This window comes from Muscardinus avellanarius (assembly GCF_963383645.1).
Source record: "Muscardinus avellanarius genome assembly, chromosome: 13".
Classification (NCBI taxonomy): domain Eukaryota; kingdom Metazoa; phylum Chordata; class Mammalia; order Rodentia; family Gliridae; genus Muscardinus; species Muscardinus avellanarius.
The window spans coordinates 11,940,762-13,094,194 of NC_137799.1; the positions used below are offsets into that span (position 1 = coordinate 11,940,762).

Genomic DNA, 1,153,433 nt, shown 5'->3' on the forward strand with positions numbered 1-1,153,433 from the left:
TGAGACCCTGTTTCAAAAAAAAAAAAAAATAGGCCAGGAGGTGTAGCTCTGAGGTCAAATGCCCCTGGGTTCCATCCCCAGACCCACAAAAAAAAAAATTTTTGCTCTAACCAGGCAACATTTATTGAGCATTGCATTTACTTTTTTATTTATTTATTTTTATTTATTATTTATTTATTTATTGCGGTGCTGGGGATGGAACCCAGGGGCATTATACCTCTGAGCTACAGCCCCAGCCCTATTTTTTATTCTTTATTTTGTTCTTTATTTTGAAACAGGGTCTCACTGAGTTGCAAAGGGCCTAAGTAGTTGAGACTAGCTGCGAACCTGTGATCTTCCAATCTCAGCCTCCCAAGTACTGGGGTTACAAATGTGTGCCACCACACCCGGCTTTATTGAGGATTTTATATAATTCTCCCACCTACCCTGGGAGGCTTGAACTAGAATTATGCCCATTTCTCAGATTCCCATTTCTCCGATGGGGAAGGTTAAGGCTGGGGGTGGTTAAAAAAAAAAACTGCCCCAAAGTAAGCAGCGGAGCTCCGCCCTGGACAAGGTCAGAATCCATCCTGGCTTCTCCTCCAACGGGCAGCAGCCCCCGTAGACACAGAGAAAACCAGCCTCTTGGGGCGCCGCGATGCAAAAACATGCATAAATAAAACTTGAACCCCAGTGCCCGCTGCGAAGATTAGGCATATATTTATAAAAATCACCAGAGCCACTGTTCCGCGGTGTCGTGTTTCATTTACGGCAAACACAAATAGCTTGGGAAGGAATATCTGGACTCAAAACAGAGCTGCTGGATCCGGAGCATCTGTGCTATAGGGGGTGCAGTATGCACTGAGATAATTTTAGCCGAATGTGTTATAAACAAGATCTGCAGAACGGCGCGGCGGGCTGAGTTTTGAAAACTTAGGATTCTAAATGTATAAATTGTTTGGAACATTTAACATCGAGTCATTAAGCAGTCACCCCCTTGCCCTCCGTTTTCAGCGAGAAGCCCGCAGCGCGGCAGCCTCCCGTCGACACCCCCTTCCCAAGTATTAAATAGGGAGCACGAGGCTGCCGTGCACGCGCGCGCGCACACGCACAGTCACACGCAGGCACACACGCACGCGCGCGCCAGCTGGTCCCGACGCTCCTTGGAAGGCAGACCTAGCACGGAGGCAAAACATCCGCTCGCCGCTGCGCAGCGGGGTTTCTCAGGGACCTAGGCCTTTTTTTTTTTTTTTTCTTTTTCTTTTTTTCTTTTTCCCTGCTACTGAATTTTTTAAGTCAGTCTTACACCTCAGGTTCCAAACAACCCCCTGGAAAATGGAGGGAGAGAAGGAGGGGGAGCAGGCAGGGAGGACAGAAGGAAGGGCCTGGGATGTCCCTAAGTTATCAGGAAAGGGAGCCCCTGGGCCCCTTTGAGCAGGGGATGGAACTGAGGCCCGGAGAGCAGACGCATGCGCAGACCTGAGAGCTGCCGGGAGGCGAGGCTGGGCTTCAACAGACGGGCAACGTGTTTAAATGGCGGCCGTATGGCAGGCGGAACCGCGACATCTGCTTGGGTTGTTTCTTTTGGAATACCTGGGATCTTTTTTTTTCCTGCTAAATAATCCCATTTGAACCATAGCGCTCTATATACACGGTGATAATCAAATGCAACCAGGGTCTGTGATAACACACAACAGTCTCCGGCCATTCCTATCCTCCTGTGGCCATCTAACCTGGGGAAAGAGAAATTCTGGGGAGGAGGGTACTGGGAATTGAACCCAGGAGTGATCTGCCTCTGAGCTACACCCGCCAGCCTTTTTTATTTTTTATTGGGAAACCGTTGGTAAGTTGCTGAAGGCCTTGCTCAGTGGCTGAGGCTATCCTTAGACCTTCGGTCCTCCTGTCTCCGGGTCACTGGGATTGCAGGCGTGCGCCACCGCCACCTCCAGCCGGCTTTGAAAGACTTTGTCTTTCTAAGCATCAAGCGGGTAATTTCAAGTCTCTAGTGAATTTCCTTTTTCATTTCTTGATTGATCACCTTTATATACTATCAACTTTATGATGTAAAAGATAGGAATTTAGTTTATTTATTCTGCCTTTTTTTCTTCCCAGGTGTCCAAAATGTAAATAATTACTTTTTTATTTTTATTTTTTTGGTGGTACTGGGGGTAGAACCTAGAGGCTTTCTACCTCCGGGCTATACTCACAGACCTATTTTTAGATTTTACTTGGAAATAGGGTCTCACTAAGTAGCTGAGGCTGGCTTCTTTTTTTTTTTTTTTTTGGTGGTACTGGGGTTCCTGGAAACCCTTCTACTTCCGGGCTACACTCCCAGACCTATTTTATACTTTTTTTATTTTTTGGAAACAGGGTCTCTTACGCCAGTGCGGCTGGCTTCGAACCTGCGCGATCCTCCTGTCTCCGCCTCCCAAGCGCGGGGATTACAAGCGTGGGCCACCACGCCTGGCAGATTGGTGTTTTAATCATATTCCCATTTGACTGATGATGATGGGTATAGACTGCTACGTACAGACTCAGTTTTCTTCAGAATGTTCACGTTTCATCTTTCAGAGCCCGGTGCTGCTGATAGAATGACCAGTGCCAGTCGGATTCCATTGTTTTGTTGATAGGTTGCTTTTCCCCCCTCTGGACATCTTTGGGATTTTCTCTTTACCCTGATATTGATAAAGATGTGTGTAGATATGGTTTTTTTCATCCATTGTGCTGAGTGCCAGGTGAATCCTTCCAATGTAAATCTCCTTCTTCAGTTCTGGAGAATCTTCTAACTGCTATTTCTTTGGCTCTATTCTTCCATCCATTTTTCGCTCAATCCTTCCGGGGCCCAAAGTAATCCATGAAGATCTTATCTTTGTAAAATTTCCAACTCTTGCCGGGCGTGGTGGCGCATGCTTGTAATCCCAGCATTCGGGAGGCTGAGACCTGGAGGATCGCGGTTCGCGGACAGCCTCAGCTACTTAGTGAGGCCCTCTGCAACTCAGTGGGACCCTGTTTCAAAATAAAGAACAAAAAAAATAGGACAGGGGCTGTAGCTCGGAGGTCAAATGCCCCTGGGTTCAATCCCCAGACCCTAAAAAAAAAAAAAAAAAATCCAACTCTTTGACATTTTACCCTGATTTCTAGAAGACATCTCAACTTTATGTTCCAGGATTTCTGACTAATTCTTTTTAATATAGTGACAATATATTATTCAGAATTATTTATATTCTTCTGGTTGTTCTTTTCTCAATAAAACCTGCCTTTGTTTTATGGCAATTCTCTTTTCTTTTTTTTTCTTCTGGTACTGGAAATTGAATCCAGGGGTGTTCTCTTAGATGCACCCCCAGGTGTTTTTATTTTGACATAGGTCCTTGCTAGGCTGCTGAGACTCTTGCTAAGATGATGAGCCTGGCCTTAAACTTGCAATCCTCCTGTCTCAGTCTCCCATGTCCAGTTTTTTCCTTACTCTCCAGAAGCCTCTGCTCCCGTCTCCTCTGGGGCCCTCCTGGCATGTGTTCTGGGCTGGGCCTGTTCCACCCGTGGCCCACTCCCAACTCTCCTCTACCCGTCACACAGTTCCTGAAATCTCTGTTCCAAGAGAAAGAGAAAGCAAGTGAGGCCGCCATCACCTGCATTCTCACACCTCTTCCCTCCCTGATGTCTTCGTTTCTATTTTGTAGATACATCAGGAGCCACAGGGGACCGAGGCCAGGCCTATAGTCATGCTGGGAGTGCTGGGTGCCTGGGTTCCAGGAGGGGTAGCTAGGGGATGCTGTGTTTTGCAGTAAATAAATTCATTGTATAAGGTAATTTAATACCGTACAATTCATATTAGGTAAATGACTTTCCAGCAAATGGTAACGCCTTAACAATTTTACATAGGTTTAAAGAAGTTCCAAACAAAATGAAACGGTGGGAACTACATTTGTTTTTATTTTTATTTCTGTGGCACTGGGGATTGAACCCAGGGGCGTCCGACCTCAAAGCTACAGTCCAGGCCTATTTTCTTCTTTTATTTTGAAACAGGGTCTCACTGAGTTGCAGAGGGCCTCACCAAGTTGCTGAGGCTGGCCGTGAACTTGCCATCCTCCTGTCCCAGCCTCCCAAGGAGGGGATTACAGGTGAGCGCCACCCTGAGAAGACAGTTTTCATTTGCTCTACAAGGTCCTCTCCACACCGAGGCAGCCGGCGCTGCCTGTTCTTTGCAGGGGAGAGACCTGAAGCTCAGAGAGGCTGAGTTACTTGCTCAAGGTCACTGGTCAGGAATAGCATCTCCCTGGGAGCTTCAAGGATTTACAAGAGCTGAATCAGGGTGAAATCTGGAGAGAAAGACTCCATTTTAAAGGAAGTTGGGCAGGAGTGCTGATGCACGCCTGTAATCCCAGTATTGGGAGGCTGAGACAGGAGGATCACAGGTTCAAGACCAGCCTCTTAGCGAAACTCACATCAATCTATTGAGACCCTGTTTTAAAAAAGAGAGCTGGGAGTGTAACTAGTAAGCAGAATGCCCTGGGTCTGGTCTCCAGTACAGAGAGAGAGAGAGAGAAAGAGAGAGAGAGAGAGGTGAACACACTTCTCAAAAAAAAAAAAAAACATCGAGTGACACACATTTACCAAGAAATTATCCACATCAGGGAAATGCAAATCAAATATTGGGCCTGGCGCAGTAGTACACACCTGTCATCCCAGTTACTTGGGAGACTGAGGCAGGAGGATGACCAGTATCAGCCCAATCTGGGCAAATTAGTAAGACCCTGCCTTAAAATCCAAAAATACACAAAAATAAATGTAGGGGACGTAGCTTGGTGGTAGAACACCGCCAGATTCAATCTGCAGTGCCGTAAAAAGCAACAACCAAACATTTAAACAAAACAGAACAAATTTCATTGAGATACCATCTCAGTCACCCCAGTTAGAATGGCTACTATTAAAAAAAAAAGACAAATAAAAGCTGGAGAGGACGTGGAAAGGGAACGCTTGCATGCTGTTGGGGGGAATGTGAGTTTGTTGAGCCGTTGTGGAGAACAGTGTGGGGGTTCTTCAAAGAGCTAAACCTCAGTCTACCCTGTGAGCCAGCAATCTAACTGCTGGCTCCATATCCAGAGGAAATGATGCCGGCGTCTCTAAGAGACACCTGGACGGCGGTTTATTATCGCACTATTCACACTAGCTAAGACACAGAACCAACACACGTGCCCATCGGCAGAAGAGTGGAGAAAGAAAATGTGGCGTGTGTAAATGATGGAATATCACTCAGTCATCAAAAATAAGTCCTGCCGGGCGTGGTGGCGCACGCTTGTAATCCCCGCGCTTGGGAGGTGGAGGCAGGAGGATCGCACAGGTTCGAAGCCAGCCGCGCTGGCTTAAGAGACCCTGTTTCCAAATTTTAAAAAATATAAAAATAGGTCTAGGAGTGTAGCCTGGAGGTAGAAGGGCTTCCAGGAACCCCAGTACCACCAAAAAAAGAAAAGAAAAGAAAAGAAATCCTATTATTTGCAGCAAATGGAAGGAACTGGAAGATATTGTGTTAAGTAAAAGAAGCCAGACACAGACAGAAAGATTAGCCCTGCATGGTTTCTCTCATTTGTGCATGTTCGTAGAACAGCAGTTACTAGAGGCTGGGAAGGAGGGGAGGAGGAGGGAGGGGCGGGCAGAAGGAACCAAAACTCAGAGCAGCAGTGAGTGCTGGCGCTCAGCGCTGGACGGTGGCCCCGGTGGAGTCACAACAACCACTGTTTATCCTGTGAAGAGTTAGGAGAAAGGGGCCTAGGCTCTAAACAGAAAGCAAAGACAGTGAGATGGAGATGTTAATTGCCCTGATCTGATGAGTACACATCGTGTATGTTTATTAAAATATCACACTGGACCCCCATAAATATGTAGATTATTATGTGTGAATCAAAATTTTAAAACGTGATGTTTAGGGAGATGCAAATGGTGACTATCCTGATTTGATCATTACACATTGGATGTATGTGTTGAATTCTCACACTGTGCCCTAGAAATTCACGAAATTAAAATAATAATAATTAATAAGATAACATTTAAAATGTTTTTAAAAAGAGAAAATGAACCCACAAATGGGAGAAATTATTGGCATCGTGTATTCGATAAGGGACTTGTATACAAAATATATGAACAAATACTTACGATTGCTAATACGAGACAAATAATCCAATTAAAAATCAGATGAAGAGAGCTGGGCGCGGTGGCGCACGCTTGTAATCCCAGCATTTGGGAGGCTGAGACAGGAGGATCGTGGCTCAGGGCCAGCCTCAGCTACTTAGTGAGGCCCTTGGCAACTCAGTGAGACACTGTTTCAAAATAAAGAATAAATTGCCGGCCCGTGGTGGCGCATGCTTGTAATCCCCGCGCTTGGGAGGCAGAGACAGGAGGATCGCGCAGGTTCAAAGCCAGACACGCGCACTGGCTTAGGAGACCCTGTTTCCAAATAAAAATGTAAAAATAGGTCTGGGAGTGTAGCCCGGAGGTAGAAGGGCTTCCAGGAACCCCAGTACCACCAAAAAAATTAAAAAAATAAAGAATAAGAAGTAGGCCTGGGGGTGTAGCTCGGAGGTTGAATGCCCCTGGGTTCCATCCCCAGTACCACCAAAAAAAAAAAAAAAAAAAAGAATTGGGTGAAAAGTCAGGTATCATGGCACAAGCCTGTAATACCAGGCTGAACAGGTGAAAGGAGGACCGTAGGTTCAAGACTAGAACATGGTAGCTTAGCAAGATCCTGCTTCAAAATAAAAAGTAAAATAGAACTGAGGGTGTAGCTTAGAGGTAGAATGCCCTGGGTTCAATCCTCAGTCACACACACACACACACACACACACACACACACACACACACACACACCTGAATAGAAATGTCTTTTTAAATGATACACAGTGTATGAGCTATGATCCAATAAAGTTGTTAAAACGAGAAAGAAAAAAACAGAAATTTTTAAAAGAGGAAATGAAAGCACAGAATCCTGTCTCACTGCGGTGCAGGGTCAGGACGGATGGAGAGGAGGCCCCAACCTGAGGTGAGGGTGGGTGGGATGGGGCCAAGAGGGGTCCTAACAGGAGGAGAGGTCGGTGGCACAAGCAAACCCATGAATTTTTTTTCCAAGGTACTGGGGATTGAACTGAGGGGATGGAACCCAGGGACATTCCACCTCCGAGCTACACCCCCAGCCTGATTTTTTATTCTTTATTTTGAAACAGGGTCTCACTGAGTTGCAAAGGGCCTCACTAAATAGCTGAGGCTGTCCACGAACCGCGATCCTCCTGTCTCAGCCTCCCAAATGCTGGGATTACAAGCGTGCGCCACCATGCCCGGCTTATTCTTTATTTTGAAATAGGGTCTCGCTAGGTTGCAGAGGGCCTCACTAAGCAGCTGAGGCTGGCCATGAGCCTGTGATCCTCCTGTCTCGGCCTCCCAAGCACTAGGATTACAAGCATGCTGCCCCGCCCTCGGGGTGGTTGTACGCGTCTTAATGCGGCAGTAGTCCTGACGGTCACTTGCCAGGGGAAACAGCATGCTGAAATTCAAACCCAGGACCACCTGATTCTACGCCCTGTGTTTTTATACTATTCTCAGCTGCCCTCAGTGGAAGAGTAGAGAAGGATGTCTCTGTGTCCACACCAAGAGCCCCAGTCCCTAGCCTGTGCCTTCTACTGTCCCTGTCCTCCAAACCCAGATATGGGGCCGGGTGACCTGTTTTGGCGTGAGCGTTGAGCCAGAGAGTCTAAGAGTAGCCAGTGATAGGAGGGAGACCGCAGAGGCCAAAGCAGGAGGGAAGATCCTGGGAAGATCCCTCGTAGGCCCAATATAAATAAGACTCTCTGCCTCATAGAACCACTGTGGAGCTTCAATGACACAAAAAATAAAAATGACCAGACATGGTGGTGCACGCCTATGATCCTAATACTCGGGAGGCTGAGGCAAGAGGACCACAGGTGTGAGGCCAGCCTCAGCAACTTAGCGATACCCTGTTTCAAAATAAAAATAGGGCAGGGTATCTAGGTCCAAGGAATAGTTCAATCCCTAGTATCAGAAAGAAAAAAATTTAAAAAGGAAAAGATCCTGGCACACAGAGGGTGTTATGTGGATTGTGGACATTAACTCTTTTTTGAATAGCAAGAAAATCACGCTGACTTTTTTGGGCACGTTGTAGAATCTGCAGGCAAATCTAAGCTCAGGAGCTGGGGCAGTGGCGGGCAGCGGAGGGAGGGCCACGGCCCCCAAGAGGAGCCCCTGAAGGTCGGCTGGCGTGAAGCCTTCTACAGGTCCAGAGACCTTGTCCCCTTGTGTCTCAGTGGCCATAATATTTCAGTGTGGACATTCCGGGTGTCCTCTCTGGGCCCCACTACTGCCCTGGCACTGAAATGATAACAGTAACCGCCATCCGTGAGCCCTGTGCTGCGTGCCAGCAATGTGACTTCTTTGACTCACAGGATGTAGTTAAAAATGACATGGTGTGCTTTCCTGGCCTAAACCTTAAGAGATCCACAACTCCCACCTTCTCTTCCGCAGCGCTCCTCCACGGAGCTCAGCCCCATGCTGTGGGGAAGCCCAAGCAGCTGCGTGAAGAGGCCCAATGGAAGAAAAGTGGATCCCTGGCCTATAGCCTTCAGAGCTTCCAGCCAGACCTCAGCCAGGAGCAGTACTGCCAACTGCTCAGCTCGCAGAACCATAAAAAACAGTACAAGCCAGGCGCTTGGGAGGCTGAGACAGGAGGATCACTCAGGTTCAAAGGCAGCTTCAGCTACTGAATGAGGCTCTCAGCAACTTAGTGAGACCCTATTTCCAAATAAAGTATAAAATAGGCCTGGGAGTATAGCCTGGAGGTAGAAAAGCCCCTGGGCTCCACTCCTAGTAACACACACACACACACACACACACACACACACACACACACACACAAATACATAGCTGTTTTAAAAGCATGAAGTTGCCAGGCATGGTGACGCATGCTTGTAATCCCAGCATTTGGGAGGCTGAGACAGAAGGATCGTGGTTTGCGGACAGCCTCAGCTACTTAGTGAAGCCCTTTGCAAGTCAGTAAGACCCTGTTTCAAAATAAAAAATAAGCCAGGTGTGGTAGCGCACGCTTGTAATCCCAGCATTTGGGAGGCTGAAACAGGAGGGTCACGGTTCGAGAACAGCCTCAGCTAGTACTTAGTGAAGTCCTCCGCAATTCAGTGAGATACTGTTTCAAAATATAGAATAAAAAATAGGGCTGGGGGTGGAGCTCAGAGGTTGAATGCCCCTGGGTTCCATCCCCAGTACTACAAAAAAAGAGGGGAAAAAAGCCACGAAGTTCGGGGCTGTCTGTGATGCAGCGCTGGAGAGTTAAAACACTTCATCCTAGCCTGGCTGCTGCACACAGCCACCTGTAACCCCAGAACTCAAGAGGCTGAGACAGGAGGACCACAGATTTAAGGCCAGACTAAGCAACTTAGCAAGACCCTGTTTGAAAATAAAAAATAAGTAAATAAAAAGGGCTGGAGGTGCAGCTGGAAGGTGGAATGACCCTGGATTCAATCCCAACTACCAAAGATAAAATAAAACATTTCATTTTAACCGCACAGAAATGGCCTCTCAGAATAATTTAATAACATTGCCAAGGGGTGCAGCTGGAATTTGTGGGGTCAAGATTCAGCTCCTGGGCTGCCTAACTGTAAAACCCGAGATCTTAGCCAGGCATGGTGGCGCACGCTTGTAATCCCCGCGCTTGGGAGGCGGAGACAGGAGGATCGCGCAGGTTAAAAGCCAGCCGCGCTGGCTTAAGAGACACTGTTTCCAAAAATAAAATGTATAAAATAGGTCTGGGAGTGTAGCCCGGAGGTAGAAGGGCTTCCAGGAACCCCAGTACCACCCCCCCAAAAAAAAACCCTGAGATCTTCCCAGCATGAGACAGGGCCTCTACTGTCCACCCCTCGAGATAGCGCTAGGACTGGCATAGTGGTACAACAGCAATTTAAAAAGAGAAGCGGCACCGGGCGTGGTGGCCACGCTTGTAATCCCCGCGCTTGGGAGCTGAGACAGGAGGATGGCACAGGTTCGAAGCAGCCTCAGCTACTGAGTGAGGCTCTCAGCAACTTAGCGAGACCCTGTTTCCAAATAAAAAATATAGCTGCAGATACTTGAAGATGGAGAAGCGAGATGCCTAAACAGCCTTTTCAAGAGGGCAGAGCTCCTACTGACCCCGTGTGTTTCTAGATGCCTTTATTAATCTACAGTTTTAATATATGTTTGTCTCTTATGACTCCTTGAGGAAATGGAGTTTTTAAAGTTATACTAGAACCCAATTCAATAAATATTTTTCATAATGAAAAAAACAAATAAAAAATATAAAATAGGTCTGGGAGTATAGCCCGGAGGTAGAAAGCCCCCGGGTTCCACCCCCAGTACTACAGAGAGAGAGAGAGAGAGAGAGAGAGAGAGAGAGAGAGAGAGAGAGAGATATGAAGAGGGAGGCCGGAGGATGTGCGTGCTTGGGGCGGGAGGCTTCTCCGCATCCCAGCTGCTGGTGCGTCGGGGACAGGGACTGTGTGCATGTGGAGTGGCAATGCCCGTCCACACCCGTGTGCGTGCGTGTGCGTGTGTGTGCATGTGTGTGTTGTCACTGTGGCTCGCGTCGGTCTGTTTGTGGTGTGTGGCACGTGTCGGTCTGTGTTTGGGGCATGGAGGTCGGTGTGAGTCCGGCCACGCGTGTGCGGTGCGGATGTGAGTGCGGGGTGTGTGTCGGCCGTGTGGCACGTGGCACCGCGTGTGCAACAGGAGAGGAGCCCGGTGACTGGCGACTGGTCCCGGGCCGCGCTCCCTCCCAGCACGTCCCAGCATCTCGCCGACACTGATCTGGGTCTGGGAACGTCGTTCCTGAATAAACATGATGTCATTTCCATCCCCTTCAGCCTGCGCTGGGACAGCAGCTGTCAGCGTCACTAGGGAAATGGCACCTCGGCCCTGACAGCTGCCACTTGGCACACTTTGTAGAAAGCTTCTCTGGGAAGAAAAAACCAGCCAGTCATGCAGATGCTATTTAAAGTGTGGTGCATCTCAATGAGAAATACACAGGGAGCAAAGGAGGCGGGGAGCGGGGACCTGCCGCGGGAGCCAGGGTGCCGCCCCGTGGCCTCCTCTAACTGCCCAGCTCCCGCTTTCCAGGTGAGCACCCGCAGCCCCCAGGGGAAGGCAGCCCCCAAGGAGCACGCCTGTAACTGCAGAATTGGGGAGGCTGAGACAGGAGGACTGCGGATCTGAGGCCCCTCGACAACTTTTCAGCAAGCTAGTGAGATCCTGTTTAAAAATTAAAAATAAAAAGAGCCCGGGGTGGGAGGGTAGCTCAGAGGTAGAATGCTTCTGTGTTCGATTCCCAGAGGGGGGAAAAAAATGTCCTGATCCCCGCCCTGTAGGGCTGTGCGGCTTGCCCTGGGGACTCCCTACGCTCTGGGACAGGACGGTTCTTGTCTCCAGTACAGAAGACGCTCCTGGGCAGGGCTGCAGTTTCTCACTCTTTTAAATTGGTGTCTTGAGTATTCAGCAAACCCCAGCTTGGCTTAGAACCGTACTATGCGCCTGGCCTCCAAGCGGCCCTGCTCCTTCCCGTGACCTTCCAGGCGCTCACCCTCTGGCCTCTCTCTACCTTTTCCTGCTTATCCCGATCCCCCATTAGCAGGACTTTGCGGTAGCTCCTCCCTGAGTCAGCTATGCTCCTTCCCACTGCCAAATACGTCTGCATGTGCTTTGCCTAGGATCTTTCTCTGCTTACCAAACTCCTATTCATTCTTCAAGACCCCACTCCATGCCAGGTTCTCTGTTGAACGGAGCAGCTAATTTGGGGCTCACAGCCTCTTGGACATCCTTAGTTCTCACTTTACCACAATGCACTAAATTGATGGTCTGAATCCCTGAGGAGATCAAGAACAAGAACAGAGACACAGCAATGTTTGTACCCCAGCATCCAACTCAGAGGCTCAAACAGAAGAGGTCCTAAATAAATGTTTATTTATGGATGTGGTGATGCAGGCCTATAATCCTAGTACTTGGGAGGCTAAGACAGAAGGATCACAGGTTTGAGGCCAGCCTCAGCAACTTAGCAAGGCCCTCAGCAATTTAGTGAGATGCTGTTTTAAAATAAAAATAACATAGGGTTGAGGGTGTATCTCAGAGGTAGAAATGGGTTTAATTCCTAGTACCAAAATAAATAAATAAAAATAAAAGGACTGTGTAGTGAGTGAATGCTCTGCAGGGGGGCTCACTGATGAGCCCTCTCCTCGAAGCCAGCCCGTCCCCAGAGAAGCAAAGGCAAAGAATGGTGTCAGAGTGTCCTGACTCCCAGGCCCGATGGAGAAGCTGACCTCAGCCGATGCGGTGACCCTCACCTGGGATCCCAGTACGTGGGAGGCTGGGGCAGGTGGATCGCAGGTTTGAGGCCAGCCTCACCCAGCACCTTATTAGTGAGGCTCTCAGCAACTTAGTAGGATGCTGTTTCAAAATAAAAAATAAAATATGGCTGGGGGTGTAGCTCGAAGATAGAATGCCCCTGGGTTAAATCAGGAAGAAAGGAAGGAAGGGAGAGAGGGAGGGAGGGAGGAAGGAAGGAAGGAAGAAAGGAAGGGAGGGAGGGAGGAACGCTGACCTCTAGAAACTCCTAGGTGTGGGGAGCCTATTTAGGGGAAAACCTCTAAAACAATACTTCTGACTGTCCTTTGCCCAGAGCCAATAAGGTTTGGGATCGTGGAACGTTGAGAGTAAAAGGTGGTGACGGCGCGAGGGTTGATTGACCGTACAAATAGGACGAGAGAGATACGCCCGGGATCGGCCAGTAGAGATAGCGACCCGGGAGCGGACTGGCGATCCTTCCATGCTAGAATTAAATACTCTTTGAATCCTATTCTTAGAATTGAATTCTCTCATCCTCACGCCTCTCTTCGGAACCGTACTTTTGCCGGCTGGCTCCGGCACCCAGGACTCCTCCAGGTGTTGTTGAGATCCCCTCTGCACCCCCTCGGGGCCAGCTCTGCTCTCACATCAAGTCCTGCTACCTGTCTGGTCCCTAAAGCGACCAGTCAGTCTCTCTTTCTCTCTCTGCCCCCCCAACTCTCTAAAATAACTTCTCCCTTAACCTCCAGGACACTGCTTTCCTCTCACTGCGATGGCTCCTCTCAGGAAAGCTCCTGGTTAAACCAGCCCATAGCAACACGGGAAGGACTAGAGGAGGAGGAGTGGAGGGTCTTAGTGGTACAAGCAGACTTGGGAGTGGACTTAACCAGGGCTTTCAGGCCGGTGCGGCTCAGAGGCAGAGCCCCGCCCAGCACCCCCAGCTCTAAAAACAAACAAAAGAAGCACTTTATCATATTTACAAATGCTTCAAAGGACCACAGATCTGTGTAGAATTCCCTGCGGCTCCTTTACTCTCTCTCTGTCCTCCCATTTTAAAACGTTGCTGCGCCGGCGGCCATCTTGTAGAATCCAGCCTCCCTGAAGCCCGGCGTGGCGCCTCACGCCTGTAATCCCAGTGCTCGGGAGGCTGAGGCGGGAGGATCTGCAGGTTCAAGGCAAGACTCGGCCATGTAGAGGCCCCGTTTCCAAATTTAAAAATAAAAAGGGCTGGGAGCGTAACTTGGAGGTGAAATGTCCCTGCGTTCAATCCCCAGTACCAATAAATAAATAAAATAAATAAATAAATAAATAATAAAAATAAAAAATGAAAAAGAAAGGAAGAAAAGAAAAAAGAAAAAAAAAACCCAGTCTCCTCGACATGTAAAGTTGAGGTTCTTGCTTTAACCGAGTGGAACATCATCTTCTTCGTGGTACTTTCGGCATACTGTTCTTCAACGCCACACACTTGTCCCTGCGCTTTTAAAGATGTCCTTAATGAATCGGTCAATGTTACTAATACTCTCAACCTCAACCCCGGAGTGCACATCTTTTAATATTCTGTGTGAAGAAACGCAAAGTGCACGCTAAGCCCCCCACAGAAAATTCCAGGAGGATGATTGTCCCAAAGAAGGAAGCCGAGCCGCTGGCTTCTTCCGCGGAACACTGGCTGGACCTAAAAGAACCCGGAGCAGACACACTCAGGGTCATCGGGCTTGAGGTCTTTGGTAGACCATTTCTCAAAATTCAAAGAAGGGGCCTGCCACTGTACGGAAAACGGCTAATGGCACCCGTTGTCCACCAGGAAATTGGAGCTTTCAAGTGGAGGCTGGGTCCGAGAGCTTCCTTATGTTCCAAGAGTATATGTTGTCAAGTGTTTTTTAAATTTTTCATTGTTTTTGCTATCGCACTTTGAGACGTATCATTACTTGGAAGATCCGCGTAATTCAGTCAATTGATATTTATCAAATGACGACGCGTGATGTTCCAAAGTCATATCTAAGTGAAAGTCCATTCCAAGGGTAAGACGAGGCCGGGGTCCGCGGAGTGCTGGCGTCGCATGCACAAGGCCCTGGGTTCAGTTCCAAAGAAACAAAGACTGACCGATGGACTTCATGAACTAATATGAAAAGTTTACTGATACGATTTTGAGTCTATCTTCCAACTCACCATTTTGTTTGTTTGTTTATTTTGGTACTGGGGATTGAACTCAGGGCATTCTACCTCCAAACTACAGCTGTAGCCCTATTTTTTTTTTTTTAATTTTAAAACAGGGTTTCACTAAGTTGCCGAGGCTGGGCTCGAATCTGCGATTCTCCTGTCTCTGCCTTCCAAGTACTAGGACTACAGGTGTGTGCCACCATGCTCAGCCCAACTCGCCTTCGAAAGACTACTACTTGTCAAGTTTGTGCATAGTATCAAAGAATAATATTCATAATTATCTAAAAAATTACTAAAAAGAATCCTCCCTTTTCCAACTACATGTTTGCATGAGACCAGGTTTTTTTCTCTCTTGCACTTCAAGCAAAAACAGCATATCACAACAGAGTGAATGCCAAAGCAAATATAAGAATCTCGCTTTTTTCTCGTAAGCCAAACATTAGAGAGAGTTGCAAAAATGCAAAATGATGCCACACTTCTCACTAAACTTTTGGAACAAATTTTTTCATTTTTGCCAGGCATGGTGGCACAGTTTAATCCCAGTTACTAGGGAAGCCGAGGGAGGAGAATCACAAGTTTGAGGCCAGCCTGAGCAACTTAACGAGACCCTGTTTCAAAATTTTAAAAAATGACAAAAGGGCTGGGGATGGTGCGAGAGGGGAGGCTGCTCAGGGGTGGAGTGCCCTGCGTTCAGTCCCCAGTGCCACACACAAAAAAAATGAGTACTTTTCATAAAAATTATGATTTTATATAAATGGGGAATGGGCTTATCACTGTCATTTTAGTACATTAATAAATATTTTAAGCTTTAATGTTACTATAGTAAACATCAATACATTAATAATAAGCAATCTTCATCAAAGTTTTGATTTATAATTGTGTGTGTGTGTGTGTGTGTGTGTGTGTGTGTGTGTGTGGTACTGGGGATGAAACCCAGGGCATTCTACCACCGAGCTACACCATCAGCTCTATTTTAGTCTTTTATGTGGAAACAGGGTCTCACGTAGCTGCCGAGGGCCTCGCCAAGTAGCTGAGGCTGGCTGTGAACCTGCGATCCTCCTGTCTCAGTCTCCCGAGTGCTGGGATTACAGGCGTGCCCCACCATGCCCGGCATCAGTCGCCTGCTATTATGTGGTAAACCCAGGCGGGGCTCGTGTTCGTGACTCAAAGTCCCCATTCTTCACCAGAGCGCTCTGCTTTCTTGCCTTGACATTGAACAATCATGGCAGCAAATGCAGGATCCAGCTTCGCAGCTTTGTAACTTTCGTTTATTTATTTACTTACTTTTTTTGTGGTACTGGGGTTCCTGGAAGCCCTCCTACCTCCGGGCTACACTCCCAGACCTATTTTTCATATTTTTTATTTGGAAGCCAGCCACGCTTCCAAATAAAGTGTGATCCTCCTGTCTCCGCCTCCCAAGCGCAGGGATTACAAGTGTGCGCCACCATGCCCGGCTACTTACTTATTTTTCAATGGTGAGGGTTGAACCCAGGGACATTCTACCTTCAAACTACACCCCCAGCTCTATTTTATTTTATTTATTTTTTTATTTTGCAGTACTGGGGATGGAACCCAGGGGCATTCTACCTCCAAGCTACACCCCTAGCCCTATTTTATTTTATATTTATTTGGATTGCTGGGGATGGAACCCAGAGGCATTTTACCTCTGAACTATACCCCCTGCTTTATTTTATTTTATTTTATATTTACTTATGTTACTGGGGATGGAACCCAAGGGCATTCTACCTCCGAGCTACAGCCCAGCACCTGGATTCTCGCCATATCTCCGCTTCTGGCTTCCGGGTTTCCGCTGCGAGATCACGTGGGGGAGGGACCCAACTTATCACTCCTGTCTCGTTCTCCCAGGTGCTGGCATTTTACACAGTTTACATGTGTGCATCACCATGCTTGGATTTTGAAGCTTTTAAAGAGCTTTGATTTCAGGTGTGATGGCTCACAGGATCGCAGGTTCGAGATCAGCCTCAGCAATTTAGTGAGCCTCTCAGCCACCTAGTGAGACCCTGTTTCCAAATAAGAATAAAAAATTGGGCTAGGGGGTGTAGCTTAGAGGTAGAATGCCTCTGGGTCCAATCCCCAGTACCAAAATAAAATAGAAGTTGTTTGGTTTTTTGTTTGTTTGTTTTTGTGGTACTGGAGATGGAACCCAGGAACATTCTACCTCTGAGCTACACCCCCAGCCCTGTTTTTTATTCTTTATTTGGAAACAGGGTCTCACTGAGTTGCAAAGGGCCTCACTATGTAGCTGAGGCTGGCTGAGAACCTGTAATCTTCCTGTCTCAGCCTCCTAAGTACTGGGATTGCAAGTGTGCACCACCACGCCCGGCGAAATAGGAGTTTAAATGAATCTCCATCCCTCTGAGTAGGGCTCTCCCCGGCCTGTTCCTGCCTCCACCTCCCGTCCCCACCCCAGATGTGCAAACAACCCCATCAGTCCGGGGGAGGGCGTGCAGACCCGACAACACCAGCACTGACCCCCAGCAAGACTCTGGAGGCGGGGTTCTTAAGTACACTGGGACCCTCTGCTTTGCGCCAGACTGTCCTTCCACTGGGTGCCTGTCCAGGGATGCTCCCTGAAGCCAAAGACAGGAAGACCGCTGGAGGCCATGAACCTGGAACCATGGTGGGGCGCCTGAGTGGAGGGCTTGGCCCGCCTGCCTCCTCCTCCACCCAGGGCAAGAGCACAGCTCTGGGTGAGGGTCGGCTCAGCCTGCTGCGCCCGGCCCAGTCAGGGCGGCAGGACCCTCCACGCAGGCACACACGGGCATCTTGGAACAGAGGGTTAAAGGCAGATCTTTCAGCCAGGCACGGTGGTGCACACCTGTGATCTCAGTGCTTGGGAGGCTGAGACAGGAGGATTGCAGGTTCAAGGCAAGTCTCAACAACTTAGGAGGCCCTCAGCAACTTAGTGAGACTTAGTATTAAAATTAAAATAAAAAGGGCTGGGTGTGTAGCTTGGAGGTAGAATGCTCCTAGGTTCACCTCCAAATACCAAAAAAAAAAAAAACAAAAGCAGGTCTCCTCGCCCTGGGCCCCACACAAGTGTGTGGACAGCGTGCGGTGTAGCGTAAAGAGCTCAGGCTTTGAAGCTAGATGTCACTAGGGCTAGATGCAGGCCCTGCGGACACAGAGAGGAAAGAGACAACTGCCCTGCCCCAAGGAGCCCCCTCGGGTGACATTGCTACAATAATATGTGCAAAGGTCCTGGGGTACAGGCCAGCAGCCGGACCTCCCTCGAGTGTTGGCCAGAGACAGAGTTGTTTCTGCTCTTCCCAATCACATGCACTTTCCACGTTATTGTAACTGCGTTGCTGGACTGATGGCTGCCTCCATCTTCTGGTCCAACATGCTGATCCTGCCCAGAAACACCAGTGGGCCGAGTCCTAGAACATCCTCCCTCCTGCCCGCACTCGCCTCCCTCCGGCTGTGCCCTGAGTTCCCAGAGCCAGGGGAGTCCGCACCCAAGAAGCTTTGGCTGCTTCACGTTGTAATTATATAATTTAGCTAAATAAAACAAAAAATAGTGAAATCTGCACACACACAAAAAAAAAACCAGAGTTAATGTTTTGAGAAAAATGAAGCTGAACACTTTGGAAATATGCAATAAAGAAGAATTGCTAAAAATAAATCTGTTGGTTTGGTTTGGGGAGAGACTTGGGTGGGAGGAGATAAGAACAGTGTAGAATCCCAAATTCAAAGCTCTTCCCGTCTCCTTGCCCTCCACTTACAAGGGGAAACGGGCTGGACTTCGCAGCGATGCTCTGTGGGCGCAGTCGAAACACAGAGAGCAGGACCCCAGCCAGGAGTCTGCAGCTCAGACGCAGCCTTGAGCCCCGTGCAGCGGCACACAACTGCAGTCCTAGTACTTGGGAGGCTGACACAGGAGGATTGCAGGTTCGAGGCCAGACTCAGCAACTTAGCAAGGCCCTCAGAAACCTAGTGAAACCCTGTTTCAAATTAAAAAAAAATAAGCCGGGCGTGGTGGCGCACGCTTATAATCTCAGCATTCGGGAGGCTGAGACCGGAGGATCACGGTTCACGGACAGCCTCAGCTACTTAATGAGGCCCTTTGCAACTCAGTGAGACCCTGTTTCCAAATAAAAAATAAAAACTAGGACTGGGGATGTCGCTCAAGGGTAGAATGCCCCTGGATTCAATCCCTAGTATTACAAAAATAAATATATAAGTAAATAAATAAATAAATAAACTGAGCAGAGTGGCGCATGCTTGTAATCCCAGTTCTTGGAAGGCTGAGACAGGAGGATTGCAGGTTCAAGGACAGCCTCAGCAAGTCGTGAGACTCTCATTAAACTTTCAAGACCCTGTTTCAAGATAAAAATTAAAAATAGGGCTGAGAGGGTAGCTCGGAGGTAGAATACTGCTGGGTTTAATCCCCAACACCAAAAATCAAATAAAGAGCGGCCTTGGCTGCCCCGACGGTTTTGTGTTCCACTAGACATCCTGGGTATTCGTCAGTCCATGTTTACAGGTTCTCCGCCAGCCTTTGACTGGCACCAGTCATGAGCTGAGCCCCTTCTGCAGACGAGGAGAGTGGGGCCCAGAGAGCCGTGTCTTGTTCAAGGTCACGGCTGAGAAGTCGTGATGTTGAACTGGGGCCGGGTGATCCTGAGCCTGGCCCTTCTCACTGCACCGCGGCCTCTGGTTGTGGGCACGTGGCCCTGAGCCCGAGGGCGCGGCCTGTGGTGGCTCTGGATGCTGTGTGATCTGGCAGGGTGCGGGTGGACGAGTGTGGGGCCCAGCAGCCGTCCTGGTCCCGCAGCAGGGCCCCATGCCCCTGTCCCCGTGGCCCCTTGGCCTTTGCTCCACGCAGAGAGAAGCCACAGAGACCTGGGCTCTGGGAGGAGCTGGATCAGCACAGGGTGGCCTCAGTCTCTGCATCCTCCTTACCCTTCCGCCATCTGGGTGGCAGCCCCACCCTTGCCCGGGGCGGCGGGTGTGTGTTCCGTCGGGGATTCCTGCAGCCTCCGGGTGTGAAGGGCCAGGGCCCAGCGGGATGGTGCGGAGGACGGGCAGGCAGGCAGGATGGTATCGCCAGGGCTCGTGCCTGGTGAGTGCGCCAGCAGCTTGCTTGTCCTCCGACGCGCAATCTACTCGCCTGTGAAATGGAAATGCTGCCAGCCACCTCGTGAAAAGAAAGAAAAAGCCACGCTCAGGACCACCTGCTTCCAGCCCGCGCTCGGACGCTCGCCAGCTGTGTGCGCTCGGGCAGGTGGCTGAGCCGCTCTGTGCTTCACAAAAGAGGAACAAACGGTGTCATCTCGTAGGGTGCTCACGAGCACCGAACAAGCCAGTGCACGGAAGCACCGGGCCTACCACGAGGGCAGAAGAGCCTCTTCCCGCCCATTCGCACTTTTCTCTCAACCTTTCGAGGAGTGCACCTGCATGAAATAAAATACATCCCGCACCGGGCCGCTAGAGCCCGGCCATCTTGGCCACCGCCCCAGCCTGGGCAGAAGGTGACCGAAGGTGACCGGGCACCTCCCGGCGATGCGACCGCCTCTCAGCGGCCACCTCCCCGGAACTCAGCACTGCCTCTCGTGAGCACATTTTTTCTTTCTTTATTTTTTGTTACTAGGAATTGAACCCAGAGGCATTCTACCTCCAGGCTACACCCCCAGCTTGATTTTATTTCTTATTTGGAAACAGGGTCTTCCTAGGTTGTTGAGAGCCTCACTAAATTGCTAAGGCTGGCTTTGAACTTGTGATCCTCCTGTCTCAGCCTCCCAGGTACTGGGATTACAAACCATGCGCCCCCCCATGCATTCCAGGTCTCTGGCCTCTCTTAGTCTACAGCAGGCCTGGGAAGGGGCACAGGAACCGTATCCCCACTTTCCAGATGAAGTAAGTGGGAATTTCCCGGGTCCTTTAAATGCTATCCAGAGGTTGGGGTTCCAGAACATTCACATCAGAGAGACCCTGAGGGCTGGGGCCCACTGGTCCCTGTGACTCCCTGGAGAAGAGCCACGATTGATCAGCGACATCTTCCAGAGACACGGGCGCGTGACACCAGCCAGTCGGCTCTCACCCATCCCGTGTGGCTTTGAGATGGAGCCACACCCCTGGCTCTCACAGGGGCAAAGTGTGGACAGACCCTGCCAGTCCCCGTTCTTTCCCTGCCTGGTGCAGGGCGGATTCTCCTTTCTTGGGGCCAAGGTGACTGGGTGTCTCTGCCCCTGAGATCCTGGTTTCTGGGGACCAGGTTGTTTAGAGTAGACGGGGGGGGGGGGGGGGGGCTTGTGAGCGGCCACCCCTGCCAGGTCCCGCTGGTCTCTCCCTGTGATATAGAAAAGTCAAAGGCTGCCCAGGTGGAGGCGAGAGGAAGAAAGGGCTCCTGGGTGCAGACGCAGGCTGCTCCCACACCGCCAGCCCCACCCTTCATGAGTTTATACACGGCAGAGGCCAGCTAGGCAGCTGGAAGAAGCCAGAACCACAAATACACACCTGTGCACGCCTCCTCAGCTCAGCCCAGCCTGCTTAAAATCCACATACACATGGCCAAGGAGATACAGTAACCAAGAATCCAGAGGATTCAATGCACAGACGCCCACAGCCACCATCAGACCTAACAAATGTGGACAGTTTGTTAGATTATTAAGGCTTTTACACTAAAGTCCCTTTTATACCCTTCCCTAGTTTCATTTCCCTTCCACACCTGGAAGCAACTATCATCAGGTATTTGGGGTACATCAGGTATATGTATCCTCCTAGTCCATTTTTAAAAAATCTGCAAGCAAGCTGGGCGTGGTGGCATATGCCTATAGCCCCAGTACTTTGGGAGGCTGAGACAGGAGGATCCCAGGTTTGAGACCAGCTTCAACAACTTAGTAAGACTAGTGAGACCCTGTTTCAAAACACAAAATGAGCCGGGCGTGGTGGCGCATGCTCGTAATCCCCGCGCTTGGGAGGCTGAGACAGGAGGATCGTACAGGTTCGAAGCCAGCCTCAGCTACTCAGTGAGGCTCTCAGCAACTTAGTGAGACCCTGTTTCCATAAAGTATAAAATAGGACTGGGAGTATAGCCTGAAGGTAGAAAAGCCCCTGAGTTCTACCCCCAGTAACATACACACACACACACACCAAAAAAAAGAGAGAGAGAGAGAGAGAGAGAGAGAGGAGAGAAAGAAAAAGAAAAAGGAAAAAGAAAAACTCAAAATGAAAAAGGGCTGGGGTGTAGCTCAGAGGCAAAATGCCCACAGATATACAAAAACAATCTGCAAACAATACATGGTATTGCTGTGTGTGTTTTGAAATTTGACATAAATAGTGTCACATATTATACTTAATTATACTTACTTAATTTCAATTTACTTTTTTTGTGTACTGTAGACTGAACCCAGTGACATATTCTACCTCTGAGCTATTCTTCCAGCCCTACTTTATTTTTTTTATTTTGAAACTGGTTCTCACTAAATTATAGAGAGTCTCATAAGTTGCTGAGACTGTCCTTGAACCTGAGATCCTCCCCTGTCTCGGCCTCCCAAATTACTGGGATTACAGGCATGTGTCACCACGCCCAGCGTCAACATACTTTTATATAAGTTTTCTAGGGCTGCCGTCAGAAGGTCCCACAAATTAGACAGCTTCAAATGACAGAAATGGATTCTCTCATGGTTCTGGGAGGTACGAGTCTGAGATCAAGGGTGAGCAGGGCCGTGCTCCCTCCGAGACTCTGGGTCATGTCCCAGTCCCTCTGTCATCTGGTGGTGGCTGTCAGTGCCCGGGGCCGTTGGCTGGCAGCAGCGCCACCCCAGCCTCTGCCTTGGTCATCGCAGGGCCTTCTGCTCTTTGTCTATGCCGTGACCCTCTTCTAAGGACACCAACCATCAGGAGCCAGGTCCGGTCTTTTGCAGACGTAACAATGAAGTGGTTGTGTTTCCAAGTAAGGCCACATCCACGCGTATCTGGGGCCAGGACTTGGACATATCTTTCTTTGTTGGGGGGACATAGTCAACACATAACACTTTTAAAAATTAAAATCATACTTTTTTTTTACATTTATCCAGTGTTTACATATGTCACTCAAGGCCATTCAGTTTACTGGATGGTATTCTAGTTTATAAGTAGATACCACTGGTTTATTTAATTGCTTTACTGATGAACATGTGGACTGTTTCCAAGTTTAATTCCACGATGTTTTCTTGGTCAGTGTGTGCCTCTCTAGGGTACGTTCTTGGGAGAAAGGCTGGTCACGTGATATGCAGATTTCCCACTTGTATAGACATAGTCAAATCACAGTATCTGAGGCGTGAATTTCCCAACATTCTCTTCAACATCTAGTAGTGTAAAAATTTCCGAAGTTTGCCAGTTGAATGGCTGTACAAACTACAATCCTCCTGTCTCACCTCCTAAGTACTGGGATTCCAAGCGTGCACCATCACTTCTGGCTCCCCCAGCCCTTTTTATTTTTCTTTTTTTCAGACCTGGGGATGGAACTCAGGGCCATTTGACCTCCGAGCTACACCCCCAGCCCTATTTTTTATTCTTTATTTTGAAACCGGGTCTCACTGAGTTGCTGAGGGCCTCACTAAGTAGCTGAGGCTGTCCACGAACCAAGATCCTCCGGTCTCAGCCTCCCAAATGCTGGGATTACAGGTGTGCGCCACCACGCCCGGCTATTTTTTGTTTTGAAACAAGATCTCACTAGGTTGCTGAGAGTCTTAACTACATTGCAGAGGCTGACCTCAACCCTGTGATCTCCTATCTCAGCCTCCCAAGTACTGGGATTAGAGGCATGAGCTACCATGCCCTGCTTTCCCAACAGTTTTGCAATGCCTGCTGATCACCAGTCAAGATCCCACATAGATTGGGTCTACTTCTGGACCCTTTTTCATCTTCTAAGTGGAGATTCTGTGAATAACCAGTATATGTTCATTTTCAAAGCGTTATGATTAATCAGTATATTTACTATGGCAAGACCCCTACCTTGTTCTATCTCAGACTTGTCTTAGCTATTCTTGTACCTTTGTTCTTCAGTACAAATTTTAGAATCAATTCAATGAGAAATATCATCAGAATTTTAACTGTAATCATAACAATTTTATGAATTATTTTGGTAAAAATAAAGTATTTGTGATATTGCGTCTTCTTTTTCATGAACATAGTATACATTTTATTCTTTTTGTGTGTGTGTGTGTGTGTGTGTGTGTGTGTGTTTTAATAACATTTTATTTTTCTCCATAGAGCAATTATATCTTTTCTTAATTTAATACTAGGCTCTTCAATTTTTCTTTTCTTTTTGGTACTGGGTATTGAACCCAGAGACATTCTACCTCCAAGCTGCACCCGCAGCCTGATTTTATTTCTTATTTGGAAACAAGGTCTCACTAGGTTGCGGAGATCCTCGCTAAATTGCTGAGGCTGGCTTTTAACCTTCGACCCTCCTGTCCCAGCCTCCCAAGTACTGGGATTACAAGTAAGCGCCACCACACTCAGCTCAATTTTTTTCCCATGCTGGAGAGTGAGCCCAGGAGTGCGTACCACTGAGACATACTCTTAGACCTTTTTATTTCTTTATTTGGAGACAAGGTCTCAAGCTATGAATGCTGACCTTGAACTTGTAATCCTCCTTTTCTCAGCCTCCCAACTACTAGAATTACAGGTGTGTGCCACTGTGCCTGGCCTCAAGTCACATTTACATTTTCTGGCTGGTCATTGCTGTAGATAAGCACACTCTGTTTCTGGATTGCCTCATGTCCAGCAACCACAATTCCCACAATTCCCTCACTTTCTAGTTCCAGCCAGGAGGAAGAGGAGCTTTGAACTTGGTGAGCCTGCAGGGTCTCAAGGCACGATTTAGGGAAGGCTGGGTATTTCCAACATGGACGTTGACATCGAATGGGTAAGTCTGAGCTGGAAGCTTTTGCACTTGCTGGCTGGGGCAGTTACTTCGCCTTTCTGGATTGTTGCTCACACCCGGCACCCAGGTGATTGTGAGGAGTCAGGGCAATGAAATGTGTACAAGTGCCTGGCTCAGAGAAAGTGCTTAATTGATGCTAGTTCTTCTAAGTATTATTAACTGGCCTCTGCTGCGTAACTGGAGAGAGAATTACCCATAAAGCGATTCCCTGCGTCTGGTCTGTTGACCATGGAGGAGCTACGCAGACTTGTCGGTATTCAAAACAGCTGATTCCAAGTGAACGCCCACATTAAGTGTCCGCCCTGGTGACTGCCCATTTGGAGCTTGCATTAAAATCTACTTGTGAGCTGGGTGTGGTGGTGCACGCCTGTGATCCCAGGAATAGGGAGGCTGAGACAGGAGGATCCCAGGTTTGAAGCCAGCCTTGGCAATTTAGTGAGGCCCTTGGCAACTTAGTAAGACCCCGTTTCCAAATAAGAAATAAAATAGGAGCCAGGCCTGATGGTGCATGCTTGTAATCCCAGTACTTGGGATACTGGGACAAAAGGATCACAGGCTTTTGGCCAGCCTCAGCTACTTAGTAAGGCACTCCGCAACTTAGAGAGACCCTGTTTCAAGTTAAAGAATAAAATATAGAGCTGAGAGGGTACCTCAGAGGTGGAATACCCCTGAGTTCAATCCCCAGTACTACAAAGAAAAAAAAAAATAGGGCTGGGGGGTGTAGCTCAGAGGTAGAATGCCCCTTGGTCCAATCCCCAGCATACCACATACACAAAAAGAAAAAAAAAATTCCACATGTGTTCTCTGACCCACGGACATTTTAATGCCCATGGCCTCCCAATCAGCAAGCAATGACTAGTCATCGACCACTGATCTGAGATACGCTGGGGGACACCTGCCGTGTCTTTGGACCGGCCCGCTGACCCCACACACTGAACCACTCCAAGAAACACAGAGGGCCCCAAGTCAGACCATACCAAGCATACTTTCCAGACAACTCATGTGACTACTTGCTCATAATGTGGAAACCCGCAGACAGAAACCTAATTGTATTTATATTGCAAGTTGTTTCACTACAATTCCAAATAACCTGTTTACACAGGGCCCAAATCCAGGGCCCGCAGGAGAGCAGCCGGTGGGCGTGGCCGATGGGGGGCAGAGGACTGGGCCAGGGGGTGTGTCGGGGCTCTCCAAAAGAGCCCAGGGAGGACCAGAAGTGCCCTCGAAAGGCACGCTGAAGGCGCACGTGATGTTCCAAGCTGCCAGCGAAGCCACGAAGCTCACGGACTTGGTTTATAGCTGGTGCCCCGGCCAGAGCCCCGTCTCCCAGGCGCCTCCCCAAGGGCCGTGGTGAGCACAGCAGGCTCCAGGGTACAGCAGGCCCTCCAGAAATACCCACCGTGTGCCAGTACTGGGTGGCCAGTCAGGGCTCCTGCTCAGCTGCTGGGGATAGGGCGGGTCCTGAGCTTCTCGGGGGGTGCACCGGTCCCCCGGCTTGGCCAGGGCCCAGACTCCAGCCTTCCCCTTGGGTAGAGACCCTGGCAGCAGCTGCCCTGACTTTAGGGAAAGAGAGAGGCCACCCCTCCTTCCCCAGTTCCCAGGAACCTGTGGCACAGCAGTGTGCCCTAATAGGATTCATCCTGGCAGAAGCTTGGGGCGCTGGGGCCGTCCTCCACCCCTTAAAAGCTGCCCGAGTTCATTCTGCCACAGAAAATGCTGTGAGGAACCTGGGAAGGGGCTGAAAGAGGAGGGTCCCAGGCAGGTGCCCAAAGACTCCAGAGACCACCGAGTCTCCGTGCCCAAGCCACTGCCCAGCTGGGAACAGTGGGGCCTCAATTGGGCTGCCTGCCAGGTCTGGCCCTGGAGCTGGCAGCGGGTGGACCCAGAGAGAGCCACACTCATCTCAGATGCATTTTTTCTATAGACTCCTTTTCAAGTTATCAAAAATCGTTTGTCAATTACCTTTCATAACAAAGGTAGCAAGTTCGTGCTTTGCTAAAGATACAGCTGCCGGATGACCCAGAAATTCCACTCCTAGGCATATACCCAAGGCCTGAGTGACATGGCCACAAAAGAACTCGACCCTCATGTTCACAGAAGTCCCTTCATAAAGGACCCAGACAATCCAGAAGCCCATCAGTGAGAAATTAGGTAAACACATTGTGGTATATGTCTACAACGGGGTACTATACAGCAATGAAAAGGGAATGAACCACATGTATGTGCAATAACTTGGGTGACTCACACCATTATTATGTTGAACCAAAGAAGCCAGTCACAAAAGAGTACTTACTGTATAATTCCGTGTATACAGAGGTCAAGAACAAACAAACATGTCCGAGATGCTAGGAGACAGGCTCGTGGCAGAGTCCCCCTTCCTCTGTAGTTTTGCTTCCCACAATTTCAGCAACCCATGGTCAACCGAGATCTGAAAATATTAAATGAAAAATTCCAGAAATAAATCACTCATAATTTCTCGATGGCATTTGTTATGTTGTTGTGATTATTTAATTTTGTTATTAGTCATCCTCGTTTATCTCTTACTGTACCTGGTTTCGAAATTGGCTCTTATCATAGATTTGTATGTATAGGAAAAAAAACCATAGTACGTGTATATATATCAAGTTCTGTACTATCTGAGATTTCAGGCATCTGCGGGGATCTTGGAACACACCTCCCAAAGATAAGAGGGGGCGACCAATTTTTTATGACAATCCTGGAAAACTACTAGGATCCACAAATGCCTACAGGAATTCAGTATGTGACATTGCTAATCAATAACAAAAACAATGATTGTTCAATAAACAGTGCCGGAATGAGGTAGCCACCCACAGAGAAATAGCTGAATCCCTACCTCACACCTTATACCAAAACAAATTCTGGAATGAAGAAAGGCTGAGAGTATGTTTAAAAGTGTCCTTACGGTAAATAAGGCCTTTTAAGTGTGAATTTAAAAAGAAAAACAGAATCCGTAAGTGATGGATAAACTTGGCCACGTAAAATTATTTTTAATTCTGCATAAAAAAGAATATAAACAAAGTCAAGAGACACATATATTACAGACATATCATATGTTATCGACAAAGGGCTGATATCCTTGTTATTTTAAGAGCTCCTACATATTAGGAAGAAAGAAAAAAACAACCTAATTAAAAGATAGGCAGAGGATATAAACAAACAGTTCCCAGGAAAGGAAATGTAAATTATTCTTAGTCATATGAAAACACGCTCAACCTCCCTTGTAGCAGGAGAAACGAAATCAGAGCTACAAGATAGCATTTTATATCTAACAGATTGACAAAGATCAAAAAGCTTGATAACACGCTGTGCTGGCGAGGGTGTGGGAAGCAGCCATTCTCATTCCGCACAAGTGGGAGGGCAAATTGGGACAACCTCCCCGAGGACTGATTTGGCAATATCGGAGTGAATTAAAAATCCACATACCCTTTAACCCGGAGTTTTCATTTCTAGGAATTTACCATGCAAATACGCTTGCCCACGTACAAACTAATGAATGAGTGTGTATCTTTATCACAGCTTTGCTTAGAATAACAATAGATTGGAGGCAGCCTGATTTCCCACCCGCAGGAGACAAGTGAAGTCAGTGACAGGACGCCTCATCAGTGGAATACTATACACTGGTTTAAAAGAATGTAGCAGAATTCTATTCCCCCCCTATACAGAAAAATCTCTGTGGTATATAGTCAAGAAGCAGAGAGAATAGACAACATGCAGACAATGTAAACAACACAATATGCTCTGTGTAAAAAAATATCCTAGGAGCGTGCTTCATGAGCAGAGAATGTCTGGGAAGACAGAGGGGAAACATCTTTAAGAAGGGGCCAATGCGCGAGGTGAGAAACTTCTACTTTATACCTAGGTATGCTGTGTGTAGGCTTGAACCCAAAAAGCCACAAAGAAAGCAAAACAGGAAAACATTTTCATGACAAGTCATTCAGTTGTCTAAGACTTGGCTTCCCCATCTGTAAAATGGGAATATATTGCTTGCATCAAGGGATACATAAAAGTGTTAGGAGCTAGGAGCTCCTTGTATTCGCGTACCTTTTCTGGTGTGTGTGTGTGTGTGTGTGTGTGTGTGTGTGTGTGTGTGTGTGTTGCTGGAGATTGAACCCCATGCCCTTCTTCCGAGTTGCACCCCCTAGCGAGGCTGAGAGCCTCACCAAGTGCTAAGGTGAGATCCTCCTGTCTCAGCCTCCCAAACTGGGATTGCAGGTGTGCACCACACCCGGCTTCTTCCCTGTATTTTTAAAAACACTTTTCTGAATAAAAAGCGATATATGTTGCTCTTCTCCCCTCCGCCCCTCCCGATTGTGCCCCAGCTTGGCCCGGAGCCCCCGAAGCTGGCTCGGGGTGGGGTCGGGCCAGCCCCCCCAGGAGGCACCCGGCGGCCCATCAGATAAGGCCGCCTCCGCTGCAGCCAGGCGGCGAGGAGTTTACGTAAGCCATAAGCCGCGCCTGATGGAAAAACCGAGGCGGCGGCGGCAGCTCCCCCCCGCGTCCCCCCCCACAGCTCCCGGCCTGCCAGGCTCTGGGCTGCAGGGCCCGGACCCCGGGTGCCGCCCGGGAGGGAGCGCCGCTCCCCACTCAACCCCAGGAGGGGAGGCCGGCCTCCAGAGAGGGAGGGCGACCACCGCGGCTGTCCAGGTCAGTCCCCGCCGCCTCCCGACCTGGGCCCAATGCTCTCAGTCTGTAAGCGGGGCCACAACCTGCCCCAAACCCAAGTTCTGAGAATTAAATGAGACCGTTTGAAGACACAGATACAAAGCCTTAAATCAGAGCCAATCCGCTGACCAGCACAGACGCCAGTCTCGAGAGAGAGAAATTCTGCAGGGAAATGGGCGGGCAAGAGAATATTATTAGGTGTCTGGGAGTGTAGTCCAGAGGTGGAAGGGTTTCCAGGAACCCCAGTACCACCAAAATAATTAATTAATTAATTTAAAATAGGGCTGGGCGTGTAGCTTGGAGATAGAACGCCCCTGGGTTCCATCCCCAGTACTGGGGGGGAAAAAAAGATAAATCATCCCTGCTGTTTTCAACCCTTCCATCCCGAGCCAGGGGCCCACTTATATTTCCCCCTAAGTCCCCATCCAGACACCCGTCTTGTAGCCCCTCGCCCGTGGAACATGGCTTCCCCACCACGCTGCACCCACTGGGCGCCTGCCGGGCGCTGGCCCTGCGCACCCCGAGACAAATCACCCTCGGATCCTGTTCTCTAGGGACCCAATCCTAGAGGGTGGCGACTGACCTGTACACTGCGAGGGACCAGTGAAGAAACCCAGGAAATTGGGAATCCCTCCAAGAGTGTAGTAAGAATTACCAAGGGTCCCGCCAGCGCAGTGTTAGCGAGCCGCCCGACCCCACCGCTGTAATGACAGAAGGAACATGTCTGTGCCACCCCCCTGCGTCGTGGGCAACGGACCTTCCTCTGGGCCACAACTTCCCTTTATCCAAGGGAGATGCTAGTGTTAAGTACCCTTCTGGAGGCGCTAGTGAGATTCAAACAAGTCCATTCCTGTGGAAGCCCTCTCCAGACTCGCAGGGCGGGTGCTGCGGTCTGGCCCCTCAGTGCCGTGGTGGGGAGACAGCCTGGCTGGGGAATCAAGCCCGCGGCCAGGACCCGGCCTGGACATTCGCTTATTTTGTGAAATTGGCTCAGCCTCAACCTCCCCGTCCGTGGACTGAGGGTTACAGATCTCTCCCGCCATGAGGGGCTAAAGCGGTCACAAAAATAAAAGCTGGTACTTGCTGTACATAGATAGATTCAAAGTCAGGCAGGAGATGGTGTTCTTGATATAATAACTCATCTACTCTTGTTTTACAGCTGGAGAAATGGAGGCAGAAAGCTGTTGAGCGACTCAGCCAAGGTCACACAGCTGGGTGGCTTCTGGCCTGGCTAGCCCGCAGCCCGTGGCCCTGACCACTGGACTTCACTCCCCCCACCCTGCCCCGAGCCTGAATCAGAAGAGCAGGAAGGGCACGCAGTCGGGCCTCAGCAAACAGTAGCCATTATCCTTCCTCTGCGGATATGTGGTGTTGGTATCGTCATAATCTTAATTACTCATCAATCCTGTCTCAGCAGGGCAAGCTCCAGCGCCTTGGCCTGGGCGGGTGCCAGGGAAGAGCTGGCGCCAGGAGCCCCAAATTCGGGTAGAGCCTTGCTTCCTGGTCCCACCCAGCAAGAGCCAGCCCGTGGGCCGGGGCGCAGCCGGGTCTAGCGCAGCAGCATCCCACGCCCCTTTGCCCGGCCTGGCGCTGGTCACCCTCTTGTCTCCTGGGCAGGACGGGACCGGGCCGGGAGGGAGCGGCAGGGCAGACACTGGGGCTTTGTGTCCTGCTCCCCACACAGCCCAGCCCAGAAACCCATTCCTACCCGCCCCGGGCCTGGCCAAGGGTGCCCAGGGCCCTCCCGCGAGGGAAGGCTGCCTGCTGGAGGCTGCCAGGCCAAGTGTCTTTGGGCTGGTCCCCAGATCAGGTCTTGTCTTGCATCTCTCAGTGGAAGGCGGAGGGAGAGGAAGGCACGTTGTGTTGGCAGGGGTCAGCACAGGGGCTCAGCCTCCCTGTGTCAGTGGAAAGGCGGCCAGGCCCTCACCATCTCCTTGGCAGGCCTGCGTCACCCCTCAGCCTCAACACGGCCGCCCACCTGTGTCCCGCCCTGCCTAGACCCATGCACACCTGGATGCTCTAACTGTGTGGACACAGACACACGTGGACGCTGCCCTGAACACACACACACACACACACACACACACACACACACACACAGCCCCCCACACACACTCGCTGACACCACCCTCTCGCAGACACTCAGGGCCGGCCCACCCTTCAGCCCCCAGGCCGGGATCCATCTGCGGTCCACCGCACAGAGCAGGCCCGCCAGCGCCGCAGCTCCTCACCCTTCCCGTCTCGGGGGCCCCTGAGGCTTGCGCCAGCACCTGTGCCCACAGCAGATCCTGAAGGAGAGGAGGACATGGGGGAAGGGGGGCTGCTGGCTGCCAGCCTGAACTTCTGTCGGGTCACAGCCGGCCTAATGCCGAAGTTGGCACATGCTAGGTACTCAAAACAGTAGCTCCCAATTTTGCTGAGGAAAACGTGCAGAGGCCGGAACAGACCGCCGTGCTCTCCAAGGTCCCCGAGAAAAGTCATCGCAGGTGCCCCTAGGGAGGGCGGCGACGCCGCGGTGCACCGCCAGGGGGCGCCCTCCGCCTGGCCTCCAGGCCACGGCGCCCCCTCCGGCCGCGCTCGGCGGCTCCCCCGGGAGCTGGCGCAGGTCCGGCGGGCGCCCCCGCAGGATGTCTCGCAGCGCACCCCGCCGGATCCGACCTGGCTGGGCTCCGGCTGCCGCCCCCTTCCAGTCCCCAGGGCCCGGCCTCCTCCACAGCTCCCGGCCGCAGCCACCCCTCTGCCAGAAACCGTCCCGGAGCCCGCCCACCCAGGCCCGCTCAGAACCTCCCGGGCCACCCGGAGTGGGCCTCCTCCTCCTCCGTCCTCCATCCCTCCCTCCCTCCCTTCTTTATCTCTCTTCCTTTCTTTCTCTTGTGGCATTGGTGATTGAGCCCAGGCGCATGCTACCTCTGAGGTACACCCCAGCCATTCTACTTGGTTTGGTTTTGAAGCAGGGTCTCATTTGGTTGTTGAGAGCCTTGCTAAGTTGCTGATGCCGGCCTCAAACCTGCAGTCCCTCTGTCGCAGCCTCCCGACTCCTGATTACAAGTGTGCGGCATCACGCCCGCATCCTCGCCTCTTTTCATGGGCGTCAGAGTCGGACACTGGCTTGAATAAATAGCAGCAGCCCCAGGAGCAGAGCCCCTGGCTAATGCGGTGGCTACAAGAGTTAGACTCTTCACAGATCTGGGGTCCACCGAATACCAGAAGCTCCGAGGGTCAGTGATGTGCCCAGAGTCCCACAGCAGTGCGTGCAGAGTCAGGCAGCAAAGCCCTAAGGTCTAGATTCTCCACCAGTGAAGGCTCCGGCTGGAATCTCTCCAGGACTCAGGACGTCTCTGTGACAAACCTGCCGTGTGCCAGGCACTGTGCTGGGTGTGCCAGCAAGAGGCAGAGAGGAACGCTGAATCACAGGGCAGAGCGGTGGAGAGAGGAGAAAATACCAGAGACGCAGCTCCTCCCACAACCAGTCCTCTGCCTCCGCCCCACCCAGTCGGATGTCCTCCTACGAGGCAACTTTCAGAGCCCCTCAGACCAGCTGCCCACTCCTGCCTTGGCCCCTCATTCCTAGCTTCCTGGTGCTCTTGGAATTAAAGCCCAGGCTGGCTGTCCTGCCTCCTGACACCCCTCCCACCAGGCTGGCCCTCACTGAGACCATCAGCCACAATGGTCCCCTTTGAGTGCCTTGGCCTTCTGGGCCTCTGGGCCTTTGCACATGCCATTACTCCTTTATTCCCACTTCCTCCATCTTGCAGAAGTATTCCCTACTCACTTATCTTTCCAGGGATACTTTTCTCCAGGAAGCCCGTGCATGGCTCTCATGGTCCCGTATAGGCCTGGTGACATTGTTCAGACATTGGTCCATGGTCACTTCTGAGGCTGTTTGACACTTGTCTCCCCCATCGCATTCTGAGTTCCGTCAAAGTTGAAGCCGTGAAACTCCCCGGAGGCCCCAGCGCCCAGCACGGGACCTGGTGCTCAGGAAGCGCCCTTCCGCCAGCCGGCCCCAGTCCTGCTGCTTCCTGGTGGGTGCCTGGAGGTGGCCCCTTCCCTTCCTTGAGTGCCACTGCTCACCCCGGAATAAAGGGGCCGGGCAGCCCCCACTCGGCTGCCTGTGGAGTCCCCGAGGGTCATCGTTTCATCACTGAGGCAGGGTGGCGGGAGGAGGGAGAGACCATACAGCAGGAGCAGATGTTGACAGCTGTGGAAGCAGGACAGCAAGTACCTGGGGGTCCACTAGACTTTTCAATTTTCTTTATACATGCATAAACGTTTCCATAATAAAAGTATTTTTAAGATGCACCAGGCTGGGCTCCTCCCCAGGAAGTGACAGGGAGCCACCAGAGCCTCAGGGAAGGCTGCAGGAGCGCTGTCACCAGCAGCGCTGGCCGGCGCCCCCCTGGTGGCTCCCAGCCACAGAGCGGTGGCCATCCTCTCCTGTCCACTGGGTGCTGTCGCTGGTGGGCAGATGTCACACACCACATGTCTCTCCCTCGCCCTCCCCCGCCCCCTAACTCTTCATGCTCAATTGCCCAATCTTCCAACTCAAAATATCCCCCGAGCCTGGCGTGGTGGCTCACACTTGTAATCCCAGCGCTTGGGAGGCTGAGATCGGAAGATTGCAGTTTGCAGACAGCCTCGGCTACTTAGTGAGACCCTGTTTCAAAATAAAAAATTAAAAAAATAGGGCTAGGGGTGTAGCTCAGAGGTAGAATGCCCCTGGGTTCCATCCCCAGCTCAGCAAGAATAGAAAAAGAAGGAAGGACGGAGGAGAAGGTTGTAACATCACCAAGGACTTTTGCCCACGCAGAGCCAGCCTCTCCATCGTTGGGGCTCCGTTAACCTGGCCTCCCTGTGCTGAGCACTGATTGGCTCTTACTACGTCTATCTCCAGGAGCCAGAAGGAGATGCTACTCGCCAAATCTTCTCTATGGCCCCAGTCCCCAGGGCCAAGGAAGGGGGGATGGCAGATGGGGGATATAAAAGAAGGTTTGAGCTGGGCGTGGTGGCCCACGCTTGTCATCCCAGTCTTTGACAGGCTGAGACCGGAGGATCACAATTCACGGACAGCCTCAGCTACTTAGCAAGGCCCATTGCAACTCAGTGAGACCCTGTTACAAAACAAAGAATAAAAAATAGAGCTGGGGGTGTAACTTGGAGGTAGAACGTCCCCGGGTTCCATCTCTAGTACCGCAAATAAATAAATAAATATAAAAAATAAAAAATAAAAAAATAAAAGAAGGCTTGAAGGGCTGGTTGGTGCTCCAAGAATCCCCCAGGACCCAGAGACACCTCCGTGGGTGGCAGAGAGAGCATAAATGTCCACTCAGGCCACAGCCAGACCCCCGGTGGGAGTGCAGAGGGCTCTGGAGCCCAGACAGGAGCGGGGAAGTCTCATTGGAACACTGCGCCCCTGGCCTCGAAGCCCTCCCGGTGGCTGCCCCAGCCTCTTAGGGGTCTCCCTGCCTCACTCCCAACCCGATTGGTGCAAGGAGGTCCTCCCGTCGGTGCCCGAGAGCCACGCTACCCACCTCTGTCCCCGGCCATCCACCGGCTCTCGGTCCCAAACCTCTGTGCACCTCTGTGCAAGGACGGCTCTTTCCTCTGCCCGGGAGGCACCCTGGCCACCCCTCTGCCCAGCCCCTCAAGCCCACCCTTGAGCCCAACCCCGACATCGCCTCCTTCGACTCCCTCTCGGCTCCTCCAGCCGCTCCTCTCGCCTCCAAGAGCTGCTGCAACCACGGACAGAGCGGCTGTATGTTCTCTCATGGAATCCTGACAACATCCACTGGCCCCACTTCACAGACAAGATGCCGAGGTTCAGCGTAGCTAAGTGTCCTGCCGTGGGAGGTCTCTTCCATCTGCCCCGCCTCCCACTCTGAAGGGACACCCGCTGGAGGGTGGGCGGGGGTAGGACCCTGGCGGAGACACCAGTCCCTGCGGCCTGGGCCGCCTCACCCTGGGCCTGGCTGTGGGTCCCGGGGACAGTGGGCAGTGGCCGGTGTGCAGGGGAGCTCAGAAGTTCCCCGGGCAGGGACAGTGCCGACCTCTGACCTGGGGTGGGCGGGGCTGGGCTTTGCACCCCTCTCTGGGGGTCCCATTGAGAGGGACTCCGACTCCGCCCTGCGTCTTGTCCCTCTATCTGAGCCTTCTTGCTGTAGAGTTTTCTCTTTCGACCTTGCTGTTCTCCCCGTGTCATTGACACTGTCTCCATCTCTCTCTGTGTCACTCGGTCCCTTCATCTGTCTGTCTGTCTACCTTGGAGTCTCTGCCCTCACCTCGGTCTCTCAGCCACCGTCCTTTCTGTCTCTGTCTCCCAGGCTGTCTCTCCCTCTCCCTGTCTCCCCCACTCTCCGCCTTTCTGGATTTGTGTCTCTCTCAGTCTCTGTCTGGGGGGAGCCATGCCCCCCCACCCCTGTGCCGTCGCTATCTCTGGCCCCGCAGCAGGCCTGCCTTCTAAACCTGCAGGGGCGGGGCCCCCCCAGGCATCATTCCGGGCCCTCTGCGTCTGGGTGGCAGTGCTGACAGGTGAGATAGTGATCGGGGCGGCTCTGTCTGGGCCTGAGCGAGGGGCACAGCCGGGCTACGCGGGGGCGTCTGGGTGCCTGCAAACGTCTGCCTGCGTGCACGGCTGGGTTTGTGTGCAGGGCTCCCCGTGCGTGCGGGGTGGTCTGGGTGTGTGTCTGGGTGTATCTGTGAGCGTCTGGGCCTGTTTACGTCTGTCTGCGAGCATCTGGTGTGTGTGTTTGTGGGGCGCTGTCTGGGCCTGAGCACCTTCGCCTCTGGGTCTCGCCCTCCACGGCTGCCTCGGGAACGCATGCGTGTCTGTGGGCGCGTGAGTAAGGCTCCAGGGTTAACTGGAGGCCTGGTGTGTCTGTGTGTCTATGGGCCAGGTCCTCTGCTTGAATCCTTCTGAAGTCATAAATGAGATTTCACTGCCCCACTGGATGGGTGGAAAAGGTGGGGTCCTGGGCTCCCCTACTTGCCTGTGTGAGTATGAATCGCTGGGTCTGGTGGCTCTGTTGCTCCAGGCAAGTCGATTTGAATTTATTCAGCAAAAAATTGTTTTGATCAAAACCAGATAAAACGAATGTCTGGTGTGAGGAGTCAGAACACGAGCTCTCTTGGAAGGGATTGATGGGGAAGAGAGAAGGGACACTTCTGGGTGCTTGGAAAGTCTGTATCTCGAGTTGGGTGATAGTTTAATGGGTATGTTCATCTGGGAACCCTTAATTAAGCTGTTGATTTCAGATGTGTGCATATTGAGCTCGGGATGTAGCTCAGTGACAGAGCACTCACCTAGCACATGCAAAGCTTTGGGTTCTATTCCCAGCGTGCACGCGCACACACACACACACACACACACACAACCAGATGTGTGCATATTTTATGTCAATATAAAAGCTTACCTAAAACATATTCCACAGCCAGGCATGGTAGGGCAGGCTGTAATCCTAGTACTTGGGAGGCTGAGACAAGAGGATTGCAGGTTAGCGACCAGCCTCCGAAACTTGGAGAGACCCTGTTTCCAAATTAAAAAACTAAAGCCGAGTTGGGGGGTGTAGCTCAGAGGTAGAATGCCCCTGGGTTCGCTCCCCGGCACCACAAACAATAGAACCCAAACGTATTGCACTCATCTGCCAGACACATTAGATAGCAGTAACAATAGTTGTGAGTGTGTGTGTGTGTGTGTGTGTGTGTGTGTGTATGTGTGTGTGTTTAAAAAAATGTGAGGCTTTAGCATGCTGGGCTCATTCCCTCCTTCCACCCTGCCCTGAACAACGATGGCAGAGGGAGGAGGAGAGTCCCCGGCTGTCTTGCCCGCTCTCTCCTCCTTGCCGAGGCCGTGGGTTTCCTCTGTATTTCCTAATCCATGTGCTGGAAGGCCAGTGAGGGTTGGTTGACATTCGTCGAGTACTTTGTAGCAGGGCTCCAAATAAGAAATGAGGGGTGGGAGCGGTCCAGATACCCACCTCCTGGGCAGGGAGCAGTGACGGGCAGCACCTGGATCTGCACGTGCCTGCTCTCCACCTGCAGAGTCCTCACCTCACACTGTGTTTCTGGTCCTAAAATAAAAGGCACTGAGCCCCTCCCTGATGTACACCACGCCTCTGCTGGCCCTTAAACACACCTTGCTTTGCCCTCAGCTCAACAGCCTTGGAAGGGCAGGGCCACTGTGGCTGGGCCCAGGTGGCTCAGCGCAGGAACGCCGTCGCCTCTGCCGGCTCAGGCCCCGTTCTTGCTGGCTGTGTCTTTTCTCTGGGTTCCTGAGGTTTCCTTGAAGTCTGAGTAAGGGAACCAAAATCATCTGCTTTTATGCCCTCTGGGAAGATTTTTAAACATTGTATCATTTGAAAAAGTGGTACTTCTGCCGCTCTTGGAAGAGCATTTGCTCCTCCAGAGGGAAAGCCCCGCAGTTCTCAGGAGGCCTCAGGAGGCCTCCGTCAGGGCCCGACACACCTTCCAGCCCAGCCAGGCGCAGAACGATGAGGACGGAGCAATTGAAGGGAGCCGTGAACAAGCAAGCGGCATTTGATCTCCGCCCATGGCGCCCTGTGGTCTCTTGTGTCTATCTCTGCTCCAAATTCCTAATAGCAGAGACAGGATGCCCTTGGATAAAGACCACCAGTCCAAAGCCCGGCAGAGGGAGGGGACCCCACAAACAGCTACTAAATCAGTGAGCCCCACCTAGAATCCTAGTACTTAGGAGGCTGAGACAGGAGGATCTCTGACGAGGCCAGCCTCAGCAACTTAGTGAGGCCCTTATCAACTTAGTGAGACTCTGTTTCAAAAACAAATAGATAAATAAGTAAAAGGGCTGGGGGTGTAACTTGGAGGTAGACTGCCCCTGGCTTCAATTCCCAGTACAAGCAATCAACCAATCACTAGCCAAAGACCACAGAATTTATCTCCAGGCTTCAGTAAAACTCTTCAGTCTTATGACTGTCCCAGCCAACTCAACAGCTGCAGCACCAAGTAGTTTCGATAAGTGGTTTTATTACTGGTTAGATTTTACAAATTCTGATATTCGAACAGACTTCCACCTTAAAATTCTAAAACAACAAAGCGACCGTTGGAGGGGGTTTGATTTTTTTTCCTTTTTTTTTTTTCTTTTAAGGACTATTCAAAGTAACAAACTTTTTTTTTTTTTTTTGCTTTTTGTTTTTTACATTTTTGCTCTGGTCATAAATATACAGAGAGAAAAAGAGGGAGAGGAAAATGAACAAGTCATCCAAAGTCTGGAGATAAAACAGTATTCCTAAGGCACGTGGCAGTCTTTGAAAATACAGAAGCTCTAGCCAACTTAAATTGTTGTTTTTTCCTCGCTCAGTCCACAAAACTGTACAGGGACACAAATGTTGTGTCGCAGATAGGTCTTCCAAGTAACTCCTCGTGCGCACCGCTGCTTTAGCCGGACGCACAATTCTTATTTTTTTTTTTCCTCTGTTTTCAGGCGAGATCCTAAAATGTGGTTAGTTGCTCAAAGCCTCTATTTTAAAATACACTTGGAATTCAACTAAAGATAATTTCTTTTTTAAAGAAATCGTGGGGCTGGGGGCCGCGAGTCATTAGAAAAGGTTGGTAAGAGTCGTTTGGGAGGGGCTGTGAGGCTCGTGGCCCTCCAGGTTGCCAGGCACAGAAGTTAGGACGGACGTCACAGTTGGCAGGGTGGGGCTGGTCAAGTCCGTGAGGGTGGTGGGTGTGCTGGAGGGGCTGAGCGAAGCGTTGGAGAGTTCCGAAGCCGGCCCTGACGGCGTCCCGGTCTGCAGCGCCGTGTCCGTGGTCTTGTCCACGCCCGTGTTTTCCTGCCGTAAGAGGTTGCGCCTGAACTTGGCCCGGGCGTTCTGAAACCAGACCTGCGTGGGAGACAGGGAAGGGCTGGTGAGAAGAAGGCGGGCAGGGCCCAGAGAAGAGGTGTTCTTAACCTCTCCTGTTTCTGGGAGAGGCTCGTCTGCCTTTTGCGGAAGGAGGCTAGAGAGTCAGGTGTGGCAATATTTTCTCCTTATGCCTGCCTGAAATATCAGTGCTTGGGAGGCTGAGATAGGAGGATGGCAGGTTTGAGGGCAGCCTCAGCAACTCAGTGAGACCCGGTTTCAGAATAATAAATGTGTTGAAAGTATAGTTCAGAGATAGAATGGCCTTGGGCTCACCGGGCACGGTGGCGCACGCTTGTAATCCCCGCGCTTGGGAGGCAGAGACAGGAGGATCGTGCAGGTTCGAAGCCAGCCGCGCACGCTGGCTTAGGAGACCCTGTTTCCAAATTTTAAAAAAAAATGTAAAAATAGGTCTGGGAGTGTAGCCCGGAGGTAGAAGGGCTTCCAAAAACCCCAGTACCACCCCCCAAAAAAAATGGCCTTGGGCTCAATCCCTTGATAAAATAAAATTTTTATTTTTTCAAATGGGCTATTCCTGGGTTCTTCTATTAGGAGGCTCCAGAACTGGGCTACTGGCTGTGAAAGTGACCATGTCACTCGCCAAATGTGGCTAGTCTATAGGTGAAAACATACAAGAGATTTAAAGATTCTGCATAAGCCAGGTGTGGTGGCGCACGCTTCTAATGCCAGTACTTGGGAGCCTGAGACAGGAGGATCACAGGTTCATAGCCAGGCTCAGTTACTTAGTGAGGCCCTCCACAATTCAGCGAGACCCTGTTTCAAAATAAAGAATAAAATAGAGCTGGAAGTATAGCTTGGAGGTAGAATGCCCCTAGGTTTAATCCCCAGTAACACATAAGTAAGTAAATAAATAAATAAATAAATAAATAAATGATTTAGCATGAAAAATACTAGAATATCTCAGTAATGACTGTTTATTGATTTGATGTCAAAATGGTAATATTTTGGAGATATTAGGCAAAACAAAATATAGCATTCAAATTAATTTTGCCACTTGCTTCTTTTTTTTTTTTTTTTTTGGTGGTGGTACTGGGGATGGAACCCAGGGGCCTTCTACCTCCAGGCTACACTCCCAGATCGATTTTATATTTTTTATTTGGAAACAGGGTCTCTTAAACCAGTGCAGCAGAGGCTGGCTTCGAACCTGCATGATTCTCCTGTCTCAGCCTCCCGAGCGCGGGGATTACAAGCGTGCGCCACCACGCCCGGCTGCCATTTGCTTTTTACTTCTTCAATGTGGCTCCTAGAAGATTTTAAATTTCACACACAGCTCATGTTGCATTTCTACTGGACACCCCAAACAAACACCCGCCCCGCCCGCAGCGGTCTTCCTTAGACACAGACAATGCATCCCACGAGCTCTGCGGGTACGATTTTGCAAGTGTCACATGTTCCATCAGTGTGAGAAATGCTAGAATGACAGAAAGAACATGCTGGAATGAGCCAGGAATAATGAGTCACGAGAGAGAGAAGACACAGGGCTCCTCCTCCCCGCCCTGCGCTGCAGGAGCCACGGGGCATCCGGCCCAGGCTCAGGTCTCAGGGCCGAGGTGGACAGAGCGGCCGTGGCTGCCCGACTGGAGAAGGGCAGATCCGGCCTCCCTCCCGCCCAGGCCTGGCTGCTTCTGAGGCAGTGGGCAGGGGGCAGAGTGGGAGAACAGCAAAGACCGCATACTGGCTGGCTTTCTTTTCTCCTTGGGTATATCCACACCCCTACCTCACGTGCGCCTGTACACTTCCACACAGACATGCGCAGGAACTCACCCAAGCAGCCCCCGTCTGACTGCACGAGCACAGAGACCCAGTATACCAGAGGGCCACGTGGTACTTTGGGAGAGGCCCAAGAAATCCAGGCCACTGTGGGAAGCAGTGCCTCCCAAACGGGGAAAAAAACCCAAACCCGAAAGGCAGGGCCCCTCGGCTTCCCAGTGCATGAGGGAGACCCTGCCAGAAGCCTCCCCATAAAACAAAGGGCCCTGGGGAGATCTACAGACTCTAGGGTGTCCAGCTGCGCAGTTCCAGATGTGTGCGCATCTGCCTGTCTTCCCAAGGCCTCAAACAGGCACGGGATGGGCCAACTCCTGGTTCCACCTTCCCCTCGGGACGGCCCAGCTGCGGGGGCTGTGTCCTCGGGCCCCCTTTCTGGTGGCCAAGCATAACTGGCTCCATGAGAAGCACAGCCCAGAGTCTTGGGGTACGGAGGGAGGTGCAGGCCCTGTGCCGTGGGAATAGAAGCTCTGGGCCCAGATGCTGGATGTCCCCAGGGAGAAAGCACACGCTCCCCGGCTCTCGGGCCACAGGAGGCCCACATGCACCCCTGGGCAGGGACGTGCTTCCCTGGCAGGCTGTAGAATCCCTGAATGGAGAACGCCCCCCAGAGCCCTTCAGAGAGAGAGGACTTCCCCACAGCTCCCGTGGTCCGCAGTGAAAAGACCAGAGCGTGGCACTGCCTCGGGCCACTGGTCTGCCTGTGTGTGTTACCCCGAGAGCAGCAGGAGCGATGAGCCCTGGGCCGATGCGCTGCATCCTTCTGGGGCGCCGAGACCTCGGGAAGGTCTGGAACCCGTTAGCTGCCAGCTGTTGGCTATTTCCCAGGCGTCGCCTGTAACTGCACATCTGTAAACAATGCCAGCATCCCCCGCCGCTGCCTGTCTCCTCTGCAGGGTCCAAGGCAGATACAACTCCAGCAGCTCAACCAGAGGCCGCGCTGCCCTGGGGTTTTGTGCTGGGCTTGCTTTTCACCATAATTCTGTCCTAGATATTTCAAAAAGTCCTCTCCCTAGAGGCTGCTGAAACAGGGACCCTGCCCAAGCCAGAGTGACAAAGATTAATTCGGTGACGTGGGCTGAGTTAACGGTGACACCAACACACGTGTGCCTTTTTCTCTCCGTGGTATCATGCCCGCCATCATGGCGAGCACCGTCACAGCTCATGCTCGTGATAAGCCAGGCAGGCGGCTTCCATTACTGCCCCCAAATGATAGACTTAAAGTCCAGGAGGAAGCTGGGTGTGGTGGCGCACGCTTGTAATCCCAGCATTTGGGAGACCAGAGGACTGCGGTTCGCGGACAGCTTCAGCTACTTACGGCCTTCGCGACTCAGTGAGACCCTGTTTCAAAAATAAAAAGACTGAAAAATAGGGCTGGGAGTGTAGCTCAGAGGGACAGGGCCCCTGGGTTTCATCCACAGTACCACACAAACAATAGTAATGATGATGATGATGATGATGATGATGATGATGACGTCAGGGAGGCTCAGAGAGGTGAAGTCACTTGCCCAAGGTCACAAAGCTTGGAATCCAGGAGAGTTTGGCATAAAAACTGCCACGTTCTCCCTGCCACAGGGTCCTGAGGGAGCCAGGAAGCCAGGGGCTGTATGAAGAACAGAGGGGCAAAGCCAGGCGTGACGGCGCACGCTTGTAATCCCTGCGCTTGGGAGGCTGAGCAGGAGGATCGCACAGGTTCGAAGCCAGCCTTGGGCCACGCCTCATGATCTCTATGGCTTCTTGGGGTTCTGACAGGCAGGCAGACCAGGGGCAGCCCAAATGGCAAGGATGATCCGTTTCACACACCATCGTCATCATCTTTTTCATCTTCTTCCTTTTTTTTTTTACAGTACTAGGGATTGAACCCAGGAGCATTCTACCGATGAACTACACCCCGGACCTATTTTATTTCTTATTTTGAAACAAGGTCTCACTAAGTTGCTGGGGGCTTTGCTAAGTTGCTGAGGCTGGCCTTGAACCTGCGGCTCCTCCTGCCTCAGCCTCCCAAGGACAGGGATTACAGGTGTGCACCACCATGCCCAGCCCACTCACCTTTTTTTTTTTTTTTTTAAGAACTGGGGACTGAGCCCAGGGGCATTCTACTTCCAAGCTATACCCCAATGCTATTTTATTTATTTATTTATTTATTTATTTATTTATTTATTTATTTGCCATACTGGTGATGGAACCCAGCCAGGGTCATTCTATCTTTGACCGACACCTTCAGCCCTATTTTTTTATTCCTTATTTTGAAATAGGTTCTCACTGAGTTGCAAAGGTCCTCACTACGTAGCTGAGGCTGTCCACAAACCACGATCCTCCTGTCTCAGCCTCCCAAATGCTGTGATTACAAGCATGTGCCACCACGCCCGGCACTATTTTATTTTTATTTTGAAACACTAAGTTGATGAGAGTCTCACTACTCACTGAAGCTGTCCTTGAACCTGCTATAAGTACTGGGATTCCATGTGCACTCCCACGCCTGGCTCCACCCGCCTTCTTAACCCGGCAGCCCTCTCAAGTCCAGGCACAGAACCGTCAGGCACAACTAACACCAGGCCGAGTGCCCCAGCCTGGCACCGGGCAGATCCCCGACAAGTCCCCTGTGGATGAAAAGGTGCCCTTGTGACTTGTCCCCTCCTCAGACACCAAGTGGCCCTATAAACTGTGTTTAGCTTCACAAACCTTCCCCAGAATTCTTTCATGGAGAAGGCCAGGGGTAAACCCAGTGGGATCACAAGTTACCTCCTGGGACACTAAGAACATCAACCAGAGGATGAAAGTTTCATGGCCAAAGATGTCCATCACAGGTGTGTGTGTGTGTGTGTGTGTGTGTGTGTGTGTCCTACTGAGGACAGAACCCAGAGGGGGTTTGCCTCTGAGCTACACTCCTAGTCCTATTTTATTTTATTTTATTTATTTATGTATTTATTTATTTATTTATTGGTGGTACTAGGGATGGAACCCAGAGGCTTTATACCTCCGGGCTATACTCCCAGACCTATTTTATATTTTATTTGGAAACAGGGTCTCACTAAGTAGCTGAGGCTGGCTTCGAACCTGCAACCCTCTTGTCTCAGCCTCCCAAGTACTGGAATTACAGGTGTGTGCCACCACACCCAGTCATCGTAGCATTTTTTATCACATCAAATTAATGGCTGCACAGCTGGGCATGGTGGTTGCACGCTTGTAATCCCAGTACTTGGGAGGCTGAGACAGAAGGATCGCAGGTTCGTAGCCAGCCTCAGTAACTTAGTGAGATCTTGTTTAAAACTAAAAAATTAAATCGGTCTGGAGGTGTAGAACAGAGATAGGATGGCCTTGTTCAATCCTCAATACCACCACCAAAAAAATAAATTAAAAAGGCTGTAGCCCAGGTGTCTAGCCAGATAAGGCAAAGAGTAATCACAACATAGCCGCTCCACAAAGCCACGGGAAATATCTTGTGATGATTGATAAATGAGAGGGAAAAGAGGTAAAAAATTATATTCTCTGGTATTGCAAGTCATTCAGAAAATAATAAAGACGTACACTATTTACTCACTAAGCGCCAGGTGCTGTCCCAAGCAAAGATCTAAGCATTGTGCCCGTGTTAACGCATGCAGTCCTTATAATTCTACGAGGTGAGCTTGGTTATTGTCAGTCCAGGTGTGGAGAATGGGGCCTGGCCAGTCGGAGGCAGAACCAAGATGTGGATCCGGCCAGCTGGGTACTAAACTACACACTGGAATTACGGAGCCCCTGAGCTCTTACTTGGGCTTTTTATTTCCTATTTTTCTAACCTATCTATGCTGCATTCTGTTATTTTGTAAACTTTTTAAAAGTTCCTCTAAAGAACCAAAAATAATGAGCACCAGACTGCAAATCGGGAGCCCTCAGTTCCAGCCCCAGGTCTGTAACTACTTGTCTGTGGAGCCCTGAGTGCGTCTCTCTACCTCTCTGGACCTCGGTTTTCTCTCCTTTACAATGAGAGATTCAGACCGAATCAGCTGTGAAACATCCATCTGTGACTGGACTCGCCACTCACCATAGTCCTGAGAAAATGACAAGCTGGACAATGACCGCTGTACAGATGGGAAAACTGAGGCTCAAAGAGATAGGGTGGTGCCTTGCCACTGCAGCCCTCCTCCTCTCCCCCTCCCCCTCCCCCTCCAGAAGCCTCCTGTCTCCTTCACCTACTCAGGTCCTGTGTTCAATGCTCCTTGCTCCCCACTATTTTGTCTTTTTTCCTAGCACCTCAATTTTTTTTCACGAGTCAATCCCAGCACCAAAAAAAAAAAAAAAAAAAACCCACAGTTCTGTGGCCAAATAAATTTTGGGAAGTGCTAAATTAAACGAAATTGAATCTCTTCATTTGATTCAAATCGAATGCCTGAATTAAAGCTAACATGCTCCAAGACAAAGACACAATCTTTAGCATTTCTTAAACTTAATTGATTCCAGGATCATTTAAAAGACATATATTTTGGGGGAGGGAGACTGGGAGTTGAATCTAGGGGCATTCGACCTCTGAGCTACATCCCTAGCCCTTTTTATTTTCAAACAGGATTCTCATAAAGTTGCTGTGGCTGGTCTTGAAGCTGTGATCCTTCTGTCTCAGCCTCCCAAGTGCTGGGATTACAGGCCCGCACCACCATGCCTGGCTATTTAAAAGACTATTTTTTTTATTATGACATATCTCAAGCATACAGAAAAATAAAGTTTAGCCTGATCACCATTTCAGTTCTTTATGCACCTGGCTACCTGTCCCTGTGCTGTTCGCCTGTGAATTCTCTGTGCCGCACACCCACGCTGTGCACGGCAGGTCAGTGCATCTGCAGCCCTTGGGGTGAACGCGGGAGAGCTGGTGTTCTCAGCTCCTGAGTCCTCTCGCTGGTTGATGACAACTCACTAGTCATCAAGGAGCTTTTTTGTAACTTATTTATTTTTATTCCATTCTATTTTTTGGTGCCAGGGATGAACTCCGGGCCTCCTGTGTGCTAAGTACACACTCTACCACTGAGCTACATTCCTGGCTCCTATAGAATATGTGTGTACATGTATGCCTCTAATATCGTGCACCTCAGTAAGATGTATGACTACAATGCACCAAAAAAATGTAAAAAATAAAAGTGTGTGTGTGTACGCACACATGTGCACGTGCGCACACACGTGTGTGTGTGTGTGTGTGTGTGTGTGTGTGTGTGTGTTTCTGAGGATGGAACCCAGGGGCATTCTATCTCTGAGCTACTCCCCCAGTCCTACTTCATTTCTTATTTGGAAACAGGGTCTCACTAAGTTGTGGAGGGCCTTGCTAAGTTTCTGAGGCTAGCCATGAACCTGTGATCCCCTAGTCTCAGCCTCCCAAGTCCCAGGACGACAGGTACGGGCCACTAAGTCCAGCTGAAAATGCTTTTTAAACTATCTGTAGTTAAACGTATTTTGTTTCAAAGTCACACCAGGAATCCCTAAAGAGACCTTTCCTACCCGAATCAATCAGCTCTCCCCCCCCCCCAAGCCCAGGGCACTTCAATGTTGCTCCCTCCTGGCCCTTCCCAAGACGGAAGAGAAGCATCTATGTGCCGAGGAACAAGCCCCAAGCGCTTGCAAGGCCTGATGCCACCCCTGACCTCTGTCCAGGGGCCATCCTGACTCCCTGTCACATTCCCACTGATGTGAGGCTCTGGGCTGGCATGCTGCTGATGGTGACAAACTTGGGTACCTGGGTACTTTTTATGTAATGAGAGCTTTACTACCCATTTCTGCTTTCTTATCAAGACATGGTGTCTGTGACCCCCTCCTTCTCTCTTCTGCCATCTGTAATGCTGCATCCTGCAGCTAGATCCAAAGAGGAAAGTCACGAGCCCTACACCGTACAATAATGAAAAGAGCTTTGGAATCTGGCCACTGTGAGCTCAGCTCCTGTCTGCATCACTGACGACCTGTGAGGCTAGAGGCAACAGTGCTAGCCTCTCTCAGATTCCTCACCTACAAAAGGAAGGAGGTCAATACTTTTAAGTGAGCCTGGCATGGGGACACACGCCTATAATCCCAGTATTTGGGAGGCTGAGACAGTAGGATCACAGGTTCAAAGACAGCCTCAGCAATGGAGCCAGACCCTCAGCAACACAGCAAGACCCTGGTTTAAAAACAAAAATAAAAAGGGCTCGGGATGTAGGTCGAAGGTAGGATGCTCCTGAGTTCAATCCCCAGTACCACAAAAAAGCCAGCTTTTAAATGTATGCAAAAGATGCTGTCTACCAGTACCTACTGTGGAAATGTATGAGTTTAGCGTGCACTGGGTGTCTACTGCATACTTTGTGGATGATATCAACTCACATACTCATTGCACCTGCCCAATAAGGTTAAGTATTTTTATCGCTCCCATTTTACAGCTCAGGCCGCTGAGGCTCGGAGAGGTTCAGTGACTCACTCAGGATCATCCAGTGAGCAGGTGTGAGAGCTGAGTCTGCACCTCATCTCAGCCGACTCCAGAGCCCAGCAGGAATGCAGTTTCCCGGGCCTGGCCATACCAGGCTGGCCCGGGTCACGTGATCCATTCTGGCCTAGCGCCACCTCTCCACACACTGCGCATGCCCACACCGTATGTATTATCCACCTCTGGGAACACCGCCCAGCCTCCCGCTGACCCTGCCCGGCAAACTCCCACTCTGACTGGTGGAAGTGGTCCATGAGTTTGGGGGCAGGACCTGCAGGGGCACCCGAGGCTTCAAGCTGGTGTGACAGGGAGAAGAGCTGTTCAGTGGACTCCCGCTGTGTGCTGGTATTCTCCCAGTCACTGTCAGACTCCTCAAGGTCGAAACCATGATGATTCCCATTTCACAGATAGGAATCGGTTCAGAGAAGAAGAATGAGAGCTGGGATCACACTGTTGCCAACTCAGACAGGATCCAAACCAGCTGGTTCACCAGCTGCCGGGCCTCCTAGAATGCTCCTCACCCAAGACCCCAGGGTGACAGGGAACAAGCGCCACCCTGCCAGTGCTCGGCTCATATAACCTAGAGCAAATCACTCTTGCTCAGCCTCCCTCCCATCAGTAAAACAGGCAGGAACACGCTGGAGTGAGAGTTGGGTGCAGTGGCACACATCTGTAATCCCAGCAGGGCAGGAGGCTGAGGCAGGAGGATCGCCAAGTTGGAGGCCAGCCTAGATGACTTAGTGAAACCCCATCTCAAAATTGAAAAATGAAAATGTAAAGGCTGGGGGTGTAGCTCAGTAGTAGAGTAGCCCTGGGTTCAATCCCCAGTACCACCCAAAGAAAAAAATACTAAGATGAGGTAGACGGCTGGCTAGAAAGAGGCTTTGTTAACTGTTGCATATTCATGAGCAGTTATGCTGTTAGGGAGCACTAAGGATTCGGAGGTCTGGAAAGAAGCGAGGGCAGTGCTATAGGTTTGCCCCTCCCCAGAACACACAGGCCCCAAAGGACACACTCAGAGACAGCAGTATCGCGTTGGCCCAGACGCAAAAGGACTGACGACTGGTAGAAGAGGCCTAGATCCAGCTCTGCTACTTACTAGCAAACAGACTTGGAGCAGACAGAAATTATTAGGGCCTCTACTCTCATGTACACAGTGGGGATAGGGGATCATGACAGTCTCTCTTCTGGGTTCCCCCAGTACCTGCCCCCCTATAACCAATCACTAAGGAGAATCTGCATGTGGGTTTCTCTTAGCCTAATAGGTGAATTTCCTCAGGACCACGACTGGTTTATCCTTAAAGCCTGGAACCAATATTTAGTCAGATGAAAGAATAAGAGACTATGCTGAGGATGCCATGTGTTCAGAAGCCAGGGAAGCAAGCTTCTTGTACTCCTGAGGCCACAGAGACTGGCTTCTCTTCCACTACAGGTACTGCCTATTTATTGCCTTTAATTTGGGCAGCTGGGAGGTTGGTGCCCTATTGGTGAGATGAGAGAGATGGGGCTCAGTGAGGGTAACTAATTTGTCCATGACACTCAGCCAGTGAGTCCTGATCTTCCTGAACCCAGCTGTGCCTGGCTCCGTGTCCCTCCTGGTCCATGGGCTTGGTGGTAGGAACTGGCACCCCCAGTCCAAATGCCGCACAGGCATCCTGGGTGGGGGAGGGACAAAGGATCCTAACCTGAGGAAAGCTGGAACCTGAGTTCTCCCAAATGGCCAAGACTTGAAACTGGGAAGAGAACGCAGGAGGAGGGCCTGGAAATCCCCAGGGCACGGTGGTGCTGACACTCTTTTTCAAGCCCTGGACAGCAAAGCCCAGGGCCTCGGGCAAAAGGCTGGCGTGAGGGGCGGGCCCAGGGAGGCGCACTGCCCTCCCATTGGCTGGCCCTGGCCACGCCCACCTCGCTGGTACCCTTCAGGCTCCCTCTTCAGTCTCAACCCACCACGTCACAGCCATCACCCTACAAAGGACTTATTTTGTTTTTTAACTCGGTGGCCCTCGGGATTCTTGATGGTCACCCCTTCATCTCACCTCTTGGCCCCCAACCCCTGAGACCGACTCAGATCCCAGCTCTTCTCCTTCGCGACTGCTCAGGTAACCTTGTTTCCTTCCCTAAAAACGTGCACGGCTGTCACTAACCACATTTCCTGAAGAATATGTCTGGTAAGCCCTCTATAAAAGGAGGCATTCTCTTGCCTGGGACGATGGGGGAAAGTGAGGTCTAGCAACCAGAAAACTAGCTCAGAGAAGTTAATCATATAAGCTAATTAATCAACTTAATGTTATCATTAGCCACCCTCCAACAGACACATCATCTCCAGCCTGTAGTTCGAATGATTTCTTGTGTCCATTTCACACAGGGGGAAACTGAGGCTCAGAACTGAGGTGAGAAGCCTGCCCAAGAAATATGTAAGGGGGGCAGAAGACTGGAGAACCCTTAAGCCAAGGCTGTGTCACAAAGCAGGTCCTCGCTGGAGCCAGACACCCACCCCAGTCTACGGTTCTTAACTTAATCTCTGGAGTCGTGGAGGTCAGGAAAGTTCTAGATCCTGTCTATCAAGAGACCGCCTACAAATCTAAGTACAATTCCACTCAGTCTCACAATATCCAGACACTTCCTCCACCCCGCCATCCCGAGAGATCCCACCAGGCAAGTCCTCCGTGCATGCACTCACCTACCACAGAATCTTGTTTCCCAGAGCCTGGGAGACAGAAAAAAAAAAAAAAGCAGAAAGTAAATTAAGAGATGCCAGAAGAGGGGGAAAGGGCAGGAGGAGTGAGATAGAAGTAAAAAGAAAAGGAAGACCAACTATGGGAAGCAAGAAGTGGACGCTAACACAATTATCTTGGGTGGATGTCCTCGACTGATCTGAAATGCCCAGACCTTTTACAACATGGACAGATCTGAGTGTGGCTTGAGTAATAAATAGTATCTAAGAATTGTTTACAAGAAAGAAAGGAGACCAAATGTGGAGACGGAGAGGGCAGAGCGTCACACACAGAAAGTGGGAGGCGAAAACTGAGAGAAGATACACGGGGGAGAGGGTGGAAATTCAGAGGAAAAACCGGCGGGATGTTGAAACACAAAGGCAAGTCGGGCCCAAGGTTCCCGGCAGCCGCAGAGGTCCCCACCCCACCCGGGCTGACCTGGAGGACCCGCTTGGTGAGGCCCGTCTTCTGTGCCAGCTGCTTCAAGTCCTTGGCGTCGGGGTTGTGGTTAATGGCAAAGTAAGACTTCATGGTCCGAAGCTGGTGGTGCTTAAAGGAGGTACGCATGCGCTTAGTCTTCTGGCTGCTGGGGTAGGGCTGGTCCCGGTCCAGGTGCTCCGCCTCGTTCTCATTGCAGCTCAGCGCTAAGAGGTGGCAGAGGCGGCAGGTGAGTCTCCTGACTGACTCCAACACACGCCCTCCCAGCCACGGCCAAACATTTCTACCCTGGGAACCCCGCTGTGCCCATACCAGGCTGAGATGGAGGTATTACTATCCCCACTTTCTGGATGGAGAAAAGAAAGCTCTAAGAGTGTGCCCTACCCAGGATCACTGAGCTAGGGAATGCAGGATTCAACCCCAGCTCCGGAAGAATCCAAAAACCATCTGAACCATCAAGTCAAAATAGCAGCAGCAGCAGCAGCAGCAATAACAGCTACAACTTGTTGATGGCTTACTGAACTCCAGATGATGTACTAAAGGGCTTTACGTGCTCATTTCCATCAGATCCTTAAAACAAGCCTAGCAGTCAGGTATTATTTTCCACTTTTTTTTCAGATGTTGAAACTGAGGCTGGGAAAGGGAAATCACTTGCCCGTGGACCCAGCAGCACAGATCGGTGGCCCCACACTCCTCCGGTTTCCCCAGCCACTCTTCAAGGGAAAAAAAAAATTTAAAACCCAGGCTGGCTCCCCCTACAGCGTCTGGCACTGGTACCCAGAAGTCCCAAGCCGGCACAGAGTCACTTTCATTATTTCATCAGTTCCCACACACCAAAGCGCTGAGCTCCCCCTGGGCCTCGGGCACTGGGCCTGAGATTGGAAACAGCATTCTGTCGTTTAATCCCCACCACTGGCCTGCGAGGTGGTTGTTTTCTAGTTTTACAAACCGAGCAAATGAGGCTCGGGAAAGTTAAGGGATCCGTGGCCCACGCTCACAGAGAGAGCAGCCGTGGAGTTCTTATTGGAAATGAAAGGAAGGTTGGAGGCAGAAGTTAACATTACTATAAACACCTACCCTACCTTACGCTTGGGCTTTACCTAAGCCACTGCACCACCTCTGCTGCTTCAAGAGGCGGTCACTGCTGTTCCCATTTCAGAGACTGAAGAAACGAAAGATACAGGAGAGTGAGCCAGTCACACACTGCGGCCGGCCCCGCTGGTGACAGCTGAGCCCAGATTCAGCACTTTCATACTCTGGGTTTTCTTCTGCCCCACAAAGAGGCTGGATGACTCTTTAGGACCCCGTTCCCACCCCAAAGGAGCCTCACTGGGGCCTGGCTGCGGCCCTATCTGTGGTGAGGTGTCTGGGCTTTGGAAAGTGGCGCAGCGAGCTGCAGCTGGGGGGCCATGCAGGGCCCCTCTCCAGGTGCCCTCAGCACATCTGGAGCCATCCCACCCTCAAGGTCTGGCCTTGGGGAAAGCCTCCCAGGAGGTTCAGATTCGGTTTCCCTAAAGTGGGGAATTGGGCAGGTCTCTTGTGCCCTTATCACGTTACAAGTTGCCCAGTTACATTTGAATTTCAGGTAAACAGTAAATAATTTTGACCATATGCCCTAAATAATCATGGACATACCTATACTTAAATTTTATTTGTTAAAATACTGCACAGAACACATCCGCACTCAAAATCTGTTTGTTGCTTGTCTAGAATTCAGATTTTGCATAGAAGGCACTCAGACTAAAATTATTATCTTAAATTCAAATATCACATGGGGTATATTTATATTAAGTCTCTTCATTGTTTATCCAAAATTCAAATTTAACTGACTGTCCTGCAGTTTATCTGACTGAGCTACCTGGAAAACACTCTTGCCGTCCTGGTAGCCCAGCTCTACCTCTGCACAGGTGGGGGTTAAATAGCTCCTTGCAAGGATAACATGCAAGATAAGGGGCCCTAACCTCGGAGCTGGTCCTGCCCACTGGAACCCAGGCATCCAGGTTCTCCACCATACTCCAAAGGCCTGTGTTTCCAGAAGCACTCAGAGCAGAGGGCTTAAAGGGCATCCGAGGGGGGCTTTGAACCCGGTCAGCAGAACGGCGCTGGACCAACAGAGGGGATCTGCAAGTCCCCCAGCTCCACGGGGGGGGGGGGGGGGGAGGGCGTCCCTACGGGGATCTCTGGGCCCATCCCACCGCCGGCCCCCACCTGGGCCTCTCTGCTGTTAATGAGGTCCACCGGGACCCCGGCGCCCCGTGGGCCCAAGGGATGCGCCCTGAGTGCCGCCTCTGTGGGGGGAGGCTGTGCGCAGAGTGAGAGAGGGGGGGGGGGGAGAAAGGAGAGAAAAGCGACATAAGTGGAAACAGGACAGAGGAGAGGAAAAGAAGAGAAAGGAGGGAGGGAGGCTGGGAAGGAGAGATAGCGGGGAAGCAACGGAGGCTGGGAGAACCCGGAGGGACAGCTACAAAGACTGGAAGGAAAGGCTGGGAGAGAAAGCCGGAGGGGAGAGGAGTCGGAAATTAGGGGGAAACTGCGCGGGGGCGTCCAGGTGACGAACTCCACCCCGAGGCCCCAGGAGACAGGGTCCCCGCGGTGGGGGGGGGGGCTAGGAGCAGGTCGGAGAGGGAAGGAGAGAGGGGAGGGACGGGACGGCGACCCGCCGGGGCTGCAGCGGCCTCGGAGGGCAGGGGGCTGTGCTGGGGGAAGGAGAGCGGCGGCCCGCGCCCCGGACCCGCGCCCCCTCCCCCAGGGCCTGGGGCCGCGGAGATTCCGCGGGATCGGATCCGGGGAGGAGCGAGGGGCCGCGGGGAGGGGAGGACCCGGGCTTTCGCTCTCCTCTCTCTCTCTCTCTCTCTCTTTTTTTTTTCCTCTCAATTAGGCCGATTCAATAGAACTAAAGAGCTCGTAAAATCATGAATAATTTACTCGTGATCTGTTATTAACCCATCGGGTTTCGAGCTCTTGTCGCTGGGACTGAACCTGTAATCAAATCTGACTCCGCCTCATTTTACTAAAGACGAGATTGTAGGTTCAATTGTCTAAATAATGGATTGGAATCAAATCAGTAATTACGCCGCCAGGCACACACACACACAAAGCCGGGCCGGGGCGGCCGGGGCGTCCGGCCGGTCCGCGCGGGGCTCCCGCGGCCTGGCGCGCACTGCGGCCCCCGGCCCTGCCCGCGCCCCGGCCGGCCACCCGCAGGCCGCGCCCGGGCCGGAGGGGCCGGCGAGGAGCGCGGCGGCGCCCCCGCCCCGGAAGGGCTTTCCGCGGCCCAGGCGCCCTGCCCTAACCCGGGCCGGTGCACCCCGAGGCCCCCAGCCCACTCTGCCCCAGGTCCCCCGGGACCCCGGCTTTGCAAGGAGTCGCTGCGCGGGGTCCCTGGACGTGGGGCGCTCGCACGGGCCAGCACGCACGCCCGCAGCGCCCGCCCGGCTCCCGATCCCGGCGGCCCGGGGCCCACACTGCGGCCATTTCTCTCTGCCCCCGCCGGGAGGGAGCCAGGGACGGAAGCTAGACCTGGGGGGGCCCTCTGGCCCCCTCGAGGATGGGGAGTCACCCGCTGGTCCCAGCCGAGTAAGTAAGCGAGCGGCACAGCCATCGCCCGCTCGCCGCCGCCAGTCCCCCAGAACTGAGGGCCCGGGTAAGGCCGGACACCGCTCCAGGAAACAGAGAAACCCAGGCCGGCACTCCAGGGAGAGGAGGGAAATGGGGCCTGAGAGGACTGAAAGAAAGGGAGAAAAGAGACAGAGGCCAAAGAGAAAATGAGATGGCTGAGCCAGAGTCTCTTGTAGGGGCGCCAGCTCTCCTGAAACTCGGCGGCATCTGCCTGCAACCTCGCTGGAGAAGGCAGGGGCTGGGCAGCAAAAGCAAAAAGAAATCTCTAAACACTCAACCCTGTTTGTGCATAATTTCAAACCGAATGCCCAACCCGTGTGTCCAGGAAAACATTAAACCACTTCCCACCACCCGAGTATCCCCAGGCTACTTCCCCTGGAAGAGGACCCACTTGGTAAACAGAGGCGACTTGGGTGAGGGGGACACGGGCTGGATTGGATTCGGCCTTTAATTTGGGGGTGGTGGAAGATGAGACATGGAAGTTGTAGAGAAAGGCATCTGTTGTGGTGCCAAAAACAAATCTTCAGTCCTCTGGGCCCACCACCACGTCACCGGTTACCAAATGGGGGCTGCATTTCCCCCTGGTTCGGCCCCACGATCCTCCTACAGGCAATTTCGTTGGAGCGAAAAGGACGCAGCCTTCGCCCCCCATCTCCCTTTCTAACCAACGGACTCTTTACGATCCAAATAAACTCTGACTCCTTCCCCACTGAGGACTCCTCTACGCAGTCTCGGTTTTGTTTTGGTTTTAGTTTTTACCCACTTGTGCATTAGACTAAGGGGAAAAGGAGGAAGAAAACGAAATCTCTGCAATCTGATTCTGGCGCAAACGAAAGAAAGAAAATAATTGCAAATAAACTCTAGTTCGGAAGCCCGGAGAGTCATAAACCTTTCCGGGCCCTGCAGACTCAGGGCAGATGTTGACGGTTCAATTTGCCGGGCCTCACAGCCTCCGCAGCTGTCCAGAGCTGCGAGGACGCGGGAGGGGGGCAGAGCTTCTCCGGAAAAGGCCCAAGGTTCAAAGATGCCGGAAATAAGAAACGAGACCCCTACCCCACCCCCGCGCGAGGCCCGGCCTGCTCGGGGCCTGATCCTCTGGCGCCGGCTTCCGAGGGTCGACGCCCTCACCCCAGCAGGCGCCGGGAACCCGAAGCAAGGAGCCCGCGAAAACCTCTGGGACCTGGCCATGCCGGAGGATTCTCCGGACACAAGAACTTAGGGCCCTTGCTCAGCGAAGCCTCCAGGGTCCAGGTTCCTGCAGCCTGCCGCTCTCGGGACATTTCCCGCCACCAGGCCTGAGCCAGGCCCAGCTCTGCGACCCGGGCACCGCCAGCCCTTTCTCTAGGGACCCTCTTCGCCCTGCCCCAGCTCCGGGCCTTAAGCCTCGCCAACTCAGAGCCTGTTTGGAGACAGCGGTGCCTGGTTTACTCTATCACTGCACGTTCTGCAAATCAAACGCCACCTCAAAAAAAAAAAAAAAATCCCTCCAGCGACAAGGTCTGCACTTGAGAAGCAAGAGGCAAAGCACCCTCTCCTACTGCTCCAGCTCGGGGCGCACAGGCTGGAGCCCAGAGAGCTGATACCCCTCTGCCAGGCTGCCTGGTGCCCGGGGGGCTGAAGAGCTAAAGGCCAGAGTAGCTCCTGGGTGCCCAGCACACCAAGATTCACTCCAGCTCCCAGCTGGCGACGCCACACACTCTCCCCCCACCCGACAGGGGTGCTCGGTGCGCCCCGCACTCACCAGCGTTGTAAGCTGCCAGATCCGCCCCGGGGCCAGGGCTCTTGCGCTTCCTCGGCCGCCCCTTCTGCACGGTGCCCACGCCATTGTAGTACGGAAGACCCAGCGGGTTGGCCCCTGCTGCGCCCAGCCCCGCGCTCTTAGCCGCCGCCGCCGCAGCCGCCGCCGCAGCCACGTCGGCATGGTTGAAGTGCGCCGGGTACTCGCCCTGCAGCAGCGCCTCGAAGTGCAAGCGGCAGTAGACGAGGCTGTCCTTCATGCCGAAGTGGTCGCCGGTGGTCAGCATCTTGTTACACGTGGTGCACGTGAAGCAGTTGAGGTGATAAACCAAGTCCCGTGCGCGCATCACCATCTCCGAGGCCGAGATGCCCAGGTGGCAGCGGGCGCAGCGCTGCACGGAGAACCGCCTGTAGGGGCCATGGAGGGAGGGGCGGTGGGGACAAACGGTCCAACTCCCCGTCCCTCCTCCAGGCGCTGCTGCTGCTGCTGCTGCCCAGAGGAAAATTCCCTCCGCGACGTGGACAGAACGGCCTCATGTGGACGATGGGGTGGGGGGAGGAAACTAGATTTTTAGTCAGGCCTAGTCCTACCCTGGACTAGTTCCTCTTAACCATTTTTTAAGGCTGTCAGAGCTTCTACTTTACCCAATCTAAGTAACCCCTAGGGAAGCCTCCCCTTGGAAGCTGGGAGGAACTCCCCACTACCCTTTCCCCAGCCCTTGCCCTGCCCTCCACACAGGCGCCTGGGAATCCTACGGACCTTTATCAAGTGGAAGAAACAGAGACAGGGCGAGGCAGAGACACAAGGAGAGAATATAACCCGTGACCTGGAGAGAAGAACCGGACCCGGGGCCTCCTCACGATCCTAGCCTTTCCTGCCTTTCTCCCACCAAAGACCCGGAAATGGACCCACTCCCCAAGCTCCCCCTCCAACTCTGCTCCTCAGCAGCCGGGCTGCCTGGGTTTGGGGGTATCTATTTCTATCCCCTCTGATTGATCCAAGAAACTTCAAACAGGGAGCGGGCACAGGAACCCCCACCCAGGCGTGCGTATGAGGGGAGTTCAAAGGAGGGGCAGTTTCTGCTTTTCTCTGGTCCCTACACTTCGTGAACATTCCTCAGAGCCCACCCCCCCCCCCATTGCTGCTTCAGGATGCTGGCGGGAGATTCCTGCTGGTTTGGCAGAGGGTCCAGAGCAGGGCAGCTCTGCTGGGGTGGAGAGGCACAGCCGTGCAGGGGGCCTGGCGGCAGGGCGGTACCTGTAGTAATCTTCTTTGCAGTAGATGCTGCCGTCTTTGCTGAAACACGTGAGCTCCGACTCCAGGTTGAGTTTGCACTCGCAGCACTGGAGGCAGCGCATGTGCCACTGCTTGTCCACCGCCAGCAGGTAGTAGCGGTCCGAGATCTTGCCCCCGCAGCCGGCGCACAGCGAGGCGCGGTCACTGCTGATGGACGGCATGGTCTGCAACCGGAGGAAGGCGGGAGACCCCGTCAGCCTGCGCCCACCAAACCAGCACCCGCGGCCGAGGGGGGCTGCCACGCCCCAAATCTCCAAATCCGGGAGGGTAAGGGCCCAAGCCCCCCTGTCCAGCTCTAGGCCAAGCCCCAGTCCAGCTCCCGGTCTAGGTGGCTCTCCAGCCTCAAGAGCCCCATTTCCCCCGTTTTCTGTCCTTTGCCCTTTCCCCAGAAAGGCTCTGGCTGTGTTGAGGGGCGGGGATTGCCACATTTTCAGCCAGCCCCCTCCCCCCTGTTTCCTAAAGGAGCCAACTGGCTGGGCCCCAGAAAAGGGACAAGGTGACCATTTAAGTCACCCTCCCCAGACCCCTCTGGAGAGGCACCAGAGTTCCTGCCCGCTCCCCAGCTCCATGGATCTCTGAATCCTTAGATCAAAGGTTTAGGCCAGGTGGGTCCCGCAACTAACTTCTGTCTTCTCTGTCAGCCGGCTGGGTCCCTCTTGGGTCTTAGGAGATGGTGAGTGGGGTGCAGGGGGCCCCTCAAAGTCTCTGGGTGCAGGACAGGCCCAACCCAAATCCTCCCCAAAGCAAACTGAGGAGCCTGGGAGGTTTAACTAAGGAAGCAGGGCTGGGAGAGCGGGAGGGCACTGGGCTGCGGCCCTTGCTCTCCCAGCAAAAAGCGTCGCCAGCTCTCCCGGCCTCTAAAGGTCACTCTGGGCCCGCCGCTTGGGCAGAGTCGGCTCGTCTGGCCCCCGGGGAGGTCTGAGGCCAGGAAACGGCTATTTGAGGCTGAGCCGACCGAGCCAGGTGTAGAGAACCGAATGCAGTCTCCTTCCGCGACAGCCAGGCCGGAGCCTGAACTCCGACCTGGCCTGGCTAAGCCGGGCGGGCCAGGGGCGCGCAGACGCGGTCTGCAAAAAGCGCTGGCCCGGCCTCTGAAACTGCGCCGGGGAGGGAGCCCCAGTCCCGGAGCCTGGGGCGCCCCGGGCCGGCTGGAGCTCCGGGGCTCCCTCGCGGCCGGCTCGCCCTCCTCTGGAGGCGCGGGCGGCGGCGCCAGCCTCCCGAGCCGAACGGCGGAGGGGCCCCGGGCGAGGTGAGCGCCCGGCCGCGGGTGGGACCTGCTCCCACTTCGGGAGAAACGCTCTCCTCTCTCTCCTCCACCCGGGGGGCCGCGATTTCGGTTTCCACCTCGTTTCCCTCCTCCGCCCCAACAACCGGCCGCCCCGGCCTGGAGCTCCGGGCCCTGCGCCCCGTCCGAGCAGCCCGGCGCCCAGTCCCGCGCGGCGCGAAGGACTCTCCCCAAACTTCGGGCGCAGAGGCGCCGCCGGCCCGGCCCCAGCTCTCAGCCCGCGCCGCGCCGCGCGCCTACCGTCTCCGTGTCGCCGCGGTCGATGGCGGAGCTGATGGCCAGAGCCTCGCTCTTGGCCCTGCGGTCCATCTCGTCGATGACCCCGTGCACCTCGGGGCCCGACAGACTGTGGAACAGCATCGCGGCGGGGCCGGCGGGGCCGGGGGCGCGGCCCCTCGGGGGAGGGCTCGGCCCCCGCCTCGGCTGCCCGGGGCTCCCGGCGCTAACGGGCCCGGCGCATCGCCACCGCGGCCCCGGCCCCGCCCGAGCTCGGCTGCGCCCCCAGGCCGGGCTCCGGCCCCGGGCGCCCGCGGGCCAGGACGCCTCCCGCCGCGGCGTGGGGGCAGCTACATCGCGGGGCGCCTGGGCGGCGGCGCCAAAGCCGGGGTCACCGGGGCGCGGGGCGCGGGGGGCGGGAGGGGAGGGCAGGGGTCGGCGCCCGCCGCGGGCGCTTTCACGCCGCGGGCATCGCCCGCCCGGCTCCGGCGCCCAGGGCGCAAAGCAGGGGCGCAAACTCTGCCCGGGGCGGCGACGGCTGCAGCCGGGGTTCACCCAGGCGCGGCTAGGTGCCCCCGGCGGCCACGCGGCCGGACGCCTTCTCTCCCTGGGGTGTGCCCCTGCCCGAGGCGACCCTCTCGGGCGCGGCGTCGGCGACTGGAGTAGGGGTTTCTCCGAAGCCAGCGAGCCGAGCCGAGCCACCCGGAGAATTGAAGAGGAGGAGGAGGAGGAAGAGGAGGAGGAGGCGGAGGAGGAGGAGGAGGCGGAGGAGGAGGAGGAGAAAAAGGAGGAGGAGCAGAGTGGGAGGCGGAGCCGCCGGCCGCGGGCCCAGCCGCGCGCAAAGCTCTCGGAGCGCGCGCCGAGCCCAGCTCGGCTCTGCAGTCCGCGCCAGCGCAGCCTCCGCGCCTTTTCTACCGCCGCGCCTGACATCACGTCCTGCCGCCGTGCCATTGGCCGCCGGGCGCCCCGGGCCCTGGCAGCGCGTGCTCCGGGAAGGCGGGAGACCCGAGAGGGAGGGGAGAGGCGAGAGGAGAGGGAAGCGGAGTTGGTGGGAGCTGGTGGGCGAGGCTGGAGGAGGAGGAGGAGGTGGAGGGGAGGAGGGAGAGCGCGGGGTTTGGAGTTTTTAAGCTACGAACAATTTCCTGGGATTTCTTTGGGAAGGGAAATTAAAGCCTCTCTCCTCGCCGCAGCCAGAGGATGCTCCGGGAGGTCTCGCTCCGGCCTCCCCTTGGCCTCGGGCACCGTCTGGGGAGGCCGGAGCGGGCAGGCCTGGGGCAGAGTTACGCGCACCCTTTGCCGCTTCGCGCCTAGCCTAGCTGGGCCTCGTCCCAGGCTCGGCGCTGCGGATCGCCCGCGGCCGCGCAGGCCTCCTGAGCGAAAGGCGAGGGCCTGCGGAGCCGTGACTCCCGAGGAGTCACACCAGCCAGCACCTCCTCACTCCAAGCTAGCTAGGACCCAAACTACAGCCAAGGGGGTAGTTCCTTCTCGCTCCTCCAGCCCGGACGAGTGGGGCAAGCATGGCTTTCGCAACTGAGAAAAGCAGAATTCGAATCCTAGCTTTGCCATTTGCGTGCAAGTAGTCATGGGCGAGCCTTAAGCTCCCTTAACCTGTTTCTGGTCTTTTAGATGGGCAAGAAGGTCTCCCCACACGGATGTAATAAACGAAAACGATCATGGATATAAAATATCTGGAACATAATAGGCACTCAGCAAATTCATCAATCACCCCCACTTTTCCCACTCCTGTTTAAAACTTTCTCACTCATCCATTTGGCATCAGCAAGGTTCTTAAGGACACAGGCCCGTTCTCCCCGGCTGAGCACACCATGCCACTGACCCTGTGACATCATGGGTCCACCCAGCCACCTGGCTGCACCACCTGGCCACAGACCAACAGCCTAGCCTGCGGGGTAAAGCCCAACTGTAAACCCCAGTCTCCAGACTTCAGGTTCAATCTAGAGTCTCTTGGGGGATTTGAGGGCAATAACCAGGTGTTGGGTGGAACAGGATTGAGAAAATAAAACCTGATTGTAAAGAAAACTTGGTGAACAAGGCAATTACTGAGTCCTATCTCCTGGGTCCGTTTTAGAAGTGGGTTTTGCTCTGTGTAATGAGAAGAGGGGTATCAGTCTGAAGTGACCTGCATACAAGGGAAACCCAGGATCTCATGGCTTGTCTTTTGGAGTTTAGGCAGCAAGAAATCCTTTCCACATACATAACTTTCACACACAAATATATGTGTGTTTGTAATGTCCAAGCCCATACACATGTGTGCAAATATACATGTTCCTCCCTGGGCTAAAATATAGCCCAAACCAGACCAGCACTGATGCGCAGCTAAGGTCTACCCGTGAGCATCTGGGGCGAGTATCTGGTGCAGAGCAGGAAGATGTATCCGGAGCCCCGCACAGTAGATGTACACTTTCCCGCTCAGGCTTGGGCTCCTAGGAGGCTACATTCTGCGTATTTACAAGAACTCTTGAAGTTACAAGTGTGTGTGTGTGTGTGTGTGTGTGTGTGTGTGTGTGTGTGTGCAGACTGCACGTGCACAGACGCCCTAACGCAAAGGACCTTAAGCTCCAAGGCGCGTGCGCGCCGCGTTCACACAGCTGTGTGTTCAGCCCCTGCACACGGCCCCTGTGCCCAGGCACCCGGTCGCCCGCAGGAATACACAGGCATCTGGGGCACTTTATTTCAAAGAAAGTAGGGAAAGAAATTCTAATCTGGGAGTCAACAGGGTTCATCTGGAGGTCGCCCAAAGGGTAGAAAAAAATTCGCAATAACGCTAGACTGTCCTTGGTGCCGGCCGGGTACAATAGTTTGGAGAGCTGGAGAGGCTGCTGTCGGAGGAGGGCTGTGCTCAGCAACTCTAGCAGAGGGCCTCCATTAGTGTGCAAACACCTCGCGGCTCTTCACTTTCCCCCATAAATATATATACGGCTCCCACCAGCTCTCCGACCAGCAGCCCACGACCATCGCTGGACTGCCCCTGCATTCCCGGGCAGGGCGGGCGGGAAACCGCCGGGTGTCCTCCTCTCTCCCTCCGCGCTCAGCTGGGCCGGCTCGGGTCTGCGAGGGGCTCCGGCGCGTCCCCCGCCGCGAGGCAGGGTCCGGGCGCCCGGCTCGGGGTCCGGGGGCCGGTAACTTTGCTAATCTGCCCCGGCGGCCGCGGGGACGTCGCGCAGCCGCCGAGCCCTGTCCTCGGAGACCCGACCAGGAGAGGAACCGGCCGTAAACACAGAGCCTGACACGTGCGTGACATTCACACCGTGCGAGCAGGGGTGGGGCGCGGGCAGGTCAACGGCCCCCCTCCCGAGCCCCCGAACCTGCCTTTGTGGGAGGTGACAGGTGAACGGGATTCGGGTCTGGCCGCGGTCGCCGCTGCCCACCTCCCCACCATCTGCTTCCTCGCCGACTAGCAGACCCGGCCGCATAATGAGGTAGCAGCCTCCAGCCGGCCACCGTGTCTAACTCAGAACAAAAGCGCTCCCTCCACGCCTCCTGCAACAAAAGGGCCACCAGCCCCGGCGCGCCCCGCAGGCTGCGGGCTCCCGGCTGCCGGCTGCGGAGCTGCGGCGCGCGGACTTCCCGGGGCCGCGAGGGAGGACGCGGGCCGCCCGGGACAGACAGACAGACAGACAGTCAGACAGGGAGGCCGGGCCGCGGGGACCCGCGCGGAGAGCGCAGCCGGGGTGATCGATCAGCGCCGGCCCGCGCGGCCCCGCTAGGAGAGGCGGCCCAAGCAGGGCCACGCAGTAACCTCGGAATCGCCCACTAATTGACGCTGCAGGCGACGACTTCATTGTGCGCGCTGGTTTTATGTCTTCATAGCCGGTGATTGACAAGGTGTAATTAGTCATCTCACTCGGTGATAAACACGAGCACCCTCCTCCCGCGGCATCAGGCCGTGTGTACCAGCAGAGGAAGCCATCGTTGACGCCGATACACCATTAAATCAAAATGAAGACGTTCAGAAGTGTGTGTTTGCTGTGACGCTCTGATGGTTTATTTCTCAAATACGGCACCAACAGATTACTTGATTTGCAAGTTAACTACAACATTAACTGGTTTTATTTATTTTGTCTCTTCCTTCCTCTTCCTAGGCAGGGAGGCTGCTCTTGGAGAACGTGAAGACAGTTTGCGTCTTGACAAGCGAGCGAGCGGGCGCCCAGATTTCTGCAGCCTCCCTGAATCTCCCCCGAGGGAAAGGCGGGCAGAGAAAGCGCCGGATTGGGGGGCCACCGGGGGAGGTTCCGCCTGCTGGACCCCAGGCCTCCCCCTCGGGCTCTGCCGGTGGATGACCTCAAACTCTGAGGATGGTGCTGGGGTCAAGGAAAACTCTGGAATAATAACTACGAAGAAGAAAGAGGCAGGACCCATGCTTCTGCCCTGCCTTGAAGCAGAAGGGACTGTGTTCTTGGAGCTGGTCGCTGCGGGCCCCAGGGCGGGTGACTCGCCTCTGTTCTCTGAGTAAAGTGTAAGGTCCCGCACCATTCAGCAAATTACACTCCCTGCTTACCAAAGTGGGTCTTGTTCAGGGAAGTGCGTGTGTGTGCGTGTGTGTGCGTGTGTGTGTGTGTGTGTGTGTGTGTGTGTGTGTGTGTGTGAGATCTACTTTGAGGCTGCTGTTAAGGAGGCTGGTCACTCATTCCAGAAACCTGGAGGCTTATTTTTTTTTAAAGGGAGGGGCCATGCCTAGTGCGTTTTGATCCTACTTCTGGTTAGAGAAGGCAGTGACGGAACAAAGCCGGCAACACTGGAAAGTCCATTTCCAGGTTATCCCACTTGTCCCCAGGAGATCCCGGGCAGCTGGCTTCCTCCACTGTCCCCGGGTCTCTAACCCCTGCCTCCGGTTTGGCTGGCAGAGGGATGGTGAGTCTTTGCCACTGCACAGTGGGGTTGGGGTTGTAGGCATCTCCAAGAAAAAGTGGGGTGGTTGGCAGAAAAACCTCACATCTTCAGCAAGGACCCCCTTTCCCCAGGCTCGCCGGCCTTCACTCAGCAAAAGAGGGGTTGTTTTGTATGGGTGTGAGAGGCTGTCAGTTGGTAGCAAATGTGCTCAGGCACCGTTATCTTCCTCTATGAAATTAACTCATTGCCTTGGTCATACCATATGGAAAATCTGCTGACCGCCATTCTCGACAATAAAAATCAGTGGGGCTTTGGCTGTTTCCAAGGGGAGGGAGCCCCATGTCTGTGACACCAGAACAGAGAAGAGGCTTGGCCCGTGGCAGGCAGACAGGAGCCCAATTCCTCCTCCTCCTCTTCTCCCTGCAGCGATCTGAACAATTCTGAAACCGCCTCCCTGGGCGTCAGCTGAGCAGGTTGGGGAAATAACCAGGGCTCTCTCTCTAGGGCCCTGTTAAATGCACTGAACTTAAAATGAAACACGAAGTGTGAATTTCAGGTTTGAACATGATGCATCAGGAAACGTGGAGGTTGGCAGCCCTTTTCCTCCCTCTTGCCTCTCGGTAGCAGGTATTAATATTGTATTAAATGTTATGAGAAAGTAAGGGCTGCAGAGAGAATGTGCTCAGATGCAATTTTGTCAAGGTTTTTATCTGTGATTATGATTCCAGATGTAGAAGCTCCCGGAGGAGGGAAATGAGGGGCTGCTGGCATGTGACATGTGTTTTAAGGTGTTTGGCAGTGTTTCTCAAAGTGGTGACAAAATGTTCAATTTTATTACAGGGAATTGGTAAAAGAAATACGAATGCTAGGTCAGAGATTGTTCACCTCAGCACAAAGATTTACCATTATTGATTAGGGTGCAGAAAGTTTGTATCTGGGCCCTGCTCAAAACACATTATCAACAATATAAATCCCCCAGATCAGATATTTCTTAAAGAGCAACTGCAACCAAAATACATAATAGCTAATTGCAACCCCCTACAGCTAATTTCCACAAAAAGTTATAAATTTCCCTGGAAGTAAAATTTAAAAAATAGAGGAAAGAAAAAGAAGAGAAGAGAAAGAAAAGAAAGAAAAGTAAACATTGTAAGAAGAGATCACTTTTTTTCAATCAGTATAATTGTAGCTATACCTTGAAGATAATTTCTTTTTAATCTAGCCTAGAAAAACAGCCAGACCTAGAAGGGCCATTTTATTTACTAACCTCTGCTCTGTAAGCTTTTCAGATTGAAGCATGCCTCTGTGTGTGTGTGTGTGTGTGTGTGTGTGTGTGTGTGCGCGCGCGCGCGCGCGCACGCGTGCGCTGTGAGCATGCACATACCCACACAGCAATAAATTTCCTTATACAGGGAACCACACTTGTTTAAAAGAGACTCAGAAAGACTTTGTAGGAAAAAGTGGGGCTGGGGTGAGGGAGGTAGGCAAAGAAACCCCTAACTGACAATTCTACCTCCACACACTTGATACTGGCAATTTCTCCACTCAAAGACATCTCTGCTGGCCTTCTCTGACTGTAGGACAACTTAAACACCATTTTGAAGTACCCGTTTCCTCATAAACCATTTATAAGCTTCGTATACATGGGCATTAATGTGCTTGCCTGATTGGAAGTGGGTTTGGTAGACGCTTCCACAGAGCATACAAGGAGTTTTGCTCAGAAATGCTGGACTTGGTTCCCTTCTGGGTAACCAGTCAGTGCACAACGGTCTTCACCCACTTGCTGGAGCCAGGGCTACACAGAGCATCCCACACCTAGCACATCCATTCGGCTCCCAAACTTCCCCTAATTCAAGCTAAAGGGTGCAAGGTTTTTGGCTTCTCAGCAGTTGACTCAAAGCATACTAGGTTCTAGCACAAATGGCACCTTCCTTGGAAATAAGAAAGTTTCTTTCCTAGGAGGCGAGGTAGGACTGGAGGCATTTTCCCAGGGGGAACTGCGAGGTTACAGAGAAGGGAAAATGCCCAGCATGGCTACCATCTCTCAACTTATGCTTTCTGCAAAACCACCCCCCCCCAAGCCCAACTTTCCACCGGTCAGATTAGCAAACCTCTGTTGCTTCTTGGAAAGTTGGCATTGTTCTTTAGGTGAGGAATCAGAGTCATTTCCCACATTTGCTTCAGGGAAAGCCCAGCCCCTGGGCACCCCCTCCCCCAACATTTTTGTTCTTCCATTAATTAAAACAACTAATGTCCCATCGATTATCTTTGCATGAATGAAAATCATTACCAGACCTTGCAGGTATATGGGAAATTCTCTTTGCTTAAGTATTCACACTTTGATTTCCTATAGACTCGTTTTCTCAAGCATAAAGAAATTCAAACAAAACCAAACAAAAACAAAAGCAAAATCTCCCGACACTCTGCAACAAAACATGAAGACTAGTCGGAATGCGCTCATGCCTAGCTCTTGTAGGATGAGATGTTCAGATGACCCCGTGCTAGAGTTGAATTTGACTGTCTGGTAAAGAATTCTAGACACTTAAGGCAAACACTGATGCCTCACCAGGCTCAGGTTTTGAATTTGTGTTTGTGTTAAATCAGATGAGCTTTGTCCGCCACATTTACTTTTAAGCTACTGTGTTAGCCCTCAAAGGAAAAAAAAAAAAAAAAAGCAGCGGACAATCAGCTCTATTTGGAAATTCCCAGCTAGTTGGCCATTTCGGCTTGCGTCTTCATTTCTAGGGGCTGCCATAATTAGAGCGATCTATTTTGCATTTACTTCTCTTTGCAAGCACTACATTATTCACTCTTTCCTGTGCTTATTAAACAGTGCCACCTGCACCAAATTCAACAAAGCTCTTCCATCAGTCAGGCCCAGCTAAGGATCCCAGACCATATATTATCATTAATTGAAGCGCAATTGAATCGTTGGTGATGCAGGCAGGAGTAAAGGCGATGCATTCCTAGGACCTGTTTGTAAAAATGTTTTAAGCAAAAAAAAAATTCATTCTTCAAATTGTCATCTTTGATAAACTCTGTTTCATTCTCTCTGTATAGTAATTCAAGCAGCAATTAGCAAGTCTTTTAATTAATGAACCATTCCCTGTGTATCACTAAGGTGCCTCCAGCAAATGTCCTCCTTCATAGGTACTAGCAAATGCAGTCAATATTTTGTCACCCAACGCCTTCGAAGCTGACCACCTGATAGCCCTGATGCCATAAAAGGGCTCTGAAGAGGCAAAAGCAGGGCTAGAAAGCAGAGGCAATTTTCAGGAAACCAGCCATAGATAGTGTGAATCTGGAGAGAGGGAGAGACCGAAGAAAGGGAACCCAAGGTAGAGAGGGAAGAGGCAGAAAAAGAAAATACATAGACATCCGTGGTTTAAAAAAAAAAAAAGCCACAGAAAGTTTCCAGCAAAGACGGGACCATCTCTGAGATTCAGCTCTGGCATACCAAACCCCACGTTGACGATGTGCACATTTGTAGGAGCCAACCTCTCGGTGGCTTGGTCTTTTAAAAGCTTCCTGCTTTGTTCAAAATACTGCTTATCTTTGGCATTGTCAACAGCTCTGCATCTGGGAGAGATTAATTAAGTGATAGGTCAGACACAATGAGGTGAAAGGGCATGTCCATCCAATCAGGACTGATCCAGCCATTTCTAGGTAGATCAACTTTTTTGAGGGATGCCAATTTGGGTTCCATTTCGAGGGGGATTTGTCAGTAAAGATGTCTGAGCTCTTCCAGCGAGGGACATTTAGCTGGAAAAGACTGCTCTACAGATAGAAAAATCTAAAAATCTACACTCTGTCCTTTTGAGGTGGGAAAAACCCCATAACTATCAACTGTCTATGTGGTTAAGTTTTACTGAGCTGGGTGAGGGCTGATCTCCTTGAATACCGATTCTTTTACAAAATAGATAATTGCATGATTGAAAATAAGATTGCCATGCAACACAATAAAGAAGTACAAGTTCCCTTCCTCCCCTCCCAAGTGTGTCTACTGGCCCCCTCTTTTCAAGTCCACTTTTAATTTCTAGGAGACAAAGTGAGATAAAGAGAGGGAGAAGGGGGAGGAGGCCAGAGAGAGAATGCATGAGAAAAAGAGGTTTGCTAGGTGTCATCCACTGAATTTCTCCAGACCAATTAGAACTTGTCTTTAAATCTCCATCCTCCGCCCCCTCCACACCTTTCTAAATAGATCTTTAGATTAGTGAGAAATTAGTTAATTGGGTAAAGCCATGTGGCCAGTTCACCCAGTTCTAAGGACCTTAGATCCCACTCCCACTCTCAGAAATGGCTCTCACCCCATTTCTTCAGTAGCTTGTCAGCCTGGGTCAAATTGTGGTTGTAAAATTGTGTGTGTGTGTGTGTGTGTGTGTGTGTGTGAGAGAGAGAGAGAGAGAGAGAGAGAGAGAGAGAGAGAGAGAGAGAGAGAAACTCTTCCCCTGTGAACAAGCTAAGCTCAGATAAAGTGATTGTTCTGGGCAGACCCCAAACAAAACATTTGGGATATTTATTTTTGAACATCTCTGCTAACAAAATTCACATTTTCCAAGGTATTTGGGGAGGGGGGTAGAAAACCAGGGGTAAACTACAGTTGGGGTATTTTGCAATTAACCAGCCATTTCCCTTTCTCCAAAGGAGTGTGGAATGCTAGTTTCTTAGATATCTAATTCTTTAACTCATCTGGGATCTATCTATATATATAAAAACAAGCAGAAATACTTAACAGCCTGATCAATAGCCATTGACCGTCAGCGCACCTCGCACCCTAACATGCTCAGCTGGATCATGTATATTTGATCATTGAAAAATTCAAAGCATCTTGCAACAGTATATCAAGCCTTCCATGAAATAGTCTGTCTCTTTCTGTGGTCTTAAAAGAGTTGAATTTCTCTCTCTCCTGCATTCATCTGTCCATCCATTTATCTACACACACACACACACACACACACACACACACACCCCTTCTTAGAGAATTTATTGCTCATATATTTGATGAAGAACAAGGTAATTAACTGCGTGGCTGTACATCTGGGCGGCACTTCATATCCATTGCAATAATAAAACACTTTTTTCACATTTTAGCAGAAGAATGGCTAGTCCTGCCCACAGATTCAGAGGACCCTAGGGTCTCTGTCTGCAAAGCCTCCTTGTTATAAATCCTGCCTCCCTCTTAAGTGATGGCATGCACAATTGCACCAAGGGGCACTAAGTTTATCTGTGCAAAAGCATCATCGGAAAAGCTTGTCCCTTTTCAGAGCTTTAGCAGCAGCTTGGGGGGGGGGGGCAGACAGAGCTGGCTCCTCCAGGCTGCTTGGCAACAAGCCAGGGCAAGGGTCCAAAGGACTTGTCCTGTGATGGACCACAGGTAGAAGAGGTGGATTTCGAGGTCCCAAGGGCTAGTGTCTAGAGCATGCCACTAACACCTAGTACTTCCCAAAGGAACAAGTCTTGTAGATTTTTTTTTCTGATATTCTGGGGTCAAAAAGATTCTAACTTTCTCCATAAGCTATCTCAGACTGTTCCAAGGGCCTGACAAAAAGAATACCACTGACAAACCTGTTCCAAGCACCCAGCTCGAGTCCTTCGCACCCCAATCCCAGAGACCAGCCCCACCCCAGCCAGCAAAACAAATGACCTGCAGAACCTCCCATCTCGGGGGTCCTCTGCTCTGTATTCCGAAGGAACCGTGCCCAGCACAAATTATTCGGGGGCCCTTCTTTCTAAAAGCAGCATCTGGGCTGAAGCTCCCTCCTTTAAAGGGGGGACTTCATATGATAATATGTGTAATATGATATGGAATGACAGAATGCATGACAGTTGCCCAGAATACAGAGAAGTCAGTCAAAGGACAGAGGGGACATTTGGATAATTACCATCCATTGGCTAGTCAATCACGCGAACACAGAGAAACTGCACGAAACCCACAATGGAGTTGGGAAACAAAAGAGACCCGAGCCAGACTCAGGATTAACCGGTCTAAAGCGATCTAAATGCTTTTGTATCTGAAGAACTGAGGCTCCCGGCCACCCCCCCCCATCCCAGGGAACTAATTGCGGGGATCAGAGTTAAAGCTCTCTCCCTCCTTTTCCATTTCTCTTTGTAGACTGCTCACCACGCTTAAAAAAAAATAATAATTTCTCTCTGTGTTCATTAAACTATTTTAAACTTAAGGGGTGGGGGAGGGGGCAAGATGTGGCCCCCGGGGTCCAAAGACTGGAATTCTTTTCCCTTGAAAGAGGCTGGGACAGTCTCCCTTGGCCTTAATTCTTTGTTTCAGAATAAAGTCTTCCCTTTTTGCCCCACGAAAACAGATGCCCAATGCACCTGGGCTGAAGCTGGGCAGGTGCCCTCTTCCTGGAAGCCAAGATGGATAGCTGGTACCCTGCTCCGGGCCAGGAGTCCTCCCCCCCTAGCTGGTTCTCACACCAGAAAAAGGCCAGGTCCTCCTCCTCAGTTGAACACTCAAATTGCACACCTAGGTCTAAGTGGGGTGAAGGGGCAGGGAGAAGGGAGTCTAGCCTTCGCTGGGGGAGTGAGCCAGGCAAGGTGGGTGTAGAATGTGGGGAGGGAGAATTTCTTTCTAAATTGGGGGGTGAGAAAGAGGGAGAAAGCCCTTCTAAACTGGGGGAGGGAGAGGATATACTTAATTGGGGAGAGGAATTCTAAGAGAGTCCTCGCTTAAAGAAAAGCAAGGAGATTCCTCAAAAGAGACAAGAGGAAACGGATACCTTCAGAGACCCAGGACGGAGAGGGAGGAAGAGATAAAAGATACGGCCGAAGAAGAAGAGCTCGAGCTGGGTCCCCGAGAGCGTCCCCCTCCGCCCCAGGACAGGACCGGCAACGAGCGCTCAGTCCCCCCAGGTCCCCCCAGGTCCTCCCGCAGGGCCTCAGGCCGGGGCCGGGGCGGGGGGGGGGCGGCGGTCCCGGCGCGGGTCGTGTGGCCCCGCAGCCCCGCGCCCTTACCTTGCCGAGCCCTCCGCCGCGGGTGTGGCCGGCTCTGCGGCGCGGGGCGGGGCGGGGTGCGGCCGGGGCTGGCGCGGCGCCCGGGGCGGCGGGGCGCGGGGCGGGGGGCGCTGCAGCCCGCGCCCAGCCCGCCGAGGTCCCCGCTCGCCGCCGGCCGTGGGGCGTGGGGGCCGGCCGCCGCTCCCGCCGCCTCGCCTCGGCGGGGCCGGTTCTCTTACCCCTCGCTCCTCGCTCGCTCGCACCATTTTCTTCCTCGCCTCTCATCTCTTCCCACCGCCCGCGCTCGCCACCCTTCCTCCCTTCGCCCAGGACTCGCTCGCTCTGCCTCCCTCGAGCCGGGATCCGCTCGGAGCCGGCTCCCCGCTCCGGGACCTCGGGCGCCCCTCCCTCCCCGCGCAGTTCCCCGATCTTTAAAAAGAGCTAAGGGGCCGCTTGGTGGGGCGCGGGGAGCGGGGAGGGTGCGGGGAGGTCTCCGCGCCCAGCCGCCGCCTCGCCTTCCCGCTCTCGCGGCCGGGCACGCGGGGCCAGGGTCCTGGCTTCAGCCCCAAGGACCAGGACCAGAGGCCGGCCCAGCAGGAAAGTCCGGTGACTTCTTCCGGGACCCCAGAGCCTCGCTGAGAAGTGACTGCGCCCCTCCCTCCCGCCCCAGGTTTTGGCTGGGCGCACCCCAAGATGGATGCCACAGCCTCAGACCCTGTCACCTGCGAAGTCCTCCCTCGACGACACCGAGCAGAGGCGCTCTGTTGTCTTGTCCTCAGACCCACGCAGGAGGAATCCTCGTCCCTCCCCAGCACGCTCCGAGCGCGGCTTTTAAGCTTCAGAGATGCTCTCGGACGGCGCGTGTGGCTTCAGAGTCACACGGGCGTGAGTTGAGGACCACTTACTTGGGCCAAGTCCCACCATTCTCCGCTTCAGTTTCCTCATCTGTGAAATGGGAACCTTCATCACCTTCCGTTTTAGGACTGTGGCCGCATCGTTGGCATGCGTGGAGTGCCCAGCTCAGAGAAGGTTATTCATTCTCCCGGCGTCTGCTGGCACTTTGCTTGGCACCCAGGAGACAGTGCAATCTCTGCCTTCGCGCAGTTGGGGGGGGTGAACTAAACTGCAAGGACAGAGGATTTCATGACCGTGGTAGAAGGATGAGAGAGTGCACCCACGTCATCAAACGTCCGGGGAGATGGACACAGGCAGCCCGGTGGACCCAGGAAGGCTTTTCTTAAGATGTGGTGTCATCAAAGCTGAGGCCCTGAAGGCAGGTGTGGGGCCGCTGGAAGGGGGTGGTGTTCCCAGCAGAGGCTGGAGGGAGCCTGGTAGCAAGGCCAACGCGGGGGGGCGGGGCTGAGGCTGGGGGCGGGGCCACGCGCCGAGGGGGCGGGGCCTGTCCTGCTGCTCAGGAGTCTGGGCCTCAGTCGTGGGAAAGGTTCTCATTAGCCCTCAACCACAGGAGGCCTGATTTCCCCTTTTCTGAAATGGAAGGAAGAAGCCAGGTCCAGCCCCCCAGACTTGGCATTTACTTTGGGACTATCTTGGGGGTTGCCCTCTCTTGTCGCCCCCCACCCGCTTGCTCTCCGACCCCACACTGTCCACCCTGAAATGGCACTGCCTACCTCGGCATCTGTTTCCTACCCAAGATCACACACCGGGTTTGAGTCCTCAACCAGCACTCGTTCTGCCGTTGACCACAATGCATCGACCCCCCCCCAGCCCCTCTGAGTGCCAGGCTGTGCCCTGGGCATTGCCCCATGCCCGCAAAGCATGGGCTTGTGGAGGAGACCCCCCCACCCGGCACTGAGGTGACCACCATGAGGCAGTCCTACGGGGGGAGGGCGCTCAGGCCTGAGACTGGAAGCTCCCTGGGGGCAGGCCCATCCTGCAGGGACTCGAGGGATGGTCTCCAGGGCGGGGCAGAGCCAGGCACACAGCGCCATTCAGTAGGATGGAGACGTTCACTGCAGTGTTAAGTGCAGAAGGCCAGGTCGGAGAGGAGTGAGCTCTTCTTGCCTAAGAAGAGCTAGCCAGGAGGAGGCAGGAGGGGTCTGTAGAAAGATCTGGAGCTCACGTTCGCAGAGCTCCTCCTCCAAGCCAGGCAGGTGCCAGACACTTTTGTGCAGTTACCTCGCCAGCCTTCACAGCACCCCTGCCTGAGGGAGTACCACTGCCCTCCCTTTTGTACTAAAGTGCTAGGGTCCAGAAAGGTTAAGTCAGTGGGCCGAGGTCACACAGCCCGTAGGAACCTGCTCTCAGATTTGAACCCGGGTCTGCCTGTTCTTCTTCACTCAAAAGCAGCAGCAAAGGAGGAGGAGAAGGCAGAGGCCGGAGACTAAGAACAAAAGAAGTGCGGTGGCAAAGGAGTGAGCTCCGCGAGTAATTTTTCAACTTAAAAACAATTCCCATTTCCCAGCCCTGCGGAGGCAGGCGCGGCGGATCTGAGGCGAGGCCGGCCCTCTGACTCGCAGGAGCCCGCCGAAGGGCCCGGAGCCGCTTCAAAGCCAGCCTCTCAGCACAGGCGCTTTTAAACTTCACACGGGAAACTTTCCAGGGCTGACTTCTTGCACTTTGTTTCCAAATCAAGAGATGGGGAAGTCCCTCTCAGCCCCGCAGGGAGGAGATCGCACCCAGACACTTGCCCTGGGGTTCTGGGCGTGGCCTGGGGCTCCCCAGCAGGGCACCCTGCTCCGCCCTAGATGCTCGGGTCAGGGGTCCTGTGCCTGCTCCCCGTGGTGTACCAGGGAGGGTTCGGGGTGTGGACATGGCAGCGAGTCCCTCCTTGGGGTAAAGCCTCTCTTCCAGGGTCCTCCCACATCTCTTTCTATCCGGGTCCCCTGGTGGTGGCTTTTGCTGACAAGTTCTGACCATCTCACAAGGATCATAATGGTACAGTGCCTCAAAACCAAACCACGCCGGCTGGCACCCTCTGGTCCCCATTTCTCGAGGCAGTGAGGATCTTCCTAACCCTTGGTGCCTCTGATTTTTGGAATTCAGATTTAGATTTTGGACGTACATCAAGAGGCTGGCTCCATGCATTTTAATTAAGCTGTCTTTTTTTTTCATTTATTACTAATACACTCCTCTTAACTATGATTTATTTGTTAAACAAAGCGCCATAAGCCGTCACTTATTCATCTTAATTTCAACAAAATTAAAGTAGTCGCTGTTAGATCGCACCTAATTGCACTTGCAATGAAAAGAACGGAGATGTTAATCAAAATAAATTGAAGATAAACAATAAAATCATTACATCTTTGCGGTGGTAAGTGTAACTAATCAGTTTTGACTCGAAGCGACCAAACAGGAATAATGACACCATCACCGAATGCACGCTCATTAAGAGAAGCCGCAGAGACTTGGGCCTTGGGGCAGCAGGCAGCCACCCTGCCCCTGTGGCCCAGAGCGTCCTGCTCCTCCCTGGGCTGGGTGGAGAGGCTTTTTTTTTTTTTTTTTTTTTTTTTGTGGTACTGGGGTTCCTGGAAGCCCTTCTAACTCCGGGCTACACTCCCAGACCTATTTTTACATTTTTTTTTTTTAATTTGGAAACAGGGTCTCCTAAGCCAGCGCGCGGCTGGCTTCGAACCTGCGCGATCCTCCTGTCTCTGCCTCCCAAGTGCGGGGATTACAAGTGTGTGCCACCACGCCCAGCTGGAGAGGCTTTGAGGAGCAAGGGGCGCCCGTGGGAGGCTCAGAAGAGGGGAGGGTGTCACGGCTAGAGCCCCTGAAGCTGCTCTGTGACACAGGGATTCTCTCAATGGGATTCTTTTTTTTTTTTTTTTTTTTTTTTTTTTGTGGTACTGGGGTTCCTGGAAGCCCATCTACCTCCGGGATACAATCCCAGACCTATTTTATAGGTTTTTTATTTGGAAACAGAGTCTGTCTCCGCCTCCCAAGCACGGGGATTACAATCGTGCACCACCACGCTTGTAATCTCAATGGGATTAAAGCAAGAAGCCCCAGCCCCATTTCTGGACATCCTAGGTAACCAGGAATGGGCAAAAATGGGCTGAAGACAGACAGCTATCCAGGGGACACAGAGGCACATGCACCCCAGGGGACCTAAGAGGGAAGAACCAAGGGGAAAGAGAGACAGGTAAAGCCGGCGTGGTGGCACACACTTGTAATCCTTGGGAGGCCGAGACAGGAGGATTTCAAGTTTGTGGCCAGCTTCAGCAACATGAGGTGCTCCACAACTTAGTGAGACCCTGTTTCAAAATAAAGAATAAAAAAATAGGCCTGGGGTGTAGCTCGGAGGTAGAATGCCCCTGGGTTCCATCCCCAGTACGGGAAAGAAAGAGACAGAGACAGAGAGATAGAGATGAGAGGATTTCAGGTTCAAGACCAGCCTCAGCAATTTATCCAGAACCCTCCACAAATTGGTAAGACTCTGTTTAAAAATAAAAATAATAAAATAGGGCTGGGGGTATACCTCAGAGGTAGAATACCCCTGGATTCAATTCTTGGTAGCACACAAAAATAAAATAAAAGCCGGATATGGTGGCACACGTTTGTAATCCCAGAATTTGGGAGGCTGAGAAAGGAGGATCGTGGTTCGGAGACAGCTCGGCTACTTAGTGAGGCCCTCTGCAACTCAGTGAGACCCTGTTTCAAAATAAAGAATAAAAAATAGGGCTGGGGGTGTAGCTCAGAGGTAGAATGCCCCTGGGTTCTGTCTCCAGTCCTACAAAAAATAAAATAAGTTATATAAAATTAAAGAGACAGGCAGATAGAGACCATGAAAAATGATAAGGGAAAAGAGGCCAGCTGAGGCAGGGGGTAATTAGAGGGGTCAGTCTGAGTGAGAGCCACAGAGGAAGGGAAACTGAGGCAGCCTTGGCTGGGTGACAGGTGTCAGAGGAGGGAGGGAGGGAGGAAGGCAACTGAGAGAATCGGGTGGAGCCATGGAAGTGGAGGTCGGGAGGCCTTAGTGGGACAGTTTCTCCTGTGAGGACAAACTATACATTAAAACAAACAACAGCCGGACGTGGTGGCGCACGCTTGTAATCCCTGCGCTTGGGAGGCAGAGACAGGAGGATCACACAATTTTGAAGCCAGCCGCACTGGTTTAAGAGACCCTGCTTCCAAATAAAAACATTAAATAGGTCTGGGAGTATAGCCCGGAGATAGAAGGGTTTCCAGGAACCCCAGTACTGAAATAAATAAATAAATAAATAAATAAATAAATAAAGCAAGCTAAGAACAAACAAAAACCCCAGGAAGTTACAGGTTCTGATTCTGGGGTCCTAAGGAGCTTGTCCAGGTGAATGGTCTTCAGGATGGGACCCTGGCCTGTGCTCTGGGAATACAGGGATGACGAGGGGTGCTGAGATGGGCGCTGAGGGCCACCCTGGGGTCTCCCAGGCTCATCCTCCAGCCGCAGGATCTCACAGGCCTAAGGGGTCCGGAGCAGGCCCGTCCTCGGGCACATGACCCTAGGTGCAGAGCCAAGGAGAGCCCAGCAGGGGTGCTCTGGCTGAGGCAGAGGCAACAACACCCCTTTTCCAATCTGGGGAGACCCAGAATGCAGGCTACCTTGGAAAATGGGAAAATCTGAGGATAGGGCCATCTTGGTGATGTGGGAACAGAAACCAGAAAAGACATCTGAAAGATTCATTTTTGAGTTTCTTGCAATGCCTGGGATCAAACTCAGGAGGTCCTTTGCATGCTAGACAAGCCCCGTCCCACGGAGCCACGCCCCCCATAAGTGCTTTTTTGTTTGTTTTTATTTCATGTACCTTCCCCGTGCTTTGCCCTGAAAAGGGCTTGGGAAACATATGGATGAATTAGATGTGACATCTCAGAAGCCCAATGTCCCCATGTTTAAAGTAGGGTTTATTAGGAGGATTAAATTAGTTAGAGCCAGGCGTGGTGGCGCCCGCTTGTAATCCCCGCGCTTGGGAGGCTGAGACAGGAGGATCGCACAAGTTCGAAGTCAGCCTCAGCTGGCTTAAGAGACCCTGTTTCCAAATAAAATATAAAATAGGTCTGGGAGTGTAGCCCAGAGGTAGAAGGTCCCTGGGTTCCATTCCCAGTACCGACAAAAAAAAAAAAAATAATAATAATAATTAGTTAATATTTGTGTATAGCTCAGAATGGTAGTCAGCCCTTGGATAAGGCTTTATGTGTTTGCTGAATAAAACTAAGATAAATCCTCGCTTTAGTGGAGTGCAGACTTCAGTAGAGGAGACAGAGGCAGTAATAGTCATTGCTGGGGATCAATCCCAGGGCCTTTGCTTGCTAAGCACATGTTTTACCACTGTGCTACATACCCAGCCCTGAAGGAGTAGAAATTAGATAAGGGTGAGCAGAAGTAGAAAAGAATGTTCCAGACAGAGGGGGCCAGCACGGGCAAAGACATGGCAGGATATGGCACTGCCGACGATGGGGGACTTATATCTTTAATTAATTAATTAATTGATTGATTGATTTTGCAGTGCTGGGGATTAAACCCAGGGCCTTGTGCATGCCAGGCAGGCAAGTAATCTACCACCGAGCTACATCCCCAGCCCAGGGACTTACTTGCATTTTGATGAATTCTGGAAGGGGCCATTGAACATCTGGGTAGACATTGATTTTTAAAATTTAACTTAATAATAATTATTCTGCTGCTCTGAATGCATTTGCTATGCTTGGAGAATGGGAGAGGGTGGCTGGTGTGTTCTATCTTTTCTCCCCTACTTCTCTCTCAGGGAAGGCTTCTGGTGGGGACTTTTGATTCTGCCATGACTCCAGGGAAGGGAGCAAGTGGCCTGTTCCTGTTCTGCCAATGGTCAAACACCTGCTCTTATAGCCACTGTGATTGGTTGAGGGATGGACAATCCCAGCAATGGGAGCCAATCCAGGGCTTTGGCTTGAGGACCTGGGAGAAGTTTTGTTCTTTTCTTTTTTTCCTCCTCCTCTTCCCCCTCCTCCTCCTCCCCCCCCTCGTCCTTTTCCTTCTCCTAGTGGTACTAGGGATTGAACCCATGGGCATTCTCTCTGACTACACTCCCAGCCTTTATTTTATTTATCTAATTTTTTTGTTACAAAATGTTCTCACTGAATTGCCGAGGACCTCAGTAGGCTGGCCTCAAACTTGTGATCCTCCAGTCTCAGTCTCCCAAATACTGGAATTCCAGTCATGCGCCTACACACCCTGCTCTGGGAGAGGTCTTTACTCCCTCCTGCTGGCCTCTAATTGACAGGAGGTAGGATCTGGGGCTCCCAACTCCATCTCACTACCGTGGGGACTGAGACCAAAGCCAACACGGCAGAAGGCAGCAGGCTGGAGCAAAGTGCGTTCCAATGACATCATTTGAGCCCCAAACCCAGCCAAGATGGAGCCAGTCCTAGCCCCTGGCCTTCTTGGTTTCACGAGCCAATAAATTCCTTTTTGTTTAAGCCAGGCTGGGTTGGATTTTCTGCCACTTGGAACAGAGAGTTCTAACTGATACAGGCTTCAAACAGGAACGTGATGCTCTTGTGCGTTTTGGTCGCATCCTGCTGCCAGCCATGGTGTTGCAGAGGGTCTGGAGGCGTGGGCTTGGAGCAGCAAGGCCAGTGGGGAGGTGGCTTGGGACAAAGAGAATGCACAGAGAACCAGCTGGGGTCTCCCCCTGTGCATTCACCTCCTGGGACCGCGGTAACATCACCACAGACTCAGCTGCTCACAACAGAAACCCTTTCACAGTTCTCGAGGCCAGGGGTCCAAAAGTAGGGCGTCATCAGGGCGACACTCCCTCCAAAGGCTTTAAGGGAACAAACCTAGGGCCTTGCACATGCTGGGCGAATGCTCTGCCGCTCAGCTACACACCCAGCCCCAAAGGGGAGGAGAGAGAGAGAGAGAGAGAGAGAGAGAGAGAGAGAGAGAGAGAGAGAGAGGAGAGGGGAGAGGGGAGAGGGGAGAGGGGAGAGGGGAGAGGGGAGAGGGGAGAGGGGAGAGGGGAGAGGGGAGAGGGGAGAATATATGTCACTGGGGATGGAACCCAGGGGCATTCTACCTCTGAGCTACATCGCCGGCCCTGTTTTATTTTTTGTTTTGAAACAGGGTCTCACAAGGTTGCTGAGTTTTACTACATTGCTGAGGCTGGTTTCAAATTTCGATCCTCCTGTCTCTGCCTCCCAAGTACTAGGACTACAGGCATGCACCACCATGCCTGGCTCAGAAGAGGATTTTTAAAGAAGAATTCCTCTTCCAGCTTCTGGTCCTCCAGGCGTTCTTTGTCTGGTAGCTGCACAGCTCCAATTTCCGATTCCTAGTCCACAGGCATTCTCTGTGCCTGCATCTCTCAGATGCCTCTTATAAGGGTACTTGCTATTGGATTTGGGGCCCACCTGTGCAGTCCAGGATAATCCCATGTCAAGATGCTCAGTGACATCTGCAAAGGTTTCATGCACGGGCTCCAGGACCTGGCTATTGCAGAGGGGCCACCACAAGCAACATCGACCAACAGGACCGGTGCAATGATGCTCCATTAATATGTGCCTCCTTCCTCTCCAGAGAGGAAACTGGGATGAAGATAGACCCATGGGGAGGGCAAGGGCTTGGCTTGGCCACCCTGGACCCTCCCTCCAGTGTCCTCTGCTGGGACCCTGAGGATCCCCATAGTAGTTCACTGCCCGGACTCCCCTCCTCCCTGGGACATGGAAGCGCCACTTTCTTCAGTCCTGTGCCTGGCCGGGTGATGACCAGGGTCATGACAGTCCCTTTTGCTGACCATCTCTATGCCAGGCAAAGGGTTCGGGGATTTCATGTGCTGGCTCAATTTCATTGATTTTCTTTTTCTTTCTTTTTTGGCACTAGGGTTGGAACCCAGGGGCATTCCACCTCCGAGCCACACCTCCATCCTTTTTTATTTTCTATTTTGAAACAGGGTCTAGCTAAGTGGCTGAAGGTCTTGCTAATTTTCTGAGGCTGACCTTGAACCTGCAATACTCCTGTCTCAGCCTCCCAAGTACTGGGATTACAGGTGTTCACCACCAAGCCTGGCTGGGTCAAATATTTTTTTAACAGAACCTGCAACTGCCCCCTTTCATAAATGAGGAAACTGAGGTTCACAGGGGAGAAGTGGCCTCCTCCACCTTGTACAGCTACTGACTGCTGGAGCTAGGACTCAAGCCAGAGCTCTGCAATCTCAAAGCTCATACTTTTAATTGAGAGACTAACCTGCCTGAGCGTAGACTTCTCACATGGGACAGAGGGCTGGGAAGACACCCTTAGGCTGAGGTCTTCCGGCTGCCCATGGGTAGGTGGTGCTCCAAAATGCCAGTGCTCCAGCCTCCTCTGGGGCCTCCAGGACACAGGAGGTGGCCCCCAAGTTCTTCTCTCAAGTGGGAGCCGGGGCAGGAGCGGCCTGCTGGGCAGGGGCACCAACGAGGCTTACGCAGTGGAGACCAGCTACCACCCAGGGGGTCCTGGGGTTGGGCGCCCGAGGCTGGCAGTGGACAGAGCCCGGGCAAGGGAGGAGAACTGGAAGAGGCTTTAAAATGTATAAAAGCTAGTTGGGCGTGGTGGCGCACACTTGTAATCCCAGCATTCGGGAGGCGGAGACTGGAGGATTGAGGTTCAGGGACAGCCTCAGCTACTTAGTGAGGCCCTCTGCAACTCAGTGAGACCTTGAATCAAAAGTAAAGAGACTAAAAATAGGGCTGGAGATGTAGCTCAGAGGTACAGTACCCCTGGGTTCCATCCCCAATACTACAAAAAATGTATAAAAACTAAACATAGAAGTTCCATGCGATCCAGAAATTCTACTGATATATATATATATATATATATATATATATATATACATATATATATACACACACATATATATATACACATATATATGTATGTATATACACAAAGAATTGAAAGCAGAGACTCAAATTGATTTTCTATGCACCCATGTTTCTGGCAGGGTTGCTCTCAAGAGCCAGAGGTGGAAGTAACCCAGGCATCCACTGATGGGTGAATGGAAAAACAAAATGTGGTTATACATCCAATGGAATATTATTCACCCGTAAAAAGAAAGGACATTCTGACACATGCTATAGCATGAATTCATCTTGAGGACATCATGGTAAGTGAAGTGAACTAATCGTGAAAAGACAAATACTACACGACTCCACTGATAGGAGGTAGCCAGAGGAGTCAGAGTCGCAGAGGAAGTACTGGCGGTTGCCGGAGGCTGCGGAGAGGGGGAGGGAGGAATGACGTCATTGCTTAATGGATGCTGGGTTTTCATGTGGGAGGGTAAAAAAATGGAGCTGGAAGGCGGTGATGGTTGCACGGCAGTATGAATGTGCTGATCACCGCTGAACTGTCCATTTGAAAGAGGTTGGATGGTAAATTTTATGTTATTTATATTTTGTCACAATAAAAAAACAAAGCTGAGCCAGGTCAGCGGTGCATGCCTGTGATCCCAGCACTGAGGAGGCTGAGGCAGGAGGATCACAGGTTAGACGCCAGTGTGTGGTAACTCAGAGAGACCCTGCTTCCAAATAAAAAATTAAAAAGAGCCGGGTATGGTGGTTCGCACTTGTAATCCCAGTACTTGGGAGGCTGAGACCAGAGGATCACAGGTTCAAGGCCAGCCTCAGCTACTTAGTGAGGCCCTCTGCAACTTAGTGAGACCCTGTTTAAAATAAAGAATAAAAAATGGAAGTGGAGGTGTAGCTCGGAGGTAGAAGGTCCCTGGGTTCCATCCCCAGTACCTCAAATTAATTAATTAATTAATAGGTTAATATAGTTCAGAAATAGAAAACCCCAGAGTTCAGTCCCCAGTAACACACACACACACACACACACACACACACACACACACACACACACACAGCTGGCATTTTCCCCTAATGGTAATAAAAAAATTCTTTCTGGACTAAAAAGCACAAATAAAAAACACACTGCTAATCTTTACCATGCTCCGTGCCACCAGCCAGCTTGCCCAACCCCGCCCGCTCCTCACCTGCCTCACCCTTTGCAGCGATCACAGTGGTAATGGTTTCTCCCATTTTCCGGGTGAGGAAACCGAGGCCCAAAGAGACCCCCCTGCACCCCCGGCCCGGGAAGCCCCTCGTGCCATGCTCAGGTGGGGCAGGGACTTTGCCCAGGGACACGCAGCCCAAGGGCAGCAGCCCCTGGCGCGAGGCTCCTCGGAGCAGAGGAGGGACACGGCAGAAAGCCGAGGCCCTGGGCAGAGCAGAGGGCAGCCCGAGGCTGGCCACAGGCTGTGGGAGAGACCAGCGGGGAGCCAGCGCACGGAGGACACCCTTTCATCTTAGGGACGGCTTCTCCACCCTGCGTTTAACTGCCTGCTGGGAGTTCGAGGAAGCTGAGCATGTCCAATCAATGTTTTATTTCACCTTGAGCTGGCCCTTTGGAGCCAAATGAGCTGCTTTTTCCAGGAGGAAATGAAAGGGCACTTACAAAGGGATTTGTTTGACAGAAGAGCTTCAGCTCAGAGAGGCAAAGCAAGTTGCCTGGTGCACACAGCACAATGCCACACGAGGTCCAAACCCAGGGTGCCTGGCTGTGGCCTAGAACCCAGCACATAGGACGCCTGGCTCTGGAGTTTCTCCCTCCCTGCCTCCCTTCATACTGGGGATTGAATACAGGGGTGCTCTACCCCTAAGCTACCTCCTGAGCTCTTTTCTTTTCTTTTCTTTTCTCTTCTTTTCTTACAGCATTAAGGATTGAACCCAGGGGCATTCTACCTCTGAGCCACACCCCCAGCCCTATATTTTTATTATTTTTATTTTCATTTATTTATTTATTTATGGTAGCACCAGGGATTGAACCCAGAGGCATTTACCTCTGCACTAAATCCCCAGGCCAATTTTATTTCTTATTTGGAAATAGGGTCTCACTAAGTTGCAGAGGGCCTCTCTAAGTTGCCGAGGCTGGCTTCGACCCTGTGATCCTCCAGTCTCAGTTTCCAAAGTACTGGGATTACGAGCGTGCGCCACCATGCCTGGCTTATTCTTTTTATGTTGGAAACAGGTCTAAGTTGCAGAGGGCACCACTAAGTAGCTGAGGCTAGCCACAAAACTGCAATCCTCTCGTCTCAGCCTCCCAAGTACTGTGATTACAGGTGTGAGCCACCATACCCAACTCTTTATTTTCTTCTGAGACAGGGTCTTGCTAAGTTGCCCAGGCTGGCCTCAAACTTGTGCCTCAGTCTCCTGAGCTACTGGGATTGCAGTTGTGTACCACCGTGCCCAGCTTCCCTCCTGGTCTTGGGGGCCCTCGTCTCAGGAATGCTCAGCAGGGTTGGGGCACAGGAAATCCCATTGGCATCAACTCTGCAGAAATCCTCCTCCCTGTCTGGAAGGACACTGGATCGCCGAGTGGGTAGTCAGTATGGCATGCTGTTCCTGGGAAGGCTCCAGCCTCACCAGTCCCCATGCTCTGCTCCCCAACCCTGCAGCCCCTCTGGGCGCCGGCTCTTTCTAAGTCTTTGCCTCTGTCATCCCCTCCGCCAGCCCCACTGCCACCTTGGGCGAGCTAACCACTCCTGCACCGCAGGTCTCGGCTTCTGAGGAGCCTGTCTTGACTTGGGTGTGACCAAAGCTCTAAGTCTGTTCTGTGGCCACATTAACCAGGCTCGCCCAGGAGTGGCCTTTGAGATCTTCACAGCCCGGCCAGGCACCTCCATTATCCCTCATTAAAGGCATCCTCGGAAATGGCTGGGGTGTCACCACCTGTGCAGACCTGGCTGCACATCAAAGCTGCCCATCCCTGGTCCCGGGGTTCACAGCTGGGGTGCGGCAGACCCAGGACCTGGGCTCAGGGACACGTCCTCACTGCAAACCTTCCATCCCCCGGTAGACCACCCTCCAGCATTCAAGAGACAAGGGCTTTGGGGAGGGAGGGTTCGCGCCACACCGGGCACAAGTTCTGAGAGTCTGAAGGGTTCATAATGTAGCTAGGAAAACATACTATCCAGTCCCGCCTCTTGGGGGGCACACACGTTGGCCGTCACTCGCCCTGTAGCGGCTCACATGGTAATAATGATCACATCTGTGACTTGCCCGGCCTTATTACGTGCCAGCACCTCGCTCCGTGCGTTCCTTACCACGTTTCTCTCTACAACATTATGATGTGTACACATTTACCAGTTCCATAGGACAGATGCAGAAACCAAGGCTCATAGAGGTTACGTCACTTGCCAAAGTCTGGAGACTTGGGGCCTGGTACGTGCCCCGGCCAAAGCTCAGCCCGCACCCCATCCCTCCTCTGCCCGTGACCTTTGCTGGGCTCCCCATTGACCTTAGGACAAAGTCCAGAGACTTCCAGGTGGCTCTGTGGGCCCTGCGCAAGCTCTCTGGGCCTGGCCCTCTTGCTCCACCTCAGCCAGGTGGCACCTGCGAGCTTCGCTTCTCTGCTGCAGCCCGGAGCTGCTGTGTGCATCCATCCTGCCGCGGGCAGCGCCCTTCTGCCTTTCCTATTTGATGAGCTCTGGCCCACTCTGCAGCTCCTAGCTCAAGCATGAGAAAAGCCAACTCAGTCTCTCTCACTCGGAAGAGTGTGTGTGTGTGTGTGTGTGTGTGTGTGTGTGTGTGTGTGTGATTGAACCCAGGAGTGTTCTGCTTCTGAGCTACACTCCCAGCCTTATTTTATATTTATTTATTTATTTATTTATTTATTTATTTATTTATTTTGGTACTAGGGATCAAACCCAGGAGTGCTTTACCTCTGAGCTACACCTCCAGCTCTTTTTTTATCTTTTATTTTGAAACAGGGTCTCGCTAAGTTGCTGAGGGCCTTGCTAAGCTGCCAAGGCTGGCTTGGAACCTGCGATCTTTCTGTCTCAACCTCCTAAGTACTGGAATCACAGGCGTGTGCCACCACACCCGGCTCGAGCATGTGCTTCTTGTGGGGCAGTGCGTTTGTCTGTTGTCTCTGTTGTTCTTTAGGCTCAGAGCTCCCATATGCCAGGTGCCGAATCTCATCTGCCTTGATGTCCCCAACCTTGGGCTCAGGACTGAGCACAGAATAAGTAAGTCACAAGAAATGCTTGGGAATGAAGGAATGCCCTGGTGGCATGAACGAAGGGGCTATCAATGGGATGACTGGTTCCTGTCCCTGGGAAAGAAGGGAGTTGAAGCTAGTGGGGAAGTCAGTATAGTGGAAGGTGCCCAGCTCCCTGCGGCTGGCTGAATGAAGAGCATAGCCCAGGGTCCCTTTCCCAAGAACTCCTTTGCACGAGCTTCAGGATGACTCATTCTTTGACAGCCTCCCTGCACCTTTGGCTCCCAAAGAGGCGTCATACCCCTGGCAAAACTCAGACATCCTCCCCAGGCTTGGCCCATTCACTCCCACTATAAGCCAGGATGAGACACATGTTGCTGCGGTAACAACCACCCCAGAACCCCAGTGACTCTTCCTGTGTGCCCACTGAGGCTGGCTGGAGCGCTCTACTTTACATCCTCCTCCTTCAGGGAACCAAAGTGGGAGAGGTGCATTCCCCACGCTTCCATGATTGCTGAGGCAGAGAAAAGGGGATGTGGTAACTCACTCACTAGCTCTTAAACCTCTGTTCAAAGGTGACTCACATCGTGTCTGTTCATTTGTCACAAGACACATGACCCTGCCTACCTTTACAGGTGGCAGAGGTGCAATCTTTGCTTGTGTCTGGAAAGCAGAGACGCCAAAGTATTTGGCAAATAGCCCTCACTTCCACCACGCCCATCGATTCCACACTTACTACACATGGGCCTTGCATGGTGGTATGCGATCCAGAAGAGAAGGAGAGAGGCCTCTGCCATGTCAGCTCGGGGGAACCTCCCATGACCTGTGGCAGGCTCAGCCTCCAAAGCCCTGCGCTTACCATGCCTTTTGCCTCGGCTGCCCTTTCTCTCTATAGTGCTTGGCAAGTCCCATCCATGTTTCTCCCTCCCTCCCTCCTTTCCTCCTCTTCCTCCCCCTTTAATCCCTGGGGATTGAACCCAGGGATGCTCTACTTCTGCGCTACACCCCAGCCCTATTTTTTTTTTAAATGGTGTCCTGCTAATTTACTGCACACTGGCCTCACACCTGCGATCCTCCTGTCTCAGCCTCACGAGGGTGGGACCGTGGGCCTCCATTGGCATCCCCAGTCCTGTGCTTGTGCTGAGCGGAGGGTTAACGTGCTGCCTGGCCAGTGACTGAATGTGTGAGTTGAACGAAGAAGTGAATGTTGAATGATGCCTTGCACACACAGCAGGAAGCCATTCCTGCTGCACGTGAAGTCCACACCCTTCCCACAGCCCACGGGGCCCTGCCCAAGCCGGCCGTGTCTGCCCACCGAGCCCACCGTCTTCAGATCCTAAAGACACCCAGGCCATCCTCGCCTCAGCCATTGCACTGCCTCCTGGGCCACCCTGGTCCCAGTTCACTGCCGGCTGGCTCCCTCTCCTCCTCCAGCCCCAGCTCAAATGCCACCTTCTTGGGTGGTCTTCCCTGCCCACCTGCACCAGAAGCTTCCTCTGCCCTCTATCTTATTGCCTGTTTTATTCCAGGTGAAGCATTTTCCCTTCTCTCTCTCTCTCTCTCTCTCTATCTCTATCTCTATCTCTATCTCTCTCTCTCTTTGTGGTACTTGGGGTAGAACCTACGGGCATTCTATCTCTGAGCTCCACCCCAGCCCTATTTTTTATTCTTTATTTCAAAACGGGGTCTCACTGAGTTGCAAAGGACCTCACTAAGTAGCTGAGGCTGTCCTCGAACCGCGATCCTCTGTTTCAGCCTCCCGAATGCTGGGATTACCAGCGTGCCCCACCACGCCTGGCCCCTCCACTCTTTTCTAACTCATTTATTTGCTTATGCACTTACAGTCTGCCTCTTCCTCCTAAAACATGGGTGTGGGAGAGCTCTGGATACAGACCTTTGCTGGCCTGCGTGCTGTACCATTGCTGGAACCTTGAACTGACCCCACTTTCCTCAGCTCATGTTTGTTGGATGAACGGGTGAGAGTCCGCTGACCGGCCTGCTGATCAAGACGGCCGGAGCCGCTTGCTTGCTGCATTGCCCTGACTCATTGGGGGTGGCTGCCCGCAGAGCGGGCCACAGGACACCTGTGCCTTTGGGATGTCCCCATTCTCAATGCACACACACCTGTGAGGCCCCAGGGAGGCACCCTTCAGGCGAGCAGAGAGCAGTGGCCAGGGAGCAGACAGGACCTGCGAGCCCAACTTCTCACTCGCCATCTTGCTCGCTGCCAGGATTGCCAGCTCTGTGTGCCTGAGGCAGGATGGGCAGCGGAAGAGGCGGCCCCCGGTGGCCCTGCTCTGCCTCTGAGGAGAGGCCCATGCGGAGGCTAGCAGGCAGACACACACTTCAAGGGCTTCTTTGACTGCCGGTGCACCTGGGGCGCAGGCGGCTGCGTGTGCTGGGGCTGGGCAGGGCTGTCTCCCCAGCTGGCGGAGTGGGTTCATCTCCATCTCTCTTTCCATAGCAGGTGCTGTAGATTATCACCAGGTCGCAGCACCCCGGATGGGACCAAAATGGAATAGGATGCTAGACTCTCATGTCCCCCCAAAGTGTCTTTATTACAGTGCAGGGGAGCCCTCTGGACCCTCACTCTGGCTCACTGTTTTAGAGGGCAACTTTACAGACAATAATAAACACCTTTAATATGCGTGCACACACACACACACACACACACACACACACATACACACACACACGGGTGTTGAACCCAAGGGAATTCTACCACTGAGCTATACCCCTAACTCTTTTTTTATTTTTCAACTTGTTTCTTGATACTGGGGCTTAAATCCAGGGGCATTCTACCTCGGAGCTATACCCTCAGCCCTTTTAATTTCCTATTTTGAAACAGGGTCTTGCTAAGTTGCTAAAGTTGGCCTCGAACCTGCGATCTTCCTGTCTCAGCCTCCCAAATACTGGGAGTAAAAGTCTGCACCACCGTGCCCGGCTTGCACACATCCTTTGATGTGACAGTCCTCCTTTTAGGAAGGCGCTCCGGGGACAGGAACAGGAGCATACGCAGATCGACCCAGTAATTTCTAATTTGTTCCTTCCGTCGTATGTGGAGATTGACGTACTAAAATCTTCTAGCAAGTGCCAGCCCAAGATAGTCTCATGAACAGGCAGACGTGATCTCTTGGCTTCTCTAGAAAGTACAGAACTTAGTAGGGGAAAGAGACTGGGTATGGCCACTTCTGGAATTTCCTTAATTGAAATTATATTAAGTGCTTCAAATGAGGAGCCCTTGGTGTGGTGGGACAAGGGAAGGGTCAGGAATCCTTCTAGTGATTTTGTTTGTTTTTGCCAGGGGAAAGAGCAGCAGTTCGGATATTCACTCACAAGGGAATGGCAAGATTTGTCAAGAACACAGACTTTGGCTCACCACATGCCTGCTTTCTGTTTGTTGGTACTGGGGATTGAACCCAGGAGGGTTCTACCTCTAAACTATACCCTATCCTTTTTGATTTTGAAGCAGTTTCTCACTAAGTTACTGAGGGCCTCACCAAATTGCCAGGGCTGGCTTCCAACCTGCGATCCTCCTGTTTCAGCCTCCTGAGTGTTGGGATTGCAGGTGTGCACCACCTCATACCTGTTAAAACGAATGAAGCAGATTATAAGAATCTGCAGCAAAAGATGTCCTCAGTAGAGTGTTAAATTTTTTTTAAAAGGTGTACGCATGCTTGAATACTAACAAGCATTATGATTTTTGTGTGTTATTAATATTTGCATAGGAAAAGACTGGAAGAATATGTCCCATATTGTTAACAGCTGTTATTTGGGGGGAGGGCAATACCTGTGACTTTTATTTTTTAAACATTCCAATAATGTTTGAATTGTTAAAAATAGGCATGCACTACCTTGGTAAAAAGAAAAAAGAAAAGGTTTGGGGGGATGCCGATCTTTTTTTTTTTTCCTTCTTTTCTTTTTTTGTGGTTCTGGGATTAAAACCCAGGCTTCTCACATGCAACCCAGGCACTGCACCACTGAGCTATATCCCTGGCCCTGTGCTGACCTTTTGTGTGTGTGATACTAGGAAATGAACCCCGGGATATTCTACCTCTGAGCGACACCCCCAGCCCTACTTTATTATTTTTATTTCAAAACAGGGAGGGGGGGTCTTGCTAAGTTACTGCATGCTGCTGGCTTCAAACCTGTGATCCTCCTGTCTCAGGTTCCCAAGTATTAAGATTATAGGTGTGTGCCACTGAGCCCAGCACTGACCATTTTTGAAACTATCCAGCCATCAGGAATAAGGGCAGGTCTGAGAATGGAATCTTCATCTTCTTTCTCTTTTATTTATTTATGTACTTAATATATATATATATATATATATATATATATATATATATATGCATTGGTGGAAACCCTTCTACCTCCAGGCTATACTCCCAGACACCTATTTTTTATATTTTTATTTGGAAACAGGGTCTCTTAAGCCAGCAAGGCTGGCTTCGAACCTGTGTGATCCTCCCATCTCTGCCTCCCAAGCCTGGAAATTACAAGCGTGCACCACCACGCCCAGTTATTTAATTTTTTTGAGATAGAGTCTCACTATCTCAAGGCCAGTCTTGAACTTGACAGCCCTCCTGCCTCAGCCTCCTGAGTAGCTGAGACTATATCTGCACCATCACGCCCAGCTACGGTGATCGTCCTTCTCGAAGACAAGTTTTCTTTGCCATCAGCATCTCAAAAAAGAGAGAATTCTAGTAATTAGGGGCTGGAGGGTTTCACAGAGGTCAGCGTGGCGTGGTGTGGATGTCGGCCCTGGGGAGAGCTGGGGATGATCTCGGCTCTGCCAGTCTTCAGCAGGTGACCCGGGCAGGTCATCAGGCCTCCGTGTCCTTGACTGTAGGGAGGACCTAACACTTCCTCCCTCACGGGGTTGTCTGTAGATTAACTGAAAGGCTGCATTAGAATTCTGTTGGAAAGCTACCACTCGGTGGTTCTAAACAGAAGGAATGCTCGTGCCAGACCTGGAAGCATCATATGGAATTGTTGGAAGAGGAGAAATAATTTTACTCTTGGCTCTTCCCGCAGAAAAGAGTTTGCTTACATCATCTACCTAAGAAAATCCAGCAACATGTCTGCTTGTCGATAAGCAGCAGCAGCGATTTAGCACACGTCCCTCGGCAGCCCCCGCTGGCACAGAGAAGATACCAGCGCTTGTTGACTGAAGAAACGAAAGGCCTACTCCAACCCAGGGTGACCCATGCATGGCTGTCACCAGGCGTGAAGCTCAGCCGGGGAACTCACGGAACAAAATCCACATCTCGCTCCCGGGGGGGACTTGGTGCCTTGTGCTAAGGGAGAAGACAAGGCGGTGGAGTTCAGCCAGGAACCAGTTAAAACTGCCTGAAAAGATGGAGGACCAAGGCAGAAGGTAAAAACTGCAGGGAGCTCTGGCTTGAGGTGTGGAAAGGGGACCATTGAGTGGGCGCAACTGTTTTCAGCCCTCAGACTCTTTCCAAGATACACTGGGCTTGGGTCAAGACAAGCTGGGACTGCAAGACAAGTGCAGCAGGAAGGAGGGCTGGGGTGTCCTGAGGCCTGCCGCCCAGTGCCCAGCGTTATATAATAAGCCTCAGTCGCCATCAATTTGGGGGGAAGAGGGGAGCTGCATCAGCCACAGCCTGGCCAGCCATGGAGACAGAAAGGAAGTAGCCCAGAATCCACACCTCTCAGGACCTGATGCATAACAAGCTTTTCTCCAATAGTAGCTGGCACTTGTTATTATTAAAATTATTGTATTCTAAATATAGGGCTGGGGTGTAGCTCGAAGGTAGAATGCCCCTGGGTTCCATCCCCAGTACTTAAAAAAAATTACTGTATTCTAAACTGGGTGTGGTGATGTGCTCTTGTAATCCCAGTATTAGGGACACTGAGACAGGAGATCACAGGTTTGTGGCCAATCTCAGCAACCTCATGAGGTTCTCCACAACTTAGTGAGAGTCTGTTTCAAAATAAAGAATAAGGGTGTGGTGGCACGCAGGCTTGTAATCCCAGCCTTCGGGAGGCAAAGACCGGAGGAAGGTGGTTCGCAGCCAGCCTCAGCTACTTAGTGAGGCCCTTTGCAACTCAGTGAGACTCTGTTTCAAAATAATAATAATAATAATAATAATAATAATAATAATAATAATAATGATAATGATGATGATGCCAGGTGTGGTGGCACACAGTTATAATCCCAGCATTTGGGAGGTTGAGACTGGAGAATCACGGTTTGCAGACAGCCTCAGCTACTAAGCGAGGCCCTTCGCAACTGGGTGAGACCCTGTTTCAAAATTAGAAAGAATATGCCAGGCATGGTGGCACATGCATGTAATCCCCGCGTTTGGGAGGCGGAGACAGGAGGATCACGCGGGTTCGAAGCCAGCTGTGCTGGCTTAAGAGATCCTGTTTCCAAATAAAAAAGTATAAAATAGGTCTGGGAGAGTAGCCCGGAGGTAGAAGGGTTTCCAGGAACCCCAGTACCACAAAAAAAAAAAAAATTAGAAAGAATTAAAAAATAGGACTGGGGTTGTCACTCGGAGGTCGAATGCCCCTGGATTCCATCCCCGGTACCGCAAAAAAAAAAAAAAAAAAAAAAAAAAAAAAAAAATATATATATATATATATATATATATATATATATATATATTTGCGGGTCTGGGGATGGAACCTAGGGGCATTCGACCTCTGAGTGACACCCCCTGCCCCACTTTTTATTCTTTATTTTGAAACTGGGTCTCACTGAGTTGCAGAGGGCCTCACTTAATAGCTGAGGCTGTCTGCCAACTGCGATCCTCTGGTCTCAGACTCCCGAATGCTGGGATTACAAGTGTGTGCCACCACGCCCAGCTAAAAAAAATTTTTTAATTTAAAAAATAAAAAGACTAAAAATAGGACTGGGGGTATAGCTCATAGGTACAATGCCCCTGGGTTCCATCCCCAGTACTTCAGAAAAATAAAAAAATAAAGAATAAAATAGGGCTGGGGGTGTAGCTCAGAGGTAGAATGCCCCTGAGTCCCATCCCCAGCACCACACACACACACACACACACACACACACACACACACACACACAATTATTGTATTCTAGCCAAGCATGATGGTACATGCCTGTAATCCCAGTACTTGAGAGGCTGAGACAAGAGGATCGCAGGTTTGCCAGCCTCGGGAATTTGGCAAAGCCCCCTGCAACTTAGTGAGACTCTTTCAAAATAAAATAGGGCTGGGGTGTAGCTTGGAGGTAGAATGCCCCTGAGTTCAATCCCCAGTAACACAGCCACACACAATATTGAATCTTATGGAGGCTGGGGGGCTGCCTGGACCTAATTCCTAGTGCACTATTCAAGAGCTTCTGGCTTTAGTAGTCAGCTCCAAAGCAGAGTAAAAATAGAATTCTTGTGAGATTCTCAGATAAGAAGATACCGCTGTGGGCTCATTGTCCAGCAGACACTACTGTAAGTCCTGACTGGCATAACTCCCAATTCCCACAAGGCACACTGGGACGAGTCCCATTTTACAAAGGAGGAAATCAGTTCCACTGAGGGTCACTCGCCCAAGGTCACACAACCAGCAGGGCCTGTAAGCAGGGCCACCACAGCATAGGACGACAGTCACAGCCCTGTTCACTTGGTGCCTAGGAGTGCAAACTGCTACCTGCTGTGAACTTCCCAAGCTCAGGGGTAAATATTAGAATCTCTACTCACAGGCGAGGAAAGTGGGCGGGAGGCGCAGTGGTGTGCCCAGGTGGTGTGCCCAGCCAGAACGCAACAACGCAGGACAGGAGCCTGGGACCTGCGCTCTGTCGGAATCCAGGTGTCCGGCTTCCCTACCAAGCCCACTCCCAGCTGGTGGCTCAAACGCAGAGGGGCCTTCGGGGCCTCAGAGCTCCCCCAGACACGTGGCCACCATATGGGTCAAGGAAAGGCTATTCCTGGGCCACCTGCTGGAGGGTGGGGCTTCTACCCCTCCCACCCTGATCCGGACAGCCAGCTGGGACACCTGGCAGCTGTGGCTACAGACAGGCAGGAAAAGCCATCTTGGGTGCCCCCTCTGGGCCCAGCCCTGGAGGTCTTCATGGAGCAGGTATGTGTACGCCCTGAGGTTGACTGGCCCCTGCACACAGAGCCAGAGACAGGCAGAGCTGATGAAAGAGGTCCAGAGTCCCCGTGGAGGGGACAGGGATGCCGGAGGGAGGCTGGCATGCTGTGCTCTCCCACCCCTCCCCTAAAGCAGGGCATCCTCCTGGAACACAGGGGGACCCCCACCATGCGGCAGGGTGAGGCACTGGACAGGACCTGGCATTCAAGGGCCTGGTGTGATCTCCCTCTCTGGCCTCCTCCTCCAGATATGCACACACCTGTGTGTGCACACACCCCTCCCCATTCGCCCTTTCACGGCCATTTTGAACATAGTCTCCTGGACACACCAGCTGTCCTGAGTGTCTATGTCTTTCTACGCACTGTTCCCTTTGCCTGGACTGTTCAACCCCCCTTTCCTGTGCCCAGCGAGCCCCCACTTGACTCACCACTCAGCTCTGGCAACACTCTTGGCCCAGGCTCGCTTGACCCCAAAGCTACCCAGGCGCCCTGCTTGGTGAGCCGGAGCCAACGGCTGACTGAGCCCCCTTGCCCAGCCCAGCCAGGGCGCGCAGAGGGCAGGCCAGGGCCCAGTCTATGACGGATGAAGGAACTAGGGGGTCCCAAAGATTCTCTGCACTATTCACTCTCCCTCCAAGACTGTACAACGAGCTGGGCATGGTGGCACACACTTATAATCCCAGTACTTGGGACGCTGAGACAGGAGGATCTCAGGTTCTAAGCCAGCCTCGGCAACTGAGGCTCTTAGTAATTTAGAATAACTTGATTCAAAATAAAGAATTAAAATAGTGCTGGGGGGTGTAGCTCAGAGGTAGAATGTTCAAGGCCCTGTGACTCAATTCCCAGTATCCCCCCCCCCCACCACACACACACAAACAGAGCAAGATGGAACACACCAGAAAACTAGAACGTGAGGCTTGATCAGGAAAGGCCTTAGCCGGGCGTGGTGGCGCACGCTTGTAATCCCCACGCTTGGGAGGCGGAGACAGGAGGATCGCGCAGGTTCGAAGCCAGCCGCGCTGGCGTAAGAGACCCTGTTTCAAAAATATAAAATAGGTCTGGGAGCGTAGCCCGGAGGTAGAAGGGCTTCCAGGAACCCCAGTACCACCAAAAAAAAAAAAAAAAAAAAAAAAAAAGGAAAGGCCTTGCAGGGAACTGTATCCAGAATGGCTTTTCTTTTCTTTTCTTTTTTGGTACTAGAAATTGAACCCAGGGGCAGTCTACCTCCGAGCTATACTCCCAGTCTTTTTTGTTTTTTATTTTGAAACAGGGTCTTGCTAATTTGGTGAGACTGGCCTTGAACCTGCAATCCTCCTGTCTCAGCCTCCCAAGAACTGGGATTAATGGTGTGCACCACTGCACCTGGCTAAGCAGAGGTTTCTTAAACAGGACACAAAAAAGTTTAACCATAAAGAAGAAGACTGATAAATTCAACTTCACTCAAATTAAAAACTTCTGTTCAAGACGGGCGTGGTGGCGCACACTTGTAATCCCAGTACTTGGGAGGCTGAGGCAGGAGGATTGCGGGTTTGCGGCAGCCGCAGCTACTGAGTGAGGCCCTCCGCAACTTAGTGAGATCCTGTTTTAAAATAAAAAAGGGCTGGGGGTATAACTCAGAGATAGAATGCTCCTGGGCTCAATCTCCAGAAGCAAAAACAAAACAAATTTGTTAAAACAGACGAGCCTAGAGGATGTTATGTTGAGTGAAATAAACCAAGCACAGAAAGACAAAGGCCGCCCATTCTCACTCCTTTGTGGAATCTAACGTGATTGCTCTCACAGTAGAGAGTAGAACAGGTTACCAGGGCTGGAAAGGGCAGAGGGACCGAAAGACACTTAGATCACAAGAGTAAGTTCCAGTGTTTTGCACAGTGGGGTGACTACAGTCAACAATTTACTGTATCTTTCAAAAGAGCTAAAGAGGCGATTTCGAATGTTTGCAGCAAAAAGGAATACAAATGTTTGAGGTGATGAAGAGACCAATTACCCTGATTAATCATTTAACCTTGTGTACATGTGTGGAAGTACCACGCATATGCTACAAATTTATACAACTATTATGTCTCAATAAAAACTAAAGATGGCTAAAATAGTATATTTTATTATGTATATTTTAGTATAATAAAAGAAAAAATGTTCATAGCAACTTTTTTCCTAATTGCCCAACTGGAAATGACCCAGATACTCAACAGGAATATAATGCCCAGCGGAGCACAGTGGTACACCCTGCAATTCGAGTATATAAGAGGCTGAGACAGGAGGACTGCAGGCTCAGGGCAGCCTCGGCAGCCTAGGGAGCCCTTAGCAAGTTAGCTGACTCCGTCTCAATATTAAAAGGGGGTGGGAATGTAGCTTGGATGTGGAATGCCTCTGAGTTTAATTCCCAGTACCACACATAGGAAAGAGAAAGGAAAAAGAAAGGAAGGAAGGAAGGAAGGAAGGAGAGGAAGGAGCCAAAGGAGAAAAGTGGAAAGATGATTCGATACGGTGAGGAGATGCAATACTGGATCATGGCTACCTGTGTGGACTCCGCCATCAGAAAAGCTGCAAGTTCAAGTCCCAGCTCTCCAACTTACTTGGGCAGGTTAATGAAATAATTTATGTCACTTGTTTTGAATGAGATAATTTATATCAGTTGTTTTGTTTAATACTTATACAAATACTTACTAAATGATAAATTCTTGTTGTTAGTCCTAAGGAACGTTATTACACTGGCAGAACAAAGGACAGAATGAATAATAATGAAATAATAGTAATAATAATAATGTAGGCCCACAATCCCAAAGCCCTGAATGTCCTGCAGAATGACACCAACACCACTGGCCAGAGCTCCAGAGACAAAACCCAACCTGAAACTATTTGTCGTCTTCACGTAGCATGTGAACATTCATAGGTGTCTTGGAGAAACATTCATGAGTTTTATTATGGGGATCAGCTTCATATTCTGCCTAAGCTCTTTTATAAAATATGATTTATAAACTTTAGATCTTTTATAAACTCTGAAAAATTTGGAATCTCAAAGCGAGTCTGGCCCTGAGTCACCACCCTCAGTACTTTGCATCTAGGAAGTGATGTCCTGAACCCGAGTGCAGATTAACTACGGGAACAAGCTGGAAGGCACTGGCTGGCGGCAGCCGCCTGTGCAGCGCTCAAAGGGATAAACATGAAGAGATAAATAAAGAGAAAGGGCTGGGGTCTAGCTCAGATGGAATGCTCAGGCAGAGCACTTGCTAAGTGTGCTCAAGGCCCTGGGTTCTGTTCCCAGGAGGAGGACGAGGAGTAGTAGGAGGAGGACGAGGAGGAGGAGGAGCAGGAGGAGGAGGAGCAGGAGGAACAGGAGCAGGAGGAGGAGGAGCAGAAGCAGGAGGAGGAAGAAGAACAGGAGGAGGAAGAAGAGCAGGAGGAGGAGAAGGAGGAGGAGGAGGAGCAGGAGCAGGAGGAGGAGGAGGAGCAGGAGGAGGAGGAGCAGGAGGAGGAGGGAAAGAAGACTGCACCTAAGGTTGCAAAGGGTCCTCAGAGCTGGTGGGGAGAGGGGAACAGAGAGCGCCATTGTTGGAGGCTGGGAGGTCTGGCAGAGGCTGGATCCCTGAGGGACTTGCCTGTACAGCCAAGGAGCTGCCCGCCCATCTTGCAGCAATGCAGTGCGTCGGTTTCAGCAGGGAGAGGACCAGGTCAGATGCATGTTTTGGGGAGACCAGGTGGGCCAGATCCTCTTCCAAGTGCCTTGGTGCAATCCAGGATCGTGCTGCCTACAGCCTCCCCCAGTCTACCCAGACCACACATGGAAACGAGGCTGCTTTGGCATGGTTTGCCTGGCACCACTCAACTTCTAGAAAAGCGTATCTGTAAGAATCGATCATGTCGTGGCAGGAACCCAACACGGAAGCCGGCAAGCGTGGCTTTGGGAGTCGGTAAACAAGGTTCTGTGGGCGACCTCCAACGGCGACGCCGGGCTGTCCCCGGGCTTCTGCGGCGGAGTGGCTGAGCTGGCCCACGAGACGGGCCTGGCCGAGGAAGGGCTGGTGGCTCAGCTGCTCCTGGTCTCTCCCCACGAAGGCTGTCACACGCGCTCGACAGCACCCATGTGCAACCCAAACACGCTGCTCACTTCTCGAGTTGGTTTCAAAGTTTGCTCTTTTTATTCCTGTTTTTTATTTAGATTTTTTTGGCTGGTTCAAGTTCGACAGGCAATTTCAACACCGAGATTGAAGGGAGCGAAGGCAGCCTGTAAAAGAGCAAAGGATGCGCGTGTTGTGTTGTTCGTTTAGAGGGGCCCATCGACGGCGCGTGCATGAATTATGCCTGTCCACGGGGCCCGGTTCACAGCACACCGTCTCCTGTAGCCTGGCGCCCCGGGCTTTTGGTCTCCTCTCCTCAGTTCATACCCTGTCCCTCCCCCCAAGGCATCCACTCTTGTGTATCTGATGTGTGGCTTTTCACTCCATCTTCTCTACCCTTATTTACATTTATGCAAATACGGCATACAGCGTCGTTTTGACTGTGCTTTTTAAAATTTGTGGAAGTGATATCATGTTCTACATTTAATTCTTCTTACTTTTTCCTTTTCACGTTAGGAGTAGAAGCAAATCATTTCCTTTGGTTGGTGTAATATTTCAGCTCATGCATTTCCCGGATTTTATTGATCCATTCCTTGCCCCAGTTGGCACACGGTTTGCTTAATTCCTTATTACTCTAAACAGTGCCGCAGTGGACACCTTGGTACTTGGCTAGAACAAAAGCGGTACAGTTGACGGAACCTGGGAGTTAATTCAGCTTCCATCACCTGGTCATTGCGTGGTCTTAAGCTTCTCTGATAGTAACGGTTTAAAAGAGAGAGAGAGAGAGAGAAAGCCAGGAGTGGTGGCACACACTTGTAATCCCAGGATTTGGGAGGCTGAGATAGGAGGATCGCAGTTTACGGACAGCCTTAGCTACTTAGTGAGGCCCTTTGCAACTCAGTAAGACCCTATTTCGAGATAAAGATTTTAAAATAGGGCTGAGGGTGTAGCTCAGAGGTAGAATGCCCCTGGGTTCCATCCTCAGTACCACAAAAAAAAAAAAAAAAAAAAAAGAGGCTAGACATGGTGGAGCATGCTTGTAATCCCAGTAATTGGGAGGCTGAGAGAGAAGGATCACAGGTTCAAAGCCAGCCTCAGCAACTTAGTGAGACTCTCGGCAACCCAGTAAGACTGTTTCTAACTAAAAAATAAAAAATAGAACTAGAGGTGTAGCTCAGAAGAAAAATGTACACGTATGCCCACGCGTGTGCGCGTGCACACACACACACACACACACACACAGTATGGGGGATGGGGAATACTAACAACTCTATCTTAGCAGTAGGGGCTTCTCACTACAGCACATGGTCAGTGAAAGCAAACCACATCTGCCTTCTTCGCTGATCCATCCCCAGCCTGGCACAAAGTAGGTGCCCAATAAATATACCTGGAACTAAATGACTGTGGTAAGGAGATACCACATAGAAGAGGGATTTGGAAATGCTAGGTATGCATATACAAATATGAGCAGCCATTGTTTATCATTATCTGAAGAACAGTTATAATTCCAATAAAGCCAAATGTCCTTAAATGGCCATACGGGCAGTGTGTGCATCCTGCGGGCCCCAGGTCTCCCTCTGTGCCTTCCTTCACAGCAGAAAACTCTTTCTGAAGATTAATCGGAAGGGCCTGGCTTGGGATGGGGAAATACGGGACCAGCCTGCTGGGCGGAGGTGGGGTGGCCTAATGGACCCTTTTAAGACGGGTGCCCAGGGGTCACCCATCGTCCAAAAGCCTTCCGTAGGCCACCTTGGTCTATAAAACATGGGTTATGCTGTGTACCCAGCTCGCTAAGGTGTTGTGAAGATTAATTATGGCTAGTCAAGGGCTTTGAAGATGAAAAGTGCTTGTTATGGAAATAAATGGTTCAAGACGCACAGCTTTCTTTAAGCCTCCTCAGCCCTCTCCTGACTTCCAGGAGCCTCACGAGGTCAGGGTGACCCCGCCGCGACTCTTGCCTTTTGCGGGAGGCAAAGGTTCAGCGCCGGCTTCCCCTCCAGCAGAGGCAGGACTCCTGGCAGCTGGTTTTAAAATGTAAACTCCCGCCCTGCTTCCTAACTAGCTGCTCAAAACACAGGCCCTGGATTCAGTAGTGGGGTGGTGACGTGTATTTCCGGGACTGAGCTTTTGGCTGCCAAATTTAATTACTCAAACTGGTTTTTTAAAATTGGGTTCCTTTCCTCCCCCATCCCATGTCTTCCCAGATTTAGACGTATTTGAAGTGGAGGGAATAGAGACCAAATGTTGTCTTCTTTTTTTCTACTGGGGATTAAACCCAGAGGAACTCTTCCTCTGAGCTATATTGTCTGGACTATTTTATTTTACTGTTGGTGCTAGGGGTTGAATCCAGGAGCATTCTACCTCCCAAATAAACCCCCAGACCTTTTTATTTTTTATTCTGAAACAGAGTCTCTCTAAGCTGGTGAGGGTCTTGCTAAATTGCTGAAGCTTGTATCAAATCTGTGATCCTCCTGTCTCAGCCTCCCAAGCACTTAGCTCCTATTTTATTTTTTATTTTGAAACAGGGCTTCACTAAGGTTTTTTTTTTTTTTTTTTTTTTTTTTTTTTTTTTTTTCCCAGGAGCATTTGACTTCTGAGCTATTTGACCTCTGAGCTACATCCTCTGCCCTATTTTTTTTTTTATTCTTTATTTTGAAACTGAGTCTCACTGAGTTGCAGAGGGCCTCACTAAGTAGCTGAGGCTGTCCTCGAACGGTGATCCTCCTGTCTCAGCCTCCCAAATGCTGGGATTACAAGCATGCGTCACCACGCCCGGCTATTCACTAAGTTTCTGAGGGTGTCTTTGAACCCGCAATTCTCCTGTCTCAGCCTCCCAGGTACTGGGATTAGAGGCATGTGCCACCATAACCAGCTGCCAAATGTCTTCTAATGGCAAAGTAGAGAGTCTGGACACTAGTGTCAGAGAGATGTGAATTCAGATGAGAGCTCAGCCCCTCACCAGCCACAGGCAAGTGATGTAACCGCAGTGGGCCTCAGTTTCCCAATCTGTCAATTGGGGAGAATAATAAGCTTGTTAGGGGATCATCCCCATTTGACAAATAAGGATCCCAAGCGGAGAGGGATAACGTATCTCACCACGGTCTTTCAGAGACAAGATGCTGTGCCAGGATTCAAATTAGATCCACCTGACACCCGGCCCTGGTCGCCCATCTGTGGCCTCTCTCTCGGTGAGAAGCTCTTTTTATTCTTTTCCTTTGTGGCACCGGGGATCATACCCAGGGCCTCACGCATGCTCGGCGGGCACTCTACCACTGAGCTCCACGCACTGCTCACTATCTGAAAGCTCGTCTCTAAGCTTGACCCTGCAGTGAACCCCAAGGCAAGTAGATGGGAAAGGGGAAGCCCAGCAGCTTGCTGGAGCCAGAGCGCGTCCACCCCCGGGCCGTGCCCCTTCTGCACTCTCGTGGAATTCCATATGCTCACATCCTGATGCCTGCTGATATTAACACTCTCTTGCCCACGTGGGGAGAGCTGGCTAGAAGTATATTTTCTTACTCACCACAGTGGAACCAGAAATGTCTTGGTGGCTCCAAGGGCTCCTGCCCCCATGGGAGGTGGTGCTTTTACAGAGGGAGGGGTTTGGGCCACGCACCTTCCACGCACCTCGATCCCTCCCAGAAGCCAGGCCATCTACTCATCCCCTTGTGCCTTGCCAGTCACCCTTTCCTTCAACAAACATCTATGGAGCTCCTACTCTGTCCCTGAACACAGGTGAACCACAATGGCCCATTTGATGTTGACCACCTGACGGGCACTGTGCCTTCTGAGCGTCACTACAACCTTACAATGGTTCTCTGAGGTAACTTCAATACCATCATCATTATACGTGGGAAGAAAGACACGCAGGGCACAGTGAGGGCCAGAACACAGAGGAGAACCCAGATTTTTCTGACTCTACTGCCTGCCTGGGCTCTTAACCATGACCGCACACTGCCTCCTTGAGGCCGCACACAGTATCACATTCACTTTTAATCACCCCTTAGCACAGTATCCAGTAGGCGCTCAATAAATGTTTCATGTTGAGCGCATAAACAAAGCACTAGATAATTGCTCACCCGCGCACAGTGCTCCACAGATGGCTTTTCACCTATGACTTTCCTCTGAGTTAGACATTGGAGGTAGGTTTTACATTCCCACTTCATAGATGAAATGTGCAAAGATAATTCGAGAACAGGGAAAGAATAAGATGTAGAGCTTGGATGAGACTCTCAAATAAACTCACAGCGAAGATCAACACCCAGCGGAGCTGCAAGGCAGAGAACCATCTCTCTGACTGGAAAAAAAATACAAATATTACAAAGCAATAGAGCTTAAGCAGAGATCATATGTCCAGCACATGTTTTCTGAAAACATTCACATCACTTAACACGGTTGGTGTGAAGTTTCAGATATTAAAATTATGAAAAAGCAAAGCAAGATGTGAGAAGCAGAGATGGAACGAGAACAAAGTAAGTTCCGTTTTGTCGCCCCCTCTCTTGAGCTCACAGTTCTCTTCCCAGAAACCACTCAAGGGTCCAACTTCCCAACCTGACTTCATCTTGAATGGCCCAGCGTGTGCTCGGAAGCCGTGCTGTTCGTGATCAGTGCTCGAAGAATGGTAGATAAATATTTTCAAATCTCTCCCCTTCCGAGGAGCACACAGTAGGCAGATCCGGAGATTTAGTGACCTTGAATAAGTGTCCTTGAATCGCTGTATTGGTAAGATGGAGATAATAGAGGCTTGTTGGGATGATGAACATAGTACTTTTCAACTTTCCTTTTAGAGTTATGGGAAGAAAAAATGCAAGCTATTAAATATAAGTGCTACACGTCAGAATAAGCTAAGTTTTGCTACAATAACAAAGCAAACTGTAACTTTGGTGGTTTAACACAAAGAGCACTCCTCACTCATGTCTCATGCTCATTATAAATTACCAGGGGGATGATGTTCATTGTAGTCCCAAAGGGATTCGGGCTGAAGGAGCGGCTGCCATTTTGTTTATGATTATTGTGCTCAATGCGAAAGAGAAATTTGGAATGAGAAAGAGGAATTCGCCACCTCAGTTATGCATGAGTTAATTTCCACGTTAATAATAAAGGATCCGAGGCTCAGAGAGGTTAAATAACTGTCCCAGTGTTCACAGCAGAAGTAGCTATTGAACTCAGTTATTTTGGGGGGGTGTCTAACTCTGTACTTGTTTTATACCTTTCTGCTCTTCTCCTTATTTTTTTATTTATTTATTTATTTTTTTACCATCAGCTATTCTAGTGATAATGGTAGCATTGAAGAGAGAGAGGCAGGAGGTAAGGGAATGGGCAGCAGAGCTAGAGTAAAGCCAGCTTAGAATTGGGCTCTGTTCTTTCTCCCTGTGTGACCTTGGGTAAGTATGTCACTAATCTGTGTTTCAGTGTCTAAACCTGCAACATAGGGCTGACAATTGCCACTACTTCATGAAGTTGTGAAGAAAAAATGAAACCATTATAGTGATAAAAAAAAAATGATACAGGCATTTTTCAAGAATTTACTGGGTCTAGTTGGGCGCACACCTGTAATCCTAGTACTTGGGAGGCTAAGACAGGAGGATTGCAGGTTCGAGGCAGGCCTCAGCAAGTTAGTGAGGCCCTCCGCAAGATCCTGTTTTAAATTAAAAAAAAAAATTAAAGAAGAACGGGAAATGTAGCTCAGAGGTAGAATGCCCCTGGGTTTAATCCCTAGTACCAGAAAAAGAAAAAAAAATTTACTGGGTCCAGATATGGAGCTGAGCTCAGAGCTTAACATGCATCCTTGTTTTTCTTCCTTTCAACTCTGATTTTGTAATGATTTTAAGCTTACAGAAAGGTTGTAAAGATAGCACAAAGAGCCGCTGTATAGCGTTTACTCAGCTGCCCCTGAGGTTAGCACCTGGCATAATAACCAAAGTACATGTTGTCAAAAGAAATTCGTTGGTATGATGCTTGGAACTAAACTACACAGTTTATTTGTATTTAATCCATTTTTCATTAATGTCTTTTTTTCTCTCCTGCGATTCAATTCTGGTTGTAACACTGCATGTAATATTCAGGTCTCCTTCATCACCACAGAATGTTGTTTGTTTGTTCCCAGTACTGGGGATGGAGCCGAGGGCCTCACCATGCTGGGCCAGTCCTCTACACTGAGCTAGCCCCCGGCCCCTCTTCTGATCTGTGTGCATTCTTTCATGTTGATTTACTGTTGAGAAAAGTGAGACTCAGAGGATTAGGTCACTGGCCAGGGTCACAGCCAGTATGTAGCGGAGTGAGAAATCAACCCAAGTCGGTCTGACTCAAAGCCCAAGACTTTACCATTCATGAAGAAATTATCAGAAAGAAAGGCAACGTTCTAAATGAGCTCAGCACACGGAGAGTAAAAAGCGCAGAGAACTGGTGTTACAGCTTTAGAATACGAACTCGCCATGATCTGCTCGCACCTCAGCCCAAGCCCAGCTAATCAGTTCAGCGGGAAGAGACAGGGCTGGAGGAGGCCCACCTCGGGAGCCCTGCGAAGGAGTCAAGCTCAGCTCTGGCTTAGGGGTTCTCTGAAGGGTCAGGCTGCCTGCTTCCCCCCCGGGTTCCTGCAGAGCATCCGGAGAGGCAAGGAATCAGCAGAAGGAGGAGGCCAAAGACAGGGCCAGAAGTCACTTAACTGGGGCTTCCTAGCAGCTCCTCCTACCCAGAGCACGCAGCGGAGAAGCTGCAACCAAACCAGCCACTGAGTAAGTCTGTCTGTCTGTGGTGCGTTGTCTCTACTATCCAAGCTCCAAAGAGGTAGGAGCAAGAAATAGAGAGGTTCCTGACGTTTGTCTCCAGGGGTAGATTTAGCCATGTGCATGCAAAATTGAGGGAGGGCCCCTGATCCCGCCCGGCCCCGCAAACCCTGGGAGTCCAGGGAAGATGCGGCTGCTGCAGCACAGGGCAGGGCACAGAGCAGGTGGTAGTGGCCATATGTCACTAATGTAACTCATCTGCATGCCTTGATCAGTTATTTAGATCTGCCCAACCGGTAGGACTCGATGGCTGGCGCTTAGTGGCCGAGTGGATGGGCCGCCACCGGGTTCTCTAGGCATTTCTAGTCTGTGGGCTGCGGTCCATCGGCACAGAGAGCCAGCGCACCTCAGGGGCCGGCAGCAGGGAAGCTGGGGCTGGGTGCTTACAATGGAATCCCAGCACTACCGCTTCCCGGACCGTCTCACCGTGGGCAAGTTCCTAGGCTGCAGAGTCTATAAAATGGCAGCTTCCTAAGCCCGTTAAGTCCATAAAATGGGTGCCAGGCGTGGTGGCGCACGCTTGTAATCCCCGCGCTTGGGAGGCAGAGACAGGAGGATCGCGCAGGTTTGAAGCCAGCCGCGCTGGCTTAAGAGACCCTGTTTCCAAATAAAATATAAAATAGGTCTGGGAGTGTAACCCGGAGGTAGAAGGTTCCTGGGTTCCATCCCCAGTACCACCAAAAAAAAAAAAAAAAAGTCCATAAAATGGGGATGAAGGAGGTGGCAATATTGTTTCAGACAGTTGGTATGAAGATTAAATGAGCAAAATTGAATTTCAGGGAGTTAGTATGAGGATAGATAGTCAAACGCACAATTGTGTGTGTGTGCGCGCGCGCGTGTGTGTGTGTGTATCTATTTACCTGGATTTTATAACAGCTTGACCCCATAGCAAGCCCTGTGCAGGGTTAGTTTTTTGTTTTCCTTTGGTAATGGGGATTGAACCCAGGGGCATTCTGCCTCTGAGATATATACCCAACTCTATTTTTTCAATTTTTTATTTTGAAACAAGTTCTCACTAAGTCGCGGAGGGCCTTGCTAAATTGCCGAGGCTGGGTGCAATCCTGCGATCCTCCTGTCTCAGCCTCCCGGGTACTAAGATCACAGCTGTGCACCACCACGTCCAGCAGGGTTAGCTCTTGTCAGAACTCTTTGCTGCCTCTTCTCTCCCGAGTCCCAATTCTGATCCCAATGCCTGTCTAAATTAGAGTTAGATGCGCACCGTGGGTAATCTATTATAGAATCTATGTAAGTTAGCTAATATCAGTGAGCCGAGCAATCGATATCATCAAGCCTAATAACACAGAAGGTCTTACATTACAGAGCGTAAGGAAAAGGTTGTTTCATGTTTCATTAGGACTCATGCATGTGTGAATCCAGGGTCCTGATGTCAAAGCCAGTCCTGCCAGGGAGTCGCAGTGTAGAGTGAGAGCCATCGCTTTCCGGGGCAAACGCTGAAGGGCCTTCCCCAGCAGAGGAGAGGGCCGGGGAGTGAGCTGTGCCCACTGCTTCTTCTCTGAGGCCTCTGTCGCTGAACCTCCTCCTTTGGGAATGCTCCCCTCCCCCTCCCCCGGCCCCTGGGGGTGTGCAGTGCCTCCGAGGTCCATGGTGGATACGGAAGGCTGAGTGAGCACAGCCCAGGTGAACACAGCCCTGGGCTCTTTGCACACCAGGCTGACATAATCCTCCCCAGCAGGATAGAGGGAGCTTCTCAGCTGTGGCTCCTCTGCGCACTGGCATCCCGCGGCAGCTTGTCAGAGGTGCAGGCTCTCAGGCTCAAGCCCACTGGCTCCAGTGCTGGGACGCTGCAACTTGGGTTTCACCAAGACCTCCAGGTGACTGTGATGTCCTCTCAAGGTTGCCAGCCACCCACTGCCATGGGAGGAAAATGCTTTGCCTCTGGGGAAACTGAGGTTCAAAGAGAGAAAGTGACAGCTCCAAGATTCTAAGACCTAATGCTGTTATCGTGGTGGTTTGTGGGCTGGTCCCACCTCCTAGGGACCAGGTGCTTCTCAGCAAGGACCATGGTCTGAGGTACTTTTATTTTTTACCCTTTAGTATGTAACCCAGTGCGCAACATGTGCTCTGTGGCTTCACAATGAAAATCACAACAATTAAAAACCAGCCCAGGAGCCAGGCGTGGTGGCACACGCTTGTAATCCCAGCATTCGGGAGGCTGAGACTGGAGGATCGCGGTTCATGGACAGCCTCAGCTACTTAGTGAGGCCCTCTGCAACTTAGTGAGACCATTTCAAAATAAAGAATAAAAAATAGGGCAGAGGGTGTAGCTCAGAGGTCGAATGCCCCTGGGTTCCACCCACAGACCCACAAAAATAAATAAATAAATAAATAAATAAATAAATAAACAAACCAGCCTAGGAGCCAGGTGTGGTGGCACACACTTGTAATTCCAGCATTTGGGAGGCTGAGACAGGAGGATCATGGTTCATGGACAGCCTCAGCTACTCAATGAGGCCCTTTGCAACTCAGTGAGACCCTGGTTCAAAATAAAGAATAAAAAGTTGGGCAGAGGATGCAGCTTGGAGGTAGAATGCCCCTGGGTTCCATCCCCAGTATTGAAAAGAAAAAAAAAAAGAAAAAGAAAAAGAAAAAAAAAAGAGAAGAGAGAAAAAAAAAAAAGCAGCCCTGGAGACAGATGTGGTGGCACATGCATGCCTGCAATTCCAGTATTTGGGAAGCTGAGACAAGAGGATCACAGGTTCAAGGCCAGTCTCAGCAACTTAGTGAGACCTTGTTTCAAAATAAAAAATAAAACAGGGCTGGGGGTATGGCTAGGAGGTAGAATGCCTCTGAATTCAACCCCCAATACAAAAATAAAAAACAAACACAAAAAGCATCAGCCCAGGTGATTCAGCTTCAGATGGGCATAACTACCCCAAGTGGGTTTTGGGGGCGAAAGACCAGGAAATGGTTAAGAATTTGATAAAGTTTTTTTTTTTTAATGCTCTACTGGTTGCGAGACTTTCCAATAATGAGAAGTCAACATAATTAGACAAGGCACTAAATTTCTGCGCAGACTGCCAGCTGTCATTCTTCTTGACTAGCTCAGATCAAAGGAATGTATTTTATCTCCTAAGGTATTAGACACGACAGGGCCATTAAGTGGAGATGTTGTCATAAGAAATATGTTGCTTGCTTTGAAAATAAACAGCTCACCTTTGCTTCTTCTTCTCTGTGAAAAGTTGAAAGAAATCAAACTGTTTAACTTGGGACTTTCCAACGTGCTAGTATCTTATCTTTCCCCCCAATCTGATGGGGGATCGTAGCCACATTCTGGCCCTGCCTCCTCCCTCCATTCCAGGATGTCTCTGCAAGCTGGAGTTAGGGGACCCAGGACCCAGGCTGAGAGGTCGCGGAGCTGGGACCCTGCCTTGCTTGGGATCCAGTCGTTGCCAACCCTGCTGCTGTTCCAAAGCCCTGCCTGCTTTGTCCAGAGCTCCATTCAGAGGACTCCCAAGTGCTCATTCTAAGTCCTTCTTCATCTCCAACCTAATTCTGAAGGAGGCCATTTCTACCAGTCACAAGGCTGCTTGTCAAGACTGAGAATGGGGTTCAGTTGTTTGCCTACACCCACTGACTGCAGGGAGCTGAGGGGCTCCAGGGAGAAAGACTTTGTTATCACTCAGGGTCCCGGAGGGGAGAGGAGGTGATGGAAAAGAGGACGGTACCAGTGAGTGTAGAAGCCCGGCTTGGTGGCATATGCCTGTCATCCCAGGAGTTGGGAGTTTGAAGCAGGAGGATTGTAGATTCAAGGCCAGCCTCAGCAAGTTAAATGTGTTTCAAGATAAAGAGGATTGGGGGTATAGTTCAGTGGCAGAGTGCTCCTGGGTTATATCCCCAGTAGCGCGCGCGCACACACACACACACACACACACACACACACACACACACACACACATATGAGACGGTGAGACGTGGAGGGAATCATGGTTGTAGATCTGACAAATGCCAGGACCCCACCCCTCAGTGCATCCCCGAGAACAAAGGGCCCTTGAATTGAAAGAATTCAAGCACATCACTGGATCCCTGACTCTCTGGGCTCAAGCAGCCTTGCTGTGGGGACCCGCCCCCAGCAACCAAGCATGACACGAGGCGAGAGGGTCCTTCCGGCTTTCCAGCTCCCCCTGCCCCTGGATGGTGGTCCAGGCTGCAGGCCCAGAGGCCCACCTGGACTGCGTCTCCGTGCAAGGCTGGGACCCGATTGGGTCCTCACCTGTCCAGGTGAGACAGTACGGTCCAGGTCTGTGACTAGACACAGGCGAGCGCCCAGGGGGATCTCACAACTAACTGTTTGGGACTGTGGAAGTCTTTCTTTCTTCCTTTCTCTCCTTCCTTTCTTTCTTTATTTCTTTTTCTTTCTTTCTCTTTTATTGGTGCATTGTAGTCATACATCTTAATGGGATAAAAGACTTGTGGAGACATACGTCACCAATTAGCCCTTACCCGCTCCCCACCCCATTCTCTCCCCATCCCTCCTACCCGCGCTTGGCTTAGTGACTGACTTTGACTGTACGTCAGGTGCCGCAGAGTTTCCCTCTTTCCCCTCCATCCCCTCAGGTGGGGCGCCTTCTGGCTTTCTTGAAGTAGGACAGATGCAAGGCCACCGTGCCCTGGGTACTAACACACTTGAAGCCTGGGGACTTTCCTCATCTTTGCAGCTGACCTTCAAGATTGGGATTCAAATTCCATTTTTTGCAAATAGGGATTCAGCTCAGGACGCACCCTGGGAAGCTCCCCTCCATCCTCCCTTCACCCCCTTTGCTTCCCCAGCAGCCGCGGCCGCACCGGCCTCCTGGCTTGGTTACAACTTGTCAAGCTTGGCCCTGCTCCAGCAACCACATGCGTGCTCCTCCCTCCCTCTGGAATGGTCTCTGCTTCCCCTCCCCAGATACCACACCATTCATACTCTCCCCTCATTTAGAACTTTGCTAAATGCAAGCTCTTCAGAGATCCCTCCTCCAGTCCCTCCTCCAGACCCGAACACCCCCTTCCCACCCAGCCCTGTCTCGTTCCCTACCCCGAGGGAATGATCTTTTTTATTTCGTTTTGTTTGCTTCTTATTAACTGCCTGATCAGGCTCTAGGAAGGCAGAGATTTTTGTCTCACTCTTAGAACAAGTGCCTAGCACATGAGGGATTCTTTTATTATTTGAGAGTAAATTTAGCTAGGCATGGTGATGCCCGCCTGTAATCCTAGTACTTGGGAGCCTGAGATAGGAGGATGGCAGGTCTGAGGCCGGCCTCAGCAACTTAACCAGACCCTCAGAAACTCAGTGAAACTCCATTTCAAAATAAAATGTAAAAAGCTGAATGTGGTGGCCCACGCTTGCAATCCCAGTACTTGGGAGGCTGAGACAGGAGTATCGCGCAGGTTTGAAGCCAGCCTCAGCTACTTAGTGAGGCTCTCGGCAACTTAGTGAGACCCTGTTTCCAAATAAATTATAAAATAAGGCTGGAGGTTTAGCCTGGAGGTGGAAAGCCCCTGGGTTCCATCCCTAGTACCAAAAAAAAAAAAAAAAAATGTAAAAAGGGATACGGATGTAGCTCAGAGATAGAGTGCCCCTGGGCTCAATCTCTAGTACCCACTCCCCCCCCCCAAAAGAGACTAAATTTACTTAACATAAAATTAACTGTTTAAAAGAGTACCATTAATGACATTTAGGATATTCATAATGTTGTACAACCATCATCTCTATTTAGTTCCAAAATATTTTCACATCTGTATTCATTACGAAGTTGCTTTCCATGCCTTCTTCCCCCTCCCTAGCCTCCTGTAACCACAGGTCTGCTTCATCTATGCATTTACCTGTGCTGGACATTTCACAATAAACAGAGTCATAGAATATGTGATCTTTCGTGTCTGTTTCTGCCACAGAGCATAATGTTTTTGAAGTGAATTCACATTACAGTGTGTAATACTTCATTCTTTTTCTGGCTGAGTAATATTCCATATGTACATATATATGGCACCACTTTTTATTTATCTGTTCATTGGAGAGAGGGGCTCATTCTGCTGCTCAGGTTGGTCTCACACTCCTGGGCCCAAGTGATCCTCCTACTCAGCCTCTTGGGTAGCTGACACTACACGCGCACACCTCACCAGGCTTCCGTTCTTCTGTTGCTGGGCATGTTGTTTCCACCTTGGGCTGTTAAGAATAATGCTAGCCGGGCGTGGTGGCGCACACTTGTGATCCCAGCATTTGGGAGGCTGAGACAGGAGGATCGCGGTTCTCAGACAGCCTCAGCTACTTAGTGAGGCCCTCCGCAACTCAGTGAGACCCTGTTTCAAAATAAAGAATAAAAATAGGACTGGGGGTGTAGCTCAGAGGGGGTTCCATCCCCAGTACTGGAAAAATAATAATAATAATGTTGATAAGAACATTTGTGTATAAGTGTTTGAGTACCCTTTTCTCAATTACTTGGGGCACAGATCTAGGAGTAGGGTCGCTACATCGTATGGTAATTTCGTGTTTACATACTTACATGTTTATAGAATGAATGAGCAAGTAAGAGAAAAGATAAAAAAAAAAAAAGAAAAGAAAAAGGGAATCAAGGTCTCTCCAAGCCCCAGTGCTACCCTCTTCTGCCGTATTAAATACTCCCGGAGGAAGCAGAGGAACCGAACCACCTTGGGCATCTTGAGGGATAATCTGCCCCAGGACAGTGCATTGGCTGACACATCGTAACTGTTCAATTTTTTAAAAACGGAGACATAGATAAATAATGTGGTAGTCACCGCCTTTGTTGCAATGACTTTGTCTATATTATTGATGGTTCCGTGTCAGACTCATTGGAGGGAAATGACTTTGCCAAAGAGCATGAGCTCATGCGAGGCTCTGACACGATCACCACATTGCTTTCTGAAAAGGCTGTGCAATGTCCATCAGCAGTCTGGGGAATGTTCGGGCCTGATTTAGAATAGATTGTCCTAACTGGTGGTGACGGCCTCCTGATCGTAAAGACTCCTCTGGAAGCCTCTCTACCAGTGTCTCTAACTACAGAGCGGAGTTGATTATTACCGTTGCTTCTTTTCTGAGCCAGGCTCTGTATGTGCCTCGGTTTACCCACCTCATGATGCGCTCTAGTTTATTGTACACCTTAGAATTGAAGGTCGTCTTTCTCTTGGACATGGGCCCCCTTAAGCCCAGGATTTACTCCAGCCAAGTGGCACCTCTGTTTTGATAAGCCTCAGGAACTCAGCCCCCAGGAATGAGGTTCATAGATTTTTCCAAGGAAAATACCCATTTGGAAAGTGACATCCCACCTGTGCACAGCCGCAGACTTGCCTTCCCGGGAGATGTACGAGAATGCGTCCTGCTTGGCGGCCAAGGAAGGCCCGTAGCTCATTACCGTTATTTGCGATTATTTGCATGGGGCTGTAGTGTGCGCAGCACCTCGCAAGGCCCTCAGGCAGCCGGAACAGAAGGCAGCATTCCTGCCCTCCAGGGACAGCCCTCCTCGGCTGCGGACGTGGACCCCCGTGGGAACCTGAAGGATTCACACAAACCAAGATGGCCTGACTGGCTGGAGGAATGAATCGGGAGACCCGAGCAAAGGATTCCTGAAGGGCCTCCACCTGCCCAGGGCCGCACATGCAATCAATCTGCTAAGCAGCCCGGGAGGTAGGGATTTTTACCTCCAAGTGAGGGGATTGAGGGATTTCTCCCAGGTTGCCTGCGTTTTTCGCAGCTGTGAAGGGGATGGATGCCACCACTGGGGATATACTGCATATGGCTGTATTACCTGGCTGGGAATTGCAGGAGACAGAGAAGGGGTGAGTGGAGGACTAGGGAGAAGGCGCTGGGAATTTTGCCATGGATTGTCTACTCTTTGGTCCTAGAAGCTTGTCTGACTTGGGAGCTGGGGACAGGGGAGCACATGGGCTTTGAAATCAAGCAGTCCTGGGTTCAAGATCTCCAATGCATAAACCTGGAATGAGCCAGCTCTCTCTCTCTCAGTCTCAGTCCTCTCCCCCATGAAACGAGGATAAGAACCAGTTCCCACTGATGGCTCGTGTGAAGATTAAATGAAACTATGTGCGTGCAGTGTCTGGTGCCTAGAAGGTGTCAACATTTCCGATCCACTACCAGAAAGAGTTGAGGGGTGAGGGCCCAGGGAGGATCTTCCCAGCGGGTTAAGCAAGTAGCATGTTCAGAGCAGCAGCCACACGGGCTCTGCTCCCAGGGCATCTCTATTATTACTTCCTTATCCCACTTGCCTTTTTTTGTGTGTGTGTGTGTGGTTATGGGGATGGGACTCAGGGGCATTCATCCTCCAAGCTACACCCCTGCCCTATTTTTTAGTCCTTATTTTGAAACAGGGTCTCACTGAGTTGCAAAGGGGCTCACTAAGTAGCTGAGGCTGTTCTCGAACCGCGATCCTCCTGTCTCAGCCTCCCAAGTACTGGGAATATAGGTGTGCACCACCACGCCCAGTTCCTTCTAGCTTTTTCTTTTCTTTTCTTTTCTTTCTTTTTTCCTTCCTTCCTTCCTTCCTTCTTTCTTTTTTGTGGTACTGGGGATGAAATCTAGGGGTCTTCTACCTCTGGGCTACACTCCCAGACCTGTTCTATATTTTATTTGGAAACAGGGTCTCACTAAGTTGCCGAGAGCCTCACTAAGTAGCTGAGGCTGGCTTCGAACCTGTGCGATCCTCCTGTCTCAGCCTCCCAAGTGTGGGGATTACAAGTGTGTGCAGCCACGCCCGGCTCCCTCTAACTTTAAGTTGGCTCTGGAGACTCCACAGAATGAATCAGTCCTTGGCGGGGAGGGGGAGTTAAGGTCACAATGAGGAATGTTTGAGCCGCAGGAAAGAGGGGAAGAACTGCTCTGGCCCTTGGCCCCCGGTGTGTTTTGGCCTGTCTCTGGGCTTCTGAGGCTTCTGTCTGATGACTGACATCACCCACAGGGGCAGGGGTAGGGCCCCAGAAATTGTGAGATGGCATCACAGAAAAGCTGCCCTTTTTTTGGGGGGGGATGTATATAGCTATTGTAAGTACAATGTTAAATAGTATTAATTAATTAATTAATTAATTTATAGTGCTGGGGATTTAACCCAGGGTTGTTCTACCTGTGAGCTACCACCCCAGCTCTTTTGATTTCTTATTTGGAAACAAGGTCCTGTTTGGTTGCTAAGTGTCTTGCTATGTTGCTGAGGCGGTCCTCGAACCCGCAATCCTCCTGTCTCAGCCTCCCAAGTACCAGGGATACAGGCCTGTGCCACCACGCCCAGCTTATTGATTTATCTAACATGCGGATGGCGAGAAGGGGAAGAGTGAGCACATAACACCTTTGTATAAGTGATTCCCTATAAGGAATCTCCATTTCTATCCCATTTTCTTTTCTTTTTCAACTAAAAAAATATGTATATGCAGAGCTTCTACCAGAGGCCAGGCCCCACAGTGCTGGCTAGGTCCCTGCCTCCTGGAGCCCATCTCAAACATCAAAGCAGGTGCTATCGATTTCTTAGGTTTCAGCAAAGCTGTCCCTTGGACAGAAAAACGAAGACTTTCTATAGTTTCTCTTTCTTTCTTTCTTTCTTTCTTTCTTTCTTTCTTTCTTTCTTCTTTCTTCCTTTCTTCCTTTCTTTCTTTTTGTGGTGTTGAGGATTGAACCCCCAGCCCTGTTTTTAATTTTTTATTTGGAAACAGAGTCTCGCTAATTTGCTAAGTTCCACTAAGTTGCTGAGGCTGTCCTCGAACCTAAAATCCTCCTGTCTCAGCCTCCCAAATACTGGGATTACAGTTGTGTGCCACCAGGCCCAGGTCTTGATCAAATCTCAAACGTAACACGTAGTGTCTTGCTACTCTTGAGCTAAACTGGCATCACTGGGGGTTGGTGGTTTTAGAAGACATTAGTAGGGTTCAGGACATGCTACTCCCAAATATGGCAACTTGACATTCGAGGAAACAGCAGAAGCAGGAAGGTCACTGTCACCTTCCCCTCATCCTTCTGCCCTGAGTCCATAAGTCCCTGAGTAGGCCGCTTCCCGATGCCCAGAAGAAAGGAGCGCACTTAGCCCTGAGAAAACCACGGGTGGACCTGAGCCAACAGGCCTGGCTACATTCCCGCTGGGCCATCCCCCTTTGTCCTCCAACTGTGTTTCTCCGTGACTGTCCACTCCTCTCCCTCAAGTCGAAACACAAAAATACACATTTACTAGCCAGACGCGCTGGCACAGGCCTGTAGCCCCAGCTTCTCAGGAGGCCGAGGCAGGAGGATCACTGAGCCCAGGGGCTCATCATTTCAAGATCAACCTGGTCTCGGAAACAGACCACAAGCGACGATACTAACAAACCCACACTTACCTGTCTCTTCGGGTCTCCGTTTGCTTGTGAAGGGTCCCATGTCACATAGATGTGTATCAAGCTTCTCTCTTGTGAATTTGTCTTTTGTTCCAGGTGCCTCAGCCAGGAATCTACGATGGGAAGGAAAGACATTTCTTTTCCCCTGCGCCACCGCTGATGGCCCCTTCCGCAGGCCAGGCCCCTGTCGTGCGGTTCCCCAGTGCCCTGGAGTTCTTCCTCCTCTAACTCATGCTGCTGCCAATTATCCTGATTATCGGTATGTTACTGATCTCAATCCCTTTGCTGGGCTGCAAACTCCAGGAGAGCAGGGGCCCTGTGTTTCCCACATTTACTTTCCTCGGTTCTGATTGCTACGCAGTTAGAAAGCCTTCAAAAGAAACTTATTACCTAAGGCAATAGAAGAGAAAGCGTGGGGAGGGTAATAAGTCATAATAAATAAGAACACACATTCAAAACTCTCCCCCTTCTCCTTCTCTTCCTCCTTAGAGACTAAACTCAGGGGCATTCTACCTCTGAGCTATGCCCCCAGTCCCTTCTATTTATTTATTTATTTATTTATTTATTTATTTACTAATTTATTTCTTTTTATTTTGAAACAAGGTCTCATCAAGTTGCTGCGGCTGGCCTCGAACCTGTAATCTCCTATCTCAGCCTTCCAAGTACTGGGATCTCAGACGTGCGCCGCTGAGCCCAGCTTGCTTTTCTTCTTGAACAGCTATGATAGAGTGAAGCTTTGGCAAAATCAAGTGGAGCTCAGCCTTTTGGAGGCCAGAACAAGGGGAAGGAAAAGTTATTTTTCTCACCTGCTCCCTATTGCTGGGGATGCTGAAGGTGGCTGAATGGGACCTCTGCCATGCCCATGAAAGAAGCCGCTGGAGGCCCCTGCTGGAGGCCAGGCCTCCCCAGCTCTGTCTCTCTGTCTGGGTTTTGCTCACTCTCTCAAATCTGGGTCCCTGCACGCCTCGCCCCCACTTGAGAATCCTTTTCTGTCTACTTTTGCTTTTTTTTTTCCTTTTTCTTGGAAAGTGCAGCCTGTCTCCCAGGAGGGCCCAGAGCCCTCTGGCTCAGGGGCCGGAGACCTTGGGCTGGACTAGCAGTCGGCCTCACTGTTCCCCGGCCTCCTCCCAGGACCCCGGCGTGGCCTTGACTCCTTTTGTCAGAAGCTGCCTGACTGGGCCAGCCGGGATCCTGTGCGGGTTCCCACCAAACTCCCAAGCTGACTGCAGACATTTGTGCTGTCAACGGAATCACAGAACATGCAATTCATGTTGTTAATGAACAGCTTGTTTGGGTAAACAAACCAGGTGAGGTGAAAAAAGCGATGCTCTCCAGCAGGAAACACAAGCGCGCAGCCAGCAGATGGAGAGGCGCGCGCTGCATGCGGCCCGTTCCTAGGTGGCTGGAAGGGACCTGCCCCTGCCGCCTGTGAGCGGGGATGCAAGGACGCACATCCTGCCTGGCGGGCGTTTCCTGCCCAGGGGAAAGAGGCACCTGCGCCCAGCACCAGTCAGGCTCTGGGACTCGCGTCCTGCCCAGCTTTGACCTGTTTTTGTTGTTGTTGTGTTGTTGTTTGTTTGTTTGTTTTTGCAGGTCTGGGGATTGAACCCAGGGGTATTTGACTTCCGAGCTATACTCCCTGCCCTACTTTTTATTCTTTATTTTATTTTTTTGGTGGTACTGGGGATGGAACCCAGGGGCCTTCTACCTCCAGGCTACACTCCCAGACCTATTTTATATTTATTTGAAAACAGGGTCTTTTAAGCTAGCTGAGACTGGCGTTGAACCTGCGCGATCCTCCTGTCTTAGCCTCCCAAGTGCGGGAGTGCGGGGATTACAAGTATGTGCCACCATGCCCGGCTTATTCTTTTTTTTTTTTTTTTTTGGTGGTATTGGATTTCCTGGAAGCCCTTCTACCTCCGGGCTACTCTCCCAGACCTATTTTATACTTTTTTATTTGGAAACATGGTCTCTTAAGCCAGCACAGCTGGCTTCGAACCTGCGCAATCCTCCTGTCTCCGCCTCCCAAATGTGGGGATTACAAGCGTGCGGCCACCATGCCCGGCTTATTCTTTATTTTGAAACAGGGTCTCACTAAGTTGCGGAGGACCTAAGTAGCTGAGGCTGTCCGTGAACCGCGATCTCAGCCTCCTCCTGTCTCAGCCTTGAATGCTGGGATTACAAGCGTGCACCACCATGCCCAGCTTTTGACCTGTTTCATTGTCCATCCTCATGGTACCACGTAAGGCGTGTTACAGCCAGGGAAACTGAGGCTCCGGGATGAGGAAGAGGCTTTGTCCAAAGTCAGGATGGTGAATTTGAACCCAGGCCAGCCGGGCTTTTTGAGTCCAGGGTCTCACCACCATCCCAGAGTCCTGTTCACCCTCATCCCTGCCTCCCAGACCCTGGGTGTCTAGTGGAGGCGGCCTGGCTGCCGCTCTGCCTCCTCCCTCAGACTGTGCGGTTGAGGAAAGCTTGGGCTTCCCATAGAGAGGGCTCCTGGCCGCTGCATGAGGGCTGCAGGGCGATGCAGCTTGGGCTTCATTTCTTTCTTTCTTTTTGATACTAGGGATTGAACCCAGGGCCATTCTACCTCTGAGCTGCACACCCCACCATTTATTTATTTATTTATTTATTTATTTATTTATTTATTTCTATTTTTTGCAGTCCTGGGTTAGGGAACAACGAACCTGGGGACAGTCTACCTTCAAGCTACACCCTCTGTCCTATTTTTCATTCTTTATTTTGAAACAGGGTCTCACTAAGTTATGGAGGGTCTCGTTAAGTAGCTGAGGCTGGCTATGAACCTGTGATCCTCCTGTCTCAGCCTCCCATTTTTTTATTATTTTTATTTTATATTATTTATTTATTTATGTTTTGCAGGACTGGGGATGGAATCCCAGGACATTCTACTTCTTGAGGTACACCCCCAGCTCTATTTTTTATTCTTTATTCTTGTTTTTTTTTTGTGTGTGTGTGGTACTGGGGATGGAACCCTTCTACCTCCAGGCTACACTCCCAGACCTATTTTATATTTTATTTGGAAACAGGGTCTCTTAAGCCAGCGAGGCTGGCTTCGAACCTGTGCGATCCTCCTGTCTCTACCTCCCAAGCACAGGGATTACAAGTGTGTGCCCCCACGCCCAGTGATTATTTTTTATTCTTTATTTTGAAAGAGAGTTTCACTAAGTTGCTAAGGGCCTTGTTAAGTTACTGAGGCTGGCCTCAAACCTGCAGTCCTCCTGTCTCAGGCTCCCAAGCACTGGGGTTACAGGTGTGTGCCACCATGCCTGGTTTGGCAATACAGCTTTCTAAAATTAGTATGGGAAGAGCCTTGACCAGCTTCCCCATGACCACAAAGAGTGTGTGTACATGTATGTGTGTGCATGAGTGTAAACCTCCACCCATTTTTTTTTTCCACGAGAAACTAGCTCATCCTTGGAGAATTGATAACTCAGGGGCATTCACAGTCCTCTCCTCATAAGTTTATTATACACCATATACTCTGTTATGTTAAAACGGAGTCACCCAGGATAACATATGCACACACACACACACACACACACACACACACACACTCACACAACCACCTTTTACAAACATGAATGATTTGGGTAATTGCAATAACTAAATATGTCCCCCATGCAGACAGGGCCAGGAAAAGGAAGGTTCAGATTGCAGGCTCCAGTCTACATATGTTTCTGCCTCTTTCTACATTGCTTGGGAAAAAAAAGAGAGAAAAACTCACATCATATTCATATGTTACTATGCCATGAGTTATTTTCCCCTTAGCATTCAAGGGTAAAGAGTCCATTAAGCTGTCATTGGCCACAGAACCAGCAGGAGACGTTGGAGTGGACGGGTTGGCTTGAGCTGCCCGGAGCACATGTGCTCTGCCCCCAGATGAACACGCCATGGTGTCCATGTGCATTTTACCCTAGAAGCAGAAATCAATGACTCTGACTGCTATTAGAGAGATGGTCTGGGTGGAGAGGCTGTGAATGCAGCCATCCTTCATTAGTGAGTTTTGTATATGATGATATCATTTTTACTACAAGAAAACTGAGGCTTGGAGGGAAGCCAGATTCACTGGTACGTGCCTATAATACTAGTACATGGGAGGCTGAGACAGGAAGATTGCAGGTTTGAGGCCAGCCTCAGCAACTGAACAAGGCCCTTCATGAAAATTGAGACCCTGTTTCAAAATAAAATAGGGTTCATTGCTAAAACGCCCCAAGGCTCAACCCCTAAAAGAAAGAAAAACAGAAGAAAGAAAGTAAACTGAGGCTTGGAGAGAGAAAAACCATCACAGAACCAGAGCGCAGTCCATTCTGGAGTTTGAACCATGATCCTTAGCCGCCAGACTCCCCTGCCTCTCCTGGAGCCTTGGGAACTCCCGGCCACATGTCCTGTGGATGATTCTGGCCTTCGCCGCAACCCGACCGGGCAAGTGCTTCTGTTATCTTGATTTCACAGCTGAGATGACTGGTGCTTGGCAAACGAGAAGGGACTTGCCCAAGGTCCCCCAGCTCGCAGGTGCCAGGTGTGTGTGAACGAAGGGCCATCCAGCTAGCGATACGCGCCCGGAAACAGAGCCCATCCACGCAGCGCCTCCGGCTTCACACGCGGCTTCCCCGGGTCGCTGGCTCCTCTCCTGTAGGCGGACGTCTCTCCTTTGAGTGAACCAATTATGCTAAAAAATCAAGAAAATAATTTATGCATATTAGCTAATGAGGGTGCTGTTCGGGATATTTTTAGCTGAGGAGAGAGTGAGGGAGAAGAGGAGGGAGAAGGAGAGGGAGAGGAGAGGGAGAGAGAAAGAATTTGGAGAGCTTGGTATAAATTGTTTTGGAAGAAGCAGCTTGGGCGGGAATCAGATAGTCCTTAGCATAAGCCCCAGATCTCACGGCTTTTGGCTGGGCGGCGGGTATGTGTGTGCAAATCACCTCCGCTCTCTTTTTGAAAGTGTATATGCACTATCAACCTTTCGGGGTGCTGTCTAGACCGAAAATAGCTCTTCCTGTGAATTGCCTGTGGGATCTGTGAAAATGTTTCACTACTCCCTCGACCCAGAAAACCCCACAAATCATATGAATCAAGAAGTTCAAATCTCTGTGGTCACTTTCTTTTTTTTCTTTCTTTTTTTGGTACTGGGGATTGAACGCAGGGATATTCTACCTTGGGGCTATACCCTCAGTTCTATTTTATTTTTAATTTTGAGATAGGATTTCATTAAGTTGCTGAGGCTCTTACTGACTTGCTGAGGCTGGCCTCAGACCTGCAATCCTCCTGCAAGGGGCCTCACTAAGTAGTAGCTGAGGCTGTCCACGAGCTGCGATCCGCCTGTCTCGGCCCTATTTTATTCTTTATTTTGAAACAGGTTCTCACAAGCCGGGCGTGGTGGCGCACGCTTGTAATCCCTGCACTTGGGAGGCGGAGACAGGAGGATCGCGCTGGTTCGGAGCCAGTCTTGCTGGTTTAAGAGACCCTGTTTCCAAATAAAAAAAAAAAAAAAGTAAAATAAGTCTGGGACTGTAGCCTGGAGGTAGAAGGGCTTCCAGGAACCCCAGTACCAAAAAAAAAAAAAAAAAAAAAAAAAAAAGAAACAGGATTTCACTAAGTTGGGAGGGCCTCACAAGTTGCTGAGGCTGGCCTCGAACCTGACCTTCAATCCTCCTGTCTCACCTTCCCAAGTACTGGGATTACAAGCATGTGCCAACACGCCTGGCACAGGTAGTCTTGAAGTGGTTTGCTATTCCCTGGAGAGAGGAGGAGAGAAGAAACAGGGAAGACAGAAGGGTGAGGTCGTGAGCAGCAGAGACCAGAGACCTCTGTAGAGGGCGAGGGGCCAGCCGGGGGCAGGAGCACGTTCAGGAATACAAAGGTGCTTTTTCAGTGTCCGGCATGAGCAAGGTGGCTGATGGGGTCACACTGAACCAGATCCTGCGCTGTGTCTGAATCAAGCACATGCATCATTCCCATCCCCAGCACCGAGCACAAGGCACGGAGCACACAGCCCACAGGAAATGTTCGCCGACTGCGACACTGCAGGGCTGGGAGAGGGTGGACCTCTTCTGGGAGCAAGAAAGAGTCCCAAGCACGGGACCCGACGCGAAAGGTGATGGGTGGTCGGAGGTGCTTAACTCAGGTCTCCGAGTCCTAAGGGGAGTTCAATTCATGTTGGCATCTATGTAAGGCTTAAATCGGTGGCTCCCTCCATCTGTGGCTCTGAATCACATGTAGAACTTGTAAAACATAGAGCCTCCGATCTCCCTTCTCAGTGGAAATTTCCAGGATATGGACTTGGGGCCCTGTAATTGCAAACAAGCATCACGGATGAGATGGCGCACAGGTGAATATGGGACCCTTGGCCTCGAACCACCAGTTCTCTCTGACCTTTTTTAGCATTTGGCTTTTGTTGGCTGGTTAGGTGTTAAGAGGAAAATATGTAATAATTAACACTGAGTCATTACAAAATGCAAGGCTAATCTATATGCTTCATGTGTATTAACACATTTAATATTTACAATGATCCTGTAAAAAAAAGGCAAGATTCTCCTCATTTTACAAAGGAAGAAACCAAACCAGAGAGAGGTTAATAATTTTCCCAAGGTTACATATGTAACCAGGCAGTCTGGCTCCAAAGCTCATGCTCTTAGATTCTATAAGAAAAGACTTAGATATAATCCCAGCATTTGGGAGACTGAGACAGGAGGATCACAGTTCGAGGACAGCCTCAGCTCCTACTTAGTGAGACCCTTTGCAACTCAGTGAGAACCTGTTTCAAAATAAAGAATAAAAAACAGGACTGGAGGTATAGCTCAAAGGTACAATGTCCCTGGGTTCCATCCCCAGTACTGAGTTATAATGTAAGACCATAATGCACCAATAAAAATAAAAAAATCCATGTAGAGGCAATAGAGAAGACTGCAAGGAATTACATGTTCTATTCTCTCTCTCTCTCTCTCCCTCTCTCCATATATATATATATATATATATCCATTGTATATAGTAATATAATTTTTATATTGAGTATTGAACCCAGGGCCTCTCACATGCTAATCATGCATTCTACCACTGAGCTACATCCCAGCCCCTTGTTTTATGTTTTTCAAGAATCCAAATAAATATCCAGGTGTGATGCTGCACACTTGTAATCCTAGTACCTGGGAGGCTGAGACAGAAGGATCGCAGGTTCATGGCCAGCCTCAGTTACTCAGTGATGCCCTCCATAACTTAGTGAGACCCTGCTTCTAAATAAAGCATAAAATAGCCGGGCGTGGTGGCGCATGCTTGTAATCCCCGCGCTTGGGAGGCAGAGACAGGAGGATCGCGCAGGTTCGAAGCCAGCCGCGTGCGCTGGCTTAGGAGACCCTGATTCCAAATAAAAAACTGTAAAAATAGGTCTGGGAGTGTAGCCCAGAGGTAGAAGGGCTTCCAGGAACCCCAGTGCCACCAAAAAAAAAAAAAAAAAAAAAAAAAAAAGCATAAAATATAGAGCTGGGAATGTAGCTCAGAGGTAGAATGCCCCTGGTTTCAATCCCCAGTGCCACACAAAAAAGGAATACAAATAAATTATCACTAAAACATAATGTTTGGTGAATTGATAAATAAGCCAGTAGAGGACAACCACAGGAAGGTAAGACATCCGGGAACTAGCGAGTTATTCCACAATTGGGAGCTGCAGCATCTGGGCTAAGTTTAGTCACTTCCTGGTCTTTGGTACCAAGCCCACTGTATATTAAGCTCTTCACTTTTAAAGCAAGGATAATACCTCTCCCCAATTATTGAACAGCTGGGAAAGTAGAAATTATTTGCAGGATAGTAGTAGTAGTATTTGTCTGTTTGTGTGGTACTGAGAATTGAACCCAGGGGCATTCTACTTCTAAGCAATACTTCCAGCCCTATTTTATTCTATTATTTTGAGACAGAACCTTGCTAAGTTGCTGACGGCCTCACTAAGTTGCTGAGGCTAGCCTTGAACTGGCTGTCCTCCTGTTTCAACCTCCCAGTACTGGGATCACAGGCATGTGCCACCACGCCTGGCTGCAAGGTAGTATTATTAACAATAATAAAATAATAGACCACAGAGCCAGAGAGCAGGCGAGCATCCTGGTCAGCATTACTAAAGACATAATGTCCCCAGTACAACTCTACAAAGTGACCAGAAAACAAAATAAAAAGCTGATATACAAAGCTGGGCGTGGTGGCACAGGCTTATAATCCCAGTATTAGGAGGCTGAAACAAGATGATTGCAGGTTTGCAGCCAGCCTCAGCTACTTAGTGAGGCCCTCTGCAACTTAGTGAGACCCTGTTTCAAAATAAGGAATAAAAAATAGAGCTGGAGGTATAGCTTAGAGGCAGAATGCTTCTGGGTTCAATCTCCAGTTCCGAAAAAAAAAAAAAAAAAAGCTGGTATACAAAGGGGTAAAGGACTCCAATAGATATTTCTCCAATATATATATAGACAACTGACCCATGAAAAGATGTTTACAGTCACTAATCATAAGGTGAATGCAAGTTGAAACTACAATGAGACACCACCTCACATCCATTCGTATGGGTTTCATGTAACACAAACAAAAAATAATAAAATAGAAAATAACAAATGTTGGGGAGGATGTGGAGAAATCGGAACCCTGGTGCACTGTGGGTGGGAACATAAAATTGCTCAGCTGTCACGGATGGTAGTTCCTCAAAACACTGAAAATAGAAGCAGCATGTGATCCAGCAATTTCACTTCTGGGAATAAGCAAAAGAACTGAAAGCAGAATTTTCAAGAAATGTTACTACTCATGTGCGTAGCAGCATAATTTATAAGCCCTAAAAGGCGGAAACAATCCAAGTGCCATCAACAGATGAGCAGATAAGCGGAATGTTCCGTGATTTATGCAAGTGGGACGCACCTGTCAGTCCAGTGCTTGGAGGCTGAGACAGGTGGATGGCAAGTTGGAGTCCAGCCTCAGCAACTTTGATCTTATTTCAAAATAATAATAAAAAAGCACTAGAAGCAGAGCCCAGAGGTAGAATGTCCCTGGGTTCAATCCCCAGTTTCCCGCACACAGAAAAATAAATGTATATATACATACATACATGTGATATAAGCATACGGTAAAATATTTTTTAGCCTGATGTGATTCCTGTCTTTATCGACTGGAAAATTAAGCAGAACAATATGCCTACTTCCAGAATACCTATTTACCAAAACCCAAAACTCAGCATCCCTTATGAAAGAAGATAAAAATAAGGCTCAGTGAGTTTAAGTAACTTCCTCCAAGCCCACTCCACCAGCCCCCTGGGTCTGCTGTTTCCTCTCTTTGTAGAAGAGTCAAGCACTTTCTAAATACGAAAAGCAGTAAATTCTACAGTCAAACATACTGAACTTGTTATGATTCCTCGGATCCTAAACTTAGTCACAGAACCCTCCTTTCTTAGGGGAGGGAACAGCACTCCTATTAAGCTGTGGCTTGCCAGGCATGGTGGTGCACGCCTATAATCCCAGTCCTTGGGAGGCTGGCACAGGAGAGTCACAGGTTCTTGGCCAGACACAGCTACTTAGTGAGGCCCTCTGCACTTGGTGAGACCCTATTTCAAAATAAAGAATAAAAAACAGAGCAGGGTGCAGTGGTGCACGTTTGTAATCCCAGTATTCAGGATGCTGAGACAGGAGGATCATGGCTCAAGGACAGCCCCAGCTACTTAGTGACGCCCCTTGCAACTCGGTGAGACCCTGTTTCAAAAAATAAAGAATAAAATATAGGGCTGGAGGTGTAGCCCAGAGGTAGAATGCCCTTGGGTTCCATCCCCCTAGTACTGCAAAATAAAAAAAAAAAAAGAAAAAGCAGTGGCTTTGTTTATGCAGAATACAACCACAACACCCAAGAGAATTGAAAACATATGTCCACACACAAAAAAAGTGTAACAGATGTTCACAGTAGCATTAATTACTCACAATAGCCCCCAAGAGAAAACCACCCGAATGTCCAGCAACAATACTGTGGATCAGCAAGATGTGGTATAGCTATCCGATAGAATATTATTTGGCATCAAAAAAGAACAAAATACTCACAGGCTAGAGCATGGCTGGAACTTGAGAACACTCTGCTAAGGGGGAGAAGCCAGATGTGACGTTCACGTGTTATGTGGCCCCACTCACACATCTCTGGGCGGGCAGATCCGTAGACTGGAGGCAGGCGCGTGGTTGCCGAGGGCTGGGGGGTGGGAGGAAAGGTGAGCGACTGCTAATGGGTGTGGGGTTTCTCCCTAGGATGAGGAAGGGATTGGAGAATTAGGCAGTGGTGGTGCAACCATTGTAAAGACCACTGGGGTGTGCATGTTAAACTGCTGAATTTTATGGTACACCAAGTATACTTCAATTATCGTTATTATATTTTGGTGGTACTAGGGATTGAACCCAGGGGCATTCTACCCCTGAACTACACCCCCAGCCCCATTTTTATTCTTTATTTTGAAACAGGGTCTCACTAAGTTGTGGAGGGCCTCACTAAGCAGCCAAGGCTGGCCGCGAACCTGTGATTCTCCTGTCTCAGCCTCCCAAGTGCTGGGATTACAAGTGTGCACCGCCACGACTGCTATACCTCAACTTAAAAAAAAAAAAAAAATACAACCAGAACTTAGTGGACTAGGGGCAAGAGACCTCTGAATCCTGATCCAGGCCTTGTGTTCTGCCACTGCATTTTATATAATTAGGGGGGCAATTGGAGCTGTTTGGGGTGCTCCTTAACATGGCTCCCTAAATCCTAAGCAGATAATCTAATGCAAAGGCAACTTGGAGACTGAGGACCATCAAACTATCAGTGCAGGTGGTCACACCCTCAGTGGGACGAGGTGTGTATGTGTGTGTGTGTGTGTGTGTGTGTTACTGGGGATCGAACCCAGGAATCCTACCTCTGAGCTACATCCCAGTTCTTTTTATATATTTTTTTGAAACAGGTTCTTGTTAGGTTGCTGAGGGTCTCAGAGTTGCCAAGGCTATCTTTGAACAGTGATCCTCCCATCTCAGCCTCCCAAGTACTGGGATTATAGGCATGTGCCATCACCGTGCCTGGCTCTTTTGTTCCTGGGTTTTTATAAACAGGTGCATTCTGATTATACATATTAGTAGTTTTTGTTGTTACATATTTGTACATGTACATACTAAAGAACTGAAAAGAACTTGGGAGAGAGAGCACTTGGTCTGATTCTTTTACTCTCTCTCTCTCTCTATATATATATATATTTTTTTTTGGCGGTACTGGGGATGGAACCCAGAAGCATTCTACCTCCGAGCTACACTCCCAGCCCTGTTTTGTAGTCTTTATTTTGAAACAGGGTCTCACTGAGTTGCAGAGGGCCTAAGTAGCTGAGGCTGTCTATGAACCCTGATCCTCCTGTGTCAGCCTCCCGAATGCTAGGATTACAAGCGTGCACCACCATGCCCGGCTGATTCTTTTAAAGGAAAAATAAAGCCTGGAGAAATGTAGTGGCTTCTCCAGGTCACATAGCCAAGCGCTCTGAGACTGCTGGCTGCCCTCGGTCTTTCCCAGAAATGCCACTCCCTCCCTCAGCCACGCACAGATTGCCTGGAATTCCTAGTGAAATGTGGTTGCATGACTAATTTCTGGCCAGTGGAAGCGACTGGACCTGGTGTGAGTAACTCCTGGGAAGGCCTCTTAGAGGTCAGAGGTTGGGGTGGGCCTCGTTCTGCTTCCTTCCTGCGGGCTGGGCTGCAGATTAGATCGCTAGTGTTCAAGCCGCCAACCTGGACCATAAAGTGGAAGCTGCCTTGGTGGGAGAGAGGAGCAGTGAGACAGAAAGCTGCGTCTTTGATCATGATGCAATTGTCATTCCACCTCTGCAAAAGAGAAATGGGCTGCCTTCTGACATCACACTCTCTGGAATGATGTGAGCTCCTGACCGCCCTCGACACCCCTTTTACAGAGCAGGCATTGTCTAATCTTGTGCTCAAGATCACTTTGCTAGCAAGTGCTGCAGCCAGCATCAGAAGCCAGGTTCCTAACTCCCCGTCTGAGCTCTCTCCCCAGACCACCCTGCTGTCTCAGAGGCCACCTGGGCAGACACATAATTCCCATCCTCTGCAACACACACACACACACACACACACACACACGCCCAGCAGGCACCAGACATTTTTGTGGCCAGGATGGCTACAACCTCCTTTGAAAAACAGCAGCCAGCTTTTGCCCTCCACCACGGAACTTTGTTTTATTTATAGTCTCCTGCTCAGAGCTTTTGAACTGGCTGCTTATTCCAGGGAAGATCTTGATAACAACTGTTCCTTGGAGAGGGTTCATAGGAAAGGAGGTGAGTAAACACCACAAAGCCCCGGCCTGTCTAGCAGAGCTTCGCTCCTGGGGGTGTTTAGAAGTCGGTGTTGGTGTCTGGGGTGCAAAAGACTTTGAATTCAAAGTGGCAGTTTGGACATTTTCACTGTTTTTTTTTTTTTTTTTTTTTGGTTTGTTTTAATTCAAACAAAAAGTTTGCTCTTTGCCTTCAACAAGCCCAAGGCAGAGGTGAAAGAGAGAAATGATCTTTACCCAGAAGTTACCTCCAAAAGGACTCTTTTAGTACTTGCTTTCTCGAATTCTTGGCTCCCTGCCTGGCTGGGGACCTAGGACAAGTAACTGGTGACTATGGGATGGGTGCAGGGTGGGAGATGCTTCATAGACTTATGACAGCTACATGGCAGGAGGGATGAATGGCATTTCAGAACAGAAGATTGGGGGGAGGAGAAGAAAGCCTAATATCAAAATGACCCCATGAGCTCATCGTGTCTTCCATCTGTGCCCAGAGAAAGATGCCCTCCTCAGTAAAGCATGCCTGTTTGCAGGGCATGGCGGTGCACGCTTGTAATCCCAGCATTCGGGAGACTGTGACCAGAGGATTGCGGTTCCCAGATAGCCTCAGCTACTTAGTGAGGCTCTTTGTAACTCAGCAAGACCCTGTTTCAAAAATAAAAAAGACTAAAAAATAGGGCTGGGGGTGTAGCTCCGAGGTAGAATGCCCATGGGTTCCATCCCCAGTACTGCAATAGAAAAAAAAAAAAAAAAAAAAGCATGAATGGGTCTGCCATATGTGCCTGGAATTACTCAGCCTGAATGTTGATCTTGGTTTGTAAGAACGTGCCTCGGTTTCCTCTGTGTACCGTGGGAGGATGGGCTCTTAGGGGTATTGTAAGTACTGGCACTATCCAGGCATAGGGAGTTCTTGCGTGGTCCCAGGAGAGCACTCACTCACCCCCCACCAAGTTGCCGCTGATGGCTTCCTGTGTGATCTCTCTAGGCCTAGAGGAAATGAAATGGGGGTGTTCATGAAAGTGGGCCCAGAGAGGGGTGTAGGAGTATAGTAGGTTGAGGATCACACTGGCTCTCAAATACCTTCATTTGCCTTGAGTGAATCCCTGTCAGGGGCTGTCGGGATCGCGGGAGGTTTCTGGATTGGAGCCTCCAAAATGGCTGATACGGGAGCCAAGGCCCTCAAGAGTAGGGCAGAGCTGAGCCACCCTGCGGTCTTATCAGGTCCCCAGGTGGCGTTCCTGTGAGCATGTGGGGTTCTCCTTAAAGGTCCAAGAGGAGATGAAGACAGGCCTTCCTCAGGGTCATGTGGGCAGGGAACGGTGAGATAGAGAAGGTCTGGAGGGATCTTACTGGAAGTGATGCGGTTTTAAAAAGGGAAACGAGTAAGCCGCGCGTGGTGGCGGACGCTTGCAATCCCAACATTTGGGAGGCTGAGACCGGAGGATCGCGGTCAGCTCAGCTACTTAGGCCTTTTGCAACTCAGTTAGACTCTGTTTCAAAATAAAGAACAACAACAACAACAACAACAAAATAGGGCTGGGGGTAGCTTGAGGTAGAAAGCCCCTGGGTTCCATCCCCAGTACTGCAAAAAAAAAAAAAAAAAAAAAAAAAAGGAAACTGGTGTTTTCATGCTGTCTTGAGTGGGAAATATCTCTAGGCCCAAGCTGCTGGATGGGAGGACTCCTCCTCTCCCCCCGCTGTCTGGTGCGTGTGCGTAGGAGGCAGAGGCTGGGGTTCTGTGTCTGCCCAGGGGCCTCGGAGGCAGCAGGGTGGTCTGAGGCGAGAGCACAGCGGAGTCCTCCCGACAGAGGTCTACGCCGCGGTTCTGCGCGGGGCGGCGCAGGTGCGCGCGGGCGCGAGCTCCGGGAGACGCGCGCCCCCGCGGCCCCGCCTCCGCGAGCGGACTACACTTCCCGGCAGCCCCCGCGGCGGGCGGCGGGGCGCGGGCGGGAGGGGGCGGCGGGAGAGGCGGAGGGGGCGGCGCGCGCCGGCGACCATGGCGTTCGCCCGGCTGGCGCGAGGACCTTAGCCCCGGGAGGCGGCGGCGAGGGCGCGAGGCTCGCGCGGGCGGGCGCAGCCCGAGGGCCGGGAGGAAGGGCGGGGAGCGCGCCGGGGAGGCCGGCGGCCGCGGGCGGGCGGGCAGCGCGGCGCCGACGGCCCGCGGGCCCATGCGGAGGCCCGGGGACCATGGGCTCCAGGATCAAGTGAGTGCGGCCGGGCGCGGGGCGCGGGGCGCGGGGCCGGCCAGGGCGGCAGGCCGCGGGCCGCGCGGGGACTTGTTGCGGGGAGCCGAGGGGCGCCCCGCGGGCCGGCGTCTCGCGGGGAGGGGGCGGTTGCCATGGCGATGCGGGAGGCGCGGGGCGGGGTGCGCGGGCCGGAGGGGCGCGGGTGGCCGGGCGTCCCCTCCTCACCTGCGGGCGGGAACCGCGGGGGTCGCGAGGTGGCCCCTCTGCGGGCTACAGAGCCCCGGGAAATGGTCCTGCAACTGTTGGGAGGGGGGCGGGAAGTCTCCGGAAGCAAGTCCCCCAGTGGGCGTGTTTGGGCGCCCCCCCCCCCCCCGAGAGTTGGCAGGTGCCGAGAGATTGCTGCCTGGCTGTCGGAGGCCTCCCCCCCCCCCCAAGTCATGTGAAGCTCCTAGAGGGAGGGGCCCTGGTGGATTTAGGTCTGGGTGGCCTGGGGGGAGGGAGGCCCTACCTTCTCTCTCCTATTTCTTCCTCTTATCTGTGAAAGTCTCCATACTGCAGGGCCAAAGGCTTTGAAGGAAGATACCTCGGTGTTGTAACCGGGCACCTGATCTTGATAATCATTGGAAAGGCTTTGTGTAAACCAAGCTGACCAATGTCTCCACTCATTCATTCACCTGGAGTCCCAGGTGGGGGCTTAGATTTCCGGAAATTGTTGATACTTTTGACTTTCGAAACCTTGTTGCCCTTCTAGACCTAGAAGTTACTTTGGAAAATGGCAGCTTCTCTGTAGCTCAGTTGGGGTGTGTTGCTGTGGATTCTATCTCCCCTCGCAGCCAAGTCTTCTTCAGGCCTCTCCCTTCCTCAGCCCCAGAGCAGGAGTTGCCTTATCTCTAATCACTAACAAATGTTCACTTTTTCTCTATGGCTAATAGAATTGTTTAAGGACATTTAAAAACAAAGTTGACAGCATAGGGTTTTCTGTAAAACAGCTTTCACAGGACACTTGAAAGCCTCTTAGAGGAGTCTTGGAATGTTTATTTCAGCATTTTGAGAGTTGTATTAGGGGAGTTTGAAAGGGAAGGGCCCCAGGAGCAACCATTGCATCCCATATGCATGTGATGCCCGTGCACTGTGACCCTTGCCCTGCATTCCCCTGAATGGTTAGGCTTCTCATTTACAAAATGCGTCTAACGTATACTCCAGTAGTCCTGAGACATTTGCTAAATTACACTAGAAACGTGTGCTTATGATAATGAAGATGGAAATTAAAAAAAATTTTTTTTTTGTGGAAATGAAAAAAGAAGCATGCCCCAAGAGCTTAAGAGGCTGGGGAGGTAGAAAGATGTAGTTTGTGGAAGTAGTGGGATTAAAAAGGCACTCTTAAGTGTACTTCCTGCTTCGAAGTAAGAGTTGTAAACCTGGATTTCAGTAGCACTTAGAAACACTTTCCGGAAGCCACCTTACAGTCGCAGAGTAGGTGTGAGGATGCGTACCTTTCTTTCTCGTTACAGAGAAGTTCAGAAACTTGCCTGACCCGAGGCAGCCAGTGTCAGAACCAGCGTCAGCATCCGACAAGCAGTTCCGATGACTAGCGGGCAGGTTTCTCTCGCTCTTGACAGTAGTGGTTGACAGATACGTTTCTCGAGTGTGTTTTGTGGAGCACTCATATCTGAGCACTTGGGCGAGAGAATTTACTAAGGCGTGAAATTGTATTAAGTGTGAAATTAGTATGAAGAATGCCTTATTGATCTTAAAGCTAGACTGCTTTGTGGTAAAAACTTGGGCTTGGGAAATATGTTAACTTGTGGTGAGAGAGAGAGACAGAGACAATATGAAAAGAGAAGCGAGGAGAAGTAGTTGTGATTTATGGCGACCATTGATTATGCAGCTTCTGTAGCTGGGCCTGAGGACACGCAGGTGCTGAGGACGCTGTCCACTTGGGTTTCACTCTGGTCACTGGGAGAAGCAGAGTTTTGGCCATTGCCTGCCATGCCCTTCTGGCAGGGCTGACCTGGAGGTGTTCACCTGGCTGAGGTGGACGCTGCCTGCTCGTCCTGCAGGACAGTGGGAGGGGCACACAGCACTCTGAGGCCCCTGCAGCAGCAGGACACTGGCTGCCTGTGTTTCCCCTCGCCTGTCTCAGTGCCGTGTGGCATTGCAGGGGCATGGTGGAGTCAGATCTGGGTTCAGATCCCAGATCTTTTTCACGCTAAGTATGAAACTTTGCACACATTGCCGCTGTCAGGGTTTCCCTGGGCGTGAGGGAGGGGGTGGCCATGTACATGTTTTAGGATTATTATGAACAGTCAGTACAGTATCAACATGAATTCCAGACCTAATATTGAAAACTCAGTAATTTAGTTTTCTTTTACACCTTCTTACCAAAAGACTAAAAATATCTGGTATGGTTTTGCCAGAAATGTCAGGGAAAGATATGTTTCAGGTAATGGAGAGGAAAGCTTTAGTGACCAAGGAAGTAAGACTGAATGTGTACAGCAGGATTTAACATTGTCACATTATTAAAAAATAAAGTTGATTAAAAACAACTCTGGGGTTATGGAGCTGGTGTCTGTTGTGTGATTGGTGCAAAGCACGGGCGCTGCTCGGCACAGGGGGTGGACTTTAGTGCTTGATCAGACTTTCAAGCTAAGGCTGGTTGAGCACCGTCTCTGTGTCAGGCACCACGGTAATGCTTAACAAGGACCATTTCATCAAACCCTCAGCTGTCCACAGGTGCTGCTTCTTAACCACATTTTCCAAATGAGAGTATGGGAGGCTGTAGATCTAAGGCCAGATGCCATCCATTTCCCCGTTGACCTGCCACCTCTCTGCACCCCCAGCTCAGGCCCGATGTCTCTCATCCGCATCTCCGTAGCCCCCGTGTGTATCACTGTCATGGCGCCAAATCGAGGGGTTCTCATACTAAACTGGACACAAACTTTTTGAGAGCAGGGAGTATCTTACTTGCTTTGCATTCCCTGTGTTAAACTCAGTGACTTAATGGTTTTTTTAGGAAGAGCGTGTGAAGCGCACTTAAGAAATATGTTAGGATCTGGGTTCAGATTCTAAGTAACACCCCAAGTTCTCTGATTTTTTTTTTTTTTTTTTTTTTTGTCGTACTGGGGTGGAACCCAGGTGCTTTTCTACCTCCGGGCTATACTCTCAGACCTATGTTATATTTTATTTGGAAACAGGGTATCACTAAGTTTTGAGAGCCTCACTAAGTAGCTGAGGCTGGCTTCGAAACTGCAATCCTCCTGTCTCAGCCTCCCAAGTGCAGGGATTACAAGTGTAGCCATCACGCCAGGCTGAGTTCTCTGATTTTTTTTTTTTTTTTTTTTGGTGGAACTGGGGGTGGAACCCAGAGGCTTTTCTACCTCCGGGCTATACTCCCAGACCTATTTTTATATTTTATTTGGAAACAGGGTCTCACTAAGTTGCTGAGAGCCTCACTAAGTAGCTGAGGCTGGCTTCGAACCTGTGTGATCCTCCTGTCTCAGCCTCCCAAGCGCGGGGATTACAAGCGTGCGCCACCACGCCTGGCTGAGTTCTCTGATTTGAATGCACAGAGTTAACAGTTTGCTATTTGAACCCTTGAGGGAGGGAGTTATTATATTTCATAACTTTAAGCCATATTGCACTGGTCTAGGCAGAACATTCTGTACTGAAGGATGTATGTTCGGTCTGCGTTCATTTTGATGAAGGGGTATTGTCTTACCTTAAACCAGCACCTAACTGACAAGGGAGAGAGAAGATCACCAGTATGAGGGTAGCCGCCTAAACCTTAAGCGGGAGCGGACGTTTATCTAGAGGAGTAAAAAGAGCAGTGGTAACTGACGATCTTTGACAGGTATGTTTAAATCTTATTTAGTGTTTGAGTGATCCCAGTGGACTGGAATGTGGTTAATATGAAGCAATTTAACTGATAATGCGGATACACAGCAGGAAACTGTGTGGCAGTTTAATATTGCTTGTGGTGACATCCTAGAAATTGCTTCCAGGCACCAAGTACAGGAAGTGGGTTGTAAGTAATCGAAGGAAGTGTTCTAAGTGCGATTGAAGAGACCTGACATTTATGGTCTCGGGGAAAAGCATACTCTTAAGACTTGAGGGCACAGAGACCAGACCGGGCCACTGATTGGCCTCCTTTGTGCTGTTTATGCTGCGTTATCCTGTCCCTGGCGGACTGTGACCTCTTTGAGGTTAGTGTCCAAGAAACTTATCCATTTATTAAAACTTACTTTCCTACTATGAACTAAGAAGCGCACCAGGCACTTAAGAAGTACTGAATAAACGTTAGCCATTATTAGCATAATTAGTACTGTGCCTGGCAGTGTGCTGAAGATTTTACTGTGCTTTAAGATTTCCTAAAGTAGTAGACGTGTGCAAAACAAAGACAGTCCCTCCAGGCTTCCTCCCCTCTAAGACCTCCAGTATAATGTAGGAGATAATTGCTATGGTGGCAATGCCGCCAGCCACCTACAGGTGAACAGGTAAAGTAGCGACAATGTGCCCGGGGTCAGGAAACGGCGCCCCGGGCGTGGTTGTGTAACAGAGAAGAGTTGGGATTGAAAGGGCAAGGTGGTGCCCGAGGGAGCAGAGGTGGTGGAGAAGGCGGCATCGCAGTGGTAGGATTAACTGACATGGCATATTGGGGGAATACAAATTCCCACTTACTAGGCACTTAGGTTCCAGGATTTGGTTAGACGTTGGGAATTGCAGTAGCGAGCAGGACAGATTCGGTCTTACTCTCCGTGCTTGCGGTCAGGAGGGCCTGCTGGGCAGCCAGTGAGTTCATGGCGGGCTACGTGAATGACGTAGTTAGGAAGGAAGCAAGTGCCGAGGGAGTGGTGGGAATGGCTGTCCTATATCAGACGAGCCGTGAGGTGTGGCCTCCGCACGGAGGTGATGTCTGAATTGAGACCGAAAGGATGAGGAGGCGTGAGTCATGTCAGGAGACTGGGGAGGCACCGTATTCAAGGCAGAGGGCCTAGAGACAAGAACCCTGGGTGTACTTTACTAACTGACAGAAGGCTGGTGGGTTTGGGTGGTGAAAGTTGGCAAAGGCTTGAGGTGAGGTCCAGGAGAGGGCTTGACAGGGCCTTGTAAAGACATAGTAATCTGCAAAGTGCCTTATTAAGATATAAGTCCCATACTATAAAATTTACTTTTAAGGTAAGTGGTTTTTAATATATTCACAACAGTGGGGTTGACTTCTGCCATTTAATTCCAGAGCATTTTCCTCACCCCAGAAAGGAACCCCTTGCCTGTTAGCAGTCACTCCCTACACCCCCGAACCCTCCCAGCTGTAGGCAATCACTAATCTACTTTTAGTTGCTGTGTTTGCCTGTTCTGGGCATTTCATATAAATGGAATCATGTGTAGCTCTTTGTGTGTCTAGCTGCTTTCACTTAGCATAATTGTTTCAAGGTTTATCCATGGGGTAGCATGTTTTCAGTGTTTACTTTTTATTGCTGAGTAATATTCCATTGTATGGCTATACCACATTTTGCTCATTCATTCATCAGTTGTTAGATGTTTAGGTCGTTTCCCCCTTTTCGATAATACGAATAATGTTGCTGTGAACATTTTGTGTGGGCATATGCTTTCATTTCTCTTGGGTAGGTACCTCAGTGGAATTGCTGGGTCATTGGTAATTCTATTTAGGATTTTGAGAAACGGTTGAAATATTTTTTCAAAGCAGCTACACTACTTTGTGTAATGTGCTATCTTACTGGGCTTTGATTTGGCCCAAAGGAATTGTGTAGAAAGCATAAAATCAGAGTAGACAGGCTTCTTAGAAGAGGCTGGGACTTAAACTGAAAGAAAGGGGAGACCTGGAGAAGAACAGTGGAAGGGAGTGGCTTGGAAGTGGAGATATGCCCATGCCATTGTTTTCAAGTACAGAGAAGCAACCTTGGCCCCTTCGTAGAGCACTGTGCCAGTGCTTTGGGGCTGCTCTTTAAAGAATCGCATTACCAATACGCAGGGCAGATTTGCTACCTTGCAGCCTATTGTACACGACCCGTGTCTGTGCTTTGTGATGGGACTAGGAGTCGCAATGCGATTCCTCTTGAGGCCTTCTCTTCTACGGCCTCTTTCCCTCTTTGCTCTGCAGCATGGTGCTTCCTGTCCAGTCCCCATAGGAAGCTGTACAAAGACTTCAATGGTAGAATAAAAAAGTCTCTCTAGAGACCAAGCTCTCCATTACCATTATTTTGGTGGTACTGGAGCTGAAACTTGGGGCATTCTACTCTGAGCTACACCCCATCCCTATTTTATTTTTTATTTTGAAATGGTTTCACCAAGTTACCACACACTGGCCTTGAACCTGCGCTCTTCCTGTCAATCTCCCAAGTAACTGGGATTGTGGGTGTGCACCACCACACATGACTCGGTTCTGCATAATTAGTACCCAGAGTTAGCCACTTGAATTTTCCTGACTTTTGTGGAGACATGTATTGGTACTAGTCTATCATTCTACTGTTAGCCACTGCGGTCAGCTTGGAGAGGGCTGTAGGACAGGCAGGGAGGTTAAAGCCTGGAGTAGTGTTCTAGGGAAATAGCTCGCGTTCAGTTAACGCATCTGTGTGAATGCCAAGGTTTTGGAGTGCTGGTTGCAGTTGCAAAGATTCAGCCTTTTTCTTGGCCCCAGAGGGAACTAGTCTTTTGGTTTGCAACATCCTTTTTTGCCTTAAAGAACTTTATTGGGACATGGAAAGATACACAAGGAAGAGGAAGAAAACAAAGTTGGTCTTTTTTTTTTTTTTTTTTTTTTTTTACTGAAATCTGTTAAAAGGCCTGCTCTTTCCAAATACAGCCACGCACCACACGATGAGCTTTGATCAGTGACGAACCCATCCTTGGTGGTGGTCCCCTGACACTGTATCGCCTTGTTGTGTGTTAGCCTTAGTGTGTGTAAGTAAATGTTGTGATGTTGATACAGTAAAATTGCCTTAATGACACATTTCTGAGACTGTGTCTCCACTGCTGCTAAGCACTGATGCGTGGCTATTTAGGATTTGAAGAGCCAGATAAAGGAAGTAATAGCATGTTCAAAATATGTGTGTTCCTGTTGAAAAGACAGGTGACATTCTAAGAGTTCATCTGTAAGTTGGTTATTTAGAATGTACTTCTCTTTTAGAGATACCGTTAAGTACAAATCAACAGCTGTCAAGAGCAAGGTCATTCTCTATAGAGGGGATTCTGCAAAAGTCATGGATAGATTAAAGAGCATACCCGAAATGCAGAAGATGTGGATATAGATTATGGGAAATGAACTTGAGAAAGTAGAATTATTCTTTTGGGAAATGATGGTGCTAAAGGGTTGATGATAAAATCAGATTCGGGTTTTTAGGGAAGGTTATCCTGCAGAGACATCCCTGGTTTGTGCAAGATGATCCATTGTAGAAAATATATTAGAATGTCCATTTATAAATCAACCCTCAACATTTCTGTGTTTTCTGATGTATGGATTAGTATAGTAAGGCTTTGTTCTAATTTATAACTAAATATATATCAGATGTAAGCTTGGATTTTTACTGATACGGTATGTAAAGAAAAAGATAGGAGATGTCTGGATTGTAGAGCTTTCCAATAGTTTATGCTCCAGAAGGTCAAGGCCCGAAGCAAGGTTTTGGCAGTGATAAGAAAAGGGATGGATTCCGCCGGGCATGGTGGCGCACGCTTGTAATCCCCAAGCTTGGGAGGCAGAGACAGGAGGATCGCGCAGGTTCGAAGCCAGTCCCGCGCGCTGGCTTAGGATACCCTGTTTCCAAATAAAAATGTAAAAATAGGTCTGGGAGTGTAGCCCGGAGGTAGAAGGGCTTCCAGGAACCCCAGTACCACCAAAAAAAAAAAAAAAAAGAAAAGGGATGGATTAGAGATTTTAGGTAGAACTGACAAGACTCGGTGACACATTAGCATGTAAGAGGCAGGAGGCAAAGTTACGTTACAGATGGGTGTTTGTAAGATGAGGACTGGTTATGTAGTTGTGTGTTTGTTCCTGAGCAGAGTAAGAAGTTAAAATTGGGAGAAGGCATTTTGGTTTGCAGTGAGAGAGGAAGGGCTCTTCTAAGGGCTTCACAGTGCTGTATGTGCTTTCTTAGATAAGTAAGACTTAAAGTGGCCTGGATCAAGTTGTTGAAGGGAAATCTGTTCATGGGAGATTCAGAAAGAGAGAGAAACAACACAAAACAACTTTTGAGCTCACTTTAGCCACAGGAAAGCTTTCAGGGAGGTTGTGTCGATCTTGCCTAGGCTGTGTGAATAAATGGAAGGAAGGAAACGAATCTGAGGAGGTGCTCTGAGGAGGTGCCGTTTGGCTCCAGGCATCAGGTGTGAGAGGAGCTGGGGCAGGGCATGGGGCATTGGGGTTTGAGTCCTCAGAACTAAACATAAAAGGAAATTCCTATCTGACTTTACATTTCTCAGCCTCAGTGGTTTTTCATTTTTTGTTGTTGTTTTTTACATTATTAAAGGGACACAAATCACCTACACAGTTGGTTAAAGGCTCTTTTGTGTCTGGCCCTCAGCAGAGTTGTGATTTAGTAAGTGGCAGCTCTCATGAATATTGCTTGTAGAGGATAAAACATGTAGTTGCATGAGAGCCTGAAGTCTAAGAAAAAGTCAAAAGAAAGCAAATATGTTTCTTTTCATAGTAGTTTTTTTTTCTTGGTACTGAGACTTGAACCCATGAGCATGGGGCTACACCCCCTCTCCTATTTTATTTTTTATTTTGAAATCGAGTTGTACTAAGTTGCTGAGACCTGCCTCAAATGCGCAGTCTTCATGTCTCCGCCCCTCGACTGCTGGGATGACAGGCACGCGCTCACCACCACGCTTGGCTTTTTTTCTTAAAATATAAGTTGCTTGCTTCCTTTTGTGAGAATGTTAGGTGACATGTACATTGACTGAATTTATTTGAAGGGTCGAGATATGTGACAAATTTATTCCTCTTGCTGGCTGGGGAGGAAGGACACCCATAGTTTACTAAGAGAAATACGATGAGTAAGTCAGGTGTGTGGCACATACCTGTAGTCCCAGTACAAGTTAGCGAGGCTCTTAGCAAACTGAGACCCTGTTTCCAAATTAAAAAATAACATAGGACGTGGGGTGTAGCTTGGAGGTAGATTGCCCTTGGGTTCAATCCCTCATAACCCCCAAAAAAAGAGAAAAAAGAAAAAGAAGTAGGATGAACATTCAAAAAATTAGAATCATAATATTTAAGAATGTTTTGTTATCTCTCATAAATATTGGAGATATTCAGTTTTATAAAATATTTATACCAATAACTTATCTCTGTTTAGTTGGTCATCGTCTCCTCCTCCTCCTCCTCCTCCTCCTCCTCCTCCTCCTCCTCCTCCTTCTTTTCTTCTACTGGGGATTGAATCCAGAAGCAACACTCCAGCCGTAATGTATTTTTTATTTGGCAACAGGATCTTGCTAAGTTGCTGTCAGCTTCACTAAATTGCTGAGGCTGGCATTGAACCTGTGATCCTCCTGTCTCAGCCTCCCAAGTACTAGGGTTGTAAGTGTGAGCCACCATGCCTGGCTTACTACAGTCTTTTTGATGTATTTTTAAGTTTCTTTTCCCATGGTGCTTAGAATTGTTAGTTTTAAACTTTTTTTTTTTTTTTTTTTTTTTTAGTACTAGGGATGGAACCTAGGGACATTTTAATTCCAAGCTACAGTCCTAGCCCTATTTTTTATTCTTTATTTTGAAACAGGGTCTCACTGAGTTGCAGAGGGCCTCACTAAGTAGCTGAGGCTGGCTGTGAACCGTGATCCTACTGTCTCAGCCTCCCAAATGCTGGGATTACAAGTGTGCGCCACCACGCCCAGCTAGTTTTAAATTATTTTATTTTGGAAAATTTTAAACATCTATAAAAATAGAGAGAATAGGATAATGAGCCCCCAATCCCTTTCACCCAGTTTGAGTACACATTAGCTTATGACTTACCTAGTTTCATTTATAGGTATCTGATTGTAACTCTCTGCCCCTCCAGTTCTGGATTATTTTGAAGCTAATCCCAGATGGCATATCTCATTCTTAAGTATTTCCATATATAACTCTAACAGGTATTCTTTATTGGGTGAAGTGGTGCACCCTTGTAATCCCAGTATTTGGGAGGTTGAGGCAGGGGATTGCAGGTTGGAGGCCAGCCTCAGCTACTCAGTGAGGCCCAACTCAGTGAGACCCTGATTCAAAATAAAGAGTAAAAAATAGGCCTGGAGGTGTAGATTGGAGGTAGAATGCCCCTGGGTTCTATCCCTAGTACCACAAAAAAAGTGAATTTCTTAATATTTATAAATCTTTCTAATGTTATCAAACATCCCGTCAGTGTTTGAAGTTTTTTAGGTTTATAATTTTTTATTTTTATTTTTATTTTTGGGTATTGGGGATTCAACTCAGGGGCCTTCTACTTCTGAGCTGCACCTCCAGCCCTGTTTTATTCTTTATTTTGAAACAGGGTCTCAGTTGTGGAGGCCCTCACAAGTTGCTGAGGCTGCCTACAAACCTGCCGACCTCCTGTTTCAGCCTCCCAAGTACTGGGATTACAGAGCATGAACCATCACGCCTGGCTCTGAGTCTTGCTAAATTGCTGAGATTGTTTTTGAACCTGTGATCCTTTGGTCTCAGGCTCCCAAGTACTGGGATCACAGGCATGGACTACCACACCTGGCTCCAGGGTCATCTTACATGTTTCCCATTCCAGACATGCATTCCTCTGTTTCTCTTAGGAGTCTTAGTTCATTTTAGTGGAAAATAATGATCATAGCTTGAATGTAAAGATTTTTAAATTTTTGACTGGAGAGGTTTACTACTGTGTTAATCATTATTTAAGACTTCTGAGGGGTCAGAGCTAGGAAGTGGGCTGGAGATACAGCTCAGCATTAGAGTGCTTGCTGGTGTGTGTGAGGCCCTGTGGAAGAAAAGGAAAGGTAGGAAAAGGTAAACTGCATCAATATGTTCAGATCGATATTTACAATTCCAGACTACAGCTGTTTCAACTTCACCCTCACATCTGAGTCTTCCAGATCCACACCAAAAGTCTCGATTTACAACAACTACATAATTACTCTGGCCTTTTCCCATAATGTCCAGGCAACCTGCAAGAGCAGTACCAACATGGCCACCAAGAATATGATGACTGAAAACAACTATTTGTGTGTGTGTGTATCGATATATACACATATGTAAATATATAACTAGTTCTATATCACAAATATACCACCATATATGTTTATATAGTTTATATAAAATTTATGTATATAAACAAGTATATGCTTGTGTGTGTGTGTGTGTGTGTGTGTATATATATATATATATATTTTTTTTTTTTTTTTCCCCAGTACTGTGAATTGAACCCAGGGACATTCTACCTGAGCTACCACCCAGCTCACTTTTTATTCTTTATTTTGAAACGGTCTCATTGAGTTGCTGAGAGCCTCACAAAGTACCTGAGGCTGTCCTGGAATTTGGGATCTTACTTTCTCAGCCTCTGCAGTGCTGAGATTACAAGCTGCGCCATCATACCTGGTAGCACAGTTCTTGTCATTAGGGTCTATCTTAGTAGGAATGCATAGTCAAATGGCTTAAACCACTTATTATTAAGATGAGGAAGTTTCATTCTCTGGTTTTGCCACCAAGTCAATACATGGTTAGGTGTTTTTTGTTTGTTTTTGTTTGTGTACTGGGGATTGAACCCAGGAAGATTCTACCTCTGAGCTACACCCCAGCCCTTTTTATTTTTTTATATTGAAACAGGATTTTACCAAGTTGTTTTAGGTTTCACTGAATTGTTGAGGTAAGCCTTCAATCTGCAAACCTCCTGTCTCAGCCTCCTAGGTGCTGGGAATACAGGTATGCACCAACACCTACCCAACATTAGGGTTTCAGAACTTTTTTTCCCCTAATCTTTTGGGATTGCTTTTCCAAAGGAATTTAATTTGAGCTAGGTGTGGTGGTACATGTAAGTAATCCCAGTACTTGGGAGGCAGAAACAGAAGGATCACTGTTTTGAGGTCATCCTTAGCAACTTAGCAAGATCCTATTTAAAAAAAAAAAAGGCTGACGGTGTAGCTCAGAGCTAGCATGCCCTTGGATTCAGCCTCAGTACCCCTAAAAAGTAATTTGATTTGTTTTATAATGACGTGGTATTTTTGTCATTTCAAAGCAAAATTTACAACATTAAGTATATTAAGTATATTCATAAAAGCCTAACTTCTATCCCTGCCCAATACCTTATCCTTTCCATCCTTCTCAGATAAGTTTGTTTTTAGATAATTTGTCTTCCCACTAAAGATAAAAGACAAATATATAAGTATATTTGTCTCATACCTCTTCTTGCCAGGCCTTCAGATAAGTATACTTATCTGAAGTATAAAAAGTATACATAGAATGAATACTTTTCTTCCTTTGACCTTGCTTGTGAATCCTGTAGGGATTACTCTGGCAGGTTGTAGAAAGCTTGCTTATTTTCTTGTGTCGGACAGCAGCTTCTTCATCCGATGGATGGACTGTGGTCTCTCCAACCAGTCTTGTATTAATAGGCATTTAGGATGCTTCTAGTCTCTTCTTCCAGATGGTCAGTAACAGATGTGTGTGTATGTGTAAATGTGGGTGTGTATTTTATGTTTTTACCATTATGTCATTGAGATAGATTTCTAGACGTGGGGTTTTTGAATCAAAGGGTAAGTTTATCTGTAATTTTGCTAGATATGTCAAGTTCCTCTCCTTAGAGATAGTGTCAGCTCATATTCCCACATGAGAGGGTCCTTGTTGCCTTACAGTGGCATCAGCAGAGTATGTTTGTCAAACACAGAAAATCATTTTAATCGAAGTTATAAACACTCATGTTAACAAATCAAACAGTTCATGAGTGGTCATTAAGAACAATGAGAACCGGGCGTGGTGGCGCATGCTTGTAATCCCCGCGCTTGGGAGGCTGAGACAGGAGGATCGCACGGGTTCAAAGCCAGCCTCAGCTACTTAGTGAGGCTCTCAGCAACTTAGTGAGACCCTGTTTCAAAAAAAAAAAAAAAAAAAAAGCCGGGCGTGGTGGCGCACGCTTGTAATCCCAGCATTTGGGAGGCTGAGACTGGAGGATCACGGTTCGCAGATAGCCTCAGCTACTTAGTGAGGTCGTCTGCAACTCAGTGAGACCCTGTTTCAAAATAAAGAATAAAAAATTGGGCAGGGGGAGTAGCTCAGAGGTCAAATGCCTCTGGGTTCCATCCCCAAGCTCGCAAAAAAAAAAAAATATATATATATATATATATATATATGTATGTATGTATGTATGTATATATAAAAGGTCTGTGAGTATAGCCCAGAAGTAGAAAGCCTCTGGGTTCCACCCCCAGTACCACCAAAAAAATAAAAAGAAGAACAATGATTCTGTAATGACCTGCTCTTCCCCAGTCCCACTCATTGGAGACAAACTGTCAACGGATCCTCCTTTTAATTCGCCCATAACCCTAGATAAATCTCTTTTGTTAATTACCTTTAGGCAGTATCTTTTGACTCTCTGAAAAGTGAGTCTCTTTATAGTATTTTTCTCATTTCTTTGTCTAGCGGTTTTGTTTTTATATTTTGCAGAATTCAGGGACTTGTCCATACTAGCCTGCATTCTACTCTGAGCCGTATCCTTAGCCCCTGTCCAGTGTTTTATATGTTGACATTACTTTAATTCTTTTTTTTTTTTTTTGTGGGTCTGGGGATGGAACCCAGGGACATTCAACCTCCAAGCTACACCCCCAGCCCCATTTTTTTATTCTTTATTTTGAAACCGGGTCTCACTAAGTTGCAGAGGGCCTCACTCGGTAGCTGAGGCTGCCTGCGAATGGTGACCCTCCAGTCTCAGCTTCCTTAGTGCTGGGATCACAAGGGTGCGCCACCACGCCTGGCACTTTAATTCTTATAGTGGTTATTCTCTAAACTTCTTTAAATGTGTTTATTATGTTCACTTTCAACCACGTGTCTTGACTCCACACTCTGTAATGAGGGATATTGCCATAGTTTGCTCTTGTACCTTTTCTCAGCTAAACTTTTACTTTTATATGGCTCTTTAAATTTTGATTCATGACAAGAACCAAGACTTTCATGATTTATTCTCAGATTAACTCTAAAAGTAGAATATTTTGAATATTTAAATATAAGCATTTAGTTCCATTAGGACAGGGTGCTAGAATAACATTTTCTTTCCACTTGAAGGAGCATATCAGGGCCATATACATTTTTATTTTATTTTATTTTATTATTTTATTTTTATTTTTGTGGTGGTACTGGGGTTCCTGGAAGCCCTTCTACCTCCGGGCTACACTCCCAGACCCATTTTATACTTTTTTTAAAAAAATTGGAAACAGGGTCTCTTAAGCCAGCGTGGCTGGCTTCGAACCAGCGCGATCCTCCTGTCTCCGCCTCCCAAGTGCGGGGATTATAAGCGTGCGCCACCATGCCCGGCCAGTTTTTATTTTATTTAAAAAAAAATCTGCTCAGTTTAAAATTATACTGTTTATTTTGCTTCATATCCGAATTAAAATTTTTTATTTTGCATGTATTTGTACAAAATAGCAAAAGAACATACCAGCCCTGTGCAGAGAACAGCCAGGGTCATACAAAGACTTCCTTCTTCGTGTTGGCAGATGGACACCTCTGTTATGCAGCCCATGTGGGAGCCTGGGTGCCTTCGGGAGTCTAGGCCTGGCCTTAGGAACTTAAGTTCTACCTCCTTAAAAGATAAAAACTTAGCCGGGCGTGGTGGCGCACGCTTGTAATCCCCGCGCTTGGGAGACAGAGACAGAAGGATCGCACAGGTTCGAAGCCAGCTGTGCTGCCTTAAGAGACCCTGTTTCCAAATAAAAATATAAAATAGGTCTGGGAGTGTAGCCCGGAGGTAGAAGGGTTTCCAGGAACCCCAGTACCACCAAAATAAAATAAAATAAAAAAGATCAAAACTTACCTTTATGATCAGAACTTACCAGCTTTGTTTCTCTGCCATTTTGGAATTGGTTGCTTGGTGGTGTTCTGGGGCTTGATCGTGTTGATAATGCTGCCTATATTTGGACTATAGGTGTGCCACCATATCTGGCTCATTATGTATTTCTTAAACTTGTATTCTTACTGTTTTCTTCACTTACATAAGGTTAAATATGCAGATTTTTAAGGATTTCACTTGATGAATTCTTTATAGTTGTATATCCATGTAATCACCACCTCGATCAAGGTGTAGGATATCTCTCATACAGTGTAAACCTCTTCTTGCCTGCTCCAGTTGATGCCTCTTCAGAAATAACCACTGTTCTGATTTCTGCCACTGTAGCAATTTTGCCCATTGCTGAACTTCATATAAATGGAATCTTACAGTTTGTATTCAGGTATCTGACTTCTTTTAGTCAACATTGTGTCTGTAGAATGTGTTTGTTTTGTTACACATAACTGTGGTTTGTACTTTTTCATTGCTGTTTGGTATTTCATTATACTAATAGGCCACAATTTATCCATTCTATTGTCCATGGGCGTTTAGTTTGGTTCCTGTTTTAGGCTATTGTGAATAAAGTTGCTATGAACATTCTAATGTGTGTTTAGCACTTAACAAAAGTGTTCCTGTTGGGTTTATACCGGGGATTGGAATTGCTTATCTGGAATTTATTAATGTGCCTCGCGTTAGTGGATGTTTAGTTCTCCAAATGGTGTGGTGATTTACACCTCAGGCAGCTCCACTGTCTCATCCAGCACTTCATGTTGCTGGTCATTTTATTTTTAGCCATCCTAGCCCTGAATGGGATGTATTAATAGCTTACTTTGGTTTTAATTTGCGTTTCCCTCGTGGCCAGTGATGCTGAGCACATTGTCTTACACTTGCTGGTCATTTGGGTATCTTCTTTGGTGATGTGCTTGTTTAAGTATTTCCTCACCTTCTTTTTTCCTCTGTGGTACTGGGGGTGGAACCTGGGGGCTTTCACCTCCAGGCTACACTCCCAGACCTATTTTATATTTTATTTGGAAACAGGGTCTCACTGAGTTGCTCAGAGCCTCACTGAGTAGCTGAGACTGGCTTCAAACCTGTGCGATCCTCCTGCTCAGCCTCCTAAGTGCGGGGATTACAAGCGTGCGCCACCACGCCAGGCTCTCTCCTCACTTTTTACTGGATTGTCTGACCTTCTCTTACTAATTAGCAGTTATCTGTTATGTAGTTGTATATGAGTACTTTGTCATAGGTAGTATGGAAATCTTTGCCAAGCTGTATTGTCCTTTTAATGTATTTACTAGTGCCTTTTGATTAACAGATGTGTGTGTGTATGGTACTAGTGATTAAACTCAGAGTTGTACTACCTCTGTACTATATTCCCAGCCCTTTTTATTCTTTTATTTTGAAAGAGGGTGTTGAAGGCCCGGCTGGGTGGTGTACATCTATAATCTCAGTACTTGGGAGGCTGAAATAGGAGGATTGAAGGTTCAAGAGCAGCCTCAGCAATTTAGTGAGGCCCTCAACAATTTAGTGAGACCTTATTTCAAAATAAATATAAAGCCTGGCGTGGAGGAGCACGCTTGTAATCCCAGCATTCGGGATGCTGAGACCGGAGGATCGTGGTTCGCGGACAGCCTCAGCTACTTAGTGAGGCCCTTTGCAACTCAGACCCTGTTTCAAAATAAAGAATAAAAATTTGGGCAGGGCTTGTAGCTCGGAGGTCAAATGCTTCTGGGTTCCAGCCCTAGACCTGCAAAAAAAAAAAAAAAAAAAAAAAAGCCTTGGAAAAAAAAGTCTTGATAAGTTGCTAAATTTCTGAGGCTGACCTTGAACCTGCAATCCTCCTGTGTCACTGCAAGTGGTTCAGAAGTTAATAAGTCTAATTATCAGTGTTATTGCTTTTGTATATGTTCTGTTTAAGAAAATTTCCTAAGGACACAAATATACTTTTTCTTGTTTTCTTTTCCAAATTTTGTTTTATATTTAAAATGTTTGAAGCCGGGCGTGGTGGCGCATGCTTGTAATCCCCTTGCTTGGGAGGCGGAGACAGGAGGATCGAGCAGGTTCGAAGCCAGCCGCGCTGGCTTAAGAGACCCTGTTTCCAAATAAAAAGTATAAATAGGTCTGGGAGTGTAGCCCGGAGGTTGAAGGGCTTCCAGTACCACCAAACAAAACAAAAGAAAACAAAACAAAAATAAAATGTTTGTAGCCGGGTGTGGTGGCGCATGCTTGTGATCCCAGCATTTGGGAGGCTGAGACCGGGGGATCATGGTTCGCGGACAGCCTCAGCTACTTAGTGAGGCCCTCTGCAACTTAGTGAGTCCCGGTTTCAAATTAAGAATAAAAAATAGTGCAAGGGGGTATAGCTCGGAGGTCAAATGCCCCTAGGTTCCACCCCCAGACAGACAGACACACACACACACACACACACACACACACACACAAAATGTTTGTGATGTGGATGCAGAGGCAGGAAGATCACAAGTTTGAGGCCAGCCTCAGCAACTTGGGAAAACCTTGTCTCAAAAAAGGATGGTGATAGAGTGCCCCTGGGTCCAATCCTCAGTACCTAAAAATCAGTCAGTCGACCTGTGATTGAACCAATTTTATATAGATTTTTGTGTATGATGTGCATAATGGATCTAGGTTAATTCTGTTTTTTTCTCCATGTGATCTCCAATTGACCCAGAACCATTATGTATGTATGTATGTATGTATGTATGTATTACAGTACTAGTGATGGAACCCAGGGGCATTCTACCTCTGAGCTACACCCCAGCCCAAATTTTTTATTCTTTATTTTGAAGCAGGGCCTCACTGAGTTGCAAAGGGCCTCGCTAAGTAGTTGAGAGCTGTCCGTGAACCTCCATCCTCCTGTCTTAGCCTCCCAAATGCTGGGATTAGAAACGTGTGCCACCATGCCCAGCTTAGAACCATTGAAAAGACCATCCCTTCTGAATTTGGTTGCAGTGGGTGGTGGTGGTGGTGGTGGTTCTTCTTCTTCTTCTTCTTCTTCTTCTTCTTCTTCTTCTTCTTCTTCTTCTTCCTCTTCTCCTTCTTCTTTCTTCTTTCTTTCTTCTTCTTCTTTAATGTGGCACTAGGAATTGAACCCAGGGGCATTCTACCTCTGAGTTATACCCCCAGTTCTATTTTATTCTTGTTCTATTTTATTCTTGATTTTTAAACAGTTTTTTTTTTTTTTTTTTCGGGTCTGGGGATGGAACCCAGGGGCATTCGACCTCCAAGCTACACCTGCTGCCCTATTTTTTATTCTTTATTTTGAAACTGGGTCTCACTTAGTTGCAGAGGGCCTCATTAAGTAGCTGAGGCTGTCCGCGAACCGTGATCCTCCAGTCTCAGCCTCCCGAATGCTGGGATTACAAGCGTGCACTTGGGATTACATGCCCGGCTTTAAACAGAGTTTTACTGGGTTGCTGAGGGCTTTACTTAGTTGCTGAGGCTGACCTTGAACCTGCTATCCTCCTGCCTTAGCCTCTCACGTATTGAGACTACAGGTGTGTGCCACCATGCCTGGCTCATGCATCTTTCTTATAAATCAGGTGTGGGTGAGTATGTGTCTGTCTGCTCTACGCTTTTTTCATTGCATCAGTACCACATTATATTAATTATTTTAAGTCCTTTGGCAGAACCATATGGATTTTAGAATCAGTTTGTGAATTTTTACAGTTTTGATTGAAATTGCTTTGTATATCTAGATTAATTGGTAGAGAGTTGGTATTAACAACATTGACTCTTCTGGTCCATTAAGATGCCTTCTCTTTTTTTATTCTTTTTAAATTTCTTTCAGCAGTGTGTGTATTTTTTAATGTAAGGCTCTGAACAATTTTTGTCAGTTTTATTTGTAAGTATTCGTTGTTTTTTTTTTTTGGGTACTATTGGCAACGAAAATTTGTTTTACAGTTTTTTTTTTTTTTTTTGGTGGTACTGGGGTTCCTGGAAGCCCTTCTACCTCTGGGCTACACTCCCAGACCTATTTTATATTTTTTAATTTGGAAACAGGGTCTCTTAAGCCAGCAAGGCTGGCTCCGAACCAGTGCGATCCTCCTGTCTCTGCCTCCCAAGCTCAGGGATTATAAGTGTGCACCACCACGCCCGGCTACAGTTCTTACTAGTTTATAGAAATACAATAGTTATTTGTATATTGACCTGGCATCCTGCAACCTTGCTAAATTTACTTGTTCATTTGAATAATGTGTTTGTAGATTCTTATGTATTGTGTGTACACAATCATGTTTTTGATGAATAATGAAAATTTTATTCCAACTTTCCAGTGTGTGTGTGTGTGTGTGTGTGTGTGTGTGTGTGTGTGTGTTACTGGGGATTGAACTCAGTCCCTAAATTGCCCAGGTTGGCCTCAAACTTGTGATCCTTTGGACTATTAGATATGTACCACCACCCGTGGGTCCGTTTTTTTTTATTATACCCTTAATTTCTTGCCTCATTTCTCTGAGTAAGACCTCTGATATGGTGGTAAATAGGTATAATGAGCACAGACATGATACATCTACGTCTTTCACGGGGAAAGTAAGGAGCTGTAAGCCTTAGTCAGGTTGGAACGTTGCTGTCTATTCCTGGGTCGCTGAGAGTGTTTGTCATAAATGTGTGTTGATTTGTGTCATAAATGTGTGTTGATTTGTGTCATGCTTTTTTGTATCTCTTCAGATGACTATATGATTTTTTTTTTCTTCTCTGTGAATGTACTGAATTGCATTTAATTTCAAATCTTAAGTCTTACATTTCTGGGATAAGCCTACTTGATCATGTTATCTATTTTAAGGTATTGCTGTATTTAATTTTGTTTTCTACTTAAGGATGCTGATTTCCCTAATCACCTTCCTTAATCTTTTTCAGAGATGCATTCTTCTAAGAGATGATGTCCTTACCCCACTTGCATGATTCTCAATAGGTCTTTTAATTTTCCTGTGCCCTCAAGCAAGGGCAGCCCTGTGTAGATTTGCTCTTTGGTGTGGGGTGAATTGGTGACCATGGGCATTGTTCTTTGACGTATAAGTGAATGTTAGATCTCTTTAGATCTGTAACTGAAGACCTGGCTCATGTCCATTGTTCCAAATGACTTCCTAGTGATTAAGGGCCTCACAACCAGGTGGCTGCTGATTCCAGAATCTGTAGCCTGGGTAACTGAGAGAAACACAGCAGAAGTAGGATTAAAAATAAGGAAACAGAGGTGGACACGTGTCTGCAGTCCCAGGATTTAGGAGGCTGAGATAGGAGGATCACAGGTTTGTGGCTGGCTTAAAAAAAAAGGTGGGGCTAGGGATGTAGCTGAGCAGTAGAAAGCCCCTGGGTTCAATCCCCAGTGCCGTGGAGGGGGTGGGTGGAAGGAAAACAAAAACACTGGTCAACGTTTTCTGGAAGACAAGCGATTGGTTTGACTTGGGTTGTGCCAAGTGTGAGGTTACTATCCTTGGGATCTTCCAGGGACAGTTGAGATTTGGACCTGAAGCTCATGAGGGAGGGAGGGTTAAAGGTGCGGTTTGGGCATCAGTGACAGAGTGGTGAGCACATGAGTTATGGTGGGAGAGCTGGAATTGGAGCCTACAACTATGTTCCTGCTAGTCTGACCTCACCATTCGCATCCTCAGCACCCTTTACGTCTTACCTGGAACACACACACACACACACACACACACACACACACACACACACACTCCCCCCCCCCCCCTTGGTTGACTTCTCATTCTGTAGGTTTCAGCTCAAAAAGACCTCTGGCAAACGACCTCTGAGCATCCCCTCACCCCTGCTTTACTCAGCGGCCTTTGTCCACAGGCTTCGGCTGTGACTACGTTGTCTTTCCTGAGGTCATGGAGTGGTGAGGTGAGAGGTCCTCCGAGTCTTGCTCACTATTAAACCCTGGAGTATGTGGCACATAGTAGACACTCAGTATACATTGAGTAAGTGAACATTTAACTCTGTGAAGAAGTTTGATGTTGACCCTGTTTCACTCTTAAGAGAGCATAGTCAGTAGTCTATTCATATATTTAATTCCCTCTGTGTTTATTATGGTTCCACATAATTGATAATCTCCAAATCATGGCTTTAGCAATCCTCTGGGATTATATATATATATATATATATATATATATATATATATATATATATATATAGTTGTTTTTCTTGGACTAATGTTGTTATTATCTGTCTTTGGAGTAAATACTAATAATCACCAGAGAACAAGCATCCAGAATGTGCTGATGTAACTGGAGAATGCAGCCCAGGGCATCTCCCTTGCTGTGCCTAGAATACAAAGCCATTCTTTCTTACACATCATTGAAAGTTGTTTCTGCTCTCCCTATAAGCTGGTGTTCTCTTTGGTGACACAGGATAGATAGTTATAGCCTAGAATTAAGGAGGGAAAATTTTATAGCATCCTGATGGTTCACTTCTTAATATTTCCCAGGCAAATTGGTCTGACCTTTCCTACTTTGGTCTGACTCCTTCATAGAAAAAGTTTCACATTGCACAGGAAAGAGCAATTTAGCAGGAATATAAGTTGCAAATTATTAGTTCAGTGGTGCTTAAACATGTTCAGGTGACGGAATACCTTAAAGTCATGGTATTCTGTGGAATACTATGAAATATTTATATATTAAGCTTCAAACTACATTTTCCCCTGAATCAGGTGCTATCTTATATTACATTCCAAAATACAGAGAGTAGCAGGTGAGGAAGGGTTAAGAAAAACTTATGGTAGGAAAACTTAAAATTATATTGCCACATGTTTTCATGCAAATTGGGAAAAGGCCATATTTGAGCCTTAGTCTGGCTCCCAAGCCTCCAGCATTTCAAATAGCATCATTGGAGAACTATTAAATTAATTGAATGTGAGGAGAGAGGAGAAGCTGATGGGAAGGGTAATGATAATACTGCGGTTTCCAGCTTGGGAGCATTAAAGTTCCATCCAGAGAAACCGGTGAGTCAGGAGGAGAGCTGGCCTTGAGGTCAAGAAGGATGGATGTGGGTGAGTGTAGACTGGTGATTGGCAGATGAGCAGTGCGCAGAGCCAGTTAGGATAGGCTTGGAGCCTGTCACACAGCAAGGCCGGCGGTGACTGCAGGCTGCCACTATTGCCAGGAAGGGAAGGCAGAGATTTGGAAATTATTGGCATGGGTGAGAAGGATAACATGTAAATTAAGACCAAATATTGCAAGCGAGGTTCAATACTTGAACCTAGGGAAAAAGAAGAGACGCAAGCAAGTAGCCGAGCGTGCTGTTGGGAGTGCAGGGAAAGTGGAAGTCCAGGAAAGGTAGCTGGTTTAACGCTGGCTCCTGGGTATCCCTGGAGGAGATGGGCCCTGTGGTATGCTGCTGCCCTTTTCTTTCATCTAAGGCAGAAGTCTAGGCGTCATCTCTGATACCTCCCATATCATTATATCCCTTCAGTCTATTGATAAAATACTGTCAAGCTTACCTTCTTAAGTTGGGCACAAAGAGCAAACAAGGAATAATAAGTTGACTTTGTCAAGATTAATATCTTAGGCTCTTCAAAAAATGTCACTAGGAAAATGAAAAGGCAAACCAGTCTTCTAAGAAATTCATACGTTTGACCAATTATTTCAATTTCCACTCCGGCCTTCATATAAAACTTGTACATTATATAATAGATATGATAGTCCAAATAAAGAAAATGGGCCAAAAACTTGAATAGACGTTGTCAAAGAGGACACACTGAGAGCAAACAAACACATGGAAAACTGCTCAGCATCATTAGTCATTAAGAAAATGCAAATTGAAAGTACAATGGAGCCATAGCCAGGCGTGGTGGCACGTGCTTGTAACACCAGCATTTTGGAGGCTGAGACAGGAGGATCAAGGCTTGAAGACAGCCTCAGCTACTTAGGCCCTTGGCAACTCAGTGAGACCCTGTTTCAAAATAAAGAAAAAATAGGTCTAGGGGTGTTGCTTGGAGGTAGAATGCCCCTGGGTTCCATCCCTCAGTACATGAAGCCATGTACAGAGGTCCACACTACAATCCCAGTACTTGGGAGACTGAGACAAGAGGATCACAGGTTCACAGCCAGTTTCAGCAACTTAGTAAGATCCTGTTTCAAAACAAAAAATAAAAAAGGGCTGGGGATGTAGCTCAGAAGTAGAATGCCTCTGGAATTAACCTGCAATACCTCCCCCAAGACTACAATGAGAAAGTACCAGTACTCCCAGTAGAATATCTAAACTTAAACTTAAAAAGACAAAATATCAAAGTGTTGGTAAGGATGTAGAACAAGTGAAACTCTCCAGTAGGCTCAGAATTGAGCTCTGGAATTCAAAACACTTTTTTTTTTTTTTTTTAACTGTGCTGAGACTTGAACCCGGTGGCATTCTGTCTCTGAGCTACACCCTCAGTACTTTTTATTCTTTATTTAATTTGAAACAGGGTCTCACTAAGTTGCGGAGGGCCTTACAAGTTGCTGAGGCTGGCCATGAACTGGTGATCCTCCCGTCTCAGCCTCTGAAGTACTGGGATTACAAGCTTGTGCCACGACACCCAACTTCTCTAAAACCTATTTCATGGTCATTTTCCTGAACTTTCTTCTCTCTACCACCTCCTCAGTTACCTGCTGACCAGAATGCCCTGCCACCCAGAGTGTTGGGGCTTTATCCCTATTCTGCTGTGCACCTTCCATGACTCTGTTGGGGCTTGCAGTGGGAGGGCAAAGAGGAAATGGAATGAACAGGGGGTTGCCCCAGCATTTTTTTTTTTCCTGCGGTACTAGGGATGGAACCCAGGGTCATTCTACCCCAGAGCTACACCCCCAGCCCTATTTTTCTTATTCTTTATTTTGAAACAGGGACTCACTGAGTTGCAAAGGGCCTCACTAAGTAGCTGAGGCTGTCCAAAGTGCCATCCTCCTGTCTCGGCCTCCCTTATGCTGGAATTACAAGTGCGCACCACCATGCCCCGCTTCCCCCTCATCTTAAGGTCGAGTTTCCTCTGGAGAGGAAGGATACTTTCCTTAATGCTTTAGTTCCCATAGACCCCTGGTTTTTTCCTTCTTCTTGAGCCTGAACCAGGTGGCTTCTCTTGGCCCTCTGTCCATGCTGTTCTTCCAGTTTGGGGGCTACCTTGAGTCCATGCTGCGTGATGAGGGAGGGAAGGATGGTAAGCTCCCACTAGTTTGAATTCTACTTTGAGCTCTAGTCTTCTAGTCTGCCTGCTACTGTTTACTTACTGTTTACTTTCTAGATTTCTCAATTTGCTGCTTCATGAATTCTGGTTTTTTTTTTTTTTTTTTTTTTTTTTTGGTACTGGGGGTTGAAACCAGGGGCATTCTACCTCTGAGCCACACCCCAAGCCCTATTTTTTTTTAATTTTTTGTTTTGAAACAGGGTCTCACTAAGTTGAAGAGGGCCTAAGTTGCTGAAGCTGGCCGTAAACCTGCAATCCTCTTTATCTCAGCCTTCTAAGTACTGGGGTTACAGGTGTGCACCGTCATTCCCAGCTTTTATACTTTTTTTTTTTGTTGTTGTTAGTGTCTTATAGCCACTTTTATTTTGGGACCACTTCAACTTAAATTTCTGGGTTGAGATTTTTTCTTTTTGACCATTCAGCAATCCTTGTGAGGGTCAGTTTGTGGTTACATTTGGAGGAATATTTCCCTTTTAAAAAATCTCGTCAGTGCTAAATCTGGAGATGGGTGTTTTTTTTTTTTTTAATCTCAGATGAAATTTGTGAGATGTATGTGATGGGCTTCTTTCTTCATCATCCTTGTAGGCCCAGTTTGTTTGTTTATTGATACTGGAGGTCGAACCTAGAGGCCTTCTACCTCCAAGCTATGTTTCCAGCCTGGATTTATTTCTCTCTTTGGGAACAGGGTGTCATTAGGTTCCCAAGCACTTCTCCACATTGCCAAGGCTGGCTTTGAACCTGTGATCCTCCTATATCAGCCTCCAAGTACTGGGATTACGAGTGTGTGCCACCATGCTCAGCATAGATCCAGTCTAAATAGTGGGAGAGAGGTGTCTCTTGCATAATTCCACTGTCAGCTGAACCTTAGTTTTGTCTGTATTACTTGAGACCCATCAAACTGGGAGAATGAAGCTTGCATTGGACCATGTCTAGTTTGTGTTCTGGTTACTCTGCTAGCTTCCTATTTTCACTTAGTTTTTCTGGATCTTATATTCTTGCAAGCTCATCAGTGTATTTGAGAAGATGGAAAAGATTCTTTATTTATAGTTGTTTTCAGTGGAGGATCAGAAGCATACTTAGCCCGGCATGTGGCCAGAATGGGATTTACAGCAACCTTTTTTCCAAGTTTCATTCAGGCGGATTTGGTTGCTGTTCTTCAGGTTCTGCCTGAACATTGCTACCTTTGTGCTCTGCTCAGGCTCTTTACCCTGCGTAGAGCTCCTCTCCTACCCACCCACACGGCCAGATCCTGTTCATCCCAGTGTGGACCTCACTGGCCACCTCTTCATGAGGCTTCTCTTGAACACTGTAGCTCACTGGTTCCCAAGTGTTTGGGATGTTTCTACTAGTAAAAACCAGTAAACAAAACAAAACACAAGAAAACACATCCTGTGGCACCATATTAAAAATGATTCTAAGCAGGTGTGGTGGCGCATGCTTGTAATCCCAGTACTTGGGAGGCTAACACAGGAGGATCTCAGTTCACGGCCAGCTTCAGCTACTTAGTGAGGCCCTATATAACTTAGTGAGATCTTGTTCAAAATAAAGAATAAAAAGTAGGGCTGGCAGTATAGCTTGGAGGTAGAATGCCACTGGTTTCAATCCCCAGTATGTATGTATGTATGTATGTATGTATGTATGTATGTATGTATGTATCAACAACAACAAAATAATGATTACCTCCTGTCACCATGACTTTTGAAAAGAAATCACATTTTTAGCTGGGTGCAGGGTAAGGTATGTAATCCCAGTACTTGGGAAGCTGAGACTGGAGGGTTAAACATTCAAGGATAGTGAACTGTAACTTAGCAAGACACTATTTTAAAATAAAAAAGGTGGGGGCTTAGGGTATAGCTCAGTGGAAGACCTACCCTGGGTTCAATCCCCAGTACCACAAAAAATGAACAAACAAATCTTTTTAGATCAGAAAGGCTGGAGGAGCCTGTGTGGTGGCGCACACCTATCATCCCAGCACTCGGGAGGCCGAGGCGGGAGGATCACAGGTTCAAGGCTGGTCTTAGCGTTGTAGTGGGACTCAGCAACCTAGTGAGACCCTGTTTCAAAACAAAAAATACAAAAGACTAGGGATGTAGCTCAGAGGTGGAATGCCCCTAAGTTCCATTTCTAGTACCCCCCCCCCCTCGCCTCCCATGCCACAAAGAAGGAACATGATGCTAGGTTATGGCTAGTTTTTATAATTGAATTAAGTGCCTTTACATAGAAGACATTCAGTACTGGCCCAATTTTTCTCATTCTGCTACTGACTAGAAAGTACCTCATTGCATCCTGTCCACAGATAATCGGGATCAGGGCTTTAACTTGGACTGATGTCTTTTTGCAAAACCACGGCATTTTATTTTACCAATTAGGTGGCTGGCACCCAGTCATTTATTTCCTTATACCAGCTCACATTTGCCTGTTTACTTTTATTATGTTTTGTCGTCTTGACTAGGTTGCGTGCTCCTTAAGAGCCATTATCTGTATGTATTTAGATTATTTATAAATATGTGCTGAATGAGTTAAATTTAGATGCCTCAGATGATATCTGAAACCTAGAAATATTTATAGAACACACATTTGGGTTTATTACAGCTCTGAATGTTGTTTATTTCTCCAGGAAAAAGAGGTTTTAATATGAATCATGAGTACTTACTCATGCCTCCTCCTCCTGCTCTTCCTCCCCCTCCTCTTCCCCTTCCTCCCCCCTCCCCTTCCTCTTTCTCCTCCCACTCCCCCCCCCTCCTGGAATTTCATTCAGTTAACACTTACTGAGTGCTTGTTAAAAGCCAGGCCTTTTGTTAGGGACCTGGGAATACAGAGATAAAGGGAAACAAGGTTGGCAGTCTAGTGGGTAATATACACAAATAAGTAGAAGGCATAGCATACCACCTGGGAGGCTTTAGAATAGAGCTTCGAAAGGAGTCTGTGGTGATGTGAGGAGCACGGCAGAGAAGCCCCAGAGAGGAGGAGGCCTCCGTTCATTCACTCTCCCTCATTCAGCAAACCTCTCTTCAGAGCTGTGACTTGCCAAGCGCCGTCTAGATGCATCCTGAATGAGCAGGTCATTATTAGATAGATACATTTTAGGCAGGGAGGTTGTGATCAAGAACATGCCCTTCAAAGTGAGAGCAGATGAGTTTGAGTTCACATGCTGCCAGTTCAGGTGTTTGTCTTTGAGCAAGCTGTTTGATTCTTAATTTCTACAGGACAATTATTTTGGTAAAATGCAGCAGATATTCCCTCCCTCCACCATATTGCCATGTGGGTAGATTGAGAGTGTGTATGTGAAGTTAGCTTCTCAGAGAGCTTCATAAATGGCAAACGTAGACACAAGGTACACGAGCGGGTGAGATCTGATGGAAGCTCAGCTGACCGTGATTGCAGGGAGGGTGGGCAGGGGCTGGTAGCAGGTAAGGCCGAGGGCCCTGAGGTGGAATTGCAAATGGTCTTGCCTGTTGTGCTTATGATTTAATTTTTCTAAAAAAGAATCCTTTCCTTCTGTGCATTGGGGAGCGTGGGGTTTGTATGTTTCTGTCACTGTTAGGTGGTGAGCTGGGTTCTACCATAGTAGTTAGGAGTCTGGACTCTGGAACTCAGCCGCCGGGTTCTAGTGGCAGCTGCCTTCTAACTGCCTGTTACCAGGCAACTGCTTTACCTCATCTGTGCCTTCGTGTCTTCATTGGGAAATCATGTAATAAACATACCTGTCTTACATATTTGCTTTGTGTTGTCTGCCTATATGCTCTCTGAATCTCAGTTTCTCTCTCACTTCCTCACTCTCTTCCTCAACCCCCACCCTGTGCTGGGGGGTTGAACCTAGGAGCACTCTACCACTGAGTTACATCTCCAGCCCCTCTTATTTTTATTCTGATACAAAGTCTTCCTAACTTGCAGAGGCGTATCTCAAACTTGAGATCTTCCTGCCTCAGCTTCCAGAGCCGCTGGGATTATAGATTGTGCCACCACAGTTGCTGCTCTTTGAACATCTTGTGTTTTTATTTTATTTTTAATTTTTTTTTGGTGGTACTGGGGTTCCTGGAAACCCTTCTACCTCCGGGCTACACTCCCAGACCCATTTTTGTACTTTTTTTAAATTTGGAAACAGGGTGTCTTAAGCTGGCTTCGAACCTGCGCGATCCTCCTGTCTCCGCCTCCCAAGCGAGGGGATTACAAGCATGCGCCACCACGCCCGGCAACATCTTATGTTTTTAAACCTATGGAATCTTTTGTCAGAATAAGTTTTGCTTGGAATTTAGACATATAAAACAATAAGCAGGTCTATCTGAGGGCCACTTTTTTCTTCCTGCCTTGTAAGCACCATTTTCCTAAAACAGGTGACTGTCTCTCATTTGTGTTATTTGTTGAATTGATGTTCAGGACAAAGAACTTTTGCTGGTTGGAACCTGGGAACTTGACACTTATATTGATCTAACATATGTTTTGATGTAGAAATCAAACATACCTAAAAAACAACTTAGTATTTTGCCATTTGGGAAGATGATTTGGAATGATAGAGCCACAGGTTGTAAGACCTGAAGAGATCTTTCTTAGTGCTCTGTTTAGAGATGAGGAAATTGGGTCCTAGAGGTAGACGTCTTAAAGGCTGTACTCTGCGTCAGCCCTGCGCCTGTTTCTTCTCTTTTCTTTTTTTAAATTTTTATTGGTGCATTATATTCAGTCATCATATTGGGGTAAAAAACTTGTATGTACAGACATGTACACATCACTGATTTAACCCCACCCAATTCCCACCTCATTTTCTCCCTATCCCTCCCTCCCTTGCTCTGCTTAGTGGTTGACTTCAGTATGTTTAAGTACATTGTGTGTTTTAGAGATTTTCCTCTTCCCCCCTCCTTTCTCCTCCTTTAGGTTGTCTTGTTTGCTCCTCTGTAGGATTTCCTTTTTCATCTAGAGTTCCTCCTATGACCCATTTCTCCCTAACTCTCACATATTAGGGAATGCATCTGATTTCTTATTTTTTGTGACTGACTAATCTCACTTAGCATAATGTCCTCCAGTTCCATCCATTTCCCTGAAAATGATGTAATTGAGTTTTTTTTTTTGATGGCTGAGTAAAATTCCATTGTGTACCTATCCCACAGTTTTGTAATCCATTCATCTGTTGATGGACATCTTGGCTGGTTCCATAGTTTGGCTATGGTGAATTGTGCAGCTATGAACATAGACACACATGCATTAGTTTGGTAGTTTGGTTTCTTTTCTTTTGGGTAGATACCCAGAAGTGGTATTGCTGGATCAAATGGTAGATTTGTTCCCATTCTTCTGAGGATTCTCCATACTGTTTTCCAAAGTGGTTACACTAATTTGCAATCCCACCAACAATGTCTTAGAGTTCCCACTTCTCCACATCCTTGCCAGCATCTGTTGTTGTTTGTGTTTTGAATGATTGCCATTCTAGTTGGAGTTAGGTGGAATCTCAGGGTAGTTTTGATTTGCAGCTTTCTGATTGCCAGTGATGTTGAGCATTTTTTCATGCATTTATTGGCCATTTGAATTTCTTCTTTTATGAAGTGTCTATTTATTCACTTGCCCATTTTGTTATTGGATGCTTTGCTTTCTTAGTGTTGAGTTTCTTGAGTTGTCTGTATATTCTTCTTTTTATTTTTTATTTTTTGGTTTCACATTTTTATTAGGAGAAGGGGCTTCCTCCTGTCAATGGAAGTGTTCACAGGTTCTTCAGCCACTCCAAGCTGGGGCCCTGGGGGTCCTGCGGGGGGCTGGGCACGTCGGGCATGTTCCCATCGTCTCGGACAGGCACTGGGTAGTTGTAGGGTGTGGCTTTGTTGGTCATGATGGCGTACTTGGTGTAGGGGCTGATTGGGGGCAGAATTATAGAGAGGCCTGCGACGGTGAAGGACACAACCAGCACCAGATACTGGGCCCAGGCGTTCTTGAGGTAGGCGGCAATTTTTGCAGCCATCTTGCTCCCGGCGGCCCCTGCTCCTGTTTCGTACCTCTCACCCCATTGTTGTCTCTTGGTCTTTGCTCAGAGCTGCATATCCAGTTCTGTGCCAGAACCAGGGTAGGCAGGCCGCTTCTGCCATTCCAGGCCCATGCTCCTTCAGCTACGCCTCCCACCGTGGTGAGATCCTATTCTTGGCTTCTATGTTGGCTGCTCTGAAGGCTTACTTCGTGAGTTTGTGGATTGCATTTTTTTTTTCTCTCCAGTTGGGCTTGAAACTCAGAACACCTGAGGGGTCTGGGCTTAGACTGATTAGGTATTCTAAGATGGCTTTTCTTTTACTGATAGTTTTTAATAGCTATGGTTATACTCATTTTATCAGTAAATCTAGAATAAGCTTTGTGGAATGCAAAGGTGTTCAGAATTATAGGGTAAGTCATTGCCGACAATTTTGTAGAAAATTAAGGTTGTGTTTTCTGTTTGTTTTTGTTAATCTTTATGTTAAGGAGACAAACGCTTGGTGGGGATCCATGGCATGTCACTGAGAACCTGGAGCTGCACGCTCAGGAGCACGGCCACCCTCGAGCACCCACAGCCTCTTGTATTGGCTTTCCTCCCTCCCTCCCTTTTTTTTAGGGGCTTGTCCTACTTCTATGGCCTACTATGGGTCTCTTTCCAGTTTTAACCTGGCTGGTTATGCACAGAATCATCTGGACACTGGACAGTTTTTTTTTTTTTTTTAACCCCCGCTGGGCCTCACCCGAGACCCTCTGAATCAGAAGCTCTGGGACCCGGGAATTTGTAATTTCATGAATATGTCACAGATGATTTTGATGAAACAGTTCATAGACCTGAACACCAGAACCAATTGTGTAATTGACTCCAGCTCTGGGGCTCAGTTCTGGACTGTTGGAGGAGAGAGTGTCTGATGGCTTGTCAGATGTCCACTCCTGGTCATTTCTTTTTATATGGGGAAGAAGCTTCCTATATTTTGTTTTTTAGTGATGGATAAATTTATAGCAAGTCTCAAACTATGTTTTTAGAGAAAATTGGTATCCCATGAGTGGATGTTAATAATGGATGGTGCTAATGGTTTGCCTCAAGTCACAGAAAAAAATAAGCAAATGGACAAAATATCTCAATTTAATAGTAAGAATTTTTTTTTTCAAACAGAAATTCTTAATTATTGTTACTTTTTGTGGTACTGGAGATTGAACCTATGAACATTCAACCTTCAAGCTACACCCCCTCCCCCAGCACTATAAATTTATTCATTGTGGCCAGGCGTGGTGGCACACCCTTGTAATCCCAGCGCTTGGGAGGCTGAGACAGGAGGATGGCACAGGTTCAAAGCCAGCCTCAGCTACTTAGTGAGGCTCTCAGCAACTTAGTGAAACCCGGTTTCAAATAAAGTATAAAATAGGTCTGGGAGTATAGCTTGGAGGTAGGAAAGCCCCTGGGTTCCACCCCCAGGACCACAAAAACAAAACAAAACAAATTTATTGATTATGAAACAGGGTCTTGTTAGGTGCTGAGGCTGTCGTCAGTCCTGCGATCCTCTTGTCTCAGCTTCCCAGGTACTGAGATAACAGGTATGCGCCACCACACTCAGCAAATTCTTAATCTTGATGTAATCAATTCTGTCACCTTTTTACGTGGTAACTTGGGCTTTCGAGATCTCATATCCTTCGCAATCCAAATGACCGGCTTTGGACACTATCAGGGAAGGAGTGCAAAGAGAAGTTCTTAGGTGGAGATTAGATGGAAATGGAAGAATTGTAGACCGACACAAGAATGGCATAATTTCAATTTTAATTCCAGAGTCAACAGAGATGATCACATTGTGTGTAATAGAGACAACTATTTCTTTCTTTTAGTCCATATGCTGTTTTTTTTTTTTTTTCTTGTGACTGTCTAGGTTCTCCATTGTAATGGAGGAGTGGTGAGTTTTCTTGTCCTGTTTCCAGTCTTAGAGGGGTTGTATTCAGGTTTTCGCCATTACATGTGATAATAGCTGTGATTTTTTTACTTTAGATATTTTTTTTATTAAGTTGAAAATCCCCTTTATTTTTATTTTTTTGTGGTATGGGGGATGGAACCCAGGGGCATTCTACCTCTGAGCTACACCCCTAACCCTATTTTTTATTCTTTATTTTGGAAGTGTCTCATTGAGTTGCAAAGGGCATCACTAAGTAGCTGAGGCTGCCTGCAAACTGTGATCCTCCTGTTTCAGCCTCCCAAATGCTAGGATAACAAGCGTGTGCCACCACGCCCGGCTCTTAATTTTGTTTTCTGAGTCCCCCCAGGCCTTAAACATGCGAGTCCAGTTCTCTTACCACTGAGCTACACCTCGGCTTGAGTTTTGTAACTTTTTATTGTGAATAGATGTTGAACTTTGTCAAAGGCTTTTTTCTGTACCAATCAATATAATTCTGATTTTTCTTCTTGAGCCATTAATATGGATGATTGTTTGATTTTCAAATATAGAGCTAGCCTTCCATCCCTGAAATAAACCCCTCTTGGTTCTGTGGATATTGTTGAATTCTATTTGCTAATATTTTGTTAAGGATTTTTGTGTGTTTATGTGAGTTTGGTGTACACCTCTATACACCTGTACACCTGTATCTATCTTTCTTTGTATTGTTTGCGCCTGGCTCTAGTATGAGGACAAAATTGGTCTAATGTATTGAGACTTGTTCCCTCTTTTCCTGTTTTCTGGAAAATCTGCTGTAGAATTGGTATTAATTCTTCTGTCACTGTTTAGTAGACTTCTTCAGTGAAACCATCTGTAGCTATTGAGATTATCATCAGGGTTTTCTTATTTATTCCTTGTTGTTACCATGTCTCATGTGTTTTGTGCAACTGTATAGATACATGTTTCCATCTGGCATCCTTTTTGCTTAAATGACTTCTTTAAACATCTCTAGTAGTGCAGGTCCACTGATGATGAGTTCTTTTAACATTTGTAATATTTGAAAAGTCTTTATTTTGCCTTCATTTAAAAAATATTCTCTGGAAATACAATCAGAGTCAGTTTTATCTTTTGGTAGTTAAAAGATGTGCTCTGCTGTCTTAATTCGACTTGCTTTTGGCCAGAAGTTGGCTGTCATTCTAATCTTTGTTTTTCTGAGTGTGTGTGTGTGTGTGTGTGTGTGTGTGTGTGTACGTGTGCGTGTGTTCATGTGGGCGCACACACACACATTGTGCTTATATCTGTCTAGGTGTGTGTGTGTGTGTGTGTGTGTGTGTGTGTGTGTGTGTGTGTTTACAGTACTGGAGATGGAATCCAGGGGCTACCTCCAGGCTATACCCCAAGCCCTATTTTTTATTTTGAAATGAGGTTTAACTGAGTTGCAAAGGGCTTCACTAAATAGCTGAGGCTGTCTGCAAACTGCGACCCTCCTGTCTCAGCCTCCCAAATGCAGGGATTATGAGCTGTGTGCCACTTTGCCCGACTTTGTGTCTGCTTTTAAGATGTTATCTTTATTGCTCTTTTGAGCAATTTGGATAATGTGTCTTGTTTTTCTTGTTTTTCATGCTTGGGGTTAAGCTTATAGACCTGTACATTCTTACTTTCCATCAAATTTTAGAAAGGTTTTAATAATTTTTTCCTTTTTTTTTTTTTTTTTGGCGGTACTGAGGGTGGAACCCAGGGGCTTTTCTACCTATTTTATACTTTATTTGGAAACAGGGTCTCACTAAGTTGCTGAGAGCCTCACTAAGTAGCTGAGGCTGGCTTCAAACCTGTGGAATCCTCCTGTCTCAGCCTCCCCAGCGCTGGGATTACAAGCGTGCGCCACCACGCCTGGCTCTTCAAATATTTTTTTTCTGCCTTACATTCCATGTGTGAAGATTCTAGTTACCAATATACTTGGCTGTGTGAAGTTGTACCACAGGTCAGTGATGCTGTTTTGTTTTGCTTTTGAGTGTCCCTGCCTTCCATTTCATCTTAGTTTCTGTTGTTATATCTTCCAGTTTATTAATCTTTTCTTCTGCAGTGTTTAATCTGCCATTAATCCCATTTTTGGACTTTTCATCTCATACGTTATAGTTTTTAATATTTAGAAATTCAACTGAGGCCGGGTGTACTAGCACATGTCTGTAATCCTCCATACTGGGGAGGCTGAGGCAGGAGCATCACAAGTTCAAGGACAGCCTGAGTAACTTAATGAGAACTTGTCTCAAAATAAAACAAATAAAAAGGGCTGGGGATGTGGCTCAATGGTGGAGTGCCCATGGTCACGCTCCAGTACGACCAAAAAACAAAACAAAACAAACCAGTTTGCATCATTTTTGGATCTTCCATATCTAAGTTTTTGAACACATGGAATAGTTATAATAATATAGTTTGAATGTCCTCTTTGCTAATTCTACTTTGTGTTCTCATTATGGGTCATATTTTCCTGATTCTTTGCATGTGTGGTAAATTTTGATTGAAGGCCAGACATTGTATATTTTACCTTGTTCGGGGTTAGGTGTTTTTGTATTATAAACAGTCCTGGGCTTATTCTAGCAGTAATTGGGGCAGTTATTGATTTGCCTCATTTGTTTTCCATCTGTTAAGGGTCGGCTTTGTTTTGTTTCCTGATGTCTTGAAAACCATTGTTTCATACACACACACACACACACACACACACACACACACACACACACACATATATATATGAAAAATATATGGTAGGAGCTACTTTGGAAGAATTTGATCCTTGACTTTAAAATTTGTTGAGTAATAGTAATATGTATATGGGGATGAGAAAAGGGGGACTAAAATGAGATACACTAAGTGATTGTGTGTATTAATATATCACTTTGAATCTTACTATGATGTATAATTGCAATGTGCAATGTACCAGTAAAAGTATAAAAAATATGTTGAGTGGGACTGGAGCGTTGCTTAGTCTAGAGTTAACTGTTCCCCATTATTAAGGTAATACTGGGCTGTATGCTCTACCCAGTGTGCCATAACCATGAGTTTGTCTACTTTGGCTGGTGGGAGCAGATGCTATTTCTAGACCTGTGTGAATTCCTGGCTGGTTTGACTAGGTTGTGTGTGTGTGTGTGTGTGTGTGTGTGTGTGTGAGTGAGAGAGAGAGAGAGAGAGAGAGAGAGAGAGAGAGAGAGACAGACAGACAGACAGACAGACAGACAGACAGACAGACAGACTGGATTGAGCCAGGGACATTCTACTTTAAGCAACACCCCCAGCCCTTCTGATTTTATTTTGAAAGAGGGTTTCACTAAACAGCTTCTGGCCTTGAACCTGCAATTCTTTCTCCCAAATACCCTCTTTTCTGGTGCTGCTTTCTCCAGCCTCTAGCAATTTCTCCATAATGTATGTTCATTAGCACTTAGATGGCTACTTGAGGGCCTCTTGCAGATGTCTAGAATTCTCTTTCTGTACAGCGGTCTCTGTTCTGTAGGACACTGTGCGGCAAACTCTCAACTCCTTTGGTTTTCTGATTCTCAGCTTGAGGTGTCTGCTGGGCTTGCTTGGGCTCCTGCTTGCAGCACAGCTTGCCAGTTCTCTCAAGGACGTAAATTGGAGCAGTCCTTTGTTGCCTGTCTCTCAGGGATCTCTGTGTTTGGACTGATATATAGTTCTTTTTTTACCCCCTGTACTGGGTGTGAACCCAGGGCCTGTGAGTGCTGGGTAAGCAGTCTGCCACTGATTCATATCCCCAGCTACTTTTAGAAGTTTTTGTTTGGAGACAGGGTCTCACTTAGTTGCCCAGCCTGGCTTTGAACTTGCAGTCCTCCTGGGATTACATACCTGCATCACTACCCTGGGCTGTGAAGATGTTAAGAGTATGAATTCTAAGGTGGTTCTGTGACCTAGGCTGAAAAATCACTGTGGTCTGAATGTGGCAGCACCACAAGAGGGGTGGTTCACCTAAGAGAGGGGAGCTCAGAAGGTTCTGGGTGATAGCAGGAAGGCAGGCAGATCCACTCTGATTTTTTTTTTTTTTTTTTTTTTTTGTATGTGTGTGTTACTGGGGATTTTTTGCTCTTCTGGGAGGTCCAGAGTATTGCTCATGGCATGACTGGGACCTTGAGCCCACTGTTCTAAGCTCAAAGTTGCCCAACTAGACACTGTGGTTTTGGAAGGGGGTTTGCAGGAGGGAAATAATTGGGCCAATAGTACATTTCATTAAAAAAAAAATCAGTGGAGCTGGATATGGTGGCACATACCTGTAGTCCTAGTACTTGGGAGGCTGAGATAGGAGGATCAGTTTTGAGGACAGCCTCAGCAAGTAGTGAGGCTCTCATCAACCCAGTAAGACCCTGTTTCAAAATAAAAATATGAAAGAGGGCTGGGAGTGCAGCTCAGATCCAATCCCCCACAAAAACACAATGCTCTTGTATCCAAACCATCAGAAAAAACAAAACAGTGGAACAGCAATTGCATAAGTACATGCATTTGCCAAAACTCATAGAACTATACACATAATGAGTGTATTCTAATATATGTATCCTCAAATACATAAACTTGTGTGGCTGCAATTGTTAATTGTAGGCAGTAAGTTAACTTAAAAAATAATAGTGGAGGGACTCTGAAGCCACACTACCTTGGTTCCAGTCTCAGCTCTGTTCGTACAGTCTCCTGGATAATCTTCTTAACTTCCTTGTATTTCAGTTTCCTCATCTGTAAAATGACAACGATCATAATAATAGCCTTTTCATAGGGCTGTTTGGAAGAGTAAATGAGATAATACTTGAAAAGTGCTTGCAGTGATACCTGACACATAGTTAAGTGGCTAGTACTTATTATCAAAGTTTGGGAACTACGTAATCTTGGGGAGAATATCCACTCTTATTAAATGGTATAGTACAAAAAACTTTTTAAAAGAAAAAAGCAAAAGTTTAGAGAGGTGCTGACCTGATGCTCTGTGAATACCCCTAAATACATCAGTGTTTTTCCTATAAACAAATCCATCCCCACCTCTAACCACAGTATAACCATTAAAATCAGGAAATTAACATTGTTTTGTTACTCCATCTAATCTTTAGACCTCATTCACATTTTAGTAGTTGTACCAATAAAATTCTTGGTAGCCAAAGGGTCCAGGTCACAATCACACATTGCATTTAGTTCCACGTCTCTTTTCTTTAGTCTGGAAGAATTCTCCATTGTTTCCTTGTTTTCGAGACCATGGCGCTTTGGAGTTGATAGGTGAGATATTTAGGTCTGTCCCAGTCTGCCTGTTTGCCCAGGTTGCGCGTCTTGGGAGGGGTGTCAGGGAAGCCGCTGTGCTCTTCCCATCCCATCTAGCAATTGGTCCCCTCCCTTATGGTGATCGCTGGGATGGCTTGATTCAGGTAGCTTTTTCCAAACTTCTGCACTGAAATGTTACTCTTGTGGGATGGTACTTTTTTTTGTGTGGGATGGTATTTTTTTTTTTTTTTTTTTTGTGTGTGTGTGTGTGTGTGTGTGTGGTACTGGTGGTGGAACCAAGGGGCTTTTCTACCTCCAGGCTCTACTCCTAGACCAGTTTTTACATTTTATTTGGAAACAGGGTCTCACTAAGTTGCTGAGAGCCTCACTAAGTAGCTGAGGCTGGCTTCGAACCTGTGTGATCCTCCTGTCTCAGCCTCCCAAGCATGGGGTTTACAAGCATTTGCCACCACGCCTGGCTTGGGATGGTACTTTTGAACTATAAAAATATCTAATTTCTTTTCTTTGTGGTACTAGGGATGAAGGAACCCAGAGACAGTTTGCCTCTGAGTTACTCTCTCAGTCATTTTATTTTTATTTTGAAGCAGCTTCTTGCTAGGTGTGAGTCTCACTACTTGTTGAGGCTGTCCTTGAACCTGTGATTCCCCATGCCTGGCTTCCCCTGTCCTTTGACACTCTTGTTCTTTGAACACTTGTTTGTTTTCTGGCACACCAAAGTGTTCCAAGTTCATCCTCTGTGTTCTCTTCCCAGCCTGGAGTAAGTTATTAACCATGGAGCCTTGCCTTCTTTTAGAGAATTGTATTTTGAAGCCAAGGTTTGGGGACTAAGTGTGCTCATTGCTATTGGGGTATTGCTTCTACCAGACCTTCTCAGTGCTCAGAGTTAGGTATTATGATTGTGTTAAAAATAACTTAGAAGCTGGGTATGGTGGTGCACACTTGTAATCCCAGTACTTCCCAGTACTTGGGAGGCTGAGACGGAAGGATCGGGGTTCTCAGACAGCCTCAGCTACTTAGTGAGGCCCTCCACAACTTAGTGAGACCCTGTTTCAAAATAAAAAAATAGGGCTGGGGTATGGCTTGGAGGTAGAATGTCCCTAGGTTCAATTCCCAGTACCACACACACACAGACACACACAAAAAAACTTACATTTTATTTCTCCATCAATCAATATATTGAAACCCTTGAGCTCACACTCATTGGCTCAGACGTCATGCAGATGACGCCATGCAGGTAACGAGCTGTGAAAAGCCGGCTTCTGCGTGCCTTGTCTTGGGCACACACGAGGCTCCTGCCCCTTCACCTCCAGCCTGTGCGAATGCTTTCCTCCTCTTCTGTCTTGCTCTTGGGATCACCACGCCTGTGCTGGTGTTGTTCTCCCCCTCCCCTCCTTTATCGCTACCCTATCCTTACCCCAGTCCCTTAACCTTTCTCCCTCCCCAGCCGCCTCCTGTCTCTTTGAGCATCCATGCCCGCTCCAGGGTGCCCTTAGGCTTGGGCATGCTTCTCACCCTTGGCTCTGACATCTTGTGTTAGGCTGCCCTGTGTGGGATTGCTCTCATTCTTTCTGTGCTTCAACACCTTCGGCCTGGCTGCCCATGTGTGAATACCCTTCTCGCCTCCGTGGTCCCCAGCTCCCCTGCCAGGCAGTCCTCGGCACGGATGCCTTCCTTATCCATTTGGATTGGACATTTTATTCCAGGCCACCTCGGACATCCTCCTATCCTGTTTATATGCTGGTATCCCTTGTCACATCACCCCTTTCTCACCTGCGTGGGCACTCCCCACATTAGATCATCACCTCGCCCTGCTTTGGGATACATTTTTGGGAAAGGAAAGGGGAAAAGTTTAGCAAAGGGGGAGTTTTTAACATTTTTTAATGACAAATATGACTATTCATAACAAAGTAGATACAGTCAGTCAGTGCAAATACACTGTTATTGTTGAAGAGCCTGGATTTTGCACTGCAGCTTAGCCTACTAAAGAGTTTATTAAAAACTGTAGAGTTGTTGGTCGTGGTGGCGCACGCTTGTAATCCCCGCGCTTGGGAGGCTGAGACAGGAGGATCACATGTGTTCGAAGCCAGCCTCAGCTACTTAGTGAGGCTTTCAGCAACTTAGTGAGACCCTGTTTGCAAATAAAATATAAAAAAAGGTCTGGGAGTATAGCCCGGAGGTAGAAAGCCTCTGGGTTCCACCCCCAGTACCACACACACACCCCTAAAAAACAAACAAACAAACAAAAAACAACTGTAGAGTAGCCGGGCGTGGTGGCGCACACTTGTAATCCCCGCGCTTGGGAGGCGGACACAGGAGGATCGTGCAGGTTTGAAGCCAGCCTCGCTGGCTTAAGAGACCCTGTTTCCAAATAAAAATATAAAAGTGGTCTGGGAGTGTAGCCCGGAGGTAGAAGGGCTTCCAGGAACCCCAGTACCACCAAACAAAAACAAAAACAAAACTATGGAATAAGCCAGATGTGGTGGTGAACACTTGTAATCCCAGTACTTGGGAGGCTGACACAGGAGGATCGCAGGTTCATGGCCACCCTCAGCTCTTTAGTGAGGCTAAACTCCACAACTTAGTGAGAGCCTGTTTCAAAACAAATAATAAAAAAATAGGGCTGGGGGTGTGGCTTGGAGGTAGAATGCCCCTGGGTTCAATCCCAAGGACCAAAACAAACAAACAAACAAACAAACAAACAAACAAACACACACTCTGTGGATGTTAGGTGTTGTTGAGGGTGCTCAGCCTTTGTCTCTGTCCTTGGAATGCAGCTAAACCTCTTCCCTCATCTTGCTTCCATGTTCAGGTTTAAAATCTTCCTATTCATTGGGATATATGGAAGGTAAAGCTTTGTAACTCTTTTTATAGCAATATCAGTGTATCTGTATTAATCTTATCCTGAGAACATTATTAGAAATGAGAAGTTAAGTGTAAAGTCTTGAAATGACTTGTTTGTGTAATTACACAACCAAGTTAATCACTCTTAACAAGTCTCAACAATGACTGCATTCTTCTGTGAAGGTGTTAGCTTGCTGAGGGTTAGAAAGCACCCTTTGATACAGCGTTTTCAGCTTGGAAAGACTTCTTTAATTTCAGAGTCCACTGAAACAAACGGAGACTTGTTGGAAACATTAACACCACCTTTGTGCTTGTTTGTCTAGCTTAAAGGAATCAACGTTTATTAGGTGATGTTTGCTAGCATGTTCTGAGGTTTATACAATTTCTGTTGACCATGTTATCAACCTTAAGACTGTGTAGTTGATAGGAATTTTGAACTGTTATACTGTAGCCCCCTCAGTATCTAATTTCTAACTAAAGTAGTACTGTGCAGGAGCTGACTTGAAATTGTGACCACTGAGAGATAGATGAGGGGCCCTAATACTGTGTTTGTTTCAGGCCTGCAGCTCTAAATTGCACTTAAAAGGACAAGGGTATAGCGCTGTGGCCTGGTTACCATACGCAGCTCAGATTCATTCTGCAAGGAGTTAGTGTTAAAATTTTCTCCTAATCTTATAAAATGTTGTAATTGAAGAAAAGTAGATCCTAATTGAAAGCTGATGATCCAGCAGAGTGATCAATAGCATGGTGCTTTGGGAAAAAAAAAAAAAAAAAACAACCATTAAGCTATCCTGCTGCCTGAATATTGTCAAAGCCTTTGTCTGTTTCATGACTTCAAGCTGAGTGTACTTAATCATTTTGAGGACATGGCCCTGAGCGCTGAGCAAGGCCCTTCCAGTGAATCACTAAGAATTGTGTTCACCAGGGAGTATTGAATAGAAATGCTCTCTTGGTTTACTCTCAGCCTTCATCCTCCCAGAAGCAAGAACTGAGCCGACTCCCTTCTTTCAGACACGTTTTAGCTGCTTGTGTCTGTCATTTTTCTGTGTTTAAGAGCTGAGGCTGTTGTCAGCAGGTGTGACTTAATGATACTTCTGACTCCAAAGAAAAACATCTTTAAACTGTAATAGGTGAAAGAGGTATGTGTTCTGCAAATTACCTCTTGCCAGAGAAAGAGAAGCTGGAAACTACATGTCAGATGTTGGAGGAAAACTCATCCACAACACAATTATTGCACCAGGTGTTAGACTGGGGTTATGAGAAAACATAGTTGGTACCCTCAAGGAGCTCCCAGTCTGGTGGAGAAGACAAATATTTAATCAGAGAGACACTAGTGGTTCTTAGCCTTGGTTGTACTTTGGAACAAGTTGAGAAGAGACAGTTTTTCTTTCTTTTTTTTTTAATAGCACTCTCTAGGGATTATGATTCAATTGGTCTGGGATATAGTAGCCTGGGCATCAGGATTTTTAAAAGCTCCCTAGGTAGCTGTAATTGAGGTTGAATGCCATAAGAGCCTCAAGAGTGGGAAGGACAGGGAGTGTAGGGGAGAGGTACTTAACCTAGACCGTGCGTGCATGCGTCTGTCTGTCTTGGAGGAAAAGGAGGTTGGAGAAAACTTCCAGGGAGGAGGAAATAACCTGAGATAAGGCTTAATAAAAAGAGACTTTAGTGAAACAGACTGGAAAGACAGCTCCATGCAGCTGTGTAGCAGAACGGGGCGTGCTGGTTCCTTTGGAGTTAGTTTCATACTCATTCTGCTGCTTCCGCTTTTCGTCTTTGGCAGTTTTGTCCTCTGTGAGCTCCAGCCCAGGGGTGATATGACTTACAGGGTTGGAGATTAGCTGAGGTAACGCATGCAAGGTGCTGGGGCTCGTGCCTGGTACGGAGGCAGCAGTAAGTGGTGATAGTAGCACAGTATTGGTATTATCAGAATAGAACTGGAGCACGGTGTTCAGAGAGCAGCAAGTGGTTCTGTGTGGCTGGAACTTAGGATGCAAGACTGCAGGAGGTGGAGAGAGGTGGCAGCAACAAACAAAACACGTGCTTAGCATGTGGGCAGGCTTCCAGATCATGGAGTGGATGAGAGCATAAAGCAATTAATAATGGGGTATTATGGCAGAACCAGGGCATTTCCATGGTAATCTGTTAAGATATATCACAAAGGGTTCTGGGGAAACTTGGGTCCATATTGGAAAATTGGCTGTGAACATGGTATGCTCATCATCATTACATGTTCTAAATTAGCAGTGAGTGTTAATAGGACAGAAATAGGATTTTCAGTTTCTTTAGCCAAGTAGTTAAAAATATTGAGCATCTTGAGGAGTAATGGAGTTGAATAAGCAGTCTCAAGGTAGTCCAAGAGAGCTTCTAGAAATTGTTATATCCCTAATTGTTCACAAACTTAATGAAAATACGAAGGGTGGTTTGGCCATTTGCATTTAGTGGAGGTGCTTTAAAAATGTGTGCTGTATGTGATATTGGGGATTGAATCCAGGGCATTCTACATCTGAGCTATAATCCCAGTCCTGTTTGTTTGTTCGTTCGTTCATTCATTCATTCATTCATTCATTTGCAGTACTGGGGATGGAACACAGGGGCATTCTACCTCTGAACTACAGCTCTAGCTTTATTTTTTATTTTGAAACAGGTCTCACTGAGTTGCAAAGGGCCTCACTAAGTAACTGAGGCTGTCTTTTTACTTCAATCTTCCTGACTCAGCCTTCCAAATGATGGGATTACAAGTTTACGCTGCCACACTCAGCAGCCCTGTTTTATTTTAACTTTGAAACAGGGTCTTGCTAGGTTGATAAGAGTCTCACTACTTGCTGAGGGTGTCCTTGACCTGTGATCCTCCAGTCTTAGCCTCCCAAGTACTGGGATTATAGTTGTTTGCCACCACAGTTGACTTAAATTTATTTTTTGATTTGCAACAAAATAGAAAATGCTTCCATCTGCATTGGCTTCTCTGGCCCTTAAAATAACTTATGTATATTTGTTGATATGTTATATAATGTGTCACAACATTAGTCACCACTGCTTCCATAATGCAACACGTAAACAACCATGGGTAAGCGTGACTATAACTTATAATTACAGACCAGTTTGTTCTTAGTGTTTGAGTAAGCTGTTTGATTTTCTTCTTGAGAGGCTGTTAGAATCTTTGGCTCCATGTAATAGAATTCTGCCAGCTATTTGAACTGAGTAAGAATCTCTGGCTTATTATTTATTACTCATTAGAGTCAGGTAACTAGAGATAGTGATAGAAGAAGAGGGGTATGCTCCATTATGTTTACAAATGCCTTTTTGTCTTTGTGTCTTTTAAAAATTTATTTTGGCAAAAGCACAGTTGAAATGCCGGGTGGTTGAGATACTTTATGCTTTTTTATGTTGTATGTACTTTTTGGGATCATTCCATTTAACTAGGCCAGTGGTTGGTAAAGTATGATCAACAGTCCACCAGCCTCTCTATGAGCTGGGCACTTAGGAAAATACACATACCTGTCATTCTAGAGCTTTGGTATCTGAGGCAGGAGGATTGAAGGTTTGAGACTGGCCTCAGCAACTTAGTGGACCCTGTTTCAAAATAAAAAAATAAAATAGGGGTGGATGGCGTAGCTCAGAGGTAGAATGCCCTGGGTTCAATCTCTAGTACCACAAATAAAATAAAAAATATTTTAAAAAATGCTGATTTTGGGATCCTACCCCAGAAACTCTAGAGGTAGGGGCAGAACTCTGTTTTCCTTCTACGCAGTATTTATTTGGTCAGCTACCCGGGAAATCCTATTTAGCATTAAAGACAAGACCCCGTACTCTCTAGCAGCTTCTGCTTAGAGGAGGAAGATTAGCCACAACCAAGGACTGGATAGGTGTGATGTGGAGAAGTGAAGGTAGAGGGTAGTGTGCTGGAGAAGGCCCTCTGGGGGAAGGCAAGCATAGCTGAGCTTTGAATATAGAAAGGGCCACTTACGTGAAAATAACAAAGCGTCGACTATAAGTTAGGAATGAGTTGGGTATGTTTGAGGAGCAGAAAGAAAGCCAGTGTGGTTAAAGGACAGATGAGTAGAAAGTAAATCATGCAGGTCCTATGAGAACGTTTTTTCTTCCTCCATTTTTAAATGTTGGTAAAGTATATAAATATAGGAAAATCTCCATCTTAACCACTTTAAGTTCATCATATTAAGTGCATACAGTTGTTGTATAACCATCAGTGTTCTCCATCTCTAGAACTGGAAGTCTGACTAACCTTGAGTGTGTGGGAAATTTTGAGCAGAGGGCTAAGATAACCTGAGCTTTAGAATAAAAGGAGCAGGGCATGGTGGCACATACCTGTAATCCCAGGACTTGGGAGGTTGACACAGGATCACAGGATCATAGCCAGCCTGAGCATAGTAGCAAGGCCCTCTGCAACTTAGTAAAACTCTCTCTCTCTTTTTTTTTCTGGTCTGGGGATGATTCGACCTCCGAGCTATACCCCCTACCCTATTTTTTATTCTTTATTTTGAAACCGGGTCTCCCAAAGTTAGGGAGGGCCTCACTAAGTAGCTGATGCTGTCTGTGAACTGCAATCCTCTGGTCTCAGCCTCCCAAATGCTGGGATTATATGTATGTGCCACCATGCCCCACAAGACTCTCTTTAAAAATAAAAATAGGGCCAGAATGCTGGGTGTGGTGGCGCAAGCTTTTAATACCAGCATTTGGGAGGCTGAGACCAAAGGATCGTAGTTTGTGGACAGCCTCAGCTACTTAGGCCCTTCACAACTCAGTGAGACCCTGTTTCAAAAATAAAAAGATTAAAAAATAGGGCTGGGGTGTAGCTTGGAGGTACAAAGCCCCTGGATTCCACTCTAGCACTGCAAAAAAAGAAAAAAAAAAAAAGGGCTGAAAGTATAGCGTAGAGGTAGACTGCTCCTAGGTTCAATCCCCAGTACAAAAGGAAGCCTAGTTGAAGTTAACGGAAGCCTAGTTGAAGTTAAAGGGGAAAGAAGACACATATAGGCAGAGCTGGGACATTGTTCCCTTCGAGAACTAGGTCTAAACAAGGCTTCTTGTGACACAGCTTAATGTGTTGCTGTGGAAGTGTTTTAAAATTTGGTATGTAACATCGCCTAGGTTCATTTTAAAAATGCTTAAAAATCTTAAAATGAAAACATAAGTAAAAGGATGTGTAGAAACTGAAGAAACTCTGTGGGGTCCCAGGGTCCCATGTACTTTAAAAGCTGGTTTCTAATCCAGAGGAATGAAATTCTAAGATGAAAGTCAACCAGTTGCAAGATAGTCTTAAGAAAAATGTTTTTACATTTTGGAAGGAATCTTCCTGATGCTTTCCAGATTATACCACCTGTTATTCATGAAAGATGACCGCAGGACATTTCTGTCTTTATTACATGCTCTACCTTAAGATCTTTTGAGAGAAAATGTTTTCATATGGTTTTTCATACAGTGTGGTGACAAGGGTTCTAAGTTTGTAGGTCATTTTGTACCTTCTTGTAAGGTTTCTCTAAGTTTTATTTATTTATTTATTTATTTATTTACTTATTTTTGTGGTATTAGGGATGGAACCCAGAGACATTCTACCTCCAAGCTTCACCCTGATCCCTATATTTTATTCTTTATTTTGAAATAGGGTCTCACTGAGTTGCAAAGGGCCTAAGTAGCTGACACTGTCCGCGAACAGTGATCCTCCTGTCTCAGCCTCCCAAATGCTGGGATTACAAGTGTGCGCCACCACGCCTGGTTAGTTTTTTTTTAGGGTACTGGGAGTTGAACCCAGGGGTGTTCTACCTGTGAGCCACACCCCCAACTCTATTTTTTAAAATAAGATTCTCTAATTTAGTGTTATTTATTTATTTATTGGTATTGAGGATTGAACTCAAGGAGCTTTCTACCTTTGAGCTATAGCGCCAGCCCTATTTTACTTTTTAAATTTTGAAACAGAGTCTCACTAAATTGTTGAGGGCCTCCCTAAGTTGCTGAGGCCAACCTTGAATCCATAACCCTCCTGACTCAGCCTCCCAAGTACTGAGATTATAGGCTTATGCCACCAGGTCCAGCTGTTTGTTTGTTTGTTTGTTTGTTTGTTTGTTTATTTATTTATTATTTTGAAACAAGATCTCACTAACCTGCTGAGGGCCTAAGTTACCAAGACTGGCCTTGAACCTATCATCCTCTTGTCTCAGCCATGCTGAGTACTGAGATTATAGGCTTATGCCACCACACCTGGATTTAATTTTTTTTTTTCTTTTTTTGTACTGGGGAAACCAGTACAGGGGTTTGAACCCGGGGCATTTTACCCAAGCTACACCCATGGCCCTATTTTTTTAAATTTTGAAACAGGGCCTCACTAAGTTGCAGAAGGCCTTACTAAGTAGCTGAGGCTATCTGCAAACCATTATCCTCCTGTCCTGTCTCAGCTTCCCAAGTACTGGGATTACAAATTTGCACCACCACACCTGGCTGGCATTAAACATTAAAAAATAATCTATTATTATTAGTGATAGTAGGAATTGAACCCAGGGGAATTTTATCTCAGAACTATATACCCTGTCCCTGTACATTTTCTCTAAGTTTCACAATCATTTTTCTGGTTTTCTGTTTTTTATTTTGTCGATTAGGAAGGTTGTGGCTCAGAAGTTCCTCAGCTATTAAGTTGGGAGCTAATGACTTTGCGCCGTGTGCTCTGCCTCACGCAGCCTCCACCCTCGTCAGTAATCATGCTCTCTTCTTTTGTAGGCAGAACCCAGAGACCACGTTTGAAGTGTATGTGGAAGTGGCCTATCCTAGGACAGGTGGCACTCTTTCAGGTACTTTGCATGTCCAATTGTGATATGGTATGTTTCTTTATTGTGTGAAGTAGTCATGTACAGGGAACACTATGTGAGTCGTGTGAATAAACTGTTACTTATCTTTAAGACTGTTTAAGTGCGTTTCTCTTTTTAGTGTGCCCACATCATCTTAGGAGGAGTAGAGAATAAAGCAGTGCGGATAGTTTGAGTCGAGTCACTGCCGAACCAGACTTGCTTTACTCATTGTAATCACTGGGTCTTGGTTTCCATCTGTCACAGATGCCTGGAAGTCAACTATTTAATGTGAAATACTGTCACCTTGCGAACAAGCAAGGAGTAGAATTAGGTTACAGGATAAAAGTAAGAGAGAATTCTCTGCCCCTAAACTGAAAGGAGATTCTTAAAATGAACTAATTTAGCAAATCTTACATCTGCTGGTAAAAGAAGGTTGGAGACTGGTTGAAGAAAATAACTCCAGCTTTAGATTTTGGTTTAGTTCACATATGTGTTCCAGGACAAAAGAGTCTTAGATAAGGTTGGGGTATGTTGGACAAGCTGTCTGTATCACTTCCTGACCTAAAATCCTTCTTGGTTCATGAGGAAAATAACCTTATGATCTGGTATTTTTTTTTCTTGGTGCCTTAAGAGAGTGATGAATTTTTTGCCAGATGCTGAAGACTCTTGGTATACACACACACACACACACACACACACACACACACACACACCCCTCTGCATTTATTATTTGGTGTTTGGTCAAAGTGAATTTACTTGGATTAGAAACTTGGAGTAATCAGGATTCCAGTGGTAGTTGTGCCCTTACTTGCCCGTTACTCTGTTATTTTACATGCTCGGCATTTTTATTGTTAATCCTTAAAATACAACCCTTAAAGATAGTTGGGTGACAATTCATTATACTTAGGAGAGAATGGAGTCTCAGGTGAAGTCACTTACCAGGCTTCTGTAGCTCCTGTGTGGGGCAGTCGGGATTTCTGTTTCGGGTCCTTTTCACTCTGCTCGGTTGTCCTCTTGAGGGCAGTGATTATGTCTCGCTCTGTGTCACAGGCAGGGCCTTGTGCAATGACACCAATATTTGTTAAAATGACTTTCCCTTCATTGCAAGTGTGAATAGCTATGCTCTGCCTTCTGGATTATCAAAGGAAGGCTGTGAAGCACATTACAGATTTTTAGTTCTCAAAGTGTAAGCGTAAGGTGTGTTGCTTCTTACTGTGCATTGAGGGCCCTGGATTTAGAAATAAAATGCTGTATCCATTGCCAGGTATGAACAGGTAGCAGCTTCTCCATGGGCTGACTGTAGAGTTGATGATGGTTGTAATTTGACAAACTCAGAGACAGAAAATGTCCTGATTTCTACAGTTGCTTATGTTTACCTTTTCCAGTATTCTACATTTTTCTCTGAAGTTAAAATTAATTTTTTAATAGGGACAAAATTTGAAAGGTATAGATGAAATAGATAAATGAGCAAAATGAAGTCTTTATCCTGTTGCCTTATCCCAGGCATCTGATAGACAAGTTGTCCCTTTATAACAACTCAGTTAATGGCGAGGGGAGCTCAGCGTCAAAATGCTTGACTAGTCTGGGCAGACCCTGGGTTTGATAACCGGTACCGTAAACAGAACAAACTAGACTTAGTCCCTCAGATTCACCTGTGGTTACCAATTTATCACATTTGCTTTATCTCTGTGCACACACACACATTTTGCTAACCTATTTGAGAACACATTGCAGACATGTGACCTTTCACCCCTAAATATTTCAGGGAATATATTTTAAGAATAGGATATTTTCTTTATACAGTTATTGAAATCAGAAATGTTGACATTGATATAATATCAGTTGTTCATAGTTAAATTTGATCAACTGTCCCAATAACATCCTTAAACAGCAGTTTTTCTCTCTGTTCCAGAATCCAGCTGGGATACAAAAACCTATTAGTTTTTGTATCTGTTTAGTTTCTGTCAGTGTGGAATAGTGTTGTAACTTTTTTTTTCTTCTTCTTTCCTTTTATGACATATTTCAAAGGGCTTAGGTCTACTTTGTAGAAATTCCTGGCTAGGGATGGTGGCACATACCTGTAATCCCGTTACTTCAGAGGCTGAGACAGGAGGATCCCAGATTCAGGGTTAGCTTCAGAAACTTAGTGAGACCCTATTTAGAAGTAAAAAATACAAAAGGCTGGCCGTGTAGCTCATGGGTCGAATACCTGTGGGTTCAATTTCCAGTACTAAAAAAAAAAAAAAAAAAAAGGAAGGAAAAGAGAAAATTTTCTAGATTTATTGTCTGTATCCTCATGATTAGATTCTAATTATGTATTTTCAGCAGAAATCTCAAAAGTGATGTGTGCCCACAGTACATCATATCAGTAAGCAAATGATATGTGTCTCGTTCTTTGTGAAGAAAGTACATAAAAGTTATATCTGTGATTTAACAAGTATAAAGAGAGTGGCACCACCCGGGTTAAGAGATACAAACCCATGGTCGTCTGGAAGCACCAGTCCTGGTAGGACAGACCTCTGCATTGGCCCAGTAAGGCAGGGAGCTCTGCTTCGCCTGCTCTTTGGACACAGCCAGTGTCTGGTCTATGGGATGTGCCCACTTGGAGGCTGAACCCTTTTATGTAGGGCACGTTCAAATACCCAGAATCTAGCTGGGCGTGGTGGCGCACGCTTGTAATCCCAGCATTTGGGAGGCTGAGACTGGAGGATCGAGGTTCGCGGACAGCCTCAGCTACTTAGTGAGGCCCTCTGCAACTTAGGAAGACCCTGTTTCAAAAAATAAAGAATAAAAAATAGGGCAGGGAGTGTAGCTCAGAGGTCAGATGCCCCTGAGTTCCATTCCCAAACCCTCAAAACAAACAAACAAACAAACAAACAAACAAAACCCCAAATACCCAGAATCTCAGAATTCTTTGCCCCATGGCCTGGAGCTCGTTTCCAGAGCCAGTGTGAGTCTCCCCGGGGTATCTCCTTCCCAGGGTGGTGTGTGCTGCTGGTATATTTCCCTAAGGCCTGAGGTCTCTGACTGTGAGTGGGAAAGACTGCCTGCTTATGTGCGAGGCCTCTTCCATTGAGGGATGCAAAGAGGGCAGCGGTCAGTGAGCTGATGCCCAGCTGTCTCTGAACTGCCACTTTTCTGCGTGGAACTCTAAGGAATCCAGAAATGCTCACCCTTCCAGTTAGTTATAAAGGTATATTTTCATGAGAGGATAGAACATATTTAGTAGTTTGTGTGCTTGTTTTCTAACTTTTAAATATTTAGACATGGACTATAGGTCTCCCTTTCTACCCTTTCTGGGTTCTGTAAATGTGGGAATAGCTTGTTCAGCACCTCAGAAGCCCTCCCTCCCTTTTTCAGAGGTTAGCACTATTCTGACTTTTATGATAATTGTTTCTTTGTTTATCCTCATCATTTTACTACAAAGTATACTTCCCTAAAAAGAATAATTGTGACTGTTTCTGATTACAGAGAGAGAGAGAGAGAGAGAGAGAGAGAGAGAGAGTGTGTGTGTGTGTGTGTGTGTGTGTGTGTGTGTATTAGGGATGAAACCAGGGAAATTCTACTTCTGAGCTATACCCTAGCCATTTTTAGTATTATTTATTTTATTTTATTTTATTTTATTTTATTTATTTTTTTTGTGGTACTGGGGATGGAACCCAGGGGCTTTTCTGCCTCCGGGCTATCCTCCCAGAACTATTTTATATTTTATTTGGAAACAGGGTCTCACTAAGTTGCTGAGAGCCTCACTGGCTGGCCTCAGAGGCTGGTTTTGAACCTGCACGATCCTCCTGTCTCAGTCTCTCAAATACTGGGATTATAAGTGTGCGCCACCTCGCCCGACTTTTCACCCCAGCCATTTTTAATATTTATTATTTTGAAACAGGATCTTGCGCTGCTCTCAAACCTGTGATCCTCCTGTTTCAGCATCCCAAATATTAGGATTACAGGTGTGCAGTGTGCCATTGGTGTGGCTCTATTTCTAATATTCTTTTTTTATAACACTGGAGATTGAATCTAGGGGTGTTCTTCCTCCAAGCTGTACCACCAGTCTATATTAATTTATTGGCGGTACTGGGGTTCCTGGAAGCCCTTCTACCTCCGGGCTACACTCCCAGACCTATTTTTTGCATTTTTATTTGGAAACAGGGTCTCCCAAGCCAGCGCGCGTGTCTGGCTTCGAACCTGCGCGATCCTTCCGTCTGTGCCTCCCAAGCGCGGGGATTACAAGCGTACGCCACGATGCCCGGCGTGGTGAACTGGTTTTCAAAACTGGTCCTCTAGTCTATATTCCTGCCTACAGTGTTTAGTAGGCCTTATTGCTCTTCAACGTTAACAGCCCTTGGTAGAGTGAGATTTGACTTTTGCCAGCCTGATGGTTGTGTAATGGTATCTTCTTGTTTTAATTCTTATTTTCATGGTACTAATAAGATTGATCACCTTTTCATACTTACTGATATCCTGAATATCTTATTTATTTATTTATTTATTTATTCATTCATTTATTTATTTATTTGGTGGTACTGGGGTTCCTGGAAGCCCTTCTACCTCCGGGCCACACTCCCAGACCTATTTTATATTTTTTGAAACAGGGTCTCTTAAACCAGCTTGGCTGGCTATGAATCTGCGCGGTCCTCCTGTCTCCGCCTCCCAAGTGCGGGGATTACAAGCGTGCGCCACCACGCCTGGCAATATCTTCATTTAGAAAATGCCTTTTCAAGTCTCTTTTTCGTGTGTGTGTGTGTGTGTGTGTGTGTGTGTGTGTGTGTGTGTGGTACTGGGGATTTAACCCAGATGCATTCTACCTTTGAGCTACACCCCAGCCCTATTTTTGATTCTTTATTTTGAAACAGGGTCTCACTGAGTTGCGGAGGGCCTCACTAAGTAGCTGAGGCTGTCCGTGAACCGCGATCCTCAGGTCTCAGCCTCCCGAATGCTCGGATTATAAGTGTGCACCACCATACCCGGTTCCTATATATTTTTTTAAATTTTTACTTTGAAACAGGGTCTCACTACTTGCTGAGACTGTCCTTGAACCTGTGATCGTCCTGTTCAGCCTTCCAGGTACTGTGATTATAGTGTGCACCACCATGCCCGGTCCTCTTGCTCATTTTTAAAATTAACCTTTCCCTCATTGGTTTATAAGGAAATGTTTACATATTATGGCTGCCATTGACTAGCTATCCGTATTACAACTCTCCTCCTCCACTTTATGCTTTATCTTTCACTCTGCTTATTGTGCCTTTTTTTTTCATGCAGTACTGGGGATTGAAAGCAGGGGCATTCTACTTCTGAGCTACACCCCTAGCCCTATTTTTTATTCTTTATTTCACAACAGAGTCTCACTAAGTTGCGGTGGGCCTCAGGATGTAGCTGGGGCTGGCCACGAACCTGTGATCCTCATGTCTCAGCCTCCCAAGTACTGGGATTACAAATGTGTGCTGCCACACCTGGCTTCCCGGTCTAAAGATAGTATAATTAACCAATATTTCCCTGATCTACCAATTAAAAGGTATTTTCTTATAAGGGATTTGTAGTTTTGCCTTTGATGTTTATGTCTTTACAGAGGACTTAATTTTCTGTTAGATGATTAGTATGTAGGAAAGTTAAACTCTGTAAGTCTTGATTTCTCATCCATGATTTGTAAAAGTGGGGAACTAAATAAAGCTGAGTTACTAAGGTATGTTATGTCTACTTAAAACATAGTTTATAAGGTGATTAGATACTTCAGATCATACTTAAAAATTAGCTAGTAAAATGATGTGTGTGAGAAAGGTTGGTAAGAAGCTGGGCGTGGTGGCGCACGTGTGTGTGTAATCCCAGCATTCAGGAGGCTGAGACCGGAGGATCGCGGTTCGCGGACAGCCTCAGCTACTTAGTGAGGCCCTCTGCAACTCAGTGAGACCCGGTTTCAAAATAAAGAATAAAAAATAGGGCAGGGGGTATAGCTCGGAGGTCGAATGCCCCTGGGTTTCAGCCTCAAACCCTCAAAAAAAAAGGAGAAAGGCTGGTAAGAAATACTACTAAACTTTAAAGAGAGCTCTTTTTTATCAGTCACTTTTAAGTGCACACCAGTGATAGGCAACTATCCCTCATGGTTCTGCATTCTGGGGCGCACCCCATGGCACCCAGGGAAGAGACAGGTGACCTGTCAGTTGTGTTTAGAAACTGCAGTAAGATTCCTTAACGGAAGGGACACGTTCCAAAGATTATACAAATAAAGTTTGTATACAAAGTATACAAAGAACTTGTGGTACGGCCTGCTTTCTTTGTGAATTTGTAAGATTTCCTAGTTGCTATTACCTGTGACTGCTGTCACCAAATATTTGAGTTTAGACACCTTTTGTCTGCCTATAACCTTTGTGTGTTTAAGATTTTTATGTTTGCCTTTTACTGATACTATTTGGTGAATTATTTTAGCTATTTTAGGTGCTTGTAAAGAATCTACCATATTAGTCTTTGTTCCTAGGATTCTCAACTCTGACGTGTACCCAAGTATCCGCACAAACTTAGATATATAAACTTTGCCTTGTACAGTGCTGGTGTCTGGGCGTAATCTTTTCTTTGAAGTTGGTTTGCATTCTCCAAAGGGATTAAATCCCTGCTGTGAAAAGGTAGGTTAGGGAACACTGAAACTACTCTGTGAGTCTTTAATTGGAGGATTTCGTATACATGGTGTTCTATAAACTTCTATGGGAGTTTCATTCTTAAAATTTTTCTTGTACTGTGTTATATTCTCATTGTAAATAAAAATACATATATATATATACTAAAATTTTTCTCAAGGCCTTTAATACATATTGGCAGATTATGCTGTTTTTTTCCCCTATCCTTTAAAAGTTTTAGAAGCTTGTTTAGTGATTAGTCCTTGATGTATAAAATTTTGAAAAACTGTGAAGTAAAAGTATCACTTAGTAATAACCATTGTTAATGTTTCCTTGTACTCTACATTTGTGTGTGTGTGTGTGTGTGTGTGTGTGTGTGTGTGTGTGTGTGTAGATAAAATGTATAATCTTTTTCTGAATTGCTGCTGTGTGGGTGTGTTTTCTTTCTCAATTAGTTTTTTTTTTTTAATAGAATTGGGGATCAAACCTGGGGCATTATACTTCCGAGCTACATCCCCAGACCTTTTTTTTTTTTTTTTTTTTTTTTTGTGGTACTGGCGATGGGACCCAGGGACATTCTACCTCCGAGCTATACCCCCAGCCCTATTTTTTATTTTTTATTTGAAAAGGTCTCACTGAGTTGCAAAGAGCCTCATTAAGTAGCTGAGGATGTCCACAAACCGTGATCCTCCTGTCTCAGCCTCCCAAATGCTGGGATTACAAGTGTGTGCCACCACGCCCGGCTCCCAGACCTATTTTTTATTTTTTATCTTGAAATAGGGTTTCACTAAATTGTGGAGGGCCTCACAAGTTACTACGGCCGGCCGAGAACCTGCAATCCTCCAGTCTCAGCCTCCCAAGTACTGAGATTACAAGCATACACCACCATGCCTGGCTTCAATTCTTAAGTGTTCCCTAAAATTATTAATACTGTTTTGTAAAAATAATTTGTTTGCTATGAATTATTATATCAAGTGTATGTGCTTTATTTTCTTATAATGAGTCTTTAGATTCTGTTGTAAATGAACCAGTGAATGTCTTTGTTTATAATACTTGTCGTTCTGATAGTAAGGCTCCAGACAGAAATTGTATCATTTTGTGATCCTTGATCTATTTTGTTTTAGAATTTATATGCTTTCCTTTTTGCCACATTCTATTTTTTGTTTTGTTTTGTGTTTGGTACTCTAATTGGTGTGTTTACTTAAGAACTCACCTTTACATAAGGATCCCAGAAAGCCAATATTGGCACCTCATGCTTGAATTTAGCCTGTGTGACCAAAGGTCTCAGAAGAGGGTGCTCTTGCAGGAGATATTGGCCTGTCTAGTCCCATGATCAGATGGTGCTGGCCACGCAGAAACTCTGGAATGTGTGTCAGCACCAGAGGCTTGTTACAGCTGGCATCTCTGAGTCTGCGCGGACACTCTTCCTGGGCAGGCCTGTAGGTTCTGGGAGAGTGGCAGTGTCAGGTTCTTCAGGGCAGTCCAGCTTCTTCCTGTGTCCATTCCCTTTGTGCCATTTTTAATGCATTAGCTCAAAGACCACCTACCTACCTTCCTTTCTTTTCCTTCCTTCCTTTCTCTTTCTCTCTCTCTCTCTCTCTCTCTCTCTCTCTCCTTCCTTCCTTTCTCTTCCTTCCTTCCTTCCTTTCTTCCTTCTTTCTTCGGTATTGGGGATGGAACCCAGGGGCATTCTACCTCCAAGCTACACCCCTAGCCTTATTTTTTATTTTTTGAAACCGGGTCTCACTGAGTTGCAGAGGGCCTCACTAAGTAGCTGAGGCTGTCCGCGAACCGCGATCCTCCAGGTCTCAGCCTCCCGAATGCTGGGATTACAAGTGTGTGCCACCATACATGGCTTAAAGACTACTTTTCAAAAAGAAGGTCCTAGGATTCTAGGTGAAAGATAGGTAAGGATTCTGTGAAAGTAGTGCATAAGGCACAGTAAGTTGTTAAGCTACGTAGGTGTTAAGCAGCAACCTTAAAAATCTTTGCTTAAAGTCTCTCTTAAGAGCCAGGTGTAAGCCGGGTGTGGTGGTGCACTCTTGTAATCTCGGGCTTGGAAGGTGGAGGCAGGTTCGAAGCCTGCCTTGCTGGCTTAAAAGACCCTGTTTAAAAAAAAAAAATACACACACACACACACACACACACACACACACATATATGACACTTTGCTGACTTAAGGTATTTTGATAGCCATATTTTTAATTTAGCTTTTATTTTTGCATAGCTATAATTGTGGTCTAGGAATTTTGCCTGAACTTGGTTGTAGTGATGTTCAATATTATTAGAAATTTAAATAAAACTGACTTAAACTAGACTTAAGCTATGCTGATTTGAAGTGGTATGTTGTATATGTGTGTGCACACACGAGTGAGAACTCTTGAGAATCAAGTATTATTCTAGGTAAGAATATTCTTGGGCCGGGAGTGGTGGCGCATGCTTATAATCCCAGCATTCGGGAGGCTGAGACCTGGAGGATCGCGGTTCGCGGACAGCCTCAGCTACTTAGTGAGGCCCTCTGCAACTCAGTGAGACCCCCTTTTTTTTTTTTTTTTGGTGGTACTGGGGTTCCTGGAAGCCCTTCTACTTCTGGGCTACACTCCCAGACCTATTTTTACATTTTTATTTGGAAACAGGGTCTCCTAAGCCAGCGCGTGCAGCTGGCTTCGAACCTGCGCGATCCTCCTGTCTCTGCCTCCCAAGCGCAGGGATTACAAGCGTGCGCTACCACGCCCGGCTGAGACCCGGTTTCAAAATAAAGAATAAAAAATAGGGCAGGGGGTGTAGCTCGGAGGTCGAATGCCCCTGGGTTCCATCCCCAGACCCACAAAAAAAAAAAAAAAAAAAAAAAAGAATAGTCTTGGGAAATACAGCTACATTTATTATCCTATTCCTTTTCACTAACAGTGAATAACAGCAAGTTAATGAATGCTAATAAAATATCTAATTTTTTGAGTCCTTATTATGTCTCAGTCACTTAATATTCTTAAACCTAGAATAGTTCTCTAAAATGAGTCTTAGGTTAAAGAAAATTAAGGTTGAACAGCCACCAAGCATTATCTCGATTTTGGAGATATAAATATAGGGCTCCAGGAGGGCAGGGTCTTGTCTTGCTTGTTCCTGTATGTGTCAGTGGCTAGGAGAGCGCCTGGCAGACAGTGGGCCCTTGGGTATTGACTGGCTCTCTTTTTCTGGTGCTGGGATCCAAACCGGGACCTATGGCATGCTGTGCATGGGATTCCGCCCCTGAGCCGGACGCCAGCCCAGGTGTCCAGTGATTAAAGCCGGAAGATTGGAAGTGACTTGTCGATGAACTTGGACTGCAATTCTCATCTAACTGAATTCTTTAAAAAAAAATGTATGAAAAGGGCCACACTCTATATAATCTGTATATATGTATATAGTTTAAGGAATAAATGTAAATGGAGGTACCTGCCACTCAGCTGAAGCAACAGAACATTTTGTGCCTCTCTCAATTTGCCTTTCTCTATCCAGATCACATTTTGAATTTTCCATTAATTGTATATCCTTGCTTGAAGCTTGTGCTTGTTATTATACTATGCTGTGGTTCCAAATTGGTTATATAGAATGAGCTTGGATTGCTATTCTTAGGGAGTAACAGAAAGTGAGCCATATATTTTCTTAATTAATGCTTACTTTTTTGAAACAGATTCTAGATTTTTTTTTTTCTTGTTCCTAAAGAGTACAAGTTAGGGGCCATGTAAGTATAAGTTGTGATACAGGAGAATCTTAAAATATTGCTAACAGTGGCTTTTCTTGCTATATTTATGGTTCACAGTATTAGGCTTTTGGCCTTCTAGGTTGACCAGGAATTCATTGATTTACTAAACTTTAAAATCCATGTAGGCAGTGAGTTTGTTGATTTTTTTTTTTAATGGATTGTTATGTGCATGTTTTTGAAATATTTTAAAATAAACTCCCTCCAAATGCCAACCTTAAGAGGCACATTTTCTCAACTATAAAAGGGGGCAGTGGTCGTACCTACTGCAGTCAGTTGAGAGGAATAAATGGGAATGTATAGTGTATGGGATGTGGAAAGTTCTTTATAAATGGGAACTATTGTTATTTTTAAGGCAAGAGTTCATCTCTCTGTAGAACTCTTATTCAGCAACTGCTATCAATTTAACATAGGTGAAAAACAGGAAGTAAAAGTAATTAACCTTAGTGATTTTGAGTCAGTGAATTAAAACTGAATTCCTTTATTCATGGGAAAGCCCTTACTTATTTTATGCCCTGTGTTTTGGTATGTCCTGAGAATTTCTCTGTATTATATTTCTCCTCACAGTTAGTGATCATGTTGGTGACATTAAATCATTGTATTGGTCAGGATTCTTTTCTTTACAAGTGGCAGAGCCGCAACTAAATCTGACTTGAGTATAAAAGGGAATTTATTGGCTCTAAACACTAAGAAGTCCACTGGTAAAAATGGCCGTGGGTTTTACTACATCTAGGTATTTTACTCATGTTTTTCAAGATTTCACTTATCTTTATATGTTGTTCTCTTCCTTCTTTGTTGGGTTCCTTTCTGGGTGCGTGCTTCCTATACAATGGTAAAGATAGTTATTAACTGATCCAGGCTTATATTTTACCAATTTAAACCACCCAAATGGTTAGAGAGTGTCATAAAGTATTTTGAGCTATAGTCGAAGGCTGATTGTAATAAGTTCTCTTTGAGTCATTTGCACATCTATGAACCAAACTCTGTGATGTTTATTGGGGGACAAGGGAGTGAGGGAGTGCCTGTGTCTATTCAGTGTCACCTGGACCTGATAATGGGGCAGGATAATAGATCCACACAGGAATATCTGGTGCTGTTACCATAAGGAAAATCTATGTTGGTCAGCTAAAAGAAATGTCTTTTGCAGCCACAAGAGAAAATACTATATTCAGCTGGGTCTGGTGGTGTACGCTTGTAATCCCAGTACCCGGGAGCCTGAGATGGGAGGATCTAGGTTTGTGGCCAGCCTCAGCTACTTAGGCCTTCTGTAACTTAGTGAAACCCTGCTTCAAAATAAAGAATTGAAAAATAGGGTGGTGGTGGGGGGTGTAGCTCAGAGGTTCAGTCCCCAGCAGCATACACACAGAGACAAATTATTCAAATTATATTCAAATATTTTCAAAATAGTAGTGAGAGCCAGATGTGGTGCATGCTTGTAATCCCAGCACTTGGGAGGCTGAGACAGGAGGATCACACAGGTTCAAAGCCAGCCTGAGTTACTTAGTGAGGCTCTCAGCAACTTAGTGACACCCTGTTTCCAAATAAAGTATAAAAATAGGTCTGGGAGTATAGCCTGGAGGTAGAAAAGCCCCTGGGTTCTGTCCCCAGTACCACAAAAAAAAAAAAAAAACAAAAAACAAAAACAAACCCAGCAGTGAGATGTACAATCTAGTTTGCAAAGATTTTCTACCAAAATGATTGAGTTTTAGTTTTTAAAAATGTAGATCTTCTACTTCCTTAAAAACTGCTATGTAAGGCTGATTTCCCAAGAGGACACCTGATTTATTATCATACATTTAATTCTTTAATGATCTATTTTTTGAGCGTTCATTTTAGGTTTAGTGCTGTGCTATACTGTAGAGAGTAGAGTGTTAGCTCTATAAAAAGGCACTAGGCTGTTTTAAATGCTTAAAGACTTAGAAAAACAAAAAACCTTTAGGAAGTTGTATTCTAGCTTTTGAACTTCTTTTGGTATTATTTCACAACACATTTTGCATTTCCTTCTTTATGTTATGTTGAAAACATGCAGTTTGCTTGGAGGCTTTCATTAGAAAAAGAAAGCTTTACTGGAGATATCACCATGAGCTTGCTTTGCCCAGCAGGAGACTTTAATACGTTGCTCAATTTAAAGAGTTTTTTCTAAACCTTTAATGTGTTCTTAGGCGTTAGAAATTTCTGCTATCATGAAACCCTATTTGAAGAGAAAATAGATGCAGATTAATTGCTGTCTACATTATAACAATGTCATTAAGTGACTTGAGGGATAATTTGTAATAAAAACAATGTAATGGCAAATCTGTAGGCTTTGAAATCAGACAGATTTGAGTTCAGGTTTCTTCTGCCACTCACTAATTGTTTGACTTTGGGGAAGTTATTTAAACTGAACTGAATTGTAGCTTGACCATTATTTAAATGGAACTTATATCTACTTGGCAGGTTGTTTTGTCAATTAGAGATAGTATTTATTAAGATGTCTAATACAGGAACTAGTATAAACTAGGTTTTTTTGTGGCAATTTAATTTATTAGTATTACTTTTATTTTTATTTTTATTTATTTATTTTTCTTTTAAAATTTTTATTGGTGCATTATATTCAAACATCATATTGGGGTAAAAAACTTGTGTGTACAAACATGTATTCATCGCTGATTTAACCCCTACCCAATTCCCACCCCGTTCCCTCCCTGTCCCTCCCTCCCTTCCTTGGCTTAGTGGTTGACTTCGATATGTTTAAGTACATTGTGTGTTTTAGAGATTTTCCTCTTCCCCCCTCCTTTCTCCTTGTTTAGGTTGTCTTGTTTGTTCCTCTATAGGATTTCCTCTTTCAAGAGTTCTCCTATGACCCATTTCTCTCTAACTCTCACATATTAGGGAAAGCATCTGATTTCTTATTTTTTGTGACTGACTAATCTCACTTAGCATAATGTCCTCCAGTTCCATCCATTTCCCTGAAAATGATGTAATTGAGTTTTTTTTTGATGGCTGAGTAAAATTCCATTGTGTTCATATCCCACAGTTTGTAATCCATTCATCTGTTGATGGACATCTTGGCTGGTTCCACAGTCTGGCAATGGTGAATTGTGCAGCTATGAACATAGATACACATGCATTAGTTTGGTAGTTTGGTTTCTTTTCTTTTGGGTAGATACCCAGAAGTGGTATTGCTGGATCAAATGGTAGATTTGTTCCCATTCTTCTGAGGATTCTCCATACTGTTTTCCAAAGTGGTTGCACTAATTTGCAATCCCACCAACAATGTCTTAGAGTTCCCACTTCTCCACATCCTTGCCAGCATCTGTTGTTGTTTGTGTTTTGAATGATTGCCATTCTAGTTGGAGTTAGGTGAAATCTCAGGGTAGTTTTGATTTGCAGCTCTCAGATTGCTAATGATGTTAAGCATTTTTTCATGCTTTTATTGGCCATTTGAATTTCTTCTTTTGTGAAGTGTCTATTTAGTTCATTTGCCCATTTTGTTATTGGATGCTTTGTTTCTTAGTGTTGAGTTTCTTGAGTTCTCTGTATATTCTAGATATTAGTCCTCTATCGGTGGTGTAGGTGGCAAAAATCTTCTCCCATTCTGTTGGCTCTCGATTGAGGTTCTTGATAGTTTCTTTTGCTGAACAGAAGCTCTTCAGTTTCATGCAATCCCATGTATTGATTCTCCTTTTAATTTGTTGTGCCTTTGGGGTCTTGTTGAGGAAATGTTTGTCTGTACCTATGTGTTGTAGTGTTGGACCTATGCCCTCTTCAAGGAGCTTCAAGGTCTCTGGTTTAATTTCCAAGTCTTTGATCCATCGTGAGTTGACTTTTATACAGGGTGAAAAAATGGGATTAATATCCAATTTTCTGCATATGGTTAACCAGTTTTGCCAACACCATTTGTTTTTGGCCCCTTTGTCAAAAATCAATTGGCTGAAAGTGTGTGGACTTGTTTCTGGGTCTTCTATTCTGCTCCATTGGTCTATATATCTGTTCTTTTGCCAGTACCATGCTGTTTTTATTACAATGGCTTTGTAGTATAGTTTAAAGTCAGGTATTGTAATTCTTTCTGCATGGTTTTTGTTGCTGAGAACTACCTTGGCTATTCTGGGCTTTTTGTTATTCCAGATAAATTTAAGGACTGATTTTTCTATGTCTGTGAGGAATGATCTTGGTAGTTTAATGGGCATTACATTAAATCTGTAGATCACTTTTGGGAGGATGGCCATTTTAATGATATTTATTCTGCCAATCCATGAACATGGAAGGTCTTTCCATTTTCTAAGATCTTTGATTCCTTTTTTCAGTGTTTTATAATTTTCTTTGTAGAGATCTTTTACCTCCTTGGTCAAGTTTATTCCTAGGTATTTTATTTTCTTGTGGGAGATCCTGAGTGGAAGTGTTTTCTGAATTTCTTTTTCAGTGGATTTATGGTTGGTGTACAGGAAAGCTTCTGATTTTTAAAGATTAATTCTGTATCCAGATACTTTGCTGAATTTGTTGATCAGTTCTATAAGCCTTTTGGTTGAGTTTGTTGGGTTTTCTAAATATAGTATCATGTCATCTGCAAATAGTGAAAGCTTAAGTTCTTCTTTTCCTATTTGTACTCCTTTGATTTCTTTTTCTTGCCTTATTGCTCTGGCTAGAGTCTCTAGTACTATATTGAAGAGAAGTGGTGATAGTGGACATCCTTGTCTCGTTCCAGTTTTTAGGGGGAATTCTTGAAGTTTTTCCCCATTTAATATGATGTTGGCAGTAGGCTTATTATAGATTGCCTTAATAATGTTGAGATATGTTCCTTCTATTCCAATTCTCTGCAGTGTTTTTATCATAAATGGATGTTGAATTTTATCAAATGCTTTTTCAGTGTCTATTGAGATGATCCTGTGGTTTTTGTCTTTGATTCTGTTTATATGATTAAATTCATGGATTGATTTTCCTATATTGAACCAGCCTTGCATCCCTGGGATGAACCCTACCTGGTCATGGTGAATGATTTTCTTGATGTGGTTTTGAATGCGTGTTGCTAGTATTTTGTTTAATAGTTTTGCATCCAAGTTCATCAGAGATATAGGCCTGTAGTTTTCCTTCCTTGAACTGTCTTTATTCGGTTTGGGTATTCGTGTGATGTTGGCTTCATATAATGTATTTGGGAGAGTCCCAGTTTTTTCCATTTCCCGAAATAGTTTGAGTAGTATTGGGGTTAGCTCCTCTATAAAGGTTTTATAGAATTCACTTGGGAAACCATCTGGTCCTGGGCTTTTCTTTGATGGTAAGCTCTTTATTGCTGTTTCAATCTCTTTGATTATTATTGGTTGATTTAAGTGTTCTATATCTTCTTGACTCAGTTTAGGAAGGTTGTATTTATCTAGGAAGTTGTCGATTTCCTCCAGATTTTCCATTTTGTTGGAGTATAGTTTTTCAAAGTAGTTTCTGATAATCCTCTGGATTTCTATGCTGTCAGTAGTAATTTCTCCTTTTTCATCCCTTATCTTCATAATTTGGGTTGATTCTTTTTTTTAGTCAGGTTGGCTAGTGGTTTATCAATCTTGTTAATTTTTTCAAGAAACCAGCTTTTGGTTTTGTTGACTTTCTGTATTGTTTTTTTTATTCTCTATTTCATTAATTTCTGCTCTAATTTTAATAATTTCCTGTCTTCTGCTGGCTTTGGGGTTCAATTGTTCCTGCTTTTCAAGGGCTTTGAGGTGTGTCGTTAGGCTATTTACTTGAAGATTTTCTGTTTTTCTTATGTGAGCACTCAGTGCTATAAATTTTCCTCTTAATACTGCCTTCAAAGTGTCCCAGAGGTTTTGATATGTTGTATCTTTATTTTCATTTGTTTCTAGAAATTTCTTGATTTCACCTCTTACATCTTCTGTGACCCATTCTTCATTCAGAAGTGTGGTGTTCAGTCTCCACATGTTTATGTTGTTTCTCTGGGTGTTCTTATAGTTGATTTCTAGTTTCATTCCATTATGGTCTGAAATGACACAGGGAAGTATGTAACATTTTTTAAATTTGCTAGTGCTCATTTTGTGTCCCAGGATGTGATCTATTTTGGAGAAGGTTCTGTGAGCAGCTGAGAAAAATGTAAACTCCGCTGTAGATGGGTGAAATATTCTATATGTGTCCAACAGGTCCATTTGGTTAATGGTGTTCTTTAGTTCTGAGACATCTTTACTGACCCTTTGTCTGGAAGATCGGTCTAGTATTGTGAGAGGTGTGTTGAAGTCTCCCAGTATTATTGTGTTGGGATTTATGTGTGACTTCATGTCACAAAGAGTTTGATTTATGAAAGTAGCTGCCCCTATGTTTGGGGCATAGATGTTGATTATTGTTATTTCCTCTTGCTGGACTATTCCTTTTACCAGTAAAATGTGACCTTCTTTGTCTCTTCTAATAAGTTTGGGTTTGAAGTCTAAGTTGTCTGATATCATAGTTGTTACTCCTGCTTGTCTACGAGTACCATTAGCATGGATTACCTTGCTCCAGCCCTTTACCTTGAGTTTGTTCCTATCTTGTAAGGTGTGTTTCTTGTAAGCAGCAGATGGATGGATTTTGACTTTTAATCCATTTGGCCACTTTATGTCTTTTTATTGGGGAGTTGAGGCCGTTTACATTCAGTGTGATTATAGAGAGAGAAATTTTAATTCCTAACATGTTAAGATCTTATTTCTGATTGAGATACTGTTTACTCTTCTTTGCTTAGTTGTCTGCTGGATGGGAATTCTTGTTTCTTTGGTTCTGGCATGTATTACTCATTTCCTCTTTGCAGTTAATCTCCTTGAGTACTTTCTCTAGCGCTAGTTTTGAAGACATAAATTCCTTCAGTTCCTGTTTGTCATGGAAGCTTCTTATTTCCCCATCTAATTTGATGGATAGTTTTGCTGGGTAGGAAATTTTTGGCTGGAAGTTGTTTTCTTTCAGTGTTTGGAATATGTTACTCCATGCCCTTCTGGCTTTCATAACTTGGTTTGGGAAGTCTGGAGTGATTCTAATTGGTTTGCCTCTGAATGTCACTTGGCCTTTTGTTTTTGTTGCCTTTAAGATTCTCTGCTTGGCTTCCACATTAGTCATTTTGACAATTATGTGGCGTGGGGATCCTCTTCTCTGATCCTGTCTAAAGGGAGTTCTTTAAGTTTTCTGGACCTGTGTATTGACCTCTTGCTCTATGTTTGGAAAATTTTCTGCTATTACTTACTTGAAGAGATTATTGATGCCTTTGGTTTCACCTTCTTTTCCCTCCTCTATTCCAATCATTCTTAGGTTAGCTCTCTTAAAATGGGCCCATATTTCTTCAATGTCAGATTCCTGCTGTCGGATTTTTTTTCTAAATTAGAAACTGCGTTCAGTTTTGGAATGATCATCTTCAAGAAGTGAGATTCTATTCTATTCTCCATGTGGTCTAATCTGTTGTTTATACTTTGAATTGAGGCCTTTATTTCAATGATTGCATCCTTTATCTCTTTTTGACTCTCTCTGAATTCTCTTCAAATATCCTCTATTATTTCTACAGTTATTTTCCTGATTTGATCTTCTAGAGATCTTTGGATTTCTGTGTTATCAGATTCTGATATTTTGGGGTTGTGGGCATTCACTGCTCCATTGTTATTTCTCTTTCCCATGATTTTGGAAGTTTGTGCCTTCTCTGGGTTCTTCCCTGGGTCACTACGAGTTCACTTAAGATGCTCTGGATCTTGAGTCTGTGGTGTCTCAGTTACCACTACTCTTTACTGGGTTGTATCACAAAGTCTCAGACCCACGGAGTCAATCGAGGCTGCCCAGACCGTGTGGGGTGCCAAGTTGGGCGTTCTCCAGTGGGGAGTTGTGACTATGGTGTGATATCTCTGCCACCGCCACTCCCCCACTGGGTTGCACTGCTAAAATCTCCGACCCAGGGAGACTATCTGTGCAAGTCCCTGGGAGTACAGTACTGGGAATTCTCCCTTCGGGGCCGCAATTTGACTCACGGTTGTTGAGTGCGCTGATGGAGCTGTAGTGAACTCAGTGGATTCGCTGCTGCTGCCACTGGCAATATGGCACCACTGCCACGCCCTCGGCCGTGATGCGGCATATTTCTTCTCTGGTTTTGAGCTCTGCTCTGAGTCCTTGCCAGGTGTGCTGTGCTCGGCCCTTGGGAGCTTTAGATGTTCCCAGCGCCGACAAAGCTGCTGACTGCCGCCCGGCTGTTCAGCACCTGCTCACCTCGGCTCGCTGTCCACCCCTCCTCTCTGGAGCATGGTGGCTGGTTGAGCGCGTTGGTCTTCAGCTGTCCAGTGAACTCGCCGCTGCTGCCAGCAGTAAGGCGCTGCTGTTGTGTCCTCGGCCATGAGGTTGGCATAGTTCTTCTCTGGTTTTGAGCTCCGCTGAGTCCCTGCAGGGTGTGCTGATCCCAGCCCTTGGGAGCTTTAGACACTCCTTGCACCGAAAAAACTGCTGACTGCCGCCCGGCTGTTCAGCAGTGGCTCACCTCGGCTCGCTGTCCACCCCTCCTCTCTGGCGCCTGGTGGCTGGTTGAGTGCGTTGGTCTAGAGCCATCTGGTGAACTCGCCGCTGCCGCCAGCAGTAAGGTACTGCTGCTGCGTCCTAGGCCGCGAGACCAGCGTGTCTCTTCTCTGGATTTGAGCTCCCTTCTGAGTTTCCCTTCTCTCTGGAGCCTGGTGCTGCTAGGGAAGATGTAGGCCGCACTGCTCCACGCCGCGGCTCCGGCCGCTTCGTGCCGCGGCTCCGGCTGCTCCGCGCTGCAGTCGCCACGGCACTTTGGGCTGGTTTCTTTCTGGTGTCTTGTTTTTCCAGCCCTCTTTTTCTCTGTCCCTTATATTTACAGTTTTTATTTCTTTGCTGGTGGTGTTTTCTGGCTCTGAAAGGCACTGGTTTTGTGGTAATAGAGTTCGATTGTTAGTGGGACTTGTAAGTGCCGCTTTCCTCCGTCGCCATCTTCCCAGAAGTCTATTTTTATTTATTTTTTGTGGTACTGGAGGTGGAACCCAGGGGCTTTTCTACCCCCAGGCTACACTCCCAGACCTATTTTATATTTTATTTGGAAACAGGGTTTCACTAAGTTGCTGAGAGCCTCACTAAGTAGCTGAGACTGGCTTTGAACCTGTGCGGTCCTCCTGACTCAGCCTCCCAAGCGCAGCGTGCGCCACCACACCCGGCTAATTTAATTTAACATCAAGTTTAAGTTAAAAATTGTACTCCAAACCCAAACAAAAAAAACCCCTTCGGCATTTGTGATGTTTGAGATTGTCTTCTTTCTGATAGAATTTAATAAAATTGTTTTTTGAGTTTAAATGTTATAATAATACTAATTATTATATGAAAGATATGAAAATTTGATGAAAACTTCCTGAATTGACCATTTTTCAGGAATTGAAAGGTTAATTCTGGGTTGCTTTTAGAAAAATACATTTTTGGAACACGAATAATTTAAAATGCTCAACCTGGCCGGCTGTGGTGGCACATGTTTGTAATTCCAGTACTTGGGAGGCTAGACAGGAGCAAAGCCAGCCTTAGGTACTTAGGCTCTCAGCAACTTACTGAGACCCTGTTTTCAAATAAAATATAAAAAAATAGGTCTGGGAGTGTAGCCCGGAGGTAGGTAAGCCCCTGGTTCCACCTCCAGTACTACACACACACACACACACACACACACACACACACACACACACACAATGAAGTGCTCAACCTGTACATTTTTCCCTCTACTTATTTTAACAAGAACTCAGTCATCAGTCCTGTTACCAGAGTTTTTTTTTTTTTAAACTATGTACTTGTGAGAAGATCCAAATGGCCAAAATTAGCTAATATCAGAGATTTATTAAAACAGCTTATTTCTGACATATGATCTATAGTGTGTATTTAGCCCAATTTTCTGTCCTCAGCAGTACTGGTCTCTGATGTTCAGATGATGAAATTGGCTTTTTAAACATCAAAGGACATTTCTATTAGTTTTTTAGGTTTTACTCATTGTGAAAGAAGAAGCGATGGAAGTATTTGGGAAAGACTTTCTATAAAGACGGAAATGAAAATACTTCATTCTTTTCTTTTTTTGTGGTACTGGGGGTGGAACCCAGGGCCTTTTCTACCTCTGGGCTCTACTCCCAGACCTATTTTATATTTTATTTGGAAACAGGGTCTCACTAAATTGCTGAGAGCCTCACTAAGTTGCTGAGGCTGGCTTCAAACCTGCCAGATCCTCCTGTCTCAGCCTCCCAAGTGTGGGGATTACAAGCGTGCACCACCACGCCCGGCAACTTACTTCATTTTTCTATTAAATATTTTGGCTAATAGAATCTACCCCCAGCTGGGTTTAGTGACCACCCCTGTAATCCCAGTTCTTGGGAGGCTGAGACAGGACGATAATAGTTCAAGGCTAGCCTCAGCAACTGAGAACCTGTTTCAAGATAGAAAAACAAAAACAAAACCCCAAAGTGGAAAGGAATTGGAAAATGGGTTTGGGGAGGGGAAACAAGGCTTGAGGAAGAAAACTCTTCAAAGAAGGTTATATCCGTACTTGAAGGTATCATCACCCGTCTCACTAGCATGCGAGCATGGGGAGGGAGAAAGGAGCAGGGTGGGATTGGGGGGAAGTAGACCAAGTGTCGTGCGTGTATTCATGTTATCATCTTGAATCTCACTTTGATATATAATTAAGATGCACAAACACAAGTATAACAAACAAAAAGGGTTGTGGGTTTAGCTCCAAAGTACAATGTCACTGGGTTCAATCCCCAGTACCAAAAAAAAAAGGACCCTTTTTCTAACACCCTGCCCCCCTCACACATAATCAGTAAAATCTGGTTGAGAGTGTGATTTCTAGAGTCAGATTGTCTGGGCTCAAACTCCAGCTCTCACTTAGAATGTAGCCTGTGAGTTTGGGCAAACTATTTAATCTTTGTTTTAGTTCCTAAACTGTAAAGTGGGGATGATGATATCTCATAGTGTTGTGAGGATTAAAATGAATAAAAAATAAGCACAGAATTATGTCTCCCATTAAAGAGAAATTAGTTGGACTTTTTTTTTTTTTAAACCAGTATTGAACCCAAACCCTTGCACATGCAAGCTGGGTGTTTTACCACTGAGCCACATCCTCAGCCTTTTTAACTTCTAATTTGCGCTGGTTGGCTGGCCTTATCTTGGAGCTGGGATTGCAGGCAGGTCTGTTGTGCCAGGCTGGGCTGGACTGGGCTGGAGAAATCACCTCTGTGATGGCCCCTTCGATTCTGCATACTCCGTAGCACTGAGGCACGGGACTGTTCTTTGGTAGCTCTAGGTCCAGGACCTTTGGAAGGCTTTCCTAGGTTTTTTCCTTACCTCCAGCACCCCAGCAAGTCTAGTTAAAGCTCTAAGAAAGTTTTTAATTCCAGGGTGGACCCTGGAACATGCCACCCCAATTCCTCTTGGGTTTGCTGAATGAAGATTGAGCTGACTCAGGTTTTATTTGGGCTTCTATGGGTCTGCTGCAGGATCAAAGCTCAGGTCTAGACCCAATTGCAGTGAGAGGTAGAGCTGAGTACATGTAAATGTCACACTTCTTCACTTAATTTTTTTTTTTTTTGTGGTCTGGGGATGGAACCCAGGGGCATTCTACCTCCAAGAGACACCCCTAGCCTTATTTTTTATTCTTTATTTTTTGAAACAGGGTCTCACTGAGTTACAAAGAGCCTCATTAAGTAGCTAAGGCTGTCTTCAAACTACAATCCTCCTGCCTCAGCCTCCCAAATGCTGAGATTACAAGTGTGTGCCACCTTGCCCGGCTTCACTTAATTTTTATATATATGCCACCTTGCTATATGGTGGCTGCTGGAGATGGGGTAGGATATATTACCAGGAGAAAAAGCATTTGCAAAGCCATGGAAGACTATTTGTTTTTGTTTTAATTAATCAAAAATACGACTTTTCATTCAGTCAGGTTCTGATGAGCTTGAGGGAGGGACCTGTGTGATCCACGAGCATCAGCACCAGGAGAGCAGGTTTTGTTTGGTTCACCCTGTGTCCCTAGCTTAGAGCAGTGACTGGGCCTAGCAGGCACTTAGTGCGTATTTGTTGGACCAGTGAATGAGCGACATCATTCTAACCTCGATATTTTAATAGTCTTTGTAGTTTTATTGTTGCCAAATATCTCATTTCCAGTGGGTTGATTGGCTGCTGGATTTTCTGTATTCTCTTTTTTCCTGGCGATCTGTGGGTAGATTTAGGGGGAGGGCGTTTAAGTTAGGGGCAGTTGTTCTGTTGCTGTCTCCTCCGATGCGGTTTTTCTGGAAGGCGCTGTTCTCCCTTTTCTATGAACAGATGTGCTCAGGATGAGACTTTAAAGGAAGGTGTGCTCACGTGAGGCTCCCCGGCGAGGAGTGCCTTTCCTCTCCATTTAGTAAGTGTCCGTCACACTGCTCAGAGTACAATGAGGCATTTACCCAGGCCTCTGCACAGCCCACACTTTCTGCATTTTAGGCTTTTTCTGCCACCCCTGGGAAACTGCCTGGTGGTCTGGCATCATGGGAATTTGTGTCAGGGAAAGCAGTTTCCCTGCTCTACTCAGGCAGAGGCAGAAGGGTGTGGGAAGAGACTTGGGTCTGCATTATGGCTCTGCAGCTAGTGGCGTTCTGACCTTGGGGAATTCAACTTTTTTTGTTGAGTTTTCTCATTTGCAGAGATGAGTTTGATAATGCTTATTTTTAATGTTGTTGTGATGATTAAATAAAATACTAACTATAAAATAATAGTGCCCGCGCAGTTTCCTTTCTTCTCCTGTCACATCAAATCATTGCTTCCCACTCTTTCAATCCCGTGACACAAAAGGACAGCTATATTATTTTTCAGAGCATGGAGGACTATAGAGGCTTTGAAACTCTTGGTAATGGTTTTTTTGGGGGGGAGAAACCACATTGAGTTTTTAAAAACATATTTCCAAAGATGTAGATAAGCTTCTTAAAAAACAAAATGAAACTCACATACTTAAGTTTAAAAGTTTCTCAGACTATGAACTTCTTCTAAGACAGGCCCTATGCCCCTATCCAGCCACAGAGAGAGAGAATGAAAGAAAGAAATATATGTGGTGAAGGATATTTCAGCCTGCTTTTGTAACTTTAGCTTTGCTGTGCAATGTGCCAAAAGTTATTTCTCCCCCGGGAGTGCCTCTTTCAACAGTTTGTGAAGACAGCATAAATTCTCACTTGGTGTTCAAGGAAGATGGTAATACAATGATACAATTTAGTACAACCAAAGTATTTTTTTTAAAACTTGTTAGAAACCAAACCGAGATTGCAATGGCAAAGTTGTCAGCACACTCTAGTTTAACAAGTGTTGGAAGGATTAGTAAAGGAAATGTAGTTTACTCTGCAGCTTTTATGACAAAGAATTAAAAGGTTTTGCTCTAAGCCCCACCATGTGTTTCTTCCTTTTCTCCAAAACATACCTCTAAGTTGAAAAGAGAGATGAATCTCTTAGGGAGAAACTATTAACTCCGAGGGAGTTTATCATTGTTTGAGAGGAAGCAGAACATTTACATTTGAATCGCTCTGAGTAGCTGGTGCCCTAATCTCATTCCTCCTCGAAGGTGGTGAGGAGTTTAAGTACTTCCTACTTTATGTTCTGGTCCTTGTCGTGCCATCTTAATTTTCTCAGGGAATCATAATTTTGTAATTCAAAGTAAGCAAACTTCTGGGTCATTGTGCCTTGGCTCTACATAGAAATATTTTCTGTAGTTGTTGTGGTCCTCTCTCACCACTGGCCAGAATTGTCTCATTTTCTCAGAACTTATTGTAACATGGAAAATGCCATAAAGAAGACAAAATGTTGCAGAAGTTTGAAAAAGAAATAGAAAACAATCACCTCCATCACAGTCCCACTTTTAAAGTTTTGAATATTCTTATCTGACATAGCTGCAGTTGATGAACAGTTCAAATGAGAAAAAGTATGACCCTAACTGTTTATATCAATAGTTGAAGGTTGCATTGTGATTTTATAGTTTGATCTTATTATTATATGTGTAAATACAACCCCACTTGAAATAAGACAAATTAATACTGTTCTTGCATTTCTGGAGATTTGTAGCCAAATCTTCTGTGTTACTTTTTTGACAGGGAGCGTTTAAGGGAGAAGAAGGTAGATGAAAATGTCTTTTTTAGTCCCAAATCTGAAACTCTAAAGCAGAGTGAGTGAGTGAGTGAGAGAGAAGAGATTTATTTTTACTTTTTTTTTTAACAGATTCTTGGGTTGCCTTTAATGCCTGTTTCTATCACTGATTAAATTTTACTTGTATTTTCTTTAAGGGACATTTTTGATGATGGAAGATTTAGGTCATATTAAACTAAATAACTAAATAAAATTTAAAACAATCTACCTAAAGACTTGTTGATAGGAGAAATCCTTTGTATTTGTTCTCACGTTTTGCTTGACAGCTGTGGCCTGGATCCAGGGCTGGACTTACTTTTTGTAGCAGCTGTGAAATCCTCACCTTACAAACATAAAATGTTTCTGGTGAAAATTTGTCTCTATAGTTAAGGGCTGGCATTCAAATGCACCCCAAAGAGACAGGGTATGTATAATACTTTATGGGTGTCAGATGAAGGAAATTTGTTGTAGCTGTGGTTTAATTAAGCCCAGTGGCCTTTTAAATAAAAAAAAAAAAAAACTTACTAAGTATTAAAAAGTTAAGGTAGTCGATGTTCATTCCTTAGAGTTTAGGATGAGAATGTTGCTCTTGCTGAAAGCGCCTGTGTTGTATGGTATAAACTGGAAGATGATTTGCCTGCCATTTCACTGTGGGTATATTTGGAAAGGAAAGCCGTCCTGAATTGTGCTTTTAAAAAGTGTTTGTATGGCTGAATTTGCTGGGCTTGGCTGTCAATGTCTGCTGCTCCTGTGTTTAACCAGAAAGGGAAACTCTGAGTAGAAAAAGTCTCACTCCCAAGACTTTACAAGAAAACCCCTCTTTGTTGATTTATATATATGTATTTTAAAGGAGCTTGACATCTTCATCAAGTTCACAGTGGGCTTGCTTTGTTTGCTTTCTCTTGAATGCTTGATAAGATTTTTCTTCTATTGTTTTGTGCAGCAAGAACAGATCTTTCCATGGCTGGGGTGGGTTTTTTGTAAATCCACAATATGGTCATTGTCTGGTGGTGAATAATTGTGGCTGCTTTTTGTACAACCAGAACTAAGGCTTTGGCTGTGAACAGATTCCTTCTTAGCGTGAAAAGGGACTAATCCATGTAAATACAGCCCCAAAATAAAGCTTTACAGAAAAAGGGGAAGGCCGCTAAGCAGGAGGGCACAGGTCAGCAATTTAACCTTTAACCTAACAAATAAGAAGCATGAAAGTTCCAGAATTGGTTTACAAAAGAAAGCTCCTGTGATCTGTCAGTTTTTCTTTTCAGGAGGGAGCTGGGTGAGAGATGTGACTGACAGCTAGTGCCTTTTAACTGCAGACTGAAATTAACTGCCAAATTGAAACTGGAATATTTGAAGGGGAATTTTTCTTAAATTGAGGTGGCAGAATAGGCTATATAGGCATTGGCCAGGCTTTTCCATGGGATTTTTACCCTGGAAGTGGGGGCTGGTTTAGGCCTGGACTACCTTTAGGATCCCTTCCAAGTTTAATAAAGAGTCTGTGGCCTGACTCTTACTAGTCAAATTAGATGTGAACTTTACAGTATAAGCTCAGATGAAACTCTTTCCTCTTTCCTAGTATTATCACTTATACCCTTTGTAAGCTTTTAATGGCTTTATAAATTAATTGCAGACTTTACTAAGGATTTAAGAGGTTTTTGTGAATGTAATTGTTTTCTACAGAGGAGCCATCTTGAGATTTTACAATATGTTCCACTATTAGTACCTGACGCATTATTCCACGCTGTGTGGTGGACGCAGAGCACCGGGATGCAGATGCAGCCGGCCTTCGTGCACTGCTGTCTTGTTCCGAGATGCTTGGGCATTATTAGCAGCTGCCCCTGGGTAAGCTAACGCAGAAGAAAGTGAAGTAGAGATGTTTATTAGACGACCCGCTGGGAAAATGGGAAGCTCTGCAAATAAGGGATTGTCCTATCTCAATGTTAGATGGACCAGAAGAGTTAAGAAAGTAAGGCATGGAGCTGGGCGCACGCTTGCAATCCCAGCATTCGGGAGGCTGAGACCTGAGGATCGCGGCTCGTGGACAGCCTCAGCTACTTAGTGAGGCCCTCTGCAACTCAGTGAGACCTGGTTTCAAAATAAAGAATAAAAAATAGGGCAGGAAGTGTAGCTTGGAGGTCAACGGCACCTGGGTTCCACCCCCAGGCCCTCAAAAAACAAAAAAGAAAAAAAAGAAAAAAAACAAGAAAGTAAGGTATGTGCTAAGTGGTAAGTTTTACTTCTATGCTCTTGTACAGTTTGTGTTTACTTAATCACAACAGGTAATCTTGTTAATGAGTGTTAGTTTTTGCTTAAAGCATAATGCATGTGAAGTCAGCTGTTCTATCTCACCATAGAGAATTCTGTAACTGATAAAAACTTTAATTACAGAGTCATTCAGTTTAAAAAGAAACAATGAACTAATGACTTTAAATAGACTCCCTGTAGATTAATAAGAATAGTAATTATACTGTGTAATGCCAGTGTGGAAACATAGTCCCAGGGATGATACTGATTCCGTTTTCAGTTATCCTAGGAGCATTGGTGTGGTTGTTTTAAACTTGCTCTTTTTATGGGCTTGTTGGACCACCTCAGTTTCCTCAAGGTCTACAGCGATCGGGGGCAATAAAGCTGGGAGTGTGATGAGTGTAGTGGCCTCCCTCGCGTAGCCCAGGTGTGCGTCTTCTCTTTCCTTGCTGGTTACCATGGCCTACTCTCTGGCCTTTGCTTTCTTTCACATCAGTATTTAATGTTGTCATCTGAGCTATCTTTTAAATATACAGCTGAGACCACAGCATTCCCCTCTTTGTACCTTTTCTGTGGTCCTCTACTACTCTAAGCTAGAGGCAAGCTCGTTGGCAGGGCAGTGAGGGCTTCCATGATGTCCCGCTTCATCTTAGCCATCTCCCCTCATTAGAAATATACATTTTCCACATGTCCCAACCAAACCTTATGCATGTTTTCTATTTCCATATCATATTTAAAAAAATGTAAAAAGAAAGACTAATATATTTGACATAGCCTGATGTTTGACATGAAGATGCTATGAAAATTGCCAACTTTTGTGTAGGTTTTGTATTTTGTGAGCATTCCTGTGTTCTTTTATTTAATCTTTACCACAAAAATGCAGAATGGACAATGGTTTCTAAGAGGCACTCAATGAATATTTAAGTGGATAGATGAATAAATGAATCCGTGAACTTTTTAGTCTGAAAAAATAGAATTCTGCTCCAGATCCCTCTGCTTATAAGCCATGTAATTTTGGATAAGTGATTTAACATCTCTGGATCTATTTGCCAATCTATAAGAATTGGTCTGTACCTGCCTTGCTTGTTACACTAGATTTTATGAGGATGATGAGATGACATATAGTAAATAAAAATGCTTATCAAACTGTAAACCTCATGCAAATATTACTGTTAAGATTCTAAATTTTATTCTAAGTCCTGTAAATGAAGAGAAAACATTCAAAGATATGGATTTGTGTGAAGCGTGGTGGCACACGCTTGTAATCCCAGTGTTTGGGAGGTTGAGACCTGAGGATCGCGGTTCACGGACAGCCCCAGCTACTTAGTGAGGCCCTCTGCAACTCAGCGAGACCCTGTTTCAAAATAAAGAATAAAAAATTAGGCAGGGGGTGTAGCTCAGAGGTCAAATGCCTCTGGGTTCCATCCCCAGACCCACCCAAAAAAAAAAAAAAAAGATATGGATTTGTGTTTTAATGATCAACACAATAACTGCTTCATTTATATAATGTAATGTTAATGTATACACTCATCTTGACAGAACACAAAAAACAGCAAGCTCCTTTTTTTTTTTCTTAAAGAAAATATAAAGCTGGATGTTTTAGTGCACACCTGTAATACTAGTACTTGGGAGGCTGAAGCAGGTTTGAGGATAGCCTCTCCAATTTAGTGAGACTCTCATCAACTTAATGAGACTCTGTTTCAAAATAAAGAAATAAAAAAAATATGGCTTGGAGTTTGTAGCTTGGAGGTAAAATGACCCTGGGTTTAAACCCCAGTAACTACCCCCCCCCCCCTCCTGTGTGACCCTCAGAGCCATTGGCTTCTGCTGTCACCTGTAGACTGATGCTGCTCCTTCTGTGGCCTAAATCCTGAATGCCTGGCCCAGATCCTAGCCCTGTTGGTGGCCGCTTCCGGATGCCTCATCTTCCCCACTGCTGATGGCTCAGCAAAACAAATCTGAATAGTCTTTCCCAAACTCTTTCTTCTAGTCCAGGTCTTGTGGAACAGCATTTGCTCGCTTGAGCCAGAAACCTGAACATCATCCTAGAATCTTAACCCTCTGTCTCGTTAAACCCAGGCATTCTTCAAGGTTTTAGAATGCTTCAAAGACATTTTAAACAATTTCAAAGTTACATAAATGTTGTAATTACATTGCAAAGAACTTTGCCCCCACTCCATTTGAAAATAAGACAGACCTTGCCTTCAACCCTGTGGGTGAGTTTCTGCTGCAAGCAAGATGACGATTCTCCTACATAACCACACACAGTTATCAAAATGAGGAATTGACATTGCTATGGTACCGCCATCCCAGAGGTTTGCACCTGCCCCAGCAATAACCTTTAAGCAGAAGGATTCAGTTCAGAATCTTACACTGCGTTGCGTTGCATGCCGCTCTAGTCTCAGTCAGCAGCAGTCCTCAGTCTTTCCTTGACTCGTGGACTCATGATGTTGACATTTGAAAGTTACCAGCCTCACTTTGCGTTTGTCTGATGGCCCCTTATTGTTAGAATATCGTAGAGGTGATGCTGTATTCTTCTCATGATATCGCATCAGATAATGTGTAATTTCAGTTTGTCCCATTAATGATAGGATCCCTGATCACTTGATTACGGTAGTGTTTGCCAGGGGTTCAATGGAAAAGCTAGCTCTTTACTTCTTACCCTTTTGTGATTAGTGTTTTTGGTGAAATTGCTTGGAAATTATGTTAATTTTTCATTCCTCATTAAACTTTGATTTTGTTGTTTATTTGAAATTGGACTCATCATTTCCTTTTTAAATGAAAGCTGTTATTAGAGTGTTCAAATTCTTTTTTTTTTTTTTTTTTTTTTTGATGGTACTGGGGTTCCTGGAAGCCCTTCTACCTCCGGGCTACACTCCCAGACCTATTTTTACATTTTTTTATTTGGAAACAGGGTCTCCTAAGCCAGCGCGTGCGGCTGGTTTCGAACCTGCGCGATCCTCCTGTCTCTGCCTCCCAAGAGCGGAGATTACAAGCGTGTGCCACCACGCCCGGCGGAGTGTTCAAATTCTTATTTGAATAAATTGCAGCATTCAGTTTCTTCCAGCTTCGATCAGTAGGAGCCGTTTACAGGGCCTCTTGTGTTCTTTCATCTGTCCTCATCTTTTTTCGCATACTCCTTTGCTTTCTGGCACAAGATGCCCTCTGTCCTCCTTAGCCCCGAAAGCTGCCATTTCTCCAAGGACTCCTGGTTTTTTTTTAGTGGAAAATGTGGTTTAAAGCCCAAAGTTTGGTTGCCAGGCGTGCTTATTACTATCGTGCTGTTGCTGCACATGGACCTTCTTAGTGGACAGAACTGGAGAGTACATGGTGTGTATGTGTATGTACACACATCTACATCTATCTGTATTTCTGTTTGTATGTTGGATATTGAAAAGCCCGAGTTCACTTCCAGTTTTAGTCAGTACCTCGGTTCATACATAACTTATCTCTCCTCATTGTCACCACCACCCACTACCCAGTGTAGATGCCCCCTGACCCATAGGCCCTGGTCCCCTCCTCTCTTCTGCCCTTCCTACAGGGCGCCTCATCCAACCTGGGCCTTGACGGCGACACTAGGTTGGTCCTTCTGTGTGCCTCCCTTCTTCATCTTGGGCTTCGACGCCCTGAGCGTGGCTGCCATGCTCTTCCAAGTTGTTTCCCCCCTCACCCTGCTCGGAGTCTGACGCTCTGTCGGGTGCCCATACGTGACAAGCCCCTTATTCTGCTCAGATACTCTGACACGGCGCACAGGCTGCCCTGTAGTGTCCCATTCTCAAGCCGCGTCGACCCTGACACCCAGTGCCAGGCAGCTGCCCCTTGTGGATGTCCCTTCTCCCCACGTGCCCACCCTCTTGTGTGGCCCTTTTGTCCCTCAGGTGATGACATTGTATTCTCAATTGCTATAAGTTATTTGTGAGACTTTTGAAATAGCTCATTATAGAAAATGGGAGGTTAAAATTATATTTCTTTAGAGTAGGGTTTTATCTATGTTTATGTTTACTTCTAGAGTATCTTCAGAAGGACTTAGCTTTCTTTTTCTTAACAAGGTAGAAAGAAATTGAGGAAATATCGAGGCTCAGTAGAGTATTTTCTATTCCCCAGGTGCTGCGTCTGTCACCGCTGTGCATGCGCCCAGGTATGGCAGTGTCCTGTGCCATCGAGTTTGACTGAGAGAGGAGAGGCAGATTTCATTTGAACAGTTATCCATTGGCTCAAATTGGTTAAATCTGCTCATTCACTTATTTGTTTTACTTTGCTTTCTGGTGCAGTTTGGATTTTATTTATTTTTAAGTTCTCAGGTAAAGTCTTAAACCTCTGGGTTCTATAATAAGCAGCAGTTCTCTACAAAGGTTGACCTGAGATCAGAAACACTCTCAAGTTCCTGGGCAGGAGAATTGTCTGAGGGCTGGAATCAATGTTCACTACTTATTATTTGTTAAAATAGACCAGGAGTGTTGACTTGTGGGCAAGAAAGTCCTAAAAATGATCATGATCAAGTTGAGATAATGTAGCAAATTAAAAATTGATTTGCAAGCCATTTCACCTGCTTTGGTTATTATTGATTATTTGTTTCATCCAAAGTTTTTCTTTTCTTGCAAGTTATATACCCAGACAATACAAGTGACTTTCTAAAGGTGATAGTATATATTGTCTTTTTTCATGAAAAAGTCATGGAAATATTTCTATTTCTTAGAAATAGCTTGCATAGGTGGGTTGTAATGATTATCTAGAAGAGGTTTTTTTGTTTTTTTTTAATCTGAGAAATGTTCCAGCCCAGTGAGAGGCACAGTGGCCTTTTATAGAAACTGGCCTGTTACAGAAAGATATTTACCCTTGCATGTTGTGACCCTGGATGGCCATTGAGCCCTGCTGTGTCAAAGGAGAAATCTCTTAGAAGCCTTCATAGAGCACTCTATCCAGAAGCTCAGGTGTTAGCAGAGTGAACGAACAGCGCTCTCTGTTTCACACGGAATGTTTTCTCCTTCTGTCTTGTTCATTTGCACAATAGCGGGGGAATCAGTTCCACACTGCCCTGTTGATAACAAAACACTAGTTATTTATGATAAAATTTAAAATAAAAAATTTTCCTTGGAAGGTATCTTTTGTTTTCAACCAGTTTCACTCTTACCAGCTGATGCTTTTAAGCTGTGTAAGGCTATTACAGTGCAGGTTTATCGGGTGATGTTTTTGGGGATTAGTCCTGAGTTTCTTTCCATACACTGCTCTGGTGTTGGAGGTGAATATTCTTGTTTTTAGTTGCTTGACTTTTCTAAGTGGTTAACTGAGAACTCTCTCATAAGAACACTGCAAATGTGGTGTTAAATCTGCATTGATTTGAATGCGTCCATGACAGACTTGGCTTTCTTCATATACTTAATTCATAAATTCAAATAAGTGATGGGCATGGTGGTGCATACTAGTGATCCGAGCACCTAGGAGGCTGAGATAGGAGGATTGCAGGTTCAAGGCTAGTATGCTAGTAACTCAGTGAGACCCTGTTTCAAAATAAAAAGTGTGGTAGATGTAGCTCAGCAGTAGAATGCCACTAGGTTCACTCTTCACTACCACCACCATCACTACCAAATTAAAAAAAAATCAGACAGGTATTTGAAGAACTTTGTCTGTTTTCTGTTGCGATAACAAAGTACCTGAAGCTGAGTACTTATAGAGAAAAGAGGTTTATGGAGCTCACAGTTTTGGAGGCTGAAAGTCCAAAATCTGTTTGGCCTCTCACGGTGGCTGATACCACCACATGTTGTGAGTGCATAGGAGAGAGATCACAAGCCAGAGAATTTTAGGAACCAACTCACTCTTGAGGGAACTCATGCACTCTGAGAGACCAGCACTAATCCCCTCTGAGTTTAAAGACCCCACGACTAAAATGCTTTGCAGTAGGACTCACGTCTTGAAGATTTGCCACCTCCCACCTTTGCCAGGCTGAGGAGCAAGAATCTAGCACCTGAAACGTTGGGGGGCATACTCAAGCCACATTCAAATCATAGCACCACTTAGTGCTACGGGCTTCCAGGAACCCTGGTACCACCAAAAAACAAAACAACAACAACAAAAAACCCTGCGCGATCCTCCTGTCTCCGCCTCCCAAGCGCGGGGATTACAAGCGTGCGCCACCACGCCCGGCCTTCCCAGGAGTTTTAAATCTAGTGTTAAATCTAGTGAAGGAAACAAATAGTAAACCGTTAACTGTAAATATCTAGAATAAACAGAGATTCGCAGAGTGCTATGGGAGCTAAGTAGAGGTAATAATGGTCATGTGCTCAGTGGCAGTGGAAGTATGTGTGTACTCAGCTGCTTTTAAGGCCACCAAAAGTTCCCTTCCATTGCATCCTCAGTTCAGACCTCGGTCTCCTGAGCCAAATCATGCTTACATGGGCACGAGCATCCCAAGTATTGTACCTTAAGTATAGTTTCTCAAAATCCAAAGTATAGTTTCTACTGAATGTGTATCCTTTTTAGACTATTAAAAAGTCAAAAAATCATTAAGCAGAATGAATCATCATAATTCAGAGATGATCTGTGTACAGTATTTCTGAGAAATGTTTGCATGATCATATAATTTAAAAGTTAACTGACAAGCCGGGCATGGTGGCACACTCTTGTGATCCTAGTACTTGGGAGGCTGAGATTGGAGGATCATGGTTCACTGACAGCCTCAAGTACTTAGTGAGGCCTTCAGCAACTTATGAAGCCCTGTTTCAAAATAAAGAATATAAAATAGAACTGGGGGTGTAGCTTGGAGGTTGAATGCCCCAGGGTTCTGTCCCCAGTGCTGCAAAAAAAAAAAAAAAAAAAAAGTTAATTGGCACTGGGCATGGTGGCACATGCCTGTAATCTCAGAACTTGAGAGGCTGAAACAGGAGGATCTGGGTTCATGGAAAGATTCAGGAAATAATGAAACTCTTTGCAACCAAGTGAGACTCTGTTTTAAAACAAAATAAAAAGCATTGGGGGTGTAACTTGAAGATAGAATGCTCCTGGATTCAGTTCCCAGTACCCTCTCCTCCACACACACATTCAGAACTGGTTATTTGGCAGTCAGGCACAGTGACGCACCTGCAGTCCCAATACTTAGGAGGGTTATAGGTTTGAGGCCAGGTTATTGTAATTTAGCGAGATACTGTTTCAAAATAAGAAAAAGGGCTTGGGGTATAGCTCAGAGATAGAGTGTCTCTGGTTTAATCCTCAGTACAAGAAAACAAGTTAATTGCCATCTAAACTCTCTCCTGAGCAATATAAAGACTATATATTGTTTCCACTTTAATCACTTCTTTCCTGATTTATATGTTTTCATTAATGTGCCTTTTACTGTAAACCTGTATGATATTACCAGTTTTTTAGACAGCTCTGTGTGTGTGTGTGTGTGTGTGTGTGTGTGTGTGTAACTGGGGACGGAACCCGGGGCATTCTACCTCTAAGGTATACCCCAGCCCTATTTTTTATTTATTTTATTTTGAAACAGGGTCTCAGTTGTGGAGAACCTCACTAAGTAGCTGAGACTGGCTGTGAACCCAAGATCCTCCTGTCTCAGCCTCCCAGTACTGGGGTGACAAGCCTGCACCACTAGGCCCAGCTACATATTTTTTTTAATTATTGTTGTTGTTTATTTCTTCATGCGTCTCAGACTTTTCCCATCTAGGATAATCTTTATGCTTGAATAGCATCTTTTCCATGGTTGGAAATATCTCAATTTTTGTTTATCTGAAAATGATGATATTTTATCCACATTTGGAAAGTCCCCCCCCCCTATTTTTTTTAAAGCATGCTGGAGATGTAATTTCATTGTCTTCTAGCTTCTTTTACTAGAAGGCCCTCCCATTGTAATTATCTTTTTTTTTCTTTTTTTTTTTTTCGGTATTAGGAATGGAACCCAGAGGCATTCTATCTCCAAGCTACACCCCTAGCCCTATTTTTTATTCTTTACTTTGAAACAGGGTCTCACTGAGTTGCAAACAGCCTCACTAAGTAGCTGAGGCTGTCCTTGAACTGTGATTCTCCTGTCATAGCCTCTCACATGCTGAATTACAAGCATGCACCTCCACGCCTGGCTGTAATTATTATTTATTTTTATTTTATTTATATTTTTTACTTTTTTGTGGGTCGGGAGATGGAATCCAGGAGCATTCGACCTCTGAGCTATAGCCCCTGCCCTACTTTTTTATTCTTTATTTTGAAACAGGGTCTCACTAAGTTGCTGAGGCTGTCTCTACTAAGTAGCTGAGGCTGTCTGCGAACTGCAACCCTCTAGTCTCAGCCTCCTGAATCCTGGGATTACAACCATGTGCCACCATGCTTGGCTTGTAATTATCATTTTTATGTAGATAACCTGTCTTGTTCCTTAGCTCATCAAAAATTAGCAGTGGAATTTTCTTCTTATATAGCTTGCATAGGATTTAGCTATTTGGGATCTTTCTTTCTGATCTCTAATTATTGTCCACCCCCTTCTTCCTTTCTTCTGGAACATTTATTAGGTATATATTAAGCATTCTTTGTTGTCCTTCACAATTTTTACCCATGCTGTTTCATTTTTAATCTTCTCTAATGCTCATAGTAATTTCTTCGTACCTCTCTTCCAGTTTACTAGTTCTATCTTCAACTGCATCTAATTACTGTTGAAACCATCAATTTAGTTTTTCATTCTATTTTTTAATAGCTTTTGAGACTTAATTCATATACCATACAATTTGCCCATTTAAAGAATATAATTCAGCAAGGCACGATTGGTGATTGCCTGTAATTCCAGTTAGGAGACTGAGAGATAACCACAGGTTCAAGGCCCACCATATGGTAACTTAACAAGGCCCTGTTTCAAAACAAAAATTTAAAAAGACTGGGAATATAGGTCAGAGTTAGAGCACCACAGGGTTCAGTCCTTAGTATCTCTACCCCTCCATACACATAGAATATAATTTAGTGGTTTTGATTTATCACACTAATTTATGTAAATTGTAGGGTTTTGGGTTAAATGTTGAAATTTGCCATTTTCACTCTTCCTTTCCTCCCTCCCTATCTTCTTTCCTTCCTCTTTTAGATTGAGCCCAGCACTATTCTACCTCCAAGTAACAACTCCAGCCCTGTTTTATTTTTTATTTTGAATAAAAATGACTTGCTAAGTTGCTGAGGTGATCTCTAAGATGGCTTCATACCTGCAATCTGATTTCCTGTCTCAGCCTCCCAAATACTGGGATTACATGTGTGAACCACCACACCCAGCTCCATTTTAACAACAACAACAACAACAACAACAACAACAACAATAACAACTCCTCCTCCTCCTCCTCCTCCTCTTCCTCCTCCTCCTCCTCCTCCTCCACCACCACCACCACCACCACCACCACCACCACCACCACCACCACCACCACCACCAGGGATGGAACCCAGGGACATCCTACCTCTGAGCTATACTCCAAGCCCTATTTTTTATTCTTTGTTTTGAAACGGGATCTCAATGAGTTGCAAAGGGCCTCACTAAGTAGCTGAGGCTGTCTGTGAACTGAAATCCTCCTGTCTCATTCTCCCAAATGCTGGGATTACAAGCGTGTACTACCATCCCTGGCTTTTAACTATTCTTAAGTGTATAGAACTCAGTAGTATTAATTGTATTCATACTTTTGAGTAACCATCATTAGTCTGTTTCAAAATTTTCTATCACCCCAAATAGAAACTTTGTAGTCATTAAACAGCAACTCCTAATTTTCCTGTCTATATCAACCACTGGTAATAAAAAATAAATTTTTTTTATTGGTGCACTGTAGTCATATATCTTAATGGGGTACAAGATGGTGTAGGCATACATGCACATACCATCCCATTAGCCCTTGCCCAGTTCTCACCCCATTCCCTCCTGCTCCCTCCTCCTCATGTTTGGCTTAGTGATTGATATGTTTGTAAATGTACATCGTGTGCATTAGGAAATTTCCTTTTTCCCCCATCTCTCCCCCTCAGGTTGCCTTATTTTCTCATTTATAGTATCTCTTTGTCTAGAGTTTCTCCTGTGACCAATTTTCTCCCTAGCTTCCACACATTAGGGAGAGCATCTGATTTCTTATTTTTTGTGACTGATCTCATTTAGCATAATGTTCTTTAGTTTCTTTCATTTCCCTAGTTGTAAATGATGTAATTGTGTTTTTCTTTATGGGTGAGTAAAATTCCATTGTGTACATATCCCATAGTTTTATAATTCATTCATCTGTCGATGGACATCTTTGTTGGTTCCATAGTTTGGCAATGGTGAACTGTGCAGCTATTAACATAGATACACATGCATTAGTTTGGTAGTTTGGTTTCCCTTCTTTACGGTAGATACCCAGAAGTGGTATTGCTGGATCATATAGTAAGTTCATTCCCATTCTTCTGAGGATCCTCCATACTGTTTTCCAAAGTGGTTGCACTAATTCGCAATCCCACCAACAATGTGTTAGAGTTCCCACTTCTCCACATTCTCGCCAGCATCTGTTGTTGTTTGTGTTTTGAATGATTGCCATTCTAGTTGGAGTTAGGTGAAATCTCAGGGTAGATATGATTTGCATCTCTCTGATTGCTAATGATGTTAAGCATTTTTTCATGCATTTATTGACCATTTGAATTTCTTCTTTTGTGAAGTGTTTATTTAGTTCACTTGTTATTTTTTTTATTGGGTTATTTGTTTTCTTAGTGCTGAGTTTTTTGAGTTCTCTGTATATTGTAGATATGTCTTCTATCAGAGGAGTAGGTGGCAAAAAATCTTCTATTCTGTTGGTTCTCGGTTGAGGTTCTTGGTAGTTCCCTTTGCTGTATAGAAGCTCTTCAGTTTCATGCAATCCCAAGAATTGATCCACCTTTTAGTTTCTTGTGCCTTTGGGGTCTTGTTGAGAAAGTTTTTACCTGTGCCTATGTGTTGTGGTGTTGGACCAACCACTGGTAATTTACAACAAACACACTTTATGTCTCTTTGAATTTGCCTTTTGTAGGTTCCTCATTTAAGTGAAATCATGTAATATTTGTCTTTTTATTTATTGCACTCTATGTTTTCAAGGTTTAACTATGTAGCACATATGAGAGCTTCATTACTTTTTATGACTTAATAATAATCCACTATATGCATGCACTGCTGTTGTTTATCCATGCATCCATTGATAGAAACCGGGCTATGTCCACCTTTGGCAATTGTGTATATTGCTGCAATGAACAATGTCATTTATTGTTTGGGATCTGAGTTTCTACTTTCAAGTCCTTTGGATATATACCTAAGAGTGGAATTGCAAGATCATATGGTAATTTTATTTTTAGCTTTTTGAGAAACTGCCAAGCTCTTTTCCATAGCAGCTGTTCCATTTTATGTTCCCACTAGCAATGTAAGAGGGTCCAACTTTCCACATTCTTTCAATGCTTGCTATTGTCCTTTTTTATGATATCTATTCTAATGGCACAAAGTGGTATTCCATTGTTATTTTGAGTTATATTTCTTTGATGGCTAATGATGTAAAGCATTTTTCCATGTATTTATTGACCATTCCTTTTTTATTTGTGTGTGTGATACTAGGGATGAAACCCCGGGGCATTCTACCTCTGAGCTATACCTCCAGCCCTATTTTTTTATTTTTTATTTTGAAACAGGGTCTATGTTGCTGAGGACCTAAGTAGCTGAGGCTGGGCGTGAACCTGTGATCCTTTGTTTCAGCCTCCAAAGTACTGGGATAACAAGCATGAGCTCCCATGCCTGGCTTATTGACCATTCTTATATCTTCTTTAGAGAAACTCCTCTTCAGATCCTCTGACAATTTATTGATTGGGCCATCTTTTAAAAGTTATTGAGTTGTAACAGTTCTTTTATATTCTAGATACAAGTCTCTTATCAGATAAATGGTTTGCAAGTACATTCTCCTTTTGCAGGTTGACTTTTCCCTTTCTTAATAGTTTCCTTTGAAGCATAAAGTTTTAAATTTTAATGAAGCAATTTTTTCTTTTGTGCTGTGGTGTTGTATCTAAGAAACCATTGCCCATCTTAACGTTATGAAAAGTCTATGTTTTCTCTAAATATTTTTATAATTTTAGTTCTTAGTTTTGACTCATGATCCATTTTGAGTTGATTTTTGTGTATGATGTAAAGGAGTCTAATTTCCTTTTTATTTGGCTATTCAATTTTTTAAACATCATTTATTGAAAATATTCTTTCTTCATTGAATTATTTTCACTCCTTTGTTAAGAACCAGTTGACAGTACAGTTGAGAATTGTCAATATTTATTTCTGGGCCCTCAGTCTAACTTACATACTTATGATAGTCCTACACTGTTTTGATTACTGTGGCTGTGTAGTAAATATGAAAATTCAATTGTATGAAACCTTCAGTTTTGTTCTTCTTTTGCCCATTTCCATTTGAATTTTAGGATCAGCTTTTCAGTGTCTGAAAATAAAGTTAGTGGAATTTAGATAGGTATAATTGAATGTCTATATCCATTCCTTTGGGTAGCATTGCCACCTTAATAGTGTCTTCAAGTCTTTATAATTAATAGACATGGAATGGCCCCTTGTAGAACTCATAAATTAGTGTTTGGTGTTGATAAATTGAGTCTTGAGGGTTTTAACCCCAGCTCTGGATAAGTCTATTGTAATGGATTGATCTGGATGGTGACTGAAAGGGGTGGATCCCTGGGGGTGCAGCCTTGGGGATCATATGTATGGTTTCTTCTCCCCCTGCTGGCTCTCTTGCTTCTGGCCTTCATGATGTGATGAGTGCAGCCCAAGTGCTTGCCCTCTGTCTGCCTTCCACTGCCATGCCCTGGAAGCTGCCATCCCCAGCTCACATGGCCTAAACCTGAAACTGTAGGAAAATAAATCTTTTTTCCTCTAAGTTTCATGGTAGGTCTTTTTTTTTTCTTTTTCTTTGGGTTTGGGGATGGAAGCCAGGGGCATTCCACCTTTGAACTACATCCCCTGCCCTATTTTGTATTCTTTATTTTGAAACAGGGTCTCACTAAGTTAAAGAGGGCCTCACTAAGTAGCTGAGGCTGTCCGCGAACCATGATCCTCCGGTCAGCCTCCCGAATGCGGGATTTTAAGTGTGTGCCACTATGCCCTGCTACATGGTAGGTCTTTAGATTATTGCTGCGAGAATGCTGATGGGAAAAAGTCTATGAACATGGGATATCTTTCCATTTGTTTAGGTGATTTTTAATCTCCCCACCAAGGGTGCTTTGTAGTTTTCAGAGCATAAGCTTGGCAATTTTCTTGATAAATTTATTTAAAATTTATTTTATACTTATTTTGATGTTATTTTAATTAGAGTTTAATTTTTTTATTGTTCATTGGTAGTGTCTGGAAATACAGTTGTTTTGGTATAATGACCTTTTATTCTGCAACCTTGTTGAACTATTTCTAATAGTTGTTTAGTGGATTTCTTAGTATTTTTCTCCATATATATGTGCATTATAATCATACATCTTGATGAAGTTCAGGGTGATAGAGGTATATATGTACACAGTACTTGTTTACCCTCCTCCCAGTTTCCATTCCACTACGTTTCCCTGTCCGCCTTCCTGTGCTCAACACAGTGATTGGCTTTGATAAGTTTATGTCCATCATGTCCATTGAGCTGTTTGGCTCTTCAAGTCTTCCTCCCCCTCCTGTCTCCCTCCATTAGGTTTCCTCCTTCGCTGCACCAGGCTTTTCCTCCTTTGTCTGGAGTCTTTCTTGTGTTCACATGTGAGAGAACATCTGACTATTCACTTTTTGTAACTGATTAATCTCAGCATGATTCTTTAGTCCCATCCATTTTCCCGCAAATGATTTAATTCTGTTCTTCTTTATGGCTGAGTAGAATTTCATTTTGTACATATCCCATAATTTTATAATCCATTCATCTATTGATGAATATCTCAGCTGGTTCCATGGTTTGGCAATTCTGAATTGTGCAGTTATAAACATGTATATGTATGCATTATTATTGGTAAAAGAACTGGTTTCAGTTCTTAGTGTTCTCTTTGTACAAGACCATTTCATCTACAAATAGTTTTACTTCTTTCTTTACATTTTGGCTGACTTCTTTTTCTTGTTTAATTACTCTGGCTAGAACCTGCAATGCAGTGTTGAGTTGAAGTGACAGGAATGAATAGCCTTGTCTTCTGCCTCATCTTAAAGGACACCATTCTTTCACCATCAAGTATGATATTACTTATATATTTTTGTGGGTGCCTTTAACTAGGTCGAAGAGGGTCATCTTTATTCCTAATTGTTCAGTGATTTTTTTTGGGGGGTACTAGTAATGAGCCCAGGGGCATTCTACCTCTGAGCTACACCCCCAGCCATTTTATTTATTTATTTATTTATTTTTGTGGTAATGGGGGTGGAGCCCAGGGGCATTCTACCTCTGAGCTATACTCCTATCCCTATTTTTTATTCTTTATTTTGGAACAGAGTCTCATTGAGTTGCGGAGGACCTCACTAAGTAGCTGAGGCTGTCCATGAACTGCTATCCTTCTGTCTCAGTCTCTCAAATGCTGGGATTACAAGCATGTGCCACCACGCCCGGCTCATTTTTTATTTTTTATGTTGAAAGAGGGTCTTGCTAGATTGCAAAGAATCTCACAAAGTTGCTGAGACTGACCTGAAGTCCATAATCCTCCTATCTCAGCCTCCCAACTATTAGAATACAGGTGTGTACCACCATGCCGGGCTTTGTTCAGTGATTTTTATCATGAAAAGATGTTGGACTATGTCAAGTACTTTTTTTGTCTGTTGAGATCATATGATTTTGCTCATTCTCTTGGTATGGTTTATTACACTAATAAACCATAATTAAATATTTTGGTATGGTTTTGAATGTTAAAGCAACTTTGCATTTTTAGAAAAAATACATACAATGATATATGTATTGCTGGTATATTGTTGAGGATTTCTGCATCTCTATAGCTTTCTTGTAATACATTAGCTCACTGTTAGTATCATTATAATACTTGCCTCATAGACTCAGGAGGGAAGTTTATCTTTCTTTTCCTTCTCCTATTTGAAAGAGTTTGAGAACTGCCATTAATCTTTCTTTAAATGTTTGGTTGAAATCACCAGTGAAGTCATCTGTGTTGTGTTGCGAGAAGTTTTAAAATTACAATTAAATGTCGTTATTTGTTATAGATCTATTTAGATCTGTAGTTTTTCTTCTTTAGGGAAGGGGGGAGGCTGGAGATTGGACCTACGGGCTATTCTACCTCTGAGCTATACCCCCAACCCTTATTTTAACATTAAAAAAATTTGAAACAGGGTCTTGCTAAGTTACTGAGGCTCTCACTGAGTTGTTGAGGCTGGCCTTGAACCTGTGACTCTCCCATTTCAGCCTCCCAAATACTTTGTGCTTGTTTTGTTTTTTTGGGGGGTACTGGGGATGGAACCCAGGAACATTCTACCTCTGAGCTACACCCCCAGCCATATTTTTTATTCTTTATTTTGAAATAGGGTCTCACTGAGTTGCAAAGGGCCTCACTAAGTAGCTGAGGCTGTCCTTGGACTGCATCCTCTTGTCTCAGCCTCCTAAATGCTGGGATTACAAGCCTGCACCACAGCCACAGGCCAGGCTTGTGCTTTTTTTTTTTTTTTTTTTTTTTTAAAGAGTATAGGTCACGCCCAAGGCCAGCCTTAGCAGGTGGCAAAAACCTCAGCAACTTAGCATGACCCTGTTTCAAAATAAAAAAATAAAATAGAGCTGAGGGTAGAGGTCAGGGGTAGAATGCATGCTCCTAGGGCCAATCCCTAGTACTAAACACACAGAAAATAAGATTTGAAAATTGTCAAGGGTTAGTTGGGTATGGTGGTGCACACTTGCAATCCTAGTATTTTGGAGGCTGAAACTGGAAGATCACAGGTTCAAGGCCAGCCTCAGCAGCTTACTGAGATTCTGAGCAATTCAGTGAGACCCTGTTTCCAAATAAAATATAAACTGGGCGTGGTGGCGCAAGCTTGTAATCCCAGCATTCGGGAGGCTGAGACACGGTTCAGGAGTAGGATCACGGTTCGAGGACAGCCTCAGCTACTTAGTGAGGCCCTCTGCAATTTAGTAAGACCCTGTTTCAAAATAAAGAATAAAAAATAGGGCAGGGGGTATAGCTCAGAGGTACAATGCCCTTGCGATGTGGTGGCGCACGCTTGTAATTCCAACACTTTGGAGGTTGCACAGGTTCAAATCCAGCCTCAGCTACTTAGTGAGGTTCTCAGCAACTTAGTGACCCTGTTTTCAAATAAAGTATAAAATAGGTCCGGGAGTATAGCCTGGAGGTAGAAAGCCCCTGGGTTCCACCCCCAGTACCACCAAAAAACAAAACAAAACAAAACAGCGCAGGCCAGCATTTTATCCACCTCCTCTTTCTTCATGAGTATGGACCTTGATATGAATTGTTTCTTAGCAATTATATTTTGGTTGTGGTATTAACCCTTTCCTCTGAGCTCTCTACTTTAGATGCTTCAAGGGCACCCGAAATTCAAAGTGTCTGTGCCCGTCAACTCCAGCGACAATCTGATCTCTATCCAATGTGCATCTTGGTTTTTATAATCCATCATGCAGGCTAAAAACTTCGTGCCTTTTTTCTGATCACCTATGTGCCTGTTCATTCTTTATATTCAGCGTATCAAAAAAAGTTGATCAACTTATCCTAATGCCTTTAGAAAGTGGCATTTCTTTCCATTTCAACTGTCGTTATCCTTAAAACCTGTCCTCACTTTTTTTTTTTAATAGTTTTTCTAATCCTTCAGATCTCATGTCAGACATTACATCCTCAGGGAAAAATGTTTTCAGATCCCCAAAGTAAACCTGCTGTTATAGTTTGCTCTTATAGCACTTATCATAGCTTATAATTAAGATACTTGTGAGATTATCAGTTTGTCTAAGCTTTTCTGTTGGCTCTTAACCTCTGTGAGGGTAGGGATTTTATACTATTTACCACAGTTCAACCACTATCCAGTACTAAGAAGATATGATGAATATTTATGGAAAGTCTAAGCTAGTGAAAATGAGATAATTTATGTGGAAATGCCTTTAAGATGAAAATTGGAGAAACAATATTCTAATCTCTTAACATTTACTATAACTGATAAATTTATTGAATTTATAAGTTTTTGAGTAAAGGGAAATTCTAAATTATTGTGTTTTAAAAGGTGGATCAACTTGGATAAGTCCACTTATTAATTATTATGCTTTATTTACTGGAGGTTTGGAATTGATATAACAACAAATACAGGTTAAGGTTTCTCTGGAAAGCACTATAATAATTTCCTTAAATGATACCTTCTTGGTAATTATCACATTTGGTTTGAGATTTCACTCAGCACAAAATGGGTTGCAGGGAGCCAAATCCTTGTATATACTCAGGTAAAGGTGATGCCTCTCGTCACTATAGAGTAGAGATGAAATAGCTCCCACATTTGTTATTCTGAATGGAGCCTTGGGATGAAATTCCAAGCAGCAGAATGTCACTTAACATTCAGCTTGCTGTTTTGCTCTTTAGTAGTATAATTGTAAAATGTGGCAATAAAACCTGAGAGGATATAATATTTATACCTGTGCAGGCACTTCACATGATGAGATGTCCCTGGGGGCTGTGTACACTGTCCGGGTTATTTGGATAATGCTCCACCTGCCTAGTGACAGGAGGTGCCGGGCCTTGCATAAATCCTGGAAAGAAGGTTAGGGTTAATACAGTGAAGTTTTCAGTGAGAGAAACAAATACATCCTGTGTGATAATAATAATGGCTACTCTTTGAGAACTGTTTTTGTATCAGCAATGTGCTAGGCCCCTGGGGACCAAAGAAGAACAAAAAAGGAGACACTCTCAGAGAGTCTCTTCTTTTTGTCAGTTATTCTGCTCCACGCTTTGCTTACAGTAGCTGAAAACCTTCTGATCGCTCTACCAGGTAGGTGGTGTTATCCCTGTGCATATATGATTGATTCTTATTTACCTCATAAAGAAATTCTAATGACCTCATTGGAGTTCTGTTATAATTATCATGTTTAAACTTTGGTGCTTTTTTAAAAAATAGTTTTTTTTAGACAAAAAAAAATTAATGAGAAGAGACAAAGAAACATCAAAGAGCTTTTCCCTCTGATTGCTGTGTTAGAACTTTTGCCTGAAAATAGGTTACATTCCTTCTGTTTTCAGCTGAATCCTCATTAACTTTACATTTTAATGATGTCCAGGGCAAATTACACCATTTATGGTCAGTGCCTTAAAGGGATGCTTAAAGGAGACTTAAAAAATTTTTTTTTTGAGTGGTGGGTATATTTAATTCCGTAATATAAATCAATCCAGCATTTTAAAAAATAAGTAAACACATACATGCATAAGAAGACAAAAAAAAAAAAAACCCTGGAAACATGGTTTTAGTGTTGGTTTTTAATGAAAAACAACAATTCAGAGAAAATTATTTTCAGCTTAAAGTAAATTAATCATTGAAGAGCTTATTTGTAATAGTTGGAACTATGTAATTGGAATGAAAAGCCCTACATTTATTTTTGAAAATAGTTTTAGTTTCTCATTTACTTGGATTTAAATTCAGTTTCTCTGCTTAGCCTCAGAAATAATTCATAGGTGGTAGATGCTCAATAGGAATAAATGAAGACAGCTTCTCCCAGTTATGAAAAAAAGCAAGGGTGATTGAAATGCTAATATGTTGATAGACAGATTGTATTTGCACAAGAATGAGGGAATAGGCTGTAAGGTGGAACTCTTTATCGGGATTCTGAATTATCTGATTTGAAAGAACAATATGAACTGCAGAGCTGTGCTTTCATTGTAAGCTTTGAATGCTTAATTATTATTAGATGATAAATTAGAATAAAGTGTCATTGTGTCAGATACTGTTTATTTCCTTAACAATTATTCCTTAAGTGGATTAAGGGAAATTTGGCCTATTGAGGGAACTGTAACTATGGGAATGCTTGTCTGATACCAGAAATCTTATGAGGGTTGGGTTCCACTTATATAAAATGTGTTTATTTGAATCTCTTCTGTGTGCCAGGCAGTGGGCTAATGTCCCTGCTAAGGCTGTTTTGAATGCATGGAATGGAATTTCACTAACACTGGCTTAAGGGCAGGGCTGGAGGTGGAAGGGTGTGTTGTACTATGAATGGCTGGAAGCAGAATGTGGCTGGGCTTCCCGGACGGAGTGGAGCTGGGAAGGCATGGGTGAGGGTGACTCTTCTTTTATTGTGATTTTTTTCCCCCCACTAGCTTCTTTTGTTCACTGCTTACCTTGATAATGATTCAGAGCAGTCTATATGGTCTTTCAAGCTTGGCTTCCCACCACTAATAGATACTTTCTGTATCTGTTCCCAAGGCTGATTTCAGCATGTGGCCTGCCATGATCTCTTGCCACCCAGGCACTATGTACACAATAAGACACATAAAAAAAGATAATTTCTACTTTACGGGCTAAGGACTTCCTTGTAAATAAAAATGTATGTCAACGATCTGCAGTATTTGCAAACTGATGAAATGGTGAGAAGGTTTCAAGGGTCTAAATCCATAATTGGAACATGCTTGCAGCTAGTAAGGAAACTGAGTTTAGAAAGAAAAAGAAAATTTCTTTAGTTGGCTTTTCTTTCTGGGTAATACATTGAACGATTGGCAGAAATAGTCTTTGGGTATGATTCGTTATGCTATTTTCTTGTCAACATTTTGATTTTTAGCCGGGCATGGTGGCTCACTCTTGTAATCCCAGTAACTTGGGAGGCTAAGGCAGGAGGATTGCAAGTTCTAGGTCAGCCTTGGCAACTTTGTGAGCTTCTGTCACAAAACAAAACAAAATGTGGCAGGGCATGGTGGCACAGGTTTGTAATCCTGGCATTCAGGAGGCTAGACAGGAGGATCGTGGTTCGCGGACAGCCTCAGCTACTTAGTGAGGCCCTCCGCCACTCAGTGAGACCCTGTTTCAAAATAAAGAATAAAAAATAGGACTAGGGGTGTAGCTCGGAGGTCGAATGCCCCTGGGTTCCATCCTCAGTACCTCAAAACAAAGCAAAATGTGTGTGTGTGTGTGTGTGTGTGTGTGTGTGTGTGTGTGTGTGTCTTAGTGGTCGAGTGCCCCAGGTCTAGGTTTAATCCTTACACTCATAAGGAACCATTTGGTTTTCCTGACAACCCATCGTCACCATCATTTCATTTGTGACTAAGTAAAGCTGTTCCCCCTTAACTTCCATACTTTTATTTTCCATAGTCAACTACAGTCTGAAAATATATTATTTGTTATTCTTTCAAGAGCAAGCACATTGACATAATTTCACAGTACATTGTTATTCTTGTTCTGTTGCTGTTAATCTCTTGCTGTGCCTCGTTTATAAATTAAACTTTGTCAGATATATGTATATATAGGAAAAAGCAGTAGAAGGGTTAGGTACTGTTCTCAGTTTCAGATAGCCACTGTGGTCTTCAGTCAAGTTCAAGGCTTACATGAGGGGATGGATAGAACTTAATATTTGTTGAGCCTCTATTTGCTATATATACATACACACACACACACACACACACACACACACACACAGGTGAACAGGTATATATACCTACACACACACACACACACGCACAAACACATACACGCACACACACAGACAGATATATACATGTACTTGTGGATTTTTTTAAAATTTTTTCTGGAGCTCTTTAGAAATTACTTATTTGGCCCATTTTACAGATTTTATAAACTAAGGCACAGGCATTAACTTGCCCAATGCTGTCTCCAAGAGAATATGCTTGTATGTGTGTCTATGTCTGTATGTCTATTTTTTTTTGTAAGAAGTAATATATTTTATTTTTTTCTGACACTGCAGCTCTGGCAAAATTAATGGAGGTTCCACAGAAGTTTTATGCAGTTTTATGTATGGGAAGATATGGGAGGGGAAGGAACCACAAAATTTAAAACAAAAACAAAATCCTGGATAGCTTCTGTATCTGTATTTAAGGATAATGGTTCATTTGTGTTTCTGGAATGCTGGTTAGAAACATAAGTTCTGGTTCAGGTATAGCCATCTATAAGCTATGAAGACAGGCTGAATTACATTTTTATATTTTTAATTTGTAAAATGAGATTATGAAGAAAAAAAGAGATAGTATTCTTTGCCACAGCGTGTGTTTCTGTAATGCAAATGGACTCAGGCATTTGGTAAAGTGGAATGGTGTCAGAATAATGTAGATGTTTTTCTTCGTGCTCTGTGCAGCTACGTCACTCTGTTACCTAAAACCAAAGTAGGCCCACATTATTTTTCTTAGTCCTTGCATTTGAGCAGGTTTTCAACTTTAATTTTTGCCTGTTCTTGGGAGGCAGAGGAAGAAACTTTTTGGGAAGAAAGTTTCCGACTTTGAGGTTTGGGATGAAACCAGCAGTGACAGAGTTGGGCCTCCAAATGTGCCCGCACTCTTTGTCACTGTAACAGTACTTTAAAGTAGTGTAGTTCTTCAGCTTTCAGAAAAGCCCTCTATCTACACGTATGTCCAAATAATGTTTGCGTCCTTCTTTCTACTCCTGGATAAGAGCATTTTATTGCTTCTGGGTTATGCTGAGGCAACAAGCATTTTGACGTTATATTGTCTCCTTTAACTTGGCCTGGTTTATTGAAAGAGGCATGGTCTTTTAGGGGCAGGCAGAGGGCTGGGCGAATTGTGGAGCATCTTTGTATATATGTGGTAGTACTCAGATTTCAAGTGAATAGTGTGTGATATTAAGTCATAAAAATATCCTGTAATATAAAAAAAGTTAAACGGGTGTGGTGGCCCACGCTTGTAATCCCCGCGCTTGGGAGGCTGAGACAGGAGGATCGCATGGGTTCGAAGCCAGCCTCAGCTACTTCGTGAGGCTCTCAGCAACTTAGTGAGACCCTGTTTCCAAATAAAGTATAAAATAGGTCTGGGAGTGTAGCCCGGAGGTAGAAAGCCCGTGGGTTCCACACCCAGTACCACAACACACACACACACACACACACACACACACACACACACACACAAATTTAGACTTAAACTATACTACATTTTACCTAACCACATTTTTGCAACTTTTCTTCTGATATTTTATTAGATATCTACTCTTCTTACTTTTTAAATTATGATAGCACTTTTTAGCTATATTTTTCCTCTCTATAATTTTTTAATTTTAATTTTTTTTGCAGGTCTAGGGATGGAACCCAAGGGCATTTGGCCTCCGAGCTACACCCCCTTCCCTATTTTTTATTCTTTATTTTTTGAAACAGGGTCTCACCGAGTTGCAAAGAGCCTTACCAAATAGCTGAGGCTGTCTGCAAACTGTGACCCTCTAGTCTCAGCCTCCCAAATGCTGGGATTACAAGTATGTACCACCATGCCCAGCTCTATAATTTTTTAAAATGAATTTATATAATTTTTTCATGCCAGGCGTGGTGGCACATGCTTGTGATCTCAGCATTCAGAAGGCTGAGACAAGAGGATCATGGTTCGTGGCCAGTCTCAGCTACTACTTAGTGAGGCCCTTTGCAACTCAGTGAGAACTTGTTTCAAAATAAAGAATAAATAATAGGACTGGGGGTGTAGCTTGGAGGTAGAATGCCACCCTGGGTTCCATCTCCAATACACACACACACACACACACACACACACACACACACACACACACACACACACACACACACACACACAATCTCTTCTAGGTAGCCAAGTCTAGTAAATGCAGTGCCCTTACTCAGGAAAGTGAAGTTAGCTCTACTATACTGTTAACTCCCTAATTTCCTTAAGTGTTGCTAACGCATCTGTGAATCCAGGGGCACCTTTGCCCATTGGCCTTTTCTATTAGCTATTTTGTAAAGGTGCACCATTGATGTAAGAGTGTTATGAATGTTTTGGAGAAAGTGCCTTGGACATATTGATGTAAATTTTGTTCACAATCAACAAATAGTACCTTATAATATGTGAGTGACCTTTTAATGTAATTATTAAATTTCTGGTTCAGCAAAAAAAGAAAAAAATTGTATCATCCTTAAAACTTAGCATACTATGTGTCCATATATAGTGAGAAATGATAGTAACTGCTAAACACCTACTGTGTGTCAGATACTCTGCTGTATACTTTACACATACCATCTTTAATTTCAACTCCGTAAGATAGAGCACAATCCTCATTTTATTGATGGAGGCTAAGAAAACTGCCCCAAGCACACCACGTCTGCCAGGTTAGTAAGTGAAACTCTGCCTGCTTTTAATACTTTACATACACACAAACTAGTGGAGCTAAAGTACATCAGAATATATTTTGATAGAAAGGCTCCCTTCTACTTACCCCCGCCCCCAGCTGCCGGAATGAATGAAGTGTGGAGGAGGAACGTTATCCTGAAAGACTGACATTTTGAGAATTTTTGTTATAGAAAGGTGCTTGGGTTTTCTTTAATCTTTGTGAAAATTAAGAGGAAAAATTTAAGATAAAGAAATGAGGGAAATTAGTTTGTGGGCAGGTTTTAGGATAACTAGATTTTTGGAGAGACCCTTTGATTTTCTTTTATGCATTTTACCCCCTCTTGAGGTGCTAGAGATGGAACCCAGTGGGTATTCTACCTCTGAGCTATACCTGGAGACCAATTTTATTTTTTATTTGGAAACAGGACCTCACTAAGTTGCTAAAAGCCTCACTAAATTGCTGAAGCTGGCTTTGAACCTGTGATCCTCCTCTCTCAGTCTCCCAAGTACTGGGATCATAGGTTTGGCCTTACAGTTAAAAAAAATTTTTTTTTTGATGGAACCCAGGGGCATTCTACCTTCAAGCTATACCCTTAGTCCTATTTTTTATTCTTTATTTTTAAATAGGGTCTCACTGAGTTGCAAAGGGTCTCACTAAGTAGCTGAGGCTGTGAACCGAGATCCTCTGGTCTCAACCTCCCACCACGTCCGGCTTATAGTTTAATTTTAATTGCTAATAATTATATATAGATAGATGCAATGTAGTGTTTTGATACATATTTATATTGTGGAATGACCAAATCATGATAATTAAAATATTCATCACCTCAAATATCATTTCTTTTGATGAGAGCTTTTAAAATCCTTTTAGCTGTTTTTAAATATATAGTATCATTATTAACTACAGTCAGCATGCTGTGCAATAGATACTAAAACTTCTCCTGTCTTAATAAAACTCTGTACCCTGACCCCACTTCTCCTTTTCTGGTCCTGTCCCTCACCTAGCCTCTGGTAACTGCCATCCATGGTGTATTTCCATGAGTTTGTCCTTTTTATTTTTAATTTAATTAAAATATTTTTTGCAGTACTGGGGATGGAACTCAGGGGAATTCTGAGCTACACCCCCAGCTCTATTTTTTATTATTTTTATTTTTGAAACAGGGTCTCAATGAGTTGCGAAGGGCCTTGGTAAGTAGCTGAGTCTGTCTGCGAACCATGATCCTCTGATCTCAGCCTCCCGAATGCTGGGATTACAAGCGTGGCCACCATCCCTGACCCATTCTTTTTTTTTTTTTTTTTTTTTTTTTGGTGGTACTGGGGTTCCTGGAAACCCTTCTACCTCTGGCCTACACTCCCAGACCTTTTTTTTATTTTATATTTTTATTTGGAAACAGGGTCTCCTAAGCCAGGGAGCCTGGCTCCGAACCTGCAGTATCCTCCTGTCTCCGCCTCCCAAGCGCAGGGATTACAAGCGTGCGCCACCACGACCGGCCCTGACCCATTCATTTTTGATGGGCACATCAGTTGTTTCCATGTCTTGTGCTGCAGTGGACACAGGACTGCAGATACCTTTTTGATATTCAGATTTCAATTAATTAAGCACTTACTCAAAAGCGGGATTGCAGCCTGGCGTGGTGGTGCATGTTTGTAATCCCAGTACTTGGGAGGCTGAGACAGGAGGATTGCAGGTTTGCAGCCAGCCACAGCTACTTAGTGAGGCCCTCTGTAACTCAATGAAACCCTGTTTCAAAATAAAGAATAAAAAATCAGGCTGGGGGTATAACTTGGAGGTAGACTGCCCCTGGGTTCAACCTCTAGTACAGCCAAAAAAAAAAAAAAAAAAAAAAAAAGGATTGCAAGATCATATGGTAATTCTGTTTATATATTATATGTGTGTGTGTGTGCGCGCGTATTTCTTTTTAAACTTTCATTCTATTTTCTAAAATGATTGTACTAATTAACAGTACCACCACCCATGTATAGGACTCCACCTTCTCCTTTGAATTTTGGGGTCATGCCTCTCTGTGTGTGTGTGTGTGTGTGTGTGTGTGTGTGTGTTGACAGGACTGTGATGAGTGTGCTTGGCCACCATAAAACTACCTTTGATACTGGAGGTACAATAGATGCCTCTTCCCTTTCCTGCCTCCTTGATTGTATAGCTGAAGCGTTCTTTTATAATTTGCTGCCTTATATGTTAGTGAAAATCAGTTGCCTTGTGTAAATTCTTACTTCCTAGAAACCAGAAATCCATTCAGCACGTGTCCCTATCCTGACCACTTCCTTTTCGTTATTTCTTAATGGCAGTTCTGTCCCTGGAACATTCCAGGCGTTCATCTAGCTAGGATTCCTCTTTCGTATTCTTTATTTTGTACATTTTCTTCTGTTTTATTTTATCTCTTTGTCCTGATTAGTTCACCAAGTATAATAGCAGACACATTTTCTTTGTGTGTGTGTGTGTGTGTGTGTGTGTGTGTGTGTGTGTGTGTTTCTATAAAGCAAGTTATTTTAGAGGAGAGTTTACCAGTGATAAGAACCATTTATGTCCTAAGCAATTGATTTGTAATTAATGTTGCCCAGGCTCTTGCATGTTGGCAGAATTGGTAACAGCTTGCCGTATTTTTTAAAATTCTCTTTTCTTTTTGGTATTTTGACAATGTCATTCATATCTCATGAAAAAGTACCTCAGACAGGTTAAATGTGTTAATACATGGAACGAAAAGGATGGAAGGAGACCCAGTGCTGCCTAGAAACCTTGATCTTTTGCCAAAGTATTTAAACAATTTAGTGTTTTGGTTTCCTAGCTCCAAGCTGCTGCTCAAATCCCTTGCTAATTAATCCAGTTAATGCTTTGTAGACTTACTATATGTGGTGCTTTGGCTTGCTCAGCTATCATGGAGAAGTCCGTTTTGCTTTTCAGAGCAACCCTAAGCTCTGCTCTGGTGCAGTGCTATACAGGCGGCTGTGGATACATGCATTTTTGGGCATTAAAACTCTGTATGTACATATAAATATGTACATATATGTATGTGTTCCCGTCTTCTGTAGTTCTTCGGTTCTAATTTTTTTTTTTTTTTGAGGGTCTGGGGATGGAACCCAGGGGCATTTGACCTCTGAGCTACACCCCCTGCCCTATTTTTTATTCTTTATTTTGAAACTGGGTTTCACTGAGTTGCAGAGGGCCTCACTAAGTAGTTGAGGCTGTCCGCGAACCACGATCCTCTGGGATCTCAGCCTCCCGAATGCTGGGATTACAAGCATGCGCCACCATGCCCGGCTTTCTAAATTTTAACATAAAAAATAACACAAAATAAGCTAGGTATGGTGACACATATCTGTAATCCTAGTACTTAGGCTAAGGAGGAGGATCACAAGTTTGAGCCTAGTCTGGGCAATTTAGTGAGACTCTGTCCAAAAATAAATAAATAAATAAATAAATAAATAAATAAATAAATAAGAAAGAAAGGGCTGGGGTGTAGCTCAGTGGCCCTGGGTTCAGCCTCTAGCACCTTCAAAAATAAGAAGAAAATAAAAATATATCTTTGACACCAAAGAACTGATTGTTTCTTTTGCCACTTAGTGTGTGAGTAGTGCATATTATTTGATGTTGGTAATCTTTGTTTTATTTTAATCTATAAAATGGGAAAAATAATAGTCTTGTAGTGTTGTTGTGAAGAAAAAGTGGATTTCTTCAACACTTAGCAAGTGCCCAGTCAATGGTAAACTCAGTAAAGCACTGCTTTATTACTCTGAGATCCTATGTGTTGAATAAATGAACTTCTTTTGGTGCTTGCTAAATTTTGGAGGAGGAAGTTCCTTTAATCTGTTTTACTCTTGGCAAAGGAACTTCAAATATCTCAATATGTATCAAGGGTATAAAAATCAAGTGCTTATTCTTTTAATATTAGTGATAAAAAACAAATAACTGTATTCTGCTTGAATATGGTTTTAAAAAACATTGATTTGTTAGTACAAATGATCTTTTTAAAGTCTGAAAGATGATTTCTTTTATATGTCTACTTGAAAGCTTAGGTGCAGAAAAATACATGGGCTATTTTTTGTACTTTCGTGGAGTTAAGCATGTAGGTGAATTTAGAATATTCACTACTAGTGAAGCCGATGATGGCATTTTGTGCAGGGTCTCACTGGGTTGCAGAACGCCTCACTCAGTAGCTGAGGCAGGCCGTGCCTATGATCCTCCTGTCTTAGCCTCCCACGTCCTGGGATTATAAGCGTGCACCACCATGCCCGGCTCTGTTAACCCATTTCTGAAAACTGCGTATTATGCCTTTTAAGCTCAGAGTATGTCCTGGTGATTAGGAATTAGCAAAGTGTTCATTTGATCTTTCAAGGAAATTTCACATTTTTTCTCCGAGGAATTGGTGGAAAAGAAAATGGGCTGCCAAAGCATGTAGCATTCTAATTTTTTCCAGCTCATCATTTTTGTTTTGATATTTAGAAAAACTTGTTTAGAACACAAAACAAACAGGGAACAAAATGGACAGGAAAATGCAGAGATATGAACTATATCACATGGTGATATCACAGAATTAAAACATTCACAGAGACCCACCCAGCCCAAGAGATAGAAAATACTGTTACACACCTTAGAAGCCTTCTCTGTGTGTCCTTCTTGCACTACCTGCTTAGTTCTTCATAAAGAGGGCCATTATCTTGACTTTATAGCACCGATCATTTCTGCCTGTTTTTGAACACGAGTCTGTTTAATTCTTTTGTTTAACATTGTATTGATGAAATGATCCATGTGTGCCCCTGTGATTCGCTCATTTTCATGGCTCTGTGCTATTTCACTCTACACTATGCCACAATGGATTCATTTCAGAATGTCTGTAGACCCTGTTGGTCTGGCTATTTCCAGTAATACAGGTATGGTATTTTTTGTAAGTATCCACATTTCTATTGCAGCTAAATAAGCCAGGTATGGTGGTAATTAGGAGTAAAATGGGGTTATAGTGTATGTGTGTGCTTAACATTAGCATAAAATGCCAGGTAGTTTTCCACTGGGTTGGACCAGTTTGCATCCCTGTCTGCTATGTGTAAAAATACTTTTTGCTCCATATCCTTATCAGAACTTAGTATTAAAAGTCTTTTCAGACTGGGCGTGGTGGTGCATGCTTTTAATCCCCGCTCTTGGGAGGCAGAGACAAGATAGGTCTGGGATTGTAGCCCGGAGGTAGAAGGGTTCCATTTTCCAGTACCACCCCCCCCCCCCAAAAAAAAAGCCTTTTCAGGTGCTTGGTGTGGTGATACCTACCTGTAATCCCAGTACTTGGGAGGCTATGACAGGAGGATCACAGATTCAAGGCCAGTCTCAGCAAATTAGTGACACACATAGCAACCAAGAAAAACTGTTTCAAAATAAAAAATAAAGTAGAGCTGGGAGTATAGCTCTGAGGTAAAATGCCCCTAGGTTCAGCTACCAGTACCCAAATTAAAAAGAGAAAAAAATCTTTTTTAGGGCTTGCTGTATGGTTTGGTGGTAGAATATTTACTATTTATTTATTTATTTATGTAATACTGGGGGTGGAACCCAGGGGCTTTTCTACCTCTGGGCTATACTCCCAGACCTATTTTATATTTTAGTTGGAAACAGGGTCGCTATGTTGCTGAGAGCCTCAATAAGCCGCTGAGGTTGACTTTGAACCTGTGTGATCCTCCTGTCTCAGCCTCCCAAGCTCCGGGATTACAAGTGTGTGCCACCACGCCCGGCTGTAGAATATTTACATAGCACAACCCTGAGCCTATGTTTGATTCCCAGCACTGGAAAAAAAAATCCTTTCAATTTTATCCACTCTGGGGAATTATATAGTGTATTTTATTTTTGGTGTAATTTGTATTTTCCTGATAACTTAGGAAGTGGAGTATCTTTTAGTGTATTTATTTATTGGTTACTTGGCTCTTGTGTTTTTCTAGGAATTCTTTGTATATTCTGGGTACAGTTTGTAGAGTACAGCATGATATTTTGATAGACGTTTACAATACAGAATGCTTAAATCAAGCAAGTTAAGATATATCACCTTGCTTACTTGTGATGAGATGCTTGAAACCTTGTTATTTTGAAATATATAATACATTATTATTGATTAGTCACCCTACTGTGCTACAGTAGATCTCCTATCTATCTGAAACTGCATCCTTTGACCCACAACAGTATCTACCTCCCCTGGTAACTGTTTTTCTACTGTATTTGTGAGTTAGAGATTTTTAGATTTCACATATGAGATCATAAAGTATTTGTCTCTCCATGCCTGGCTTATTTCACTTTTCATTCTGTCTTCCAGGTTCATCTACATGGTTTCAACTGACAGAACTTTTTTTTTTTTTTTTTTTTTTGTGGTACTGGGGATGGAACCCAGGGGCCTTCTCCCTCCGGGCTACACTCCCAGATCTATTTTATATTTTTTATTTGGAAACAGGCTCTCTTAAGCCGGAGAGGCTGGCTTTGAACTTGCATAGTCCTCCTGTCTCAGCCTCCCAAGTGTGGGGCACACCATGCCCCCCCCCCTTTTAATCAGAAAAGGCTTTATTTTGAGAAACAGTGACATCAGGTTAAAATGCAAAAACATTGTGCAATTTCAGAGAATGTTTAAAAATGTCTACCATTTGCCCCTTGGACTATAATACTTTATCCAGCACTGAATGTCGAATGCCACTTTAAACTGCTTTCCATGGGAATCTGATTTCTTGTGGACCACATCCAGTTTTCTCTCACACATCAGTAAAATAGCACGGTCCTTAGGCATCAACTCGGAGGATGAAGAACTTTCTTTTTTTTTTTTTTTTAAGGCTGAATACTGCTGGGCATGGTGGCGCAAGTTTGTAATCCCAGTGATTGGGAGGCTGAGACAGGAGGCTCGCACAGGTTTGAAGCCAGCCTTAGCTACTTAGTGAGGCTCTCAGCAACTTAGTGAGACCCTGTTTCCAAATAAAATATAAAAAATAGGTCTAGGAGTATAGCCTGGAGGTAGAAAGCCCCTAGGTTCCACCCCCAGTACCACAAAATAAGTAAATGAATAAATGAATAAATAAAGGCTGAGTACTATTCTGTTATTGTGTCTTCCTTCCTTCCTTCCTTCCTTCCTTCCTTCCTTCCTTCCTTCCTTCCTTCTCCTTCCTTCCTTCCTTTCTTTCTTTGGATGGAACCCAGGGGCATTCAACATCCGAGCCACACCCCCTGCCCTAGTTTTTATTCTTTATTTTGAAACAGGGTCTCACTAAGTTGGGGAGGTCCTCACTAAGTAGCTGAGGCTGTCTGTGAATCGGGATCCTCAGGTCTCAGCCTCCAAAATGCTGGGATTTCAAGTGTGCGCCACCATGCCAGGCTCTTTATTCTTTTATTGATAGACTCTTAGATTGATTCCATATCTTGGCTTTTGTGAATAATTTTTCAGTGAACATTTTTTCTACCCTTAATGGTATCTTTTGCTAAATAGAAAAATTTTACATTGCATGTAATTAATAGATTTTATGGTTAGTGCTTTCTATATTCCATTTTTATTTTACTTTATTATTTTTGTGGTACTGAGGGTGGAACCCAGGGACATTCTATACCTCCAGCCTTATTTTACTTTTTTATTTTTGTGGTACTGGGGATTAAACCTCTGAGGGGCATTCTACCTCTGATCTATAGCCCTAGCCCGATATTTTATTCTTATTTTAAAACAGGGTATCATTAAGTTGCAGAGGGCCTTACTAAGTAGCTGAGGCTGGCTGCGAACCTGCAATCCTCTTGTTTCAGCCTCCCAAGTACTGGGATTACAAGCATGTACCACCATGCCCAGCTTGGGTTATCCTTTTATATTGAAACAGGGGTCTTAATTGTGGAGGGCCTCACTAAATTGCTAAGGCTGGCCATGAACTGGTGATTCTCCTTTCTCAGCTTCCTGGTATTATAAGCATGCACCAGCAAGTCTAGCTGTATTTTTTTTCTTTTTTCTTGCAGTACTGGGGATGGAACCCAGGGGCATTCTATCTCCAAGCTACACTCCAGCCCTATTTTTTATTCTTTATTTTGAAACATGTACTTTGGGAAGGGCCTCACTAAGTAGCTGAGATTGTCGGCGAAATGGGGTCCTCCAGTCTCAGCCTCCCAAACCTGGCATTACAAGCATGCGCCACCATGCCCGGCTTATATTCTATTTTTAAAACCTTTCTCTATTCCAGAACTTTGAAAGATTTTTTCCTGTATTCTATAAGCTTTGGAATTTTACCTTTCATATTTAATTCTATAATGTATCTGAAATTGATTTTTTTGCAAGGTATAAGGTATAGAGTTTATTATTACAGTTTTCCATAAGGCTTTTCAGTAGACATTGCACTATTGAGAGTGCATTAGTTTTGAATTGGGTTGTTAATTTCCTTTTAAAAAAACTACTAGGATTTTGATCTCATCATCATTGATTTTATATAAACATGGGAAAATTTGATCTTTTATATATATGCTCTTTAGATAAGTGACACATGCCTTGATCCCTTGAAATCTTTATCACTTCAATTAATGTATCTTTGTATAAGTTTACTCATTTTCATGAGATTTGCTTTGGGTGTTTGGTGTTCTCTGCTATTATAGATGGTATCTTTTAAAATTCTCTAAATATTTGTGAGTATATTGAAATACACTTAAATTTTGAAATTTAGTTTCAGATCCAATAAATTTACTAAGCTGACTTAATTGATTCTACTAATTTATCTGGAGGTTATTTTGTATTTTTTACATATACAATTATGTTGTATGCAAATATCAGTTTTACTTTTTCCTTTAATTTTTCTTTTTTTTGTGTGTGTGGTACTGAGGATGGAACCCAAGGGCTTTCTACCTCTGGGTTATACTCCCGGACCTAATTCTATATTTTATTAGAAACAGGGTCTCACTAAATTGCTGAGAGCCTCACTAAGTAGCTGAGGCTGGCTTCCAACCTGTGCCATCCTGTTTCAGCCTCCCAAGTGCTGGGATTAAAAGCATGTGCCGCCACGCCCAGCTTCTTCCTTTAATTCTTAATGCCTCTCTTTCTTGTTCTTTCTGTGTTGGCTAGAACTAGCAATATAATGTTTAGTGGAATTGACTGTCCCAGTAATTTCTACCTTTTTCTTTATTTGGAGGGAAAACTTCAACATTTCAACTTTCAGTATTATTTGTCTATAATTTTTAAAAATAATTGATTGATTATAATTCACATTCAGTAAAATGAGCAAATCTTAAGCATACATTTGAATTTTAAAAATGTGTATGTCTGTGTAGTTAGTACTCCAGTCAAGATACTGATTTCCTGTTATTCCCAACCCACCTTATCATCACATATTAGTTTTGCTCTCTCGAAATTTATGTAAATTTTCTTCATTCTGGATTTCATGAAATATAAAGATTTTATTTATTAATTTACTTTTAGAATTATCCATAATTCAAGCCAGGCATGTTGGTGCATGCCTCTAATCCTAGTACTTGGGATGTTGAGACAGAAGGATTTAAGAACAGCCTCAGCAAATAGTGAGATTCTCATCAACCTAGCAAGACCCTGTTTTAAAAATAAAGATAAGCCGGGCGTGGTGGCGCATGCTTGTAATCCCCACGCTTGGGAGGCTGAGACAGGAGGATTGCAAGGGTTTGAAGCCAGCCTCAGCTACTTAGTGAGGCTTTCAGCAACTTAGTGAGACCCTGTTTCCAAATTAAAAAAAAAAAAAAAAAAAATATATATATATATATATATATATATGGCTGGGAATATAGCCCAGAGGTAGAAAGCTTCTGGGTTCCACCCCCAGTACCACCCCCCAAAAAATAAATAAATAAAAATAAAAATAAAGATAATAGGGCTGGGGATGTAACTTGGAGATAGAATGTCCCCTGGGTTCAATTCCCAATAACACACACACACACACACACACACACACACACACACAGACGCACGCACACACACAGACACATCATGTGTGCATGTGTGCGCACAAAAAGGGAAGAATTATTTATATTTCTGTGTGTAGTTTATTTTATTGACAACCAGTCCTATTATATGAATATTACATTGCATATCTAATTTATTGGTGAATATTCAGGTGAGGCATAGTTTTTTTAAAATAAATTTTTATTGGTGCATTGTAGTCATACATCTCAATGGGATAAAAAACTTGTGGAGATTTACATGCACATATCATCTAATCAGCCTCTACCCAATCTTTAACCCCTTCCCTCCCTCTACCCCCTACCCATGCTTGGCTTCCTCATTGACTTTGATATGTTTAAGTACATCATGTTTCCTTATCCTCTCTCTTATCCCCTCAGTTGTCACCTGCATTGCTCCTCTATAGGGTCCCTCCTTCATCTAGATTCCTCCTGTTACCCATTTCTCCCAATATTTTGCACATTAAGAAAAGCATCTGATTTCTTATTTTTTGTGACATTTCACTGTAAATGCCATAATTTTGTTCTCCCTTATGGCTGGGCAAAACTCCATTGTGTACATATCCCATAGTTTTGAAATCCACTCATTCACTGAAAAACAACTTGGCTGATTCTACAGTTCGGCAATGGTGAACTGTGCAGCTATGAACATGGTTGCTCATGCATTAGTTTGGTATTTTGGTTTTCGTTCTTTTTGGTAGACACCCAGAGGTGGTATTGCTGGATCATATGGTAAGTTTGTTTTCCTTTTTTGAGGATCTTCTATACTGTTCTCCAAAGTGGTTGCACCAACTTGCAGTCCCACCAACAATATATTAGAGCTTCTATTTCTCCACACTTATTCCCACTCACTGAAAACCTGAAAGTCAGAAGGTGAGCAACTTTGATGGGATGATCCACTCACAACCAATTTTTTTTTTTTTTTTAATAGAGGGCTCTTGGCTCTGGAAATCTTCTGAGAGATTAGGTGAAGCAGCGGCAGCTTCTATTGCTTCCTGGCCACACAATTGAAGAAACCCACTGGCCCTTTGCTGTGAAGCAGGCCCCAGTTCCAGGCCTGCCGTGCAATAGGCTCCGGGCCTGGGCCATTGGCTCCAGACCCGGCCTCGCAGTGTGGCAGACTCCGGGCCCGGCCCGCTGGCTCCAGACCCGGCCTTGCTGCCTGGCAGACTCTGGTTCCTGTCACTGTGGGCATAATGTTTACATAGAAAATAGCACATGTCATTTGCAGAAGCTGAGAGGCCAGTTCCTTAGCAGCAATGATTTTATCTTTCCACTGAAAGCGGAGGCTCACAGCCTCATCATGGAGAGTGGTATCCGCTGCTCCAAGCACACCCTTACCCCCAGCTCAACACAGAGGAGCGCAGCAGCCATGAGCTGAGGTCTCCTGGGACACCTGGTGCAGTGAGTCAGCCCAGCACTATGGGCGGGGCTCCCTCCGACTTGCCCTGGACATTTTTCTTACATAGTATGTTGTCCAGAATTCCTGCACATGTGCGGCAAGAGCAGTCTACTTTTGGGGAGATATTTTCTTTCTTTTTTGGTGGTACTGGGGTTCCTGGAAACCCTTCTACCTCCGGGTTACACTCCCAGACCTATTTTTATATTTTTTTATTTGGAAACAGGGTCTCTTAAGCCCAGCTGGCTTCGAACCGGCACGATCCTCCTGTCTTGGCCTCCCAAGCGCGGGGATTACAAGCGTGCGCCACTATGCCTGTCATCACACCAATTATGTTTAACAAAAAGCTTCCTAGGAGTGGCTAATCTGTACTGTACCCCCAGCCCTATTTTTTAATTTTAATTTTTATTTATGTTTTTTGTTTTGTTTTTTGTGGTACTGGGGTTCCTGGAAACCCTTCTACCTGTGTGCTACACCCCCAGACCTAATTTTTTTAAAATATATTTTTATTTGGAAACAGGGTCTCTTAAGCCAGTGCGGCTGGCTTTGAACCTGCGCGATCCTCCTTTGAACCTGTGCAAGCGCAGGGATTACAAGCGTGCGCCACCACACCTGGCTTGTACTCACTTTTTTTTTTTTTCTGTTACTGGAGAATGAACCCAGGAACATTGTATCTCTGAGCCACACCTGTAGCCTTATTTTTTAAAAAATTCTTTATTTTAAAGTAGGATCTCCCTACATTGGAGAGGGCCTCAGTGACTAGCTGAGGCTGGCCATGAACTTGCGCTCCTCCTGTCTCAGCCTCCCAAGTACTGGGATTACAAGTGAGCACCGCCACATCCAACTCTCACTTTTCTTAATATTTATAGTATTCGGGTTTTCTATTTCTTCTTTTGTCAGTTTTGTTTAGTTGTGTTTTCAAAGTATTTGTCTGAATGATCAAATTTATTGGCATTAAATCACTTATAATATTCTCCAGAGCTTTTTTACTGTCTGTAGCATACTAACCCATACAGAGAATGATATATGTAATTTAAACATTTTCAGCAGTTTAATTTAAAAAGGTGAAGTTAATTTTTAATAATGTATTTTACTTGATTATTTCCAAAATATCAGCTTAACGTGTGGTCATTATAAAGCCATTATTAAGATACTCTGCTTCTCTCGTGTACTACGACCTCAGCTCTGCTTGTGTTGGCACTTGTGGACTGGCACTTGTGGACTAGCTCCCTTCAGCCTTGCCTCACAAGTGCCCAGTGGACTGTGCAGGTCTTGAGTATCCTGACGTGGCTTATCTGTGTATTTGCTTTGTTACTTGGTCAAAATTGAATCTCAAAAAATTTAGATTCAATGTTACCGGTGTTCTCATAGAACCACCTTTACATTTTATTGATTACTAATTGTTTGCTTTTCTGTTTTGTTAATTAATGCTTTTACATTTATTTTCTTTAGGTTCACTTTGCTGTTGTTTCTCTTTTTGAGGTGGCTGCTTATTCCAGGGGTTGGCAATTTTTTTTGTTCTGTAAAGGGCCAGATAGTAAATCTTTTTGGTTTTGGGTCTTTGTGATCTCTGTGATAACTAACTACCTCTGCTGTTGTGGCAGGAAAGCAGCCCTTGGCCATACCTAAACAAAGGGTAAGGCTGTATTCTAATACAACGTTGTTTACAATAACAGGAGGCGGGCTAGATTTGCTCCTGGGGCTATAATTTGCCTACCCTGGGCTTACAGCATTGATACCCATAGGTCAGGCACCTGTTTTTGTAAATGAGATTTTATGGAAAGATAACCATGCATACTTGCTTATATATTGTCTGTGGCTGCTTTAAAGCTATAATGGCAGGGATAAATAGTTGTGGCAGAAGTAATATAGTCTGTAAGACTAGAACAATTAACTGTGTAGACCTTCAAGCAAAAAAGAAACTTGCTTTATTGCCTAGGACTGGTCAGTTTTTGTAAATGTTCCATAATATTGTAAAATAATGGATATCATGCACTGTTGCTTACTAGATTCTAGCTAGGTCTATAATAACCTTTTTCAGCTTTTCTAGTTTCTTACTGATTTTTTTTTGTTTTTTGTGTTCTTGTTTTTTCAGCTGCAGAAAAATGTGTATTAAAATCTTATTCTATGATTGTGGATTTTTTTTAACTTATCCCTGAAGTTTTGTCAATTTTTTCTTTACATATCTTAGATGATATTAGTAGGGGTGCATACAAATTCGGAATTACTTTTTCCTCCTATCATATAAAATGACCTTTTTATATCTAGTAATTCATTTATATTACTTTCCTCTTTTTTCCCTCTCCCCTTTCCCTCTCTCTCCTCTTTCCCTTTCTTTCTCCCTCTTTCTCTTTCTCTCTCCCTCTCCCCCTCCCCGTCCCCCTCCCCCCCCCTCCCTCCCTCCCTCCCTCCCTCCCTTCCTTCCTTCCTTCCTTCCTCCCTCCCTTCCCTTTCCTTCCTTCCTTCCTTCCTCCCTTCCTTCCTTCCTTCCCCTCTCTCCCTCTCTTCATCTTCCTCTCTCCTTCTCCCCCCTCTTTCTCCGTCCGTCCATCCGTCCGTCCGTCCCTCTCCAGCTCCCTTGGACTGAACCCAAGCCCTTGTGCATGTCAGGCAAGTGCTTTACCACTGGATTACATTCCTAGTCTGCTTTTTTCCTTAAAGTCTATTTCATCTGATTCTTAAAAAATTGAGATTTAATTCACATACCATAAAGGTCAGCATTTTAAAGTATACCATTTAGTGATTATTAGTATATTTATAAGGTTGTACAGTTATCCTACTGTCTAATTCTAAAACATTTAATCCCCCCCCCAAATTCCATGCTCATGTGGTTCTTTCTATCCTCATGTCTGCCCCTCCCCAGAAGACAAAATAGAATTTCTTTTTGCCTGAAAGCTTAGCTCCCATCTCTTTCTTCTTATTAAAATATATTTGTTGAAGTACTTTAGTCTTTTAAGTTTCCCCAATCTATATTTTGCTGATTAACTACTGGTATAGAGTAATATGTTCCTTTCTTTGTATTTCCTTCAAATTTGCTGTGGGACTTAGGAAAAAAACAGCAACAAAGAATCATGTTTTGACTCCATTGATAATACATTTTGTGCAGTGTATCTTTCATCTGGAGGCACATGCCTCATAGTTTCACATTCTGTGTTACTCCCTCTGTTAATTATAAGTAAGAATTCTCTTGGAGCTGCTGTTTCTTGTCTGTTATGCTTTTCCCCTTCCTTTCCTTTCCTTTCCTTTCCTTTCCTTTCCTTTCCTTTCCTTTCCTTTCCTTTCCTTTTCCTAATAACAGGAAAATGGTTCTTTATTTTCTTTACCAGTTTTTGCAGTGAAACATTTTGTCTATCCCTGCTGTTTTGCATGTCTGGTAATCTTTGATTGAATGCTAGACATTGTAAATTTACTTTGTTGAGTGCTGGCTGTATTGTATTCTTATAAATATTTTTGATATTTGTTCTGATATTTAGTGGAAAGCAATTGATTCCATTGGTTCTTGGGTTTAAGATTTGTTAATCAAAAGTATTAGTCTAGGGCTAATGATTCCCCTTGATTAAGGCCAGCATGGCTCTGTTTTGTAATCTACCCATTGTCCAGTGAGTAAGTGTTGTCCCCCTTTAGCCTGAGAAGCAGCCACTGTTCCTGGCCTCGCATGAGTGCTGACACTGTTCCTTCAAGTCCTCTTGGATTGTTCTTTTCCCACCCTTGCTTGGGTAGCTTCCTGCATTGCACACCAGCGCTTTCCGGAATACTCTAGAGGTTTCTAGAATTCTCTGTGCAGCTCTTTCCCCTGTGGTACTCTGCTGTATTAACTCTGACCATCTTGATTTCCCTGGACCCATCGGAGGGTCTTCTGGGATCCCCTGGGTCAGGATACTTTCTTACGGTACTTCCCTGGTTTTAATTGTAGACTTACTACTGTGATTGTTTCTTATCTCTCACTGTCCTTCATTTCCTAATGCCTAGTGTCATGAAAACTGTTGTTTCATGTACTTTGTCTGGTTGATTTTTTCTTTTTTTTTTTTTTTTTTACATTCAGGCAGGGGTTAAATCCTCTCTCCTTGTTATTTCATCTTGACCCAAAGCCAAGTACTTTTTTTTTTTTTTTTTTTTTTTGGTGGTACTAGGTATTGAACGCAGGGGCATTCTACCATTGAGCTGCATTCCTAGCCCTATTTTATGAAATAGGGTCTCCCTCAGTTTCTGAGGCTGGCCTTAAACTTGCATTTCTCCTGTCTCAGCCTCCCAAGTATTAGGATTACAGGAGTGTACCACCATGCCTAAGCCAAGTGATTTTTTTTTTTTTTTTATGGAACTGGTGAATATTATCCACAGTAAATATAGCCAGTCTCAGAAAACAAACAGATGCATGTTTTGTCTTATACGTGGAAACTAGAGAGAGATTCGGAAATAAGTGCGGCATCAGATGATCACTCCGGGGCAGTGAGGGAGGGAGGTTTCGGGAGGGGGATAAAGTCACAAAGCATGCAATAGTAGAAATAATGCCATGAACGTACACAAAATTGCCAATTCCAACCTCAAAGACAAGTGAGGGGGGAGGAAAGAGAGGACCCAGTGGGGAGGGCACCAAGAGTTGTGTGCATGTATATTTCTGATACTCCGTACCCCAATATGATGTAAAATAAAACTGTACCAAGCTGTCAAGCATGGTAGCGCACACCTGTAATCCCAGCATTTGGGAGGCTGAGACAGGAGGATCAGCCAGGTTCGAAGCCAGCCTCAGCTACTTAGTGAGACCCTGTTTCCAAATAAAATATAAAATAAGTCTGGGAGTGTAGTCCAGGGGTAGAAAACCCCTGGGTTCCATCTCAAGTACAACAACAACAACAACAACAGCAGCAGCAGCATGCGCCACTATGGCCCCCAGTCCTATTATTATTTATTTGTTTATTTATTTACTTATTTATATGTGGTACTGGGGCTAGAACCTAGGGGCATTATACCTCTGAGCTACACCTCCAGTCCTATTTTTTTCTTTTTTTCTTTCTTTATTTTTTATTGGTGCAATGTATTCATACATCATAATGGGATAAAAATAATACTTTTGTAGACATACATGCATACATCGCCCAGTTAGCCCCTACCTGGTCCCCACCCCATTCCCTCCCCATCCCTCCTTCCCATGCTTGGCTTAGTGGTTGACATCTAGTATTATAGCAATTTATCCAAAATTAACAATGATAATCTCACATAACAGTTTCATTTGTCTGATACCAAGCTTTTGATTACTTAAAGATAACATTTCAATATTTCTTTTTGCTTTCTTTCTTACCAGAGAATATTTTTTCTCTTTTCTTTTTTTAGGTGAAATTATCGTACATTTATTTATTTATTTTTCAGAAAAAAATCTATCCTGATATGGAATATGGATTCTAGATACCCAAAACAATCTCAAAGAAGAACAGTTTATGAAATTTTACCTAGTACTATATTTATGTTCATTTATAAATGTAATTAGATTTTTTGAACTTTTACAAAGAGGAGAGGCTAGGTAGCTTTTATATTTTACTGAGCTTTCTCTTCTGTTCTTTTTTTTTTTTTTTTGGTGGTACTGGGGTTCCTGGAAGCCCTTCTTCCTCCGGGCTACACTCCCAGACCTATTTTATATTTTTGAAACAGGGTCTCTTACGCCAGCACGGCTGGCTTCGTACCTGCGCGATCCTCCTGTCTCCGCCTCCCAAGCGCGGGGATTACAAGCGTGTGCCACCACGCCCGGCTCTTCTGTTCTTTTAATGAGGTGCTTAAAGGTGTGTAATGAAGCTGGGTGTGGTGGCACACTGTTATAATCCTAGTCCTTGGGAGGACAGGACAGGAGGATTGCAGGTTTGAAGCTGGCTTTAGAGATTCTCAGCAACCTAGTGAGACACTGTTTCAAAATAAAAAAAATAAAGTAGGTCTGGAGATATAGCTTTGAGGTAAAATACTCCTGGCCCTGATTCTCCGTACCTAAATAAATAAAGAAATAAAATAAAAAAGTATATAATGATTTTTTACCTAGTCGTCTTTGAGTTTCCTCCCTGTTCCCACTTTTGTCTGAACCTGCGTCTTTACGTGCTCTCTATTATCTCTCTACTGTTCAATTTTGATTTTGCTTCCATAAGTTTCCCATACGTTACTGTAGGGCCTTGTCCAGGAAGAGAACCTGCTTCTTGGGAAATCGGAGTTTCAACAACTGTGTGGCCATTCTGCAGTTTTTCTTCTCAAAATCTCTTTTTAATTGAGTATAGGAATCTAATTTGGTATTTTTTTTTGAATCTTAAAAATAGTGAGACCTTGTTTCAAAATAAAGAACAAAAAAATAAAAAATAGGGCTGGAGGTGTAACTCAGAGGTAGAATGCCCCTGGTTTCAATCTCCAGTAGGGGGGGAAAAATCGTAAACATATATCATTGTCTTCTGACTTCCATTGTGTCTTCTGGAAAGTCAGCAGTAAGTCATAATGTTGGTACTTCAATGATATTTTTTCTTTTTCTCCCTATTTCCTTCCTTTCTTTTTTTTTCATTTTGAGTGGTACTTTTAAGGTTTTTCTCTTCATCTTTTATTTTCACTAATTGTATTGTGGTTCATCTAGGTATTAATTCCTGTGTATTTATTCTAATTGAAGTTTGGAATGTTTCTTGAATCTGGGATCTAGGTTTTTTTGGCATTAATTTCAGCCATTTCACCATTATTTATTTATTTCTAACAATCCTATTCTTTTTTCCTGGATGCCACAATTACATATAAATTAGACCTATTCACAGTAGTTTATGTATCACTTATTCTATTTTCCAGTCTTATTTCTCTGGGCCTAATCTCGATATTTTATTTGACATATCTAGTTTATTAATTTTCCTCTTCAACAAATAAAATTTTTTGTTAAATTGTAGCTCAGTATTATTTTTCTGAGCTACAAGTCATATGTGTGTCTCTCTCACACACATATATACACACAGTTATAGTTAGACACAAAATGTCCTCTACAGAGTTCACTTATTAATGCTGGAATTGATGTAATTGAGTTGTGAGGATTGTAAATCCAGCAATGGTTATATCCATTTTAATGGATTTATCTGGGTGGTGGCCTAGGTTGGTAGGGTGTGCCTAGAGGGGTGGGGCCCTAAAGGTAGGGCCTTGGGGGATTACACATGGGCTTTTCTCCCATCACAAGGTTTCTCTTCCTTCTGGCCTCCATGATGTGAGAAGTACAGCCCGTGTGCTCTCCCACTCTCTGTCTCCCGCCACCATGTTCTAAGATCCACAGGTCCCTGGCCTCACATGGACTGAACCTAAAGCCCTAAGGAAAAAAAAAATCTTCTTTTCTAAGTTACATTGTCAATCTTTTAGGTTATGGCTGTAAAAATACTGGAAACACACACACACACACACACACACACACACACACACACACACACACTTCTTCCTTTTATTTCAGTGTTTGATGCTACTGATTTGAGCCACTTCAGGATCTGTTTCTCTTGCCTGTAAGACCCTGAGTTTTCATTCACCTTTCTTGTGGTCTTAGTGCTTGATTTTACTTTATTGCATGCCAATTATTCTGCATTCAAAACTGTAGATAAGGTCTAGGGTAATATTATCTTCCTCCAGAGGGGATTTACTTTGGCTTTTAGTATAGTTAAACTAGTAATCTCCTGCTCCCTTGTCCTATTCTTCCTTCCCATTCAAGAAAGATGGGCTCAGTCTCTGTGAAGATTAATGCATTTCCTTTTTATCCTTCTCATGGGGTATGATTATATGGGGCCCAAAGCCAAAGCCTGAGATGCTCACTGAACCTCCTTTTCTTTGTGGACTCTACAAAATATCCCAGCTTTGTCCTTTTCACCTGGTTGTTGATTTGAAACTTCTTGTTTGTTCTGTAATCAGCCCATATTCTTTGGAGAAAGAGGGCCTCAAATGCTAAAATAAAAAAGTTTCTTTTTTTTAGTTAAAAATCCTTTTTCTAGATTTTTGGCTCTCCATAGATCTATATATTTTTTGTCATTCTTTGATGCCTTTGAACAAGTTTCAGTTTTAAAAATCTGTTCTATTTTTTGTGAACATGAAAAATGATATAAATCCTGGTCCATCCTCACTGGAAGTGAAAATTCAGCTAACCTTTAGAAAAAAAAAAAGGATCCTATTGCAGGCAGTGGTTTAAGTTTGTCATAATATCTCATAAACTTTACATTCATGTTGCAAAGAAGACAGTATTATTTTATTTATCCTATGAGAAATCTGGTGCCTAAATAGGTTAATGGAATTGTTCAAACTCTCAACAAAATCTTTTTCCCAAGGCACTAAATAATCCTTTCCTTCTCGTTCAGACTTCAGATTAGATAGCAAGACCCTTTCATTATATGGCAGGTACTCAGGGAATATCAGTGATAGAGAAATGGGGCCAAATAGGATAAGTATTATGTGGGTGTATATTTGTAACATACACTACAGAAAATCTATAATCAACTTTTTGTGCAGGAACAATTAAAAATTGATTGAGTTTCCCAGTATTTGTCATTTATTACAAATGACCGACCAACCAACCAACCTTCCTTCCTTCCTTCCTTCCTTCCTTCCTTCCTTCCTTCCTTCCTTGCTTCCTTCCTTCTATGCTAGGAAAACACTTGACCACTAAGGTGTATCACCAGCCCTTTATTATTTTATTTTGAGACAGGATCTTGCTAAACTGCTGAGACTGGTCTTGAACTTGAAATCTTCCTGCCTCAGCCTCCAGTTATCTGAGATTTAGGTATATGCCACTGCATCTGACTATAGGCTTGGATTTCTTTCTTTTTTTTTTTTTTTTTTGGTGGTACTGGGGTTCTGGAAGCCCTTCTACCTCTGGGCTACACTCCCAGACCTATTTTATATTTTTGAAACAGGGTCTCTTACGCCAGCGCGGCTGGCTTCGAACCTGCGCGACCCTCCTGTCTCCGCCTCCCAAGTGCGGGGATTACAAGCGTGCGCCACCACGCCCGGCTAGGCTTGGATTTCTTAAGTCTACACACACACATATATAATTTTAATGTATTCTCTATGATGAATCATAACTTCATTAGAATCACAGAAATTATTTTCTAGCTTTAAGGTTTTTTTTTTTTTTATGGAACTGGGGTTCCTGGAAATCCTTCCCTAGGCTCCACTCCCAGACTTATTATATTTTTATTTGGAAACAGGGTCTCTTAAACCAGCACGGCTGGCTTCGAACCTGTGCGATCCTCCTGTCTCTGCCTCCCAAGCATAGGGATTACAAGCGTGCGCCACCACGCCTGGCTCTAGCTTTAAGTTTGAAAGCTATTTTTAGTCATATTTCATACTTTGTTCTGTTTACATACTGCTTTGGACCATCATCAGTTTGAAGAATTTTTCAAGTACCTTTCTCTAAGCCTCCAGCATTACACCTGAATGATCCGCAGCTGCTCACTTCAGCTCCTTGTTTATCTTTCCTCTCTGGAGCCTGGTGCTGGGAGGCATGATGGTGCCAGCCCGGCGTCCGCCGCCACAATGCAGGCTGGTTTCTTTTCTGGTTTCTGGTTGTTATTCTAGTCTTCCTTTTCTCTGTCTCTTGTATTTTTACAGGTTTATTTCTCTGCTGATAGTGTTTTTTGGCTATGAAAAGCAGTGATTTTGTGGCAATAGAGATTGAGTGTTAGCGGGACACGTAAACGCTGCTTTTCTCGGTCACCATCTTCCCAGAAGTCAACCTTTTTCTGTAAAAGGAAAAGCTTAGTTTTTGAAAAATTAGTGCTTTATAATTATATATAATAGTGGCATTCATAGTAATGTTTTTCCATATTAACATAATTTATTCCCCAGGATCTCCCCTTTCCCTCCCCTCCACCCTTCACCAGTCTCCTCCCTTTACTGGTCTGATAGTAAATGAGATTTCTCACCCCCACTTGTTTTTTTCTCTAGCTTCTACATATGATTCAAAACACATGAGCCTTAGCCAGGCATGGTGGCACATGCTTGTAATCCCCATGCTCTTGGGTTGCTGAGATAGGAGGATTGCGCAGGTTCAAAGTCAGCTATTTGGTGAGGTTCTCAGCAACTTAGCGAGACCCCGTTTCCAAATAAAATATGAAGTAGGTCTGGGAGTGTAGCCCTAGCCCGGGGGTAGAAGGCCCCTGGGCTCCATCCCCAGTACCACCAAAACAACAACAGCAACAACAACAACACACATGACCCTTGACTTTTGGAGTCTGACTTATTTTGCTTCACATGATTCTCATCCATTTTTCCTGCAAATGATATAATTTTGTTCTTCTTTATGGCTGAATAAAGCCCCATTGTGAATGTGTTCCATACTTTCTTTATCCTTTCATCAGTTGATACACACCCAAGCTGGTTCTGTAACTTGGGCATTGTGAGTTAACTGTTAAAGCATGGGTATGCATGTAAATGCTGACTTTAGTTCTTTTGGATAAATACCTTAGAGGAATGGTGTATTTGTGCCTTAGGGTGATTTCCTCCCTACTCTTTTGAGGAACCTCAGTACTGATTTACATTAGTGATTATACCAATTTACAATCCTAAAGGGTGAACTGTTGATAATGAGATGATTTTGTTGTTTTCATTTAATCTTACATTGGAGTAGATAGCTAAAACTTTCTGCATTCAAACAAAACAATAGTTTATAGTAGTACCTTAGATATATAGTATAAGATGTACTGGTGCCAGAAAAAAAACAAGACAAAACTGTGGGCTTCTTGATTTTTATTTTTTTATTTTTTTATTTTGGTGGTACTGGGGTTTCTGGAAACCCTTCTACTTCCGGGCTACACTCCCAGACCTATTATATAGTTTTTCTTTGGAAACAGGGTCTCTTAAGCCAGCACGACTGGCTTCGAACCTGCATGATCCTCCTATCTCCACCTCCCAAGCGCAGGGATTACAAGCGTGCACCACCGCACCTGGCATGGGCTTCTTGATTTTGAAGCTACCATGTGTTTCGAATTAATTAATTAATTAATTTATTTAGCAGTACTGGGGATGGAATTCAGGGGCATTCTACCTTTGAACCACCGCTTCCCCAACCCTATTTTTATTTTCATTTTTATGTGGATCATATTGAAAATGGCATACATTCAGACAGTGCTTGGTGCCCTCTTCCCCCAACCCCCATGGCTTCCCATTTCCCCCCTCCCAATAATGAGTGTCCACGTTAACCATGCTACATTCATACTTTTACACATATTTGAATGGAGCTACTCCATTAATCAACCTCAGCCTTCTTCCTCTCCTACCCTTGCATTCTAGCTTTGCTGAGGTTTCCCCTCCATTATCTGGAGCCTTTCTAGTATTCCCAGTACTCCCTAGTTTGGGCATATTAAACATATGTCCTTCTCTTTCTGTGCTTGGCCGATGTCACTTAACATAATGTTCTCCAGGTCTTTCCATCTTCTTGCGAATGACATGATTTTGTTCTTTATTGTTGTAAATTCTGTTGAGTAGAATTCCGTTGTGTGTATTTCCCATCATTTTGCAATCCATTCATCTGTTGATGGAGACCTAGGTTGGTTCCCTATTTTGACTATTAGGAATTGTGCTGCTATGAACATGGGCGTGTGTATGTTACTGTGGTTCTCTGATTTCAACCCCTTTGGAAAGACACCCAGGAGTGGTATAGCCAGATCATGTGGTGGATCCATTCCCAGTTTTCTGAGGAATCTCCACACTGATCTCCATAGTGGCTGAACTCGTTTGCACTCCCACCAACAGTGTAAATGAGTTCCTCTTTCCCCACATCCTCACCAGCATTTGTTGTTGTTTGACCTCTTTCTGCTTGCCACTCTGACTGGGGTTAGATGGAATCTCAGTGTAGTTTGATGTGCATCTTCCTGATGGCTAATGGTGTTGAACATTTTTTTATGTATCTGTTGGCCATTTGTATTTCATGTTTTGTGAAGTGTCTATTCAATTCAGTTGCCCATTTCTTGATTGGGTTATTTGTTTTGCTAGTGTAGAGTCTTTTGAGCTCTTTGTATATTCTGGATATTAGCCCTCTATCAGAGTGGTGGCTGGTAAAGATCTTCTCCCATTCTGTAGGCTTTCTCTTTAGGTTCTTGATGGTTTCCTTTGATGAGCAGAAACTTTTTAGTTTGATGCCATCTCACTAGTTAATTCTCACTTTAATTTCCTGTGCTTTGGAGTCTTGTTGAGAAAGTCACCGCCTGTGCCTAATTGTTGGAGTGTTGAGCCGATGCCCTCCTCTAATAGCTTCACAGTCTCAGGTCTAATTTCTAAGTCTTTGTTCCATCTCGAGTTGATTCCTGTGCACCATGAGAGGTAAGGATTCAGATCCATCTTTCTACAAATGTACCAGTTCTCCCAGCACCATCTATTGAAAAGGCTGTCTTTTCTCCAGAGTATAAGTTTGGCCCTTTTGTCAAACATCAATTGATCTAAGTAGCTGAGGCTATCTGCGAACCGTGATCCTTCTGTTTCAGCTTTCCATTGAATTTAAATTAGATATATTGGAAATAAAAATATTATCTAGGTGTGGTGGTGCACACTTGTGATCCCAGTCTTTGGGAAGCTGAGAGAGGAGGATCTAGGTTCACGGACAGTCTCAATTACTTAGTGAGGCCATTTGTAACTCAGTGAGACCCTGTTTCAAAATAAAGAATAAAAATAGGATGGGATGTAGGTCAGAGGTAGAATGCCCCTGGGTTCCATCTGCAGTACTGCAATAAATAAATAAATAAATAAATAAATAAATAAATAAATAAAATATTATTTTTTTCCATTGGTGATTCCCAAATCTAAAAACTGGTGTAACACCAAATAGAATACATAAGTTCTTAACATCTTATTCAACACATAAATACTGAGTTACTGTGTCAGGATTTACAAAGATGTAGAACACTGTTCTGCCTTTAAAGAACTTTTAGTTGGTTGTTGGTAAGTGACTGGGAGTTAAGGTCTTGCTATACCCATCCTGGGTTTAGTGGCACTGTGGTTTAAAGATAAGCCCATTCATTTGGAGTCTGCCTTGATATGAGTTTAAATCCTAATGCTAGCTGGGTGTGGTGGCTCATGCTTGTAATCCCAGTTCTTGGGAGGCGGAGACAGGAGGGTCGCAGGTTCATGGCCAGCCTCAGCTACATAGTGAGGCCCTCTGCAATTTAGTGAGGCCCTGTTTCAAAATAAAGAATAAAAAAATAGGGCTGGGAGTGTATCTTGGAATTAGAATGCCTCTAGGTTCAATCCCTAATTCCGCAAAAAACCAAAAAAACCACCACCACCACCACCAACAAAAAAAAAACAGTGCTGCTTGTAGGTCAACTCCCCTCCCCCTTTTCTTTTTAATATTGGAGACTGAACGCAGGGAATTTTACCTCTGAGCTCCACTCCTAGCCCTATTTTATTTTTTATTCTTTGAATGGTTTTATTTGTTGGTGATACTGGAGATTGAACCCAGGGACATTCTACCTCTGAGCTGTACTCTCAGCTCTATTTATTTTTAATTTTGAAACAGTTTCACTAGATTAGAGTTTCACTACTTGCTGAGACTGTCCTCAAACCTATGATCCTTCTGGCTCAGCCTTCAAAGTACTGGGATTATAGGTGCGAGTCACTATGCCTGGCTCTTTTTTATTTATTTATCTTATTATTATTTATCTATTTATTTATGCAGTACTGGAATTGAACCCAAGGGCATTCTACCTGTGAGCTATACCCTAAGCCTTATTTTTTATTCTTTATTTTGAAATAGGATCTCACTGAGTTCCAAAGGGCCTTACTACTGAGGCTCTCTGCAGACCAGAATCTTCCTATCTTCCTGTCTCAGTCTCCCAAATGCTGGGATTACAAGTTTGTGCCACCACACCCAGCATCATCATCATCATCATCATTATTATTATTATTATTATTATTATTATTATTATTTTATTTTTTTTTGGCGGGTCTGGGGATGGAACCCAGGGGCATTCGACCTCTGAGCTATGCCCCCTGTCCTAATTTTTATTTCTTTATTTTGAAACCGGGTTTCACTGAGTTGCAGAGGGCCTCACTAAGTAGCAGAGGCTGTCTGTGAACCGCGATCTTCCGGTCTCAGCCTCTCAAATGCTGGGATTACAAGCGTGCGCCACCACGTCCGGCTATTTTTTATTTTTGAAATAGGGTCTCACTAGGATACTGTGAGTCTTGCTGTCCTGCTGAGGCTGTCCTTGAACCTGTGGACCTCCTCTCTCAGACTCCCAAGTGCTGGTATTCCAGATGTGTGCCACCATACCTGGCTTCCTTTGTCAACCTCTACAAGTCACCTTACCTCTCTACACCCGTTTCTTCAGTAGGGTTGTTGTGTAAACTTAGCACATGTAAACATTTAATAAATGCTAGCTTATAATGTATCCTATTCATTATTATTACCATAATTCTCTTCATTTCAGTGTTGTGAAAAAACTGATTTTTGGCGTCAAATAGATCTTGTAGGATTCCAGCTACATCTTACATTGCCCACTTTATGGCTCTTATTTAGTTTCTCCCGATAAATATCTCAAACAGAATTTAGGACTGTCTACCTCCGAGTTTTATTCCTCTGCAGGGTTTCCATCTGTGTTAGTCACCTTTTTATCACTATAACAAAATACTTGAGATAATCACCTTATAAAGAAGCAATGTTTATTTTGTGCTGGGTGATGGATATACGGCTCTCATGGTTACGGAGGTTCTGTGACTGGCCCAATTGCTTTGGGACGATGGCAAGGCAGCGTGTCATTGTGGCAGCACATGGTGGAGCAGAACTACTCACCTCACGGGCTGGAGTGAACAGAGAGCGATGGAGAGGAATGGGCCAGCGTGCCACAGTGCCCCTTTAGAGGATGCCGCCAGCGACCAGAAAACCTCCTACTAGGCCCCACCACCTCCCAGTAGTGCCATGCTGGGGACTAAGTCTTAATGCAGTGGCCTGTGGCCAACACACCTACAATCCCTGTACCTGGGAGGCTGAGATGGGAGGATCACAGGTTCAAGGATAGCCTCAGCAATGTCCTAAGACTCAGCAATCTAGTGAGACCCTACCTCAAAATATAAAGTGTTGGAGGTTGGTTAGCTCAGAGGTAAAATGCCCCTGAGTTCAATCCCCCATTATCCTTATCCCCATCCCCCAGGACAGATTCAAACTATGGTACTATTTTATGAGTTTTTATACTCCACACTTGGAGATTATTCTATTTTCCCCCCGTCCCTTCCCTTCCCAGGTTACTTACACACAACCCCCTCCTTGAGAGTCTATTTTTAAACTTTAGATCTTTTAAAGTAATTTTTACTTTTGCATGTTTTATTCATAGCCCTTTTCTTTCTACTATCTTAAAAAGATATTAGCAGCCGGGCGTGGTGGCACATACTTGTAATCTCAGCATTTCGGAGGCTGAAGCAGGAGGATCGCAGTTTGCTGACAGCCTCAGCTATTTAATGAGGCCCTTTGTAACTCAGTGAGACCCTGTTTCAAAATAAAGACTAAAAAATAGGGCTGGGGGTGTAGCTTGGAGGTAGAATGCCCCTGGGTTTCATCCCCAGAACCACAAAAAATATATATATTATCAATAGCATTACTATTTAATATGAGGACATCTGTCTTATACAAAGTATATAATAATGGCATTAACATTATATTGTATCTGTTATGATGAAATTCTCTAAGAACTCAAATTACATTTTATTAAATTACCGAACTTATTTAACTGTTAAATATTAAATTTTATTGCCCTAGTAACTTACAGGTTTTAGTATTTCTAGTTTGATAAAATAAAATGCTATAAAGACATATAAAAACCTCGATTATGCATAAGGTCATTGAAAGCCAGACACAGACAAAAGGAAACCAGAGCATTTAAGGGTTATGACAATAATAGTTGTGTGTGGAAGTCTGGCGAATGATTTTATTTTTCAGTGACTTTCTTGTATTGATTTGCTAAACATTTGTGTAACTGAACGATGATTTTCTTTTTTAAGGCCAGTGGTCAGTTCAAAACCTTTGATGCAGTCGACTTTTTCAGCATTAATCATTGTTTTATAGGATAGTCTCCAAGGATGCATAAATTATGGTAATGGAACTTAGGAAAGGGCTGGAGCTTGTGCTTCTCGCTGCATATTGTGTCCACTGGGATGTTGTGTTGTGTGCCTCCCTCTGCATATGGTTGGGTGAGGAATGGGATCTTGTCCCCCACAAAGCCAGGGACAACAATGAATTATAAAAGGCACCAGAAAGCAGTCCTGTTACGTAGTCTGTTTGGAACATTTAGACTTCATAGAACAAAATTATTTTGGGCATCACATGAATCTCACAAAAAAGCTCAGGTTATCTCCTTCCGTATAGTTAGTTTGTTCTGTAGGCATTAGTGGCAAATGTTTAAATAATGCAAGTTGTTACCTCTTAACCCACCACAATGAAAGACGGCGGCCACGTCACAGGGCTATTTTCATATCTCTTACTGCTTTCTGCAGCCATTGCAGACTGGTCAGTGGATCTTGTTCTTAGGATGGAGGCTAGAAAATGGCTTCTTGTTTATTCTTAATAGATACACACATACATACCTACATATATATATTTATAATTTTACAAGTAACATTTAATTGGAAAATTTAGAAAATAAAAATAGTAAATATAACATAAATATTTCTCATCATTCAGATACTTCCCATGATCATATATATTCAGCATCTGCTGAATATTTTTTGATATAAAATGTATAATTTTAAGTAAAATGCACATTACCAAAGTTAACAGAAAAATAAAATTTACCTGGGAAAATATTCATGGAAGAATTAGATAAACTTGTCGCAACACTCGTTCTAAAAAGTTGCTAGTTCCAGATGGTTTTGCTTGTCAGTATTCACATCTTTGCAGGTAATGACTGTATTATTCAAACTGTTCTTAAATATTTCTTTCTAGTGATATACTTCTTTGTGAGATATAACCTACATATGCAAATGTTAGGACAAAAAGATATGACAAAAAAGAAAAAATAGACCAGTCTTACTTATGACAAGGAACTAGCGTGGATAAGTAATAATAGCACTATTATTGCTAAATGTATTATTTTGAAATTCCACAGAACATGTAATTTGTATCTTTTGAGTATAAAATGCCTTTATACTATACACTGTGACTTAAAAATTAAGTTTTTCATTCCATAAAAGATTATCACATGTAAGATATAGAAAAAAGCAATAAACATTTATTTTTAGTCATCGGTGCCTAAAAAAACCCAAACAACACATAACACAAAACAAATCAGAAAAAAACCCCAAACCCACCAAGACTTATTCTTGCTCCTGCGGGTTGGCTGGCTCCCTGGATGAACACCTCTGCTTCATGCTGCTGCCTGCAGTCAGCCCTTCACGAGAGCTGGCGCGCGCGACTCCCCTGTGTGGCAGGAGCCGCAGTCGCCTGGGGGCCCTTTGCTGTCCCCGTGGTGGCTTCTAACTCCGAAGTCCAGCCTCAGGTTTGTGGCAGCCAGACCCTGAAAGGACAAAAGCGGAAGCTGCCAAGTCTCCAAAGGCATACTTCCAAAGGACGCTCAGCATAATTTCTGCTGCATTCTGTTGTTCAAAGCAAGTCAGAGCCAGCCCTGTTGGAGGAGAGCAGACTCTCATCCTGGTGGAAGAAGAGGCACGCACTAGAGGGATGGGGTTAGTTGTTCGTGACATCTCTAAAGACACTCCACTGTACTAGCTTAAGGGAGCGCTACCCCTGCCTTGAACCCCCTGTGTCCTTCCCTGGTCTCATTTTGCCCCTACTTTGAGCCCTAGATACTCACTAACCCCACCCATTTTAGATATCATTTATTTGCTTTTTGTTTGTTTTGCCATATGTAGCAGTACTATTTAATTCTGCATGATTGGTATGATTTTATTAAACTCTTTTAAATTTCAACTTGAAATGATTATATATTTGAAGATTATTGTTAAAACTCAGAAAAGTAAAAAATTTAACTTCTCATCCCAATCTCTAGGTATAACCACTGTCAATATTTGGGGATATGTTAACACATGTACATGGTCCAAATTCATATCTAGTAGCTCTTTTTCCCTGAATCTCATTGTTTCTTGAGTTTGAATGACAAGGAATACTATCTTATTTGAATATACAGTATTCAGTTCTTGAATTTTGGATTATAAATAGCAAGAACTCAAGTTTGTAAGAGATCCATCCAAACATTCTTTTGACTCTGAGGATGGTGAGCGTGGATAATGAAGGAATCTGTGTGATTCACACATGTATGCATGTGTTTGTATGGTAGTTTTTTTTTTTTAATTTTGATACTGGGAATTGAACCCAGTGACATTCTATCTGTGAGCTACACTACTAGCCCACCCCCCATTAAAATTTTTTTTTGAAACAGGATCTCTCTAAGTTGTAGAAAGTCTTCCTAAATTGTTGAGACTGGCCTTAAACCTGCATTCCTTCTATTTCAGCCTCTTAAGTACTGGGATTAAAGGCATGGAACACAGTGCCCAGATATGGGTGTGTAATTTTAAGAAAAGAGGTGGATGATTATACCATAATACTTCTTTTAAAATTTAGAATGGAAAAATGGGCCTGGTAGTTTGTTGCTAAATATTACTATGAGACTGTAAAAGTTTTAGTGTGCATGACAACTACCTGGAGAGCTTGTTAAAGCACAGTGTGCTAGACCCCACGCCCAGAGTGTAAGTAGGTCTGGTTTTGGGGTGATGCTGTTTCTGCTAGCCTAGGGAATCACAATTTCAGAGCTTATGTTTTGCAATATGATTTTTAATGGCTATATTGTAGTTCCTTACAGAAGTGCATCATAATTTATTTAGCTATTTCCTTACTAGACACTTAGGCTGTATAAATTGTTCTGGTTTTGTAAACAGTATTATAATGGCCATGTTTATGCACACTTAATAGCATTTCCTCATAGCATATTTCTAGAAATTGAATACCTGGCCCAAGAGTAGCTGATGCTGTCCGCGAACTGCGATCCTCCGGTCTCAGCCTCCCGAATGCTGGGATTACAAGCATGCGCCACCACGCCCGGCTTGCATTGACTTATTAAAGTTATTACATTGTGGGGTAATAGTTGTTTGGATATAAAAATTCTAATATACTACAAAGCTGGCTAATTTATATTAAATCTTGCACATAGATAATTACATTAAGTGTACTTCTTCAGATAAAAGAATCTATTTTCAAACTTTCCCAACATGTGGACCTTCATGCTGTTCATTATTTATAATCTCCTATGGTAGAATCTCATTGTAATTTTATATTTCCTATTGTAATTTGGTATAAAGATGAGTTATCTTTTATGGTGATCAAAGCAGTTCAGGGAAATTATTCTGTGATGGTAAGGGGCGAAGATAGGGTAAGAGGCTTGTATCTACCGTTTGTTTTGTGACTTTGGAGATCATCTAATCTCTAAAATCTCAATTTTATCATCTCTGAAATGATGACAATAGCCTGGGGTTTGCACAGAGAGATTGGGCGTCACTGGAACAGAGTATTACTCTCTTGTTGAAGTTTGTAAAATTTTGCGTTAGTAACTTGCTTTTTCCATCCTCGAGGGAGAACCACGGCTATTAAAGACCAGTTTTCCTTCTATAGGTCTGTCCATCCCCAGGACCATTTTTTCCCCCCTGAGAAGTAGAAGGGATGGAGCTAGTCCTTGGACTAATAGGTCCTATTGTCTGCGCTTCGAATGACTCTTTATTTTTGATTTATGTATCTACTTTGTTTCTTTAATACTTTCTTACTGGATTTTGGGAGGATTTTATGAATTGTAAAGCATTAAAACTCTTTGAAAACTGTACAGTAGTTTGTGAACTCAAAATAATGTGACATTTGATGCCAGGTGTGGTGGCACATGCTTGTAATCCCAGCGCTTGGGAGGCGGAGACGGGAGGATCCCACAGGTTCCGACCCTTTTTCCAAAAAAATATATAAAATAGGTCTGATATAGGTCTGGGAGTATAGCCCAGAGGTAGAAGGGTTCCATCTGCAGTGCCACCAAAAAAATAAGAAAATAAATAAATAAAATAATGTGACGTTTGTCTCTGTTTCAAGAGTCTGTCAAACTGGGTATGGTGGCACACACCTGTAATCCCAGTACTTGGGAGATTGAGATCAGTAGGATCGCTGGTTTAAAACTAGCCTTAGCAACTTAGCAAGACTCTCAGAAAACCAGTTAGACCCTGTCTCAAGATAAACACAGTCAAAGGGCTGGGGGTGTGGCTTGGAGGTAGAAAGCGCCTGTGTCAATCCCAGAAAGCCCCCTCTGCTCCCCACAAAGACTCTGTGGAGATGAATCATTCGTGGCCTCAAGGATAGTTTCAGATTTTTCTTTTCGGAGACTTGTTAGTGAACTCATAGATTTTTCATTTATCATGCAGTCCCAATTTAAGAGAAAATCATGTTATACACGTCTATGAAACACTATTTGAAACTTGTATTATGAGTTTTCTTAAAAGTAACTTCATGTACAGGCTTGTCCATAAAGTTTGCCTCACTCCCCATTTTCTGGGGGCAGCTTGGTATACCTGATAATTTGGACTTTGGAGCCGCCCAGGCTTGAGATTCAGTCTTGGCTCTTGTCAACTAGTAGCTCTACGGCTGTGAGGGGACCTTTGACCTCTAAGGTTTGGTTTCTTCATTCCTAGATTAGAGATGAGAGTGCCTATGCGGTAGGAAACTCACGGGGCATAGTGCCACACAGGACTTTGATCATTGTTTTCTTATCCTTTTTGAACATACTGCTGTAACTTTTGAGTTATTATAGCAGTTTTGTTGTTTTCTGTATAGATTGTTGTTTTCTGTATAGATTCTGTATAATTGTGCTAAAAGACTAAATTATAGATGTGTGTAGCCTCCTCACCTTGTGGGATGCTATTCACAGTAAAGGATTAGGTCAGTTTGAAAAATTAGATCGTAATGACATGAGTCTCTAGGAACTCTCTTAGAAAATATGATTTTAAGAAATTACATCCCCTCCCTTTTGGAGGGGTTAGTTATTAAAAGTTACTTCTGATCTATAGCACCACGGCTGTTTACACTAACACATTTTCTGACCTTTCCCCAATTTGACTTGTATATTTCTGTTACTTGTTTTCATGTGAATTTATTGAGACAGTTCTGTGGTCAAGCATGTATGGACGATGGCGTCAGACTTACACAGTTGCGGTTTGTCCCGTTAGGAATACTACTTATGCTGGTCAGTGTTGCCTGCTGCTTTAAAAATGGAAGATGCATCTGTGGATTACTTAGAGTGTATAAAATCAGTTCATTAGCATCTGACACTGCAGAAGAGCAAATTTTATCTTGAACAAATAATTTTAAAGAATGCAACTATTTGAGTTATATTTGTTATGGAGGTACTAGTTTATTTCCACCCCAGGTTTTGAATATGATTTAATCATGCCTAACCACATCATTTTTTTCTCATGAAATTTGGACTTTAATAGACCAAATTGTTTTTCATTTTATATTTTCAATGAAAAAGATTGTTAGTTTTAGAAATTCCTCTAAGGAATTTGAAATCTTTTCATTAAGTTGGACTCATTGTTAAACTCATAAAAAGTGTCATTCAACAAATAATATCTAATTGACTAGTTAAAAGTGTTATCAGTGCCGGGTTTGGTGTCACAGACCTGTAATCCCAGCATTTGGGAGGCTGAGACTGGAGGATCGCGGTTTGCGGACAGCCTTAGCTACTTAGGCACTTCGTAACTCGGCGAGACCGTTTCAAAATAAAGAATAAAAAATAGGGCAGGGGGTGTAGCTTGGAGGTCGAATGCCCCTGGGTTCCATCCCAAACCCACCAAAAAAAAAAAAAAAAAAAAAGTTACCAGTAAGCTGGTCATGGTGGCGCACAATTGTAATCCCAGCATTTGAGAGACTGAGACGGGAGGATCCTGGTTCGTGTCCAGCCTCAGCTACTTAATGAGGCCCTTTGCAACTCAGACTTTGAATATAAAGAATAAAAATAGGGCTGGGTGTATACCTTGGAGGTAGAAGGCCTCTGGGTTCCCTCCCCAGTACTGCCACACACACACACACACACACACACAAAGTTATCAGTATTGGTTATTTCAATTATTACATCTGTAGTATTTCTTCTTTAAGTATTTTTTTTTAGGTAGCATCACTTGGACACAGGAGACTAGTGAGCATTGTTCTATTAATAGAGAAATGATTGTTCGGTGATTTATTGTTTGAATTGTGTGAATTGGGGAGTAATGTTTTTTAAGCATGATACTTTGGAAAATGCTACTTGGTTAGTATACTTTTCTTCCAAGGTCTTTTTGAGTCAGTTCATATTAAGAGTGAAATGTGACAACCTGTATAACAATGAAAATATTTGAACAATACAATACTTGTATTATTATTGTATGGTTTTGAGGACACCTCATACTGTGCCTAATTGAATATATTATGCTTAATTAATTTTTTAACTAAAGTACTTTTTTGTGTACTTGATCATTGAGTTTATGTTTTTAGGTGTATGTAAAATATACTATAATGTATATAAAATGCTGAAAATTTGCAGCTTGAAAGATAATTATACAGCAACGACACTGTAACATTTACAAAGAAATACTGTTCAAAATAATATTCTCAACAAGTTAGATACCAATAGATGGAACGGGATTTCATTAGCAGTTTCTGGGAATTTTTATAATAGGATTGATCACCAGGAGTTTATTTGGTAAATTATCAATGTCTGCATTGTGAGCCTCCTTAAGCATGCCTTATAGTGTCATATTCAGAAACATACCATTAATTTAAAATGGTGTTCCTTTTCTTTTTCAAGAGAACAAAGAACTCAAATTTAGCTGCTTGATACTTGTTATATTATGCAAATTATCATGGTAAATGTAACATTATGTAAAAACCTCTAAAGTAGTTTCATAAGGATTTATATTATTAGTGAAATAATTTTTGTTAGTTTATGCAAGAAATATTACTAAGAGTCCAGTTTGGTAATGATTGCAATAGTATCAAACGAGGCATTTCTTTTTCTTAACACTGTAACTATTGAGATAAGTATTTACCAAAGTGGCCCTTTTCTAAATCTGATTTTTGGAAGCAAATGTGGAGCTTGATTGTGAAATTGTAAGAGAGAGAGAGAGAGAGAGAGAGAGAGAGAGAGAGAGAGAGAGAGAGTGTGTGTGTGTGTGTGTGTGTGTGTGTGTGTGTGTATAGTACTGGGGATGGAAACCAGAGATATTCTACCTCTGAGCTACACCCCCAGCCCTATTTTATTCTTTTATTTTGAAACAAAGTCTCACTGAGTTTCAGAGGCTGGCTGCAGACCACCATGCCCAGATTGAAATTATAAATGTTGAGGGCTAGGTAAAAGTTTAGTTTTATGTACCTGTGTTAAAAAAAAAAAAGAAAATTAAAAGAAAAAAAACTAGTAGAAAGGTTTGACCATTTTGCTTTTGCCTTTTTTTTTTTTTAAAAAAAAACTATCCAGAGATCCATTATCTGTTGGATTTACTTTGCTTTTTTTTTTTTTTTTTTAAGGATAAAAGCAAATCAGGCTGGGTGCCTTGACACAGGTTTGTAATCCTAGTACTTGGGAGGCTGAGGCAGGATGATCAAAGGGTCAAGGTTAGCCTAAGCAACTTAGTGAGACAAAAAATAGGGCCTGGAGTGTAGCTGAGAGGTCAGATGCCCTTGGGCTCCATCCCCAGTAAACCCTTACCCCGCAAGGTGAATTAGATCTATTTTCCCCAGATCTGAGAAAAAAATGACCCAGTATATTCTGTCCTGCCAAATACCACTAGCTTTAACTTGCTATATTTAAATATTAAGTAATATTACTGTTAGGTTCTGGACCCTCCCCATATTGGACAGGGGCGGGGCTGACCCGCCTATCCTGCAAGACCCAGGATGTTCCCAGGGAAAGCCACTCCCCTTTGATAAAAAGGGGAACACGGCGATCTCGAGACACAGAAGCCTGTGGGACGGAGAGATTTCTACATCCGTGGAAGGCTCTCTTCCACGCCCCTCCCACCCCCACCCCGCACCCGCGACACGGGGGTGGGGGAGGGAGCTGCCCGGGACTAATGGGCCGATCTAATAAAGACTTATGCCGCCTGCATGGCCGATCTCGCGTGTCTGTGGAACTCTTGCAAACCATACAATTACTTTCCTTGAACTCTTTCTCTCTCTCTTTTCTTTTCTCTTTGTTTTTTGAAGAGGTGGTTGGCAGCTGTCCTTAGTAGTTAGGAGTAAAAAGTTCTGCTATTGGAGAGAAAGTTGACTATGCATTTGTTTTAAAAAAACATGCTGTTTCTTTACCTTGCTACCAAAGGGTACTGTTTACAGCCTTTGTGAAAATAAATTATAGCTAGATTAACCAGAGAAAATGTGAGAGTATTTTTAGAAGTTGATGTAGGAAAAGATTTCTTGAGTAAGATTAAAAAAAGCACAAACTATAATGGAAAAGAGATCTGGCCCACTAGAACTGAAAACATGGGTATGGCCAAAAAACTATAATTAGAATAAAAAGAAAATGATCAGATTGAAAGAACTTTTTCAAGGCTTAGGATCTAGAATATATAAGGAACATGAAGAAAGTAAATTTAGAAAAAGGACAAAAAAATTAAATAGCTGAAGTTATAAGAAGAAATCTAAATGGTTAATAAAATAATCATATAAAAGACTATATCACTAAAAATTAAAGAAATAAAAATAAAAACTGTAAGATACTATTTTTTTATATGAAAATGGCAGGAACTATATATTTTTCATTTTTATGTGGATCATATTGAAAATGGCATACATTCAGACAGTGCTTGGTGCCCTCTTTCTCCCCACCACTTCCCCCTTTCCCCTCCCAATAGCAGCTTGACCATGCTACATTCATACTTTTACACATATTCGAATGGATTCAGATCCATCTTTTAGAAGTGGATAGCCAGTTCTCCCAGCACCATCTGTTGAAAATACTGTCTTTTCTCCAGCGTATGAGTTTGGCCTCTTTGTCAAAGATCAGTTGACTATAGGTGTGGGGGTTTGTTTCTGTATCTTCTATTCTGTTCCATTGGGCTATATGCCTGTTATGCCCAATCCATGCTGTTTTTACTACAACTGCTCTATGGTATAATTTGAAGCCAGGGATTGTGATGCCTCCTGCATGGTTCTTATTACTGAGAATTGCTTTGGCTATTCTGGGTCTTTTCTTTCTCCATATAAAATTCATTATTGATTTTTCTAGGTATATGAAGAATTTCATTGGTATTTTGATAGGAATTGCATTGAATCTGTAGATCACTTTTGGCAGAATGGCCATTTTGATATTTATTCTACCTTTCCATGAGCAGGGGAGATCTTTCCATCTTCCAAGGTCTTACCTTCAATTTCTTTCTTCCATGTTTTATAGTTTTTATTGTAGAGGTCTTTTACATCTTTGGTTAGGTTTATTCCTAGGTATTTTATTGGTTTTGAGGTTATAGTGAATGGAATTGTTTTCTTTATTTCTTTCATTGTGGATTCATTGTGGCATATAGAAAAGCAACTGATTTCTTTAGGTTGATTTTGTATTCTGCAACTTTGCTGAATCATTTAATCAGCTCCAGCAGTCTTTTGATTGAGTTCTCTGGGTATTCTAGATAAAAGATCATGTCATCTGCAAATACGAATAGTTTTGATTTCTCTCTTCCTATTTAAATTTTTAAAAATTTCTTTCTGCCGGGCGTGGTGGCGCACGCTTGTGATCCCCGTGCTTGGGAGGCGGAGACAGGAGGATCGCGCAGGTTCGAAGCCAGCCGCGCTGGCGTAAGAGACCCTGTTTCAAAAAATATAAAATAGGTCTGGGAGTGTGGCCCGGAGGTAGAAGGGCTTCCAGGAACCCCAGTACCACCAAAAAAAAAAAAAACAACAAAATTTCTTTCTTATTCCTGTGGCAAGAGTCTTAAGGACTATATTGAAAAAGAGTGGTGATAGTGGGCATCCTTGTCTTGTTCCTGATTTTAGAGGAAATTCTTGCAGTTTTTCCTCATTCAATATCAATATGATATTGGCTTTGGATTTATTGCATATTGCCTTAATAATGTTGAAATACGTTTCTTCTATTTCAATTTTGCCATGTTTGTTTTAACATGAATGGGTGTTGGATTTTGTCAAAAGTTTTTTTAGCATCTATTGATTTGATCATGTGGTTTTTGTTCTCAGTTCTATTTATGTGGTGAATAACGTATATTGATTTGTGTATGTTGAACCAGCCTTGCTTTTCTTGGATGAAACTAGCTTGGTTGTGGTGTACAATTCTCTTGATATGGTTTTGAATGCGTATAGCTAGTATTTTGTTTAGAAAATTTGCATCTGTGTTTCTCAAGTATATTGGTCTGTAATTTTCTTTTATTTTTTATTTATTTTTATTTTTTAATTTTTTATTGGTGCACTGTATTCATACATCATAGTGGGATACAAACTTTTGTAGACATATATGCACACATCTCCCAGTCAGCCCCCACCCGATCCCCACCCCATTCCCTCCCCATCCCTCTTTCCCATGCTTGGCTTAGTGGTTGACATCTAGTATTATAGCAATTTATGCAAAATTAAAAATGATAATCTCACATAACAGTTTCATTTGTCTGATACCAAGCTTTTGATAACTTAAAGATAACATTTCAATATTTCTTTTTGCTTTCTTTCTTACCAGAGAATATTTTTTTCTTTTCTTTTTTTTTTAGGTGAAACTATCATATATTTATATATTTATTTTTCAGGAAAAAAATCTATCCTAATATGGAATATGGACTCTAGATACCCAAAATGATCTCGAAAAAGAACAAAGCTAGAAGATATATATTTTCTGATTTCAAACCATATAAAGCTACAATAATTGAAACAATGTAGTACTGTTCTAAAGGCAGATATATAAACCATTGGAGTTAAATAAAAGCCTAGAGATAAATTCTTCCATATATCGTCAAGTTATTTTTGACAAGGTTTCCACGAACATTTGGTGGAGGAAATAATTATCTTTTAACTAAATATTGTTGAGAAATAATAATTACATGAAAAAGAATAAAATCGGACCCTTACCTAACACCGTATACAAATATTAACTCAAAATATATAAAAGACCTAAATATAAATCTTAAAACTATAAACTTTTAGAAGAAAATCTGGGTCATAAAACCTCACAGCATTGAAATTGGCAGTGATTTCTTGGATATGATTTCAATGGCACAGGCAACAGAAGGGTAAACAAACTCCCTAAAAAATAAAAAAAATTATTGTATATCCAAAGACAATGTAAACAGAGTTAAAAGTTACTGATAGAATGGGATAAAATATTTCCAAATGCTATATCTGAAGGTATATTAGTATTCCAATTAGAAATCCTAAAAATTAGCAACAATCAAAGCAAACAATACAATTTAGAGATAGGTAAAAGACTAACATAAATAATGAATCTCCACAGATAACCAATCTTAGTTGTCTATTGGATGGAAAATCTTGTTTCTCTGGTTCTGGTGTGAGTTACCTATTTCTTCTTTGTTGTTAATCTCTTTGAGTATTTTCTCTAGCGCTGGTTTTGAAGACATAAATTCCTTCAGTTTCTGTTTGTCGTGGAAGTTTCTTATTTCCCCATCTAATTTGATAGAAAGTTTTGCTGGGTAGGAAATTTTTGGCTGGAAGTTGTTTTTTTTCCGAGTTTGGAATATGTTACTCCACGCCCTTCTGGCTCTCATGACTTGGTTTGGGAAGTCTGGAGTGATTCTAATTGGTTTGCCTCTGAATGTCACTTGGCCCTTTGTTTTTGTTGCCTTTAAGATTCTCTGCTTGGCTTCCACATTGGTCATTTTGACAATTATGTGGCGTGGGGAACCTCTTCTCCGATCCTGTCTAAAGGGAGTTCTATAAGTTTCCTGGACCTGTGTATAGACCTCTTGCTCTACGTTTGGAAAATTTCCTGCTATTATTTCTTTGAAGATATTACTTATCCCTTTGGTTTCACTTTCTTTTCCCTCCTCTATTCCAATTATTCTTAGGTTAGCTCTCTTAAGATGGGCCCATATTTCTTCAATATCAGATTCCTGCTGTCGGATATTTTTTTCTAGATTAGAAACTATGCATTCATTTTTTGATTGATCATCTTCTAAGAGCGAGATTCTATTCTCCATGTGGTCTAATCGGTTGTTTGTACTTTGAATTGAGGCCTTCACTTCATTAATTGCATCCTTTATCTCTTTTTGGCTCTCTCTGAATTCTTTTTGAAACACCTCTATTATTTCTACAGTTATTTTCCTGATTTGATCTTCTAGAAATCCCTGAATTTCTGTTTTATCAGGTTCTGATGTTGTGGGGTTGTGGGCATTCATTGCTCCATTGTTATTCCTCTTTCCCATGATTTCGGAAGTTTGTGCCTTCTCTGGGTTCTTCCCTTGGGTCACTATGACTTCACGTAAGGTGCTCTGGATCTCGGGTCTGTGGTATCTCAGACCCCACTACTTCTTTACTGGGCTGTATCACAGAGTTTCAGACCCAGGGAGTCAATAGAGGCTGCTTTAGACTATGGGGGGTGCCAGGTTTGGTGTTCTCCTATGGTGTGATATCTCTGCCACCGCCACTCCCCCACTGGGTCAAGTCCCTGGGAGTGCAGTACTGAGATTTCTCCTCTGGTGCCCACAATTTGACTCACTGTTGTTGAATACGCAGATCGAGCTGTAGTGGACTCGGTGAATTTGCTGCTTCTGACGCCGGTGGCAATATGGCGCCGCTGCCACACCCTCAGATGTGAGGCTGGCGTATTTGTTCTCTGGTTTTGAGCTCCGCTTTGAGTCCCTGCAGCGTGTGCTGAGCTCAGCCACTGGGAGCTTTAGATGCTCCCTGCGCCGAAAAATCCCGCCTGGCTGTTCCACAGTGGCTCACCTCGGCTCGCTGTAGCCGTCCGGTGAACTCACTGCTGCCGCCGGCAGTAAGGCGCTGCTGCCACGTCCTAGGACGTGAGGCCAGTGTATCTCCTCTTTGGCTCTGAGCTTTGTTCTGAGTCCCCTTCCTCTCTGGAGCCTGGTGATTTTTTTGTTTCTCTGGTGATGGTGTTTTCTGGCTATGAAAGGCGCTGATTTTGTGGTAATGGAGATTAGTTGTTAGTGGGGCTCTTAAGCTCTGCTTTTCTCGGTCTCCATCTTCCCGGAAGTCTCTAATTTTCTTTTCTTGAGGTATCTTAATTTGGTTTTGGGATTAATGTGATACAAAAAGTAAAAGAACAGTCCTATTAATTTACATACATAGGGCTGGGCCCATATAATATTTGTATTACTGTTCTATGGTAGATTCTGAGTATATTCCATGTGTTTTATTTGCTCTCTAACCTATTTTCAGCTATGAACCCACTCTCTTAGTGTTCACACCCCTCTCTCACCTCTGACAGCTTTGTATTTAGTTGTCAGGGCATCGGGTGTCACTGTTGATGAGTTCCATGTAATTCCAGGCTTCTGCGTTTTTCCATCCTGTGCTCTGCGCTCCCTTGGGCCTCTGCACTCACAGCCCTTGGCCTCTATGCCCTGGGCTCAGTCCCTATGCTCTGCACCTGTGCTTCCCTACCTGCACCAGCAGAGAGTGTCCAGTGTAGTCTTGGAGCAACTCCCTGCAACCCTGTGCAAGTACCACACCCTGGGCACCTTTCCTGTGTCTCTGGAGGTTCTAACTGGACTAGTCTGTCAGGTCTGAGGCTACTCTGGGTGATTTCCTAGGTACCGAGTAATGTAAGCGGTTACCTGGCTGTCCTGCTGCTGGATCTCTGGAGGGCTTGCTGCGCTGCTGCGGATGCTGCCTCTGGTGAGCATATGGGCTTTTGGATCTTCCTCTGCATTGAAGCGTGGTGCCAGTCTCTTAAGATGTTGGAGCTCTGTGGTCACTTTCAAGTTCTTGGGGGTATTTTTCTGGATATCTTGGGGCTATCATGCCAGTTTTGGCCAGAGCCAGTGTTTACAATTTAGGCCAGATGGCACCAATGGCCGGGCTGCTTCTGCATCGGGTGGGTCATGCCCTCGGACTTTTTGCAGTTGATCTCTTAGTTCAGAGTACTGGATTCCTTCTGCTGTGGTTTCTGGTTCTGTTTTGGTTAATTAACTTTATTTAGTTTGTCAAGACGATGCCTTCTTGGTGTAGTTGAAATTTATTTGTTTTAGCTACTGAGATGTGCTGCATCCTGCAGTCGCCATTTTGAATCTCCCTCCTGGCAGAAACTTTAAAAATAAGAAATTTTGGTAAGAATGTGGGGGAGTAGGAATTTGGGTGTTTTGGCAATATTGAGTAATGTCAAAAGTGCTCATACCATAGGAGATAGCAAATACATTAATATATAATAGAGGAATTCTCTGTTCATAAGGAGACATCGTTAAGAAAGTTTATAGCACTTTTTTTGTAATAAAAAAATATCAAAGCTGGGTATGATGGTTTACACTTGTAATCACAGTACTTAGGAGATTAAGACAGGAGGATCACAGGTTCTGGCCAGCCTCAGCAACTTAATAAGGCTTTCTGCAACTTACCGAGACACTGTTTCAAAATAAAAAATAAAATAGTGTTGGGAGTATAATTTGGAGGTATAATGCCCCTGAGTTCAATTCCCAGTAACACCCCCTCCACATACCTGAAAAGCTAAATGACCATCAATAGGAGTTGTGAACAAACTATGACTCACTCATAATTGGAGAATTTTATAGCAATTAAAACAAATGAATCCAGTCTATTTGAAATAACCTGAATAAAATATCAAAAACACAATTATGAGTTAAGAAAAAAAAGCACGGTAAGAGGTTCGGATGTTACACAGTTTTTGAACATTTGCCTAGTTCCTACTATGAGTGAAATTCTAAAATCAGTCCTTAGCACTGTGGAGGAACAGAAAAGAAGGTAAATATTTTTAAGTGTGGTGTCTTAATGCCTGTTATAGACTACATACTGGGGAAGGCTGAGGAAAGAATTGCTTGAGTTCTAGTATGCAATATATCAGTCTTGCAGAGAAAGAGGGAGAGGGAGAACAGGAAAATGAGGAAGAGGGAGGCTAATATATTGTGTCGTTTTTAATATATCAAATATGTAAATATTTAAAAACACAACCTCATATTGCATAAGTGCATTTATATGTATTAAAAGTATGAAGAGGAAGGGAGTGTGCCAACCTCAAGACACTGGTTACTCTGGAAGGGAAAGAAGACAATTCAGATGAAGGTTAGAATTGATGTTTTTAGCTGTATTTGTAAAAATTAATAATTCTGCTAGTAACTGGTAAGTATATAGATATAATGTGGTATATTCATACAATGGAATACTGTCCAGTTATAAAAAATAACGACTGGTTTATATCTCCGCACTGACACACTTTAAAGACATGCTGAATGAAAAAACCAAGTCCCAAGAGGCCACATGTTTTATGATCCTATTTAGATGGATGTCCAGAAAAAGCAAATCTAGAGAAACAGTGGATGAATGGTTCCTTAGAGCAGTAGGAAAATGGATTAGCAGTAAAGGCTATGAGGGCTTCCACTGAGGTGATGAACATGTTCTAAGACATTTATGTTAGTGCTTGCACAACTTGGTAATTTTAATTCAAATTCATTGAACACTTGAAATGGATGGATTATGTAATTTGTATAATATACCAGTGTGAGATTGTAAAAAAGTTAATATTAAATCTGTATAGCAGTCAATATAAGATTATTTCAAAGGTCCAATTAAAATGATTAAATGTACACTTTTTATGTCATTTATAGTTCTAAAACCTTATTTTTTAAATTTATTTATTTTATTTGGTATTGGGGATTGGACCAAGGTGCATTCTACCTCCAAACTTCATCCCTAACCCTTTTGATTTTTTATTTTGAAACATCGTCTTGCTAAACTGCTGAGGCTGGCCTGGAACCTACAATTTTTGGTTTTCAGCCTCCCAAGTACTGGAATTACAGGTGTATGACACCACAACTGGCTTAGTTTTACTTGTTCTTGAACTTCATTTAAATGGCATCAGTTATTTTATTTCATTTAGAAATATACCCATGAGTAGGGAATGGTGGTGGATACCTGTGATCCCAGCTGTTCAGGAGGGTGAGGCAGGAGAATCGCAAATTTGAGCTCAGCCTCGGCCCTTTAGCAAGACCTTGTTTCCAAAACAATTTGTTCAGTGTTTGTGTTTGGGGTTACGAATATAGCTCAGTAGCTCAGTGGTACAGTGTTTGCCCAGCATGTGCAAGGTCCTGGGTTCCGTCCCCAACCTCAGTACCACTAATATGAATATAAATATGAATTTAGACGTGTGTATCTTCCTGAGACTTACTGATGTTGTTGCATGTGTTCATTCTAATTGCTATAAAGCATTTTATTCTATGGCTATACAACAATTCATCTTCTCAATTGACAATTTGGTTTTACTACTGTAAGTGAAGTTACCATGCATATTCTTATTCCCATCTTTTGGGAAACATGCGTTTGTTTCTCTCGGGTGTATAGCTAAGAGTGGAATTGCTAGGCAATAAGGCGGGTGTTTATTTAGTTTTATTTTGGCACTGACACTCTGTTCCAAAATAAAACAAATAAAAAAATTAGAGTCATTAGGAATAACACAGGATTTGGAGCAACTGGAACTCATATACTGCCAGAGGGACAGTAAATAAAATCGACTATATTTGTACTGCAGAAAAAAATCGTACCAAATTAGTTTCCATCCATCCACGCCTCTTTGTGTGCATGTGGTATGAGAATGGAACTTAAAGGGCATACTATCTCCAAGCGACACCGCTAGCCCAGTTTTACTTTTTTATTTTGAAACAGTCTCACTAAGTTGCAGAGGGCCTCAGAAAGGTGCTGAGTCTGGCCCCAAACCTGCAATTCTCCTATCTCAGCCTCCCAGGTATTGGGATTACAAGCATGCGCCACCACTCTCAGCTGCCTTATTTTTTTTTTAGGCTTAATGAAATTGAATTTGTTTTCTTTATCACTTTCTTGTCACAAATTCAAAAATATTTTAGGAAAAATCCTTTTGAAAGAAGACATATATATTTTCATTCTTTGTGTTATATATATATACACACATGCATACAGATATATACTTTTATTGTTGCATTTTAATTGTAAACCACAGTGAGGTTCAAGGTGATAAAAGGATAAGTGCATACAGCACTTGATGTGTTTTCCACTCTCCCTTCCTTCCCATATGTGTTGGTGCTGTCAGTGAAGGAAACAGTTCAAATACCGCTGTGTCCGTGCACACTTTTAATCATCAAGCATATGAGAGTGCTTGTTTTTCCAAACCCTTCAATCTCTTAACCATACTTCTTAACCTTTGCTAATATGGTGGGAGAAAATGACATGAATTAGGGGATTATAAAATTTAGCACCTTTTACACCTCTATTCTGACTTGCTTCAGGGGTAAAGTGTGGGGTCTGATGTATCATGTCCTTAGAAAGTGTCTTCAGCTTTGGAGACTGGAGTGAAGGAAAGGCCACGTTGATTGCTTAACAAGGTACAGGCAAGTATTCAAGCAAAGGGTCTTCGTAGTTTACACTGCAGTGCCGGCTGTGCAAGTCCATTTTAGGACAATTATTTTAATGGGAAATACATATTTCAGTGTTCAGCTGTCCAAAATCTGTAGTTTTAAAAGGCAAAATAAAATAGTATTTAATTAGCCACTGCTGTTGAAGTGTAGAATCTTACTTTATCGATTGAAAGGTCTTTAAAATAGTGATAAGCTTGCTAACTCTATGGCATAGTTGGCCACAGGGAAAATGGAAAAGAAGTGCTTTCCTCAGAGCCAATTCCTTTAAAGGATACTGTAGATTTAGATGGTTTACCAAAGCAATCTGTTGTCTCAGGATTTTAGGTCATAAAATGATAGATTTTTAAAGTCCAGAAAACTCATTTATTCAACACTTTTAGATCGTATGTAAGAGAATCCAGGTTCAGAGGCTTTTCCTAAGATCATATAGTAGCAGAATATAGGCTTATTGAGTCCCCACCCAACACTTTAATATTTATGTCAAACATTTTAAATATTAAAGTGACTCTGATTGTCTAAGAATTTATTAAGAATTGTGTGCTATGAGTCTCATTATTTTAGGAATAGAGGATAGGAAGATACATAAAGGGATCCTACTGGCAAGAAAGCTAGGATACGCTGGGTGTGGTGGAGGACCGATGGTTGTTTGATCGCCTCAGCAGCATAGTGAGACTTTCAGCAACCAAACAAACAACAAACCATAAAATAAAAAAGGACTGGAGGTGTAGTTCAGAGGTAGAATCCCCTTGGGTTCAATCCACAGTACCTTGTGTGAATGCTTGTGTGCTTGTGCGCGCGCGCGCACACACACACACACACACACACACACACACACACACACCCTAGGATTAGGAGAGAAGGTCAGTAAATGAATGGGATATTCTCATACAGTGTGGTAAGTACTAGGGCAGAGGTGTCCACGGGTATGTGTAAGACAAAGTTCAGTGGAAGATAACAGAAACTCTCATGCTAGTTCTATTTTAGAAAAATGGGTTCTTCCTGTTACCTCCTGTCCCTCCACTTCCATGTGCTCTGATTTTAAGTCCCACCAGGTGAGTCCGGTAGCAGAACCTAATCCACCCCCAGTACTCTAGGTGCAGGGGCCTAGGTTTTAGCTTTCCTGCCTCTCTAGTACTGGAGAGCCCACAGAAGGATGTTGTAATAGATATGAGCCAATCTAGAGAATGTTTGGAATAAGCACACAGGAGGGCACTTAGTGTGCTGGCAAGGTGGAGGACAGATGAGAACTTTACTAGAAACAAAGACGAGGGCAGTGAAAAGACTGGTGGAGTCCTCATCTCCCCGGCCTGAAGAAAGCAGAGCACTCAGAGTACCTCAGAGGGAGACGGAGATGCTTGAAATTGTGCTGACCGAGGGGGTTTCAGTTATAGGTCACAATGTGGCATCTGCGCGGGGCAGGGAGCAGTTGAAGTTTCGTAGAGGATCAGGTTGTTGGGGAGAAGAGACCAAGGAATGAAGAGTTCAGGCATATGGAAGGGTGTGTGAATAGTAAAATTGGCAGGACTGTGGTGGGAGTAGAGCTGGAGTGGGTCTCAGTGTACCAGGATCCACAAGGAGATGGCAGCAAAGCAAGGCAGGGTGGCGTGTGGTCTGGTAACCTTAAGATTGCAGTCTGGGGTTTGGGAGAGTAAGATGAGAGGATGGTCTGAAAGTGGCGACAAAAAACAGGGGCCACCTAGCTTGCCATGAGGCCAGCGGGAGAGGGTCGGAGAAGAAACGTTAACCAGTTGAGAGGGCTGCAGAGGAAGCCAGTGTAAAATGTAAAGCAATTGATGGAGGAGAGGCCAATAGTTTTTTATTTATTTATTTTTATATGCTTCTATTGGTGCATTATAGTCTCACATCATAATGTAAATCATGTTGACAGTGACATACATACACACAGCACTTAAGCCCCCTCCGCAAGCCTCCCTACTTCCTCCCTTCCCCATACAGAGTACTGAGGTTGACATTGGTATTTTCACATATGTACACATAGCCAGTGGTAGTAATGCTTTCAGTGATCCTCACTCCTCCCCCTCCCCTTCCCTTAGATCACCTCTCTGGCTCCACTGAGGTCCTCCATTATCTGGAGGCTCTCTGGCATCCCATTACTCCCTGGCTTCCACATATTAGAGAATACATATGACCCTTCACTTTTTGTGACTGGCTAATCTCAACATAATGATCTCCAGCTCCTTCCATTTTCTTGCAAATGATATAATTTTGTCCTTCTTTATAACTGAGTAGAATTGGGTGAATATCCTATGATGTTGTAATCCACTCATCTGTTGATGGACACCTAGGCTGGTTCCATAATTTGGCTATTTTGAATTGTGCTGCTATGAATATGGCACCATGTTACTGTAACCACTGTTACTGTAGTTATCTGGTTTTAATCGCTTTGGAAAGACACCCAGGAGTTGTATAGCCAGATCATATGGTGGATCCATTCCCAGTGTTCTGAGGAACCTCAACAATGATCTTCATAGTGGCCAAACTAATTTGCAGCCCTATCAACAGTGTAGAAGAGTTCCAATTTTTCCACATCCTTACCAACATTTGCTGCTTTTTGACATCTTGGTGATTGCCATTCCTATTGAGGTTAGATGGAATTTCAGTGTAGATTTGATGTGGAACATTTTTTCACATACTCTTGGTCACTTGTATTTCTTCTTTTGTGAAGCTGAGAATTTGCTGCTGGCCGACCACAAGGGCCAGCAGGGAGGCAAGTTTCCCGAGCACTAGCAGTGGGTGTGGATGTGCCCTGTACCTACTCGTGCTCAGACTCATTGTGGTCCTTTGGCAGCCTCATTTAAAATTATTGTACTTTTGGTAGATGACATGGTTCTTTGTCTTTTACTTCTTAGAATAGTGCCAGTATGATTGCATGTTAATTCATATATGATTATGCAATTGACCACAATTATAAATTGTGATGCCTAAGCACATCTTTGAGAGGTTCTGACTGAGATACTGGTAAGAGAAGAAAGATGACTATCGTGTCAAGTTTTGTCAGAAAGTGAATTGATTAGGCTAGTTAGGCTTGGGGATTGATATTCAGGAAGTGGAGATGAAATTCTTAATGGCTAGATTAAGGAACTTAGAATGTTATGATAGCTTTATGACAGGAAGAGCTTGAAGCTTATGAAAACTAAAAAAAAATTAATATAGTGAGTAGATACTAAAAGAAGTACAAACAGGGCTTTGGACAGATATTTGTATACCCATATGCACAGCAGCACTTCACACAATAGGTAAAATGCGAGTGTAACTCAAGTGTCCATTGATAGAATAATGGATAAACAACGTGGCACGTACGTGTAAAGGAATATTATTCAGCTTAAACAAGGAAAGAATTCTGTTGTATGTTATATATCTTTAAAATGTGCTTTTTTTGGTACATTATAGACTCACATCATAATGCCAGTCGTGTTGACAGTGACAGACATGCCCACAGCACTTGGTGGCCCCTCCCTACCTCCCCCTTCCTAGTACACAGTACTAAGGCTGACATTGGTATATTCACATATATACACATAGCTGTTAGTATTTCCATCAGTGAACCTAGTCTTCCTCCTCATCTTCCCTTAGACCACCTCCTTAGCTCCACTGAGGGTTCTCTTCATTATCTGGAGGCCTTCTTGCATCCCAACTTGCATATTAGAGAAAACATATGACCCTTCAGTTTCTGTGATTGGCTAATCTCACTTAACATAATGTTCTACAGGTCCTTTCAAAAGGAAGGAGGTTAGCTTGGTGTGATGGTGCACGTTTGTAATCCCAGCATTCGGGAGGCTTAGACTGGAGGATCGCAATTTGCGGACAGCCTCAGCTAATTAGTGAGGTTCTTTGCAACTCAGTGCGACCCGGTTTCAAAATAAAGATAAAAAAATACAGCTGGGTGTGCAGCTCAGAGGTAGAATGTCTCTGGCTTCCATCCTCAGTACCATGGGGGGAAAAAAAAAGGAATTAAAGGAATTTGGATGCATGCTGCAACACAAATGAACCTTTAAGACATCATGGCATGTGAAATCAGCCAGCCACAAAAATAATGCTATATGATTGCACTTAAATGAGGAACCTAGCGTACTCAAATTAATGGAGTCAGAGCATTGAGTAGTGTTTGTCAGAGGCTGGGAGGAGAGTCTAATAAAGAGGGGTGTTCAGTAGGTTCACAGTCCCAGTTGGGGAAGATGAAAAGTTCTGGAGATCGATGGTGGTGATAGCTGCCAGCATCATGAAAGTGGTTACTGTAACAATACCATACACTTACAGATAGTTGAAAAAGTAAATTTTATGTCATTTTATTTTTATTTTTGATGTCATTTTTATCACAATAAAAAAGTGATATAGGATATAGGCACTACTTCTCTGACAGTACAAATGGGGGCAGGCAGCAATGTTTCAAAGGGGAGAAAGGCAGATTTTGGTATGAGAAAATCTTCTCTTTGACAGGCGGAATGTGCTTCCGTTGAAGGGATGTTGCCTTTTATCTATGTTGTATGAACTAGTTTGGTCTCAGCATTGGGGTTCTCAGTGTGATTAGAGGTACTTGGGGAAACTTTTTCTTAATTAAGAAACATGTTTTTTGATGTCCTATTCTCGAACAAATGATTTTTCAAAGATGATATAAGGATAGCCTTCAAAATTATCTTGTTTTTAATACGAATTTGTCTTTTAAATATTGTATTTACTAGAGTGCTAGTTACTTTAGAGTCATTTTATTTATATCCTGAACTTGGCAAAATAATTTAAATAGATGAATTGGAAAGCTCTCATTCATAATCTGCTAAGGCCTGTTTCATGGCAACATGTTTTAGCTATTTGTCCAGATGTATTCTTATTGTTGAGTCACAATAATGACTAGAAGACAGAACAACAGGAGGACATAAGTAAATAGAGTCAAAACAGAAAGCCAGTGTTGGATTCTTTGGAGTCTAATGGATCCAGGCGGAATCCTAGCTCTGCTATTTAACTATGAATTTGTTCTTAGTTAGCCTCACTGTTCTTACTTAAAAACTAGGAATACGTCTAGTTACCTGGCAGAGGTGTAATGACTAAATAAGGCAAATTAAACCACCTATAGAAATATCTAGTATACCTAGGCATTTGATAAGTAATAGCTGGTAGTAGTATAATTGCTAGTATAAAAATATGCAGCGGGCCTGTTTCCGAAACCCAGTCTGCAAACTTAGAAAGCAAAGAAATGAGCAAAAAAGTCCTTCGTTTTATACAGATTCACCTCGGGGTTTCTGTAAATCTGGGAGAGTCCCTAGTGAATTGGATGTTTACAAGTCATTAGCAAACAGATGCCAGGAGGCAAATAAACTGTAGCTTAAGGATTTGGGAACACTGACAATGTAGAAAAATTAGTTTCTGATAAAGTTATAACATTTCTAAGCCAGTAGTTGAAGGCAATGGGAACCTTTTAATTAGGTTTATAAAAGTTTATTTCAGGAACACCCATATTTCCAATTTGAGACACACCTATGCATCTATAGCCATCTAATTTATAGTGCTTGCTTATTTCTCCACTGGGGCTAACAGTGTAACAAGAGCTGATGTTTATTGTGTGCTTACTACATGCCAATGTGATCTTAGGACGACTGTAGCATTCAAAGGCTTGCTTGCAATTGGATATTTTGAAATCGGATTTTTACTCACTTGGAGAGTACAATTCTATTCTATTCTGCCCAAAATATTTGCTGGGTGTTTATAACAGGCAAGACATTTTTGTAGACATGTAGCTAAGTAAAACATGGGACCTAGACCCACAAAATCTCTCCCGTTTGTACTGTGTACAGAAGGGGGTGCATGGTATCATGGGATGGGCTTTGGTTTAGTCCCCCTTCTCTGCCACTTCTTCCCGGGAGCCTTTGCTGTTCTCAGGACAAGGATGCGAGCCCCTGTGCTAATCCTGGTTTAGCACTTAGTCCCACATACCTACTTGTTTAAGTCTCTGTGTTCTGCAGTTAGGGTTGGTTACATTGCAAACTCTTCGAGGACAGGGAGCTGTGGCTTATTCATCAGCTGGCGTGGCCGCATCAGAGTATCAGAGTGTTGTATACTTCAACTGAATACTAATTTTCTAACATTAGATAAGTTAGAAAAAACCTAGGAAACCTATTGCTTTCTTTGTGATCAAACTGTTGTAATAGTTCCAATAGCATAGTGTCTTTTTTGTGTGTGTGCGCGGTACTGGGGATTTAACCCTGGGGTATCCTACCTCCAAGCTACACTCCAAGGCCTGTTTTTTATTCTTTATTTTGAAACAGGGTCTCACAGAGTTGCGAAAGGCCTCACTAAGTAGCTGAGGCTTTTCTTGAACCATGATCCTCCTGTCTCAGCCTCCTGAATACTGGGATTACAAGCGTGCGCCACCATGCCGAACTCTAGCATAGCTTTTATTTTTATTTTTATTTTTATTTTTTGTAGTACCGGGGATGGAATCTAGGGATATTGTACCTCTGAGCTACACCCCCAGTCCTATTTTTTAGTATTTTTGTTTTTTGAAACAGGATCTCACTGAGTTGAGAAAGGCCTCGCTAAGTAGCTGAGGCTGTCCATGAACCACGATCCTCCAGTCTGCCTCCTGAATGCTGGGATTACAAGCGTGCGCCACCATACCAGCCTCTAGCATAGTTTTTCATGAAGGTAAAATCTGAAATTTTGTAGAAAATGTCTATCATAGTGCTGGCACATATTGGGTACTCCATTAATAGTTATATTAATATTTGAATAAGTAGTTATCTCTTTTTTTTTTTTTACCAAATTTGACAGATGTGATGTAATGAAGACATATGCACTGATGTCACCTTTGTAATACATAAAGGGTATAGCTGTCATTTAGGTTAAGTCTAAAGTAATTATTCACATTGGCATAAAAATGTGACACTTAGTTTGTTTATTCAAAACATTAAGAATAGGGCTGGGGATGTAGCTCAGTGGTAGAGTACTTGCCATGCATGCACGGGCCCTGGGATGGATCCCTAGTACCACGAAACAATAAGAAAAAACACAAAAATTACATGATGCTTGAGATTACACTGACTAAAAACTATGACCTTCATCTTTGTGCTATCAGTTTGATAGGTTTTAGGAACTAGTTCCAAAGTCTCAACTAATTTAAAAAACACCCAAAATATTTAAATTTAAGGAACAATCAAATTTGAAAACTAAGATAAACAGTAGAGAAGAAGATAAGCAAACATATCCTTTTGATATTATTTTTTACTCTTAACACTTCACCCTCTCATTTCCATTTTGAAATTTCCTTTAAAATTTTATTTATATTTAGTTCTTTTGGTTATATATAACATAAGTTTGAATAAGAGTCAGATTTATATTCCTTTTGTAAATGAAGTTAGTTATGAAGAATAGTTAGAATTATTGGTAAGTAGTGGCATTTTCTAGTTAAGATCCATCAGCACTCTCCAGAAGGAAGGATGAAACTCAAGATTTTACTGTATAATGTCAGTGGACTCATTATTTGTAGAACAGCTGATGCATTTAGGACTTGTTGATTCATTTAATTGGTAACTTTACTACATTCATAACTCCAACCACTGAAAACAATAGGTCACTGTCTGCTGTTTATGCATAAATAGTCACATTGGAGCAGGATATGTCGAAAAGGCAGAGTATGTTAGTCTGAGGCGGAATCAGGAATGGAAATGTTTCCATTGCTTGCCATACCGAGGTAGGTTTTGCTCTCTTTGAGTGATAACATTCATGTGTTTTTAATAGGTGTAGATGGCCAACTGTTTCTATGTTATTAGGTTGGCTGCTGTTAAAATAGTATTAAATTGTACTTTAAATTCTAATGTTGGAAGAAGAATGCAAGAATAGAATCAGTGGTTTAAAACTGAGATGATTTAGTGTTTTTTATATCTTGTACTCTTTGTTTCATAATAAAAAGTTTATACATGGCATAGTTTTTTTTTTTAAAATAACAGATTCCATTTGCATATGAAACCATATAAATGTTCATTTAAAGTACTTAAAATGATCTTTTAAATAACTAGTAAGTTAGACTCCTTTGGAATTTAGGATCAAATCTACACTTAGAATCAGTAATATTTTCAAAAATAGTAATTTTTAATTTAAAAAATTTGAAAGGAGAGACAAAAGTCTGTTAATAAAAAATGTTGGTGATTTTTTCACTATGCAAAATATTTCAAACATTAGTCTTAAATTATAATATTTTAATGAGTATATTTTAGCTATAATAAAAGAAATAATTTACTTTATTATTCAGTTAAAATACTAAACTTATTCAGATATTTTACAATATAAAGTAAATGAAGGTGAATTTTTGTAGCTTTAGTAGGTTTAATAGACAGTGTCTTTCAAAGAATTGTATCAGTCCAGTCCTTTTTAGCACAGTCCAGTTTGCAATTATTCTATCAGGAAATTTTATTCTACATTATACAATAAAATTAATTTTCTTCTAATCTGCATGGAAAAAGTTAATTTCTGAGTATGTTTTGGGAAGAATTGATTTGATCCTCAGAAGATCAAGTACAACTTCCTGGACTATTCTCTGACTATATTTTAGTGTGTGAAATTTGAAAATGCCATTAGTAAAAGAACAGTGGAGTGGACTATTTTCCTGTTTGGGGCAAATTCCCATCTGGAAAATTAAATATGATTACAGTTTGAATTGACATTTATGGTTGTGGGGAGAAGATAGTGTCTTAAACTCCATGAAATTAATCAATGAGATTATATTATTTATAGCTAATGTTAAAGCCCCACTTTTTTTTTTTTTTCCAGTACTAGGGATTGAATTCAGGGGTATTCTACCTACAAGGTATACTCCCAGCCCCATTTTTTATTCTTTAATTTGAAACAGGGTCTCACTAAGTTGCAGAGAGCCTCACAAGTAGCTGAGGCTGGCCATGAATCTGTGATCCTCCTATCTCAACCTCCCAAGTACTGGGATTACAAGTATGCACCACCAACACCATGCTAAAACTTACCCCACTTTTTTTTTTTTTTTTTTTTTTTTGCGGGTCAGGGGATGGAACCCAGGGGCATTCTACTTCTGAGCTACACCCGCTGCCCTATTTTTTTTTTTTTCTTTGTTTTGAAACAGGGTCTCACTAAATTGCAGAGGCTGTCCGCGAACAGCGATCCTCTGGTCTCAGCCTCCCAAATGCTGGGATTGCAAGCGTTCACTACCACGACCTACAAAAGCCCCACTTTTTAAAGGGAAGATTTTTACAATTTTAAGTCTTAAAGGTTTTTAATATTTTGTTTCTTATTAGCGAAAATATCCTAGGTATAATGTTTGGATAGATTCAGTAGACATTAATGTTTTCTGCTTTGATATCTAGCATTTTAAAAATGAAAGCAGTGTAGATTGCCATGTTAACTGCTACATTTGTGACTTCTCTTAAATTTCCTAAAAGAGCTCCAGTTAGAGAAGTTAGTGACATTTGGTTAGTATGTATTTAAACGAGTCATACAAAATGAAGTCATATTTTTTTCAATAATCAAAAGTATGTCATGCCTTCATTCTTCACATGAAATCATTGTTGTGACAGAGGAAAGGGAAAATAATTTGGTATGCTTTGTGTGTGAGTTTGTGTGTGTGTACATACTAGGCACTGATGTGCAAATGAGCCTTCATACATAACCATGGTACTTTATTAATTATTTTGTATTTCTGTTGTAAAAGATCTGTCTACCACGTTTGCTAGGAACTTTAAGCCTAAGGCAGAAGTCAAGGATTTTGGAGCCCGTGTAAAATAATTTATAGCACCTTTCCAGTAAGTCTTGCCCAAACTCTTATTCTAGTAATTAAACATCCGGTGGCAATCTGGTATATCTTAAAGATTTAAAAGTGTGTATAGTAAAATGCTAGAAAACATAGACTATTGAAATGCAAGAAAAGTAGCCTTTAAAAAAAAAGAAAAGAAGACATAATTGTTCTGGAGATCTGTGAAAACATAGGCTTTTAAGCATGGTCCTGTTCACTGCCTGAATGAGTGAAATGTATTATAAATATGACAATGCTTTTTGAGGCTTGAGGCCTTCAGGGGAAGTGGTACACCCATGTTTCTGCAGGGACAGCCGTGTAGGTGACCATGATGCTGGGAGCAGGTTGTGGTTCATCATGCTGACATGATGTGAAACTGATTAAGAACATCAGCCCAGCCGGGGTGGTGGCGCACGCTTGTCATCCCCGCGCCTGGGAGGCGGAGACAGGAGGATCACACAGGTTCGAACTCAGCCGCACTGGCTTAAGAGACCCTGTTTCCACATAAAAAAAAGTATAAAATAGGTCTGTGAGTGTTGCCCGTGGGAGTGTAGCCCGGAGGTAGAAGGGCTTCCAGCAACCCCAGTACCACCAAAAAAAAAAAAAAAAAAAAAAGAAAAAAAAAAGAACATCAGCCTGTTTTAGGCCATTTTGTTAAAAGATGTATGGAATCTGTCAGACAAAACACATTGTTGACAAGGTGCTCTAAATACAGTACTTGTTGTAGTTTTCCAGGGAGATGATGAAATTGTTTTTTAATTTGTTAAAAAAAAAACTCTTAAATCAGAAAAAATTTGCTGAGAGAAGAGAATAAGGAAGGCAGGGTGTTCTGCATACCACTATATTATGTTCTTAATATTTTACCAGAGAAACAATTCTTAGGGAAAGCTTGACATATGTCAATAGCTCTATTCTTATTGCCAATTGCCTAAACAAGTTGCTATGTTACTTTCTTCCGTGGAAGTACTCTCAGCTGCAGATTTTCTTGTTGAAAGTTAGCTGTTTGGTGACACTGCATTTGGCGGTGAGCATATGAATGTGAGAAGGTGTTTTGGAACATTAGCATTTATAGCATTGGATGCTGGGTAAAGAAATAGATATATAAATATTAGACCGATGCAGTTTTCCACTGTATGTTATTTTCCGTATAAAGATATAGAACATTTCATAAAATGTTCCCAGACCATTTAAAACTCAAAGAAATGCAGCTGACGCAATGAAATACATAGAGTACTTGTAAAAACATACAGACACGCAAGTGGATTGCTGCCAGACAGAAAATTTAAAGGCGGTTTGCTTAACTGCAGGGTGCTAGGTTTTGTACATGTGCCATGCTGAAACTGTTAGTAAGGCGGGTGTTGTGTTGCTTGAGAAAAGCAGATTGTATTTGGACCTTTTTAACTCAGATGTTTCCAATGTCGATATTTTGGTGACATTATGATCACATTGTGATAACTCAATGTGAAAAAAGATTTCAACCTACTGTATAAAATAGGCATCTTCAGTAAATTCAAACAAATTGTTAATTATATAAAATGGCTATCATAGTTTCATTAACTGTCAGACTGAATCTTTGGACTAATTGAATAAAACTTTATAGGCTGGACTTTGGTTTTAAAAAGCATTGCTTTTTAATAAAAGTGTTCTTTTAGAAAATTTGAATGATCCCTGAAGTTTACTTTTTGGTCAACCCTAAGGACTTTAAAGAAGACAAAAGAAAAGTTTTATGCTTGAAATTTGTGTGTGTGTGTGTGTGTGTGTGTGTGTGTGTGTGTGTGTGTGGTCATCTTTATCTCCAGTTAGTTAAAATAGGTTTATATTTCTTTTTGTCCATCTTCCATTCTTTTTTTGATTCTCTGATATATGTAACCTAGTATGTTAAGTATATGTATATTTAAAATGACAAATTACTTATTAATATAGTTTATTATTAGAGTTGTTCAAAGAGACTTAAGAACCTTTACCCATGCATGATAAGAACCTTATGCTTTAAAATTTGCAAATGTTGGTTTCTAATGTTTATCCCTTCACAAAATGGTGATAGAAAACAGTCTTTGGTTTATATTTCCTTGGGTATTTTGTGGCTCCCAAGAAGTATAACTGCTGAAAGAAAGAGGACGTGATATTAAAGATTTTTATAGGAGTCACTTCTCTATGCAGTTTTTGAGTTGAAGAGTGTTAACCACATGACAGTTGGAAGAAAAAGAATAAGCCATTGACGAGCATGTGGTCTTCCCAACTTCTGCTTATTATGTTCCTTAGAGGCCTAGAGGTACATGTGTTTGGTTGCAGGACCAAATTTTCATTTGCTTTTGAATGTTTAGGAATGATGGCCACTGTGTTCTTCTTTAGGTCCCTCTCTTCTCTTTCTCTCCTTGCTCCCCACCATGACACATTTCTAGAGATTTGCTGGGCAACAGATTGTTCTTTGTGTCCTACTAGCTAATTCTTCTTTATAGATCTAGTACAGGCTGAGCATCCCTGATCTGGATATATGAAATGTTAGAAATTTTGCATTTCAGATTTTTGAATTAGTCATGTTCAACCAGTAAAGTGTATGAAAATATTCAAAAGGTCTGAAAAACTTCAAAATTTTTTGCACTTCTCTGCTTCCAAGCATTGAAATGAGGGATACTCAACCAGTGTTTTTCCTGCCACACCATCAGCACCCTCTGGCCTCCTGTCTCACAAGAGCTGAGGCTTGTGTGGTTTCAACCCTTTGAACTGTAGACAGACAGTAGCTTCTTCCTCTGGTCCACCAGGGAAGCCTGGAACACTATAGGGGCATTTCTCAAGAATTCTGCTGGTTAATATCTAGATGTATCAGTGGTCCCTTCCTGGTGGTTGAAAGTAAGGGTAAAGAGAGAAATTGACCCCCAGTTTTTTTTTTTTTTTTTTGTTTGTTTTATTGGTGGTACTGGGGGTGGAACCCAGATGCTTTCTACCTCCGGGCTATACTCCCAGACCTTTTTTATATTTTATTTGGAAACAGGGTCTCACTAAGTTGCTGAGAGCCTCACTAAGTAGCTGAGGCTGGCTTCGAACCTGTGCGATCCTCCTGTCTCAGCCTCCCAAGTGCTGGGATTACAAGCGTGCGCCACCACGCCCGACTAGTCTTGGGTTTTAAAAAACAACATCCAATGGCTTTAATGATATGAAAATTAGTCTTTTTAGAATTTAATGTAGTGAACAAATAGGACCTTCCTTTTTTCTCTTCTCCATTCTTCACTGAAGAACAACTGTGTTTCTGTACCATCATTTGGAGGGTTTTAACTCTTAGGTGGGTTCACTTCCACAGAGAAGTAAATTGGCATTTTATAGTAGTTTTAAGGGTAGATATGGAAAACGAGTAATATACATTGCAGGTCACTGTTGGAGGGAGACTGTGAAACAGCGTGCTTTTCCATAAACTTTTTGCATTGATATATGCATTTCTCAAATAGATATTGTTTGATTGCTCCCCTTACTGTGTCTCACAAGAACCAAATCTTTTTATTAGAAAAGACTGTCTTCCTCATCAACAGTAAATGGAGTGCTAATAGCCTCTTAATTAGTTCACTTCTCTCTTGACGTACAGACATGGCATTGTATTATCTTATGATTATAATTTAAGAATCAAGTCACCCCCATTTGCAATCCCATTAAATAAAGGATATTTTCACCTGTGTAATTTTATAATTTTTGAGCAAGTGTAATTATGTCAGTCAAAACAATTTGTTATTATCATATTTGGTTTATACTAAAAGCCTAAAGTACTGGTTCTGTTTTGAAGGAAACTCAATTTTGTTTTATCTGTATTTTTTTTATAAAGTTTATATGCCCTTGGGAAAGGATACCTTTTATTTTTAAAAGCACTGAGTTTTATATTTGTTCCTTGAAAGAGTTCTCTTGCTCTCCCCTCTCCTCTAGCCTGAAACTGGTGCTTAAGGTTTATCAAGCCAACATCTGCAACACTGAAAGTAGATCACTGATTAGAGAAGTCAGGCAGGTTTAAGACTCGTTTTCTCTGGAAAAATATATTGAGGGAAATTTGCAGCTGGCAAGATTTTGCATTGGGTAATAGCCTAAAGTTAACAGTAGCATCAGGTCTTTAAAATTTTTCTTTTTTATATTTCTGGAGGAGGGTAATGGGAGTGCCTGGCCGAGGCCTTCCCTGGGCTCATCAGCAGAGCAGCCCCAGCTGCCCCCTCGGATCCCCTGCCAGGGCTGCCATCATCTTCTGATCAAATATTAATGTGTGATCCTCTGCTTGCTCACTAATCCAAAGCCAATTAATATTATCTGTCAATTATTTACAGATCCTGAGGTGCAGAGGCAATTCCCGAAGGACTACAGTGACCAGGTTCGGAATGCGTAATTAATTTTTTACATGACAAAATTTATTTCAGAGTTGTTCAACATATTATTACTGTTCTTTTTACTGAAAGAGATAAATGAATTTTTAGAAAGGAAGAGAAGCAGTAATTAGGAACCAAAGACAAAAAAGTAGAACATTGAAGTAGGATTGAAAATATTAGTGCTAGATTTGGGGTATTTCCTTCAGGGGGAAAGTGCAGAGAAACTAAGCAAGAAAATCTATCACAAATTTTACTTCTCACTTTGAGGTGTGGTACAGTCTGCAGTTCATTAGGAAATTCTTTTTGGATTGCCTGTGAACTCTCCCCCCCCCCCCCTTTTAATGCTATTTAAGCAGTCAAGAAGCAGTATAACCAAATAGCAGGGATGTTTATAACATTTCTTGGAATTTGAAATAGATGAAGAAACTATCAGTTATGGTAGTACTGGAAGAGGAAAATACATATGCAGGAATTGTCTTCAGGGTGATGGGGTTTCTGATGATTGTAACGAAAGTTAAGGTTAGCCTGTTGGTCTTGCCATGTAAAATTCCCACTGTTCAGAAAATGTAGTATGGAGTAGAAGAAGCTATTTTACTTATAAAAAGTGCTGAAGATCTGATGCTGTTCTACTCCTTATAGTTATTTCAAGGTTATACATTTGGGATTCCATTTTCTATCTTGAGGTTTTTTTTTTTTTTGTTTTTTTTTTTTTTGGCAGTACTGAAGATGGAACCCAGGGGCATTTTACCTCCAAGCTGCACCCCAGCCCTATTTTTTATTCTTTATTTTTTTGAAACAGCGTCTCACCAAATTGCAAAGGGCCTCACTAAGTAGCTGAGGCTGTCTGTGAACCGTGATCCTCCTGTCTCCGCTTCCCAAATGCTGGGATTATAAGCGTGTGGCCACCACGCCCAGCTTATCTAGAGAAATATTGAAGGTTTTCAGCTTTATATGACACCTCATATTGTTAGTTCAAATAAGTAATTTGGTATACTTTTTAAAGCACTTTAAAAATAAAAGCACCTCTGACACCTAATATGACTCTAAAACTTTCCACATACGAGATATTATGCACAATCCAAGCATATTTCTGAAATTCATCTATTTAATTTTTTCTGTTAGTAGACCTTGAATGAGGAAAAGCAAATGGAATAGAAATACCCAGTGCAGTAGCAGTAACAACACCCTTGCAGTGTGGCCTGTTGTACAGAGAGCAAGGTTTCTGATATAGCTTTCAGAAGACAGTCCTGTGACTAGAAACGTAAGTGGACAGTCAGCAGGAGTGATTTTGTAATGAGATTTTATAACGCGAGAAGCCGGGAGAGCTCGGTGCTTTGTGTCTAATCTCAAGACTAAAATAAAATTTTAAGAAATGCTAAAATCTAGCCTGGCGTGGTGATGCACACCTGTAATCTCAACACTTGAGGCTAAGACACCAGGATTGCACATTTGAGGACAACCTCAGAAACCTAGCAAGGCCTTGTTTCAAAATAAAATTTAAAAATTAGGGCTGGAGGTATAGCTCAGAGGCACAGACAGAATACTCCTGGGTTCGACCCTCATACCACCCCCCCCCAAAAAAAAAGCTAAAATTCTTTCACTCTATCCCTTGCTGCTGCTGCTCCTAGGAGAGTTAATTTTTTTTTAATCTTGTTTCAAATTGCCATGGAATGGAGTCCTTTGGATTTAAACTATACAACCTAAAGATTCTAGGACTTTCCCACTAATGACAGATTTTCCTCTTTAAACAATGTCTAAGGAATGGAAAAATATTGTCTGGGACACACTTGAGGTCATAGCTCTTATTATAAATGACTTTTAAAATCTTGTGTCTAGGTAAATAATGGTTGTGGTCCTATGCACAGAATTACCCAGTGAGAGAAAGTTTTGTAGGAAAAAACTTAAAATAGCATAGTTACCATCTGGGTCTATTCCTTTAAACATAGTTTCTTACTATATTCAAAAAATTTTGAGCAACATGATTTTTTTAGTATAACTTAAAAATTGCATGGGTAATATGTTCATAACAAAGTACAGAAAATATAGACAAAGTAGCAATAGATTAAAAAAGAACGGAAAAGCAAGAAAATGCAAATCACCTGCCGTTTTACCATCCAGAGGTAACTGCTCTAACAATTGGTGTTTATATTTCTAGGTTTATTTCTCTGAGTACATATATATGTTCATGTGTTTGAGGAACATGTGTGTGTCCATGTACTATACATGTAAATGTGTGTACAGAGAGAAATACAGACTGTTTTCTGTTGTCATTGCATGTGGAGCCCAGTTTACTGATTAGATATTTTATTATGAATTTAGTTCTCTTTCCTTGATTAGTGGGTGGTTTTGTAAGCATTTTATGTACTGAAGTTGGAATAATTTAAATTATGTCACGAGCCTAAAATTATAATAGTTTTGGTTATTTTATTATTTACAATTTTTTGTGGTACTGGGGATTGAACCCACTATCTCTGAGCTACACCTCCATCTAACCCCCGCCCTTTTAAAATTTTTAGACACGACCTTCATAAGTTTCTGAGGCTGGTCTAGAGCTTGCAATCATTCTGCCTTAGCTTTCTAAGTAACTGGTATTCTAGGAGAGTACCACTGTACCCGACTGATAGCTTTAGTTATTTTAAAGGTGCTCATAGGATAGTAGTATTTGATTTCTATTTTGTTTATATGTAAATGACAGTTTTGAAATTTGGAGAACCGTACTCATGAGTTAGATGTAAACCTATATGAGCACACACATAACTGTCTAATTTAGCATCTCTTTCAGCTTGAGACACATGATTTTCCTTCTTGACATAAGACAATTCAAGAAATGATGAGTGAAGGGTCTGTTTTTCTTTTGAGGCTATTACCTTCAAAATTTCCAAAAATTTTTTTGTTATATCTACTATCTATAGTAGTTATATCTACTAGTAAAGAGAATAAATTATTATTTACCTTTTTTATAACTTAGATTCTAATTTTATACATTTTTATCTTAGCATTTGTTGGCAAAAAATAAACTATCTACTTGGTGGAGTTGTTAAAATTTTTAGAAAAATTTCTGTTACATAAAACTTTAAGTGCAGAATATGCACTTAATCGTGACAACATTTTTAGTATTGAAACATTTTATGATATACTGCTTTAGGAATCTTTGAGCTAAGAATCACCAAGTATAGCACTACTTACTTCTCTCATTCTCTCTCTTTCTCCTTCCCTCTCTATCTCTTTCTCCCCGTTGCACCCTCCCTTCAGGTTTCCTCTTCATTCGCCTAAACTACCAGTGCTTGTTTTTACATATAGTGTATTTCCCATGTACCAGCACACTTGATCAGAGAGGCTTGCTGCTGCTAGATGTTTTATTCTGTGTGTTCTTTGTACCTTACAGTAAAAGAATCTGTCACAAATTATTGTGGCTCACTGCTTTAGAAACTGAGAAAAAAGGGAGGTTAGATTGACATCTGTGGCTGAATAATGATGACCAGCCTTTTGGCTCTCCTTGAGCCACAAAGCTAGCACTGCCTTTAGAGTGGAAAAAGAAGTAAGAAGAAAGGGGAGGGATAAAAGAGAGTTACAAATCTGTGGTCCTGGAGATGTATTACTGTTGGGCCAGTTGTCTGCGTGGTATGATAATCCATTTTGATCTTTTCTGTCTTAATTGTCTGCTAAAGACAAATGGGCAGTAAAAGTTCATCAGTTTCATCTTTTTGCTTCTCGTTTAGAAGCAGAATAAATGATCCATCACTACAGAGGAAGCCTTTCTTTCTGTCACGGAAGTAATGCAGACCCAACACGTTTTATTAAAATGTTTTCCCCTCATTATTTCAGTCCTCTCAGCTCTGATAGATCTTACTGTTTCATAAAAAATGTAATCTGAAATGTAAATAAGGGTCTTGATACAGAAAGAAGAAGTAATGAGCAGCCTGAGCCACATTTTAGGACTCTTGATTATAATTACCGACAAAGTGATTTCTCTGGGCCCCATTTTTCCCCCTCCTTAAGTTGTCTGTGACACCCTAAGACCACAATGACATCTCTGGTTTAAAACCATTAAATCACTGTAGCATTCAATATTTCATTTAAGATCCGCGAGCCTGCTATCCTTAAACCTGAAAATACAGGCTTTGTTAATCCCCGAAAGACGTGCAGCGCCTATTTTTTTTTAAAAGAGAAAAACAAACAACAGAATAGGGAAAAGCAAGGTCTTCTCTGAGTTCATACTACTTACCCATCAGCTTTTGTTTAAAGCTCAGCTAGTTTAAATACCAAAGCCAACATTGATCCTTGAAAAGGATTCTGTATTTTGGAAAAATCTTCTAACAGCTTACTTATGAAATTAAACATAATTATTGCTCTCATACCTATAATATGAAATAGTCTAAACATTTTCTTAGAGTTAAGATTACTAAATTCCAGGTATAATTTTGTTACTTTGCGTTTGGGTAGGTTAGTCCAAATTCTTCAATTTCTTGCATAACTCTAGGTAATGTGGTATTTAATAAAAGCCTGCATAATAGAGATTTTTTTTTAAAGGACAGAAACACAACAATAATGTATTTTCTCATTTCTAAAAATAGTTTCTCAAAGATAACATGTCAATCCTTCATTAAAAATAAGAAAAACCATGAATATCTTTGAACCATTAATAAAGCCATAAATAGCTTTGTAGTTAATTAGATGAATTTGTAATTATTCTATTGTTTACTGTGTTCATTCATAATTATGGAGATAATTGATAAAACTTTACTTATTGTGATTAGTGTAATTTTAATAAATACTAATTGAATTAAGAGGAAATAAAGAATAGTTAAAATGTTAACATATTATGTTCGCCTTTCTCACCAAAAGCCCATCTTTGGCTTAAAAAATTACATATATTTCAAGTTAATAAATATGAGCCTTTAATAATTACAGTGAGTAGTATAGGATTGTTTGAAATAAAGATATAGTCGTTTATCAGAAGATTTTCATGAATAGCCCTGTCAGTGTGTCAGATTTAGTAGGCATTGCACTTAGAGTTTTAAAACATATTAGTTGTAACGTGATTATTTCTTAAGCTAAAACATAGAATGAATACTGTTCTCCCAGTTGTCCTTTTCGTAGCCTGTTTGTTCTTAGAGTAAGGATGAGAGTGCAGTGTGTTGGAAGTTGCTTCTCCCTGTGCTCATCTGTGTTTTGATAAGAGGTCTGGAAGCTCGTCCCCTCCCCAGGATATAGGGATCACTACTTAGTTGTAGGTAATTTTTCTTTCCACTGGCACTGAAACAGGGGTTATAATGAAACTAACAATCTTTATGCATTTATAGAAACTATAAAATTTTATGGAAATCTTTATATAGAAACTAACAGTGTTTCTTGTACAAGCTCTATAAGAATTGTAGAAACATAGTGCTCTGGGAAAAATAAAAAAGTACCCTCTCTTTTATGGTTTTATATGGCCCATGTGACCAGAATTTCACTATAGGCAGTTAAGCAAATTATAAAAGCATACATCAACTGTATACTAAAAGGAACAAAAATATGTTGCATAATTTAGGCTAATTGTGATGGAAATTGGCATTTCTGAGTTATGTATAAATGCTTAAATATGGAATTTTCCTCTGTTCATATTTCAGGTATCCTCTGAAGAAAACATCTAAACTTCAAGTTATTCACAAATGACCTATGTAAATCAGTTGGGAGATTCTGATTAGAAAGTCAGAGATAATATTTAAATAGGACTTGGTACTTGAATGTTGATTGTATCATTCTTTTGGTGAGCTCCAAGATATGAAAACTTCCATATTATTTTCTTTCAAGTTTTAATAAGCCAGAGACTAAATATTTCTATTTTAAAAATTATTTAGTGTTAACTCATTCAAAGAATATTGTTTAATACAAAAATTACATATGTAATCCATAGTTTCTAAATTCTTTGTTATTGTGAAAGGAAGCTCCACCACTCCAACACTATATAAAACACATGCGTCATACTTACACAAAGTGTAAAACGGTAAAGTTTGATTTTTCTTCTTTTTATTAGGAAGGGGAACTTAAACATCCATATACAATGCGATATTGATTCTGTAAAGGTGCTGACAGTTTTTTCCTGTATTGATTAGTTTAAACCATAGAGTTTCAAATCGGAATTGAGATTTTGAGTTTGTGGTCCTTTGGGCCCTACAGTCACTAAATTAACAAAGAATGTAACCGAGCTTGTGTATATTTCATTTTTCTTGGAAAATTTAGAGCTTTCCTGGAGTTTTTTTTCCTTCATTTTTCAGAAAAGGTGCTTTATGTACCATCCTATTCATGGGAATATAATATAATATTACATAATATATTATAATATTTAAATTAAGTCCATTTTAAATGGTGTAGTCACATATGATCTTGGAAACCTTACATATTTTTTGAAATGAGCTCTCACTATATTGTTCAGGCTGGTCTCAAATTCGTCTAGTAAAGTAATTGTCCTTCCTCAGACCTGAGTAGCTGGGGCTATAGGCACTTACCACTACGTTCGGGTGATCTTGAAAATATGGCACTGTGTACCATGGAACATGGTGAATTTGTGAATTCCTTTGACTCTTATCTAAATAATTTATTCACACAGTAGCCAAATAGGTCATGTTTAAAAATGACTCTGCAACCTGGTCTTAAAAACATTAACTTAAGCCAGTTGTGGTTGTGCACACTTTAATTCCCAATATTTGGGAAGCTGAGGCAGGAAGGTAGCAGATTCAAGACCAGCCTCAGCAACTTAGTGCTATTTTCACCAAAATAGTGAGACCCTGCTTCAAAATAAAAATAAAAAATAAAAGGGGAATGGGGTGTAGCTTGTATGTGGAATGCCACTGGGCTCAAGCCCCAATACCAGAACCAAGCAAACAAAAACAACCAACACAAAAAGAACTTACAGTTATATACTCACTGTGTTTCCCACTTTTCCTACTTGATGTCTGCTTTTGGTGGCAAAATTAGTCTGGGAGACTAGGTTTTATTTATGTATTAACTGAGAAAGAGAGATTGGTAAGTATGGTGTCAGCAGACTCCATTTCTTATCTGTAGGAAATGACGGTGTAGCACGCTAGAAAGGCAGTTTATGTCCAGGTGGTTTGCTAGTCTTTGGAATAATGACATGGATGTTACAACTGAAGTTGTCTCTGAAAACTAGGACTTCTGGGTGATGATCCCATTTTAATCACATTCCTGCCTTTTCTTACCTTTGTGAGGAGGAGTGTTGAGAAGCCAGATGTTAGTAAAGTTAACAAGAATGGTAGAGAGGTACTCAAGTTGTAGTCTTAGAGCTACCCGTAAAGAATATCATCATGTAGGCTTGTTTTAGTGTGTGTGTGTGTGTGTGTGTGTGTGTGTGTGTGTGTGTGTGTGTGAGAGAGAGAGAGAGAGAGAGAGAGAGAGAGAGAGACAGACAGACAGACAGACAGACAGAGACAGAGGCTGAATAGGGATTGAACCTAGCCCTATTTTTTATCCTTTATTTTGAAACAGCATCTCACTAAATTGCGAAGGGCCTTACAAAGTTGCTGAGTTTGGCCACAAACCTGTGATCCTGTTTTATCCTCCCAAGTACTGGGATTACAAGTGTGCGCCATCACACCCAGTTTAGGCTTGTTATAGATAATGGCTTTTCATTCACCCACCCCCTGCCTCCATGCTGGGGATTGATCCCAGGGTCGCATGCATACTAGGCAAGTGCTCTATCCTCAGCCCTTTTTATTTTGTGAAGGGTCTAAGTTTCCTAGGCTGGCCTTGAACTTGTGATCCTCCGGTCTGGGCTTCCCTAGTAGCTTGGATTACAAGTCACCATGCATAGTTCATTTACACAGTGTGTGTGTGTGTGTGTGTGTGTGTGTGTGTGTGTGTGTGTGTGTGTGTGTTGTGGGGGGGTGAGCCCTGGGTTTTCTACCTCCTAGCTACACCTCCAGCCCAATTTTATTTTTTATTTTGAAACAAGGTCTCACTGAGTTGCTGATGGCCTGGCTAAGTTGTTGAGGCTGGCCTTGATTCTCTGATCCTCCGGTCTCAGCCACCACACCTAGCTCAGGGTCTGCTTTTGAGAGCTGTAGTCTCTGTCTTGTCTTTAGCTTGATATAGTCTCTGGCCTTAGATGCACTTGGAAGTTTTCATCAAGTCTTGCTCACTGTCTGTTCTCAACAGCTCTTCCGTTGGTCCAAGTCGACCATTTCTCATTGCATTCACACTCTGCGCTTCTCTCGTGTGCACTCTGCTTAGTGGCCAGCAGCCCAGTGATCCTGCAACCACGATCCTCTGTAAACTTGCCAGAGATCTTTCTTAATCAGATTTCTGAACTAGGATTGAAGGCGTCTCACCATCTCATTGTGATCTGTCCTCTGGCCTTGTCTCCTGCCACTTCCTTTTATAGCCCAGACTATTTACCAGCATGCTTTAGTCTTTGTTTTGCTGTTTATTTTTGCCCAAATTGATTCATGATTAAAAAGGCTTTGTTCTTTTTTGCCCCCTCCCATCAGTACACTTCTCGTCACTGCTAACTGTCCAGCTCCTGTCACCTTCTCAGTGGACTTCATTCTGACTGAATTAATCACTGTGCCCTCAACTCTTGGAGAGTTCTTTGGCATCCACTCCTTACGTTCCATCATTTATCTGTCTCTTTGTCAATCTGTGAACTCTGAAATGGCTTTGCCAAATTTTAGAGGCCCTTTTTAACAGCCAAGACAAATGAGAAGCTTAATGAACAATATGGAATATGTGAGCATGGAGGCATTATAGTGGGGATTAAGAGCATGGACCTTAAAACCACGCTGCCTGGGTTTAAACCCAGCTCCGCTGCCGGGCGTGGTGGCGCACGCTTGTAATCCCCGCGCTTGGGAGGCGGAGACAGGAGGATCGCGCAGGTTCGAAGCCAGCCGCGCTGGCATAAGAGACCCTGTTTCAAAAATATAAAATAGGTCTGGGAGCGTAGCCCGGAGGTAGAAGGGCTTCCAGGAACCCCAGTACCACCAAAAAAAAAAAAAAAAAAAAAAAAAACCCAGCTCCGCCATTTACCACGTTGGGATTTCATTTCCTCACCGGTAACCTGGAAGTGGTCATAGTAAACACTTCATAGGATTGTGGTGACGGTTAAATGGTTTGAAATGTATGAAGTGAAAACAAAAACAACAAGAAAGAAATATATGAAAAGCTTAGAATAACACCTGCCATCTAATAACAACCAATAATTGCATAGTCTACACTATCATCAGAGGTAGATTTAAGGTAGTGGTGAGACCCTGTTTTGATCCTTTTGTTCAAGTTGAATATGATAACCTTTGCCTTTAGAGTTTCAGATTTATTTCAGGAAGGTTTCTTTACCTTTTTTTTTTTTTTTTTTTTTTTTTTTTGTGGTACTGGGATGGAACCCAGGGGCATTTTATCTCCAAGCTACACCCCCGGCCCCATTTTTATTTTTTGCGGTACCGGCGATGGAACCCAGGGGCGTTCTACCTCCAAGCTACACCCCCAGCCATATTTTTTTTTTTCTTTATTTTGAAACAAGGTCTTATTGAGTTGTGAAGGGCCTCACTAAGTAGCTGAGGCTGTCCGTGAACCGTGATCTCTGATCTCAGCCTCCTGTATACTGACTGGGATTACAAGCGTGTGCCACCAAGCCCAGCCTCCAGCCCTATTTTTTATTCCTTTGCAAAGGGCCTCACTGAGTAGCAGAGGCTGGCCAAGAACCGCGATCCTCCTGTCCCAGCCTCCCAAATGCTGGGATTATAAGTGTGCGCCACCATGCCTGGCTTCTGGAAGATTTCTGGTAAATCTTTTCGTTCTACACTGTTACAGAATGAAATTTGGAGAAGTTAGAAAGATACTTTTTAGGGAAAGAAGAAGAGATACAACCAATATTCTTCAATATTCATTTTCTAAAATGTACTGAAATATAGAAACTTTTGATGAAAGGTTTTTAGTTTTTTTTTATTACAGTTGTGAAATCTTTATGTTGAGACTCCCATGTCCAAAACCTCAGGAATTTATTTATGGGTCTCACTGTTCTATGGCTCATTTACATTACAGTAATTTGCATTGCTGTGGTAGCTTTTATTTTTTAAATACTTATCTATGATAGAGTAAAGATGTCTCTGGCCATGATAATTTCAGACTGTTTAACTTTGGACATTTTCAAATTTCAAATGTAATGTCACATGAAGCCCAGACTGTGTGTGCGTGTACCTGTGTGTGTGTGTATGTGCACACACATGCACACCATTTATAGCATGTGGGGGTGTTGGTGGATAGAAATGAAAGATATATATGAAGTAAATGAGATTGTCAAGATTGTCTTTATATTTTTAATGTGATGCTAAGGATCGAACCAAGGGCCTTTTGCAAAGAATTGCTTTTTAAAGAAAATTGAACTAAAGATTATTTACTTACCTGTCATCCTTTTGAAATATGTGATATAATGTTTCACATTACCTTTATCCTTGAAATATTCTTATGTAACCTGTCTAATAAATACTCAAATTTTTTTTTTTTTTTTTGGTGCTGGGGTTGGAACCCAGGGGCATTCTACCTCTGAGCTTCACCCCCAGCCCTATTTTTTATTCTTTATTTTGAAACAGGGTCTCACTGTGTTGCAAACGGCCTTACTAATTAGTAGCTGAGGCTGTCCTTGAACTGAGATCCTTTTGTCTCAGCCTCCCAAATGCTGGGATTACAAGCGTGCACCACCATGCCACCCGGCTAATACTCAAGTTTTAAAAGCTGGCTCACATGTTCCTTCCTTTGAGGAGCTATTTCATATCTTCCCAGTGTACCTAATGGTACCTTCCTTTAACTTGACTTTCAGAAAATCTAAAATATTTCATACTTGCTTCTATATTTTCTTTCTCCCCTAGCAGGAAATCAGAGATTCTTGTCTGCTTTATGTCCTGTTCTCTAGGACCTGGTACTGTGGATGGATATTAGAAAAACAAATATTTGATAACCAATAATAAATGATTGAATAGTGTTCACACTATGATCTTGGGGCTTAAAATTTCAACTCGGTAAGACAAACCAAAACATACATTTATTGAATTCCAACTTGCTTAGTGGTGGCTTACCCAGAGGTGTTTAAGATTTCTTCTGTTTCCAACATGAAATATCTTTATATAACATTTAGTTTTAGAAGTATAACCTGTAAATTGCCAAGAACATTATTTTTATCAGAGCATTCTGCCAACCTACCACATACTTATTTCTGGAGATCTAAACCCCTGGCAAGTTGAGAAATATTTTTGGATTAAAAAATGTATCTGTTATAATAAACAGATTTAATGGCAGCTAGAAATACTTTCCTTATTCATGTCTCATTTCTTAAGAAATATTGCCCTTAAAATTTTAAGTGCTTTTTTTTTTGGATGTTTTGTTTTCTTTGGTCCAAAGAAAAGTTAGAAAATTTATATGAAATTTGACTTTGAGTATATCACTTTGGGCAATGTCTTTTCATTCTTAGCCTCAATGTCGTTATCTATAAAATGAGGAAGTCATATAAACTTTTGGGCCAGTATTAGTGGCACACATTTGTAATTCCAGTACTTGGGAAGCTGAGACAGGAGGATCACAGCTTCCCAGCCAGCCTCAGCTACTTCATGAAGCCCTCTGCAACTTTGTGAGACCATATTTCAAAATAAAGAATAAGAAATAGGGCTGGGGGTATATCTCAGATGTAGAATGCCCCTGAGCTTAATCCTCAGTAGCAAGAAAACAAACAAACCCCACCCAAACCCAAAAACAAACAAACAAAAAAAACAACTAACTTTGGATGATTGGCAAGAGAAGAAGCCAAATGTCTATGTAATACCTGAATTTGACTAGTTCAATAAATGTTTTCTAGAATAAGAAAAATGAAGCAAAGAACAGTTTGTGTGTGTGTGTGTGTGTGTGTGTGTGTGTGTGTGTGTGTGTGTGGTACTGGGGTTCCTGGAAACCCTTCTACCTCCAGGCTACACTCCCAGACACCTATTTTTTATATTTTTATTTGGAAATAGGGTCTCTGAAGCCAGCGAGGCTGGCTGCGAACCAGCGCGATCCTGGGGATTACAAGCATGCGCCACCATGCCCGGCGATAAAGAACAGGTTTTGATAAATCCTTAATGTAGATAAAAGCCTGTAGTTAAGTGATTAAAAACTAAGTCATCTAACAATACTCTCCAGTTTCCCATCACAAGACAGATAGGGGAAAGGGCCCTTAATTCATCGACCTCCAAACCAACCATAGTTTTTCTTGCTGAAGACTTTAGTAACCATAGCATCTAACCCAGGATACCTTTGAGAGTTCAAAGGAACACAATGATTGTACAGAATCATCATGAACATTACTGGGATGTCTTGGGCATAACTAACTAACACGTAAGAGTATCCTACCCCGAGAACTTGTAACAGAGCAGCACAAGTGTCCTGCTCCACCGCTGAATTGGAAAGCGGATGGGAGGGGCTGCTGAGCGTGGCAGGCAGCGCCTACAAAGTCATAGCTCTGTTTTTGTAGCTGTGCAGACAGAATGCTCATCAAATGGGGATGGAGATTGAGAATCTCTCATACATAGTTGGGAAAGCTACTTCAGCAGTCTACCTGAAGCTGCTTTTACTCAGCTTTCAAGGATCTGTTCGTCTATAAAAGGGTCATACTGTCTGCATACGATTACTGTAGGGCCACTGAGCATATGTAAAACTTTTAGCACAAGACCTGACACTTAGCAGGTGCTTTGTCAGTTCCTTTCTGGTGGCCACTTAGCCTCTCCAGGAGGCAGACAACCACCGGCAGGTTAGAAACAATAAAGACTGAATAGGTTGGCTTGATAATCAGAAGAAAGTTATAGAATAAGCCAGTCACTTTAAAGTAAATGTATAATTTATGTTATTAGGCATAAATAGAATTAGGCATAAACAATCAACTTTATAGAAATTACTAATAATGCATTTCTACCAACTTCAGTAGCCCTCTGTATCCCATTCATTTCCCATGTCTGAAACAACAAAGTCTAAATCTCCCAAATACTGAGAGCTGTTTAATTTTTTTTTTTTTTTTTTTTTGGTGGTACTGGGGTTCCTGGAAACCCTTCTACCTCCGGGCTACACTCCCAGACCTATTTTTTACTTTTTTATGTGGAAACAGGGTCTCTTAAGTCAGAGAGGCTGGTTCCAAACCTGCGCGATCCTCCTGTCTCCACCTCCCAAGTGCCGGGATTACAAGCGTGCGCCACCACGCCCGGCTAGACTATGGTTATTCTTTCAGCACCATCATTTATTTGACATTTCCTCTGTGCAGTATGCTGCTGAATATTGGTAACAAGTCTAGTCCCTATCTTTCTTTCTGACTTCTCTCTCTCTCTCCCTCTCCCTCTCTCCCTCTCTCTCTATATATATGTGTGTGTGTGTGTGTGTACATGTACATTTCATATGTATACATATATATATATGAAAAAATATTTTTGGTACTGAGGATTGAATCCAGGGATATTATACCTGTGAGTTACATACACTCCCACTCCTAGTCCTTTTTTTTTTTTTTTTTTTTTTTTGCGGGTCTGGGGATGGAACCCAGGGCATTTGACCTCCGAGCTACATTCCCTGCCCTATTTTTTATTCTTAATTTTGAAACAGGGTCTCAATAAGTTGCGGAGGGCCTCACTAAGTGGCTGAGGCTGTCTGCAAACTGTGATCCTCCTGTCTCAGCCTCCTGAATGCTGGGATTACAAGTGTGCGCCACCATGCCTGGCTTTTTCAAAATTTTGAAACAGGATCTTGCTAAATTTTTGAGACTGGCCTCCAACCTGCTGTCCTCCTGTCTCGGTCTCCCCAGTGCTGGGATTATAGGCATGTGTCACCATGCCTGGCTTAATACCTATCTTTCTTAATTCTATCTAGTGGGAAGACAGAGTTGTAAAATAGTTCACGAGTTCCAAAATACACATTTTTTTCTTTTTATCAGTGCATTGTAATCGTACACCTTAATGGAGTCAAGATGGTATAGGTATACATGCACACATCACTCAATCAGCCCTTACCCAGTTTCCACCCCATTCCCTCCCCCTCCCTCCTGCTCATGTTTGGCTTAGTGATTGACTTTGATATGTTTGTGAATGGGCATCATGGACATTAGAGAATTCCTCTTTTCCTCCTCCCATCCCCTCAGTTGGGTGACCTTATTCGCTCATCTATAATTTCTTTTTCCTTGTCTAGAGTTCCTCCTATGACCCTTTTTCCCCCTAGCTTCCGCACATTAGCGAGAACATCTGATTTATTTTTTGTGACTGACTAATCTCTCTTAGCACAATGTTCTCCCTTTCCATCCATTTCCCTGTAAATGACATAACTTTGTTCTTCTTTATAGCTGAGTAAAATCCCATTGTGTACATATCCCATAGTTTTGCATACATGTTATTATATGTTAATATTTCTGAAATAGGAATGTATCTAGATACAGTATTATTTCATTTTATTGTAGTATTTTTTCTCCTAATATTACTTAAAAATAGTAGTTTTATCCTTCCTGCTGTCTGTCGAATTGGTAGCCATCGAAATGGTCAAGTTCATGAAACCTGGGAAGCTTGTGCTGATCCTGGCCAGACACTAATCTGGACACAAAGCCGTCATTGTAAAGAACATTGATTGATGGCACGTCAGACTACCCCTACAGCCATGTGCTGGTGGCTGGAAATGACCGATATACTCGCAAAGAGACAGCTGCCATGGGCAAGAAGAAAATCACCAAAAGAGCAAAGACCAAGTCTTTTGTGAAAGTTTATAACTACAATCATCTAATGCCCACAAGGTACTCTGTGGACATCCCTTTGGACAAAACTGTCGTCAACAAGGATGTCTTCAGAGACCCTGCTCTTAAAAGGAAGGCCCGGCGGGAGGCCAAGGTTAGGGTTGAAGAGAGGTACAAGATAGGCAAGAACAAATGGTTCTTCCAGAAGCTTCAGTTTTAGATTTTTTTTTTATTTCCATTGTTAAAAATAAAAATTTTAGCCAGGTGTGGCAGTGCACGCTTGTAATGCCAGTACTTGGGAGGCTGAGACAGGAGGATCACAGGTTTGTGGACAGCCTCAGCTACTCAGGCTCACTGCAATTTAGACTCTGTTTCAAAATAAAGAATAAAAAATAGCACTGAGGGTGTAGCTCAGAGGTAGAATACTCCCTGGGGTTCATCCCTAGTACTGCAAAAAAAAAAAAAAAAAAAATTAAATCTTAAAAAAAATAAAATACTAGTTTTGGAACCAACCCAGGTCTCCATCAGCAGATGAATGGATTGCAGAACTCTGGGAAATACACACAATGGAATTCTACTCAGCCATAAAGAAGAACAAAATCATATCATTTGCAAGAAGATGGAAAGTCCTGGAGAGCATTATGTTAAGTGAGATCAGCCAAGCACAGAAGGAGAAGGTACATATGTTTCTTCTAATATGCCCAAACTAGGAAACGTAGAGGATACCAGTGGTACTCCAGGTAGTGGAGGGGAAATACCAGCAAAGCTTGAATGGAAAGATAGGGGAGGAGGAAGGCTGAACTTGATTAATGAGGGTCTACATCCAAATATGTGTAAAATTATGAATATGGCATGGTTACCCTGGACAATCATTGGTGGGAGGGGGGAAGGGAAAACAGGGGCGGGGGGGAGAGGGCACCAAGTATAGTTTAAATGTATACCATTTATGTTCAATAAAAAATTAAAAAAAATACTAGTTTTATAATCAATGGCCTCTTAGAGTTAAGGTCTGTAGTAAATTATTGTAGCAAAAGAAATGTGTACATGCCTTCTTTGTGTACAGGCAAGTAAACTCCGGAAGCTCAGAAGCAATGACAGCTATAAGGAAACAAGTTCCGAAGAGAGATGTAAGATGGTCCTGTGCAAGTTCCACATGGTCCCTTGGTCGCTGTCTGAGCACAACTGCTCTCTCTGGTATAGGGCCATCCATTACTCAGGTTCCTGTAAAATAAAAGGCTCCTTCCCTTCTGACAGGCCTGAGAGACTTTCAGTATTGGATGTCTTATCCCTCTTGTGGGATGTAGGGTCCTGAGATTATACTCAGATTGATGGTAGGAATGACAGTTACAGGATTCGGATAGTCTCCCAGTCTGCTTGGAGTCTGGAAGAGTTGGAGGTTGGAGAGTCAGGTACAAGCAGGACGTAGAAGGATCTGGACCTCAGTAACTTGCAGCACATTAGAAGGAAGTCCAGGCTCCTTGACATGCTGTGTAAGGTCTCTCATGGCTTGGCCTTTACCAGCCTGGCCAACTTCCTCTGTCACCTCCTCTGCTACAACCTGCTGGGCTTCTCAGTGCCAAGAATTCTTGTTCATTGTTGCTACTTTTGCCTCCTCCTTCCTGTTCTTCTCCCAGTCTTTGTCTGGTGAATTCCTATTCAGTTATTCAAGTCTCAGCTTAAAACGTCACGTCCTGAGAGGTCTTTCCTGACCCCTTGTAAATCTAGGCCCCTGCCATTTTGTTTAGATCTGTTTTTTTCTTCCTCTCCTCCTGTGCAGTTTGGACTAAGTACATTAGTTTCCTTAGTCTCCATCCTTCCAGCCAGCCCATAAGCGCTCTGGACAGGGATCACGCCTTGGTCACAGCTTTATCCCAGGCCTCTAGCACATGGTCTGGTTACCTTGCTCAGGGAGACACATCAGTTCTTTTTTCTAAGGAATTTTGAAATATGTTTTGATTTTAGAGCTCCTTCATCTTCTGTCTTCTTTACTAATACTTGGAAATGTCTGAAGGAGTCAGAATCCTTTCTTTACATTTACCTTGAAATCCAGCAGCTGTGGCATATACTTGACCCTGAGTCACACAAATGGCTCACCAGCAGGGTCAGTGTGGTCCAGGGAGCCTTTCTTGCTCTGTTGGGATGGGAGAGATTAGCAGCCATAGGGGGACCTAGATGGTGGACTTGGTACTTCAAGTACCTCATATGAAGTACCTATGAGGCACAGTGTTCAAGAGCCCAGAGCTGGAAGGTAGTCCAGAAACGAAGATTTGAATATATGAACCATCTAATTTAGTGACATAGTGGAAACTAAAGTTAGGTAAGTTATTAACAGAGGAAGATGCAAAGAGAGAAGGAGGAAGGTAAAATCCTGGGAAGCACATTTAAAGAAGAGAGGCTGGAAAGGGGGCCAGGAAGTTGAGTAGCTTAGTGAGAGTGGTAGGAGGAGGCTGGTCTGTTTTATATATCTCACAGAATACTGGGCAACATAAGTCATGAGTGGAGGCCCAGAGAAGGCTTTTCCTTCTTTTATAATTGTTTTCGGGAATATTAGAAGCAAATTAAAATAAAGTGGAAAACCTCTCAATAATATAGAGAGCATGAATCCATTTATATCGGTCAAGAAAACCCCTGGATTTCACCTGTACAAGTGAATTATTTATTCTAGCATGCATGAGGTCTTGGGTTCCATCCACATACACACAAATGTGAACTGCTGATGAGGAAGTAGTTATTTCTGTGATGACTCTATGCTACAAAATATGTTTTATTTTTCATTTATGTTAATTTTTTAAAATGAACACATTGACATGCACTAACTAGACATTTGGCCATTTAGTAACAATCGTGTGTGAATTGTCGGATCACCAGAAAGCCGACATGGTTGACAGTCATTTTACCTTTTAGGAATTTCTAAATTTCAGTTGTTTTGCATATTGGTAAGCTTGTATTATGTCGTCTTACCTTGGTCAGGACTGACAAATTATAGCCAGTTTGCCACATCCTACTGGGGGTGGGTTCTGTATGGCCTTTAACCTAGTATCATTTTCTTGTACTCTTCTTAAAGGGCTATAAAAAAAAACAACGAAGCTGGGTACGGTGGTTCACTCCTTTAATCCTGCTACTTGGGATGCTGAGGCGGGAGCATTGGAAGTTCTAGGCCAGTCTGGGTTACTTAGACCCTATTCCACTGTGAAAAAACAAAAGGACTGGGGTGTAGCCAAGTGACAGCGCACTCTTGGGTTCAGTCTCTAGTACCACAAACAATACAACCCACAAGAGTATGCCACAGAGTTTGTTAATAGGCCACAAAGTTTAAAGCGTTTACCACCTGGAAGTTGAGAGGAAAAGGAATTGCCGACTCCTTCTTTAGGTTGTTAAGTTGTACATGAAATAAACCTAAACTTCATAGGAAAAGCTCAAGTTGAGCCGTTCTAGAATGTCTTCAATGTCTTGGCTTGTCTTTGAAGTAGTGACTTACCAGCCGGGCGTGGTGGGCACGCTGGAGGCGAGACCGGAGGATCGCAGTTCGTGGAGAGCTTCAGCTACTTAGTGAGGCCCTCTGCAACTTAGTGAGACCCAGTTTCAAAATAAAGAATAAAAAATAGGGCAGGGGGTGGAGCTTGGAGGTCGAATGCCCCTGGGTTCCATCCCCAGACCCGCAAAAAAAAAAAAAAAAAAAAAAAAAGAAAAGAAAAGAAAAAGAAATAGTGTTACCTGTTGAATCTCAAGAACGCAGATTCCGTGGCAATAGGTGAACCTGTTTGAAAACTGCCTTGTGTAACTTTACGGCACATCAGAGGGCAAAGGACTTCTGTACCATGTGGCGTCTCAGAAGAGTTCTGGAAAAGACCGGGCGTCATGGCGCACACTTGTAATCCCAGTACTTGGAAGGCTAAAACAGGAGGATCTAGGTTCACAGCCAGCCTCAGTTACTTAGTGAGGCCCTCTGCAAATTTGTGAGACCCTGTTTCAAAATAAAGAATAAAAAATAGGCTGGGGGTGTAGCTCAGAGATAGAATGCCCCTGGGTTCCATCCCTAGTACTGGGGAAAAAAAAAAAAAAGATTTGGCCGGGTGTGGTGGTACATGCTTGTAATCCTCGCCCTTGGGAGGCAGAGACAGGAGGATCGCTGGTTCGAAGCTAGCCACGCTGGTTTAAGAGACCCTGTTTCCAAATAAAAATATATTTAGGTCTGGGAGTGTAGCCTGGAGTTGTAGAAGGGTTTCCAGGAACCCCAGTACCACCAAAAAAAAAAAAAAAATATTTGGGAAATGTTTAAGCCTGTTCTCGTCCCATTGTCATGCTTGCTTTATCTTAGGCAGCTTCAGGTAAATGCCAGCCTATGTGTGTTGGAGCAAGACACACAAAACATATACATGCTATTGAATTCTGTTCTTTGCTTTTATTTTGCTGGCCTTCTGAAGAGGCTTCCTCCCCTTCTAGTTTCAAAAGATTAAAATCCTTTAGTGTTAGACTTTAGAAACCTTTCAGTTATATCATTTTTAAATTTTGCTTGTGTTTTATATCACCTGCCTCCTGTCCTTGTAATGAGATATCAATCTTTTTTGAGTATAAATGTCTTCAGTCTTGAATCCTTATATTTTTTTCTATCAGAACCTTAAGTTTGAGAAATAAAAGTTCTGTAATTGGAGATGAGTGTTTAATGAGACCCTGTCTAATCATTGGTGAAACAATACTCTCTCAAAAGAAGATTTGGCATTTACATTTTGATTTTCATATTCTGCTCACAGTATTTGTTGATAGTGTCTAACATCCCCTGGCACTGGGTAAATAAAGACCATTATTTCCTTTTCAACATTTTCAGTTATTATTCTCATAGAAGAGCTAATAAGCAGGAGATATATATATATATATATATATATATATATATATATATATATATATATATACCAAACTATGGTCCAGTTCATCAGATGAAGCCAGACACCTTGATTAACATGCCTTGTTAACTGCTGATTTCAGTTCCGTACTGGTAGTGCTAGAATAATTTGTATAAACCAAGCAGTACAGATTCCTTATTTTAGCACTAAGACTTACAAAGGCTTCTTTTAGCAGCCTTTAATTTTGTACTTATGTATGTGACATAGCCTGTGGCTGTGATAGCTACTGTGAATCTGCAGTTGTTTGGGGATGAAAGGAGGAGGCAGCTGGAAACTCGGTAGCTACATCTAGCTGTCTACCTAGAGAAGGCCTTGATTTCAAGTTTATCTAAACAAGCTCGACTAATCCCAACTATCTAGGGGGATCCACTGTCAAAACAGGCAGCGTGGCCCTGAGGCAAACACAGCTATGCAGAAATGAAGGCTGGGGCTCCCAATACTCCAATGACTGCATGCTGGAGGTTTTTTTCCCCCTGAAAGAGGGTAAGAGAGGTAGAATTTGCATAATGCCTTTTCATTGGGAACTTTTGGAAAGCTGACAGACCTCCAGCTTATAGATCTGTAGCCACAATACAGAGTCTATAGGAGAATCCTTGAATGACCTAACCATATTGAAAGAAAATATAAAAGCGCCCAAGTATAGCCAAGTGAGAGAGGAAAAGAGGCCGATGCATTGTCTAACATCTGCTGTACTTCTCGTTAGTTTTGTTCTTTGCTATTCTGTGTGGACTTTGGAGAAGCCTAAGACAGCCTAACATGAATCCTATAATCTTCCTTCTGAATATTTATGTAGCGTGCCAGCTTCTAAGCTGTCCTTTGCGTTTTCCTACTTCCCCCTCATTTTCATGCTCTCAAATGAGGCCAACATTTCAAAAGCTAAATAAATGTTTGTGAATGTTTATAAAAGATTTGCATAAATTTGTCCTTGTCTGACAAAGATCACTTTTTTCTTATGCCAGTTTTGAAAAAAAAAATTTAAGGTTTTGGTGCTTGTCTTGACAACAGAGTCCTGCATCCTAGAACAATGATTGCTGATTAAGTGGGTATGCAATTGTGAGTGAATGGGCTTTCAAGATACTGGCTAAAAAGACCCATCATCTGAAGGCGGAATTATAGAATTTAGAAAATGTCACCAGAAGTACACATTTAAATCGATTTTTCAGTACCATATCATTAGGTGTAAGACAAAGCTCTCACAAGTTAAAAGTATAGCCACCCATAGTTTAAAACATTCTCCCATATAATTTTTAATAATTGGAATGTTTCAATAGCTCTGAATATCACCTTTCTTTCCAACACTTGAACATATTTAAAAATAATCTTCAGACCTTCAGATATTTTTTGGAAACCATAAATCTCCCAGAGGTATGTGTTAATATGGCTACTGGAGTGCTGATCAGAGTGAATTTGCCAGGCAGTCCTTTAAGACATTTGAATGCTCAATCATACTTTAAGAAAAATAGAAAGCATGTGAAATATGTGTCAGGGCTTAATTGTAGGACATACATACACAGCACCCAGACATTTGTGCCACTGATGTGTTTGCTGAATTCATTTATCTTTTGAAATTAGAATGGATTTTGTGGGGCGGCAGGGGAAGTTGTGGGTAGAGGTGCTAATTTAGTTCAGAGATATTCGAAGATTGGCAGGAGAGAGAGGTAACAGCCAGTTCTGTTAGTCCTTTGGTTGTATTGGTTTAGAGGTTTAAGTTGTCATTAAGGCACAAACTAGAGCCAGTTCTCTGACACAGTTTTTATCACATCTGCTAGGCTTGTGTCCCAAGAGGAGACGTGGAGAGCAGTGAATTCAGCACGGGCCCATTATCGACTGCTTTTTCGTGTGTTGTAAAAGGAGTGAGACCTCAGGGAGGCTTGGAGCCTCCTCCCGTGTAATGTCCAAGTCAGATTTGAAGGACTGGTGGCAGGAAAGCTTTGGCCTTGGGGTGTGAATTCTAAGAAATAGAGGCACAATTAAGTTTAAAAAATTCAAGGACTTTGAGCTTGATAATGAAAGATTTTTTTCTAGACTAATGTGAGCAGAAAAGATGCCCATCTGTGCACATTTTTGTGTGCATTTAAAATATTTAAAAGCTGACAGCTTTTAATATGCTTACAAAATACTATTTCTATCAGTGCTCTTTTTTCTTTCCTTTTCTTTTTTTAATAGTATTTTCCCGAGGGCAAGTTGCTTCCTCAGTGAAAGAGTGTTTCCAGTTTTACTGTTGGGACCCTGTTCCTTTGGTATGTGTTGACTTGTAGCCCCTCTTCCCCCTTCCTTTTAGAAATATTTGTAACATGCATGTTCAGGTAACAAGAATTAAAATGACTACAGAAACAAGACAAAATATTTTAGAGCAATAATATTAAGTCTAAGGAATGACGTTATTGATGTCATCAAATGCTAATTGTCAGAGAGGGTAACCAAGTCATTTGTTCATTTTGGAAGTATTTGAAACAATCCTTAAGAATGTAATTGGCATTAACATTGACCTTATAAATACAGCTCATTTTCAGCCCCTTTGCTGTAAGGTTTAAAGTTAATGAAATCTTGGAGTAGAGGTTGATATGTAGTACTGTGATTATGGAGCAATTTTGTTTTAGGTAACTTTAAGAATGAGAAGATGCAAAATGATAATATAACTTTGTAAGTTTTTTTAAAAAAATAAAATCTTTTTTGCTTTGGACTTTAAAAGTCATAAAGACTAATAGTTCAAAGTAGTTCTAGAGATGGCTTTTCTGCTGCCATAAGCCTTCCTTTTCTGCACTTAATGTCAGTGACCATTTAGACACAATGTTTAAATGATATATGTTTATAGGATATCATGAATTTATTTCATTATACTTTTATTTTTGAATTATACCATATACTCTGAATATTAAGTATCACAGAATACTATAATTATAACGTATGCATAACTCTAACTAAAGTTTATAAAAAGTAAACAAGGAGCAAATATTGAATATTCCTACCAAAGAAGGGAAGCAGACTGTAGCCTTGAGCAGCATTGTTAGAAATTTGACCAGCTTTTATGTTCAGTGTTGAAAGGCCCTTCTGTAAAATCCTTTATTCAAAGCTGCCTTTTCTCACTAAAAAAATAAAATAAAATAAAAATTGGGTTTAACCATAGTTTGGGTCTTGGATTTAATTTGATGCTCATAGATAAAAAATTATATTTTCTGATTTTTACATTTAGGCAACTTCTGATCGGCATTCTTGAGCTTGATTCTAATTAAGCTTTCACAAACTTCTGCTTACCCGTCCTAACCATAAACATCCCAAACCTTTGTCTGTCTTCCCTGGGAGTCCCCGGTTTTTTGAAATGGCTTAAAGTAGAAATTCTGTTAGCTTTTTTGTGTGTTTGGGTTTTGTGTCTGTTTTTAACTTTCAACTTGAGTTTTAACATCATCAATCAAAGGCTTTGCTTTCAAGTCAGTGGCATTGCTCTCAATTGCAGGACTCAGAGGGTCAGCGTTTCCCTCACACTATTAAGAAAAATTTAAACATAGAGAGTGTTTTGGAGTCTGAGTCCCTCTGATCTTTTCATCACATACCTACATTTTGAAATGAACAAATAAATTAGATAAGAAACCCAGGAAGCGTTCTTCTGCCAGCTTCCCACCTCTCCTGACAAAGGTAAATTATCAACTGCTCTCATCAGCTTTCAGCAAGCCACAGAGAGGCTAATTGTGGCTTTAGTATTTCAAAATACCTTCACTTATTTACGCTTCTTATTTAAATGTTTTCCTGCACACATTTTCCCCCTTTGAACTATTAAGACTGTGCCTCATTTCCAGCACTGTGTTTCTCCAGTGGACGTTATAATCAGCCTATGTGTTTATCTTTCAGATGGCATTTGTGGGGTATGTATGTCTGCGTCTGATTGTCAGTTGTTTTCCTCTGCCACATAAAACTATTTTTATTTGTAGGTTTTAACGAATCAATGAAAACCCAGTGTTTGACATTTGAATAGATGACCGTTATTAGATTACCTATACCCCGCCTCACACCCAGATTTAGGGTGAATTGGTGAAACCTTCTCATGATTATAAATCCCAGTGAAGTTTATTGAATTCAGTCTTCAAAGTTTTGCTTTCAGATAGCATTCTATAGTGGATATTATAAATTTAAAACTTTACTAGGTTTTTAAGATGTTGGCTGAGTGCCAGCACATAATCTACTTTCTCCAGTTTGGAGCAAATTCTCTTGGTGGGATTTTTGACCAGTTTGCATTGGATGAAACGAATCAAGTACAGACTGAGAGGAACCGTGGGCTTGTTTCTGAGTTTCGTTTGTAAGTGCGTCCAGCATTAGGTGTGCTAATTTTATGTTTTGGTTTGTGCTCTGTGGCTTGGAGTCTCCTTGTGGGCAGAGCTGTGTAGACGTTGGTGCTTTTTTGCTACAGCGGTCAATCTGCCACTTAATATATGCATAACTGAAAGGTTCTTGCAACCACCTCCCCACGCCTCCTCCTTGCCCCCCTGCTCCTATTTCTTCCCACATGGAGTATCATATATTTTGTTAGGAAGAAAAGCCCTTTTGGAAATTGCCTATTTCATAAATTGTCTGGTGACACAAAGGGGTTGAATGCTGTATTCTTGTCTCATTTATTTTGAAAACTTTGCTGCTGCGCTCACCTTAATCAATGAGCTCCGTGTTGTCTCCAATAAGTTATGTGTTGGGTGTATTGATTGGGAGGGGTTTTAGAAAACCCGTCTGGGTTTATAATGTCAGCAGCGTTTTGATTATGAAAAGAGTTGCAACCTGGGGACATGGAGCCAGGTGGCGAGTGTCCTAAAGCCAGTGGTGACATGGTGGACTGGTTCCCTCCTGGGATCTAGTTCATGCCCTGCACTTTAACTGTGGTGACTGGCTACTATAGATTCACTTTTTTGCTCATTAAAATGTTAAAAATCAAGCTGTACATAGAAAGATTTGTGAAAATATAAACTTGGGAATGGATCTGGAGAGCTGGACAAGGTCCTCCCACCCCGCCTCGGCAATGAGGGCATTTACATTTCATCAGCTGCGCCGCATCTCCAAGGTCTGACTTACATGGCTGTGGCTGAAGCCGTGTGAAGGAGCTGTGCTAGGGGAAAGAACAGAAAAGATGCCGTCTACGAAGAAAGCGCCCTAGCCAGAGACACAGGTTCTAGAGTGAAAAGCAGGGCCGGTAACTAGTTAATGACTGTTTCCCCAGTAAAATTAATATTTGAAAGACTGGGATACTGTGCCCTAACTAGAACACTCAAAATACATGTAAGTCAGGATTTTCGGTGCCTTTCCTTGGGAAATGTTTTTTTATATTTGAATAATTATGTTTTTCTTTCAACAGAGGATGCAATAGGATATATGAGGAAAGCATCAGTATTAAGAAAATTGGTTTATTTTAGCAGTTTTTATTTGCAAAGAACATTACCTCTTTTCCCTTTTCAAACTAAGATGTAGATTTTTAAATTCAGAGTGTAATCATGTGTGCATATGCCTAGCACTGAGTAGATGCTCAGTTATGATTTCTTCTGACAGCGCACTACTGTCTTGTTTGACTGAAGTTGGAATACCAAGCTCTTGTCATATTGCAAACATGAGGAAACATATTGTAATGTACAAACATGTGTTTAAGTTTGCCTATATTTCTTCTCCCTTCCCCTCTCCCTGCCCCATTTCATAATTAAATTTATCACTGTTTTCTTGGCTAAAAAGGCAAGCTCATGTGAGGTGAGTACACTCACCCTCCACTGGATATTTTGATATTTGTTCTGGTATTATATGACAGAAAAGTTCAAGGTTGGTTATTACTCTTGACATTTGAAAGTGGTAAGTAGTTTCTATATTGTAGTGAGTAATAAGATGGGCATATTAGATTCCTTTGACTCTGCTGTAGAGCACAATGCTTTCTCAAAGCCATGGGGGTCCTTTCTTTCAAAAATCTTTGAGGCCTTTTGCCAGCACAACTCCAGCATAGAGAAGAGAAGTGCTTTCTGCACCTGAAACTTTTGAGGGGTGAAAGATAAGTGTCTTTGTAGCTGATCTTGGTAGTGAGGAAGCTCTTGGTATCATTTTAAAGAATCCTTAGTACACTTATGGAGATGCTTTGTGGTGTCATTTGAAATTTGAAAGAGAAATCTTTTTTTGTATCAAAGGCATAAAAGTTTTATGTATGTGGATTACAGTATTTTTATAATAAGATTGTAGACACTAAATGAATTTGTATGTCCTCTCTTTTCCAGTGTTTGCCTGATAACAACATTATGCACTAGAAATTGTTCTTCTGCTCGGTATTATAACTCATTTGAACAACTGGTCTGTAAACAATGTACTTGGACCTCTGAGTTCCACATCTTAAACTTGACTGACTTATAGGTAATGTCTCAGAGTATGCTGAGGCATTCTTCTCCACTCTCTTTCATGGTTTTAGTCTCCTATTTATTACTCTTTGGCGACATGGCTTGACAGTCGTGTGATACACATAGTACCAGTCCAAGATGATATTAAAAAATAGGCTATGCTCAATTGAATTATGTAGGCGGAACATGTTCTGGCAGAGCGAGCCAGCGTGCTTTCTGCTTCATTGAGTGGGTTATTAGATTGATGTGGTTTATTTCTTGAATGATAGAACTGGTTTTAAAAATAAATGAAGCGAGAAGCATCAATTCAGTTAGCATTGATAACTCATTATTATTGGTTAGGAAAGTGCTACATTTGTAAACTGGTCTTTAATTTATCACTTGGATTAAGATTTGCAGTGGGCAGGTTGGTTTTAATTTGAACCAGCTTCTCAGTGACTGAAAAATGTGTTCTTCATTTTGTCTAGAAGTTAGGATTTTAAATAGTGAAAAAGCAAATCAAATGCATGAAGGGAATACTTTTTTAAAAATTTACAACATTGATCTATGAACTTATGATGAGCACCAACTGTGGGCTCTCCAAGCCTGCAGTTAAGTCAAGCTAAAGAAAATTCAGTGAAGGAAGCAGTGATTCTCTATGTGTTTAGCCCTGTCTATGCAGGCTGTCTGTGTGAAATGTGTCTAGTAGGAAAAGTCCCACACGACTGTGCACTGCGTCTCGTGTGCCTGCGTTTGTGCTTGTTTTCATGGAAGAAATTGTCTCTTCTGAATACGTCTTTGAGGTGTCACTCTACTTCTCGTGCCTCTCTCCTGAATCCCGTGCTGGGCTTAATGTATTCTTCTATTGTAAAAAAGACTTTTAAGCTGGTAGTTTACTTTGGATTCTCCTAAATTATAAGCTGTAAGTAAAATGATAATATTGCGTTAAAAATAGTGCACACTTATAATGGTTACAGTTTTACTCCAAAATTAATATATGCTAGAAATGGCAACTTTTTAATAAAGTAAGTAAATGAATTTTTAAAGCATAAAAAATGTGTAGTTGACAATGTTCAGGGACAATTATCTTCAAGTTGGCTTTCCTTTCTGCTGTGATTTGGCCTATTGATGTTGGGAAGTGTTGTTTAATCCCGGCCCCCTCTGTTCCTAGGTAACAGGCAGAAACAGTGCCAGCAACAGCGGCCCTGCCAGGCCAAGCCCATGTGGCTTGGTGCTTTTCACTCTGATCCATATGGTCAGGCTGGAGATGGTCCCTGGAGGGGTGTTAACACTCGGCAACCCGGCCGCTCCCTCCCCTCGGAGCTTTCCTGCGTGGCTCCTGCTGCTTGCCCATGTGTGATTCTTGATTAATTTTTCATTTTTAATGAAGTTTGATCATGTTTATTATTTCTCATGATTGACTGCCTGGTACTCCTCCCATGTAATTGATAAAGCCCATATTTCTTCATCTGTCTTCTCTTTCTTTAGGGTAAAGTTGCTGGATTGTGTGCTGCGGTTAATGTTAGATTTATTGGTCCCATTAGATGTATAAATTATTTCTCTTTCTCTCCACAGGAAGTTCTACAGACTTTGACCAAGTTTTGTTTCCCCTTCTATGTGGACAGGTAGTGTCAGATTTTCAAACTTTATTAGAAAAAAAAGTGTCAATAAACCTACTATAGAAAATAAAAACCATACCATTCTTAACATTCTGTCTGTTTAACCATGATTTAAAACACCTATGTTCCAAGGAGAGTTGCAATATTCTCCTTTCCTGGGGATTTTATTGAGACTATCAAAAAGTTTAAAGCTTAGAGCTTTGTATTGGTTAGTTTGTGAGATGTATTTTGTATGACATTAAATTTTTAATTTTGATGATCAGACTTAAACCATGATTAAGAATGGTTGGTATTTTATTTAAATGTGAATATACTTGGCTTAAGCAAATAGTTTTAAATGACTCCATGACTTTATGCATATTGTATAGATTTTGTTTTTCTTAGACTTCAACTTACAATTTGAATCTGCATAGGCCTATCTTATTTCAAAGTATTTAGCTAATTAAGAGGCATGTTGTTAAATAGGAGTTTGTATTTTGTTTAGGTGATTAAGAATGGTAATATCTGGTGAAATTAGCATTTTCCATAGGTTTCTAGACTAAAAATACACAGCCATCTAAACATTTTCTTAGCATTTATTTATGATAATCTGTAGAGAGGTACAAATATAAGAATTCTAAGGTAAAATATTCTAAGAGTTTTTGTTGTTGATTTTTTTATATAAGTAACTGTTTAATAGCAATACTTTTAGAAGAGCTCTTATTATATAAAGCTGTAATTTACTATTACATTAATAGAATGACAACACAACGGTCTTTATCTTATTTTCAAGCAATTTCTACTATGTTCTTCATTATAGTTGATTTGGTTTTTTTTTTTGCAATCCATTCATCTACTTGATTGTTGTCTCTTCATTTTCTCTTAATGGAAAATTGAATTATGAGACTCGTTATGTATTTTAAAAATTCTGTTTTTAGTGACAGATATGTTGTAGAAACTGACCATTATAACAGATTTCATTATATGTTCCAAGAACACTAGAAAATGTGCCCATCCTCAGAAGGGTTCTATCATATATTTTAGTGTACCCAAACAAGTCAGAGTCTGAAAGATTTTAGTGGTTTAGAGCACAAGTGGGTAGTATACTGTGTGGTTCTTTTCTATACTTTGTAGTACCCATGCTCTGCTTATACCTAAAAATGGTGTGAGATGAGAATTGATAGCCAAAAGAGTTTTTAAAAGTACTAAAGGCAACTCTGGAATATTGCCAGCCACTTATTCATCTTCCTGGTTCTAACGTGTTATTTTAAGCCAGTCAACCACTGTAATATTTCCAGACTCACATCTTTTTAAAGCCTAGTTAACAGTGATATTTTAGAAGCAGGTTGATATCTCAAAACAGAATAGCCTTAATTTTAAGAAGGTCAGTCTTTGTAATGAGAATCCTCTCGTATTTTTTTATCCTGGTTTTTTTTTTTCCTAAAAATAGCAAGGAAGTAGGGTTTTGTTTAGAGATGTTTAATGCAAACTTCACATTTATATGTATGAATTAGCGATGCATGAAATCTCCAGTCGCTTATAAAATGTACTACAAATTATGGCAAGGTCATATTTATACAAAGCAATAAAGCTGACATATCCTTAAAAAATGTAGTTAGATGTTTAACATAGAAAACTAAGAATATGTCTTTACATGATTTCTTGTCAGAGTGGTCATATATTTTAGATAGGTGTTCCTTAACTGACTTTGTACACTATTAGAAAAATGCATGGTGAGAACAAATCTCTGCCCAGCCCCAACACACACTCCTCACACTTCTCTGCTCTCTGCTTGCCTACCTCTCTGGATGATTACATTCTGAAATGGAAGGAAAGTAGACTCTTTAGTGATAATTCTTAAGGTTTATTTTGTTTTTGTCACCAGTAATGTTGGACACCTTTTCATTGTCATTGGAAAAAATAATTTTCTTCTAAAATGCATTTCTCCAAATTACCCTTCCCTTAATCATGTTCCTCATATTTTTTTTTCAAGCAGAATTGTTTGAAGACAGAGACCTTCTTTAATGGACATATTTTACACTTGGCATATACAATAGTTCTTCTTTACATTGTTTTGTATCACATATCCTATGAATATTGATAACCCAAATTGATACCTCCCCAAACATCTACTTTGTTTGGGGAATGTATTATATCTTTCTTGTTTCCCCTCTAACCGTGGCATACTTTAATGCCAGAAGAGATAGTATGATGAAATTTATTTATAACCTCTACAAAAGGTTTTAATTTATTAGGTTGCAGTTAGCACTGTCAAATGGATATTCCCAGATTCTGAGGCCCACAAAGCTGTCCAGGTGTATTTATGATATTGCTTGACTTAGAAAATATCCCAGCATGAGAGATGAACAGTGCCCCAGGTGATTGTGTTCAAAAGAGAAAGCATCCTAATCTTCTTAGTATCTGTGCTTTTCTACCCTAAGGAGCAGTAATACAACTTTCTGACATGTCTAGTCTCTATCAAGAGTGGGATTTTCACAGACATCATCAAGTCACCGTTAACATCGACATCTTGCTGTCTCTTGTGTTGTTTTAGGATTTTTCTTTCTGAAATGAGAACATATGAAAAATAATAATGCTAGTAGCTCTTCTAAAGAAAGTGCTTTCTCGTGTATTATCTCATTTTATCATCCTATCGTAAGAAATAAGAACAAGTACCGTTATCTTCATTTGAAGCAGTCTAAGCTGCGGGGAAATTATGACTTAACCAAGGTCCTCTTTGAGTACTAGCCCATCCTAGATTTCCGTCTCCCAGACAAAAATATTTTTCAGTTGTTCACTTGGTGAGGAAGAGCAGTTACCAAACACAGAGGGAGAGAGAAAGGAAATTGCCATTTCAGTTTCTTATTGATTCTAGTCAACATGCTGGATACTGACTTGTTACTCATTCTATCTTCCCAGCAGCTCAAGGAGATAGGTGTAGTGTCGTCCCCCACCCCTAAAGAAGAGCCAAGGAAAGTTCAGAATGTGTAGCATTATGTTGGGCTGTGCAGGAGATATGGAAATGGCCTCAGACTTGGAGCCCTGCCCTTCATGTGTTTCCCAGTCTAGTCCAAGAAGTGTTACAAAGGCATTTTAAACAACATTCAAAAGGATGGGGAGGTTACAGAAGACCGAAATGGTCAGAGAAAACTTGTTATGGTGGGTGAGACTTATGTTGAGTCTGCCAGGCCGGCAAGAAGTGGGTAAGTGGAAAGAGGGGGGAGCCTAACACCCCATATGCACCGCAGAGCGAAGCAGAGGAGAAACCCTGAGTGAGCCTGGAGATGTTCAGCCAGAGCAGATGGAGCCTGCTGGGGAGAGGGTGACGTGTACCACGAGAGCTTGGGCTCTGGCCACAGGAGGCCTTGAAAATGTGTGGGCGCAGGACTGCGGGATTTTAAAGCTGAGATTCATCTGGTTCAAACACCCCATTTTACCAAAGGGAAACCAAGATCCACAGAGGGAAGTTGACTTGCTAATCATTACAACTATGTAATTACAGAGGCAGGAAAGGAACGGGCACTTCTATTCCCAGTCCAAAGTTATTTCTACTCTTCCTAGTCCTTGAAGCTCCTGATGGGGAGGAGTAATGAAGTGTTAGTGCTGAGTGCTCTGTGTCACTCTTTAAAACGTTTCGCTATCACGGATGGGAATAGTCTTTTATTTATTTAAAGACTTGTCTCATTCCACATTGTGACTGCTACTTGCTTGCACTTGATAACTGACAACCAGGTTCAGTTGGTCAAAGCACTTGAGATGCACTGGGTGATGGACAAGCTACTCCTTTCCATGTTTGTGCTTATTCTCTTTCAGTACACAGAAAGTTAGCTACCACTCAATTGTCCTGTAAATTATACTGGTAATCCACAAGTGACAGGGCATGAGATACAATGACATCATCTTTTCAGGGGCAGAGGATGTAACCAGAGATGCAAATGTGGTTAAAATGCTGCTTACTATTTCATTATGTATCTATTATGTGCTAGACATTGTGTTACGTTCTTTTCTTGCATTAAAAGGTTGCACATGTGCAGTGTTACCATCATCAATGTGCCACATCTAAGAAGCAGAGACTTGGTTCAGTAACATGCCCAAGGTCCAACTCCTAGTATGTTGCTTATGGAAGCCCCATTTGTCTGACCTCCAGCTCCACCATACTTTTTCAGCTATATTGTAGTACCTCCAATAGATCCATCATAGCATAAAGTAATCAAACACACATTTTTATTTACTTCAAATGCAATATATGTTTATTGTGGAAAAGTAGAAGACTAAGACAACTGACCCCAGATAGACACAACCTGGTTAGTGCATTGGTGTTTGTCTTTAGGCCCTTTCCTCTTGTTCCAATCAATGTCCAGGTGTTCACCCTGCTTTACTTTTCAAACTGGAGTTTGTTCTGTCCATTGTAGTCCCTTAACTTAGTTTAAAAAATGGATTCAGCTGTGCGCTGTGATTATTTGGCAGCTTAAGTTACAGCAAAGCAATCGGTCCTTAGTGGTCAGAACACTGGGGATGACAGTCAGGAGAGCTGGAGTTTAGTTTGGGCACCACTGCTAGTTTGCTGTGCTGTGAAGCAAATGGCTTCTCATTTCTTCACAGATAAAATAAGAGAATCAGATGAGTTCTCTACTCTCGTTCTGATACTGTTTCAGTCTAGTTACTCATATTTTCATTGTCAGCCTAATGTAGATGAGGGAGTAGGCATATATCTGGTCTTCCTTAGAATCCTCTGGTGTGTTTCTCAAGCACATCGGTGTTTCTTGTGTCTGGCAGCATGTGGCCTACTGGTCCCCAGACCTTTTGATGTGTGTCATTCTTACCACTTGGGGCTTTCAGCATGAAAAGTGAGAAACTTGAGGCTTAGGCAGATGAAAGGTGTATTTATGGAAGGAGGCTTTGGGGCTCATGAAACTGCAGGTTGGTAGATAGAGTGGTTTGCTAAAATCATTCCCGCTTAAAACCCCACAAGCTCTGAAGGAGAGGATAGCTTGGCAGACAGCTCAGCAGATCATTGATAATAAGCTACAACAAAGAGGGGGGTGACATTTTTCAATGCCCCCTCTTACTATTATAACTGCAAAATAGTAATGATTGTTTTTGTTATATATCTATTACATGCTACTTTGTCTGCATCATTATTATTAATTATTTTATTTTTGGTGGCACTGGGGCTGGAATCTATGGGCTTTTCTACCTCTGAGCTACACTCCCAGTCATATTTTTTATTCATTCATTCATTCATTCATTCATTCATTCATTCATTCATTGTGGTACTTGGGATGGAACTCAGGGGCTTTTCTATGTCTGAGCTATACTCCCAGACCTATTTTATACTTTATTTCGAAACAGGAAGCTCTCACTAAGTTGCTGAGAGCATCACTGAGTAGCTGAGGCTGGCTTCGATCCTGTGTGATCCTCCTGTCTTAGCCTCCCAAGCTCTGGGATTACAAGCATGTGCCACCACGCCCGGCGTTGTCTGCATTATTTCTAGTCCTCAGAGTCACTCTGCAAAGTGATTGTTATTTTGATTTTACAGATGAGATCAGAGAGGTATGATCGATTATTTGTCTGTGCTCACATGTCTGGGATTGTAACTCAAAGTCCAGACCTTAATGTTTCACCTTCCCTGTTCTGCATCATTTGTCTCTGCCTCTGTTGAATCATCCCCGAGAACCTAAAAACAAGTTCTGGTATCCATCCTAAAAATAATACCAACCTTGCTGGGTGTGGTGGCACACGCTTGTAATCCCCGTGCTTGGGAGGCGGAGACAGGATGATCACACAGGTTTGAAGCCAGCCACGCTGGCTTAAGAGACCCTGTTTCCAAATAAAAATATAAAACATAGGTGTCTGGGAGTGTAGCCTGGAGGTAGAAGGGCTTCCAGGAACCCCAGTACCACCAAAAACAAAACAAAACAAAACAAAAACCACCAACTTTTGACTCTCCATTCTTATTCAATTACTGTCTAATTCTCTACTTTTTGGAAGAGTTATCTACCTATTTCAATTTATACCTCAGTCCTTTTCAGTAGTTTTGTTGTTGTGTTTCAGTTTGCTTTTCTTTTATTATTCAACTAGGGCTGTTTCTGTCAAGGTCAGCCTCCACATTATTCAATGCAGTGGATGTCCTTTCTCATCTCAATACATGGGTATGTGTGGATATGGTTGACCTCTCTCTTGTTTGTTCTGCCTGGTGGTTCTCCTTTTTGTTCTGTCTTCTCTGATGGTCTCTTCTCCCCACATCCTCTCAGTTGGTATTTCTGTGAATGAGTCCTGGATGCTCTTCTGTTTCTCTGAGCTCTCTCCATAAAGTGATCTCATCTTTATCATGGTGTTAAATACCATCTGTGGGTAGATGACTTCCAAATTTATAGCTCCACTCCAAACGTTTTCTCTGATTTCCTAACTCATATGTTCAACTCTGTACTTGACTTTTCTATTTAGATGTTTTGTAGACTTCTCAGACTGAACATATCTCAAATGGAGTTCTTGAATTTCCCCTCCGAAGATGGTTAATCGTTCCTATCACCAAATGGTAATATTCTGCCATTTTCTCCTGCTGGCTATAATTTGAACTAACCACTTCTCTCCCTTCTACTCTCCCTGCATGAGTTAATCTTACCTGGTCTACTGCAATAGCCTCCTGATTATTATCTCTGCCGTATTCCAAATCATTCTCCACAAAACAAATCAAAATTTTAATGCCATAAACCAGACTGTTTTTCTCTTGATTAGAATCATTCAATGGCTTTTCATTACCCTTTCCAAAAAAGAAAAAAGAAAAAAAAAAAAAAAGCTCTAATTCTTTCCCTCTGAGGCACTCTGTGTGATCAGGTGCTTGTTGTATGTGGCAACCTCACACGCCGCTGCTATTTATCTCCTGTGCTTTAACTATATGGATATCATCTTAGGTCCTCAAATAGGTCTGGCTCCCCCAGAAGCTAGAGTCTTCACACAGCTTCTCTCTGTGCCCGAAGCACCAACCCTTGCTCCTTGATGTCTGCTCCATCCACTAGGCCAGTCCCGAGAAGCTGCCTCCGTCGACCACATTACCTCAGGCCTCCCCTCCTCTGCCGGTTACCTCTCTGTTTGATACATCTTTGCTTTCATAATACTCTCTCAAACTGTGTGGTTTTGGTATACTTATTATTCCTCTCCAACTAAGCAGTAAGCTCTGTAAGGGCAGCACCCCTGTTTATAGTGTTGGGTGTTTCTGATGTCCAGAACTTGTTAAAGTACCTAATGTAGTTGTAGCTCAGTTGACAAAATGGCTCATTAAGCTTTAAGTGAGGCTGACACATAAAATCTCATTTCTCACTGGAAGGCTGGAACCAAATGTCTGTCCACGTACTTCATGCCGTCCATACGCTGGGCAACTTCCAGACTGAGCAGAGTGCTGCTGGAGGAGCTTTGATTGGCTGAAGGCACTTAAAAGGCAGCATAAAGGTTAAAGTCTTGGTTTGAATAATTGTTGCTTCTCTGCTTTCCATATTCACCCGGGCATGGGAAGCACACGCAGGGGTGCTGCTCGCCTTGGTCACCGAGGTTGATTTCTAGGGATGCTCAGACTTGATTTCTGTGGCTGAGAGGAGCATAGTCCATTTGCTAAGGCACTATCTGCGTTCTTCACATACTTGGTTCCTCACTCAGAGGCAAGACTTCCTTCTAAGGTTCCCCCTCCCATTAATCATTGCGAACCATCTGCTGCTTGTAGGTAGAGATGCCCATACTGAAGGGCAACGCAGAAAATGCAGCCTTTAAGGAAGCAGACCCTTTCCCTAGTTATTTTAATGGAAAATAGTGAACACTCCCGTAGACTACCTCAGCAAGTGGAGAGAATTGAACCATAAATTCTTTGGAGATTCGAAACCCTTCACATTAATCTCAGAGGGCCCCTGAGAGATTTTTAGCTTATTGGAAATTGTCCAAGGAAAAATATTTTAGAGTTTTGTTTTGTCTTTTGATGTTTTGATGTTTCACCCTACTAGGAATTAAGAAGGTGAATCAATTGACAATAATTTGTCTCCTTCTAAACTGTAACACCCCAAGAAGAGTCTTTCACTTTAATGCAGACATGTATCACTTGGCTCCCAGAGGACCGCTCTTACTGAAAAATGGACAGGAGCGAGAAAAGGCAGAATTACTGCTTCCATTCACAGGTATTAGAGAACCGAGCCAGTCTGGAAGATTCTATGCAAAAACATGTTTTTCTTATCTAAAATAATTTTGTTGTTAAAATATAATTAGAGTGAGATTCAGAGTGATACAAACGTGCATATACATGATTTCGATGTGAATTTAGTTCTCTTTCAGTTGGTGACAGCTTGCGTCCTTTTTATCAATTGTTCCTACCGAGGACTTGGCCTTTATACTAAATGTTAGTCCACTGATTCCCAAAACATATCTTGGGTTGGACGGTGGTTTCTCATCGTTATCCCCGGTAAAGCAAGTGAAGAACTTACTAAATTAAGTAGCTCACTAACAAGTTTGCGATGATTAAGTTGGGTTTTGAACCAAGTAAATGAATAATGAATCACTCTTTGAGCCTACACTGGAGCTAAACACATTTTTCTGCATTTTTAATGGTAGTGAAAGATAGTAGGAAATTAACGACACCCGAGTCACAAATCAAATTGTGCTTTACTGTGTCCTCTTCTTAGACACCCTGGGCTTTTCTTTTCATCCAGTCCTACTAATACCCATCTTTCCTAGGATGCTCTTTTCATTTTAAGCATTCTATAGGTGAAATCAAGCCCTGGGTTAAAATAATGAACAGTCACATTTGGTATGATCACAGAGTAGTATTTTGCAAAAGCACAACCTTATTTGTAATGTGGACTCATCCAGACCTGTTGCTCTAGATATTTTAATAAAATAGTTTCCCCTCCTCCACTGAGGCCCATTTTCCTCCCCAATCACTTTAATTATGTGAGCTAGAATCCTGCTTCTCACACATTTTCAGTTCTCAACCTTGTTAAAATTAATCATATAATCCCCCTTTAAAACATAGTATTAAATCACCATAGTAACACAGTATCCAAGCTTTACAGATAAAACATAACAGCCATAAGAAGGCAGCTTTGGTGTCCCCTTGACAGCTCTGTAACTTTTACAGGAATGTGCTCTGCTCCCGGCTGTGGAGGTGGCTGGCAGCACCTGCACCTGCTTTACCACCGGCTGCTCAAATTGCCACCTTGTTTTGTTTCCCTTCCCAGTTAAGTAAGGAGAGGGGATGCTTTTTTTTCTTCTTGAATTATTTTCCTGTATTCTTTAACCATTCTCCAAGGGATGGAGATGTTTTCTTAAACATAACTAGGCAGGGTCTTTGACATTTGAGCTGGGATACCTATAAAATTTCCTTAATTCTAATTTTCTTACGTGGCTTGTATAAGGAAGTGTTAGAAAGAAATTCTACCCAATATTTGAAGAGCTAATTCACATCTTATCCAAAGACTCAATAAAAATAAAGAATCAATAAAAATTCTGCCTTTGGGTCCGGTATAGTGTCACACGCTTGTATTGTAATCCCAGTACTTGTGAGGCTGACACAGGAGGATCACAGGTTCGTGGCCAGCCTCAGGTACTTAATGAGGCCCTCCACAACTTAGTGAGACCCTGTTTCAAAATAAAGAATAAAAAAATCAGGCTGTGGGTGTAGCTTGGAGGTAGAATGCCCCTGGGTTCAATCCTGCCTTTGGAAAAGGTGTGGGGAAGCTATGAGTTTTTATTTCCACTCATAATTTATAAAGTAAATTATAGGTGATAGCATTACTTTGAATATTTTTACCAATTTGAATATATTTTGCAAAATACAAGGTGATATGTTAGGCTGATGAGCCCCCTTGAATAATTCAATATAAAATTCTAAAATATTATGTGACTGTAGATTTATATATTAGAATTGGATTGTTAAAGTTTTAAAACAGTAGTCAAATACAAAGTAACTGGTAAACTGATTTAAGTAGTGAATTTTCAAGCACTTTGTAACTTTGATAGTTTCGAGACTAATTAGATTAGTAATATGCCTTAAATGTTTAATAAATACTTGCTATATTTTAACACTTCTCTGTGTGGCTTGTTTATTTTTGTTTTGATGTAGGAATTTTTAGCTTTTTTCTTTAATATCTTTACTCAAAATGTTTTCATTTCTTAGAAAGCACCATTAAGTGCTTAACATTTTGTATTTCTGTCCTCTAAAATATGAAATATGTTCTTCATAAATTCAGATGCTATGAAAGAGGCAAGAATTTAGGAAAGCAATACCTACTCATGCCTCCTTTCCTTCCAGGATGAACGCCAGCTCCTCCTCTCAGTAGCTCTCTCAGCTTGACTCTGTTCCCTACCTGTTCTGACTTTAGTGTCCTTTTCTGTAAAATGGGAACGTCACTGAAATTCCAGGGTTGTGGTGAGTGAGAAGGTACATATTGGCTGTCCGTTTGTGGCTGGCATGTAGTAGACACCTGGAAGCTGCCTCTGGTGTTGCTATGAGTTTCTGACTAGAGCAGTTACCAGGTGAGCATTAAGGCAGGCTGCCGGGGTGGCCATGGCGTCCAACGAGACTGAGAATCCAGCTTTGCCTCTTGCCTTCTGGGACCTTAGACTAGGCCTCTCCTGACTCTTCATCTATAAAATGAGGCGGATAGAATGGACCTTTCAGGACCAGTGGGCAATTTAGCTGAGCTACCCAGGGCCTGAACACAATAAAGCAATAAAGGAAAGGTATGAAAGTGCTGACAATTTCGACTTTTGGTGGTCACTAGAACCGGCTGCTAGCTGTCTTTTTTTTTTTTATTTTTTATTTTAACTAACTTGTAGTCTGTTCCCTCAAAGTGCATAAAATTTAAGCTCATTTGTGAAGAGTTCCACTGAGAGGAAATGGTATGAGTTCAGTGACTTGTTGTGATTAGATACTTTATCAAGAAACGTGCTGTGCACTCATCCCTCCCGTTGTCCGTCTCTGCCGCAGCCTCACAGTCGGCCAAGTCGGCCAGAACTTCACGTTCGTGCTCACTGACATTGACAGCAAACAGAGGTTTGGGTTCTGCCGCTTATCTTCAGGAGCCAAGAGCTGCTTCTGTATCTTAAGGTAAGGGAGAAAGGCTTTGCCTATTGGCCGTTTCTGTGAAACAATGTCAGTTTTTGCATTGTTCTTCTGTAATTAAGTTTTCCAGATGTTTGTCTTTTTCTTAATTCTCTTATCTGTTTCTCAAAAGTCACTGCACTTGAGGAGAAGGACTCTGCAGTGCTGCCCTTGCACTGGGAACTGTACAGATAACTGTATTTACTTATTTGTATGGCATCCCGCGGGCGGGAAGGGCCCACTGCTCCTGCGTAGCCTGTGGAGGCTGGACACTCAGCCCCTGCTGCTGTTATCTGGAGCTGTCAGAAGCTAGCCTGTTCGGCTTTTCTGTGGACATTTTGTGTATGTAAGATTATTAATAAAGTATGTGCCTGGAGCTTGGGGCGTCTCGCAGACCCGGGTTGTGTCCTCCCTGAAGCAACACCCTTGCTCCCTTTGGGTCAGGGAATGAATAACTGCTTCCCCCTTGGCTACCTCTGTAGACGTTTTAAAAAAGTGCAGACTCCTGTGAGAAGGGTTTTTGAGGGCTCTGAAATCCCCTTCGCACACCAGAGCCACACTTGCTTAATGCTCTGTTTCCTTCTGCCAGAGGGTAAGCGCAGTTCTGGGCAGGGAGGGTGTGTGGAAATCCGATTTCTGGGCTGCGCGCTCTGCGGGCTCCTGCTGGGCGCCTCCTGAGGGGGCGGTAAAGGCATCCCACAAGCTCTCCTCTCCATCTGCCCTGGTTAAGTAGGTGTCAGAGGGGCCTGCCTCCCATCTCCTCTGCTCTCTGCTCCAGTGGAGCAGTCTCTGCAGGGCAGCCGGAGGCGCCCATGACAAAACCCGGGCCCCAGGCTTGGGTTTGGGCTTGGCCCTGGGCCTAGGGATGAAAGGCCAGACCTTCTGGATTCCAGAAAGGGTCGTCTGTGCGCCGCCCCGCTTTCCTGTCTTCTCACCAGGACCTTCCTCCTTGGCCCTCCAAATGCACCCCTCTCTACACCACGGCCCAAGAGAGGCTGACTTTGACATTCCTTTGCTCACTGCCAACCTGGACTGCAATGCATTTGCTTTTCTCTAAACAAATCTATCTTTCTTTCTTTCTTTCTTTCTTTCTTTCTTTCTTTCTTTCTTTCTTTCTGGCACTGGGGATTAAAGCCAGGGGCATTCTACCTCCAGACTACACTCCCAGCCCTTTTTTAAAATTTCTTACTTTGAAACAGGGTCTCACTAAGTTGCAGAGGGCCTCATAAGTAGCTGAGGCTGGCTTTGAACCTGTGATCCTTCTGTCTCAGCCCTTTGAATCATTATTGCTCTTTGTTTGTTTGCTTGTTTGTTTTTTTGTGGTACTGGGGATGGAATCTGGGGGCATTCTACCTCCGAGCTACATCCCCAAACTCTATTTTTTTTTTTTTTTTTTTTTGCGGGTCTGGGGATGGAACCCAGGGGCATTTGAACTCCGAGCTACAGCCCCTGCCCTATTTTTTATTCTTTGTTTTTTTGAAACCGGGTCTCACTGAGTTCCAGAGGGCCTCACTAAGTAGCTGAGGCTGTCCCCAGAGGTCTCTGCCTCCCGAATGCTGGGGGATTGACAAGCATGCGCCACTATGCCCGGCTTCCCAAGCCCTATTTTTCTAATTTTTAATTTTTTAAAATGGGGTCTAGCCAGGCGTGGTGGCGCACGCTTGTAATCCCAGCATTTGGGAGGCTGAGACCTGGAGGATTGCGGTTCGCGGACAGCCTCAGCTACTTAGTGAGGCCCTCTGCAACTAACTCAGTGAGACCTGGTTTCAAAATAAAGAATAAAAAATTGGTCAGGGGCTGTAGCTCGGGGTCAAATGCCCTTGGGTTCCATCCCTAAACTCTCTCACACACACACACACACACACACACACACAAATACGGGGTCTCACTGAGTTGCAAAGGGCTTCGCTAAGTAGCTGAGGCTGTCTGTGAACTACGGTCCTCTGGTTTCAGCCTCCCGAATGCTGAGATTACAAGTGTGCCCCACCATGCCCGGCTATCGCTCTTAATCAGCGAGATCAACTCTCTTCTGCAGCAAGAATATCATTTGTAATCTGGCCACCAGTGATGACTTGCAAGGAGCCAGAAGGAAGGGGTGGAGCCCATGTCACTATTCTCCAGTCCCCTCCACAGGCAGGCCCAGGCACCTGCCCCAGAGGACGAGGCTTGCTTGTCAGTGGTTACGTGTTTTCAGTATAACAGTAGTCGTCTTTTTTCTAAAATAATTTTTTCTTTCACTTTTTCTGTTGTATTGCAGCCTTGACCAGAACACTGCATGTTTATATTGTTAACCTGAAGGAGGTGAGGGCTTAACCCAAGTTCTTAAAGTTTTGGAGAAAGGTTTCCCCCCTGTATTATATTGAGATGCAATTTTTCTTTTAATTTTTATTATTTTCCAAACTAGAGTCTGTGCATATACTTTATTTTTAAATCTGTGTGTGTGTGTGTGTGTGTGTGTGTGTGTGTGTGTGTGTGTGACCTAGGGGCATTGTACCTCTGAGCTATACCCCCAGCCCTATTATTTTTAGTCTTTTTTATTTTTTGAAACGGTCTCACTGAATTGTGAAGGGCCTCGCTATGGTAGCCGAGGCTGTCCATGAACCACGATCCTCCAGTCTCTGCCTCCTGAATGCTGCATATACTTGAAATGGGCATATTACAATGATTTAGCAACTTTCTGAGTGAAAAACTACTTAAAAATTCAAATTTAACAGACTGGGAATGTAGCTCAGTGGTAGAGCTCATGGTTAGCATGCATGAGATCCTAGATCCCATCCACACACAAGTTTGAAATTGCCCTTGTCTGATTCTGGTGTTGATTTTGTATGCCTCTGTGCAGGGTCATGGATTTTGTGTTTGCAAGAAGTCAGCTGCACAGCCTTCCTGCTGTAGTCATTGAGAATGAAAAATAGTAGCGATTGATGTGTTTTCTCTCTGCTTTACTGGCCTGGAACAATGGAGAAAAATTCAGTGGGTTAATTCATTCATTTGTTTTCCAACCCTTAATTGAATGCCTGCTATTAGTTAGTCCCTGCCCTTGAGGAATTCCCTGACTAGCTCTGGAGATTGATGATCATGCAACAGTGTGCCGTATATAATATATAGGATGATCCCAAGATGCAGCGTCTTCTTACTATTGACTTTCTGGTGCAAGAGGATAATGACAGTGGTTAAAAATGAAGAGTCCTGTATGAATTCTGGGACATGCATTTTGTAGATATTTAACATGACAGAGAAAAAATTCTCTTTATCCTACCCAGCCTGTGCATTAATAAAGGGCACGTATGTAGCACTTCCTCTGTGTTGGTCTAGAACATTGCTAGGTTGAGACTAGCACATAAGTGAAAGGGTGTGCGGTTGGCGGCACTTCTGGGGGGAGCAGAGGTCTGCCCAGAGGCCGAGGGAGGCTGGGGGCTGGTCAGGTCATTGACATTGGTCTCTGTGGCTGCATGGTCTCCCTGCTTTCTTCAGATGCTTTCCCCTCCACAATGTGCCCATTGCTCCAGCATAAGTCCCTGCATAAGCCACCTCTGCCTTTGCTTTCCATTCGTCTGATGTGAAACATAGCTTAAATAACAGTATCTGTGCAGACACCACCTCTGTGATCCCCAAATTTAGCTTCTTAGGGTTACTTCCTCTCTGCCTTCCCTCTCAAGCATCTATACTTTGTCCCCCATCCCACTGTACTTTCTCTGCCTCCAGGAAGCATCGTCTCCAGGAGAGGTTACCATTCCTTTCTCTTCGCTGGGCAGTTCCGCACTCATAGCTGTGCTCTTCCTTTGCCTTCTCCTGTTGGGCAGCCAGTTCTTTATAGGTGAAGACGGTGTTTTAGTCAAGTGTGGCTCTCCAGCACTTAGAATAGTCCTTGACCAAGATATTCTGTGCCTGGTGTTCAGAGAGGAGCTCTGATGAGAGGATGGAGCGCAGGGGCGTTAGTTCAGAGGGGAACAATTAAACACAGTTACGGGCAGAAGCATGTTTCCTGTTGCCACGCTCATTTTGTGCTCATTGTAAGAGGTGCACCTTTGTATCTCCCAGGGGAGGTCCAATGTTGGATGTCAGGCATTGTGACATAAAGAACTAGATCCTCTTTATTACAAAATTTAAAGTTAACTTTGCAATGACAGGTTTTAGACATCCTTTATACAATGTAGCTTACTTACTTGGTGTATTTTTATTTTCTGTCCCTCTTCACTAGAATGCAAGCTCCATGGAAGCTGAGAATTTTTGCCTTTCTGTTCCCCCACAAGTACATCAAAGGTTATTTTAGAATGTCTCTGGCACATTGTAGGCACTTTATGAAGAAATGAATCTCTGAGGAATAAGGCTGTGTTTATTAAAATTGTCTTATGTGGGGCATGGTGGCACACACCTGTAATCCCAGTACTTGGGAGGCTGAGAAAGGAGGATTGCAGGTTCGAAGCCAGCCTTGGCAACATAGTGGCACCCTCAGCAACCCAAGCAAGACCCTGTTTCCAAATAAAATAGGACTGAGGGTGCAGCTTGGAGGTGGAAGGCTCTTGGGTTTAATCTCCAGTTCTATTTCCTGCAGTGGTCCACTCGTTTCTGCCCTTACAAGGATTTTACTTTTACTTGAGATTCACCATATTATTTAATGAGTTACTCAATGCTAGTTAATACTAAATGAAAACCACCAACTAGGAGAACAGTAGTTATGGGTAAGATGGTTCTTTATTATAAGCCCAGGAAAGTGAGAGTATTTTAGTATTTCCAGATGGCATCATCCGGGTCTGATGTATTATACGCATTTATTTCAGAAATCCTTCAGTGTTATAAAACAAAGCGACCTAGAATTGAGGTTTTTTCATGTCTTACAGTTTCCCCAAATGGCATATACCTCATCCAGGCCAAGGCTGCTGTGAGATGCACCGTTTCCTATACGGTTTCTAGCCAGTTTCTGGTCTTGGTTCAACAAAAGGAGCGTGGAGCTGAAAGTCGCAGAGCTGTTGTTTTGGGTTATGAGTGATGTGTCATGTGATAACTAAATTTCTGTTTCTTTTTAACAGGATCTTTATAGACAGTTGTGCTTTGCAGTTTTCTTTGTCATCTATATGAATCTTACACTTAAAAATTTGAGGAACTACCCTTACATTAAAATAAAACTGTTCAGAACATTTAGGGGGGGCAGTGCTGGGGATGAAACCCAGGGGCATTGTACTTCCAAGCTACACCCCAGCCCTATTTTTTAGCCTTTTTATTTTTTTGAAACAGACCCTCACTGAGGGCCTGGCTAAGTAGCTGAGGCTGTCCTTGAACCATGATCCTCCAGTCTCAGACTCCCCAATGCTGAGTTACAAGCATGCACCACCACACCCAGCTGTTAAGAACATTTTATACATTTTGGGAAGAAATACTTTTTTCATTGAGATGTTATTTAATTTTTAGTTTAACTTTAAAAATTGTTATTCAATTAAAAACAGAGTACTTGGTATATACTTGAAATAAACAATATATAACACTTGATCTTTGGCCTTTATTTTATCTCAAGCCCCATAAAATAGACACAAAGATTTGTCCACAACTCCCCATTAAAAAACCTTTTTGATACTACAATCATCCAAAATTTTGATGAGCTGAATTTTATTACAAAATGAAAATAATTAGTACTTTTTGTCATTTACCAAATCTACACTTCAGCATTATAGTAGGTATATTGTTCCCAACTCACTGTTAATTTTGATACCCATCTCCTATTTCCCTTCAGCTACCTTTAGGAAGCTTAGGTAGAGAATATATAAACAAGTAATTGCAATGTTGTTGGTGTTTTTAAAAACGTGTGTGTGTGTGTGTGTGTGTGTGTGTGTGTGTGTGTGTGTGTGTATTGTGCACGCACGCGCATGTATGTGGTTCTTTGCCATCACAAATTAGGCACTGATCGTCTCTGAGAACCAAGCACTATGTTGCTGGTGGGATCCAGTTAAACTGGGTTACACAGAATGAGTAGAGCTTGCCAGGGGTGAAGGGGAGCAAAACTGTGTACACAGCCAGGGAGAAGTGTGCAAAGGCCCTGAGAAATGAAAGGTACAGCAAGATGAAGAAGCCTGTGAGTGCTAATCAGGGCAGAAGCAAGAGACGCTGCCGCCCACGTCTTGGGTTGAACTATGAAAGAGAGCTGATGGGGCATGCTTAAGATTTTAGACCTATGCCATAGCAAATGGAATGCCATCGGATGGTTTGGGGCAGGTGTTGGAAATAGTGTTTCTAGACCAAGGCTGCAGGGCTTTTTGTACGTGTTTTTCTGATTATTGCTAGGCAGGATGCTGCATGCACATCACTTTGGTAGTAGCACCCTGATTTAGTCTGGACTTTTTTAAGCCTCAACTTCAGTTTTTCTTTTTCTTCTTTTAGACCAGTGCTTCCTGGGCCTCAGTTGGAGAGTGAGTGTTGTTCCTTGCGTCCTAGTTGGCAAACTGATGTGCATTTAAACCTGGACGGTGTTTAGTGAGAGGCATCTCCCTTCTGGGGCCCTTTCTGACCTAATAGCAGGAATAACCACTGCATCCTTTTCAGCTTGATTGGATTCATTTTTACTATTAATACAGAAAAGCTCAGTTTTCACCGAGAAAAAAAGAAGCTAGAATAACAAAGAGCCTGGGTTTAAGAATTTTGGCTTCTTTATCTAACAGTTCCAGTGTTTTTAAAACAACACATACAGTTAAGGAGAAAATCAAAGGACTTCCTTTCTTCGGGCAGGTGCAGTGGCAGAAGCCCTTTTGCATGGTGTGTGAGCTGCTTTAGTTTAAAATAAGTGTTTGGGGGTGGGGAGGGAATTGGGGGGGAAGGCTGTGGGGACAGCTCCCAGATTTTTACCTTGAAAGCAGGTGCTGTTGAAATATTCCAGAAACAGATGGAATCTCCAGTTCTTGTTTTAAGCTATTTATGGTTGTCTTGCCCGAGGGTACCCTGCTTTACGAAAACGCACAGCCTCGTGTTTGAGGGCAGCTTGGGCATCAAAGCCGGGGCCCCTCTGGGAGAAAGCAGCCTTCTTCACAGCGCCTGTAATGCCATTGTAGAAACTTGAATCTTTCCATCTATTTAACGGAGGACTTTCGAGGTCTTTGTCTCTCTGGAGCTGTTTTGATTTCTTTTTAATTCTCTCCCCTTAAAAGTGAGATGGGTATTATGTGGTGCCTGCTTTCTGGATGGTCAGTTGGGAGGAAGCTCGATTGCTGTGGAAGATTGATGATTTCACCCACTGTGGGAATGTGTGTGAAACCTGGGACATGGTTTCTGTCGGGCTGAACTCATGGGTAGCTCTGGTGTAGTGGGGAGGACCCTTTCTCAGCCCCTCCGGATTTGAAATACTGCCCTGTGTGTGGGGAGCGGGTGGGTGCTGATCCGAACATCACTTTGTGGGAGTTTATAACTTTTTTTCTTAATTAAAAAAATGAAGTGGTTGAGGAATGTGTTATATTGTACTGCCATGCAGATGCCTTCATGCTTAGAAATACAGCCCTCTGGGGAGCCACAACGCAACAATAATAACAGGCTGTAAGGTTTAAAGAAAATCACCTTTGAAGAGAAGAAAGGGAAATGGACAGAGCCGGCCCTGCTCGCCCAGTGGCCTGCTGTGGAGTGGGGTGAGGGCAGGAGGCCGGACAGTCGCAAAGACAGGTGTGTCTTACACAGTAGCAGCACTGGGCTGGCGCCAGCCGCCAGCTTTGGGCCCCTTCTGTGGGAAGAAGCTTCCTTCATCCTCTTGGTGCGTTTCAGAGGAAAGCGTGCTAGCTTGGTCTTCCCTCAAGCACCCGAGCCCAGGCTGGTGGGGTAGTTGTCCGGCAGAAAGTTCTCATTGTTGAGACAGAATGAGTTACAGATAAACGAGGCGTTGTATTTCTTTGCTGTCTTTGAAAGCAGAACATTTCTTTCCTTCCCTCCAGTCCTCCCTAGCTCCTTCCTTTTCTCCCTTCCTTCCTTATTGAACCTGAGAATATTCTACCTTTTTATTTGAAACAGAACCTAAGTTGCTGAGAGCTTCAAAGAATAGCTGAGCCTGGACTTGACTCTGTGATCTTCCTGTCTCAGCTTCCCATGAAGTGGGATTATAGGTGTGCACCGCCATGCCTGGTGAGCACTTCCTTCTGTGAATGCTCCGGAAGCTTCGTTCAGGGCACTGAGTGGAGTGCAGTTTTTCATGTTTTTATTTTTCTTCCCCGCACCTCACCATCTTGCTACCTCTGGTGACCACTGCTGATGGCTAATGACCTTATGCCCTTTTGAAGATGGACAAACAGTCTAGACAGCTCACTACAGAGGATATGGAGGGGAAGGCAGTACTTAACACGGGAGCATTTATTTTAATATGCCAGGTGTTCTGCAGAGTTCTCATTTATTTACATAGCAACAGCCCTATGAAATAATTTCCATCATAGAGACATCAGGGTTGAGGCTGAGAAGGACGTGGCAAAGTGCCCACGATCTCACAAGGAATAGTGAAAGATGTGGTTTGAATCTACAGTCCAATCAAAGCTCTTATATTGTCATCCTGCAACCAAAGCAACCTCACGTGCTTTACATGGTCTGTCCTCCCCCTCTCCCTAGTTACGAAAGCCATGATGGGTAGTTTGCCTTTGCAGAATGAACTTAGAGGTGAGCTTAAAGAGCTTTCCAAAATGATGAGTACAGTCCACCCTCATTTAGTAAGTGATTTAAACGAGTTCAGGAGATTTGTGTCCCAAGTTCTCTAGCTGGCTAATGGCAGTTTTCTGACCTCTAATCCAAGGGTTTGTTCTTGCTATGGCAGTGATTCTTCTAATTCAAGAGAAGGAGTCCAGGTCTACCTAGGACTCGTGTTTTTAAGACTCACCAGCTCCAGTTAGCATCAAGGGGCTACTTTCCCTTTTGATGAATATTATTGCAATCTATATGAAGAATCCAACTATGTGTTATAAAGAAAATGATCCCCTCTGTTTAAATCTGATGCAGGTTTATTTGAATGGAAAACCAGTAAAACTGAAACTGCCTCCTGAGAGAAAGAGCCTAAGAATTCTACATGAGGGACACTTCTGGGGAGACAGAGAACTTTCTGCAGGAGAGGCCATTGGGTGCTTTTGCTTGAGTCTGAGTGTCAGTAAGTTTTCTTGGGCCTCCCTGCAAGCCAGCCACTTTTCTTCAACAGCTGTAACAAGCAAGAAGCATTTATCAGAGCCTTGTCTTTGCTTTTCACTGGACAGGACATATAAAAGAAAATAACTCAAAATATGCCTTCGTTTACTTTTTCACCTTTATTTTTCAAAAATTAGCCCTTTGCATATAAAGCTGAGGCCTTATTTTGGGTTTTTGTGGTTTTTTTTTTGTGTGTGTGTGTGGTACTAGGGATGGAACCCAGGGGCTTTTCTATCTCTGGGCTATACTCCCAGACCTTTTTTTATATTTTATTTGGAAACAGGGTCTCACTAAGTTGCAGAGAGCCTCACTAAGTAGCTGAGGCTGCTTCAAACCTGCACGATCCTCCTGCCTCAGCCTCCCAAGTGTGGGGATTACAAGCGTGCACCACCATGTCTGGCTGAGGCCTTTTATTTTAATAGCAAGATTGACTTACGAGTACAAAAGGAGTCGGAATTGAAGTTGGCCAGTTCATTCAATGATCAGTTTAAGTAGGAGTAGCCTCACATTTCTTCTTCCTGAGAGACTGAGCTAATGGTGGAGCTCTCTACACAAATACCATTGTACTGCCTGAAGCTTGAAGATCCCATCAGTTAGGAGCCGCTTACTTTTTTTTTTTTTTGGCTGGGGATTGAAACCTGCATTCTACCTTAAAGCCTACTATTTTATTTTATTTTTTTAAATTTTGAAACAGTGTCTCTCTAAGTTGCTGAGGATTTTGCTAAATTACTGAGTCTGGTTTCTACCCTACAATCTTCCTGTTTCAGCTTTCCAAGTACCAGGATTACAGACATGTGGCACCATACCTGGCTAGGAGACATTTTTTTAAAAATTTTATTGGTGCACTGTATTCATACATCATAATGGAATAAAAATAATACTTTTGTAGACATACATGCACACATCACCCAGTTAGCCCCAACCCACTCCCCACCCTGTTCCCTCCCCATCCCTCCTTCCCATGCTTGGCTTAGTGGTTGACATCTAGTATTATAGCAATTTATCCAATATTAACGTTGATAATCTCACATAACAGTTTCATTTGTCTGATAACAAGTTTTTTGATGACTTAAAGATAACACTTCAATATTTCTTTTTGCTTTCTTTTTTACCAGAGAATATTTCTTTCTTTTTCTTTTTTAAGGTGAAACTACCATATATTTATTTATTTTTCACAAAAAAAATCTATCCTAATATGGAATATGGACTCTAGATACCCAAAATGATCTCGAAAAAGAACAAAGCTAGAAGATGTATATTTTCTGATTTCAAACCATATAAAGCTACAGTAATTGAAAGAGTGTAGTACTGTTCAAAAGGCAGATATTTAAACCATTGGAGTTAAATAAAAGCCTAGAGATAAATTCTTCCATATATCGTCAAGTTATTTTTGACAAGTTTTCCACGAACATTTGGTGGAGGAAATAATTATCTTTTAACTAAATATTGTTGAAAAATAATAATTACATGAAAAAGAATAAAATCGGACCCTTACCTAACACTGTATACAAATATTAACTCAAAATATATAAAAGACCTAAATATAAATCTTAAAACTATAAACTTTTAGAAGAAAATCTGGGTCATAAAACCTCACAGCATTGAAATTGGCAGTGATTTCTTGGATATGATTTCAATGGCACAGGCAACAAAAGGGTAAACAAACCCCTAAAAAATAAAAACATATTGTATATCCAAAGACAATGTAAACAGAGTTAAAAGTTACTGATAGAATGGGATAAAATATTTCCAAATGCTATATCTGAAGGTATATTAGTATTCCAACTAGAAATCCTAAAAATTAGCAACAATCAAAGCAAACAATACAATTTAGAGATAGGTAAAAGACTAACAAATAATGAATCTCCACAGATAACCAATCTTAGTTGTCTGTTGGATGGAAAATCTTGTTTCTCTGGTTCTGGTGTGAGTTACCTATTTCTTCTTTGTTGTTAATCTCTTTGAGTATTTTCTCTAGCGCTGGTTTTGAAGACATAAATTCCTTCAGTTTCTGTTTGTCGTGGAAGCTTCTTATTTCCCCATCTAATTTGATAGAAAGTTTTGCTGGGTAGGAAATTTTGGCTGGAAGTTGTTTTCTTTCCGAGTTTGGAATATGTTACTCCATACCCTTCTGGCTCTCATGACTTGGTTTGGAAAGTCTGGATTGATTCTAATTGGTTTGCCTCTGAATGTCACTTGGCCCTTTGTTTTTGTTGCCTTTAAGATTCTCTGCTTGGCTTCCACATTAGTCATTTTGACAATTATGTGGCGTGGGGAACCTCTTCTCTGATCCTGTCTAAAGGGGGTTCTATAAGTTTCCTGGACCTGTGTATTGACCTCTTGCTCTACGTGTGGAAAATTTCCTGCTATTATTTCTTTGAAGATATTACTTATCCCTTTGGTTTCACCTTCTTTTCCCTCTTCTATTCCAATTATTCTTAGGTTAGCTCTCTTAAAATGGGCCCATATTTCTTCAATGTCAGATTCCTGCTGTCGAATTTTTTTTTCTAGATTAGAAACTATGGGTTCATTTTTTAATTGCTCATCTTCTAAGAGCAAGATTCTATTCTCCATGTAGTCTAATCGGTTGTTTGTACTTTGAATTGAGACCTTCATTAATTGCATCCTTTATTTCTCTTTGACTCTCTCTGAATTCTTTTAGAAACACCTCTATTATTTCTACAGTTATTTTCCTGATTTGATCTTCTAGAAATCTCTGAATTTTTGTTTTATCGGGTTCTGATGTTGTGGGGTTGTGGGCATTCATTGCTCCATTGTTATTCCTCTTTCCCATGATTTCAGAAGTATGTGCCTTCTCTGGGTTCTTCCCTTGGGTCACTACGACTTAAGGTGCTCTGGATCTCGAGTCTGTGGTATCTCGGTCCCCACTACTCCTTTACTGGGTTCTATCACAGAGTCTCAGACCCAGGGAGTCAATCGAGGCTGCTTTAGACTATGGGGGGTGCCAGGTTGGGCGTTCTCCTATGGTGTGATATCTCTGCCACCGCCCCTCCCCCACTGGGTCAAGTCCCTGGGAGTACAGTACTGGGATTTTTCCTCCGGGGCCCGCAATTTTACTCACTGTTGTTGAGTGTGCAGTTGTAGCTGTAGTGGACTCGGTGAATTCGATGCTGCTGTTGCCACCGGTGGCAATATGGCGCTGCTGCCACGCCTCGGCCGTGAGGCTGGCGTATTTCTTCTCTGGTTTTGAGCTCTGCTCTGAGTCCCTGCAAGGTATGCCGAGCCCAGCCCCTGGGAGCTCTGGATGCTTCCTGCGCCGATAAATCTGCCGAATTCCTCCCGGCTGATCCGCAGGGGCTCACCTCGGCTCGCTGTCCGCTGCTCCTCTCTGGAGCCTGGTGGGCTGTTGAGTGCGTTGGTCTGGTGCTGACCGGTGAGTTCGCCGTGGCCGCCGGCAGTAAGGCGCTGCTGCCGCATCCTTGGGCGTGAGGCTAGCGTATCTCCTCTGTGGCTCTGAGCTCTGTTCTGAGTTTCCCTCCTCTCTGGGGCCTGGTACTGCAAGAAAAGATGGCATCCGCACCGTTCCGCATCACGGCTCCGGCCGCAGCACTGCGTTCTGGTTTCTTTCTGGTGCCTCGTTTTTCCAACCCTCTTTTTCTCTGTCCCTTGTAATTACATTTTTTGTTTCTCTGCTGATGGTGTTTTCTGGCTATGAAAGGCGCTGATTTTGTGGTAATAGAGATTGGTTGTTAGCGGAAGGAAAGCCCCGCTTTCCTTCGTCGCCATCTTCCCGGAAGTCTCCCACTTTTTTTTAATGTTATTTTTTGAGAATATGAAGATAAAAAATTGCTTATTAGAGTAATTTAGAACACTGCAGAAAAAGAGAAACTTATCATCTACCATTCTAATAATGACTAGGATTGTTTCTTTCTTCCAATTGGGATTATAATATACATATAATTTTTATACATACAATATACATATACATATAATTTTTGTACTGAGCCCTTTCCATTCTTAAATTGTAAGCATCTTTACCTATCATTAAATATTCTTTCTTGAGAACTTTTTTTGGGGGGGGCAGGTCTGGGGATGAAACTCAGGGGAATTTGACCTCCAAGCTACACCTCCTGCCCTATTTTTTATTTTTTTTATTTTGAAACAGGGTCTCACTGAGTTGCAGAGGGCCTCATTAAGTAGCTGAGGCTGTCCATGAACCACGATCCTCTGGTCTCAGCCTCCCAAATGCTGGGATTACAAGTGTGTGCCACCAGGCTCAGCTAAGAATTTTTTTTTTTTACTACATAGTTGCTGTTTGAGGTTGAGTTATAAGGAATGATGCTCTTGATAATCTTAAAAAAATATTTTTTGCTGAGACATATTTCTGTGTGTGTGTGTGTGTGTGTGTGTGTGTGTGTGTGTCACTGGGGATTGAATCCAGGGGCATTCTACCTCTGAACTACACCCCCAGTCTTATTTAATTTTATTTGGAAACGGGTCTTGCTACATTGATGAGAGTCTCACTACTTTCTGCGGCTATCCTTGAACTTGCAATATTCCTGTGTCAGCCTCCCAAGTACTGGGATTACAAGCATGTGCCACCACACCCAGCTGACATATTCTTTTTAAAAATGGAATTACAATGTTTAAGATATTCAGTTAATTATTTTGGTATTTTTGTTTAAAGAAAAAATACTCGAGTCAGGAGTGGTGGTGAACACTTGTAATCCCAGCATTTGGGAGGCGGAGACAGGAGGATCATGGTTCGCTGACAGCCTCGGCTATTTAGTGAGGCCTTTTGCAACTCAGTGAGACTCTGTTTCAAAATAAAGAATAAAAAATAGGGCTGGGTCGTAGCCGGGAACTGGGAGGTAGAATGCCCCTGGGGGTTTAATTCCCACTACCTGGAAAAAAAAAAAAAAGCCGAGTGTGGTGGCATAAGCTTGTAATCTCAGCATTTGGGAGGCTGAGACAGGAGGATTGCAGTTCGAGGACAGCCTCAGCTACTTAGGCCCTTTGCAACTCAGTGAGACTCTGTTTAAAAATAAAGACTTAAAGCCGGGCGTGGTGGCGCACGCTTGTAATCACCGCACTTGGGAGGCAGAGACAGGAGGATCGCACAGGTTCGAAGCCAGGCGCATGCGCTGGCTTAGGAGACCCTGTTTCCAAATAGAAAAATGTAAAAATAGCTCTGGGATTGTAGCCCGGAGGTAGAAGGGCTTCCAGGAACCCCAGTACCAGAAAAATAAATTAATAAATAAAAAAAATAAAAAAAGACTTAAAAAAAAATAGGGCTGGGGTTGTAGCTCGGAGGTAGAATACCCCTGGGTTCCATCCCCAGTACTACAAGAAAGAAAGAAAGAAAGAAAGAAAGGAAGAAAGAAAGAAAGAAAGCAAGCAAGCAAGCTCAACTGCTTTTTATCTTAACTGTTAACTATTAACAAATTTTTGACAATGAAGAATATTTTTTGGCTTTTGAAAAAGTATAGAAATAGTATCAAACATCTTAGTTAAATCAAGAGGTAAATACTGTACTGAGTTTACTTTTCCTTTTCATATTTTACTTTATATATTTATATCTTCAAACTAATCCTTTTTATTGTCATGAGTTGTACTGTAAAGTTCAAAAACTGATGTGGCATAATTTATAATTAGATAACATTGTAACTTTGATTTTGAAATATATTACATTCTAAACAAAAATATATATAACTTAAAATTTATGTCAAAATTCTTGGAGTTTTTAAATAGTATAGGGAAAATCAAATCCTATATTGTAATTTTCAGCGAATATTGAATCAATTTTTATTTTCTATTCATGGAACTTGAAACTACCTGTGATTTAAGGCACAACTAAGGGTGATTGTTTTCCTTTAACACAATTTACAAGTGTTAGACCACCACATGGAGGTTTCTAATCCCTTATCTATAATGCAAAGCAATATTTATTGTAAAATTAACTCAGGGAGGCATCCTGTATGGTTTCTAATCCGTTCTCTTTCAGATGCCTTTGAAGTAAGGTAGGTGGAGTTTGTATGTGGGGTTAATTGTCCCATTGTTCATTTATTCAGTCTGGTATTTTAACAAGCTCTTTATGTGTATTAATTAGACTAAAATGCAGTAAGAAAATGCTTGGCTTTAAACAACTTGATTTTAAGAAAAAAGACATTTAAAATAATAGAAAAAGATGTTGGGTGAAATTCGGTATGATTTATTGTCTGAGCTCCTGCAATGATTGGCTGCCTTCCTTACTTTTTTTTTTTAAATAAATTCTTGTCCCATAGGAAAATAAAAGGTCTTTAGGGTGTTAAAAAACAAAAAGTTACTGCAAATAAAAACAACTCCAGGCCAAAAGACAAAGACAACAAAAAAAGAATAAAGGATGTGTGTTTGCTAGGGCGCTGTTTCCCGAGCTAGGACTTTTACTCATGTCACTCTGTAAATTTTGCAGTTTTAGATACCAGTTTTAGGGACCCTTTAGTTTACAATTTTTCTTTTTTGTGAGAATATAAAACTATACTAATCGCTGATTTGGTCTCATCGGGTAAAAACAAGCACTGTCCCCTGACCATTAGAAACAGCACGTGCTTTGTTATTTTCTCTCGGGTACTCTATTAGAATTCCCCAGACGTTATAGTTCTGGCTCTTCATATTTAAAGAGTGACTTTAGCTTTCAGAGATTTTCCTATTCTCCTTTTCTCAGATTCAGTACTTTTATTATGATGATACTGTACATTCATTTAATTTTTTTCTTTTCAAAAAGTTTTCTTTTTTTTTGTGAGTCTGGAGATGGAACCCAGGGGTATTCAACCTCCAAGCTATATACCCCCATTTCTGTTTTTTTATTATTTATTTTGAAAAAGGGCCTCACTAAGTTGCAAAGGGCCTTAACTCACTAAGTAGCTGAGGCTGCCCGCGAACCGTGATCCTCCGGTCTCAGCCTCCTGAATGCTGGGATTACAAGTATGTGCCACCATGCCCAGCTTCAAAAAATTTAGAAAAATAGAACTGTGGCTGGGAATGTAATACAGTAGTAGGGTACTTGCCTAGCATATGTGGGTGCCCGGACTCATTCTCCAGCACTGAAAAAGAAATTCTTTATAATAAAAATGTGTTACTTATCTGTCAGGTTTTCTTTATCTGTTAGTCACTGGCAAATTGAGAATAATACTAATTCAGAATATTGTTGTAAAGATCAAATAAAACAGTGAGTGTTTGATAAAAGCATTTGATGAAAATTATATGTATATCTACTATATAATATTTAATCATAATCCTGTGCCTTTCTTTTGTAAATTGTAAAATATAACCTGCAAATAGAAAAGGGTATCATGTTTAGGTAGTGCATACTCTCACACACACACATAATATACACACATACATAAAAACAAATACCCATATAATCTCCATCTAAAGAAATTGCTAGCCCTTGAGTATTAATTTTTATCTACATTATGTGCACCCCTTAATAATATAGTATGGCTTTGATTTTGAATCCTGAGTTGCATTATACAATTTGAAATTGTTCTTTTCCATTTTATTTCTTTTGCTTAACTTTTGAGATACATCCATGCTCTTGCTTATAGTTATAATTTTTTTTTTTTTTTTGCTTTATAGTGTTCTATATTGTACGGCCATGCCACTCTTTGTCTATGCATTTAACTTTAGGTGCCCGTTTGAACTGTTTCCAGTCCTTGGCCTTCATGAACATTGCTGAATGGGTACCCCTGAGCATATAGGCTTGGGATGCTTCTGTACATACTCAGGAGTTGAACGGCTATGCCATAAGCTGTGCATGTCTTTAGCACTTTGGGATAATGTCATTTTGTGGTTCTGCCAGTTGTGTATGATCTGTGATGCCACACTGCTGCTACTTGATCCGTGCTTTTAAAGATGACATGCCAGGGCACAGTTTTTAAAGTCCATGAGACCTAGGTATTGTTGCCCCTCTTACCCAAAAGTAATTTGGCCTCATGACATTGCTCGAGGAAGGGGCATTCCCTGGAGTTGTGGAAGAAAAGTTAATCACACCTGAAAGGTCAAGTGACTTAAAGATGCCCTGTCGTAAAACACAAGGTCTACATTCAGAGAAGGGCTCGCACCCCAGCTTTCCTGAGTGGGAGTGTGCTTTGGGTTTTCCTACTTACTCTTTCAGAGCCTTGATTTCCTTATACCTATTTTTTTTTAAGGATTAGAGATACCGTAGGTAGAGGATCTTAGTGAGCTCGTTGTTAACACCTTACAGCATTAGTCCATGCCAGAGTGATTAGTGAAAGGTAGACCAGTTGTGCACATGCCATGGGTGAGAGTTGTGTGGGCATGCAGGTATCCAAGTGTACATGAGCCTCGGTCACATCAATTTGAAGATGACGTCTGAACTCTCATCATGCTGGTCAGGGTGTAAGATGGCCCAACATTACTAGAAAACAGTTCACAGTATATATTTAAAACCTTGAAAGTTACTCCCACTTTTGGGAATATGTTCTAAGAAACTCAGAAATATATGTATAGAAGTGTGTACTTAGCATAGTATGTAGAATGAAAAGTTAGAAACAATTTAAAGGCCTAGAAATAGGAGGAAATTTATATTTAATTAAATATCGTGAAGCCACTAAAATTATTTTTCATGATTGATGGCATGGAAAATATCGAGAACATAGTGCTATATATAAAGGGGGCATGAGACAAATTTTTATATATGATATAATCTCTATTTTATGAAAAACCGATAGAAAAAATGAGTAGAGTAATTGGACACCAAAGTATTAGGAACAAAAATAGGTAGTAAGATCATGGGTATTTTTAATTTTCTTATATTTCTTTAATAAAGTAGTTCTTCTGACAGTTTTATTCTGTTGATTGCAATCCAAATATTCATTTCACCATAGTTTACATATTTTTAAATGTGAGGATATTATAACTACTTTCACATAAATGATTTTAAGCGTAGAATGCCACGAATAGTTGTGCTTTAACTACCACAATGATGTGGTGGCACATGCTTGTAATCCCCACGCTTAGGAGGCGGAGACAGGAGGATCGCACAGGTTCGAAGCCAGCCTCAGCTACTGAGTGAGGTTCTCAGCAACTTATCGAGACCCTGTTTCCAAATAAAATATAAAATAGGTCTGGGAGTATAGCTCAGAGGTAGAAAAGCTCCTGGGTTCCACCCTCAGTACCAAAAAAAAAAAAAAATAAATAAATAAAATAAATAACTACCACAATGATAACTTATACTCTAGTGTGTGCTTCCCCCTAAGTTCGTGGAATGTGCTTGAATTCTGGAATTGGACCTGTGTTTAAATTTTGGTTCTTACTAACTCTTAAGAATGCAAGCAAGTCACACTGCCTTCTGAGTGTGGGTTTCCTCATTTATAAATAGAAAGTACTTCCCTTGGTGGCGTGGAGGATTAAGAACGATTTCCCCCCCCCCCCGGGGTCACATGCCAGGCACAGTGCATGGCACATCTGTGGTGCTCAATCCAAGGTAGTTTTTCCCTTGTTGCCTTACAAGATTAAAAAAATACCATCACTTTATAAGTGCACCATTGATGACGAGACATCTCAGGGTTACCACCAATTCTCACATTGGTCCCAAGAAGCATTTTGATTTTATAAAAGTTAGAGATGGGAATTTGTCTCAATCAAGAAATGATTGCATTGATTTCATAGTGGGCTATTTAGGACAAGTTCTATGTTTATAACTGTCCTTTACTCTCCTTGTTGACCTTGTAATTTTCTCAGATTTTTATCTTGTTTGTGTGAAGTGACTAGGAACCTGTTCCCAGTGTGTGCCTCAAACCTGCTTTTTCTGGCCTCGGGGTCTCTGTCAGGACCCGTTCTGTGCTTCCACAAACTGAGCCCTTGGGGAGCTGTCTGCACTTTTCAGTGTGATCCAGCTGAATTCCTTCCCTTCCCCACTCGAGCCCTTTGATTTGCCAGGTTTTTGTTCATCTACCCTCAGGATGGACTGAGATTGCTGAGCGTGGCCTCTCTTGTGGTGCAAAGTGAGAATTGTTTTTAATTGAGCAGAAACATGTGGAAGGATCAGGAATATCTCCAGGGATTACAGAAAAATTCCAAATTTGTACTACTTGCAGCTTGTGTTTAGGACAGGGTCTGCTGGGAATAAATGTTAGTTAGTGTGGCCTGTGACCCTGAAAACTGTTGACATGGCTTTCAGCCAGAGACTAGCCACAGACCTCCTTTGTTAAACCCATTCATAGCGCCTTGAAAACTCTAGCCAGTGAAAGTTGCCAGCCTCAATCTAAGCATAGCTTTTTTTTTTTTTTCCCATGCTTTGGAAACAGAGGACACCCCTTAACCAGCAAGCCTTCTTTAATAGGACGACATGGCCTAAACGCAATTGGAATTGACAACTTCCTGGCTTGGGTTTGCCAACTGGCAGTGCTGTGAGGCCGAGGGGGCAACAGCGTTCGGGCGCTGTGCTCTCGTGTTTATGTGTGTGCAGAGGAGACTGAACTCCAGAGCACGGCGATACCCTCTACTCCAGACGCCACACTCTGGCCTCAAGGGGACGTGTCTTCCCAGTGTGCTGGCCGGGAAGACGCAGCAGAATTATCTCTCAGCATTTTCGATGAACTGCCCCCCTTTGGTGGGGACGAGCCTGATCTTGTCCCTCTCCCCTCCGAACTCTTTGCCTGAGTCCTCATGGCATTGTGTTGCTCTAAGATAGAGTGAGAACTTGAAACTCAGACTGGGGTTTCCATCCTTTGAATGGTTCCCAGTGCCCACTCACTCTGGAGCTTCACGTAACAGTGTCTAGTTTGCTGTGCAGCTGCAGGGCGCCGGGATGTTTCTCTACTTTATTTCCTTATTGAGGAGACCAAGGAACGAGGAGGTTAAGCAATTACTTTTCTGCTGCTACTGTCAAAAGGAATCATGAGTAAGGCCTCAGCCATTTGCTGCCTTGGCCAACCAGCATAGTAATTGAGATGAGACAGAAATGCTTTCTCTAGTGGTGGTGTGTAGTCCAAAAAGGTTACATTGTATGAAATATATTATCTGAAATATTGAGAAATGGGTCAGTTAACCAGGCTAAAAAGAGAAAGTATGTCTTCTGCTGAGAAAGCTTAGCACTGTTGACATGCAGACGGGGAGGAGGGACGTGATCTTTAGTTATCAGTTATCATCTCGAGATGCTGGAGATGCAGAGAATCCCTATCTTTTCCTCCTTAAACACTTGTCAAAGTTTGGTTGTTGGAGTAGAATATTGATTTCCAGTTATGTGTTGAAATTGTTATTTTTAACATAAATACTCTAGAAGACTTATCACTTCAAAAAGCTGCTGAGGTTTGGCGTGATTTCAGCAGGCATGTGTGAGGAGAAAGGGGATGTCACATTGGCTTGGGGATATGGAAACTTTGATGGGAGAGATTACGTAATTTCCTAGAGAGGGCACAAGAGCTTAGTTGCAGTTGAAGCAACGCAGAAGAGTGCCTGGCCCCTAGTAGGTGCACTGTAAGTGTAACGATTACATGAAAGTTGTAGAAATAACTCACTTCTCTGTTCCAGTATTTGGCTGCATACAACACACACATAGGTTTTCTTTCTCAACACCATTACCTTAGCACATTTGTTTCTTCCACAGAAGGTAGATGATACCATGTGTTTAATTATCTGATATTCTAAAGCAAAACATTCAGATTTAGTTAGAACTAAATTCACTTTCTGACTTATTTACCAAGCTATCACAAATGTATGGGAATGAGCCATAAATATGTACACATGTGTGTCAGTTAAATTCTGAGCCGGGCATGGCGGTGCACACTTGTAATCCTAGCATATGGGAGGCTGAGACAGGAGGATCACAGTTCAAAGACAGCCTTAGCTACTTAAGTAGTAAAGCCCTTTGCAACTCAGTGAGACCCTGTTTTCATACAAGGAGTAAAAAATGGAGCTGAGGGTTTAGCTCAGAGGTAGAATGCCCCTGGATTCTATCCCCAGTACCACAAAAACAAAACAAAACAAAAAACTAGCAGTTAGCAACATGGAATTATTTTTCCTAGGAAGGATCTTAATATTTTCCTCATATGCTGCTTTCCTTCCCCACTATCACAGTGAATCATAAAAAAAAAAGGTCCTACCTGGGCATGGTGGTATAAACCTCTAATTTCAGTAGTTGGGAAGCTAAGATAAGAAGACTTAGGGGTTTGAGGACAGCCTCAGCAAGTAGAAAGTCTCTCAGCAACCTATCAAGATCCTTTTTCAAAACAAAAGATAAAAAGGGCTAGGGGTATAACTCAAAAATAGAATGTCCCTCAGTTCAATCCCCAGTATCCACCACCCCAAAAGGTTCCCAGTAATTTTTGGCCTTTTCAAATTTGCCCGCTCATTCAGGGAAAGTGCTTACTCTGCAGACTAGCTAAAAGTGATTAAAAGTGTCCCAAATTCTACACAGAAAACCTCTAATAACCTATGAAAATTGTCTCATGCTTTTTTTTTCTGTACCTCTATACTCTGCTGAGAGTAGATGAGGCTGTTAGAAAATATATTTAGTTGGATAGGTGATTACAAAAGCTAAATTCTAGCCAGTGTGGTGGTGCATGCTTATAATTCCAGTACTTGGGAGGCTGAGACAGGAGGATCATAGGTTTGTGGCCTGCCTCAGCTACTTAGGCCCTCCACAAGGTAGTGTTCCAAATAAAGAATAAAATACAGGGCTGGGGCTTTAGCTCAGAGGTAAATTGCCCCTGGGTTCAGTCCCCAGAACTGAAAAACAAAACACAAAAATCTAAATTCCGTTTTTGTTCACTTTTTAGCAACCAAGACCATAGCTGTCTCGGCGCATCCCCAGTGCTGCGACACGGAGACTCCTCTGAACTCTGTCGCGTGCCTTTTGTACATATTTCACCTTAAGTCCCGTGGTCTTCAACACACTCAGTTCTTGCCTCACATGAGTTAATTACAAAACTCCCCTTTATAAGCTGAAGAATCCAGGCAGTTTTAAAACATCTGTAGTTATATGAGTCTCACTCTTGGTGTTTTGTGTAAAGAACAATTTATATAAAGCCTTTAAAAAAAAAAAAAAAAACTCCATACCTGGAGACTAAGAACGAGCTCTAGACCCAGAGGAGAAGGATAAAAGCTTTGTTGTGTAGAGGAGGGAAGAATATTTGTTGGATTGTGCATTACTGGAATATTTTCCCCCAAGATTTTACAAATTGAGTATGTTATCTTTTTTCCTAAAGATTTCCCCCGAATGCTCCCTTATTTTCTAAACTTTCATTAATAGCTCCTTGCAGCTGAAGCAAATATTTTAGATCTTTCTTGTATTTTCCTCCAGCTGGGGGTGTCTTTCCCACATCAAAGGCAGATACGAGCCTCTCATTAAAAGATAGTATGAGTTCATCCTCTCAGGGGAGTGGGACCTGAAAACCTGAGATAACTTTCAGCCCTGTGTCCTGTCTAAGCGGCACTGATGTTTTTCTGTGGGTCACCACATTTTTTTCTCAGTTCGTCTCTTCCAGATGCTTCACAAATCTGGCTTCTCCCTTGGTTTTATTTACAACAAAAAATTATCTTTATTCAGAACAGGAAATTAATTGTAGAACTTAGGAAAGATAAATGCTTCTACCTTTTTGACTAAGAGCTGAAGTTTTTAGCTCCTTTTGTGTGTTTTGTATACCTGTGCGTACAGGGGAGCATGTTATAACAAAGTGTTGCCAGTTCCATCATTTGAGTAAGAGCCTTGCCAAATCCAGAATAAGTCTTTTCTGTAGTATTTATTTTCCTTACTTTGGTCAATTTCAAGCACTGTGTTAGTATTTTCTAGCCAAAGGTGAAAGTTGTCCCCTGATAAATATTAGTATGGCCTGCCTGCCAAATCCCAGGCAACCCAATGAATTAGTCTCTTTGATAGTAGAAAGGTCCAGTTCAAGTTACTCTGAATGGCATTTAAGTATAAAACAATGGCCTTAACAAAAGTAGCTGGTGTCCTTGAAATGGTTTCTTACCAGTAGCCAATTCTTTTGGTACTTTAGTATATGAGGCTTGTTCCATTAATAAATCGGAGTATAAGCTTTTAGAGATTTGCGTAGACAATGAATAGTGGAAAAGGGAAGAGAAACGTGTGTAGATATATTGAAAATGCATGAAATAAAAAAAATAAAAACCAAGCAAGCAAACAAAAAAAAAAACTAAACATGCACTCACACACACACACACACACACGCGCGCGCGCACGCACACACACATACACACAGATACTGTTGGCTTGGTAATTTTCCATTCTTGTGGCTCTTAGGGACAGGTTTAAATTGGTGAAAAAAATTTTTCTTATTCTCTTGTGCCGTGTTGAACAGGAAGGCAATGTTCGATATAATCTGGCCCAGATGTCAGCAATGTGAAGACTTGTAATGATTATTTATCTTCAGGATTTTTCTTTGTAAGAGGAGAATTGGCAAACATTTGTTTGGGGTTGTAGATTATATTTAGCCACTGTTTTTGATATCTTGCATATGTAACAAACAAATATAGATTAGTTTGAGTATGTTTTAAATTTAATTTCGTTTTAGCTATTAATCTTATTCTCTTTAACAAATGCTGGTTATGAGTCCCCTGATAAAAGTAAGTTCAGTGCTTTGCATTCTGGATATTGTTTCTCTCATTTCAATTTTTCATTTTTCTGGGATGTTTCTTCAGTCAAGATTGTTAAACTAAAGATTGTGTTCTTTTAAATGGTCTTTGGAAGAATTTTCTCATATAAATTTCCCAGAAGGGTATTTGTGTTTGTTGTTTATATAGCTTAGAGGCAAGTGACAAAGCCTCAGTAGCAGTTCCCAAATGACAATCTATTCGCTCACATTTGAGTGTGGGGATTGAAGACATTGGAATTCAGGTGTATTTGTTTTAAGAGTATTCAAAATATTTTAAAAATGTTCTTAAAAAGAGAGTTGCTCATGATTTATACTCATTCATTGTCTGTTCCCTTTGAAGTGCCATTGCTGGTGCCTAATCCCCTGGAGAGAATGAATTTTGAGATTTTCTTTTGGGAGAAGAGAGAGGGAGACCTCTGTTGTCATATAATACTATTTCAAAGATCAAGGCATGCACATGAAAATCTTTGCTTCTATGTTTTTTCCAAAATCAACTGGGTAAATTTAATTTAAGCTACTCAATTATATAGTCAGTTACCCTTTAAAAACTGAGTTCAATTCAAGGTCAAATTAAAAATTTTTAAATATTTTCCATATTAGATGCCAATAGTAATTCTAACCTAGCACAATAGTAATTCTAACTCAGGCGGGGTTAACTTCCATACTCCTTTAGCTAACCTGATTGGCTTTAATGAAATTTTTGCCTTCAAAATATTGAATAAGTTACATTGACATTCTGTAGCTTTAAGATCACTCACTTCGTAGCCCGGATAGTCAGTCAGTTACGGCAGTCTCCATTGGCACAGCGTAGAATGGACGAAGGTTAGGAGCGCCAGGTCTTAACATGCACTGCTAATAGGCCAGGTAGCATTGGCCAAGATGCCCGACCTGCTCAACCTCATCTGTAAACGAGGGATTGGACTGGACAATCGTCAGTGTTCCTTAAGACACAAATAGTCTGTGATTTTAAAAAAATTTCAAACCAAAGTCGTATTACATTCCGGAGAGCAGTAGGGCCTCATTGCCGACTTTGTTTCCTCCCTCATTCACGTGAATGTGTGTGAGATGTGTGGTCAGAGGAGTTATAGAAGGTTTTGTACAGTCTTCTTCATGCAAGGCAAGATTTTAAAAGTTTAATTTCATTTGACTATTAGTACTTTGTCACTTTTTGATAGAATATTAAACATAGTTAGGGGCACTGGCTCAATTCTGCTATCTTCTATTTCCTAATGGTTTCCCATGGAGAAAATGAGACAGAGGGCAAGGAGCTCCCGCTTACCTTTCCCCGGGCACATAATAGCATGACCTAGTCTGGAATCTGATGGAGAACCACTAGGTTACTAGAGGAGAGAGCCTTGGCCCCGCCCTGCTCAGAGCCGAGGGGCTGTGTGTGGGGTGTGCTGCTGGGCTCCCTCCAGCCATAGAGTGGAAGTGATGTTCCTTCTAAGCTTACAACGTAGCTCCCACTCACCCACTGAAGTCCTTCCTTCTATTTACTTGAGCCTTTAGCCTTAATAAAGACAAAACTACTATTGGTGTGTGTAGTCCCAGTAAGAACTTTTAGTTCTCATCAGAACTATTTAACCAGCTACAAGCACATTTGAGTGGAAACTAGCTAGCTTCAGTGGTTTTTCTAAGAGATGGGTGTTGTTTTGGGAATTCAGCGTGCATGGGCTTATTTTGTTATTCACGTAAGGGCAATTTCTAGAAGTTCAGGCCGACACTGAGTTTTATGTATGCAGTATGGATGATGTGAGGGGATCATGAAGCTGATTTCTTCAACTGAATCATGGGAGCACCTGGGCACGGTGGTGCGGGTCTGTAATCCTAGGAGGACCACAGGTTCGAGGCAAATCTCAGTAACTTACTGAGACCCTTGGTAACTTAGACCCTGTTTCAAGGAAAAATTAAAGTAGTAGGTAGAATACCTCTGGGTTTGATACCCAGTACCCGCCACCCAAAAAAGTCATCAGAGCATCCAAGAGATTCTGGAAGTGAACCCTGAACCCTGAAGTGAGGCCAGGAATGTTTGGGTTTCCAAGTAGCTCACCTTACAAGCGGGCACTATAGTTCCCATTGTACAGATGAGGAAACTGAGGGTTGGTGAGATTCAGTATCTTACTTAAAGTGATAACAACTAAAACGTGGCAGGATTCTTCTCATTCAGGACTGCATTCCTAACTAAATTCAATCAAGTAATTGTATTAGGAAAGTGTGATTGTATTATTCAAAATTAAGAGATTGAAGGAGGCTTTTAAGTTCTGTTTTAGTTTTAAAGTATATAACAGTAAAATTCTTCTGATGTATAATTTAGTGAATTTTGATAAATGCATCAAGTCATGTGTCTGTACTAAAATCAAAATACAATTCTATAATTCCTTTTCCCCAATTACTCTGCGCTGCTCTTTGTATTTATACCCTCCTCCTGCTCTCAGCCCCTGATAGTGACCCGTCTGCACTTCAGTAGTTGCACGTTTTCTACTGCGTCACACAAATGCAATCCTATGGCATTACCCTTTGGAAACTGGCTTTTTCCAGCTGCAGCATGCATTTGAGATTCGTGCATGTTGTTTTGTCTATCAGGTTTTCAGTCCTTTTTACTGTTGAATAGATATGCCATGGTATAAATAAACCCCAAATTTGTTTATATTTATGCACCACTGCGGGACACTAGGGTTGTTTTCTGGTTTCTGAGGTTATGAATAAAGTGATGACAAACATTCTCAAATAGGTTTTTGTGTGAACAGATGTTTCTGTTTCTCTTGAGTAAATACCAGTAGTGGGATTGCTGGGTCATATGCTGAGGACACTGTACTGGTAATATGTGAGAGTTCCAGTTCTGAATCTTCACAGCATTGATATGTCTGTTTTCTTATTTTAGCTATTTTACTACACATGTAATAGAACCTATTCTGATTATATTTTGCAGTTTTCTAATGACTGGTCATTTGGGGCATATTTTCCGGTGCTTATTTGCTATCTGGATATCTTGTGTGGCAAAGTGTCTGTTCAAATTTTTTGCCCACTTGAAAAAATGGATTTGTTTATTGTTGAGTTTTAAGAGTTCTTTAAGTATTCTTGATACAAATCTTCCACTAGACATGTGATTTGCAGATATTTCTCCCAGTCATGGATAGAGTAATTTTTCGGTAAGAGGCCTACATTTGGATGAAGTCTTGACATATCAGTGTTATCCTTTATGAATTGTTTTTGGTCTCATATCTAGGAATTATTTGTGAAACCCAAGGTTACAAAGATTTTTCTCCTGTGTTTTCTTCTAGAATTTTCTAGTTTTACCTGTAGGTCCACGATCCACTTTGAGTTAAAGGTTTTTAAAGCTGTAAGGTATAAGTTGAATTTTTTTTTCCTTTTGTTATTTTTTGAATGTGGATGTTTAGTTGTTACAGCACCATTTTCTGAATTCACCATCTTTTCCCCAGTGAGTCACAGTGTACTTTTGTAACACTCTTTTGTGTGGCTCTGTTTCTGGACTCCATCCTACTCCATTGTTCTCTGTAATACCACACTATCTTCATTACTGTGGTTTATAGTGAGTCTTGAAATCAGATAGTGTAAGTCTTCCAGCTGTGCTTTTCTTTTTCTATAATTGTGTTAGCTTATTCTGATTCCTTTGCCTTTATAAATGAAATTTGCTTTTCAATCTTTTTGGTCTTTTAGGAAGACTCATGTTTGACAAATAGAGTCAATTAATTATTGCAAAAAAACCCCAAAGGTATATTAGAGTAAAGATGGTAGAAAATTCTTTTGAGATTTGGATTGATACAGAATTGAGTGTGTATATAGCCGGGCGTGGTGGCGCACCCTTGTAATCCCCGCACTTGGGAGGCGGAGACAGGAGGATCGCGCTGGCTTAAGAGACTCTGTTTCCAAATAAAAAAATATAAAATAGGTCTGGGAGTGTAGCCTAGAGGTAGAAGGGCTTCCAGGAACCCCAGTACCACCAAACAAACAAACAAACAAAACCACACAAAGACAGAATTGAGTGTATAAATCAATTTGGGAAAGGATTGTACTTAACAATATTTGAATCATTCAGTCTATGAACATGAGAAGTATGTTGGTGCATGCCAGTACTTGGGAGGCTGAGACAGAAGGATCACAGGTTCAAAACCTACCTTAGCAACTTAGACCCTCAACAACCTAGCAAGTCCCTGTTTCAAAACAAAACAAAACAAAATGTTTAAGCCCTAGAATCACAAAGAATGAAAATTAATTCACGAACACAGTATATCTCTCCATCTACTTTTTGACTCTGTGCGTGTGTGTGTGTGGGGGGGGTACTGGAGATGGAATCCAGAGACATTCTATCTCTGAAATATACTCCTAACCCTATTTTTTATTTTGTTTTGAAATAGGGTCTCGCTAACTTACCCTGTGCTGGCCTGAAACCTGCGAATCCCTTTCTCAGCCTCCCAAGTACTAGGATTGGAGGTGTGTGCCACTATGACAAGCTCTATTCATTGATTTCATCTTTTGGTGTTTTGTAGTTTTCTGTACACAAGTCCTATATCTTTTTTGTTAGATTTATACCTAAATAATTTCTTCCTGATTTATCTTTTTCTTTTTTGGTGCCAATCTAAATGATACAATTAAAAATGAAATACTTAAAATTCATCATTTCTTTCACTCTAACTTATAAAATCTTTGTGCTGAGAAGGTCTTTTCTTATTGTTTAATGTCTTTAGCAAGTAAAAGATTGTTTCTTGATGTTTGCTCTTCTTTGAGTTATCATCTGTTTGTGATCTCACAGCCCTTGCACCATTTTGTAATTATGATGTCAAAGCAAATAGCTTCAAAGGATATATCTGGAAGGATCTGGGAAGTGCTCTTCTCTGGACAGGTGGATTAGGCTCCAGACAATATCCATATTTCCTTCTTTCCACTGGTGTCATAAGCATTTTAGAATTTCTTTTGTTTTTCTTTTCATGTGGAACACCATTCAACTTCTTTCACTAAAAAATCTAATTCAAGGTATAGATACTAACTTTTAGCTTGATATAAATGGAACTCCGTAGTAGACACATGCTGGAAAATGTGGTTGTTTTTTTACTCTACTACAACCAAACAAAGAAACTGTTTCTGTAAAAATAAGAGCAGCTGTTACCCTCATTATATTTCCTTCAGTGGTTCTATACCATCTCCTGTTCGTGTTTTATTGTTGTGTACTTTACACATTTGGAGTGTAGCCAGAGTGAGAGAAGATAGCATGCCTAATACTTTTAACATTCACCATTCCATCTAGTTCTGTCACCGTTGGGTAAGTCACAGATAACAACACAGCTTCAGAGTGATTTCACCCAGGGAGCATGGCTGCCCAGAGGGCATGACTTGAACACAGTTCCTGGACAGAGTCCTGGCCTTTCCTATTCTGCCTTCCAAGGGTCTTCTCCAATTTTATTACTTCATAGGGCTAACATTTTTTTTTAAGTGGTAGGATCTTTGAATATCTCCTGGAAGCTCCTGGTACTATCTCCAAAAAAATATTTCTTGGGTGTCCTTATAAAGTTTTATAGATAGTAAAGGTTTTCACAGAAAACCCTTCTCTGGTCTTTGGCTCCTAGATTAAAAATCTACACTCAAGACCTCTTTACTCACTAATTTCTTTTCTGTCCATTATCAAGACCTACCCAACTACGGTATTCCTCTTTATGATGCGTTTGTGCACAAATCTGACACGGCGCCCGTGGGTGCTTGTGCATGGGCAACTGCTGAAGGCCAAGAGGCTCTTCCTTCTACTCTCTTCATTCTTTGTTTTGTTTGGTTTTTAATTATTTTATGCTCTGTGCTAACAGCTGGGATTCAACTGTGAATAAAGCACTATCCCTGTCCTGCAGGGCTTCATGGTCTAGTGCGTTTCAGAAATGGCCTTGCTTGGAATGGTTGAAGTACATTCACGAGACATAGAGAGGCAGCGAGGAGTAGTGAGAGAATCAGGACTTATATTTAGACTTGGGTTTAGTTTTAGGCAAATTACTAATGAATTATCCTAGGCCTTTGTTTAAAGGGGTCACTGATGTTAATACCTACCTTAGATAATTTCTAAATGAGAGCTCTTTTTGATATGAAATGACTTTTGGAAATTTAATATGTATAAAGTCCTGAGAATACCTGCTGCAGACTAAGCTGTTAGTAAATATCAGTCATTGTTAGCAATTCAGACTTTTCACTCCACAAATATTTGAGTCAACACTGTGAGCCAAGACCTGTAAATAGAGATGGACATAAAGTAATGTTGTACATAACACAATAAAACTTTGATATTTAAGATCTGCATGCAGTAATATCCAATCAGATTTGGCTGAAAATTAGTTTAAATCATGAGTAGAGACGTATTTGGTCATGCAGTTTTTCTAACTTGTCAAAAGCCAAACCTATTTTCTTTTGTCCCTTGTTGTTTACCTGTCAGAATCTAGTTTATAAGCGACGGCATAGGTATTTTCTCAGGAAGAAAACGGCCTCAAGATTCCCATGGCATAATTTGTGACTGGATTAAGTTATGCCACCTTTGAAGTCAGCCATAGCCTGGAAGCACAAGAAGTTGTTTACAAAGGAGCCCAGCGATTCTCCCTCTTTCTCTGGAAGCATCCGAGCAGTGAGCCCCGCACAGTCTGTTTGGCACAGTGGCTGCTCTCAGCTGGCCAGAGGCCCTCCTGCTGCGGGGCGCAGGATGCTCCAGAGCTCGAGGTGTAGCGGAGCAGAGCCCGCCCGCGGATCTGCTTGTGGTTAACTGGGGCCTTGTGACCGTGTACGGCAGCCCGCTGCTTGAGTTGCAATATCTTTTTCTTAATATTTTCCATCTGGCCAGCAATGACCTATAAAGACAGACATAGCCAGGGTTTGAATTATAAGCAGGGCGATGCTGAAATGCCTCCAGATCACACTCTGGGACCTGCTGTCCATGCAGCTGCCTTTGCGTACTGGACAGAAGGAAACTTTTCTCAAGTCGGTTTGCAAAGCATTCAGTCACATCAAAGACCTGAGCCATTCAGCTTTTAAGTGTTTTAAAAGGCTTTATAAATTCCTTCTCTGAATGTCAGTGAATTTTAGCATTTAACTCACAATTGTGCTACTGATACTGAAGATTTTTGAGCCAAATTAGAATGAGGGTCACAAGAGCGTTTCATATTCAACTTTTGAATTTTTGACTATATCCAAAGGTTCCACAATTAGTGAGGCGTGTGGTATAATTGGTGTCATTGCGCTCTGAGTGGCGTTGCAATTGCTGGGATGTTTTACTGTAAAGTTAGAACTTGTTGAAACTGAGGGTTCAAAAGGAGTTAGGCTTGCTTTTGAATTTCTCTTCCCTAAGAATTTTCCTGATGATGTATTTGTTAATGGCTTTTGAGCCAAATTGAAATGGTAGTCACTAAAGCTAATTTCATGCTTTTGAGTCATACAAAGCCAATTTAAAATATTAGTCAAAGTCAGAATGCAAGTTCAGATCTTGACAATTTTGTATGCACTCTCAAAGCACACTTTTTTTTTTTTTTTTACAGCTCTATTCTTTGGGGGAATTGCTATTCTTTTTAGTCTTTTTATTTTCAGACTGTCCCTTAGACTAAGAGAGATGAGTTACTTTTTAGAAGATGATTTGTGCTCAGAGAAGTTATGGTTCAGCTTCTGAGGCACAGCACTGTGAGGAAAAGGCCGGTGAGGCCCAGCAGGCGTTTTGATGCTCAGACCTCAAATCCATGCTGCCACCTCCTGTCTGCATCCTAGCTTTCATTTTCAATCAACAAAGCTTTTCTCCTGAAGTCAGCTCAGTAACTCTTCCTTTAAAATTTTTTATTTGTTTGCAGTTTTCTGCTCCTTCTGTCCTCTCTTCCCTTCTCCTCTTCCCCCCTCTCCCTGTGCATTCCAGGTGGTTAACTCTTTGTGCCAGAGTTGAAGTCAGATTTGGCCTGGAGCCAGAAGTGCTGAGCATGCTGTGTTTACTTTTCAGTACCTCTACAGGGTGAAATTTATACCAAGCCTCATTAGGAAAGTTAGCTACGTGTGGTTTTAGAAGTTGATTAGATGTTCCACAGGTGTGATCCAGTGGCTCCTCCCTCTTTGAGTTTCTTGATGAGTAGTGCTTATTTTATATAGCAGTTCTCAATTCCGAGTCGGTTAGGATGAGAAATGCAGGTTAATTGGAACAAGGCAACTGACTTAAAAAATGGGTGTGACCACCGAGTGCTAAAAATACAAAGAGTGACGTGATCCAGTGTCTTCCAGAAGAAGGAAGGATGGGAGGGAAATTTGGAATTTTCTTCTTTAATAATCTGGTCAGCAAGCAGAGATCACATTGAAATAGGGTTAGTGTTAGGTATGGCCCATTTACCAGTCGAGGAGCTTTGGTTTAGTAAACATTTACTGCATCCTACTGTGAGCCAGGAAATGACACTGGCACCGGAGATACAGAGATAAGATGTCCTTGTGGGAGAGAGGGACAAACCAGTGACCTTCATGTGGTAAGTTTAGGAAAGCCCTAAGCCAGCGTGGTGGAGCTTGCTTAAGATGGTGTATATGGGAAGTGAGAGGAGACCTAAAAGTCAACCAAGAGTGCCAGCCCACGTGGGGGGCAGGAGAGGGCACAGGAAGAGCACCAGGAGCACTTTGAATAGCACAGGTGGAGGCTCACAACCCAGGGGCACACTGTTTCTGCATAGTGGCCAGTGCCCCAGGGGCTCCAGCTCTGTGGGCAGTGGTGGAAGTGGGGTTGGGAGGAGATCAAGGGCCTTGTGGGCCATGTGATAGGTTTTCAGTGGTCCTAGGGTCAGTGTAGAGTGACCTGGAAAATATGCAGTGAGCGAATGACAGTCACGTCTTTGTGTTAGAAAATCACTTTGGTATGGAGGAACCAGCGCTAGGGAGGCCAGAAGCCGTGGGGGCCCCCATTGGTAGAGAGGGACCAGAGAAATTGATGTGGGGAGTGGGTGAACAAGCCAGCACTCCGGCCTAAGGCAGAAGCCAGTTCTCAGCACTTGGAAGGGGAAGCATTTGTGATGCGAAGTCCTGGGATGTTCGTTTGTCTTTGTACTTAGTCCCTAGCACTCTGCCTTTCAAATGCCCAGGGATAGTTGATAAACGACTGACTGAACCAGTGGACGATTTCCTGACAGAGACGGCCATTTAGTCTTCTAATGTCATTTTACTTAAACTATCACTGAGTTGTCTCGTGCTCCCCAGGTTTGTCCCTCACAAACAGCAGGACAGAGGCAGCCACACAGGAGCTGGGAGCAGCAGGACACCAGTCTTGGGTCTTAGACGTTGCCATAGATAAGCAAGAGTCAGCTGTACATAACTGTGGCCCGCCCACAGAAGAAAACACTTGACAGCGATAAAGTTAACTCTGCCAACATTAGTGTGGAAAGAGTCTGAGTGTATTTTAAACAGCCCCAATGGTTAAAAAAAAATGAACGTTTGTACTAGTTCCCGGGCCTTGTAAAAAGACTGAATTTCGGTGAATGAAAGGATCGGGGGCCATTCTTCTGACCCTTTGCTAGTCTGAGCTGGGTCCTCTACTTTGATTATATTTGAAGTTGCAGGCCCATTAATGAGAACACTTTAACTGGTCTCTGACCAATCTTGCTTCCTCTTCTTTTTACCTTTGTTCACTTGGGGCCCCCTTTGGCCCTCAGCATGCACAGACTCCCCCACTGAAGAATAAGAGCCTTTTCCTTTGGAGCTTAGGCTATCTGAGGCAGCTGCCACTCCTGCCCCCCCACTACCCCTCTTGTTTTCTTCAAGACTTAGCTGGTGGTTGGGGTGGAGAAAACTGCTTTCCTCTCTTGCCAAGCCATTACACCTGCTTTCAGGGGCCTTCCCCGGCTTGAATATGTGGTGATTTTGAGCTTTCAGATGTAGAAGGTACACTCTAAAGGAAAGTTCATGTATTTAATTGATGATCATGGCATGGAAGGAACAGGGTAATTGAGTATATTGTCCATTTTCAGTATGGAAATTAAGTTAGGGAGGCCTTTAATTATGAGTCATGATCGCTACTAGGGCAGTGCGGCGCGGTGGGAGGAGAGCAGGCTTGGCATCCGACACTGCTGTCCTATTTACTAGTTGAAACAAGCTTCATCTCCTTCTCTTCAAAATGGGGATTTAATACCAACAGTCTCAGTCATGGATAGGACAAAGGTCAAATAAGATAGTAGATACTTAAGGGCACGCTCTGTGTTGGACCCTGAGCACATCCTGGTGCACAGTAGCATTCGTAATCGTCTCCCACAGCAGTGACATCCTAGTGCAGTGAGCAGAGGAGGATGTGGGGGCCAGAGCGGGTTCGAGTCCCAACTCAGCTGTGTTCTAGCCATGTGTGTGGACGGTGCTGAGCAAGGCACTTGGCCTCTGAGCCTGAGCTCATAAAATGGGGATGGTGATTCCTACCTTCTGGGGTTACGGACGTTAGAGAGAACGTACCACACTCACACCGCGCTGAGCGAGTCCTGGGCACACTAGTGGTAGTCCTTGGTTGCTACCACTGGGATCTCTTTTACAAAGAACTTTTTTTCCAACAAAGCCTCTCGTTCCAATGCATTCTGGTCTGGATTCCACATTTTGACTACTCTTAATGTTTACTTTAGCAGAAGAGTGCTCAGAAAAGAATCTTCCCATATTCCTCCAGACCTGGATCATCTGAGGAACAAAATGCAGGCGTACCACTCTCCATGTGAATCTTTGGAAGAGGCTGTTGTTCAACTGACTTGAGGAGTCGCACTGGGTTTGGAAAGGATGTCAGAACTAGCCAGAGCTGCAACTATAATCATGTTATTTTGCTGCTGCTCAGTGGAGCTAAGAAAGCTTAAGAGTATTACCATCTGGGTAAAGCCAACCAATGGTGAACTGTGAACTGCTTACCAACTTAACAGAAACTCTTGCTACCTCATTCATTAATTAGGCCTTTATGGCACACCTTCTCTGGGTTGCTTGGCAACCATAATAGCAGTCATTAAATTCTGTCATTTTGTATTAACCCTTTGGCCCTGAGTGGATTGGGAGCCCCACCTTAACACTAATGCATTTTACATTAGTACATCTACCTGGGAAACCCCATTCCCTTGACACTTAAGCTGTAAAGAGCAAATAGCCAGAGTCCAAAACAGAAAAATTCTCCCTTTTTTTCTTCTTCTTCACATTAGTCCATGTGTTTTTAAGGCTTTACAAAATGTATCTGTCAGGATGGAGAACCATTTCCTAATTTGCTGACAGACAGACATAACGTGCACCCAGCAAGATGAAAAGACAGCTACTTTCCCAGAAAACAGGAGCTGGCTGGCTTCTGCTGGCTTTTGGAGGAAAGGGGTTGGTGTGAAAACCAGATGGGGGAGTTGTTAAGAGTTGTATGTTTCAAGAATTGCCTTTGTAGCTGCTTTGCAAAGAAAAAAAATTGGACCACGCAGGCCATAGAGACAGGGGCCATTCCAGCAACACTCTGTTTGGCATTTCAGTGATGGATTAGAATTGTAGGGAACAAACTATATACTATGGCAAAAGCTGTGAGGAGTGGCCGTAGGCAACCTCCGGGAGGTTGTCAAGGGCTCCTGCAAAGCTGTCTGCCAGGTTACTCAGAATCACATAAATGTAAACAAGGTGTAGAAACTCTGAATGGAAATAGGGTTTAGGAATTTAAAATGGCAGTGTGTCCTCTTTTCTGGAATGGACTAAGATGGTTTTGGATGTGTGCAGTATAAGTAATTCAGTTTCACAGAAAAAAATTTTTTTTTCCTCTCTGTGGAAGAAATAGGAGGGAGCTTAGGTTTTGTCAGACAAACCTTGGTCCAAATCTCCACTTCCAAGACCTGTGGACCTCGCATGGTGGCTTTCTTTTTTGAACTCCTTTATGTATGAAATAGAGCTATTCATTCTCTTCATAGTATTGTTATAGACACTAAACAGGTGTGTTTGTGTGTGTGTGTGTGTGTGTGTGTGTGTGTGTGTATACCTGTTTAATACATAAAGATATATTTAATATGTAAAGATATATATTTTTAATATATAGATACCTGTTTATATATATATAAGTATATATATACCTATACATATATATATATATATAATATGTATGTGTGTGTATATATATATATATCTTTGATCAAGGCATGGTCCATGGCATGAGCCCCAATCATTCTTTCAGCAAACAGGTTCTTGGATGACAGTAGTGATGAGGACTCTCTCCACTCTGATGATTTCACACTCAAGTTTAGAGCCTGAGCCTTTGTTTCCCAGTTTACTAGTGAGTCCCAGAGATGGTGTTACCTGCTCCAGATATCACACCAGAGCTGAGAGTAGTAAGCTGCTGGCCAGACCACAGGCCTGGAGGTCTCTCAACTAAACTTAATATATAATACTGCTCAGCACTGCCAAGTTTCTTGGGCTACATTCGACCATGTATTCTTAGAGTACTTTGGATAGTCACTTTAAAAGTCAAAAGGAAAAGTAGAGTAAAAAGTAGTCACATGTGGTTCAGTAAGGTGCCCCTAGTTTATTGAGAAGTTAAATAAGAATCTATCCCTCATGCCTCTGTCCCACCAAGCATGGATGTAATACTGAGAGCATCTGGGATTTTAAGTGGCTACTGTTTGTTAACAAAGCAGTAACTTCCCTGAAGGAGTTTGTGAGTCGGGAGAACTCACCAAGGCAATTAATTTTGTTCTTCAGAGCAGTGCCTCCACTGTATTAGTTTGCACTTTATGTAAGCTTAAATGATCACCCAGGAGCCAGCCGTAGCATGATCCGATTTGATATTTAGTTTTGATTTTATTAGTAGTTGTCTGTAATGGATGTCTTGTCATGTAGTTTCCTGATTATTAGTAATTTAAATTGACTCTGAGAATGAAAGGAAACCACAGGCCCAAAACTGATGGGCTGTGACTGCGGCGGTCTCCAGCTTTCAAGGCAGCTGTGATGCCTCGGCAGGCTCCCGCGCTTCCCCCACTCCCTTTCAAGCTTTGAACACTCTTCCCCACTAATGCTGAAAATGAGAGCTGAACACTGTTACTCTATGGGAACCTTTAAAAGCAAATGGGTATCGTAAGTGTTCTTCTTCTTTGAAGGTAAGTGTTGTCCACGGGCCCACTCTCTGCTTATCAGCTCTAATTTGACCCAGGAGTGGAGATCTATGAAGATGCTAACTGAAAAACAATGATTGCAGGAGAAGTAATGTCCCTTGTTCTTCTGCCCCGCTTTCCCAGCCCTTTCAAGGATTGCTTGCAGTGTCTGGGGAAGGGGGAAAGGAGTATGTGCTGTGCTTTGCAGCCTCTTGTAGCAGCCAAGATCACATGGACCCCACAAGGGGCAGCTCCCTGAAGTGGCCCTGAGCAGCGCACATCATGGCTCCTGGCTTACGATCCAGTGCTAGAACATGAATTTTCCTGCATCCCAGTCTAAGACTTGATGGCTCTGGAATCTGGGTAACTTAGGTTGGATTCAGTGCATTCATTCATTCAGTGGTACTGGAGATTAATCCATCCTACACTCCCAGCGCTATTTAATTTTTTATTTTGAAACAGGGTCTCACTAAGTTGCAGAGGGTCTCTCTAAGTTGCTGAGGCACTGGTCTTGAACCTACAATGCCCCTGTTTCAGCCTCCTAAGTACTGAGTTTGCAGGTGTGTGCTGCTGTGCCCAGTTTGATTCAGATCATTTTAAATCCGGGGATGTACTGCTAAAAACAGCCTAGAAATCAACTCCAGGTAGTTTACTGACTAGTAGACTCATGAACAAGCATATGTTAAGCCCTGCCTGGTTTAGACATTGATGCAGCTGAATGAATGGAGGAGGGAAATTAGCGTGAGGATGAATACGTGAAGGAAGGAAGGGGGGGGGGGCTGTACTGCTGCCTTCGGGCAGCTCACAGCCTCTGACAGTTTAGAACACCCATGCCAGTGCGATATGCTACCAAACAGGCTTCTAGACCATGGAGTTTCTTTTCCCAGCAAATTTGTATTCTCATTTTTTTTTTTTTGCAAATCCAGAAAAATGATGCTGTGAATAAAACATGTTTCAGAATTTAGTTAAAAAATATTTTTTAAGCTGGACCCAGTGGTGTCTTCTTTTAATCCCAGTAGGTGGGAGATAGACAAGAGGGCCACAGATTTGATGGCAGCAAATGATAAGTTAGTGAGATCTTGTTTCAAAATAAAATGCAAAAAGAATTGGGGGTAGTTGGGTATGGTGGCATATGCATGTAACCCCGGTACTTGGGAGGCTGAGAGAGGAGGATCATGGGTTTCCTGCCAGCCTTGGCAATTTAGCAAGACCCTGTTTATAAATAAATAAATAAATAAGTAAATAAATAAAAATAGGGCTGGGTGTGGCTCAAAGGTAGAACACACCTAGGCTTAATCCCCAGTTAACACCACACACACATACACAAACACACACACTAATTTTTAAAAAGTCTGATGGGGAGAAAAATTTGCCTATGGACTCTTGCTCTAGAGAAAAAGCTTCTAGAATGAAACTCATTTTTAGTTCCTAGTTCCTCTCAGTTCCCCCATTGTTTTGTAGTTGTGGTTGCTTTCAGGCATGAGAAAGTATGTGAAATTGTGCTGCTATTTTCATGCCAGAGTACTTCTGATTCTCTTATGTAGGGCCAGTCTGACAGTGTTTATTCCCTAACCTGGTGGTAGACAAAATAGCCCAGAGGGAGCTAACTGCACATGCTTTCAGCCTCCCCTTTCCCTGGAGCCTGTATATGTAACTCTATTGTGCACCAGTCCTAGCCCACCAGTATATCTTTGGAGTGTTCTGTTGGATGCTGAAGGTAGGTGCTAGTTACCACTGGCGTTTTATCCAGCTCGCTGAATGTTTTCCAACATCAGCTGGCCCTATTTGTCTTTGATCAATTCTAGTCACCTACTAGGCAAGGATGAGTCTAATTTCATAGTCTTTTTCAAGTATTACTAAAATTAAATTCCAGATTCTAGGTGGCTTTTGTTTATAAGCTATTGGTCTAGTTTTATTTATAAAGTGAGTTTGCCTTCTGTCTCCATATGAAGGTAGGGTGTCAAAGTCAGGCAGATGTAGAAGCACATCTCAGCTCTATCTTCTGTGAACTCTGTGACCTTATAAAAGATATTTTACTTCTCTGAATTTTAGTTTTCCTACCGATGATATATTATTTGTAGTTAATAATACCTTCAGTTTTAGAATTAAGTATATACATAAGAATTATTAGCATAGTGGGGTGTTCAGGATAGTCTAGTTTAGTATACTCACTCTCTTCATTGCTATTTACTCTAATTTTCAGGGAAACTGTGCATTTTTTAACGCCCTAACAAGGAGTTTATATAAGAGAATGATGAGAAGCACCGAGCCCAGTGCCCTTCTTCTCCAAGCAGTCACTGTGGAGAGATGGGAATGCTGTTCTGAACTGACCTGAACCAGTGGTCTCAGGCTCTAATCTCTGATTCCCACATGATAACAGATGTCTCTTAAGTGATTCCAGGTGTTCTGAACATGGTGAAATCTCTTATCTGCCACATCCACAGTTACTCCTTAAAGTTCTTTTATATTACCTCTTTAATAGTATTTGAAGGATCAGGATTCCTTGACAGCTGCTGGAACTCTAACTCCCGACTTGAAGGGACTCTGCTTTCAGTCCTCAGGTGATCTGCGGGCTTTCATGCTGTACTGTTTGATTCAGGCCCACATGCCAAATAGTTTTAATATGTTCTCTTTTTTCATTAAACAGATTTTTGTCATGTCCAAGAGATTTCCTGCCGGTAGCAGCTCTAACTTTTTCTCACTGCCAAGGCACTCCCTGCCCCTTGTTAACTCTCGGCCAGGGATTTTCTGCACACTTCTCTTCAGAACGTTCCCGTTGGCCTCGTCCAGGCGGCAAAGCTTTCCCTGACCACCTTCAGAATTCAGTATTCCCTCTTCCACAATTTGCAGTGTTTTATGCATACTTGTAGTTTCAGTTCCATTTTTACTTTGGGGGAAATTCTCATTAGTCAAATCTGAGCTCCACTTTTATAGCAGGAGCTGAGGTATTTAAGACTTTTCTGTCAAATTAAACGTGTTAGAAAGTTGGAAGGTAGAGTGAAGCAGTTACAGAACTGAACTTGATTAATATCCCCAACTCTACATTTTAATATTTTGTTGACCTTGGGCTAGTTACTTGGTCTTTTGAGTCTTCTTATATTAGGCTGTACTTATTGTCTTCTAACCCCAATTAAATGAAGACAACGTTTCCTCTTTTGTAACAGAAAGGGGGATGTACATAGGTTACCGGATACGTCTGGTATCTGGTTCATGTGGTGGTGGTAGCAGTGCTGGCTTATGTTTGTGATATGTTTACTCTGTGTAGGCACCATTCGTAATGCTCCAAATATGCTTATCTTTTTTTCTAACCTTCATCACATCTCTGTGAATTTAGTACTACCAGTATTATTTCCTACTTAGAAATGAATGAACAGAAACATAAAGAGTTTAATTAAGTAATTTACCCAAGGAACACACCTTAAACAAAGACACAGATAATCTGGCTCCAGTATTCAGACTTCCAGTGTCCTTTAATACTTGCTGAATGAATGAAGGTGCTGTTGGAAAGTTGGGACAGTTCCTGTCTGGTAATGTTCCTTGTCTTATTGAAGTAGGTGGTGAGATCAGATCTGGAGAGTGAGGAGGAGACTGTAGAGAGTAGAAGTTCTATTATATATGGAGAAAATTTTAAAAAATCACATAATCCAACTAGTGGAAAATTGCCTCATGGCATTGAGGGCTTAGCTGGTGTAGATTTTATAAAGATAGAATGTTTACAGCTATAATATGTTTGTGTGGGATTTTTTCCCCAGCTGTGTATATCGGCTTACATGTAGGGGCAACGAAGGTAAATACTTGGATCATTTAGGAATAAGGCTTTTCCATACATAAGTAAAAACAAGGAAGAGACGTGGGCCTTTAGGGACCTAATATTGGACCATAGAATTAAGCTGGGTGAATGAAGAAGAGCCTGATACATAGAGGAATGAAGAGACTCTATGTGAAGGTTAAGAACAGACATAATAGGAGGGTTTGTTTATTTTTTGTGCAGGTCTGGGGATGGAACCCAGGGCCATTCCTACCTCCAAGCCATACCCCCAGCCCTATTTTTTATTCTTTATTTTGAAACAGGTCTCACTGAGTTGCAAAGGGGCCTCACTAAGTAGCTGAGACTGGCCGCAAACCTGGATCCTCCTGTCTCAGCCTCCCAAATGCGGGGATTACAAGCGTGCGACACCACGCCCGGCTCAGTAGGAGTTTTAAGATGAGCAAACATCAATGATCTAAGGATAGGAAACTTTTCAGAATTAGGAAATTTAGGAGCTGGCGATGTAACTCAGTGGTAGAGTCCTTGATCAACTAGCTCTAGGCCCTAGGTTCGATCCCTAGCACTGCAAATAGAAAAAATGACAACAACAAAAATAGAGAATAATAATTAGTGATTTCAGAGGCAGAGTAGATTAAGAAATAGGAAGTCAAGGGAAGAGTAAAGGAGGAGATGGCCAAGGTGCACAGAGAAGGCCAGAATGATGAGGAGGCCATTGCTACCCATGAAAGGCCAGGTGTTGGCTGCCTGTCTGTCCAATGTGTGTGTGGTATTTCTGCTTTAGACATGCAATAGGTAGTACTGTACAGTAACAATGGAGCTGGAAGGCATTATTTATTGAATTCATGTACATATATTAATGTATATGTATTTGTTTTTAATTGACAGAAGTTATATGTGTTTATGATATACAGCATGTTTTGATAAATTTAGCTATTACAAAATGGCTAAATCAAACTAATGTAAATATTAATATATATTTGTTCATTGCTTTTTATTTAAATATTTTCAAATCCACATGCATCTGATGTTGAGCAGCAAGCTCTGTACCAAACAGGTAGTAATTTGTGATGCTAGAGGAAGACAGGTGTTTATAGAAAACAAGAATATATGGAAGTGGAGGTTGGGGGAGTGTAGAGAGTAGGGGGCCGCTGCCATTGGTTCTTTGAGGTCAAGGTCAGAATGCAGCAAAGCAGAATCAGTTCCAGGCCAAGCATAGTGAGTGGCTCAAGGGAGGTCCAGACCAGGGAATGAGGCAAGGGAAGCTTCATTCAGAGCAGAGTTGATCACAATATGGGTTAGTCCTTGATCATTCCCGAATCCCATCTAGAAGGCATAAAAACAGACCATAACTCCTCAACTGGGAACTGTGCTACTAGTACTCAGAGAGGGGACAGGGGCAGGGCTGGGAAAGAAAAGTCCTGGGAACTGAGAAGGCCTCCTGTAGACGGGCTACCGAGCTGGCAGGGGACCTGTCTGTTCCATTTAGACCTTCTCCTTGACAGGGTTGCAGAAATGCTGGCATCTCCACTTTTAGACACAGAACAGGCTTGACCACTTCCAATCCTGCTGGGTTATGGAATGACAGTTCTTGATATTCTCACCAGCTGGCTGAAGGTCAACTCCTGGAGAACAGTAGGCAGTCTACTGATAGCCAAAAGGGGCTGAGACAGGATAGTTATCCTAGCACTGGAAACCAACTTCAGATCTTGGTGTTTCACCCAGCGTCATCTCTTTAGTAGGAAGTACCTGAAAGTAAAGCGTCCAAGCCAGTGACATCAGAAGCAGTGAAGTGATCATTTATTAAGAAATTAGAATCCAGTGAAGAGCAAAATTCAAGTTCTTAGGAACTGAATTCCTAAAAGAGTGGAAAATGGAAGGTTCCAGGGGTTTTTACATTTCTTTTTATTCTTTAAAAATGTATTCTCAATTATGTAATCAATATGTGCTCATTGCTCATCCAACTGCCCCTGCCAAATTTAAGGTGCTATGAAGCTAGAAGAAAACCCCACATAACCCTGCCATATGCATGCCATATGCATTGATTACATCCAGTGTCATGTCATAGCTAGAAATGCCATCTGACAGCTCCCCAAATTAATTATCAATCTCAAATTGCAACCCTTTCTCCTTGAACTCCAGATCTACCTCTTCTCTCACCTCATAGGCAGTTTTATATGACATATCTAAAATTCTGCTTCTGATATTTCTTCCCAAATCTATTCCTTTCTCAGCCTTTCCCATTCTCAGTTAATGGCAATACCATCTTTCCATTTGGTCACACCAAAAATCTTGAAGATGTCCTTGACTTCTCTGTTTCTCACACACCCTGTATTGAATACACCAGCAAATCCAGCTTGACCTAATATTCAAGTCTACCTAGGACTTGGTGACTTCTGTCCACCTGTGTTGCGGCCATCCTGGAATAAGTTACTACTTCCTGAGTTACCACACTTGATTTTCCTTTTTCTAGTCTTAACCTCTTTTTTTTTCCATTTTATTTTGGTTATAACACATTGCATGCCACATAGTATTCTGCATAACCCTTTTGTAGGAGGAGATACCATAACTGAGTTAGATCAGGAAAATCCTTTCTTAGTCAATATTCTCAAAACCCTTTGACCCCTAGCTACGATGAACTCTAGAGATCTGTCTACCTTTCCATCAAACTCCACTGATAGGCAAATAGGCAACCCTTTTTCTCTTGCCCCCATTAGTGAACCTGTGGATGTATGCCGTGCTTTGAGGATAAGCAAGCAGGTGCCCATCATACCCAGTCCAGGAAGACTCCCCAGCCACATCTCAGTATGGTTTTAGTTTTAACCTCCTAAATGTAATTCCTCTTAAACAGTATTCTTTGATCCCAGAACCTAGAAAAGGATTTGAATGACTATTTTTTTTCAATTCTCCTAAGGATAGGACATAACTAGTATTACTTCTGATGTCTAGAAGAGTAGTTGATTTATTATATACAAGAAAATACTTAAGGCATTAAGACTTCTTTCTTTGCTCAGAACCCTAGTTGAAAAAAAAGAATAATATCTTCTTATATTTAACATGGCATCTAAAAGGATAATTTTCAAAGACTGTCAGATAAGACCACTCTTTGGCCCCAAATCCCCCCGTAGTGTTGCTTCGGAGGAAAAGTCTTCATAGTACAAGGCCCTAGATGATCCCACCTGGCCGGCCTTCCTTCCTTCCTTCCTTCCTTCCTTCCTTCCTTCCTTCCTTCCTTCCTTCCTTCCTCTGGGGATTGAACCAGGAAGATTCTATCTCTGAGTTACATCCCAGCCCTATTTTATTTATATTTTGAAACAGGGTCTTGCTAGGTTAATGAGAGCCTGACTGACTGCTGAGGCTGTCCTTGAACCTTTGATCCTCCTGTTTCTGCCTCCCAAGTACTGGGGTCTAAAGCATGTGCCACTGCACCTGGCTTCCTCCTTTCACTCCTGTCACCGTCATGTCACTTGCTGTGACCCGGCCGCAAGGGCTCCAGCTGCGTGGGCTCCTTGCTCTCTGTCTCTCTGGATGCCTTCCCACCTAACTCCACGTCTTGCTTCTCTGCTATGCCATTAGTTAAATGTCTCCTTCTTGGTGAGGTCTCCTCTGACCCCCAGTTAGAGTTTCCCCTGTCTATGCTCTCATCTCCCTTTTTTTACTAATTTTTTCCACGCTATTTTATTCCCCTTTTCTCATACTTTCATTAACACAGGCCATTTAGTTCTGTTGCTACTTCTCTCTTTGCTTTTTTATCCCCTGTAGTTAACACTCATCTTCCTGCCACATAGATTTTACAATTAGCATTTTACTGTACTTGCTCCGTCAGATGTCTGTCTGTCCATCACTTGATCTTTTTATGCATTTCAGTGTAAGTTGCAAACATCAATTGCTTCTCCTTTAAATTCTACTGCTTATATATTAACCAGCATTCAGGTTTTTTTTTTTAAACAGGTCCTTTTTTCCCCCTTCCTAGAGGAGAAATATATAGAATGAAGTGTGCATATCTTGTCTATCATTCCATGAGTTTTAACAAAACCTTTGTGATCCAAATTCTTACCAACATGTAGAATGTTACCCTCCTTCCAGAAAGTTCCCGCCTGTTCTTTAGAAATCCACCCTGCATCAGCCTCCTAGAGGGAAGACCACAGGCATACCTTGTTTTATTGTACGTTGCTTTATCGTGCTATTTGCATATTGAAGGTTTGTGCAGCCCTGCATAGAGCAAGTCTATCAGAGTTTTGTTTTTTTTATATCTCAGGCGATTGTTAGCATTTTTAAGCAAGAAAACACTTTAAAATTAAAGTACATACATCGTTTTAAAGCATAATACTATTGCACACTTAATAGACTACTGTACATTGTAAATATAATTTTATATGCACAAGAAAACAAATTTTGTATGGCTTGCTTTATTGCAATGCTTGATTTATTACAGTGGTTTAGAAACAAATCCAGATTCACCTCTGAGGTATGTCTGTACTCTGATCTTGTTCCATAGATGTGTAAAATTCACACATACTATTGTATTGATGATTTCTATTTATTGCTGAATATTAGTCTATTACAGGATTGTATTATAGTTTTTAAAATTATTCTTTTTTTGTGTGATACTGGGGTTGCTGGAAGCCCTACTTCTGGGCAAGACTCCCAGACCTATTTTATATTTTTTTATTTGGAAACAGGGTCTCTTAAGCCAGCGCGACTGGCTTCGAACCTGCGTGATCCTCCTGTCTCCGCCTCCCAAGCGCGGGGAGTACAAGCGTGCGCCACCACGCCCAGCAAAATTACTCTCTTTTGATGCGTTGTAATCTTGTTAAAGTTCAGGGTGATGGAGGCATACGTGCACACCATACTCATGAGCCCTCCCCCAGTTCCCGCCCTGTTCCTGCCCCCTCCCATATTTCCATGCTCCGCACAGTGATTGGCTTTGGTAATTGTTCTTACTGATGGCCAACTGGGCTGTTCCAACTTTTGTCTGTATGAACAGTTTGTACAAGGCTTTCTATTCCTGTTTATTTTTACTTTTCTTAAGTAAATAAGAATAAAATTTCTAGGTCACAGGAAAGTATATATTTAATTTTATAGGAAATTGTCAGATCTTTTCCCAAAGTGGTTGAATCATTTTATATTCCATTCAACAGTGTTTGAGACTTCTAATTGTTTCACATCCTCACCAAGATTTTGTGTTGTCGGTCTTTTTAATTTAGTCATTAAGTGTATCTCATTGTGGTTTTAGGTTGCATTTCCATGATGACTAATGAGTATATTATGTGCAGGTGTCTACCTGTGTGCGTGTGTGTGTGTGTGTGTGTGTGTGTGTGTGTGTGTGTTTGTGTGGTGCTGGGGGATTTATTTCAGGGCCTTGGGCATGCTAGGCATATGCTGAACTATATCCCCAGGCCTTTCTCTTTTTGAGACAAGGTTTCACTGTTACCCAAGTTCAAGGCTGGCCTAGAACTTTTGACCCTTCTGCCTCAGTCTCCAGAGTCACTGGGATTACACGCATGTATGTACCACTACACCTGACTCAGTTTGCCACGTTCTATAAAAACATTTGGTGGGATTTTCATTGGAATTGTGTTGACTTTATAGCCATTATAGAGGGAATATCATATTAATATTGAGTCTTTTCCATGAACATGGGCTATCTCTTCATATATAATTTTTCATTAAGGTTTGTTTGTTTCTGAATATATGAATTATTTCTGATTTGCTTTTGTTTTATTCACTTGCCACAAATGTCTAATAGTTGTTAAACTGGTTCACATATTCGCTCCTGCTGTTTTTCACTTGGAGTTCTACAATTTCATAATGCTTTGTGGTGTGGAATTTTTTAAAATTTATTTTTCTTGGGACTTCTGAGTTAGCAGTTTTGTCACTATTTCTATAGCTACAATTCCTTTGGCTTTGGACTCTTCTCCCTATTATATTATATCCTTCTGAAAATCTGATTAGAATTTGTTACACTTTTTTACTCTTTACTATTGTGTGTATTTTTTTCTGTTATCTCTTCCTGTCTGTTTATTTTGTTTATTTATTTATTTAATTCCTCCTCCTCCTCCTCCTCCTCCTCCTCCTCCTCCTCTTCCTCCTCCTTCTTTTTTAGCAGTACTGGGGATGAAACCCAGGGACATTCTACCTCTGAGCTACATCCTCAGCCCTATTTTCTATTCTTTAATTTTTTAAACAGGGTCTTACTGAGTTGCAAAGGGCCTCAGTCAGTAGCTGAGGCTGTCCTCGAACCGCAATCCTCTTGTCTCAGCTTCCCAAATGCTGGAATTGCAAGTGTGTGCCACCATACCCGACTCTCTTCTGGTCTATTTAGACCATTTTGTGGATATTTTATCTGAGTTTATTTTCCAGCTGACTAATCTCACCTTTATTTGTAGCTAATCTTTTTATCTTCTGAAGTTCTATTTAATTCTTTTATAGTTGTGCTTTACTGTTCAGTCTTTAGTTTTCTGTTTATTTTTTGTTTTCTTTCTGTTTTTAAATATATGAAACACTTTTATAGCCTTTATCTTTTTGTGTGTGTGGTCCTGGGATTGGAACCCAGGGATTTTCTACCTCCAGGCTATACTCCAAGACCTATTTTATTTTTTATTTGGAAACAGGGTCTCACTAAGCTGCTGAGAGCCCCACTAAGTAGCCGAGGCTGGCTTTGAACCTGTGCGATCCTCCTGTCTCAGCCTCCCAAGAGCGGGGATTACAAGCGTGCGCCACCACGCCCGGCTTAGCCTGTATCTTATTGTTTTAGCTTTCTATGAAGTTCTGTTTGTAGGAATTTTGGGGTGCCATGGTTAGATTTGTGTCCCACTGGAGTAGATTAGCATTTCAATTATGTTTCTGGTTATCACCTAGGGATACTAATAATTAGAGTGTTCTATAAATTATCTGTTTGCCATCGTAACAGATCATGCTAGTTGAATTTGAATTGCAAATCTATGTGGGAGGATATTTTAATTAGAAAGTAGCGGTGTAGATGTTTGCTCCCACCTGTAACAGTGCCAAGAATGAATTATTCTGTTGGTAGCATTTGTTACAATTTTTAATCTTTATGGTAAAGCTGTAGCCCTTGATCACCTATGTGTTAGTGGCCTTAGGAGGTTTGTGGACTTTATTTCCTTTTACCTCTGCCTGTGTCCCCATCATTCAGGAGCCCACAATGTCATGGTTTGTCAAAGAGGCTCAGGGCAAAAGCGAGCTTTGTTGCTAGTTTACCTTTCTGACTTCCCATTTTCATGGTCTGAGCATGTTTACTTTTTACTAGATTAACAACTGTTTACAAGATTGCGTGTGAAAATAAGTACACTAGCATTCATTACATCAGTAGAGTGTTTTAAAGATATCTAATCTTTGTATATATAAAATGGAATATTATTCAGCCACATAAAAGAATGAAATTCTGTCATGTGGTGATGTGGATGAAACTAGAAGATAATAATATTAAATGAAATAAGCCAGACACAGAAAGACAAAAATCACCTGTTCTTACTCATTTGTGGAAGAAAAAAAAAGAAAGAAAAAGAAAAGAAAAAAAGAAGGAAGTAGAATAGTGGTCAGTGGAGACTGGGAAGGAGAGAATGAAGGGGTCAGAGAGAGCTTGGTAACTATAGTTTATAACATCTTATGATATATTTGAAAATAACCGGAAGAGTTCAAAGGTTTCCAAAATATAGAAATAAATGCTTACAAATATCAAAACACTAATTTATACTGATTTAATCACCATACTTGTTTATATATATGCATTGAACTATAGCACTGTGCTCCATAATTATGGTCAAATATTACATATCACTGGGCGTGGTGGCGCACGCTTGTAATCCCCACGCTTGGGAGGTGGAGACAGGAGGATCCTGCTGGTTCGGAGCCAGCCTTGCTGGCTTAAGAGACCCTGTTTCCAAATAAAAAATATAAAATAGGTCTGGGAATGTAGCCCAGAGGTAGAAGGGTTTCCAGGAATTCCAGTACCACAAAAAAAAAAAAATTACACATCAATTAAAATATAAGACTTTTATATGCCAAAATGAATGATGTGAAGAAATGAAAATATATCATGTATATATTTGAATACACTAAAATTCATCAGTTAAAAGTATACAATTTAGGACTTCCGGGAAGATGGTGACCGAGAAAAGCGGGGCTTAAGAGCCCCGCTAACAACAAATCTCCATTACCACAAAATCAGCGCCTTTCATAGCCAGAAAACACCATCACCAGTGAAACAAAAAATCACCAGGCTCCAGAGAGAAAGTGGACTGAGAACAGAGCCACAGAGGAGATACACCGGCCTACGCCCGAGGATGCGGTAGACGCGGCAGTAGCAGCGCCATACTGCCAGCGGCACCGGCGAATTCACGGGACGGCTACAGCAAGCCGAGGTGAGCAACTGCGGAACAGCCAGGCTGGATTTCTCCGCGCAGAGAGCATCTAAAGCTCCCAGTGGCTGAGCTCAGCACACGCTGCAGGGATTCAGAGTGGAAATCAAAACCAAGAGAAAAACGCCAGCCCCAGAGCCGAGGGCGTAGCAGCGGTGCCATATTGCCACCGGCATCAGCAGCACCGAATTCAGCGAGGACAGTACAGCTCCATCTGCGTACTCAAGAACAGTGACTCAAATTGCGGGCCACAGAGGAGAAATCCCAGTACTGTACTCCCTGGGACGTGACCCAGTAGGGGAGTGGCGGTGGCAGAGATATCACACCATAGGAGAATGTGCAACCTGGCACCCCCCACAGTCTAAAGCAGCCTCTATCGACTCTCTGGGTCGGAGAATCTGTGATACAACCCAGTAAAGGAGTAGTGGGGTCTGAGATACTACTGACTCGAGATCCAGAACACCTTAAGGGAAGTCATAGTGACCCAAGGGAAGAACCCAGAGAAGGCACAAACTTCCGAAATCATGGGAAAGAGGAATAATACTGGAGCAATGAATGCCCACAACCCCACAACATCAGAACCCAATAAAACAGAAAATCAGAGATTTCTAGAAGATCAAATCAGAAAAGTAACTGTAGAAATAATAGAGGTGCTTCGAAAAGAACTCAGAGAGAGCCAAAAAGAGATAAAGGATGCAATTAATGAAGTAAAGGCCTCAATTCAAAGCACAAACAACCGATTAGACCACATGGAGAACAGAATCTCGCTCTTAGAAGATGATCATTCCAAAAATGAATGCATAATTTCTAATCTAGGAAAAAATATCCGACAGCAGGAATCTGATATTGAAGAAATATGGGCCCATTTTAAGAGAGCTAACCTAAGAATAATTGGAATAGAGGAGGGAAAAGAAAGTGAAACCAAAAGGATCAACAATCTCTTCAAGGAAGTAATAGCAGAAAATTTTCCAGACATAGAGCAAGAGGTCGATACGCAGGTCCAGGAAACGTATAGAACTCCCTTTAGACAGGATCGGAGAAGAGGATCCCCACACCACATAATTGTCAAAATGACCAATGTGGAAGCCAAGCAGAGAATCTTAAAGGCAACAAAAGCAAAGGGCCAAGTGACATTCAGAGGCAAACCAATTAGAATCACTCCAGACTTCCCAAACCAAGTTATGAGAGCCAGAAGGGCTTGGAGTAACATATTCCAAACTCGGAAAGAAAACAACTTCCAGCCAAAAATTTCCTACCCAGCAAAACTTTCTATCAAATTAGATGGAGAAATAAGAAGCTTCCATGACAAACAGAAACTGAAGGAATTTTTGTCTTCAAAACCAGCACTAGAGAAAATACTCAAAGAGATTAACTACAAAGAAGAAATAGGTAACACACTCCAGAACTAGAGAAACAAGATTTTCCATCCAACAGACAACTAAGATTGGTTATCTGTGGAGATTCATTATTTATGTTAGTCTTTTACCTATCTCTAAAGGGTATTGTTTGTCTTTATTGTTGTTAATTTTTAGGATTTCTAGTTGGAATATTAATATACCTACAGATATAGCAATTGGAAATATTTTATCCCATTCTATTAGTAACTGTTAACTCTGTTTACATTGTCTTTGGATATACAATATGTTTTTTATTTTTTAGGGAGTTTGTATACTCTTCTGTTGCCTGGGCCATTGAAATCATAACCAAGAAATCACTGCCAATTTCAATGTTGTGAGGTTTAATGACCCAGATTTTCTCCTAAAAGTTTATAGTCTTAAGATTTATATTTAGGTCTATTATCTATTTTGAGTTAGTATTTGTATATGGGATTAGGTAAGGGTCCAATTTTATTCTTTTCCATGTAATTATTATTTTTTAACAATATTTAGTTAAAAGATTAATATTTCCACCACCAAATGTTCGTGGAAACCTTGTCAAAAATAACGTGACAATATAGGGAAGAATTTAGCTCTAGGCTTTTATTTAACTCCAATGGTTTATATATCTGCCTTTAGAATAGTACTACACTGTTTCAATTATTGTAGCTTTATATGGTTTGAAATCAGAAAATATATATCTTCTAGCTTTGTACTTTTTCAAGATCGTTTTGGGTACCTAGAGTCCATATTCCATATTAGGATAGATTTTTTTCTGAAAAATAAATATATAAATATATGATAGTTTCACCTAAAAAATAGAAAAAAATATTCTCTGGTAAGAAAGAAACCAAAAAGAAATATTGAAATGTTATCTTTAAGTCATCAAAAGCTTGGTATCAGACAAATGAAACTGTTATGTGAGATTATCATTTTTAATTTTAGATAAATTGCCATAATACTAGATGTCAACTACTAAGCCAAGCATGGGAGGGAGGGATAGGGAGAGAATGGGGTGGGGATTGGGTGGGGGCTGACTGGGAAAAGTGTGCATGTATGTCTACAAAAGTATGTATCCTACTATGATGTATGAATACAGTGCACCAATTAAAAAAAAAAAGTATACAATTTAATGAATGTGATAGACACATAACTGCTACCACCCCCAGAAGTTCTTAGTGCTGCTTCTTAGTGACCCCAGCAAGCTAGCTCTAAGCAGCCCCAGGTTTCAAATTAGCTTTGACTTTCTTAAAATTTTGTACACATGGGTTCACATAACGTGTACGTGTGTACCTTCTTTTACTCAGCACAGAATTTCTGAGATTTATCCATTCTCACACATGAGCACTTTGCCCTTTTTGTTACTTTCAACAGTATATGGAGCATTCCAGCTGCTCCTCTGCTTCAGCATCTGTTGATACTGTCAGTCTTTGTCATTTAGGCCATCCTATTGAATCATGGTGTTGTCTCATTGTGGGACAATTTGCATTTCCCTGATGACCCTGATGATCATGTTGAAAATCTTTTCATGTGCTTCTTGGTTATTTTTTATATTCTTTGGTGAAGTTTCTGTTTAAAGTGTTGTCTGTCTTATTCCTAACTTATAGTTCTTTGTCTATTCTTGCCGTAAGTCTTATATATATATATATATATATATATATATATATATATATATATATATATTTTTTTTTTTTTTTTTTTTTTTTTTTTCCCTTGGTGGTACTGGGGTTCCTGGAAGCCCTTCTACCTCCGGGATACACTCCCACGGCCTACACTCCCAGACCTACTTTTTACTTTCTTATGTCAAGCCAGCACGATCCTCCCAAGCGCAGGGATTACAAGCGTGCGCCACCACGCCCGCCGTAAGTCCTATATTGAATATATGCTTTGCAGATATTTTTTTCCGTCTATGAAGCTGCCTTTCTGTTTTCTTGACAGTGTTTTTCACATACAATTTTAATTTCAAAGTCCAATTTATCAAATATTTCTTCAGTGGTTCATGCTTTTTGTGTTCTGTGAAATCTTTGCATTACCAGTTCATTTACCCTAAAGATTTTCTCCTAGCATTTTATAGTTATCCCTTTTATTTAGGTCTTTGATCTATTTTTGTTAATTTTTTATAGTAAAGAAATTGTTATTAAAAATAATAAATTAAACTTAATAAGATAATGGCTTTTATAATATCATATGAATACTTAGGGGTAAGTTGAACAAAATATTTGTATGACATACACATTAGAAAGTATCAACCATTGCTGATATATGTAAAAAATGTTAATAAAGTTTTGAGAGGATAATCGGCTTGACTAAATTGTGTCTGATTATTTGGTTAAACAGTAATGTAGATGGTCCTGTGGAAGTATTTTTTGATGTGATTAACATTTCTAATCAGCTGACTTTGAGTAAAGTGAATCATACTTCGTTATATGGATTTACTCATTCAGTCAGCTTAAGGCCTTATGGCTTGCTGAAGAAGCAAGAGTCTGGCCGCCTCGCCCTGTGGCCTTCCATGCCAGCTCTCCTTCCTGCCTTGCCAGCTTGTTGCTGGCCCTGTGGAGCTTGAACTTGCCTGGACCAGTTCTTTAAACAATCTCTCTATCAATCAGTCTCTCTCTCCGTTCCTCTCCCTCCCTTTCTCTTCCTTCTCCCTCCCTCTCCCTCTGTCCTTTTCTCCTTCTCTCTCCCTCTCCCTTTCCCCATTTGGCTTTGTTTCTTTGGGGGATTATTACAGATACAGATGTCTCCCCAAATTCATCTATAGTGTCAATGAACAAAACAGAGCTCACAAGCTTATTCTAAAATGTATTTGGAGCGGGGCGTGGTGGCGCAGGCTTGCAGTCTCAGCATCCGGAGATGGAGACCGCAGGACCGCGGGTGTGGACAGCCTCAGCTACTTAGGACGCCCTCGCGACTCGTGAAGCCCTGTTTCAAAAACTAAAAAGACTAGCCGGGCGTGGTGGCCCACGCTTGTAATCCCCGCGCTTGGGAGGCGGAGACAGGAGGATCGCACAGGTTCGAAGCCAGCCGCGCTGGCGTAAGAGACCCTGTTTCAAAAATATAAAATAGGTCTGGGAGTGTAGCCCAGAGGTAGAAGGGCTTCCAGGAACCCCAGTACCACCAAAAAAAAAAAAAAACAACTAAAAAGACTAAAATTTATATGGAGACTTATATGGTAAAAGGTAGCCAAAATAATGCTTTTAAAAATAAAGTTGGAAGACACACAGTAAGTACTTGAAGTCTTATAAAGCTACCACAATCAAAACATTGTGGCACTGGCACAAAGATACACAAGGTCAGTGGAACAGAACAGACAGAATCAATTGATTTTTTTTTTTTTAAACAAAGGTGTCAAGGTAATTCAGAGGATAAAAAATAGCCTTTTTAAACAAAATGTAGAGCTGGGAGTGGTGACGCACACTTGTAATCCCAGTACTTGGGAGGAGGAGACAGGAGAATTGCAAGCTCATGGCCATCCTCAGCTTCTTAGGCCCTCGAAAGTTTAGTGAGACCTTGTTTCAGATTAAAAAAGTAAAACAGCCCAGCATTCGGGAGGCTGAGACAGGAGGATTGTGGTTTGAGAACAGCCTCAGCTACTTAGTGAGGCCCTTTGCAACTTAGTGAGACTCTGTTTGAAAATAAAGAATAAAAACTAGGACTGGAGGTATGGCTCAGAGGTAGAATGTCCCTGGGTTCCAGCCCCAGTACTACAAAAAATAAGTAAAAAAAAACAAAAAAAAAACAAAAAAAAAAACAAAAAAAAAACCCAGCCAGGTGTGGTGGCGCATGCTTATAATCCCCAAGCTTGGGAGGTGGAAACAGGAGGATCACAGATTCAAAGCCAGCTTCTCTGGCTTAAAGAGACCCTGTTTCCAAATTGAAAAAATAAAAATAAAAATAGGTCTGGGAGTGTAGCCTGGAGGTAGAAGGGTTCCATCCCCAGTACCACCAAAATAAATAAATAAATAAATAAATAAATAAATAAATAAATAAATACATACATACATAAATAACAGGAGCCGACATTAGTGGTGCAGGCTTGTAATTCCAGCATTTTGGAGGTTGAGACAGGAGGATCCTGGTTCTTAGACAGCCTCACAGCTACTTTGTGAGGTCCTTTGCAACTTACTGAGAACCTGTTTCAAAATAAAGAATAAGAAACAGGGCTGGGGGTGTAACTCGGAGGTAAAAGTCCCCTGCATTCCATCCCCAGTTCCACCCCCCAAAATAATAAATAAATAAATAAAGGGCTGGGGTATAGCTCAGAGGTAGAATGTACCTGGGTTCAATCCTCCATACTGAAGGAAAAAAAAAAGAGTTGGATATCACACAGAAAAATGAAATTTTGAGTTATTGTGTTTTTTATATAGAAGAAGAAAATACCTTAATTCCACCTTCCTAAGGTAGAAATTGTGGTATGTTTCTTTTAGTCCTATTCTAGTAAAATGTAATATACTAACAATATATATACATATTTTAAATATTATATACTGAGATCATATACCTTTTATTTAATTGATAAACTTCTGCATATAATCTTAGAAAAATAAATTTTGCACTGGGGATCAGACCCAGGCACATCCTATCTCTGAGCTATGCCCTCAGCCCTATTTTATTATTTTTGAAGCAGGGTCTCGCTAAGTTATCATACTTGCCTTGAACCTGCGATCCTCTTGCCTCGGCCTCCAAAATGCTGGAAGTACAGGCATGCACCTTTTCTCTGAAAGGCATTTTAATGGCCACATAATTTCAAACCACAAAGGACGTCCCAGTTTTACTTAGTGATTCTCTGCTGTTCTAGTTCATAGTGGTAATAGCAGCAGCTGTCATTTATTGATTCCTTTCCACCTGGAAACTACACTAACCATATCATAGGAATTACACTCTTCCTCTTCGTGACAGTTCTTTTAGGTAGTTAGCTCTCCTTTAGTGAAAATAAAACAAGGGTTAAGGAACTTGCCTGTCTCTAATGTGTAAAGCTGGGGACTGTGACTGTCTTTTTTATTCCAGCCCATGAGGAAAATCTACTGCCATTTTTTAAAAAGCATCACAGTATTTTGCTCTCATAAGCAATTCTGAGGAGGATATCTTTGTGCAGAAATTATTCTATACTTTCCCTTGTCTGAACTTTTTTCTCTGCCAGCCTTTTATATATTCAATCCATTTTCATCGAACAAAATATTTTCTTTTTTTGGGGTACTAGATATTGAACTCTCAGGGGCACTCTACCTCTGAGCTATACCCTCAGCCCTATTATATGTTTTATTGTTGTTTTTAAACAGGGACTCGCTAGGTTGATGAGAGTTGTACTACTTGCTGAGGCTGCCTTTGAACCTGCAGTATTCCTGTCTCAGCCTCCCAAGTACTGGGATTACAAGTGTGTTCCACCACATACAGCAAAAAAAATATTTTCAAAGCCACTGTAGTTGTCCAGCATCTCATGCAGGACCCAGCACATATACTGCTGTGCTGTAGTATTGGTTGGTGAAGGCTCCCCCAGAGCCGACATTTCTGTGAGCGTGTGAATCTGCAGGGCAGTCATCAGAAGGAATCGTGTGGGGTCTGTTCTGTGGTTAGCGTCAATTTGTAAGACAGGAGAAATAATTTTAGCAGTCGATCCCCTAGGACATGTCGTCCCACTTTAAGATGGAATTGTGTACCGTTAGCCAAGTGGCATGGGCCTCTCCGCTTGTCTTTTCCAGGAGAGGAGCACACTGTGACACTTCCTGGTCACGAGGCGGCATGTTGCCCAGGAAGCAAATCCTATCTGTTAATGATTTGGAAGCCACGTGCGGGCAACCTGAGTGTGGCTTTGGAGACAGAGTCTTGGGCTCAGATGTATCTCTAATGCTTATCAGATGATCTCAGACAAATTTCCCATGTCATTTTGAGCCCCCATTGTATGACTGCTTAGAAATGAAAACAGAAAGACACCAACCTCTAAGCAGGGGGATCTCTTTTCATGATTGCTTGGCTTTCTCTTTGCCTGATCTCCCCACCTTATTAGAGCTCTGATTTTGGAGCAACAGCAGCATAATCCACTCCACCCTCGTTTGATCCAAGGCTTCTTTCCTGTAAGGAGCTGCTTATTTCTGCCTCTTCTGTATGATATGGCAGTGGTGGGGTTAAATCTTCAAGGCCCTTCTATTCTCTGCAGGTTTGTCTGTCCTTGTGTTCTTTTAACCTGTTTGGGGGGACCAAAAGTGGCCGAATGAGGTTTAAAGGTCACATCCACATCGGTAAAAACAGTTGTTTTAAGCAGCCTAAAGATTGTGTTTCCGTTGAGAATGTCCTTTCACTTTCATTTCTAAGTTTAAGGCTCAGGTACAATTTGTGATGGGAAAGAAAACGAGGGCAGCTCTAGCATCTCGCGCTACACCTGGTGCCACCTACACCTAAACTTGTGCTGGGTTCTTGTTTCTTGCACTGAGGCTCTAGTACAGAAAGGGAGGAGGCAGGATGGTAAGGAGAAGGAAAACTGCTAAGTTACAAGTTGCTAGAGTCCAGGTGCCAGTAATCCCAGTACTCAGGAGGCTAAGGCAGGAGGAGCGCAGATTTGAGGCCAACCTCTGCAACTTAGTGAGACCCTGTTTAAAAACAAAATATAAAAAGGGCTGAAGGTGTAGCTCAGTGGTGGAATGCCCCTGGCCTCAATCCCCAAAACAAAACAAGAAAGAAAGAAAAAGGGAAATAACAACAGGAAAAAAGGGAAGGCCAGCCTTTAAATTAATTTGTCTGTATGACTAGGAACATAATAAGTTTTGCTTAGTGAAACCCGTTAGAAATCATTAGAAAAACTTCGGTGTGGATGAAATAAATATGCATGTGTGCACAATATCTTTTTCCTTTTTGTAAAATGGCAAGCAAGATGTCTGGGGATCAGAATATCCTTTGCAGTAGAGCACTATGTTGGAATTTGTTTTTTTTTCTCTTGATGCAAAAAGAATGAATGCCTCTTCTAATGTTGGGGTGCTGCTACCCCTTGACTCTCTCGTCAGGCAGTGGCATGTATTGGGTAAGCGGTGGCCGTTACATGGCACCTTATAAAGTTTGGTCGCAGTGATCCACAAGGGCGCCGGCGAGTGGATGCTTCTCGGGCTCTGTGCCTTTCTTCTTTTCTTTTCTTTGTTTCCCTGTGCCAGCCTCACTAACCTTGAGCACATGATACGGGTAAGATAGCCACAGTCATTTAGACAGGAATATGCCGGTCCCTGCCTCTTCTCTGTCTAATGAGTTCATGTAAAAAATATATCAAAAGAAATTCTCCTAGCAGAATCCTCACATTTCAAAGGGGAGTATATTTATTATAAGAACTGCTGATTCATTAGGAATGCTTCCTAATTCGAACGCAACAGCTGCTTCTGGTTAGAATAAACTCCAGCTCTTTTGTGCTCTGTCCCTCCAAGGGGATGTTAAATTTTGGTTTAAGACTTTTCTCTTGCTCTAGCTCTTTTCCTCCCACTCTGATTTTCTCCTCAATTATAGTGCTTTATCCTTCCCAGTATTCACATGACTCGAACAACCTACTGTACTCCCCACCTTTAAAAGTGATTTGCCTTAAGATTACAAATGCTAACAAAACTCTTCTGATAATGCGTTTTGTTTGCATTCACACTGGCGGTCGAGCGTATTGTACAGCAGTAAAGAAAAAAGTTGAGATACGTTGTGCTTATGAATTGTAAGTGTAATAATTTAAAGTATAGGGAGCATTTCAGAAACCGCCATTGTCCATTAAATGAAACCACTGTATTAACGTATCATAGCATGCTGTTCTAATCACTTTTCTCCAAATACCCGCTTTTGAAAGGAACATGGCTGTATTTTTTATACAGAATCTGAGCTCGCGTAATTGAATGGCTTGGCAGAATAGGTAAATGAATGTAGCAACATGCATTCAAATATGTCGCTCTGGTTTGTAATGAGCTGATTGAAGTTCACAGTTGTAAGACTTGCCATTTTATTTCCTGATTTTATATTCTGGACCCAGACAAAAGTGCCAAGTTTTTTTTTTTTTTTTTTTTTTCACCCAACAGAAAAAGGAAGAAAAAAATTGCTCATAAAAATCAGATAGCCTTTTCTGGGGATCACTATTGGATTCAGTGTTTCAGTATTCTTTATTCAACTGTCCTGCAAAATAAAGGGTCTTCTAATGCTCTTCTATAAAAAAATCTACTAACGTGACCATTTCTGTTCACGTCTGTGGGGTTGGTGGCCTGTCACGTGAGTAACGCCCATGTATGGAGAAAGCGTTGGTGTCTGTGTATTTTTCTCATAGCATGTATTGCTGTAATTACACTTGTTGATTTGTGTGTCCGATTCCCCCATTAGACACCAAGCTTTTAGAAGTAAGAGATTGTATCTGATTTTACTTTAGCCTCAGGACTCAGCAAATGGCCTAAGAATCAACAAATGTTTGAGGACTAAAGGAGACACAGACTACTAAGCAAAATGGGTGTCAGGGCAGTTATCAAAATGTACAGAAGACAGATCATCAGCTTTGGAGCTAACCAGACATTTTAAATCCTGGTTAGTAATAGACTGTGGAATACAGATGAAATTTTAATGTTTCAGGACAACTAGGTATTAAAGTCAGCAACTACCCTACTATATATTTTCTTGGACAAAAGAAAGATGGAGATCCCTACTTGTGGGTTTGCGGGGATACCTTTCGGCTCTCTAGATGTGTAGCTCTAGGGAAGTTTCTTCTGTTCTCATGTTTCATCTACAGATTGAGAGTGATGAGCAGTTTGGAGCAACTGGCTGTTCTTGTACTTCCTCTGTCTGGCCGTGGAGCTACCTGGCAAAGAACTTGGTCAAGAGCAAACCCTTGGTGCCACCCACAGTGTTATAGCCAGACTTGTGGGGTAGGCTTGATTTCCAGCCATGAGAAGCATGGAGGTTCTCAGCCCCACCATAGACAGACTTGGTTTTTTCCCCTCGTGTGTGAAATTTTCTACAAATAGTGTTTTAGTATTAATATATCGAGTGACATCTGGAAACTGTATACTGTTGAATGTGTTAAGTGGACTGGAGGTGTTCCTATACCGTCCCTCACTCAGGTGGGTGGCATGGAGCTATGATACATGGCAGTGTACATGGGGCGATGTGACTTTTATTTTGCGGGTCTGGGGATGGAACCCAGGGGCATTCAACCTCCGATCTACACCTCCTGCCCTATTTTTTTTTTTCTTTATTTTGAAACAGGGTCTCACTAAGCTGTGGAGGGCTTCACTTAGTAGCTGAGGCTGGCCACGAACTGAGATCCTCCGGTCTCAGCCTCCCGAATGCTGGGATTACAAGTGTGCACCACCATGCCCAGCCTACATTGTGACTTTCAAACCATATCTTTCATTAGTCTGTGATGGGGAAAAAAGCTAAAATAACATGTGGCCTAAAAGATTATAGAGGTCGCACTCAGAAGGCTACATACTGTATTATTCCATCCTTCTGACATTCTGAAAAAGGCAAAATTATGGAACGAGGCAGTAGATTAGTGGGTGCCAGAGGCTGAGATTGGGCAAGGGCTGACTACAGGAGCAGCGCCAGCAAGCAGGAGGTGTGGTGGAAGAGGCCTTATCTTGCTTGTCTGTGGCCATCACACCAGCAGAAGCCTTTTTCAGAAGAGTGAATTTTACTTTATGTAATAAAAGAATGGGTTTAACAAGGTAGAGATGGAGGGAAGAACAGGTGGAGAACATATGATCTCAGTATGGCGTGGTAGGAGCTAGCGTGCATTCATAGGCTCTGTGGGTGGAGTGCAAGAGAACATTCTGGAGTCCTGGAAACACATATATATTCATTTTGTGTAGTGCCTATGGAGCTATGTGCGCTTTTCAAAGCTCATTTAAACGAACATATAGAACAGGTACATTTTATTGTTTGTAAACTATAATTCAAAGGCAGTATTTTTTAAAAAAAAAAAAGGAATAGGGTCATGAGCTTTGGCGTCTGGGCCCTCACTCCACTCCACGCCCGCTACTCGCATGGTGACCTTGAGCCTTCGGCCCCCATCTGTGTGCTCCAGTGAGAAGCCCAAGGGGGGCGGAGAGACAGCGCCCGGGGAGCTGAGGTGCCGGACATTTTCATCCTACTCCACGAATGGCTCTGAGTGCACAAGTGGTCTTTCAATTAACTGAAGCTGTTCTATTTTAGAGCCATAAAAGCTAAGTTCAAACATTTGTGAAAGGTACGAATGTTAACATCCATATGTTTGTTTAATGATAGCTCTTAGAGTCTATTACCGCTGCTGACTTTTCTATCACTATAGCATACTAAATCCTCCAGGGTTAAGTCTTACCTAATTAGTTAAGTAAGAACAATGTATGATATTTCTTCAGTCAGGCAAGCACAAGGAAATATTTGTAGTGTTAGCTCAAAAAGAGTCATTCATTAAGAGTGACTGATAGAATACGGGTGACACGACTATGATCCCCATCTTTTTTTTTCTTTGCTTTTATTCTGTCTTTGAAACAAAATCTTGATCTCATGATAAGTGAATAAATATTAATTCAGAAAACCTCTATTGGCCCAGCGCACTGTTCTATGATCAAGGCAGTCTTATAAATAATTGTAAAGAATATCCATATGCCCGTGGCACTGAGCATTTTAAAGATATTTAAAATAACCCAAAATATGACGGGGACCCACTCTGCCCTAAGAGCAGATCGATGCCATAGCACAAGCTACCTACTTCTGAGTGCCTGGTATGTTCTGTGAACTATGATGGGTGCTTTGTAGTTTTGCTGAATTTGTTCCCTACCACCACCTGGTTAGGTAAACAGGAAGCACTGCCTGTTTGCAAAGGGATACAGCCTTGGAGGGATGAGGTGACAGCTCCGGGGAGCCCTCAGGTGTGTGGGGGAATCACACGTGTTGTGGGCTGTCTGACTCCACCGCTGCCCGCCGTGTCACCCACTGTCTGCTGCTCCGGAGAGAAGCAGGCAACCTCCTGCCTAACTAGCTCAGGCCAACCTTCTGCCTGGTAGGAGCTCATTTTGTAGGTCTCTTCTCCCAGAGCCAAATCCTTTTAAAAACTTCATTCAGTAGCTAGTCACAATGGCCCATGTCTGTAATCCCAGCTACTGGGAAGCCTGAGGCAGGAGGATTGCAGGTTCAAGGCCTGCCTAGGCAATTTAGTGAGTCCCTGCCTCAAAATAAGAAGCGCTGGGATGTAGCTCAGTGGTAAAGCGCCCTGGGTTTGATCCCCAGTGTGGAGTGGTGGTGGAGCGCGTTCAGTAAGAAGAGTCCTGACCAAAGCCCTCATCTTTAGAGCCTCCCCCTCCCTCGAGGACTCGCTCCGCTCGGCGAGGTTGGACTTAAAGCTTCCGGCTTATCTGGTTTCACGCTTTGCCTTGGGTTCACCTTCTATTCTGTTGTTCCTGTGATCTTTTAAAAAGACAAGACTGATCAGGTTCACTCTGCTTTCAGGAAAAGAACTAAACTCATAGCCTAAAACCATAAGTTTCTTACAAGCTTGGCTGTTTGGACTTCTCTAGTCTCATCTTACACTGCCAAGATTCCCCTAGCCGGGCCTGGTGGTGCACACCTGTAATCCTAGTGCTTGGGAGGCTGAGACAGGAGGATGACAGGTTTGAGGACAGCCTCAGCAATGTAGTGAGACTCTCAGAAACCTAGTGAGACCCTGTTTAAAAAAAAATAAAAATGGGCTTGGGGTGGGCAGTAGCTCAGAGGTAAAATACCCCTTGGTTTAATCCTAAGTACCACCCCCCAAAAGAAAAAGATTCCCCCCTCCATCCCATCCTCCAAAAACATCACACAAAAACATCCTGCCCCACTCTTTCTCTGAGTCAAGTACCTCAAGCCATTTGGTGTGTGTGTGTGTGTGTGTGTGTGTGTGTGTGTGTGTGTGTGTGTGTGTTACTGGGGTTGAACCCAGAAGCATTCAACCTCTGAGCTACACCCTCAGTCCTATTTTATTTTGAAACAGGGTCTCACAAAGCTACCATGTGCTGATCTGGAACCAGTGATCCTCGTGTCTCAGCCTCCCGAGTGTTGGGATTATAGGTGCGCACCCCACACCCAGTTCCATTTGTAGTTCTTTACTCTGTGCTATTTGTCTCTCTGGGTGGAGTGGATTCCCATCCATCCACGGTACCTTCGTGTAGCTGGCTCCCTAGTCTAGTAAGATACCCTTTACCCACAGCTCCTGGTGACACCTGGGCCACAGCTTCACCACACTGTATTGCCATTAACTATGCCTCTCCCCCAAGAAGAGCCCTGGAGTGTAGACAGCACTGCGTCTTGTTTGATATTTATCTAAGCGGTTTAATGAAGGGCTGGCGCCTATTGATGCTCACTAAACATTGACATGAATAATCTAGCCTTGCAGATTTGACCTCAAAATCTAACAAGGATAAATAGATTCTGACACTTTTTTTTTTCTTTCTCAAGAAGAGTAACCTTGGGTAATTGTTGTCTCTTCCTTCTTGAAGCCCACCAGGGTTTATTGAGAATGACTGCTCCCAGTTTAAGGGGAGATAAACTTTCCCAGCTAATTGTCCCTCCCCTGGAGCCAAGATTGTGTAAGCCCGGCTTGGGGGAGTGGATCAGGAGGCTCTAAGCAGCTGCTAAAGTTTAAAAACTACCGTCTCATCCAGAGAACCCACCCAGGAGCTGGGGGTCATCACAGTTAAGAAGACACTGACCAGAAGGACACACATCAAGTGCTCCATGCATGGATGTTTGTATTGCTTTGAACCTCACTAAGGTATATAAGTACAGTACACCAATAAAAGTATTTTTTAAAAAAAGGACACTGGAAGCAAGGAGGCAGGCTTTTCTTATCTCCAGTAACCCTGGGAGTTCAGAAGCAGAGTAATCACCTGTAGCTCTTTGTTTAAAAATGGGGGGGGGTATTTTAATTAACTCAGTAGTTAATAGAAAGTAACATTTATTGGTGCTGAGGACCTCGTGCAGGCTGAGCATGCACTGTACCACTGAGCTCCATCCCTGGCCAAAAAGTAAGGATGCTTTCTACAGAATATTTGGGAATATTAAAATGAAAAATTATTTGCCCATATTATAGTGCCTGCTTTTTATACCTTACTACTATATTTAACTATAAGTGTTTTGTATATTACATACTTTCTACATGTAGTGTGTGTGTGTGTTGTGTGTTTGTGTGTGTGTTCTATGGATCAAATATAGAGGCATTCTACTTCTGATTTATACCCACAGTGCTTTTTATTTTTTATTTTGAAATAGGATCCCACTAAGTTGCTGAGGGTTTTGCTAAATTACTAAGGCTGGCCTCAAATCTGTGGTCCTCCTGTTTCAGCCTCTTAAGTTCTGAGATTACAGGCACACACCGCTGTGCCTGGCTTAGATGATGTCTGATTTTAATGAGTGTGTAATATTCTGCCATTTTTGGGGTAGCTCATACTCTTGTTATCATTCTATTGTTGTATGTTTAGATTGATTTTCAAGTATTTACAATTACCAAGATCACAGACTACTAAAAAGACAGCTTCCCCCTAATTTTTAAGGCACTATATACTCTTAATACATAAGCTATAGAAAGTACAGAAAAGAATACAAAAGAAAATGAAGGTTAGCTTGATCTCATAACCTTTGAAATGACCACTGTTAAGTTATATCTTTTCTTCTAGTCTTTCTATAAGTGTGTATGATTCCATATAACGCACAGTGGGTGTGTTCCCACTTTTTCATTTTATATCATTTTATGGACATTTTCTCATTTGACTAAAATATGATAAAATATAATTTTCTATTGCCTGGGTCTCATATCCTTTATTTAAGCATTACTTTGGCACATGTTTAAATGTGTGTGCACACCTTTATGTGTTGCTATTATCAGTACTAAAGAACTATGATTTGCAAAAGATTGCAAAAAAATTAAATCACAACATTTAATGCAGGTAAAAATAAAATGCAAAATAAAATGCATATATTTTTTGACCTTCATTAAATTTTCTGGTTTTAATAGTTACTCATTAAAAGGTAAACTCTCCTGCTTTTTTTTCATACTATGAGTTTAAGAATTTATGTCAAAGAAACCAGATTTTGACAAGAGGTTTTCTGAATGAGCATCTTTTTTCTAAAGTTCAGTATTTCTTTTAAAAATTTTATTAATACAATCATATTTTGAGGGAATTTTGTAATGCTAGTTTTAGGTCTTTTTTTTTTTTTTTTTTTTTTTAGCTTGTAGACTACTTCTCTTAGTTAATAATAAAGCAGTAAGCCATAAGCACAAAGTTATTTAAGAAATTAGGAATGGCCAAGGAGCAGAGACTAGATCAGGGCCACAGCAGAGAGTGACTAGGGACAATCCACGCACCAGCCCTGGTCAGGGGTGCTGGATCCCAGCTCCTCTGAGTGCTCGGGTCTTGGTTTCTCTGCCCTGAAGGCACAGCTGAGGAAACCACTGCTGCTCAGGGGTGCCCACCCACCTCCCTCAGGGAAACCACTGCTCGGGGTGCCCACCCGCCTCCCTCAGGGAAACCACTGCTTGGGTGCCCACCCGCCTCCCTCAGGGAAACCACTGCTCGGGGTGCCCACCCGCCTCCCTCAGGGCCGCCCACCGCGACTCTTGGCATTTCCCAAGCTTTGCTCGTCTTGTCCCGGTTGGATGGTTCTGCCTGCCCTCGTGGCTTTGCATGCAAATCCAAACCAGGGAACGACTTCACTGGTTATTCCACTCTCTACCCCGTGCCACACTTTAGCAGACAATGAATGAGTGACTGCTGTCTATGGAACAAATGAGCTTAACCACGGTTCCATTTCAACAGTTTGAAAACACCTAACCAAATGTGTGGCAGGGAAGCAGTCCAGCGCATTTTGCTGATACTATTTCTGATGGACAGCTTTTTAGACAAGTGCCTGCAGGTACAGGGAATCACAGACCTGGATTCCGCCCTCATCTAACTTATGGCTGTGTGACTGAGCAAGTTACTTAGCCTCTCTGTGCTCCCATTTCTTCATTCGTAATCTGTAGACATCTGGCATCTACTCGGGATACCTATGAAGAGCTAGTAAGTCAGTGCATGTAGAGTTCCTGGCCTGCGATAGTTCTTAAACTAATGGTAATCTCTACTATTAACATTTTCATCTCTTGGGTACCTCATGAGCAGCACAGCTGTAAAGGTGCTGGGAAGCTTGCGGATCTTGTAGCCATGGTTAGACAGATCGCACCGTCTTCAGCAGGGTTGCTTTGCTTCCGTGTGACTAATTTTGTACAGAAGATTTTGCTTCCCTCAGCCTGGCCCAGGGCTGCTACTAAGTCAGATAGTGGTGAAGGTATTCCTTGGGTAGCACGGCTGGAGGAGGAGAGATTTCCTGTGGCTGAGTGAAGCAAGAAGGGCTGCTTGGCTTACACCAAGTCCCGTTTTACCTTCCCTCAAAACCTGGTGCATTTCCAAACACATTTAGAAAAAAAAAAAAAACGTGGTGAGAGAAAGGCTCTGTCACTCAAGGTAACTTGAGAGTGGACCAGTTTCCTGTCTGTCTTTGTTGCCAGCTCTCTAGGCGTGAGGTTCTGCCTCGCTCCCGAAGGAGGCTTTGAACATCAGCTGTCTGGAACAATCTCTAGCCTTATCACTTATTTTAATGTTCCTTGCACAGGGTCACCCTTGGATGTGGTGCTCTGGGCAATCTCACCCCAGAGTGCTTCCCTTCCTTTATTTAACCTCTGACCTGTGAAAACAAGAGTTAATCAAGAGTTCTAAGGTAGCTAAGAGGAAGGGGAAGTGTTTGGTTACAAATTAAATATGAACAAGTCATAAGTCATAAATCCCCAGTAGTGCTACCAGTTGTGGGTCTCAGGTTGCATATGGCACAGAGTGTTTGAGTTATAAATTCAAGTTCAGAGCTCTCTGATTGCTCGAGGGTAGGTGCTAGGTTCATTTTCTTTTGGCCTTAAATTCTTTGCCTTCTAAAACATTACTTTTATTGGACCAGCTACATTCATATCCTATTTTCTCTCTGCTTGCCTGTCTCCCCGTCTTCCTTTTTTTTTTTTACCTGCCTGCCTGCTTGTGTTGATTGGTGTGCTGTTTGGTGAATTGAGACAGAACTACTTCCCTGAAAGAAGTTAAGCATATGGAAAAAGTTGCCAGGAAAAGGCATTGAAGCATAGAGCGTAAATAGGTTTAAGAGACAGTCAGACATTTTTATAGAGAGATTTGCGATTGAATGATAAAACACTCAAGCAGAGATCTGGGCTGGAAATGAACTTAAATGAGTGCTCTGTATGGAAATCTGATGGCCTGTTTAATCTAGCATTTCCTTAATTGTCACCATAAGCATTCATTTAAAAATTTGTACTTTAAATTAAAAAGGACAATGGTCTATTTAAGGACCTATGACATAGTCTGTGGTTTTCCTAGGTGAGTTCTTAAAAACATTTGTTTAAGTTAGTAGAGGCGTTGGGTCTTGGCACAAAGCACTGAAAAGTTAGAATCCTTCTTGCCATGTTTGATTAAAGCATTTTGAATTGAGCTATTTGTATTTACGTTTCTGATCACAACGCATATGGTAATGCATAAAGCAGTAGAGTGGACACATGACGAGCGTCCCTGGAGCCAGCAGAGTAAGAAAGCACATGGGTTGCTGGGAGGCAGCCAAGGCCAGCTTGCTGGGAACGCTTGCAGCTGGGGGCTCCGGAGGCAAGCTTTCATTATCAGGGCATTACAACAAGAAGTGCAAGGTAAGAATTTTATATCCTAATCTCAAGATTGATTGTTATACCTGACCACATTGTATAGCTAGTATTGAGTTGGATACAGAGAACGGGACTTAGAAATCACACCGCACTAGTGTTGTGTCCGAGTCGTGCTTTTTTGTCCTCTTAGAGAAATCACTTTACTTCTCTGAGACTCAGTTTTCTCATCCATAAAGTTGGAATAAAAATTCATCTCAGAGACTTGTTTAAAAGAGTAATATTTCAAAGGATTTAACACTTGATGTTTTCCCCTCTTCCCATTAGCTTTCATTTCCTACCTCTAAAATGAGAATAATAGCAAATGGCATTTCAGTGAAATCATTAATTTGTTGTTTATAACTGAAAACAGCATTGGACTTCTTAAGGAGCCATTTCTTGCCTTTTTTTAAGTAGTAGAGGCACTGTGTTTCTCCTTCAGGCTAAAGCTTCAGCAAGATGGGTCTTGGTTAGAACCTCACTAACCCATTATATTCTATTACAGTAGTAATTTTGACCATAAAATCAGATGATCTGAATGGGAAAGGCTTGCAGGTGTGTCAGTACAGGAGTGGGCAGCCTCATAAACTCTTAGGAAAATGATGAAAGGGCTCTGCGCTCACCCTCTCTGGACTCAGTGGAAAATACCAAGAATTACGCTGAGTTGTCAGTGCAGGTGCCATTACTCCAAAGATCTCATGCTACCAACACTTCACTGGTGATAACAGGAAAGTGCCTCTGTGCTTTCCTCTGAGCAATCTCCTTCAATCACAGTAACGCTGTCTCAGAAAAGATGGCGACAAATCCTCTCTCTAAAAGCAACAATTATCGAATGCCCACCAAGAGAGAAGAGAGCCTTATTTCCAAAATCAAACCCAAGTGTATGTTTGGGTAGATGTATATAAGCACAGATGTTGTATGGGAGTTTTCGGTGTTTTATTCAGAATACAAATGAATATTTTTGTTCATTTGGTACATACATTTTCTTCCTGCATAGATTTACTAGGTATCACAATGGGATGTTAATCATGGACATAAATCAGACTTTTTAGCCTAACTAGATAAGATAATAAATTTACAATTGGAGGTTAACAGCTGCAAGAAGGCACCATGGTGCTCAGATGAGGCAAGACTGGCTCTGATCTCCCAGAGGGAGTCGTGTTTCTCTTACTTAGATTCCTTTGACTTTTGATCTCGTTAGTAACAAGAGTACAGCAGTGTCAGGGCAAAGCATCATTAATGCTGCTCCGAGCATACCAGTAGGTGTGTGCACATATTTAGTCCTCAAAACATTCATGTGAGATTAAAAGAATCCATGGGAGAGTAAATAGTTTATCCCCATTTCACAGATGGGGAAGGAGGACGCTGGCCCAGGCCATAGGTCACAAGTGATAGGGCCGACACACAAGCGCAGAGGGCCTCCTGACTCTGCAGTCGGGTGTAGTTGATTAGTGAACTGCCACTTCCCCCAGCAAGACTTTCGGATCTCTGCCCTGTCCCGGGATGACCTCCTGTCATAGCCCTGGCCCAGCCTGAGGCCGTTTTCTGCCAGTGTGGCTGCTTCCTCTTTAAAGATACCGCAAGCCCCCTAAACGCTGAGGCACCCATGCGCCCAGCGAGCTGCACGCACATACTGGGAGCTCCACGTTAATGCATTGCTTGGGAACTGAAGATACTGCCCGTCTTTTAGATTCCAGAGAGGTGTTTGCTGGAGCTAAATGTGCGTAGCTTGGTAAGGGTGGTGTCTCTTCCCCTGGGGAGGATTGTCCACACAGTGTTAAGACTACAGCTTGAGAGGTGGATCAGGACAAGAGCAGGTTTCTGTCGGCAGGGTGCATGTAGCTGAGCGCAGTGGGGATGTGTCTCAGAAGGCCCTGCGCTGGGATCGAGGCTCTTCTCTCCTTTTCACTTCCAGCTACAAGTGGGGAAGAGATGGAAACATGTCAGAACTTTTCAGTAAGCTTGAAGAGTAGGGCAAATAGCTTAGGGACAGGAGGAGAAGATTTGTAGCAAACCCTAAGGGAAAGTGTGGGGTCGAGGCACTGACAGGTTAGGGACTGCCAGAGCAATTCTAAGGGCTCATTTGTGTTTGAAAAGCTAGGTTTACAAATGAAGGGAATCCGCCCAGTTTTGTGATGTCTTCCCACAACTCTTGAGGTAGGAACAAAAAGAGTATTTCAGTTGGTGGGGCTTGGAGAAGGGGCAAGAAATCTTAAGCTTGTAGAGACTCCTGAGTTACTTTGAGTATTTTAATCATTTGCCACAGACTGCAGCAGAACATTGGCCAAGTTTTTAATCCCGTGTTCTTTACCTAGTCAAAATACTGCCTGCTAAATTGGATATCCACCTTCAAACAAAAGTTGATTGACTGTGCCTCAGGAGCACTCGTGGTAATGGCCTTAGAGGCCATAGAGACTCGTTGCATCTGTCAAGGGAAGCTTTGGTTACTGACATATACCAGGCACACATGAGGGGTTCAGCAGTCAGGACACAGTCATGCTTCTTGTTCTCATGGAGTGGATACTTATAGAGAGGAGAGATGGAATAGCATATAGTACTGACTGTGGGGTATATGTAACTATGGTACAGCCTAGGAAGTCCTCATATTCTAGGACTAAAATACACCTATTTAAATGAGGACCAAAAGTTTATGGTAAATCTGGGGAAACACTTAGGATCTTATACAGAAAAGTTAAGTCTAAAGTTTTGCAAATTGCCAAGCGTGGTGGCACACGCTTGTAATTCTAGTACGTGGAAGGCTGAGACCAGGAGGATCGCAGGTTAGAAGACAGCTTACCACCGGGCGTGGTGGCGCACACTTGTAATCCCCGCGCTTGGGAGGCAGAGACAGGAGGATCTCGCAGGTTCGAAGCCAGCTGTGCTGGCTTAAGAGACCCTGTTTCCAAAAAAAAAAAAGAAAAAAAATATATATTCATATATATATAAATATTCATATATATACATATATATATATATATATATATATATATATATATATATATATATAATAGGTCTGGGATTGTAGCCTGGAGGTAGAAGGGTTTCCAGGAACCCCAGTACCACCAAAAAAAAAAAAAAAAAAGAAAAAAAGCTCAGCAAGTAGCGAGGCTCTCATCAACCTAGTGAGAATCTGTTTCAAAATAAAAATAAAATAGGGCTGGGGGCTGGAGATGTAGCTCAGTTAGATTGCCTCTGGGTTTAAATCATATTGCCACAAAAAATAAATAAAATTTTGAAAATATTCAACAGAATCAAGTTTTAAGTCCCAGTAATACATTACTTCCTAGGAAGAATACATAATGAGCAAAATGACTGAGGGGCTGTAATTGCTCAGACTCACACTTGGTGTTTGACTTTCACGGCATAATCACGAAAGAAGTCACTTTTCTAAAGTTATTTGAGGACTCCAGCTTGCGGAAGGCTGCTTTCTTCCTTTGATATTGCAGTCATGCTCTTAGGGTGTGGCTGCTGTGTCTCCGTGCTTGGTTTTCTTGGTGCATCTCTTCATAGTTGGCTAAAGGGCTCGCGCTGCCAGATCTGTTCACCGGTGGCTTTGCCTAAGCCCGGAGGGGTTTCCAAGTCCTGCGTCTGTTTATTGTTTTACTTGTGGTCAGTTGCATTATTCTGTAGCTGTCTGAACCCTGACACATTGACAGAGGAGCCTGGGTGGCTGCTGGGCCACATCTGAAGGCCAGTGGCCGGCTCAGGAGACGAGGAAGCCACAGCATGGTAAGGGTCTCCTCACTACCGCTCTACAGTCCAGGGCGCTGTGCTCTATCTATGGCAGGGTGTGAGGGACTCCCACAGGGTGCTGGAGGAGCCTCTCAGCCACGTGCCAGGACTCAAAGTCACCTCCCACCGCTGAAATGGGCAGGAGGGTTAAGCAGAGAGGTGCGAGAAGAGCGTTCCAGGCGCCAGGCCGTGTGTCTGGTGGGTACCATTCATCCAGGTGGCCAGCCTGTGTCTTTAGTGCTTTAAATACTGAATGTCAGGAGCTGGGCATGGGGCACACGCTTGTAATCCCCGCGCCTGGGAGGCTGAGACAGGAGGATCGCACAGGTTCTAAGCCAGCCGCAGCTACTTAGTGAGGCTCTCAGCAACTTAGTGAGACCCTGCTTCCAAATAAAATATAAAATAGGTCTGGGAGTATAGCCCGGAGGTAGAAAGCCCCTGGGTTCCACCCCCAGTACCACCAAAACAAACAAACAAACAAACAAACAAACAAAAATACTGAATGTCAGGCCACTTTACCTAGAGGGTACTTTGCTATCTGATGAATCCTAGAAAAATACCCCCCCTTAAATATTCAAAGTGGGCTTTCAAAGTTTCTCAGAAATTCACTAAAACCCATAGAAAGATGCTATCCTCTCCCTCCCTCCCCTTGAAATCATTAGATATGAGTGGCAGCAGCTCTACCCTGAGTACTGCTCAGGAAGGTACTGTTCACTGAAAATTTACATGGTAAAATCTTATCATAAATTCCTTCTCTTTTTCTCTTCTAAAGTAGCACTAGACCATTATATTGGTCTTTTGCAAATTATGTGAATGAGTATATGACCTACTATTTTCTTTGGGGATAGCAAATCAGACACTGGTTCTAATAAAGTTGAGATCGTCTCTGCTGAGGGTACTGGATTCCGAGTGCTCATCTTCAGGACATCTTCCTCCTTTACTGTCCCTCAGTCCCTAAGGGAATCGCCCTGGGTTTGGCCTGGAGTCTGGACTCCCTGCCTCTGGCCGGGGCTCTTGCCCTGCCTCAGCTCTTGCTCCTGAGCTTGTTTTCTCCACCTGTAACATTCCTAGTCCACCCCTTCGGCCTCCTGTTCACCCGTCAGCGCCTCCTTCAGGACCTGACTGCGCTCAGCTCCTTTGCTGCAGTCAGTGACTTTCACACTTGCTACCAGCAACTCACACACACACACACACACACACACACACACACACACACTCACTCTCTCTCTCTCTCTCTCTCTCTCTCTCTCCTCTCTCTCTCCTCTCTCTCTCTCCTCTCTCTCTCTCCCTCTTTCTCTTCTCTCACCCTCTCTCTCTTCTCTCTCTCTCCTCTCTCTCTCCTCTCTCTCTCTCCTCTCTCTCTCTCTCTCTCTCTCTCTTCTCTTCTCTTCTCTTCTCTTCTCTTCTCTTCTCTTCTCTCTCTCTCTCTCTCTCTCTCTCTCTGCCATGCCCTCTTTTAAACTCATCTCGTTTTCAGGTCATTGTTGTGTGTGTTCTGGTTGATGTACTTAGAGAGTTTTGTTTTGGGTTTTTTTAGTACCAGGAATTGAACCCAAGGGTATTATGCCTCTGAGCTGTATCCTAAGCCCTATTTAAATTTTTATTTTGAAACAGGGTCTCACTAAGTTGCAGAGGACCTCACAGCTTTCTGAGGCTGGCCATGAACCTGTGATCCTCCTATCTCAGCCTCCCAAGTGCTGGGATTATAAGCGTGTAAGATACGCTGCTAAAATAATACTCCATAATTCCAGATACTTTGGACCGTATTTTAAAAATAACATTTTTTGTCTTTTACATTACTGCGTAACAATCTTGAAATCAGCACTTTGTATTTATTTTTATGTAACACAGCCTTGCAATCATTAGACCTCCCTTGTTTACATTTTTTAAAAAAATAAAAGCTCAGAGTCAGTGTTGTCTTTATTTTCTCTATATCCTTAGTGTCCTTCAGTCAGGAGCAAGTCCTCAGTGTTTTCTAGAGCGGTGTGAACAGGACGGCTTGCCTGCTCTTCTGTAGACTGCCCCTCAGTTGGTGTGTATCTGATGTTTCCTCAGGATGAGTTTCTGGCCCTTGGCAGGAATGTTCTAGAAGTGATGCTGTGTTCTGCCCTGCCCTTGGCAGGAATGTTCTAGAAGTGATGCTGTGTTCTGCCTTTGCGTCTTATCCGGTGGCACCCACTTCAGGTCATTCCATTGCTTGACTAAGCAGTGTTCTGAGACTGCTTTCTTTTTCCCTTTGTAATTAGCAAACATCATCAAACATAAATGTACGTTTGTGTGTGTGTATATATATATGTATGTATGTATGTATGTATGTACATGTGTATAGTGCTGGGCATGGAACCCAGGGGTTCCATTCTACCTCTGAGCTGCACCCCAGACCCCCATACTGATTTTATTTTTCATTTGGAAACATAGTCTCACTAGGTTGCTGAGGCTGGTTTTGAACCTGTGAACCTCCTGTCTCAGCCCCCCAAGGACTGGGATTATAGTCATGCACCACTATGCCACTATGTCTCATCAAACATTTAATTCATTTATTTTTATCAGCACTGAATCTTGTTTTTCTATTTTAGCATACCCTTTCTATTATTATTTGTTTAAATATTTAACTGTCACAGTTTTGCAAGGGGAATCCCTCACTGGCTTTTGTGTTCTTCTGGTATGGCCTGATCATACGCTGGCTGCTGCCTTTTTATTCTAATACAAGGCATTTCTCATCTCCACCCTTGGAAGCCAACACTTCTTCAAGGGGCCCTCGTTCCTTTTAGCAGAGAATGGTATTTAGAAACCATAATCTGGGCACTACGTGTGCTCATAATAATTGGGGTGTCTCTGCTTCCAGGCTGCCTCAGTGGCTAAACCTTGAGAATATGTAAGTATGTTGTATGAGCTCTGTATGTTTTATAGGGTATGGATATACACGTATACATTTGTAGTTCTGTTTCTTCTGTCTGTCTCTTACCTCTCTGTTTACTCAAAATCATAATTTCACACAGTCACATCCAATTACAATTTGACACTGCAGAGTTTATTCTTGTTTTCTCTCCATCCATTTGTTAATTTTCTTCTCTAATACCTAGAAACTCACTTCCCTTACATGCTTGGTAAGTCTCACTCTGTTCTGTATGTAATCAGTCTCCCTCTGGTACAGCCCCCTCCCACCCCGTGGTCCTCACCAGGTCCTATTTGGCCTGATATTCAGGCAGGGCTGTTGTCACCCTCCTACCGTGGACATCCTTCTGAACTGGTTGGCCGCTCTGGGCGGACACACCTCCTGTTAGACTCTGTGAGCGCATGCTGGTCTGCCGTCAGGTGTTTTGCTGGCTCTTCTTGGGTTCTAATGCCATTGCTGGTCAACCCTCTACTCCACACAGATGCTTTCTGTAACCTGTGCCGGGCCTCACCCCTACATGAACATCGTCCTTGCCCCTCCCGAGCTCTGCCACTGCGTGGAAACCATCTTCATCCAGCGTGGGCTCTGACTTCCTCCTACCGTGGAGTCAGAGCCCACTCTGCTTTGGCCCCAGCACCCTATGCCAGATAGCGTGGGTGTACACAGGGTGGGCGCCTCCCCACCCCTTGGACTCTCCCTCTTGGAGGTCGCCTCTCCAAGAGGATAGCCTCCTTTGTTGCTTGAGCCTGCGGACTTAGACCATTCTCCCAGATGCCCTTCCTCCGTGTGGCCTGCGCTGCCGATCACCCCACTGCTACCCTTCCTTACCCTGTACTGTCTTGCTCAGGCTCATGTAATGGCTCTAAACTGAATTTCTGGGAAGAGAAATAGGAGAGCTTTTCAATTTTTGAGTGTTTTTCTTTTTAAATACTTACGGCACTGAAGTGGAATAGGTCTGGGAGTGTAGCCCCAGACCTATTTTATATTTTATTTGGAAACAGGGTATCACTAAGTTGCTGATACACCTCTTCATTTGAACAAGGTCCATCATACATGGACCCCGAGCTAGACTCAGTTTCTGAGTTCAGTTCCAGAGTGAGCAGCTTACCGGGCTGACATGAAACCTGGAAGATTTTCCTTCAGCTTGTCCCCAAACTTGGGAGCCATTGTTATCAGAGCTTCTAAGGATGCATGCAGCCCCGTTGAGGTGGTGTGGGAGGACATGCCCTGTGCCACAGGACTCTACCTGAGTCTTTTTAAGTTTTTTTTTTTTCCAGTACTGGGGATGGAATCCAGGGACATTCTACCTCTGAGCTACACCCATAGCTCATTGTGTGTGTGTGTGTGTGTGTGTGTGTGTGTGTGTGTGTGTGTGTGTGTGTGTGTGTTAGTGCTACTGGGGATGGAACCCAGGGGCTTTTTCTACCCTCCCAGGCTACACTCCCAGACCTATTTTATATTTTATTTGGAAACAGGGTATCACTAAGTTGCTGAGAGCCTCACTAAGTAGCTGAGGCTGGCTTCAAATTTACGCAATCCTCCTGTCTAAACCTCCCAAGTGCTGGGATTACAAGCCTGTACCACCATGCCTGGCTCAGTTTAAGATTGCATATGGCCTCACACAGAAAAACTCTCCAGGCTGGTCCCTGGGAAGTGGCTGCTCCCACCAGGACTTTGGTCCCCTTGCTGATAAGGCCCCAGTGTTCTCAGTCAGTCCAGAAGCCTAAGGTAACTCAGTGCCAGCCCAGCACCTCCCATCAGATGTTTGCTGTTACGTACACATCTATCTCTCTTTCCACCCAGGACCGTGGCCTCCTTGTGGGGAGCGACCCCTTGCTTTGCTGTTTGTCATTTGGGCCCCAGCCTGGGGCTGAGCCCACAGTGCAGAGGTCTCCACTTCGAGAGTGCAAACAGTTGGATGCCAGTAGCAAGCACAGCAGGACTAGGGAGGTTTGGGCCCTTTAGGTGGCCAAGACGGGCAGCGGGATGGAGTGTTTGTTTCCTGTCAGTGGACCAGGAAGTATTGTTTACTCGCTGATGACAGACACACACAAAATGGAAGGGTCTCCATGTCCTCACCTGCAGCCTCCAGGCAATGTGGGGCCAGCGCTAATGAAGCAGGACCGGAAGCACCTCCGGACACGGCTCAGCTGTGAGCCCTGGCCTCCCAGCCGGGAAAACAGGGCCCTTTGAAGAAGAAGACAGCTGGGGTTTGGTTTTAAAACCTTAACACTGCCATCGCTAGACACTCATCTGTCAGCACACAGGGGACAACATGTGGGGAACAGTTGTGTCCAGCCAGGCTAAAGGGAAAAAGAAATGGCTGGTTTCCAGGGTAACCACATAACCGCCATGGCCACTGGTTCAGCCTAGTGTAGCCAAAAACCCTGGATTTGAGGCAGAGGCTGAGTGCAGGAAGCGGGACTCTCCGCCATGGGCCGGGGTGCTGGTCACATCGCCTTGCATTATTTCATGGCAGGGGAGGATGCCATGGTTGGAGGTCACCTGCCAAAGCTGTGTGGGACACTTGGACCTGGTTGTCTCAAACTGTGTCAAAGTGCACACTTGTTCTGAGCTGTCAGCAAATCCAGCCTGCCCACCGCACTCCATCTAGTATTCCTAAAAGGAGCTCAGCTTTGCTTTCGTTGACTTGAGGCCCGTATTTCATCTTCTTGTCCTTTTCTCTCCCTCCTGACCTCCAATTTAACTAGTGGTATTTTTCTTTCAAGGAAAAAAAAATGTATAATCCTTGGTTGAATTTGTTTACGGAGTCCTCTAATCTGTGCTGTTTTCTTCTGAGGGGATTTCTTGTTTTACTTTAATGGCTTTTAACTCGCTGAGGTTTACTTAGGAGAAGAGGAAGGGAGCAAGTTATCTCCTCTTAATCCCTCTTGAATGTTTACACAGCTCTGCAGAGTCAGTGCGCGGAAAGTGGCAGCAGCGTCGCTCTGTAATAGTCCATATGCGGCTGCCAGAGCTGATGGAAACATATTAACATAAGTGATAATACTGTCATAGAAGCGAAAAGTTAAGTTGCTTATCAGTATATTTTGATAAGCTACTTAAATTTTACAGTAGCATGTCTGGCTTCAGACAGACGCCACTGATATGGGATTGTGCACTTTATCTGTCCTCTCTATTGCCTCTCACTTCATTTATTACCCTCAGCGGCCCAGCTGGTAATCTGTGCAGGGTACTGAGCCGCTCTCCAGGCGGGATGTCACAGCTGGGCTCTGCCTGGGGTCCGGCTCTATCAGTAACAGACGCGTTCACTCAGCAGCGTGGACAGGAGTATGCGGCAAGCACTTGGCACGACGCTTCTCGTGTGCCGGCTGTGTGGCTCTAGGAGGTTCGTTGCAGAGAACCAAGCCGTGCAAAGCCGTGGCAAAACTTCTTGGGATTGAGGATATTTTTCAATAACTCTTCCTTAGCATGTAGGGACTTTGCCCGTAGTCTGCATCTAGTTGTGTTTGTTCACTAAGTTCTGAGCTATTGTTTGTACCAGGCTCCATCCTTGGCACCAGAAAGATGATGTAAATCGAGGTGTGCTCAGCGGGGTGTGGTGGTGCAGGCTTGTAATCCCAGTATTTGGGAGGCTGAGCCTAGAGGATCGCAGTTTGTGGACAGCCCCAGCAACTGAGTGAGGCCCTTCGCAACTCAGTAAGACCCTGTTTCAAAAATCAGCAAGGACTAAAAACATGGCTGGGGGTTTAGCTTGGAGGTAGAATGCCACAAGATTTCATCCCCAGTACCGAGAGAGAGAGAGAGAGAGAGAGAGAGAGAGGAGAGGAGAGGAGAGGAGAGGAGAGGGGAGAGGGGAGAGGGGAGAGGGGAGAGGGGAGAGGGGAGAAGGGAGAAGGGAGAAGGGAGAAGGGAGAAGGGAGAAGGGAGAAGGGAGAAGGGAGAAGGGAGGAGAAGAAAGAGAGAGAGAGATGCTCCTCTCTCTCTCTGTTACCATGCAGTCTGATTATAACTGAAAGGAGGGAATTAGGCCATGAGGTGCAGAGACAGGCATGAGCCAGCTGCTTATAGAAAGATGAACAGAAATGGATGAGACTAGTCCACAAAGGTCAGGGGAGAAAAGGGCCTAAGTGTGCTAGTTCGGCCAGTCAGTGATGGCTTGACCTTCGTAGAGTGAAGCTGCCCTGAAAGGAGCAGCCATGTTGCCAAGTAGAGAGGTCAGAGGAGCAGTCAGGGGCCTAACAAGGAAGAGCAGTGAGACACCAGTACAGGGATGTAGTCCAGTGTGTGGCACAGATGTGCAATTCTGAAAGGCCATTCTAAGAGCCTCATTGAGGCTGGGCTTCAGTGAGGAGGTCAGCAGCCAGGCCGTCATGCAAGTCGACTGGAGTGATGTCCAGGACCTAGCAGAGGGCAACGGGGATGGCGAGCTGGGTAGACATTCATCCTGCGGTCACTATGGAGTAGGTGTATTAGAGGTAGAAGGTCTGCTGTACCAGGACAGTGGTGTTGGACGCACAGGATCTGGGACACCTCACAGGCACCAACAGCAGGATATGCTGCATGTGGCCATGTACGTCTGATCATGAGAAATTGAATAGACACTTTCCTGGGACAGTGGGCGTGGTGGGGGAGGTCTGCAGGCCCCAGAGATGGTGCCTGATTTCAGGGACTGCTTTGAATTTCTCCTCTATGAACCTGGTATAGCTCTGAGGCATGGGAATAATTCATCACGGACGTTCAGTCCTCAGCCTCACTCAGGTAATATTTTATATCACAGAAATGATTAGCATTTCATCTATCTGTGTTTCCAGAAGTCTACGACAGGAAGACTTTTCACAATGTAGAGAAAAATTGAAATGTACCAGTCTTGAATGAGGTCCTGGTTCAAGTTTTTGACCTGAATACTAATTTTCTATGTTTTTTCCTCTTCCCTCCAGCTATCTCCCCTGGTTCGAGGTATTTTATAAGCTACTTAACATCTTGGCAGATTACACAACAAAAAGACAGGTATTTGCCTTTCTTAATTATTTTTAACAAGTCAATTTTAATTGTTATGATTATGAAAGTAATACATGTCTTATATTTCACCCAAACATTTACAAAATAAAAAGTAATACATGCCCATTATAGAAAGTTTGGGAAATTCATAAAGCAATAGGAAGGAAAAGAAAATCACCCCTAATGTAATCTACCCTCCCTTCCTCCTGAAAATAAGTATTGTTAGCATTCGGGTTGTTGTTTTTTTAATTGCTTTTCTTTGAGTTAAAGAAATAATAGACGTGGCATTCACAGAGTTAATATTCACAATATCTAATATTCCCAAGCATTCTTGAAAGTTCATGGCTTGTATTAAATTATCTTTGCTGAGACTCAGATTTGGCTCACTCATGCTATCCTGCACATACGGGGTTTGCAGGTGACATGCTTAAAGGGGAAGTACTCTCCTTGGATGTCCAAGTTTCCATTTTGATAAAGCTTTGTGGTGCTTTTACAGTAATTTTTGTTAGGATCTGAAAATTACTTTAAAGCCGGGCGTGGTGGCGCACGCTTGTAATCCCCGCGCTTGGGAGGCAGAGACAGGAGGATCGCGCAGGTTCGAAGCCAGCTGCGTGCGCTGGCTTAGGAGACCCTGTTTCCAAATAAAAATGTAAAAATAGGTCTGGGAGTGTAGCCCGGAAGTAGAAGGGCTTCCAGGAACCCCAGTACCACCAAAAAAAAAAAAAAAAAAAAAAAAAAGAAAATTACTTTAAAGGTTCACCTGTGCCTTACTGAACTTTTGGCAGAAATGGTATGCCATGATCTTTCCACGGATGTCAAGGTCATTTGACGTGAGCTGTTTTTAGACATTTGTAGCTCACATGTGCAGATACCATTGCAATAATCATCTCTCCCATCCTATGAAAAACACTGTAAATAGTTTTCATGACGATGTAACATCGCATCATGTACTTGATTTCCTGAAACAGTTTCCTCTTACTGGGAATTTTAATTATTTGGATTTATTTTTTTTTTATAAGAAATACAGCCATTAGCATCTTTTAGTGTAAAACATTTTATTCATTTTAAATTGCTTTCTTAAAAGGAAAACTGTAGGCTGGGCGTGGTGGCGCACATGTGTAATCCCAGCATTCAGGAGGTGAAGATTGGAGGATCGTGGTTTGCGGACAGCCTCAGCTACTTAGCGAGGCCCTTCCCAACTCAGTGAGACCCTGTTTCAAAAAATAAAAAATACAAGCCGGGCGTGGTGGCGCACGCTTGTAATCCCAGCATTCAGGAGGTTAAGACTGGAGGATCGCGGTTCGTGGACAGCCTCAGCTACTTAGTGAGGCTCTCCACAACTTAGTGAGACCCTGTTTCAAAATAAAGAATAAAAAATAGGGCAGGGAGTGTAGCTCGGAGGTTGAATTCCCCTGGGTTCCATCCCCTGACCTTTCAAAAAAGTAAAATAAAATAAATAAAATTTAAAAATACTAAAAAATAGGACGGGGGTATAGCTCAGAGGTACAATGCCCCTGGGTGCCATCCCCACTACTTAAAAAAGAAAAAAATAGGAGAACCCTAGACATGCAATTATAAGCTCAGTGGACATAAATATTTATAAAAACTACTGACCGCTTTCCAAAAGAACTGTTCTGTTTTTTGAAAGGCCACCCTTTACCAGCAATGTGCCAGAGTACCTGGGTCACTTGTTGAACTCATTGTTTATTTGACAAGCTAGAAGTCTGGTTGTAATTACATTTATTTGATTATTAATGAGTTAAATATTCATATGTCTAACATATTTTTCTTTTTGTACTTGGTCTATTTTTAAAGTGACTTGTTATTAAACGTTAAATAAAAGTTTCTGTTTTTCTATGTAATACTAGTTTTAGAGAAATGCTCTCTAAACATAACTAAAGGTCAGAATGATTGGGGTTGAAGGTAGAGAAAGCTGTGTTCCTTTTTTTTCCTCCTTGAGATTCATGTAAAGTAGGCTCTGAGAAGTCCTACAGCCGAGAAACCTTTGTTACTCAGTAGTTTTCATTTCATTTGGGCCCAAACCCTGGAAATATCCTGGAGGAAGAGTGGCACAGTGTGTGTAATGGGTAAATATTTCTTTGGGTTACATGTACTCACTAGCAAGTATATTTCAGAGTTCATGGAAATGGAAGGAAGAGCTACTCAAAGTGGCTCTCCCAGACCGTACTCTGAGACAAGCTTAGGCGTCCAGATTCTGTCGAGAAGGAAGTGATGTACTCCTTGACAAATGAGTCAGGAGGTCACAGTGGGTCTGGCCACTGATTTCAGATTCACTTATCGTTAACCCAACAATGAGGTTTCATTCAAATTTGAAATGTGCCTTTAATAAACCAAATTGTATAAGATGTAAGCTCTTAGCAGTTTTTAAGATTGACTCATTTTTTTCAACCCTCTGTATTTTCCAGTTGCTTTGTTCTCACTGCTTTTGATAGTGCTGAGGCTTGAACCCCAGGGTGCTCTACTTTTCAGCTACACCCCAGAAACAGGATCTTGCTAAGTTACCTGCCCTGGCCTTGAAACTGCAATCCTCCTGTCGCAGTCTTGCAACTATGAGGATTACAGGTGTGGTGTTACCCAACCTCCAGTCATTTTTTCCCCCCAGTACTGGGGATGGAACCCAGGGGCATTCTACCTCGGAGCTATAGCCCCAGTCCTATTTTTTTATTCTTTATTTTGAAACAGGGTCTCACCGACTTGCAAAGGGCCTCACTAAGTTGCTGAGGCTGGCTTTGAACTTGTGCAGCCCTCCTGTCTCAGCCTCCCAAATGCTGGGATTATAAGCGTGCACCACCACGCCCAGCTCAGTCAACTAAACAACAACAACAACAACAATAGTAGAACTTAGTACTCTTCAAAAATCATCTTTGATTCAGAAAGAGCTAAAGAGGTCCAGCCTAAGCACAGGGGAGACCAGAATGGTCACCTATAAAATCGGTGGCCCTTTCCTCTGGGCCGTTGCTCTAACACTCCGAGGGACCCTACCTCTTGGAGTGTTGAAGGCTGAGCTCAGCAATGTGTTCTTGCTGGATCCTGTTTCTCCTGAACCCAGGACTCTTTTTATTAAGTTTCTTTCTTTATTAAGTTAAAGTATCATACTGGTGGTAGTGAATCTGTTTACAACTGCATAGTAAGCAAGGTGTTAGCCACCAGATTAGAACAGGAGGAAAGAATTTTTGTTAAAACAAAAAGAATATCTTCTCCCATCCAAACCTCATTCAGAAGGCAGAACATGGTAGGCTTGTATTTTGGTGTGTGTGTGTGTGTGTGTGTGTGTGTGTGTGTGTGTGTGTGTGTGTGTGTGTTTGAGAGAGACAGCTTGAATGCCAGAGTGTCAGGTGGATGATGGCGGTATCTGTTTGGGTCCTGGCCTCAGCATGGTTATCAGGCAAGGGATGGAGCACAGAGGGCATCCATGTGGAAGGGAGAGATGGAGGGGTGAGGAGGGCGTCTGAGCTGGGAGCAGCCCGCTCAGTGTGTTGGAGCTCCGAAGAGATAAGGCTGTGCTCATGAGAGTGTGGGATAGTAACTGGCAGGGATGTCAGAACTCAGGTGGGCTCTGGAGGGATCCGCAGGGGAAGGGAGATGGCAGTAGGGCCCCAGGACAACATGAAGGGCATCTCCAACTTGTAGCCCTGGGGGTCAGAGGGCAAGGTGTGCCTCCGGGCGGGGAAGGAGGCAAGTGAGGTGACAGAAGCGTGTTCTATACAGTTAAGTGAGTGCACTCAGAAAACGGGCCAAGGTTTTTCATTTTTGTGAAATGTAGTCACAAATATGTAAAGGGAAGAAACTAGAATGCTTCCTATGTTGGTCTGGAATTGGAGCCATCCCTGTGAACCCAAGGCTTTCAATATGTAAAGATTCAGTAATAGAGATGTCAGATGCCAATGTGGGTGTCTCTGTGTATTCACTGCAAAGGGCCTGGCATCTGCAATCCTGAGCAGTGGTGAGTACACCTGTGCACAGATCCTGGTTTCTAAGTACCATTCCCCACTAAATAAACCAGGGTGCCTTCAAGAAATATCAAGATTCCATGGCAAGAGTAAGATGAAACTAAATTATCTTTTTGCCAAAAAGTAAGAAAGTGCTTAAAAATGATGGAGAGCCAGGAGTGGGCTTGTAATCCTAGCACTTGGGAGGCGGACACTGGAGGATCCTGCTGGTTCGGAGCCAGCCTCACTGGTTTAAGAGACCCTATTTCCAAATAAAAATATAAAAATAGGTGTCTGGGAGTGTAGCCCGGAGGTAGAAGGGCCTCCAGGAACCCCAGTACCACCAAAAAAAAGGGGGGGGAGCAGCCTCAGCTACTTAGCGAGGCCTTTGGCAACTCAGTGAGATCCTGTTTCAAAAATAAAAAGACTAAAAAAAAAAAAAACCAAAAAACTAGGGTTGGGGATGTTGCTCGGAGGTAGAATGCCTTTGGGTTCCATCCCCAGTACTGGGGGGGAAAAAAAAATGGCAAAATGTCAGAAAGACATCAAAGCAAGCTTGAAGGGCTAAGTCCTATTGGTCATATCTAAAAGCATCAAGACAAGTAATGATAACAAAGGATTGTAGCTCATTGAATAAACTGAAAACCATGTGCCCATGTTAATACAAATAAATAAATATAAAAGTTGAAAGTATGAGGAGCCAGGCGTGGTGGCCACACTTGTTTTTTTTTTTTTTTTTTTTTTTTTTTGGTGGTACTGGGGTTCCTGGAAGCCCTTCTACCTCTGGGCTACACTCCCAGACCTATTTTTATATTTTTATTTAGAAACAGGTTCTCCTAAGCCAGCGTGCGCGGCTGACTTCGAACCTGCGCGATCCTCCTGTCTCCGCCTCCCAAGCGCGGGGATTACAAGCGTGCGCCACCACGCCCGGCTGGTGGCCACACTTGTAAACCCCATGCTTGGGAGGTGGAGACAGGAGGATCGTGCAGGTTCGAAGCCAGCCTCGCTGGTTTAAGAGACCCTGTTTCCAAATAAAAAAATATAAAATAGGTCTGGGAGTGTAGCCCGGAGGTAGAAGGGCTTCCAGAAACCCCAGTACCACCAAAAAAGAAAAGAGAAAAGAAAAAAAGAAAGTATGAGGAATGGACTCTTTTTATAAAGTATCGCCTCACAAAGTACTTTTTAAATACAAAAGGAAAGAGTCGCCTCACAGTAGAGACTTCAGATAAATTAATCAAATGATCAAAATGACCATTGTCAATAAAGGGGTGAATTGAAAATTGAATCATAAGAAGATATCAAAGCTGGGTGTGGTGGCACTCACTTGTAATCCCAGTATTTGGGAGGCTGAGATAGGAGGCTCTGGGTTCACGGACAGCCTCAGCTACTACTTAGTGAGTTCCCTTGCAACTCAGTGAGACCCTGTTTCAAAATAAAGAATAAAAAATAGGGCTGGAGGTGTAGCTCAGAGGTGGAATATCAAGAATCTTTCTGCAAAATGGATGGGCTCACCATGAAGTTCATGCCACGCTAGGAAAGAGTGGCTGTCCACACAGATGACGGAGCCTCGTAACTACTAAAAGGCAACAGGTGCCTGAACTGGATTTCATTGGCAAGACCTGATGGGCTCAGGTAACTAGGACTGAAATCTCCCACAGGGAGTTCAAAAGATCTTCCACCCTAGCACATGGCAGAATACAAAACATATATTTAAAAATATTTAAAAAGCTGGGTGTGGTAGCACATGCCTGTAATCCCAGCTACTTGGGAGGGTGAGGCATCTGAGCATTGATGATACTGCTGCATGAAGGTTAGCCAAGGCCGAGGAGGAGAATGTCCTTCTCTGATGACGGATGAGACTTAATGTCAGCAACTCATCCTCAGATAATTCAGGAAGCACACTTCTTTATAGTGTTTCTACAAGTGTTTGTAAGCTTGAGACTGAGAGCAACACTCAACAGGTGTACGCATTCCCCCCGGCTCCTGTATCGTTTGTGGGCGGCAGGTGGTTGAAGCGGCTTGTAGTGTGCACGGGTCTCTTCCCTCTGGGTCAGGCCACAGGCAGAAGGGGCTCTGAAGCCGAGCACAGCGGCCTGCTGCGCCCAGCCATGCCGCCGCCAGTCCAATTTGACACGAGTTGTTTCACCTTCCACAGCTTCAGTCTTCACAGCTCTAAAGAGAGGTGGTGGCGGATCAAATACTCAACTGGTGGACACCAGTGTAGGCCTATTGCTCTTGTACTAGCACAAAAAATTCTCCCGAGAGATGGCTTTTGGATCCCTGTGTGAGCAGTGTTCTTTTGAGCATTTCAAGGGTGAATCTGTTTTCAGTTGAATAATATGCACTGCTTTGTGTATCCTTCTGTTGCTCAGTTTCACTAATTAAAGCGCACAGCCACCATCCTATATTGCATGCTGGTGTACTTAGTTCATTTCTAACTTTCCATAATTGGAGTCTGCCGTGTGTACCCAGTGAACACTCAATAAAATTAATTGAGGGTAATGACGATGAAGACAAGATCCACAGTGCCATCGTTATTTCTCCCAACCACCCCCGCCATGGAAGCTCGCATTGTTTGCATTTAAAAGTTGTTGCTATGGAGTTGGGGGATAGATGTGCCGAGAGCTTATGCTATATGATCCATAAAAGGCGGTCATGGTAGGTGTCTCACTGAGTAGAAAATGTCAAACTCAATGTAGGAGGATCTATTTGGCTCTTATGTGCAAGCCATACGCAGGATCTGTGGTCCAGCTCTTCTTGAATATCAAACCTATTCCTGTGCCGGGGCCGACATCTCCCCCTCAGCCAGAGGCCCCCAGTTCCTGTGTGCCGACACCCCTATAGGTATCCAAGGGCTCGGTCTTGCTTTTGTTACAAAGCCTTTTATTTCTTTCAGGAAAGTCAGTGGAATGAACTTCTGGAAACTTTGCACAGACTTCCCATCCCTGACCCCGGAGTGTCCGTTCATCTCAGTGTGGTAAGTGGGGCAGAGTAGTAGCTACCCCTGAAAAGGCATTTAATTGTAAAAGGTCTGAGGGAGGCTAAAGAGGATGACTCGTCATCTGTACCACCCCCACTCCCACCCCCAAATACTCTGAGACTTCTGGGTCAAGGCAAGCCAGGGGGGTGGATTTCTTCCTTTCTCTAAGATTCTGCGAGGCCTGGATGGGCTGCAGATGTCTGCAGGCTATTCTCAGCCTTCTTGATCAGGGGCGCTGGGCTGTGTAGTATGCCCGGTCGCTGGCTGCCCCTTCGTCCTGGTCCTGGGCTCCCTGCCACAGCTTTTGTCCACAGTGCTAAGTTCCACTGGCATTGTGATGATCTGATTTCCTGTCCCCTCACTGGGCTGTGACCCTGGAGGGCAGAGAGTGCTTATTAACATGGCGCCTGGCCTGTGATTGTCATCATTTTAATGAATGTCTATCCCCCCTCCACGCACGCACTCTCTCTCTCCCTCTCCTTCCTACTCCCTCCTACTCCCACTCTCACACTGAGGATTAAACCCAGGGTCTGGTACATGCCAGAGAAGTACTCTGCCACTGAACTAAGTCCCCATTTCTTTTTTTATTTTGAGACAGAGTCTCACTGAGTTACCTAGGCTGGCCTGAAACTTAGGCTTTCTGCCTCACCCTCCCAAGTAGCTGGGATTACAGGCATGTGCTACCACACCCAGCTTTTTAAATATTTTTAAATATATGTTTTGTATTCTGCCATGTGCTAGGGTGGAAGATCCTCTGAACTCCCTGTGGGAGATTTCAGTCCTAGTTACCTCTTTGGCCAGTAACCTAGGGACAGTGGTCAAGACCTTTAACCTCATGTGCCTCAGTTTTCTCACCTGTCAGATAAGGCATCAGAAGACGCCTAAAGGATTCTTTTCACATTCTGTTACTGGAATTATCTAATTCCATAGATTGAATCCCTGCAACTATCTTCATTAGAATTCTCAGGTTGGCCCCTTTGGCCATGTAGCCCTTATTATCTAGGAGCTAGCTAAATGTTTAGGGCCTAAACATTTATTTATTTTTATTTATTTTTTATTTTTTTATTTTTTATAATTTTTTATTGTTGCACTGTATTCATACATCATAGTGGGATACAAACTTTTGTAGACATACATGCACACATCGCCCAGTCAGCCCCCACCCAATCCCCACCCCATTCTCTCCCCATCCCTTCTTCCCATGCTTGGCTTAGTGGTTGACATCTAGTATTATAGCAATTTATCCAAAATTAAAAATGATAATCTCACATAACAGTTTCATTTGTCTGATACCAAGCTTTTGATGACTTAAAGATAACATTTCAATATTTATTTTGCTTTCTTTCTTACCAGAGAATATTTTTTTCTATTTTTTTTTAGGTGAAACTATCATGTATTTATATATTTATTTTTCAGAAAAAAAATCTATCCTAATATGGAATATGGACTCTAGATACCCAAAAAGATCTCGAAAAGGAACAAAGCTAGAAGATATATATTTTCTGATTTCAAACTATATAAAGCTACAATAATTGAAACAGTGTAGTACTGTTCTAAAGGCAGATATATAAACCATTAGAGTTAAATACAAGCCTAGAGCTAAATTCTTCCCTATATTGTCAAGTTATTTTTGACAAGGTTTCCACGAACATTTGGTGGTGGAAATAATAATCTTTTAACTAAATATTGTTGAGAAATAATAATTACATGGAAAAGAATAAAATTGGACCCTTACCTAATCCCATATACAAGTATTAACTCAAAATAGATAAAAGACCTAAATATAAATCTTAAGACTATAAACTTTTAGAAGAAAATCTGGGTCATAAAACCTCACAACATTGAAATTGGCAGTGATTTCTTGGTTATGATTTCAATGGCATAGGCAACAGAAGAGTATACAAACTCCTCCCTAAAAAATAAAAAAATATTGTATATCCAAAGACAATGTAAACAGAGTTAAAAGTTACTAATAGAATTGGATAAAATATTTCCAAATGCTATATCTGAAGGTATATTAATATTCCAACTAGAAATCCTAAAAATTAACAACAATAAAGGCAAACAATACCATTTAGAGATAGGTAAAAGACTAACATAAATAATGAATCTCCACAGATAACCCATCTTAGTTGTCTGTTGGATGGAAAATCTTGTTTCTCTGGTTCTGGTGTGTGTTACCTATTTCTTCTTTGTAGTTAATCTCTTTGAGTTTTTTCTCTAGTGCTGGTTTTGAAGACATAAATTCCTTCAGTTTCTGTTTGGCATGGAAGCTTCTTATTTCTCCATCTAATTTGATAGAAAGTTTTGCTGGGTAGGAAATTTTTGGCTGGAAGTTGTTTTCTTTCAGAGTTTGGAATATGTTACTCCAAGCCCTTCTGGCTCTCATGACTTGGTTTGGGAAGTCTGGAGTGATTCTAATTGGTTTGCCTCTGAATGTCACTTGGTCCTTTGTTTTTGTTGCCTTTAAGATTCTCTGCTTGGCTTCCACATTGGTCATTTTGACAATTATGTGGCGTGGGGATCCTCTTCTCCGATCCTGTCTAAAGGGGGTTCTATAAGTTTCCTGGACCTGTGTATCAACCTCTTGCTCTATGTTTGGAAAATTTTCTGCTATTACTTCCTTGAAGAGATTGTTGATCCCTTTGGTTTCACTTTCTTTTCCCTCCTCTATTCCAATTATTCTTAGGTTAGCTCTCTTAAAATGGGCCCATATTTCTTCAATATCAGATTCCTGCTGTAGGATACTTTTTTCTAGATTAGAAACTATGCGTTCATTTTTGGAATGATCATCTTCTAAGAGTGAGATTCTGTTCTCCATGTGTTCTAATCGGTTGTTTGTGCTTTGAATTGAGGCCTTTACTTCATTAATTGCATCCTTTATCTCTTTTTGGCTCTCTCTGAGTTCTTTTCGAAGTACCTCTATTATTTCTACAGTTATTTTCCTGATTTGATCTTCTAGAAATCTCTGATTTTCTGTTTTATCGGGTTCTGATGTTGTGGCGTTGTGGGCATTCATTGCTCCAGTGTTATTCCTCTTTCCCATGATTTCAGAAGTTTGTGCCTTCTCTGGGTTCTTCCCTTGGGTTATTATGACTTCACTTAAGGTGCTCTGGATCTCGAGTCTGTAGTATCTCAGACCCCACTACTCCTTTACTGGGTTGTATCACAGAGTCTCTGACCCAGGGAGTCGATAGAGGCTGCTTTAAACTATGGGGGGGGTGCCAGGTTGCACGTTCTCCTATGGTGTGATATCTCTGCCACCTCCACTCCCCCAGTGGGTCAAGTCCCAGGGAGTACAGTACTGGGATTTCTCCTCTGTGGCCCGCAATTTGACTCACTGTTCTTGAGTTCGCAGATGTAGCTGTACTGGACTCGGTGAATTCGCTGCTGCTGCTGCCGGTGGCAATATGGCGCCGGTGCTACGCCCTCAGCCGTGAGGCTGGCGTATTTCTTCTTGGTTTTGATTTCCACTCTGAGTCCCTGCAGCGTGTGCTGGGCTCAGCCACTGGGAGCTTTAGATGCTCACTGCGCTGAAAAATCCCGCCTGGCTGTTTCGCAGTGGCTCACCTCGGCTTGCTGTAGCCGTCCGGTGAACTCGCCGCTGCCGCCGCGTCCTCAGGCATGAGGCTGGTGTATCTCCTCTGTGGCTCTGAGCTCTGTTCTCAGTCCACTTTCTCTCTGGAGCCTGGTGATTTTTTTGTTTCTCTGGTGATGGTGTGTTCTGGCTATGAAAGGCGTTGATTTTGTGGTAATGGAGATTTGGTTCTTAGCGGGGCTCTTAAGCCCCGCTTATCTCAGTCGCCATCTTCCCGGAAGTCCCGGGCCTAAACATTTAGAAAGTGTTTTTTTTTTTTTTTTTTTTTTTTTTTTTTTTTTTTTCAGTTTCATTAAAACCAGATACAGTGTTGGTGTTCAGTGGCAGAAAGATATCTACCTCCCTATGGAAAATTAATATTTCTCATAGATTTTTTCAAAATGTTGATAAAATTAGAAGCCATATTACTATAATAACTAATAATAGATCTAATAATGTATTAAGTTCCTAATTTACGGTAAATATCTATTCTTCCTTTGCATGCGTGTGCGCATGTGTGTTACTGGGGATTGAACCCAAGGACAATATTCCCAAGTCTGTTTTAGTTTTTAATTTTGAAATATGGTCTTGCTAAGTTGCCCTGGCTGACCTTGAACCTGGGATAGCCCTGTCTCATCCTCCCAAGTACTGGGATCACAGGCGTGGGCCACCATGCCCAGCTTCTAAATATAGAGTTCTAGCACACAAGACACAGTTCTACAAAGTAGATACCAGCATTCCCCCTTTGTAGGTGAAAGGTTAGAAAGGAAGAGTACTTGCCCAACAAAAGCCATGTGCTTGGAAATGTCAAAAATTTGGGTTTTTCAACCCAAGGCCAATTTAAAGCCTATGTTCTTTCCACTGTGACATGTGTGTTCAAAGAAAGGAGGGAAGTGAGGGAGTAGGAAGGAAGGAATTTATAGGTTTTTTGTTTTGTTTTTCTGCGTATGTGTTGGCTTATTTTAATAAAGCACAGCTCCATCCATTTTCCTGTAATTGTGTTTTTCTTTATGGCTGAGTAAAATTCCATTGTGTAGATATCCCATAGTTTTGCAATCCATTCATCTGACATTGACATCGGAATGGAGGTGACAGTCCCCAAATCTCAACTGAGTTTAAACGGGACGCATATGAGCTGGGCATGCGGTGCACCCTGTGATCCCAGTGCATGGGAGGCTGAGACAGAAGGATCACAGGTTTGAGTACAGCCTCTACAACTCAGTGAGACCCTCACCAACCTAATGGAACTGGAGAGCATTATGCTAAGTGAGATTAGTCAGTCACAAAAATAAGAAATCGGATGTTCTCCCTAATATGTGGAAACGAGGGAGAGAATGGGTCATAGGAGAAACTCTAGACAAAGAAGGGGATACTGTAGATGAGCAAATAAGGCCACCTAACTGAGGGGATGGGAAGAGGAAGAGGGAAATTCTCTAATGTACATGATGTATGTTCAGAAACATATCAGTGTCAATTACTAAGCCAAACATGAGAAGGGAGGGGGAGGAAATGGGCGGGAATTGGGTAAGGAGTAACTGGGTGATGTGTGCATGTATGCCTCCACCATCTTGTACTCCATTAAGATGTATGACTACAGTGCACCAATAAAAATATCAAAAATTAATAAAGCAGGGAAAGCTATCTTGGTCCAAACAAATGTGCTTTAGTCCTGTCCCTGTCATTGCCGAAGCTCCGCAGCCTTGCCTTTGCCTCTGTCCCTCTTTCTAAGCAACTGAATCTCATGGCTTTGGTCTGTAATGACATCTGACAGGAGCTGCGGAGGAACTCGGCTGGGTCACCAGCTGCTTGGGACAAAGGGCCACTCCTTCCCCCAATGGCTGCCAGGCCTCTAGGACAAGCCATCTCGGGGGCAGGAGGAACTGTTGGGGTGTGCAGCTGTTTCATGCCAGTGGACTCTAGGAATGTTTTTGACCTCCCCTGGTCCCTGGCATTTCATGGGCGATGGAGCAAGACAGAATCTCAAAGGACAGCTCAGGGACTGCTTGATTTTGGAATTGCAATGGCTCACTATTTACAATCCACTGCGTCTGTAAAGGCAGATCCTCCCCCCCGTTGCTAGGAATTTCTGTCTCCAATTGCATTTCCAATTTTGAAGGCTAATCTCATCTAGGCTATAAGCCCCAAAATGTTAATAAAATATTAATCCTGGACTTTTTATCTTTAGTTGCTCTCTACAAAACGGTATTTCCACTTGTCTGATACAGGTGATGGAGAAAATAGAAGTTCAAAGTAGCAGTTGAGCAGTAATAAATTTGCATTAAAATACCCCTTACTGATTCCTAGGCATTACTACTTGTATAATATTTATTCTTCACAACCATTTTCGAAGCAGACATTATGATTCCCACGTATAGATTCTAAAACTGAGGCCCATGCTATGAAGCGTGATGGCCTGAGCTCACATCACCACGTGAAGGACTCACAAGAGTTTTTCACTGTGCACAGTCACTGCTTGGTGACTCCACCCCAAGCACTTCTGGGGCTTAATATTTCCTGAAGCTCCCTTCCAGCCATGTGGTGTAGAAGTTGGTATTTCATGAAGTCAAATTTGAATCTTGTGTTTTACTTTTCTCATTTTAATCCTTATTATTAAATTAAACTGGTTGTTGAGTAGTTTCCATGCTGTACCATCTATTGTGATACTTTCTGGTTAATGTTTTGACACAGACACAAAGATATTGAAATAATGCATTGCAAAAGTTTTTTTTTAAAAATCCTTATAATGTTTTTTTAAACTTTTTTATTTCTGTGGTACTGGGAATCAAACCCAGGGGCATTCTACCTCAGAGCTACACCTACAGCCCTATTGTTTTGTTTTGTTTTGTTTTGTTTTGTTTTGTTTTGTTTTGAAACAGGGTCTTGTTAGGTTGCTGAGAGCCTTGTTACATTGTTTGTTGAGGCTGTCCTTGAACCTGTAATCTTTCTGTCTCAGCCTCCCAAGTATTGGGATTACAGGTGTGCACCACAACACTGGCTCTTATTTTTTAATTTTGAAACAGGATCTTGCTAAATTACTGAGGCAGGCCTGGTACTTGAGATCCAAGTATTGGAACTACAGGTGTGTCTCACTGTGCCTGGTTTGATTTGTCATTTTAAGTTTTATTAGCTATGATTCACACAAAGTACATGTATAACAGGAAAGGGTGTAATTCTCGTCATATGGGTCCGATTCAATCCTAGTTCTGCTGCATACTACTGTTGGGCTTTCAGACTACCTTTCAGAACATTATTTGTAATATGGAGATACTGTATATATGTTTAAATTTATTATGGAAATTAGAGATAATATTTATAAAATACCTGATCTAGTCTTCCATATAGTGGTGGTTCAATAAATTTCTATAACATTAGGCAAGTAGATCATATTGTTATTGTTATTGTCATTGTTACAACTGTCCGCAGGGCCTCTCACTTCAGAAGCCTATACAGATCATTCTTGTAGAGACCTAAAATATCTTGCAATTACCAAGAATAAGGGTAGGAGAGGACTTCCTGAAATGCCACTTGCGGGGAGGTCCAGGATTCAGCCTGGACCGTGGTTCAGCTGACCCTGTCTGTATGCGGCCTCTCCTGGCTTTTACAACCCCATTATTAACTGGCCACTGCCAGGCTCTTTCCATTCCTGCGTGCCATTGTCCTCTGTGTCTTTAATAGCAGCGGAGGCAGTGTCATCAGTCCAGCCTTTCGTCATTTAACTCAGGAACACACACTTGTTACTTACCTGGAGATGCCTTACTCAGAGTCTTTGAAGAGGTAGATTTTTCAGCTCCTGAGTCTCCAGCTCCCTTTCTGACAGTCTCACTGAGAGACAGAATGTGCTTAGTGGACAGGTTCTCTACCATCGGCCACCTGCAATGGCCTCAGCACAGCAGTCCTTCAGCTAGAGTTGTCCTTAATATCATTTGAGTCTTCAGGATAGATTTTGACCAAAGTTTAGAGATGGATGGAATCTTAGCTGCTCCAGTGAAATGGCAGGTTTGGTTGACTGAGACCAACACTGAGTGAATCTAGTGCTGTTTGGTCCTTAGAGTCCACTTGCCTTGTTGAACAATAAGTTAGGAAACCTGCACCGATCATATGTTCAGAAACCCACAAATACTGTGTGGGGAATTTAGTCTTTAACCTTTGTGAGCTCTTCATATTTACATATACACACAGACATATACATATACATCCTGAAAAGAAGTTCATCTCTCATAGAAAAGAACTCCATCTACCAAACTTATGATTTATGTATCTGGTTTAACCCAACATCATCCTAAAAAATATTCCATGGATATTCCCTGGAATAAGGAAATATCTTCAGCAATGTGCTTTTTAATGCAATCTTGCAAAAATATATAGCTTGTGCTTTTCTTTTTCAGCATTCTTACTTTACTGTGCCTGATACGAGAGAACTTCCCAGCATACCTGAGAATGTGAGTATTTGGGAAGGAAATAATAAATTTTTATTCTTCTTTGTTTTCTATTTATTTTTATGCTAAAGGCTATGTTTTAAAATGTAATTGTAAAAATAGCCATTTTATAATTTTTAAAATGGGTGAATTATAAAAACCAATATAAAAAGAAAAATGCAGTATAAAAGTGAAAACAAGATGACATATGAATATCAAGACAAGCCAGGCATGGTGGCACACGCTTGGAATCCCAGCATTTGGGAGGCTGAGACCGGAGGATCGCGGTTTACGGCTGGCCTCAGCTACTTAGGCCCTTTGCAACTCAGTGAGACCCTGTTTTAAAATAAAGAAAAAAAGGCTGGGGGTGTAGCTCGGAAGTAAAATGCCCTTGGGTTCCATTTCCGGTACTGGAAAAAAAAACTATCAAGACAAGGAGAGAGATTATTCTTATTTCTCAAAGGTAATCACCTATTGACATCAATGCCCAATGCCTCATTCCAATCTTTTTTTTTTTTTTTGCAGTACTGGGGATGGAACCCAAGGGCATTCTTCCTCATCCTACCTCTGAGCTACACCCCCTACTACCCTAGTTTTTATTTTTTATTTTGAAACCGGGTTTCACTGAGTTGCAGAGGGCCTCACTAAATACCTCAGGCTGTCCACAAACCGCGATCCTCCGGTCTCAGCCTCCCAAATGCTGGGATTCCAAGCGTGCGCCACCACGCCAGGCTCATTCCAATCTTTTTAGGATGTATTTTTTATCTAGTTGAAATGACCTATTGCATGAGCGTATTTTCCGTTTTCATTCAGACGAGTCGGTCAGCTCCCTACACATTTCATGTGCTGGTGCTTTACTGAAGGACGTCCTCACTACTGTCCATTTAGCTCGCTTCGCATTTCTGCTGTCTACAGAAAATGTTGCTATATAAACAGAAATATCTGTGCAGAGGGTTCCTGGGGTAGATTTACTCAAGTAGAATTGCACTTCTACTTTATACACTTCTGTATTCACTTTTCAGAGAATTAAGTGTTAGTGGGTGAAGTGTGAGGGCCCCCAGCCTCACCTCCTGAGGACGTAGGGAGTGGACTGAGGTGTGAGGGACACCAGGCCCATGTGTGCACTCTGAACAGCTGAATGACATGTCCAGCCTTCTGGCATGTTTTCACTGTTTTACTATGATTCTAAATAGTACTGTGCCAAATCAAATACAGAATACCTGCCACTGGGGCACTCAGTTACTTTTTTTAAAAGTATGGTAAAATGCATATAACATAAAATGTATCACTTAACATTTACTGTTTGAACCACTTTAAGAAATCTTAGGTATATGCCGGGCGTGGTAGCGCACGCTTGTAATCCCCCTGCTTGGGAGGCGGAGACAGGAGGATCTCGCTGGTTCGGAGCCAGCCTCGCTGGCTTAAGAGACCCTGTTTCCACATAAAAAAGTTTAAAAAATAGGTCTGGGAGTGTAGCCCGGAGGTAGAAGGGCTTCCAGGAACCCCAGTACCACACACACACACACACACACAAAAGAAATCTTAGGTATATTCATATTGTGCATTCAAGCTCCAGAAATCTTTTTATCTTGCAGAAATAAAGCCCAGTGAACAACCTCCCATTCCCCTCCTCCCGCAGACCATGGCAGCTGTCATTCTCCTTTCTATCTCATTTTACTGCTCCCAAGTACCTCATATAAGTGAATCTTAAGTTTGCCTTTTGTGCCTGTCTTGTTTCACTTAATATCTTCAAAATTCATCCATGTTATAGCATATTTCAGGATATCTTTCCCTTGTAAGGCTGAGTAGTATTTCATTGTATGTATAGACCTAGATTTTGTTTATCTATTTATCTGTCAATGGACACTGGGTTGTTTACACTGTTTGGCTTTGTGTATAATACTACTTTAAACATTAGTGTACAGATATCTGAATCATCACTCACAATTCTTTTCTGAGAGTATATTTTATGGCTTTTTAAAGTGGGCTTATTGTGAAGCAAGGCCGCTATTGAGGTCTCCGAGGCCGAGATCGGAGCCTGCCGAGGGGTCAGGCCGGTGCCAGGGCCAGCGTGGCCGGGATCAGAGCCTGCCATGAGGCAAGGCTGGTGCTGGGGCCTCCAGGGCCGGGATCAGAGCCTACTGAGGGGTTAGGCCAGTGCCGGGGCCAGCGGCCAGCATTGGAGCCTTCCATGAGGCAAGGCTGCTATTGAGGCCTCTGAGGCTGGCATCAGAGCCTACCGAGGGGTTAGGCCGGTGCTGGAGCTAGCGAGGCCGGCATTGGAGTCTGCCGTGAGGCAAGGCTGGTGCTGGGGCCTCCGAGGCCGGGATTGGAGCCTGCCGACGGGTTAGGCCGGTGCCGGGACCAGCGGCCTGCATTGGAGCCTGCCGTGAGGCAAGGCCAGTGCCGGGGCCTCCAAGGCCGGGATTGGAGTCTGCCGAGGGGTTAGGCCAGTGCTGGGACCAGCGGCCGGTATCGGAGCCTTCCGTGAGGCAAGGCCGTTATTGAGGCCTCCGAGACTGGGGTCGGAGCCTGCCAAGGGGTTAGGCTGGTGCCGGGGCCAGCGGCCGGCATCGGAGCCTTCCATGAGGCAAGGCCGCTATTGAGGCCTCCAAGGCCGGGATCGGAGCCTGCTGAGGGGTTAGGCCGGTGCTGGGGCCAGTGAGGTCGGCATCGGAGCCTGCCATGAGGCAAGGCCGGTGCTGGGGTCTCGGAGGCCGGGATCGGAGCCTGCCGAGGCATTAGGCCAGTGCCAGGGCCAGTGGCTGGCATCAGAGCCTTTCGTGAAGCAAGGCCGCTACTGAGGCCTCCGAAGCCTGGATCGGAGCGGTTAGGCCGATGCCGGGGCCATCGGCTAGCATCAGAGCCTACCGTGAGGAAGGCCGGTGCTGGGGCCTCCGAGGCCGGGATTGGAGCCGGCTGAGGGGTTAGGCTGGTGTGGGGGCCAGCGAGACCAGAATCGGGGCCTCCCATGAGGCAAGGCCGCTGCTTGAGCCAGCGAGGTCTGGATCAGTCCACCGGGTAGCCAGGCCACTACTGGGGCCGTCAAGAGTGGGATCGGTATTTTCAACGCAGCATGCACAGAGAAATGTCACAGAAAATTAAAACCAGATGCTTCCCCTAATCAGCAATAACTAGGAGGAAAGGGGCAACAGGAAGTGGTCAAGCTATAGAAAGGGCCCTATAGTGAAGCAATTAAGGTGACCAATCAGAGGGTATGGAATAGGGGAGGATGGAGCCTCTTTAAAAAGCAGGAGGTACATAAACATATGTATCAAAGTTAATCACCAAACAAGCATGGGATCGAGGGAGAGGGAGGGAGTGGGATGGGGACTGGATGAGGGCTGATTGGTGATGTGTGCTTGTATATCATCTCAAGTCTTGTATTCCAATGTGACGTATGATTACAATGCACCAATAAAAATAAATTAAAAAATAAAAACAAATTTAAAAAATTTTTAAAAGTACTTTAAAGTGGGCTAATTGTAGATTGCCTTAATGATGTTGAGATATATTCCTTCTATTCTGATTCTCTGCAATGCTTTTATCATAAATGGATGTTGGATTTTATATTTTCTTATTTACCTCTCTTGCCAAGCTTAGGTAGCAATTATAATAATTATTCTCATTTTATAAAATGAAGAAACTGAAGGACTTATTATAAAGAAGTGGTAGAATCAGAATATCCTCTACTTAGAGCCATGTCTTTTACCTCTAGATAATTCTATTGAAATGACTTTTTTTTTTTTTTTTTTTTTTTTTTGCGATACTGGAAATGGAACCCAGGGGCGTTCTACCTCTGAACTATACCCAGCCCTATTTTTTTATTCTTTATTTTGAAACAAGGTCTCTGAGTTGCAAAGAGCCTCACTAAGTAGCTGAGGCTGTCCTCTAACCGTGATCCTCCTGACTCAGCCTCCCAAATGCTGGGATTACTAGTGTGTGCCACCACGCCCAGCTGAAATGATTTTTTTAAAGTATAAAATCAAGAAGAAAGTGTTCCCAGACTGGCAGAGGAATCCATTATGAGCCAGAATAGGAATATCTGTGATATACAGGATGTGATCACTGATACTTCACAGTCAATTTATATATAGACAATGGAGGAACCAAGAAAAAAAACCTTCCTGCAGGAAGTACAGATACAGCAGCAAAGATCATTAAAGAACAAGTAACAAAGGGCTAGTAAAGGGTATTTTCAAATTGCATGGGACATTTTTTTCTTTATCATTTTGATAGTGCATAGCAATTATACACTATAGTAAGGTTCAGTTTGATACAAGTATACATGAACGCAGCCCTTGGTATATTCGCCTCTACACCCTACCCTGCTCTCTCCCCCTGCCTCCCGTACACGTCAGTGCAGTTGGTGGGAATGCCTTCATATATTGCCACAGTATCATTTGAACTTTTCCCTTCCTCGGTCTCCCCTCTCTCCGTCTAAACTTCCTCCCCCTTCCCCTTTCACTGTTACAGGTTTTTCTGTCTGTCATTTGAATCCCTTGTGTTTCCTGTTTCCTCTCTAGCTTGCACACGTTACAGAAGACAAAGCCTGGCACTAGCTAATCTCACTTAGCATAATATTCTCTAGTTGTATCCGTTTTTCCTGCAAGTGACACGATTTTGTTGTTCTTTATGGCTACGTAGAGTTCCACTGTGCGCATATACCACATGCTTCTCATCCGTTTATCTGTCAGCGGGTACCTGGGTGTGCCATAACTTGGCCATTGTGAATCGTGCTTCTATAAACGTGGGTATACATTTATCACTGTAGTACTCAGTCTTTAATTCTTTTGGAAAGATATTGAGGTATCTTTGAGTCATATGATTTTTCTCTTACTGGTTTTGTTTCATGGTTTTGTTTTTGTTTTTAGTGATACTGGGAATTGAACCCAGGGACATTCAACCTCTGAACTACAGCTCTAACCCTATTTTTTAGTCTTTATTTTTGAAACAGGGTCTCACTAAGTTGCGGAGGGCCTCACTAAGTAGATGAACCTGGATCCACGAACCTGGATCCTCCTGGCTGAGCCTCCCTGCGGGGATTATAAGTGGATGCCACCACCCCCAGCCATTTCTAGTTCTTTGAAGTGCCTCCTAACTGCTCCATGCCAGTTGTACTGGTTAACAACTCTACCAATAGTGTATACGAGTTCTTTCCCCACATCCTTGCCAGCATTTGTTATTGTTTGTATTCTTGATGACTGCCGTTCTAGTGGAATTAGTTGTAACCTCAGTGTAGTTTTGATTTACATTTCCCCAATTACTAGTGATGTTGAACATTTTTCATGTATTAAGCAATTGTATTTCTCCTTTTGAAAAGTTTATTTTCAGTTTTATTGCCATAGTACATTTATAAAATTTAATTATTTACCAGATCACTATAAATTTTCAAAGTAAAATAAGTTAAACTCTTATGGGTCACTATATACTATTGCCATAATATTAAACCAGAAATTAAAACTAGAAACTTAAAACAGCAGTTGGGTTAAGAAGGTTAAAAGAATTGAAATTGGACACTGTTGAGAAATAAATGACAATGAGAACATTAAACAACAAATACCTAACAGATATAGCCAAAACCATACTCGGGGGCGAAATTTATAGCTTTGAATGGTTTCATAAAAATAATGAACTTGGATTTTAATTGAAGTTAGAAAAAGAATAGCAATAAAAAAGTCAAAACTAGGACAAGATATAATTTGATTTATTAGAATATATTGTTAAAATAGAAAGTCAAGACTTTAAAAATCACCCAAGCGTGGTTATATACACCTGTAATACAGTACTTGGGAGGCTGTGACTAGCGGATCATAGATTCCAGAATATCCTCAGCAATTTAGCGAGACTCTCAACAACCTAACAAGACTGTTTCAAAACAAAATAAAAAGGGCTGGCGGTGTTTCTCAGAGGGAGAATTCCCCTGGGTCCGGTCCTTAGTACCACAAAAAATAAAATGACTTTAACAACTGAATCTTTAAAAGAATAAAATAACCTTAAACATAATAAATTTGAAAATAGTAAAAACAGAAAACTTCCCAGAAAAAATAAATGACTAAAGTCAACCTAAGATGTACAAATACAGGATAGCAACTTGGAAAGTTAATAAAACTCTGTCGGCTTCCCTTGTTAATATATCAGGGTCAGGTGGTTGTATGGACCCATTCAAGGAACTGATCATTATTACTTCAATCATTCTGCTTTGTAGAAAACATACGTATGTGTATCATAGAAAAGCAAAAGCAAGCATTCAGAATTTCACATCTCAGAGAATGTCATTTTCCAAGTTATACCTTCCTGTTTTTGAAAGTAGTAGTTTTCAAACTACACTTCCTGAAACCCTAAAGAGGCTTTGAGACCTCTGGCTAAGGGAGACAGATGGCTGACTGATGAGAAGACTAGATTCCTGCTTCTATTTTATTTAGAACAGTTTATTTCTACTGCTTGAGATTGGATAATATTTTGTTTGTGACAAATGGGTGCCCCCCCCCCTCCTCCTCCTCCTCCTCCTCCTCCTCCTTCTTTTTTTTTGGCAGTATTGGGGGAAAAATTTAGAGCCCAGTGTGGTGGCTCCGATCTGTAGTCCCAGTACTTGGGATGCTGAGGCAGGAGGAAACCAGGTTTAAGGACAGCCTCAGCAAGAAGTGAGACTCTCATCATTCAAGACAGACCCTGTTTAAAAATAAAAATAAAAATGGGGCTGGGAATGTAGCTCTGAGGTAGGATGTCCCTGGGTTCAATTCCCAGTACCAAAAATAAAAAATAAAAAATTTTTAAAATTCTAAAATTGTTTAGAAACCTTATTTTAAAAGTACACTATGGGGATCATACCAAATATATACCTTTTTAGCTGCTTTTTATTGTAATATACTGATATTTTAAACATTTACCTGTATTAAAATTCTTTACAAAAATCTTTATTTTGAAAAATTTATATGGCAGTACATATTAAAAATAAAAAATAAAAAGCTCCCACTACCACCATCCTCTCTCTCAGATTCAGTTCTCCCTCCAGAGTATACTGAGCGTTCTTCCAGACCTTCCTCTATGAATGTGCACTATTACATAGTGAGTATCTGTGTGTATTGTAGGTATTGTTAAAGCATAAATGTGATGGTATTCATATTGTTTCGCCCTCACATTTTTTGTTTAATATATTCTACAAAGCTCTTCATCTAACTTTTCCATCCCTTTTAATACTTTTTCATTGGCACTTGAACTGAGGGCTTCATACATGCTAGGCAAGTACTCTACCACTCAATTATACCCCCAACCCTAGGAATATTTTTATTTAACAGTATTTTTATTTTTATGAAAGCAATGCATGCTGCCAGGCGTGGTGGCGCACACTTGCAATCCCCACGCTCGGGAGGCTGATTCAGGAGCATCGCACAGTATCTATCTGAAGCCAGCCTCAGCTACTGAGTGAGGCTCTCAGCAACCTAATGAGACCCTGTTTCCAAATAAAGTATAAAATAGGTCTGGGAGTATAGCCCAGAGGTAGAAAGCCCCTAGGTTCTACCCCCAGTACCACCAAAAAAAAAAAAAAAGTAATGCACGCTAATGGCTTAACAAAATCATGCAGTACCGCATAGTAGTTTATGAAAATCAGTAGTTTGCAATTTCTCCATACTGCTAACACCAAAGAGGCAGTCACTTAAATACTAATAATTGTAGTATTTTTCTTCATATATTTTTTTTTTGTGTGTGTGTGTGTGTGGTCCTAGGGATGGAACTCAGGGGCCTCTACCTCTGGGCTACGCCCCTGACCTACTTTATATTTTATTGTGAAACGGGGTCTCACTAAGTTGCTGAGAGCCTCACTAAGTAGCTGAGGCTGGCTTCGAACCCGTGCGATCCTCCTGTCTCAGCCTCCCAAGCGCGGGGATTACAAGCGTGCGCCACCACGCCCGGCTCTTCATATTTTTAATGTGTTCTTATTGCCATGCCTTAATACTTTACTGTTTTGTGGGATACCTATTGATATCCTTACGGAAGATGAGAGCTGAGGTCTTTTACCTGTGGCCTGAGGTCTGATTACCCTCCCTAGAAACACATAGCCACAAAATGACTTCTCTCACTCATTATTTCTCCTCTTTCATTCTTCCCCTATCTTTGGAAGAGTTTTACATAAGTCAGTAGTTAATATTTACACTTTAGTGAACATGCGGAAGCAGGTAGTAGATTAGGGCTACATTTCCCTTCTGGTACAACTTTTTGTTCTGTAAGAGTTCTTGGGTTTTGCGTCTTACTCGTCTTTGATTGATTCTATTCTCTCATTTTGTTGAAATATTCTTCATAGGTTCCTGAGAAAATATTGTGTTGGAGGTAACATTTTTTAAAACTTGCATTATTGGAAATGACTTAATTCTAGTCCAGATAGTTTGACAAGTGTGGGGTTTTCATTTGGAAATCTCCTTTAGAATTGTGAAGGAGTTGCTTACTGATTTCTAGCTTTACTACTGCAACTTAGCCATTCTAGTGTGTGTGTGTGTGTGTGTGTGTGTGTGTGTGTGTGTGTGTGTGTATGTTATGGTACTGGGATTGAACCCAGGGACGTATTACCTCTGTTCTACACTTCCAGCCTTTTTTATTTTATTTTTTAAATTTTAAAATAGGGTCTTGTGATGTTGCCGAGGCTGGTCTCAAACCTGCAATTCTCCTGCCTCAGCCTCCCAAGTACTAGAATTTCAGATGTGCTTCACCACACCTGGCCCTGTCAATAATTTTATCTCTTTTTAATTTTTAAAAAAAATTTTTATTGGTGAATTGTATCTATACATCATAATGGGGTAAAAATCTTGTGTAGACATAAATGCACATCACCCAGCCAGCCCCCACCCAGTTCCCACCCTTCTCCCTCCCCATCCCTTCCTCCCATGCTTGGCTTAGTGGTTGACTACGGTATGAATAAGTACCTCGTGTGCTTTAAAGAGCTTCCTTCTTCCCCCTCCCATCTCCACAGTTAAGTTGCCTTATTTGCTCCTCTATGGGATCTCCTTTTTCACCTGGAGTTCCTCCTATGACCCCTTTCACCTTAGCTTTCACATATTAGGGAAAGCTCCCAATTTCTTACTTTTTGCGACTGACTAATCTCGCTTAGCATAATGTCCTCCAGTTTTATTCATTTCCCTGTAAATACTGCAATTGTATTTTTTGATGGCTGAGTAAAATCTCATTGTGTACATATCCCACAGTTTTGTAATCCGTTCATCTGTTGATGGACATCTTGGCTGCTTCCATAGTTTGGCTATGGTGAATTGTGCAGCTATGAACATAGATACACATGCATTACTTTGGTAGTTTGGTTTCTTTTCTTTTGGGTAGATACCCAGAAGTGGCATTGCTGGGTCAAATGGTAGATTTGTTCCCATTCTTCTGAGGATCCTCTATACTGTTTCCCAAAGTGGTTGCACCAATTTGCAGTCACACCAACAATATTTTAGAGTTCCTACTTCTCCACATCCTCGCCAGCATTTGTTGTTGTTTGTGTTTTGAATGGTTGCCATTCTAGTTGGGTTAAGATGAAATCTTAAGGTAGTTTTGATTTTTTAATGATCCATTCTCTTCTTCTAGTATCTAAAAATTGCTTAGTGATGTTTCTTCATGAATCCATTTTCATCCAATTCACTGGATATTTGATTATCCCATTCTGTATAGAAACTCAATGTTTTTCAGAGCTTATAAATTTTCTCAAACTATTTCTATGAAAAAAAAAACTTTATTCCTCTTTCTCTTCTGTAGTAGAATTTAAATCTTCTGTATTGACCCTCTAATCTTCCTCCCTCCCCCTCTTTTTCATGCCTCTCTCTTTAGTCTTTTACTTTCTTCAAAAAATGTTTCATCTTTTTGAATTTCTTATTTTGGTCATCAAATGTTAATATTTTTTCTGAAACTCATATTGCTAGATTTTACAAATTGTTCATTCCTTTCTTTTTTGTTGTTTTTTTGTTTATTTTTAAACAGTGTCTCACTATGTTACCATGCTGGTCTCAAGCACATGAACTCAAGTGCTCTCCCACTCATCTTTTCAGTGATGGGACTACAAGCACATGCCACTGTGCCTACGCTTCTGTATTTTCTTACTCACTGTGTCTGGCTTCTTGGTCTTCTGTGTCTCTTATTATAGAGGCTTTCTGCAAATTATTGTCCATTCATGCCTAAAAGTGAGACATTAAACATCCAGCCAGACTCTGTACTCCTGATGGAAGCATGGTACCTGGTACCTAGCTTTATTAGAGGGAATGGGTTCTGAAGCCTAGAACTGGTGTGACTATTTGGGGCATGTGGATTCTTAAGAAATCAGAAGCAGAAACTCTTCCTTTTGACTTCAGTTTTCTCTTGCCGGGGTAGTGGATGCACCACTGCCAGTGTTCGGGAAGTTGAGTGGGGTGATGCATTATGAGGTATAAACCTCCATTCAATCCTGTTTTTTATTTAGTGTTTGACTGCCCATCCTCAGCTCTACCTGGCCTCTACGTGGCATCCCCAGGCCTTTCTGGTTCATTTCCTCTAGATAGTAAACATTTTTTCCCCTTGGAGAGTGCAGAGGCCAGCTGACCAGCTGAGGGAGCGGAGAGGAGAATCCTGGGATTGAATTTCTCCTGTTTTCTTTTATCCCTTCCCCTCTCCTTCCACCATTCTGAGTATCTCCACTTCCCGCACCTTTTCGTGGTATGAGTTGACAGTAAATAAACATCTTGCTACTGCCCTGTGCGCCCACCTTAGCCTCCCTGTCCAGTTGTTCTCAGCTGGAGGAGGGCCTTCCCTGTGCCCACACCAGCTCCGTGGACTCTCCTCACTGTGGGATAGTAGCACCCACACACACTCACCGGCCTGTGTCCGTGGGAACCCGAATATCTCCAGGCATTGCCAAATGCCCCCGAGGGGACAAATAGCCGGAGGCTGAGAAATACTTTTTTAGTCACATCTGCTTTTTGACCTCTAAAAATTTGATATCCCTCTTTCATTATTGTCTCTTATCCTGTTCTTTGGGATTCATGCCTTTTAACATTCTTTTCCTGTGACTTTTTATGGGAGGGTGATATCAGGAGAGAGAAAAGAAAAATGTATTTTTTATCCACCATACATTACTGTGTTTTAACTATGCCTTTTCTACTAATAGACATTTAGATAACGCTCAGTGTTCCTCCATGATAAATAATGTTATAAGAATCGTTGTCCAGGTTAGGCTCATCTCTTTTATTTTTATTTCGAGAACCAATACTTTCTTAAGAACTTAACTGTAGGGTACCTGAAAGTTCTGATTATTTATTTATTTGTTTGTTTCTTTATTTTGCGGTACTGGTGATGGAACCTAGAGGCATTCTCCCTCCGAGCTACAACCCCTGCCCTATGTTTTATTCTTTTTTTTTTTTTTTTTTGGTAGTACTGGGGATGGAACCCTTCTACCTCCAGGCTACACTCCCAGACCCATTTTATATTTTTTTATTTGGAAACAGGGTCTCACTGAGTTGCAAAGGGCCTAAGTAGCTGAGGCTGGCTGCGAACTCTAATCCTCCTGTCTCACTCCCAAATGCTGGGATTACAAGCGTACGCCACCATGCCCAGCTATTTCTTGATTTTTGAAATCGTAATTATTGTGTTTAAAAGCTGTTTTTAGCCGGGCATGGTGGCACACGCTTGTAATCCCTGCGCTTGGAAGGCAGAGACAGGAGGATCGCACAGGTTCGAAGCCAGCCACGCGTGCTGGTTTAGGAGACCCTGTTTCCAAATAAAAAATGTAAAAATAGATCTGGGAGTGTAGCCCGGAGGTAGAAGGGCTTCCAGGAACCCCAGTATCACCAAAAAAAAAAAAAAAAAAAAGCTGTTTTTATTATTTTTTAAAGCCATCTTCTTCATTGCCCCACCTCAAATTCCTAATTGTACTGTATGGACCTCCCCTCCCCCCACCAGTTTTTAAATTTACATTCCCTCTGCTGGTTTTGCCACTAATGAACCAATTCCCTGTATGACCCATTGTTTTCTAAATCCTTCTTTGCAAACCAGTAAAAGGGTGGCCTTGTTTGTTTCTAAGCAGAATAGTAATACCAATCTGCCAGACTCCTAACACACACCATTCCATTGTAATCCTTACAGCTACTCTGTGAGAGGTGGACGTGAGCCCCATTTTACACACAGACCCTGGAGCTCTCAGAACAGACCTGGGTCGCCAGCCCAAGGTCTGCTGTCAGCAGGGTACAGCAACCCAGGTTTGGAAGGTTTTGTTCTCATTGTACCCACCTACCCCCTAGAGTTGACTTGTGATATTCATAAGGGAAAAAAAGAAGTGACTTTTTATATACATTTGAAATATAAAACCAAGCAGGAAAGCTTTTCCTCTAAGGAGAAGCTGAACTTTTGTAAGACCAATTTGTGTGATTTTTGACATAGAATCACTATTGAGCTCTAGCCATGTTGAAATTTGCATTTTAATCTCTTGGTGATTTTTCAAGGATTAATTTAAAATGACTAACTTGCCGCATTGCAAATTGAAACAAGCAATAACTATGGGGTTGTTAATGTGATATAGTCTGCTGTCGTGGAAAGAACATGAGTTTTGGAGACAGCCAGACACTGGGCTTCACCAGTCCAGGGCCTTGGGCTACCTACGGATCCTCTTGGAGCCATGTGTCCTTACCTAATAGAGGAAAACTTGGGGAGCAAATGCAGTATTCAGTGTATCGTTCCAGAGACAGCACCTGGGACCACAGAAATGCTGCTTTCAATGACCCTTTCCTTTTTCTCCTTTCCTCAGCTTTCTGGGAATTCTAGCCTGACCTCTCTGGAGAGCTGAGCGTGGCTAAGGGCAGGGGAACGTGACCACGGGGGCTTGTCTTTTTTAGGTGTTTGATGACAGTCCTGGGTGGGAAGACCAATACTTTCCCTTTCATGGGGAATACATTTCACAGAACCACAAAAGGCTCTTAGCGGGTCCCCTGGACACGAAAACTTCTGAAGCGTGCAATTTGTATAGTGAATGGAGACCTCCACTCCAGTGCCTTTTATATAAGAGGTGCTCTGTAAACACTTATAATCTCATCAAAAGGACATAGCAAACCTAAGAGAATAAGCAACAGAAAAGATACGTGGGCTTTGGATCATGGAACCTAGTATTTTATTACCGCATAATCATATTCTTCTGGGCAAGTTCAGAAAAGGGTTAATGTAAGAAAGAAAGGAAAGACCTAGTGTCTACTGAGTGCCTGCTGTCAGTCAGATCAGGCACTGTGCGTTACGTCATGGGATCTGTAGGACAGCCTGATGGTATGGCTGTGGAGAGGAGGAGCGCGGCAGTGGGCTCAACCAGTAAATGCTCAAGGGGAGATTCGCCCGAGGTCAGTCTGATCCAAGCCTGGAGATAGTCCTTGCGGTCCTGGAGCCACCTAAGAAATCACTCGCCATAAGTGGATTTCTGGACTTAACTGTGTGGCTGTGTGCTTAATATCCTTTCTCCTTCAGTAAGGACAGAGATCAGTGGCTTCTTTCATCACGGCACTGTCATAATGAGCACCGCACCTAGAACACTATAGTAGCTCAAAATGTAAATATATGGAACTAATGACTGATCGAAAGAATGAATGAATGAGCAGTGCAGCCGTCCCCAGGAGGCAGAGGAAAAACAGTTCCTTCTATTTGGCTTTTGGGCCAATTTGTCTGCAAGACACTAATGAAAAGCAAACGTGGAAATTTAATTCTTTCCACTTTCAGATCCCCGTTGAAGTTAATTCTCATTATTTCTACAATTTCTTTGTGAAAATATATCCTTCCTTTTCACTGAAAAACTATCACGGCGTAATTGCTCATGCGGGTGTTCTATGTCTATCAGGGTAACACATGTAGGAGTGAGTTTTATGCAGTCAATAATTAAATGAGCATAAATCTTTATAAATTTTAAACAGTTGACCTGCTTTAGAAAGAGTCACAGATCATGGACAGATAAATAGTAATAATTACATTGTAAACTGACGCTATACAGGATTCGGTAGCAGCCAGGTTTTAAAGCTTATTTTTGACAAATGGATAATCATACAGTCCTGCATTTGGAATACTAAACAAACCTGTCTTCATTATCTGGTCAGTGTCGTACCAAGTGGTTAATGATGCGAGGAAAGCGTTCAGAATGGACAGTTGCATACGACATTGCCCAGACGCCGCTTTGTCAAAAGATGCGCCGTGATATAGAAAAGATTTATGAAGTCATCATGACTTTAAAAATAAACAAGGCTGAGATAGTGGTAGAAGGCCTACTGTCAAGTGCTGAGATTATAGAGGAGTCCATTGTCGCTCTTAAGAGCTGTCAGCTAATTGTTTATTCTAATGGTTTTCTCATTCACACAAGGATAAAAGCTGACCTCTGGGTAACTCTGCTTTCTTTCCTGTAATATACTTCGCTGAATTGGTTGCTTGTGTGAGTTTGTGGGATTCTTTCTCAGGAAGATTATTTTAGAATCCAAATTTATAATCCCCGCTTTTTTAGGCGCTGGGCATTGAATCCAGGATTCTACCTCCAAGCCATACCCTGAGACCTTTTTATCTTTTTATTTTGAAATAGGGTCTCACTAAGTTGTTGAGGGTCTTGCTAAATTGCTGAGGCTGGCCTCAAACCTGTGATCCTCCTGTCTTAATCTCCTAAGTACTGGGGTTATAGGCATGTGGTTTATAATTCCTTTTAAGAATCCCATACCACTAAGGTAATCTAAATTTTTCTCTTAAAATAAAAATCAGTTGAGGGTCTTAAAACTTTTACAATATTAAAGCCAGTGGAGAGGTGCATGCCTGTTGTCCTAGCCATATAGGAATCAGAGGTGAAAAGCTCCCTCCAGTGCCCAGGTTTGGGGGGGCCAGACAGGGAAACATAGTGATAACCCATCTCTTTAAAAACAACAACAGCCTTAGGTTAAAATAATTTGACAAGACTTATTTCAGACTCATTGGCAAAACCAAGCCTCTGGCCTAGGAAGCCTCCCCCAGGCCCATCTCGGTGCCATCCTCTGTACCATGCGTGAAGTAGAGTCACAAAGACTGATCGAATGACAGACAGCGGGCGGACAAGCATCTGCTTCCAGGGCTCCAAGGAGTACCCAGCTTAGAGTCGGTTCTTTGGTTTGAGGATTATCTCATTTCCCTAAGGTACTGAACCTAAGACGCTTTCTCTCTAAGCTGCACTCTATCCCCTCCTGTCCTGACCCGTTCCAACCCCACCCACCCCGCCTGCCTCCCAACCTCAGGCGGGGGGGATCGCACAGCCTCAAGTCCCCAGCCGCTGGGATTGGCCCGCAGGAGCCAGCGGGCAGCTAGGAAGGAGCGGCCATTGTGAGGCCTCTCCTGGGGCTCTGGGATTGTGCCTGGTGCCGCTCCCCTCCCTTTGTCTGGATTCAGAGCCACAGAGGTGAAGAGATCTTCACCAGCATCTCTTTGTAGAGATGAGAAATAGAAACTGAGAGTCTGCGGAGCTTGCTTGTGTGTCTCTTTGGACACTAGGCTGCTCTGTGCACAGTCAGCTCTGGATTTGAGTCCTGTCCAGTCAGGGTGTGGTCAGTTTTGTGTCACTGCTGGCCTCTTACATGGAGCTGTGGGAGGTAAATGCCAGGTGGGTAGCCGAATGTTGTTCATGTAACTGAGATGATGTTTTGACTCCATGAGTAGGGGAAAAAAATGTCCTTAAGCCTAGAAACATACTGGCACTAAGGAAGCGGAGACTCTCTGAGCACAGAAACTGGGAACCCGTCCTGAATAGGCTCCCTTTCCCAGCAGGTGAATTACGGGATTAATTGGCAGGGAATGAAGGGGTAGTTACCTCGGTTAGCTGTGGTAACAGAGTCTAGGACACTCCGAGGACTGGGGACCGTGACAGCGTGTTTGGCAGGAATGATGGCTTCTTAGGAGGAGTGATCTTCTATTTAATGGATGGACTCTCAACTTGAAAGCCGTGTGGGCAAACAGGCAGGTGTACGCACAGTGACCTGAAGTACGGGGTCACTGAGACTTTTCTTCCTCCTCTCCAAGTGTAAGTAAGTGTCGTTCTGTATTGTAGTTTAGGTAATGGTCCTGTGCATATCTGAAGCTTTTCTCTGAGTTGGCTGCTTATATATTTTATTTTATTTTATTTTTTTGTGTGTGTGGTACTGGGGTTCCTGGAAGCCCTTCTTCCTCCGGGCTACACTCCCAGACCTATTTTATATTTTTGAAACAGGGTCTCTTACGCCAGCACGGCTGGCTTCGAACCTGCGTGATCCTCCTGTCTCCGCCTCCCAAGCGCGGGGATTACAAGCGTGCGCCACCACGCCTGGCGGCTGCTTAAATATTTTAACCGGCTCTTTCCCACTGCTCCGCATACTGGGTTTCTGGGTTTTATACTCCTCCCACTCCCAGACGAAGCTCTCAGAAACTAAAGCTCACCTTTAGTTTGTCTCTGCCCAGCTTCCAGGATGGCCCAGGCTCAGAGGAGGAGTTGAATGACTGTGTGCTGATCGCCTGATGGTAGGACAAAGTGCTGGGAGAGCACGGCATACCTCGGTCTTTATGATTATAAACTTACAGCGTGTTCGGGCTACAGTCTTGGCCGACAGCAGCTTGCTGTGGAAGCCTTCTCTTCGCATTCCTGCCCTCCCCATCGGAGAAATAAATACAGCTGACCTGGTTGTGAAACGAATGCCTGTCTCTGAGGACTGTCCCCTTGGCTCACCAGCTCTCTGATGAGCAAACCACCTATTTTTCACAGATACCTCAAAAAGCCACTTCTTTGCCCTCCACCCTCACCCCCACTAGTTACCTGAGTCTGTGCAGTGCCCGCGGTCACTTCTTCTGTGAGCCCTTCACCATACTAAGTAATGGACCACCTCATCCAACTTGGAGGCTTGTTTTCTGAAGTCAAATGCTGTGTTCGTCCTGAAGTGTCCCTCTGCCAGGCTGTACTCCTGTCCACATAGCTTCTGGCAAAGCCCAGGGCAGTAGTCCTCACCCACTCACTCATTCTTTCCTCAAACTCCTAGATGGTGTGATATGTAATCCTACCCAAAGGGGTGGGTCTAGTGGGGAAGCATACTTAAAGCCGTGCCATTATACGATAGGGATATATTGCCATGGGAGACACAAAGAGGACTTTGGCAAGTGAGGAGTCCAAGAAGCCTTCCAGGAGGAGGAGACACTGGAGCTGGGTCTGGACATCCTCAGGTAGAGAAGAGCATTCTGGGAGGAGGAGACCCCAAATGTGAAGACCTGGTGATGGGCAGAGGCAGGGCAGGTCTGAGACACTGGGACTTGGCACGGCTCAGGCAACTGTGGCTTCACAGCAGCGGGAGGGGATCCCTGTCTCCAAGGGGTTTTCTCCAGAGCCCCAGCATGGTGGGAACTGCAAGTGCTCTGGGGCCCCCTTCTGCCCCGGGTGCTCCCCGGCCGAGCGAGGTTCCCAGGGCGGGAGCCCTTGGCAGTGCCGCCACTCCAGCGGGTGGCATCCCAGAAGGAAAGAGGCAGGGAGGAAGCAGATAAGAAAGACAGCTTCTGTTTAGACACAAATATCTTGGTAATCAGCACAGATGGGATGAGAAATACCAAAAAAAGTACATGACAGTTTAGAGAGAATTTGGCTAAATGTTACATATTTTTAACATACCTGTGCACAGCTTTTGGAACAAGCACCTGAGTCTCTCAGATCCTGACTGGGGTCAGGGGCTTGCCTGAGTCAAGTGGTGTTTTTATTTCAGAAACATTTCCTTCCCCATCCACAGAAGTATTCTCGTGATTTTTTTTTTTTCTTCCACCAAAATAAGGCACAGGATTTGTCTCTGACGCTGTGTCTCCCTATTTGGACGGCAAGCTGTGTAACATATTTCCACCCAGCGTGAAGCTTCTTGGCAGACTCTTGAGGCCACGTTTTGGTGGCTTCAGAGTTATCTTTGGATCTGTCAAAAGTGCTAATGGGCTTTCTGGCCTTCTTTAAGCTCCTCATTTCTATTTTCTTTTTACTTCCATCCTCTCCTAAAAGAAAAATTCATGTAATTCATCAGCAGTTAAGCTATTGCTGAAGTGCTCAGCTGAGGGCCTCATAGTTTTGTTTGGGAGAAGAGCTCTGCCGTGTCACTGTCTTCTGAACAGACCCACCTCACACCCTTAGCTCAGTGCTCCTCTGCACCGGGCACGGGAGGCACTTCTTGCCTAATTCAGACCATCTTTGGAGTTTGCTTTACTGTGGTTTTCATTAAATTTCTTAAGAAGCAAGTTGCATAGAGGTTAGAATATGAGTTTTGGATTTAGGACACCTGGTTTGGAAACTTAGCTCTACTTTTCTATCTGGGTGACCTGTTGAACACAGTTAACCTTCCTGTGCTCCAGCTTTCTCACTCAGAGGGTGGATGTGGCAGCATCTGACCTGGGGTTGCCAGGAGGATTAGAAAGAACATGGGAAAATGTTCATTGCCTGGCAATAAGAATGAGTCAATAAGTAGGCTAACCACAATTTTTAAAGGAAAAAGAAGATCTTTCTTTAGGTATGCCTTGACCCTGGGCTCAAAACATTCTTTGTTAGAGTATGAAGCAAGAGCCCGAAACTGAATCATGTCTTACCCATGTCAGATTGTACTGCTTCTCTGTGGTTCTGTTTCTCAGCTCTAAATGGGTATAATAACACCAGGTTCAAGGAGTGGTTGCGAGACTCAGTGGCGTATATATGCAAGGCCTTGTTCATGTTAGGAGGTGAAAGTATGGAAGAGAGGGACCGTGCAGAATAGGAGATAGACTATCAAGTCAGGTCTGACTCTATCAGTTGCTAAATTTCTCCCAGGTTTAATTTCTATAGCTCTATATTAGAAAGAACGGTATCTTAAGGATTCTTGTGAGAATTCCATAAAGTTACATGTATGAAGTATCTGGTACAGTACCCGACACTTGACAAGTAGTCAGTATATGGAGCTATTAATTACTTGCTTTTTATTGATAAAGGTGGATGGTTAACCCGGCACTTCAGTCAAACAATAATAAATCATAAGATAAGCGCACATTCTATTCCCAGCCCATAATATTGTTGAAAAGTACTTTATGCTATTTTGCATGTAAAATGTACCTGCAGCGTACTTCAATTTATGGGTTATAGATCTTTAATCATTATAAACCGTAACCCCTGGCAATAGCGTTCTTTCCCTCCCCAGCCCCTTTCATTCACAGAGGCTTATATTGTACAGCATTGAAAATCTGCAACAGTGAAGAAATTAGCACATTCGTGTGCATTATTAAAGTCAGGTGGGCATAGAAAGTTCTAGAAATAAAACACATTCCATTTTTTCTGAAATCTGAAGAGTACCAATCTATAGTACTAATTAAAGGAATGAAGCCAGGCTACGGAAAAAAGCTAGTTAAAATACATCTTTGTCACAACTTGATGCTGTTTGTCTTAAATTTTCTTTCTCCTTTTGACTGAAATACCTGGAAAATTGCTTGAATTCTAGCCAAGCCATTGCTTTAATTCTATCCAGCTTAGGTTAGAGAAGGGACAGCAGCGTGGTGCAGGAGAGGCACGTGCCTGGTCTCTGTAGTCGAGACCGACCGGTCAGGAATGGGCTTTGTGCCAGGAGCACCTTGGTCCCTGGGCACTTGACTTTGCCTGGACACATGGCACTGTACATCAGGAAGGTTCTAGGGTCTGAGGTCCACAGGTCTGAGCAGCAGCCCTGAGTCTTCATTGCTCATTAGGCCGTTTGATCTCAACAAATCTCTCTGAACTTTGGTTTCCTCATTTGTAAGATTGCAAAATTCCCACCTGCTCACCTTCCAGAGCTGACGTGAAGAGCAAGCACGGCTGAACACGGCTGCGTTGTTACTGGTAATGACCACACAGCGCCGCGGCCGCTCAGGCTGCTCGCGTCTGAGGGCGCTTCCAGCTTTACATGTCATGATTTTATACATGAGAGGGGTCTGGTCTCCCAGGAAGAAAGGATGGAACAGGAAACAAGGGCTATGCTTTCTGATTATTTTCTGTTTCTCATGCTTTTATTAGACACTATTTGTAATAAGAACAAACAAAACAAGCCACAAACCTTGCTTTCTTCTTTCTGCTAGAGAAATCTGACAGAATACTTTGTGGCTGTGGATGTGAACAACATGCTACATCTGTACGCCAGCATGCTGTACGAGCGCAGGGTCCTCCTCGTCTGCAGCAAGCTCAGCACCGTGAGTAGACGCGGGGCGGGGGGGGGGGGCTCCGGCCGCTTAACTGTAGTTGGAAGATGAATTGGAGGACTGGAGGAAACTAGGAAAAAGAATCAGACACAGTCCCGCATATGGTAGCACACAGTTTTCATCAATTATTTGTGTTCCTGTGTGATATCAAAATACATTTCTTTCCTTCCTTCCTTCCTTCCTTCCTTCCTTCATTCATTCATTCATTCATTTATTTAGTGGTACTGGGGGTGGAACCCAGAGGCTTTCTACCTCGGGCTATACTCCCAGACCTGTTTTATACTTTATTTGGAAACAGGGTCTCACTAAGTTGCTGAGAGCCTCGCTCAGTAGCTGAGGCGGGCTCCGAACCTGCGCGATCCTCCTGTCTCAGCCTCCCAAACGGGATTACGAGCGTGCGCCACCACGCCCGGCTACATTTCATTTATCTTGCAGCCTTAATAATCAATTACAGGTAGTTTTTCTTCTGATCGTGTGTTCTGAACACTGCATGTGTCTACAAAAGCTTCCATTATGTCATTTTTAACACCTACACCACTCTCATTACCATTGTGTTGTCATTTTCTTCTCAGTGGTCATTTACGTTGCTCATAGATTAATTTTCTGATAAATAATACTGCAGGTAACATCTTTCAGCGTCTTTTGACTGGTATAGTTCATATTCTAAAGAGTGAGACACCAGGTTAGATAAGAACCATGGCTCAGGGAAGCTTGACTGCTTGCCCACAAGAGTACTTGTGTGCAGAGAATGCTGCCAGCTGTACACGGTATACCACTTTACTACAACCTCGCCAGAAGTGTGTGTGTGTGTGTGTGTGTGTGTGTGTGTGTGTGTGTGTGTTAATTTTGCTAATAAAAAAGGCATAAAGTGGTACTTTAGGCTTACTTTAAATTTTATATTTTTTATTTTATTTTTATTATATTTATTTATTTATTTGCAGGTTTGGGGATGAAACCCAGGGGCATTTGACCTCTGAGCTATATCCCCTTGCCCTATTTTTTATTCTTTATTTTTAATTTTTAAAAATTTTTATTGGTACATTATATTCATACATCATATTGGGGTAAATATTCTTTATTTTTGAAACAGGGTCTCACTAAGTTGTAGAGGGCCTCACTAAGTAGCTGAGACTGTCCGTGAACCGCGATCCTCTGGTCTCAGCCTCCCGAATGCTGGGATTACAAGCATGAGCCACCACACCTGGCTGTATATTTTTTATTTTAGTTTTTTTCATTTGTTTGGTTGTATATTTCCTGAATATTTTATTATAAAAGTTCTCTAGCATTATAAAAAGTAGAAATCATCTTACAGTGAACATTAATATAATTTCATCTATGTTTTTACCAGTGGTAGTTTGCAGTAGTTGCCTTGTTTATCTACCCATCCTTTATACCATTCACCAAACAATCCCTCCTGCCTGCCTTCTTCCTTTCCTTCCTCAGTACTAGTGGTGAACCCAGGACCTTAGGCATACTAAGCAGGTGTTCTCCACTGAGTTACACCCTCTCCACTTTTTTGTTTTATCATCTTATATTTTGATACATTTCAAAGTAAATGATGGGCCTCAATATGCTTTCCCCCAGATGATAGATAATTCATTATTTGTTTGCAAGGTTTGTGGTTGTTTTTAGGTAAAACTTAAATACAGAAATTAGCTGCGAGTTAAATGCCACTTATTAGGCACCCCTCTTTTACAGAAGGTAGAAAAACCCTTTTATAGTGGGGATTTTTCTAATGTATGAACAAAAGACACCTGATAAGGAAAACTTTGTGATACTATTAGAGTTTTCTTTATGTTTTTCATCATAGCCTCATTATTTCATTTTTTATTGATTGATTGCTTGTCAGGAGCCCACAGGCTCTGGGCATGGTGGCACACACCTATAATCTGAGTACTCAGAAGGCTGAGACAAAAGGATCACAAGTTCAAGGACAGCCTCAGCAAAATATTGAGATGCTCAGCAACCTAATGAGACCCTCTTTTCAAACAAAAAAAGGTCTGAATACAGCTCAGAGATAGAATGCCCCTGAGCTCAATCCTCTGTAATACACACACACACACACACACACACACACACACACACACACACACACACACACACACACACCCCGCCGCCGCCACGACGATTTTGTCTTGCCTTTGGTTTGGTTTTCTTGTTTCTGTCTACTTTGTGCTAGATTTATGGGACCTATTAGGTGTCAAAAGTAGGACCTTTGTCCTCTAGGTAAGAACAGCCAACCTCCTGCTTTGATTTGCACTTTCTTTTACATAAGTGTAAATCACAATCTCAGGGCACAAACACTTAAGACTGAGTTTCAAAGTAAGAATATTGCCAACCAGATTTATCATTGCCTTTTTATGGGCTTGAATGGAATATGGATACATTTGAAAGAGTCTAGCCAATAACCCAATTACTGCTGTTTTGGATTATTAAACTTAAGCCAAACAAAAAAGAGAACATCATTGTAGTGTTATTGAATTTCCCGTAACTTAATCATGGCATTTTCTGAGCTCTTAACATGTGCTAGTCACTGTCCTAAGCATTTAGCATATGTTAACTTATTTAACCCACACAGTAGACGCTTTGGTCGGTTCTGTTTCACCAGCTTCTTATATGTAAGGAGCATTGTATCTTGTGTGTAATTTTGTTCACATAAATGTGGTGAATTAAACACACAGTTATTTCTGCTTCCCAAAACTAAAATGAAATACAGGAATAAATTACAAACACAAAGAACAGATGTAGCAGTGATTTTTAAAATAGCAAGAAAATACTGTTATCAACTTTCTGCCAGTATTTGAAAACTAAGGCATAATGGACAGAAAAATACAATTTACTAAAATTGACTCAGTAGGAAAGAACACAATTGAATAGGTCACTTAATTTATAGAAATTTAACCAATACTCAGAAGTATTTTTCCATATGAAATATTCAGGCCTCCTAGTTTTATAGGTATGTTTTATCAAAAATCCTAAGGAACCAATAGTTTCAATCTTAGAAAAACTCCTTGACTCTAGAACAGACGGAATACACCCTCACTTTTCTTGTAGTGCTTGTTAATCTTGACATTCAATTACACAAAGAGAGTACAAGAAAGAACTTAACAATGTCACTCATTAATGTCAGCATAAAAATCTTAGGCAAAATTGTAAGCACATGCACTTAAAATTGATAATAGCTAAGTTGGGCTGGTTTTAGAAATGTGAGACTGATGATAATACAACTTATTCATTAATATATTAAAAGAAAACTCATGGTAGTCACCAATAGATGGAAGAAAAAGCATGACCATGTTCATGAATAGGCAGACTTGATATCTTAAAGATGTAATTTTACTCCATAGTGATTTGTGGATTAGAATGCATTTCTGCTCAAATTCCAAATAGGGTTTTACATTCTAAAATTAATACAGAAGACCAGGTATGGTGGTACACACTTGTAAATCCAGTACATAAGAGGCTGAGACAGGAGGATCACTGCTTCGCAGGCAGCAACAACTCTTACTTAGTGAGGCCCTCTACAACTTAGTGAGACCCTGTTTCAAAATGAAAAATAAAAAACAGGGCTGAGGGTGTAGCTTGGAGGTAGAAGCCCCTGGTTTCAATTCCCAGTACCAAACACACAAAAAAATTAAGTTAATACAGAAACACCAAAGCTGGGTATTGTGGCACATACCTGTAATCCCAGTGCTATGGAGGCTAAGACAAGAGGATCATAGGTTCCAGAATAGCCTCAGCAATGTAATGAGACTCTCAGCAACCCAGCAAGTGCTGGAGGTGTAGCTCAGAGGTAGAATTTCTCTGGGTCTAATCTCCAGTACAGGAGAAGAACAAGGAGGAGGAGGGGGAGGAGGAAGGGGAGGGAGAGGGGGGAGGGGGAGGGGGAGAAGAAGGAGGGGGAGGGGGAGGGGGAGGAGGACCCAAAAAAATGTACCAAGACATACTTGAAGAAAAAGAAAAAACGATTGTGGAAGCTTGCTTTACCTGTTATTGAAACTTTCTGTAAAACTGTAATAATTAGATGCTGGTAGGGTACAGAGATTCACAGTTGGACTGATGGAACAGAATAGAGTACCCAGAAACAGACCACATGTACACAGGCTCTTTATTTTAAAAAAAATTATTGGTGCATTGTAGTCATACAAGATAGTGGAGACATATATGCACACATCATCCAATTAGCCCTTACCCAATTCCTGTCCCGTTTCCTCCCCTCCCTCCTCATGTTTGGCTTAATGATTGATTGGCTTTGATATGTTTGTTAAAGTACATCATGTGCATTAGAGAATTTCCCTCTTCCCCCCTCTCATCCCTCAGGTCACCTTATTTGCTCATCTATAGTATGTCCTTCTTCATCTTGAGTTCCTCCTATGACCTACTTTTTCTACCTTTCACATATTAGAGAGAGCATCTGATTTCTTATTTTTTGTGACTGATCCCACTTAGCATAATGCCCTCCCATTCTGTTCATTTCCCTGTAAATGATGTAATTGTGTTTTTCTTTATGGCTGAATAAAACTCCATTGTGTACATATCCCATAGTTTTATAATCCATTCGTCTTTCGATGGACATGTTGGCTGGTTCCATAGTGTGGCAATGGTGAATTGTGCGGCTATGAACATAGCTATGCATGCATTCGTTTGGTAGTTTGGTTTCCTTCCTTTTGGGTAGATACCCAGAAGTGGTATTGCTGGATCATATGATAAGTTTGTTCCCATTCTTCTGAGGATCTTCCGTACTCTTTTCCAAAGTGGTTGCATTAATTTATAATCCCACCAACAATGTATTCAAATTCCCACTTCTCCACATCCTCGCCAGTATTTGTTGTTGTTTGTGTTTTGTGGTACTGGGATTCCTGGAAACCCTTTTACCTCCGGGTTACACTCCCAGACCTATTTTTTTTTTAATATTTTTATTTGGAAACAGGATTTCTTAAGCCAGAGAGGCTGGCTTTGAACCTGCGCGATCCTCCTGTCTCCGCCTCCCAAGAGCGGGGATTACAAGTGTGCGCCACCACGCCCTGCTTGTTTGTGTTTTGAATGATTGCCATTCTAGTTGGAGTTAGGTGAAATCTTAGGGTAGTTTTGATTTGCATCTCTCTGATTGCTAAAGATGTTGAGCATTTTTTCATGCATTTATTGGCCATTTAAATTTCTTCCTTTGTGAAGTGTCTATTTTATTCACTTGCGCTTTTGGTGGGGGGCACTGGGGATGGAACCCAGGGGCATTCTACCTCTGAGCTATACCCCAAGCCCGAATTTTTATTCTTTATTTTGAAACAGCGTCTCACTGAATTGCAAAGGGCCTTGCTAATAGCTGAGGCTGTCCGAGAACAGTGATTCTCCTGTGTCCACGTCCTGAATGCTGGGATTATAAGCATGCACCACCACGCCTGGCCACTTGCCCAGTTTTTGATTGGGTTATTTGTTTCCTTAGTGCTGAGTTTCTTGAGTTCTCTGTATGTTCTAGATATTAGTCCTCTATCAGAAGAGTAGTTGACAAAAATCTTCTCCCATTCTGTTGGCTCTCAGTTGAGGTTCTTGATAGTTTCCCTTGCTGCATGGGCTCTTTATAACACAGAGGAAGCACTACACACTCTGTGGGGCATAGATGGGCTTTTCAATAATTGGCAATCCATATGGGAAGATAAAGAAGGCCATTTCTATCTTACTCATGCAAAACTAAATTCCCAATGGATGAGTTTTAAATGTGAAAGGAAAATTAAAAATTTTTTCATAGGCAAAATAGGTGAATAGTCCTCTGTAATCTTGGAGTAGAGAATGGTTTATTTAAAAATGACCCAAAAGCCAGGTGTGGTGGCGCACACTTGTAATCTCTGCACTTGGGAGGCAGAGACAGGAGGGTCCCGCAGGTTTGAAGCCAGCCACGCTGGCTTAAGAGACCCTGTTTCCAAATAAAAAAAAGTATAAATATAGGTCTGGGAATGTAGCCCGGAGGTAGAAGGGTTTCCAGGAACCCCAGTACCACCTAAATAAATAAATAAATAAATAAATAAATAAATAATAAAAATGACCCAAAATGATGAAAATCACAAACTTTTGTACATTAAAAATGCCATTTGAAAACCAGGCATGGTGATGCATGCTTGTATTCCTAGCATTTGGGAGGCTGAGACAGGAAAATCACCATTCTCAAATAACCTCAGCTATTTAGTGAGGCCATTTGCAATTCAGTGAGACTCTGTTTCAAAATAAAGAATAAAAAATCGGGCTTGGGGTGTATCTCGGAGGTACAGTACCCTTGGGTTCCATTCCCAGTACCACAAAAAAATAAAATAAAAAATTTAAGCTGGGTATGGTGGTGTATGCCTGTAATTATAGTACTTGGGAGGCTGAAACAGGAGGATCCCAGGTTAGAAGTCAGTCTCAGCAACTTAGAGAGACTCCCAGCAACTTAGACTTTGCTTCCAAATATAAAATAAAATCAGGCTGGTGATATAGCTCAGAGGTAGAATCCTCCTGGCTTTAATCCCTAGCAGAGACATCTGCCATATATAAAACCGACAAGATTAGTATCAAACACATTAAACTCTACAGTTAGAAGGCAAAGGTCAGACTTACTAATGGAAAATGTGGCAAAAGACTTGAATGGGTATTTCACAGAAGAAATGAAATTGCCAATAACAATATGAAAAGATGTTCAACCACGTTAGTAATCACAGAAATGCAGTACAGTGAGTAAGGCTGGTCGTGGTGGCGCACGCTTGTAATCCCAGCCTTTGGGAGGCTGAGACAGGAGGCTCCTGGTTTGTGGCCAGCCTTAGCTACTTAGTGAGACCCTGTTTTGAGATAAAGAATAAAAAATAGGGCTGGGGATGTAGCTAGGATGCAGAATGCCCCTGGGTTTCATCCCCAGTACTGGGAAAAAAAAAAAAAAAAAGCACAGTGAATAAAATACTAAGTTTGCAGAAATTAGATGGCAAAGGCAAATGCTGTAGTGGAGATGTGCAGGGAATTTCATGGACTACCATTTGAAGGGCGTGTGGCGCTCTGTACTGCACGTGCCTGTCACTCAGCAGCTCCAATCTTCGATGGAATTTTGTATATGCGTACACACCATTTGGACATGTGTAGTGGGATACATGTTAAAAAATGTTTTTAGCAGCAGAGTTTTTTTTTTTTAAACCCTAGAAATTGTCCACATGACTGTCACATCTGATAAACTGTGGTGTAGTCAGGCAAGTGGAGTGTCGTGTCAGTGAAAACAACTACACCCTGCACAATCGTGTCTCTAGCACAGAATGAGCAAAAGAAACAGTCAGTTCATGTGAAGTTCACATGAGGCGTAGTAAATGGTACTAACTTGTTCAGGGAAATAGACAAATTACAGAGGAAAACAAAGAAAAATCTTAATGAAATTTAGGTATTGGTTTTCTCCTAGGAAGGGAAAAGGGTATAGCTGGGAAGAGTATTGTTTTTGGTCTTAAGCTAAGGCTCAACAAACTTTTCTATAAACAATCAAATAATAAATAGGCTTTGAAGGTTATATGGCCTGTGTTCAAACTAGACTCTGACTTTGTAGTTTACAATAGACGAACCAGTGGGGATGGCTGTGTTCCATAGCTTAATTTACCAATGCAGGCAGCGTCCACACTTGACCTTTTCAGTGTAGCTTGCCTACCCTTGAGTTAGGTGATAGATTTTGAGTTCTTACATTTTTCTTCCTTAAAAATTGTTGTATGAGAGCCAGGCGTGGTGGCGCCTGCTTGTAATCCCAGCACTTGGGAGGCTGAGACAGGAGGATCACGGTTCACGGGCAGCCTCAGCTACTTAGGCCCTTTGCAACTCAGTGCGACCCTATTTTAAAATAAATAACAAAAAATAGGGGTGGGGGTATAATTCGGAGGTAGAATGCCCCTGAGTTCCATCCCTAGCACCACACAAAAAAATTGTTATATGCTACACATATTTAGTATATGTGTATGTATATGTATATATACTTTTTTTCTGAAACAAGGTCTCGCTAGGTTACTGAGAATCTCACTAAGTTTTTGAGGCTGGCTTCAAACCTGCAATCCTTCTCAAGCACTGGGATTACAGGCATTCTTCATTATGTCCGGCTACTTCAGAATTTTAAGTTTAAAAAAGAAGGTACCAGCTAGGTGTGGTGGTGCACACTTGTCACACCAGAACTAGAGAGGCCGAGATAGGAGGATTCCAGGTTTCTAGCCAGCTTCAGCTGCTTAGTAAGGCCTCCACAACTTAGACACTGTTTCCAAAAAAAAAAAAAAAAAAAGACTAAAAAAAGACTAAAAAATAGGGCTGGGAATGTAGCTCAGAGGTACAGTGCCCCTAGGTTCCATCCCCAGTACTGCCCAAAAAAAAAAAAAAAAAAAAAAAAAAGAACAAAAAATAGGAGTAGGGATGTAACTTGAAAGGAGAAAGCCCCAGGGTTCAATCTCCAGTACTGCAAAAAGAAGATGGGAGTGGGGGTCAGTGGCAGCAGCTGCGATGGAGGAGGAGGAGGAGGAGGAGGAGGAGGAGGAGGAGGAGGAGGAGGAGGAGGAGGAGAAACTAAACTACTTTATCAGTAAGTTTGAGGCTCTCAAGGATAGAGACAAAGAAGTTCTTGTACGAAGATTAAAATCACAGTTGTGTGGGATTTTGCAGTTCTGAGAACTAGAATACAGTGAGCGTGTCTTGAACTTCCTAAGGTAATTTGTAACCTAGAATTCTTTATCTCATGGAAGTCCTTGGAAGACAGTCCTGGCACCCCGGCGCATCTGCGGACCCCCTCGGTGCCCTCCTTACCCCGCCACCTCTGTGGATGAGCGGTTTGCCCTCCTCAGGGCCAGCCACCCTGCCTGTCCATCTGATTCACAGGCACTGGTGATCCAGCAGTGGGTGAAAGACACAGTGACTGCCTCACCAAGCCTGCACTGCAGCTGGCTCCCCGCGCAGACCAGGTGGGGGGAGCACGTCACACCTGGCTGCTGCTCAGGACGGAGGCGCGAGCTGAGCAGGCGGGCGGAGGCCAGACAGCGGGCACTGCAGCCTTTTAAGGCCAGGCAGGTCTTGTCCTCCCTCGCACCCCTGCACAGGTTACCAAGGTTGGTGGAGATGTCCAAACACGACCTCTGGCTTTATTTCCTCCCTCGAGCCTCCTTCTCCCCGCCCCTTTGCTCACTCTCCTGGTCTCTCTCCTTGTTTATCTGGTCCCTTATCTCTGCTTTTTTCTCTCCAGCTTCCACATATTCCTATGAGCAAACCAATGGGCTGTAGTGGCTCCCAACTTAAGCACATGAAAAAAAAACTTCTTTAACCCACATCCCTTTCTTCCTTTTTGTTTGTTTTCTTTTTTTTCCAGCACTGGGGATGGGTCCCAAGGTTGTCTGTGTTTAAGGCAAATGCTCTACCACTGAGCTACACTCCCAGTGCCCCTTTATTTCATTTTTATTCTCCTTTTTTGCATTTTATTTATGTTGTGTCTATGCGTGTAGTACTGGGGTCTGAACTCAGGCATTCTACCTCTAAGCTACACCCCAGCTCTATTTTATATTTTATTTGGTAACAGGGTCTCATTATGTTTCTGAGGCTGGCTTCCAACCTGTGATCCTCCTGTCTCAGCCTCCCAAGTATTGGGATTACAGGCATGCACCACCACACCCAGCTTCTTATAGTCTCCTTTTTTATTTATTTATTTTTATTGGTACATTGTATTCATACATCATAGTGGAATACAAACTTTTGTAGACATACATGCACACATCGCCCAGTCAGCCCCCACCCGATCCCCACCCCATTCTCTCCCCATCCCTCCCATGCTTGGCTTAGTGGTTGACGTCTAGTATTATAGCAATTTATCCAAAATTAAAATGATAATCTCTCATAACAGTTTCATTTGTCTGATACCAAGCTTTTGATGACTTAAAGATAACAGTTCAATATTTCTTTTTACTTTCTTTCTTACCAGAGAATATTTTTTTCTATTTTTTTAGGTGAAACTATCATATATTTATATATTTATTTTTCAGAAAAAAAACCTATCCTAATATGGAATATGGACTCTAGATACCCAAAACTATCTTGAAAAAGAACAAAGCTAGAAGATATATATTTTCTGATTTCAAACCATATAAAGCTACAATAATTGAAACAGTGTAGTACTATTCTAAAGGCAGATATATAAACCATTGGAGTTAAATAAAAGCCTAGAGCTAAATTCTTCCCTATATTGTCAAGTTATTTTTGACAAGGTTTCCACGAACATTTGGTGGTGGAAATAATAATCTTTTAACTAAATGTTGTTGAAAAATAATAATTACATGGAAAAGAATAAAATTGGACCCTTACCTAATCCCATATACAAATATTAACTCAAAATAGAAGACCTAAATATAAATCTTAAGACTATAAACTTTTAGGAGAAAATCTGGGTCATAAAACCTCACAACAATGAAATTGGCAGTGATTTCTTGGATATGATTTCAATGGCACAGGCAACAGAAGAGTATACAAACTCCCTAAAAAATAAAAAAAAATATTGTATATCCAAAGACAATGTAAACAGAGTTAAAAGTTACTAATAGAATGGGATAAAATATTTTCAAATGCTATATCTGAAGGTATATTAATATTCCAACTAGAAATCCTAAAAATTAACAACAATAAAAGCAAACAATACCATTTAGAGATAGGTAAAAGACTAACATAAATAATGAATCTCCACAGATAACCCATCTTAGTTGTCTGTTGGATGGAAAATCTTGTTTCTCTGGTTCTGGTGTGTGTTACCTATTTCTTCTTTGTAGTTAATCTCTTTGAGTATTTTCTCTAGCGCTGGTTTTGAAGACATAAATTCCTTCAGTTTCTGTTTGTCATGGAAGCTTCTTATTTCTCCATCTAATTTGATAGAAAGTTTTGCTGGATAGGAAATTTTTGGCTGGAAGTTGTTTTCTTTCAGAGTTTGGAATATGTTACTCCAAGCCCTTCTGGCTCTCATGACTTGGTTTGGGAAGTCTGGAGTGATTCTAATTGGTTTGCCTGTGAATGTCACTTGGCCCTTTGTTTTTGTTGCCTTTAAGATTCTCTGCTTCGGCCGGGCGTGGTGGCGCACGCTTGTAATCCCCGCGCTTGGGAGGCAGAGACAGGAGGATCGCGCAGGTTCGAAGCCAGCCGCGCGCGCTGGCTTAGGAGACCCTGTTTCCAAATAAAAATGTAAAAATAGGTCTGGGAGTGTAGCCAGGAGGTAGAAGGGCTTCCTGGAACCCCAGTACCACAGATTCTCTGTTTGGCTTCCACATTGATCATTTTGACAATTATGTGGCGTGGGGATCCTCTTCTCTGATCCTGTCTAAAGGGGGTTCTATAAGTTTCCTGGACCTGCGTATCGACCTCTTGCTCTATGTCTGGAAAATTTTCTATTACTTCCTTGAAGAGATTGTTGATCCCTTTGGTTTCACTTTCTTTTCCCTCCTCTATTCCAATTATTCTTAGGTTAGCTCTCTTAAAATGGGCCCATATTTCTTCAATATCAGATTCCTGCTGTAGGATACTTTTTTCTAGATTAGAAACTATGCGTTCATTTTTGGAATGATCATCTTCTAAGAGCAAGATTCTGTTCTCCATGTGGTCTAATCGGTTGTTTGTGCTTTGAATTGAGGCCTTTACTTCATTAATTGCATCCTTTATCTCTTTTTGGCTCTCTCTGAGTTCTTTTCGAAGCACCTCTATTATTTCTACAGTTATTTTCCTGGTTTGATCTTCTAGAAATCTCTGATTTTCAGTTTTATCGAGTTCTGATGTTGTGGGGTTGTGGGCATTTATTGCTCCAGTATTATTCCTCTTTCCCATGATTTCAGAAGTTTGTGCCTTCTCTGGGTTCTTCCCTTGGGTCACTATGACTTCACTTAAGGTGCTCTGGATCTCGAGTCTGTGGTATCTCAGACCCCACTACTCCTTTACTGGGTTGTGTCACAGAGTCTCCGACCCAGAGAGTCGATAGAGGCTGCTTTAGACTGTGGGGGGTGCCAGGTTGCACGTTCTCCTATGGTGTGATATCTCTGCCACCGCCCCTCCCCCACTGGGTCAAGTCCCAGGGAGTACAGTACTGGGATTTCTCCTCTGTGGCCCACAATTTGACTCACTGTTCTTGAGTATGCAGATGTAGCTGTACTGGCCTCAGCGAATTCGCTACTGCTGCCGCTGGTGGCAATATGGCGCCGCTGCTACACCCTCGGCTGTGAGGCTGGCATATTTCTTCTTGGTTTTGAGTTCCACTCTGAATCCCTGCAGCCTGTGCTGAGCTCAGCCACTGGGAGCTTTAGATGCTCCCTGCGCCGAGAAATTCCCGCCTGGCTGTTCCACAGCGGCTCAGCTCGGCTTGCTGTAGCCGTCCGGTGAACTCTTTGCTGCCGCCGGCAGTATGGCGCTGCTGCCGCGTCCTCGGGCGTGAGGCTGGTGTATCTCCTCTGTGGCTCTAAGCTCTGTTCTCAGTCCGCTTTCTTTCTGGAGCCTAGTGATTTTTTTGTTTCTCTGGTGATGGTGTTTTCTGGCTATGAAAGGCGCTGATTTTGTGGTAATGGAGATTGGTTGTTAGCGGGGCTCTTAAGCCCCTCTTTTCTCGGTCGCCATCTTCCCGGAAGTCTCTATATTCTCCTTTTTAGAAGAAAATTCTTCAAGAGTTTTCTATTTATTATCTAATCCTTTTGCTCCACCTCTCCACTAAAAAAAAAAAAAAAGCTTTTACTTGATAGAAGAATCAAGTAAAATTAGAATTAAATAATTCTTGTAAAACTCTTGAACAGGGTCTCACATGTAATGTGTATATATGTGTATAGTGTTATAATATGTGCTTTAAAGGGAGGTAAAACGTGTGTGTGTGTGTGTGTGTGTGTGTGTGTGTGTGTGTGTTTTATTGGGGATTGCATCCTGGGAATTCTACCTCTGATCTACACCCCTAGTCTTTATTTTATTTTATTTTTATTTTTGGTGGTACTGGGGTTCCTGGAAACCCTTCTACCTCCAGGCTACACTCCCAGGCCTATTTTATATTTTTATTTTGGAAACAGGGTCTCTTAAGCCAGCGAGGCTGGCTTCGAACCTACATGATCCTCCTGTCTCTGCCTCCCAAGTGTGGGGATTACAAGCGTGTGCCACCACGCTGGCCTATTTTTTTTTTTTTTTTAATTTTGAAACTGTCTCACTAAGTTGCTTAGAGCCCAGCTAATTTTCTGAGGCTCTCCTTCTACCAGAGATTCTCCTGTCTCAACATCCCAAATACTAGGATTATAAATGTATGCCACCACACCCAGTGGGAGGTGAGATTTTAATATTTAAAATTAAAGCCAGATAAATGAGGAAAGAGACCAGTGTAATAGTGGAAGGGCAGTGAGGGAGAGGGGGAAGTCAGGCTTGAGGAAGAAAGCAGTTCTGCCCATAACTGCAAGTTATTACTACAGACAGTCTCATTAATACGTGTGGAGGTGAGTGGTATATAAAGGGAGATACACCAGGTGACGTTTACATGTATGAATGCATCACGTGGCATCTTCACTGTTGTATAATTACAGTGGACCAATAAAAGTATAAAAAATAAAATTTAAACTAAGATTTTTAGAGATGAGATAAATCTGTGTTGACTATGATTATGCTGAGTCAAGAGTAAAGAGAGTCATTTTCCTTGAGTTAATGGTAAGTGAACTGTTACCGTTCCATTTTTCCATGTACACTTTGACCACTGTTTATTTGGCTTTGTTTTTACTTATTTATTTGTTGGTACTAGAGATCAAACACAGAGGCATTCTACCTCTGAGCTACATCCCAGCTCTTTCTATTTTATTTTTTTCTTTTTTGGTTCGAAACAGGGTATCATTGAGTTACTGAGGACCTCACTCAATTGCCGATGCTAGTCTCAAACCTGTGATCTGTGATCCTCTGATTACAGACATGACCCACCACACCCAGCTTGACTTTAAGATTATAAACATGTATTACTTTGACTTTAAAAAATGTTTTTTAACACATAGTTGGCTCTTTACTAAGCTCTAAATTTCTGATTGATGACAGGAAGCTCTCTGGGGTCCATGGGCTTCTCCTCCTGGTTCACCTGCAGTAGGCAGCCTCCTGATCAGGTGCATGGAGATCTCTGGGGGTGGAGCAGCTGAGCAGACTTCAGCCCTATACACGCCTTTGGACTGCTCCCAGTTCAGAATGTTAAAACTTTGTCATTGTTGTCTTGTTTAAGAGCAGCTTCTTATAGCTGAGGCAGAGGATGGGAAGGCTCTTTTAGCCCGAACTGTGCCTGTGTCCCCCTCTCTCTGCAGTACCTTGACAAGCCACATCTTTCTCAGTTTTGTTTGATAAGAAGTAGGCTTAATGCTCTTCGGAGCCATCACGTATTTGAAAGATAAAAGCTGTTGAACACTTCAGCAAACCCAACAATGTTTAGTTCAGAGTCAGGTAATATGCATTCCAGGGTATCTTGATCAATAACATCATGATGTTCTGTATAAGAAAAATGTAAAGTTTTTGTTCTCTTTGCTCACTTAATGTATATTGATTGTTTTCCTTTATAAATGATAAATAGGGAAGACTTAACTACATCTTGTTCTCTATGTAAATACTTCAGGGTGATTTCTTAGAGCACAAAGGTTCCATTTTTCTTCTATGTTTTCATGTCCGAGTTCAATCCATATTGCTTTTGGGGAATACTATGGATAGCAGGTAGGTAGAACATAAGACTGTTGCGTCCCTAAGGCTCCGTCCTGCAGAGCCCCAGGAAAGAAGACGCAAACGTCGAGTCTGCTGATGATGCTTCCTCTTTAATGCTCTCTCTTCAATGCGCACAGCAGGCAAATATATATCAGTCCCATAACCCCTCCCTCATCACTCCACCAACCCCAAGCTTCCCACAGCTAGGGCATGCACATTTCTAACCCTCTCATAGGCGGGCTGGTGGTAGCACGAGGCGCTGCATCACTGATCATCCGTAGGACACCTGATAGGGCTCACTGCACAGGCTCAGGGCACCGCCAGCCTCGTGAGCCTCATGACTTGGCTGCAAGCCTAGGCGCCATCTTGAGTCCACGCTGGCAACAAGCCTGGGTGCCATCTCGGTCCAGCCGAGTGGGCCCTGACATAAGACCTTTATGGAGATGATTTCCTGTAATTCCATTGGCACTCTGAGAAGATCATATATTTTCAGTTTTCTAGAACAGACTACTCATTTGGAGAGGTGGAAAACATTGCCCAAGGTCACATCCTAGTAAAGGAGAAACACAGCCATGTGAATCAATTCCATGATATGTTGTCAGGGGAAGAAGCCTTTGGCTTAGAAAGGAAGAAACATACAGGAATTACATATACGGATGAATCTTGGTCCCTTTCTTGGCAAGCAGGTTATATTATCAGGTGCCACTTCTCAAATTGTTTTTAAAACACGTGCATAAGATCTGTCACAAGAGCTGCGGACATGTTGTTAGGAATATTCATCCCACTAAGAGAATAATTTGAGAATTACTATAAAGAGCCAAAAAGATGCTCTGAGCCAAAGCTAATGGAAAAGTGACTGGTAGAGCTAGATAATGCTGGTTTAGGTGAAAAATAAGACCATATTTTGTGGTAATTAGAGATGTTTCTTGTGTAGTTTGTGGGTAACTTTGAAGACCATGAGAGACACGCCATTGCTTCTGTCTACAGAACAAATGCATGGAGCACTGTTATTTTTTTAAGCTACTAATTATTTATTATTTTTGTGGTACTGAGAATTAAAACCAAGGGTCTTTTACCTCCAAACTATACTCCCAGCCCTATTTTTATTCTTTATTTTGAAATGGGGGTCTCACTAAGTTTTGGGGGTCCTCACTAAGTAACTAAGGCTGGCCGTGAACCTGTGATCTCCCTGTCTTAGCCGCCAATATACTGAGATTACAAGCGTGCATCGCCATGCCCGGCTGGAGGACTGTTCTTGAGATGCACACTCAGTGTTTAAATGGCAGGCCCTGCTCCTCTGACCCTTAAAATTCTCTCAAGTTACCTTTCTCAGCTACATACTGTGTACCAGGGCTGTGCCACCATATACTACCATATTTTTTATTAGTTATTGCAGCCATCCTAGGAGCTAGTTCATTTTATCCTGATTTTTGCAGATGAGAATACTGGCACCCATTAAGTTGAAAGGCCTTGTCTAAGACGAGCCACTTCTCTTGGCTCCGGGCCAGCATCCTTCTGAACTTCACACTGCCTTCCTGGTAGCTCTCCATTTGCCATGAGTTCCTGTGACACTTGTACTCAGCGAAATATTCTTGGCATGATTCTGTTGACCATGGTTTGAATGACAGAAAGAACTCAGCCTAGCTGTTGTCATCGCGTCCAGTGCACATGTAAGCTTTTCACTTCAGATTTAATGAGCTGTTCTGGGTGCCCAGCACCACACCAGGTGCCAGGGGGAATGGTAGGTTGATGCGTGAATTTCTAAGCTGGCCCGCCCACTCTCGTAGCCTCAGCCCTGCTTCTCCAGCACCGTTCAGTCGTCACTGTCTACACACTCTTCATTTCCCTCTCCCTGGCTGGGCTGCTCCATCTGCCCTCAGCACAGCCCTGGTGTGGCCCTGGGCCCGATCTGCTCCACGCACTGTGGCTTCAGGGTGTGTCCTAACCCTTCCTTCCAGTTCCTGTGTGTCAGCCCTAATCGCCTCTTTAGAATTCAGCAGCACTGAAAGAAGTTTCAAAAACTGAGGCTAGCCAGTTAAGTGATGACAAAGGCAGACTTACTCTCCTAAGGAGCATGTGTGTGCCTTATCCAGCTGCTGATGGTTTTAAACAAATTCTTAGGGAGGAAGAACTTCCATGGGCAAGACCACTACCTAGTTAAGTGAGCCTCCAGACTTAGTCATGTGTGTGGTTTTTTTAACTATCAAACGAGTTAGTACTTTTCTGATAGTACCTCATATAAGGAAGGAAAAAAATAACTCACTATCATTTCCCTCAGTTTCTTCCTAACTAGGTAAACAAAATTCGTGGCCCGAGAGTGGTGGGTGATTCCCGCTCCGTCAGCCTGGCCTTTGTTTGCGCTTCAGTATTCGAGGGAAGGCCTGGAGACTTTGCCAACCTTGCCCCATCCTGTTCCACCCACTTCCACTGACAGGGTCCATTGTCTGAGCACCATCTGGTCTTGGGACCTAAGAAAGGGCTGGTTTGTGGATGGGGCACTTTTTCAGATCTGGCTTCCTTTTACTTCTTCCCCATGAACTGCACCTTGCCACGACAACGCCAGCCCCTGTAGTAGGCTGTGCACCTAAGTGATGTGTGCAAAGCTTGCCTAGATTTTCTGAACAAGAAAAAAAAAATTAATCCGGTTTGCTTATCTGCAGCCCTTGAAGCAGACACGAGAGCGGCAGTTTAAGGAGGTTTGAAAGCCTGGAGCCCAGCCAGGGCCTCTCTGCCTGCGCACTCCACTCTGCATGTTCCAGCCGTAGGAACAAACTGCATTATTTTGTTTCAAACTGTGCTCAAGGGAAGCCAAGACCTTGTAACTGGAAACTTCCCAAACAGAGAATTCTAAGACTAAATTTAGTGTTCTATTTAAAAAAAATAAAATAAATCGAACATTTTGTTTGTTCATCTTTTATATGTTAAAAGAGAGAGAGATTAACCTAGTTCGCACCAACAACCTAAGAAGAGTATTCAAAGAAGTGAGAAGAAAACTAATCCTTTTGGTGAAGAGGGAAATCCTTAGCAAAATGTAATGAAGTGGCATAAAATAAAGACTCTGCAGCCAAACGTGGCCTCTCTAATCTCCATTACATAAAATTTTATTGTAGCTCAGAGAATATTAAAACCAGTTAATAATAAATGAACGGAACTTCCATTGACAGGAGGTAGGAGGAAATACTGATAATATTTTATTTATGTGATTTTTTTTGGTTTTTTAATGTAAATATAATTTACTGCTCTTTGAACTGTACTTTCATTTAATTATGTGTGAGTTGGTTTTCTCTTGTTTATGCTGAACTATTAACTAGCATGAACCCTGCAATGTTATAGAGGCTCTGTACTATGATTTAAAGACTGCACAGCTTAATTTGTGATCTTTTGATAGGACTTCAACCAACAGTGGTCTCCCTGCTGGTTTTTACCTTTCTCTCCTGCCTCCTCTTCTATTACTTCAACAAACATCGAACACCTGCTTTGGACAAGATACAGGATTCAGATTGTTCTTAAAATCACCAAAGGAACTTTTTAAAATGCAGGTCCATGCACAGCATCTCTGGCCATTCTGATTCAGAGGTCTAGTGTGGAACCAGAGAATTTATATTTTTTAAGGTTTCTCAAGTATTTGGCACACGAGCCAGGTTTGGAACCAATTAATAGTTCTCTATGACAAAACAGTATTTACTGATTGGCAGTTGTTATTTTGCATCAACAGACTCATTTTCATTTTGAGACTATATAATGGAGGCTGATTACATTTGTCTAGAAGGCATTTATGAGTACAGATTAACACTTAAAAGTCCTTTGTTTTAACCAGACCAGAACTTGAGAGGCTGCGACAGGATGCTTGGAGGTTCAAAACCAACTTCAGCAACCTAGTGGGGCCTTCTGCAGCCTAGCAAGACTCTTGTTTCAAAACAAAAAGTAAAATAGGGGGGCTGAGAGTGTAGCTCGGAGTTAGAATGCACCTTGGTTTTTGCATATTAGGGAAAGCATCTGGTTTTTTATTTTCTGTGATATTTCTCTGTGTATGCTGCATTGCAAGTTCCGATCCCACTCTTGATGGCCCCGGCACTGGCCTGGCCACCTGGCATACTCTGATGCTGGCCTCGCTGGCTCCAGCACCGGCCTTGCCTTATGGCTGGCCCCAGCACCAGCCTAACCCCTTGGCAGGCTCCAATCCCGGCCTCACTGGCCCCGGCACCGGCCTCGCCCCTTGTATATCCTCACAAGTCTTGTATTCCATTGTAATGTATGACTACAATGCACCAGAAAAAATATATATTTTTTTAAAAGAATAAAATAAAATAAAGAATGTCCCTGGGTTCAATCCTAGTATCAAAAAATAAAAGAAAGGAAATTTTCAGAGTTTCTTCTTGTTCTCTTTGAGAGACATTGGCTAGTCTAAAAAAGGACACCACAAAGCCAGGCATGGTGGCGCACGCTTGTAATCCCCGCGCTTGGGAGGCAGAGATCGCGCAGGTTCGAAGCCAGCCCTGCACGCTGGCTTAGGAGACCCTGTTTCCAAATAAAAATGTAAAAGTAGGTCTGGGAGTGTACCCTGGAGGTAGAAGGGCTTCCAGGAACCCCAGTACCACAAAAAAAAAAAAAAAAGACACCACATACTATAATGAATTCAAGCGCTCAGTGATGTTACGGCATACCAGTGAAGTCCACTAACTTGGTATATGTGTATGCATGGGTCTAGGGAGGTGATGTTTCTTTATAGCTTTTTCATTATGAACATGGCCTAAAATATTATTATTTTTGTAATGTGGGCAGTTTGTGAAATAAATTTTTATGTTCCTTAGATTATGGGCTGATAACTTATTTCATATGTGGCTCTTATGAATTATACCTCTATCCAAAAATACTAAGAGATGATATTTAAATCATTTATTATAAGGTATTTGAAAATCCATAAATGGTGCCTACTTTGGCCATTTATGACTCATTAGGACTCATTTCAAATGTGAGTCTTCATTAAGGAAACTTGAACACCTACTATGTACTAAGTCACTGGCAACAAGGACTCATAATTTCCTGTGTTGTTTCTATAGATGAAATGTATGGTCTTTTTTTTTTTTTTCCAGTACTGGGGGTGGAACCCAGGGGTATTATACCTCTTTGAGCTACACTCCCAGCCCTAATTTTTACTCTTTATTTTGAAACAGGGTCTCACTGAGTTGTGAAGAGCCTGTCTAAGTAGCTGAGATTGGCTGTGAACCGCGATCCTCCGGTCTCCACCTCCCAAATGCTGGGATTACAAGCGTGCACCACCACGCCCGGCTTAAGTGTGGTCATTTTGATGGACCGAGGTAGTGGGATGTGAGATTCGGGAATGCAGTTAAGGGTTGTACATTTTTGCTTTTCTACTATCTTGATGGCTATATACAGAGTCTACCAGCTGTACGCATAGATAGGCCTGCTAAGAGTACCTTATTCCAAGAAAGCACAGGACTTCAATGTACAATTTCTGCCCCTACTTTGTACCTAATTGTCTCTGCACCACTTTCTAGTCTTGTGACTGTGGGCAAGTTCATCTCTGAAGTCTCTCTGCCAAATGGCAATAGTGAAAGATTTATGATCACAGATATGAAAAGTCAGAGTCCAGCACTGGGCCTGTTCTACTCCTTCAGTGAATGTCACTTGGCACTGAGTCTTACCTTTGCAAGCACTAACTCCCATTTGACCGAGAAGACAAGGTGGGTGACGGAGAGTTCTGCAGATTCCCTTCCTTTATGTGGTGGAAATGATGGTGAAGGAATCACACCACACAGACCTGCCCTCTCACACTAGTCAAGGGGCCATTTCCTGTTCAAGTCTTCTCAGGCATCACTACAGAGCTGAGCAGACGAGGGAGCCACTGGGCTCCCTGGACCCCCATTCTACCTGGCTGGCCTCCCCCAGGAAGGAGTGTGAACAACCTCGCCTCTCCATCCTCCAGCCTCAGAACACGCTGATGCCTCTGCCTGTTGTCTCTGTGCTGCCGATGCTAGCCCCAGGCAGAATTAGGGACTCCTTCTTTATACGCTGACACACTTGAACCTCTATTACAGCACCTCTTTCATAATGCTTTTGTGTTGAAGTTGATTGTTTGCATTTTGATCTTTCTCTCTCTATTTTAAACTGCTCCAGGGCATGGCACGTACACATAGTGGATACCCAGTAATTGTCAGATTAATACAGATCACAGAATAGAGGCAGCTTCATGTGAGCTAAGAGCACAGATTCGGAAGCCCCACTCCCCCAGCCCAAGTCCTGGCTCTGCCTCTAGCTCTGTGGCTATTACAAGTTTCCTCGCTTATAAAATGGGGACAGTAATGCTACCTACCTGATGGGGCTGTTGTGAAGATTAAATGGGCTGAAATATCCATGAAGTGTTGTACACCATACTTGGCAGATAGTAAGTGCTAATTAAGTGGTTGTAATAGTGGCTCTTCTCACTTTAATCTAAGTTTACTGCTACTTTGTGTGTGTATGGGGTTGGGGGTTACTGGGATTGAACCCAGGGGCATTCTATCTACAAGCTATATCCCCAGCTCTATTTCTTTTTTTTTTTTTTTCTTTTTTTGGTGGTACTGGGGTTCCTGGACACCTCTCTACCTTTGGGCTACACTCCCAGACCTATTTTATATTTTTATTTGGAAACAGGGTCTCTTAAGCCACCATGGCTGGCTTCGAACCTGCGTGATCCTCCTGTCTCCACCTCCCAAGTGCGGGGATTACAAGCGTGCGCCACCATGCCCAGCTCCCCAGCCCTATTTTTTTTATTTTGAAACAGGATCTTACTAAATTGCTAAGGCTGGCCTCAAATCTTCAATCCTCCTGTCTTAGCCTCCCAAGTACTGTGCCTGGCTTACTGTTACTTCCTAAGTTTGGGTTTGCACAACAAAACTCTACAGAGAAGAGGTTTTTTTTTTTCTCTCTCTCTCTATGCATGCAAATTTAGCAGCTTACCACATGGGTTCCTTTGTTCTTCTCCATGTGTGGAGACCTGACCATACTCATGATTCCATATTCGTTTATACTTGCTTGCTTTTTAAAGCTGATTCTAACCTGGGCACAGTGGCACACATTTGTAATCTCAGTACTTGGGGGAGGCTGAGACAAGAGGATTATAGGTTTAAGGTCAGCCTCAGCAATTTATACTCTCAGCAACTTAACAAGACTTTGTTTCAAGAAAATAATAAAAAGGACTGGTGTGTAGCTCAGAGATCGAACACTCCTGGGTTCAATCTCTCGTACCCTTTCCAAAATATTTGCAAAGAAATATATGTATATACACTCACACACACACACACACACACACACACACACACACACACACATCTGCTTTTACTAGACTAGAGGTAGCAAACAGACTTTTTCTTGAGTGCCAACTTTGATCTGTTGATAACAGTTGTGTGGTAGGAGGGCTCCTTATACCATATCCCAGCTCTACTATCAGTTAGTAATGCCTGTCACAGGTGCAGAATGGAAGAGTGGCTGCATACTTGCTGTTGCTATATTTAAATGAATTGATCGATCCCCATGTAACTCTGAATTTTTCTTTTTCATTTAAGATTGAAGAAAAATCTCTTTCCTACTCCTAGCACAATGGGCTTCTTTAGCGTGTAGTCACCACACCATAGCCCTGCCTCTGCTTTGGTAGCTAGAGCTTTTCTCCTGGCAGTTTTAGCTGCTTTGATGTTTTGAAGTGTCAAATCTTGGCAGGAAAGCTTGTTACCCTGGTTAATAGCTTATTCTAATTACTCTAGCTCTTAGGTAGCTTAAAAAATACATGGAAGGAGAGGAGATTAAATAGGTGGTGCTTGCCTGAGTGAGCGTCCTCTGGTTGGATGCTGCGCTCTGTGGAGCGCCTCCCCTCACCTCTTCTTCCCCCTTTGCTCCATGTCCTGCCTGGTTTTTGTTTGTTTGCTTCTCCTTCCCTTTTCCAAAAGATAACAGAGAAGGAAGCGAGAAAATGAGTCCAATGAAATGAAAAAATCTTCTTGAAGAAAGATTGTCCCCCTTATCTCTCTAAAAAGAACCACTGCATTTCAGCATCTAAGACAAGCAGGGCCTCTTTGCTCTTTTCCTTCTTTCCACTCACACATCTGGCATGAGAATATTCTTCTCAAATTGTGAAAGCTAACAACTTCCCCAAGACATGGCACATCTTACACAACTGTTCTACATAGGATGATTCTTGATTCTTAGCCAGGCATGGTGGTTCACACTTGTAAGTTTCAGACAGGAGAATTTCAAGTTCGTGGCTAGCTCCAGATACTTACTTAGTGAAGCCTTCCACAATTTAGTGAGACCCTGTTTCAAAAGTAAAAGGTCTGGAGGTATAGCTCAAGATAGAATGCACCTTACTGGGTTCAATCCACAGTACAGGGGGGGAAAAAAAAGACTTAGAATGACCTGTATTTAAAATGCATAATCTGAGCCCAGCATGGTGGGGCATGCTTGTAATCCCAGTGCTTGGGAGGCCAAGACAGAAGGATTGCACAGGTTCAAATCCAGCCTCAGCTACTTGGTGAGGCTCTCAGCAACTTAGTGAGACCCTGTTTCCAAATAAAATATAAAATAGGTCTGGGAGTATAGCCCAGAGGTAGAAGAGACTGTGGGTTCCACCCCCAGCACCACACACAAAAAAAGTGTATAATCTGGTGTTTTTCCTTACTCTTTGTTTTATCAATTTCTTTATGTTTATGTTCAGAGGCGAAGTCTAGATACCTCTAGCTCTGTGAAGCAGATGTTAGTTTGATTGCTTAACATTCCGAGTTTTAGGATGTGGAGAATGGCTGTGACCATCTGATTTTCCTCTGCCTGCTTTTAGAACTTAGAATCCCAGTACACTTTTTAAAAGAAATTTGCAGCCTCTAGTTGTGGTCTAGTAAACAACTACAGTTTATCAAATGTCTGGTAATATTGCCTACCCTGCCTCCTGGCATTGGTCTGCAGACAGTCTCACATTCCTCCAAACATCTACACCACACCTGCTCAGAACCAAGCACAGTAAGACACAAGGAGCGGCTTCTGATGTGGTTTCTGGTCTTGTGGAGCTTGGGTCTGAGCCTCATGCTCCTGGTCTCCTAGGAGCATCTTCCTCTTAGATCTGCAGCATATCAGGCAGCCAGATGTGGGGAACAGCTCTGCTCTCCACGGTCAGATGATGGAGGTGGTGTGGCTGAAAGGCGTGGTTCTTAGCTTGTATCTTGAGGGGGGCCCTCGTAGCTTCAGAAAAGAGAAAGTGAGGCCAGCTTTGAGATGGCCTAAGCTGGACCAGTGTAGCTGAAGGAGGAACTGAGGAGAGTTTGCTGCCCCTCCAAGGATGGTAGTTCCTCTAGAATTATCAGTGTCAGAGCTGGAAGAGGGTACAGGGATCTTGTAGTCCAGCTTCTCATTTTACATGTAGATGAAATTGAGACCCAGGAGAGGAAGTGGCTTGCTCACATCAAAAAGAGAGTTGGTGGAAGACCGTGCAAATATGTGAAAGGGGGGAATGTAAGAGAAACAAGACTCAACCACTTTTAAGCCAGACTTTCGGAGATGTTGCTCAAATGGCATGTAAGCCTTTCCCTTTGACTGGCAGTCATTACTTTCTTGCTGAGGATTTCTCGTGTATTAAAGACACTATAAGACCTTAGTTAAATGTGACTAATCCCCAGGAAGTGATCAGATCAGTGTTTCTTTTAAAAATGACGTTTTTCCAGCCTAATACCTCTCATGCCTTAAGCATGTAATAAATTTTGTGTGGTTTTATTTCTGTTAAAAAGTAAATGATTACTTACTGTTACGAGTATTTAGTCCCAGATACTTGGTCACCTAACATCAAGGCAAATGCTCATCTACATATTGGGCAGTACCAACAGGGACAGTGTCTCACCAGTTCACAATCCTCAGCACAGTGGATGGCACGGGTAGGCACACAAACACTTTCTTAGGTAATTCATGCATTGTGGAAATAGTGGCCTTTATAGTCTGACAGGCCTCGATGTGAGTCCCGCTCCCATCACCAGCGGTGTGGCCTTGGGCAAGTTATTTCACCTCCAAGAGTCATTTCCTTGTCTGTGAAATGTGGCGAAGAGGCACGTCTGTGCGCATATTCCTCTAAAACAGTGCTTTGCCTCAATCCAACATGGAGCCTGGCACACTGTGGGGACTTTATTTTTAAAGGGGAAATTGTTAGTTTTAATTCATGGCAAATTGTAGGGCTGCTGTTTGGAATCAGCTGAAGCACTGGAATTGAAATTTTTGACTGTCTGCATTATCTCTGGGCATTACCTTAAACTAAAAAGAAAACGTGTCCTTGTGATTTTTCTACCTTCATCACTGATTACTCTCCGTTCATGTCCTGCCCCCACGCCTGTCCTCCTGCTCTCCCTCAGCCTCAAAGAAAACTAATGGAGCCATATATAAAGCTTCAAGATATAACTGACCTTGTGCACCTTTAATTGAGGACAGGATTTGCTAAAGTGCGGCCAAAACCCCACCAGTGGTTTACTTTACAATCTGTATCCTGGCTAGACTGGCTGTTGGCTGTATAATTTGTCTAGTTTTGTCTGGAGTCTTAGACTATTCAGCTGCTTCAGGGCAAAATCTTTTGGGGTGTCATTAAAAGGGATTGATAATTGGCTTCTGATGAATATTCATTGTGACTAATGACTTTGGGCAAATTTTACACATACTATCTTTCTATTCTCCCACAGAGTGAGATTTTGATAGGATCATTTTCCTCAACTTGCACTTTAATTAAATATTCACAATACCCCTTTGTTGACAACTCTATGTATACTTTCGTTATTTTAAAATCCCGTCTTCTGTAGGGAATGAGCATAGTCACATAGGACTCTTCATTTTGAAATAGGGCATCTTAGAGTTATTTTCAAAATAAGTGGCTCGTGATACTTTGCAGGACCTTAATACATTATTTCTGGTTCGCATAGGTATATGGTCAGTCTTTCCTTTATCAACTTAGCCGGCTATTGTCAAGTACCGATGCACATCATTTGTGCTCTTTGGTATTTTGGAAAGGAGCCAACAAACCCCCTGTTTTGTTTGTTTGTTTTCTTCATCACATGGTGAATGTATTTTACCCCAATTGCAGAGATTTGCCCTTTAGAAAACCCTGTAATGAAATGATCAAGCACCTTGAAAGCTTACTTTTTTTTTTTAATGAATGAGTAATTTTAAAACTTTGGCATTTAGCTTGGTAGACTTATTTTGAGGTGAAGGAGACATGGAAAGAGTATTGTCGGAAGGTAAAGTTTTAACTCCAAATAACCTCAGCTAAAAAGAATCAGGTAATCAAGTTCTGTATCAAATAGGGCCATTTTATCCAGTGACTTTTTCAAAATTAAAAATGAATTCATGCCGGGCGTGGTGGCGCACGCTTGTAATCCCTGCTCTTGGGAGGCGAGACAGGAGGATCGCGCAGGTTCGAAGCCAGCCGCGTGCGCTGGCTTAGGAGACCCTGTTTCCAAATAAAAATGTAAAAAATAGGTCTGGGAGTGTAGCCCGGAGGTAGAAGGGCTTCCAGGAACCCCAGTACCACCAAAAATTAAAAAAAAAATGAATTCATGTTATGTTATCTTGTGTTTGTGCAGCCGCTTATAGGGTTTTTGTTGTTGTTGTTGTTTTTGTGGTACTGGGGATTAAACCCAGAGGCATTCTACCTTTGCGCTGTTCCCCAGCCTTATTTTTTTTTCTTTTTAATTTGGAACAGTGTCTTGCTAAGTTGCTGCAGCTGATACTGAATCTGATTCTCCTATCTCAGCCTCCCAAGTATTGGGATTACAGGCATGTGCCACCATACCTGACACCTCATAGGTTCTGAGGTATTTTATTTATATTTGATGTGTTACAGAGTTCTAGAGTGGGCATATTACTGAATGAAAGACTTGATCTTCCAAAAGTGGCATATCCGTGTGTCTAAGTTTGTCATATTGTTTTTGAGTTGGGGTCATATGCCTCCCTCTGCAGTGCTCATGAAAAAGTTCGTGTAGTACTTTGAAAGATAAGCCACAAATATCTTTATGTTGCGAATGTATTCTAAGTAGGAATTTTTTTATTTATTCAGGACACATCAAATTAACTGGCACATACTGTGCCAGTGAGATGATGGGATGAAGAGAAACAGGGCTTTGAATACTCTGCAATCAGAGGAGAAACTGCAGAAAATAACAGTCCAGTTAATAATGGGGGGGGGGGTGTTCCCAGGGGAGTCATGGCAAGGTTTCAGAAAGGAAGGAAGGGAATACTTGTGCAGAGCCCTGAGAGGGGGGTTTGCCAGGGAGACAGATCTGGGCCAGTTGGGGGATGAATGAAAGAGGTTATGGAGGAAAAGGAGTCCATAACTCCTTGTACATCTGTAAATGATATATTCAAGTGGTAAAACTGGAGAAGCCAGCTGCAACTATGGTCAGAGATGTTGCTCTACAGGTAGACTGGGAGCTGGTGGAGACATCCGGTCCCAGCCATGCCCCAAGACTTCAGAATAGGAAGGATGTGACTGGCCCTGCACTTTGAGAAGAAGAATCTGGCAGCTAGTTAAAGGATGAGCAGAAAGAGCTGGGGCTGAAGGCCAGCGGAGCCCTCTAGCCTGACTCAGGGTAATTGGAGTAAAGTTGGTTCCTTCTTATTCACTCAACACCAGCAAGGTTTTTCATCTCTAAGAAAACCTGAAGGGATTAGTCATGTATATACATATGACAGCCTCCTTAATCAGAGACCATACCAAAATAGACTGGGAGAGATGGATTGGACCTTGGAGCCTTGGCGGAGTCCCCGGGAGCAGCTCTCAGGCACTTGCTGCCTCCTCTCCTGTTCATGGCATGTACCTGATTTAAAGAACAGGGTCTAGAGGGAAAAGGAGGTGGGGAAGTAGTGCCCTGGCTTTAATACACAGCATTCACAACTGTGAAACATCAGCAGAATATCCAATTTAAGGCTGTTCATGTTACACTAACCTCTGGGATTCTTTTAACTGGGCCTTGGCACGTCACTCTTTCGCCACGTAAATGTCCTTCTGTCAGCAAAGGCCAGTTAACAGCTTCCAAAAGAAGCCAAGTCCTCATGGGAACAGGCTTCCCAGAAACCAAAGAAACATTAAAGAAAAAAGACAGAAAGAAACATGTGCTGTTGGCTTTTGTCACTTCATAGCTCTATCTCCAAAGGTTGGCGGGTTTTCCTTTCTTTTTGCCATGTTGAATTTTGTAGTGTCCCTTTTTATTATCTTTGTTTCCTGATTTTTTTTTAAATCTATCAAATACTGGTTTAATGATATCTCTATCTTCTTAAAAAGAGAAATTAAAAATAGGGACATGTCAAAAGAATAAAGAAAGGAAGGATTAACCAGTGAACGGTGCCAGAGCAATTGATTAACTATGTGGAAAAAATAAATTCTCACCTCACTTCTTAAAACTGAATTAATGCCAGATGGATTAAAGAGGTAAGTGCTAGGAGAGAATTTGAGGACTTTCTTAGGCTAAAAGTGGTGGAAATCGCCACCAAGGAAAAAATTTGTCTACATGATTTGAAACCTTCTCTCCAATCAAAAATCCAAAGAAAGTTAAAGATAGATTAATTCAAAAGCACTTCAAAGGGTTGGTATCTTTTGCAAATCATCAGTGCTTGTTTATACCTATCAGTTTATGAAAAGACAGTAATTTAAAAAGTGGCCTAGAAATATGAATAGACCATTTAAGAAAAGTAGTTAAAAAAAAAGATAACCAAAAATTTCAGCTTAAATCACAATCAGAGGAATAAAAATAAAAGTAAGGTAGGCAGAAGTTTGAAGCTGCTCAGCTGATGGCAGAGCTCAGCTCTGGTGAGGAGCAGTGCGCCCAGTGCCCAGCATGACCTCAGAGTGGCAAGGGTGAGCCTCTGTCCTCCTCTCTTTATTACATTAGCATACTCCTGATATTTACACTGTTGCGTTTATTAAGTGCCTTAAAATACTCACAAGCTTTGTCTCTGAATTCTTAATCTAGGAACCACAGAGGAAAATTATTGACCTGGTACATTATATAACTTAACAATGAAAGAGTAGTTAAATATGAGAAATTCATTGAGTATCATTAAAAGATGTGTTTTCTAAGACTGAAGATGTGAGAAAATAGCATAACAATGTTTTTAAAAGAGGAAAGGAACAATATATTTACAGTAAATTTGATTTTATTAGAAAAGTGCTTATGTGTGTCAGACCCTAAAATCTTCAGATAGTGATACCCTGATGTCTTTTAGATTGTATTGACAGTGTCGACTCTTTATTTTCTTTTACCCGTTTCTGCATTTTCTAAGTTCTCTACTGTAAACGTGTACTGGTTGTCTTTTGTTTGTTTGTTGTGGTTGTGTTTTCCTTGTGTGGTGCTTGGGATGGAACCCAGGGCCTTGTTCATGCTAGGCAAGCACTCTTCCCCTGAGCCACACCCTCAGCTTTGCACTAGCTTTATAATCAGAAAAAAATTAAATAAAACCCTTCCAGAACTTGCACTAGAACAATTAAGTCAAATTAGACTTTTCAACTTATATTTTAAATACACTGATGAGTAAGTAATTGCATTGCTGAAATCAGTGGCAGTGCTTCCTCATTTTGATTTTTGTGGCTCTGAATCTCTGCTTTTCTTCTGTTGTAGTTGACTGCCTGCATCCATGGTGCGGCCGCGATGCTCTACCCCATGTACTGGCAGCATGTCTACATCCCTGTGCTGCCCCCACATCTGCTGGACTACTGCTGGTAAGGCTGGTTCCCCTGCCCTCTGCTTTACCTCCTCCAGGACCAGCACTGTTAGGTCTGTAACTTGCATGTGACTCTTAAATAAGTGACTGTAAATTAGGAATACTCACTCTCAAATAGCATAGCTGTTAGACCACCACCTGATTGCATGGCCCTTCTGTTTGCAAACAGCTTTCATACACATCGTGAAATGCTGAAGAGTTCAAGAGAGTAGATATCGCTTTTCCCATTTCTCAGTTTGGAGAAAGCAAAGCACCAAAAAGTTGAGTGCTTTTTTTCCCCAAAGACAAATTGGAAACTGGCGACAGGAATAGTTGAGTTCCCCGAGGTCGGCAAGTCTCAGTTGTGCCCCAGCACATCCCATCAGACATGCCTTCAGCTGTGGTCTGGAAGTAGAAGCCAGACTTCAAAACCCTCTGGAGCTTTTTTATGAGAATTTCACTGTTGAGCGCAACATGTTGGAGTGGAAGAAAGGAAGCAAGCTTTGGAGTCGACTCGGGCAGCTGACTTGCCTAAGATTTTCTCTCCTCATCTGTAAGATGAAGATGTTCAATACATAATTATGTAAATGAAACAAGACAACAGATGAAGAATACCGTGTCTAAAAGCTGGCTCGTGGTAGGCGCTCAGCTAATGTTACCACTGAAGTTTCATCTTCCCCACTGCCTGTCTTCTGTAGATGATGGGGGGGGGGAAATGGTCTATGTGCCCAACGGAATCCATTCTCTTTAGGAATAATTTATTACTCTAACATAGTGTTGTAAAAGAAATTATCCCCAAACAACTCGTGTCGGCAAATGTTGACAAGAGAGCACAATCTATATGTAGAGAGGCTCTCACTGCCTGCCTGGATTGGAGCGCTTCAGGAGAAAGGCATGCACGGTTGGAGGGGTAACGTTACAGGCCTGTCATTTAAGAACAGATGGCTCAGGACATTTACATTGGTCCCCTGTGATTGAGTCCAGGTCAGTCATAATGTTTGCTCTTTGCAATCATCTCACTGAAAAGGTTCAGCTGAGTGACCAAATTGTCCTAAGAGCTTAAAAGCATTCTAGTCTTGTCTAATTTGAAGGTGTTGGGCTTACCTTCCTCTCAAGAGGCCATGTGTGTAACAAAGACGTAATACTAGGCCAGCAAATAAAAAAGAGTGATCCTATCTTGAGCACAGGTCCCAGTAAATCTTATCTCTTATTATTATATATAATGACATAATTATGATATATCTCTCTTTATCATATACTTTCTTATCAAGGTGGGTCTTCTCCAAAGCTGTCTCCTACCTTTTATGAGATTAGCAGACTGTCTGTTCCCTTCCATGTAGACTATGTGATCCTGGTTTATTTAAATTTCTTTGTGATTTATGGGTGAGTAGGCCACAAGTTTTGTTCATTGTATCTCTTTATACCTTAGTTTATTTTGGAAATTATTTTCAGCTAATGTTGCCTTCCAGGTACTACTTTAGGTTTTACTTTTCATCTCTTTTGGAGTAGGCAGGAGATATTATAGTTTTTGCTGATAAGAAAGGAAAGGATGTCAACTCCTCATAACACATTCCTTATTCACCATTAAGCATCTGAGTTCCCTCCTGTCCTCAGGAGGTGTTTTCAAATCTTGGGGCCCCTCCTAGGTCCCACCTCCATCCAAGTTCTTCAGCTCCCCCCACTGGGGCTCCGTGGGGTGCGGAGCTCTCTATAGTGGAGCTTGCTCCTGCTGCTCCCAGGTCAAAGTGGAGACTGTCAGACTCTCATCCCCACTGTCATGGCCTGATGCAAGCTCCACTCTGCCCCGTGGCCACTAGCACAGTGCCCAGGGACCTCCTTCACCGCCCCACTTGTCTCCAAGTCTCCTTGGCCCATTTGTTTAGACATCCTCGTCTCCTTTCATCCTTCCCTGCCATCCTCAGTGGCTTCAAAAGACACACTGCTGGCCCCCTGCTCCCACCAGTCTCACATTGGCTGTATTTTGTCATCTGTATATAAGTTACCTCCTTCCTTTAGAGCACCCATAAAGTGGCACAAGCAAGGATGTTTGTCCCTTCCCGCCCAGCTCTGTAGCTGAAAGCAAGTGACTTTGCCTCTCTGCGTCTCTGACCCTACTTCTAGAGGACTGGAAGTACTAGGACTTATTCCTTACATTGTTGGCACATACACTAAACAATTGTACATGGCAAGGCACGTTACAGACTGCAAAGCACCCAGCAGGTGCTGTTTAACCACTCGAAACTCCCTCGGTTCCCACATCTCTGGCTTCACATTCTGCCCTCTGATCCTGGCTTCCGTCCTCAGCCCCTCACCTCCTCCTTTCTTCTGAATACCCTCTGTCTTTACATCTTCCCCCTCACCACCGTGTTGCTTCCTCTCTGTTCTACCTCTTCACTAGCTCCCTGTAGGTCCCCTGCCATCCTGCTCGCTCTGGGCCTTTGCAGGCTTTTTCAGTGCAGCCAGTGTTTACTGATGCCAGCCCCTTCTCAGGCACTGTGCCAAATGCAGAGGCTCAAGGGGTTCAAACATTGGGTATGGAAGGCAAGCGCACAGACAGATTGTTTGCATACAAGCTGCTAAATCCATGAGGAGGGGACTGTTCCTGGGTTTTTCATGGTTTTCTGAAGGTTCTGACCTTCTGGTCTTTCAACAGAGGCTGGGCATAAACACACACCACCACCACCATCACTACCATCACCTGCTCTTCAGCTGGTGCATACTACCAGAGGGAATCTAGAAGCCATTGCAGAGAGGACCCACTGGAAAGCGCACTGCCTGCCCTCAGCTTTCCGTGCTTCTCTGCAGTCAGCCCTGAGCCTTGCCCTGCCCACTGTGCCCAGGCTCAGGGCTGGGCTTCATCTGTACTGCTGTGTCCCCACTACTGCCTTCCTCCCCTTCCACGGCCAGTGGCTCCTGGCCTGTCCTGTCCCCCTCCTTCCTGCCACCTTTAGGAAGGAAGGCAGTTCTGTCCAGCGCCATTGACTTCTGGACTCAAATTCTGCCTCCTGAGGGCTGTTCGGAACCCATTGGGACCTCTGGTCTCCCTAGTATCATTAAATACCACTCCCCGCTCCCTCCCTCCTCTGTCGACAGATGTGCTCAAAGCATCCCATTGCTCAAACAAGACCTTCCCCTCCTTGCTGTCCTTCGGGCTTCTGTAAAGGCTCTCAGTTTTTCACTGCCGTGCGTTGCAGAGGAAAGGACCATATTTGCTCATTTTTGTTTGGAGGAAAAGATTGGGAGGAAAAGAGAACCAAGAAGAAAAGAGGAGGAACAAACCATATTCTCAAGGAAAGAGGAAGGGAGGGAAATAATGAGAGGGAGAGAAGAATAAAGGGAGGAGAAGAGATAGGAAGAAGATATACATATCTCAAGGCAGATTCACAGAGTGACCTCCTGCCCCCTCAGCACGAAGAACCTACAGGTAACTCCCTCCCTGCTCAGTCATATAGCACCCGCACAGGCTCGAGCCACCTCCACAGATACAGGCCCCTTCTCCATAGACATACACCTCGGGAATCTGCCTTGTGGGAAAGATCCCCCATATGTTGCAGCCTAGACAGACTGGTGAAGGGCAGCCTCAGAGTACCCCGAGAGACTCACCTGCCACTCTTTTATTTTTTGGCACTGGAGATTGAACCAAGGGGCATTCTACCTCCAAGCTACACCCCCAACCCTTTCTAGTTTTAATTTTGAAACAGGGTCTTATTTAGTTGCTGAGGATTTAGCTAAGTTACTGAGGCTGGCCTCGAATCTGTGATCCTCCTGTCTTACTTAGCTTCCCAAGTACTGAGATTACAGGCATGTTCCACCATGTCCAGCTCGACTGTAGCTCTTGAGGTCGACCTCAGATGCAATGTGAGGGGTTTCCTTGTTCAGGGATGGGCACAGCTGGGAGAATCCAAGAAATTCTTCTGCCATATAGCACAAGTTTTAGCTTTCTGTTATTTGAAAAGTTTAGTTGCTAAATTGTTGGCTGCTTTAAAGCCAGCTATTTACATAGATCCTTGAACCATGGAGAGGAAGCATCAATAATATCAGGAGCTGTCATTGTCCAATATCTCCTAGACCCCAGCTACCAGACCTTTACGTGTGTGATTGAACTCTTCAACAGCCCTGCAAGGAACGTGTTTTTAGCTCTATTTTACAGATCAGTAAACCAAGGCCCCAAGGGACTTAGGAACTGGCCCCAGTATAGATAGTATATACTGTCTGGTTCTATCTTCTGAGAAACAAAACTTACATGTGAGTGGATATATACAGAGAGTCAGAGATCCATAAAGTACCAAAATGTTTTCTAGTTACTGGTGTAAATGATTGGGAGGAGGAGAGGAGTCCAGCATGCTTTTTATTTTTTTATTTTTTTTTTTTTGTATTTTCAAATATTTCTACAATGAATTTCTTTATAATTGAAAAGGTTTCTTTTGAAAAATCAGTGTTTTTTCTAGCCATCACCTCTCCCTCCATCTTGTTTGCTTAGAGGATTTATTAGCTGCTTTACTCTTTTGTGTGTTTCTGAGCCCAGCACTCTCAAGAACTGGGTCACCACCTGACTGAGGGCAATGGTGTTGGCAGGTCCAGCTTCAAAGGAGAGACTTGGCAAGGAAGGCTGTGAGCCCGTGTCACCCCAAACTTCACTCCAAAGAGCGCAAGCTAAGACTTGCATCTGCCAATGCCCGTGTAGGTTTTGGGAGGAGATTCCATCTGGGCAGTTTCTGTATCTGTATGAAAGCAGCCTCTTGCCTGGTCTCTTGTTTTCATGAAAGAACTTTTTGACATCTGACCAAAGGATGATTATAGACCAGTGGGGATTGGTGTCTGTTTGTTAACTGCAAGATGTAAGAATGATGAAACCAAAGACCCCAGGAGAAAAATCAGGTCTTCCAATCAAGTCTTAATTTGGTCACCTTCAGCCTGCTGCCACTGCTCTGGTCAGAAACTACAAATGCCATGAAATTTGAGTCAATGCTAAAAACATTATTCTATTGTGCTCGGGGACTTTCACCACCCTTGAGTTTAATCCTTGGTGGTAAGAGCCAGCAGGCATAACTAGCATTTTAAGTAAAGTGCTAGGAGTCTGAAACATGTAAATTTGAAGGAGGTTTGTTCCTCTGCAGATGATTTAAATGTTAAGTATGTCCCCATGCAGAGGATACACGAAATGGAATCTGAAAACTATTATCTCCTGTAGAAATGAACTCTCAATTTACTCACCACACAGGAAGGGCGGATTCTAGTCATTTTCACTGCCAGCAGGTGCCCTTTCTATGCATAATAGACTTCGCAAGTGTAATTAACACGTGAGGACCACTGCTGCCAGTTTTTCTCCAGGTACATGCTGCTAGGAGTTTTCAAGACAACAGTGTAGGCCACAAGAGCTCTTCACAGTACACTTGAAGATAAGGTGTTCATTGACCTCTGGACAAAGACATGTTAAATGGGGCTGAACCCAGTCCCTGCTGTTAGTATCATAGTTTCCAAAGCCCCCAAAAGCTGTATCAAAGCCTTTGGGAGAGCAGAGGCCAGTAGAGCAAAGCTCCAGTTAGCATGCAGTTAATAAATGGAAAGTATGATACTGAAAACCCTGCAATTATGTTGAAGACTCTAATTGCACATTCACAAATACAACAACCAATTATCTGAGTTAACTTTAATTAGAGCTATAATCACGGATTTTAATTATCTGAATAAATCAGTTGGGTACAAATGGTCTGTCTTAAATATTTCCCAAATTAATTTTTTCATGTCCCTTCCCATTTTGGTAGAACCTGATAGAATGGAAAGTGCTTAGGCTTTGGATTCAGATAGACCTGGATTCAAATCTCAAATCTCATTTCTTATTAGCTCTTAAGAATCTGCTCCGCTCCTCGGATCTGCAATGTCTTTTTCTGTAAAAATCAATTCAATTCACTTTGAAGAGTGGGTATAGGAATCACAGTCCTGGTCATCGAGTGATACAAGGGGGCCGCTTAGTTAATGGCTATTGCTCTTATCTCCAGTACCACAAACATGGGGCATGGATTGTGGTTTCTAGAAGGTTTGACTCGCATCCGATGTTATTCTTGTTTCTGCTGCCTTGTGAGCTCAGGAGAAAACTTTATAATTCATCTTCTCTTTTTACCCCTCAGATTGTTTTTATTTTGATTTTTTTATTTAACTTGAGTTATTGTATGGTTGTTTTCATTTGCAGCTGTGGCATAAGAATGAAAAGAAAAGAAACAAAAGCAGATGGCAGAGAAAACGAAAGGAGTAAGACATTTCCAGCCCTTATGAATATTTAAAAACATGTGCTGCTGGTTCCCTTCTCCTTTAGATCTGTGCCATTTCTTTGACTTGGAGAGGGAAAATGAGAAAGTTCCCTACCTTGGCTGATGGCATCCCTGACCCTGGCCAATGTTGGGACAGCCTTCCCGTTTCTGGACAAAAGGGTTAAATTCCTGAGAGAATCGGCATTCCCTTTCATAAGAACAATCACCATCAACTGGGTACTTGGTGTGTGACAAGCTCTTCATAAACATTATTAAGAACCTTCAAAATCAAGCTATAAAGTAGTAGCTTCCTGGTACATGTTAAGAGATCGAAGCTTAGAAAGGATTAGTGACTTACCCACTGTCATTCGGTTAAGAAATCATGGAGCCTGTCCTTGAAAGCCAAGGCCAGGCGATACCAAAGCTTTTCTGACTGATGTCCTCCGAAGTGTCGGAGAGTAAGTTGTACTCCAGTGAGATCTTATGAAAACGTGTTCATATAGACTTCTCGCTGTCTCGCTTATTGTAGATGTATGTTGTCATTCATTAATTATACATTCATCCGACAAATATTTATGGAGCGCTTATTATGTACCAGGCACTGTGCTAATTAAATTTCACTATTAAAAGGTCCCAGTAGAAGCCATATGGTATTGCCCATGGAAACTCCCCTTTCTCCTTTCCTCCTTCAGAAGTAGTCCTAAATAAGTACCACAAATCAACTCCCAAGTTGGATTTGTATATTTCAGTTATCCTACACATATGTTAACACACCTTTGTGATGAAATATTTTTTTCCAAGACTGGGGAAGGAACCAGGGCATTCTACCACCGAGCTACACCCCTAAGCCCTATTTTTTTGTTCTTTATGTATTATTTTTTTAAAACAGGGTCTCACTAAGCTGCGAAGGGCCTCACTAAATAGCTGAGGCTGACCGTGAACCTGCAATCCTCCTGTCCCAGCCTCCCAAATACTAGGATTATAAGTATGCACCATCACACCCAGCTTTGTCATGAAATATTTTCAAAGCCAGATCAAGACAAGTTCCTGTGTTCCACCAAAGGTCAGCCAAGTCAACAGCCAAGTTAGTAACTAACTCCCGGTGTTTTCTAAGATCATGAGCAAACGGAAAAATTAATGCCAGGCATGGTGGCACACACTTGTAATCCCAGTACTTGGGAGGCCGAAACAGGAGGATCAAAGGCTTAAGGACAGCCTCAGCAAGTAGTGAGACTCTCATCAACCTAATGAGACACCATTTCAGTATAAAAATTGGGCTAGGGGAATAGTTCAGAGGTAAAATGCCTCTGAGTTGAATCCCCAGTACCAAAAATCAAAACAAAAAAATGGAAAAGTTAAATGAGATATGTGTAATTAAGATGTAGATTTTGGATTTGAATTTGTAGAATGCTTCATTATTTTCTGGCATTCTAGAAGCCATATTTCCTCTCAGCATAGGGACGCACAGATTCTCTACGCATACTAGGTCTGGGCGCTCTGTCTGTGCTTACTTAGGGTTCTGGATCAACTTTCACATGCTGCATTATGTATTTCCATCTAGAATTTTTAGCAAAAAAAAATTAGAAATATGCAAGACCACAGGGTGCACAGTCCGTGTGGGTAATGGGGCATTAGTCTGGACACAGCTGTGAAGTGACACAGTTAATCAAAGCTGAGTCTGTTCTACTCACCATTTTCATTGATACCATGAGGAACCAGACAGTGCTACATTAAGTGGAATTGTTAATATCCTTGATGGCAGAGACAGAAGTCAAACAAAAGTGGGTTTGGTAGGAGAAAAAAAAAGAGAGAGAGAGATACCTGGCCTTGACCTTGACTTTCTAATTTACAGGCCTTGGGGTGAGCTAACTTTCTCTTTACCAAAAGTGAATAGCAGCCAGGCATGGTGGCACGCACTTAATCCCAGTACTTGGGAGATGGAGAAAGAAGGATCACAGGTTTGAGAACAGCCTCAGCAAGTAGTAAGACTCTCATCAACCTAGTGAGACTGTTCCAAAATAGAAATTAAATAGTTCTGGGGCTGTAGGACTGTAGCTAAGAGGTAGAATGCCCCTAGGTTCAATCCCCAGTACCAAAAAAGAAAAGAAAGAAAGAAAAAAAGCAATTACTACTTTACTACTGACACAAAGCAGGTTCTCCAGCAGTAGGTACTATTTTTATTCATGATTATATACAGTCAGTATTTATTAATGAGTATGTGTGTATATGTGTGTGTGTGTGTTCCAACAAAAACCAGATGACACAACACCCCAGTAGAATGGAAATCAATAAGATGGGCAGGTGTGACTAAAATTCCCAGCCTGACCTGTGTAGATTTTGTTAAAATGGAATTCCATTTCCATGTTGTAATAAGTACCTGTGAGTACCTGCTATGTCCCTGGCACTAGAATAGGTAGATAGGATGGTTCTGGATCTGAAGAAGCACTACTTCACAAAAAAACTTGAAAATCCAGGCAAGATTTTTTATTTTGATTTTTGTTTTAAGAAGCAACAAAGGTCTAAGAGTAATCCATTGGCTATAGGGTGGTAACGTTGTGAAAGGAGCTGGCCTGGGAGAGGTGAGGGGGGTTAGGACCAAAATTTCATTTCCAATCATAAGAATAAAGTCTCTAGTGGGCCTGATGGTCAAGAAGCCCATGCATGTGTGGACACATACACACACACACACACACACACACACACACACACACACACACACCACGTTGGCAGAAGGAAGGGAAATTAGAGATTACTAAGTAAATCCTCAACAGACATTTACCTGAATTTTATCCTGAGGTTTGAACAGAGAGGTTGAGTGGTAGGAGAGTTCAGGCTTGGAAGTCAAAGTCCTGAGTCCAAATCATGGCTCTGGTTCTACTGACCATGTGACTTGTGTGATTCATATAACCTTTTCGGGACTCAGTTTCCTCATCTGCAAAGTCACTGCCAGAATATAGCTAACAGTATCATTCTGCATACAGAAGCTGGCACCAAGTAGGCTGCTAAAGTGGGAAGACAGAAGGGCAACCTGATGTGTGCACAGGGCGGAAATGTAGCGGGAGCCTTGCTTTAGAGCAGCCTGCTCTCAGGATAGCAAGTCTGGTGAGAGGAAGAGCTCACTCCCAAGAGATGGCGTTAGTCTGCTCATGAGGGCCCCTTCATGACCCGAAATACTTTCCAGTAGGCCTCGCCGCCCACCACTACCAGGCTGAGTAATTAAACTTCAACACGAGTTTTGGTGGAGATAAACTCTTCAGACCATAGCACAGGCTGGAGAAGACGGCCACCCTTTAATGTGGGAATGACCCTTCCCAGGTTGGGAGATGGCACTTGTGGCCACTCCCTAAGTAACTCTCCTTGCTGCCATCACCGGCCTGGTGAGCCCTCCTCTCTCTGCTGTGGCCTCTGCGCCTCCGGCTGACAGCAGGGAGAAGTGAGGTTGCAGCACAATGCCAGGCTTTGACTAAGACGCAATTAATGTGGGTCTGAATTCTCATAAACATTGGACAGATCAAGAAGCTCGGCCCAAAAGGTGCAAGCTGTGCATCTTGGCGTACGGGACATCTTAGTCTTAGAAGAACAGTCTTTTCCGAATGTTACCAGTTGAACTGACTTTTTAATACTCTTCATTTATTTCTCCGTAAGCCTCTTTCTCTTTTTCTCTTTCCTGGTTTTGCATTTCTTTCATTCCTGCATTTCTGCAAGAGTCTTGTGGACTGCTGGTGACTCACAACCTGAGACTTCCTTTCTGAGGCAGTTCTAACCATAACGCTTCCCACTGTGGCACCAGAGAGCCCTGAGTCCTGACCTTTCTTCTGTGATTAACTTCTCCCGCTGCTGAGGTCTTAGCCATGGAGCCCTTCCTGATGTTTTCCGAGTCTGTCTCCTTCCGGTAGACTGAAGAGGCACAAAAGGGCAGCTACTCCAGGCTTTGATGTTGACCTTTGCAGGTTTTCATCCAGCGGTACCTTTGTAACCCATGTGTTCTTTGCACTGGATCCAGTGGTGTGGAGCTCTAGAAACCATCTGCACCTTCGTCCCTTCCCACTGGAGCTTACCCGGGGAGCTGCAGAGCCACACTCGGAGGCACTGTCCTCTCTCTCCGCCTGTCACTGACCAGCACCAGTGATGTACATGTGTCTTGTGTTAACAATCCATGCCCAGTGCAGAGCACAGCCTACAGGAGCCATCTTCGCTGCTTGGGGGCCCTGCGCTCTGGCTGCCTGAGCCACTCGAGGAAACAAGACAGCTCTGCCTCCTCTCTGATGAGAATTGTCCGGTCTGTTTTGTGCTGTTGCTCACAAACCAGGGAGGGCTGAGCTGGAAAGAAGATATATACCTTTTCCCCTAAGCAAAGCTGGTATAACTATTGGTGCTTCTACCAGTTCTACTTTGCAAGCTGTTTCCTGATTCCCACCAGCTCTGACCTTTGTCATCACTTCTTTGAGCCACAGTCCCCCAGGAAGTTCTTGAGATCAGTCTTTCAAGACTGCTGTGAAGATGTGGCCACCTTAGGCCCCTGTCATGTACCCTGCAGGATCCTTGAGTCCCCTGTAGCAGTTTGACAGGGCCAGATCTGTTCCTCTCTTCTCTCCCCAGCCCAGTGTGGTACCTGCCTGGCTGACCAGCATGTGGAAAACACAGCAGTAGTAAAGGCACCATGAGACGGTAGATTGTTCTTTCCTCTTCCCCAGAGCCTCCTTAAAATTCAAGCTCATGAGTGACTAGTCTTTCAGAACCCCTGGATACCAAAATCCATAGGCACTCAAGCCCCTTTTATAAAATGGTGCAGACTTTGCGTATAAACCCACACATATTCTCCCTATACTTTAAATCATCTCTACATTGGCTATAATACCCAATGCAGGGCCGGGCGTGGTGGCGCACGCTTGTAATCCCCACGCTTGGGAGGCGGAGACAGGAGGATCGCGCAGGTTCGAAGCCAGTGGCGCTGGCTTAAGAGACCCTGTTTACAAATAAAAATATAATAATAGGTCTGGCAGTGTAACCCGGAGGTAGAAGGGCTTCCAGGAACCCCAGTACCACCAAAAATAAATAAATAAATACCCAATGCAGTATGATTGTTATCTAAATAGTTGTTATTCTGCATTGTATAGAGAATAATGACCCCCCCTCAAAAAAAAAAAACAATAGAGAGGCAACTACTGCGGCCTTCATGCACAGTGCCAAGACAAGGTGCAAAGTAAACAGCACTGGAGCTGTGAGCGCTAGAGAGACAGGATGTGTGAAGTGGTGACGGGCCACGGGCTGTGCTGGGCGACTCTTCACTCATGTGGATTCAGCGTAGTGTTCAGCGTGCAGCAAATCCAAGCTTTGCTTTTGGAAATTTCTGGAAATGCATATTTAACATATTTTTGATCCACGGTTGACTGAGTCCTCAGATGTAGGACCCATGAATTTAATGGCTAACTGTAGTTTATTTTTCTCTGTAGATACAGCAAATCGTCTTATGATTTTATTCCCCTCTTTAGACTGGCAGCCAGAGTGCTCAGAGCACAATTTGTGGCCATCTCCAAGGGGTCATAGCATGAAACTCAAGTACTAACTTCGCCACAGCTTCCATTTTTTCCCTTTATCCTTATTTCTTTGCCTACTTTTGTGACTATATTGAACATATTGATATAAATTGCTTTAGCTCCTGTTTAGAACAAAAAAAGAATATCAGCCAATTCCAGGTGGTAAGTCAAGTGTAGTTTTATTCTGGCTGAGAATCTACTTGCTATTTTATTTTTAGTATAATTATCAAATAACCATTTTGTTGTTGTTTTTGTTGTTGTTGTTGTTAAATGTAGCATAATGGTTAAGAGAAGTCACTATTAAAAAAAGAACATTGAAAGAGACATCAAAGTAGTAGGATTGGGGCTGGATTCACCGTTAGCAGTGTGACCATGGGCAGGTTTCTGAGGCTACATTGTCTCATCCCCAGCCCATGCATTCTACATTTTTGTGGACCATAAAATGAATGATATTGATTGGATTATTTAGATTGAATGAGATAAGGTGACTGGAACCTTCCACGCCCTTGATTTTCCTCCTGTGCTCACCAAGCAGCATTGCCACTGTGTTTATTCTCCCTGTTCTGCACACGGTAGCACAGTAGACCCAGGGATGCAGGAAATGCAATGTCTTCTGTGACTGATGATGGAGAATCACCCAGTTGCCATGTGCTTTATGCCCTATGGATATGCCAGGCCAAAGCCTCTAAGGAGGTCAGGGCAAGATGGTTTGGAACCAGAAGGTTCCTGTGTGGAGGGGGTTGCTCAGACAGAAGGCGCTGTGCCTTGATCCTCGGGGGGGTAGGCTGGAAAAAGCTGGCCTCTCCTCACCCCCACTCCTTCCTGGGTGATGTGAGCACTGGCCCCTGAGAAGTGATAGCTGTTATCTCTGTGCAGTTGGCTAGAGTGGGTGCTAGTCTCGCTTCTGCCCTTGTCCCTCAGTGGCCTCAGATGACTTATTTAGCTTCACAACCCTAGTTTTTTAAACTCTGAAGCGGTGGCCCATTGTACTTGTACTGTGTAAGTATACAGTGAGGACATGCTGCCGAGGCTCGGCCTAAGCGCTGAGCAGACACGTGGTCAGCCGTGGCTACTCTTGCCGCTCCCTGTGCCACACTGGTCACCGCATGTCAGACTGCAGAGCACCCACCTGTCACTCTCAGTGAGGCCGGAGCTGTGACGACTTGCACTCTCCAACAGGCTGCGCCGCGGCGTCTTTGTTCTTGTTCTTCTCTGTTCTTTTGTCCTTTAACCTCTCCAACAAAGCAAGCCTCATTATTTAGAGCAGAATTTAAAACCGTGAGACAAGGTACGTGTATACTTTTGCTTCTTTTCAAAAACAGGAAAGAATGAAAGAAAGACACTCAAGTAAATAAGGCCTCTTTCAGTGTTTCTTGCTTTTAAAAATAGCAGACTTGGCCAGGTGTGGTGGCACATGTTTGTAATCCTATCCTAGTGCTGGGGAGGCTAAGACGGAAGGATCGCAGGTCCACAGCCAGCCTCCGCTACTTAGTGAGGTCTTCTGCAAGTTAGTGAGACCCTGTTTCAAAATAAAGAATAAAAAATAGGGCTGGGGGTGGGGCTTGGAGATAGAATGCTCCTGGATTCAATCCCCAATTTCACAAAAAAAAGAAAGAAAGAAAAAAAGGAAAAGAAGAGAAAAGAAAAGAAAGAGAGCAGACTCGGGAAACACTCTTGGGCCCCCTTCTCTTGAGAAGGGTGTCTGGGTGAGAGGGTGGTGTGCATCTGAGAGGCGAGGTGGGCGCCAGCATGTGCAGATGGAAAGTTGAGGATGCGTGTTTATGAGGGGAAACAAAGGGAAAACCATGAACTTCCCCATCCCTGGGCTGCCCCAAGCTGTGCTTCTTCCTCATGGCAGAGAGGGGCTGCTCCCCTGGGGGTGGGCCCTCACCCCCTGCTTCCTCCTCTCCCTTCGCCTTTGTCTTGGGAAGCTATATTTTATGTATTTGAGCAGCCAGTGTCCCTTTATTTTACCTGACTCATTTCCAATTAGTAGGAGCTCACCTCAGGGGAACATAATTAAGAGGGCTCTATTATCTGGGGGAAAGGAATTAAATTGGAGAGTGCAGTAATAATGAAGGGGACTGCAGGACCATTAATAAGTCTGCAGGCCCCATATTCATGCCTGTTTGTGGCTAGGAATGCCCAAGCTGCAGGCCTTCCTGTACCAGAGCACTCTGCCACACAGGCCTGGCGTCGCGGCCAGGGTCGGCTGAAGAGCCCCTTGGTATATCTATCACTGCTCGCTTCTTGTTGGCGTCGGTACCCAGCGAGGGCTTCAGTACGTGTGCTATGTGGCTTTGTGGGCACAGCCTGGGCTCACAGCTGGCAGCCCTGAGTTTCAGGTATGGCTTCACTACTTACTAGCTGTGTGACTGGGCAAAGTCATCCTTCTGAGCTGTTTCCTCACCCTAAAATGTGGGTGATAGCACTACGTTATACAGTTGCCTTGAGAATTTAAATGTAAAGCATAAAAGTGACTGGGTTAGAGTACTAGTTCCTTTCCCCTTAGGGTTCAAAATAACGATGCTTTCAGGTAAAGGTCACTACTTTTTACCTTCCAGGTAAAAGCCACAATATTGTCACTACTTTGACACCAGTTACAGAACCCCTTTCCTATGCAGGGGAGAAGGAAGAATGAGTAGCTCTTACTCTCCTAGGATATAAGTAAGAGAGTCAGGTAGTGCAGTGATTCCTAGAGAATAAAGGCCCCAGTACAGAGACACCCTATTCTGCTACTCAGAGGGGTGCAGTGACACCTGCAATCTCTGCCAGCAACAGTCGTTATGACCTGCCGATGCATGAATTTTGGTCATAGGTGTTAATGTTATCTCTGCTTTGGTTTAATTATGTATGTTGTTGTTCTGCATGTGTTGTGTTTAATTGCCCCTTTAAAATGTCTTCAGAGCCAGGTGTGGTGGCTCACACTTGTAACCCTAGTACTCGGGAGAGTGAGACAAGTAGATCCAGGTTTGTGGCCAGCCTCAGCTACTTAGTGAGGCCCTCTGCAACTTAGCGAGACCCTGTTTCAAAATAAAGGGGTGGGAATTAGGTAAGGGCTAACTGGGTGATGTGTGCATGTATGCCTCCACCATCTTTTACTAAGATGTATGACTACAGTGTACCAATAAATAAATTTTTAAAAATTGAAATAAAATGAGATGTATAGTGCAAAAAAGAATTTAAAAAAAATAAGGTTAGGGGTGTACCTCAGAGTTAGAATGCCCCTGGGTTCAATCCCCAGCACCACACACACACAAAAAAATAATAATAATAAAATTAAATGTCTTCAGAATCACCATGATTCAGCATTGAAGTTGTAAAGTTACTGTGAATGCTAAAAGACACTGAGCAGAGAAACAGGTTATATATTTGATCTTAGTATAAATCAAGTGTATTCACGTTTCATATTTGCTAGAAGAGCAACAAAGAAGTTCTTTCTCACCCTAAAACAAGGAGATAGCTTCTAGTAGATAAATCTTTATTTTGTTTTATTACTGAGTTACCCCATGAAAAACATGGACATCGATCACTGTCAATCAGAAAATGATTTTTACTCTGAAGTTTTAGGAGCAGCTTACCTAATTAATTTTGCTATACTTTTATTTTAATGTATGCTCAAAAGTAAGATGTTTTTAAAATTGTTGTTCTAAGCCGGGCGTGGTGGTGCATGCTTGTAATCCCCGCGCTTGGGAGGCAGAGACAGGAGGATCGCCCAGGTTCGAAGCCAGCCACGTGCGCTGGCTTAGGAGACCCAGTTTCCAAATAAAAATGTAAAAATAGGTCTGGGAGTGTAGCCCGGAGGTAGAAGGGCTTCCAGGAACCCCAGTACCACAAAAAAAAAAAAAAAAAAAAAAATTTGTTCTAAGTGATCAGAAAACAATGAATCATTGTTTCCTTGATGGAAAGGCACCATCTGAAAGAAAATGATATGTATTACAACTGAACTCAGTGGGGTATCCAGACAAGAGGGTGAGCTTGGTAGGCAGAGCCCATGCTCACTGAAGCTGCCCGTAGGCACCTCCATCCCTTGTGGGGTCTTGACCATCCTCATCAGTGACTCGCCAGGTGTCCTTCAGAACCGTGCCTGGAACAAGAAACTCTTCCACGTGAGAGGACAGTAGGTTCGATGGGGCCAGCCACTCCCGGGGCTCAGAGAAAAAGCACTGGACTTCGCAGGCGCTTGAAGAGAGCTGACCGGGTTCTGCTCCTGTTCTAGGCACGTCAGGCATTGTCTCGAAGCCTATGCAGCAATCCTGAGAGGTCAGACAGGTACTGCCCTTTTGGAAATTGCCTGACCAAGATATAAAAAGAGGTATAAAAAAGAAAACCCAGCCCTTTAACTTAGCAATTCAGTGTCTAGGAACTCGTGCACATGATTAGCAATTCAGTGTCTAGGAACTCGTGCACATGAAGTTCCTCCCTTTTGCGTGTGTTGGGGGGGTACTGGGGATTGAAACCAGGGGCATTCTACCTCTAGCCCTCTTTCATTTTTTACTGTGAAACACGGTCTCACTAATTGCAGAGAGCTTGGCCACGAGCCTGTGATCTTCCTGTCTCAGCCTCCCAAGTATTGGGGATTACAGGAAGGTGTCACTATGCCCAGCTTCATTTTCAAGATAATATTACTTATATTAGTGAGAGATTGGAAGCACCTTACTGTCTAACTCTAGGGATAGGATTCAAAAAATTGTGATACATCAGTACTTGGCAGGATATTCTGCAGCCTTTAATAATCACAAAGATTATAGAGCACTATGGAGAATGTTGAAGTAGACAGTGAGAAAACGATAAAATATATGCAGTTAATTTCAGTGATATGAAACTGTTAATGTGGGCCAATATTAGAAAAGGGTAATGCAAAAAGTAGTTGTGTTAAGATGATACATCATGGGTAGGTGATTTTTAATCTTTTTATAATAAAAAGGCAAAGAAAGACTTCCAAGAAAATGAGCCAGTAGCTGCAATAATTAATAAGGGATACTGAGAAGAGAAAGTGTTTGCAGAACATACCTAGAATTACACAGTTACATACTTGCCACACTGAGATGTTAAGGAGGCTCTGGGCTCCTTTTTCTTTCCCTTCCCTCCCCCCCACTTAGAATTTGTAATTATGTATTTGCCAAGCAGAATAAAATGCCATGGGTTCTGAGGAGTATTTGAGACTTTTCTAAGCAAATGATGACAATATAAAAGGTATTTGCCCAAATTTGCATTCATATAAAACATGGAGCTGCTATGATTTCAGAATAAATGTGTTTAAAATATTTTCTAAATACAGAGCTAGTGCACTCCTAACAATACTTGGCTAAGAAACTTCATTTCTATGATAGGCCACAATTATTCTTTGGGAAATTATCGGGCTTTACAAAATGCCTAATAAAGATACTAGAAGAGTGAGCCCCACTTTGTCCCTTCTTTCATCTACAGTAACTTTTATAAGGCCCTTTTGTCCTCTCTCTCAAGGTATCATTGATTTTCATTGCAGGACAAAAGGGCATGGCATTTAAAACTACTTATTTAAAATTCTAGAAAATACGTTCTTTTTCAAATAAGAGCTTATGGCTAAATTATACAGAAGGCTTTGCCATAGGCATCATATTTACCTTTTGCTCAGTTGTTTGAATGCCTTTTTCTGTAAACTTGTTTGTTGGGATTTCAGTTCTAAAATTCAAATTAAAACTCATGGTCACTAATCAATTGTATGAGTACGTATAAAAGTTGGAAAAGTTGATAAGATTTAGTAGCATATGGATCTAAGCTTTTCTCCCTCCTATGAATTAGCCTGTGCTCCTGGACACATTAATAAGTGGCCATTTTTCTGGAATTCTGCGCTCTTCCTGCTTCCTTTCATTACATTAGGCAAGGTTCCACTGGATGAGACATTTGCAGTCTTAAGACTTCCTGCCAGGGTTCAGACTTTGTATTTCTGACATTGAAGCTGTCTTGTTCCTGAAGCTACTTAATTAGAAACACATTCATTTCAGTGTACACTGGAAAAAGCCCGGACAGCAGAGCCAGGCACACTGGGAAGCTGGGGCATTTATGTAGCTGGCAGCTAAACTAATGGTTTACAGCTTAAGGGGAAAAAAATATTGCAGGGCATTTCCTTGCCCCTAGAAGCAAAGAGAAGTTGAATGTGCCCAGCAGATACCTTCAAAAATAAAAAAAATAATAATAAAAGAAGAAGACAATGATGGAAGGAAAGAAAGGGCAACTCTACTTTCAGTGCAGTTGTGTGTATGGTTCTTTTTTTGGCTACTATCAAACACAAGTCTCCTAAAAGAATAGTTCCCAAACTGTGTTGCTAATATTCAAGTCTGTTTTACAAGCTTCTGAAAGACATGACTGCTGAGATCTGTAGTAAGGAGGACATTTTATATTCTGAGAAAGGATTTTTACTTGAAGAATTTTGTCCTTATTTTTAAGTGTTTGAGCAATTTTAAAATGTGTATTTGATGTTTAGAACCCTTTGCTGCCTCACCATTGCTTTGCAGATAAAGCCTGGGCTCCTTAATACTCTGTTGCAAGCAAACCTCTTCTGCTTCATTATTCCCCAAGCTGCCCCCAAAGAGCCATCTTTACCCCTCCCCTCTGACTCCCCCAGCCGGCCAGAGCAAAGTACCTCGTCGCCCCAGTCTGAGCCAGCCAGCTTTCTTCTAAGCACATAAAAATAACCTCTGCACATATTGTAAGATGTATCCCATACTGGAGAGGCAGATGGCAAAGTTGCCCGCCACCCCCTTCCCTCCCCAGGAAAGACACGGCATGGAAGGTGAGCCGGGGACTGAGGTTCCACCGCGTGGTCAGTGTGACTCCAGGGAAGAAATGCACACACTTTGGAAGTCCAAGCCCAGGTTTACCATTTACTTGGGTTTATGGCTTTAAAGTGATTTAACCTCTCCGGTATATTTCCTCCTCTGAAGGTGGAATTGTACCTGCCTGGCAAAGTTATTATGTAGATTAGCAAAGGTGAACTTAAAGATTTTCATGGAACCACCAGCACATTTCTCATTGACAGTAGTATCAGAAATGATCGTGTGTGTGCGCGCACACAGACGCCTGAAAACAAAGGAAAGACTGATGAACCCCAAACACTCAGGATTGTAAACCTTTGGGGCTGGGCTTTCGTCCCCTCGCTCAGTCGCTGACGGGGAACCTGTTGCTCTTGAGCAAAGCGAGGAGCAGAACCTTTAGGAATTGTCATGTCACCACGCTGGCGTGTGTGCCGCTGCGCGGAGAAGCTTGCGGGCAGCTCTCCAAGTCCTTAGTCCAGTCGGAATAGGCAGTTAGGTCACCTCTCTTGAGACCAGAAGAAAACGGCAGATACAGATCATCCTTCTTTGAATCCCATTTGCCTTCCTTGCGACTGTAACCACTTGTCCGTTATAATCACGGCCATCACGGTCCCCATTCTTACTAGGAACCCTGCTCGTCACTTGGTGTGCGTTCTCTCGCCCTCTAGTAACGTGCCAGGTGGGTCCAGTGTCCCATTTGAAAGATGACTCAAGCCGCGCAGTCACAAGCCGCCCCTGCAAGACCGACGCCGAGGCCCTTGCCCCCCCACACACACACTGTTTACACTGCTGCCTGCGTTTTGAAATTCTTCCGAAGTTTCTAGGCTTGGGAACAGAATGTCATATTAGGATTTTTGTTGTGAAAGGAAATGTAACTGTGCATACGTTTATTAAAACAGTTTTTCTCCAAATAGTTGAACCATCTGTAATTTTCTGTCGGAAGCAACAGACATTAAAGCAGCTGTGTGTCTCTGTTTCTCTCCACAGCGCTCCCATGCCTTACCTCATAGGAATCCATTTAAGTTTAATGGAGGTAAGTTGGCTTCTTCCCTCCCCCGTCCCTCGGCTTGGGGTTTTGTTCTGCACTGCGCGGTGGGGAGACACAGTGTGGGTGCACAGCTCTGTGCAGGGAGCACGAAGCAAGCTCACGTGTGTTGCCCTCCTGAGTGCGGAGCCGAGCTCCAGCTTAGGCCCTTAACACTGGCTCTTGATTCCAAGGCTTTTCCACTTGGGTTGGAGATTGTGGCCTTCATAGGTGTGGGGGTGAGAGCCAGGAGGAAAGGGCTCCGTGAGGGGTTGAATGAGAGAAGGGAAGTGGTTTGCTTTTCAGAACAAGGTCTCATCTAAAATTGCTATAGCAGTATTACATTTTTTTTCATTGTAGGAAATGTGATATAAATGGTATAGAAATACAAAGAATATTAAAATTGTCCACACTGCCATTATTCCAGATCAAACCACTGTTGGAAATTTACTATTCTTCTGGTCTTTATTCTGAGAATACATATTTTATATAAATGTGCATGATTGATATGATTTATGTATATATACTTTTGTGTCTTTGCTTCATTTAATATTATGGCGTGAGAATTTATGTTTTTGTCTACTCTTGGTAACAATTTGTAATTTGCTACCTGTCATTCCCACCATTTGGATATACCACAACTTAACTATTTTCCTACTGTTGGACACTTAGATTGTTTATAATTTTTCCACTATTATAAATAGCATTTCAGTGAACATCTTTATGCATAAGGCTGTATCTGCATTTTGACTTATTTCCTTAGCATAGAATCCCTAAAGTAGAAATGCTTGGTCAAAGCTATGAATCTGATGCCAGATTGCTTTCTGTATGGCTGTACCAATTAGATAGCAGTTCTTTTAAAGGACTTTTCTGTGCTTTTGGAAGTGCCATTAGTTTGTAGACATGAACCCCAAGCCTTCTCCTCCTCAGGAGAGAGCAGACATTTGTACTAGAGCAGAGCGGGCGGGGGTGGGCGACTTGCCTGTGCCGCACAGGAGCTAAGCTCTCGGAGGGAAATCTACAGCCATGTCCGTCTGCGATGGTGCTTTGCATGTCTTAAAGGAAGTGCTACTTCTCTTCTTCTGTTCCCTTCATTTCACGTCGACGAGGACCACCTGCTTCTCCACTAACTGTTGCACACTGTGCTATTGTGCTTACGAAAATGAAACAAGTTGGTTATCGAAAAACCTGTTTGTTTGACATTGAGAATCTTGATCAAAATAGACCACAGAAATCTGCTCAAATTTCTAATTTGACAGGACGGCCATGTGGCTCCTACATTCTGTTAACAGTCCCTCCCTGTCATCACCCAGCCCTAAGCACATACAGTACACAGTTTATGGACTATCTTGGATGATGTATTTAGATCAGATTGAAGAGATTTCTTCTGTTTTACCTTTGTTTGTCAAGTTTGGGGGTCTGTTCAAAGCTACAATGTGAAAAGGCAAAATTAAAAGTGAATCATTTCTAATGGACCTTTCGGGCCAATGCTGTAGAGTTTTAAACACCGGCGGAAAGACCACTTGGCCTATGGGTGCGCACAGTCCCCTCCCGCGTCTCCTCCTGCCTTGGTGTGCGCCAGCCCGGGCCTCTTAGCCCTTTTCCTGTCCTGCTGCCTTCAGCGCTCACCAAGAGCCTCGGCTGGCTGGCTCTGCTTCTCTGCCTGCCCTCTCGTCATCTTGCTTAAAGCTTTTGGCTTCCGTTACCAAGTCGGAGCCGGTGACTCTCAGCTGTCATTCTCACACTGCTCTGCCTGAGGTCCCAAGTTTCACATGCCAGTTGAGTTTCACCTAGATGTTACACGTCTCTCTTATTCTCCGAAACTCTTATTTTCATGTATACACACGTACAAGCTGAGCCAGTCCACTCCCCTCCCAGAGTACCCAGGCCCCATGAATGGCACCACTGCCTACAGAGACACCACAGTGGGACACCTGAGGTGGCTGAGTATTCCTCTTCATCATTTACTGCCTCTAACTACTCACTGAGTTGCTGAAATATCTCCTGCTCTGTTCCTTCCTCACCATGTTCGTTGGCACATTGCTTTCATGGATTCTTGCAAAGCCATATTCACCTGATAAGCAAAACAAGGGCCTTTTATGCTCCAAGCGTTGTGCTAGATCTGGGCATATAGAGATGAGCACAAGATTCCTTCTACAGAACTGGCACAGAAGTGTTGCCTTCTTTCCACCCGGCTACTCTTTTAGGGCCCACTTTTCACTCTCCCTCTGCTCTGCCCCCACGTTCTGCACCATTTCTCCACTGCTGCCAAGCCTCTGCCCATTGCTGCAAAAGTACTTGTGAGCTGGTGCTCAGGCTGGTCCCTGAACAGATCTACACTCCTGCACCTCTGCATGGAGAAGCCCTGCCCTTCTCCAACTCTTCCCAGAAGTCCTCTTTCTTGTCTTTTTTCACTGATGGAACCTCTGGCTCTCACTGGTAGCTGTTTCCTGTCCTGTCCTCTCTATCAGCCCCTGGAGCTTGACTTCTTTGGGAACAGGGCCTATGCACCATTCACTGTGATGGCCTCAGCCCCCTTAGTATGTGCCAAGTGCCAAGCAGGAGGAATTGTCTGAGTAAAAACTTTCTCAAAAGGGTGGAGAAAGTTGCTTGGAGAGCTGTAATTTGGAGCACTTTTAGAAGCCTCCAATAGACATCACTGTCTGCAGGCAACCCAGTGCCTTGCATCTTTTACATAAAGATGAAGGAGGTAAATATTTTACATTTTGTATGATTATAAGTAATTTAACATAAGGCCTTTTGCAATAAAAATATATAACCCAGAGTATGCATGCATTTGAAGCTAAAACTTGAAAGAGTTTCATACTTAGATGAGCAGGTGTAAGCCTACTCTGTTCGGGCTTTGAAAGGCCGAAGGTTCAGAAATCAACTAGCCTTGTAGCTTGACTGAGGTCAGAGAAGAGTTTGCTGTGCTAAGCTCTTATGTGGCCAGCACCAAGAAGGAAACATAAGTATGGTCACCCCACCCTCAGAACCAGAGACATTCTTCTGGACAGAGACATTGGGGCATTGGCCAGCCACAAACTACCAAATGTCAGAGTTCTGTGTCCTGGTCTCTTCCCTTGGATTTCAGCCCACACCCAGAGGACTCTAGTTGTGCATGCCAGTTGATGGGGCTTCTCTGGCTCTGTTGTACCTTTCAGTGCCAGGCATGCTTCTCCTACACTTCCCCCAGGAACACAGGCTGTAACGCCTGGCCAGGAGCACAGACCTGGGGCCAAAGGAGCGCTCTTAAAGGAAGGAGCTCAGGGAGGCCCATCTCATCTCACTACACTAGTTTTCTTACTGGCAATTCAGCAAAAGGCTTATTTTTGACTGTCTTGTTATTTTTTCTTGAAAGCTATAGGCACCTTATTATGCCTTTGCATATGTGCCAGAATTTTTTAAACTTCAAATGAATGTGGCAGATGTTCATAAAAGTTTAGAAAAAGCTACCATAGGAAGACTTTTTAACCATTTTTATGACACTCAAATTTGTTGCACAAAAAGAAACATAAATTACAACCTAGTATTCTCATTTGGAAAAAGGTTATTTCAGGAAAAGACCTAATTCTAGTCTTCAAGCTCAAAGAGGATGCGTTGCCGTTTGTTAAACGGTAACCTTGTCGCTGTAAAGAGTCCACTTTCCTTCTAAAGTGACAAGTTTATAGTTGATCATCGTTCTCTCTCCTTCTGCCTTTTGGTATTCTTTCCCTCATTTAAGCAATCTGAGGCTAGTGGCAAGTTAGCAGAATAGCCAAGGGTATTGGCATAGACCTAGTTTCTTCTTGGAGAGAATGATCATGTTAGTTGGCAGCTAGGAAATCCCAAAACATGGCCAGATTACACAGTGACTATTTCCTTTCATTCAGCTGATCTCAATTTAGTTCAAGCGACATTTATGCAGTCCCTCTTCTGTGCCATATCTGGTAGCAGGTGCCAGGTCATATCTGCTGGATGGTACTTTTCCTATTTCATAAATGAAGAGCTTCCTCCCATGCATGCTTTTGTGTGCATACCTCAGGGGAATGTAAGAGATGTATCCAGAAGGCATTGTATGTCACTCCTGCTGGTGGAGTGGTTAGGAAAAGAAAGGATGGTGGCAGTGACATCGCTCCAAAGAGAACCCGAGGCCAGCTTGTAAGTGAAGCTCCGTCCCTAAGCAGAGGCAGTAAGATCCGGCACTTAGCTCCTGGGCCTTGGGCTCTGGCTTTCCTCCTTCCTGCTGGTGGGATTTCTGGCAAAGTAGTTGCCCACTGACCCTCTTTTTCCTCCCCTGCAATTGGAGGTCGTGTCAGAGTCTCCTTTATAGGATTGTTGGCAACAGCTAGTAAGACAACGCTCGTCACCGTGATGCCTGTCACAGTGTCAGCACAAAAAATGCTCCACAGTCAACAGCCATTGCTGCTTCTACTTATCTGGTAGGCTTAACGCTATTTACATGGTTTAGCTAATGCCTTTGACATTGTGTTTTAGGAACCCCTAGATTCCAAAGGTCATCATCCTCATCCCATAGGGAAAGAGTTTTGACACAGTTGGTGTGTACCTGCCTCGTTTTCCCCTGGTTTTCAATGCAGGGGCGCTGTACCAGAATTGGGAATGATGATTTTGAAGGATTTGATAAATGTACTCTCCAAACCCTGCCCGGCCACTTCCTTGTTGTGTTGACTTCAGTCATGATACTTTGTCTTCTGTATCTTTTTCTCTTACTTCATCTTGGAGGACTGAGTCCTGTATATGTCCAGCATATCCCAGCATCTGGAATGTGGCAGGGACACAGTCTGCATTCCTTCCCCAGTGATGTGTTGAGAGCCTTTTGTGTCCGGGTACTGCAATAGACCAAGAATTCTTTATGAAATGATGGCTGTGATGTAATCCCCACCTTCTCAATGTTTTGTCTGGAGCAGATGCACACAAGTAGAAAATAATTGCAGTGAGTGGGGCCTACCATGGGCTCGGGAAGGAGAGACTCTAGCCTGGAGGGCTGAGGGCTACACTTCTCTGAAGAAAAGAATGTGTACACTGAAGCCTAACAGATAGATACAACTAGGGAAACTAAGGTAACGGGCTGGCCTCTAGTAAACTTGAGGTGTAGATCAGAGGCTTCCAGGAAGTCTGAGTTCCATGTCTAGTACGAAAACAGAGCTGAAGAGAGAGGGGAGACCTGAGTTAGGCAGGAAGAGGCCAGGCCATCCAGGGCCTTGTAAGCCGCATTAAAGAGTTTGAACTTTATAGGGCCACAGAGAGCCATTGGAGGGTGTAAATAGGGGAGGGATATGGTCAGGCCTTCTCCTTGTGGGCCATTAGAAACACAGTCCCTCCATATAAAATGCTTGGAAACTGCTTAACCATGTTAGTAAAGTAAATTGATATTTGTAAAGATCAAGGTAATTCTTAAGGAAATTACACACCAAAACCATGTATATAAAATTCAGATGTGTTAAGCGTCCCAGACTCAAGCCTCTGAATGGTTCCTTTGCCATGAAACTGTGGCCAAGGTGTATTTAGTGATGGCTTTTTTTTTTTTTTGAGGTTTTAAGCATCATCTTTACTAGATACTGACTTTTCTTCTCTGCTTTCAAGTACTTTTCATGCATCAGACACTCTTTTCCCACCCCACTTTGATGGTATGTATTTCGATGATGTACTGAGTGGTAGTTCTAGGCGGCAAGAGCAGGGTGAGTGAGACCCAGTTACCAGGTTGCAAGCCCTGGCTGCTCTTTCCCAGTGCAATTGCGGCATGCATGTGACCCGTGCTCGGCGAGACCAGGCAAGGCTCCTGGCATTTCTCTCTCCTCCTCACCATCATTTCTCCAGCAAGACTTAGCCATGGGCCCCTGCAAGCCTGGTTTTGCAAGCATGCTGGCAGAGGCATGGAGCCACTATTCTGAGGACAGCATCCCAGTGCCAAATCCATGCTGTCTTGGTTGTTGGGATGCAGAGGCCATGTTTGTTGGTGTCTATGGTCAGGGTCCTGGTCTAACTCTGGGGTCTTACACAGAACAACAGAATTTACTACCTTTTGCATTTCAAAGAGCTTGAATTTCTATCTATTGAGTTAGCCTGTGTGTGGGGGGGGGGGGCATTCTACCTTTGAGCTATACCCCCAGCCCAGTTTTATTTATCTGGGTCTTGCTAGGTTGAAGAGCCTCACTACTTGCGGAGGCTGTCATCGAACCTTCCACCCTTCTCTCTCAGCCTCCAAGTACTGGAATTTCAGGCGTGCGCCACCATGCAGCTCAGTTAACACTATCTTAACTCGTTTTTCTTTCCTTCTTTTTTTTATTCCTTATAGAAAGTCCTTAATCCTTTGCTTTTTTTAAATGTTTATTTTAAAGCAGTTTTATAGTGAATAAAGAAGAGTGTTTCTTGTTCATCACTATCATTTTGCTGCTTCTCAAGGCTCCACGGAAATAAGATGTAGTTTACGGTTATTAATTTTGCCTAATACAAAACTCTAAGCCATAATCATATTTAGCTATAAATGATGACGTTTATGTGGCCACACAAGAATGGAGACATTTCATGTGAGATTTATTTTAGGGGGCTTAGTAAGTCATGTTCCTGTTTTTTAAAATGATATCTACATGAAACATTCCAGCTGCTAGTTGCAATGATGGGTTCATGAGGAAATTTTTGATGAGAAAAGAATGGGGTGGGAGGAGACTGACACCTTCTGATTGCTTGCTTAACCCCATACACTGCGCTGGGGTCTTCACCTGCTCTCCCTTGGAGCGGCATCCAAACTCTGAAGCACGAGATGAAAATCATCTACACCCTGTCCTCCTACTACGATGGGTCCATCGGCTCCCGGAGCCTCAGCTCTGCAGTTCCCCTGAGTCTGTGTGGACCAAAGCTGGCCCTGCCCCAATGCCGGGCAGAGCCTCCTCAGGGCTGTGCACTGAGGATTATGGGGAGGGAAAAGGAGAGCTCATGCCCAGAAGCCCGAGGCTCTTCTAGAGACAAGCTGAGCACTTTAGTGACTGGGGCCTGCTTCCTTAGCCTGGCAGAGACTCCATTCTTTCATCTGTGAGATTATGATATTATCCATCTCAAAGAGTTGTGAGAATTAACTGGCAGAGTGGACATACAGAGTTTGGCACAAATATATCAAACATTCATTGTCATAGTAGCATAAAATAAGAGGCAAAGACTGGATCGATGGATTCCTGGAGATTGTTTCATTTTGTTTAAAAAAGAAAAGGAATTGGCCAGTGGCTTGGTTTTGTTGGCATTTCCTTAGCACGCTGCATACCAGCCACACCATGTACACATAGGAATCTCTGCCATATCTGGAGAATTGAGGGCACCAGGGCCACAGGCTCTCTTCACTCTGGGCCTGGGAGAAGTCCTGCAGTTGGTTGCTAGATCTCCCCTGGAAGCTCGCTCTCTCTTTTTCACATTCGAATCTGCTTTTAAAATGAGTATGATTCTGAAATGCCACTTATCCTAAGGTTGTGATTAGTTAGTATGAAACAATGTCAAGCCCTCCGTGTGACCAATGGGAACAAGCGCTTCTGGCTGCGGGAAGCAGCCCTGCAGACTGTTCACTTCAGTCTAACGTGTCATGCTGGAAATGCCCTCCTGTGAGACAGGCCCGCCGGCAGTGCCCCCGTAGAGAAACTGAGTCACCATGGGAGTCCCAGTGAACCATGTGAGACTATCAACGCTATTTGTTCCTGGTTCTCCTGTCAACGCTTGACCCATCATTAGACAGTAGTCCCATTTACTGACTTCAAAGAAAATTGCAAAGAAAACTCAGTTGTTCCTAGAGATGTTGAATAAATCAAATTCTTTTTACATGAATGTAAGAGTGGCCCGAATGCAACCTGTAGCGGAGTGGAAAGAGCCCTTGCTCTGGAGTCCTCTTCACCCGAGTTCAAATCCTCGCTCCCCACAACTAGGTCCTTTCAAACAAGTTCCTTTGTTTAAAGGATGGATCTGCATAGCAGGGGAGGGAGGATGGTTACTCTCTCAGGGTGTCCACCTTACAAAAACTGCTTTTGCATCTTTAACCTCCTCAGAGATGCCTGCTGGAAACACAAATACTAGCTTGGTCATCGAGTGAGAGTCTGCACGGCAGCCTTGAGGCCACCCCCTTGAGGACGGTGCCAGTGAAGGTGTTCAGGTGCCCCACTGGGCCTCACCCTCCTCGCTTGCAAGGAGGGTAGGTTCCTCATTTCGTAGGAGTTTTTAATGAGAAACAAATGAGAAAATGCAGGCAAACACCCAGATTGGTGCCCGTCACCAATTGATATTAGGCGCCAAATAAATGGAAGTAATTACCAATATTATATGCAGGTAGAATTGGAATACCTCTCTTCAAAAGAGCAAAAAGACTCGTCCACCTAAGATTGACTCTGCCTTCTTTTTCAGGCTCCCTTTTTATTTTCTAATGATTGACCTCTTCTAAATTAACATTCATTTAAAGGCACTTTTAACTGCTTAAAGCCACATGGGACTGGTGACTTCTTTTCATAAACTTGCAAGTGACTAGGGCGGGGCCTTTACAGGACCTCAGAGACTGGAGCGATGATTGAAGAGAGGTGCCCTTGGCCCAGGCAAATCCCACTTGGGACCCGAGCGCATGTGGTTCTGTTTAACGCCATGCTCAGCGACTCTGGGTACTGGTTTGTGACCATCAGGCATTTGCTGTTGATATGCGAGGTCACCACAGTAGGGGTGTTTGTCAACCAAATTAAACTTCCCCTTAATGACCTAAAATAATTGATTCAGAAGGCCTTTAAATGGGCCAGGGTAATGTGTAAGCTAGCCGAAATCTGGCGTTTTTGCACAAATTAGCGTGTGTGTGTGTGTGTGTGTGTGTGTGTGTGTGTGTGTTTACATTTTGCCTTTGTGGGGGAAAATGCAGATGGACCATGGGTTTTGGAAGCAGACAATGAGCCTAAGTTTGATTCCCAACCATTTGTCTCTGTGTAGCTCAAGCTAAAAAATGTCACTTAGTGGGTATGTGCTTCAAATCTCCATTGGCAAAGTGGGGCACCTATCTAAAAAGAGGTAACAAAGAATATGGCTAAAGTACCATGCACATCAGCAGGTCCTCAAGGGGGGTAGTGGTGGTGGTGTGTGTGTCTGTGTGTGTGTGTCTCTGTGTGTGTGTGTGTGTGTGTGTGTGTGTGTGTGTGTGTGTGTTGGTGCTAAAGAATGAGCCCAGGGCCTCGTGCACCCTGAACAAGCACTGCACATCTGAGCTACATCATCAATCCCAGTGGATATTATTAATAATGAAATATTTTGAGTAGATTCCTCAAGAAGACATCTTAACAATTTTTACAAAATAACCAAACTGTGATGTCCTAACTATACCTCTTCCCCCTGCTGACCTGCTCTCTCCATAAACCACTCCCGAAAGTTAAAAATCTACAGAGAGAAAATGTGATTAAAAATGGAGTCAGTGGACCTTTCTTTTGTTTGCTTTTCACATGATTTCTAAATAATTTTTAAGTTTGAGTATTAAAATTTATACCATGTAGGCTACAAAAGGAGATATTTTTGTTTGCCCATTGGATCCAGACATTTGTGATCTAAGCCCAGGCCTCTGCAGGTAAGGCTTGGGGCCACCACCCTATGTTTGTTTAGAAACATAGGCATTGGCTAGAGGCCTTTTTAAAGTATAATTAGCAGTGACATTAAAGTCTCATATATGGTTGGAAGTCACCAACATCCCAAAGAGTAGCTTATGTCCTGCCTAAAATCCTTCCCTCCGTGAACCCAGTATCTGACAGAAGCTAAAAGGTGCAGATTGAGGCTGCCTAGACTCCTGGATTCTGCTTCTGCCAAATATAATATCTGTTAATTTTGATGCCTAGGAATCAATTGTTTTGAAATATCCAGTGGCAATAAATTTACATCCTCCCTCTTCAGCTTTTGACTGCAAATATTTTGTACTGATCGAATGGGTTAAATTATGAAGCTTGATAAGTACATATGCACATTACCCATCCCTAGCTTTAGAAGAGGAAGAAAAAAAAAAGAAGAAAGAAAGAAAAAGATAGCTATGATTTTTGGAAGTCATCCCAATTTTTAAAAATAAGAGAATTTGGACATTTTGGCATATGGGGTTTTTTAAATGAAATTTCATGGAACTGAAAACAGTCAATTTTAGGTTTCCAAAAATTGTTTTGATTTTCGTTGGTATAAATTTGCTGCACATGGTTTTGGGGAAGTTCTGAGAGATACATTTAGGACTTAGAGGTTGGTTTTTTTTTTTTTTTAAGATTTGTGATTGAGTTTTAAGAGGTGATTTTTTTTTTCTTTTCCTAACTCAAAGTATAAATTGGAGGAGAACAAAGTTCCGTTTCCAAGGACAGTCTTTGGTAATGACATCGTTCCACATTGCTGAGCAACTGGACTTGGAGCCAAATGGCAGAGCCGCCGCTCAGCACCATGCGGATGCTGTCTCTTGCTCCCCGGTGCCGAGGGAAGGTCTCCAGGCCCAGTGACTTTGGCCATTCCATTAGCAGCAGCTGCTGGTGATCGGCACTGGGAGCGTCACCTGTGTAGGGTCAGGCTTCTTGCACATCAAGATCGGGCAGTGTCGGAAGAGAGGGAAGAGGCCCAGGAGGGGGCTCTAGGCCACCTGCCGTGCGAGGATCAAAGTGTAGAGAGGTCAGAGGGCGCCGCTCCCTTACGAATCTGTCTGTGCGATCACCGTTTCAGATCGTAAATCTTGGCGATTTCATTAAGGCCTCCTGGCTGCTACTGGGGCATTGGAATAATAAAATTTTATATCTGCTGCCTTTCCTGCCTCTGGCAGCCAGACTGATACTTTCTGCACAAGATGGGGCATCTTATGAAAGCCTTTCCTGGAATGATTGTGATTGGAACAGCCCTGATGAAGACTCAGATAGGGAAGTTGGGTTCGCAGGACCTCATCTTCCGGAAGCATGTTGTTGTTGTTGTTGTTGTTGTTGTTGTTTTTGAAGAAAGAAACACACCACTTAGCAGCAAGTGGATTCACAGAGTACCTCTCCTCTGAAAAGCAGGTCGCCAACTTCTTACCTCTGGCTAATGCTCCCTTCCACCCGCAGAGGTGAGCTGCGCCCACGCTGCTGCTGATTAAACAGCCCCGCGCTAATGCCTCCAGGGGCCTTTCTTCAGGGCAGCCCACAGCCTCCAGACAGGTCTGACTTCCCACTCAGCAGACCTCATGGCTGTTTCTAGAGACAAGTCCCCTCAATATGATTTTCCAAATATTTTTCCTAGATCTTAACGTTGTTATGGACCTTTAGGGCTCCCTGGTTCCTGAGCAAGACAAATCACAGTAATAGCCTCCCCTTTACTGCCCATATGTTTAAGGCCCCCTGTCGTTTGTTTGAAAAGTTAAGAGATTTTCACAGTGAAGGTGCTATTTCTGAAATTTAAAGTGTTCCTTTTCACCAGGAGATAAGTTCACTCTGATTAAGTCCGTAATTCTCACTAAGCCATGTTTATGGAGGCAATAAACAATGTTTCAGCGTGCTTGTTAAATTGGGTCTCCAACCTCTCCACTCTTTAAAAATTGACATTTCAAATAAAAGGCAGGTGGAGATGGGAGTTGGGGCTTTCTGTGCTCAGTGGTGAGTGCGTGATGGCGAGTGGCAGTTGTGGGGTGGGGGGGCCCTGTTTTATGATAGAGTGGCCCCAAGCCACTTGGGGACGAGGGAGTCCACGTCCCTTTACATTCCCAGTGAAGCTCCCAAGTTCAAGTCTCTTTTTTTTATTTTTTTATTTTTTATTTTTGGTGGTACTGGGGTTCCTGGAAGCCCTTCTACCTCCGGGCTACACTCCCAGACCTATTTTTACATTTTTATTTGGAGACAGGGTCTCTTAAACCAGCGCGCGCGGCTGGCTTCGAACCTGCGCGATCCTCCTGTCTCTGCCTCCCAAGCGCGGGGATTACAAGCGTGCGCCACCACGCCCGTCTCTCATTGTTTTATATTGGATGGATATGACTTTGAACATCTGCCAGGTGCATTACACTCAACTATTTAATTCTTACAACAAGTCTGTACTCTGATAATGGTGGCCCGATTATACAGATGATGAAATGTAGGCACAGAGAGGTAGTTTGTCTAAAGTCACACAGAAATAATTAGTAGGACCAGGCTTCCCGTCCAGCTATTTCACTTTGTGATGTTGTTTGCGTATGTGCAAATGAAAAATCTTATACTGGCCTTACTTTGGGGTCTGATTGCAGCCATGTGTCTAGCACTCTGTCCATCTGAGATCACAAGAGAAATGCATGACATGGCCTCTGTCTTAGGTGTGTACTCAACTCCCACTTTGTGCGACTATGTAGAAAGAAGGGTCCCAGACTTTGGGTAGGATGGCCCCAACTCAAATAACACTGTTATTACTCAGGAACCTGGGATTACCCAGTTACGTTTCCTTGAGAGCTTCAGTTTGGCCTCCTGAAAAATGTGAACGATGACTCCTATGAGGTTGCTTCAAGGATATCTTTTAAATAATACATTACAAAATATAATGTGTTTTTAAGCCAGGTGTGGTGGCCCATGCTTGTAATCCCAGTACTTGAGATGCTGAGACAGGAGGATCCAGGTTTGAGGCCAGGCTCAGCTACTTAGTAAGGCCCTCCGCAACTTAGTGAGACCCTGTTTTAAAATTAAAATAAAATAAAAAATAGGGATGGGGATGTAGCTTGGAGGTAGAATTCCCCTGGGTTCATTTCCCAGCACCACAAAATGTGTGTGTGTGTGTGTGTGTGTGTGTGTGTGTGTGTGTGTGTAAAATATATATGTATATGTATATATGTATGTATGTGTATATATATATATATATATTTAAAGTCTACAGTGCTTTCAGATGACAGGGTTGTCATGGTATAAATGTAAAAATAGAGGTCTAAATGTGAAAATAGAGGGCTAAAACAAGAAGTTTTTTCTTTTCTTTTTTCAGTACCTAGGGGCATTCTATCTCCAAGCTACATTCCTAGCCCTTTTTTTTTTTTTTTTTTTATTCTTTATTTTGAAACAGAGTCTCACTGAGTTGCAAAGGAACTCACTCAGTAGCTGAGGCTGGCTGAGAACCTGGATCCTCCTGTCTCAGCCTCCCAAGTACTGGGATTACAAGCAGGGACCACCACACCTGGCTTAAAACAGGCCTTTTCAGGGAAAGTGACCACATGTGTGAAATGAGGAGAAATGTCCCTGAGCATGACTCCGAGCTGGCCCCTCGTGGGAGCAAGAGGAATCAGGAAGGCTTTCTAGAAGAGCAGGAAACGTGGTGGCCAGAGGAGTCACAGTGAGCTGTCTGGGCCTTATGTCTCACTGAGTCACTGCCACCGTATTCCTCCTCTGTTCTCCCTCTTCAGCACGTGGGGACGCTGATCTCCAGCAGCAGGCAGGCGGCTGCAGTTTGAGGCAGAGGCATAAGCGGGCTTGCGGTGGGCTCTGGCTGGATGGGGTTGGGCTCGTGGAGGGATCCAGCTCCTGGGGGTAGCCTCCGCCTGATGGCCCACTCTAGAGGAATCCCATGCTCTAGTGAATCCACCAGGTCCTATCAACAGTCCTGGCCTCCAGAGAGAGAGATGCCTGAGAGCCTTGCCTAAACTACTCTGTTAGTGAGTGCAAAGCCAGGATGCAAACCTTGGGTCCCAGGACATCCAGGGGAGGGAACAGAGCCGCTGTGCTGGGCAAGGCTCTGCCTAACATCCGCTGTGCCTGCGCCCAGAGCTACCCATGCCCCTCCATGGGACACTGGGAGCCCACGGATTCACAGATCCTGCCTTAATGTCCTCGTGTCCTCAGCGCCCAGCCTAAAGATGACGGGAATGGCCGGCCCATGCATAGGTGGTGGCCCTGTGAGTCAATGAGGACCTGGTGACGCCTGCTAGGAAAGTTGCCTGTGGAGAAAAGGGCCTTCGCTGGCCTGGCTGGAGAGTCTCCAGACGTGTTAATGAGCATCAGTGCTTACTACCTTGCAGGGAGTGGATTTGGCCTGGCCTGGGGGGCGCTTACCCCATTCCCCTCCCCTGCCAAGCTTCTGTTTCTGTTTAAAGCGCACTGGGAAATTCCAGCAGTGTTCAGGGCTCCTCTGAACTGTCAGCCTTAGGTTTTAATTTTGTGGAACAGGAAGGAGCAAATCAGTGACTCCTGGCTCTAAAGAAAAGCCACTACGTTTATCAGCTGCATGGCAGCTCAGTGACCTTTGGGACCTGAGGAAGGGAAGGAAAATGTCACTCTTGATCTGCATGTAGCCAGGACTTGAGGAGGGGAGAGCATTTAGAATCCCCTAACGCTCGCCTTTCCTCTTCCATCCTTTCCCTTTCCCTCTGGTTTCTCTTTCCTCTCCTCCTAGGAGGCCACCAGCTCTCCAAGCTGTTCTTTGTTCTGTGCTCATATGTATGCGCATGCATTTGAACACATTTTATATGTGCTGTATAGTGGAAAGAATTCAAATCCTTTCTCTGACACATAGCAGTTCTAGCAGCATGGGGAAATTATTTAATTTCTCTCACCTCAGTTTCCCTATCCATCAAATGGGTATGTATAATATGCCCAAAGAAACCCTGCCTTCCTCGGGATTTTCATAGAGTCTAGGCCAGACATCAAACTACTCCAGGGCTTGATTCCCCTAGTACAGGCCTAAGAGGCCAGTTATATTTGCAGACTGAGACAATGCATCTGCAGCTAATCTGACGCGTTGGGAAGTACAGCGGCACCATGTTCAGCTAGGCCAAGTGTAGCATACGCCTCTGCTCCCTAGCCACTTGACTTGCATAGGTTGTCTTCCTCCCTGACCCTCAGTCGCTCTCTTTCTCTACAGAGGTGCTCTGAGGCTTGGGACAGATGGCACACACAAATGGTGGGGCCACAGCTCCTAGCGGCTGTCATTTTGTTGCCGGGAGCTTTAGTAAAGCTGAGCACATAGCACAGCTCCTGGCACGAGCGGACCCCCGCAAAGGCAGCTGTGGCTTGGACTGTTCAGTGGTCAGCTAGCTGAAGAGGATACTGTGAAACCAGCAGCAGTCATTCAGTAGAGTTATATTAGAAAATATTAAGATGTAACTTTTGGGTTAATTAATTAATTATTCATTTATTTTGCAGTACTGGGGATGGAACCCAGGGGCATTCTACCTCCGAGCTACACCCCAGCCCTATTTTTTTTTTTTTTATTCTTTATTTTGAAACAGGGTCTCACTGAGTTGCAAAGGGCCTGACTAGATAGCTGAGACTATTCTTGAACCACGATCCTCTTGTCAGCCTCCCAAATGCTGGGATTATAAGCATGCACCACCACATCTGGCTAACTTTTGGGTTAATTTTAACTGCATTCTCTGTCTTTCAAAAATAAGAAAAAAAGAACTGCTGAGAAGTCATACTTGGGAGGTAATTGTCAGGAGCCACATCGACTGTGCCTCTCACAGAGGGCTGATCTTAGACTGGACTTCCTCTTTATTCTTCCCGGGGCCTCATGCATGTCAGGCAAATGCTCCAGTGCTGAGCCACACCCCCAGTCCTTCTTTATTTGTTACTTTGAGACAGAGTCTCACTAAGTTGCTGAGGCTGGCCTCAAACTTAAAATCCTCCCGCCTTAGCCTTCAAAATCTCCGGGATTACAGGTGTGTGCCACCAGGCCCGGCTCCAGCTTTCCTTGAACCAAAGCCAGGCATTTTATAGACATGACGCTGAGCCTCTCACAGCAGAGTGCCCAGGCCCGTCCCCTCCGCTTGGTGGTTCCATCACTGGTCTCTGCAGTGCTGCCCTGAGTGCCTGTAGGAGAGCAAATCACACTGTCATTCCCCACAGAGGAGCCCCGCCCGCGGCCACTCTGGCACCCTGGCTAGATGGGACATGGCCACATGGCACAAAATAAATGTCTGCTTTTTTACTTAATCCTCTCAAAACCCTGCTTAGCAAGTAGCTATAGTCCCATTTTGTAGATGAAGAAATGGAGGTTCAGCCAGTTTTAATATCTTGCCCTGAGTCCAACCTAGCCTCGCTGGCTCCGCCCTCCCCTCGGTCCTGCTGCTCACAACCAGGGTGGCAGAGGCCATGGTGTCTGCCAGGGTGGCGGGGGCCACTGTGTCTGCCAGGGTGGCGGGGGCCACTGTGTCTGCCAGGGTGGCGGGGGCCACTGTGTCTGCCAGGGTGGTGAAGGCCATGGTGTCTGCCGGGTGGCAGAGGCCACAGTGCCTCGGCAGGGCCCCATAGTGCTCTGCTTTCTCCGCACTGGAGGGAGACCAGACAGGCTGAAGGAGCAGGTGTGTCCTGGAGGCATCCATCTTTGCAAACACATTTTCTGACAGTAAAATATGGTGTGCAAGGGATCATTTTTATTGGTAGAATTATTGCTATATTAACTTTTTTGCAGTAGTAAATGCCACCTACTGCAAATTATATATTATACACTATCCTAAGTGTGTCCGTATATTAGCTTAATTTAACGGCCAATCTGTTGAGGTCAGTATTATTGACTTTTGTAAACATTTTATTGAAGTACAAGATTGATAGGGAAAAAGCAGTGTCCTAAGTGTACAATGGGTTGAGTTTTTACAAGGGGGGACACTCCCATGTGACCACCTCCCACATCAAGAAACTCTACGTATTACCAGCCCCTGGAAGCTCCTCCAGTGCCCATTCTGCTCTGTCTCCCTCCACCGCAGGCTCCCACTGTCCTTGTCTCGTCTCATTATGCAGTTAGGGAAACTGAGGCCAAGTGGTTCCCCCAAGACAGCACAGAGGCAGAGCTGGGATCCAAACTCAGTGGTGTGGGTCCAGAAGATGTGTTCGTGAGATAGTAGGAAAAGCTTAGTAAGCTGATGGTGCTCGACATTTTATAGCACAAAATCATAATAGGAGCATCTGGGTAGCTTCCCCCTTTACTCTGAATGTCAGTTGTTTGAATCCTTGTCTCAGAACATTAATCCAATCCCTTTTATTGACATAACTATCTAATTGCAAGTGTAGCAACCTGTTTTTAATAGCTTTGCATTGTCAGGCATGGTGCACACTTGTAATCCCACTACTTAGGAGGCTGAGACAGGAGGATCGCAGGTTCACGGCCAGCTTCAGCTACTTAGTGAGGCCCTCTGCAACTTAGTGAGACCCTGTTTCAAAACGAAGAATAAAAATAGGGCAGGGGTTGTAGTTCGGAGGTCAAATGCCCCTAGGTTCCATCCCCAGATCTGCAAATAAAAAATAAAAAATAAAGTCTAAAAAGTAGGGCTGAAGCCGGGCGTGGTGGCGCACGCTTGTAATCCCCGCGCTTGGGAGGCAGAGACAGGAGGATCGCGCAGGTTCGAAGCTAGCCCCACGCGCTGGCTTAGGAGACCCTGTTTCCAAATAAAAATGCAAAAATAGGTCTGGGAGTGTAGCCCGGAGGTAGAAGGGCTTCCAGGAACCCCAGTACCACCAAAAAAAATAAAAAATAAAAATAAAAAGTAGGGCTGGGAGTGTAGCTCAGTTAGAATGCCCTAATCCTTTATACCCATCACCTCACAACACAGCAGAGCAGCATTATCCCCATTTCAGATAATAAAATTGAGACTCTGAAGGAAAGACGTTGCTGGAGATTACACAGTGTGGAGGCAAGGCTTGAATCTGGCCATCTTAGTCCAGGTCCCATGCTCTCAGTTGCCCATTAAAGCCTGTGTTTCCATGTCCACTGTGGATTAATTCTCACTAATTAACCATGATAATTTTACATGATTGTTACCATTGCCATCATTATTGGTATTCCCATCGCACTTCCATGCACAGACTCCAGTTTGCTGGCGCTGGGCTTCCGCTGTCCACCTGGGCTCAGGTTGACAACTGTGTGGGGCTGGCCTCCCGCTGGAGCGGGTCCAGCCCAGTCACTTCATTAACGAGCATGTGGCTGGTCAGGCTCTGTGCTAGGTGCTGGAGACAGGCAGGCTCTGCCCTGGAGCTGGTCCTCTCAGGACAACAGAAAGTATTCACTGGATGCCAGCTTGCTTATTCAGTGCGTAGCCTCACTGACACCCCACACCTTCATCCTAGTGAGGGAGCCTTCGGTTGCACTTTTTGGAGGAGGCAGAAAACCTCTACCTCAATATCTTGCACCAGCTCCGCAGCCAGGTAAACATCGCGTATGCCAGAGGATTCCCCAGAACCTCCGCACTGCGCTGCCTGGCCAGCCCTCGCCCTTTATTTTCTGGCCTGGCTCTGAATCCTGCTTTTTAGCTGTCTGATCCCTCCCTTGGGCAGGCAAGGTCACCCCCATCTGAAGACAATCTGGTGTGATCTAAGGAGTGTAGCTGATTAGGGAAGAATCTCCGTTGTTTTTGCACAACCAACTTTGGAAAGTAGGGTCATAAAAAGTCAGTTTGGCTATTGGGGACATCAGAAGTTGAGTGATCAATCCTCCTGTAGACCCCATCTCATGTAGGGAAGTACAGAAACTCTAGAAACATTTTTATATTTATATTTATATTGATAGGGAAAAAGCAGTGTCCTAAGTGTACAATGGGTTGAGTTTTTACAAGGGGGGACACTCCCATGACTAAAGCATGAGATTTTTTTAAAAGTTTAAAAGATACCCTGGGCTACTGAAGAAATTGGGCGGGAGCCAATCATATCTGCCAGTCAGAAAGCACTGGGTGATGTCCCTGGGGAAAGGTGCCTCGTGTGGCATTCACTCACCACCACTCGCACACTGTTATCTTTTCAGGTCTATTCCGATTTTATTCTGCTCTTGACATGGCACTAGTGTGCTTATCAACTCCATTGAGATATAATTTATGTACAACATTGTACATAAATTGTAAATTTATGTACATAAATTGTAAAGCCATTGTAAATTTCATGGCTCAAGGAATTTTGACAGTTATAATCAACCACAAAACCACTACCACCACAATAAAGATATGGAATCTACCTTTCACCCCAAGAGATTATTTGTTTTATTTAACAAGTACTTATCTTGCAATTCCCATGTGCCAGGCACTAGTCTTAACTACTTTAAAAATATTAACCCATGCCAGCAAGGCCGGCACCGGAGCCTGCCGTGAGGCAAGGCCGGTGCTGGGGCCAGTGAGGCCAGCATCGGAGCCTTCCGTGAGGCAAGGCCGGTGCTGGGGCCTCTGAGGCCAGGATAAGAACCCGCCAAGGGGTTAGGCCAGGGCCAGCGGCCGGCATCGGAGCCTTCCGTGAGGCAAGGCCACTACGGAGGCCTCCAAGGCCAGGATGAGAGCCAGCCGAGGGGTTAGGCCGGTGCCAGGGCCAATGGCCGGCATCGGAGCCTGCCATGAGGCAAGGCCGCAACTGGGGCCTCCGAGGCTGCGATCAGAACCTACCAAGGGGTTAGGCCTATGCCAGGGCCAGCAGCCAGCATCGAAGCCTGCCGTGAGGCAAGGCCGGTGCTAGGGCTTCCGAGGCCAGGATCGGAGCCTGCCGAGGGGTTAGGCCGGTGCCGGGACCAGCAGCCGGCATCGGAGCCTTCCGTGAGGCAAGGCTGCTACTGAGGCCTCCGAGGCCGGATCAGAACCTGCCGAGGGGTTAGACCAGGGCTGGGGCCAATGAGGCTGTCATCGGAGCCTGCCATGAGGCAAGGCCGGTGCTGGGGCCTCCAAGGCCGGGATCAGAGCCTGCCGAGGGGTTAGGCCGATGCTGGGGCCAACGGCCGGCATCGGAGCCTGCCGTGAGGCAAGGCTGGTGCTGGGGCCCCCGAGGCCGGGATCGGAGTCTGCCGAGGGATTAGGCCGGTGCCGGGGCCAATGGCCGGCATCGGAGCCTGCCGTGAGGCAAGGCCACTACTGCGGCCTCCGAGGCCGGGATCGAAGCCAGCTGAGGGGTTAGGCCGGTGTGGGGGCCAGCGAGACCAGAATCGGAGCCTCCCATGAGGCAAGGCCACTGCTTGAGCCAGCAAGGTCTGGATCAGTCCACCGGGTAGCCAGGCCACTACTGGGGCCGTCAATAGTGGTATCGGTACTTGCAACGCAGCATGCACAGAGAAATATCGCAGAAAATAAAAATCAGATGCTTCCCCTAAGCAGCAAAAACTAGGAGGAAAGGGGCAACAGAAAGAGGTTGAGCTATAGAAAGGGCCCTATAGTGAAGCGACTAATGTGACCAATCAGAGGGTATGAATAGTGGAGGACGGAGCCTCTTTAAAACGCAGGAGGTACATAAACAAATGTATCAAAGTTAATCACCAAAGAAGCATGGGATCCAGGGAGGGGGAGGGAATGGGATGGGGGCTGGATGAGGGCTAATTGGATGATGTGTACTTGTATATCCTCTCAAGTCTTGTACTCCAATGTGATTGATATATGACTACAATGCACCAATTAAAAAAATAAATAAATTTAAATAAAAAAATTAACCCATTTAGCAGGGCGTGGTGATGCATGCTTGTTATCCCAGTACTTGGGAGGCTGAGACACGAGGATTGGAGGTTTATGGCCAGCCTCAGCTACTTAAGCCCTCCACAACTTAGTGAGACCCTGCTTCAAAACAAAAAGTTAGGGCCGGGGGTATAACTTAGAGGTAGATTGCCCCTGGGTTGAATCCCCTGTACCATAAAAGAAAATTAACCCATTTACTCTTCATAACAAGCCTGTGATGTAGCCTTCTATTATCACCCCCAGTTGACTGCATAGAAAACTAAGGTATAGAAAGATTAAGTGACTGCCCAGTTAGTACAGCTGATAAATAAATGGTAGAGATTAACTCGAACTCCCACATACTGACCTCAGTCCTGTGCTGTTGACCTCTGGATTCTGCTGCCAGTCATTCATTCATTCTTTCATTCATTCATGGTTCCTCTGGGCCAAATATTAACGTAGAAGCTTGAAGTACAGAGCTCTAGATCCTTGATCTCAAGATCAAGGGACTAGGGCAGGTGTGAAATACCCGCACAAGTACCTGTAGATTGGCACATTATTCTGATTGGATTAGTAGCCACTAGGGAGTGCAATCTTGGGAGCTCACCGCTGCCTCTACCTCTCTTGGGTGAGGAGAGGCCACGATCAGATTCCAGGAACTATTGGAGAAGAAGCAGGCTGGCAAGAATAGCCACTGTTCATTGAGTAGCTACCATGGCTGTCCTGGGACTCATGCTAAGTCTTTTACATACATTCGCTTGTCTAAACATCACAGCACTGCTATGAGGCGGGTACTACAATCGGTCCCCATTTCACAGATGAAAATCCTGGAAAATTTGAGAGGTTCAGTCCATTGCCTGGCTACCCAGGGCCAGCCAGAGGTGACTCCTAGATTAGCAGCCAATGTCCTCTCAGCTGCCCTGAGCACCACCTGCCTGTGAGTTTTCCCTTCCCTGGCCAAAGAGTCAGGGGTCAAGTTAAGACAGCGACAAAGCATGCAGGGAAAGGCATTTTTTATTAACAATGTTAATGGGAAGATGCCATTTTTTTGTGTGTCTCTCGGTGTAAGAAATGCCATTTGGAAAGCCGGTGTGCATGTCAGTATTTTTTTTTTTTTTCATTCTGAGAAAAGCCTATAGAGTCTGGTGGGGGAAGGGTTTGCAGCTGGCAGGAGCTTTGGCATATGTTGTAACTAAAAAGAGAGGGAATGTGTTGGTGGGACAAGCTACCGGAGAGCTGTCTCGGTGTGCTGCGGTACTAGTAAGTGTTTTAATTGGGTAGGATTTTTGGAGGACTATTTTGACATCTGCTCGTGTCTTTGCTGATTTTTCTTCACTTAGAGTAGGAAACACAAGCTGTGGATAAAATGACTTTAAAATAATTGGAAGTAAAGATATCTCTCTCAAAGTCGTATTTGAGAGGGACACTTTTTAAGAAGTGGAAACTAAATTCCACTTCTAGGAATCCATCCTAAAGCACAAAGCTGTATGCCTACAGATTTTGCGATGATATCATATATAATAATTTCATAAGGGCTGAAATAACAGTCAGCAGAGGGGGCTTGGTTGAGTGCGTTTCCATGTAGAACAGCACCCTGTAGCAATTAGTAATGATCTTTACAGAGCTCTTAACAGAGTGGGGTACTGCTTATATTGTAATCAGCAAGAAAATCAGAAGGAGCAATCAGAATGATTTCAACTGTGTTTTTAAAAGTAAAGAAGAAAAAATATGGAAGGAAATACACCAAAAATGTTGTCTTCAAATAAAGGGCCTGGAGTCATGGTATTTTTTTCTTAAACTTTTCTGCCTCCCCCATTTTTTTCTTTCTTTCTTACTTACTTTCTTTTTTTTTTTTTTTTTTTTTTTGGTACTGAAAATTGAGGAGCATTCTGCCTCTGAGCTACACCCCCAGATCTTTTCATTTATTATTTTGAAACAGTCTTGCTGAGTTCCTGAGGACCTTGCTAAATTGCTAAGGCTGGCCTTGAACCTGGGATCCTCTTTTCTCAGCTCCTTTTTCTGCTACAAAAGGCAAGTGTGATTTTTTAAGAGAAAGCATTCCCTGAGAGTGTTGGTATAACTTGCATGCCCTGCACAGGTTCTCAATTCTGAAGCCTGAGCAGATAGATGTGGGCTGTCTTCAGAGAGAGGTAAGCTTTGGAGTCAGGCTGCGTTCGAAAGCCTGCCCTGCTCACTGGTTGTGTGGTTTGGGGCAGTTTGTGTGCTCCTCTGAGCCTCCAGTTTCTTACCTCTCCTTGGATGTGGTGGTGCCTCCCTGGCAGGATGGCTGAGATAAAGTGAGCCGGCCCAGTGACCATGAGCTCCCTTCTCCTCCAGCACCTCCCAGCCTGCAGCCCCAGCTTGGGCTATTCTTTGGAGACAGGGTTCCATCCAGCCAAGCTGGCCTTGGATTCTTTCCTTGGGAACAGTGGGCTTCAGGAAGGCCCTTGAGTCCATGCCAGCCCCTTTGGCAAAGGCCCTGCTGCCAGGAGGGCAGCATTGTCCTACAAGAGGAAACTGTGCTGACGCCTGGAGCCCAGGGCCGGGGCATTGCCGTTTCTAAGGGGACCCTGGCCTGCTAAGTCAGAAAAAGGGCCGAGTTTTTTCCTCTTCTTCAGCCTGCTGCCATTGTTGAAAAAGTAAACACTCCACACAGCTTAACAGGCAAGTCCTCCAGTTAGGAGTGGGAAGAAATCAAAGCCTGTTCCAGGCCAGTGTGGAGAGCCCACAAGGGCTGGTCTGTGCTACTGGGCCCCTCTGAGGGCACAGAAACAAGGCCCAATTCTGGTCCAGAATCAACATCACTCAGGCCTTTCAGCCCCAGGGCTTCTCTCCAATGGCCATTGCCTCCTGCCCTCTTCTGTTTGGGACTGCTTGGAGGTCAGATAAGGCAAAATGGTGATGCTGGGGTGCATCCGTCTTCTGCTCAGTCCTCGGGCCAGGGGTCCTCGCCCGTTTCTGGCTCTGCTTCCCATGAGTGTGCCTTGCATTCCACTCGGGAGCCTACCACCAAGAAGCCACCCGCCCTCAGGCCATGGCTGCCACCGCCCCAGACTGACTGTAGCTATTGTATATATTAAAAAGCAATAGTAACAGTACTTGAGAGGCTGGCACAGGGGCATCCCAGGCAAGGCCAGCCTCAGCAAATTAGGAGACCCTGTTTCAAAATAAATAATAAAATAAGGCTGGGAGTACAGCTCAGAGGTAGAATGCCTCTGGGTTCAATCCCCTGTAACACACACACACATAGTAATCAAAATGGCCAGTATTTAGTAAATCCTGCTGTATTTCTGGCATCATTGTACATGATTTCTAATCCCCACAATATCCCAGGGGGAAGGAGGGTGGTCACAGCCCTTCTGAATTCACAGATGAAGAAGCCAGTCAGCAGACACACAGCTTTGTGCAAGCGATTTCACTTCTGTGAGCCTCAATTTCTTGTGTCTGAAATAGGGATGGTGATATCTCACCCCAACTCCCCTGGTGGGAATGAAAGAATCTTGTGGCAGGAATCTGTGGCGGTCCTTGGTGAGCCCTGAAGTGTGGCCTCCTGGGTAGTGCACGCCTGCAGAGTCGTGCATTGTGCTCAGAGGAAGCCGAATGAAGCATACAGGGTCACCACCGTGTGTCCATTTTACACCTGTTGCCCAGCTCCGACATGGTCTTCCACATCCACAAATGCCCAATTTGAATAACAAATGACAGGAGCTTTCTTCTTAGGGCAAATAAAATAAAGACAAGGTTCTGAAGTTTAAGACCTGCATGGAACAAGTTTGATATATGGCGGGGCAGGGGGCCTGGACGGGGTCAGGAGTGGTGGGCAGGCCGGAGAGAGATGAAGATGGATTCTAGCAGCGGATGGAGAGTGGGGCTGAACATTGACGACCCGGGCCTCACTGTTGTAATGACAGAAGCTGCAGCCTGCTACTGCCAGACGTGGGGCTCCACATCATCATTCATCCCCTTGCCAAGTAGGCACACGTCTTCCTCATCCTTTCTCCTACTGTACCAATAGAAGACCGGCTCCTGGCCAGAGCCATTTCTAGCTGGGCTTCTATAGAAAATGGAACCAAATTGAAAGTGCAAACTTCATACTTCGTGTTCAAAGGAAGAGTTAACATGCTCATGCTAGGCCATGCACCCTATTCTGTGTCCAAGAATGGCAAGATCCAGAAGAGAAATAGGCAGGCAGCCTTTGGTAAAAGGGGCTGGATTGAATGTACATGTCATAAAAGCCCTCTGTAAGTCAGAGTTCCTGGGGCCGGAGCTTTAGGCCTCTTGCCTCTGTTAAATATCCACATCAAATACAGAAAGAAAACAATGGCAGGGTGTAAGCTCTCTTTTTCTTTCTAGTTATGAGACCTGGGCATGTTGCTTGGCCTCTGTGAAACACATTTTACTCCTCTACTTGGGAGTGACATACAAGCTCAAGAGGTTTTGCCAGAGTTAAATGAGCGGCAAGTGTAAACCACCAAGCACTGGGGCATCCAGAGCGCGCCTCGTCAAAGTCCCCGTTGTGGAGAGGGCCAGGGGACACCTGTGTCCTGCTGACATGCCAATGACTTTCCCTTGTGGATTTTGTTTACCTGCAGAAAGTCAGAAACATGGCCCTGGATGATGTCGTGATCCTGAACGTGGATACCAACACACTGGAGACCCCCTTCGATGACCTCCAGAGCCTCCCAAATGATGTGGTGGGTACCGAGCTCTGAGTTCCGTATCCTGCGTACTCAGGCTGTAGGAAGGATTGTGACTTTGAGGGTCCGGGAGGAAGGGACAACTGTGGTTTTCCAGTGGCCTAAGAACTGAGATTTCTCTCTCTCCTCTAGAACTTATGTCTCCACACAGAACATTGTGAGATGGCTCAGCTTTAGGGTCTTGTTGGACTCTGATGGCTTTCATCTGAGCACCCATGCAGCTCTGCTGTCTGTGGGACCCTGGGATAGGAGAGGCGGCAATACTGGCCCCTCTGGGGAGCAGGGCAGTGCCCCCAGGGGACACTCAGCAGCAGGCACTGAAGGGCTTTCACTGGGCGCAGCATGTAGCCCTTCACACCTGTTTTTCCTGAAACACCACCAAGCGCAGAAGTTTCCTCCACAGCAGGGGCCTGCTCCTCGCACCCTGGTATGGCTGCCTGTCCCCCACATCGCTCTCTTTCTCTCTCTCTCCCCCACCCTCTCTCTTACCTCAGATCTAGGTAGAATGTGGGTTCTAGCGAGTTTACAGTAACTGGCTGCCATATTTGCCTTGCTGACATCTCACTGAAGCCCTGTCCCCTGTGGCTGTGTCTGACGACCCGTCTTGCCCGTCGCCTGCAGGATCATGGGTCTTATAGGCAAGGGCGGTCCTCATGTTTCTGGCTTGTCCTACCTGGCTCCTTGTGCCAAAAGATTCCTAACAGTCCTCTGGCTTCCGGCTTGAAAGGAGCCTGTATTGCTGACCGCATGGGGCCAAGGCAAGGCTAGGGTTTATGTCTGCAAGGAGGAACGTTGCTGCCTTGTGTCTGTCAGTGCTAGGGGGACACTAAATCCAAACCATTTTTCCCTCCCTCTAAGTGCCCCTAATCCGAGCTCTTGGCCCTCTCCTGCACTACCGCCCATAGCCACCACAGTGGTTCATCTAACCCCAGCCTCCTTCCCCCGGTCCTTCCTCAGGCACCAGAGTAACATTTCAAAAGACTAAACTGTATTTTCCTTCTGCTTAAAACTTTTCCATCAATGAAAATAACTCAGAAAACTTTCTTTTCCTTTTTGCAGTACTGGGGATTGAACCTGGGGCATTCTATTTCTGAGCTACATCCCCAGACTTATTTGTTCTTTATTTTTTAAATAGAGTCTCACTAAGTTGTGGAGGGCCTCACTAAGTAGCTGAGGCAGGCCACAAACCTGTGACCCTCCTGTCTCAGCCCCCCAAGTTCTGGGATTACAAACATATGCCACCATGTCCACTCTTAGAACATTTTTAAAGGCAGAAAATCCTGCTGGGCGTGGTGGCGCACGCTTGTAATCCCCGCACTTGGGAGGTGGAGACAGGAGGATCACACAGGTTCGAAGCCAGCCGCTTGCTCTGGCTTAAGAGACCCTGTTTCCAAATAGAAATATAAAAATAGGTCTGGGAGTGTAGCCCGGAGGTAGAAGGGCTTCCAGGAACCCCAGTACCACTGAGAGAGAGAGAGAGAGAGAGAGAGAGAGAGAGAGAGAGAGAGAGAGAGGAGAGAAGAGAGAGGAGAGAGAGGAGAGAGAGGAGAGAGAGGAGAGAGAGGAGAGAGAGAAGAGAGAGAGAGAGAGAGAGAGAGAGAGAGAGGAGAGAGAGGAGAGAGAGGAGAGAGAGGAGAGAGAGAGAGAGAGAGAGAGAGAGAGAGAGAGAGAGAGAATCCTTTTATAACTTTCCCTTGCCTATGGAGTCAAGGCAAGTTCTCCTTGATGGCTTTGGAATCAAACCTTCCCTTGCCATGTGGTTTGGGGGGGAAATTATCAAAGCTATCTGAACCATCATTTTTTCATAAGGTTATTGTGAGAATCCAGTATAAGGTATGTAATTAAAACATCCAGCCAGATGTGGTGGCACACACTTGTAATCCCAGCATTTGGGAGGCTGAGACAGGAGGATTGCGGTCTGCAAACAGCCTCAGCTATTTAGTGAGGCCCTTTGCAACACAGTGAGACCTTGTTTCAAAATAAAGAATTAAAAAAAAAATAGGTGCTGAGAGTGTAGCTTAAAGGTAGAGTGCTCCTGGGTTCCATCCCCAGTACTGCAAAAAAAAAAAAAAAAAGAAAGAGAGAGAGAGAGGAAGGAAGAGAGAGAGGGAGGGAGGGAGGGAAAAAGAAAACATTCATCCTATAAGCATTCTAGGCGGTACTTAATGATGAATTCTAGATACAAATGATGATAAACATGGCATTCAAAGCCATGATGTGACTCTCCCGGAGTTCCATTGATGACTGATTGCTTTTCATAGCTTTAGCTCTCTCCCCTCCCTACTTGTAAAAACAGAACCTTAGTGACCTGTATCCCTTCTCTATAGGTGTTTGGAATTTTCGTATTTCTCCAAAACTTACATGTTGTTTCATAACTTCATACTTTATATAAAGAGGTTTTGGGGGGCCCAAATGCCCTGCCCCTTTCATTAATCTCATACTCATTCTTCAAGACCTTCTCTAAATGTTATGCTATACAAACTTTCCTTGATATCCCCAAGTACATTAGACCGTGTCTTTCTCTATGTCTCCTTAGCCCCTCATATTTGCTTGTAAACCGTACTGATTTATTACCCACTTCTGACTTTCCCATTTAATTGTGAATTCTTGAGGACAGGAACTAAGTTTTATTCCTCTTTACTTCCCAAGGATCTAGCAACCACCAAATAGATAGATGAAAGGATGGAAGGTACATGTGGGTTGGGTTATTTTGATAGATGAAATCTTACAAAACATGGCATTTATGCTTGAAATTTTATTAAAAGAGGTCTTGGTTCTGCTTCTAGCCCTGATATAGTCATTGGAACTGCATTAATCTTTCCACCATTAACTGTTAAAACTGATCAGGCAGGTTGGATAACCAGCACTTTGAGGCTGTGGTCCCTGAGTGCAGGAACCAGGTGATATGAGGCCTGTTACCCCCCCTGGCTCTCTGCCTTGAGGCATTTTCCAGCCAGTGCCAATAGGGATATCCCCACAAAGCACATCAGGCTTGCTGAGTAGAAGGGTTACCGATGTGAGTTTGAGGAAGGAAGTGGTTTAATTTTGTAGATGAGAGTACTATACTCAGCAAAGAGCTCCAGCATTGACTGACCAATCAACCTTTGTGTAGTATGAAACTCATGATTGGGATCTATAAGATGACCCATTCCCAGAGCCCGTGCAGGCCTAGGAATTATTCACGTTCTGACAGGCCTGAGGAAAAGCACTAGAGACCCCAGTAAGCTGTGACTTGATTGTCTAGCGTAAAGGTTAATTTATCTCTGTCCTAACAAACCATAAAATCAGACCTTGAGAGGGATAGGAGAGGGCTTTAGGGTGCTGGTAATAAGCTGGGTTTTGATCTGAGTGCCAGTTACATGGGAAAGAATGCAAGCTGGGAATAATTTTTTTAATTATGGTGAGTGTATTTTATGTATTTATTTTAAACTTAGATTTTAAAAAGTTAACAAGCCTGTTTCTAAATCCTTTAAAAATCAAACTGATGTGCAAGATACTTAACCTCATGTCAAAATAAATCTCAACCCCCTTTAAAAGAAGACAACAAAACCCAGCACTCAACAATATAACATTATCAGCATTATAGTCTATTTTAAAAGTACAAGACAGATTTAGAGTCAAGAATGTAACTTATAACTAGAAAAATTAGTCAATAGAATAAGACTTAGAATGTCAGATCTGATAGAACTAGTAGATGAAGACCTTAAAACAGATATTATAGAGATTATAAATATGTCCATGGATTTAAAGGAAGACCCCCATTAAATAAGAGAAGTAGAAGCTATAAAGAAAATAAAAGGGAGTTTTTATAGGGAAGTGTATATATAATACCTGGAATGATAACAAAAATTACTTCTGGGGTTAAGAGGGGATAAGGCACTGCAGAATAGAAGAAAAATAAACCTGAAAATATAGCAATAAAAAAATATCTAAAATGAAGTTGAAAAAAGAAAAAGGCTGAAAAAGTTAACATAGAAACTCAGTGACCCATATCACAATATCAGGAGGACTAACATACATATAATTGGAGTCCCAGAAGGTGAGGAAGGTGATAAAAGACAGAACTAAATTGAAAGAGATTAGAGACCATTTTTTAAATTTGTTGATGAAAATGCTAAACTCAGAGCTTTAATAAATGAGCTCAAGTATATGAACCTCAGATATATAGACTGAAAAGAAAAGAGACCACGCACACACACACACACAAAGATAGATCATGATAACTGCTCAAAACCAGTGATAAGAGAGAAGCTAAAAATTAGCTAGAGAAAAAAAAAGTATTAGAAGAGAACCAATTACAGCCGACTTCTTGCCAGAAACTATGTAAGCCAGAAGGTAATGGAATGATATTTTCAAAATAATGAAGAAAATTTTGGTGATCCTGGAATTTTATGTGCAGTGAGAATATACTTCAAATGGAAATACAAAATTAAGACTTTCTTCAGACAAATAAAAATTGAGAGAAACAATTATCAGAATACTTGATCTATAAGAAATAATTGTCAGCACATCCTAACTGCAAAAAATATCAAAGGAAGTTCTTCAGGCGAAAAATGGGAAAAGGTAACATAGGGAAACTTAGGTGACGAGGGAGTAAAGATAACTAGAAATAGCAAATATGAGCTAAATGTTAGAAACTTATTATCTCATTTTTAATTTCTATAAAAGAGAATTGAATGTTTGATGCTGATGAATAATGCTGACGTACTGTGTGTTATTTTATAAACAGAACTATTATATATGACAACAGTGTCCTTTAGTAAAGGACAGTGGGGAGATGAAAGAATAGAAGAAGTATGCTTTTTAAAGGCCTTTTCACTGTATGTAAACTGGCATAATGTTGTTTGAAGATAGATAGTATTAAGTTAAAGATGTTTATTGTAAACCTTATAGAAGCTACTAAGAAAAATTAAAAAGTCAGGGCTATATAGCTAACACACTGATATAGAAGATCCCAAAAGTTTTTTTTAAAAAAAAGAACTAAACACAGATGTAATTTAAAAGTTGAAAATGTGACAGACTTATTGACTATATTATTACATCAAACATTCATCTAAATAATTAAAGAATATTATTAAATTGTAATGAAAATAAGACCGGATTGTATGATGCTTTCTGTAAGAATTCGTGTGTGTGTGTGTGTGTGTGTGTGTGTGTGTGTGTGTGTGTGTGTGTGTGTGTTGTGCTGGGAATTGAACCCAGAGGTATTCTACCTTTGAGCTACACCTTGCAACCTGAATTTTTTTTTTTTTTTGAAACATCATCTCACCAGGTTGATGAGAGTCTTACTGCTTGCTGAGGCTTTCCCAAGCCTGCAATCCTCCTCTCTCGGCCTCCAAGTACTGGGATTACCGTGTGTGTACCATGCCTGGCTAGAATTTTACTTTAAAGATTCAAGCCGGACGTGGTGGCGCATGCCTAAAATGCCAGTACTTGGGAAGAGTCTGAGACAGGAAGATCACAGGTTCAAGGACAGCCTCGGCAAGTAGTAAGGCCTTCTGCAGCTTAGTAAGAACATGTTTCAAAATAAAAATACAATAGGGATGGGTGTGTAGTTTAGGGGCAGAATGCCTTTGGGTTCAATCCCCAGTATCACACACACACACACACACACACACACACACACACACACACACAAAGGATGGAAAAGATATATCATGCAGTCTGTAATCAAAAAAGAGTTGATGGGAAGAAGAGACAAATATTTCTCATAGAAAAACTTTAAATAGTATCTGTAGATACTCTTTTTTTCCAGGAGAATATTTACACTTGGGTTTGGGCTGGACTAGTGATTTACTTCTAAAAAAGTAGGGTATCATAGGGGAAAATAACAACCTCAGCAGAGAAACAGACACCACCTTAAAAAAGAGACCAGACTTAACATCACCCATGATATCATGTGGTTGTCGCGTAACCCCTGACGCATATTGGGGAGGATACTTTACTTCTCTGGTAGTCTTTCCCAAAAACTTACTCTCAACATGCCAGAAACTTCAGATGAACTTAATTTGGGGACATTCTGTAAAATACCTGACCAGCTGTCTCAAAACTTGTAAAGATCATTAAAAAAAAAAAAAAAAACGAGGAAGACTGAGAAATTGTTGTAGACCAGAGGAGACTGAGACAGGACTACATGCAGCCTGCAGTCCTGGATTGGATCCTGGGATAGAAAAGGGACATTACCGAAACATGGAGAAACCGCAGGCAGTGTGGAGTTGAGTTAGTAATGATGTGCAGCACTGGTTTCTGAGTTTTGACAAACACACAGTGGTGATGTAAGATATAGGGGAAACTGAACCTGAATGGGGAGTACATAGGTACTTCAGTGCTATCTTTGCAACTTTGTGTAAACCTAAGAGCTTCCAAAATACAAATTTATTTATTTTTATTTTTATACTTTATTTGGAAACAGGGTCTCACTCAGTTGCTGAGAGCCTCACTCTATGCCTGGCTATTTTTTTTTTTTTAATGAGAAAGAATCAAGGAAATAAGGGAGTATTGCAATAGATCAGGTAAAATGAACAAATTCTTTTAAATTCATGAAAGTAATTTTTATGAATTTGTTTATTTATTTATTTATTTATTTTGGTACTGGGGATTGAACCTAGGGGCAGTCTATCTTCAAGTTATACCCCCAGCCCTTTAGATTTTCTATTTTGAAACAGGGTCATGCTAGTTGCCGAGGGCCTCACTACTTGCTGAGGCTGTCCTCAATCCTCTGATCTTCCTATCTCAGCCTTCTAAGAACTGGAATTACAGGCATGTACCACTGCCCAGCAGGTAAATTTTTTTTAAATAGCATTATTTCTATTAAAATGTTTTGAATTTATAATTAAAACTTTGTCACAAAGAAACCTTAAGGCCATAATAGCCTTACTGGCTAATTCTATCACACAAGTTAAGAAGAACTAGTACAATCTTATACAAACCTTTTAATAAGGAGAGGTAAAAAGAATACCTCCCAATATAATTCTATGAGGCCAGCATTACCCTGACATGAAAACCAGTCAAAGAATTTATAGGGAAAGGAAGCTACAGACTAATATGTTTCATAAATATAGATTTGAAAAGCTAGAGAAAATATTAGAAAATTGAATTCAAAAGGATAATGCACCACAATGAAATGACTATAGATTGGCTAAGTCATCTTAAAATCATTCAATCTATGTGATTTTCCATATTAACAAAAAAAAAAGCCATATCAAGATACACACACGCATGTGTTTTAGAAAAGTCATCTAAAAGCTCTTAACAAACTGGGAAAGGCCTTCCTGGTGGATGCATCTGGGAGAACCCACAGCTCACACCAGACCTCATGGAGAAGGTCCGGCACGTCCCCTGGAGCACAGCACCAAAGGGCATCTACTCTTGTTCTATTCAGCGTGGCGTTGGGTTCTGACCAGCTCACCAAGACAAGGAAAAATATAAAATCCCTAAAGATTAGAAGAAGTAAATAAAATTGTCTTTATTTGGATGACATGATCATATATAGAAAATCTTTAAGGAGTCTCACAAATGAATTTAACAAGGGTACAGGAGAAGGTCAGTATACAAAATTCAAATGTATTTCTATATACTTGTAATGAGCAATTTAAAAATGAAGTTTTTAAGTATTTAAAATAGCATACAAAACACAAAATACTTAGGCATAAATTTAACAAAAATGTGTAAGATTTGTATGCTGAAAGTTATAAAACACTTGAGAAAGAACTCAAAAGACCTAAATACATGGAGAGATATTCCATGTTTTGGATTGGAAGACTAAATATTTTTTTACTCAATATTTTTAAGATGTTAATTTTTCCTAAATTGATCTATAGATTCAGTATAATCCCAACCCAAATTCCAGATGGCCTTTTTTTCTTTCTGAAAACTTGACAAGCTGGTTCTAAAATGTATATGAATATGCGAAAGAACTAGAATAGCCAAAACAAGGTTGAGAAAGAATATAGCTGCATGACTTATATTACCTCCCTTTAAAACTTACTCCAGATGTATAGAAACCAAGGCAGTGTAAGTAGACATCTAGGTCAGTATAACAAAATAGAGTCCTACACATAGATGGACAACTGATGGTCAACAAATGGGCCAAACTAATTCATTGGGGAAAGGATAATTGTTTTTTGTTTGTTTGTTTGTTTGTTTTTATGCTCAATGAATATGCTAAAATAACTAAATATCAAAATGTCAGAAAATAAACCTTGCTTTTATCTCATGCAAATATTAGCTAAAAATAGATTTTAAGCCTAAAAATAAAAGCAAATACTATAAAAATGACTAGAGGAAAATACAAAAGAGAATCTTTATGAACTTTGGCAAAGTTTTCTTTGCCGAAGACAAAGATTTCTTGGCACACAAAGACCACATCATAAAAGAAAAATTGATCAATTGGGCCTTATAAAAATATAAATTAAGACCAGTGTGGTGGCACATGCTTGTAATCCCAGAATTTGGGAGACTGAGCCAGGAGGTTCGAGGACAGTCTCAGCAAGTAGTGAGATTCTTGTCAACCGAGTGAGAACTTATTTCAAAATAAAAAGTAGGCCTGGGGGTGTAGCTCAGAGAATGCCCCTGAGCTCCTAGTACCATACACATACACACAAAAGAGGTAAAAACTGGCCAGGCATAGTGGCGCACACCTATAATCCCAATACTTGGGAGGCTGTGACAGGAAGGTCACAGGTTTGAGGCCAGCCTCAGTAATTTAGCAAGACCCTGTTTCAATATAAAAAACAAAAAGGTCTGGGAGTTTAGCTTTGAGGTAGAATATGCCCTGGGTTCAACCCCTAGTACTCCCCCCACCCAAAAAAAAGTAGAAGATAAAAACTTACCTTCTTCAAAAGATGTCATTAAAAAAAGAAAGTCTAGCATGGTGGCACCTGCCCATAATCCCAGCGACTCTGGAAGCTGAAGCAAGAGGATCTCAAGTCCAGGGCCAGACCGGACAACTCTGTGAAGCCCTGTCTCAAAATAAATAATAAAAGATCTGGGACAGCCGGGCGTAGCGGCACACACTTATAATCCCAGCATTTGGGAGGCTGAAACAAGAGGATCGTGGTTTGTGGACAGCCTCAACTACACATGGGCCATTTGCAACTCAGTGAGACCCTGTTTCAAAATAAAGAATAAAAAATAGGGCTGGGGACACAGTAGCTCGAAGGTAGAATGCCCCTAGATTCCATCCCCAGTATGGGGGGGGGGTGCTCTGGAGTGGTAGAGCCCCAATTAATTTCCAGTTTAACAACAACAAAAACAGTCCTTGAAACTTAATAACACAAAATCCCACTTTAAGTGGACAGCAGACAAACTCATTACAAAACAAAGTGGCATTCAAATAACCAGCAACAGCAGCCGGGCGCGGGGGCGCAGCTTGTCATCCCCACGCTTGGGAGGCGGAGACAGGAGGATCGCGCGGGTTCGGAGCCAGCCCCGCTGGCTTAAGAGACCCTGTTTCCAAAAATAAAAAAGTACAAAATAGGTCTGGGAGTGTAGCCCGGAGGTATAAGGGCTTCCAGGAACCCCAGTACCACCACCAAAAAAAAAAAAAAACCAGCAAGAGCTGGGCGTGGTGGCGCACCGCTGTAATCCTAGTACTTGAGAGGCTGAGAAAGGAGGATCACAGGTTTGATAGCCTCAGCAAGTAGTGAAACTATCATCAACCTAGCAAGATGCTGTTTCAAAATAAAAATAAAATAGGGATGGGGTGTAGCTCAAAGGTAGAATGCCCCTGGGTTCAGATCCCCAGTACCACAAAACACACACACAGACACACACACACACACACACACACACACACACACAGCCAGCAAATACATGAAAAGACATTCAATCAGCAGCATTAGTCAGAGGGTACAAATTAACATGACAGTGAAATACCACCGCACACCCACCTGTCTGGTGAAAATAAAAGACCAAAAATTCCTTGTCAGTGTAAATCACAAACGTGTGTTTGCAGTGTGACCAGGCAGTCCAGCTCCTGGGTATTTATCCAAGGAAATGAAAATTCACGTCCATGCAAACACTTGTACGTGAATGTGTTTAGCAGTCTTCTTCATAATTGCTTTAAACTAGGAACAATCTAAACGCTCTTCAGTGGGCACGTATCTAAAGAAGTAGTGGTATGCCCATGAAATGGAGTAGCGCTCAGCCGTAAGAAGAAAGCCACTGCTGAACTTGCAAGATGGCTGAATGGGAGATACAGCAAGACAAGGGGAGGAATCTGCTTCCGCCACATTCTGCAACAAGCAGAACTCGGGATGGACACCAGATGAGTGGTTGCCAGGACTATGATGTGGCACAAAGGAATCTTGGGGAATGGTGGGACTGTTCGAAATGGATATTTGATTATATGCATCTCTCAAAATTTACAGAAGTCTGCTATGCTGTGAGTGGTAAATTGTGTGTATATAAATTATACGTCAGTGAGACTGACTTTAAAGTGTCTCGTGGACTGAAAACACCAAGTGTTGTTAAGGATGTGTAACGCCTTACCCAGAGTCATTGCTGCCCCTGGGAGTAGAAATGGTAGGGCCACTTTGGGACACAGCAGTTTCCATAAAGTTAAACAGGCCCACCACAATACCCAGCAATCCCATACCTAGGTGTCCCCTAAAGAAGTGAAAATATATGTCCAAATGGGCTTGAACGGAAGTGTTTATGGCAGCTTTGTTCAAGTTTAATAATAGCTGCAAAGGACCCAAATGTCAAGTGTCAGATGGGTAAACAATGTGTTAGGTCCCACAGTTTTTGTTACTAATTCCATAGTAACAAATTTGTGATTCACAGAACAGTATGAGTGAATCTATTTATTTTTGTTTTGGTACTGAGAATGGAACCCAGGGGCATTCTACCTCTGAGCTAGACCCCCAGCCTTAGCTTATTTTTTTAGTTTGAAACACTGTCTCTCTAAGTTGCTGGGGCTGGTCTCAAACCTGCAATCCTCCTGCCTCAGCCTTCTAAGTATTAGGATTTCGGCCGGGCGTGGTGGCGCACGCTTATAATCCCCACGCTTAGGAGGCGGAGACAGGAGGATCGTGCAGTTTTGAAGCCCCTCGCTGGCTTAAGAGACCCTGTTTCCAAATAAGAAATATAAAAATAGGTCTGGGAGTGTAGCCTGGAGATAGAAGGGTTCCATCCCCAATACCCCCACACACACACAAAAAAAAAAGTTATCTAAGTATTAGGATTTCAGATGTGCGCCATCACACCTGGTCATGGGTGAATCTTAAATACCTTATGCTGAGCACAAAGAAGCCAGATAGAAGCGTGTATACTACGCAGCTTCATTTATATAAAATTGTAGAGGAGAGGAAGATGTTCATAAGAGCTAGGCCAGAGGAAGTAGCCCTGAATGAAGCGTGCCGTGCTTGCCCTGGGGACAGTGGAAAAGGCAGGGCCTGATGGTGCCAGGCAACTTTGGGGGTGAAGGGAATGTCTCTCCATTGTGGTGGTTACACAGGCATATTGGTCAGAACTCATCTGACTTTACTTTTAAAATGTATGTGGTCAGCCAGGCATGGTAGCTCATGCCTGTACCCATAGTACTTTGGAGGCGAAGACAGGAAGATTGCAGATTTGAGGACAGTCTCAGCAGGTAGGGAGACTCATCAACTTTGCGAAACCCTGTTTCCAAATAAAAATAAAATTGGGCTGTGAGTGTAGCTTAGATGTAGAATGCACCTGGCTCAATCTTCAGTGCCATTAAATAAATAAATAAATAATAAATAAATAAGTAAATATTATGTATGTATCATGCATGTATTCTATTGAATGTAAATTAAGATTTAAGAAAGTTGATTTTTAAAACGAAGAGGCATGTTGGTTGTGGTGGCGCACGCTTGTAATCTCCGAGCTTGGGAGGCGGAGACAGGAAGATCGCTGCAGGTTCAAAGCCAACCTCGCTGCCTTAGGAGACCCTGTTTCCAAATAAAAAATAAATAAATAAAAAATAGGTCTGGGAGTATAGCCTGGAGATAGAAGGGTTTCCAGGAACCCCAGTACCACCAAAAAAAAAAAAAAAAAAGAAGAGGCTTTGGGAGGGGTGTGTGTGTGTGTGTGTGTGTGTGTGTGTGTGTGGTACTGGGAGTGGAACCCAGAGGCTTTCTACTTCCAGGCTATACTCCCAGACCTATTTTATATTTTATTTGGAAACAGGGTCTCACTAAGTTGCTGAGAGCCTCACTAAGTAGCTGAGGCTGGCTTCGAACCTGCACATTCCTCCTGTCTCAACCTCCCAAGCGCAGGGATTGCAAGCGTGCGCCACCACGCCCAGCACTGTGAGTTAATTTTTAAAAGGTTTCCACTATCGAGTAGCTTCCAGAACAGCTCCGCTGACCTCCCATGATTTATGGGCATGAGCAAAGGGTAGCATTGGAGGCAGAGCTGCTAACTGCTAGATCTAGTCTCAGAGTTTATAATCTTGTCTCAGCTAGGTTTTTTCTATCCTTAAGAGATGGAGTGGGGAGCTTGGCAAGGTTAACGCCTTCTACTTTGCTAGTTTCCATGAAACTTGCAAATGTATTGTGTTCCTTAACAATATTGCATTGTTCTTTAGCTGTGGATTTTGGAGGCGAAATATGGCAAGAATACGCCACTGGTTTTAGATTGAAAGGCCTGTTTATAGACTTCGTGTTTATCTCAAGCCAGGTTTTGGATGTGCTGAGGGCTGGAGGTGCTGTGTGTGATCCTGCCCTGGCAGGTCAGCAGTTATCCCTGAGGCAAAGGACCAGGCGTCTTACAGACTCCATCACTCCACCACGTCGGTGCGTATGTTGTTAGTGTTCCCTCATAGGAAGTATATGCGTTGGACAGGGGTTTCTGAGCATCTACTGTGTGCCAGGTTTCATATTGGGTTTTATGGGTCCAGAGGTGATCAAGACATGGTTCTTAATTCTCAAGGAGGTCATAGTAGATGAGCTAAGAGGAGGCTGGACTGCCAGTCTTGCCCCACTTCTCCAGTCCCAGTCCATCTTCCGTGCCATAGGCAAAGATGTGTTCCAGAACCTGCATACCCCTCTTTGATTTAAAATCATTTAGTGGCTCCTCATTTTTCTCTGGGTGAAATTCAGGCTCCACACACCACTGTCTGCAACGCAGGCTCTCCTGCCCCATCTCTTGTCACTCTCTTAATCTACTTGATACCAGCATCTTTGCTTCCAACGCAGGGGCCCAGACCTTTCAGGGTCAGAGCAGCGCAGCGGCGGAACCACCGCCAGTTCAGGAATGGAGATCATTCTCCCTTGATTGGTTCAGTTCCGGTGCTTTGGGCCTGTGGTCAGTATGCCGGGCCATAGGGACATGGAGACATGCAAGAAGCAGTCGCCATTCCTGGAAACGAGAGATGAGCGCGCTGGAGGTGCGCGGGGAGGCGAGTGCTCAGGTGGGGAGTGATAGTTTGCTATACAGCTGGAACCTGCGGTGTGTGGTTGGGAGGGACAAAAAAGAGGCCAAATAAGTAGACAGGAGGGACCAGGCTGAACACAGTCATAAAAACAAGTTTGGACTTCATATTTTAGGCAGCGGGAAAACAGCTAAGATTTAAGCCAGGGAGTGCTGTGGTAAGCTCCACGGGCTGATGAGGCCCAGACAGAGGGTAGAGTTCCACCCTACCCGTCATTGCTTGTCTGGTTTCTAGAATCTGGCCAAACTTCCCTTCTAAGTCTGCTGCTATTAGACTTGGGGCCAAGGAACCATTTGCGTAAGAGAATTCTCACAGCACCACCCATGACCAGCGTCCAGTCACTGTCCCTTAGGCCTCTATGAAAGTTCCCTGTCACTTGCGGATCGGCGTCAGGCCACGCTCATGCCATGGCTTGTACATTCCACGCAGGAAGGGAAGGAGCGTCGCGATCTAGAGAGCCCTGCCCGAGCGTGTGTGTATGATTTGTCAACAATCGCAGAGTTTATGGAACTTTATGGGGCTTCATTAAAGATGCTGGGGCGGGAGCACCGTGGGACATCAGAAGAGACCTCAGCAGTAAACCACAACTCCGAGCTTTGGAATGCAGTAAATGTTTAAGAGACTTCCTTCCTTTCATTACTGGATTTTACTTTACTTTTATACCAGTAAAGAGTTGTGTTTTATTGGTTGAAATTTCTTGATTCCGTTTTCCCCAGGTCTGTTTAAAAGCTACATTTTATCTTTGAGGATGTTTGGCCCGTGGTGGAGGAAGTGCTGCCAGCGAATTCAATTAACTGGCAGAGCTCACAGATATTGTACGCGGATTTCTCTCTCTCTTTTTTTTTTTTTCTCTTCTTTTTCACAACTGCTACATAAACACAGCTGGGTTTAATATTTGTCGTAACAAAGATTTAACTCGAATCATTTTGCTCGTGGTAATTAATGCTTGGACTCTCACTCCTTCTCGCTGGTTTGTAACCCTCTGCATTTCTTTACTCTAGCTATCTAGATAATGAAGTGTGCTCCTCCAGGTCTTTGCCCTGCCTTAAAACTGCTTAATATTTGGCCGTTCCCACTAGAGAGCAGATGCTTTTCTTTGCAAGAATTGAATTTCTGTCAGCTCTTTTATGCATCATGTGTTTGGAACTGTGAGTGGATCAAGTTGTTCATCACAGCAGGGACACTGTGAAACACATCTATTACACACACTTCCCACCCCCCTTCCTGTTTTTTTTCCTCCCCTGAGGAGGTGGAGATGCCCGGATCCCCTTGGGAGATCGCGCTCTGTGTGGACGTATCCATGCGGTCTGCCATGGATCCAGCCTGGCCGCGTCCCCTGAGCATGGAAATCTGTATCCACTCGGCCCATGATTGTGGCCAAGGCAAATCCCACTTTTATCTTTGTAAACACCGAGCACTTCATTAACTCCCAAATATACACTGAGTTTGGGTCACTAAATAAATCCACTGGGCTCAGCATAATGAGTGACATTTCGGTAATTGATGCCCTAGAAAATGTTAATTGTGAGCCCATTATTCTTTTTTTATGCTAAAATTAGGGCTTGGACAGTTGGGGCTTTGGAGTTGGACTAGTGTAGAAGTATAGCCACCGTCTATTAGGCTCCTACTGTGTGCTGGGCACTGTGCTAGGGGCTTTGAAAAATCTTGACTTTCAATCTGCATAACAGTCCTGCCAAAAAAAGGAAGGAAGGTACTTTATCCTCCTGTTAGAGATGAATAAAAGAGACCAAGTAACCTGCCTGAGGAGCTGGATACGAGGCAGCAGCGGAGGCCAAACTTGAAGTGGGGTCTGACTGAGCACAGGGAGGCGGCACGCGGGCGCGGCACCGCTGTGCTGGTCCTAGACCTACACTTGCCAGCTGAGCCGTGGAGGCAGCGATCTGCCACGCGCGTGCATTACGTGGACGTTGCTCCGAGTTCAGCGTCCCGTTCTACATCAAGGCCAGCGGCGCTAAATCTGACTTCCTGGTGGTGGTTGGAATAGTTGGCTTAGTTTTGCTTTCCCATCAACTCAATGCACCTTCCCCAAACAAACCACTCTTTTCTTGCAGTTTGGCTTTGTGGGTTCCAGTTCCTAGATTCAGATCTGCACTGATAGGTAACATTTCCAAAGCTAAGTGCTTTTGTTGGTCAGCGCAGCTTTGAAATCAGGGTCTCGCTGACATTCCTGCCGTGCTGTGCTCATCTTTTGGCTTCTCAGATAGCGGGTCTGAGGGCAAAAGCCCATTTTGGTGCATTTTTAATGGATGTCATCCAGTTTTCAAGAGTCATGGTTGGACATTCATGTGTCAAACTGGAATAACTGCTCATCTGTAGAACTAATTATAGATAAGTGGAAAGGTGGCTTCTGCTTATGAAGAAAGTCATTAGTCTCCTGATAAGCAATTTTAGTTATGATTGACTCTAGTCTTTCTCTAAATATTTTTCTTTAGGCCTGGGCATCAGTGTCCTGCTTCATTAGAAATAGAATACTCCCTTCCTCTTTATTTTTGGTTTGCAACCCATTTTGTTGTCGAAAGATGGTGGTAGCCGGGCGTGGTGGCGCACGCTTGTAATCCCCGCGCTTGGGAGGCAGAGACAGGAGGATCGTGCTGGTTCGAAGCCAGCCGCGCGCTGGCTTAGGAGACCCTGTTTCCAAAATGAAAATGTAAAAATAGGTCTGGGAGTGTAGCCCGGAGGTAGAAGGGCTTCCAGGAACCCCAGTACCACCAAAAAAAAAAAAAAAAAAAAGATGGTGGTAGTTTTAATAAACAGCCATTGGAGGCTGTATTGTAAAAAAAAAAAAAAAAAAAAAAAACATATGTAACTTTCCTTTCACAAGTGCATCTATTTTTTCAAAGGTAAGTTACATTTTTATTTTGTGTGTTCTGTTTGCAAGAGAATGCTTCTTGGTTTATTCATGTTGACAACTGAAAAGCCTTAGACCTAATTAAAAGAATTTCCAGGAGCCCTTTACTGAACCATTTCATTACGCGGCACTGCACAGATTGCGTCGTGAAGCATGGTGATAGTTTAAATCTGACCTTTAATCCTGAACTGCCACAAGTATGGGGAGGAAGCCCTTCTTTGAAAATGCTTCCCGGGTGCATACATATATATGCATACATGCTTGCACATATTTGGTTAGAAATAATCTTTTTATTGAATGGCCACCTAATAATATAAATACACATTTACTTTGTGCTCACAAATAGTCTCTCGTAGCTTGGGTAGGATTTTCAAGCTGCATTAATTGTGTGTGGTGTTAAAGCTAAATTGTTTTATAGGGAAAACAAAGATAATTTTACTTACTCTGGGCAAAAAAAAAAAGAGTATTTGGAGGAAAGTGTATTTTACAAATAGAAAAATGTAAAAGTCTTTGCTGCTGTGTGTTCCAGTTTTAAATGCTGAGATGCGGGATCACGTGTGTGGGAAGGGGCCAGAGTGCACGCGTGCGTGCAGGACTCCTCCTGCGCTTCCTTTGGCAGACAGTAGAAACGAGTCTCTTTTTGGTTGTCTTAAAGCTGTGCTCTTCCACTCCAAGAATGTCATTGTGCGGAGCCGTGCGTTTGTGCGCTGGAGGCTCACCAGAACCATTAGGGCACATAGCAGAGTCGCCGTCCACATAATGAAAATTGATCCTTTCGTCTGACAAAAAGCTGCTTGGAATTGTGTATCACTTGCCTCTAACTTCCCGACTTAGATTTGGCCCATGAGTTGTCAGGAGAGATGGAGGGTGCTGAGACCTGGGCCCCAAGGGTCACCGCGGCCCCAGCTTGGAGCTCCGCATAACTAGCACGGCCCCACTCCCCCACGGAGAACCAGGATCTTTGAGGGGAAAATGGGATGCAGAAAAAGCAATTAAAGCCAACTGGGGTCAAGGTCCAACCATGTTCTCAAGGAAGAAATAGGAAAGCAACGAATGGAGAGGAAGCAGTAATGGAGATATATTAAGTCAGGGGAAAAATAAGCTAGTATCATGGACGAATGTAATTTGCTGGTCCAAGAAGCCCCGGCGGGCAGCAGCGAAAATGAATGGAATCGCACAGATGTTGGCGTGAGATGGACTTGGGCTTGGCTTTGGCTTCCGCCCCTTGCTGTACTGTTTGTGGGACGTGGGGCTGAGTCTCACTTTCCTCAGCTGAGTAGTGGGGGAAGTTGTGCCCACCCCGCCCAGTTGTTCTGAGATTCTAACACACTGCTGAGTGTGGGGACACTTGCCACAGCATTTGGGAACGAGGAAGATGCTTGGTACAAGTTCCTGGTGAATTCCTGGTTCTCCCCAAATTATTGCTGGAGAATGCTGTGGGATTGCCCTCACGTGTCAAGACTCCCTGCATCAGATTTGAGGCAGGGACAGGTAGATGCAGGTAAGATGCACCTTGCCATTTTTTTCCTTTTGTGGTCCTGGTCGATGAACTTAGAGGCACTCTACCCCTGAGCTACACCCCCCCTCCCCCGGCTCTTTTGATTTTTGTTTTGAAACAGTCTTGCTAGATTGCTGAGAGTTGGTCTACATTGCTGAGGCTGGCCTCGAACCATGATCCTCCTGTCTCAGCTTCCCAAGTCCTGGAAGGGAGGCAGGTGCCACCCACTCATCTCAGGAGCCAGCACCTTTACATTCCTGAGGATGGGAAAGAAGTCACTAACCCCTTCTGCCCTCTCATACCAAGACATGCCCCAGGGGATTTCAGAAGAAAGCCATGATGTGTAGTTTATTCAGGAAAGGAAGAGCCAATCAACTTGCCTTAGTCCTAAGAAGAAAGGAAAATGGGTCTGGACTGGCCCTCTGTCGCTGCCGCTGGGTATCTGATTTGTGAATCAAACAAACAACTCAACTCCAACTCCAACATCTAGCAGTTAGCGCAGTTCCCAGGGAGAGCAAAGCACCCGTACCCTTTGCTGTATACCTTAGAGGAGAGACAGGCTGAGTTTGTAACTGGCCTTGGTCTAGTCTGAGGGCCGGCCCGAGGAAGTGGTATTGAAGCTGAGGCCTGGAGTAGTTAGTACCACTAACTGAGGGCCCTGTGCTGGCCAGCTGGTAGCCCCTGGGCACACGCGGCAATTTAGATTCAAACCGCTTGAGGTAAATGGAGCTTTCAGTTCCTCAGTTGCACTAGTTGTACATTCCAGCTGCTCGGCAGCAGCTATGCATCAGACAGCACTGGCCAGAGGATGGTTTATTTCCATTATTGTAGAAAATTCTATGGGACAAGAGTTAGTGACGGGTGAGAAAACTCCAAACAGGAAGTGGTCCCGGGTCCTGGGGTGGGAGGTGGGCTGCTGCTGAAGCCCTGGAGGGGATGCAGGAGCCTGCATCTCAAAGAGGCTGTGGCCGAGCACCTGGGGCCTGGCAAGCCAGGCTACGACTTGAGTGTGTATCGTCAGAGCAAGGGGAAGCAGCTCAAAGGGGCCGGTGCTGATGGGAGTAAGTGGATAGGAACGTCTTAGACGTGACGCTTAATAGTATGCCATCTCTAATGCCCTCCAGGCCCCACCACTGCAACCAAGTAATGAAGAAATACGCCCATATTCGTTGAATGCTGCTATGTATTGCAAGGGTTGTCTTCATTCTTCAGAGGAGAAAAATATGTAAACCAGTATGTAAGGGGCTAGATAATAAGATGACAATATATATGATGTGAAAGCCCCTTTTAAAATAGTAATATGCTCATTTGTGGCTGGCTTGTGGGCACTCAACTGGAAGTCCTTGGAACTCTTGATCATCTGCGGTGCTGTTCCCAGCACATCTCCAGCACAGAACATGCACAGACTGGGTATCACCAAAGGGGCAGGTTCATAGACCCGGAAAAGAGCCTTTGAGTCTGACAGGGGCATCACAGAAATTTGGAGGAGTTTTTTGTTGTTGTTGTTGTTGTTGTTGTTGTTGTTGTTGTTGTTGTTTTTGGTGGTACTAGAGATGGAACCACCCAGGGACATTCTACCTCTGAGCGACACCCCTAGCCCTGATTTTGTATTCTTTATTTTTGAAACAGGGTCTCACTGAGTTGCAAGGGGCCTCACCAAGTAGCTGAGGGTATCCTCCAACTGTGATCCTCCTGTCTTTGCCTCCCAAATGCTGGGATTACAAGAGTGCAGGAGACTTTTTTTAAAATATAGGATATAGTTGCCGGGCCTGGTGGCACACGCTTGTAATCCCCATGCTTGGGAGGTGGAGACAGGAGGATCGCGTAGGTTCTAAGCCAGCCTCGCTGACTTAAGAGACCCTGTTTCGAAATAAAAATATAAAAATAGGTCTGGGATTATAGCCCAGAAGTAGAAGGGCTTCCAGGAACTCCAGTACCACCAAAAATAAATAAATAAATAAATAAATAAATAAATAAATAAATAAATAAATAAATAAAATAGGATTTTGTTTAAAAATACAAGTGAAAGCCAGGCATGGTGGCGCATTCTTGTAATCCCAGCATTTGGGAGTTTGAGACTGGAGGATCATGGTTCAAGGACAGCTTCAGCTACTTAGGACCTGCTCAACTTAGTGAGACCCTTTTACAAAACTAAAAAGACTAAAAAATAGGGCTGGGGGTATAGCTCAGAGGTACAGTACCTCAAAAAAAAATACAATATAGTGAAGATATCCCCAGCCTAGAAATGGATTTTGAGAACTCTCAAATCAACTAGAAAACAATATTGGAAATAGGACTTGAACCAAAGGCCACAGAAGGCTTTGGAATCTGGACTTTATTGTTAGAAATAGACAACCACTAACAATTTCAGAGGAAGAGAGAGACATGATTCAACCTCTTCTTTTCTGAAGATAATTCATGATAAAAGATGGATTAGACCAGAAAGAAAGTTGAAGGAGAGACACTAGGGATAGTTGGAACATTCAGATAAAAAAAAAAAAATGAAATGTGAACTAAAAACAGAACAAAAAGCTGGGCACACTACTACATCCGTTCCCCTCCCCTCCCCCAGTGTGGTGCCAGGGATGGAACCCAGGGGCATGCTACCTCTGAGCCACCCCTCGCCCTTTTTATCTTATTTGATTATTTATTGAGATTGCTTTCCTGTTTTATTGATGTGCCCTCCTAATTCCTTTTTTTATACTTCCTTGGCCTTACACCAGAATGCAGTCCACAGTGACACTGACATACATGCCCACAGCACGAGGCTTTCCCAGCTCCCTCCCACTCCTTCCCCTTCCCATAGAAGGTAAGCTCGGCAGTGGTGTTCTCACGTACATGTAATGTCAGGGGAAGTGCTTCCTTCATTAACCCCTCTCTCCCACCCTTCTCCCCCAGACCACCTCCTTTGCTCCCCTGGAGTTCTCCATTCTCAAAAGTCCTTCTTAATTACTCTCTAGCTTCTGAATGTGAGAGAAAACATAGCCCTCCACTTTCTGTGACTGGCTAATCTCACTTAAGGCAATGTTCTCCAGGGCCGTCTATTTTCTTGCAAATGACATAATTTTGTTCTTTTTTTATTGCTGAGTAGAACTCCATCGTGTGTATATCCCATAATTTTGTGATCCGTTCATCTGTTGATGGACACCTAGAATGGTTCCATAATTTGGCTATTGTGAATTGTGCTGCTATTAATATAGATATACTATATTTCTACAATATTTGGACTTCACTTCCTTTGGAAAGATAGCCGGGAGTGGTATAGTTGGATGATAGGTGGGTCCATTCCCAGTTTTCTGAGGAATCTCCATACTGATTCCCATAGTGGCTGCATTAATTTGCAATCCCACCAACAGTTTGGCAGAGTTCCAGTTTCCCCATATCCTCGCCAACATTTATTGTTGTTTGACTTCTTGCTGACTGCTATTCTGATTGAGGTTAGATGCATCTCCCTAATTGCTAATGATGTTGAACAGTTTTTCATGTGTGTATTGGCTGTTTGTATTTCTTCTTTTGTGAAGTGTCTATTTTAAAAAAAAATGCCTTGCTACGTTACTAATGCTAGCCTTGAACCTGCAATCCTCCTGTCTCGGCCTCCCAAGTACTACAGGCGTACATCACTACACCATGCTTCCATTATACATTTTACGTCCATCATGTTTTAATCCGCAACTTGTATACGTTATAAAATACCTCATTTTGTGATGTGTACATGTATGCCTCTACCGTCCTGTTCCTCACAATGATGTATGATTACAGTGCATCAATACATTAAAAAACCACCTCGTTTTATAGCAAAGGATCTGGAGCTCAAAGGTTAAGAAAGTGGAAAGCCAGATTTCCCATCTTGGACCTAGGCTTATCTGACCACCCTTGCGCACTTCAGCCTGAGAAGCCAGTGCTGATGGAGGCGCAAATGGCACTCAGGAGGGGCGGCGCAGTGCTGTGTGTGCTCTCCTACCTGTTGAGTTTTCACCTTTGAATAAGACTTTAACTCACCCCGCATCCAGAGGTTCGTTTTCCGTTGATTTTCAGTGGTGGCGGTATCTTAGCAATGACATTCTGCAGAAGAGGGATGGGTAAGTATGGTCCTTTCCAGCTGAGATCAGTCCCTCCTAGCAATTCGTGGCAGAAGAATGTGATCCTAGGCTTTCCTCTAAGCAGAGAAACAGTGACTGGAGCTGCCTGTCTGGGCTAGAAGCACCCGCTCATTTGCTCTTTCATTTATCAGAAGATGCTGAGTGACGGGGCCAGGCTCGTGCTGGGAGCTCACAGGCCTGCAGAAAAGGTGTGGACACTCAGCCCAGGACAAGCCACCTACACCGTCCCAGGAGGGGTGGCCTAGTGGTCAGGGGGCCTCACAGATGGGGAGACATCTGGATTCCGTCTCTCCCTTACCCCAAGGCAATGAGTAATTTGACTATTAAAGAAAAATACCTCATTTTAATTCTTTATTATAAAAGTAACATATGCTTTTTTTATAAAGGATAATCAAAACAATCACGTGTGTAAAATAGGACGCAAAGGCATCTTTGCATAGTTAAAGTTTGATACGCGGCGTTTTAGATTTTACTGTGTACATATATATTTACATATAATTTTTAAATGATTCATGCTGTTCGTATTACTCTACAACCTGCATTCTCCCTCACCTGACAGTATTTTGTGGACACCTTTGCACATCAGTTCAGAGGTCACTGCCACTGGCAGCATCGCTGCGTTTTATTGGGAGGACGTGGTGTGTGATGCATTCAGTGGCCCCGTTGAAGACACGTGGATGGTCTTCCAAAGTGAATGAGGTCCACAAGTGGGACGTCTATCCACGGCAGGCCTGGAGAGGCCAGCCGGCACAGAGCGCCTGGGAGGCTGGTGGCCTCTGAAAGATGATGATGGTGAAGGGCGGGGCATGAGAGGTTTGACGGAGGGCTGCAGTGCTCAGATCTAGATACTTCTGAGATGACTAGGACAGCTATGGGTAATGGCGTTGAGAAGAAACGGAAAGCAGGGAAGCCAGTGAGGGAGCTGCGGCCCCAGTCGACGGGAGGAAGGCTGCAGCTGCGCCTCGGGGCCCAGGTCGTGGCTCTGGGGGCAGGGTGGGTTCAGGCCCCCACTTGGGCACCCCCCGAGCGTGGCTTGATGATGTTGTGGTATCCAAGATGGGACAGAGAGGAGGAGGGCCCTGCAGAGGAGCCGCAGAATCCGCTTTTATACTCGCTCTCCTTTGTGCTCTGTCTTCCTCCTGTGGCACCTGATTAAAGGAGGAAGCCGCCCCAACGGCACTTCCAGCACCCCCAGACTACCCAAGTGAACCCCAATGTGATGATGCGACCAGCGCCCCAGGAGTACGCGGGCAAGTTCAGCTTCAGATGTGCAGGGGCAGGTTATTTAAGCTTTACGTTGACTTCCTTCGCTTTTATTTAAAAGACAAAATGCGATCAGCCGCTATCAGATACGCGTAGACTTGCAGTTTCAAAGTTTAAGGTGCTCACAGGTCAAGACAAAAGCTGCTCTGTGTTGCAGGATGGGGACGGTCTTCAGAAGCCTGTCCTGGGTGGTCACAGGGCACTGGGAGCCCAGGACCACTTGGCGGGTTGCAGACCAGCAGGGGCTGCTCCAAGGAGCCCGCTCCTATTTGCTCAGCTACAATCAGCAACTCCTTCTTTGTGTAAAATGGTAATGAGGCCATTAGGAGAGGCTCACCTGAAGTGCAGTTTGTGAATCCAAGGTAATTAAACACCTCCGGAATGAAAGAGAAAGGCCGGGGAAGGTTAAGTGAGGGATAATCTGCCGCACAGGTGGCCCGAGGCCTTTGAGGAGCCCGAAGAAGAGACAGTGGCTTGTGCCATTTCAAAGGATGGAAATGTCACCCGCATATCTGACGGGGGCAGGATTTATCATGGGGGGGGTGATGAGTGGTAATATTTTTAACATTTTAATAAAGCAGGTTTCTTTGTCACATTCTTTTTCAAATTGAAAGTCCATGGCAGAGTCGGCCCCACCGCAGAGCGGCCTGCCTCGCTCAGGCTCTCGCCACTGTGGCGCTGGGCTCGGGGGTCCTAGGCAGGGAGGTCACGGTAAGCCGGCCGTGTAACTCCCAGGTGTGGAGGTGGGCTGCAAGCTGCTCTCAGAGGAGCTGTTCTCCACGGCTCAGCTTCCGTCAGGGAGGCCAGCCCCTCTGCACACGCTCCCGCCGCTGCTGGCCGCCCCCGTCCACACCATGCTTACAGTGGCACGGGAGCGTTCCCTCCACTCCTTAACCTGTACTAATGGCGCGCTGTGCACTGAGCACTGTGCTCTGTAACTTTGTATGTCCTCATAGCTTATCTCCATTGCATAAAATTTGGTAACAAAGGATTTTTGCTATGAAGATTCTTGCCTCAAAAATCTCTGCTGTCTCCACACAAAGGTATACACATGAATCCTCAAAACAACTGTATTCATATAGACTAAAATGTGGAAAACCAATGAGTATATGGACCAGATGTGTAGTACCCATACAGTGAAATATTATTTAACCATAAAAAGAATGAAGTATTGATCCATGTTACAAACGGACCGTGTTCACAGTGAGCTTTAGGCTATGTGGAAATATCCAATCACAAAAGACTACCTATTTTCTGATTCCAGTTGTAGATGTTCAGAATGGTCATATCCATGGAGACAGAGTAGACTACTGGTTGCGTAGGGCTGGGCTGGGGGTCGGCTCAGTGGGAAATGACAGCTAACGAATATTGGGGGTAATGAAAATGTTCTGGAGTGAGAGAATAGAGATGGCTTTCTGACGGTTTGATTACACTAAAACTACTCAACTGTACACCTAAAATAATGAATGATAAGTGAAATGTATCTCAATTAGCTATTTTTAAACTTCCTCAGCTGGACGTGGTAGCACACACTTGTAATCCCAGGACTTAGGAGGTAGAGACAGGAGGATCTCAGGTTCAAGGACAGCCTTAGCAACTAGTGAGACTCTCATCAGTCTAGCAAGACCCTGTTTCAAAATAAAAATAAAATAGGACTAGAGGTTTAGCTCAGAGGTAGAATGCCCCTAGACTCAATCTTTAGTACAAAAAAAAATTCTTATAGAAGCTTGACAAGACACGGTATCCATGGATCACTTCTAAAGTGTACTTAGTCCGTCCACATCCGTGTTTTCTAACATTTATAGGTTCACGGGCACCATTAGAACTCCAAGGACTCTAAGGATCCTATGCCCAGAAAAATTACCATCACTCATTCATACCGCACAATCGTAGGTGACTCATGGATCGCCTAAATCTAATTCTCTGTCTTATTTTTAAACTATATTCCAAGTTTTAGCCTTAAGTAATCTGTCAGACCATTAGATATTACTCCATCCAAGCGCCTGTGTTCCTGATGTGTCTCTTGCATATGTAAAAACAATCCTTAGCTTTCTGTTTCTCTCCAGATGAAGGAGCCATCCCTCTGACCCCCGCCTTTCTCTCCAGCTTCATCCTAAGCCATTTCCCCTCACCCCACCGAAGTCATAGTTCTTTGTCTTCCTTGAACTCCTCCTTACCACAGGCCCTGTGCACAGTGTTCCCCCCTTTCTCTCTTTGATTTCTTAACTACTTAGACCTGGCCTTCAGATATCAATCCAAGCCTGTTTCCCTCCAGAAGCTTCCCTGGCCTCCTTAGCAATCTCTGTTAGACCTGTCACAGGAGCAGTGTCACACGTGTCGGTGCTCTCCTCCCTACAGCTCAGCTGGATGAGGGCAAGCCCAGCCCTTGTTTTATTCACACTCTTATACTCCACACCCAGCATAGCCCTGGGTATGTAGGAGCTCATAAGTGTTTGTTGAGTGAATAAGTGACTCGAGTTTAACATTGCACAATTCCAGGGCACCTTACATATGGAATGTGAATGGTATGCCCTGAAGTTTATGCAGTATGGGCTTCGGAGATGAATAAAGGGCATATTAGAAATAGTCTGGGCAAGGCCGGGCGTGGTGGCGCACGCTTGTAATCCCCGCGCTTGGGAGGCAGAGACAGGAGGATCGCGCAGGTTCGAAGCCAGCCGCGTGCGCTGGTTTAGGAGACCCTGTTTCCAAATAAAAAATGTAAAAATAGGTCTGGGAGTGTAGCCCGGAGGTAGAAGGGCTTCCAGGAACCCCAGTACCACCAAAAAAAAAAAAAAAGAAAAGAAAAGAAATAGTCTGGGCAAGTCAGGTATGGTGGTGCACACTTGTAATCTCAGTACTTGGGAGTCTGAGACCGGAGGATCACAGGTTCAAGGCCAGCCTCAGCCTCTTAGTAAGGCTCCTGCAACTTAGTGAGACCCTGTTTGAAAATAAAGAATAAAAATAGGGCTGGGGATATAGCTCAGAGTTAGAATGCCCCTGGGTTCTATCCCTAGTACTGCAAAAGAAAAAAAAAAGAAAAAGAAAAAGAAGGAAGGAAAGAAAGAAAAGAGAAAGGAAGGAAGGGAGAGAGAGAAACAGTCTGGGCAGCTTGAGATTGTCCACACACTGTCACACAATCTTTCCTACATAGGCTCATGGGAAAAGTTTCTTTTAGATCTCACTTTCAGGAAGATCTTTCATTTGAGCATTTTATTTGCTTATAATACATGGCCCCAGAAAATCTCACAACTTTCATGATTCCCTCTTTGCTTTGCCCACTAGGAAGATCTTAAGTAAAATTCAAAGCCCATTTCTAGCCGCTTATGACTTACATTTAAAAACGAAATCTAGAGCCGGGCGTGGTGGCGCACGCTTGTAATCCCTGCTCTTGGGAGGCTGAGACAGGAGATTCGTGCAGGTTTGAAGCCAGGCTCAGCTGGCTTAAGAGACCCTGTTTCCAAATCAAATATAAAATAGGTCTGGGAGTGTAGCCCAAAGGTAGAAGGCCCCTGGGTTCCATCCCCAGTACCACCAAAAAAAACAAAACAAACAAACAAAAAAACTAAATCTAGTCCCAGCTTCTTTCTTTTCCCCCATTGTCATCACTTTCTTATCTATTTTGTTTTAACTTGTTGAGTATATTTCTATAAGGTGTTATATTCTTTTAGAGTATGATGTATAAAGCATATAACTTTCTAATATTGAAGAGTAATTGGAATTGAAACTAAATATTTGTGCAGTTTGGACTCAGATGATAACACTTGGGCCCCGATTCCAATTCTTGGGTTTGTTCCTAGGCATTTAACCTGTCTTCTCAGAGATCACTTTACTCGTGTAGGATGAGAACACTAATCCCATTCTCAAAGGACTGTCAAAAGAACATTAGAGCCTGTATGTGAAAGTACTTATCTAACAAGTAGTAACTGCCTTAAAAATAGTTTTGTTTTGGCTTTCAGTAGACAAAATCTAATAGGAGCAACATTCATTTAAATTTCAAAAACCTGAAGCCAGGCTGGTGGCCACACTTGTCATCCTAGCACTTGGGAGGCTGAGACAGGAGTGTTGTTCGCAGACAGCCTCAGCTATTAGTGAGGCCCTTTGCAACCTAGTGAGACCCTGATTCAAAATAAAGAATAAAAATTAGAGCTGGAGGTGTAGCTCAGAGGTAGAACGCCCCTGGGTTCCATCCTCAGTACCACAAAAAATAAAATAAAAAACCTGCCCTTGAGGCTGGGGATGTAGCTCAGTGGTAAGACTGTTTAGCTCTCCTGTACAAGTCTAAGTTCTGATTGCCAGTACTGCAATAAATGCATACATACTTATACACAGAAATAAAAAAAAAAACACCTCCCTCCCCTGATCCCGCATGCAGTTTTGTTCTGCAGCAGAAGATCAGATCGATGCCCTCATGGGTATTTTCTGGGGCTCTGTAAGCATGAGCCTTAGCCAGCCACCCTCCAGCCACCCATCCTTAACCTGTGTTTCCTTTCTGTCCACACCAGATCTCTTCACTGAAGAACAGGCTGAAGAAGGTCTCCACGACCACAGGCGATGGGGTGGCTAGAGCCTTCCTCAAGGCCCAGGCCGCTTTCTTCGGTAGCTACAGAAACGCCCTGAAAATTGAGCCGGTGAGTAGCCTGTGGGCAGGCGTCAGCGTCCATGTTTGGTCAGGGCTAAGCTGCTGGCCTCAGGGCCACCAGAAACCCAAGGCCTTGGTTTTGAACTGAGCTGAGGAGATCGTGTGTGTGGTGGAGGGTCTAGGGTAGGCTTCCTCGCCTCATCTCTTCACCCCGGGAAGTGTGTTCTTATACGTGAGGCAGGATGTGAAGGTCACACACTTGCACACACACGCACCGCCCACTTGCATGGGCGTGGGGCCCTGCCCACTCACCTGCTCTCCTGCAGAACTCACGCAGTGACTGGGAGGCAGCAGCCCTCAGCTCCGCCGACCAAATGCAGAAACCCAGGCTCAGTGGTGAACACTGGCTTGCCCAGAGTCCCAGGGCTAGTGCTTTTGCCCTGTGCCTCTCTGTCCCTTAAATGGACCCCTCCTCCACCCTTGAGAACGCAGAGCATCTTGGGAGTTCACTTTTGGAGGCGCCGATGCTTGATCATGGTTTAAGTGGCCAGGACGCACGGGGAGGACGGAAGATGGCATGGCCCACCTGTCCTCCCATCGTGCTGAGCCTCGGGTGATTCCTCTCTGTCCCCTGCCTCACGGTGTCGCGAGGGTACAAGGACATCGGGTCCTCCCAAAGCCCAGGCATTTCTGCTCCGCCAGCCAGCTTCAGGGGGACGCTTTCGCTTTCGTCAGATCCGCCTCATTCCGCCTCCTGGCCAAGGAGCACCCAGCCCACCCCGCCAGAGTGCGGAGCGGGGCGCGGAGGTCACTCTGCCCGCAGGCCAGCGCTGGGTTCCTGGTTTTGTCTTAACCCATAGCGTTTAATTAGGTGAAATGCCAAAAGACGCGTGCGTGTCAGTGCACTTCATGTCAGAGTCCTGAGAGTGAGTTGGGATCACACGTCCTCGCAAGCCACAGTTATACCTCATTTGTTATCATTTTCCTGCCTCTGCTGCGTCATGTGTGTAAGTGAAACAGTAGTGACACCTTGTTATGCCCTCACCGGGACACACTCTCTAAATGGCCGGCGGTGGGCGCAGCAGCAGCACCCCTCCTTGCTTTCCTTTGGCCCAAGGTCCAACTTCCTGGGCAGCCTCTGTTTCTGCACTGTCACGGTCAGGATGCAGAAGGGAGCCCCTCGTGGTTCCCTCAGAAGACTGCATGGGGTCCTCTAACAGGTCCCCTAGTCCCGCTTGCTCTGAAGTGAGGTGGCTTCGATTCTTTGCCATGATCGAGGCCTGGCCACTGCAGGCAGGCTCGGTGCTGCTTCAGGAGCCAGCGTAGTTCAAGGCAAGTACTGTCTTCGGCTGTCTACACGAAGGAGGAGCAGGACAGCTGGGACAGTCCTTTCCTTGTGCTTCTGGGACCAAGAAACTGAAAGTGTCCTCATTTTTCTAATTGCCTCATTGTGGCCACGCATGTGCGTCTTGAATCCAGGGCTGTTGAATCTTAACACATTGTTGGTGCTCTGGGCACCCACGTCCCACAGGAAGACATGTGCTTGGCTCTCACTTGGCTCTGAGAGGCACTGGACCCAAGGACAGAGGCCCAGGAGCACGCAGCCCGGCCCTGCGTGCCTAGCTGGGTAAAACCTGGGCGCACCACGTGATCAATTCACCTTTGGCTTCTTCACCTATGAAATGAGGATGAGACTGTTGTCATATCTATAGCTCCAGGTTGTAGAGAACCAAACAAGCCTGAAACGTTTCATAGTGAGCCCTGAACCAGGGTAAGGCGTGAGGACAGAGCTCCCTGTCTGCCGCGGGCGTGGGGCTCCTCCCGCCAGTGTCTGGGCTGTTTTGTCTGGAGTGATGTCTTTGGTGGGGAGTGTCTGGAGCCAGTTTGGGAGAGATTTGGATGCTAGGCTAAGAGTGTGAACTTTACCCATGGAGAGTGATATTGAGCAGAAATGTGACTCAACTAACTGGTATCAAATTTGAACAGAAAGACAGTGATAGACAGGGGAAAAAACTGGAGGAAGCCAGGCGTGGTGGTACATGCCTGCTATCCCAGTCGTAGGGAGTCTGAGGCAGGAGAATTGCTGGCTCCAAGACAGCCTCAGCAACCTAGCAAGACCCTGTTTCCTAACAAACAAACAAAAAATAGAAAAAGCTTAGAGGTGTAGCTCAGAGGTAAAACAACACTGGGTTCAATCCCCAGTACCACACACACACACACACACACACACACACACACACTCTCTCTCTCTCTCTCTCTCTCTCTCTCTCTCTCTCTCTCTCTCTCTCACACACACACACACACACACACACACACAAAAGACTGGAAGAAGAGACCAGGTAGGGGGTGTCGGGCTCAGAAGAGAGCCCTCAAGTGGAAACATGAGGAAGAATGACTAGACCCAGGGATGATAGAATTTGGTAGAGGAAGGGCAAGAAGTGCCAAGCTGTCTCCCAAGATTTGGAGCCTGGAAGGACAACGATGCTCTGGGTAGCACAAGGGAAAGCTCGCTGCCCAGGTTCACAGGAGTAGCCTGCAGTAGAGGTGCTGAGTGAGAACAGACCAGGTGTTCACGATAGGCAGCTGAGGGGGTGACGCCGCAAAAGGCCATCCGATAGGAAGACCACGGCCATGAAAAGTGTCTTCATGAACACAAGGCGATGGGCTTGGTGGTGGGCGTGGCACTTTTCCTTGAATTCAGCTGCCGTTCAGTCATAGGAGATGCCCTTATTGTACACAGCATTAAGAGAGGGAAGAGACCACTACCAGTTACAACTGAAAGACGCCACCAATCATGATACACATCCAGATCTCAGAGATGCTGCGGTGGGAAGAAGTCTTCAGCTTAGAATCAGTGAACCACGAGACCTGTCACACGTCCATCCCCACCATCTCCACTGGGATGCGTTCCTTGGTAAGGCTGAGAGGGACCCAGACGCCTGAAGTTTTCCAGCCAAGCTTTGAGTTCATAGGTCATCAGCATGTTACCCAGACTGTTCCAGACCACATATTTAATTCCAGCAAATTCTCATCTCAAAAATTCTCATCTCAAAAATGGAGTCGCAGCATTCCCTGTACAAGATTGTATTGGGAATCAGTTACAATGACTGCGGAGCACATGTGAGCCCAGGAAGGGAAGAGGGGCAACAGCTGCACTACTGAGGAGAACGGTGCCTTGGGCGTGCCTACCGCAGGCGCAGGCAGCACTTGCATAGAGGACAGGGAGCCTCCCGCCCAGGGCCACCGGTCCATTCGCCATTCCTCTGGCTGTCAGAATAGCACTTGTTGCACCAGGGTTACGGCTCAGTGGTAGAGTGTTCATCTAGCACGCACAAGACCCTGGGTTTGATCCCCAACAACGCGCGCGCGTGCGCGCGCGCACACACACACACACACACACACACACACCCCACCTGCTCCTGGTAGAATATGTTTAATGTAACAGAGGACTAGAAATAGGAATCACCTGCCTACAATGCATGAGACCCTGGGTTCAGTGCCCAGTGAGAGCGAGGGAGAGAAGGAGGAGAAGAGAGAAGAGAAGGAGGAGGAAGAAGAGGGGAGGAAGAGGAGGAAGGAGGAAGATGGATGAAAGAAGTAGAAACCACCCTAATCCCATCCCTGGAGTTAGCGTGCATTCATCCCAGGTCTAGGGTCTTTGCTTTTGGTCCACTGTGTTTAGGTTTTGTTTCTTTGACTTTCTTTTAGGCAGTTGAGATATTCCTGACAGAGCCATCCAGTATTCCAGTTATTAGTTTGTTTTTGCCTTTCAGCGTGTGGAAGCGTTTTTCACATCAATCAAAAACTCTTCTTAAACATCATTGATAATGGCTGCTCGTGTCCCAGCAAGCGGCTCCTGGGGGCTTGAAGACAGGCCGAGGGCTGTCGAGCTCCTGTGCTCTGAAGTCAGTGCCGAGGCCCGCCACATTGTCCCGAAGCTGGTCTTTTGATTGGCAGTACCATTTTATGATTTTAGGCCACTCTGTGGTAAACATCTTTATATAAATCTTCACTCGGGGTCTGAATGATTTTCTTAGACAGATCCCTGATCCGGGTTCACTGGGTCAAAGGATACAAGAACGTCTGAGGCTTTCGGCGCCTCCAGTGAGAGGAGCAGGCGGTGGTGTGCAGGGCAGAGCTCGCAGGCAGGTGCGGCGAGGATGAGAAGGTGAGCTGAGGACCACTGGCCCCTTGCCCGGCCCCCTCACCTGCCCTCGCCGCTGGGTGGCGTGTCGGGTGCTGGCTGCGCGGGGCGGTGGTGTGGTGGCTTCCCATCCTGGGCTGGCACTGTTGTGTTTGAAACACGAAACGTGACAGACGCGAGCTGTTCCTTCCTGCTCTGCTCCCACCTGGCTTGTGACCTCTAGCCTCAGTTTCCCTTCCATACAATGGAGATATATCCCCTCCTTCCAAGATGGTAGGAAAGCTTAAATGAGCCCAGCATCGCCTGCTCCCTGCCCTTGACACTGGCCCGCCCCACTCCGCTGTGTCCTCTGTTCAGCTGTGTCCTCTGTGTCCTCCTGCCAGCCCGGAGGAGTGCGGGGCTACGTGGTCTGAGAGGAGAGGCGTGCAGTTGGGTGAGGACCTGTGCTCTGGCTCGGGGCCTGCTTAGAATAACTCCTTTTCCTTTGATTCCCTTCCTACTGGAAAACCCAACACAGGGCTGGCCGGGAGCCTCTGGAGCTTTGTTTTCTTGCCCTGGCTGGAAGGAAAGGGACGGAGCCCAGCCCTGTGTCAGGAGCAGCCTGCTCCTCTCCCTCGTGCGCGGCTGGCCGGCCCAGGTGATGGTGTGCCCTTCGGGGATAGGTAAATTGCTGCAAAGGGGCTTCCCAGGGCCAGAAAGTGGCAATGAGGTGGTGGTGGTGTCCAGCCACAGCCAACTGTCCCACCTCCTCGGTGCCTCGCACGAGACTGGGGCTTGGTTCACCCTCGAGGTGCCGCACACCGTGTTCTCAGTAATTCCTGCCACGGCCCTGACTGTCCACTTTACACATGGGGGTGGTGGCGCAGATGGCAGTGGCTCCCTGGTACAGAGCCCGTCCACCGCACCCTCTCGCCTGTCTTTGTTCTGGTCCCCACATGCTCTGTGTTAATCCTTCGTTTCCTCTGCGTGTCCAGGACCAGGCACAGGCCATGGCACGGAGTGCAGGCCTCCGGGAGTATACTTTGGAATAACGGATGGGAGGAGGGAGAAAGAAATAAAGGGACAGAAGCGGTTGAGGCCGGGGTTGGCCCTGGGCCTCTGCTCTGTGCAGCCGACATTGTTCCCCGTCCTGTCTGTAGGCTTCAGAGGTTGCCGCTGCCTGGCAGCAGGGAGAGTGTCAGCAGACCACAAGGGCATGTGACCCATTTTCCAGTCACCTGGAGAATGTCAGATGCAGAGCCCAAGGTATTTAACGGCACCCACCAAGACAGTGTGTTCCCCACTTAAACGACAGAGCCACAAGCAGCCAGGAAGCCCCCTTCCAAGAAACCCCCTTTTTCCCTGTAGAGCTAGCCAGCTAGCGGCAGCCTGGGCTCCAGCTCATTTATTTAGGCCTTTCTTGCTCTCTGACACGCCTCCTAGCAGTTGCCAGGCAACTCTGGGAGTAGCAGTGTATGTTAGGGATTAACTAGTTAGGGCTGGGGTCCTTTTTGGCAAGAAGGGGAAAAAAGACAAATGATTTTAATTGCCGGGCCAAGGAGCCTTTCTCTAGTTGGTAGAAGAGTGCAACTTTTGGAGGGAGTGTATACCTGCGCAGCTCTTAGATTTGCCTTGAATGTCCCCTTTTCTCCCAAATGAATGAACGTTTAAAAGAATCGTTTACCTCCCTCCTTTGTTTCAAATTATATCATAGTGAAATATGAATGAGACTAGCCAGCCCCTGTGAAAGGCATTTTATAGTACCGGGGTCTCAGTTTTCAAGAACTTTTGAAAACAAATTGTCATGTTTTCACTTCGTGCCGTCGTCTACTCTGAGTTTCTTATGGCATTATCTTACGGCAGTACGTGCGAAGGGATAGCTCCCGCGTCTGGCCACTGCAGACCTTGGGAAATGTTAGAGCAAAGGGCAAAATCCCGTGGACATTGGTGCTTGAAGACGCATCTGGTTCTGTGTCTGTGGAAAGCCCCGTATAGACGCGCACTGTGGGAGCTTTTCTTTCAGCCAGCTCTGTGGCCCTGCTGGCTGGGCTCTGGAGATGGACGGGGCCCAGCCTCAGCCCTCAGGGCCTGGATGCTGGGTGGCCCGTGAACAAGCTGTTTAAACGGTAGCCATCCTCAGGTCCTGCTTTCTCAATTCATTCCAGATTTGGCTGAGGGGACACAGGCATCATCTACTTTACCTTGCAGCCCCTCGTTTTGCACATGATTCTGCTGAGTCATATTATCCACTTAAAACCCCTGGAAGGCACAGAAGTTAAGATAAAAGCAGATTGATAGCCTGGCTTTCAAGCATGAATGCACGAGGCTGTGTCAAGCAGGCCGGAAAGATACCCATCTATCTGTATCCTGCTTGAGCAGTACTGTTGATCTCATGGTTTGGAAAAGGAGCCTGCATCTATATTTGTTTTTAGTGTAATAACAAAAATATTTTAAAAATAGAAAAATTAAGATTACCATAGTCTCACTGAATGTTCATGTACCTTTCAAATGTTTATACTTGTTTTACATTATGCAGAGGGCTTACAAAGCCACAAGCAAATCTTAAGTTTTAAGTTTATTTTCCTCCCATTTAACATAACATCATATGCATTTTTACATAACTGCCAAATATTCCATCAGACACAGCTAACATTGTCATGGGAAAACACAGTAACTTAGTACCCTGACCGCGTTCTCACGTTGGGCAGTTAGCTTGTTTCCCACCTTTTGATGCTATGATTGATATTTTACCAAATATTTTCATAAATAAAAATTTGAAATGCTATGTTTCAAAGCCTTCAAAATAGAAGAAACACAGTCTGTGTGCAGGAGCCTGACTGTGGGGGCAACTTGTCACCACGTGGTGAGGAGGCCGACGCAGCTGACTCGCCTGAGAGGCTCAGAAGGGCAGAGGCCGCGCCTCGATGGCCTTGCATCACTGCCTCCACGGACAGCACGAAAGGAAAGTGCCTAGAACACACAGAAGGGACGTGACTAATTCCTCCGTGCCTCCATCTTGTGCTAAAAATGGTCCAAGGAGCCTTAATACGCTATGCACAGCACAGCAAGAAGAGAAATAAGGGAGTGAGGAGCCAGGGGAAATGAGGCGAGGCCTAGAAGGGACCAGTGTGGCCGCGAGACTGCGAGTGCCCTGAGGAGCTGGGAGTGGAGCCCGCCAAGCCCAGGTCCCTCCCGCGCCCCCATAACCGTTTTATATATATGCGCCGTTTTATTGTTAAGCTGCAGTTCAGTGGCATTCCTCAGTTTCCATGTCGTGGCAACCATCACCACTACCTGTTTTTAAAATTTTCATCACTCCAAATGGAAGCTCTCTTTAAGCAGTAACCTGACACTTGTGCCTTCCCCAGTGCTTGTAACCTCATCCACTTTCTGTCTCTATGAGTTTTCTTATTCTAGTTATTATTATTATTTTTTTTTTTTGCGGGTCTGGGGCTGGAACCCAGAGGCATTCAACCTCTGAGCTACAACCCCTGCCCAATATTTTATTCTTTATTTTGAAACAGGGTCTCACTGAGTTGCAGAGGGCCTCACTAAGTAGCTGAGGCTGTCCGCGAACCGTGATCCTCCAGTTTCAGCCTCCCGAATGCTGGGATTACAAGCGTGCGCCACCACGCCCGGCTTATTCTAGTTATTTCGTAGACGTGTGATCCTACATATTTGTTCTTTCATTTCTGGTGTACTTCGCTCAGCATACCGCTCTCGAGGTTCATCCCCACTGTGGCATGTTTCAAAGCATCATCCCTTTCTAAGACTAATAGTCTCCTGTGCGGATCAGCCATGTTTTTACCTGTTCATCTGTTCATGTGCACACGAGCTGCTTCTACTTTTCAACTGTTATGAATAGCGATGCTGTAACATTTGTGTGTACGTATGGATCTGAACACCTGTGTGCAGTTCTTTGAGGTGTAGACCGAGGAGAGGCATTGCTGGGTCCTACGATAACTCGGTATTTAGCTTTTGGGGGCTTTTTGTTTGTTGTTTTGCACTGCTGAAGTGGAACCCAGGGCCCTGTGCGTGCTAGGCAAGTCCTCTACCACAGAGCTACGTCTCTGCCCTTCTATGTAAGTTTTTGAGGAACCACCAAGCTATTTCTACGCAAAGCCCCTGCTTTTGTTACATGGGTAGTAGTGTCTCTGTGAAGCATGAATATACACTCTTGTATGTTTTCTTATTTTCCAGTTTGTTTCAGGCAAGCAGGTAGGAAATTGCAGCCAGAACCTACCAGCCTGAGCTAAGCAGATGCACGTACAGCAGGAGTCTGCAGTGGACTGCGAGGGGCTGGGAACTCACTGGCCATTTTTTCTCCATTGCTGGTCATATGAAGTCAAGATTATGTCCAGGGAATGAAGCAGGGATAAGGGTGGGTGCTTCCCCCACTGGGACTCTGGAAACCACCACTGTAGTCTGTGGCTTTAAGTGGCCCCGGCGGCCCCCGAGTGTGAGGGAGAACAGGGCCTTAGCACTTACCTGGGCTTTGCTGGCTCTGTCATCCACCAGAGCATGGCTTCAGAAGTCACCCCTCAGAGTCGCACGTTCTCCTGTGTGAAATGGAAATAGTTCCTACCTGTGGGACTATTGAGAAAAATAATAGTAATAGATAAGGTACCAGCACAGTGCCTCGCTGAGAGCAGTTACCCACTAAATGACAGCGGCCGGCCCTGCGTGACGAGGAGGGAGGGAGCCAGACCACGAGGCATTGTAGATTAGTGGCGTCCATCCTTGTTCAGCAAGTGTCAGGGTGCCCGTACCCGCACAAAACACAATGAAACCGGCCCTCTTCATCCTGTCTTTTGAACTAGCTGTGAGAATATGGCTTTTATCTCAAATGATACATAAAAGATTTGAAAGAAATTGCATATTTAATTATTTCCTTTAATATTTATTGGGGATTTTTTCATTCCTGCCGTTGCTCACCAGCATTGAAGATGGTAGACACCAAGGACACAAGTGTGCATCATGCCTGGCTCAAGAGTCCATTTTAAAAATGCAGAAGAGAAAAATGTAATTGAGAGTTTCGTTTTATTTCATCAAATCAGTTTTTGCCTGTTGAGAAGAGATGACCGTTTCTTAGATTTGACACCGTATCTCCACTGTCCATAGCATAGGGACGCGGGTGTTTCTGAGGAACACAAGTTCGGGAGCCCTGCTACCTCGGTGTCGCGCAGTAAAACCATTGTTCTAGAAGTATACTGCCCGAGTAAAAAGTAGATTCCTAAGCGGGAGACGATGAGAACTGGCAGGAAGTCTTCTTAAACACTGTGATCAAGCTCGACTAAATGATTTCAAAGAGCATCAGTGAATATGATGAAAATGAAATTCCTGCGTGTTCTAAAATACTTGAAAAGTAAAACACAGCCCCGTATCTTAGATGATCCCAGAGGAATTCTAGGCTTTAACCTGGTCTCGTTTAAGTCCTGGCTCCTTTGCTCCTAGAGGACGCCGCTGTGTTTTGTACGCCCTGTCTCTCGCATGGTATCAGTACATCCTCGTTCAGTGTTTGATGACTGAATGGCGAGCAGCGGATGACCGCTGCCCGCTGCCCCGTGCTCTGAATCAGGACTGCTGACATATTTCAGCGGTGCACGGTGCAGACGCTTGGTTCAAGAAAAGTAGCACCCTCGTCCTGGAAGCTGCGAAGAATGAGCTGAAACAAACAGCGAATGTGTCAACGCAAGACAAAGGCACAGCCCAACAGCTGCGTGGTGGCTGACCTGAGGCACCTGGGGTGGAGAACATCGGCCTCTGCGACGTCATCGTGTGCAGTGAACATTCTATTCAGTAAGAAATACACAGGCAAGGAGTATATTTGCAAATTGAGCTAAATCTACTGTAGCAATTTTAAATACTTTTTGTTGGAAGCAGGGCAAAGGGAAAACCGGTTGCTCTTTTTGGTATTTTGAATCAAATAACCTTGCTTTAGGATCTTTTGCTTTTCCAAATGAGACTCTGAAAAGGAAACCTTCCTGATCCATTTTCAAGCGATGATAGCATGTCAGTTTGGACCTGAAAGGGCACTATATGATATATGCATGGCCGCACCATGAGCTTCTTAGGAACACGGCGTCTTACACTTTCTCATACCCCAGACACAGCCCAGGCACAGTAACGTATATGGAGGGCCTCGGGGATTAAGTTGTGGATTCCCTTCCCCTCCTCGCTCTTGGACGTGTGCACTGATTTTCTGCAGTCTGGACACATTCTGCGTAGTGAGCAGCTACAGCAGTGTGACCCCCGCCCTTCCACAGCCACCGCGAAGCCGCCCCGGAAGGCAGTGGGGCGTCGTGTTTACTCATGTGTCCCTGGCTCGGAGCCCAGTACAGAAAGGATGCTCAATAGTTGTCTGAATGAATGAAATTATCTTAATTCTTGATTGTAACGTCCTTAGTTGGGGATCTGAGACACAGTTTTGTTAAATAAATTGTTAAGACTGGAAGTCTTAAGGAAATAAAAAGAACATCAAACATTTATTATATGTTAGGCTTCTTATACTATCATTCCCTTGCTTGGAGTTTCAGTCCCCATATGGAAAGAGTGGTGTGGCCCCGCTTTACTGGTAAGACACCAAGACTAGGAAAGGTGATGCTGCTTTTAAAGAAGTGGCAGAGCCAGGATTCGACCCTCCGTCTGTCCGGCTCTGGCGTCCACGCCCTCCCCCTGCCCTCTCTCCGCAGTGGAGGCTTCCATCTGCTCCATGGTCCATGCAGTTCGAGGGCACCTCAGAAGGAAACGGAGCTGGTTTTCTCTTAGGAGTCAGTTTCTTTAATCTGTGCAAATGTTTCTTGACAAATACAGGTTAAACTAACAGCATTTATAAACTATTTTGCAAAGGGGAGATGTCAAAATTTTATATATCTTCTTAAAAACAATCTTTTAATAGATAATTTTAATTGCCTAATATTTTGTTGTTTAAATATTTGATATTTATGGTGATAATTGGATGAAAGAGGAAAACACTGGTTGAGTGTCGCCTGCCTCCTCTTTTCCTGGGCTGACACCTAGTGGCCAGCTCTCTCATAGCAGTATTAACCTAGGTTTTATAAAACTGTTTTCTAGTTGATTTGGGGGATCTAAAATAAAATCAATTATTTTCATCATAATAAAAGTAGCCATGTTTATATAAGATTCATTTATTAAAAGTCACCCTTTTTTCAGTACCAAGGATTGGACGCAGGGCCTTGCCCTTGCTATGTAAGAGTCCTGCCATTGAGCTACATGCCAGCCCTTTTTAAATTTTATTTTGAGACAGGGTCTCATTAAATTGCCCAGGCTAGCCTCAAACTTGCAATCCTTCTGTCTCATCTTCCTGAGTATCTGGGATTACAGGTGTGAACTATCATGCCTGGCTGACTAGGGATCCTCTTAACAATAGAACTTTTATTTGATTTATCATAAATTTTAAGTCAATTAGAATTAAGCCTTGATAGCAGAAAACAGTCCAAGCATTTGAAATCTTGGCATACTCAGTCTCCCTAGAGACTTGACCAGATGTCCACTGTACCCGGGACACTGGCTTAAATCCATGGATAAATAAGACCCAGTCACTGTGCTTTTAAGGACAGTATAGGAGCAGAGACAAAAATAATAATAACTATTATTATTATTATTATTATTCTGCAGTCAGGGTGGCATCTACTACAGTAGACTGCTGTATCGGTAGTAATGGTCAAGGCAAGACTACTCCCCTCCACCCAGTGCCAAGGGGCAGCTTCCCAGGGCAGGATACCCCTGGGGCGGGCCTTACAATAGATGCAGGAGGCTCCCAGAAGCAGGGCGGAAGGAGCACATCAGAGGCAAAGAGCTTTGGAAGGGCCCGGTGTAGTCAGGTGCTGCGATTGGTGCATGGCAGGAAAGAGGGTGTGGCTAAGGATGAAGGTAGCGCCTTAGCTCCCCGTCCATGTGAAACGTCAAACCTTGACGGCCACTCAGCAGCTTATCACTAACGTCATAAACCAACATTTTCAGAACAGTGCTCCTTGAAAGATTAGACCCACAAGATGTTGATATAGTCTCTAATCTCATAAAATTTGTAACTGCCACCAGTTGCAAATTGTACCTCTTTTTTAAAATTCACAGCATTTTACGGAAGACCTGCTTTTTTTTTTTTAATTAAGTTTGTTTAACCCAGTGCTTTCAGAACCCTTTTGCCTCAGAAAATACCTACTAAGGCTCCATGCATCTAGTGCCTCTCACAGTGGTTAGGGAATTGTTATCATAGCTGATGGCCCATGGTGAATTTTTCTTGCTCAAAGACCAGGGAATTAGAATACCAGCTGTGTCCATTTACCCCAGTCTCCTGGCTGTGAACCTCAGGAAAAGACAAGCACATTCTTCTTCCAAAGCATTAATCTGACCAGACAGGGTTTTGACCAAAAGATGATCTTAAGACAGAGCCCAGCCATCACGTGGCTTCCTGGCTTAGGACCACGGGCAACTGCCTGGCCCGCTAGGTCTAGCAATGTAATCAGCGTGTCAGAATCTAACTAGAACAACAGAAAGAGAGTGTTCCACGAGGCAACGGCCACAGAAGTGATGGAGGAGCTGAGTCTCATGAGGGGAAGAGGGGGATCCAGAGATTAGCAGCAGTAGAGGCAGTGTTCCCCAGGCCCAGGGCTGGGACATGTGGGGCTGTGCCATGAGTGCCTGAGTCAGGGAGGAAGCCGTTGCTAGACTGCCTGGCCAAGCAGGCAGCAGGAGGGTAGACACGTACTCAAGCTCCTCTTCCTCACGCCGGAGCTCCACATGCAGAGGTGAGCCTCCTGTCCATACAGAGCAGAGCGGCGTGGGGCAAGTCTGAGAGGATGCAGGCTGAGGGCCCGCACCGCTGGGTCCCAGAGAGGAAGGCTGATCAGGGACTACCGCCCCCCCATCCCACGGGAGGAGTACAAGGGTAATGGCGTAGCAAAGCCCCTTGGGTTACAATTACACTTAATGCCACCCTGGACTCTGCCTCTTCTAGGCTGTGTGACTCCAGGCAAGTTGCTACACCTTTCTGAACCCTTTTCCCCAATGATAAAATAGAGAATTTCTACTTAAGTATTACCTTCCCAGGGCTTACTTGACATATATCTGGCTCATTCCTGGTTTATAAATAAGTAAGAACAAGGTATTTACAGCTGTGTGGGCTTAGCCTGGAGCTAATAGGAATGTCAGAAATCCACTTATGTCAGCTGACTACCCCCAAACTTCAGTGCATCTGCTGAAGTTTTATTAGCTAACAATTATTAACTAGTATTTGTCTAATTTTTTTATCTTAATATATTCTTTTCCTGGAGGCTGGAGGGCGGGGGACGCTTATAAACATATAGTGGGGTCTTCAAGTGTTGGAGAAGTGCTCTGCGTGTATTGCCAGCAAGCTAAAGAAAATTGAGATTCCAGGAGAGCTACCACTTAAAAGCTGTGAAGTCTTGGGCATCACACTCTCCCTGAACTGCAGGTTTTCTATTCGTTAAATGGGGCTAAAAATGCCACCCTCATAAAGTTGTTTTAAGAATTAGATGCAGCGGCAGATGGAAGGACTTTTCTCCTGTTCGTCCTCCCTGCCCTCCACAACAAACCTGTCATCCAGCGAGGCCCCATCGCTGGCAGTCACTTTGCACAGAGGCGGGGCAGGGTTTGGGGAGGCCTTTAGCAGGAGATGCCTCGCGTTTGGTTTCCCGGTCCCTGTTAGTGATGTGACCTGGCAGGTCTCCACTCAGCCCCTGTTCCCATCAGTCACAGCTCACTGGTATTATTCATAAACCGGTTGCCTGAGACTTCTCTGCCGGCGTTCCTACTGCGCCGCCTTTCACCCGCGTCTTCCCAGTAACAATGGCCTGCAGGTTCTGAGGTTGTCCTGAGCAAGTCACCTGCCAGCTTAAAAGGTCATCATCTGTTCTCTGAAGGGGACTTTTGTCCTGAGGTGACTGCTGTTATCCTCAGTTGATGCATGTAATACAAAAACCATATGAGAGGGTGGGGGAAACCCTGGTATTTATTAACGCTGCCCTTTTTTTGTATTTTCTTGGTTAAATATGTGCACTACTATACCTGACCTGACTTACCAGATAAGAAACTTGAAGCAATGAGAGTTGGAATGACTTAACATCTACGAGACAAGTATTTTCAAGACTCTCCTACACACTTCGAGATGTCTAGAGTTGCAGCAGTGAGCAAAGTCAAGTCCCCAGGCTGGATGCGGTGGCACACACCTGTAGTCACAGAGACTCAGCAGGCGGAGGCAGGAGGATCCCTTGAGCCCGGGAGTTTGGGGCCAGCCTGGACAGTATAGCAACGCCTCATCAACTCCCCCCGATAAAAATAAAGTCTCAGCCCTCACATAGAAGGACACAGATAGAAGGGGGGAAAAGCTAACACATATGTGTCAGATGGCATAAATGTTGTGCAGAAGAACGCAAGTAGAGGCAGACCGGGAGCGCCCAGGGGAGGTCGGTGGGGAGAGTCAGGTCGGAGCCCAGAGCGTCTGCCTCTCGGCCGTGCGGTCTCTCTGCTGCCCATGCCGCTTCTGACCTCTTTGGGGTGGCTTCCAGCACCTAGCAAGGACGCATGGACTCTAGGATCTTGCTTCTTACCATGGAGTGGATAATTCCCCCTGTTGGGGTGGCTACTTTCCTTTTGAGGGAACGGAAAATGTTTTCAGTTTGTTCCCTGCTGTCTGTCAGCAGTATGGAGCCATCTCTTCCATCTCTCTGGTCTCCCAGACACATTTAATCTTGATGCAGAAAGCATCTTTCCAGCCTGGGTGTGAGCCCTGGCCAGGGAGACCAGTCCGGCTGGAGGAGGGTCTTAGTGACTGCTGCGCTCTGAGGGCCACGGCCTCTTTCTTCTATTTCCAAAGCACGTGCGATAGGGAGTAGCCTGTGTGACCTTAAAATCTGTTTCCTCATCTTTGGGGTTTGGTTAGCAGCCCGCTTAGTGCACTTCCTTAGCACCAGCGGTCAGCATGAAGAAAAGAGGGGGATCAAAGATGGAAGCCATACCTAGAACCCAAACCGGCCCGGTTCTGAGGCAGCCCAAGCCCTCTCCTGTGCCCCTTAAACCCTGTGCTTCAGTTTACTTGTCTGTAAAGTGGGGAGAATTAGTGTGGTCTGCCTCAAAGGTTCATTCTGAAGAGTAAATGAGATGACCCAGCATGGTCCTTGGCCCTTGAGAGGAACTCAACAATGAAAAACATTCAAGTCGCCCTTTTATTTGCAGCTGAGTTTTTTCTCCATTCTGTCCTATGATGAAACAGTAGAGATGAAGTTTTCTTTTTCAAAGTATGTATACTTGATGAAAGGAGAGGCAGAATTCTCATTCTGATGATTCTGTTTACAAAGAAATGCTGACATTCCATCTTTCCAATTTTTCCCACTAGATTGTACCACTATACTTTTTTTTTGAAGATTTAAAGAAGTTTATTAGAAAAATAGAAATACAGAAAATAGTTACAGCCCCAAAATGGCATTAGGGGGGAGGGTGGCCCAGGCCAACTCACCACTCCCCCTGTACCATTATACTTTCAAAAATATAAAAGTCTAATAGGTGAATGGCTTAATGAGTTGTTATTTCAGAGGACTTCTCAGACCAAGAAACAGAGCCTTCCCCAGCCCTACACCGTCCCACGTTCCTAGGAACCACTTCCCAGCGGCATTCTGTCCCCAGGTTCACAGCCCTTTTTCTTTATTATTTTGAAACAGGGTCTCACTAAGTTGGTGAGGACCTGCCTAAGTTGCTGAGGCTGACCTCAATCTGCGATCCTCCTGTCTCGGCCTCCTAAGCACTGGAATTACAGGCGTGCACCACCATGCCCAGCTCATTTCCTTGTATTTGGTTTTAAATAGCTTCATCACCCAAATGTTTATTTATATGTCATATAAACTAGTTTTACCATTCAGTTCTCTCTTAACTTATGGGTTCCCCCTCCATCCCTTTCATTTACTTACAGTTTATTTGTTGGAGAATGTGGACCTGTGTGTTCTCCCCAGTGTGGATCTTGCTGACAGTGTGACCTTGTGCAGCCTACATTGTCCTCTGTCCCTTTGTCTCCTGCTGACTGACAACGGCCTCTAGAGATTGGGTAGACAGACCTTAGTCCCTTGGCCAGGGTCTGGTGTGTCTCTCTGAGTAATCTGAGTAGCCAGTGGCCAGGGATGCTTAATGCCTTTATTTGTTTATTTACTGCATGTTGCAAAATATTACTGTTGTGTTTACCATTTACTTTTTTATAATAAGAAATGGAAGAAGTGGAAATACAGAAAAGGGACATTCTGAGAATCTGGTTGGCGCTAAGAGTGGTAGTGCAGTGGTTTGATCTCTCTAAACCTCCACGTAAAATAGGCAAAATGACTACCCAGCAAAATATTATAAAATATTTTTATAATAATAAGAGTTGAAATATTTTTATAGAGAGATACTTTCATTTAATATTTAATCACCATTTAATACAATACATATAGCAAAGCAATTCATACAGAAAAGGCAAGATAAATGTTTTCCCCATTACTTATCGTGGGGGCGGGTGGAGTGGGGTGCTATTGAGAACTGAACCCAGGGACGTTTCACCACTGAACTACATCACCAGCCCTGTTTTATTATTTTTGAAACAGGTTCTCACTAAGTCGCAAAGGCTGGTCTCAAGTTTTCAGTCCTCCTATCTTGGCCTCCCAAAGTCCTGGGATAGCAAGTGTGCACCACCATGTCCATCTTACCTCTTTTTAATATTGATTCTCTGTCATCCTACAAAAGTGTAGTTTAGATATAGACATAGATATATGTATGTATGCCCGGTGGATTTAAGCATACTGTTGGGCTTTGGTCCTTTGCAGTTACTGTTACCAACTCAAGCTCTCCCATCTCTGGTCAGCCAGAAGTGCTTCGTACCTACGTTTGTTTTGGGTTTTGTCATTGTTACTGTTTTACATGACCCTAGTGGTATTTTATAGCTCCATTCTATCTGATATTTCCAGAGGTTTTAGGCTCTTTTTTTATATATATATTTTCTGCCCCACAACCTGGAATTAGATATTCCTCCTCCTCCTCTTCACCTGAAACCCAAGAGTCCTCTACCATTGAGCTGCACTCCCATCCCTTTTTTTTTTTTTTTTTTTGGTGGTACTGGGGATGGAGCCCTTCTACCTCCGGGCTATACTCCAAGACCTATTTTAGATTTGATTTGGAAACAGGGTCTCTTTAAGCCAGCAAGGCTGGCTTCAAACCTGCACGATCCTCCTGTCTCTGCCTCCCAAGCGCGGGTATTACAAGCGTGCGCCACCACACCCGGCTCTTTTTATTTATTTTTTAATGTTAAAGTTCCTTTTCTCAAGGCACTACCTATTGAGTTGATTTCCATTTATTGATTGATTGATTGATTGATCACAGTGCTGGGGACTGAACCAAAGGGCATTCTACCTCTGAGCTATACCCTCAGCCCTATTTCTTATTCTTGATTTTGAAACCGGGTCTCACTAAGTTGCAGAGGCCTCGCTAAGTAGCTGAGGCTGGCCACAAATCTACGATCCTCCTGTCTCAGCCTCCCGAGTACTAGGATTACAAGCATGTGCCACCACGCCCAGTTTGTAGTTTTAATCCATTTTGTGGCGTTTCTGTCAAGCATGCTTTCATTGTCTATACGGGTACTGTGCTGTTCGTTTTTATTTTTCTTATAATCACCTTGTGAGCTCTGACCTTGATGCCTTTTGTGTTCCTTTGATGTGACATTAGGCTTCCTGACTTTAGAATGAGATGGAGTTCAAGAAGCATTTCTGACTTCACAGAGCTCACAACCCCTCTCTTGTTTTTGGTAGTGTTCAAATCTTTGGCAGCTGCTTTCTGATGTCTTCTGTGTTCCTCCCCCTGCTTTGATCTGGCCTTTTTTTCCCTTTCCTCTCCCTTGCGTGTGACCTGCTCAAACCTGATTCCACTCCCAGTAGTTTCCCCGGTGGCTCCCATCCTAGATGGAGTCCCGAGAGCTCCTGAGGGGCTGGACCGCCCTGCGCCTGCCGCCCTTCTCGGGGGCCCTGGCCGCTGCAGAGGTGAAGGCCTGCCCGCTCCACATGGCCCGGCCTCTCTGCATGTGCCTGCTGGCCACAGTGGGGCCCGCTGTTCTCGGGTGTGTCGGTACAGATGCCAACACCAAGCAGGTCCGCTGGTGGTGTGTGTCGTTGATGGTACCAAGTTCTCACTCACTTGCAGTTTGGCGCCCATTCGTGGGAAATGGTGCGTGTGTTTGGGAGGTTTCGCTGGGTAGTCATTTTGCCTATTTTAGGTGGAGGTTTAGAGAGATCGAGCCCCTGCTCTACCACTCTTAGCGCCACCAGATTCCCAGAATGTCCCTTTTCTGTACTTCCATTTCTTCCTTAGAAATGCAGAAAGAGGTCAGATACCTTCCACTAGTGAGTGCCCTCGTGCATTTTCCAGTCTAGTGGGGGAAATGAGAGAGTGAACACAGAAGGAGGAGGAGGACCATGACAGGACGGGTACCATGAAGGAAAGGGCACAGCGGGGCAGCAGGTGGGGAGCGGGAGTGCTTCCGGGCGTCTTCAGAGGCCCCTGACGTCACACAGATACCCTGATAAGAGGCTCTGGGCACGTCCTGCAGCAAGCACACGGGACCGACTGGGGCCACGGCGAGGGAACCTGCGAGGAGGCGTAGGAAATGAAATCAGAGTGTCGGGCAGGAGCCAGATCAGGAAGGACCTTGTGGGCTCAGGAAGAGAATTAGGAGTTTAATCCCAGTGGGAAGCACTGGAGGGACTTTAAGCAGAAGAGCAGCGTGATCCAGTTTAAGTTTTGAGAGTTTATTTTGGCTGCCGTGTGGGGACAGGGCACAGAGGCATGTGAGTCAAGGACGGGGACAGCCGAGGGTCTGGGGAAAGGCCATGGCGGCCGGTGGACATGGTGAGAAGTGGTTAGATTTGGAGTAAGAACCAAGGATTCTTAAGTCTTAAAGAGAAGGTCAAATAAAATATTAGTTCTAAACAGGCTCTATAAAGCTAGTGGGGGAGGGGAGAGATACTGCAGACTAAAAAGCAGTATTTATAACTTTAATGGGAAAATAAGAAGGCTTGATTTCCAGATTACATAAAGGCTCTCCAGAGATATAAAATCTTTTAATAAAGATTAAAACAGGAAAAACATTTTGAGCAGACATTTCACGAGTAAAGTAACAATGAATGGTTCCTAAACAGGAAAATATACACGACTTCATTAATAATCAAGGGAACAAGACCGAGGTAGCAAATGGTTTACACACATTGGATGGGCAAAGATTAGAAGGCCCACTACTTAGGTTGGCGAGTCCAGAGCCGCAGGGGCTCTTATTCTGTGGTGGAGGAGTAAATTCATATTTGGTTTTGGAAAATTATTTGGCATTGCTCATGAAGTTGAAACTCTTGTCCATTTAGGTTCAGAAATGTACAATAATATTCACATTAGTAAAAACTGAAAGTGAAAATATTAAGGGATGTTAGGTGAATAAGTGTCAGTGTTTGGTTTAGTGAAATATTGTACAACCATGAAAATTGGCAGATTCTAGCCAGAAGCTACAAGATGGATGGATTTTAGAAACGAGTACTCTGCCTCCGAGCTACACCCCCAGCCCTTTTTTATTCTTAATTTTGAAAGCGGTTGCCACTGAGTTACAAGGGCTGTCTGCGAACACGATCCTCCTGTCTCAGCTGCCCAAATGCTGGGATTACAAGCGTGCGCCACCACGCCCGGCTTCATAGTATGGGACTTAAGGTGCAACAGTAAACAAAATAAAAATCATCATCATCATCATCAGTAGTAGTAGTAGTAGTAGTAGTAGTGGTGGTAGTAGTAGTGGTGGTAGTAGTGGTGGTGGTAGTGGTAGTAGTAGTAGTGGTAGTGGTAGTAGTAGTAGTGGTGGTGGTAGTGGTAGCGGTAGTAGTAGTAGTAGTAGTGGTGGTAGTAGTAGTGGTGGTAGTAGTGGTGGTGGTAGTAGTAGTGGTGGTAGTAGTGGTGGTGGTAGTGGTAGTAGTAGTGGTGGTGGTAGTGGTAGCGGTAGTAGTAGTAGTAGTAGTAGTGGTGGTAGTAGTGGTGGTAGTAGTGGTGGTGGTAGTAGTAGTGGTGGTAGTAGTGGTGGTGGTAGTGGTAGTAGTAGTGGTGGTGGTAGTAGTAGTGGTGGTAGTAGTGGTGGTGGTAGTAGTAGTGGTGGTAGTAGTGGTGGTAGTAGTAGTGGTGGTAGTAGTAGTGGTAGTGGTAGTAGTAGTAGTGGTGGTGGTGGTAGTAGTGGTAGTAGTAGTGGTAGTGGTGGTGGTGGTGGTGGTAGTAGTAGTAGTAGTAGTAGTAGTGGTAGTAGTAGTAGTGGTGGTAGTAATAGTAGTAGTAGTAGTGGTGGTGGTGGTGGTAGTAGTGGTAGTGGTAGTAGTAGTAGTAGTGGAGGTGGTAGTAGTAGTAGTGGTAGTGGTAGTGGTGGTGGTAGTAGATCGGACATTGAGCCCAGGTACATTCTACCTTCAAGCTACACCTGAGCCCTTTTTTTGTTTCTTTTTGATTTTTTTAAACAGGGTCTTGCTAAGTTGCTGAGGCTGGCTTCAAACCTGCGACCCTCTTATCTCAGCCTCCCAAATATTGGAATTGCTGGTATGTACCACCGTGCCTAACCAAAATGAAAAGCTATTTAGGCCACATAAATAATTTTTTAAAAACCACTTTTTTTGTATGTGTGGTACTAAGGATTTAACCCATGGGCGTTCTACTTCTGAACTATACCTCCAGGCCAATTTTATCTTTCATTTTGAAACAGAGTCTTACTAAATTGCTAAGGCTGGTTATGAACCTGTTACCCTCCCTTCTCAGCCTCTCTAGCACTGGGATTATAAGAGGGTGCCATGATTTAAAAAAAAAATCTTTTTAAAATGACATTTTAGGGATTGAGAAACAGAATTAAGAATAAATTAGAAGGGCATGGGAGGAGGGACAGGAAGAAATGGTAGAGAAACATCGAGATGCTGCAAGAACACTAATAATGCTGGTTTCTTGAGTTGGGCGAAGGGTTCACAGAGTTCACCTCGTCATGCTACACAGCTTAACACAGGTTTAGTTATACTTAACGTGGTCTCTCATATGTAAGGATAGGCGCCTAATAAGTGAAACTCAGTGAAATCACAAACTAAAGGATTCATTGTCAATTTTTCATTGTGCTTACAACCCAGCTCAGCACCCCAGGGTCTGACCTAGAGCAGCGTGGTTCAGACTTCTCGCAGGTCCCAAAATGTTGGGCTGACCCAAGACACTGAGCTCCGGGGTGTCCAAGGTGGCTGCGTAGGAGAACTTGAATGTAAACAAACGTTCCTTCCTGTGTTTTTAGAAATGAAAACATCGGAAACCCAATGGATAGCCTCGACCCTTGACTCGAGGGGCTTTTCTAGGAAGACAGCACTCAGAAACTCTTAGACAAGTGTGTCCCGGCAGCTTTGAACCAAACGTCTCTTAGTGGTGTTGCGTCCCCAAGAACTTGATTCTAATACTTGGCTGCCTGAGTGGAAGACTTCTCATCCAATTTCTAGCTTCAGATACCCATAAGAGAGGAACACATAAGAAATCGCAAGTCACCAACCTGCAAACCCCCAGGGGTTTGTGTTTCTGAACTCCACTGGAGGTCAGTGACTGGCAGGTCAGTGCAGGGCCAGAGGAATCCAGCCTGGACTGCAGCTTTGTGTACTCGTCTGTTCCTCTAAACCTCAGAGGGCCCAATGTTAGCAGAATCATCCTGTAGATTCCATAGCCCATATATGGTGTGCCAAGGTAAGGGAGTAATTTATGTCATTTTCTTTTCCTTTTTTTTTATTTTATAGTACAAGAGATTAAACCTAGAAATGTTTAACCTCTGAGCTTCAACCTTAGCCAATTTTATTTTTATTTTGAATCAGGGTCTCACTAAGCTGTCTGAGCCACCACACCCAGCCATATTCTTTTTAATCAGTATAAAGATCCAGGTAGAGGCAGGCATAATGGTACATTCATGATCCCAGTACTTGGGAGGCTGAGACAGAAAGATCACAGGTTCGAGACCAGTCTCAGCAACTTAGGGAAACCTCAGCAAGGCTTTATTTCAAATTTTAAAAAATAAAATAAAATGGGACTGGGCTTGTATCTCAAAGGTAGAATCACCCTGGGTTCAACCCCCAGTATCAAAAAAAATAGATAAATAAAAATCCAAATAGGAGGAGGGAAAGTCCACCAATAAAATGAGTTAAAGTATTTTCAAAAATTCTTCTGAAGCGTGCCTTGGGTCCCTGCTATGTGCTTGACAAGAGAGCAAGGCTCTCTACAACCACACAGAAAATAAGAGGCAGAACTATGATCTAGATAAGAGAACTTTGGCTTCCTAGAAAATGTGCTTTTCAGGCTGGGAATGTAACTCGGGGACAGAGTGCTTTCTTAGCATGCACAAGGCCATGGTTCCCATCCCCAGCACCACAAAAGAAGGATAGGACTGAGGGGAAGGAAGGAAAGAAAATGTGCTTACCTTATGTGGGTGACACAGTTCAACAGCAGAGATTGAGAAAGCCAAACTGAGAAGACCCTTCACACATTAGTAACCCTGAACTGCCTCCAGGAAAGGCCGTAGATAGACCGGGGTTGGGGCAAGGGCCAGCTCTGGCTGAAGCCACTCTGCATTCACTGTCTGTCTCAGACGCAGTCTTTGGTGCTGTGCCCCGGATGCAGGTTTAGCAGTGCCCTTTTTGTTGATTAATGCCCATTGTAGTTGTTGGAAGATATGGTCAGACCTCTTCAAATGCTGCCTGCTGAGTGGCAGGTGCTTTATATGCTACTAGGGTATCATAAGCCAATTTCCTTCTGTGATGGATAGATTTTCTGGTACTTTTCAGTTTCAAAATCTCTTGAAAGAAGGGACTTTTAAGGACAGTGAGGCAACTACCATTTTCTAGATTTCCCAACATAGATTTCACTTTATTTTTCAAAGGGTGCTATGATAAAAGACGTAGACCCTGCCTCCACACTTGAATGGCAGTCAGGAAGATTTCAGTCATTAATAGTGCTTTAGCCGACCGTGATGGATGGAGGTAAGAGTAGAGGGTTTAACCTGAAGGAGGGACATTCTACAAAACAGCTTGCCTGTGCTCTCAAAAATGTTAATGTCTTACAACAAAGGGAGGGCCAAGCTGTTCCAGATTAAAAGACCCTAAGAGACAGGACAACTGAGTGCAGTGTGGGATCTGGGATTTTCTTTTGGTATTAAAAGACATGTTAGGGACAATTGGTCAATTCTGAGCAGTCTGAAGGTTTGATTTTTGGTTGTCGTTGTATCAGTGTTAATTTCCTGATTTTGATCACTGTGCTCAGGTTATGTAAGAACATTAATGATTTTAGAGAATAGAGTTACCTTGCCATAACACCCATTTTGGCAACAGATGTTCTGATGCAGTCAATATATTAAGGAAGAATTCGAGCATAATGTGAATTTCATTTTATTTGATTAGTGTGATTAATCAGAATTTCATTCATGAAAAACTCTAGGTGAATACAGAACACCGCACTGAGCTTAGCTACCCCATAGAGGAACACACGAAACATGCACGTGTGTTACCTGGGCGCGTGGCATGTGTTACGTATGAGCCATACCGCTCCTGCCCACATCAAGTGTTACGCTCTCCTGTCCTCAACTTCCACAATTTCACAATATACTCGGAGGCTCCAACTTTTCTGCCACCCACTGCCACTAGCAAACTTCAGATCTTCAAGTAAAATGACATCTTTATTACAGTGTTTCTATTTCTGAGCCATTCACCATGTACAAAAGTCTGCTGCCATTTTTATTAAGGTTCTTATTCTTAATGTGTAAGTGATGAAGTTTTTGAGTGTAATGCCACCAGGCATGGTGATTTTTAGGAATATATAATGGCACATTATAACAGAATTGATTATTCTTAAGTATTTAGTGGTAAAGGGACATCACCTCTGCAGTTTACACTCAAATGTTTTAAAGAAACATTTTATATACAAAATATATAATTTCAGTGTGTGTGTGTGTGTGTGTGTGTGTGTGTGTGTGTGTGTGTGTGTAAAGAGAGAAGAAAGCTAATGTGGTAAAGTATTAACATTAAGGCATCTGAGCAAAAGGTAAATACAGATTTTTCCTACTATTCTTGCAACTTTTCTGTGAATCTGAAATTATATCAAAATAAAGAAATAAAAGGAAGATAAAGGAGATTGGATTTAATTTTTTAAAAATTGAAGTTCGTGTAGCCGGGCATGGTGGCTCAGGCTTGTAATCCCCGCGCTTGGGAGGCTGAGACAGGAGGATCGCACAGGTTCGAAGCCAGCCTCAGCTACTTAGTTAGTGACGCTCACAGCAACTTAGTGAGACCCTGTTTCCAAATAAAAAAATATAAAATAGGTCTGGGAGTATAGCCTGGAGGTAGAAAGCTCCTGGTTTCCACCCCCAGTACCACCCAAAAAAAAAAAAAAAATTGAAGTTCATGTGAAAAAAACAAAGGAAGTTAAAAGGTAAAGAGAAATGACTCAGCTGAGAAAATGACCAAAACAGAAGGCAGTAGAGGATCTTAAAACAAATACTCTGCAGAGAAGATTAGAGCACGAGTTTAGTTTGCTGCAAGCTATTCATAAACTATCACAGGAATACTATGTCTATAAAGTGGAAAAGAGACAGTTTGCTTTCTCAGGAAGATTTTTAGAAGAGTCTAACCTAGAATACTGAAAAAGAGAATAAACCTTCATATATGAAAATCATATGAATTAACAATGCTCAATTTACTTAATAGTGTCTTTCTTCCTAAACAAAGAATTTTATATACTTTATCAACTCATCGGGCACTCCCATGTATAAATCTTACTGTTAATAAAATTTTAACTCCCCCCTTTTTAAAAAGAAACAATAACATATTGACAGTAGTTTGTTAGTTTTAGTCTGTCAACATCTCTGTTCACCATCCCCTGTGCATTTTTCTTCCTGATGAATTACTTTTTTTTTTTTTCACTAGAGGTTGATTCCAGAGGCATTCTATCTCTAAGCTATACTCCATTCCTGTTTGTTTGCTAAGATACTCTGGACTGGCCTCAGATCTGCAGTTCTCCCGTCTCAGCCTCCCAGTACTAGGATCGTAGATGTGCACCACTGTGCCTCGCTGATAAACTATATCTTTAATGAATCATTTGTTTATGTCGGAAACCGTGACTCTTGGAGAATAGCTTATCTGAGTCTGAAACTATACACTGCCATTTATGTTCCTTTTGTCCTCTGAAAATCTGTCTTTCATCTGTTTTTATGGATGAAAAGTCTGTTATCCATTTGTCATTCTTTTTTTAAAATCCATTTTCTTTCTCTCCAGGAACTTTTAAGATTTTCTCTATTCTCTCTATAATGATTCTAAAATGGACTTATCTTTATCCTGCTTAGTATTTACTGTGTTTAAATCCTAGTGTTGTATCTTCCACTAATTCTAGAATATCCTCAGGCATTATCTCTTCAAATAATACTTCTCTGCCAAATCCACTTTTTCTCTTTTTTCCTTTTTTATTCTGGCAACTCCTCCATAAACATGTTGGCATACCTCATCTATCGTCCACGCTCTTAACTGCTCTTTCATCTTCTATCACTCTTGGTCTCTGTGATTTGTTTTGGTGAGCTCCACACTCTGTCTTCTGGAATCTCCTGGCTTCATGGGTTAAAAACAATCAAAGGAGACTGGATTTCACCCTAGGTAAATAGCTAGTAATAAGGAAGCTCTGGAGAACCCATGTCTGCCTAGCTCTTCACTTAGATCCTATCTGTCATGGCTTCAGGAATTTATCCCCAAATTTTAAACCCTGGAACAATGAAGTCGCTTCACATCACTGCGTTACGCTGTTCTGTGGGTGGATCAGACTGGGAGGCTGGATGTGACTTCGGCCAGACTTCAGGGTGCCACGTGCTAGAGACCTGAGAAGTGTCAAGAGCTGTATTTGTCCTCTTCCATTTTAACTCCGAGTTGTTACTGAAAAAGAGAACTTTAGTTCCTTTCCCTTTTTTTTTATCCTGTGCAAATTTTCCATCTTTCCCATTCTTTTGGCTGTCTAAATAGACTTGTTTACCAAGATTTGTTTGTGTACCACTTGTCTCTGTTCAGTAGCAGAATTTTGGTTTTCTTTTATTGGACAGATGTTGTTAAACTTAGGGTTTTTCAGCAATAGGGAAGTGCTGAGATGTTTACAGTGCTAGTCGATAAATATTAAAATGTCCACTGTTGTTGTTATTCAACATTTGTTAAGCGCCCACAGAGTGCTGGGTATCTAGTATCACCATAGTGGTTTTTGCACAAAGTTAACTCTCTTACCATTTATTTTAAATATTATATCTGTTGTTTGTTCACCAACTTTTTTGGGAAGCTCACACCACCCAGCTTGGCCATTACAGCCACAGGTGAGGGTGAGACATACACCATTGTGTCATTCACTCATTTAAAGAAATGATATTGATCATCTGTTATTTGACAGGAGAACTCACAGGGTTATAAGGAAAGCAAAACATGAAACATGCCAGGTGTGGGGCGCACGCTTGTAATCCTAGTACTGGAGAAGCTAACGTCAGGAGGATCGCACAGGTTGGAAGCCAGCCTCAGCAACTTAGTGAGGCTCTCAGCAACCTAGTGAGACCCTGTTTCCGAATGAAATATGGGTTGGGGTGTAGCCCGGAGGTAGAAGGCCTCTGGGTTCCATCCCCAGTATCATTAAACAAAACAAAACAAAACATGAAAAACAGTTGCGATAACAAATAATGAAGACTGTAGTAGAAGGAAGAGGCACGGGGTTGGGAATTAGCTCAGGGGTCAAGCACCTGCTCAGCATGAGCCAGGCCCTGGCTTCAATTCCTAGCACCACCAAGACAAGTAGAATAAAAGAGAGTATAATTAATTTTGCCCAAATTAGTCAAGGACAGCTTCCCAAAGAAGGAGATAGTCACTCGAAATGTGAAAGTAAAATGTTACTTCAAACAGAGAGAACAGTATGTGTAGCCCTCCCCCTTTACTTTTCTCAACCGAGTATTCTGCGCGGAGCTGTGATCTAGGGTCTGGCTATGAAAGATGATTCCAGGAGGCCGTGGGTAGCGTGAACCCCTCGATGCCTCTCAGCAAGCTCCGGCTCCTCCTGCTCGCAGGGCCTTTGCCTTCCTGGAGGTGCTGAGGAAGCGGGTTGGAAGGAGCTGAGCACGGGCCACAGGCCAGTGAGAAGGCTGCTTCAGCAGCTCTGGGTGGGAGGCTGAGTTCAGGACATTAAGACAGTGGAAATGGAGCAAACAGGACAAACCTAAGAGGTGGAGGAGATGATGGAGCGCTGGGGAAGGTGGAGCGGGAGGCAAGGGAGCGGGCCAGGGTCTTTCTAGATTCCAGCCTGGGGGCCCACGGGGAGATTATTTTTCTCACCATCACGCTCTACTGATACGTATATGGCAACTGTGTCTTTTTTTTTTTTTTTTCATCTATTTCTGACAAGCAATCACCAGTCCTGGAGGAAATAAACAATATTGGTTTCTCCCAAGGATGGTGTACTAAAGATGCTGCCGGAGGAAAAAATGGCTCCACTGTCTCCGCGGCTTGCTAGGAAACTAATGAGAATAACATGTGGGAACTTAGTTCTCCTAATTTAACGTCCTTGGAGGAATCCTCTCCTTTGCAGAGGAGGGCTTTGATACCGAGTTCATGACTCCTGCCTTGAGCTCCCTTTCATCACTGCAGATGGAGCGCTGGGCATGTGTCTCACCAGCCAGCTCTAGGCTCATGCTCCTTAAAATGAGCTTTCTGAATAATTAGACTTTTTCCTTAATTTTTAAAACATTTTCGATAACTCTTGCAGCATGCATGATGGGAGGTGCTTTCACATGGACACCTGAAAGATATGGAGTAACTGGACTTAGAGATGAAGAACTGAGATTCTGAGACATAACTATTAGTCCAGGTCACAAAACAAGTCAGTTGCAGGATCAAGGCTAGAAGCCGATTCATGACATCAGGCTGATGTTTGTCTACCTCCACAGGGTGACCACTCTGGCAGCAAACCTTCTTTAGTATACATCCTTGTTCAAGATTTATAATCATGTAGCCATTCATTAGTTTTGTTTTGGTACTGGGGATTGAACCCAGGGCCATTGTACCTCTGAGCCCCACACCAGCCCTTTAATTTTTTTAAAAATTTGAAACAGGGTCTCCTAAGTAGCTAAAGATCTCAAACCTGTGTTCTTCCTATCCTGGCCTCCTAAGAACTCCTAAGAACCACTGCATCCATCTCTCATTCATTCTTGTTTTCCTTTTTTTTTCTTTTTTTTTTTTTTGATTGGTGCACTGTAGTCATATATCTTAATGGGGTACAAGAGGCAGACATGCACACATCACTCATTTACCCTCTCTCGCTTAATAGCCCTTCTTATCTATTCTTGCAGTCATGAGATTGGGCACTGGGTTGATGACAGGAATGAAACAGACCAGCACTGAAAATAACAAACACATAGACAATTTTAATACAATTCAAGAAGTGCTCCAGACGTGTGCTGGGGAAGCGTGGAGGCCCTAGGAGGGGGCTCAGTGAGGGTGGCACAGAAAGCCAAGGTCTAGCGAGTAACTAAGAGTTGGCCAAAAGCCAGGTTGTAATCCCATCATTTGGGAGGCTGAGACAGGAGGATTGTGGTTCATGGACAGCCTCAGTTACTTAGTGAGGCCCTCTGCAACTTAGACCCTGTTTTAAAATAAATAATACAAAAATAGGTCTGGGGGTATAGCTCGGAGGTAGAACTCCCCTAGGTTCCATCTCCAGTAACCCCCCCTCAAAAAAAAAAAACAGTTGGCCAGAGAAAGAAGGGAGAAGAGCATCCAGGAGGAAGGGGGATGTAGAAACTGGTCTAAGAGAGTGTGTGGCAAGAAATAAATGAAAGCAGGCTTGGACCAGATCAGAGAAGACCTTGTAGACCACATCAAGATGCCAACAGTGAATCTTGGGGTCCTTGGAGCAGCTACGGAAGACTTCTCATGGCAGGAAGGGTAATGAATCTGCAGGCATTTTTTAAAGGTGGCTATGATCGCAGCAGGAAAAACGAAATGATTAAGAGGAGGCAAGCTCAGAAGCAGAAACACCAGAAGGCTGCTGCCATGGTCCAGGACAGACGGCCCTGGACTGGGGCAGTGGCTGGAGGGACGGAGAGAAGAGGGCAGGCTGGGGAAGTGGAAGGGGTAGGATCCGCAGGTCTTGGTAGTTGAGTGAATGAAGAAGAGAGAAAAGTAAAGTTAAGGCCAACCCAGGCGACTAGGTGGGACTGTTCCCATCCACGGGGACGAGGAAGAACCACTTTGAGGGGAGGGGAGATGACCTCAAATGTATTCATGTTAAGCGTGTCACATCAGTAGACACCCAGACTCTGTCTCTTAGGCATCTTTGGACATGAGTCCTGGACAGGGATGAGATCATTATATTTGAGAGGTGTTAGCATATGGATAATAATTAATTAACCAGGGAGCAGGTATAAAGCAAAAAACAATGTCCCGGTGCAGTAGCTTATACCTGTAATTCCACTAGCGGAGGGCCACAGGTTTGAGGCCAGTGCACAGTATCTTAGTGAGATCCTGTGTTAAAAAGGGCTTGGGTAGCTCAGAGTTAGAACAGCCCCAGTTTCAACTCCCTATAACAACAAATTTTCTAAAAGGCAGAAAGAAGGGAGAGCATGAATCTGAGAATCCTTTATTTGAGAAATTACCAAAGAAAAAAGAGACAAGGGGGCCAGGCAGGGTGTATCCAAAGAGCTGGGAATAAAACCAGGATAACACACATACCAAGGTAGTAGAGCGCATAGTAAACAGTACCCAACGCCCTCACTGAAGGTCCGTTAGGTAACCTGTGGGTTTAGCTCCTGCAAGGTCTTGGGAGAGAGCAGTTTCAGTGCAAAGGTTAAGGAGGTCAAATGTAGACAATCTCTGGCTGGGAAAAGGTGGAGAGAGAAGGACACAGTCAGCAGGCGCAGGTGGATGGGAGTGGGTGACTGTGGACAGGACAGTGGAATGGGAGGGTGGGAGTCGATCCAAGGGAACAGGTGGGCTTCCCTGTGTTTGCTCATTGTGTTAATGTTGGAAGAGACTTGAGCCTGTGGAAATGCTCATGAGAAGGGGCCAGGGGAAGTGGGAGCTTTGAGAGACCTGGCTGGGTGGAAGGAAGGGTTACCTTGTTGCTGAGTCTCAGTCGCTGGGGCCAGGTAAAGGGAGAGCTGCTGGAACAGATTTTCCTCTAGTGGTGACATCCAGGGTGCGTGTGTGTGTGTGTGTGTGTGTGTGTGTGTGTGTGTGTGTGTCAGTGGTCACATAGAGGGCCTGGGTCAATAGTGTAGGAATGTAGAGAAGGCTTGGGAACAATGGTGCGCACTAGCAGGTTGAACCCGGAAGGTTTGCCATTTCCTTTGCCCCGGTGCTGGGGATTCCTCCATCTCTAGGCGGAGGTGAGTTTTCCAGTCACCTTGCTTTGCCCTCTATTTGAAGTATGTTCTTAAGTTATTTCCCCCCATGGCTCCCCTAGAAAAGGGCCAGAGTGTGGGCTGATTATTGGCCAGTGAGTTCTTGATCAGTGGGGAGGGGCCTGTCACCTACGTTTGCACACAGGTGATCGCTCATGGTGTCTTCCCTCTTGGAGTTTTGATGGCGCGCATGTTTTTTATGGATGCCCTCTAAAGCCAGTCTGCATCCCACCCTTTCGCTCCCTAGACTCCCTGTGTGGAGGCACTGGAGTTTGCAGCCTTTATCTCTAGATCCACAAACATCACTGAAAGAGGGGTGTGTGTGTACTACTGGGGATCAAACCCAAGGATATTCTACTTCTGAACTATACCCCCAAACCTTTTTATTCTTTTACTTTGAAAAAGTCTCTCTAAGTTATTACACACTGGCCTTGAGCCTGCCATCTTCCTGTCTCTGCCTCCCAAGTCCTAGGATCATGGGGTCAATGCATTTGAAACCTTCACCCTGGTTGTAAGTTTTCAGGTCAAAGGAGACCGAGGATGGGTGCCGTTGAGCCAACCACACCCCAGCCTCAAACTCCCCAGCAAGCAGCCGCTCTTCAAAATTTTCACTGTTTCTCCTTTTCTTGAGAAATAGGTACAGAAAGAGGACAGTATTCTGTTTCAAGTCTAATATTCCAAGAACTAGCTGTGAAGTTTTCAACTAGTGACCCACCAATCCAAAGTCCACAGCATAATAAATATAAACACTACAGGTGTTTGAATCAGAATCACTGGGTTCAGGTCTCTAACCCCATCATGACCTCAAAAGCAAATCAGAATTCTTTGATCTCTGGTTCCACAACTTACTCTGCAATGCCTAAGAATGACCACTTCTTGTGGTTTATCAGGACAAAGAGCAGGAAGGGCTGAGCTGCGTGTGGGGTGTGCTGGGGGGCTCAGCCCCAGCATTCTCCTTCTGTCGTTACAACGTGGGTGGGATTCTGAAATTGTCCATCCATAGCAGCTAACACTAGCCTGTCAGCTGGTGAGGGGCAGCACCGTTGCTCATCCTTCCTGAAGTCTGTTCTGGTTTTTAAGTGTGTCACCAGATGGGGGGCTCCTGATTCCCATGTGTTAGCAGGTAGATGCGTCCTCACATGAGCACTCTGCCTCCATAATTCTCTCCCCACCCAACTGGGGCTTCTTCAGGTCTCTGTCCCCAGAGCATAGCAGGGCTCATTGAGTGTGTTCAAGGCTCCGCTCAGGTCCCCCATAAGCAGATTTGCTATGGCTCCTCCCTCTAGCTTTCAGGCTCCTTGCAGTCTATGACAGTGTCCAGGACCCCTCGCATCCCAGTGCAGACGGAATATGCACTCAGTACCTGCCAGCTGATGAACCAGCAGGTGACGCTTTCACCAGTCCAGGACGCAGGACATAGTAGGAACTCATTAAAAGGTAACTCAGCTCTGCTGTCTTCATTAGCATACCCCCCAAAAGAGAAGGAAATAAAGGAGGCATCCGGTCACCCACTTGGGTGTGAAGTGTGGACATTGATTGGAAGACATTTCAGAGAAACAAAATGGCCCTCTCGGTTTTGGGGAAGGGAGGCGGGTTAACGAGAGAGCCTTTTTCAAGTGTTTGCTCCATCTTGCTGCCACCTTCCTATGTGTGGCTGCTGTTGCTATGGCAATTCTTTAAGCAATTGAATAGAGCAGCGCTGAGTTGTTGCAAACCGGCTCTAATTGCTCCCGTGCACCAGGCCTGCCCACACGACCACTCAGTGCACAGCGTTCCCTTTTTCAGATGCGTATTTTCATAAATCTCTGGGCATTGTGCAGCTCCCTTCCTCTCGTGACATTGCCATCCTGGGGCAGAGGCCACGAGAGGCAGCTCTAGATGGGAGAGGGCACCGCCAATTTTCTCTGTGTGAGCGAGCAGCGCGGACCCCATGTTCAAGGGGGTAGCAGGTTGCAGGCTCAGGAGGGCCCTGAGACCAAACAAAACATTTGTAGGGTAAGTTTGTTACATGTGTTTGCCATTGTTGGGCAATTTAGCCCTCTTTTTAAAGCCAACTGTACCGTTCCTGCGCCCTCCTGCCAAGAGGGCCCAGTTCATTGTACGGTGAGAACTTGTAGATTTAATCTCAGCATGATTGGAGAGAAATGATATGAGAAGCAATGGAAGGGAGCTGGCACGTGTCCTGACCCTCCTGGGTGCCAGGCTAGACACTTTGCCTGTGTCCTCTCACCTAGTCCACACTTACATTGGGTAAGGGTGAAGATGGCTGGTAGGCGTAGGATCCCTGTCACAGGAGAAGAAAGCAAAGGGCAGCTCTATCAACCTACACCGCCCATGCGCACGCAGCCAGGCGGAGACCCCAGTGCTGGCTGATTGCAAGCCTGTGCTCTGCTCCTTGGGCCATACTGTCTCCCAAGGAGGAGGCCAGCTTCGATGACACAGAAGAGCCAGATTTCGACCAACTAAATGCCCTGTGGTATATGGCATTAACTAGCTGGCATGGCCTTGAGCATGGAAGACCCTTCTTTAAGATATCATGAAACCTAAGGGTTATGATAGGGACAATTTTATAACTGTAGCTTCTTTTTTTTTTTTTTTTTTTTTTTTTTTTTTGGTGGTACTGGGGTTCCTGGAAGCCCTTCTACCTCCGGGCTACACTCCCAGACCTATTTTTACATTTTTATTTGGAAACAGGGTCTCCTAAGCCAGCGCGTGTGGCTGGCTTCGAACCTGCGCGATCCTCCTGTCTCTGCCTCCCAAGCGCGGGGATTACAAGCGTGCGCCACCACGCCCGGCTCTAACTGTAGCTTCTTTTGAACACTGACAACCTACCAAGCTCTCAAGGGCCAATGGGTATCTCACTTAACCATACTAAGCAAGAGAAGCCTCTGAATTATGCACATTCACAGTTTACAGATAGGGAAGGTGAGGCCCAGAGAAGGTTAGTGTCTTGCCCACAGTTATAACAATAGATGTGGCAGCGCCAGGATTCAAATCCAAGTCTGATGCCAAAGCAGCTTAACCACTAAGCTGCCTCCCATGGGCTTATTTAGGAATGGAGGCTCCATCTGCATTTGAAAACTTTGCTGTCAGTATTCCAGGAAGCTTAATAGCCAGTGGAAATTTTGTCTTCCTCCTCCTGAGATATCTGTAAAATTAATTTACACTTATAGTGCACTAGTTCTAAAGGCAGAAGCGTGGCATTGGCGTGCAGGGGACTCACTGAAATCCCACCTGGGTAGCAGCATTTCTGTAGGCTGCCTCAGTGTGTGGGGCCTGTGTTTACACTGAGAACCTTAACAGCTCAGTCCTGCGGTACGTTGGGAGGGTTGAATTGCTTTTGAAATTGCTTCTTTCTTCTTAATCTCCTTTTAATTTTAATGCAGTTTGTATAATGAGAAGGTGTGGGGAGAGAAAAAAAAACAAAAACTGAACACGGCTGTCATAGACAGGCTAGGAAACCCAATCTAGCAGCAAGGTTTTCTTCTGAATATGGTAAACACCCTGAGTTGTTCATTCACCCAAGTTCTGTTGAATGCTTGCCGTGTGCTGGAGGCCACACTGATGAGAGGTCAGGGTGATGGAGCAGGACGCTTTCTGCTGTAGGACACAGAACTGTGGCTGAGGCTTGACGTGGGGCGGTGGGGCCGTCAGAGGCAGGCAGCCCGCTCTTGGCTCACTGAGCAACTCCCGTGGTACCAAGACCCCGTCTTATTCTTTCCCCACCCGAGTCTGCCAGCCCGGCCCGCGCCACGCGTCCGGGTCACCAGGTGGCCATGTCACTTGCAAGCATTTCTTTCTCACAGCAATTTCCAAAGGCAACAAAAGGCTGTCCCTCCCGGGTATCCCTTACAATTCAGAAAAACCTTGCCAGCAGCTCTCCTGTGACTTCTTGTCATGTGCAGCTAACCAGAATAGAGTCACATACCTGTGCACCAGCCAGACACTGGCAAGGAAACGAGCCCACCCAGAGTGGCGTGGTCATGAAGACCCACCCCCAGCTCTAATCGTGGGGCCTAGAACACGTGTCTTCACAGGGGGTCATGGGGTGTGAATAAAACGGGGACCCTGCTAGGGAAGGGAGGAGGAGGGGATGAGGGTGGAGTAGGCAGCCAGCAGAGGCGCCTGGAAGTGCAATCCTGGGCCCTCTGGAGCTTTCATTGTAAAGAAAGAGATACTAATCAAGGAGACAGGCAGACGTAGCATTTAAAACGTTCCATCTGCCCTGCATCTACTTCCGAGTGATCAGGACAAGCTCCTGGAGCTGCCACGCCACCTGAGAGGAGATGGGCCAGCCGTGCTGGGTTGAGGGGAGTGGCGTTCCAGGCACCCGGAGGAAACAAGGGAGCCAGGGACTCATCGAGCACACGAGGAGGTGGTCTGAGTTGGAGACAGTTAAGCAGGGCCCGGTCATGCAAGGTCTTAAAGGCCACAGAAAGAAGTTTGAATTTTATTCTAAATCAGTGGGTAGCCAGAAAAGGGTTTTTAAATGGGTACGACACAATCAATTTTGTATTTTTTTAATCCCAGAGGTACTAGAGAATGAAATTGACCAAAACGCCTGTGTGCACATACAACCCCCACTATTATATATAATCATAATGTACCAATTAAAAAGAAAAAAATCCCGGTGGCTGCTGAGAGGGGGCCCTCGCGGAAGCAGAGAGAGTGAGAAGGTCACTGTGATCACATAGGCAAGACGTGGGGGTGACACAGCCCCAGTGGCACCCGTGGAAACGGAGGGGAAAGAACTCTTCCAGAAATGGGATCCAGGGCTGGCCAGGCACTGGCTGGGTGCCTTCCCAGGGCCTCTCTTCTCTAGCCTTCTCTCTGCTTCTCTTATAAATTATTATGCCCTCTTCAAAACTAAGGCCTTTCCAAGAAGTGACCAGCACTGGTTCTCAGCAGGTGGACTTAGCCAGAGCCGGCAGAAAAGCCAGCTTCTGGATTCTGGAATAGGTAGGCAGGATCGACTCAATTAGCATTGCACTGGGACTGTTTTCCTAGCTGAAGCCTTTGTTTTTGAGGGTGATATTTTGAGAACTGCTGTCTCCGTGGGAATATCTTAGTTATGTACAGCAGAGCCATCTCTGAGTCTACATTTCTTGTTTAACACATGGCTGTCTTTATAATGAGTGCCTTCTTTGTATGGGGTTATCAGAGTAACTCTGAATCTATTTTACAACTAAATTAATGATATCCAGGAAACATTTATTTGGCTCCTTTTCTATTTATAATATTGTTACCAACTAATTGCCTTTGAATGTTTCTACTTATAGGGTCCTTTATGCTAGTTAAAATCGTCCCATATAGGTGAATCCCTAGTGCCACTGGGGCTACCCAGTCGCTTGTGAAATTTCTCTTGTCGTAATGACAGGAACAATCACAAAAATTTATATAAGGGCAAAGGACCAAGTTGAGAAAACATCTGAAACAGAATAATGTGTATTGGATTTTTCTCTGATTATAAAAGTAGTACATTTTCATTATAAGACATTTGGAAAAGACAGAAAAGCATAAGGGGAAGAGAGGAGGAAAAAAGGTCACTCACATTTCCACTACCCATAGTTAAATTTTGGTGCATTTCTTTCTGAGTATTCTTCTGCCTTTTTACATAATTGAGCTCGTACAGTTAGTACAATTTTTTTCTTCTTTTTTGCATAATCTTTATCCTACAGATTTTCCTTATACCATGAGATACTGTCTGTAAAAAAAACAGTTGCAAATGGTTACATATTCCTTTGCTTGAAATTACTTACAGGTTTCCCTCTTGAGGGAATTAAAATTGGGGGGTGTTTTTTGTGGTACAGAAGATTGAGTCCAGGGACATTCGACCTTCAAACTACACCCCCAGCCCTATTCTTTATTTTGAAACAGGGTCTCACTAAGTTGCAAAGGTCCTCACTAAGTAGCTGAGGCTGGGTGAGAACCAGCGATCCTTCAGTCTCAGCCTCCCAATGTTGTTGTTTTGATGTGGATAATTTTATACGGAAAGATTCATTGGTATTTTAGAGTCTTGCCTTAAAGTAAATTTCTATCAATTCAAATGTTGAATTAAAGGATATGCAATGCATAAAGTTCCTGAGATACTTGCCAAATTACTTTTCATAAATGTTTCACTATTGTTCATGCCTATCAACATCCCATTTATGGCCATCTGGGCTATAACTAGGAGTTTTTGCTTTTTATCCTCGTTAATTTAATAGGTTAAAAATTGAAATCTGCCTTTTCTTTTTTCTTTTCTTTAATTACTCGTGGCAGTCAGCCTTTTTATATTGATTAGGCAGGCATTTGATAGGAACCCTACCTTTGTCCGTTTATCCAAGGGCTCGCAGTATTTTGTTTGTTTTTAGTGTCTTATACTTGTTTACATATTTTTTCATATAATTTTGGTATTAACCTTATAATTTATTGCAAATGCATTTTCTCTACACTGGGACATTTTTTCCTCAAATGTACACACAAAAGTACTGAGTACACATCCCCTTGTGCCCATTACACAGTTTCAACCGTTGACAGTTCCCACTCTCCTGGAATATTTTGAGGCACACCCAGGTAAGTAAGCATCTCTAAAAATAATTAAAATCTGACATTTTCTTTTTCCCTTCAACTTGTTTTTTTTTTTTTTAGAAAATTCAAATCTATGGGAAACTTAAAAAAATAGTACAGTGAATACCCATTTACCCTGTACCTAAGCTATCAATAATTAATGTTTTACATATTTATATTATCTTCCTAAATACATACACATTATACCTTTTGCTTTATTTTGGTCGTGTTTTATATTTTGCTAACCCAACTGAAAATAAATTACAGATGTCGTGACACTTCGCTCCTAGGTCTCCAGCCTACATCTCCTAAGTGCCCTTTAGTCTAGACAATCTGTCTCGCCTTTTGTCTTCATGGCATTGACAGTTTTGAAAATCCAGGCCAGCATCCATGAGGGGCTCCTGAGTGTGGATTATCTGTTAACGCATGGCTGTTCTAGATCTAGAGTCACCCTTTCCTTTTTCTTTTTTTCTTTCTTTCTTTCTTTTTTTTTTTCTTTTTTTTTTTTTTTTGTGTGTGTGTGTGGTACTGAGGGTGAAACCCAGGGGGTGTTCTACTGCTAAGCTATACCCCCAGCCCTATTTTTTATTTTTTATTTTGAAACAGGGTCTCATTGAGTTGCCAAGGACCTTACTAAGTAGCTGAGGCTGTCCACGAACCGCAGTCTTCCTGTCTTAGCTTCCCAAATTTCTGGGATGTGCCACCACGCCTGGCCATCAGCTCTTTTTTTTGGTGGTACTGGGGATGGAACCAGGGGCATGCTGCCTGTGAGCGAGCTACACCCCCAGCCCAATTTTTTTTATTATTTATTTACTTATTTATTTATTTATTTGCAGGTCTAGGGATGGAACCCAGAGGCATTTGACCTCTGAGCTACACCCCCTGCCCAATTTTTTATTCTTTATTTTGAAACAGGATCTCACTGAGTTGCAGAGGGCCTCACTAAGTAGCTGAGGCTGTCCGTGAACCATGATCCTCCCGTCTCAGCCTCCCAAATGCTGGGATTACAAGTGTGCGCCATCACGCCCAGCTTTATTCGTTATTTTGAAATATGCTCTCCCCGAGTTGCAGAGGGCCTCACTAAGTAGCTGAGGTTGTTTGTGAACTGCAGTCCTCCTGTCTCAGCCTCCCAAATGCTGGGCGCTCGTGGCTCATCAGCTCTTTTCTTTTCTTTTTTTTAGGTACTAGGGATGGAGCCCAAGGGCATTCATTGTTCATGCTAAGTAGCTGAGGCTGTCCTTGAACCACAATCCTCCAGTCTTAGCCTCCCAAATGCTGGGATTATAAGCGTGTGCCACCATGCCCGGCTCATCAGCTTGTGTGTGTGTGTGTGTGTGTGTGTGTGTGTGTGTGTGTGTGTGTGTGTGTTATTGGTGTATTGTAGTTATACATCTCAATGGGATCATCAGCTCGTTCTTGAAGGCACCCTGGTTTATTTAGTGGGGAATGGTACTTAGAAAGCAGGATCTGGGCCGGGCGTGGTGGCGCACGCTTGTAATCCCCGCGCTTGGGAGGCAGAGACAAGAGGATCGCGCAGGTTCGAAGCCAGCCGCGCTGGCTTAGGAGACCCTGTTTCCAAAAATAAAATAGGTCTGGGAGTGTAGCCCGGAGATAGACGGGCTTCCAGGAACCCCAGTACCACCCAAAAAAAAAAGAAAAGAAAAGAAAAGAAACCAGGATCTGTGCACCAGGTGTGCTCACCACTGCTCAGGATTGCAGATGCCAGGCCCTTTGCAGTGAACACACAGAGACACCCACATTGGCATCTGACATCTCTATTCCTGAATCTTTACATATTGAAAGCCTTGGGTTCACACGGATGGCTCCAATTCCAGACCAACATAGGAAGCATTCTAGTTCTTCCCTTTACATATTTGTGACTACATTTCACAAAAATGAAAAACCTTGGCCCGTTTTCTGAGTGCACTCACTTAACTGTATAGAACACGCTTCTGTTGCCGCACTTGCCTCCTTCCCCGCCCGGAGGCACACCTTGCTCTCTGACCCCCAGGGCTACAAGTTGGAGACGCCCTTCATGTTGTCCTGGGGCCCTACTGCCATCTCCCTTCCCCTGCGGATCCCTCCAGAGCCCACCTGAGTTCTGACATCCCTGCCAGTTACTATCCCACACTCTCATGAGCACAGCCTTATCTCTTCGGAGCTCTAACACCCTGAGCAGGCTGCTCCCAGCTCAGACGCCCTCCTCACCCCTCCATCTCTCCCTTCCACATGGATGCCCTCTGTGCTCCATCCCTTGCCTGATAACCATGCTGGGGCCAGGACCCAAACAGATACCTCCATCATCCACCTCAGTCTCCAATCCTCCATGCTTTCCTGGTCTCACACACACCCACAATAGAAGCCTGCCCTGGCCAGCCCTCCCGGGGACTGCTGGGCTAGGGAAAAGGATTCTGGTTTTTCTTTTTTCTTTTTAATTTTTATTGGTGCATTATAGTCATACATCATATTGGGGTAAAAATCTTGTGTGTACAGACATGTACACATCACTGATTTAACCCCTACCCAGTTCCCACCCCATTCCCTCCCCGTCCCTCCCTCCCTTGCTTGGCTTAGTTGTTGACTTTGATATGTTTAAGTCCATTGTGTGTTTTAGAGATTTTCCTCTTCCCCCTCCTTTCTCCTCCTTTAGGTTGTCTTGTTTGCTCCTCCATAGGATTTCCTTTTTCATCTAGAGTTCCTCCTATGACCCATTTCTCCCTAACTATCACATATTAGGGAAAGCATCTGATTTCTTGTTTTTTGTGACTGATTAACCTCACTTAGCATAATGGCCTCCAATTCCATCCATTTCCCTGAAAATGATGTAATTGAGGGTTGTTTTTTTTATGATTCTGGTTTTTCTTGAATGCTCCTTCCTCTTGTTCTAATCTGCCCACTCACAGCTCACATACAGTTAAGCCTGTGGGGATCGGTGCTGGGCAAGGCTACGGAGAGGAGGGGAAGAAGGCTCTGCCTCTTCTTCAGAGGCACACCTGAAGCAGGCATCGTGGTGGGCAGCACCACGCGGGCAGCGCAGGGCATGGCCACAAGGGCACGTCGCTCTGATCTGCGCCATCTTTGCTCTGCCGTCAGTGAACCCAGCTGTGTTGTCCCATCTGTCCTGTCCAGGAAGCAGCCATCTAGTTCCTTCTTACTGGTGGTCAGGAGCCAGGCCGGGTGTGCCAGCACTGGGGCCAAATGGGGGCAGCCCCCACCCAAAGCCATGCTTCCCTTGTGTAACCTGGAGGCAAGTGCCTAACCCGTGTGGGCCTCCGTTTCTCCAACAGTAAAAGAAAGAGGTGGACTGGATGAGATCTGGCGTTTTCAGCTGTCGTCAGACCCAGGGCCGTATCCGGACTTTCTAGCACCTGGCAGAGAGGCAGGGGTCTCACCTGAGAAAACGAGAGCATAGCAGTCTGTAGAAAGGCTGCCTTTCTAGCACCTGGCAGAGAGGCAGGGGTCTCACCTGAGAAAACGAGAGCATAGCAGTCTGTAGAAAGGCTGCCAGCTGCCCAGTCCTGATGGATCTCACCCGTCCGTTGAGACCCACCCGAAAAAGTGTTCCCTACTTGCAACTTCCAATAACAAGCAAACAATGTGTTTGGAGAACTAAGAAATGGACCCTTTACCACAGAGAGCGGTGAAGATTGGGGCTTCCAACCTGAGTGTCTCACGCTCTGAAGCCTGAGCCCCTTCCCTATGCCAGGACGATTCTCACTGTGCATGTTGGGTGAGCAAGGGAGTCAGCAGAGAAGCTCTGGCCGTAGCCAGCCCTCGGTGTGGCAGGGGAGAAAGCCCCAAAGGGGAAGCAGGCCTGAGAATTCAGTAGGAACGGTGGACGATCCAAGTTCCTCTAGCCCGCTCAGAGGAGCAGTACAGTCATATAGCTCATTCTGTCGTTTCCAGAACAACAGAAGGGTTTTTAAATGTGGCAGCATGTCCTCAGATCACCCACGTTGCACAACTGTAAAGCAGACACACTTTCAGACACCTGCACATCCCATTTAATTTAATCCTCACAGCAACCCAAAGGCATGTACCGTCATCCCGCTCCTCGGCTCAGGAAACCGAGAATGGGCCAACATCACACACTAATGGCAGAAGCCAGTATTTGAACTAATGTCTGCTGACTCCAAATCTGCTCTTCCTTCCACTCTTCCAAAGTACCCACAGTCCGTGGATGTTGTAGCAAACTTGTACACCCCCGTTTGGTCCCCTACCCCCACCTGGTGCATCAGCTGTTGGGTGCCCGGCTCCTGCTTTGTTGTGGCCCCCACCAGTGCCCTTTGGGGAATCGCCAGGGGGCCCACGCAGCGAGGAAGAAGCACTGAAAGAGGCCGAAGGAGCCCCGATCCCCACGGTGCCGACAAGGACGCTCACCTCTCCTCGTTTGAATCCGCAAGTCCTAGTCCCAGGACGCTGTTCTTGCCCGAGGCCTGCGTCTGTGGCGGCCTCCAAGCTTTCAAGTGAAGTGAGCCAAGTGCCAGCCCATTCACTCGCACCCCACTCCCGTGGCCAGGGGCCATGCTCCCCCTCGAAGCCAGCACAAGGCGAGGTCCTCATGGGGCCTGGCCCTCTGCATTCACGGAGGAAAATGAAAGTTGCTTTATTCCCCGGCCTCTTCATATCTCCCATTATGAGGAGAGGGCTCCGCAGTGAGGAGCCAGGGCTGTGATATTTCTGCTGCAGCGTGAGAGATTCATATGTTTGACTAATCAATTCTTCGGCACTGACTTCCCGGCCTGCATTTTGTTCTCTGGCTTTTGATCGTCTGTTTGCCTTTTCACCATTCTGCTGGTTCTTGTTTGGCGCTTTTATTTTCCAGGCACACTTTGACCTACTCGATCCATCCTATTCTTCTCCCTTTCCCTCTTTGTCGTTTTTCTCTCTGATTCTGGTTTCCCGCATGATTGACCGCACGTAGCTTCCACATACAAGCAAAGTAGCGACCCCCAAGTCACTGGCCTTGGTAATTGCTGGGTTTTGCTTGGGGAGTCGAGGGACCCAGGGCCACGGACGGCCCCAGTCCCAGCCGAGAGGGGCTGCAGCCCTCGGTCTCTCGTCCCTGTCCCAGGCACACCCTGGCTGATAGCAGCTCTGCGCTCTGGTTCCCCAGCCGCTGGGTTCCCAGAAAATGGTGGGGAGCAGGTACAGAACCAATATCAGTCACATTTCCTTTCTTTGTTTCTTTCTTTCTTTCTTTTTTTTTTTTTTTTGGTGTATGTGGTACTGGGAATTGATCCCAGGGGCATTCTTCCAACAAGCTATACCCCTAGCCCTTCTTATTTTTTTTTTGTTTTGTTTTGTTTTGAAACAGGGTCTTACTAGGTTGCTGAGTCTCACTAAGTTGCTGAGGCTGGCTTCGAACCTACAATCCTCCTGTCTCAGCCTCCCAAGTAATGGAGTTATATATAGGCATGCGCCACCATGCCCAGCTATTTGTCACATTTTCAACTGAAGAACTTGAGGATTGGATATACGAGGTACTTCCGCAGTATTCAGAAGCTGCAAGCCCATGTTGGGGCCAGAAGCTGGGTCTGCCCTGAGGCCGGCCCCATTCTGCTGCAGCCCTTGTCGAGCAGTTGCCAGCCCCTCACCTCCTTTGCTGACACTGACCAGGCAGCTGCCCTGTGCACCGCCCTGTGAGGGGCAGGCTGGGACTCAGAGTTGAAGGGGCCAGCTCTTGGTCCCACCACAGGCTCTCTAGGGCAGGCAGAGCCCACATGAGGGCCACCCAGCTTCCGAGCGCCAGCTGTGCCCCTGGCTGGGTGCTAAGCCCTTGGCGGCATGCCCCGGGCCCGCACGCTAACCCCAGCGCAGGGCACTGGAGCGCTTCCTGAGCCACCTTGCAATGCCCAAGGCAGGACTGTGACCCAGCTCCGACTGGCCGTCACAACGCTGGGCTCATAACTGAAGAGTCCCCTCCGTGGCGCCATGGGAGGGTAGCAGAGGGGTCCTCTGTGATGGCAGTCAGAGGGGCCAGCGATACAAAGGTTTCCTGCCCTGTGCTGAGATCCCGGTGTTGTCCTCAGTAGCGTTTTGCATCTGAGAATCTCAAGACTGGAAGGATTTGTGAACACCTGTGCCGTGCTTGAGTCTCCTCCATCATGTGCCCTGAGCCTTTCCGGCGCGGAAGTCCCTGGGCCGCCTGATCCTAATCCTCCCAACAGCCCCGCCCAGGGTTTCTGTCCTGGCTGTACAGAGGAGGAGCCTGAAGTTCAGGCGGGTTTAGTCAGCTAGCTGGTGGCAGCTTGGAAGACACCCAGCTGATGCGCAGCTCACGTGCCGTGCGGGACAGCACGGTGTCGCCTGTGGCATACGTTCTGCTGGCGACCCTGTCCTGCCGCTCTGCCCTCAAACCATGCTCGCTGTCCCTGGGGCATCTTGGTTTCACTGACCTGCTCCAGGCGCAGGTGTGTGTTGAACCGGAGGCCGCCAGGTGAGCCGCCCCCTGCCCATCCCTGCCAGCTGCCAGGCAGGTGCAGAACTGGATCCCCTCCGTGTTTTTCTCGCAGCTTTCACTCTATCTTGTGAAGGCCTTTGGTAAATTTGGGCATAAATGCGCATTTTGTAAGTTGTAATTTTACTTTGTGTTTCAGTAAGCTGTGTGCACAGAGCATGAGAGGTTTGCAGGGCAGCCGGGGTGCTCTACTCTGAATTGCTCTGGCTTCAGTGTTTTTCTGAAACATTTGAAAAATGAGGTAGGAAGAAGACAGCATTATGATAATTGGAATTGAGCATACCTGTCTCTTTCTCCGGTACTTTTATGCTTTCCTAGGTACAGTTCATACACTCCGCCTGGCTCCCCCTGGTCACCTTTGATGCTTCTTGGATACTCCTGATATTCAGGCCACCTTCACTTTGGATTCTGCAGTTAAGGGAATCAATAACTTTTAAAAACAAGCATTTTTTTCTCACTGAAAATGCATAATTAGTGAATTAGATACATGTGGGTGTCCACTCATCTCTTCTTATCTGTCAAAAGACCCTGGCACAATTATATAAAAATTGTAAAGAAAAGCGACTGCCATCAAATCAAAATACCTGCTGTGAAATTGGGAAAGCAGATCGTTTCATTACCGTTTCCAGAACAGAGCATTTCCCAGAAGATGGGAAAATGTATAGAGAGAACTTCATGGGTGTTGTCTTGGAAAATACGAACCATGAATAATGCATTTAATGTAAAATGGCTGTATTTTCTGTAAGCATGTGTGAATGCAGATTTCAAGGATATACTGGAATTTGACTCCTATCAGGTATGATAGGACAGTATGATCCCACTGTCATCGCCAAAAATGAAAGTAAAATACATGTCCTTTGCCAAAACTTTTGCCACTTCCCGGTGCCACTGCTGGGCTTGCCCTGCGTGGCAGCGGCCTGGCCTTGCGAGTCTCGCCTGTGTGGCAGCGTTCCCTTGATTCGCTCGCCTCCCTTCGCCTGCAGTGTTCAGGAGCTGTCGCATCAGGCTGCCATTAGCCCATCGCCGATGTGCTTGAAAAAGAATCCTGAAACTCTAGGTGGATTTCGTTGCTAGAACTTGAAAGATAAAAGGAAAGTTGTTTTCAGAGTGCATACATTTCAAGAGGAACTGAATAAAGCCAAATGAGGTTTCACAGTAGACGTGGAAACTGCTTTTTGACTCTCAGAACACTACTTAAGACAAAAAATAACCTTTCTATATTAATATTTGCTGCTTTGATTCATTTGGGAGGAAAAAGTCAAAATCTCACATAATCAATCTGAATAGCTTTCAGCCTAGAACTTTGCACATAAATGCATAGCGAATGCGTCACGTACTTAATTGTGGCTATTGTTATCCTCGTGACAGTAAAGGCAGCCGTGAGATTTGAATCGTTTACTGCGTCAGATGACTGTAGCCTCTTTCTGAGAGAACGCGGTCTATTCAGAATACCCTCTGGGACAGAAGTTCTAGGTCTTATAAAACAGTAGTGGTTACGCACTTGTTCCTCTCAGCCCAGTTACCTATATCAAAACACTGTTTCTTTTTTAAATTGGATATAGAAGTTGAGTGCCATCTCTAGATCCTAAGGATTAAATGTGTATTTATTTATTCTACTTGCCCTGTAAGCAATTTTTTCTGTATTTTTTTAGTACTGAAGATTAACTCAGGAACATTCTATCTCCAAACTACACCACAACCCACCCCCTTTATTTTTTTATTTGAAACGGGGTCTTGTTAAGTTAGCACACACTGGCCTTGAACCTGTGATCCTCCTGTCTCAGCCTCCCGAGTACTGGGATGACAGGTGGGCATCACCACACCTAGCCTGAAAGCAGCATCTTTAGTGGAAAGAGCCCTGTGCCTCCTCCTGTGACTTTCTGGCGTGTGACCTGGGCAGCACTTACCCTCTCCGGCCTGTTTGCTCCTCCCTGAAGAGTCTTGTGATCAGGATACATGCGGGCATATGTATGAATTCTCCTAGCAGCAGCAGTTATTGATAGTGCCTGCTGTGTGTGCCTGGCTCTCTTTAAAGTCCGCTACACCTATGATTCATTTAATCCTCACAACACACTGTGAAGGTTGTTGTGTAGCTGAAGCAACGAATGCACAGAAAGATTCAGTGATTCGCCCAGGGTCACACAGCCAGGAAGCGTTCGGGTCAGAATCCTAACGCAGAACATCTTGTGCTTACTCACCACACCGCGCTGTCTCCCAGAGGAGCTTGACATCTGCTTGTGCCTGGGACCTTTCAGCTCCATGCGTGAAGGGAACAGACCCCGGCGTGCAGGAGCAGCGGCTGCGGCTGCGTTCCCAGCCTGCTCTGCCTGATCACAGGGCCCTTGTGTAAGGGAGGCCGTGTTGCTGGATAGAAGAAACGGCACCTCAGACCCGAGGCCATTCGGGAGCATCGTGTCACTGCGGGATCTTAAAATATTCTATTTCTAAATTTCAGAGCTAGTGTGGGCTATATTTACAGCATTTAACATGTGAAAAATCGTTGGGAAAGCAGGCTTTTAAGTGGAATGGTTGTGTAATGGAATATTTCACGTTCCGGTTCAGCCATAAAGCTCAGGGCTGATAAACAAAGCATCTGAAGCCAAATGCCTCCTCATCTGACCCCAATTAAAATAAAGATTTCATTCCATTCTGTCCTGACAGAGAGGAACATATTGTTGCCTTTAAGGGAGTTTGGTTTAGTTAATGAAAGAATTTTATTTCATTTTTCCCCCCCAAATACAATATCTAATTAAATAAGATTCAATTTGTTAGGACTTCTGGTAGGGCTGTGTTAACTCTTCTCGAGCTGCGCTGCCTGCATGCCTCCGGATGTGGAGGATGCCTGTGGTTCCCACTTCACAACCCTTGTTTAAAGGAGTGAGCCCAACTCATCAGAAAGACAAACCTTGTCTTCTCCAAGGTGTGTCTGTTTGCACAGTGACTGCAGCAACCTGCGTGTCTAAGCAGTGCACATCCTGCGTAAAATATCGCATATTTACACAAAGCCTGATTTCCTAGAGGCATTTGTACTCGTACATATTGTAATTTACCAATCACCATAGATCTGTCCATATAGAACATATCACGCAGAGAGTTGTAGCTGCTAAAATATGTTAGGTAACATAAGTTGGGTATTGATGCCAAATCATCACGGAGTCCCTTCGGAGTTATCTTGAAGAAGCACGTGACTGTCTGAGGACTTCATCACTCAACGTTAAGAGTGAGCGTCAGCAGACTGTTTTGCAGGGCGGGGGCTGGGCAGCCCTGTCGCTGCTCTGCGGTGACCTCTTCGAGGTGTGCAGAGCTCATCGTGACTATTGGGCCCATACGCGCCAAGCAGAACATCCTGGTGCCGTCCTGGAGACGTCGGCTTCAGCTGAGCCAAGGCACAGGGAGGCGCGTGGGTTGGGAGGCTCTGATCGGTCACCTCCAGGCCCCCAAGGGCTTGTCTGGGTGGTCTGTGGAGCTGCAGGGAAAGGGGGCTGTGGGTGTCAGGAGGGCCGAGGCGGGGAAAGCCCCTCCTTGTCTGGACTTGAGTTCTATCATCTCGAAACTGACAGAGCAGGGTCAGCAGGTCTCTGAGGGCCCCTTGGCTCTGCCTTTCTCGGATTCTGTATTCAGTAGAGCAGAAAGGACATGATGTTCTTAAATCCACTAAGAATTTATAGTCAGATGCTAAGGATTTATGTTCTGAGAAATAAAAAGTCTTTAAGTCCATAAAACCTAAGACATTTACACCATATTTTTTAAAAAATTCTATTACTTTACAGTGGCTGCTTCTGCCGTCCAGTGAGCATGTAGGCAGCACTGTTAGGCACCTATTCTGCACAGCCAGGTGCCAGGCGGACCAGGACAGATCACTCAGCGCCCTGCCTTCCAGGAGTTCACCTCCCCACGGGGCCAGAAGCAAGTCGAGATGTCGCCCTTTGGCGGGTGTGGTGGCCTGTCATCCCAGTTCTTGGGAGGCTAAGAATCGCAGGTTCAAGACCAGTCTCAGCAACATAGTGAGACTCAATAATCTAGTGAGAGTCTTTCAGAAAAAAATAAATAAATAAACTAAGGCTTGGGTGTAGCTCAGAGGGGAAATGCCCCTGGGTTCAATCCCCAGTGCCACCGAACACAAACAAAAGTCACCTTCACACCCATAGAGATCCCTACAACATGCTCTGGCAGTGGGGTACGTAAGATGACATATGGGCAGGAATGTTTTGCCTCAGCATTGAAGGGTGAATGCAATTTCACAGGCAGAGAAGAGGAACTCATTCCAGGCAGAGGGACACAAGAATGGAGCCCACAACATATCAGGCAAAACCAAGAATTCTATGCGGTCCAGATGGAAGTGTGCTGAAGGGAAGGGTGAAACTTGAAAGGAAGGCTTGTGAAAATCCCAGAATCTTAAGAAGTTCCATCCTAAGGAGCATGGCCGGTGTTTTCCAGGCCGGTCATAATGGGTGTTCTTTGAATAAAAAGGGTCTAGAGGCTCTGGCAATACAGCTGACTCGGTTCCCCTATTGGAAATACAGTGTGCGGTGAGGGCTTCGCATAGCCCTCGGCATTTACCAGCATAGTCCTGTGCTAAATAACAGTGTTTCAGTTAACTACCCACCGTGTATGTGATAGTGATCCCATAAGATGGTAGCCAAGCCAAGTTCCTGTCACCTGTGCTGCTGTAACGTCACAGTACAAACTAGTGGTCACAGCTTCATGCTGCTGCTGCTGCTGCTGGTGTAACAAGCCTACTGTGCTACCACTCGTACAGAAGTATACCACATATATTCAATAATAAACAACAGTTGTTGGTTCGTGTATTTACTGTACTATCATTTCGTTGTTAGTGTGTGCTCCTACTTGTTATTAAAAAAAGGTTTGCTATAAAATAATTATGACAGCCACAGCCTCTTACATCTTGTGTTTACCACATCTCTTGATAGCAATATTTTCTCCTGTGCTTGATTTAATTTCATGCTGTTCATTGCAATAGAAGAGATGTGTACACACACACACACACACACTCCAGCCAATGTAGCCTGGGTGTGTAGTAGGCTACACCACTTAGGTTTGTGTCTGAATATCCAGTGACAGTGGACAACATCACATTGTTAAGTGATGCATGGCTGTACCAAACTTGCTTTAACCCAGTGTGTCTCCAGCCGACTGACCATTGAATCTTTGTGAGGCAGAAGACCAACTTGAGAAGGGAACATCTGCTAGAGACCTGTAGTTGATAGAAATACAGATCCCATGAGCATTTCTTTTCTGAGTACTAGAAATTGAACCCAGGGAAATTCAACCTCTACGCTACACCTCCAGCTCTATTTTTTATGCTTTTTTTTTTTTTTTTTTTTTTTTTTTGGTGGTACTGGGTTTCCTGGAAGCCCTTCTACCTCCGGGCTACACTCCCAGACCTATTTTTTTTTTTTACATTTTCATTTTGGAAACAGGGTCTCCTAAGCCAGCGCGCGCGGCTGGCTTCGAACCTGCGCGATCCTCCTGTCTCTGCCTCCCAAGTGCGGGGATTACAAGCGTGCGCCACCACGCCCGGCTTTATGCTTTATTTTGAAGCAGGGTCTCACTAAGTAGCTGAGGTTGGCCGTGAACCTGCAATCCTCCTGTCTCAGCCTCCCAAGTACTGGGATTACAAGTGTGGACCACCATCCCCAGGCCCCATCAGCATTTTGGAAAGAAAACCCAGGCATGCCAGGGGAATTGCAGCCGGGGAAAATGGCAGGGGAGGGTGCCATCAGTATCAGAAGGTGGATATTTGTTTGCACTTGGAGTTGGCCAAGGTCTGTCAGACCCCTCTAAATAGAATCCATATCTTCTTGGTGCTGATAGGTGAGCTTCTGTGAGCCCCATAGGTCGAAGTTGGCCAGATGCTGACATTTAAAGACACCTGCCTAGCAGCCTTTCAGGAGGTCACAGATGGTATCAATGACTGGTACAGGAGCAGGCTCAGCGTGAGTAGGTTAGAGGCAGGAGATGAAGACTGTGCTAAAGGTTTTCATGGTTCCTTGAAGCCGATGTTAAAGGTCTTCAGCGAGGCAGGCTCTATCACTTCCTCACAAACACCTGAAGAAGTGTTGCTATTGTTCAGATTTGATGTATGAGGAGACAAGTACATAGAAGGTTGTTGACTCTTCCAAAGCCACATGGCTGATAATCAGGTCACAATCCTATCTGCCACTTTCGTGATCTGAACACTGAGCTTAAACTGCCTCTCTGGGGCAGACCCCATGTAAAAGCACTGGCCATCTGCCAGGCACATCCGTAAAGCACCTTATGCACTGTTTAATTTACTCTCCCAGCATCCCTGTGAGCTAAGTGGCGCTATCACCGCCTCATCGATGGCAGAGCAAAGGCTCAGTCCCGTGGCCACAGCCAAGGACGTCGCAGCGAGGAACTGAACTACCGTCCGCATGGCTGCACCCCCAAACAAGCCCAAGGAGATTGTTCATACCGCTCAGAAATGCTTCTCTGTAGACATATTACACAGTAGTGGGCTCAAGGTGGATTAAAGACCTAAATAACCTAAGCCCATAAATCTTTTAGAAGAAAACACTCTGGCAGTGACGTCTTGGGTATGATACTAAAGTACAGACAATGAAATGAAGAATAGACAAAGTGGACTTCATGAAAATTAAAAACCTTTTTTACAACAAAAGATAATATCAACAGCATAAAAAGACAATCCACAAAATGGAAGGGAATGTTTATAAATCATGTGTCTGGTAAGGCATTAATATCCAGGACGCATAGAGAACACCTAAACCTCAACAAACAACCTGATTCCAAAATGGACAAAGGACCTGAATGGACATTTCCCCCAAAGAACATGCGCAGTGGCCAGTGAGCACAGGAGGAGCTGCCCACGCCGCTCACCGCTAGAGAAGCACGAGTCAGAGCCGCCGTGAGACACCGCCTCGCTCATGTGGCTGTCTACTGCCCAAAGCCCAGACAATAACAAGAGCGGACAAGAAAGTGGAGAGAGCGGGACCTTAATGCACTGTAGGAGACTATATAAAGTGATAACCGCTGCTATTAAAAAAAGAGAGATTGCAATTCCTCAAAAAATTAAAGAGAATTACCATATGAGCCAGCCATCCCACTTGTGCATGTCTGCTCAAAAGAACTGGGAGCAAGGACCCAAAAAGCGAGTATACACCCATATTCGTAGCAGGATTATTCCCCAAAGTAAAGGATGGAAGCGACCCAGGTGTCCATCAGAGATGAATGGCAAAATGGAGCATATACAAAATGGATATGCAATAGCACGCAGCCTTTAAAAAGGAGATCCTGACACATGCTCCACCACAGGGGACCCTTGAGGACGTTATGCTAAGTGAAATTAGCCAGTAACAAAAAGACAAACAGTATAGGATTCACGCATCTGAGGTCCTGAGAGGCATCAGAATCATGGGGAGACGAGAGACTCTGTTGCCAGGGGTGTGTATGGGGACAAGAAGAGGACATTGTTTAATGGTAGAAAGTTTTCCTTTTACAAGATGAGAACACCAATGAGGATAGGTGGTGGTGATGATTAGACATTATGAATGTGCTTAATACCAGTAAACTTTATACTGAAAAATTGCTATGATGGCAAACTATATGTTATGTATATTGTGGCCAATAAAGAATGGGACAGAAAGAGAAAGTTTAAAAGTGAGTGGGTTGTTTTTGGTACTGGAGACTGAACCCAGGGACACTCTGCCACTGAGCCACACCCCCAGCCCTTTTTTCTTTTGAAAGAAAGTCTCACTAAGTTGCCCAGGCTGGCCTTGAACCTGTGATCCTCCTGTCTCAGCTTCCCAAGTACTGGGATTGCAGGCCTGCACCACCACACCCAGCAGGGTAGGGTTTTTTGTTTTCGTTTTTGATACAACAGTATTCTAGAACTCTGGACTAAGTTGAAGCCAATGGTTAAATCCTGGCCTTGACACTGAAGATGAGAAACCCAGAAGCCAGCCTTGGTGTGGCTCTCTTTGGTGACCAGATTTTGCATTCGATTCAGTGTGTGCTATGGAGCCCTTCGCCGAGTGCTGGCACTGAGCTCAGAGCGGGAGGCAGAGGCATGGACAGAACACTGTCCTGCTCTCGGTGTCAAGTGGCGGAGACGGATGGAGAACTCTCCGTGCAGAGAGTTAAGGGAGTTGTAGCAGCCTGTTCCCGTAACCCAGAAGAGGGAAAGATTATAAACGTATAATCTATGTCTAGAGTACGTTCTAAGAGATAAATAGGAGCTGGCCACGCAGGGAAGAGGGACGTCAGGTCAGATGTTTTCTCCCTTGGACTGCATGCTCATGATTCGCTTCAGAACCGTGGCAGAGTTTGTACAGAGCTTGAAGTCGGTACCTTGTTACCTCATCTGCTCTTAAGAAGGGTCTGGCCCGTCCTGCCTGCCTGACACTTTGGAACCCTGAGACGCGGCGACCTGGAGGGCCTTCTGTGTCTGCCGTCTCTGAATGGCGGTCGCAGGCATTTGCTCATACAGAGGCGCACGCAGATCATGGTGTGGCCGGTGGCTTCACTTGAAATGGTTCAAATGATGAAACCTGTGAAAATTTAAATTTTTTGGACTTTGTGCCTTTTGACTGAAACCCCTTCCCAATGACCCCAGCTGGGTTGGGTCTGGGACTTTGCTTCGGCCAGGTGTGAGGGGAGCCCCGCTTCCTCGCTCCCCATTCCCATGGCAGAGGCAGGGTGCTTGCTGGGTGAGGGTCTTGGAGGTTTGGAGAGGGAGGTCCAGGTGTGCAGGGGAGGGACAGAGGTGTTTAAGGTGGACCAGATGCGTTGCAGGAGCAGCCTGCCCGGCCAGGGGAAAGTTTCTTGGCAGCATTTCTCTGAGCAGGTGACTAAACTGGGCCCTGAAAGAGGAATTAGCCACACCCCTCCTCTCTCGTCTGCCATGTGGCCAAGCCCAGGAAAGTCTGCAGGCTGCAAATGGCAGCTCTGGGTGTCCTTGGCAAGTCTTTAGTTCCTCTGTGCTGTTTCCCTTCAGCTGTAAAATGGGTAACGATCGCCTTTTTGCTGAGGTCGTTGTGGGGTTCGCACACCTCCTGGTGCCTGGGAGGGCTGGAAAGAAGGAAGCCGTCATTGCCCACCCAGCGCCACCATTTTAACATCTGAGCTCCTCCCACAGCCCTGCTGAGTGTCCTTTATTCCACAATTCAGGTGAGGAAACCAGGTGCTGAGAATGGCAAAATGACATCCAAATCCATGCATCTGGCAAGTGCCTGAACCAGGAGCTGGGCTGTGACCTAGGGCCCCGGCCCTGGTCCCTCTGTGCCACCGTCCTGCTCACGTCATTCTGCTTACCGTGCCCCTTCTACTCCCAAGCTCCCAGGTATTTTGAATAGCATTTTGCTTTAACGGTAGCTAAAACTTTCAAAAGAGAAACTGCTGGCCTTTGGTAAGGCATGGTATGAAGAAAAAGGGGCAGGCTTTGGGGCTGGATTCAAATCCCAGTTCTACTCTTGATCAGTCCGTAGTGACCTTAGACAAGCTCTGCTCTCACTAGCCGCCGATCATCGTACAGCTACTTTTCTTCCCTGAGCCTCCTCAATAAAATAAGGATAGTAATTCCTGCCTCCCTGGGAAGGCTAAGTGAGAGAACCGGTAGAAAGCTAGTGTGCGCCAAGTGCACAGAGTAGGGACTCCGTAAATGTTAAGTATCCTCCATCCTTCTGCGCCCTCCTGCATTGTACAGACTCTTCTATCTAACTAGAATTCCCCAGCAGTTATTTTACCCCAGGCTTTACATATTTAAGCTGCCTCTTAGTTGTCAGTGAAATTCTTCTGTCGAAAGCACCTTTCTGACATGAGCCCTAAACCCGCGCACATCTTTATAGCCTGTACATCTCCACGCACGCTCTTTAGGCTTCTTGCACGGTAATTACGCCCTTCCTTTCTCCTAGCACAGAATCTGGATTGATGAGACAATTGCTACTACTGCACTTTTGCCTATAAAAGGGGAGTGGGCAGAACATCAGGGTCCCATTTCCTGAGGTTCGGGACTGAAATAGGAATGATGGGCTTTTTCAGGTGGGAGGGAGCTGAAGCCTTGGAACCAAACTAGAAGTAGCCAGTAATTCTGCAGCTAGCCATAGAAGACAGGTTCAACATACATATCTTTTGCAATTGAAATTCTGCCCATCGGGTGTAGCTCAGAGGTAGAATGCCCCAAAAGCTGTCACTCAAGGAAAATTTGTAGAGACATATTTAGAGAGGTGAGAGGGGACAGCGGCTATGTGGCAGGGGAAACAGAAGTGGCCAGAGGTAGTGCTGAAAAAGCTGACAGGCCCCAGGCTGCTCGTGGGGTGTGGGTGCCAGGTGGCGTCCACGGCAACGGCCGTGCAGTCTCGTGCTCTGTTGGGCTCGGGAGGCTTTCCTGAGTCCGCACCGTGTGCCAGGCCCTCCGTTAGGTAGTCACCCTCCGCTTCAGGCACACACCCTCAAGGGAGGGATGGCAGACATGCCCCACATGGCATGGTAAGTACTGCCATCAAGGAGTCTGAGAGCCCCACGAAGACACGTCAAACCCAGGCTGTGATGGGGACGCCCGTGCTCACGTTGGACCGGGCATGGTGGCACACACTTGTAATTCCAGGCTCAGCTACTCAGTGAGGTCTTCCACAACCTAGTGAGATCCTGTTTCAAAAATGAGGAATTAAAAAAATGGGGCTGGGGGTGTAGCTCAGAGGTAGAATGCCCCAAAAGCTGTCACTCAAGGAAAATTTGTAGATATCTATTTAGAGAGGTGAGAGGGGACAGCGGCTATGTGGCAGGGGAAACAGAAGTGGCCAGAGGTAGTGCTGAAAAAGCCGACAGGCCCCGGAAGCCTGCATTCTGGTCCTCAGCCCCACGCTGCCGGACAGTCTCGCCAGCCGCTGTGACCTGAGCACGGGAGAGCAGCTTCGCGGACAGGCTGCTCCCCCCGGGCGCTGGCGGCGGCTGCAGCCTTGCTGCTCTGCACTCCAGCCCATCGATAACAGGGCCCTAATAGCAGCTTCTAATTAAATTGTATCCCAGTCCAGAATGCACCGCTGACCTGCACACTCTTCCAAGTGGGGCTGATTCATAGGACGTTTGTGCAGGTCTGCAGATCTGAAGAGGTATTTATTCTCATTTTTGCCTTCCCAGTTCAGCAGAAGTTCTCATTTGTGCAAGGCAGCTTTGGTAATTAACCAAGTGTGCTCTGTGGAGGGAAGCACGGAGACTCAGGACTGGGGCCTCTTGCTCAGGGTAGTTACACGCTGCGTCGTAAATACCAGTGAGATCCTTAGAACGAAGGCCTGTGTGTGTTAAAAATAAAAATAAAAAAGAACCCACACACACTGTGCATGCCCTGTCCAAAGTCACTCGATGAAGCTGAGTTATTTGAACTCTGACTAGTACTTAATTTTAGCTATTTTTTTTGTTTAAAAATGCCAGGAAAAGCGGCAAGACTTTCGGATCTTTAAATTTCCTTTTTTGGAAGTGACGACAACGCTCCTCCAAAGTTTGTTTCTTACCTTTCCACCTTTGAACAATTGATTTTGATTAGAAACATTACACCCAGCATTTACTTTGACATCCCTGAGTACAAACAGTCATTTTAATGGTTTTTTTAAAAACAAAATCATGACAGGGACATCAATCCTTTGCCTGCTGTAGGAAGGCCTGGTATATTAATTGGCTGTCAGATTCTGAAGAAATAATGGATTAATGTGCTTGATCGTAACGCTCTGTTCAGAGACTGAAGTTTGATCCTGATGTCCCCAGTCTCTCTGCTTAATGCAATTACAGATATGCATTCAGGACATTTGAGTGGATTGCATTTCATTAATATGATTTGAGCGGACAACATTAGGCTGCTGTCGGGTCCTCTCTGACAGCTAATTACTAGAGTGAAGCGTGTATACCGCTAAGGAACAATGGTGCCCTTATTGGGGCCATTAAAACAATAGAAAATAGCGCTTTAAAACCTCCGATAGTTACTTTCCCTGCGTGTCATGGGCCACGGAGCTAGCTCAGTGTGGGAAGTTAGAAGAAAAGAGACGGCCAAGAACGAAAGGTGTCCCTAACAGCAGGACCCCGCTCATCTTTAGAAGAATCTGAAAGTCTGAAAGTTCTAAAGGAATTGAGAAATGGTTGGCTTCATTCTGCTCTGGCTTCTCTGGGCGTGGAGGTAGCGGGGTCTCTGGCCACGCACTGGCGTTCCGCCCACTCCTCCCACATCTCTCGGCTGGATGGCTGGCAACGTGGAACACCGTGGACTGCCGCGTTCTCCCTGAGGAGAAAAGGGCCTTTGTCTTTAGAGTTGACGCGTGGCTGCATGAACCATTTGAGTGTCTTGTGGGGGAGAGCTGCCTGGTGTTGATGGAAGGTTGCCTCTTAAGGCTCTTCTGGCTCTCGGAACCCGGGCTCTGCGAAGACTGCATTCGAAATGCGTTCTTCTGGCTTCAGAGTGTGCCCAGCACTGCTGCTGACAAAACAAGAGAGACACAGCCCTTTGTCTACAGGCTCCAAACCCCAGGAGAGGGACAGGTTATTTTTAGTGCATAAGACAGTGATGGATTATAATAGACAGATGTGCAAAAGAAATACAAAGTAGGACTTAGGAGGTGAGTCCTAGGGGTGAATAGGAGTTCCCCAAATAGTTAGAAGGAGGATGGGGCCCCTCAGCAGAGGGGGCAGCTGTGGAGAGGCTGCGGCAGGGGAGTGGCAGACTGTGTTTCCTGAATAGGGCAACCCATCTTAACGGCATATGCGGCCATCCTTAGTGAGGGCGCGTTCTGTTACCTTGAGGCTCCCTGGAGGCCATGGAGCCCACTTTCAGGAGCCCTGGATCCTGGCCCTGGATCTGCCCCCTCGAAACTGCGTAAGTCCCTGAAGGTCATTTAGTCTCAGTTCTCTCGTCTACAAAACTGAGAAGACCCCCCTCGAGCCCTGCCAGCATGGTAGATGGATCAGACTTGACCAAGAGGCATGGCCGACTGCCAGGACCATGGGCTGCTAGTGAGGGGCAGAACCAGGAGCGAACCAGGGTCAGACAACTCGAGAGGACCCGGCCTTGTCTCTGGAGCCTCCTCCAGCTGATGCAGCTGTCACTGGGGAGACCCTCAAAGAGCCCTGGCCCACTCAAAGTAGTAAAGTAGGGCCGGGTGTGGTGGCGCACGCTTGTAATCCCAGCATATGGAAGGCTGAGACAGGAGAATCGCGGTTCGTGGACAGCCTCAGCTACTTAGTGGGGCCCTTTGCAACTCAGTGAGACCCTGTTTCAAAATAAAGAATAAAAAATAAATGGGGCTGGGGGTGTTTCTTGGAGGTAGAATGCCCATGGGTTCCACCCCCAGTACTGCAAAAAAAAAATAGTAAAGTAGTGCAGCCTGCCATTCCACCAGGAAATGTGGGCCCTGGCTGCCCAGATCCCTGTTTCCCTGGGATGGAACACCCTGAGGAAAGGGTTTCCCCAGAAACATAGGGCAGCATGTTTTTAGAGTCCTATCATCCCAGCCTCTCCTGAAAATGTCTGCCTTTCTTTCAAACTGCTATCAGGAGAAAGACCTGGAAAGCTATTTAGAAAGTCCTAGTACTACGGGAAGTCGTGGAAGCCACCGGCCACTCCCCTCTTCCCTTCAACCCATTCTCTCCCTCCTGTTGGCCCCCTGCCTATAGCTCCTGTGCAGGGCCTCACCGCCCCAACCGCTGGGCTCCTCAAGCCTGGAGGGGACGGATAGGGACCGAACCCACAAACTCACACAGACTAAGCTCTTTACCACTAAGCTGCAGCCTCAGCCCTTTTTATTTTATTTTATTTTGAAGCAGAGTCTCACTAAGTGGTCCAGGCTGGCCTCAAACCTGCAGTCCTCCCGCCTCAGCCTCCCAAGTAGCTGGGATTGCAGGCGTGCACCACCTTCAAGCTGTTTCTAGGGATCACCAGGCAGAATTCAATCAGATCCCTGGTCCAAGCTAAATTCCTTTGGGGGGCACACACCCACGTTGAAGAAGCGCCTGAGCAGACCGAGCAGTTCAGGGCAGGGCTGCCCAGAACGCCAGCACTCCAAGAGTGTCTACAGGGTGAGGAATGCCGGGCACCTCAGAGAATTTGGAGGTGGGCCGAACTACTGGAGCGATGGCGCCACTCTCTGGGCACCCCTGTGGCATCAGGGCAGGTCTTCTCCCATCCTCGCAGTGTTCTGGGTGTTCACTGTGACCGAGAGCGTGGGGCTCGTCCTCCCTCTCCGTGGCCACCCACAGCAGGAGAACGAGGATGGTGGGCCCCGGAGGCCCGAGCGTGCCATGTCAGAGAGTTTCCCGGGACAAGGCCAAGCCAAGGTCCTGCGAGCAATGCCAGGCACAGGCTCCGCCGCAGGTTCTCAGCTCCCATCCCCCAGGAGGACTCCTGCTCGCCTGCAGCTGGTAGCAGGATGCTCCGCAGGACCGTGGCCACGGCAGACATTCCTCAGGTGGCCACGTGCCGTATTCCCCAAGAGCCTCATTGGGCAAGTCACAAGCCTGCTTCCCTCTCGGAATTTTATTTGCTAATTTCTCCATGGGTAACGCAGCCCATCCGTGGCCCGTTCCCTCCCGTTACCTGGCCTACGTTCTCCTAATGGTTCCTCTCCTAATGAGCCTCAAACAAAGAGCCAGCGGAGGTGGGCAGTGCATCAGCCCGCTCTCACTCCCTGGCCATCCCTGCTCACACAGGCCGAGCCACGCTTTGCAGTCGTTATCACGTGTCGCACTGTCTGTGGGGTGCAGAGATGATCTGCCGGCTTCGTGGTGCTTCATTTTTACTAAAATGGAGGCAGAACACACACACACACTCACACACACACTCACACACACACAATTCTTGTACGAAAAAAATGTACACCTGCTTCTGACAGATCTTATACTAAACCCCCCTGTGTTGCCAGTGCCTACGGGACAGCATCCTGCTCCTTGGCCTGGCACCCGGGACCTTCACCGGAGGCCTGTGGTGGCCTCCGTTCAGGGGCCCCTGCAGTCTCCTGCTGCTGCAGGCTGGCGGGGCTGAGCGCACGCCCTCCCCGGCCCCCTGGGAAGTTGCTGGGGCAGCCTGGGGAAAATCGGCCCCTTCTTCCTGTCGCCGCCCTTATTTGTGTGCCTGTCTGCCCCGTGAGGCTGAAAGCACCTCTGTGACAGAAGGCACATCAGAGTCCCTGGTGGCCCCCACTGCCCAGGAAGGAGCCTGGCACCCAGGGACCCTTGGACACCTGGGAAAGGAAAGGAGGCCGTCTCTGCGGGGCCTGCCGGGCCTCGCGGTGGGGCTCCCGCTCCTCTCTCCCCCCAGGTGTCCCTCGTCAGTGTCCTGCTTCAGCTGGTTCTTGATTAATTAGAGTCACACGTCCCTGTCCTGGGAGGTAGGAAGCGCCACCTGGCTCACCTGTGAGCCCACCCAAATCTGGGCTGGCAGAAGAACAGGCTGGAGGATAAGGGCTGGGGCAGTTTCCTTTGGGACGTGTGAGTATTGAGGTGCCTGTGGTACAGGCAGGGAGGGGTGCCCGGGGGTGCCGAGGCATTTGGACAGAGCTGGGCTCCGGGGCCGTGGGTGAGCCCGAGGCCGCTGGTGTGACAGCCACGGTGTGGGCGGAGCGCACACAGAGCTTCACCCGAGGAGGGGCTCAGAGACCCTTCCTGCACTTCGTTCTGCCCACAGGTCAGTGGTGGCACACACCTAGTACTTGGGGAGCTGAGACAGAAGGATTGCAGTTTTGAGGCCAGCCTCAAAAACTTAGGGAGACTCTCAGGGACCTAGACAGATCCAGTTTCAAAATCAGAAATAAAATAGGGCTTAGGATATAGCTCAGAGGTAAAATGCCCCTGAATTCAATCCCCGGTAACCCCCCCAAAAAGTTAATAGGAATTGAATTGATCACTTCCCCCCAGGTCCTTTTGGCGTGCCCTTCATCTGTGGTCTCGCAAGCCCGTTTTCTGGTTGGGTCGTGGTTTGGCTTCACAGCGGCGTGCATGTGAGGGAAGCCGAGGGAACGGGAAGCTGTCCTCTCCACGGGCAGAGGGCAGAGGGGAGCCTCTCTTCGTGTTTCCACCTCTGAAACCTTCGCCACAGGAACTGTTTGGAGCGTGGCGGCTGGAGGGAGGCATCCCGCCCGGCCCAATTGTCAGCATTCGCCGCTATTCCTGGGTGGCTCTGCGGGCCCCTCTGCCTCTTTGGGGACCATAGATGAAGGCAGGCATCACGTGAAGGTGCCCGTTTTCGAGCACGCTGCGTGAAGAATGCTCCCTTCATCGCCAGCTCACAGAGCAGCCCCCTCCCCGGGACAGGGTTTACTTTGTGTACTGTTAGCGTCTTGCGTTAGCACTGTCTTTAGAGAGAACCGCGTCCTCTGCTGCACACGTTTTGAGGTTTATATCCAGGGGGTCTCTCATCCAGTGCCACCAGGCGGGGAGGCCTCTCAAGGACCTCCAGCAGGGTCTCTTACAAAACTGCAACTGAGACAGGCTAAGTCAAGACCCCTTTGTCACAGAATGAATAGAGGACAGCCAGCTTTGTGGATGTCTCGCCGATAAAGAAGATAATAACATGACATGAGTTGGACCCAAATAATTCTGGTCCACTTTCCAAATCATCTGCTACAAACCAGACTCCTCACTGGGCTCTGTCTCAGAGGATGTGGTGTCTGTTGCATTTGGAATTAGCTGGATATAATGAATTCTAGACTTTACATATTTATTACCATTGTCCACACTCCTTCTGGTCTTGTAACCACTGCTGCTTCCCAGCCCAGCTCCCTCCAGGGAGAACAAGAGGGGGCCCGAGGTGCCACCACGCACGCAGCAGAGGGAGCAGAGCGCTGTCTGGGCTGCAGTTGGGCAAACGGTTCCAATCTCGACTCCTTCCTCCATTGCTGACCCCAGCCCTGTGCTGACAGGTGAAGTGTGGAAATGAATGATAATACAGCAGTCCCCGTTATCCAGAGGGTCTGTTCCAAGACCCCAGCTGAGCGCCTGCACCCCCAGATAGCACCGAACCCTATGTATATGTTACTATTTTTCCTATACATACATATGTATGATAAAGTGTAATTTATAAATTAGGCACAATAAGAGATTAACCACAATAGCTGCTAGTAGAAAAATTATAACATTATACTGTAGTGAAGATTATAATGTCATAGTTTTCTCCCTCTCTCACTCGCTCGCCCTCCTCCCTTTTCTCTAATTTATTGTACTGTACGCACCGTTCTCCCTGTGTTGATACAGGCGATACAGTGCCTGTGTGCTGAGACTGAGCCGGCGCGGTGGGTATCACAGCAGAGTGTCTGGCTACTCCGAAGGTTACTTGAACACAGCACTGTAATATCAGGACAGTCAGCCTCCACTGTTCAAAGAAAACGGTGGAAACATCCTAAGAGGCCTTAGGAAAACTTTAGAGAAACAGGGGTCTTTAGAAGGAGCCTGGGCTGGAAAGCGTCCACTGGCCAGTGCACCCGAGAGCGCCGTGGGAGCCGTGGTGCGGTCTGCTGCAGGTTCGGGTCCTGCTGTCTCTGCCCGTGGTTCGGGAAGAAAATAACCAAGGATTGTGACATTGGCCCCTGACTAAAAGAAAAGGCACAAGGAGGGAAGTGGTTCTAGGTAGAAGGGGAGCAGCTATAATACTGGGAAAAACAAGGCCCCCAACCCACAGGCCAGCCGGAGAGGCCCTGGCTTGGCCTACCGAAACCAACTTGAGCGAAAGCGAGGCAGGAGAACCGTTGTCGCACAGCTGAGCAGCCCGAGGCTTCTCTGCACCCAGCACAGCTGGATCCAGGAGCCCAGCCGCCCTGTCCGCGCTCTCTCAACCACAGTGTGACTTTCTTGCTTTTGGGTTGAGGTGCCTTTTGGTCCCTCAGCTGGAGGTGAGTCTCTCTTTTCCCCGTGATCTGTGCACTGGCTCTCAGAGGAGACAGACGCTTGACTCCTGGCCACCCTGACCCAAGGTCTTCCAGGCGGCCTCAGAGTCCCACGTCTACCCCATGGCTAATCGGGTTGGCAGATTCAGTCCCCATGGGAAAAGAGTTTCATTATCCATCCATGGTGGAGTGGAGACAAAGGTGTGAACAGAGCCAGGCGTGATGGTGCACGCCTGTAATTCTAGTACTGGGGAGGTCGAGACAAGAGAATCCCAGGCTTGAGGCCAGCCTCAGCAACTTAGCAAATTTTAAATTTTTCTAAAAATGAAAGGGCTAGGATGTAAATGCTCCTGGACTCAGTTCCCAGTACAACTATATATATATGATGTGGACGGGTGATCCCCAGAGTGGTTTGTGGTAGAGCCCAGGGTGCCTGGAAGGTTGAGGGACCAAAGAGGACGTAGAGACTGGCATGTGGAGGGCGGGTGAGGAGTCGGGCATCCGGAAAGGCTTCACCAGAGGCTCATGTGACACCAGCTACAAGCCGATGCTCCAGGCTTGGGCTGACACGTGCTGGTTTGTTAGCACCAGCCTGCCGAGACGCTCATGTCAGGTGTGACTGCAGAGACAGATCAAGGGGTGCTCTGAAGCGAGCAGGTCGCGTGTGAGAGAATGCTTCCTCCTCTGCCTCTCAGAAGCGTCAGAGGGTGTGGAGTTAAAACGGAAAGCCTTAAGCCTCAGAGGCGGAGCTAGCCACAGAGCCCAAAGCCAAGGGACACTGTAAACTGTATAAACAGTGCAGATTCTGCCAGCGGTGCCGGCCATACAAGAGCCCAGTGTCCGCGGGGCCCTATCCAAGGACATGATGCCCTTCGGCCAACGCAGACCCAGTGTGCGGACCTCGGTGGAATCACCTGCCCACCTCCCTAATGTTCGCCCGTCCTTCCTCTTACAGGAATGTTACAGTAATTAAAAGCGAGCCACAAATGGAAATGGCTTACGCTTTTGCTATTGCAGAGATGATCTTCCTCTTACAGATTAGGAAGTTGGGGCTCAGAGAGGTTATGGCGCCACCAGCGCCTAGAGCTGAGGAAGAGGCCGTGCCAAAATCCATCCACCTGTTCTCCACCCGCCATCCACCCCACCAGGCATCCAGGGTGCCGGCGACAGCCAGGGCGTGCCTGCCACAGCAGATCCCTGGGGACTCTGCTCTCAGGCCAGGGAGGAGAGGGATTCAGGAAGCAAAAGCTGCTCCAGGGCCAGCTGGACATGAGTGGTAGCTAGGAAATCCAGAAGTCTGGAATGGGGGTTCATCTTCCAAATGCGGAGGGCGAGCAGGCGATCTTTGATCCACTCCCGATATGCAGGAAGCCCCGTAAGCCGGCACGTGCTCCTCGAAGGTGAGTAAGCATAAGAGGAAAGCATCTTCCAGGGCCACCTGCTTCTTTCCCTGGCAGCTGACCTGCTGTGCGCCTGCGCACTTAGTGTGCACACGCGTGTGCGTGAAGGGGGTCCCCTGGCAGAGCGTGGCAGGACGAGGTGAGGCCCTTCAGCCTGCGGTCTGGTTCTCAGGTGTGGGAGCCCTGCTTACTGCCCTGAGCCTGATCTGCTTGTGTTCAGCGGAGGAGATTACGGGGCTTAATGATTCGCTCCTCCGAGCTGCAGCTGATGCCAGCCTCTACCCCCTTTCCACCTAATTAGTCTCATTAATGAGCTCCTCTGCTCTCCATAGAGAGAGTTTCCTCTTTGGAATAAGAGGCAAAAATACCTTGCCCAGGTAGATTGCTGAAGCCTTTAATTATTGCCCACACCTGCTAAGCCTTGTGACTCACCCAGTGCTAGTGCGGAGCCCAAGTGGAGCTTGTTTATAATCACGAGCAGATCTTAACTCTTTCAACACCAAATCCGCTTTTGATTTCAAGAGACACGGCTCCCCAGGCCTTGGCTCCTGCCCACCTCAAGCACGCCAGGCCGCCCTTGCGCTGGGGATCCCGACACAGCTGTAGGGCAGCCTCTGCCCTGAGCCGGCTCCCGGCCCAGTGAAGTGGCAGGCACAGGACGTACAGACCATAATAATTAATGGCCTCCAGTTCCCCCACCTACGTCAGGTCTCCCGTAGTCCTCAGAACATGACTTGGAGGCAGATATGGCTACCTTCATGTTGCAGAGGCAGCGGAATGGTTCATCCCATACTGCGGGTTCCACCACCACCACCGCCACCCCCCGTGAGGTCAGCGGGGGTGCTGCGACACCGGGAGGGGCAGGGGTCACAGCGTGGCCAGCGGACCACGCGAGCGATGACCATCCAGGCAGACGGAGCGTGCGCAGAGGCTCGAGGTGAGGGCGCGGCGCTTAGCGTGGCGGCAGTGCGTGCTGCAGGCCGGTGGGAGGCGAGGGCTGACGCGGCAGGAGCGGCCGCAGCCCAGCACAGAGGCCCTCAGACACGGGCCAAGACTGGACTTCCTGTCCTTGTCCACTGCACTCTGTAGTACCTAGCACAGCGTGCAGTACTCAGTCGGTGCCCAATATGCGTAAGCGGAGAGGGGCAGCCACACTGAAGGCAGGACAGCCATTGTAAGATTTAGGGCAGGGAGAGACCTATGGCAGAGCGTCGAGAAGAATCCTGATGGGTTCTCCTGCACGTGCCGACGGGCGGGTGGAGGACACTGAGTTAGCGCCAGAGTCCTCAGTCACCTCCGCCCCCGCTCGAGAGGTGTGTGGCTTCGTTCTAGGCTGCCCGGCTGCTGGGTAGGAGAGGTGGGATTCAAACCCAGGTCCATCTGTCTGCAGAACCCATGCTCGCTCCCCTTCCCCACGTGGCCTGCTAGCTAGCTGCTTACTAAATGGCTTGGAACACAAAGACAAGAGTTTCCTGGCACAGGCTGCTTGGATCCCAAGTGAGAAACTTTTAGGATGGGAGCACAGGCTTCCAAAAGACCAGAGCTGCCAACTCAAGCAGAACCAAGTCACTCTGACCAGATTTAGACAAATTTTTAAATGAATAAATGTAATATTTAATAGCATGTATCGGATGGCAACAATTACTAGGAGACACTAGCCAGTTTGCTACATAGTCCTAGGAGACTAAGAATGATTTTTTTTTAAAAAAACAAAAGGATGTCTTAAATGGGGACAGTAAAAATGACTGCCAACCTCTGCGTCTCCTTGACACAGCAGTTTCTGGTCAGCTACTTTGTATAAAATCTGTCTGTTCCTCGCCACAGCTCTGGGAGATGGTTTGCATTATCCCCATTTAGCAAACAGCAAACTGAGTCTCGGGAGCTAAGGACTGTCCCGCATTCACCAGACCAGTGAGCAGCAGAGCCAGGAGTCCGCCCAGCCCACGCCAGAACACACGCCCCTCGGAACGGCACCCAGACCAATGGCGCACAGGACAGACTCCAGCCCACCCTGGGCTGCAGGCATGGCAGCCCAGAGCTGGACTCTGGTGTGTTTTAAATGGAGATTGCCTGCATTCGGGGAGGACCTGCCGGGCTGCGCTTTGCTCTGCTCTGGGGGTTCCTGAGTTCTCGGGAGCCACGTTGGGGTCAGCAGCAGCCTGCCAGCATCTCCGAAGCACCTCAGCTCTTGGGCTGGGATTCCTCAGTGCTGAAAGCACCATTTCTATGCAGAAACTGTGCTGGATGCTCAGGAAGGAAGGGTGCAGTGACCTGGGCCTGCCCGCCCAGGTCAGGCCTCGTGGGGGAGGTGGCCGGTCTTCAGGCTGCTTCAGCCCTTACAGCGCATAGCTGCTCCTGCCTCCTAAACTGCTCACGCCCCTCCCTGTCCATCGCTGCCCCTCTGCTCCGGCCCTCTGGCGGCTGCCCCAGTGGCCACCTGACTCCCCTGTGCCTCTCTGAGGCCAAAAGACCCTTCCAGAGTGTGGCCATCTATGCCCACCCAAAGCCTAGGGTCCCCTGCTTTAGGACAAAGGGCCTGCATGGCCACGCTTTGGCTCATGCCCCACCTCCTCCATCCCACCGAGGCCTGGGGGCTGGGGCTAGCCTCCTGTCGCTCCCCAGGAAGCCACCTGCAGTCTCCAGACCTGCTCCCAGCACCCTGCTGCTCTCTCTTCCAGCAAAGGATCTTCTCCTCCAAGGCCGTTTATCCCATTGGAAACCATACACCTGTGAGGTTGCTGGGTCTCCCAGGGCTAATTCACGGCAGGCTCTCGGCATGTACCCACTCAGGGAAGGAATGAAAGGAAGGATGCGTCCCTTCCTTGCCAGTGTGGGCAGGCCTCCCAAAGAGTCCTGGCGTCCTGGAGATGGGTCCTCAAGTGGGAGACCCTGACTACAATTTGTACAATGTTTATGGTTAAAAAAAAAAAAAAACATATATCTTGAGTTCCAGCTTTCCTAAAAACTGACAACTCTTTTCTGAGTTGGCACAAAGAAGCATAATTAATTCAGCTCAAGTGTTCTACTTCCAGGAAGCCCAGTTGCCCCAGCTCTAAGTAGCAGAGTAGCCACGACTACTGCTGACCTCAGCTTAGCCCCTAGCTGGGGGCAGAGCTGCGGGTAGAACCCCACCCCACCGCTCCTTCTTTGGCTTTCCCAGGCTTTCAGAAGTCAGTTTCTTCATCTTTAAAATGGGAATAATGAGCCAGGCGTGGTGGAGCACACCTGTAATCCCAGCTCCTCAGGGGGACGAGGCAGGAGGACCATAAGCTAAAGGCCAATGTGCGCAACTTGGGGAGACCTTATCTCAAAATTAAAAACATTAAGAGGTGGGGAGCTAGGGTTGTAGTTCAATGATAGAATATCCCTGGTTCAATTCCCAGTACTGCAAAAAAATAAAAGGGGCGCTTCCAGGCCAAGCCGGGGTCCGCCCACAGCGCCTGGAGGCCTCTGGAGGTGCGCGCGTCCTTTCTGTGGCCGGCCTCCCCCACTGCTCCATTCTCTCTGCCTTGGTCCTCCTCGGTGTCTGGCAGCTGCCCCTCCCCCGCCATCTCCACCAGGTACTATCTGGTGTTTATTTAGCTCACCCGTGCATATTTTAGCCTCCTAATTTTTCCTCCTGAATCAGCCTCTGCAGATTCTAATCACCTCACTTTCTCTTCCCTGAATTCCCTCCAATTTGGAGATTCAAAAGAGGCGCTTCTCTGCATGAACATGCTGTGATTGAATTTGAAAATAAATTTCTCCTGGCAGCAGCCATCTTTCTGAAGAGTGACATTTAAGACTGACAGTGGACAAGATTGTAAACAGGTTTCCAATAAGAAAAAAAGTGCATGTTAAGTGTATTCTCTGAATTTTTTTAAACAATGTGTGCGTGCGCATGTCTATAATTGCAGCCTTGCTGTGACGCCGTCTGCTATAGGAAGAATTCCGGGACCGAGTGGGTCTGCTTCAAACCATCTTGGTATTCTTTTGCTTTTCGGAAAGCCTCTTCCTTTCTTGGGACTCACTCCCAAACAAGAGTGCAGACCATTCATTCCCGCAGCCCGTCAGTCACTCATTCAGCGTGTGTGTATTCAGTGCCACTTGAGTGGCTGGCCGTGTGCTCAGTAAGATACTTGTGGGCCCGACAGTTCGCTGCCTATGTAAAGAGCGCACATCCTCAAGGGGGAGGAGGGGTGAGGAGGTAGCTGTTGTGTGGTATGACAGAGGTAAGCTGGGGTGCCCTGGGAGCGCAGAAGAAGACTCTGAGGGGTGTGGCTGTGGAAACAAAGACAGCTTGGTGGAGGCCATGACACCTGAGCTTGGCTTGGAAGATGAATCGGAGTTGTCCTGATAGAGAACGAAAGAAGGGCATCCTGGGAAAAGGGACTGGTGGGAGCAGAAGCATGGGCTTGAAACAGCCTGGGGTACAAGTAGCTTCGCTTTGGGCTGTCAGCAGGGATGGAGACTTCCAGTTTGCAGGAGGAGGTCGGGAGGTGTGGTTGGAGGGGCATCGGGCTGGCATGCCAGATAAGTGCCAAGGAGCTTGTCACAAAGACGGCGCAGGGCTCACGCCCAAGCAGCAGCCCAGAGAGGAGGCACTCGCTGCTCTCTGGGCAGAAGATGATGGGCCTGGAACCAGCCAGGCCAGCCTGGCAGGGTCAGGTGGAGAGCTTAGAACCCTTAGAAAGTAAAGTGGAGAGTCAGCAGCCAACCTGTGGTCTTGTACTTCTCCTGAAACAACTTTGTGCCTGGGTACCTGAATGACCAGCTCGTATTTGGTTTGGAGAAAATACATCCTGATATCAGGGAATATATTGCCAGCAAAATGAATTCAGCTGACTGACACTTGCCTTCCTCATTCATCATTACTAAATAAAAGCTCTTCTCAGGTTTCTCAGGATGGTCTTGTGACAGTCCCTGGCCAGAGCCACACAGTACACTGCAGCTAGCTTCCGCAGGAAGCAGGAAGCTAACCAGAGCGGAGGGGACACCATCTGGCCCTCAGAGAGGCTGTTTGCCAAGGCCTCCAGGTCCTGGAGGGGCGCACAGGCCGAGTGGGCACTGAGGGGCATGGAACTGGACATATTCTGATGTCCAGATGCTTTTGGGGGGCAGCTTCTCTTTCCATCCTTCCCAATAAACACATCCCGCCAGGCCAGAGGGCAGAGAGGGCCGGGCTCACAGCCTCTCACTTCCGCCCCTGAGTTCAGCCTCCTGGTCAAAGGGGCTGGAAATGGCAGGAATTCCAGAGTCCTCTCCCAGGGCGGGGGCGGGTCAGGTGGCAGCGCCTGGGAAGCTCCAGAAGAGCTGGTGGGTTACCCGAGTGAAGGGCTCCGCTGAGGAGGGGCAGGGTTGGAAAGAGCAGCTAGACTGAAACTTGGAAGTGATCGTCAAGTGTCGCTTTTCCTGGTATCTCCTCTCGGCAGGCGCAAATGCAGGCTGATGGTGCTGTGACCTTTTGAAAGGTGCCAGGTGACAGAGGAAAGAAGCCGGACGTTAGACCCAGCTTTAGACTCGGCTGTGCGGATGTGTGAGCGCCCCCACGACCCGCCTGCTCGCGGGCTTGGGCAAGTCCTAGCCTCCCAGAGCTTTATTTCCAGGTCCATAGATGCCTTCCCAGGGCCTGTCACACCCAGTGTGTGTTTGCTTGTGCGGCCCCCTCGTGTTGGAGGGAGGGACCCTGCCTCGCCCCGTCACTACCATTCAGTGCTCGACTGCGCCTGCTCAGAGGAGACGGACAGTAAATAGTTTGTTTTCCATTTATAACTCACTTTCAATACCTCCCTGTCACCGCGTCAGCGACCCATTGGATAGGCAGAGTGTCCTGTTTGATACCCTCAAGACCAGGAGCCTGGGAAATAACACATCTCGCCGCTGCTCTTGCCCCAGGGGAGTTCTGGCAGTTGGTGATCCTTGTGGGTTCCCCAACCTTCTACTATAAAAATGTTCAAACAGAAAAGTGGAAGAATCACCGTGAGCGCCCACACATCTGCCAGCCCAGTGTGCCCCTGCGTTTTGCCACGCTCGCCTCATCCCTTACCTGCCCACCTACCCGACTCTCGGTGCACCTTAGCTTTTCATGCATTTCAGAGTAAACAACAGACATCGGCACACACACCCCAAACCGTTTAGCATGCCTGTTGATACCGAGAATAAATACTGTTGGGATGTTAATAGCAGGCTCTTAGTAAATGGTCACTGCGGTTATTATTAGGAAGGAAGGACAGTCCGAGCGAGTCCATCTTCCCCAAGAACACGCAAGGCAGTGTTGGGAGGGGCAGCCGTTTCCCCATGCAGGCTGTCCTCCCCTTCATGGAGCCCCACCTCCGTGTGCCCTCCCTGGCTGCCTGCCTAGCCCTTTGCAGCCCCAAGAGCTCTCTGGAAGTGACTGTAGCCATGGAGGTGGGGATTCTCCTAGTAGGCTCCTGCAGCATGCAGTCTAGTCTGGTTATCTGGGTTGGTCTCGCCAGGTCCTGTGGGGTCAGGTGTTGTCCCCCTCCTCTCTGCATTGCTGCTGCAGAGGCCATGGCACATAGAGATTAGGAGCCTAAACGTTTACGAGCCAGGTTGTCGGAAGTCCACCCAGAGCCCGCCCGGTGCATGCCCGAGCCTTGTGTAGCACTGATGCCTTCCATACGTCCCAAGCCAGAGCCAGGCTGGGAAGGACCCCTCTGCGGACCTGCTCTTCTCCACAGCCACGTGGAGCCATGATCTCGATCGTTTGTTTACACTTAATAACAGATGTGCCTTTGTGAACCTGGAAAAGTTACCTCACATTTCCGTGCCTTGGTTTCCCAACCATAAAATGGGTCAGCAACAGCATCTTCCTCAGAAAGTTGTTATGAGGACTAAATAGTCGAGTACATGTAAAAGCCGGGCGTGGCGGCGCATGCTTATAATCCCCATGCTTAGAGGCTGAGACAGGAGGATCGCGCAGGTTCGAAGCCAGCCTCGGCTACTTAGTGAGGCTCTCGGCAACTTAGACCCCATTTCCAAATAAAATATAAAATAGGTCTGGGAGTATATACCAGAGGTAGAAAAGCTCCTGGGTCCACCCCCAGTACCACAAAAAAAACACCCCGAAAAGCACCTGGCCCATGGGAAGTACCCACAATCACCTGTCACCCTTGTTTCTCTCCTCCCAACACTGCCACCGCTCCCTCACCCATCTTCTCAAATGTTGAAATGGTCTGAGTGACTTTGTGAAAGCCAAGCTATGGCCCAGGAATGTACACTAAAAAACCTTCCTGGAGCCGGGCATGGTGTAATCCTAGTACTTGGGAGACTGAGACAGGAGGATCGCAGGTTTGAGGCCAGCCTTAACAAATTGTGAAGCCCTCCACAACTTAGTGAGATCCTGTTTCAAAATAAAGAATAAAATAGGTCTGGAAGTGTGGCTTGGAGATAGAATGCTTTGGAGCTCAATCCCTAGTAACTAAGACACACACACACACCCTTCCTGGAGTTGGGCACAATAACACATGCTTATAATCCCAGTACTTGGGGGGTTGAGACAGGAAAATTACAGGTTTGAGGCCAGCCTCCACAACTTAGCAAGCAAAATAAAAAAGACTGGGGTACAGCTCAGTGGTAGCACGCCCTTGGGTTCAACCCCTTGTGCCACAAAAACGAAAAAAATAACAACAAAAACACCTTCCTGGGCGAGTGTCCCTCCGATGCCAGATGCAGGAGCCACTGATCAAAGCCATCAGCAAATGTAGCTTCCCACAAAGGTGGCGGAACAGACAGGGAGGGAGGGAGCGCGCCAGGGGACACAGCGCTAGAGCTAAAACACCACCAAAGGCCAGTGACCCCTCCCCCAAACCTGGTTTCTCTTGACAGTTTTCATATGAAGGAGCCAGTATTACTGAATCAGCTATTAGTCTGGGAAAGTTCATCTTCAAATAAGGAATTCTCAGTATGCACAGCCTCCTGAGACACTAAGCAAATAATTTAACCAGGAACAGTTTAAGGGCTCAAGCCCTTAAACTGCCCGGAGCTGCCGTATGAGGAGCCATCCCCGCAAACGATTGCTTTGCTACCGTAGAAGTGCAGAAGTCTGCCTGCCACTCCGGCACTATCTGGGTAACTCTTGTAATTAATATTTACTTAAAACAATCATTAGTCTCTGCTGGGCGACATTAAACCCACGTTTGCAATATTTTTAGCCAGGACTTTCCCACACCTGCGACGGCAGGCGCGTGTGTGTGTGGCAGCGGGACCCCCTGCCACGCTGCATAAGCAAGCCCGCGCGCACCTGGACCAGCCGCCCACCGCGCAGGCAGCAGCCGGGCCTGGCCGGGCCTCACGTCACCTGCGGCCCACGCCTCGGGCGGGGATCCTTGCTTCCCTTGCCTCCCAGACATCAAAAACGACACGAATGTCCTCAGAGATAGCCTGGCATTGGTGCCGAGGCTAGGCCCACGGGAAAGGTACAATTTTTCCCGAAATGGTGGAGTGTTTCCCCAATGAGACAGAGTCATGCTGACAACCATTGATTGGATGAGAACTATTTTATGTTCCTTGTTTCCTTTAAGCCACACGGCCACGTGATGAGACAGAGCCTATTGAATAACCCTGCTTTTCCCAAAGAGGAAACTGAGTCTCGGGAGAAATGATGCTTCCCCGAGGCCACGCAGCCACGCTAGTGGGATTCCAGCCCCAGCTAGAGGAAGCCGTGTTTCTCTGTTCTCACCCACAGTCCTATTTGACTCCACTATGAGTAGGGAGAAAGGAAGGGAGCTAACGCTAATTAAGCACCTACTGTATACTAGACATTTTACATGTATCGTGCCAGTTAATTCTTACAACTGGAGTAAATTCACAGGAGGTAAGAATAAGTGTTCCCACTTCACAGGTAGGGAAACCAAGGCTCCAGAGAGTTCTAAGCATCAGAGCCAGAATTCAAACCACAACCTGATCCTCTCCCACCTTACCCAAGATGTTAATGAGAAACATTTGCCATACACACAAGGTAATAAAGCGTGGTTTTGTACAGACCCTGAAATTCTGTCTTTAAGTCAGAAATTACCATTGTAAGTAACAGCTTCACATTTACATAGTTTTATAATTTTCAGGGCCCTTCCACAATTATTTTACTGAATCCTTAAAATAATCCCATGGAAGTAGGTGTTAAAACCCCATTTTACAGAGTGGTAAGCCGAGCCTGGAGGCCGGTTGCCCACCCCGGGCCTCCGATGTCTGAGTTCGCCCGACCCTTGGCTCTGCGTTGCTCCCAGGCCTGGGTCTAGATGGGGCCACGGGGTGAGGGAGTTGGAAACGTTGAATCAAGAAAGAGTTTGGGGCAGCCTTCTGACAGGGAGCCTGGCATGAAGGACGCTTCATTAGAGGTGGTGACATCTCCTCACCCACAGGAACAGGCCAGAAGTCGTGATGGTCAGGGAGCTACAGAAATAGCAGCTGTCACTCTGACTCCTACACGCGAGGAACTGGTGGTTCCAGGGCAGATAAGAAGGACTTTACAGGAGGAAAGTGACCGGCGTGGGTCTGGGGGGGAGTGGAGTTGGCATTTTTTGGCCCTGCAAATAGCTGCCCATCTGCTCTCTGTCAGAATACGTTAGGAGTGCATATGGATCACTGCCCCCAGCCTCGGCTCCAGGCAGGTCATGTGCCTGTCTCCACGACAACTCCAGGAGCGGTGGAAACTGCTGCGCTTGGAGCCAGATGCTGCTCTGCACATGTGGGCTAATTAGCCGGGGTTCCCGCCTCCCTCCGCGCCCCTCCCTCCCTCCAGCCTCGCACCCTCAGGCTGGCCGGCTCTCCACCCTGTTTGCTTCTTGCTTAGAAATGTCCCTGTTGCCAGCCCTGAGGCAGAGTCATTGAGGAATGGTGTCAGAGGGCGGGCCAGGCCAGCACACCTTCCTCTAGTGAGGGAACTGGCCCCAGTGCCATAGCGGAGGCGGCAGGTGGCAGGCCCTAGAGCAGCGCGCTGGCTCCGTGTTAATGGGGGAGTGGTGGGGCCTGGGAGCTGCGGGTGGTGTACTGGGCAGGGTCAGCCCACCTCGGTACTCTGCTTGGGCCCGCAGGCACCAGGGGCTCAGGGAATGACAAGTGGCCGGTGGCTGTGGGGGTGGGGCTCTGAGTGGACAAGCCCCTTCGGGAAGCTTCCCTGTGGATGGAGTCTGCACCCAACAGACACTCGAGGCTTCCTTCAGTGCTGGGCAGGGCATGCTGACGAGGATTGGTGTGTCTTCTGAGGGTCCAGTGTCCACTGCTTCTTGAATCTCTGGCTTTCAGGAGAATGTCCCCCGTGAGGAAGGAGAGTGGCAGTGCCACCCCCACCTGCCCTTCATGGTCGCTCTGCCCACACCTTCCTCCTGGGCTTTTCTGTCACCTCCTCCCTTGCGGCCTTGCTGGGACCCCACCCCACCCAGGCAGGGTCACCTCAGTCAGAGTATTGTCAAGGGGAGGGTGCAAGGGGTCCCACTGGGATTGATGCCCAGCTGTCAAAGAGCACCTGAAGAGCCGTGAAGAACGTCGGCCTGCGCTGGGACCAGCCATGCAGCACTCGGTAGTGTCACCCTGATTAATAGGGTATCATTTAAATGTCAGATATGACGTGGGGAAGCCAGGCCTGGTGGACCATACCTGTACTCCCAGTACTTGGGAGGCAGAGACTGGAGGTATCTCAGGGTCAAGGCTAGCCTCCGCACATCAGTGAGACCCTGCTTGAAAATAAAACAAAGAAAAGGCCGGGCGTGGTGGCGCACGCTTGGAATCCCCGCACTTGGGAGGCTGAGACAGGAGGATCATGCAGGTTCAAAGCCAGCCTCAGCTACTGAGTGAGGCTCTCAGCAACTTAGTGAGACCCTGTTTCCAAATAAAATACAAATAGGTCTGGGAGTATAGCCCAGAGGTAGAAAGCCTCTGGGTTCCATCCCCAACACCACAAAAAAAGAAAGGAAGGAAAGAAGAGAAAAGAAAAGAAAAAGGTAGACTGGCGTGATGGCGCACATTTGTAATCCCAGTACCTGTGAGGCTGAGACAGGAGGATCACAGGTTCACAGCCAGCCTCAGCCACTTAATGAGGCCCTCTGCATCTTAGTGAGACCCTGTTTCAAAATAAAGAATTAAAAATAGGTCTGTCTGGGAGTGTAGTTCAGAGATAGAATGCCTCTGGGTTTCATCCCCAGAGAAAGAAGAAAGAAAGAAGAAAGGAAAGGAAAGAAAAAAGGACTAGCTCAGGTAGAGCACCCCTGGGTTCAGTCATGTGTGTTAGTGTGTGTGTGTGTGTGTGTGTGTGTGTGTGTGTGTGTGTGTGAGAGAGAGAGAGAGAGAGAGAGAGAGAGAGAGAGAGAGAGAGAGAGAGAGAGAGAGAGAGAAGGGAGGGGATATCCCTAGTGTGCAGCTGAGAAAACTGAGGCTTGGAGAGGCTCACGGGCTTCCCCCTCTGGAGCTCTGGGCTGCACTGAGCCCTTTGAGTCTCCAGGCTCTGGACTCTCAGGCTGGGCTGTGACTACAGTACCCAAGAAAGGAGGTCTTTTTGTTTTGTTCTTTTGTTTTTGTTTTTCTGTTGTTGTTTTGTTTTTTGTTGTTTTTTGTTTTTGCAGTACTAGGGATTGAACCCAGAGGATTCTACCTCCGAGCTACACCCCAGCCCTGTTTATTCTTTATCTTGAAACAGGGTCTCACTAAGTTGCAGAGGGCCTCACCAAGTAGCTGAGGCTGGCTGAGAACCTGCGATCCTCCTGTCTCCGCTTCCCAAGTACCAGGATTACAAGCGTGTGCCACCACGCCCGGCTGAAAGGCTGTTTTTGTGTGAAGGATCACCTGTAGTTGTTACGGTATGGGTATAGGATATCCCAGAAAAGCTCATGTGTTAGCAATGCAGAAATATTCTGAGATGAAATCTGAGCCAGGGCTCTGACCGCATCAGTTGGTAAATCTTTTGCTGGATTACTAATTTAAATGGACTCGCTGAGTGGCAACTGTATGCAGGTAGAGTGGCTGGTGGCGGAGGACCACTGGGGCCACGGCCTTAGGGACAGTGTGTCCCGGCTCCCTCCCACCTGGCCCTCCGCCCCCACCCCCCTGCTTCCCAGCTGCCCCTAGCAGCTGTCCCACACCACACCCGCTACCATGATGTTTCTGCCCTGGAGCTGGCCGGCCATAGACTAAACCTCTGAACCCATGAGCCAAATAAACCTTCCTCCTCCAAGCTGTTCTCGTCAGGCATTTCATCACAGTGACTAAAGCTAACTACAGTAGTCTCTTGGACTCACCAGACACCCAGAAGAGCCTGATGGGCACCTGAGCATGCTTAGTGTTCTGGGGTGTCATGGGCAGAACCTGGGCCATGGCCTTGGATACACTAAGGCTCCTCCAGACCCATGGCCTTGGGCAGGTCACGTCCCTCCCTCCGCACAGGAGAGCCAGCAGCCTCCTCAGAGAGTTATCCCGGGAAGCCGGCCTTCGAACGCGAATAGTCACGTGGACTTGCAAGGGCTGAGCAGGAGGCAGCTTCTTCTCCTGGCTGTGAGGCCCAGCCTCCCTCCACTGCCTGTCACCTGTGTGTGCCGGCCACACACAGTGGCGGGCGCCCTGAAGTAGAATTACCTAACACATGCTGTGGGCTGAGGACCGACTTTGGGTATAACCCTCTCCCAGACCTCAGTTAAGCATTTTGCATAAATCGCCTGTGATTCCCGCACAACCCTGTGGGGCAGGAAGTCACGGCCCCTTCACAAATGAGAAACCGGCCTCACAGGACCAGGCAGCAGAGCCCGCAGTCCCCTCGGGTTCTTTCTCTGTTCCCACCTCGGTGTCGAGGGCTGTGCCTCATGACATCTCTCCTTAGAGGCCACGCAGACCTCAGAGAGAGACCCCGCCTGGGTCAGAAACAACGCACAGTACCACTAGAGAGAACGGGGAAGATATTGCCGCCGTCACGATTTGCAGAGGAAGAGACAGGCGCGGGCTCGGGGAAGGACTCCGGCCACACCAGGCATCCTGCACTTCTCCCCTTGCAGGCCCTCCCGAGCCTTCCACGTCCCAGACACTCAGCAGGGACATAGGACACTGGAGAGAGGGGTGACCACCAATAAAGGCATCAGGGATCGGCGGCAGAGCTCAGCTCCCCTGACCCGAGCGTGAGGCTTTCCGTCTCTACAGACCAATTGCGTTCCTTCAGTTTTATCTCCACGTCCTTCTCCTTTTGAGCTGGGCGCCCCATGTTCTACAGCTGACGTTGGCTCTCCTGCTGATGGCTTTCAGGGTGTTTTCTCTCTTTCCCAGGGATGACCAGACCCCCCCAAAATGATCAGAACTCCCAGAAACCTGCCCTCTCTCTCTCGAGACCCTCTCAGACGGTGTCCCTTCTTTCCTATGTTCTGGACGCTGAAGCCCACGTCTCTAGTCAGTTTTGGAATAGCCTCTCTTGAAACTTTGGAATGCCACAGCCATTAATAAAACCTGGATCTGGCTTCCAGGAGCAGTGAGGCGCCTCCACTGCCCAGGTGGCTGAGCCAGCAGGTGCGTGGAAGTGAGATGTCGGGGTGTCCCGTTTGGTTTCCATCCCGGGAGAGAGCTGCCGCCATGCTGAGGAACCAGGACGGTCCTGCTCTGTCAGCCCTGCCCGGAGCCACCGCTGCTCCGCGGACTCAGCCCGAGTAATGAAATCGAATGCTCAGAGGAGCAGGTGATAGATGTTATTATCTTCATCATATCAGTGAGAAAAGGGAGGCTCCAAGATTGGGCAGACACTGCAGGCCTGAAGCGGAGCCATTTCTCCAGAGTCTGCTTTCAGTGGCCCAACTTAGAGTCCTCTGGGTCACTTGTAGTGCAGGCGTCCAATATGACAACCTTTCTTAATGGAAGGGTAATCGTATCATGCTGCGTGAGCCCAGGGCTGGACACTGAGCTTCAGACTCTGGCTCTGCCGTCAACCAGCTCTTAGGCGGGTGGCCTCACCTCTGGGCGCCTCGATTTCCTTATCTGTGAAATGGAGATCATCACAATACCCACCTCACAGGTTGCTGTGAGCGTAAGCGAGATAATGCATGTAAACCCACCCAGCGCAGGCTTAGCGCTCAGCAAGTGGTAGCCGTTTTTAATCACCGCACCTGCTTTCCTCCAAGAGCTGATTCCCATCTGCATCTCTTCGGGGAAGCAAATCTTGAGCTGGTATGCATGAAGACCAACTTCATTGAGTCTCCTCGGCCTCCACAGGCCTCCCCACTCATCTGCGTTCCTGCGCTAATCAGAATTTCCTGACTTCTCCCCGCTTGTCTCTGTTAATGCAGAAGGAAGGGGCTGCCAGCACAGAGGAGCCGAGGTGCGGGCCGACGCGCCTGTGATTTGAATGTCTTTACTACAATCTAGCGAGTGTGTGTGGGGGCTTCTGTCAATACCGGAGCTGTGGCCAGAATGGGCAGATACCGTCCGCTGGCTCGTCTCCGCCCTGCAAATCATCCTTGTCTCTCCTAACCTAAATCATCCCAACAGCGAGCCGGCTGCACGATGAGACATTGATTCTTTGTTTAGGGCTTATTACAGTGACGGGGCCCGGGCCGGGAGTCTGTCCCCGCGTGCCTCAGATGCGGCACAAGTGCTTCAGAAAGCTGCCTTGGTCTTGTCGCTCCACCTGTGACTTGACCCAGCTCAGCCAGGGTCATCTGACCGCGGCTGAGCACTGACCCGCCTTTTCAAATCCACCTGCTGGTCCCAGTGTGTACGGTGTTGTGCCTCGGGGTGGGACAGAGTGCTTGGACTTGGGAGCCATTCGACCACTGAGCTCGGGCCCTGGGCCGCACGCTTCCCGGCGTAGGCGCCCTTTCCTCCCATGCGAGATGGGAGTGAAGACCTCGGTTCCGGCCCAGAGCAAGTGCTCAGCCACGCAGCTTCCCTCCCGCGGCCCCTGTGTCTGCCTCTGGCCAACAAGGTTCCGGTAGTGGAACCCTGCTGGCCCTCTGTCCCTGGGTTCCAGCAAATAAGGCCAGACACCACAGCGGGCCTTTCTACCTCACCGGGAATCCACCCCGGTTCCTTGGCAGTCTTATCCAGCAGCCCTGGGGCTGCTGCTGACTCTGGAGCAGGGAATTTGGAAATATTTAAACAGGACACAACCAGGAGAGGATTGCTGATGATCAACGGGGCCAGATTCTCTGGTTTTCTTTATTCCGTTTCTCTTTTCTTTTCTTTTCTTTTCTTTCGGTTTTTTTTTTTTTTTTTTTTTTTTTTTTGTGGGTCTGGGGATGGAACCCAGGGGCATTTGACCTCCAAGCTACACCCCTTGCCCGATTTTTTATTTTTTAACTTGAAACAGGGTCTCACTAAGTTACGGAGGGCCTCACTATGTAGCTGAGGCTGTCCGCAAACCGCGATCCTCCAGTCTCAGCCTCCCAAATGCTGGGATTGTAAGCGTGCGCCACCTCGCCTGGCTTTCCTCTTTTCTTAAGTTAAAAAAAGAAAAAGATTGTTAATTGGTCTAGACTAGTCACTTTCCCTGTCAGTGGCTCTTAGCCTGGCCTATGCTGGAATCCATTTTAAAAACTGCAGGCTGCCAGGCATAGTGACACACCAAGTAATCCCAGTCCTTGGGAGGCTGAGACAGGAGGATCACAGGCTGGAGGACAGCCTCAGCAGAGGCTGAGATGATGAGACTCTCAACCCAGCAAGAGACTGTTTCAAAATAAGAAATAGAGCTGGGTGTAGCTTGGAGATAGGATGTCTCTGGGTTCAAACCCCAGTACCAAAAAAAATTTTTCTTTTTTAATAAAAACTACAGTGTGGCATTGAAGATTTTAAAAGCAGCCCTGAAGATTCCCGTGCTCATCTGCCCGCTTCTTCCCCACTGACCCCAGAGCCCATGCAGCGAGCTCTGCCGTGTGAGAGGACCTGAGGACAGGTCTCACGGGGCGGGCGCCCCCCCGAGTGGGACGCAGGCCGGAGCTGAGGCCCACTCCCCCATCTGCCTCTCCTAGAGCGAGCGGCCCTCCGCGGGCAGAGCCTGCCCTCTGGGAGTTTGCAGCGTGCTGGGGATGGCATGGCTGGCCGTGGGGGGTGGGGGGGAGCTGGGGCCTCTTTGTCTGCAGCATCGGGTAAGGTTATCCGGGGCAGTGAGAAGCGGGAAGCCAGGCACGAGGGCACCTGCAGTGGTGGGTGTGGGGACAGCCCTGAAGGGGAGATGGCGTGTGAGGGCGGTGGGTGGGATGTCGTAACGAGGGAGGGCTGTGGAGAGCCTCGAGTGCCTGCCGAGCTCAGGGCCTTAGAAACCCCTCCTCTAGGCCGGGCGTGGTGGCGCACGCTTGTAATCCTCGCACTTGGGGGGCGGAGACAGGAGGGTCGCGCAGGTTCGAAGCCAGCCGCGCTGGCGTAAGAGACCCTGTTTCAAAAATATAAAATAGGTCTGGGAGTGTAGCCCAGAGGTAGAAGGGCTTCCAGGAACCCCAGTACCACCAAAAAAAAAAAAAAAAGAAAGAAAGAAACCCCTCCTCTGGCCTTCAGCCCTTCAGCCTGAGTGGAAACTGGCCGCGGTCACCCCGGGGCCACCCCCTGAGTGCTAAACACACAGGTCATGCCACGCATGCCCCTGGCATGATCCGTGGCCGCCGGGTGCTGTGCTAAGGCCGTACCTTGGACGTGTGCTTTGTGAACGAAGTCCCAACAGACGGCGGAGCACAGATAGAGCCAAGGAGAGTTGGCCCCGCGTGTCCTCCGAGGAGCCCGGCCGTCTCCGGCCCATAGCCGTGGGGTCTGATGTGGCAGCCCTGTTCACGGTCACCTGCTTTCGTCTTCAAAATGGCCTGTGAGGTGGCCCGCGTCACGTGACCACCGCAGATGACAGGCAACGTCCAGGTTCAAGTGCCGGTCTTTTACTCTCCCCAACATGTTGAGTGGCCTCAAAGGCATCACATGGAAACTGCTGCTTGTTTTTATAAAGGCGCCTTCTCCAGCCCGGCCCCGGCCCTCCAGGCTGTCCGGGGTCACACCGCTCTGCATACTTGTTCCCTGAACTAGATGGGCTTCCTCAGTAGCAGGAGCTTTCCTTTTTAACTTTTTATTACAGAAATTTTCAAACATGTACAAAGTAAGTGAACCCGTCTGTACACTGCTTCCGTAATATAGTCACTTTTTTTTAAGATTTAAAAATTTTTAGCCTGGTACAGTGGCGCACATCCATAATCCCAGTGCTTGGGAGGCTGAGACAGGAGGATTGCAGGTTTAAGGCCAGCCTCAGCAGCTTAGCGAGACCCTTAGCAAATTAGTGAAACCCTGTTTCAAAAATAAAACGGGAGCCGGGTGTGGTGGTGCGCGATCCTCCTGTCTCCGCCTCCCAAGCGCGGGGATTACAAGCGTGCGCCACCACGCCCGGCCTAAAGGTTATTCTTTATAAAGAATAAAAAATAGGGCTGGGGATGTATTTTAGAATGTTCCTGGGTTCCATCTCCATTACCATAAATAAATAAATAATAAATAAATAATAAATGTGCAGCTTTGTGGCATTAAGTACATTTCACATTGGTGTTCAGCCACCACCACCCTCAGTCTCCAGAACTTTTTCATTGTGCAAATCTGAAATTCTGTACCCACGAAGTGGCTCCCCGGCTCCCCGGCCCTGCAGCCACCGGTCTACCTTCCATCTTGAATCTGGCTACTCCAGGGCCCCAGACAAGAGGAGTCGTGCAGCCCTGCTGTTTTACTGGCTTATTTCACTTAGCATAACCTCTCTGAGGCTCACCCATGTTGTAGCATGCGTCATACCCCTCCCGCTTTAGGAGTGAAAACTCCTCCATTGTGTTTAAATACCCGTCTTGCGTACCCATTCATCCTCAGATGCACGGCGGGGCTGCTTTCATCTTTCGGCTGCTAATGCTGCTGTGGACATAACATCCTGCCATTCTTGTGCCGTCTCTGCTTTCATCCGCTCCCCACCCTCATCCAGTTATTATTTATGAGAGCTGCTATGTACTTATATTTTTATTCTGCTTACACGTAGAAGCCGCTTTTAAAATATTTTGATGTATGGGTGGATCGTTCACAAATACTTTTTAAAATTTTAAGCAAGGAAGGTCTATAAAAAGGAAACTCCTTTTTTGCCCTTAGACCCTCATGGTAAAAAGTACCCAGAATTTTGAAAAAAAAAAATTGTATTTATAAAGGAAAACAAGGATTTGCTACTTTAAATGTAGGTCAGTAGAAAAAGGAAAATTGCTGAAGAAGCCAATGAGAGTTCGGATTTTTACACCAATCCCAGGAGTGTACAGAATAAAGTCCTTTCTTCTTCAAATTCTCCCAAACCTTCAGAATCTTTGACTTCACTCTTAACAAAGATGCAGCTCATTAGTGACGGAGCTTTCAATTGATTCCCTGTGTGGAGAAGATAACGCAAGCCAGGCACAGTGGCACACGCCTGTAATTTCAGCACTTGAAAGGCTGAGACCGGAGGACCGCAGGTTCAAGGCCAGCCTCAGCAACTTAGCAAGACCGTCTTTAAAAGCGGGTGGGAGGGGGTGTAGCTTGGAGGTAGAATGCCCCTGAGCTCAATCCTCAGTCCATAAAAAAGAAAAAGACCATCTGGGAGTGAAATCTGTCTCCTTGTATCGAAGTCCTTGACAGGGTCAAGCAGCTGTGTTTCCCGATCCTTCGGGTCATAGATGGAAGACTCTCCTAATACCATCCGAGCTCAGATGCTCACGCCCTGGCTTCGCACGTTAACATTGCCAGCAGCCCCAGCGCCTACTGTCACCTGAGAAGACGAAAGGTTTAATCCATCTAATACGCACTAAATTAGCCCTTCTTGCAGTGGAGGGAATTGACAGGACACCTTGACGCCTCCTCTGCATTGCGGGGGCCGGGCTGGATCCGCGCCCTCACCATGCAGAGGGAGCCTTTACCTCAGCTGTAGCCTGCATCCCCCGGAGCAGCTGGTCTCTGAAGGGCTGGTGCTCTGTGTCCAGGAGAAACTGAAGGGTTCCGCCGTGAAAGAAAACTCTCTGCGCTCCCGCAGGTATCTCAGGGCAGACAGAACCCGGGCTTCAGTGCAAAGCCACCCAGACAGTGGCCCCTGTGGGGTGACGACGCCCGGGCTCTGGAGGCCACCGGGGTTAAACCCTGCAAGTCGCCAAACTACCTCAGTTACTCCTCTGTAAGCCTCGAGTGTAATTCCTGCTTCATTAACGTTTTCAGACTGGTCCAAGGCCAGGCGTGGTGGCACATGCCTGTAATCCCAGTTCTTGGGAGGCTGAGACAGAAGGATTACAGGTTTGAGGCCAGCCTCAGCAACTTAGTGAGGCCCTGTCTCAAAATAAGAAATAAAATAGGGCTGGGAGTATAACTCAGAGGCAGAATTTGTCTGGGTTCAACCTCCAATACCCAAAGTAAAAAATAAAATAGAACTGAAGACATATCTCAGAGGTAGAATGCCCCTGGATTTTAGCCCTAGTAACACACACACACACACACACACACACACACACACACACACTGTTCTTCAGACAGTCAAAAGAACTGAGACGTGTGCAGCACATGCCTCTGCTGAGCCTGTCACCGGCCGAGGTACACTGTGATCGTCACGGTCCTGGAAGGGAGGAACCGGCCCTCCATGCCCACTGCCATACAGACCTCTCTACCTGCCGTGGCTGAGGACACCCCTGCCGGTCAGCAGGACCGGAAGAGCCGGCCCGGTGGACAGGATCTGCTTCCCAATTCCTATTCACCCTCCCAGGGTCAGCTGGAAAGTACCCCCTTCCCACCACCTTCTCTCACCTGCTGCCCCAGCATGTTTGTTCTTTCTTCTCCTGACTTCTGAGGACATTTTACCCCAAATGCCCCCACACTGGCACTACACCACATGGTAATATTTTTCCATGTCCAACTGACACAGTTGATTTGTGCCTTAAGCTCTTTTCAGAAAAAGCCCCGTAGTCACATTCCCCAGAAAGTTCCCCATCCATGCCCGTGTCCATTTTCATGGCACAGACTTCAGACCCAGGGGAACGTCACCTCCAGTAAGCTGACAGCAGGCCCAGAATGATCATGTCTCCCGGGGATGAGTCTTCCTGCTGGCGGCAGCTAACTCCTGCCTCAGGCCACCCTCACACAGATCTGGCTGCAACCTGCCTGGAACATGAGGTCTCCGCACTCGCCTTCCTGGCAGCCCCGGGCCGAAGCTCCAAGAATGAACCCTAGCAACTGCAGGGACACTTCCTCTGAGCAGCTGGAAGGGCCCGGGACGCCAGTGTCACTCACCGGGCATCAACCTCTGAGGCCTCTTGACTGCCGGCCAAGCAGCACCGCAGCCACTCGGAGGCCACAGGGCCCCTGCGGCGGGAACCAGGCTCCGGCTCCTTCTGTGGCTCCAGTGAGTGCGATGCCCTCGTTACACCCTCGTCCGCGGGGACACTGGGGAGACTGTCCCTGCACCGAGGGGTGCAGGAGGCTCTGTGCGAGCACTGAGCGGGCGAGTGACCGCACAGCAGCCTAAGCCTGAGAGCACAGGACAGGCAGGAGGAAGAGGAGCAGCCAGAGCAAGGAAGGAAGTGAGGCTGGGACGGCTCAGGGTCGGCATTTGGAGCAGCAGGTGTGAGCGCGGCAGAGGCAGAGGGACACGGGACTCTGGGCAGGAAGGCCGGACTGGCTAGGAAGGGCCCAGAAGGCCTGGTGGTGCTGCACCCATGTGTGCCACACACCTGCCTGCGTGAAGCGTCTGGTCCAGCAGAAAGAACAGACAGGAATCAAATCATCCCTCAAAGGTGACGTCTGTGCTGTCAGAATCCTGAGTGGGAGAGGGACATGAATTGAGTTGCATTTTAGAATTCACCCTGGCCAGAGAACTGGAGTGGCCTGAAGAAACGAGGCTGAGGAGGGTCGTGAGGGTGAACCGAGAGCCTGTGTGTGAGACCCACGGGTGAAACAGGAAGGACGGGGAAGTCCAGCAGATCTAGGACAGGATGCCAGATAGACAGAAGGAAGGAATGGAGGGAGGGTGAGGTGCAGTCCTATGGGTGACGGTGGCATGGGCCATGGTGAGTGTGAAGTGCCAGTGGGCCATCCAGGTGTGTCGTGTCCCTAAGGCTTCGTCCTGCAGAGCCCCAGGAAAGAAGACACAAACGCCGAGTCTGTTGATGATGCTTCCTCTTTAATGCTTTTTTTCAATGCGCACAGCAGGCAAATATATATCAGTCTCATAACCCCTCCCTCATCACTCCACCAACCCCAAGTTTCCCACAGCTAGGGCATGCACATTTCTAACCCTCTCATAGGTGGGCTGGTGGTAGCACGAGGCGCTGCGTCACTGATCATCCGTAGGGCACCTGATAGGGCTCACTGCGCAGGCTCAGGGCACCGCCAGCCTCATGAGCCTCGTGACTTGGCAACATGCCTAGGTGCCATCTTGAGCCACCACCCCATCCCGGTCTAGCCGAGCGGGCCCCGACATCTCCCCCTTTTTGTTTTATTAAAATTAAGGCTTGGGACCGTGCCTGTCTTAGGTTGTCGAACCTCAAGGATCATTCTTACCCATGATCGGGAAAGCAATAGCATGATTACTCCCGTCTTAGGTTGATATGATCCCGGGGACGATCGTACCCATCTTTGACTACCGATCCAGCATATTGAGCCATACGTGAGGAGATGAGCCAGCTTCAAGGGCAGCCAGAGCTTGCACCAGCATGTGCTGTTGTACAGTTTGTTGTCAAATACGCCTGATATATCCAACCAGGACACAGCATACTACCACCAGCAAAAAATGCCCAGAATGCCACGCCACCCCAATCTCTTAAGAAGACCACTGTCCCCTGTATCAGGTCCATCCATTGTTGTACTGAGGCAATCTCCACGCGGGTAGATTTGATCATGACAATGGATGCTTGAAGTTCTGTCATAGTCTGTTCAAATTTATGGCTCCAATTTCCCAGAAGCATTCTGCCTATCTGTCAGGACAGATTGCCTGCACAGGAAAAATTCTGATACTGCACAGAGGTTATGCATAATCCAGACAATTTTTGAATACATGGTACCATGGCCATCTGTCCCAAGATGTCGACCTGTTCTTGTAATAGGTCCACTCTGATTTACCATCATTATGCCTGCTTTAAGCTGCCCGTTTCTTTCACTCCTCCCTTAAAAAGAATCTTACAGAGAGCCTCTTTGACTTTCATAACCTTAGACCCCATGATAAGTCTTGCTTCGTCGCAATCCGCGAGCTTTCTACTTCGTCGCTAAATCCTGAGAACCTACACAGCGCTGTCCCTTCATCGCTTACCTGCGAACTTACCCCACGGCGTTCCCGGGTTTCGGCACCATTTGTCCCGTCCCTAAGGCTCCGACCTGCAGAGCCCTGGGAAAGAACACAAACGCCAAGTCTGCTGATGATGCTTCCTCTCAATGTGCACAGCAGGCAAATATATATCAGTCTCATAACCCCTCCCTCATCACCCCACCAACCCCAAGCTTCCCACAGCTAGGGCATGCACATTTCTAACCCTCTCCTAGGCGGGCTGGTGGTAGCACGAGGCGCTGCATCACTGATCATCCGTAGGGCGCCTGATAGGGCTCACTGCGCAGGCTCAGGGCACCGCCAGCCTCGTGAGCCTCGTGACTTGGCAACATGCCTAGGCGCCATCTTGAGCCACCACCCCATCCTGGTCTAGCCGAGCGGGCCCCAACACAGGTGGGCATTAAGACCTGGATTCGGAGGTATGAAATGGTATCTGAGCTGGCAGCATTCATCAAGAGCTGCCAGTGTTCAGCTGTATGTGGTGGCGCAGGCCTGTAAGCCTGGTACTTGGGAGGCTGAGATAGGAGGATCACAGGTTCCAGGCCAGCCTCAACAACTTCACGAAGCCCTCAGCAACTGAGTAAGACCCTGTTTTGAAAAGTAAAAGGAGGGACGCCTTGGGGTTTAGTTCATAGATAAAATGCCCCTGGGTTCAATCCCAAGTACACGCCAATAAAAAGTGCCAGTGTTGGAGTGATCAGATCAGATCACCTGGAGAGAGAATCGCTGCCCTGACATGGGTTCAAGGTTGAAAAGTAAAACTTGAAGCTACAGGAATGGAATTCCAGCCGGGCAGGTGCTGATGTTCAGTACTTGGTTTCTCCGCTCTTCGGTAAGGAAGAGGATCCATGCCAAAGTGACAACTGTCATGAACAGCTCTTTTTCCTGAAAAAACCAGTGTGTGTTTCAGGTTTTGTTTTCGCATACACAGTGCAAGTTTGCTTTGTATTCCTTCTTGGTTTGCCAACCAGGAAATTCAGAGCTAACTTTTTTTTTTAGGGGGGGGGGATTACTGGGGGTGGAACCCAGAGGCTTTCTACCTCCGGAGTATACTCCCAGCCCTATTTTATATTTTATTTTGAAACAGGGTCTCACTAAGTTGCTGAGAGCCTCACTAAGTAGCTGAGGCTGGCTTCGAACCTGCGCGATCCTCCTGTCTCAGCCTCCCAAGCGCGGGGATTACAAGCGTGCGCCACCACACCCGGCTTAGAGCTAACTTCTTAACAAATTTATAAAATATATAGAGCCTATATGTATCCTGATACTCTGCTCCCAAATAAACACAGTTTACATATTTATGTATTTCCCCAGCTCTGGGTTGTTTTTTTTCTTTGTTTATGTTAGGCTCTTGCCCCTGATCCTTTCTAAAATTTGGTAGTGCTACTGTGTAAACTAGTTTCCCCCTTCACATTCTTGGAGCCCCTCTTGTTGGGTCACCCCTGCAGGCTGCGCAGTGAGTCTGTCCCGTTGCTGAGCTAACAGCAGCTAGACTGAAGCAGGAGGAGCTGTTGGAACTTCCAGAGCTAGACAGTAAATTTAACACTCACCTAACTCATTAAAAAAGGATAAAAGTGGAGCTTCAAACGCCTCTGTGTTTGCCAAGTCTGTGAAGGGGTGGGGACACCCTTAATTCAGCTCAAGATGGAAAAGTCTGATCTTTTGGAATTGTGAATACACTGCTGAAATTAAAGACTTGTCTGTGTAGATAAGTACTCCAGATGTGTTCAAAGAAAGATTGAGGTGTGACTTAGGGTATCATTTTCTTGACTTGTAAAACACTGTGTGGTAAAAACAAACTTCTTTATCAAAATTTTATGTTTAAGCCAGGCGTGGTGGAGCACGCTTGTAATCCCCGCGCTTGGGAGGCAGAGACAGGAGGATCGCGCAGGTTCGAAGCCAGCCGCGCTGGCTTAAGAGACCCTGTTTCCAAAATATAAAATAGGCCTGGGAGTGTAGCCCGGAGGTAGAAGGGCTTCCAGGAACCCCAATACCACCAAAACAATTTTTAAATTTAAAAAAAAATTTATGTTTAAGCACAAGGTTGCCTGGATGGTAAACTTCATTTTTTTTACCCTCCTGCTGTGTGTGTGTGTGTGTGTGTGTGTGTGTGTGTACTGGTAATCAAACCCAGGGACATTCTACCTCTGAGCCCCATTTTTAAAGTTTTTTTTTTTTTAATTTAGAAACAGGGTATTGCTAAGTTGCTGAAAGCCTCACTAAGTTGCTGAGGCTGTTGGACCTACAGTCCTCTTGTCTCAGCCTCCCAGTTACTAAGATTACAGGCCTCCATGCCTGGCTACGGTTTTTTGTTTTTTTTTGTTTTTTTTTTTTGTTTGTTTGTTTGTTTGTTTTTTTGGTGGTACTGGGGTTCCTGGAATCCCTTCTACCTCCGGGCTACACTCCCAGACCTAATTTTTAACTTTTTTATGTGGAAACAGGGTCTCTTAAGCTAGCGCGGCTAGCTCCGAACCAGCGCGATCCTCCTGTCTCCGCCTCCCAAGTGTGGGGATTACAAGCGTGTGCCACCACACCCAGCTACGGTCATTTTTTTAATAAATAATTATTTTTAAATTATAGACCAAATGTAGTGGCACACACCTGTAATTCCAGGTACTTGGGAGGCTGAAGCAGGAGGATCATGAGTTTGAAGCCAGCCTGGGCCACATAGGAAGACCCTATCTCCAAAAAAATAAATAATTACAATTATAATTTACTGTAAGTCACAGTCACCGTGTAAATGGCTTCGCAGCTGGTGTCCTAGGGATTACGAAGGTACCTGGAGGGTGGGGTGAGGAGATGGTCCCAGGCAGAGAGCTTGACCACCAGCTCCCTGCAGAGCAGCGTGGCTCCGCCCATGTACCAGGGTTCCTTCCACGAGAGCTTCTGAGTACAGGGTTCTGCTCCTAAAAGGGAAAAGAAGGGTCTGGAAGTCACACACTTGCCGTTAGGATCTGCCGCTGACATGGTGGGGGAGCCAGAATCTGCCTGTCCGCCTTCTGTGGCTGTGGGGGATGACCCCTCCTCCCCAAAACGCTTCCCAGCCCTTGACTAGACCGTCTCCTTCAGAATAACAGCTGCGCTCAAGAGAGCCAGGTTGGTGCAGGTGCGAGAGCTCTGCCTGGAAGGAGGTAAGGGGCTGCTGGCCCTGCGCCCGCCCTCACCCTCCCTCCCTCTCGTCCCCAGGAGGAGCCCATCACCTTCTGCGAGGAAACCTTCGTGTCGCACTACCGCTCCGGAGCCATGAAGCAGTTTCTTCAGAACGCCACGCAGCTGCAGCTCTTCAAACAGGTGCCCGGCGGGGCTTTCTCCACCCCAGGCTCACCTACCCGGGACCCAGGCCCGAGAGGCTCGGGGAGGGAGACTGCATAGGGTGATCAGCCATCAGACAGGCCCTCCGCAGACTTGCGGTGCAGTTTCCTTTCCTTTTCTTTTTTTTTTTTTAATTTTTATTGGTGCATTATATTCATACATCATATTGGGGTAAAAAACTTGTGTGTACAGACATGTACACATCACTGATTTAACCCCACCCAGTTCCCACCCCATTCCTTCCCCGTCCCTCCCTCCCTTGCTCAGCTTAGTGGTTGACTTCAGTATGTTTAAGTCCATTGTGTGTTTTAGAGATTTTCCTCTTCCCCCCTCCTTTCTCCTCCTTTAGGTTGTCTTGTTTGCTCCTCCATAGGATTTCCTTTTTCAGTTTCTAAGTTACTGTAAAGGCACAGCCAGTGTCTCAGAACGTAGCCACCCTTTGGGTGTACGTCGAGGCGTCCGGCTAGGGCTTCCAACCTCTGTGCCCTTTCTCTCTAGTTTATTGACGGCCGATTAGACCTCCTCAATTCCGGCGAAGGTTTCAGCGATGTTTTTGAAGAGGAGATCAGCATGGGCGAGTACGCGGGTGAGAAGCCGCTCGCTGCCTCCTGGGCTGAGGCTGCTGTGGGCCCGGGCGTCCGGCATGGAAGGACGGAGACCTCGTTTTTCTTTCAGTAGGGCTGGAAAGAGTCTGACATCAGCCTTGGCCTTAAAATGGCAGGGAGTCCTCTTCTCTACTCAATGAGATGCCCATTGGCCCAAGTAAAGTCCTCCACACCAGAGCCAGCCGCTTCCACACCAGGGCTCAGTCCGTGGCTGCGATGCAGGGGGGGCGCAGGAGGTGTTCAGTTGGAGGCCGGCCTCAGATCAGGCCCTGGGTCAAGTCAGTTCCCCACTTGAGCTCCAGTGTTGCTATTTATGCACCGAAAGTGACACTGCCTGCCCACAGGACTCCTGCTGAAATGAAGTCAGAGTCCCAAGGGCAGTTGGTACAGAAACACAGGGCAGTCACTGGCACCACGCCAGAGCTCACTAGATGTTTGGGTTCTTGTTTTGTTTTCTGTTTGTTTTATGTGGTACTGGGGATTGACTCCAGGGGCATTCTACCTCTGAACTATACCCCCAGCCCTTTCAGCCCTGTTTTATTTATTTATTTATTTATTTATTTATTTATTTATTTATGGGTCTGGGGATGGAACCCAGGAGCATTTGACCTCCAAGCTACACTCCCGGCCCCATTTTTTATTTTTTATAATTTATTTATTTTGGTGGTACTGGGGTTCCTGGAAGCCCTTCTATCTCCGGGCTACAGTCCCAGACCTATTTTGTATTTTTTTTTTATTGGGAAACAGGGTCTCTTAAGCCAGTGCGGCTGGCTTCGAACCTGCGCGATTCTCCTGTCTCTGCCTCCCAAGCGCTGGGATTACAAGAATGTGCCACCATGCTCGACTCCCTTTTTTTTTTTTTTTTTTGGTCGTACTAGGGGTGGAACCCAGAGACTTTCTACCTCTGGGCTATACTCCCAGACCTAGTTTTGTATTTTATTTGGAAACAGGGTCTCATTGAGTTGCTGAGAGCCGCACTAAGTAGCTGAGGCTGGCTTCAAACCAGTGTGATCCTCCTGTCTCAGCCTCCCAAGCGCTGGGATTACAAGAGTATGCCACCACCCCCAGCTCCTATTTTATTTTAAAACAGGGTTTCATTAAGCTGCAGAGGACCTCACTAAGTTGCTAAGGCTGGCCTCCAACTTGTAATCCTCCTGTCTCAGCCTCACAAGTACTTAGATTATAGGTGTTTGCCACCATGTCAGGCTACAAAAATGTTTCTTCAAAATGTGAAAATCAAGCCAAGCATGGTGAAGCATACCTGCAATCCTAGTATTTAGGAGGCTGAGGTAGGAAGATTACAAGTTCCAGGTTAGTGTAAGGTAACTTAGTGAGACTCTTTCAAAATAACAAGGGCTAGATGTGTAGCTCAGTGGTAGAATGCCCCTGGATTCAATCCCCAATACAACACCAAAAAAGCAAAAAGTGAAAATCATCGCCAGGTGCCCATTATCTTTAGATCTGGGGGATTATCTTCTCATATTTCAGAAGTGACATCTGAGGCCCAGGGAGGTGTGGGGGCCGACCCTGCCTCCTTGCCAGTCTTTGGCAGCCAGGATAATAATAATGACAATTCATAGGCTCAGTCTTTGGATGCAGAACAGAAATGCCCATGCTGCCAGCCCCTCTGCTTGCCAGGCATCCTGTCTGAGCCACACTGATCGTGTGAGCCGCGTACAAGCTCACAGAACCAGGCGCCGTTTCCACCTGTGGGTGCCACAGCCCAGCCAGCCCACGCTGCGCGGAAACCAGTATGGACTCTCCAGTCAGTGATGGCAGATCTTGACAAGCATTTCCTGAAAACCGCTCTATCCAGAGCTGGGTACACTGTGAAGGACCAAATTTTGCCTAAGAGGAGCTTTTAGTTGGGTAGGAAAGAGAAAGGCAGACAAATAAAAATTAAACCAGTGCAGGAAACAGAGTGGAAGCGGGGCTTTGTGCAGCTGGCTCGGGTCCTGTTGACTCTCACTGCAGACTGAGAGCAGCCCCAAGGGGCAGCTCGAGTTGGGCTCTCACTGTGGGATGTGAGCTCCAAGGAGCAGACAGGCGTTATGGCTGCCAAGCTAAGTTCTGTCGTTTAGAGCTTCTAAAAGAACCGTCAAAACCAGGCACTGTGGGGATGTGATTCTAGTACTTGGGAGGCTGAGACAGGAGGATTGCCTTTCAAGGCCAGCTTCAGCAACTTAGCAAGACCTTGTTTCAAAATAAAATATAAAAGGGGCTAGAGGTGTAGCTCAGAGGTAGAAGATCCCTGGGTTCAGTGCTCAGTGCCATACACACACACACACACACACACACACACACACACACACAGCTGTCTACTGATGAGACCTCCATACCCACTGGAATCAATAAACAGAGTTCACCCACCCGCCTCCTGCTTTCTGTCACTAGTCAAGTGTAACAGAGGCTGGGTGTGTGTCCAGCAGGGTCCTTACACAGGACACCAGCCCGGTGATTCCTGCTCTGGCATGGCTCACATACGTGAACAGTGGCAACTTCTCCGTGGGTGTTTGCAGTCCTAGAGGGCTGTTCAGAGGACAGAGGAAGCTTCCAGAGGAAATGGCATTTCAGCTGTTGAGTTTAGTAGGCAGAGAGTAGGGGCTGGGGGCCAGGCAGCGGAACAGCTTTTGCAAGGGGCTGAAGACCACGGGGTGGGCTTTGGGCCTCTGTAGAGCCTGGTGGTTGGGGCATAGGCCGGGCAGAGGGCGAGCCTGGGGCGAGGAGCCCGGCAGTGGGCTGGGCTGAGAGCTGGGTTTGCTTGGAGTCTGACCTCGCTCCAGGAGGCAATGGGGAGGTTCTGGGGTTGTGCTCAGGGCACTGGGGGGAGCAGCTGTCTGAGAAGGAAACTGGCCGGACTCGCTGCTGCCTCCTTCAGAGCGTGGGCCTGGGAGCCTCCGTGCCACGCTCCAGGCTTTGAGCTTTCCAAGAACTGCGTGCTGAAAGCAACTTAGAATGCTCCTACACCACAGCCTCTCTGACTTCTCTTTCCCCAGGCAGCGATAAGCTGTACCATCAGTGGCTGTCCACGGTCCGGGTAAGTGCACCCCATTCAGAGCCCCCGGGCCGGCTCCTCGGCCTCCTGGCAGGCCTCTGCCGCCCTGGCCACCGGGCACTCGGTGCTTTGCCTTAGAACCAGGCCATTCACGTGCCAGGCTGAGATGGAAGGATGGGACTGCCCAGGGCCTCCCTGGTGGGTCAGAGGGGAGCAGGAGAGGGGCTTTGTCTTCAGGGAAGACACCCAAAGCCTGTTGAGAGTATTGTCCTAGAAAATCTCTGGGACTCTAGGACCAGCGCCATTGTCCTAGTCATGGGGAAACCTGTGCCCCTTTGCTGCTGTGTACTGTTCTTCCCAGCAAAGGCTCCTGGGGATGGAGAATACATCCTGAGAGGTTTTTTCATCTCCGCCATTGTGAACAAGTTCTTGCTGTGTCGGGAGCCAGGTGCTTAGGGCCTCGGAGCCTAGAGGGTTCACACCCCCTTACCTTTGAGTGCTTTATAATCGAGTGTGCACTGGAGGCCTGCTCCGTGCCAGGCACCAGCTGGGCACCGGGTGCAGGGGGAGCAGGACACCGGCCCTGCCCTGGGGAGCCCCCCTTGCCGGGGAGGCAGGCACGTAAGCAGGCAACATCAGCATAATGTGATAAGTGTTCTGTTCTGCTTTGGGGCCGGTGCATCGCTGCCAAGGCAGGCCCCTTGGAAGTGGCTGCACTTGGCCGAGAGTAAGCAAGTCCGTGATGAAAGACTTCCTTTGTTCTTCCTGTATGGCCAAACACAGCACTTGGCAAATCCGAGGCGAGCAATAAGGGCTTGCTGATGGATTGATAAAGGGAGTTTCAGTCCTCCAAAGGACCATTTAAATAGGATACTGAGTAATTTTGGAAGGCAGCATGGAAGAAACGAGTGGGTGAAAATTTCCTATTGTCCAACAACACAGAATGCTTTCTAGGTCAAATTGTAACGCTTTTAATTAAAGCTCAAAATTTCCAATGCAGGCACTTACCAAAAATTATGCTAAAAGTTAACACCAATAATTACATTACTGTGTCTTATTGGATTATGCGCCCACTGGTTCCAGTCCTTCTCCATTCCAATCAGTTGGGTTCGCTTTCCAAACCGCCACAAATCTGATTCTGTGGTGCATTTGATTAAAAGCCCTCCAAAGCGCAGGCCCTTAGCCTGGCTTCCCTTCCTGAGCTGCCCCCACACGTCGTCCCAGCCTCAGCCCCGCTCCTCCGGGGTGCATGAGGCCGGTGCGCCACCCGCTGATCCACTGCTGGGCTTGGCCACTGCTGGGCCCGTATGTGTTACCCCCCGTGCCACGCATGTTCCCGTCGCCCTGCCCACCACGTCAGCGCCCACCATCCTTTATGCTCTAGGTTACGCTTTCTGATCTGAGGCCTCCCCCACCTTCCCTGTCGTCTGCTCCCACCACCCATGGCAGCTGTTTACCCAGCGCGCCCTCCTCCCACCCCAGACTGGAGGTCTCTGAAGGCAGAGACCCCGTGTCCCCGGGGGCGGGGCCCTGGGGCCCAACACAGTGCACCCTCTCCACACCCCAGCGATGAGGCGGAGAACTGGCTCAGAGAGCTCTGGAAATGGGGCCTGCTCCCTAGAGACCGAGCGAGCCTTGGTGCGTGGATTCTACAGCCATGATTAACATGTATGGCCACTCATTCTTTCCTTTTCTTAAGATTTAGATGTTAAGGAAGGCAGCCTACCAGAGAGCTTTTTAAAAACAGCAACACAAACCAGGTGAGGAAAGGAAGCTGCCCGGTGAGGGCAGCAGGTTTCCAGATGGTCCTCACTGCTCAGGACCCCATTTTCCAGCTCCTGCTTGGACTCAGCTAGAGAGTCATGAAACTTACCTGAACATTCACCATTCACTATGTCACTAAGAATTCTTCTTTTTTCTTTCTTTTTTTTTTTTTTTTTTTTTTTTTTTTGGTAGTACTGGGGATGGAACCCAGGGGCATTTCTACCTCTGGGCTATACTCCCAGACCTATTTTTATATTTTATTTGGAAACAGGGTCTCACTAGGTTGCTGAGAGCCTCACTAAGTAGCTGAAGCTGGCTTCAAACCTGTGCGATCCTCCTGTCTCAGCCTCCCAAGTGCGGGGATTACAAGCGTACGCCACCACGCCCGGCGCACTAAAAATTCTTGAAAAGTCATCAGTGACTATGCAGAAATCCTTACCTGCCACAGCCTCAGACGGGACAGGTGCTGGCTGAGCAGTACTGAGCCCAGAGTCTCCCCTCAGCTAGTGATCACAGTCCTCACCCCAGTCCCCACACACCCCGGGCTATTCTGCCATGACCCTAAGGTGACTGTCAACCACCTGGGCCTGTCTATCCACTTGCATCCCATACCTCTGAAATGCTGCCTGGCTTGATTAAAGAGAAGAGGACTTTGTAGGTGTTGCCCTGCTCTGCCTTCAGCCCACATCGCTGACTGACGTTTTTATTATAGAAAGGAAGCGGAGCGATTCTTAATACTGTGAAAACGAAAGCCAATCCGGCCATGAAGACCGTCTACAAGTTCGTAAGTACCGGTGTCGGTCTCAGGATCCGAGCAGATTGGTTCCTTGGCACAACCAGACCCTTGACTATACCTGACTCTCCCTCATGGTCGAGGTGACTCGGGGTCTGCTGCCCTCTTTCCTGCTGGTGTCCATGGTCTTATAATTATTTGTCATTGATATTTTATGATCAAGTCAGTGACATTTGTAACTTAAGGTATGGCTGTTCACAGTCACTGCAGTAGAGAAATGGGGACCTGCTGGTTTTAGCTTTTAAAGTATAGACTGAGCCGGGCGTGGTGGCGCATGCTTGTAATACCAGCATTTGGGAGGCTGAGACCTGGAGGATCGCGGTTCGCGGACAGCCTCAGCTACTTAGTGAGGCCCTCTGCAACTCAGTGAGACCCGGTTTCAAAATAAAGAATCAAAAATAGGGCAGGGGGTGTAGCTCGGAAGTCAAATGCCCCTGGGTTCCATCCCCAGACCCGCAAAAAATAATAATAATAATAAAGTATAGACTGAGTGGCTAAAATTCAGGCTGCTTGGTGCATCCCTGAGCCCTGGAGGCGTGGTCTCTCGGGTATCCTGAAAACCTTTCCTATATGTGCCCCATTAATATGTGAAAACAAAGCCACTCCTTTGCAGGTTACTAGAGTGCTCGTGGTAGGAATACTCCTAATTTTTGCCCCGATTTCTTCACCATCTTTCTCACCGCTGCCCTATAGGAAATGTGGTATTTGTGAAACCCGTGCACACAGCAGAGTGATTAGGAGAACCCGTCCGCTCCAGAGTGCCATCCTTTCCAAGCCTCAAGTATTTTTCTTATGATTTCTCTTGCTTGCTGATTTGACTCTGAGTCACTGAAGTGGGATGGTTTTAGTTTCATTTTTAATCATGTTAGTCCTTTCTGTGCTTAAATTGGAGTTGTTGTAACAGGGCAGGTGACTGCCACAAACAGAACCAAACAAACAGGTCTGAAAAACGGGATAAAATAAGAGCCAGGGAGTCAGCCCGGCCTGCTGGTGCACACCTCGAACTCCAGTATTCAGGAGACTGAAACAGGAGGGTTGCAGTTCCAGGCCAGCCTCAGCAACCTAGTGAGATACTGTCTCCAAATAAAAAATAAAGTAGGGCTAGGGTTGGGACTCAGCGGTGGAATGCCCGGCTTCAACCTCAGCACCACCCAAAAAAAGGGAAAAAAAGAAAAGCCAAAGTGATTTTTAGGAAATAGCACCATAGAAGCCTAGCAGTGTGTGTGGTTTGGCCACTCAGCCTGGAGAGAAAATTGGCCCTGAAGCCCTGCCCTGGAGAAATATAATGGATTTTCGGAATCTTAGAAGCCCAGTAAAGCTGCTTTTCTACTCTTACTGGTAGCTGTCGCCAGGCTGCCGAGATAAATAATTATAGAAAGCAGATGAAGGGCTTGGGGGAAAAAAATCTGTGCCATCAAAATGCAGAAAATAAAATCTCCGCAGCACCTTTAAGGGATTTTTTTTTTAAACCTTTTGCCGTTGTATTTGTTTTCATGGCCATTATGTTTTCGACTTGATGATCCCATTTTTCCTTCCTTTTTCTAGTAATCAGAGAAGGTGATTCGCGACGGACTGAAATCAAGCGTAGTCCCTGCTGGAAACAGAAAGGGAATCTTAACTTAAATTAATTTTTCATGCAGGCAAAAGATCATGCAAAAATGGGAATAAAAGAGGTGAAAAACCGCTTGAAGCAAAAGGTACTTGAAGTTCTTATTCAAAATGTATAAGCACCGTGTATGAAATGCGTGGCCACAAAAAGTAGGATGTGATCAATAGAGGGCTGTTTGATACAGTGTTGTTAGCACACTTCAAAATGCATTACCAGCTGTCCGGGAGTTTTCACACTGTTATAAATATTCACAGACAAAAAACTGTCTTCAAATAACATTAAGACTGGCTTAAACCCACAAAGGCGACGAGTTCAGAGTTTCCACTATCGGTCTGTCCCCTCCAGCCCCACCAGGCCTGGGCTTGGCAGATCCCCAAACCAGCACCACCCGCTCCCTCCGGCCACCCTCCCTCCCAAACAAGAAGCACCCCAGGAAAGGACTGCCCTGGTTCCAGCGCACACACCGCCCCAGGCACCCAAGGGTGGCCCAGAGGAAGGGGCTGCACGCTCTCCCCGTGGCGGGTTAACCGAGGAGCCTGGCACTCTGTGTCTGACACTGTGCAGAGAAACAGAGTTCTGATTGTCTTCTTGTGACTGTGAAGTCACACTGGCGACATCCTGGCTGAGATTCCTCCGACCTGAATCTCTGGACGGTACAGTGAGGCTTCTGTGACGGGAGGGATTGTTGATACTATGGAAACCTGATTATTGTTGACGCTCTCTATCAAGCACCTGTTAAGGAGGGTCCAGGCCAGGAGTGCTCTCACCTTTAACCCTTCGAACAACCCCACGTGGTCTCACTCCATTTCATGAGTAAAGAGACTGCGCTTCAGAGGTGGGGTCACTTGCCCAAGGCCACACTGGGCCGGCCCGTGGAGACCGGCTTGGACTCCGGATCCCGACTCCAGCCCGTGGGCTTTCCTGAAACAAGCGTTCTGTTTTCCAGAGACATCTGGGGTCGCTTGCCCTAATAAGGGCCTTTGTCTACCTCGGCAGTTTTTTAAAACATTGAAAGCGATTTCAGTTTTATGAAGTCAGAAAGGACCTCTAATTAACGTGAGATGGTCGAAGGAATTGATTCTTTTCTTTCAATTGGAAAATAATTTGCTCTGACTAAGCATTTAAATTCTTAGGTTCAGCTGACAGTGGAGTCTGAGCAGCTGAGATCCACGTCCTGCAATCTAAACCCTGTACTGTGAATACAGCCCCTGCCAGCGGCGCGCTGCGCCCTGCTAGAGGCCGGCAGGGGAATTCTGTACTTGGATGGAGTCGCTAAATAGACCTTTTCATCTCCTACCCCAGCCACTTGTAGCAGAGTTGGGTTGTGGATGCAGAGCGGCAGGGAGGGGCTTTTCCCTCCTCCATGTCTAGCTAGAAGGCTCTGGTTGTTAGAACACAGGGCCCCTCCTCAGGCACCGGACAGCTGTGCCCCGACGGGTCACCTTTGCGCTCTGCAGACCACGAAGCCAGAGGCATCACCTTGCCTCCCACCCAGACACATGAGCATCCGGCCTCCAAACACCTGCTCTCTATTACACGCTCCCTTCCCACCACGACCAGTAAAGCCCAGCTTTTTCCGTGTGCTTGTTCAAAGGTGCTTTGAACAATCTAGACCACGTTCCTCTCGCGCCGTCTCTCTTTCCATTCCTTGATGGTATCGAGAGCCGATTTCTCCCTCCCCTTCTCTTCCCCCTGCCCGTCTTTTCAAGAATAGCTTCGGGAGATAACGTTCCATAGAGAGCGTCAGTGTATTGCAGGTGACACGCGTGGTGAAGGCATTTTATAGAAATGTGGCTCGTCACCATTGGACTGTTGACAGATCTATTAGTGCACCCTTTTCAATTTTCACTTTTCCCCCCTTCGGTCGTGCGGCTTTCCACAGACTTGATATTTGCAGTTGTTCCTGGAAGAGCTGTTTTGTAATTGAAACCCCAGCATTGTTCAGTGCGTGCAGGCCCCGGGTCTCCGGCGCTCTCCAGCTCCCTTTCTTGAGCTAATTTAGGATTTGGCTTTGCCTGACCTCTCTCACTGCAGTGGAAAATATTTCCTTGGCTTTTTTCTTTCCCTTCCCTCCGCCCCCTCCCCTTTCCACGGAACGGATCTGTGTGGCTCCCCAGATCCGTCCCGCGCAGACATCTCAAGGTAGGTTTCTGCTCTGAAACGGAGGCAGTGCCCCACAAAGGCCCAATTTTCAAATGGACGGGGCTCCACCCGGCCTCCTCTAACTCTGCATAGCAATGGTGACCTCGCAGGTATAATCAAGAACCCAGTCTTGCCCTCTTTGCTCTCGCCTTGGGTTTGAATTGCAAATAGAAAATGTGGGGCCGACCTGCGGAGAGGTCGCCGCGGAGTGTGGAGGGTCCATCTCTAATATGACTGAGCGGGGCCCTTCTCTGTCCCCTGTTCATTTGTGCAGCAGCCTTTCAAAGCCTCCAAAAGAGGAGCTTTCAGGATATCTGTGTGACCATTGGCAAATAATTGTTCATAGAGCCTGTAGCATGGCTTTATTCCACACCTGCTCTGCTTTAGCTGAGCAGCAAAATGAAAGAAAAATGGAGAACATATTTCTCTGGGTAAATGGAGAAAGGTGGTCAAGTTCTGCTGCAGTTTGGCCTCCTTTGAAGCCTGACTTGCTCAGAATTAGGAAGAAGAAGAACTAGCTGGACGCTGCCCAGCCGCTGCTCCCCAAGGGAGGGAAGCCGTGCTTCCAGGTGGGCGCGTCCCTGCCAGGCCTGGCCCGCAGGAGAACGTCAAGGAGTTGTGCTCTGCCAGCCAGCGTGGTCGCACTGCCTGTAATCCCAGTACCTGGGAAGCTGAGGCAGGAGGGCCACAGGCTCAGGACCAGCCTGGGCGATTCAGTGAGACTGTGTCTCAAAACTTTAAAAATTCTAAGGACTGGGAATGTAGCTCAGCGGCAGAATGCCACTGGGTTTAATCCCTAGGAACACGCACACACACACACACACACACACACACACACACACGCACGCACACACACACACATACACAGTGTGTTCTGCTGCTGCACCATGCCAGGCTGGCATGGAACGCCCCCCCGTGGGGAACATCAAGATACATAGGATGCCATTTTGTACCCATCAAGGAGCTCTTGAAATTTGTATTATTTTTCTTTTTTATCAAATGCTATAACCAAATGGGCCCATTTCACAGCCCTTTGTAAATTCTCTGAATCTTTGACCTTTAAAAGACAAGGCAGGCTCATTTAGAGTTTCCACCATTGAAAGGAGCGGGCTCACAGTTGGCCAGACCTTTCCGAGGGCGGGGAAGGGAGCCTATGAGTCGGCATGGGAGGGGCCGGGAGCCGGGGCTTCTGAGCACACTGTCCCACGACCTCAGCTCCCTGTCTCCAGACAAATACGCTGCAGCTTCAATCAGAGACTCTGACTCTGGCCACTAGTTTGATATCAGTAATTATATTTTAATTTACATTTGCTGCAGTGGGAAGGAGGCTGGGATGAGAAACAGGCAGCATGGTTCTCCAAGCGGAGATCTGGGCAGTAGTGCTCCCACCAGCACCCTGAGGGCTGGGTAGTGCTCCCACCACACCATGGGGGCCTTGACGCCCCCACCCTGAGGGCTGGGATTGGGGCCAGAGCCAGCGCGGTGCGGGCAGGTGGGCTACCGTGCAGCCTTGGGTGGCTCACTAGACCTCTCTGAACACAGTCTTTCTCATTGAGGCACAAGGGAAAATAGAGATTTCTTACTAGATATTTATAAGGATTAGAAGACGTGATGTCACCCCTCCATAAATGAGGGTTTCCGTTCTGTTTTTTTCTCTCTCACATTTAGAACAGTCAATCTGCCCAAATATCCACATGCACATTTTCTGAGAAATGGCTGCCATGGTACCACCTCCCTTCAGATGGCCCAGACAGCCACCAGAGGACATCTGTGTCTCTAGAGCACAGCTCTGGCCCAGCCCTCCCTCAGTTAAGACCTTCCCAACCTGGAAACCTCCCGCCCCACTGCCCAGCAGGGAGAAGGACTCCCAGCCGCTCCATACATGGACACTGCTCTCCACCTTCTTGCCCACGGAGCCTGTCCTCAGCTCCTCCCCGGGCCACACAGGGCCCTCAATGTCCTCTGGGCTCCCCAAGCCCGAGCCCCTGCCTCCCCGGCTGCCCATGGAGACTCTTGTCAGAGGACGCTCGTAAGCTGCGTCTGTCTTCTCCAGAGAGGTGGAGGTCAGCTCTATCAGGATTTCTTATTCCAGGAAATGCTCAGGGAAGGTATTAAGAATAGAATTATTTTCTGCCCCCCTTACTTGCTGAGGGGGCGGGTCTGCTGGCGCCAGGTGCTCAGAGCCTCGGGGTCCTGGGAAGGGACCTACCACCCTGTGGTGGCCTCCGATCTGCAGCTGTCTGTGTCTCCCTCCTGGGTGACCCTTCAGGAAGGAGCAGGCTTCCCCCTCCCATCAGCCTCTTGTTTTTGCTTTTCTAAAATGACATTTAGAAGGTCAGTTTTCTCCTGTTTGCAAACAAAATACATATTTATTGGGGAAAATTCAACAAGTCAGAGAAGCAAAAAGAAAATCTCATTTTATAACCCACACTTTCACTTAGGATATCATGAACATTTCCCAGGCCACTAAATGCTTTTTCCACATGTCATTGTTTTAAATGGCTGCATAAAATTTTATCTGATGGGCGTATCCACATTACTGACCTGCTCCCATTGTTGGACATCCAAGTTCCAATTTTTTTTCTAGGCACAAACTCTCGTAGGTAAGACTTTGCAGCAATTCTTATTCTTTCATTAGAACGAATTTCCAGAAATGGAATTAATGTGCCAAAGGGCAGGAACGTCTTTTCAGTTTTTTGTATAAATTGCCAATTTGCTTCCCACCAGAACAGTATAAGAACTGCCCAAGCCCTCCACTGACAGCTCGGGTAGTTCTCAGGCCACAGTTTTCTTAGTCATGAGTATTCAGATCAGCAGGGTGGCACGAGCCTGCAATCCCAGCAACTCAGGAAGCCGAGGCAGGAGGATCTCAGGTTCAAGACCAGCCTGGGCAACCTAGCAAGACCCTGTCTCCAAATAAAAAATAAAAAGGAGGTATAGTTCAGTGGTAGAGCACCCCTGAGTTCAGCACCCAGTATCTAGGGGAAAAAATAACGAGCAATACCAAAGTTGCTGGTATTGTCTCCCTACTGTGTGCAGGCTCTCTGCTAGTAGCTATAGCAGAGGGTGCACGCTGCCCCTGCTCATTTATGGACCTGGACTCTTCCTACTCTGCGCTCTCTGGTACCCTGGAAAGCGGTTGCCCTTCCTCAGGTAAGGGAAGTGAAGAGGTGAAAAAAACTGGTGGGGTGAGGCACAGGACTTTGTAAGAAAGCCTTTGTGCCTCTGGATCTAAGTAAAATGAATGTGTCGCACTACTTTTTGATATCCAGGCACTTTAATATATTAGAAACATTTGCCTTCCAAATGTTCAGCTGAACTTTAAGATTTATTGGAGACAGAGTGCTAGATTTAAGAGAATGCAGAGTAAAGAACTCAGACCCCAAGGAATTCACAGTCTACAGAGAAACACAAACGGATAGCACAGGCACGGCAGCGTGTGGTCAGGCTAGTGCTGCGTGGCCAGCGTGTGGTCCGTCTTGTAGCTAGTGGCAGGGTGCTTGCTGAGCATGCACGAGGTCCTGGGTTTGATCCTTACAACTGCAAAAGAAAAAAAAAAGATCTGTCTTTCCAGCAGGAAGGTTGCCGGGCGTGGGGGTTACTAGTAACCATGTGACGAGTCCCCTCCATTTCAGAGGCCTTTGTTTGTGCTATTTTTGTGGTTTGGTGTGATATAAATGCCAGGAGTCCATAACGCTAGGTTCCTTTGCTTTCTAGCTTTGTGGCCTTGGATAAGTTACCGTCTCTGAGCCCTATTTTCTGGCCTGTAAAAAGAATCCTATTTACTCTGTGATCATTGTGAGAACTGAGGGTGAGAGAGAAGGCGGAGGGTCCAGAACAGGGCCCCCAGGGGCAGCGCTCCACGCAGGGAGGCTGCCGCCCCTCGCAGGGTGCGAGGATCTAACCTTCACTTGTCACACCGCGAGGACGTTTTCAAAGCTTCCTCGCGTCTCATCTCATTGAACCCACTCTCCCCGGAGCTCGGTGCTAGGTGACAGTCTCCTCGTTGTAAAGATGAAGCAGTGAGGTTGAGCAAATTTGAAAGATAAGGTAGTTCGTGGTGAAAACAAAACAGCATTGTTTGGGTTTTTTTTTTTTCTTCTTCTTCTTACTTAAGCATAAATAAGACACTTTCCCAAAACTACAACAAGCATTTTTTAAAATACCTATATCATCTTATAAGTTTCTTTTTTTTTTTTTTTTTCAATACTGGGGTTGGAACCCAGGAACATTCTATCTCTGAGCTACACACCCCCGGCCCTATTTTTATTCTTTATTTTGAAACAGGGTCTCACTGAATTGCAAAGGGCCTCCAAGTAGCTGAGGCTGTCCGTGAACCATGATCCTCCGGTCTCAGCCTCCCGAAGGCTGGGCTTACAAGCGTGCACCACCACGCCTGGCTAAGAGGTTTTCAATTAATACATTTTCTTGCCATGTTGCCATGCAGCTCCCATTTTTCACACACACACACACACACATTTTCACATTCATACGTACACACAGCACAATATGTTTTCTGAACCAAAAGCGAGCGTGTTACTCTTCGGCCTTATTCATCCTCTTGTGTTTTCCCCTAGGTGCCCCCACCTGGATCCAAAATGCCCCTTTTGCCCTCTGTTGCTTTCTGGCCCAGAAGGAGCCGCTCCCTGCCTTCGTTCCACTTGACCTAAGCACCTCCGGGCAGCCCCTTTCCTAATAAGCCGTTTCTAATTGGCTGGCGGCAGTGTCTTTCATCACGGAGCCTGGGCCTGGCTGAGACTGGCAGCTTAGGTGTGGGCCACTCGATTCAAGCTCTCTCTCTGTAAAACCAAGAGTTCATCGCCTTCCTGTGTTACTTAACACTCAGTCCAGACTCCTCAGGGCGAATGATTTCTTCAGCAAGGCGGCCAGGCGATAGGCAGCTGGAGCTGCAAGGTCAAATGGGCCTGGGGTCTCTCCGCAGTGCCTGTGGTTTATTGAGGATCTAATAATGTTCCTGACACTTGTGTTTTCTGTCTCCTCAAGTTCTCATAACTACCATTGCCCCATTTTATAGATGAAGAGACTGAGAGGCATTATGTTTCACCCTTACTGCACTGTTACTCAATAACTACTGTCTCCATCACCCACTATTCTCTGAGAAGAGAGGTCGATTACCACCTGGACATGGTGACACATGCCTGTAATCCCAGTATTTGGGAGGCTAGGATAAGAGGATTGCACGTTTGAACCAGCCTCAGCATTTTAACAAGACCCTGTTTCAAAATAAAAAATAAAATAGAGTTGGGGGTATAGCTCAGAGATAGAGTGCCCCTGAGTTCAATACTCAGTACAAAAAGAAAAGAGTTTTCAATAATCAAAAGTCCCTTATGTGCAGAATCTAATGAGTATCAAGAGTGTATGAACCAGCCTTGACAACCTAGCAAGGCCCTCCATAACTTAGTGAGACCCTGTTTCCAAATAAGAATAAAATCAGGCTGGGGGTTTATCTCAGAGGTAGAATGGCTCTGGGTTCAATCTCTAATGCCACACGCAAAAAAAGAATTTATGTTCTTTGGGCCAAAATGTGTGTTTGTTTTTACAATGAAAAGAACTAGAATTATACTTATTACTTTAGTAATTAAATTACTAAATATACTGATAGTTGTGAGATTTTTTTATTTTTCCTTAGTCACTAATGCTTATTTAAATGTTATTTATTTGTATATTTATTCTCTGCCTTCTTCCCATGAGGCTCTCAGCAACTTCCTTGGCCTAAATAAGAAACACGATACTTGTTGCATTGCACAAGCAGGCCACAGCACGCCCCAGGCAGCCCCGTGAGTGGTCAGCTCAGGCGCTGACCAAAGGAGCTACTATACCTGCCTTTCTCACATTAGGGTTTTTCTTTGCCTTTTAATTTGACTTCATTCATCTGAAGCACAAATGAAATTCAAATTTCTAGATTTACTAATATCTCTTTGGTTCTCTAACTCCCCAATCAGAGTCCTAACTCAGAACTGAGTCTCTTTATTCACTTTCAGAAAGACTGAAGGTCTCTTTCTGAAGGGGGGGTGGAGGTACAAACACATCCTGTTCACAGAGTAACATCACTAAAGAAACGTGGAAAAACTGTCCACAAATAATCAAAGTGATGCAAATTAAAACAACAATGAGGTCTAATTTTTTTCACCTATTAAATTAGCGATACATTTTTTAAATGATAAGGCTAACAAGTAACACGAAACTGATAACGCACCCATTGCTGATAGTTGGTGTAAATTGGAAGGCAGTTTGGTAGAATGAATAAAAAGGTTTAAAAATGTTTATATCTTTTGACCTAGTGATTTCATTTTTAGAGATTGTCATAGAAGAAGTAATGCCAAAGAAAGGAAAACTACAATATTTATCACTGGCATTTAGAAAGTAAAAAAATAATTAGAAATAAATGTCCAATAGTAGTGGAATGGTTTATTAAATTATTGCATATTTTCTCAATGAAATATTATGCATCCATTAAAATGCTTATTATAATGATTATGTAGCACCATGGTGATGCTTATAATATTGGGGGAAAACAGGATGTAAAATTAAGCATGAGCTGTGATTACAAGTAATTTTTAAATATCTATGTGTAGGCAAAGTGCATATGTAAAAATAAAAATAGCTGTATCAAATAGTAGAATGAAAGATTATTTTTTCACTATTGTGAATTATGTTATCTTTATAATTTAATGGGGATGATTTTGGTTTCCATAGCTCTTAAAAGTAAAAGAGACAGCTGGGCATGTTGGCACACACCTGTAATCCCAGTATTTGGGAGGCTGAGACAGGAGGATCACAGGTTTGAGGCCAGCTTGAGCAATTTAGCAAGACTCTCAACAACTTGGCAAGCCTGTGTTTCAAAATAAAAAATAAAACAGGGCTAGGGATGTAGCTCAGAGGTTAAAAAAAAAAAAAATGCCCCTGGGTTCAATCCCCAGTAAAAAAAAACAAAAAGTCCAAGGGCCAAGTTAGCCTTCCGTGTCCTCATCTCTACCAGGGGTCTGGCTCAGAGTATTCCAGAGGGAGTTGCATGGCAGGCCTCTTAGATATGGGGTGTGAGGGAGCCCCTGACACTGACCCTCGATCGTATTCCTCCCTACAGGACATCGCTGAGAACGGCTGCGCGCCTCCCTCAGAAGAGCCACTCCCCAAGACCGCACCGTCCCCACTGGCAGAGGCCAAAGACCCCAAGCTCCGAGAAGACCGGAGGCCAATCACCGTCCACTTTGGGCAGGTATGCGTCCTGGCCTTCTTAGGGGCCTGTTTGGTTTGGTTTGGAGTTTTGCTGTTTGTTTGCAGCAGACGCTACGGCACATGCTGCAGACGGCTCCTCATTCTGGCCCTCCTTAGCAAAGCAACTCCATGGAGTTTTCCACATAATCACATCTTTCTTTGGTGCAAACACGTTTTGAAGGTGAATCTCTTAAAATTTCGGGAGACAGTGCAGCTCTGGTCATCAACTAGCTCCGCGGGCGAATGAAGTCATTAGGTGCGGCTGCTGCCTCCCCCACTCCCAGGCACCGAGTTTAAGGTGCCTGTTAGCTAAGCATCTCATTAGAACACTTTAGCATCCCGGGCCCTTCTTTGCACCTTCAAATAAAAGGCAACAAGCGAAGTCTTAAAAAAAATCAATTAGGAGTTCTTTATTAATGTACTTCCTGAAAATCAATATCAGGAGTCGCGCTTCTCAGAGTAAACACCCTCGCAATGGTTCTAGAGGCCTGATTCTTTACCCAACTATTGCCAGTGACCTGAGCATTTGAAAAATTGTCTGTTCGTCTGATTATTTTTCCCTTAAGTAATACACTGTACTCTGTATAGAAACCAAGATTTTTTAATCCATTTCCTTTCCATGGTTATAGTGTGGGTTAACAAAAGATTGTATACTCCTCTCTACTACTAATCTTGAATTGACTCCTTTGATTAGCAAAAGTCAGAATTTGTTTGTTTATGGAAACTGGCTGTTAGCAAGATATGGCTGTAACAAGAATTTGCAGGGTTATTTATTCTTAAATCACCTGATTCTTTAGCCTTATATTATATGGGGCATGATTACACTAGACTTTATGAGTCTTACTTTGTGATTGCTGTTTCACCGCTTAAAAGACCTAGAATCTTCCATGTAAAACATTCCTGTGTTGACCAATGTTTACCAAATGCCTACTATGTGCCAGGTACTGCGCCATTTTGAAATGAAGGGAACTAATGAAATTTCTGTTGCGGCTCTTACCATAAGGTGTGAATTGGTTGAAACTTAAGAATCATTCTCCAATCGGTCTTTTCAGAAAATACATCCCTACATCTTTAACTTGAAGAGATTCACCCCTTTTCTAATTTTACACTTAAAAGGGATATAATAAAAATCTAAAAACATAGTGCGAGAGAGAACTAAGCGTGAATGGGGCAGCGCTCACTTGGTTAATGATTATCTTCAAATTGGCGGTGTCTGCACCCCTGGAGAGTTGCCTCCTCCCCCGGGTCAGGCCCTGCTGGAGGGATCTGCACCCCAGTTCCCGGCTGTGTTTGCTGAAAGCTCGGCCCCGGTTGTCACCAGCGTGGCATTCCGCAGTCAGCCTCCTGCCTTCCTTTGTCCTCATTCCTACACACACCAACCTGCCCATGAAAGGAGCCCTCGCTGGAGTTTGGAGCCCATTACAGAGAAAGAGGGGGCGGGGGAGAGGGATTTCATGGTGTTAAACATTCCATTTTCGAAACACACAAAAAAAAGGAGGCTCTATTTGAAATGGAGAAAGACCTTCTTTCCATTTCGGCAAGAAGTAGCGACGCTTTAATGTCATTCCCAGCTAAATGCCGAATAAGAGTGTGTGCGCGCACACGGGAGGGGGATAAACAATTAAAAAGCCACCCCAAACTCTGTTGAAATAAGAGCTGTCTCTGCCTTCACAGGTCTGCAAACTGGAGAGGATGAAAGTGGCTTTTTTTCCCCGTTTGTCACTTCTCTCACGTGGCTGCCAGCATTATGCGAGTGTACAGGAAGGCAGGATTTTTTTTAATGCATGCATGCGGATTAAGGTCAAGCCCCTAGTATCAGCCATGCAGGGGCTCTCCCTTCCAGCTGCAGCCGCAGAGCCTACCCGCAGCCGCGAGATGCCTTAATTGAGACGTGCTGTCAAAGTGACAAACACATTTGCATACAGTCTACACTCTATTTATTTTCTCTGGAAAGGTCTGCAGTCTGCTGTTGGTTGGACATTCTTAATCAGCTCCCTGTAAGTGAACTGCCAGCTAGCTCACTTGTGCCGGCCCCTTCTTCATTAGGTGACAGATTAGCTGCGGGGGGATGGGCCAGGGAAACCGCAGACCCCTTTCTTTTAACTCTTTCCAGCTTTGCCCCGTGGGTTGTCCTCACCGGTTTGATGGGCCACCGGCCACAGCAGGTAGAGCTCCCCCTACTGGCAGGCATGAGTTTTAAGGACTTTATGTCCGAAAAGCACAGGCCTTTTGAGTTCAAACATTTTTGCTACATTATCCAAAGGTTGGTACTATTTTTGTTACTTGCTGTTTTACTTTAAACAGACTCAAACCTGATATCCATACCAACTTTAGCCTCATCTTAAACAATTGACAAAATCATGGGCTTACTGCACTAGTCTAATTTTTGCCTGGCCACAAAAAAAATTTTAAGCGTTCATCCATGGACCACCAAAGCCCTAGTGGTATAGATTCCCTTTTTGGAAAACAATGGACCTTCCCCTGCCCCCAAATCTTTCGGCATCTTCTCCCTACCCCTTGAGGAAGGTATCATTAGCCACATTTTATGGAACCAGAGCTGGAACTCAGGAGACCTAAAGAGACCCAGGCCCTGTCACCAGCATGGAAACCCAGGAGAGTCTGACTCAAACCGGTGGCGGCCCCCTCTCCAAGCAGGACTTCAGCTGTTCAACATGTCTGTGAAAGCTGATGTGTCCTGGCCAGATCACACATGCTAACCTCGGAAAAATCATTGCCCTGGTTTGTGTTTCTACAGGTCTCATTCTTTAAGAAACATTTAATTGAGCTAGATGTGGTGGTGCACACCTTTAATTTCAGTACTTGGGAAGCTGAGAGAGGAGGGTCACAGGTTTTAGGCCAGTGTCCGGTATATTAGCAAGATTCTATTTCAAAATAAAAAATAAAAAGGGCTGGGAATGCAGCTCAGCGGTTAGAACATTCCTCAGTTCAACCCCAATTAAAAAAAAAAAAAAAAAGAACACTTAGCTGACAAACCATTGGTAGTTGCCTCCGTCTCTCTACCATGCAAAGCCGGTGCCTTTGCAGTGCAACTAGCCATGGAGACATCGACAGGGTAACAGGCAGCCCGACAGAGGTCCTTTGCAGAGCCCTCAGACAGCAGCTCTGCAGAGTGGAAAATTTGTGAGTGCGAGCTCAGTGGCAGTGGCAGGCTTGGACACTGCCAGGGAGAGAAGGTGCTCCCTGCCGCAGTAGAGCTCCTCCTTTGAGGCTGAGAGCATGTCTCCACTGAATTATGCATCATTCATCTCCATACTGTGGGGAGATAAATAAGTCTTCAGTCTCCACCTTTGTAGGGTACAATAATGGAGACAGACCAGCGGGTGGACAATCCTGGCCCAGAGTAAGAGCAATGAGAGAGGTGAGAGTGTGCTCCGAGGACCCCAGCAGCAGCCTCTTCGCCCCAGGACCGCCCACACTGTCCCAAATTGAGTCCTGTATTAAAGGCGTTTTGTCAGCCAGGCGTGGTGGTGCACTGGAACCTGAGGACTTCGGCGACTGAGACGGGAGAGTCCAGATTTGAGGCCTGTTATCAACACTGTAGAGAGACCCTCCGCAACTTATCAAGATCCTGTTTCAAAATAAAAAGGGTTCAGGATGTAGGTCAGAGGTAGAACGCCCCTGGGTTCAATCTCCAGTACCAAACAAGAAAAAAGATATTTTATCAGCAAACCAAACTTAGCAGTTGTTTGTTTGCTAGAGCACATGTAGGTTTTGCCATTCAGAGGAGTAAAAGAAATGCATCTTCACCATGTATGGTTTCTTTGAAGAGTTCCAAAGTGTCAAATGGCTTGAGAATGCCTATTCCAACCTTGGAAAAGTTTAGCTTAGGAACATTTTGTTGTTGTTGTTTGTTTTGTTTGTGTGTTTGTTTGTGTGTTTGGGTGGTACTGGGGATGGTAGCTTAGGAAGGTTTTTTTGTTTGTTTGTTTTTTGGGGTTTCTTTTGGTTTTCTTGGTGCTACTAGGGATGGAACCCAAGGGCCTTCTACCTCCAGGGTACACTCCTAGACCTATTTTATATTTTATTTGGAAATAGAGTTTCTTAAGACAGCTGAGGCTGGCTTCGAACCTGCATGATCCTCCTGTCTCAGACTCCCAAGCGCAGGGATTACAAGCATGAGGCACCATGCCTGGCTCAGAAAGGTTTTAAGTAACTATTTTACCCCTTCTCAAGTGTAGAAACAGCTGAGAAAAAAGGTCCAGGAGATCAAATGGCACTAAAGGAGATACTTGAGATAAATGCCTGCTTTTTAAATTAAGACTAAAAGGAGAATGTTGCATTAAATGTGAGACTAAATGGTTGCTAAAACATTGCTTTAGAATTAAAAAGACTAGGTTACCCCACAGGGTCAGTGGCCCCACCCCCATTCAGCTCGGGGGACAAGCTGCTGGACAGGGAGCAGGGAGGAAGGATGGGGCATGCTCAGTTCCTTCCCCATCCCTGAGAGCCCTGCCCGGGAGGGCAGCAGAGGCAAGCTCTGATTCCCCTGCTCCTCTCTCCTGGGAAAGGGAATGACTGTAGAAGGAGCAAAGGCGCAGTGTCCTCCCCGAGGGGCCCAGGCAACCCAGCTAGAGCATCTTGCCTTGACCCCCTTGCGGGAGGAGTCAGCGAAGTGTCCCCCCCATGGAAACTGCTCTGCTCCTGCCTTTAGTCAGCTGGCCAGGCCGCTAGGAGGCTGTGGAGTCAGCTGATGAGGAAGGTCTTTTACCCATTGTACAAATGAGGAGATTGGCGGGGCTTGGAAAGTGTTTGCAGGAAGAAGCAGCTTCTGCCTGCTCCAGCAGCACCTCTCCTGGCCCTGTGCAGCCCTACCCCTGCCAGGGCGCGGGACTGACAGTGGCGTCTAGTGACCCTCAACTCCAGGCCTGAGCGCAGGCTGCCACCAGGCCTTCTCCGTGGCCCTCCATTGACAGCAAGGTGGGAGGACGAGGCTGGCCTCAAGGCCATCCTCTTTTAGGACCCTCTCTGGGTTTCTGCAAGTTGATTGCAGAGTAATCTTGCCAATGCATCAAGTTCCAAAAAGAGCGTATTGCACGGTGCCGCTGTGTCTTTCCCATTTGAGCAAAGGTTTATGAACTTCTTTAAAGTAAAGCTTGAAGGGCTGGTAAACGAGAGAAGACCGTGGCTTCCAGAGACCCGTGAGAGAGATTTGGACACCACCCTGGGACCAGTTCTTAGAATGTGGCCTCCTGCTTGTCTGTGCGTTTGGAGAATCCTGGCTTTGCGGGACGAGACCACCCTTTAGTGCCAGTCTCACGCTGGACCGGAGAAGCCACCAGCCAGCAAATGCCTTCTTAGCAACCTTGACTCTGAGTGCCCTGAGCGACTCCTCCCGCCCCTGAGCACGGAAGTGACAGCCTTCATCCCAAGCACATCCACGAGTGTCCTGTGCTCCCCAGGCTCCTGGAGCGCTGACCTCCAGTGTGAGCATGCGCTCCCTGCCAACCCCCCCCCCCCGCCTCCTCCTTCTCCCTCGCAGTGAATGGCACTGTTGCCGCCCAGAACCCGTTCCCATGTGCCACCCCGGAGCCTCCCTTCTGCCTCCTAACACTGCCGCCCCCTCCTTGCCATCGGCGCCACCAGTCTTAGTGCAGGCTGTGTGATCAGTGGCTCAGTGCCACAGTCTCCAAACCAGCACCCCACACCCCCTCTATGGCCTTGCGGAGGCCACCTGAACATACACACGGGTCTCGTCAGCCCTAGCCTCTTCCGTCCTTGTCGCCCGTGAGGCCCTTCACCGTCTGCCTGTCCAACCCTAGAGCAGGTCCTTTTTGTAAATCCTCCCAGCTCCCCCAGAAAGAGATGGTCACTCTTGACTTTGTGTCACCACAAGACTTGGTACGTGGGACGTTTCTCATGGCCTTGTAGTTGACTCCCTTGTTCCCCTCCTGCACGAGAGCTCCAGTCTTTGAGAAGTCCATCGTCTGCGGGCCTGGCGTGGAGCCGGCAGCCAGTACACATCCTAGGGTTTGTTATTGCTGTGGGTGTTGCAATTAGGTCATAACTGATTGATTATTGTTTAAGTACTCACTGTGTTTCCAGCAACTTATTTGATTTTATTTCTGTTGCTATGCTTATAATTCTGCTCATTTGAAGAAGAAAAATGAATATTCCATTAGCGGTCAAAAACTGATTCCAAATTCACTTCCCATAAATAAGGATTAGTTGTCAAGTAGAAACAGCTTTGTATTATAGGAACTTAGATCCTGTCTCACTTTATTTTGTGTGTTTTATGAGGATCTAAGGTCAGTTATAAATGCCCCAGGAAGGAGGGGAGAGGCACAGGCAGAGAACTGGGACCTCTCTCCTTTCACTCTAAGGATGAGTAGACCTGTGTAGGAGAGGGGGGGAAGGGAGCGGTCAGAGGGGGGAGCACAAATCAGATACACAGATTTTGTCCGTAAAAGAGACTAAGATATGTAACCAAATGCAAAGTGCGAACCTAACTTGTAATATATGGGTTTTTTTATTTTAACTTTGAAGACATTCTTGGGAAAGGTGGGAAGTTTGAAGTTGGACTGTAATGTTAGATGATGGTGTTAATGTCATGGCTCTGTATAGGAGATACATGACCAAGTATTTAAGGATGAGATAGCACGACGCCAGAAATTTACTACCAAATGGTATGGCCAAAAAGTCATACACAAACACAGACACATACATATATAAAATCTATTCATAGAGAGAAAAAAATGTAGCTCCCCTCTCTCCAATGCCAAGCACTGAAAGAAAAATGCTGGCTGTTGCTGGAGGCAATGAGGTGGCAGGCATGAGGCCAGACTTCAGAGCTGGGCAGCTCGGGGCTTACATTTCAGCTCTGTCGCTAAGTAGCTGGTGATTTTCAGTAGGTTACTTAATCTCAGTGAAATTCAGTCTCTTCTTTAGACTGGGAGGTTAATGATGCCCACATAATAGGTCTTTAACAGACTTCAGTGAGATGTGGTCTGTAAGGACCTTGCTCAGTGCTGGCGCTAGGGCCCAGGGTGAACATCAGTCTCCTTTCCCAGTGGGCAGGAGCATCTGGTTGTCAGTGCCCTGGGAGTCGCCTCCCTGTCAGCCCTGTCCCCTGTGCCTGGCCAGCATCTTGGGTCACAGAATGTCTCAGGCTGACTTTCCTCCTGCACACGCCTAAACTGACCTGCGTCCCTGCAGCTCTTGGCGGGAGCAAAGCTTAGCCCAGAGGAAGCTGCATGTCATCTCGCAGAGGGAGAGGTGTTGGAGGCGAGGCTGCAGGCTGGCCCTGGAGAGCAGAAGGGGCGCAGGGCAGCCAGGGTTACAGCTCAAGGTCTCTTTGTGGCTAGGCTCCTGCAGAGCCCTCCAGCCCTGTCATTTTTGCATCCCGTCCCCTTCCTGTGTCGCCCTTCCCTACTCTTTTCAGCCAGTCTGTGTAAGAAAGCAGGGCCACTGTGGTCTCCCCCACAGCATTCCCTCCAGCTCCTCTGGCTCTGGCCCAGCCTTTGTGGCAGCTATAGGAGACAGTGCCCACCTTCCACCCCGGTAGGGTGGCTGTCCAAAGTTGTTTCAGCTCATTCAATGCCGTTACCAAAAGCAGAGTGGCCCCCAACTGGCAGCAAGTCTCTGTCGAAGGTGGCAGGCTAGACCTTCCCCCCTATGCATGGATTCAGAGCCCAGGCTAGCCCAGAGACAGCTTTCCGATGAAAGCTTAACAAGACTGGGCTTTGCTCCTCTGGGCACACATTTTATTTCAGGAAGGAAAACTTGCTAATCAAAACAGAAATCAGATTCTGGAAATTCATAAGGCTGGGTTGGAAATTCAGGAGGCTTCTGAATAAGTGTGCAGTGTTGCCTTCGTAGGTAGTAAGTGGGCCTCTCCTGGCAGGGAGCTGCAGAGGCCAGAGAGCCCAGCAGCGTGGGCAGAGCTCCTGGTGTGCCCTGGCAGGGTTAAGAAATGTCAGCAACAGTGGAAACCCAGCCTCTGCTAAATAGCAGCTTGCTTCCCAAGCTTCACCACCTTTGCTCAGTACAGGATGGCTACAGAAGGGCGGGGGGCCACAGTCAGTCTCCCAGATGGCTCCCTTCAGTCTGAGTGAGTACTCCCTGTCTGCGAGGCAGGGGCCGAGGCTGGGCCGCTCACTGCCAGCCAGACACCATGCTGATGCCTGGAGGAAGGGGTCTACAGTCTATCTTCCTTCCAGTAGGTTGGCCCATGTAACTGCTCAGCCACCCTGTGGAGGGCTCATGTTTTGTCCCTCTTGCAGAGGAGAGGACAGGCTGAGAGAGGAGGGGACTTAGCAAAGGCCTGCAGATCAGAAATAACAGCGATGGGGTTGATTCCAAAGCTCTGGTTCTTGCCCTGCTCCGCTAAGAAAATCTGAGTTTCCTGCTGGGTTTGCAATGTCCGAGCCAGTGCAGCAGCCAGGCACGTGGCCAGGGATCCCGGGATGCTGGGCCATAAGTGAGGCTTTGTTCCTGGTTTCCTTCCAGACCTCAGGCCCTCCTTAATATTTCCGGGCCTCATTTGGCACCAGGAAAGCGGGTATCTGCACCTGGTGGAGACTGTATACCAAACCTGCCGTTAGTCACAGAGGCATGCTGGGTGCTGTCCTGGTGTGTGTGTGGGGGGGGGCAGAATACAGTACAAAAGTGTGTGTAGGAGTTGGGATTGGCAATGTCAGGTGCTGCTCCAGCCCCAAACCAGAGGCAGGACTCTAGTGGGGAGCTTCACTGGCTAGGGTACTTGGAGTTGCAAGAGGCAGAAAACCCCAAAGAGAAATTGTTGGCTCATACTAGCTTCAAGTATAGCTTGATCCAAGCATCAAACCATGCCAGACAGCACCCCCGCCCTTTTTTCTGTATTTCTTGGCTTTGCTACTTCTGCTACAGCTGTTCTCAGCAGCCTGCGCCCTCCTAGTGGTGAGATGCTGCAGCCGCCGCACACCACACCTTCCCGGGTACGAGAGCAGGAGAGTGAGCGTCACCTCCCAGGAGCTTCCACACTAATAAGTGAAGACCTACTAACCCAACCTAGACCGCAGGCCCGTGTCATCACCGGTGCCCATGGCCAAGGGTCTTTCTGTGTGCTACGGATCGAACCCGCCTAGAACTGGGCCTTCTGCGATGGGGTCCCTGTCATCAGGATGCAAGGCTCTGTGCCGTGTATCTCGGGCAGCCCCTCTTTTCTCTAGGCCCTGACACCTTAGATTCATTCATTTGCCAGCTCTTTATGGGCATCTGCTCGAGGCCAGACTCTAGGCTCTGGAGTCTGGGGAGTGTGTGTATGAGGACCCCAGGAGGAGTCAGCTCCTACCATCTCTGCTGACAGGGATGTCCTTCCTCTTCTGTTCCATCAGATCCCTCCAAGGCCCTGCCCAGCAGCCCTGCCCTCGCTTCCTGGAGTCTGGCCTGGCCTCGCTGCTCTGGGCTAGCACCGACCCTGGCAGCTGCTGACTGGCGGTGGCCAGATAGTCTCCAGGCAGGGACAGTGTCTCTGTATCCTTGCCACCTTTCGGCCTGGCACAGACAGGCTGCCCAGTGAGAGTTTGGGGTTGACCGAGTGGTCAGTGAGTGCCAAGGGGGGTAGGGCTATACATACCTTGTGTCGTTGTGTACCATCAGCAGAGCCAGAGAAGCAAAAAAAAAAAAAAAAAAACCAAGGCAGCCATGCCACAGTGGCCACGTTCACTTCAGAACCCCCACGTGCTAACCGTGGTGAGTGACAGGCCTCCTGAGTCCCGAGGCACTCCACACTCAGCTGTGTGACAGCGGGGCCTCTTTGCCAGGGGACCAGCCAGAGCCTAAAAGCAGCATTTCTTTAAAGGTCTGTGTTGGAGACGCTCGTATCCAGCTCCCTGCCAGGGAGATATTGAGCTCAGCAGGACAAGAGCAGGAAATCTGATTCAGCGAGACCAGAGGAGGCATTTTCTCAGATTAGAATTCTCTGTGCCAAAGGTGGGGAGTTTATCACAGTAGGGAAGGAGAAAAAGAACATAAAATATTGAAAATAAATTATATCCCACAAGCAGGCTCCTCGGAGAGAGTGAGCTCAGTGTCTGTGGCCGTGCAGGAAGCCCCTGCCCCGTGGCCACAGGCGCATGGCCCAGGAGCTGCTTCACACCCTCATCAATCCCTAACCCTGCGGAGCCGGGCCTGCCCGTGCCCTGGGGAAGGGATGGTCAGGACCAACCGAGAGACAGGCCGGACGGCCAGATGAACCGAGGCCTGCCTTCTGATGTGGACCAGCTGTGCCCAGCCAGGCCCCTTCCCAGCGCCACCTCACCGGTCTCCTCCGCCACCCCGTGACATCAGTGCATTATTATCCCCAGAGATCTAGTGCTCAGAGAGGTTAGGCAGCTTGCCCAAGGTCATAAAGTAAGCTGCAGAGCAAGAAGAATTCAAAGCCAGGCCGGTCAGATGTGGAGCGGGGCTCCCTCCACCCCTCACCCTCTTCCCGAGGCAGCCGGTGGGGCATGTGTGGGAGCCAGGAGCGTGGCCTGGGCTGGCTGTGGAGGCCGCGATCACTTTGTCCAGCTTCTCCCTCCCTCCTGTCTGGTTCACGGCTACTCCCTGCACTTGGGACTTTCCTTTATGTTCCGAAGTCGCCTAACCAAGCCCCAGATTCCCGAACACGGGGCCGAACGGCAGCGACGCTGCCTTGCGAATGTCTGCTGTGTGCCTGGCCCAGCAGGCGCTCCCTCTGCTCATCCCCAGGCTGATGTAGTAAGGCCCACTTGGCCCACTCGTCAGCCTTACCCTAGCCCCCGGACAGCGGGACGGGTTCTGGTCCAAGCCCTTGCTTCTCACCTTACCACCTGCTGCCAGATCCCGGGACAGCCGGATGGTGACCACAGTGCCCTGGTAGCTATGGCTGCACACCAGTCTCCTGCACGCTTCATCTGAGCTCACAACGACCGTGTCTCTTACTGGCGACTGGCTTTGCCTGCTTAGTTTTACTGTCCATCTGCTTAGCTCCATGTCTTCTGGAATACTGAATCACATTTTATGTATACTGCAAAGAATTTAAAAATATAATAAAAGTATAAGTAGATAATATACAAAAAGGATTTCTCCCAAAGGATACAGATTATATCCCATAATTATATACACACTGCAAAGGGTGATGGGGGAGAACATTGCTGGACTCAGTTTAAACTGGATTTCTGGGATGCTGCCGCCCGTCAGCACATACACGGTGCCGGGGTTAGGGACACCTCTTGGCCCCTCGGGATGCCCGAGTCCTGACCCCCTAGGTGAATCCCTGCTCATGCATTCTGGGAGGACTAACAGTGAGTTTCCAGATGGGCAGCAGATTGAGCCTTGGCAAGACGGTGCCTTGGGAGGCCTGGTGGCACGAGGCTGTCAGCAGAAGCTGGGGCCTGGCTGCAGAGGGGTGAGGAGTGTTCTCTCTGGAGAGACAGGGAGAGGCAGAAGTGTTTGTCAGGACTGTCTCCCGAGCTCTGCCATCGCCCTTAGCGTGATGAGCAGCGGGTTCTTCCACTGTGTCCTCCCACCTTGACTGGAAGTCTCAAAGCCTTGGCCTTCTGCCCCAGGCCCGGCTCTAGATTATTCTTTTGTGGCTTCGTGATTTCTTCACGCGTTCAGCACCTAATAATGAGGCATGTGTGCCAAGGCCCCAAGGTCACAGGGGAATGAGGTGTGTCTCCAGTTTGTTGTCTGGGAGAGACACTGACGAACCTTCTGGAAAGATAAATGCTAGTGGACGCAGGTGTACTACTGGTCAGAACAAGGTGTGAGGATGCCTGGGGGGGACCAGAGCAGGCCGCCTTTGAGGAGGCATCTGCTTATGTGGGAGAAGATGAGAGAGAAAAGGACAGAAGGACAGAACTCGGCGGGCAGCTGGATGCCTTCCATGGGAACTATTAATGTCCATCAGAGTGTGGCACCAGGCCAGACCCTGGCTGCATTTCTCCCTGGCCAGCCAGCACACTCTACTGAGGCTTGAAATGCGGCCTGTGGAGAAGGGAGGGTCCTCTGGGCTGCTCAGAGTGGGTGGACACCTCCCTCTGCAGCCTAGGGCAACAGGTCCTGCCGAGGGGTGGAATGGATGACCTGCTTGGAGAAAATAGGGTGCAGCTCCCTCCACGTTCAGTGTCTTGAGTTTTCCCTGGGTCTCTACAAACCATCTGCCCTTTTCCACTCTCTGAGCCCTGTAAGCACCAGGATCTCCATAGCTTACTCCACCCCCACCCCCATCTAGTCCCACAGCGAGGACCCTTGTGGCTCTACTCCCCAGGTCGCCAGCTCTTCACCGTCCCGGGTCATTTCTGCCAAGGATGGTGTAGAATATTATGCCAAACCAACTTGATGGGCAGTGCCTTAAAAGGCAAGTCCATTCCCCCGACGGGTGGTCACCATCCACTCCTTAGAGTTTGTTGCCAAACCCCCAAGAACCACGCACAGGTGGCCCGTTAGGCCGTTTACGCCAAGGATCCTATAAATAAATAGCACAGTGTGTTTGAGTGCGTCAGGGCTGGGGCATGGAAAATAGAGGCACTATATAAATAATACATGTTTGCAAAATAAATATATCAGTACATTAGCTTGTGCAGCCATCACCAAATCACCTAGTTTAACAATCGTGGGACGCTCCAGGGGTCTGCTCAGCACTAGGTTCCCGTCCATCAGTGTGCATCAGCATTAGAAACGACCGCCGAAGGGAGGGGGTCCTCCTGCCCGCTGACCTTGAGGCCTTTGAGTTGAGGCGAGTGGTGAGATTGCAGGTGGGCCCCGGACACACAGCCTTTCTGCCAAGGCGTGACGCCTACCGCGGCCGTGTGCTCCTGCAGATGTCTTCAGGTCTGCCGCCAAGCAGAAGGCTGATTAGCACCAAGTTGCAGGATGTAGTGCTTTGCACCTACAGCAAGATGGCTGGCTGGGGGAACAGGCTTTTCTAATTATGCAGATTTGCTTTGGCTGGCGGAGAGAGCCTAGTTGACTTCCTGCGTGAGTCTTCCCAGAGCTCTGTAACTTTCAGCCGCTCGCCCTGAAGGCAGGGCTGAGTTTTGGGAAAGTCGGATCCTGTCCCTGCCACCCCTTTCTGGAGCTCTGGGCCCCACTGGGCATCTGGCTCCAGCATCTGGAGCTCTGAAGAAGCAGCTGGCAGGATGGCCGCTGGAGCAGGCGCCCCTCCCCTCGGCTGTAATGGCACGATGCTGGATTTCAGTATTTTAAATGAAAAATATATGCAGTTAGCTGTGCACTGACAATGTCCTTGAGGATTTGACAGTGAGATTTTCCAGCAGTTGGTCTTCGTTAGGATCCTGGCGGTGTTTAATAAGGCAGTCGAACTGCTGGCACCTTGGGTTCCTGTTTGTTCTCCGAGGGCTCAGGGGCTGCTGCGGTAAGCACATCGACCAGAGCTGATCATTACAAGGGCGTACGCCACCATGAATAAAAATGTCACACGTTTTCCCATCTCACAGCGGTACAAAATGTCAGTCCTGTCAAACACACATTGCAGGGAGCTGTGTGCAGTCCGTACAAATTGGAGAGCTGCATATTTCCCCAGCCTTCTGATATTCTTCATTTGAAGCTGAAGAAAAACAGTTGTTAACCTATTAGCTAGGATTTTAAACTCTGCCGAGGCGCTGGATAGTAGACTTTGACACAGATAGAAATGTATTCCAGGGTCCAGGAATTTTAAACCAGGTTCTCCATCCATTTGTTCTGAGGGAAGAAAAAACAACCGCCCCTCTGTCTAGCAAACCCGGCTGTCTTTCTTTAACAGACACACTGGGGAAATTTGGGGAGATTTCACATCTAAGCTTCCTCTTGCTTCGACGTTTGCATTCCACTCAACAAGTCTCTTGCTTCTGGGGATGGCCCTGGGGCTCAGCCTGTTAGGCACGGACCCTCCAGGTTGAAAGTTTTTCCTGATCAGAAGCAAGCCAGAAAGGTTGCCAGAGCTGTGGACAAAGTGCCCTGAATGACGGGGCAGTGTCTGGCTCGCCGGCATTATCCAGAGCCGGGCGAAGGCCCGGCTTCCCGTGCTGGGGCCGGCATTTACCTTGCGCTTACTGCATGCCGGGCCTCGTGCCAGAAGCCGGGGGTGCCGATGGGAACCCCGGAGGCACCTTGTTAGGGGAGGGAGGTGGAAGCAGTATCCATTATTGGGAGGGGAGGAGGGGGAGGCGTCTCAGGGAAGGGAGTGCAGGTTTGAGGGAGGAGCAAGAATCCATCAGGTGGGCAAGTCAGGGAGAGTGACAGGATCGGCGTGTGTGTCATGAAGGACAGACACCCAGGACAGAGCAAAGCACTTTGTGGGGCTGGGAAGCAGGGGCTGCTTGCAGGGGGCAGAGATGGGGCTCGTGGAGGCCAGGCCTGGCTATTGAACAGCCTGCTGAGGACAGGGATGTGGCCAGCTTCCCTGGGCTGCCAGTGGCAGGGAGAGCCTGGGAGGGGTCACCAGACTTGATTTCCTGAGGCTGAGGGGCCCTCTGTCTGTGCCACTGCAAACTCAGGAGAAGCCTTTTATTTTAATTTCCTAGTAGCATTCTGTTTGGAGTGGATATCATTCCAGAGATGATAAATTAGTCTTGGTTTTGCTGAGCTGGCCCTGGCCCTTACTGTACAGAGCAAAGCCTCACTGAGTCAGGGCTCGGCCTGGTGGGATGCAGGCGGCCACAGGCTGGCCTTCCTGTGTGGTCAGGACAGACTCCAGAAAGCTCTACGGAGGTCAGAGGGAGAACTGCAGAGGCGGGGGAGGGTGCCCTCAGTCTCCAGGGCCATGTTTCAGCACTTACCTCCTGTGGCTCGTGTGTGTGTGTGCGTGCGCGCGCGTGCGCGCCTCACACACCCGGGCTCGAATCATGCCTCTGCCACCCGCTAGCTGCGAGGCCTGACCTCCACACATCACTGAGTCTCACAGCCTCAGTTTCCTCGGCTTCTCTGCAGGGTTGGTGAGATCATTAGAGACCGTACACAGAGCTCCTGGCACAGTGCCAGAAATGGTGTCCCCCTCTGGTATCAGAGAGGGATCATCTCTGCTACATCTGGAAGGCCCTCCTCTAGCCTTACCATGAGTCCCCACCTCCGGGGAATGCCACCCAGGCACCTTTGATGGCATCCCAGATGGTCATCCCGGTGTAGGTGGTGGGAGACACCTGCCTCCTATCTGTCAGCAAAGAATGGCACACGTCTGCAAAGCTGCTGGCCCTGCCCGTCCGCCGGCCCCATCTGGTACCCGACCTCCGGCCACCAATGGGATGCCACCTATTCAGGCCATGCACCTGCACCAGCTTCAGACAAAGGGCTCCCCTCCCCCCCGCCTGTGGCTGGTCCTCCTCCCTCCCCCACTGCTGTCCCCCAGCAGCCAGGGTCACCCGGCCACCACGCAGCCTCCCCTCCCAGCTGCTCGCCCGCTTTTGTTCAGCATGTGAACTTCCCCGTCAGCCGTGCTCCTTGCACGGGAAGTAATCAGGGATCTTGACAAGGCTTCAAACCACAAATGCCACTACAAATTAACCAGCACCGCTACAAAATACTACTGTCAACATGGGGAGAATGCGCAGACAGAGACGGCACTCAGCCCGCACTCTCCGCAGAGAGGCTGGGCCAGCCGGACAGAAGGGGGGCAGCCCTGAGTCCCCAGCGCACCCCTGGCCACCTTCAATCTTCAATGCCCCTCCGCCCCCGACACAGGTGGCAGCTCAGGATAGCAAGTTTCAAGGCGTGTGGAAAACTTACTCGTGAGTCTAACAGCTGGAGTTCCAGCCTTGCTACGTGTGAATGTGGGCAAGAAGCCTCAGTTTCTGTGTCTGTAGAATGGAATCACAACAGAGACTCCATCCCAGAGTCATCAGGAATGACTGGGGTGTTCTGGGTACCACTGGGCCCATCGAGGCTGGGCCAGAGCGTGGACCCCCGCCGTCCCCCCGTCTCCCACCAAGGAGCCCTCTGTTGCCGTGTGAGCAAGGCTCACCGCTGTCACTCTGTCCTCGGTAGAGATGCCGGAGCAGCCGCTGGGCGATGCTCAGCACCTCTGCAGAGGCCACGGGGCCGAGGGTCCCAGCTCGCCCGGGTGCCCTGTCCGTTCCAGCTGTCCGGGCTGAAACTCTGAAGCAGAGGCGAGCATTTGATCCTCCCCAACCAGCAGGATGGGCTCGGTCGAGGCTGGACGAGGAGGACTGGGAATAATGACAGAGTTGGAGGACCAGCGAGAGCCGTGCCTGAGAGCTGGTTGGGCATTTCAAAGGAGAGACTCCACAAAAATATCACTTCAATCCTCTGCCTTTTGGAAGCATATCAAAAGAAGCCCTCTTTTATTTCCATACCTTGCATAATAGCAGATTTCCAGTCCCAAAGATAGAGGAGCCTTGCTCCTGGCCCAGAGGCCCTTTGTAAAGCTGCAAGTGCTTTGTCTTCCCCTCCCGACTGGGTCCCTTTCACACACGGGTCAGAGCATTGATGTGCCTACTAGCCAGGAAAATTAACCAGGTGAACTCTTTCCTCGTTAAAGAGCAACGGAGCTTAATTGTGAGTTTCCTCTCACCCTCTCTGCTCCCGGCAGCGTCTCTGGCTGATGTGCACCCCCAGGAGGAGCAAGCAACCCAGGTCCTATCCCGCTTCCCCTCCAGGACCCTCTGACCTCCTTCTTTGGGGCCAGGTGTGGTCTGGCAGGAAAGGAGCGATCAGATTGCGATTCAGACACAAAGGATGGAGGTCCCCTTCGGGACCCGCCTTGGAGGCTGACCCCTGCCCACCAGCGCCGTGGGGCACATCCCACTCTCTCCAGCCCTCAGGAAGGAGAGCCACGTCCCCTACCTGGCCCACCGCAGGCATCTTCAGCCTCCTCCCACCACTCCCTGGTTGGGTTTGGCCTGTCCCCGCTAACTGACATTTCTCCTTCTGTGTAGCCCTGCCTCCCCAGTGACAAAATGAAGACGCTGATCCTGACCTCACAGGAATGTTGAAGGGGAGCCCCAGGGGTGTCCTCCATTGGCCACCCGTCCCCTCCCCCAGGCACAAACACCACAGGGGCCCTGTCTCGGCCACCACTGAGATGAATCTGTGTGTCCTCTTCCAACGGCCGGTCATCTCTGGAGCCTGTGCAAGTCCTGGCTTTTCCTTGTCTGTGACACGGGGTAGCAGCCCTCACTCCCACCAGAGGATTCCCTGAGGTAGCCGAGTGCCCGGCAAGCTGGAGGCGGCCTGGCTGGGACCTTGGCGCAGGCCAGCTGGCTGCCCGGTGCCGACGACCCTCCTCCCCTCCCCCACAAGCCGCACGTGCTGCCCCGCGAGTCAGCACCTGGCAGTGAGTGTTTTCCACCCCACAGCCCCGTTCAGGGCCCGCTCAGCCATGCTGCCCAGGTAATTAAGTTGATATTCCAACAAGACTTCCCCTCCTGACCTTTTGGAAACAATGTGTTTTGCTGCATCAACAAATTAACTGCAAATCAGATGCTATCCTCCTAAATGTGGGCTTCATAGCCAATGAGCATACGCACCTGGCACCGCATGGCTGACAGACACACGCCGAGGGCCAGGCCGGACCAGCAGAGGCCAAAGAGTCCCCCTCTTCTCCGGGATCTCCGCGTCAATCAATCACACTCAGGGCCTCCGTGGTGTCTCCCAGCGGTCATGTGGCCAGGGCTGCAAGATGACAACGTGGAAGCCTGAGCAGAGGGGAGGGTCTGCCGGCCGTCCATCCTCCACGTTTTTTATACGCCAGGGACACCAGTCTCTCTCATGTCCCTGATCATGTCCCGTCTCTGAGCTGGAAGAAAGCACATTTGCGTGTTTGTGTGCGGTACTGGGGATGGAACCCAGGAGCACTCTACCTCCGAGCTACTACCCCAGCACTATTTTTTATTCTTTATCTTGAAACAGGGTCTCACTGAGTTGTAGAGGGCCTCACTAAGTAGCTGAGGCTGTCCGCAAACCACGATCCTCCAGTCTCAGCCTCCCGAATGCTGGGATTACAAGCGTGAGCCAGCACGCCCGGCCTGAAAGCACACTTCTTAGCCTGGGATTCCAGGTCCTCTTTTCTCTGATCCGCCGCCTCTCCCAGGCCCTGGCTGCCTCCCCGTCACAGTCGTCCTCACTCTACGGTTGCTGGAACACTGTGGCTCCCCGTGCCGCATCCCACTTGCATTATAACCCCCCAAGTCCTGGTCACTCATGGATCCCTGTGCCTGTTGCAGAGTATATGCCACTGTCCACTGAGTGAGCAAATGAGGCCCAGGCCTCCTTCAGAAAGCACCAGAGAGTGCTCTGTATAAAACAAAAAAGGAAGAGGAAGACATTAGTTACTGTCTTGCCAGTCTTTTCTCTGTGGCACAGATCCCTAACGACAGAAGGGACACGAATTAGAAACGCATGCCAGAAAAGATCCCTGACGACCTTGGAAATATCGGTCGACAGGGACGGAGCGATGGACCGGAGTGTCAGCATTTGAGTTCTCGCTACCGGCTGGGACGCACGCTCGTTACCGAGCCTCTTGCTTCCTACCTCTGTAACGGAAATAGCACTTCTCCAACTTACCTCCCCAGGAAATGCGAGGCTCCAGAGAAAGAAGAGCAGACATGCGTTGAAAAGAAGACACGTCATGTAAATTACAGAAGAGATTGGTATTAAAATCTAGGACCTGACTGACCGCACTCGCTCCTGGACAGTCAGGGTCCTCGGGTCCACAGGATTTTTCTGGGGAGGCCTATGAGTCTGGTGGGAACACAGGATCGGGTGGTCCCGTTTCAGACTCAGCCTCCCGTGGTTGTAATTGGGTTGTGGGAGCATCCAAACAGCAGGGCCTGCGACGTGAAGTTACCTCCTGCTCTAGGAGGGTTGACTGAGACTTAGGTCAGATACCTCAGCCGAGCGGCAGACTCAACACTGAACAGCCAGCAAAGGACAGAGCCAGGAAGACAGGAATCCTTCTCTTTCTAACCCAGAGTTTCTTTCTTGAGGTTTTGTCCACAGATATCTTTTCCCTTGAAGATGTTTTTCCATAATGGTGATCAAGTCCCACTAGACTGTACATCCTATAAGGACAAGACCTGCCTGTTACTCTCCTTTGAATTCACGGCCTTGGCCCCCAAACAGCGGTTCCTCCAGCATACCTGGGCAGGGCCCTTCCACTTGCCAAACTAGAGCTGCTACCCCCAGACCTGACCTTCAGGGAGGCAGGTGCTCTGGGCCGGCCATAGAAGCCTCCGTCCCGCTCCCTCCTGCCACGGCGCTGCTCAGGAAGTGCCAGGTACACGGTTAACTGAACTCCTCGCAGTCGGTGCAGCCACCTGTTGACGTGGCCGGGGAGCTGAGGGTTTGATATGATTTCTAGGCAAAGGTGCCCAGGCCGGTCCTGCTTCTCTCCTTCTGCATTAAAACCCTGCTGGTGCCGGGCGTGGTGACACACGCTTGTAATCCCCGTGCTTGGGAGGCGGAGACAGGAGGATCGCGCAGGCTTGAAGCCAGCCGCACCAGCTTAAGAGACCCTGTTTCCAAATAAAAAGAAGTATAAAATAGGTCTGGGAGTGTAGAAGGGCTTCCAGGAACCCCAGTACCACCAAAAAAAAAAAAAAAAAAAAAAAAAAAAAAACCCCACTGGTGTCGCCTCCTGCCACCGGCAGTCAAGGGGCCCAGGATCCACTCTGCTTCCAGTGCTAGGCAGACCATTGCCAGCCAGAGGACGCTCGGGGCTCGCCCTTAGCTCTCCCAGCTCTACTCCCTTGTCCATGAAAGGACAAGCTCCCTGCTACTGGCTCAGTAGGAGATGAGCAGGCCTGGGTGCAGGTGCCAGCCCAGGGCCGTGAGCTGTGGGTGCTCAGCCCCCCTCAGCGAGCCGTGCTGGGAGGAGGCACTTAGCACACGGCGACGGCCGTCACAGCGTCCTGGCCGGCTCTGCAGTCTCCCGGCCCCGCCACACGCTGTCAGAGTGCCCTGTTCACTTGGTCCTAGGTGCAGCTTCCTCAGCACTGGGGCTACTTTCTGGAAAAGGATGTTTTTTAAGGTAGCCCTTCCCTGGCTTCTCTCCTCACCTCTAAAATGACCACCACTCGCCCTGCCTCGACCTGTTCTAACTTGCTCCAGAGATCTCTTTGTCCCCAGCTGGCACCCACCCTGATAATCTGGGGAGGCTGCAGCCCCATGGCCTGTGGGGGCTTCACAACACATACAGATGGACACTGAGGCCCAGGGATCACCAAAGCCACCCAGATACAAGCCAGGCCTGGAGTCCAGCTCCATGGTGGGGCCGGGAGGGCTGTCCACAGGGCACATGTTCCAGGCTCAATACCTTGAGCTGCTCCCATGAAATAATTGCTCCGTCCAGGTGGCCCTCCAGATGCCTGCTTGTCTCCAGCCTTGCATCAGTCCCTAGGGCCCATGCACTCCCGGGCAGGGTGCCCCACCCTCCCTCCATCCCCAGGGTCTTTAATGCACCCACCACCACCAGGAGCTCACTCTTCCCTTCCTCGCGGCCTCCTGGGGCAGCATCCCTGTCCCGTGTTCTAGCATCAGGGTGTGTTCTGGGTTAATGGGTGTGGCGCTAACTGGACCCCGCTGTACAGGTCTTGATCGCTGGGCCCCGTGGCACTGACGCCTGCAGCAAAACCCCTACGTGTCAAAAGGAGGTGGCGCGCTTTCCTGTTCCTGGTCCTGTTGGGTTTGTGTTTATCTGTCCACAGCTCCAGGTATCTGTACCGCATTACCCTTCCTGGCAGCCTTAAACGCCCACTTAACACTGCCAGCTCTGGGCTGGGCGTGGCTAAGGGGCTGCTTTCCTGCTGCCATTTAGAAGTTCAATTGCAAAAGAAGCCACACCTCCCCAGGACAGTCCTAGGAAAAGAAGTCACTTGTGGAATCTGGAACACTTAACGTTTGTTGTGTTTCTACATGTGCCAGGAAGTTTAAGCCAAGAATCCTCTGCTGGGCATCTGTGACATACCAAGTACTGTGCGAGACCCGGTGGGGGGGGGCATCACGACCACCTGTGCTGTGCATTGGTGGGGAGGGGCAAAGGTGAGACCCCAGGGTGGGCAGGGCCCAGGTCCTGGAGGGCTGTGAACCCTACGGGCCACACTTTCCAGGAGATATTAATGGGCATTTATAGGGTGAATCCGTTCAAATAAACTTGGGGCATAGGATTGTTTAAAAAGAATCCCTAGTTCTTCTGCTTGATTTGGGTGAGTTTTTATCACAAGATCCACAGCCTCGCTGTGCTAACAGGCACTGTGACTCTCCAAAAGGAGGCAGACGGCAGACAGCATTTCCCAGACCTGTCTGGCCAGGGAACCCCATTTTCCCTTCACACACTGCATCTCCCAGGACGGCATTTCTGGAAGACAGCTTAGGAGATGCCAGCTTTCCACCGAGATGATTTAGGCTGGCAAGTGGCACAACAGGGCGTGTATCTTTTATACTTTTATTGATGCCTTATAGTCTCACATCGTAAGGGCGTGCATTTTTAAAGTTCACCTGGATGCTAGTGTAGACACTGGATGGGGACGGGGAGAGGCGGGGCAAGGACCTGCTAATGGTGACAGCTGCTGATGTCTGCTGTGGCACCGGCATCGTCCTGCTGAATCTCCCTAACAGCCCTCTCAGGTAGAATTTGCCACTACCCGCATTCCTCCGCGCTGCGCGTACGAGCACAGCGAGGCTGGGGATGGTTAAATCGTGGGCCCGAGGTAGCAGCGAGTAGGTGTGGATCTGGGGTTCTATGGGGCTGAAGACGCTCACCCACAAGGGGAGCCTGTGCCTCCGTGGCTCCCTCCCCCTTTGCTCCTCCTGATGAACAGTGTGACGTGAGGGTCCTGTTCCCTTCTGCCCCATGCACTTCCTGTAAGCCACGAAGGGGAGGAAACATGGCAGCCAGGCCCATGGCTCCAGGCGGCGTCCCCCACACCAGGGAGCCACCAGCTGCAGCGGGGTCACCAGGCCTGGGATGGTCCTCACCCCGGCCAGTGGCACAGAATCTGGAAGCTGCAGTGCACATCTGTCCAGATGTGCGCCCCACATGTTCTATGGGGTCCCAGTCCTCACATCATCCCTCTGCCTCCTTTTACCCTCAGGCCTCTCTGACAGGCACTGTGCTGGGCACCAGGTCCAGGGGTACCTGCAACATGGGCCCCACCCTCCAGGATCGCATTCAGAAAATGAGTTCTAGGCTGGATGAGGCAGCACACGCTTGTAATCCGGGTACGTGGGAGGCTGAGACAGGAATCCCAGGCTCAAGACCAGCCTCAGCAACTCAGTGAGACCCTGTTTCAAAATAAATCAGACTTGGGATGTAGCTCGGAAGTTGAACACCCCTGGGTTTAATCCAGTACAGAGAGAGAGAGAGAGAGAGAGAGCACGTGTGCACGTGTTCATTCCACGGCAGGTTTGAAATCTAAAGCATCTCTCCTAACAAGTGAAGCCCTAGGGCAGCATTGGCCAAGACGACATAGTGTGAGCCCCACACACAAGCTGCATGAGGAACATTCTACATATTTTAGTAAAAGCAGTAAAAAGGTAAAGAGAAGCAGATGGGGTTGGTTTAACAATGCATTTAACCCAACATATCCAAAATATTATCATTTTAACATGTAATCAGTATAAAAAGTTATTGAGATGTTTTATGTTCTTTTCTCATACAAAGTCTCTGAAATCTGGTATGTATTTAACACAATACTTTTTTTTTTTTTTTTTTTGGTACTGGCAGTTGAACCTAGAAGCATTTTACTTCTGAGCTATACCCCGAACCCTGTTTTTTATTTTTTATTTTTTTGTTTTTTGAAACAGGTTCTCACTAGGTTGCTGAGAGTCTTATTGTCCTCAAACCTGCTATCCTCCTGTCTCAGCCTTCTAAGCCCTGGATCACAGGCATGTGCCACACCAGGCTTCATAGCACATCTTAATTTGGACTCAGCATATGTGGTCATTGGCTCCTGTGTGGCTAGCGCAGGTCTGGTCCTTATCAAATGATGAAGGATCTTTGTGAAGTGAGTGATGGTCAGGAGCAGCCGGAAGGCTGCAGGGTTTGTTGGGGATGGGGGCGCATCTCGGGCTCATGTGGCTTTTGCTAGCCTTACTCTGCCTCCCCATCTCCCACACTCAGCAGGTCACCTAGATGGACCACGGCAAGCATGAAGCTTGGCTTTTGAGATGAAAGGATTGCAGGTAGAACTGAGAAGTGTGTACTCTATTGCTTTTGATTTGAATCCTGATTTCCAAAGCCAAGTATTTTGTGCAAATTGTATCTGTTCATCAGACATTTCTAGAGCTGGTATTTTTTTTTCTAAGTCTCAGAGAACCTTCTGCAGGCACAAGGATTAATTCCTCAGTGAAAAAGACATTGAAAAGCTAGTGTGAAACCAGGTGTGGTGGCACACACCTGCAATCACAGTGCTTGAGAGACAGAGACAGGAGGATTGCAGGTTTGAGAACAGCCTTACCAACTTAAGGAGACTCAGCAATGTAGCACACCATATTTTAAAACAAAACAAAAAAATATAATAGGGTTGGGGTTATAGCTCAGAGGTAGAATGTCCCTAGGTTCAGTCTCTAGTAATGCGCATATGTGCACATGCGCACATAGTCACACACACACACACACACACACACACACACACACACACACTCGCACGTATGCATGCACGAAAAGAAAAGCTAGTGTGCGGGTAGAGTAGTGCGACACTTCAGACACTTCACAGTCTTGAGTAGCTGGAAGCACAAGGCCTTGGGGGCCTAGAGCACCCTCTGACCTGGGCAGGGTCTGAAAGGACAAGTCCATGTCTACCAGGCCAGTTGGGGTGGGGTAGGCCACCGCGGGGCAGGCAAGAGGTGAGGTGGAAGAGCCCCTTGAGGCTCTGCCCGGGTCAGGCACTGGTGAATGATGGGGAAGGGCTGGGGGTGCACTGCAGGGTCCACGTCTTGGAGGATTTAGAACATCACAGCACCTTGGGCTATCACCCAAGCACAAGAGGGACATCAGAGGTTTTGCAGCTGGTACAACATGGTCATATGGCCATTGAGAACGTCCCCCTTGAACTGTTTGGAGAGTAGCAGAGATCCAGGCAGGGTTCCTGGCAGAAGATGTCCAGGCAAGTGACAAGGCCAGAACTAAAAAGTTAGCAAGCCAGACATGGAGGCACACACTTGTAATCTGAGAACTTGGGGGCTGAAACAGGAAGATTGCCGGTTCAAGACCAGCCTCAGCAACTTAGTGAGGCTCTCAGCAGCCCAGTGAGACCCTACTCCAAAACAAAACATAAGCAAAAGGGCTGGAGGTGTACCTTGGAGATAGAATGCCCCCAGGTTCAGTCCCCAGTGCAAAGAAAGAAAAAGAGTTAGCAGAAGGGATGGGCTCAGAAAAGGGACAGTGTGGGGAGGGTGTGGACATCGGGACAGCCCCCGCTCTGACTGCAGCCCCTGGGCGCTTCCTCCCAGGCTGTGTGGAAGTGCAGCCACCATCTCAGCGTGTACTGATGTTTTAAGTTTCACTTTAATGCAGCCACAAAGACTCCATCCCGCACGGCCGCCGCCTCCCAAGATCCAGCGCTCAAGGCCCGTGAGTAGCCGGTGGTCGCGCCTTCCCACCTAACACTGCCTGAGCCGTCCCCCAGCCTGACTAAACCGAGTGTGGACTCTCCTGCCTGGCAAAAGGAAACCGGGAGTTGGGTTTTTCAGCTTCCCTTGCTGCGTGGCATGAGCGTGAACTTGCATTTCCTGGGCTTCTCGCTCCTTTTTCTGAATCGGTTTGGCGACTGGAGGGTCAGAGCCCTAGGTAGCCGCTGTGTGCCTGGCGCATCCTTTGAGCAGATCTCGCGAGGCCAGAGAGCCGTGGAGCCTTGCTCAAGTGCTCTAATTCCTCACAAAAGAAGCCCGAGTCTGGCAGCGGGGGTCTCGTCCCGCCAGGTCTTGGTTTGGAAATGCATTTGATGTACCTTCCCAGAGCAGAGGCCGCGCCCAGGGAATATGGAGCGGGCTCAGCTACTGCTCCCCTGCCTGGCCTCACACAGGACGGCCTTCGGATCAGAGCTGCCCTGTCAGGGTGGAGAGCGGGGCCAAGCGTGGTGAGGCCCCCAACGCCCTGGAGTGAGGCGGGATGGGGAGGGACCCATTGCGTGTTTTAAAGAGAAATTTAACCAGGCCCAGTGGTGCGTGCCTATAATCCCCATGCTTGGGAGGCTGAGACGGGATCACAGGTTCAAGATCAGCCTCAACAACTTAGCAAAACTCTCAGTAAACCAGCAAGACTCTATTTCAAAGTAAAGAAATAAAAGGGTTGGGGGTGTAGCTCGGAGATAGGATGCCTCTGGGTTCAGTCCCCAATAGCAAAAAGAAGAGAGGCCTGCACGGGGAAACGCTGGTGTGGGCCAGCACCCGCTGGGCGTCGCGAGGGTGTTCGCCCTCGTACGCGCGCCCTGGCCAGCTGAGGCCTCGGAACTTGCTGGGTCATTCAGTGTGGGCTGTTTACCATGGGAAGCGCTTCCTGGTCAGTTACCCACGCAGCTACCGCTCTGGCCACGCACAAGGGGTCAGCTGTAGTCAGAGTACTGCACACGAGGGCCCGGCCCGGCCCGGCCCCCCAACACAGAGGCCTGGAGTCACCCTGTGAAGCCACAGAGGCCAGCCGCACAGGTAACTAGGCTAAAGAGGATGTCTGTTTTGGGGGTTTTTTTTGTGTGTGTGTGGTACTAGAGATTGAACCTAGGGCATTCTACCTCTGAGCTATACCACTTGCTTTATACACACACACACACACACACACACACATATACACATATACATATATAATACATATTATATTTTTTTCTTGGTGGCACTGAGGGTTGAACTCAGTGATGTTTTACCTCCAAGTTACTCTCCCAGCCTGATTTTATTTTTATTTTGAAATAGGGTCTCCTAAGTTGCTAAGGCTGGTCTCGAACCAGTGATCCTCCTGTCTCAGCCTCTCAAGTACTGGGTTACAAGAATGTACTACCACGCTGGCCTTTTTTTTTTCTTTCTTTCTTTCTTTCTTTCTTTTCTTTTTCTTTTTCTTTTCTTTTTCCTTTTTCTTTACTGGGGTTTAAATCCAGAAGCATTCAACCTCTGAGCTATACCCCAGCCCTATTTTGTTTTTATTTTCTTTGAAACAGGGTCTTGGTAGGCCAATGAGTCTCACTACCTGCTGAGGTTGTCCTTGAACCTGTGGTCCTTGATCCTCCTCACCCTCCTGTCTCAACCTCCCAAGTGCTAGGGTTACAGGTGTGAGCCACCATGCCCTGCTCTGTGTGTGTGTGTGTGTGTGTGTGTGTGTGTGTGTGTGTGTGTGTGTGAACAGTGTCTCACTAAGGAGGGCTTCACTAAATTGCTGAGCCTGGCCTTGAACCCACAATGCTCTTGTCTCAGCACCCCAATGACTAGAGTTACCAGTGTGCATTACCAGGCCCAACTAATCTTTTTATTTTGAAACAAGGCCTCATTAAGCAGTTGTGGGGCTGGTCTTGAACGTGCAATCCTCCTGTCTCAGTCTCTCAAGCCCTGGGATGACAGGCGCGCGCCACCACGCGGCTGCGTATGTCTGTTTTGATTCCTTGGTGTGGACACCAGCATTCACTGGGCAGCTGCTCTCTGGTGGACACGGTGTTCTGTGGCACTGTCCCTCCCTTCCCCACAGGTGTGGGGGTGGAGACAGGGGTGGGAGCGGGGATTTATTTGACTTCACCCATGGCAGTCTGTGACAGTCATGAGTCTGAAGTTCCAGCCGCATGAGACGATGGATTTTTCCTGTGCCTCCATCAAACCATGGTTAGCTCAGACCAGCTCAGCACAGCCGTCTAGGGGCCCATAATGGTCCTGCTCTTTGTCCTTGGAGGCAAGGCACAAGCAGCGTGAGGCCCTGTGTGATTTAGTGAGTGTTTGAGCAGCCCTTTGCAGCCTGCATTGGGGAATCAGAGGAGCCAGGCTTGACTGCCGAGGCTGCGACTCTGGACAAGAACTCTGGACAAGAACCGAAGCTCTCCGAGCCTTGCCCCTCTCCTCCCTCTCCCATCTGGAAAGGTCCTCCTTCTCCTCATTTCCCTCTCTCTCTCTTCATGGAGCCCAGGGATACTCTAACACTGAACTACATCCCCACCCCTTTTTATTTTTTATTTTAAGACAGGTTTTTACTAAATTGCCAGTGCTGGCCTTGAACTTGCAATCCTCCTGCCTGAGCCTCCTGAGTAGCAAGGATTACAGGTGTGCACCAGTGCACTGGTGTCTTCTTATTCTTAACAGGTTTTTATATCTGACAGCTCCTGAGGAATAGCCTAGTTTATGAAAGTCATCATCTGCCCAGGATTTTACAGCCAGCAAATGATTTTTGGGTACCCCCATCCCAGCTGAACCTCGTAGTAGCTCTGTGACATAGGCACTATCACTTACCTGCTTTGAGATGAGAAAACAGGTGCTTAGTAACTTAGCCTAAGTCTCTCACCAGGGATGACCAAGCCCTAGGACTCGTGGTCTTTTCAGCATCCTGAGCTCCTTGGACTCACCGTCTCCATGGTAATTGAGATGGACTTAGTATAAAGCACTCGGGCAGAACCTTCAGTTGAGAAAAAAAAAAAAATTGATCAGCCAGCTGGGCTTCCTGGACTTCTCGAGGGCAGTGCTCGTGATTATCTGGCAGGGATGCAGAGGAGAGAGAACTAACGTTTGTGGAACTCCTTTGATTGTGCCTAGGACTGTGCTGTGTAGCTATTGTCCCATCTGTCCTTACTCCAGCCCACTGGCGGGGGCAGGGGTGCATTTCATAGGTTTGTAGCAGAGATGATTTGAGGCCAGGACTAGACCCCACCTAACAGCCTCTCCTTGGAGGCCTGGGCTCCGGGCCCAGAAGGGAATCAGCACAGTTCGGGGCACAGTCGCTCCCTAGAAACACTCACGCCTTGGAGCTAGCTGCCGTGGACTCTGTCATTTCACCAGTGTGGGGACTTGTGCAGTTGGGGGAGGTGGGTCCTGCTGCATCCATGGGCAGCTGAGGACCTGGTGAAATGTTGCAACAAGAAAAGCCGGAGTAGCAGCTCTGTGCCTGGCCTGGTGGAGGAGGCTGAGCTGCAGGCGCCGCCCTCACCGAGCTGCAGGCACCGCCCTCGCCCTCCATGGCAGGCCTGGGAGGCAGAGGCCTGCCCGGTTGTAAGCACAGCTTGGCCATTCCTGGCTGTGTGGCTAAGCTAAGACCCTCACCTGCCCTGAGCCTTAGTTCCTCACGTATGAAGTGAGTTTAGCTTTCCAGCCAGCTGAGGGTAATGAGGGCGTATATAGAGTGCCTGGCATGAAGTGCCCATCACCTCTGCCCAGCAGGGCCAGAGGGACAATTCTGGAGCCGTCAAAGATCTGTGCCTCCCGGGGCCTTCGCTCGGCATGCATGCATGCCACACTCCCAGGGGACACCCCCATATTGGGTGGGCCCCGGGAGACCTGGACTAGGGAGCACTTTGAGGGCCTTGCAAAGCTGGCCTGACCAGCTCCCGGGTGGGCAGCGATCCCCAGCCACCTCTGCGGCTTGCTTGGCTGCACACATCCAGGGCAGCGGGGCGGCAGCAGCCCCTCAGCCCCTCTAGAGGCTTTGCACCCGGCCACCTGTGGCTGGAGCTTAAACAGGACCACGGGATTTGGGCTTCTTCTTAAAAAGAGGAAAGAGGAAGAGCAGAAGGGACCTGAGCCAGCGTCTCCTGGACTAAGGGCGGTGGCTGCGGCCGGGGAGAGGCGCGCTGTGGTCGGGCCACATGCGAGGCGCTTTATAAGCTCTGTATTTATTATTTCTTGCTCACCATTAAAATCAAATGTGCTCGGTGCTTTTGTATTCAATACACATTTAACCCTGCCGACTTAGATTTCTCAGGTTTTAAATCCAGTGGGGAATTGGCTAGCTTCCCAACCTTCCCTTTCAGTCCCCCTTGAACAGAGCTGGAAATCCCTGCTTAGCGTTTCCCGGGGCTGCTGGGATCCTGGCGGTGGAGGGGCCGGCCCCGCGGTGTGTGCCTGCGGTTTCCTCCCTGCCCCCGCCCCGCCCCCGCCGAAGCACCCCCGCAAAGAACGAAGTGACTGCCGAAATATGACGGGACTTGTCTGCGTCGTCTTGTGATGCAGGCTTAATTAAACCATTTTGTCTGTGTGTGTCCGTGCCTGGTTGTGGTCTGCCGCCGTGGGTGCGCGTGTGTATGTGTGTGTGTGACTCCCGTGTGCGCCTTCCCCTCCGGTGCCTGCCTCCGTGCATGTCTGCCCGCGAAATTGTGTGCCTGAGGAAGTCTCCAGGCCCCAGCGTGTCTGTGGTTTCCGCGAGGATCATTTTGCGCCTGGCTTTGTCCACAGCGATCAGGTGCGTGTGCCGTCGGGTGGGTGGGAGCCGCGGGCGCTGGCGCTGGTGCCCGCGCCTCCTCCGCCCCTCCCCCTCCGCTGTTTCATCATCCCTAATGAAGCAGGCCCCTCCATCGATCCGCTGATTGCCAGCCCGTTCCTTTTGTTTGTTGGCGCGGAGCCATTCAGCGGCACTCTGACAGCTCAGCTCGTCTAATTAGCTCTGTTGTTCTTTTTCCCCATGTTTCACCACGGTGGAGTTCAGTTGAAGTTGCCACAAACTTAATCCCCCCATTCCAGCCACAAGTTCACATTCTTAACCCGCCTTTAGCGTAGCAAGAAGCAGCCCTGTGCAGGCCAGAGCAGGCCGGCCTTAATGCCTGACCTTTCCTGAACCCCTGGCCCCAGCACCCCCGGGCAGGGGCATGATGGCTCCCCACCCCAGCTGTGCTCCACCTTTGAGGGGAGAGGCAGGCCTGGGCCGTCCCCCAGCCCGGAGACCCCGTCCAAGGCTACCAGAGGAGTCCAGTAGAGAAACCAGCCCAGGGCTGGGATGGATGCCGGATACAGCCGTTCCTCGATGCACGGAATGTTGACCAAAGGAACGTCTGCAGGTGCTGTTCTAGTAACAGTGATGATAATAGCGACAGTGTGGATACACCTCCTCCATTCCAAGCACGAACACCCATGTGTTTCTAAAAATCTCACTGAGTTTCCGCTATATACCCAGCACTACACAGGAGCTGGGAAAGATAAAGTAATCCTAAAATCTCCTAATGGGAAGTAATCTCTCAATTAGAAGTAATCTTCTAATTGGGAGGCTCCTTCCTATCTCCCTTTTGTTATTGATATGAAGGGGAAAACCAGGTCACAGAGAAACAAGAATCGCATTTGTGGGGCCCCCAACCTGTACAGACCACAGGCTGGGACAGTGCCGAGCACAGCCTGGGCCTGGAGTCTTACAGTACCCCGTTTGGTGGATTGGTGGGATGCATTCAGCTGTTACCATGGCTGTGATTTGCCAGTCAGGGCTGAGATCAGACTGGCTACTGTACAAGAAAAATTTTGGTTAGATCAGGCGTGCGCCGACCTGAGGGCTTGATGAGGCACGATAAAGGCTTGTCTTGTGTGCGGCCAACTTCTGTAATCTTGTTTCTGAGCCATTGTGCTGTGTCTCTCCCAAATTGCTGAGGGTGGCGTGCCCCGGGAAAAGGGCAGGCAGGAAGTGCACACTCCCTCCCTGCCTTGTCGGGGAACCTCAGCAGGTGTGGTGTGGCATCTACAGGCTCTACGAGCCTGCAGGTTTTCAAATCGCTTGATTATAATGCAGTGAAATTCACAGAGGGACTTACTTAGCTGAGCCCCCTCCCCATCTTCCTCTGACATTGGCAGTGGTCAGAGATGATGGCACCAAATGTAAAGCCGTGTAATGTTGATTGGACCAAATGACTCTCCTAAAGGTACCTAGAGATGTTCAGCCTAACACCCATCGCGGGCCTCGGAGTGGGCAGAGGTGTGTCCTCTGAGCCTCATCTTGGCTTCCAGAGGTGGCAGTCAGCGTAACCCATCTTGTCGCCTTGTCACCTGCTGTGGAGGTGGAAGCTGTCTGCTTCCTAACGCACCACCTCCCCGGTGGGCTAAGTCTGCGGGTTCCGCACCCAGGCTGAGCCCCGCCCAAGGACGCCGAGGTGCACAAGCCAAGGGCGATCTCACACGCGGCCTGTCTCTAACGCTGGAATTGGCTCTCCCTCTCACATTTAGAGAGGAAAGTAAGCATCCCGTAGTTCAGTTGTGAAACGAGCAAAATAAGCGTGCAAACCCCAAAGAGATCTGAGCAAAACCTTCCTGCTCTACACGCTGGTTTCTGGGTCCCAGAGGGGGCAGGCTGGAGTTGTGGGTGGGACCTCATTGCCGGCCCTCGATGCAGCCCCGCGAGGGGGCGGAGGGACCGACCCCGTCCTGCGCGTGAGGCGTACCTGACTTGAGCTGGTCACAGGATTCCCGAAACCGTACACATCCCCACACCCCAAATGGTGATGCACCCAGGATGGCGGAGGCTTTTAGAGCCCGCACCTTGAAAATCCCTAAGCATTTCATGGGGGCTGCTCATCCAAATCTGCCGTGTGTCCCTGTGTGGCTTTTCCAACTCACTCCTTGGGTTTCCCTGTGCCCGTCCTAGGTGCGCCCACCCCGTCCACATGTTGTCAAGAGACCGAAGAGCAACGTCGGCGTGGAAGCCCGGAGGACGTCTGTGCCGAGCCCAGAGCAGTGAGTACTGGTCGCTCCCTCCCTCCGTCTGTGAGAACCAGAGGCGCAGCGCGGGGCCCTAGCGAGCGGCAGGCCTCCGAGAGGCGTCCTGGAGCAGGTGGCTGCAGGGGCGCAGAGCAGGGCAGATCGCCAGCATCGGCCCCTTGCTGTCTTCTGGTCAGTGGGAGTTCCCGGAAGCCAGGGAGCAGAGCAGCTGGGCTGGGTTTTGAGTGAAAGGGTCCAAAGGACACTTGGGCGTGCTCCACAGGTCCTAGGCCTCTGATGCTGAAGGTATAGACTCCACAGGTACGAGCAGCCCCGACAAGGGGCCGCCCATCTTCCTGGCCTTCTGGCCAGGGGTCAAGATTTCCCGCCCACTACCCCACCCCACCAGGCCGCTTTGGCACCTGTGCCGGGTGTCTTGTGGTGAAGGCTTTTCCCCTCCACGTCCCCCTGACCTGGAGCTCCCCAGGGGCAGGCCCTGAGGTCTGCCCAGGACCCGGCCCACAGCCGGTGTGGCCACTGGATAAAAGAGGAGAATGAGCAGGCAGGATGCGGGCGGTGGCCAGAGGTGTTGCCTGAACAGGTGAGGCCAAAATCTGCAGGCAGTCCTGACTCCAGACAAGGCTGCGCTGCCTCCCCTGTCCCCAAGCTCACGGCCCTCAGGCTTTGCCCAGGCAACCCAGCAGCCACACCCGAGCTACCCGCGATGCCTTACCCAGTGCATAAACTCATCTTAGTCTGGAGTTATTGGAGGAGTCAGAAAAATTAATGCTTAAGAGTGTCACAGGGACCGCCCCTCTTGTCTGACCTGCTTCTAGGAAACTTCTCGGGGAAAGAAGGGAGGTCCCTTCTTAATTATAGGTCCTAGCCAGAATTGGACCCAAAGGAAGAACCGATTCTGAATTGTCAAGCAGTGGCCGTACCCAGCTTGCAGGGTACTTCCATTCTCCCAGAAGTCTCTGCTGTACAATCAGAAACTGCTTGAGACTCCTGAGTCTTTATAGAAATGACCTGCCTGGGTGGCCCCCAGACTGGACCAGGGGTGAAGATGTGAGGATGAGGAGTGTGTGTGCGTGTGTGTGTGTGCGTGTATGTGCGTGTGTGTGTGTGTGTGTGTGTCTGTGTGTGTGTGTGTGTGTGTGTGTGTAAGCTTAGGTATGTGGAATTTGGACAGAGGTCTCCTGAAGTTGGGTGTAGGTTTAACTTAGCTCTGCACAATAGGATGGTGGGCCTGAGGGCCTACACTCTGGCTGTGGGTTATGACTGCCCCCTTGTGGAGAGAGTGCTGCATGGCTCCAGAATTCCTCAGGCCCCAAAGATTTTTCCTGAGGGGGATGAAGTTAACTGCGTTTCTTTACAGTTACCTCTCTAGAACTGAATCAAACCTTTTGGACACTGTGCTGGGGTGTGGGTCACAGGCCTGTAGATATTGAGCTAGCTATAAACCCAGAACACGCTTGCACTGCACAAAACCCTGTGGACCAGCGGCGCCCCACAACCTACAGAAAAGCTTTACTGATTTGGCCGACGGACCGCCTGACCACGTTTCTCTTTGCTGCTGCCACAGCGATGCCCATGTAGTGTGTGCCACAGAGCCAGTGCCAGCTACAGCCGCAGCCCTAGCGCTTGGGTTTCTTGCTCCGGTGTGCCTGGCCCGGCTTTCTTCTTGGGCAGCATGTGGAGTTGCGCGGAGCCCGCCGGGGCGCAGGGGCCGATTCGCGGGCCGGCATATCGGTGGTGATAGGACACAGCTTCTGGGCCACACCTCATGGGGTTCGGCCCACGGGGAAGGGGAGTGGTGCGTTTGAGGACATTGTGAGGATTTCTCTTCACATTCTCCTAATGAGCAGGAGGGGAGGCTGTGTTCCCCAGAGCCGGTGACATTTCTGGTGCCGCCGGGGTGTTTTCCTGCGTCTCTTCCATGCCCCCCCATGCTCTTCCATTCCAAATGCCATGTCACAACAGCGCTTGGATGTGTTTTTCTCAACTGTCATCAGCTCCAGCTGGCAAGACCAACTTCTTGAAACACAGGAAGCATCCAGCGGAAAATATTTTAATAAAACAGACTCCTCGTAAAATATTGTTCTGGGGGGAGGAAACCAACTCCAGCAATCTGTCTGCATCGTGTGGGGAGATGTGGGAAGACGGGCCGGCAGGCAGGAACCGCGCCTAATGGGCCTTTGTCGGTGGCCCTGGGTTGGGCACATGGATGGGGCCGGCCTTTTCATCTGGCCTGGGTTTTCTTGAATCCTGGGTCTTCGTCTCTGCTGGGAATATCAAAGCATGTTGGGAACGCAAAGGATTTGAGCGGCAGAGGGGATCGGATCTTTAAAGTCGCAGGGGAAGACGCGGCCCTCCTGACTTCTCACCCCAACCCTCACTCCCAAGAGCACACTCAGTAATCTGTGGACACAAGACAGAGTGTCCCCCGCAGCAGCTGAGCGCTCTGGAGTCCATCAGAGGCCGGCAGCAGCCACTCTCTGGCCAGCCACCCTCCTTCCTTCCTCGGCCGTTAATGTCCATCCGTCCATTCCTCCTTCTATGCACCTATGTGTCCAGCTTTCCAGCGAGTATCTCTGGAAATCTGCTAGGTGCGCGCTACACAACAGTTTGAGAAGGAGACTTTTATTTTTATTTTTATTTTATTTATTTTCAGAAGGAGACTTTAGAAGGGAGTTTCTGTGGTGGCTTCTCTGTTAGCTTAAATTTGTCCAAAATGACATTTTCTTTTTTTTTTTTTTTTTTTTTTTTTTTGGTGGTACTGGGGGTGGAACCCAGAGGCTTTCTACCTCCGGGCTATACTCCCAGACCTTTTTTATATTTTATTTGGAAACAGGGTCTCACTAAGTTGCTGAGAGCCTCACTAAGTAGCTGAGGCTGGCTGCGAACCCGTGCGATCCTCCTGTCTCAGCCTCCCAAGCGCGGGGATTACAAGCGTGCGCCACCACGCCCGGCTGCAAAACGACATTTTCTTCCATCAACTTTTCTTCCTGAATTAAGGGTTAGGTCTCCTAGCCCCTTAACACTATTTGTTGGCATTTGGAAGGACACTTCCAAAAGATCCCTAGGGAAACTCTCCCTCTGTTTCTCAGTTTCCATTAGCTGGTTGATAAGCAGTTAATATTTCTCTCCAAGAGGTATTAGCTCCCTCGTTATTATTCGAGCAGGGCTGGTGGGTTGGACTGGCTATCCAATGACAGACCTGGTCCTTTCTTCGCCACCAGCCAGGCTTCGGTTCAGAACCTAGCTACGCCTCTGTGCTACCGTGAGTAGGGAGAACGGGCGGAGGTTCACAGCTCCCCTGTTGAGGGCCCTTGCTGGTTTCTTGTTGCAGTCTGTCCTGCTGCCAGGGCCCAAGTTATTTACTTTTATTATTAAGTTATTACCCTTTTTCGTGGTGGGCATTGGGAATTCACCCCAGGGGTATTGTCTACCTCTAAGCTACATCTCCAACTCTTTATTTTGAGGCTGAGGCTGGCTTCAAAACTGAGTCCTTTTGTCTTAATCTCCCCAAGTACTAGGATTATGGGCATGTGCTGCTGTACCCATGGAAGCCATGTTTCAGGGACTTTCTCATTCCACTTGAGGCTGTGAGAGCACCAGTAGCCAATGCTGTAGTCAGGACCACCTGTCCCTCACGAACGCACACTGTGTGGACCAAGGCAAGACCCGGTGCCACGGTGACCTCCAGGGTCTCCTCTACCAGTCCACCCACCATGTCTTCCCTGCTGGGAGGTGGCGGTGGCCCTGGCAGAGGAGCTGAGAGTATGGAAGGACATTGTTACATGCTCTACCAGGTGGTTTATTCCTGTGGTGAGTGGCTTGCCGGCCGCAGGGGCCTGGGGGCGGGAGCTGGTCATGACCATGTGCTGAGCTGAGCTGCTGACTGTGCGCCTTGTTTCCTAAAGACTGAGACACTGAACACCCCTAATTACATGAGTTTTCATCCTGGTTATTTGAAGTTCCATTGTACTAAGAATACCCAGATTTAGGCTGGGCCTAGTGGTGCACACTTGTAATCCCAGTACTTGAGAGGCTGAGACAGGAGGATCCCAGGTTCGCAAACAGCCTCACCAGGTGTGAGACTCTCATCAACCTAGTGAGACCCTGTTTCCAAATAAGAAATTAAAATATCGGGATGAGGATGTAGCTCCAAGGTTGAATGCCTCTGGGTTCAATCCCCAGTACCACAAAATAAATAAAATAAAATAAAAAGAATACCCAGATTTAGCCACAAGGCCCAGGAGCCATTGCCCTGTTTACCTCTCTGGCTAAATCTGTACAAAAACCTATCCTTTCAAGCTTGTAATCCCAGCATTTGGGAGGCTGAGACTGAAGGATCACGGTTCGCGGACAGCCTCAGCTGCTTAGTGAGGCCCTCTGCAACTTAGTAAGACCCTGTTTCAATATAAGAATAAAAAAAAAATAGGCCAGGGGGTGTAGCTCGAAGGTTGAATGCCCCTGGGTCCCATCCCTTGACCTGCAAAAAAAAAAAAAAAAATCTATCCTTTTTTTAGTAATTTTTGTTTGTTTCTTTGTTAATCCACAAGCCTCATAGATAACCTGCAGTTAGGAAAAAGGAAATACATTCATCCTGAACCCTCTACTTTAATTCAGCTGTGCACCAGCATTTCCCCGATCCCCGTCCGCTCTTTTCCCGAGTGCTGCCTTCCCGCAGTATCCCGTGCTGCGGGACTCGCTGCAGGTGGCTGTGTACCCCTGTCCCCATGGCTGCCTAAGATCCCATCCTGTGTATGTCGGGGTCCACTGAACCCTGCCCCTGCCTTAGATTGTTTTCCATTGTTTCTAGGTGTTTGTTCGTATGAAAATGTCAGGTTAAATATCCTTATTCTCCAAGCTTCCTCTCATTTTATGTCATTATAAGAACAGAATTAACAACTACCCTCAGCTGCGAACTATGTGCTAAGCACTTTACGTTCACCATTTCATTTATTCCCCATGAGAAATCTGGGGGCTAGGTATTAGGAGTCTGCATTATAGAAATAGCTGAGCCTCCAAGCGGCTGTCACTACCCTGAGTCGTGCAACTAGTTAGTAGCAGAAGCACTATCTTCCTTTTTTGTTGTTGTTGTTGTTATTGAGGATTGAGCCCAGGGGCCTCCTACCTCTGAACTGCACCCCTAGCCCTATTTTAGTTTTCATTTTTGAGAGACTTACTAAGTTGCTGAAGCTGGGCTCAAGCCTGCAGTCCTCCTGCCTCAGCCTCCCAACTACTGTTGTTGAGTCTAGGCTAACAGCCTATGTGCTTAGCTGGCCACATGGGGAGATGTCAGACCTGAATTGCTAAGTACCTTTCTAAAACAATCGTACCACCTTTTATTCCCATCAGAACTGGACTACCCAGACACCTGGGGGGTTGGCATTAGGACCCTCTGGACAGATACGCCCAGTCTACACCAAATAACTAGGCCCAGCTGTTGAGAAGCTAGAGCGTCAGATCATCTGAATGGTACAGCATGACTCCAGCACCAAGGCCCCAGAAGATTAAACTAAGATCAGAAGAAGCTTCCAGAAGCATTTAGTGAGAACTCTTCCCAAAGCCCAGGCTCAGAATTCTCATCATCTCTCAGCCAATGGCACCTGTTCGCTGGCAAAAGATGGCGTGCTACTCCGACACAGCCTGCGTGCCACTCTCTCCTCCTCCACGCCAGTTGCTCCCAGCTGTGGCTCACAGGGCCCGGGGCTCTTCTCTCCTGCACAGCCACTGCCGCTGGGGTGTGGCCAGTCGTTTGGACGGTGGCCTGGTGCACGGCCAGGCTTCGGCCGCAGGCTCTGGGCGGCTCTCCTTGCTTTTAACAGGATGCCTATTAACCTCCGAAAGAGTGTGGTTTGGGAAGCTGCCCGCAGGAGCCACAGTCACAGCCTAAGTTAGCAAAGCACAGGATGCCCCTCTCCTGCCTCATCTCCCAGAGCCACTGCCCTCCGCATTCCGCACTCCGACACCCCGACACTCCCTCCCTGACCTCCTGTGGGCCGCCCAGGCCCCTCCCCAGGCCCAGGCCCCCAGGCTGCCCCAGCACTGACCTCCCCATTGTCCTTTTCTCTGTATGCCTCACGTGTGCACACACACACGCACTCACTCACACGGGCACATGTATCGGTAGCCCGTGAGCTTCTCCAGACTAGGGCTCTGTGACCTACGGCTTCAACTCCCCAACTCCCAAACCAGAGCCCAGCGCGGAGCCCTGCCTGTGAGAACAAAGGGATCAGGGGAGGCAGGGGCCGCGCACGGCCCAGCACCCTGGCGGCGGGGCGGCTCTCGGTTAACCACAACTGTGGAAAGACCAGCCTGCTACGACCAGGACATGGCTGTGGAGCGACGGCGCGCACCCAAGAGCAAGTCTCCAAGATGCCAGCTGGGCCGGGCCCCAGGGGGTGAGGGCAGCTGTCTTGGCGTCACCCTCTGGCAGACTGCCAGGACCTGCTGCTGCGTGGCCAGGAGTCCAAACACCCGAGCAGAAGGTCACGGACCCAATTAGTGAGGCGAGGGGCTCCTGACCTGTCGCACAGCCCGCCCCACTGGTGGATTCTGAGCCTCGGACAAAACCAAGTCTGGAGTAGATGTGGAGCCTGAGCCCGGACCGGAGCCCGCAGCCTCACCCAGGAGCCCTGAGCCTCGGTGAGCCTCCGCAGCCACGCTGGCCCACAGCCGCTTCTCCCAGCCACTCAGAGGACCGCACTTTTCCCAGGAGTGTCCCCGTAAGGGGAGGTCATCCCAGTGGAAAGGCACGCCTTTAGAATTGGGGCCCCACCTCCAGAAGGAACTGATTTCAGTCAGTCCTGAAAGCCTTGGCCAGCCCAGCTGAAACTGCAGCCTCTTCTGGACTCCACACTGCTGCCATTTCTCAGGGACAGAGCATGCCTGGAACCCTCACACATGCTGACCTCCCCATGTCCCCCAAAACCTTCACAGGTCAATGGGCATCATCAGCTCCATTCAGCTGCCAAGGAGCCTGGCTGTAGCAGATGGTAGGACTTGGCCCAGGCCAGGCTGTGCACTAGCACTGCTGGGTCCCACCCAGAGCCCAGGCTCAGGGTGTCCTGAGGGTGAGGCACAGCTCTCTGTAGGGCCCATGGTGTCTCCACCCATCTTCCCCCAGCAGGGAGCCTGGGGAATGGGCAGGGAGCAGCACCTGCGCCCCAGCTCAGGCCCCTCCCGCGTGAGTGTCCGCATCCCCGGGGCCTGTGGAGGGCTTCTCAGCATGCTGGGACGTGGGCTGGGCCTGTGAGGTTGGCACTGTGATTTTTGCTGAAGGAAGGTGAACAGATGAACACACGGGATGAGAAATAATTCAGCGGATGCAGGAGTGAAGGCTGCAGAAGCAAAGGACGCAGCCAGCCCCAGAGAGACCCAGGCAGCCCGCCACCCGGACCCGTCCAGCCTCACACCTCCAGCCCCGTCCAGAGCGTCTGGCCCTCATGCTGCCCAAGGCCCTGCCACCCACCTGCAGCCCTCCCGCCTCTTCTGCAGAACCCCCAGCCCATGTCCCAGGAGCCCCTGAGCCGGGGACACATCCCCACGCTGGCCTGGAGCGGAGTAAGCGCCCAATGCGGGGAGGGACCTGTGCCCCACACTTGCTGTCACCACGAGGCCCTCCCGGCCCTGGGCTTCAGCAGATATTCACAGAGGACAGGATGCGCGGCTCTGCACCTGGCGAGTGGTGTCTGTCTCCAGTTCTTCCTCCCTCAGAACAGCAGCCCCAGCTCTGACTCCGGGCCTCACAGGGCGGAGCTCCAGGCCAGGCCCCAGCTTTCTCTGTGCCCCCACACACGCTGGGTCTTTCTTCAGAGCCTTTTCTAGTTTGTGTGCTGCAGAGGGTGTGGTCTGCAGCACCAGCCCTGTGTGGTAGTGGTTCCCACGTGCTAAGAAACTGCTCGCCCTGGAAGCAGGGACCGCCTTTGCTCCCGAGCGCCTGAGGAAGACCCTGCGCAGTACCCTGGACCTCTTTGCCGGCAGGTGTATCGGCGTGTGGGTGGAAACTAAATGTTCCTGCGCACGAAGCACCTGTAAATACTTTTAATACTTGTAAATCTGCAGATACTTTGATTTCACATTTATGATTGAACTTCAGGAGAGCCAGAGACTCACCATCTCACAGAGAAGAAACGGGTCTGGGAGGTAAAGTGACTTTTCCAAGGTACCCGGGATAGGAAGGGAAAGACGGCACAGGCGGACAGGCTGGCATCGGCCAGCAGGCGGGGCCTGGCCTCGCCCTGGGACCTGTCCCTGCTCATCACCCCTGAGGGCCACATCACCGAGGGACGCTGGCGAAGGGGACTCGCTCTGTGCTGAAGTGGAACGATCCTTTAAAAAATGATCACTGGCTCCCCTTCATTACCTCGGGAGACCGAGTGAGTCCTGGCTGATTTCTTCCCATCTTTATCTCAAGTACATTTAAATGTCAATTAAATTTGAAATATCTACATTTGTCAGCATTTCATTTTGGGCCAGCGTGACGTGCTACTGATTTGTCCACGCGATGTGACACATGAAAAAAACTCTCGAGATGCAGATCTTCCTCATTAAAAACTAAGCCGGCGTGATCCCGGTGCCGCGGAGAGCACAGAGCACATCCCCGCTTCCTGATGCCGTGTCTCTGACATGGTATTTAAAAAGGAACAGCCTCGCCTGTCACCACTGTCACACGCGCGCGCTAACCGGCGACACGTTAAACCAAACATTAGAAGGGGCTCGGGAGTCATCTGCATGGGGACCCCGCGCCCGCGCGGTGGGCGAGGAGGGGCCGGCCGTGGGGGCTGGCGGGGTCCGAGCCGTGATGGACAGCAAGCCTTTCTTTCGCATCGGGACGTCGGCAGCCCTCGCTGGGTAGCCAGGTTCGCCGCGACCTGCCTTTTCACAGACAGCCCTTTGTGTGTAATAAAATCCAGGCGAGTGGTGGGTGGCAGACTGCAGGGTACTTGCTGAATTGGGTTAATGAGGAATGAGGTACACTTTTTTTCCCCGTATTCTGCCTTAAGCTAATAAAAAATTTAAACCTGGACGTTTTCGATGGTTCATCCTTTATCTCTGACAAATATCTGACTGTATGTTTCATGGGAGAACATGAGCAGCTGAATTTAAATAAGTTTATTTTGAAATCTCACCTTTCATTAAGAGTAGAAGGGGAAACACCCGCCTCGCACTGCGCCGTGTCAGACCCCGGGAGCTGGGGAGGCAGGACCCCGCGCAGGTTTGGGGACAGCAAACCCAGCTTCAAGCCCAGCCCCTGCCTTCGGCGGCTGTGTGACCCCGGCAAGGGACTCTCCTCTCTGGGCTTCTTTGTCGGTCATCAGGAATTAGTGAGAAATTGTACGTCCAGCATTTGGCCCAACACCTGGGCTCTGCTGCGATCATCGTGGTCATCCATGTGGCTGGGACAGGACACAGCTCCACCTCAGCCGGTCACGTGGCAGGCTTCACCGCGCTCTGTCGCTCTTGACAGGCAGTGGTCTGTTCCAGGGACCCCTGGCCTCTTGTTGAAGGCCCTGCCCACCGTGGCCTGGCCAGGAGAACCCCCCACTCACACATGCCCACACCTGTGCAGGAGGCACTGGATCCTGACCACGGCCGCGCGGTGGGCGACCCGACAGCAAGCCGAGGCCTGGTCTGGCTCCGAGGCTCTTAGCTCCTCTGTAAATCTAGAAGGCCCTGGCAGTTTAGTGGTGTTCAGCTGACATACCAGACTCTGATGTGTGCTTTCCAATCAAAGCCAAGTGGAGAGAGGGGTGGCGGCACACGCCTATAATCCCAGTGCTTGGGAGGCTGAGATAGGAGGATCACAGGTTTGAGGCCAGCCTGAGCAACTTAGTGAGCCTCTGACTCAAAAAATAAAAAGGGCCGGAGTGTAGCTTGGAGGCCGAATGGCCCTGCATTCAATCCCCAGCACCCCAAAATAAAGCCAGAGGAGGGGATGTGCTTAGGTGGGTGCCAGGAAAGGTCTGACAGTGGATCTGAGGGCTGCCTAAGAGCCCCGTCCCATTGATTCAAAAAGGGGCCAATGTCCTCTGCCTGTGCCCGCTAGCAAGAAGGTAGGGCCAGCAGCCCTGCTTGTCGCCTCCCAGCCGGGTCACTGGCACTTTCTCTCCTTTGCTGGCGACCCCCAGGGCTGGATGCACAGCTGGACGCGGGCTGGGCCAAGAGCAGACTCTGTAGTGAGTGCAGAGCCCTCTGCTGGGCTGCCGAGTGGGCAGACATGGGGCAGGTAGAGCCACTTGTGGGTTCTCTTCTGAGCGCCTTCCCGAGGCTTCTCCTGCCCCACCTACCTGGCCCCCCAGCATGGCCCCACTCTCCACGCCTGAGCATCCCGGAGGGAGACACACCCTCACCACACCCCGCCCGCTGCCCAGAGTGAGTGGGCCGCGAGGTCCCCCTGTGGAGGGAGAGCAACCGACTCCAAGCAGATCATCCCGCCGCATTGGAACGGAACGCCCTCCTCCTCAGGGCCGGCAGCAGACTCGCTCTGTGGCAAGTTGCAGTTGAGAACGGCGGGTTTGCAGGGCTGAGCGGGAGAGTGACGGCCCGTGTGTGGTTCAAAGCCAGGCTGTGGTGGCCACCTGCATGGCTGCGGAGGCAGCAGGGCCTGGCTGCCCGGGGCTTCTGCCGGTCAGATCTTCCAGGGCGGGGGGCAGGGCAAAGTGCCCCCCACCCCAGGCCCAGGCCCTCTGTAGCCCAGGAAGCCCGTGAGTCTTGTCTATAGGGGTTGTGGGAAGTAAACACTGACCCGCCTTCTGGTGCAGGACCTGGCTCACAGCTTCCCGTAAATTCTCACTGAGTTTGAAGACAAGCCTGGCCCGCAGAGATGAGAGGAAGCGGCACGCAGTGGCTTTGGGGACGCAGCGCAGCCCAGGCTCCCGGCCCGTCCTGCTCCTCCTTCCCCTCCAGCTGTGATCCCCAAACACCATCGAGGAATCCATCCCACGACAAAGCACAGCTAGGAGGCTGCTGTGGCTGGCCAGGGGACAGCCCCACCCAGACACCCGCATCCCCTGCCCACCCTCTCCCCAAACTTCACAAGCCCACCCACCCCACAGAGCAGGCAGGGGGTGGCCTGGGCCGCAGCCATGCAGGCCAGGGTCCGAACTGCCGCCATCCTCCGGTCCAGGGTCTCTCGTGGTCCCGGGCAGTCTATAATTCATAGAAGCCAGGCGTGGAGTTTCTCTGGGCTGTGTGTGTGTGTGTGTGTGTGTGTGTGTGTGTGTGTGTGTGTGTGTGTGTGTGTGTTTGTTTATAGAGGTAGAGCACACAGGTGGCTGACAAGGGAGATGTATTTTTTATAACGATGAATATTTAATTTCCACATCACAGATGAAAAGGACTCTCTGAAGAAGCATCCGAGGGGGACTCCAGAGAGCGGCCGCTAATCAGAAAAGGCCCTTCTCTCCAGGGCCCAGCCACGCGGCTCACTTTTTGATTTAACTTTTTTGGGTTTTTTTTTTTTTTTCTTGATTATTGAAGCACATGCGCTCATTGTAGCAAAAGAAAAAGAAGCGGGGAGGAGCAGGGAAGCACCGGTAATCCCGCCAGCTATTACTGACACTTAGACATAAGCCTTCCCAGTCTTTCTTCCGAACATCTTCCTGTAAGCAGCTGGGAGGATGCAGTCGCCTCTCGGCATCCCCAGGGACCAGCTCCAGGCGGCGCTCAAGTCCTTATATGAAACGCTGCCCAGTTACAGAGATCCTGCCCAGTCCTCCCATATACGTCAAATCATCTCTGTATTGCTTATTATCCAGCATAAATGCTCTGCAAACAGTTATACTGTATTGCTTAGGGAACAATATAAAGATAAGGGGGAAAGTCAATATATATTGAATAAATATTCAATTTTTTCCCAAATTTTCAACCCTTAATGGGTTGAATCTGCGATGTGGAACCTACATGTATGTAGGGCTGACTGTAAAAATTGTAATTCTGGATCCTGGCTTTAAAATGTTTCTTCATAAACAGTGTCTAATAGAAGGATAGCATTCAGTCAACTGTACCCAATTCTTATTGATTAAAGTGTAGGTAGTTTCATGGGGGTTTTGTTTGCTTTAGTGGTGCTGAGGTTAAACCCAGGGGCACTCTACCTCTGAGCTACACCCCCAGCCCTATTTTTATTTATTTACCTATTAATTTATTTTTTGATACTGGGGATTGAACCCAGGAGCATTCCACCTCTGAGCAGGGTCTACCTTTGAAACAGGGTCTTGCTAGGTTGCTGAGAATCTCACTAAGTTGCTGAGGCCAGTCTTAAACCTGCAATCCTCCTGTCTCAGCCTCCCAAGTACTGGGATGACAAGTGTGCACAACCACTCCCAGCTTGGTTATGTGTTTGAATATTGTGTGTGTGTGTGTGTGTGTGTGTGTGTGTGTGTGTGTGTGTGTGTTACTGGTGTGGAACTCAGGGGCTTTTTATTTTTACCTCCGGGCTATACTCCCAGACTGAAAACAAGGTCTTGCTAAATTGCTGAGAGCCTCACGAAGTAGCTGAGGCTGGCTTCGAACCTGTGTGATCCTCCTGTCTCAGCCTCCCGAGCGCTGGGATTACAAGCATGCGCCACCACGCCCGGCCGTGTGTTTGAATGTTATAAACATGAGTAATGAACATCTTTGGACATAACTCTGCCACTAAGTGAAGTGCAGTTACTAGGTCACAGATGACTGGGTCACTAGTTTAAGACTCAAAACACACAGCAGACCGGTCTGGTTTCTGTTTGGTGCCAGCCCCCCTCTCCTCGGGGGGCGCCTTCCCGCCCACGAGGAGCTGACGGTGTCCTAACTGACTCTCTTCTCTCTTGTCTCCCTCCACCCCAGCCTGGTAAAGCCCCTGCGACACTATGCGGTCTTCCTCTCTGAAGACTCCTCTGAGGATGAGTGCCAGCGGGATGAGGCCGCGAGCGCTGGCTTCTCCGAAAGCTTTTTCTTCTCTGCTCCCTTTGAATGGTCTCTTCCTTCTTCCAGCCCCCTGGGCTCAGCTTGGTGACTGTTGGGGCTGCATGGGGGTGCTGCTTGCTCTTCTGGGGGGTGTTTGGAGCTGCTGCCTGCCAGGTGCCCAGTGCCCACTTGCAGGGGGGAATGCCACCTCCACAGCCCCTGTCAGATGTCCACTCTGCCAGCCCACTGGGCTCGATGGTGGAGCGAGGGGTCAGGGGCAGGGGACACGGCTGTTAGTGGAGTTGGTGACTGCAGTGAGCCTGCCTGTTGATCCCTGGGTCCTCGGCAGTGCATCTTGGAAAGCCACAGGGATGAGAAGTCAGATTTTAAGTTTTAAAAAAAAAAAAGTTGTAGCCCGGCGTGGTTGCACACGCTTTGGAGGCTGAGACCGGAAGATCGCGGTTCGCAGACAGCCTCAGCTACTTAGGCCCTCCGCAACTCAGTGAGACCCTGTTTCAAAATAAAGAATAAAAATTTGGGCAGGGGGTGTCGCTCGGAGGTTGAACGCACCTGGGTCCCATCCCCAGACCCACAAAAAAATAAATAAATAAAAGTTGTAATGTGGAGCAAGTGTATTAATACTAGCATTTCTAAATGTCCCGATCCACCTGTTTTTTTGGTTTTTTTTTTTTTTTTTTTTTTTTGGTACTGGGGTTCACGCTCAGGGACTTGCACTTGCTAGGCAAGGGCTCTCCCCTGAGCTACATCCCCAGACCACTACCTGGCTTTTTAGCATTATTTATAACCAAGCCCTCATATGATTACAAATAGCAAATTCAGAAAGGTAGAAGGGGCAAAGCTCACCTTTTTATCAAAGAAAAAAGTTCAGCCTGCCTCCCCATTAACATTTTGTAGTGATCTTCCTTCCCTCCTTCCTTTCTTTTGTTTGTGTGGTACAGGGGATTGAACCCAGGGGAGCTCTGCCATTTAGCTACACCCACAGCCCTTTTTATTTTGATACAGGATCTCATTAAGTTGCCCACACTGGCCTCAAACCTGCATTCCTCCTGCCTCAGCCTCCCACATACTGGGATTACAGGCGTGTGCTACCATGCCCAGCAAGATTCACCTGTTTATTTACTTATTTTTAATTTATTTTTGTGGTACTGGAGATTAAAACAAGGGGCATTCTACCTCCAAGCTACACTCCCATTCCTTTTTATTTATTTATTTTTGTTTTGTTTTGTTTTGAAACGGGGTCTCACTAAGTTGCTAAGCCGTGCTACATTGCTGAGTCTGTCCTTGAACCTACAATCCTCCTGTCTCAGCCTCCCAAGTACTAGGATTACAGGCATTCACCACCACATCCTGGGCCTTTTTTCAAGGAAGAAAAAAGCCCCCCCACGTGCAGTCATTCTTTTGTGATGCTCCCCTTTTTGTCTAGTCGCCTAGGCTGTCTACACCTCCTGCTCCTGCCTCCTCCACTGCCCCAGGACTAGAAGCACTTTACCTCCCACTTTGCCAGCAGCTCACCAGGGGCGCAGGCAGACCGCCCTCCCACCCCCAGGGCCCTCGCTTAGAAGGCAGCCACCTGAGCCAGTGTTCCCCGGACTTCACGGGATGTTTTTTCTATACGTTCAATTTTCAAGCTTTTGCTTTTAAGTTTGAAAAACATGTCTTGTTGTAAGCAGTAATGTCTATGATACCATAGGCTGTTATTTCGATTACCAATTTGAACAAAGAAAGAACCACTGGAATAAGAAGTGGTTGTCCTTATCCCTTTCATCGTGCTCAAACTTGATTAAAGGGTCTTTAACTCCCCGGTCCACTGGCTTGGTCAGAGTGGAGGGGGGCTTTGGAATCTCGCAAACTTGGCTCCGGTTCCACTTCTTGCCGGGTGTTATGAGACGTAGAGAAGTCACTTGGCGTCTCTGAGCTTCCATTCCGATCTAGGAGGTGAGGGTGTAGATCCTTCCTTGCTCCAGCAGACAGTGGTAGGTGGGGCTGTTGGAGCCCTCCCCAGGCTGCCAATGACCTGGTTCCTTCAGGGCCTTCAGTACAAGTCTGTCCTTGACCAGCAGGTGGCGCCCTCCTCCCACTTTACCAACACCAGCCACGCGGTCCCTGCCTGACCCAGGGACAATTAAGAGGCCAGACATGGCCCAGGCCACAGCTCCACGAGAGGTCAAGGCTCCCCCGTGCTGTCTCCCCATGTACCCAGTGGTGCCAGTTGTTACCTCTGCCGGGCTCATCTACAAGGCTTTGGTGGACAAAGCACAGCAAGCTGTCAGCAGAGAGCCCACGTGAGAGCCACCCCCATAGGCGGGTGGGTGAATGCATCGCCAGCTCGGCCTGGCCACACAGGGTGCTGCACTTGTTCCTGTAGTGAGCGCCACCCTGAGCAGCTGAGGCTCAGAGAGGTCAGGGGACTGGCCAAGTCCCCACAGCAAGAGCTAGAATGTAAGCCAGCACACGCAGAGGCCTGAGCGGCTCTTCCAGGGATCCCGGCACACCTCTGAGGGCTTCTCCAGTTCAGCTCCCGACACGCTGCTCACAGGACCAGCTCCATGGCCACCTGTGGGCCACCAAACGGGGTGGGGACACACCTGCCCACCGCGGGCCTGTCCCCTCCCTCCAGCCAGCTATGCCCAGACCAGGCTCTGAGGGAACTGAGTGGGCCCTCGGCACCAGGGCCACAGATAAGCGCAGATGCAAATCCAGCCCCAGACCTGTTCGCATGCCGAGCTCACGCTGTGCTGTCCCCAGGCGCAGCCACACGAGCCCCGGGACACTCCTGTCGTGGCCGCCTCGGGCACAGCGGCCTCGGGGCCTGGATGCCCTCAGTGGCTGGGGTGGCCTGCTCCTCCGTGTGGAAGAATCCAGCCCGCTTTGTCTTCTCCCAGGCCACAGCCGTACCGGACACTGAAGGAGTCGGACAGTGCTGAAGGTGACGAGGCCGAGAGTCCGGAGCAGCTGGTGCGGCTGCCCCGGGGCCCTGTCCCAGCTCCGCCGGACCGGGCTGCCAGCATCGACCTCCTGGAAGATGTCTTCAGCAGCCTGGACGTGGATGCCCCGCTGCAGTCCCTGGGCCAGGCCAGGAGCTTGGAGGACCTTCGGGCCCCCAAAGACCTGCGTGAGCAGCCGGGGACCTTTGACTATCAGGTGCGGAATGGGCAGGAGGGTGCTAGCCGGGGCCTTCTGCACACGAGGCAGGTTCCCTTGGTCACAGTGGAAGAGACTCGGGGCCAAGCCGATGCTCAGGGTCGGTGTGACTAGAAGCCCAGCCTCACTGCCTCAGGGTCCACCACTGCTGCTAGACCGGAGCCAGATGGTCCTCCCGTGGGTGGGCGGCGCCCAGGGCTTTGCTCCCATTCCCACCTGGCTCCTGGGCTCCTAGGAAGAGCCTTTATACCCAGATCCCTGGAGTCTGGATTATTCCTGTGTGTCCAGTGACCTCCCATTGTGACTTCCAGACCATCGCATCCCTTTCTGTGCCAACTTTGGGTTAGTCACTGGGCCACGCTGTGGAATTCACGAGGCCCCATGTGGTCCGTGACAGTGGGCTGAGGCAGCTCAGCCTGGACAAGGGCGGGATAAGTAGCTTGGAAATACAGAGGGACACAACCCAGTTCCCCTCCTCAGCAGCCTGGGCAGCTCCCCGCCCTGTTGGGTGTGACTGGAGGTGTTCCTGCCCTGAAAACCAAAAAGGGCCAGACCAGCGGGTGGAGTCATTGTCCTAAAACTACTTGGCAGCCACTGGCGTAAGACAGGAGCTTCCTGGGAATCCCAGTGTGGCCAGGGGAGGAGGCTCTACAGACCTGGGTTCTCTGCTGCTGACCATGGGGGCCTCCAACTGCCCTAAGTCCCAGGAGCTACTTGGTCACGAACTAGGAGACAGCCCCAGTGCCCACCAGCACACAGGAGGAGGGAAACTGGCACCTCCTCATCTGTGCCCTCTCAGCCCGTGCCCACCGCCTCCCTCCTTCCTCCCCACAGAGGCTGGACCTGGGCCGGAGCGAGAGGACCCTGGGGATGGCGGTGGCCCTGAAGCTCGCCAACCCATACAACAAGCTCTGGAGCCTGGGCCAGGACGACATGGCCATCCCCAGCAAGCCTCCCACCGCCTCACCAGAGAAGCCCTCAGCCCTGCTGGGGAACTCCCCGGCTGTGCCTCGCAGGCCTCAGACGCGGGACAGCATCTTGAACCCCAGGAACAAGGAGGAGGCTCCCACCCCAGCTCCAGGCAGCATCACCATCCCCCGGCCTCAGGGCAGGAAGACCCCAGAGCTGGGCATCGTGCCTCCGCCACCCACTGCCCGGCCCTCCAAGTTGCAGACGGCTGGCAGCACCCTCGGGGACTTCTCCGCAGAGCGGCTACAGATGGATCGGGAAAGGTGGGCGGCCTTGAGCCCAGCCCCATTCCCGGGGCTCCTGCCTGCTGCTGCCCCCCAAGGCCCCACTCAACTGCTGCAGCCGCTCAGCCCGGCCCCAGGGGCTGCGGGCAGAGGCAGCGACACCCTGCTCGCCCTGTTGGACCCGCTCAACACAAGCTGGTCTGGCAGCACCGTCCCACCACACCCTGCTGCCCCCAGTGTGGCCACCCCGTTCACCCCCCAGTTCAGCTTCCCGCCTGCAGGGACCCCCGCCCCCTTCCCACAGCCCCCACTCAACCCCTTTGTCCCCCCTGTGCCGGCGGCACCACCCACCCTGGCCCTGGGCTCCACACCTGCCAGGCCTCTTGGGGCCCCTCCAGACCTGGGCCCAGCTTTCACGCCCAGCCTCCTCCTGGCCACTTCTGGCTTCTGCGCCGCTCACAGATCTCAGCCCAGCCTGTCTGCCCTCTCCCTGCCCAACCTCTTTGGCCAGGCACCCATGGGCACCCACACCAGCCCCCTGCAGCCCCTCGGGCCTCCCGTTGTGGCCCCGTCCAGGATCCGAACGTTGCCCCTGGCCCGCTCCAGTGCCAGGGCTGCAGAGGCCAAGCAGGGGCTGGCCCTGAGGCCCGGAGACCCCCCACTCCTGCCCCCCAGGCCCCCCAAGAGCCTAGAGCCGGCACTGCAGCCGTCTGCCCCTCCACAGCAGAGAGACCCCTTTGAGGATCTGTTACGGAAAACCAAGCAGGAGGTGAGCCCGGCCCCGGCCCCAGCCCCGGCCCCGGCCCCGGCCCCGGCCCCAGCAGAGCAGCTCCGGAGACAGTGGGAGACCTTCGAGTGAGGCAAGGGCTGGCCTGCCAGGCCGAGTCCAGTGCGGGGCTCCCCGGCTCCACTGGCGGGAGGGCCCTGCCCTCCCCTCCACACTGCCTGGCCCTGAGGCCTCGCCCTGGGGAGTGCCCCAGTCACAGCCCTGGAAGCACTGCAGCCCCGTACCTGCCTCCTTACACCCTGCTTGGGTCTTGCGCTGGAGAGAGCAGCGGGCAGCAGCTGCCCTGACCATGTCCCACCACCTTCCCTCCAAGGACGCCATGACAGGCAGGGTGCGTGCGGCGCTGCCCCCAAGGTGAGCTCGTACTCGCCAGATACAGATGGCTGGGGGCTGGAAGTAGGGCCCTCCCGGCTGGACAGCATCCCCTGTGGGGCGCCTCCAAACCCTCTCTAGCAATACACGCTCCTGCTTTCGTGGGTCTCCACCCCAAGCCCCAAACTTCGGTGGCTTCTGGGGGCCCTTGTGATGGCCAAACCCATCCCAGCTAGCCCCAGGCCGGGGCCAGGAGCACCAGCAAGTCCAGTTTGCAGGAGGAGGAGAAACCCTCAAATCCAAGTGTTAGGAGGGCCTTCAGCTCTCTGCCCCCCCACACCTCTGGGGCTCAGCCTCCTGATACTTGGGGCTCCGTGGGCACAACTGAGCTGCAGCAAGCCAGATTCCGACTCAAGGCCATGCCACAGAAGGAGGGGGGCTCCCCTGGGTCAGGACCAGGCAGGGTCCCCTGTGGACAGTTTGCCTCTAGCTTAGGGCAGGAGGCCAGACACCAGCCCCTCCCCCACCTCCAGCCTCTCGCCAGCACAGAAATTCCTGAGGCCAAAGTCACCAAAGTTAAATTGAAATGTTTTGTTATTCTTTTATCTTTTATTTTCCTTTTTACCTTATTGATTTGATGAATCTTGAAAATTAACTCCTTTCAATAAACCAAGTTAAAATGCAATCCATCCACTTAAGAAAACAACCATCTGAGACATGCAGGAAATTGTGAGCATGTTGACCTGGCTTCTCATTTCCTATTTGTGCGTGGTCAGACAAGGCTTCCTCAGAGGTGTCTGGAGGTCCCCATCACCCATGTCAGAGAGCCTGGGAGGCCCTCGCGCTGCTCTGCTCACGGGCCTCTGAGGCCTGGGCTGCCTGGCACAGGCCCTTCCTGGGGCAGCTGTGACCCCAGGACAAGCCTGCGTTGGGAATGTCCCTCGCTGCTAGGGAGCCACATTTCACATGGGCGCTCAGGTGTGTCCGTAAAGGCCCAGCTCCAGGCCTCATCATCCAGGGGGGGGGCAGAGGAGGAGCCCAGTGCTGGGCTGCCAGGAAGTGCGACACGCCCCATGATCTCCCCGGCTGTGCTGTGCTGGGTGGCTCCCGGGAGCGCCCCATGTTCACAGGAGCACGATGTCTTCCACTGCCAGGTGGAATTCGCAAACCCACAAGTGGACTGTGTGTGCGTCCAATAAAATCTTCTTGGGGACAATGCTGGTTTCCTTGTGTGCTTGAAGGAAGCGCTGGGGAAGGGGAGGCTCCAGGGGACCTTCCGCCACCTCTCCACCCCTACGGAGGTGGAGGCCAGGCTGGGGGCAGGGGGAAGGTGTGCCCCAAGCCCGTGCCACAGGAGCTCGGAGCCAGCCACCCTCTTTTCTCAAGCAGGGTGTGGGGGTGACAGGTCCACGCAGCCCTGCTGAGACCGCAGGGCGGGGAGCAGGCCACCAAGGGTGCCAAGGACACCCTGGCTCCAGGAAGGAGCAAGGGTAAGGAGACCCCCGGAGTGTCACCCACATCGCTCACCCGCAAGGGCAGAGCAACTACTGGCCTGCACCCCAGGGAGGCAGTTGTGTTTGGAAGGGAGATCTGGACTGGTCATCCACAGTGACCAAAGTTAAATATTCTGTCTATATGCTGACTCCCACATAAGATGTCTTAAGACGAGTCCCTGACTGATCAACCAGCTGAGGAGCTGCCTGCTCCACTCTCCTGGGGACAGAGCCTCACCTCCCACAGGACGGGACCAAGCAGCCCCTCAGGCTGGGGTTCACGGCCCCAGCCCGGCCTCTGCTGAGTCCCCAGGGCCCCCAATCCTCTGCCTTCTCAAGGTAACCGGAACCGTAATGGGAGCCAGGTAAAGTCAACCTCCAACTTAGAGAAGGATGGAAAAGGTCCTGTGGCCCTGGCACCCAGAGCCTCATCACAGGAGGCGCCGGCCTGGGAAGGACAGAGGGGCACGTCTGTGGACCAAAGGAGCCCGGCCCAGGCAGGTCCCCTCTGCATCTGAGGGCACGGCGTGACGAGCATCCATGAGCAGGGAGGCAGCTCATCCTTCCTCTGGAGGACCAGCTCTGAGCCAGAGGCCCCAGAGCAAAGAGCTCAAGGGCTCCCTTCAAGAGCTTTCCCTGTCATCCCCACAGCTGCAAACACAGGCTGGTCTACAGGTGGAGGAGCAGCGGGGCTGGAGCACCGGGTGAGTTTGTGAGGGCTGGAGAGAGGGGATGGCCCCTTCATCCTTCGGCCCTTCTGGGTTCTGGTAAGCAGGCAGCTGGCCTCCTTGCCCGGCCCCAGGAGGGTCCTTCCCTCCCCAGCTCTGGCCAGGGAGACAACACTTCACATCCCATGGGAGTCCAAGGACTCCAGCGCCCTCCCGTGGGCTCCTCACACTGCCCTGCGAGGAAGCCAGGTGGGAAAGCTGGGGCCTCGGCTCTGTTCCTGTGGGCCGCCCCACAGACACGGGCTCCCTGTGTGACTGGCCCCGACTCTGGGCAGAGACATCTGCTGCAGAAGCCTTGGCCTGGGAGCCAGGAGCCTCCTCCCTGATTGCCAGCTGACTCCAGGTGCTGCCACGGAGCCCCCGGCACTTGGGCAAGCCCTGGCCTGGCCTCCTGGAGCATGTGCAGCCTCGGGAGGCCCAGAGTTGTCCAGGGCGGCCCCGTCTTCGGAGCAGCCGTGTCCCAAGGGATCACCGGCTTCCACCGCATGGCTGCGTGCACACACAGGCGTACACGCCTGCCACCCCGCCAGGACACTCACACTGGAACCTGCAGAACATGTCCCCACGAGCGCGCCCATACTCCTGTGCACCGCATGTGCCTACGTGTGCGTGGCAGTCACCTGCCCAGACTGACGGCCAGTCAGGCGGCGAGGTCCAGTCACCGGCCTCTCTGCTTCCCTGAGTCACGCCTCTTCGGCCCAGTCCACGATGGGGCAGAGACAGAGGCTGCCAGCCAGACACCCACAGCAGCCGTCTTGGACCGCAGCTGCCTCCCCAGGTCTCCAGGTAGAAACCCCGCAGGATCTCGGGATGTGGTCCCAGCGGCCAGGACAGCTAGATAAGTCTCTCCTCGGGCGGCACCTTGAGGACACTGTCCATTTCCAGCCGGGCCCCAGCCACCTCCTGCTGGCTTGGGCTGTAGGTTCCCTCCGACTGGCGGCGCTTTCGGGCAGCCAGGATCCCTGAGAGGAGGCCCAGGAGGAGGAGGAGGAGGCAGGCGCAGGCGGCGGGCACGGCTACCTCCAGCAGCGGGAACGGCAGCGGCAGGGGCAGGCCCTTCTGCAAGAGGAGAAAGGGGCACGGATGTGGCTCCCACGCCAGCCTCTCATGGGGGCTGGGCAGGGACAGGCGGAGCCCCATGAGGTTAAACCCACCTGCCTGCTGAGGGCCTGGCCTAGCAACCTCTTCCCTGTCTCCAGGCACAGCCCCAGGAGGCCCCCATCAGACATTCTCCATCCCTGGGGTTCCGAAGCCTCAGAAGCAGTCCCAGGACTCCAGAGCTGCGGGGTCTCCCTCACCATCCCACCCTGCGCTGAGGCTTCTCAGCCCCCCACCCTGGGGAAGGAGCCCCACAGCTATAAACTTAGCTCCAAGCGGCCATCACAGGCCTGCACCCTGGCACGTCTGGGGCAGCTGTAAATCCACTTCCTCCCCTGGCCTGGGAGGGAGGTGGGGCAGGGGCTATAAAAATTCAACTTGAAAGGAAGCAGAGGGGTTTGTGGTTTATGACCTGGGCTGCCAGAGGCCTGTGGAGATCAAGGCTGCTTCCCAAACCGCCTGCCCTTCCTGAGTCCCCCCACTCCCCCATGCCAGCTCTGCCCCTGAGCTGGGTCCTCAGCCCGGACCCCTCCCCAGCTGAGCCTCCCTGGGGGCCAAGCTCTCCAAATGTTCCCACCTCTGAGACCCCCAGAGGGTGTGTAGGCTCCGAGATCCCGAGGCCTGAATCCTGGCCCCAGAGTGGACTTGGCAGACCCGACTGCACCACTCACTATGGGAGCCTCTGGTCGGGAGCCTCCTGCCTTCGCTGAGGGGTGGTGGCACCCCCAAGCTCTCCCTACAGGGAAAGACCTCCCTCGTGGGGAGTCTGGAAGGAGTCCCCTCTCCTGCCACTCCCCTGTAGTCCAGAAATGACTCCATGGGCGCTGTACACCCCACCCCAACTCCTGCACCACAGTCCAACCAGGCCCCAGCGGGCCGCGCCCGCCACTCACCACCACCTCGCAGGACTGGCCCGAGAACCTGGTGCCGCAGGTGCACTCGTAGCCACCGTCCACCACCCGGCAGGTGCCCCCGTTCAGGCAGGGGTTGGCTTCACAGGGCAGGCCGAGGCTCTGACACCTGGGGGGGGGGGAGGCTGAGAAGCCACCTGGGCCCTCTGGGAGCCCCCGCTGCACCCCGACTGAACGCCCAGACTCATCCAGCATGCCCCCGCCTTGTTCTTGCCTGGCTGGGCCAAAGCGAGAGGTGATCTCCGCCACCCACCACCCCCTCCAGCCCAGCAGGACTCTCGCCCCATGAGATGAGGGGGGCTGAGGACACCCCCAGCCCTAGAGGGAAAACACTGAGGGCTGACAGCAAGTAGACCCACCTCCCCTGTCTGGCTGGGGGGGGGGGACCCTGGGCCGCCCTACCCAGTGCCCCACACTCATGGGCCCAGCCCCAGTCCCGGGCCCCTCACCCACCTCCGGCCGGCAAAGCCACCCTGGCAGCTGCAGTTGGCACCCGGGGTAACCCCCTCACACGGGCCCCCACTGAGGCAGGTGGAGTTGAGTCCGCAGCCTTCGGGCAGGACAGGCAACCTGGAAAGAAAGAGCTAGGCTGGGTACGGGCAGGACCCGGGGCCTGCCCACCCCTAATCTGGGACCGCAGGTCACCCAGCCCCCTGCCCTCCTCCGTGGAACCGGGGGCCACCTCCTGCAAACCTCCAAACCAGTCAGAGAAGTCCTGTCTGGGCGGGAGGGACGGACCCAGGTCACTGCCGCTGGGGCCCCACCCTCAACACCTGGCCACCCGTGGGCCCCAGACCTTTAAGGAGCTGCAGTGGAACGGGAGGAGGAGGAGCGGCCCCTGAATATAAACCCTGGGCCCGGCCTTCCTGGAGGGGGGCCGGGCAGGCTGGCTAGGGAAGCCCTGGGGGCTTGGCCGGTGGGGGGGGGGGGGCGGGAGAGCCGGGCGGAGGAGACCCAGGAGAGGGTGTGACCGCCGGGTGCGCGCCTGACCCCGGGCCGAACCGGGCGGCTCTACAGCCCCCAGGTCGGGCTCCCATAACTGGCACTGAATCTAGCCGGACGCGTTCCGATCCGCATCCAGCTCTGCGTGGATCCGACCGTCTCCCCGCGCCCCGCACCTGCAGCGCGGCCCCGCGAAGCCGGGCGGGCAGCGGCAGTCGAAGCGGCCGTCGGGGCGCGCGTGGCAGCGGCCGCGGGCGCAGGGCGCGGAGCGGCAGGGGTCGGCGCGGGCCTCGCAGCGCGGCCCCTCCCAGCCCGGGCCGCAGGCGCAGGCGAAGGCGTCGAAGAGGTCGCGGCAGGCGCCGCCGTGCAGGCAGGGCGCGGGCGCGCACACCGCGGCGCCGCGGCAGCCCAGGCGCGCGGCCGGGGCGGCCGGGAGCGCGCGCGGCCGGGCGCCGGGCCGCGGCCGCCCCAGCCCCAGCGGGAGCCCGGCGAGCGCCACGCGGCCCAGGCAGCCCGTGAAGTTCTCGGCCAGCAGCAGGCGCGCCGCGCCCGGGCCGCGCAGGGAGCCCAGGCCGCCCGCCCGCCCGCGCAGCGCCAGCGGCGCGGCGCCGTCCAGCCACAGCAGCCAGCGCGACGCGGCGGCCGCCGGCTGCTCCATGGCCAGGCGCACGCGGTGCCACGCGCCGTCCGCCACGCGCGGCCCCGGCGCCGCCAGCTCGGCCGCCCCGCCGGGGCCGCGCACGCCGCCCGCCAGCGCGCCGCCGCGCAGCGCCAGCCACACGGCGCGCCCGCCCGCCCAGGCGCGCAGCAGCCCGGCGTCGGGGTCGCGCGTGCGGAAGGCCAGCGCCAGCGCGCTCGGCCGCGGCCCGGGCGGCGCCTCCAGCCCGCTGAACTCGGCCGGCGGGCCCTCGCGGAACGTGGCCTCCGCCACACCTGCGGGAGAGGGACGGAGCTGGAGGCGGCCGCGGGGCCCCAGCCCAGGGCGGCCCAGCCCCAGCTCAGGGCGACCCCCCACCCCAGCCCCAGGGCGGCCCAGCCCCAGCCCAGGGCGACCCCCAACCCAGCCCAGGGCGGCCCAGCCCCAGCCCAGGGCGACCCCCAACCCAGCCCAGGGCGACCCCCACCCCAGCCCCAGGGCGGCCCAGCCCCAGCCCAGGGCGACCCCCAACCCAGCCCAGGGTGGCCCAGCCCCAGGGCGACCCCCCCTTCCAGCCCCAGGGTGCTATCCACCACCATCTGAGCACGGACCCTGAGCTGCCCTCCACCATCCCTTCCTCTGCCCCGTGCAATCCCTTCCTGGGGGGAAGGAGTTCTAGGGCAAGGCTGGGGAGACCATGACGCCACCCTACAAAAGGTCATAGGCCCCAAAATGTTAACACTCCTCAAACAGAATCTACCTCTTTCCTCCTGCCTGACGCTCCCTTCTCATCATTGAGGCCTGCTCTCCACTGCAGTCTTTTATCTATTTATTTATTATTTATTTGTACTAGGGATTGGATTAAGGGGTGTTCTACCTCCAACTCCTTTTTATCTTTTATTTTGAAATAGTGCTTCACTAAATTGCTGAGGCATCCTCAAACCTGCTTCGTCCTGTCTTAGTCTCCCAAGTACCAGAATTACAGGTGTGTGTCATGCAATTCTTTTTTCTTTCTTCCTTCCTTCCTTTCTCTTTCTTTCTTTCTTTCTTTCTTTCTTTCTTTCTTTCTTTCTTTCTGTAGTACTGAGGGTTGAATCCCAGGGGCTTTCTACTTTCAAGCTCTACTCCCAGCCCTGTTTTTCTTTCTTTATTTTGAAACACTCTCACTAAGTTGCAGAGGGCCTCACTCAGTAGCTGAAGCTGGCCGTGAACCTGCAATCCTCCTGTCTCAGCCTCCCAAGTACTGGGATTACAAGTGTGCGTCACCACACCCGGCTCTATTTTATTTTTTATTGTGAATGGTGTAAGTTGCAGAGGGCTTCACTACGCTGTTGAGACTGGCCTTGAACTCGTGATCCTCCTGTCTCAGCCTCCCAAGACTGGGATTACAGGCATGGTGGCTTTGCAGTCTTCTTTTTAAAGCAGAACTGATCATGTCCTCTCTTGCTTAACCCCTCTCCCCTCCTAAGGGGTCCCTGCTCCCCTTAGGATAAAGTCCTAGCTGCCTGGCTTGAGATCCAAAGCCCTGCCAACTGCTCCTCCCCAATTCCCGCTGCACCCCTGTGTACTCAGGTTTCATTCTTCCTGCAGTCCTCAGGGCCTTTGTCCATGCTCTTTCTCCTCCCAGCAATGTCCTTCCCTGTGTCTCCTTAATTTGCCCTGGAACACCCGGCACTTGTCTGCACCCTCTAGAAAGCCTGTCCCTTTGGAAGCAGTGGCCCACCACACTGGGCTGGGGCTGTTGGCATTCCCGGTCCTTGGCCCAGCATCCCATACATAACCCCCAAGAGATCTAGCCACTTGAAGTGTCCAGCACCCTGCCCATGGACTGCCCAGGGCACACACTCACAGACAAAGCCATCCGGGACCTCCTCACAGGTGGCAGGCGGGAGGCAGGGCTGGCTGGGGCACCATAACTGCTGGGCACAGGTGGGCCCCGTGTAATTGTCAGGGCAGGTGCAGTGGAAGTCATTCCAGGTGACGAGGCAAGTGCCGCCATTGAAGCAGGGGTTGGGCTGCGGGAGGGGCGGGGTGGGGACCTGCGGTTAGCTTGTCCCCAGAACCACGGCTGTGCGTGGCCCCCGTGCAGACCAGAGGAGAGAGACCTGCGGTCCCAGCCACCCAGAGGCTGAGGCAGGAGGTCACTGGAGCCCAGGGCTTCAAGCTCGGCCTGCGTGACACAGTGAATCCCGTCCCAAAAAGTAAAATAAAGGTGGAGAGGGAGTCACCATTCCCCATTTCACAAATGAGGCTCAGAGAGGGGAAGCCACTTCTCTGAGTCACTCTGCCTGTTCGCACCCAGGCTGGTCCAGTGCTAGAGCTGGTACCGACTCACGGACCCCTGGGCCCCTTCCTCCCCACTCAGCCCGTTTCCTGCACAGCAAAGGACCTGCTAACCCCCAGTGACGCAGGAGAGTTCCTGGGTAGGAGGCAGCCTCCCGGGCACTCACATTGCACGTGTCCTCAGAGATGCAGCCCTGGGTGAGGTTCTGGGCCTGGCCGCCGCCTAGCTGGCTGCTCTGGCTGGAGTTCTCCGTCGGCAGAGGAAAGAAGGGGAGGTGGAGGCTGTGGAGTCGCAGGTCCTGGAGGCAGCCTCGGAAGGGCCCGCCCCAGGGCCCTGCGTCAGCAGGGAGGAACCTCCCACCCACGTGGAGGTGCACCTGCTGGCCCAGGTCCTGCAGCTGGTCAGGCCCGAAGCTGAGCGTCACCAGGTGGCGGAGCCCATCATCCCAGCGCCCGGGGAGCACCAGGGCAGGGCTGCCCAGTGCCTCGGCCCAGATCTGGCCCTCGCTCAGGAACACGGTCAGGCCAGCTGTGGAGGCGTTGGCAAACTGGAGCAACAGACCACCCGGCTGCCGAGTGCGCAGGAGGAAGGACACGGTGAGATTGGGACCTGGCAGCTCAGGAAGCAGAAAGGAGGCCGCACTCGGGGCTCCCCCCAGGCCGAAGGTGGCAGCGGGAATCTCTGCAGGGAGAGACGGCGCTGGGCGTGAGGCCTGCAGTGGGGATCCCAGGCTCTAGGCACTGCCTTCCTGCCTGCCCGTGGTTCCTCACCATCGGCGCACGTGGGCCCGATATGAGGCCGCAGGCAGTCACAGCGGAAGTGCGTCCACAGGTCCACACAGGCCCCTCCGTGGGCACAGGGCAGAGGCTGGCACTGCTCCCGGCGCTCGCAGCCCAGGGGGACCTTGTCGCTGAGGTCTTCCGGCAGCAGCAGGTGCCCATCCACACGCACGTCCTGGAGGCAGCCTGCAAAGTCAGCGCCGCCCAGCTGGGCTGCAGAGGGCTCGGCAACCCCGGCCACCGCCGAAGCTGTGGGGCCCGGGACCACAGGACCCGAGGCCATGCAGAGCCCAGCGGGGCAGCCCTCGTGCCAGAGCCGCAGCTCCAGGGTCCCTGGGCGGAGGGCTACCTCCACCTGGTGCCAGAGGCCATCATTGAGGGCCAGGTCGGGCAGTCTCAGCACGAGGGCAGGGGTGCTCAGGGTCCAGAGTGTGGCTTGAAGGGCGGCCCCCACCAGCGCCAGTTCCAAGCTCTTCTCAGTGTCCGCGCGAGAAGCCAGGGCCCCAGCAGGCAGCGTGGTGCGAAACCTCAGCGCCAGACTCAGGGATCCACCGCCCGGCACTGACACCCGCGCTGGGCTCCCGGCCACCACCGAGAAGGTGGTGTTCTGGCCGCAGGAAGATCCATGGGTACCAGGTGGGCAGCGGCAGGTATAGCTGTGGACCTCAGACTCAAAGGTGGGGATGCAGGTGGCAGACGGCGGGCAGGCGTGGCCCAGGCAGCCGGTGAGCTGCACAGAACAGTTGCGTCCACCCCAGGACTCTGGACACCTGCAGGTGTAGCTGGCCACCGCATCCTCGCAGGTTCCGCCGTGGAGACAGGGCTCCGGCAGGCATTCGTCCACATCTTCCTGGCATGTCAGGCCTTTGGGAGAGACCAGGCAAGACTGAGTAGAGCCCAGGTGCTCCCAGGGAGCACCAGGGCGGACGTGCGCAAGAGGCGCCTAGCAACCAAACCAGTTCCCAAAGGATTTCTCCCGGTCTCCTAAAGTCCTCTGTAGGCCAGCAGCCAAGACACCCCTTCCTTTGCCATGTCTGCTGAGCCTCCATGCCCTGAGGGTTAGACCCCCACTACACACTCTCGAGCCCTCTTCCTCCCACCCCACAGCTCCCCTGACGCCCCTCCCAGGCGTCCCCACCATGAAGGCTTTCTAAAGCCTCACTCGGCCAGGTTCCCCGGCTGCTTAAAGTCCAGTCGCCCTGGCGTCCAGCACCCCTTTGAGGATCTGGGCCCAGCTCTGCTCCTCACAAGCCCTGAACTTCCCCTTCAAGCACTTCCTAGACAGTCCTGTCTCTGGCTTCGCCCTGGCTGCTCCCTCTGCTGAGAACGCCTCATCCTCCTCTACTCTGCTGTGCGAACTCCTACTCTGCTGCTGCAAAGCTCAACTCAGAGGACCCAGGGGCCTTGCCTAACTCCAGCTCAAGCTGCCGTGCCACTCCCCACCCCAGGCACAGCTCCCCAGAGCCTTGTGTGGACAGTATCTTTACTGGGCTGGCTCTCCCTCAGGGGCCTTGATATCCTTGGTGCCCGGTGACAGGGCCTGGGGGATAGCATTTACAGATGGGAGTGATTAGTGGAAAGGGGGGTGTCACACCTGGGGCACGCTGAGCACCCCAGACTCAGCCCCACGCGGGTATGACGGTGCCACCTCACCCTCTCTTCTGGTCCTCCTGCCAGCTGCTCTGGCCCCAGCTTGGATCAAGAGCCCAGAGTCCAGAGCTCCCAGAGCAAACTAAGGCTAGCCCTGCCCCATAACCCCGCTGGAGGGCCCCAGGCCAAGAGAACCCCGCCTCTCACCCCACAGGCACCACAGCTGCCTCCTGGGAATCTCCTGCCACCTGCCCCAGCCTCCCCCTGCCCAAGGCCGAGTCTTCCATACCTGCCAGGAGCCACAGGACCCCCAAGAAGGGGAGCGGGAACCGCAGACCCATCGCCGTCCCCACAGATGGGCTGAGCATGGTGGCAGATGCCCAGGCAGCCCGCCTCCCTCAGAACGGCTCAGGAATGCCAGGCACTGGCCTCCCCCATGCCCAGCACTGCCCAAAGGGGAGCTGGGCCGGAGCCTGGCTGCCCAGCTGGAGCCCCATCCTGAGCCTAACCTCAGAGATACCTGTCAGCTGAGTTCAGTGGGGAGGGAGCCAGGTTCCCACTACTGCGGGTAAACCTAGGGACCGCACCCCTGCTGGGGTCCCCCACTGCCTCACCCGCAGGATGCAGACTCCAAAGCCTACCTCATGGGGTGGTAGCAGTGAGAACCGAAGACGGGATGCCATTCAGAGCCCAGGCAGCTGTGCCCACCGCAGGGCGGGGCCCAGGGACCTGGGCCACTGGGAGCCCCCCGGGGATGGGGACTGCTGAGCCCCGGCATCTTTGGCAGGTGCAGTGATGATAGTGATCACCACCTCCCCCCAGTGGGGGAGCCCCAGGAGCCTGCTAGGGAGAGGCAGTGTGCGCAGCAGGAATGTGTGGAGGAGGCCCAGGCATTCCAGAGGGGAGAGGGGAGGGACGCGGGCAGTGTGTGGTCTGTGCATTTGTGCATCTGACACTCTGCACCCCAATTGCTGTCCAGCAGCCCCAGCTCCCCAAAAGGAACGCTATCCTCCTACAGGGGCTGCCCCAACTCTGCAAAGCCGCCTTTCCTCCAGGATGGCAGGTCTGTCCTGCCTGGGAGCCCTTGGTGTCTGGGGTCCAGGCCTCTGTCTGCCACAGCTCCATGGCTCTCCCAGACAGTTCCCGCTGCCAGGACTACGCTCCCGGGCCCTAGTGTCAGACTCCAGCCCTGGACCTCCCCACCAATGCTCCAGAGACACTCACGGACACAACTGAGCCCACTGCCCCCAGCTCACGTCACCCAGGCTGGCAGCACCTCCCACTCACAGTGAGGGCCTGCGGTGTGTCCCCCCCTAAATATTTCTCAAACTGATCAGCCCTCTCCCCTCTTTTCCAAAGCTCAAGTCCCAGCTCGGCCCCCTCAGCTGTCACCTGGGCCCCTGCACCCAACTCCTCCTTCATCCGGTGTCCCCATGAGTCCACACACAGCGGGCGTCTCACCCAGGCCCACCAACTCTGACCTCACCCACGCGCCTGCCCCGCCCCGGCACCTGCGTAGCCATCAGGGCAGTGGCACTGGAAGCCATTGGGCAGGTCCTGGCAGCGGCCTCCGTTGAGGCATGGCCTGGAAGCACACTCGTCCACGTCCACACCGCAGTCATCCCCTGCAAGAGGCCAGCTGTGGCTCCCACCTGTACGCTGGGCCAGCCCAGAGCTTAAGGGCCCACCGCACAGAGAGGGAGATTGACTGAGGCCCAGAGAGAGGCGCTGACTCGCAGTGTATCCCTCCCCGGCATCTGGACCCTGGCTGGCGCCTTCCCCAGCAGAACGCTCACCCACAAAGCCAGGCAGACAGCGGCACAGGAAGCCTGCGGCCTGGCCGAAGCTGAAGGCACCGGGGAAGGCGGCCTGGGCGCCGCCATAGAGGGCCGGGTCGGAGCGCTGCAGGCACTGGGCCCCGTTCTGGCATGGCGCCTCCGCACACTCGTCCTCGTCCACCTCGCACCGCTCTCCGCTGAAGCCTGAGGGCCACACGCGGGCACCGGGTCAGTGAGGTAGGCCGAGGACCGCCGCTCTGGAGAGAGCCGCCGACGGCGAGGGAGGGACACGTGGGGGTCACGGGGTGGCCTCCAGCCCAAGACTGCTCTCAGTATCAGTGCCCAGCACTTGGCACGTGCCCCTTGCACCTGCACGCCTCATGGGGATCAAAGAGCGAGGCTGTTATCAGCCCCGTTGGGCGGATGAGTAAACTGAGGCCCAGACAGGGTGCGCAGGCGATCACACGGGCCCAGCCCCCGCGCACCTGGCCAGCACAGGCAGCGGAAGCCCCCGAGGCCCTCGAGGCAGGTGGCATTGTGCGCGCAGGGCGCCGAGGCGCACTCCAGCACCTCCTGCTCGCAGCGCTCGCCCTCGAAGCCCGTGTCCGCGCAGTCGCACCGGTACCTAGGGCGGGAAGCAGGCGACCCGAGCTGAGCATCCAGGCCGGCCCGCGCGCTCCGGCCCCATGCGCCCCGCCGCCCGCGCTCACCCGCTGACCAGGTCGTGGCACACGCCCCCGTGCGCACACGGCTGGCTCTGGCACTCGTCCACGTCCAGCTGGCAGCTGGCGCCCGCGTAGCCCGGCGCACACACGCAGCGGTAGGAGCCCACGCCGTCCAGGCAGGAGCCCCCGTGCAGGCAGGGCGCCGAGGCGCACTCGTCCACCTCGGCCTCGCAGTTCACGCCTGGACAGGGCCGGGGACACAGGCACAGATGCACACACACCCCAGGGGCCCGAGGCTGCTCAGGGACAAGAAGCGACCTGTGAGGCTCTGAGTAGAAACCAGAGCAGCCGTCCCTGCCATCTAGGCCAGGGGCCAGGGCCTTAGTCAACACTTAAGTTTAAGGGTTGTTTTTTTTTTTTTTTTTTTTTTTTTTTTTTTGGTTTGGTTTTATAACGACAGGCCCAGAAATGAAGCAGAGTCTGGAAGCTGGGCACCGGGAAGGCTTGGGGTGCTAGAGTCTGTGAAGCAGGGTGAGCTGTTGGCCAGCCGTGCTGGGGGTGTGGCCTGATGCCCGGAAGGCAGGCAGGAGGAAAGGGGCAATGTAGCAAGGTGGAGGTCAGGTCGTCACCCCCTCCCCAGCCAGGTAACATCAGACCCGGCTCATCCTAAGAAGTGGAAGCAGCTGAATGAGGGCTCCTCTGGTGCGGCTCCTCTGGTGGCCCTGGATGTGAAGAGGGGGCCTCGCAGAGGAGGGCTTTTGCAAACCCCCAGGTGGGAGATGGTACAGTGCCTAATCAACTTCTGCACCGTTTTGGCTTTAGAACTGAAGCTTGAGCCCCAGGAAACCCCACAGTCCTGAGAACCAAGCCTCCGGGTGCCCACCCCCACCACAGGGCCAGGGTGGAGGTGGAGGGGTGGAGAATCTCATGGTTGGAGACTCATCCTGCAGCTCACATGTCATGGTGGATTCCAGGGGCTCCGCCCTGCCCCCTAAGTGGATTTGGTCATGGGGGGGGGGGAGAGGCTGACTCCTGCTGGAACCTTCCCCCTTCCAGCTCAGAACACGCCCCCTCCTTCCCTGACACTCCGGCAGCTCCACCCTCTGTGCCAGGGGGAGCCAGGCCCAGGCTGCCTGGAATCCCAACCTCCCCCACCCAGCTCCGAGGGAAAGAGGAGAAATGAGTCAGGCGCTGCGCTCAGGTCCGCTGCGCCCGAGGTTACCAGAGGCCCTCACGCCCACTGACACCCACGCCCGGCTCACACAAAGGCACTCAGTGCCCAGACCCCACAGATACTGACAGATGCACAGGCCCATTAAGTGTGCAAAACAGCCCTCCAAATGAGATAGCCGTGACCCACACTCACGTGTACACAGCCAACACACCTACTCAGGGAGACAGCCCAGGATGAGAGAGGCCTGGAGCCAGTGTCCCTGTCCGTTCATCAGCTGCACCTCCACCTGCTCTGCCCTCCCCTCGAAGTCAGCCCCCCAGCCCACCCCTGGCTCTGAGCTGACTTCAAAACTGAACCCAGGCTGGGCATGGTGGTGCATGCTTGTAATCCCACCATTTGTGAGGCTGAGACAGGAGGATTGCGGTTCGCAGACAGCCTCAGCTACTTAGTGAGGCCCTTTGCAATTCAGTGGGACCCTGTTTCAAAATAAAGAATAAAAAATAGGGTTAGGGCTGGGCATGGTGGTGCACATTTGTAATCCCGGCGCTTGGGAGGCAGAGATAGGAGGATCACGGAGGTTTGAAGCCAGCCGAGCTGGCTTAAGAGACCCTGTTTCCAAAAAAAAAAGGTATAAAAAGTCTGGGAGTGTAGCCCGGAGGTAGAAGAGTTTCCAGGAATCCCAGTACCACCAAAAAAAAAAAAAAAAAAAAAAAAAAAAAAAAATAGGGTTAGGAGTTTAGGAGTGTAGCTCAGAGGTAGAATGCCCCTGGTCCATCCTCAGTACCACAAAAAGAAGGAAGAGGAGGAGGAGGAGGAGGAGGAGGAGGAGGAGGAGGAGGAGGAGGAGGAGGAGGAGGAGGAGGAGGAGGAGAAACTGAACTCAAGCATGGCAGAGTGTTCACACTGCAAGCTCCAGGCTGCTCTAGACACCTTAGATAGGGCCTCTCTCGCAGACCTGTCCCCGGCTCCTTCAGGCCACTCCAGGGAGCAGCTGCTGGACGCTTCTGCCTTGGAGTGGGAAGGGGCTGGGGCTGGCTGTCCCAGGAGGAGGAAACCACGCGCCCTCGATGCCAGGCGCTCTGCAGAGCACCCGCTCGCTGCAGCAGCGATCCCTGGGGGCACAGCTCCATCACCACCGAGAAGCCCGTGAATAGGTCTCCACTCAAACTCTGGAATGTGCCCCGGGTCTGTGTGACTTCCTGAGCCAGATCAGGGCTATTCTCTCTCTCTAAGACCTTCAGATGAGCTGAACAAAATCTACATGACCTCTAGACACAGGTCTGGAGTAAGAAAATGCTAGAAGTACTGTCTGGGTGTCCTCAGAGCCACACCAGGCATATCTGTGCCACCTACTCTGTGCTGCGGGGATTTCCTGGGCTCTCCAGCCAGAGCCACAGTTACCTCTGTAGAAGGGACAGAGATACTGTTTGTCAAGTGCCTGATCTGTGCCAGGCACCACCATTCCCAGCTGCCAGGCTGCCGAACAGCGGTCCCAGCAGCCCTAGACAAAGCCAAAGCTGAGCCTGTGGTGTTTACGCTCAGCTGTCACCAGGACCAGCACCCAGGCCCTATGCGCCTGGCATAACCTGCAGTTAGTTACCTGCATAGCCAAGGGGGCAGTGGCACTCGTAGCGATCTGCCAGGTTGCGGCAGGTGGCCCCGTGGAGGCAGGGCCGGGACGCACACTCGTCGATGTCCAGCTCACAGTGGGGGCCCTGGAAACCAGGCACGCAGTAGCAGCGGAAGCCACTGGGATCAGGACCCTGGGGTACACACAGAGCGCCGTGGTGGCATGGCTGGGCAGCACAGCCCCGGGGCTCCGTGGGCTCGCAGGTGTAGCCACCATCGTCCGTAGCGTGGCACTCGGTTCTTGGACTGCATGGGTTTGAGGTACAGGCACTTGGGATCTCGGAAGGCGCCATCCCTGCAGGAAGAGGAAAGTAACTGGGCCAGGGCTGCACAGACACCCCGATACCCAGGGAGGGGTGCTCCCAGCCCCCAGCCCCTCTGGCAGAGATCTGGAGGATGAAAAGGGGTGAGAGTCTGTTGGCCAGTCACGGTGGCCACAGTCATCTCCACCGGAACTGGGAGTTTGGGGAGGTCAGCAGAGCAGAGAAACAGGGGCAGGGCGCCTGGCTCCAGGCGGATTAACCAGCAGACGCAGAACTGCTTCCCCTCGCTGCCTCGCCTGTCCCTGGGAAGCAGAAACAGGCCTGGTGCCCCTTTGACAAGTGAACAAGTAGACACTCGGGAAAGAAAGTGAAGACCTACTGCCAGGCGCAGTGATGCTGAGGCAGGAGGGTGGCAAGCTCAGGCCTGGCTGGGCATAAAAATAAGTAGGAGCCGGGATTGGTCGTGCACACTTGTAACCCCTACGCTTGGGAGGCAGAGACTGGAGGATCGCGCAGCTTCAAAGCCAGCCATGCTGGCTTAAGAGACCTTGTTTCCAAATAAAAAAGTATAAAAATAGGTCTAGGAGTGTAGCCCAGAGGTAGAAGGGTTTCCAGGAACCCCAGTACCACCAAAAAAAAAAAAAAGAAAAAAGTAAATAGGGGCAGGGGTGGTTGGGTGGTAGAGAACTTTCCTAGCATGTATGAGGCCCTAGGTTCTCTGCCCAGCATGTGTGTGTGTGTGTGTGTGCGTGTCTGTCTGTCTGTCTGTCTGTCTCTCTCTCTCTCTCTCACACACACACAAACACACACACACACACACACACACACACACACACACACACTCACACATGCACATACACATACACTCTTGCTGAGGTCACACATTGAGTTAGCACCAGCAGAGGTTTCCTTGTCAGGGTGTTTCGGCTGCACCCCGGGAGGGGGCTCCTCTGTCCACCCTTCTGCAGGGCACTCCCAGGGAGGGTGAGGGGCCAGCCTGAAGGAGGCACGTTTCCCCTGCCCCTCCACCTCTCCAGCTGGGGGTCTGGAAACTCCATCCCCAGCATGAAACCTGAGATGAGGGACCTCGGTCTCAGAGCAGGGAGGAGGGATGGGCAACTTCAAAGGCCAGAGAGGCCTCAGAGCCTCTCACCCCTCGGGCCTCCACCTGCCTGGGAACTTGTAGAGGGCCTGGCGCCCACCCAACCTGTCTGGCCCCAAGTGCCCGAGGGTGGGTGGCTCACTGTGCACCTGAGCCCCCACTAAGAGGTTTCCTTTCTGCACTTGGAAGCCGAGCCCAGGGAGCCAGCCTCCGTCCGCAGCTCCCCTGCTCCCCACCTGAGAGCCTGAGTTCAGATCCCAGCTTGGAAACCCACTGGCCAGGAGAACTTAGTTAGGCAAGTCATCTCTGCTGCTCAGCCTCCACTCCCCGGTCTGGAAAGAGGCTGAGGATTGTAACTGTCAGGTGGTACGTGCAGGCCAGGGCCTGACCCGCAGGAACGCAGTATGTGGGGGGCCAGAGCAGGAGACGCCCCCTCCTACCTGGATGGAGCCCTTCCCCCACCCAGGCTGTCATCCAGACACTAACCAGGCCCCATAGCAGGTCAGGCCTCCCCTCCCCTCCCCCACCGGTGAAGACCCCCAGATAAGGCTGGCAGCCTCTCAGGCGTCTTCCACATTCCGCCCGCCTGCCGGCTGTCCACCATCCAGCCCCCAGCCCCCAGCAGGCCCACGCAGAATAGGATGGGGCAGTTAGCAGGGGCTGGGCCCGAGGAGGGAGGTTCACAGGGCCCAGCCCCTCCCTGGGCCAGGCAGGTGACATGCACAAAACCCAGACCCCCTCAGGCCAGAGGATCCTCCCCGCCTCTCCCCCAGGCCTGGTCACATGGCTGGGGTCTGCCTCTCTGAGGGGCTCAGGGGCGCCCTATCTTTCCCATTCCTGCTAAGGTGCCTGATCCCTGAGCTCCCTGCTAGGGATGGGATCACGGCCCTACGGGGTGGGAGATGGGCTGACTGAGCTCCCCTGGAAAGCATGGGTCCTGAGCACCAGACAGCTCCGGTGTTCCTGGAGTGCCCCCCAGGCCAAGGGGTTGTGAGGAGCCCCCAGCCCACGCGCCTGGCCCCTGTGGGCTCTGTGTGAGGGGCTGAGCTGTGGTGTCAAGGCCCCCCACCAGGCAGGGCTCAGGAGAGTGACCACACCTCCCACGGTGGGGAGCTGGCAGTGCCAATAGACCCCCATCTTAATCACAGCAGGACGTGGCCCCTCCTCCCAACCTAGGCTGCAGCCCTCAGTTCAGGCCCTGAGTGTTAGAGCAGCTGGAAGTAGGTGAGGCCACAGAACCCGCTGGGGGGTCTACTCTGTCCCCCTCAGGGGTCCTTGCAGGGCTGGGCAGTCGATGGGCTGTCAGTATAAATGAGGAGCCCAAGCTGGGTGTGGTGACACATCTGGATCCCAGTGCTCAGGAGACAGGAGCATGGCAATTTTGAGGTCACTTTCAGCAATTTAGTGAGACCCTGTTTCAAAATAGAGAGCTGGTAGAGTGGCTCAGAGATAGGATGCCCCTGGGTTCAGTCCCCAATACCAAAAAAAAAAAACAGGCGCCCAGCCCCATGGGGGGTCTTGACCTGAGAGGAGGGAGAGAGGGAGCCTCCTGTCTCAACCTGCTGCTGTGGGACAACCGTCCTGTCATCGCTGTTCACTGCAGGCTGACTTCTGAGGCAGACGGGAGGCTATTTCTTTTTGCGGGCAAGGAAAGGGAAGCTCAGAGCCGACAGCACTTCCCAGTACCCCAGCCAGCCAGGCTGGGACCTAACCCGGTTCCCACTCCTCCAGAGCCTCCTTTCTCGGGTCTCCAGAACCGCCCAGGTTGCCTGTGAAGAATGCAGGTTTCTGGGGCCCACTCTAGACCTGGAGATTCAAAGCCAATGGGCCTGCACCCTGAAAGTCGGGTAGCACCCCACTTCTGGGATTCCTTTGCACACGGAGGGGCGGGAACCCCCATCCTCAGGAGCCTCCGGTATCTTTGGGAATGGGCCCAGGAAGCCTGGCTAGCCCAGGGCGGAGGAAGGCAAGGTGTGGGGCAGTGGCTGAAGGGCGGTCCCCAGGGCCAGGCTGGGGGCGGGGCCTGTTGCCAGGGCAACGAGGGGCCTGTGCTTATCTTTACAAATCCCTCCTGACCTCTCGCTGCCTGCGCTGACCTGGCAGGGGAGGGATTAACGGACACTGCCTTGGACCTGCCTCCTGCCTCGGGGAGGCCAGGAGACTCCAGCAACTCCCTTTCAAGAATGCAAGTGCTTATTATAAGTGGAGTTACAACCACCAGCTGGTGAGCGGTTACCAAGGGTGGGTTTGGGGCGCTCCCCGTCCTGATAAGGCGAGAGAAAAATATTCCTAAACAGAAAAATATTCCTATGCTTCTGGAATAGAGGAGAATAACCGTTGGTGGCCCGGCAGGGCTTTACAAACACGGACTCAGCCTCTTCAGGAGACCAAGACTCTAGAAAGCAGCAAAGTTTGGGATACCCTATCAAAAACGTTTCCCCCTGAGGTTGAAGGAGGCCGCACCTCCGCGCCTGGCCTGGCGTTTCCACTCCCAGGCCTCGGAGCACTGTCTGAGCGAGGGCCAGCAGGGCCAGGTGCGCTCCAGCCCTGCCACCCGTACAGGCCACTTTGGACCATTTTGCTATTAACGGACTTCTGTCTAAAATTAACTTGGAAGTTGAAGTTTCCAAGCCAAAATCAGAGCTGGAAATTCCATCCTGTTGGCTCAGTAACTACCATGAAGCTTTTTGTGTTTATTTTTGGCAGTGGTAGAGATCGAACTCAGGGCCTTACCACTGAGCCCATTTCTAGGCCTCACCACACCTTTACTTGAGGCAAAGGCCAGCCGTGCAGAGAGCCAGGGCTGTGCAGAATGCGTGTGGCTTCCCGCAGATGCCTGTCCCCACCGCCTCCCCCGGAGGAGGGGCCAGATTTGGGGCCTGGGCTGGCTGCCCCTTTGTCCCCCAGCTCCCTGGGTATCGGAGGAGGGGTGGTGAGAGCCCACCTCGTCCATTGTACTCCAAGAAGCTCAGCCCTCGCCATGGCAACCCGCGGGCCTTTGTGGCAGAGCGGCCTGGATGAGGGGCCACTCAGAGCCTGGCAGGGCTGGCAGCCGCGCCCAGCCGGGGCTCCAGAGCCGCCTGCCCTGCATGGAAATCAGTTTCCAAGTAACACAGTTCCCAGCCCCCTCCCCAGGCCATCGGGCCTTGGATCCTGGCAGCCAGAAATGGTCAGGCTACAGCGTCCCCTCTCCAGCTTTGGGGGACCCCCAGGGATGCAAGAGTTGCGGGGGAAGGCTGCCCCAAACCACGGCAGGGCGGCAGCGGATATAGCGGATGAGTCAGGCACATCCCCTTCCACATGCTGCCCAAATCTGTGTTCATGTGTTTGTACACTGGAGCGTAAATGCACACGTGTCAACAGATGGGTACACACTGTGCGTGTACGTATGCACATAAGCATGCGTTTGGTGGTCAACACATGCCTGTGGACACCCCATGTGCAGCCCCATGTGCCATGCCAAAAGTGTCACACAGGTGTGCAGGGGTGTGCACTGGTCCCGGGACGAGGGGGACACGCCCCTCGTGTGCAGGGGACAAGGAGCACCCCACTTCTTGACAGCGCCCAAGTCGCCTCAGCTCCTAAGTCCTCACCTCCTGAGCCCCGCCTCCCTTCAGGCCTGGGGCCCCCAGGAGAGGAGTGGAGAACAGGGGCTGGGGCCGGAGGTGGGGCTGCCAGCCTCCGCCAGGCCCTCCCCGGCTCCCTCCTCCAGCAAGCGGGATCCAGCAGGCGGGATCCAGGCCTGGCCCCCGTAGCTATAGTGACCAAGACAAAGCGTCCCCAGGCCCCCCAGCAGGAATTCCAGGCTCAGTGCATGAATCCACTTGACAAAAGCAAAATCCCGTTGGCCAAAGGGGTCTGGCTTCAGAGAGCCCTTCCCGCCAGGTCTCAAAATGCCGGGAAGAGCCCAGCAGGGCACTCACGTGTTCCCAAGTCCCAGACACCCCCAGAGACCCAGAGCGCTCCTGGACCCCCACCCAGTGCAGGCAGGGAGAGCCCCAAAAAAGGGGTTCAGTGCCATAAGCTCCCCTTCCCCGGCCAGTCCACTGAGCCCAGGTCTGCTGCTGCCACCAGGAACCCCGTGTCCCAAGCAAAGACCCAGCTTAACCCCCTGGACAGCTGACACTCCATGGTGACACCCCAAGGGCCTCAGCCCACCCACCGGGTCCCCTGGACACCCCGCTGCACAGTGTGGCTGAGAACACCCTGGGTGAGGCCCAGACCCTGCAAGTCCCAGCCCCACACCCTCCCTGGAGGGATGTCCCGCCAGGACCCCAAAGCAGGGCCCCAATCCCACCCGCCTGGCCCCACACGGTGGCCCAGCCCAGGAGCCCCGCGGTGCCCTCTGCACCCTGCCCCGGCGGCACCGCCTGGGCCAGCGCCCTGCCCTGCAGCAGGGCCTGGGTGTCTCTTGGGGGACAGACCCAGGCCGGGGCCCCACTCACCAGCCAGGAGGCCCAGGGCAGGGGCCCCGCGCAGCAGCAGCAGCAGGAGGAGAGCGGCCGGCGGCCTGGAGCCCCGGGTCACAGGCCCGGCCAGCGCCATGGCAGCCCGCTCTGCCGCCAGCGCCGTGGGAACGCGCCGCGGGCCGGCTCCGCACCCCCCTTGTCCCTCGGACCAGCACTAATGCGGTGGACAGAGGCCCGGCCCCGCCCAGCGCCCGCTCCACCCCGGACCACCCTCGGGGAGGGGTCGGACGCGGCGGCTCCAGGCGCAGCCCAGGTCCCCGACGGCCCGAGAGCGCAGCCCGCTCCCTCCCGGGCCTCCCCGGGACCCTGCGCCTGGGGGCCGGCGGGGGCCTCCACACCGCCATGCCAGCGACTCCCCGGCCTGCGGGACCGGCCCCGCCGCTGCTCGGAGCCCGGCCGCGCCGCCAGGTCCCCAGCGGCTCCCTCCCGCCGCCTTCAGTCCCCACCAGCTCCTGGAGACCCCTGCAGGCTTCAGGGCGAGAGCGTCTGGCCCTCGCCCTTTGGGGAACCAAACGGAGCCTTTTCCATCCGGCCTTGATCTTCACGGGTTCGAAATTCCCGGAACCTCACTGCACCCAAGCCGCCCATTCCCCCGAGTGGCGGCTGCAGCCCAGCGCCTTCCCTTCCTGCTGGGGAGTCCTCCGGGCCTCGGGCCTGACCTCCTGCTCTAGGCTGGGCTCTAGGCTGGAGGGAGGAGTATTGTTTGGGTGCAGAGACAGAGGAGTCCTTTAGGGGGTCTGGGCCCAAGAATCTAGGTCGTCTCGGAGACCACAGCGCAGAGCACCGCGCTGCCCCCGCCCCAGGGCCAGCGAGCGAATGCCGCGCTGGGGGGACTTTCCTGAACGCGCCCGCCAAGGCGTCCCGAGCCCGTAACCACCGACGTGGCCCCGCCGTGAGTGGGGCGGGGCTGCCAGTGTACACGGGCGACGAAAATGTTGGACGACCACTTGTCCTCTCGCCCCAACCTCAGCCTTACTCTCTCCAGAGTGGGGGTTGCTCCTTGGTTTCGGGGACCCCCTCCATCTTTAATCACCCCTCCGTCCATCAGGGAAAGCACGCCCCGCAGCTAGATCGAGTTCGAGCCCTCTTGAATGACCACAGCGCCAGACGTCCTTCTGCGGACTTCAGTTTCCTCATCTGTAAAATGGGGGTAATGACAGCTCCCCACTCTTGAGGGCCTTAGGAGCAGATGCAGCCAAGGAAGCTCTCTTTATCCAGCTTCGGAGAGATTCTCCAGAGAGCCAGGCATCCTCACGGGGGCTAGGTAGGAGGGCCACAGCCTCCCCGCCCCCATCTCTGGGTACTCAGACACCGCAGCCACAGCAGAGGAGCCGGAGGTCTGAAGGGCCGGGGTCCTCGCTCCCACCCAAGCCCCGCCCCCAGCGGGCCCCGCCGCCGCTTCGCGCCCCCTCGTGGCAGACCTGGGCGCGTCCAGCCCCCGCAGCCCCCAGCACAAAGCTCTCACCCCCACCTCGGACCCGCGTCCCCCTTCCCGCAGCGCTGCTGGGTACTCCGTCCCCACCTCCCACCCAGGTCCACCCTGCCCTCCCCGCCCTGCTGCCCCTGCAGGGGGCAAAAGGGAGGGGAGTGGGGCAGAGGAGAGAGGAGGGAGGAGGGATGGAGGGATGGAGGGATGGAGGGATGGAGGGAGGAGGGATGGAGGGAGGAGGGATGAAGGGAGGAGGGATGGAGGGAGGAGGAGTGAAGGGATGGAGGGAGGAGGGGTGGAGGGAGGAGGGGTGGAGGGAGGAGGGGTGGAGGGAGGAGGGGTGGAGGGAGGAGGGGTGGAGAGAGGAGGGGTGGAGAGAGGAGGGGTGGAGGGAGGAGGGATGGAGGGAGGAGGGGTGGAGGGAGGAGGGGTGGAGAGAGGAGGGGTGGAGGGAGGAGTGAATGAATGGAGGGAGGAGGGGTGGAGGGAGGAGGAGTGAATGAATGGAGGGAGGAGGGGTGGAGGGAGGAGGGGTGGAGGGAGGAGGGGTGGAGGGATGGAGGGAGGAGGGGTGGAGGGAGGAGGGGTGGAGGGAGGAGGGAAGGAGGGAGGGGAGGAGGGAGGAGGGAGGAGGAGTGGAGGATTGCCCCCGCGGTTGCTTCAGCTCTCAAGGGCTCAGTCATGTCCCATTTGTGCCAAGCCCGGGGCCACCTTGCGCCCGCCTCACCAGGTCTCCCCTTCCCACTCCCTCCTGCCGGGAGCTCTGCAGCTCCCCAGGCCGGCTCTGGGTTCCCACCTCCCTTCCTGCTGCTCACTCTGTGCCCCCAGAATGTTTCCGGGAGTCAAGGCCTGCTTCTCTTCTCATACCACTGGTGTGAGACTCCATGGTGAGCATCCTGGCCCAGGCTTCAGTGACCGGCCCCCCACGGCCCCCAGCAGCTCTGTGTGCTCCCAGCAAGCTCACAGGGCTCTCTTAACTGTCTCGTTTCCCCCTGACTTCCAATCAGTGTCACCCCTTGTTACCCTGAAATACATCAAGACAATTTTCAAAAGAAAGTCCAGCTGGACGTGATGGCACAGGCTTGTAATCCCAGGACTTGGAAGGCTGAGATGGGAGGATCTCAGGTTCTTGGCCAGCCTCAGCAGCTTAGTGGGGCCCTGTTTCAAAATAAAGAATGAGCCAGGTGTGGTGGCACACACTTAAAATCCCCGCGCTTGGGAGGCTGAGACAGGAGGATCGCACAGGTTCGAAGCAGCCTCAGCTATTTAGTGAGGCTCTCAGCGACTTAGTGAGACCCTGTTTCCAAATAAAATATAAAACAGGTCTGGGAGTGTAGCCTGGAGGTAGAAAGCCACTGGGTTCCACCCCCAGTACCACAAAAAATAAATAAAATAAAATAAAATAAAAGAATGAAAAATAGGGCTAGAGGTGAAGCCCAGAGGTAGAGTGCCCCTGGGTTCCATCCCTAATACCACAAAAAAAAAAAAAAAAGAGAAAGAAAGAGAGAGAGAAAGGAATGAAGAAAGAAAGGAAGAAAGAAAGAAGAAAGAAAATGCTCCCAATGACAGAGCCGAGCTTTCAGAGGAGCCACCGTAGACTGTGGAGGGGGGAGGGAAAAGTCCAAACCCTGACCCAAGTTCACTTCCCAGCTGTGTGACCCTGGGTAAATCAAGTAACCTTTCTGAGCCTCCGTTAGCTCTAGCTAAGGGATAACACCACCACCTTACTGTGTAGAATGGTTTGGGGGATTAAATAAGTAACTATTCAAAAAGCATATTTCAGAGTTAAGTCAGTGCTGTTTAAATTAATAAACAAGGCCAGAAGCCGTGGAACAAGCCTGTAATCTTAGCGACTCAGGAGGCTGAAGCAGGAGAATCACAATTTGGGCCCGGCCTGGGCAATGTAGAAGGTCTCTGGTTCAAAATAAAAAAAAAATAACAGCCGGGCATGGTGGTGCAGGCTTATAATCTCAGTACTTGGGAGCTCGGAGTTGAATGCCCCTGGGTTCCATCCCCAGTACCATAAAAAATAAAGTAAAATAAAATAAATAAATAAATAGGACTGGGAATGCACCTCAGAGGTGGAACATACCAGGATTCAATCCCCAATGCCATAAATAAATAAATAATAAACAAACAGGGCTGGGGATGCAGCTCAGTGGCAGAGCACTCCTGGGTTCAATCCCCAGCAATGCAAAAGTCATAATAATAATCATCATAATTAAGATGCTGTGTGTTTTAAATTGTAATATATATTATATATTGACTACACTGGAGGACAGACACTAATGAGAAGTCTGTGCCCCCCGCGTGGATCCCTGGGGGTGGCGGCCGCAGACACACGGAAGCTGAGTCCTGTCTCAGCTCAAGGCCCACACGTGCGTTGGCGGCAGGTGTGTAATTTTCCAAAGTGGTGACAACTCTGTGAGGTGCTGAATGCTATCAGGGCAATCTTCCTTCGATTTACCTGGCAGCTGCGTTTCTGACAAATTCAATGTGTGTTGACAGCGGCACAGAAACTGTGTTTCTATGCCAGCCAGCCCTGGGCTCCAGACACCAACCATTAGAAGTTCTCGTTTCCCTCCAGGTCTGTGTTGCACGGGAAATCCCAAAGTCACACAGCACTTGGGACAGTCCTGGGTGTCACCGGCCTGCACAGCACACAGGCTGCTCAGCATCCGTGCCACCCTAACTGCCAGGGGTGTCCTGGTTATTTGATAATTAAAAACACATAAATCAGCCAGGTGTGGTGGTGCACAGTTGTAATCCCTGGACTTGGGAGGCTGAGACCAGAGGATCGCGGTTCGCGGACAGCCTCAGCTACTTAGTGAGGCCCTCTGCAACTTAGTGAGACCTGGTTTCAAAATAAAGGAATAAAAAATGAGGCAGGGGGTGTAGCTCAGAGGTCGAATCCCGCCCCTCCCCCCGGATTCCATCCCCAGACCTGCAAAAAAAAAACAAAAAAAACCAAAAAAAAAAACCACATAAACCGCAGGGTGTGGTGGCACACGCCTATACTCCTAGTACTTGGGAGGCTCACAAGTTCAAGACCACCCTCAGTAATGTAGTGAGACCTTATTTCAACAAAAAAAATAATAAAAAGGCTGAAGGTGTAGCTAAAATGAATGCTTTTGGGTTCAGTCCCTAACAACACACACACACACACACACGCATGCACACCTATCTGTTGGGGTGCCTGCTGACCCCTGGCTGACCATCCAAGACCCAGGTCACTGATCCTCCGCCCTGGGCACCGCAGACCTGGGCTTCCGCCTCACCCCATAGCCCAGCTGCCAGGACTGTGGGCCAGCGATCGCTGCTTCCGCGCGCGCTTGGGAAGCCAAGGTGCAGTCCAGCTAGCGGTGATTTAACTATCAAAGCTGTTATGCATGCCACTCACATTATAAACTGTTTGATGGAGGGGAGGGGAGTATAGAGGATTTATATACAGTGATAAGAAGCTCTAGGGACCCAGAGGATGTTTGAATAAAAATTAACACTAGTAGAAGAGGGAGAGATCCGATTAGTGTATAAAATAAGTTTAGTCCCACATTAAAGACATCCAGTCTGGTCGCCTCCTGGGGTGATGGTGATTAGGGGTTAATGTTGCTTCAAATACGATAAAGATTGTTCTGTCACTGAAAATGCTATGATTGGGGAAATTTGTAAGGAGATTAGTATAAAAATAGCTAAGTAGCGCCGGGTGTGGTGGCGCAGGATTGTAATCCCCGTGCTTGGGAGGCGAGGCAGGAGGATCGTGCAGGTTCGAAGCCAGCCGTGCTGGCTTAAGAGACCCTGTTTCCAAATAAAAATATAAAAAATAGGAGGTCTGGGAGTGTAGCCCGGAGGTAGAAGGGCTTCCAGGAACCCCAGTACCACACACACACACACACACACACACACACACACACACACACACACACACAAGCTAAGAGGCTTTTTCCTTTTTTTTTTTTTTTTGCACAAGTGAGGTTTTTTTTTTGGGGGGGGGGGCAGTAGTGGGGATTGAACCCAGGAGCATCTACCTCCAAACTAAACCCCAGCCCTATTTTTTATTCTTTGTTTTGAAACAGGGGCTCACTAAGTAGGTGAGGCTGGCCAGGAACCTGCAATCCTACTGTTTAAGCCTCCCCCAAACCAGGATTACAAGCATACACCACATCCAGCTCAAGTGATTTTTTTTTTTTTCAGTTCTGGGAATGGAACCCAGGGACATCCTCTGAGCACACCCCCAGGCCTATTTTTTATTCTTTATTTTGAAATAGGGTCTCACTAAGTTGCAGAGGGCCTCACTAAGTAGCTAAGGCTGGTCAGGAACCTGTGATCCTCCTGTTTCAGCCTTCCAAATACTGCGATTACAAACATGTGCCACGCCCAGCTCAAATGATTCTTTAGATAGATGATTTTGGCTTGCTGTAATTATAAGGGGAAGCCAGACCTGGTGGCACATGTCTGTAATCCTAGTTTGGGAGCTGAGACAGGAGGAGGTTTGAGGCCAATCTCAACAGCTTATTGAGACCCAGAACAACTTAGCAAGACTCTGTTTCTAAATAAAAAATAAAAAGGACTGGGGGTGAAGCTCAGAGACAGAATGCCCTTGGGTTCAAGCCTTTGTACCATGTATATATATATATATATATATATATATATATATATATATATATGTATGTATGTATGTATGTATGTATATGTATATGTGTGTGTATTTCTCATATATGTATATAGGAAAAAATGTGTTTATATGAAGTTAAGGTTAATTTCTTTTTTGGGGGAGTGCTGGGGATTGAACCAGGGCCATCCTACCTCTGAGGTAGTCTGATTTTCTCTTTTATTCTTTATTTTGAAACAGGATCTCACTAAGTTGTGGAAGGCCTCACTAAGTAGCTGCAGCTATCAAAAAACCCAGATCCTCCTTTCTCAGCCTCCCAAGTACTGGGATTATAAGTGTATGCCGCTACGCCCAGCTTATTTTTTTGTTTTTGTTTTTGTTTGGTGGTACTGGGGGTGGAGGCTTTCTACCTCTGGGCTATACTCTCAGACCTATTTTATTTTATTTATTTATTTTATTTATTTTTATTTTTATTTTTGCGGGTCTGGGGATGCAACCCAGAGGCATTTGACCTCCGAGCTACAGCCCCTGTCCTATTTTTTATTCTTTATTTTGAAACCGAGTCTCACTGAGTTGCAGAGGGCCTCACTAAGTAGCTGAGGCTGTCCGAGAACCACGATCCTCCGGTCTCAGCCTCCCCAATGCTGGGATTACAAGCGTGCCCACCACACCCAGCTTTCTCAGACCTATTTTATACTTTATTTGGAAACAGGGTCTCACTAAGTTGCTGAGAGCCTCACTCAGTAGCTGAGGCTGGCTTCGAATCTGTGCGATCATCCTATTTCAGCCTCCCAAGCGTGGGGATTACAACTGTGCGCCACCACTCTTGGCTCTATTTTTTTGTTTTTTGAAACACAGCCTCACTAATTCGCTGAGGCTGGTCTTGAATCTGCGATCCTCCTGTCTCAGCCTCCAGAGTACTAGGAGTACAGGTGTCGGCCACCATGCCTGAATGAGTAAGTTAATTTCTATTCTGGCTCCCCAGCGCTGATCCCAGTTCCAATCACCAGAATACGCTTCGTAAGTTAGGGTGCAATTGAGAATCATTCAGCCTTCACCCTTGGGGAGCTCAAGCTAGTGGGAAAGGCAGACACACCCATGATACAAGAAGGTGCCCTGCAGAGCCCCAAAGACAGAGAAACCAGCTGCCAGAGCGCAGTCTCTCAAAAGAGGTGGGGCCCTGCCATAGGAATAGGAGTTTTCCGGGCGACATGGCGAAAGGCATGAGAGAGGACCTGTCGCAGGACAGTGATTACGATGGCGGGTGGGCCCTCGGGGGCGGTGGCTCAGAGCTCAGAAGGCACCCAAGAGGTTGGATCGTGTCCCGGGGCACTGGGGAGCCATGGTGGAGGTTGAAGAAGAACAGGTGGCCAGGTGCGCTCGTGGCAGAGTTCCCTCTGGGAAGAGTGGGGAAGCAGCGGTGTTGGGGGAACAAGAACAGAAATAATCCCAGCGAAGGTCTGAATGAGGACGGGGAGCGGGTAGAGAGCAGGGCTGGGAATTTGAGCCACAGAAACAGCAGATCTTAGTATCCGCGGAGGATAAGAAAGACAGCGAAGCCCAGCGCACACCCCACATCTTGGCTCGGCGAGCCCCAAAGGCGCAGACAAATGGGTCAGCGAGGGTGACCTGGATAAACCAGGTTTGCGGCCCAAGGACCGGATGTAGGCCCCTCCGCGGACGCTAGAGGGAGCCCCAGGACAGGCCCAGGCTCCTCTCCCCGTAATGGGGGCGGGATGGGCTCAGACGCCGGCTGCGTCCGCCAGCCCGGGCTCCTGTCCAGAGGCTTCACCTACTCGAGCCATCTCCCACTCCTGCCAGCGGGTTTGCGGGTGGGGAGGGGTCTCCAGAGGGAGAGTCCAGTGGGGCCAGCGGGAGCCAACGCTGGGGACCTCAGGCAAGCTGTACGGCTTGTCCGCTCCTAACCCTGCTCCAGCCTCTGCCCCCACCGGACAGGGGGTGACTTCCCAAGGGCCCCGGAAAAGCGCAGCCAGCCAGAACTGCCTCCTGGAGAGGGGGGTACAGACCAGGGCACCCAAGTTCAATGGAATGGGCTGTTGATCATGAAGGATGCATTCAGCCCTCTCTGGCCCTTCCAAAAAGCTACTGAGGGGAGGTTCCCATGAGAACCCCCTCTGGGAGCCCCCCAGGAATGTTGTGGGTCTGGGGGGAATCGTGGTTCGGGGCGTGAGGCAGCCTGGATGCTGCTGCGTTTCAATGGCGCACAGTACTTCCTGGCGTGCCCCCTTTCACGGGGCATCTGCAGTCCCCGGAGGGACCGGGCCCTACCTGTGGTCACTTTGGGAGTTTGGGAGGTCATGGCTCCAGCTCCCAGCCCAGAACTCTCCAGGCAGTGCCTGCGGCAAGAGCTGGGGGTTAAACTGTAGAGTCAGCTCCCCCCTGGGATCTGGGCTGCAGCCAGGCCTGGGGTGAGCTCAGAATCAGGGCTCCGCCTCTCCTGGGTCAAGGGTCCCGCTGGTGTCCTGAGCTGCTTGGAGCCGGAGCCCAGCTCCTGGGGGCGATGCCGTCTGACCCCTTGCCTTGAGAAGCTCGCTACTGCAGGAGCAAAGGCCAGGCATCGATGCATTCATTCATTCATTCATTCACTCACAGAGTGCGGACAACGCAGGAGGTGCTGCGTCCAGAGAGACGCAGCTTCAGCAGTGGGAGGCGGACACAGAACACAGAATTGCAGCTACCTCAGAGGTCCCGAGGGGGCAGGAAGAGGAGTCAGCCAGGAAAGCGGATTGGTGGGGACTGTGGTCAGGCAGGAGGCGTCTAGGGGCAGAGGAGGCTGGGGCAGCGGGTGGGTCAGGGGTTGGGTCGGGGCAGGTGACTCAGAGGCTGCGGAGAAGGGGGCACCTTTCAGGGTCCAGATGCCAGCGGAGCGGGGACCTGCACGGGCCTCGGTGGGCGGGGCATGGCTGGAGAACAGTCTTTGGAGAAAGGATTGACGTCTCTACTTGAGTCTGAATGACACAATCTTTAAAATTTCATGAAAACAAAAAAATGAGCAGCAAATGGAGACACCGAGACAGGAAATCCGTCCCCAGTACATCTGAAGGAGAGCAAGATGGGAGCCCGAGTGGCGCTAACGGGGTTTTAATAGCCTGCCAGCAGCCCCGCGGCGCTCGCTGGCAGCTGGTTCCCTGGCTGCACCCAACGCCCCAGATTTGGGGCTCACTTAACCTGCAGAGCCCCCCGGAGGGGAACTGAGGCTCAGACAGGGAACCCTAAACCCGCAGAGGAGACGAGCTCCAGCCCATATGGCAATGTTGGAACTAGAACAGAGACTCCTGCTCCCAAGCTGGGACCTCCCTCTGCACACCCCATCCCTCCAGAGGGAGCACCCCAACTCAGATATGCAAATACCCATCTGCATACAAGGTTCTTCAAACACACCCAGACTCGCTCCCAGAGCACACATGTGCCTGTCCAGAAGCACAGAACATGCGCACAGTGCCCCTCACAGCACCCAAATACACACACGCACACACGCACATGCACGCATACCTGATCAGTCCGCATCTCCACACACCACACACGCCCACAGCCGTGCACACAGAGGACCCGGTAGACACAACACACCCACGAGATCCCAAAGTATCCCCGGTGCCCAGCCACAAACACCACCCCACACATCCACAGACAGACGGACCCCTCCGTAGACACACTCCCGAACTCCCACGGACACGCGCACGCTGCAGACCACACAGCCTGTGCGCAGGAAGTCGGGGCCACACAGCCATGTTCCCTGTCCACACTCGGGCTGCGCCCCGGGTCAGCATGGCGGGCCCGGGAGCCAGAGCCCTGTTTGGCTTCTGGAGGGGCTTGGAGATCTAAGATGGTCGGTGTCACCCCCGGGCCCGGCTGGAAGAGCCAGAGCTGGTTGCTACCAAGTGGCTGGCTGAGAATATATGTCCTGCCCTGGGCTTATCAAGGCGCCAGAGCTGCTGTGGGGCCAGTGTGAAGATGAACAGTGGCTTTCACCCCTCTGTGGGCTTAAGGTTCCTGCCGGCCTTGCTTAAGCAGCTGTTCAGTAAGGACCTTCTACGGACCAAGACACAGCCTCTGCCCTCTGGAAGCACAGCCTCAGGCTGAGCAGTCCAGGACCCGGAGGGAGGTCTCAAGAGCCGGCTTCCCTCGGGTTGGGGGCTTATCAAGCCAGCTCCGCCCTTCCGAGCCTGTTTCCTCCTCAGGAAGAGGGCCGGGCTCTTCCTGACCACCTGTCCGGTTTGCTACTGGAGCGAATTTGATGATGGATGTGGTGATGTTTTGGAAGAAAAGGGAATGTTCTAGTAAAATCGAAGACAGGTGAGCCGGGCGTGGTGGCGCACGCTTGTAATCCCAGCATTTGGGAGGCTGAGACCTGGAGGATCGCGATTCACGGGCAGCCTCAGCTACTTAATGAGGCCCTTTGCAACTCAGTGAGACCCTGTTTCAAAATAAAGAATAAAAAATAGGGCTGGGAGTGTAGCTTGGAGGTAGAAAGCCCCTGGGATCCATCCCCAGTACAAAAAAAAAAAAAATTAAAAAATAAATCAAAGGTGGGTGTTTATCAGACACTTGCCGCGTGCTAGATCCGTAATAGGAGAACACGGAGAAGTGCACAGGCTCTGGACCTGTTCACAGAGAGACCCTGCAGCATTCAAAGCCCTGCTTCCCACAACTGGCTCTGGGCCTAAGCAGTCTGTCTAACTTCTCTGGGCTCCTCTTTCCTCATGTGCAATAGGGACGTAATAATAATACATATTCCATGTGCTGTGGAATGGGGGATGTAACACTCTTAACACAGGGCCCACCACAAAGCACAGGGTCCTTTAGTCTACAATTTCATTTATTCATTCAACAAACACTTAGCCTTACTGTGAACCAGGCATGATTCTAGGTACTCTCCAAATTCAATCCAACAACTCTGTGATTATCCCCCATTTTACAACCAAGGAAACTGAGGCTCAGAGAGATACAGTCCCCTGTTCAAGGTCCCTTGTTCAAGGTCACAAGGCAGAGCTGGAACCGGGACCAGGTCTCTCGGCCTTTTAAAATCTAGCTATGAGACGTCCGCTTCCCTTTTATAGTTCAAAGTCTTCCTCCCTCTCCCCGGCAGCAGCCCCTGTTAAATAAATCATCCAGTAACGGTTTCTAATTCCCAGACTTGGTTGCAAATGAATTATTCACATTGTAAGGCCTGCAAACCCGCAAGCTGGGTCTCATTACCCCAGAAGAGCCAGCCCGCCCACAAGATGCCGCTCCCTCTCCTGGGCCTGGGTCCCGGAAGGCCTGCAGGCCGGCAGGCAGGCAGGCTCGAGCCAGGGCCGGCTGTGCCTGAGCCGGGCTCCCAGAGCTGGGGGGAGGGGCCTTCCTCCCTCCCTCTCAGCCTTCGCTTTCTAATAAGCTCACAGTCCAGGGTTGTGGGGCTCTGGAGTCATCAGAGCAGCTGTGTGACCTCCGACAGGTGGCACACCCTCTCTGAGCCTTTGGGGGAGGCTGAGCAGCCAGCCCACGCAGTGGGGACCAGGGCGGCACTGGAGACCTTTTCTTTTTCTGTTTGTAGGCTGAGGCTTGTACTGCCTGGCCAGGTCCTGTGACAGATGCTAGAGACAAAGATTCTGTCCTGTGGGGGGACGTCCAGTGTCTGAATGAGTCCCGGTGGGAGCCGATGCCAGGGCGTGTGTAAAGGAGGCCGTGTGCTCCAACGCCCCTCTTTAGGGAAGAGTTGCTGGACTGCCCACCGCCAATGCCACCCAGGCCCAGCGTGGCCTGTGAGGGAGGCCCGGCAGCTCCACGATGCCTGAGCCGGCCTTAGTGACAGCCTCGTTGCAGGTCGCCTTCTCCTGCCCAGTTTGGCTGCTCCTGTCTCCGAGGATGCCGCCCAGTCAGCCCAGGCAGTCCTCCAGCTCAGAGCCCCTTCCAGGAGCCCATCTAAGACTCTTGCCATCCACAGAGCCAGTCCCGGGACCAGTGGATTCCTAATCCCCGGCAAACTCAGGTCCTCGTTCCAAACTGAGCCCGGGCATCAGTCATGAGCTAATCTAGGTTCTAACAGGACCAGAGAACAGCCCAGTGAGCCCGGAAGTCAGAGTCCTAGCATCCCAGTTCACAGAGATGTCTTTTCCAAAACACTTAGCCCGGTTCTTCTTAACTGAAGAGCCCAAATCTGAACCCAAATGGTAACCGTAGTAGCCACTTGGGGAGCAGGGCGTGTGACCTGGGCCCAGAGCCGAGGAGTCCCTCTAGCCCCTGTCCCCAGGCCTGCAGAACAGCTCTCGGGGTCTGTTCTCACCCGTTTTGCAGGTGAGGAGGCCGAGGCTCAGAGGAGCAAATGGCTTCCTGCCTCGGCCATGGCAGGGTCAGCACTCGACCTGGACCGCTCTGTGCTTCTGTGGGATTTAGGTTCAGGCAGCCGCCAGGCTCCTGAAGAGAGACCAGTATGGCTTTCAGGTCCCTGTGTCACTGGAACTAGCTGTCCATCAGGTTCCTGAGCCTGCGCCGGGGCAGCCGGGCTGTCAGGGGTAGACTGGCAGGTGGTCTGAGTCTGTGTAATGAGGCCAGCCCCGCCCCAGCCTCAGGCAGGGACCCCCCTCCCGCTCATACTACTTGGTTCCCACACCCCCTCCGCAGGGCCGGCACTATTATTATAAACATAGCACAGATGAGGAAACTGAGACTCCCGTGGAAAGGGGATTCCGCTTGTCTAGGCTCACACAGCTGAGACTCAGCCCTGGAGTTCCTGATCCCTGGCTCTGTGTCCATAAATATGGAAGCCACAAGGCCACTTTCCCCATGCACTTGACACTGGATTCCTTCCTCCATCCATCCATGCACCCAACAGCACACCCATTCGTCCATCTATCCAACCACCCATCCACTTGTCAGCCATGCATCTGCCCATCCATCGGCCCATCCATCTATCCGTCGGCCCATCCACCCACCCACTTGGCCGACACCTGTGGGCAGCATCCTTTGAGTACTGAGCTTGGGCTGGGTGCCACAGACCGAGTTGGGAGCCAGAGGCGGGGCCGCCCTTGCGGAGTGTTCAGACTGTCAGGGGAGCTGCGTATTAAACAAACAGGCCCACAAAGATGAACACATCGCCATTTGCTAAGTACTGGGAGAAGCAGCCCAGATGCCGTGAGTGGCGTAACAAGGACGGTCTCTCCTGGGGGTGCTTTCTGGGCCCCAGGGAGCTGTGGGCCGAAAACCTGCAGAGACAGCCCCTGTGCTTGGCCTCAGGGGACAGAGGCTTCCAGAAAAGCAAGAGTTCTCCTCAAAGGAGCCAGCGGGCTTGGTGAGGTCGCAGCCAGCCCACCTTTCCCTCAGAGGAGAAGGTCCTGGGTCCTGGGGACTTGGGAGGTAAGGGGGTGTCTTTTGAAAGACTACCCCTGGATTCACTTTGCAAAGGCGGCCAGCTGGTGCCGGAAGACTCCAGGAACCACATGGGAGCTTTAGAAGAAATAACGAGAGAGGTTATTTCAGGAGGAGGAACAGCAGGAGCAGACGGGAGGAGGTGGGGAACAGCAGGCAGGCCCAGGAAGGCGGCAAGGAGAGAAAAGAGAGGAGAGACTGGGCGCGGCCTGCGGGGATTTCATGGCACCCTGGCGAGACGCAACCCCCTCCCTACACCAGAATCAGTCACTGCCACGCAAGCAAGCCCACGGGCCCCCAAAAGGGCTCGTGCACCCTCTCATCCTTCCTCACCAGACCCATAAGGGCATTACTGCTGACGCCCATTGCACAGATGGACAAAACAAGGCCAGGAGAAGTTAAAGCTATCTTCCAGGGAGGATAGGGATACAATCCCAAGGCTCTGGGCTCCACTCCCCTACTGTGCCCACGAGGCAGTCAGAAGAGATCTGAGCAGGTGGTGGCAAGACCCACGCTGTCTCCACCTGCGGCTCTCCTACAGAACCCGGGGGTCCTTTGGCTGCAGTGCCGGAGCTTGCCGGACGCCAGGCGCACATCAATTCCTAGGGAATCTTGTGGGTAAGTCACAACAGACCAAAGACTCTGAGGGTCGCACCTCCCGCCACGTCACCTCAGCCCCCTAAGGTGGATACGGTCGCCATCCCCAATGCACAGATGGGGAAACTGACACAACTAGCAGTCGGTGATGCTGCCATTCACCAGGCAACAAGTAAATAAGTAGATGGATGAGCTAATGAGTGAGTGGCGAGTGTGTGGAATGAAGAACGAACAAATGAATGAATGAATGAATGAATGAATGAGAGAAGCAAGAAGTTGGAGGGGAGCCGGGTATGGTGGCGCACGCTTGTAATCCCAGCATTCGGGAGGCTGAGACTAGAGGATCGCGGTTCGCAGACAGCCTCAGCTACTTAGTGAGGCCCTCTGCAACTCAGTGAGACCCTGTTTCAAAATAAAGAATAAAAAATAGGGCAGGGGATGAAGCTTGGAGGTAGAATGCCCCTGGGTTCCATCCCCAGACCCACACACACAAAAAGAAGTTTTAGGGGGCAAGAGGAGAGAAGGTGGGCGGCTCCTTCTCCCCATCCTCACCTTGTCCCACTTCCAGGCTCCTGGGAAAAGACCCCCCCTGTTCCTTCCTCCTGGGGAGAATTCAAGATGCTGGACCAGACTGTTGCCTAGCAACAGCACCCTCACTCCGGTCAGCCCCACTCACTTTCTTAGCTGGCCTGGGATGGGGCATCAAGCCCGCCCTGAGGGCCTGGCACCTGGCAGTCAGGGAGTGGAGGCCCAGGCTCTGAAGCTGGGGAAGAGGAGGCCAGAGACCAGGGAGGTGACCTGCGTGGGCTCTGAGAGTGGGTGACATAGTAGCCGGGCGTGATGACACAAGCCTGTGATCCTAGAACTTGGGAGGCTGAGATAGGAGGATTACAGGTGGAAGCCAGGGTCTCAGCAACTTAGCAAGACACTGCTTCCAAGTAAAAAATAAAATATAGCTGGGCATGGTGGCACACGCTTGTAATCCCAGCACTTAGGAGGCTGAGATAGGAGGATCCCTCAGGTTCGAAGCCAGCCTCAGCTACTAAGTGAGGCTCTCAACAACTTAGTGAGACCCTGTTTCCAAATAAAGTATAAAAATCGGTCTGGGAGTATAGCCCGGAGGTAGAAAAGCCCCTGGGTTCCACTCTCAGTACCACTAAGTAAATAAATAAATAAATAGGGCTGAGGATGTAGCTCAGAGGTAGAATGTCCCTCAGTTCATCCCCAGAACCACAACACACACAATTAAAGGGGACATGGTGCCTGCTCCCATGGGGATGGTTGAAGATGGTTAGGAAACACAGAGCGCTTTGCCCTGGAAAGGTACAGGCTATTTTCACAAGCACAGAATATGCACTTTACCTCTAGATGAGAAGGAATCTCAGCACAGAAAGCTCTCACCCTGCCCTCCAAGAGAGGATGGATGGTGTGCCCGGGGCCAAGGTCTGGAGGGGTCGCTGAAAAGGTGGCCCTGCGCTAGGCTCTAAAGGACTTCTCTAAGTGGCCATGGGGCAGGGAGGAGGAGGGTATTTTTAGCTGAGGAACAGCCTGTGCAAAGGCCCAGAGGCCCGAAACTGAAATGCAGCTAACAACATCTTTCATGTGTTCATGGTGAGGCATATTTACATTTAATCCTCACTGTACCCCCACGGAGATTAGTGCTCCCACCTCACAAGAGCAGCAGAGCTCGGCCCAGCTGGTCCTCGCTCTCAGAGAAGAAAGTGGCTAAGGCAGGGTGGCAAGAGCAGGAACTGCAGCCGTGGAGCAGGCAGGGGCCCTGTGGGTGGGCCCCGAACCACAGCAAAGAATTGCAGACTGCAGGCAGGGGCAATGGGGAGCCACTGATGGTTCCTGACTGGGAGAGAAGCGACACCGGCTGGGTCCTCGGGTCCCTCGGTGCGATCCAGGCCATCTGTCTCCACCTCCTACACTTGCCACTCTGCATCCATCCATCCACCGCACCCTCCACCTCCGCCCATCGCAACCGCCGTGAGAAGCCATGTGTGACGGCGGAGAGTGCAAAAATATACGTGCAATCGAAAAACAACGGCTGACAGCGCGCAGCTATAAATACTCCACTGGGCGCGGAAGCGTCGCTCCAGTCCCGCTTCCTGCTGCCCGAGGAGCGGGCGGTGCGGGCCCGGGAGGGGGCTCGGGAAGGGAGGGAACAGCAAGGGCCACCCGCAGACCCACTGTGTGCCAAGCTCTTCCCTCGCAAGGCCCTCCCGGTGAGCACTCCTGCCTTCCCGGCTCACAGACTGGGAGGCCCAGGCACCGGGAAGTGGGTCACCGAGCTGAGGCCGCGCAGCCACGCGCTGGGCAGTGGCGAGGCTGGAGTTCCGGCAAGCTCTGCCCAGCAGGAGAGGCCAGGCGTGGCGCTGGGCCAAGTCCCCAGGAGGGGAGAGAGCCTGCTCCAAGTCCTTGTCCAAGGCCAGGCAGAGCAAGGCTCCCAGCCGCTGTCCTCACACAGCTGCCCTGGGCCTCGGCCTCTGCACAAGCAGCCTCCTCGGTGTGGCTTTCAAGGCCTCATCCAGAGATCTCCCTTGCCCCAGGTCTCCGAGCCACAGCCACGCTGACCTCCTTTCGGGAAACATAACTGTAGACTATTTGCTCTTTGATATAAATATATTTTAAGTTTGCATATTAGATATTTGCTAAGTGTAGGAAATATACAAATGAGTGAACAAGCCTGTAATGGTGGCGCACGCCTGCAATCCCAGTACTTGGGAGGCTGAGAAAGGAGGATTGTAGGTTCCAGGACAGCCTCAGCAACTTAGTGAGGCTCTCAGCAATTTAGTGAGATCCTGTTTCCAAATTAAAAGAATAAATAAATAAATACGGCTGGGGAAAGTAGCTCGATGCCCCCGGGTTCAATCCCCAGTACCAGGGTGGGAGGAACACTGTGACCTCTTCTACCAAACGTGGACGCCTCAGACCCTGGCTGCATCCACTACCCAACAGCTCGTGACCTTGAACAAAACACTTTGCTCTGCCGTGCCTGGGTGTGCAGGGGCACAGCAATGCCAGCCTCGCAGGATTTGTCGAGCCTGCGAAATGCGTCAACACGCACGGAGAGCTCAGGAGAGTGCCAGGCACGCTGTGTGTGTGCCAGAAGAGGGATGGAAATCGTCCTCAGCCTTCACGGCCCCGGTTCTGCAGTTTAAGGGAGGTGAGGAGAGTGGCCAGGGTTGGCAAACCCTCAAGTCCTCCCAGGAGAGGCGCGCGCCTTTTGGCTCCAGAGGACGCCCTGAACTCTGCGTGGCGTCCTTCTTTGCAGAGCCTCTCGTAAACGCTGCTGCGGGAGGAGGGCTATTGTGGATTAGCTTTTTATAATCCGAAAAGCACTTCAAAATCATAAATCGCTTTGGGGACCGTAGAGGACTCTGTAAGTGCTTTCTAGACTCCTGAGTGCTCCGCCAGCCAGGGACAAGTGGCCTTCCCCAGAGCGGGCCAGTGGCAGGGTGGGAGCCGGTAGGGAAGGGGAGCAGCCGGATAGAAAAGCCCAGCCTCCCCTCTGCTGTCCTCCCGCCCCGCCCTGCCAGCCAGTGGAGAAAGTCAGTGATCTGCAGATTCGGACTCTGCTTCCAGGACAGACGCTCAGCACCGCGGGACCCAGCCCAGCCCTCTGAGGGAGCAGCTCTTCCCCACACTGGCACCTGAACTTGGCACCTTTTAAAGATCTTCTTGAGCTGGGGAGATGGTGAACTCCAGCCTCCTGAAGACCTTGCTTGCTCCTGCACCGCAGACCTGCATCAGCCAAGGAATCACAGGCAGGGTGTGAGAGCCTAGGACAGGCAGAGGCCCCCTCCAGGGCCACCGCGAGGGCCGAGCAAAGGCCCGGGGCTGGAGGCTCCTGGGTTCACTCCCAGCTCTGCCACCTTCTCTTCTGTGACTTTGGGCTCGTTCTTTCCTTCCTCTGAGCCTGAGTCCCTCCACTATATCATGGGGTCCATAACGCTCAGTGTGTGTGTGTGTGTGTGTGTGTGTGTGTGTGTGTGTGTGTGTGTATGAGAGAGAGACAGAGAGACAGAGAGAGTGAGTAGGTGGCCTGGTGTGCAAGCAATTTATGTCCCTTCCTTTAATTACAGGCCTCCCAATAAGGAAGAAATAGCAGGCAAGGCAGTTTCCACAGGGTAGGATTTGGAGTTTGGGTTTTTATTTTATTTATTTATTTATTTATTTATTTATTTTTGCGGGTCTGGGGATGGAACCCAGGGGCATTTGACCTCCGAGCTACACCCCCTGCCCTATATTTTTTTAATTTGAAACAGGGTCTCACTAAGTTGCGGAGGGCCTCCACTAAGTAGCTGAGGCTGTCCGCGAACCGCGATCCTCCGGTCTCAGCCTCCCGAATGCCGGGATCACAAGCGTGCGCCACCACGCCCTGCTGGAGTGTGGGTTTTTACATCATGAAGACCTGGCTTCAGACCCTGTCTCTATGACATACCAGCTGTGTGTCTCTGAGCAAGTCCCATTACCTCTCTGAGCCTCCATTTCCTCTGATGTAAATGGGCACAATATTAGTTTACTTCCTAATACGCTGGCAAGAGGCCAGGGCCGGAGCTCAGTGGCAGAGCGTTTGTCTAGCGTGCACAGGGCCCTGCTTTCAGTCCCCAGCACTGCAAACAAACAAACAAACGCTGTGCAAGGATTCAAAGGACAGGGCCTCGGGCACGTGAGCCACAGGCCTGATGCAGGGTGCGTAACATTACCACGGCGCCCTCCCAGCCCCGCATCCTCCGTCACGGGCCTCTCTACTTTGCAGGGCAAACCTCTGGACCCCCAGCCACAGCCCCGCACCCTGGAGTTCCCTCAAAGCCCCAGACACCTCTCGGCCACAGCCACTCTTGTGCCCACACCACACATGCCCCTGGGCTGCAGGGTGTCCACCTACGTGACTCAGCCCCTCTGAGCCCCTCATGCGCACAGCACCAGCAACGCAGCCTTTGCTGCGGGTTTCATACATGGAGGAGGGTCTACACCGCAGCCACAGGAGTGGATTGAACACGAGCTCTTAGGATCCCCCTGCCACACAGTCTGCCTACCCTCTGCGAATGGCAGAACCTGGGGCTTCTTCGCCGTTGGCTCTGAGCCTTGCCATCAGCAGTTGTCACCAAGAGTGTCAAGGGTGCCGGGCAGGGTGGCGCATGCCTGCAATCTCAGTACTTGGGAGGCTGAGACAGGAGGATCGCAGGTTCGAAGCCAGCCTCAACTATTTAACGAGGCTCTCAGCAACTTAGTGAGACACTGTTTTCAAAGAAGAAATTTAAAAATTGAGCTGAATATATAACTCAGAGGTAGAATGCCTGGGTTCAATCCCTAATATCACACACACACACACACACACACACACACACACACACACGAGTGACAAAGACACAGGGCAGTGGTTTCCAGAGCCAGCTGCACACCAGGCTTCATGGAAAACCTCTGAACACTAGTGCATTCAGAGGACCCTCTTCCGCCCTGAGATTCTGATTGCAATGGTGTGCTAAGGATTTACTGATTTCAATTGATTTTTACAAATCTTAATTGATTTAAATATGCACTGCTGGGCAGAGAAGGGCCTGGGATTTTTAATGCATGGGTCTTTGAATGCCCGTGGGTTTGCACTCAAAGACCCCCACAGGTCAGGCAGTCATGGGCTGTGTGAGCAACGTCTGTGGGCTCTGCAGACACTGCACGCCTGGGTTCAAATCCCGGGGCTCCCAGCTCTGTGGCCTCGGGAAAGTCGCTTCACCTGGCTGAGCCTTGCGTGTTCCTGTTAATTGGCAATCAGACTTCTGAGCACACAGGCGGCTTGGGAGTAATCAGTAGCGGAACGCTGTAGGATCTGGAGTGAGCGCTTTGTGAAGCATGCCTCTGTGGCCTTCCTGAATGCGCTCGGGGGCAGGAGTGAGGACTCGCACAGCCCCAGCGCTGGGGGGACAAGTACTGGACGGGAGCCAAGGAGGGGCGCGGTGGTCATCACCTGGGTTGCCCTGGCCCCGTCGCCCCATCACGGAGCCTCGAGGACCCCATTCAACTCACCCCTGGGTGGCAGCTCCGAGGTAAGCTTGGGGAAAGACTGACCCGCCTCAGCCACCATCTGCTGAGGCTGTCCGCGAAAGGCGATCCTCCAGGTCTCAGCCTCCCAAATGCTGGGATTACGAGCGTGCGCCACCACACCCGGCTTATTTTTACATTTTTATTTGGAAACAGGGTCTCCTAATCCAGCGTACGTGGCTGGCTTCGAACCTGCGCAATCCTCCTGTCTCTGCCTCCCAAGCGCAGGGATTACAAGCGTGATCCACCAATAAAAAATTTAAAAAAAAAACTTCCTAGATGCCAGGCGTGGTGGCGCACGCTTGTAATCCCCGCGCTTGGGAGGTGGAGACAGGAGGATCGCGCAGGTTCGAAGCCAGCCGCGCTGGCTTAAGAGACCCTGTTTCCAAATAAAAATATAAAAAATAGGTCTGGGAGTGTAACCCGGAGGTAGAAGGGTTTCCAGGAACCCCAGTACCACCCCCCCAAAAATTATTGGTGCATTGTAATCATGCATCTTAATGGAGTACCAAATGGTAGAGGCATACATACACACATCTAGGAAATCTCTAGAATAGGAAATTCAGGCTCAGACTGGCTTGCTGACTTTAAATGCAATTCAGTTTTGCAGGCCTACTATGTGCTGAGTTATTCTTATATACCCATCTCCCGGCAGCCTCCTAACTAACTACCTTTCCATCATTAACGGGTGCGAAATCAAAAACCCAGAAAGGGCAAGCGACCTGCGCAAGCTCACACATCTTGTCGAGCCTTGATATCAGTCGCAGAATCTGCGCCGGCCAGTCTCCACCTCCCCCATCACATCCAGCCGCATCCCCCTCTGGAGGAAGGCTTTGCAAATGTGATCTCTCTGGCCCTTCCCAGCCCTTTCCAGCTCAGACAGCCTCGGTATTTAAATCGCCACATGAATATTTCACAAGCATCCCGGGCGAAAATAACCCCCTGCCTGGTTATGTCAGGCTGCAGCCCAGTCCCCTAGGCCACCGCTCTCTTGCTATTTACGAGACACGCAATTCCGCGAGGCCTCCCAGCAGTAGCCCAAGGAATCGATAGTCTTTAAATAAGTAATTAGAGGAACTGAAGACGTGGGCACAGCCAGGAGCGAGTCGGGGAATATCAACGGAGAGTTCTCCCAGTTTCGCTGCGCAGAGCCCCCTCTGTCTCTTGGTCAAGCGGTGTGACAGGACCTGGGGTGGGGCCAGAGACCGGAGGACAGGAAGAATAAGAGCAATTGTTGACATCGACTGGGCCCTCCTTTGTGCCAGACCTCGTCTCATTACCGCCGTACCAAACATTCCCCTAAAGTCATCGAGGCTCAAAGAGGGGGGTCAGTGGCCCAGCGGCACACAGCTCGGAGGTGGCGTGGGTTTCAGTTCTGATTTTGGAATGGTGCCTCTCCACCTGGTGCCCGCTGACTTCAGGGCTGGATAGCTCTGTGTTGAGGACCGCCCTGCACATGGCAGGATGATTACCAGCAGCCGGATGCCAGCAGCTAGTTCTTTCTACTGGTGATGGCAAAAATATCTCCAGGCCACATTACCTAGTGTCCCCTGGGGACCCGTGGCCTCTGGCTTAGGACCGCTGGCCTGGGCCCTGTGCCCACATTGCGCCCCTCCCTCTGCTTTTCAGGTAAGGACTAAAATCCTTCTGAGGCTTAGAGTGGTGGCTGTGCAACCTTGAGCAAATGCTCAACCCCTCTGTGCTCTAATGTCCTTCTTATAAAGTGCAGGCCCTCCAGCAGGTTATTACGGGGTTTAAACCAGTTAGTACATACGAGGGAGGCATTCGGGGCAGACCTGCTCACTTGTGACTCCAGGGCCTGGTGGCCAAGCCCCAGGCCACTGCTGCGGCCCCTCTGGTGCCTCTTTCCTCATAAGAACGGGAAGAGGAACTGTCCTCGGAGCCCCGCAAAAACCATCTTCGATTCGGCAACCTCTGCCCTTCTGCCGCGGCCTGTGGTGCTGGCGGTGTCCCTCCTGCCAGCCCTGGAGTGGCTGGGAAAGTAGCAATGGGGAGGGCCTTTGGTTCTGCAGGATCCCAGGGCTGTCAGAACTGGAACCAAGCTGCCTCTCAGGTGGGGAGGAGGGGGAAGGACTCCTATCAGAATGCATTATCCAGAAGTTGTAAAATGCAGGAATAAACATAGCTACTTCCTCAGCAGAGCTGCCTTCCTGTCTTATCAAACTATAGTGTGTGTTTCTATTATACAGATGTTTACTTAAAAAAAAAAAAAAAGCCAGGCGGGTGTGGTGGTGCACACCTGTGATCCCAGCATTCGGGAGGCTGAGACTGGAGGATCACAGTTCATAGACAGCCTCAGCTACTTAGCGAGGCCCTCTGCAACTTAGTGAGACCCTGTTTCAAAATAAAGAATAAAAAATAGGGCAGGGGGTATAGCTCAGAGGTTGAATGCCTCTGGGTTCCATCCCCAGACCCACACACAAATAAATTTAAAAAAAAATCAGCCTGGCATGGTGGTGCACACTTGTAATCCCAGTATTTGGGAGGCTGAGGCAGGAAGATCATGGTTTGTGGTTCATACCTCAGCTACTTAGTGAGGCCCTCTGCAACTTAGTGAGACCTATTTCAAAACAAAGAATAAAAAATAGGGCTGAGGGTATAGCTCAGAGGTAGAATGCCCTGGGTTCCATCCCCAGAACCACCAAAAAAAATACATAAATAAATAAAAAAATAAAAAATAAAAAAAAACAAGGTCAACTGGGCATGGTGGTACACACCTGTAATCCCAGTACCCAGCAGTACTTGGGAGTCTGAGACAAGAGGATCACAGGTTCACAGCCAGCCTCAGCTACTTAGCAAGGCCCTCTGCGATTTAGTGAGACCCTGTTTCAAAATAAAAGAATAAAATAGGGCTGGGAGCCAGGCATGGTGGCGCACGCTTGTAATCCCCACGCTTGGGAGGCGGAGACAGGAGGATTGCGCAGGTTCAAAGCCAGCCGTGCTGGTTTAGGAGACCCTGTTTCCAAATAGAAATATTTTAAAAAAAGGTGTCTGGGAGTGTAACCCGGAGGTAGAAGGGTTTCCAGGAACCCCAGTGCCAGCAAAAAAAAAAAAAAAAAAAAAAAAATAGGGCTTGGGGTGTAGCTCGGAGGTCGAATGCCCCTGGGTTCCATCCCCAGAACTGCAAAACAAAACAACAATAACAACAAAACAAGGTCCTCCCTTGCCCTCCTCGTTTGGGTGCTTGTGGGAAATGATATCTGGAAATGCATCCTGGGCCAGTCCCTACAATCAGCCCCCAGTGTAGGAGTGTGTGAGGGCAAGTGTGTGTTTGTGCACCCTGCCCTCCCTCCCCCAGGAGGAAGGATGGCTAGACGTTACTGGTCCAGCCTCCTCGTCCAGTTGAAGAAGCAGGCCCTGCTGGGGTGGGCTTTGTCCAGGATCACCGGACAACGTGGTTCAGTGACCGTGGTCCCCAGTGCCGTCAGGGAGTCCCCATCTCAGGGGCATAGGAGAGCTGCCGGCTCGCTCACCCGCTGGGTGTTCCTGCCAGTGGCGGGTCTACGGGTGGGAGGTCCCCCTCTTTGTGGCGCATCCTCCCCGGAGCCTCCTGCTTTCATCCAGGTCAGGGAAGGACTTGGAGGGCTGCCCGTGGGAGGTTTTATGGGCCAGGCCTGGAAGTGGCCCAGGTCACTTCTGTCTGTGTTCCATCTGCCAAGCCTGAGTCACACGCCATACCTCCCCACAGGGCAGCTTGGGAAACGCAGCCGTGCGCCCTGGCGGGCAGGGCTGGAGGGGCAGAGAGGACCGATTCAGGGGACCTGGCCTCACAGGGCTCAGGGTCTAATGGTAGCGGGCGGGGGTGGACTGAGTCTCAGTTGGAGGGGCAGAGCAAGCCCCTGCCCATCAGTCATGGACATCCATTTGCCTCTCTCTCTGGACACCCTTCCACCCTGGTCCTCGCTAACTCAGGGCAAATGGACCAGGCAGTTTTTGCTTCTAAAGGGCTGCAGAGAAGCAACTGGAAGGTGTGGTCTACTTCCTGAAAGGCCCTATTCTCTGCCTCCAGCCCAGCAATATTTTCTTTGGAGGAAAAAAGAGGGCGCTTCTGTCCTCAGAGCTCTGTGTCCCTGGGCTCTACTGCAGGCCTGAGCTCGCAGCAAGGGAGCACTAGATGACACTGCTGAGTTTGCTTGCACACACGTGTGCTTTACCAGCATCTATTTGGGAGAACCCCGAGATGGTGGGAGGCACCCCTGCCTCCTGCTGCAGAAGGTGAATGAGGCCCATATTCAGCCTCCCAGAGACTACAACGTGGGCACGTAGCTTCCAGCGTGGCCGCGTGGACGCACTGTCCCAGGACTTAAATCCCCAGGCGATGCCAGGGCACGGGGTCAGTGGGCCACTTACAGGCTGCACGGTGGTGGTGTCCGGTGGACACGTGGCGCGTCATCTCCATGGCCACAGGGACCAGCTGGCAGGCAGCAGCTGCCCCCTCCCCCGCCCCCAGGGCAGGCTCACCTCTCTGGATTCCTGTCAGGCCTGTTCTTCCAGTTTCTTGTCAGTTGTGTAAGACACCTGCTTCTTTTGGTGACTGTGACCTAGAGCCAGTCTTTGCTAGCAGCAGGCTGATGAGGCCTCGGTCCCTGGGTCGCGACCATCCCCCCAACCCCAAGAGTTCCCGCTTTCCCAGGCCCTGCTCAGAGCCCCGATGGCTCTAAGGCCTCCCCCGCTAAGGCTATGGCTCCCATCTCTTTCCTCCAAGAGATCTCGAGCAAACCTGTCTTCCCAGAGTCCTCAAGGGGGCCATGGGCAGAACTGCCATAATCGGTTCTCTCTGCTATCCTGTGTGTTTTATTTTGTGCATTCATTTATTTATCGTGGTACTGTGGACTGAACCCAGGGCCATTCTACCTTCAAGCTACACCATTTTATTTTTTGTTTTGAAACAGGGTCTCATTAGGTAGATAAGGCTGTCCTCAAACCTATGATCCTCCTGTCTTAGCCTCCCAAGTATTGAGATTACAGATATGTACCACCAAGCTTAGCTATTTTGTGCATGCATGTATGTGTGTATGTATTTTGGCATTGGGAATTGAACCCAGAGGTATTCTACCTCTGAGCTATATCCCCCCCCCGCCCTTTTCTTTCTTTCTTTCCTTCTTTCTTTCTTTCTTTCTTTCTTTCTTTCTTTCTTTTTTGCGGGTCTGGGGATGGAACCCAGGGGTATTCGACCTCCGAACTATACCCCCTGCCCTATTTTTTATTCTATTTTGAAACCGGGTCTCACTGAGTAGCAGAGGGCTTCACTAAGTAGCTGAGGCTGTCCGCGAACCACGATCCTCCAGGTCTCAGCCTCCCGAATGCTGGGATTACAAGCGTGCACCACCACGCCCGGCTTTTTCTTTATTTTAAAACAGGGTCTCACTAAGTTGCAGAGGACCTCACAAGTTGCAAGCTGCCTGCCTGCGATCCTCCCGCATCAGCCTCCCAAGTACTGGGATCGCAAGCATGCGCCACCATACCCGGCTAGTATTTTGTGCAATAAAAAATGTGACTTTCAGCTGGGCATGGTGGCGCACGCTTGTAATCCTAGCATTCGGGAGGCAGGGACAGGAGGATAGCGGTTCAGGGCCAGCCTCAGCTACTTGGTGAGGCCCTCTGCAACTTAGTGAGACCCTGTTTCATCAAAATAAAGAACAAAAAATAGGGCTGGGGGTGTAGCTTGGAGGTAGAATGCCCTGGGTTTTATCCCCAGTACTGCAAAAAAAAAAAAAAAAAGTGACTTTCAGCCTGGAAGAGTGGCTCCTGCCAATAATCCTAGTACTTGGGAGACTGAGACAGAAAGACCACAGGTTCAAGGCCCTCAGCAATTTAGTGAGATTCTGCTTCCAAATTAAAAAAAAGAAAAAGAAAAAAAGGGCTAGGCATATAGCTCAGCGATAGAATGCCACGGGTTCAATCCCCAGTACCACCCCCCAAAAGAGAAAAAAAAAAAAACAACACTAGACCTGGTGGCCATCCGTGCTGTCTCCCTGGTGAGCACTGCAGAGTCAAGCCAGGCTAGTTTTTCACAAAGCAGGAGGAGCCAGTTTGAGTGGGAGAGGGCGCTGGAGAGGGGGACAGGGAAGGAGCTGGCCAGGTGGTACGCACAGCAGCCCTGGTGATTAAGGACCTCCTTAACGTCCACTTGCTGTCTCTGTTAGCTAAAGATGGAGCTTGCAGCTGTCTGCCTCCTTCCTGCCGAATCCCTAAGGGACCACGCAGGGTGGGCACATAGTCAGCACCTGCAAATAGTGAGAGTCTAGGCAGGCGTGCAAACCCAGAAAGAACGGAAGGGGTGCAGAGGAGAGAGGGGCTGCCCTCCCCGGGGCTGTCAGCAGATGTCTGGGTGGCAGGTACTGTTCACGGAGGAGAGTTCTCTGCACGCCCACCCGGGGAAGAGAGAGCGGGCGGCGGCTGAGAGGGGCTCCCCACCCCTCCACCAGGTCCCCAGATCTCACGGAGGCCTCAGCTCAGGCCGGGCCAGCCTCCCCAGGTCACCTAAGGCAGGTATCCATTCAGTCCCACAGGACTGAGGGCTCCCGCAAGCAGTGGCTGTGCTGGAGCTAACGCCCCTCTGTCCTTCCATCCAGGTGTCATACAAGGAAGCCCATGTGTGGGTGCCCACAAGCCTCCCCACCTCCCAAGTCCCTGTCTGTAGGGGCCCCAATAAGGAAATCAGGTTCTTCCCCAACCCACCCAATGGCTCCCCCAAAAATGTCCTCACAGGCGTCAGCCTGTGGCTAGCTTCAGTGACCCCCAGCCCTGATGCTCCCTGACCTCTGTGTGTGCTGCGTTTTGACCTTGACCTGCGCTGTTTCTCCCTAGGGCCTCTTTTTCTGTCCATCTCAGGGTCTCTTCCTGGGTACATAGTCACCTCTGGGAAGTTGGTAGCCTTGCAGTGTCTCTGCTGGGTCCTTTCGCAGTTCAGTGACCGCCCTGGACTTAGAACTGGGGGTCCCAAATGTCCACCTCATCAGCTCCAGACCCAATGATCTCCTAGCTGGACCAGGCTCCCCCGGGGACACGTTGGACCCGGAGACCTCCCCTCCTCCCCCCACCATGCACCATGGGCCCCCTACCCTCATTTACGGCGCCTTCCCTGCCCCACCCCGCAGAGGAAGGATTCCCAGCCTCAGGAGGAACCAGGCTTAGAGCCGGGCACGACTGAGCGGCACATTGGGTCCACCTGACCCCAGGGTGGCACCATTTGATTAGGGCTTGGGAAGGGGGCACGCTGCTTCTCACCTCTGACCCCCAGGCCTCCCGGGGCCAGGGCAGTAAATGTTGACCAGATCGATTTGCACCACGCTTGGAAGTCAGTGGTCAGCTGCTGACCACACCGTCAATTATTCAGACTCCCTGGGATTATGCCGAGAGCCACGGTTTAACTAAACAAGGCTGCATTGTCCTCTGAGGCTGGGCAGGGTGGACGGCCAGCCTTCTCCAGCTCTCCCCGCAGACACACAGAAATCTGCACACCCCCCCCTTGTCACCTAAGGCAGGTATCCATTCAGTCCCACAGGACCCACACTTTCCTGGTCACCCTCAACAAGCGCACCCGGCGGCTGGGAGCCTCTGGGCTGGTCTGTTTGGGTGTAAGGGAGTTGGGAGGGGACCCTCATAGGAGGGAGATGCCACCCGCTGTCAGGAGTAACAGCTAGAATGTTAACAGTGCTTTCAAGTTCACAAAGCTCTCAAGGACACACGCCATCCTAGGGCTTCAAGTCTCTTCCTGAACCAGGCGGAACCAGGCTGCGCATAAATAAAAACACATTCCTTCAGCTGCTGTTTATGGAGTGCGCCCGGCACTTTGTAGATGCCACAAGAAGGGGAGGAGGGCAGCCATTACTGCCCTCAAGTAATAGTACTGAGCACCAAGAACAGGGAATGGCGGGGCGGCAGGGACGGGTTCAAGCACTGTGAGCTTCTGCGCACAGTACCTCTCAAGAACCAGGGAGGATTTTGTAGATGAGGCACAGAGAGGCGTAGAAATGTGCCCAAGGTCACACAGCTTCTTTGAGCCCAGACCCAAGGGTGATTGGCTGGCCCTGTACGACCTCTGCTCAGTGAGGAGGTGGGTACTGGGTAGAGGATCACGTAAGTGATGAGTGGTGCTCTGAGGACAGAGCTGTGGAGGAAAGGCCAGAGGGGCTGCAGGAAGGACCGATCTTTTCAAGATGTGTGATGGGGGAGGAGTGACAAGAAGGCTTTCCAGACGCGTCTTTTATGCTGAGACCCCCCACTTTGTTTTTGTACTGGAGAATGAACCCAGGGTGTTCTATCTCTGAGCTATATTCCCAGCTACACTCCTATTTTACTTTTATTTTTTGAAACAGGGTCTCTAGAACCTGTTGAAGTGGCACACGCTTGTATTCCAAGTACTCCCAGACAGGAGGATCGCAGGTTCGCAGCCAGCCTCAGCAACTTGTGAGGCCCTTGCAACTTAGTGAGACCCTGTTTCAAAATAAAGAATAAAATAGGGCTGAAGGTGTAGCTCAGAGGTAGAATCCCCTGGGTTCAATCCCCAGTACCACAACAGCAACAACAAGAAAGAAAGAAAGAAAGAAAGAAAGAAAGAAAGAAAGAAAGAAAGAAAGAAAGAAACTGGGTTTCTACTTGGTAACTTAATGAGGTTTTCAGCAACCTAGCAAGATTCTGTTTTCAAATAAGAAATAAAATGGGGCTGGGGGGTGTAGCTTGGAGGTAGGAGGTAGAATGCCTCTGGGTTCAATCTCCAGTAAAACAAAACACAGAGAGAGAGAGAGAGAGAGAGAGAGAGAGAGAGAGAGAGAGAGAGAGAGAAAGAGAAAAGGGGTCTCTAAATTGCTGAGGCTGGCCTCAACCTGCAATTCTCCTGCCCTAGACTCCCACATACTGGGATTACAGGTATGCACTGCCATGCCCAGCTAATACTGAGACCTTCAAGTGTGAAGACCCTGAGAGGGTCTCAGCCTGGCGGGGAGCGGGCAGGAGCGGTTGGTTGAGCCCCAGTGCACCCCCCCAGTGCCCACTTCCTCTTAGTTCACTATTTTTAGGTCTTGTACTTTCCAGCGCCACCAGCTGGGCTAGCAGGGTCTGGACCTTCCTAGGCCAGGTTGTTTATAATCTCCCCAAGGGGACCTCTGTCACAGCCGCTTGCCTTAAAGACTGGGACTACAGGCCCCCAGAAGCCCAGCTGGAGACTCCAGTTTCTTCTCTGATGTAATAGCCCCCTCCACGTGGGGCCCCTGACACGATCGAATGCCAGCAGACACCGGCCTCCCAGCCTCCCCCTCTTCTGTCTTCTCTCTTTCTCACCAGTTTCAATACACTCCGCTCCAACGACATCCTTGTGTGTCAAACACGCGCTGGGTGCCGGTAAGACGTGTACAAATGACAGCTGGGTCATTAGCCTCCTGCGGGCTGGAGTCTGAGTGAGCGTGTATGGTTCATTGTGCAAACTGGGATATGTGGCCGGGCGTGGTGGCACACGCTTGTAATCCCCGCGCTTGGGAGGAGGAGACAGGATCACGCAGGTTCGAAGCCAGCCACTCTGGTTTAAGAGACCCTGTTTCCATAGTCAAGCATGGATAGTTTGAAAATCCTAGCACCTCTGCCAACATGTGTCCACAGCAGGCATTACTAATCGATTATAGATCTCTCCTTCCACTGAGCCCTGACTCAAGCACAGCCCTTGGCACGGAGCTGTGGGGGCCGGTCACTGCCAATTGTCAAGGGGTTCTGGGGAGTGGGCAGTGGGCCCGAGGTCAGAGGCCAACTTGACAGAAGCCCAGAGTTTGAGAGTTAGGACTTCTAGGCACTAGGGAGCCATCGGAGGATGTGAGAGGAGAGTGATGGGACTCAGGCTTAGTGCTTGGAAGATTACTGCCGTGAAGGGAAGGGACTGGGGCAGAGAAACCAGCCAGGGAGTTCCCAGGGTCAGGCCCTGACCCAGAACCGGAACCAGGTATAGAGAAGTGGTCTGGCGGCCCAGGAGAGGCAGGGCAGGGGAAGGAGAAGGCGGCTAGGATGACTCCTGGTTTCTGGGTGTCTGGGCAAGGCAGGGGAAGCAGCACCGAGGGAGGTCCTGATAGGAATCTTCTGCCCCAGGTTGCCAGGCAGTGAGGACCACTGAGTGGACAGGAGCCAAAGTGGTTTGGTGGGTATTACCAGCAGCAACACCAGAGCCTGGAAAACTCACCTTTAGTGGAAATGACCCATCATCACCAAGTGTCTTCTCCCACTACCCTGGGGACGCTGCAGAGGCGGGTGGGCTCTTGGGTGCCCTCCCCAGGCCTGAAAAGTAGGAGCCTGGGTACCACTCCCACCCTTGGAGGCACCCGGTGTGATATCCCTGGTGAGATGTCCGCTCTGCCGAGAGCTGCCACCTGCCGGGCCACAGTGAGGCGGTGCCAGGGACAGGCCCTTGGGTTCTGGCTCCAAGGAAGCAGGGAGGTTGGGGGTTGAGGCTACAGACTCACTGGCCCCTTCTTGGAGTGGGTCTCAAAGCCAAAGGATGTGGTGGGGGGCCACTGAGGGTCCTGGAGGTGTACTTGGGTCTGGTGAGAAGCTAAGAATGGAGTCCTTGGTCACTGGGGTATGCTGTCCTCCACCTATAACCTCCATGCTTCCCTGCCACAAGCTAAGTCCACGGCCACCAGAATCACAGGTGGGGCAGCAGAAAATTCTGGTCAGACCTTGGGAGGGAGACAGCTATTTGAGTCAAGTCTGAGCCTAAAGTTTTAAAACAACTAGGCCTTAAGCAAAGTGAGGCTGTTTTTATAATCAAGAGTGTCTGGAAAGCTGGGCCTGGTGGTGCATGCCTGTAATCCCAGTACTTAGGAGGCTGAGACAGGAGAACTTCAGGTTAGAAGCCAGTTTCAGCCGGGCGTGGTGGCGCACGCTTATAATCCCAGCATTTAGGAGGCTGAGATCGGAGGATTGGAGTTCGCAGACAGCCTCAGCTACTTAGTGAGGCCCTTTGCAATTCGTGAGAGCCTGTTTCAAAATAAAGAATTGAAAAAAATAAAGCTGTGGGTATAGCTCGGAGGTAGAATGCCCCTGGGTTCCATCCCCAGTACCACAAAATAATAAATAAATAAATAAATAAATAAATAAATAAATAAATAAATAATAAAATTGGAAAGCCAGGTGTGGTGGCACATGCTTATAATCCCAGCATTTGGGAGGCTGAGACAGGAGGATCGTGGTTCACGGACAGCCTCAGCTATTTAGTGAGGCCCTTTGCAACTCAGTGAGACCCTGTTTCGAACTAAACAATAAAAAATAGGCCTGGGTATAGCTCGGAGGTAGAATGCCCCTGGGTTCCATCCCTAGTACCACACACACACACACACAAAAAAAAAAAAAAAAAAAAAAACACCAGTTTCAGCAATTTAGCAAGGCTTCCAAAAACTTAGCAAGACCTTGTTTCAAAATAAAATAGGCCTAAGGCCGGGCGTGGTGGCACACGCTTGTAATCCCCGCGCTTGGGAGGCAGAGACAGGAGGATCGCGCAGGTTCGAAGCCAGCCACGCGCGCTGGCTTAAGAGATCCTGTTTCCAAATAAAAATGTAAAAATAGGTCTGGGAGTGTAGCCCGGAGGTAGAAAGGCTTCCAGGAACCCCAGTACCACCAAATAAATAAATAAATAAATAAAATAAATAAAATAAAATAAAATAGGCCTGGAGTGTAGCTCAGAGGTAGAATGTCTATAGGTCCAACCTCTAGTACAAAAAAAAAAAGTCAGAAACCAGACTAGGCATCACCAGAGGTTCCTAACTGGCAGGAAAAAAGGTGACAGGGCCTGGTTAGAGTGACAGTTATCAGAAAACTAGACCTGAGTCATAATGTAACCCAACAAGCAAAAATCCTTCACGCAGCCAGGTGTGTTGGTGCACACTTGTAATCCTAGCATTTGGGAGCCTGGGACAAGAGGATCGCAGTTCGCAGACAGCCTCAACTACTACTTAGTGAGGTCCTTTACAACTCAGTGAGACCCTGTTTCAAAATAGAGACTAAAAAGGCCGGGCATGGTGGCGCACGCTTGTAATCCCCGCACTTGGGAGGCGGAGACAGGAGGATGGCACAGGTTCGAAGCCAGGCGTGCTGGCTTAAGAGACCCTGTTTCCAATTTGAAAAATATATTAAAAAATAGGTCTGGGAGTGTAGCCCGGAGGTAGAAGGGCTTCCAGGAACCCCAGTGCCACCAAAAAAAAAAAAAAAAAAAAAAAAAATTAATTAATTAAAAAAAAAGACTAAAAAAATAGAGCTGGGGGTATAGCTCAGAGGTAGAAGGCCCCTGGTTTCCATCCCCAGTAATGCAAAAAAAAAAAAAAAGAAAAGAAAAAAGAAAGAAAGAAAAGAAAGAAAAAAATCCTTCACAGGCTGTTTACAAAGGGAACACAAAGTAGGGTTGGATTTGAAAAGGGAAAGATTACTAGAAATAAGGACAAAGCGAGGTTTGGGAGTTTATTTTGTTTTGCTTTTTGTTGTTGTTTTGTTTTGTATTGGAGACTGAACCCAAGGGCGTTCTACCTCCAAGGTACCACCCTAGCTCTTTTTGATTTTTTATTTTGAAACACTCTTGCTAAATTGCTGAGGCTGGCCTCAAACCTGCAATCTTCCTGTCTCAGCCTCCCAAGTACTGGGATTACAGATGTGTACCATGATGTCCTGCTGGAAAGAGGTTTTATGGGGTGATATGAACCAGAGGGACTCAGCGACTCAGGACCCCCTCACACTGTATTTCTTTCCAAGGTGGGAAGAGTCATATTTATGGGTAGCAAAGTCCTATGGGAAATGCAGGTCGGTGCTTGGGTGTGGGGACCCAGACCCGCACCAAACCCTCCCAAGGTTGGTGTGAGGCCCCTGGCAATCTCTCCCTCCAAGGCCACGTGGGTGTCAGGACCTGCCTTGGGTGGGCTGACACAGCATGGTCTCCAGGAGGGCCCGGCCCGGCCGGAGCAGCCTCGGGCCTGGGGTAGGAGCTAGATTGGCCAGAAAGGAATCTGAGTCGCAGCCTGAGGTGCCCTGACTTCCTGGAAACCCACTTTGCGGGGGCCTGAGCCCCAGGCGCTGCTCCTCTCTTCTTGGGGGAAGGCGAGGAGGGGCAGTGGCCACAGCTGGCTCCCACGCAGCATCTGCAAAGAGTTCGGTCTGGGAGCCTCTGACCTTGCGGAGCACATTGGTGAGGTCAGGGGTGTGGGGGGGATGGAAGCGAGAGCTCTGAGGACAGAGGAGCCCGCCAGCCTGGGAGTGAGCGCACAAGGGGAGAGGAGCCTTGCAGAAGCCAGCGTTTAGGAAGGGAGGAAACCGTAGAACTTGCCCAGGAGCCTGCAGCTGCCAGATCCGGGCCAGACCCCGCCTCTCCCAGAGCCGCCGCTGGGGGAACCTAATGGCCCTTGAGTCTGCCCAGGTGGGCAGCGGGACAAGTTGCCGCCCGCTTCCTGCGGCCCCCGCCTGCTGCCTTGGCTGCCTCAGGCCCCTCCAGGCCCATGTTCCAGACCTTCTCATCGGTTTACCAGCCTGGTCTCGTTCCCTCTTCTTGAGTCCCTTGCCAAGTTCTTCCTGGCTCCCTGCCCCTCCGGCCTCTTAGGGCAGGAGCCAGTGGAAGCCGTCTCCAGTCCTGGGACCCTTCCCCCCCCAGGCAGCGAAGCCACCCACGACCTGGGAGCCATCCATGCCCAGGCCCACTTAGATTCATCTGGCTTTCCTTAACGCCCCCGCTGTGACGAGGTTTATGCTGTAGGTGAGCCAGGTGTGGTGGCGCAGGCCTGTAATCCCAGCACTTCGGAGGCTGAGACAGGCGGATCACAGGTTCAAGGCCAGCCTCAGCAATTTAGAGAGAACTTCAACAACCTGGAGAGACCTTGTTTCAAACAAAAAAATGAAAAGGGCTGAAGGCTTAGCTCAGAGGTAGAATGCCCTGGGTTTAATCCTCAGTGCCAAAAAAAAGTAAGGTTTATGCTCTGGGTAGAAGCCAAGAGCCAGCATTCCATACATCTGTCGCCACCTTCTCCAGGCCAGACAGGACCTGGAGCCTTGAGCTGCAAACTACCGCCCTAGGGAGTAGGCTGACGTCTTCAGGGCTGCGGGCTCCCTGAGCCCCATGTGTCTTCTGGGGCCTCCCTTTCCCTTGCTAGTTCAAAAGTGTCAGCTTAAACCCACGTGTGTGTGTGTGTGTGTGTGTGTGTGTGTGTGTGTGTGTGTGTGTGTTACTGGGGATGGAACGCAGGGGCCTGGTGGCGCACGCTTGTAATCCCAGCACTTGGGAGGCTGAGACAGGAGTATTGCGGTTCGCGGCCAGCCTCAGCTACTTATTAAGGCTCTCAGCAACTTAGTGAGACCCTGTTTCAAAATAAAGGATAAAAAATAGAGATGGGGGTATGGCTTGGAGAGAGAATGCCCCTGGGTTCCATCCCCAGTACTGCAAGAAAAAGAAACAAAACCCACATTCCACAGATGGGAAAGTGCAGCGTTGGCCCACCGTTTTGGAGCGGCCTGAGATGGCTAGAATGTTCACAACCCCCCGCCCTCTGCGCAGGAGTTGAGGCTTCTGCTAAAGTCATCAGTGTCTGGATCGGCTGCTGATCCAGGTCTTTCCTTCCAGTCCTACCCGCCACTGACTGAGCTGTAGGCCTCAGCCTGAGCCCCCCTCCATCACCAGGAAACCCACCGCAGGAGGCGCCTGTGCCAGACAGGTGGCAGGACCATCCGGTTCAAAAACGTTCCTTGGTCAACTCGTCCCTAGGAAGTTTCCTTCCTTCCTTTTGTTCCTTTTTCCTGCAGTACTAGGGATTAAATTCAGGGCATTCTACCTCTGAGCTACACCCCCAGCCCCCTCTCTTTTTTCTTTCTTCTTTCTTTCCTTCTTTCTATCGTGTGTGTGTGTGTGTGTGTGTGTGTGTGTGTGTGTGTGTTACTGGGGATGGAACCCAGGGGCCTTTTACCTCTAACATACACCCCGGCCCTATTTTATTCTTTTGGTTTTTTTTTTCTACCTCTGGGCTACACTCCCAGACCTATTTTATATTTTATTTGGAAACAGGGTCTCACTAAGTTGCTGAGAGCCTCACTAAGTAGCTGAGGCTGGCTTTAAACTTGTGCGATCCTCCTGTCTCAGCCTCCCAAGTGCTGGGATTATGAGTGAGCGCCATTATGCCCAATTTATTCTTTATTTTGAAACAGAATTTCACTAAATTACAGAGGGACTCACTTAGTAGCCAAGGCTGGCTGGGAACCAGGATCCTCCATCTCAGCCTCCCAAGTACTGGGATTATAAGAATGTGCTACCATGCCAGCCCCCAGCCCTTTTTCTACTTTTTGGTTTGAAACAGGGGCTTGCTAGGTTGCTGAGAGCCTCGCTAAATTACCAAAGTTGGTCTTGAACCTGTGATCCTCCTGTCTCAGTGTCCAAGTACTGGAATTACAGGCTTGCAGCACTGCCCCAGTCCCTGGGATGTTTTCATAGCCCCACAGTTCTCAGCTTCCCTTCTCTTCATCTCTTCTCTCTCTCTCTCTCTCTCTCTCTCTCTCTCTCTCTCTCCTCTCTCTCTCTCTTTCTCTCTCTCTCTCTTACCCTCTCATTTTTATTTTTGGCCATGGAGAATGAATCAAGAGTATTCTACCTCCAGGTTATACCCTCAGCCCTTTTTATATTTTACATTCAAATAGGGTCTTGCTAAATTGCTGAGTCCAGTCTCGAACCTGACATCCTCCTGTCTCGGCTTCCCAAGTACTGGGATTATAGGTATGTGTTGTCACACCCGGCTCAAACCTCTTTCTTGAGAGGCAAAATAGCACAGTAGTTAAATGCCAGGGCTCTGCTCCTGGGCGGCCTGGCTTTGCAAGCCCAGTTTATTTTATCAGCTGTGCCTTCAGAAGCACCTGACCTCTCTGAACCTCCATTTTATCTGCAAGGGAGGAGAATCCAAGATGAAGATTACAGGACTGAGCCAGGTGTGGTAGCCCATGCCTGTAATCCCAGACTTGAGAGGCCGAGACAGGAGGATCACAGGTTCGAGGACAGCCTCGGCAAGTAGTGAGACGTTCATCAACCTAGCGAAACCCCAGAAAAATAAAAATGGGGCTGGGGGTGTAGCTTGGAGGTAGAATGCCTCTTGGTTCAAGCCCCAATACCAGACACACAGACACACACACACACACACACACACACCACAAATTAAATAAAGATAAAAGGACTGGTGGTGAGTAGTCTCTGGGAAACACTCTACAGAGTGCCAGGTCAATCACGTTTGCTGTTGTTATTTTTGTTGATGTTCACCCCACCCAATTCTTCTCGCTCTCCTAGGCAGAGCAAGTCAAGTTTCTCATTCCGTTCCCAAGACCTGCCCCTTTGCACAGTACGCCCATGAAGCTCTCCAGGCAAGAGCTCTGTTTAACAGGACTGGCCTTTGGAAGGCAGGTTATAAATAGGCCCCATCAGTGTAAATGGGCCTAACAGTTCCTCACTTTGACAGATACTAAACACATGTTAGTCTCTTCCTCTTCCTTCCCCTTTCTCTCTACCTCACTACCTTCCCTCCCCACAGGCTGCAAGTAAACAGCCAGGACCCACAGTGACAGGCCCCAGGCCTCCTGGGAAATGGCCTGGACTTTTGTTGAGCTACCGAGCAAGAGGTGCCATCATTCGGGGGTTCCTGTGCAAGCCCGGAATTAGCAGACACCTTTCCCACTTCCTGGGAAAAGCCTAAGAATGAAGCCAACAGAAAGAAAGAAAAAGTCAAGCCGGCTAAGTGAGATTAGTCAGTCACAAAAAATAAGAAATCAGATGCTTTCCCTAATATGTGAGAGTTAGGGAGAAATGGGTCATAGGAGGAACTCTAGATGAAAAAGGAAATCCTACAGAGGAGCAAACAAGGCAACCTAAAGGAGGAGAAAGGTTGGGCGTAGAAATCTCTAAAACACACAATGGACTTAAACATATCGAAGTCAACCACTAAGCCAAGCAAGGGAAGGAGGGACGGGGAGGGAATCGGGTGGGAATGGAGTAGGGGTTAAATCAGTGATGTGTACCTGTATGTACACACAAGTTTTTTTTACCCCAATATGATGTATGAATATAATGCACCAATAAAATTTTATTTAAATTAAAAAAAGAAAAGAAAAGAAAAAGACAAGCTGGGCGTAGTGGCGCGTGCTTGTAATCCCAGCGTTTGGGAGGCTGAGACAGGAGGATCGCAGTTCATGGACAGCCTCAGCTTAGTGAGGCCCTTTGCAAGTAATTGAGACCCAGTTTCAAAATAAAGAATACAAAATAGGGCAGGAGGGGTAGCTTGTTTTTTTTGTTTTGTTTTGTTTTTTGGTGGTACTGGGGTTCCTGGAAGCCCTTCTACCTCCGGGCTACTCCCAGACCTATTTTTTATATATTTTTAAAATCTGGAAACAGGGTCTCTTAAGCTAGCAAGGCTGGCTCTGAACCAGCGCGATCCTCCTGTCTCTGCCTCCCAAGCGCGGGGATTACAAGCCTGCGCCACCACACCCGGCAGGAGGGTGTAGCTTGAAGGTCAAATGCCCCTGGATTCCATCCCCAGACCAGCAAAAAAATAAAGAAAAAAGAAAAAAGAAAAAGACAGTCTCTGGATGGTGTCATTTGAAGTCCTAGAGCCAGCCACACCCGAATCATCACTTCAGTTTCTCAATTGTGTGAAACAATACTCCCACACACACTGTCTTATCTAAGCTTCTGTCGTGTTCGTGCTAGGTGTACATCTCTACATTGCTGAGGCTGACCTCGATATATATATATATTTATTTATTTGGTGGTACTGGGGTTCCTGGAAACCCTTCTACCTCTGGGTTATACTTCCAGACCTATTTTTTTTTAATATTTTTTATTTGGAAACAGGGTCTCTTAAGCCAGCGAGACTGACTTTGAACTTGCGTCATCCTCCTGTCTCCACCTCCCAAGCACAGGGATTACAAGTGTGTGCCACCACGCCCGGCTTTATTCTTTATTTTGAAACAGGGTCTCACTGAGTTGCGGAGGGCCTCACTAAGTAGTAGCTGAGGCTATCTGCGAACCACAATCCTCCTGTCTCAGCCTCCCAAATGCTGGGATTACAAGCGTGCGCCACCACGCCAGGCCTGACCTCAATTTATGATCCTCCTGAGCCAGGCGTGGTGGCACATGCTTGTAATCCCAGCATTTGGGAGGCTGAGACCTGAGTATCACTGTTCGTGGACAGCCTCAGCTACTTAGGCCCTCCGCAACTCAGTGAGACCCTGTTTCAAAATAAAGAATAAAAATTGGGCAGGGGGTTTAGCTCAGAGGTCAAATGCCCCTGGGTTCCATCCCCAGACCCGCAAAAAAAAAAAAAAAAAAAAAAAAAAAAATCCTTCTGTCTCAGCCTCCCAAGCACTGAGATATAAGCATGCACCACCACACCCAGTTCTCTGGCCCTATTTCTCTTCCTCTCTCTGTCTCTCTATCTCTCCACATGATCTCTCATCCCTGCCTTTTCTCTACATGTCTACCCTTTTTTCTCTTTCTGCAGACCAGTGTTTCTGTTGTTCATTGCCTCATCTAAAAGAGGTCCTATAGCTAGTTGCCACTGGCTCAGATCAGCTCCTTGACTACCCCTGAGCACCATTCTGATGCATGTATTCACCTCTGCCCTGAGGACTGGGGTCTGGTCCATTAAACCAAAGCGACTAAGAGGGTTAAGAATGAGAAGTCAGACATGGCCGTGTGTGGTGGCGCACGCTAGTAATCCCAGCATTCGGGAGGCTGAGACAGAAGGATCACAGTTCACGGACAGCCTCAGCTACTTAGGGAAGCCCTTCACAACTCAATGAGACCCTGTTTTAAAATAAAGAATAAAAAATAGGGCTGGGAGTGTTACTCGGGGGTTGAATGCTCCTGGGTTCCATCCCCAGCACTGTAAAAAAACAAATCAAAACAAAACAAAAAACCCAAAACCAAACCAAACCAACCAACCAAACCAAACCAAACAAAACAAAACAAAACAAAAACCAAAAAAACTGAAGCCTGGCATGGTGGTGCAATCCCAGTACTTGGGAGACAGGAGGATCACAGGTTCGAAGACAGCCTCGGCAAGTACTAAGACTTTCATCAACCTAGTGAGATCCTGTTTCAAATTTTAAAAAATAAACTAGGGCTGGAGATGTAGCTCCGAGGTCGAATGCCCCTAGATTCAATCCGTAGTGCCACACACCTAAAATAAAATAAAAAGGGCTGGAGTTGTAGAGTAGAGGTAGAATACCCCTTGGTTCAATCCCAAAGAAAACACACACACACACACACACACACACACACACACACACACACACTTAAAAATAAGTCAGTGCTGTTTTTAGGACATGAACAAGACAAAGTAAAACAAAACAAAACATAATGAACTCTGCTGTGGTGCTGAGTGAGTTTCTGTGTCAACCAGCCTCACCCTGACCATGCTTAGGCTCAGAGCCTTGTCCAGAGGAGCCCCTAACAGGAGCAGCAGGTTCAGGGCTGGTTTGCTGGGACCTCCATCAATACCTTCTCAATCGTGCCACATGCACCCAAAGGGCTGGCTCTGACGCGGGCCCCAGCGCACCGCGCTTCTATGGCTCGGATTCCAAATGCCCCCTTGGGGAATCATTGCAGAGAAAGGCTGTCTAAAATTGCAGGGTGGGTAGGAAGGGCCGCAGGAGTGTTTGGGGAGAGGAGATCTAGGGGCACAGCCTATCACTGAGATGGACACCTGCCCTCTCTGTGCGCCAGCTTCTCGGGTGTATAGGATGCCATTGGGGATGTCTGTGTACTGCAACGACCCCACTCCTTGTCTCCAAGGTGGGCTTCGGCAGCCGTATTGGCACGACGTGGTCTTTGGCTGTGTCTGATTTTTTTTGTCTTGGTGTGGTCCTCTGTCCCACACTGAACCAGCCACGGTTCCTTCTCTGGACTTTAAGACAGCGACAAAGGAGAGTCCTTTGTGCAGGGCTGGGCTGTGTGAACTAGGGGGCTGTGGGCAGAGCGGGAAGAGCAAGCTGGTTCCCTAGCGCTCTGGCCAGCTCTGAGTCCCCGGGAGCTCTCATGTGAGTGCACTTGGGACCTTTGGGGACCTAAAGGTGACCTATGACCTTTGTGAGGAAGCCCTGAGTGACCAGACCAGGAAATAATCTTCTAGTTGGGCGTGGTGGCGCACACTTGTAATCTCAGTACTTGGGAGGCTGAGACAGGAGCATTGTATAGATTCGAAGCCAGCCTCAGCTACTTAGTGAGGCTCTCAGCACTTAGTGAGACCTTGTTTCCAAATAAAAATATAAAATAGGTCTGGGATTGTAGCCCAGAGGTAGAAAGTCCCTGGGTTCCATCCCAGGTATCACAAAGAGAGAGAGAGAGAGAGAGAGAGAGAGAGAGAGAGAGAGAGAGAGAGAGAGAGAGAGAGAAAGAGGATGAATCTTCATCTTCTAGATTCTATTCCAGATAAGTTCTTCCAGAATCTCAAAGAATTCTAGAAGAGGAAGATGTTGTACTTCAGGAAAATCTGGAGGGAGGCTGGCTGTCCCAGCAACTGCCCAGGATGGGTTCAAGAACCAAGGACCACAGCCATTGGTATCCACTGCCTTTGGCCACCAAGTTCCAGGGGAGCAAAACTTCCACAAGCAGACCCATGATGGCCTTGTTGATGTCATCAATAATTAATATTCCTTTGTGCCAGGACAGCCCATTATGCTATTCAAAGCATATTCACCTCCACAATCTCATGCGCTCCTTTTCTGTGTCTGTATTGGAGAGAGCTGTAGTGTACCCTAAGAGCTGCCATACCACAGCCCCTTCTAGAAAAAATGCTACCCAGCAAGTCATAACATAGCCGCTCTCTCCGGGGCTTGAGCGTGGGCCTCCCTAGAGAGGGAAACTCTGTTTTTGCTAAGGCAGAAGCCAAGAGGTGGCGTTCAGGTAGGAGAGAGACAGGAGCTGGCCCAGGAAGGATCAGGACAACTGGGGAGAGGAGCCAGGGGCGCCCTTGAGCAGAGACGCAGCCCACAGCCTGGACACTAGCACAGGCTAGTACCCCAAATGGTGTTTCCGGTCCTAAACATGATTCCAGTCTCCAGCAAACACAGACAGGTGGCTTAGTTTCCTGTCCTCCTTAGTACCATGGGCATCCTCAACAGGCTACCCAAGTGGTAGCATCGGTTCCTTCAAGGAGCCCATCTGGTCCCTGGCCTTGCAGGAGGAGGAGGTCCTGGCCAATGTCTCAGCAGGCTTCTTCCTCTGATCTGCCTTGGACCTCTGTTCCCCAGAGGGGACCCTGCCCAGGGTGAACTATGGCAAAGACCTTGCTGCAGATGACATTAAGCCAGGGTGCCATCTGCCTTCAGCCTGGTCAGTGCAGAGATGCGTCTCAGGAGACGTGACCAGTGCTGTGACCAGTAGCTGCTATGGCTTTAATCTGTCACCCAGAGTTATGCGTTGGAAACTTAATTCCCATTGCAATTGTGTTGAGAGGCGGGACTTGTAAGAGGGGATCAGGTCATGGAGAATTTGCCTTTGGAAACGGTCGTTGCGGTTACCTGGGGAGTGGGCTCCAGGTAAAAGGAAGAGCTCGCCTCTCTTGCCCTCTTTTGATGTCTCTTCCTTTTCACCTCTGTTATGGGATGATGCAGCCGCGAGGCCTCACCAGAAGCCAGTGCCACGCTCTTGGACTTCCCAGCTTCCAAATCTATAAGCCCAATACATTTCTGTTCTTTGTAAATTACCTGCTCTCGGGTATTCTGTTATAGTAGCATGAATGGATGGAGACAGTAGCCGACTGAATTAAATCAAAGCATAGTGAAAAGTCTATCGACCCTTGCTTCCTCCCTTTCTTCCATCTACCTCCCATTCTCTCTTTTTTCTTTCTTTCTTCCTCCCATCCTTCCTCCCTCTCTCCCTTTTTTCCTGTTTCCTCAAGCCAACTTGATTCTCAAATTCATCACTTGATCATTCAAGCACCCAGGGGAGGCTGGTGTCTCTGTCTCAACTCTGAATTCTTGAGAGATTCAACACAATTGGCTCAGACTGAGTCAGGTGACTACCTCTGAACCAATCAATGGTCACCAAGGGAAGAGGGCTACATAGCTGTGGGGTGTGTGTGTGTGTGTGTGTGTTACTGCCTCTGAACTATACCCACAGCCATATTTTATCATTTTATTCTGAAACAGGGCCTCATTAAATTGCTGAGGGCCTTCCTAATTTGCTGAGGCTGGCTTGAACCTGTGACCCTCTTGTCTCAGCCTCCCAAGTACTGGGATTACTGGCACGTGGCACCATGCCCAGCTGAGTGCTATGTAAAGTTAATATGACCACTGGGGCTCCACTCTGATGCTGGGATGCTCAGAAGACAGGGAAGATGATATGGACAAAAATCTAAAACTGTGTGTACTAAACCAGGTGTGGTGGTGCACGCTTGTAATCTCAGTACTTGGGAGGCTGAGATAGGAAGATTGCAGGCTCCCAGTCAGCCTCAGCAACTTAATGAGGCCTTCCGCAACTTAGTGAGACCCTGTTTCAAAATAAAAAATAACAACTGGATGTGGTGGCACATGCTTATAATCCCAGGATTTAGGAGGCTGAGACAGGAGGATTGCAAGTTCACAGCCAGCCTCAGCTTTAGTGAGGCTGTTCACAACTTAGTGAGACACTTTCAGAATAAAATAACAAGTTAGGGTAGGGCTGGGGATGTAACTTGGAGGTAGAATGACCCTGGGGTTCCATTCCAGTGTCACAAAATAAATAAATAACAAAAAGGGCTGGGAGTGTAGCTCAGTGATATAACACGCTGAGGTTAATCCCTAGTACCACCAAAAAAGAAAAGAAAAAACAAATACGACAGGTTTTGAATGTTTCTAGTGCCCCCTCCAAGTGAGCCGAGCACTTCCCAGGCTTGAGCTCATTGTCCAGGCTGTGGGGACGGGGCTGATCCTCCAGCAAGCCTGAGCTGAGCCACTGTGAGCGCTTTGCTGTTGGAGGAGCTGAGAACGGAGACAGAGTAGGCCAGCATGGTGAATGCTGGCAGGTGCTCCAGGATTGAGAAGCACCTCTCGCCCAAGGGAGTCATGCTGAAGTCAGGAGGGTGAGCAGCCTGCAGAAGCAGAAGCAGCCAGGAGGTGAGGTTGCCTGCAGAAAAGTCAAGACCCCTAAGGCAAGAGGGCATGGGAAATATGTCCATCTATGAGCGCTGAATATCAGGTAGACAAGAACCAGGAGCCTGGACGGCTCTCTGCATGTGCCCCTCTAGATCCCACAGGCAAAGGGAAGCCCCTACATTTTGTTGGTACTGGAGGTTGAAAGCAGGGTGTTCTGCCTTCGAGCCACATCTCCAGCCCTTTTCATTTTGAAACAGGGTCTTGTCAGCCAGGCGTGGTGGCGAATGCTTGTAATCCCAGCATTTGGGAGGCTGAGACAGTAGGATCGTGGTTCACAGACAACTTCAGCTACTTAGTGAGGCACTCTCTTTCAAAATAAAGAATAAAAAATAGGGCTGGGGGTGTAGCTTGGAGGTAGTTGTTCTTGAGGTCAATCCCTGGTACTAGGGGAAAAAAAATAAACAGAGTCTTGTCAAATTGTTGAGAGCCTCACTGAGTTGCTGAGGCTTGGCCTTGAACCTACTATCCTACTGTCTCAGCCTCCCAAGTTTTGGGATGACAGACACATGCCACTGCGTCCAGCTCCAAAACTTTAAGCAGGAGGATGATGTACCCAGTGTTAGGCTTTGGTCCTGGAGCATCCCCCAAACCTCAGGTGTTAGGCAATGCAGCAATGTTCAGGAGAGAAATGATTGTATTATTGGGGGCTCTGCCCTTGACAGTGGATTAATCCTTTCTATGGGTTAATAATTTACTGGTTGGTAGCTATAGGCAGCTAGTGTGTGGCTGGGAGAGGTAGGTTGCTGGGGACATGGCCCTGGGGACGATATCTGCCCTGGTCCTTTCCACTCTCACTCTCTGCTTCCTGGCTGCCATGAACAGAGAAATGTTCCTTTGCCATACCCTACCACCACACCCTTCTTCCATGATGTTTCTGCTTCGGAGCCAGCCAACCATGGGCCGAACCTTGGAAATCCTAAGTCCAAATAAATTCCCTCTCTAAGCTGTTCCTGTCAGGTATTTCAGTCACACTGGGCGTGGTGACGCACACTTGTAATCCCAGCATTTAGGAGGATGAGACAGGACAATCTGAATTCTCGATCAGCCTCAGCTACTTCGTGAGGTCCTTTGCAACTCATTGAGACCCTGGTTTTTTTTTTGGGGGGGTGGGTTTGGTGGTACCAGGGTTTCTGGAAACCCTTCTACCTCCGGGCTACACTCCCAGACCTATTTTATATTTTATTTGGAAACAGGGTCTCAAGCCAGCAAGGCTGGCTTCAAACCTGCGCAATCCTGTCTCCGTCTCCCAAGTGCTGGGATTACAAGCGTGCGTCACCACACCCGGCTAGACCCTGTTTTTTAAATAAAAGAATAAAAAATAGGGCTGAGGGTATAGCTAAGAGGAAGAATGGACCCTGGGTTTCATCCCCAGCACCATAAAAAGAAAGAAGAAAGAAGAAAGAAAGAAAGAAAGAAAGAAAGAAAGAAAGAAAGAAAGAAAGAAAGAATAAAAAAGGAAAAAGAAAAGAAAGGAAAAAGAAAAGCTGACCTTCCAGGAAATGGACTGGAGAGAAGAAAAAGGAGAATGAGGGAGGTGAAGTACAAGGTTCGTGCCAACACCTAGAGGAGGGATGAGCGAGGCTGAATGGGTCTCTGGCCTCCTGAGGTCTACAGACCCGTCTGGGCGAGGGTCAGTGAGCAAGCCAGCAACACGCATGTCCAGTACGTCCAGGGTGCAATCAGAATATAAAGAATAAGAATGCGAGAAAAAATGAGGGAGTGTGAGGGGCACAGAGCAGCGTGGATGGGACAGGCTCGCAGATCCAGAGTCAATATTTGTTCAATGACTTGCTGAAACGCACCCTGTAAAAACGCTACCTTCCTCCTCTTGTCCTGCATTATGACACTGTCTCGGGCGAGGCTTCAGTGCTGCTGGATTCTATTGTTGCCTGGGACCAAGGTATTTTCTACTGTTTCTTTTTATATTTTGAAGACTCAGCGGCTTGAAAGATGTCCTGTTCACACATTCTTCGGGAATGTCACATTAGATATGGCCACTGGATGAGCTTGACTGCTTTATTTATGATTTCTGGCACTTTTACTTCGAGGCGGCTCAGAATAGCTTCTGATCCCGCTCAATCACAGAACCGGTGAAATCGAATCTTCCTGCACTAACCCTGATCTAAGCAACTTTGCTTAATGCAAGTTTCCCCAGCCCTCGGGAGTGATGGCGTGGGGAAAGCAGAGCCCTGGGCCGATATCAAACGCAGCTGTTGAGGTTTAATATGGAATGTCCCCCAGAAAGGCTCGTGTGTTGGCAAAAATGTTCAGAGGTAAAATAATTGAATCAGGACTCTGTTCTCATCGGCAGATAAATCCATTGATGGATGGATGATTTGGGTGGACTCGCTGGGTGGAAACTGTAAGCAGGTAGAGATAGGTCACTAAGAGTGTGGTCTTTGTCTGTCTGTCTGTCTGTCTGTCTGTCTGTCTGTCTGTGTCTCTCCCTCTCTCTCTCTCTCTCTCTCTCTCTCTCTCTCTCTCTCTCTCTCTCTCTCTCTCTCTCCTCACCTACCCTGGGCAGTCTTCCACACACCATGCCACTGTGAAGTTTCTACTCTGGAGTCAGTTTCTACTCTGGAGTCAGCTGACCATGGACTAAATCTCTGAAACCACAAGCCAAATACACCTTTCCCCCTCTAAGTTATTCCTGTCAGGTACTTTAGTCACCGGGACAGAGAAGCTCACTGAAACAGCACTTTCTTTGTAGGCACATATTTGACTTGACTACTATTCTTTTAGAGGGTACTGTGAATTGAACTTAAGAATGTTCTACCTTCAAGATATCCCCCCAGTCCTCTTTATTTTTATTTTGAAACAGGGTGTTGCTAAGTTGTGGAGAGCCTCACTAAGATGCTGAGGCTGTTTGAACCTACGATCCTCCTGTTTCAGCCCTCTGAGTACTGGGATTTATAAATGTGCGCCACTGCGCCCAGCGACTTGCACACTATTCTTACAGTAAAGTGCATTCGTTTCCAGAAATCTTGTACAATCAATAGAGGTTGTGTGCCTACGGCCGAAGGCCAAGCTTGGGTCATGTGCCCTTCGCTAGCCTCTTCCTACCCCTTTAAACGTCTTGGTTTCTGTCACTCGGTACGATTCAGATCAATGCTCTGACTCATTGTTCTTTCAGAGTCTCAGCTCTCTCCCTTGGCACTGCAGCACTTGTGTCTGAATTGCCCCTGTTGACTTTTGCACTCAGTAGAGAAACGGGCTCAGAGAAGTATATGCGGTTGTGGTGTGATGTGTGCATGTGTGAGTGAATTTACATGAGTGTGTGTGTGTGTGTGTGTGTGTGTGTGTGTGTGTGTGTGTGTTATAGTTGAAAGAACAATGAATTTGAAATCAAACAAAGCTGAGTACTGTGGTATATACCAGTAATCCCGCTACTTGAAAAGCTGAGACAGGAGGATCACAGGTTCGAGGCCAGCCTCAGCAACTTATAAAGACTCTCAGCAATTTAGCAAGACCCTGTTTCAAAATAAAAAATAAAGCTGGATGGCTGGGCCTGATTGCACACGCTTGTAATCCTAGCATTTGGGAGGCTGAGACAGGAGGATTGTAGTTTGTGGCCACCCTCAGCTACTTAGTGAGACCCTTTGCAACTCAGTGAGACCCTGTTTCAAAAACAAAGAATAAAAAATAGTGCTGGGGGTGTTGCTTGGAGGTAGAATGCCCCTGGGTTCCATCCCTAGTACTGTGAAAAAAAATAAAAATAATAAATAAATAAATAAATATAAAGCTGAAGCCAGGTGTGGTAGTACACACTTATAATTCCAGTATTTGAGAGACTGAGGCAGGAGGATTGCAGATTGGGGCCAGCCTCACAGCTACTTAGTGAGGCCCTCTACAACTTAGTGAGACCCTGTTTCAAAATAAAGGATAAAAAATAGGGCTGGGGGTGTAGCTCAGAAGTAGAACGCCCCTGGGTTCAATCCCTAGTACTGAAAAAAATTTTTTTTTGTGGTACTGTGGGGTGGAACCCAAGGGCTTTCTACCTCGGGGGTATACCCCCAGCCCTATTTTATAATTTATAAAAACGTGCACCACCATGCCCGGCCAAAAAAAATTTTTTTTTTTAAATGAAGCTAGAGTTGGGTGTGGCGGTATATGCTTGTAATCCTAGTACATAGGAGGCTGAGACAGGAGAATAGTAGGTTCAGGGCCAGCCTCACCTATTTAGTAAGGTCCTCTGCAACTTAGTAAGACCCAGTTTCAAACAAAGAATTAAAAATAGGATTTGGGATGCAGCTCAGAGGTAGAATTCTCCTGGGTTCAATCCCCAGTTCCACAAAATAAATAAATAAATAAATAAATAAAGAAAGAAAGAAAGAAAGAAAGAAAGAAAGAAAGAAAGAAAGAACTGGTATGTAGCTTGGAGGTAGAACCTCCCTAGGTTCAATCCCTAATGTAAAAGAAGAAAAGAAAGAAAGAAAGAAAGAAAGAAAGAAAGAAAGAAAGAAAGAAAGAAAAAAAGAAAGAAAGAAGATGATATAGATAATAGGGTCAGTTCTTCCAAGTTCAAGCTGATAACTACTTTGGGCAAGTTACTTCTTGGGGCCTAATTATCCATATCTGTAAACAGACATGTAGATATCTACCCAAGAGAAATGAAAACAAACTTGTACATGAGCTGGGAATGGTGATGTATGACTGTAATGCCAGTACGTGGGAAGCTAAGACAGGAGGATTGCAGGTTCGAGTTCAGTCTCAGCAATTTAGTGATACTCTCAGAAACCTAATGAGACTCTATTTTGAAACAAACAGACAAATAAAAAATTAAAAGAGCTAAAGCTGTAGCTTGGAGGTAGAATGCCTCTAGATTTAATCCCTAATATAACACACATGTTTAAACATATTTCTTAGCTGGGTGTGGTGGCGCACGCTTGTAATCCCAGCACTTGGGAGTCTGAGACAAGAGGATCACGCAGGTTCGAAGCTAGCCTCAGCTACTTAGTGAGGCTCTCAGCAACTTAGTGAGACCCTGTTTCCAAATAAAGTATAAAATAGGTTTGGGAGTATAGCCTGGAGGTAGAAAAGCCCCTGGGTTCTACCCCTAGTACTACACACACACACACACACACAAAAAAAAAAAATACTGAGAATTGAACCCAGGGGCATTCTACCTCTTAGTGATACCCCTATCCCCCTTTAATTTTTTGTTTTGGCATAGAATCTTGCTAGGTTTCTGAGAGCCCTGCTGAGTTGCTGAGGTTGCCCTTGAACCTGTGATCCTCCTCTCTCAGCCCTTCCAAGTACACCACAACACCCAGCAGCATCTTTCACAGAGACCCCACACTAGAAACCTCTCAAGTGTTCGTGAGCTGATGAATGGATGAATACATGCAGTATATCCATACCGTGGAATATTATTCTACCTGCTATCATTAAATTTAAAACTTCCCCTACAGAGCTCATTTATTAATAATCAGGGTGGATAGAGTGCAGTCATGAGGGCTGTAATCCCAGAAGCGGCTAAGTCCGCTCTAACAGACTTCCCTGGGTGGACCCCGGTTGGCCAGTAGACTGGAGGAGGTGGTCCCGGGGTGCAGCCTTGGAGATTCTCTACGTTGCTGCTCCTCCCCCATGATGTGAGCCTAGCCCATGTCTCTTCCTCTCTCTGCTTCTTGTCAATGCCCTGAGATCTGTGGTCCCTGGTCTCACATGGACTAAACCCGAAACCGTAGGAAAATACATCTTTCCTCTAAGTTACGGGGTTAATCTTTTAGATTATAGCTGCAAGAATGCTGAGGGATACACTACCATAAAAAGGAATGAAATACTCATTTGTGCTCCAACACGGATGAATGTCTTCAACATTATGCTACAGGGAAGATTACAGATACAAGAGCCCAGGAGGATTCATTTCCCAGGGCTGCCCTAACGAAGTACCACAGTCTGGGTGGTCTAAACAAAAGAATTTTTTTTTTTTCTCCCAGTTTTAGAGGCTAGACATCCAAGACCAAGAGGTTGGCAGGGTTGGCTCCTCTGAGGGCTGAAGGAGAATGTGTCCCAGACCACTTGCCTCGAATTTTGGCAGTTTGCTATCAATCGCTGGCCTTTCTTGGCTTGCAGAAGCATCACCGCTGCCTGCCTTCCTCTCACCAGGGTGTTCTGCCTGTGCGTGAGTCTCCAGGCCTGAACTTTGACTTTTCATAAGGACCCCAATCACATTGGCATCAGGTCCACTCTAATGATGTTATCATAACTAATTGGATCTGCAGGACCCTGTTTTCAAATAAAATCACATTCTGAGATACTGGGTATTAGGACTTTTATGAGTTTGGTGGTAGAACACAGTTCCACTCATAACACCATGTTTCTTAAGGTTTTATTTACATAAAATGTCCATAATGGGTAAGTCCAGAGAGACAAAAAAGTAGATTTCCAGAGAACAGGGAAAGAGGAAATTTGGAGCCATTGCTAATGAGTACAGAGTTTATTCGTTTATTTATTTAGATGCTGGGGATTGGACTCAGGGCATTCTTCCTCTGGGCTACACCCCCGCCCCCCTTTTTTGAAACAGGGTCTTACTAAGATACTGAGTTTCTCAGGAAGTTGCTGAGGCTGTCTTCAAACCTGAGGTCCTCCTGTCCAACCTCCCAGTACTAGAATTATAGTTGTGCACCACCACATCTGTCTCAGAAATTTTTTTCAGAAATTAGAACAACTCTGTAAGCATAGTCAAATCCAAAGAACTGTATGTTTTAAATGGGTGAACAGTATGGCCTGTAAATTATATTAAGGGTATTTTTTTCTTATTTTTTGTGGTACTGGGGATTGAACCCAGGGATATTCTGTCTCTAAGCTATGCCTCCAGACCTATTTTATTATCTTTATTTTGAAACATGTTCTCCCTAGGTTGATGAGAGCCTCATTACTTGCTGAGGCTGTCTTTGAATCTGTGATCCTCCTGTCTCAGCCTCCCAAGTGCTGGGATTACAAGCTTGCGACACCACACTCAGCTTTTTTTGTGTGTGTGTGCAGGTCTGGGGGTGGAATCCAGGGGCATTTGACCTCCGAGATACACCCCCTGCCCTATTTTTTATTCTTTATTTTGAAACCAGATCTCACTGAGTTGCAGAGGGCCTCACTAAGTAGCTGAGACTGTCCGCGAACCGTGATCCTCTGGTCTCAGCCTCTCGAATGCTGGGATTACAAGCGGGCACCACGATGCCTGGCTACACTCGGCTTTTATTAAAGCTATTTTGAGCTGGGCATAGTGTCCCAAGCTTGTAATCTCAGTATTTGGGAGGCTCAGACAAGAGGATTGCAAATTTGAGGACAGCCCCAGCAAGTAGCGAGGCTCTCATCAACCTAGGGAGACACTGTTTCAAAATAAAGATAATAAAATAGGTCTGGGGGCATAGCTCAGAGGTAGGATGCCCCTGGGTTCAATCCCCAGTACCAAAAAAAAAAAAAAAGCTAGTGTGTGTGTGTGTGTGTGTGTGTGTGTGTGTGTGTGTGTGTGTACGCGCATGCGTGTGTGTTACTAGGGATTGAACACCCAGGAGCATTCTACTTCTGAGAAACACCCCCAGCCCTTTTTATTTTTTGTTTTGAAACAGAGTCTCAGGAGGTTTCTGAGTGTCTGCACTTGCTGAGAATGTCCTCAAACCTCTGATTCTCCTGTTTTACCCTCCTAAATACTGGGATTACAGGCATGCACCATGTCCAGTTTCATGGAAGGTGTGTGTGTGTGTGTGTGTGTGTGTGTGTGTGTGTGTGTTACTGGAGATGGAACCCAGGGGTATTCTACCTCTGAGTTACACTCTCAGCCCCGTTTTTTACTCTTTATTTTGAAACTGGGTCTCACTGAGTTGCAAAGGACCTCACTAAGTAGCTGAGGCTATCTGTGAACCGTGATCCTCCTGTTTCAGCCTCAAATGCTAGGATTACAAGCGTGGGCTACCACACCCAGCTTAAAACTATTTTTTAAGTACAATTTTTACCATAATAGGATCATGTAGATCATGTGATTTCATGAAAATGAATGTCTTTGGAAAAATCCACAAAGGCCAAAACCAAAATAATGGTAACCTTTGGACTTTAATTTTTAAATACCTTTGGTATTTTTTATATGCCATTCCACCCTAACTACATGGTGGATTCTCTGTTCATTCCAAACCTTTCCAATGTAATAAGGAAAATTCCAACCCTTCTTAAGAGCTCTGTGAGCTCACTCTCACGTGACTTAGGAAAACGTCTTTCCTAAACCTATCCTGTGAGTCCTGCAGAAGGTTCATCCTTTCTGAACAGATGTCTCTTTCATCATTGAATTTATCACAGTGTGATCCCCAGAAAACACCTTCAAGCCTTTGCATTTTGAGAGGAAAGCTTCTTTCCCCCTTTTATCTCTGCCTTGCTCTTGTCGGATCACAGCTAGTTTTTCCCCCAGAGGCCATATAAAATTTTATGCAACAGTCAGAAACACAGCTAACAAAATCCTGGCTTGTTCTCTGAGATGCTTTTCCCCTGTCCCCAAGCCGCAGGGGAAGCTAGCAGAGCCGGGTATCTCCTGAGGTATAGCCCTCGGGGACCGCCGAGTTGGCAGCCAGCCTGCTCGGCTGCCACCGGTCACAGGAGCAAGGGGCGGCCTCCTCTTACCCACGACCTTGCCCGGGTGCCTCACATGCCTGCTCCGGGGTGAGCTGTCCTGTGGGGTCACGGATCACAGGTATAGTCAGGTGTGGTGGCACACACCTGTAATTCCAGCGTTTGGGAGGCTGAGATAGTAAGGCAGTATCAGCAATTTAGTGAGACTATCAGCAACTTCAAGAGACCTTGTTTCCAAAATAATTTTTTTTAAAGGCTGGGGGTATAGCTCGGAGGTAGAATACCCCTGGGTTCAATCCCCAGTACCTTCAAATAAGTAAAGAAATAGGATCACAGGTATGAACTATATCCTGGTGAATAGACTGTAGGTCACTCCTGTAGCCCGGGAATCCAACTTGGCAAATCCTCGTGCCTTTTCTCCTAATTGCCTGCTACACTCTAACACTTTGGGGTCTGATCTGAGTCTCCATCCTACCTCTCCGGTTGCTGTGTCTGTTTCTTCCATTTTGCAAAGGGAGTAATGGTAATGATCCTTTTCTCAGAAGGAGTGGTTAAGTTGGAATGAGATTTTTCTGGTATGTAGTGAGAGCCCAACTAACTGGCTCTCTCTCTCCTAAGTTGGCTCCGGCCTCAGGGGAAGCAAGGCCTGATCTGTGACTCCAACGGGCTGGCTGAGAACTAAATGATGGGAAAGAAGACAGCACTGGGGTTGGACAGCTCATCTGAAGTCCCAGCTTGGCCAAGCTTGGTGGCACACACTTGTAATCCCAGCATTCGGGAGGCTGAGACAGGAGGATGGTGATTCACCGACAGCCTCAGCTACTACTTAGTGAGGCCCTTTGCAACTCAGTGAGACCTTGTTTCAAAATAAAGAAATAGGGCTGTGGGTGTAGCTTGGAGGTAGAATGTCCCTGGGCTCCATTCCCAGTACTTCAGGGGGGGGGGGGGATCTGAAGTCCAGCTTGTGTTTGTGGCCTTGTGCAGACTCAGCTAACTTGCACCTCCCCCGCCACTGGAATCCGGGCAAAGGAAGGAACAATGGGATTATAGGTAAGAATCAGCTTTGAGCCAAGCATGGTGGCACGAGTTTATGATCCCAGTATTTGGGAGGCTGAGACAGTAGGATTGCAGGTTCACTGCCAGCCTCAGCTACTTGTAAGGTACTGTGCAACTTAGTGAGACCCTGTTTCAAATAATAGAATAAAAAATGGGCTGGGGTGTAGCTTGGAGGTAGAATGCCCCTGAGTTCAATCTCCAGTACTGCAAACAAACAAACAAACAATAAATAAATAAATAAATAAGGGAGAGAGGGCTTTGATACCTGAAGGGCGTGTGCGTGGGAGCATCTGATGTCCTGACAGCTCTCCAGTGACCTTTGCCCCTCACCTGCCAAGACTGTTCCTTGGGGGATCCCACAACTAGCTCCTCTCAAACCTGCTTATCCAAGACCTGGTCCAGTTTCCCAGCTCTCAGGTGGGCAGGCTTAAAGCCCCTTTCTGCAGCCCCACCCCCACCCCCCTTTTCTCTATCTTCCCAGCAGAGCATTTCCTAGCAGCAGAGCAGTTTCCACGAGCCCGGTGAGCAGCTGACAGTCTTCACAGTCTTCTGTCAACTTGCTTGCAGTGGGTGTAGGACTACCAGGGGACCGAGGAGGGGCCTCCTAATCATGGTGTGTGTGTGTGTGTGTGTGTGTGTGTGTGTGTGTGTGTGTGTGTGGTGTTGGAGCTGGAACTAAGGGGCATTCTACCTTCGAGCTCTGTTTTTTAATTTATCATGCTTTCACTGGCCACTGTGGGCTGGTGGGGCTGGGGCAAGTTCCTTTAGTTTTCTGGGTGCCCCACCCGTACATCAGCAATGATGACAAGCCACTTCGTTGGTGGCTGTGTAGACTAGAGAGGCCCTCGTGTGTACAGAAGGTAGAACCAAGTCTGCACATAGTAAGCACTCAATAAATATTTGATAATATCGTTGTGTATCCACTCGATCGCTCACTCGGCAGCCAAGCTCTGCCCGTCTAGGGTCATGGTAAACCAGAGACCCCACAGTTCAGAAACAGATAAGACCACAGGCTGTCACCGTGCCCAGGGGTGACAGGAGCAGTGTGCTGGGACCTGCTGCACAGGGGATGAGAGAGGGTGGGTGCACTGGGAGCCCCCCCCACAGAACAGAGCTGGAAAAGCCTTCTGAAGGAGGAAGAGGTGGGCCGGGCCATGCAGGATTCACAGGAGCTCACTGCTGGCAGAGAAGAGACCTGGGAGAGGTATGCCAGGGACAGCACAGAGGCTGGGAGAGTGGGGTGCACGTTCAGACAAGCTGAACAGCTCCTGTCGCGGCACTGGCCGACCCCTCCTGCTCCTAACCTGCCTGTGGCATCCTGACTCGCAGGTTGCCAGCTTTCCATGAGCCTGAGCCAGGAGAGGCAGCAGGTGTCAGGAGCGAGCACTCCAGAAACTGCCCTCGGCTAAATGAGTGGGAGCGGGAGGTGCACGCTCAGCATCCTTTCAACCCTCAGTTCCCAGAAGGTCCCAGCAAGATGGCGCCCTGGGGAACGGTAGCCACTCATGAAGGCACCCGGGTTGGTGCTCATCCCGCAGTGGGCTACCACGACTCTTCCCAGGACCCGCCTCCCAGACAGCCCTTGGGGCCCGGGTAGGACCTGGGGCTGTAAGAGCTGACCAGGCCATGTCGTGTTGGCCACCCTCCAGCTGCTCTACTGTTTCTTCCTGCAGTGGCTGAGCATTCGGTCCCTGGTCAGCACCAGCCAGACACTGAGAAACGAAGAAAGAGGAGAGCGAAGCACTTCCGAGGCCCTGTAGCACCGCAGGGTAACGGTGGTCAACGGCGACTCCTGGAAACTTTCAAAATAGCTAGCAGAAGCCGGGTGTGGTGGGCACGCTTGTAATCCCAGCATTTGGGAGGCGGAGACCAGAGGATCGCATTTGTGGACAGCCTCGGCTACTTAGCGAGGCCCTTTGCAACTCAGTGAGACTCTGTTTCTAAAAAGTAAAAAGACTAAAAAATAGGGCTAGGGGTGTAGCTCGGAGGTACAATGTCCCTGGGTTCCATCCCCAGTACCGCAAAAAAAAAAAAAAAAAAAAAAAAGCTAGCAGGACATGGAATGTTCCCAACACAAAGAAATGGTAACTATCTGAGGTGATACTTATGTCAACTACCCTGATCTGATCATGACACTATATACAAGTGTTAAAATATCACAGTGTACTCCATAGTACGTGTGTCTGTTAAAAATAAAATACATTTGCCGGGCGTGGTGGCGCACGCTTGTAATCCCCGCGCTTGGGAGGCAGAGACAGGAGGATCGCGCAGGTTCGAAGCCAGCCGCGTGCGCTGGCTTAGGAGACCCTGTTTCCAATAAAAATGTAAAAATAGGTCTGGGAATGTAGCCCGGAGGTAGAAGGGCTTCTAAGAACCCCAGTACCACCAAAAAATAAAAAATAAAAAATAAATAAATAAAAGACATTTATTTCATTTTATTTTGGTACTAAGTTAAATACTTAGAGGTACTTAATCTCTGAGCTATACTTCCAGCCCTTTTTTATCTTTTTATTTTGAAACAGGGTCTTGCTAACACGCTGAGGGCTTTGCCAAGTTGCTGAGGCTGGCCTTGAACCTGTGATCCTCCTGTCTCTGCCTCCTATGTACTAAAAACATTTTTAAAAAGAAGCAGCCGCGCATAGTGGCACACTCTTGTAATTCCAGTGCTTTGGAGGCTGAGACAGGAGGATCACAGATTCAAGGTCAGCCTTGGCAACTTAATGAGGCCCTCTGCAACTTAGCGAGACTCCATTTCAAAATAAGAAATAAAGTGGAATTGGGGAATAACTTGGAGATAAAATGTTTCTGGGTTCCATCCTCAGTACCAAATTAATTAATTAACTAATTAAGAGAAGCCAGAGTTATATGTGGTGGCGCATGCATAAGTTCTAGTACTTGAGAGGCTGAGACAGGAGGATCCCAAGTTCAAGGCCAGCCTGGTCAATTTAGCAAGACCCTGTTTCAAAATAAAAAAATAAAAGAGGCCCATTATATTTTTTAAAATAAAAAAAATTAAAAAATAAAAAAACACACCAAAAAAATAAAAAATAAAAAATCCCCAGTAACACACACACATACACAAACACACACACACATACACACACACACACGAAAGAAACCAGGCATGGTGGCACACACTTAGAATCCCAGTGCTTGGGAGGAGACAAGGAGACACCAAGTTCACAGCACCGGCCTTAACAACTTAGCAAGACCCTCTGCAACGTAGTGAGGTCCTGTTTCAAAATAAAAACTAAAATAGGGCTGGGGGTATAGCTCAAAGGCAGAATGCCCCGGGTTTAACCCTCAGCACCAAAAAAAGCAAGCAAGAAAGAAAAGTAAGAAAGAGTCCCACAGGGAACTGAGGAGGCGTCATCTGCCAAAAAGAGAGAGGAGAGCTCATTTTGAAAAGAATAAGAAGTTTGGTGCCGGGGCTGGGGATGGCTTGGTGACAGAGCCTCTGGGTTCCATCTCAGCACAACAGAAAGAAGAAGTTGGGGCCTTAGTTCCCAGGTGATTGAAAACAGGCCAGGGGGCTGGGGCCTGACAGAGGGCCGGGGTTATCCAGCTGGTTCTCTAGATTAGAGGCAGTGAGGAGTCATGGAAGGCTTTTGAGCAGCAGCAGCAGGATAGGAACATTATGTGTTAGAAGGATTCCTTGGGCTCAAGTGGAGAATGACTGGGAGGAGGGTGAGGCTGGAGTCAGGGAGGCCCAGGAGGAGGCTGTTGGGATAACGTTGGCCAGGCCTGCTGTGGTTGTGACTCCAGCTCAGTCCTGACTCTTCCAGCCCCCGCTCCTCATAGATCGCCCAGACTCGGGAGGGCCATCTTCCCCAAGTGCTCCTGGGGCTTCCTGCCTTCCCACCCTCCCTCCTTGGCCTCCAAACCTATGCCCTCTCCTCTTTCTTCCATTATCTCTGACTTGGGATGTTTGTTTTGGCTCCCACCGTCTCCCGCCCGCCCTCCGCTGTGGTTAGCAGTGGATACTCAGCAAAAACCTTCCTTCCTGCACTCGGGCCCAGACCCAGCAGGCAGGGATCGTCTCCTTTCTACTTTAAGTAAACGGAATCGAGGCAACCTTGGCCTCGGAAGGCAGACTATGACTTCGGACGACTTTCCTTCAAAACCACAAATGCATCTCGTCTCGATTTGAGGCGGTCCTCGCCTCCCGCCCTGGCAGCCTCAGGGAGGGAGGGTGTGAAGCAGCGTTTGGCAGCCTTGAGACTTCACAGCGGATGCTGCGCTTTGGGGAAAAGTCAATGTCTCTGCAAACCAGTGGAGAGGGCAAAGGTGGCAGAGGGCTGTGCCCGTCCAATTCCCGGAGCCCCGGTTGGGAGTCACGGAATGAGACAGGCGCTCTCCCATGGCCCGGAGGGGAGACCGGGAGACTGGGCACCCCAAAAGGTGGTACAAAGTCCTGGGGAATCTCAGAGGAGGAGCCTGCAACCCGCACTACTTTGCATTTGCATAGCCCCGGAGCTAGGCGGGCTGGGGTGAGTTAGTGAACCCCTGCCTAAGGTAAGGAGAGTTCTTCCCTTAGAAAGAACTCTCGATGGGGATTAAGTAAGGCGGTGCACAGGAGGAGTTTAGCACAGAGCCCAGAAGAGAGAACACCAAGCACACACTAGATGTTCTTTTAAAAAAAAACTTCTTGCCGGGCGTGGTGGCGCACGCTTGTAATCCCAGCATTCTAGAGGCTGAGACCTGGAGGATCGCGGTTCGCGGACAGCCTCAGCTACTTAGTGAGGCCCTCTGCAACTCAGTGAGACCCGGTTTCAAAATAAAGAATAAAAAAAATAGGGCAGGGGGTGTAGCTCGGAGGTCAAATGCCCCTGGGTTCCATCCCCAGACCCGCAAAAAAAAAAAAAAAAAAAAAAAAGAAAAGAAAAGCCCCCTGGGTTCTACCTCCGGTACCACCAAAAACTAGCTAACTAACTAACTAAATAAATAAATATGAAAAATAGTGATAAATAAGGGTATAGCTTAGAGGTAGAATACCTCTGGGTTCAATCCCCAGTACTGCAAAAAAAAAAAATCTCATATAAATGGAATCATACAGTATGTGTCCTTTTGTGTCAATCTAGCATAATGCTTTCAGATTCATCTATTTTATACCGCAGATCAGTGCTTCATTCGTGTGTGTGTGTGTGTGTGTGTGTGTGTGTGTGTGTGTCACTGGGGACTGAACCCCCCTAAGGCCTCATTCATTCTAGACAAGCATTCTACCACTGAACTACATTCCCAGCCTTTTTTAGGGTCTCATTAAGTTGCCCAGACTGGCCTCATACTTGCGATCCTCCTGCCTCAGCCTCTCAAATGGCTGAGATTACAGACATGCGCCACAGAACCAGGAAGTACTTTGATCTTTTTCATGGCCAAATAATATTCTAGTATATGGATATACCACATTTTGTTTGTCCCCTCGCGAGCTGATGGACATTCGGGTTGTTGCCACTTTTTGGCTACTGTGAATATTGCTGTTATGAACATGAATGTGGAAGTTTCTGCATGGACATATGTTTTCGTTTCTTTGGGGTATATACCTAGGAATGAGTGCAATTGCTGGATCAGATGGTAATGCTATGTTTAACTTTTTGAGGAACTGCCAGACTGTTTTCCGAGGCAGCAGCACCAGCTATTCTTGACTCCTGTTCTCCAAACACTTTTCCCACACACCATTGCTCCGCAGCCCCAAAGGGAGCTATTACGGCGCCAAATGAGGGACCCGAAGTCCCGGGGACACCGGTGATGTGCCGGGGCCTGAGCCAAGAACCTCGAGGCCTAGATTCACCTTGCTGCCTCAGGCTGTGGAGGTTTTGTTTTGTTCCTGATGGATGCAAAGTGCTCTGACGCAATCCCCTGCAGCTCTGGATCTAGCAGGTGAACAGTGGCAGCCTTGGCCTAGCCAAGCCCCCAGCCAGCAGAGGCCCTGGGCCCCTGCTCTAACTGTCACCGATTGATTGATCGATCGATTGATTGATCGAGTGCAGTACTGGGTATTGAATACTGGGGACTGAACCCAGGGCAGACCTCCTTCACCTGTCTCAGCAGATATGACCCCATGTGGACCTTGAGCCTCAGGCCTAAGGCACAGCAAAAATGGCCTAAGAATGGCTGTGCTGTCCTAGGTGGGTAGGTGGCTTCCTGAGGTAGAGGGAAAGCCCTGGAAAGATCCTTCCTCGCCTCCAGAGCTTTTGCCAAGATTGGTGCCTAGGCCTGGATCCCTGCCTTCCCGGTGGGCGCATTCTTTTCTCACACTGAACTCTTTTTTTGTAAGCACTGGACTCTGCCATTCATCTGTTCCCGGACCCAGGGCAGCACGTGTCCACCACTGCCCAGCTTCTGGACCTTTCTGGTTCTGTGCTGAAATGCCCGTGAACTGCTGCCGTCGCTTTGCCATCCCTCCTACCTATGCTGTGGGCGGTTGCAGAAGCAGCATAAGGTAGCAATTAAGGGCAGGGGCTTGGCGTTCAGCACTGGGGTGAAGGGAGGAAGCCCGGCTGCAGGAGCTCCGTGACCTTGGACGGCTCGCCTCCCGCTCTGAGCTTTCTTGCCTCTCTGGGGCCTGGGATGCATGTGGCGGAGAGCACAGTCGCTGGCACAGAATAAGGACAGAATAAAGGCTAGTAAGGTTATTATTATTTTTGCAGATTAAAGGAGATTGGCCTGTCACACGCCTGGCATATAGCAGGTGCTTAGTACAAAACCAGTAGCTACGGTTTTCATCATCCCTGCCTCTGTGGGTGATTGGTGCAGGGCTGAGGGCCCAAAGGAAGGTGGCCTTGGTTATTTCCCAGAGCATCAGTGAAACCAGAAGGGTTTCCAAAGCAGACTTCTAAAGCCGAGGTCAGAGCAAGGCAATCCACAGGGTGCTAGACGCTTTGGGACAGAGCCAAGGATTAGTAAACACAGAGAGGCTTGAGTGGGAGCGTCTCCTGTGGAGGCCAGAGGCGGGGGCTGCTAAGGGCTGCTGGGCTTTCAGGCATCCTGATACCTGCTGTGTAAGCAGCCGGATCTATTTAAAGGTCCCAAGACTGCACTGCAAGTTGGAGACGCCTGGAGCTTCCTGGGCAGATGAGCCTCATCCCAGCAGGCTTTGATAGTGAAGAGTCATGAATCATGCAAGTGGGGCAGGAAGCTGAGTATTCCATGGAAGCCAGGAAGCCCAAAAGCCCATGGAGATGGTGGCAGGCTTCCTGAAGGAGCTGGCTTCACAGACCAGCCAGGTAGATGTGGAGAAGGGTCCACTCCGGGAGGGTGCATGACCACAAAAGTTATTTCGGGGGAGGAGCAAAAAGTTGAATTATTATTATTATTATTATTTTTTTTGGTGGTACTGAGGATTGAGTCCAGAGGCGTTCTACCTTCAAAGTACATCCCCAGCCCAATTTTATTTCTTATTTTGAAACAGGGTCTCGCTAGGTTGATGAAAGTCTCACTACTTGCCGAGGCTGTTCTCAAACCTGCCATCTTCTATATCCCAGGTACTGGGATTAAGGGCATGCGCTACCACACCCAGCTGGGCTGGCTCTTCTTTTAAAAATTCAAACAAAGGATTGCGCTGGTTCAGAGCCAGCTTCGCTGGCTTAAGAGACCCTGTTTCCAAATAAAAAATACATAAAATAGGTCTGGGAGTGTAGCCCGGAGGTAGAAGGGCTTCCAGGAATCCTGGTTAACACCAAAAAAAAAAAAAAAAAATCAAACAAAGCTGGTTGTGGTGGCGCACACTTATAATCCCAGTACTAGGGAGGCTGAGACAGGAAGATCACAGGTTTGAGGCCAGCCTCTGAAATATAGCAAGACCCTGTTTCAAAAAAGAAATAAAGAAAAAGAAAGAGAGAGAAAGAGAGAGAGAAAAAAGAAAAAGAAGCCGGGCGTGGTGGCGCACGCTTGTAATCCCAGCATTTGGGAGGCTGAGACCTGAGGATCGTGGTTCGCTGACAGCCTCAGCCACTTAGTGAGGCCCTTTGCAACTCAGTGAGACCTGGTTTCAAAATAAAGAATAAAAAAATAGGGCAGGGGGTGTGGCTCGGAGGTCAAATGCCCCTGGGTTCCATCCCCAGACCCGCAAAAAAAAAAAAAAAAGAGAGAGAAAGAAAGAGAGAGAGAAAGAGAAAAGAAAGGGCCAGGAATGTAGCTAAGAGGAAGAATGCCCATGTGTCCAAGCTCCAGCACCAAAATACAATTCTGTTCTCTCCCTCCCTCCCTCCCTCCCTTTCTCTCTCTCTCTCTCTCTCTCTCTCTCTCTCTCTCTCTCTCTCTCTCTCCCTCCCTCCCTCCCTCCCTCCCTCCCTCCTTCCCTCCCTCCCTTTCTCTCTCTGTGGTTCTGTAGCAATGGGTATTGAGCCCAGGTGCATTCTACCTCTGAGGTACACCCCCAACCCTATTTTTTTTTTTATTCTTTATTTTGAAACAATCTCGCTAAGTTGTCGAGGGCCTCGCTAAGTAGCTGAGGCAGGCCATGAACCCGGATCCTCCTGTTTCAGCCTCTGAAGTACTGGGATTACAACCGTGTGCCACCACGCCTGGCTTTTATTCTTTATTTTGAAACAGGGTCTCACTACATTTCAGAGGGCCTCACTAAGTGGTTGAGGCTGGCTGCGAACCTGCCCTCCTCCTTTCTCAGCCTCCCAAGCGCTGGGATTCTAGGTGGGCACCACCACACCTGAATCCTTTCACCTTTTATCTGTGTGATGTATTATATATGCTTGCTTGCCTTTTAAACAAAAATGGACTCCTGTAATACATACTGTATGTGACCTAGTTTTAAAGCTGTATCATGAACTGTGTTCTCTGTCATTAAATATGCTTTTTTTCGCCACTCTTTAATGACTTTGTAGTTTTCTCTTGTATGAATGGAACATAATTTATTTAAGTAATTTTCTATTCTTGGATATTTAAGTGGTTTCCAATTTTTCAGGATCATAAGCATCTTCCAAATGATGATCCTGGTGGCTAAAACTCTGCACACATCCTTAATTATGTCCTTGGGATAAATTTCGAGGAAAGGAACTGCTAGGATAAAGGATATGCAGATTTTTAAAATTTTGAAATGTATTGTCAAATTGCTCCCCAGAAGGCTCGCACAGATTTATACTCTTGCTAGTAAAATATGAGCTGCCTATTTTCTAGCATTTGTACTAACATTGGTTATGACTTTTTTTTTCCTTTGTGAATTTGATAAAGACCAGAATTCATGAATCCGCATTACCTGATCTGTAAGAGGGAAGCGACAATAATGGAATTTATCATAGGTTTGTTGTGACAATCAAACCACATAATGGATATGAAATGCTTAAAAGGAAAACACAGTTCACAGTTGCCATCAGGAATCTGTGTGAGTCAAGGCTGCAAAGATGGTCGGGAGCCAGTTTTATAAAGGGCTCTGCTCATTTTCCCTGTAACTACAAAATTAACATATACCCACAAAAACAGAAACAATCCCCAGTTTGTGTGTTGGAGGGGTACCAGGGATGGAACCCAGGGGATTTCTATGTCTGATCCACACTCCCGGCCCTGTTTTTATTTAAGACCAGGATCTCGCTAGGTTGATGAGCGCCTCACTACTTGCTGAGGCTATCCTCCAACCTGCGACCCTTCTGTCTCAGCTTTTCAGGTACTGGGATTACAAATATATACCACCACACCTGGCTCCAGTGTACAGTTCTGATGGTGAAAAGTGAAAATAATTTTCACCTCCCCCAGTTTTTTCCCCCCTAGAGGTTAGATGTGTGTCCTGCTAGATCCTTTTTTTTTTATAACTTTACAACTGTGTGTGTGTATGTGTGTACTTGTGTGTGTGTGTGTAGACACCTACATACAGAATTTTGTTGTTTTGCAAAATGGAATTTCCTGTAGGATTTCACTTTCATTTCAGAAAATACAGACCTGCATTATTCCTCGTAATGTCTTCTTGGGTTCTATGCCTGAGTAAACCATCATTTTTTCCCCAAATGATTCATCCCCATACCCACTTCTTTGCATACTTGGATGATTGACGATGATGAAGATGATGATGACGTTGACGATTTTTACTGAGGATTGAGCCTAGAGGCATTCTATCTCCAAGCTACAGCCGCTAGCCCTTTTTGAAATTTTTTACTTTTCTGGGCATGGTGGCATACACCTAATAATCTCAGTACTTGGGAGGCTAAGATGAGGATTGCAGGTATGAGGCCAGCCTCAGCAACTTAGAGAGGCCCTCGGCAACTTAATGAGACCCTGTTTCAAAAATATATTGGGGGTGTAGTTTGGAGGCAGACTGTCCCCAGGATTCAATCCCCAGGATCCCGTACACATCTGAGGCTGGCCTCGAACCTATAATTCTCCTGTCTTAGCCTCCCAAGTACTGAGATTGCAGTTATGTGCCATCACTGTGCCCAGCTGGGCTGCGTTTGTTTGTTTGTTTGTGTGTGTGTGTGTGTGTGTGTGTGTGTGTGTTATTGGGGATGGAACCCAGGGGTAATCTACCTCTGAGCTGTACCCTCAGCTCTATTTTGAAAGAGGGCCTCACTAAATTGTGAAAAATGTCACTACATTGTTGAGGCTGGCTGTGAATCTACAATTCTCCTGTCTTCCGCTTCCCAAATACTGGGTAATCCCACCACACCCAGCTTGGGCTGGTATTTTTGTAGTTTGGATTTCAAGCAGTGGCGTGCTAGGTTAAAGTTGAGAGGCACTGGCATACCATAATGTCATGCTGTCCTTCAGAGAACCTGGGTACAAGAGTGCGCGGAGGGCTGGGGTTGCAAGCAGCCCTTGAGAAGCCCGGACCCTCTCCCTTTAACTGTGTAACTCTAAATCCTGAGCAAAACCTGCAGCAACCCCTGGATCTGTCACAGCATGAGCTCCTCCTGTCCTCGGCTGTGGAGCAAACCACAGAGGAATCTTTTTCTTGTTAATTAACTGGGGTTTTATTAAACACCTTAGCCCTAGCCAACTGCTCTGACCCAGCCATTCCTGGGAGACATTTTGATGAGAAATTTTGCGTCCTAATTTGTACATCTCCAACGACAGCATTTGTGTCAGAGCGTACACTGTATAATCAAAGGGGACGCGCTCTGAGAGCCGCAGATCCTGAACAGCAAATGTTTACGGGGCTTTTACTCCCTGCCAGGTGCTAGTCCAGAAATTTATCTGGAGGACAATAATAAATAAATGAAAAAACTTGACGATAAAGATGTTTATTACTCCGTTAATAATGAAAGCCAAAATTGAAAGTTAACTAAATGACCAGATTAGGGCAATTATTAAGAAAACTATGAAAGCTAAAGTGAATGAGGGGAGGGGAGGTGGGAAAAAGCTCTCTGAGGCACATGAGCTATTTAGACAAATGTACTGACATCAGTCACTAAGACAAACATGGGAGGGAGGGGGAGGGAGGGCAGGGGGTGGGGGCTGAACGGGCTGACTGGGTGATGTGTGCATGTATGTCTACACAAGTCTTTTTTTTTTTTTACCCCACTTAAAACCAGGTTTTCAGAAAATACCTGATAACAGAGAAATTACTGCCATATGATTTTAAAGCAGTCTATAAGACTAGATAAAAGATGATCCTCTTTTAGTTTTCCCTTTCCTCCCTCCCACTGTGGTACCAGGGATGAAACTCACAGGCTTTCAACCACCAGCCCTATTTTGTTTTTTATTTGAAAACAAGGACTCACTAAGTTGCTGAGAGCCTCACTAAATTTCTTCTTTTTTTTTTCTTTTTTGCGGTATTAGGGACTGAACCCAGGGCCATTCTACCTCCAAGCTGCATCCCCAGCCCTATTTTTTATTCTTTACTTTGAAACAGGGTCTCAGTGAACTTGTGATCCTCTTGACTCAGCCTCCCAAGTACTGAGCTTATAGGTGTGCACAACTATGCCTGTCCCTATTGTAATATTCTAAAGGAGTATAGTCTTTTTTTTCTTTTTCTCTCTCTTTTTTTTTTTTTGTGGTATAGGAGACTGAACCCAGGGGCAGTCTATCTTCAAGCTATCCTCAGCCCTATTTTATTTTATTTTTTATCTTGAAACAGGTTCTTGCTAGGTTGCCAAGAGTCTTACTACATTACTAAGACTGGCCCTAAAACCTGTAATCCTCCTGTCTCAGCCTCCCAAATACTGAGATTATAGATGTGTGCCACCTGTAACACTCTAACATTCTATTTGGGGAAAAAATTACAATACAGTTATCTGTGTGGATCTGCTAAGTTTAACCTTCTTCTTTTTGTTATGTTCTAACCTCTCTGCAATGAGCATATCATGCTATGATAACTAGAAAGAGCAATAAAATTATTATATTATTTGTGTACGTGGTGTTGGGGATTGGATCATAGAACAGTTTACCTCTGAGCTACATCCCCAGCTCTTTTTATTTTAAAATAGGATCTCACTAAGTTACTGTGTGCTGATCTCAAACTGATTTTTCTGTCTCAGCCTCCCAAGTACTGGGATTACAGATGTATGCTACCATGTTCAGCTGAAATTATTATCATTATCATTATTATCATTATCATTATTATTATTGTTGTTGTTATTATTATTATTATTATTATTATTATTATTATTTTATGGTACTGGGGATGGGACCCAGGGGCATTCGACCTCTGAGCTACATTCCCTGCCCTATGTTTTATTCTTTATTTTGAAACAGGGTCTCACTGAGTTGAAGAAGGCCTCACTAAGTAGCTGAGGCTGTCTGCAAACCTGGATCCTCTGGTCTCAGCCTCCCAAATGGGGATTACAAGCGTGCTCTGAAATTATTTTTTAAGTTAAAAGAAGGCAAAGGAAGCTGGGTGTGGTGGCCCATGCTTGTAACCCCACTACTTGGGAGACTGATACAGGAGGATCACACGTTTGTGGACAGGCCTAGCAATGCAAAGCCCTCTTCAATTTAGTGAGACTCTTCCTTCCTTCCTTCCTTCCTTCCTTCCTTCCTTCCTTCCTTCCTTCCTTCCTTCCTTTCATTCTTTTTCTTTTTCTGTACTAGGAGTTGAACCCAGGGGCATTCTACCTCTAGGCTACACCCCAGCCCTATATTTTTATTTATTTATTTATTTTTACTTTGAAACAGGGTCTTGCTATGTAGATGACAATCTCACTACTTGCTGAGGCTGTTCTCGAACCTGAAATCCGCTTGTCTTAGCCTCCCAGGTACTGGAATTTAGGCATGAACCACCACATCTGGCTGAGACTGTTTCAGAATATTAAAATAAAATAGGGCTTTGGGTGTGGCTCAGAGGTCCAATGCCCATGTCCAATCCATAGTACCAAGAAGGAAAAAAAAAAGTATGGATCTATATTATGGATGGAGAAATGTATATAATATATTGCTAAATTTTCAAATATAGGTAAAAGTCTACATTTGGTCTGACCTCTTTTTTTGTATATATATTTTGGTTGAAAATAAATGGCATACATTTAAACTGTACTTGGTGCCCTTTCTCCCTGACCCCAATTTTCCCTCCCCCCCAACAATGAATGTCCAGGGTAACCATGCTATATTCATACTTTTACACATATTCAGATATAGCCCTCATTAATCAAGTTCAGCCTTCTTCCTCTCCTATTCTTCCAATTCAGTCTTTGCTGAAGTTTCCCCTTTTTATCTGGAGTCCATCTGGTATCCCCACAATGCTCTCTAGTTTGGGCACATTAGAGAAAATATATGTCCCTTCTCTTTCTGTGCTTGGCTGACCTCACTTAACATAATGCTCTCCAGATCTTTCCATCTTCTTGCGAATGACATGATTTTGTTCTTCTTTATAGCTGAATAGAATTCCATTGCGTGTATTTCCCATAATTTTGCAATCCATTCATCTGTTGATGAGGACCTGGGTTGGTTTCATATTTTGGCTGGTCTGATCCCTTTAAATATTGTGTGTGTGTGTGTGTGTGTGTGTGTGTGTGTGTGTTGTGTGTGTGTGGAGGGGGGGGAGGGAGAGAGAGAAGGGATATAGAAAAGAAATTTGAGCTGGGCGTGGTGGTGGTGCATACTTGTAATCCCACAATTCGGGAGGCTGAGACTGGAGGATCGCAGTTCCTGAACAGCTTCAGCTACTTAGTGAGGCCCTCCGCAACTTAGTGAGACCCTGTTTCAAAATAAAGAATAAGCTGGGCATGGTAATCCCTGCGCTTGGGAGGTGGAGACAGGAGGATCACGCAGGTTCGAAGCCAGCCGCACTGGCTTAAGAGACCCTGTTTCCAAATAAAAAATATTAAAAAATAGGACTGGGAGTGTAGCCCAGAAGTAGAAGGGCTTCCAGGAACCCCAGTACCACCAAAAAAAAAGAATAACAAATAGGGCAGGGGGTGTAGCTCGGAGGTTGAATGCCCCTGGGTTCCATCCCCAGACCTGCAAAAAAAGGAAGAAAAGTTTGAGCCAGGTGTGTTAATACATGCCTATTTAATCCTCTGTGTTACCACAGGCTGAGACAGGAGTGTTGCAGGTTCTAGGACAGCCTCAGCAAGTAGTAAGACTCTCAGCGACCTAGCAAGACCCTGTTTCGAAAATAAAAATAAAAAAGGGTTATGCCGGGCGTGGTGGCGCACGCTTGTAATCCCCGTGCTTGGGAGGCAGAGACAGGAGGATCGCGCTGGTTCGGAGCCAGCCTCGCTGGTTTAAGAGACCCTGTTTCCACATAAAGTTAAAAAAAAAAAAAACTAGGTCTGGGAGTGTAGCCCGTGGGAGTGTAGCCCGGAGGTAGAAGGACTTCCAGGAACCCCAGTACCACCAAAAAAAAAAAAAAAAAAAGGGTTGAGGGTGTAGCTTGGAGGAAGAATGCCCCTGAGCTCAATCTCCAGTAACACACACACACACACACACACACACACACACACACACACGTGTCTGGGAGAACATATGCTTAAACGTTTCTCTCAGTCATATCTGAATAGGTAGGTTATTCCTGTTTTAAAATATATCCAAAATGTCCATCTCAAAATCAATTAAAAAATCTTTACTGATTTGTAAATATAGATTTAAAACTTTAAAGTAGAGATTAAATTTTTACAGAATAATAAAGCCCCAGCAGTTATGGGGCCAGCTGGGTGCTTAAAGCCAGGACAGAGTGCTGCTGCGGGTTTTGTGGGATTAGTCTCCAGAAATAGTCTGCAGGAACCTGCCTGGTGGCTGCAGAGCCGCTCTCTCCGTCAATGGGGAAAGCGGCCATTTGCCGGCGTCCTGGAGACCAGACCAGCAGCTCCTGGAGCTGGAAGCAGAGGCTGGGGAGGCTAAGATCAAAGGACTGGCCTGGGCCTGGGACTGGGACCAGTGCAGTCTGGCCTTAATCCGTCCCTGGGAATTTGCCTGGCCCCCTTCTCCCTGCCCCTCCCCCAGGACTGCACTATTTAACGATCCTTTCAGCTTCTAAATTGAAATTTGCTTTTTCTTATGCCCAAGTCTTAGCTGGACGGTCTCTTTTCCCTCAAGTAGTGTGCCCTCTCTTTTCCCATTCCTTGGTCCACTTCAGTTTAATGTTGCATTCTTTCCTTTTTGTGGTACTGGAGATTGAACCCAGGGGCATTGAAGATTGAACTCTCTGAGCTATACCCCCAGCCCAATTTTATTTTTTATTTGGAAACAGGTCTTGCTAAATTGTTGAGAGCCTTACTAAACTGCTGAGGCTGGCTTCGAACTTGCAATCCTTCTGTCTTAGCCTCCCAAGTACTAAGATTACAGGCTTGCAACACCACGCCCAGCCAGCATCTTTTTAAAAATATATTTTTAAGGCTGGGTATGGTGGCACATGCTTGTAATCTCTATACTTGGGGGGCTCAGACAGAAGGATTGCAGGTTCTAGGATAGCCTTAGCAAATAGTGAGCTCAACCTAGCAAGACTCTGCTTAGAAACAAACAACAAAAGCCCAGCGTGGTGGCGCATGCTTTAATCCCATCATTCTGGAGGCTCGGGAGGCTAGGAGGTCTCGAATGCCCCTGGGTTCCATACCCAGATCTGAAAAAAAAAAAAAAAAAAAAAAAAAAAAAGCTACTTAGTAAGGCTCTCCACAATTTAATTAGACCCTGTTTCCAAATAAAACTAGCTCGGAAGTAGAATGCCCCTGGACTCAATCCCCAGTACCACAAAAATAAATACATAAATACATAAATAAATAATGCTGGGAGTATAATTCAGAGATAGAATGCCTCTGGGTTCAATCCCCAGTACCAAAGGGGAAAAAAAGTCACATCACATCATGCATGATGGTGAATGAGTGAGGACGAGGGTTCAGTCCAGAAAGCAAAGACCCTTGGTCACAAACCTAGCAAAGAGAGCCACGTGTGGGAGAGCACCCTTGTAATCTTAGTGCTTGGGAGGCTGAGACAGGAGGATCACAGATTCGCAGCCAGCCTCAACAATTTACTGAGGTCTCCTACACCTTAGTGATAACCCTGTTTCAAAATAAAGAATAAAAAACAGGGCTGAGGGTTAAGCTTGAAGGTAGAAGGCCCCTAGGACTGCAACAATAAAAACAATAAATAAATAAAATAGGGCTGAGGGTGTAGCTCAGAGGAAGGATGCCCTGAGTTCAGGCCCCAGTACCCCCTCACACGCACACAAAGAAAGAAAAGAAATTGGAGATCAAGCCGGGCGTGGTGGCACACGCTTGTAACCCCCATGCTTGGGAGGCTGAGACAGGAGGATCGCACACATTTGAAGCCAGCCTCAGCTATTTAGTGAGGCTCTCAGCAACTTAGTGAGACCCAGTTTCCAAATAAAATATAAAATCCCAGAGGATTAGAGCCTGGAGATAGAAAGCCCCTGGGTTACACCCCCAGTGCCACACAAACAAACAGAAAAAAAGAAAAAAAAAAAGAAATTGGAGATAAAGTCAAAATCTGCATGTCTCCTTATTTAGAGAAAAGGTACCTTGAGTTCCTTCAGTCAGAAAGTTAGTAGTAGTAGTAGTAGTAGTAGTAATAATAATAGTGATAGTTATTATTATCCTATTGTTACTGAGGGTTAAATGTGTTCACGTATACAAAGGGCTTAGAACAGCGCCTGGCCTATTGGAGGTGCCTTGTGTTTGTGGAGCCCTATTTGGTTATGAACAGCCAGGTGATAACAGGTAGGGAGGGAGCCTGGTATAAACCTTTGGTTAATTTGGATTTGAGTTGATGGTGGATGGCTTCAGGGACATCTTCTCTCCCTAAGAGACCCATTCATCCCCATCCCCTCACCTAGCTGCATGATGCCCTCCACCCTTTCATCTTTCCCACTTGGAACCCTTGTCAATTCCTCTACATTCTTCTGCAGACTATCTTAAAGCTTCCTATTGTCTAACAACAGAGAGGCGCGTATGTTGCGGCTTATGCTTCTGTTTAGGGTTGGCAATTTGGAAAGGGAGCGTGTGCACATGTGGACAAACATTGGCGTGCCTGCTCATGTGCATCTGTGGCTGTGTATATGTGTGCACACACACATGTGCCCACATGGGCCCACGTGGTTGTGCACTTACAAATGTTCATGGGCATGGGAGCTTCCGAGCACAAGTACGAGTTTGTGGTTTTTTTGTTTTGTTTTGTTTTGTTTTGTTTTTTCTTTTGGTGGTACTGGGGTTCCTGGAAACCCTTCTTCCTCTGGGCTACACTCCCAGACCTACTTAGATATTTTTATTTGGAAGCAGGGTCTCTTAAGCCAGCGCGTCTGGCTTCGATCCTGCGCGATCCTCCTGTCTCCGCCTCCCAAGCGCGGGGATTACAAGCGTGCGCCACCACGCCTGGCTGAGTTTGTGTTTTAACTGTATGTACATGCATGTTATCAAACATATGACCATGTGGTATGGTAGGGTGTGTTTCATGTGCACGAAACATGAATTTTGATCGTGCTTACATCTAGGTTTGTGATCATATTTACATCTGTGTGTTTTTATGTATCAATGTGTGTGTGGTATGAGTTTTCTTCCCCTCCTGCCCCAAGAGGCAGGGAGGCAAGTATAAACTACAAGAAGAAAGAAAAAGTCTGCATAAGTCAGCCTTTGATCTCTGCCCCCTTGGCATCCTCTTTTGCTCTCTCTGTGGCTGCCAAGCTGTCTCCCAGCCCTGTGGACTTCATCTTGGAACTTTGTCTCTAGGAAGCCTCAGCCTCCCTTTGCCACCTCATAAAGGGAACTGGGCTAGAGAAGGGGAATGAGCAGTTATTGGACACTCGTGGCACACCAGTTACCTGTACCAGACACTTGCCTATCTTTGCAGAAATCCTATAACAACTGTCCCCCAATTGAGATTGGAGGATCAGGAGGATTAAGCCATTTCCCTAAGTAATGGAGTCAGAACTTGAACTCAGAATGCCGAAGTCTATGCTCTTTCCAAGTTGTCTTTCTCGAGCGTGCCCAGCTGCCAGGTACTGAGAAGCTGAATCTGTCTGTCGCCAGAGTTCCTGGGGTAAGAGGTCCTGAGAGATGCAGACAGTCTGACACGGGAGAGAAGGGATGTAAGCCAGGAATCGATAGAGTCCCCAGAGGGCTTCACTAGCTCACTGCTCATAAGAAGAAAGGATAGAGAAGTCCCGAGTCTCCAGGTGGTTCACAGATGGAATGCACACAGCAAGGGATGGACAACTAGTGCGAGCAGCAGAGATGAAAGGACATCATCACTGCCGCCTCTGGCTTCAGAACCATGGACAGCGCACACTGCCTCAAGTCTCAGTTTTCTCATCTGTAAAATGTGTGTGGGGTGGTTTTTAACAAGCTCATTAAAGCTAGTGTTTGAGGCCGGGTGTGGTGGTGTGGGTGTGGTAGTACATGCTTGTAATCCCAGTTCTTTGGCCGCTGAGACAGGAAGATGACAGGTTTGAGGACAGCCTCAGCAAGTGGTGAGTGAGACTCATCCATCTAGTGAGACCCTGTTTCAAAATAAGAATAAGCCATGAAAGTTTGTGCATGACTGAAATCTCGGTATCTGGGAAGCTGAGACGGGGAAATTGCAGGTTTGAGTCCAGGCTTAGGAAGTTAGTGAGGCTCTCAGCAACTTAGCAAGACCTTGTTTCCAAATTTAAAAAGATATATATGGCTGGGGGTGTAGCTCAGAGGTAGAATGCCCCTGGGTTCCATCTCCAGTACCATAAAACAAAACAAAATAAAACAAAACACTGTTGTTTGTTGATCTTTATGGTGCTAATTTATAGAATTATAAGATAGTTACTAGTGCTGTCCCCATTTCACAGATGAGCTACTCAGGCTCAGAGATTACATTGCTACCTGACTGGAAGAACAGGGCACAAACCTGGGGCATAATTCTAAAGCTCTCACTTAGTTTCTTTTCTTCTTTCTTTCCTTCCTTCTTTTTTCTTCCTTCCTTCCTTCCTTCTTTCCTTCCTTCCTTCTTTCCTTCCTTCCTTCCTTCCTTCCTTCCTTCCTTCCTTCATATTTATTTATGGTGCTGGAGATTGAACCCAGGGGCATTCTATCTTTAAGCTATATCCCAGTCCTATTTATCTATTTATTTATTTATGTACTTACTTATTTGGTTTTGTGTTTGTGTGTGTGGTACTGGGGTTCCTGGAAGCCCTTCTACCTCCGGGCTACACTCCCAGACCTATTTTTTTTTATATATTTTTGAAACAGGGTCTCTTAAGCCAGCGCGGCTGGCTTCGAACTTGTGCGATCCTCCTGTCTCCGCCTCCCAAGCGCAGGGATTACAATCGTATGCCACCACGCCCAGCTGTACTTACTTATTTGGAAAAAAGATCTTACTAAGTTGCTGAGAGTCTGTTGAGGCTGGCCTCAAACCTGTGATCCTCCTGTCTCAGCCTCTCAAGTACATCTTTCCTGTGTTATTTTTTCCTGTACTGGAGATGGAACCCAGAGGCATTCATTCTACCTCTGTGCTATACCCCCGGCTTTATATTTTATTCTTTATTTTGAAACAAGGTCTTACTATTCTTTATTTTGAAACAAGGTCTTAGTAATACCTCACTAAGTAGCTGAGGGGGAACCACAATCCTCCTGTCTCAGCCTCCCAAGGGCTGGGATTACAAGCATGCACCACCATGCCCGGCTAAACCCACACTTTTAAGTGCTGGTATTTAGAACAAGGATTGCTTTCCCTATGAAAAAGCCAGAACATGCTTAAAGCCGAGCTACCACTTCTTAGCTGTGTGACTCTGAGAGACCTAACTTCTCAGGTCATATTTCCTTATCTATAACTTGAGGATAATAATAGTCCTACTCAGTTCCCCAAAAGCTTAAACATAGAGTTACTGCATGACCCAACAGTTCTGCCCTAGATACAGAACCCCAGGAGAACTGAAAACACGTGGTCATACACAAACCTGTACTTGTGTTTACAACAGCACTATTCACTACAGCCCCAAAGTGAGAACAACCTAAATCTCCACTAAGTGGTTAATGAATAAACAAAATGTGACATATTCATGCCAAGAATATTATCCAGCCATCAAAAAGGAATGAAATACTATATGAACCACAATCAGAACTGGAAGTCATGGCACACACCTCTAATCCCAGTACTTGGAAGGCTAAGAAAGGAGGATCACAGGTTCGAAGATAGCCTCAGCAACTTAGTGAGACCTTGTTTCAAAATAAAAATTAAAATAGGGCTAGGGCTGGGGGTGTAGCTCAGAGGTGGAACACCTCCAGGTTCAATCCCCAGTACAAAAAAAGAAAGAAAGAGAGAAAGAAAATCAAAGAAGGAAAAAGAAAATCACAATGAGATACCATTGCACACCTGCTGGGATGTCTATAATTTTAAAAATTAATAGCAGTGAGGTCATGGAGAACCCTGGGGTAGGTATTCTTCTACCTCCAAGCTATATTCTCAGCTGTGTGTGTGTGTGTGTGTGTGTGTGTGTGTGTGTGTGTGTGTGATTGGTGGTTGAGTCCAGGGGTATTCTACCTCTGAGCTACACCCCCAGCCCTGATTTATTTATTTATTTATTTATTTATTTATTTATTTATTTATGTGTTACTGGGGATGGAACCCAGGGGCTTTTCTACCTCTGGGCTATACTCCTAGACCTATTTTACATTTTATTTGGAAACAAGGGTTTCACTAAATTTCTGCGAGCCTCACTAAGTAGCTGAGGCTGGCTTCGAACCTGTGCGATCCTCCTGTCTCAGCCTCCCAAGCGCTGGGATTACAAGCGTGGCTCCCACACCTGGCTGCCCTGTTTTATTTTTATTTTGAAATAGGGTCTCACTGGGTTGATGAGTCTCACTACTTGCTGAGGTTGTCCTTGGACCTGCGTTCTTCTTGTCTCAGCGTCTCAAATACTGGGATTACAAGTGTGAGCCACCATGCTCTATTTTATTTTTTATTTTGAAATATGGTCTCACTAAGTTGCTGAGGGCCTCACTAAGTTGTTGAGACTGGCCTCGAACTTGTGATCCTCCTGTCTCAGCTTCTCAAGTACTGGTATTATAAGTGTGCACCACCACACCTAGATATCAACAGATATTTCTAACCAATGTTCATACCATTATTCACAAGAACCAAAATATAGAAATGACATAAGCCTCTACCAACAGATCATTAGATAGGCAAAATGTGATATGTGTGTTCAGTGGAATATTATTTAACCATAAAAAGTTTAGCATTTGATATATGCTATAACATAGATTAACACTGAAAGTATTACTAAAGAAATCAGGTATAGTGGTATACATCTATAATTCCAGTGTTTGGGAGACTGGGACAAGAGAATCACAGGTTTGAAGTCAGCCTCAACAACTTAGCAAGGCTCTTAGCAACGTAGTGAGACACTGTTTCAAAATAAAATATAAGAGCTGGGTGTGGTGGTGCATGCTTATAATCCTAGTACTTGGGAGGCTGAGACAGGAGTCATTGTGGGTTCACTGCCAGCCTCAGCTACTTAGTGAGGCCCTTTGCAATTCAGTGAGACTCTGTTTCAAAATAAAGAATAAAAAATAGGGCTGGGGGTGCAGCTCAGAGGGAGAATGCCTCCCCCATGGGTTCCATCTCCAGTAACACACACACACACACACACACACACACACACACACACACACACACGGTTGGGGGTGTAGCTTAGAGGTAGAATGCCTCTGGGTTCAACCCCAAGTCTTGCAAAAAAATAAGTAAATAAGCCGGGCGTGGTGGCACATGGTTGTAATACCTATACTTGGAGGTTGAGACAAGGAGGATCACACAGGTTCAAAGCCAGCCTCAGCTACTTAGTGAGGCTCTCAGCAACTTAATGAGACCCTTTTTCTAAATAAAACATAAAATAGATCTGGGGGTGTAGCCTGGAGGTAGAAGGCTCCTGGGTTCTGTCCCCAGTACCACAAAGAAAGTAAATAAATAAAAATGAAATAGGACTAAGAGTGTAGCTCAGAGGTAGAATATCCCTGGGTTCAATCCTCAGTACACCCCCCCCCACACACACACACACATACGCACACAGGACTGAGAGTGTAGCTTGGAGGTAGGAGAATGCCCCTGGGGTCTGGGTTCAAGCTCCAGAACAAGGAGGAGGGGGAAGGGGAGGGGAGAAGGGGAGGAGGAGGAGAAGGAAGAGCCAGTGAGCAAAGAGAAAGAGAGAGGGGCCAGGGTCTCACAATCTGTCTCAAGAGCACAGCCCCAATGACCTAAGGACATACCTACCACAAGGCTCTTCCTCCTAAAGATTCATAGCATCTTCCAAGAGTTCCATTCTCATCTCAGCCCCCTAGGTACTAGAACTATAAACGTGTACCACCATGTCTGGATTAGTAATCCTTTTCTTTCTTTCTTTCTTTCTTTCTTTCTTTCTTTCTTTCTTTCTTTCTTTCTTTTTTTTGTTCTCCTCCTCCTTGCTGAGGCTGTTCTCAAAACTGTGATCCTCCTATCTCAGCCTCCCAAATACTGGGATTACAGGCCTGCCCCACCACCCCTAGCTACAGTGTGAGCTCTTAATGCCTGGGATCCTTATTCTTGGCTTTCTCTGTAGGCTTCGGGTTTTGCATGACCATTGCTACATAGGTTGTAAAAGGAACTGAGTACCACAGGACGGCATCCACAGGAATCAGCAAGGAGCACCATGTCTTGTTAATCGCACGGCACAGGGTCACCAAGGACAACACTGTGTATTCCTCATTCCTCCCAGCTGTGGACCGTGGCCACCTTACTTAACTTCTCTGGGCCTCAACTTGCCTGTGTATAAAATGTGGTCATGATTTGGGTTGCTGTGAGCTTAAATGAGAGTGTATTTGCAGAGTACTTAGTAAATGGTCAATGAATCATAGCAGTTATTATATATAAAGTAAGGTTTAAAAGCTCTACCTCACCAGGCTGATGGAAGATCAATTGAGATCAAGGGGTTAGAGCACTCTGGGCACAGGGAAAAAAAAAATCCTACATTTTCATAAAGATGTTGCCCCAACTCTGATCACTGTCTGCTCTAAGACACACCTTTGCTATAATTACTATTTTTGTGTGTGTATGAAATGAAGAAACATTAAATATACACACTTAATGATAGGATAGAACCTGCTTCAGACACATTAAAATGTGGAAAGAGCGAGTCTTAGAGCGGAGGGAATAAAATATTGATAATTTAATGTTTCAAATAATTAAAGAATGTTCTCATAGAGTCTATTACCAATTTCCCAAAACTTAGAATACAATTTTGCTTACTTAATGCTAAGAGGGCACTGAGGATAATTTAATCTTTTCTTGAAGCTTTTGAGTTTCCTTGAAGGCAAGATCAGCAATTTTCAAATATGCTTTGGGATCTTCTTGCCGAATGGTTCTCAACCCCAGCTACACATTAGCCTCCACTTGGGAGCTTTTAAAGAATCCTGTTGCCTGGGTCCCATTTCAAGCCAATTCTATCTGAGTCTCTGGAGGTGGGGCCTGAGCACGGAAATTTGTTGAAGCTCCCTAGGTGATTTTGATGCAGAGAGATTTGAGAACTGCTCCTCCCAACAGGGGCTTATCCACAGAGGGTGCCAACTGTGTATAGAGGTGAGGCTGAAGTGGTCTGCATTGCCTGGACCCTGGAGGGGTTTGGATACCATGATACTGAGGTTCCATGTTTTTTTCCTATTAAATGGGGAGCTGCTGAAGACTTTAACATAATTGTTCATTCACTGGGAGTTTGAGTTAGATTTCCCATCCTGGTGACCTGTAGAGCTGAACTGGAGATGATAAGACTGCAGAAAGAGAACCTGTAGTGAAGGCCTTTGAAACCATGCAGATTGTATCAGTTATCTTTGCTGTGTAACAATACATACCCCCAAATTCAGTGGCTTAAAGCCATGCTTTATTGTTTCTCATGATTCTGTGGCTTTCCTGGGCAGTAAAGTCATTTAGTAACATCTGTAGGTCATTCAGTAACATCTGTAGCCCCCTCATGCAGCTGCATGTATTGATAGATTATCTTTTTTTTTTTTTTTTTTCAGTACTGGGGTTGGAACCCAGGGGCATTCTACCTCCAAGCTATACCCTCAGCCCTATTTTTTACTCTTTATTTTGTAACAGGGTCTCACTGAGTTACAAAGGGCCTCACTAAATAGCTGAGGCTGTCCATGAACTGTGACCCTCCAGTCTCAGCCTCCCGAATACTGAGATTAAAAGCATGTGCCACCACGCCCGGCTTTTTATCTGTTTATTTATTTTGTTACTGGGGATTGAACTCAGGGGCATTCTACCTCCAAGATACACCCCCAACTCTATTTTATTTTTTATTTTGTTTTGTTTTTGGTTTTTGGTGGTACTGGGGGTGGAACCCAGAGGCTTTCTACCTCTGGGCTATACTCCCAGACCTTTTTAATATTTTATTTGGAAACAGGGTCTCACTAAATTGCTGAGAGCCTCACTAAGTAGCTGAGGCTGGCTTCGAACCCCTGCGGTCCTCCTGTCTCAGCCTCCCAAGCGCGGGGATTAAAAGCGTGTGCCACCACGCCCGGCTTTATTTTTTATTTTGAAACAGGGTCTCACTAAGTCCTGAGGGCCTCACTAAGTTGCTGAAGCTGGCCATGAACCTGCAATCCTCCTGTCTCAGCCTCCTAAGTACTGGGTTACAAGGGTGTGCCATGACACCCCAGTGCAGCTGTATTTAGCTGGCAAGCTGGCTTGGGGCTGTGCTCAGCTGGAACAACTGGCCTCTCTCTCTTTCTCTCTCTCTCTCTCTCTCTCTCTCTCTCTCAATGGTCTTTCATCTTTGACTTCTTCTTAGCATGGTGGTCTCAGGGCAGAGCTCTAAGCTCAGAGGTAAAGGAGGTACTAACTGCAAGGTCTCTTAAGCCCTGACCTTTGGAGTCATATAACAGTCACTTCTACCTCATCCTGTTGTCCAGAGCAGGTTACAAGACCAGCCAGGATTCAATGGGTGGGAAAAGTAAAGTAGGACTGGGGGTGTAACTCAGGGGTGGAATGCCTCGGCTTCAATCCTCAGTACTGTGGGTGGGGGAAATAATATGCCATATAATATGAAATTCATCAGTGTTTATACAGAAACATAAGAGCAGGATGGAGGTTAGAGAGGCCTATTGCACTATTGCAGGTGAGGTGTTGGTATTCAAAGAAGGGCTTTTAAAACCGGGCGTGGTAGTGCATGCCTGTAATCCCAGGACCTGGGAGACTGAGACAAGAGGAGCATGGGTTTTGCAGCAGCCTCCGCAACTTAGTAAGAACCCAAATAAAATAAAAGAATCAAATACACTAGGTGTGTAGCTCAGAAGTAGAATGTCCCCTGGGTTCAATCCCTATTACCACAAAGGAAAAAAAAAATAAGAAAGGAAGGAAGGAAGGAAAGAAGGAAGGGAGGAAGAAAAAAAGAAAGAGAAAAAAGGGGTCTCTTTCAGTAAGCAAGATCAGAGTAGAGCCTGAATGAAATGAGGGAGTGAGCCATGATTGGAGATGAGGAGACCATGTTCTGGGTAGAAAAAACATTGAGTGCAAAGGACCAAAGGCAGATGAATGCACATCAGTTTTACGATGTGCCCAGAGCACAGACAAGGAAGGAGAGAAGAAATGATGATGAGGTGGGCAGGGCAAGGAGTCAAGAGCATTGCTGGATGGTAGCACACATCTGTAATCCCAATACTTGGGAAGCTGACACAGGAGGATCACAGGTTCAAGGACAGCCTCAGCCACTTAACGAGACTCTCAGCAACCTAGTAAGACCCTGTTTCAAAAAAAATTTTTTTCCCCACAAACCCTGATCCTCCTGTCTCAGCCTCCCAAATGCTGGATTATAAGCGTGTGCCACCATGCCTGGCCAAAAAACAACTTTTAAAAAAGGGCTGGAAAGTTGGGCATGGTGATGCACACTTGTAATCCTAGCATTCCGGAGGCTGAGACTGGAAGATTGCAGTTCAAGGACAGCCTCAGCTACTTAGTGAGGCCCTCTGCAACTTAGTGAGACCCTGTTTTAAAATAAAGAATAAAAAATAGGGCAGGGGGTATAGCTCGGAGGTTGAATGCCCCTGGGTTCCATATCTAGACCCACAAAAAAAGGGGGGCTGGAGGTGTATCTTGGAGGTAGAATGCCCCTGGGTTCAGTTTAACCCCCAGTACACACACACACACACACACACACACACACACACACACACACACACAGTAGGACTTTGTAGACCATGGTAAAAATGGTAAAGGCATGGGAGTTTTAAGTGTAAAGGGAGAAGCCATTGGTAGATTGTGTGCAATCCTGACCTTGATTCCTATTTCAAAAAGCTCATTCTAGATGCTGGGATAAAAAAGATTGAAAGCAGAGAGACTAATGAAGGCTCTTGTCTGAACATTTTGGCAGAGAAATAATGAATAAAGGTCAGATTCTAGGTACATTTTATGGGGCAGAGTGAATCGAATTTCCTGAATTGTTGCATGTGACCTATTGAGATAGAAAGATAACAATTCAAAATTAGCCAGGCTTGGTAGCGCACCCTGTAATCCCAGTACTTGGGAGGCTGAGACAGGAGGATTGCAGGTTTGAAATCAGCCTCAGCAACTTAGCAAGACCCTCAACAATTTAGTGAGAACTTATTTCCAAATTAAAAAAAAAAAAAGGTCAGCCCATGGTAGTGTGAGCCTGTAATCCCAGTTCTTGGGAGGCTGAGAAAGGAGGATCACAGGTTCAGGGACAGCCTCAGCAACTTAGTGAGGCCCTCTGCCACTTAGTGAGACCCTGTTTTTTATTTATTTATTTATTTATTTATTTATTTATTTATTTATTGATGTTGGTACTGGAGTTTCTGGAAGCCCTTCTACCTCCGGGCTACACTCCCAGACCTATTTTTATACTTTTAAAATTTGGAAACAGTGTCTCTTAAGTCAGCGCGGCTGGCTTCGAACCAGCACGACCCTCCTGTCTCCGCCTCCCAAGCGCGGGGATTAGAAGTGTGCGCCACAATGCCCGGCAACCCTGTTTTAAAATAGGAAAAGACTAGGGCTGGGGGTGTAGCTCAGAGGTAGAATGCTCCTGGGTTGCATCCTCAGTTCCATAAACAACAGAAAGGGAGAAAGGAAGAAAGAAAGGAAGGAAGGAAAAAATATTAACAGTAAGAAGAAGGGATTCTGCTGGGACTCAGGGCAGGGGACCCAGCGGATGGGGAGCAGCCTGCCTCAGGTAGCAGAGAGAACAGTTCCCCCATTGTCTGTGAAGGGAGGCAGAACGGAGGGTGTGGAGAGCCAGAAGCCCTTTGGAAGGGATGGAGGTCAGGTTTAAAGCCACTCCCAGAGCACCGAGACTCCTTTATCAACAAGCTCTCCAGGTGACAGGCAGAGGGCCTCACAGAGGACTCACCCCAGATCCCCGTTCATGAGAGGGTCGCAGTCCAGGGAGGGAGATAGGCCTGTAAACTGCCCACTTCAATACCATGTGCTTCAATAAGGAGCTGTGGGGGGAGTAGCTGCCTGGAGGGACCAGAGAAGGCTGCAGAGGTGACCTCCACAGAGCATCAAGGACTAGGCCATTCCCGAGCCTGCTAGAGGAAGAAGGTCGTCCAAGGTGGGAGGAGAATCACGTGATCATCAGAGAGGAGACAGATCCCTCCACTGATTTTCCTCGGCTCCACCTGTCTCTTTCTTCTTACCGTTCCCTCCTGCCCCCACTCCATTCCCAAGCTGTCTTGGTTTCCTCAGTTCAAGAGGAAATTTTTCCTTTTGGAAAGTTTAATAAACTTCCGTTGAGCCTGTACTGAGTCATGACAAAGGTGTGTTTCACACTTAAACAAACGTCTCAGATGTTATTTTTTGCACTTGAAGAACGAGCTATTTTTAAAGAAATTCAAACTCGCAGGGATTCAGCAAGGACGATTTCTGTGACCTGTTTTGAAAGCAGCGAGCTCTACAAAGGAACATAGTGGCCAGCGGTGGCAGAATCAGAGGACCTGGCAATTCTTTCCCCTCTAAATGTTTCAGCGAGCCAGTGGGCAGTTTCACCTTACTAAATTGCTCATTTTGTCCTGGCTAGCTGGTCTTCCGAAAACGCCCAGGGAGTGTGCAATGCTTAGTCAATGTTGGAATAAGGGGAGATGAGGGTACACTCTCCCAGAGGGGAACCAATAGGATGGCAGACGGGAGGGATTTGAGAGATGTTTCAAAGATGCAATAGGGCTGGGAGTATAGCTCAGTGGTAGAAAAAAACCAGGAAGAAAAGCTTTTTTTTTTTTTTTTTTTTTTTTTTTTTTGCTGAGGGCATTCTACCTCTGAGCTACACCTCCAGCCCTATTTTTTATTTTGAAACAAGGTCTCGCTAGATTTTGGAGGACCTCCCTAAGTTGCTCAGGCTAGCTGTGGACCTGTCATTCTCCTGTCTCAGCCTCCCAGGTTCTGGGATCACAGGTGTGCACCACCACGCCTGGCTGGGGAAAGCCATTTCTAAGTGTTTCAGAATTGTCCTGGCAGCTGTCTGTGGAGTGTGCTGCCTCCCTGGATGGGTGTTTGGTCTTTTCTCCTTCACATGCTCAGAGCTCCCCATTCAGATTGTCCCTCATCACCGTCCATCTGGGCAAGCTGGGGACTCCTTTGATCACTTGAACAAAGCAAAGGGGTGCTGGGCCAGTCCTAGGGTAGTTTTTGTTTTTGTACTTAGGATTGAACCTAGGGGCATTTTACTTCTGAGCTATACCCGCCAGCCTGTTTTTATTCTTTATTTAATAGAAACAAGGTCTCACTAAGTTGTAGAGTTGTAAGTAGCTGAGGATTGTCCACGAATCGCAGTCCTCCTGTCTCAGCCTCCCAAGTACTGGGATTATAAACATGAGCCACCACTCCCGGCTTCCCAGCCCTGTTTGAATTTTTTTTTTTTCTTTGTGGGTCTGGGGATGGAACTCAGGGGCATTTGACCTCCGAGCTACACCCCCTGCCCAATTTTTTATTCGTTATTTTAAAACAGGGTCTCACTGAGTTGAGGAAGGCCTCACTAAGCAGCTGAGGCTGTCTGCGAACCGCGATTCTCCTGTCTCAGCCTCCTGAATGCTGGATTACAAGAGTGCGCCACCACGCCCGGTTGTGTTTTGTTTTCATTTTAAGACAGTCTCATTAGGTTGCTGAAACTGGTCTTAATTCTGCGATCCTCCTTTCTCAGCCTCCCAAGTACTGGGATTACAGTCATGTACCACTATACCTGGCACTTAGAATTGAACTCAGGGGCATTCTACCTCTGAGAAATACCCCCAGCCCTATTTCATTCTTTTATTTTGAAAAAGTGTCTCACTAAATTGCGGAAGCTGGCTGCAAAACTTGCAGTCCTTCCGTCTCAGTCTCCCAAGTACTGGGATTACAAACACATGTCACCATGCCCAGCTAGGGCTAGTTATTTTTTTCTTTTTTCTTTTTCTTTTCTTTTCTTTTCTTTTCTTTTCTTTTCTTTTCTTTCTGTGTGGTACTGGGGATGGAACCCAGGGGTTTTTCTACCTCAGGACTATACTGCCAGACCTATTTTATATTTTATTTTGAAACAGGATCTCACTAAGTAGCTGAGGCTGCCTTTGAACCTGTGCGATCCTTCTGTCTCAGCCTCCCAAGCATGAGGATTACAAGTGTGCACCACCACACCCGGCTCATTTAGAGCCTTTCTATGTGTTTCATGTTATCAACCTTGTGCGAAGTTATGTTCGTATTTTGGCCTATATTTTGTTTTAGGGATTATTTAAAATTTATAAGATTCAATGATTTAAATATTTACATGAATCATTTACGAGAATTCAAAGTCAAAGCTATGTAACAAAGCTCATCCAGAGAAGTTGAGTTTCTTTTTTCTTTCTTTTTTTTTTTTTTTTTTTTTGTGGATCTGGGGATGGAAGCCAAGGGGATTTGACCTCTAAGCTACACCCACTGCCCTATTTTTTATTCTTTATTTTGAAACCAGGTCTCACTGAGTTGCAGAGGGCCTCACTAAGTAGCTGAGGCTGTCCACGAACCGCGATCCTCCTGTCTCAGCCTCCCAAATGCTGGGATTACAAGTGTGCGCCACCACACCTGGCACGAGAAGATGAATTTCTTTTTTCTTTTTTTTCTTTCTTCTTCTCCTTCTCCTTCTCCTTCTCCTTCTCCTTCTCCTTCTCCTTCTTCTTCTTCTTCTTTGTTTTTTGTTTGGTGGTACTGGGGTTCCTGGAAACCCTTCTACCTCCGGGCTACACTCCCAGACCTATTTTTATATGCTTTTTATTTGTAAATAGGGTCTCTTAAGCCAGCGCAGCTGGCTTTGAACCTGCGTGATCCTCCTGTCTCTGCCTTCTAAGTGCAGGGATTACAAGCGTGCGCCACCACGCCCGGCGACGAGAAGATGAATTTCTAATTCTTTTCTCCAGACTATGGATTTCTCCTGCTAGAAACACATTTATTTATTAATTAACTTGTGTGTGTGTGTGTGTGTGTGTGTGTGTGTGTGTGTGTGTGTGTTACTGAGGATTGAACCTAGGGGAATTCTACCTTTGAGCTATACCCTCATCCTTATTATTTTTATTCTTTTGGTGGGACTGAGGGTGGAACCCAGAGGCTTTCTACCTCCAGGCTATACTACATACCTATTTTATATTTTATTTGGAAACAGGGTCTCACTAAATTGCTGAGAAACTAAGTAGCTGAGGCTGGCTTCAAACCTGTGCAATCCTCCTGTCTCAGCCTCCCAAGCACGGGGATTACAAGCGTGTGCCACCAGGCCCGGATCACACCTGGTTTTTAGAAACCCATTTAAAGAAAGTCTATTTTTTCAGCCTTGGTAACTATTGACATTTCAGGCCAGATAATTCCTTGGTATGGGAAGGAGTCCTGGGTGCCAGAGGATGGTTGTCAGCATCCTTGGCCATTACCCATTAGATGCCAGGTGTTACAACTGAAAATTCTTAGACATTGCCAAATGAAGGGGGGCACCCCAAATCACACCTCGTTAATCATTGTTTTCGTGAAACTATCTTGCTGAGCCTTAAGAATGGTCCTCCAGCCGTCAGATATCTGCACTGAACGTTAAACTGTCATTTCAGGCAAGTGCTTGGCATCAACACGATCACTGAGTTTTGGGTGCCAGGAATCCTTTATAAGGTGTTTGTCCGGATGATTTCAAATCTGCTTATGTCATTATTATTTGTAGATTATAACCTAAACCAAGATCCTTCTCTTAGAACTTGTGGATCCCTGAAAATATGTCTACCCAGAGATTCATAGACACCTCAGCACTTTACCTGGCCTGGGAAATGCTGGGGCTGCATGATTTCTTGGGGTTTTTCCTGCTGCCTTGAGTCTGTTTTTTAGGGGAGAAGGTACTGAGGATTAAACCTGGGGGCATTCTACCTCTGATCTATACTCCCAGACCTTTATATTTTGAAACTAGGTCTTACTCAGTTGCTGATGCTGACCTGAAAACTGTGGTCCTCATCTTGCAGCTTCCCAAGTACTGTGATTACAGTTACGTACCCCACACCTGGCTCTTAAGTCTGTTTTGTTCTAAAAATCTAAGAGTTTGCCTTTCAAACTGGAGTGGGCAGTAGAGTGATGGAGAACATCAAATCAGATCCCAGCTCTGGGATGCAGTACAAGCTGGTCACCTTCTCCAAGCCCTAGTCTCATCTATAAATGAAGACAAAAGTTGTACCTACTTCATAGGATGGTTGTAAGGATTAACGCCATAATGCACGTTGGGGCTGGGGTATGGCTCGATGCTAGAGCACTTGCTTTCATATGCGAGGCCCTGGGTTTTACCCCAGTACCCTCCCCCTAAAAAAACCTCAAACCAAACAAAACCCCATAATGAACACTTAGTGTTTAATATACCGCCTGGCACATAGTAAGTGCTGAATAAATGGTGGCTGTTTTGTATACTGACCACCAGGGCTAGGTGGTTGTGTGTCAGAAAATACTTAAAAATCCAGGACAATCAAGAAATACCTTTCTGGAGTGTAAATTTCTACCTGAGGAGCTGGGAAAACAGGCTTTGAAATTTCATCCTAAAGGGCAGTTAGTTCACATTATTTTCATGTTAAAACAAAACTTGGAAATAAAAGAGAAAATTTGCGTGGATTTTGTGTGTGGGTGTATGGTAATAGAGATTGAATCCAGAGGCATTCTACCTCTGAACTACAATCCTCAGCTCTGTTTTATTTTTTATTTTGAAATAGGATCTCACTAAGTTGCTGGGGGCCTTGCTAAATTGCTAAGGGTGACCTTAAACCTCTGGTCCTCCTGTCCTAGCCTCTGATACTGAGATTACAGGCATGTGACACTACTCCCAGCTCTTCCTATTTTATTATTTTTTTTGTTTGTGTTTATGTTCTGTGTGTTTATGTTCTATGCTACATTGCTGAGGCTGGTCTTGAACCTCTGATCCTCCTGTCTCAGCCTCTCAAGTAGCGGTGTTACAGGCATATACCACCATGCCCTGCTACTTATTATTTTAAAACAGGGTCTTGCTAATTTACTGCAGGCTGGCTTTAAACGTGTGATCCTCCTGTCTCAGCCTCTCAAGTATGGGGATTACAAAAATTTGCATGGATTTTAAAGGTAAAATGTTAGACTTCAAAGATGTTTTATGCCTGAGGCTGACGAATTTGGACCTCATCTCCAGATCTCCTGGGAGGTCATCTCACTCTCTTCTGATGAGACAGCCTTTCCTGAGAAAATCTCAGCAGTAGTTCAGGGCTGTTTTGCATCTTAGACTGACAGAAGTATCAGAAATATTAGGAGAAATTCTGAGAGAACTTGGGGCTTCCTGACCAGGACTCTGCATTCTTCTTGTAGATTCCTCCCCTTCTAAAATCACTTTGGGATTTGTTATCCAAAAAAAGGCAATGGGAAAGCTTGCTACTATGTATTTATTCAATAAATATTAAGTAACTACGATATGCCTGGTGCTATTCTCTCTAAGGGATACAAAGAAAAAACCCAAAAAACCATTCTGCCCACATGTTATCTCAAGTCCACAGATTATTCCATACCAAAGGCTACCATAACATCTATAAGGGAACTGAAATGGGGATCAGAGTGGGAAAGGGGTGGGAGATTAGGGGAAAGGTCAGGCAGTTACAGACAGCTGAGTAGCATGTGAGATAGCCACGTAGATCCTGAGTAGACTGTTGGCTGAGAGTGTAGAGCCATGGCTCTCTGTGGGAGCTTTTAGACATTTGTGGTGGGGTTGGACAGTCATAATGGCACTGACTGGTGGAGCTGGAGGTCTACAGATGGCATCACATGACTTTCAAATGTACCAGTGGGCATTTATGAAGTGAGAGTTCTGCATAGAATTATCTGGACCTAACAGCGCACTCCATTTCCCATAGGAACACATAGTCCACGCTGGCATGATTTGACTAGGGAGGCAAATACTATGCAAAGTGCATGAAAACCATACCTTGTTTTCCTCACTGTTTCAGAGCATCTTGTCAGCAGCAGCGATTCTATCGTGGTTATTGGCTCTGACTGGCGTCTGTAGCTACCGAATTTGGGTCAATACTTCTCCAACTCTAAGAGGCACGTGAATCACCTGGGGATTTTGTTTCTTTCTTTCTTTCTTTCTTTTTAAACAATAGAAGGGATTGTTTGGATAATAATGGAAAGAATTCACTGGAGAGAGGCTGACCATCTCAGAGAGGGACAAGCGAAGCACTGAAGTTCCTTAGAGGGCAGGAAAGGAGGCCACCTAGACACGGGGGAAGGACTGAGCCTTTGTTGAGAGGAGAAGACAGAATGGCTGGAGATGCACGTAGATTTAGAAACAGGGTGGCAGGAAGTGGAGGAATGTCACAGCCCCTTGTCCTTCCCCTCACCTTCAGCACAGCCAGCCACCTCCCTGTCTGTAGCTTCTTTGTCTGGAACAGGCCTGGTTTTGGGGAAGGGGTGGGAAAAGATGACTGGAGGTGGCCAGACCCATATCCCTATCTCCTAGGGGAAGGGCTTTGAAAATAACACGGACTAGCCAGGTGTGGTGGCGCACACCTGTAATCCCAGTACTTGGGCTGAGGCAGGAGGATCACGGGTTCACAGTCAGCCTCAGCAACTTAGTGGGACCTCCGCAACTTACTTAGAACCTGTTTGGAAATAAAAATAAAATACAGCTGTGTGTGGGGATGTAGCTCGAAGGTAGAATGCCCCTGGGTTCAATCCCCAGCACTGCTAAAAAATAAATAAGTAAATAAATAAATACATAAAAATAAAAAATAAAATAGGGCTGGGGATCTAGCTTGGAGGTAGAATGCCCAGTACCATAAATAAATAAATAACATACAAATAAGGTGCAATTGTTACTACCATGCCGTATCATCGTTGTTCCCCTAGGTCAGTGCTAACCAGTGGGACTTCTGCAATGAATGAATGATTTTGTGTGAGTGACTTTCCTACAGGAGCCAAATAGCTATATGTGGTTACTGAGCATCTGTGCCTAGTGAATTTGAATGGTAATTTTTATTTTATTTTATTTACTTATTTATTGGCAATAGAGATTGAACCCAAGAGCACTCTACCTCCAAGCTACACCCCTAGCCCAATTTCATTTACTTTTTCTTTTTTTTGTGTGTGTGTGGGTCTGGGGATGGAACCCAGGGGCATTTGACCTCTGAGCTACATCCTCTGTCCTATTTTTTATTCTTTATTTTGAAACAGGGTTTCACTAAGTTGCAGAAAGCCTCACTAAGTAGTAGCTGAGGCTGTCCGCAGCTGTAAGCAAACTGCAATCTTCTGGTCTCAGCCTCCCGAATGCTGAGATTACAAGCATCACGCAGGGCTCATTTTCATTTTGAAACAGAGTTTCCTTAGGTTGATGAGTCTCACTAGTTGCTGAGTTTGACCTGGAACCTGTGATCCTCCTGTGTCAACCTTTCAAATACTAGGATTACAGATGTGGGCCACCATGCCCAGCTAAATTTTATTTAATTCCACATACTTTAAATGTAAGTAGCTATATCTGTTGCATGAATAGTGTCACTCTAGGGGTTTTCCCACCTGTCTCAGTGTTTTCGTTGTTTTTTTTTTTTTTTTTTTTTTCAGTACTGGCGATGGAACCCAGGGGCATTCTACCTTCGAGCTACACCTCCAGCCTTATTTTTTATTCTTTATTTGGAAACAGGGTCTCACTGAGTTGTGGAGGGCTCACTAAGTAGCTGAAGCGGGCCGTGAACCCGGATCCTTCTGTGTCAGCCTCCCAAGTGCTGGGACTACAAGCGTGCGCCACCGTGTCCGGCTCCTCAGTATGGTTTTTTTTTTTATTTTTATTTTTATTTTTATTTTTTGGTGGTACTGGGGTTCCTGGAAGCCCTTCTACCTCCGGGATACACTCCCACGGGCTACACTCCCAGACCTATTTTTTAACTTTTTAATGTGGAAACAGGGTCTCTTAAGTCAGCGAGGCTGGCTACGAACCAGCGAATCAGCGCGATCCTCCTGTCTCCGCCTCCCAAGCCCGGGGATTACCAGCGTTCACCACCACGCCTGGCTCAGTATGGTTTTTAAAGAGACAGTGTCTTTGGGGACCAAGGGCACTGGACTGGGAGTGACCAGGGTCCACCTTCAGCTATGCCTTTTCTTAGCTGCGCTTTGAGAAAGTTACTTTCTTCTCTGGGATCCAGGACCTCTGTTTTCTTCTTGTCCGTGGGGAGATGCAAGGGTCAATGGGCTAAGGCTGTAAAGGCACTGGGAGATGTGAAGGTGTGCGCACCACTCACAAGAGGAGCCAGTCCACCCGTATTAGATGCCCTGATAGGAATGCAGCTACCAAGATGCCTCTGGCCTCCTCTGAGAGTCTCTGAGGATCCTCCCATCCCTTCCTATGAGAATCCAGCACTCTCTTCTTTGTAGCCTTTATTGTAATTATCTGAATAATATGTTTCTCCCTCCTACTGGCTGGACAGTGTAGCTGTTGGCTTGCTTCTGTACCCCTAGGGACTAATGCCCAGTAGGTTCTCAGTGAATATTTTGTACCATGAGTGGCGCAAGCAGTGTGTGCAGGTCTTTGAATTTAGGTTTTATTTCAAAGCATTTACTTTATATTAAGTGAAAGAAAAAGCATTTGATAATCTCCTTGTTAAAAAAAAACTATACACGTATATGTGTATTTTATTTGCTTGTTCTTTTGTTTCTACTGGAGATTGAACTCAAGAGCATTCTACTTCCGAGCCACACCCCCAGCCCGATTTTTTTTTTTTTTTTTTTTTTTTTTGTGGTACTGGGGATGGAACCCAGGATACTGGACCACAAAAAATATATATATTTTAAATGTATCAAGTATATGCAGAAAAAGCAAAATGGAGATAGGGGGATTAAAGGTGCCAGTCATAGTGGTGTTGGCCTGTAATCCCAATTATTTCAAAGGCTGAGACAGGAGGATTACAAATTTGAGGATAGACTGGGCAATTGAGTAAGACCTTGTCACAAAACTAAAGGAAAGGAAAAAAAGAAAACAGGCCAATGTAGCTCAGAGGTAGGATTCTTGCCTAGTGTTGGATTAAATGGTGAAACAACAGCAAATAAAGTAGATTAGTGGTTGCCTGTGGCTGGGCATGGGACTAGAAATGAACAGTGAAGAGATAAGAGGGTTCTTATGGAGGACCCAAAATAGAATAAGTATTTGGATACTGATTTATTTTGATATTGTACCATTCAGCAAATTTACTACAAATCATTTCAATGTATAACTTTTAGGATAAATATACTTCAATAAAATTGCCAAAAATGTATTATATGCATGTGTATCCTTAAAAAAATTATAGTAATGCAGAAGTATTTCCAGTCCTCTATTAGCTGGGTGTGTTGGCACATGCCTATAATTCCATTACTCAGGAGGCTGAGACAGGAGGATCGAAGGTTCAAGAAAAAAAGCCTTAGCAATTTAGTGAGATTTTTTAGCAACCTAACAAGACCCCCTTTTTATTTATTTATTTTTCATTACTGGTGATTGAACCCAGGGACCTTCTACCTCTAAGCTATACCCCAGACCTATTTTTTTATTCTTTATTTTGAAACGGTCTCACTGAGTCGTGGAAGGCCTCACTAAGTAGCTGAGGCTGGCTACGAATCTGGTATCCTCCTATCTCAGCCTCCCAAGTACTGGGATTACAAACATGTGCCGCCAAGCTTGGTGAGATGCTGTTTTATTTATTTATTTTTGCGGGTCTGGGGATGGAACCCAGGGGCATTTGACCTCCGAGCTACACCCTGTGCCCTATTTTTTATTCTTTATTTTGAAACCGGGTCTCACTGAGTTGCAGAGGGCCTCACTAAGTAGCTGAGGCTGTCCGTGAACCGCGATCCTCCGGTCTCAGCCTCTGAAATGCTGGGATTACCAGTGTGCACCACCACACCTGGCTGAGACTGTTTTAAAACAAAAATAAAAAATGAGCTGGTGCTGTAGCTTGGAGGGAGAATGCCCCTGAATTCAATTCCATGTACGTACATCCCAATTCTTTCCAGGCATAACTAGTTGAATTTGACATTTGGTGTTCAACCTTTTCTTTTTATATATTTATTTTTTGGTACTGGAGGTTTTTCACTTTAAGCAAGATGTCACTAAGTTGCTCAGGAACCTGTCTTCATTGCGGAGGCTGCCCCTCAACCTGTGACCTTCCTCTCTCAAATGTTTCAGGCTTCCACTGGGAATTACAGGTGTGTGCCACCATGCCCAGCTCCTTCTCTTTTTTTGATGCAGAATCCAGCAAACATATTCTAGGTACATAATTTCCTATATCTTCTTTCTCTGGACAGGTCACGTGAGGGATGAAATTTTAACATTAGCTGCTTTGAGAGGTGGGATTGGGTAGAAAGGAGACAGAAAGGGAGAGGGACATTTGAATGTTTAAGCTTTCTTGCTTTCTTTACTTTTTTTTTTTTTTTTTTTTTAGGTATTGAGGATGGAACCCAGGGGCATTTTACCTCCCCAAGCTATACCTTCAGCTCTATATTTTTTTTTTTTTTGGGTGGGTCTGGGGATGGAACCCAAGGGCATTCAACCTCCGAGCTACACTCCCTGCTCTATTTTTCTATTCTTTATTTTGAAACAGGGTCTAAGTTGCAGAGAGCCTCACTAAGTAGCTGAGGCTGTCCACGAACTGTGATCCTCTGACTCAGCCTCCTAAATGCTGGGATTACAAGCGTGAGCCACCACACCTGGCTCCTCCAGCCCTCTTTTAATTCTTTATTTTGAAACAAGGTCTCACTAAGTTGCAGAGTGCCTCGCTGAGTAGGTGAGATTGGCCGACAACCTGAGATCCTCTCCTCTCAGCCTCCTAAGTGCTGGGATTACAAACTACACTCAGCTCTTTACTTTTTTTTTTTTTTTGGTGGCACCAAGGATTGAACTGGGGTTTGAACCCAGGGACATTCTACCTCTGAGCTACACTCCCAGCCCTAGTTTGTATTTCCTTCTGCTTAGCCTTCCAAGTATTGGGATTATAGTATGCCACCAGACCTGGCTCTAATAAAAATATTAATTAAAAATTATTTTGGTGGTACTGGGGTTCCTGGAAACCCTTCTACTTCTGGCCTACACTCCCAGACCTATTTTATAATTTTTTTTATTTGGAAACAGGGTCTCTTAAACCAGTGTGGCTGGCTTCAAACCTGCGCTGTCCTCCTGTCTCTGCCTCCCAAGCACGGGGATTACAAGCGTGCACCACCACGCCCGGCTAATAAAAATATTAAAATAAGAGATATTATTGAATCTTTAATGCCATCTCTTCCAATTATTTTTGTGTGTGGTATGATTGATAAGAACAGGTAGGAGATTTTTAGGATAAAGGCAAATGTGGGTGGTCTGAAGTGGGGATTTGGGGACTAGTACCTATCTCAGGAGTCTCAGAAGTGTCAGACTGAGCATACTCTGGAAAGGACAGTTTTATAGTTCAGGGCTAATCAAGAGGGACTATAGGGCCTCTCTCTGCTGTAGCTTTCACACTCTAGTTTCCCAGGAGCTATATGACCCGAGTTTCCCTTGAAAGGCTATCCTTGCTTTTGAATGAAAACCTCTGTCTTTTCTCTGGAAAAAAAAAAAAGAGGGGGGCTATGGAGGGGCAGAGGCTAGGGTTTGTGCCTTGAAGCTGAAGGTCAAATCACCAAGGCTTTTAATCTACTTTCTTTTGTTGTTGTTGTTGTTGTTTCAGTACTGGAAATTCAACTAGGGCCAGGCAAAAACTCTACCTCGGAGATAACATTCCCAGCCATTTGGTTCCTTATGAGACGGGTTTGCTAAAATGCCTAGGCTGGCCGGGGTGGACGTGGTGGCGCACGCTTGTATTCCCCGCGCTTGGGAGGCGGAGACAGGAGGATCGCGCGGGTTTGAAGCCAGCCTTGCTGGCTTAAGAGACCCTGTTTTCAAATAAAAATATAAAATAGGTCTGAGAGTGTAGCCCGGAGGTAGAAGGGCTTCCAGGAACCCCAGTACTACCACCAAAAAAAAAAAAAAAAAAAAAAAAAAAAAATGCCTAGGCTGGTCTTGAATTCGTAATCCTCCTGCCTCAGCCTTCCAAGGAGTTTAGATTACAGGTGTGTACCACCATGACCAGCACCACCAATGTACCTTCTGTCTCCATTTCCCTTTTTCTGGATGTATTTGACACATTTAAAAAAATAAAATAGACCTTTCCGAAAAAAAAAAAGAATAAAAGTATTGCTTCCTAATCCTACTCAGTTGAAATTGTTTACATTTTATTCTGTGAATGAAGCAGAGCTGTTAAAACATTGGAGCCTACCACGTTAGAAAGAAGAGACAAGGTGGGGAGGGGAGGGGAGTGCTGTGGGAGGTCACTCCTCCAAAGGCTCTAGTTTGCCCTAAGCTGAGGACTGCTTTAGGGTGGGGGTCTGGACTCCTTCCCTTGGCATTCCAGCACCCTGCACAGTGCCTGGTGTGCAAGAGATAACAAGGGCTGGACTGGCTGGCATAACGTTGGACACCTAGAAGGCGCAGGCCAGTCACTAAAAAAATAAAGAATGCACCTTTGTCGGGGGTGGTGTCACATGCCAGCGGTCCCAGCTCCTTGGGAAGTTGAAGTGAGAGATCTTTTGAGCACAAGAGAGGTGGACTTCAGTTCTTGCATCTTCAATACAATCCATTGTTTTATGCCATCTTCCTGACAGCTCCTAAATAGGAAATCTTGTCCCAGTTTCCCCGACTAGGACACCGAAGCTCAGCCGGGTTCCCTAACTTGGCCAAGGTCACCCGGCCGGCCAGTGGGTGAGGAGCGGGCTCAGCCTTCGAATCTCTTCCTAAGTCAAGGCACTGCCCCTCCTCCACCCGGGAGGCGGCGCGGCGCCTACTCCGTTGGCGTAGCGGCGGGTGTTGGGGAGCATCCCGCCCCGGGGCGCAGGGCCTGTGGAGGCCGGCTCTGCGCCTCGGCCGGGAGCCGCTCCCAGGTTCGGGACTTAAGAAGTTTTCGTCCGTTCCGCGCTCCTCCCGGCGCAGCCCGCCTCCGTCCGCCCGCAGTTACGCTGCCGGCGCAGCGGGGCTCAGGTGCTGCAGCGGGCGGGGCCCCGCGCCGCGGGGAGGGCGGGGACGCAGTTTACGTAAGCGCCGGCCCGCAGGTGCAGCGGCCGCCGCCCGCGCGCGCTCCCTGCGCGCTCCCAGGTGCGCAGTTGGCGCAGGCGGCGGCGGGCGCGGGCCGGCGCTCTCAGGTGCGGCGGGGCGCGCGCGGAGCGGGCGCGCGGCGCGCGGGGGGCGGGCTTTCCGTTCCCCAGCAGCCGCGGGCCCGCCCCCCGGCCCGGCCAATGGGCGCGCTCGGCGGCGTCACGTGCTCGCCGCCGCCGCCGCCGGAGCGAAGACCGGAGCCGCGAGCGCCACCAGGGCAGCAGCCGCCGCAGCCGCCGCCGCTGGGCTGAGGAGCCGGAGACGCGGGCGGGCGAGGTGGCGGCGGCGGCGGACGGGAGCGGGCACCGGGCGCGGGCGGAGCGCGGCGGCGCGGGTAGGCTGCGGGCGGGCGCCTGCGCGGCGGGCGGGCGGGCGTCCCGGGCGGGCGGCGGTTGAGGCGGCGGTTGGGGCGGTTGGCGGAGCCGCCGGGCCCCGCATTGTTTGTTGTGCGTCCTTAGCAGCGGCGGCCGCGGCGGAGAGCGGGGCGCAGTCCCGGCCCCGCGGCTCCGGCATTGTGGCCGCCGCCGCCGCCGCCGCCGCCGTGCCCGGCCGCTTCGGGCAAGGGCAGCGGGCGGCCCCGCTCACCTTCGGGGCCGGGGTCCCCGGGAGGGCGTGGGCAGCGCGGGGCGCGGGCCGGGGGCGCGGGGCGCCGGGCAGGTGTTGGAGGACGGCGCGGGCAGGGCGGGCGGAGGGCGTGGGCAGGTGGAGGGTCGAGGGTCTGGGCCCTGGGGCAGGGTCGCAGGCCCCGGGGGGCGAGGGCCAGAGGGATGGAGGGCGTGCCGGCGCGGGGACCGGGAGGGCGCGACGGGGGCTCGGCGGGGTGGGATGGAGGGAGGAGCCGGGCGCGGGCCCGGGGACCGAGCTGCCGCCCGGCTTCCGTGCGTGTGCGGGGCAGCCGAGGGGCCGATTCTGGGAAGGCCACGGGACGCGTGAAGGGGAATGGTGGAGGAGGGGTCCCGGGAGGGGGAAGTGTGGCCGGCGGGCTGAGCGCCAAGAGGAGGGAGGGAAGATGGGAGGGAAGGAGGGCGTCCGGGGGCCTCCGGGGCGGGGGTGAGGGTAATGAAGGGAGTTCGGGCCGGAGGTGTGTGAAGGTAGGCCCAGGGGCTCCAGGAAACCTGAGAGGGGCGTCTGGCCAGGAGGTGTGTATGGAGACTGGAGAGAGGAGGGAAGGTGTCGGTGTGGTCCTCAGGGGAGAGGAGCCTGGGTTAGAACAGGGACTGAGTTTCAGGGTTTGGGGAGGGAAATGGGGACAGTGGGGTAGGGCGATTCCGCTGTGAGGAGAGGTGTCTGGGTAGGAAGCTCGTAGGGCAGTGAATAGGCAGCAGAATGAGATGGAGGGGTTTCCTGTGGGAAGGAAGGGTGAAAGTGGAGACCAGCAGGGGAGGGAACGTTGAGGCTGGGGAGACACTCAGGGCTTAGGTGTGTGGGGCGGGATAGAGAGGGTGAGGTGGTGCGCAGGGGTAGAAGGGAGGGAAGAGGGAAGTTTTCTTGGAGTGGCAGGTGAAGTTTGGGGACTGTGGCAGGAAATGTTTCTGGGGCAGGAAGTGTGGAGATAAGTTGAGGAGGAGAGAGTGTGTAGGGAAAGCATTGAGGGGGCAGTGGGATAGGTTGGAAGGGAAAGTGTAGAAGTGTGGAGTTATGTGGAGGGAGGGAGGCACAGGTTTGGGCAGGGGGCAGTGGGAAGAAAGGGGAAAAGAAAGGGTATTTTGGGGTAGAAGACTGTATCTCATTCTAAATATTCCTTTAGGAATATGTAATATCTACAGTAGACAAGGGGAAGTAAGGTAGGGATGTGTGGGGGCCTGTCTGTGACTAGAAAGGGACAGCTGTATGGGATTGGGGAATAGGATACCCAGGTTTGGGGCAGGAAATGACTATTTAGGTAGGAGAGAGGGGGGAAAAAGTTGCTTAAGAGAGTATGGAAGTTCCAGCATGGGGAAGTGTGTGGAGAGATTGGAACACTTTCAGTCTTGAGAAGTTAAAAGGGTCCAAGCTTTTTAGGTCACTAAAAGTATAAGGAAGAGAGGCAAGAGTGCAGAAGGTTGGGGGCGGGGACAACAAACTAAAGAGAGAGGATTAAATTCCAAATTCAGGAGAACTGGAGATTGAAGGCAAGGGGGCAGGGACTGTGAATCCCGGAATGATGTTGATGGAAAATGGAGGACATTAAACTGTGTACCATATCAGAAATTTTATTTTTATAAGATCAGACAGATCATGAAACCTGATTTTTAGTTCTAGAACCTGTGAATGAGGAGAGGGATAAGGAAGAGCTGGATGCCCACTTGCAAGTTTGGAGGAGGTGTGTGGTATATATTCTGGACAGACAGAAGAGCCATGTAGGGTCATGAGGAGTGCACCAAAGTGAATGGAAATGGGATTGCAGCAGGTGCAGGATGGATGTCTTTGTGAAGCTGCAAGAGTGCAGGGCCCAGCAGCCAATAACAAGGTGGCTGTGTGTAATAGAGTGAGGAAGGGATACCTTAATGCAGTATATCAGATACCCTGGTGCTTTCTGGGTAATGGGGCAGTATTCAGGCCTTGGGTGATGTAATATCTGAGTTTCATGCTACAGGCCCCTAGAGGTAATGTATACTCAGCTCCTAAACAGGGCAGAAATGCACCCTTTCGAAACTTTGTGTGTGTGTGTGTGTAACTGAGTTTTGAACCCAGGGGCATTCTACCTCTGAGCTACGTTCTCAGTACTATTTTTTTATTCTTTATTTTGAAACAGGGTCTCACTAAGTTGCGGAAGGCCTAAGTAGCTGAGGCTGACCACGAATCTGCAATCCTCCTGTCTCCTCCTCCCAGGTACTGGGATTACAGGTGTGTGCCACCATGCCCTGTGAACTTTCAACGACACTTTTAATGTGAATAACTGATACTGTTTTCGGCTATTTTCTCCCAAATAGTTCAAGTAAAATTTATTTGGAGACTTTTGGATTCTTTGGCATTTTTATTTGTATTGGGTAGTGTAATGTTAGCTTTATTGAGGAAAGACATTTCTGTTATTGGGTGGACGTACAGACATTGCTTGGCAGACACATAAGAAGTAACCTTTAGGAGTCTGAGCACAGACATTTCAGTGCCTGTGGCTTTTGTTAGATTCAGTGTTCTGTGGCTTGTGTTAGATTCTTTGAGATTTGGAAGGATTAAGCAAACTGCTTTGAGACTGCTTCAATAAGTAAGGTTTCCTAGAATCTTAGAAAACAACTTCCCTTTTGACAGTTGAAAATAATTCAGGCATGTCAGATTTTGCTAAAGTAAATTTTATCATGTTGTAGAAGTAACTTCATTTATCTCCGTGGGCTTCATAAGTGTGTAGTGTGGTATACCTACTGTGATTTCAAAGGACCACTTTGGAAGCTTGGGATCTTTTCTGGGTTTTGTTTTCTTTTTTTGTCGATTTCGGAAATATCCTAATGCAGCCATTGTACAGTCAAATAATGTTTGAGTGGAAATGGGAATCTTGCCTAAACATAATGAGGGCTGAGCAGAACACCAAATTTTAAGTAATCTGAATCTGTAAATATAAATATTTGAAAAAACTCTGGAAGCTAATGATTTTTTTTTTGTTTGTTTGTTTTGTTTTGGTGGTACTGGTACGGGTGGAACCCAGGGGCTTTTCTACCTCCAGGCTATACTTCCAGACTTATTTTATACGTTATTTGGAAACAGAGTCTCAGTAAGTTGCTGAGAGCCTCACTGAGTAGCTGAGGCTGGCTTTGAACCTGTGCGATCCTCCTGTCTCAGCCTCCCATGCACTGGGATTACAAGCATGCACCACCACACCCAGCTTTAAGGAAGCTAATGATTTTAAAAATCCAAATTTAAAGTGTGTTGTGCAGGGAGCAAAATAATGCTCAGAAGGCATTGCTATTTTATTTTTGGAGGGAAAGGGTTTTAAGTATAGTATGCCTTTGACTGAAACTCTGGGACTATTTTGAGATTTAATATATGTATAGATTATAATTATAGGAAGTAAAGCTGGCCCCTTTTCTCCTTGGAAGAGAATTTGAGCAGTGGATATAAGATGAATAGAATGACCTTTGAAAATTCTCTGCAATATGGCCATTGTTTCTTTTGTGTGTTTTTTAAGTCTATTGTGTTAGTTCATTTTATTGATTTGAGGTAAAGCAATACTTTCTTGCTCAAAATATTCAATTCTGCCATACTGTTCTATCTGTATTGTTCTGTGAAGTTCTATAGCTTGAGATAATTTGTAGCACTTTAAAATATTATCCTAAGTTTATGAACCAAGGGAGGCAGGTTATTTAGATTTTGTGGGCTAAATAATTGGGTTCTGGTTTATATTCACTACTGACTTGCTGGACAAGACACTTAATCCTTTTGTGCTTTTTTCTCTCTCTAGAAACCTGATTCTTTATCTGTCTCTCAAGAGTATTAAGATGGTTCATATTAAAACAAGCTGGAGTCTTTTGGGAAGACTAAAACTACGTAAATAGGGGGATAGCTGTTATTTTTTTACCTTCCTTTCCCTCCTCTGGCTTTTAGATTGGTCAGATATTAATTAGTACCTTAGAATTTGTATTGGATTAGTTGGTTGTGAGAAACTTGGTTAGAGATGAGATTTCTGTGGGTATCAGAGATGTCTGCAAATTGAAGTTTATATATTGTTTACTGTGTACTTACCTTTCCTGGCTTCTTTCTGCAGCTGAATATTGGTGTTGATTCAGATCCTTTGGTCTCAATAGAAGCTTGCTTATGAGAGAGATCTGAATTCTTGCTATAAGCCCAAGGCCCAAGATCATTTTTTTTTTTTTTGGTGGTACTGGAGTGGAACCCAGAGGCTTTGTACCTCCGGGCTATACTCCCAGACCTATGTTATACTTTATTTGGAAATAGGGTCTCACTAAGTTGCTGAGAGCCTCACTAAGTAGCTGAGGCTGGCTTCGAACCCGTGCGATCCTCCTGTCTTAGCCTCCCAAGTGCGGGAATTACAAGTGTGCGCCACCACGCCCGGCAAGCCCAAGATCATTTCTAAGCCTGATTTCCAGCGACAGAGTACCTCTCTAGCCCAGTGAATTCAGTTCTTAAGTTGGGAATGCATATCATATATTTTTGTCCATATTTTGCAGAAAATTGATTAATTCTGACTACTAGTGGCATTAAGCTTTCTTCTGATTTATTGAATCAGAACTTTTTCCTCTTCAAAATTTTAGTTATTAAGTAATTCCCCATCATTGGTTATCTCCAAGTACATTGACAATATTCTTTGTTTGCGAGGGAATGATTTTCAAATGCTTTTTCACTCTTGTATTTTGCTTCCACGGCTGGCATTGCAAAACTGTAAATAGTAAGATGCTTTATTAGACATTAATTTGCCTTGAGCTTGGTAACACCCAGCTCTGAAAATCGTCTTACTGAGGTAGTTGATCTATTCTAGTAGTTTATTGTCTTATGTAATATGCTTGGACATCATTACTCATCTTACTGGTCTTTTGTTTTCATTTGTTTTACATAGATCTTTCATTGAAATACTCATTTTCCAAAATTTGTTTAACTGTAGAAAACAGTTTGACAGGTAATCATGAGTAGCTTCATGCTGTAATTTTAGAGAACTGTTTATTGGGAGATGAAGTTAAATTTGTATGTCAATTAAAACGGAAAGAATGAAGACAGATTAATGGTGATATTGATAACTAATTGGCTTGAACATGAAATCTAGCTGTTCTTGCACTGAATAGTGAGGTGACCAAATGACCTGATTAGTCTTGTTCATGTCTAATTTGAACTATTTTTTGTCCTAAGAGTCCTTTATTTATTTATTTTGTGGTACTGGGGATGGAACCCAGGGGCGTTCTACCTCCGAGCTACACCCCAGCCCTATTTTTATTGTTTATTTTGAAACAGGGTCTCACTGAGTTGCAAAGGGCCTCACTCACTAAGTAGCTGAGGCTGTCTGTGAACCATGATCCCTAGTCTCAGCCTCCCAGAAGCTGGGATTACAAGCGTGCGCCACCACGCCTGGCTCTAAGAGTTCAAATACGCTGTATTTGATAAATATAGTGCCTACCTCATGAAAGACTTTTCATATACTCCGTATATATGTTTGTGGCTAAGTGAATGCAGCAGTCCTGAATTTTAGTTATTTGATAGTCAAATTCTCTTAACTTCTGACATAACTGTAAAATATTTGCTTCCTTTAGTTAACATTAGCACAACTTGAAAGGATACATTTGATTATATCAATAATAAAATTACAACATTACATTTTGTGATTTTATGGTTCATTTCCATTTGAAAAGTGAGAATTCTGCAGCAGGTTGTGTAATAAATTCTCAGGCATTTCTGGGTCATAGATAAGACGTAGTTTGTTACTGCACCTGCAGAATTTCCTTTTCAACACTTTGCAGTGTTCCAGGTGCTAAGACTTTTCAATGTCCTGTTGGGCAGACCAGCATATTGTTTGTGAATTTAATTTAACCAAGTTAGTACTGTTGACATACAGCAATTAGGAACTGTCCTAAATGAGTCTGTCTAGGTTATTATAACTATTTTTTTTTACACACTATGCCTGTTTTAGTATGCCATTACTAATTCTGCTTTGCTAGTTTAATTCAGCAAGGATGCTTTGGCATATAGGCTCAAAGGCATGTTTGTGCCAGATTTAAGATTACATAGGGCTGATTAGTATTATCTTGAGTAAAGAATAGATCCTTTCCTAGATAGATTGGTCTTTAAAGTGGAAATGAAGTCTGTGACTTTGGTTATATTCATTTAGCCTGGGAATCAGTATATATTTTTAAAAAATATTATATATAGCCAGGCTATAATCCCATGCTTGTAATCCCAGTACTTGGGAGGCTGAGACAGGAGGGCCGCAGGTTTGCAGCTACTCTCAGCCACTTGTGAGGCCGTCCGCAACTTAGACCCTATTTCAAAGTAAAGAATAAAATAGTGCTGGGGGTGTAGCTTTAAAGTAGAATGTCCTTGGGTTCAATCATCAGTACCACCAAGAACATGTATGTGTGTGTGTGTGTATTTATATTCATATTCTTGAACCCAGGGGCATTCTACCTCTAAGTTATACCATCAGACCTTTTTTATTTTTTGTTTTGTAACATGGTCTCACTAGGTTGTTGAGAGGCTTCTTATATTGCTGAAGCTAGTCTCAATACTGTGATCCTCCTGTCTCAGCCTCCCAAGTACTGGGATATCAGGTGTGCGTCCACAACCTTGTTCCATGTTTATTTCTTTGTTTATATATTTATCTATTTACTTATTTGTTGTGGTATTGGCGATTGAACCCAGGGAAATTCTACCTCCAAGCTACATCCCCAGGTCCGTCCGTCCGTCCGTCCGTCCGTCCTTCCTTCCTTCCTTCCTTCCTTCCTTCCTTCTCCTCTCTCTCTCTCTCTCTCTCTCTCTCTCTCTCTCTCTTTCTTTCTTTCTTTCTTCTTTCTTTTGGTACTTGGGGTGGAACCCAGGGGCATTCTACCTCTGAGCTACACTCCCAGCCCTAGTTTTTATTCTTTATTTTTGAAACAGGGTCTCACTGAGTTGCAAAGGCCTCACTAAGTAGCTGACGATCTTTGATCCTCCTGTTTCAGCCTCCCAAATGCTGGGATTACAAGTGTGCGCCACCATGCACGGCTCTCAGCTCCCTTTTTTTTTTTTTGTACTGGGGATTGAACACAGGGGTATTTTACCTCTGAGCTATACTTCCAGCCCTATTTTTTATTCTTTATTTTTTGAAACAGAGTCTAAGTTGTGGAGGGTCTCACTAAAGTAGCTGACACTGGCCACAAACTTGTGACCCTCCTGTCTCAGCCTCCCAAGTACTGGGATTACAGGCATTGCCACCACACCCATAGAGAATTAATGTATGTGATCCCTACACACCCTAGTACTTACATGGTACAAGGGATAGAACCTAGGGGCATATTATCTCTGAGCTAAATCCTCAACCCTATTTTATCTGTTCTGTTTTGAAACAGGGTCTTACTAAATTGCGGAGGGCTTAACTTGCTGAGGCTGGCCACGAACCTGCCATCCTCCTGTTTCAGCCTCTCAAGTACTGGGATTGCAAGCATGTACCACCATGCCTGGCTGACAATAAGTGTATTTTAAAACAGCTAGGTGAGCCGGACTTGGTGGCACATGCTTGTAATCCCAGCATTCTGGAGGCTGAGACAGGAGGATCGCGGTTCGCGGACAGCCTCAGCTACTTAGTGAGGCCCTCTGCAACTCAGTGAGACCTGGTTTCAAAATAAAGAATAAAAAATAGGGCAGGGGGTATAGCTCGGAGGTCGAATGCCCCTGGGTTCCATCCCCAGACCCTCAGTAAAAAACAAAAACAAAAAAACAAACAAAAAAAAAAAAAACCAGCTAGGTGCTGGGCACAGTAACACATACATATACTCACAGTTACTCTAACACATACATATACTCACAGTTACTGGGGAGGCTGAAGCAAGAGGATTGATAGTTCAAGACCAGCCTCAACAACTTATGGAGACTTTACCTCAAAATTAAAAATGAGCCGTGCATGGTGGCGCATGCTCGTAATGCCAGCATTTGGGAGGCAGAGACTGGAGGATTGCAGTTTGTGGACAGCCTCAGCTACTACTTAATGCGGCCCTTTGCAACTCAGTGAGACCCTGTTTCGAACATAAAAAGGACTAGAAAATAGGGCTTGGGGGTAGTTCAGAGGTAGTTCCATCCCCAGGACTGCAAAAAAAAAAAAAAAAAAAAAAAAAAAAAAAAAAGAGCCAGGGATATGGCTTAATAGTAGAGCCAGGGATATGGCAAAGGAACCCCTTGGTTCAGTTGCCAGTACTGGGGTGGGAGGAGACAGCTAGATAGTGATCTTATAAGTGGTTTATTTTTTTATTTTTTTTATTCTTTTGGTGGTACTGGGGATGGAACCCAGGGGCCTTCTACCTCCGGGCTACACCCCAGACCTATTTTTTTAAATATATTTTTATTTGGAAATAGGGTCTCACTAAGTTGTGGAGGGCTTCACTAAGCTGCTGAGACTGGCTTCAAACCTGTGATCCTCCTGTCTCAGCCTCCTAAGTACTGAGATTACATGCATATACCACCATGCTTGGCTAAATGATTATTTTTAAAAGTTATAATGAGCCAGGCGTGGTGGCGCATGCTTGTAATCCCCACGCTTGGGAGGCAGAGACAGGAGGATCTCGTAGGTTCGAAGCCAGCCGCGCGCGCTGGCTTAGGAGACCCTGATTCCAAATAAAAATGTAAAAATAGGTCTGGGAGTGTAGCCTGGAGGTAGAGGGCTTCCAGGAACCCCAGTACCACCAAAAAAAAAAAAAAAAAAATTATAATGAAAACAGTTCATTCTTAAGATATTTATAGTTTTGCCTGGTGTGGTGGCACACACTTGTAATCCCCGCCCTTGGGAGGCGGAGACAGGAGGATCGTGCAGGTTCGAAGTCAGCCTTGCTGGCTTAAGAGACCCTGTTTCCAAATAAAAATATAAAATAGGTCTGGGAGAGAAGGGTTCCATCTCCAGTACCACACACACACAAAAAAGTTATTTATAGTTTCAAGTAAATCTAAAACTCATCAAACATTGCATCTACTCATAGGCTTCTATAGAATTTAGCCAGCCTACATTTTTAATATAATAAATTTTTGTATGCTAGATAGCTCTTAAGTGACTCTGGATAACTCAGTTTTACTTAGCAAAGCTAATGAGCTAAAGGGAAAGGTATTGTAGGTTATTTGTTTTTGGTGTTACTGGAGATTACAACCCAGAGGGGTTCTGCTACTGAGTACACCTCATACTTTTTATTTTGTAACAGGATCTCGCCAAGTTACTCTGCTCTTGCGCCCCACCTGTGATCCTCCTAATTGTGTCAAGGTAGACGTTACAGGGTTGGTATACATCTTTTTAGTAGGCTGTGAATAAGCTTAAAATGTCAAGGTTATCTTGGAAGAATAGATATCAAACATATTTACTGGGTTTTAAAATGAGTATTCATTGTGATGTTTTCAGATTTGCCAGCAGTGTGGTTAAATATTGTGGAATTATACAAAACTGGCTTTTGAAACTGGTCAGTACTATGTTGAGTAGTGTCTTTTATTTCTAGAGCTCAGAGTTCACATACCTGGACTTTGGTTCCTGTGTTATCTGCATAATGTAGATGAACAACAGAGTTATTATATTTGGGGAAATGTAGGCACAAGGAGTTAATTCTATAACAAAAAAAGGCAGACTTTCAGATCACCCTTTCAGAAGGTATGTATCAGATTCCTTTTTGTCTCTGAACTTGTCAAGGAGTGTTGATTGTTTGGGCACATTTGAAACCTGCCTCTTCCTGTTAACCTTGAATGGAGGTCTTTTCTAGGACTGCATGGGATACTGCTTAGCCCTCCTAGGAAGCTCAGGGTCCCAGGATCCTGGGAGTAGAAATGAACCTGAGAAAACGGGCTGACAATGGGTGGACTCTCATGGGTTTGTCCAGTGCCACCCTACCCTGTGTATAACCTTGACTGGTCTCTTTTTTTTTTTTTTTTGATACTGGGGGTTGAACCCAGAGGCATAGCTACACCCCCAGCCCTATTTTTATTCTTTTTTGAAACAGGGCCTCATAAGTAGCTGAGGCTGGCTGTGAACCTGTGATTCTCCTCTCTCAGCCCAAGTACTGTGATGACAAGCATGTGCCACCACTCCCAGCTTGATGGATATGTTAGAAGAATCTTTTTGATATTGAAGACATGGCTTTTCAGGTTTGATCCTGTATACATCTTACTTCATCTAAAGTTGGAATTAACCCCCTGATTTACAGATTTATAGAGAGGATTAAAGAAGATAATACAATTGTAAGTTGTGAAGCATATAACATCATCATCATCATCATTATTATTATTATTATTATTATTAGTGGTACTGGGGATGGAACCCAGGGGCATTCTACCTCTGGGCCACACACTCCCAGCCCTATTTTTTATTCTTTATTTTGAAACAGGGTCACATTAAGTTGCCAAGGGCCTCACTAAGCAGCTAAGGCTGTCGGTGAACCGTGATCCTCCAGTCTCAGCCTCCCGAATGCTGGGATTACAAGCGTTCGCCACCATGCCCGGCAGCATATAACATTATTATTATTATTTTTTGCAGTACTGAGGGTGGAACCCAGGGGGGTTCTACCTCTTAGCGACACCCCCAGCCCTATTTTTTATATTTTATTGAAACAGGGTCTCACAGAGTTGCAAAGGGCCTCACTAAGTAGCTGAGGCTGTCTGCGAACCGTGATCCTCCTGTCTCAGCCTCCCAAATGCTGGGATTACAAGAATGAGCCATCACGTCCAGTTTATAACATTGTTTTGAAGGGTAGATTTCGAAGAAATGTGGAAATTTGATGCAGAGAGTTTTGGAATGTACATAAAAGGGAACAGCACAATGAACTACTTATCAACCAGCTTTAACAGTTATTACTATTTTTTTTTTTTTAATACTGGGGATTGAACTCAAGGGCATCTTACCTCCAAGCTACACCCCTAGCCGGATTTTTTATCCTGTATTTTGAAACAGAGTCTCATATTACTAAGTTGCAGAGGGCCTTACAAGTTGCTGAGGCTAGCCACAAACCTGCAATCCTCCTGTCTGAGCTTGTGCTGCTGCTGCTGCTGCTGCTGCTGCTGCTGCTGCTGCTGCTGCTGCTGCTGCTGCTGCTGCTGCTGCTGCTGCTGCTGCTGCTGCTGCTTCTGCTTCTCCTCCTTCTCCTTCTCCTTCTCCTCCTTCTGTACTGGGGTTCCTGGAAGCCCTTCTACCACGGGGCTACACTCCCAGACCTATTTTATATTTTTGAAACAGGGTCTCTTAACGCCAGTGTGGCTGGCTTTGAATCTGCTCGATCCTCCTGCCTCCGCCTCCCAAGTGCGGGGATTACAAGCCACCACGCCCGGCTCTATCTGAGCTTCTTAAGTACTGGGATTACAAGTGTGCACCACTATGCCTGGCAACAGCCATCAGTATTTTGTTGCCCTTATTTTATGGTCCTTCACAATTATATATATATTTTTTGGCTGTACTGGGGATGGAACCCAGAGGTGTTCTACCTCTAAGCAATACCCCCCACCCTATTTTTTATTCTTTAATTTGAAACAGGGTTTCACTGAGTTGCAAAGGGTTTCACTCAGTATCTGAGGCTGTTTGTTAACTGCAGTCTTCCTGTCTCAGCCTCCCATATGCTGGGATTACAAGTGTGATCCACCATGACTTTTGTGTTGACTTTTTTTTTTTTTTTGCGATACTGGGGATAGAACCCAGGAGCATTCTACCGCCGAGCTATACCTTCCAAGCCCTATTTTTAATTTTTTTATTTTGAAACAGGATCTCACTGAGTTGCAAAGGGCCTCACTATGAGGCATTTGGAGAACTGTGATCCTCCTGTCTCAGCCTCCCAAATGCTAGGATTACAAGTGTGCGCCACCACGCCTGGCTTTGTGTTGATTTTTTACTTGTAGTATTTATAGGAAATCCTAGGCATTATACATTTGTTCATAAATACTCCATTCTGTATGTATATGCAACCAGTAAGAACCTGAAAAACGACATGAGTGTGGTGGCACATACCTACAATCCCGGTACATGGGAGGCTAAGACAGGAGGACTACAGGTTCGAGGCCAGCCTCAGTAGAATAGCATGATTCTTAGCAACCTAGTGAGAACTATTTCAAAATAAAAAATAAAATAGGACTGGGGGGCTGTGTGTGGTGGCGCACGCTTGTAATCCCCACACTTAGGAGGCGGAGACAGGAGGATCGCGCTGGTTCGGAGCCAGCCTTGCTGGTTTGAGAGACCCTGTTTCCAAATAAAAATATAAAAATAGGTCTGGGAGTATTGCCCGGGATGTAGAAGGGCTTCCAGGAACCCCAGTACCACCAAAAAAAAAAAAAAAAAAAAAAAAAAAGAAAGAAAGAAAGAAGAAAGAAAAAATCCCAACAAACCGGAAAAACATAACCATGAAACTTTTTATAATTGTTGTTGTCCTGTTTTATTTTTTATTTTGAAACAGTCTCTTTTGGTTGATGAGAACCTCACTACTTGCTTAGGCTGTCCTCAAACCTTCAATCCTCCTGTTTTAGCCTCTCTAGTACTTGGAATACAAGCATGTGCCACCATGCCCAGCTGTGAAACTATTTTAACACCCTCAACAATTCTTTATTGTATACTTGGAAGAAACTGGATTTGAAATGTATCTCTACCACTGGGCTTAGTACATTAAGCATATTACTTATACTGTCTGAGCTTCTGGTTTCTTATCTGTAACATGAAGATTGCCTCTTAAAGTTATTTTGAGCTTAAATGAAATAACATACAAAATGCCCAACACAAATGTTCATTTTAAGTGGCTCAGCCTCTCTTCAGAGCCCCCTATCGCATGTGCATTTCTCTTGCCTAGTATTGCTAAGAGTAGTAGTATTCTGGAATTATTGTCTATTAGCCTAGTAGAATTTTTCCTTCATTCGGCAGTTGTACTCTTCTATTGAAATTGATCATTATTTTTAGCTGAAATGATGTCTGTTCTCCTGCAACATCATTATTATTCTATTGGCTCATTCCATTCAACACACACACACACACTGGGGATTGAATTCAGAGACATTCTACCTCTAAACATCCCCAGCCCTATTTTTTGTTTTTAATTTGGGGACAGGGTCTCACTACATTGTGGAGGGGCTCATCAAGGTGCTGAGGCTGGCCACAAACCTACAGTCCTCCTGCCTCAGCCTCCTAAGTACTGGTACTATGAGCATATGCCATGCCATCATCATGTCTGGCTCTGTATTTCATTCCTAATATATGTATTTTTTGTTTGATATTTTTGTGATATTGAGGATTGCATCCAGGGGCATTTTACCTTTGAGTTATACATACCCCAATCCTTTTTCTTGTTTTTTGGTGGTATTGAAACCAGGTGCATTCTACCCTATCCCTATTTTTTATTCTTTATTTTGAAACCAGGTCTCACTGAGTTGGCAGAGGGCCTCACTAAGTAGCTGAGGCTGACAGCAAGCCTGCGATCCTCTTGTCTCAGCCTCTCAAGTAGTGGGATTACAAACATGCACCACTACACCTGGCTCCCGGCCCTATTTTTTATTCTTTTTTTTTTTTTTTTTTTTTTTTTTTTTTTTTTTGTGTGTGTGTGTGTGTGTGGTACTGGGGATTGAACCCAGGGGCATTCTACCTCTGAGCTACATCCCCAGCCCTACTTTTTCTTTTTTTTATTTTGAAACAGGGTCTCACTGAGTTGCAAAGGGCCTCACTAAATAGCTGGGGCTGTTTATGAACCGTGATCCTCCTGTTTCAGCCTCCTGAATGCTGGGATCACAAGCTTACGCCACCATGCCCAGCTCAGCTCTTTCTTGATTATACTGTCTCCTCTAGTTATTACCCAATTTCTCTGCTTTCCTTTGTAACACAACTTATTGAAAAAGTTGTTTCTACTCATCTTCCTTTCATCTGTTTTTTCCTGAATGCACTCTAGTGAGACTTGCAGCTCCGTCATTCTAATGAAAGTGTTCTTGTCAAAACCATGGAGTTTAATTCATATTTGACCAGGTAGCAGCATATCACACAATGGATGCCTGTCTTCTTGAAACATTTTCTGCTTTGGTTTCTAGGATACCACACTCTGCTGAGATTTTACTACTTTTTTGGCTTCTTAATCTCCTTTTTTGGTTAGTCCTCATTACCTTCTACCCTCTATTGAGGATTGAACCCTGGGGTGCTTTATTACTGAAATATATATATATATATATATATATATATATGTATGTATGTATGTATGTATGTATATATGTGTCTTTATTTGTTTTATTTTATATATATCGTATACTATAAATAAAATAAAACTATCTTCATATATATGTAGAATATTTATTTATTTATTTATTTATTTATTTATTTATTTATTGCGGGTCTGGAGATGGAACCCAGGGGCATTCGATCTCCGAGCTTCACCCCCTGCCCTATTTTTTATTCTTTATTTTGAAACCAGGTCTCACTGAGTTGGCAGAGGGCCTCACTAAGTAGCTGAGGCTGTCCGCGTACCACGATCTGAATGCTGGGATTACAAGCGTGCACCACCACGCCCGGCTTAGAATATATATTTAAGTGAGTATTTTTTCTTTTGAGACAGAGTCTCTATAAGTTGCCTATGCTGGCCTCAAACTTGTGATCCTCCTGCCTCAGCCTCTTCAGCCTCCCAAGGAGCTAGAATTTTCAGGCATGTGCCACCATGCCTGACATTCTTACCTTTTAATCTTGAACCACCCCATGGGATTTCTGCTTTTTTGTTTTGTTTTGTTACTGGAACCCACGGGCATTTTACTTCCAAGCACATCCCATTTTTATTCTTTATTTTGAAACAGGGTCTTGCTAAGTTGCAGAGAATCCAAGTAGCTGAGGCTGGCCACGAACCTTCAATCCTCCCGTCTCAGCCTCCTAAGTACTAGGATTATAAGCATATACACCATACCCTGGGATCTCTGCTTTTTATTCTCATTCCCTTGCTGTTCTTATCAAATCTTACGGCATTAAATACTATATATGTGCTCCCACCTATATGTCTTATTATCATTGCAAACTGTATTTGTCCCTAAACATTCCTGATCTTTACTGTCTCACCTATTTTCTTTGTCCCTCTTATAGGCTTCTACATCTTAGTTAAGTCATAACTTTATGTTTCCAGTTCTGGTCAAAACTTGGAGTCATCCTGCTTCTCTTGTTTTTTTTTTTTTTTTTTTTTTTGAGCCCAGGGACATTCTATCTCCAAGCTATGCCCCTCTCCCTTCTTAATTTTGAAACGGTCTCCCTAGGGTGCTGTGAGTCTTGATAAGATAAGTTGCTGAGGCTGGTTTGGAACTTATGATCTTTTTGTCTCAGACTCCCAAGTACTGGGATTACAGGTATGTAATCTCAGTTTTTCCTTTCTATTACATACCACATCTAATCTACTGGGAAGTCTTACAACTCTGTCTTCAAAATATATCTAGACTCTGATAATATTTCATCACTTCTACTGGTCTAAGCATACATAGACTTTAGTGAATTATTACAGTAGCCATTTTTGACTTCTTTCCCCTTATAGTCATTAATATGGTAGCAAGAGTGATCCATTAAAAAAATAAATCAGAGCCGGTCATGGTGGCGCACGCTTGTAATCCCCGCACTTGGGAGGCGGAGATAGGATTGTGCAGGTTTGAAGCCAGCCTTGCTAGCCTAAGAGACCCTGTTTCCAAATAAAAATATAAAAATAGGTCTGGGCGTGTAGCCCGGAGGTAGAAGGGTTTCCAGGAACCCCAGTACCACCAAAAATAAATGAATAAGTAAATAAATAAAAATAAAGAGCCAGGAGCAGTGTGACACATGCCTGCAATCCTAGTACTTGGGAGGCTGAGATAGGAGAATCACAGGTTTAAGGGTAGCCTTAGTAGCTTGGTGAGACCCTATCTGAAAATAATGAAAAGGGTTTGGGGTATATCTTGGAAGCAGAATGCCCCTGGGTTCAGTCTCTAGTATGAAAGAAAAAAGGATAATTAAGTCAGATTTTTATCACCTCTGATCAAAACTATCCCTTTCTAGCTTAGAGTAAAAGGCCAAGTTTTAGTCAGTCCTCTTTGTGTTATTGGATCCTTTCTGCTCTCTGTTCTCATTGTCTCTTATTCTTTTTGCTTACTTCACTCATGGCCTGGTGATCCTCTAGCATGCTGGCCATATTTCTGTCTCATCCCTTTGCACTTGATGTTTAACCTGCCTAGAATACTTTTTCTTGGATAATTGCTTAGCTTTATCTTAATTTCCCATTCCCAGTGGGGCCTGCCTTCTCTTAACATTTTTTTTAAATTTTATTTTATTTTTTTGGCACTGCAGATTGAACCCAGGGGACATTCTACCTTCAAGCTACACCTCCAGCCATATTTGATTTTTATTTGGAAACAGAGTCTCACTAGGTTAATCAGAGTCTTATTACTTGCTGAGACTGTCCTCCACTTGACCCTCCTGCCATTCTCTTGTCTTAGCCTCCCAAGAACTGTGAGTACAGGCATGGGCGACCTATGCCCAGCTTAATACTCTATTAAAATGGCAATTTTTGCCGGGTGTGGTGGCGTACTGTTGTAATCCCCAAGCTTGAGACAGGAGGATTGCGCAGGTTCGAAGTGCACTGGCTTTTAAGAGACCCTGTTTCAAAATAAATATAAAATAGGTCTGAGAGTGTAGCCTGGAGGTAGGGTTTTCAGGAACCCTAGTACCACCAAAAAAAAAAAAAAAAGGCAATTTTTCCATTTATTGCTCATTCTAGCTCCTCTTTCCCACCCTCTTTTTCTCCATACTACTTAAACTTTTTAACTTAGAATATATTTTGCTTATTGTCTTTTCCTATTCAGTTGACTAAAGGCTCCATGAAGACAGGGATTTTGTTTTTTGTAGTTTCCAAGAACTGCTAAAGCATTGCCTGATACTTAGCAGCAGATACTTGGGTATTATCATAATCTATTACTTGGTAAAGGATTTCATGGTCATAGTATTTTAGTTAGATTTTCAGTTTTTCCATTTGTAATACTGTGCTCCTTGAAGTCTTTTTCTTTTTGGTACCAAGGATTGACCCCCAAGTACATTCTACCTCTTAGCTACATCCCCACCCTTTTTATATTTTGTTTTTAACTGGGACTTACTAAGTTGCTGAGAGTCTTGCTACAGTGCTTAGGCTGTTCTCAAACCTGTGATCCTCCTCTCGCAACCTTCCAAGTACTGGGATTACAGGCATGCACCACCATGCCCTGCTCCTTGAAGTCTTTTTTGATGTATTTCTGTTTTTCTTCAAGAGTATCTTATTAATTTATTCATCTTAATTTTGAGCCCTGGTTGCATTGGGGGTTACAAAGATAAAGCATATTCATATCCTGACCTTTAAAAGCCTGTGGTCTATTAGGAGAGATAATAATACGATATGTTCATAAAAAAAGTATGTACCCAAGAGATAAATAACCCAGGAATTTGCAAGAATAAGAAATTACTACTGTATGAGAGGAATAAGGGAGAGACCTTAGAGGATGTAGTGTGATATTTGTACAGAAGTGATGGGAAACTGGCAGGATTTTGTGTATGAGAAAATGGAGAAGAGAATTCTTTTTTTTTTTTTTTTTTTTGGTGGTATTGGGGATTGAACCCTTCTACCTCTGGGGCTACACTCCCAGACCTATTTTATATTTTTATTTGGAAACAGGGTCTCTTAAGCCTCTTTGAACCAACGGGATCCTCCTGTCTCTGCCCCCCAAGTGCGGGGATTACAAGCGTGTGCCACCACGCCCAGTGTGAAGAGAATTCTTTTTGGAGGGAATAGTATTAACAAAATCAGGCTGCTCAAGATTTGTATGGGAAACAACTGGTTCACTTAGTTAAAGATAAGGGAATATGAAAGAAGTTTAATTTTGGAGAGAAAGGAGCCACCTGTACAAGGCCTTGAATGTAAGCAAGTTATTCACACCTTATTCTATCAGCTTGTGGCTTCATTGTATTAAGGGTGAATGGCAACTTTATTTGGAGACAGACTGATATGCATGTCAGTTAAAATGCTTTTATAGCCAGGCATGGTGTGCATGCTTACATCTGGGAGGTAAGAGACCAGAGGATCGAGGTTAGTGGACAGTCTCAACTACTTAGCAAGGCCCTTCACAACTCAGTGAAAAAATAGGGCTGGGTCCGGGTGTGGTGGTGCACGCTTGTAATACCCGTGCTTGGGAGGTGGATACTGGAGGATCATGCTGGTTTGGAGCCAGCCTCACTGGCTTAAGAGACCCTGTTTCAAAATAAAAAATATAAAATAGGTCTGGGAGTGTAGCCTGGAGATAGAAGGGCTTCCAGGAATCCCAGTACCACACACACACACAAAAAAGGGGCTTATTTTTGGAGAAAATGTTAGGGTAGTGAAAATAGGTGTAGGAAGGATGCCTTGGAAGTGATAAAACTTGATTACTAGATTTTAGGCTGAGTGGCAAGTCTGACAACTACAAGGTTTCTAGTCTAGTGAATTAGGCAGGGTAGAGTGCATTAAACAGATTGGTAGTTAAATGTTTCCTTTTGGTATCGAGTTTGCATATTGAGTTTATAGGAATGGTGGTGACATCCAGGTGATAACTGTTCTGATAAAAGAAAAATCAGTCATTTTAGAAAGGATGTGCATCTGTATCTTGGTGCCTTTATATTGATTCAGATAATTGCCAGAGAATACTCAACTGTTCAATCTGTTGATGGGGTCAGAATCTAGATAATTGATTTGGAAGACTTCTGCTAAGTCATCTGAATTTTTCTTTTGAGCTCTTAAGTGATTTGTTTAACTAACTTTGTTAGATAAATTACTTTAGGTTGTAAAAACACTTCATAAGTCAGGCGTGGTGGTACACACCTATAATCCCAGTACATGGGAGGCTGATACAGGATTGCAGGTTTGAGGTTAGCCTCACAATTTATCGAAACCTTCAGCAAGTTAGCAAGACTCTGTTTCACAAAAGGGAGGGGGGACCTGGGGTAGCTCAGATTAGAATGCCTATGGGTTTAAGCAAAAAAAAAAACAAAACAAAACAAAAAAAAAAACAAAACAAACCTTGCAATTTACCAGCTTTATTTTAGAAGTGTGACCTTGAGCTTGTATTAGTTATCTCTCTATTGAATCTCCCTTGTGAGTTCTTTTTAGCCTGGCTTTGTTCCAGACAGGTTAAGGCACCAGTCCAAAATCACACACATAACTAGTGTCAGAGTTGGGGTAAGAGGTGTAAATGATTACTCCTCTTCCTTCAGTTTTTGTAATACTAGAAATTGAACTCAGGAGCATTCTACCTCTAATCTAAACCCTAGTCCTTTTATTTATTTTTTAATTTTATTGTTTTTGGTGGTACTGGGGTTCCTGGAAACCCTTCTACCTCCGGGCTACACTCCCAGACCCATTTTTATATTTTTATTTGGAAACTGGGTCTCTTAAGCCAGTGAGGCTGGCTTCCAACCTGCGCGAGCCTCCTGTCTCCGCCTCCCAAGCATGGGAATTACAAGTGTGCGCCACCACGCCCGGCTTTATTTATTTATTTTTGTGGTACTGAGGATTGAACTCAGAGGCATTCTACCTTTGAGCTACACCCCTGCCTGATTTTACTTCTTATTTGGAGACAGGGTTGATGAGAGTCTCACTACTTTGAGGCTGTGCTTGAACCTGTAGTCCTCCTGTCTCAGCCTCCCAAATATTGAGATTACAAGTGTTTGCTACCATGCCCAGCTGGACAGAAAATTTTTAAAAGGGTTTTATGAGCATAACTAGAACATAAATCTATAGCAACAGCGGCCATCTCAGATATCCTTTAAAAGTCCTGGTAGTTATTCAAAGAAGTATAGATTTTTGACCTTATGACTTGCTATAAACAAAAAGATATCTCCATAAATGGAAAACTTTATTTAATTTTTTTTTTTTTTTTTTGGTACTGGGGTGGAACCCAGAGGCTTTCTACCTCCGGGCTATACTCCCGGACCTATTTTTTATATTTTATTTGGAAACAGGGTCTCACTAAGTTGCCGAGAGCCTCACTAAGTAGCTGAGGCTGGCTTTGGACCTGCGCCATCCTCCTGTCTCAGCCTCCCAAGTGCAGGGATTACAAGCGTGTGCCACCATGCCTGGCTTGCTTGCTTATTTATTTATTTATTTATTTATTTATTTATTTTTTGTGGGTCTGGGGATGGAACCCGGGGGCATTCGACCTCCAAGCTATACCTTCTGTCCTAGTTTTTATTCTTTAATTTGAAACTGGGTCTCACTAAGTTGCGGAGGGCCTCACTAAGTAGCTGAGGCTGTCCGCGAACCACTATCCTCTGGTCTCAGGCTCCCGAATGCTGAGATTACAAGTGTGCGCCACCATGCCCGGCTCACGCCTGGCTTATTTAAAAAGTTTTAAATACCTTTATTTTATACATTGCTTTTCTGATTTGACCTAGGGATAGTTTTCATTTTCTGTGGAACCAGAAAAAAATGTGAAGAGTATAGGCTTTGGAGTCTGTCTGTCTGTCTGTCCATCCTTTCTTCATTCATTCCTTCTTTCTTTCTTTCTTTTGCGGGTCCAGGGATGTAACCCAGGTGCATTAAACCTCCGAGGTACACCCCTGCCCTTTTTTTTTATTCTTTATTTTGAAGCAGGGTCTCATTAAGTTGCAGAGGGCCTTACTTAGTAGCTGAGGCTGCCTGTGAACTGTGATCCTCCTGTCTTAGCCTTCCACAATGCCAGGCTTTCTTTCTGTGCTGGGGATTGAATCTAAGGGCAGTCTATCTCTGAGCTATACCCCCAGACTGATTTTGTTTTTTATTTGGAAACAGGTTCTGCTAAGTCATTTGGCTGGCTTCAAACCTATAAACCTCCTGTTTCAGCCTCTCAAGTACTGGGATTACAGGTATGTACCATCATGCCTGATGCAGATTTGTTTTTAAATCTTTTTTCTGACACTTAACTACTGTGCAACCTTCATTTATTTATTTATTAAATTATTTTTGCAGTATTGGGGATAGAACCCTGGGGAATTCTACCTCTGAGCTACACCCCCAGCCTTATTTTTTATTTTTATTTTTATTTTTTTCAGAGGTCTAAAATTTTTATTTATTTACTTATTTAATATATTTTTATTGGTGCATTGTAGTCAAACATCACAATGGAATATAAGACTTGTTAGGATATCCAAGTACACATCATCTAATTAACCTTTATCCAATCCCTATCCCTCTCCTCCCCCTCCCTCAATCCCATACTTGATTTAGTGTTTAATATTGATATTTTTATTTTCGTAAAAATCATGTGCTTTAAAGTGATTCCATCTTCCCCCATCCCATCCCCTCTGATTGGTCACCTTAATTGCTCCTCCATAGGACTCCTTCCATTAGAGTCCCTCCTATTACTACCATTTCTTCCTAGTTTTGCATATTAGGGAGAGCATCTGATTTTTTTCATTTTCTGTGATATTTCTTTGTATATGCCGCTTTGCAAGTTCCAGTCCCACTCTTGAAGGCTCCGGCACCAGCCTGGCAACCTGGTAGACTCTGCTCCTGGCCTTGCTGGCTCCAGTACCGGCCTTGTCTCGTGACAGGCTCTGATCCCAGCCTCGGGGGCCCCAGAACCGGCCTTGTCTTTAGGCTAGCTCCTATCTTGGCCTCGCTGGCTCCAGCTACAGCCTACCAAATGGCAGGCACTGATCCTAGCCTCGCTGACCCCAGTACCGGCCTTGCCGCGTGGCAGATTCCTATCTTGGCCTCCAAGGCCCCAGCACCAGCCTCCCCCCTCGGGAGGCTCTGATCCCAGCCTCTGAAGCCCGGCACCGGCCTTGCCTCACAGCAGACTCCAGTCCCGGCCTCCCTGGCCCCGGCACCAACCTCACCCCTTAGCAGGCTCTGATCTCTGCCTCCAAGGCCACAGCAATGGTCCTGCCTCAATGGCAGGCTCTGATCCCAGCCTTGCTGGCCCCGACACCAGCCTCACCCCTTGGCAGGCTTCTGTCCTGGCCTTGGAGGCTGCAGCACCGGCCTTGCCTCATAGCAGGCTCTGATCCCTGCCTCGCTAACCCCAGCACCGGCCTCACCCCTCGGCAGGCTCTGATTCTGGCCTCAGAGGCCCCAGCTAAGTTGCAGAAGGCCTCACTAGTAGCTGAGGTTGTCCACGAACCACGATCCTCCTTTCTCGGCCTCCCAAATGCTAGGATTACAAGTATGCGCCACCATGCCCAGCTTTTATTCACTTTTAAAATGAATATTATACATTATACTACCTCACAACTCTACAGAATAGGATAGAAGGTGTTCTTTTTTTTTTTTTTTGGTGGTACTGGGGATTGAGCCTAGAGGCTTTCTACCTCTGAGCTACACCCCCAGCCCTACTTTTTGTTTTTTATTTTGAAACAGGGTCTCACTAAGTTGTGGGGGCCTTCCTACTGTGAACCTTCGTTCCTCCTGTCTCAGCCTCCCAAGTACTGGGATTACAAGTGTGTGCCACCATGCCTGGCTTAAAGGTGTTGTTTCTAAAAGACTGCTCAATATTTGGGAGTGGTAAATTGGTGTACAAATTGTAGCTTTTATAGGCAGAAGACTACATTTTGATAGTCTAGACTATATTGGCATAATGGAAGTCAATAAAACTTCAGTTGTATACTGTCCTGCAGTCAGTGCATTTCGTGTGTGTGTGTGTGTGTGTGTGTGTGTGTGTGTGTGTGTGTCTCGAAGTGCCTGTGTACTGCTTTCTGCAGCTTGCCCTCCTTTTCTCAAAAATGCTTGACAAGTTGGGTGTTGTGGTGCAGCTTGTAATCCCAGCATTCGAGAGGCCGAGACTGGAGGATCGTGGATGGTGGTTCACCGACAGCCTCAGCTGAGACGTTGTTTCAAAAACAAAAGAATAAAAAAAATAATAGGACTGGGAGTGTAGCTCAAAGATAGAATGTCCCTGGGTTCCATCCCCAGTACCACACACAAAAAAAAGCTTGATAATATCTCCATTAATAATTATAAATTTTACCTCGGTGTGGTGACCTATATGCCTGTAAGCCCAGTAATTTGGAGGTTGAGACAGGAAAATGGCAGGTTAGAAGTCAGCCTCAGCAATTTAGCAAGGTCCCCAGAAACTTAACCCCCAGTCCCCAGTAAAAGGCACATCAAGTAATTATAAATATACCTGAAACTATATTTAGTGGTATACAAGCTAATCATTTGTCTCCTTAGAGCAATCCTAGTTAGGTGTTTTTGTGTAGCATGCCAGCAGGTGCTTACATACTTAGAGATGTCAGTGGGCAGGATGCCCAAGCCTATGGTAGAGTGGCTTTTATTGTCTGGAATGAAAGAAATACACAATGAATATTGTTAATATTAAAGCATGAAAAACTATCCTAGCCTATTAATTTTCCTCATTACTTCCTTATTATATGTATCATTTTTCTTGTTCAGTAAAATATCCAACAGGCCTTATACTCTTACTGTAGGGTTGAGGTTATAATGAATTATTATCTAAGGATATTAGCTGTGGAGGGAACTTTGGAGATCATCTTAACTAACCCTCTTAGAGGAAAGCTGGTTGAGAGGAGTTGTGATTTGCTCAAGGACACAGTTAGTGATAGGTCTCATTTCATTCTGGTTCTTATGACGCTAACCTGGTCTAGTGAGAGGGCACTGGACTTTGGAATTGCACAGGCTAGATTTTGAGTCCTGATTCCACCATTTATTAACTCTGTGACCTTTGGCAGGTAAATCTGAGTCACTTTCCTGCTCTGTTGCTTTGTTTGTGGGGTCTTGAGGATTATGAGATAATGTAAGTATAGCACAGTGCCTGGCATTTGCTCTGAGCTCAGTAAGTGTTGCCTGTTTGGTTGTAATTTTTTCTTGTTACTTAAAAAAGGTTAAATAGAGCTGGGTGTGGTGGCCCACGCTTGTAATTCCCCGCGCTTGGGAGGCTGAGACAGGAGGATCGCACAGGTTCGAAGCCTGCCTCACCTACTTAGTGAGGCTCTCAGCAACTTAGACCCTGTTACCATATAAAGTATAAAATAGGTCTGGGAGTATAGCCCGGAGGTAGAAAAGCCCCTGGATTCCACCCTCTGTACTACACACAAAATAAATAAATAAATAAAAAAAGGTCATATAGATTAACAATTATTCTTCATGAAATGATGGGAATCAATGAGAAGGGTGATATTTTTTGCTAAAGTTTTTTTACTGAAAATCTTAATTGGTTCATTGGTGGAGAGTATGGCTCACTAAAAAATGAGTACAAAACATTTGTCAGGAGCTTAGTGACTTCTTCAGTTTAAGCAGTGCTTACATATCTGCATCAGTGAAGCCCTCTGCAACTTAGTAAGATCCTGTTTCAAAATAAAAAGAATGCCGGGCGTGGTGGCGCATGACAGGAGGATTGCACAGGTTCAAAGCCAGCCGCTCTAATGTAAGAGACCCTGTTTCCAAATAAAAAAATGGGTCTGGGATTGTAGCCCGGAGGTAGAAGTGCCAGTACCAAAAAAAAAAAAAAAAAAAAAAAAAAAAATAGGGCTGGGTGTAGCTCAGATGTAGAATACTCCTGGGTTCAATCCTGAGTTCTGCACCCCCCCCCCCGAAAAAAAAATCACTACAATAATCACTTATTTGTGTGAGTTATATTTAGTATATTTATAGTATTAGAAATTCTCAGAATTTCTAGAATTCTTCAGACCTGTGCTCCCTCCTTCTGTTTCAACCTCCCAAGAACTGCGTTAACTTTGTGCCACCATGCCCACCTGTGATTTTTTTTTTTTTTTTTTTTTTTTTGCCGTATTGGGGATGGAACCCAGGGGCAGTCTATCTCCGAGTGACATTCCCAGCTCTAATTTTTATTCTTTATTTTGAAACAGGGTTTCAGTTGCAAAAGGCCTCACTAAGTAGCTGAGGCTGGCCATGAACCGGGATCCTCCTGTCTCACCTCCTGAATGCTGGGATTATAAGCGTGTGTCACCATGCCCGACTCTGATATATTCTTAATAAAAAGTAATTATGTTCTAAGATGAAAAAAAGTTTAGTGAGAAGTAAAGTTGTGTTTACATTTTTGCAAATATTGTTAATGTCTAGCTTACTAGAAGTTCTAGTACCTACCTGCCCATTCAGTCTGTTGTATCTTCTGGTTGAAGTACAGGAAGAAGAAACTTTGACTTCACACAGATACGCAGCTGAGAAGGATGGAGTATTTTAATAGCCTTTTCATATAGTTGTGGATAGTTTTCTTTGACACTACACCAAAATTTAACAAGTGGTAGTTTCTTAATGGAATCTGAAAATAGATGAGTGACTTTTTCATATTGTGTTATATTAAAATCCATTTTAGCTGAGCATGGTGATGCATGCCTATAATGCTTGTAATCCTAGTACTTAGGAGGCAAAGACAGGAGGATCACAGAATGGAGACCAGCCTCAACAATATTGTGAAAGTCTCAGCAACCTAATGAGACCCTGTTTTAAAAGGGCTGATGGTGTAGGTCAGAGGTAGAGCAACCCTGGGTTCAATCCCCAGGAAAAAATAACACCTACACACACCCACACACCCACTGGTCTCTTTTGCATTTTGATTGGATCTTTTTTATTTTTTGGTATTTGGGATTGAACCCAGGGACATTCTACCTCTGAACTATATCTCCAGCTCTATTTTAAAAATTATTTTTTGGTACTGGGGTTGGACCCAGAGAGTTTCTTCCTCTGGGATACACTCCCAGACCTATTTTATATTTTATTTGGAAACAGGGTCTCACTGGGTTGCTGAGAGCCTCACTAAGTAGTTGAGGGGCTTCCAATCTGCATGATCCTGTCTCAGCCTCCCAGTACTGGGATTACTAGCATGCGCCACCACCCCTGGCTCCTCCAGCCCTATTTTATTTTTAATTTTAAACAAGGTCTCACAAAGATGAGAGTCTCACTACTTGGTGAGGCTGTCCTTGAACCTTTAATCCTCTTATCTCAGCTTCTCAAGTACTGGAATTACAGGTGTTGGTCACCATGCCCTGCTTGATTGGAACTTTTATCCATGTATGATTTTATAACATTATGCATTGGTCATTTGGAAGACAATGGTTCATTGAATTATGTTGATATTCTAAATGTGATACATTTCATTATAAACCATCTTCACATATGTAGCCTTTATTTTTTTATTTTTTAATTTTTTTTGGTGGTACTGGGGTTCCTGGAAGCCCTTCTACCTCTGGGCTACACTCCCAGACCTATTTTGTACTTTTTATTTTTGGAAACAGGGTCTCTTAAGCCAAAACCTGCGCGATCCTCCTGTCTCTGCCTCCCAAGTGCGGGGATTACAAGCATGCGCCACCACGCCCGGCTCATATGTAGCCTTTAGAGAAAGCTACTTACTGGGCATGGTGGCACATACTTGTAATCCTAGTACTTGGGAAGTTGAGACAGCGGGATCACAGGTTTGCAGACAGCCTCCCTCAGCAACTTGTGAGGTGCTCCACAACTTAGACCCTATTTCAAAATAAAGAATTAAGCTGGGCGTGGTGGCATGGCATAAGCTTGTAATTCCAGTACTTGTGAGGCTGAGACAGGAGGATCCTGGTTTGTGGCCAGTTTCAGCTTCCTTGTGAGGCCCTCGGCAACTTAGTGAGACCCTGTTTCAGAGAAAAAATAAAAAATGGGTCTGGGCTTATAGCTCAGAGGTAGAATGCCCTTGGGTGCACAGAAAAAAAAAAAAAAAAAGGCCTGGGGGTGTAGCACAGAGGTAGAATGCCCCTGGGTTCATCACAAACAAACAAAAATACTTTTATACTCATGACAGAATATGAGTAAAAAAACACACATCACTTTTTACTCCTGTGAAAATTAATTTGGACCTAGCAAACCCCTGAAAAGGATTTAAGGACCTTTAGAGGTAGAGCACACTTGTAGAACCATGGAGTTAGACAAATTGATAAACTAAAGGGAGTGGCTAGGTTTGCAGAATACATCTTTAATAACTATAATCTGGACAGTACTCTGGAATGAATTGTTGTACAAGCCTTAGTCTTAGAAATATCTCGTTCCTTGAAATAAAGAACAGCCAAATTTTGAACAGTGGAGAATTACCGTTAAATATTTGAATGCTTTTCATAGATAGCATTGCATTAGGTTTTGTTAAAGGTGAATTATGAAAAACTTGGAACTCGTAATTCATCTCTTCAGTTTATAGTCTAGCTGGAGGGGTAAGACATTATCTTATAAGAAGATGACTAATGAGCTGGGCGAGGTGGTGCATGCTTGTCATCCCAGCATGTGGGAGGTTGAGACTGGAGGATCCAGGTTTGCAGACAGCCTCAGCTACTACTTAGTGAGGTCCTTTGCAACTTAGTGAGATTCTGTTTCAAAGTAAAGAATGAAAAATAGGGCTGGGGGTGTAGTTCAAAGATAGAATGCCCTTGGGTTCCATCCCCAGTATTTGGGAAAAAAAAAAAAAAAGACTAATGCAGTGTTCTCTGTCACAGATGTGACATATATAGAGGAGGCTATTCTATTATACTGAAATGTGAAGTGCTTGTTCAGGTAATTATTACATCAGGCTAGGTTGAGAATTTACATAGAATAATTAGCTTAGACTTACAAAATTAAGGTGCGGTTTATATTTTTATTCTCATTGTTATACTGTTTTCTTAAAATAGATTTGTAGTTTCTATTATTTTTTACAGATTATTTGCCTTTTTTCCTTCTGGTACTGGAGGTTGTACTAAGGGGTGGGACACTCTATTCCCCAGCTATACTCCCACTCCTTTATTTCTTTATTCCTTTATTAATTTATGTGGCACTCGGGATGAACCCAGGGGCATTCTACCTTTGAGCTACACCTCCCACAAGCCTTAATTTTTTATTCTTTATTTTGAAACAAGGTCTCACTGAGTTGCGAAGAGCCTCATTAAGTAGCTGAGGCTGTCCATGAACCACAGTCTTCCTGTCTCAGCCTCCAGAATGCTGGGATGACAAGTGTGCGCCACCAATCTCCCTTTTTATTTTTTACTTTGAAACATGGTCTTGCCAAGTTGCTGAGGGTGTCCCTAGGTTGTTGAAGCTGGTCATAAACTATCAATCCTATCTTAGCTTCCCAATTACTGGGATTAGAAGTGTGGGCCACTATGCCTTTTTGTAAAAAAATTAATTGATCATGATATTAGTAAGATTAATGTGTTCCCTAATATGTGAGAGTTAGGGAGAAATGGGTCATAGGAGGAACTCTTGGAAGAGGATCAGTAACTTTTAACTCTGTTTACATTGTCTTTGGATATACAATATTTTTTTTTTATTTTTTAGGGAGTTTATTTACTCTTTTGTTGCCTGTGCCATTGAAATCATATCCAAGAAATCACTTCCAATTTCAATGTTGTGAGGTTTTATGACCCAGATTTTCTTCTAAAAGCTTATAGTATTAAGATTTATATTTAGGTCTTTTATCTATTTTGAGTTAATATTTGTATATGTGTTAGATAAGGGTCCAATTTTATTCTTTTTCATTTATTATTATTTTTCAACAATATTTAGTTAAAAGACTAGTATTTCCTCCACCAAAAGTTCATGGAAACCTTGTCAAAAATAACTTGACAATGTATGGAAGAATTTATCTCTAGGCTTTTATTTAGCTCCAATGGTTTATATTATCTGCCTTTAGAACAGTACTACACTGTTTCAATTATTGTAGCTTTATATGGTTTGAAATCAGAAAACATACATCTTCTAGCTTTGTTCTCCTTTGAGACTGTTTTGGGTATCTAGAGTCCATATTCCATATCAGGATAGATTTTTTCTGAAAAATAAATAAATAAATGTATGATAGTTTCACCTAAAAAAAAAAAAAGAAAAAATATTCTCTGGTAAGAAAGAAAGCAAAAAGAAATATTGAAATGTTATCTTTAAGTCATCAAAAGTTTGGTACCAGACAAATGAAACTGTTATGTGAGATTATCAATGTTAATATTGTATAAATTGTTATAATACTAGATGTCAACCAGTAAGCCAAGCGTGGGAAGGAGGGATGGGGAGGGAATGGGGTGGGGATCGTGGTAGGGGCTAACTGGGCGAGATGTGCATGTATGTCTACAAAAGTATTTTCTTTATACCACTATGATGTATGAATACATTGCACCAATAAAAAATAAATTAAAAAAAAATTTTTTTGAAATAGGTAAACAGTTTACTTTAGGGAAATTATAAAAGATGCTAGATTTAGTTTCTGTGGTACTAGTTGAATTGCCTGGGCTTGAGATAATTTAAGAATCAAAATAACAGTTATAGTTAAGTTGAATACAATACGATCAAAATAATATGCCCAATTTTTGATAATACATCTAGTTTTATTTCCCTAAGGCAGCTGGATACTACATGTAACAAGGTTATAATTGTGATGTAAACATGGATTGTCATGACTTTACCAATATTAAGTATATGAATTTTGAACAAAAGATCAAGGTCTATGTTAAACCATATATATATATATATATATGTGTGTGTGTGTGTGTGTGTGTGTATGTATATATATAAATGAAAATATACATTTTAATGTTAATAGCAATAGTCCTTAGTTGACTAGGCTTTACTAAATAAGAATTTTCTAAACAAAAAAGGGAGAAAATTTAAAACTAACATTTTGAGTATTCAGTTTATGTTGGGTACATTCACAAGGACATTTTTCTAATAAATATATCAAACAGTATCATCTAAATTGTGATAGGATTAAACTGGTCTGTTAACCAAAGAGTTCTTGTCTTTCAAAAATGCTTATTGTTTTTCAAACATAAAGTCCCTAGATTCTCTGTTAAGTTGCCCAAATATTTAAGAGGAAATGAAAAGCTGGTGAAAACCATTCACTCACTTTGATTTGTAGTTTTTAGCTTGTACAGTATTCTTTGACTTCTCCATTTGTTAATATCATTCATCTTTGTTTATTTCTAACATCTTGAGTGAATAAAGAATTAAATATATTCTCACTATAAAAAAAAAGATTAATGTTACTTGCCATTGGATAGAGAAAGCAAAATTAAAACTACAGATATGAGTGGTACATTTTTCCTTTTGTTAGAATATATATTCTCATTAGAATAGAATGAAAATAGACCGGGCGTGGTGGTGCACACCTGTAATCCCAGTACTTGGGAGGCTGAGACAGGAGGATTGCACAGGTTCAAGCTAGCCTTAGCTACTTAGGCTCTCAGCAACTTAGTGAGACCCTGTTTCCAAATAAAATATAAAATAAATCTGGGAGTGTACCCCGCAGGTAGAAAGCCCCTGGGTTCTATCCCTAGTACCACACACACACAAAAGAATAGAATGAAAATATTAAGATTTTCTCCTTTGGAGAAAAGTATATATACAGAGTAATCATCTTTATCTAAGACTCTGTAGAAAATAGAATATTTATTCATTTATTTTTTGTGATACTGGGGATTATACCCAAGGGGATTCTCTGAGCTATACTCCCATACCTTTTTATTTTTTGTTTTGAAACAGGGGTTCACTAGGTTTCTGGGAGCCTTTCTATATTGCTGAGATAGCCCTCAAACTTGCAATTTTCTTGTTTCAACCTCCCCAAATACTGGAATTATAGGCGTGTACCACTATTCCCAGGCAATTACAGTATGTTAGAGCTTTATAAAGTTCCTTATGTCTAGTTGTTTCCTGACTAAATTGTTTTATATAGATATTTTTGGTACTAGTGATTGAACCCAGGGATATTCTACCTCTAATCTACACTCCAGCTCTGTTTGTTCTTTATTTTGAAACAGGATCTCACTTGGTTGAGTCTCACCACTTGATAAGGCTGCCCTTGAACCTGTAATCCTGTGTCTCAGCCTCCCAAGTACTAGGATTACAAGTGCAGACCATTACCATGCCCAGCTGATTTTTTTTTTTTAAAGTGGTGTAGGACTGTAATCCTAGTACTTGAGAGACTGAGACTGGGTGATCACAGATTTGAGGACAGCCTTAAGAACTTTAGTGAGACACTTAGCAATTTTATCAAGATACTGTTTCAAAATAAAATAGGGCTTGGAGGTATAGAACATCTCTGGGTTTAATCCTCAGTAGTACCAGGGGTTTTCTACCTCTGAACCACATCCCAACCCCTAATTTGTTTTCTATTTTTATTTTTTTGTAGTACTGGAGATGAACAACAGGCTTTCTACCTCCAGGCCACACCGTAGACCCTCATTAAATTGCTGAGGTTGGCCATGAACCTATCCTCTGATCTCAGCCTGCCAAGTACTGGGATTACAAGAGTGTGCAATCACACCCAGTTATTTTGACATTTTCAACTCAGAACTATATCTATTGCATTAGCTACACAAGACACTGAGCTTTTCAGTTAAATTTTGGGCATTCTGTCTCTCAGTATTTTGAAGGCTATACTTCATTTATTCTGTCCTCTGTTTACCTTTTTACTATGTTTATACACTGTGCTACACTTTTTTTTGATGGTACTGGGGTTCCTGGAAGCCCTTCTACCTCCGGGACACACTACCAGACCTATTTTTATATTTTTATTTGGAAACAGGGTCTCTCAAGCCAGCGAGACTGGCTTCGAACCTGCGTGATCCTCCTGTCTCCATCTCCCAAGCGCAGGGATTACAAGCGGGCGCCACAATGCCAGGCGTAGAGTGCTATGCTTTTAACATACAGTTTCTTTACGTCTGTAGAACAGTTTCACATGAAGTGCATAATTGTGTTTCTATTTAATAAGTGAGAAATTTAGTTGGGCATGGTGGCACATGCCTGTAATCTCAGTACTTGGAAGGCTGAGACAAGAGGATCACAGGCTCAAAAATTTGAGACTGTTTTAAAAGTTGGGCCTGTTGGCACATGCCTATAATCCTGGTACTTTGTTTTTTTTTTTTTTTTTTTTTTTTTTGGTGGTACTGGGGTTCCTGGAAGCCCTTCTACCTCTGGGCTACACTCCCAGACCTATTTTCTGTATTTTTGAAACAGGGTCTCTTAAACCAGCGCGGCTGGCCTCGATCCTCCTGCCTCTGCCTCCCAAGCGCAGGAATTACAAGCGTGCGCCACCACGCCTGGCTAATCCTGGTACTTTGGAGACTGAGACAGGAGGATTGAAAGTTTGAGGATAGCCTCAGCAAGTAGTGAGACTTGCATCAACCTAGTAACATTTTGTTTCAAAGTAAAAATAAAAATAGGGCTGGGGCATAGTTTAGAGGTGGAATGCCCTTGATTCAATCCTTAGTACCAACAAAATCAAGTAATAAAACCACATGTGGTGTGCATGCCTGTAATCCCAGTATTTGGGAGGCTGAGACAGGAAGATTGCAGGTTTAAGACCCTGTTTAAACATAAAAGCTAAAAAAGGGTTGGGGTTCGCCCAGAGGGAGAATGCCCTTGGGTTTAATTCTCGGTACTAAAACAAAAACAACCCCAAAACCAGAACAACCCCCCCAAAACAAAACAAAACAAAACAAAAAACAACTGAGAAAGCTAAGGCCTGGAATGGTTAGTTGCCTCAGGTACATGCCAGTGAAGTACAGCTGAGATGTAAACCCATTTTTCTGTGTCTCTAAGGGGTCATTTTATACCTCTCCATTGGGCAGTACGTTGAAAGAACTATTTGTGGACTTTAGTAGAATTTTTTTCCTGTTCTTTGAAGGATAGCATTGTGTGTAGAGGTGTTTGGTGATAGCTGTTCTCTCTTTTTTGCTGTTATTGTTGTACTGGGACTGGAGCCCAGGGGTATTATATCTCTGAGCTACCACCCATTTTATTTTATTTTATTTTATTATTTTATTTTTTGCAGGTCTGGGGATAGAACCCAGGAACATTCAACCTCCGAGATAAACACCCCTTGCCCTGTTTCTTTATTCTTTTTATTTTGAAACAGGGTCTCACTAAGTTTCAGAGGACCTCACTAAGTATTTGAGGTTGTCCGTGAACCATGATCCTCCAGTCTCAGCCTCCCAAATGCTGGGATTACAACCTTGTGCCACCATGCTCAGGTATTCTTTTATTTTGAAACAGGGTCTAAGTTGCAGGGGGCTTCACTAAGTTGCTGATCCTCCTGTCTCAGTCTCCAAAGTACTGGGATTACAAGCATGCACCACCTCACCTGGCAGCTATTCTCTTTTTAATTTTTTAATTTTTATTTTTATTTGGAAACAGGGTCTCTTATGCCAACAATGCTGGCTTCGAACCTGCGTGATCCTCCCATCTCCACCTCCCAAGCGTGGGGATTATAAGCGTGCACCAGCAACTATTCTCTTAAAAATGTATTGATCTTGATTTCAAAGCTGATTGTTTTATTTAATTTTTTTGTGGTACTGGAGTTTGAATCCAGAGGCATTCTATGTTCGGGTTGTCTTCAAACCTGTAATCCTCCTGTCTCAGCTCCCAAATACAGGGATAAGAGGAGTGTGCCACCATGCCTGGCTTTCAAAACTGAAATAATAATGAAAAAAATTTATTGCGAAGCCGGGTATGGTGGTACACAATTGAAATCCCCGTACTTGGGAGGCTGAGACAGTAGGCTCTGGGTTCCTGGCCAGACTCAACTACTCAGTAAGGCCCTCTTCAACTTAGTGAGACCCGTTTAAAAATAAAGAATAAAAAATAGGGCTGGGGTGTAGCTTGAAGGAAGATTACCCCTGGATTCAATCCCCAGCACCACACGCACAAAAAATTTATTGAGGTGCTTAATTATTCATTTGCTTGATAAAATTATGAACAAAGAATAATGATTTCCAAATTTCCAAATCTCTTTTTCCAAGGTGATTGCCTACTATATTGGTGAGGAGCCAGTTTGTAGGCTTTTACGTTATTTTAGGCCAAGAATTGACTTACCTTTACCATCTAATAACAGTGCTTCTTGATTGAATAATATGGTCACAGTCACTTTTGAAAGACTATTGTGGCTTACAAAGCTTGTTTGAGGAAAAAAAATCATTTATACTGGCAGTCAGCCAATATTTTATAAGCTACAATTTTCCATTGAATAGCTAGTGGTTTGTAGCTCCATAATTTGTGGTTCTTCTGAACTTGTAAAAAGATTACACATATTTAAAAATGACCTTGTCACTTTAATGTTTTAAGTAACATACAACTGTCATATTTTGTTATGCTGTAGTATTCTTGTTTTACTTTATTTTCCTGGACTGAGAATCTGTTTTAAGTCAGTAATTTATATAGCGTAATTAGACCCCCCAAAAAACTACCAAACAAACCCAAAAGCACAAAACTCCGTTAGTAATGTCGTAAGAACGGTTACGGGCAAGGAAACATTAGTATTTCTTCCTTAGTCCATTGGAATCATTGCAGTGCTGTTCTATTATTCATCCACAGCAGAACTGATGTCTTGAATTATGTGCTGTGTGGATTTGTTGAGAGAGAGAGAGAGAGAGAGAGAGAGAGAGAGAGAGAGAGAGAGAGAGATGTGTGTGTGTGTGTGTGTGTGTGTGTGTGTGTGTTTGTTTTACTGGGAAATAAACTACCTCCAAGCTATGCCCCCAGTCCTTTTTATTTTTTTGTTTTAAAACAGGATCTTTCTAGGTTGCTGAGGCTATCTTCGAACCTTTGTTCTCTCAGCCTCCCAAGTACTGGGACTACAGGTATGGGCCATCATGCCTGATGTTTTTAGAGTTTTTGACATTTAATTTTATTTTTTTGTGATGCTGCCATTATTGTTTTTCATATGCAGATAGAAAAGAGCACTCATTTGTTCTGTGCCTTATTCTCATGGTTTGTGTATAGGTACATTTGTCAGTCATGAGATTTTTTTTTTTTTTCTTTTTGCAGCACTGAGAATAGAATCCAGGGGCATTCTACCTCAGACTTACACCCCCAGCCCTATTTTTTTATTCTTTATTTTGAAACAGGGTCTCACTGAGTTGCAAAGGCCTTCACTGAGTAGCTGAGGCTGTCTGCCAACTATGATCCTCCTGTTTCAGCCTCCCAAATGCTGGGATTATAAGCATGCACCACCATGCTTGGCTTAGTTATAAGGTTTTTAAAAAATTGTTTCTTTTGGTTCTAGATTATATTCTATTTGAACTGTGTAAATTTTTTGCTTGAAAAAAGCCAGATTAGTAATTCTTTTTGTATTTATAAGAAGTTTCATTGAGAAAAAAAAAAATGAACCTATCATTCAACTCCTGACATAAACTCTCGCCAAGTAGGAAGGTTATTTATTTATGTATTGGTACTGGGATAGAACCCAGAACACACCAGCCCTGTCTTTTATGTTTTGTTTGGAAACAGGGTTTTTCTAGGTTGATGAGTTTCACTACTTGCTGAGGCTGTCCTCGAACATACAAGCCTTCTGTCTCAGCCTCCCAAGTACTGGGATGGTAGGTTTGTGCCACCACACCTGGCTGGAAGGTTATTTAAAAATAAACCATAATGAATTATTGTCTTATGAGCTAATTTTTTGAGACATTTTTTGGTTGAGGAAGCGGTGTGAGGTTTAGGTTAAAACTTCCCCTTATTGGTAAAAGATTTTTGTAGCTAAGACTTCAGTAAATTGTTAAGTCAGATTCATTCTCTCTCTCTCTCTCTCTCTCTCTCTCTCTCTCTCTCTCTCTCTCTCTCTCTCAAAACTAGGGATTGAACTGAGGGGAATTCTACACCTCTAGCCCTTTTTATTTTTTATTTTTGGGACAGGATCTTACCTGTCTCAGCCTCCCAAATGCTGGGATTATAGGTATGTGCCACCATGCCTGGCTCTGTACCAATTTTCTTTTTGTGTTTATGGGGATTGAACCCAGGGACATTCTACCTCTGAGCTACACCTCCAGCCCTGTTTTGTTTATTTACTTATTTGCAGTACTGGGGATGGAATCCAGGAGCATTCTACTTCTGAGCAACATCTCCAGGCCTATTTTTTATTCTTTATTTTGAAACAGGGTCTCACTGAGTTGCAGAGGGCCTCACTAAGTAGCCAAGGCTGACCGCAAATCCCCGATCCTCCTGTCTCAGCCTCCCAAATGCTGGAATTACAAGTGTGTGCCACCATGCCTGGCTTATTTTTTATTTGGAAACAGGGTCTACTAAGTGCAGGGGCTTCACTAAATTGCGGAGGCTGGCTGGGAACCTGTGATCCTTCTGTGATAGCCTCCCAAGTAGGATTGCGAACCTGCACCACCATGCCTAGCTCTATACCAGCTCTTAATAATCTTTTCATGCTAATAAGGGTTTGCTGCTGCTATACCTTCCCCAGATGAGACTGGGTCTCTAAATTGCCCAGGCTGACCTGGAACTTCTGGGCTCAAGCCGTTCTCATCTGCCCAAGTATCTGGGAGTGGGTGACCACCATGACAACTGGCTCAGGGCTTTTGTTTTCTTTTTAATTTTTTGATGCTACTGTGGATTGAACCTAGGGGCATTGTATCTCTGTTATACCCTAGCCCTGTTTTATGTCTTACTTTGAAACAGTGTCTCAGCAAAGTTGCTGAGGGCCTCACTAAGTTGCTGAGTACTTGTATTATAGGTGTGCTCCACTGTGTCTGCTAAAATTGTCTTTTTCTTAGAAGTTTTATGTTTTATTTATTTATTTTTTTACTATTGGGGATTCAGCCCTGGGACATTCTGTCTCTGAGCTATACCTCCAGTTCTATTTCATTTTTATTTTGAAACAGGGTCTGGCTGGCCTGATTAGAGTCTCACTACTTGCCGAGGCTGTTTTAGAATCTGTGGTCCTCCTGTCTCAGTCTTCTAAGTACTGGGATTATAGACACGCGCCAGGACACCTGGCTTGTATCTTTACTTTCAAGTGTGTGGTTGTTTTTGACTTGGGTTTTGTGTAAATTGACATATATCGCAGTTTGTGTTTGGTTTTCAGTCTTATGAATGTCCAGGTTCTCTAGTAATGGAGGTAGAATATGGTGATTTGTATGTGGACCTTAGAGTCATGATCTGTATATGGATATTAGAGGCCACTGAGAAGATTGTGTGATGAAAGGGAAAGGGCCTGGAGCAGTCTTGGAGCACTGGCACATTCTGAGGTCTGAAAGAGGTGGAGACAGAAGCATCAGAGTCTTTAGAAGGTTTAACCATTAGTGTAATTGTGCTTCTGGCTACAGTTAAGGAAAGATAAAGATATAGGCAAGTAAATTTTAAGTGCTTTTATTGAAGTGCAAGAAATTTTTGAATTTCCATTCTATCAATCTTGATGAGGTAGGAGAACAGATAAGAGGATACAAATAGTAGAGACTACTTTCTGTTAGAAAATTAGCTAGTAATGTTTGCTTTAAGTGAATCACATCCTTTATGATTGCTCTCTCCCTTAGTCCCTTGGAATTTATAGACTTGATAATATTAATGCGGGATTCCCTAGGTTTTGGTGTGGTGGGCAAACAATACGTAGAGTTTTTGTGTGTAATGATATAATGGTTTCCTTAAGGGAACATCATATATATAAGTGATTACTCTGTGTCTAGCAGAAAACTAAATTTAGGATAGATGACAAAAGGAGTATAAAATGTAGGCCTTACTTTCATTGAACATTAATGAAAAAGAGTAGTAAAAAAAAGAAAAATATAATTATAAGTTGGGTGTGGTGGCGCACACTTGTAATCCCAGCATTTGGGAGGCTAAGACAGGAGGATTGCGGTTCATGGCCAGCCTCAGCTACTTAGTGAGGCCCTTTGCAACTCAGTGAGACCCTGTTTCAAAATAAACAATAAAAATAGGGCTAGGAGTGTAGCTCAGAGTTACAATGCCCCTGGGTTCCATCCCCAGACCCGCAAAAAAAAAAAAAAAAAAAAAAAAAAATATATATATATATATATATATATATAATATAACTATGATAGTTGGAGAGGATTTCTTGGAGGAGTTGGGGCATGAAGAATAAACAGGATTTAAGAAGAGGAGAAAAGCAAATACAAACATTAGAATAAAAGTATGGAAAGAAAGTGGGCTTGAGCCAGGCTTGGTGACGCCCACCTGCAATTGGAAGGCTGAGACAGGAGGATCACAGGTTTCAGGACAGTCTCAACAAGTAGTGAGACTCTCATCAATCTAGTGATAGGATTAAGGGTATAGCTCAGAGATAGAATGCCCCTGGTTCTAATGCCCCTGGATTCTATCCCCAGTACCACAAAAAGAGAATGTGGGGGAGGGTGTTTTGGTCAGAAGATCTGGTTCAAAGATTTGAGCACTCTTCATTTAATAGCTTTGTGACCCTGAATAAATCCCCTGGCCTTACTTATATACTTATATGGCTTCTGTGAAAATAAGACTATGGGCAGCTTCAGTAGTAATAGTATTATAGTAGTAGTAGTCGTCGTAGTTCTGTTTTTTGTTTTTTGAGGTACTGGGGTTTGAACCAAGGGCATTCTAACTCTGAGCTACATTCCCAGCCCTATTTTTTCTTCTTTAATTTGAAACAGGATCTCACTCAATTTCTGAGGGCCTCTCTAAGATGCTGAGGCTGGCCTTGAACTTGTGATCCTCCTGTCTTAGCATCCCAAGTACTGGGATTACAAGTGTGTGCCACCATACCTGGCTAGATATTTTATTGATATATGTAATAGATTAAAATATTTTATATAATAATTTAAATTTATCAAATATTTTATATCTTTATTTAAAAATTATGTATAGTTTCTAATTTAGTCCTAAGCATTCACTATATTATAGATGATATCATTACTGTAGAAAAAGAGATGATAGTCCTTGTTCTTTGGGAGTTTTTGTTCTCAGTGATAAGAAATTGAGGAAAAAGTGTAAGATATTCTATGTCCTGTGCCTACATTTGTGGTATAGGTCAAATAAAGTCAGCTTAGGCTCTGTCATTGGGACAGGCCTCATTGTGAGACTAAACATAACCCAGGAAAACCAAGGTACTAATCTGTCCATCCTTCCTTCCTCCATTCTTCCCTCTCTCCAACAGGGTCTCATTAAGCTGGCTTTCTTCCCTCCCTCTGAGGATGAAACCCAGGAACATTCTACCTCTGAGCTACAACTCTGGCCCTTTAAATTTTTGTTTTTGACATGGTTCGCCAGGTTGCTGAGAATCTTGCTACTTGGTGAGGCTGTTCTTGAACATGTGATCCTCCTAAGTACTGGGATTACTGGCATGCGCCACCACACCTGGCTTTGCATTATTTATTTTTAGAGACAGAAAAAGCATAGATGTGACTGTCACTGCTGAGCAAAGTTTTGGTAACACTTAAAGGATTCTTATTTGGAAACTTTTGTAATGCTATAATTGAATTTACCTCTCTGTCTATACAATTTATTGAGGTTGTGCCTGCTGTCCAGATGCTATTGTAGTGTAGAACTTATTTTGGGGTGCCTTTTAAAAAATATTGAGCCGGGTGTGGTGGTACATGCTTGTAGGGGCTGAGACAGGAGGTTTGCAGTTCGTAAACAGCCTCAGCTACTTAGGCCCTTTCAATTCAGTGAGACCCTGTTTCAAAACAAAGAAGATAAAGCTGGGGGTGTAGTTTGGAGGTACTCTGTGTTCTATCCCTAGTACCGCAAAAAAAAAAAAAAAAAAAAAAAAAAGAATTGTTATTACAAAAGATCTAGGTTTAATATCTGTTGTGGCCTTATTGTTGTGTGTATAAATTAAAAAGCTCTCTTTATTTCATACTGTTACAGTTAAAAATTTTCTTGTATGGTCTCCTTTCACATCTTTAGATTTTTGGATTCCAGCTATGTATAAATTTATGTGAAGCTGGGTGTGGTGGCATATGCTTGTAATCCCAGTATTTGAGAGATTGAGATAGGAGGATTGCAGGTTCGTGGCTAGCCTCAGCAACATGTGAGGCTCTCTACAACTTAGTGAGACCCTGTTTCCAAAAAAAAAAAAAAAAAAAGAAACAGAGCCGGGCGTGGTGGCATGTAAGCTTGTAATCCCTGTGCTTGGGTGGCGGCTGAGACAGGAGGATTGCACATGTTTGAAGCCAGCCTCAGCTACTGAGAGGCTCTCAGCAACTTAGTGAGACCCTGTTTCCAAATAAAATATAAAATAGGTCTGGGAGTATAGCCCAGAGGTAGAAAGCCTGGGTTCCACCCCCACCAGTACCACCCAAAATAAATAGGCTGGGGGGTGTAGCTTGAAGGTAGAATGTTCCTGGGCTCCATTCCAGTACTGAAAAAAAAAAGTGCATATATGGAATTGGTTCTAGAATGACTTTTTGTTTTGAAAAACTGTCCCATTAGAGTCCTGTACAGTCTGTGCTGAAATTAGATTGTCCTAGTACAATGCATAGTTCTTTCTTGGTTACTCTAATGGTTTTCTAAGTAGCCATACCCTAGGGCCATGCTACTGAGGATTGAACCCAGGGACATTGCACCTCCCAAACTATATCCCTAACCCTGTTTTCCTTACTGAGTTGCTGAGGCTGGCTTTGAACCTGCAATCCTCCTGTCTCAGCTGCCCAAGAACAGGAGTGTACCACCACACTGCTTGGACCATGCTTCTTTATGCAGCTCTCTTCTTTAGTTATTGGTAGGTAGATGGCTCTTAGTTTGTCTTTAAGGGGGTTTAATTGCATATCTACCAGAACACTTTGCACTTTCAACTATGTGTACAGAATTTTTTTTTTTTTTTTGGTAGGTCTGGGATGGAACCCGGGGATGTTCGACCTCCAAGCTACACCTCCTGCTCTATTTTTTTTTTTCCCTTTATCTTTCAGTAATCCCAGCATTTGGGAGGCTGAGACAGGAGGATCGTGGTTCGCAGACAGCCTCAGCTACTCAGTGAGGCCCTTTGCAACTCAGTGAGACCCTGTTTCAAAGTAAAGAATAAAAGCCGGCGTGATGGTACACACTTGTAATCCGAGCATTTGGGAGACTGAGACAGGAGTATCACGATTCGCAGACAGCCTCAGCTACTTAGTGAGGCCCTTTGCAACTCAGTGAGACCCTGTTTCAAAATAAAGAATAAAAAATAGGGCTGGGGGTGTAGGTTGGAGGTAGAATGTCCCTGGGTTCCATCCCCAGTACTGCAAAGAAAGAAAAAGGTTTCACTAAGTTTTGGACGGCCTCACTAAGTAGCTGAGGCTGGCCTTGAACCTGCGATCCTCCTGTCTCAGCCTCCCAGGTACTGGGGTGACAAACATGCTCCACCATGCCTGGCCTCCTGTCTTTTTGATACAAGATCAGCTCAGTGAAATTATGCAGTAACATGGTGAGTTTTATAATGAGTATTACATGTCGTGCATTCTACTAAGCAGCTTTACTCATGGCATTTTTCTCACCCATTGGAACATTATAACAGCTCAGTGAAGCCGGCATTGTACACACCTAAAATGCCTGTAGACTGAGACAGGAATATCCCAGGTTCAAGGATAGCCTCAACAAGCAGTGAGACTCCAACCTAGTAAAACCCTGTTTCCAAATTAGAAATAAAATTGGGCTGAGGATGTAGCTCAGAGGTAGAATGCCACTGGGTTTGATCACCAGTATGGAAAGAAAGAATGTACAACAGAAGATGAAATGTGCCAGGCGTGGTGGCGCATACTTGTAATTCCCGCACTTGGGAGGCAGAGACAGGAGGCTCACACAGGTTCGAAGCCAGCCTTACTAGCTTAAGAGACCCTTTTCCAAATAAAAATATAAAAAAATAGGTGCCTGGGAGTGTAGCCCGGAGGTAGAAGTGTTTCCAGGAACCCCAGTACCTCCCCCCCCCAAAAAAAGATGAAAAGCTTCTGTGTTCAATCCTCAGTACCACAAAACTAAAATCAAAATAACAAAAACTCAGCTTGGTGAGGCAAATACTACTTTTCTTTATCCTTTATAGGTGAGACAGATTACACATTAAGTGGTGGAACCCAGGTTGTTGGCTTCAGGGCCTGCTCTCCCATCTGCTCTGTTTTACAGTCTCATATAATGCCTTTCTAGAAAACTGTCATATTGGGGCTTTTATCTTTTATGAGTTACTTTGTGCGAAGGTATTAGAAGCTTGTTTCTGTTTAGGAATTTATGGTTGTACCCTTCTTGTATAATAGGTTAGCTATTATTAGTTAAATAATCCCACCTATTGATTTACAGCCCTGAAATGCAATGGCTAAAACCTTGGAACTCAGTGCCTACTATTGGCTTTCCTTTATGTAGGCATTTAGAGTCCTAGGTGTATGGGCTTTTATATCTTTAATGTATTCCTTCCAAGGTTGTTCTCCTTGGAAGTACAGGACAAACATTCTCTCTTAAGCCAATGAGGTCAAAGTTGTGTAAATATAATTTTTGCTCACTTCCACTGCTAAGCACTTAGTCCCACTGCTTTATCTAGCTACAAGGGATTGGCAGTTGTAGTGTCCCTTTCCTCTGCTGACATTAGGAGGAAAGGTGTCATTCTGTAATATTTTGAAGTTTCACCATCATTGTAATGTTCTTGGGAGTGCATTTTGCTGGATACAGTTATTTTGGGAAGAAACAGAGTGGATTTTGGGGGAGAGTTAGCAGTCTGCTACAGCTTTCATACTCTGATTTTCAGAAGGAATGTAGAATAACCTACTACTATAGTTTGCAAAGTAATATTGTATACATTCAGCTCATGGTTCTTATAACAGTCCTGAGAGAGAGTAGATAAAGCAAGTGGTGCCATTCTCTGCAAATGCGAGAACTTAGGCTTGTGACGTTAAATGTTGAGGGAAACTAGGGAGTTACAGAGCTGGGGCTTAAATCCAGGTTTCATGGCTTCAGAGTCATTACAGTTTGTATAAAACACCAGAATATTCAATCCAACAGGTTTTACACTAACTCTGGCCACTTCTCTTATATTCTTTCTCAATAGTATGCCCATTATTATTGATGTTCAATAAAACATAGTGACATTATTTGGAAGATTCAGGAAGTACTTCAAGAACTTGCATTGTCTCACAGTCATTACATTCATAATGTTGTCATGGAATACCAGGTTATATAGATTTTATTCTCCTTAGAAATTACTTTTTATAACTGGGCGACATGCATGCCTGTAATCCCAGTCCTTGGGAGGCTGAGACAGGAGGATTGCTCTCTTGCAACTTAGCAAGACTTTCAGCAATTTAGCAAGACCCTTTTTCCAAATGAAAAAATAAAAAGGGTTAGGGGTGTAGCTAGGATGTACAACTCACTGGGTTCAGTCCCCCACAACTCCCACACTTTATAGCCTTATTTCCTGGAGATAAAATTAGAAATAGAAATAAAGTACAAAATATTGGGATAGTGTTTTCTCTTAGTAAATAAACTGTAATTTTGATAAAATTTATTTTTAAAATTTATTTTTAAAAATTTATTTTTAAAAATTTATTTTTAAAAATTTATTTTTTAAAATGTTACTGAGGATAGAACCCAGGGTCAGTTTTACTTCTGACCTAAACCCAGCCCTATTTTATTTTGAAACAGGGTCTCACTAAGTTGTAGAGGGCTTCACTAAATTACTGAGGCTGGTCTTGATTGATCTTTGATCCTCCTTTCTCAGCCTCCCAAAGACTGGGATTACAGGTGTGTGCCACCACATCTGGCTGAAATACAATGTTTATCTCTGTAATTTCACAGATTATTTTGTGGTACTATGTAGTACAAACCACTTTAGTATATGCTGCCTAGGAAGTTGAGAACATTTTTCTGCTTCTAAGTAGTAGCTGGAGAGTCCATTTTCTTTGCTGACACTAAGAGGTAAGGTACCATTCTTTACTCTATTGAGTATATTCACCAGTATTGAATTTTTTTTTTTTTTTTGTGGTATGGGGGATGGAACCCAGGAGCATCCTACCTCCAAGCTATACCCCCAGCCTTTTAAAAAATTCTTTATTTTGAAACAGGGTCTCACTGAGTTGCAAAGGGCCTCACTAAGTAGCTGAGCTGTCCTCAAACCATGATTATCATTAACTTCTATTAATCCATACACTTAGCAGCACTTTTTTTCTCTTTTTGTTTCTGGTCTTTATCTTTTTTTTTTTTTTTTTTTTTAAGGTGATACTGGGGATTGAATCCAGGGAGTTCTACACTTCTTATTTTGAAATAGGCTCTCACTAAGTTGTGGAGGGCCTAATTTGCTGAGGCTGGCTGGGAACCTGTGATCCTTCTCTCTCAGGCTCCCAAGTATTGGGATTACTGGTGTGCACCATCATACCTGACATTTATCTTTTGTAATTTTCTTTCAGCCTAAAGAACACTTTTTTAGATTTTCTCTTCTGACTAGTCTGCTGGTGGCATATAGTCTGTCTTTTGTGTGTGTGTGTGTGTGTGTGTGTGTGTGTGTGTGTGTGTGTGCTGGGGTTTGAACTCAGGGGCATTCTACCTCCAAGCCACCCCCCACCCCTGCCTGGGTTTTTTTTATTATTATCATTCATTCATTCATTCTTTCTTTTTTTTTTTGTGGTACTGGGGATGGAACCCAGGGGCCTTTTACCTCTGGGCTACACTCCCAGACCTATTTTATATTTTATTTGGAAACAGGGTCTCTTAAGATAGCTGAGGCTGGCTTTGAACCTGCGGGATTCTCCTGTCTCAGCCTCCCAAGCGTGGGGATTACAAGCCTGCACCACCATGCCCGGCTTCTTTTTCTCCTCCTCCTCCTCCTCCTTCTCCTCCTCCTCCTCCTCCTCCTCCTCCTCCTCCTCCTCCTCCTCCCCCCCTCCTCCCCTCCCCCCCCACCCTTTTTTGAAACAGTGTCTCACTAAGTTGCAGAGGGTCTTACTAAGTAGCTGAGACTGGCCCTGAACCCAGATCCTCCTTTTTCAGCCTCCCAAGTGGTGGTATTACAAGGTGCGCCACCATACCCAGCTTGTTTTTTTTTTTCCCCCCTTAGGTGCTTTTGTTTACATTCCTTTCTGAAGGATATATGCACTGAGTATAGACTTATATACTGGCATTTATTTTCTTTAAGCATGTCGACTCCTTGGTTTTCTGGCTTCTGCTTCTGTTATTTGAGAATTGTTAAGTCTCTTCTTCCTTTGAAGTTAATCTATTTTGTTCTCTCATTTAATGTTTCGTAATGACCCCATGAGATGTAGATTTTATTTTTGTATTTGTACAGCTATGAGGATAGAAACTCAGAATTACTTGGTACTGTCAAGCAGCTAGAAAATAGAGACAGCCCCTGGGATTCATCCCAACCCCCCCCCCCCAAAAAAAAAAAAGGCATTAGATTTATTAACTAAGACTTCTACTTCTGGGTATGATGTAGTTACTTGTTCTGGACTAGCTTTCCTGCCATAAACAACCAAGAAACTAGACAAAATATATGAAGTAACCCTTCTGGGCTTTGATCAGTAGCACAAGACTGTAATCTTGAGATTCAGGAAATGAGTTCCATGATTTCTCCTGTTCTCTGCTTTCAGACAGTTTGCTGAGCTGGAGTAAACAGCATGATCACCTACCATGCTGAGGAGAAAAATTTAGAGTTTGGGCTAAATCGTCAGGGCAGGGTAGCAGAAAAGAGAATGCCGTATAGGGAAAGGCTTCCAAATGTTTGTATGTGGATCCCTTGTGAATTCTTGGCAGAGGTTGGGGCTCTTCATTTGGGAGAGAGACTGGAAGGTTTTTCAGGTGGCTCCTTATATATGGTGCTGGCAGTAGAATAGAACTACTAGAGGTAAATGGCTGGGGGATGTTGGAGCTCCGGTTCAGCCCCAGTTGAGAGACCTTGTCAAAAATCCCAGGCAATCTGGTGAGACACTAGAAAGAACATTTGGACTTTGAATGTCTTTGATTACTTTCCTAGTTAACAGTGTCTAACTCCACATTAGAAAAAATCTTATAATATTGTTTGATGTGGACTCTTTCTTGTATCTTCTACCTAATATCAATATTTAGTTTATATTGAATAGTTATTTTTCTAATCCCTTAAAGGCAAAGGCCAAAGCTAAAGTAGTTTGATGTTAAAGAGGACCAAGTTTCCTTTTGTTCTGAGTTCTTTATTCTTGGATGTAATTTTTAACGTATTTTGAAATTAGTGTTTTGCCAAACTTGATTTAGATTTTTCCCCTAAGAAATAGTAGCTCAGCTATGTACCACATACATATTCCTTTCTGATTTTGTCTTTTATTCCCCAAAGATAACCATTCTCCTGTTTTTTGTCATCATTATGTTGATTGTTTTTATACTAAAGTTTATATATTTTTCTATAAATTATATGTGACATTTTATAGAATTTGAAGGTAATATAAAAGACATCACTTTGTATATGTTATTTTGCAACTAGTCTTTTCACTTAGCCTGTTGAGGCATGATGAAGTGTGTCATGGTCATTCATAAACTACTAATTTATTACTTGTTTTTTTTTTTGTTAATGGGCATTCAGGATTTTAGTATTTTTGTGATTATAAATAGTACTAGAACAAACCTTTCTTTTCTTCTTCTTGGCACTAGGGTATTAAACCATGGGCATTCTACCGCTGGACTACACCCCCAGCCTATTTTTTATTCTATTTGTTTGTTTGTTTGTTTGTTTGTTTATTTATTTATTTATTTATTTATTTATTTATTTATTTATTTATTTATTTATTTATGGTACTGGGGGTGGAACCCAGAGGCTTTCTACCTCCGGGCTATACACCCAGACCTATTTTTATATTTTATTTGGAAACAGTAACCTGCGCGATCCTCCTGTCTCCGCCTCCCAAGTACTGGGATTACAACAAGTGTGTACCACCACTCCCGGCTTGCAGCCTGATTTTTTTTATTTTTTGTTTTTAAATGGTCTTGCTAGATTGCTGAGTCTTTCCTTGGATTTGCAACCCTCCTATCTCCCCAGCCTTCCAAGTAGTGGGATTATTGGCTTGTGCTAGCATGCCCAGCTTTTTTGCTTTATTAGTTTTTAATTTTTTTTTGTTTTTTGGTGTTTTCCATTTTATTGGGTTTATGTGTTTCCCTAGATGCTCTAACCATTGCGCCTGAAAAAAATAGGACATAAGAAATTTTACTATACTGGAGATCCCTTGAAAGTTTGGTTGTTTATATTCTTGATAGATATGTTTCTGTTTAACAACCACCTTTTGAGCCGGGCACGGTGATGCATGCTTGTAATCCCAGTATTTTGGAGGTTGAGACAGGAGGATTGTAGGTTTGAGGCCAGCCTCATCTACTTAGCGAGGCCCTCTGCAACTTAGTGAGACCCTGTTTCAAAATAAAGAATAAAAAATAGGGCTGAAGGAGTAGGTCGGAGGTAGAATGCCCCTGGGTTTAATTCCCAGTACCGCGAAACAAAACAAAACAACCCACCCTTTTGCTGGTGTGGTGGCACATGGCCTATGCTTAGTTGGACTGTTTGAAAATAAAAGTAAAAATGGGGCTTAGGGTACAGAAGAGAATGACCCTGGCCTCAATCCTCAGTATCACAAAAACAAACAAAACACCTTTTTTTTGTGGGGGGTACTGAGGATTGAACTCAAGGGCATTCCACTTCCGTGCTTCACCCCCAGCTTTATTTTGTTTTGTGGTCCTGGGGAGTGAACCAGTATTTGAAGCAGGGTTTCCCTAAGTTGCTGAAGGGCTTACTAAGCTGCTAAGGCTGGCCTGGAACCTGCAATCCTCTTGTCTCAGCCTCCCAAGTGCTTTTTTTCCCAAGTGGGGGCAGGTCCTCAAATCCAAGGCCTTGTGCATGCAAAGTACACATCCTACTACCGAGCTATACCTCCAGCTCAAAAACCTTATGGAAAATGTTTAAATATACAAGAAGAGAGAACCCCAATGAATCATAAGGAACCCCCTCCAACCCATCATCTATTTTCAGTACTTATCAACATATGGCCAATATATTTTATTCTTATCTCACACCCCCTTCTCCTGCCCACTCAAATTGATTGTTTTGAAGAAAAGCTCAGAGATTTTCATATATGTTCATGTGTAAAATTTCGGCATGTGTCTCTTAAAGGTATAAGCCCCCTCCCCAAGAAACCCCACAGTTCGCTATCATATTTTAAAAGTTAATATAAAATGTTAATCTTGTGTTCATATTTTCCCAATTATCTGTTTTTTAGTTTTATGTGCAGTATTTTAAATATTGTTATAGCTGGGCGTGGTAGAGCACGCTTTTATCCCAGCATTTGGGAGGCTGAGACAGGAGGATTGCGGTGAATAAGTTTAATCTTTTATATGAAATGCACTTTTTGATTTCTGATTTATCATAGAATCATGTTTAATTAGACAGTACCTAGACATAATCTAAGTGTAGTCTAACTCTTTTACTTTGTAAATGAAGGCAGTGAGGCTCAGAAAGGTTGAGGTTTGTTAAAAAATTAAACAGTGCCAGGTGTGGTGGCACACGTTCGTAATCCCCACACTTGGGAGGCAGAGACAGGAGGATCACGCTGGTTCGAAGCCAGCCTTGCTGGCTTAAGAGACCCTGTTTCCAAATAAAATATAAAATAGGTCTGGGAGTGTAGCCCGGAGGTAGAAGGGTTTCCAGGAACCCAGTACCACCAAAAAAAAAACCAAAACAAAAAACCAAAACAAAAAAAGCTCTCAGTATTTGGGAGGTTTAGACTAGAGAATTACAGGTTTGAGATCAGCTTCATGAACTTCGCAAGACCCTTTTTAAAAATAAAAAGAATTGGAGGTGTTCAATCCCCAGTACCAAAAAACCAACCACCCAACCAAACCTCAGCACATTAGTAGCATCTCCAGCTATGATGCAAATATCTTTTGACCCTAAATCCATTACTATTACACTAATTACATTGTATGGCCTAGCTCATATTTCTGTTGTTCATTATCCCTGTCAGTTTTCTAAGTCTAGCATTTAAGTAGTTTTCTTAGTGGCTTTTCATATCAGTAGTAATAACCTTGTAATTTACATCAGGGGTTATTTTAAAAGGAGTTTGTGAAAGTATTGAGTTATAATATTAACACATGAGCCAAAGATATTGAATTGTTCTGAAAAGCTACTTGTCTTTTCTGACCTAGATACAGTTTCCAACTGTGGCATACAGTGCCAGAAAGAGAATTGAGTGTTGGCTAGACTCTGGAAATTAAATTATTATGTCATTGAAGAATCCTAATATATTTCTTAATTTTTAGTTGTATGTAATAGAAGAAGAATTTTCCGTAATGATAGAATACTTGGTGAATCTGTACTACATCCCCATCTACAGTTAAAACCTGTTTATTTTGCCAAAGTGAAAATAAAATAGCTTCTATTTATTGTTTTTAGTACTAGGGATTGAACCCAAGAGCATTCTACCTCTGAGCTACAGCCCATCTCTCCTTTTTCTTTAATTTTTTTTTCTTCAATTTTGAAGTGGGGTCTTGCTAAGCTACTGAAGGTTTCACTAAGTTGCTGAGGCTGGCCTTGAAACTTGATCCTCCTATCAGTCTCCCAAGTACTAGAATTACAGATGTGCCACCATGCCCAATTTCTATTTTGTGTTATTTATCTCTTTTTGTGTGATACTGGAGATTGAACCCAGAGGCATTCTACCTTTGAGCTACACCCCAAGCCTGATTTTTGCAAACTGGGTCTTACTAGGTTCTTGAGAGTCTTACTACTTGCTGAGGCTGTCCTGGAATCTGTAATCCTCCTCCTGTTTTAGCCTCCCAAATACTGGGATTACAGGTGTGAACCACTACGCCTGGCTTTTCTATTTTGTTTTAAAATTGGTAATTTTTTTAGTGGTATTAGGGATTGAATTCTATCACATCCCTAGCCCTATTTTGTTTTTTGTTTTTTGTTTTTTTTTTTTTTTTTTTTTTTTTGGGTGGTACTGGGGTTCCTGGAAGCCCTTCTACCTCGGGGCTACACTCCCAGACCTATTTTTACATTTTCATTTTGGAAACAGGGTCTCCTAAGCCAGCGCGGCTGGCTTCAAACCTGCGCGATCCTCCTGTCTCCGCCTCCCAAGCGCGGGGATTACAAGCGCGCGCCACCACGCCCGGCTTTGTTTTTTGTTTTGAAATGGTATTGCTAAGTTGCTGAGCCTGGTTTCAAACATGAAATCTGTCTCAGCCTCCCACATACCGAGATTATAGGTTTGCACCATCATGTCTGGTTTAAAATTGGTATATATATATTTTTCATTACTGGGGACTGAAACCAGGGCATTCTACCTCTGAGCTACACTCCCTGCCCTATTTTTTAATTCTTTATTTTGAAATAGGGTCTCACTCAGTAGCTTAGGCTGGCTGTAAACCTGCACTTCTCCTGTCTCAGCCTCCCAAGTACTGGGATTATAAACATGTACCACCATGTCTGGCAAAATTGGTCCTTTTTAACTTTACTGATTGTTTATAACCAGGTTTCAGGACCTGAGATCATTATGTAAACCTGCCTAGTTAAGAGAATTATTTAGTGTTCATCTCCATTCAAGATTTTGTTTTGTTTTTGCTTTTTTTTTTTTGCTCTGTTTTGAAGAATGGCAACAAGGCTTCTGAGGATTAGTGAAACTGTTTGAAACATATTTACCAATCTGCTGTTCACCCTTTCAGTGTTAAGTGTGCTGCTGTGTGTGCAGGATGGCAGAGAAGACTTTAGTATTTAACTCTTTCTTGATATAACCCATTTTCCTTTTGGTTAGAATTGTCCTGAGATCTGTAAATTCTAAACGTAATCTGATGATCTCTACCACAGCCTCTTTGTGTGTGTGTGTGTGTGTGTGTGTGTGTGTGTGTGTGTGTGTGTTACTGGTAGTTGGAACCCAGGGGCTTTCTACCTCCAGGCTATACTCCCAGACCTATTTTATACTTTATTTAGAAACAGGGTCTCACTAAGTTACTGAGAGCCTCACAAGTAGCTGAGGCTGGCTTTGAACCTGTGCGGTCCTCCTGTCTCAGCCTCCCAAGCACTGGGATTACACGTGTGCGCCACCACGCCCGGCTACCACCACCTTTTAATGAGAAGAAAATAGCCATCGCAGCATATACAGTTTTAGTGATATTCATATTTGTGTGTGTGTGTGTGTGTGTGTGTGTGTGTGTATCATAGTGGAAATTGAACCCACAGGCATTCTACCTCTAAATTACACTTGCAGTCTGATTTTATTATTTGGAAATAGGGTTATACTAGGTTGCTGAGAGCCTCACTTAATTGTTGAGGCTGTCCTCGAATCTGTGATCCTCCTGTCTGAACCTCCCAAGTACTAGGATTACAAGTGTGTGTCACCACACCTGGCTTAATCATTATTTAAAGGAATAGGTATCAAATTAAGTTTTGTTTATTTAATTTTGTGGTACTGGGGATTAAACCCAGGGGCATTCTACCTCCAAGCTACACCCCCATTCCTTTTTTTTATTCTTTATTTTTGAAACAGGGTCTCACTAAGTTACAGAGCACCTCACTAAGTAGCTGAGGCTGGCAGCAAACCTTCAATCCTCCTGTCCCAGCCTCCCAAGTACTGGGATTATAAGCATGTGCTACCACACCCAGCTCAAATTGAGTTTTAAAGATCACTGTGCAAAATTAAATACGCCCTTACTTTTTGACTTGCCTTTGGATACGGTGATATGAACTTGAGAAGATGCTGGAGACCCCAGTTCTAGGGGTGGCTCTGCCAATACTTCACTGTTTTTGATTCCTGACAAATCACTTAACATGTTTGTGTATCTGTGCTTTCATAGTATAAAATAAATTTAGATCATCTGTTTTGTTTTTACTACTTTTCAGGGTTTTTGTGAGCATTGAGTACAGTGCTGTATGAGAAAATATTTGAGAAATCCATTTGAGTTTTTCCTTTACACCAGGCACTGTTCTAGGTATATAAAAGAGAGTAAACAGAGTAAAGATATCATATGCCAGTGGTGTAACTCGAGGAGGTGCTGTAGGAAAGGTTGCTATTTTATATAGGGTAATCAGGGATGGACTCATGAAAAGGTGACATTTGAATAGACACCTAAAAAAACAAAGGGAGGGGAGGGAGTTATGTGGATATTAGGGGTACTCATACAAGTGTGGAAGCTCTAGGATGGGAGCCTTAGCAAGGATACCATTGTGCATGGAGCACAATGAATGGAGACAATGAGAGGATGAGGCCAAGAAGTTAGTGGGAATCAGATTATTAGAGCCTTATAGACTGAATTCTTATGAAGTGTTTATCCAGTCTGGATGCTATTGGCAAGTTTTGAGCTGAATGTCATGAACTAATTTAGATTTAAAAAGGAATACTCTGGGCTGAGTGTGGTTGCTTACGCTTGGTATCCCAGCACTTGGTAGGCTGAGACAGGAGGATTGTAGGTTCTTGGCCACCCTCAGCTACTTAGTGAGGGATTCCACAACTTAGTGAGACCCTGTTTCAAAAATAACAACAACAAAAAATAGGGCTAGGGATGTATCTTGGAGGTAGAATGCCCCTGGATTCCACTCCTAGTACCTAAAATAAAATAAAAGGAATACTCTGGATGCTGTTCCTCAAAATAAACTCTAGATGAGGAAGCAAGATAACTGGTTGAAACTACTAGTATAACAGGTGAGATGTTGGTGGCTCAGACCAAGGTGGTACATAGTGGAGGGTAGGAGTGGTTAGATAGAGTTAAAGGTGACAAATTTGATGTTGGATCAGATGTGGGGTATGAGAGAAAGAGAAGGGTCAAGGATGACTCCCATGTCTTGGGTACCAGCAATTGGAGGGATGGAGTAACTGCCTTGAGAGAGGGAAGATTGGGAGGAGCAAGTTTGTGTCCAGTATTTGCCTGTGAGCGTGTGTGCATGGGTATGTATGGGGGTGTCAGTTAACTAAGCTGACATTAAGATGATTACTAGCCATAAGGAGTATATATTGGTTATGTATTTGAGTTTGAGTCTGGAACTCAGGTTGATATAAATTTGTGAGTCTTCAGTATTTAGTCCTCAAATCTGGATGAGATTGCTAGGGGAGGGAGGTGTAAGCTAATGAAGAGATGAGGTCTGGAAGCTGAGTCCTAAGGCGCCCAGCATTTAGAGGTTGTAGAGATACGAGAGAAAGGAGACAGTGCAGTAATTTTAAAAAGTAGGAAGAGAATAAAGAGTGGTTAGATGGGAGCCAAGTGGAGTGAAATGCTTCAAGTAGAGGAGTCAGTTGTTTCACCTATTGCTGAGAGGTCAACTAAGAAGAATTGAGAACTGTTCATTAAATACCATGGAAATCTTAGGAGACTTTAATAAGATAGAGGTTGTCTAGTAGAATGGGGAAAATTGATGCAGAAGACAGAAGGATGATTACTGAGTGTTATGCTTGAGTAGGCAAAAAGGTATGGGATTTAATAGGTCAGGGATTTGCTTTAGATACCAATGGGACAATTCCTTGATAAGGATGGGAAAAAGTTGTAGTGTTTGTATGTTGCATGAAGTAGAAAGCAGCATAACCAGTTAAATATGAGGATATAGGAAGGAGGCAAAAAGGTGTTCAAGAAAATATGTGAAGCAATCATTAGGAGAGTTACAAAATTACTAAACACTTAACTCTTTAATTGGGGTTCCTGTTTGCATGTTATGTTGGGCAGCTCTTGAACATTGAAGCATGTTTAGTATTCTAGGGGTTATAGTAACTGCCAGGGATCTTTTTAACTCAACGCCAGGATTATTTGCTTAGTCAAATAATGGAATTTGTGCATCTTGAGGAAGGGTCAGAATTTCCCTGAAGTCACTGTAGTGGTGACTGCTATAGAACTGCATGGGAAGAAATGGTAATCTTTTAGGTGGAACCTCCTTAGATTCTGTAGTTATGATACTCCTAGGTAGATTCAGATTTTATTGGGCCCCCTCTGAGTGCAGGGCATTGTACCTAGGTGCCCTACCTTGGTGCTATGGAGGTAAAAATGTTAATTGTTTTATAAGGAACTTATGATAAAAATAGCAAAAACAGTAATAGGAATTTCATAAAGGAAGATGAAAAAATGTGTGGTTTAAAGGATGAAGAAAAGCCGGGCGTGGTGGCGCACGCTTGTAATCCCCGCGCTTGGGAGGCAGAGACAGGAGGATCGCGCAGGTTTGAAGCCAGCCGTGCATGCTGGCTTAGGAGACCCTGTTTCCAAATAAATATGTAAAAATAGGGCTGGGAGTGTAGCCCGGAGGTAGAAGGGCTTCCAGGAACCCCAGTACCACCAAAAAAAAGGATGAAGAAATATTAAACTCATTTATTAGCTAAAGCTTCACGGAGGGACAGATTTAAAATGGGCATTTGCTGATCAGAAGAGTGACAGATCATGGCAGGGCTGATGTTGCAATCCAGGTGGGGATGTTGTTTAACTTAGAGCCTAGTGATAACACACTGGAAGTATCTGGGGAAGACTCATTATTCCACTGTTGTCAAGAACAGTAGTAGTGGGAGAAATGACAGTTGAAGAATTGTATCATAACGGGATTTGTTTGAATGTCACAATAGCTGCATGCAATGTTAGTTGCTTAGTAGTCATTGAAGGTTTTGAAGAGGAGCCTAATGTTCTGAATGTAAAAGTTTCCTCAAAGAAATAGGGATAGAATAGTGTAGGAGACTACAAATTCCTGTAAATTAGATTTCCAAATACAGATATCCTTTATTTAATTTATTTATTTTTTTAGCTGTATTACTTTTTATTTTTATTTTTTTTTGGTTTGGTATTTTAGTTTCTTTTTTTTAAATTGGTGCATTGTAATCATATATCACATTGGAGTACAAGACTTGGGAGGATATACAAGCACACATCATCCAATTAGCCCTCATCCAGCCCCCATCCCATTCTCTCTTCCTCCCTCGATCCCATGCTTGTTTGGTGATTGATTAACTTTGATACATTTGTTTATGTACCTCCTACGTTTTAAAGAGGCTCCATCCTCCCCTATTCCATACCCTCTGATTGGTCACCTTAGTTGCTTCACTATAGGTCCCTTTCTATAGCTTGACCTCTTCCTGTTGCCCCTTTCCTCCTAGTTTTTGCTGATTAGGGGAAGCATCTGATTTTTATTTTCTGTGATATTTCTCTGTGCATGCCGCGTTGCAAGTACCGATCCCACTCTTGACGGCCCCAGTAGTGGCCTGGCTACCCGGTGGACTGATCCAGACCTCGCTGGCTCAAGCAGTGGCCTTGCCTCATGGGAGGCCCCGATTCTGGTCTCGCTGGCCCCGACACCAGCCTAACCCCTCAGCTGGCTCCGATCCCAGCCTCGGAGGCACCAGCACCGGCCTAGCCTCACGGCAGGCTCCAATCCTGGCCTCGCTGGCCCCAGCACTGGCCTAACCCCTTGGCAAGCTCTGATCCCAGCCTTGGAGGCCCTAGTAGTGCCTTGCCTCCTGTCAGGCTCCGATGCCGGCCGTTGGCCCCGGCATTGGCCTAACCCCTCGGCAGGCTCTGATCCCGGCCTCGGAGGCCCCAGCACCGGCCTTGCCTCATGGTGAGCTCCAATCCTGGCCTTGCTGGCCCAGCACCAGCCTAACCCCTAGTCAGGCTCTGATCCCAGCCTCGGAAGCCCCAGCACCGGCCTTGCCTCACGGCAGGCTCCGATGACGGCCTCGCTGGCCCCAGCCCCGGTCTAACCCCTCGGCAGGCTCCGATCCGGCCTCAGAGGCCTCAGTAGCAGCCTTGCCTCACGGAAGGTTCCGATGCCGGCTGTTGGTCCCGGCACCGGCCTAACCCCTCGGCAGGCTCTGATCCTGGCCTCGGAGGCCCCAGCACCAGCCTTGCCTCACAGCAGGCTCCAATGCCAGCCATTGGCCCCGGCACCGGCCTAACCCCTCGGCAGGCTCTTATCCTGGCCTTGGAGGCCCCAGCACCGGCCTTGCCTCGCGGCAGGCTCCGATGCTGGCTGCTGGCCCCAGCATCGACCTAACCCCTTGGCAGGCTCCGATCCCGGCCTCGGAGGCCCCAGTAGCAGCCTTGCCTCACGGCAGGTTCCGATGCCGGCCATTGGCCCCGGCACTGGCCTAACCCCTTGGCAGGCTCTTATCCTGGCCTCGGAGGCCCCAGCACCGGCCTTGCCTCATGGCAGGCTCCGATGCCGGCCATTGTCCCCGGCACCGGCCTAACCCCTTGGCAGGCTCTAATCCTGGCCTCGGAGGCCCCAGCACCAGCCTTGCCTCATGGCAGACTCCGATGCCGGCCTCGCCGGTCCCAGCACCTGCCTAACCCCTTGGCAGGCTCCGATCCTGGCCTCGGAGGCTTTAGTAGTAGCCTTGCCTCATGGAAGGCTCCGATGCCGGCACTGGCCCCGGCACCGGCTTAACTCCTCAGCAGGCTCCAATCCAGATCTTGGAGGCCCCGGCACTGGCCTTTCCTCACGGTGAGCTCCAATCCTGGCCTTGCTGGACCTGGCACTGGCCTAACCCCTCGGCAGGCTCCGATCTCGGTCTTGGAGGCCCCACTAGTGGCCTTGCCTCACGGCAGGCTCCGATCCTAGCCTCACTGGCCCCAGCATCGGCCCAACCCCTCGGCAGGCTCCGATCTCGGCCTTGGAGGCCCCACTAGTGGCCTTGCCTCACGGCAGGCTCCAATGTCGGCCATTGGCCCCGGCACCGGCCTAACCCCTCAGCAGGCTCCGATCACTGTCTCGAAGCTCCAGCACCGGCCTTGCCTCACAGCAGGCTCCGATCCTGGCCTTGCTGGCCCCGGCACCGGCCTAACCCCTCGGCAGGCTCCGATCCTGGCCTCGAAGGCCCCAGCACCGACCTTGCCTCACGGCAGGCTCCGATCCCGGCCTCACTGGCCCCAGCACTGGCCTAACCCCTCCGCAGGCTCTGATCCTGGCCTCGGAGGCTCCAGCACCGGCCTTGTCTCATGGCCGGCTCCAATCCCAGCTTTGCTGTGTCCATCGCCAGCCTCACCCCTCGGCAGGCTCCAATCCGAGCACCCTCTTCACCCAACTAATTGTCCCACGTTCTCGAGGGTGCGTGGTGGTAGCATTCTGCCTCTGGGGTTATTATTTCAAAGGTTCCAGGTGTAATGCATCAGATCTCTGCCTCCCCTGAGTACTGGCCACTGCGATTGCCACTGCCTCCACCATTTCAAATCCATCCCAAGCTCTTTTTCCACTCTGAATGTTGTCCAGTGTTCAAAGCATGCGTGACGGTAGCATTCGACATTTGGTGTAATTTCTCCAAAAAAATAAGGTTGGTAGGATCCGATTTCTGCTTCTCCTGAATACAAGTCTCCATGGCCATCTCGGAGACCGCTTTCAACACCGCCTTTCTCCTTGGTCTCCGCTAAACTCTGTCCTTTCAGGTGATGTCTAAGATTCTTAACAATATAGAGAAACAGCAGTCCTCCTTCACGGGGAATTTTTCCATAAGTTCCAGTGCATTTGGATAAGTTTTGTCTACATCTCCAGTGTCCTGGCATCTGCCACGGTCTTCTTAACCCCTCTCTGATATTTTTTCTTTTTCTTTTTCTTTCTTTCTTTTTTCTTTTTTAATAAGAGAAGACAGTATATGTGGTTTGAGGAGGTAGTGGGATCAGGCACGCAGTAGCACTGTGACCCGGTCGGTTTCCCCATGGGTCCAGCGTGCTCCACACTACTCTACCTGGGGCCCAGAGTACTGCGACCCAGGCCCTGGCTGTTCCGGGATCCAGCGTGCCCTGCCCGACCCCTGCCTGGGATCCAGGGTCTTACTGGGCCCGGTTTCTCCAGGGGTCTGGCGTGCTACGCGCGGTCCGGCCCGGGGCCCAGAGTCCCGCGACCCAGGTCCCGGCTGGCGTGCCCCGCGCGACCACTGCCCAGGATCCAGGGTCTTACTGGGCCCGGTTTCTCCAGGGGTCTGGCGTGCTACGTGTGGTCCGGCCCGGGGCCCAGAGTCCCACGACCTGGACCCCGGCTGGCGTGACCCGTGCGACCCCTGCCCGGGACCCAGGGTACTGGGCCCAGTTTCTCTAGGGGTCTGATGTGCTATGCGCGGTCTGGCCTGGAGCCCAGAGTCCCATGACCCGGGCCCCAGCTGGCGTGCCCCGCGCGACCCCTGCCCAGGACCCAGGGTACTGGGCCCGGTTTCTCCAGGGGTCTGGCGTGCTACACGCGGTCCGGCCTGGGGCCCAGAGTCCCGTGCCCCAGGCCCCGGCTGATGTGCCCCGCGCGACCCTTGCCCAGGACCCAGCTTCTTACTGTGCCCGGTTTCTCCAGGGGTCTGGTGTGCTACGCGTGGTCCAGCCTGGGGCCCAGAGTCCCGTGACCCGGGCCCCGGTTGGCGTTCCCCACGCGACCCCTGCCCGGGACCCAGGGCACTCCAGATATCCTTTATTAATACCTAGAGTTGTAAAATGAGGATTAAAACCCAGGATTTCCATTCTAATGCTTATATCCCTTTTCCTGTTTTTCTGTCTGCCTACTCTTTCTTTTTTTTTTTTTTTACATAACTCTCCCATTTGCTTGGCCAATGGCTTTAGCACACTGCCTGAATTGCTGAATTTATATTTTAGTTTAGACCTCTTAACATTGTTTTTACATATCTTAAACTTAGTATTTCCAAAACTGAATTTTGGTTTTATTCCCAAAACCTGCTATGTATCCTCCTTAGTTGCTCAGGCAGAAATCCTGAAGTGAGTCTTCATGCCTCTGAATCCCTCACACACTATCCCATTTGCTACAAAGTGCTGCCACTTTTACCTTCACATGACAGCCATTCCTTTGCATTCCGAGGTTCCACAGCCACAAATTTCCTTGCCTGTGTTTATCCAACTGCAAGTGGAAAGTTCTTGGGAGGGGGGATATGTGCTGAACAAGTGCAGACTATTTTCATTTTTTCTTTTTCTTTTTTTTTTTTTGGTGGTACTGGGGTTCCTGGAAGCCCTTCTACCTCCGGGCTACACTCCCAGACCTCTTTTTACATTTTATATTTGGAAACAGGGTCTCCTAAGCCAGCACGCGCGGCTGGCTTCGAACCTGCGCGATCCTCCTGTCTCTGCCTCCCAAGCGCGGGGATTACAAGCGTGCGCCACCACGCCCGGCCGACAGACTATTTTCTAATGTTCCTAATTCCTTGACTATTCACATAGCCTTTACATTGTAGTATATATTATAAGTAATCTGGAGATGATTTAAAGAATATAGGAGGATGTATATAGGTTATATACAAATAATACTATACCATTTTATATTAGGGACTTTAGCATCCCTGAATTTTGATATACTGAGAGATGACCATATATCTCAACTGATCACTAAGCCTATGGAGTAGACTATTTTTTCCCACTCTTCAACACATATCATCATTGCCATCATAGTGATCTTCTAAAGACACGAGTCATATATTGTCATTTATCTTGCTCAGAACCCTCTGGAGCACAGATTCCCATAGTCAGGGATACTATACCCCCTTCCCCTGGGGAATGCTGGAAATAATGGGTGGTGGTGGTGGTAGTAGCTAGCCTCAGATACAATTGAAGGGCATTGGTTAAAAATTAATGGTTATGGAAGTGCCAATGGGGCCTCTGAGTAAGTGCTTCTCTAAAAAGGGGGTAGTAAGCCAGTAAGTTTGGAAATCTGTGCCTCTAGGGGCTCCCTTAGTTACAGTGGAAGCCACAGTCCTTAGAGTGACCAGAAGGACCCTGTATTAGGAGTTGACAAACTGACTCATGACCCAGATTAGGCCCTACATGTTTTTGTATGAACAGTGGGGATAGGACTGGTTTTTAAATTTTTATGTGGTTAAAAAGTATGTTCAAGCTGGGCGTGGTGGTGCATGCTTGAAGTCCCAGCATTTGGGAGGGTGAGACAGGAGGAAGGTTGGTTCTTGGACAACCTTAGCTACTTAGGCTCTTTGCAACTCTGTGAGACCCTGTTTCAAAATAAAGAATAAAAAATAGGGCTGGGGGTATAGCTTGGAGGTAGAATGCCCCTGGGTTCCATCCCCAGTACCACAAAAATAAATAAGTAAATAAATAAATAAATAAATGTTCATATTTTGTGCTGTGAAAATTATATGAAATTGAAATTTCATGTCCACAAATAAAATTCTGTTGGGAGTACATCCATTTGTTCAGATAAATGTAGTCTGTGACTACATTTACATTCCAAAGGCTCAGAGTTGAGAGAGACTTTATGGCCTGAAAAACCTAAAATATTTATTCTTCCACCACCATTTGCTTGAACTCAGGGGTGCTCTACCTCTTAGTTGCACCCTCAGCCCTTTTTATTTTGAAACAGGGCCTGCTAAATTGCTGAGGCTGTCCTTGAATTTGCAATCCTCCTGTCTCAGCCTTTCAAGTACTCGGAATACAGGCGTGTACCACCTAACTATTGATTGACCATTTATTTGTTTTCTCAGTCTATTTATTTCTATTTTATTTTATTTTTATTTTTATGTGGATCATATTGAAAATGGCATATATTCAGACTGTGCTTGGTGTCCTCCCCCACTTCCCCTTCCCCACCTCCCAACAGTGAGTGTTCTGGTTAACCATGCTACATTCATGCTTTTACACATTCAGATGTAGCTCCATTAAAAAAAAACCTCAGCCTTCTTCATCTCCTATCCTTCCATTTCAGCTTTGCTGAGTGAGGTTTCCCCTCCATTATCTGGAGTCCTTCTGGTATTCCCATTAGTCCCTAATTTGGGCATATTAGAGAAAAATATGCCCCTTCTCTTTCTGTGCTTGGCTGATCTCACTTAACATAATGTTCTCCAGGTCTTTCCTTCTTCTTGTGAATAATATGATTTTGTTCTTTATAGCCGAGTAGAATTCCATTGTATGTTATTTCCCATAATTTTGCAATCTATTTATCTGTTGATGGAGACCTAGGTTGGTTCTGTATTTTGGCTATTAGGAGAACATGGATATGCATCTGTTACTGTGGTTCTTTGACTTCAACCCCTTTGGAAAGATACCCAGGAGTGGTATAGCCAGATCATATGGTGGATCCATTCCCAGTTTTCTGAGGAATCTCCACACTGATCTCCATAGCGGCTGAACTAGTTTGTACTCCCACCAACAGTATAAAAGAGTTCCTCTTTCCCCACATCCTCTCTAGCATTTGTTATTTGATTTCTTTATGCTTGCCACTCTGATTGGGGTCAGATGGAATCTTTAAAGAAAAGGTTTGCCAGTCTCTGCTCTGCACGATTTGGCTTTTTCTACCTTTCTTTCCACTGTGTCCTCCTCTCCCAGCTCACTCCACTCCAGCATGTGGGTCTCCTTATTGGTCCTCCACCTGACGAGGTGCACTCCTCTCCTCCATAGCCATCTTTATAGTTCACTCCATCAAGTCTTTGCCTGGGTGCCACTACCTCAGTGCAGCCTGCCCGTCATGTTTGACTTATTACCTTATGTGTGCTTCTGCTGTTGCCTGCTTGCTTGCTCAGTCTCTCTTTCAGGCACTGACACCTTCTAATGTAATATCGACTTATTTATTGCATTTTAGTTGTTCCTCCCCTTTTGTACTTAAATCCAAAGGGCAAGGATTTTTTTTTGGGGGGGGGTCACTTATGTATAAGTGCTCATGGCAGTGCCTGGGATATTATGGATGTTCAGCTAATATTTGTTGAAATGCATCAGGTTGTTGGTTCAGTTGAGTCATCGAACTGCCTGAATGTTGTAGTGTCACATTAGGTAAGGTGTGCTGGTGATTGGAAGGAGTGAGTAATTGTTTATATTAGTGAGGAGAGTGTTTTCCTCTTATTCGCTCTCTCTGGTTATTTGATAAGATCTTTTCCATTTTGCCCACTGAGAGAAAATGTTCAGAAAACATTCAGCCATTGTAGCATCTTCTTTATAAAGTTAATTCAGAAGGAACTTTTTGTCCTCTATCTCGTTTTGCAAGGCCTTACAATATCTGATAAGATTAAGCTTTTGTATCCTTGTAGGTTGTTTGTAGGAATGGTAGCTGGATTTTTAGAATAGATAGGGATTTTTATATTGACTGTTATATATAAATATAATTTATAGATTTTGGATGTAGCTTTACTCTGTGTGTGTGTGTGTGTGTGTGTGTGTGTGTGTGCGCGCATAGTCAGATTTGGTGGTTCTTGCCTGTAATTCCAGTACTTGTGAGGCTCAGACAGGATGACCACAGGTTCAAGGTAAGGCTCAGTGAGCAAAGCCCTCAGCAAATTAGTGAGAACCTGTTTCAAAATTAAAAAAAATAAAATAGGGCTGAGGTCTAGCTCAGAGGTAGAATGTCCCTGTGTTATATCCCCAGTAACCCCCACCCCCACCCAAGAAAAATAGCACAAAAAGAGAAAACTTGTAAAGGAAAATACTGAAATTCAGTATTATTTTCATATTAGTATTGCACAGCAGCTCAATACCACTGTGTAGAGAAACTGAAGAGATTTTGGAGAGTATTAAATTTATATATATATTTTCTTATCTTTCTTACAGTATTCTGAATTCTTTTTTGTATCTTCTATACTACCAAGCATAGTATCTAGTGCAGAATAGTTGAATAATGAGTAAATATGTATTTACTTTTAAATCTTGCATTATTTATCTTAAAGTGATTTCCTTGGAGCAATCCATGAGGTATGATTTCTAATTTTATCTTGCTCATCTTTAATACAGTAGACATAGTAGTTCTATTATAATGGTGAAGTAGAGCCTGGTCATTTTATTTTTATATAGATTTTTTTGAGAAGTGGCTTGTAATAGTATTAACAAAATAAAGTTTTATCATCAGTTTTTTTTTTTTTTTTGGTGGGTCTGGGGATGGGACAGAGGGGCATTTGACCTCCAAGTTACATCCCGTGCACTATTTTTTATTCTATTATTTTGAAACAGGGTCCTACTACGTCACTAAGTAGCTGATGCTGTCTGAGAACAGTGGTCCTCCGGTCTCAGCCTCCTGATTGCTGGGATTACAAGCGTGTGCCACCACGCCCAGCTAGTTTCTGTTTTGAGAGTAAATAATTTACTCAATTCCATTTGAAACTGTCTGTAAGATACTGTTTGAAGGTTTTGTTGTTGTTGTGTTTTGAAGTATTTGGAACTGAACCCATTCTACCTTTAAGCTATACCCCCAGCCCTATTTTATTTTGAAACAAGGTGTCACTAAGTTGCAGAAAGCCTCACTAAGTAGCTGAGGCTGGCTGCAAACCTGTGATCTTCTTGTTTCAACCTCCCAAATACTGGGATTACAAGAATATGCCACCTGCGCAGTTCTATTTGGAGTTTTTAAAGAAAGTATTTTTAATATTTCTTCTTACTGTATTTCAGAAAAATCCTTAAATATTAGCCTGAGTTTGGTACTTAAATACAGAGCATGTCATTTTTCTTTAATTTTGAAATTTCCTCTTAGGAAAAGGGTCTAATATTTATACCTAAAAAAATCCTTTGCAGTTTGGGTAGCTTGCCATTTATAAAGCCTTTTGCCTTTAGAGGTCACTTAAAGTGATGGAATACTACCAAAAGCAAACCTATGACAAAAATTGGTAAATTAGAATTCATTAAAATTAAAAAGGTATTCTCTATGAAAGACACTTAAGATGAAAAGATAAGCTATAGTCGGGGAGAAAAATCTTTGCAAACTATATATCTGGATGCTTGTAATCTCAGTACTTGGGAGGTTGAGACAGGAGGATCACAGTTTGGGGCAAGCCTTAGCAATTAGTTAAATCCTCTACAACTCGGTGAGGCCCTCTTTCAAAATAAAAATAAACTGGGCATGGTGGCACATGCTTGTAATCCTAGTACGTGGGAAGCTGAGAAAGGAGGATCCCAGATTCTTGACCAAAACCTCTGCAACTTACTAGGTCCTCTGCAACTTAGTGAGACCCTATTTCAAAATAAAGAATAAAACAGATCTGGGGGTATATCTTGGAGGGAGAATGCCTCTGGGTTCCATCCCCAGTAATACACACACACACCACACACACACACACACACACACACACACACACACACACACACTCCCCAGCCCTGAAACAAAACAAATATCTGATAAAGGATAGATGTTCAACATACATAACGAACTGTTTAGAATAAATAGTCTGAATAAACAACCCAATTAAAAATGGATATAAGATCTAAACAGACATTTCAGCAAAGAAAGAAGATACACAGATGAGAATAAGGAAATGTCAAGATACTGAACATCATATCATGTGAGTATTTGAAATTAAAAAGAACAGTGAGCCGAGTGTGGTGGCGCACACTTGTAATCCCCGCGCTTGGGAGGTGGAGACAGTATTGCGCAGGTTCGAAGCCAGCAGTGCTGGCTTAAGATACCCTGTTTCCAAATAAAAATATAAAATAGGTCTGGGAGTGTAGCCCGGAGGTAGAAGGGTTCCATCCCCAGTACCAAAAACAAAAACAAAAACAAAAACAAAACAAAAAACAGCGAGACAGCCCTTCATACTTATTACAATGGCCCAAATCCAGAATATTGACAGTACCACATGCTTGAAGATGTTGAGCAACAGGAAGTCTGTTTACTGATGGGGAGGCAGAATGGTATGTCTAATTACGAAGACAGTTTAGCAGTTACTTACAGAATTAAGCACACTAGTGGTCATTCTCCTTGGTATTTACCCAAGTGTTGAAAATTTATATTTATATAAAAAGCTGCCTATGAATGTTTATATCAAATTTTTTTATAATTGCCAAAATTTGGCCAGTCAGGATTTAACAGCTTAGTTGATAAACTGTAGTATATCCACACAGTGGAATATTATTTAGCAACAAAAAGAAATAGGCTATCAAGCCTCAGAGACCCTTATATGGGCATTTCTTAAGTGAAAGAGGCTAGTCTGAAAAAACTATATACTGCATGATTCTAACTGTATGATGTTCTTTGTGTGTGAGCGTGGTACTGAAGTTGAACCCAAGGGTGTTCTGCCTCTGAGCTATATTCCAGAGCCCTATTTTTTATCCTTTATTTTGAAACAGAGTCTCACTAAGTAGCTGAGGCTGGCCAAAAGGGACCTGCAATCCTCCTATTACAGCCTCCCAAGTACTGGGATTACAAGTGTGTGCCACCATTTCTGGTTGTATGACATTTTGAAAAGGCAAAAGATTGGTGGTTGCCAGGGATTTGGAAGGATAGTGAGGAGGTTCAGATATGTGGAGCATGAGATTTTTAGGGCAGTGAAATTATTCTGTATAATACTTTTTTATTTTTTATTTTGGTGGCACTGTGGATTGAACCCAGGGGCATTCTATCTTTTGAGCTACACTCCTAGCCCTATTTTTTATTTTTTATTTTGAAACAGTGTCTCACTAAATTGCAGAGGGCCTCACTAAGTTGGTGAGGTTGGCCACAAACCTGCAATCCTCCTATCTCAGCCTTCCAAGTACTGGGATTATAAGTGTGGGTCACCATGCCAGGTTTGTATAATACTTTAATGAGGGATGCATGTTATTTGTCAAAAACTATGAATATATGGCATGAACAGTGAATCCTAATATAAACTATAAATGTTAAATAACAATAGAAATTTTTGTAAGAAGGAGCATAAAGGAATTATCTCCACTGGTATCTAGTAAAGATTTTAATTTGATTTCAGGAGATTTGAGGCATGTTATTTTTTGAAATTATTTGGTAAAATATATACTATTTGATATGTATTATTAGGTATTTTTTGTATAACCTGTCTCTTTTAGTTTGAAATAGATACTGGTTACTCCATTACATGTGAGAAAACTCAGGTGTGGATTAAGTGAAGTCTAATTTCAAGCCTTATGTACTATATAGTACTAGTAGTTCCTATAGATTTATTTTTTGAAATAGCTAAAGTTTGTTTCTTAACATAACTATAGGTGCCTATTTATTTATTTATTTATTTATTTAATTTTGGTGGTACTGGGGTTCCTGGAAACCCTTCTACCTCCGGGCTACACTCCCAGACACCTATTTTTTTATATTTTTTTATTTGGAAACAGAGTCTCTTAAGCCAACTGAGGCTGGCTTTGAACCTGCGCGATCCTCCTGTCTCTGCCTCCCAAGCTCGGGGATTACAAGCGTGCACCACCACACCTGGCTGTAGGTGCCTTTATAGCCCCAAATAATATTCAAGGAGATTGTCTGGAATTCTTTTTAAAAATTTTTGCTATTGGAAGCTGGGCGTGATGGCGCACGTTTGTAATCCCTGCACTTGGGAGGCTGAGACAGGAGGATCACACAGGTTCGAAGCCAGCCTCAGCTACTTAGGCTCTCAGCAACTTAGTGAGACCCTGTTTCCAAATAAGGTATAAAATAGGACTGGGAGTATAGCCTGGAGGTAGAAAGCCTCTGGGTTCCACCCCAGTACCACCCCCTCCCAATTTTTTTTTTTTTTTTTTTTTTTTTGGTATTGGGGATTAAATCCAGGGACCTTTGAGCTATACTCCATCCTTTTTTTTTTTTTTTTTTTGAAACTGGTCTCGCTAAATTTAGCTGAAGCTGTCCTACAACCTGAGGTCCTCCTGTCGGCTTCCCAAGTACTGGGATTTCAGGCATGAGTCACCACACCTAGTTATGCTTTAGTTTCTGTAAGTGTTAAATGGAGATAGTAATTGAGATTATTGTGGGATTAAATAAGTTAATTTGTGAAAAGCTCTTAGAACACTGCCTTGTACAAAGTCTAAGAGTTCTAAGTATTATCCATTAATTAGTAGTGGAATAAACTAATTTCTGTGTGTGTGTGTGTGTGTGTGTGTGTGTGTGTGTGTGTAGAGAGAGAGAGAGAGAGACAGAGACAGAGACAGAGACAGACAGAGGTAGACAGACAGAGACACAGACAGATAGACAGGGGTTGGAGCCCAGGGATATCCTACCTCCAAGCTACATTCCTATCCCTACTTTTTATTCTTTTATTTTGAAACAGGCTTTCAGAGTTGCAAAGGTCCTCACTTAATAGCTGAGGCTGTCCTGGAACTGTTCATCAAGTTTCAGCCTCCCAAATGCTGGGATTACAAGCATGTGTCACCATGCCCAGCTTCCTTAGCCCTATTTTATTTTTATTTTGAAACAGGGTTTTGCTTGGTTAATGAGAGTCTAACTACTTCCTGAGGCTGTCCTTGAACCTGTGATCATCCTATATCTGCCTTCCAAGTACTGGGGTTGCAGGCATGTACCACCACATAAACTTTTGTTTTTTTGGTGGTACTGGGGTTCCTGGAAGCCCTTCTACCTCTGGGCTACACTCCCAGACCTATTTTTTTATATTTTTATTTGAAAACAGGGTCTCTTAAGCCAGCGACACTGGCTTCAAACCTGTGTGATCCTCCTGTCTCCGCCTCCCAAGTGTGGGGATTACAAGTGTGTGCCACCACACCGGCTGACATAAACTCTTAACTTCATAAATTTAGCATACTGTGTTTCAGGAATTGAAGTGACTTTCAGAGTCACATAGCTTTATAAGGTCACATAGTTACTATTTTTTTTTTTTTTTTTTAGGGAGTGGATACTGGGGATTGAACTCAGGTGCTTTCTACCTCCCAGTTATGTCCCAACCCTTTTATTATTTTGAAACATCTCACTAGGTTGTTGGTATTGAACCTTGGATTCTCCTGTCTTAGTCTTCCAAGTATTGGGATTGCAGGTATGTACCACCAGGCCTAGCTGCAAAATTTTTTTTAAAGTTTCAAGGTCAGAAGTTTATCCACTAAGTTTATTTTTTTTTTAAGATTAAGATAAATTTTAGCCAAGTGTAGTGGTGCATGCCTGTTATTCCACTACTTGGGAGGCTGAAACAGAAGGATCACATTATAAAGAACAGCCTCAGCAATGTAGCAAGACTCTTGGCAACCTAGGAAGACACTGTTTCAAAACAAAAAATAAGAAGGGCTTGAGTGCAGCTTGGAGATAGAATGTCCCTAGTGTGTGTGTGTGTACACACACACACACACACACACACACACACGGCAAACTCTTTTTTTTTTTTTTTTGGTGGTACTGGGGTTCCTGGAAGCCCTTCTATCTCCGGACTACACTCCCAGACCTATTTTTACATTTTTTATTTGGAAACAGGGTCTCCTAAGCCAGCACGCGCGGCTGGCTTCTAACCTGCGCGATCCTCCTGTCTCTGCCTCCCAAGCGCGGGGATTACAAGCGTGCGCCACCACGCCCGGCACGGCAAACTCTTTTAAAAAATGTTTTGTGGGGTGTGGTGGCACATGCTTATTATCCTAGTACTTGGGAGACTTGAAGATCAAATGTTTGAGGCCAGCCTCAGCAATTTAGTGAGGCCCTCAGCAACTTAGTGAGACCCTGTTTCAAAACAAAAAAAAAAACAGGGCTGGGGGTATACCTCAGATGTAGAAAGCCCCTGGTTTTAATCTGTAATAACACACACACACACACACACACACAATCTCTCCCTATATTCTTAGAGTGTACTAAATATCATTTGACATTTTTTCTTTCTTTCTTTCTTTTTTTTTTTTTTGGTGGTACTGGGGTTCTTGGAAACCCTTCTACCTCCAGACTATACTCCCAGACCTATTTTTTATATTTTTACTTGGAAACAGGGTCTCTTAAGCCAGCAAGGCTGGCTTCGAATCAGCCCGATCCTCCTGTCTCCACCTCCCAAGTGTGGGGATTACAAGCGTGCGCCACCACGCTCGGTTCGTGTTTGACATTTTTTCAATCTAATAGATTTAATAGGAAAAAAGGATTGGGCCACAATTTAGATCTGCTTTATATCTTGGGTAGGTCTGTGACCTTAATATATGATTGTATTTAATTTGTAAACAGAGGGAAGGGTTGGGTCAAATTATTTATTGATTGATTGATTGTGGTATGGGGGATTCAAGCCAGGGGCATTCTCCCTCTGAGCCAATGTCTCAGCTTTATTTTATTTTATTTGGTGGTACTGGGAGAGGAACCGAGGGTTTTTCTACCTCTAGGCTATACTTCTAGACCTGTTTTATACTTTATTTGGAAACAGGGTCTCACTAAGTTGCTGAGGCTGGCTTTTAACCTGTTCGATCATCCTGTCTCAGCCTCCCAAGCTCTGGAATTACAAGCGTTGTGCTGCCACGCCTGGCTTGTTTTTTTATTTTGAAATAGGGTTTCAGTAGTTGTAGAGGGCCTTACTAAGTTGCTGAGGCTGGCTGCAAATCTGTAATCTTCCTGTCTCAGCCTCCCAAGTACTGGTATTACAGGTGTGTGCCACCATGCTTAGGGGGTCAGATTATTTTTAAGCTCATTTTATAGTTCCAGCAGAATATAAGTCTGAGATACTATCTGAGATACCGGGCTTTTATCATGAATTATTGCATTTTGCTGCTATACTTTATAGTTACCAGAAGTTCTTGGTGTATTATGTGCAGGGTAGTTCCTCCCTGTGGTAAATGACTACCAAGGGTTGGTGATCATCATTTTCCCACTACCTCAGAAGAGTTGTTCTTGCCTTTTCTGCTTTAAATCTGCTTTCTTAGTATGGTGGGTTAAACAGCCTTTGCCTTTTACGGAGTGAAGTTTGTGGACTTTGTTTCAGTCCTTTAACTGAATACAAAACAAAATTTTGGCTGCTGGATTCACAGCTAAGCATGAGCATGAATGGTTGAATCTTTTACCATTCAGATTGGGAATGGGAAATGCTTAAGACTCCAAAGTTGTATAGTATGTATTTTATATAGAAGATATAATTTTAGTGGTGAGCTTTTTCTTTTTTCTTTTTCTTTCTTTTTTTTTTTTTTTGGAAGTGGGGATGGAATCCCGGAGTATTCCGTCTCAGAGCTGTACACTCAACTGGTTTTATTTTGAAATAGAATATCATCACTCAGTTGCTGAGGCCCTTACTAAGTTGCCTAGGCTAGCCTTGAACCTGCTATCCTGCTGTATCAGCCTTTCAAGTACTGAAGTACGGAGATTATAGGTATATGTCACTGTGCCTGTCAATGATGAGATAATTTTTGAGATACCTCTAACCATGGAATCTTTTTTTTTTTTTTTGGTACTGGGGATGGAACCCAGAGGCATTCTACCTTGAAGCTACACCCCTAGCCCTATTTTTTATTCTTTATTTTGAAACAGGGTCTCACTGAGTTGCAAAGGGCCTCACTAAGTAGTAGCTGAGGCTGTCTACAAGTTGCTATCCTCTGATCTCAGCCTCCCAAATGCTGGGATTACAAGTGTGTGCCATCGCTAACTTGGTTGTATAGAAGGATCACATGAGTTGTAGCTCTTGATGCTTTTCTTCCTTAATATGATATGTGTAATAATTAAAGTCTTTACCTGTTCAGTGTGTGTGTGTGTGTGTGTGTGTGTGTGTGTGTATAAAATTAAAACTTCAGTGGTTTTTTTTTTTTTTGCATTGGGCATTGATCCTAGAGGCATTCTTTCTGAGCTATACTCTTAGCCTTTTTAAATTTTTCATTTTGAAACAGTGTCTCATTAGGTTGCTGAGAGTCTTCTTAAGTTGCTGAGGCTGGTCTCAAACCTCTGATCCTCTTGTCTCAGCCTCCAAAGTACTGAGATACAAGTGTATAGCACCACACTTGGCTTTGCTATTTTTTTTTTTTTTGGTTGTTTTTTGGTGGTACTGGGGATGGATGGAATCCAGGGACCTTCTACCTCTGGGCTACACTCCCAGACCTATTTTATATTTTTTAATTTGGAAACAGGGTCTCTTAAGCCAACGGAGGCTGGCTTCGAACCTGTGTGATCCTCCTGTCTCAGCCTCCCAAATGCAGGGATTACAAGCGTGCACCACCACACCCGGCTTTGCTAGTGTATTTTAAGGTAGATTTTTTAAACCAGAGGGGGGAAGGTGGTTACAGAATATGTATAGTTTTGCTTATAATAGGTCCCAGCTGAATGTTATTTGACTACAATTGTATCTGTGTTTTCATTTGAAATACTGAGGAGAGATAAATGTTTCATAAGTTTTCTAATATCAAAAAGGAATTTCTTTCTGAAAGAGAGCAACTATATTAAGAAACTGTTACTAACAATAGTCTTTAAAGGGGGTTTCTTTACTTAAAGGAAATGTAATTTAAAGGAAGAATTTTTAGATGAAGAAGAGACTGTTCTTTGTTAGTTTATGTGGATCGTGGTTTGCGTGCAGCCTCAGCTACTTAGTGAGGCCCACTGCAACCCATTTAGACCTGGTTTCAAAATAAAGAATTAAAAATAGGGCAGGGGGTGTAGCTCAGAGGTCAAATGCCCCTGGGTTCCATCCCCAGACCAGCAAAAAAAAAAAAAAAAAAAAAAAAAAAAAAAAAAAAAAAAAGAAATTACTTCATCTGATACCTGCTTCAATAAAGTATCTATTCTGTTCCTGTTAGCCTTGTTTGTTTATATAGCTGGACTTGTAATGTGTAAGTGTTTCATCAGTATTCAGAGAGTTTACTTTTATTTTGTCTGGAATTAAAGTCTCATAAAGGTGAATCTGTAGTGGGTAGCAGAATGATGATTAGGGTTCTGGATAAAAATTATGCTGGGGGATTCTTTTGGGTGCCATCCAGGAGCAATGAAGTCAGCATCTAGTGAGTGTTCAGGAGTTTGGCATAGTGGTACATGTAGGCTGAGGGAGTATTGAGTCTTAGGAATGAGGGAAACAGCCAGTAAAGCAATCTGAATTTTAGGCCTACAAGTACTTAAAGAACAAGCATCATGTCCCCATGTCTCTAATGGCTATATCAGATAGAAAAGTATCATGGCACAGTCAGTGGCTGTTATTTTTTTTTCCCAAGTGCCTTATCTGAGGAAATTTCATATAAGTTGAACTATCCCAGTTTCTAATTGAAAATCTAATGGTTAGTTGCAACAGTATTGCTCTGGTGCTTCTGAATTAAGTCTATCTATAAACACATTGATCTCATTTAATACAAGTCAGCCATATGCCACAGTGTGGCTACCAGGAGGGTTACTTTTCTGGCTCTTCCACTTATGCTCTTGGGCCCAGACATTCAAAAGATGCTAGCTTTTTTTGTTTGAAATAAGGTAATTTTTGCCGGGAGTGGTGGCGCATGCTTATAATCCCATCATTCAGGAGACTGCAACTGGAGGATCACCGTTGGCGGACAGCCTCAGCTACTTAGTGAGGTCCTCTGCAACTTAGTGAGACCTTGTTTCAAAATATAAATACAAAATAGGGTAGAGGGTGTAGCTCGGAGGTCGAATGCTCCTAGTTTCCACCCCCAGACCCACAAAAAAAGAAGGTAATTTTCTTTTATAAAATTTAAGTAAATGTCTGTGGCTCCACACTCAAGATTTGAAACTGATTATAAATTAAGCATTGCTGAAAAATCATTTCTATCTTTTCTTTGCAGGTGTATTCCAGAGAATAGGACTTCAAACATCTTTACCATATTTGACGCTGAATTGTCAGGGGACTCAGGCTTATGAGGAGGTATTGTCACACAAAGCAGTATCTAGTGAAGACAACAAGAAAGAGAGGAAAGGATCGGAGAAAGAAGCTAAAGCACTATAGAAAACCATGGTAGGGCATTACATTTTTAAAATTTCCAGTTGTAAAAGATTCCAATAATTTAAACTTAAGTGTTAATGGTGAGGGTAAGGAAAAACAGTGGTGTTAATTTTTGGCTTTCAGTGCATCAAATAAAGATGGGACTCTGGTATTTAAGCAAAGCAAATGAGTTCAAGTTTATTACAAGCCCTTTAAGCCACAAGATGGAGCCCCATGAGTATTCAGGCCATAAATTATTAAATACAAAGAAGGGAGTGCTCCTAAGTAGTATTTTCTAATAAAACTGTCATTAGCAAGCTGGGCGTGGTGGTACACGCTTGTAATCCCTGTGCTTTGGAGGTGAAGACAGGAGGATCGCGCAGGTTCGAAGCCAGCCGTGCTGGCTTCAGAGACCCTCCCCCCCCCCCAAAAAAAAAAAAAGCTGACCTTGATTTTAAGTTGAAGAAATTTTTATCTAGCCTTCCACCTAAAGTTGTTTTTTTTCTGCATGGATATTAAAAATTCTATAATTGGTGACATGAATATTACAGGGGTTTATAGAACATGTGAGAGTTTAACTCAAAGTCATGCTTCTAAAAGTTTAACTCAAAGTCTATGCTTCTAAAAATAATAGGGTTAAGCCAGGAATGGTGGCACATGCTTGTAATCCTAGTACTTGGGGGTCTGAGATAGGAGGATCACAGGTTTGTAGGCAGCCTTAGCTACTTAGTGAGACACTGTTTTAAAATAAAGAATAAAAAAATAAGAGCTGGGCATGGTGATGCACGCTTGTAATCTCAGCATTTGGGAGACTGAGACTGGAGGATCGCAGTTCACGGACAGCCTCAGCTACTATTTAGTGAGGTTCTTTATAACTCAGTGAGACCCTGTTTCAGAATGAAGAATAAAAAATAGGGCTGGGGGTGTAGCTCAGAGGTAAAATGCCTCTGGGTAACATTCCCAGTACTGTCCCCCCCCAAAAAAAAAAAAAAAAAGAAAAAGAAAAAGAAAATAAGGCTGGAGGGTGTAGTTTGGTGGTTGAATGCACTGGGTTCAATTCCCAGTATTGGGGGAAAAAATACACTTAAGTGTTAGCTGTAATAGGGGTACTGAACTGAACCTTGCTTTTATTGGAGAGTTCAAACTTAAAATGAGGCAGAATCTCTGGTGCATATGTTTTATTTACTCCTTCCATCCATTCTGAGTTATACCCTCTGCCCTTTCTATTTCGAATAAAGGCCTTCTAGGTTGCTGAAGCTCTTCCTAGGTTACCAAGTTGCTGTGACTGGTCTTGAACCTGTAGTTCTCCTGTCTCAGTCTCAAGTACTAGGATTACAGGCATTTGCCACCAACACGCCTGACTGCTTAGGTTTTTAATTGGTAAAATATCCTGAATTTGAGTTGGGCTTGGTGGCACATGCTTGTATACTTGGGAGGCTGAAACATGAGGATCACAGGTTCGAAGTCAGCCTCAGCAACTTAGTGGGGGTCTCAGCAATTTAGCAAGACCCTGTTACCAAATAAAAAATAAAATACGGCTGGGGGTGTAGCCCACAGGTAGACTTCCCTTGGGTTCCATCCCTAGTAACCCCCAAGGGCCTCCCAAAACAAAAAAAAAATGAATTTTTCCCCCTACATTTTTGGTTCTGGGGATATGGTTTGAATTTTTTTTTCGTAAGTGAGAAAGGTTTTTAAAAAGACACGAAGCCGGGTATGGTGGCGCAGGCTTGTAATCTCCGTGCTTGGGAGGCAGAGACAGGAGGATCGCGCAGGTTCGAAGCCAGCCGCGCTGGCTTAAGAGACCCTGTTTCCAAATAAAAATATAAAAAATAGGTGTCTGGAGTGTAGCCCGGAGTTAGTAGAAGGGTTCTCAGGAACCCCAGTACCACCAAAAACAAAAAGACACGAGCAAAAGAAACAGCACCAAATATTACTTGTGTTGGGAATGTTATTAAGTCTGATGGTGTTTCTTTAAATGTTATTTGCTTTTCATAATATTTGTGTCAAGGATTATAACTCAGTTAACTTGCTCTTTGTAGAGGAGAAATTTCTTAGATTGAATGATGTAAAAAAATGTTGACTTGGGATTTTTCTTGTAATTTTAGTCTAATGGTAAAATGTAAAAACACATTGAAAATTATTTGCCTTTTTAGTTCATTTCTTAATAGTCTTTCAATTTAAAGGCGGTGTTTTATATATTGTTATAGTTGATGGAATTTCTTCTCTAAAATTTAGATTTTCTGGTGTAGAAATTTTGCATTTTAATAGAATTCAGTTGGTGTTTCCTCATTTCTCCTATTCTAAGCTTTTAGATTTTCATTGAAAATTTTTGGTTTCTACATGTCCCTATTTTTTTTTATGTATTGCCTTTTTATTTTATTTTTTTAATTGGTGCACTGTATTCATATATCATGGTGGGATTCAAACTTTTCTAGACATACATGCACACATTGCCCAGTCAGCCACCACCCGATCCCCACCCCATTCTCTCCCCATCCCTCCCTCCCATGCTTGGCTTAGTGGTTGACATCTAGTATTATAGCAATTTATCCAAAATTAAAAATGATAATCTCACATAACAGTTTCATTTGTCTGATACCAAGCTTTTGATGACTTAAAGATAACATTTCAATATTTCTTTTTACTTTCTTTCCAGAGAATATTTTTTTTCTATTTTTTTTTAGGTGAAACTATCATATATTTATATATTTATTTTTCAGAAAAAAACTCTATCCTAATATGGAATATGGACTCTAGATACCCAAAATGATCTTGAAAAAGAACAAAGCTAGAAGATATATATTTTCTGATTTCAGACCATATAAAGCTACAATAATTGAAACAGTGTAGTACTATTCTAAAGGCAGATATATAAACCATTGGAATTAAATAAAACCTGGAGCTAAATTCTTCCCTATATTGTCAAGTTATTTTTGACAAGGTTTCCACGAACATTTGGTGATGGAAATAATAATCTTTTAACTAAATATTGTTGAAAAATAATAACTACATGGAAAAGAATAAAATTGGACCCTTACCTAATCCCATATACAAATATTAACTCAAAATAGATAAAAGACCTAAATATAAATCTTAAGACTATAAACTTTTAGGAGAAAATCTGGGTCATAAAACCTCACAACATTGAAATTGGCAGTGATTTCTTGGATATGATTTCAAATGGCACAGGCAACAGAAGCGTATACAAACTCCCTAAAAAATAAAAAAATTATTGTATATCCAAAGACAATGTAAACAGAGTTAATAGTTACTAATAGAATGGGATAAAATATTTTCAAATGCTATATCTGAAGGTATATTAATATTCCAACTAGAAATCCTAAAAATTAACAATAAAGGCAAACAATACCATTTAGAGATAGGTAAAAGACTAACATAAATAATGAATCTCCACAGATAACCAATCTTAGTTGTCTTTTGGATGGAAAATCTTGTTTCTCTGGTTCTGGTGTATGCTACCTATTTCTTCCTTGTAGTTTATCTCTTTGAGTACTTTCTCTAGTGCTGGTTTTGAAGACATAAATTCCTTCAGTTTCTGTTTGTCATAGAAGCTTCTTATTTCTCCATCTAATTTGATAGAAAGTTTTGCTGGGTAGGAAATTTTTGGCTGGAAGTTGTTTTCTTTCAGAGTTTGGAAGATGTTACTCCAAGCCCTTCTGGCTCTCATGACTTGGTTTGGGAAGTCTGGAGTGATTCTAATCGGTTTGTCTCTGAATGTCACTTGGCCCTTTGTTTTTGTTGCCTTTAAGATTCTCTGCTTGGCTTCCACATTGGTCATTTTGACAATTATGTGGCGTGGGGATCCTCTTCTCCGATCCTGTCTAAAGGGAGTTCTATAAGTTTCCTGGACCTGTGTATCAACCTTTTGCTCTATGTTTGGAAAATTTTCTGCTATTACTTCCTTGAAGAGATTGTTGATCCCTTTGGTTTCACTTTCTTTTCCCTCCTCTATTCCAATTATTCTTAGGTTAGCTCTCTTAAAATGGGCCCATATTTCTTCAATATCAGATTCCTGCTGTCGGATATTTTTTTCTAGGTTAGAAACTATGCGTTCATTTTTGGAATGATCATCTTGTAAAAGCGAGATTCTGTTCTCCATGTGTTCTAATCGGTTGTTCGTGCTTTGAATTGAGGCCTTTACTTCATTAATTGCATCCTTTATCTCTTTTTGGCTCTCTCTGAGTTCTTTTCGAAGCACCTCTATTATTTCTACAGTTATTTTCCTGATTTGATCTTCTATAAATCTCTGACTTTCTGTTTTATCGAGTTCTGATGTTGTGGGGTTGTGGGCATTCATTGCTCCAGTATTATTCCTCTTTCCCATGATTTCGGAAGTTTGTGCCTTCTCTGGGTTCTTCCCTTGGGTCACTATGACTTCACTTAAGGTGTTCTGGATCTCGAGTCAGTAGTATCTCAGACCCCACTACTCCTTTACTGGGTTGTATCACAGAGTCTCCGACCCAGAGAGTCGATAGAGGCTGCTTTAGACTGTGGGGGGTGCCAGGTTGCACGTTCTCCTACGGTGTGATATCTCTGCCACCGCCACTCCCCCACTGGGTCAAGTCCCAGGGAGTTCAGTACTGGGATTTCTCCTCTGTGGCCCACAATTTGACTCACTGTTCTTGAGTATGCAGATGTAGCTGTACTGGACTCCGCGAATTCGCTGCTGCTGCTGCCGGTGGCAATATGGCGCCGCTGCTACGCCCTCGGCCATGAGGCTGGTGTATTTCTTCTTGGTTTTGAGTTCCACTCTGAATCCCTGCAGCGTGTGCTGAGCTCAGCCACTGGGAGCTTTAGATGCTCCCTGCGCCGAGAAATCCTGCCTGGCTGTTCCGCAGCAGCTCACCTCGGCTTGCTGTAGCCATCCGGTGAACTTGCCGCTGCCGCCAGCAGTAAAGCGCTGCTGCCGCGTCCTCGGGCGTGAGGCCGGTGTATCTCCTCTGTGGCTCTGAGCTCTGTTCTCAGTCCGCTTTCTCTCTGGAGCCTGGTGATTTTTTGTTTCTCTGGTGATGGTGTTTTCTGGCTATGAAAGGCGCTGATTTTGTGGTAATGAAGATTGGTTGTTAGCGGGGCTCTTAAGCCCCGCTTTTCTCGGTCGCCATCTTTCCGGAAGTCCCCTATTTTTTATTCTTTATTTTGTAACAAGGTTTTATAATTTGTGGAGGGCCTCAGTAAGTAGCTGAGGTTGGCCAGGAACTGAACCGCGATCCTTCTGTTTCAGCCTTACAAGTCCTGAGATTACGAGTGTGCGCCATCATGTCCGGCTTGTAACCATCCTTTAAATGGAATACTTTGGGCTTTATGAGAAACTAAGTTCTCCTTTGACTTTTTTTTTTTTTAACTTGTAAATTTGGAGCTACTAAGGTTTTTAAGTGTGTGACTCATGAGTGTGAAGGATCTACTCTGTTAAATTTTCATGAAATCTGTTCTCTCTCTCTCTCTTTTTTTTTTTTTTTTGGTGGTATTGGGATTGGAACCCAGGGGCCTTCTACCTCTGGACTACACTTCCAAACCTATTTTATATTTGATTTGGAAACAGGGTCTCTTAAGCCAGCTGAGCCTGGCTTTGAACCTGTGCGATCCTTCTGTCTCAGTCTCAGCATTAGTTTTCTGCACTGATTTCTGGGGGCAACATAGCATTTTAATTATTGCTTTAAAAAATTTTTGATACTTTTAGTATAATAGTCCTCCCCTTCCTTCCCCTCTTTTTTTCTTCCCCTTCTCTCCTCCCTCCTCTTCTTCCATTTAGTACTGGAGATTGAACCCATGGGTGTTCTACCTCAGAGGTATACTCCCAGCCCTATTTTTTTCTTTGAAACTAGATCTTGCTAACTTGTCAAGGCTAGCCTTGAACCTGCAATCCTCCCCTCTCAGCCTCCCAAGTATTGGGACTGCAAGCATGTGCTACAGTGCCCAGTTTGTAGGATATTTCTTGATACTGCTATTGATTTCCAAATGATCTTTGAAATGGTTTTTGTTGGGGTTTAAAATAAATCAGCTCTGAGAGGTGGTGTGTGTGTGTGTGTGTGTGTGTGTGTGTGTGTTAATAAGAATTGAATTCAGGGCATATCACCACTGAGCTACACCTGCAGCACCCCTATTTATTTATTTATTTATTTATTTATTTATTTATTTATTTATTCATTTTTGGTGGTACTGGGGGTAGAACCCAGAGGCTTTCTACCTCCAGGCTATACTCCCGGACCTATTTTATATTTTACTTGGAAACAGGGTCTCATTAAGTTGCTGAGACCCTCAGTAAGTAGCTGAGGCTGGCTTTGAACCTGTGCAATTCTCCTGTCGCAGCCTCCCAAGCATGGGGATTACAAGCGTGTGCCACCACACCCGGCTTAATTTTTATTTTGAAACAAGGTCTTCTTAAGTTATCACTTGCTGACCTCAGACCTGTAAATCCTTTTGTTTGAGCCTCTTAAGTACTGGGATTATAGATGCACCACTGTGCTCAGCTCTGAGGGAATTTTGATGGAGAATGAATATATTTGTAAACTAGCTTGGAAAAAAATTTCTTGTAATATATACTCCAGTTTTGGAATTTGGGAAGTCTACTATTAATATATTTAAAAATTAAAGTTTTGCATCAGAGGTTTTTTTTTGGGGGGTACTGGGGGCTGAACCCAGGGGCATTCTACCTACGAACTACATCCCCAAACCCTGTTTTTTATTCTTTATTTTTTATATTATTTTATTTTATTATTTTTTGGTGGTACTGGGGATCCTGGAAACCCTTCTAACCTCCGGGCTACACTCCCAGGCCTATTTTACACTTTTTTTATTTGGAAACAGTCTCTTAAGCCAGCATGGATGGCTTCGAACCTGTGCGATTCTCCTGTCTCCACCTCCTAAGTGTGGGGATTATAAGCGTGCACCAGCATTGCCTGGCTTATTCTTTATTTTTTAAACAGGGTCTCACTAAGTTGCAGAGAGCCTCACTAAGTAGCTGAGGCTGGACACGAACCTGCGATCCTCCTGTCTCAGCCTCCCAAGTACTGGGATTACAAGCATATACTACCACACCAGCTCATCAGAGATTTTAGTGATAAGTACTAAACAACTTCCACTGTTTTCCACAGTTAATATATAACTTTGTATTTTGTGTTACTACTGTATTAGGCAGTTAAGGTATAAAAATCTTTGGCAGTTTGGAAGAAAGTGGCTGGATGTCATGAATCACCATTATGTATTTCTAGAGACTCTCTTGAAGTTCGGAATTTTTCTGTAAATGGCACATGGTTTGAATGGCCTTTTTTGAAGGGGTATTTGGAAAGGTAGGTTTTTTTTTTTTTTTTTTTTTTTTTTTTTTTTGGTGGGTCTGGGGATGGAACCCAGGGGCATTCGACCTCCAAGCTACACCCCTTGCCCTATTTTTTATTCTTATTTTGAAACCACGTCTCACTAAGTTGCAGAGGGCCTCACTAAGTAGCTGAGGCTGTTCGCGAACCGTGATCCTCCGGTCTCAGCCTCCTGAACGCTGGGATTACAAGCGTGCGCCACCACGTCCGGCTCAAGGTAGGTTTAACTGAAAGGTAGCACAGTGTGCGTAATGCTTAGTGTGATATTGGTAAACTTATACATGAATGAAAGACTTCACATTTTCTAGTGAGAAGTTCAATAAAATGGATTTTTATTTCCCATTCCTGACTCATTTTTTAATTATCTCATCATTAATTTTTTCACAGATATGTGGCGTTTGATGTCATGATGCTAAATATACATATATTTTTGCCATGGTGACTTTTTTTATTGAAGTAATTGTTTTCTTTTCCTTCTGATAGAGATCTATTCGATCTTTTGCCAATGATGATCGCCATGTTATGGTGAAACATTCAACAATTTATCCATCCCCAGAGGAACTTGAAGCTGTTCAAAATATGGTGTCTACCGTTGAATGTGCTCTTAAACATGTCTCAGATTGGCTGGATGAAACAAACAAAGGCACAAAAACAGAGGGTGAGACAGAAGTGAAGAAAGATGAGGCTGTAGAGAACTATTCCAAGTGAGTATGAGTATGTGCTGGCCTTTGTGCTGCTTTCCTGCAGTGTAAAAGCTCAAGGATCCTGGACTGAGTTTGTGATAAGCAGATTTGGGGGTTTTCTTAAATATTTGACTGTATCCAAGGAAGTAAATGGTACATGGCATTTTTCTGAATTGAACTTGAAAGAAAAGCAAAAGAGGAATAATGATTAGAGCCCCAAAAAGAAGACAGATCTTTTAGGATCCCTTTTGAGAATGTACCAAGTCCTTTAAAACCTTTTCTGATTCAAGGTTATGAGATGCCATCTTTTTGCTTGTTTGTTCAGGCTCCTAAATTCTGAAGTAAATAGTGTTTTTGATCTGGGGGGAGGGGAATCACAAAATATTGTTCTTGACAGACATTTAAAAATCGTAGTATAGAGCCAGCCGTGGTGGTGCATGCTTGTAATCCTGGCATTTGGGAGGCTGAGACAGGATTGCGCAGGTTTGAAGCCAGCCTCAGCTACTTAGTGAAGCTATCAGCAACTTAGTGAGACGCTGTTCCCAAATAAAATATAAAATAGGTCTGGGATTGTACCCCAGATGTAGAAAGCTCCTGGGTTCCACTCCTAGTACCACATACACAAAAAACCAAAAACAAACACCTATAGCTTTTGTAAATGGAAGATAATGATTGCAGAATTTTTCTCTCTAACTTTCAATTCTAAATCAGTGTGATAGATGAAGAATAGTAGGAAAATATTCATATATAGATTTTCTTCACCGAAAGATAGTATAACCTTTTTATCTTCATTTGAAAGATAATCATTGTCAATTTTTTGCTGACAAATGTAATTTCTTTAACTGTTTATAGGTAATTTATACACTGTGACTGGCATCAATTTGAAGGTTCTTGGAATTAATTTAACTTTTCTCATACATGGATGGCTTAAAAATGTTATTGTACAGTTTGGAGTTCATGTTAATAATATCCAGTGTCTGAATTTGTAATATGCCTTAGTGATATTTGGCTCTGTATATATTCCGGGTCTTGTGCAAGTTAAATGGTAATGTACTCCAAATTTAGACTATATTTTGATAAATGTTCATGTTTTTAAAACTTTTAAAATTATTGCTTCATATGTGTATATGCATGTGTATATATGTATGTGTGTATGCATGTGTGTATGTATACATATATGTCTATACACGTAAAATAATGCTGTTTCTATCATTTTTAAGTACATTTTAGTGGAGTTTGGGCCTTTTTAATACATCTTCTAATTTTCTCTCAAACCTGGCATACTTTTGGAAAATGTTCCTATAGAGTTTTGCTGAATTAGATAGTGATATCACCTTGTTTTAAAGGTTTTTAGAGGATAAGGAGCTCCACACTTAACTTTTGGATTTTTATTTATTTAGTATTTTAAAAATATTTTTGTGGTGTTGGGGATTGAACCCAGGAGCATTCTGCCCCTGAGCTACACACCCAGCCCAGTGTTTTGTTCTTGAAACAGGGTCTCACCAAGTTGCAGAGGGCCTCACTAAGTAGCTGAGGCTGGCCGCAAACCTGGATCCTCCTGTTTAAGCCTCTGAAGTGCTGGGATTACAAGCATGCGCCTCCAACCCTGGCACCTAATTTTTGGATTTTAAAATCTACCTCTATGTGTCGATGCTCTTGGTTGTCTTGTGTAAAACCTTTGCATTTGTGGAACTGTTCCTAGGTTGAACACTTGTCGGGGATTCTAAAGTAGTATGGAATGATTCCATTCTTATTTTGTAGAAGACAGGTAGACAAGTCTTTGAAGAACAGAGCAGTGTTTCTGTAATAGACTTATACTGTGCACTTAAGCACTGGGAGGCTGAGACAAGAGGAATATTTTTTTTTTCTTTTTCTTTTTTCTTTTTATGTGATACTGGGGGTGGAACCCAGAGGCTTTCTACCTCCGGGCTATACTCCCAGACCCATTTTATATTTTATTTGGAAACAGGGTCTAAGTTGCTTAGAGCCTCACGAGGTAGCTGAGGCTGGCTTTGAACCTGCGTGATCCTCCTGTCTCAGCCTCCCAAGCGCAGGGATTACAAGCGTGCGTCACCACGCCTGGCTTAGTCTTTTTAGTTTTTGAAACAGGGTCTTACTGAGTTGTGAAGGGCCTCACTAAGTAGATGAGGCTGTTTTTGAACCGTGATCCTTCAGGCTCCGCCTCTTGAATGCTGGGATTATAAGTGTGCGCCACCACGCCTGGCTTTATGGTTATTTATTTATTTATTTTTGGTGGTACTGGGGTTCCTGGAAATCCTTCTACCTCCAGGCCACACTACCAGACACCTATTTTTTGTATTTTTATTTGGAAACAGGGTCTCTTTAAGCCAGCAAGGCTGACTTTGAACCTGTGGGATCCTCCTGTCTCTGCCTCCCAAGCGCGGGGATTACAAGCGTGTGCCACCACGCCTGGCCTATGGTCTCTTATTTTAACCTAGTATTTTATCTTTTTACAAGCTGACTCAAAAGTAAATTGCACAAGGTACCACAATATGTATAATTAGGACTCTTCATAATTTTAAGTAATTCATTCTATTTAGCTTGTTTTATAACAACTGTTATATTCAGATTAATTATTCAGGTTTAGGTCTGTTTGAATTAGGACTTAGTACCTCTGCTCAACATGTGGTCTTTTTTTTTTTTTTGGTGGTACTGGGGGTGGAACCCAGAGGCTTCCTACCTCCGGGCTATACTCCCAGACCTATTTTATATTTCTCTTTGGAAACAGGGTCTCACTAAGTTGCTGAGAGCCTCACTAAGTAGCTGAGGCTGGCTTTGAATCTGTACAATCTTCTTGTCTCAGCCTCCCAGTGCTGGGATTACAAGCGTGTGCCACCACGCATGGCTTTTTATTTATTTTTTATTTTTTATTTTTTATTTTTGGTGGTACTGGGGTTCCTGGACACCCTTCTCCAGGTTACACTCCCAGACCTATTTTTTTGTAATTTGGAAACAGGGTCTCCTAAGCCAGCGCGGCTGGATTCGAACCTGTGCGATCCTCCTGTCTCTGCCTCCCAAGCGCAGGGATTACAAGCGTGCGCCACCACGCCCGGCCTCCATGTCATCTTCTATTATGTGTGGGATGGTAAGACCAGGTATATCACAATTATGATTTAGAATCTAATAAGTAGGTTAATAATGGCTAGCCAGTAATAGCTATCAGATTATTTTTTACCTTACAACAAACCTAAGAGTCTCTGTTATTCTGTTATTATTCTTTGGCCCCCCATTTATAAAATTTCCACTGTTGCACATTTGTTTATGAAAAAAAAGTGACTCAGAATTATTAATTGCCTTTAACTTGATGAAGGTCACTAAATGAGAGTATGTGTGGTAGAACTGAGATTCACATTTAAATTTGACTTCAGCTTCAATTTTCTTATCATCTATGCTTCAGTTTCTTGTAAATAAATTGTGAAAGTACAGAGTCTAGACTTGGTTCTGGGAATCCAAAAAAGTTTTACAAAGGAGGTAGCATTTGGAATAGGCTCAGAAATGGATGGGGTTTTGGCAAACAGTGAAAGAAGGATAAGAAATAAACCTTAGCAAAGACTTAGATGTGAGAAAAGTATAGGGTAATAATACCTATTGTTTATTGAGATAGTAATAAATGTTAACCTCTGGGACAAGGGTTATTTCTCAAAGTAAATTATATTCTCAGTACTATTCTATCTGAAGAGGGAAGTAGGCTCAAAGAAGTCAAGCATGTATGTGTGTGTGTGTGTGTGTGTGTGTGTGTGTGTGTGTGTGTGTATGTATGTATGTATATATATATGTTTTATTTATGGTACTGGGGATGGAACCGAGGGGCCTTCTACCTCCAGGCTACACTCCCAGACCTATTTTATATTTCTATTTGGAAACAGGGTCTCACTAAGTTGCTGAGAGCCTCACTAAGTAGCTGAGGCTGACTTTGAATCTGTACAATCCTCTTGTCTCAGCCTCCCAGTGCTGGGATTACAAGCGTGTGTCACCATGCCCAGCTAAAAGCCAAGTATTTATAATTTGCTCAATTTCACACAATGAGTGACAGAGCCAGGATTCAAATTAGTAAGTCATGCTGCCTTCTGAACTGCCTCCCAGTATGCTACATGTGTTCACCGGTCACCAAGAGAAATAATAGAGGGAGTGCCATCTGAGCAGTGTGTTTGAAAGATTATTCTGGTTGTAGTGTATAGTAGATTGAAGATGGCAGAGGTCAGTTAATAAGGTCAGTGAAGAGGGGATTATTGAGACAGTCGACTTTGAAGGCAGTGGTTTGAGGATGATTATGGAGGAAGAATTTATAAGTAATTCTTAGATTAGGGAGAATGGGAGGATGAGAAGACAGGGGTACAGAGGAAGAAAGAATCAAAGACTATACCAGGCAGTTGCCTACACTTGAGTCATGTGCTTTAATATAGTTATCTCTTTCTGTATTTGTACCACTTTTACCGTTTTTCATTCTTTTAATGTTTATTGACTCTCTAAGGTATGCCAGGAACTGCAGCAGTGACTAGATTATTTATAATTTCCTGTCTGGTTTCCACTGCCACAGTTTGTTTCATTCCCTTCTCCATTTCATTCTCAGCTCCATTGACTTTTGCCCAGTGTTGATTTTTTTGCTTCCAGCAAGAATGATCTTTTTTCCATCTAGCCAAGACTGCTGAAGTCAGACTTTCAGGTCTCCTTGCTTGACCTCTCTTTTAATTTTAACCTCTCCCTTTCCAAACTTGGGAAACAACCATATAACGTAAAAGCCCAAGCATTGTAGTATCCAGCCGACTTGAGTTTGCCATTTTACTGTTTCTATGAAATTGAACAATTAACTTTTCAAGGCTCATGTTTTTGTGTGTTTCAACCCTCCTTTTGTGTAGTTTAAGTGAGCATATGTTGCATGCTGTTGTTAGGTGTCACTTTCTCTTCCCCTTTTAAGCAGGGTACCTAATCTGCTAAGGCTTCCGCTACTTAATCACACTGTATGCCTCAGGAACAGCAGAAAAGGCTAGATCTTCTTCACTGTATTTTACATTCTCAAACACTTGCTTACTTGTTGAACAACTGTTAAGCTTAATATTTTCACTTGTGTGGTTAAGGGAAATGAATCAATAAGAAGCTTTTTAGAATTGAAACCAAAGATAGATGAAGATTTTAGATATACACCATTCATAATTTGATCTTCTTTGAATGTCTGCTCTAATATTTAGTTGCTTTTGGATTGGGATGCAGATGCTGGCAGATTATCTTAGGTATGTTCTTTCTTTCCTCCCCTCTTTTTAAAATTTTTTTTCTTCTTGTGGCATTGGGGATTGAGCATAGTGGCACTCTCCCTTTGAGCAATGCCCCCAGCCCTTTTTAATTTTTTTGTTTGGAAACAGGGTGTTGCTAGGTTTCTGAAAGCCTTGCTACATTGCTGAGACTGTCCTCAAACCTCTGATCCTCCTGTCCAGCCTCTTAAGTCCGGGGATTCCAGGTATGTACAATCATTTTCAGTTCCATCCTTGTCTGTTTACTTCCTCAGCTCTACACATTTTTCAGTTTTCTTCACAAGATTTTGTGGATTCCTAGAATGATGCAGCTAGGAAGGAACATGTAGCCAATAGCCATTTTACAATTGTGGATATAATTGAATCAGCAGGGACTTTTGGGGTTGAATTCAGGTGGTTTAGATTTTTGTCCTAATACTCTTTCTCAGTATACTTTGATGTTCATGTTTCTTGAAAATTTTTTGCTACTACTAAAAAAAAAAAATAGAAGTTTATAAAGATCAGTTTGAAAAAATGTTTAGAGACATAGTGTTTTGGTTTTTTTTTAAGAAATACAGATGTATAGCCATGCATGGTGGCACATGCCTCTAATCCTAGTACATGGGAGACTGAGACAAAAGTATCATAGGTTCGAAGCTAGCGTTAACAATTTAGTGAGGCTCTCAGCAACCTAGTGAAACCCTGTTTCAAATAAAAAATAATAAAATATTGCAGTGAGTGTAGCTCAAAGGTAGAATGCCTCTGGTTTTAATCCTCAGCACAACAAAATAGAAAAAAGCATGTAGTAAAGAATTAAAAGTCCTATAGTCTGAAATAGACTCTCTGAAACGTTGGAGAAAGATACTTTATGAGCTTTAAATCTGAGACTTGATTGGTAGAGTTTGGATGTCTGGATTTACATATTCCCTTAGTTCATATGATTGTCCAGGAAGCCAAGTGATGATTAAGTATTAGAGGTTGGGGAATGGGTTGTAAAAATAATCACACAGACTTTTATTTTTAGGGATCAAGGTGGTCGGACATTGTGTGGTGTAATGAGAATTGGCCTGGTTGCAAAAGGCTTGCTGATTAAGGATGATATGGACTTGGAGCTGGTTTTAATGTGCAAAGACAAACCCACAGAGACCCTGTTAAATACAGTCAAAGATAATCTTCCTATTCAGATTCAGGTGAGTACAGTTTAATTGCACTTCTAGGAGAATTTGTAAGATGATGAACTTATTAATAGGAATTAGTAATTGTTAGGTATAGGTTAAATGAGGAATGCCACTACTCTGGATCAGTGACTTATGTGTCATACTTCTAGCGATGAATATTCAGGATTTATTTATTTATCAGAGTAAGATGGTTGTTAAGGTACAGTTTTAAGCTTTTCAGTTTTATCTTGCTGAGAGCTTTCCATTTTCCCCAGACTAGGTCTCTCAGCAAATAAAACTTTTTTTTTTTTCTTTTTGGTGGTGGTACTGGGAGTGGAACTCAGGGGCTTTCTACCTCTGGGCTATACTCCCAGATCTATTTAATATTTTATTTGGAAACAGGGTCTCACTAAGTTACTGAGAGCCTCACTAAGGAGCTGAGGCTGGCTTTGAACCTGTGCGGTCCTCCTGTCTCCCAAGTGCGGGGATTATAAGCATGCACTACCACGCCCTGCTGCAAATAAAACTCTTAATAAGGATTGGTGAAGTGCAGAAAAGAGTTGAAAGACCAAAAAGAGCCTATACTTAGGTTTTTTTTTTGTAGATGATAACTTTTTTTTTTTTTTTTTGTATTTGTAGTACTGGGGATTGAACCCTTGGGCATTCTCCCTCTAAGCCTTACTCCTAGACTTGTTTTATATTTTTGTTTGAAAATAGGGTCTTGCCAGGTTGCTTTTAAGTCTCACTACATTTCTGAGGCTGTCCTCAAACCTGCCATTCTTCTATCTCAGTCTCCCAAGTACTGAGATTACAGGCATGCAGATAACCACTCTTCTACATAACAAAACATATTGGTTTAGATAATTTTTAAAATTAAAAACTCAGCTTGGTAGCACACCTGTAATCCTAGTATTTGGGAGGTTGAGACAAGAGGATCACAGGTTGGTGGACAGCCTCAGCCTCAGTGAGACTCTCATCAACATAGTGCAATCTTGTTTCAAAATAAAAATAAAGCATTTGGGAGGCTAAGACAGGAGTATCTGGGTTCATGGAGAGCCTCAGCTACTTAGTGAGTAAGGCTCTTTGCAATTCTCTGAGACCCTGTTTCAAAATAAAGAATAAAAAATAAGATTAAGGGGTATAGCTCGGAGGTAGAATACCCCTGGGTTCCATCCCCAGTACCACAAAATAAATAAATATAAAATAGGGCTTGGAGTGTGGCTCAGAGAGATAGAATGCCCTTGGATTCAATCCCCAGTACCACAAAAAAAAAAAAAAAAGAAAAAAGAAAAGAAAAAAAGAAAAGAGAAATTGAAGACTCAGTTAACATAATAGTTACCCATTTATTTTTAATACTTGCAATGGTGAGATGTAATTATACATTGTAGTGAGGTTCAGAGTGATACAAACATGCATGTACACATCACTTAGTTTATTTCCCCGAATATACTCGCCTCCTACCCATCTATTTTGTTTATGGAAAGTCACTATTGATAACTTGTTTTCAAACCTTTTTTCATATAGGGGGTGCATTTAGAAATTTTTAATGTTGGCCTGCTCTCTGGAGAATGCTACTGAAGACCAAAGTCTTCTAGGACTTTAAGGGCCAATTGAAATACACCTGAATCTTCCAGTTTCAGATGTGTGTGATCTAATTAGATTTTGGCTATTTGATAGTTTCATTTCATTTTGTCCTCATATCCTTATCACCATAATAGATGTTGGATTATAGATCCAAACTTTTGAGTTGTTAAATGTTCCCATCTCTTCACTTGGTTTCTTTTATTTGTATGTATTCTAAAAAGGTATTTTTTCTAGTAACATGAAGTCCAATTTTTTTTTTCTTCTGGCACTGGGATTAAACCCAGGGGTATTCTACCTCCCAGTCCTATTTTTTATTCTTTATTTTGAAATAGGGCCTCACTGAGTTGCAAAAAGGCATTACTAAGTAGTAGCTGAGGCTGTCTGTGAACCTTGATCCTCCTGTCTCAAGCCTCCTAAATGTTGGGATTACAAGTGCGTGCCACCACACCCAGCTACAAAACTCTTTTTAAATCTACCTTTCTTGACAATCAAATTTTTGTATCTTATTGGCACATTCTTTTGTTTTAATTTTTTTGAGTGCTGTTTATTCTGTCTTAAACCTTAAAATACCAGTTTTTCAAGGGACAACATATTTGGCTTTTTACTTAATTTTCTTGGAAAAATATTTTAACTTTTCAGAGGGTTTAATTCCTTCCTTTATGTTCATTGTTTTGTGATTGAGGAAGGAGAGTGGGAAGGGACATGGGATATACAACAAAGGTTTATGAAATGGAAAGCTCAGTAATAGGTCTGTCTAAAAATATGTTGTGTTACCAGAAGATTAATAAACTACTCATTTTCCATTATTTTTATATTGTTTTAGAGTTTAATCTGAATTTGTTTTAATTGTAGTGAACATTGTTACACTTGCGTTTATAATAAAATAATAATGAAAAGCCTTTTCAAACATCGCACATTTTCTGGTCCCTTTAGTAAATATTACTTTTTAGAAGAGTGATCATCAGGTGTGTCAGAGTAGAAAAAAGGATTGAGAATTGTCACAACAGCCTAGCTTTGAAGATAAAGCAGTTTGGGTCAGGCTTCAGTCTGCAATAATATAACTTTCCTTGTGCACATTGCTATAGTGTGAACTCTGTATCATTTCTCTCCCAACCAGTCATTTATTTCTAGGGACAACAGTTTTAAAATGTTCTTTTTGGACTAGCAAGTGTTCAAGGGAGGAACCAAGGAGAAAGTGTAGATTGTGTTAGACTATGTCAAATTTGAGGAAACAGAACCCTAAAAGGTAGAGATGAGAAGATTTAAAAAGACATAAGTACCTTTAAGTCTTTGAAAAGATTGTCATAGAGAAGAGGCTGGAACTCGTAGGCCCACTGGTGGACATTATGAAATACATATTTCATTTTAAATTAGCTAGTGGTATTCTCTAATCATGGATTATGTATATTTTGGTAAAGGTATATTTCCCTGTAATATTTCCCCACTGATTGTACACACACACACACACACACACACACACACACACACACACACACACACACACACACACACACACTGAGAACCTCAGCAGCTTAGTGAGGCTCTGCTTCAGAATAAAAAATAAAAAGGGCTATAGTCAGAGGTAGAATGCCCCCTATGGTTCAGTTCCTATTAAGTTGCGGAAGAGCCTCACTATATAAGTAGCTGAGGCTGTCCATGAACCCGAATCCTTGTCTAAGCCTCCCAAGTACTGGAATTACAACCATGCACAAAACGCCCGGCTTAAGAAATCATTTTAAATGTGATCTTCACATATTCTCCTCCATTCTCTTTGAGGGAGAGGGGTGTGTGGGTGTGGGTGTGTGTAACAGCAATTTCTGACATGGTCTTGTTTTCGTATGTATAAAAATCTTTTTTTCTGAGTTCTATTTTCAGTACCACACAAAGTACTTGGGAGACTGAGACAAGCGGTTTGTGAGTTTAAAGCCAGGTTCAGCAAATTAGTGAGACCTTGTTTCAAAAATAAGAAAAGGCCGGGCGTGGTTTGGAGCCAGCCGCGCTAGCTTAAGAGACCCTGTTTAAAAAACATATATATATATATATATATATAATAGGTCTGGGAGTGTAGCCCAGAGGTAGAAGGGCTTCCAGGAACCCCAGTACCACCAAAAAAAAGAAAAAGAAAAGAAAGCCGGGTGTGGTGGCACACGCTTGTAATCCCCAAGCTTGGGAGGCAGAGACAGGAGGATCCCGCAGGTTCGAAGTCGGCCTCACTGGCTTAAGAGACCTAGTTTCCAAATAAAAATAAAATAAGATAGATCTGGGAGTGTAGCCCAGAGATAGAAGGGTTTCCAGGAACCCCAGTACCACACACACACACACACAAAAAAAAAAAAAAAAAAAAGATGGTGTGGTTGCACACATTTGTAATCCCAGTACTTGAGGGGCTGAGACAGGAGGATTGCAGGTTCATGGCCAGCCTCAGCAACTTAGTGAGGCCAATGTAGCTCAGTAGTAGAATACCCCTGGGTTCAATCTCCAATACCACAAACACCACCCTACCCCCAAATCTGAATACTTACCATAAGAAAGCTTCCAAGTATCTTCATTAATTGAAGTTGAAACATACCTTTTCCTACGTAGTATTTCTTAGGTGATTTTTATATTTCTTAGGTGATTTTTATATTTCTTAGGTGATTTTTAGAACTTTGAGCAAAGGAGACAGATGACCCAAACCAGAAATCACTTAAAATTAGTCTAGTCTAAAACTCATACTATGCTTATTACTTTGGATGTGCCTTATGGTGATATGCATGTAAAATTGAAAATTTAGTTTGATTTATTCTTCAGTAGATATCTTTAATGTTCTTATTTTTAGTACTAGGGATGAAACCTGGGGACCTTCTACCTCTGGGTTACACTCCCAGACCTATACCTATTTTATATTTTATTTGGAAACAGGGTCTCACTAAGTAGCTGAGGCTGGCTTTGAACCTGTGCGATCTTCCTGTTTTAGCTTCCCAAGTACTGGGATTACAAGCATGCTCCACCATGTCCAACTAATGCTTTTTTTTTTTTTTGCAAAATGAACATGAACAGTTTCCTGTTGTTGCTTTATATTTTGTTTCTTCCATTTATATAGTGTGGCCTTTTCTTTTTTTGGCTATAAAAATTAGAGTAATGAGTTTTTTCTTTCCTACTTTTTTGTAGGAAAGTACTAAAATGCCTTGGGGATTGAACCTAGGGGTAGTCTACCTCTGAGCTACACCCCAAGCCCTATTTTTTTTATCTTATTTTTTATTCTTTGTGGTGCTAGGGATGGAACCCAGAGGCTTTCTACTTTGGGGCTACACTCCCAGACCTATTTTGTATTTTATTTGGAAACAGGGTCTCACTAAGTTGCTGAGAGCCTCACTAAGTAGCTGTGGCTGGCTTCGAACCTGCGTGATCCTCCTGTCTCAGCCTCCCAAGTACTGGGATTACAAGCATGCGGCACCATACCCGGCTTTCTTTTGTTTTTTGGTGGTACTGGAACGAAGCCCTTCTACCTCCGAGCTACACTCCCAGACCTATTTTATACTTTTTATTTGGAAACAGGGTCTCTTAAGCCAGCGCGGCTGACTTGGAACCTGCGCGATCCTCCTGTCTCCACCTCCCAAGTGCGGGGATTACAAGTGTGCACCACCACACCTAGCTATCTTATTTTTATTTTTTAAAACAGAGTCTCACTAAGTTACAGAGGCCTCACTAAACAGCTGAGGCTGGCCACAAACCTGCAATTCTCTTGTCTCAGTCTCCCAAGTCTGGAATTATAAGTGTGTGCTACCATGCCCAACTTTTATTTATTTTGAAACAGAATCTCACTAAATTGTGGAGGGCCTCACTAAGTTGCTGAGACTGGCCACAAACCTAGAATCTTCCTGTGTTAGCTTCCCAAGTACTGAGATTATAGGCGTTTGCTACCATGCCTGGCAAAATATTATTTTGGTATAAATGACTGTTTAGTTCACACTGATGAGCAGAGACCTAATAGTTTTTCCATTCAGCTTTGCTATTTTATGTCAGGAAATAAATGCTAAATTTTATTACCAAGAAAGGCTCTGTTGTGACTTGTTAAATATTTAATGTATACTGATTTGTTAAATATAACTTAAGCCAGGGTGGTGGCCCATACCTGTAATCCCAGTACTTGAAAGGCTGAAACAGGAAGACTGCAGATGTGTGGTTGGCCTCAGCAACTTAATGAGGCTTTTAACAACCTAGTGAGATCCTGTTTAAAATCAAACAACAACAACAATAATAATGACATTATAAAAGGACTGGGAGTATATCTTGGAGGCAGGAAGCCCCTGGGGTTCAATCCTTAGTGCCACCCCCACTGTATATGTGTACACATATAAATATGATTATATTAAATTATAATTTAATATGTGATTCTATTTGAGTGACTATTTTGTAGAGGCCCCTGAACTGTATGTTTATAATTGTATGTTAAAAGAAGTAATATAAGCCAGATGTGGTGGTGTTAAACCTGTAATTGTAGTACTTTGGAGGCTCAGACAGAAGGACCACAGGTTTGAGGCCAGCAACTTATTGAGACTTTATTTCAAAGTAAAAATTAAAACAGGACTGGAGGTGTACCTCAGAGGTAGGGCACTCCTGAATTTGATCCCTAGTTAAAAGTGGGTGTGTGCACGCACACACACATAGACACACAGAGCCACTCACCAATGTAAGTTTCCCTATGGATATCAGATGACTGACCTGTCTCATAATAATGGATCAGTCTCGTGCGAATGATCTCTGAGACCTGTTTGAAGTGTAGAACTTGTTTATACTCATTTCTTTTGCTGGTAAATATCTAGATATTCTTTTTCACTCACGCTTGCTCTATTTCCTTTAGAAATCTACATAATGTTATATTTGCAAGTCCTTGGCAAGTAGGAGTTCCTGTTTAGGCTGATGTATGAAAAAAGCTATTGGAACCAGACATGAAGGTGCACAACTGTAATCATAGTACTTGGGAGACTGAGACAGGAAGATCACAGGTTTGAGACCAATTTCAGCAGTAGCAAGACTCTCAGCAAGCTAGCAAGACCCTGTTTCAAAATAAAAGAAATAAAATGGGCTGTGGATGTAGTTCAGAGGCAGAATGCCCCTGGGTTCAGTCCTCAAGTAACATGCGCTTTTGGTGCTGGACACTGGGGCACATGCCTCTAATTCCAGCAACTTGGGAGACTGAGGCAGGAGGATCTCAAATTCAAGGGTAGCCTAGGCAGTGTATCAGAACCTTGTCTCAAAATGAAAACTAAAAAGGGCTATGGATGTGGGTTAGTGTTAGAGTACCCCTTGGTTGACTCTCCAGTATTGCAAAGAAGAAAAAAAAACAAAAAAGGGAAGCTATTGGCTTAGAGAACATTCTGATATTTTATTATTTTACAGTCATAATTTTGAGATAATTACATTTTATCATATAATGTTATTGTTAACATTTTACTTTTAAATATTAGAAAGAATAGCTTATAGTGCATGTTCAAGGGATGGAAAGGATTTGCTTTAAGTTGGGGGGAGAGAGATTTCCCTAGATGGCTTTTTTTGTTTGTTTTATGTTTTGGTACTGGGTGGAACCCAAGGGAGTTCTACCTCTGAACTCCATCCCCAGCCCATTTTATTTTTTATTTTGAAACTGGGTTTTGCTAAGTTGCTGAGGCTGGCCATGAATTTTCTTAGAGAACAAGTGCAGTAATACTAATAGTTAATAACACTTGAGAACTTAGTACAAGCATTTATTTTTTGAGATTTCAGTCTAATTGGGTGTTTTTGAAATGTTGGTGACTTTCAGAAACTCACAGAAGAAAAATATCAAGTGGAACAATGTGTAAATGAGGCGTCTATTATAATTCGGAACACAAAAGAGCCCACGCTGACTTTGAAGGTGATACTTACTTCTCCTCTAATTAGGGACGAGTTGGAGAAGAAGGATGGAGGTACATGTGTATATTTGTTTTGTTCATATAAGAGTTATCTGAAGTATTAACTATGTTTTATGGATTTAAGAATTCAGTTTCCACTTTTTTTTTTTAATGATACCCATAGTATTTTAACAGTTGTCTTTCGACATCATTATAATATTTTGAAAACCTTGTGCTTATCATGTGGGTCTTAACTCTGGTTTAATCTTTCTACCCTTTTGGTGTTTTGTTTTACTTCTTTCTTGTATTGCATTAAGGTATTGGTATCAGCCAATCTATTTTGTGTGTTTGGCTTGATGGTGAGGTTTTAGGATTAAACATGGTCCAAAGTGGAATTGTTTTTAAATTCATCCACTGTTTCAAAATTATATACTTGCATAATGCTCTTGACTTCTAATAACTATATAACTTTGTAAAATTTGTTTTATTTAATTGCCTGTATATGCATGTTTTATAGTGTAAGAAATGTGGATTGAGGATTCATTTTTAAAAAATCAATAATCTTTAATAAATTTTGTAGGAAGTTCATAATATTGTGAGAATCATGCTTTAAAATAATTTTTTTCTGAAGTTAAAGAGAATTCCTGGAAGAAAGGGAGGCAGTGGGAAGGGAACTGGGGAGAGGGGAGCTCACTAAGTGCTGTGCATGTATGTCCCTATCACTCTCAACTACATTATGTGAGACTACAATGCACCAATAAAAGTATGTTTAAAAAAAGAATTGTTGTATGGGAATTTCATCCTCATAAAAATAGAGTAAGAAATCTGCTCAGTTACCGGCAGTTTTGAGAAGTAATAAAGGAGGTATGGTGGGTTTCTTTTTCTGATATTTTTATTCTGTCAAGTTAACTTGTTTCTGCTTCTCAGTCCTGTTCCTAGAAACTTGCCCTGTGATATTTTTTTCAGTGTCAGATCTTTGACCAGAAGGCCACTCTGTCGTGACAGTTTAGAGGCAAAGTGGCCTCTCTGGGCCAGTGGGGACTCTTTTGCTATTTTTCATCTCTCTAATTTCATCCAGTCCCATTGCTTACTCCCCTACCTGAAGTACAACCAATATAGTAAGAAATATTGGTTAGTTTCATAATTTATTTCAAGTTGATAAGAATAGACATAGGTACATTTATTGATAAAGCAATATTTTTGATTTTTTGATAGATTTGATTAATAGTATCCTTTAAGTAAAAGTCATAGTCATAGTCACCTTTTAAACAACTTTTTTTTTTTAGGCTGGGCATGGTGGTGTATGCCTGTAATCCCAGAACCTGGGAGGCTTGAAATGGGAGGATCACAGGTTCAAGGGCAGTCTAAGCAATTTAGACCCTATTTCAAACTAAAAAATGAAAAGGTCTGTGATTGTAACTCAGAGGTGGAATCCCTCTGGGTTCAATCTCCAGTAGCAAAAAAAAAACAAAAACAAGCCAGACCTGGTGGCGCACGCTTGTAATCCCCGCGCTTGGGAGGCGGAGACAGGAGGATCGCACAGGTTCGAAGCCAGCCGCGCTGGTTTAAGAGACCCTGTTTCCAAATAAAAATATAAAATAGGTCTGGGAGTGTAGCCTAGAGATAGAAGGGTTCCATCCACAATACCACCAAAAACAAAGAAACAAACGAACAAAAAACCCAAAAGCACCTTTTTGGAGGGATGGTAACAAAAATCAGGTATTTTGTATTCAACAGATGTAAACTAGATATGTGAGTCATATTTTAATCATGTCCATTCAGTCTGTAATTGGGCATATGTCTGTACTCTTTTTCCCTGTATGTAGTAACTATAACACTTCTGAAGAACCAATCTTAAATGGCTTAATTTTTTTAACAGCAGAACTATGATTTCTGATGTGTCAAGATAAATGTTAATTTTTTTTTTTTGTTGGTACTAGGAGTGGAACCCAGAGGCTTTCTACCTCTGGCCTATACTCCCAGACCTTTTTCATATTTTATTTGGAAACAGGGTCTCACTAAGTTGCTGAAAGCCTCACTAAGTAGCTGAGGCTGGCTTCGAACCCGTGTGATCCTCCTGTCTCAGCCTCCCAAGCCCGGGGATTACAAGCTCGTGCCACCACGCCCGGCTTAAGATAAATGTTAATTCTGGTAAGCTGTGTTCTACTTGACCCTCTAGTATAAAACCAAACATTTCTAAGTAGAGTTGTAATTATAGATATTATTATTATTATTATTATTATTATTATTTTTTTTTTTTTTTTTTTTTTTTTTTGGTGGTACTGGTGGTGGAACCCAGAGGCTTTCTACTTCCGGGCTATACTCCCAGACTTTCTTTTTTTCTTTTTTTTTGGAAACAGGGTCTCACTAAGTTGCTGAGAGCCTCACTAAGTAGCTGAGGTTGGTTTTGAACCTGTGCGATCCTCCTGTCTCAGCCTCCCAAGCGCAGGGATTATAAGCGTGCACCACCATGCCTGGCTCTATAGATATTATTAAAAACAAATTGGCTATAGGGAGGTGAAAGAAGGTCTGAAGTTGCCAAAGATTAGATTAATTATTGTGCCTGTTTGTGTCCCTCCTGTCCTCTTTGAAGGTATTAAGAGAACAGATCAGTGTTCTTTTTCCTGGTGGTTTTGTGTACTCGCATAGGATCTTGTTATAACTTGCAGTGATATCTTTAAGCTTAGTCTTCTGCCTTTATAATCTTAATTTCTTTTTTTTAATAATTATTTTTTATTGGTGCACTGTATTCATACATCATAATGGGATAAAAAATACTTTTGTAGACATATATGCACACATCGCCCAGTCAGCCCCCACCCGATACCCACCCCATTCTCTCCCCTTCCCTCCCTCCCATGCTTGGCTTAGTGGTTGACATCTAGTATTATAGCAATTTATCCAAAATTAACAATGATAATCTCACATAACAGTTTCATTTGTCTGATACCAAGCTTTTGTTGACTTAAAGATAGCATTTCAATATTTCTTTTTGCTTTCTTTCTTACCAGAGAATATTTTTTTCTTTCTTTTTTTGTTTTAGGTGAAACTATCATACATTTATTTATTGATTTTTCAGAAAAAAACTATCCTAATATGGAATATGGACTCTAGATACCCAAAACGATCTTGAAAAAGAACAATGCTAGAAGATGTATATTTTCTGATTTCAAACCATATAAAGCTACAATAATTGAAACAGTGTAGTAGTGTTATAAAGGCAGATATATAAACCATTGGAATTAAATAAAAGCCTAGAGCTAAATTCTTCCATATCTTGTCAAGTTATTTTTGACAAGGTTTCCACGAACATTTGGTGGAGGAAATAATAATCTTTTAACTAAATATTGTTGAAAAATAATAATTACATGAAAAGGCATAAAATTGGAGCCTTACCTAACACCATATACAAATATTAACTCAAAATAGATAAAAGACCTAAATATAAATCTTAAGACTATAAACTTTCAGAAGAAAATCTGGGTCATAAAACCTCACAACATTGAAATTGGCAGTGATTTCTTGGATATGATTTCAAATGGCACAGGCAACAGAAGGGTAAACAAACTCCCTAAAGAATAAAAAAAATTGTATATCCAAAGACAATGTAAACAGAGTTAAAAGTTACTGATAGAATGGGATAAAAATATTTCCAAATGCTATATCTGAAGGTATATTAATATTCCAACTAGAAATCCTAAAATTAGCAACAATAAAAGCAAATAATACAATTTAGAGATAGGTAAAAGACTAACATAAATAATGAATCTCCACAGATAACCAATCTTAGTTGTCTGTTGGATGGAAAATCTTGTTTCTCTGGTTCTGGTGTGTGTTACCTATTTCTTCTTTGTAGTTAATCTCTTTGAGTATTTTCTCTAGTGCTGGTTTTGAAGACATAAATTCCTTCAGTTTCTGTTTGTCATGGAAGCTTCTTATTTCCCCATCTAATTTGATAGAAAGTTTTGCTGGGTAGGAAATCTTTGGCTGGAAGTTGTTTTCTTTCAGAGTTTGGAAGATGTTACTCCAAGCCCTTCTGGCTCTCATGACTTGGTTTGGGAAGTCTGGAGTGATTCTAATCGGTTTGTCTCTGAATGTCACTTGGCCCTTTGTTTTTGTTGCCTTTAAGATTCTCTGCTTGGCTTCCACATTGGTCATTTTGACAATTATGTGGCGTGGGGATCCTCTTCTCCAATCCTGTCTAAAGGGAGTTCTATAAGTTTCCTGGACCTGTGTATCAACCTTTTGCTCTATGTTTGGAAAATTTTCTGCTATTACTTCCTTGAAGATATTGTTGATCCCTTTGGCTTCACTTTCTTTTCCCTCCTCTATTCCAATTATTCTTAGGTTAGCTCTCTTAAAATGGGCCTATATTTCTTCAATGTCATATTCCTGCTGTCGGATTTTTTTTTTCTAAATTAGAAACTATGCGTTTTTTTTTGGAGTGATCATCTTCTAAGAGCGAGATTCTATTCTCCATGTAATCTAATCGGTTGTTTGTACTTTGAATTGAGGCCTTTACTTCATTAATTGCATCCTTTATCTCTTTTTGACTCTCTCTGAATTCTTTTCGAAACACCTCTATTATTTCTACAGTTATTTTCCTTATTTTCCTGATTTGATCTTCTATAAATCTCTGAATTTCTGTTTTATCGAGTTCTGATGTTGTGGGGTTGTGGGCATTCATTGCTCCATTGTTATTCCTCTTTCCCATGATTTCGGAAGTTTGTGCCTTCTCTGGGTTCTTCCCTTGGGTCACTATGACTTCAATTAAGGGGCTCTGGATTTTGAGTCTGTGGTATCTCAGTCCCCACTACTCCTTTACTGGGTTGTATCGCAGAGTCTCAGACCCAGGGAGTCAATCGAGGCAGCTTTAGACCATGGGGCGGGGGGCATGCCAGGTTGGGCGTTCTCCTATGGTGTGATATCTGCCACTGCCACTCCCCCACTGGGTCACGTCCCTGGGAGTGCAGTACTGGGATTTCTCCTCGAGGGCCACAATTTGACTCACTGTTGTTGAGTGCGCTGATGGAGCTGTAGTGGACTCGGTGAATTTGCTGCTGCTGCTGCAGTAAGGCGCTGCTGCCATGTCCTCGGGCGTGAGGCCAGCGTTTCTCCTCTCTGGCTTTGAGCTCCGTTCTGAGCCCCCCCCACCCCCTCTCTGGGGCCTGGTGCTGCAAGGGAAGATGGCGCGCCACGCCGCTCCACACCGCGGCTCCGGCCTCAGCACTGCGGTCTGGTTTCTTTCTGGTGTCTCGTTTTTCTAGCCCTCTTTTTCTTTGTTCCTTGTAATTACATTTTTTGTTTCTCTGCTGATGGTGTTTTCTGGCTATGAAAGGTGCTGATTTTGTGGTAATAGAGATTGGTTGTTAGCGGGGCTCATAAGCCTCGCTTTTCTCCATTGCCATCTTCCCGGAAGTCCTCTATATTCTTAATTTCTGCTCAGAGAAGCTCATAGTAAATTCTTAGTGCATTGAACCATTGCTAGAAGACTATTTATTATAGAATGGGATTTGTAATGAAGTAGGAAGGTTAGAGGCCTCTTCAAGGTATTTGAATTACTAAGGATACAGACCTCTATGAGCCAAGTCTCATCAGCTGGTCTTTGGGATCAGGTAAGGTGAGGAATCAGCTTAGCTTTGATTTTTTACATAACTTACTTTCTCTCCTTTTGAATGGCAGAAAGATCTGCTTTGCATTATTCTTAACACCCCAGCCCTGTTGGATCTTTTTAAAATTACAGTTTGTCTAACCTGGGCTTTGTCAAGGACGACTTTTTGTTCTTTGCTAGCACTTTTATAGATGCTTGGGAACCTTGGAGGATCCAGCATAATGGACCATTTGAGATATGTTCTACGCAGTTATATATGCTTCCACTAGACACACTTCATTCCTTTGATGTAATTACTTGCAGCTAAATGAATGAAAGCACAGGATTCATTCAGGTTCCCAGTATTTCTGGAACTGAAAGATAAGCCCTTTTCTCAGGTTTTACTCACTTTCTTTCTAGAAGAAAATCCATCATAGCTTTTTCCCCCCCAAGAGATATTTTCTTGTAGTATTTTAACTTTCTTTGATCACCTCCAGACAAACAATTGACAGTACATATACATACCTTATGTATTTCTCTTTCTTCTCTTGCCACATATTTGAGTAAAATCTAAACAAAACCAAAGCATGGTCACAAGCAGGCAGAAATAGAGGCTCTATATTGTCTCTGCAGAAGTGCATCTAACTACTCATTTCAAATCACCGTTTATGCCGGGCTTGGTGGTCCACGTTTTGTAATTCTAGCACTTGGGAGGCTGACTCAGGAGGGTTGCACAGGTTCGAAACCAGCCTCAGCTACTTAGTGAGGCTTTCAGCAACTTAGTGAGATCCTGTTTCCAAATAAAATATAAAGAATAGGTCTGGGAGTATAGCCCAGAGGTAGAAAAGCCTCTGGGTTCTACCCCCAGTACCACACCACACCAAAACAAAACAAAACAAAAATCCCCACCAGATTACATAGTGAATATTTTTGTTTATAACTTTATAGGCTGTTTGTCTTATATTTTAACCTCTCATGTGAAAGCCTTGAACAATAACACTTTCTCCATTTATTACTGTGTGTTTCCTTTTAAAGAAGGCATTGGAGAAAAAACACAGACCTTGGTATGCAGCAGCTTTGTGTTCATGTCTTAACTTTATTAGTATTGCTGTTTGACTTTGGGCATGTTTCTTCATTTTGTAGTGTGGATAATATATACTTAAAAAAGTTGTTTGGTGGCTGAAAGAATTTTTTTAAACGTGACTTGTATAATAACTGGCACAGAGTAGTCCTCAGTAAATAGTAGCTTACTAATTATTAGTAGTAACTTACTAATGATCAGCTTACAAATGATATATAGTGCAAATCCATCTATTCAAACTGCCTTAAGTTAACAGTGTAATGTATATATAATAGGTCTAGTGACCCAAATCTAAACATAGTTTATCTCTTAAATGCCCATTGAAATATAGTAGTAGGATTAGTATACAGTATTTTCTACAGTTAGGTAATGTAGTGCAGTAATAAGCTATCTTATTCAGTAGCTTATGATTTATTTAGGGTAGGCATCTTTTATTCCCATCCTTGTCTTTTTTCCTTAGAACCTGGAATGCTACCTGATACATAATAGGCAATCCAAAAATATCACACATAGATCTGAAGTTTACATAGTTAGCATATTATCTGATTAAGTAGGACTGTCTTGTGTATAAAGAAACATCAGTTGACAGCTCATAGTTCAAACAATATATTTTGAAGCTCTATGTTTAGGTATTTAATAGCTTACTATGTGATAATTATTCTCTTATATATGATTTGTTTTTAAAACCATTACAATAGAATAGCCCTGTGAGGTAGATTAATAAGGAAAGTTAAGCTGCCATAATGGTACATGCCTGTAATCCTAGTACTTGGGAGGCTGAGACAGGAAAATCATAGGTTTGCAGCCAGCCTCAGCAATTTAGGGAGGTCCTCTTCAATTTAGTGAGAGCCTGTTTTAAAATTTAAAAAAAAAAAAAAATAGCCGGGTGTGGTGGCACATGCTTGTAATCCCCGTGCTTGGGAGGCTGAGACAGGAGGATCGCACAGGTTCAAAGCCAGCCTCAGCTGTTTTAAGAGACCCTGTTTTCAAATAAAAAAATATAAAATAGGTCTGGTAGTGTATCCCGGAGGTAGAAGGCCCCTGGGTTCCATTCCCAGTACCACCAAAAAAAAAACACCCTAACTTAAAAAAAAAAAAAAAAAAAAATATATATATATATATATATATATATATATATATATATATGGCCTAGAAGTAGAATGCCCTAGGATACAACACCCTTGTACCTAAAAAAAAAAAAAAAAAAAAAAGTCTAACATTTTGCTCAAGTCCTTCAACTCAAAGTTCACTGTGTAGTCCACTCTCCCATTCCTCTTTCATAGTCTCGACTTCTTTTGGTGCTAATGAGTCTAAACTGGAAATATATTTGCTATTAGAGGTGATAATCTTTTTATTTATAATGTATTTTGGAACTGGGTTGATATAGGGTAACTAGAGACCCTTCTGGTGTAGACTAAAAAAAAGTCTGTCCTCACTACTCAGGCTGATTCAAGATTGACAGAGTTGTCTGACAGTCCCATTTTATGTGTTGGTGCCAATGTGAATTTCTGTAGAAGTTCAGTTACTAGCATGTGTCTTGCTAGGTTTAAGACCGAGATTTGGATTATAATACTATTGCAGGCTATATTTTTCTACCTTTTCCAACTGCTAACCATCTGCAAACCTTTGGCCATATCTTTTCTTTCCAGTGCTTGACTCTTATTGAAGAAAATTCATATCGAGTGACATTATAGCATCAATAACAAGAATATTCTCCCTCTGCTCCACTTTATTGCTACATTTAGCTCTCCACATTACTGTGTCCTGATGTTGTGCATGACAGTGACTTGGGGCATAATGTTTTCTTTCCAGAAAGCTTCAAGGAATTGAGAAAGACGGGGTTGTGAGAACATTCTCAAGCTAACAGAAAAATTCTGTCAGCATTAACTCAGTAGCTCAGTTTCATTCATATCGTCGAAGTACCTGTCATGATACCTCGGCTCAGTTATCTTGCTTTGAAGAAAAATGTTCTAGACACATAACCTCTATCTAGCATAGTCATGTTTGACTATTTTCCCATCTCATCTCTAGGATAGTGGTTTTGTTAACAGGGCAGATAGTTAGCTTGTGTTAAGCACGGAGAGAAGCTGACCAACATTTCTTGCAGTATGGTATGATTCTGGCCATTCATCTAACCTCTAACCGTATGAACACAATTAAGCATAATAGACTTCTTTCCAGTGCTTCTGTTGTTCAGAATGTTGAATGTACCTTCATGCCCTGATGCCAGGTTACTGAGTAATACATTTTTTTAAGTTGTTTTATTAATTTTTTTATTGTTTTGGTGGTACTGGGGTTCCTGGAAGCCCTTCTACCTCCGGCCTCACTCCCAGACCTATTTTATATTTTTATTTGGAAACAGGGTCTCCTAAGCCAGTGTGCGCGGCTGGCTTCGAACCTGCGTGATCCTCCTGTCTCTGCCTCCCAAGCGTGGGAATTACAGGCATGCGCCACCACACCCGGCGGTAATAAATTTTTAAAAGCTAGTTTTCTTTGCTTTTAGCATTTTTGCCAACACCCTTTTACCCTAACCTCCCAAGATTTTCTTACCTACTTCAGTGGTCACTGTAGGAAAAAATGAAATGGTTTGCAGTTCTATTGTTTATAATTAAGTACCAGGAGATACCTTTTTTTTTTTTTTTTTTTTTTTAATCAGAAAAGCTTTGCTTCCCTACAAAATCAAAACACCAAGCTGGGTGTGGTGGCAAAGGTATGTAATCCAAGTACATGATAGGCTGAAACAAGAGGATTGCAGGTTTGAGGGCAGCCTCAGCAACTTAGTGAGACTCAGCAAAATAGCAAGACCCTGTTTTGAAAGAAAAAGGGGAAAAAAAAAAAAAAGACTGAGGCTATAGCTCAGAGGTAGAATAATACACCTGGGCTCAATCCCCAGTACTACAAAAAGACAACAACACCTCAAAGCAAAGAACAACAACTCTATTGAAGTCTAGAAATGTCAATTTTAAAATTCTGCTACTAGAAGTAGAAGTGTTGTTCCAGCAGCAGTTCTTTGGTTGTTGCATTAATGAAGTTATTTTTAATCAATAAAAATATATAGAACTAGCTGGGTGTGGTGGCGGACCCTTGTAATTCCTGCGTTTGGGAGGCGGAGACAGGAGGATTGTGCAGGTTCAAAGCCAGCCTCGCTGGCTTAGGAGATCCTGTTTCCAAATAAAATGTATAAAATAGTTCTGGGAGTGTAGCCCGTAGGTAGAAGGGTTTCCAGGAACCCCAGTACCCCCCCAAAAAATATATATTTTCCACACATACATATATAGAACTGTATATTATTAATTATACAAAAGAAATGGCAAGTTGGGCTTATAAATTGTGCTGTAGTACCATATAAATTTATGTTGCTTAATATAAAAATCTTTAGAGATAAAAAGAGATGAAAAATTACATCTCCTTTGTTATTTCCCACCTCATGAATGTTGAAACATTTTGGATCTTTTGACTTTTTCATTATCAGAGCATGAAGAAACATGGCCATTCTGAAAATGATGTAAAGGGAATCTTTTGCAAGTCTTTTGTCCAGTGCCTGTCCCTTTCATCTCTTAGTAGAATCTACTGTGTCCAAATGTTGACTGTCTGTATCAGGCTGAAGTCTTTTTTAAACAAGAGTTTGTGGTTATAATTTGACTTTAAAAATGAAAGAATTTATCAAAATATTTTTTATTTTGCCCCCCATTGAAAATACCTATATTGCAGTCAGAGTAAGGTATTATTTATAAGCTCTGAGCACTGAATGAAATATAAGATAAAAAGAGTTTTGGCTTGACTTGTCTTTTTTTTATCAAAACTTCTGCTTCACTTCTAACTCTTCTATTGCCTCCTTCTTCCTAACACCCCTACTTGGTAAGATGGTAGAATAAAACTTGGGTTGTTTTACTGTTAATTTAAAAATTGAAAAATAAGGCCTACATACTTTTCATTTGAATTATATTACTTAGCAGTCAGTCAACCTTTGCCATGTCTAACTCTTAAGAGATTCTAATCATGCATTTATAGTAGATTATCTGGTATGTGAGCTTTACACAGATGCTTGCATTTATCACAATTAAACATTTTGATATAAAAACATTAAAATGAGTATATTTTGTGTCATAATAATAAGTCATAATATAACAAGCCCAGGAGCTAGATCACTTATGAATACATATACTATCTTTATGTTTATAATTAAGTCCACATTAATAGTACTTTTTGAGTTTCCCATTTTGTGAGTAATAGGGGTGAATGAAAAGAGATGCTATGTTGTGATTTTTGTTGACAGAGGTTAATGGGAAACAATGTGGCTATCTGTTGTAGAGCTCACCTGGTCAGAAAATAAGTGTGTAGCACTTCATCCTTTAGAGAGTGTTGCAGCCAATAGAGGGGCCCACAATTCTTTAATAGTTTTATCCTCTATGGGGCATTAGGCCTTCACTTTTAGTTATATTTTACCAATTACAACAAACAGATTTGTGATAACAAAGTCTCTAATAACTAAAAGAAACCAAAGAGCAGTGCTTGTGTCCTCTATTTAAAAATATTTATGTTGAGCTGGGCACAGTAGCATATGTCTGTAATCTCAGTACTTTGGAATCTTAGACAAGATTACAGGTTTGAGGCCTGCTGGTGGTAATTTAGTGAGGCCCTGTTTTTGAAACATTTAGCATGAAAAAGGATGGGGGGTAGCTCAGAGGTAAAATGCTTTTGTGTTTGATCTCCAGTACCATAAAAAAAGAAAAAAAAATAGAGTAGGCTCTTTTACATTTAAGAGAGTTTCTAAGAGAATGGTAAATCTTACTTGATGAACTATTATACTTTAAGAAACATTGGTATGCTACATGCTTTTAAATAGTGCATCAAGATTTAAAAAAATCTCAGTAGTTTAGAAGAAATAGGTTTGGTTGTGTGAGCTTGGACTTACTATCCAGTAACATCTTCTCAAGTACAGGTATTTGTCATTAACCAATCATGTTTGAATCTTTAATTTTGTTGCTTTGAGCTCTGTGAACCAAGTTTGAAATGCTAAGGCAAGTCAAACAACTGTAATTAGATAGTTGCCTTTAAACTGCCTTAAATAAAACAAGGCATATAAAACTGAAATGTATTTCAATTTATTTTATATTTGTAGTTTTAATGATTTTGGTTCAGCAAAGACTTAAGAACTTCATGGTAACACTTGATTTCTCATCAGTGGGGTAAAGTTTCTAGTAAGTTATCTTAATGAATTCATTTAGTTATGAAAAATAGGAATACTTCATGTATATCAGTATATCTCATTGATTATTGAGAGCTCTAGTTTTTTTTTTAAAAACGGATCAGTGATCAAAATTTCTTCTATTAAAAAAAATTGTTATTCCTATGGTCCCTGATTTCTTTCCTTCATACCCTGCCAAAGGAAAAAGTGCTATGTACTTATTTTGTGCCCTCTGATGTTATACATGCTTATTAATAAGATCCCAGATTGTAAGAAGCAGTGGCCACTGACTTGTTTACCGAATGATTCCCATTATGTTCCATTGGACTTGTGCACAGATCCTATTTTGAATATTATTTATTTAAATAATTGTGCATGTAATTTAAAAAAGAAACAACAAATTCAAATGAAATTTTCTGGGAGTCTTATTAGTTCACTCAGATGCTGCTATTCTTCTTTTATTGTTTGATAATTTGATAGGAACGCCTTGGTCAAATTGTATCTGTCTCTTTTTATCCCATTTTACTATTAGAAAATGTTACGATGAAAGATCCTCCGGACTTATTGGACAAGCAGAAATGCCTGAATGCCTTGGCGTCTCTTCGACATGCCAAATGGTTTCAGGTTGGCATTTTGTTTTTCTTACTATTATTATAACCATATGCCAGTTTCATTGGGAATACTGAACAGTTACTGGTTTCTGTGTACTATATTAAGTGGGGTTACTTTCAAGTTCATAGATTTTATTTGGAGTAAATTAGTTAATTTAGGTAGAGTACCTAGAATAATTTATTTTACTTTATACTGTTTTGTTATACAATTCTTTTTGGCTTTGTTTTCTGAATTTTAAATGATGACTTATAAAATAAAAGCATGGATGAGAAAAGCTAAGAGTTGAATGGTGTTGCTATGAGGCTACAAGAGTAATTTTAATATTATGCTTCTTTTACTTTAAAATTTACCAGCCAGGCGTGGTGGCGCATGCTTACAATCCCAGCATTTGGGAGGCTGAGACAGGAGGATCACTGTTTGCGGACAGTCTCAGCTACTTAGGCCCTTTGCAACTCAGTGAGACCCTGTTTCAAAATAAAGAATAAAAAATAGGGTCAGGGTGTAGCTTGGAGGTAGAATGTCCCTGGGTTCCATGCCCAGTACTAGAGGAAAAAAATTACCTTTCTGAATTTTACTTTTTTTTTTTTTTTTGGTACTGGAATGCAGGGGCATTCTACCTCTGAGCTATACCCCCAGCCCTATTTTTTATTCTTTTATTTTTTGAAACAGGATCTCACTGAGTTGCAAAGGGCCTCACTAAGTAGCTGAGGCTGGCTTCAAACCTGCGGGATCCTGAAATTTACTATTTTTAATAACTTGATTTTTTTGGATTTGCTTGAAAATTGATGAATGACTTGCTGTAGTATTCACTCAAAAAACATTCTCAAGATTAGTATGCTTAAAATGAAAAATGAATTTCAACTGGGATATTGGAATCATTTTGTTTTAGGCAAGGGCAAATGGATTAAAATCATGTGTAATTGTCCTCCGCATTCTTCGTGATTTGTGCAACCGAGTTCCCACATGGGCACCATTAAAAGGATGGGTAAGTACTTATAATTGTTAAAAGGAAACTCTGAAGCTATAGAAGAGGAATTCCTATAGAAATTATGTATTACTCTAAATGACTATGAGTTAGTTAAAGTACGCATTACCTATCTGGAAAGAAACATTATGCATCTTTTCATTTGAATTTTTTTTAATCCATGTAACTTGTCTCTTTTATCATTATTATATTACTCATATTACAGAAACAGATACACACACACATATATATATACATATATACATATACATATACACATACACACATATATACATATACATACATATACATATACACATACACATACATACACACACACATATATATATACATATACATACATACATATACACATACACATACATACACACACACATATATATATTCCCCCCGACAAATGTTTTATACCTTTTAGAAGCAAGTGCTGCAGGGCATGGTGGTACACACCTATAATCCTAGTTCTAGGAAACTGAGATTTTGAGGCTAACTTCAGCAACTCACTGAGACTCTCAGTAACTGAGCAAGACTGTGCTTCAAAATAAAGATATAAAAAATATAAAAAATAAAGATATAAAAAAGGCTGGGGTTGTAGCTCAAAGGTAGAATGCCCCTGTTAAAAAACAAAAACAACTAAACAAAACAACATCAACAAAACAAACTGTCTTTCTGCCCTCATCCTTCTGCTAATGGTTAATCAATTAATATTCTGAATTTTAAAGGATGGCTTGTAAAATACAGGCATGGATGAGATTAGCTAAAAGTTAAATATTTGCCTAGAATGGGTTTGTCATGAGGCCACCAAAAGAATTCTAATATTCTCATTTTAGTTAAAACCTGACTTTTGGAATCACAGTTTACTATTTTTGATAACTTGACTTTTGGTTTGCTTGAAAACTGGTGAGTGACTTGCTGTAATTTATATTCATTTAAAAGAACCTTTTAATGATCAATATGCTTGAAACAAGATTGTATTTCAGCAGGGATATTAGATATTGTTGCTCATGAAAGCCACTTTGGCTGGCCCATTTCTCTTTCAGAGCCTTTTTCTGTTCAGTGGAAATTATCTGATTGGTCAAGTGGAAATACTTGGAGATAAATTCATGTTAAGTCAGACAAACTTAGCCCAATTATAGATATAGTTATAATATGTATTGTAACATTGACTTAATTTGGAAATTATTATGCCCAGACCCAATCAAGACTAACAACTTTAGAACATTACAATTCAAACAGAGTTATAAAGGGTCATTCATTAGTTAATCTAGCAATTGTTACTTTGATAAAGTATTCTAAGCTTTTAGTTTATTAAATATAGATATTTGGATTTTTAAAATTATAGTATTTGGGTCAGGCTATCTGAAATGAAGTCCTAGTTCTTTTTTTTTCCAGGTCTGGGGATGGAACTCAGGGGCATTCGACCCCTGAGCCACACCTCCTGCCCTATTTTTTTATTCTTTATTTTGAAACAGGGTCTCACTAAGTTGTGGAGGGCCACACTAAGTAGCTGAGGCTGTCCGCGAACTGGGATCCTCCAGTCTCAGCCTCCCGAATGCTGGGATTACAAGCATGCGTCATCACGCCCAGCTCTGAAGTCTTAGTTCTAATACGGAGATGCTTATTGTTTGAATGTTTCCTAATTAAGTGGGATTTAGGTGGTCTTGGTTTGTATATCAGCTAGTTATTATCTATTACTAACTTAATGAAAGCTTATTAAATCTTTGTTAAGTGAATTAGATAGCCATAGTTTATTGAGTGATTTAGGGTAACTAAAAATAAACAAAATCCCCAAAAAACTTATTACCAAAATATCTTCTGAGAATATCCCCAAAATGCCCACTTTAAAAACTGGTTGAGGGGGTGGGGATATAGCTCAGTGGTAGACATTTGCTTGTGTGTGAGGTCCTGCGTTCAGTTCTCAGCACAACTACCTAAACAAACAAACAAACAAACAAACAAATGCATGCATGCTTGTGGGGTTAAAAAGAAACTGGGTTTGGTGGCGTATGTTTGTAATCCTAATACTTAGGAGGCTGAGACAGGAGGATCACAGGTTTAAAGCCAGCCTTGGTGACTTAGCAAGGCTCTCAGAAACCTAGTGAGATCTTGTTTATTTATTTCTAAATAAATAAATAAAATTGGGCTGGGGCATAGCTTGGAGGTAGAATGCCTCTGGGTTCAGTACTCAGTACAATCCCCCCCAAAATATAGTTATGGGGGGGAGAGTCATGTGGGCCCTAAGTATTGACTTTCCTTTTTTGGCTTCCCTTATAGATAGAAATGTCAGCTCACATTTAACTGGAATCCTTTTAACACTTGGTGCATGTACTAATTTGTAATTTAATATCTTCTAGCCACTAGAGCTTATATGTGAAAAGTCTATAGGTACTTGTAATAGACCTTTGGGCGCTGGGGAGGCCTTGAGACGAGTAATGGAGTGTTTGGCATCTGGAATACTACTTCCTGGTAAGGGTTTCAAACTCTGGAGGCAGAAGAATCAAAAAATATCATTTTAGTTAATTTTTCTAAATATTGCTAAGTTTGTCTTCTATACAGAAAAATGTTGTCTAGGAGTTATTTTACTTAGAATTTTAACAACTAGATAGTTTGTGTATTATTATGAAACTTTTCCAATAATTTTGTGTTTTATTTGTACTAATATGAAGGATACTAATAATATACTGTGTCTGCTATGAATTAGCTTTACGTAGAAGTCTGAACCTGAAAATGCAGATGTTTGTTCATGTTGCCCATGAAGTTAATTCTGTTTGTAGTCTGGTGTTAAATTTGGAAAAATTTAATTTGGTCTTATTTTCCATATGTAGTCCCTTCAAAGGTTTAGGATGAATTGTCTTGCTTATTCTAAATTTTCAGAATAAGACCCCTCTGGTTTTAAATATACTATTGACTTTAAATATAAAATACAGGCAATTAAGTGCTAACATTTTGAAAATTAGTCTTAAATTCATTTAACTGAGCAGACTTTTACTTCCTTAGTTTTTTTTCTTTTTTTTTTTTTCTTCTTTTACTCTTTTTGGTGTCAGTTTACTGAATTCCAAGCTCAGTTCTAGATGATGTTTGTGTTTTTCCTTTGTTTTTGCCAAAGGGGGTCCTGGTCTTCATGATCCTTGTGAACGAGACCCAACAGATGCTCTGAGCTATATGACCATCCAGCAAAAGGAAGACATTACACACAGTGCTCAGGTACAAAACTGGGCACCATTTACATCTAAGAATGTCATTTTATCTAGGTATTTTAAGGACTTTATGAATGGCTGTTGACATTTGATTAAATACAATGTTTTATTCCTTAGCATGCACTCAGACTGTCAGCCTTTGGTCAGATTTATAAAGTGCTGGAGATGGACCCCCTTCCATCTAGTAAGCCATTTCAGAAGTATTCCTGGTCAGTCACCGATAAAGAAGGTGAGTATACATTTTTTTTTAAAATTGGGGTAGGGGTTTGGCAGTGGTGGTTGTGGCATATATCTTTTGTTAGAGCTTGGGGAACTTAATCATTGTTTATTCAAGTCTGCTGTAAGAAAGTTTATTGTTTTTCTTCCTGATTTTATGGTTTCTGCTCCCATATGTGACTTTAGCTTGATGTCATTTTTTTCTTATTAGTAATCAACTCATTTGGCCCATGTTGGTCAAATTTTGTTACTACATAGACTTTAGAGACCATAATTTGAGAACCTCTGATTGAATGAGAAGAGACAAATCATAAACAAAGAGGAGATACTGTAACTAGCACTAATCATTTTGGCTGTTTTTCTTATGCTTGGAAGTATTACATATTCACGAAAGAAAAAACAAATCATATTGAAAAATTTAGGACCATCTTCCATTTGTACTAGGCTTTTGGAACTCAGTGTTTCAGCAGAAAGAGGGTTAGTATGACCTGCATTCCAGTCAGAGCTTCACTGCTTAGTAGTTTGAGGTCTTGAGAAATTACTTCCTCTCTTAGTAGGGATGTTACTATCTTTTTTATTTTATTGGTAGTTTTCAGGTTAAAATGACTGACTATGTATTTGGAATACAATGGATATTGAATGTGAATCTACTCACTTTTCTCACAATACCACAGAAAATATTTTATTTTTTCCCCTCTTTCCTCTCATGTTAAACTTGAAGGGAGGATATTTAATACCAGATATTTTTCAACTAAGACACAGGGCCTACCTTCCAGAGTTGGTATTATTCTAATAATTTCTATATGACAAAAATAATGTATTTGCCAAGTCTATTTATTTAGACATTTGAATTCCAGTAGGTCTAAAGGCTTACTTTGAGTCTACAAGATCAAAGCTGCTTCATAGTAATAATATTAAAACATTTTTTCCTTTTCTACTCTTTTATGATGAATAGTTTTCCAGAGGTTAAAAGATTTGATGACATTGTTCATTGTTTATGATTGCTATTGCACTTTGTTCTTTTATATTCTTGTGTTTAACAAGTTTTAATTTCTATTATGCTAAATATTGATACATACTGTCCACAAAATAAAGCTTTCTGAGTCCTCAACTTGATTTTTAGAATATAAAGTGATCCTGAGCTAAGAGTTCAAGAATCACTGCCTTATTCAGATTCTACTATATCATTTTTTATAAAGCATTGCTGAGTATTATAAAGATTTGTGTGGAAGGAAAGCCATTTTCTTCTGGAGGGTGCTTACATACTAGCAATGAAATTACTAAAAGGGACCATGAGCATTCAAGCACTGTCTGTGCGTTGAATGAATATAAATTCCTCCCCCCGCCTCTCGCTCTCTCTTGCTCTCCCTCTCTCGCTCTCTCGCTCTCTCTCATGTTTGATAACAAAATTTATTTCAGTCACCTGAATTCATAGTTGTGCTTTTTTCCCTTTCTGATATCTAATGTTATGTGACTTAAATTTTGTCTTAATTATTTGTTTTTAACTTTAAAGAAGTTTGGGAATCACTGATCTGTCAACATAGAGCATACCAGAGTGCCAAGAATTCCCATTGTAGCACTGTCAGTTAACTAGTTTCATGACCTAACTTTCTGACATTCACATTTAAACTTTATTTCTGTAATTCTTGATGATTATAGTATTCACTTAGATTATTTTTTTCTCCTTCCAACTCTGACATCTCAATTCCTTGACATCCTTTCTCACAATTATTTTCTATTCTACCTTATCTCATCTGACCATTTTGTGGACACAGTCCTGATCTTGTCTTCAGCAATAACTGTACCTGTACCCTCTCCATAATTATAGTTCAAGACTTTTACTTTTCAGCTTCCTCTTATTATTACTATCTAGTATTCTTATTCTTCTAACTCACCACTTGATTTTACTATCTTTGCATAGTCCTCCATTCTTATGGTCTTCTGTCTTCATTCTGCTTTTGTTCTTGGACCTATCATTATGGGTATTCCTTTTATTTCCTTAATTCCTTCTTCCTGACAGTATTCTGTAACTGATTGAAATCCATCTTTTTATCTACACCAGGTTTCCGAACATGGTTGAGGAAAAAGCCTCAAAAGGCCATCTTTTTTTTTTTTTTTTTGTGGAAAAAGGTAGAAAGCCTCTGGGTTCCACCGGGCTATACTCCCAGACCCATTTTATATTTTATTTGGAAACGGTCTCACTACGTTGCCGAGAGCCTCACTAAGTAGCTGAGGCTGGCTTCGAACCTGTGCTATCCTCCTGTCTCCGCCTCCCAAGCGTGGAGATTACAAGTGCGCCACCATGCCTGGCTCTCCCAAGGCCATCTTGATATTCTTCCTTTAAGTTTATGAAACTAGCTTTACAGGGACTGTTTGTGTTGTCTGCTAATTCTTCTCTAAGTTCAAGGGTTCTTGGTTTTCCTAGATAACTCTTTTACATCTTGTATTTCACATTTTCTCCAGCTCTTTACTGTAATCTGATGACCTTGTTTGCTTCTGTTTTCTCAGATTAACAGTACTTTGTGATACTGCCTACATGTTCTCATCAATCACTCTGTTCATGTTCTTTCTTTCCCTCCTTTGCCTGTAGACAGACTGTCCATTCTTGTCTGTTAAGACTAGCCTTTCTACTTGTCCACTATATCTCATCCCCTCTTGCCTAGCAGTGGACATTAGTCCAGTAGTTAGCTCTTCTCTCACCAACATTAGCTTCTCCCCATCTACTGAGTCATTTCCATTAGTATAAAAGCTTGCAATAGCATCTCTTATCTGAAAGATAAAGCCAGAGCAAACTTCTCCTTAGTTCTGTAACTTCCTGGACAGAGTCCTGTTTGTTTCTCAGTTCCCCTTTAGAGGAGTACTTTTGGAAAGAGTAACCTATTTTTTTCTTTTTCTTTGTACTCTCCATTCTCTTTTGAACGTCTTCTTATCAGGCTTGCTTTCTCACCACTTTACTGAAATACAGCTTGGAACCTTCAGGTTTACCACATTCACTTGTTGGTTTTCAGTTCTCATCTTAGCCAACTTTTCAGCAACCTTTGACACGGATGAACAATTTTTTCCCTCTCATATTTATTATAAGATACTGGACATACATAGGAAAATATACAAATTAAATAATAATTACTAAGGTTTTATAATCACTGCCATGGTTAAGAAACAAAGGAGCTATCCATTTATCCTGTTCTTTACCTTTATGCCACATTAACTACCATTCCTGATTTTTTGGTCAGTCATTTCCTAGATTGTCTTTATAACTTTCCTACTTGTATATGCTTTCCTAAATAATTTAATTTTATTTTGCCTGTCATTTTCTAGAAATGGAACTCTACTGAGTTACTCTTTGGTGACTTGCTTCTTTCTGTCTAGCATTTTTTGGGGAGATTAATTCATGGTACTATATTTGTATTAATAGGTGTATAGCATCAATCATGAACATATTATTCTACTTTTGAAGGACATTTATGTTCTTTTTTTTTGTGGTACTGGGATTAAACCCAGGGGCTTTCTACCTCCGGGCTACACCCCCAGACCTATTTTATATTTTATTTGGAAACAGGGTCTCACTAAATTGTTGAGAGCCTCACTAAGTAGCTGAGGTTGGCTTCGAACCTGCACCATCCTCCTGTCTTAGCCTCCCAAGTGCTGGGATTACAAGTGTGTGCCACCATACCTGGTGACGTATATGTTCTTTAATTTTTGACAACTACCCATAATATTGCTGAGTTATCTTATACATGTCTTCTGAGGTATGTATCTTGGAGTTACTGTAGGCCAATCAATGACCTAGTAAATTGTTTAATATTCCAGCAGTGTATGAAAGTTTCTATTGCCCTATGTCCTTAACACCATTTGGTATTGCCAGATAATTTTTCTGAAATGAAATGGCTTTTCATTTGGCTTCCAGTTCATCACTTTCTTAATTTTTCTAACTCCACTGGCATCTTCTCATCTATCTTTGCTTCCAGATATTAAAGTGTCCCAGGGTTCAGTCCTTAGACCTTTTGTCCAAAGCCTCTTGTTTTGAAATTTCCTTTGTGCACTGAAGAGTGTCCCAAATTTATACTTAAAGCCCAGACTACCAGTTCTTCAACTCAGAATGCCTCAGTATCCCATGTGACTAACACATCTTAAACCTATTATATCCAGAATTCAAATTCTTGTTTCACTCTGCCTCTCTTTTCTCTTGCCATCAAATTCCCATCCCAGCCATTTGAATATCTGTCAGAATTTGTCTTAATAACCTTTTCAAAGTGTGGGGATTACAAGTGTGTGCCACCATGCCTGGCCACCCTTAACTTTTAATCTTAAAATACATGCAGATTCACAGGTATTTGCAAAAATGTCTTATATACCCTTCACCCAGTTTTTACCAGTGGTTACGTTTTATAATATCTAGCCCAGGAATTGACTGATACAATATGTATATATAAGGAAATGCAAGAACCTGACAATAATACAATATATATAAGTTTTATGTCACATGTGTAGATTTCTGTAACTGCTACTGCTACCAAGATGTAGAATTATTCCAGCACCACAAAAGTCTCCCTTATATTACCCCTTTAGAGGTATAACCATTTATTTTACTCCACCTATCTTTATGCCCTGGAAAACTTAAGTTTTCTCCGTCTCTACAATTTTATCATTTCAAGAATAAATGAAATTATATAGCTTGTAACCTTTTGAGATTTTTTTTCACTAACATAATGATCTTGGAGCCCATTCAAATTGTTGCTTGTTTTAATAGTTTGTCCTTTTCATTGTTTAGTCATTTTCATAGGCTAGATGAACTAGAATTTCTTAAAACTATTTACTTGTTGTAGGACTTTTTTTTTGTTCGCTTGAGGCTCTTACAAATGAAGCTGCAGTGACAATTATGTATAGCTTTAGTTACATACATACATATATACACACAGTTATTAATGACTAAAAAAGCTCTGTCCCTCTCTGTCTTCCTCTTTATTGCAGATTTCCTATTTCTCCTTTGACGGTCTACCAGTTTTTAGCTTATATTGTTAATTTACAGAACTTTGGCTCTTTTATAGCTTCTGATTTTTCTTGGACAGGTTGATAAGTTTTTCCTCTAATTAAAAAAAAACACCTTTGACTTTCAAAGAGTACTCAGGACACATTAATCTATCTATCTATCTATCTATCTATCTATCTATCTATCTATCTATCTATCATCTATGCAGTGATACAAGACTCCATTTCTGATCTCATTAAAACACCGTTAGAGCCGGGTGTGGTGGCCCAGGTAATCTCAGTGCTTGGGAGGCGGAGAAGAGGATGGCTCAGGTTCGAAGCCAGCCTCACTGGCTTAAGAGACCCTATTTCCAAATAAAAATATAAAATAGGTCTGGGAGTGTAGCCTGCAGGCAGGAGGGTTTCCAGGAACCTCAGTACAAAACAAAACAAAACAAAACAAAACAAACAAACAAAAAACACCCAAACCATTAGAAAGTTGATAAAAAAGAAACAGGCTTTAAAGGAAGAGGGGAACTGTAAATAAAATCTTGTTTACTTTAAAAACTTATACAAGTAATATAAACATTAAATTTTAGAAATATTTAAGAATATTTCAGTTAAAAAAATCTTATCAGAAGCAACTACTTTTAACATTTTGATAACTTTCCAGACCTTTTCAAGCTTATAACATATGTGAATAGGTGGTATCTTAGTCTTTTTGGGCTGTTAATGAGAAAACACCTTACAGTGGGTAATTTGTAAGAAACAGGCATCTTTTGCTCAAGTTCTGAAGACTAGACATTGAAGATCAAGCCTCTCGCAGATTCAGTGTCTGATGAGGGCCCATTCCTTACAGATTCAGCTGCTGTGTGTGTCTTCACATGTTGGAAAGGATACTCTCAGGCCTTTTTTTATAAGGACATTAATTCCATTCATGAGGGCTCTGCTTTACCACCTAATCACCTGCCACATACCTTAATTCCCAGCAGCACTGAATAAGGGATTAATTCTCAACATAGGAATTTTAGAAGGATAGACACTGAGACCATGGCATGTGAATATTTGTGTGGATAATGAATAAATGGGAAAATATTTATAAAAATGATATTAAATTATTTAAGAAAATTTGCAAGCCAGGCATGGGGGAAAATGGCTGTAATACCAGCACTTGGGAGGCTAAGACAGGAGAATTGCAAGTTTGTGGACAGCCTCAGCAGTATAACAAAGACCTTCTGCAACCTAGTAAGACTCTGTTTCCAAACAAAAAATAAAAAAAGCTAGAGATGTACTTTGGAGGTAGAGTACCTCTCGATTCAATCACTAGTACCAAAAAATAAAATAAAGTTTGCTTTTAGATATTATACTTTTCTAGACTATAAATATGGTAGTGTCATTAATAAGTGAAAAAATTGTATGATTGTTGTGATTCCTAAAATTTTCCTACCTGAACATATCAGAGTAAGAAGGATCATTGTTTCAACTGACAACGAAGCTCTTCTCATTTTTTTAGGTGCTGGATCTTCGGCTCTAAAGAGGCCTTTTGAAGATGGATTAGGAGATGATAAAGATCCCAATAAGAAGATGAAACGAAACTTACGGAAAAGTGTGTAAACCTGATATTTTTTTATATCAGGTTAACTGTTAACTAAACTGTTAACTAAAAAGGATTTACAGCCTCAGATAGGAAAATAAAAAGTGAAGAAATTGGGGTAGGAAATGTTAACTCAGTGGTAGAGTACTGCTTTGACATTTAGTACCACACACACATACACACACAATTTCATTGACTTGAATTAGAGTTTTAAGAGTAGCTCTTGCCAGGGGTAGTAGCACACACCTATAATGCCATTACTTGGAAGGCTGAAACAGGAGAATTGCAGGTTCAGGGCCAGCCTCCGCAATTTAGTGAGACCTTGTTTCAAAATAAAAAATAAAATATGACCGGGGGTATAGCTGAGAGGTAGAATGCCCATGGGTCCAATCCCCAGTCTAACACACACACACACACACACACACACACACACACACACACACACACACGGATCTTAGGTGGTATGAATATGCTTTTTATTGTTTGTAATTTTTTTTATCTGACTTAAAGATAACTACATAAAGCAATATTTATAAATCTGTGATAAGAAAAAAAGAAAAAGAAGAGTAGATCTTAGGTGGTATACTTTTATACTCTCAGCTACTTGACTGAGGCATTTCAGAGGCAAATTGAAGACCAGCCTGCACTCAAAAATAAAAAAAGAGCTGGGGATGTAACTCAGTGGTTGATCACTTGTCTAGCATTTGATAGATCTTGGGTTCAATCTCTAGTACTAAAAAAAGAAAACAAATTACCTTGACTGAGGAATAGATAATCTAAGTTTTCTGTGTTCCCAAGCTTCATTCCTTAGGATACATTAATATTGACAAGTAGAATGAATGTATATAGCAATGTATATTATTTTTACAGTAATATGTTAGCATAATAATTTTTTTTTATTTTATTTATTTTTTTTTGGTGGTACTGGGGTTCCTGGAAGCCCTTCTACCTTTGGGCTACACTCCCAGACCCATTTTATACTTTTTATTTGGAAACAGGGTCTCTTAAGCCAGTGAGGCTGGTTCCGAACAAGCGCAATCCTCCTGTCTCCGCCTCCCAAGCGCGGGGATTACAAGCGTGCGCCACCACGCCCGGCTTAGCATAATAATTTTAAACTACTTATTGAATAAAGTAATTATATGTATGTTTAGAAATTATCATTTTTAAAAAAAATTGGTATATTTATAGTAGTTACTAGGAACCTACAAATGTATATGTTAAAGTAAAATGGCTTTTTAATTAATTTCTGATCTCATTTTTCTTTTTTTAAGTTCTGGATAGTAAAGCAATAGACCTTATGAATGCACTGATGAGGCTAAATCAGATCAGGCCTGGGCTTCAGTATAAGCTCTTGTCTCAATCTGGCCCAGTCCACGCTCCGGTCTTCACAATGTCTGTAGATGTGGATGGCACAACATATGAAGCTTCAGGACCATCCAAGAAAACTGCAAAACTTCACGTAGCAGTGAAGGTATAGTATTTCTTGTACTTAGCAATGTTTTGTTATTTTATGTTTCATATTGTGGCTTTTTTTCCCTTACAGTGGCCTCATAGCAACTTGCAATTCAGTAAAATTTGCAGATATTTTCTGTAGTAAATTAACAGGATTTTAAAGATTTTATTAACAGTTAACACTTTTGGATCACAAATTATTCTTTTGTGGTTATGAAATAATTTATGGCAATAATATTAAATTTAGAAATACAGAAAAAGTAAATAAAAATATGACAGTTGCATATTTCTGAAGGCAGAGATCATTTATATTTATATATAGTATATTGATTTGTTCCTAATTATTTTTTCATTTTACTTTTTCAAGTTGGGCATATAGTGTAATGTAATTTTATCCTCAAATTTTCTCAGTTAATATTTCATTAGTGTTTTCCTTATTATTGAAATCTTCATAAATGATTTTTAATGATTATATGATTAACATAATATGGATGTTCTGTTACTTGCTCAGATCATTTCTCCCTTTTGTTGGATATTTTGCTGTTTCTAGATTTTTCTGTCATAAATTTGATTACTATCTTTCTTGATGATGCTATTCTGTATTTCAGAATGTTTCTATGGCTAATAATGTTTAGGATTGAATCAATCATACATGTAGATATATAGAAATTTCCCAAATATTGGAATCTGTCTATAAGTACTTTTGACTTCTTGCAGACTAATGTCAGGATTATGTAGATAGAAGATTAATTTTCACTTAAGAAAATTTTCCCAGTACTTGGCAGGCTGAGATAGGAGGAAATGCAAGTTTAAAGCCAGCCTTAGCAACTTAATGAATGAGGCTTTTAGCAACTTAGTGAGACCCTGTTTTCAAATAAGAAATAAAATCAAGCTGGGGGGGTATAGCTTAGAGATAGAATGCCTTTGAGTTTGATCCCCATTACTACCCCCGCTCTCCCCCACACACAGAAAAGTTATCTCATGTAATATGGTATAAGATATAACTGATTTTGCAAGTATTACTAATGGAGATGCAAACATTGTCCTAGATACTAGAGATATAATTGTGCAAGTAAAAGTCTCTGTTCTCATAGAGTTTGCATTCTAATGTGAATATGAAGAGGGCACCAAAACAAATATGTAATATGTCAAATAGGGACTAGAATCATAGTGGTAAATATATCAAGCAGTATATTCTGCTTTGTGTACAGAAAGGGCATCTGAGTATGAAAAGGGATGAGTTAAAAATGAAGCAGAAAAATGAATCTAGGACTAACACTAAAAATGTAATTTAATAACTTAGCTATAATGTCCTCCTGAGAATGACCCACAAATTTAGAGCTGAATACTATAGCAAATGACACAAAAAGCTTGTGGAATATAAAGGCCATTTTCTGTAAGAATAGACTGTACAATCTACTTTCTATAAGAATAGTTGATTTATGGGAACCATAAATTGTTTTAGTATAAAGATCAAGTGGGCATTTCCCCTTGGGTAAATTTTTGTAATAAAGAATATTGATATCCTTTAGAAGCATCTATGAGCCAGGCATGTGGCACATCGCACACGCTTTTAATCCCAGTACTTGGGAATCTTGAGTCAAGAAGATTGCAGGTTTGTGGCCAGCCTTAGCAAGTTAGTGAGACCCTGTTTCAAAATAAAGAATAAAAGAGGGATGGAAGTATAGCTTGGAGGTAGAATGCCTCCAGTTTTAATCCCCGGCACCACAAAAACAAAAACTAGGATGCAATGATATATTTTTGTTTTTTTCTTATAATAACCTTAACTGTAATGTTAATGGCCTCATAGCAATTTGCAATTCGTTAAATACACTTTGGTATGTCTGAAATTTCTACGCTTTTTTTTTTTTTTTTTTTTGGTGGTACTGAGGTTCCTGGAAGCCCTTCTACCTCCAGGCTACACTCCCAGACCTATTTTATATATTTTTATTTGGAAACAGGGTCTCTCTAGCCAGCGTGGCTGGGTTCGAACCTGCGTGATCCTCCTGTCTCCGCCTCCCAAGCGCAGGGATTATAAGCGTGCGCCACCACGCCTGCCTTGTTTTTTTTTTTTTTTTTTTTTTTTTAATCTGCAATTCCAAATCCAAAAGGACCAAACATGTTTTTAAATTTGATGTATACTTGCATTTTCATTGAGTGGCAAAACAAGATCTGACTTGGTATAGGGCTATTTCAAGTCTTTATTCTCTCTCTCTCTCTCTCTCTCTCTCTCTCTCTCTCTCTCTCTCCTTCTTCTTCCTCTCTCTCCTTCTCTCTCTCTCTCTCTCTCTCTCTCTCTCTCTCCTTCTTCCTCTCTCTCTCCTTCTCTCTCTCTCTCTCTCTCTCTCTCCCTCCCTCCCTCTCTCTCCTTCTCTTTCTCTCTCTCTCCTCTCTCTTCTCTTCTCTTCTCTTCTCTTCTCTTCTCTTCTCTTTTCTCTCTCTCTCTCTCTCTCTCTCTCTCTCTCTCTCTCTCTTTGTGGGTCTGGAGCTGGAACTCAGGGGCATTCAACCTCCAGGTTATACTCTCTTGCTCTGTTTTTTATTCTTTATTTTGAAACAGGGTCTCACGAAGTTGTGGAAGGCCTTACTAGGTAGCTGAGGCTGTCTGCGAACCATGATCCTTCGGTCTCAGCCTCCAGAATGCTGGGATTACAAGCATGTGCCACCCTGGCTTGTCCTTATTTTCTTTAATGTAAATATTCATATATTTTTTTAAACAAATATGGTAACTCACTGGGGATCTTTGCCAAAAAAAAAAAAAAATGTGGTTTGTGTATTACATTTTTTTCCCCCACCACCCATCCCACTGGGGATTGAGCCCAGGGGCATTCTACATTTGAGCTATACCTCCAGCTCTATTTTTTTTGTGTGTGTGTGTGTGTGGCACTGGGGTTTGAACCCAGGGGCATTCTACCTCTGAGCTAAACCCCCAGAACAATTTTATTTCTTATTTGGAAACGGTCTTGCTATGTTGTTGAGGCTGTCCTCAAATCTCGATCCTCCTGTCCCAGCCTCCCAAGTACTGGGATTACAAGCGTGTGCCACCACGTTTGGCTTCTATTTTTTATTATTTTGAAACAAGGTCTCACTAAGTTGTGGAGGGCCTCACTAAGTAGCTGAGGCTGGCTGCAAACCCACATTTCTCCTGTCTTAGCCTCCCAAGTACTGGAATTACAAGCCTGTGCCACCATGCCTGGCCTAATTTTTTTCTTTTTTTAAAAAATTTATGCGGAGATTGGTACATTCTACCTCTGAGCTATATCCCTAGCCCTATTTTATTTTTTTATTTTAAAACAGGTTCTCACTAAATTGCCAGAGTTGGCCTTGAACATGTGAACCTCCTGTCTTAACCTCCCAAATACTAGGATTATATGTATGCATCACCATGCTTGGCTCACATTTAGCTTTTGAAACTGGGAAATAATTCTCAAAAGAACCTACTCCTAAGAGTTTTAGGTAATACATGGTAGACCTATATATAATGTGTATAAAAACATATGTACTAGGAAGTGGTGAGTTGGTCCAGGCCACCCTCCCGCCTCATGCCATTTTCGCATGGGGCTGTAACTATTTTCTGTATTTCTATTTTCTGTGTTTCTAGCTTTTTAATAAACTTCTTTAAATCTTCAAAAAAAAAATATGTACTAGCTGGACCTGTAATACCAGTTTTTGGGAGGCTGAGGCAAGAGGATCTCAGATTTGGGGTCAGCCTCAGCAAGTAGTGGGACTCTCATCAACATGGTGAGACCCTGATTCAAAATAAAATATTAAATAGGGCTGGAGGTGTAGCTCAGAGATAGAATGCTCCTGGGTTCAATATCCAGTACCAAAATGAAATAAAACCATTATGTACTTAAATAGGATAATGCTTTCTTTGTTCATCTAAAAATATATTATGAACTTTTTCAAGGTTAACCCAAAAATTGCTCTCATTTTTTCTTAATGACCTAATTTTTCATTTTTTATCAAACTATCACAAAATATCTTCATATTATATGCTTCCAGTGTATTGATTCATATTTTTTGAACTTGTGTGATTATCCCTTAAGATATAATCCAGGGATACAATTTACAAGGCCAGAAGGACATCACATGTACTGGGATTTGTGTTATATGCCAACATGTATTGCCAAGTGTCTTTTATAAACATTATACCACACATTACAGGTTGTACTTAGAAATGAGTTTAAATTACAGTTTTGCATCTAATGTGATTATGAAAATAGGTCCCACCCAGTAGATAAAAATCCTCCCAGTCCTTAGTAGTTTGGTAGGGGATCTATAGTTAAGAAAGATCACTCCAGGGAAGTGAAATCAAAACAAAGCAAGAGGAAATCTATTTCTGCCACATGAGCCTGGCCTGACTACCAAGTAGCAGGTTCTCCAAAGTGATGGAGATTAGAGGCCAAATTGCCCTTTCTTCTTTTAGGGATTTTTTTTTTTTTTTTTTTTTTTTTGTGGTACTGGGGTTCCTGGAAGTCCTTCTACCTCTGGGCTACACTCCCAGACCTATTTTTAAATTTTTATTTGGAAACAGGGTCTCCTAAGCCAGCGCGCGCAGCTGGCTTCGAATCTGCGCGATCCTCCTGTCTGCCTCCCAAGCGCAGGGATTACAAGTGTGCGCCACCACGCCTGGCTCTTTGTTTTTGAAACAGGGTCTTACTGTGATTCTAAGTAACTGAGGCTGGCAGCAAACCTGCGATCCTCTTGTCTCAGCCTCCCAAGTACTGGAATTACAAGCCTGTGCCACCATGCCTGGCCTAGTTTTTTTTTTGTTTTTTTGTTTTTTTTTTAAATTTATGCTGGAGACTGAATCTGAATCTGGTACATTCTACTTCTGAGCTATAACCCTAGATCTATTTTATTTTTTATTTTAAAACAGGTTCTGTGATCTGTGATCTTCCTGTCTCAACTGCCCAAGTATTGGGATTACAAATGTGGGTCACCATGCCCAGTTCAGATGTTATCGTGTAGATAACATTCATTTGAGTAGAGAACATGATAATGAGTGCTGTGCATTTTTTCACTCCTGTACCTCTAGGCTTTGAAGGTATCATATTTTTCAGTTTTAACTGTTGTCGGCCTCAGACCTCTTTCAGGAAGAAAGGAGCATGTTTATATACAGCCCATTTCCCAGTCATTTTGTTTTTATGAATTATCTGGTGATTTTTAAGCTCAATTGATATGTTTACTAGGTTTTCTTTCTTTTCTTTTGTTTCTTTTCTTTAATACTGGGAATTGAACCCAGGGGCATTCTTTTTCTAAGCTGTACCTCAGCCCTTTTAAAAAAAAGTTTTTTTTTTGTTTGTTGTTGTTTTGAAACAGAATCTTGCTAGGTTGCTCCTTCTTACAACATTGCTGATGCTGTCCTTGAATTTGATATCCTCCTATGTTAGTTTGCCAAGCCCTGGGATTATAGGTATCCACCACCATGCCTCTCTGCTTAGTTTAAATTTGCCAGACACTGCCTGGAGTGGTGCTGCGTACTTGTAATCTCAGTGTTTGGGAGTGTGACACAGGAGAATCCCAGGTTTGAGGACAGCCTCAGAACTTAGTAAGGCCGTTGCAAAATGGGAGGGAAAAAATAAGAGTGCCCCTGGGTTCAGTTCCCAGTACCAAATAAATAAATTTGCCACACACTTAAACTCAATTTTCTTTGGTATACTGCACCTCACCCCTTTACTACTGACTGATTCCGAACAAACTTTGAACCTATCAAAGCAAAGCAGAGCTGGACAGTTGTTAAAGCAATTAAAAAAAGATTTTACTCAGGAACTACTGAAAAAAGACCTCTGTATAGAATTGGGTTAATTCTAGTCACCTACACTAGTAAATATTCTCAGAATGTGTGCTCTTAGAAAAATGACTTAATTTGAAATTTTGTTAGCTGTTTTTAATAGTTATTAGTTATTTGTATTGAAAGTGGACACTCTGTTTCTTGAGAGGTATTTCACCAGTTATATAAGTCATTTGTAAATGTATTGAAATATACTGCTATAACAAGTAAATAAGTTGTAATATGTGAGAAAAGGGCAGTGAGAAGTGATGTTAAATAATTTAGTTTTAGGCTATTTTAATTGTTGGAAACATTTGTTGGAATAAACAAATCTTATTTATTCATGATGCTTGGCTTTTGACTCACAACCTGTGTTATGTAGTATTAATTTTGGACTGATAGCTCTTCCCTGAGATGAGATTTCTTGGGGAGAGCATATTGGCAGTGTTCAGACAGCAGAGAAGGTGTTTTCCTCATAAAATATTGATGAGCATATAACTAAATGATATTAATGTGCTTAGTGTAAAGTACTACCTGCATATTTTTAAAACTTAAGATGTTAAAAAAGAGTTCCTGGCTTTACTCCTAAATAAATAAAAGGAATTTATTTATGATGAGAGTGCCGATTTTTCAATATGTGAATTGGATGAATTAATTTCAAGTTTTCATGGTACAGATTTCTACTTATTCTTCCCCCATACACCCGTTTAGAGCAAGTTTTATTCAGACTGGCCAAATCTTATATGACTAATGTTAACAGTTTTTTGAGACATCTATTAGGTACAGTTGGCATAATAAATATAACTTAGTTTTTATACTTCAGCAACTTAAAAGTTAAAAGTGGAAACAAATACAGGGAACTTTAGGAACCTATACCCTGTGAATTAACTAAGGACTGGAGGTATAGCTCAGTGGTAGGGCATTGTGTTTAGCATGATGAGGCCCATCAGTAATTTTTTTATTTTTCTGTCTGAACCAGTTTTCTCTCATGGGTTGAGTGAATGAATGAATGAATGAATGAATGAATGAATGTATTTATTTTACTAGGGATCGATCTTAGGGGAATTCTACCTTTGAGCCATGCTCTTAGTCCTTTTTTGTTTGTTTATTTTGAAACAGGAACTTACTAGGTTGCTGGGACTCTTGCTTCTTGCTGAGGCTGTCCTTGAACCTGCAATCCTCTTGTCTCAATTTCCCAAGTACTAAGAGTATAGGTGTGCACCACCACACCTTGCCTGCTTGCTTGTTTGTTTGTTTATTTATTTATTTATTTATTTATTTATTTATTTATTTATTTATTTATGTATGTGCTGGAAATTGAATGCAGAGCCTTGCTTATGTTAGGCATGTGCTTTACCATTTAACTACACTCCAGCCCTGAGGTATAGAATTTAGAAGTCAGCTAATCCAGTCTTCTTGTTTTGCAGATTTAAAAATCTAGGACTAGAGGAAAAATACAGGATTAGACTCTCTTGTCCTTTTCTTTCTACTTCAATGTACTCTTTTAAGTTGCTATTTAACTTTTCCTCTCATCTCATTCCTGGAAGCTAGTCCTGCTGTTTTTCTACCTCTCACATCCAAATTAAAAGAAGTAGCATTAACCTCAGGTTTGCATTTCTGTAATCCTTTACTTAAATTTAATTTCTCTGAGAAGGTTTTCCCCATTTTCCTATAGTGCCACCATGGAGGTATACCTTACTTAACTAAGGATTTGTAGATTTAGCACCATCTTGCTCTCCCTATAAGGTATTTTATGAATCCACATGTTATGAATTTGAAACTTTTTTCCCTTGATGTTTTATCTGTTCTCTATGATTGCTGGTGTCTTAATAAAACTGCACCTTAATATTATTTGCACAGGTATTACAGGCAATGGGATACCCAACAGGCTTTGATGCAGATATTGAATGTATGAGTTCCGATGAGAAATCAGACAATGAAAGCAAAAATGAAACAGTGTCTTCAAACTCAAGCAATAATACTGGAAATTCTACCACTGAAACCTCCAGTACCTTAGAGGTATACTTAATTTTTTCCCCCTAGGAAAAAAGTATTATATGTGATTGTAGAAAATTTGAGACATGTGGGAAGGAATAAGTAAAATCAAAAGCGTATATAAATCTGTGTATTCTAGAGGTAGATATTATTAATATTTTTATTTGTTTTCACCCATATTTATTTCATGAGTATTTTTATGAAGTCAGTCATATTTTTTGCAGTTATCTAACATAATTATAGACTTCACAACACATGATTATACCCTAATTTAGTTAGCATTTTTCTTTTATTGGCCTTGGAAGCTACATCTTAGAATGTCACAATTGTAATGTGTCAAGAGTATCAAAAATGGTCGTGATGGTGCTTGCTTGTAATCCCATTACTTGGGAGGACAGGAGGATCACAGGTTTGTGACCAGCCTTAGCTACTTAGAGAGCCCCCCTGCAACTTAGTGAGCTTCTGTTTCAAAATAAAGAATAAAAAATAGGGCTGGGGGGGGGGTGTAGCTCGTGGGTAGAATGCCCCTGGGTTTCATCCCCAGTACGGGGGGGGGGGGGGGAGCCAACCAAAAAATCCCCAACAATATCCGAAGGGCAAAAACGAAAAGATCTACTGGTTGATACCTGGGATTATTGAAGTGTATGTTAATCTGTGGGGACAAGGGGCATCATTTAGTTGGTCCTCACCTAAAGGAGAGCATAGCCTCACTCTTAACACACCTCAGAATCTGAGGAAGTTCTTGCCTATAAGCTTACTGCCACAGATAGAAAAAATGGGGTGAAAACAAAGTACTGAACATGCACAGCAAGCACACTGGAAGATTCATGGAACCCTTCCTTACTTTATTCTCTGCAAAGAAAATTGGCAAGCACTTTTAAAATTTAAAATTTTTGTCATTGTAAGAATAAATATTTATTAATATTTAATAGAATAATTTTTTTTCAAACATAAATCCTATTTAGTACCTGCTTGGCTCCAGGGGCTACTAACATTTTATCTGGAGCCTAAAGATGCTCCCAGGATAGAAGAGCAAAAAGATATGTTGATAGCATCTGGTAATGTAATATGATATGAACTATGATTACAAAGTGAATATATAACAGGAGTGAAATCTCATTCATGGAGGAAGTGATTGTGTGACTGCTACACGCACTCACAGTCATGTAAAATCAGGTTTCATGTGGTAAGTTTTGCCTTGTGGGGTAGAGGTTGAAAGAAGTGTTCTAGGCTAAAGGAAAAAGAGGTACATTGACCTGGAGCTCTGAAAGTACATGTTTGAGAAGGTTCAAGGGGGCCCAGGGCTGAGAAGAATTGTTGGGAGCTGAAGCCTGAGAATAACACACTGGACTCTCCCTGAGCGTCTGTGGAGGACAGACATGACACCTGGCTGTGGAGAGCACTGCTTGTTCATAGGGCAAGGTGTTGTTTTGCTGCCATTATTAGGCATTACCAGGACAAAAAAGGGCTCATAAATCATGAGGTTCAGAGCGTTAAGTACAAAGGAACTTAGGAAGGGAGAGACCAGTGTGGACTGCACTAATGGCCACATGAGGATATGGAGGTTTTGATATTGGCTCTGTCTGTACCTTTTTTTTTTTGTTGTTGTTGTTGTTCGTTTTTGGTACTGGGAATTGAACCCAGGGTCAGCTATACCCCTAACCCTATTTTTTATTTTGAAACAAGGTCCCACTAAGTTGCAGAGGACCTCACTAAAGTAGCTGAGGCTTGCTGTGAACCCGAAATCCTCAGTCTTTCAAGCATTGGAATTACAAGCGTGTGCCACCATTGCTGGGCTCTGTCTATACTTTGTTTCTGTATAATGTGTTGGTAGGGAGAGAAAGCCTTGATTTTTTTTTCTTCCTTTAAAAGTTAATTACTGTCAGGCATGGTGGCGCACGTTTGTAATCCCTGCGCTTGGGAGGTGGAGACAGGAGGACCGCACGTGTTTGAAGCTAGCCTTGCTGGCTTAAGAGACCCTGCTTCCAAGTAAAAAATATAAAAATAGGTCTGGGAGTATAGCCTGGAGGTAGAAGGGTTCCATCCCCAGTAAAACACACACACACACACACACACACACACACACACACACACACAGTTATTTGCTGTTGATTAAAAATTTTTTTTTCTATGTGCTGGGAATGAAACCCAGTCTACTACTGCACTATACCCTCTGCCCTAAAATTAAAATATTTTTATATCTGGACTCATTTTTATAAAAATAGTTTTAAGTTTGTAAAGCAGAGAGTGATTAATATAAATCTAGTTTTAAAATTGAGAATAAAAAGTAAAATAAGGTTGGGGGTATAGCTTGGAGGTAGAATGTCCCTGGGTTTGATCCCCAGTACCATACACAAATACACACACAAGAAATGTATGCAATCTTTGGTCATTCCTTTCTCAAAGTTATGGCTGTAGTATTTTATGGGATGTTTTGTTGTCATTGTTAGCCCCTCTCTTCATTTGAGCTTTCACACTTACGTAAATTACTTATTTTTCCTGCTTGTAATCTCATCCTTCTGTAAGCCAGTTCTACCACTGCTAGAGTGATTTTTTTTTTAAACAACATAAGTCTAATCACATCAGCTGCCACTTTAAGCTGTTTTTAGTCCCTGTTGTCTATGATAAAGTTGGTTGGCAAAGTCCTATGTCATATTGTCTCTTCCAAGGTATTTCTAATCAAGCCTTAGTGCACTAACTTCCTCTCTTCACACTGTGAGGGGAACCTCCTCTGATTCCCCAAACCAAGGTTCTTTGCCTCTCTTGGGCCTGTACTATTTTCCTTGCCCCAAATGTCCTTTCTCCTTGATTCTGTCTAATAATGGTGTGGTAGTTAACCCTTTAAGGCCAGGCTCACATGTCACTTGCAAGAACACTGTCCTGATTGCCGTAGAGCATGATCCCTTCTGTGTTTCCAGAGCATGCATCTGTTCTATTAGCTATATCATTTTGCAGAGATTAAAGCTGTCCCTCTCAGTATATTCTAGCTTCTTGAGGGCAAGGGATGACTGCCTTAATTGTTATTTTAAAATTTTAGAATTCATAGTCTTTACCCTATTATATTTATTTTTGATGCTTTTATATCTGTTGAGTCATTAAGAGGATTATAGTAATATTTCCCTTCCATGTCCCAAATTGAGAGATTTCTTTCTAATCTTAAAGATGAAAAGCGATGAACCCATAGGCGTAATGTAAATCCCAGTAGTTCTGTCTCTCTTTGTTAGTCATATAGAGTGTCATTCCTAGGTCATGAGTCATTTAGAGTGTCATTCCTAGGTCATGAACAATACAGATCAGACTCTGGTTTGACCTGGAATGTACATTGGTCTTGCCTACTTGTCTTTTGGAGATAGCCCCGCTTCAAAGACAGGCTGGTCAGATGACTGTAGCATTTATTTCTTAACAAGTTTTCACACCTTTGCCTTCAGTGTACAAAGGTGACTCAGCACCTAAGTGTTTTACAGTTGAATTTTTGAGCTTCCTTTTAGCAAGATTGTATTAATAAGAAATTTAATATTTTAAAATCTTATTTAATTAAACATCCAGCTTCTCTTTCTTTTTTAGGTAAGAACTCAGGGCCCTATCCTCACAGCAAGTGGCAAAAATCCTGTAATGGAGCTTAATGAAAAAAGAAGAGGTCTCAAGTATGAACTCATCTCAGAGACTGGTGGAAGCCATGACAAGCGCTTTGTGATGGAGGTACGTACCTATATACATGCTGGCCTCACTTTTTCTCTCACAGACCCGGGATGACTTGAACTTGCACGTAAAAAAGTTTTAGATCCCATCAGTTCTTTTGTTACTGTTTGATTTCTGGTGTTTCCATGTTATGATATATTGAAATTAAAACCACATTGAGAAATTACATGGGATAATTGCAAAGTGTTGTTCTTGATTTCAGGTAGAAGTAGATGGACAGAAATTCAGAGGTGCAGGTCCAAATAAGAAAGTGGCAAAGGCAAGTGCAGCTTTAGCTGCCCTGGAGAAGCTGTTTTCTGGACCCAATGCAGCAAATAATAAGAAAAAGAAGATTATTCCTCAGGTATCAGTTAAACCAAACCTTTGCAATACCTTTGAAAAGTATAACAGATATTAAAATCTTGTTCCTGTGTTGCTTTACTTTTTGAAGTTGTTTCTTGTGGTACTAGAGGTGGAATCCAGGGGCTTTCTATCTCTGGACTATACTCCCTGACATGTTTTTTATACTTTATTTGGAAACAGGGTCTTACTAAGTTGCTGAGAGCCTCACTAAGTAGCTGAGGCTGGCTTTGAACCTCTGCGATCCTTCTGTCTCAGCCTCCTAAGCACTGGGATTACAAGCGTGTGCCACCATGCCCAGCTTGAAGTTGTTTCTTTTTGATGAATTTGGCAACTTATTTTTGTGTTAGGTCATGAGAGATATTTATCAAGACCAGTGGTTCTCTATTCCTCTATTCTGTGTGTGTGTGTGTGTGTGTGTGTGTGTGTGTGTGTGTGTGTGTGTGTGTGTTACTAGGGATGGAACCCTAGGGCATTCTACCCCAGCCTGATTTTTTTATTCTTTATTTTGAAACAGGGTCTCACTGAGATGCAAAGGGCCTCACTAAATAGCTGAGGCTGGCCGTGAACCCAGGTTTTCCCATCTCAGCCTCCCAAATGCTGGGATTACAAGCGTGTACCACCACGGTGGCTATTACGTGTTTTATGTAGGCAAATTATATATAGTTTAAAAGAATGGCTATTGGCATTATTTGGAGGGTTGAGGTCATTCTCTTTTTTTGGTGGTACTGGGGATGGAACCATGGAATGCTTCTACATCCAGGCTACACTCCCAGACCTATTTTTTTTATAGCTTTTATTTGGAAACAGTCTCTGTGAGATCCTCCTGTCTCTGCCTCCGAAGCGCAGGGATTACAAGCGTGTGCCACCCCGCCCAGCTTTGAGGTCATTCTTTATGAGGTAAAGTGTTGAAGTGATTTGGGCTTTTTTAGTAGATGAGCATTTGTTTAGTAGGGGAGCTGCCAAACTGCCTGGAGCTCACTTTTCCTAGGAATCCTCTCCCACTTTCTTTCTAGTGTGTTCTTTGAATTGTTTATATGGGGGATTCCTCTGTGGGCATCTCAAAATGTGGCACTGTGTTGCTTCTATAAATTACTGGTTGTGAATGTTGGTACCACTGGGTATTTTTTAAGGTATTGCTTCCGGATATGAGGTTCTTTCATCCCTTCATTTATGCACCAAAACAATTTCTAAGCCGGGTGTCATGGCTCACACTTATAATAGCAGTACTTGGGAGGCTGAGACAGGAGGATCGCAGGTTCTCAGCCAGTCTCAGCTAATGAGGCCTTTCACAACTTTGTGAGAACCTCTTTCAAATAAAGAATAAAAAATAGGGCTAGGGAGCCAGACGTAGTGGCGCATGCTTGTAACTCCAGCATTTGGGAGGCTGAGATAGGATGATTGCAGTTTGTGGTCAGCCTCAGCCTTTGTGACTCGATGAGACCCTATTTCAAAATAAAGAATAAAAAACAGGGCTGAGGGCATAGCTCATAGGTAGAATGCCCCTGGGTTCCATCCCCTGTAATGAAAGAAAGAAAGAAAGAAAGAAAGAAAGAAAGAAAGAAAGAAAGAAAAGAGAAAATAGGATTAGGTGTGTAGCTTGGAGGTAGAATCCCCACTACTGAAAAGAAATTTTTTTAAAGACTTGTTCCATGTGCGTGATTGTATAAACACATTCTATTTATCATGGAGAGAGCTGGTATAATAATGTCTGAATACTTATGTGATTGGAACAAATTAAAACTGCTTAGACTAATAGAATGAACTGAGACTATAAGTTTTTGTGTTAAACATTATATTTATATCTCTTTACATCCCTTTACATGTGCCAAATTCATTGTCAGAAGGTAGAATTATTTTATCCCACAGAAGAGGAATCTAATTGATGTTAGAGGTTCCTTTGAAACTGGGTCTTCTGTTTCCAAAGGCCATGTGTATTTTATTGCATGTTATATTAATCTAGACATTAGTTTTGTAATCAATTATACTTCTTGTATCAAAACAGCTGTAGTACATTTGGCTTAAATTCTAAGATATAAAATGTAAACAAAAAGTTAACTTTTACTAAGATTAAATAAAAATAAAGACTTTTAAACTATAGTGTTACACATGTAGAAATTAAGATTTTTTTCCTAAAATATTTTTTGTAAACATGGGATAAATTATGTTCTAGAGTAAATAGAAAAATCATTGCTACCTTACTTTGTTTTTTTCTCCATGGATTACATCTTGTATTTGGTTAGTTAATTTTAGTGCTGTGAAAAAGCCTATGTTCAGTTATTTGTTATGTAGTTTAACTTTTTTTCCCCTGATCATGTGAGTTTGATTTGTATGGGATGATTCTGTTACTGCCAGATCTTTGCTTCCTGACTATTTTTGACTTAGCTGTTTGAAAGAAAGAAAAGGAGAAAAAAAAAGGTCTACATGAAGTTCACTCATTTTTAGAACTTTTCCATATTAAAAGCTGTAAAACCCATGTTTGACAGCCAAGAAATGGTCTATTTTGGACATGTGGGCTGTGTTGTTGGCTTATTTCAGGCAAAAAGAAAATGGATGTCCCTCTGCGTGTTACATTCGACCTTGAAGTGTCTTTTGGGTAGTCATATCAGAGGTAGCGGCTATTCTGAGAGGAAGAAAGGATGATGATTTTTTTTATGTGAGATGAAAGTGTATATATTTCCATCACTTTCCAAGACACCGTTCAGTGTACTTTGAGGCTCTGTACCATTTTCCTTAAACCTTGTTTATAGTAGGAAATTCTAGTAGTTTCTAACTTGAGTTTTTATTGTGTTTGTGTTTTTCCCAATAAGAAGCCCCCAGAAAAATTTAAAACTAGACATCCTATATAAAAAAAAATTCTCCCTTTGGGAAAGGAGTGTTTTAGTAGGCTGGGCGGGTTGTTGCTCCTGGTTTTACCAGTTCTGATTTTCAAATTACTATTATGTCTTCATTTCTTTTTATACTCTAAGGAAAATTAAGTGGGTATTGCTTTCCTTATTTTACAGTCAATGGAGAGCCAGAGAGAAAAGGAGATAGAGATATGTGACATCACCAGTGTCCCATAGCATTAGAACAAGAAAGAATTTTTGGAGGTGGTATTTATTTAATGATTCATACAGATGTATACACAGTATACACACATACATACAGTAGAAGAAACAGGCTTAGAGAAAAACCATGACTTTTCTGAGGTCACAAATGAAGAAATAAAATTTTTATCTTTGGTGTTTTTATCTTTTTATCTTTGGTGTTCTTGTCTGTTCTTTTAACCCCACTCAGGTTCATAGCTAATTCTGGATAGTTTACTGCTGGAATATTTTCTGCCTAGAGGCATAAATAGCTTTCCAGCTTAGGTGGCAAGTGCCTATAATTACTTTAATCAGGCCTGAAATGATTTGGGATGTGACTTGACTATTGAAATTTGTGCATAGAATGTGAACTTTTTCTGTGTAAGCCTCAAGTGAAAAGAAGTTACTTGCATTATTTTTGTGTATCCAGCATATTATTCTTCAGCTCTGTAAGATAGGTGTCACTTTTGATTTACATATGATATATCAAAGATCCTCGTTACAGATGGCTCATTGTCTTATCTTCAGGCCCATAGTTTCTCATCGAGGTATACATCAAAGACATGAGAGGCTGATGGTTCTTTTCTCTCAATGATGAAAATATGTTACTTTTTGTAGGCAAAAGGTGTTGTGAATACAGCTGTCTCTGCAGCAGTCCAGGCAGTTCGGGGCAGAGGAAGAGGAACTCTGACAAGGGGAGCTTTTGTTGGGGCTACAGCTGCCCCTGGCTACATAGCTCCAGGTGAGTACTACCTGAAGAACACCAGCTGCCTCTTCTGAACCCAAATCTGACGACCAGCAAGCATCTCCTTCATTTTGGAGTTTAAATAAGGGTCTCTAGAAATTTAACACAGGTATAAGAAGAGAATTTAGAATGTCATAGGTTTTCTCCTGGAATCTGCTGAGTAATTAGAGCCTTGCTGGGGGAAATTGGTCAGAAGAGCAATATTGCAGTTAATCAAGGAAGCACTTTTTTTTACACACACACACACACACACACACACACACACACACACACACACACACACACTCTCTCTCTCTCTCTCTCTCTCTCTCTCTCTCTCTCTCTCTCTCTCTCTCTCTCTCTCTCTGAAACAGGGTCTCTTAAGCCAGCGTGGCTGGCTTCGAACCTGCGTGATCCTCCTGTCTCCCCCTCATAAGCGCAGGGATTACTGCGTGTGCCACCACGCCTGGCAAGGAAGGACATTTTAAGAATGAGGAATCTAAAAGTTATTCCACAGATAGAGTGCTTTTGACATCTAAACAAGGGGTTTTCTATGTGGTCATAGAAATCACATTGGGTATGGCAGGAGAGAAAGAAAATTAAGAAGCTTCTTAATTGGAGTGAAGCCTAGCATTATTAGCATTTGCTAAATTCAGTGTTTGAGAACTATCCAAAAAAAAAAAGAGTACTTGGGAAGCTGAGACAGGAAGATGACAGGTTTGTGGCCAGCCTCAGCTACTTATTGAGACCCTCTGCAACTTAGTGAGACCTTTTTTTTTTTTTTTTTTTTTTTGGTGGTACTGGGGTTCCTGGAAGCCCTTCTTCCTCCGGGCTACACTCCCAGACCTATTTTATATTTTTGAAACAGGGTCTCTTATGCCAGCGCGGCTGGCTTCGAACCTGCGCGATCCTCCTGTCTCCGCCTCCCAAGCGCGGGGATTACAAGCGTGCGCCACCACGCCCGGCTTAGTGAGACCTTTTGTTAAATAAAGAATAAAAAGCGAAGGCAGCCAGCCTCAGTTACTTAGGCCCTTTGCAACTCAGTGAAATGCTGTTTCAAAATAAAGAATAAAAAAATAGGGCTGGGGGGTGTAGCTCGGAGGGAGAACGCCCCTGGGTTCCACTCCCAGCCCTGTAAAAAATAAATAAGTTTAGGGACATAGCTTGGAGGAAGACTATTCCTGGCTTCAATCCCTAGTACTGACCCCCCCCCCAAAAAAAATATATATATTATATATATATTACATACCAGATATTTTCATGTAAATGACTTCATTTAATTTTTTTTAATCTTCACAGTGTTTCCTCAAGTAGAAATTAATTTTCAGGTAAAGAAATTGATATTTAGGGGTAGATAGGCAGCCAACCCCATTTCCAACAACTGCTGAACAGTGGAATAAGCATTTAAATGTAGGTGTTTACATTTTCAAAGTTTGTGTTATTTTTCCCATTCCACCACATGGCTTGAGGGAGACCGGGAAAGCTGCCCTGTCCCTGCCTTCTGTTTCATCAGTATGTCATTGTGGCAGTGGATGGACAGCTGTCTTGTTAGAATGTTCTTTGCAAGCTGGACCATGGTGGTACATGCTTGTAATCTCAGTATTTGGGAGGCTGAGACAGGAGGATTGCAGATTTGTGGCCAGGCTCAGCTACTTAGTGAGAACCTGTTTTAAAGTAAAGAATAAAAAACAGGGCAGGGGGGAGAGGGTGTAGCTCAGAGGTAGAATGCCCCTGGGTTCAATCCCTAGTACTGCCCCCCCCAAAAAAAAAAAAGAAAAAGAAAAAAGAACAAGAAAGAAAGAAAGCTCTTTGCATTATTAAAACTATAGTACTTGTAGTTTTGGATCGAGATGGAATTATTACAGATTGGGTCTGATCTAGTTATTGTCTAGGTCACATACCTAAGTTTTCTTGGATTTTATTTTCCTCTAAGAATTAGGATAGGCAGTTTGGGAAATTTTATGAATGATGTAGCTAATCCCAGGTATACTGCTCAAAGGTGTGTCTCATAAAGTGTGCCTGCTTTGTCACACGTGTCAAATGTTGAATTTGCTCTCATACAGCTTAGGGTATGCTGGGTGAGACAGCATGTTAATCAGGTAATGAAAATTTCAATGAAAATCAGGTAATAAACTAGGTTGAGTCTGATGAAGAAGGGCACCACGCTATGAGCGTATATAACAGACCCTGATGTAGTCTATTGGGTCCCTGAAGATTCCCCTGAAGAAGTGACACTGGCACAGAGCATTGAAGAATGAACAGGTGTTAACTTAGAGAGGACTGGGGCGGAAAGTGTTGTACCATGTGCCAAGACCCTGTGGTGTTGGTGATGGGGAACTTGACTCATTTGAAGAAAGAGAACAAGGCCAGAATGTCTGGATTGTGGAAAGCAATGTAAGAGGAGAAAATGGGGAACGATGTGAGTTAAAATGGGTGGCTCAGCCTCAGTCCCAGAGGCCATGGCTTGAATTTTGGTTTTAGAATCCTAAGTGTAGTGGGAAGTCAAAAAGCAGAAATGTGACAAGGTCCGACTTTATTTGTAAAGATTACTCTTTCTATTAGATTTGAGGGACAGGCATGGGCATGACAAGACTAGTTAGCAGGCTACTGTAGATGAGTCACCCAGGCAAGAGTCTGGTTGAGGAATAGATGGATGGCAAGAAGTGAAGGGATGTTGAGGAAGCAAAATTGATGTATTGAATATCTATAATGAAAATTGAATGAGTAGTACCTAAAATTTTTAGCTAGAGGAACTGGATGGGATAATTGTGCCATTTAATGAGATAGAGAACACTAGAAGATGAATACTGGGGGAGTGAAAAATGGCATGAGTTTCTTATAGTGTGATACAGTTACGTGTCTACAATTAAGATATTCTTCTCTGCATCTCATTACTGAAATTGTGTTCTTAGTTTCATTTATTGCATTTTATTTATTTGTTTATTTATTTTTGCATTACTGGAGATGGAACCCAGGGTTATTCTACCTTTGAGCCATACTCCAGCCCTATTTTTTTATTCTTTAGTTTGAAGCAGAGTCTTACTTAGTTGCAAAGGACATCCATCACTAAGTAGATGAGGCTGTCTGCAAACCTCCTGTCTCAGCCTCCCAAATGGTGGGATTAAAAGTATGTGCCACTGTAACCGGCTTATTGCTTGCATTCATTCATTCATTCATTCATTCATTCATTCATTTTGCGATATTGGGGATGGAATCCAGGGGCATTCTACCTCTGAGCTACAACCCCAGCCCTATTTTTTTATTCTTTATTTTGAAACAGGGTTTCACTGAGTCACAGAGGGCCTAAGTAGCTGAGGCTGGCCACAAACCATGATCCTCCTGTCTCAGCCTCCTGAATGCTGGGATTACAAGTGTGCGTCACCAAGCCTAGTTCATTTATTACATTTTAGAAAAGGTAAAACTTTCATTAAACAATAATAGGCAAATCTTGCTTGTCTTTGAGGATGTGTTCCATTGGGGCTTAATGTGGTCATGTCTGTTGTTATTGGATCTTGGGCTCTTTGCCTTCAAGGGATAGGCAGCTGTGGTGTGGTATAAAAATAATTCCTCTCCTGTGGAATGCAAACTTGCAAACTTGTTGCCTTGACCTCTGCAAGGGTGACTCCTAAAGCTATAAAAAAAAGGAAGTTCTTACATGGTTGTGGTGGCATACACCAGTACTTGGGAGAATGAAACAGGAGGATCACAGGTTCGAGGCCAGCTGCGGCAACTTAGCAAGACTCTCAGTAACTAGGCATTCAGAGGTGACTCAGACTCTGTTTCAAAACAAAACAAAAGGCTGGGGATGGAGCTCAGAGGTAGAATGCCCATGGGCTCAATACACACACACACACACACACACACACACACACACACACACACCCCTTTAAGGCTTGGAGAAGCCTCAGGTTAGGTCAGTTTAGATTATGAATAGGTTATATCTTTGTGGAATAAATTCTGTGCATCAAGGACTGTGATGTATTTTACATGTATCATTTTAATTCTCCTTCCCACTCAGTTACAGCACATGATGCTAGGGCTCAGAGAAGTTAAATAACATGCAATTCACGCACCTAACTAGTAAAAGGTGAAGGTAGGATTAGAATCCAAATGGCATGATCAGTGACCAGCTAAATTGTTAGATTTAATTTTTTTTTTTGCGGGGGGGTTGGTAAACCTTTGAAACTAACCTTAGCAAAAAAGCTCATGTTTCTTGGAATATAGATTCGATAGCCTTGATTTTAAAGCATAAATTTCTCTTTTGGCTTTTCCACTATCTCCTGTTCCTACTGCTTATTTCAGCTGCATTATGTCCTTTGAAATAGATGATTTAGTGCATAGTATGACTGAGTCATGCATCCCAGTTTTATACTAAAAAGTAAAAAATTGTCATCCCTCAGAAAATATTTTGATTTGGAGTCTAAAATCAGTTTACTTCTTTAGCATAGTTGAGAGCTTTATTTTAAATAGGAGACAGAGAATGTACCTTCAGAGGTGATTGAGACCTAGCCTTGCCCAGTGAAAGCTCAGGGTCAGGTGGGGAAGGCAAACACAGGCCAGCATGTTATAAGCTGCCGTTTGGGATGAGCAGAGGAAGCGAGCATCAAGCCTAGAAGACTTCTCAGATTTTATTTTTTAATTTGAAACAGAGCACTAAGTTGTGGAAGGCCTTCCTAAGTTGCTGAGGCTCTCACTAAGTTGTTGAGGCTGGTGGCAAACCTGTGATTTTCCTGGCTCAGCCTCCCTAGCACTGGGAGTACAGTTGTGTACCACCACATCCTGCTGAGGTTTCACAATTAATTAACTAATTAATTAATTTTACTAGGAATGGAACCCAGGGGCATTCTACCTTCAAGCTACACCCCTAGCTCTATTTTTTATTCTGTTTGTTTGTTTGTTTGTTTGTAGTACTGGGCGTGGAACCCAGGGTCTTTTTCTACCTCCGGGCTACACTCCCAGACCTATTTTATACTTTATTTGGAAGCAGAGTCTCACTAAGTTGCTGAGAGCCTCACTAAGTAGCTGAGGCTGGCTTTGAACCTGTGCGATCCTCCTGTCTCAGCCTCCCAAGCACTGGGATTACAAGCATGCACCACCACACCTGGCTTTTTATTCTTCATTTTGAAACAGGGTCTCACTGAGTTGCAAAGGACTCACTAAGTAGCTGAGGCTGTCTGTGAACTGCAGTCCTCCTGTCTCAGCCTCCCAAATGTTGGGATTACAAGCATACACCACCACGCCTGGCTTAGGTTTTACATTTTACATATAAGAAAAAGCCGGGCGTGGTGGCACATGCTTTTAATCCCCGCGCTTGGGAGGCCGAGAAAGGAGGATCGCGTAGGTTTGAAGTCAGCCGTGCTGGCTTAAGAGATGCAATTTCCAAATAAAAATATAAAAATGGGTCTAGGAGTGTAGCCCAGAGGTAGAAGGGTTTCCAGGAACCCCAGTACCACCAAAATAAAATAAAATAAAAAAATAAATAAATAAATATAAGAAAATGACAACTCAGATGTTATTTTGTCTAAGTGAGGATAATATAAGAAATTAGTGCCAGAACTAGGTTCAAAAACATTGTGGCTGGCCAAAGTGGTTCATGTCTGTCATCTCAACTACTCAGGAGTTTGAGAAGGGAGGATTATAAATTCAGGGCCAACCTGGGTAACTTTGTGAGACCGTGTCTCAAACAATATAAAGAGCTAGGGATGTGTAGCTCAATGGTAGAGGTCCCTGAGTTCAGTTCCCAGTACTGGCAGGGGGCAGCGAGGAGTATGTGATCTTTGTACTAGTTTTTACTTAATAATATGAACATTTTTCATAGGCATCAGATGCTAATGTCAGGTTTACCAACATTTCCTGGGAAACCCTGTCTTAGGGGCCTAGCATTCAGATATCGGTAAACCATGCCTTTGGGCATTTGAGGCTCAACCTTCTTTGTTACTGTTCTCTGAAATGAGACTTGGAAAATTCCATATTCCAACTTTGAGAAATTGGTAATTTGAGTGGTTCTAAGTATTATTTCATTCAACAGCTATAGTACATTCTGCTCGGTTCAGTTGATACAAAGGTGAGCAAGATTTTTGTCGCTGCCAGTCTAGTGTGGAAACAGTAGACGTAGTTGAAAATTATAGTACAGAGTGAAAATGCAGTGAAATACTCGAAATGATAGGTCATGGTAAGAGGCTTCTACTTCAAGCAGACAGAGAGTAGCTAGACTAGGACTGCTCTGGGAATGGTTTTTATCTATACAACTTCTGGAAGAAGTTCTCAGCCAGGGGAGCTTGTGAATCTGTCAGTACCTAGTACCCTTGGTCCCAAGCTCATCTGCTTTCTTTTCTCTGTACTAGGCTATGGAACACCTTATGGTTACAGCACAGCTGCCCCTGCCTATGGTATGTATGCCATCTTACTGATTTCTCCTTTTAGTGAATCTCTCACAGCAGTCCAAAGCACAGTTTGTATCCAGGATTTCAGTAAATGAACCAGAGGATTTCAGATCTAATCATTCTAGTGACCCAACTTAAATTCCCTTTGAAAATGCCACAACCTTGTGGTTCTTGGTTTGGTTGGAGTTGCTCTTCTCTCTGCTTTGCCTGATTGAAGGATTGCTTGTTCTAATTGCCTGTTTCTTACCATATTGAAATTAAATATTTTAAGTAATTCTTCTTACAGCCAACTTATACTCCATTCAAAGGCTACTGAAGGGCCACCCAGTTTCTAGTTGGCTTTCTGCCAGTTATTTAGCTACATTTAAGTTTCTGGGTTGGAACTATGTGAACCATGTGTGATTTGACTCGAGAATAGGAAACATTTCAAATTTGTAGCCATCATCCTTTGCTGTACATTTTGCTTTGTGGGTGAATTAAATGGATGTCATTGATACAAGAGAGGAGGTGACGGGTTCACCAACAGTGTTCCCTAATTTCCGTATGCAGAAAGTTAGTAGTTCACACTAGAAAACCACAGGCCTATCTTTTCTCCTCCAAAAAGCAGTATTAAAACAACTATATAACTGAACCCCAGTGGCCCTTTGGATAACTTTTGAATGAGGTTTATGTGGCAATGGAGGCAATAGGTTTGGAGTCAGTGATATGCTCTTAGGCATTTTTCCTAACTCAGGTGCTACATGTTGCAGAATCAGTCACCTGCAGGATGTTTGTCATTGAGAGAAGATGAGAGCAAGAGAGTGTGTGTGAGTGTGTGCGAGAGCATGTGTGTCAGCACAGGCCCAGGCTGGGGTGCATGCACACAAGGAAAAGGCCCTCCATGATTGCTGTTTGTGGCATGAAACCTCTACATGAGCCTCAGACCTTCATGTTGTGCTGTTTCTCTTCACACATCAGCTTTGCCATTTTGGTTTAGATAAAAATTATGGGTCCTGACAACACTGCTGAATTGAAGCTTCATCTGATTTCATAACTATGGAAATATTAGAAAATAATAACTTGACCTATGCCCATTAAGATAGACAATATATTCTGCAAAGATGGAGAGAAGTGGCCAGGGGTCAGCCATTTTTAGAGAGTTTTCTTTAGACAAAGTGTAGAGCCTGGACTTAACATCCTTTTCTTCTCCTCTCCTCTGGTGCACTCAGGTGTGGCCAACACTGCCCCGTATTCTGAGCTAGAGTGGTATGGGGTAATTGGGAATTGGGGGCTAATCTAAGCACATGTTTTACCCACATTCCCTTCTGGTTTCAAACTCTAGCTCCTTTTGGTCTGGCCATTTGCTTTTTGCCCTTCAGCTAGCTTCTGGGTATTCTGCCCACTTTATCCTCCTGAACTAGGTCAGCTCAGTTTATCCGGGCAGGATATTGGATAAACTGGAATTATATTGGACTTACCCTACTGTGTCTTATGTGAGCACCAGAGCACCTGCCTTCCAAGGAAGGTGTTTATGTATGTCTGTGTCTTTTAGTCTTTTAGTAAGTTTCATTCCTTAGTCAGGGTTCACTAGAGCTTATTTTTTTCCCTTTAAAACTTTTTTCCCCTCTGGCCTCTTCAGTCACATCCATGCTTTCCCTCAGTCTTTTAAATTTCTCTCTGAGTCCTCCCTTTCCTCTTTTTAACGTTGTACTTTTCGCCCTATGGCCTCTGAGCCTCACACAGTTCAGAAGACTCCTCTTTTCCATGTGCCATATAACTGACTTCCAAAGCTGGTGGAATTTGATGCCCCCATTTTTCACATAAAGGATTTGGTTTTTTAAATGTTACTGTGATGCAAACCTACTAAAATGATGCTTTATTTTGGCTGTAAGGTAAATATGTCTTTTGGCCTTTGTAAAGCTGTTGCATGTGGGGTAATTTCCCTCTGATCATCTGGTGCTCTCGAATACCTGCTGTTGCTGCTTTGTGATTTCTCCATAGGTTAAATGTTAGAATAGGAATGGGAGCAGGTTTCAAATCCTGCTTGAGTATGCAGAAGTTTGTGAGGCCACAAGAACGTATTAATTACAAAATTAAGAAAGCAATTAATCTTTCCAGATTTGCCATGCCAATATTGGCAGTAGCCATAAGAACATAAACACCTAGTTGCGGCTCCTCTTGGAGCTGCTTTGGGAAGCTGAGGTTTGCACAGAAGGCTGTATTGTGCATCTTGAAATCCCTGTTTCTCCTTTAATATGTGATGTGCCAAACTGTGAGAACCAATATGGATTTCTAGAGTCTCTTAGTAATACTAATAACATTGCTTTAGATCTGTAGAATTCATGGCAGCTCAATCAGATGTCATTTTTGAATATCCTTCTTCCTATGATGTAGTCATCTTTTAGTAGAAAATATGACCAAACATTAGAGCAGTTTCATAATAGGAGATCTGGGGAGAATTGTCAGTCTCTTCCAAAGTGGTATATGTTGACTGGCTAATCTGGAAAAGGTTAATGATAATTATTGTAAGATTTTTTTTTTACTTGAAATTTTTGAGTATTAAACTTATTTGGAGTCCTCTCCGTTTCTTTTTTCTGTAGGTTTGCCCAAGAGAATGGTTCTGTTACCCGTTATGAAATTCCCAACATATCCTGTTCCCCACTACTCATTCTTTTAGCAAATGACAGAAGCTCATTCCTATTGAACAACAATACAGTACAATACTGAATGTTAGAGAAAAAGCCTTTTTATCCTGCTTTCTTTGAACACATACTTGATCAAAATTATTTGTAAAGAACATCTTTCCTACTTTTTGATTTTAACAAAATGCAAATTTAGTTCTCTAAAACTTGAAAACAAACAAAAAAGAGAAACCAGTTCTGTGAAACGGTACCTCATTTCTGGAAAATAATTTATACCAGCCCTTCTGTTCTAGGGAAATAAAAGTCTAGCAGTTCAAAGTTTTAAGTTTTAAGAGAGTATCAGATTATGTAAAATTAAATTTGTGAAGGATGTATAGAGTCTCAAACACTGATCACAAATAAACTGCTTTGTTGTAACACAGAGTACTGCCTGGTTCCTGATGCAGTCACTGATTCTTAGCTGAGTGATATGTACTTGCCCCAGGGCACTTTAATTTGGGCTGTAGTTATTTTTTTTTAATACGGTAGAGACTTTTCATTTAATCTTTAACTTTGTAAATATCGAAGTGTGTAATTAAAGCCAATAAAATATGGGTTTGAATATTGTTTTAGCTTATTATTTTTGATATGTTTTGGTATCAAATTATAAGGAATCGCAAGCTAATAATAACTTAGCCCTAGAAACCCATTCATTTGTAAGCAAACTGCTAATACAAAGTAAAAGCAATTGTTAGTTTGAGCCAGTCTACTTACTTTGTAAGCCCTTTGTACTCTGGTTGTACAAGGGTGTCCCCATGATAAAGGTTCCATTCTGTTATCCAAGCATTGCTTATTAAAACGATGGCACTGCCCAGAGATGGGGAAGGAGGAATGTGATTATTTTAGTTTACGAATTTACAAGTCTTAAAAATAAATTAATCAATCATCTTCTTTTGTTCTTGTGGCCTTCTTCACTCTGTAAGATATTGTGTTCACTCCCTGGCTTTTGTCATGCAGATAAAAGATTAGCAATTTTTCTGGGATTCCTTGAAGGGTCTCCTTTCCTCTTCAATTACATCAGAATCTAAAGCAGCAACAGAGTCCCCATAAAAACTTGCTCTTCAATTGTCCCAGTTCTTGTTGAGTGCTGCTGTGGAAAGTGACAGGTTTCAGCCATGGGTCAGCATTTATTTTTAAGGTAACTGATTATGCTAGTGGAAATTGATCAGTTGGTAACATTGTGCTGTTCTGTAAAGGGTGTAGAGGAAGTCCTCCACTTGCATTCTCACCTTGTTTGGAAAGCCAATGATGTTACTAGAAGGTAATGGTTTCATTAAGGTACTCACCCCCATGAAGGCAACAGTGTAGTCCCTGTCACTGTGTCTTAAAAGTGTTTGCTTTTAGTATGAATTAGCTTTCCTTTTTCCTATTAAATTCTGCTTTACAGAACTGAATAGTGCCCAGTGAAAGTGCCCTTCACAAAATATGGCAAATTTATGTGCCAGATTTCTTTGGGACCACCAAATGAGGGTAAAGTGGGCAATGTAATACAAACGTTAGAACACTTCTTAGATGTATATTACATAATATGTTTTTTCTCCTTGACCTTTTGTCTTTACTAGTGGTGGGTGATACTTTAATAAAACCTCATCACTTGCTGGAAGTAGCTGTAACTTATCATTCTCATCTTGTGCATTAGTGGCTAGACATAAATAAGAAGGGCCCATTTCAGCTGGGAGTTTTCATGTTTCATTGATTCGTTTTGCTGACCTATGGATGAAACAGAGCCATCACTGAGAAGAAAAAGCATGGCTGGTAGTGTCCAGTTTTTATTAATTAAATATTTACAAGAGTCCTCTGTTTTTGGAATACTATTAATTGGCAGCTGCAGTTGTATCATTATTTGAAATTGATTTTTAAATTTAGATTCCAAGTTGGAATCTCCCTGGAGATTTCTCTTTAGAAAATTCTTTTGAAGTAGCTGACTCTGCTTCACAACTTAACCCCTCTCTGATGGAGAAAAGGGAGCTGTGCTGTTTTCCAACATGATGGCAGTCATTTCAAATGGTTTCTACCAAGTCTTTTTTTTTTTTTATTTTGTTGTTTGTTGGAAGTTACTAACCATGTTGTAAACCTGCCCAGTTGCTGCAAACTTTTACATTTCTCTGCTTTACTTAAAATAATCGAGCTGTTGGTCTTTTGTTAGAAGTGGTAACCATGCAAGTTCAACTGTTTAAATTCTGTAATGAATTAAGTGTCCCCCTACCTTTTGCCCTTCCCACCCCTCCATTTTGTAATGAAAATTCCACTTACAGCTGAAAGAGCAGAGAAATATAAATGGAGCTCTTGGCTTCACCAAATTGCGTGAGATTAACGTAAAGTTTTGCTTCTCTGCTCTTTTCTCCACTGTAGGTGGTTTTTTCATTGACAGCCCCTATTGCCAGCCTCTGAGCGTCGCACCATTTATTATTCACTTGGGCCCTCAAGATTTCTTCTCTGACTTCTAGAACCATCAGGTTGTCTGGCTTGAAATGGCAATTTCTATGTCTTGGTCTTAAGAGCAATGTGACACCCTGAGGCTTTCCAGCTTTCAGGCACACCACTCTGATACCTTCTTTTTGAAAGCAATGACTGAGCATTTCAAAGAAGAGCAATACTTTGTCCAAAGCCACGGTGTCTGTTTTAAAACTTTTCCTTTGGAAACCTAGCAATATCTGTACTTACCCTTTATAAAGTGTAGCTCTTGTCGGGAAGTTTACAGACCAACATAGAACTTAGATTAGAATTTGCCTGCGAGCTGTGCTATCTTCTGATAATTTTTAAACTTTTTTTAGCACATAAATTGAATAGCTACATTCCTGACTGTGTCAGCTAGCACTATTATAATTTCTCTAAGGTAGGGGTCCTCCTTGAAGCCTTATCTTTTGGAGGGGGGTGGCACCTCACCAGGGATGTGGCTGGCAGCCTGTGTCTTTTCTGGCTGCAAGAGCGCCCCATCTCTTGTGTCAGGTTATGGTCCAGTAGATTTCCAACATACCTCATGCTGACGAGGTGGAGGCGTAGTATCGAGAAGCAAAGAATCAGGTTAATGTAGTTTCTGACGTCTCTTGTAATTTCTCTCAAATTGTTAATTCGGGGAACAAAACCACTGATCAGTTTTGCAGACATTAGTCTTTTCTTTCTTTTTTTTTTTTAACTTGGGTGAATGTTTGAAAATCATAAATCAGTCACCATTATTAATTGAAGAGCTGGGAATACCTCGTTAATGTTTTTTTAAAATTGGTGTTGGACCCTCTGTGTATTTCAGGTTAATACTTTTAAGCAGTTTTCAGCACGTTTATCTCACTTTATTCTCGTTCTCCTCGGACCTTCGTAGCCATATCACTTGTATAAAATAGGCTGAGATATAGTGACTGTAAGCTGTGATCTCAGTATACAAAGGTAAGCTCTTTTATTTTCTGATTAAAGAGAAAAATAAGACAACTTGCATATATGACAATCATATATGATGTATTTGATCTCTTAGGTCTTATGTCATTGCATTACCTTTAAACATTTTATTTTCTAAATGTAAAATAGTTTTTTTTCAGCATTTGTCTTAATACCCTTGTAAATGCTTTTTATTCAGGAGAGACATTTCACATTCACCAAATATGTGTATTTGTGTAGAAACTGAGGCCATAACATGTAAATCACACACACAGGTACTTGTTTAAATATAAGAATTCAGTGGTAGGGACAGTTCACCTAAGAAGAGTTTAAAGACAGGGCACTCTTCTGGCCAAAGTGCGAGAATTTCAGAAGCAACAAGATTGGTGAGAGTGCTGGTAGGGCCCACATATGTAGCTGTTACATAAGTGGAGGATCAAAGTGCCAATTTCTCAAGGAGAGAACTTCTCTGAGAAATGAAAATCTCTGATCTGTGTTGTATGCCCCAATACAACAACAGCAAGAAGCCATAAAAAAAAAGCAATAGAAAATGAAAAAAAAAAAAAAACCAAACTATTATGGTAACTATGGGAAGGTATATAATTGACTGAGTTAAACTCATTATTTGCTGAATCAATTTTAGCAAGACTCAGAAGGTGACTATCGAGTCTGCAGAGACCAAATGGACTTAAGGCAATCCATCTGTTTCTTCTAGGCTAGGTAGCTAGAATATTTATTTCCCACCTCATTCAACTGTCCTGGAGTTTATTTAAAAGATGTGAGGGTTAGGCCAGATATTTTAATAAGGACTTGCTTCGTTTAGTGTTTCCATAAATGCATTTCATTTCATTCTGTGCTAAGGTTGTATTTGTGTGTGTGTGTGTGTGTGTGTGTGTGTGTGTGTGTCTAGATATAGATTAAAATTAATTTCATGTTTTATATAAGTTTCTAAGTAGCAGTTTCTGTTTATTACTAACTTTAAGATTGCTGGAACAACTTTTTTCCCCATATAGAAAATCTGTATGTATATTTCACGGGGGCTTTGGCATCTATAAAATGTACAAGGTAGAGCTGGCTAGTTCCAAGTGCAGCACATTCCTGCTTGAGCAGCCCTGTGCCTACTATGTGCCAGGCCCTTTTCTAGGTATGAGAGAACAAGGCTTAGACCTCCTTAAGTCTGAGAGTCTCCTTGTTGGTAGCATGGTAGCATGGCCCTTTCATAAATATCCTACTTTGGGAAACTGTGTTAGCCATGGCCATAGAATATTAATTTAGTTAATAGTTTAATTACAAAATATTGGCTAATGTCAGCCCTTTGACATCATTGAAATTGATATCGCTTTGAAATTCATTCATTTAACATACTTCCCTGGCACTTTTCATGGCCTGAGACCGGCTCTGGTCTTATTCACAGAACACTGACCACATTTTAAAATGACATTTGGAGCTGGGCACAGTGGTGCACGCTTGTAATCCCAGTACTTGGGAGGTTGGGATAGGGAAATTGCAGGTTCAAAGGCCAGCCTTAACAACTAGCAAGGCCCTCAGCAACTTGAGTGAGACCCTGTTTCAAAATTAAAAAAATAAAATAGGGTTGGGGGTATGTAGCTTAGAGGCAGAATGCCCCTCAGTTTCATATTCAGTAAAACACACATATACATTTACACACACGCACACACACAGAGTAAGTAAGTAAATGCATTTGAGAACATTCTACTGATATAATCATTCATTATAATTTCCCTATTTTTTAGATTTCAGACCATAGTGGAGGAAAAGTACTCAGTAGTGAGTTAGGGGAAAGAGTTGTGGAGATTTTTTCCCATTACAAGCAGTTAGATTTCTAGCAATACATAGACTTAAAAGACCGAGGCCATTATGAGCAGTTAGAGCTGAAAGCAGCTGATAGTGTTAAGTGGTCGTCCTTCAGTTTCCATTCTCATGCCAGTGCCTCCGGAGGAAGGTGGGCATCTCTGAGGTCATCCACAGCAGGAAGGGTGTGGTGGTACTCTAACGCCTATGTTATCAATCTGATGCCGTGCCGTCCCATGACCATAGTTGCTCAGTGTTACTTAGAGGCCTAAAAGGGAGATTGGTGGCAAGTGAATAACAACAGCAAAGTCAAGAAACTGTTGCTGAGGTGAGTTTCAATATTGATGTGTTTTTTTCTCAAACACTTATTTACAGAGTGAGCACAGAGTTTCTTATATAAGAATGAATTCCTTCTTTTTCTAACACCATCTTCCAGAAAGACTGTTTTAAGTCAAGAATTCAAGTTAGCTGTAAGAATAGATACATCCTTTCTCACTTTATCATCTCAGGAGCTAACAGCTTCCATTGATGTTTGAAGCAATGATCTTTGGAGGTCTTTAAAAATAGTACCATAATGCAAATTGAGTTATGTAAGCTTTACAGCACAGCTCAAAATAAGGAACAGAAACCACATGGTAATCTGGGCCAAAGTATTTCTCTCACTCCAGCACATTCCCACAGGGCTTGGTGAACAGATGAGTTAATACACATAGTTGCTTTGAATGGTAACCCAGTACCCAGGAAATACTGTTAGTGCTAGTTACTCTTGTATAGTTAGCCAAGGTGTAAGGTGTGTGGTAAGGGTTGTGACAGGTGGCTGAGAAGCAGGTGGATGGCCTGCTTGGGGTGGAGCTATATGTATTCTTCCATGCTGAAAGGGTTGGGCTGTCAGCACACATGAAACACAAACCAAGTCTCAGTGATGGCTGGTGGGGCAAGGTCCTGGCTGGACAGAATTGCCCATGTCTTTGCTATGGTTGTTAATTCACTAGACAATTTGTTGCAAAGGGCTTGTAAGTAGTTGGTTTGGGACTTAAAGCTGGTAAGCTTAGAGTGTCTACCTGCCGATTCCAAGTTGTCTATCAGTGCATTAATTAAAAAAAAACACAGCAAAAACATGTTGTTTGATTACAGCTACTGCAGAAGCTGACCTGTAGGGCTTATACTTCTTGGTGAGCCAGGAACAGTTTAGCATAAGCCAGAAAGAAAAGAGGACACTGAGTGGCATGCTTAGAAGGCTGTGCCTTCAGATGCTCCTCTGGAGAAATCCTAGCAGCTTGTCTCTTATAGTTTGCCTTGATATTTTGGTAGGAAAATACACATTCATCACCTCTCCCTTCTGTTAATCTTAGAAACAAATTTATCATCTTTTTTTCCCCCAACTATACCTGCTGGTTATAGTTGGGAAATTGCTGTTTGACAAGAGAAAAATGGGTAGATGGTGTGAACTTGCTACTGTTGGGTTGACTATAGGGTGTATAGCTTACCGTCATTCCTAGTTTGCCTGTGTCTGCAAATAATCCAGGAACCTCTGAAGAAAAGTGGATTGGTGTTGTCCCTGGCTATTGGTAGGAGGTAAGCTAAGTGGGGAACATAGATTGATCTCTGAGATGCTCTGAGTTTGTAAAAACTCTGTGAACAAGGACTAAATATCAAATAAGGTAGATTTGCATTGTAGTTAACAGGTTTTTCTTGGATCCAAGAAGTACTTGTATAACTAATGTCCTGGCAAAAGTTATTACATTTCTCCCCAGTTAAGGCTATTGGTAGAATCTTTGCCTCTTTCAGTCACCTCTGAAAGAAGGCCTCCCTTCCCTTTTAGTTGGTAACATCCTACTCTTCTTGCTCCTTCTAAGGAGGTTTGTGTTCTCTTTACTTTCAACTACTAAAGATGACCTGGGCTGCTTCTGCTGCAGGTTGAGTGAAGACTGCCAGTATTGTACAGGCTGCATAAGCATGTCAGATTCATGTGCCCTAGCTGGAGATGGATGGTCCAGAGTCATCTTTCCCTACTGCTGGGAACATTATCTTAGCACTGCAAAGGAGCCTGGTCCTCCTTTGCTCTGTTCCAGGCTCTGCATTCATATGTCAGCTAAGCGTCCTGAGTCTTTTCAGTTAACAGCAGCTTTCGTTTAGGTCATTTTGGGCATGGTCAGTGGATTAAAGAAGCAGGAATGGCAGAGAGGAAGGACAGTTGCCAGAATTGGTAGCTTGGGTATAGTAGGCGCCTGGACATTCTTAATTCTCCAGCAGCTTTCTTGAAGTTGGTAGTACGCTTGTTTTACAGATAAAAAGTCTGATGCCCCAAGTTAAGTGGTAGAGTCAGGAATGTAGCCTAGGTTCGTTCACTGCCAAAGACTCTTTTTTTCCTGTGGTATGCTGCGGATCACAAAGCTAGACATGACAGCTGTACTGGACTTGGGTCCTCTGATTTGAGGTTACTCCAGGCCAGAGATCCTGGTCTTAAAACAGGGATCATTTTTTGGCCACTTATAAAAGATTGTCCAACAAATTGGAAAGACATACTGAAAGAACACAATGGGGCTATATATAGAGGGAACTTTTGTATTTAAACTTCTTTTGCTGTTTGGGTATCAATGAGAGGCCGAGGTACATTTCTTTTCTTTTCCTTTTTTTAAATTTTTGTGGTACTGGGGTTCCTGGAAGCCCTTCTACCTCCGGGCTACACTCCCAGACACCTATTTTTTTTTAAATATATATTTTTATTTGGAAACAGGGTCTCTTAAGTCAGCGAGTCTGGCTTTGAACCTGCGCAATCCTCCTGTCTCCGCCTCCCAAGCACCGGGATTACAAGTGTGCGCCACCACGCTCGGCTTTGAGGTACATTTCTTAGCCCATGTTTCTGGGTACATGTTCTCTGCCTGGCTGAGAAAGGTGATGGGATATCTTCAGAAATAGGAGCCTGGCTCTGAAGGGAGGCAGGGCTTTGGCTCCATGGTGAAAGGAAGATGGGGGAAGTGGCAGATTTCAAAGCCTGTTCTCACTGCAGGAACTTCCCATAGAGTGGGCTTCAGGGCAGGCGGCCAGGCTGCCAGCCGGGAATGTGCATCTTCACTCCTTGTTGGGCCTGTTTCTGATGATCCAGTCATGGAGAGCTCTGGGGCCTCTAAATTTCTGCGTGTGGGCTGTTTTGCTCAATGTGTCTGATTCTGCTGCTGCAAACCACTTTCCTAGCTCCATGCTAATAGATGCCAACTGGGTCGCTCCTTAGCTGTAGGTGTGTATGCAGATGGATACTGAATTCTTTTTAGGGAAAAGATTTCCCCATCCAGCCCAAGCCATGATCTTCTATGACAGCGTTTCTGAGCAACCTGTTGTCATCCCGGGGAGCATGAAGAGGGATGCTCTGAGTTTTTAGAGCATGCCATCTGAGGGAAGCAGTGCAAGTACCTTGCTCACATGAGTAGGACACAGAGTTCTGTAGAGCCTCTTTGCACTCCATATTCTATTCACTGCTTTGCTGGAGAGTCCTGGAGAAGTGCTGGTGTGAGGATTGTTGGCCTTACTCTAGGCCCAGAGATTCCCCAGACCACCCCTCTTAATCACTGAATTTCTAGCCACACAGATGAATGTTTCTTATGCTCTCTGTGTGTGTGTGTGTGTGTGTGTGTGTGTGTGTGTGTGTGTGTGTGTGTGGTATTGGGGATTGAACCCAGGGGCATTCTACCTCTGAGCCATATCACATCCCCAGCCCCATTTTTCTATTTTTTAATTTGTTATTTTGAAACAGGACTTCACTAAGTTGTGAGGGCCTAAGTAGCTGAGACTCGCTACAAACCTGCGATCCTCCTGTCTCAGCCTCTTAAGTACTGGGATTACAAATGTGTGCCACCACGCCTGGCTTTCTTAATGCTATTTTGAGGGTTAACAGAAGCTTCAAACTCCACACCGTGGGATCTACAAGTTTTCTTCCTTTGCAAGAAGACATGGAGCTTAAAGTGACTTGCCCCAAAACGCACAGTTTTGGTAGCAGAGTCCACACGCTCTGATGGCGCTGTGCTCAGCACTCTGCTGTGTGCTGCACTCAGGCCGTTGTGCAGTGTTTCCTCCTCTCCCTGATATATTATACGGACCTTTGGGGGCTGTGTCTCAAAGACAAAACAAGCAAAAATTAACCTATTTCTCCTCGACCCTGCCCCTGGCCCTCAGAGCCCCAGGCTTCTGTGCTCATTTTTTTCCTCTTGTTTCTTTGGAAGGTTAGCTTGTTCCTGGGCAAGATGACTATTTCCACAGACCATCTTTTGCATTGTAACTGAGCCTGTATGTAATCAAGTGCACGTTCAGTAATTGCCACTTGGGAGATACTGAGGCTGGAAAGAAGGGAGGAGACATTTTATTGGAGGTAGGATTTTATGGTTAACCTCTTATTGACGTTAGCTATTCTGACCAGGCCTTCAACTTGTGCCCTAGCCATGGAGTCTGACATATGTCCCAGACCACTCTGACCACAGGGCTTGTCTTAAATCTCTCCTTCATGTAGATCATCTCAGAAAAATCCCTCATGCCCCTAAAGATAAAATATAGAGGGCACGATTCAGGTGAGAAGCCTGTGGAAGCTGGCACCTGAGCAGCTCAGGAAAGCTGAAGATACCTTGAAATAAGATCAAAGGACTAGGATGTGGAGGCCAGTGCAGGGGAGACCTGGGTAAGCATGGACACGCCTACCAGCTATTTAATGGGATGGTGTTTGCTTGTTTGTGGTTCTGGAAGAGTGAGGACAGTCATGGCAAGCCAGCAGGGCAGCTTGACCTGCACTCCACCTCCCCTGAGGGTGGTGGGCTGCCTCGGGAGAGATGAAAAGTAAGCCCCGTGCTATTGGTGTGCTCAGGAAGCCAGTTCGGAGCCATGGGGTCATTTTGGACTTAACTCTGATGTGATTGGTGCTGAGACAACTTCTCTCTTCTTGGGCACTGGGGTTTATTGAGAAGACAGTTACTGTTACCTGCTACTTTTTGACAGCCTCCATGTTGGGTGAAGGAGCTGTGAAAAAATGGCCAAGAAGCTCCAAGAAGGGGGACTTGCTGAGGTGGAGGTATGGAGCATGCTGGGAAGAGTGCTGAGCAGAATCAGGACTGTCTCCTGTGGTGGGGCGCTCGGCAGCAGCTCTGCCCCTGCTGGAGATGCTCTTGCTGCAGCCAGGGCTGATTACTGTCAGGCTCATGCCTAGGTCACCAGCCCCTGTGACACTCGGAGGATGGAAGGGGCTTAGAGCTGAGCCAGAGGCACAGCAGCTTGATCAGAGTGGCCCAGGCTTCCCTTGAGGGTGGCCCAGAGCTGGCAGGTGTCTGCCTGGGGAGGGAGAGCTGTGTGCACAGAGAAGCAAGGCCTCCTGAGCAGCATGCGGTGCCTTGTTCCCGGGCCTGGGATGATGAGGGCGAGGTCATGGGTGGGATGTGGAGTTTGTGGCCACTTTGTGAAGGTGTACATGCTTTGTCCTTCAGTGATTACTATCATCTGCCATTGTAAGAGAATTTTGGAGGGTTAATTTGGATAGCCAAAGACCAGAGTCAGGATTGGTGAGGAATAATAGGCTGTTGCTACTTCCTGGGTGATGGAGCTGCGGCAGAGATGGAGACAGGAGTGAAGTCTGCACGGGCAACCTTCTCTGCTGTGCAGAGCAGGGCAAAGTAGCTGCTAGTCCCGGACAGGGACAGCAGCGTGGCCTGCCAGAGCACCGTAGTGGGCAGTGGAGGGGTGGGGGTGATGGACTCTGACCAGTATGTGGAGGCGTCCTGATGTAGGTGCTGCAGGCCAGGCCCTCCTACTGGCTGGGGACGGGCTGTGGCAGGAGGTGTCTCCACCGACAGTAGACAGGTGGGCTTGCAGCCAGGCGGCCAGCACCTTCACTCTCCCCTGAGTTTTTGCATGACTGTTTGCCAGTTAGGGCATGGTAGGCACTGGTGTTCCTTTATACTGAGGCTTTTTTTTTTCCTTTTCTTAATTTGTTGTTTTTTTTACATGGGACTGGAGCTTGTGTGTGACATGGTCTTTAGCCAGATGCAAGGATCAGGATTTATATACAGAGTTAACGAAGGAGAAAACAGAGACTGAGATTACTGAAGGATTTGGTTTGGACTTTAGTTTTGTGTCAGTTTCAGTCTTACCTCTGCTTTTTCATGAAGAGGTGGGTAAGGGAGACAGGAGGAATCCAGTGGGCTTGGTCCTTTTCTTTCCTTTCTGTGGTGCTAGACAGGTGGTCTCCCATGCAGCGACAGCCCTGGTAAGGCAGGTGGGTTTCGGCACCTCTGTTAAGGGACTAGAGCTTCAGGGGCCGCTATGGCTTGGTGGCCTTACAGCAGAGCTTTGGAAAGGTTAAAGGTGCAGATACCAGTCCCATCAGCCTTTGGGTAGCCAGAACTCCAGGGCAGGTGTCTCTGAGCGGCCTTGTCTATCACCTCGGGCCACACAGGTATCTTTCATGTGTGTTACAACATGAAAATACATGAGGAGCACCGCCAGAGCCCTGGTGCCAGCGGTCTGCTCCTGTAAAGGGTCAGATGCTGCCATAGCGTTCCAGGCTTGACAGCCCTAGTCTGTGTCATGCTGTGCACCTCTGCTTGTAGCACAAAAGTAGCTTCAGTGTGGAAACAGTTGAATGTGACTATGTCAGGAAAACTTCCCTTATAAAACCAACAGCCTTATTGTGCTGCTGTTTGCCTTAGACTGTGGAGCTTACTACCCTTTGGCTTAATCGTGATGGGAAACTCCCTTCCTGTCTGTCACCTGGACCCAGGCATCTCCTGTGCCACTCCTGTGTGGGAACTGAGGAGGAGAAAGGTGCAGCCCTTCCCAGAGGGAATTTGGGCTTTGACTGACAATTGGCTAAAAGGCAAAATACAGCGTAGGGCTCAGAAAGGCCCATGGTGTTGGCCCTTGGAGGGGTGCAGGGTTGGGGCTGGGCTGGGCTGGCTTACGGGAGGTAGCATCTTGCAGCGGACGTCTAGAAGGGAACACTGAGGGTTGGTGTGACTGGTCACAATGAGGGCGTGTGTGGATATACAGGCACACAGTGGGGTAGGTTGGGAAAGGCGCAGGGTGCCAGGCTCAGGGGCACGGGCACCATTCTCTAGGTGGTAGGGCACCAGAGGATGTTATGCTCAGGAGGGTAAAGTCACAAATGGACTTAGACCATGCATGTAATTGCAAATTATGCCTCTCAGGTTCGTTTGGACATCTCCCCCAAGGGAGAGGTAGCTCATGGCACTAGGGCTGGGAAGTAAGGCCAGAGTTGGGCAGTTTTACTAGCCACTGGCTTTAGTGGGTCGGTGAGTGCCTCATCTTTATTTTGGAAATGCCAGGGCTTGACAGAACTCTCCATCTTCAGGCCTTTTCTCTCGTCCGATCTTAATGATCAAGAACTAGATGAAGGAAACATTTTATCTCAATCTAATTTTGGCTTGGGGCCTTGGTATCTGAGGGTAAAATGATAGAGACCTGACTCCCCCTTTGCTTTGGAATCAAGTCACGGACATCTTTCATGTGTGTTACAATGTGACAATACACAGGAAGCACCGCCAGAGTTCTGGTGTCAGCGGTCTGCTCCTGTGTAGGGTCAGATGCTATGGTAGCACAAAAAAGGCCAGGAAGCCCCGTGGAGCAGACTGGCCTCCTCAGTGTGCAGCCAGGCCGCCCAGCCCCCCAAGGAAATCCAGAGGTGCTGATATCACCTTCACGAGCCTGCAGGTGGCTCTTGCCTCACATGCTGCTCTGAGCTGGGCCCTTGCTGGAGGACAGTCAGCAGGCCAGGCGCCAGCCCTAGGAGCAGCACTGTGCAGAGGTCTCCTGCTTTCCTGTTTCCTCTCTGTGGTTTCAAAGGAGTAACTTCATAGACCATTGGTGGGAACCCAAGGAACCAGATGCTGCTTGCTCTCAACGAGGTGGCTTTGCAGTCTCCAGGGTCGAGGTGAGGGGTACAGAAGGAAGAGGCTGAGAGGAGTTGTGCCTGTGAGCACTGTGGTGTCCGCCTGGTCTTGTCTAGCTCCCTTTCTAATGGGGGATGAGCCTCTGATTTTCTGCCTGGTCGACTCTTGGGAAAATGAGGTGGCTCTGAGGCCCTGACACAGCTGTGACTTCTCGTCTCTTAAGAAAGCACACTCCTTTGACCCATGCTAGCTCCTGGTCATGGTCTCAGGGCCACCTGCCTTGTTTTTCCCATGTAGAGAAACAGATGACAGAAAGTGGTGGGTGTTTTCAAACTCTACCCTAAATATTTCTCTTGCTCTGGGAGCCATTTTTCTTTCATTTTATTAGATAATAAAGTGAATTAAGAATTAGGGATATGGGAGTTTTAGATAGCTAGGAAGACTGTCTTTAAGTTTCTTCTCCACCTGTAACTTACTGGCTTCCTGCTGCTCACAAACACCCTAAGAGGATTTTGGTTCAGTGGGTCAGTGGCGAGACACACTGTGTTGGTGCAGCTGTCTCCTTGATGGGCTCCAGCCATGTTCCAGGCCTCTGTGGACTCTGTCCACTCGCTGCCTCCCCTGGCTGCCTGCCCCGGCGATGGTGGCAGCTCGTGCTTGAGTTGTGGTTTGGAAGTTAGGCGATGCCCTCATCCCCTCCTGCTCAGACTGGCCTTGTACGGCCAGGTAGTCACTCTGCACCTCTCTTAGGAGGAGGTTGCTGAGCACTGCTGTTTTCTAGCTGTTAATGTCAGCCTTGCAGCAATAGGCCCTCCCATGCCTGTGTGGGAGGTACTTAGCTACCATTTACTCCTGTTCCTGGAGGAAGACTGGTGTGTGGAAACTCACCCGGGGAGCAGTTGCAGGTGGCTTTGTGGCCCACCTGCTTCCTCGCTGCTGTGCCTCCCAGGAGTCAAGGGTCGCTCTGTCTGGGGATTGGTCTCTAGATGAACTGCTTCCAGCCCCACACCTGTGCTCAGGCAGGTTCAGGTGGGAACCTTCTGCCATTGGCCCTTCCTTGGGCAGGCATATACTGTAGCTCCAGGTTGTATTTATCTTATTTTCCCCAAGCATCTGAACTTAGACATCTTGCCCATGTTTGGCCGGCTGTACTGAACTTCTGGTCCCTTGAGTGGCTATTTAGGGCCTAGCTACACCTTTGGAAGGTGGGTTCCCTGAGGTGATCATAATTAGGCCAGGCCATTAATAGGCTATAAGGCCTGAATCCCAGGGCTCTTGGAAAGAGGTGCCAGGGAAGTGCCCACCCTCAAATCTTAGGCCTATAGCCCACAACTATGGTCTGTCATTGATTGGGTGGAGCAGGGCCCGTCAGACTTGGTTCTCACCTGCTCTTAGGAGAGAGGTGGCAGTGCAGCCAGTGTAGACCCAGTGTAGACCCAAAGCCCTGAGCTATTCCAGAAGGGGCTTCCTCCATGCTAAGGAGTAAGATGGCCCTACTCAGCCCTTTCTCAGGCTTAGGTTGAGAGGGTGCTGGAGGCGCAGATAAATGAGTGTAGTCATGGGTAGAAAACCTTTCCCTGGTACATAATTAGAGGACACCTGACTCTCGGCTATAGCTCACTCTGGTCTGGTGATGCCAAGTTAGTTTTTAGAAAACTATTGAAAATATCTATTTGAATCTATTTATTGTGTTTTCCTGAATACACAAGTGTAAATAGTATAATTTGCAGTGCAAAGTCCTTGGCAATAACTTTATGTTGTGTACTATGTTAAACATTGGACACCACATCCACCGTGGACTGTCTGCCCTCTGGGCTGATGGTCACATGTAGGATTCTCAACTATACACTGTCGGCGTGGTGCGAGCAGCAGCCTGCTGTGTGGACTGTCATCAGTGCCTCGCCCAGAGATGCCTGGCCTTCACCCACAGGGACCCTGCTGCCACCTCCACAGGCAGAGCCCACTGTGCTCCCTCGCGCTGGCCGTTGGACTCTGCCATAGACTGAGAATCTGTTTTGGCTGCTGCGGTTTGTCTGTAATGCCCTGACATGTTGCATTTTCCCTTTTGGATGAATAAAAATAAATGCTTCTGTGTTAAACAGCAAATGGGCCGAACTATTCTGTGCAGGACCCACTCTGATTAAACGGAGGCTCTTAGGAAAGGTTCCAGTGCACACGCCTGGGTAAAGGACTGGCATCAGGGTCTCCTGGGTCTTCCCCACGCACACAGATGGACAGAGGGTGCTAACAGGGTCGGTGGTTTGGGTGGTGAGGCCTGGGGACCATGCCAAGTTCATCTCTGTGGTCCGACAGCAGTGCAGAGTTTATGTGCGCATCCAGCTGGAGCCTGCTGGGTAGAAGCCTCGAGTGCTCACCTGTCGTCCTGGGCCTCAACGCACCAGCGCGCTCATACTCCTTGCTTAGTCCTTACAGCCGCCCCATGGTTGGCAGGGCTCCTGACAGGCTCTGAGCCCCAGGCAGCTCTCCTTCCAGCTCCTGCCACCTGCGCCCACCCGAGAGACCTTCCCTAGCCGAGTGGCCTCAGGCAGGGAGAGCCCAAAATGGGGGGATGAGATGAGGCCTGGAGAATAGCTCAGGGAGGCGTCTGAGAACGAGGAGGGCGATGGGACCTGGTAGGAAAGACAGCTGGACTTCACGGCTGCAGCAGGCCTTCCACACCGCATTTGAATCTGGGCATATCAAATCACTTACCTCTATGGTACACCCCACCACTCTTCAGTACAGTCTGGAAACCAGAACCAGAACAGCAGCTCACAGCACCGCATGTCCTGCTGCTGCAGTCCTCTGGCTGCCCGCCACCCTGGCGCACGCCACAGCCCGCTTAACGTCTCTGCCAGCTTGGCTCTGCCTCCCGCTCCCTGCTCCTCTCCACCCCCACCGTCTCCCACTGCCAAGCCAATGACCCCTTTTCTGGTCTGCTCTCACCCCAAGGTAGTGCCGTCTCCTTTTCTCCTCTTGTATTTTCGTTTCTAGGTCCTGCCTGGACAGTCTACTGCCTTCTCTTGGCTTTGGGTTAAAGCTAAAGCAGTGGTTCTCAGCCAAGGGCCAATCTGCCCGCACCCTTCCTGAGAACATCTGCAATACTCCAGCCATCTGTGGCAGTAGCAGGCAGCGTGTGTGCTACTGGCATCTAGTGGTAGAGGCCAGGAGTGCTGCCGGACAGCCGCCCGCTCTCAGTAGACCTGCATTCAGAAGCCCTGGCGTGGGGCTCCAGACATCACCGTCTGCATGTCTCAAACTATCTCCAGGCTATACACTGAAAGCTAAGCTTCCTGGTGTGTCCCTTCTCTCCCACCAAGTTTCACTGACCATTCCCACTCTGTCCTCTTATCACCTCTGCTCAGATGATGACTTCTCTTCTAAGAGAGCAGTAGGGACATTCCCAGAGTTCAAGCTTAAAATTGCAATGGTTTCCCTTTGCCTTCACACTCCCGGGCATGGCCTCAACGACTCAGTTCCACCTCTCAGCACTCTGCCGCATGTAGACCAGAAGACCAACTTGCCCTTCTCCTACCTGAAAGCCATCCTCTTGCCTGTACCCAGCACCCCCCAATCATCAACTTGATGTCGCTATTATTTTGTCTCCCTTGCCTTTAGTGGCCCCACAGGGTCCTGTATCTTTGGATGGTACTTAACCATTTGGAACTGCAGTTAATCCCACTTCCCAGTCTCAACCAGGGGACTGCTCTGAAAGCGGGACCCTTGTCTGCAGGCTCCCTGGTGTGTGGATGCAGGGATGCATGTTTCTGCCACATCTCTCCATGCCTGAACATGGGATCTTTGGGACTGGAAAAGCACAGAGCAGGCTGGGCAGCAGTGTGGACCCTGGGAAGATGCCCTGGGCATATTGAAGGGATGCCAAGCACACACTGGAGCTACTGGCCTGGCCTCTGCTAGACACTCCCACCTTGGCGCAGCAGAGAAGAGCCAGGCAAGGGCCCACTTACAATCTTCCTTGTTCCTGGAGCCATGGCCTTCGCACTGAGCCTGCTTCCTTTCACAGGCTGTGTGCAGGGGTCCTGGAGCACAGGGCGGGCAGGCGGGGAAGTGCAGAGGCCCTGGGGCCTCATCTCCACAGTACAGCAGAGTACACCAATACACAGTACATTAGCGAAGAGAAATGAACTCTAAACCCCAGGTGCTGTGACTGCCTTTTAGCTCTTCAGCGGCTTCCCCTGAATGTGCAGCTTGGCCCGGACATCACCCACCTCTCTGTTTGCCTGGCGGGATGCCAGTCCTAACTTCACCCTTCCCTCCTGGAGGACCTCCCTGGACAGCAAGCACAAGGAGTCTGTCTCCTTCCCCAGTGGCCGGTGCTGCCTGATGCCCTCCCTGGTACAGCATGAGGCTGGTCCAGAGGCTTCTGAGCTGTCGGGGAGGAATGGGACAGGAACATAGAATGATAAAGCTGGTTTTACAAAGCAATACTGTTTGTACCAAAATATTTAATGAATATGCTGTTAAATAAAAACAACAAAAGAAATAGTAATACAATTTTACTGGTTTATATTTCAATTCATAAAGATACACAAACTACCCTAGCACAATGTCCACGCACCTAGTATTAGATGGGCTTACAGCTGTTTTGATAACTGAACAAGGACACAAAGAGTGGCGGAGGGGGATGGTCATGGGGAGAGGGTTGCTACTTGTCATCTCCTTTATCATGGACGACCTCAGCAAGTGTTAGTACAGCCAATGGGAAGGAGAGAGAACAACCCACGTGTCTATGTACAAACCAGTGCCTTTTGTATCCAGCCACCTCCACAGTGAATGCAGAGAAGAGGACAAATCATTTACCAGGCAGCCTGTCAGCATATCACTATATAAGTTAAAAATCAAAGTTTTGTCTTTTGCTTTTTATTATAAAAAAGGTGCTAAAACCTTTGTTCACTCTGATGTGAGAACCTGTAACCCATCTGGACAGCGAGGCCGGTGTGCCTGTCCAGGACGGCCCAGCCCGGTCAGGCAGGGCCCAGCCAGGAGGGTGGAGCCCTCAGGGCACGTGTGCACTTACGTTTCAGACACATCTCAGCCTTCCTCACTACACAGCATATTGTGCAAACACAGGGAGCCTTGAAGCCAGGGGCTTCTTCACAGCTCCCAAGATGGCAGGGAGGGCAGCAGACCCCAGCAAACCTCGAGTGAAAGTAAGTGCCCAAGTAACCAAGTCAGCTGTGCAGATCAGCAGTCCTTGTCTGAAATTTAAACACTGTCAACTGGGTCTATTGGGAAAGATATTTATATATATACATATATATGTACACATGACACATTAAGCAAAATAAGATTTGTCCACATTATGACTAATCCAGTCTCACAGTCATGTCACTCACCCCAGCCTTGTTAAGTCATTTTGGCAGCTAATGCTTTAAAAAAAAAAAAAAAACCCAAGAACTATGAGAATTGCATAGAAGTGATTAGAAACGTGTGATTAGAACTGTGTGAGTGCGCCAAACCAAAAACCCGTGGGTCACATAGCTTAACAAAACGAGGTGGCTTCAGCTTCGACTGTGAAACCTTCCTATTTAAAACAAAGTGCGTCTCCATGTCTGCCCAGGGACCTTCCGCTGGCACGGACAGGTAAGAATTACTTTAATTTCTGCTGCTCTTCCCCCTAATATGTATAGAATATGTGTTTGTTTTTTTTTTTTAAACCAAAGATTTAGGGGAAAAAAAAATCAACACACTGAAAGAACCCCAAACTTGGGTAATGTAAACTTCGCCCCAGCCTTCAGGTTGGGCGAGGTGCTGACCTACACAGAAGGGCCTGGGAGGTGGTGTGGAGGAGTGGTTTCCGGCGTGTTCAGAGCATCAGTGGGCTGGCAGGCCTGTCATGTCAGTAGTTAGAAGAACCTTGCCCAGAGACTGCCTGCTTCAGGAGCCCTGGTCCAGCAACCGACCAACATGCATGTACACATCTGACTTAGGTACATTCTGGTCCTCGGACATGTCACAGAATCACACATCTGGCCAAAGAAGGCAACAAAAGGTGGCATGTGTTCTGAAGGTGTCTGGAGACAACAGCCGCTCTCAGCAAGTCTCTTTCCCTTGGACCCCGGTGGCCGTCTTTATGGAGCTCAGTGTTCGGTTAAACCAGGTCTTCTTGGCTGCCTGCACCTCATTGAGGGCGAGGCCCAAGTGGTGCTCCAAGTCCTGCAGGAGGAACAATGTATATGAAGATCTCAGCCTGTGTTGATGACAGTCCCCAGCTGAGCAAGGCTCCAGCTGCTCACTGGCAAGGCCTCTGGAAATTAATTCCGTCTCAAACTGGCAGAGGAAGGTCTGTGATGCCTTGGTATTTGGGAGCTTTCCTAGTTAAAGCCTCATTTCCTGCCTAGTATATTTATTAAAACAGCCTCCTAATTCAAGGTCCCTCTTTCCTGTCCTTCTGCCAGGCAGGCAACTAATCGTGTTCTAGCTCTGATTACACCACTCATTTCCAAAAAACCTTTAAAGTCCATGCTCAATTGAGATGTTTCATAACCTTGGGCCCACGTCCTCTCAGCCTCAGTATCCTCCTCCACCCACCATCCACACACACATGGTCCCGAGAAGCCTCAGTGGGCCGGCCCTCCTCCTGGGTGGTGGAGCCCCCTCCCCTGGGATGCTCATCCTGTCTTCTGCAGCTACAACCGGCTGCCTTGGTGCCTTCCTGACCAGCCCTGGAGTCCCACATGTTGGACAGGGGCCTGGCAAAGAACGGGTGCCCAATTAGCCTGCGGGGACAGGGAGAACCTGCTTGGAGATTTAAACCTAAGCACTTGTGCCTACACTGTGCTTGTGCTGTGCATGTGGAACTAGTTATTCAGTATGAAGGTGACCAAAATACATTCTGATTTTTTCATGAGGCATGGAGGCTCAGATATAAAATGTACTGCATCAAAGGTCATGGCGCCAGTTAAATGGTGGGAGCTGGAACAATGAAAGCACACCTTTACAAAGCTCCCAATTATGCTGAGCCTTTTCTGTATTTTTTTCTTTCTTTTTTTTTTTTTTGCGGGTCTGGGGATGGAACCCAGGGGCATTTGACCTCCAAGCTACACCCCCTGCCCTATTTTTTATTCTTTATTTTGAAACTGGGTCTCACTGAGTTGCAGAAGGCCTCACTAAGTAGCTGAGGCTGTCCGCGAACCACGATCCTCCAGTCTCAGCCTCCTGAATGCTGGGATTACAACTTTTCTGTATTTTTATTTTATTGCATCTTGAAAACAACCAAAAGAAGGTCTGGATTCTCATCACTTGTGTTTGTAATCAGGAACCTGAGGTGTGGAGAAGATACTAACTAACCCACTGGTAATCTCATTATGACAGAATCTAAACCCGTGGGACAGGTGAAGTACTGACTCAACAGCCACTGGTAAATACTGAGTACTGGGACTTCTCCCAGGACTATCGTCAGTTTGTTTGTTTTGGGGTACTAGGGATTGAACCCAGGGGGACTCTGCTTTTTTTGTGTGTGTGTGCGTGGTATTGGGGGTGGAACCCAGGGGCTTTTCTACCTCCGGACTATACTCCCAGACCTGTTCTATACTTTATTTGGAAACAGGGTCTCACTAAGTAGCTGAGGCTGGCTTTGAACCTGTGTGATCCTCCTGTCTCAGCCTTCCAAGCGCTAGGATTACAAGTGGGACTACCATACCCTGGCCTGGCATTCTGTCTTTGAGCTATTCCCCCAGCCTGATTTTTTTTTTTTCCATGCAGTCCTGTTAGGTTGCTGAGGCTAGTCTTGAACCTGTGATTTTCCTGTCTCTCCTTAGCCTTCCAAGTACTGGGGTTATAGGCATGGGCCACCATGCCTGGCTCTGGTCAGTTTAAAAGGGTAAAAACACAATAGAAACCATGAACGTCATTTCTGGGGCTCCAGGCCACACCAGGGAGTCTGGCCTTGATGGGTATACCTGTATCTTGCACTCAGCTTCCACCAGCTGCAGCTTGGTCTGTGCCAGTTCCAGCTCCATCTCTCTCAGCTGGTTCTTGAGCGTCTCCTTCTCTTCATCTGTATCCTCTTCTAAAACCTCCTTGGTTGAACCAATGCCCTTGACATGCCCTTCCTTGTTGAAAAACTCCTGGCAGCGCTCACAGTCATCCACTTTTTGCTAAAATTGAAGGTCAGTGTTGATAAAGAGGTAAAGAAGCAAAAGTGGCCCGTGGGGTGCCGTGGCACCTCCTCCAGGGGCAGGAGGCCCAAGAGACAGCGTCTCTGGAGCGCTGCAGCCTCAGAAACCTGGCTTTCTTTGGAAACTGTCCGACAACCTACTGGGAAACCTACCTGCTATTATATACTAGAGGCAATAAAAATGCTATCCTGATGCAGCAATGCACTTCCAGGAACCAGGCTAAGAGAATGAAGGCACAACCATATGAAAAGTCACAGACCAGGACGTTCACTGCGGAACTGAGGATAGAAAAAAAGTGGGGAGGATAAACTACCCAACAACTGGGGATTAAATAATTAAATTTACTGTGCTATTTTTGTTCAATGCAACTTTAAAAGATTTGAGGAGTTTTTCATACCATGGGAAAATGGTTAAATGCTAGTTGAAAACAGGCCACAGAAATGTAAATGAAATATGATCACTAATAATCCATATTTCATTGAAATAAGATGCCACTGACTGTAATAAACATAATGCTATATTCCTCTAAGAAAACAAAAAGCCACCCATTATAAGATAGCCAATTTTTAGGGATATGAATGTAAAAAATGCTTATCTTAAAAGGAATGAAATGTTATCATGTTAAAACATAGAAGACTGAAAGAATATACATCAAAGTGTTACTAATGACAATATTGGGGTGTGGGAGTGTTGCTCAGTGTAGAGTATGTGCTTAGCATGTGCATATCCCTAGGTTCAAACCTAGTAGGCGTACACCCCCCACACCCACCCATACAAAGTTAACTGTGGTTAATGCTATTTCCTAAATTTTTTGGAAGAGTACTATTAAAAAGTTTTATAATCAGAAAACTATATTAAAAAAACAGATGTTCCTGGATAACCACTAATGATGACAGCATTCGATATCACCTTACTGTATCACTGTGCTTTTTGCGATCGTGGCTATGAGCACAGAACTGTCCTGTCTGCTGAATTGTAAATATGTTAAAAAAGCATGTTTCAGTAAATTAGTCATTTTCACAATTTCATTGTGAAATTTGAAAAAGTACAATAACACAGTTATAGCTGAAAAAGAACCAAGGCAGTCCCCGCGCTTGGGAGGCGGAAGCCAGCTGCGCTTCCAAATTAAAAAAAAAAAAGTAGTGTAGTCCGGAGGTAGAAGGGCTTCCAGGAACCCCAGTACGACCAAAAAAAAAAAAAAAAAAAAAAAAAAAAAGGATCCAAGGCCTCCCTATCCTGTCAATAAAACATTAAAATAGAATGAAAGCCCTTCTGATATTTGGATTCATTTTTGGCAGCAGGAATAAGCTCTGGTGAGGAGTGTCTCTAAAGAGCACGGTGGAGACCAAGTCCAGCCCGTGACAGCCTCTGCACTGCCTCAGAGACCGCCTGCCTTCAGTGAAGCTAGACCCTTCTCCAGTGTGCCTCTGCCTGCCACTGACATGTGGAAACCAGCACCGGGCTTCGAGGCCTGGGTCCAACAAGCAGGGAGCCATCAGCACTCCCTTCTCAGAGAGCATAGGCACCATGGGAGCTGCTGATCTCCCAGCCAGGCTCTGTGAGAGGCACCTTACCTGTGCTCCTCAGCCTCCCTCACTTTTAAAAGCAACCTAACATCTCTTCCCAAAAACTTGTGCTGAATACCACTATAAAATGAAATAGGTGGTATAAAGTGTCCTTGGGGAAAGGTAGTCTTACCCGAATTTTCTCAATTTCCACTTTATTGGCTGTCTGTTGCTTCTCCAATCTTTCACTCAACTGAGAACAAATCTAAAGAAACAAACAGGAGACAGTTTCTTGAGCAACATAGCCACCTACATATTTGGGCTGGAGATAAACTCCATAAGGGCACTTGGAATATGATAAATGGATTAATCTGGCACTAAACAAGCTGCACCGCACAGGCTGGATGCGAGGTGGACAGGCCAGCAGAGGCTTTTCCAGCGAGGGCTGGCAGGGGCCTATGACGCAGTATTCAGCAGCCAGTGGCTTTAGAACACTTGCCAGGATGCGAGCCCAGCACAGAAAGGAGCAAGGGCAATCCAGTTACGGTCTCAGAACTTAACTGGCAGGTAGAGCTGGTTTACAATCCCGTGAATCTGAAATGCTCCCGAAGCATACTGTGGCTTTCATGAAGGACCTACTACGTGCTGGGCACTGCGCCAGGTACTCTACGAGCATGCCTTGCTGAATCCTCAGATGCTCCCAGACAAGGACTTCCCAACTGATGTCAGGGTGAGCCTGGATTTGAAGCCATGGTGCCTCCTCATTTAGGATCCAGGGGCACACAGCTCACTGCACGGTACCTGGCCGCCCGGCAGAGGGACCCACCTGCTTATAGTCACTGATGATAGAACTGTTTTTCTTAATCTCAGATTCTGCCTTGTCAAGTTCCCGACGGCACATCTCCTTTAACTTCACACATGAAAAAGCAAAGGGATGTTAGGGGGGAATAAAGGAAACACATTGACGGCATCGTAAGGAGCCTTCCTCCAAGTGCCACCTTCCTCCTGGGCCTTCAGCAGCTCCCATCCTGTCCTGCTGCCAGGAGAGGGAGAGTCACACCTGCAACATTGCCAGCCCCCTTCCAGCTGGTGCCTTTGCTAAAGCTCTTCCCGGTCAGTGCAGCCACCATGCTGTGACCTTACTGAGGGAGCACGAACCGTCTCTGTGCACCTCAGAGTTCACACAGCAAGCATGGCCACTGCTCACCAGCCAGCCCCACCAGGACCTGGCAGGAGAGGCCTTGCTCCAGGGGGATGCTCTCTGTGAGGGACACATCTGAGGACAAGTGGTGGGAGAGGTGGACACGTGTGTTTGCAGTACTGGGGATTAAACTCAAGAGTGCCCTACTAATGGTCTACAGGTCCCCAACCCTATTTATTTTTTATTTCAAAGAAGGCTCTCACTAAGTTGCCCAGGCTGACCTCACATTTGCAACCCTCCTGCCTTGGCCTCACGAATAAGAGCCAGACATGTTATGGCACGTGCTCTCCTTCTACAGAAATGCTAACCTCTAACCCTGAAACACAAGAATTTCTTCTATACCCCAATAAGGAGTAGCTTTTGACTTACTATCTCAATCTAGGCTTTTTAAACTTTTTTTTTTCCTATGGCGGTGGTACTCAGGATTGAACCCAGGGTTTGTTCTACATTTGAGGTACCCCTCACCTTATTCCTCCCTTTTTTGTGGTACTGGGGATAGAACCCAGAGGCATTCTACCTTCTAGCTATACAATCTTTTATTCTTTATTTTGAAACAGGGTCTCATTGAGTTGCAAGGGCCTCATTAAGTAGCTGCTGACGTTGCGAACTGTGATCCTCCTGCCTCGGCTTCCTGAATGCTGCTCCCCTTTTTTAAACAGCGTTTCTCTAAGTTATCGTGCACTGGCCTGAAACCTGTGGTCCTTTCAGTCTCCTTAGTACTGCGATTGCAGGTGTGCACCCCTCACCTGGCTTCCTCCTAGGCTTTAATGACTAAGAACCATACTGCTTCACAGACTAGGTAACGGAAGTCAGCCGTCTCCAGCTTCTCCAGTGCCCACCAGCTAAATTCCCAGAGCCTGGCACTGGGGAGGCCCAGAGCCTCTGAGCGCAGTGGTCGCTCACCTGAGCAGACTCTTCCTCCAGCCGTCTCTTCTCTTCTTCTGCATCAATCAGCTTCTGTTTGGTCATCAGCAGCTCCTTATTCAGTGCATCTGCCTTTTCCTCAGCCTGAAATATCGAAGACATGTCACAGAAGAGAGAACTGTGACTGGAAAGGCTTATATTACCTAGCACAGACCCATTTTATGATGATGGGGAAACGGAGCCAGACAGTGAAACGGCGTACCATGTGTGCAGCGAGACTGGACCCTGTCTCTTGCTCCGGGCTATCACCAGGGGCTCAGCTTTTGGCATCAGAGAAGTGGGCTCAATGCCCACTGTCCATTGACTGTGTCACTTGGACAAGTTACAAAAAACTTCTTGCTTCAGGCTCTTTGTCCAATGGATAAGACACTAAAAGATTTAGTACACTGTCTAGAGTACATGGACATTTAATAGTAAAAGATGGCTGTCATTATTATTATTATTATTATTATTATTATTATTATTATTACTATTTGCAGTACTGAGGATGGAATCCAGGGGGATTCTACGTCTGAGTTACACCTTCAGCCCTATTTTTTATTCTTTTTGAAACTGAGTTGCAAAGGGCCTTATTGGGTACTAACTGAGTCTGTCCTCAATCTGTGATCCTCCTGTCTCAGCCTTCCAAATGCTGGGATTATAAGCATGCACCACCATGCCCGGCTTGGCTGTCATTTTTTTTTTTTTTGGTGGGTCTGGGGATAAAACCCAGGGGCATTCAACCTCTGAGCTATATCCCCTGCCCTATTTTTTTTATTCTTTATTTTGAAACCGGATCTCACTGAGTTGCGGAGGGCCTCACTAAGTAGCTGAGGCTGTCTGTGAACCATGATCCTCTGGTCTCAGCCTCCTGAATGCTGGGATTACAAGTGTGCGCCACCATGCCCAGCTGCTGCTGTCATTATTTTTTAATATTAATGATAAACTGTTTTTCTTCTTCCAAAATGTCTGTGTTTCCTCTGTATCTTCCAGCAAGGCATTACATTTGCTCTTGGTAAGGCTGCCCACCCAGGAGGCCGCCCTTTCCTGGCACTTTGCTTTGATCATCCTTGGCGGCCAGGTTCCACCCCAGTCCTTTTCTAACATACGCACATGTCCGTGACTCCCCGTGAAGATGACTCCCTGTGTGTCACCAAGCTCCTGATCCTCTGAGGGCAACTGAGGCTCCGCTCTGCCCCGGCAGTGGAGGACGGCGCCCCTGGAACCCAACCTTGTTCTTGAAGCTACTTAGCTCAAGTGGCCTAGCTGGCCCTGCGACTCCCACTTCACACCACTTCCGCCTGTGTAAATTCACTGAGCGGAACAAGGCTGGGGCGTAGGGAACAGAGAACTGGCAAGATACTTAAATTTAGAGGCCAGTACTTACTGACCAACTGCATCAGCACACAAATAAATGGGATTCTAGAGTTAAAGGCTGTTATTCCTGGGGTAGCATTTTATCTCTTCCTCCAGCACAAATCCAAGATACAAAGGGCAAAGAACAGGAAAATAACTAGTGAGAATAATGAAGTCTTGCTGAAGGTTTTAATCAATGGAGCCTGCAGTTTCTGCCTTGGGCTAGGTTAATGCACGTGTGTGCTGTGTGTCTGAGGGTTCTCGGGGGCTCTTTCCCTCATTAGAGCCATAGGAAACGGGGACTGGCACTGAGACTGATGCTGAGTCAGCTAATGCACCAGGTCTAACCCAAGTCTTCCCTGCCCCCCCTGGAGAAAGAGCAGACTTTCCCCGGCCTTTAGGACCTGTGGAGCAGAGCTGCAGCACCCATGTCTGCTGATGCTGAGCACTCTGCCCCCACTCCCAGAGGCTGCTGGACCAGCACAGGGGGTCCTCGTGGTACCCACTCCCTGTACAGTCACTGCGTATACGCAGGCAAATGAGGGGCCAACGTATGAGGCAACAAATGCGAATCCAGCCAGGAAGGATTAAAAGGAATGAGGCTTACTCACCTATTGCAAACAGAAAACAGGAAATAAATCTATGAAACAACTGTTTTCAGACACTGAAAACAATAAATGAAGAACTATGGTTCCTAGGAGGAAAAACCCCAAACATATGCATACTCCTTTCCCTGGCCTGGCCTCTGCATGGGTTCCCAGCAGGGCACGAGGGCCTCACAGGCTATGGACACCAGGGAGGGTCCTGGAAGCTGTGAGCAGAGCTCCGGGGACATCTTGGAGACTAAAGATAAAAATCACGCAAATATGCAATTAAACCAAAGAATGCAGAAAAAGGGAAAAAACAAATAGGACAAATGGAAAATTCCCACTTGGATAAAACGGAAACTCATTCTAAATATAAGACAGCCGGGAGTGGTGGCACATGCTTGTAATCCCAGCATTCAGGAGGCTGAGACAGGAGGATTGCAGTTTAGAACAGTCTCAGCTACTTAGGCCCTTTGCAACTCAGTGAGACTTTGTTTCAAAATAAAGAATAAAAAATTGGGCTGGAGGTGTAGCTTGGAGGTAGAAGGCCCCTGGGTTCCATCCCCAGTACCACCAAACAACAACAACAACAACAAACAACAACAACAACAACAACAACAACAACAACAACACCCAGAATAAAAAATAAGGCTAGGGGTGTAGCTCGAGGTAGAATGATCCTGGCTTCCATTCCTAGTACCACAAACAAAACAAAACAATAAAAACAGAGACGTTAAAAGGATAGAAAAAGATAAAGCTATGCAATACCATGAAAGTCTGGGAGGGTATATAAATATCAGATTTAGATTAAAGAACAATGAGTATTACCCAGGAAAAAGTCATTTTACAGTGATAAAAGAGTCACTTCATGAGGAAGGTGTAACAGTTTAAGATGTAAGGAGAAATTAAAATTATGTAATCAAAACTACACATTATCAGAGAAGAGATAAATGCAGCATCAGACATGGCTTTGACACTACGTTTTTACCGAGCAAAAAGTAGTGAGAAGATCAGAGTCTGTGGGCCACACTGTCAACCTGCCTGGCCCGCAGCCGCGGCACAGGGACGCACGCGTACACAGGGAGCCGCGGCATCGGGGCGCTCCCATGGCTCCCCGCCCCCAGCCCCAGGGTCGGCTCTGGTCCTTAGCCTGCTCTGCAGAGAGGGGCCTGGCGGGGCCACCCAGGCAGGAGGTGGCCTGGAACTTCTGCTGTGAAGAATAGCGAAACTGACGAGTAACTAAGATGCTACTGAATGCACTGGAAATGCAGGGCGCGCACCACAGCTTCTCTTGGGGGTGCAGAAGGAGGCAGCGGAAAGGAACGGAGCATCTCAACAACCCAAGTCCCTGAAGTAAAAAAGAACGGCGAGAGGACTTCACATTCCTCTGTGGTGAAAGGAAGAGCCGGCTGACCAGGAGAAGGCCGGCTGGGAAAGGGCCCTCTCCGCACAACCATAGGCTGGGGAGGTCCAAGGGCTCCACTTCCCACCTGCTGTCGGCCAGCGGGAGATCTGGGGTCAGACCATCTGGGTTTCATCTGCTTTCAGCCTAGGTGGGTAACCTGTGTCAAACATTTAGCCCCTTTACGGCCTTAATTTCCTAATCAGTAAAATGGGGATCAAAATATCCCTTTGGCTGTACTAAGGATTTGGTAAGACAGTATATCGCAAAGGACTTTTATGTACTCACAAAATGTTAGCTTGTAAGTATCTGAAAGAAATGCACTAGCATACGAAATTTTCAGGCACTTTTGGTGGATGTCAAGACCTTCTGAAGTTCACAGACTCTACGGAGTCAACACATATGAGGCCTTGTAAACCTCAGCAGCCTGAGCCTATCCCAGAATCTCAAGAAACCAACAAACAGAACAACGATGTTAAGAGCCTGGTAGGGACATCTAAGGCGGGGCTGACAAACCGGCCCATGGGCCTAACCTAGCCACTGAGCTGTGTTTGTGAATAAGCCTGCGTGGGGAGCAGCCATTCTCATTCCCTCACATCCTGCATGCGCTGCGTCTGCACCTACGCCATCATTAAGAAGCAAGAATAGACGCCGCAGCCCACAAAACTCCAAACATTACTAGTGTCCCTTTACAGAAAAAAGTTTGCTAACCTTGACCTGAGTCATGAACGAGAAACTTTATTTCTCCTAAAGGAATTTGCAGTACAGAAAAATGGACCATCTGTTGAAATAAAGACTGATGAAAGCCCACAGTGCTCAGGCAGCAAAGTGTATCTCAATTAGCAATTCTTCTGCAACAGGCGTTAAGTCATGCAGGAGAGAAACTAGCTTCTTGTCTTAGGGGAAGTTAAGGACATTACAATGATTATGTGTTGTCAACTGTGACAGCATAAGAACTAGTCACAAGCTCTTTCAAACAACGTTTGGACAAGGAGATGAGGAACTGTGTGAAGATGAGAGAAGAAGGTGGTAGAGGGCTCCGTGGAGGGAAGGGGGTAACGCTATGAACACACCCGCTGCATTGCAGGAGGAGTCTTTGCAGGCGGCCAGTCAACAAAGCTTCAGAGATTTCACTCATGAAAGGAGAAGTGTCTCCGTGTGGTCCTGCCTTTCAGACCTGTCCCACTTACGTTATCAAGGTCCTTCCGCAGCGCGATCTTGCTGGTCACCAGCTCATGAGCCAAGTCATCATTTTCCTGTTCCAACCTCATGTTAGCTTCTTGAAGACGTCTATTCTCCCGCTGAAGGGCAGAAACAAACCAGTCAGACAGACAGACAGACAGACAGACAGACAGACACACACACACACACACACACACACTGAAAATGATAATTTCTCAGGACTAAACTTTGAAATGATTTTGATTCCTAGGGAAATAACAAAGAGATATGGCTGGTCCCAGTGTGTTTCCAGATGAACAGCTGCATTTTCTATCTTCAGAAATAAATACTTAACTGATTCAAGTGACCTTGTCAAACATCTACTTCTTACTGTGACTAAAGGCCACTGAACTTTAACAAACTAGGCAGCTGGTTGGAGCAGATCTTGCTTTCTCATTTGCTAACTCAAACTGAAAGCTCAGAAACAGTGGAACTGCCTCTTAAAAATGAGAGCTAGCTACAGACACAGTGATCTCAAGTGAAAAGGTAAAGGTTCACATCGCCTCCTTCATGAGCATACAAACCTCGAATCGCTCGATGGGGTCTTCTTGTTGGGCCTGCTGTTCTCTCATGGTGTGATATTCTTTTTCGTATTTTTTCAACTTCTTCTGACTTATCTGTGGAATAAAAATAGACAACTTTAGAGGAATCAGTGTGGTGTTGCTTCAGCGCCTACAGTGAAGAACAAGTCTTCTGACCTGGATGACTCCAATCTCTGTGGAACAGGGGTTTCCTAGTTGGGGATGGAAACCATCATTGCTGGGTATGAGCCCTGCACCCTGTTGGGATGACTGAATTTGTGTGTGTGTGTGTGTGTGTGTGTGTGTGTGTGTGTGTGTCTGGGGATGGAACCCAGGGGCATTCTACCTCTGAGCTACACCTCCCACCCTATTTTTTATTCTTTATTTTGAAACTGGGTCTCACTGAATTGCAAAGGGCCTCACTAAGTAGCCGAGGCTGGCCGCGAACCGCGATCCTCCGGTCTCAGCCTCCCAAATGCTGGGATTACAAGCATGCAGCACCACGCCCAGCATGACTGAAGATCTTAGTGTTCTGTCATTGTCAAATGAACACCCTACAGATGGCCTGTCTGAGGTCTGGGTCCTACTTGTCCCTAGTAATAACTCACCGTTTTATTTAGCACACAACCTCACAGTCCTTCCACAAGACCTACCATTGTCCTCATTTCATGGGTGTAGGTAAGTGATGTGTGTGGTGGTTATATAATGCGACCGTGGCCATTCAACAAGGCCTGAGAGATGAGGAATTGGAGGCCAGGCTGCTGGCTGACCACAGTCTGAGCTACAGCCCCCCTCTCTCCCTTTCTACTAGCTCCTTCTGGGCTGCTTTCACCTCCCTCCCTTTTCTGTGCTGCCTTTACAGGGGCACAATTCTCTACATTTGAAAACAGAAATCTGCTGATCACTCTGAGAATCCCTTTCGCCCAGACTACTGTCCTGTTTCAAGCCTCTTCCTACAAACCACTGCAAACCACAGCCCTGCATCTTCCACTCGCTAGTGTTGTGGCCCCCTTTTCTCTCCTCTCTAGAGAAAGGCCACCAGGGGTCATTTCCTACTTTATCCCAGGGGGTCCTACGTGTTCCCAACTAGACTTCAAAAACTCCTGGATTTCGGCAAGGCGTGGTGGCGCACAATCATAATCCCCGTACTTGGGAGGCTGAGACAGGAGAATCCCAGGTTCATGGCCAACCTCAGCAACTTAGTGAGAATCTATTTTAAACTAAAAAATAAAACAGCGCTGGGGGTGGAGCTCAGAGGTAGAATGTGCTGGGGTACAAAACAAAACAAACCATTCCTGGACTTGGAGGCCTCCACATGACAGCCACGCCTCTTTCTTCCAGGAGATCAACCCCTTTTATTTTCCTAGCTCTCGGTCCACTGATCAGGTCTCCCCTCTGTACTGGCTGACCCCTTGTCTTTCGTTAATCCAGAGCATGACGAGGACCTTATCTTCAAGACTCCATTGTCTTTCGTTTGATTCCGTCTTTTAAACTGGTAATCTAACCCCTATGTGTTTAAAAACCCCTATGTGTTTTTAAATTACTTTTTTTTGGTAGTACTGGGAGTGGAACCCAGGGGCTTTTCTACCTCCGGGCTATACCCCCATATCTGGCCTAAAATTACATTTAAAAAACCATAGCTGGGTGTGGTAACGTGCACTTGTAATCCCAGTACTTGGGAGGCTGAGACAGGAAGATCACAGGTTTGAGGCTAGCCTCAGCTACTTAGTGAGGTCCTCCACAACTCAGTGAGACCCTATTTCAAAATACGTAAATAAATAGAGCTGGGAGTGTAGCTCAGAAGTAGAATGCCCGAGTTCAATCTCCAGTACTGGAAAAACAACAACAAAAAAAATGCCATGTTAACAAAAAGAAAAAAAACAGACATGTATGATTAAAGCATGACTGTAAAGCCAATGCCCATCCCTTCTCAAAGCTGAACTGCTGGCTTGCTGACCTGCCTGTAACCGCAGGTCCAAGGAGCCAGGGCTGTGGAGTGAGTCAGGTCAATGTCTCTGTTTTCTGGATGAAGAGACAGCGGCTGTGGGGCAATGCTTTGGCTCGCCACACACTGGTGCTGGCCGCAGCAGCTCCCTGCGACTGCCGCCTGGCCTTCCTCTGCTCACTGCGTGGACGCCTCCCTGGCTGGCACATCCATCCTGGAGTGTGGCCTCTGCCGGGAGTAGTTAGCCAGGAAGCCGGCCCTCTGCCCTGGCGGTAGCCTACAGCAAGATGCCAACAAAGCCTCAGGCAGACACAGGCTGGGGAACGACATTTCTAAACCCAGAACTTTGTGGCTCCAGGCCAAGGCTGAAGTAAACCTTTAATTGAGTACTTAAGTGATTCACAAAAAGAACACCTGTCTGCATGATCAGTAAATTTATAAACAAATCCTAGCAGATCGATAGCACAGAACAGAAAATAAATGAAGCTTGTGGGCGCAAACACTTCCTCCCCCTGCTTTCTGCAGCCTTGGTAAATGACATGGGCGGGCAGGGTATGAAGCACTCCCTAGCAGTTTCTAAAAAAACGAACCAACACCAAACCCTGTAAGACATTTTCACAGCTCTTTGCAAGACAAGACATTGACCTTACATTTTCCACATGTTTTCTTTTGGTACTAGGGATGGAACCCAGGGACATTCTACCTCTCAGCTACAACCCTGGCCCCAAGTTTTATTCTTTTATTTTGAAACAGGGCCTTACTAAGTTGCGGAGGGCTTCAGGAAGTAGCCGAGGCTGGCCGCGAACCCAGATCCCTCTGTCTCAGCCTCCCAAGTACTGGGGGGGTTACAAGCGTGCGGCACTACTCCTGGCTCATTTCCACATTTTTTTTTTTTTTTTTTTTGGTGGTACTGGGGTTCCTGGAAGCCCTTCTTCCTCCGGGCTACACTCCCAGACCTATTTTATATTTTTGAAACAGGGTCTCTTATACGCCAGCACGGCTGGCTTCGAACCTACACGATCCTCCTGTCTCCGCCTCCCAAGCGCGGGGATTACAAGCGTGCGCCACCACGCCCGGCTCATTTCCACATTTTTAAAGAGTAATTGCAAAATTGTTTTCCCCACATTTCATTACCTCTTCATCACAGAAAAAGGATGGACTCTCTCTTGAAGCGAGGCATAGAAGCTAGGCCCTCCACAAGCTTCTTATTTGGGTCCTACCCTTTCACTACAGTATGTGAGCATTTCTTTTTGCTTTTACCATGTTTTCTGTATTAAGCATAAACTATTTTTATAATTAAGAAAAACACAAAAATGCTATTTAAAAATGACTTTACAATTGTCATGAGCTCTCTTGAGGCAGAGAGCCCTGCACTTCTCCAGAGGCAGGTCCCCTGGCCCCTCGGTCAGGCCTCAGGCGCACAAGCTCTCCCACCCGAGAGCCTGCTGGCCTGGGTCCTGACTCAGCTGTCACCCGCTGGCTCACTCTTCTTGCCCTCAGCCACATGCGTTCTCAGGCTCTCTCTCTCTCAGATGTCCTCCTCCCCAACTTACACCACAAATACAACATAAATCAAAACACTATGAGTACGGTGAGGTGGCGTATGCCTTCATTCCCAGTACTTGGGAGGATAAGATAGGAGGATGGTAATTTTGAGGCCAGCATGCAATGACTTAGCAAGACCTTGTTTGAAAATAAATAAATAAATAAATAAATAAATAAATAAATAAATAAATAAATAAATAAAAAAAAACAGGCCTGGTGTATCTCAGAGGTAAAAAACTCCAGGTTCAATCCCTAGTACCACAAAAGAAGAAAAATAAAAGTAAAGTAAAAAACAGTATGGCTTCTCAAGGGCTAATAGCAGGTGCTGACTTCTGGAGTGTGGGTGGCTGCACACCTGAGCCAGTAGCTGCCTCGGGAGCACTCCCCAGGAAGACCGACGCTGGAATGGGAGCCGAGGTCAGCAGCAGAAGCAGCATTCCCAACTTCAAGACGGACCGGGCTGTGCACAGGAGAACCAGTGCTCTCAGCCCACTGACACATCATCAGCATCTTCTCCGAGCTAGAGCTCTGCCGCTCAAGCTGCTCAGGGGAGGTGGAGAAAGGCCCTCTTCCTCTCTGAGCGGGAATGGCACCGTCTGCTCCTTCTGCCTGACAGCTGCAGCCCCGTTCGCTTCTGCGCACCTTCGGGCGGGGTCTCCAACACCTTCTGGGCGCCTTCCCTCACACTCCCTTCTCCCACCAGGTAGGTTGGTTGGTTCTATCTTCTGTCAGCATCAAGTCAGCCCCTCCACGCGCCTGTCCAAATCCAGCGACTTAGATGCTTACTTCACCGCTCTCCCACCAGGAGGCAGGCCGCATCTGTTTTGCTAACCACTGTATCTCCAGTGGCTAGCTCAATGCTTGGAACACAGCGGGACTCAATCAGATTGCGAGTAAATCAAAGGTGAAAACTTCTCTTTTAACCCAGCACGGGTGCAGCAGTGACAGTCGGGTGTCCTGGCATGCAGTGTTCTTTGCCAGGCATCAGAAATACAAAGATGTCTCTAGATCCCAATCAGGAAACACTGAGTGCAGGAAAGGAATTCACTGTGAAATTCCCAATACCTATCTCACAGTAGAAATGAATATAAAAATTTATTTATAGACAAAGACACAGTCTCTACATACTAATGTCCAAGATTTAGCCAGGTGAGGTAGTACATGCTCATGCTTATAATCCCAGAAATTAATTTGGGAGGCTAAGGCAGGAAGATTGAAAATATGAGGCCAGCTTTAGTAACTTGACAAGATCATGTTTCAAATTAAAAAGGAGCCAGGCATGGTGGCGCACACTTGTAATCCTAGCATTCAGTAGGCTGGGATCAAAGGGTCACATTTTGCAGACAGCCTCAGCTACTTAGTGAGGCCCTTCGCAACTCAGCGAGACCCTGTTTCAAAAATAGAAAGACTTAGCCGGGCGTGGTGGTACACACTTGTAATCCCAGCATTTGGGAGGATCATGATTTGTGGACAGCCTCAGCTACTTAGTGAGGCCCTCCGCAACTCAGTGAGACCCTATTTCAAAATAAAGAATTAAAAAAAAATTAGGGCAGGGTTTGTAGCTCGGAGGTCAAATGCCCCTGGGTTCCATCCCCAGACCCCCCCCCCAAAAAAAAAAGAAAAAAAAAAGAAAGAAAGAAAGACTTGAGTAACTTATTTTCAAGTTACTCCCTTATATCCTCTCTGGTAGGGCTTTATTAACTCTGTCCCTATCTTTCTGTCTTTGTACAGCAATGGATCTATGCTCTGTTAAAGAAGAATAAAGAGGGCAGCACCACTGTTAACTGGAAAGATGGGCAGCCGCTCAGAAGGTTCCTTACAAAATCCACTTCTAAAAGGTAGGAACAGAGCCGGGCGTGGTGGCGCACGCTTGTAATCCCCGCGCTTGGGAGGCAGAGACAGGAGGATCGCGCAGGTTCGAAGCCAGCCGCGCGTGCTGGCTTAGGAGACCCTGTTTCCAAATAAAAATGTAAAAATAGGTCTGGGAGTGTAGCCCAGAAGTAGAAGGGCTTCCAGGAACCCCAGGACCACCAAAATAAATAAATAAATAAATAAAATAAAATAAAAAAAAATAAAAGGTAGGAACAAAGAAATAAAACAAGAGTCTAGTCTCGCCTACAATCACAGCTGAATTTACAGTTTCAACTCTAACACAGAGGCTGAACTGAACACCATTCTGTGACCAACAGCACCACAAGTGGGCCAGCACACAAGCAGCTCCTGTCCTGCTCATCAATCCTCTCACAGCAAAGCACCGACTTGAGAGAATCTCCTTGATCAACTTTACCATTTACCAACACCCTTTGAAAATTTACTTCAGTGCTCATCAGTACACTCATCTCTAAAAGGACCTCAGTGAGTCAGGTGTGGTGGTGCACACCTGAAACCCCAGAACTTCGGAGGCTGAGACAGGAGGATCGCAGGCCCAAGACCAGCCTCAGCAACTCAGCAAGATTCACAGCAACCTGGTGAGACTGTTTTAAAACAACAAAAATTCTAGGGATATAGCTCAGAGATAGAACGGCCCTGGATCAAACCCCCAGTACCACAGAAATGAAAAAAATAAAAAATAAAAAAGAGGACTTCAGTGGTCACTGTCAGGATTCACTCGATGACTCTTCACTATGTAAGAATCTGTGAACATATAGAGACAAGCCTGATGAGGCAGGTCGCTGCTTCCTAGGGCTTAAGATTCTAATACCTCTTAGCTATACAAGTGAACAGAGAATGAAGCTCAAACAAGCGCTGCTTTTAGCTCCCGAATAAAACACTACAGAAGGCAAAGGGGTTTCTGTGTTTCCCTCACAGAAAACGGCTAGAATCATATCAGTTTGAAAATACTGCTATTTGGTCTTTGTAATATTTTAACTCACAGGTAGTCTGAAGTCTAACATATTTATTCTATGCTTAACATAAATTCCAAAGAAGTAATGGCTCAGTCTTCGGCAGATCTTTAGCAAACCAGTTAAGTATTCAGGCTTGAACTGGACACACGGGGCCATTTCTTACAGCATGGTTCTTCTAAAATCGTCTCACATACTGGATTTGCTCTTAAAGGTCCTTATATGGAAGAGGGTGTGGTGGCTCATCTCTGTTATCCCAGTACTTGAGAGAAAGAGAGACAGGAGGATTACAGCTTCAAGGCCAGCCTCAGCAAATTAGTGAGAACTTGCTTCAAAGTAAGAAACAAAATAGGGTTGGGGTGTAGCTCAGAGGGAGAAATCCCCTGGCTCAATCCCCAGTACTCTACATCCTCCTCCTAAAAAAATAAATAAATAAAATAAATCAGCAAAACAATAACAACAAAACAAAACAAACAAACAAACAAACAAACAAACAAACAAAAACACAGAATAAAGAAAGCTGGGCATGGTGGTGTACCTGTAATCCTAGTATCTGGACAGCTGACAGGAGGATCTGAGGCTCAACTTCAGCAACTTAAGGAGACTTTGTTTCAAAATAAAAAGGGCTGGGGTGTAGCTTAAAGGTAGATCTCTCCTGAGTTCAATCCCTAGTCTCCCCCCGCCAAAAATAAATAAATAACTAAAGAGCATCTCTCATTTCTTGAACCAAAAATTGAAAAAATATGAGCTTTTTTTTAGGCACTGGCGATGGAACCCAGGGGCATTCTACCTCTGAGCTACACCTCTGGCCCTATTTTTTATTCTTTATTTTGAAACAGGGTCTCACTGAATTGCAAAGGGCCTCAGTAGCTGAGGCTGTCTGCGCATCACGATCCTCCGGTCTCAGCCTTCCAAATGCTGGGATTACAAGTGTGTGTGCCACCACGCCCAGCTTGTGTAGAGAAAAAAAAAGAAAAACAATGAGAGCAGGGACGCTCACTCCTCAAGAAATAATCAAACATTGCAGTCCCACAGTCCCTTACCAAGCTCACTTTAAGGATAAGAGGGAGAAGTCAAAGTCCTGGAAGAAGAGAGAGGTAGAGAAAAGCAAGCAAGGTACAGAAAGGGAGGCTGATGGGCCTTTTGGGCCACATGCCCATCTTGCGGCCCTTTCAGATACTGCCACAGGAATTCAACTCTTAAGATAAGAGGTGGTGAGAGGCAGCAGACCGGAGCGGCCTGTTCCCGGAACAGGGAGCTGGCGAGCCCCGGCTCCCTTCCTGCTCGGGCTATGGGGTGAGGAAGGACTGAGATGCTGCCAGGACTGTACACACCCCAGAAATCACAGTAATAACAGTATAATGTTGAATGACAACAAGAGTAACCATATGCTTCCCAGTGTACCAAGCCACAATTAAAAAAATAATGGAATAGGGTACAAATAAGCTTCAGAGCCAAGGTTTCTTTTGTAAATTCTATAACAAAAAGTTAAAAAAATAGTTTTTAAACTCTTAATTTCTAAAAGTTCTATTTCCTTTCCTCCAATTCCCTGTAACTTTATATTATAATTGCGACTGTTTCTCTGGCTAATAGTGGAGTTTTTATCCTCTCTTCAGTAGACCAGGAAGTCACACCGAGGTCCTACCTGCATGCAGAGGTCTCAATGCAGCTGCATCCCAGGGGCCTAAGTCACCTCTGCTCTGGACATGTAATCGTTAAAATCCTCTTAACTCAGCCGGGTGTGGTGGGCACGCTTGTAATCCCAGCATTCGGGAGGCTGAGACCAGAGGATCACGGTTTGCAGGCAGCCTCAGCTACTTAGTGAGGCCCTTGCAACTCAGTGAGACCCTGTTTCAAAATAAAGAATAAAAAATAGGGCTGGGGCTGTAGCTCGGAGGTCAAATGCCCCTGGGTTCCATCCCCAGACCCGCAAAAAAAAAAAAAAAAAAAAAAATCCTCTTAACTACACATGCTTCCATATTTCCTTGGGATGATGATATATCACTTCACACACACTGGCATTGAGATACTTTCCTTCAGGCACCTACAGATTTCTTTTTCAAGTTCATGTAAGTATTTAAACATTTCTTGGGTTATCCTCCATCTAGTCTCTGTGTTAAGAGTAAGGATGACCTGAGTTAGATCACTTTCACACTTAGCCACAAGCCCAATATTATTTCATAGAAGAAGTGTAGCCTTGCACTGCGGTGAAGTAACTCTGAATTGAGACATCTGAGTCCAAGCCCCTTCTCCTATTCTACAGATAAGGAAGCTTACCTCCACATTCTCTGAAATCAGAAAATGAACATGACAGTCTCATTTATCCTATACACATCTGAATACAAATATTTATTCTGACCCCCATCTGTTTTTTTACCCCCAAATTATAAACGAAACCCCTTCAATAACTTCTTCTTGTTAAAAATACAACTTTATTAAAACATGAGCACAAGGAGATAATGTATTGCTTTACCTTAACTGAGTGGGTTTTCTCCATGTATTATTAGTTTCAGCTTAAGGAATCTCTCTCTCTCTCTCTCTCTCTCTCTCTCTCTCTCTCTCTCTCTCTCTCTCTCTCTCTCCCTCCCTCCCTCCCTCCCTCCCCCCCCCCCTCTCTCTGTGGTACTGGGGATGAGATCCGGGGGTATTCTATCTCCAAGCTATATCCCCAGGCTGAGTTTTTATTCATTTTGAAACAGGGTCTCACTGAGTTGTAGAGGGCCTCACTAAATAGCTGAGGCTGTCAGTGAACCGCAATCCTCCTGTCTCAGCCTCCCGAATGCTGGGATTACAAGTGTGCACCACCACGCACAGCTTGTGTAGAGAATACTGACAAAATAAAAAGTCAGCTGGTCATGGTGCACACTTGTAATCCCAGTACTAGGAAAATCATAGGTACGTGGACAGCCGCAGCTACTTAGTGAGGCCCCCTGCAACTCAGTGTGAGACCCTGTTTCAAAATAAAGAATAAAAAATAGGGCTGGGGGTGTAGCCTGGAGGTAGAATGCCCCTGGGTTCCATCCCCAATACTGCAAAAGAAAAAAAAAAGTCTATAAATGTTCAGTAACAGACATAATTTTTGTTCCTTACATATCTACACTCTGCAGTTGGTTGAATTCAGACACGTGAAGCTTACTGATACAAAGGGCCGACAGTATTTACAGTATTAGGGAAACAGAAAGGTTACACAATACAAACAACAGACCATCATCTCACTCTAGGCTGTGCATCCCCAGCAAAATGCTCCACAATCGAGCACCGTGACGCCACAAGTGGGAAGTTCTGAGCTGACCTCACACGATGCATCAGTCCAAACACAGCACCGTGAGCACTGCGGCGCTGCTCTCGGGCTGTGTGCGCGAGGTGCGTAGGAAACAGGTGAACCTGGGCTTAGACTCGGGTCCCATCTCCAAACACCTCATTATAAGTATATTTAAATATTTAAATATTATAAATATTTCTGCATACAAGAAGAATCTGAAATCCCAAACACTTCTGGCACCAAGCATTTGTGGAAGAGAAATTCAACTCATATTATCATATTCATATTATAAATAGTAACAGTTTCATCGGGAAAAGGGGGACATTAGCTGAACAAAAGAATCTTAATTACTGCAAGAATTATTTTACCTTCATGTTGCAAGCTAATTCCATTAGCTTTTTTGCATTTTCTTCTGAGCGGTATCTCTTGGGAAGCTGAACCCTGAAGAACTTCAAGGCACCTTCAAAGTCTGTCACCAGCAGGTCATCCTTGGAAGTCTTGAAGACAGTAAGAAAGTACAGTCAACATATTAAAAAAGAAAAACAAGGGTTTGCTATGAAGATGCACAAGCAGCATTTCATAACCCAGGACTTGAAAAATCCCCAGAAGATTATCTTAGTCTTTGTTCAAGCCACCAGCACGTGTTCACCACCAAGAAAACACGAGGGCACAGAGACTGCTTAGAATGATTCTAAAACGAATACAGCAAATGCTCAGCATGACATGCCAAATAATTCATTTTATGAATCAACAAGTACCTTTAATAATCCAAGCGCGACATTAAAAATCACACTTATTCCCTGAAAAAGAAAAGACATAAATAACATCTTTAGTGTTTTTACCTGGGCTATTATGTTGTTTGTTCTCAGAGTACCCCACAGTTTAGAGGAATCATAAAAATGTAACCATTATATCCCATCACCTCATTTAAGGAATACCTAAAAAAACCCTAAATTGAGCAACAAATACACCACTTATAGTCAGTCTGAAATAAGTACATATGCTTTTAGAGTTTCACTCTTTTGTTCTGTGGTACTCCACCACTGAGTATTCTGCCACTGAGCTGTATCCCCAGTGTTTTTTATTTTCAAACAGAATCTTGCAGAGTTGCCTCAACTGTCCCTGAACTTGTGATCCTCCCGCTTCAGCCTCCCGAAGTCCTGGGATTACAGATGAGCCACGACACCTGACTAGGATGCTAATATTTTATGACCAGTAATGGGTGAGTTAGTGGCAATGTTCATCAATATTATTAATGGCATCTGTAGTATTAACAAATTACACGTTAAGCCTGAGACTATAATTTTCAACTTCTTTTTTTTTTTTTTTTTTTTTGCAGGTCTGGGGATGGAACCCAGGAGCATTCGACCTCCTGCCCTATTTTTTTATTCTTTATTTTGAAACCGGGTCTCACTGAGTAGCTGAGGCTGTCTGAGAACTGCGAACCTCTGGTCTCAGTCTCCTGAATGCTGGGATTACAAGCGTGCGCCACCACGCCCGGCTCCTATTTTATTTTTTTTTCATTTGGTATGTGTATGTGGTACTGGGGATTGAGCCCAGGGGCATTCTATCTCTGAGCTACAACCCCAGCAATTTTTATGTTTTTGTTTGATGCAGGGTCTTGCTAGGTTACTGAGAATCTTGCTATGTTGCTGAGGCTGTCCTTGAACCCATGATCCTCCTGTCTTAGCCTCCCAAGTACTGAGATACAGCCATCAGCCACCAGGTCTTCTGGCTCATTATTATTAGTTATTTTGGTGGTACTAGAGATTAAACCCAGGAATATTCTACTTCTGAGCTACTTCTACGTCCAGTCTTTTTTAAATTTTTGTTTTGAAACAGGGTCTAAGTTGCTGAGGGTATCGCTTGGTGATTTCTCACCTACTTTATTATTCCTGTGTCAATTCCAGTGAAATATTTGCAGCATTGAAAACTTGAGACTTTATGTAGGTTAAGGAAGGAAATGAATTATGTTAGAACTGTGTTGGGAAGTAAAAACTGCAGGGTCATCACTGAAAGCCACTTAAAGTATACCAAATCTTGTTTTCCTTAGAGAAGAGCTTTCCTAGATCTATTCTGACACTGAACAAGAAAGAATACTTTCCCAAAGTAGTCCACGATTCTAAACTTACTGGAGTCATAAAACTGTGATCTGCCAAGAAAGCCCTCCTGGTATGCTCTCCCTGTATCAACCCAAGGACCACAACCCCTGAGCGCTCCCTCCCATTATCCAGAAACACCTTGGGAGTCAGGAAGGCAAAGAACAAGAGGAGGTCTTAGCACCTGTGATCAAATTAAACAATTTCAGTTTCAGAAACTCATTTCCACAACTAAGGGTTTTCTGAGATAATCTGTTCCAAGTTTATATAAATTACTCAGCATGCTACCTGGCCCTTAGTAACTACTTAACAGTTGGTTGTTAATAACAGTGAAAATGTAGACACAATTTAAAGATTGGAGATTAGAAACTGGTCACATAAATTATGGTACATCCTAATAATGAGATCCCTGGCAGAAAGTAAGAAAAATAGTAATATGGGAATATTTCAGACTAGTTAATAGATATAAACTCTAAATGGGTTTTTGTATGCTTTAAATATGGGAGATTAAAAAGGATAATATATATATGCATGTGTCTATAGAAGTTCAAGTATATGAAATAAAGAGTATAATAATATATGGAACATGATATTTTTAAATATATGCATACAGTCATAATATATAACACCCCAAATGGAAAACATAATATTCCATATACAAATGCATATATGAAAACATGAGAAAGGCTGAAATACTACGCACCTAAATGTTAAAGTAGTTAACCTTTAGACGGCAGGACTGGAAGTATTTAATTTTTTGTTTATATGTTTTTGTTCTATAATAAAGTACTTTTGTAATGTTTTTTCTTAAACACACACATGCCCCAAAACCCAAAACTATGTTGTAGCCTAGGCTGTTTTTACTCTAATATCTAGTTTCTTTTTTAGTAACATTAGCCCTCCCCCACCTTTTAGCAAATTCCTACCTGGATTAAAAATAAAAACTTCCCCTGTAGCTGGTATGCTCATGTAATTAAGTTCTGGCTAACCCGTGGAAGGTTTCTTTTAAAAATGTTTAATATTTATTTATTTTGTGGCACTGGGGATTGAACCCAGGGACATTCTCCCTCTGAGCTACACCCCAGCCCTATTTTAATTTTTATTTGAAAAAGGGTCTCACTAAGTTGCAGAGACTGGTTGTGAACCTGCAATCCTCCTGTCTAGGCCTCCCAAGTATAGGGATTACAGAGATGTGCCACCACACCTGGCTAGAAAATCTCCTCTAAAGAGAAGGGATATACCTAACTTCACTTCCAACCTTCCTGGCCTGAATACTGACCAGAGGGCCAGAGTTCTGATCTACAGAAATATAAGATCACAACCTTCTGCCTTCTTTTATATAAGACAGAAAAAAAATTCGTTTTATTTAGCTGCTGTTACTTTGAGTTTCTTTGTTAAATCTAACTAATACAAAAGTTGAACCTGTCTTTCCTTAAACAAGAGCACCTTCCACAAATGTGAGCAGTAATATTAGCCCAAGAAGGGTCACTTCAGCCTGGATTTCCCAGCATCAGAATAAAATGACTGAGGATCAACTCGTGACACTTGCCATGGGAAGTACGATGCGAACAAAAGCCCAAGTGCTGGGCCTCGGATACACACCTCACACAACAGCAGGTCGATGATGTGGAAAACCATGTAGAGAGGGAATTTTGCAGTGAAAAGCGTAAGAAACCACTGGGAGGCGTACATGTGTGCTTCAAGGCTGATATCCAGGAAGTGGTTGTACATGTCAGGGATATATTCCTGAAACAGCAAACAAATTAGCTCTGGGCACATATGCAGTTACCCTATGTCCTCTTGGAAGGCTCGGAAATCTGCCAGAAACAGGCAAAATAAGTCACATACTAGTATCTTCCTAAAGATCTCCAACCTGCTCGGGTTCCCATCTGGTCCTGAGCTGGCAGTCAGCTCTTTCCACATCAGACCCTAGCCCTGAAGAAAGAGGAATCCCCCAAAATGGTGACAAATATTTGGAAAAACTGGGTTTTCTTTCCAAGTTATAAATTGTTTGGGAAAGTCTCTTTCACTTTTGTTACGAGTGTTTTCTAACCAAGCTTCAGAGCCTTGGTGGGAGCACATGACTGAACTTGCTGTGGCCAAGCTCTCCACAGCCATTTGCTCTTCTGGGGGTTCTGGAGATGGCGAACCCAGCTCACACCCATCAAATTCACCCGGTTAATCTTGGCATCCTCATCACATAGTGAGAAGTGAAAAAATAAAACTCGACCTCAGCCACAGGTGGCACTACGTCCTCACGCCAGCTCTCCCAGTTCCGAAATCTCTCTCTGTCCAACATACGCTGATTTCCCATTTTACCTGCATGAGGCGCTCCAACTGGTAAAATTTGCAGTGCAAATCTTCAAAGTTTTGCTTGAAAAGTTCCCTGAGACCATAGTCAAACATGATCTTGACCAGAACACTGAAAGCCTGTTCTTCTGGCATCTGGAACAGAAAGACAATGGAGAAAGTCTCAAAACACAGACACAAGTTTTCTCAGTGTTATTAAATCTGTCCTTTTATTACTTACCAGGGAATACAGTGGTTTGCTGAAACTCAGGTCTAAAGTTTTGTTTGGTAACATTGTTTACTCAGTCGAGCAACATTCAGTGATGCCCACTCTGTCAGCACTGTCCCTGTCCTCAAGGAGCCTCCGTACAGCCAGGACACTGTGCCATGACCATATGGACTAGGTGGGATCAGAGGAGCAGAGCGCAGGGAGCCTGCATCCACGGCCAGAGAAAGGCCTTGCAGGAGGACAGGGTTTGAGATGAGTTTGGGAACAGACCGACACAGAGACTTCCTCTTTTCTTTCCTTTTTAAAATTTTTTTTTGCGGGTCTGGGGATGGAACCCAGGGGCATTCAACCTCTGAGCTACACCCCCTGCCCTATTTTTTATTCTTTATTTTGAAACAGGGTCTCACTGAGTTGCAGAGGGCCTCACTGAGTAGCTGAGGCTGTCCACGAACCATCATCTTCCGGTCTCAGTTTCCCGAATGCTGGATTACAGGTGTGCCCTCTTTTCTGTTTAATCACTTCACCTCCTCAGGCTGCCAATTCATTCCAGTGAGGCTGGTCTTCTTCCCTATCTCTGGTGAAGACACAGCTCGCCACTGAAGAACCTTACATGTTTCGAGGCTTGCAGCAATGCTTACATACCAGTGATGCTTGCCATAAAGCTGAGAGTGCTATAAAACTCCCTTCCTCTTCCAGATAGAAAGAGGAATGCATTTATAATAGTCTGCACATTCACAGAGGTACAGATTAAAAGAGCTATCCATTTATAATAACATGTACATCTTCATAGCTTTATGGAAAAACATTTATTTCCCTGAGAACCTGGCAAGTTTTCAATTCAGAAGACAAGCACCGGCAATGTAACTTAAGGCTCATGGTGATGGCAGGAAGTCTTCAAAAAAGTAAGGGAGGGGGGTGGCTTCTACTGAACAAGACAAGGAAGGTGGGCTGGGCGCAGAAAGCACCGAAAAAGCAAACTTAGGAAGGAGCCAGAGTAAGCCAAGGAGAGCCCAGGAGGTTACGTGAAAGACCAGATCTTCTGAGGCCTTCGTCCTGGAAGGCAGCTTCACTTCCCCACGAGGGGGCACAGTGGTCTGACCCCTGTGGCGCTTTGTGATGTGCAGACCGCCCATCTCCCCTCATGTCCAAACAAGCACTATCTTATTACCGTGGAGCAAGCAGAAGGGAAATCAAATCCAAACATGGGGGATCTTGAAAAGCTACTTTCAATGGGCTATGGTACTCAAATGGGATGTCTCTGGCCTGGGGTTGTGAAAAAAGACAAACCATACAGGCTTATAAGACTAAGATACAGTCTGATTAAAACAACCAAACCAAGACGCTGGGTTCTGGGCGGGGGTCGCGGGCTGGGCACGCCAGATGGGGCCCGGGTCGCGGGACTCTGGGCCCCAGGCCGAACTGCAAGTAGCGCGCCAGACCCCTGGAGAAACCAGGCCCAGTAAGACTCTGGGTTCTGGGCGGGGGTCGCGGGCGGGGCACGCCAGCTGGGGCCCGGGTCGCGGGACTCTGGGCCCCGGCGGAACTGCGCATAGCACGCCAGACCCCTGGAGAAACCAGGCCCAGTAAGATGCTGGGTTCTGGGCAGGGGTCGCGCGCGCGGCACGCCAGCTGGGGCCCGGGTCGCGGGACTCTGGGCCCCGGGCCGAACTGCGAGTAGCACGCCAGACCCCTGGAGAAACCGGGCCCAGAACACAAAAAGATAAAGAAAAATATCGGAGAGGTGGTAAGAAAGCCCTTATGGATGCCAGGACACTGGAGATGCAGACAAAACTTATCTAAATGCACTGGAACTTATGGAAAAATTCGCCGTTAAAGAGGACTGCTATTTCTCTATATTGTTAAGAATCTCAGACATCACATATAAGGAGAGAGTTTAGCGGAGACCAAGGAGAAATGCGGTGTTGAAAGAGTTCTCCACGATGGTGGTGGAGACTTGTATTCAGGAGAAGCAGAAACCAGATCTTACCAACTTTATTTTTTTGGAGAAATTACACCAAATGTCGAATGCTACCATCACGCATGCTTAGGAACACTGGACAACATTCAGAGTGGAAAAAGAGCCTGGGAAGGATTTGAAACGGTGGAGGCAGTGGCAATGCCAGTGGCCAATATTCGGGGGAGGCAGAGATCTGATACATTACAACTGGAACCTTTGAAATAATAACCACAGAGACAGTGATCGGAACCTGCGGAGGGGTTAGGCGGGCGCCGGGGCCAGTGGCCGACATCGGAGCTTGCTGTGAGGCAAGGCCACTACTGAGGCCTCCGTGGCTGGTATTGGAACCTGCAGAGGGGTTAGACCGATGCTGGGGCCAGCGAGGCCGGCATTGGAGCCTGCCATGATGCAAGGCTTGTGCTAGGGCCTCCGAGGTCGGGTCCGGAACTTGCTGAGGGGTTAGGCCGGTGCTGGGGTCAGTGAGGCCAGCATCGGAGCCTGCCGTGAGGCAAGGCCAGTGTTGGGGCCTCCGAGGACGGGACCGGAGCCTGCTGAGGGGTTAGGCCGGTGCTGGGGCCAGCGAGGCTGGCATCAGAGCCTGCCATGAGGCAAGGCCGGTACTTGGGCCTCCGAGGCCAGGATAAGAGCCTGCCGAGGGGTTAGGCCGGTGCTAGGGCCAGCGAGGCCGGCATCGGAGCCTGCCTTGAGTCATGACCAGTGCTGGGGCCTCCGAGGCCGGGATCGGAGCCTGCCGAGGGCTTAGGCCGGTGCTGGGGCCAGTGGGGTCGGCATCGGAGCCTGCCTTGAGGCAAGGCTGGTACTGGGGCCTCTGAGGCCAGGATAAGAGCCTGTTGAGGGGTTAGGCCGGTGCTGGGGCCAGCGAGGCCGGCATCGGAGCCTGCTGTGAGGCATGACCAGTGCTGGGGCCTCCGAGGCTGGGATCGGAGCCTGCCGAGGGGTTAGGCTGGTGCTGGGGCCAGTGAGGCCGGCATCGGAGCCTGCCTTGAGGCAAGGCCGGTACTGGGGCCTCGAGGCCAGGATAAGAGCCTGCCGAGGGGTTAGGCCGGTGCTGGGGCCAGCGAGGCCGGCAGCGGAGCCTGCCGTGAGGCAAGGCCGGTACTGGGGCCTCCGAGGCCAGGATAAGAGCCTGCCGAGGGGTTAGGCCGGTGCTGGGGCCAGCGAGGCCGGCATCGGAGCCTGCCTTGAGGCAAGGCCGGTACTGGGGCCTCGAGGCCAGGATAAGAGCCTGCCGAGGGGTTAGGCCGGTGCTGGGGCCAGTGAGGCCAGCATCGGAGCCTGCCTTGAGGCATGACCAGTGCTGGGGCCTCCAAATCCGGGATCGGAGCCTGCCAAGGGGTTAGGCCGGAGCTGGGGCCAGCGAGACTGGCATCGGAGCCTGCCTTGAGGCAAGGCCGGTACTGGGGCCTCGAGGCCAGGATAAGAGCCTGCCGAGGGGTTAGGCCGGTGCTGGGGCCAGCGAGGCCGGCATCGGAGCCTGCCGTGAGGCAAGGCCGGTACTGGGGCCTCCGAGGCCAGGATAAGAGCCTGCCGAGGGGTTAGGCCGGTGCTGGGGCCAGCGAGGCCGGCATTGGAGCCTGCCGTGAGGCATGACTAGTGTTGGGGCCTCCGAGGCTGGGATCGGAGCCTGCCGAGGGGTTAGGCTGGTGCTGGGGCCAGTGAGGCCGGCATCGGAGCCTGCCTTGAGGCAAGGCCGGTACTGGGGCCTCCAAATCCGGGATCGGAGCCTGCCAAGGGGTTAGGCCGGTGCTGGGGCCAGCGAGGCCGGCATCGGAGCCTGCCTTGAGGCAAGGCTGGTACTGGGGCCTCTGAGGCCAGGATAAGAGCCTGCCGAGGGGTTAGGCCGGTGCTGCGGCCAGCGAGGCCGGCATCGGAGCCTGCCTTGAGGCAAGGCTGGTACTGGGGCCTCTGAGGCCAGGATAAGAGCCTGCCGAGGGGTTAGGCCGGTGCTGCGGCCAGCGAGGCCGGCATCGGAGCCTGCCTTGAGGCATGACCAGTGCTGGGGCCTCCGAGGCCGGGATCGGAGCCTGCCAAGGGGTTAGGCTGGTGCTGGGGCCAACGAGGCCGGCATCGGAGCCTGCCATGAGGCTAGGCCGGTGCTGGGGCCTCCGAGGCCAGGATTGGAATCCTGCCAAGGGGTTAGACCGGTGCAGGGGCCAATGGCCAGCATCCGAGCCTGGCGTGAGGCAAGTTCACTCCTGCGGCCTCCAAGGTCGGGACCAAAGCCAGCTTAAGGGTTAGACCGGTTCAGGGGCCAGCGAGACCAGAACTGGGGCCTCCCATGAGGCAAGGCCGCTGCTTGAGCCAGCGAGATCTGGATCAGTCCACTGAGTAGCCAGGCCACTACTGGGACCATCAAGAGTGGGATTGGTACTTGCAACGCAGCATGCACAGAGAAATATCGCAGAAAATATAAATCAGACACTTCTCTTAATCAGCAATAACTAGGAGGAAAAGGGCAACAGGAAGAGGTTGAGCTATAGATAGGGCCCTATAGTGAAGCAACTAATGTGACCAATCAGAGGGTATGTAATACTGGAGGACGGAGCCTCTTTAAAACGCAGGAGATACATAAACAAATGTATCAAAGTAAATCACCAAAAAGCGTGGGATGGAGGGAGGGGGAGGGAATGGGATGGGGGCCGGATGAGGGCTAATTGGATGATGTGTGCTTGTATATCCTCTCAAGTCTTGTACTCCAATGTGATTGATATATGACTACAATGCACCAATTTAAAAAATAAATTAAAAAAAAAAAACAACCAAACCAAAAAAAAAAAAAAAATTATTTTCCCCTCTGGTGCTGGGAATTGAACCCAGGGGCATTCATCTCTGAGATATACAGCCTGCCCTATTTTTATTTGGAAACCTCATTAGGTTGCTGAGAGCCTTGCTAAGTTGCTGAGGATAGTTTCCAACCTGCAAACCTCCTGTCTCAGCCTCCCAAGTACTGGGATTACAGGCATGCATTATCAGACCTGGCTCAAACAAAAACTTAAAAAATTTGATTTCTGCCGGGCGTGGTGGCGCACGCTTGTAATCCCAGCGCTTGGGAGGTGGAGAGAAAAGGATCGCGCAGGTTCGAAGACAGCCTTGCTGGCTTAAGAGACCCTGTTTCCAAATAAAAAGTATAAAATAGATCTGGGAGTATAGCCTGGAGGTAGAAGGGCTTCCAGGAACCCCAGTACCACCACCAAAAAAAAAAAAAAAAAAAAAAAAAGAAAGAAAGAAAGAAAGAAAAAAACCCGATTTCTCCATTAATATCATAGCTTTAGCATAGTTTACATGACCAGAATGCCACTAAGCTGGGTCCATAACTGAAAAAGTACAAACTAGTTTTTATTTTACCTGTATTACAACCTACACAAAATGGCTTACAAGTGTTCAGGCCCCCGCTGCTTAGAAACCGTATGGAGACTTCCTGGTGTGGCCCCCAAGCCCCCAGTGGGCCCTCATTTCTCCCTCCAGCTCCTGCTCCAACCCCTTCTCCCCTCCAGGCAAGAGGTTCCAGTTACACTTCGAATTCCTTCCAACCCAGGTGCTTCGCCATTTCAGGGCTCTATATACCGTACTTCCCCCACTTTGCCCAACGGTGCTGCTCTCCTTTACATTCTTATGCTTTTAAAATACTTTTATTATTTGTGTAACAACATAAAAGGAAAAAATGTTAAATGATACTAAAAAGTACCGAAGAGAATAATGGGTCTTCTCATTTTCCTTGGTGCACTGTAAAGGTTCCCCCCAAAGCAGCCTTTAATCTATGAAGGCTTTCTGCTATATTCTTGTATCAAACACTTTATCTTCAGAGCATCACTGAAATTCCTAACAACACTCTTGCAACTAGGTGAAGTCAATAGTTATGTGGCCATGAGGCTGGGGTCTCTGACTCCCACACTGCACTCAAGACCCTCACCGTGGATGCTGCCTATGTGGTATTCCTGCCACACATTTTAATTTAAATCATGAGGAAATTATTAGACAAATTAAAAATATGGGCCATTTTACAAGACTATTTGCCAGAACATTTCAAAGCTGTCAACAGCATGAAATACAAAAAGTCCAAAGGGTGCAATTTATATTAATAAAGAGCAAAGCCATGTGTGGCGCACATTTGTAATCCAGCATTCGGGAGGCTGAGGCTGTAGGATCGCGAAAGGACAGCCTCAGCTACTTAGGCCCTCCGCAACTCAGTGAGATCCTCTTTCAAAATAAAGGATAAAACATAGGGCTGGGGGTGTAGCTCGGAGGTAGAACACCTGAGTTCCATCCCCAATACTGAAAAAGAATAAAGAACAATGACAAGCAAACCCAATGACTTCACTGGATCAAGACTGTAAAGAACACTATGAAGTAGACAGTGGGGAACCAAAAGTGGCCCGTGAGTCACACACTCGGAGTCAACTGGGGTTGTGGATGTTACCGCTACGTCGCAGAATGTCCACATTTTTATGAGACACAGGCTGAGTGTTAGGAGTAAAGTACCTCCATGTTTGCTACTTCCTTTTAAAAAATAACTGGAGAGCCCTGCATAGTGGTAATCCCAGCGTTCTGAGGCTGAGACTGGAGGATCGCGGTTCGTGGACAGCCTCAGCTACTTAGTGAGAGCTCTGCAACTTAGTGAGACCCTGTCTCAAAATAAAGAATAAAAAATAGGGCAGGGGGTGTAGCTTGGAGGTTGACTGCTCCTGGGTTCCATTCCCAGAACCCCCCCCACACAAAATAATAATATAAATTTGAGGAGTTATTTTCAATGAAAAATAATACGTGTGTGGAAGAAACAGAGACAAAGAGAGAAACCAGTGGGGAAAACACTGATTGGTAAATTAAATGCAGAGTACTGGATATGCAGGTTCATCTTAATATTTTTTTTTTAATTTTTTTGAGATGCAAAGTAAAATGTCCCTTAGGGTCCACCAACATAAAACTCTATCCAATTGTCCTAGTAAAAGAAAGAAAGTCGATCCTGATCCCTGCTTTCGACACTGCCATTTATTTTCACCACGTTTCTCTTCCATGATGACATTTATAGGACAAAGTTTCCAGGTGTAGAGTCTGAAACCCATCTTAAAGCGTCTGGCCAAATCCCACCGAAAACCATGCTCATGCCCAGGCGAGAGGAGGCTGAGCCGCCCCGGGAAGGCCACAGAGGCCGAGTACTTACATGGAGAAGGAGCACAGCAGCAAGGAACGACTGGCCCTGGCAGTAGCCGATCTCTTCATCATACACAGAGTAAGCCTGGGCGGGGGAAACCAACAAGTTCAGTGACTTGGCCATGGCTGCCTCCTAGGACCTGAGGTGACACTCACACCTGCTGGCATTCTCATGGCCAGTAAAGAATCCCAGCACCTCTGCTTCACTCCTAGCCCTTCTTTACAATCAGCAGGCATGTGTCCCCACACCACTTCCTGGGGCTGAGGAGGGAGGCAGGTTAGGCAAACCCATCTGAGTGCTCAAGAGGCTCCAGGGCATCCCTGCTCACTTCCTTCCAGCCTCCAGCACATCCCACTTCACCCAGAATGAACCCTCTTGGTGCCTCGGTGGTACCGTCTACTCATGCATGGTCATGGCAGTGCATTTTATTTTATTTTTTATTTATTTATTTATTTTTTGGTGGTACTGGGGTTCCTGGAAGCCCTTCTACCTCCGGGCTACACTCCCAGACCTATTTTTGCATTTTTATTTGGAAACAGGGTCTCCTAAGCCAGCGCGCGGGGCTAGCTTCGAACCTGCGCGATCCTCCTGTCTCTGCCTCCCAAGCGCGGGGATTACAAGCGTGCGCCACCACGCCCGGTCTCTTGGCAGTGCATTTTAAATGCTCGTCTTCTGCCTGGATTGCAGGTTCCCGAGGACGGGGACGACGCCCTCTGAAGCTGGGACCCTTACACAGAGCAGGCATTCGCTCACTCATGCTGTTCATGTTGCCCTTTTTTTTTTTTTTTTCTGGGAAAAAGTCTTTTGGCAAAGACACCAAAATACAATTTTTTCCATAATGCCAGTAATAACTTTTCTGATAAGGAGTATTCTGAAACCATTTGTGGGTTCCACTGGAATTCTTATTTTTATTTTCTTTGGCAAAAGATGATTACTACTCATCGCCTCTGAATATTATTTTGAATAGAATACTGACATCTAACATTCCTTATGTTTACTCGCTGGTTCTTGAGCTGTTTTTCAGAGCTCTGTTTTTGTAACTGGTATTGGTAGTTCTCATATAAAGTGATATGTGCAAAAAGGGAAATTCCTGTAGATTCAAGATGTTATTTCCTGTTTGACAAAATTACTTCTGGTGAAACTCCCTTTATTCTCCACTTTTGTTTTGTTGTCGTTCCTGTGTTCCAAGAAACCAATTTAGAATTGGGTCTGTTTAAGCCGCCCACGGTGGTGGACGCCTATAATCCCCATACTTAGGAGGCTGAGATGGGAGGATCACGGGTTTGAGACCAGCCTCAGCTACTTACTGAGGCTCTGTTTCAAAATAAAGAATACAAAGTAAGCTGGAGGTGTTGCTTAAAAGTAGAAAGACCCTGTGGTTCAATCTCCAGTACCGAAAAAAAAAAAAAAAAAAAAACAGAAAAAGAAAAAGAAAAAAGAATGGGTCTGTTTAAGAATCTATCTCTATGCAAAATGTGATACCAGTGCTTATCAGATGGTAATCAAGTTAATAAAAAACATGTTTTATCATTAACTTTTAGTGAACGAACACACACACACACACACACACACACACACACACAGCCAGGTAAGGCGGTGGTACATGCCTGTAATTCCAATACTTGAGAAACTGAGGCAGGAAGATGGTAGGCTTGAGGCCAATCCCAGCAATTTAGAGAAACACTCAGCAACTTAGCAAGGCCCTGTTTATAAAAAATAAAAAGAGCTGGGGGGTGTAGCTCGGAGACAGAATGCCTGAGTTCAATCCCCCGTATAAAAATTTAAGGATTAAAAAACCCATACGATCATGCTTTCATAAATTCAGGTAAAAGCCAATATAATTGTAATTAAACTTCCACTTTGTCACAGCTTGTCTGATGAGAGGGATATAGGATGAGAAATATATTCACTTTTGCAAGGACGAGATGTGCTGTTAATTGTAAGAGGCGATTTATATCTAACAAATTAAAACCTTAACAAATGTCAATGCCAATGTTAAGACTGTTCAGACTGGTAGTGGCACATGCCAATACAGCTCTTTGGAGCATTTCAAAGCATTTGTTGGTATCAATCAAAGTATGGTTATAAAAAAGAAGCTTGAGAGTTGGAGAGTCAGGCTGGGTCTTCGAATGTTTCTTACCTTCTTTACTTGTAAGGCGACAATAGACATACTACTACTAATATCACAGAGTCGATCTACTGTCCTTATTCAGTCCTCTCCCGTCACGTGCTCAGCGCACAGCTGGCTACGCAGCGAGGGACAGGCCTTGCAGAGAATGGAGGGGGTAGATTTTTCAGGCCCATGAAGAGACTGAAGAAATGGACAGCGGTGTGAAGGTTCGTGACATGTTTGCGAAATGTTTGTACAATTCCCGGGGCTGCGGTACAGCATGTGGAGACAAGGCACTGAAGGGCGGCACGTGTTAGCATATGTAGAAGCGGTCCCTGCCCTGAGGCTTCACAATGCAGCGGGCAGAGGCAGCAGCAGCAAGGACAAGCAAGGCTACATCAGAAAACATTGCCAACTCTACAGAACCCAGGGTCAGCAAGGGAACCAGGTTTTTATTTCATTTTACTGGGTCAGGAGGCGACACTAAACATTTTTGTGGAGGCTGCAGAAATGATGAATCCTGGGGTAACAGGAAATAAATAATATCCAAGTTAGAACCCAGGGGCAGGGAAACTAACTCAAGGCAACAGGCATTCATGCAACAGGCATGAATGGAGAGGACAGGTCTCATCACTTACTTTACTGGTCCTGGGGCTTGAACCCAAGGGCAATCTACCTCTGAGCCACACATCCCTGTTTATTTGAAACAAGGTGTCACTAAGTTACCACGCGCTGGACTCTAACCTGGCTTCTGCTGCCTCGCCTCCCACCTACTGGGATTACAGGTGTGCTCCACCATGCCTGGCTAGGAAGAACAGTAAGAGAGACATCAATGGTGTCAAACAACCCAGGCAAAGAAAGGAGCTGAAGACACAACTGTATCTTCATCAAGGCAACGTTATGGGGGAGAGGGGAGATCTGCTTCTAATCAAAAGAGGTAGGATGCATCTAGGGAGATCTGAACAGATCTAGTGGATGGTATAGATGGACAGTAATCTTACTTTTCAGAGACATGTAGTAGTGAACAATTAAGATCACGACGTCTGAGATTTATTTATTTTTTTTTTTTTTTGAGGGTCTGGGGATGGAACCCAGGGGCATTTGATCTCCAAGCTACACCCCCTGCCCTATTTTGTATTCTTTGTTTTGAAACCGGGTCTCACTGAGTTGCAGAGGGCCTCACTAAGTAGCTGAGGCTGTCCGCGAACCGTGATCCTCCAGGTCTCAGACTCCCGAATGCTGGGATTATAAGCGTGCGCCACCACGCCTGGCTTGAGATTTGTTTTAAAGTACTCTAGGGAAAAACAGGAATAAAGCAACTGTGGCAGCATGTTGATAAATACTAAATCTGTATGGGGGATATATAAGAGTTCATTATCCTAATTAGCCTTTGTGTATGTTTGCAATTTCTCATAATAAAACATGTTTTAAAATGAAGTCTATTTTGAGATCCATTTCATCCAATGGACCGACAGACTCTGACACAGAGACCAACTGGCCTGGGGAGTTAGGCCTGGAGACTGGGAAACACTTGTGCTGCAGCGGTGACAGCTGCTGCTTCGTGGGTGGAAGGATCGCCCACGGACAGTGTAGAGCTGGAGGAGCTACCCACTGAGCACCCAGGGAAGGCCTGTGTGTAGGGACAGGCAGAGAGACAAACAGACAGACAAAGCATCGGTGAAGCTGTGAGGCAGGAGGGGAGGAGCCAGGATCAGAGAGAGCTGGCTCTCAGACGCGGGACCTGTGTGGGCCTGTGAGGGGCTACGGCGGGAAACAGGGGTTTCTTTCTGGGAAACCTGCAGCAAGGAAAGGAATGGCTGGGTGACTGCCGAACTGAGAAGTGGCTAAAAATGGATGGTCAGAGATTACAGCAGCGATCACAGCTTTATGTGTTTTGTGGAGAAGTTAAAATTAAGCCCCAGAAATATATTTTTCTAAACTCTAATTGTTCTTATAGTTCAAAATTACCTAATCTACCACTGGAGACAATGATCTTCACGGCTAGTCTGCCCCAAAACCAGCTGCTAGTTTTGCCTTCTCAGTCGTAAGCTGTAAGTTCCTTAAGCATATGCCTCACGCTCTGCCTGCACTTACTACAGAACAGGAGATGTATAAGCACTCGATTAATTCTGGGGACAGAGGACTAAAAACTAATTCCAAAGACAGGTCAAAGTTGAAAAGCTAGTCCCAACTTCTTTTAGCTCCACACCTTTGACATAACAAAATCTATCTGAAAATGAAGTATTGGCTGGGTGCAGTGGCACAAGCCCGTAATCTGAGTGCTTGGGCGGCAGAGACAGTTTTGAAGACAATGCCAGAAATGTAGCAAAAGCCCTGTTTCAAAATAAACAGAATAAGCTGGTGTGGTGGGCACGCTTGTAATCCCAGCATTCTCGGGAGGCTGAGACTGGAGGATTGTGGTTCGCGGACAGCCTCAGCTACTTAGTGAGGCCCTCTGCAAATCAGTGAGACCCGGTTTCAAAATAAAGAATAAAAAATAGGGCAGGGGTGTAGCTCGGAGGTCAAATGTCCCTGGGTTCCACCCCCAGACCCGCCAAATAAATAAATAAATAAATAAATAAATAAAAATAAAAAATAAATAAATAAAAATAAACAGAATAGGGGTAGGAATGCTTCTACCTGAGAAGCAGAATGCCCATGGGTTAAGACCATAAAACCAAAAAAGAAGAACAAATTATTAAAACTGATCAGGTAATTATTTTCTTCACACTGTTCAGCTATTGACCTTTTGACAGAAATCAGTATTAGCCAGGTACAGTGGGACATGCCTGTAATCCCAGTTACTCAGGAGGCTTAGACAAGAGATCACAGGCTCAGAAATTTAGTAAGACTCACAGCAACCTAATAGGTTACTATTTTAAAACAAAAATAAAAAGGGCAGGGGGTGTAGCTTGGTGGTAGAAAGTCCCTAGGTTCAATCCCCAGGACTGCCACCAAAAAGAAACAAAAAAATCAGTGTTTTCTATCTTTTCTTACGGCGCAGGGCTCTAATTCCTGTTGCCACTTCCCACTTGTCAGATCATATTAGCAGGCATAACGTGAACACTGCAAAGGGATTTGCAACGTTACAGGGCTTTGGGACTCTATTTTTTAAAATCTAAATGTGGAGCCGGGAACTGTCATCTGAAAATCCTGAATATAGGGGGAGGGAGACTCTACCACTTTATTTCTAATTATTTCCTGTTCTTTTATATTTTATTAAAAGAAATTGTGGGGGCAGTGCTGGGGGTTTAGCCCAGGGGTGCTCTACCACTGAGCTATATCTCCAAACCTCTTTATTCTGAGACAGGGTCTTACTAAGTTGCCCAGGCTGCCCTCAAACTTGCGATCTGTCTGCCTCAGGCACCTTGATCACAAGGTGCACACCATCATATCTGATTCGTTTTTTAATAAGTTTAAAAATGTGTTGTCACAAGTCTTTCCTTTTCTGCGTTACTGAACATCAAATATAAATTACACGATGAAGTTATGTTTTATGTAATTTCAAAGAACTAGAAGTACCACTCAGAACTACATTTTTCTTTATGTGAACTACCTTGCATATTTTATATAAAGAATCTTGTCCATCTCCTCCCGTGTCCTTGAAGTAGTCATGGGCTGGAAATGTTCGATTAATATCTCGGGTGATAGCGCTGTCCTGAGGAGACTCCTGTGGAAACAACAGGGAAGAGAGGGCTTAGTGGGTCAATATGTAAATACCTGTCACTGGCTCATACAAGCTCGACTAAGGTCTCCTCAGTGACATACTTTTAAATGCTGCAAAGACGTACATACACATATGCATGCCCACAGATGCTGGCCTCTTCAGAGACCAGTCACTCAAGCAGGACTACAAGCAAATGTTCGGGGTGGAAGCCCATGGAACGAGACAACCGCTCCAGTCTGGAGGCCTCAGACCAGATGCACATCCACAGCAAAGCAGCGCCGCTGGCGACCTCTCCATTGTTAGAAGGAAAATGTGCTATTCAAAATCTGTTTCCCATCAAAAAATATCCAATCTAACCCCAAAAGGGCGAGGTAAAGTGTCCTGTCAGAGAAAAGTGGCCACAAAAGGTGTTGCTCTCACTGATCCTGGGACACGAAGCCTGTGTACCAGTTTTCAAATGGAAAAGATAAATGTCTTAATTGCCCTGGGTGTAGAGGGCATAAAAACGCACATAGCAATTAAGTCAATATTAAATAAGACCACCTAATGCCAGGGAGCAAAACTGTTTCCTCTCCTATAATGAGTTAAAAATGAACAAATGTTAATAATGTCAGCAATCTTTCATGAAGCACACCACCCACCCAGCTCTTTCCTTCCCCTGGCTACATTCTATCTGCTCACATGCTAGAACCGGAGTGCAGAACACGACCCCCTTAGTAATGCACCGTCTTCCTGGCTGTGAAGCCAACTTGATTCTCCTTGGTGACGAGACACCGTGAGCAGCAAACCATCCAAGAGTCTAGTGGCATTCTTCTCTTGTCCATGAACTCATCTAGCCTTCTGGATAATCATGTTCCCAGGACCATGAGTATTTTATAATTCTGGGATTTGAACTGAGAACTTTAAAGCCTATCTTCTTTCTTAATCTGTAAACTATTCATTCCTGAAAGGACACTGTCAAACTACTTTTCAAGGAGCTTTATTGGCATTTACTTTTCAAGGAGCTTTATTGGCATTTATTATGAATAGTAATTAACAAAGTGTTAATAAATGTTAAGGCAGCTCAAGACTGTGGTGGTAACGCCTGACAAAAGGAAAGGAATCCAGTGTGAGACTGACACTGCAGCTTATTGCATGGGGGCCGGTGTCAGCACACAGGAAGAGAACTGAATCCACTCTGGGGCCCAGCCTACAGGGCGGAGGCAGCACACACCTGCAGAATTCGAGAGAGCAAGGCAGCCAGAATTTGTGGGCCAGAGGACTGGAGAGGAAGGGGCTGAACAGAGAGCAGGAGAGCTGCCTAGAGGGGTTGTTATGAGTCACGAACCATTAAAAACAATTCAAAAGAGAAGCTGGACATTGAATACTCCATCAAAATTTTAAGAATCTCACTGCTTAAAAACTTAAAAACTTGAACTACTAAGCCACAGATCAGAACAAAATACCTAGAATATATCTGATAATGGAGTTGCATTCAGAACATATAACTCTTAAATCTAATAGGGAGAGAAACAATTCCTTTTTAAAATATATGTGTATATGAGCTGGGCATGGTGGCGCACGCTTGTAATCCCTGTGCTTAGGAGGCTGAGACAGGAGGATCACACAGGTTCGAAGCCAGCCTCAGCTACTAAGTGAGGCTCTCAGCAACTTAGTGAGACCCTGTTTCCAAATAAAACATAAAATAGGTCTGGAAGTATAGCCCAGATGTAGAAATGCCCCTGGGCTCTACCCCCAGTACCACCAAAAAAAAAATAATGTGTGTGTGTGTGTGTGTGTGTATGCATTTTTAATAAAGGTTTATGTTGCCTCCAGCCGCCCAAGATGCCAAAAGGAAAGAAGGCCAAGGGGAAGAAGGTGGCCCCAGCCCCTGCGGTTGTGAAGAAGCAGGAGGCCAAGAAGGTGGTGAATCCACTGTTCGAGAAAAGGCCCAAGAACTTCGGCACTGGACAAGACATCCAGCCCAAGAGGGACACGCTTTGTCAAATGGCCCCGCTACATCCAGCTGCAGTGACAGAGGGCTATACTCTACAAGCGGCTCAAGGTACCTCTGGCAATCAACCAGTTCATCCAGGCTTTGGACCGCCAAACAGCTACCCAGCTGCTCAAGCTTGTCCGTAAGTACAGACCCGAGACGAAGCAGGAGAAGAAGCAGTGGCTGTTGGCCAGGGCTGAGGAGAAAGCTGCCGGCAAAGGGGATGTCCCCACCAAGAGGCCACCAGTCCTTTGAGCAGGCGTCAACACTGTCACCACCTTGGTGGAGAACAAGAAGGCGCAGCTGGTGGTGATCGTACATGACGTGGACCCATCGAGCTGGTTGTCTTCCTGCCTGCCCGGTGCCGCAAGATGGGGGTCCCCTACTGCATCATCAAGGGGAAGGCGAGGCTGGGGCGCCTTGTCCACAGGAAGATGTGCACCACTGCTGCCTTCACACAGGTGAACTCGGAAGATAAAGGAGCCCTGGCCAAGCTGGGAAGCTATCAGGACCAACTACAACGACCGATGAGATCCGCCGTCACTGGGGAGGCGACGTCCTGGGTCCGAAATCTGTGGCTCTCATTGCCAAGCCGGAAAAGGCAAAGGCTAAAGAGCTTGCCACCAAACTGGGCTAAATGTACACTATCGTTTTCTGTACATAAAAATAATAAAAAACATTGTACTTAAAAAAAAGGTTTATGTTTGTGGAGAAGGATGGACAGATACGAAAGAATATGTAGACATGATAAATAAGCAGCCGCACACGAGATTCTACTACATTCCTATGAGATGTTGAAACTGAAGAGGCCCAATGCAGCTGGGCCTTTGCCAGACACTATTTATTTATTTATTTATTTATTTAGGTTCTGAGGATGGAACCCAGGGGCGTTCGACCTCTGAGTTACACCCCCAGCCCTATTTTTATTCTTTATTTTGAAGCAGGGTCTCAGTGAGTTGCAAAGGGCCTCACTAAGTGGCTGAGGCTGCCCACAAACTGTGATCCTCCTGTCTCAGCCTCCCAAGTACTGAGATTACAAGCGTGTGACACCTGCCTGGCTAGCCATACACTTATAATCTTAGTATTTGAGAGGCTGAGGTAGGAGGATTGTAGGCTTCTGCCTTAGTAACTTAATGAGGCCTTCTACAACTTGGTGAGACCCTGTTTCAAATTAAAATAAAATAGGGCAAAAGGTGTATCTCAGAGGTAGAATGCTCCTGGGTTCAATCCCCAGTAACTAAAACACACACACACACACACACCAAATCAAGTGTTGGTAAAAGATGTAAAATAACTGGGGTCTTATAAATTGTTGATGGGAATGCAAATGGTACAAGTATTTTGGAAACAGTTTGGCAGTTCATTATAATGGTAAACATACACTTAACATACAATTTAAGGGTATTTATGCAAAAGAAATGAAAAAAAAAAACCAAATGCATGCAAAAACTTTAACTTAAGCATTCAGAGCAGCTTTATTCCTAATGGTCAAAACTGAGAATAATCCAAACGTCTTTCAAGGGATAAGTAAATAAATAAACTGTGGGGCACCCGCACAGTAGGGTATTAGCAGGAAAAAAGAAAACACTATAAACACCAATGACATGGATAAACTTCAAAACCACTACACTAACTGAAAAATCCAGACACAAAAGACTACATATGCTGTAATTCTGTACATATGAAATTCTAGAAAAGGTAAAATCATAAGTTAATAGATAAAAGCCTTTGGTAGGGTCGGGTTAAAGAAGACTGACTGTTAAGAGACGGAAGGAAGTTTTTTAAGGTGATGAAAATATTATAAATCACATCTGTTGTGGTATGTTACATTACTATATAAATTTGTTAAAACCTACTGAATCATTCCCTTAAAACTGGTGAACTTTATTCATGTTGGTCATATCCCAATACAGATGTTTTTGAAATGGAAAACCAGACAAGCAAACAGGATATTCAAACAAATAAAAAAGATCAAGAAAGACACGGCCTTTTAGATTAAGAGTTCCCTGAACTGCTGTGAGACATATTACAATTCCTGTCTACATCAAGGACTAAAAAGTCTGAGGTGTAGGTTAGCGTTGGAGTTGAATCTGAAAGCTGGCTCAGTCTCTCACTAGCTAGACAACTCATGCAAGCTTCTCACCCCTCTAGCTAATACCATCTACTTTATCAAGTTGTGCTGTCACACACACGCACACACGCACACACGCACACGCACACCCCTTTTAGGAGAATGTCTGGCAAGTGGTAGAAGACCCTTGGTAACAAGTGAAAGGAAGCGAAGTCTAGCACAGGCTAAGAGCCAGGGCTCTTACTCAATACACAATACATGCAAACACACATGCACACTCATGCCTACGCTACTGACACACAAAATACACAGATGCAGAACTTAGCATATATATTTTTATTTTCTTATATCTTACTTTCTATATTGAACTATCATGCAAGGGTAGAAACTGGGATTCAGTTTCATACCTTCAACAGAGCTTGCAGAAAGCTTTTTTTTTTTTTCAAATTCTTCTGAACTCAGTTTTAATTTTAACAAATATATACAACGTAAAATAGTAACACGTTAAACCATAGGCATATACTACGTGTTAGTGAATTAAGAAATTTTTATTTCATCAATAGCTCAAACAACCAATGATGGACCATTTATTAGTCCATTTTCCACTGGAAAACACTGGAGACGCTACAGTTTGTAAAGCGAAGAGGTTTATTTAGCTCAGTTTTGTAGGCTAAAAGTCCAAGATTAGATAGCCCTCATGCATTCAACCTCTGGTGAGGAGCTGCTTGGCTGGGCTGTCCCACGGCAGATGGTGTCAAGGTCAGAACACATTCAAGGGTAAGCAATCAGAGTGAGATGGAGCAGTTGTTTCTCTTGGGAACTGCTTGGGGTTCCCAAGGTAATAAAAACTACCTTCATCTTCTTCTTGTGCAATGCCACCAATGACCCAACCACTTCGCACTAGACCCCACCTCTTAAAGGTCCATTTCCTCTTAACATCCCCAAACCGGGGAACAAGCTTTCAGTACACAAACCTTTAGGAAATAACCCATGTCCAGATCATAACATGTTCAGATCAAAACAGTCCCCGCTTCAGTCCTGAAACTGGAGTATGGACACAATTTTATCTTACCCTTAGTATCATAAAAAGAAAAAAAAATGATGAGCTAGAATTTCTTAAAATTAAAAATTGCTGCTTAAGCCGGGCGTGGTGGAGTACGCTTGTAATCCCAGCATTCAGGAGGCTGAGACCTGGAGGATTGCGGTTCGCGGACAGCCTCAGCTACTTAGTGAGGCCCTCTGCAACTCAGTGAGGCCCGGTTTCAAAATAAAGAATAAAAAATAGGGCAGGGGGTGTAGCTCGGAGGTCAAATGCCCCCTGGGTTCCATCCCCAGACCTGTTAAAAAAAAAAATTGCTGCTTATAAAAGATACCGTTAAGCTGGGAGGCTGAGACAGTAAGATCGCAGGTTCAAGGATAGCCTCAGCAAGTAGTTAGACTCACATTAACCCAGCGAGACCCTGTTTTCAAATAAGAAATAAAATCAGGCTGGGAGATTAGCCCGAAGGTAGAATGCCTCTGGCTTTAATCCCCACTACCACCATGGGGTGGAGGTGGGGTGGGCTAGATACCATTAAGAGAAGAAACGGGCAAGCATTACCTATACCTTAAAAGAACTAGTCTCAGCCAGTGCCCCCCCCCCATGACCTTCCTTTTTCCTTTGAGTGAGTGAGTGTGTGTGTGTGTGTGTGTGTGTGTGTGTGTGTGTGTGTAAAAGAGATTGTCCTTAATAAAAAGGAAAAAACCACACAAATGGAAATAAATGAAAAGGTAGTTATTAGAGAAATAGCAAGTTAAATCTATAGTGAGATACCCAGGCAAATGTCTGTAAGGGAGAATTTTTATTTAAAAATAAGGAAAACTTCTACCTAGAACATTCTGAAGATAATAATTCAATCAAATGGAGATCTGAAAATTCAGAAATACAAGGGTCTCACTAAGTTGCAGAGGGCCTCACTAAGTAGCTGAGGTAGCTGTGAATCTGTGATCCTCCTGACTCAGCCTCCCAAATACTCGGGTTACAAGCATCTGCCACACCTGGCTCTGCAAAACTTCAGATTCTAGTTGAGATTGGTGGCGCCGGCTTGTAATTCCAGGATTTGGGAAGCTGAGACAGGAGAATGGCAGGTTTGCAGACAGCCTCAGCTACTTAGTGAGGCTCTCCTTAACTTAGCGGGACCCTGTTTCAAAATTACGAAAAAAAAAGGGATGAGGGTGGCTGAGAGATAGAATGCCCCTGGGTTCAATCCCCAGTATCTCAATACAAAAAAGTGTGAAGGAAGACAACATCAAAGCAATATTAAGTAATTTCTGAAAGAGTATAGAACTTAAAAAAAAATGGAGAATTAAAGTACTAAAACACTAATATAAATTTCTCACTAATGAAACTTTCCAGAAATGATGAACAGATTTAGATATATTACTGAACTATTTTCAAAGTAAAGTTATAAGAAATTTTGTGATAGTTTATTATTATTTTATTTTTATGGTAGGTAATGAGGGTTGAACTCAGTACCTCACGCATGCTAGGCAAGTACTCTTCTCACTGAGCTACACACCCAAGCAAAGCTAGAGACATAATTCTAGTCCCGAGTTATATATCCATTTCAACTACCATTCCAACTGTATAAAGAATTCTTATTTATAACAGTATTCTATGTCAGTATATTTATACCAGTATTTTATACCAGTTCTATCAATCTTACCAGACTGATGGTAGAGAAGACAATTTGAAAAAATGATATAATTATCAGAAAAACATGATTTGGAAATTCAAATGCATATGGATAAAAATGACAAAGACCGAAAACACCCTATAACTTGCTAGTTTTCATCAATCTACCGTCACTTATCCGTTGACAATGGAACTGACCAGAGAACAAAGGGCAGATGCCCTTCAGAAAGGGTCAATTAAAAAATTTGTATGCTGTTTCTGAAGCCTTCAAGAATGATAATAAACTGAGGAGTTCCATGTGAACCACTTGCTTAAATTATCATGCCTTAGGAAATATATTGAAGAATTTGGAATAAATCCATTTGAAGTGCCAAAGGCCAAGCCATACAAAAATGATCCAGATTTTTTTTTTATTTTTTATTTTTGCAGTACTGGGGATGGAACCCAAGGGCACTCTATCTCCGAGCTACATCCCCAGCCCTATTTTTCATTTTTTATTTTGAAACAGGGTCTCACTGAGTTGCAAAGGGCCTAAGTAGCTGAGGCTGTCTGCGAACTGCGACCTTCTCAGCCTCCCTGATGCTGGGATTATAAGCATGGGCCACCACGCCTAGCTATGGTCCAGAAATTCGAATGAATTCTGATGAATTTAGTTAAGTTCCTATCAAAAGAATGACATCATTAAATTCGAAAGGTTCTGAAAACAAATCACAGCAACATTAAGAATGACCCCTTCCCTAAGAGAAGACAGCAAAGCTCCTTTGCTAAAGATCCTGACCAATGATTATAATTTAAGCTTTACAAAGGCACAAAGGGATAGGGTGGGGAAGAGCTGTCATAGTCATCAAAAACAAGAAAAACCTAAAAAACTGCAAGTCAAAAAGAGCCTAGGAGAAATGAGGGCTAAATGTAACACATTCTCCTAGATGGAATTCTGAGGAAGGGACAGCAGATAAAAATTAAGAAAACCTGAACCAAGTGTGGACTTTGGCTCACAATGATGTATCAACATTGGGTCCTTATTCATAAGAGATGTACTGTACCAATGTAAGATGTTAATACTAGCGCTAATAACTATTTTAATAATACTCTGCTAAGTTTAAAACATCCTCAAAAATAAAGTCTATTAAAGACAAAAGGCATTTCCTCCTTATCATACTGTACATAAATCTAGGTCTGGAGTGGTTAAGCCACCCAAGTTCACAAACCAGCACTTATTAAGGCATTCAATAAAACGGACCACACTGTTTCAATAAGACTGGGTAAAGGAGCCTGTTGATAAATGGTCAGTAGTCATCAGAGGGAGGCTCCGCTTAGGTGACCGATTTCCAAGAGACTTCTTGCCTGATTATGATTTCTTTTAGTACATGTGATAACGCAATGTAAGGCTTTGCTACCTTCTTAATTTTTAAGGCTCTTCTAAAATAGTTTGTACAGACAAAAAGCTAAGCAAATGATACTATTTGTGTTGCTCTTTTCTAATCCTCTTACTTTAAAAGCTGAACATTAGTTCAAATCTCAGCGGTACCACATTCTGTAATCTTTCTGGATGACTATTTTTATACCTTACTGTGAGAATTGTCCCACTGGGTACTGGGAACTGGAGGAAACCCTTTGAATACATACTCTTTGTAAACTCAAGCTGAAAAATAGAAGGCTAAGAATGGCAGGAAGAAAAGAAAGTACTCAAACAAGGAAAATGCAGTGGATGGCTGCCATGAGAAAAAGCCAGCACAGGGGAGAGTATTAGTTCCTAAGTAGTTGTTGCTCAAAAAACCCCCCAAAAAACAAAAAACAGTTCTTTCTTCTTAAAGACATATCCAGAATGTTATAAATGCTTTATTAAAAGCCATCAAGTAATAGTGAAGAACACAGATTAAAATCAAAACAACAAAACTCCATTCCAATACATGATAACATGTCCCATCTTATTCTTAAGGTAGTAAAGAATGAGCTCAGAGTTCTGTGCACGCTAGGCCGATGCTCGGCCACTGAGCTATAGCCCTAACCCTTTTGTTTTGAAAACTTATGTCTCCCTAAGGCTCAGGCTGGCCTTAAACTTGTGATCCTCTGGCCTTAAGCCCCCAGTTGTTGGGATTACAGACGCACACTGCTATGCCTAGCTTTTACAATGTATTAGAGGACTGTGCCACCACACCTGGCATTCCAAATCTATTCTTTATTTGCATTTTTCCATTTTGTTGAGTAAGGTACCATAACATCTCAGTTCTTGTCACACAGCACAAACACATTTTAGTCTTAAAAGTTATGCAGTTGTCAAGAACATAATGCGCAGACAGGCACCAAGGAAACACATTTTTACTGGTCCCTCTGGGTCTGCCCTTCACAGTTAGGGACCATGTGGTCTTCCCTGTACTGCAATGTTGTTTTTCGATATCAATGCAATAGTCGGGAATTTAGTAGAAAGCAAATGTGTTGGTAGATGCTGCTTTGTATATTACCTTGGTGATTTGCTCCTGACGGCAAAAACCACAAACAGAGTAAAACTGCCTGTGACGAGCACTTAATAACAGAATCCCAAGCCGGGACCAAAAAGGGACAGAAACAGACCCTACACACTTAAGCATATGAATGCTATGCCGGGCTTTACTTCCCCTTTGGAAGCTCCACTTGTCAAACTCAGAGCAGGCTGGAGCTGCACCTCCATGAGGGGGGCAGGAGGTGCTTCCGGAGCCCCACGCGTGTGGAAGTGGAGCTCGGGCTGTTGAGGAAAAACAGGGAAGGTGTCATGTAGCTTTCCACCTGACCACACGACAGTGGACTGAACACAAACACCAAGGCCAGGCACTTCTATCTCTTATGTTGCCTCTTCCACTCATTAGCCTGCACGACCTTGGGCCAGTCACTTACCCACTCTAAATCTTATGGTCCTTACCTGCAAAATCTATACAATGGACCCTGCCTCAGGGGTTTAGGAGAAACACAACAGTACATGAAAAAGAGGTGGTATGAGGCCGGGCACAGCAATGGTAACCCTTTCCCACCAGACTTGACTTATGATGTTGGCCTACTTCCAATCTTGGGAGAGAAGCCGAAGGACACAATGTGTATTTGGCAGGTTTTCCTGTTTGGGAAGTAGTGCCCTGTGAGGGATTTGCAATTAGACAGTACGCAGTTCAAAATATATTATATGCGATTGACATCAGACTTTATTTCTACCAAGTTTTAAAGGAGATAAACCCAAAGGCAGAAAAAGTGAGAATACAAATGATGCAATCAGAATTTTTTTTTTTTTTGCGGGTCTGGGATAGAACTCAGAGGCATTTGACCTCTGAGCTACACTACACCTCCTGCCCTAATTTTTATTCTTTATTTTGAAACCGGGTCTCACTGAGTTGCAGAGGGCCTAAGTAGCTGAGGCTGTCCGCGAACCGCGATCCTCCCGTCTCAGCCTCCCAAATGCTGGGATTACAAGTGTGCACCACCACACCCGGCTTATTTTTTGTTTTTTTTTTTTTGTTTTTTAACCTATAAATCATACTATCCCCAACACAGCAGAGTGCAATATGAAATACCTTTGTTGATTAGCTTATTTTTCTTTTTAAACCATTTTTCAGAGGTAAAACTCCATTTCAGTGTCTGTATTACCATCATCTCACTTGGTAAGGAGTTCTTCCATTTCAAGACAGTCAGATGACTTTGTAAATCCAAATGCCTCTGCCTTTTTTTTCTTTTCTTGCGGGTCTGGGGGTGGAACCCAGGCCATTCGACCTCCGAGCTACACGCCCTGATCTAATTTTTATTCTTTATTTTGAAACCAGGTCTCACTGAGTTGCGGAGGGCCTCACTAAGTAGCTGAGGCTGTCCGCGAACCGTGATCCTCTGGTCTCTGTCTCCTGAATGCTGGGATTACAAGAGTGCGCCACCAAGTCTGGCTTACCCTTTCTTTATTATCTTTCCTGCTCCCAATAAAGATAACTTAGTCCTAGCATGCAAAAGAAGTCAGCCACATACTGTAATCAATGAACTGCTGTAGAATCTTTACTGTAGAAACCAGACCGAAAAAACCTGTTCTAGAAATGTTTACCAAATAAAAAGCCTTATTTTTAAATACATATTTAACAGTCTATCAGCTGATTGGTTATAAGTATTATGTTGACTCTATGGCCTATCATGCAATAGAAAAGTAATAGAAAAGATGGTTCTCTATTTAATAAAATAATCTACGGATATCACATTGCTTCAACCCAAATATGGCATTTTAGTGCCATTCTAAAAATAAATCTTAAGTCTCATGTGGCATGCAGCCCTTTAGCTATGTTCATTTCCTTTTAGGGTTCCAGTTTCCCACAGGAAAATTATTCAGTGTTTGGCAAAACTGTCCCAAATCATGTATAGATACGGCGTGAATGCTAACAGCACTGTCAACCTTTTCCTGCTCTGCTCCTGTTGATTCTCCTTCAAAACATCCATCACAGAGAGGCCAAGTGTCAGGAAAGCTCAGGCCTGCACCCGACAAGAGTGAACAGTGTCATCCTGGGTAAAAGGTGGTCTGGTGCGGGGAGGCGGCTTGTGACGTGGCGAAATTAGAAGGCACAAGTTTATGTACAAAGTCATAGCCCCAAAGTGATTCTGACAACCCTCACGATTTCCAAGTATTTAGTTAAATTTTATTATTTATAATACTGAATAAACTGCTTAGCAAATGTTCTCTTAGTAACAGTTCTCTTAATATAGCTTAATACTGACCACGCTGAGTTACTTGCTTAAAACTGTATAAAGAGCCGGGCGTGGTGGCGCACGCTTGTAATCCCCGCGCTTGGGAGGCTGAGACAGGAGGATCGCACGGGTTCGAAGCCAGCCTCAGCTACTGAGTGAGGCTCTCAGCAACTTAGTGAGACCCTGTTTCCAAATAAAATACAAAAAAGGTCTGGGAGTATAGCCCGGAGGTAGAAAGCCTCTGGGTTCCACCCCCAGTACCACCACCAAAACAAACAAACAAACAAACAAACAAACAAAAAAAAACCAAAAACAAAATAAAACTGTATAAAGTATTATATGCTAACCCTTCTCAAAATCACCCATAAATAGAGAAATAGAGTATATAATACACGACACCCACGCACAGTCACACCCCACACTCTTCAAGATGCACCCTCACCTAATCTATTCAATCAAATTATGATTTCTAAGAATGTTTATGAATGTTTCATAATGTTTAGTGCTATTTTATTTCTAAAAGTCTGAAAATAACAAGTCTTATCATGTGTCTGTTGAGCAGCAAAAATACACAGCAGCTGAAAAATGGCTAGACATGTTAAAATATTACTTCACAAATTCTACGAAATTTTCTTGCTATTATAACAATTAACAAAAGTTAAATGGGAATCTGTGTCTGAATGAAACTGGTTATAAAAAAATTCTATCCGGAAACTGCTGAACTGTATTCACAGACATAAGAGGTCAAATTGATACACATATTCACAGGCAATAAGTATATATTCTGGATTTCAACACTTATTTTATTTTTCTGATGATGGGGATTGAACTCAGGGGCATTCTACCTCTGAGCTACACCCCAGCCCTATTTTTTTTTTTAAACAGTCTCACATAGTTGCAGAGGGCCTCACTTAGTAGCTGAGGCTGACCTCGAACCTAGATTCTCCTGTCTCAGCCTCCCAATTAGTGGGATTACAAGTGTGCACCACCACGCCCGGCTCAACATTTTGTTTCATATAGCTTTCAGGCAGAAATTGTGTTTTCTTGAGCCAAAATATATTAAGAAAAATCAACTTTATATCTTAACTTTTCTTCTGAGGAATACTTATAAATAATTTAAAAGCTATCATATTTCACCAATAAAAAATAAAGCTAGCTGAGCATGGTGGTGTACTTTTTTTTTTTTTTTTTTTTTGAACTAGCGGTAGAACCCAGGGGCTTTTCTACCTTTGGGCTATACTCCCAGACCTATTTTATACTTTATTTGGAAACAGGGTCTAAATTGCTGATAGCCTCACTAAGTAGCTGAGGCTGGCTTCAAACCTGTGCAATCTTCCTGCCTCAGCCTCCCAAGCGCTGGGATTACAAGCGTGGGCCACCACGCCCCGCCTTGGTGGTGTACTCTTGAAATCCCAGTACTCTGAAGGCTGAGACACGAGGATTGCAGGTTTTTGACCAGCCTCAGCTCCTTAGTGAGGCCCTCTGCAACTTAGTGAGACCCTGTTTCAAAGTAGAGAATAAAAAATAGTGCTGGGGTGTAGCTTGGAGGTAGAACACTCCTGGGTTTAACCTCCAGTGTTGAAATAAAATAAAGCTATTAAATAAATTAGATGTTTAAGTACTGGGGATTGAGTACTGGGAATTGAATCCAGGGGTGCCCTTTTTAATTTTTATTTTAAAGAGGCTCTTGCTAAGTTGGTGAGGTTGGCCTCATATCTGTGATTCTCCTGCCTCAGTTTCCCTAGCTTCTGGAATTATAGCTATAAACCACTGTGCCCAGATTAGATCTTTTGTCCCTTAACCTAAAGCCTTAAAATTTATTAGCACATAGGAAAAAATTCTAACCAAAGTCTATTAGTTTCTATGTGGTAATAACTTATAGGGCCCTCCTAGGATTAAATTCTTTTTGTTATTCTACTTAAAATATTTGGGAAAGGTCAACTTTAAATGTCACTGGACAACCTGTGATCTTCAATTTTATTCAGGCAAAACCTTTACCCTTCAATCGTACTAGCACTGCCGTTACTATAAATACCAATGAAGGCAACTCTAGAACTGCCCGTTCCACTTATTTTTTACTTCCTCTAACAAATGTTTCTAAGGTTGTCACCAGTGATCAAGATAATTTTTTAACTAAGATTTTCTGAAATTTAATGTTGGGTTGGAAGTACCAATAGAAAGACTATTTTTATTAATTTAACTTAAATCAAAATTTGAACACTTGGTTCTCTCCCCCCCCCCCCGCCCGAAATAAACATATCGGAAGCTGCTTTTTCTAAGTACTTGACAAATGTTGAAAAACTCTTTGGACTCTTCTTGCGACATGACTGCGTCTGAGGAAGGGCTAGGGCTGGATTCTGGTTCCAACTGTGCAGCTGATTAATGTTCTCTCTACTCTGGTTCCCCCTCCCCATTTGTAAAAGAAGTCCAGACTATGGCTCCTAAGCGATCTTTAACTGTTCCTTTAGATTCCATATTTCTGTCATTTACTTATGCAAAAATGTTCTGCCTGCCTCCAAGTTCTAACTGGAATCACCTCCTTTAGCACGAATCCTGTAGCAGATGGGGCATGGCCAATTTATCCTTCTGACCTGATTCTCCTTTATAACCTCCATTGTGACTTGAAACCTTAGCTCCAAGCATGCTCCCCTACTCACAAGGAAGAGACAGCTGACCAGCGAGCACACACTGGGTGCTTACTGTGTGCCAAGCACTGTGCTAAAAATTTCCCAGGCATTACCTGAATTAATTCTCACAAGAAAAAAGAGGGTCAGTGAGAGATAGTTATTAGTGATTGTGTACTTTTCCTCAAGTCACAATAAGCGACAGGGCTAGGATTGAAACCTGGTCTGTCCCCATCTCAAACATATTTTAATCACTACACATTATCATCTCTTTATTCCTCAAGTTTGCAAATGGCCCTCCTCATTAGACATCAGAGACTTAAAATGATGGCATTTGCCAAATTTTAATTTTCTTCCTGAGTCCAACTCGGTTTTGGAGTTTCATTAAAGTGATGCCTCATCACCACTTCAGCCTTGGCCTCAAGTTTTCCTTGTATCTCTAAACAACTAAAGTTCTCACTGTAAGCCCCACTGTTCTTATGAATCACATCTAAATATTCTGTGTATCTTAATGTTCAAGAATGGTATAGCACTAACCCTTCTGCAAGACATTCTGTAACAGCAGGATAAAATACATGAAAATGGAGTGACTCATTAAGGCAGGACTCGAGGGACGTGGCGAGCACAGCCGCTGCGCCGTCGCTTTCCCCGGGCCTGTCTTCTAAGGGTGTGTGCCGATCCACAGGCCCCAGTACCACTGCGAGAGTCTGACCTCAGAGTGACCAAGAAACACAGCAGCAATCTTATAGTACATTCCGACAATGTCACCAAGCACGATCTTAACATGGTACATCTAATGGAGGGGTCTTAACTCACTTCACACAGCAGAAAACCAGGCACCAGAGTCAGAGAAAGCAAGAAGACCCACGAACTGGAGGCAGTCAGAGCAACGCCTCCAAGAGACCTCCTATTAATACACGTGCATCTCATCTTGAAAGCAACTGCGATGTTGGTGTCATCTTCACTCAAATGAGGAGTCTTCTGAAGTTCGGATCAAGAGAACCTGATTACTTGCTCCGAATTTGGCTTTAGTTCTATTTCTAGCACTCTATAGGCTACAACACACATCCCCAATAAAATGTTAACACATTTCATATATCCTAAAAAGAATGGTTTAAATTCCTACGAATATTTATTTTAAAAAGGGGAGCTTTTGAAATGAAAAAGGCTCGACTCAGATTTGGCTCCCCAGGGGGGGGCATGAGGACAGAACCCACAAATGGGGCCGTTTTACTTTGGGGATCTAGCTGTAAATAAATGGCTCGGAGAGTGAAGTGGGGGTTTCTCGCCTTTCTGGAAGAAATTCAGAGATAAATAATGTCTAGATGTTCTAATTTTTGTCTCTCCACAAAATACTATCTTACCAAGTCAATTCAATTTAACTATTTCATTAAAGTTGATAGAAGCCGGGCGTGATGGCGCACACTTGTAATCCCAGCATTTGGAAAGCTGAGACTGGAGGATCATGGTTGGTGGACAGCCTCAGCTACTTAGTGAGGACCTCCACAATTTAATGAGACCCTGTTTCAAAATAAAGAATTAAAAAGCCGGGCGTGGTGCTACACGCTTGTACTCCCCGTGCTTGGGAGGCAGAGACAGGAGGCTCGTGCAGGTTCAAAGTCAGCCACACTGGCTTAAGAGACCCTGTTTCCAAATTTAAAAAAATATAAAAATAGGTCTGGGAGTGTAACCCGGAGGTAGAAGGGCTTCCAGGAACCCCAGTACCACCAAAAAAAAAAAAAAAAAAAAAAAAAAAAGAGTGCAGAGGGTGTAGCTCGGAAGTCAAATGTCTCTGGGTTCTACCCCCAGACACCCCCCCCCCCCGCCAAAAGTTGATAGAAAGCCGGGCATGGTAGGACATGCCTGTAATCCCAGTAGTTGGGAGGCTGAGAGAGAAGGATTGCAGGTTCTAGGATAGCCTCAGCAACTTGGTGAGACCCTGTCCCCAAACAAAAAATAAAATAGGGCTGGGAGTATAGACTGGAGGGAGAAGGCCCCTGGGTTCCACCTCCAGTACTGCAAAAAGAAAAAAAGAAAAAAAAAAAGAAAGTTGACAGACACAGATTTAAAACATTTTACTTTAATTGTAGAAGGCCAATACCACCAAAAAAAAAAATAAATAAATAAAATAAATGGCGGCTAGGAGTGTATTTCAGAGGTAGAATGTACCTGGGTTCCATCCTCAGTCACACACACACACACACACACACACACACACACACACACACACACACAAAGATTATTCAAAGGTTATTTTGTATTTTCTGCAAAGCAGTACAAGCTTTATTTTTTTGGTGGTACTGGGGATGGAACCCAGGGGCCTTCTACCTCTGGGCTACATTCCCCGACCTATTTTATATTTTATTTGGAAACAGGGTCTTGCTAAGTTGCTGAGAGCCTCACTAAGTAGCTGAGGCTGGCTTCGAACCTGCGCGATCTTCCTGTGTCAGCCTCCCAAGCACGGGGATTACAAGTGTGTGCCACCATGCCCGGACTAATGATGACAATTTAACATAAAGATGTGTTTCTTGCTTTGCAAAGGTTTTTCTTGGGTCATATTGTGTGGTACTCTGTCGATCAGTTTATTACAGTCTTTGTGTACTGATTACTGGATGTTCCTTTAATCCTGTCCAGCTGGACACTTCACGCCAGTCTCATGCAAGGAGGTGGGATGGGCTGAGGAGTGAAATCACACAAGAGAAATCCTGCTCTGCCCAGAGCCTAGCCACGTCATACACCGTCTTCAGAGCAAATGCACCTAACATGCACCTCTTACCAGTGAACTCCAGATAGCACTCTGTGTTCCTCGCATGGTCCCACAGTGCCAGGTCTGACAGATACTTGTGTACCAGCATGGTAAGCATATATAGCCATTACATACACACATGTGTATCACCTTCACACGTACATGTGTATGTGTGTCTGTAAACATTCTCTCCCATGACATAAAAAATATTTCCAGTATTTGCTATCTTCCTTGGTGAAAGTAAAAATCAAAAGCCTGGGAATATAATTTGGTGTGGGAATGGTTGCTCACCATATGTGAGGCTCTGGATTCAAGCACCAACAAAACAAAAACCAACAAAATCAGAAAAATTAAAACATTTGAAAAAATTCAGATAGGTTGATACAAGGGAGAATGATATAGCAGACTAGAAACCAAAAAGGTTCTACAGCCCCAAACTTTGTTCCCACAACAATGAAAGAGGGAAATATTAACTCTGCCTTTATTTCTGGGAGGAGCAGATGAGATGATGAGCAGGAAACCGCTCTCTGAGAGGCCCGGCACCCGTGCGACGGCGGCCTCGAGTCCCACTTCAGAGCGTGTTCTAGACCGGCGCTTTCTCTCCTACTTCTGCCTTTTCCTTAAATGTGGCTTATACCCACCACAAAAAATAATACGCACGGCATTCGGGAGGCTGAGACCTGGAGGATCGTGGTTCGCGGACAGCCTCAGCTACTTAGTGAGGCCCTCTGCAACTCAGTGAGACCCGGTTTCAAAATAAAGAATAAAAAATAGGGCAGGGGGTGTAGCTCGGAGGAGGTCAAATGCCCCTGGGTTCCATCCCCAGACTCACACACAAAAAAACAACAAAAAAACCAAAAAAACAAAAAAAACCCCACATATAGAGTTGTAAAGGTCGAACAGTACAAAGCTTACAGTAAAACACCCTCGCTCCCGGCTCCGAGGCAACGGTCCCCTTCTTTCCTTCTCTTAGCTGTTTGTTTTTTTCTGAATAAAATGCTCTTTCCTGAGCTTTTCCATTTTACACAGGCATCTCCCCCACATTTCTCTTCCTGTCATTCTTACCAAATAGTTTTGCTAATGTTCTTGGTGAAATCAGTATTATTCAAACTGGATCTGAGTTTATCTATGATTCAAATTCCTTCCTTAATTTTCTTTCTTTTTTTTTTTTTTTTGGTGGTACTGGGGTTCCTGGAATCCCTTCTATCTCCGGGCTACACTCCCAGACCTATTTTTACATATTTATTTGGAAACAGGGTCTCCTAAGCCAGTGCGCGTGGCTGGCTTCGAACCTGCGCGATCCTCCTGTCTCTGCCTCCCAAGCGCGGGGATTACAAGCGTGCGCCACCACGCCCGGCAATTTTCTATTTATTTTGAAGCTGTTAGTCACCTATTTTTTTTTCGTGTGTGTGTGTGTGTGTGTGTGTGTGTGTGTGTGTGTGTGTGTGTGACACACAGACATCCATGCTCCACATGTTTCTGTGTAAACTCCCCTTTAAAAATCTGGCACTCGCCGGGCATGGTGGCGCACGCTTGTAATCCCAGCGCTTGGGAGGCGGAGACAGGAGGATCGCGCTGGCTTAAGAGACCCTGCTTCCAAATAAAAATATGAAATAGGTCTGGGAGTGAAGCCCGGAGATAGGAGGGTTTCCAGGAATCCCAGTACCACCAAAAAAAGAGTCTGGCACTGTGACTGTAGGTCAGTGCCAGGGCACTTCCTTGCCACACTTGACACCTGGGTTCAATTCCTGGCACAGCACACACAATCTAACAACTGTAAAGTCCTCTCAATATGGTCAAATCGCAACGGCTTTTCCCTAGAAACACACCATCCAGTGCACTCTTTTCCCTGCTCCAGCACTGACCATCCCAGATCTCTCTAGGTCTTCTTCACAGCGGTGCCCCCAGGGTTTTCCTCCTCTACGGGAATTCCTTTTGCCCCTCCATGTAGTGAAGATCCTGTTTCCGGAATATTCTTCCTTTCCTTCCCTCATTGTGGGGAAACATGGTTCAGTTACTTCCTAAGTATATAAGGCAGGTAAACATTTTGAAACCCTGCCTAGCTAAAAATGGGTTTATTTTAACCCTTGTGCACATATACTCGCGCTACCCCACCAACTGTGGTACTGGGGATTAAACCCAGAAGTGTTCTATCTCTGAGTTACACCCACCCATACTTTTATTTCAATTAATTAATTAATTAATTAAGTGGTACTGGGGATAGACCCCAGGGACATTCTACCTCTGAGCTATACCCCATTCCCTATTTTATTTTTTATTTTGAATAGGGTCTCACTAAATTGCAGAGAGTCTTGCTAAACTGCTGAGGCTGGCCACGAATCTGCAATCCTCCTACTTCAGCCTCCCATGTACTAGGATTACAGGCATGCATCACTATGCCCAGTTTACCTTTACTCTTAAATAGTACTTTACATGAGCATAAAATTCTGGGCGGGACATCACTTGTAATATTTTTGAAGCTATTCCCTATTATAATAGCTTTAATAGTAACAGAAAATTCAAAGCCATTCACACCCTTGTACTTGGCTTCAGCTCTTCCACTCCTCCTTCAGATCAAGAAGCTTTGAAATTTCCTTTACCCCGGGATTACAAGATTTAATAATGATTTGCCATAGCGTCAATCTTTTCAGGGCCGTGGTTGTGGAAATTTGCATTCTGCGGTTCTGGAAATTCTTCCTGTATATTTCTTTTCTCTATTCTTTTTCCAAAATTTCTATTAGTCAAATATTAGGTATCTTTTCATCTACTATTCTATTTTATTTCTCCAAGCTACAACCCCAGTCCTATTTTATTTTTTTATTTTTGAAACAGGGTCTCAACTAGTTGCCAAGGACCTCACAAATTGCTGAGGCTGGCCGCAAACATGCAATCCTCCTGTCACAGCCTCTCAAGTACCAAGATTACAAGCTTGCGCTACCATCCCTAGCTCATCTGTCTTTTACTTCACTAGCTGGCATACTTAAACCTTATTTTTCAGATTTTCTGCTGATTTTTAAAAATGTCTTATTAGATTCAGAATGACAAGAACTCGGATGGGTATAGTGGTGCGTGCCTGTAATCCCAGTACTTTGGAGGCCAAAAGAGGAAGATGTGCAGGTTCCAGGCTAGCTTCAACAACCTAGCATGACCCTGTTTCAAAACAAAACTAAAAAGGGCAGGGGTACGTAGCTCATAGTAGAAAGCCCTGGGTTGACTCCTAGTACCAAAATGCTATTTCTTGCTCTCTTCCTGTTCACTTCTTTATGGCACCATGTATTACTTTAATAAACAAACAATCTTCTCTGAAAATAGTAGTGACAACTGAATTTCTTGGGGGGAGTGGGGTTTTCTTTTTCAACCTGCCTAATTTCTGTTTTCTTTGATTTCTAGTGTGCATTTGCTTTGGCCTCTGTACTTTAAAAGTGAGAGCCTTTTTCAAAAGCCCCAATGGCCTCTGGCTGGCTGTTAATATGGAGAGAGAAGCAGCAAGAGCCAGGAGTGGTGGTTTTACACCTACTCAAGAGGCTGAGGCAGGAAAATCAAAAGCTTGAGGCCAGCCTGAGCAATACAGCCAAGACACTCTCAAAAAATAAAAAGGACTAAGGATACAGCTCCTCGGTACAGTGCTCCTGGGTTCAATCCCCAATACTAGCAAAAAACAAACAAAAAAGCAGCAGCCAGGAGGGTAACACATATCTACAATCCCAGCTACTGGGGAGGCTAAGGCAGGAGAATCCCAAGCTTGAGCCCAACCATGGCATCTTACTGAGGCCTGTGTCAAAAGAGACAGAGAAGCCCAGTGTGGTGGTACACGCCTGTAATCCCAGTACCTGAAATGCTGAGACAGGAAGATTCCAGATTCCTGCCCAGTCTCGGCAACTTAGTGAGACCCTGTCTCAAGAAGAAAAAAAAAAAAAAAAAGAAAGAAAGAAAAGAAAAGAAAAAGAAAAAGAATGAAAGAAAAGGGCTAGTGGGGGGAGTTGTAACTGAAAGGCAGAATGCCCTTGGGATCAAACCTCAATATAAAAAAAATAAGTAAAAGAGGTGGGGCAGGAGTGAGAGAAGCAATAAAGTAACTAACTGGGGAGGCTCTGCATAATGACACCATCTGAAGGCGATCTGTAGGGAATGTGGCTGGGTATTCTGGTTTTGTTTTTGCCAGCCCTCCAATGTCGGCAACCAGAATGCTTCTCTTATCTCCTGGCTAGAAAGGCTGGCCGAGAGTGGTCTGGGAGGACAGGGACGAGGGCTGCCCTTCCACACACAGACTCTGCGCTGCCACTCCTGTTGTCAACAGAACACCTGTCTATCTTCAGCGTATCTGTGGTTAGATTTCTCTAGGATGGGGATCAAGGTAGGGCAGGGCAGATGATGGTGTTCAAAGTGTCCTTCAATTTTCCTGTCTTTAGCTTCATAGTTCCCTAGACTTGAAGGGCCATCCTAAAAATCCAGTTCCTAGTAGTTACTGGGTTCCAGTAAAAAACTGTTATTTTGTTTTGTTTTGCCCATTCCATTCTTGACTTTAGAATTCAGCTTTACTGATTCTGCTGAGTCCATTACCACTTGTCCACTGGGTTATCTATATTTCAAAATTTTGTCCTCTGCCATACACATATACCTTTCCTATCCTTTACATTGGAGTCAACAGAAATAAATATGCATATTCAACGTGCTGTATGTAGCAGGACTTCTGGCACGTGTTTCAAGCCTACAATGGATAAGCTTATACAATGCTTAAAGACACCAGCCAGACTCAAAGAACTGGCTGGTGTAGTGGTTCTCAACAGGCGGGAGGCTGAAGCACAGGATCATGGGATCGAGGCTGGCCTTAGCAACTCAGGGAGGCCTCAGCAACCTAGTAAGACCCTGTTTCAAACAAAAACCAAATAAGACTTGGGGAGTAGTTCAGAGGTAGAAGGCCCCTGGGTTCAATCCCCAGTATCACAAAGGGGAAAAGAGAGAGAGGGAGGGAGAGAGAGAGGGAGAGGAGGAAAGAGCGCGTGAGCAAGAGAGAGAGAGGGAGAGAGAGAGAGAGAACACGCTGTATTCAAGTCTCAATCCTCATTTCCTGTACGTGTGCAAACTTGGAAGTGTCTTGACCTAACTAAGCCCAAGTTTCCTGAGCTTAAAACAGAGAAATTAAAAACAACTACCTAGTAGGTTCCTGTGAAAATAGAATGAGGTGATAATTTAGGCTTTAGAGCAGAAGGACCTGTTTTAAGGCCCAGACTTCCACTTATAAGCTATTAGTTTCCTTGTCTGTATAATAGAATCAGTAACAGCCAGCAGCTCATACAGAGTCAAGAGAATTAAATACCAGGAGGCTTATAGAAACTCCTGAAACACAATGAGCAACCGCCAACAGTTATACTGTTGCCTAAGCTTCCAACGCCGAGCACTGCCACATACATACTGTGCCAGCTCGCAGCTGAGTAAAGTCAATTTCACTAGACATTTCAACGACAACGGGCAATGAACTGGGAGCACCTGTCTCGGTATCATTGTAAAGAGAAGGGTGAACACTGCGTTGGTTTGTATTTGTTCATGACAGAATGAGACTAATTTTTCAAAGCTCGCCCTTCCTATGCGGGCATGCTGCCTCATCCCCTCTGTAGACACAATCTGACATTCTATATACTTAAGATCTTAGCCGGGCGTGGTGGCGCACGCTTGTAATCCCCGCGCTTGGGAGGCGGAGACAGGAGGATCGTGCAGGTTCGAAGCCAGCCTTGCTGGCTTAAGAAACCCTGTTTCTAAATAAAAACATAAAATAGGTCTGGGAGTGTAGCCTGGAGGTAGAAAGGTTTCCAGGGACAAAAAAAAAAAAAAAAAAAAAAAAGAAATTAAATATTCATTATTATATTTTCAAACATATTGCTATTCCAATTAGGCATTAAATAAAAACCTGTAGTTCTCCTAAAGTAACAAAGGTTGTCTGCTCTTTGAATAATAATTAAACATAAGGTTTGTTTAATATACAACTTGTTAAATATTAAAACTTATGTTTTATGACCACAGATAAGACCAGTGAGTGATAGAATACCATTTAAACCCATTAAGTTCCAAGTTTTCAATTCTACGTAGAATGATGGGACATAATGGGCAAAAAGAAAGAATATGAGTTGCAGGTTTGCAAGACTACTAAATTTACTGGGGATTTGACTAATACAAGTGACAAAAGAAATTAATTAAACTGAAGAAGCTGGGCGGGGAGGCCCATGCTTGTAATTCCAGTACTTGGGAGGTTGAGACAGGAGGATCAAAGGTCCACGGCCAGCCTCGGCTACTTAGTGAGGACCTCTACAACTCAGTGGGACCCTGTTTCAAAATAAAAAATAGGACTAGGGCTATAGCTCAAGTATAATAGGAGTAGGGGTACAGCTAGGTAGAATAGCCCTGGGTTCAATCCCCAGTACCACTAAATAAATACATAATAAGATAAATAATATGTCAATTAGAAGGCAAGGTTGACCACTACTAGAAGCACAGGGGATTATGATCCCAATGACAACCTTTCCTAATTTTGGAGACTTGGTCATCGATCTTAGTCTGACACTAGTAATGCTCATAGTACAAAGTCATATTCTGAGGTTCCATTAGAATATGGTTCCAGCCAGGTGTGGTGGCGCACGCTCGTAATCTCAGCATTCGGGAGGCTGAGACAGGAGGACTGTGGCTCACAGACAGCCTCAGCTACTTAGTGAGGCCCTTTGCAACTCAGTGAGACCCTGTTTCAAAATAAAGAATTAAAAAATAGTGCTGGGGGTGTATCTTGGAGGTAGAATGCCCCTGGGTTCTATCCTAGTACCACAAAAAAAAAAAAAAAAAAGCATTCATTTAAAAACTGGAGATAGTTTATTAGCATCACGTTTACCTAACCTATCTCATCCTCCAAGATTGAGACAAGATTCTCAGGGACAGTCAATGCTGCGCTGGTAGTATCAGACTGTGGAAGCAGGCAGGGTCACAGGCTGGGTATCCTCAGATAGCCTAAGCAACAAGTGGGAACTGCCCATCCTGGGGCAAAGAAAGTCTCCAGAGCCACCTCACAAAGCCAGGCCTGAGGGAATCTAACAGGACCAATCTGACTAAGACTGCTCCATTATGCAGACCTCCTGCCCCGGCCCAATTCTTCATCTATTTACACCTACAGCTCAGGATCACACCCAAAAGACAGGACTAAGATGCTGGGTGGCAGCCGGGCGTGGTGGTGCACGCCTGTCATCCCAGCATTCGGGAGGCTGAGACAGGAGGATCACAGTTCGCGGCCAGCCTCAGCTATTTAGTGAGGCCCTTTGCAACTCAGTGAGACCTTGTTTCAAAATAAAGGATAAAAAATAGGGGGAGGGGTGTAGCTCGGATGTAGAATGCCCCTACGTTCCATCCCCAGACCTGCAAAAGTAAATAAATAAATAAATAAATAAATAAATAAATAAATATAAAAAAGATGCTGGGTGGCACTGACTGACTTTGCCGTCCCAGTATGGACACGCGGAGTCCAGTTCTTTTCCTGCTTTTCACTATTACCTCTTCTGTCTCTCTGATGTCTGGGGTGAGTGGCCTGACCTGGTCTGCTGGGATGTCTGCAGTCAGGCCTCTGGCCAAGGACCCCAGTAATAATATGTTGAATTTAAGGCACTGTCAGTCTAGAAAGGTGAGGGTTTTTTTTTTTTTTTTTTTTGCCTTGTTTCAAGCCTGAGACTGTGAAACAGTGCGGGACAGTGATCTAAGATCTAACAGAGAGATAAAGATTCTAATCTAATCTCTGTGCGGCTTCCTTACAGGTGAAAGCAGGCAAAGAAAGCAAGCGGTGGCCGCCTTGACCTGCAAAGCACGGACGACTTCCCAGGTGCTTCACACCCATCATCAGATTCAGTTCAAAGTAGCCCATGAGGTATGAATGGACACCTAGCTTTGTTTCTGGAAGAAATTACTAAGTACTGCACTAGTTAATTAGTAATAGAAACCTAGATTTTTAAATTTTCAAGGCTTGGCGGGTTTTTTGGTACTGGGATTTGAACCTAGGGCCATTCTACCCCTAAGCTATACTCTCAATCCTTATTTTGAGACAGGGTCTTGTTAAACTGCTGAGGCTGGACTCAAACCTGCGGTCCTCCTGTCTCAGCCTCTTAAGTATTGGGATTGCAAGTGTGCGCCACCATTTTTAATCATAGCATGATGCCCCCTTTGTCACCCAAATATTAATTTACAGCAATAAGAAATTCCTACAATATATACAGGAGCTGAGAAATAATATTGATATGTATATTTAATACAAACACTTGTGTTTAGCTTTTTCAACCTAAAATGAAAAACATATGCAAAAAAAAAAACATAAAGCAACTTATGAAGACCCCTAAAAAGTCTCAGGGCCACAATTTTCCTATCCTTAAACTTCCCAAATCTGTTCATATAAATTCTGACTTGCCATTATTACGTAAATCTGTTACACAGGAACATATAGTCAATGAATTTAAGATATTTTCTACAAAGTCTCTACGCAAAATTTCAAATAAATCTGAAAAGCTGAGGAAATGCTCCCCCAGATCATCTCTCTGGCTGGGAGCCTGTGAGACCCTGTTGCTGTTTTTTTTCTAGCGCAAAGACAGGGACAATGCATTCACAATATATGGGTATGAATACTCACATTTTCCTGGTCTTTAATAAGACAGTTACTCAAGTACAAAGGAAAAGCCATTATAAAAGGTTCACATGATTTGGTGTGTGTGTTTGTGTGTGGTACTGAGGGTCCAACCCACCCACCCTGAGGTCTTGCTGGGGTGTTGAGAGTCTTGTTAAGTTGCTGAGGCTGGTCTTGAACTGTGATCCTTCTGTCAGCCTCCTAAATACTGGGATTATAGGTGGCTGCCACCACGTCTGGCATAAAAAGCATTTATTCAGCAACAAAACATAAAGAAACACTTTTCCAAAATAGCATTCTGGGTAAGAGTCAACAGGTCCATGAAAAGTTCAAATGTCAACTGTGATATAGGAGAGTGTTCTCACTACAGTGGAATACGAGTTCAACTATAATTGCTTTTCATGTCTAAGAGGAAAAAAACATACTTTCACTGAATGCACTGGATTGAAATACACACTTCTCTGGGCATGGGGTGCACAATTGTTATCTCAGTACTTGGGAGGCTGAGACAGGAGGATCAAAGGGTCAGACCAGCCTAGGTCTCAACATAAAAAATAACATGTGGCTGGGGATATAGCTCAGAGGTAGAATGCCCCTGGGTTCATCCCCAGTACCACCAAAAAACCCAAACAAACAAAACACACACAATTTATTTGCAAATAAAAAATTAGCATCTTATTTTAAAACTTACTATGAAGTAATTTCAGTACAATCCCTAGAATCACACGCTTCCTCTGATACCAGTCATATACCATATAAAGTTAAATGAGCTATCCAAGGTATCTGAGTCTAAAAACAAACTTTTTTCTCATTCTGAACTAGTTGGATTGGTACTTATACCAAGTGTCATCAGATGTTGCTTTTCAAATACCCAGATGAAAAGAGAAACACAAACTCTCCAAACGTATCACGCAGAAGATGCTCCCAGTCACTAATGACTGTGTGGCAGTGACCCTGTTGTCCTTTCTCACCCAATGCACGCACATGCAATAAAGCACAAATGCAGCACAGACGGTGAATGTCAGAAAAAGCGGCCTGACACCTGAAGACTTTAATGTTTACACGGCACACGAGCAATGAGATCACTGGAAAGACACCTGACATTACAAGTGCCAAGCGTCAGCAGGGGCTACGCGGCTTCTCTTTAAAATTACTATGTCTACTGAGTTTTTCTTTATCTTTTGTGGTGCTGGGGATTCAACCCAGAGATGTTCTACCTCTGAGCTCCAGCTCCAGCTCTATTTTATTCTTTATTTTGAAACAGGGCCTCACTGAGTTGCGGAGGCCCTCACTAAGTTGCCGAGACTGGCTGCAAAACTGTGATCCTCTGGTCTCAAACTCTCAAGTACAGGGATTACAAATATGGACCACCATGCCCAGCTTAGTTTCTTGTTTAGTTGGTTTGAGATATCACTAGGGATTCCAGAGGGGAAAAAAAAACAACAACAACAACAAAAAAACCAAACACACAAACACAAAACTCGAATGAAAATCCAAATTTGGTACTAGAAAAAGAAAGAAAACATCTAGTAAAAAAAAAAAAAAAAATCTTCTTAAAACAGCTGTCTTTGCAATCATTAAAAAACCACCTTTACTAGCCATTACCAAAATATTTAAACAGGTAATTTTTTTTCAATTTCAGAAAATGAAACCCTATTCATTTTAAGAAAGTAAAACCTACTAACATCCATTTTGTATAAAATTTAAGTCTAAGATTTCCATATTTGTTGAACTAAAGATTCCTAAACAAATCAAATCTGAACAGGTTTTTAAAAAACACGTACCATTTAACGGGGAAATGCAAACTATATTTCAGAATTCAACAGAAAGGTTTTGACTTGAAGTGTCAATTCAACAACGCCATTTCTTTTTCTTTTTTTGGTGGCACAGAGGGTGGAACCCAGAGGCTTTCTACCTCCGGGCTATACTCCCAGACCTATTTTATATTTTATTAGAAACAGGGTCTCACTAAGTTGCTGAGAGCCTCACTAAGTAGCTGAGGCTGGCTTCGAACCTGTGCGATCCTCCTGTCTCAGCCTCCCAAGCGCGGGGATTACCAGTGTGCGCCACCACGCCCAGCACAACAACGCCATTTGTAACCTAACTTGCAATTTCAGTATGAATTCTAAATTTTGAAACAGCTTAGAATCAGATTGGCTAACAGTAAATATGTAAAGAGCAAGCAAGCTTTTGGGAAGAAACCAGAATATGATGTTTAAAAGTTTATATAATACTTTGTCACTTAAAATTAGAAAGCTGAAGTAGAAGATATAAAACTTGATGTTTGAAAACCTAAAATCAAAAGAATACTGGCTGCCTTTATTTAAAAGGGGATAGGGATCTCTAACTTCAGCATGGGAAACCAAAGCATATATCTGACTGTTCTATCAATGTCCACGCTCTTTCTTGGATTCAGAAATCCTCTTAACACACATCTCTTAGATTTCTTCTATCTTCTATCTCACAGAATATCACTGTGGTATTCAGATTACAGCATCTATAGCCAGGTGTGGTAGCACACACCTGTAATCCCACTTGGGAGGACTGCAGGTTCAAGGACAATCTCAGCAATTTAGGGGTGTGTGTGTGTGTGTGTCAGAGATAGAATACCCTTAGATTTAATACCATTAACCCCTACCCCCCAAAAAAGACTACAATATCTAGACAAAGGCAGAGATCAAATAAGTCTCCTGAAGATTTCTAAAAATTAAAACCAACAGAAAAGGAGAAATACTCGGTGCCTGGAATGGCCGGAAATCCTTCTCTCCTTTTAGAAAAAGAAACCTCTTGCTTGAGGTAATCATTTTTAGAAATAAAACATAATAAATACAAACACCTACCATGATGATAATAACTCTAGATAATAATAAAATACTATAGATTTTGCTAACACTTTGGAAAAACAAGAGTATTAAGGAAAGGACTGTATGCCAAAGAATTTTTTCCAAAATGAGAACAGCAATAAAGGAAACTTAGATTAATAAGAATTTATCCATCTCTCCCCCAAAGTGGATTTCTTAACACTAACAGAAAGAACGCTTTTCAAAATGAAGCAGTTGTTATTATATCAGTAGACTCTATTAATCACAAACATCTCCACTCCCTGTATTTTAAAGATGAGTTAGTATACTACTGTGTGTGTGTGCATATAAACATACATGATAGTATACTTCATTTAAGTACACACCATCCTAATAAATCTAGGACCCCCCCACTCTTTTGCTCTCTCCCCTCTCCCCACTTGGTGCCGGGCACTGGGCCCAGGGCTTTGCACACACAGCCACACACTCTACCACTGAGCTGGATCTCCAGTCAACAGTGTATTTTCTGACTCACTCATGAAATCCTTCTCCCTAATGTGCTAATATTTCAAAGGTCTTATACAAAAGAACAGAAAACACTAAAGTCACATTTTTATATATTTTCATCACTATAAATGAAAAACTATTTAACTATTTTAGGTCACTTAAATAAATTTTGATATAAAAGAAAAAATTAATTCAATTAAAATACTCTCAATATACATAAAGATGGGCAAAAGTACTGCAACATACCCACTTCTATACACACCCATCTAGAGCTCTGCGAAGCACGGCACAAAAAGCAACTCGATTTTTCATAAACTGTATGACTTGACTATACTTTTGCTTCATGGTTCACTGGGAATTCTAAAAGTAACGTTTAAGCGTTCACATTATTCATCTTATTTAGAATTCTCTCAAGAGAATACGACACAAAAGACGACTAAATTACAGTACTGAAACTTGCAGTGTAGTCTGACATAGATAAAAAAATAAAAACTCTGCTAATCCATCAGTGTATTTTACTATTCCCTGCCAACAAGTATCAATTGCACATGGAAGTCCAAATAGCTAGAAAGAATCCGAAAAATAACAAATCAAAAACATGACTTTTAAAATGCTGACGTTTTTTACACCCAGGTTCAGTCATGCCAGTTGAGGGAGAGGTGTTAGATATGGCTTTATTCCTTTTAAATCTGAGAAGTGTAGTCATTTCCATGACATTTCAGAAGCTGGAACCAAGAGCAATTTATCCTCATGATCCTGATTCTTCTGATTCGTGAATCACACTTAGAGTTTCCTTATGCGCACTTAGAAGGTATGTGGATAGGTCATTCGTTTGCTATTGCTTACAGTCTAATTTTCTGTCCGAGGTCTCCCAGTGAACTAGAATTATAAAGATAAAAAGGGAAGAACAAGAACAACAGACCTCACACAGAGGGCCACTGAGTGTGCCAGCCACGTCACACATGACAGCCATTAGGGGGTCCTTTACTCCTAATTGAGTAGGGGTCCTTGGCAGTGGTCTGACTGGCACAAGAAGTACACACAGCCCCGGAGAGGCGCTTTAGTCCCCTCTGGAAAACACTGTTGGAGAGACTATAAATGACACAGTTGCAGAAACTGTTACTAATAGCCAGCCAGGTGGTCAAGAAGGATGCCAAGCGGTTGCTGTGGCCAGTGGAACTCTCCAACAAGAAGTAGATGATATACGGCAACCAGAGGATATAAAACACACTAGTGATTCGGAACAGGACCATGGCGTAACGCTTATCGGGACAGGTCTGTACTTCCCCCGTCTCCCCGCTCTGGCTGCTGAAGCGGGCTCGCCTCTCGCTGATTTCCTTTGTGTGCTGTTGGCAGATGCGGAAGATGTTGAAATATGTGAAGCAAACAATGAGGGCCGCCGGGGCATAGAGCATGACCACGATGAACAAGGTGAAGTAGGGGTCGGTGTGCCAGGACTCCGCACACCACTGGAACACATCTCCATGGTATCCGGGTTTGCCCCAGTGAAAAAAGGAAGGCAGGAAGACCAAGGTGGAGTACACCCAAATCAGGAAGATACACAGGCGGAGTCTCCAGGGCGTAACCAGGGTATTATAGGTTAAAGGTTTAGTGATGGCAATGTATCTATCGATGCTTATACAGGCCAGAGAAGTCATGGAGACACTCTTCAAAACCGATACCACAAACCCAAATATCTGGCAAGCCAGGGACTCCTCTACTGGAAGGTGGTAGTGGAGGAGTGATAAAGACGGGACCAAGCAGCTTACCCCAACCAGGAGGTCAGCGTAGGCCATTGTCTGGATAAAATAACTTGTAGTGTGATGGTTCAACAAAGGTGCACAGTGAAATACAAAAATCACAATGATGTTGCCAGAAATAATCAACACAGTTAGAAAGACAATAACCAGCACTTCCAGAAGGCAAAAACTGACAGTTTCCAAGTAGCCAAAAGTCAAGAGACAGAAAGGGCGGCTGCTCTGATTCCCATCCAAGGTGGCGTTCATCCTGAGCTCGGTGGCTCCTGCACTTCACGCTGCCGCCTGGCCTCTGCCGACAGCTCAGAGGGGCAGCGGAGGTGCTGCATGTGTGATACGCCAGATGAGCCTTAGTCCCCACGCTCCTGCGGCTGCTGCTCTGGTGCACCGGCTGCGGCGCAATTCCCCTTTAAATCCTTCTTGCAAAACAGAAAGCCAAGAGCGGTTGTCTGGCCAGTCCCAGATGCGGTCTCAGCACCAGGGCCGCCCATGGTACGGGGTAAGGTAAACTCTGGGGACAGTGTCTTCAGGCCACGTTAAGGAGGGGAAGGGGCAGAAGAGGGGAGGAAGATTAGGAGCTTCAGCAGGAGTGGTAATGAGTCTCCTCTGAACAGCTGATAGAAGAAAAGGAGAGAGCATTTTATATTTTGCATCCAGTGCCCTGATCAAAGAGCCTTGCTAGCTCCGGCTGGTCCCACCCTTCCCACCCACCCCTTCTGGCCCCACTCTTCCTGGCTAACCCACAGAGCTTGTCCATACTCTACAGAGGAAAAGCAGCAACACCAGACTTTCCAGAGGACATAAGCAAAAGCAACCAGAGATCAATCTACCCCCATTTCTTCTCATTTGAGCTGTTCATAAGACCTGCTTAGAGCAATTCTGAAAACATTCCACTACAATTACCACAAATAAAATTAACCAAGATAACTTATTTTCTTTACTAAATCGATGTAATATTTATCTCTGAAAACATTCTAATAGGCTCTGTCTGTTTAGCTCAATTTTAGAGTGTTACCTGTGATTCTGCATGCTGCAATCCAAACAAAAGCCACAACCCATCCTCAACAGAAAGCCTTGTAATGCAGGAATGTGCTCCAGGCTGCTGCAGAACTGAGACAGAGGGAGGGGATGGAGGAGTAGGAGGGGAAAGGGAGAAGAGGGGCCTGGGAAGAGGAAGGAGGGGGAGGGGCAAGAAAACGCATGTGTGCACACACGCCCTGACATTTTAGCAGCTCATTAGAATTCGCTGCCAGAGAGGTGCTCCCCCCTTCCAGATGCAGTAGAGGAGCAAAAAGACGCTGGCAGTGCAGCATCTGAAACCTGTTTCCTTGTCTGTCTGCAATTCCCCTCTTAAGCAGAGAAGCAGAATTTAGATTGCTAGCAAGGAAAACGGGCAGCAACCAGGGCAGAGTCAGGAATCAGGCTGAAGCACACTGCACCCAGGGCAGCCACGTGGGGAAATTCCCGTTTTCTTGTAGCATTTTCCCAGCAAACAAAGGACAATATTAAGGAAAGGAAGTGTGTTGACTGTACATGGGAGGTGAGGTGCGGGACAGAAGTTCCAGCTGGAAGGCGACATGTGCAGCATGTTCTCGCTCATGACTCACTACATATCTGCCAATATTAACCTTGAAATCGGGTTTTCAAGACAAAATTAAAAAAATATTGCACAATCTGAAATAGCAAAAAGAGCGTGCACAAAAGAAGAGTGACACTGCTCCTGCAGTCAGCACTAGCCTGCAGTTCTGAGGTTCCATTTGTTTCTCGTTGGCTAGGACGTAGTACACGAGTAAAAAGCAGAAGATGGAAAAGTAATGTGCCTTTCAACCTGCGCTTCAAAGTCACAGAAGCTCCACGGCACAAGTAAGTCTCTGTATCCTGACATACAACCTTGTTTCTGCCTATATAAAACAATGCAAACTGAAATTACATTGTGTTTTTTTCTGGTAAGGTCTTAAGTGATGACAATTTTCAGCTAATGGGGACTGGGGTGCTGTGGGAATGATGTTATTTTAGTATCTTTTCCTCAGGGTATCTGAACTTTCAGTTCATCTTTCTAAATAAAGTTCCACATACCCAGTAAAGTAAAAGAAAATAAGCAAACACTAGCATAGTTAAGCATTCCAGGAGGTCTGCGCGGCTGAGCAGATACGTATATTATATGACTCGACTTTACTTTCATTTTTATTCATTTTATATACGTGCTTTCTTATTCCAGGAAAAAGAAATCAGAATACAATAATACATAATAATTATAATAATTATTGTATTCTGATTATAATAATACATAATCAGAATACAATGGGTTACACTTAGATCTGAAGCACTGTGCTTATTTCTTGAAAGCAAAGAACTAAAAGATCGATTTGAGCATAAGCCTGACAGCGGTATTTAACAGGTCTTACTGGAAAAATAGCAAAGTGCGACATGGTGAAACTGGCACCACCACAGGAACCTCACTGGTTCAAGTCCATGTGCTCATCTTACTCAGCCTCTCCCAGCCTCAGTTTCATCATCTGTAAAATAAGAATACTTCCTAATTTACTAAGTTATTGGAAAATAAAGGTAGCACGCACAAGGCTTACCAACACCTATCACAAATGGAGTATATACCTACTCATTTTCCGGTCATATAACTGAAATGGGCTTCCTAAAGAGCTGGCGTGTACACACCAATTGTGGTACACTGCCTGTGGCGGCTTCCTTGGCACCCTGCAGTGCCTCTCCTCCTGGGCCTACAGAGTTCTAAAGCACACAGGGGCTCTCTGGACACAGAATACACCGAGGCTGTGCACCTGCGAGGGTGCTGGAGACAGGCAGGAGGACATGGCGCCAGTGAACCTCCCTCCACCAGCGGCTGCCCTGCTGGTCTCTGGAGTTCCCTTTTCCACTTACAATTGGGCCTGTTTGTCTCACATCTTTTACATGGATGCCCTGGGACATTTTGTCTGCAATATGTTAAAAATTAAACACATTTTGAAGCCAAATAAACCTCTCTCATTTTCTTTTCAACACTTTCAGAGCACATTTGTGGGATACTCTGCCCCTCAATGTAATGCTCTTAGTCACCATGCCATGGGAACCTCTGCCATGGTTCTCTAATTCATTTCCTGCTTTCAGTCTATAGTTTTGGCCATCATTAATTACCATGTAGATTTCTAGTTTTGTTCATTTTCCTAATCTCTCCATATCTGACTAACATCAAGAAGCACATACAAAGTACTTCTTTGTTAAAAAAAAAAAGAATAAAAAGTCAATGGCTCCCTTCCTGTCCTTCCTGTCTGATATTCCTCTCCCATCGCGCCCAACACCTTGCCCTCCAGCCAAACCAGGTTGCTCACTATTCTATACACTTGTCACAAATTTTATTTTTTAATCTATTCATTGCATAATAAATATTGAATGAATAAAGGAATGGTTTCTGAGTTATTTTCTTCTTAGTTCTGGGGATTGAACCCAGGGGCATTCTATCTCCTACCCCTTTTTAATTTGGAAATAGGGTCTTGCTAAACAGCTCAGGCTGAACTCAAATCTTCTATCTTCTTGGCTGAGCCTCCCAAGTTCAGGGATTACATGCATGTGTCACCAGGTCTGCTGGAGTTACTGCTTTTCAATAAATGAAATAAGTATTTGCCAAATATGGAGTCCAAGTAGGGAGTCCATATTTTTCTGCTACTTGTAAATTTAGTCATGAAATGTTTTCTCTCTACATCTTAGGTTTCTCATGTCTAAAACTAGATCATGCCATCAATAAATATTGTACTAGCTGATAAAATGAAGGGGTTAAATATATAAACAATAAAACTACAAGCTGTAATATTACTATTATTAGTACAAAAGTATTTCTTTCAACTTTTTTCCATTTCAGTAAAACTCACTCTAGGAACTGCTATCAAAATATTCACATAGAAAACTTAAAAGAAAAAATGATAGTCACAATTAGACAAATCAGTCTAGAATTGAATGTTTTGTTCTGAATTAAAGAAAAACATTTTTCCAAAAAATAAAAATATTAGTAACTAGGAGAGACTAGTCTTTCCTCACAAAAACTTATATACGTGTGTGTGTGTGTGTGTGTGTGTGTGTGTGTGTGTGTGTGACTCAGGAATGAACCCAGGGGTGTTTAACCTTTAGATCTAAAGCCTCAGCCCTATTTTATTTTGAAACAGGGTCTTGCTAAGTTGGTGAAGCTGGCTTCAAACCTGCAATTTTCCTGTCTCAGCCTCCCAAGTAGTGAGGTTCATACAATCCCTCTTTAAAAGAACACAATCTCAGCCGGGCATGGCGGCGCACGCTTGTAATCCCAGCATTCGGGAGGCTGAGGCCGGAGGATCACGGTTTGCGGACAGCCTCAGCTACTCAGTGAGGCCCTCTGCAACTCAGTGAGACCTGGTTTCAAAATAAAGAATAAAAAATAGGGTAGGGGGTGTAGTTTGGAGGTCGAATGCCCCTGGGTTCCATCCCCAGACCCATAAAAACAAAGAAAAGAAAAAAAAGGAACACAATCTCATGATATATTCCTTTTTATTTTGTGAAGGCAGAGTAACTCTGTTTATATATGACTTGAAGGAAGTAAATTAAAAATCAACTCTACTTATTATTGGCTAGTGGGATTACAAATGATTAAATTTTTCTTCTTTAAAGTCTTTTATACTTTTGTCTGCATTTCACAATCTCTATGTAATTTATTTCATAATAAGGGGGACTAACCAAAATAAGGCTGTTGGAAAGTGTAAGAGAAAAACCTGGGTGCAAGATGCCCTCCTGTACTGAGGTGGTAGGGATGAGGACGAGTCCAGCTTCGAGCTGCCTACTTCTTGAACTCAGTCCCACTGTTTCTTATGCCATTACAGCAGCCTTCAACTTTTGGCCCTCACCAACCCTACAATATTAGTAAACAATTCTTACAAACACAGACTATAATTGGGTGAACCATGTGGATTGCTGATATTTAACCATTTCATTCTTTGTTAAATATTTTCTGGCCTGCAAAAAGGACATCTGTATGATTCAACCTGATGTAAAAAATAACACAATAATAAATTAAAATAACAAAATGACAAAAATAGAAAACAGGCTGAAAGAGAAAGAAAATAACAAAAAAGACTGTTCAAATTATATTTATTGTTTGCCCAACCTATTTAGAAGTTTAACTTCTATAGATGAAAAAAGACCAATCTCAGATGTTCAAAACCACAAGGTTCACCTTTTCAGCACTGTCTACCACTTACTTTTTAGTGAAAGTGAGCTTTAAGCACTGGTAAGTTGGCATATCATAGCATAGCATATGTGGGCTTATTTATCACTGTGGTAGAAGAGTGATCTGAGGTATTCTGACTCATCTTTTATTCCTCCTCCCCTTCCATCCCCTACACTCATTTAATCACAATTTGGGTGCAAAGGATTCCAACTCTGAAATTCAATTAAATAGAGGAGTCATCCCCCTTACCTGTGATCTGGCTTTCTATGGTTTCAGTTATCCCTGGTCAGACCACAATTCAAAAATGTTAAATGGAAAATTCCATAGTTTGAGAGAGAAAGAGAGATCATATTTACAGGCACTTTTATAACAATATATAAATTTATAATATAAATATATAGCAATATATAAATTTATAATTGTTCTTTATTATTAGTTATTATTGTTTATTCTTTATTTTGAAACAGGATCTAAGTTGCGGAGGGCGTAAGTAGTTGAGTCTGGCTGTAAATCTGCAATCCTCCTGTCCCAGCCTCCCAAGTACTGGGACCACAGGTGTGCACCACTAGGCCCATTTAGAACATAGTATATAAAGAGTTTGGTAGGACTGAAGTTTCAGGCATCTGCTGAGTCTTGGGAGATTCCTCTACACATAAGAGGGGGCCATTTTGCCAATGCCCTAATTCAAGCCACAATTGTCTTTTGCCTGCATTATTAGTAGGTTTAACTGCAGTTAGTCTTACTTTATTCTAATCCAAGAAAGCAGAATGATCTTTCTAAAACTAATAATAATAAAAGTAACAGCTAAGGAATAGTTTACATTTAGTATGGACTATGAATGATACTAAGTACTGTGGTACATTACTCATCAATTCTAACAACCCTACAAATGAAGTACTATTATTATTTCACATGACAGAGAGAAAACCAAACCTTCGAGACATTAAACTGCCCAAGGTCAGTAGCTAAGATACAGCACATTTATGATTTGAATCAAGACAGTCTACCTTTTGGGAGCTACCCTCAACCACTCTGCATGCTTTCTTTTTTGTGTGTGTAGTGGTACTGGGGTGGAACCCAGAGGCTTTCTACCTCCGGGCTATACTCCCAGACCTATTTTTATATTTTATTTGGAAACAGGGTCTCACTAAGTTGCTGAGAGCCTCACTCAGTAGCTGAGGCTGGCTTCGAACCTGTGCCATCCTCCTGTCTCAGCCTCCCAAGCGCGGGGATTACAAGTGTGCGCCACCACGCCCGGCTGCATGCTGTCTTTCTAAACCTAAATATATGACTTCCTGTTGAACTGCTTCCTTGGGGCTAGAGCACTTGCCGTGCTAGCGTGTGTCCGAGGCTCTGGGTTCACTCCCCAGCAGCTGGGCGGCTCGCTACTTCCCACTGTCTAGACTCTTAACGATAACTCCTTGTGCTGCTTTCCAGGATCTGGCCTTATCTCTATTCACACGTTAAGAAACTGCCAAACTGTTTCTCACCTTGAGCACATGCTATTCCTTCATAACAGCACGCCAACTATCCACCTTCTGCACAGTTTCTACACAACAACCTTTTAGAACACTTAGATGAGAAATCTTTTGTGTCACGTGAAGAACAGCAACATGTATATTTTTCTTCTAAAGTTCATATGCAACTTAGTTTTATCTGTTTACAGTTAATTGCCTATTTCTCCTATTCAACTGAAAGCACCCCTAAACTACTGCGTTAACTTTGACTCATGGGGATATTCTTAAGTCCAGTACAGTTTTCACAGATAGGCATTCAATTATTTTTGACTGAATAAACAATGCCTAATACTACAGGTGGGTTCTTATAATTATTCAATTTTTGCCTACTAATAAACTTATCAGAGATTTACTTTTATTTGAAAAGCAAAACAATTTGCTTAATAATGAAATCATAACTGGTAAATTATTTTCATATTGCAAAATGTGGCTGGTTCTGTAGGGATTCCTTGGACAAAGAGAAATGTAAATATTGGTTAAATGGTATTGATAATAGTTTAGGTTCTGAATTAAAGAACCTAAAAAAACATTTTCAGCAAAATGTTCTTACCCCTGAAGTTGGATATCACTAGAAAAATAAATGCAAATGTTTCAGATAATTAAAGGCCAATTGGATGGATAGAAGGAAAACATCAAGCCGGGCGTGGTGGCACACGCTTACGCTTGTAATCCCTGCGCTTGGGAGGCAGAGCACAGGTTTGAAGTCAGCCTTGCTGGTTTAAGAGACCCTGTTTCCAAATTTAAAAAATATATATAAATATATAAAATAGGTCTGGGAGTGTAACCCGGAGGTAGAAGGGTTTCCAGAAATACCAGTACCACCAAAAAAACACAAAAAAACAAAAAAACAAGAAAAACAACAACAAAAAACATCAAAAGATGTTGCTATTTCATTATTCTCTCATTATATTATTATTATTATTTTTTTTTTTGCAGTACTGGGGATGGAACCCAGGGGGACATTCTACCTCTGAGCTATATACCTCCAGCCCTATTTTTTATTCTTAATTTTGAAACAGGATCTCACTGAGTTGCAGACGACCTCACTTCTCAGCCGCCCAAATGCTGGGATTACAAGCATGCGCCACCACGCTTGACTTTTATTCTCGCATTATTAAAGAGAAGTAATTTTGGTATAAATTTGGCTACAAATACTGGATCAAAAGGAACAGAAAAAGGCATTGACATAAAATGTAAAAACAACCCAAAGAAAGAAGGGACAGAGGACAATTTTGGAAGTTGGAAACTAGGAAATGACTCTCTTTTTATTCTCAACTTCAATTTATGCAGCTCACCAGATCCAAACAAGTGTAGGAATGACAGGCAACTGGAGACAAGAGACACATGGAAGTCCTCTGGATTACTTAGTACCTTCCTTCCAAGTCTCAAAAGAATAATCTAGAAATAAGGACTGAGAAGACGCCAGTCAAAGATCAAAAGAACAGAAAACAGTCTAGAAGTGCTTTCTCTACAGAAATTTATTCTCGGAAGCCAAGGGAAGATAGCTGAATACCAAGTCTACCATATGTTGATAAATTACGTACTCCATCAACAAATTTAAAAAGTCATGTTCATTAAGTGTGTAAAATTCCAATCCAGAAAACTGCTTAAATAAAAAATATTTACCAAAAAATACAAGCAGCATGTTTTCATTAAGACTGAAAAATTAAAATCATTTTCATGAAAACCAGGGACTAAAAGAGAATGCTAGTTACCACATCATTTTATGCTGTGTTCATGCATTCAAATATAAAAACAACCAAGGAAACTTAGCAGTTTGCAAAGACAATGAAAAATAGCTCCAACTATTTTTATTGCACATTTACAGAACTCAAAGGAAGACAGTGTTGAATCAGGAGGACTCACTGAAATATTAGGAGTTAGATGAAGAGCAAACTTGAAGATCATTATCTTGTCTCTATTGCAGCAACTCAAAACACTTTAGGATAATTCTTAGGAACAAATTAAACAAAAAGGCACAAGACCAACATGGACACAAAGCTCAAGTCTTTTATAGACAAGAAATAAGATCTGCATATGCAGAAAAACAGCTCGTATTTTTAAATATAAAGATATAACAATTTTAAGTGTATGCTCTATTATTTAAATTAAAATCCCTACATAACCTTATATGTATATATAGTGGTGGTAAGATTAATGATTTTATTCTATCTTCATTTTATTTTATCTTACCACCAGGATGGTGGTACTAAGACTGAATAAATGATTTTAAGGTTTTTATGGAAAATTACACCTGCAAGAAAAGGCCAGTGTGTAATAGGAAAGACTTGCTTTACCAAATATCACAACATAACTCTAAAGTTCTTTAATCAAAACAGTATTGGAAATACACAAAAAGATCAGTAACAGAACAATCCCAGTATAGAGGAGAATATCAGAAATGGCGAGGCGATCGTCCTACTGAGTAGGAGAGCAGGAGCGATGCAACTGGTGATCCATCTGGAGGGAAACAAAATTGGACTGCCATCTTGTGCTGTGTACAAAAATACATGCCAGATGGATCCAAGACATAAAAATTAACACATACAATAAAAATCTTGGAAACTACATTTACAAAATCTAGAGCTAGGACACAATTTTCTACATAAAAATTGAAAATGTTTTGTAATGTATAAAGCCATAAGTAAAGTTAATTAAAAATTATATCTTTTAGCTGGATGTGGTGGCACATGCTTGTAATTCCAGTATTTGGTAGGCTGAGACAGGAGAAAAGAGGATTGCAGATTCCCAGCTAGTCTCAGCTACTTAGTGAGGCCCTCTGCAACTTAATGAGACCCCATATCAAAATAAAGAATGAAAAATAGGGCTGGGGGTGTAGCTGAGAGGTAGAATGCCCCTGGGTTCCATCCCCAGTACTGAAAAAAAAAGTTTATCTTTTGATATAAGTGGTCATCCATGCCTGTAATCCTAATACTTAGAGGCCAATATAGCAGGATCACAGGTTCAAGATTAGACTCAGCACAGTAGTGAGACTCTCAGCCATCAAGCAAGACCCTATTTCAAAATAAAAAATGGAAGCCGGGCATAGTGGCACACACTTATAATCCAAGTACTTGGGAGGCTGAGACAGGAGGATTGCAGGTTCACAGCCAGCCTCAGCTACTTCCTGAGGCCCTCCACAACTTAGTGAGACCCTGTTTCAAAATATAGATTAAAAAACAGAACTGGGTACCTCAGAGGTAGAATGCCCTTGGATTCAATCCCCAGTTCTGTCAAAAACAAACAAACAAACAACCCCCCAAAACAAACAAACAAAAACCAACAAAAGCCAATCAGAATAAAAAATGGAAAGGGGTGGGGCTATAGCTCAGAGGTAGAACACCCCTGGGTTAATATCCAGCATTCCTCTGTACACACATAATATAAATATGTACATGATCACATATGTGCTTTCATGAAATCATATATATGTACATCTCTATACAAAGACATTTTTATGGCAAGAATAAACAAATAGGGCCATGAAAAAGAACCAGCTCTGGCGTCGGCCCTGAGTCCACATCCCGCCTCTGCTATCTGATTACTTGAGTGGAGGTAAGCACACTGTCGCAGGGAAGCCAAGTTTCTTCTTCTTTTAGTAGTGAGGATTGAAACCCGGGGCATTCCACCTTCGAGCTTCAGGCCCAGCCTGATTTTATTTCTTATTTAGAAACAGGGTCTTGCTAGGTTGATGCAAGTTTTACTTCTTGCTGACACCATCCTTAAAACTATGATTCTCCTGTCTCAGCCTCCCAAGTACAGGGATTACAGGTGTGTACCACTATGCCAGGATCCAAAGTTTCCTTTTTTCTAAAGTGAAAATAATAATTATTACTTTATACACAATTTCTGTTTTTTCTTTTTGGTACTGGGGAGTGAGCCCAGAAAAGGGGGGGGGTGTTCTATTTAAAGATATACCCAGACCTTTTAATTTTTATTCTGAAATAAGGTCTAAGTTGCTGAGGCTGGCCTCAAACCTGCCATCCTTCTGTCTCAGCCTTCCAAGTATTGTGCCCTCCTGTTTCAGAATCCCAAGTACTACCACTGTTCCAGTTCCTCATGAGGAGTTTCTCAGGATTAAAGAGATAATGGTTATAAAGTATTTTGCATAGCATGTAACATATAGTAAGTGCTCATAAAAAGGCAGCTACTGCCAGGCATGGTGGAACACACCTGTAATCCCAGGACTCACAGGATGAGATAGAAGAACAGAAGGTTTAAGGTCAGTCTCAGCATTATTGAGACCCTGTTTCAAAAATTAAAATGGCCAGGAGTGTAGTTCAGAGACAGAATGACGCTGGGTTCAATGCTCAATAACACACACACACACACACACACACACACACACACACACACACACACAGAGTTATTATTATTATATCGGTTCCCTCCATAAAATGAAAAAGCTAAAAAGTTTTTCCTTTCAAAAGGAAAACTGAGAGAAGAGTGTCTCTAAATTAATTTAACTGCATATAAAAATAAAAACACCCTTTATTTTTTGCGGGTCTGGGGATGGAACCCAGAGGCACTTGACCTCTGAGCTACACCTCCTGTCCTATTTTTTATTCTTTATTTTGAAACAGCCTCACTAAATTGCAGAGGGCGTCACTGAGTAGCTGAGGCTGTCCGCAAACCGTGCTCCTCCGGTCTCCGCCTCCCGAATGCTGGGATATTTTACAAGCATTTGGAACCACTCTCGGCTAAAAAACACCCTTTAACTATGCAATATAAATATGCCATGTATTTTATGTTACTAAAAGGTCATTTGGCTCACAAAAGGCATATGGGGGTTTGGAGATGTAGTTCAGTGTTACATAAGAGCGCATGCTTAGCATGTGGAAGACCCTGGCTTCGTCCCATGAGCAAAGGTTTTGAAGAGTAAGGTGTATGGAAAAGATCCTACAGATTCCCCTCAAAGGGAGGCCTCCTGAGAACTACAGCAACCGTGACAATGACATTCATCAGTGTTTTTTCAGGTTAATTTTTTTCGCTTTCCCTCTATAAATCAAGTGACTTTTGCTACTGTGTATTTAGTGTCTGAAGAAACTAAGCATAAAAATCTCTGATGTAAGCCAGGGCGTGGTGACACATGCTTGTAATCCCAGCATTTGGGAGGCCTCATGGTTCAAGGACAGCCTCAGCTACTAAGTGAGGCCCTCTGCAACTCAGTGAGACCCTGTTTCAAAATAAAGAATAAAAAAGTGGGCAGGGCGTGTAGCTCGGAGGTCCAATGCCTCTAGGTTCCATCCCCAGACCCCCCCCCCCCAAAAAAAAAAATCACTAATGTAATAAATGTAAAATTCAGAATACAAAAGTAGCCGGGCGTGGTGGCGCATGTTTGTAATCCCCACGCTTGGGAGGCGGAGACAGGAGGATCGCGCAGGTTCGAAGCCAGCCTCGCTGGCTTAGGAGACCCTGTTTCCAAATAAAAATGTAAAAATAGGTCTGGGAGTGTAGTCCGGAGGTAGAAGGGCTTCCAGGAACCCCAGTATCACCAAAACAGAATACAAAAGTATGTATCTGGCAAAAACTATAAGCAAAATAAATAAGTAACTTGTATAAGTTAGTCCTATGTGTAAATACTGTCTACATAAGCATAGTAATATGGACAAATCTGCTCTAGTTGCAAGAATATTCACAGCAACTTCATCCTTAGGAGCAGCTGAAACTGGGTAAGACAAGGCAAGACAAAAGCTTCCACCAGCAGAAGGGGTTTTTGTTTTTAACACTGGGTGGAGAGTGAGCCCAGGGGCTTTCTACCTCTGCGGTACACCTCCTCCTCTTTTTATTTTGAAACAAGGCCTCACCACTGCAGTTCTCCTCTCAGTGTTCCAAGTACTGTGACTGCAGGCATGACCACCATACCTGGCTCAGAATTGTTTTTTTAACCCTTTTATTTCTGGTATTGGGGATTGAACCCAGGGGCATGCTATCTCTGACCTATACCCCATCTATTTTTTATTTTGAACGAGGGTCTCACTAAGTTGCTAAGGCTGCTCTCAAACCTGTAATCCTCCTGTCTCAACCTCTTGAATGCTGGGAATTTAGGCATTTGCCACCACACCCAACTCAGAACAGATTTATAAAAGTGTAGTTTACACTGGGCGTGGTGGCGCAGGCTTGTAAACCCAGCATTCAGGAGGCAGAGACCCGGAGGATCTCAGTTTGCGGACAGCCTCAGCTACTTAGCGAGATCCTTTGCAACTCAGTGACACCCTGTTTCAAAATAAAGAATAAAAAAATAGGGCCGGGGATGTAGCGCGGACGTAGAATGCCCTTGGGTTCCACCCCCAATACTGCAATAAATAAGTAAATAAAAAATAAATAAAGTGTAGTTCACTCATAAAATATTTTCAGGAATTAAAAACTGAAAGCATAATTTAAAAAGGAACTACTGTTATGCTCCAAAAATGGACAAGTGAAAAAAATTAGATAAAAATGTATTGTATGATTGTATAGCTGCATTTTAATGAAGTTTAAGAACAATCAAAACTAAAACAGAAAAGTCAGAATACTGATGACTTGAGGAGTGTCAAGGTGGGCCACGACTGGAAAAGGACAAAAGTAATCTCGATGGTGAAGGCTGTTCTTCACTCTTGGTTAGTCTATGTAAAATGTCATCTTATACTCTGAAGCTGGTCTCCAATCTGCGATCCTCCTGCCTCAGCCTCCCAATACTGTAATTATAGGCTTGCACCACCATGCTCAGCTAAATTAAAAACCTTTTAAGGCTCTAGCCAGCCAAATGCATGACCATAAAGGCTTAATGTGAAATATAAAGTGCACATCACATCACCACTGCACACAAGTCATATACGTCACAATTCAAGTATATCAGGTTCTTTTCTAAAACACACCCAATACCATTTTCATGGAAACATATCTAATCAATCATAGACACTTCATGTCTTTATCTGTATGAACTGTTTTACCAAAAATCTTTAAAATAATAAACTCTCTCTATATATTGGGGATTGGACCCAGGAGCATTCTACCTCTAAGCTATATCCCTGGCTCTTTTCATTTTTTAATTTGGAAATAGGGACATGCTAAATTCTGAGGCTGGCCTCTAATCTGGAATCCTACTGTCTCAGCCTCCTGAGTACTGAGATTATATGTGTGGGCTACCATGCCTGGCTTAAGGTAATAAACTCTTAAGAACTCATTCTCTGGGGAAGGCCCGGTGGCACATGGCTGTCTATCATCTCAACAACTCAGGAGGTTAAGGTAGGAGGATAACGGGCTCAGTGTCAGACGGGGCAACCTCAGGGGACTCATCTGAAATTAAAATACAAAACAGGATGGGATGTGGCTCCACTGGTGAAGTGTCCTGAGGTTCAACTGCCAGTACCAAAAAAAAAAAAAAAAAAAAAAAAAAAAAAAAAAAGTTTACTACTTTAAAGATTTTTGGTAAAACTGTAAAAAATGTTTGGGTAAAATTGATGCAATAATGTTATATAGATGTACCAATACCACAATAAGAACTGTATTATTAATATACACAAACTGATACTATTCTGTATCATTAATATGTACCAAAACAAAACAAATACTTCAAAGATTTGAAAAACAGGTCTAGAAAGATGGTATTACAAATCCAAACTATAACTTGCCAACAAAAGAAAATAACTAAGTATACCTTTGCTAGCTATACATATTGCATAACCTAGTTCTCTGAGGTCTTTCTTCCTGCCAGATACAATGCCATCCCCATGCTCTCCCCAGGACGCTCTTCTGAAACCTGCCTCAACTGCTGTCCTCCTAGTGAGGACTCCCCTGCTCTCCGGCGTGCACGGATCACTCCTCTTGATGGCTCCCACTGTGCTTTGTCAGACACATTCTGTCACAGACAGTTAGTTAACTGGGCCTGTGTCTGACCTCCATGTTCCAGTGCTGTGGTTGTAATAGGCACTCAATAATGCTGATGAGACAATTTTATCAACACAATTGGAAGAAACCAGCACAATACTTTTTCTTTTTTCTTTTTTTTTTTTTTATTGTGGTACTGGGGATGGAACTCTTCTACCTCTGGGCTAAACTCCCAGACGTATTTTATATTTTTACTTAGAAACAGGGTCTCCTAAGCCAGTGCAGCGAACCTGCAAGATCCTCCTGTCTCCGCCTCCCAAGCACGGGGATTACAAGCATGCGCCACCACGCCCGGCACAGCACATTATTTCTTGAAAGAAAAAATCTGTTAGGAATGAAGATGATGAGAAGAAATACTGATATTCTGAGGAAATGAAAGTCATTTTCTGGTGAGGAGAGGCCCTATTTCATATTTAATGCTATTCTTATATTAGGTACTTTTTTTTTTTTTCTTTGTGGGTCTGGGGATGGAACCCAGAGGCATTTCACCTCTGAGCCACACCTCCTGTCCTATTTTTTATTCTTTATTTTGAAACAGGGTCTCACTAAGTTGCGGAGGGCCTCACTAAGTAGCTGAGGCTGTCCGCGAACCTTGATCCTCCTGTCTCAACCTCCCGAACGCTGGGATTACAAGCGTGTGCCACCACGCCTGGTGTACTTCGTTTTATAAATAACAGCTTATAAAGCTATTACCCATATCTTATAAGATCTTGACTTTATTTCTTTTTGTTTTTGCCATACTAAGGATTGAATCCAAGCTATATATACTCCCAGCACTACTTTTTTTTCTTTATTTGTGAAACAATGTCTCACTAAGTTGCAGAGGGCCTAAGTAGCTGGGGCTGGCTATGAACCTGTGATCCTCCTGTCTCAGCTTCCCAGATTATAAGAGTACACCATCATGCCTGGCCAGGTCTTACCCTTAAAAAAAGTCTTCACCTTTTGTCACAATGAAAAATTGTAAAATACTATTGAGGATACTTAGCAAACCATTCCTAATCCAGGTTCCAGATCTGCAAAACACCGGGGAAGCTCTTCCTACAGATAAACACGTCAAGACAGAAAACGCAACTGCAACCAAGGTGCATGCACACGGGGATGCAAAGCACTAAGCCCCCTTGTGGGGATGTCTCTGAATCTCTGTGCTCTGTGTCCAGTAACATCTGTCTTGCTCTGTTTGCAAAACTCTGAAGAATGCCGCAATTTGAGGAAGAAATACTGAAAACATAAAATAAGGATTCTTTTCCTTTCTTTCTTTTCTTTTCTTTTTCTTTTTTTTTTTTTTTTTTTTTTTTTTTGCAGTACTGGGGATGAAACCCAGGGCATTGTACTTCTGAGCTATACTTCCAGCTCTATGTATTATTTTTTATTTTGAAACAGAATCTCACTAAGTTGGGGAGGGCCTCAGTAAGTAGCTGAGGCTGACCAAGAACCTGCGATCCACTTGTCTCAGCCTTTCAAGTACTGGGATTACAGCGCGCACCACCACGCCGGCTTCATTTATTTATTTATTTATTTATTGTAGAGGAATAAGCTAAAGAGGATTGTGGCTTAAGATCACAGAATTTTCTTACAATTGTAGAAACTAGAACTAGGCCTTCCTGACCAAGAGTACATTTCTAAGAAGTATGACAAAAATTACAATAACAAAAGGAAGTTTTTATACATTATATAGCACAACTGACCTGACTAAAAGCATAAGCACCATCCAAAAGGGGTTAGCTGTACAACAGGCCAGAGGCCATCCCTCACCTCGGATGTAAAACCATCAAGGAGGAAAACTGTGTGCCACCTCCTTTGTACCAACAGAAGATACATCTTTGGACTAGTAGGGTAACAGTATATAGGTAAGAGAACTTTCATTACAAATTTCTAAAATGATTAAGGCTGAATTATTGTCTCCTTACTTTTGTGATGAGAATTCGGTATTTTTCTACCAGGTGATCATTGTTGTGACAGCCTGCTAGCAGCTGCCATACTTCTCCTCGAAGAGCTTCAGGGACACCGTTTCTTACTAAGGACGACAACTGCTTTGGTCTCACACTCAAGTTGAGATGCCTATAAATAAAGCCATAACTCATAAGTTCATAAAAGGAAGAGTTACTAAAAAGTCATTTTTATGAAAACTAAACTAAATGATTTACAAAGACTTGGTAAGGTGCCATATAATAAAAAAAGAAAGATGAAATGCTACTGAAGATGTGGCCAATAAATTTTAAGACACGGGGTGGAGGAAAGAATAAAAGTCTATATAGAATTCAATAAACCGCTTCCTAAAAATTGATAAATTTTTACTTAGAAAAAAAAACAACAACAATCACAAAACAGTTGCCAAACATGATGATACACACTTGTAATTGCAGTGCTTAGGAGGCTGAGACAGGAGGATTAGAGGTTCAAGGACAGCTTCAGCAACTTAGTGAGAGCTTGTTCAAATTAAAAGGAAAAAGGGCTGTATTTTGGAGGCAGAATGCCCCTGAGTTCAACCCTCTGTACAAAAAAAAAAAAAAAAGCAAAACTGGGAACCACAGATAATGTTTTACGGTTAAGGTTCATGTAAGAAAGACAAAAGTCCAATTAGCAGACACAGAGTCAAAGACAGGGGCTTGGCTCTACATTAAAACTGATAAGTGAACTGCATATTTAAATATTCTAACTTGGGGCATAGTGGCACATGACTGTAATTTCAGTACTTGGGAGGCTGAAAGAAGAGGAACGCAAGTTCAAAATCAGCCTGGCAACTTGGCGAGGCCCTTAGCAACTTACTAAGACCCTGTCTTAAAAATAAAAGTGGCCAGGGGTATAGCTTGGAGGTAGAATGCCCTTGGTTTGATTCCCAGTACAAACAAAAGAAAGACAAACATTCTAAGTTGAAACAAAACATTTCAAGTAAGTTTTCAGCAGTTTTTATGGTACCTTTCTTAGGATAAATTCTCTTAATAGCTATAGTAGCCAGGAATGTTTTACTATAGGGCTATAACATCAAAACAAGTTACCAGGTCTGAGAATGTACCTCAGAACATCTGCCTAGCACATAACGAGGCCCCTGGTTTGATCCTCAGTACCTCTAACAATAAACAAAAGCCAGGCATGGTGGCCCACTAATCCTAGTACTTGGGAGACTGAGACAGAAAGATCACAGGTTTGAAGCCAGCCCCAGCAACTTTGTGAAGCTGTCAACTACTTAGTGAGACCCTATTTCCAAATAAAATAAGGCTGGAGGCACAGCCTGTACTAGAAGGCTTCTGAGTTCCATTCCCAGTACCACAAAAAAACAAAAAAAACCCTAGTCTTTCGCCTTCATTTATCTCATAAAATGAAGAAAATAAAATTTGCCTTGAAATTCTGGTGCATATTTTCAATGTGCTTCTGCATACAGTATCTTATCTGATCCCATAACAACCACTGAAAGTAGATGTAGTATTCAGTTTTACAAATGAAGAAAGACCAGTGCGGTCAATCAAATCACGGAGGTGGTCCTCAAACCCTTAAGACCAATGAGCGTGTCATGTGTTATGTTGCAGCTGGTTTGTGATCGAGAGCCACTATTACTGGGTCAATAAAGTAGGATCCTTACGTAGAAAAACCTCCTGTGACTATCAGATCAAAGCAGAAGTCACTGCCTCAAAAGTACTACTACCAAATTACAAAAAGATGAAACTTTTCTCATGTTTCCAGAATTCTATGAGAATAATGCATGGTACATTTAAAAATGATTAATTCTTTGATACTGTACCCCTAATGTGAGAGCCACAGACAATTCCCTGTGAATATTCTTTCTTAGATTAATATATTCATATATAATCAATGTACTTATCATATGATATACTATATATACCAATTATATAATATAGAAGTTGGAGAGCTGCCAGCAGAAAAACAAAAGTAGTCTATTACTTAATTCAAGGGTTGGTGCATATGTTATCAGTAAAATACTGCCCACCACCTGTTTGTATAAGTAAACTTTTACTGACACACAGCCATGCTCCATTGTTGAGGTATTGTCTATGATTATTCTGCACTACAGCAGCAGAGTAAAGCAGTTGTAACAGATAGTAACTGGCATGCAAAGCCTACTTGGACCTACAGAGAAAAAGTTTGCTAATTCTAATTTAATTTATACTGGTCAAGTTACTTTCAGAAAAAATTTATGTTCATGCAACTCAGCATACTTTTTGATACTGAGAACATTAGTTCTCATACCTACTAAGACATTAAAATGAACTTGGAGAATCACAATTCAAAGACACTAATATTGCCACTAAAATCTAACATAGAGTTAAATAAACTAGCTTTGAGTTCAGACCTGCTGTGTTAAAAATTCTAATTCTAACAGCTCACTAATTAGCAACCTATGAGCCAGTATTCTCATCTGTAAGTCGGTGCTAATTCATATGGTTGTTATAATTGAAAAAGAGCATATAACTTAGCACAGTGCCTAATACATGGTAAATTCATTTTATAATGATTACTACCACTACAATCATTACATCCAGCATTATTTGTGTTTGTTTTTTGGCACTCAGGATTTAATCCAGGGATAGTCTACCTTTAAGCTACACTCCTATTCCTTATTATTTTGAGACAGGGCCCTGCTAAGCTGCTAAAGCTGGCCTTAAATCTTCTGTCTTAACCTAAAATACTGAGATTACAGGTGTGCGTTACCTCGACTGGCCATTATTTTTAATCTATAATAATCTTAAAGCTGGGCATGGTAGTGTATGCTTGTAATTCTAGTATTTGGGAGGCTGAAGACAGGAGGATCACAGGTTCGCAGCCAGCCTCAGCTACTTAGTGAGGCCCTTGGCAACTTAGTGATAACCCTGCTTCAAAAATAAAGAATAAAAAATAGCTTGGGAAGCAGACTGCCCCTGGGTTGAATCCTTAGTACTCTAACAACAACAACAACAACAATGATCTTGAGTAATTTTAAAGATTTCTATTTTCTAAATGGAGAACCAGATTCAGAAGAGTGAAGTCACTTGCCACAGCACACAGCTCAGAAGTAGAAGAGATTTGTCAGATCTACCATGCTGTTAAATCCCATAATATTCCAATGCATCCTATCTGCAAACCACATATAAGAATGGGGAAATATAATGATGAAATGAATGAAAAGAGGCTATGCTAATGTATCTGAAGACATTTCAAACAGTAGAGAGACAGAAACTCAGCTAACACACATGAAGGAATTGGGGGAGAGAAAGTCAATTAAATGAGTAGTGAAATAACAAAAGAAAGTCTAAGCTGTCATGTACAGTGCCGGTAGACCTGTCTAATAAAATCTAAATCTAAACACTATACTGGATGCTTTAAAATACACTATTATGAAATCACATCAAGACTAAATTATATTTGTTTTAGGGAAAAAAAAGGCTTTCATACAGATGAAGTTCATGGCAGCAGCAGTCTAAAATGCTCCAAATCCACTGAACTAAAAGTATAGTTGTGACAAAAGTGTCAGCAGTTTCTCTCCTGAGTATCAAAAATGGATGACAATTACTGCCCTAGGGGCTTCTGCAGTTCATGTATTAAAACCACTGTGTAGACACACACCAGGCTTTGGTTTCCTTTCTTCTCCTGTGCATATTTGACATTTCCCAATGTGAAGAGTAGAGTTCTAATTCCCATTTGTAGTCCTATCCCTTAAGGGTATGATATTCACTTAATATTTATTTGGTATTGAAGACTGGACTCAGGGGCTTTCTACCCGAGATATACTCCAGACGTGTGTGTGTTACTAGGGATGGAACCCAGGGGCATTCTACCTCCAAGCTATGCCCCAGGCCCCATTTTTATTCTTTATTTTGAAACAGGGCCTCACTGAGTTGCAAAGGGCCTCACTAAGTAGCTGAGGCTGGCCGCAAACCTCCTGTCTCAGCCTCCCCTAGTCTTCATTTTTGAAACAGGGTCTCTCTAGGTTGCTGAGAGTCTTGCTAGATTGCTGGGTCTGTCCTTGAACCTGAAATCCTCCTGTCTCAGCCTTCCAAGTACTGGCATTACAGGCATGTGCCACCATGCCTCACATATATCTTGAATGGTGAGGAGCAGCTTATTAAGCATAGAATGAATGACTTCAACAGTTAAAATTTCTGTGAAAAATGAACGCCAAAGTAACAGGCCCATAGAGCTCATATAATAACCCTAATCACCAAAACATAGGAAACAGAGATGTGCAGGAATCCCTTTCAAGCTCAGCTCTTCCCCCTCTGTCATCCTATCCAGGGAGAAAGAGAAACAATGCCTCATCAACCTAATCAATCAGAGTAACTTTGGTTATGTTAATCTTTTTTTGTGTGGTACTGGGGAGTGAATCCAGGGACATTTTACCTCCAAGCTACACCCCTAGTTCTACTTTATTTTTATTTTGAAATAGGGTCTTGCTAGGTTGCTCAATCTCCCTATCTTCAAAGGCTGGCCCCAAACCTGCGATCCTCCTGTCTCAGCCTCCCAAGTACTAGAATTATAGGCCTGCGTCAACATACCTGGCTGGTTATGTTAATAAATACCTGAAGGCAGTGTATTCTTTATAGACAATCTCTAGGAAAGTACTTCTGATTGTTGTTAAGCTATCTCTTGAGAGGAAATTCTAGAGTTTTAAATGTGTTAAGAAAAGTAATTTTTATCTTTGAGATACTGAGAATTGAACCCAAGACCTGAGACATGCTACAGAAATGCTCTTCCACTGAGCTACACTCCCAGCCCAGGGAAATAGCTGGTGGAGCAGATCACAAATACCATGCTTATGACACTCTCCTCTGCTACTGAAGATACTTATCAAAGATCAAAAAAGTCCTACCTGGGACTCCACTGTGGTTCTATACATTGCATAAATCCTCTATAAACTTTCCTAATTATTGCATATCGTCAGATAACCTCTTCAACACAAAGGACTATTTCGTTTATATCTTCTTCCATGGATTCCATGTCTGGATAAATATTTTATCCAGCAATGAGGATTTATTATTTATTCCGTTCTCTTCTATTACCTCTCTAAACCTCTAAAAATAGTGGCTCTAAAAATGCAAACCTCAAACACAGGTTTCTATCACTGGTTCCAAATTAAATATTACAATCAGGTAAGATCTCCTACCCATACAACGACAAACTCAGATGGAAGGAGAACTATTCTATTGCAACTTACCATTTTGACAGCAGTTCTCCCCAGGTTTCAAGAATTTTTTCTGCACATTCTTTGGATACATCACCATATCCACTCAAGAGGGGTTCATCATTATCTTTAACAAACAAAACACACAAAAAAGGATAACAGAGGTGGCTATGTAGCCAGAAGAATGACATGGGGATGAAGAGTCAAGTTTAAAGACTACTAGGAGCATAGAGTCATAATTTCTCTCTTTTAATATTTATGTACAAATATGAAATAAAAATAGACATAGGTGGAATGTTTTGGTAACCCCTTTAATTCTCTTTTGCTATCACTACAGGTTTTGTATTATGCCAATTATAAAAATGTTATTTACTCATGAAATTATAGCACTCAAGATATAGTATGAGTTCTCTTGTTTTCCAAAGTAAACAGCTTTATACATGGGAATGTATAGCAATTTTATTTATAATAGTTAAAAAATTCAAAGCATCTAAGTCTGCAACAAACAGAGACTGTAGCACAGTGGAATAAATTATGATATATACATATGCACACACAAGGTAGCTGCATGATGGCATTTATATAACGATATGGCAAAATTACAATAAAAATATAAACAGTCAAATTTTTAATGTGATCTAATCTATGTTAAAAGTAGAAAATAGATTGGAATGAACTGTACTAAAACATTTTAACTACTGACTCTGTGTGATGGAGTTATGGCTGATAGTTTTCTCTGCTCCTTTATCTAATTACAACTTTTCAGATTTTCTACAAAATGGTATACAATAACTTAAAGAAGGCACAAAAATATTGAAAAGGGCCAAAAAGAATTGCTTAAAAATTAAGTAATTGAGGAAGTGAATTTAAGTAAGAATTCAGAGACTGTAGATACTAAGAACTGAAAAAACGTGACACCGAAGGCTGGGTTGATGGCCCAGTTGGTGAAACGTGTGCGTAGCATGTGTGAGGCCCTGGGCTCACCCCAACCCCCCAAATGAAATAAAATGAAAGGTGATGCGGACACAGGCATGGGAACCGAGAAGCATGGCAACAGTGGGAAAAGGTGGGACCAAGGCTTGACCCCCTCTGCTGGCCACTCCAACGGCCCTCCACTTTCTGCTATAAAACAGTATCAGGATAAATACACTCACGGCTTCACTGGACACTTGCCCAGCAGACTTCCTGAGCAACTAGCTACAGACTTTTAAGGATTTTTAAATTTTCTGACAAACTGTCTTCCCAACTGGTTCTCTCAACTTACATTCCACTAACTAGGTAGAACAATGTACCTGATGAGCGCAAGTGTGCTCATCAAGAAAGGTGTTATGAAAAAAAAAAATTTGTTTTGGCTTAACCTACCTAAATATAAGGGTCTTTAAGCCTCTGATGCATCACGACTAGAGATATTATGATCTGAGGACTGATTTTATAGGCTAAAAATTCCATAATATTGATTATTGAGTTGGGCTACATTATAGTGCCTTGGACATTATCATCAGTTTTGATGGTGAGCGAGATTTCTAGATATGAACAAATAAAAAGGCCACAAAAAGGCTGTGTGAGGCACTAACGTCAATTTCCCCAACTCCACTTGCTTTCCATCAGGTTGGCTCTACTTAAACCTCAAGTAATTTTCTACTGTTAAATTATTGATATAACACAATTCTTTGGGGGAAGATGACTATAAAAATGTACTAAAATTTATAAGGAATTGCAATCTCTTCAAAACGGCCTGTCTTCCAAAGTTCTCTTGTACTGTTTAGGATGCTCTCAACAAATCTGGAGAGCAGTAATTTGAAATCTGTGTAGAGTCCCATGTGTACAGTAGGGTAGGAGGGCACAGACAATCTCAGCGGCACAATGTTGTTTCTGAACACACCCTTTTACAGTTGCTCATTTCCTGCCAAATGTCCTATAGGCAGGAAATCTCCATAGAGAAGCACAGTTGTCTCTCCAGAGAGCAAACGGATCTCAATGCAACAGGTCTGCCTGGTTTGTGAGCTGACCGGAGAGGTTCAAGGGGCAGTGCTGTCGTTTCCCCACGTCCCACCCGGCTCCAGCTTTGCAATGTGCAAGTGGTTCCTGAGGGTTACTCAGCCTGTCAGTATTCACTGCTCACCCACTGCACACCAGGTACGCACAGTTTTAGAATGTGCACAGTTGGGAAACGGGGCCACAGCAGACATGGCACGTCCTTTACAGAGCTTATGTTCCGGTGCTCCCTGGTTTTCCCATGGACTACCTGTTGCCATTAATCTTTATCTTTCTTTCATTAAGAACTGTCAGGCCAGGTGTGGTGGCGCATTCTTGTAATCCTAGCATTTGGGAGCTTGAGACAGAAGGATCTCGGTTCATGGACAGCCTTAGCTACTACTTAATGTGGCTCTTTGCAGCTCAGTGAGACCTTGTTTAAAAATAAAGAATAAAAAAATAGGGATAGGAGTGTAGCTCAAAGGTAGAATGCCTCTGGGTTCCATCCCCAGTACAGGGAAAAGAAAAAAAAAAGAACAAAAAACAAGAAACAAGAAACAAAAACCAAAAAACAAAAGAACCGTCAGTAGACATGTAAATTCCCTCAAAAATTAAAAAAAATGTCTACCTGCTATATATTAGAAACAGGAATCAGTCCTGATCTCCTGATCTTATCCTTTAGTTGGTCCCAAATTTCTTTGTAACCAGCAGATATTCTTCAAAACCTACACTATGGAAATCTAAGCTTCTCTGGTAAGAGTATCTTTCTAAATTTTTGAATCTTTTGTCTTTAAAGCTGAGTTTAAGAGGAAAAGGTTAGTCAGGTGTGGTGGTACACACTTCTGATCCCAATAACTGGGAGGCTGATAGGGAGGATCACAAGTTTGAGGCCAGCCTCAGCAACCTATAAGACCCTCAGAAATTTAGCAAGACCCTATTTCAAAACAGAAATAAAAAGGACTGGGGATGTAGCTCAGAGACAGAGCTCCTAGGGTTTACTCTCCAGCACACACACACACACACACACACACACACACACACACACACACACACACACACACACAGAAATAGAAAGAGTTATATAAGCATTCTCCTATTGTGCCATCATAACCAGTGTTGACCTAAAAGAGAATCTGCTCAGTCTCAAGACTCCCAGTTCTGCAGCAGATAATCTCGAACAGTGCCAACAACATCACTTTCCTTATATCCAACACACGACCTGAACGTCTTCCACAGGGTGGACTCTAAGCTGCATCTCTGTTTTCAAAACAATTTCAAAATGCTTTATGAGAAAGGCATGCAAGAGAGGGTGATGGCCCACAGGGCTGACAGCAACCTTGTGAATCTGGACGCAAATCATAATTTTCAATTTCTACCTGTGTGACCTTGGGCAAAGTCACTTTTCTAAGGATTCCATTTCTTTATAGGCCAAATGAGAAGAATAATAAATGCTATTTTCCAGGACTGTTGTGGGAGTTATATAAAGCAAACAAAGCATCTGTCTACCACAAAATAAGCATCTAGTAATTGGTGGCCATGATATTACTACTAAGTGATCCAAAGGTGATCACTCACCAGGAGAGGAGGAGTTTTACAGAAGATAGAAACTGGAAAGTCAGTGTTAACTCTCAACTTTAAAACATACATATACTCATGGACATACGTTTCTTTTAACCAAACCAAGCATTTCCTCTACCTCCATATTGTTGCTCAGGAAATTTCTTGGCCAGAAATGCCCACATAAACTCATCTGCCCTGCTGTACTCTTGTGCTTTAAAGCCCCAGCTCAAAAACTGTTTACGACGCCCCAAAACACGCCTTGCAATGAAAACTGGATTCTCTTCTATAAATTTTGGAACATTTCCTAGGAACCTCACAGATATATTGGTGCCTCACAGGACCTTATATCATAATCAGGTTTTTTATTTTCAAAAAAAATAAAGTCCCGTTACTAAGTTAAAAACTAGGAAATGACCCTCAAGTGTCCACTCATCCTGCATCCTTCCTTCCCTCCACCGTCCGTCTGCAGATCATCTTCCAATAGAACTGATGGACTAATTCAATAGATAAAGCCAAGAAAAGAAAGGAAAAAAGAACCAGTGTATTCTTGCTTATTAGAATGAAAACAACACACAAATGTGTATGCACGTATGGACGAACACATGTACACACACACACACACACACACACACACACACACACACAGTATGTGTGGAAGTTATATTCTGGCAAGTGAAACTGTCCTCGTAAAATAAATCAATTGAAAAATATTTTTTAGGTAGAAGCTGTACTAGATTTGCTTTAAAAATTGTGCTAGTATGTCTAGTTAGTACTAAGCTAATTTCTTTTAAAAACAAAGCACTAATTAAAGTCAGGTATGAAGGAGCACACTTGTAATCCTTGTACTTGGGAGGCTGAGACAGGAGGATTGCAAATTTGAGTCCAGCCTTAGGAACATAGTGAGACCCTGTATCAAAATAAAAAATAAAAGGGGCTACAGGGGATAGCTTAGGGAGAAAGCCCCCAAATGCAATTCCCAGTGCCTAAATAGATAAGTAAGTATAATAGTAAACACTAATTCTATAAGCTCATTTTACCTATTTATTTATTTATCTATTTATTTATTTATTGGTACTGGGGAGTGGAACCCAGGGGCTTTCTACCTCCAGGCTGTACCCTCAGCCCTATTTTATAATTTATTTGGAAACAGGGTCTCACCTAGTTGCTGAGGGCCTCAGTAAGTAGTTGAGGCTGGCTTTGAACCTGTGCGATCCTCCTGTCTCCGCCTCCTGAGAGCTGGGATTACAAGTGTGCACCGCCACGTCTGGCTCTATGAGCTCATTTTTAAAGTGGGCCCAGGGCTAATCATTTTAAACCTCCCACAGCTCCTTGCACATAGTAGACTCTACTAAATTCTAAAAGCCATGTTGCATATCAATTCCCCAATAAAATTTTTGTAGTCTGCATGGCCCTCCAGATAGAAATTAAGCTCTCAATTTACCTTCCTCTTCATCATCTTCTGGAGGAGAAGGGATCATTGAGCTCTGAGATCCCGACTGGGGCAGGTGGACTGAAGGACTGGCTGTGGTTTTCCTCCTTTCTCTTTCTGATTCGCTTTCCAAGCAGACAACTTCATATAAAGTGTCAGTATTATTCTTTCTCTCCTTCTGTTTTATCTTGAGGATGAGAAAATAGCATTCATTATGCAGTAAAGTCCTTTTGTGTTTTTAATTAAGCATCTCATGTCATATAAGTGAAAATAAATGGTGCTTTTTTTAAAGTATCGACATAACTGGGCATGGTGGTGCACACTTGTAATCCCAGCATTTGGGAGGTTGAGACAGGAGGATCACGGTTCATGGACAGCCTCAGCTACTATTTAGTGAGGCCCTTTGTAACTGACTGAGATCCTTTTTCAAATAAAGAATAAAAATAAAAATAGGGCTGGGGGTGTATCTTAGAGGTAGAATGTCTCTGGGTTCCATCCCCAGTATAGCAAAAATAAATAAAAAATAAAAATAAAAATCTGGACATTAAATATATTGTTTTAACTTTGATACGTTTATGTACCTCCTGCGTTTTAAAGAGGCTCCATCCTCCCCTATTCCATACCCTCTGATTGGTCACCTTAGTTGCTTCACTATAGGGCCCTTTTTATAGCTCGACCTCTTCCTGTTGCCCCTTTCCTCCTAGTTTTTGCTGATTAGGGGAAGCATCTGATTTTTATTTTCTGCGATATTTCTCTGTGCATGCCACGTTGCAAGTACCGATCCCACTCTTGACGGCCCTAGTAGTGGCCTGACTACCCGGTAGACTGATCCAGACCTCGCTGGCTCAAGCAGTGGCCTTGCCTCATGGGAGGCTCCGATTCTGGTCTCGCTGGCCCCGACACCAGCCTAACCCCTCAGCTGGCTCCGATCCCGGCCTCGGAGGCCCCAGTAGTGGCCTTGCCTCACGGCAGGCTCCGATGCTGGCCATTGGCCCCGGCACCGGCCTAACCCCTTGGCAGGCTCCGATCCCGGCCTCTGAGGCCCCAGCATCAGCCTAGCCTCACGGCAGGCTCCGATCCCGGCATGGGATCGAGGGAGGGGGAAGTAATGGGATGGGAGCTGGATGAGGACTAATTGGATGATGTATGCTTGTATATCCTCTCAAGTCTTGTATTCCAATGTGATATATGATTACAATGCACCAATTTAAAAAAATAAAATAAATAATTTTTAAAAATCCAATTAAAAATATATATTATTGTAAAATAGAAAAGTATATAGCCGGGCATGGTGGTGCATGGTTGTAATCCCTGTGCTTGGGAGGCTGAGACAGGAGTATCGCACAGGTTCGAAGACAGCCTCAACTATTTAATGAGGCTCTCAGCAACTAAGCGAGACCCTGTTTCCAAACAAAGTATAAAATAGGTCTGGGAGTATAACCCGGAGGTAGAAAAAAAGCCCTGGGTTCCACCCCTAGTAACACACACACAGACAAAAAAGAAAAAAAAAAAAGAAAAAGAAAGAAAGAAAGAAAAGTATATGCTAGAATCAAAACCTCTTTGGAAAATATAGCATTTACTGAAGCAGTATCAGCAAGCTGGGCATGGTGGTGCACACTTGTAATCCCAGTATTTGGAAGGCTGAGACAGAGGATTGCAGATTTTAGACCAGCCTCACTACTTAGTGAGGCCCTCTAAAGAATAAAAAAGAGAGTTGGGGGTGTAGCTTGAAGGTAGAATGCCCCAGGGTTCCAGCCCCAGTACCACCAAAAAATCAAAACAGAAAAGCACTGTATCAGCAAATAAACAACCACCATAGCTGAATCTGGTGGCACCCACTTGTAATCCCAGTACTAGGGAGGCTGAGGCAGGAGGATCACAGCTTGGAGGTAGAATGCCTCTGGATTCAATCCCCAGTAACACAAATATATATACATATGATATGTAATATACATATGCATTATATATAATTGGTAATACATATACATATACACATTATATATGTATATTATGTTTGTGTATATATTTTATGTATATATGTATATATACAAAAATATATATACAAACTACCAATATTTAGTCAATGTGAACTAAATGACTAACTGTTCTGTATCTTCTAGGATGCTTTAAAAGTTTTATTCTAAAACATAAAAGTTTAAAACTAATAAAATTCCCTTTTCATGTTTTCTTCCATTCCTTTTGCTTACTTAAAACAGTCTTGATATTACTGATTTTGTGTGTGTGTGTGCGTGTGTGTGTGTGTTACTAGGGATTGAACCCAAAGGCATAGTACCTCCAAGCTACATCCCCAGCCCTAGAGCTTTAGATGAGATTTTTATATTCAAAATTGTACTAAAAATATAATGATTAATTTCTACTTACTGCCTCTTGCTCTAGAAACTTCTAAGGATCATTCCCCCTTGCTTTGCAGTGATGCTTACAAACTGGTTTAATTTCTGAAGTATTTTTACCTGGGGATGATCCTTGATCTAAATAATCAATGCTAGCCAGGTGTGGTGGCTCACACTTGTATTCCAAGCATTCTGGAGGCTGAGACAGGAGTATCGAGGTTCACAGACAGCCTCAGCTATTTAATGAGGCCCTTTGAAACTTAGTGAGACTCTGTTTCAAAATAAAGAATAAAAACTAGGGGAGGGGGTGTAGCTTGGAGGTAGAATATCCCTAGATTCCATCCCCAGACCCACTAAATAAATAAATAAATAAATAATCGGTGGTATTCTGATCTCATGACTTGGTGATGTTTATCTTTCCTGTGCCCTAAAGAGGTTCTATAATCTCTCTCAATTATAACTAAAATAGAGAACTGAAAGGCACTGGGAACTATTCCAATCCAGATGAATAGTTTCTCGTTTAGTGTTACAAAAATACAATAACGGAGATTCTATTATTGCTGCCAATTTATAGTTGAGAAAACTGAGATTCAGAGTTAGATTGCTCAAAGTCCTAAATGCAGTCTGTGGTAAGATTCTTGTACTCTAACACCAAAGTCAAGCTCTAGATGACGACCCTATGCTAATCCTCCACTCTGCTGAGACTCAGGTTCACCTTACATATTTTGTTTGTTCGTTTTTTGTTTTTGTGGTGCTGGGGACCTCCGAGCTACATCCCAGCCTGATTTTTTTATTCTTTATTTTAAAACAGGGTCTCACTAAGTTGTGGAGGGCTTCACTAAGTAGCTGAGGCTGGCCACGCACCGGGATCCTCCTGTCCTGGCCTCCCAAGTACTGGGATTACAAGCATTCACCACCATACCTGGCTTGCCTTACATGTTTTGAGACAACAGTGGAAAGAAATCTCCACTTCCTGTCCTGCTTGTTTCCTTTCCTAAATGAATACACGAAGGCTAATCTGGATATACAAAAATTAAAAATTTTATTGCTAAGCCAGTCATGGTGGCACATGCTTATAATCCTAGTACTTAGGAGGCTGAGATAGAAGGATCCCAGGTTTGCAACCAATCCGAGATATTTAGGAAAGTTCTCCACAACTTAGTGAGATGTGTTTCAAAATAAAAAAATAAAGCCGGGCGTGGTGGCTCACGCTTGTCATCCCCGCACTTGGGAAGCGGAGACAGGAGGATCGTGCTGGCTTAAGAGACCCTATTTCCAAATAAAAAGTATAAAATAGGTCTGGGACTGTAACCCAGACTGTAGAACATTTGAGGGTGAGAATAAGAAAACGAGAAGCTTTTTAGACATGTTAAGTTTGAGACTTCCCAAAAAGTCGGTGTAGGAGGGGCATCTAAGGAGAAGAACGTGATTAGTGATAGGAACTGGGAAAGCTCAGCGAGGATGGAGATTAGCAACTGAGAGCAGTGCGAACTTGTTTTCTTCCAAAGACCTTTGCTACACGAAAAGTGAAATGGAGGGCAGAGGCGAGGGATACAGCTCAGTGGCCGAGACCTGTCTACCATGTGCCAAGCCTTAGAGGGACAGAGGGACAGAGAAAGAGGGAGAGAGACCCAGCGTGCAGGCATGTGTGCACGAGACAGAGAGAGAGAGAGAGAAAAAAATACAAAAGGGACTGTCTGGATATTATTCTGGAAATAAAAATATAATGTGGTTTTTTTGTTTTTTTTTTTGGTGGTACTGGGGTTCCTGGAAGCCCTCCTTCCTCCAGGCTACACTCCCAGACCTATTTTATATTTTTGAAACAGGGTCTCTTACGCCAGCACGGCTGGCTTCGAACCTGCGTGATCCTCCTGTCTCCGCCTCCCAAGCGCGGGGATTACAAGCGTGCGCCACCACGCCCGGCTGTAAAAATATAATGTTTAAACTTTAAAATCCAGTTGAAGAACCTAAAAGCAGGCTGGAGGTGGTAAAATAAAAGAATCAATGGGCATTAAGATCTGTTATAGAAATTATCCCATAAGACAAGACACAGGGATACAGCACCGAGGAGCCGTCTCTCCTCTATCTTCCTCAGGGCTGACCTTGCATAAACTCCTCCCAACAACACCAATCTCTGGAAGATCAGTGCTCTGCTGGAGGACAGCCCAGATATATGATTCGGGTAACAGTATGGATCACAGGATTCTGTACAGTCTAACTTCTCTCAGGGTGTACTCAGGAGCACAGGTACAAGCATAGATAATATGAACTGCCGGGTTAATCCAAGGCTGGGACTTTTGCTGGACTGGTGCAACAAAAAACAAACCAGTATGGGTCAAGCCGGGCGTGATGGCGTACGCTTGTAATCCCAGCATTCGGAGAGCTGAGATCGGAGGATCGAGGCTCACGGACAGCCTCAGCTACTTAGTGAGGCCCTCTGCAACTCAGTGAGACCCGGTTTTAAAAATAAAGAATAAAAAAAAAATAGGGTAGGGGGTGTAGCTTGGAGGTCGAATGCCCCTGGGTTCCATCCGTAGACCCGCCCCCCCCAAAAAAAATATATATATAGTATGGGTCAAAGGTGGTTTATAGGACAAACCACAGAGAATCTTACTCAGCATAACTGGAGAAGAGGTATGCTTTTAGGTGAAAGCAGTCTGAATAGGAGACAAGTTATCTCTTGGGGTTTACCAATGGATGGTTAAAAAAAATAATAATAAGGCAGGAGAAGGGGGGCGTAAGAGTATAGCTCAGGACCTGATAGTGTGCCTAGCATATGTGAAGCCCTGGGTTCAACCCTCAGCACCTCACCAAAATAAAACACTAGCTAATAATGAGACGGCTGAGCACAGTGATTGGATGCACACCTGAAATCCCAACTATTTGGGATGCTGGAGCAGGAGGATTACAAGTTTGAGACCAACGTGGACAACAGGGCAAGATCCTTTCTCAAAGTGAAAAATAAAAATAAAAGAGCTGAAGTTATATTTCACTGGAAGAAAGCGCCTGAGTTAAGTTCCCAGTATTGAGAGAGAAAAAAATTCCTACCTGGATTTGAAAAAAAAAAAGCCTCAGAAATGTTTCTGGGGAAAAATATCAAAATATCTAAGGCTTTTGAGATGAATATTCTATACAGAAAGGAGGTGAGCAGGAAAAAGTTGAAGAATTAATGGGCAAATTTTTCAAAGAATATGGTTTAGGAAAATTTAGAAATTTAAGAAGCCCAGAAGCTGGGCATTGTGGCATATGTTTGTTTTTTTTTTTTTTTGGTGGTGGCACTGGGGTTCCTGGAAGCCCTTCTACCTCCGTGATACACTCCCAGACCTATTTTTTATATTTTTATTTGGAAACAGGGTCTCTTAAGCCAGCACAGCTCGTTTTGAACCTGCGCTATCCTCCTATCTCTGCCTCCCAAGCGCAGGGATTACAAGCGTGCGCCACCACGCCTGGCGTGGCAAATGTTTGTAGTCCCAGTACTTGGGAGGCTGAGACAGGAGGATCATAAGTTCAAGGACAGCTTCAGCAAGCAGAGATACTCTCATCAGTTCAGTGAGACACTGTTTTAAAAATAAAAATAAGATAGGGTTGAAGGTATAACTTGGAGGTAGAATGTCCCTGAGTTCAATCCCATCCCCAGTACCCCACCTCAAAAAAAAAGCCCAGAAAAATCTCAAGCAGGATAAAAAAAAAAAAAAAAAAAAAAAAGCACAACTAAGCCCAGCTTAGCTAAAAAAAAACAAAAATAAAGCTGGGTGTGGTGGTTCAGGCTTGTAATCCCAGTACTTGGGAGGTTGAGACAGGAGGAAAGTAGGTTTGCAGACAGCCTCAGCTACTTAGTGAGACCTCCACAACTTAGTGAGACCCTGTTTCAAAATAAAGAATACAAAATAGGGCTGGGGGTGTAGGTTGGAGGTAGAATGCCCCTGGGTTTAATTCTCAGCACTGAAACAAAAAATGAAGATAAAGACATAATTTTATGAGTGAGGAAAAAAATGACATTCACATAGATAAAAACAATAATAACTGACCTTTAAGGAAAAAAAAAAAAAAAAAAGGAAGCCAGAGACTGTGGGTAACATCTTTAATGCGTCAAAAGAAAAAAAAAATCAATTCAGAATCTTATTTACTTACTTATTTTGGGGGGTTCTGGAGATTGAGCTCACAGACATTTGTCCTCTTAGTTACAGCCTCAGTCTTTTTGATTTGTTATTTTTCAAGAGGGTATCACTAAAATGCCGAGGCTAGCCTCAATCCCATGATCCTCCTTTTTTGCCTCCCATGTACTGGGATTACAGGAGTGTATCCCTGTACCCCGCTCATAATCATATCCTGTGAAAATATCCTACTGGGATGGAGTTTACATAAAGACATTTTCATGTGAAGATTGCTAATCTTTAGTAGCAATTTGCTTAAAATACATATGACTTTTTAAAGATCTAGTGAATAACTTAATGAAAAATTAGTCTCAGAAGTGAAATCATCGTTCTTATTCCCCCCTTTATATGTGCAGAAAAACTTAGTACCTGCTTTAGTTTCAAAAAGAAATTTTCAGTAGTACTACGCTTGCTGAAGGGCCAGAATAATCTTTCATTAGGTGAACAAACTCGAACTTTTGTCTCTAGGAGAAACCGAACAGGCTCCTGTACTTCTGTTATGACCAAATCAACAGCGGTGGTCATAAACAGCACTTTGTCTAGAGAAGAGAGAAAACAAATAAAGTGAAAATGCAAAAAAAAAAAAAAAAAAAAAATTAAAAAAAAAGAAAATGCATTTGTTCATACAACTAATGTAAAATTAACTACTTTTATTATAAGATATTTATGGTCAACTAGCAATTAGACATATCATTTTTTTGGAACATTTTTTATGTACTGAGAATTCAGTTTTTAGGCAGGATCCTCAAAGTGGAATTCATAAGTAACAGTTGGCTAATTAAGTTGCCTAATTATGGTATTTCATAATTTAGCATTGCTTATATCTTATATTCATTTATGTATATTGCTAAGTATAACAAGGAGAACTGAAAAGAAAAAAAATGCTTAATAAGAAGGACTCACTAAGTCAATAACATCACATTTTCAGGCTAGAATATTATGCTGCCATTTCATTCAGGAAGAATATAAAATATGTTGGAAAAAGTCCTTTCTGCACTGAATATCTAAAAATCTACAAAAGAAACTGCGATAGTGATCCTCTTTGGATAGAAAAAGGCTGAAGGCCACGAAACAACCATTCTTCTCTATAAAGCCTTTGAACTTTTAACCATACGTACATGGATCAGCTTTCCAAAAAAAAAAAAAAAAAAACAACTTAGAAGTCTATATATAAATGAATTCATAAAAATTTATGAGAAAAGGAAAAAATGAAGAAATGGAAGAGAAATAAATAGGCAAAAATGACACTTTGTACAGATCAACTTTAACAATAAACTGAAGAACTACTCAAATCTTTGTTTCACTCAATTAGGTAAATGTTGGAGTCTGGACAGGCAAGGAGTCCCAAGGGTTAGGTATCATCTTGAGACTAAAGTTTCTATTCATGTCAGCAACCTGCATCACCTTTAGGAGTTTCTTCATTTACAAGTTGAAAATGTGGAGATTTTGGATTCCAGCTTCCAGTAATTACATAGGACTTTCCATCAGAACTTTTGCCCATAGACTCCTAAAGAAAAAAGTAAAATTTCATCTTACTGTCAGAGTGAGTGAATAGCAGCTAAGCCCCATTTTGCTGTTTTTAAAAAACAAGAGTCGAAAATATATAATATAAAAGAGGATAAAATTTTTTTAGAAGCACTTGTGAATGATTACAGTTAAGATTAAAGCTGTGCCATTTATTTGTATACATGTTATATTAAAGCAACTGCTTATACACCACATCAAACTGAACAAACATTATAGAAATTCATTACCTAAAACTTATGTTGAATTATTCTGTCAGGTATTTTATTACTATGTATTTTTCAGTTTTGAAAATAAAAATTTTCACCTAATAGCTTTAATCCTAGTAATATTCTAAACCTATGACTTCTACTATGTTGTAAAGCACATGACAGTTTGCAAAAATAATTCTCTAATAATTTTTTCTTTTTATCCTAGCAATCTTACCTGATAAACAAGAATTATCACCTCTACTATTCTATGAAGAAATTAAGCTAAGATACTTATCCAAGGTCAGACTTAAAAAAAAAACATGTCAGGAATAAAGACATCAACTTATCTTTGTGTACTGTTTTACAGCTTACACATAAAACCATTATAAGCAGCCGGGCGTGGTGGAGCACGCTTGTAATCCCCGAGCTTGGGAGGCAGAGACAGGAGGATCGTGCAGGTTTGAAGCCAGCCGCACTGGCGTTAGAGACCCTGTTTCAAAAATATAAAATAGGTCTGGGAGTGTAGCCCAGAGGTAGAAGGGCTTCCAGGAATCCCAGTACCACCAAAAACCAAAACTCAAAAAAACCATTATAAGCAAGTTTTAACATTAGGTTCCTATGAGATAAAGCAAAAGCAACCCTTATTAAGGATATAGCATTTAAACTTCCAGAACAAAAAAGAGAAAGAAAGAAGGAAAGAAAGAAAGAAAGAAAGAAAGAAAGAAAGAAAGAAAGAAAGAGGGAAGGAGGGAAGGAGGGAGGGAGGGAGGGAGGGAGGGAGGGAGGGAGGGAGAGAGAGAGAGAGAGAGAGAGAGAGAGAGAGAGAGAGAGAGAGAGAGAGAAAGGGAGGGAGGGAGATTTTTTAAAAAAGGAAATTCTTACCAAATCTAACAGGTGCATATCACAATTTCGTACATTTTTTCCTGGGCTGAGGAGAAGACCAAAACACCTAAAAAACAAAACAAAACAAAACAAAAAAACTGGAATAAATATGGGAAAAAAGGTAAAAACACTACAAATGTTTAAATTAGGTCACTTAAAAAACAATAACGCTAGCTGTGGTGGCACATGCTTGTAATCCCACCATTTGAGAGGCTGAGACAGGAGAATAGTGGTTCCAGGAAAGCCTCTGCTACTACTTAGAGAGGCCCTTTGCAACTCAGTGAGACCCCGTTTCAAAATAAAAATAAAAAATAGGGCTAGAGGTGTTGCTCAGAGGTAGAATGCCCCTGGCATCCATCCCTAGTAACCACCACCAACAACAACAACAACAACTTGTGGATGGAAAAGACACATTAGAATTATCAATAAATTATTGTGTAAGCCAGGAGTGGTGGCACATGCTTGTAATCCCAGCATTCAGGAGGCTGAGACAGGAGGATCGCAGTTCGCGGACAGCCTCAGCTACTTAGTGAGGCACTCTGCAACTCAGTGAGACCCGGTTTCAAAATAAAGAATAAAAAATAGGGCAAGGGGTGTAGCTCGGAGGTCAAATGCCCCTGGGTTCCATCCCCAAACCTGAAAAAAAAAATTTTATTGTGATCAAAATTAGTCCTTACTTCTTTAACTGAGATAAGCAAATTCTATTTGCCTTTTATTACCACATAATTGACATGAAGATATCAGCTGGAAATTTATGGGAAATATTTTAAAGAAGCACTCACCTCATTATTTGATAAGGAAAAGAATTCCATAGAGAAAAAAATGTCTTGCAAAAACATTTGCGTGCATTTGCATGTAGGGGTGGGGGTACTACTGATTGAACCCAGAGGCATTCTACCTTTGAGCTACTCTCCAAGCCAGATTTTATTTTATTTTATTTTATTTTTTTCTCACTGAGTTGCAGAGGGCCTCACTACACACCTCCTGTCCCAGCCTCCGGAATGCTGGGATTACAAGTGTGTGCCACCGTGCCTGGCCTGTCTGAAAGTAATTCATGAGTGGTTTTACTGCAGACGTTTCGCAAGGCGGGCACAAAGCCATCTGATGCCTCCTGCGCCCTCCGCGTCCCACCCCAAGGCACAGGTGTGGACAGCTGGGCTCCCAAAAGCCCTTCCTCAGAGCACTTGTTTAGGAGCCGAGGCTGGCCTGCCACCAGGGCTCCCCCATTCCTGCTGCCTTCCACTCTGATGAGCTCGGGCCAGTGTTTCTCTTGCGTCTCTTCGCAGCTGTGGAGTGAGGATCGTGTCAGGGCAGACTCGATAGAGGGCCACGTTCCTAGAACAGCGCCTACCCTCTGAGTGTTTCCTTAGCACCACTGTCAACATGTAAGGGCCAGCCGGGCGTGGTGATGCACACCTGTAATCCCAGGACTTGGGAGGCTGAGACAGGAGGATTGCAGGCTCAAGGACAGCCTCGGCAATTTAGTGAGGCCCTGTTCTAAAATTTTTTTTTCTTTTTTTTTTCATATTTATTTTTAATTGGTGCACTGTATTCATACATCATAGTGGGATACAAACTTTTGTAGACATACATGCACACATCGCCCAGTCAGCCCCCACCCGATCCCCACCCCGTTCTCTCCCTATCCCCCCCTCCTATGCTTGGCTTAGTAGTTGACATCTAGTATTATAGCAATTTATCCAAAATTAAAAATGATAATCTCACATAACAGTTTCATTTGTCTGATACCAAGCTTTTGATGACTTAAAGATAACATTTCAATATTTCTTTTTGCTTTCTTTCTTACCAGAGAATCTATTTTTTTCTATTTTTTAGGTGAAACTATCATATATTTATATATTTATTTTTCAGAAAAAAAAATCTATCCTAATATGGAATATGGACTCTAGGTACCCACATCGATCTTGAAAAAGAACAAAGCTAGAAGATGTATATTTTCTGATTTCAAACCATATAAAGCTACAATAATTGAAACAGTGTAGTACTATTCTAAAGGCAGATATATAAACCATTGGAGTTAAATAAAAGCCTAGACCTAAATTCTTCCCTATATTGTCGTTATTTTTGACAAGGTTTCCACGAACATTTGGTGGTAGAAATAATAATCTTTTAACTATATATTGTTGAAACATAATAATTACATGGAAAAGAATAAAATTGGACCCTTACCTAATCCCATATACAAATATTAACTCAAAATAGATAAAAGACCTAAATATAAATCTTAAGACTATAAACTTTTAGGAGAAAATCTGGGTCATAAAACCTCACAACATTGAAATTGGCAGTGATTTCTTGGTTATGATTTCAATGGCACAGGCAACAGAAGAGTATACAAACTCCCTAAAAAATAAAAAACATATTGTATATTCAAAGACAATGTAAACAGAGTTAACAGTTACTAATAGAATGGGATAAAATATTTCCAATTGCTATATCTGAAGGTATATTAATATTCCAACTAGATATCCTAAAAATTAACAACAATAAAGGCAAACAATACCATTTAGAGATAGGTAAAAGACTAACATAAATAATGAATCTCCACAGATAACCAATCTTAATTGTCTGTTGGATGGAAACTCTTGTTTCTCTGGTTCTGGTGTGTGTTACCTATTTCTTCTTTGTAGTTAATCTCTTTGAGTATTTTCTCTAGTGCTGGTTTTGAAGACATAAATTCCTTCAGTTTCTGTTTGTCATGGAAGCTTCTTATTTCTCCATCTAATTTGATATAAAGTTTTGCTGGGTAGGAAATTTTTGGCTGGAAGTTGTTTTCTTTCAAAATTGGGAATATGTTACTCCAAGCCCTTCTGGCTCTCATAACTTGGTTTGGGAAGTCTGGAGTGATTCTAATTGGTTTGCCTCTGAATGTCACTTGGCCCTTTGCTTTTGTTGCCTTTAAGATTCTCTGCTTGGCTTCCACATTGGTCATTTTGACAATTATGTGGCGTGGGGATCCTCTTCTCCGATCCTGTCTAAAGGGAGTTCTGTAAGTTTCCTGGACCTGTGTATCAACCTCTTGCTCTATGTTTGGAAAATTTTCTGCTATTACTTCCTTGAAGAGATTGTTGATCCCTTTAGTTTCACTTTCTTTTCCCTCCTCTATTCCAATTATTCTTAGGTTAGCTCTCTTAAAATGGGCCCATATTTCTTCAATATCAGATTCCTGCTGTCGGATATTTTTTTCTAGATTAGAAACTATGAGTTCATTTTTGGATTGCTCATCTTCTAAGAGCGAGATTCTGTTCTCCATGTGTTCTAATCGGTTGTTTGTGCTTTGAATTGAGGCCTTTACTTCATTAATTGCATCCTTTATCTCTTTTTGGCTCTCTCTGAGTTCTTTTCGAAGCACCTCTATTATTTCTACAGTTATTTTCCTGATTTGATCTTCTAGAAATCTCTGATTTTCTGTTTTATCGGGTTCTGATGTTGTGGGGTTGTGAGCATTCATTGCTCCAGTATTATTCCTCTTTCCCATGATTTTGGAAGTTTGTGCCTTCTCTGGGTTCTTCCCTTGGGTCACTATGACTTCACTTAAGGTGCTCTGGATCTCGAGTCAGTAGTATCTCAGACCCCACTACTCCTTTACTGGGTTGTATCACAGAGTCTCCAACCCAGAGAGTCGATAGAGGCTGCTTTAGACCGTGGGGGGTGCCAGGTTGCACGTTCTCCTATGGTGTGATATCACTGCCACCGCCCCTCTCCCACTGGGTCAAGTCCCAGTGAGTACAGTACTGGGATTTCTCCGCTGTGACCCGCAATTTGACTCACTGTTCTTGAGTACTCAGATGTAGCTGTAGTGAATTCGGTGCTGCTGCCGCCGATGGCAATATGGCGCCGCTGCTACGCCCTCGGCTGTTGGGCTGGCGTTTTTTTTTTTTCTTGGTTTTGATTTCCACTCTGAATCCCTGCAGCGTGTGCTGAGCTCAGACACTGGGAGCTTTAGATGTCCTCTGCGCCGAGAAATCCCGCCTGGCTGTTCCGCAGCGGCTCCCCTCGGCTTGCTGTGGCCGTCCTGTGAATTCGCCGGCAGTATGGTGCTGCTGCCGCGTCTGCCGCGTCCTCGGGCTTGAGGATCTCCTCTGTGGCTCTGTTCTCAGTCCGCTTTCTCTCTGGAGCCTGGTGATTTTTTTTGTTTCTCTGGTGATGTTGTTTTCTGGCTTTGAAAGGCGCTGATTTTGTGGTAATGGATATTTGTTGTTAGCGGGGCTCTCAAGTCCCGCTTTTCTCGGTCGCCATCTTCCCGGAAGTCCCAGATTTTATTTTTTTCTTGGAATTGGGGTCTTGTTAGGTTGATGAGTCTCAGTACTTGCTAAGGCTGTCCTCAAATCTGTCTGTGATCCTCCTGTCTCAGCCTCCCAATTACTAGGATTACAGGCATATGCCACCATGCCCATGCCCAGATCAAATGCATTTAAAAAAAAAACTATAATGCTTACCTTTCAATGGCAAGTTCTTTATTAGTTGTCTGTTGCACATAGATTACAATCTTCTTATCAATTCCTTGACGAAGTTTAAAGCATTGTCTATCCTTGTCTTTGGGAACAGCACTGTAGAACAATATGTTTCATTAATTTGCAAAGTATTTCCTGTCACACACTAAAAGACCTCAAATCTCTGATTCTTTTCTATGCCAGACTTTTAAATACTAACAATGACAACAAAATAATCAGCTGCCTCTAGATGTGAGCATATTATCACCACTGCAGGAAACCTACTAAAGCATTTATATATGTGTGTGTGTGGGGGGGGGGGGTACTGGGGTTCCTGGAAGCCCTTCTACAGGGTCTCCTAAGCCAGCGCAGCTGGCTTCGAACCTGCGCGATCCTCCTGTCTCCGCCTCCCAAGAGCGGGGATTACAAGCGTGCGCCACCACGCCCGGCTAAAGCATTTATAAAAGGTAGCAAAATTGCTTCTCTATTTCTTAAAATGTGGGCTTGGTTTTGTTTTGTTGCAGTAAAATTAGATAGTTGCAAAGTACCTAGTATCTTGTATATTAGGCCACTGGTTTTTACAATTATTATTATTAGCTATTTAAAAACATAATGCAGAAAAAAAAAAGTAAATCATAGATCCTTTGAGCTTCAGAACAAGTTGTCTCTAAAAAATAATAGTGGGTGAAGCAAGGTGTAATTGGGATTACACTTGTAATCTCAATACCTGGGAGGCTGAAATAGAAGGATCATAGGTCTGAGGTCATACTCAGCAACTTAGTGAGACCCTGTTTCAAAATAAAAATTAAAAAGGCCTGGGAGTATAGTTCAGACATAGAATGTCCCCAGGATCAGCCCCCAGTATCATAAAACAAATAAAAAACGGGCCGGGCGTGGTGGCGCACGCTTGTAATCCCCGCACTTGGGAGGCGGAGACAGGAGGATCGCGCAGGTTCGAAGCCAGCCGCGCGCGCTGGCTTAGGAGACCCTGTTTCCAAATAAAAAAAAAAAAAGTAAAAATAGGTCTGGGAGTGTAGCCCGGAGGTAGAAGGGCTTCCAGGAACCCCAGTACCACAAAAAAAAAAAAAAAAAACCAAATAAAAAATGATAGAAAGGAGGAAAAGTATAGCCAATGACAAAATGTGGCCCAATATGTCCCTTAAACAGTGGTAACCTTATTATAAACCTGTGTAATTATTAAATAATCCTGATACTATAGTTAAAAAACAACAGCTTAATAAGATTAAAAATATTCTTAAAATGCCAGTTTACCAAAATAAGCCCCCATTCTCCCACATGCCACATCCTCTAGCTCCTTTCTTCCCAAAGGCAAATGTCTGCCTGTGGTAATCAACACTAATAAAAAAAGACTGAGTCTGGATCAGAATAACACACAGTATTTATTATGAATGGCAAATTCAGTGAAACCGCAGAGCAAAAGGAAACAAAGCCCTAAAAAACCCGAGAAGCAACTCTGATCACCCAATAACTTAGCATGACAGCATCCTCTTGGTATGAGGATCAAAGCAAGAGGGATGCTATCGTCATTCTACCTTGAGACCTGATCTCAGAAGGGAGAGATGTTATCCTAGTCCTCTTTTGTGACATCGTTCTCTTTCCTATTTCTAGTTGGAATTTACAGAAAGGTACTACATAAATATCTTTAAAAATACAGTTCAAAGAAACTATTTTGTTTCTTAAATAGGAAAAAAAGACATTACAATTGTGTAACGGTAATTTCCTCCTCCCAAGGCAGGAATGCACACTGTGGGAATAGCTGCCTCATGCTCCTGGGAAAGCGCCAAGCGCAGTGCCCCTCACATGGATCCCCAGTGAATCTGCAGCTCTGCTGTACCCACAGTGGTCACCAGGTGGCGAGACACTTCCAAAGTCTGATGGGAGAGCAAGTGTTTCCTCAACCACCCAGCCGCGCTTTTTAATTTAAAAGCAATTATTAGAAATCATTTATATATTTATATAATTTCCTTTGCTAATTTTATGAGGTAATCATGAAGAAAGAAAAAGTTTACATGTATCTACTGATTATGATCCTAAAAGGCATCCATTTTGTGCTATGGGATATAGAAAAAATACTTGAATATTTTCAACCATAAGACCTAATAGAAAGGATTTAAGAATCTAGCCATTTCATTAATAAGAAAACTACTGTCAAGAGAGGTTAAAAAATCTGGAAAAGGTCCCACTGTTAATAGTAGCAATAACTAAATTAAACCTACGTTGGTTTTGTGGGTTTTTTTCAGTACTGGAGATTGAATCCTGGGACATTCCACTTCCATGTTACACCCCTAGCCCTACTTTCACTCTCTATTTTAAAACAGGATCTCACTAAGTTGCAGAGGGCCTCACTAAGTACTTGAGGCTGGCCGCAAACCCAGATCCTCCTGTCTCAACCTCCCAAGTGCTGAGATACAAACATGCGCCACCACCCAGCTCTACACCTACGTTTTGATTTGGAGTACAAGGTTCTTCTCACCACTCAAAAAATTGTCATTTTAAAAACAAAAACTCTATAAACAAGTTAGACTTCAGACAAAGCCCCCAACCTCTTTTCTTATGTGTTTAGATAAACTTTACTGGTAAAAACTTATTTCAAAAGATCTTTAGATCTATAAGGCCATGGCACATGACTAAAGTTCTTTAGATAACCCAACAAAACCACCCAATTCAAACAAACACAAACAGTAAAGACACAGATACAAATTCAGCTGACTCACATCTGGCAGTAATTTGGGGAGGGGTGCTCTGGAGACTGAACCTAGGAGCACTCTTACCTATGAGCTACACTACCGGCTCTGGTTTATTGTGAAATGGGCTCACTCACTATGTTGCTCAGTTGGTGAGGCTGCCTCAAACCAGCCATCCTCCTAATTCAGCCTCCCCAGTACTGGGATTACAGGACTATGCCACCATGCCCAGCCAGCCATCATTTTTATCAGTGGTCAAGCAACTACTTTCAGTTTAACTAAAATCAGGTGAAAATGTGAATTCTTTTTAAATGCTTTACAGTCTTTCAAACCTTGCCCCTCTAAATTATTTTTACTTTTATCATTTATATTTAAAAAGTAAAAACCTTCTTATAAAAGCAATCATTTTATATATCAAAGAGATATAATCTAGACATAGAGTGTGCACACCTGTAGCCCCAATACTGGGGAGGCTGAGACAAGTGGATGGCAGGATTGAGGCCAGCCTCAGCAACTTCCTGTAGAACCTTAGAAACATAGTGCTACCTTGTTTAAAAACAAAAGGGGAGGAGTGGGCAAGGTGGTGCACTCTATAATCCCAGCATTTGGGAGGCTGAGACAGGAGGATTGCAGTTCACAGATAGCCTTAGGGAGGTCTTTGCAACTCAGTGAGACCCCGTTTCAAAATAAAGAATAAAAAATAGAGCTGGGAGTGTTGCTCGAAGGTAGAATGCCCCTGGGTTCCATCCCAAATACTGCAAAATAAATAAATAAATAAATAAGTGTGTGTATAATGACCTAGTTTCTCTCGGGTGACAAATATAGCATGCTAACACACTCAGTAAGATGAATAAAATAAGATGCCCTACCTAAAATAACCCTTGCCATCATCTTCTTTTATTTCTAAAGACACAGAGAAGGTAAAGATGTCACTGTCAGGAGTCTGTGGTGCAGCAGTGGCTGAAAGTGGGGTCTGCTTGGCAGAACGGCGGAAGGCAGTGGCAAAGCTGTAAAGTATCCGGCTTACCTACAACCAGAATGTTAGGAAACAGGCTGTTACAAAACACAAAATACTTTAATACTTTTCTGGGTAGGAAGGTAACCTACTACCCCCCCCCCCCCAATATGGTACTACAGAAGAAACCCGGGGCATTCTACCCCTGAGCTATACTCCCAGCCTTATTTTATTTTTTACTTTGAAACAAGGCCTTGCTAGATTGAAGGCCTTGCTAAATTGCTGGGCGCTCTCCTCAAAAGCTATGATTCTCCTGTCTCAGCTTCCCAGGTACTGGGATTACAGGTGTGCACCACCATGCCTGGTTGGAAAGTAACTTACTTTTGAAGAAGTAATATTTCCCCTACTTATTTATTTTGGCAAATTACCTATTTTACTAAACCTCTAAGGCAAGTAAGTAAAATTAACAGAGAAGAGTTTAAAAAAAGTGATTAAACACTAAAACCCAAATGAAAGTGGGTTCAATCCCCTAGCAAGAAACACACACACTTTGAACAAGTAACTGGTACACGAAAGCATACTGAACCCTTAACACCTCATTTAGATTTTATGTAGCTTTTTCTTTATCTTTGAAAGTGGCCTTTAATCCTTTTTGAAACACTGGCATAGTGATTGAAAAATCACTTTCTAAGTGTTTGAAGTGATCTTAACATATTTGTTATAATAAAAATGTCCTAACAAGTTTGTTTTTATTTATCTGCAGTAGTGGGATTGAATGCAGGCCCTGACACATACTAGGAAGGGCTCTCCTACACTAAGCTACATCCTGAGCCGTCCTAACAAGCACATGTCTAAAAGAACGGTTTGCAAATGGAACCAAGATGCCGAGCTAAAGAGTCAAGAAGTAGCTAACTGGTTCATCTGATACTCTTAGCAGAACACTGTGGCACTTGCAAAGCTTTATTTGTAGTTTTTACTTTTTTTTAATAGAATTATTACTTTATATCTGAGAAAGGTGAATTACATGCTAAAATATTTAATATATTTATCTTCTATTATTAAATTATAAACAAAATAACAAAGCAGGTTTTTTTTTTTTTCGGTACTGGAGATGGAACCCAGGGGGGGCACTGTACCTCCGAGCTACAACCCCCAGTCCTATTTTTTAGTCTTTTTATTTTTTTTTGAAACGGTCTCACTGATGGCAGAGGGCCTCACTAAGAAGCTGAGGCTGCCTGTGAACCGCGACCCTCTGGTCTCAGCCTCCTGAATGCGGGGATCACAAGCGTGCTCCACTACGCCCGGCTGCAGCTTTTTCTTCAGGACTTACAGCTTCTTGTATTTCACATCGGAAGACGTGGATTCTGAAGAGCTCTGCGTTGTAATGACTTTCAGTGAAAGCAAAACAGTCGCTCTCAGGAGTCCCATCGTGCCCTCTGACGCAGAACAGGATTTTGTAGATAGGGTAGTTTGCTATTTCTGTGTTTGTCTGAGGATCTAAGAGTCTGTTCAGAAAAAAAAGATATAGCTTAGAGGAATTATGAACAACATGCATTATGTTCATATTACAATTCAAGACACCTCTGTAGCAAGAAGCCTGAACAGGCCAATTTTTGTATGCTGATTCTATTAATCTTACATTATTGATGTTTGTGGTGAACTAGGGATTGAACCCAGGGGCATTCTACTTTTGAGCTACACCCCCAGTCTCATTTGCCAAGTTGCTGAGAGCCTTGCTAAGTAGCTGAGGCTGGCCTCAAACCTTCAATCCTCTTGTCTCAGCTTCCCAAATTCTGGGGTTACAAGTGTGTGCCATTATGCCTGGCTCAATCTTATGTGAATGTGTGTAAACATATATTTGATATATAAACACACACATATACACTCTCTCTTCCTCAAGAGTGAAATATGTTTTGATCCATAGCAAATAAGGGGATAGAAATTATATACAATGCTCCTCAAAAAAGATGATCATGAATAAAATAAAAAAGATGCTATTCAATGAAAATCAAAGGCATATCTTTGTGTAGAATCTATTAATTCAATAATTATAAAAAAAATGCTGGGTGCAGTGGTACAAGCTAATAAATCCAACAGAAGTGTATGCATTAGGAGGATTATAAACTGGAGGTCAGTCTTGGCAATGTAGCGAGACCCTGTCAATTCCTAGTACTGCCAATTATGAGATACATAAAAAATGTCATATTTTATTCTGGTCAACAAGGATGCAATTTTCAAACACAAGAAAAGAAACTGCAATTTCAACACTACAGCACAGAGCTATTGATGGGGAACGGCCAGAGGGTCCTGTTCATAAGGGAAATATCCAAGAAGTGGTGCTAACCCTGCAGGTTTGAAAGCACTTTCATAAAAGCTTTGGAATGTGGGGCATGACAGAATAGTTTTGTTTCATTTATAGAATTAAAATATATTAGAAGAAAGTATATAATTTAACTTGGAGGAATGACTAGTCACTAAAAAAGAAAGAAATATTTTTTTAACCTTTTTTTTGGTGGTACTGGGGTTCCTGGAAGCCCTTCTACTTCTGGGCTACACTCCCAGACCTATTTTTACATTTTTATTTGGAAACAGGGTCTCCTAAGCCAGCATGCACGGCTGGCTTTGAACCTGCGCGATCCTCCTGTCTCTGCCTCTCAAGCGTGGGGATTACAAGGGTGCACCACCACGCCCGGCAAGAAAAAAATATTTTTATTAAAAGTTTTCCGGAGAGCCAGGCATGGTGGCACACATCTGTAATCCCAGCATTTGGGAGGTTGAGAGAAGAGGACTGTGGTTCACAGACAGCCTCAACTACTTAGTGAGGCCCTTTGCAACTCAGTAAGATCCTGTTTCAAAATAAAAAATACAAAATAGGGCTAGGGATATAGCTCGGAGGTAGAATGCCCTTGGGTTCCATTCCCAGTACCTAAAAAAAAAAAAAAAGTTTTCCAGGACCGGGCATGGTGGCACATGCTTGTAATCCCAGCATTTGGGAGGCTGAGATAGGAGGATCTCGGTTCGCAGACGGCCTAAGCTACTTAGTGAGGCCCTTGTAACTCAGTGACACCCTGCTTCAAAATAAAGAATAAAAAATAGGGCTGGGGGTGTAGTTCAGAAGTAGAATGCCCCTGGGTTCTATGCCCAGTACATAAACAAACAAGTTTTCTATTAGCTGGGGATGATGGTACACGCTTATAATCCCATTAGTTGGGAGGCTGAGACAGAAGGATTACAGGTTCACTGCCAGCCTCAGCTACTTAGCAAGGCCCTCTACAACTTAAGAGAGACACTGTTTCAAAATAAATAAAGAAATAGAGGGTGTAGTTTAGAGGTAGACTGCCTCTGAGTTCAATCCCCAGTATGAAACCTCCCCCCCAAAAGTCCATTAAACCAGGCGTAGTGGTGCACACCTGTAATCCCAGTACCTGGGAGAATCACAGGTTTGAAAGCAGCCTCAGCAACATAGACTCTTAGGAACTCACTGAGACCCTGTATCAAAATAAAATAAATAAAATAGGGCCAAGGGTATAGGTCAGAGGTAGAATGCTCCTGGGTTCAAAACCCAGTACTACAAACAAAAAACAAAAATAAACAAAGTTTTCCAATAATAAAGAATTAAAATTTGTGAATCTGTGAAACTGTTCTTTACTCAAAAAGAAAAATTACATATGTAGATTATTTAACTTAGTACTATCCATAGCCAGTAAGTACAGTTTTACCACAAAAATCTAAAATGCCTCTAAAGAAATAAGAAACATATACACTGCTAAAAAGATATAAACTAGATTTTTTTTTTAGGAACTGAGGATGGAACCCAGGGGTATTCTATCTCTGCGCTACACCCCAGCCCCATATTTTATTCTTCATTTTGAAACAGGGTCTCACTGAGTTGCAGAGAGCCTCACTAAGTAGCTGAGGCTGGCTGAGAACCTGCGATCCTCCTGTTTCAGCCTCCCAAGTACTGGGATTACAAGCATGCACCACCATGTCTGGCTAGATCAGTATTTTCAGATAGCTATTTGGCAATGTATCAAAAGGAATAAAAATGGGGAAAAATTTGACTTAAAGTCTAATTCTGAGAAATTTATCCTAATAAAAAGTCTATAAAATTGGGCAAAATGTAACCTACATATAAAGCACTTATGTATCCAACAGTAATTAATATTAGCTATTATTACTACTAGAGTTTCTTCATTAAAAGAAATGAACTGTCATACACAGTAGTATAAGTCAATAATCCCAGCATGAAAGGCTGGGTCAGGAGAATTATAGATTGGAGCTTACCCTCAGTAATTTAGTGAGACCTTGTCATTAATTCATTTCTATATACATACATTCATATATACATAAATAGAGCTGGGGAAATAGCTTGCTAGTGGTGCAAAGAAAAAAAAAAGAGTTGTACTAGAAAAACTATTATTTACTCATAGATCTTTGAAATTTCCAAATCAGTATGAAATAATGAATAATGAAATAATGAAGCTGGTATTTTTACTGAGAGAACATGGAGCACATAATTTATGAAACCGACTCACAAGAGTGTATCACAATTATTCCCTAAGCATTTAAATCTCTACTGTGCTACTCAGGATTGGGATGGGGAGAGTAAAATACTGTTACAAATGAGTGCCACCTTCATGAGGGTTACAATCCTTGGAAAACAAGGTAACAGGAGTGCTAAATAAGTTAAGTATTACTTGAAGGTAATTTTTTTATTCTTGCTTCTTTGTAAACAACAAGTGAGAGACTTGATTTAAGCAGGACAGGGATTTCCAGAGTGTGGTCTTACCTCACAGTTCCTTCAGACACATTAGGCACCGAGAGTGTTACATCTAGTGAAATCTGACACTGGCTTCTTAAGATGGACATCATCCTTAAGGCTTCCACTTCACTCCTGGGCGCATTTACTGAGGCACAGCCCAAGTAAGTTAGTTTACTGAAAACCACACTGTCCTCATCAGCCACTGGTGTAAAAGGACTCAAAATTTCAGGATCTGAAACAAAAGATAAGGAGACGACTGTTTTCATTTTGTTATTTTGTTAATATGAATAACAAGTTGAAATCTACAAGTAACTTTTAGGTTCTAAAATTAAGTCCCAATGAACTAACAAGCAAACCCCAGAAGAAACGTCCACAGAAATTGGAAGGCCAACATCAGAACTCTTGTCTGAAACACCATGAATACTGTTAGCTATTTCTGTTAAGAGTCAATCCAAAAACCAAAATGTGACCTAACATTAAGATCTGATTTACTTTTCCCAATTTTGATTTTATAATAAATTTAATTAAAATATGCACTATCTTACCACTCTGAAAAAGATTATACTTTTGGTTGTCTTCTTTCTGATCTACACTGTGATAATCTTTTCCCTTGTTCATGATCTCAGGCACTTTATTATGTTCTCTTAAACCCATTGCTTCTATTTCCCCAATAACATCTAGTTTAACACCAGTTTTTCCAAGTGAGCTTTAAGAACTGTCGTCCTTTCTGCCTCTTGTTCTACTCTCCCTTTTCTAACTTGGTAACTACTCTCAAGCGAGTACACGTGCCTGGAGAAAACTCCTATTCATCAAGCAATATGTGCTTAAATTTCTTCTTTGCAAGAAAAATCTTTAAAAAAAAGACTCCCTTAGTATCATTTAAGTACTACATTTCTTTCACTAGTATAAATGAAATATGTTTAAAACAAAATCAGAATGAAGCTGACATCTCCCTAGATCGAGAATCCTGAGATTCTAGAGAATGTTTTTTTCTTTGCTCTGAATCAACTCTATACAGGGCAGACACTCAAATAGTAAAAACAATAACCTTCAGTTAGGCAAGCAAGGCAGCGACCCTAACCTCCATGTCCGGGTTCCACTGGCAGGCTCATCTCTGGTTTCTGGAGCCCTACTAATGGCACGGGGTTTACGGTGGACGAGGCCGAGAGCGGATTAGACAGAGGCCCATCTCCTTGGCCATCCTCCGGTGGCCTTCCCTCCAGCTCCTTGGCCCCTGGCTGGTCATCTGCGGGAGGGTCCATTAGCACATCCGCCAGCTCTCTTTGCAGCTGCTGCTCACTTCCATTTCCTACAATCTGAGAGTCACAGACACACACGGTCAGCAAAGAGAGAGAAAGAGGGAGTACACATTTGGAAGAAAATGACCAGCATTTTCTTTTGATACAAAGATATCTTCTGAATGTTTTTAAAAAATAAAATCAAGATCTACAACATATAAGGGCTGCAGGTGCATTCTTAATTCATAATTTTTTTTTCATGAAAAAGTACAGTGATTATTAAGACTAAAGCCCAAAAACAGATGTGGACAGCCTGACCAGTGTTGTTGTTTTTCTAGTGTGTTAAACAAACAACAATTAAATACCTTATAATTCTATTTGTCTGATGAGAAATAATGCTTTTAAGAGAAATATCTTTAGTAGTTTCTCTGAAGAAAAAGAAAAAATGTGCTTTCTTCAAAAGTAATCTAAATAAACATTTGAATTAAGAATTTTTTATGTTTATGTGTGCCAATGGGGATGGAATCCAGAGGCATTCTACCTCTGAGCTACACCCCCAGCCCAATTTTATTTCTTATTTGGAAACAGAGTCTCACTAAATTGCAAAGAACCTTGCTAAATTCTGAGGCTGGCTTCGAACCTGTGATCTTCCTGTCTCAGCCTCCCAAGTACTGGGATTACAAGAGTGTGCCTTCATGACTGGCTCTAGGTAAGAAATTCCTGCATGCATTTTATTACTCATGCTATAAGTCAGTAGTCGCCTGACTGCTTCTAACTTTGTCGTTGTTGCGTTTGTTTGTTTTGGGTAAAAGGTACTGAACTTGGAACAGTCTACCTCCAAGCAAAATCCCCAGTCTTTATTCATTTTGAAACAGAGTCCTGACAAGTCACAGAGGCTGTCCTTGAACCTGTGACCCTTCTGTCCTAGCCTCCCAAGTACTGGGATTATAGGCATGCAACACCATTCTCTGATAAATGGAGATATTCCTTTTGTTTTGTTTTGTTTTGAAACACAGTCTAGCTAGATTGCTGACAGTCTTACTATGTTGCCGAAGCTGTCCTCACACCTTAGATCCTCCTGTCTCAGCATTCCAAGTACTGGAACTGTAAGTGTGTGCCAACATATCCAGCTTGAAAATGTTCTTAAAGTTCTGGGACATAAGAATAAAGCTGAGGAGATGAGTGTATAAAAGCACTCAGGAAAAAAAAGTACTGCTTTCAATAATGTCAAGTATTTTTATGGAATCATGATGGTTTATCATCAGTTGCTCAACAAGGAAGTAAACAGGTGCAAAACCAAGCGGAGTCTACTCAATGCTAAGAAAACCCAAAGTCACAAAACCCGTGTGTCACTAAATGCTTATTCAAGAAATACTGGAAAACCTAGCAGAAAAATTAATTTCAAAAAATAAGTTGGAGCTGAGTGAGGTGGTACTATGTATATAATCCCAGTACTTGGGAGGCTGAGACAGGAGGATCAAAGGTGTGAGGACAACCTCAGTAACTTAGTGAAACTCTCAGCAACTCAGTAAGATTTCTGAGAGTCAAAACAAAAAATGAGCCAGGCGTGGTGGCACACACGCTTATACCCACCCCCCTTGGGAGGCGGAAACAGGAGGAAGGTGCTGGTTCGAAGACAGCTGCTCTGGTTTAAGAGACCCTGTTTCCAAATAAAAATATAAAATAGGTCTGAGAGTATAGCCTGGAGGTAGAAGGGCTTCCAGGAACCCCAGTATCACCAAACAAAAAACAAAAACAAAATAAAAAGGGGGCTGGAGGTGTAGCTTAGACACAGAAGGCCCCTGGGTTCAATCCCCATTATCAAAAACCAAAGAAACAAACAAAAAAAGAAAAAAAAAAAAGACAAAGACAAAGGGAGTTGTGAGGAATGAAAGAACAGGCTAACTCAAGAAGCTTTAAAAAAAATTTTTTTTTATTGGTGCACTGTATTCATACATCATATTGGGATAAAAAAACTTTTGTAGACATACATGCACACATCGCCCAGTCAGCCCCCACCCGATCCCCACCCCATTCCCTCCCCATCCCTCCTTCCCATGCTTGGCTTAGTGGTTGACATCTAGTATTATAGCAATTTATCCAAAATTAACAATGATAATCTCACATAACAGTTTCATTTGTCTGATACCAAGCTTTTGACGACTTAAAGATAACATTTCAATATTTCTTTTTGCTTTCTTTCTTACCAGAGAGTATTTTTTCTTTTTAGGTGAAACTATCATACACTTATTTATTTATTTTTCAGAAAAAAAAACCTATCCTAATATGGAATATGGACTCTAGATACCCAAAACGATCTCGAAAAAGAACAAAGCTAGAAGATGTATATTTTCTGATTTCAAACCTTATAAAGCTACAATAATTGAAACACTGTAGTACTGTTATAAAGGCAGATATATAAACCATTGGAGTTAAATAAAAGTCTAGAGATAAATTCTTCCATATATTGTCAAGTTATTTTTGACAAGGTTTCCACGAACATTTGGTGGAGGAAATAATAATCTTTTAACTAAATATTGTTGAAAAATAATAATTACATGAAAAAGAATAAAATTGGACCCTTACCTAATCCCATATACAAATATTAACTCAAAATAGATAAAAGTCCTAAATATAAATCTTAAGACTATAAACTTTTAGGAGAAAATCTGGGTCATAAAACCTCACAACATTGAAATTGGCAGTGACTTCTTGGATATGATTTCAGTGGCACAGGCAACAGAACGGTAAACAAACTCCCTAAAAAATAAAAAAAGTTGTATATCCAAAGACAATGTAAACAGAGTTAAAAGGTACTGATAGAATGGGATAAAATATTTCCAAATGCTATATCTGAAGGTATATTAATATTCCAACCAGAAATCCTAAAAATGAGGAACAAAAGCAAACAATACAATTTAGAGATAGGTAAAAGACTAACATAAATAATGAATCTCCACAGATAACCAATCTTAGTTGTCTGTTGGATGGAAAATCTTGTTTCTCTGGTTCTGGTGTGTGTTACCTATTTCTTCTTTGTAGTTAATCTCTTTGAGTATTTTCTCTAGCGCTGGCTTTGAAGACATAAATTCCTTCAGTTTCTGTTTGTCATGGAAGCTTATTTCCCCATCTAATTTGATAGAAAGTTTTGCTGGGTAGGAAATTTTTGGCTGGAAGTTGTTTTCTTTCAGAGTTTGGAAGATGTTACTCCAAGCCCTTCTGGCTCTCATGACATGGTTTGGGAAGTCTGGAGTGATTCTAATTGGTTTGCCTCTGAATGTCACTTGGCCCTTTGTTTTTGTTGCCTTTAAGATTCTCTGCTTGGTTTCCACATTGGTCATTTTGACAGTTATGTGGCGTGGGGATCCTCTTCTCCGATCCTGTCTAAAGGGAGTTCTATAAGTTTCCTGGACCTGTGTATTGACCTCTTGCTCTATATTTGGAAAATTTTCTGCTATTACTTCCTTGAAGAGATTGTTAATCCCTTTGGTTTCACCTTCTTTTCCCTCCTCTATTCCTATTATTCTTAGGTTAGCCCTCTTAAAATGGGCCCATATTTCTTCAATGTCAGATTCCTGCTGTCGGATTTTTTTTTCTAAATTAGAAACTATGCGTTCATTTTTGGAGTGATCATCTTCTAGAAGCGAGATTCTAATCTCCATGTGGTCTAATTGGTTGTTTGTGCTTTGAATTGAGGCCTTGACTTCATTGATTACATCCTTTATCTCTTTTTGGCTCTCTCTGAATTCTTTTGGAAACACCAAAAGAATTATTTCTACAGTTATTTTCCTGATTTGATCTTCTAGAAATCTCTGAATTTCTGTTTTATCGGGTTCTGATGTTGAGGGGTTGTGGGCATTCATTGCTCCATTGCTATACCTCTTTCCCATGATTTTGAAAGTTCGTGCCTTCTCTGGGTTCTTCCCTGGGTCACTAAGACTTCACTTAAGGTATTCTGGATCTAGAGTCTGTGGTATCTCAGTCACCACTTCTCCTTTACTGGGTTGTATCACAAAGTCTCAGATCCAGGGAGTCAATCGAGGCTACTTTAGACGATGGGGGGTGCCAGGTTGGGCGTTCTCCTGGTGGGAGTTGTGACTATGGTGTGATGTCTCTGCCACCGCCACTCCCCCACTGGGTCAAGTCCCTGGGAGTACAGTACTGGGATTTCTCCTCTAGGGGCTGCAATTTGACTCACTGTTGTTGAGTGCGCTAATGGAGCTGTAGTGGACTCTGAATTCGCTGCTGCTGCTGCCGCTGGTGGCAATATGGCACCATTGTTATGCCCTCGGCCGTGAGGCTGGCGTATTTCTTCTCTGTTTTTGAGCTCCGCTCTGAGTCCCTGCAGGGTGTGCTGAGCCCAGCCCCTGGTAGCTTTAGATGCTCCCCGTGCCGAGAAATCTGCCGAATTCCGCACGGCTGATCTGCAACCGCTCACCTTGCCTCACTGTCCGCCGCTCCTTTCTGGAGCCTTGTGGGCTGTTGAGTGCGTTGGTCTGGTGCCATCCGGTGAGCTCGCTGCCGCCGCCTGCAGTACGGTGCTGCTGCTGCGTCCTCGGCAGTGAGGCTGGCGTATCTCCTCTCTGGCTCTAAGCTCCGTTTTGGGTTCCCCTCCTCTCTGGGGCCTGGTGTTGCAAGGGAAGATGGTGCCCATGCCGCTCCACGCCACGGCTCCAGCCGTAGCACTGCGGTCTGGTTTCTTTCTGGTGTCTCATTTTTCCAGCCCTTTTTCTCTGTCCCTTGTATTTACATTCTTTGTTTCTCTGCTGATGGTGTTTTCTGGCTATGAAAAGCGCTGATTTTGTGGTATAGAGACTGGTTGTTAGCAGGGCTCGTAAGCCCCACTTTTCTCCGTTGCCATCTTCCCGGAAGTCCAGGAAGCTTTTTAAAGAATAAAACCTGACAGAAAGTTAAAATAGGTAGGGCTATGGGACCATTAAGGAAAATAAAGTCTCCTCAGTAAAACTAAGAAGTTAGAAAGCAAAATTCCAGTAACAAAGCTACCTCTGAGCTATCAAGGAACCTAGTTCAAGCTTATTTTATTGGTTTGAGCTTCTGTAACTTTTATTTTATTATTATTATTATTTTAATTTTTATTTTTTTGTGGTACTGGGGTTCCTGAAAACCCTTCTACCTCTGGGCTACACTCCCAGACCTATTTTTATAATTTTTATTTGGAAACAGGGTCTCTTAAGCCATCGCAGCTGGCTTCGAACCTGCGCGATCCTCCTGTCTCCGCCTCCCAAGCGTGGGGATTACAAGCGTTCTGTAACTTTTAAAAATTCAACTCCCTTGGGCTGTAAATTCTGAGTGAGAAACAGACTGAAGTCTTTTTTGCTCATATTTTTCCAAGAACATTTTAAAGATTTCACTATACTTACCAAAAACATAAAGAGCCCCTGTTTCAATGACAACTTCAATCACTTCTGCAGCTGTGAACTTCACTTATGTTCAGAGTTATTGCTAATGGAGTCAAAAGTGGGTCAAGTAATTTTGACCCTTTGTTAAACCTGATTCTACATATCCCAAAGCACAATCAAATTTCCTTTCTCAAAAGTTCTGCATTAAAAAGCTTTAAAACACCCAAAATAGTAAACTAGAGCTTAGTTCCAATTAACCTGATTCTTTTTAACACTGGAAAAAAAAAGTATCTGGAGTAAACAAAATACAAGTTTAACATAGACTACTTTCCAAGGGTAGGAAGAAATAACATAAAAGTTACACTTCGTAAAAACAATGGAAACTAGCTGTAGTAATGCACTCCTGTAATCCCAGGACTTAGGGGCTGGGACAGGAGACCTCAGATTTGTGGCCAATCTCAGCAATTTAGCCAGACCCTCCACAACTTAGTGAGAACTAGTTTCAAAGTAAAAAGTAAAGTATGGCTGGTGGTGCAACTCAGAAGTGGAATGCCCCTGGGTTCAACCCCTAGTACTGAATAAATAAATAAATACAATTGTACACTTCATGTTTAAATGATTAGTAATTATAACTGGAAACAGACATATTTTACATGCTATGCTATTTTCCTCCCTTTTTTTGCACTAATGGAGACTGACTCCAGGAGCACCCTACAACTGCTTTGTCCTCAGCTGCGTGCGTGCATGCGTGTGTGTGTGTGTGTGTGTGTGTGTGTGTGTTGTGGGGTACTGGAGTTGAACCCAAGGTAATCCTAATCTGAGCTACAGTCTCAGGACTATTTTATTTTGAAACAGGGTTTCACTAAATTGCTGAGGCTGGCCTTGAATTCGCTATCCTCCTGTCTCAGCCTCCCAAATACTGGGATTATAGGCCTGGACCACCATGCTGGGTTAGCCCTTTTTATTTTCTTGCCCAGTTGGCAGATCTCAATCTTCCTAGGGGAGGGGGATGGTGTGTGTGTGTGTGTGTGTGCGCGCGCTGAAGATCAAACCCAGAGCCTTGCACACACTAAACAGGTGCTCTACAACTGAGCTACATTCTCAGCCCAGACTGCAAACTTTTATCCTCCTGTCTCAGCCTGCCAAGTTGGATTACAGACAGGCATCCACTGCCTGGCTTGTTGTGCTTTCCCATATTTGCAGTGAGTAAACCCAAGTGTTCTGTGGGATAGGCTGCTTACATTGTAATATATTCATCAATCACAGAAATATTCCTACCCCTGAAAGAAAACATCTTTATACAGTTGCCTGTGTGTTTCTACTTCATTCTTCCTTTGTTTATAAATTTTATAAACATAAGAACTGTTTTGATTTCCTAAACTTTTCTATAAAGCTAAGAAAATGTAATATACACACAAAACTTGATTTTTAGGAGATGTTTAAAAATAGCAACCTAAGCTGGGCGTGGAGGCGCACGCTTGTAATTCCAGCATTTGGAGGCTGAGACCTGGAGGATCGCGGTTCGCCAACAGCCTCAGCTACTTAGTGAGGCCCTCTGCAACTCAGTGAGACCCGGTTTCAAAATTAAGAATAAAAACTAGGGCAGGAGGTGTAGCTCGGAGCATGAATGCCCCTGGGTTTCATCCCGAGACCCGCAAAGAAAAAAAAAAAAGCAACCTAACCAAAATGCATCAGGTCTAATACAGTACTCAACAATATCATGTTCAATCTTCTGTAAACCTTCAGTACAATCCAAAATTACTACCTGTGACATCATAATACACATAATTAAGCCAATTAGGTTTTTTTTGTTAAAAGGCAGTCTATTAATTTTGCCCAGGACATGCTAGGAGATAATGAGCAGTGCCTTTCAAGTTCTCCAACTCTGACACTCATCACTCAGAGAGCTTGTTAAAACAGTTGGCCCTACTAGCTGCCAGTTCGCTAAATCTGGGATGCTGCCTGATATTATTCTTGTCTATATAGTTACTGTGTGTAGCACCCCATGCCTCTTATCCTAGTACTTGGGAGGCTGAGACAGGAGGCTTGCAGGCTTGAGACCTGCCTTAGCAATTTAGCAAGACCTTCAGCAATTAGTTTCAAAATAAGAAATAAAATGGGCTGGGGTAAGCTTGGAGGTAGAATGCCCCTGTGCAGTCCTCATTACAAAAAAAGTGAAACAAATCCTAGAAAATGGTGATGGTGATGCTGCTAGCCACAGGGACTATACTCTGAGAATCAACTATGACTATGCAAAAGAATTACAGTATTACTAGGGAGGTGGTTAAAATTTACATACCTGCTCCTCCCTGTTTCTCACCACCCTCATAACCACATCAGTCTCAGTGAATACAAAGCCTGGGCATATGCACTTAAGACCACAGGTGATTCTGATACACAAACAGGATTGAGAAAAACTATTCCAACTCAAAAATCTCAAAGTAATATGCCAACATAATATTCTTTTCAGAGGCTCCACACTGTCATCAAAATCATCTTTGGTACTCTTTCTGCAGGGGCTTCAAAAACTCACATTATCACAAAGAAATAAATAATAATAAAATTATCTCATAAGATTATTACATGCAATAAAGTATGAGAATGACTGGTAGGAGTCACACAGTGGTTTTTTTTTGTTTTGTTTTGGGGGGGTCTGGAAGCCAGGGCATTTTGCCTCTGGGCTTTTTATTTTAAAATAAGGTCCTATTAAATTGCCAAGGGCCTCACTAAGTTGCTGAAGCTGGCCTCAAACCTGGATCCTCCTGTCTCAACCTTCCCAGTCCTGGGACTACAGGTGTGCACCACTCTGCCTCACCAGTTTACTTCTTTGCTCACATGGATTGCTCTGCATGCTAAAGGGGGGCAGTCACCAACCTCCACCTGGGCAGGCGCTCACTTGTGGGAAGCCATTAAGGTTTTCCCCTAAAAGAATATTTCTGACTCAGCTGACTATCCTTCGCCCAGAGTCAACAAGGTTTGGGGTCATGGAAGGTTCAAAGTAAAAGGTCTGAGAGAAGATCAGGTGGTGATGGTACGAGGGTACTAATGAACCTACCTGTAATGTATGTTCTTTGGATTGGTCTTTATTGTATTCTGGTGGTGATAGCACGAGGATATGGACTGACCTGTAACTGTATAAATGCCTCTAGAAAAATAAACCCATTGTCGGCCCAATAGAGAATATTGACCCTGGAGTAGCTAAATTAAAAAACAAACTGACAGTATTAAGAATTGACAAAGATGTAGAACAAATGAAAAACTCTATTCGTTACTGGTGACAATGCAAAAGGGTGTAGTTGTGTTGGCTGGTTTTTATAAAGTTTTATACAGTGAAATATACACTTATCATATGACTCACTCCTATGGATTTAAAAGATGTAAGAAAAACAAAAACATATCTACACAAAGACCAATTTGCAAATGTTTATAGCAGCACTATTAATAATAGCTCCAAACTAAATACAACCCAAATGTTACAACTGGTAAATAAACTGGCATACAGCCATAAAATAATACACTACTCAGCAATAAAAAGGAATTAACTACTAATAAATACTATACCATGGATGACTCTCAAAAGCATTAGTCTATGTTAAGCCAGATACAAAGTCAGGTGCAGTGGTGCATGCCTGTAATCCTAGCTATTTGGGAGCCTGAGGCAGGAGGATCTCAAGTTCAATACCCACCTGGGCAACTGTGTAAGACCCGGCCTTGGTATTAAGTAAATATTTTGGAAAAGCACTGGGGATGTGGCTCAGAGGTAGAATGCTCCAAGGTTCAAGTCTCAGTACCCCCAAAAGTCAGATATAAGAGAGAATATCTTATATGATCCACTTAAATGGCATTCTAGACAAGATATGATCACAGGGACCTAAACCAGACCACTGGCAGCGGTGTAAGAAGACACACCAGGAGACGCTCTGGAGTCCTGGAAATCGTCTCCATCTTGACTATGGTGAAAGGCTGCATCTACTATAAAGCTATATAATTAAGAGGATTGCATTTACTATGTATAAATTTTACCTCAAAACTTGACTCTTCCTGCATCTTTTTTTTTTTTTTTTGGTGGTACTGGGGTTCCTGGAAACCTTTCTACCTCCGGGCTACTCCTAGACCTATTTTATATTTTTATTTGAAAACAGGGTCTCTTAAAAACCAGCAAGGCTGGCTTCGAACCAGCGTGATCTTTCTGTCTCTGCCTCCCAAGCGCAGGGATTACAAGTGTGAGCCACCACGCCCGGCTTCCTGCATCTTTTTTTTTTTTTTTGGGGGGGGGCGGGTCTGGAGATGGAACCCAGGGGCATTCTACCTCCAAGCTACAACCCCAGCCCTAGTTTTTATTCTTTATTTTGAAACAGGGTCTCACTGAGTTGCTAAGGGCCTCACTAAGTAGCTAAGGCTGTCTGCGAACTGTGATCCTTTGGCTTCAGCCTCCAGAATGCTGGAATTACAAGCATGCACCATCACACCCAGCTTTCTGCATCTTTTTGAATCAGTGAATTGCACTGCTATCCACTCCAAGACAGAACAAAAAAATCCCAATTGTTCTTTTTTGTGGGGTTGGAACCCAGAGGCTTTCTATCTCTGGGCTATACTCCCGGCCTTATTTTTTTATATTTTATTTGTAAACAGGGTCTCGCTAAGTGCTGAGAGCCTCACTAAGTCACTGAGGCTGGCTTCCAACCAGCGCGATCCTCCTGTCTCCGCCTCCCAAGCAGGGGGATTCCAAGCTTGCCACCAGCCGGCCCAATCACTCTGGAGCCATTTCCACACAACTCACAGGTCTTTGCTCAGATATGCATGCTTTCTTTCTATCTCTGCATGGCTAATAGCTTAGTGCCCAGTCTCTTCCGGTCATGGAAGCCTGCTACCAAGTCAGGAGCTTCTCCATCTTCTTTCTCCCCTTTACCCTCTCATATGGCCATTCATGTTGAAACTGTGAATCTTGGTTCTAACCTAGCATTCCCTTAGTTTTAACTCCTTCCGTGGGCTAGGCACAGGGGTGCATGCCTTTAAGCCCAGTAGTTGGGAGACTAACCAAGGAGGACTACTAGTTCAAGGCCAGCATACAGTAACTTCCAGAGATCCTGTGTTATTTAACTAAAAACTAAAAAGCGGGGAGGGTGAGGGGTGTAGCTCAGTAGTAGAATGCCCTGGGCTGAATCCCCACTACCCTCCACCACACACACAACACACAAATCCTTCCTTAGCTCCTCAGTGCCCACAGCAGTATATTCTATGAGGTTCCCCCCCAGTGTGTGTGTGTGTGTGTGTGTGTGTGTGTGTGTGTGTGTGTGGTGTGGTACTGGGTATGGAACCCAGGGGCTTTCCACCTCCTGGCTACACTCCCAGGCCTATCTTATATTTTATTTGGAAACAGGGTCTCACTACGTTGCTGAGAGCCTCACTAAGTAGCTGAAGCTGGCTTCAAACCTGCGCAATCCTCCTGGCTCCGCTTCACAAGTAAGTACTGGGATTATAAGCATGCGCCATCACAGCTGGCTTCTATGAGTCTTTTCGTAACTCTGCTCATTTTACCTTCCCAGTCACATGCCAATCACATCACACTACTAGATCTGGGAAGGCCTTCCTCCCCGCCGTGCATTCCTTAACACCAAACTTAAATTCTGTTACCTTTTCTGAGACTTTTTTTTCTCCTTTTTCTTTTTTGTAGTACTAGGGATTAAACCCAGGGGCTTCCTACCTCTGAGCTATAATCCTATTGCTATATTTATTTATTTCCTTCATTCCTTTCTTCCTCTTTCTTTCCTTCTTTTCTTTCTTTATGTGGGTCTGGAGATGGAACCCAGGGGCATTCGACCACCAAGTTACACCCCCTGCCCTTTTTTTTATTCTTTATTCTGAAACAGGGTCTCACTGAGTTGCAGAGGGCCTCACTAAGTAGCTGAGGCTGTCCGTGAACCGTGATCCTCCAGTCTCATCCTCCCAAATGCTGGGATTACAAGCGTGTGCCACCACGCCCGGCTTCCTTTTCTTTTTCTTTTTGTGGTACTGGGGATTGAACCTAGGGGCATTCAACCTCTGAGCTATACCCTGAGCCCCATTTTATTTTTATTGTGAAACAGGGTCTCTCTAGGTTGACAAGAGCCTCACTAGTTAATGAGGTTGTCCTCAAACCTGGGAACCTCCTTCTTTTCCAAAAGTACTGGGATTACAGGTGTGCGCTATCAGACTTGACAATTTAGGCTGTGGAGGGCCTTACTAAGTTGCTACCACTCCTGGCTATGATATCTTATTTTGACAATAAAAATTCTTACTACTTTCTAAAAATTTTTAAATAAATAAAAAATAAATGAGTCTGTTAATATCCATCTTATAGAAATGTTACAGGGGTTTGATGAGATAATAGTAAACACTGGGTACCTAGTACAAGTATTCCAGATACCCCATTAGTGGCTTTTATAGGAACTGTCTTGTTAAAATCTCACATCATAGTTTCTGCCAGTTAGTAAGCATCCAAGTATCAGTATTTCCCCACCCAATTCTTAGCATTTTTAAAATAAAACTCTTGGTTCACTTACTAGATTTGAAGTTGAAAAAGGAAACAGCAACTTTAAAATAAATAGTTAATAAAAGGGACAGAACAAGTAGTTCTATTTTTCAAGCTCTAGAGGACCCTAAGAACACGCCTACTATTCATGCACAAAGGAAACATTATTGGAATAACATATGCCCTTCTAAATATATAAAAAAGTAATAACTTACGTGACAGAATTGGCTACAAGTCTATTTCCTTGAGAGTGAACTGCATTTATAGAAACAAGGCCAAATGTTCCAAAGGCAACATCAGAGTCATTTCCTGTGCCCAGCCTCTAACTCCAGCCCCTGCTTCCCTTCACTGCCACAGCACAACCAAGCCTCACCATGTGCCAGCTGCACAAAGCTATTTTAGACATTTTGGGACCCCGTTCTGGGTCCCAAAGACCTTGAAGACTCAGATCTTTAAGAAAGCAAGCTTAGACAATACAAGTTTGTGACTGAAAAATTCCTAGATGATCAGAAAATTAAAAACAAACTCCTGATGACCTGAAGATTTCACGATACGTTTCAGTAGAAAAGCTGAGCCATTAGAAATTAAGTATATAAAGCTTAATCTTGTCAGAAAGCAAGGCACAAATGAACCAAAGTCTGATTTCAATATCTGAAGATTAAATTAATATCTGAAGATCAATCCCATTAATCACACCGTGCTTTATTTTATAAACTGCAGCTGTTCTGACTGTATGCCTGTTTATCTTACTGTATGAAGAACTAAAGAAAAATCCTAAGTTTCTACGGGAAGTACTAACATTATTTGAAAATAAAGAGGAATAGGAGGAAAAGAAGCTTGTTCCTTTGTCCTAAAATGCCAATGGTAGAAAGATACAAATATTTATGGTTGTTTTGATAAACACTGGGGTAATGGGTGGGTTTTATTTATTTTTCTTATTGTCTCATTTCCTATGTCATGCACATAATATTATAATTTTTTGTGTGTATGCATGGTACTGAAGATGGAACCCAGGGGCATTCTACATCCGAGCTACACCCCCAGCTCTATTTTCTTCTTTTATTTTCGAAACAGGGTCTCACTTAGTAGCAGAGGACCTGACTAAGTTGCTGAGGCTGGTCACGAACCTCTGATGCTCCTGTCTTAGCTACTGTTTCCCAAGCACTGGTATTACAAGCATGTGCCACCATGCCTGCCTTATTTTTATAATTAAAGAAAACAAATGACAAAGGTTAGTATCGTGGGAGAAAAAAGCGAACATAATCAATTACATTACACGCATTGGTCCTGAATATAGGCCCTATCAAGCCACTTGTTAGTACCACAAACCACAGATTTACTTCTTCGCACAGAAAATTCTTGTGTGTGTGTGTGTGTGGGGGGGTAGTGGATGGAACCCAGGGGCATCCTATCTCCGAGCTACACCCCCAGCCCCATTTTTTTCCCTTAATTTTGAAACAAGGTCTAAGTTGCAGAGGGGCTCACTAAGTAGCTGAGGCTGTCCCTGAACCCTGATCCTGTCTCACCCTCCCAAGTACTGGGATACAAGTCTGCGCCACCACATCTGACAATTCATTACTCTTAGACAGTTCTGCTCATACCTGTACTCTGGCACTGGATGACGGTAATGTGACAATGTATTTTCTGGTGTCTCTATCACCACACTTCTTAAACTGAGTTCATGGTTCAATAAATTTACTTGCTGTATAAAAGATCTGTATTATGAAACTACCAGATTCTGCAACAGATCATAGCAAAAACTAAGATTACTTTAGGTATTACTAAGATAAATTATTTTTCTATCTATTTTAATAATGCTTGGCCACTTTCAACTAAATGTCAACTGGATTTTTCAAGAAAACTATAGATCAAATACCTTAACTTCTTTAACAGATCCCTTTTCCTAAAAAATACTACTTTATCAATGTACCCTAAAGAATATTCCTCCTACTTCAAAGAAGTTTATGGTAAATCACATGGAGAAAATACAATTTTACTCTAAATTTCATTTGTAGAAATTCTATTTTTAGTTTGCTTAATCTTTAAAAATGTTTGTTAGGTTTGTTTTTCTAATGTTTTTTGACTTTTCTTTAACTCTTTTAGTTATTTAATCATATTTAACTTAAAGGTTACACTTAGTTAAGCCAGGCATGGTGGTGCATGCCTGTAGTCCCAGCAGCTGAGTGGCTGGAACAGGATGATTGCAGATTCAAGGCCAGCTTGAACAACTTAGTGGGGCGCTCAGCCACTCAGACTGCTTCAAAAAACAAAAAAGGAGGGCTGGGAAGAGAGGTCAGCCGTGGAATGTCCCTGGGCTATTACTACACACACACACACACACACACACACACACACACACACACACACACACTCAATCTCTCTCTCTCTCAGGATACATGTAACATTCTAATGCCTAATCGTGGTGGAATTCAATCCTGCTGATGCTGGCTGAGTTGCTCATTGTGAATGGTCCTCTGTATACATTTATCAGTTGTGGATTGTATGCTTTTCTTTATTAGGGTTTTGCTATTCTGTAAGGTAGATGTGCTAACAACAGATTTTCTAAGTTTTTATCTCGGTATGTTTTATTTAACTTTCAAATTTGAATACACAGATATCTCACATTATTGTGCTTTACTACATTTTGCAGATACTATGTTTTGTATAAGTTGAAGTTTCATGGCATCTCTGAGTAGAACAAATTACAGGCATCAATTTTTTCCAAGAATATGGACTCACTATTGTCCTATTTCAAAAATTTCATTGTCATTCTATGTTTTATAGTGATATGTGATCAGTGATTTTTGATGTTACTATTGTATATGTTATGGGGTGCCATCAGCCACACCCATATAAGATAGCGAACTTGGCCTGGTATGGTGGCACACACTTGTAATTCCAGCATTCGGGAGGCTGAGATAGGAGGATCTCGGGTCGCGGACAGCCTTAGCTACTTAGTGAGGCCCTTTGCAATTCAGTGAGACCCGGTTTCAAAATAAAGAATAAAAAAATAGGGTTGGGGTATAGCTAGGAGGTAGAATGCCCCTAGGTTCCATCCCCACTACTGCAAAAAAAAAAAAAGGTGAAGTTAACTGAGAAATGGTATATGTGCTCTAATCATTCTACCTACTGGGATCTACAACTCTTGTCCTCTTCCCTGCGATAAAACAATCCAGTTAGGCCAATTAGTAAACCTACAGGGGTCACTAAGAGTTAAAGGAAAATAAAGCCAGGCAAATCTCACATTTCATTCATTCATTCATTCATTCATTCATTCATGATTGTACTGGGGATTGAACCTAAGGGCATTCTACCTCCAAGCTACGTGCCCAGCCCATTTTTATTTTGAAACAGGATCTGACTAGATTAACGAGTCTCACTACTTGTCAAAGCTGTCACTGAATTGCAATTCTTCTGTCTCAGCCTCCCAAGTAATGAGATTACAGGAGTGCACCACTATGCCTGGCAAGTTTCCTACTTTAAATCAAAAGCTAGAAACGGCTGGTCACAGTGGCACATGCCTATAATACCAGAGATGGGGGAGGTTGAGGCAGGAGGATTATAAATTCAAGGTCAGCCTGGTCAACTTACCAAGACCCTGTCTCAAAATAAAAAGTAAAAAGGGCTGAGGGTATAGCTCAGTGGTAGAGTACTCTTGGGTTCAATACCTACTACCATAAAACATAAACAAATAAAAAGATAAAAATGATTAAGAGTAATGAGGAAGGCATGTCAAAAGCAGAGACAGAGCCAAGTGAGGTGGCATAAGCCTGGAGTCCTAGCACTTGAGAAGCTGAGACAGGAGATAACAGGTTCAATGCCAGCAGGTGCTAACCTAGAGAGACAGTGTTTCAAACGGAAAGATAAAATAGGCCTGAGATGTAAATCAGAGGTAGAATGTCCCTCAGTTCAACACACACACACACACACACACACACACACACACACACACACACACACACACACACTTGGACCGATTAGCCAAGTTATGAATGTAAAAGAAAAGTCCTTGAAGGAAATTAAAAGTACTACTCTAGTAAACCCATCAATCAAAAAAGCAACCAGCCTTATGGCTGATAAGAGTTTTAATGGTCTAGACAGATGATTAAACCATCCACAACATTCTCTTAAACCAAAATATGGTCTAGAGAAAACCCTCTCTTCAATATTGTGAAGGCTTAAGAGAGGAGAGAAAACTATAGAAGGGAATTTGAAACTAACAGAGGCTGGTTCATGAGGTTTAAGAAAAAAGTTATCTCTTGTTACTCAAAAGCTCTATACAGATATAAAATAGGATTAATGTTATTTTCATGCCTGCTAACACAACACATTCATTCTGCAATCCATGGATCAAGGAGTAATCTCTATTTTTAAGATGAAACTTTAAACCTGGCATATTCCTGCACACCTGTAATCCCGGTACTTGGGAGGTTCAGACAAGAGGATCACAGGTCAAAATACAGCCTCAGCATTGTAGTGAGGCTTTCAGCAACCTAGCAAGACTGTTTCCAAACAAAAAGGCTGGGGCGGGGAGTGTAGCTCAGGGGTAGAATGCCCTGAGCTCAATCCTCAGTACCATACACACAAACACACACACACACTCAAAAAAAAAAAATATAAAACTATAGTTGCAGCTGGGCATGGTGGCTCATACATATAATCCCAAGTACTTGTGAGACTGACAGGATGACTAAAGGTTTGAGGCCAGTGTGCAATAATTTAGTGAGGCCCTGTTTCAAACTTAAAAATAAAAATGAACTGAGGCTATAGCTCAAAGGTAGAATGCCCCTGGGTTTAATCCCTAGTAATAAACACACACACACACACACACACGTGTTTTACTGGGGATTGAACCCCCAGAGGCTCCTTTTCTTTGAGCCACAAGGCCACACTTCTGGCTTTTTTTTTTTTTCTTAATTTTTAAGTAGGGTCTCACTAACTTACATGGGATGTCCTCAAACCTGTGATCCTCTTAGCCTTTCAAGTCCTAGAATTACAGGCCACCTCTCGTAGCAATTCATCCCAATCATGAAAGAAGCTCCAAGGAGGGTGAAAGGCTCTGTAACAGTACTGCATGCTACAGAAAAATCTTCTGTGAGGAGTCTACGTAGCAAACTTCATTTCTTTTTAAGAAATCACCATAGCCACCCTGACTTTCAGTAATCACCACCCTGATCAGCCAGCTGCCATTAACATTAAGGAAAGACAGACTCTTAACCAGCAAAGAGATAGCCAAAACTGCAACGTGATGAAGGCTAAGATAATTGTTAGCATTTTAGCAATAAGCTATTTTTAAATTAAGGTATACATGTAGTTTTCTTAGACAAAATGCTACTGTACATTTAATAGGCTACAGTGTAACAGTGTAAACATAACTTTATAGTGGGAAAAATTCATATGACTCACTTTATTGCACTATTTATTATTTTTACAATGATCTAGAACCAAACTCACAGTACCTCCAAGGTATGCTTGAAATAGGTTGGTTGACAGTTTTTTCTTTGATTACTCTGAATATCCAAAGGAATAACAATGTACTGAATCTGAATTTCATAGCTGCCACTTTAGGACTTGCTACTTTTTATGCTTGTTTTTTTTTAATGACTGGGTGGCTTACTATAGCAGATTGGATTCCCCTATCTAGAGTGTTAAAGTGTGTGTGTGTGTGTGTGTGTGTGTGTGTGTGTGTGCCCTGCCTACACATTTTTTTAACTGGGGACTGAACCTAGACACATTCTACCTCCAAGTTACACCACTAGCTCTATTTTTTATTTTATTTTTTTTGCAGGTCTGGGGATGGAACTCAGGGGCATTTGACCTCCGAGCTATATCCACTGCCCTTTTTTTTTTTTTTTAATTCTTTATTTTGAAGCAGGGTCTAAGTTGCAGAGGGTCCCACTAAGTAGCTGAGGCTGTCTGCAAACTGCGATCCTCCTGTCTCAGCCTCCCGAACGCTGGGATTACAAGTGTGCGCCAGAACGCCCAGCTTTTATTTTTACTTTGAGATGTCACTAGGTTAATAAGAGTCTCACTACTCACTGAGGCTATCCTTGAACCTGCATTCTCCTGTCTCAGTAGTGGGATTACAGGCATGTACTACCACGCCTGACTCAAACACATTTTCTGAGTGCTGAACTTTTGATATAGCTCAGGAGAGGCCTCAGATTTGGGACTGCCACAGTCACTCTCTGAGGAGAGGGGTTCTGGCAGGGCTCTCAGTTTCTCTGACCATATCTTGTTGCTAAAGCCCCCATCACTCTACCGATTGGTTTAGTCTGTGGGTCAGTGTATGTGTAAGTACACTATTGAAATCTCTAGAGATCTTGAAACCTTTGGACCTTGGCTCTGGAGCTAGGAGGAAAGACAATGGCGCACTTCTCAGTGAACGACATCTCCACTCTGTCCCAGGAGCAGTGATTGGTCACAAAATGGGAGCTTCCATCTCTCAATAACGCTTGGCCAGCAACAGGCAGCTGGAGGCAGGATGAGAACTGCTGAGTACTGCTTCTCCCACGAGATGCCCCTGGACTGGGAGTGAGGGGAGGAGGCCTTGTCTTGACTGTATCAGTCTAGAGTACAGTTAATCACTCCTGCAGAATAGCAGAGGAAGAAGTGGGTCTTGGTTCAAACTACAGATTCTTAATGCTCTTAGAAAATTTTAGTAAAGCTTCATGAATGTTTCTTCATTTGCTATACTTCTTTTAGGATATTACTAGAGACTTTGAGTCTTTGTTTTGCTTTGTTTTTGCAGAACTGGGGATTAAATCCATGGTCATTCTACTTCCAAGATATACCTCCAGCCCTCTATTTTTTATTTTTATTTTGAAACGGGGTCCCAGCTGGGACCCTATTAGTGAGACCTAGGTCTCACCCTACTTAGTGAGACCCTCCGCAACTTAGTGAGACCCTGTTTCAAAAATAAAGAATAAAGCCAGCATAGTGGCACAGACTTGTGATCCCAGTACTTGGGAGGCTGATACAGGAGGATCATGGGCTTTCAGCCAGCCTCAGCTATTTAGTGAGGCCCTCCACAACCTAGTGAGATTCTGTTTCAAACTAAAGACTAACAAACAGGGTTGGGGGTATAGCTCAGAGGTAAAATGCTCCTGGGTTCAACCCCTGGCACCTCACCCCCCACAAAAAGAATAAAAAACAGGGTTGGGGTATAGTGTCAAAGTAGAATGTCCCTGCGTTCAATCCCCAATACTGAAATATTAAAAATAAGAAACAGAGTCTTGCAGAAGGCCTCACTAAGTAGCTGAGGCTGGCCGCAAACCTATGATCCTCCAAAAATTGGGATTATAAGCATGGGCCATCACACCCAGATAAGTCTTCAGTTTTTAAAAAATAATTGTCACCGGTTTCACTGAAGAATTTGACAGCTGTCAAGCCAAAAGTCTATTCCAGCCAGTGAGCTTTTAAAAATGTAATTATGCGGGCATGGTGACGCATGCTTGTAATCCAAGTACTTGGGAAGCTGAGAAAGGAGGATCGCAGGTTCAAGTACAGCTTCAGCAAGTAGTAAGACTTTCATCAACCTAGGGAGATCGTTTCAAAACAAAAACAAAAAAATAAAATATAAAATAGGACTGAGGGTGTAGCATGGATGTAGAATGCTCCTGGGTTCAATCTCTAGTAACAAAAATATAAATAAATAAATAAATAAATAAATAAATAAACAGTCCAAATTTCCTACTAAGCCCACAGGGTGCACAGATAAAAACCCTTCCCATCCCTGGGACCTCAGCCTTGATGTTTTTTACTTTACTCTGTTCCAACCAGGTCCTCCTCAGGGCCTTTGTATTCACCATGCAGCCATGACCCCAGCCCCAAGGGCCTCTGTATTCACTGTCTCCTTGGGAAAGCTCTTTCTCCTTCACTTGATTTGGCTGTCACCTAGCACATCAGCTCAAGGCTTTCCCTAAAATAGTAGTGCCACTCAGTATTAATTTATAGTGGTTTTAAAATTATTCCCCAATGTTATGAGTGAGACTAGAAATGTTTTAATATTTTGAAAAACAAGTTAAAGGTCAAGAAAAAATCATCAATCCATTTACTCCTTATTCAATTTATGTGCTGTGAAGAACGGCACCTCCTTCCTAAACGTACTTGACATATTACATTTCTTATCTACTTAGAGTCTTTTTATCTCATTAGAATACAAACTAAGACAGCAGGGGCTTTGCCTGTGTTGCTCACCACTATATCCTCAAGACCTACAGCAGTACTGGCACAGAGCTGTTAATCAATAAACAGTTACTGAATTAATAGATGTAAACAGGAATTGGAGTTTTAAAAAATTGCTTATATTTTAAATGACAAGTACAACAGATAATCTGTTTTGTTTTATCCACAAAGAGGAGAATAATAACAAAGTATGGGAAAATAATTAGCAATTATCTATTTGGCTGCAAAAGAGATAAAGGGAGCTGGGTGTGATAGTGCACATTTATAATCCCAGTACTCAGGAGGCTAAAACAGGAGGATCACAAGTTTGAGGTCAGACTCAGCAACTTAGAAAGACTGTTTCAAAATTAAAAAGGTAAGGATGTAGCTCAACAGGAGAGAACCCCTTGGGAGGAAGGGAGAAAGAAAGGAAGGAAAATAAAAAGAAGAAGGAAGAAAGAAAAAAAAGAAGGAAGGAAAGAAGGGAGGGAGGGAGGGAAAGCAGGAGGGAGTCAAAGGCCAGGTTTCTAAGGTTCTGCTTCATGGGCTGGGGACATGGCTCAGTGACAGAGCACGTGCCTAGCTTGGGTTAGGCCCTGGGTTCAATAACCAGAATGACAAACAAACAAACGAACAGTTTCAATAATCCTTTATTTTTATAAATAGCACTGCAGATCTGCCAGTGCCCTATACTACATATACTAAGCCCAAAAGAAACAAGCACCTTTAATTCAGTGGAAAAGTAAAAATACTAAAATTATAAATATTGATACTATAATCACTAGTTTTTCAAAAAAAGTTTTTTAAAGTACTTGTGACGGAACCCAGGTGCATTCTACCTCAGAGCTATACCCCCAGCCCTATTTTTTATTCTTTATTTTGGAATAGGGTCTCACTGAGTTGCAAAGGGCTTCACTAAGTAGCTGAGGCTGGCTGCAAATTCAGATCCTCCTGTCTCAGCTTCCCAAATGCTGGGATTACAAGCGCGTGCCACCATGCCTGGACTATAATCACTAGTTTTGATAGAGGTAGTAAAAAATTTAGGAGAAAAACTTCAGGAAATTAACACAATTAATAAGTGGGATGGAATCCAACTAGACCGTTTTTGCGCATCAAAGGAAAATCAAGAGTCTAAAGAGAAATCCTGAATGGGAGAAGATCTTTGCCAGATATCCCTCTGATAGAGGACTGATAGCTAGAATATACACAGAACTTAAAAGATATTACACTAAAAAAAACAAATAACCCAATCAAGAATGAGTAACTGAATTGAACAAACACTTCACAAAAGAAGAGTTACAAATGGCCAATATATAAATGAAAAAATGTTCCACATCATTAGTCATCAGGGAGATGCAAATCAAAACTACTCTGAAATTCCATCTAACACTAATTAGAATGGCAATTATCAAGAAGTCAAATAATAAATGTTGGCGAAGATGTGGGTAAACAGGAACTCTTCTACACTGCTGGTGATACTGTAAACTATTTTAGACACCGTGGAGATCAGTGTGGCAATTCCTTAGAAAGCTGGGAATGGACCCACCACTGGATCTGTCTATACTACTCCTGGGTATCTTTCCAAAGGGACTGACATGAGAGCACTACAGTAATATATGCATATCCATCTTCATAGCAGCACAATTCACAACAGCCAAATTATGGAACCAACCTAGGTGTCTATTAACAGATGAGTGTATCACAAAAGTATGGAACATACAAAATGAAATTCTACTCACAGCAATAAAGAAGAAAATGATGCCATTTGCAAGAAAATAAAAGGACTTAGAGAATATTATGTTTGTGAGATTAGCCAGTCACAGAAAGTGAAGGGTGCTGGGTGTGGTGGCGCACACTTGTAATCCCCGTGCTTGGGAGGCCGAGACAGGAGAACCACAAAGGTTCGAAGCAGCCTCAGCTACTTAGTGAGGCTCTAAGCAACTTAGTGAGACCTTGTTTACAAATAAAGTATAAAGTAGGTCTGGGAGTGTAGCCTGGAGGTAAAAAAGCCCCTGGGTTCCACCCCTAGTACCACAAAATAAAAAAGAAAGAAAGAAAGAAAGAAAGAAAGAAAGAAAGAAAGAAAGAAAGAAAGAAAGAAAGAGGGAGAGGTCATGATTTCTCTGATACGCACAGGCTAGGGAAACTGGGATACCAGACGGACTCCAGATAATGGAGGAAGGGAGCCCTAGTGGAGTCAGGGAGGAGGTCTACGGAAAGGGGAGGGAAGACTGAGGTCCATCCGTGGAAGCACTACCATCCATTGTGTGTACGTATGTGAATATACCAATGTCAATCTCAGAACTCTGTATTGGGAAGGGGAGAAATGAGAAGGCGGCGGGTGGGGGGGAAGTACCAAGTGCTATGTACATATATGTCACTGCCAACATGATTTATATTATGATATGAGATTATAAACACAGCAATAAAAGCACATTATAAAAATTTAAGAGAAGCTAATCAGAATGGAAATTCTTAAGCAAATATAAATTTCTAAGTATATATAACATTCTTCAATATTGTAAGAAAGAAGCATATTGATTCCATGTTCTTACTTTTCCCCATATCCCTTTTAATTTAAGGACAAGTTTTGCAGTAGGACTAGAAAGGCTAAGCAAAATAAACAGAGTTCTGAAGTTTTACCTTGAGTCCTGTTTTCTCATCATCACTTCCATTATTTGTAGATGGAGTCTCATCTCCTTGCCTGGAAACCAAGACAAAATCTTCACTGTTAAGAGTAGATACTGAATCTGAGGAGACACTGATTTTTCCAACAGAAGCCTTGTCATCCATAACTCAAGAATGAGGTTCAATTCATGAATGATTAAATATTTTTAAATGCCTGAAAAACAAAAGCCATAAAGATACTCATATAGAATGTCTGCCAGAGATTCAATTATGCTCTAATTCTTATAAAACACATACAGAAAAACTTAAGAAATATTTCTAATATATTTTCCCAGGATGTTTACTATTTACAATTAAGTTTTTTATTCTGATAAGGGAATTTTATACCATTTAGGGTCAATATATTTCATACTTCAAATAAATAAGACATATTCCCTTCAACATAACCCTGACTACCTACAGTGATTTCTTGGCATATGCTGGAACTCTCATCTTGGCTTCCAAAAGTAATGGTGTACTAAACTTCTTTTTTCTACCTTTTGATTTTTAAACCTATAAACATAAATGAAATGAATGCACTTGGTTATTGTGACAGCATATTAACAAAGGTTTCCCTAGCATTATCAACAGTTAAACTTAAAATATAACCATGCTTTTAACAGACAAAATTTTACATTAATACTCAAGGAAGAAAAATTCAAGGTAGAGAAAGCATGAATTATTGGAGCTGGAAAATACCTTGCCTAGCAAGAAATTAGAAGTCCATTATAAACTCAGACTCCCCACACCGGATTTCTAGAAAATAACTCAATATGAACATTATCTGATAAATGAGTTTCATCCTCAAAATCCCCAGGAAAGCCGGGGATGGTGGCGCAAGCCTGTAATCCCAGAGCTTGGGAGGCCGAGACAGGAAAATCGAACAGGTTCGAAGCCAGCCTCAGCTACTTAGTCAGGCTGTTAGCAACTTAGTGAGATCTTGCTTCCAAATAAAGTATAAAATAGGTCTGGGAGTATAGTGGGGAGGTAGAAAAGCCCCTGGGTTCCACCCCTAGTACCTCAAAAAAAAAAAAAATCCCCAGGAAAGAATTGCAAGATGCATCACTTATGAAAAGCTATCCAATTAATTATGAACTCCTAGAATACAACTCCAGTATATACCATTTAAAAATCTGGTTTTAAGCCGGGCGTGGTGGCGCACGCTCGTAAACCGGACATTCGGGAGGCTGAGACCAGAGGGTCGCAGTTCGCAGACAGCCTCAGCTCCTTAGTGAGGCCCTCTGCAACTCAGTGAGATCAGGTTTCAAAATAAAGAATAAAAAATAAGGCAGAGAGTATAGCTTGGAGGTTGAATGCCTCTGGTTTCCATCCCCAGACCCAAAAAAATCAATCAATCAATCAATCAATCAATCTGGTTTTAGCCAGGCATGATGGCTGATGGCGCATGATTGTAATCCCAGTGTGTGGGAGGCCAAGGCAGCAGGACCACAGGTTCCTGGCCAGCATCACCTCCTTAGTGAGGCCTTCTACAACTCAGGGAGACCCTGTTTCAAACTAAAGAAAAAAATAGGGCCGGGGTGTAGCTTGGAAGTAGAATTTCCCTGAATTCAAACTCTACTACCACAAAAAAAAAAAAAGAAAAAAGAAAGAAAATCTGGTTTTGAGCGGGGCGTATGCTTGTACTCTCCGCATTTGGGAGGCTGAGACAGGAGGATCTTGGTTTGCAGGCAGCCTCAGCTACTTGATGAGGCCCTTTGCAACTCAGTGAGACTCTGTTTCAAAAAATAAAAAAGATTTAAAAAATAGGGCTGGGGGTGTAACTTGGAGGCAGAATGCCCCTGGGTTCCATCCCCAGTACTGAAAAGAAAAAAAAAAAAATAGAATCTGGTTTTGCATTTCCACTTGGTTGCCAAAACATTAGCATAACAATACATTATAAGGACAGTATTAACCAATTAAGAAGCTAGTTTTATGTTCACTACATCAATAAGGTTGCAAGAGTCCCTTTAATCTAAATGAGAGGCTCTGATTTATGCTTTGTATTTTATTGAGTATGAATTTACTGAGCACATACTGTATGAAAAACACTATTTTCCCCTCTAGTGCCCTCAACAAACACCTGACAGCAGGAATTACATAATCGCTGAGTATTATAGTTGCCAAAAAGCTTAGGAATCATCAATACTGTTATACAAATAAGGAAACTGGCAACCCCAAGAGAAGAAATAAATTTATTTAATTTGTTACCGGCAGAGCTAAGGCAAAGACACACACACACACACACACACACACACACGCGCGCGCGTTACTTTAATCATCCACTCAATTAATACTTATGAACATCTGTGTATAAAGAGCAAGCTAGGGTAAAAGAAATTAGACCACTGCTCTAAAGGAACTTATTGTTTGAGAACAGAGGCAAACTGCAGGATGATAGATTCTGATTTAAAGAAAATTATGGGAACATCTACACCTTTGCTAGAGTAGTCTTCTCAGCCCACCTGCCCATTCTTACTTCAGAATCCAATTGTTTCCCTCATTTCTATTCCAGTAGCATTTATTTGCTTTAGCATGACCTATTGTGTTGTTTTATAATTTGATAGTGAGAGGTTTTATTTTGGGGGGGGTATTGGGAATTGGACCTAAGGGGATTTCTACCTCTGAGCTACACCCTCATCCCTTTTTATTTTTTATTTTGAAATAGAGTCTCTCTAAACTGCTGAGGCTGGCCTTGTCTCAGCCTCTGAGGTATTGGGGTCACAGGTGTGGCCCACCACACCCAGCTGAGTGCCTCTTACCGAATCATCCGGTCTCTAAAACTGGAGCTTAGGTTCTAGCTTACATTCTAGATTTGAATGCAAGGTATGTGAGATGGTGATATGTGCTCTGAGAATGGTGGGAGGGGGACGGCAGTGCAAGGGTCTGAGAGGTGAAGTTTCAGATAAGAAAATTAAGGTTTGTAGACCGGTTCTGATTTTTTTCAAGGTAATATAACTAGTGAGAAGAACAAGTGAACATTGAACACAGTTATCTGTGACTGAAGAAGCTGTGCTTTCTACTAGATAATGATACTTTTTTTGTCTGTGTGTTGTACTATGGATTAGACATAAGGGCATTCTACCTGAGTTATCCCCTCAGCCCTTTTTATTTTTTCGTTTGGAAACAGGGTCTGCTAGGTTGCTGAAGCTGTTTTCAAACCTGTGACTGTAATGTCTTAGTGTCCCGACTACAAGGACTAAAGGCGTGTGTCACCATGCCTGACTAAAGATAACTTTTTAATGCCACTGATTTGGGCCTTTTCCCCAAACACTCAGTACTGAGTAAAGGAGTCTTTTTCTTTTTAGAACTTGTATTTTACATTAGCTTTTCATGTTCAATCAGTTTTTAATCTCTCTTTCTCTTTTTGATACTAGGTACTGAGAATTTATCTTAGGGCATTCAACAACCAAGCTGCATGCTTAGCCGCCACCCCCCCTCTTTTTTTGGCGGTATTGGGTCTGGAACCCAGGAACCTTCTATCTCTGAGCTACACCCCCAGCCCATTTTTTAAATCTTTATTTTGAAACAGGGTCTCACTGAGTTGCAAAGGGCCTAAGTAGCTGAGGCTGGCCAAGAACCCTGATCCTCCTGTCTCAGCCTCCCAAATGCTCTGATTACAAGTGTGCACCATCAAGCCCAGCTATCCCCAGTCCTTTTTATTTTGAAACAGGGTTTCACTATGTTGCTGAGGCTGACCTTGAACCTGCAACCCTCCTATCTTGGCCTCCTAAATCCTGGGGTTACAGATGCACACCACTGTGCCTGGCTTTATTAATTTTTTAAAATGTGATAAATAGTAGAACAGCAAGAATTCAAAGTAAATTGTTTAAAGCTATGATCTCAGAGACACTGAAAACTTTCTACAGTAGTCTGCATATGAAAAGAATATGATTTTGGTATTTACGATATGGAAGGAAGATCTGGCAGGCTCAAAGTTCCACCTATTTTCTTTGAGGAGGTGATAGGAAAATACACTTCATAAGATAGCTTACTGTTTGTTTTGGCAACTGAAAGTAACTGAATCACTCAGCAGGAACTGAGGTTTATCAAAACAATAAGAATGCTTTTCTCTGGCTTTCATGGACTTAAGGAAAATGGGAGTCCATATGCCCCACAAGCTTTGGATAAGACCACCCCTTCCTTTTTCACCCTGATTTCCACAATAAAGAAGTGCCCCAGAACTGGGTGAACTTCTGGCAGTATTCTAGAGATTAACAGGCTCTGTTCTAAGACCCTATGGACTACTTCTGTTTTTACTTATATCAGTTATCACAAGCAGCCCCGGACTCTTGATTCTTCATCCTCTGCTCCTCCCCTGCAATACCCTCACCTCCATCCCCCTTCCCACCACTCGCCACAGCACCTCTCACTGGACAGGCTTCATGTTTTAGTCACGTAAGTACTATGCAAGCTAAAACCTAATCTCTCTCCCCGTGTTGCATATTCACCACCCTGAACAATGTCTGGCACACAGTAGGTGCTCAAACATTTATTAAAGAAGCAGGATAAATGGCAAACAAAAATGGAAAAGAGAAAGAGCCATCGATGAAAAGGCAAGCTCAACATTTATAAACTGACAATAGAAACAATAGTCTTATTTGTGATGATGAAGCAAGCAATTAGAAGTCTGGAAAAACCCAACGTAGAAGACTGGTTCTAGGAGCTCAGTGGTAAAGCTCAGTGGCACAGGCTACCTCACGTATCCCCACAGCTCCACCCGCACCAAATAAAACAAAAAAGACTACTGGTTCCAGCTACTCATGAATAGCATAAGCTTGGTCACACTGAGCCTCAGTGTTTGTAACAGGTGTTTTATACTAACTACTAGAGCTACTGTAAAATTTACTAAGCACTGTGTATATATGAAACACCAGTGCACAGAACATTATAATTATTCAATAGTTATAGTTAGTATTTTACCTCTACCACCAACAACCCTTTTTATTTTTTATTCTAGCTTTAAACCTGGGATCCTATCTTAGCCTCCCAAGTACTGGGATTATAGGACAGGGCCAGCTTCAAAAACTGTCAATTTAAAAATATAGAATATTAACTGATTTAAGTAATCTAATTCAGAAGACCCACTACTGGCACCAAAGTTTACAGATATCCCAATTTCACATTCTAATTTGTCTTTATCAAAATAAATGTGAAGGGATATTTTAATTAAGATGACTATACACCACAGAAGAATAAGATGAACAATTACCTAACGCTATCATCCTAACATTTCCGTAAAATTGGCCAGCGTAGGGATCACGCCCCATTTGAAGCGGGCCAGTCCAAGAGGCTGGCCTGACGGGCGGGGAACGCTCCTGGCTCATCTCCACCAAGAGGGCCAGGCTGCCGGGTCCACCTTCAGGGACCGTGCCTTCTCTGTAACTCTGTGAGTAAAGTCACTGGAAATGAAAGGTAATTTTTCACTTATGCAGCCTCCTGAATCATACCCAGAAAAGTTCAATTATACTGTTTTTTCATTATTTTTATCCTTATGGACACCTAAAAGACCACTGAGGATTTTGACTGAAAATTAGTCTCATGGTATCAAAACTCTTCATAAGCTGTTGCCCAGATTCACTGTTCTGAGCCATTAAAATGACAAGTTTATGCTCAATTATAAACTCCTGCAAAGACCACAGGAAAAACTACACTTAATTCGTATTCAATCTCAATCGTCTCCAGACCCAGCTGATGGAGGCTGAAATGGTAAGAACTCCCCATGATAGGGTTTTTGGTGTTTTTTTTTTGTTTTTTGCGGTAGGAGGGATGGGACCCGGGGGAATTCTACCTCTGAGCTACGCCCCAGCCCTATTTTTTATTCTTTATTTTGAAACAGGGTCTCTCTGAGTTGCAAAGTAAGTAGCTGAGGCTGTCCGTGAACCATGGTCCTCCTGTCTCAGTGTCCTGAATGCTGGGAATACAAGTGTGCACCACCACGCATGGTTGATAAGGGCTCTTTGGACAGTCTTTCAAAAGCAGCTGGCTTCTGGATAGTCAGTGTTGACTTTTAAAGAATTTCAATTTTTTTTGGTTCCAGTACCATTAAATACTTTTGCTTTGTTTTTAGTTACTAACATCGCTCTGAACAAAGAGTGTACTTTGAGTGGCATGGGTTTGCAAATGTGCAATTAATAAGAAAAAAATACACCTTGTGCCGAGCGTGGTGGCGCACGCTTATAATCCCAGCACTTGGGAGGCTGAGACAGGAGGATCGCGCAGGTTGGAAGACAGCCTCAGCTACTTAGTGAGACCCTGTTTCCAAATAAAATAGAAAATAGGTCTGGGAGTGTAGCCCAGAGGGTAGGAAGCCCCTGGGTTCCATCCCCAGTATCACACACACAAAAAAAAAAAAAAAAAAAAAAAAGAAAGAAAAGAAAAGAAAAGAAAAAAGGAATGAGGATGATTCTCATAATTGAGCTTGACATGGTAAAAAAAAAATGTCAGTGCCCAACCACTAGTTCAGACATTGTTTTATCTTTATTTCCTTGGTTCTGTTAAGGCATTCTTGGTGAAGGAATAGCAGTCACTGCCTCCACCTCTATCACTTCAGTGGGATTCCCAACTATCACTGAACAGTTCCTCTAAAAAATCTGACTTCCTGACTTTTCACCAATTCACTGACCCTCTTCTTTTAAAAACCATCAATAAAGCTGGGCATGGTGGCGCACGCTTGTAATCCCAGTGCTTGGGAGGCTGAGACAGGAGGATCATGCAAGTTCAAAGCCAGCCTCAGTCAGCTACTGAGTGAGGCTCTCAGCAACTTAGTGAGACCCTGTTTCTAAATAAACTATAAAATAGGTCTGGGAGTGTGGCCTGAAGGTAGAAGGCCCCTGGGTTCCATTCCCAGTACCACAAAAACAAACAAACAAACAAAAATAAAAACCATCAATAACACAGAATAAGTTGAGCACAGTGGCACACACCTGTAATCAGAGTACCTGGGAGGCTGAGACAGAAGGATCACAGGTTTGCTGCCGGCCTTAGCCATTTGGAGAAGCTTCGACAACTTAGTGAGACCCTGTTTCCAAATAAAAAATAAAACAGGTCTGGGGGTATAGCTTGGAAGTGGAATACCTCTGGGTTCATTACCCAGTGCCACAAAAATAAGTATGTAAATAAAGAAATAATTAACACAAAATATCAACCCCAATTCCTTCAGTTCTCATTTTACTCCTATCTGCTGAAGTAAATAAAAATGACCATTTCATTCTCTTCAAACTCCTAGCTCCTTGCCTCCATTTTCTACGTCTGACTACTTTTTCTCATCATATAGGTTTCCTTTTCCTCTGCCTATTTTTGAAACTTCTTCTTTCATCATTAGCTAACATGGTTATATTTTTTTCACTGTTTGCTGACAATACCACAGCCCAATCTTTTCTCTTGAATCTCACGAGTATTTGTTTACTTTCTTGTATATTCACTATTAAGTGTATAACATGTGCCACGCACTAGGTACAGGGTTATGGCGAAGGGAAAAAAGTAGTAGAGAAAATGAGCTACTAAACAAGTCATTATAATACAGTACAGTAAGCTGGGCGTGGTGGCACAGGCGTGTAATCCCAGCATTCGGGAGGCGGAGACCCGAGGATCGCGGTTCCCGGCCACCCTCAGATACTTAGGCCGTTCACAACTTAGTGAGACCCTGTTTCAAAATAAAGAATATAAAAAATAGGGCTGGGGGTGTCGCTTGGAGGTCATCCTCAGACCCGCAAATAAAATAAAATAAAATAAAAAGTAAAAAATAATAATAATACAGTACAGTACTTGGCATAGTAGAGGGATACAGAGGGTCAGGAGAACATGTGGCAGAGCTCAACTACATGTGCCCCATGGACATATCAAAAGCAATTTCATGTGTCCAAAACCAAAACAGTTAATAACCTTCACGGATGATAGACACACATCCTCCCTTTCTATTCTGATGAACACCACGGATACAAGACCCACCCCCCAAAAGGAGAAAACCTTGACTTTTTTCTTATTCTTCATTCCTAGTGTCACAGACTCTGTTCTCTTTCACCTTCGCTATGACAAAGGTCTCCCTTTCTAGACTCTGGTCATTGATCATCCAGGCTCCACAGTTATGTCAGTTCTAAAATTTATACATGATCTTAATTCAACCCCTCCCTGCCTTCCTCAAAACCTTTCATTTTCCTGACTGAAAATAAAACAAAATTCTGTACCATTTTTACTTCGAAATCTGGGGCCAACCTACGATCCCAGATCCCAATCTTACCTCCTTCTATCAAACCACACCAAACAAGCCGTCAAGTATCCCACTCGCCATTATGCTTTCAAGCCTCTGCAATGTGCTACTTCCTAAACGAGGAATGTGTCTTTGTTTCCCCAGTTAGTGTTTTTCCTTTCCCAACAGAAACCTAGTGAAACAATCAAGTGTTCAACCTCCCCCTTTTCCCCTTCTGCACTGTTCATCATTTCCTGATAGGGCTCCTAAGGCTTTCTGTTTGTTTCAAGTTCTAACACAAGGACTACAGCACTTATCACACAACAAAAGAATGCTATACCTCTCCTTCCACCCCACTGAAACTGATTAATCCATTCATCACAGAAATAATTACTAATGTAACCCGTACCAAATGCTGGGAATATATGGTCACAAACACAGTTCTCCTGAACTATTTGTGGACAGGGATCTTTTGTTGTATGCATATTGTCTTCATAGTCTTGTTTACTGGCAGTGATTAATAAATTTGTTTGGTTGACATTAGTCCTCTAAATCCGTGGTTTCCTTACCCATGGATTCAACTGAGGACCAAAAATATTTAGGGCAAAAAAACACCTTTGTCCATCCTGAACATGTACAGACTTTTTCTTGGCATTATTACCTAAACAATATAGTATAACAACGAATAGGCTGGCATTTGAGCCTGCCATGGTTGCACACACCTGTAATCCCAGTATTTGGGAGGCTGAGAAAGGAGGATCACACATTCACGACCAGCCTCAACAATTTAGTGAGGCCTTATTTCAAAATATAAAAGGGCTGCGGGTATAGCCCAGAGGTAGAATACTCCTAGGTTCAATTCTCAGTATCCCCCCCACCATGATAGCATTTATATTATGTATCGTAAGTAATCTAGGAATAATTTAAAGTTACTGAGCTCTTCCATAACTTAACAGGACCATTTCCAAACAAAAAATAAAATAGAAATGGGGGTATAGCTCAGAGGTAGAATGTCCCTGGGTGTTCATTTTCATTCTCATTCTCTCTCATTCATTCTCATATTCTCATTCTCTCTCTCTCTCTCTCTCTCTCTCTCTCTCTCTCTCTCACACACACACACACACACACACACACACTCAAAGTAAAAAAAAGAATGTGCAAGGACATCCATAGGTTTTATGGAAATACTGTTCATCCTGGTATCCTGGGACCAATCCTCCACAGACACTGACTGTAGGTGATTGGAGACGTAGATACAGATAATGATTAGAATTAAAAGACTCAAAAAGAACTAGCTGGAGTGTGCCTGACTCTTCATCAAGACCCCAACAGACAAGACTGACAAAACAGTTCAGTAGCACTGGGGCAAAACTGCCCTGGATCCCCTCTGAACCAATCGCTTTCGCTTCCCTCCGGATCCCCATCAATCAGCTCAACCCCTGAACAAATGAATACAATGTTATAGAATATTAAGTTGATACTTAAGTCATCTTGCTAAACATAAAAGGAAAGTAACTTTTATTACTGAGTGCCAGTCATGTGCCTAACATGGTTCTAAAGAGTTTTAAAATACATTACTGCTCAGCACAGGCTTGTAATCCCAGCATTCTGGAGGCTGAGACCGGAGGATCGGGGTTCCTGGACAGCCTCAGCTACTTAGGCCCTCCGCAACTTAGTGAGACCCTGTTTCAAAATAAAGAAAAATAAAGAATAAAAAATAGGGAACAGGGTGTAGCTCAGAGGGCATTTTGTGGGTCTCCAGACACACAAAAAATAATAAAATAAAATACATTACTACTAATCTTCACACTAACCTTGCAAAATGTGTATTAACTTACATGACAAATTGAGGCTTAGATAGGCTTAAGTTCACAGAGAAAACTGTGGAACCCAGCTCAAACCCAGAACTCTAGGTGTCTACGTCCTTTCCTTGGCTGTGCCTCTCTCCCCTTGGTGCCCTATCTCCATGTTCTCTTCATCCCAATTCATCTTTTACACTGCTCTTAGTTTTAGCCTCCTATAACACAGACCTGGTAAGATTACTCTCTGCTCAGAAAAAAACAAAACAAAACAAAACAAAACAAGACAGGAAGTAGCAAAAGAATCAGCTTTCAAAGATACTAGCCAGCTGATTCCTGTGGGGTTTACAGCTCTTTAAAATTAAACACAGGGCTGGAGTGTAGCTCACTGGTAAAGAGCATGCTTAGCATGCATGAAGCCCTGGGTCTGAGCCTTAGAACCAACATTAAATCAAATAATTGAGGTATGAAGAAGCTATAAAAATCATACTATATAAAGATTAGCACATTTTTCTCCCCTGTCTCTGAATTTGGTTTTCCTACACTGGTTTTCACAAAAAATTCTCAGTCTATTCTCAACAAGGGTGGGACAAAGCACAAATCTAACAAAAACTCAATCAATACCCATCCTATCTTTAAAAAATACACTCCTTTCCACCACTAGTAACTGCTAAACAATAGGTGTGTCTTTTTTAAGTCTAACTCTGAATTTGGGGGCTGTTTCTTTTAATTATTCTAGTGAATGAAAAGAAAAATATTAATTTATGTCTTCTAATTAATTTCAACTTAGGGGTGTGTGTGTGTGTGTGTGTGTGTATGTGTGTGGCATTAGGGATTGAACTCAGAGGGAATGCTACCTCTGTGCCACACCCCCAGCCCTATTTTTTTTTAATTTGGAACCAGGGTCTCATTAAGTTGCTGAGAGCCTTACTAAGTCTCTACGGCTGGCTTTGAACCTGTGATCCTCTTGTCTCAGCCTTCCAAGTACTGGGATTCCCGGTATGTGACATGACACCAGGCTTTAGCTTAGCTTTATAAACCAAAACCAAAGGAGAACCCAGTCATCTTGGGCATAACTGCAATTAAAGGCAAAACCCCCCAGCTAACTAAAATTCACTTTAATACAGACTTTAACCTATGATGCCTCTAACAACTTCTTTTAACTAAGTGACTTTAGTTCAATTACATATGAACTAAAAAAGATAGCTGAACTAAATACAAGACTTTCTAAGGCAAAATTAAGTTTTATAAATGTTTTACAATTTATAATCTTATATGCATAATATAAACTTCACCATTTTAGCCACTTTTGGGGGGGGTGGTACTGGGGTTCCCGGAAGCCCTTCTACCTCCGGGCTACACTCCCAGACCTATTTTCACATTTTTATTTGGAAACAGGGTCTCCTAAGCCAGCGTGCGCGGCTGGCTTCGAACCTGCATGATCCTCCTGTCTCTGCCTCCCAAGCGCGGGGATTACAAGTGTGCGCCAGCACGCCCGGGTTTAGCCACTTTTAAGTGTACAAATCTGTAGCATTAAGTATATTCACACTGTTGCACAAGCATTACCACAACTCATCTCTAGATGGACTGCATCTTCCCCAGCTAACACTGGATGTGTTAACAGTAACTCACCACACCTAGTTCTATCTCTATGAATTTAACTACTTTAGGTACATCATAAGCAATAGGATTATAGAACATTTTTCCTTTTTTTTTTTTTTTGTGGTACTGGGGATCCTGGAAGCCCTTCTACCTCTGGGCTACACTCTAAGACCTGTATTTTTTTATTTGGAAAAAGGGTCTCTTAAGCCAGCGAGCCTGGCTACTAACCTGCGTGATCCTCCTGTCTCCACCTCCCAAGCACGGGGATTACAAGCATGAGCCACCACACCCGGCAACATTTTTCCTTGTGAAACTGGTTAGCATGATGTCTTCAAGGTTATCCATGTTGTGACATGCATTAGAATTTCCTTCTAATGCATGAATAATATTCTATTTTATGTAAATTACATTCTGTTTATCCATTCATTCATCTGTAAGTTTTTAAGGTCTGATTGTGGCTTTATGGGAGATTTAGGATAAAATTAACAAAATCAATACAGTAAAATGCCTAAAGAATAGTCAATGTTTTCAGTTGTCACTTTTTCATGAGTAACCAAGCCAAATTGAGGTTTTTTTTTTCCTAAAGAGTTAACCTACTATAAAGGGAAAAAAGAGAAAGTGAGTGAGATTGTGAGCATGCAAGAAGTTAAAATATTTGGTCTTTTTTTGTTGCTTGGGCAATGTTACAACTTCTGTTATGTAAATGGGGGGAGGGGATGAGCCTTTTCTATTCTTTTGTGAATGTGAGTATCTAGGAAACTGGAAAAAATACCAGGTCCAGGCTGGGCGTGGTGGCGCACGCTTGTAATCCCAGCATTCAGGAGGCTGAGACAGGAGGATCGCGGCTCTCGGACAGCCTCAGCTACTTAGTGAGGCCCTCTGCAACTCAGTGAGACCTGGATTCAAAATAAAGAATAAAAATAGGGCAGGGGGTGTAGCTCGGAGGTCGAATGCCCCTGGGTTCCACCCCCAGACCCCCCCCCCAAAAAAAAGGTGCTTTCCAGTACAATTCCACGAGGGCAATATAAGTGGCTCTATTTTAATAAACGAAGACATTGAGTCTCAGGGTCAAAAAGTAGCTAACCTTCGGACATATACTAAATAAGTGCAAGACTCTGGGATGTCCAAGTCTTTCTGATCCCAAAGTCGAAACTCTCCCCATTAGACCTTGATACCGCTCATGAAAGTAACAGGAGGATAAGCAGTAGCCACACGAGGGGATAAAAAGCACATGAAACAATTCATTCGACTCTGCCGATTATTTGAGAGCAATAACGTTGGCACCTGAAAAAAATGAAGCCATGTAAATGTTTTCCCACGTTCCTGTAACTATTTTAGGAAACAGTATTTTGATTTTTTTCCAGAACTCTAGGTATGCTGGCTTTATGCCACTGCAACACATTATTTCTAGAACTAAACATTTAAATTGTTATCTGGATGCCATTCCACAATAGAAACTACCCCTGGGAACACAGGGTAAACTGGCCCAATGTTAATGTACTACTCATTCACAAGGTCAGATTACACTAATGACCTTGCTAGCATACACTTCTTTTTTTAAAGTATGTCATTACTTTTTTTGAACAGATTTCTGAAGCATGATGTAATTTACATTAGCATTTTATAAATAAAAGTATGAATATTTTTAAGCAGTGTGAGGGTTTCCAAAAGTTTCCTCCTTTTAGGAAATCAATCAGTATAGTTCCTTCTCGTCCACAGTTAAGAAATTGCATTTTTTAAATTTAGATTATCTTCCTGTCTGCATTTAGATCTGAAATGTTTGCACCAAGCAAGCAAGTCAACAAATGATCAAAATCTAAGATGCAGCAAACACCGGTTCTCTGTTCCATGGCTTATTTTTGTGTTTCAGATAAATGCATGTGAGCAAACCAAGAATGTCTGAAAGAAGAAACATTTTTTTGCTACCGCTTCTGGTCTAAGACACTAGACCATAGTTAAACAAGGACGGAGGGACACTTGGTAAGTGTGTTAAGGAGAGATGAGCATAAACATTCTACTGAGGCCTTTTCACCATTGTAAGGCACTCATACACAAACAATTATATCTTAAAGATTTTTGTTTGGTGGTACTGGGGATGCAACCCGGGGGCCTTCTATCTCGGGGTTACACTCCCAGACCTATTTTATATTTTTTATTTGGAAACAGGGTCTCTTAAACCAGCCTCGTGGCTTTGAACCTTTGTGATCCTCCTGTCTCCGCCTCCCAAGCGCCTCCCAAGTGCAGGGATTATAAGTATATACCACCACGCCCGGCTCTTAAAGGTATTTTAAATCTATCTGAAAGGATTACAGACCTGAGCCATCATGCCCCCAGCATGGGAACAATTTTTTAATGTATTAGTTTTTATTGTTGTTGTTTGTTTTGTAGTACTAGGGGTGGAACCCAAGGGCATTCTACCTCTGAGCTACACCCCAGTCCTGTATTTTATTCTTTATTTTGAAACAGGGCTTCATTAAGTAGCTGAGGCTGGCTGCGAACCTGCGATCCTCCTGTCTCAGCATACCACATACTGGGATTACAAGTGTGCACCACCAAACCCAGCCAGTATTAGTTTCTGAGGTTAGGCAGAAATTAGCCTTATCCTGAATTCAGAGAATATTCAAAAGGTAACTAGAATAAGAAAATAACCATTTCTCTTATGCAGGTGTATTAGAGGCCTAGTCATAGAAAATCAGTGTCACAGCAAAAGACATTTACATGATATATTCCTCCTCAATTGTTCCCAGATTCAGTTCATCAGGATACCTTCAAGGGCACAAGAATGTTTATAAATGTTATAATAAACATATTAAAGTGAGCTATTAGCTATGAGGTAATTCATAGCTCTTTCCACTAATATTATAAAATACCTAACGTTTAAGCCGAGGACCTGAATGCTCTTATTACTTTTGATTATATTTAAAATGTCCCCAGAGCCAGGCATGGTGGCGCACGCTTGTAATCCTTGCGCTTGGGAGGCTGAGACAGGAGGATCTCACAGGTTCGAAGCCAGCCTCAGCTACTCAGTGAGGCTCTCAGCAACTTAGTGAGACTCTGTTTCCAAACAGTGTATAAAATAGGTCTGGGAGAATAGCCCAGAGATAGAAAAGCCCCTGGGTTCCACCCCCAGTACCACCAAAAAAAATAAATAAATTTAAAAAAATGTCCTCTAGAGCCGGGCGTGGTGGCGCATGCTTGTAATCCCAGCATTCGGGAGGCTGAGACAGGAGGATCTCGGTTCGCGGACAGCCTCAGCTACTTAGTGAGGCCCTCTGCAACACAGTGAGACCCGGTTTCAAAATAAAGAATAAAAAATAGGGCAGGGGGTGTAGCTCGGAGGTAGAATGCCCCTGAGTTCCATCCCCAGACCAGCAAAAAAAAAAAAAAAAAAAAAAAAAAAAAAAAAAAAAAAAATGTCCTCAAAGAAAAATTCTGTACATCATTCCTTTAAGTGATATTAAAAAATCATCTTTAGAGAAGGAAAAACAAGTTTATAACCATGAGCTGTGGGCTAGTTACCAAAATATGTAAGTTAAAAAGAAAACAGAAAAGAAAAAGGTTTTATAGTTGAACTATTGCCACAGGGCACAGTAGTGCACACCTGGCTATATGGCAGGCTGGGATTATCCCAGCTACTTTGGATGCTGAGGCTGGAGGACCACAAATTCGATACCAGCCCGGGCAACTTGGTGAAACTCTGTCTCTAAACGCCGGAAAGATGGCTCACACTTGTAATCCCAGTACTTGGGAGGCTGAAACAGAAAGACTGCAGGTTTGTGGCCAGCCTTAGCTACTTAGTGAGGCCTTCCACAACTTGTTTCAAAATAAAGAATAAAAATTAGGGTTGGGGATATATCTCGGAGGTAAAATGTCCCTGGGGTTCAATACCCAGTAAGGCAAAAAAAGTAAAAATAAAAAACTAAAACAAAAAGGTTTAAAGATTTAGTTCAGTGGTAGAACAGCCCTGGGTTCAATCCACTGTAGCCCTCCACACACATACCACTTGTTTAGCTGTCAGTTATAACATTAGTTTATTTTTATTTATTCATTTTCTTGCTATACTGGGGATGGAACCCAGGGGTATTCTACCTCTGAGCTACACCTCCATCCCAATTTTTTAAAAAAAATTCTTTATTTTAAAACAGGGTCTGAGTGAGTTGCAAAGGCCCTGAGTAGCTGAAGTTGTCCACAAACAGCCTCAAATGTCTCAGCCAAATGTTGTAATCCCAAATTACAAAAAAACTTGTAATCCCAAATGCTGGGATTACAAGTGTGTACCACCATGCCCAGCTAATAAACTATTATTATTATTATTATTATTATTATTATTATTTTATGGTACTGGGATGGAACCCAAGGGCATTCTATCTCTGAGGACATTCTACTTCTGAGCTACATTCCCAGCCCTATTTGTTTTTTATTATTTTGAAACAGGATCTCACTGAGTTGCTAACGGCCTCACTAAGTAGTAGCTGAGGCTGTCCGCAACCCTCCATACTTCCATCTCAGCTTCCCAAATGCTCGGATTACAAGCATGCACCAACATGGTTGGTCTCTAATAACATTATTTTAAATTACCACAGAAACTCATTTGTTAATTTACTTTAAGAAATGCAACACTTTATTATGGAGAAAAAAATATTGTCACAAGGATTTATAGATTCCCAAAGACTAATGGCTTAAAGCATAACTTCTGATAGTATCTTGACAGTAAATACATAAAAACTAGGTATTAACTCTTAAGAGTGGTACAAACTCCCAAATTTGGCAGTACAGCCATACAATTAAGATTTCTCACACAGAGCCAAGGTGATATGGACTACATGATGTCAAGCATGAACTTAAAGAAAGGGTTTAAGGTTTGACTTTACTTTCTAGACATCAGAAAAAGGGATGGGAGGCTAGGCTTTACAGAGCTGTATTCTGAAAGAAGGAACAATCTCCAAAAAGTTCTCACTGATGATTACCTCAGAATATTATGGTTGATTTGGAGAGAGAAGGGAAACTTCAAGACCAAATTCTATAAATTAACATGTTCATTTCTTACACATCTCCATATTTGGTTAGCCTTTACACACAATGAGAAATAAGTGGTCGGGCATGGTGGCGCATGCTTATAATCCCAGTACTTGGGAGGCTGAGATAGGAGGATTGCAGGTTCTCGGCCAGCCTCAGCTACTTAGTGAGATTTCCCACAACTTAGCAAGACCCTGTTTCAAAATAATTAAAAAAAAATAGGGCCAGAGGTTCAATTCCCAGTACCACAAAGGGGCGGGGGCAGAGAGAGAGAGAGAGAAAAGGAGAGGAGAGGAGAGGGAAATAAATTTGTAGAGTAATTACAAACCAGGCATGGTGGTGTACACCTATAGTCTTAGTTCTTAGGGGGCTGAGAGGATTACAGGTTAGAGGCCAGCCTAAGAAATTTAGCAAAATACAACTTATTGAGACCTTGTTTCAAAAATAAAAAAATAAAAATGTAGCTTGGAGTTAGACTGTACCTAGGTTCAATTCCCAGTACCATGAAACTGAGGTTAATATTTCTTATTAAAGCTACATGTAAATTTGAAATGTCTCCAATACATACAAATTTTATTAATACAAACTAAAGTTTACAAATGAAAATCATAAGGAACTCTCTCCCTTAATCATTTTCAACTTTTGTAAGCTCTACTCAAGTATTCAATATCCAGTATAATTTTTTTTTTTTTTTTTTTTTTTTTGGCGGTACTGGGGATGGAATCCAGGGGCATTCTATCTCCAAGCTAAACCCCCAGCCCTATTTTTTAATCATTATTTTGAAACAAGATCTCACAGAATTGCAAAGGGCCTAAGTAGCTGAGGCTGTCACAAACCACCATCCTCCTGCCTCAGTCTCCCAAATGCTGGGATTACAAACGTGCACCTCCACGGCTGGCCGGCTATTATCCAGTATAATTTATATAGCACACTACGCTGGCTGGAATTAAGGCAACAGGTACTTCATTAAAAAAAAAAAGATTTATACTTTTCTTGGCATCTAATCTTTATTCTCAGCTACTTTTTAAACATCAGTGTAACGTGACAAAGTTTCATTTACTCTTGTTTCATTTGTTCTTGTTTTCTGCTTAAACAGAGAAGCTGGAAATGCACATACTCATTACTTACTACTCTAGTCATGGAGATATAAATACAGGTGTTGGTCTAACTGAAAATAGCAAGTAAATTGTGAATCCCTGACAGTCCCTGACAATTCCCCCCCCCCATAGAAAAAAAGCTACAAAAGCCAGAAGAATCCAAATTCAAATCGGAACATGATTTTAAACTAACGGAGCAGTAGTAAAGGGAACGCAACTAGCATGTTCAAGTAACACGGTCTCCCACGACATTTGCTTCCAAGATAAACAAAAAAAGAATCTTTAAATAATCGTGGGCACGCAGATGCTTACAGTCTGGATGTTAAAAGCCTACGGGACCAAAGTACCACCGGCAATGGACAGCGAACTCCTAAAGGTCTGGGGTTAGCTTTTGGCTCAACACATAAAACGCTGAAGGCTGCTGAAAATCAAATGCCCAGAAATGAGGTGTTGAGGCAGATGTTTCTAGTAGATGGCAACAGTGGAATGTCAGGAACACTTTTAACTGGCAGGCAGGGAAAATGAGCAAAAACAACATGAGATGGCAGAACGACATTTAAAGACAGCAAGCCTTTCCAATTAGGCACAGCCCAGGGAGCCAGCCAGAGGCCAAAGCCAATCTAAGTCACAAACACAGGCCACCGGGGAGAAACTGAGGCGGAGGGAGCGGTCAAATGTCCAAACAGGACCAAAAACCGAACGTGAAAGTCGAGGCACAAACCGGCTCAGCTGGGGGGGCCGGAGGGAGGGGAGCCCGGCTGAACTCCGAAGGCAGACACCCACCCAGACAGGGGGAACCGGTTTGGCAGGGGCTCCCGACCGTCCCGGCTGCGCATGCGCCCTCCCCTCGGTCGCGGATCCCCCACCCCCAATCATCGCTTCCCCCCAACTCGGCCCGTCGAGGGACTGGAGCGCAGCCCCGGACCAGTCCCACGGTGGGAGGACAGCTCAGTTCTCCGCAGGGCCCGCAGCCTAAGGTCCCCGGGGCAGGTGGGAGGAGGACGGAAAACACGGCCCTACCCGACCCGCGTCTCCTACTCCGCCTCCCGCAGCTCGCAGTCCCGGTGGCTCCGCCGCCTGGGCCTCCCCAGCCGCCCTGCCCCCGACCCCCGCCCCCTACTCACGTGAAAGTGGCTCCTTCCGCCCTCCGCCCCGCCTCCCGCCCCGTCCCATTGGTCCAATCGTGGACAGCAAGGCGGAGCTTCCTTTTCCTCGCGCCCCACCTGGGTTTCCAGCCCGACGGAGGATCTGCGCCTGCGCGGAGCGCGCTAGCCAGGCGCTACACCTGGGCAGTCAGTGCCTTTGGTAGGACAGCAACTATGATGCCAGGAGTCGCGGGAAGCAGGGCTAGCGGCGGAGTAGTGGGCTGTGTTGCATCTATGGGGCCTAAAAGGGAATACTGAGCAAGGAATCTTCTGCCCACCTGTCAAGTGCAAGTCCTGTTTGAAAAGCAGCACTTGGCAGTGTGACTCAACTCACCTGAGGCTTACTGAGGGCCCACAGAGTGCCAGGGGTCGTGATTGGGTGTTTCATTTCAGCTATCAGGACTGTATAACAAAAGAGCTTAATTTATAGAATCCAATCTAGAGTCAAAACTTTGGACTCCCAAGTCCAAGGGACCATCTGTGCAACAAGCTTGCTGCCTTATATTTCAGGCACAGAAAAGGAGAAGAACGAACAAGGGTGTTTCAGACTGATCGTGATTTTTATTTAAAAATCATTCAAAGGATAAACACAGAGCAACATCAAAAGAATGGAGTTTAAAAGTCTCTCTCCTGAATGAGTATACAGTGTATCTGAGAACAAAACAATGATTACAAAAGGTCTTGATTTATAAAATAATTCTACAGTCTCTCTAACTTTTCAAGCTATATGCTCTTTCCTGGTGACTCATGTGCAATGTTTTCCAGAGTATTGCATCCAAATCAGCCCAGGGAGGAGGCTGTTCTCTATTATACTCCCTCAGTGTGACTTGTCTATTGCATGACTGCACCCCTGCAGGAAAATAGTTTTCTCCTTATACAGTTATGTAATGCACATTCCTTTTAAGGCATTCACATAATATTAGGAAGAAAATAAAATCTCCCGAACTCCTGACATCCCGACAAAACATTTAATATTTTGGTGACCCATTTTCATGCGTTTCTTGATTCAAACATATACAACAATCTTAGCATAATTTTCTTCAAGTTTTTATTATACAGTCAGTACAATATGCCTTAGAGAAAAATAGAAAATAGAGACAAGCTAAAGTAAAGAAGAACATTTTAGGCCCACCACCAATCTTAATATTTCAGTTCACATCTCTTGTGTGACTATTCATTATTTTTGCAAGATGAGATCATACAGTTTACTAGTATGCTTTATTTAATTCACACCTATTTCAGTAAATTTCCCTCTTATATAATTCCTAGATCACATTCAAATTTTTTAACCTAAAATTATTTTTACAGTTGCCTTTCCAAATCAGTAATATTTCAGGAAAAAATCTCATCAAGACTATAATAAAATATTCCTTTGATGAAATTATATTTGTCTACAACTACCATTCCCCAGTTTCCAATGCACATTACATCTGGTTAAGTCCCTTACACAATCTAAAACATAGCACTTAAAAATATTAAGACACTGGCTCATTGCAGAAATCAGGCTAATTGAAGTGTAAAAATTTTGGATTTGAATGGTTGCTTCCTCGAGAAGGTACTGAATTGGTTTTTCTAAGACTTATATTTCCTGCAAATTATATATCTGAATGCTCAATGGATTCAAGTTAAAACATTTTGGACTAATGCACATCACATACATAATGTTGTATTATATTTATATTTGTGATACCTGATATTGGTTACAATTCATGTTCTGTATTGTACATTATTATATATTATAGATAATACAGCGATGCAGATGTTGACCACTAGATTAGTGATGATATACATGCTGTTTTTATCATTGAGTCCATTTTCAAAACAGGTGTGTGTGTATGTGTGTGTGTGTGTGTGTTACTGGGGATTGAACCTAGAGGCACTCTACCTCTGCTATATCCCCGTCCCCTCTACTAAAGTTTTTGTTTTGAAACAGGGTCTTGGTATGTTGCTCAGAGTCTCCCTATGCAGATTTTGAACCGGCTATCCTCTTGTGTCAGCCTCCCAAGTACTGGAATCAAACTTGCCTTTGAAGAAATGTTAAAGGGAGTCCTTCAAGTTGAAATGAAATGATATTCAACAGTAACTCAAAGCCATTTGAAGAACCAAAATCTCCAGTAAACACACTTAAAATTATAAAAGCAAGTATTATTGTAATTATAATTTCTAATTCCACTTTTTATTTTCTTTTCTGTTTGTGGTCCTGGGAATGGGACCCAGAGGCTTTCTACCTCCGGGCTATACCCCCAGACCTATTTTTTATATTTTATTTGGAAACAGGGTCTCACTAAGTTGCTGAGAGCCTCACTCAGTAGTTGAGGCTGGCTTTGAACCTGTGCGATCCTCCTGTCTTAGCCTCCCAAGCACGGGGATTACAAGCGTGTCTTACCATGCCCGGCTCCACTTTTTATTTTCTAAATGGTGTAAAAGTCAAATGTATAAAAATACTCATCTTTGTCAATGGACACATATGCATAAATGAAGCCATCTGTTATATAAAGAAACCCCAGAATTGTAAAAGTATCAAGCTTTTGAATACTGCTGAAATTAAACTAGTTTCAATTCAAATTAGATTAATAATTCATGGATTGCAATCCCTATTTGAGGTATTAAAAGGGTGGAAATTTAATCCCATTACGGTATTGAGAAGTGGGGCTTCTGGAAGGTGATTAGGTTTAAATAAGGTCATCAGGTTGCAGCTCTTGTGAGTAAAGATGGGTGCCTCGGCTACTGAGGCCTTTTGCAACTCAGTGAGACCCTGTTTCAAATTAAAGAAGAAAAAGTAAGGCTGGGGTGTAGCTTGGAGGTAGAGTGCCCCTGGCTTCCATACCCAGTACTGTAAAAAAAAAAAAAAAGAAAGAAAGAATAGGGAGAAGCCACTCCCTCTCTTGGGACAGCCCCCTCCATGTTCTCTGAGGTATAATCTCACCTTTCTCACACCACCTCCTTTTTTGATATGGCCCAACTCACTTCGCTAAATAAATCTTTTATGCTTATCCTGTGTGTCTTCACTAAAATCTTTCTTTTCTTTCTTTTTTTTTTTTTTTTTTTGTGGTACTGGGGTTCCTGGAAGCCCTTCTACCTCCGGGCTACACTCCCAGACCTATTTTTTTTTTAATACTTTTTTATGTGGAAACAGGGTCTCTTAAGCCAGCGTGACTGGCTTCGAACCTGCGAGATCCTCCTGTCTCTGCCTCCTAAGCACAGGGATTACAAGCGTGCGCCACCACGCCTGGCTTCACTAAAATCTTTCAATTAGGAAGAACTGAAAACCACTGTCCAGTAACAGAATGGTGCCGTGACTGGGTTTCAACTCTGACTATCACAAAAGAGGAGGCATAATCCTAAAGTCCAAGTCGACCTGGCCAGCTTCAGAGTTGGTGATCAACTTCTTTAACTAGCCTTCAACTCACTATCTCTTTTGTCTGAGCCCAACTTCCTCTGCCATAACTACTGTTCTGATAGGTATCCTATCTGCAAGACTACACTTTGAAGCAGACCTTGTTTCCATGCTTAGAAGACATATTTCTACTTTTCCCTTCCTACTGTGGCAACCTCTGCCCTTTCCATGATCTCTTGTGCTGCTGATCTCTCTGCCCTGGCACTGATTCTAGGTTTCAGTCTCTTCCTTCTCTGCAACTATACCACTTCTCTTCAGTGACCTCACCCAAACTGGCCACCTTATTTGTGTTATAACCAGGGAAGCTAGGTGTGGTAGTGCACGCCTGTAATCCCAGCATAGGGAAGCTGAGACAGAAGGATGGAAGGTTCAAGGTCAATCTTAGCAACATTATAGCTCAGGAACCTTTAATGGCTCTCTCTTTCACCATCCTAAGATTATGTCCTGGGGGTTGTTTCTTCCTCTGGATTTTAACCCTATGTTGCTTCCTCTCTAGGGATGGCCCCTCTACATTCTCTTACAGCAGTCTCACCTTTCTAGTACATGGCCTTCTTGCTTGGAATGGTCCACTCTAATAAATTGATGAGGAAGAATGGAAAGAGAGGAAGGAGGAAAGAGAGAAAAAAAGAATAGACATTAGAGTAGGTATTCATGAATAATCCCCACCTCTTGCCATATGGTGCCCTGTGTCACCTTAGATTAGACCCTAACATTTGAATTGGTCATGAGCCAAAAGAAACCTTTTTCCTTTATAATTTACCCAGAATATGATATTGTTATTAGGAGCAGAAGACAGATTAATACAGATGTTAAATCCTCCTTTAACCATAAAGAAAATATCCACAGAAGATACACAAAAGAGAATGATAGCAGGATCAAATACTTCATGATATTTATTTTGTCATACTGGGGGTGAAACCCAGGGTCCTTCTACCTCCGGGCTACATTCCCAGACCTACTTTATATTTTATTTGGAAAAAGAGTCTAAGTTGTTGAAAGCCTCACTAAGTAGCTGAGGCTGGCTTTGAACCTGTGTGATCCTCCTGTCTCAGCCTCTCAAGTGCAGGGATTACAAGTGTGTGCCACTACGCCCGGCTATACTTCATAATTAAAAAAAAAAATAACTAAATAACCTGGGCACAGTGGTACACTCCTGTAATCTCAGCTCTTCAGGAGTTTGAGGCAGAAGGATAGCAAGTCCAAAGCCAACCTGGGTAACTTAATGAGACATGGTCACTTATGGGCTATAGTAAAAACAGTAATCATAAGAGAAATTTACGTTGTAAATAATATTAAAAAAGAAAACAAAATCTCAAATTAGTAACAAACTTCACAACATATAGAACTAGAAAAGTTAAAGTTTGGATTTAGACTAAAAGCTAATAGAAGGACGGGAATAATTCTCTCCCTACAATAACAGATTACAACAGAAATATAAGTAAAATAAAGAACAAAAACACAACCGAGAAAAGCCAACAAAGTTGGGCATGGCGGCAAGTGCCTATAGTCCCTGGTACTAGGAAGCTGAGGCAGGAGGGTTGCTTTGAGCCTGGGAGTTTGAGACCAGCAAAAGCAACATAGCAAGCCTTTTTCTTTACAAAGCAAACACAAAATAGAACATTTTGGATCTTAAAAAGATCAACAAAATCGACAAATTCTCTCAGCTAGACTCATGAAGAATAAAGAATAAAAAAGAGAATAAGCTGAGTATGGTGGTGCATCCTTGTAATCATAGTACTTGGGAGACTGAGACAGAAGGATCACAGGTTTGAGAACAGGATAAGCAAATAGTGAGACTCTCATGAACTCAGTGAGAACCTATTTCAAAATGAAATTAAATAGGGCTGGGGGGTACAGCTCAGAAGTAGAATGCCCCTGGGTTCAATCTCCAGTACCACACAAAAATGAAAATAAACAAATAACTAGACTCAGAAATGAAAAAGAAGACATTGCTATTAACATTACAGATAAAAACGATAAGACTAATATTAACAATTTATATGCTAACAAACCAGAGAGCCTACAAAAAAAAAAAAAACTGACAAATTCCTTGAAATACCCAAAATGACTGAAGAAGAAATAGAAAATTTCAAAAGGCCTACGAAAAGTAAAGAGATTGACACAGTAACTAGGAAGTCCCCCCTCCAAAAAGTCTTCACCAAGTGGCTTTCATTAAACTTTTTTTTTGGTGGGGGGAATGAACCCAGGGGCATTCTACTTCTGAAATAAATCCCCAGTCTTTCTATTTTTTTTTTTTTTTTGGTAAGGGGGATGGAACCCAGGGGCACTCTACCTCTGAGGTACACCCCAGCCCTATTTTTTATTCTTTACTTTGAAGTAGGTCTCACTGAATTGCAAAGGGTCTCATAAGTAGTTGAGGCTGTGTGCAAACCACAATCCTCCTGTCTCAGCCTCCCAAAGCTGGGATTACAACCGTGCACCATCACACCTAGCCCCAGTCCTTCTGTTTAAATTTATTTTTTATTTTGCTTCAGGGTCTCAGTAAATTGCTGAGGGCAGCCTCAAACCTGCAATCCTCCTGTCTCAGCTCCTCAAGTACTGCAATTATAGGGGTACATGTACATCACACCTGACGTCCATTATGAACTTTTGTATAATTTTTAACAATCCTTCTCAAACTCTTGCAAAAAAAAATGAAGAGGAAGGAATGCTTCCTAACACATTCTATGATGCCAACATTAGTCGGATAATTAAACTAGATAAGTGCATCATGAGAAAATTATAGATCAATAACCCTTATGAAAATGAATGTAAAAATCAACAAAATATAAAAACTCAAATCTAACAGCATATTAAAAGAATTATTCATCATGATCAAGTCGGATTCATTCCAATAAGGTTCAACATAAAATCAACCAATGCAATACATCCCATTCACAGAATGAAGTCAGGAGAAGGGGGAACATAAAAGCATCCAACTGATGCAGAAAGGGCATTTGAAAGAAGCAAACAACTTTTCATGATTAACATTCACAAAACTCAAATAGAGGGAAAATTCCTCGACATGATAAAACTACTTATGAAAACCCCACGGTATGGAAAACCTTGTATTCAATGGTTTAAGATGAAAAACTTTCCCCTTATCATTAAGAAGAGTAAGACAGCTGGGAATGGTGGTGCATGCTTTTAATCCCAGTACTTGGGAGGTTGAGACAGGATTGCAGGTTCAAGGACAGCCTCAGCAAGTGGTGAGACTCTCAGTAACCTAGCAAGACCTTGTTTCAAAATGAAACTAAAGAGCCGTGGTGCAAGCTTGTAATCCCAGCATTTGGGAGGATGAGACAGGAGGATCGAGGTTCGAGAACTCAATGAGACTGCTTCAAAATAAAGAATAAAAAATAGGGCTGGGGCATAGCTCAGAGGTAGAATGCCCCTGGGTTTCATCCCCAGTAAGGCAAAAATAAATAAATAAATAAATAAATAAATAAATAAATAAATAAATAAAGGAAAAAAAACAAAAATAGGATTGGGACCAATGTCCATGGGTTCAATCCTCAGTAGAACATATGTACATACACACACACACACACACACACACACACACACAAAGACAAGGATGCCCACTTTCACTTCTGCTGTCCAACACTCTGCTGATATCCAGAGCTATTAAACAAGAAATAAAAAGCATCCCAATTGTAAAGAGATAACACTATCTCTATTCACAAACTACGCAATCTTATGGGTAGAAACATTCCAAAGAGTCTGTGGGAGAGCTAATAGAAGGAAGAAACAAATTTAACAAATTGCAGGGTACACCACCAATACATGAGAGGTTTTTATATACTAGCAATGAACAATATGAGAAAGAAATTAAGGAAGCAGTCCCAATTAAAATATCTGTTGGGAGCATTGTTAGTCATCTGCTTTGGGGTCACCTTGGTTTGTCTTGAGAGGGGCACAAACTGCCTACCCAAGTGTTTGCTGGCAGACAAGTTCCCAGGGACCAAATGGGACTGATAACTTGGGGCCCTGACTGATACGCAAACACTGAGATTCCTTGTTTACCCTTTCCTTCCCTGACTTATCTGTGACTACCTGGATGTTATTCCCTGACTCACCCCAGGATTGCTTTGTAATTTCCTGTGATTAATAATTTCTTACAATGTTTTAGTTAAAGCCCTCAATAAATGCAAGATGCTGGTGGAAGGACAGCAGGAGTGGAGACATCTCTCTCTTCCCCAGCCTCCTTAGCTGCCATGTTGACTCCGTTGTCATTCATGTGAGAGAATACTTCTCATCAATTAACATCAACATCATCTGCTACAATCATCTTAATGAATTATAAATTACGAAAACTAGAAAGCTGAAGTTAATGAAGACCTAAATAAATGGAAAGACATCCCACGTCCATAGACAGACATAATTGTCAGTAATGCACAAAGTTGTCAATAATACACAAAGCAATGGTAGAGATTCCACACAATATCTATTCCGAAAGCCTTTTTCGAAGAAATGTCGGTCCTCAAATTCATACAGAAGTGCAAAAAAATTCCGTATAGCTAAAACAATCTTGACAAAGAATAAAGTCAAAGTACTCACACTTTCCAAATGTAAAACTTGCTTGCTATAAAATTACATTTTAAGTAATGTCCGTAGCAAAAGGACAGATGTAGACTACAGTGCTACGGACAGCCCAGAAAAAATATTCTCACAAACATAAAAACAGAGTCAGTTGATTTTCAACAACGGTACTAGACCCAAATAATGGGATAAAAAAAAAGGTCTTTTCAAAAATGGTATGGGAAAATTGGTTATCCGCTTTCAAAAGGATGAAGTTGGGTAGAACTAACGGAGATGGTACAAACTGTGGACATAAAGTCGCCGGACTTAACGCTCACCAATTAAAATGATAAACATTTTGCATGTCTTATCATAATAAAAATACCCCCCAAAGGAAAACTGCGGAGAAATCTGTAAACCATTGGACGGGCAGAGCAAGGAGCAGGCGTCTAGAATGCTACGCCAGTGTTCAGGTGGGAGCCGCGCAGGGACGACACCATTCACCCACGCAAGAACTACAGGTGGCGAGCACGCAAGTCCGACGATGCACTCGAGCAGATTGAACTCACTGGCACGGAGACAACAACTTAGGGTCTCTTCTGGGCCGTCGGCTCTGGACTCAGGGTCGGCAGTGGCGGCGGCGGAGACGCCGGAGATGGCCCTGGGACGGCGCGGGGAGAGGGCGACCCGGGGGCGGGATGCCTGACCACGCCCGCGCCGCGAGTCCACGCCCCAGGCGGAGGGACTTACCGAGGCTCGCGGCCGGCCGGGCGGTGCCGGGGCGGCGGGGAGGGCGCGGGGGGCGCGGGTCCCGCGAGGCGCGGCCCGCAGCGGCAGGCGACGGCGGCGCGGAGGGCGGCCCGGCCTGCGCCCGAGCCCCGCCCGCGGCGCGCGAAGCCCCTCTCGGGGCCCCGCCGTCCTCCGAGCATTCCGATTGGCGGAGATGACCAGGGGACCTGGAAGCTGTCTTTGTCCGGCCGGGGCTGCCCTTCCGGTTCCGTTGGGTCCCCCTTTGGCTCAGGTTCCCCGCCCCTCCCCCTTCCCGGAGCCCCGAGGGGCCGGAGCGCCTGGCGTCGCCGGATCCTGACGGCGGCCTTGCCCCGGGTCTGTAAGTTCAAGGCGGCTGGAGCGCCGGGCTGGGGTGCGGGTCTCTCGAAATGGAGCCCCCTCGGGGCCCTGGATCGGCCGGGACCTGCCCTGGGATGGGGGCCCAGAGGTGGGCCTAGGCCCCGGGCCTTAGGGAGCCCTTAGCCCGGCCCACGCCGCGCCCCGCCCCTTTCCCTGCAGGCCTGTGCTGCGGGGCGCCGCCGGAGGCCCCGGGGACCGCCTCCTGGGACCCGGCCGAGGGCCGGGCTTCGGGCCGGGACGCGGTACTCCGGCGGACTGTAGAAAGTGCCAGAGTTGAGGTCGTGAGAAAAGGAACCGCGGGAGCCAGCCCGAGGCCAGGCCCTCGGTGCCAGCCCGTGCGCATCTCTGAGTTGCCCTTTGATGAAGCTCTCCCCAGTTCAGTCAGCAGCCGAAGGACACCGTATATATGACTGGCGCCATGCGAGGCACTGGGGATTCCTTAGGTAGCTTCCCAGTTTTCAGAATTAAACTTGGGAAACGTATGTAAACAAATGAGTGCACCTGCGGTATATCTCTTAATCATATATGTATAAACTGTTCAAGGAGTAGTTACTGGGAAGCCTTTAGAAGAGAAAGTGACATCTGAATTATACTTCTTGGCGAGGATAAAGTGTAGAAGAGCTTTTCAGGCAGAAGAAACACTTGCAGTGCTACTGAGCAATGACGGGATATAATGTGAAAAAGATGTGGGGGTGGAGGAACTCCTCTGCATAGAATGGGGTTTGAGGCTGGGAACATGCTAATTTACCATTAGTTGGTCCAGAGAGTGAAATGTTTCATTCTAGTGGGAATGGATCGTTCTTTGAAGTTTCGAGCAAGAAATTGATATGGTCAGATTTGCATGCAGAACGTTTATAGGGAAGGAACTTTTCTTTCTTTCATTTTGGTGGTGTTACTGGGGATTGGACCCAAAGGCATTCTTCTCCCGAGCTACACCCCCCAGCCTTATTTTATTTTATTTTTTTTGAAACAGAGTCTCACTAGGTTGCTGAAAGTCTTACTAAGTTGTTGAGGCTGTCCTCAAACCTGTGATCTTTCTGTCTCAACCTCCTAAGTACTGGGAGTATAGGTTTGTGCCACTATGCCCAATTAGTATAGGTACTCTTATTGGAGATTTTTTTGAAAGGCTAAAGGGATCAACTTGGGGAGCGGTGATAAAATTCTGAAATATAATTATGGTGGTGTTACTGGAATGAGGCAGGTACTATATTAATGAGATAATGGTGTCAAGACTCCATAATGAATTGTATGTTGAGGAATAAAGAGATACTAAATCTTATTCTTAGGTTTTAGTCCTTTGAAGAAGAATAATGCCTAATCAAAAATAAAACTTTAACGTTAGAGTATATTACAGATTCATTTTCTGTACGTGTCTAGTTGAAGTCTAATGGGATAGGCACATAGAACTGTCCAGGAGAACGATTTGGAAATGCAAATCTGGAGATCAGCCTAAACATGGTGGGTAGAGGTTTAAGTTCTCAGTAGAGAAGTATAAGCTACAGAAATAGCTGGCATCAAGAAGGGAGTATTGAAAAACAACTAAGGGGGGGGTGAGTATTGTTGCATTTCATTGGAGCTACCACTGGTTAGTATAGGAGCAGAAGTAGAGGAAGGAGATAAAAGTATGGGTTAGCTTCATGTTTCAAGCAACCAGAAAGAATCATATTTCAAGGCAAGAGTATTTTCAAGTGTCCAGTGGATCAGTTCATGCAAAGTACCTAAATAATAATATGGAAGAAAAAAAAAAAAGACCACTTCTTTCTCTTCTTTCTTTCTTGTACTGGGGATTGAACTCAGGGGCATTCTACCTCTGAGCTATACCCCAGCCTCATTTTTTATTTAAAACAGGGTCTCACTAAGTTGCAGAAGGCCTCACAAGTAGCTGAGGCTGGCCACAAACCTGTGATCGTCCTGTCTCAGCATCCCAAGTACTGAGATTACAAGCACTACCATACCCAGCTGTATTTCTTTTTTAAGAGGTCATTGGTGGCATTTTAGGAAGCAGTTTTTGCAGTGGTGAGGTAATGATATCTGGAGTATTTTAGGCCTCATCTGGTTTGATGTTAAATGGGAGCGAGCAAAGGGTACATGCAGGATTTTACAAATTAAATGGTCAGGCTTATTCATGCTTATAGAGTACATATGAGGCACTATTCTAAGCTCTTTTAAACAATTAATTTAGTTGGTCGCAGTGTAGGACCAAAGCGGGGCCATGACAGGCTTCATCCATACAGCAAACACGCTAGGCCTGAGTTTCAGTTTCCCAGGAATACAACTAACAGTTAAGTGCCAGTTTTGGCACCTGGGTCAGGATGAAAAACTCCCAACCAACCTCAAGAGGCATGAACCAAATGGGAGGCACCAAGTATCCTTTCCAGTTGCTTGTGATAACAGCAGCAAAGATTCCTTTTGGTTTAAAGATAACTCCTTTGTAAATCACAGCCTGAATGACTGAAATGTAAATCACAGTCCACCCGAATGACTGAAATGTACAAAACTGCCTTGGAACAAAGACTTGAGGTCCTTGTCAAAACTCCACTGCATTGGAGGATCTGGACCCTAGCTGGAGCTAGTTCCCCAATAACCTCCCCCTACCTTCCTGCCTTTGCATTATTGTGTGTTGGTGATCTCTCTCCCCCTGAGATCCTGGGCTTTGGGTATAACAGCAGTGGCACACACCTGTAATCCAGGGTGTACTTAGGAACCTGAGACAGGAGGATTGAAGATTATAGGCCACTGTGCAGTAACTTAGGGAGACCCTGTTCAAAATGAAAAACATTTTTTTAAAGGGCTGGGAATATAGCTCGATGGTAGAATGCCCCCGGGTTCAACCCCCAGTACCACAAAATGAATAAACAAATAAATTTAACTTTTTCATAACCGCCTTTTGAAGTAATTTATCATTAGCAGGTAGGAAAACTAAAGCAGACTGGTGAAGTAACCTTATGCAGGTCACATAGCTAGTAACTGGTTTAGGAGTGTTTAATTCATGGAAAATATGGCTCAATGTTTTATGTTTTTATTGTGCTATGCAGTAAAAATATAGGTGTCAAAGAAATAGGAAAATTCTAAGCAAAGATGGGCTTAGTGATTAAAAAAAAGAAAAAGGAGAGTCTTGGAAAAAAGAGACCCAGGTTGAGAAGATAAATAATGAACTTATGTTTGTGTTATATATTTGTTTTTATTTCTTCCTGTCTTAAGTCCTCTTCCATTCTATGTCAACTTGGGTCTATCTCTTGCAGTCTTGTGCTTTATCATTCACCAGTTATAATCAGATTCTTCTGTACCTTCAGACCTAAATCTAGCCAGCTAATAAAATCTTCATCTTGACGTCATACAGTTTCTTCTCATTCAACATTGAGTCAAAACTCATGACCATCCCCTCCAGTATTCTCTAGCTTATTTAATGACAATCAAAGATACCCAGTTACAGCTGGGCGAAGTAGTGCACACGTGTAATCCCTGCGCTTGGGAGGCGGAGACAGGAGGATCACGCAGGTTCGAAGCCTGCTGTGCTGGCTTAAGAGACTCTGTTTCCAAAAATAAAATAAGTCTGGGAGTGTAGCTCAGAGGTAGAAGGGCTTCCGGGAACCCCAGTACCACCTAAATAAATAAATAAATAAATGAAAACTTTTAAAATCTGTTGTTCTAAGATAATTGTGGAAGAACTATGTAGTAAGCATAAACAAACTGGTCTTCAGTGATAATATTCATCTCATGTTGATTTTTTTTTCTATGTGTGTGGTACTGGGGGTGGAACCCAGGGGCTTTCTACCTACAGGCTATACTCCCAGACCTATACTTTATTTGGAAATAGGGTCTCACTAAGTTGCTGAGAGCCTCACTCAGTAGCTGAGGCTGGCTTCAAACCTGTGCAATCCTCCTGTCTCAACCTCCCAAGCGCGGAGATTACAAGCTTGTATCGCCACACCCAGCTTGTATTATGTTGATATTTGAGAAATGGTCATTGGCAGTATTTAGATTTACTCTCAGTAACCCAAGCAGTACAGGATAGTGGTTGAACAATGGTAATTACAGCTAAAATTGAGAGAGAAGATAAAAGAATCATTCTGAGGAAAAAATGTGGCAACTAACTTGTTATTTTACTCAAGAAATTCTTTAACTTTTTTCAGTTACAAGGAACTCTGCTATAATCTAGAATTTTATGAGTGTTTTTATGAGTATTATGAGTAATTTTTCTATACTATGAAGTTACTTACAGTTGGAGATTCTGAAATCAAATATACTCACATTTATTCTCTAACTGGCATTCAGTTTCGGTTTACAAAAGTAAATATACAAAAGATGGAAAACAGCGAAGTTAGAGGAGAAAAGAAGGTATAACAAGGAAAAAGGCATAATATGCTATCAGGAACATGACTAATACGTAATGGTTTGCTGTTGAAGTCCTCTATGCTTGATGCCAAGTTGGTGTTAAATTGTAGTTTTTGTTTTTAAAAATATACTTTTATTGAAATATAACTAAAACTACAAGAATATACAGTTATAAGGGTATAGCTCAGTAGAATTTGTTTGCATTTGTGATACCCATCATGAGGAAAGAAATATAAACAGTTTTCTAGTTAAACTGTTATCTTTATAGCCAGGAGTAGAAGCTGACATAGCAGGATTGCAAATTCCAGGACAGCCTCAGCAACTTAGACCCTTTTTCAAAATAAAAATGGCAGAGGTCTACCTCAGAGGTAGAATGTCCCTAAGTTCAATCCCCAGTATAAAATGTAAATAAATGAACCCCAGCATTTGGGAGGCTGAGACAGGAGGATCACAGTTTGTGGACAGCCTCAGTTACTACTTAATGAGGCCCTTTGCAACTCAGTGAGACCTTCTATCAAAATAAAGAATAAAAAATAGGGCTGGGGGCATAGCTCGGAGGTAGAATGCCCCTGGGTTCCATCACCAGTACCGCAAAAATAAATAAATAAACTGAAATATAGGTATGTGTGTACATATATATACATATACATACGATAATATATTATCCTTAAGATAAAAGTGCACTACCATAGTTGTTTCATAAATGGATTTTGACATCTACTCTGGTTTGTTTCATAAATATGCAGCTTGGGCTCTAGTACTTAACACTTCCCACTTCTATTACTTTTAGCAAGATATTGGGTATAATAATAATGCCTTGCATAGCCAGGTATGGTGGCAAACAATTATAATCCCAGCATTTGGGAGGCTGAGACAGGGGGATCATGGTTTGTGGCCAGCCTCAGTGATTTAGTGAGTTCCTTTGGAACTCAATGAGACCCTATTTCAAAATACAGAATAAAAGTTAGGACTGGGGGTGTAGCTCGGAGGTAGAATGTCCCTGGGTTCCATGTACAGTATTGAAGAAAAAAAAAAAAAAACCTTACCTGTAGACATTTTCAGGATTAAAGGGTGAATTTAGGCAAAGCATTTAGAGCTATACTTAGAATGTAACAAGGACTCAAAAATTATTCTTTCTTTTATTTTAAAAAATTAAGGGCATGGTGCTTGTAACCCAGTACTTTGGAGGCTGAGATAGGAGGATCACAGGTTCTAGATCAGCCTTTGCTACTTTAGTGAGGCCCTCTGCAGCTTAGTGAGACCCTGTTTCAAAATTTAAAAATAAAGCCGACGTGGTGGCGCATGCTTGTAATCCCAGCATTCGGGAGGCTGAGACAGGAGGATCGCAGTTCGCAGCCAGCCTCAGCTACTGAGTGAGGCTCTTTGCAACTCAGTGAGACCTTGTTTCAAAATAAAGAATAAAAATTAGGGTTGGGGGTATAGCTTGGAAGTAGAATGCCCCTGGTTTGCAACCCAGTACTGCAAAGTAATAATAATGATAATAACAATAAAGCCATAAGGAGGCATATTTTTATATTACCCTATGTGTGTGTGTGTGTGTGTGTGTGTGTGTGCCCTGCATATGCTAAGTATACATGCTACTACTGAGCTACACTCCAGCCCTATATTACGTTGTGTGTATGAGATATTGAGGATTAAACTGAGGGACTCTACCTATGAGCTATGCTCCCAGTTCTTCATATTTTTTATTTTGTGTATTTGTGTGTGTGGTACTGGGGATGGAACTCAAGGGTGTTATACCTCTGGGTTACACAGCCCTATATTGTTATTTTAAAACAGAGTCTTGCTAGGTTGCTGAAAGCCTTGCTAAGTTGCAAAGGCAGGCTTTGAACCTGCAGTCCTCCTGTATCAGCCTCCCAAGTACTGGAATTACAGGTGTGTGTCACCATACCCTCCTTGTTTCTTATTTTGAAACAGGGTTTTGATAAGGTGCTAAGGGTCTTAATAAATTACTGAGGCTGGTCTCCTACTTGGGACCCTCCCGCCTCAGACTTCCAAGTACTGGTATTATAGGCACATGCCACCATGCCTGGCCCTTTTTTACTTAAAATAAATAAATAAAGGTCTCAGGTGGGTATGGTGGTGCACACTTGTAATCCCAGTACTTGAGAGGCTGGAAAGGAGGATTGCAGATTTGAGGACAACTTGAACAAATAGTGAGGCTCTCATCAACCTAGAGAGACTTTTTTTTTTAAATAAAAATGAAAAATAGGGCTGGAGGTGTAGCTCAGAGAATGCCTCTGGGTTCAATCCCCAGTAAAACACACACACACACACACACACACACACACACACACACACACTTTAAGATTTGGTTTCATTTGATCTAAACTATTGTGGAATACAACCCTAGAAAAAATGGTTTCCCTAGAGTATCTGTGCTATTCATTATATTGAAGATCTCCCTTTTGTAACTCTATAATAACATCCTAGAAAACATTAAGAATTCATGTTCCAGCTGGGTGGTGGTGGTGCATACCTGTAACCCCCGTATTTGTGAGGCTGAGACAGGAGGATTACAGGTTCAAGGACAGCCTCAGCAAGTAGTGAGACTCATCAACCTAGTGAAACTTTGTTTCCAAATAAATAAAATGAGGCTGGAGGTTTAATACTAAGGTAGAATGCCTCTGGGTTTCATCCCCAGTACCACACAAAAGGGAAAAAAAGAATTCATTATTCTGCTGGTCTTTGTTTAATAAGCTGTGTAAAGTATAATAAATGGTCCTAACAATCTATTGGAAAGAGAAACTATGACTAAAAACACGTAAGGGATAAACTATGTTCCCTGGGAATAACAGTTTATCAAAAAGAAACAAGCGAACAGAATGACATATTTGGAAAAACTTCCTAAAATAAACAGAATAATTTTTCTTTGGATTCTTGGACTTCAGCAGACAGATCAAAGCAAGTATGTTCCTGTGATACCTATTTGATTGCTCCTGGTGGTAAGTTTCTAGAGAACTGATGGCTAGAAAGGAAAAGAAAACACAGTATCGCTTCTCATCTTTACCAAGAAAAAATTGTCCCTCAGGATAGCTGTCTAAAGCATTGTGAGTACAGTCAAACTATAGGCGGAAATGGTATTTATTTTGGGGTGCAAGGAGAAAAATACTGACTTGAGGGTGTCATGGTTGGCTGTAATGCATTCAAGACCAGCTGAACTCTAAAAAAAGAATGGCGTTTTTGCAACTTCTGATTTTCAGTTGAAACAGTCACCATTCCAATTCTAGAATGAATATTTTAAGCAACTGCAATTGCTAAAACTAATGATAATACAGTTTTGCTGATTCAGATTACTGATGTAGCCCCTATGTAATCTAGATTTTTCTTTACATTTAATACCGTTTTTCTCTATTAGTACATTTGCTTTTCTATATCCCCTCTTTTATATTGCAGTTTTTAATCTTTATTGTGATTATAAGTCATGCATTCATGGAGGGTAAAAACATACACATATACCTTGTTTTTTGTTAATGTACCTGTGGTACACCAGCTCCTCTCTCCAACATTTGCTGAACTCCCTGGTTTAGAATCTTTTCTTTTTTTTTCTTTGTGGTACTGAGGGTTAAACTCAGGGACATTCTACCTCTGAGCTACACTCCCAGCCCTGTTTAATTTATTTGGGAAAGAATCTCACTGAGTTGCTGAGGGACCATTACTGAGTTGTTGAGGATCCACAAACCTTTGATCCTCGTATCTTAGCCTCCCAAGTACTGGGATCTAGAATCTTTATACATTCATTTTTCATTCTCTATATCCAGTTGCTTACCACATTCTTTGAGATATCTCCTACTAGCTTCCCTTGTTCCTTATTCCCATTTTATTCCTTTCTAAGCCCTTGTGGCTCAGAACTGTTATGCCTCAGCGGACATCAGACTGATCTTTCTAATGTGCTTTCTTACTACTATCACATTAATCCTGTTGGTTTGACTAATGTAAACTGAGCACCTGCTGTGTCTGTACAGTATTAGGTGATGGGAATACATACCAGTTTGAAGCGAGGAGGGTTTGGTCAGTAATTGGAGAAGCATTGTGGCTGCAATTAGTAAGCTTTGAAGTGAAGGGAAAGAATATTTTGTTTTAGAAGATGTGATGAGCCGGGCGTGGTGGCACACGCTTGTAATCCCAACATTAGGGAGCCTGAGACTGGAGGAGCGCAGTTCGTGGACAGCCTCAGCTACTTAGTGAGGCCCTCTGCAACTCAGTGAGACCCTGTCTCAAAAAGAATAAAAAATGGGGCAGGGGGTGTAGCTTAGAGGTCAAATGCCCCTGGGTTGCATCCTCAGAACTGCAAAAAAATAAAATAAAATAAAATAAAATAGTGTCTCCTAGTATTACCCCTATTAAATTAGACAGAAAGGCTTCCCTCTAAGCCCATAAAACTTGGGAGTTTGAAGGGGAAGGATGTATTGAATGAAATGTTTTAGTGTTATAGAAGCACATTGTGGGCCCTAGACACAACACTTAAAAGTGGGTCAGGGAAGAGTCTCTTAGAGAAAATAAAGGAGTCAGAATTGGCTAGAGTGTAGGGTTAAAACTAAGGAAATAAATGTGTTAAGGCCTAGAGAGGCAGAGTGACATTATGTATCAGGCACTGAGGAATAAAATGTAAAGCCTGGACTGTTATCAGGAGCTGATATTCCATGAACTTTTGTAAATGAGAATTACAAAGGCTTTGATTACAAACATTGGGCTGGAAAGTCCAGATATGGCCAGCACAAGCTAGTTTTCTCAGTCCCAAATAAAGTAGTGATAAATACACAAAATTAAAGGTGAATTTCCTGATACATTGAAATTAAAGAACTGTTTCTCAAGGATAGAAGTGAGCATGGTGGCACACCCTTGTAATCTTAGTACTTAGGAGACTGAGTCAGGAGGATGGAAGGTTCTCTGACAGCCTCATCAACTTACTCTCAGCAACCTAGTGAGACAGTTTCAAAATAAAAACTGAGCCGAATATGGTGGCTGACATTTGTAATTTCAGTACTTCAGAGGCTGAGAAGGGAGGATCACAGGTTCATAGCCAGCCTCAGCTAGTTAGTTAGTGGGGCCCTCCACAACTTAGTAAGACTGTTTCCAAATTAAGAATATAATGGGGCTGGGGGTATAGCTTAAAGGCAGAATGCCCCGGGCTCAATCCCCAGTACCACACACACACACAAAATAATATAAATAAATAATAAAAATGAAAAAATGAGTATATCTCAGAAGTAGGATGCCCCTGGGCTCAATCCCCAGTACCACACACACATGCATGCATGTGCGCGCGCGCACGCACGCACGCGCGCGCACACACACACACACACTAATATAAATGAATAAATATATAATGAAAATGAAAAATGAGTGTATCAGAAGTAAATGCCCCTGGGTTCAATCCCCAGCACCACAGACAAAACAAAGATAGACTGACATATGCTCTGATCTTCTAGATTGGTAGTATATAAAAAGAGATGGCCACTATGTTATCATTACAGTAATTAGTATTCTGGGATTATCATTCGGTGTGGCTCAGTCATCCTTCCCCTCTAGAGAAACCCATAGGAAGCCAACTTATGAGAAAATCTAGACTCATGAACCTGAACATGGAGCTTTATCCAAAAGAACTGCCATATGGACAAGTGAGTGTTTTGGTTTGTTTTTTAACAGTAATAAGGATCAAACCTAGGTCTTCACACATGTGAGGCAAATGCTGTACCACCAAGCCACAGCCCCAGTCCTATGTAAAGTTTAAGGGTATACTCCAGCTTAATCTTTATCCAGGAGACAATGGGACATCATGGAAGGATTTTACATGAGGGTGGGATATAATCATTTGTATATTTGAAAGATGACATGTGTTATATAAGTTAAAGGGAATAGAAGGTAGAAGCCAAGGGAACCATTTATAAATTAGTTCTAGTACTCTATGTGATAAGTAATGATGGATAAATAGGGTTTAAAAAAAAAAGAATAAGCTAGGTATGGTGGTAAATGCCAGTAATCCCAGTACTTGGGAGGCTGAAACAGGAGGATTGCAGGTTTGAAGCCAGTCTCAGCTACTTAGTGAGACTCCGTTTCAAAATAAAAATCATACAGGGCTGGGGGTAGCTTGGAGGTAGAATGCCCCTGAGTTCAATCCCCAGCTCTCCACACAAAAAAAGAGAATCTAGCAGAGATTGATTAGGTCTACTTTACTCCTCTTCAGATTCCTATGAAGTAGTTCATCTGGCTTTTCTATACCAAGTATTTTTTTTATTTTTCTGTATCAAGAAATGTACCATAAATCAGAATTTAGATTTGTCCACAATATACCAGATAAAGAGTAGTGCCACTGACACTCATCATTGTCCCTTTAAATCACACACACACACACACACACACACACACACACACACACACACTGAGGGTAGCAGTTTTGAGGTCATCTTAGCAAGTTAGCAAGAGCTTATTTCAAAATAAAAAGGTCTGGAGGTATAGCTTAAAGGTAGAATGCCCCTGGGTTCAATGTCTGTGCTAAATAAAATGCAAAGGAAATGAATATTTTGTCTTAGAAGATGCAGGTTAGCTAGGCATGGTGAATTTGCCTGTAATTCCAGAACTTGAGAGACTGAGACATGAAGATCACAGGTTTGAGGACAGCCTCAGCAACTTGGCAAGACTCTTGGCAACCTGGTGACACTGTATTAAAGCAAAAAATGAATAGAATGCCCCTGGGTTCAATCTCTGTGCTAAATAAAATGCAAAGGAAATGAATATTTTGTCTTAGAAGATGCAGGTTAGCTAGGCATGGTGAATTTGCCTGTAATTCCAGAACTTGAGAGGCTGAGACATGAAGATCACAGGTTTGAGGACAGCCTCAGCAACTTGGCAAGATTCTTGGCAACCTGGTGACACTGTATTAAAGCAAAAAATGAATGGAAGCCAGGTGTGGTGGCACTCATTAATCCCAGCATTCAGGAGGCTGAAATGGGAGGATTAAGATTTGCGGACAGCCTCAGCTTCTTCTTAGTATGCCCTCTTTCAAAATAAAGAATAAAAAAAATAGGGCTGGGGGTGTAGCTCGGAGGTAGAATGCCCCTGGGTTCCATCCCCAATACCATGGGGGAAAAAAGAGGAAAAAAAAAAAGAATGGAATCAGAGTGTGGGTATAAGTTGGTGATAAAACACCTCTGGGTTCAATTCCTTGTACCACACACACAACAGCAACAGCAGCAGGTTCAGTTTCAAGCAAAGGAAATTAATTATTTCAATTTTACTTGTGTTGGATCATTTTAGTTTGTTTTTAAAACTGATAGAATTCTCATTTGAGAAGTGAATAAATATTCTTGGAATAAGGCAAGCACTGTTCTTACATTAAGTATCTTAAAATGTTGAGTGAATGCCTATTTATGTTTATACACATATGGCTATTTAGGTGTAACTGACACTTGATGTTGATAAGAGAGTCATTTTTAACAGCCTTTGAAAGCTGTTACAGCAGCCTCCTCTTTCAAGGAAAATTTCATACAGATACATGCAAAACAGATTTGACAACAAATTGGTTTTGGAAGGTAAATCCAGGCTTCTTAATTGTTTGAACTTCCTTAAATTCAACCTTTTTACATTTCTGTTCTTTAGGTCTGCCAAAATGTCTGAAAGATCAGATCTCCTTCACTTCAAGTTTGAAAATTATGGAGATTCAATGTTACAAAAAATGAACAAATTAAGAGAAGAGAATAAATTTTGTGATGTTACAGTTCTCATAGATGATATTGAGGTACAGGGGCATAAAATTGTGTTTGCTGCAGGTTCCCCCTTTTTAAGAGACCAGTTTTTACTGAATGATTCCAGAGAGGTGAAAATCTCGATATTACAGAGTTCTGAAGTGGGCAAACAATTGCTCTTATCCTGTTATAGTGGTGTGCTGGAATTCCCTGAGATGGAACTGGTAAATTACTTGACTGCTGCGAGTTTTCTTCAGATGAGCCACATTGTAGAACGGTGCACACAGGCCCTGTGGAAGTTTATAAAGCCAAAACAACCAATGGATAGTAAAGAGGGATGTGAACCGCAGAGTGCTTCTCCCCAGTCAAAAGAACAGCAGGGCGATGCCAGAGGCTCCCCAAAGCAGGACTCACCTTGTATTCATCCATCTGAAGACAGTATGGATATGGAGGACAGTGATATTCAGATTGTTAAGGTAGAGTCTATTGGGGATGTATCAGAGGTTAGAAGTAAAAAAGATCAGAACCAGTTTATTTCTTCTGAACCCACTGCTTTACACTCATCAGAGCCCCAGCACTCACTGATAAATTCAACTGTGGAAAACAGAGTAAGTGAAATAGAACAAAACCATCTCCACAATTATGCCCTCTCTTATACAGGCAGTGATAACATCATCATGACCTCAAAAGATGTCTTTGGGCCTAATATTCGAGGTGTAGACAAAGGCCTACAGTGGCATCACCAATGCCCAAAGTGTACCAGGGTGTTTCGTCACCTGGAGAACTACGCCAACCATTTAAAAATGCACAAACTCTTTATGTGTCTACTCTGCGGCAAGACTTTTACTCAGAAAGGCAACCTTCATCGACACATGCGTGTACATGCCGGAATTAAACCTTTCCAGTGTAAAATCTGTGGAAAAACCTTTTCTCAGAAGTGTTCCTTACAGGATCATCTTAACCTTCACAGTGGAGATAAGCCCCATAAATGTAACTATTGTGACATGGTTTTTGCACATAAACCAGTTTTGAGGAAACACCTTAAACAGCTGCATGGCAAAAACAGCTTTGATAATGCCAATGAGAGAAATGTGCAAGACCTCACAGTGGATTTTGATTCTTTTGCATGTACAACAGTCACAGACTCTAAAGGGTGTCAGCCACAGCCTGATGCACCACAGGTCCTGGATGCAGGTAAACTGGCCCAAGCTGTCCTGAACTTGAGGAGTGATAGTACTTGTGTGAATTGAGTAGGGACATAATGCTCACAGCTAGCAGTGACTGAAAATGTGGCATTAGTCTGAATCTTTTTAGGAGTGATT

General features: G+C 44.9%; 8 protein-coding genes and 2 pseudogenes across 17 annotated transcripts; 5 read left to right on the plus strand and 5 right to left on the minus strand.

Annotated features, from left to right (window-relative positions):
- Positions 1–38,661: 38,661 nt before the first annotated feature.
- LHX2 (LIM homeobox 2) lies at positions 38,662–58,619 on the minus strand (the record flags this gene model as incomplete). Of its 2 annotated transcripts, none has more annotated exons than XM_080709242.1 (5): positions 38,662–38,949; positions 50,323–50,528; positions 55,682–56,085; positions 56,936–57,138; positions 58,500–58,619. In XM_080709242.1, the coding sequence occupies 5 exons, from the start codon at positions 58,617–58,619 to the stop codon at positions 38,662–38,664; spliced, it is 1,221 nt and encodes a 406-aa protein (XP_080565368.1). The 2 variants fall into 2 exon arrangements, with proteins under 2 accessions (XP_080565368.1, XP_080565367.1); XM_080709241.1 differs by having other exon boundaries at positions 55,682–56,130.
- Positions 58,620–127,943: 69,324 nt separating this feature from the next.
- Positions 127,944–692,672, plus strand: DENND1A (DENN domain containing 1A; the record flags this gene model as incomplete). Of its 5 annotated transcripts, none has more annotated exons than XM_080708699.1 (21): positions 127,944–127,979; positions 311,105–311,154; positions 322,097–322,216; positions 400,698–400,767; positions 407,605–407,685; positions 415,651–415,704; positions 435,733–435,843; positions 465,156–465,256; positions 484,807–484,852; positions 509,744–509,845; positions 537,480–537,605; positions 625,816–625,920; positions 626,440–626,527; positions 629,543–629,583; positions 632,018–632,089; positions 633,739–633,795; positions 642,955–643,086; positions 674,512–674,600; positions 687,399–687,527; positions 690,362–690,620; positions 691,455–692,672. In XM_080708699.1, the coding sequence occupies 21 exons, from the start codon at positions 127,944–127,946 to the stop codon at positions 692,670–692,672; spliced, it is 3,087 nt and encodes a 1,028-aa protein (XP_080564825.1). The 5 variants fall into 5 exon arrangements, with proteins under 5 accessions (XP_080564825.1, XP_080564824.1, XP_080564826.1 ...); XM_080708698.1 differs by lacking the exons at positions 127,944–127,979; positions 311,105–311,154 and adding exons at positions 174,799–174,840; positions 283,551–283,594; XM_080708700.1 differs by lacking the exons at positions 127,944–127,979; positions 311,105–311,154; positions 687,399–687,527 and adding exons at positions 174,799–174,840; positions 283,551–283,594.
- Positions 157,528–158,043, minus strand: LOC308272026 (NADH dehydrogenase [ubiquinone] 1 alpha subcomplex subunit 3-like; the record flags this gene model as incomplete). The annotated part of the gene is made up of 1 exon (XM_080708782.1): positions 157,528–158,043. The coding sequence occupies one exon, from the start codon at positions 158,041–158,043 to the stop codon at positions 157,789–157,791; it is 255 nt and encodes an 84-aa protein (XP_080564908.1). The 3' UTR covers positions 157,528–157,788.
- Positions 298,114–298,525, plus strand: LOC308272378 (large ribosomal subunit protein eL27-like; annotated as a pseudogene). The gene has a single exon. The product of its transcript is annotated as a large ribosomal subunit protein eL27-like (transcript).
- Positions 692,673–695,967: 3,295 nt separating the features above from the next.
- CRB2 (crumbs cell polarity complex component 2) lies at positions 695,968–714,530 on the minus strand (the record flags this gene model as incomplete). Its single annotated transcript, XM_080709152.1, has 13 exons — positions 695,968–696,192; positions 697,125–697,251; positions 697,596–697,712; positions 698,261–699,017; positions 700,571–700,736; positions 701,172–701,686; positions 701,776–702,648; positions 704,886–704,999; positions 705,171–705,356; positions 705,638–705,777; positions 705,863–706,058; positions 708,592–708,915; positions 714,431–714,530. The coding sequence occupies 13 exons, from the start codon at positions 714,528–714,530 to the stop codon at positions 695,968–695,970; spliced, it is 3,840 nt and encodes a 1,279-aa protein (XP_080565278.1).
- A 174,020-nt stretch (positions 714,531–888,550) lies between these two features.
- Positions 888,551–954,554, plus strand: STRBP (spermatid perinuclear RNA binding protein; the record flags this gene model as incomplete). Of its 2 annotated transcripts, none has more annotated exons than XM_080708499.1 (16): positions 888,551–888,765; positions 895,015–895,180; positions 902,514–902,658; positions 914,975–915,066; positions 915,944–916,039; positions 918,391–918,502; positions 919,143–919,240; positions 919,351–919,462; positions 925,931–926,023; positions 927,283–927,482; positions 935,100–935,258; positions 938,799–938,933; positions 939,136–939,276; positions 942,959–943,082; positions 949,409–949,453; positions 954,460–954,554. In XM_080708499.1, the coding sequence occupies exons 1-16, from the start codon at positions 888,584–888,586 to the stop codon at positions 954,552–954,554; spliced, it is 1,995 nt and encodes a 664-aa protein (XP_080564625.1). In that variant the 5' UTR covers positions 888,551–888,583. The 2 variants fall into 2 exon arrangements, with proteins under 2 accessions (XP_080564625.1, XP_080564626.1); XM_080708500.1 differs by lacking the exon at positions 954,460–954,554 and adding an exon at positions 952,027–952,103.
- A 16,671-nt stretch (positions 954,555–971,225) lies between these two features.
- RABGAP1 (RAB GTPase activating protein 1) lies at positions 971,226–1,112,306 on the minus strand (the record flags this gene model as incomplete). Of its 2 annotated transcripts, none has more annotated exons than XM_080708708.1 (25): positions 971,226–971,348; positions 973,094–973,291; positions 975,011–975,082; positions 975,644–975,727; positions 976,922–977,026; positions 981,457–981,567; positions 982,012–982,104; positions 991,972–992,100; positions 992,362–992,403; positions 995,305–995,448; positions 996,022–996,147; positions 1,003,357–1,003,431; positions 1,009,014–1,009,127; positions 1,056,094–1,056,244; positions 1,061,331–1,061,424; positions 1,066,273–1,066,447; positions 1,073,135–1,073,304; positions 1,074,170–1,074,272; positions 1,075,363–1,075,429; positions 1,079,823–1,079,933; positions 1,083,391–1,083,548; positions 1,084,807–1,084,981; positions 1,088,266–1,088,470; positions 1,089,320–1,089,554; positions 1,112,157–1,112,306. In XM_080708708.1, the coding sequence occupies 25 exons, from the start codon at positions 1,112,304–1,112,306 to the stop codon at positions 971,226–971,228; spliced, it is 3,210 nt and encodes a 1,069-aa protein (XP_080564834.1). The 2 variants fall into 2 exon arrangements, with proteins under 2 accessions (XP_080564834.1, XP_080564833.1); XM_080708707.1 differs by having other exon boundaries at positions 1,074,161–1,074,272.
- On the plus strand, positions 1,010,949–1,011,736 carry LOC308272380 (large ribosomal subunit protein eL8-like; annotated as a pseudogene). Its single transcript has one exon. The product of its transcript is annotated as a large ribosomal subunit protein eL8-like (transcript).
- GPR21 (G protein-coupled receptor 21) lies at positions 1,038,800–1,039,849 on the minus strand (the record flags this gene model as incomplete). Its single annotated transcript, XM_080709551.1, has 1 exon — positions 1,038,800–1,039,849. The coding sequence occupies one exon, from the start codon at positions 1,039,847–1,039,849 to the stop codon at positions 1,038,800–1,038,802; it is 1,050 nt and encodes a 349-aa protein (XP_080565677.1).
- A 28,354-nt stretch (positions 1,112,307–1,140,660) lies between the features above and the next one.
- Positions 1,140,661–1,153,361, plus strand: ZBTB26 (zinc finger and BTB domain containing 26; the record flags this gene model as incomplete). Its single annotated transcript, XM_080708709.1, has 2 exons — positions 1,140,661–1,140,717; positions 1,152,026–1,153,361. Exon 2 carries the CDS (start codon positions 1,152,036–1,152,038, stop codon positions 1,153,359–1,153,361), a length of 1,326 nt encoding a protein of 441 aa, XP_080564835.1. The 5' UTR covers positions 1,140,661–1,140,717; positions 1,152,026–1,152,035.
- Positions 1,153,362–1,153,433: the final 72 nt, after the last annotated feature.